The sequence below is a fragment of the Emericellopsis cladophorae genome, assembly GCF_022114955.1.
Source record: "Emericellopsis cladophorae strain MUM 19.33 chromosome Unknown NODE_3_length_1261782_cov_116_963312, whole genome shotgun sequence".
Taxonomy (NCBI): Eukaryota; Fungi; Ascomycota; class Sordariomycetes; order Hypocreales; family Bionectriaceae; genus Emericellopsis; species Emericellopsis cladophorae.
In genome coordinates this window covers 3630-1075665 of record NW_026250928.1, presented here as the reverse complement: position 1 = coordinate 1075665, position 1072036 = coordinate 3630, and the positions used below count along the sequence as shown (strand labels likewise).

The following is a 1072036-nucleotide window of genomic DNA, read 5'->3' as shown; positions in this document are numbered from 1 at the left end:
AATCTTCGTTCGACGTCAAGCGGTCCGAGGTCCGTCCGTGTAGGATTTATGATGGACGGGAGCATCGGTCCACTTCCGCAATCCAAAGTGAGTGGCTGGTCCTGTCGTCGTCTAAGCTCCAGATATTTGGAGTCCGACCGCACCGATGCGGCCCTGATACATCAGTCTCATTGGCAGATAGCAGCATGAATAGGAACGCACGTGGCACATTATGCAAGGTGAAAGAAGTACCATTGTAGTTGGATGGTAGGGGGGTGATCATCTGGGCATTGTTGGCTGTTCTCTCGTCCCGGGAAACCGGTTGTGGGATTCTGGCCATCCAATCGACAAGGGTGATCAACGTCTTGGCTCTGCAGTCTGCACGACCTTGGAACGAGTCTATTGTCACAGACCACAGCACGGATCACTACGTACGCGCCATAATAATAATGGGACGAAGCTCCGGCAAAGTCATGATAGAGACACAGAGAAGAGGGGGCGTTGAGCCAAGCCAAGTTGAAGTCGATGATATGCATTCGACAAGCCTCCAGATCTATGTAACACAGAGATCCTGCCCGTCCCTCGATAGCGCGGAAATCGAGTCCTCGGGTACACCTAGATATCTGTTTATGTTGAGTTGTCGAGGGCGAAAATATCCGGAGGATTGGCAATGATCACGCCCCCAGGCCAAACAGCCGGCAAGTATAATCCTGAACTGCACACGGATGAGCCTCTTATCCCTCACTTTATATTGCTTTGCTGGCCAGGAACCAGGCAACTGGTTCTCACCCACCATCTTTCCTCATCTCCTGCCTCAGGGAAGCCCGTGGACTGTTGACCGTCGCCATATCTCCTGTCAACATGGCCAATGGGACCATTTCCGGGAACATCGTGACAACAGACGTCAAAGCGTCTTGACACGTCAAGCAGCATGACTCCCTCAATGTTATCAGTCTCCTGGCATTCATTCTGGCCACAGCTCAAAGCATTGGGCATCTCGCTTGCAGGATGGCCTGCAGTTGGTTCTTGACATCCGCATCTAGACCGCGAACGCCGACAAGCAGACGGCGAGAACGACGCCAATCCGTAATGCTCATGTGAAATGTCGGTCAAGTTATGGATTGGAGGCCTTCCTCTTCCCAAGATATCTCCCGGGCTCTCCCAACAGTTCCAGCAGGGAAAATCATCTTCGCAAGCCCTTCACGCACAAGATCTACATACCCATTGTCATTACTACCCTGCGCTGCGTAGCAACCAGACACATACCATGTTTCCCTTCACTCTTCCAACATTGGCTATTGCTGCCGCTCTAGGTCTCCTCATCTGTCAACTCCTCCCCAAACGGCCCAAGAACCTACCCCCAGGCCCCAGACCCCTCCCCATCATCGGCAACGCCCTGGACTTTCCCCCATCCAACTCCGTTGAGTACCAGCACTGGCTCAAGCACAAGGACACCTATGGAGGGATCAGCGCCGTCCACGCCATGGGCATGACGCTAGTCATCCTGCACGACAGACAAGCCGCCCAGGACCTCCTGGAGAGGGACGCCGCCAAGACTTCTGGCCGTCCTGCCATGATCTTTGCCAACAAGTACTGCGGGTACGAGGACCTCCTCAGCTCGCAGGGCTACAATGACACTTTTCGACGGTACCGCAAGCTCCTGCACAGGGAGTTGGGCACCAAGGCGTCTGTGCTCAAGTTCAGCGACTCCCAGGAGGTCGAGGTGCGAAGACACCTGCTCCGCGCCCTGGAGGAGCCGGACAAGTGGCTCGACCACTACAAGACGTGAGTGCTCCTGAAGAGAGAAGCTAGCCTGTCTGCCCCTCTGACGTGCTTGACCAGCTCGGCCGGTGCCACCATCCTCAAGATGACCTATGACTACACCATCGAGCCTCACAGGCCCGATGTCCTCGTTGACCTCATCGAGCGCATGATGAACGAGTTCTCCCTTGCAGCCGTGCCCCTCGCCTGGTCCGTCGACCTGTTCCCCATTCTAGGCTACCTCCCCGAGTCCTTCCCCGGTCTGCAGTTCAAGAAGATCGCCCGCCGATGGCGCAAGACCATCCGGGACGTCGGCTACGTCCCCTTCCAGTTCGTCCAGCGCCAGATGGAGGCCGGACGGGCCAAGACCTCATACACGTCCAAGGCCATCGAGTCCTTTGTCACCGTGAACGACGCCACGGGCGTCCCGCAGCTAAACCGCGAGGACGCAGAGTGCATCGTCTGGACAGCGGCGAGCCTCTACGGCGGCGCCTCGGATACGACTGTCATGGTCCTGACCACCTTCACCCTTGCCATGATTCAGTGGCCCGACGTTCAGCGCAAGGCGCAGGGAGAGATTGACCGTGTCGTGGGGACATCGCGTCTTCCTAGTTTCCAGGATAGGGGTGAACTGCCCTACGTCAACGCCATTGTCAAGGAGGCCTTTCGATGGTGGCCCATTGCTCCCATGGGCTTCCCCCACTCCACGGACGATGACATTGAGTACAGGGGCTACCACATCCCCAAGGGATCGTACCTGATTCCCGCGGTCTGGTGGTTCCTGCACGACCCAGAGGTGTACTCGTCCCCGGAGGTCTTTGACCCAGAGCGCTTCCTGAAGCCGCGAGACGAGCCAGATCCGGGGAGCGATGCTTTTGGGTACGGGCGCAGGGTCTGCCCGGGTCGACACTTTGCTGATGCGAGCATCTACCTCAACATTGTCCAGGCGTTGGCCACATTCAACATGGAGCACGCTGTCGACGCAGCGGGGAACAAGATCCCGGTCCAAGCCCATGATACGCACGGCATCCTGAATCATCCATCCAAGTTCCGCTTCAAGGTGTCGCCCCGCAGCGCGCAGCACGAAGAGCTAATCCGCAAGGTCGGAGTAGAGCACCCCTGGGAGAAGAGTGATGCATCGCTCCTTGGTGGGGAGGGGTGGGCGTGATTTGGCTGTTGCTTCTAGCCCACTACTAGGTATGTGAGCAACGTGAACAGAGGAGGCCCTGATCGTCACTAGTCCACACCAGTCCAATGGAAGGAGGAGTACGAGAAGGCGTTATTACTGTATCCAATATTCATATTCCAAAGTGAATCTACCAGCTCCAGGAGTACATCTCACTGGCCATTACCTCCGCGATCCAATAAACGCCCTGCATGACAGCCAATTATACAAAGGTGGCCCGCTGACCCCGGGAGCTCTGAACAGGCACCCCAGGTATCCAAAAAAGAAAAAGAAAACAAGGCCGTGATATGATATGCGCGTGATGTATAGGATCTGATTCATGACTCTATTCTCCCTTGTCGACAAGGAAAGGTGAAGGAAATTAGGCGGCCTCCTCGCCCAGCAGCAGCGAGCTCTGCACATCGGGATCCACCGCCGTCTCGGGGTCGGTGTAGTTGACGGGCTTGTGCATGCGGAGCACCCAGAGGAAGTAGTCCTCGAGGACGCAGAGGTTGAGGAGCAGGTCGTTGGTGTTCCAGGCAATGGCGCAGACAATGGCGCCAGCGACGGCATCGAGGATGAAGTGGTTGGCCGTGGCGACAATGGCGGTCAGGATGAGCGCAGGGTAGCACATGCCACCGATGACAATGGCGATGCGCTTCCAGGAAGCGGGACGAAGTCCGTTGATGGGCAAGGTGGCCACGGTGAGACCGATGAGGAGCGAGTAGCCAAAGTGCAGCGAGGGCATGGCAGCTATACACATGTTAGCAGGCTATTTTCGCAGACGGTTGAATAAGACTTGCCGTATTGGTTGCAGAACTTGTTGGTGGTCCAGACACTGCTCTCGCCTGTCTTGCTGTGGACGGTGTCCACGAAGCCAAAGCTCTTGGCCTCCTCTGCGTCCTCGCCCTTGTAGTTGGGGTCGCTCAGGAGACGGGGAGGCATGCAGGGCCACAGGGTGAAGATGACAAAGGCAATCAGATTGCACATGGCCATGGTGCGGCGGCGGGCCTCGTACAAGGCAGGGCCAGCGGACACGTTGTCAGAGCTGACGCGGCCGGACATGACACGGCGCTTGCGGGTGGTAGTGAGGTAGTAGAGGATGACGAGGAAAAAGATGGTTCCCGGGATGTGGATGAAGGAGTAGGTGCGGTTGATCCAGTGCAGCAAGGTCGGGTGCTCGAGGAACCACTGCTGGAAGCCAACCTCCCAGAAGATGTGCAGGCTCTGCTCGAGGTGGATGAGCTGCAGCGCGTGCCGGCGCGCGACGTCGACGGTGCCCTCGACGAGGGTGAGGGCGGTAAAGGCGCGGCCGACCTGGTAGACCCAGTAGAGGAGGGCCCAGTACCAGCACTCGGCCAGGAAGGGGAACTTTTGGAGCACGCGGCTCAGGAGGCGATCCTTGAAGACCAACGTATTGGGGGTGGTGACGAACTTCTCGTAGCCAAAGGCCTTGACACGGCGGCGTCTGTGGCTCGAGACCTCGTGGGCGAGGAGGGAAGGCGAGGAGCTCGAGCTCCAGCCCTCTGGCGAGCCGCTGCGGCTGGGATGGAGGTCATCGTGCTTCTTGTGATGGGTCGTGTCGGGCCCCCAGCCAGCAGTGGCGGTCTTGCCGTCCTTGAAGCTGTAGTCCTTGTTGCGATTGAAGTAGGCTCCTCCGAAGAGAAGGGTTACCACGACCAGTGGCTCGAGAAAGGCACCGGCGCCCATGTTTGAGAGGAGGGCGAGTTGGGTTCTGCCGCGGTCGGCGGCGTCGAAAGATCAGGCGATGGCGACAATAACAGGGGGGGACGATGCGTGACAAACAGTCTTTGAGTTATGATGGAAACTTGGGTTGATTAGTGCCAGTGAAGACGGGCGATGGTGGCTGAGTCAAAAAAGGATTAGGGTTCAAGTCCAGAAGAGAAGGGAAGACGACCTGGAAGATGGAGAGGAGGAGGAGGACGAGGACGACGAAGGGGGGAGAAAAGACTGGGCTTGGAGGTGAGATTCTTGTCGCGGAAGAGCGGCCAGAATTTGATTTGAGGGTACGGTACCTCTCTCCTGTCGGGCTTTACCAAGCGTCCTTGGCCGGCCGACCGATGATGATTTGATCCAGTACGTAAGGGCCGGCACTTGGCAATTCGTGGACGAATGGGATTTAGATGAATGCCGAAGCCCCGGTGAAGGTGAATTCGACGTCGAGGCCGGGGTAGGGCACAGTACCTTTCCTCACCTTACCTTATACGTTCATTGCGAGCCCTGGTGACTGGTGAATCTGGTGAGGACTGGACTTGAAGTTGAATCCGGCACCACGAGAATGGGAATGCCATGTTGATTACATTGCCCTGTCGCAACTTTTGCGGGTGGTCGCGTGCCCAGTGTCCACTTGGCCGCTGTCCACGACTGGACCCCACTGGCAGGTGCGGGCAAGAGTGGTGTCAATCTCCAGGGGCAGGTGCATGTCATGTGCCCGTGCTCTGGAGTTTGCGTGCAGGCCCCCAATCAACCATAATCGCTGCATTCCACTGCCCTTCGCTCTGGAAAAACCAAGTACACCTTTGTTCCTGAGCCTGAGCCACCTGCTGGAGCATGGCGTCTCGAGACTTCCAAGTCCGCTGCCCTGATCGACTGGAGACTGGGTGGTGCGGATTTCGCGCCACATCGGCGAGTCGTCAAGTGGATCGCCAAGTGGATCGCCATTCCCGAGCGATCCGGCGTGCAGGTGCAGCCCCTTCCTGCCCCTGTCAGCCTCAAAAAGTTGGCGATCCATCTGCCTCCCGTCACCGTGACGCGGCACAGCGCGTGCGTGCAGCACATGTACAGTAAGCACACGCTGACCAGCTTTGTGTTCGTCAGCGAGTGTAACCCACGCCTTGTGAAGCCCTTGGACTTGATCGGGGTATGAGACCATATACTACGTATTATGTATTCCGAGCACTGATGATCCCACGCATGAACAAGTAATTACTTGTCGGCGTCGCCGTTCAAGTCTCATGGTTTGGATGACGTCATCGTCAAGCAGCTGCCGATGCGACACTCAAGAGGAGCATCATGGTCTCAGGGAACATGAACGTAGCTCGACTCACAACAGGTGGACTTGTGATGTTTGATACCCCGCATTCCTATAGCCGCGGTGCAAGCAATTGACTCATGCGATTCTATGGTACTTATCCAACTCGGGTCGTGAGGAGGGTTGCATATGTATACTCCATACTCCTGTGTCTTACCCCTGAACCAAACACATGCAAACTGACAGCAGCCGCCATTTGATGATCGTACTTGTTGGCCAACATCGTCAACCGCTCATCTCACCATCCTCTACCATGCGCCCCAGGATCAGACTCTGCACCACGAGCTCATCGTTCAGCACCCTGATATTGCCAAACAGCGGCGCCGCGACAGCAGGAGTGCGCTTCCGCTTCTTCCCACCCGCCTCTGGGGCGCACAGCACCGCTTCCACTGTCGCCGTGCCGCTGTCGATATACACCCAATCAATCGGCGTCTCTGCCCTCGCATGCTTTGTCAGGACTTCGCAGGCCTGCTCGGCTGTGTGGACCCGTGAGGTGCGGGCGCCCAGCGCCTGCATGAGGAACATGTACGGCTCCTTGAGGTCACTGCGTGCCTTCTTGGAGTCCACCACGATGAGCAGCCTCTGACCCTCGAGCAGCTTGCGGCGTCGTCGGACAATCTCGCACAGGCTGGTCTCTTCCGGGGGGCAGGGCGCGAGGCTGCGCGAGCGGAGTGCGTTGCCAAGGACGGCCGACGCCCCGGCGCAGAGAAGATACGGTTCCCAATCCACAAGGGTGCCCTTGGTCAGGCAGGTCTGGATCCATTGTGGTGCTAAACATGGGAAGCCCAGTGCCAATGCTTGCATGTACTTTGCCTTGCGTGAGTGGCCGTCCGCGATTAACGCCGTGAACCCCTTCTCTAGATGACACGGTCTGACCACCGTTGCGTCCTCGAGGTCGAGCGTGAGCTCCGAGGCGCCCATGATGGGTGATCGCTCAAAGAGCACGTCGAACCCCTCAGAGAGGACCGATCCGCCTGCTTGCTCGATGCGCGCCTCGAGCTTTGTGCGGTCTTGTGCCTTGGATCCGGTGGCTTGGAAGGAGAGCGCAAAGACCATGCCGTCAAGGAGTCGAGCGCAGCGCGCAAGCGGCGCCAGTGATGGCTTGGAGGACCGCACAGACTTTGTGTGCACCACGCTCCTCTCCAGGACACTAGGTGATGGGGACACTTGCAATTCGTCCGTCGATTGGGATTCGTGAAAATATTTCGGATCCCTGACGGAACGTCGCTGCCGCTTCGCTCTGGAGCCATGTGCGGCGTGGTCTCCAAGCCGCAGTGCCTGCTTGCGCAAGCTTCCCTCAACCGGTGACTGTAGAGTCGCCGACACGGCCCTCGCTGGTTGGAACTGAGGAGAATCCAATACGCTAGGCGTAGACAACACTGATGAGGGTAGTGCTGAGGACAGCATACTAGTGTCTGACGAAGCCGTTGCTGCATCGCTGTTCACGCTGCTTGCTCTCCCTTGCTCGGCCGCCGCTTTGAACGTTGGCGTACGTTTTCTGCCAGATGACCGGACAGCATGAGGGGTGGGCTTGGCAGGCGATGTCTCTCGAGACTCTCGCTCACCATCCTCCGTTGACTGGATGTGAGGCGGGTCATCGGCCGTGGATTTCTCCACTTCCTCACGTGGAGGCGACGCTGTCGATGCTGGGCTACCCGCTGGATCAGTGGCCTGGTCAGTGCTAGTGACCGCTTCTTTGCAAGGCACCTCTGATGCAGAAGAAGTGACAATGACGTTTCGCCTGGACGCCCGCCTATCGTTTTTCTGTGGTGGTCGGCGCACCAGTGGCACGGACGATGTGCCTAGCTCAGTGGATGGATTCAGATGTGAGGACAAGTCGGGATCTAGACGGGGCAGATCCGGCTCAGACCGCAGCTGCGGGACCTCCGCGGAGAGTGTAGGATCCGGACTCATCGCGGGACTCGTAGCCGGTATGCGGTCATCCAACTCTGGTGGCAGGTCGGGCTCGTCCTCGTTCGTTGGGACTTGGGCTTCGGCATCTGGCACCTCCGGCACCGGCGGTGGTGTACCAGTGCCCTGCCTGGTACTGCTGGTCACAGGCACGGCGTTCGAGGCGGCCTTCCTTTGTTGCGAGTCCACTACCACGGGCGGCTCATTGGAGCTCTTGGAAGGCTCAGGAGCAGTCTCGGCGGCGCCTGGCACAGGTAGGTTTTCCTTGTCCCTCAGCGAAAGCCTCCTCTTCTTCCGAGAAGACGGCGCCTCGCTGTGGAAAATTGATATCTGCACCGAGGGGACCTTGACCTTGGCCGTCTCTTGTGTAGCTTTTGCTTTCCTCCTCTCGACCTGCCTCTGTCGCTCCGCTCGTCGCAACGTATCATCTTCGCTGTCACTTCCGACGAATTCATATGGGTCTCTGCGGAACACCTTTCTCTCCTGTGATTTCTGCACGCTCTCGTACCGAACCTGGGGCTGTCGGGGGGCCGAAGACCTGGGTAGGCGCGTGGATGGCGAGGCTGGGATGGCTTCTTCCGTGGACGAGCGCGCAGCAGACGGCGTCTCCTCCTCAATGCGCTCCATCGGTCTCGAATTCCTGGCCGTCTTCGGTGCATCTTCCAGCCTCCCCGGGCTCGAAGTTCCCACATCTGTAGGTGACGAGATATTCGCACGGTTCTTTAGTGGTGATGTTTCGGCGGCCTGGGGCGAGTATGAGACGTGGCCAATGTTGGGCGAGGGCCGAGACGACGTCGGGCTTATTCTGAGTGGCTTCACAGCGGAGGAGAACTGCGTCTGGCCAAAGAGTTGACTGCCGACGAGGGGCGCCGCCATGCTGGGCTTTGAGCCGAACGGATTCTTAGGTAAGGCGGGCGTCTCTGGCACCGCAGCACCGGCACCCTGCTTAAAGGGCGTATAAGCATTGTTCGAGTATTGCTGCTGTGATTCTCTCCATTCGCCTCGAGTGTTCTCGAACCCGCCGTCTTCCGACACCTGGGACGAGGGCCGGCCGAATTCGCTAAAGTTGCCAAAGTTGACGGCGCCGGTGTCATCAGTCTGTAGGGTTCGGTCGCCAGTCGCCTCGGTTGGCATCTCCGGGTCGAGGGTGTCGTCGAGGCCTCGGCTCGAGGGCAGCGAGTGGCACACGGCGTCATAGTCGCGGTCCTCGTTGACCTGGGTCGGTGTTTGCTGGGAAATGTCCATCTTGACTGCGGGAACGACAGCCCCGGCAGGCTGGGCGTGGGGTCTCAGGGATGGGTCATCGTTGTCATTCTCGTAGCTCGGTTCGTGAGAGCGAGGAAACTCAATGTGCGTCGGGGGGGGCGGGTTGTGATGCGTCACGTCGCGCGGAGGGTTCCGTATTGACGATTGTTGCTTTTGCGGGCTTGCTGGCTGATCCCTGCACGCCACCCCGGTCTCGCTAGGCTGCCCGCCCGCTACACGCGTCTGCTGCGCGTGGTTGCCTGTTGCAGAGCACGCTCGATCTTCGGTGCTCAACAATTGTGCCTCGAATCTGTCTTCTGCCTGATTATCCTGCACCCAGCCGATGTGCGTCTGCGTTGGATCGTCTTCATCTCGATGCCGGGCGCTCGACTGCACATTGTGTTAGCCCAGCGCGCCCGAACCACACACGGTAGACGACAGGCGACAGACGACGGACGGGTGCCGTCTGCACTGCATGGTACGTACCGGGACGCCTAGCTCGCTGCGGATTGCATCAAGAACGATCAGGCTATCTTGGATCTCCTGCGTATCGACCTGCGAGTCGATCTGTGTCATTGTTGGCGTGGAGGGCGCATGTCGTCCCCTCTTTGTTGCAACGTCGGAGGGGCATCGCACCGCATCCTCCCCCGGCTGCTAATTGAATTCCCGGGACAGCCCGCAATGGGCGCCGCGATGGTGACACGACTGCACGTGACTGCATTGGCCAGTCCCAGTACCCGTACGGTGGAATACCATAAAGTTCCCGACAAAGTCGCCAGCCGGGTCTATAATAAAGGAAGTTGATAGCACTATTATAGATAGCTGTCTTCAAACTAATACAGAGGCCTCGGCCTTATCGCTCTTTTTTTACCTTTTAATTAGCTACTGTGAGTCTAAACTAGCAGGTGAGCAGTTGTCCTGGTCAGTTTGTGATAAATCGAGGTGTAGCGGTGTAGGGTAGCCTTCCTCGCCTATGAGCTCAAGCCTCGGATAATCCGCAGAACTGAGCAAACACAATTGGGCCATTGAAACACCAGTGGAAACTGAATCAAGACCGAACAAAACCGTTGTAATAATGCATATACGGTAAAGTAATGCACCCTCAATCAACGGATCATCACAGCTCCTAGCCGGTCGCCTCGGTCAGTCGCTGACCTCCCGACGGCGAGCAAGCAGCACTTCACCGCGCAATCCTTATCAAGGCCTCCTCAAACCCATGAAACCACGCGCGAATCTTCTCCTGATGCCTCAAATGCTGACTATACAGCACCGAAATCCCAAGTTTTCCACCCGACACACCCGCCAACACCTCAAACAGCGCGTACCGCTTCGCCTCGGCCGCGGAAGACGGGTCAATGTCGAACGAGGCTCCACACTCCGCGCCGGCGGCCATGGCGGAGGGTGATGTGACCTCGAAGAAGGCGTCATCGCGTTCAAGTTGCTGGTACACGCCCGCGTAATTGTAGACGACCTCCGCGGGGAGCTGGCTTCGGACAAAGGATGCGGCGGCGTCGGCCGTGGCGAATTGAGAGGTGAACCATGCGGCGCCGGTGTCTGGGGACGCGGCTGTGGACATGGTGGAGTGGACCTTGGCTACCATGTCGTGGAGACTGTCCTGAGTATCCTCGCTAAGAGATCCCGCGTCGACGTGAACCGGGTAGAGCGTGGTGAACCATCCTACGGTCCTTGATAGGTCCAGCTCTAGCTGGTCGTCCCAACTATCGCGACCATGACCCTCATTGTACACCACTGGCAAGTCTCTATCCTCAAAGGCACGACGGAACGAGTACATGAGCGCGGAGATCATCAGCTCAATCGGCTTTGTGCCCAAGGCTTGATTGCACGACCCGAGAATCGCCTTGGTGGTCTCCTCATCAAGAGTGAACGTTAGGGTCGAAGAGTCCTTGTCCAAGCTCGCCGCGGCGGCATCGTCGGTCCAGTAGGCGACCTGCGACAATGGAGGCTGAAGCAGACGTCCTTCGCCTTGGCCGGCGATGGTGAGTTGACCGGCACGCTGCTGTTGCAACGTGGACCACGTGGCGAAGGATGTCCCGACCGGCGCGAGCGGCGATGGGTCGCTGGTAAGTAACTTCTCCAGGTCTGCCAGGATGATGCGCCAGGAGACCAGGTCAATGATGAGATGGTGGATCGTGATGAAGAGCGTCTGGACACCATGGACTTCAAAGAGAACCACGGCGATCAATGGGCCGCTCGTAATGTCTAGGCTGGCGCGTTGAGCCTTGATGGCAGATGCAACTTCCGCGTAGTTGTTGCACGCGCGCATTGTGCAGCGGAAATTATCCATTGTGGGCGTGATCTGCTGTGCCCACACACCTTCGCCGTCCGGACGGAAGCGCGCGCGGAGAATCGGATGTGCCTGCAGTATCTGGCCAAACGCGACTTCGAGGCTTGTCTGCGTGATGGCTGTCCTCGGCCGAAGGTAAAAGAACTGGTCAAAGCAGACACTGGGGCTCGGCTGGTGAAGGAAGAACATTTGCTGAATCGGCGCCAGCGGCACGATCTGGTCTTCCGGGGTATGGAGGTCGTCCCTGGAAAGAGTCTGCGGAACATGGTCGCCGTCGCCGGCGTCCAATATTCGGCGGACTGTCTTGAAGCGCGTGACCATGCCGGTCGAGATGCGCAATCCCTCGCCTCGCGCAGCAGTGGACAGCTGCATGGCTGTGATGGAGTCTCCTCCGAGGTAGAAGAAGTTTTCATCAACTCCAATAGGTGTGATCGCAGCATTAATGTTGAGAACTTGGGCGATCAGACGGCAAAGAGTCCGCTCATCCTCCGTCGAAGGCAGTCGCTGTGTGACATCGGCATCCTCGCGTGCTACTGATGCCAGGTCCGCAGCTGTGAAAGTGGAACCAGCCTCGCGAAGTTTCCTGCGATCTGTCTTGCCTGACGTAGTCAAAGGCAAATTGTAGATAGCGAACCATGCTGATGGTACCATGTAATCGGGTACCATGTCACGAAGCTGACTCTCGACGGTCGCTGGAGTGGAGAGAAGCACAATGTCCACTCCATTGGTATTTCTTGGCGACGAAGGTTGATCAGGCGTCTCCAATACCACGAAAGCAGCAAGCAGTGGATGGCGACTCTCGCCCCTCGGCTTGATGATTTCGGCGACGAGCTGATGAGCCTCGGGGTAGCACTGCGAAATCGAGACTTCCACATCACCAAGCTCGACGCGCTGCCCACGAATCTTGACCTGCGAGTCTTTCCGGCCAATGTAGTTGAGCGACCCGTCAGGGTTGTAGGAAACCAGGTCTCCAGTCTTGTAGAGTCGACCTTGGCGTCCGGCAGAGTGGTCGCCACGTGAGCCGTTGATGAGCCACGGGGGTGAATTGACGAATGAGGAATCGGTAGCCTCTTGATCATGCAAGTAAGAGGTGGCAAGGATTTGGCCTTCGATGAGAAGCTCTCCAACGACACCAACGGGCTGGAGTTGTGTGTGGTCATCGGGATGAACGACCCAACTGACACCACCCACGGCTGTGCCGATACGGGCGGGCTGCAGATCGGCGGCGAGGTCAACACGCGCCACGCAGCACAGGATCGCGCACTCGGTGGGCCCGTAGCCGTGCAAGACGGTTTGCCCCGGCCTTGACCAACGATGGAAGTCCTGCGCGGCCGAAACTTCTCCCGCAAGCATGATGGTGGTCAAGCTCGGAACGTGCATCGGATCGATCAGCTTCGCGACGGATGGTGTCAGGTAGGCGGTATTGACTCGCAGATTGCGTACACTCTGAGTGAGATTGTTGCGAATATCATAGTTGGAGGGAATGCACACAGTGCCGCCGTGGACCAAGGTTGTCAGAATCTCCTGTAGTGAGGCGTCGAAAGCGTATGATGCGAATTGGAGCACCCTTGACTCTGGGCCCAGCCCGATGGCCAATCCATGATACCAGCAGCTTGTCGCGATGGCTCCTTGACTGACAACGACACCCTTTGGCTGGCCTGTACTGCCGGATGTAAAAATGATGTACGCAGCAGATGTCGGATCAACTACCTCGCACCGTGGGATCGCGGGACTGTCGACAAAGAGCTCATGATCAACAGCCACAACCGCCAAATGAGCGTGATCCCCGGCCAGCGTCCCAGCGAGAGCAGGCGAGGTCAAGAGGGTCTTTGCGTCGATCTGGGTCAAGACCTGCCTCCTCCGGTCTGCTGGCTGGCTCGGGTCCATCGGCACAAACGTTGCGCCAGCTTGTAGAACTGCAAGCATTGCGACAACCGCTAAAATCGACGGATCGAAGCACAACGGAACGATTGCACCAGGTGCAATGCCGCGTTTGTCTGAGAGATATCGTGAGAGCTTCGTAGCCGCTTCTTCCAGCTCGCGATACGTCATTTCCCAGTCCCAGGCGCTCACAGCGATCGACCCCGGCTGATTCTGTGCCTTCTTCTGCACAAGAGTATGAACACATGCCTCTATTGGGTCTGGAACCACGCAGTTCCACGACCAAAGCTGGTTCTTGTCGGCAGGCGAGAGACTCTCCGTCTGGCCTAGTACTGTGTCGGGATCCAGAGTCGAAAGCTCGCAGATGGAAAAGCGGAACTGCTCGAGAATACGCTCAGCTCGCCACTGCGGAAGGATCCGCGCATCGAAATTGAATGCGACGTGCATTGTCCCCGACCTGGAGAGGCTGCAGATGACCGAGAGGGGATACGTGCTAGATGCTCCACTCGCAACGACAGCTTCCCGCCAGACACCGAGTGCTTGGTGGCCACCTTGATCATGAACCTTGTCATCCTCATGAGGCTGGATGACAAGGAGTGTCTTGAAATCGCAGGCTCTGTGCGCCTCTTCACTCAGCCTGGCGATATTCTGCAGCCCGTGCTGCTCATGCGGCATCATAGCCGTAGCGCCAGCCTGCACGTCAGTCAAAAAGTCAAGCAGCGTCAGAGTGTCATCTCTCGCAGGCACCGCGATCCGCACAGGAACGGTAGCAATCGTTGGACCAAGGATGTCTTCAATGCCAGGCACGGGCGCATTCCGGCCAGAGAGCGTGGCGCCGAAAACAACGTCTGGCGAGCCGCTGTAGCGGTACACGGTCAGAGCCCAGGCGGCGCGTATGAGGGTTGCTACCGTGACGCTGGATTTGTGGCTCGGTGGCGTAGTGAAGGAAATACTGAGGGAGGCATCGGCAGTGATTGGGGTGTCCAGGAGGGACATGGACGGAGGTGTGGGCGGGAAAGGAGTGGATTCGCAGCCAGCTAGGGCGGTGGCCCAGAATTGCTTGTTCACATCTTCATCCTGTTGCAACAGATATCGGACGAATGTGCTGAAGAGCGGGCCAGATCCAAGGGTATTGCGGTCGTCATGATAAAGTCTGTGGACAAGCGCTTGAATCTGTGGCAGCGAGTGACCGTCGTAAATCGAGTGGTGAATTGTCCAGACCAAGTATGAAGCAGCGTCTTCCTGGATAAGGGCGAACCGTGTAAGCGACTTTCCGAATTGCATCAATTCTTTCTTGTCCTGGAGGAGATAGCCCTCCAAGTTGGTGCCGTGCGTCCACGAAACGCTTTCATACGATTGAGGTCTGATGACGACCTGCACGAGAGGACCAGCTCGAGCTTGTGCAATTCTAGTGCGAAGTATCGGCGTTCTGCGCACCGCCTCGTCCCAAGCACGTTGTAGTCGGACACAGTCTGTGGCCGGAGAAACCTCCATGACGTTCTGGATGACATATTCACCGGGTCGTTGCGCTGAGAGCGCCACAAGACCCTGCTGGAGAGGTGTTGCAGGGTAGATGTCCTCAACCTCCTCCTTAGAGACTAAGCAAGCTTGACCCACCTGGTCGACGTAGCTCGCCAGACTCTCACTTTCAATTGCAGAAACGGGAACGAGCGAAAAAGCCTCGACATCGCCCTGTGTCTCCCCGACTGTGTGGTCCGGAGTCTTCAAAAGTGCGAGCTCTGTCGCGAGATCCCCAAGGCGCGGATGCTGGAAGATCAACGCAACAGAGACATCAAGACCGGCCTTTCTCGCCTTGGCCACGAGCCCCATCGCTTTGAGCGAGTCACCTCCAACGCGGAAGAAGTTGTCCTCGAGCGTGATGTCCGACTCTTCGATTTGCAAAACATCACACCACAGCATCTGCAACGCTACCTCGATCCCCGTCTGTGGCTTGGTGTTGTCTCCACTGGCTTGACGTAACTTCTCACCAATGTACGCAGCGGAAAAGTGGCAGCCGATGTCACGAAGCTTGCGGCGATCGGTCTTGCCGGCCATGGTAAGCGGGATGGCCGAAACAGCGAACCAGACTGTCGGGACCATGTACGTCGGCAGTCGCTGGGCGAGTGCGTCTTCGAGAGCGGTTGTGCTGCACATGATACCGATGTCGACGCCATTTCGGTGGACAGTCTCAGTGACCATTTGGCTCGCTTCATTGCTGGAGTCCAAGAGCACAAACGCAGCGAGGACCTGCTGATTTGCATCGCCGTCAGCCAGCCGAATCACATCCACCACCACCTCCTTGGACTGAGGAACGTAGGTTAGAGCATGGTGCTCCACCTCCCCCAATTCCACACGCTGCCCACGTAGCTTGACCTGGGCATCCTTCCTCCCAAGGTACACCAAGTCACCACTCTCTAGGTACCGCACCAGGTCGCCAGTCTTGTAAAGTCGGGCGTTGCGTCCTGGATGTGACGCCGAGCCCTGAACCAGGAACTCGGGATCGGTGATGAAAGAACCTTCCGTGTGCGATGGGTCGTTGAGATAGCCTTGGCCGACGATGGGACCCTCAAGCAGTAGCTCACCGGTGGCTCCCGGTGGAGCCAAGACATTGTGGTTGTTGGGATCGACGACCCAGGTGACCGCTCCGCTGCCTCTTCCGATCCCGGTGATAGAATTCGGCCCTTGTGCGTCGTTGATCGTGCTGGTAGGCGTGCACTCTGATGGTCCGTAGCAGTTGACCACGCGCACCCGAGCGGGCCAGTGCGCGATATCGATCGAGCGCAACTGCTCGCCACCGAGAATCATGGTCGTGACCAGCGGCATCTCATCGGGCTCGAGCAGACGACAGACTGAAGGCGTAACGTCAATTGTGTTGACGCCAAAGTGAACAATTGCCTCAGTCAGACAGTTTTTGCGGTCGTCCTCAGAGGGGACACAGACACAACCTCCAGTAGACAAGACCATCATGAGAGTGTTAATTGACACGTCAAAGCTGTAGGAGGCAAAGTCCAGGATCCTGGTGGCAGGGGTGAAACCGATACGTGAAGCTTGGTGAGTGATTGCAGAGGCAAAGGACTTGTGGCTGATTATGGTGCCCTTTGGCTTGCCTGTGGTGCCGGACGTGAAGATGATGTACATGGTGGATCTAGGGTCGCTTTGCTGGACCTGTGGAATTGGGTATTTTAGGTGTGAGTTATCTTCAATGATGATGAACTTTTCGATGATTCCCGAGAGCAAATCGGAAGACGACCGTGAACAAATTCCGGTGGTTGCGCGGGTTTGTCGGACAATGCTGGATAGGCGTTCCTCGGGTTGAGATGGGTCAAGGAGAACAAAAGCGTAGCCTGCTCGAAGTACCGCGACCATGGCGACCGCTGTGAACTTTGACTTTTCAAAACAGAGAGGAATAATACTGTGCGGAGCAAGGCCGCTCTGCAGCAGACAAGACGCAAGTCGACCAGCGTGTTCCCACATGTCCCTATAGGTCAAGTCGCCGTCCCAACTGCAGATAGCAACCTTACCGGGGTACTTGCTTACGGTCTCCTCGAGCAGGTCGTGAACGCACATGTCGGCAGTTGGCGGGACCACGCCGTTCCATTCCCATATTTGCTGGCGAGCCTGAGAGAGCACAATGTCAAGGGTCGAAATCTGAGCATCAGGCTGGGAGACAATGGCGTTGACTGCAGCGCTGAAGCAGTCGCCGATGCGAGCAGCGTCTACTTCGCTGAGCGCTTCGTGGTAGTCGACGATGAGCTGCAGAGCGTCGGGGCTGTCGATAGCCCGGACGGAAATGGTATACTAATCGCAATTAGCCAGACTCTGGCTGGGAGAGGAGCGTCACTTACCTCTGTGGGATCGTAGCCACCAGCTAATGAAATCTCAACCACCTCGTCAACATTGTCATGACCTCTCCTCTCCTCTCCCGTTTTCTGATACGAGACAACACTGTTGAACAGGGTATCGCCGCCCAATCCAAGGCCACTATGCAGCTCCGCCAGCGACACAGTCTGGTATGGCAAGCTCTCTAGATACCACGCCTGCATCGCATCGAGTGTCTGCGCCACTGTAGACGCCTCGGTGGCCCCAAGACGAACCCAAGAGGTCAGCATGCCAATCATGGGTCCGAGAATGATATCAGCCCCGGGAATGGGTAGGTCTCGTCCTGAGCAGAGGATCCCAAAGCATGGGTCAAGTGAGCCGGTGTACCAGCGCAAGACGAGCGCCCAAGCAAGTTGTATGACCGTCGCGGTTGTGATTTCGGTGTGCTTGCAGAAGTTCCGAATGAGGACGCTGTCCAAGCCCGGCACACTGATTGACGTGGCTTGTTGCTTTTCGTCGATGGCTTCGGACTCGGTGGCTGGGACAAGGTCTGGAAAATGACATGGCTCGCAGCCCTGAAGACGGTTGATCCAGAACTGTAGACCCTCTTCGCGCGACTGACGCTCGACAAACGTGACAAAGTTGCCGTATGAAGTCGCAGGGGTCAAAGAACGGTTGCCGTCGTGAGTATAAGCGGCTTGGAGGTCGCGTGCGAGAAGAGTTGTTGAGTAGCCATCGATGATGGCGTGGTTGATCTGGAGGACAAGGTGCACATCGCTGGCGCTGACCTGGAAGATGGCGAGGTGGTGCTGCAAGTCGGAGGGGCTATAAGAAGGCGGTGCGCTGGACCTGACCGCTTCCACGACATTCTCAAAGCTGGCAGAGGACTTGACTGTTGTGCTGATCGGCGGATTTGAGAGAATCACTTGCACACTGCGGCCGCTCATGGGGAGATGAACGATGCGCGCGCGAAGGAGGTCATGCCGCTGCACCACCGCCCGCCAAGCACCGCGGAGTCTTGACAAGTCAACAGCTCCATCCCTGCTTCCCTCTCTCGCCAACACCTTGACGTGGATCCGAGAGTGGTATGCCTTGGAATCTTTCTGCTGACTGATAAGAATGCCCTGTTGAGCCGGTGCTAATGAATAGATATCCTCAATCTCGTCGATGGAGGCAATGTTGAGATGTGGAAGTACGGAGACGTGGAATTCGTCAATAGCCGCATATGAGTCGAATATAGCTGGAAAGTCGGAGATTGTTAGCCGGGCTGTGTTGTCGTGGGCCATGGTCTCGCGTAGGTTCTCAAGGGTGGTTTCGTAGTTCTTGACCCACGCTGAGATGTTCCTGTGTGACTGTACAGACTGCGGGAAGATGAAATTCACATTCAGCAGCCCGCCGCTCACACCAGCCAACACATCAAAGACCGCATGTCGTCTGAATGGCTCAAATTCTTGCACGTCCTTGCTGGACGTTGGCGCGCTGATGTTCCGGAAAAGTGAATTTTCGCGCTCGAGCTGGCCAAAGCCACCGCTGTAGTTGAACATGATCTCTGCGGGCAATTTGGCAATGAAATCGCTGGCCGAGTCACTGTCGACAAAGTGAGAGACAAAGTCTGCCCAACCACTGTGTGACAGGCCACGCATGTGGTCTTTTGTCATCCGAATGTACTCATGAATACTGGTCGTGTTTGTCGCCTGCGTGATCTGCACCGGTGTGAGGGTAGTAAACCATCCGACGGTGCGCGATAGATCCAAGTTGTCGTCCCAAACTTCGCGACCATGACCCTCGTTCCAGAGACACGGCAAAGATCTGTCATTAAAGGTGCAAGAAAAGGCGTGCAAAAGAGCCGCGACCATGAGCTCCAGCGGACGTGTCCGGTAGAGGTTGTTGCATGCGCCGAACAGGGCGGAAGTGGCCGATGCCTCGAGAGTGAAACTCTGCCGCATAGTTTCTTGGATAGCGTTGCTATCTGCGTCGAGATCCCAGTATGACAACATGGGCGGGACGATCTCCGTGGAGCCTGTCTGGTGGCGGAGGTTCATCTCGGCGAAGGTTTTCTGGAGGTTGCACCAAGCAGAGAATGACAGAGACGGCGGAGGGAGTGTTTGTACTTTGTTGACGGAGGCTGCAATGATGAGACTCTCCAGGTCCTGTAGAATGGTCCTCCAGGAAACAAGATCAACGACAAGATGATGGACCGCGAGAAACAAATTCTGTTCTTCATCTCTCTCAATCAGGACTCCAGCAAGAAGAGGACCGCTCTCAATGTTTAGAGACTGACGACAGCGAGCAATAGCGGCTATTGTCGCCGTCTGATCCGAACATTCCTCAGACACCAACGTGTATGACCCCCGTGGCTCTGGCAAGATGTACTGCTGCCAGCCGTGAGCTGCGTCGTGGTAGAATCGGGCGCGTAGCATGGCATGTGTCTGCACGACAACATCGAGAGCCCTGACCAGCATCTCATACCGAACCGGTGAATCCACGCGGAGGAAGAAACACTGGTCAAATTGAACATGAGGATCACGTTGGTGGCCGAAGAAAACTTGTTGGATCGGGGTGAGGCTGAATGGTTGGCCGGGGGCCTCCTCACTGAAGATCTTGGTGTCATTGGGCAGCGATTGGTTACCGCCAATTGCCGCGAGAACCCGACTGATGGTTTTGGCTTTGAGTATTGTGGCTACTGGGACAATGACAGAAGAAGCACGGAGTGAAGAGGAAACATGCATCGCGGTGATGGAGTCGCCTCCAAGGCGGAGGAAGCTGTCGTCGAGCCCTATGGTGTGTGGAGGAAGGCCGAGAGTTCGTGACCAGACGCTCTGCATCAGGATTTCATCCACAGTGGAGGGCATACGTTTGCTTGCATTGGCCATGCCACAGGTTTGGTCAAACATTGTCCTCGCATAGCAAGCGGCGCCCAGCTCGCGTAGTCGCCTGCGATCGGCTTTTCCCGAGGCGTTGAGCGGCAGTTCCTGCATCTCGAACCAAACGGTGGGAATCATGTAGCTCAGCAACCTCTTGCTCAGCTCTTCCTCTAGCTCAGGGCTTATAGGAGACATGGAAATGCCATGATCGACGTCTCCATCTGCAGTCATGGTCCTGGGAACAACGGCAAAGACCGCAAGCGCATGGTCCTTTGCACCACCTGTCTCGACCGCCTCGACCACAATTTGCGTGTCGCGCACACAAGCCTGCACGTGATGATTTACCTCCGTCAATTCGAGACGTTGACCACGGATCTTGACCTGACTGTCTTTACGGCCGATGTAGGAAAGCGTGCCATCGGCGTGGTATCTGACCAGATCACCAGTGAGGTAGACTCTCCCACGCCTCTTTGACATCAACCATGCTGGATCCTGGATGAATGAGGATCGGGTTCGGTCCGGATCATTGATGTAGCAGTCCGCGAGGATAGAGCCCTCGATCGCGAGTTCACCGACGGCGCCGAGGGGCATGAGCCTGCTAGGGTCCGTGGAATCGACAACCCAGCTGACGGAGCCAACCGCGTGACCCAGCATGCCGGAGCGATTGTCATCGCGGTCATCCATTTTGTCGATGCGTCTGCCACAGCAGATCACCGCAGCCTCGGTCGGCCCATATAGATTGACAAGATTGTCAACCGCACCCGTCCATCGCTCAACATCGGCGTGAGCCACAGCCTCACCACCAAACAACAGCGTCTTCAGCGACTTCACCGAGTTTGGCTGCAATGTTCGCGCCACCGAAGGCGTCAACAAGGCCACGTTGACGTTGTACGCAGCCATCGTACCCGCCAGGTCTCCCATAAGCTCGTCTCTCGCTGGAACGCAGATACAGCCGCCGTGGACAAGGGTTGTGAGGATCTCAGTGATGGAAGCGTCGAATGTGTAGGCGGCAAATTGGAGAAATCGTGAGCTTGGTGTGAGGCTAATGAGGGCGCCGTGGTGAACGCTGCTGGTGCTGATGGCGCGGTGGGAGACGAGGACTCCCTTTGGCTGGCCTGTACTGCCGGAGGTGAAGAGCACGTATGCGCCTGAAGTAGGGCTTGAGGGGTGATGCTCTGTTGAGGGGGGCATCGTCTCCTGCAGGTCTTTGATTAGCTGTGATCCGACGGATAGTGTGCGTTGTCCTTCTCCAGCGTCAAGGTCGCGTTGGTGTTCTGATGTGAGGACTAGCTTCGCTCCAGTCTGACGGAGAACCTGCTTTCGCCTTTCTGGTGCCTGCGTCGTATCCAGAGGAGTGAACATTGCCGAAGCTTTAAGAACAGCCATCATAGCCACAACTGTCCACATTGACTTGTTGTTAAACACAAGAGGAATAATGTCACTCCTCGTGATACCCAATATGGCCAAGTGACTCGCGAGAAGCTGCGAGTAAGACATGAGGTTCTCGTATGTGAGCTTCCCGTCCCAAGCCTCAACGGCAACTGCTGATGGCTGGCGAAGCCGCTGATCCTGGATGAGGTCATGAATACACCGCTCCACCGCTGCCGGGACGGTATCGTTCCAGCGCCGCAGCTGCTCGACTTCAGGTGCGAGAAGTCCCCCAAGGCCCGCAATGAGATCGTCTGGCCCAGCGTTTAGGAGTTGCTGAGTAATAGCAACAAAATAGTCCAGAATAGCCCCCATCCTCCACTCCTCAACGACACGAGGATCGAAAGCGCAACCAATCTTCATCGAACCATCCTTGACCATTTGACAGATGATTGTGACCGCATACGTGGTAAATTCGCGCGTCCGAGCCGAAGACTGCCAGATGCCAAGCTCCGAGCTCTGATACTTTGCAGGGTCATCTTGCGCTGGCTGCACAACAAGCAGGGTCTGGAAAGTACAAGCACGCTGACAGGACGTGTCGATGGTGGCGATCTTGTGGAGGCCTGTCTGCTCGTAAGGCATCATTGAGATGGCCTGACTGTTGACACGATCAAGATACCCCGAGACAGTGAGCACCTCCTGCTCAATCCTGGGAAGCTGCACTCGAATGGGAACAGTGGCAATGGTCGGCCCAGTAACAGCTTCGATGCTTGGAATATTGACGTTGCGACCAGAGAGTGTCATCCCAAAGACAACATCGTCCGTGCCGGTCTGTCGACCTATAGTTAGGGCCCACGACGCTCTAAGCACTGTTGCAACAGTGATTCCGCTACTCGTTAGCGACTGGGGAGTATAGCACGCACGCTCAAGAAGAGCGTCGGCTACGACATTGTACCCTTCGCTAGGCAAGGCAGGGAATGTCGGCGTATCGTAACCCTCAATCTGAGTTTTCCAAAAATTGACAGCTTCGTCGCCTTTGGAGTTCTCCATGATATGCTTGACGAAGAGGCTAAAAGGCGGTCGCGACAATGGAGCGACTGTCGTTGAGAGATAGACGCGCTCGGCCTCGGCTTTCATTAGGTGAAGACAGCCGCCGTCGTAAATGGAGTGATGGATCGACCAGACGAACCATCTCTTGGTCGCGGCCTCATCTGTGACAATCGCGTATCGTGCCAACGGCACGCCAAGCTCCATCACTTCCAGCTTGTCACTACTCAGATACGCCTCTAAATCCATCGCTTCCCGCCAGAAAATGCCTGCTTTGAGGACGGCTTGCACGAGACCATGTCCCTCGAGCTGAACAAGTCTTGTGCGAAGAATGGAGTTAGCGCGAACAGTGTGCTCCCAACTTTGGCGGAATCTGAGCAGATCGACGTCGTCTGCGAGCTCCATGATATTTTGAAGAACGTAGTCACCAGGATTTTTGATTGTCTGGGCGAGGAGACCTTCCTGCATAGGGGTGCAGGGGTACACATCTTCCACACTCCCTGGTACGATGTTGCACATGTCTGCAACTTCCTGTCGACATTGTGCAACAGCAAGTCCGTCACCAAGTAGTGAAAATGGCGGTACGTCTTCGAAATCAACAACGTTGCCGGCCGCATCATAAACCGATGGCTTCAATATCGAAATCAAATCACCCAGTCTTGAGCACTGGAAGACTTGTGCGACCGAAAGTGTAATCCCAGACCTGCGAGCAAGACCAGCGAGTCTCATGGCCGCGATTGAATCCCCACCAAGGTGAAAGAAATTGTCATCAAGCCCAATGACTTCCGCAGGCAGGTCGAGGACCTGGGACCACAACAAGAGAAGCTGTCGTCCAGTCTCTGTGGCAGGAGCCTCTCTGGGTGATTTGTCGATATTCTGAAAGCTTGCTAGCTGGGTTTTCGAGAAGCGAGACGCCAGCTCGCGCAGCCTCTTCCTGTCTGTCTTGCCGGAGGCGGTGAGCGGGACAGCTGAGATTTCAAACCAGGTGGACGGAACCATGTAGGATGGGAGATGCGATGACAGGGTTTCCGCAACGCCTACCGGGCTCTCGACAATCTTGAGCTCCGTGCCAGCATCGTCCGAAACAACAAAGGCAGCGATGGCCGGGATCGCTCCGTCGCCGCGAGGCGTGAACACCTCTACCGTAACCTGCTGCACTCCTTTCAGAGCCGCAGTGATTTGCAGCTCGATTTCCTTGAGCTCCAAACGTTGCCCACGGACCTTAACCTGCGTGTCCGCCCGGCCGACGTACACTAAACCTCCATCGGCTGTGTATCTTGCCAGATCGCCAGTCCTGTATACTTTGCCCTTCCGTCCATAGCGTACCAACCACGCCGGATCTTCAACAAAGGAGCCTGACGTACTTTGCGCGTCGTTGAGATAGCCCGCTGCGAGCCCATGACCTTCAATGAGTAGCTCACCGACGACACCGATGGGTACGAGCTGTGGAAGATTGGATGGGTTGGCGAGCCAGGTCGTAGCGCCTATGGCTCGACCAATGCGGCCCTGGTCAGTGTACAGTGTTTCGCCCGAGTTCATGACACAGAACACCGTTGTTTCCGTAGGTCCAAAGCCGTTGAATACACGATCTAGGTGTTTCCATCTCGAAAAGTCGTCCGTGGTCGTGGCTTCGCCACCAAGAATGATAGTCTTCAAACTCGGCACACTCTTCGGGTCAATCAGCCCAGCAACCGTAGGCGTGAGGAACATTAAGTCCACCTGAAATTTGTTGATGGCGCCGGAAATGTTGTCCATCCGGTCATCACTGCTAGGAATGCAGATGCAGCCGCCGAAGATGAGTGTCGTCATGATCTCCATGATGCACGCGTCAAACGTATAGGATGAAAATTGGAAAACCCTTGACGAAGCTGAAAAGCCAACTTCTGTTCCATGCGAAATGCAACTTGTCGCCACTGCTTGGTGTTGGACGAGAACGCCTTTGGGGATACCAGTGCTCCCGGAAGTGAAGAGGACATAACAGAGGGCGTCGGGGTCGACGGCTAAAGGTTCGTGCCCGTGGTAGCCCTGTGCCCCCATGTTGTCCATCGCGTTTTGATCAATCGTCAGCACTGTCCTACTTTCGTTGTCAAGTGAAGCCGCATAATTTGCCGATGCGAGTATGATCCGTCCATGGATCTCTCCAAGCAGCGTTTCGCGTCTCGAGGCAGCCTGCGTCGGATCCAGAGGCACGAACGCTGCACCAGCTTTGAGTACGCCGAGAATCGAGACAATAACCCAGAAACTTTTATCGAAGCAAATTGGTATCCTTTCGACGCGTGGCTGGACGCCTAAGGCGAGAAGGTGCCATGCCAGGCGAGTGCTGAGCCTATCCAGCTCGGCGTATGTGAACTCTCCATCCCAGGCGCACACCGCGGATCGTGTTGGAGATCTGTGAGCTTGGTGGTTGATCAACTCGTGTACACTTCTCTCCACCGGTGGTGGGAGATTCTTGTTCCATTCCCATAGCTGATCGCGAGTCGATTCGTCGAGGAGCTGGGCGTCTGTAATGCTGCCAGCATCATTGTTCTCGACGATGGACGCGATGGCGACACTGAAGCTGTCGGCCAATCGATCTGCCTGTGTCGTGGATAGCGGGACACGACAGTCCAATGCCACTCTGATATTATGGCCATCATCGACGGCCTGTATGGAAATTGCGTACTGTTTGTCCCTATGTTAGCGACGCAAACGCGATTGAATGGCGATGTGCAGCAAGTTGTAGTTGAACTAAAGTGTGGCGTGGAGCTGGACTCACCTCTGATGGATCAACGCCACCGATGATCGTGAATTGCGTCTGTGGCTCATGCGCCACACCTTCACCCCCCGGACCTTCTCCACGCTTCTGGAAAGACATCACGCTGTCAAACAACGCGACACCATTCTCCAGCCTCAACTCATTCTGAATCATCGCCAACGGTACATTCTGATGCGGAAGACTCTCAAGATATCCTTTCTGAGCATTTCTCACGGTGTCGATAATACTCTCGGTCCGGCCGCCGAGGTCGATGCGGCAAACAAGCATGCCAATGAGGGGACCGAAGATGGCTTCCACGCCATCGATTGGCAGGTCGCGGCCAGACGTCAAGACTCCAAAGACTGGAGATGATGAGGTTGTGTAGGTGGACAAGACCAGCGCCCATGCGACCTGGATGACGATCGCGGGCGTGACTTCGTGTCGAGTGCAGAACGCGCGGATCGCGTTGTGGTTGACATTCGGCACCGTGAGTCGCACCGCCTCGGCGAGCAATGACCCGCTTGCGCCATCACCTCTCCCGCTCAAATTCGGGAATTGGCAAGGGTGGGCCTCGGCTAGAGCATGCTTCCAGTATTCACAGCTTTGCTCGTTTGCCTGCAGAGAGATGTGATCCACGAATCTGCGATATGACGGCGCTGGCCCCGGCGGCAATGTGCTGCGATACGCCGCCTGCAAATCCGCGAGAAGAAGACTGATGGAGAATCCATCTACAATGGCATGGTTCATCTCCAGGATGACGAGCACCTCATGAGACGACACTCGGTGGAAAGCTAGATGATGCTCCAATCGCCAGCCTCGCGGGTCGGTACCCTCCTTCCAAGCGAGGGCTGCTGCCTCTGCAGTCGAATCCTCATGTAGCTCGAAATCGAATGCAACATTCTTCCGAACGACGATCATCGCGTTTTCGCTGCCGGGCAATGAATCGACAATGACTGCCCGCAGCAGGGAGTGACGCTTCACAACATCCACCCACGCGCCTTGCACACGGTCGATATTCACCGACTCCCTGTCGGGGGCTGATACTTTGATGCACACCCTCGATCGGTAGCTTTCCGCGTCTTTCGCCTGGCTGATGAGAATACCCTCTTGCGTCGGCGCACACTTGAAAATCTCTTCAATCTCGTCAACACTTCCAATCGCAAGCTGGGGCGTCAAATTGTTCTGAAACTCGTCGAGGTGCTCATAAGAGGTGAATGTGGCCGGAACGTCCGTCAATGTCCACTGTCGCGACATTTGTGGAACGCTCATCGCGAGATCCTCGAGGGCGATCTGAAAGCGTCGAGTCCACTGCTGGATCCTTGGGCCAAACTTGTCGACCAAGCTATCGTCATAAATTACGCCCACGCTCAACTCTGAGCCCACGGCGCTCACTACCACGTCAAACAACGCATGTCTTGTAAGTCCACTCTCTCCAGAAATCGCCTCCGTTGGCAGCGGAACATTTCGGAAAAACGCATCATCCCGCTCCAGCTGCTGATATTTACCGCCATAGTTGAACATGATTTCCACCGGGAATCCATCGACAAACTCCTCCGCATATTTTTTGTCGCGAAACGTGGAGGTAAAGAAGTCGAATCCCGACCTCGCAATCTGCCTCCTGCAGTCCTTCACTCTCCGCACGAAGTCCACGAGGTCTGTGCGCGACGGTTGGACGTGGATTGGGTACAAGGTAGTGAACCACCCGACAGATCGCGATAGATCGATGCTGGGATCCCATGCTTCGCGGCCATGACTTTCACTGAAGACGGCGGGGAGAGACCTGTCGGAGAATATCTGAGAGAAGGCGAAGAGGAGGGCGGATATCATGAGATCGGATGGCTGGGTGTCAAGGGTTTCGTTGGCAGAGCCGAGGATGGCTGGGCTGGTGTCCTCGTTGAGGGTAAAGCTTTCTATTCTAGTCGCCTTGCTGCACTCCATGCTGCCCTCATACCAATACGAGTGCAAAGGCTTCACCAGCTCAAACGGCAAAGAAGCACGCTCGTCAAGTTGATGGATGGCGTAGTCTTCTTGCAGGAATGACCAAGCTTCAAATGACAAAGGACACAGGGCCGGGCGAGAACCTGTTGCGAGAATGTTCTCAAGGTCTTCCAGGATGATACGCCAGGAAACGAGATCGACGACGAGGTGGTGGATGCTGAGGAAGATGTATTGAGCATCTGTGGTGTCAATGAGGGCTGCCGTAACGAGACAACCGGTCGTGATGTCGAGTTTCTCTCTGCATCCGGAGACCACTTCTGCGAGACTGTCGAGTGTATCCAGCTTGACATGGCAGAGGCTCATGCTCTCGCACTTTGCCTCTGAGCCCAGCATAGGGACACATTGATGCCATGATCCAGTCGACGAAGCCTCAAATGTCGTACGGAGCACTGAATGCGTCTGTATCACGTCTTCCAAGGCCGCACGCAGTTTGCGCAGATCAACAGTTCTCCGCGGCTCAAGGAGAATGCACTGATCAAATAACACAGTCGGATCCTTTTGATGCAAGAAGAACAGCTTCTGGATTGGTGTCAAGGGAAGCACGCCTCCATTGGCAGCTTTCGCCTTTGCAACCTCAATCGCACCCAGGATCTCAGCAAATGTGCCGCTGTCCTCGCCGGCGCGAGCCTTCCACGCCTCCACAATGGAAGCGATTGTCTTGTGTTGCAGAATCTCCGCTGTAGAAATATCCAGCTGGTGCGCACGCGCTGCCGAGGAGACCTGCATCGCAGTGATGGAATCGCCACCAAGGCGAAGGAAACTGATATCGGGACCGATGAGATTGGCATCGAGGTTCAAAACGCGCGCCCAAATACTCTGCAGCGTGCATTCCTCATGAGACGCGAGATCGCGTTTTGATGTTCTTTCACCACTGCGAAGGGCGGCTATTTGACTGGATGAGAGAGAAGCGCCGAGCTGCCGTAGTCTCTGCCTGTCGGTCTTTCCAGCCCTGTTGAGCTGAATACTGTCGACGATGAAAAGCAGACTTGGAATCATATGAATGGGAAGCTTCTCGGCGATTTCCCGTTCCAGGTCGGCCAGTAGGGGCAAAACGAGACATTTCCCATCTTGGTCCCCCAATTCGGTACCACCCGCCACGAAGGCCGACTTTGCTTCGGGAGATCCGTCGTAAACGGCAAAGACTGCGAGCATGTCGGCAGCTTCCTCGCCCAGAGGCCGAATCACCTCTACACGCAAATCATCCCGTAGCGGGCTCTGTGCCGCGACAATATGATGCTCAATTTCGGTAAGCTCAACGCGCATGCCACGGATCTTTACTTGAGCGTCGCGGCGGCCACGATAACACAGACTGCCGTCTTCCTCGTAAGAGACCAAATCACCAGTGCGGTAGAGGCGACCGTCACGACCAGGAACAGAGGCAGATCCACTCTTCAACCAACTCGGCGTGTCGATAAAGGAGGACGTGGTCTTTGCATCGTCGTTGAGATAACCGCGGGCGAGAATCGGACCCTCGACGAGGAGCTCGCCCGTCGCGCCGATCGGAAGGAGAACGTTAGGGTCTTGCGGATCAACCACCCAGCTCGTTGAGCCTGTCGCTGCGCCAATCGAACCCGGCTGCACCAACGCGTTGGTAGTCACTTCCGCAACGGTACAGATGACCGTCGCTTCGCTTGGGCCGTACAAATTAAAGACCTTCGATCTCGGCATCCACTTGGCGTAGTCTTCCGCGCCAGAAGCCTCGCCTCCAAAGAGGATCTTCTTCAAGGAAGGAACAGAAACCGGCTCCAAGTGTCTCGCCACAGAAGGCGTCAGCAATACTGTATTGACACCCATGGACTCCATCGCCGCGGCCAGATCGTCAGTACGCTGCTTCTCTGATGGCACGCAAACGCAACCACCGAAAGTCAGTGTCGTCAGGATCTCGAAGACGGAGGCGTCGAAAGTGTACGAGGCGAATTGCAGGACGCGGGAGTCGAGACCGAGCTCAATGCGTGTGCCATGGTGATAGGTGCCGCTGCTAAGGGCTTCATGGGTTAAGACCACACCTTTTGGAGTGCCCGTGCTGCCAGAGGTGAAGATGATATATGCTGCGGAGGTGGGGTCGGCGGGCGGTAGCGATGGCAAGTCTGTCGCGGGTTCGAGCAGCCAGGGTCCGACTGGGATGATCTCATAAGATTTAAGAATATCAAGAGTGAGATTTTCTGAAGCCAGGATCACGCGAGCGTTGACTTGTTCACTTACGACTGCGATGCGAGACGACGGCTGGGATGGGTCCAGAGGGACAAACGCACCACCCGCCTTGAGCACCGCCAACATCGCCACCACCGTCCAGCAGGATTTACCAAACACAAGCGGAATATGCGTCTCGCGCGTGACACCCGCCTCCACAAGGCGCACGGCGAGACTGTGGGAGACCGACTCGAGTTGCGCAAAAGTTAAGCTCCCGTCGTGGGCGACGACGGCCTGCGCATCAGGCTGAGAGCGAGCAAACTTGGAAATTGTAACACCAACAGGTGTCTCGATCGCGCCCGGCAAATTCTGATTCCACTTCCAAATCTTTTCAAGATCCATTGCATTGGCGCCTCTCAAAGACTCAAGTGACGTGGTTGGCTCCGCTGTCATCAACTCCGCTACAGCGTCACCTAGATACTCCAACAAGCGCTCCACGCGGGCCGCGGAAATAACGCTCGTGTCAAAGCCGCATTGCGCATCCATACTCCCATCATCATGAAGTTGGCAAACGAGCGTGAGTGGATACGTCGTAAACCTCTCGGTCTGGGCCACCTCTCTCCACGTTCCCAGGGTCGTCTCCCCCACATCGGCGGTAGGTGTCGGCTGCACGACCAGTAGAGTCTGGAAGTCACACGCCGCTTTCGTTGCGTCGTTGATCTTGGCGATGTTCTGCAGGCCGGTCTGTTCATATGGGATCATGGCCGTGGCCTGCTCCTGGAGCTGGGCCAGGAATTCAGAGGCGGTCGCGTGGTTCGGGACTTGTGCGACGATAGGCACTGTGGTGATGGTCGGCCCGATGATGCGTTCGATCTCCCAGACTGGTGCGTTTCGGCCTGATAAAGTGGCACCAAAGACGACGTGTTGTGCACCAGTGTTGCGATGAACAGCCAGTGCCCAGCCTGCTCTGACGATGGTCGACATCGTACTCTCCAGCTTCGGCGCCTTCGGCAGCGACCAAGTCTTCGTCACCGTGGTGTCCGCTGAGACCAGGTAATGACCCCCCGGCAGCGCTGGGAACGGTTCGCTCTCGACGCGGTCCAAGGCCCCCTCCCAGAACAACTTCACTTTGCTTAACTCCTGGCCCTGGACAAAATTGATAAAGAGATTGAAGCCCGGGCTAAGCTGTGGCTTCTCTCCGTCGTAAAGCTTCTGGACGGTCTCGAGCAGAATGGGCATCGAGTGGCCGTCGTAGAGGGCATGGTGGACCGACCAGGCGAATAGTGTCGGTTGTGATCGATCATTCTCGTGAATGAGCGCAAACTTTGTCAACGGCCGTCCTAGATCCATACCCTCGAGCTTCTCCTGATAAAGATAGGTCTCCAGATCTGCAGAATGCTGCCAATCAATGTCTTGGGCAGCCAAAACCACCTGCGTCAACCCAACTCCCTCGATCTGAGCGATCCGCGTTCGTAAAACCGGAGTCAACTCCACAGCTTGGTTCCAGGCCTCTTTGAATCGCGCAAGGTCGATGTTCTCGCCCAACTCTAATACGCTTTGCAAGATATAGCTGCCCTTCTGCTTCGACGTGAGAGCCATCAGGCCAGCCTGCAATGGTGTGCAGGGGTACATATCCTCCACAGCCCCAGGGTCTACCCCACAAGCGCGTGCAGCCCCTATCCTGCACGCCTCCGCAGACCATTCTCCGAGCAGAGCGAAAGGCGCAACTTGGGGGGCATCAGTCGTGCTTGCAGGATCGACAATGCTTTCTGCGAGTACCGAGAGCCTTGGCTGTTGAAAGATTTGAGCGACGGAGAGATTCAATCCCGTATCCCTCGCGACACTGACAAGCTTCATAGCAGCGATCGAGTCACCACCAAGACGGAAGAAACTGTCATCTGGGCCGATGTCCTCCATCCTCAGACCCAGGACCTGCGCCCATAGCCTTTGCATTAGCTTCTCCGCCTCTGTGGACACGACCAGACCACCGCTCTGTCTCTTCGCGTCTGCGATCTCGAGCATCGAGAAACACGCCGCGATTTCCTTCAGCTTCCTGCGATCGATCTTGCCAGAAATTGCTGTGGGAAGTCGGACGAGACTAAACCAAACGCTGGGGACCATATAGTTTGGCATCCGCTTGGCAAGGCCATCCTCGATATCAGAGGCCATGGCGTAGATTTGAACGCCTTGTCGAGGCGATGAATAAATCTCTTGCGATGCTGCCGGTGGCACGGAGCGAATCACCTCTGTGCCGTCTCCTGCCAAAACCAGGAATCCTATCAGCATCTTCTCTGCTCCCTTCTCAAGAGTGGCTACCTCAGCTGCGAACTGCACCACTCCTGGAACACAAGTCATCACGTTGTGCTCTATCTCGGCGAGCTCAATGCGTTGCCCGTGGAGTTTGACCTGCGCGTCTTTGCGACCAATGTACTGCATGGTGCCGTCGTCGCCGACATAGCGAACCAGATCGCCAGTCTTGTACACCCTGCCGGACCTGCCAGTATTCTTCCTGGAGGGCAGACCGCGGGTCAGCCATGGCGGGTTCTTGACAAACACCTCGTCTGTGAGGGCGTCCTGAAGGAGGTATCCCTCGGCAAGCTGATGGCTTTCGATAAGAAGTTCTCCCACAGCGCCAATGGCCGCAAGCCTGTTTTCGTCTTGCGGGTCGACGATCCACGCACTGCTCCCGACGGCCCGGCCCATTTTGTTCTTCCACACCGCATCAGAACCCTCGTCGTTGGCGGTGCAGAAGACTGCACACTCTGTTGGGCCATACGCTTGCATGACTCTATCGACCCCATGCCATCTTGAAAGATCTCCCGCAGAGCTCGCCTCACCTCCAAGAACAATGGTTTGCAGAGATGGAACCTCATCTGTCTTGACCAGGCGCGCCACCGTAGGTGTCAGGAAAGTCAAGTTAACATTCATGGCCCTGATGGAGCCCGCGACGTCGAGACGCGTTGCGGGCGCTGGAATGCAAACGCAGCCTCCAAAAATCAAGGTGGTAAATATCTCCATGATACAGGCATCAAAGGTATATGACGAGAACTGCAGGGTTCGCGTTCGCGAGGAGAATCCGATGCGGGTGCCATGGTTTGTACTGCTTGTGGCCACAGCTTGGTGTGAAAGAACCACACCTTTCGGGGTGCCGGTGCTGCCAGATGTGAAGAGGCAGTACATTGTCGACAACGGCGTCGCAGGGGATCTGACCGGTTTCTGATGGGTCCGGGCAAACGATATACTTTCCATTGACGCAGCAGAAACGGCTAAAACTGCCCGCCCTTGGTTGAAGAATGACTGGGCATGCTCGTCGGTTGTCAGGATTAGATGCGCATCAACTTGCTGCAGAATTATTTCGCGACGCGCTGGTGCTTGACCTGGGTCTAATGGGACGAAGGCCGCGCCAGCCAGCAGAACCGCCAACATCGACACGATGACGAATTTCGACTTGTCGAAACATAGAGGCACCGTAGTGCCAGGTCCAACGCCTGTTGAGGAGAGGTACTGCGCCAGTACCTCAGCCTGCCGCAACAGATCCCCGAAGGACAACTCGCCGTCCCACGCCTCAACCGCGCATTGATCCGGGTTGGCAGCAGCTTGGCGGGCGATGATCTGGTGGACGCACTCCTGAACCGGCGCAGGCAGATGCTGGTTCCATCCCCAAACACGCGCCACGCTGTCCTCATCCACAATGTTGAGATGCGAGACGTTGCCCTGGACGTTGTGAAGAACGGTTGAAATGGCCGTGCTAACACTATTAGCAAGTTGGGAACTGTGGAAAGGAGAAAGAATCCCGGCATGGTCGATGAGGATCTTGATTCCGGCAGGATTGTCGATGACCCTAACAGAGATGGCGTACTATCAACGATTAGCGACAACGATCCAGGGCGATAAAGCTGGATAGCGAGGCCTTGGGTGCTTCAGACATACCTCATTCGGATCATGACCATCAACAACCTTCATAGAAAGACCGCTGGTCACATCATCCACAACATCTGCAGCTTCGCTTTTCTGGAATGACAAGATTGTGTTGAATAACGCCGCCGATCCGAGGCCCAGAGCATTATGGACCGCTGAAAGGGGCACGGTCTGATACGGCAGCGCGGCCAAGTAAGCCGACTGCGCACTTCTGAGCACGTCCAGCACACTGGCTTCCCTCTGCAAAGGAATACTGGCCGTGATCATCCCAATCAGAGGTCCAACCACCATATCGACGCGGTCAATCGGATGATCTCGCCCGGAGCAGATGACGCCAAAGGAGGGCCGCTGAATACCCGTGTACGCAGCCAGTACTAAAGCCCAGGCAACCTGGATAATGATGGCAGGCGTGGTCTCCCACTCTACGCAGGCTGCCCGAATCGCCTCTGTATCAATGTTTGGCACTGTGAGCATTTCAGGTGCCATCGCCTCCCCGCCAAGATCTGGAAACTGGCACTGCTCAGCATCCGCGAGGAGGGTTTTCCAATACACAACACCCTCTTCTTGCGGTGTCTTTCCGAAGAAGGAGACAACGTTGCTGAAGCTCTGTGCCGGGCCAAGTGCAGAGCCGCCATTGTACAATGACTTGAGCTCCTGGAGGATCAACCCAGTTGAATACCCGTCTGTGATGACGTGGTTGAACTCTAGCAACAGATGCGTCTCTCCATTCAGCAGCTTATACAACGTTAGGCAATGCTGCAATCCAAATTCCGAATAATTCGTATCATTGCTGTGCAACCTCAACTTCAAAGCATCCTCTGTGGTTTCCTCGAGCGCAATGTGCACATCTGGCGCCTTCAGCACCACGTGCATCATCCTCCCGCCGAGGAAGTTCCTCACCAGCACCGCACGGAGAAGGGCATGCCGCTGGACAACCTGCTTCCAGGCCCATTGTAGGCGCGATGCGTCCGTCGTAGAATTGGAGAGAAGCACGTCGAGACGAGTTTGGTACATCTCGGGATGTTTCGCCTGACTGATGAGGATACCTTCTTGCATGGGCGTCATGGGGAAGATGTCCTCGACACCATTGCAACGCATGCTCTCGTCGATCCGGGGCAAGATCTCACTGTTGAATGTCTGGATGTCAGAGTAGGATCCGAAAACGCCTGGGAACTCAGCCAGCGTCCACTCGGGCTGCCGATCGCGAAGCTCCGAGGCTAACAGCTGCAGAGAAGCCTTGAACTCATCGGCCCAGACCTGAACCTTGTCGCTGTGGCTGATGCACTGATCATACATCACGGTCACAGCGAGACATCCACCTTCTGTGGTTGCCATGACATCGAAAACGGCATACCGCTTCAATTCGGGCGCGGTGATGGGGCCCACAAGATCTTTCGACGCCGGGACGGTCTGGAAGAACGCATCTTCCCTCTCAAACTGCTGATACCGTCCGGAATAGTTGAATATGATCTCAACGGGAAATTGCGAGGCAAACTCGTCTGTGATGGCTTCGTCGGCAAAACGCGATGCGAAGTACCTCCAACCATTCTGGGAGAAGCTGCGAGCCGAATCCTTTGTCCGGCGCACGAACTCGAGAAGCTCAGTGGCATTGACTGGGATGGGATGCAAGGTTGTGAACCAGCCAACTGTGGTTGACAGGTTCAAGGCATCGCTCCAGGACTCGCGGCCATGGGACTCGTTGAAGATCGTCGGGAGTCTGCGATCGACAAAGACATGGCTGAAGGAGTGAAGCAGACCGGCCATCATCAGTTCAGGTGCGCGCGTGCCAAAGGCAGTGTTGGCTTCACCGAGAAGAAGCGACGTCGACAACTCATCCAGTATAAATGATGCCGTGGTGGTGGAGGATGGTGCGGCGCTCTTCTCGCCCAGGCCCCAATACTCGTGCAGTGGCGGTGGAATGGTCGAGGGGAGCTCTTCCGCTGGGTCCAGGTTTGCCAGTACATATCCGCGTTGGAGACGAGACCATTTTGCAAATGACAAGGGAGGAGGACTGATTTTGAGCCCCTTTAAAATCTTCTCGAGATCGCTGAGTAGCACCCGCCACGACATGAGGTCTACAACCAAATGATGGATCGAGATGAACAATCGTTGCTGACTATTCAGCATATCAAGAAGCGCGGCCGACACAAGCGGCCCGTGACGGATATCGAGGCTTCCTCGACAGCGGGCAAGGACCGGGCTGGCCTCCTGCATGTCGAGAAGACCGTCCTGGTGAAAAGTCTGAAACGCAGAAGTAGCATCACGATGGACACATTGCATCCACCTACCGCCTTCGCCCTGCATGAACTTGGTCCGCAAAGCCGAGTGTGTGTCGATTAGCAATGTTAGAGCGTCGTTGAGTCTGTCAACGGTCAATCGCTCTCGCACGTCCAGAAGGAAGAATTGGTCAAAGGAGACCGCGTGGTCAGGCTGGTGGCGAAAGAAGAGTTCCTGGATGGGAGTGAGACTGGTCGTCTGCCCGACGTCCTCATCTTCTGACGCTGTGCGAGTGGTCTCCAGGTCCGTGGTCGGACTATCCACCAAAGCGCATGCTTCCAGTATATCTGCAATCGTCTTGTGCCGCAGAATCACCGCGGTAGAGACACTCAGACCCTGGAGTCTCGCTTCTGCAGAAACCTGCATCGCCGTGATGGAGTCTCCGCCTATCCGCAGGAAGCTGTCGTCAACGCCCACAGACTCGCACGCAATATTGAGAACACGGCCGAACAGCTGCGCGAGCGCGCGCTCAGCCTCTGTCTTAGGAAGACGTTTCTGCGGTACTTCGGGGCCCACTGCTGTCTGCGATAGCTGCGCCCACGTGAAAGACGAGCCGAGTTTTCGAATGGCTTTGCGGTCGATCTTGTCATTGTTGTTCAGAGGCCAGGCTGGGAGGGCGATCCAAGCGGTGGGCACCATGTAGCTGGGCACGCGGGCGGCAAGTTCAGTCTCCACGGCCATGGGGACCGCAAAGGCTCTTGCGTGCAAAGTGTCTTTGAGGCTCTTTGGAGCGTCGTCTCCTTGCATGACGACAAACGCCGCGAGAGCGGCCGAGGAAGCATTGCCGTCAACATGAATCACCTCTGCAACGACCTCCTTGGCGCCAGGGAGACAGGTGATGACATGGTGTTCGATCTCTCCCAGCTCCAGTCTCTGACCTCGCAGCTTGACCTGAGAATCATTGCGTCCAAGGTATGTGAGAACCCCATTTTCGTCATATTTGACAAGATCGCCCGTCTTGTATAGGCGGCTATCACGCCCCGGGACATCGTCGTCCACGCCTTTCCTCAGCCAGGGCGGCGCCTGAATAAAAGCCGCGGCTGTCTTCTCGGGGTGGCCGAGATAACCGTCTCCCACTGCAGCACCCTCGACAAGCAGCTCGCCAATAGCGCCAACGGGCATGAGACGGTTGTGATCCTCTGGGTGCACCACCCAGGTACACGTCCCGGCACCCTTACCGATCCGCGTGACCTCTCTCCTCGGGCAGATTGTCTCGTCGTTGATTGTGCTCGTCGGCGTGCATTCAGACGGCCCGTAACTGTTCACCACCCGGATCCAATCAGGGACGCGATCAATGTCAATCTCCCTCACGGCTTCACCGCCCAAGATGAGCATCCGGAACAGCGGCAGCTTTGTAAAGTCCACCAGCATCGAGACCGACGGGGTGAAGGTTGTGCAATTTGCCTTCATCGCCAGCATGGCCCCCGTGAGGTTATCCTTGCGGTCCGATTCGGACGCGATGCAGATGCAGCCGCCGACGGCGAGCGTCATCATGCTGTTGATGATGCATGCGTCGAATGAGTAAGGGCAAAAATCAAAGACACGAGGGTGTGGACAGGTCAGTCGGTGGGATTGGTAGCGGAGTGTCGATGCGTAGGAGCTGTGGGAGATGATGCTTCCCTTGGGCTCACCCGTGGTGCCAGACGTGAACGGGATGTACATTGGTGACGAGGGCGAGACGATGGGCAACTTGCTGACGAATTTCTCTGTGATTGGGCCCAGCAGTCGGTCGTCGAGTACTTTGACTTGTGCGGTGAGTGGCGAGATGACGGACTCGGTGCTAGCAGTCGCCAGAGCAAGAGAAGACCCTGACTGCCGGATAATACTACGCAGCCTCGTCTCTGGCAGCGTCGGTTCGAGAAGCACAAAGGCGCCACCGGCCCGCAGAACAGCAAGCTTTGCGACAATGGCCCATTTCGATTTTTCGAAACACAGGAGAACAAGCGAGCCCTCGATGACACCCGCCTCCACCAGTTCGTGCGCTAGGCGTCGGGACGCATCGTCTAGCTCGCGGTACGTCAGGTCACCGTCCCAGGAGTTGACGGCGGGAGAGTCGAGGTGCAGATCGATCTGACGTTGGATAATGTCGTGGACACGCTCGTTGACTCTGGGTGGGAGATGTCTGTTCCACTGCCAGACGGTCTTGCTGTCAGATGGCGAGAGGTCGCCGAGGGAAGCCAAGGACTGGTCGATGGTGGCTTCCATGAAGCGCTGAATGATAAAGGTCGTTTGATCCAGCATCATCTGCATACGCCAGGCCTCGACGATGTTGGAGTCAAACGCGCACTCGAGCTGGACCCTGCCCGCGACAGAGAGGTCACACTGGATGGCGACAGCGTACGTCGTGAACTCTCGGCTGTCGAACTTCTGGATCCACCTCCCTGAGCCGGCAGCCTCCACATTCTCACTCTCCTCTGTCGCTTTGGCAGCGTTGACGATGAGAAGCGTCTGAAAGTCGCACGCTTGCTGGGCCTCGACGCCGAACTTCGCAATGTGTTGGAGCCCAGTCTGCTCGTACGGGATCATCGCGATGGCCGCGTCCTGCACTCCCCTAAGAAAGGTCGAGATCGACGACGATGAGGAAGGAGAAGACGGTATCCTCACCCGAACAGGGACTGTGGCGATGGTAGGGCCAATAATCTTGTCAATGTTTGGGATCGACATGTTGCGCCCGGACAAAAGCGCGCCAAAGGTGACATCCTCGGTGCCGGTGAACTGATGAACCACATAGGCCCAGGCAGCCCGGACCACCGAGGCGCCCGTGACACCAGAGCCGGCCCGCATGCTCTTCGGGAGGTCAACTGCGGCACTGTAGATGGTGCTGTCGACCTGGACGACACCAGCTCCCGACGGCGCGGCGGGAAATGCGGTGCCGCTCAGCCCAGCAAAGGTGTCACGCCAGTAGCGCTCGGCCTCGAGAGGATCTCGGTCCAGGATGCATTTGACGACGCTGTTGAATCCGTCCGACAGATGCGGCGTATTTGATCGGTCAAGAACCTTGGAGAAATACTCTCTCACCAGTTGCCATGACTCTCCATCGTAGAGAGCGTGGTGGATCGTCACCGCGAGGAAGCTTTCTCCGGTCTTGTCGTCTTCAATGAGCCCGTAGCGGGCGAGTGGTTGGCCGAGAGTCATGGGAAGCCTCTTGTCGGCCGCCAGGTACTCTTCGAGGTTGCTCCCTGTGTTCCACTCCACGTCCTGCTCGACAATGACTTGGATCAGTCCGAGCGTCAGGTGCTGGACCACACGAGTCCGCAATATAGGCAGAGCTCGCACTGTGCTCTCCCAGGCCGTTCTGACCTGCTCAATGTTGGCCCTTGATGGCAACTGGAACACAGTACGCAGAACGTAATTACTCGAGTCCAGGGAGCTGAGCGCCAGCATTCCCTCCTGCAGTGGTGTGCAAGGGTAGGCGTCGAGTACAAGGTCGGCATCAACATCACACGCCGCAGCGACCTGATCCCTGACTACATCGATGGAGATCTCCACCGGCAGGAGTGAGAAGGGGTCGATTTTCTCTCCCTCTTCTGTCGCGTTGGCCGTCGCCACTGCCGCAAGGTCAGAAAGTACGGGATGCTGAAAGATGAGAGCAACAGTGATCACAAGCCCATTCCGCCTCGCAGCACCAACCAGCTTCATCGCCGCGATGGAATCACCACCGAGGCTGAAGAAACTAGTCCTTGTATCGATTCGCGACTCGTCGAGGCCGAGTGCATGAGCACACGCCTTCACAAGCCGTCTCTCAGGCTGCGTCCTCTTGGCTGAGTCTTCCACGGAGCCAGCAATGAGTCTGTCGCCGAACTCGGATTGGGCAAAAAGTGCTCCAATCTTTCTGAGTCTCTGCCGGTCCAGCTTGCCCGTCGCCGCCAGCGGAAAGTGATCAACAGCGTACCAGGCCGTTGGTACCATGTACGATGCAAGCTTTGCTGTTAATGCAGCATACGCAGCAGAATCGAGTGTGAATGGAGTGATCCGGACGCCATCGACGGCCCTGGTGTCGCAAGCTGACGCATGTTCATCTCGCTGCTGGGGCTTCAGGGTCAAGAAGGCGGCGAGTGACGAGCTCCCTCCAGCAGAGTGGTGTGTCTCGAGAACCTCGGCGACAACTGTCTTGACCTGAGGCTCCAGGACCTGCAAGACCGTGTGCTCCACCCCTGACAGCTCCAGACGCTGCCCGCGGATCTTGACCTGCGTGTCTTTCCGCCGAACATATACTAGTTGGCCGTCTCCAGTGTACTGAACGAGATCGCCGGTCTTGTACAGCCTTCCGTGCCGCCCCGGCGAGGTCGGCGTGCCCCTGAGAAGCCATTCGGGGTCTTGGATGAAGCTTGCGGCGGTTTTCAAAGGGTCCTCCAGATAGCCGGCAGCAAGGATGGGGCCTTCAATGAGGAGCTCGCCAACTGCGCCGGGGGGAAGCAGCTGGTCATGGTTCTTGGGATCAACAATCCAGGCAAGGCAGCCGACTGCCGTGCCAATGCTGCGGCTTGCGCTTGCGCAGCAGCTCTCGCCGCGCGGGATCTTTCGACTAGTGGAAACGACCGCACACTCGGTGGGACCATATACGGGAAAGAGGTCAACATGTCTCCAGCGTTCGAAATCGGCAGTCAGTGGCGTTTCGCCGCCAATGACGACTTTGCGCAGGCATGGCGCATGTGCTGGCTCAATCAAGCGCAGAACAGACGGAGTGCTCTCGATGGTGTTGATCTGAAGGCGGTTCACACACCCAAGGAGATCGTTCCGGATGTCGGGCTCCGATGCGATGCACACTGTGCCGCCGAAGATGAGCGTGCTGAAAATCTCGCACATGGAGACATCGAAGATGAAGACGGTGAGGAGCAGCGTCCGTGTCGACGGCTGCATGTCGAGTTGCTGACCGTGATGGAATGCGCTCGTAGCAATGGCTTGGTGAGGCACGAGGACGCCCTTTGGGACTCCCGTGCTGCCTGATGTGAAGATGGCGTAGGCAATATCCAAGGGATTGACGATTGGCAGAACTTCATCGCTGTCCTGGCACAATGAGTCCAGGAACTCTTCAGATATAGTGACGGTGCGTCTTCCCTTGCCGAGATCCAGTTCCGAGTATCCCCTGGACACCAAAACGACCTTGGCATTGCTGAGCTGCAAGATGGTCTCTCTGCGGTCTCTGGCGTTCGAAGCGTCGAGCGGAACATAGACCCCGCCAGCCTTCATCACCGCGATGATGGCGACGAGCGCTAATTTTGACTTTTCGAGCATGAGAGCTACAAAGTCGCCCGTTGAGACGCCCTCGCGTCCGAGGCCCAGGGCCAGTCTGCCAGATACTTCATCAAGCTCCGAGTAGGTCATTGGGCCGTCCCACGCGTCAATGGCAATGGCCGCGGGAGATTCTCTACTCCTCCTGGAAACCATCTCGGGAAGCGTCTCCTCGACAGCCGGCGGCACGTGCTGGTTCCAGCTCCAGATGCTCTCGGCGTCCGATGGAGTCAAGCGCGCGAGACTGCTGAGCAAGGCGTCCGCTGGCGAATCGACGATTTGGTCCATAGTGTACGCCAGCTGATCCAGTAGTTTCTGCACCCGCCAGGCCTCCATCACCCTCGAGTCGACACTCGCGACCACTTCAACAGTGCCCTTGTGGAGAGTGCACGTGATGGCCAGCGGATACGTCGCGGTCTCCAGAGTGTGCGCTGCCTGATCCCAACGGCCGATGGCGGCTGAATCATCGGACACGCCAATTCCGCCTGCGCTCTGTACGACGAGGACAGTCTGAAACCCAGACGCCTTCTTGGCAGCGCTGTTGATCTTGGCAATGTTCTGCAGGCCAATGTGCTCGTGGGCCATGGCGTCTCCGGCCTGCTCCTGGACGCCCTCGAGGAAGTCGGCAATGGTAACATGCTCCTCTCTGTGGCGGCACGGGATCTGTACGCGAACCGGCACGGTCGCGATCGTGGGCCCGAGGACTTTGTCCAGGCCTGCCACAGGAGCGTTGCGGCCGGACAAGACGGCACCAAAGGCGACATCGTCCACGCCGGTGTTGTAGTGAACCACGAGAGCCCACGCGGCGCGGATGAGCATGGCGGCCGTGATGCTGCCGGCGGCGCCGCCACGTGCCCGGCCATCGTTCTTGGGGATGGTGATGCATCTGTGCACCGTGGTGTCGGGCTTGCCGTCTGCGACGCCCGCCGGCAGCTCAGGGAAGACTTGGGCGTCAAAGTCGAGCGTTGCCCACTCCCAAAAGGCCAACGAAGCCGCTTTGCTCTTCTGTGTGAGATACTGGACGTAGTGCCTGAAGGCAGGCAGCTCGTCAATGGTGTTGCCAAACCAGAATTGGCGGAAGACCTCTTGAATGCCCGGGAGAGTCACTCGGTCGTAGAGGGCGTGGTGTATGGTGAGGACAAAGGCCGAGAGCCCTCCCTCGGAGACCAATGCGCATCCGGCTAACGCCTGGCCGAGATGCACGGGCTTGTTCTTCTCCTCCTCCATGCATTTGGCCGCATCCTGTCCACGTCGCCAAGTGACGCTCGTGTTGAGGACGACCTGGAGGAAGCCGAGCTCCTCATGCTCGACAATCCGGGTCCGCAAAATGGGAACAGCACGAAAGGTCTGCTCCCACGCCTCCTGAAAGCGCACAATGTCAACATCAGTCGACAACTGCATTCGCGCCTGGAGCACGTAGTCGCCTCCCGACTTTGTCGACAATGCGATGAGGCCTTCCTGCAGAGGTGTGCACGGGTAGATATCCGTGACTTGCGCCGCCTCGACACCGCAAGCAGTAGCCACGTGCGAGATGCACGAGTCGAGCTCGACGCCTGCTGCGATGAGAGAGAAGGGTCCCGCGTCTGGAAGGGCAGTGGCCCGTGCAGGAACATACGGCAGCTGTGCCATCTGCGACAGCGTAGGGTACAAGAATACGTCCTCGGCATGAATTGTGATCCCAGCCTGCCGCGCTGTGTGCGTGAGAAGCGTGGCGGTACCAGAGTCTCCGCCCAGCTGGAAGAAGTTGTCGTGCTGGTCGATTGGTTCATCGCGCAAAGGCAGAACCTGTGCCCAGAGAGATGCGAGATCAGCCATGTCTCCGATGGTTGTGTTTGGCACTATGTGGCGCGCATCGTCTTTGTCCATTGGGACGTGTCTCGAGGCTAGCAAGTCCATGTTGACGTCGTCGTCTGGACGCTGTCCGTGCGCATATGAATACACTCTGTTGTTGTTTTTTTTTTGGCAACGTACAGCGAACGAGTGCTCTCGAATATGTGGTGTAGGATAGTTTTGGGTTCTGATTACACAAGGCTGTGGTCACTCGTGAGGTTGAGAGTACAGATCACCACACTAGTTGGCATTCATACATAGATTGCAGATGCAGGGTGCCATGTGAATGCAGCACGTGGACATTGCATAGCCATCAACTCCAGGAATAGCCGTGGCACTTGTGAACCTTGGGGATGCTTGCAGCATCTCCAGTGCTGGAAGATTATTAATAGGCAGTCATTCCTCCACTAGCCAGCAAGGGCTCGAACACATGCGGCAAGGGTATGTATGCGACAAGAGTAAAAGTGCCGTATCTCGGACAAGGAGCTTTTGGCATCTGGGACATGCATGACCTTCCTCTTCGGAACATAAACGTACATGGGCGACTTTGCCGTTCCCCGCCTCGCGCGGGAAGACGGTCCTAGTCTAGTCTATGCGGCTACGCTAGGCTCTTTTTAGCCTAATTAGTGGCGTTTCGGGACGACGTGGAGATGTGTATGTATGTATGTACCTTGTATTCGGCACTAGCATCACGACACTGGCAAGTGTTTTTTTTTAAGACCCTGGACTATCAGTCGCCTCACGTTCCTTCGGCTGTCCGGGAGAAATGCTTATCTTCTGATGATGACTGATACTGCTAGCGTCTTGGCGTCCAAAGAACTTTTCAAGGCGTCCTCCGTACGGCGGTAGTCCGTAGACTTTGAACCGGATCGAAACCTCGTCTCAGTGGTTACCGCGTCGGGGACGGATCACATCCCCTGTTCGGTTCCCTAGGCGGTGACCTCCTTGCGGCAGGTCGACGTGAACCATGGCCAGGTGCCAGCCGATAAGCCGTTTACAACGGAATCCTTCAGGAGCCGGGCGCATGAGCTGCTGTCCTCCACTTGGTTTGGACGCAGGGGTCCGGGTATGGCCTCGTGGGGCAGCCATCTCCACTGCCGAACATGGAAAGAAGATGTAGATATAGTGTCCGAGCAAGTCGAGGCTTCGTTTGACTTGGAGACCATATTGTCGCGCCCTTTTCCCTCGCAACAGCATCCGTAGACCGCCTTAGCCGCGGTCAGACGACGTGCTGTCCAACAAAATGGCATGGGGGGAGGCCTTGAGTCCCGTCCAACTATCAAAACTCGCCCGCATCTCAAGCCGGATCGAGGAGTCCATCCAACCACCACCGACCTGCTTGGAGCATTCCAAGGCGCAGAGCATTCGACATGTACCAAGCCCACCAGCCACACCCAGCTGCGGAAGCGACGCCGGCCTCGAGGACCAGGCAGACGCCTTGGAGGCCATTTTGACCTCTGCCGAAGATCTGTACTCTCTCCTCCCCGAGCTCCAACAGGGCGAGGTCCGTGCGGCCCAGGAGCTTCTCAGGGACGCCGTCACCTATCTGCACAGCCACACACTCCGTGGTGAAAACATGCACGTTGCTGTCGCACATCTTGCCGTGTCCGATGCACAGCGGTCGAGACTCCTCCGCCTCTACTACGACGCCGTCGCCGCTGCCGGATACGAAATTGCTCGGCCAACGACGGGTCTTTTCAGCAAGTCTAGTACGGACAATGACCTACCCGCCGGATCAGTGTACACCGTCTTTGGTGGTCAAGGTCTGAGGGGAAATTGTCTCCAAGAGCTGCAGGACCTGCGCAGAACATATCCCTCCTTCACGAGAGATCTCGTTGACGACGCGACCGCGCTGTGTCGTCAGCTCATGGCTACAGAGTCGTCTGTGGAACAGAGTCTGCCGTACGGCCTCGACATCCGCGCCTGGCTACAGGACCCGACGCAAGTACCCGAGCTCTCCTACCTCACATCGACACCCGTCAGCACGCCTCTCATCGGCCTGGTCCAGCTCGCCCACTATGAAGTCACATGCAGAGTACTAGGCCTGACGCCGGGCCAGTTTGGGCGGCATGTTGCTGGAACCACCGGTCACTCCCAGGGCATCCTCGTGGCCGCGGCGACAGCCATGGCGGATGACTGGTCATCGTGGCGCCAGGTGACGCGCGCCGTCATCACAGCCCTATTCTGGATCGGCGTGCGGACGCAGCAAACGTGGGACCGGCTTGAAGTCCATGGCAGCATGTCGGAAGCCCTGACGCAAGACTGCCTCGACCATGGCGAAGGCGTTCCCTCGCCAATGCTCCACATTCGTGGACTCGACAAGGCGTCATTGGAAACATGTCTCGCGTCCATGGCGCGGTACATTCGGCATAGCAGCCATCGTAGCAAGCTGGGCATATCCATCACCAACGGGCCGCGCAACGTCGTTGTGTCCGGTCCGCCAAGGTACCTGTACGGCTTGTCTCTGCAAGTCCGCAAGGCAACTCTACAAAAGGGACTGTCTGGAGCAAGCGAGACCGCCAGAGTCGTGGCCGCCAAGTTCCTCCACGTCAGTGTGCCCTTCCACTCCGACTTGCTTGCCGAGGCCGTGTCGACGATCCGACACGACCTCCGAGACCTGGACGCGCCGGCCGGCGCTTTGCGAGTCCCGGTCTTCAGCCCCGAGGACGGCTCGTTGCTCGGCGCCGGGTCTCACAATGGGGCGAACGGGAGCAGCAGCGTCTTGCAGACACTGGTGAAGCAGGTGGTTTGCCGGCCGGCGAACTGGCAAAAGGCCACTATGAACTTGGCAGGGTCAGGGGCAGGGTCAGGAGCAGGGTCCCCGGGTCCTCCACCCGTCCTGGACTTTGGGCCTGGAGGCATCCACGGGATCAGCTCCCTGTTGCCAGACCGATCCCGCACGATTCTTGCCGGCGCATTAAGCCGAGGTCAAGCGAGCATGGGTTGCAAAGCCGACCTCTTCATGTAGTGTAGGCGTACATACTTGGTGGCAAAGGAGCCAATGAAAGTCTCGATTCCATGCAGGATTCTAGAACAAACCCCTGGAAGCCTGTGACCTTGGGTTCCCTGTACGTACGTTTCATGCCTTTGGACGCATTGGAGGGTGTTTGCAACCACGTATCGACCGTTTGCACCATGCCTTTGAGTGCGTTGGGATCGTCGATCCCATCCCCTTGTCCAACATGACAGATAGATAGCGACCCTCTTGACGCTCGGACGCACCTAGACGATCCTTCTGCAAGTCTGTGGACCGGCGGGCGTAAGTTTCCAGTTGTTGGGACTTGCCTGTTCGGGGCAAGCTTCTGAGCATAGGACTGCATCCCTCGTCATGTCGCCGTGAGACGTCCCCTGTGCTCTTGAATGACTCTTTCTTGCCAAGCTTCCAGTCCTTCGCTTGCTATCTCGTTGTATGCCAGAACCCTAATTATGTTGTCCGTAGACCAGCTCGCAATGTCGTCGCCGCCACGGCAACAACGTACTCAGATCTACGAGTGGCAGCGCCCACCTCCGACATGGTTTGCCTGAACGAAGCCACCTTCGGCCCCGTGGTGCAAGGCTGCCGCGACGACTTTGATTTTACTCTCCGCTTCGAGGACATTGTCTTGTCCATCGTGCCGTCCTGCGTCTTCTTGGCGGTGTCAGCCGGGCGACTCCTGTGGCTCGTGCCGCGGCCCAGCATCGCCGTCTTGTCGATGCTCCTCGGGACAAAACTCGTGAGCATACTCGTTTACGTGGCGCTCCAATTGTCGCAGCTTGTTCTCACGGCGCGGCTCCGGTGGGACATTGCCAGCCTATCCATTCCGTCCGAGGTGTTGCGCCTTGCCGTTGCGATTGTCGTTCTGCTGCTCTCGTTTGGCGAGCACACACGGAGCCCCAGACCATCCATCCTCCTCGGCTGCTTTCTCTTCCTGACGCTGCTCTTCGACATTGTCCGCGCCAGGACAATTTGGCTGGTCGCTGCGCAAGGGGACCACTACTCCAGTACCGTCGCGCGGGTCTCGGTGGCTCTCACGGCGCTCAAGGGCGTCATTCTCCTTCTCGAGGCACAGCACAAGAGCTTCCCCAAGACGTGGACCGACCACCACAGTGGTGAAGAGACATGCGGCATCTTCAGCCTGGCGTCGTACGCCTGGGTCGGACGCTTGCTCCTCGGCGGCTACCGCTCCGTCCTCTCCGTCCAAGACCTCTACCCTCTCGACCAGGCAATGTCAGCATCCACCCTTGAACACAAGCTCCAATTGTCTCATGGCGCCGACTCCTCCACTGTTCCCGCCGGTAGGCTTAGCAGGCGCATGCTCAAGACGCTCCTCCCGCCACTCCTCACTCCCGTCATCCCCCGCCTCGCCTCCATCGGCTTCACCTTCTGCCAGCCCCTGATTCTCGAATCGACCCTTGCCCATCTCCAATCGCCAGCAAGCGCACCCAGCAGCGGCTACGGTCTCATCGCCGCGACCATCCTCTCCTACACCGGCATCGCCGTCTCCAACGCGCTGTACTTTTATTGGCAAGAGCGCTACGTCACCATGGTGCGCGGCACTCTCTTCACGGCCCTCTATGACAAGACTGTCTGTCTGTCTGCGGCCAGCGCGGCGGACTCGACGGTTCTGACGCTCATGAACAGCGATATCGACCGGATCAAGTCGGGTCTACTGAACATCCATGAGTATTGGGCCAACACAATCGAGCTGGCTCTAGCCTGCTGGCTGCTGCAGCGGAAGATCGGCGCGGCGTTTGTGGCGCCCATTGTTGTCGTGGCACTGTGCTTCGTGGCATCGGGGCCTGTGGTCAAGATCACCGGCCGCCGTCAGATGGTCTGGATGAAGGCCATTGAGGAACGCGTCACCGCCACGGCCGCCATGATCTCGGCCATCAAGTCCCTCAAAATGTCAGGGTTGGGCGGTGCTTTGGACAGTCACATTCAAGGCCTGAGGGAGAGGGAAATCGGCGTTGGCAACAAGTGGCGGCTCATGGTCCTCCTCGCCGCCACGATAAGTTTCACCCCGACCTTGATCGGTCCACTCATGGCTCTGGCCGTCACCTCCCGGACTCTCAACGTCACGCGCATCTTTCCGGCCATGGCGTATATCACGCTGCTGGCGACGCCGCTTCAAGGACTGTTCCAGCATCTGCCTGGTCTCATGTCCGCGATCGCCTGTCTAGGTCGCATCGACACGTACCTTGAGATCGAGAGCCGCACCGATCCTCGCTCTACCCCCGAGAGCAGATCGACAACAAGTGTGAGTGATAAAGATGGCAAAGACGCGCCAGAACCTGCTCTCCAGGTGACGTGCGGCCACTTTGGATGGGCCAAGGACAAGTACACGCTCGAGAACGTCAACTTGTCCGTGCCGTCGTCCTCTCTGGCCATCGTCATCGGTCCTGTCGCCGCAGGCAAATCGACTCTCTTGAAAGCTCTCCTCGGCGAGACAACCAGTCACTCGGGGACGGTTGCTCTCGGCGCTTCTCTCCGCACAGTTGGGTACTGCGACCAAACGCCATTTCTACTCAACGACACCATACGCGGCAACATTGTCGGTCACGCACCCTTCGACCAAGACCGCTACCGCGAGGTCCTGCACGCCGCCTCGCTCGGACCAGACCTGAAGCAGCTTCCCCAGGGCGATCTCACCAGCGTGGGAAGCAGCGGCCACTCTCTCAGCGGCGGACAGAAACAGCGATTGGCCCTGGCGAGAGCGCTCTATCTCGATGCCCATCTATTTCTCCTCGACGATGTACTCAGCGGCCTCGATGCCTCGACCTCGTCGCTCGTTTTCCAGCGAGCACTGGGACCTCGGGGGCTCCTCGCACGTAGGAACGCAACAGTTGTGCTCTGTACGCACGACGAGAAATATCTCCCATTTGCGGATACAATTCTCGCCATCAGCTCACAAGGTTTGGTGACTTGCCATACTTCTCTCCAAGAGTTGGTCGCGGCAGGACACCTCAAGCTCCAGGGCGGGACCAAAGTGTTGACCTACGACGGGGCGCCGGAGGAGCTCAAGAACGAGATGGACGCGCAAGGCGCAGAGCAAGGTCAGAGGACAGCTACAAAGATAGACAAGGAGGAGATGGATGGATCCCGCCAAGTAGGAGACTTCACAGTCTACCGCCACTACCTCTCGAGCATGGCCACATGGACCATCATCCTCTTCGTCCTCGTCTCCGCCATCTACGGCTTCACCATCCACTTCTCCACGGTCTGGCTGAAATACTGGTCCGCAGACGTCGTTCGACCCAGTCCCTCTCGCTCGGGTGCCTTTTACGTCGGCATCTACGCCCTCCTCCAGGGTGGTGGCCTTCTCTCCCTCGCGGTGGTGGTATATCTCTGCACGCAACCCATCATCTCCCACAGTGGCTCGACGCTGCATCGGAGAGCTCTGCGGACGGTTCTCGCAGCGCCTTTGCGATTCTTCGCTCTTGTGGATGCGGGCACCATTACAAATCTGTTCGCACAGGACTTGACCCTGATTGACTCGGAACTCCCTCTGGCCCTTTTGAACTTTACGGCTGCCGTATTTTCTCTCATTGGCGCCGCGGCCGTCATTGCCACCGCTTCTCCTTGGCTCGCCGTGGCGTATCCGCCTTTGTTGTGTCTTGTGTACTATATCCAGCTCTTCTACCTCCGCACCTCCCGACAGCTGCGGCTCCTCGATCTGGAAGCGAAAGCACCTCTCTAGTAAGTTTTTTTTTTTTTTTTTTTCCGCACATCCCCATTTGAGCTTGCTTGTCTTACAGAACAGCGCGCACTTTATGGAGACTCTTTCCGGCCTTGTGACTCTTCGCGCCCTCGGCTTCACCAGGACAGCTTCAGCGACGAGCAACCGCCTCCTGGACACGAGCCAGCGACCAGCGTATCTCCTCGCCATCATACAACGGTGGTTGCAGTTCGTGCTGCGCATTGTGGTCATGCTGCTCGCCACAATTGTCGTCACGCTCGCGACTCAACTGCGCACCGACGCCGGGCTCACTGGCGCAACACTCCTGACGCTCATGGGCTTCGGAACGATCCTGTCGGTCATTGTAGAGTCGTACACCACGCTGGAAACCAGCATCGGGGCTGTTGCACGGTTGAAAACTTTCAGCGATGCCACCGAGGCGGAACCACAGCCGCATGTCGATGCACCGCTCGATATGGCGTGGCCTCCGAACGGCCTTGTTGAGATTGAACGCGTGACAGCTTCATACAGGTAAGCAGACCTCAATGCCGCTTCATGCCAGATGCCTGACGGAATTTTCAGTGGCCAAGTGTCCCCAGATGAAGATGCCGTGGCGCTGCGAGATGTCAGCGTCACATTCCAGGTTGGTGAGCGCACTGCCGTCGTGGGACGCACCGGGAGGTTAGTCCATCCATCTGAGCTGAGCGGCCGACACGAGACTCACCTTGCACAGTGGCAAATCGTCCCTTGTGCTCCTGATTCTACGCCTCCTTGACCCTGTACCGTCGTCATCTCACGCCGCAGGGAGGATACTCATCGACGGCCTGCCCATCGACCAGGTCCAACGAGAGACCCTCCGCCGTCGCATCATCGCCATTTCCCAAGATCCGGCTTTTCTTCCTCCATGCTCGACTTCAACCCTGCGGGACAATTTGGATCCCTTCCGTGAAGCCAGGGACGAGGACATCCAAGCCACGTTGGCATCGCTTGGTCTTGGTTTCCTCGCAGACGGTCAAGAAACCGCGGACCACAAGAGCACGGCCCTGAGTGATGCATTCACAGAAACCTCACTCAGTCAAGGCCAGAAGCAGCTGTTTAACCTCGCGAGAGCGGTGCTGAGACAGCGAGTGCGCAAACGCAATGGTGCCGCCGGCGGTCTGGTGCTCCTCGACGAGGCTTCTTCGAGCGTCGATACCGGCACCCAAGAGCACATATGGAACACTATCCACAGCGAATTCCAAGGCTGCACAGTCATCATGATTGTGCACAGATTGGATCTCGCGACGAGGTGCGATCGCGTGATCGTCATGGAACACGGGCGGGTGGCGGAGACGGGGCGCCCAGAAGAGCTGCGGACGCGAGAAGGCGGGCACTTTAGATCACTACTAGAGTCCCGAGACATGTGAAGATGATGTGCGATGCATACCTGGGATTCGGGACAATCACGACCGGTCGACCAATACTATACGCTCGGCGTAGCCGCGCAGTCAGTGTCAACGTCGAGGCAAAGCGGCATGCGTCATATCGTTCATACCAAATTATACGCGTATGTAAATTTCTGGTGATTGTATGTGCCGATAGTCATTCCAATACGTTTCACGCCGGCAGAGGCCGTCCATTGCTGTGCTGTCTGGATGCCCTACCCATGTTCTCTTGGATCGCTCAGGGGAGGACGGTTACTCTCGATTCGTCGGGTCCATCTTTGTCCAAGGTTGGATGGAGGTAGAATGGACCAAGGACGTGAGGGTGCCTGGACGAATAGCAAGGTGATGAAACTCGTGACCGTGGCGAAACATATGCGTGTCAACTGAAGCGCGAAATTCTTCAGCAAGTCTCTGCGACGCTCGCAGGGTACTGGTGAAGTCATAGTCAGCTTGTGACACATGCACAGAAAAGAGAATCGAACGCACTAGAAGGCTTCCTAAGTCTTCTCAACTTACCGCGCTGGTTGGACAAAGAAGACGAAAATGACACCGTCTTGTGAAGTGTGTCCTCAAAGAAGCTGATCTCGAGCTTGGCCACAGAGCGAGCTTTGACGCGGAGTCGGATCTCAAAGATATCCCACTCGTCTTTTTCGATCATGGGCGGCCGTCCCATCAGCAGGCCCGTCCATTTGTCTTCCGGGTACAGAGCCCACCACAGGCGTCTGCGCAAACGTTTCTCCCACGTCGCGATTCCCAAGGCCAGCACAGCCGATGGGTGTCTCATGGAGGACTTCGGCGGACCCCTATACCCGGTCCATGATTCTCGTCTCAGTTTTCATGAAGTAATCAATGGGCTCGTTGCGTTCACACTGTCTTGAGTGTATTGATGAGGCGCCACCGCGTGGTGATGGGTGAGGAAAAGTGTCATGTCAGCCGCTGCAGATGCGTTATCTTGGTTGCTACAGTTAGTGTCGCCTGGACCTCTCAACCATTTGATTCCACGAGCCCGGGCCACCTGTGGCGACAAGATGGGCAGTATCTACAGCTGGTGTCGAATAAATACTGGTTTCTTTTTTTTTAAAAATGAAGAAGTCTTGTGCAAACCAACGCTGATCTCTGGGTAGGAGGCAAGGTATGTAGGGTAGCCACTAACACAAAAAGACAGCCAAAATATATGCCTTCCCCAGAACCCTAGCAAACACATGTGGTGTACGCCAGGCATATTCTCAAAGTCAGGCGGGAACCTTGTTCAATTACTGTTTCGAGCGAATCCTTCTACGGAAACCATGCCCCCTAAGTGACCCGTACAAGAAGCAATCGATAGGATAGGTAAGAAATGAAATGATATGAAATATGCGTCGAGGCAATCTATGTGTCTATTAGAGGTCCACCAGGGCGTAAATCGTGATTATACGCAAGCACCACCCACGATCGATGATGGGCTGGACTCGCGGGTGTCTTCTTGCTCAGACAATGTGGTCGTCTCCCTGTCCACCCGTCGGCGGCGGCGCGAAGCGGCTGTTCCCGCGTGGACGCTGCCACATGCGGCTGCGCGACTGCGAGTTGACGCTGCCTGCGGGCGCGAGGGCCGATGTGCTGCCGTGAGTGCCCTCGGAGCCGAGCTCGCTGCCTTGCTTAGTCTTCTTGCTCTCCAGCTTCTTCTCCGCCTGGGTCTTCTCGCGGATGGAAGCGAGGCGGTTGGCGAGGAAGTGCTCCCGGCGATTCTCAAAGACATCCCCAAAGTTGTTCAGTGCCATATCAGCAGATGTAGTCTGCCGAGCGAGGTGGCGCATGCTGCCGCCGCCACTCGTGACCGATGGGCGACGCATGGATGTGGAGGGCTGCGGGGCCTCTTGCGGCGCGGGGGGTTGATCTTGACCCTGGTCAGTCCGCGTGTAGGAAGGCGGCGGCTGAGGGCCAGTCCAGTGCATGGGGTGCTCCCGGCTGCCACCGGGCTCGATGCGGAACGGTGACTGGATGCCAATGTCGGCCATCTGGGCCATGAGCTCCATCATGAACTTGTTCAGACGCGCCAGACGCAGCAGCTCGTTCTGGAAGTTGCTCTTGTGGATGAAGACGACGGTGAGCGTTGCAGCGCGCACGTCCTCAATCTTGGACAGCTCCATGAGGATGGTCGGCTGGTAGTCGCGCTTGTTGTTGAGGCAGAAGTCGAGCATGCGCGCCTTGAGCTCGTCAATCTGCCACGCAGGCGTGCCGAAGCGGATGGTGAGGGGGATGGGGTCGGCGAGACCGTTCGATCGACGCTGGTTGAGGATGAAGAGCGTGTTGAGCAGGGAGTTGGGCGCCTGCACGACGTGGCCTTGCAGCTTCTTGAACTCGGTGTACAGCAAGGAGATCTCCGTGACGTAATAATCGTCGCCCGTCATGGTGGCACCAGTCGATCCGTAGATAGTGACACGGTCGCCGACATCAAAGGGATGCTTGACGAACACAAAAATGATGGACTGGAGGAACTCCTGTGCTGTGGCCTGCAGCATCCAGGCCAGACCAAGCACGGACGAGCCGGCTGAAGCAAGACCTGCGGCAGCAGACCCGGAGATGATGGAAATAAAGACAATGATGGTGACGACAATGATGATGAACAGGAACACCTTGTCGAGCTTCTGAATGACCGAGTCGAGATCCTTGAGAGAGGCAGCAATGGCCTTCTTTTCCATGCCAATCTCATTTGTCACCGTCTCGAACTCTTCCATGGAGATGTCGCCGTTGAGGTCCTTGTCAAAGACATTGAAGGCGGCCTCCGCCTCTTCTTTGGAGGCAAAGGCGCGGTGGACGTCGTCGAGGAACACCATCTCTTTGTCGGGCTGCACCAGGCTGCGGTAGATGAGGCGAGCGAGGGTGTGCGCCGAGCCGGTTGTGCGCAGCAGCTCAGACACCACCTTGCGCGGATGGTTGTTGTCCACCTTGCGGCCGATGAAATCATTGCCGACCTTGCCAGCGACTTGTCCAACCTTGCCAAGAACCTGACGAGCATTCTCGTGGAAGTTCTGCATGGGGGTCTGAGTGCCGTTCACCGACTGGCCACCGCTGCCTTCATTCCAGAAGCTGTCCGTCTCCTCCAGAGAGGACTTGGCATGGTCGTACAGAGCCACGAGCTGACGAATGTCGCCTTTGTTGTTCTCAATGCGGGTGGCGTAGGTGCGCTCGTGGAAGGCAGTGGCGATCCATTGGATGATAATCTTCTCCACAAAGTTGAGCGTGGCCAGCACAAAGAATGCAATGATGATCTTGAAGATAATATTGATCCAGTTCCGGTCGACGTCGTCCTCGTGGCCCTCGGGCACGGGCACCCTGTGGTTGGCTACAACCGGCTTGAAGGAGATGAGGACGGCGAGCAGCCACAGAAACAGGGCCGTGTGCAGTTCCATGTGGCGACCAACATCCTTCCACTTCTTGGGGTTGGTCGAACCCGTCACCCGGGCGATTGACTGGAACAGGGGCGGCAGCAGACTCGTAATCATGCGCGAAACCCAGAGGGCGCCCCAGACAATCTGAAGCCATATTCCAAACCACATCAGAGGCGTGCCTCCATACCCTCCCACCGGGTTTTCGTTCTGGTCAATGGCCAGGATGGCCATCAAGATGGGGATGAGCAGCAGGATGGCACCTGGGAGAAGGTAGACAAAGTACCGGAAGAAGCGGGGAAACTTCTTCAAGAACAGCCAGAACTTGTAGAGCGGCGCAGTCTCGTCCCTGCGCTTGACAAGCTTGGCCTCGTTGGCGGCCGCTGGGTTGAAGGCATCCTCCAGCTGGGTGTCGTGACGTTCATGACCCTGCCGAGTGCTACGAGTCTTCTCCAGCTCCTGCTCTTGATGCGAGATTAAGCGCTCAGCGCGGAGCAACTCGAGGTCATCGTCGAGACGCGAGGCGTCAGCACGCATGTTGGAGGGGGACTTGACATTGTAAAAGTCCTGCGACGGGCGAGGGGCCTGGTTGACGGACTGGAGTGTGTCGAGACGGTGGGTCTCTGGGCGCTTCTCGCCGATGAATTCTGAGTCGCGATCGGTGGAGGACGAGACTCGGGGGAACGAGTACGTGTTGGAGAGGGTTGGGAAGGGCTCCGAGGCCGAGGCTGGCGTGGCCTGGGGAGCATCAATGGACTCGCGCAGGGGGTGGTGAGGCTGCGGTCCCGGCTCACTGCGTTGTGTGGTTGGTAGGTGAAGGTGTGGAAGTTGCTGGTCTGAAGACTGGTGTGGAGGTTGAGGTTGAGATTGAGATTGAGGCTGAGACACGGGCTGTTGCTGGCCGTGGGAGCCGCTGCCGTGGTGAGCATGGGGGTCAGCGTCATGCTCTGGATGAGCATCCGACGATGAGCCAGCCATCGCAGCAAGTTTCGGTGGATTGATGAGTTGAGCGTCCGGATTCCAAGTTCAATAAATGACTGGGTTGAAATAGTGACCGTTGGCCGTGATATGGTACAGGTGATGAGAATAGAAGAGAACGGGTGGAAGTTTTCAGCAGTGTGCTGAATACCACCCAGTGTCTAGAAATCCGCCTTGATAGTGTAGGTGTGCTATGCAGGCAGGAAGGTAGGCAGGCAAGTAACGAAAGACTAGGAAAGGTATGATATGATTTGATCTAATCGCCAACGAAGTACACAGACGGGCAGGCGACTGACTGAAGGTGGAAGGAAAAGAGATGGGGATTGGAAGAAGATAAACTCACTCAAAGAAAGGTCAAGAGACAGGATTGAAGAGGCTAGGACATGGAAGACGGAGTGTAGCACAAGGAAGGACTGGAGATCAGGACGGGACAAACCAGGGTGACGTGATGGTGGGAAGCACCTTGTCAACACTGTGCAACCGACATGGAGATGACCTCGCTCTGAGCCTCTGAATGGTCCAGCGCTGTCTGGCTGGAGTCGATGGACTGGAGCTTCTGAAGTTGCAGCGACGATAACGGGTCAGTGACGATGATAACAGTGGAGCGTTGAATGGGGGCACAGGGTGGGTTCTCCGATCACATCACAGCCGCATGCTGGAACTTTCCTGTGCGATGAGGCCCTACGATTGCGAAGAATGAGACCTGCCGGCTGAGACTGTCACATTCTTGTCGATCTGATCTCATTGATGCCAGGCACTCACAATCAATGTGGACGTCGTTCACCTCTGGTCTGTCTTTTACTTTTGCCGCCGGCCCGTTCGGGGGCTCCAGCGCACGTTGTCGCAAGCCACAGCGTGTCCCTGCAGCAATTGAAGCCACTGGCGTCACACAGACAGCCTACATGTAATTACGTGTACAGCGAATAAAGTTTTCATTGACATGACAGGTGTGATGATCCTTTCTGTGCCTGAAAGTTTCGACCTCAATCCGCGTATCGCACTGACAAGGACAAGCGAGATTTGAATTTTATGCTTCATCTGCAGATTCATCACCTGCATGCCCTCACTTGCACGCATGAGATGCCACTGTGGACCGCCCAGTTCGAGCTCAGACTGTGATGAGCCCCCTACTCCATCGGAAGTTTCACCTCCTCCACAATTGGGCCAATGAACCCCTATCGTGAACTGTAAATTGGACGGCGGGTTTGCCCAGACCTTAGAACGACCTTAGATCGCGCCAAGGGGCCACAGACAATCCACAAGACGGTGCTATACGCGTTTCACCAAAATCAACGGGAGGCGCGCGCACAAGTGAGTGAGGCCACGACAGATCACTCGTTGCGAGCAGCGAATGTGGAAAAAGGAGCTTGGAGGCGCCCCCACTCCTCCATTCCATTTTCATTCCGTTCTGCGTGCTCTGAAGACGCCATCGATAAAGCAGCACCAGCGCGCGTACCAAGATCGACCATTCTCAAGACTATTGAAGCTCAACTTTCGGGGAGACGGGACAAGCCTAGGGTCATGTCTGCACCGCCACAGCAAATTTTACGGTCTCACTACGTACTATTACCCAATTCTAATTAAGGCTCCGTTATATTAGCAGTAGTGTGAACTGTAATATTAATTTGATTTAGCATCGACAAGTGTCAAGCGGGCAATTTGCAAGCGCCACGGTTCGAAGCGGACACGCGGCAGCTGTCCGGCACATTCCCGTGTCTATTCTTGGCGTGACAGCCACACAACCTTGAACTTCGTGTTCGTAGATCGCCCGATTCACGCCTGGATGGAGCGACGGCAATTGTTGACTCGAGAAATATTGAGCTACGTAGCCGTTACTAACCCGAAGGACTCGACGCATGCAAAATATTTGAACTTGCTCATACCAGCATGTGAGGCGTGGTATACATCAAATTGAATACGCCAAGCTATGCCATCTAAGTATCTATCTATTCCTCTCTCAAAGATTCGGCTTGACCGTAAAGTCGTGACCGATGCGTGCACCCACACGGCCAATGGTCACAAACGCCGCTCGACCATTGTCCGCCTTGTGATACTGCATAGACGTGGTCCACGACTCCCCCTCAGATTGCACCAGAGCCTTGGCAGAATCCCAGGAGGCAGGCGCGCCCACGATGACAATCTTGTCGACCTTGACGTTCTCCATCTGTTGCAGCCAGGTGCCAGCCTTGATGGCCTTGGTGTCACGACCTTCGGCATCGATCGATGTGAATGCGCCATCCTGCAGGGCGAATGTGCGGTGGATGTACTGCCCATGCTCGTAATCGAAACTGTCACCGTCATCCACATACAGCTCGCCCTCGGCGGTGCCCGCCTTGGACACCGTCGCGACCAGTGTGTAGTCGTCGAAGCGCATCATGGCAGCTGACCGGCGTGGGATGTCGCGGCGAGGAATGACGTGTCCGCCACGCATCAACAGCGGTATCGAATCCAAGGGCGCCGCGACAGTCAGGTGCTTGCCCTTTTGCGTCTTCTTGACTTCGTACGAGAAGTAATCGTAGTACACCTCGTCATCAGGGATCCAGATATCCGTGGATTCTTTACCTTGCTGAACAATGGGTTTCGCAAGCAGACCCGTGGAGCCGACGAAAAGCTGATCGTCAATGGCAAAGCCAGCCTCCTCGTCCGGATGTGTCCAGAACATGGGCCGCACAATAGGGCTGCCATCCACATTCGCCTGGTAGAATGCGGTGTACCAAGCAGGCAATAGAGCATATCGGAGGCGGATCGCTTGGGTGACGATCTCAGTGTAAGGCTCTCCGAGCAAGTACGGCTCACGACGGCGAGAGTCAATGTGAGCGTGGGCTCGGAAAAAGGGGTAGAAAATGCCAGTCTGGTACCAGCGCGTAAGTAGGTCCTTCTCCGGGTTCCCGAAGAATCCGCCAACGTCAGCACCAGCAAATGGGAATCCGGCAATACCCTGGTTGAGTACCATGGGAAGAGAAGCCTCAAGGTGGCCCCACTCGGCCTGATTATCACCTGTCCACATGGCGCCTAGCCTCTGGCTTCCAGAGTAGAAGGAGCGCGTCAGGATAAAAGGGCGACGTAGCTCGCCCTTTTTGCGCGACAGCATGCCCTGGAAAGTAGCATTGTGGAAGGTCAAGCCATTCAGGTTGTGAATGTCACGGTGCTCCCAGCCACCAAAGTGCATGTTGTCGCGGGGCATGCTGGCCTCCGGTCCATTGAAGACGGAAGGCTCGTTCATATCGTTCCAGATAAAGGTGTTCTCCATGGTGCCTTTGAAAGAGTCGTACTGGAACAGGGTCTTCCACCACTCGATTGCCTTTGGATTGAAACAGTCAATCCAGTTGGAGGCTCCAGGCCAGCACCAGCCCTCGTACATTTCGTTGTCCTTGTTATTGACAGCAAGTTTCTGGGCAATCAGCTCCTTGGAAGGGGCCCAGCCATCTACCTTCTTGATGTGAGGGTCAATGAGCACGACGAGGTTACGCCCGTGAGAAGCGAGCTGCTCTCCCATGCTGATCGGATCGGCAAACATGTCAGGCTGCCAGGTGAAGTACTTTCGGTCGTCGGTGTACTCCAGATCAAGCCAGATGACATCGTAAGGTATTTTGAACTTGTCAAACCTGCGATCAACGTCCTTGACATCGTCATCAGAGATGTAATTCCAGCGGCACTGGTGGTAGGCCACGGCAAACTCTTGTGGCATCGCAGTATAACCCGTCAGCTCGCCGTATTGCATTGTCAAGTCTCGCGGCGTTGGGCCAAGGAATACGAATACGTCGAGAATGCCTGACTCGGACATCCAATGAGTATGTGTCGAAGTCTTGCCCTTCCCCAGGCTCAAGGGATTGGTGCTGTCCTTGCTCTTGATGATATCAATCCACGTTTCGGCTGCGTTCAGCCAGAAGACGCCCACAGTGGAGCCCTTGCGGTGAGCTTGCATAAATGGGATAGCACCATACAGTGTCATTGGGCTGTCTAGAACGTACTCGAAGACATCCGAGTTGAAGAGGCGATACGGATCCTCGTGGTTGCCCTCGCCGCCTCGCGTCTGTTTCAAAGAGAGAGAACCTGTATGCTCGGGGATGCCGTAGACGTGCTCGTATCCAGGAAACGAAATGTCAAGTGCGACACTCTCCGGTCCACGGGGCTTTGTGTCGGTGTTGCCACCAAACTTCTCGTCCCACCAGGTGCTCTGATCGTCGTCGCCCTCCTTGGGCTCGGGGTTGTCAACCTTTTGCCTCCAGTGCTCCATGTTGAACAGGCCACGGTCGTTGAATTTCACCTGAGATGCGCCGTCTCGACGGAAGTCAACCTCGAAAGGCGACAGCCTCACGACAGCTTCGTGATTGGAATCAGGGCCGTAGTTGACGTTGACCTGCGACTCATCTTGGTGCGAGAGCCTTGCCTCAGGGTCGAGCTCTACCCCTCCTACAAGAACCCAACTCCCGGCCTCGTTGTACCGCTCCTTGCGCGCCTGGCTGTCATGTCGCAACGTAATGTCCTTGTTTTGTCTCTTCTCTTCGTCCACCCCGACCCGCGCAGTGCCAGACTTGTGGAAGGAAATGGTGAGAGGGAAGCGCTCGGTGTCTCCGTTTGGGTTGATTGTCTTGAGGATCGTAGCCTTCAGCTGCCCGTTGTCGAACGAGATTGAGTCGTGGATGATGTTGTAAGGGGACGCCCATGTAGACGACTGGGCCTCTGCGGCGTCGGCGTATGCTCGATTCCGCTGGCAGAAGCCAGATTGGTGGCACTTTTTGAAGTCATGCTCTTTGACAGCCACTGCAGATGTTAGTTGACGAGGTCGTCGATTGGATTTGGGACCAAGAACGTACCAGCAGGCGTGACAAGCAACAACAGCGAACTCAGCAGGGCAAAGACTGTCGTCCATTTGCAGGAAACCCCAATGGTATGCCTCATGACTGCTACGACTGACCATGGACCGGCCTTGAGAAGTGTAAGGTACGGGGTTCAAGGGATGGAGCTGGAGAGGGACACATGCGAGGTACGACGCCCGTGGAAGTTCCCAATTAGGGCTAGCGCAATTCTTCACCACCCTGAGCTTCCGATTTCAAGAGCTCCCATGAGCAGAACTGCACGGCTACCTTAAGGCAGGTGCTTAAGTTCCTTCGCCAACTCTGGCAATGCCCCTCCATATTCGAAGAGTTTCTTATGCCACACGGTATGAGAGAGTTCCTGACCATGCCTTACTCGAAACACTGTGTTTGAGCCATGTAGCGGTCAGAAAGGCTGTCGTCTCGGTTGCTGCATAAGCTGCTTTGCAACATGGACCCTGAATGTGCGGTCTGCGATTTTGAATCCTGGTGGTTCCAAAGCGTTCTGCATTGCATCTCGCACTGTAGGCGTCTAGTCGATTCTTCGCACATGCTAGGTAAACAACAAAGCAACGTCGTGACCTTGCCCATTGGCATTACGTTAGCCTTCTGAGTTGGTCTTGTGTACCTTTAGATCAGACTCATAAGTTTTGCTTACGCGCGCACCCCTTCCTCGGTCGGCAGCAGCGCTCCAGTCTGCCATCTACCTAAAGTTGAAGACTTGAGCTCCAGCTCCCATACTGCAGCTACTTGCTTGGGCGGACCACTGTGCGAAGCGTCAAATCACCATGTCGGAACCCCACCACGCGCCGACCTTGAGGTCTGCAGAGAAAGAGGACCCCGCTCCTCCTGCCCGTCTGCGCTGGCTCACTCTGGACAGAACCCCACTACTTTTTTGCCTCTTTTTCCTCGTCCTCGCCGTTCATATTGCTTCCTCCTCCTCCCAACCCCAGGCACAGAGTTCCGTCTCGACATTCACATCACCAATTCCTACCTCAATACCCCAAGTCATCCCAGACTCTTCTCCATCCACAATGTCTTCCACCGAGCAGACGTAAGAACCCCCGCCCAATGGCTCGCATGCTCCGGTCGTTCCATGTCAGCTAACAGCACGGAAGCTTCATTGCTATCAAGCCCGATGGCGTCCAGCGTGGCCTGATCGGTCCCATCCTGTCTCGCTTCGAGAACCGTGGCTTCAAGCTTGTCGCCATCAAGCTCACCACCCCCGGCAAGGAGCACCTCGAGAAGCACTGTACGTGGGCCCCAGCCTTTCCTCGACGACTTGAGATGATGCTAATACTTTCTGCAGACGAGGACCTCGCTGGAAAGCCCTTCTTCGCTGGCCTCATTGAGTACATGAACTCTGGCCCCATCTGCGCCATGGTCTGGGAGGGCCGTGATGCCGTCAAGACTGGCCGCAGTACGTTTCCCTCAATCTTGACAGAAATGACCATTCGCTGACCCAACAAAGCTCTCCTCGGCGCCACCAACCCCCTCGCCTCCGCCCCCGGCACCATCCGTGGTGACTTCGCCATCGATGTCGGCCGCAACGTCTGCCACGGCTCCGACTCCGTCGAGAACGCCAAGAAGGAGATTGCTCTCTGGTTCAAGGAGGGCGAGTCCGTCAGCTACCAGGCTTCTCAGTTCAACTGGATCTACGAGAAGGCTTAAGCGTCTCGTATCCGTAGGTTTTCGAAACGGTCATGCAGGTCACAGATAGTGGACACTCGATTGGTCGGAACTCATGAGGAATACAAAAACAATGATGCCACGTCCATTAAGGCTTGCGTGAGATGAGTGCCCGTGACTTGACAAGTATTCTGGCGAACCAAGGCGTGGCGGAGGCGCTCGCGATGATGCGTATGGGCAGGAGAGCCTTGGTGATAGCGTACGCAAGAGCAATCTCCACGAGGATCTTGTACTTGAGCTCGCCGCTTTCGTACCGGTCCATCGCTTCCTGTGTCTGGCTCTCCTTGCCTCTCTGGCCTGACGCGCCTTCGAGATCCTCGCGACTGAAACCAAACCACCCCTTCCGCGCAAAGTATCTCTCGAAGCGACCAATGCCACTTTGCACGTAGCCCCCAAAATGCTCCGTCATCCACGTGACGGGCACCCAATTGGTGTAGTGAAAAACGCCAAAGAGGGCAAAGAGCGGCAGTATGGCTGTGAGTTCATGGAGGATGAGGAAGGAAACCACATGGGAGACGGGCGCGTTGCGGAGGCCCGTTGTGTACTTTTGCAACGGACGCGGTAGACGGGCCGTGACGCGGTCAATGCGCGACAAGGCAGACTTGCCTTGGGTGGAGGTGAGTCGCCCGTGAGATCGACAGAGAGGCCCGGGCTGTCGCCAAAATCGTACGAGGCGGGGACGAAACATGGCCGCTGGGGTGGTGATGATGTTGAGTTGAAGTACGCGGAACCAAATCTGGGGATTTCCGAGTGCCCACGTCAGCATCTAAGCGAACCGCAGCTTGAGAACCACCGTCACCTTGCCCACATCATACTCTCTTTGATACGCACAGAATTGGAAACTTTTTGTCCATTAAATTCGACCTGGGCTTAAATGTTTTGTGTATCTTTCATTTTCAAGCCATTGACAAGCTGTTTTGGTGGCGACAGGCTGCCTTTCGCGTGCTGCATCTGAAGTGGACCGAGAGACGGAAACTGGACTTGGTGAGCCCTCCAGGCAGCGACTGCAGACTTTACGGGACAAGAGGCTCCCTGGACTAGCACAATGAAAACAACATCCCAATGCGTAACGCTGGTCTGTATTTGCGCTTATGTAAATCCGAATAGACTCGGGTCAGCTATCAGCATCGCTCTCATCTGAATAATACTCAAAGTCCTTGGGTACGTGGGCATGCCATGACCCGTCAATCTCCACGACCTTCTTTTTCGCTGTTGTTCCAGTAGAATGCTTCCTCATCAACTGCGTCATGCCCTGCGCCCACTCCCAGGGCCGGGCTTCACCGCCTGGTAAGCTATTGAAATACTCCCAGCCCATCACACCTCCAAATCCGCCGTATCGCGCGGTCAGCAGAGTGAGTGACTGCCCGACAAGGTCCATGGAGATGAACCCGGACCCGTTTGCAGGGCTGGTGACCAAGCCGACGACGAGCTTGTCGAGTGGCCATCCTTTGAAGACCGTCCACTCAAACAAGATAGGATTGCTGAAATCGCCCCATCCACAGTACCACTGGGTATTGTACCACGCAATATCCTTGCCTCGCATGACCTCGAGCTCCTCGTAGTTGAAGCCGCTGATGTTCTTGGTGAAATCCACGAGGGCTGTCGCGACAGGTGCCAGCGTGATGATGAAGCTGGATCCGAAGTCGGCGCGGAGGCGGTCGATGAGCCGGATGATGCCATTGAGTGACATCTCCTCTTCGACGTCGAGATCCATTCCATCTAGATGCCGTTCTTTGATGAGGGCATGTAGAGGCGCATAGTAGCGCTCAAACTGGTCCTGTGAACCATCGAGACGCGTAAAGCTTCCTTTTGCCGCGCCGCCAAGCATGCCCATCACCTTGACGCCCGATGCCTGCAGAACGCGCATCTCGGCCCATAGTGTCTGAAACCGGGGATGGGAAGGCGCATGGTCATTGAGTGTGAGCTTGTGCGGATCCTCATTGATGTGAATGGCGGCGAGCATGAGGTGGGTGAGGTCGATGTTTGGTCGGGTGACGAGGGGTAGCACAGATATAGGTGCGCCATTGGATGGCGAGTGATGGGTTTGATAATAGACGATGAGCCGCGGACGGCCCGACGGTGGTATTGGAGGCATTTCGGGTAGTTATGTGTAAGTGAAGTAAAACGAGTGTGGATATACGCGAGGGCCGAAAGATCAAGGAGAGGTTGGGACCGTTGGATTCATAGGTATCAGGGTGCTCCTGGCATCCCCACAAAATTGCCTGAGACTCTGGGCTAGGGGAATTAGACCTCCAGGCGTTTGGAACCTTGGAGGCATATATGGTAGACTTGCAATGGCCTGAACACTACCATATGAAGAAGAGTGTGCAAACTGTCATTTATTAGCGAGTTTTGTTACCAGACAGGTATGTTTACAACACATCCATCGCGAAGGCAGTGGCTTACAGGTGAAGGCGTGTGATGTTGGAGGACATGACGAAGGTTGGCCTTCCCGTACCTTGCGTGCTGAGTATTCTCGGGATCAATACAAGCACCAAATTATATATTTGGCTACATTGCAACTCTCAGAATGTGCTTCGCAGGACATGTATAGTAGGCACTAACTTCAATGTGTTGATCACGGCGGTCTTCCTCGAGCAGCTTGCCGCGTCGTATATTGCAAGACTCTACTCCGTAGATTGCACTTGGTCGATCAGGAGCACTCGCAAGGTGCAACGGCGTCGTAAAAGAGCATTTCTTGTCTTCGCATCAGCGAGAAAATGTGGCGGCATATGTTCATCTTTCCCACCTAGCGAGTTCCGCAAGACCTATTGCTGCAAGTGTTTTGCACCAGCCTGCATCACGCGCACCGTGGTAATGTTTGTCACTGGACGAGATTGATTCACTTATACACGATAATTGCATGCGCAGCCCCCATGTGTACCGGCGAGCATGATGGATTCAAGTTGCATGTGTGCAACGTGTGTCGTGCCACCTGAGGTGTGGCCTGGGCACGAGAGGGACGCGCCTTTCGCCAAGTCCCCACGCCTTTCTTTCCCTTTCGGGCCATTTCCTCTCCCAACCGCCTCTGCGACCTAAGTGCTCCAGCTTATCATATCCAACCTCGCCCCTTGTATGTGTAAGACTGCACTGTCAATTAGGTGAAGGCCAACGGACGAACCGAAGAACATGGGGCGGGCTGAACGTTCCCACAGAGCCCAGCCAGAGTCCACAAGCGACTCGAAGCCGAAGGCTGTAGCATGCGGGATCATGTCACGAGTTCAGACACTGCCCAAGTGCATCGCGATGCGTATACGAAGCGATAAAAGTTGGCATAACACCTTTCTCCATGATTGTACTGTCACCATGTATTCGAATCAACAGCCTGGTCCACCGTCTTCAAAGGTGACCCGCCCCATTCACATCAACACCAGCACATCGAAGCACCTCTCGCCTAAATTGCGGCGCTAATACTTGCTTGACAACATTCTGGAACATCGCGTGTCGAAATAGTGGCACTTGAAATGCGGAAAATAGCCTCATTGGGCTGTGGTGGCTGCGTGTGTGCGGGCTGATAAGTCGCCGTCGGAGACTCCTCCTCACTATCCCATCCAGCACAGCTACAGTGGGATTGTATTCGTACATGAACCCCCACGATGGAGGGGATCAGAAGGCGGGGACGAGGGGCACGAGCTGTACACATGATTGTCAAACGCCCGAATCATCAACCTGCGCGTTAGGATGCGGCTTTGAATGGGCGAAGCGACGGTAATCCGCATTCTGCCTAAATCGACCAACCACGATTGGACCGCACACCTCCACGATGGACACAGTCAGGTACCCATACGTCAGACAAGATGATTGACTTCTACTGTCAGCGGAGTGATTGTCAGCGTGTGGCCATGATATATTGTCCCTTGTCGCCCACATTCCCTCGTGGGAGTTGAGCTCCTCATCGATACCCCATCACACATCGACACCATGACCCAGGACAAGGACGGCAATTCTGAATACGGCACGCGCCCTGACCCTGCGTTTGCAAACGAGGACGGCCGCCTCTCCTTCCGCTTCGACTCCGAGATCCTCTACATCGAAGCATGGGGTGCCAACTCCCTTCGCATCCGGGCGTCCTGTCTCGCCTCGCTCCCAGAGCGTGAATGGGCACTGACAGAGAAGACGACCGGCAACAAACCTGCCGTCACAATCAAGGGGAACACCGCCAGCATCACCAATGGCAAGATACGCGCCGACATCTCCCGGCGCGGGAAGATCGTGGTGAGCAACGCCGAGACGGGCAAGGTCCTCCTCGAAGAGTTCGCTCGGCACAGACTCGATATCCTCGACCCCAAGTGCAGCTCGCTGCGGATTCAGGCCCGTGAGTGGAAGCCCAGACTCGGCTCGCCGGACTACCACCTCACGATGCGCTTCGAGTCCCAAGATCCGTCGGAGCGGATCTACGGCATGGGTCAGTACCAGCAGCCGTTCATGAACCTCAAGGGCGCCGATGTCGAGTTGGCGCAGCGCAACTCCCAGGCCACAGTGCCCTTTGCCTTGTCGAGCTTGGGGTATGGCTTCTTGTGGAATAACCCCGGTATCGGCCGCGCTGTCTTCAGCACACTCACGACAACCTTTGAAGCATACTCGACTGACATGCTCGATTATTGGGTGACGGCTGGTGATACCCCAGGTGAGATTGTGCGCGCATATACCGGAGTGACCGGCCGCGTTCCCAAGATGCCCGAATACGGCCTTGGGTTCTGGCAGTGCAAGCTGCGATACCAGACGCAGGAAGAGCTTCTCGAGGTCGCTCGCGAGTACAAGCGCCGCAACCTGCCTATTGACTTGATTGTGTGCGACTACTTCCACTGGCCGAATCAGGGTGATTGGAAATTCGATCCTACCTTCTGGCCGGATCCTGGTATGCCTGCCCTTGTCTCTCCCCGGGTATCAACTTGCTGACAGAGAACCCTGTGTAGATGCCATGGTCAAGGAGCTCAAGGACATGAATATTGAGCTCATGGTCTCCATCTGGCCCACTGTGGAGAAGACTTCGGAGAACTACGACGAGATGTTGCGCCGCGGCTTGCTGATCCGTCAAGATCGCGGTATCCGGGCCGCCATGGAGGGTCGCGGCTACGCGATCCACTACGACGCCACGAACCCGGACGCAAGGAAGTTTGTCTGGGAGGCGGCCAAGCGTAACTACCACGACAAGGGCATCAAGGTGTTCTGGCTCGACGAAGCAGAGCCCGAGTACTCCGTGTACGACTTTGACATTTACCGGTACCACGCTGGCCCCAATCTGAGCGTCGGCAACATGTTCCCCTCGGATTACACCAAGGGTTTCTATGAAGGGATGAGGGAAACTGGCCAGGAGGAGATTGTCAGTCTGGTGCGGTGCGCCTGGGCCGGCGCTCAAAAGTACGGCGCCTTGGTCTGGTCGGGCGACATTGCCTCGAGCTGGGGCAGCTTCCGCAACCAGCTCTCCGCCGGGCTGAACATGGGTCTAGCCGGGTTTGCGTGGTTCACCACGGACATTGGTGGCTTTCATGGCGGCGACCCCGACGAGCCCGCGTTCCGGGAGCTGCTCGTCCGCTGGTTCCAGTGGGGTGCGTACTGCCCCGTGATGCGACTCCACGGCGATCGCGAGCCGAAGCAGCCCCGTCATGGGACGACGGGCGGCAGCTTCTGCCTCTCGGGTGGCCCCAATGAGGTCTGGTCCTACGGCGACGAGGTGTACACGATCTGCGAGAAGTACATGCGCATCCGCGAGGCGATGCGCGATTATACGCGTGCGCTGATGAAGGACGCGCATGAAAAGGGGGATCCGCTCATGCGACCCTGCTTCTACGACTTCCCCCAGGATGACAAGTGCTGGAAGCTGGAGGATCAGTACATGTACGGTCCCAAGTACCTCGTCGCCCCTGTGATGGCTCCTCAGCAGAAGAAGAGGGAAGTGTACCTGCCTGGCGAGGGTCTTAAGTGGAAGGGAACCGATGGAGCCGAGTATGAGGGCGGTAAGACGGTGACTGTGGACACGCCGCTGGATACCATGCCTGTGTTTGAGAGACTGTAACAGAGGGGTGCTTCATGTCACGAGGATTATGGTGCGACGGGCAATCGATAAACGGCGGGTAGCATATATCGCTCTGGATATCTCGGGGACTATTAACCTACCGCCATCTTTTGACGACGGCGTGTCAATGAAGACCAGGTACAAGCAACATCAGGATTTTCTCAAAACGCCATACTTGTCCTCTCCATGTCCTGTTCCTCCTTGGTGGTACGCACCTTCGCGCCGACGCACCGACCCGGGAACCAGATAGCATACAGCAGCACCGCCAACGCCACGGGAGCGAACTCCAGGCAAGCAAAATAGATCTCATTCGAAGACAAGTCGCCACCAAGACCTTCAGCTGTCTCAGCCAGTCGGAAACATGTCCTGAGGTAGATGAGGACCGTCGCAATGGCGAACACGATGCAGAAAACAGTCAAGCCTCGCCTAGGGATGACGCTCCGCGCCCGGAATAGGAACGACATGGTCAGGAGAACGTAGAGGCCCATGCTAAAGACCTGATAGGCGAGACCACCGAGAAGAATGTTGTTGGCCGTCGTAGGATCCTCGCGATTCGACTGCGCGACGCCAATCAAGGCCGCCCCCGCGACCTGTGTGATTGTCGCCACCACATCACTGGCGATGAAGAACCAGAGGACCACCTTGGGAGGCACGAACGAGTACTGCCGTCCGAGTCGCGGGATGAGCGCGGACAGGATGGTGTAGATGCCAGCGGCGAGAAAGACGGGCGCCGTGACGATGAAGAAGTAGTTGAGAATAAAGTACAACAGGTTGTACGGATTCTTCTTGGCGCTCAAGCTGCGGGCGATGTAGCCGACCACCTCGAAGACGAGGCCGACGGGAAAGGTGACGAACCACCAGCAGCGGTAGATGCCGACCTGCGCGGCGTGCACGATGAGGAAGAGGAAGAACCAGATGACAGCGAAGAGGGAGAGGCTGAAGGCGGGCGTATAGCCGTAGATGATGACGGGCGTGTCCCACTCGCCGTTGGGGTTGGGGAAGTTTGGGTCAATGTAGCCGTCAATGGGGCCTGTGTCTTGGTCAGCGTGCTTGTACGTACGTGTCCGAATGATGGACGTACGGCTGCTCCCTGTTGAGGAAGGGTCACTCATGGTAGAGGAATTGTATAAACGATGTGTTCCTAAAAGAACATGTCCGTGACGTGGACCAGGTCTGGGGGCGCAACTTGGTGTTATATTACCTGCTAGATGCCGCCCAGGCCCCAAACAGGCGTGAACTGGTTAAGCGAACCCCATACTCCTATTCTTGTGAATCTTGCCCCGTCCGGGATGCCACAGCCACTCAGCTCTCCACGACAACGCCATTCCGCTCTCCAGCTCCTGGAAGCAGAGTCATGATTCATCGTGCTCGGGACTGCAGCGATGGCTTTTTATCCAAAAGAGAACATGTTGCCAATATGAGCCCACAAGATCCTCGGTAGCGATATCAGACATGGCGCTTCGACTTGTCCATTGGTCAGTTGTCAACAGGAGAGCGGGCCGGCCGAGTTCTCTAATGTCGCTCCCGGCCGTGGTGGGACCCGGAGTCGGTACTCGGACGTCTTGGCATGTGCGAGCTGTCCGAAGTGCGCTGATGAGCCCGCAAAGACGCGATCCTCGCGTGGTCGACGAGATTTGGTGGAGCTTGCCGTCTGTACTAGGAATTAAACTTCGCGTTTTAGAGGCGCTTCGACTGCATGTGAACGTTGAACATGGACGGAAGGGTCTGCGGGTCCCCAGCACACTGTCTGCACGCCATGCACCATGGTGCCGTGCGAGCGGCAAAGGGCACTGGTAGACTATGGGATTCTTCAAGTTTGAACATTGCACAGGTGGCTTGAGCCATAGCTCTGCGCCAGTGGCCCTGGATCGGATTTGTACGAGCTTAATGCCCGGAGGTAGTCCAGGGGCTGGGATATCATCCAGATGTCAAAACACAGACAACTGATGATCCTCTGCATGCCACGGATGCAGTATCATAGAGCAGCAGATCAATTTCGCCTGCAGTCAGATGCTCTGCAGGCTTGCCAGCTTCTTTTCGAAAAGCGTGCTGGCTGTGGGCGAGATGTTGTCTGTCGTAAGCGCCATGTCCAGGTCCAACCTAACGGTCGAACGCATCAATAGAGAGCTGCTTTGAGCGCAGCCACGCAAGTAGCCACAGCGCGCGCCAGCTGCTACTTCGCAAGTGTTATATCCTTCGGTGGCCAGATACTTCGCTTGGAGGCAGCCGAGGTGATCTTGGTTGCAAGAGACGAAGCACTCAACCTCTGCTTCCAAGGCGCGGAACACAATGGGCCATGGTAAGAATCAGGAACTCAGTAGTAGCAGAAAGTAGGCGATGCGAGGCTGCAATATACTTTGTACATGAATCTCGTCATGAATACTTGTAGGGAAGTAACATGCGAGTGAAAGCAAGATTGATATTTGTGATGTACGCGCAGCATTCCGCGTCAGTGACAATGGAGCGGCTTTTTCCGCGCTGCGAGGATCCTGGTCGCGCGCTGCAGCTTCAACCACTAAACATCCACCCTCCAAGTACGTAGGTAAGCTCGAAAAGCTGCACCGCAACAGCACAGAAGCCTGTCCCATGTCGGCGAAACGACAGCTCCTGTCGCAGGCCAAGCAGTGGCGCCGGGCAGCCAGCAAAGGTCGAACTGTCAACCCTTCGTCCTGCCTGCGATGCTCCTTCGCGACAGCCCATCCACCGAACGCTCCCCGACAAGTGCCATTTGCTTCGCGACGGCTGTATACGACGTCTGCTGCATCGCATGATCCGCGCGCCGAGCTCCTTGAACTTCTACCCCAGCTCAATGCTCATCTCTTCGAAACGATTGACAACCCACGCCTAGCCCTCGTGCTACAGAACCTGCGCCAACAAGCAGGCCAGGAAGCTGTCCGCGTCGCCATACTAGGACTGGAGAGTGGCCGGGGCGGCAGTGCCGGTTCCGTCGCAAAGAAGCTTTTGCGCGTTCTTATAGTCGATCCTCTGGTCGATGAGCAGGAATGGGAGAGGCAGCTCGACAGCCATGACCCGATTGCGCCGCTCATTGTCCGCATTCAACCACATCACGCGGGCGAGACGCAAGTCGCATTCTCGCAAGGCACCCAGACATCTGAACTGATGATCTCCTCGCCTGCATTCAACGGACTCAACCTCGAGCTGCTCCTAGCCAGCAGCACCGCGGCGGACCTGTTCCAGCACGACAAACCAGCCACAGCAGAGGCCATTCTAAGCCCGCAACTGGCAGTGTCTGTCGAACATCATGTCGCCCCCATAAGCGCGCCTGTTCACAAGGCCCTACTTGTTGGCAGTGGGCTCCCGGGCGCCGTCAGCTTGTCATCGATTCCGCGCGAGGATCAGGGCTTTGTTCATAAAGCTACAGACTTCGAGGGGCTTTCCGACAAGATCAAGGGCGATGGCTACCAAGTGATAGATGTAGCCAGGGCGGAGAAGGCTGTGTCTCTCTTCCGGCGTGGTCCGCAACACGGAATCGAGTACGAGAGGCAATGGTACGCCAGTGGAATGCCCACTCTCGTCGAGTGGCTGAAGGAGGGTCTGGCCACCACAGAAGAGGCTACCAAACCCATCGTCCGCCAGTCCATCGCATCGCATCTTCAGTACACCAAGGCAGAGATTGAGGGACAGGAGCTACTGATCTTCCTGGGGGCCAAGTCTGGTGGCATTGTGTCGCCAGAAACGGCCGAGATGAAGGGGGCCGTGGCACAGTGGGCACAGAGCGCGCACACAGAGCTGCAGGAGGAGCTCGACCGCGCATTCACGGGGAAGCGATGGCGCAAGCTCGGTTGGTGGAAACTCTTCTGGAGGGTGGACGACGTGGCCATGCTCACGAATGAGATGTTGAGCTCCAGATTTCTCCCCACCGCCGAGCAGGATCTTGTCTACCTGACCGGCCGTATCGCCGGCGCCCACAGCAGCCAGCCCTCCTACACGCAGCCGGCAAGCTCCAAGGACGCGGACAAGAAACTGGTCACCACCAAGCTCGGGTCCGGTGAGGTGGCTGAGATTACACCAGTCTTGCCAAAGTGGCCGGGTCACATTGCCTTCACCAGGAGGTACCTCCAGAACGAGACCATCCCGGCTCTGCAGGCCTTGGCACAGAGGCTCGTCATGCAATCACTGGGGACATCGTCTATCGCCACATCACTCGCCGCGCTGCTCTACGTGTCAAGCTTTGCTTCCTCACTCTACGAGGCCGGGGCGGTGGCCGCGCTAGGCATTGTGTACGGCCTTGGGCGCATGCAGAAAAAGTGGGAGACCGCGCGCGGCTTTTGGGAAGGCGAGGTCCGGGAAGAAGGCCGCAAGGCTGTCCGAGGCGCAGAGGAGAGCGTTGGCGAGGTGCTCGACGGGACCAAGTCAAGTGCCGATGATGCCCGCCAGGCGGCGACGCTGGAGAAGGCCAGGAAATTGGTCGAGCAAGCCGAGGACGCGCTGGGGCGCCTGAAGTAAACGCTCTGTGCATATACCAACAAAGTGTACATCAATTGTAGACATGTAGCCAGCATCAACACATGCTGCCCTTTCTTTGTGCATTTCCTAGTCGCAAAGTCGTGTCACGGGCCCCTTTTCTGAGGTGTAAAGTAACTCTGGCATAGCAGGCCAGCCATATTCAGAACAAAGGAGAACCAATCCCAAACGCCGAACGCAAATGTCCCCAGCACCACCCCCATTCCGGTGACGATGATGCATTGTTTTACCGCCCCCGGCCGCCGGCGCGTGCCCTGCTGACTGTCGCGCGTCCCCTCGCGAGACCGACACCTCTCCCCCGGACGTTGCGGCTGCGGAACATGGGTGCGTTGCGGAGCATGTCGGGGACGATGAAGAAGCGGACGTGCGAGCCGCGGATGTAGACCTGGTCGAGATGCGAGACACGACCGTCGCGGGCGGTGACGGTGATGTCCTTGAGCTGGACGTTCATGTTGTCCTCAGCTGCGACGCGTGTTAATCACCTTTGTTCTCTGGGTCTGGAGAGGCCTGTGCGCGACGTACCTTCGAGGAGCTTGCCGCGGTAGGTTGTGCCAGAGGTGATCTCGAGGGTCACGATATGGCCCTGTTGTTCCGTGGTCAGCTGGATTCTCAGTGCGCAATGTCTGAGTCGACCTACCTCAGCCTCGTTCAACAGTTTGATCGGGATGCCAATTGTGGACGTCATGGTGCAGGTAATCTCGGCCGCGCGGTTGATGTCTGGTGAGCTCTCACGGGAAATTTGTCGCGGCGGAATGAGGTGTGCTTGGAGCTCTACTTCGCGATCGACGGGATCAAAGATTTTCCAGTCTAGTCTTCCATATATTACCTACCCTACATAAGGATCAGTCATCCAGATGCCAGAGTTTGGGATGTCCGACAATTATCTAGTATCGAATTTATTCTCTTTTTTCGTTGTTTTTTGCTTGTCATTGATTCTTTGGGGAGCTAAACTATTGCACTTCTTGCAATGGACTTTCCGAAGCACCTCCCGTAGGGCCCTGGTTACGTGATTTATCGTCATCTTAACAGACAATCAAACTGGGTATCATACAGCTTCTACGGCTACTATTTACGTCGAAGTCTGTGTCACTTCGCCAATCGCCTGCTTCTCCCCCGCTGATCGTTTCTGCCGCTTCCGCCCCTTCTCCATCTCGTACATATGGTGCAATTCCCGCTTGGCCTGCTTCCGTGCAGCTTTGTCGACAGAGCCTATCGTCTTGGTCTCCTTTCCGCAAGGCCACTTGGCCGAGGCGGCGGCCTCGTCCTCCTCGCTCCACTCGCGAGGCAGGACGGCAAACACCAGGTACGATGTATGTGTCTTCAGCTCCCCCTCAGGGCGGTGGACGACCCTGCCCTGCGCCCACGGCTTTTCGTCCTCTTCCTCCCTGCCGTTCGCCTTGCCGCTGTCACTGGGATCCACTGCCATGGCGTCGCCGTCCTTCTCTTTCTGAGCGTTGTTGAAATCCTTTGTCTTCTCGTTGATCACCTTGAGCCTGTCGATGGATTCCATGACATTGGCCGGCGTCAGGTTGCAGCCTTTCTTGTTCGGCAGGTTCAGCCCAACCTTTTCGCGGAGAACGTTGATTCGCTTGTGTGCCACTTCGACCATGTCCACATCGACCCAGCCCAGCCTTCGTAGCTCCGTCACCGTCCGCATAACCTGCTCGATGCAGGGAGAGAATGTGCAAATATGCACACTCTTTTTAGGATCCAAAGGCGATATCCAGTCGCCGTTATCGGGCTTTGGCGTCTCTCCGTCTTTTTGCGGCCGCCGTCTCGAGATATGCTTCAGAGCTTTCCAGGGCGCAGGAAGATCTAGAAAGATGGCAGTGGCCTCAGGCGACTTGCCCTCGACCAAGAAACCCTCTCCGTAGACATCGCGATGCGTCAGATGCACCATGTCGGCTAGCTTGTGCTCAAAAATTTCGTCCTGCATCTTGTGGTACCGGTCCTCGTTGAACTCAAAGCTGAAAACCTTTCCTTTCTTGTCCTCCGGCTTCTGTGGTAGTCCATTGTACACAGCTCGCACCGAAGCGTGGGTGAAACTGCCACTGCCGGCACCTGCCTCGATAATCCTCGTGCCGGGTCGCGCTCGTATCCTCGATAATATGTAGCTGTAGTCGGGCGTGTAGACGACTTGCGTTCGATGTGGCAAGGCGCTCGTCCACAGCTCTGGTGATGGTTTGAGAATGTGTACAAAGCCGCTCGGTGCGCTCGCAGCCTTTCGCGTGAGTTGATTTCCAGCCTCCGAGTCTTTGGTCTCATCATCTGCCCCTGGTATTGAGGTATCCTCGCCGCTCGCTTCCAGCTTGCGCTTGCGTCCCCTCGAGCCTGTGTCGACATGCGACGCTCGGATCTGGGAACCCCAAGGCACATCCAGAAACGTCGAGTGCGGGAATGAGCCAAAACGCGTGTTCAAGACTTTCCCCTCGACATAACCGTCCACTACACCTGTCGACTGCTCGAGAGTGATCGGCTGATAGCTGTCGCGCGCGAGCAGGACAATGGCAAGGTCTCCCGGCCGAGAGCGAGCGCTCGGGTTCAGGAACGGCGAGCTGCTAGCCATTTCGATGTCGGTGCGCGTCGGACGTGCCCAATGGCTTATTCTGAGTCTCGTGATGTTGGTGTCGAGGCAGGCTTCATTCTAGGTACAAACGAGAAAAAGTCGACATGGGAGTCGGCTCCGAGTCCAGCATGCACAATGACCCACTGACAGCCTAATCGCGTTAGTGAGGGGCACCCGCCATAGCAGGCCTGTCCTCCGCCTGAGAAGGCACTTAGCTCAATGACCTGCCGCTGCTTCTTCCTCTGCTCAATAGCAGTGACTCAATCGGATTACATCGCAACCTCCACCTGCATGGCCCCTCCCTTTCGCATCTCTCCCTTGCTTTCTCCTTCTCTTCTTCGATCGTACAACTCTTCTCTTCGTCCTTTTTTCTCTGTCAAGTCTGTCTGCTCCGTGGCGCGTCCTCGAGCTTTTCCTCTCCCTCGAACAGCCGCTCCCTTCGCTTCCCGAGGCCACGCTACACTACCGTCTACAATGACCACGGAGTCCCTCAAGCTCGTCAACTCCCTCCAGCCTGGGAATCCCGTCCCCTTCGAACCGATTGAAAAGGGAAAAGTCTCCTGGTATGGTTGCGGACCGACCGTCTACGACAAGAGCCATCTGGGCCACGCGCGCAACTATGTGTCCACCGACATCATCAGGCGCATCCTGATGCACTACTTCACCTACGATGTCAACTTTGTCATGAACATTACAGACATTGACGACAAGATCATCATCAAGGCGAGACGACAACGGTTGCTCGAGCTGGAGAAGAAGAAGCAGTACTCCCAGGAGGAGCTTCAGAAGCTGGCTCTCGCTGCTTTCCAGGCGTACGCCAAGAGCAATCTGCCACTGCTCGTTAAGGAGGGCGAAGAGCTCACAGAGTCGAACTATAATGAGAGGCGAGATGGTGGCTATGGGAAGGTGCTGGCCGGCGCAGCTCTCTCCGGCGACGGGAAGCCGGGCGATGACGAGGCCAAGGTGAAGATGCACATTGGCAACATGGATGCTGCCTCGGTGGCCATGAAGAACAAGAAGATCTTCCCTGGCACAGACGAGATTCTGCTCCCCTATCTGGACTCGTTATACAAGGAGACAATTGATACAGCAGACCAGACTATGTTTACGGATCTTACACGCAGCATGGAGGATCTTTTCCACGAGGATATGGACGCGCTCAACGTACTGCGTCCGAGCGTCATCACACGTGTCACAGAATACGTTCCCCAGATTGTCGATTTTGTGGAGAAGATTGTGTCCAAAGGGTTTGCGTACGAGGTCGATGGCTCCGTGTACTTCGACATTGGCGCATTTGAGAAGGGTGGTAACACATATGCACGATTGCGCCCCGATGTCAGGAATGACGAGTCGCTGCAAGCTGAAGGCGAGGGCTCCCTCTCTAAGAATCTGGGTGTGAAAAAGGGCGCGGGGGACTTTGCGCTGTGGAAGAAGTCGAAAGCTGGCGAGCCATACTGGCCCAGTCCGTGGGGTGATGGTCGTCCTGGATGGCATATTGAGTGCTCCGTCATGGCCTCGGATGTCCTCGGCTCCAAGATGGACATTCACTCTGGCGGCATTGATCTGGCATTCCCGCACCACGACAATGAGCTGGCCCAGAGTGAGGCGTACTTCTGCGACCATAGCAAGGGTGAGCACACTTGGGTCAACTACTTTTTGCACATGGGCCACTTGTCCATCTCTGGCTCAAAAATGTCCAAGTCTCTCAAGAACTTTCAGACGATTCAGGACGCGCTGCAGACTTCGTACACAGCACGCAGCATGCGCATTGTCTTTTTAATGGGCAAATGGAATGATGGAGTGGAGATTTCACCCGACATGCGGTTGCAAGCCGACAATTGGGAGACCACAGTGAATGTGAGTTGGAGAAAGCCACAGTGCAGTGGTCGATGCTGACAATCCTAGAATTTCTTCGTCAACACCAAGTCTTGGTTGGCAGAGGCCGATGCCGAAGGGGGCATCAAGGCCCTGTCGCTGGATGGGGAGAAGCCCAAAGAGGGCCTTCTTGCTGAGCTAGAACAGGCCAAGGCTGACCTCCACGCGGCGCTCTTGAACTCATTCGATACCCCCAAGGCCATGCTGATCATTCTCAAGTTGGTCACCGCTACAAACATCTACATCAAGGACAACAAGGACGTGAACCTGGCAGAGGTAGAGGCTATTGCGCGATGGATCACCAAGATTGTTGGAATCTTTGGACTTGACGCGCGTGCTGAACCACCGTACAATGGAATTGGCTGGGCGTCCCAGCTATCAGCCGACATTGACCCCAAATCAGCGATCGCTCCCTACTCTGAGGCCTTGACCCGCATCAGGGCCGATGTCGAGGCCTTGTCCGTGACAGGCAGCGAGGGCATTGCCGGACTCCTTTCGAGCGATCCGCTTGCCGAGTTCGAGGCATTGGTTAACGCAGGGTCGCGTGATCTGGAGAAGCTGGCGCTGCCCTATCTCCGGTCCGCGTCCCGTATCCGTGACGAGCTTCGTCGTGTGGTGTCATCGCAAACAGCAGAGACCAAAAAGTCTCTCCTGGCACTCACGGACCGCATTCGCGACCAGGACCTCACGAACCTTGGCGTGTATCTCGACGATCGCCCGGACAACCAGCCGTCCCTCATCAAGTTCATACCTGCTGCCGAGCTCATCGCCGCTCGTGAGGACAAGGCTGCCCAAGCGGCCGAGAAGGCCAAGAAGAAGGAGGAGGCACGTCTTGCTTTGGAGAAGCAGCAGCAGGAAGCCCGCGAGAAGGCCAAGGTCCCTCCCGAGAAGTTGTTCAAGAACGATGAGAGGTATGGTGCCTGGGACGAGCAGGGCTTGCCGACCAAGATGAAGGACGGCAGCGACGTACCGAAGAGTCAGCAGAAGCAGTTGAAGAAGGCCTGGGACAAGCAAAAGCGAGCGCACGAGGACTTGAAGGCAAAGGGCGGTTTGTGAAGCGGCGCGGATGGAGTTTGGAGTCAAGATGGAGGAGGCACAGCATCAGACGGCCACATCGAGCTGGAGTAGGCATATTTTGGAATAAACTTGGCGAAGAGGCCGTTAATGAAAGACGCAGTGCAATCTACAGGTGCGATCATTGCTGGGAGTCTTTGCAATCCAAAAGCAGACACAAGGTGAAGAGGTGGATAGGGAATGCGTGTAGCCAAATCGTGCGTGGACCTTGCCTTTGACGCACATAGGTGGTTGGAAGGCCAGAGCCATAGCTTTGAATATGTCAATATGTTTGCTACTCTGTAAATATCTCCTTGTTGACTGGCGTCTACGTTGCTCCATGAGCAGTGCCGTTGTCCTAGACTCCTAAAATCTAATCGACCTTTGCCTGTCATGACCTCAGGGGGAGAAACCATAAAGCAGACTTGAGCGAAATAACGTGACCAAGCAAGATGAACAAAAAGAATTTCGGTTGTGCGCACTCACCAAGTCGAAGCAATTCTCTCCCAGCAGAGCACATATCATGCTATCACCATGTTCGACGTGAAGCTAGTCTGCTCTGTCTTGTAGGCTACATGTATCGTCCATGTAGCGTAGCGGCAGGGTGGGCTTCAATACTTGGTCGAATGAGAAAGCCAATACTTAATAGTATTTATTCTACTATTTTAGCTACAGATACTCATCAAATTTGGCAATCACTAATGTCTTTCGGTGCCAGTCGAACTCCTGTTGTTGTCCCCGGATTGACGCTCAGCAACCGGGACTGGACCCCACATTACGTCCGTCAGGGTCCCTCGACGACACCGGCGAACGCTGATCCTGCAGCCCCCACCACCACCTCAGTCGAGTCGTTCATTGCCAGTGCACCATCACCAAGGTAGATTTTACCAAGACCATTCCCAACTCGATGCGTCCTGGAGCCCTGCTGCTTTTAGCCCGATCAGACTGAATAAATGTTCAGCTACCGTAAGAGCATGCTACGTGACGGAGTCACGAATAGATGGACATGGCCGCAGAACCCCAAAGACCTGAGGCTTAGCAGGGCAGCCTCTAGGTCCTGTGTGGTTCTGACTATTGTAGTGAGACCTTCCTTTCTGCGTCTCGCCTGTGAAGTTGCCATGATCCGTCTGTGTGAAAAGGACCTGTCTCCACGTAACATATACGTCTATGAGAGATTCGCTGGTTTTCTTTTCGTCATTCACCACCAAACGCCAGGGGCCCACGGTTTTGAGATAATATGTACCGTTAAAGTTTATGCTACATATAAAGTAATAGCAAAAAGTTAGTCATCCAAAGCCTAGGCGTGGTGGCAGAGTGGTCTAATGCGCAAGACTAGAAATCTTGTTCCTTCGGGAGCGTCTGTTCGAATCAGGCCCACGTCGGTTTTTTGTTTCCGTTTTCTTTTGGAAGCATTCACCCTCACTTAGCAAAAATAATTGACCTAATCTTTTTGTTCGTGGCTGCTGTTCATGCATATCCGATAGTGTGAGTCTGTTTAAGCCTCCTCCCTACACTTTTCACCTCTTAGTTGTTCCTCTGAATAGTTCCGGGCCGCCTGAGGCTTTCCCTTTCTTGAAGAAAACATCACGACTAGGAATCTTCCCAAGTTCAAGCAAAGTAGTCCCGCCGACGCATACGTATATCCGTGACTGTGTTAGCCTTGGCAACAAGTTTTCGCCCTTTTTGGTGCGGCCAGTACTTGTATACATGTAGGTACCTGGTATTGACTCGTATGTACCAAGTCGGGCCATGGTGGGGTAAAATTGGGCAACCACCATCGCCGCCGCCATCATCCACTGTCCCTCAACAATCCCAATCACGACACCCATTTCACCGCAGCATGGCGCAATCAACCGCACAGCGCCGCCTCCTGCAGGAATACCGCGCGCTCACAAACAACCCACCAGAAGGCATCACCGCTGGTCCCGTCTCCGAAGACGACATCCTCCACTGGGAATGCCTGATTCAGGGTCCCGAAGACACGCCCTTTGAGGGCGGTGTCTTCCCCGCTGAGCTCAAGTTCCCCAAGGACTATCCGCTCGCGCCGCCTTCCATGAAGTTCCTGGTGGACCTATGGCATCCGAATGGTGTGTCCTCTCTCGCGCGCGCGCGCGCGTGCAGGCGACTTACGTGTGTACATACATAGATGGCTAACAGGAGAATCGCAGTGTACCCCAGTGGCCTCGTATGCATCTCCATCCTCCACCCGCCCGGCGACGACCCGAATCACTACGAGCTCGCCGCCGAGTGCTGGTCGCCAATCCAGTCCGTCGAGAAGATCCTCATCAGCGTCATGAGCATGCTCGCCGAGCCCAACGACGAGAGCCCCGCCAACGTAGAGGCGGCCAAGATGTGGCGCGACCACCGGGACGAGTACGAACGGAAAGTGCGCGACAGCGTGCTCAAGATGCTTGGGTTGTGATATAGACCGTATATAACCGAGGTTAGGCGTTACGGATTTACATACATGTGAGAAGCAAGCGTGTGATTATAAAATAGCTGTCGTTATCTAGGTGTGCCAGCCCTAAAGTGGAATTCCTCATCATGCTCTACGAATCGCTCTATGCCTGAGTAAATATCTTCATCATCGTTGATCATTGCCTTGTTCTTCAAAGTCCGTTCTCGGCTTTGAACTTGTCCCAGCTCTCGTTGAGGGTGCTGAAGACCAAACTTGCAATCAAGCGAATCTCGGTACTGGCGTCTTGGGGCAGCTTTCCTGGTTAGCTGTGTTCAACACGTCAAGAGGAGTTACACACCTTGTCTGGGTGGGTCTTGGCGATCGCCTTCATGTAGGCAATCTTGACCTTGTTCGCCATCACCAGCTCGTGCATACCCACCTTCTTCCAGCCGCTGCCCTCCCACAGCACATTGTCTAGGCTACCCAGCAGCGCGCGCAGGTTGTCCCTCTTGCCATCGCGCCAGCTAGAGATCTTGGCGTCGACGGCCTCGGACAAGGCAAACTTCTCGTCGTCCTCCTTGGCGGCCGCCTCGTTTGCCTCGCGCATCTTGATGACAGCTTCTGAGCTTTTCGCCGGCGCGAGACCCTCAACCGCTGATGGTTTAGGTCGTGGCTTGGCGACAGGTTTCGGCTTTGGCGCGATGGCTGCTTGACATCGCTGTCGGCCCTTGAGAGCGTTGGCGCCGCCTAGCCCAGCTTCGACGGTTACGCGCCACACTGCCAGGGCGTCGTTCCACCTTTCCATCTGCTCCAGCGCTTCCGCCTTGCGGCTCAGGGACTTCCCGTACAGGTCTCGCATATCCCGAGTCTCCGCCGCTCCAGACTCGGTCTGAACGCTGACTGTCTCCCCTTGACCAGCCCCAGGGCCAATCAGCATAATAGCTTGCTCGGCATCCTCAACCGCTTGCTTCGGTTCGCCGGTCTTGAGCGCAGTCAGCGCACGATTGGCCAACAGCAAGATGGCAAGCGGGTGTGACGATGGGACCGCGTTCAGCGCCGATGAGTAGGACGCATGAGCCGCCGCAAAGTCGCCTCTTTTGAAGTGTGCCGTGCCCTCTATCCTGGATCGTGTTGACTTCTGCAAAGCGTCCGGTGAGATGGGTGGTATTTGGCGTGTTGGCCTCGGCGGGGCAGGGGACGCCGGCTTTGGCGGTGTCCGCCTAGCCGCTGGCGGCGCAGACTGCTGTGCTGGCCTGTGAGGGATGGACTGCCTGGGTTGCTGTGCGTTCTCGCCAAACAGCAGGTCCGGCTCGGGACGGGTCTGCTTGGTAGCTGGCGCTGGCTGAGGTCGTGGCCTGCGACTGGGGCTGCGGTAGGTAGAGATATCATCGTCTGCTTCGAGGCGCTTCAATTTTGCCTTTGCGTCAAAGCTCGCGGGCGGTGCCAATTGCTGCTGCCACCTAGTTACAGGGCTGACACGAGTCGATGACGGCTGCCTAGGGTCCTGGCTCTGCCCGTTGGCGCTTGGTTGACGCTCGGAGGCCGGGCGGCTATGGCTCCTTGCTGGCTGAGGTCGACTCCCCGATTCCAAAGCCATGGCTTCGTCCGTCGCATTCGCAGAGGCTCTGCCCGCGTCTTGCCTCTGAGCTTGATGGGCATCCCTCATCCACTTGGGCTGGTTGGGATCGCTGCCACTACCATCCTGTTGAAAATCGGTCATTGCCTGCTGCACCTTCTTCTGGCTGGTCTTCCACAAGGATCCCGCTGTTTTGAAAAGAGTATTGCCCATGGCCGCGGCTGTCTTTGCGAAATCGGCGTCCCCTTCTCCAGCCGCCGCGGGTGACCTGCTGTTGGTTCTCCGCTCAGGTTGGCGAGGGTCGCCTGGGCCTGCCGAAGGGCTTCGCCCTTTGGCCTTGGCGTTGGATTTGCGGTGCGCGTCGTCGAGAAGCCAATTTGCAGCTGCTTGGACATCAAGCCCGGCGCCGCTCTCGGTCAGCCCACGACGCGCGTCGTCTGGGGCGAACCCATAATCGACGAGCTGAGCGACGGCCGAGTCGAACTCGTCCCCTTGAGGCTCAATTTGGCGTGGAGTCGGTCTTCTCTCCGGGCGCTGTCGCACTGGTGGTGCCAGGTCTTCATCCGATGAGCTGGGATCGCCGTCGATGGGCTTGCCGGGCTGAGGGCGAGGCTGCGACGCTGCCTGTTGCTTCCGAATCTCCTCCACCGGCCTTGCCAAATCGCCCAGGAAATCGTCACTGTCGTTCAATGACTGGGTCTGTGTGGGTGCGGGTGACCCTTGTTTCATGGCGCTCAGTTCGAACGGGTCATCGTCCTCCACAGCCATCGAGCCCCCGTTCGCGGGCTGCGATCCCCACGCACTAGGGTTGCTCAGGTCTAAGGGGGCCGCTTGTGCCGGCGTCGACCTTTGAGAATCGGGCGGCGGGAAGTGGCTGGCATTGTCCACCTTGGTGTCCTTGTTGAAAGCCGCAAAAAGGTCGTCGTCTTCGTTCGCTTTGCCGATCGATGAAGACGGTGGTGACCGCAACGCATAGCTCGGTGTCGCGCCCCTGGATCCAAGACTGTCCCAAAACTGTCCATTTCCAAACTGCGCCTCTTGTAGCTTCTTCTGTTCCTCCAGCTTCTTCCTCTTCTCGGCCTCGAGTTGCGCTTGTCGTTCGGCGAGTGACAGGTTCTGGTTTGACTTGGCAGGGCCAAACTTCATCAGGTTGCTGAAGCTGTCCTGGGCCGGTTTCGCGGGCGGCGGCTTCGTCGCGGTACCAAAGCTTCCCTGCGTCTGTGGTGTGCTGCGACCGGACCCTTGTGGTGATGGTGTCGGCTGTAGTGTCGAGAAGGAGGCGTAAGACATTGGATTCATGGGCGGCTTTTTGGAGGGGCCGCCGCCGTTGGACTGGGATGACCAGTCAAGCCCGGAAAGATCTTCCATCGCTAAATGAGTGTGAGAGCTGTTTCTGACTTGGCCCGTACCATGGCGTTGCTGAGGCTAAGTCGGGGGGCGTGGTAGTTCGGCGGTTCGGTCGCTGGTAGCTGACGATTGCCATGTCGTGGCGCTTTCGTCGGCAAGGGTGCGTGGGGTGTGGCTGTGGTGGCTTGACAAGCGGTCAGACACCTTGTGCAAGACTACAATAAGCACGTGATGCCTCGCGTACTCTGTTTCGAGGCTCTAGGCTAAATCGAGAAAGACTGATTCAAATTATAAGCACTGTATGTCCAAACCTTCATAATCAAGATTACCGAATTTCAGTTGCTCCTGAATGGTTCTCGCTGCGTTCACCGTCCACGGGTGATCTGGAACTATGCCTGGGTGACCTACCCTAGGGTGCGGTTCATTGTGTCACAAGCCCAAAGCTTTTCAAATTAATCCGTGCTCTTCATATAATTGGTTGGGAAAATCATTAAGAAAGTGAGTCTCATATTTTTATACTATTGTAAGGGTAGAATATGTGTCCCTTTGAAGTCAGTCGGTGGTAATCATCAAGGGGGCTTCAGTGGCAACTTAAAGTACCTTCGACACATGCCTCCTCGGCATTCGACAGCTTGCAATGTGATCACCGCTGCGAATTTCAATCCGATAAGTATACTACCTACCCTGTATGCAATCATTCACGAGTACGTAGGCTTTTGCACAATTGTCTGTCAATCGACCGGCGCAGTGGTGCCGAATCTGCCGACGAGCCGTCTACTCACCTTGCGGAAAGGATAGTCAGGCACCAGACTCGAGGGGAAAAAAGGATCCATTGCCGTCTCGGCCCGTCATTGCCATTGTGAGATGTAAGACTTCGCCACATAGAGGTGCGCTACCAAGTACAGCGCCCTGAAACCACCAGTCGTCTGAGGTTCTGGGCGCAAATCAGAGTTGTTGCCCGGCTCAGCATGCCGCGAAGGGAAGCTATGAACGATCGATCACCCGTGCTTTGGCAGCTCAGGGGGTGAACTTGCTGGAGTCTCTTGGGCGCTGTGACTGTTGCGCTACGTGATATTGTCGTTGATTGGGATACACGACAGCGGCTCGCTTCGGATGTGAGGTGCCGCCATTGCAAGTACGTATGAGTAGCGCGTCAACTCACTAAGCTGTGCCGGCTTGACCACACCTCATGGCCTTGTCGAAACGTTGTCGATGTCTTTCACCTCCGAAACGATAGTCAGCTTTCAGGCGATCCGCTGTTCATGCGCATGCGTTCAGTACAAGTACGCTGCCAGCGAGTCGGGTGGTGGGAGCGCTCCGGATGAGGACGACTGGGGTCTCGACGCCTAGTGGCTGGCAAACATCACTGCTCAAGAGGGTACGTACTACTGCCAGGCACCCGGATTCTTGGCGCAGGGGTAATTTCGGGTGGCTGAGGTACATGTACTTTCCCCTCTCGTGCCCATTGCCACGACCTTTTGCCTTTCGCCTTCTGGACGCAGCAAGCAAGAATGCGGCAAATGCGCAAGAATCGCGAGCCGGTACTTGTGTCCTCCGCGTTCCACGATGAGCTGTAGATCGGTATTGTGGACTAGCCCTATTGACATATAACCAGCCCACATTGGAAATTGGGGCGACGTCATGCCACGACGACGTCGACTCGTCGAGCCCAGGTCCAGGGATCGCCAGGGGGTCAGACCATTAGAGTCGCCAGACTTGCCAAGATGAAGGACATGAACATAACCATACCATTCGTCGCAGTAGGCGCCGCCGTCGGCTGTTCGGTATCAGCCCTCTGGGAATGTTGGCCCAGCTCATGGAGATACGGCGTTTGCGCGCAATGTATCGCTAGTGAATTCCAGTGGCGTTCTGCATGGCGGACCTGCGAGAATACCATTTCTCACGTGCGCTACGCTGGGTGTCTGTAATGCGATGAATGCTGGCAGCCCCTGCCGAGACCTGCGTCCTGCAGTGTCCACTCACATCTGCCTCAACAACCCTCAACCCTGCAACGCGGTGGAAGATCCCCCTTTCCGACCTCACGGACTGGACCCCATTTACTGGCTCCAGCTCCAAGCATCACAACCATTATGGGTACATTATCATACATACAGACGACTAATCATCATCTTGGCTCGAGCCAAGCCGGGGTCAAGCCACGCTAGACAAGGACGTGCCCATTCAGGCTCATCAATGGGGTCACAATACTCAGTGGAAATGATGGCAATGCTGAGGCAATAGGAGATCCTCATTGGAACTCGGGGCGTTTGACGTCCCAGTGCCAAGTGGTGTAGCTTGCTGCCGCCGCCCTCGGTGACACTCGACCCTGGAAGGTCTCAGAGCGTTGCTACCATTCCAAGTGATGTGCTTCCACGACACCCGCACATTTTGAAACCTCTCGTCCTGCCTCCTCTCGTCTTCTTACTCGAGGTGCCAAGCTTCATCAGTCGCTTTGTCCTTGCACACCTTGGCCCAGACTCCAACAACTCTCGCTCGCGACAGGTTTCCTTGGAGCATCGTCACTCTCTTAAACCAAACAACCAACTCGAACCACTCGCTTGACTCAACTATCGCTTTCCTTCGCTAGTATTCGGCGCCCTTGACTACCCATTCAGCATTCAAAGACAGCGCCTGTCGGCCACTCATCGTCGCATCTCCTCGTGTAGAACAACCACCCCATTGTATCGCCGCTCGACTCGCAACCTTTCAGAGAACAATAGCGGAGAACCTTTCCAGGAATTCGAATTGCGTCAGAGAACCCGACGGGCCGAGCAAGAATAGATCAGCACAATCCGTTCGTTCCAAGAGCACCGCGACCTCGCCCTGGAATTCCAGGTCTCAGCTCGCTATCAACAAGGCTGAGCTGCGCCATCAACAAGTAGGACGTCGAAATAAAGGCACGTCGTGTCTATAATCAGGGTCTTTCGACTTCGACTTATGGGGTTTTGCAACGTCGGTTGATCCTTTGCTTAATCTCTGCTTCGAATTGTTGAGCTGCAACAGTATTTACTCGGTAAGTCGGATTGCGCTTCCTACGTACTCTTATCCCTTCGTACCAACAGCCCGCTGTTGCATCTGGAACCATGGCAATGGTTTTGAAGAAAGGCACCAGTCTGGGCCGAGGTCCACTGCGAGACTTGGACCCCAGCCTTTGTGAACAATGATGATCGGCTTATGCACAGGCCGCTGCCTGTCGCAGAAGAGCCGTGATCTTGGCCACGAGGTTGGCGAGTCTCACGGAGGCTGGCATGAGCACGCATACATCATCTCGCTGCGTCACCTTCATCTCACCCTCCAGTCACCGCAGATGTTCCTTTTGATAAGAGACGCGGCTGAGCGGCTGGCTCGACTCGGTCTGATAAACCGTGCCATTGTCTATCTGAAACAGCGACAGAGTCGGCTCTTCATATTCAAAGATCACCACCAACAGCCTGCAGACCATTGCTCTCTTCGTCGTCAAAGCGAGCCCGCTGACAATCTTCTTATTGCAGACCGCCTGGTTGCGTCGCTCCGCTCTTTTCAGTGCTCACAACGGCAGTAGCTTTCAGCACTGACGCATTGGCATCACTTTCATATTTTTGCGCTTCGTTTTACCGCAACAATGCTCAGGAAGTCTTTGATCGCGGCCTCTGCCGGCCTCGTTGGTACTGCCCAGGCGTTCTGGCGCATGGAGTGTCCCGGCCGTGTAACTCTCGCTCGCCTTGATCCCATCGTCGACCCGGGCCAAATTTCCAGCCACTTGCACACCGTTCATGGCTCCAATGGTACGTTGCAGCCCTTTCCCTGATCGAACGATGGAGCTGGTCGTTGAAGCCGTCTCGGACAACTCGCTAACGCCTCCCTAGCCTTCGGTGAGGTGTCCGACACTGCCTCTCTTGTCGCGGGCGACTGCACATCATGCCGTGTCACACAAGACAAGTCGGCGTACTGGACCCCTACCATGTACTTCAAGGATGATGATACCGGCGAGTTCGAGATGGTCGAGCAAGTTGGTGGTATGCTGGCATACTATCTTCTAAACGGCAAGGATATCAAGGCCTTCCCCCAAGACTTTTCCATGATCGCTGGCGAGAACAAGCGTCGCACCTACACCGCCGGCGACCCCAACGAGGACCCTGCCAAGTCTGAATGGGCGGCGCTCGGCCAAACCACGCAGACGGACCTGGAGCAGCGTGCTCTGGGCTTCAACTGCCTGAACTACGACAAGGACCCCGAGGGCACCCTGTACCGCCACGTCATGCCCGACAAGGACTACATGAACGCCAACTGCAAAGATGGCCTCCGCCTTGAGCTCATGTTCCCCTCGTGCTGGGACGGCGAGAATGCGCAGAGTGACGACCACAAGTCCCACGTTGCCTACCCGGACCTTGTCATAACCGGGACCTGCCCAGACTCTCACCCCGTGAGCGTCCCGGGTCTCCTGTTCGAGACCATCTGGGCTACGCAGGCCTTTGAAGATCGGAACGGCATGTTTGTCATTTCCAACGGTGACCCCACTGGGTACGGCTACCACGGCGATTTCATCATGGGCTGGGATGTCGACTTCCTCCAGAATGCCGTCGACACGTGCACCAATCAGAGTGGCCGCATCGAGGACTGCCCTATCTTCGACGTCGTCTCCGAGACCGAGGCCAAGTCCTGCGAGGTCCCCAAGCTGCCCTCTGTCCTCCAGTCGGAGAAGGTCTTGGAGAGCTTGTCCGCTCTTCCCGGCAACGTTCCGATCACGTATGAAGATGGCAAGACCGACGACACGGAGCAGTCTCCCGCGCCGTCTCCGTCTTACAAGCCTGGCGAAATCCCTGCGGATCCCGCCTCGCCTCTGCCTGGTCAGGTCTTCAAGGAAACTGCGGTCAGCGTGGCCCCGGCCCCCTCTTCGGCCCCCTCTTCGGCCCCCTCTTCGGCCCCCTCTTCGGCCTCCTCTTCGACCAGCGACGACGACGCTGTTGTAATGGCCGCTGCCGAGCCCGAGCCCGAGCCCGAGCCCGTCACCACCACTACATCCTCCGAGGCCATCCCCACCACCACGTCTGCTCCCGAGACCGCCCCCGTGGAACCCGAGCCTGTCTACGACAGCACTCAATACATCACCTCTGGCAACATGGTCACCAAGATCCTGTGGGATGAGGAAATAGTTTGGGTCACCGAAATGGTCGACTCCACCACAACCGTGACCGTCGAGGGAGCGGCCCCCGAGGCCTCGGCTCCGCCTGCCGCTGAGGTCGACCCTGTTCCTGCAGCGCCAGCCGCTGAGCCGGTGCCCGCCGAGGCCCAGCGCAAGCGGCGCGCGGCTCATGTCCACGGACACGGCCACCACCACAAGTTTTAAGATGAGCGGTTACAATGGAGAGGCCGCAGCTCGCAGAGCGTGGCCCTGTTTGGGATGTGTTCTTGTTGAGGGATGTTTTAGATGTCATCTTTTGGGTACCTGGACTGGCTCCGGAAGCTCTTAAAGGGGGGAAGATACGTATATAAGGTCAACCATGTTCTTACTGTTCCATCTTTTTACCTCCTCAGTTTTCGCTATCGGGTACTCTTCAGTGATGGAAATACCTTTCGAGTCCTGTTGGACATGCAGAATGCTTCACTGTCAATGACTGATGACCTTCCAAGCGCATTCGGCTAGTGCTGTGAGTGAAATGTGCATGAAAGTAGGATGATCAGGCTCTCCAGAACAGCCTCATCTTCATCCACCGTTGCTATGGGACGATCCTTTTCCAGGTGCTTTGCAGCCTTTTCATTCGTCGCACGAACAGTCTACCAAGTACTAGGCCCTCTGACGGATCTTGGTGTATGGAATGCGTTGCTGGGGATGGTGGCATTCCAACGCAACATTGAAATGAGACCTCCCCACGATGCCTCACAACCCACCTCGCAGGCGTAACAAAAGCGCACTCTGCGCTCGTTCTTCTCATATCCTCTCTGAATCTTTCTTTTCCAGGTCAGTCAGTCACTCATTCGTTACGGTAAGTCCAGTCATTCGCTCTGCGATCATCATCGCGCTCACAATTTGTTCAATCCTCCTTTATATGTCCCTCGGGACGCTTTGTTATAATATCACAATCAGTAATAACAGCCAGAACGGCAGTGTGTTGTCATTATGCTCTCGCCCCGGGAACATGGTGATTCAGGTATCGGCCTCGGCTGGATCCTGGCCATCGCCCTCGTTGGCGGCATCCTATGCTTCGCGGCTCTGGGATATCTCCTCGTCTGGCAAATCCGCAAGTCCGGTGCTCCGGTGACCACTCAAGTGTACGCGGCCGACGTAGCCGCTCGACCAGATGGTCCAAGCAACTCCTCTACCGTCTTGTCCAAGAGACGATTCCTCCGGACCGAAAGCGAGCTCACCCTCCACGCGAACCAAGACCACACGGGAGACGGAGCCATCCCACTCCAAGAAGGCGTGAGAGAGAACGGAGGCCGAGTTGTGCCATGGAAGCCACCTGTTCTTCCACCGCTGGCAAAGCAGGGGTGGATGACAACGGGCGATGAGGAGCACGGGCCCAAGACACGCAGGAAGAGCTGGCGGGACAGCTGGACCAACATGATGGTCCTGGTCGGCGCCAAACCCACTATTCCCAACGTGGATTCCATGAACGACCTGGAAGTAGGCGCTGAGCAACCGGTGCTTGACGTCCCAAAGACGAGATCTACACCGCAAACGCTCCCGCAAAGTCAAACAGCCCCTGAGCTCGGCGAAGAGGAGAGGGGTAGACCACGGACAGTCAGCCATTATCGAGGACGTGCCATGGGGGGACCCTCCGTCAACGATGTCGATCTCAAAGTGATTCTGGCGTCGACAGAACAGAGGCTCAGAGATGGGTCTCAATCACCAGTCAAGACCCCCAAGTCGTCTCCTGGGAAGAATTCTACCAGAACTCCACGCAGTGGCGGCAAGTCAGCATCCACCAGGGGCAGCCCCAGCAAGCGCAGTGCGATCCATCAGACACCCACCAAGAGTCGAAACCCAAGTATCAGCACCGTTGGCAGTGCTGCGAACAGTCTCATCCGTCATGCCATCGAGGAGTTGCGGCAGCCAGGCGGTAGCACCAGTCCATCCAGGGCCCGTGTGAGCGAATGGGAAGACCAGCAGAAGAACACTGTCGCTGCTCGACCCGAGAGTCCCAGGAAGAGGAGCAACAGCATCGACAGCGACATTTCCAGTGCGCTGTCAACGCTGTACAGTGTCGGCGAGCCAGAGGAGGAAGTGACACTCCCCACGCCGAAGAAGGCCGTCACACCTCAGGAGAAGCAGCACGAATCCTTTGTACACCAGACTTGCCCTGGTGTGGTATCACTGCGACATGGCGTCGCCGGCCCACGGACAACGAGGGGGGCCAGCGGAGGTGGCAATGACACCGCAAGTGCCATCCCAGCACCACTGCGTACCATCAATGCCAATTCGAAAATCGCCAGACGAGGTTCGATCAAGATGCAGCCTCATTTGGTACTGAGTCCCCCCAAGGCGCGCAACCCTGATATTGCAGCCAAGATTGTCACGCAACGCGTCGCCAGTGAGAACAGCATAGCCAGCGAGTCGGTGTATACCGACGTGACGGTGGCCGATACGTCCTCCGAGGACGAGCAAACCACACCCAAGGCGAAGCAAGGCCACAGGGGGAGCAAGTCGTCCACATCGACGGTGGCAACCCCGACCAGGACAATGAAGAGCCTGGACCTGTCGTCCTCGCCACTGAACGAGAGGGAGGTCATGTCTATTCTGTATGAGAGCGCCCGCCCCAAACGAGGGCTCCCCTCCCCCCCGGCGAAGATCATGAGTGACGAGAACATGGTCCCCACGCCCTTGAGCCCGCGACCAAAGAAAAGGTATGCGCCCTCGAGACGGGTCTCCATTGCCAGCGTTTCCTCTTCGAACTATGACCATAATTTGGATGAAGAGAATCACCAGTTCACCGGTATCTCCGGACGCAGGGCTACGACGAGTGGCTTCAGTGCCAACCTGTCTGTAGGAAGCACAATCTCCGAGCTGCGGAGAATGAACAGCGTTGTCAGCAGCTACAGTGTCGCATCGATGGCTTCGTCCTGCGGGGGCATCGATAGATCGCCCACAATCACCAGTCTCCGGGGCGGCGGCTTTTCTCCTGATCGGCCCAACTCCAAAAATGCGTCGGACGGTAGGAGGAACTACCTCAGCATGGGAGGACAGAACAGCCCGAAGAGAAACAACAGCAGCCACCGCAGGGGCCAGAGCCACTCTGGCATTCCCATTCGGGCAGACAAGATCCAGGTAGACATGAGCGCCGCTGAGAAGGAGAACCGGGGGCCGCCGACGACGGGGCCGAGAGTCCGCTTTGACCTATCGGCTTCGACAAATGCGCTGCGTGACGGCCGAGATCGACGGAGCGGCCTTGCGCCTCCCCAGCTCGTAGCCTCCCGCGTGGAGGCCATCGCCACTGAGGAGAGGAGACGCGCGAACAGGTGGAGCGCCGACAGTCTTGGACTCTACGACCAGGATGGCTTCCTCAAGGGATCGCCTGATCGGGACGCAGTCGCCAAGGCAGGGCGATGGAGGATGTGACAATGTACGGAAGACAGTACTTGGCAGACGCATGTTTTTTTTCTGTGTTGATACTCGCTCATTGAGGTACACCATTTCTTTCCTCTCACTCTCTCTTCTTTCCTTCTAAACTGTACGGGAGGATCAGGTTTGGCGTTTTGGACAGTTGCGCTTCGTGGAAATATTCAGGAAGAAATACCTTTAATTAGTAACTCATGATATCATTCGGGATGTAGGATTTTGGACGTCTAGTCAGTCTTGGCCCTCTTTGCTCCTTCGTGTTGCTCCCCATTGACGCCATCCTTGGCGACCTCGTCGTGTCCACGCGTCCTGCCAGCCCCATCGCCCAATTCCTCGTCCTCCTCGAGGTCGGCTTGGTGGTCGCCGTCCTTGATCCAATTCCCGTCAGCGTCGAAGTATTCGTTCACATTGTCCGCTGTGATCCAGCCTCCGCTGCCAGGCATAGGCGGAGGCAGACCGCCATCGCTCTGGCCCCTCAGCACACCCTCAAATCCCTCCAGAGCCTCATGCGATCCCTCAAAGACGATCCTGTCACTGTAGTCTTCTTCCTCGTCCTCTCCTTCGTTGGGATCAGGATGTAGGTCCGAGCAAGCAGACATTGCCTCATATAATGCCTTTGTAGCCTCCGGGGTGGCGTCGCGTGGGATTATGGAGAGATCGATGCAGTTGTAGTCTTCATCCGAATCGCCTCCGTCCGAGAACTCGAGCTGCATCCATATCGCCGCCAGGCCGCCCTCATTCTTAACGGCGTGGATTGATATTGAGGGGTAGGGAATCGAAACACCAGCTTCGGCTTCTTTGCTGAAAATGGTGAAGCTCCTGCTATGGGTTAGCAACCGTAGAGCCTTGACTAACATGACAGCCAACATACTCAGAATGGACAAAGACGTCGACTTCACGCTCAATTATTTCTTCGGGTGCTTCTTCACCATTCGACTCGTGAGGAGGTCTTGACGGCGCGTCCACCGGGAACATGGCAAGGACACCAGCTTGCGACTTGGGGATGGTGGCTTTTGCGCCCGTAAGGTGGTGGTACAACACTGGCTTGCCGCCAGTGAACGAGGCGGGGGTTTGCGATTGAAACTCCTCCAGGGGAGTATAGTCAGCCACAGAGGGCGGTGATCGGATCGTCGTAGGCGGCATTGTAGCTCTGGTACCGTCGGATGAGCAAATGGTATGTTGCCGAAAGAAGTTAAAAATACCCTGAACTGAAGCTTCGAGCTTCGCGAGAAGGTGGTGGGGCTACGCTCGTTATCGGTTATCGGGACCTGCATGCATGGTTGACTCGAGGGTTCAACGGTGTCCCCCGCGTCATCGGCGGCTCAGCCTTTTGTCACATCAACATCGACACCGCAAATTCCGCGTCGCCTCCCCCCTCTGGATAGTAAGCTAGCAACAATGTACAACAATCGTAAGTGCCTGTAAATCACCTCTGAACCACTACTGACGCCCAAAGGCCCCCATCATCTCCTCGAGCAAGTTCCCTTGACAGTGTCCCCATTCGTGTCTCTCCCGACGGCAACGACACTCTCCTACAACTATAAAACGATGCCCTCGAACATCCCTCCGTCGTCTCTCGGGATACCAGCTGTCGCGTCTGATTCCAAAGATGAAACAGCACAACCACAACAGCCCAAGTACATTGTGTCCGGTTCTGGCCATGCAGCCCACCCTGACGACATCATCGCGTCCTGTCGCGCACTCCAAACACACGTGTCCAAGCTGCAAGAAGATGCGGAAAGAGACCTGCGAGAGTTCGAGGACAAGATTAAAGAACGAGAGTTGGCAGAAAAGAGACGCGTTGCGCCTGGATGGCTCGACAGCGAGTCGCGGTTACTGGAGCCTGAAAAAGCGACCGGCGAGCAGCCTGACCTCATGGACACCGAGTCGGCGGAGCAGAAGGCAGCCGTCTCCGGAGCGCCCGCTGTGGCCGACGAAGGCGCGGAATTAGACAGGGCGTTCGGGGGCATGAGTATGAAATGAGAGTGGACGACATGACTGGTGCTTGATTTCAAGCTTGATTGATTATTGATATCCAACTATTGTACAGAAGCCCAAGCTTACACCTCATGGGTGCCCCCTTGCATGCATTATCTTGGGATCTTCATGCTACCTTCGACAATCTGCATATTACAGAAGGTTGGCTGCGACGACAACGGCGGCACCACCAACGACTACATTGGAGACCCAGAACTGGGCAGCGGCGCCGGGAACGTTGGTGGGCTCAGGGGTGGTCTGTCTTGGTCAGTTCAATCGTCTGGGGTACCGGGGCTTGGGCAACTTACGCCATTGTTGTGACCAGTGCTGGCAGGGACTTGGGTCGTGCTCCAAGCAGGGGTTTCAGAGTGGCCGTGGCCGACATCGGTTTCATGGTCGTCGACATGGGTAGAGTCGCCAGTCTGGCTGGGCTCAGAGGATACGGCAGTAGTGGTAACAACCTCCTCAATAACAGTGGTTGTGGCCTGCTCCTCGGCAGTGGTGCTTGACACGGGAACAGCTGTAGCAGACTGGACCGTGGTCGTCGATGCTGCTTCATCAACATCGTCGCCGCCGTCAGCGGGCGTAGGCGTGGTGGAGAGACCACATGCCTCGCCAACCGGGGTCAAGCCACCGCCATAGTAGCGCCAAATGTCGAATTCGAGCGCGCAGTCGAGGCAACCCTGGTACAGCGTGTTCCACTCGTCGTCGTCGCAAACATCGTCGCTGTCCTCGACAGCCTGAAGTGCGTAGCCTATAGCACGTGAGTGACTGGTCCGCTCGATGGCGGAGCTGAGGAAAACGTACCGCAGTTAGAGTGGCACTCGTACTTGGCGCCACTGGTCTGGCGCCTCTCTACATGGGGAACACCGGCAGGATAAGTGAATCCGCGCTCAAGGTTGACGGCAGCCGCCGCGGTAGCGACAGCACCGATGGCAACAATCGAAGTAAGCTGCATGTTGATGGTAGGAAAAGTGTCTGTGTTGTACTCAAATGAATGAAAATGTCAAAGGGATAGCTCAACGATTGACTGTGCTGTAAGAATCAAGGCCAAAAAACTGATAAGTGCTGCAGCACCGGAGTCTCTTTATACATTCACCGAAGCCTCTCCTTGGCAAGGCTTGGAGGAAAGGAGTGGGCCTGCTGGAACAGCAACACTGATTGATAAGATGGGGATGGGGTGAGATGCGGGTCATTTTACGTGGCCAGACCGACCCCTGCTGTGAGCCAGTTTCCCGTCTATTCTTCCTAATGAGGCATATCCCTGACCGGCCAGAGTCTACTTGGGAAGCCTGTACACTGACCATTATCCGGATTCAGACGCAACTTGCTGAAGCATCCAGCCTGAAATCTCGCAGGTGTCTCAGACCATGAACAGCATCAAGTAACTGCCAGACACCACTTTAGACGTCTTGATGCCGCTACTCATCGACAGATGTGTCGGACCTTCGACGGCGTCGCGTTGAGAGCCACCCGCCAAGACAGCCATCGCCATGGTCGTGGGCCGTGAAAATTTTCAGCCGTTCACGACCTTTCCAAGCTTCCTCCCCCTGGCTCGGTTGTGAATTGGCTACATGTCAGGCCACTTGCCCAGACGAATGTAGTTTAAGGTGTCAGTTGTGAATGCAGCCAAGAATGGGGCACCGTGATGCTCGGTGTCATGAGCCAATCAGCACTTTTTGATGCATCTGATTAGATCAAGACCCTGGTCTTATCTTGATCATCTGATAATAATGCCTCAGTCGAGAACCCAAGCCCCCAAATGCATGACAGACCACCGGGCGTCAATAGCCTATTCGTCCCGCGTCTCTATTTGGAATAGCGCTATTATGCCGTTCAGCTCGACTCCGGTGCGCCCGGCTCTGGCCTCGGGGCAGCACACGCGAGTAATGTTAGGCATGTACACATGTAGCCATGGACTGTCCTCGGGTCCTTCGAAAGAGAAGGAATTTTCCGCCGGTCGTCGGCCTGCTTCGAAGCCTCAGAGCGTCGGTTTGGCAGAGAGAGGGGTCGGAAATCTTGGCGAGCCCTCTTCTGTTTATATGAAGGAGCCGACTGCCCTCGCTTGGGTCATCATTTTGAGGGCCCGGCTATATAACCGTCTTTGCGTTTCGCTATCTCCATACACACGGACTCAATATAGTCATGGCTATCTTTAAGAACCTCCTCGCTGGCTTGGCACTTTCCGTTGCCTCTTCCTACGCCCAGGATGATGAGGCCGAGTATGATGACTTTGGCCCTGCAGCTTTCATGTGGCCCGAGGACCGCGTGTGGGATGCGGCCGTCGACAATCACGCGCCTTGTGGCTCGAGAGCCGCTCCCCGCAACCGCACTGACTTTCCACTTGGTGGGTGAGCGAGGTTTCTTCGCAAAAGCAAACACTAATCAGTGGCAGATGATGGCCAGATAGCCCTCGTTGCACAAGACGAGTCATGGAAGATTCAGCTTGGCATCTCCTACAGCGCCGGTATGCAACAGAGTCCTCCCTGTCCCTGAATCGATCTCTGACTTGGAAAACACAGACCCAATGTCTAACGACGACTTTGACGTGATCATCAGTCAAGATGCTTTCAAGGAGCTCGATCCAGGCCATACTTGCATTCCGTGGCCCAATGCTCCCGACTCTGTCAGCGAGGGCGATCTCGCCACGCTCCAAGTCAAGTACATCTCCGAATTCGACACACCTCGGAACCAGACCTTTTACGCTTGCGCGGACATTGTCTGGGTAGAGCCCGCCAACTTCAACACCCAGGTCCCATGCTTCAATGCCACCTCGCCTGACGATGAGGATGGCGCTGGTGAGGACTGGGACTACCACGACGATGTTGAGAATAATGACGATGATGATGATGATGATGAGGAGTCTTCGAATGGCGACGACGACGACGACTCTCAAGACTCCTCTGACTCGGAGGAGTCCAACGACAGTGGCAACAACAAGTCCTCTGGTGGTCTATCAGGGGGGGCCATTGCTGGGATTGTGATTGGTGTTCTCGGGGGCCTCGGATTGATTGCTGCTGCTGCCCTGTTGATTTACCGACGCAAGCAGCAGCGCCTCCGTCAGCTGAGGCAGGCTAATTCGGCTCGTGGTGTAAGTTGGACAGAAGGCCAGACGGCTGCTGGAAAGGGGACCGGCAGCGTCAGTGACAGCAGCGTGAGGATGCAGAACCTGTCGCCTTGAGGCGTGGATGGGTCTGCAGTTCGGTGGTTAGGGCCGTCTCTGTCGTTGACAGGGAATTTGTTGAGGGAGAAGGGTCATTGTACTTGAGAGACTTATATCAATGTGTCCTGGATAGGTGGCGACTACGATTCAATGACAACATGTATTTAGGGCCAATGGTTCGCCGCTCGACACACTTCAGTATCGAGAAATAATCGTGATCACCGTTTCCAGTAGTCTTCACAAGACCAGTCTATTTCCTTGAAGGATGTCCACGGCCGACTTCTTCATAGCGTCCATCGCAATGTGGTACAGACTCGGACCAATACTGATCCTGGCGACGCCCAAATTTGCCACTTGCGTCGTGCTAAGAGCCTCCTGTACCATGGCCAGCTTCACCGCCAGCCGCCCCTCAAACTCCCGAGCCAGCGTCTTCACCTCGCCATCCCGGAGGCCCCGTGCGCCGCCCCAGACGAAGACGGTCGTGGCCCCAGCCGCGAGGTACGCTTTTCCTCGACGCACCGCCTCTTGCATCTTCACATCGTCGGAAAGGCCCTCTAGCAGAAAGACGTCTGTCCGCGCGTTGAGCATAAAGTCGGGACAACCTGCGTCCGAGGCGGCCTTCAGTGCCGTCTGCAACCTTTCGACTTGCTCCTCCACGGGGTATAAGGCACCTTGGATGCGTTGGTCACGACCCCGGCCGGGCCGGGCATTCTCGATGTTCCCGCCGTGAACACCAAGACGTACGGCCTTGGTGACAATCTCACCCACGCGTTCCCCGTAGCCATCCTGTAAATCAGCGCTGAGCGGTAGGCCGGCTTCTTTGACTGTGGTGGCGATTCTCTCAATGAAGGCAAGGTTCTGCTCGGCGGTGAGATCCTCGTCGGCAATGCCGAGGGTGGCCGCTATACCCCAAGACGCCGTCGCGATGGCTTTGACGGGCTGGGAGGTGGATGTATTGAGGGAGAGGATGGCATAGAGCGAGGGGAGGTAGTAGATGTTGGGTAGAATTAGGGGCTGAGACGGCTTGTGGAGAGCCCCGAGGACTTGGGCGAGCTTGGACATGTTGAGCTGGTGTTGTTCTGTAAGATGGATCTATAGAGGAGGCAAAATGGGACGCCAGGTTCGCATGCTTCACAAAAAGGAAATCCTCACAAAGGGCAAGGCTGTGCAACGGTGGTCACGATTCTTCAGTTGGGAGTGAGTGTTGGAGAATGAGGGGACTGTCACTGGACATGACTCACTGGAGTCTCCCGCGTCTATGTGTTGCTTTCGATATGACATCAAATGCCAACATGGAACACCTTGGCCAGATAATACCCATTTTGTATACGCTTGAAACGAGGCTGACAACTTCTGCGAAGAAATGACAGATGTCGTGGTGTATGCCTCCAGTCATTGTGAATGTCGACTTTGCTCCGGACATTGGGGAGCAGAGTGATAGTGCGGGAGTGCACGTCAAAGATTGACCTAAAGAATACGCAATAACAACTGGTCAGGTATGCCCTATTGACACTCCCGAGGTGTCTTCTGGTATGGCTATGATCTGTACACGTACCGTTGACATCAGGCCTCAGAAGTGGGAGCTTGCTGATTCCCGTTCAGAGATGCTTGCACTGATGAACAAATTTGAGAGGTCCAAACTTCGCCGCTTCGGCGTCTTCAAACTTTCCAAACCCGGTTCGCGTTCGTGACTTTTGGAACGGATTTCGGGGTTTTCTTGGTCCTTTGAAGGATGAGTTTTCTGGCGCAGTGCCACCGCAATGAGATCGGAGTTGCCGTGTACCTACGTAGTAGAGGCGGGTCCATGACTGAATTGGGCACTAAGACACGAGGATGCTGAAGCCGAAGTTTATTCACGTCGCTTGACGATCTTGGTTGTAGATTCACAGATATTGGGAGAGCATGATGCTTCTGATATGAGCGGCCTGGACAGGTGATGGCAACATTGAGTCTTGCCTCGTCGACCGATGGTGTTTACTCTGTCCTGCAGAAGGGCCCTGAAAATAATAAACAAGTTGGCGTCACATTGCGTCACTGGGCGACGCGCGACGTGGACTGGATTTGCTGAGCCACATCTTTGGCAAGGATTGACAGGAACTCCCTCCGGAGTCCGGTCGCTTCCCGGATATTAATTGAACATCTTCCGCGACGCATCAATCACATGTGATTCTCGACATTCTCTTCACTCTCCGTGTACCTCACGCCGAGCCATCGATTTTATTCAGCAAGCGTCCTCAATATCTCGTTGACATCCACTTCTTGACATCATTTATCTATCCCCGTCTCTCCATTTCATCCTGTATCTATCTGTCTAGCTAGCCATCCCCCGCAACAATGACATCCTACTCCCCTTCAGCCAAGATGGCCTCGTATTTGTCGCGGCTCAGTCCAGTGCCCGCGTTCCCAGACTACACGGGCCCCTTCAAAGTAGGCACCATGGACGTCGAGATCCCCGCGAGCGACCTGCCGTCACCGAGTCCCGCGCCAGAGAACGCTGCCGACATTCCAACTGTGCTGTTTCGAATCTTTTACCCGGCGGTGGACGAGTCGGACGAGAAGTGTATTCCCTGGCTCCCAAACCCACAAAGGCACCACATCTCGGCGTACACGAGGTTCGTTGGTGTTGGAAACACATTGGCCGAGTTTCTGTCGTAAGTACACCGGGACAGTGGAGGCGCCGAGTCGTACAATTGAAGCTAAAGGCAATGAGCAGGTTTCTCCCGAGACACATCAACTACGCGACGATTCCCGCGCACAAGAACTCGAAATTGCGATCTCCCGACGGGGAATCGGCTCGATGGCCGGCAATGATCTTTTCCCACGGCCTGGGAGGCACCCGCAACTCGTACTCGTACGTTGCCGGATCACTGGCGTCCCACGGCCTCGTCGTTGTCTGCCCAGAGCATCGTGATGGCAGCGCCGTCGCATCGTTCATGCGCATTCCCGATGAAAAGAACAAGGCGTCCAATATAAAGAGCACGAAGATAGTCCAGTACAACCGCGTCTCGCACGACGTCTCGCCAGAAGTCTACGAGACGCGCGAGGCGCAACTGAGGATCCGCCTTTGGGAACTCGGTCTGGTCCACGAAGCGATCCTTGCCATGGATAAAGGCACCAAGTTCAGGAACCTTAATACTTCGACCACCAGTTTGCAGCAATTTGTCGGTCGACTCAAGGTGCACGAGCCAGGCAGCATCATCTTTGCAGGCCACAGCTTCGGCGCCACTACCATGACCCAGTTGCTCAAGAGCACCTACTATGCCGACAATGAGGATGTTGCAGGCATGAAAAAGCCCCTGTTTACACCCAAGCAGGGCTCGGCAATCCGCGAGCAGGTCACGGAGCGCAATGTCACAATGTTCTTGGATATGTGGTGCATGCCGCTCCTTGCGCCCAATTCAGAAGCACTCTTCAACCTGCCGCTGCCCCTGTATGGCGATCTCGCATCGGCTGTTGGGGGCACTGGCCTCCTCGCTGTTGAATCCGAGTCCTTTTACAAGTGGACCGAGCACCTGCACATCAAGGCACGCATTCTGTCTCCCGAGCCCAAGGCCCGGACCGTTCTCCCGACCGTATACGAGCGCCCTAGCGGGATCAAGCAGTCAGAGCCCAACTTTTTCTACGTGGTCAACTCGGCGCACCTGAGTCAGTCGGACTTTGGAATCCTCTTCCCCTGGTTGACCAAGAAGATCTTTGATGCAGAGCAGCCCGAGCGGGCCCTGCGGCTGAACTTGCGCGCCCAGCTTCAGCTGCTGCGCGTGAACAATATCCCCATCGCCCGCACCTACGCCGGTGACCTCGTCGATGGCTCCACCATAGACAAGCTGGACTCTGCCAAGAAGGACAAGAGTTCAGTGCAAGTCGCAGACGGTCTTACAAACGACCAGGCCATCTTCGACCGCAGTGGTACGCATGCTGTCGACTTTTGGCGTTGGATCGACATTATTGGACTTGGCGACGCAGGCGAGAAGGAGAAGGGCAAGACTGTAGGTGAGCAGGTCGAGGAGGGCGAAAAAGAGATGGAGGGTGAGATGGAGCCGAGCGAGCAACGTCCGACCGCCATGTCGAGGACGTTCAGCTCAAAGACGATTGAGAGAACGCGCAGCGCGACTCGCACTACGACACCAGTTGCTGGGAATTGAGCGACGATGACGGGACATGACGGTTTGTATTTGTGATACCATTACACTGGCCGGCGTTTCGGGCATATATGCATCGGGTTCTGGTAGATTTTCATGGAAATAGAGCACTCTTCGTTGCGAAATTCTCCAGTGTATCAAGTGCAATGCTCTGCACTCGACGTCGACCGAGCCACCTGTCTCATGGCTCGTAGGACCTCTTGACAGCATCCAACGCACAAAGCTTGTTTTGCCACTTCACAAAGTTGGGATACTTCTCCTCAATCTGGTACGGCTTCCAGAGAGGGTCCGACAAGAGGGGCCATTTTTGCACCACCATGTTCCACGGTACAAATGCGAGGTCGGCATACGTTCTGCGACGGTTAGGACAACGGCAAGGTCAAGGGGGCTGGGGGTGGGGGAGGCGACTTACAGTCTGTCATCGACGAGATATTCCTTGCCCTCGAGGATGTTGTTGAGGACCATCATCACGCGCTCAACCTGCTCTAGGTAGCGTTTCTTGCCGTCGGGCATGTTGTCGCCGAACCTGTAGAACCAGACGGCTTGGCCAAAGTAGGGGCCCTTTGCACTTGTTAGAAGCTGCGAGCCTGCTGATGCACACAGGATCCAGGGAGCCAACTCACCTGCCCGGACATCTGGAAATGAAGATACTGCTTTGCCTCCCAGGCTCCCTTGCCGTTCTTCACGCTGATCTTGCCCCCCTTGTCATACTCGTCGACAAGGTATTCGATAATGGCACCGCTCTCCCACAACGTAAGACCAGTGTTGGGATCCTCGATGGCCGGGATGCGGCCGTTGGGGTTGATGTCCTTGACGTACCACTCCGCCTTGGAATCGTCGGTGGCCACCTTTGTAAAGGGGATATCAAGATGATGCAGTACGATGAGGACCTTGTACGGGTTGGGGCCGCCAACGGCACCGCTGTGCATGTAGAGCTTGATGGGCAGGGGAGCAGACATTGCGGAGTGTTGATGTAGAATGGTTGGTCTGTGAGCTTGTTCTTCTTACATCTAGAGTACCACTGCGATATCTTTATACACAATCAGGCCCTGCCTTCCTGCGTACTAGAATTGCATGCCTCTTTGAAATGCCTGCTCGACTTTGGAGTTGAGTGCGGAGTCTCTGGACTCGGCTCCCAAGTCCGGCCGGACTCCTGAAATCGCCAAATGCGGTAACGATAAGGCGGCCTAGTGTGGGGAGTCGGGAGCCTGTCACCGGTACACCGCAGCCTCTCGGTCATCGTGAACAGCGAGAGCTTGGCACGTAGAGGGATGGAACGAGTAACAGGCCCTATGGACCCGCAAACCACGGAGTGCTCTGGAGATTATCTGCGCCTGGACTGCCTCGGATTACCAAACCAATGTCGCCGACGGATGCAGTGGTTACTCATAACCGCGCGGCTGCAGTGAGGAACAGCTGAATATCTGCGCCTGGACTGGTTCGGATTACCAATGTCGCCGGCAGATGCAGTGGTTACTCATAGCCGCGCGGCTGTAGTGAGAAACAGTGGAGTGTCTACAACTCCGAGCCCTTCCCACTGTTCATTGTTATTTTCTTGGCGTGGCTGGAGCAAAGCTTACCTAAGTCTGCAGACCTCTAAGACGAAATGTGATGGCCTGGTCGCAGACATGAGCGCTGGTCCCTTCGTGCTTCATATGGAAGTGAGCGTCAATTCACGTATTGCTAAAGATAAGAGCCCCGGAGATGTTGATTTAGTGTCGAATTGGGAATGTGTATCATTGCAGTGGATATCATTCTACTCCGAAGTGTCAAACCGCACCTTGAGGCTTTATCACCTTGGACTCCCTGACCCTTGGAATCTTTAGGCAGTCCAAAAGGAGTACCGCGCACGCTTCGACGCACCTAGTATAGCAAGCATTCGAAAGGAGTTGCTGTTACTTGTCTTCCGAGAGCAGATTGCAGGTAACACCCTGATCTTTGGAGACAAGGTTGCAAGTTAACCTGTAGTCATTCTTTCCCAAGCTCTATCATTTGCAAGGTTAGACCAGCATTCCAGTCATAGTCCAGGCAAAGATACGGGGACAAGAAGAGACCGTACTCTACTCTACTCTGGTATTGTCCTTTAACTAACGTCTTCGGCAGCCGATTGGCCATTTTCCGCAAGTTTTCAACACCTGACGGAACTCTGATTGAGTTGCCAAGACGAAGATGGTCAAGTGTTGCTGTCTTGGAGAAAGGGTGTGGTTTCATGACGCGTTAAGGCCATGATGAGCCCGCTGATTTTGATTAAGAGTCGTTTCGAACCCCGCCAACACCTCATTCAATCATCCAGCGCTGAGGTTCAGTCGCCCTCACTGGCGCCAGTCGGAATACGTCCAGGTTTCATCCACCCTGTTCCTGTAACGATAGAGGCGACCGCGCCTTGCGTGCCAGACAGCACCGAGACTCGAGTCTCCGCCAAGATAGAGAGCAGCCCAAACATGACTGCGGCCCCGACTCTTTACGTAGCAGTAGGGAAGTCCTTGGGCCAGCACTTCTCCTTGGGCCATGCCTTGGAGTCGTGCGTCTCAGCGTGCTTCTCGAGTTGGATCTTGTTGGTGTTGACAATCTCCTTGCGGCAATTGGCGCACTATTAAGTATCCGTTACTATACGTTTAGGGGATCGCTCGGAGGAAGGGTTGGTTTACGATGGAGGTCGGCTTGGCGGGCTTGACGGGCAGGCCGTTGGCCTTGACAGGCGCGCGGGTCCCGTCTGCGTCACCCTTCTTCTGCTCACGCGCTCTCTGGGACACGTCAGCGTGCAAGGATAAAGCGTACGGGGTTGTGACTAACCCGGTCCTTTTTTGAGATAGGCATGGTCGTGTTTGTGAGGGTGGTATCTGCAGGGTGGTGTGAGGTAGGCCAGGTAGTTGAGAAAATTTGAGTGGAATTCGTGGTGGGGATGCAGTGAATGCAAAAGATTGCGTACCTAGTAACTAGGACCTGATGTCAGACCGAAAGGGGTCGGACCGCGGTGACTAAGCAAAGAGGGGTCTGGAGATGGCTGGAATGAAGGAATCAGCACACATCAACAAAAAACAACCAACACACAGTTGAAGGCCTCAAAAAATCAGCCTCTTGATCATCAATTCAAATAGCCTTTTTTCTAGGCCCCTAAAATCTACTATTTCCTTGATCATGAACACTTACACACACACACACTAAACTCGGGCCGTGCCTCCACCAAAGCGGTCACGTGTCCGACACCTGACTTCATCACGTGACGATTTCTACTATGATAAAGAAAAAGGTTAGTTCGTCTTTCATTCTTTTTTTTTCAATATTAATTCTTTCTGTTACTTAGGGATTAATATAAAATATTATATACTAGTAACGAATACTGAAAAAGAGTATTCAGTAGCTCTATACTTTATATTATATATTCGTATAATGGTACTGTAGAGATTTACACCTTACTGTAGTGAAACATTTCCTCGCTAGATACAGAAGTATTCGAACTATCCCGGCGCGGCCCGTTCCTTGTCTAGCACTACTCACATATGCAGATGCGTTTTGATGTGATATCCATTGACGGCACTCAGACCATAAGGAACATATGCACCATTCGAGTTACAGCAGTAGACTTCATGTTCTCTAATTACATCACAGGTCAATACATGTACGTACCCTGGCTGGACGGAGTTAAGTGGGCGTATAAGCGAGAAGTCAAGTCGTTTCGTTACATTGTTTTTGTTCTTCGCTCTACGGAGTACACAGTGCAGACAGTTCTACGTCTGACGACCGAGTTAACAGAGAGCACATTCCTTCGATGCTACTGTAGGCAACGTCAGCCATCCTTTTGCTGCACGCGGTGCTTCGTAACGGCAGGGGACCGATTTCTCCGTCTTTACCCCTCCTAAGGCGCTCAGGTACCCAATGGCAGTTTCAGCATGGTCCTGTTGGACCATACAGAGTTCCCGGACCGGCGATGTAGCATTGGGGGTTGTGGAGTGGACAGTCAGCTCGCATGTTGCTTGCATGTTGCTTGCAGGGTAGCCAGGGTAGCCCCGCCTCCATGTCCATTGTGACAGCGGACCGAGATCCAACTGAAGACATTTCGTCATGGCGGCATGAGCTTAAAGCAACATTCAACGAAGGCAGATGATATGGTGAAAAACTCCGAGCGCCAAGCCCGTGCGGAACTGTTCAATGGCCATTCATCGACGACTGAATAACGCTTGCCATTGATTGCTCAGCCTGTCTCACGCTTCTTCCTCGACCGCGCACGTACCTTCAGGCTTTCCCCCTCCTCTTGCTTCGGTCGCTTCAATATACCAAAACGAACTGGTCCAACAGACATGTCACCTCCTACCAGTGCCGGCGTCCTCCAGACACACCAACTCATCGAGAACCATGGCATCTTAATTCGAGATGAACTATACGGAGAGGAGCTGGTCCACGAGGCAGTCCTCGTAGAGCTTCTCCAAAGCCCCGAGTTGCAGAGACTGCGAGGCATCTGCCAGCATGGCGTCACTGGATTCTTGGGCCTGACGCCGCAAGTCACACGGCTCGAGCACTCGGTCGGCGCATTCATCCTCGTGCGAAGAGTCGGTGCCACGATCGAAGAACAGGTCGCTGCTCTTCTCCATGACATCTCTCACACCACCCTCAGTCACGTCATCGACCACGCCCTCTCCAAGCCTGGGGAAGGGAGCTATCACGAGGTCCACAAGACACGGTATCTTAAGACCACGCGGCTGCCGGACATCCTCACCAAACATGGCATCAACCAGAATGTTTTCGAAGAAGAACTGTTCCCACTGGTAGAGATGCCATCGCCTCAACTGTGTGCCGATCGCCTGGACTATGCTTTGCGCGACGCCGTCAGCTTCGGCAAGCTTTCCATGGAAGACGCTAAGAGGGTTGTAGGCTCGCTAAAGGCGTTTCCCGATGCTACAGCGACCCGCCGTCTGCTGGTTCTGGACGACCCTCATGTAGCGCTGCATCTCTCTCGCGCATACATCACTGCCGACAAAGATATCTGGTCCAGCCCGGCCCACATTGACATGTATCAGCGTACAGGCCGGGTGATAGGCGAACTGGTGGCGGCAGGGGCAGTAGACGATCAGGTGCTGTGGCAGGTGTCCGACGCAGAGTTTTGGGCTCTACTTCGTCAATTAGCGAATCCCGAGCAGCTGCGCGCTATCGAGAGACTGGAGGAGGAGGGCATTCCAGAGGACAATGGACTCCAGCTGCCACAATGCACTAAAATTCGTACCCTCGATCCAGACGTTTGGCAGGGTGGAGAGAAGCAACCCGCGCCGTTGTCGATAGTGCTGCCAACGTGGGGAGCAGAGCGACAGCAGTACATTCTCAGTCGTAGCCAGCATCGTTGACGAGTATGATACGCTATGTGTTGCCAGACAGTTTATATAAACACACTGCTTCCACACCACTAGCATTGCCTGTGAAGCCTGTGAACTTTGTGATCCAGTGGACAGACAACATTGTCAAGAGCAGGGACCGCCATTGCTGACGAGCTCAGGGGTGGTACCAGACCCTCGCCGGTCACCGCCGCAGTCGTACGTTGGGCTGCCTCCCCTGCTGTCGCATCGCATTGCGCTTACGACACTTCTCCTGCAGGATAGGCAGCCATGTCACAAAGTATCTTTGTACATGATCGTCGGAACGAGTTGGGAAGGTCGTAGTGCGTTGCCTGTGACATCCCTCCTTACTGTACGACTATCATGTCAGATCCTGGTACCTTGGCTGTCAAGCTGTTGAACGAGTTAATGATGTGGGTAGATTCTCCACTCGAAGGTACCTGACTCTACAGATGATCTACTATTTAAACTTAGATCGCCTACTGGCCTATGAGGTAACACTGCACTTCGGCCTACTCTCTCACTTACTTAGACGAATACTCGCTGCCAAGTAACAGGTCTTCCCATCATCGCCCGCCATGTCTGAGTCGGCCTATACCCTTGTTCTGCACGGCAACGACGCGACCGGGAAGTCTACACTCGCTCCCGCCCTGAGAGCGGCCGGTGAGGTCGTCTATGCTCGTGGGGACGAAGATCCCGCACTCGAAGACACCCTCGTCGTCAGGTCCTTTGACAAATTCACGTTACAGCTCGCCGACGACGACCGTGCTCCCCTTCCCACATCATACACGGACAAAGATGGAGTTCACCGCAGAATCGTGCGCATCATCCTGGATGCTGAGCTCCCCGTGCTCCAAGCGCGGCTCGCGAACCGGCCCAGCACGGACAAGTGGGAGTCCGAAAAGGCCCTCTTCTACTTCCGCGCACGGTTTCTTGTACGTTCTACTCACTCACTGTTCTTTCCTATTGGACAATTCTGACAAGGCATCAGGAGTTAGCCGCGTTCCATGGCCTGCCCGTCGTGGATACCGGGAAGAAGGACGTCGACGAAACCGTCTCTGGTATCATTTCTCTCGCCCGCAACCCCAAGGCCCTCGCTCTCTTCTCCAGGCTTGCCTTGAGCACATTGACGCCCGACGAGGTCGCGTCCTTGGCAAATCCTCGCGCGGTGATTCCCGGCGTGGACTACGCCCAGCGTGTGGAGGAGATCATCGCCATCGAGTGCGGCGAAAGCTCCATCTTCACTCCCGAAGACGTCCGCGCGCAATGCTTTCAAGACCCGGGCCTCGTGTATGCACTCGTGAACCACTACGACAACGCACACGATGCCAATGCCTCGCTGCGCCTTCGACTGGTCCTCGAGGGCGAGTCGAAACAGATCTACAAGGTCGAGACGCCCCTGACCCGCCACTTTGATGATTACATCCTCATCTTCCTCAAGCCGACCATCTACTCGCACAGCAAGCAGGCGACAGCAGAGATTTCCGGTCTCAGTGCCATCCGTGCCACCGGCTCCCGTCTCTTCCTAGAGATGCTCCATCGCGCAGGCATCAGCCATACGTACGCCGGCCTCAACGCGCATGGGCTCATCTGGGCGCGCAGCACCGAGATCACGCAGATCGAGACTGTGTACAAGGAACTTTGCGCGGGTACAGACAAGCATTCTTTCTTCGGCATGGTCAACGACCCCAGTGTGACCTTGCCGACGGGCCAGTATAAGCGAGGGCCATACGTCCGCTTCGATTGGCGGAACCCGAACCACACGTACAAGGGCATCAATCCTGCGACGCACCCGTTCTACCATCTCATGGAGGCGTCCATCGGCAAGGATGTCTTCTACAACCGCTTCCTCACGGCGCGCGCAAAGCCGCTGGGGGACAAGTGTGTGCCAGAAGAGCTCGTGCATGGCGTGCAGGCCGTCGAGGCGTCCGTGGGATGGACGATCCGCATCTTCTTCACGATCCAGCACTACCTCCACCAGATCGGGCTCGAGGTCCAAGACGGCTGCGTCATGCTCGACCCGACGGGGCGTACCATGTGGTCCGAGATCAACCAGGACTGCATGCGCATCAAGTGGCGCGAGGTCACCAAGGCGAACGGTCAAGACACCTTTGACAAGGACGTCTGGCGCGCCGGCGGGAGTTCCGTGCAAGAAGCCATCCTCAACAAGTGGACGCGGCTCAACAGCCTCCTCCGCGCGCCCCTTGCGGACCGCCCATTTCACAAGTACGAGATGGTCGCCCCGTGCGAGCCGTACGGCCTGCACGCGCGGGAGGTGCTCACGGACAAGACGCTTACCCTTACGCCACGCTACCGGGCGCTGTACGAGCGTCTTGCCGCGCATGATCGCTCACGTCTGCGGTCTGCGTCCGCAAACGAGGCCGCGTCCGAGCGTCTACTCGCGCTCATGGGGGAGCACATCTGGCAGCTCACCGCCGCTGTCTCGCCTCACAAGGCGCACGAGGAAGCGAAAGCGATGGTTCGACTTGCGAGCACGTATGCACGCCGAGTAGGGCTGGCCCCGGCGCGAGTGAGTGCACTCGCCGACGAGGACGCGGACACCGTCCTTACACGACCAGCTACACCGCCTGGCTCCAAGGCGATTGGGGTGACGGCGAACAAGTATGCAGACAAGACGGACGTCTTTGCGCTCGCGGAGCTTGGCGTCAAGCTCATCCGCCCCAAGGGCCGCTGCCTGCGCGTCAGCTACGAGATTGTCGACGCGGTTCAGTTCGCCAGGGCGTTCGGCGAGGGCGTGCGCGTGCACTTTGTGCCGACCAGGCCCAAGGACATGCCGGGCCTGCTCGCGCAGGGCATGCTCGATGGTGCAGTGACATACAGCTCGGTGATGGACAACTTCCCGACGGTCGCGCGGCTCGTGGCTTCGACGCCCGACATGGACATTTCGCTCGCGCTCATCTGCCGACGTGGTCAGCAGGTTGATCCCCGCGCGTGGACAGCGGACAGGCCGGCGCGGATCGTGGCCGAGCATGTGCGCATGGTGCGAACATTTCTTGAACGTCTTGGCGTCCCACCGGATACGTACGAGATCCAGCGTGTACTCGGGTCCTCTGAGTCCTATCTTGTCAACGACCCACGCGAGACATATCTGCTATGTGATGCTATTATCTCTACCGGTGGCACCATCGAAGCGAACGATCTGGATGTCTGGCAGGTCGTGAAAGGCGAGGGTGATCTTGTCGTCGGCCTCTATCAGCGACTGTAGCTGGCAACCATGAGCCATTGAACCGTGGACTGTTGAACAACAACACATCAATTGTCTGATATCAACCTACATGCATTCACTGACTCTAGAAAGCTCTGATGAAAATTGATTCATGCATAGGGACAATTTGAGGTTAATATTGGCACTTATCCATTAAAGTTTCTATTAACCTTTGCTACCTGTGACCTGTGCATCAACATGGCACATAACGCGCAAGGCCACCAAAGCTTCGAATATCTTTTTCCTGATTTTACCTACCTTTAAAACATTTAAAAGCCATCTTACCTGCTCTTGTAAATCTTTCCCAGTTTGAACGTACGCCTTATCGAACATGGAATCGTTCAAGATCCCCACGAAACTGCTGATTCTCTCGGATGCACACGCAGACCCCGAGATCATCCCATCGGGGTTCGTCCCATAGGAACCAGTCGACGTGGTCATTCACTGCGGAGATTTGATAGAAGGTTCGAAACTCGAGGAGTACCGCAGCACGCTGTCACTGCTTGCCCAAATAGATGCTCCTCTGAAACTCATCATACCCGGCAATCACGACTTCACGCTCGACGATGGCGCCTTCGCAATGATAAGAACAGAATCTCTGCGGCTCAACGACGGACGCTTGGATGAGAAATCCCTAGACGACGCCTACGGGCGAGTAGTTCAGGCTCAAGGGATCCTGATGGGCGACGGCATCAGGCTACTACTCGAAGAGGGCACCTACACGTTCACCCCGGGGAATGGAGCAAGACTCACTGTCTTTGCTAGTCCCTTCACCCCGTCAAAAAACAACAGTAACTGGGGGTTCCAATGCCATCCAGACCGAGGGCACGACCGGTCTGGGATTTGCGCCAGCCAACATGAACGAGGCATCGACGTTGTCATTGCCCACAACCCACCGCAAGGGATACTCGACAGAGCGGCCGATCAGCGCCTGGGTTGCCCTCAACTGTTTTCCTCCGTCGCATGGGCGTGGCCACGCGTCCACTGTTTCGGCCATATACACGAATCCTGGGGCGCAAAACATGCAGTTTGGAAGGATCGCGCAGAGTCCACTAGGACGGAGGACTTGAACCATTACACATGCATCGACAACGACAAGTCGCAGGTCATCGAGTCGATTGCGACCCTGAGACCAACCAAGTTCGACGACGACGGCGCCATCCGAGCCAAGGGCGAAAGAGAGCAGGCTTACCATTTCAAGAGGGCCGTGAGGGCAACAGGGGTCCATGAGTCAGAATTCGGATCTTCAAGCAGCACACTGTTTGTCAATGCCGCAGTGCAAGGGCCAGGCGATGGGTCATTCCAATTAGTTTGGATAGTGACTGTTGACTTGGATAAGAAAAACTGAGTAATTATAAAATTGTGCAAACTTAAAACAGGACCAATACTTTTCGTTGTCCACAACTAGACTAGCCGATGTACCAAAATACGATATCATCACCAGCTGCAAAGACACCAAGGGCTGGTGTGGCACCAAGATCGACGGCAAGGGATATTGAGGCGATCAGACTATGCCCACCCTGGACCCGAAGAGCCCAACTTGTCTGACATAGTCCTCAAAGCCAGTCGCTTTGTCCACAAATGCCGACCTTTTGCTCATGCAAATAGCCTCCACCAATTCTTCCACAAAGTACTGAAAGGATACTTGCCACGGAGAGCCATCACGAATGCGGTGTTCCAAGCTCACCTTGAAGGGCAACCACTCCCGGCCCCCGCAGCGCTGTTCCAGCAGTATAGGGCTTCCTTTTCGCTGGATAAATCGAAGCTCATCTTCATTCGCAAGGTTGATAGTGACAGAAAAGAGTTCGGTGTCTGCAGCCCCGTCACAGTCGATCGAGTATTTCGTGGAGGGTGGACAGTAGCCGCTCATCTTGAACGCTGACTCAACATCGGGCGCCTTGGCGAGTTGGGCATCTTCATTTGTCAGAGGAGCAATCGAGTTGGACGTGCTGATGCTTTTCACCGAGTCATGGGCGAGTCGAGACTCTGTGAGCCATTCGATGAGATCAAGGAGATGAGTGGCCATTGCAAGCATCATTCCCCCTCCTGCCGCTTTGGAGAAGCAAGGGTTCCAATGAATGAGCTTCGCAAGGCGCTTGGTGAGGTACCGAATGTCGATGGACAGGATGTTGGTCGGCTCTTTTGTGGCAGTCTTCAGATGGATGAGCGGCGGGTAGAAGCGAAGAGGGTGATTGATCAAACACAGCTGAGGAGAGCGTCGCGCCTGGTCGATGAAATGTCCCATCGTTGCCTTGTCAAGGGCGAGTGGCTTCTCGCATATAATGTCGAAGCCGCCGAGGTCGAGGGCCTCCTGGACGAGGGCAGCATGCTTGTCGTGCGGCGAAGCAACGAAGAGCAAATTGGCGCCATGAGAGGCCTGCAGTTGTTCCAAGGGGATATCAACACATGGGATCTTGTGTTTTGTCGCGACGGTCTCAGTCTTGGCACGATTATGACCACCGCATAGTCCAACGACTTCCACGCCGCGCCTTTGCAGCGCTGGGAGAATGGTCTTGACACCATAGCCCGTCCCGACTATGACGGCCTTGGGACGCTGGATGACATCAAATGCTTCTAGCACCAGGTGGGCAGCCCTGGCGAGGAAGAGCTCCTTGTTGCGCTGTACGGTTTGATTCCGCGATGTCAGGTCGAATGGCACTGCCATTTCCAACTCTTCTGGGCCTCGAAGATAGTCAGTAATGAACATGATGGGCAGCAATTGAATACGGTGCATGGAAGGATTATCTTCGTGCAGGTCCGTGAGGGCCCTTGCCATTTGCGCCAGTTCGTTGTCAATGGACGCAGCGCCATGGGTCTCCAGTTGCGTTCGGAACTCCACATCCTGCTCGACGATTGTGGGAGTTGACACATGCAGGCCTCGATCAAAGGTTGGGAATTTGGATGAGAGTGGGTTGGTGGGTATGGCTGGGTGGTCATCGCCCCGCCAGCAGGCTTGTCCTTTATCAAAGACGCAGTATCGAGTAGGCGAGTAGATTCGACAGTGGATGTCGTCAGGCGACAGCAGTGTTCCCTGCTTAGCAACGTAACAAATGGCCCGTGGTCTGCGAGCAGCAAGCTCCGTGACAACGCGTCCACCTAGGTTGCCCCAATAGCTGTACTTGGCACCCACGAGGCTGAACACGAGCCCCGGACGAAGTTCAAGCCGGACCAGACCGTAGTACGGCGAGTCTTGTCGCCAAACCACTCGAGACGTAGGTACAAGAGAAGCGAAACGTGGAAGCAGCTCGGCCACGAACCCGAGAACGACAATGTCTCCCGGCTCAACATTGGCAGAGAGCTCGGTCAGTCCGGTCCACGTCATGATGGACTGCGTGAGGTGAGGGTAGAGCACGCAGTGGATTGTTCCATCGTTTGGGTGGATTGCGCCGGCATGCTGGGCCACCTCCAGCATGCTCGCATAGTGTCGAATGTAATCTTCCCCAGGCATGATGGTGAGGATCGCGACAAGTCTCTGGGAGCTAGACTCCTGAGCCAAGAGCAGTTCGGGTCGGAGGAAGTTGTAAGGCTTGTGCAGATCGTGTGTTCTCCAGACCAGCCTCTCCACCCAGGCGAAACCAAAGGCACTGTGGTGCTTCTGGAGGAATTGGAACGGGGCTGCGTGGAGTGCAAAGGGAATGTTGAGATGTCCAAGTCGTTCGAGGTGAGGGATGGGCAGTCGGCAGAGGCAGTACTGGACAAGGGCATACGACATGGTATGATTGGCAGCGGAAGGCCTTGCGAAACCAACGAGCTGGCGAAGGGTCAATGCAGTCGATCGGGCACTTGGAAATGCTGTGATCGAGGTTTTAGATGGAGCATCTTGACGTTTTGCTCGCTCTGACGAGCGATAAGTAGAGACCTGGAGATATGCGTCAATAGCCATTGTAAACAGCATGAACGATGGTGGAACTTGAAGCGAGGATGGCCGTGGTCCGGACGTCTCATCCTTTGGAAACCATATTGAGGGGAGGTAGGCCCTGTAGGCTCTTCTGTAAGCTTACGAATACTCGCGCGAGGATCACCTCACTTCGCCGATGATGGAATCAGATACATGTAGCTACAAGTGTGTACATGTACAGTCCGCCTCCGCATGACCAAGAACTGTCCAAGTTGGGACTCGGGAGGACAGCATCGGACGAAATCGGCACCGCCGAGGCATAGATGCAATGGAACGGCGGGCGGACACATAGACCCTTAGAGGCAGGTCGTATAAGTACATGTATGTAGTAGTGAAGGCAGATCGACTGTCCACATCGTATACACAGTATACTGCAAGCGCTGGATTGAAGGCCGGCAGGGGCCGCGGCGCTAGACTCCAGTGGGCGGCCGCGTAAGCCGGGCCGGGAATGCAGCGCAGGGACTGGAGGTGGGGCCTGCGGCGGGGGCGGGTAGGCTAGGCCGTTCCAGTGGAGGTGCAGTTCCCGAGTTCACTGTTCAACCCCTGAATGTTTACTCACGGACCTAGCCCCGTTGGACCGTTACTGCGGCGTGACATAGGTTTTTGCGCTCCTCATAGTTGATATTTTCTTTGAGTAGCTAAGAACAAGCTGATAATGACTCTATGCTCAATTCCATAAGCTCAATACCAAGATAGCCCCGTTTTCAAGGTCGTTTAGTAGTGCCACCTGTACGGGTAGAACAGGTCCTTTTGTCACAACGTTGGCACCGCAGATCATGGCGATATCCGGTCATGTGCTTGTTGCCCCGCTGAATCAGTGTAGGTGATGGACGATGGATTCGATAATGCTCCGATTGATCACCCCTCTTTTCTACTCACGCAGCTCAATATTTTGTTTTTCCTGTGTTTTACTCACCTACATGTAGCATGACCGCTTGCTGCGCAATAACGACCACACCACTCGCAACACCCCCTGGGCAGCGGTGTCAGTGGAGACTTGTACCGCACTGTGCCACTCGCATGTGCATTGAGCAGGAGATTCAGCGGCGGCAAAAAAACCCAAAGCCATGCCAGACGACTTCAACGGCGACAAGTCTGCCAGCAAGGCCGAAGATTGGAAGCTGATGCCCGAAGTGAACATGGCCAACCAGCAAACGGAAAAGGGTAAACGGCTCGGCATTACTTGGCACGAACTGACTGTCAAGGGCACTGGAACGGACGCAGCATTTCACGAGAATGTCGGCAGCCAGGTCAATATTCCCGCCCGTGTCAAAGAAACTCGGGAAAAGCCGCTGCTGAAGACCATCATCGACAACAGTCATGGATGTGTCAAGCCGGGGGAGATGCTCCTGGTACTCGGGCGACCAGGAGCAGGGTGCACTTCCCTACTCAAGATACTAGCCAACCGCAGATTGGGATACGCCCAAGTGACTGGCGAGGTCAGATATGGATCCATGACTGCCGACGAAGCAAAGCCATACAGGGGGCAGATTGTCATGAACACCGAGGAGGAACTGTTTTTCCCTACCCTAACAGTGCAACAAACCATCGACTTTGCAACCCGGATGAAGGTACCGCACCATCTACCGCCCAATCTCACCAGGGCGGAGTTTCAACGGATGAATCGTAACTCCCTTCTGCACTCCATGGGCATCGAACACACCCGCGATACCAGAGTTGGGAACGAATTTGTTCGCGGTGTCTCGGGAGGCGAGCGGAAGCGTGTCTCCATCATCGAGACCATGGCGACAAGAGCATCTGTGCTCTGCTGGGACAACTCTACCAGAGGCCTCGATGCCTCAACAGCCCTGGGGTACATACGATGTATGAGGGCAATGACGGACGCCCTCGGCTTGAGCTCCATCATGACACTGTACCAAGCGGGCAACGGCATTTTTGACCTCTTCGACAAGGTTCTAATCCTAGATGAAGGGAAACAGGTCTTCTACGGCCCAATGCATCGAGCAAAGCCTTTTATGGAGGAGCTGGGCTTCCTCTACACCGATGGAGCCAATATCGCCGATTACTTGACCGGCGTTACTGTGCCGACCGAGCGACGGATCAGACCCGACATGGAGAATCGGCATCCTCGCAATGCCGAAGAACTTCGCGCATTTTACGAAGCGACTCAAATCAAGCTTACAATGGCCTTGGAATATGACTATCCAAACTCAGTAGAGGCTGCCGAGGCAACGAAAGACTTTCAGGAAGCCGTCCACTTCGAAAGAAACCCTCGTCTTCCCAAGGGTTCGCCGCTCACTGTCAGCTTCTATACACAAGTCAAATCCGCCGTGGTCAGGCAGTACCAGCTACTGTGGGGCGACAAAGTCGTCTTTCTCATCCCTCAAGGCTTGAACTTTGTTCAAGCTCTCATCACCGGTTCATTATTCTACGATGCCCCCGACAACTCCTCGGGACTGTTCTTCAAAGGCGGCTCTCTCTTCTTCGCCATCTTGTTAAACTCGCTGCTCTCTATGAGCGAGGTGACCAGCTCCTTTGCCGCACGCCCCGTGTTAGCCAAGCATCGAGGCTTCGCTCTCTACCATCCTGCCGCCTTTTGCGTCGCTCAGATCGCTGCCGACATACCACTGATCCTCATGCAAGTCACGCTGTTCGCCCTGCCGGTCTACTGGATGACCGGTCTCAAGGCTACAGGTGAAGCCTTCATGATATATTGGATCACAACCGTCTCCGTATCCATGTGTATGACGGCCTTGTTTCGCGCCATCGGGGCCGCCTTCTCGAGCTTTGATGCGGCCTCCAAACTGTCGGGGATCCTCATGTCGACACTCATCATGTATACAGGCTTTTTGATTCCGAGGCCCAGCATGCGTCCGTGGCTAGCCTGGATCTTCTGGATTAATCCGTTGGCCTACGGCTACGAGGCGATCCTCAGCAACGAGTTTCACGGGCAGCTGATCCCTTGTGTCCGCCAAAATTTGGTTCCCAACGGCCCTGGCTACAGCAACCCGGACTTCCAAGCGTGCACCGGAATTCGCGGCGCCCCCGTGGGTGCCTCTGTCATCACGGGTGATCAGTACCTGCAAGGGCTGTCCTATAGCCATACCCACGTCTGGCGTAACTTTGGCATCGTGTGGGCGTGGTGGGTCTTGTTCGTCGTTCTGACGGTCTACTTTACAAGCAATTGGAGCCAAGTGTCTGGAAACAGTGGCTACTTGGTCATTCCTCGCGAAAGGGCCACGAAGACGGAGCATCTCACCGTGGACGAAGAAGCGCCATCTGGACTGGACCTTCACGAGTCAACCCTTCGAGGTGGAGCTTGTTCCGTCGACGAGAAGAAGCGAAGTACGACGAAGAGTTCCCCCCAAATCGATGCTCAGCTAATACGCAACACATCCATCTTCACGTGGAAGGGTCTCTCCTACACCGTGAAAACATCATCGGGCGATCGTGTCCTCCTCGATAATGTGCAGGGCTGGGTCAAGCCCGGCATGCTGGGCGCTTTGATGGGTTCCTCAGGGGCAGGCAAAACAACCCTGTTGGATGTGCTTGCCCAGCGCAAGACCGAAGGCACAATCAAGGGCAGCATCTTGGTGGATGGGAGAGACCTCCCCGTCTCGTTCCAGCACTCTGCAGGGTATTGCGAGCAGCTCGATGTCCACGAGCCACTTGCCACCGTCCGAGAGGCGTTGGAGTTTTCGGCTTTGTTAAGACAGAGCCGAGACACGCCATTCGAGGAAAAGTTGCAATACGTCGACACGATTATCGATCTACTCGAAATGCACGACATTGAAAACACTCTTGTGGGCACAACCACGGCTGGCCTCTCCGTGGAGCAACGCAAGCGTCTCACGATTGGTGTCGAGCTTGTATCAAAGCCCAGTATCTTAATTTTCCTCGATGAACCCACGAGTGGATTGGATGGTCAGGCTGCGTTCAACATTATTCGGTTCCTTCGAAAATTGACAGACGTCGGACAGGCTGTCCTTGTCACTATTCATCAGCCCTCAGCTTCTCTGTTTGCTCAGTTCGATACATTACTTCTATTGGCCAAGGGCGGCAAAACTGTACGTGTCCCTTCCTGCCTGGAGCAAAAAACACTAACGCCCGCATCCAGGTGTACTTTGGTGATGTCGGCCATAACGGAGCCACTGTCAAGGCGTATTTCGGTCGTCATGGCGCTCCTTGCCCTCAGAACACCAACCCGGCTGAGCACATGATTGACGTCGTCTCCGGAAGTCTAACTGAAGGGAAGGATTGGAATGAAGTTTGGCTCGCCAGCCCGGAATATACGGCCATGACCCAGGAGCTCAATCACATAATCAGGGACGCCGCGTCGAAACCACCCGGGACGCTCGATGATGGCCACGAATTCGCCGCGCCTATCTGGACGCAACTTAAGCTCGTCACGAAGCGGAACAACACTTCGCTCTGGCGTAACACAGATTACATCAACAACAAATTCACGCTTCATATCATTTCGGGGCTCTTGAATGGCTTCTCTTTCTGGAGAATCGGCAACTCGGTCGCTGATCTGCAGATGCGCCTCTTCACCATCTTCAACTTTATCTTCGTCGCGCCGGGTGTTATCGCCCAGCTACAGCCCCTCTTCCTAGAGCGGCGCGATATCTACGAGGCTCGCGAGAAGAAGAGTAAAATGTACCACTGGTCTGCGTTCGCCACGGGCCTGATCGTGTCGGAGCTTCCTTACCTCGTCCTCTGCGCAGTCCTATACTACGTGACGTGGTACTATACTGTCGGCTTTCCTAGTGGCAGCGACAAAGCCGGCGCCGTCTTCTTCGTCATGCTCATGTACGAGTTCATCTACACGGGCATCGGCCAAGCGGTCGCGGCCTATGCGCCCAACGCGGTCTTTGCTATTCTGGTGAATCCACTGGTGATCGGCATCTTGGTGTTCTTCTGTGGTGTCTACGTTCCTTATTCGCAGATCCAAGAAGTCTGGCGCTACTGGCTCTACTACCTGAACCCGTTCAACTACCTCATGGGCTCCATGCTGGTCTTCACAACGTTCGACGAGCCCGTCCACTGTGGAAGGGAAGAACTCGCCATATTCGATACACCAGACGGCCAGACATGTGCAGAGTATCTCGCCGATTACATGCAGGGTCCTGGATCGCGAACCAACCTACTCAACCCAGACGATACGCAAGACTGCAGTGTCTGTCAATACCAGACAGGAAGCGACTATCTCTACACCATGAATTTGAAGGACTATTATTACGGTTGGAGGGATGCCGCCATTGTGGCGCTGTTTGCGATCTCAAGTTATGCGTGTGTATATGCACTTATGTGAGTCTTCTTCCCCTGCTCCCTTTGTCGGGACAGCCGTCTAATAAGGGTCAAATAGGAAACTCAGAACAAAGGCGAGCAAGAAAGCTGAATCATAGGGATGTCTTTTCTATTTCTCCAAGTATGTCATCACATCGTGTGATTCGATCCTCGGAATGCCCAGCGGGTGTATTAATAGGTAGTGGTCCACGCCGGCTTCGTACCGTCAGCAAGAGCTGCCATGCGGAATTTTGGATATATAGACCAAAAACGCAAGGCGAAATAAAAGAGTATCTATCCTTCAAACATCATGCAATGGCGTCGCTGGAGATAGTCTCCAAGTTTGGTAGCCCATACTGCGCCCAACGCCGCAACGACCAGGACGTTTCTCTGTCAGATCATTTCCTAGGCAATGTGATCGTGACGAACCACTTTGGGCTGCAAATCATCTACACAGAGAAAGGCAAACATTCCAACATGATATTAATTCTGTGGTATATTCCAGACAGGCAGTTTTAATTATCCATGCCGCATGTCCTATGGTGATATAGGCGGCGGACGAGCTCTATAGGGTAGTTCAAGGAGACAGCTCGTGCTCGGAGTCCGGCCACCACAACTCCGTCTCATTCGTAGGTCACCTCAACTTTCATCGACCATAACCATCCCCTTTAGAGATGGCCTCTTCTTCTTTCGACACGTCTGTCGCTGCCTTCTCTTGCACCGAATGCAAAAACCGCAAGGTGAAATGTGACCGCGCCCAGCCCTTTTGCGCTCGATGCATCCGCGACAATGCGACGTGCGAGTACCCCACCGCGCGAAGGAAGCCGCTCAACATGCCGTCGCGGCCTATGATGATGGAGCTCGAGCAGCGCGTGCGTGAGTCTCTGTGTACATGCACTGGGGAAACGGACTACTGATCCCCGTAGACGAGCTGGAAGGCAAGCTCAGGGAGAAAGATGCCGCCGAGAGCGTCTCGACGAGGACGTTTGGGAACACCCCGGGGATGGCGCTGGTTGGCACAGGGCGATATGAGCAGCTGCCCCCTCAATCGCTGATCGAGGAACTGTATGTTGCGCTCTCGTCCACTTATCCATCCGATTTTCACCGGGGAATATGAGCTAAAAGGCACATACAACCTCGCAGCACGAATTCCTACTTCACAACGGCAAGTCTGTGTGCGGGTAGAGCGTATGCGATCCTAGCTAACTATCAAAGCTCTGGCCCGACACTCCTATGCTGCATCCCGCTCGATATATAAGCTCGCTGTATATGCCTGCTCATATGCAGCCTCCCATGTGCTTGCAGTATGCCGTGCTTGCTCGTGGTGCGGAGGTTTCAGCGGCGCAGAAGCACATGGCAGAGCCATTTTATCGGAGAGCGAGACACTACCTGGAGGAGGATGAAATGAGGGCAAGTTGTCCTCACCTCCTCGTCTTGTAGAAGTTCCTGACCCACCTAGGATGAAAGCAGCATCATCAGTCTGGCACACTGCCAGGCCTGGCTGCTCCTGTCTGCATTCGAGGCCCAGAACCTCTGGTTTACGCGCGCCTCCATCAGCTGTGCAAGAGCTGTCCGCCTGTCGCAGATTCTGGGGTTGCAGGCTGTGGACGGCGTGGCACTGAACCAGACGCTATTGCCACCTCGAGATTGGTGCGAGAGGGAAGAGAGGAGACGGACAATATGGACCATGTTCGCCTTGGACCGGGGAAACAGTGCTACGGCGACTTGGCCAGTTCTTATTGATGTTGACCGGGTGCGTGGCAACGCCTTGAGGAGTTGTGTAGTGATTGACGTGCTAACGGTTCCCAGATCAGGACTCATTTGCCCAGCACAGAGCTGTCTTACCAGAACAGCTTGGAGGAACCGTCCGTCCCGCTGTCGCACGCACTCACTTACGGCCTGGGGGGGCTCTCTGCATTTGCCTGTCGGGTGGTGGCCAGCCATCTGTTCCACGACTGCATCGACTTGGGCAGCAAGCCAATGTCAGAGGGCCTACCCGACGAGATCAAGGTGGCGCTCTTCTGGGGAAGCTTCAACCATCTGGACAGCAGTCTGGCGACGGCATTCAGCACGCTGCCTGCTCACCTCAGCTGTCCCGAGAACACGCACGACAACAACGCTGTCACTATCAGCCTCCAGCTTTGTGCAGCCATGATCAGTCTGTACCGGGGGACCCTGGGGAAACCACGAAACGAGACGACGCCACTATACGACTTCAACGAGAAGACCCTCGCGCCAGCGCAGACGATTGTGACCACGGTCGCGCTGGCCGTCGACGTCAACGCACGCTTCCGATCGCCGCTGGTCGCTTTTGCTGCTTTCCTGGCGGGCTTCGTGTATCTGAAGCACTACCTCGAGACCAAAGACACGACAAGCCTGCACAAGCTCCTGGCGCTGCTGGACGTGATGATTGCGGTAGGCCAAGAGAGCCCCGGATTCCCAGGGTCTTTGGCTGTGCAGATGGCTAGGGAGCTCGAGTCCCTTGGGATTGACCCAATGGCCATGGAGAAGGTCAGGGTGCTGACGGAGCGGATGGGCGATGATGCACCCATGCTGGGCAAGGAAGTCGGAGGCACCCTTGTATTTTGTCCGATGGCAGTGGGGAAAGGGCTTGCTTGTTCAATGCCAGGCTCAAACGTTTGATATTTGGAGGATGAGAAGCTCGCCAGAATCTTGCTGCGACATATATGTGTCGTCGGCTGTCACAAAGCAGCAGAGTGGTCAGCCGCGGTATTCGATCGAAGCTACTAAGTAGTCACTATTCTGGAAGTGTCTTTCTGTCTTTGTTAGACATGGCTAGGCCAAAATATTGCCTAGCAGCCAAAGTTTTGGCTAGCAGCTCTGGGTGAATACTGGGGGTTGCCGCTGCTTCACGTCAATCGAAGAGATGCAGTCAGTAGGGCTGAATATATCTTGGCAGGTCCACTTGTAAGACGGCGATGACTGCGATGGCAGTTCAGATTGGCCTGGACGTCAGAAATCGAGGATTCTGATTGAGTCGACGGGGTCGAGCGGTGCAGCCTGTGCAGGGGTCCCCACGCCAGCCCAGGCAGCGTCTGCCTCGCCGCGTCCCCTGAGAAGCAATCCATCTTGTTCTGGTTGGCTGGGATCTGGATCCAAAGGACGTCTTGATGGCGATCGCTGTGCTGCGGCGGCATGCGGAGATATGGACGAGGAAGACATGACATGGGGACTTGGCTGCTCGCCGATGAGTGACTCACCGCACCGGCAGCCTGGGGCTGTCAACTAGTGCGCACTGCCTAGACGATAGGTAGGTAGGTCCCTACTGCCTATCATGCACTTGTCAGGCAGGCTGCAGTGTAAGTGTATCGCAGGCTGCAGCTGTTAGCGCCTCGACCTCGAATCCTACATCACAAGATGCTGACCGTGTGTGTCATGTCAGCATCCCGCCGGTCTGCATTGAAGACTTATAGTCGAGGTCCAGGTATATAAGCATGACATGCAAGACTGCAGAGGCGTCTGCTTCTCTTCTTTCATCTCACTCACCTCTCCATCCATCTTCTGCGGGGGCTTTCTCAGACTCAACATCAACTGAGCCTCCCATATAAATCTTTCAGACATCTCCATCATGGCTGAGCCAATGGAGCGCACCAAGAGCTCGGGCGAGGAGACCGCCTCGGTGGTCGTCGTCAGCCGCCCCGAGTCGGACACCGGCAAGGGGGAGAACTCTACAGCCACAGAGATCACCACAGAGGAGACCTCGGAGGAGGCTGCGACAGAAGAGGGCGAAGACAAGAAGGGCGACGACGAGGAGAAGAAGGAAGACAAGGTGCTTGTGGGCACCATTGCGGACAGCATCGATCTCTACGCAAAGTACGACGAGAACGGTGATCGCTCATGGTCGTCCACGCCCCCTGATGGCATCGAGGAGGCGGCCGAGAATGAGGAGACGGCCAAGTACGCCATTCTCGCGCGCAAAAGTAAGCCCCCCTCCCCAGACCAAACTCGCCTACCCAAGACAGACGCTGACCAAGCAACCAGAGAAGCCCAAGGAGAGTGACTCCAAGAACCTGGTGCTCGACAGCATCGTCGTGCAGTCACCATACCTCAAGACTGTGCTCACAGCCATCTTTGACGAATACCCCGGCATCACGACGCGGGTGTCTCGTCTGACGTTCCACGCACCCTTTGAGTGCTTCGTGCACCGATGGGACGCCTTTGTCGCGGCCAAGGACGATGCCCAGTACGACGAGAAGACGCGCGAGCACATTGCCTTTCTCCACAAGGTCATGCACAATGAGCTACAGGAGACCATTCGCCTGCGCCAGGACTACTTCGAGCAGAAGGTGGTTTCGTGGGACCACGTCTGGACACTCTTCCCTCCGGGGTGCTACGTCCTGGGGTCCAAGGCTGGGCGACCCGTCGCCGCGCGCTTTGACGACGGCGGCTACATCCGAACGCAATGTGGAAAAGAGTACCACCTCAACGCGCAGTGCATCGACTGGGACGGCAGCAATATGGGCTGGACCGACTGCGACCAGCGCATCCCACAGTACCGGGGCGTGCGTCCCTTTCACGAGCTGCCATGCTACCCGATCGACTACCACCCCGAGCCAGACAAGATCAAGGAGGTCCTGAGAGCCCGGGGCCGGGTGTTTGAGAGCTTTGCCGGGTTTCACTACAAGTTCTACAATGGGCCCGCGCTGTACCACCCAGAAACCAACCCAGCCAAGACACGCATAGAGACGGTGCAGTCGAGGATTGTCATTGACGGGCAAAACTGGGAGAAGAGCAACCCGGAAAACATGGTGATGCTCAACACCGTCCTCCACTTCAGCACAATGGCGGTCAGCCGACGCAACAGCATTTCGAGTGATGCGAGCGGCGGCAGTGGCTACGAAGCCCGAGGGGAGAAGCAGCCAGGCGCTGCTGCTGACGATGAGGTGTCTCTCGCGCCCATGGCGGATGACGAGCTGCTCCTGTGCTCCCCCATTGTCCGAGGCTACTCACTCACCAACAAGCGATGGATGGAGTTTTTTGTGGACAAGATTGGCGAGATTGAGTTCAACGACAAGGCGTTCGACTCGCTGGTGCTGCAGGAGGAGCACAAGGAGCTGATCCTGGCCTTTGCCCAGAGCCAGGTCAGGTACAAGCACGCCTTTGACGACATCATCTCGGGCAAGGGCAAGGGGATCATCATGCTGCTGTCGGGCGGCCCCGGCATCGGCAAGACGCTGACGGCCGAGTCGGTGGCCGAGGAGATGCGCGTGCCGCTGTACATTATGAGCGCGGGCGACCTGGGCACCGAGGCCCACGAGGTGGAAGCGAACCTGAGCGCCATCCTGGGCATGGTGGCCGACTGGAACGCGGTGCTGCTGCTGGACGAGTGCGACGTCTTCCTCGAGGCGCGCACGGCCCAGGACATGGAGCGCAACCGCATCGTGGGCATCTTCTTGCGCCTGCTCGAGTACTACCAGGGTTGCCTCTTTCTCACGACGAACCGCGTCCAGTCCATGGACCCGGCGTTCCAGTCGCGCATCCACCTCGCCATCGAGTACCCGCCCCTCGACGAGGCGTCTCGCGTCGCCATTTGGAGGGGTTTCCTCGGCCGCACCGTGTCGCTCCGCCGGGGGCAGCAGGGGGATGACGCCCACGAGGTCACTGCGGACGAGATGGCCCGGCTGAGCAGGCTGGAGCTGAACGGGCGGCAGATCAAGAATGTGCTCAAGATGGCCAACTTGCTCAGCTGCCAGAAGGAGGAGAAGCTCAGGTTTGAGCATATTAGAAAGGTCCTCAAGGTGGAGGGGCGTTCGCTGTAGGGGGGTTGTCCTGCACTGAGCGCCTTCCATGCCACCAATGGTACTATATACATCATGTCCTGTACAAATATGCACAGAAATACCCAGCGATGCTCCATGCGTCTCTTTTCCCCAAGCTACCACGCGTCGCGCACCTTTTGCGTCGGGGCGTCGCTGACCTCCGTACTTGTAACCTGGCTACTCCTGTCCTCATGCGTGATCTCGACCTGGTTCGACACCATGATGCCGGTCGCCGGGTGGCTCTGCTGTCTTGTGTTGTTGTCGACGGTGACCTGGATGGTCCCCATCTTGTGGTCCTCGACCATCATCTCCTCGCTGTCATTGTCAAAGGTCATGTTGGTGCTCATGCCGTGGGAGCTACTACCAGCGCCGGCGCCGTGGCCTATCCGGCTGCGATTATTGCTGTAGGCGTGGCTGGGGCCGGAGCCCTCGCCGGCGGTGCCGCCGCCGCCAATGGTGCGGAACCCGGACGGGTTGCGCAGCTCGTACGTCTTCTTCTGCGAGGTGGAGCGGAGCGCGCTCTCGAACCAGGGCTTGAGCCAGGTCTTGAAGAGGGGGAAGATCATGGGCAGGTTGGTGACCATGACGGCAGTGAACGCCTCGCGGATGCCCCACGAGCCGGCGAGCTGGGCACCGTCGACGGGGTCCTGGGGGATTTAGCTGGTCTGCTACTACGGACGGAGGTACTATGGAAGGAAACTCACGACAAGGACAAAGACGCTCTTGAGCGTGGCGCAGACGAGGACGAAGATGCCGGCGCCAAGGACAATGGACGAGGCGATCTTCTTGGCAGTCCGCAGGGTCGACTTCCACAGCATGGGGAGCGGGATGAGGATCAGGTAGATGTCGGTCGTGACGTTGGCGGCAAAGGAAGTCCAGATGATGGGTCGGGATATGGCGGCCTGGCAAGAGTCTGTGTCGTCGTGTCAGCTCTCATGTTCGCGGAAATCTCATCATATTCGAGAAGAACGTACTGCCTGGGTCCGGGTTGATCTGCCAGTAATGGTGGAATGGTCGGCAGCCGACAAAGATGACAAGGATGGCGGCGAGAAAGGTGCCCAGCACGAGGGCGAAGCCAAGGTTGATGCGGATGCGATAGGGGCGCCCGAGGCCGTTCTGGACGAGTTAGCATCTCTTTGCGCGAGCTCGAATGCATGGAACGCACGGTCAGTCGAGTGAAAAAGGCCAACATGGACAGCTTCAGGGCCCAGATCAGACACGAATAGACTGTCCAGCCAGCCACTTGAATCTGCGAACCGAGGACTCTGTGGTACTGATCAGCTCAGCAGGACTTGGCTCCCCAGGACGTGTTGACATACCTCATCTGGTACTCCTGGCTGTGTGGCGAGAGGGACGCTCGCTGCGCAGGCGTCATGTTGTTGTTGGCGAGTCCATTGGCCGAGTTGCCAATGCTCCAGCCCAAGGCCGACTGGCACGTGTAGAAGATCTGGAGGCGGCACGTTAGTACTTGATTTTGTCAGGATGTCCCCGTGCCTGGGACAGTGATTCCTTCACTCACCACGCCAACCCACACGAGGTAGTCATCCCACCCCATGCCCTTCCAGCCGACGGCCCTGACACGAGCGTACGTGCGCAGGAACGTGGAGGCCACGGCCACGGCGTAGAGCGTCCAGATCTCAATGGTGAGTGACCGGAAGGCGGCGGCAGCAGCAGCAGCAGCAGCAGCCTCGGCGGCCTGGCTGGAATCGGCTGAGAACATGAGGGAGAGGCTGCCGTTTTCGATTTCTGGAGACTCGGTGTTTCTTTTCTCTCTCGCTCACACGCGCAAACCCGCACAGGCGTGAGTGTCTGGTGTCGATCAGTCCACAGTATGGGGGAGCCGGTTGGGCAAACAGAAAAGTGACAGATGACAGACAGATCCCACCAGCTTGGCCCGGTCTGGAACGGGAGCGTCTCACGGGGCGCAAAGGGCAACGGAGTCCAGTTATACCTACGCAGGCAGTCCAGGGTCCAGCCGCATGCGTCAGGAGAAATCGGCGCTGGTGTCTGGTGTGTCTGGAGACGCCAAAAAGAAGTAAAGTTGATAGTATCAGTTTGACTAGTCTAGCATGTCCAAGAGATACGCGAATATCCGTAGTACGTAGCTGATCAGATGTTAGGTCCCATTGCCCCGTCATACGGGGCCCCCTCGCTCACAATTGACCTGTCTATACGGAGAACATACCAACCATCCGTACCGTACCGATCTTTTCCTGCCCCTAAGTTATTAGTCGTCTCTGTCCTGGCGACGGTGTTTGCTAGTGTCTCCACACGCAACGCGTAGAGCCTGAGATTGTGACCTGGGACTAACGTCAGGACGCGGGTTGCCTTCGGGGCGGGTCGGCATCGAGCCTCTTTGAGTCTCTCGTGCGTCTTGGCAGCCGGCAACCGATGAGTAGTTTACATGTTTTTTTTTTCTTTCTCATTTAGCCCACATTCTGGCGACCCTCGAGGGTCAAGTCGAGGGTCGCCAGCAGAGCGCACTGGTGCGGACGGGATGGCTTCGACGATGTCTGGTCTCCATGTACATCGAGAGTACGGAGAACAGTTGAGACTTGTCCATTCAGACAGTCCCCAGTACGGATACCAGACATGACATGACCACCTTGCTCTACTGGATGCAATGTGGGCAGCGCTGCTTCAAAGTTCATGGCAGCAACAAGCCCAATCGGTCCCTTTGCACATTTGCGACCGGCGCTAGTCAAGGAATCATCTCTGCCGTTCGCCATGCAATCTGTTCCACCAGCGACTGGAGCTGGAGCTGTAGCTGGAGCTGGAGCTGGAGCTGGTGCACCTCGGCTGGCTAGCCAGGCCAGTCGTCAGGTTCATCATTCCACAGGGGACGGACGGTGGGCGGGCTAGAGCCTATGTCGAGTCTCGTCCGCCGGATGAACCTGTTGTAGCCAGCTGAGACATGGGCAGTCTTGCGTGCTCAGCTGGCTACCTCCATCTGCCAAATTTCTGTGTGCATAGTGTCTCGCATATGGCAGTCAACGCTTGCCAAGGACAGGAAAGGTGCCGCGAGGCCTCGGCACATACGTAAGTGCCGCCGATTGATAATTTAATGGCCACCATGTATACGGAGTAATTATACATACATAGGGGCCGCATGGGTCAGGGATTGATTGGCGCGTGGACCGTGGACGATCCGGTATGACGGATCTGGCGCCGGCTCGCCCAGAGGATCCAGTGCGAGAAGATCGCAAAGCATGAGCTGATCAGTAGAATAACTCACTGCCCACATGCATGGACCAGGGGACCACGCAACCCCCTGCGACGCTCGAACTTGTGCGTACTGTACGTATCCGTACGTCACGACGGTCACGTACTATTACGGTAGGGTAAGACGGCTGGCGTGACGGCAGGCCAAGCCACGCCAGCCACCAAAAGGGGGAAGAGGTTTCCCCAGCAGGGCTCTGCTTGGGCGAGGAAGCTTCAAGCGTACTGTGGCTTGGAAAAGGGCGGACTTTGGGCTTGCGCCATCGGCGGGTGGCCGGCGATCAGAGGTCACTGCCCGCCGCCGCCCGCCCGCTCGACTGCCAGTACAAGGGCACTGGACTGGAACTGGGGCCATAACTCAATCGAGAGAGAGACGTCGAGGTGCCTACCGTTCAAGGTTGATTTGAGCACGGTCAATACTGCCTGCCTGTCGAGTCACGTCCGTCGGTGGGGTGATCTATCCATCATCTGTGCGGTTTGCCAGGACCGGATAGAGGTGAACGACAAGAACACATGCAGCAGCGACCGAGGCAAACAAGAGTCTGCCAGAGATTGACGGTCCAACGTTACTCTACCTACAAAGGGACCACGTCCCACCACAGCCAAGAAAGACCCCTGCCGCGTCCCAGTACTAGATGCTAGTCTGCTGGGTGGACCACTTGGCCGGCAGACGGCAGACTACGTAGTCACTAGACTCGAGAGATATTTGTTAGCGTCTGAGCCGGGACGGGCGTTTTGCGCGCATAATGGATGGCCGAGTACGTACATTCATCGATGAATTGATGCTGCGCGCGAAGCTGTCCAAGCGGTGCGTATGGCGAGACACCACCTCTTGAGGTTGAGCTGTGTGCCCGATCAGCATCTCGCCATCTACCAGTCGTCGCGTCCGAGAGTACGATCCGACGTCCGTCCTCGGTACGTGCTAGCCGCGTACAGTAGGGGACGGACGGCAAAGACGGCCGACACGACATTGCGATCCCAGTCACCCAGTCCCAGACGCCATGAGGCCTCAACGTGGATGGTCTGCTTGCTAACCCGAGTCTTGCATGTGTCTCACACGTGGTCAAGGCCCGTCATCTTTCATATCCCCCGGGGTTCGTATGTGATGCATTCATGTTCGGCCAACGTAGCATGCACATACGTACATCGGCAGACATGCCTAGTTGGTGTTTCGGAATTCCACCGCTCTCCCCTCGGACATGAAGGTGTATGTATGCAAGTGGCCTAGTCACGCCCTCGCCTGCGTCCCTCTGCCTCACCGTCCAAACCCACAGAATCCGATATTCTTTGATCATGGAGTCGCCTGAGAAGCGACGGGCATGGCTCAAAGTGGCCTAGCAACACATCCACGTTTGTACAATCGTACCTGCGCGGCGAGCATGTCGCCCCCAGCTCCAAGGGCCCAAGGGACGGACTACCTACCCACCCGGACTGGCGCCACTCGCTCGCGTGGCGTCGGAATCTGTCTTGCATGCCCAAATAATAAATACAAACCGTGGGGAGCCTCTCAGAGCGGTGCGTCCGGGTCCCTGATCACCACTCCTCCTTTGCCCCTTTGCTCATTCATTGGAAGTGCCCCCCTCCCCCCTCTTGTCTCTCCTCCCTTCTCCTTCTCCCTCCCTTCTCCCTGCCTCCCCCGGAACCACGACCTCCATCATGCGTGGCTTCTCAGTCTCCATCCTGTCCGCCCTCGCGGCGTGGGCCAACACGGCGACCGCCGCGCCCGAGGGCCCCCGCGGACAGGAGCACGGTTCCTGCGTGCCTGGCCTGAATGGCCTGGGCGCAAGGCTGTCTGCCGGCTCCGAGATCTACTGCCCTGACACGGCCGAGTTTGGCGACAAGACCCTGCGGTGGTCCCTTCTCGGTCTGCCCACGGTCCGCGCGGTCATTGTGCCCGCCACCGAGAAGGACGTCTCCGAGACGGTCAAGTACGCCAACCGGCACGACGTGCCCTTTTTGGCGTACAATGGCTTCCACGGCGCCACCGTCACCCTGGAGAAGATGCAGGACGGCCTCTCCATCAACCTGGCCAAGCTGTCCGGCGTCCAGGTCTCGGCGGACGGCACGACGGCCGAGATCCAGGGCGGCACCAACTCCAAGGTCGTCACCGACTCGCTCTGGGCCGCCGGCAAGCAGACGGTGACGGGCACCTGCGAGTGCGTCAGCTACATGGGCCCCGCCCTCGGCGGCGGCCACGGCTGGCTGCAGGGCCACCACGGCCTGCTCGCGGACCAGTGGGTGTCCATGAACCTCGTGCTGGCCGATGGCCGCATCGAGACCATTGGCAACGACCACGAGCTCATGTGGGCCATGAAGGGCGCCGGGCACAACTTTGGCATCGTCACCTCGGTCACCACCCGGGTCTACGACATTGAGCACAGCAACTGGGCCATTGAGACCTTTACGTTCAGCGGCGACCAGGTCGAGGCCGTCTACGCGGCCGCCAACGCGCACCTCCTCAACGGCGGCGACCAGCCCGTCGACGTGATCCACTGGTCCTACTGGCTCAACAACCCGGACGCGGACCCCGTCAACCCCGTCATCGTCTTCTACCTCATCCAGGAGGGCGTCGACGCCATTGACGACCAGTACGCCCAGCCCCTGCGCGACATTGGCCCCCTCAGCGACGAGCCCCTGGCCGGCAGCTACCGCGACCTCTCCGCCTGGACCGACATCGCCCTCGACTCGGCGCCCTGCCAAAAGGCCGGCACCGCGAACCCGCGCTTCCCCATCTACCTCGACACCTTTGACGTGCCTGCCATGCGGGCGGCGTACGACCTGTACGCGGACGCCGTCGGCGGCGACTCGCAGCTCGGCTACTCCATCTTCATGTTCGAGGCCTACTCCACGCAGGGCGTCAAGGCCGTCGACGGCGCCTCGACCGCCTTTGCCTTCCGCGGGGAGAACATTCTCGCCGCGCCGCTCCTCATCTACCAGCCCGACGGGCCCGCGCTGGACCAGCAGGTCGAGGATCTGGGCAACCAGCTGCGCGCGACGCTGCACGAGGCCACCGGCCGCGACGGGTACCGCGCCTACGTCAACTACGCGTACGGCAACGAGGACAACAAGAACCTCTACGGCGCCGAGGGGTGGCGGCAGTGCAAGCTCCAGGCGCTCAAGAAGACGTATGACCCGGAGAGCAGGTTTAGCTTTTACAACCCTGTCCACGTATGAGCGGGACAGGCAAGACATTCAAAAGACTAGACTAGAGTCCCAGTGAAGCAGCCTCCTCCTCCTCCTCCGTGGAAGCGATTTGATTAGAGTGTGTGCCGGTGCCTCCTGACCGTGATCTTGTCTTCCTCTTGTCGTGCATCCACTGCAGATTGATGCGGTCGATGATGCGCCCAGCAGCTTTGCGACTTGTCACCGTGCTCGAGCGAGGCATCCAATCCTGGACGTGCGAGTTCTGGCCGATGGAGCTGAAACGGAAACCGTCATCACAAAGTGTCGTCTGCGCAGGCCGCATGTATCATCTCACAGCACCTCGCGCGTCGCGACTAGACTCGACTCGCAGATCACGTGCCTCGGCAGACGACGCCAGGGATGGAGTCGCGATCAGCAGAGGGCTACGCTGAGAGTGAGGGCCGTGCCCGTGGAAGAGGAGGGATTGGAGAACGCAAAAGGACGCCGGCCCATGCACGCACATGCACGGACTGCTTAGACTAGACTGGTATGATGAGCGATCGGATCGGCGGCGCCGAAGCAGCAGAACGCTTTGACGACAAGATGCACCGCGAGATCGAGATGGACTTCGGGATTGCCTGCCGAATGCCTACGGTACGGCAATGAATGCCAACGGACGCACGAGCTTGAGCCTCAGTCCGTTTGGTTTGCTCCCGCACATGTACGCGTACGCTCTCTCTCGACTGGATTTTCAATCTCCTCACGCGCTGGCCAATACGGGGCCAGGCGAGACGGCCGAGGATGTCCAAGGGGTCAATGCAGCAGCAGCTGGAGGCGGCTCTGCTTTATAACGGCTTGCGGCCCTCCGTCGAGAGTGAGGCTTGAGCCTTGAACCCACCGCCATCATACTATTCGAGTCCAGAGCCCCAGCTGCCACCATGACGGAGCTCGTCGACATCCCAGAGCCTCGCGGCCTGCCCCTGCTGGGGAACCTGTTCGACATCAACGAGGAGTTCCCCCTCGGGTCCATGGTCCACCTGGCCGACCAGCATGGCGAGATCTACCGCCTCAGCCTGCCCGGGCGCACCATTGTCTTTGTCTCGTCGCAGGCGCTCGTCCACGAGACGTGTGACGAGACGCGCTTTGTCAAGAGCGTCAACAAGACGCTCGAGCAGGTCCGCAACGGCATCGGCGATGGCCTCTTCACCGCCCACAACGAGGAAGAGAACTGGGGCATCGCGCACCGCGTGCTCATGCCCGCCTTTGGCCCGCTGTCCATCCGCGGCATGTTCGACGAGATGCACGACGTGGCCTCCCAGCTCGCCCTCAAGTGGGCGCGCGCCGGCCCCGACGCCGCCATTGACGTCGTCGACGACTTTACCCGCCTCACCCTCGACACCCTCGCCCTCTGCTCCATGGGCTACCGCTTCAACAGCTACTACTCCCAGGAGATGCACCCCTTCATCGAGGCCATGGGCAACTTCCTCACCGAGGCGGGCGAGCGCAGCCGGCGACCCCCGCTGCCCCAGGTCTTCTACAAGGCCAAGAACGAAAAGTTCGCGGCCGACATTGACGTGATGCGCAAGACCGCCCAGGGCGTGCTCGACGCGCGGAGGGCGGGCGGCGAGGACCGCCACGATCTGCTCGATGCCATGCTCAAGGGCGTCGACAAGCAGACCGGCCAGAAGATGACGGACGAGAGCATCATGGACAACCTCATCACCTTCCTCATCGCCGGCCACGAGACCACATCCGGCATGCTGTCCTTTGCCTTCTACCAGCTCCTCAAGCACCCCGAGGCGTACGAGAAGGCGCAGCGCGAGGTCGACGAGGTCGTTGGCAAGGACCCCATCACCGTCGAGCACATGTCCAAGCTGCCCTACCTCACCGCCGTCCTGCGCGAGACGCTGCGCGTCAACGCGACCATCCCCCTCTTCACCGTCATGCCGCGCGAGGACACCATCGTCGGCGGCAGATACGCCGTCAAGGCCGGCGAGACCATTGTCAACCTCCTCACCAAGTCCCACCTCGACCCCAACGTCCACGGCGACGACGCCCTCGCCTTCCGGCCCGAGCGCATGCTCGACGCCGAGTTCAACCGCCTCGGCCGGGAGTTTCCCGACTTTTGGAAGCCCTTTGGCAACGGCATGCGCGCCTGCATCGGCCGCCCCTTTGCCTGGCAGGAGGCCCTGCTCGTCATGGCCATGCTGCTGCAGAACTTCAACTTTGTCCTCGACCCAAAGTACATCTACAGCGTCAAGCAGACCCTGACCATCAAGCCCAAGGACCTGCACATGCGCGCCATCCTGCGCGACGGCATGAACCCGACCACCCTCCAGGGCCGCCTCCTGGGCATGGAAAAGGGCATGGCCAAGGGCGGCGCCAAGGGGGGTGGCGACGACGCGGCCGCCGCGGATGGCTACGGCAAGCCCCTCACCATCCTCTACGGCTCCAACAGCGGTACGTGTGAGGCCCTTGCCCAGAGAGTCGCCACGGATGCCCCCATGCACGGCTTCCGCGCCGCCAAGGTGGACTGCCTGGACAGCGCAAAGGGCCAGCTCCCGACAGACCAGCCCGTCGTCATCGTCACGGCGTCGTACGAGGGCCAGCCGCCCGACAACGCCGGCCACTTTGTCGCCTGGCTGCAGAACCGCGATCCAGACAGCCTCAAGGACGTCAAGTACACCGTCTTTGGCTGCGGACACCGGGACTGGGTCCAGACCTACCACCGCGTGCCCAAGCTCGTCGACGAGCACCTGGAAAAGGCCGGCGCGCAGCGGGTGGCCGACATGGGCCTCGCCGACGCCTCCTCGGGCGACCTCTTCACCGACTTTGAGACCTGGGAGGACCAGACCCTGTGGCCCTCGCTGGCCACGACCTTTGGCGTCTCGAGCGACGACGCCCCCGAGGCCAAGTCGGCGGCCGCGGTCAAGGTGGCCGTCTCGGCACCGCGCATCACCACCCTCCGCCAGGACGTTGCCGAGGCCACCGTCATCAGCGCGCGGGCGCTCACCCCGGACGACGCCAGGCGCCACGTTGAGATCAAGCTGCCCGAGGGCATGACCTACTCGGCCGGTGACTACCTCGCCATCCTGCCCATCAACCCCCGGGAGACGGTCCAGCGCGCGCTGCGGAGGTTCAAGCTCGCCCGCGATGCGCACCTGGAGATCACGACGGAGGGTGGTCTCGTCGCGCTGCCGACGAATACGTCCATCCCCGCCAACGACGTCCTCGGCTCGTATGTCGAGTTGGCGCAGCCCGCCACCAAGAGGGTGAGCACACATCTACATCGACGCACCTCAGAAGGGAACTAACAACGGTAGAACATCCTCGCCATCGCGGAGCACGTCGCGGACGCGTCCGTCAAGGCGACACTCGAACACATGGCCGGTGCTGGCTACGACCAAGAGGTCAAGACCAAGAGGCTCTCTGCCCTGGCGATATTGGAACGATTCACAGAGGTCGACCTTCCCATTGGCGTCTTCCTCTCCATGCTGCCTCCCATGCGCGTCCGTCAGTAGTACGTGGCCCACCCAGTCTCCCCAATCCCTCCAAAACATCCTGCTGACCTCCGCAGCTCCATCTCCTCGTCTCCCCTCTGGAGACCAGACCACGCCACCGTCACCTACACCGTTCTCAACAAGCCCTCCCTGTCCGGCGAGGGCGCCCACATTGGCGTCGCCACGTCCTACCTAGCCTCCCTCATGGAGAACGACACCCTGCACGTGGCCATCCGTCCCTCCCACGCCGCCTTCAGCATGCCCTCCAACCCAGAGACGACACCCGCCATCTACATCGCCGCCGGCAGCGGCCTCGCGCCCTTTCGCGGCTTCACGCAAGAACGCGCCGCCATGCTCGCCGCGGGTCGCAAGCTCGCACCGGCCATGTTCTTCTTCGGCTGCCGCGCCCCGGACAACGACGACCTCTACCGCGACGAGTTTGACGCCTGGGAGAAGATGGGCGCCGTCAGCGTGTACCGCGCGTATAGCCGCGCGCCGGACCAGAGCGAGGGCGCCAAGCACGTCGACGACATTATGCAGGTGCACAAGGACAGGCTCATTGACCTCTGGCGGCAGGGCGCCAAGGTGTACGTCTGTGGCTCCCGGGGCGTTTCCGAGTCGGTGCGGCTGGCGATTATGAAGCTCAAGATGGAGAAGGACGGCTCGGAGGACGAGGAGGGCACAAAGGAGTGGTTTGAGAGCCAGCGGAACGTGCGCTACGTTGCGGATATTTTTGACTGAGCGTTCTGGTCGGGTCGGGGGAAAGGACATAGCATATGAGATACCAATTTCCGAGCGATATGAGAGCCCCTGCTGCGGAGAACGTATTCACAGCGGCCTTGTCGCCCTGGCGAAGAACATCTGCTTATCCCCGCCGTGCTCTACTGGCGCAGATGATCTATCCGCTGCCCATCGCCATGTGAAAGACTGCAAGCCCGCGTCTGCAAACCAAGCGTCCAGTTCTCTCCTCTCAAACCCCATACGCGAGACAATGTGGCTTGTGGGATGGTCGTGCATCCCCATGAACGCACGGCAACCACTCTCGGCAGGGCTCACCCAGTCGATGATCAACAAGACACCACCCTTGGCCAAACGCTCAGAGAGCCGGCGGATCATCAAGACTGGGTCCTCGACGTGATGCAACGCCATGCTCATGACGATGAGGTCAAAGCCAGAGTACTCGAGGGCGTTCAGCTGGTCGGAACCGTTGATGAGGTCGCCAACAGTGGCGCGCATCCGGTCGGACAGGCCTGATGTCTCCGCGAGCTTGTTATACTGGTCTACCATCTCTGGTGAGATATCTAGACCTTGAATATCATCGAAACACAAAGCCAGCGCCTTGTACATGCGTCAGTGGTCACTCTTGCAACTTTGGACTCTCGGAGTGCCTACCCTCGATATCACGCCATTGCCACATGCGTAGTCGAGCATACGGTATGTCCGCGTGCTTTCGCTGCTAGGTTTGGTATTCAGACTCCCTGTTTCGGCATCCTTCTTGAGTTCTTGCGTGATCTGCCCCCCAAGGGCTTTGATCCACGGTATGTTCCAGAGATCCACACTCAGCTTGCTGTCATCTGTGAGAATAGTCGTTTTCACATTCTATGGGATGAGACGTACTCAAAATGAGCCTTGTTCCGGCCTCCAATATCATCGGCCTCATGGTGACTGTGTCCTTGCTCGTGGTCAGCGTGTGCGTGTGCCATGTCGGTGGCAGTGCGATTTCTGTTGATAGAGGACGCTGTACAGTTGGTGGGAGCGCTTGATACCTAGAATCATGCCTTCTAGATCAGTTGAGCGGGTCGATGTGTTGATATTTATACCATCGGATGGCACGTTATAAGTGTGCGGAATGTCTCCGGCAGCAGCAGGAGCCAGACAGCAAAGGCAGCACCCGTTCAAACGGTACACTGCCGGTCCTTTTGCGCTCCATGAAGACACTTTCTCAAAACAATCCGAGATATTTCCCCGATTGCTCGTTTGCGAGTGTTACACGTGACTCGTGAGGATTATCTATCTTGATGTCTAATCATGTCCGGACGACAACATCCCCCTGTCAGCAGCTACATGCACGTGTAGTGTAAGTAAAAGAGAAACTGGAATGCAGATACTGTTCACGGAACCCCTATACTACATGGAGTTCAATAAATACGAGAAAAAAAGAATGTCAAAAAAATCATGATCCTCAGACTCACCAAAGGCAAAAGAAAATCTCCGGTACAGGGAATCGAACCCTGGGCTTGACGGATTTCGTACACAAGCATGCTTGATCATGAGAGCGTCAAATGTTAGCCACTACACCATACCGGATGATGGCAGACTAGCTCAGTATTATAAAATATATTGTCTGGCTGTTTGATATGAAGCAAACACTGCCGGACACATGGAAATTGCTGCCGTGTGCAGGCGGGATGTCAACTCAACGCATCCATTACTCCATTTTATCGCAGTGCCCAATGAGTCCAGCTTGCTAAGGCATAATTCGATTTACCGAAATCAACGCTAGAGTTTGTACAAGATGTTATTGTACAGTCCTGATCCCCGGTGAGTCACCCGTTCGCTATTCCTCCCTGTTGGCTTCCGCACTCTCAGGAAGCGGGTACGGGAGGATCGTGAAGACGTTCTCTTCTTGGCGCTTGTTGCTCTCCGCGACGCCGTTGGGCAGCGGGTATGGCAAAATGGTAAAGACATCCTCTCCAGGCTCTTGGCGCTTGCTCTTGTATGCCATGCCATCGGGCAGCGGGTACGGGAGAATGGTGAAGACGTCCTCTCCAAGATCTTGGCGCTTGCTGTTCTCTGCGTCGCCCTTGAGCAGCGGATATGGCAGAATGGTGAAGACATCCTCTCCAGAATCTTGGCGCTTCATGTTCTCACCAACGTCCTGCGGCAGCGGGTATGGCAGAATGGTGAAAACATTGTCCTGCTGAGGATCCGCGGCCCGTCGCTTGCCGTCCTGAGTGACTGACTTTGGGAGAGGATAAGGGAGAATGGTGAACACATCCTCATCCAAGTCTGGCGGAGGCACAGCCTCTCGCTTCTCACTCTCGGGGGTATAGACTGGGGGCCCATTGACCAACCACTGGAGCTCGGCCTCTGTCAGAGGTCGGTCCTCGCTCTGCGTGTCGCGTTTCCGAGGGAGAGGAACCAAAGTGACTGGGAAGCCGGCGGCACTGGCCAACTCTGTAATCCACTTAGCATCCGCGTCCTGTCTTGCCATGACGTTGGGGCCTGCATCTGGGCCACCTGCATATGGCGCAGGCAGGGCCATAGATGAGGATGCGGCGATGCCGAGCAGAGCTAGGTTCTTGAGGACGGCCATGATGAAAGGTTTGTGTGGGAGTGCTGTTTCTTCGTGAAGCGGAAATACAAAAGTCGGCGAAGCAAAGTCAAGTCTCGTCCACCAGGGATACAGACTTGTCGAAAGGAAGAAGATGGAATAAGTGAACGATGCAAGTGATTGATGGGTCTGAGCAGATAGGCAAAGGTACGTCCAGCCTTGGATTCTTATATCAATTCTATCTACACAAGAAACGCATTGCAGACTGCCGTGTAGCATCGGCAGTCGACATTAGGGGTGCGTCAGTCTGCAGCTTGATCGCCTTGATTGGCGGCTCAGAGTGATCCCACAGAGGGATCAATTCCTGAACAAGACCATGATACGCACTTGAACGATTACAGCACTTGACGAGGGGAAGCTGCATTGTGCGGCTTCCTGCCCGGACCCCGACGGAGCCCTTGGCATTGGGGTCTGGAGTCTGGACCCTGGATTCCAATCCTGTCAGATAGAGCTGCTGCAACGATGATCCCTGCCTGCCATGGATATGGAATGATAACCATAAGAGGTTTTTCAGAAGCACTGAAACATTGGCAGGTTTGAACGGTGACGCCGTGATACTCACTGGCAAATCTTGCTCAGGAGTGCTGTCGAGCAATCGCACCGGTGTCCGTGTCGAGAGACCGTGATTATCTCACATTCACCCAAGCACCTCTAGCTGCTCTTCAATTTGGAAAGATCACTTCATCCCAGAACCATCCACCCGCTCATTCGCGGTGGTCCTCCCAGCGGACCCTTTTCTTGCCCTTCTTTTCCTGTTGGAATGTGTCTTTGCCCTTCTCGCCACATGCTCCCTCCGTATGATCCAGCTCGCCATCTCCAGGATCTTTACCCCCGTTGACAACACGCAGGATCCCCGTGGCCCTCTCTGGTTCTCGTGCCGCCATGCTCAGCCACTCCAACTGCAGATGCCTGGGACAGCAGATGGCGTCTCGAGCCAACACCCTCACAAGGCAGCCCTGGAAGAGGCAGGTATGCTGGGGGCAGTAGAGCGAGTTCAGCATGCCGCGGTGCACCTCCCAGTCCAGAGGCTTGAACCGGTAAATCTCCTCCACGCAGTCCCAGTCTCGGGCGGCACAAGTGTGCTCGCGACACCATATGCCTTTCTTCCCCTTGGCGGTCACCAATGCCTGATGATTGCATGCTCCTGAAGCGCAGAGACGTTTCGTACGTTGCGGAGCTGACAGTCTACCCAGTCTTTGGGCTTTGGTGTCGGTCGAAACCTGCTGTGCTGCTGCCAGCGCTTGGAAAACATTGCTATCCTCCTCGCTCTCAGCGTCTGTGTTTGGCAGTCGGGCACAGAGCTCTGATAATAAGAGCTTCATGCTCAGAAGCTTCGCGTTCATCTCAGCCAGTGTCCGATCAACGTCCATACGCAGGCTCGCGAGATGGACTTCCTCGTCATGATGCTCATTGGCAGGCATCGTGTCGATGAGCTGGTCCGATTTGCCTATAAAAGGCAAGCGTTGAAGACCCAGAAGTTTTGGAATATCTGGGGAAAAGCTTCTGGTATATGTAGTTGGTCTCTTCGTTCTGCCCTCCTCATCCTGTTTATTCGCGCACAAAGCGGAACGAATCACCGCCAATCCGGCCAAAAGCAAGACAAAGGGGCCATTGCAAACATTGCTTCTTGGAAATTGTTTCCTCTTCCTTCATATTCTATCTACCTGTTAGCATCGCCTTCAAAGAACCCTGAAGATCGGATACTCGTCGCCTTCCTGCACGGGAACAACGTTGAACGACACGTAGGAGTCAATGTTCTCGGGCGCGAGAGCCACAACCGCCAGCGCCGCGTTCTTCTGCCTCACGCTAACCCTGAAACTGCCCTTGGGCAGCTCAATCTCGCGCTCGCCCGCCTCCGTCGTCGCAGCCACGCGAACAACGCCCTCATAGTACGAGGAGTCAATCTTTGTAGATAAAATGTTCAGCGTCTCGACAGTGTCCTTGAAGGGCGTATCAAGAGTCTCCACTTCCAGGCCTGACACACGCAGACGCTCCGCGGGACCAGCCCAGGCCACCGGGATTATGTATGCCTCAGGGCGCGTGCGAGTGAGATTCGCAATGGCCGGGGTCGTCGAGGCGAAGCGGACAGGGGGACGGGCGACGCTGGCGTTCTTGGTGTCGACCATGGAGAAAGGGCGGATCTCCGACTCGCTGTGGTCGGTAATGACAATGTCGTCGGCCGACTCGACAAACTCCTTGATACCACCCTCCACGGTCTGGAAGACCTTGTCCGCATTATCCGTGGTGGTCTGCACGATGCTAGTGAGCATAGTCAAGCCGGCCGCCGTGCGACGCTGGAACTCCTGGTTGGCGAGGCCAATGCCACGCATATCGATCAGGAACACGACGGCCTGGGTGAGACCCATGGCGTTGCGTCCAATCTTGCTATCGGTTCCTGCCTCGGCAAAATCGGCCACAAACTCGCCGGACGCGGAACGACCGGTGACATAGGGCTCGGCACGAAGACCGGCAGCTTCGATGTCGTCGCCCATTTTCTTGTCAAAGATTTGCTCGGCCAGCTCGCGGATGCCCTGGTTGCTGTTCAGGTTCTTGGCCGCAGAGAACAGGCCGTCCGAAGCGTGCTGGTACTGTCCATTGCCAAAGGTGGAGCTGGCCGTGTACTCGTGCATGTCGACGACGACATGGGGACTATACTCGCCAAAGACCTGCTTGATGTCGCGGGTCTGCTGCCGAGCGAGCTTGATGTGGTCACGGTTGGGGTCGAAGTTGGTGGCAAGAGTTCGCTGGAAGTAGAAGACGCCGTCGGGGTTGTAGCGAGGCGGCATGACAATCTCGACCTTGCCCAGGACTTGCATGGCCCACTCGTTGTCATTGTCGAACTTGCCGAGGAGCGCCTGGACGGCCTCGCCACCAGCGGGCTCGTTTCCGTGGACGGCACCCTGGATCCAGATGCGGACCTTTTCGCCCGTCGAGCTTCCACTGCGGCGGCTAGGGCAGTTGCTATGTCCGGTGGACAAGTGGACGTAGGAGAAGGACCGGTGCTCCTCCGAGGTGAAGTTGGCAGTTCGGTAGGTCATGTACTCATTGCGATCGGCGAGCTCTTGGAGAAAGTCCTCCATATCTGGTTGCGAAGACGGTCCCTGTGTGCCTTCGCTGAACCCCGACTAGACAATCTCGGGGGACAGGAAGGCTGGCGAGAGTAGTTCAATATCGACGTCCTCAAATGCACCGGCCACAATTTCCGAGTCTGGCCTTATTGATACGTGGTTGTAGCCATATTGATCGGCTTGGGCCACGCAAGCGAAGCCAAAGAGAAGCGAAGCCGTGGTTGTCCTCATGGTGTAGGATCTGGGTACGTCTGAGAGTTGAGATGCAGAGGACGAACCAGCGACGCAGAGGCTCGTCTACAACATGAGAATCATGAGCTTTTTATAACTCGCCCACGACGGCTCCCGTCGAAGATGGTCCGCCAATGGGAAATTGACTCGAGGCGATGACATCGCAGGGCGCAACAAGGTTGGGTTGCTGGCAGTGCGAGCAGAGTCTTCAAGGCTGATCGCTTTGCTCCCCGCTTCCCCTCACCGTGTCGCTTGGCCTCCTTACGATACGACCCTAGTATTTTCGTCCGTTAACTAGTATATAAGAGTTTAGGGTAGACCTTAGGATTTTTCGCGTTTTAGTATATATATATAGCTATTAGTCGTTTATATTTATTATGCTATAATACTAATAAATCATACGCCCTTACGGCTGCCTCTGGCTAGCTAGCTAGGCTATCTAAGCTATATAATCCTATGTAAAAATCCAATAAAAACCTTAGTATAGTCCTCCTCTATTTACTATAATAAGTATAATATAAAATGCTAGCTTTTATAATACTAATCCTATACTAAGAGCCGATTCTACCTACGTATCTATCGTAATCTTATGTATATATAGCATTTTAAGGGGTCAAACGACAAACAGATCGTCAGGACGGTTTACCACGACCCCGACAACTCCAGCATCACCGCCTTTTCCAACTTCACTTTCCTCTTTCCATCCCCTGATAAGAGTTTCCCCTCACCAATCCTCAAGATCCTATCTTGATCAATGCCACTAACCAGCCTCACCATCTTCAACTTGCCTTGCTCCCACTCAATATCAACATCCACACATCCTCTAGCCTTCAACCCCTTGATCCTCCCCCCCTTCTCCCAACTTGGCAGCAAACACGGCAGAATCTCAATAACGTCCCCATCATAGCTCTGGAGCAACATCTCCGCCACCGCGGCGGTCAAGCCGAAATTCCCGTCAATCTGGAACGGCGGGTGGTTATCGAAAAGATTATCCAGTATGCTATGCTGCAGCATCTTCTGCACCGTCTCCTCCGCTTTAGAACTCTCGCGCAGCCGAGCGTACAGGCACAGTATCCACGCGATGCTCCACCCCGTGTGCCCGCCGCCCGCCGCGAGACGACGCTCCAGCGTGACCCTGGCCGCGGCGTGCAGCTCGGGCGACTGGATAGACGTGCCGGGGAAGAGGCCCCAGAGGTGGGAGACGTGGCGGTGGCCCGGGTCCGCCTCCTTGTACTCGTCACGCCATTCGAGGATCTGGCCCTTGCTGCCGACCTGGGGCGCCTGGAGCTTGGGGAGGAGCGCGGCCAGGTCGGACGTGTCCTCGTGGAGGGTCTTCCCGGCCGCGATGAGGGCGCCGAATAGCTCGCGGAGGATCTGGCTGTCCCAGGCTGGGCCGGCGCAGAGGGAGGCTACTTTGTTTGTGCCGGGGATGTAGTACGAGTTCTCGGCCGACACGCTCGGCGAAGTAACCAGGTATCCATCCTTCTCTACGAGGAAGTCGGTAAAGAAGTCTGCCGCACCCTTCATGATGGGGTAGGCTCTCCTGAGGAAGGACTCGTCCCGGTTGAACAGGTAATGCTCCCACAGGTGCAGACTCAGCCACGCACCACTCAAGCACCAGTACGTGGCCGGCACCCACCGATCCTGCGGTGCCGTGTCTGCCCAGATATCCGTGTTGTGATGGCACACCCAACCCTTGCAGCCGTACATGTCCTTGGCTGTCTGCTCGCCCCTCTTGGCCAGGCGTTCGATGTGCTCGAGGAGCGGGGCGTGGCATTCGGAGAGGGAGGTCACTTCTGCGGGCCAGTAGTTCATCTGGGTGTTGATGTTGGTGGTGTACTTGGAGCCCCAGATCGGCATGGCGTCCTTGTTCCAGATGCCCTGGAGGTTGGCGGGCAGGCCGGCAAGGGAGGAGGAGAGGAGGAGGTAGCGGCCGTAGTGGAAGAGGAGAGCTACCAGCCCGCGGTCGGTGTGGCCGTCGCGGATGGCCTGGAGGCGCTCGTCCGTGGGGATGGCGGTTCCGTCGGACGAGTCGTGGAGTTGGAGGGTGCAGCGGTTGTATAAGGGGGAGAAACGCTGTGTGTGGACGGAGAGGAGGGAGGCCCACGGCTTGGAGGAGACCGCGGTGAGACGATCTCTGACTGCTTGGCCCTCGTCCTTGTTGCGGAATGTGGTTTCCCCAGAGATAAATACGACAGCTGCGTCTGCGTCCGACACGACTATATCAATCCCGTCCTCGCAGACCTTCCCCTGACCTTCCAACTGAACGACAGCTCCCATGCTCAAGTCAATACCTCCCTTCCCCATCGAGGCAAACAGTTGCAGTCCCCCAGGAATGTGAACCAGGCTATCAAACGTCTTGTTCAGTTTCCTGTTCACATCATCATCGTCTCCTCGGTTGATGGACAAGGCAAAGCCCACTGCCCCTTTCTTGTCACTACTAATTCTCACGCAGACCACATCATCCGTTGAGCTGGAGAAGTACTCTCTTTTGAAATGCACGCCTTTGAAGTCATACTCCGTCGTCGCCAGGCCGGTTCTCAGGTCCAGAGCGCGTCTGTAACTCCTCGGTGTCTCATCATCCTCCGGCTTCAGCGCTTCCTTGGACACTTCCGGTAGACCGGCGGTCATCTTGTCGGCACCCTCCGGATCCAAGCCATGGTCGAATCTCAGAAACACGTCACCGAGTGGCTCATAATGCCTCAGGCTCTCGGGCATAGCGGTGAAGGCACGCGAGATGAGCTTCTCAGCCTCGTTGACCCGATTGTCATCGATGAGCTGCCTGATCTTGGGGAGCTCGGCTTTGGCGCAGGGGTTGACGCGGTTCTGGGGCCCGCCGTACCAGACAGAGTCTTCGTTGAGCCAGAGACGGTCGGTGTTGGTGGTGCCGCGGACCATTGCGCCGAGACGGCCGTTGCCTATAGGGAGGGCTTCGGTCCAGAGGGAGGCGGGCTGGCGGTAGAAGAGGGTATGTTCGTCCATTGTGAGAGCGGTGGCGATGCCTGTGATGCTTGCTGTCGATGCGTGTTTGGCGTTGGTAATGGCGATGGCCAGAACAAGGAGTTGATGGGAGCTGAGTTGCTGTTTTTCTCTGGACCTTGAGAGACCTGGGCTGTTGGGAGCCCAGAACACTAGTTTCGCATCCCAGAATCCTGATGAGACACGACGTGGCCGTCATCAAGCCGACGGTTGAAGTCTGAGGCGTGAGGCGCGAGGCCGGTGGAGAACATTCTCGGTTATGATGTTTTGAAGACGCGGCCAAGGCTCCACGACGAAGTTTAGATTTCAGCCTAAAAGCCAGGAAACGCCTGAAGGAGGCATTTGATGGATGGGATCGTGAGATCTTGGACTAGGACAAAGAAGGCGTGAGGAAAGAAGGCCGCCGTCCCTTTGTGGTTGGTGTGATTCGGGTTCCACAATGCACCAGGCATGCACGATCGGCCGTGCACAGTTAAGCTTAATTGATTGTTGGTGGCACGTAGCGACGTAATTACTAGTAATCAATACACGTTGAACCAGGCAGTTGGCCTTGCTTCCTCAAACCTAGAGCGCGTCCCACAGGTACGGACGACTCGTCATCAGCATCACTTTTCAACCCTGCTTGAACTATGATAGGGTTTTTCAGACGCGTGCCCCACGCCGCCCGCGGTCGATGAGGCCACTATCGAGCCAGGTCTGCAGACCTGAGAGCCAAGACGCCCGCCGCCAAGACAACCTCCCAAGGCCTTGACCAACAACCACTCAAACTCATGCGTGAGCCCTCTGCCCCGTATCAGGCTGAATTACAACCAATTACACTTGGCAAACCCCCATACTTTCTCTCCTCGTCCCCGCAGGACTCCGGACCCGACCCCATGGACCCATCCCTTGCCACGAGGTCGGGGTCTGACTCGTGTCTCCTCACCCCAAAATACCCGTCGGCATTAGCGAGCAATAGGTGGGCACTCGATCAAATACCCGAACATCGGGCCATCCCTCAACTCGCTGCCCAGACCCGGGCTTGAGGCTGTTTCGACCACGCTATTGGAGCCCGGACTTGGATGTTCTCTCATTCCAGCCACGGGTACTGTATTCTTGTTCAAGAGCACGGAGAACCTGTGAGAGACACGCCTTACCCCGGAACGCCAGCCCCCCCCCCCAAGCTGAGGCCTCGACTATTAACTGGACGAGTATAAGAGCGCGGCCTCGCTCTGCTTCGACTTTGACTTCATCATGCAGCCATCTTCATCTCCATCCAAATTCGACAACATGCCTGGAGACATCGAGCGTCGTCCCTCGGTCGAGGAGGCTTTGGACCATGAGCCCCTCGAGAAGGGCTGGTGGTACAAGCCCCATGTTCTCAAGCTCAACTTCCTCATGGTAAGCCGTGGCGCCATCTCCCCCGTGGACACCGTCCCTGACAGACACAGCTCGCCCCCTTCGTGACCATGGCCGCCTGGGGCTTCGACATTTCCATGACCAACTCCCTGCAGTCTCTCGAGGCCTTCAATGAACGCTTCGACCACCCGAGCGGCGCCCGCCTCGGCTTCTACGGCGCCTCTACCCAGCTCGGTGGTGCCTTCACCATCTTTGTCGCCCCCTTCATCATCCAGAAACTGGGCCGTCGCGCCATGTGCTTGATCGGGTCAAGCATCATCATTGGCATGTCCATCATGCAGACCTTCGCTCTCAACTTCAATATGTTTGTTGCGGCCAAGCTGTTGCTGGGCTTCGGGAGCACGGGTGTCCAGATTGCGGCGCCGGTTTTGATCACTGAACTGGCCCATCCAAGACAGCGCGAGAGGATCACGGCAATGTACAACACGACCATCTACGTTGGTCTGATCGCCGGAGCGTGGATCGCCTTTGGGACGCAGGATATTCCCGGAGATCGCTCCTGGCAGATCCCCACCATCCTCCAAGTAGTCCTCCCCGCCTATCAGGTCCTTACCATCTTCCTCTGCCCGGAGTCGCCACGTTGGCTCGTCGCGAAGGGCCAGGAGGAAAAGGCGCGGAAGATTTTGGTCAAGTACCACGGCGGTGGCCAGGAAACGCCTCTTGTCAGGGCCGAGATGGAGGCGATTATGGCCGGTATCGAGGCTGATGCCACCCGCATCCGCTTCAACAAGACGGACATCTCCGCCCTGCTGTCGCACAAAGGCAACCTGCATCGCATTCTCATTGCGACGGTCGTGGCCGTGGGCTCGCAGTGCACCGGCAGCGGCCTCATCAGCGCGTACCTCCCCCAGATTCTGGACAACGTTGGTATGACCTCTACTCGCGAGAAGACCTTGATCAACGGCATCATCAACATCTGGACCTGGATCATTGGTCTGGGCGCTGGTTATGTCATCCCCAAGCTGAGCAAGAGGTCCCTATTTTTGTTCAGCACGAGTGGCATGATCTTGACCTTCGTGGTCTGGACCGCTTTGAGCGCTGTCTACACACAACAGGGCGGCTACTCATATGGTATTGGCGTTGTGGCCATGATGTTCATCTACAATGCCTTCTACGGCGTAAGTCTCTTGCCCATCCTCGTGCCTTTCGATATTAATAAGCTCGTCAGATGTGCTGGCTCCCTCTCGTCGTCGCCTACCCCCTCGAACTCGCCACCACCAAGCAGCGCGGTATCCTTTTCTCCTGGATGTTCTTCTGCCTGTCCATGTCCACCTTCGCCGTCAACTACATCAACCCGATCGGCCTCGAGAACATCGGCTGGCGATACTACATCATCACCATAGTCTTCACCTTGCTGATCCTGTGCCTCATTTACTTCTTCTTTGTCGAGACCAAGGGTCTGTCCCTGGAAGAAGTGGCTACGGTCTTTGATGGTAGGGAGAACTATGACGCCGCTGTTTCGGCGGTTCATGCTGTTGAGGTGAAGCAGGCGGGCGAGCCTGAGGAGCAGCACGTTGAGAGGAAGGATGAGAGGTAGGCTTCCTATGGTCGTGATTCAATGGTGGACCGTGTCACGACGATATATGATCTAGCAGGCTTGTAATACCACCAATATTACAGAGCACGGTACTAAAAGTTATATCTACTAAGGGCACTAAAAATAAGCTACAGTTAGGGTGGGGGGGAGTTTATACCAAAATTAGCTATATACATCCTATCTAATTACCCTTCCTAATTAAACCCCTTGATCATGATAAAGGTCTTACGGATTGATATACGACCGTATGCGCCTCACACGTATACCCCATCTTTTTCATTAAATCACTATAACTACGCACTATACATATAAAAAGATAACTATAGCCGCTTTACGGCTATAATCGACTATATAATCTTACAACTAATACGCGAGTTTGAATTGTTGGCCCGAGTCAACCGCGTACGTGTGGTTATTCGCTGATGTCGTTTCCTTTTGGGCGTCACGCGTTTGCTCGAACCAATGAGGTCGAAATGTGGCACAGCCGCGTTGCAGCTCGATGCGTGGATGCCTTTCTCGCCGTGATCCAGCATGCAAGAAACAGGTTGCGGGCGGAGGCTCACCCGGCTCACCCGGGTCGCGCGATTGGCCGGAGCCGGGGAGCTATTCACAGATTGTCCCCCAGGTCTCTTTGTAACTGTGTGATATGAGAAGAATTCTGGGGTTCATAGCCACAGTCGCAACTACTCGCTGTGCTGCCGCTGCTGCGAAGGAATGGCTAGGCAAGATGGGTAGCTGCTCGTCTTTGCGCCGGATCAACATGCTCTCATACACCACTGACGTCTCGAAGCAACGGAAAGGTAAAACAAACATGGACCATGGGTTTAAGCTTATTCTCCACAAACGGCAGAGAGGGAGAAGGGTGTGGGACAGTGTGGAGACGCGCTGTGATAAGCATCAAGCAATTCCCGATGTCGGATTGCCATAGTCTGACCAGCCGCGGCAGAGATTCACGTATGATGCCGATATGGTTCAAAATTGCCGATTGTGTGCATTTCAGGGGCGCTGGCTGGCTCCTCGCTATGCGTACCCTCAAAGTATTTTCATCAGATGTGTCGGGAAATTTCGTCTCTCCGCATGCAATATTGTATCCCTCACTCACCATGGCGTGTTGTTGGCAGCAGGGGCGCTCAACATAGGCCATGTTGCAATCTTGAAAGGTACGTTCCTCTGTTGTAGTCCAGTCTCTGACGTCGTGTGCTCAATGGTGCCGATGACAGTCCGACTAGACCAGGCATTGCTGCCATGCACTTTCGAGACCTTGCCAGTGGCTGCGACTGGTGAGTTGGACGGTACGTGTCGTCTCGACTTCTTTTCTCAGCTTCGTTCTCGCGTTGCACCCGGTTGTCATCACGAAGAGTTGTCCTCTGTCTTTGTCGCCTCCTGCTTAGAGTCGACTCCGTCATACCGCTCGTCCTTTCCATCGTCCTCAATTTCAACACCAGCAGTCTGAGCTGCAAGACCCTCTGCTTGGTTCTCCTCCTCCAGCATCCCTGCACTAGCGAGGAAGTGCTGCGCAACGTCCTTCTTGTCGTTGAAGTTGGCCAAATCCAATGGAACATAATTTTGCTCGTTCGCCAGCGCAGGAGAGGCACCCTGCTCCATCAACAATTTCACAACGGCCAGGTGACCACCAAGTGCAGCCCAGTGTAGACCTGTGTTGCCGTGCTCGTTGGGCTCATCGAGAAAAGCTTGCTTCTCATCGGACGGGCGCTCGGCAAAGTAGCCAAGCAGTTTCCGGACCGTTTCTGGCAGGGTCAGCACTTTTCCTACAAGTCTGACCTGCGTGACATACCGAGATGCCCATTGCCCGCGGCCATGTGTAGTATAGTTGACTTCCTGCTCTCGTCCTTGACAGCGATGATGACTTCGGCGGGTGTCACCTTTTCGCGCTCGGCCAAGGCTGCCACCGTCTCCGTAAGCTCAGCATCCTCGCCCGCACGGGCACAGTAGATCAGATCTTCAATCTCATCCTCGGACAGTTTAGGCGCCATATCGACTCGATTTGATATCGTTTTACTGAAACGTTGAATGTCGTTGATGCGTGATGAAATTTTGTGCCTCGTCGTGAGGGGACTGTGCAAATGAGAACCCCGCATTTTGCACACTGTGCGCTTTTGACTGCCTACCCTACGTACTACGGATGAACAGCATGACCATGTAAGAAATGGGCAATTTCCATGTCCAGCCAGGTTGCCAGATTCCCTGCCTCATCAAGCCATTCGATTTCCGCCTTTGTCCCAAGCATGAGCATGACCTGAAGTTCTTTCCTTAGCTCGACCGCCTGTGGATCATCGTCATCAGCTGTATCAAGCCGTCCCAAAGTCCCTTTTGCCAGCTTTCGATCTCTCGTAGTCAGATAGGCGACAGGATTCGTACAATACGTGGACGTGATAGCTGTGTACGGCATTGCGTCCCGTTGACTGTGGGGCAAGGCCGTTCCGCTCACATCCAGTATGTGTGGGCTCTTGATGCCAAGCCAGTGGACGCCTGCTGCCCTAAGCGAGTTCTGTCGCGAGGAACCGTACTTGTAGCATCGAAAAATGTTGACGCCGTCAGGGTCAAAGTCTACAAGGACCATGACTGGCAATCGTTGATCTTTTTCGAGCAGTAGTCGCAGGAAAGCGCATGTGAGGTCGTCTGGATACCCCTTTGCCTATGTTGATCAGCAGCCGAAGCGACAACTTTCTGCCGTTACGCACCGTCACAAGCAATCCATTCCCGCACAACGACGCCTGCCAAAACCGCGAGGAGCATAGCGATCGGAACACGGCCTACTTTGTTTAGCGTGGACCATGCACGAACCAAGGCCAGCACCCACGTCCTTCTCGACTACAAGAACCCAACTGAGTGAGTTGGTATCCAACCACTGTATTGCCCTCGTGGGAGGTATGATCACGCCCTGTACTTGGTCAGCCAACTGCTATTCATGGGCACTCAGCGACTCACAGTTTCGGATATGGATGCATCAACAACGCTTTGATCCTGCAGAGTCACCTTCAGTGCTCCGGCTATCAAGCCTTTCGAGGCTGCGACCTTTGTTCGTTAGATGGGCCTCTTGAAGAAGAGCGGACGTAGAAGTACAATATGAAGGTCATCGCGGCTACTCCCCAGTGTCAACGCTAAGCGGTCGACCAGGTCATCGACCCTTCTCTGCGTTCCGAACAACTCCTGGTTTTGGTAATAGATGTGCCGCTTGGTCAGGATCTCATTGGCCACGTGCGCGTCGTGCGACAATTGCAGAACGAGGACGATTTGAGCTAGACATGGCACTCTGTGTCAGTGTATCTTCCTTGGCACGGCCAAAGCAAGATAGCATACCGAACTTGGTCGCTTCATTTTCATTGCGTCCCGGGAAACGGACTTGCTCCTAGCGAAGCCCGCCCTTCCCACTCGAAGACCTCGATTCTGCTACCACGCCGATGCAGAGCTCATTCTTGTTGGCGATATCATCGAGAACACGCCCTAATAAGGCCTCAATCTTGGTGATCACATCTGCTGGTGTGTGAGCGGTGGGAAAAAGTGTGGTGAGATCCAGGGATCGCGCGTCAGGGTCAAGCGGCTGATTGATGGAGCGGTCAGGACTCGTGGGTCGTGGCATTGCAGAATCTCCAAAGCTGACAGAACGGACAGCGCGAGGATATATGATTGATTACTGACTGAACAAAGGTTGAGGTTTATTCAGGTCCAGGACGATCATAATTAAGGTGTCTAAGTTAGATCAGGTATTTAGTACTGCGTACCTATGCAGGGGCCGCCCCGCTGATGCTACCCTCCCGCACTGCGCCCCCAAATCATCAGGCCATTGGCAGCAGCAGCTCGTCATCCAAATTTCCGTTCGCATCGCACTTCTGCCGTAAAATGTTCGCTGCGTGGCCTTTGTGAACAGAACAAAGCCTTCCCCATTTCCGCGACATCTTGCAGCCATGGCGACCTCAACAGGGATCGACCAGGACCAAGCCAGGCTGCGCAAAGCGCAGGGCAATGGCAAACCAGGGGCGCACTCGGATGGGAACGCAGCGACCGACAGCTTTCCACCCTTGCCCACAGTAGGCACTCGGACGGATTACACACGCTGGAGGATCAAGGACAATGATAGCTGCCACAGCTGGCACTATCTAGAGGACGACAAGGAGGTCGAGGCGTGGCCACAGAGCTCCGCCGAAAAGTACTTTCTGGGCTTGCCCCTCGTACGTGCAGTCCCCGAACCTCCTCTGCTGCTGGTACTAACTCGAAACCCTACAGGACTTGCCCGACCTTCCCAAGGCCGAAACGCCCATAGAGGCCGCCCAGAATGGACTGGCTTTCTACGGGGAGCTCCAGATGCCCTCGGGCCACTGGGCCTGCGAGTACGGCGGTCCCATGTTCCTGCTGCCATGCGTTGTGTCGGCCTGGTACCTCACCAAGACACCGATTCCCGACGCCTACGCAACCGAAATCAAGAACTACCTGACGGCGCGAGCCGCCGAGAATGGCGGTTGGGGCTTGCATATCGAGGGCGAGAGCACGGTCTTTGGGACGTCATTGAACTACATCGTCATGCGCCTCATCGGAGTCGATCCCGAGGAGCCCGTCATGGTCAAAGCGAGAGCTAGGCTTCACGAGCTGGGAGGCGCGGTTCAGGCGCCTCACTGGGCCAAGTTCTGGATGGCCTGCCTGGGCATTGTCGACTGGGAGATTGTGAACCCAATTCCTCCCGAGTTGTGGCTGTTGCCTGATTGGACGCCTGTGGCGCCCTGGCGATGGTGGATTCATATCCGCATGGTGTTCCTGCCCATGAGCTACATGTACTCAAAGAGGTGGAGCTGTGAGGAGACCGATGTTATTCGCGCCTTGAAAAAAGAGCTCTTTGTTACGCCGCACTCGGAGATCGACTGGGCAGTGCACCGTAACAGCATCCACCCGGGCGACAATTACCATCCCAAGTCATGGGTGATGAATGTGCTCAACTGGCTCATTGTCAACATCTGGAACGTTTTCCTGCGAACGGATTGGATCAAGAACCGAGCCGAGCGATGGGTCAGCGAACTGGTGGACATGGAAGATGCCAACACCGATTTCGCCGATCTTGCACCCGTCAGCGCCCCCATGAACACTGTCTTGTGCTACATCAGAGATGGACCCAACTCGTATTCGGTCAAGCGGCACATTGAAAGGATGGAAGAGTTTCTGTGGATCAACAAGGAAGGAATGCTCTCCAACGGCACCAATGGTGTTCAGTGCTGGGACACCGCATTTACCGTACAGGCCATCTTTGCAACTGGCCTGCAGAAGCACGAGAAGTACCACCCTATGCTGCTCAGGGCTTTGAACTACTTGGAGCGCCAGCAGATCCGGGAGGACTGCAAAGACCAGGAGAGATGTTATCGACAGCCCCGCAAAGGCGGCTGGCCCTTTAGCAATCGTGATCAAGGCTATCCGGTCAGCGACTGTATTTCCGAAGCGCTCAAGGCCATCATCCTCCTCCAGCAAGTTGGCGATTTCCCACGAGTTCTCAACGATGACCGCATCAAAGATGCCATTGACGTCCTGCTGCTCTACCAGAACGATAATGGCGGTGTCTCCTCGTATGAGGCCCGTCGTGGGAGTGAGGCTCTTGAGATTTTCAATGTCGCCGAAGTCTTTGGTCGAATCATGATTGAGTACGACTATCCCGAATGCACCACAGCCTGTGTCACCGCCTTGTCGCTCTTCCATGAGCACTGGCCCGAGTATCGCGCCAAGGAGATCAAGACGTTTATCCAGAGAGCGACGAACTGGATCAAGACAAATCAGCGCGCCGACGGCAGTTGGTACGGCAACTGGGGGATCTGTTTCACCTATGCTACTATGTTTGCCCTCGAGAGCATGGCCCATATCGGCGAGACATTCGAGACCAGCGAAGTTTCACGGAGAGGATGCGTCTTTCTCCTCGAGCACCAGCGCGTGGACGGCGGCTGGTCAGAGAGCTACAAGGTTGGTACATTTAGCGAATTATGACCGTGCTGTGATGCTGACTTGAAACCAGGCATGCGAGACGACGAAATACCACGAGCATCCTAGTGGCTCTCTGGTGGTCCAGACGGCGTGGGCGGTGATCGGACTCATGGAGGCTGACTGCCCCTTGCAGGCACCGATCCGTGCTGGCATCCAATTTATCATGAGCCGCCAGCAGCCCAACGGTGAATGGCTCCAGGAGGCGATCGAGGGTGTCTTCAACAGATCCTGCATGATCTCATACCCTAACTACAAGTTCCACTTCCCAATCAAGGCGTTGGGCATGTATGCCCAGAAGTACCCTGATGACAAGCTGTAGGCGGATGTGCTGCAGAAAACCGGACCAAGAAATCATAACCAGGTTCATATATAGCACCTAATTTTCAATACATAATCCTGCAAGAAGCACACGGGGTCATTCTATCTACGTCCTATGCAGTGTATTATTCGACGGAATTATGGTGTGGTGGAAGCTTCCATGCCCCACAATTGACCTGCGGCGTGAGCCTCCTTAGTGGCACTTCACAAGCTGCTCACCTGTGACGGAACCTCACCTCACCTTGAGAGATACAGACTATCGCGCCCCAATATCCCTTTTGAGAGAACAAACGAAGCAGAAAACTTCAAGCCGAATTTATCTGCGCTGTTGTCTCGAATCGCATCACCATGGGCTACGTCGAGACAGCTCACGCGGGCCTCACGGCTCTCGATGCCCGCAACTACGACCTCGCCCTCACGAACCTCACCACAGCCCTCAGCTCGTCGCTGAACCCAAAGTGGCTCATCGCCCGCTCCAAGGCACTCGTCGGACTGTCCCGCTTCGCAGAGGCTCTCCACGATGCCGATCTCGCCTACCACACGGCTGTGAACCGCTCGAACCGGGAGCTCATGACAGAGGCCCAGCATCGCCGTGCCGTCGCCTACAACCGTCTGGGTGAGCTGGCCAACGCTGACGCATGCTGCATCTACGTGCAGTGGATGACGGAGAAGAAAAGTCTAACCGGAGGTGTCGACCCGGCCGACGCCTTCACCAACGAGAATGGTCTGTGGACGGCTACCCTCGAGGACGCCAAGAAAGAGGCGCAGGAATCGCAGTTTGGCGGTTCTGCGACGCGCGACGCGGGCATGGCCGGCGCAATGCAGCAGAACCAAGGCCCGTCTGCCGCACAATGGAAGTTGAGCGATGTGCTGCGAAGGCAAATCCTTTTCAAGTTGGACCAACTAGACGGGCAAGATCCAGCGCGAAAGCGGACCGCCCGCGTAGTGCCACCCAAAAAAGACTTTAACAGACTGGGTGAAGCTGCCGAGTCCAAGGACAAAGAACCTGTGGTCGTCGAGGCTCAGAAGCCTGTGGTGAGCTCGGCGGGGGCGACTGCGCCCAAAGACACGACCCTCCGCATCCAGGATTTCCAGAGCGCTACCTCCATGAGCGCTTCCATCTTCTCAAAGGGCAACGACAAGAACACTGTCAAAGTCGAATTTGGAAAAGACTGGGTGACAGTTGACCCTCTGATCTATCCCGATGGATCCAAGAAGAGCTTTGCGGCTAAGCTCGCAGGGGAGGTAGACCCGGAAGCCTGCAAATACACCGTTATGCCAAGCAAGATAGAGCTTTCACTGAACAAAGCACAGCCTGGCAAGTGGTCCGGCCTAGGGAAGACCGGTACGGTTGAGGAGATGGGAGCTTTTAAGAGCCCTACCACAGACCAGGCTTCTTCTCAACCAACAACGACCGCCACCGCACCAATGGCCTCCTCCGCGCCAGTTGAGTCAAAGACAGAAGCCACCCAAGACAAAACGAAGCCCACGGAGGCAGCACAGCCACCAGTGTCCTCGTACCCAACCTCATCGCGCGGCGGTCCAAAGAACTGGGACAAGATTCTGGGTGAGGACGAGGAGGAAGAGGAAGCCGGTGTCAACGACTTTTTCAAGAAGCTCTACAAGAATGCTACACCTGAACAACAGCGTGCGATGATGAAGAGTTTCACGGAGAGCAGCGGTACGAGTCTGAGCACGGACTGGAACGATGTCAAAGAAAGGACCGTAGAGACGGTGCCGCCCGAGGGCGTGGAGGCAAAGAAGTGGAAGTAGAGTGACTATAACGTGAAGAACGGAAACAGGGATAGCTTGGTCAACAAACCTGTCTTATTCATATTCAATGAGACTGTTGACTTCACCGTGCTATGGTAGCCCCTTTATGGTCCTCAATCCCGAAGATCAGGACTTGCCAATGTGAGGATCGGCCCTGAGCTCTCTCCTCAGGCCTTCAAAATCAGGAGAGCCCGACAGATCGTTGAGCAGGTCATGCACAGTCCGCGCAGCACTTCTCTCGGCACGCCTCAGGCGGTCCTTGGGCATGTAATGTAGCCGACTAGCAAAGACGTCCCTGCCTAGGTACGTACCGCGAAGCCAACGCTTGCCTCCGTCCCCCAAGTCGAAGCTTTTGCGGCCGTGCAGGACGCGTAGATTGTTGAAGAGAACACACTCCCCCGGCGCCATCTTACGCTCGTACACGGCGTCTTCGGCGTTCACGCATCGCTCAAAGACGCGCGCGCTCGCAAGCCAGTCCGACATGTTCCATCCGCTGGGCTGGTGGCCCTGGAACGGGGGACTCCATCGCACGGTCCGGAACTCGCCGACGTTCTGCTCTTCCAGCAGCGGCCGCGTGTTCTCGTAGTAGTATCCGTTGCGGTCGTACGCATAGCGTACTTTGTACTCGACCAGGTCAGCCAGCGGGGGAAACTCGGACCGCAATGCGTAGAGCATGCGTCCTATGCGATCCGCATCGCTAAACAGGGACTCGCCGCCCTGCGCTGTGTTGTCCATACAATGCAAGATCTGGATGTGAGGCTGCTCATCTAGGTACAACAGATCCTGATGGAGCCCGAGATACTCGTTGGTGTAGGCCACATTCTCCGCATTCGGCTTTGCGCGGACATCAAAAGTCCTGCCGTAGAACGTCTCTCGGAGGTTTCCAATGTGCTCTCCTATCCGAACAACGGACTGGTCGTCACGCGGGACGTTGCGGAGGTAGACCAGGCCCAGCACTTCGAGATCCTCCATCACGTCCCAGAAGGCTGCGCTGTCTTCTTGCATGAATTCATCATAGTCGACGAAGCGAGCGTTCTTCTCGATAAACGTCCGGTCCCAGTATACCGGCTGCAAAGGAGGAGGAGCGGAGTGCGCTTCTGACTGCAGTATGTTTTGCTGTGCCAGGTACTCGCCATTCAGAAGGACCTCGTGGACTTGGCTATGCTGAGCTGATACGAGGTCCTGGTCGAGGGAGACCTTTAAGCCGCCATCTGTGCTGGCTTCCACGTTGAGGATCCTAGGAGACATGGGGACTTCGGGTGTCGAGAAGGTCTTTTGGCCGGAGCTCGGGTTGCGGCAGAGGGGGCAGCAACATGAGTCGCGGATGTTGCCGGCCCCTATGGTCCGCAACCCATCTTTTGAGGTTTGATAGATGTAATTCCCCGACCAGGTCAAGTCTGAGTACGTGCCAGCAGAGTCATTGGCCACCGCTTTGGTATTTTCCGAGATCGACCCTTGTTCTTGGGGACGGCCCAGACCATGGCCAGATATCGGAGGGGCTTCATATGATTTCGGCTCTCCTATCGAGTACCTGGGTCTGGAGGTCTTCAGGCCACGTGTATTGATTCTGGCGAGAGATCCAGCGGAAGCAAAAACAAACGTGGATGTTTTCAGTCCCGGTCGGAGTAATGGAGCCATAGCCACGCGACCTGTGCGTGCCGAAGCACGCATTGTCACGGAGGCCATTTCGTGTACGAATTCAAACGTGTCTTGGAGATTTTTAAGTATGTCGAGAAGCAGAAGCTCGCCAAGTCTGGTCACAAGTCATCCAAGGCATTCGACTACGCTCGAGCATGAGGTCTGTTGAAGCTGGCTCCATCCCGCTGGTCCACATCCGGCTATGCGTGACCTCGGCTACATGTCAACCTACCCTGCAGCTGACGGACGCATTTCGAGCGAGACCTAAGAACAACAGCCCTAGCACCGCCAATTCTCTTCTCGCTTCTCAAAGACCATGAAATTCGACTGAACTTTGGTGTGGAAGGGATTACATTTACACCTCAATGGCACAAGTCACATAATTCAATGTCATCACCAAGACAATCATGAAAGTCCTTGATCAAATGCGCAGGTCTTTCCATGTATTCATGTCTCATTGCATCATCGATTGCGATTGCTCGACCACCGCTTGATCATCACCTCCCTGACCTTGTAAAGCTTCAAAGCACTGGCAAACCCCTTATCCAAGCTCTTCTCGAGTTCGCGAGGCGGTGGTACCTCCACGTACACAAGCACCAGGCTCTTCATTACATGTGATAATACACGGATGATGCTGTGGAGCCACTCCCACTTCTTCTGCGGGTTGCTCTTCCCCACGGTCCTCCAATATGGATCAGAGTACGACGGCACCACGACAAGACCAAACTCGGCGTGGTCAAACACCGGGCCTCGCTGGTACAAGAGCCAGTCGACACCAAACTTGATACCAGAGCGGGGCACCCAGCCAAGGGACCGGAAATGATGATACACAGCGTAGTGCAGCAGGAAGCCGTCATCGGGCTGGAGGTCAAGGTCATCCGGACCATCGCGCGGAGGGAAATAGGAGTGCTGGCGGAACAAGGCGAGGAGCTCACGCGTGGAGAGCTGTCGCCCAGAGAGGGGATCATTCACGGCTAGCGCGCCTAAACCGAAGCTGAGCCAGAGGGCTTCCTCGGGCATGAGTTGAAGATGCTCCTTATTGACAATGACATCCGATGGGGTGTTGTCACCGTCCGACTTCTCCATGTCCCCTACCTTCCGGCTTGGACTAGGGGGGTCCGCGACACTAAAAGCGGCCTGTTCCACATCCGGAGAAAAGCGAACGCTCTTCTGCATTCGAGCGCGCAGAATGTGCAAACCAGGGATGACTGGTGGCGCAGTTCCGTTGAGATTTGTCGGGGTTGAATCACTCGCGTCTTGCCCAGAAGATACCTCATCCTCGCCGGAGTCGTCGTGGTCATCCACCAACGAGGGCACATCAGCGGAGTCTTCGGTGCACGAACGTGCCAACAAATCAACCGCGGAATTGGGGAGTGCCAGAATCTCTAATGGCCCCGTCGGCGAAAGGGCCGCCCAGACGGAAGGTTTCTTCCCGATGGCGCTGTGATTGAGAGCCAGGTCAGCGAGGGAGTTTGGGAGAGCCAGAAGCTCGTGTGGCCCGGTTGGGGAAGCAAAGTCCTTCTGCGCGCAAGCTTTTCGTACTTCAGGTGTCGACCTTTTCGGCTTGCTGGACGCAGGAGTGCTCTTGGCCTCTAGTCTCCTCTGCTCAGCCTGCTCGGCCTCCCTCGTCTGGCGGATGAGCTCCTGCTCGAGTCTCGCCCGCTCCCACTTGGCACGCAGGCGCTCATCGCGCCTCTGAGCTGTCATGACCTCGCTGACGTGGGTTTCTTGCAGACCACGGCGCACTTGCTCTCTCTTCAGCCAGTTGGGCTCACTGCGGCTGAGACTGCCCTTGCCGTAGAAACCTTGCTCCCATAATGCGCGAATGACTCTATCGTCTGTCACATGGACAGACGAAGTCTCAGGAGACCATGTTCCCCGTAGAACGGCAGATGGCTCTGCAGGAGGTGGGGAGAAGACCTGACTTAGCCATGCGTATGCGAGGTGGAACAAGGAAACAGGATTGTTGGGGTAGAAGGACGGCAGTGGGAAGGTTCGGATAGGCACTGGTCGCACGTAGATAGTGTGAGGCGGAGGGCCTCGGTTCTGGTTGTGCTGCTCTTTCTTCTGGCCAGCCTGACCGTTTGGTGTTGTTGATGGAATTGCCGCAGGTGGCTCGGCGAGAACGGGTTGGGGTTCAGCCATTCTGCATCAAAGACATTTTGACCTGGGTCGCCACGTTAGCCGAAGCTCTGAGCAGCGACAAATGCAACAAAAGCAGCGATTGGTGAAAAGATCAGATACCGTTGTAGTCTATAATTACAGGGCAAGCATGGAGGAAACCAAATGAATGGGCTTTATCCTCTTTGCACAAAAGTGGTCATCATATAAAGAAGTGTGCGAGAAGCTCAATGGCTTGAGAGGACTTACCACTTGTCAATTGGCCTGGCGGCCTTGGATTTGGAGCTGCGCAACACAGAGTTGCAAGATGTGAGTTGAGAAGATGGACATGGCGAAGAGAAGCTTGAGAAAAATTGCAGCAGCTCCAGGTGCCACATCCGATGACTCAGCCAATTTCCCCACTACTCCCAGGTGTGCTTTAGGGTAGGCAAACAGGAGATCAACTCAAACATGTGCGACACAAGATTGCCAGATGCGAAAGTTGTGTTATCACACAAAATCTGTATCTACCGGTCACTACCGTCGTTGTGAAGCACTTGTCCGCCATATTCAGTAGGTCTGACTAGAATCCTTTTTGGGCACCATGATATCGCGGTACCCTTCATCAGCCGCTGGCGCCCCCAGCAGGGTAGGGCTCATGGACTCCACCTGCGTCCGTGCCGCCGACTCTCCGTCAGGCACGAGGCAGTCAGACGAGCCTTTTTGACGCGTGCCTCCCCGAACATCTCACCACGAGGAAGGCTTGCGATCGATTGTGTCGACGGCTGGGGCCGTATCGTGCATTTTGCTTTGTGCATGTAGCAAGGGACACCCGCCCGTTCGCCCATCCGCTAGTACTGCGCAGACAGACTGCGACGCTCGTTATGGCGGTCACGCTGATGATCAACCTGGTGGCCACCGTGTGCCTGATATGGAGCTGCGTCGTGGTAGCGGTGGAATGCATCGGCATGGGCGCCGTGTGAGTCGCAGCGCATCTGCTTCCCACGCAGAGGAAAAGATCTCGGCGCTGATGGTTTCTCTAGCTTTAGATATTTCTCCCATACGCCACCGCCTGCCCTCTCGCCCAAACTGCAGCAGCATGCGCCGCACGTCACCGTAATCCGACCCGTAAAGGGCCTCGAGCCGCATCTCTACGAATGTATTGCTTCCACTTTTCGCCAAGAATACCCCGTGGACAGGCTGTCGCTGCGGCTGTGCGTAGACGATCGGAGCGACTCTGCGTACCCCGTGTTGCAACAAGTCGTCGATGACTTTCCCCAGTTTGATGCGCAGGTGCTGGTCGAGGCCGACTGCTCAAAGGAGGAAATGAAGGGTCTGGGGCCGAACCCAAAGGTACGCAACATCAGCAAGGCCTATCGTGAGGCCCAGAGCGACATTGTCTGGGTGGTGGACTGCAATGTCTGGATTCCCCGAGGCGCCGCGGGTCGCATGGTGGATAAGCTGATGGGCTACACGAAAGATGGCCAGATTGCGCGGAAACCGTACAAGTTCGTACACCAGATGCCGCTGGTGGTGGACATTGTTCAATATGGCCGCTCCGCCACCCAGGACTCGGAGGCGCTCTTGTCGTCCGCTTCGGAGGCTTCGCCCGGTGCCGACACGAGGCGGCAGCCCAAAGACGCTGGCCCGCTCAAGCAGATTCAATGCCAAGGCGGCGGTCGGCTGGACGAGATGTTCATGGCGACGACACACGCGAAATTCTACGGAGCTATCAACGCGGTCGCTGTGGCGCCATGCATCGTTGGCAAGAGTAACATGTTCCGCAAGTCCCAGCTCAACCAGGCAACCGACCCAGCCAGGAATCCGATCCTCCCACAAGACGATATCCGCCCGGCGGGCGTGGACTACTTCTCCTACAACATCTGCGAAGACCACTGCATCGGCGATATCCTGTGGCGTACGGATTTCCCAGGATACAACAACCATGGCATAGTATGGGGTGATCTCGCGGTGCAGCCCATGGCGGGCATGTCTGTCAGCGCATACATTGCTCGCCGTGTTCGTTGGCTACGCGCGCGGAAGTGGACGGTGCTGGCGGCCACCCTGGTCGAGCCAGGCGTCGAGTCTCTCCTGTGCGGTCTTGCGTTCGCGTTCGCGACCACGACTCTGAAGTGGTTTGAAGCCACTTTTGGTATCCCTCGAACCTGGTCCGCCATGGGCGCTGTTTGGCTGATCTTTGTTACCACTTGGATGATGGCGGACCGGGCCGTGCATAGCAAACTGCACTCGGCGCAGTCGATAGACGTGGACGAGCACACTCCTCACTTCGCCCGTGGTCGCTTCGGTCCATCCAAGGCACACGCGCGACCGCTGTATGAGTGGATTCCTGCGTGGCTTGGACGGGAGATTCTGGCCATGCCGATATGGACGTGGGCTGTCTTACTTGGTGACACTGTCAACTGGCGAGGAAGCACCTTTCGTGTAAGGTTCGATACCACTGTTGAGGAACTAGACGCCGCAGCGCCAGGTGATCATGGGAAGAGTCGAAGGGACTGAGTAGGTTGGAGTGCGGCATATAGACAAGACATTCATAATTCTGCAATGGCGCCTTAGACTACTACCACGGATGGACCCAGAGTCACGCGGTTGCTTTAACTGAGTGGTCAACAGCAATCAACTTCCAAGTCTGAACACGATTGGGTACTACGTGATGGCCGGCAGTATCCAGGATATGCAGTGATCCTAGTACTGGATTGTCCCGTGGTGAGCATATGAATAACGCCATCCGGGACCCGGACTACACGACCCGTGTGTCCAGATGTGTCAAACTACAATCACTTCATCACACAGAATGGCAGGTCACATTGCTGTAGCACCACGAGGTGTCAACCAGCCGCAACCCGGAAATTCTTTGAGCAACGGCGGAATATATTGAGGAACGCCTCTCGTACCAGTCCATCTGGTTTCAAGTCACGGCATCCATCCGCGTTTGAAGGTGGGGCCTGGTGAAGAAGCCCTTCCAACTGAGCATGACCTTCTACGCAATCGTCATGGAAATCATCGATGCCCTCTCCGCCTTTGTCAACCGCATCGGGTTCTTTGAGCCTGTGCCGCGACGACCACACCCTGTTCAAGGGCCCGTCGCCGCTGACGACGATCCCTCCGCTGCAGATCCTGCATCCCGAGGCCCTCCAAGTCGACTATATCGCCCTGCAAGAGAGATTCGATCATCAAACGTGGGGCGTGAGGATGTCCATAGCGGAGCTGGAGAGGTTCAGGTATCTGCTGCACCTCGAGAAGCTACCGCTGCTGGACGATGTACGGGCAGATTACAAGGTTAGATTGGATGTTGTAGTTGACTTTGGACACTTGTTCCATGAGCTCAAGGATGCCATCATGAGCCAAGACACCGAGAATGTGTCAGGCAGCACGCTCAAGGTCCTGGACCAGCGAAGAGATCTCCTCTGCCCAGAGGATGCAGCATTCCGAGAGATTCTGAACACGGCAATATGCAGTCATCTCGCCACCACTTCAAGAACAGTTGAGGGTTCTCTCGAGGGCTAGAGGGGACAGTGTCAACACCATAAGGCACTTTGATTCTGCTGCTCTCGTCCACCGTGGTGTGAAGCCCGAGGAGCGTCGGAAGAGCTTCAGTGACTGGCTCAACCGGCGCAGTTGACCATGCTACCAGGTCGCGTAAAGATACTGAGCTATATTGGGCTCAGAGAATATATCAAACCTGTGGGGGTTCGTGAAAAGCGGATATGATGTTGCGGTGATGTGGTCTCACCACCGATACACGAGAATTGACACGTTGAGATTCATGAATTTGCTGTGCTAGACTGCTTGTAACTTATTGCTCCCCTCCTGCAAGAATTCCTGACTGAATGGATAGTCGATATACCCTTCCCTCTGCCCTGGGGTGTAGAACGTCTTCCTGTCGTACGGGTTCGGCTCCAGGCCACTTTTCAACCGGTACACCAGGTCAGGGGTCGACAGGAAGTAGCGACCAAACACGACGACGACGTCAAAGTCTTTGTACTCCTCATCCGCGGCTTTGAAGGCCTTCTCCTTGTTCAAGCCGCCGGCGATCAGGATGGGCGACTGGTTCTGCCAGATGTCAAAGGCAAACTCCAGTCCCTCCACCTTGTCGCAGTCCATGTGGTTGACGACGCGCGACTCGATGAGGTGCAGGTACGCCAGCTTGAGGGTCTTGAGTCTGCGGATGAGGTCGGAGAATTGTGCTTCTGCGGCACTGACCTCCATCTTCATGCCTTGGAAGAGACTCCAGGGGCTGAGGCGGATGGCCGTCCTGTCGCCCCCGACGGCATCGACCACGGCCTTGACCGCCTCGAAGCCGAACCGGGAGCGATTTTCGCATGACCCACCCCAGGCGTCTGTTCGCTTGTTGCAGGTGTCCTGCACGAACTGGTCGATCAAGTACCCATTGGCCCCATGGAGCTCGACACCGTCAAAGCCAGCCTCAATGGCATTCTTGGCTGCATTGCGGAAATCCCGGATCACCTCCTCAATGTCCGCCCCCGTCATTTCTTGGGGGGCCTCCGCGCCGTCCAGTGGGACGGCACTCGAACTGTAGCTGGTGATCCCCCGGCCGGCATTCGCCCGCCCGGGCGCGATGATCTGGCAGTACACGTAGCATCCCTTTGCGTGGATGGCGTCGACGACGCTGCGCCACGCATCCATCTGCGCCCCTGTCCAGATACCAGGCGCGTACTCCCCGAGATAGTGCTTCTCCGAGATGCTGACAGCTTCGGCGATGATCAATGTGCCGGGCGTGCTGCACCGCTGGGTATAGTACTCCGTCATGATCGGGAGCGGCGCGCCTTGCTCGTCGCACCGAAACCGCGTCAGGGGCGCCATGGCGATTCGGTGGTCTACTTGAAGGCGTCCCACCTTGAGGGGCTGGAAGAGCTTGCTGATGGCCATGGTCGATGGATGTGTGTAGGCTTGGCAGAGAGGCAGAGAGCAATCTGGACATGTCGCGCAAGGGACTCGGGTTTATGATTAAGTATTTATACGAGCACTGGACGTTCGCGATAGAGCAAGCGGGATCTTGAGAATCGGAGACGGCTGGTCACTGGCGTCGGCAGATTCTTCGCCGATGGACCAGACTAGTCCGCTCACTCCGCTATCAATTAGAAATCGGGCCCTGATAGACATGACTCTGATGGACACTCTGCTCGCGAGGCCCATTGTAATTTGTTTTCCTTGAACAGAGGTCCCCAATGAAGTCATCTACGAGCTGTAGTGGAGGACAATGGCCCCCGTCGTCATTGGAAGTTGAGACAATCAACGCGCGTGGTGCGCTGGATGCCGCACCTCGACTCCACGTGGTGATGGATACAAGTGCCGAGGGGATCCACCTCTTACCTTGAGCATCATGCATAACCTCAGCTTCAATGGACTGTATACGTAGATAAAGGTTTTGCGAGGCAATGTGCTGAAGCGCGTCAAAGGGCGACACGGCGCTGGGGATTCGGTGTTCTGGTCCTGGACGGGTGTTCCTGTTTGGGATGACAGCGGAGACGTTTGTGCCGACGGCGACTGATAAAGAAAAGACTAACTTAGACTAGACTCGGACTCCACTGTTTTATTTCCACCCAGTCGGTCGCCGGCTGTTTCCTTTTGATGATTCGCCTTCCCAGTGGCCAAACCGCCGAATGCATGCGCCTGAGGTGGATCACCATGAAATCTCATCTTGTCGGCCCAGATCCGCCATTGACTCGAATGAGTCGCATTGGTTTATTTCCATGTCCACAAGGTCGGGTGCACGCTCTACGGTACGCGTGGGGTAGATGAGTCGTTGTTTCTGACAGGCACCTTTTCACGAGGACATGACTCCAGCACATGGGCGTCCTGAAGCAGGTGGCCCCCTTTTCACCGACAATATCGAGTCTGCACCCACGACAGACGTTGGGCAGACGCCAGGCGACACAAAGCCGGGAGCGCAGACATGCCCAACGCAAGCAGTGTTCGATGACACCGTGGTGGTGCAGACCCCGGTTGTGACGAGATGGATCATCCTCTTCACCGTCTGCTGGTCCGCAGTCCCCATGCTGTTCAGCACGTCGGCCGCGTTGGGTGTGGCCCCTGAGGTCGCCGCGACGTTCGGCGTGGACGACACCGTCATCAGCAGCGCCAACGCCGGCGTTTTCTTTGCCATGGCAGCCTCGCCCCTCATATGGATTCCGCTCGGCAGGGTGCTGGGCCGGAGGATAGCCTACCTCGTTGCTGGGTGCCTCATCTTGATCAGCGGCATAGGCACCGCGGTTGCGCAGAGTATTGCGGTGTATACGGCCCTGTGGGTTATTGGCGGATCGACGGGCGTTGTCTTCCTCGTGTCGGGCCAGACCATTATTGCCGACATCTTTGAGCCTGTGAGTTCTGCGCGTGCCCCAGCCTGTGTCTTCGTGGCTAACCTTGGGCAGACGAGACGGGGAACGGCTGTTGGCTGCTTCTTGGGGACGACGGTCGCGACGAATGCAATTGGTGTGCCTCATGTTTTCTTTCTTTCTTTCTTTCTTTGCAACAGAAGATTCACTAACGCACTTTCGCAGCACCCCTTCTAGGTGGTGTAATCACCACATACACATCCTGGCGCGTAATCTACTACCTCCAGACTGGCATGATGTGCCTTGGCATCGTGCTTGCGTGGTTCTTTGTCCCCAATGATGTGGTGCCTCGCATGGACCTGGGATCCCGAACGGATAGGCCCACGTCGCAGTGCCTCGTGGAGCTGATGAAAGCCTTCAGTCCTGTGCCTGTCTTCAAAGTGATGGGGTTTCCCAACATTCTACTCGCTGTGCGTCATTTCTCGTGATTCAACAACCATGGACTGACCATGATGCCATCTAGGACATTGCATGTGGGCTCCTCTCATTCAACCAATACGGCCTCCTGTCAGCCATTCGGTACTCCATCAATACTCGCTTCAACCTCACGACCCCTCTCACTAGCGGTCTTTTCTTCCTCGCGCCGGGTGGCGGTTTTCTGTTCGGTAGCACCTTGGGCGGACGCATCTCAGACCGCACCGTCAAGCAATGGATCAAGAAGCGCAATGGGTTGAGACTACCAAGAGACAGACTACGAAGCGGTCTTGGGGCCATGTTCGTCGTTCTGCCTGTCGGCACATTGCTCTACGGCTGGGGTCTTTCAGAGGAATTCGGTGGCATGCCTTTGCCCGCCATCAGCTGTTTTGTTGCCGGTGTTGGTCTCATGTGGGCTTTCAGTGGTCTCAACACGTACTCTGCGGGTACGTCGGCCCCTCGACCATATGAGTCTGCTGACTGACTGACTGACAATACACAGAGGTGTACCCTGCCTGGAAGACAGAGTCGATCAGCAGCAAGTACCTCGTTCAGTATGCATGCGGTGGCGCGACTATCGCCAGTCGGATCCCCATGATGGAGAACATTGGCGTTGGGTGGTCGTTCACGATAAGTGAGAGCAAACCCCTTTTGCAAACAGACTGTGGAAGCTAACATGGGACAGCGGCGCTCACCGGGTTCTGTGCGGGATTCATCGTCCTGTTCCTGATACGCTACGAGCCGGAGACGGAGAAGCGAGCTGCACGTGCTCGTGAAGAAAAGCAATGATTTGAGCAAATTCTCTAGACATAGACATAGACATGGGCCTTTCTTGTAGATATGCGCATAGACAAAAGGCACGGTCAGGTCTCCAAGACGCGCGTTTCATCTACAGCTCGTCGACTGCCCATTGTTCAAGTGGTACATGATTCTAGGTTGTCGACATGTTCATCCTGCGACATAAGCCTCTTGGTAGCCTTGGGAGGCTTGTAAGGATTTGACTGAAAACTTCCAGTGCAGCACAGGTGAACTTACCTGGCCTCAAAGTCCCCGACGATCCCCAACCTTCCCCGTGGGCGGAGAAGAGAGAAGGAAGGTTTAGAGTAGGTTCACGCAGAATCACTGCACCAGAGCGTTCAGAGGAACCTCGTTCAAAATGTAGTCGCGTCGAGAATCCACATTGAATTGCCATCAATTTGCCTACAGCGCAGGCCATGCCCATTGTAGTATGCCTAGCGAATTTTGCAACGCCATAACGCCATATGCTCTGAGAGTGAGTGCCTGTTCCCTTCTCTTGTCTCCTCCCCCTTTCAAGTGCGCCCAGGTTCTAGCCAGTCGAGAAGAGCGCATCCTCGTCACGCAGGTATTCTCCGCAGTCTGCTTGTCGGAAACACACGATACCGGTGGGATCGAGGCGGCGCGCCTCGATTGTGCTCCTTGCCGTGACACCAAAGCCCAGGGGCGTGTCCTCCATGGAGTAGACCACCACGCCCTGGTGCTCCGGGCAGTCCTCCGAGTACCGGCCGACGTGCGCCTTGACGACGTTGGAGCCGTAGAGGAAGGGCATGACGCCGTTGGGGCGGATCCAGATCTTGTGCCGGGCGTGGGGCGCGATGACGGGCAGCGCGGTGATGTGCATGCGGAACTTGCCCGTCTTTGTAAACTTGCCGATGCAGACGCCGAGCGAGAGGAGCTTGTCGCGCGAGATGGACGTGGCAATGTTGGCGAGCGAGAGGAGGACGTAGTAGACGCGGTTCTGGCCCGACAGGCGGAAGACGTAGCGGTCGGCGTTGGGGGTGTTGTCGAGGGGCGCGATGAGGTTCTTGAGAGAAGGGCCCGTATAGTCGGCGAGCTTCTTGAAGAGCGTCTGCGTCTCTTGCTCGGTGAGGGGCCGCATCTTGACGGTTCGGCGGTGGCTGCTGTTGCTGTTGCTGTTGCTGTTGCTGTTGCTGCTACTGAACGTGTGGTTTACGCTGCTTGCTGCTTGGAATTTTCTGGGATGCAGAAAAAAAGGCGCCCCACCATCAGTCGTTCAGTTCCGCGATTGGCGATTGGGGGTCTATGCGGAATTGCGCCGCTAGTCACGTGACCCTCATGGTCCCTCCTCCTGAGATGGGAGTCCTCGTTCACATTTCACGTGGGGATGAATGTCATCCTTCCATGTCATGTTGGCTCCTTCCACGGCGGTAAAACATTTCCACCAAATTAGCTGTTCAAACTATGGTGTGCGATGATTTGAACCTCGGCTTTCGAGTCCGAGATGCAGCATCTTCGACTCATGCCTGCTGCAGTGCTGAGCTGAACTTGGGGAAATGCAACCCTAGCAGAACGTGCGTCCCCTTCGTCTCCTGCTATGACGCTCGCGATTCCAGACCAAGTGAATCAATCCGGGCTCCGTCTTCCGGTACAGGTAGACCGGATAATGAGGAGGTTGCATGCCGCGTGCCGCACACCAAGTCCGGGGAAACATCCTCCACCATTCAGCACGCTTCCCCATGATTCAACCGGCTCTTAGTTTGGGGTAGGCCGGCAGACCCCGGTCATGCCAAATGATCTCTTCCTCTTGCAACCAGCTTTCACAAGATCAGCCGCGACTGTTGCCCTGGCTCGGCTGGCCAATCTTTCTTCCCATACGTGGAGCTCGAATCAATGCCCAGGGCGGCGAGGGGAACGCTTGCTGGGGGGATGCATTGGCGACAGCTCGTGCAAAGGCGCGCGAGATGTATCATACCATCGACGCACGACGGAACGATGTGGCCCGAACGAGAGCAGGAGGGTCTGTGTACGCGGACTACATAAATCACCACCTGTCAGCTCGTTCCAACATGTCCACACAGACTCTACAAGCAGTCAATAAGCTTAATCCTGTCCTCCACCATGCGCTTCGCAGTACTACTCAACGCCGCCCTCGTGTCGCTCTCCGCGGCCTCGCCCTTGAGCGGCAGCGCTGCCACCCTTGGCTTGGCCTCTTGGAACCTCGAGGGTTACGCAAAAGACAACCCGATCGGTCCCACGACGGGCGGCGAGGGCGGCGATACTGTCTACGTGTCCAATGCCCAAGACCTTCTCGAGGCCGTCAAGGGCGATGAGCCGCGCACCGTATACGTCAAGGGGGAGATCAGCCTGCCTGAGCGCCTGAGGCCCGGTCGAAACAAGTCCTTGCTGGGTGTGGGCTGGAACGCGCACATCAAGCAGAGTGGCATCACCATCAACGGCGTTGACAACATTATTGTGCGAAACTTGAAGATCTCCAAGATTTTGGACGCCGACGGCATTAGCATCAACAACTCGACACGCGTCTGGATCGACCACAATGAGCTCTACTCCGAGTTCAGCGCAGAGATTGGCCCGGACACATATGTGAGTCGCCAGCTGACATGACCTTTCCCGCTCTCACGAGCCCTGCTGACACGGGGGGGGGGTACTAGGACGGCCAGATTGACATCAGCCGCGCGTCCGATTGGATCACCATCTCCTGGAACTACCTCCACGACCACTGGAAGTCCTCGCTCGTGGGCAACAGCGACTCTCTCCGCGACGTCGACTTTGGCACGCTCCACATTACGTACCACCACAACTACTGGCGCAACTGCGGCACCCGCGGTCCTGCTGGCCGCTTCGGGCACCAGCACATCTACAACAATCTGTACGAGGACTTCCACTTCCAGGCCATCCACTCGCGGTCCGACAACCAGGTCCTGGTCGAGGCCAACGTTTTCAAGGGCGACACGGCCATCGCCCTGGACACGTACGGTCTTGTGATCCCCGAAGACAGCCCCAACACGTGTGTCTGCGGCGATGAGGAGATTGACGGGTTCGCCAACCTTGGTGCCAGTAAGTCTCAGCCACCAGAAGTGTCTCGTTCGAGAAGGGCCCGCACGCTAACAGCAACGCAGAGAACGACTGGGGCGGTTCCATTGTCAACATCACCCAAAAGGGCGACTTTTACAAGGCGGATTACAAGTTCAAGCTGACTCCCCTGTTGCTCGTGAAGCCGCTCGTCTGGCTGGGCGTGGGCGTTGGCAAGGTGTGGGTGTAACGTGCTCGCTGGTCCTGGGGGAAAAGAGTGGAAGCAGCGTTTGAATCGAAGAAATATGCTTTCCACACGTACCGTCCTGTCTTGAGAAACTCGTAATGGCGACCTTGTGCGCAACTGCCGAGTCAGCGCGCCGGCGCTTGGGGGCCAGAATCTGACTAGTAGTCATGATCTGGGGTAGCCGACAGGACAGTTCCTTGGGCAGACCCTTGTCTAGATATCCGTAATTGCCTCGCATGCCGCAGAACAGGACCGAATAGAAGATAGCTGAGTCTGCTGAAGAGTGTGCTAGCAGTCACGAGGCTACCTTCGGCCGCAGAAAACAGCGCAACATCTGGGGTTGACGAGGGGAGAGACGGCAGATGTCCGGCTGCAAAGGAGAAACTTCGGTCTGCTTCTTCAAGAAACGTCGAAACACATCATCTGCCGAGAGAGTCATACTAAGTGCCGACGTCCCGATGCCGTGGAATAGCTTGGCTTGGCCGCTCGGGGGAAGCCTGGACGCGCTTGCGGGGACCCCACAGCGTCTCCATTTCTTCAGCAGTCGGAGCGGTATGTTATGTCGCGTGAATCAAGTCTCGGTCGCTGACATGGCCACCACAGCCACTAGATTCGACGTTGTTGACGCTCGCAGGACAGCAGCAGCATGTGTAGCACAACTGGTTCTGCCCAGAGTGCCCGACCCTCGCGGCCTCGCCCTGGGCCAGGTTCGGCGGCGAGACATGACCTCGCCTTGGCAGTGGCCTCTGGTTAGACTACAAAGTATCGAAATGACGGTGTCGGGATCCCTGGCCTCCGGATCTCCGCATTGTTCTCCTCGCGTGGCTGCACCGTTGTCCGGGAACACACGTCGTGTAGGTTACTAGCCATGCTTAGTTGTGGACTTGTATTAGTCAACGGCCCCATGCAACCCAAGTGACCCAGCCCAAGAGTCTGTATTCCGCCCTAGATGACGCCAGAGCTCTCCGTATATCGACTTGGACCATCAGTCCCCCTCATCTGCTCAGTGTTCTCCGTGGAGTGTGTGGGGTTTCCTTTCGGGCCGTTCGTCGAGTATGGCTTCAAACTGCAGAGACGACTGGCCTTGGTGTGGGCAACATTGGTCTCTGTCAAGTATGTGGCATGGGGTTTTGGGGTCGAGACGACTACAAATAAGTGCACAAAGAGGCATCATCAAGTCTCTTTCGTCTCATCCTGCTCGCTTTCCTCTTCATCAACAAACATGACCAAGTCTCTGGCCCTGCTCCTGTCCAGCCTCCTCCTGGCACCTGTGGCGGAGGCCCAGGCCTACGATGCAGGAGAGAGAGGTGAAGGCGACTTCAACTGGGTGCAGCCTCCGAACACCACCATCCTTGGGCCTTACGGCCATTCACCTGCTGTGTACCCTTCTCGTATGTCCTTCCTCGGTCATCTCCCCCAATGCACATCCAGATAGCTAACTCCTCCAGCCAATGCCACCGGCACGGGAGGCTGGGAAGAAGCCGTAGCCAAGGCTCGGGACTTTGTCTCCCAGCTCACGCTGGAGGAGAAGGCCGACATGGTCACTGGCACGCCAGGCCCCTGTGTTGGTAACATTGTTGCCATCCCCCGACTCGGCTTCAAGGGCCTCTGTCTGCACGATGGCCCCCTTGCCATTCGCGTGGCCGACTACGCCAGCGTCTTCCAGGCTGGTGTCTCCGCGGCCGCCACATGGGACCACGACATCCTCTACCAGCGTGGCCTCGCCATGGGCGAGGAGTTCAGAGCAAAGGGCGCGCACGTTGCGCTGTCCCCTGTAGCTGGCCCGCTGGGTCGCTCGGCCTATTCCGGCCGCAACTGGGAGGGCTTCAGCCCCGACCCGTACCTGACCGGTGTCGCCATGGAGAGGACTATCCAGGGCATCCAGGATGCAGGTGTCCAGGCCACGCCCAAGCACTTTATCGGCAACGAGCAGGAGACCATGCGCAACCCGACGTGGTCCCCCAATGGCACCGTCACGGATGTCATCCAAGAGGCGCTGTCCTCGAACATGGACGACCGCACCATGCACGAGCTCTACCTCTGGCCCTTTGCCAACGCCATCCACGCCAAGGCCGCCAGCGTCATGTGCGCCTACCAGCGTCTCAACGGGTCGTACGCCTGCGAGAACTCAAAGGCCCTCAACGGCCTGCTCAAGACGGAGCTGGGCTTCCAGGGCTACGTCATGGCCGACTGGGGCGCCACCCACTCCGGCGTGGCCTCTATTGAGGGCGGCTTGGACATGAACATGCCCGGCGGTCTTGGCCCGTACGGCACCAACTTCAAGGCCGGGTCCTTCTTTGGCGGCAACATCACCTTGGCCGTCAACAATGGCACCGTCCCGGTCGACCGTATCGACGACATGATCATCCGCCAGATGGCCCCCTACTACTGGCTTGGCCAGGACGCCGAAGACTTCCCCACCGTCGACCCCTCCTCTGCTGACCTGAACACATTCAGCCCCCGGTCCACGTGGCTCCGCGAGTTCAACCTGACCGGTCCCGGCAGCCGGGACGTCCGGGGCAACCACGCCGGTCTGATCCGTCGTCACGGCGCGGAAGCCACTGTCCTCCTGAAGAACGAGAACAGCGCCCTCCCCCTCAAGGCCCCCAAGTCGATTGCCGTGTTTGGCAACGACGCCGGGGACCTGACTGAGGGCTTCTACAACCAGGTCGACTATGAGTTCGGCACCCTCATCGCCGGTGGCGGCTCGGGCACTGGACGCGCGACATACATTGTCTCGCCTCTGACTGCCGTCAACGAGCGGGCCCAGCAGGACGGCAGTCTCGTCCAGCAGTGGCTCAACAACACCCTCATCGCCTCGAGCGACATTCGCGACCTGTGGATCCCCGCCGTGCCGGACGTCTGCCTCGTCTTCCTCAAGACATGGGCTCAGGAGTTTACCGACCGCAGGCACCTGAGCGTGGACTATGACGGCGACGACGTGGTCGAGTCGGTGGCCGCGCACTGCAACAATACCGTCGTCGTGACGCACTCGTCCGGCATCAACACCATGCCCTGGGCCGACCACCCCAACGTCACGGCCATTGTGGCCGCCCACTACCCCGGCCAGGAGTCGGGCCACTCGCTCGTCGACGTCCTCTACGGCGACGTCAACCCCTCCGGCAAGCTGCCGTACACCATCGCCCTCGACGGCGCCGACTACAACGCACCCCCCACCACGATCATCAACACCACGGGCGTGTACGACTGGCAGTCGTGGTTTGACGAGAAGCTCGAGATCGACTACCGCTACTTTGACGCGCACAACATCTCCGTCCGCTACCCGTTCGGCCACGGCCTGTCGTACACCTCGTTCGAGCTGGGCCCCATCTCGGCCGAATGCGTCGTCGACAGTGCCTCCGTCACGTCGCTCCCCGAGCAGCTGCCCATCCAGCCTGGCGGCAACCCAGCGCTCTGGCAGACGCTCTACACCCTGTCGACGCCCCTGAAGAACACGGGCGGCGTCCCCGGTGCGGCTGTCGCTCAGCTGTACGTGACGTTCCCCGACTCGACACCCGAGGGCACCCCTCCTCGCCAGCTGCGTGGTTTCGACAAGCTCCTCCTCGCGCCCGGTGAGACCGGCACGGCGTCTTTTGATCTGATGAGGCGCGATCTCAGCTACTGGGACGTGGACCACCAGGACTGGGTCATCCCCGAGGGGGAGTTCACAATCAGCGTCGGATTCAGCAGTCGTGATCTGAAGCAGGTCGCTGTCATGACGCCCGTGGCTTCCAGCGAGATGTAGATAGATTTAACTTGGGGGGGGGATCAATCGAAGAATGTCGCAAACCTTTCCGAAGAGAAGCAGCATTTTAGAGGGGTAGAAGGCGTGTTCAATCGTTGCAACACTCCCGAAACACCCTCGCTGCCCAGCATGTGACGACGAGATCCAGCTCCTTGGCCTCAAGGTGGCGCCTCATCTCCAGTCGCGGACAGTGGCCTGGCGTGCGCACCTCGACGGCAACAACATTGCCCTCCGTGTCCTTCCACTCAATGTCGTTGCCCCGCTCCCTGCCAAGGAACCTCGCCTTCCTGCTTCGTCCGACCTCATAGTGCCCTTTGACGACACACGACATCCACCGCGAGCCCAGGGCGCCCGTGCTGCCCGTCATCTCCACCGTTCGGTACGACCAGGCTGGTCCAGCCTTACCGATCACTTGCACGTCGCTCCGGAGGACGGAGTAAAAGTCGTACAGGTGGCGCTCTTTGCCCCGTATCCGCCCCTCGCCCGCGGTGGAGCTGAGACGGTAAACGTCCTTGAAGATGGAGTACTCGGCCCGCAGGCCGTTGACGGGCGGTCGGTTCAGGTGGTAGAGGGGACGAGTGGGCTGCTCGGGGGTGTGGATGAGGGCGCCGTTGAGGATAAGCGTCAGCAGCCGCTCGCTGGCCGCCAGGGCAGGTGTCTCTGGGTTGGCCGTGTCGTACGAGGGTGGCCCTGGCTGGGACGAGGACGAGGAGGGTGCTGCCACTGGCGGCGGCGGAGGCGGTTGCGCAACAGCGTCCAGGTAGGAGGGCGGGGCGTCCGAGGGCGGTTCTGCGGAGTGCGAGGCAAGACCTTGCTTGGAAGCCATTGCCACGTGGGAGAGGCACCTCGGATCTGCGTTCGAGCGATGGGCTTGAGTGAATGAGAGAAATGCGTCCGCTAGAAGAGGTTTACGGTTCATCAAGGGTAGAGAGTGAGTTGCCAGTGCGCTGAGACGTGGGGCAGCGACCATGATGCCCGCCCGAGGCGCGGGGCATGAAGGCTACCCTATACCCGAACAGCAGCCTCAGCACTGGGCCATGGTGGCTTCAACTCTGAAGTTGTTGGTTGACTTTACCACTATAGCATGGTATTTCCATGGCTGAATCGGAGCTGCTATCGATCATCATGCTGCTCGCGTGATGTATCTCCTCAAGGCGACTGTGATTATTGCATCACTTACGTCTTGTACCTCGGGTATCACAAGGTAGCGACAGTGAAAACAAAGCCCAGCATGGATCGAACACAGGCGCGGCGGACTGGCTTATGTTCACGACACCAGTTGTGTCACTTTCAATGCACAAGCCTGCCGTCTCGTCTGAACATTCTCATGTACAAGGGGCGCGGGGAGCCCAAGTCCAGAGACGGCTGAGTGACGGTGGTGTCCGCCAAACAAGCTCCATGGATTAGAAACAAGCATAAGACAAGCTTCGTGGCTGCGACATGCCGAGCCCGCCCCGAACGGACGAGACGAGGCTCCCATGCAAGCTGCTGAATGTTTCACGGTGCGTGAGCCGCGCAAAGCGTGCACAGCACAATAGTCGAGCGGCGTCGTCAATAGCCCTCGCTCGCGCCCGATCCCCATGGCCATCGCAGACAAGATCTGTTGAATGACCGACACTTCATGGCAGCAGATTGACAAGATGGTGTGAACTCTCCGCAGCTCTTGGCAACTTGAACTCGGCACGCCGGCACAGGCAGATCCACTGATATGCGCGGGTGACGGCTTCACGGTTCACGGCTTTTGAGTGCTTCAATAATTAATCAGTTCACCTTAACATCACACGCAAAGAGACGTGCATGTCGGTTCGACAATGAGCACAAAGTTGAACTCCTCACCATTGACACGTTCCCACAATACATGGCGTTGGCTGGCAGCAACTGAGGTGCCCGATCTTCGGGATCGAGGAGAAGCACTGCTCTCGGAAGGCCATCGAGCACCCACTCGTTGTCTCGATGATGGATGGGTTGGTGCGGGCGCTCCCACAATGGACAGGCGAACCAACCCCGGATCGGCACTTGGTGCGGAGTACTCGAGCAACGGGAGCCTTTCTAGCTAGCCAGCCATCCTGGTTGATTATCTAGGCAACGATCCTCATGCACTGCGCTGCATCACGACTCGGGATATCCGTTCGGCACCTTTGTGTATGTGCTTGGAGCGAGCGCTCCTCATTCGACCTGTGTGTGGGCCGTAGACTGTAAGGGTCAGCACGGGTAGAATGTCGCCCAGGAGATCAAGATCTACGAAAGAAGCTCCTTGATGATGGTGTGCCGCCGGGCAGCCTACTCAACAGGACACTCCGTGATATGCACGATGAATTGGAGGCGTCCAGCACAGCAAAAGACAGCTAGCTCATTTTCTCCTTGATTCGCCAAATGTCATCATTGCCCTTGTGAGCCGCATGGATCGGAGGGTTTCGCATCATCTGCGAGTGCCGACAACGCGCTGCTTGCCGATCCTACCTACACCCACCCACAGACGCTTCAGAGTGAAGAGACATGCCACGCGCGCAGGCTAGCAAGCCCTGAGACTTGATGCGAATCCTAATCACAGTTCGGTGGCCTTGGTCTCGAAATACGAGAGCAGTGTCTCTAGCTCGTGTCACCGTCGCGGTGCTAAGCACGACCAGGGCGACTCTATTCTCAAGGTGCCTGTCTGCCTGCCTCGCGCACGCCGCATCCCGAAACTGCCACGCAGGCGAGCTGTGCTTGAGCCATCTATGCATCCATCTTCCCATGGAGGAGTGGAGGGCAGCTAGGACCATCTGGGCCGGTAGTAGGGGGGAAGGATCGGCGTTTATCTATCGTGAGTCTTGCAGCAGAAGAGCATAAGGTAGCTTGACCCCCTTCCCTCCTCCACCTTCTTCTTGTCTGTTGCTGTCTCATTGCACTTGAATTCTCCTCATTGCCCCCTCTTCCCCACGCGCGGTCTGACTGGGCTCATCTTTCCTATCATTCTCACGATATGGTGACCTCGACCAGCGAAGCCACAACCGCTGCTGCTGGCGGTGTCCAGGCTCCCAGCGCCAGCGTCCCGGCCGACCCTCTCGCCAAGGGTGTCCTGGCCACGGCCAAGCAGTCCCTCAAGGACCTGCTCATCTGGAAGCAGCGCGTCGTCGTGAGCAACAGGTATGGCGAGACCACGTGTGAGTGGCAGGAGCCCGACAAGTTCAAGAATCCCATCAGCCTCATGGCCCAGCTCACCCCCAAGGCGTGGCTCTTCTTCATCTGTGGCCTCGCCGCCTGGACCGCCGATGCGTTCGACTTTCACGCGCTGTCCATCCAGACAAAGAAGCTGGCCGACTACTACGACACGAGCAAGACGGATGTCACCACCGCCATCACCCTGACCCTCCTGCTTCGTTCGGTGGGCGCCGCCGCCTTTGGCTTGGCTGGTGACAAATGGGGCCGCAAGTGGCCCATGGTCGTCAATATGATCATCCTGGGCCTCTTGCAGATTGCCACCATATACAGCGCCACGTTCCAGCAGTTTCTTGCCGTGCGCTCCCTCTTTGGCCTCTTCATGGGCGGCGTGTATGGGAATGCGATTGCCATGGCCTTGGAAGAGTGCCCGTACGTCAAAGCCCGAGACGGAATGAGGCATCGACATGCTAACGCTGATAGGTCCAATGCGCGTGGCCTCATGTCAGGCATTCTGCAGCAAGGCTATTCCATGGGGTACGTCTTTGCGGCATGTGCCAACCTGGGCGTCGGCGGCGGGACGGACAGCTGGAAGACCGTCTTCTGGATCGCGGCCGGCATCTCCATCGGCGTCGGCCTCATCCGGATCGCGTTCCCCGAGTCCAAGCAGTTTGTCGAGGCCAAGAAGGCGGGCAAGAACAAGGCCAGCGTCGGTGCCTTTTGGCGCGAGTTCAGAGTCATGCTCAGGAACGAGTGGAAGATGTGCATCTACACCATCATCCTCATGACGTGGTTCAACTACTACTCGCACACCTCGCAGGACTCGTACACGACATTTATGCTCGTGCAGAAGGAACTGGACAACGCCGGCGCCTCGCGCGCCTCCATCCTCATGAAGGTCGGCGCCTGCGTCGGCGGCACCATCATCGGCTACATGAGCCAGTTCTGCGGGCGCCGCCGCTCCATCATTTTCGCGGCCCTCATGTCCGGGCTCATGATCCCCGCCTGGATCCTCCCGAACGAGGAGGGTTCGCTCAGCGCTACGGGCTTCTTCATGCAGTTCTTTGTGCAGGGTGCCTGGGGCGTCATCCCCATCCACCTGAACGAGCTGTCGCCTGTCGCCTTCCGCTCCTCGTTCCCGGGCGTCACGTACCAGATTGGCAACATGATCTCGTCCCCGTCTGCCCAGATTGTGAACGCCATTGCAGAGAACACGCTGATCAGCGGCCCAAGGGGCGATCGCGTCGAGGCCTATGGCCCAACAATGGCCATTGCCACTGCCATCATCGCCACGGGGATCGCTGTGACAACTGCGCTAGGCCCTGAGCGCCGGGGTCGCAGCTTTGAGGGTGAAATTGCCGGTCAAAGAATCGAGGCTGAGCGCGAGACGAAGGATATCGAGGCTGTCTCGCCGGGTGTCGAGGAGAAGGTGCCTGGGGCTGACAAGCAGTCGAGGAGGGCTTCAGATCACCCTTCCTAGGCATCTACCGCGGTCTGAGGACGTAATACATGTAGAAACGATGGGACCAGTCACGAATTCTTCCACGCGTGAATGAACAAGATCAAGTTGACTTCTGGAAGATGCTGTGAACGAGGAGTGAGAGACAGAGAGAGCCCCAACTCCAAGTGATCGCCGTATCAGCTGCCAAAGACGGTCTAGCGCCATTCCCCCAGCCCGCTGTCTGCAGCGTGGGGCGCTTGCCGAGTTTCCTCCCACCTTTCGTCACGGCGCTCGCGTCGCTCGTCATGGTCCAACGTCCTCACATCTGCCAACATCGCAATCATGGCCTCCAGCGCCGACAACTCCCTGACCGAGCAGACAGCCCCCGACCTGCGCCATGAGGTCAGGAAGCCTAAGAAGAAGAAAGTTCTCCTCATGGGCAAGAGCGGCTCGGGCAAGAGCTCTATGCGCTCCATCATCTTCAGCAACTACATCGCCCGCGACACGCGGCGATTGTGCGTCCCCTCTATCCTCCTTGAAGGCAGCCAGTACTGACAAGACACGCAGAGGCGCCACCATTGACATCGATCTCTCCCACGTCAAGTTCCTTGGCAACCTCACCCTCAACCTCTGGGACTGCGGCGGCCAGGAGGCCTTTATGGAGAACTACCTCTCCCAGCAGCGCGTCCACGTCTTCTCCAACGTTGGCGTCCTCATCTACGTCTTTGACGTCGAGTCCCGCGACGTCGAGCGCGACCTGGCCACCTACGTCGCCATCCTCTCCGCCCTGCTGCAGTTCTCTCCGCAGGCGCGCATCTACATCCTCATCCACAAGATGGACCTCGTCGTGCCCTCGTCGCGCGAGGCCGTCTACAACGACCGCGTCAATGCCGTTCGCAGCAAGACCATGGAGTATGCCGCCCACGCCATGGGCGGCCCTGCCGCCCAGGAGCTCGATCTAATCCCTTTTGCCACCTCCATCTGGGACCAGAGCCTGTACAAGGCCTGGGCCTCCATCATCCACGACCTCGTCCCCAACCTGTCCATCATCGAGCGCAACCTGGCCAATCTCGGTCTCGCCATTGAGGCCGAGGAGCTGCTGCTGTTCGAGCGCACTTCCTTCCTCGCCGTGTCCTCGTGGACGTCGCCCGAGGGCCAGCGGAACCCCACCGAGGACCGCCTCGAGCGCATGTCCAACATTATGAAGCACTTCAAGCAGAGCATCTCGCGCTTCACGGGGACGCCCCGGAATGCCGAGCAGTTCATCCGCATGGAGCACAAGGCCGGCATGCGCTTCAGCCTCTTCATCCTCAAGTTCACCACAAACACCTACCTCATGGTTGTCCTGCCGCCCGGCGAGGCAAGGTTCAACGCCGCCATGCTCAACTGCCAGATTGCCATCCAGCACTTTCGGTTCCTCGACGGACCGGTCGCGCAGCCACACGCACAGGCTGCTGTTAGTGCTGCCGCCTGAGGGAGATCCTGGTGTGGTACGTTGCATGTGCATTGTGCAGGCGTTTGGGAGGCACTGGCTATACCACTTTCTTGTTTGTTTCGCAGCGTCGCATGTTATGATATGACAAAAGGTCAGGTAGCGCGCGTTCGGTTAATTGAGTTTCATTCCATCATGCGGGTGGGAAGCATCTATTCGCCCTGTCTGGCCAGGGTGCTTCACCCCATAAGCTATAGCAATACTGTATCCCCTCGACCCCCTCTAAGCTCATGTCTTCCACTTCACGACCGCAGTTCCGCCCTTTTTGAACTCGGCCATGTCGCCCAGGGCGAGCTCGTTGTCCGTGTGCTCCTTGTTGGGGAACGTTGTCGCAATGACGTATTGCCTCGACCGCAAGTCAGGGTTGGCAGCGTTGATGAAGCTGTATACATCGCCCACCGTACTGGTCGTGTTGAACCTAGCCGGAAGACGGGTACCGTCTGGTAGCTGGATGCGGAGCATGATGGTCGGCTGCGAGTCGTCGATCACGGGAGCGCTGCCTGACGTCCCCGGGGCAGCCGTTGTTGCCACGGAAGTGGCTGCATCAACCGAACCGGAGCCCTCACCAGCGCCCGGAACAGGACTACCAAGGCGCCGTCCCTCGCCGCCGAAGGGCTTGTATTGCTTTGGCTGTGCTACGTATGGCCCGCGATGCTGCATGAGCCTAACGTCGACAGGCGTGTTGTACGGCACGTTCATGAGGTGCAGGGGCGCCCGACCCTGGCGGATCAGGTTGAGGTCAGCCATGTGCGCTGGGTCATCGTAACGCATCAGCTCGCCGTCGTCGATGCTGAAGCCATCCTCCCAAATGTGCAGCACCCTCCGCTGGGGCTCGACATCGGCTGGTCGTGAACCGGCTGGGTCCGGAATGCTCATGCTCTCCTGGCCTTCTCCACCCAGGGTCTGGCCAGCACCAGTGAACCGGGAAGTGCTTGGGCCAGGCTCGGGGGTCTCTGCCTCAGGGCGTCGGGTGTTCCTAGTTGGGGAGATTAGCATGGCACTATGGTGGCGCAAAACCAAATCATGGTCAGGTCATACTCACGACTTGGCCTTGGCAAAGATATCCTCCAGGAGCTTCTTTGTGCCACCGTCCTGCTTCGGGTCCTGCACAGCAAGACCTGACTTCTCACCGCCAGCAAACAGGTTGCCTCGACCGTCATCGTCATCGTCGTTCATACCGTCGTCGCTGTCGTCGTCATGGTCGTCGTGGGCCTGCGAGGCCCCCATGGAGCCTAGGGTCGCTATCCCTTTCTTCTTAGGCTGGGATGCTCTACTCGCTACAGGGCGGCGGCTGCTTGAGGCGGACTGCGGCGCTGGCCTGCCGTCAAGCGTTCTAGGCCCTGTGTAGGACTCGTCGGCCGGTGCAGCACCCGTGCCTGGCTGTGCAGTCGTTTCCGCTCGCTGCTCATCATCGTCTTGGAAAAAAGAGCTTGTGGCGGCCGAGAGGTTCCACCCGTTTGCTTGAAGATATTGAGTCGCCTGTTTTGGTCAGCTACAGCTTGGTGCTGGTGTCGTGATGATGTCTCCGACTGACCAGTTCCTCAGGCGCGCCCGTTAGGCCGCTGAACTCGTTGACCAGTGCTGACTGATCGACCTCGTCAGCCATTGTGGGTAGTGAATAAATCGTCAAGCGAACAAAGTCAGGCTAATTAATGTCGGCACAGCAGTATGTGGATGGATCGGAAGGTGAAGTCTATTGTCAGCTGCAGGTGTAGGTTCTAGAAATGTTAGCTCCAGCCGCTGCAGGCAGCTTGACCAACGTCACTCCAATCGTGGTGGGGGCGACTCGAGGCCCTGGATTGCACCCCACCTGCCCCAAGCTCAAGCCGTCACTGGAGTGATTACTCATCACACTCAACAGCCGAGCGATCGGCATGCAAGCCGGGGGAGCGTCACCCGGGAAATCAGCGGCCCATCACTGACGAAGCGACGCGCGCCCTACGCGACGACCTGGCGATGCTCTCTATCCGGCGTCAAAGCTAAAGACAACGCATTCATTCCGAGTAATTCAGAAGCGTTCATCATGGCCTACGAAGACTCCGCCAATCCGCTCGCCGAGTCTGGCGTGACGATGCGCTCCGACAGCGAGCACTATAGCGAGGAGCCCTCCGCGTCCCCGTCGTCCTCAGATTCGCCGGTTATTGTATATAAGCCGCCTACTGTCTGGTCACTGTTTCGTGGTGCCGCCATCAACCTGGTTCTGCCGTTCATCAATGGCATGATGCTGGGATTTGGAGAGCTCTTTGCGCATGAGGCTGCCTTCCGATTAGGTTGGGGCGGCACAAAGGTACGGAAGACAGATCCATCACCATCAAGTACGAGTGGGCAATTGACGATAAGTATCAGGTCTTCCCCACGAATCGTCGGAGGACACACCCAATCGGCCCTGGCATTGAGATTGGCGAGCCACGCGAGAAACACAGCCCGACAATGGAAGACTTTGCCAGCCTAGAATGAAGCACAGCGGAGACGGTACGGGACCCCTTTGGCCTGGAACGGAACAGGCTTCTGGGCATTCTATCGACGTATTCTAGTTCGCCTGCTCGCGGGTTATTACACTGTCTGGGAGCGAGTCTGAGAAGAGGCGTCTAGCCCTGCATGGTCTTGAATGTACACCGGGCGATGGCACTGAACTGCCAGCACAACACACATAGAACAGTAAATATTCCAAGGTCTGCAAAAAACATCATGTCACTTTCTCATGATCCAAACGTGCAACAAGCACTTGTGGTATCGAAGTACATGTGTCGAGTGATGGCGCCCCGTTTCGGCAGCGTTGAGAAAAGTGGAGCCACGAATTTCCATCGCGTCCAACGTCCGACTTTGAAAAATCCCGTCCTCAAGCGCAACATTTTGAGATAGTATCATTTCCACAGGATCGCCACAATGCTTCCAAGTCGAGGCATGCTGCGTTCGTCCGGGGCCCAGCGACAGCTTCTCGTCAAAGCCGTACGTGACGGCCAGGCCCGCCTACTCAATGACTGACTGACTGACTGACTGACGCTTCCCAGGCCGGCCATGGTCGCGGCTTTGGTACGTTGCGACCCGCCGTCCACGGCTCGAGGTCCAGCCCCCTCGCGACGCTGAAGTCCAAGACGGTCGCTCCCCTTGCCCTGGGCTCGGCAGCCTCCGCTCGTCACCTCTCCCTCTGGGGCTACGGCAGCAAAAAGTCGGAAGCCGCGCCGTCCACGAACCCGATCGAGTCCTCCGCCGCCGAGTCCGGACAGAAGCTCGCTTCCGAGGCGAATGCGCAGTCTGTGCCCATTGATGCTACCCCTGCGTCGTCTACGACCTCGCCGCCCGCCGACCTGTCTGCCATCAGCGACATTGTCAATGAGTCGACCGGCAGCAGCAGCAGCAGCGGCTACGAGATCCTCTCGCGCTCGCAGGACTACATTGGCTACCTGCACGACCTGGGCCTGAACTATGGCTGGGGCTTCACCTCCAGCATGCAATGGGTTATTGAGCACATCCACGTCTGGAGCGGCCTGCCCTGGGGCCTGTCCATTATGGGCGCGGCCGTCGCCTTGCGCGTGGCCATGTTCTACCCCATGATCAGGAGCACCGCCTTTGCTGCGCGCACGAGGCGGATGCAGGAGGATCCCAGGCACGAGAAGGTCAAGGAGCTGATGAAACCCGGCGTCATGTCGGACCCCGTGAAGACCCAACAGATCAGGGCCGTCCAGGGCGTCCTGAAGCAGGAGTACAATGTTCCGGCCAGCGGCATCCTGTGGGGATTCCTCCCCATCCCATTCTCGTTCGGCTTGTTCCGAGCTGTGTCGGGCATGACCAACCTGCCCGTGCCCGGGTGGGAGTCTGCTGGCTACCTCTGGTTCCAAGATTTGACAGCCACTGACCCCTACTTTATCTTGCCGATTATCACCGCCGGCCTAATGTCTCTGACAATGCGCGTACGTTATTTTCCCCTGAAGTAACACAAAAAGGATCACTGACAGATCTAGGTGAACCGCAAAAATACGGCGGTGTCACAGCGTGCCACAATGGACAAGATTTCCTGGGTACTCTTCCCCGTCATCGTCTTTGCGACCTGCTGGTTGTCCGCGGCCGTCAACCTCATGGGTGTGGCCTTTGGTGGTTCCACCCTCGCCGCGACCGCCCTCCTCAACATGAACACTGTCCGGCGGTTGTTCCGTATCCCGCTCGCCGACAACGACACCCCCACGAAGCCGGTGGCAACGTACACGGCCCCGCGTGACCCCACTGCACCTGTCGCTGTCGAGAAGACGGGCACCCAGTCGATCCGTGCCGGCTTCGACAACCTGGTCAAGTCTGTCAAGGAGCAGGGCAGCAGCATCATGCCGACAGGGCAGAAGGAGGAGCAGGAAGAGAAGGCCCGGAAGCAGAGGATCCAGAAGGCGGAGGAGATGGCTGCGGCGCAAAGGGAGCGGGACTTTATCAACAAATACAAGAAATGAAGGATGCCCGGCAGCTATATGTATATATCGATAGAGAGGACTGGCACGAGTAGTGTATAGTAGGTCAGGATCGGCGTTTGTACATTAATGATCGTGATCTCATTCAGGAGTGCAGTGCAGATGCCGTCTACCTTCAGGGTATGGACGCGCTGATCTTTTGTTCGTAACTCATGCCTGGTAGAGAAGCAATCGTTTCATCACGGCTTTAAAATGCTCCCATCAAAGGTTCTATAATTTGAGGTGGATCGTGAAATGAAAGCCCTCCTGCGTTCGTAGGTGCCTCTAAAATACTGTGCCATCGCTATCAATGAGAATTGGTGGCTCCTTGGTGTTTGGTCTGTTGATCTCGGCAATCTCACGCCCGCCCTGTGCCCATGTCAGTATACGCTGTGAGACAACGGCGCTTGCTCACTCACCTTCCAGCTGCCTGCCTCCAACAACTGCGGCAACGTCATCTCGTGACCGGCCAACTCCTTCTTCAACGACTTGTTCACCTCTACGCAGAGCTCGTCCAACAGGCCAATGGTCACGCCTCGCCACTCCACGATCACGTCGTCGCTTGGCTCGAACATGGGCGCTACTTCGACACCCTTGACACCGGTCCGACGGCAGTAATCCGAGTAGTTCTGCAAGCCCCTCTCTGCATCGTCATGCTTCAGCGTCAGGACATCCATGTCCACGAACAAGCCTCCGTTGCGGTATTCGGGCAGGCCCGTGAGCAGTTCTGTCCCAGCAAAGTGCATTTTCAGCATGGACTGCATGGGCTGCATGAGCGAGTATGTGAGCCATTGGGTGAGCTTGTGGAAGGGTAGGATAGATTCCCACTCGTCGGCGCTTCCCGAGAAGGATGCCGGTCGGAAGGACGATCCTGGCTGAGGCATAGACTGGCACGGCCAGGCGTCGCCCAGGGATATGCCGTTGACCGCGGTTCTCGATTGTGGCCAGATAGGGGCAAGACCGTTCATAAGGACATTCCATAATACCGGGAGAGGGACAATAAGGAGCGAGGAAGCCTGCGTCGAGGGGTGTGAGAGGAGGTGGTCTGTCTGATTAGGATCTGGGGAAATTCGCACGGCGCGTAGGGCTACTCACCAACCATGTTTCCAGGCCGCCCATCGTCCCCAAAGTACTCCTTCTTCTCCTCCAGGGCATCAGCCAGACGGATCAGAAGCTCTGTCCTGCCCTCCAAGCCCGCCATGACGTTGCCTGGGCCTGACTGCAGGCCGGCGGCCACTTTTTCCACAGTCAATGCGCGTAGACCTTCCCTGTCGACTTGTGCACGGTTGCTAGGATTCCCAGAGAAGAGGCCCTGCTTTTGTCAGCAATCCCAGGGCATTACCAGGGGGCCCGCGGCTACTGACCTGTTTGAACATCTCCAAGCTCGCAACCGCGATACCTTCGGATCGCCTGTACACCCTGCCGTTTTCTGCGCTCTTGTAGGACCACTGCGTGCCTGCGCCCGCGTCGAGAAGGACGCTGACAAGGAACAGGTCGATGAGACGTCGGCATCGCTCCGTGTTGTCGATCTCGTCAGGCCACGTGGAGAGCAGCTGGGCAATGCGGTCGCGACCGCCAACGCAGAAGTGTTGGTATCGACTGTGGGGTGGAATGCTCGTGAATGGTGCATCGTAGTCTCGCTTGGAAACATTGCGTTAGTCAACGCCCTGCTAACCATCGGTCTGCCCCTCCAACAGCTGGAAGCGCGGGGCATCAGGAAAAAGTAGGGGGGACACACACCTTGATCAGCCCCGTCACAAAGGACACGACGTCGCTCATCTTGCTAAAGTCCACATCAAAGTGCCTCAATTGATTCCTCTGCGCCATCTCGTACACGATCCTGCTGCGATCCCTCACGGCCCCCAGACTCCTCAGATAGCCGGCGGGGTCGAGCTGAGGATCTGGGGGTCGGGGGAGGTCGATCTTGGGCAGTTTGACGGGACCCTTTTGGGACATTGGCTGGCCGCCCACGCTGCTCGCCGAGATGCGATTGCCAATGCCAACGCCCATGCCGGTGCCGGTGCCGGTGCCGTTGCCTGCGCGAGAGCCATTGGAGTTGACACTGGCGGTCGAGTAGGAGCTCTGGATGGGCGGGTCGGCCTTGGGGGCCTTGTCTTTCCGGGAGAACAGGCCCATTGTGCGTCTACGAAGCTCTCGGATCAGAGCTCGTGGGAAATGCTGAGGATAGCTGGGGGAGGGAAATGTCGAGGAGGAAGCGGTCCCCAGCGAGCGAGTCGGCGGTGGATGGTAAGGTAAGGTAAGATACCTTCTGGTACGACAAGGCGATAATAGCTGGTTGTGGATGCAGCCTGAAGCCCGGCCCTGCAGGCACCTCACTCACCTCCAGTCGCCTGATCTCTTCCTACACTGACCGGTCCGGTGGGGCGCTCCAGGCGGAACTAGTAACGTGAAGTGAGTCGCTAATTAATTACTAGTGTGTACCTAATTACTCAATCCGTCAGGTACAATCTTAGTTGATGCATCGCGGTTCTTGAGGCCGCTGGCTGTGGTGCGAGTTTAGGTGCTAAGATGTGCCTACTTGTGATTTTTGATCCACGGATCTGCAACCTTCTTCTCTTCCTCGCATGATTCGCATCACATGTAATTGTCGGCCATCGCTCCAGCCGCTTCTGTCCAAATCAGAGGCGGTTCGGTTCTTCTTCCTCACTCCTCCTCCTTTCATTTCCCTGTAGCTTGTCATTGTGCCCCTAGGCCAGCCACATCAGTTTCGGTGCTGAGAGGGGCCCCAGGACAAATGAACACCGCGCTTCCGAGTCATGGCTCCCAACACGACCCTTGGCTAGAGCCCCTGACTCTGGAGTCTGGGCGCATTGCATTGCAAACGGTCTGAGGTGCGTGGAAGACCGACAGAAGGACAGGAAGCAGCGTGAGTCGCGCCTCGCGAATGAAAACTGAAAAGCCCGCAACAGACAGGGGACGGCCGGGGGTCGTCCGCGCGCCCCTTGTTCCGGGCGGATGGATCATGGTCCTGGATGGTTGGGATGCATGCTCGTGCCGTCCGCTCTGATGAACTTCTGACTCTGTTGCTTGTGAACGATCCGTCCCCGATAAATGCTTCCCCGATGTGGTGTAGTGTGGTGTGGACGACCAGCGTTGGACCTTTGTCCTCGAGTAGCAGGACGCTCACTCTGTCGAGATCCGGTCAACAAGTCGGGGATCTCTCTTCTCTGGGCAGCGCTTATCAAGACTGACTGTTACCATTGAGTCTGAGCAGCATCGTCCAAACCACTCTACGCATAGTCTAGTCAAGCCTTCAGGACTGCCGCTGCGGTTCCCGACAAGTACCTGCAAATCTACTGCAGGGCGGCGGGTATTTGTACTCATCCTGGCGCCCTATTAAATGATTGGGTGTCTGAATCCGATGCGCAGCGTTGAAATTGCAGTCCGCAGGGCCTGTGTTGAGCGCACCGCGAAATCGAGGTTAGTCGCCAAGAGGCTTACTATCTCCCAAGCAGCCAGTTGTGGACTAAAAGATCGTCGAAAAAGACCCTCTTCTCTAGCTGCTTGGCCATGCCAACGAGTCGTGGAGGATGATTCATGAATGCAGTCGCAAAGCGACAACCCGCACTCTCGCAATGCGCTCGGCGAATTAATATGGAAGGCGGGGCTCGACATATTAATTACCTGACTCCTAGGCCTAGCAGAGACTCAGGAGGTGGGACCCTGCGACTCCGCGAGGAACGTCAAAATCTGCAGTCAGCAATCGACGAGCATGTGCATCATTCCGTCCGTGCCTTGCATGAGTCGGGACTCGGCAGACTCGTCATCTCTTGTAAGTAAGTTTATAACTTCCCCTCGATGATCCACATTTCTGAATAACGAAGATCAAGCACACGAGAATGCGGCAAGGCTTAATACCATGCAAACAAGACCTCAAAATGGTTGATTCCTATGAAAGATGGGCAGGATCACGAGTCTTGGAAATAAGACCACGGAGATCATTTGACCACACCATCAAGTTGCGAATACCTCGTTCGTTGTGTAGAATGGTGACATGGGCAAGGTCGGCCAACTAGCAGGTACTTGAGAACTTGAGCCTGATTCTACCACGACTTGCCATCCTCAAATCTGCCATCTAGGTGAGGACAGGCCACAGGCCTCACTCTCAGGTCAGTGCGATATAGTCCTCCCCAGGTTTGACGCTCACCTGCTTTCGAGCCTTCCGTCTCAACCTGCCAGGATGTAACACTAGCATGACAAACACAATGACCACCATGACAGCAGCGTCCAGGACGTAGAGCCAGACTTCGTTGCTGAGCAGCTCGCCATCATCACCCTGCTGGAACTCGACGATGCGTGTAATGTTGCGAATGACAAACAACAGGCTGACCACATACAGCCCATACAGGTACTTCTGCCACGCGAGGTTCCTGCTCGGCGCCAAGGACAGCGAGGCCGAGTACATGGATGTGTGAAATTTCACAGTGCACGCGACAAACAGTGCAAACGCGCACACCTGCAGGATCAGCCCGACGAGAATGGTTGTACGGCCATTCTTCGCCTCGCTCGGGTCCTCGCTCCCTGACAGAATGGCCCCCGCCACTTGCGTTACGAAGCAGCCAATATCGACGACTATGAACAGCTTTGTTGCCCACCGACGGCCGACAATGAGGTGCTCAGCTTCGAGGACGCGGCTGATGCGGCGAGGGGACATGTAAATGGTGGCGGCGAGCAAGGGTGGCGCGGACAGCAGGAGGAGATGCTGGATGACGAATGTCATCACCTTCCTCACGTCGTCGTGAGAACGGGAGCGAAAGTAATACCCTGCAGCTTCCACTTCAGCAGGTGAAAACGGGAGAAAGTCAGCCATGGTTCACTGTTCCGACGTTGATGCACTCGTGCGAGGATACTCACTGCCGCAGCCAACGATCATTGGTAGTGGGAACCATGATCGATATGGGATCATGGCTGAGAGGTGGAGGACAGCAGCGATGCCGAAAAGAGCCAGGAAGGCGTACGCAGGTGGCTGAGCTGGGTTGTAAGGGTAAAGGTCAAACGGCGCATAGCCTTCCGGAGTGGTGGCGTTGGAAGACATGGAGTGAGGCACGTTCTTGAAATTGAAGGTCAAAGAGCAGGACAAGGCCGCGACAAGGTAATCAGTGAGAACCCGAGATTTGACCAGGTGGGTTCCTCTTGTTTGACATTGAGGGAAGTCGTGCTTTTATAATGGCAAGGTAGCACGGAACATAGACGTAGTAGCTTCGTCGGGACACAGTCTACTCCGGCCTTTGGAGATCCGCTGCGGAACCTTCCATGCGAGTCCCGTACATGATGATGATTCAAGAGAAACACCAAATTTAGATGCCGAGCCTGTCAAACCCAACTGTGACGTGGGTTTCCATTCACTCCTCGAATCGTTGGACGTTTGTGTTGAGACTTGAGGGGATGATTGAGGCTGGGTTGTGATAAGTGGACTCAGTGAGGGTGAAACTACCAATAGGATTGATTACGCATTCAATGCGAAAAGGTTACAGACGATCATGTCTCCGCCTTCAACGTAATTGTTTTTACGCATCCAATGCGAAAAACATATACTTACTCGAGCCAGTTTCATCTTCTTGGGCGCATGTAGCGCTGCGCGAACTCAGTGACGAGGCTGTGCTGCTCTTTGATATTTATCCTTTGTCTCTGTATCCTGTCAATTACTCAATACTCGCGTTCGCGCGGTATTGCAGTTTTTCTGCTCAACTGTCACCAGTTCATCGTCTCTTGCGCTCCAGTCAGCGAGCTGACATCTTCAATACCTGAGGGTGAGAGACGACGTCAGGAAATGCGCAAGCCGCACACAAAGTCTCGCCTTGGTTGCCGCACGTGCAAACGACGCAAAATCAAAGTTCGTCAGCCACCCCTACGATCACTTACACTCAACTGACAACTTCCTCTCTGCTCTCAAGTGTGACGAGACGACCCCAGTGTGCAATAACTGCACCAGGTTTGGCGTTCCTTGCGGCTACGATTTGTCACATCCACTACCACTGCGCACGTCTCCATCGGTGACGCGCGAGTCTCCTCGCCGAGGTCGACCCCGATCCAACTGGACATTATGGGCTGAGCAGATCAGCGCCAGCAGCTCAGCTCGGGCCGTCAACCCCCTGCTGTCGGACTCATGTTTCTGTGACATCCCGCGACTGAACGTCGACGACCTCAGGCTCTTCCACAATTACTTGGACAGCACCGCACGGACCGTTACTGATAGCTCTCACGATCAGCTCTGGCGGGAAGGCGTGCCGAGGCTAGGTTTCGAGCACCCCTGCGTCCTGCACCTGATACTGTCGCTCTCCGCTTTGCAACTCTCCAGAGAGGTGCCAGGGCAGGCGGCAAGATACGAAAAACTAGCAGAGCGTCACTCGACCACAGCTTTGAAGGCTGCCACCGCTCTCATGAGGGAAATGACGAGAGAGAATTGTCCGGCTGTGTATATATCAGCCGCACTGATTTGCTTCAACTTCTTCGCGCAAGGCCCGTCCGAGGGGAACTTGCTTCTAGTGGCAGGCGATGGCCAGGTTCCATGGCTTGCACTCATCCGGGGCGTCAAACTCGTCGTCTCGACCATGGGCTGGTCATCTGTCTTTTCCGGTGCTCTGGCGGACTATTTTCCGCAACCATCACCAGGGTCCCAACAAGGGCAACAGGATAAAAGTGAGTCCCAGACACCCTCGCCTTTGGTGGCGATAGAGGACTGGCGATCATCGCTTGAGAAAGTTAGAGATTTAGTAGGTGTTCTTCCTCACCAGCAGTGTCGAGAGGTGTATGGGCGCGAGATAGAGATGTTAACAGGCTGCCTCGAAGCGACATTCGGTACTGGTCAAGACGCCCGGGTGGGCGCTACTGGCGAGATGCAAGTCATCATGGCGTGGGTGTACTCTGTCCAGGATGAGTTTGTGGAGAGGCTCGGCCAGAGACACCCAGCCGCTCTGATTCTCCTGGGACACTTTTGCGTCCTACTGCGGACCCTAGAGAAATACTGGTTCATGCGGGAATGGGCAAAGCATCTTATGGCGGAAATCCTCCGAGCGACTGATGTTGGATGCCAAGAATGGCTGGCATGGCCCATTCGATACCTCTGGGGAGTCGCCCCGTGAGTAGCCGTGCGGATCGAATAATTGCCGATGTACGGGTCACACCTCTCTCCCTCTGTTCGCCGCTTCGACAGTGCATGGCCAGCTTCTAAGTCGTGTGTCCACAGAAAGGAGTGTATTCAGACTGTATTCGCAGTGGTTATGTCAGGATCCCCGGATGAACCGTTCCTGCCGTTTGCGAGGGGTACGATAGAGGGAGAAGAATAAGGTCGAGATGATAGTCGAACAACGAAGGCCCGCAGGCAGACTTTTCGTCACGACAGGTTTCGCGGTCAGACCATGTTGGTGCTTTAGCCCCCCCCCCCCCCCCCTCTTGTCACGGAAATGTACATCCTGAGGGGCTGGATGGAGTACTGCCAGGTACTGCCAGTACTTTATTAGTCGCTGAGATTGACGACCAAGAAAAAAGCTCAAAGTCGTGCAATAATTATCATCGATCGCATACGTCCGAGTTCGCTGTCGCTGTCAGTCTATCCATTGCCGCACTGTCCAGTGCACATTTCGTCAACATGTCCCAGCCCCAACCTGAGCTCCAAGGTCCGCCTCTGAAGCCGGGGCGTTACATCAAGATCTCTCTCTTCCTGAAGCGCAGACCCGATGTGACAGAAGAGTACTTCCACGCATATTGGCTTCACAATCACACAAACCTGTTTTTGGGGGTTAAAGCATTCAAGGAGCTGGTGAGGAAGTACAACCAGGTGAGCCTCGGATGGCAGTGCGTGGCAGCTAGCCAACGAGACACTGACGGGACAAAAGTCGCACTACATCAAAGAGCTGGCCGACATGAACCAAGAGGTCTTCGTTGGCGTCCCGCGTGTCGACTTTGATGGTGTTGCTGAGTTCTGGGTGGACAGCATGGAGGACTGGCGGAAGCTGTGGAATGACGAGGAGTTCACTCGCGTGCTCCAAGGTGATAATTCTCGCATGAGTGGGCGTTTTACCGGTCATTACTGACAAATGGACAGGCGACAGTGATTACTTTACCATGTCGCCTCTGCACGCGACTGCTGGATACGACTACCTGTTCAAGGACGACACAAACTAGGCTTAGTCGTGAAGTCGGGTGTCCAAAAGTGAAAGAGGTGGCAGCCTGATTGAGCGGCGGAATTTTGAGATTCGAGACTTTTACTGTTCAGAGATTCGATCTCAGGAGCCTGGATAAGATCTCGCCTTCTGGTATGGTCAAGATAGATCTGCACATTCGAATTTGACAGCATGTTAGGAGGATGTAGGTTAAGTAAACATTGTGATTGTCCAAATTCTGGAATTGTAGACGTCGTGCCTGGCGAATGCCGAGGAAATGCCGGCGCATCGTGGCAACAGCCAGCTTCATCCCCACCAACTGGTTCAGCCCTCCATCTCTCTTGTCATTGAACATTGCAGTCATTGTCGACCGTCATCCCCCATCCTGCGCGAATGCAAGTCGATCGCGGGCGCCCGCCCAATTCCTTACTATGCGCGAGTTCATGGACTATGTCCACGCTGCCTTCTACCAGGCTACTGGTTGGAACCGCGACAACTCGTACGCAGCGCTGAACCAGACGCCCGATGGTGCGTAGTCACCGGACTTCATTTCTCTTCTCCCACTCGAGTCTGACAGACGGCAGCCTTACTAGATTTTCAGACCCCGCGCGGCCTGCGCCTCTCCCTCTCATCCCTAGCTAGTCCAAATTTCGCAACCTCCTATCAGGTTGGCTCCGTTGGCATTGTTGATGGCTCCATATCCTACCTCTACTCTTCCGAGCCACTTGGTGTGCTCCTCACGCCTACCTCCGAACACGTGTCGCTGCCGCAACTACTACGATCCTACCGGCCACTCGCGCCGCTGCCGATGCGAGAAGGGCCTCCGGGAACACAGACAGCCTTTGACAAACCCGACTCATCTCTACTCTATGGACGACTTTACCTGCCGCAGTCCCTGCTGGAAGCGCTAGTTGTGAAAAGGATATCGCCCGCGCTGCAACTGCAAATCAGTGCCGTATCCGGTTCGCATCTTAGGAACGGCGGCACAGCTGTTGCGTTGGCGCAATATGACGTGGGAAGATATGCCTTGGAGGGACTGTACTCTTCAGATGGGGGACTCTTGGGGCTGCGCGGCATCTGGAATTCTGGCGGCGACACGATTGACCCAGCGACTGCGGCCAAGGGGAGCGACAGGGGCAAGCCCGAGCGAGAGCGCATCTACGGACGTTTCAGCACAGGCGGGGAGATCTACTATGGCACGTTGAACAAGTCGGGAGGCGTCAGCCTCGGCACGAGATTCGCAACATTGCCAGAGCACAAGGGCACGCCACTGTCGGCGACGCTGACGCTCAACCCCCTCATGGGGAACATTGCCGCCAGCTACGCGGTCGTCGCCGGGAAGCACTGCAGCCTGGCCACACGGATGGAGTTTAACATTTTCAGCTACGAGAGCGCGTGGGCTGTTGGAATGGAGCTTTGGAGGAAACCTCTGATGCGTCCCGTAGAAGAGACCAGATGGCTGGGGGCCCGCAGTTTCGAGGCAAAGATGGCCTGGCGCCTCGACGAGCCAAGGGACGCTCTTCCGACGGAGGAGAGAGGGGGTGGCAACGAAGACGAGTACGCGGGCGTCTTGAAGACGAGGCTCGATCAGAACCTGCGAATAGGCGTGCTCTGGGAGGGCAGAGTTAAATCGCTTCTTTTCAGTCTGGGCAGCGGCATCGACCTGCGGAAACTGGACAAACCATTTCGCACCCTTGGCCTGGAGATACAGTTCTCATCATGACATGCGTGTAACCAGGACGTGTCATTTTTTCCATAGATGTTTGCATGGGTCGGCGTTCAAGCGTTCTATCAATGTCAGGGACGTAGTCTAGTAGGCAGGAATCCAGAAGATTTTACAGGAGCCTTTAGTGGTAACATCTCCTACAGCCTTGCCAAGTTGCCAAGGTACGTACTGCGGTGCCGGCAGCCGCCGTGCCGAACCATCCGGAGGAGTGTGGGCCGCCACGGTCCTCCGTCCAGCGTATAATAAGCTTGTGTATGGCCCGAGAACCTTGATGGTCAAGTCAGTCTGTCACTCTGCCAGGTGAGCCTTTTGGTTCCAGCCTCCACGCCTTTGGGACTGGATACCCATTGGGTCATGGACTGGAATTCTCCGGTATTTGCTTGTAAGTGTTTCGCCATACGCAGCAATTGACTGTCAAGAACAGATGCTTTCCTCCACGCCCTGAATCACGGCATGGATAGCGACAACTCAATGCTGTGCCACCAAGGCGCTACCATGCTGTTAAGCCAGGACTTTGGGGCTATCAAAGGTAAAAGGGACCGCAGTCTGCAACATCCCACGCTTTAGATCCATATGTACAACAACCTATTCAGTGTTGGTTGCCAGCTCCGAGCAGTTTTTCACGGCACATTGAAGCCGTACCGGCACCTGTTGCCGACAGAAGTCCACTTCTTCTCGGTCCTTTGAGGCCAAACGTCGACAACAGATCAATTTGCAACGTGAGGATTGCCATCAAGGTGTCAAATAGCGCACCCACGTTTTGTTAATTAAGTCAGGCTGTCGCCCAGCATTTCTCTTGAGCATCAACCACCAGTGAGACAGCCATTTCTCACTCCGCGACTACCGCCACCATGTCTCTCGCCGATATGTCAGCCGCTGCCATCTTCAACCGCGCCGAAGAAGAGGAGGGATGTGATGGTGACGCAGTGGACGTCGGCCAGAGGGGTCTTCGCATCGCCGCCATCTTTATCATCCTCGCCAGCTCGGCCATTGGCGCCCTCATGCCTATTTTCCTCGCCGGCCAGAGCAAGGTGCCCGTGCCCAAGCTGGTGTTCTTCATCTGCAAATACTTTGGTACAGGCGTGATCATTGCTACGGCCTGGATGCACTTGCTGGAGCCTGCGGCGGATAACCTTGGGGACCCTTGTCTCACACCTCGTCTGGGAGACTATCCCTGGGCGTTTGCCATTGGGCTGTGGACCGTCATGGCCATGTTCTTTGTCGAGCTCATGGCCATGCGCAAGGTGGATGACGCGGATGCACTGCAGTCTGGCAGCTTGGACGCCAAGAACGACCCGACCGTGGATATTCTCGACCTAAGCAGGGCCGAGGCCAAGAAGACGAACGTGAACGAGGACGCTGAGAACGGCACAATGGGCCACAACGGACACGGATCGGCGCTCCCTGGACAGGACGGCGACATGAGTTACCCGCCCGGTGGCCGCGACCACCTCGCCCACCGCCACGAGCACACAGAGGGTGACTCCCACGGCAGCCTTGCGGGGCAGCTCACCTCCATCTTCATCCTCGAGTTCGGTGTCGTGTTCCACAGTGTCTTCATTGGCCTGACTCTTGGCACGACCGACGAGGTCACCATTCTGCTCATTGTGCTCGTCTTCCACCAAATGTTCGAAGGCCTGGGTCTGGGCTCTCGTCTGGCAATCGCGCCGTGGCCCCAGGACAAGAAATGGCTGCCTTACCTTCTCGGCGCCATCTTTGCCCTTTCGACACCCGTCGGCATCGCGGCCGGTATTGGCGCGCAGCCCAATAACGCAAACGACCAGAAACTTGTCAACGGCATCTTTGACGCTATTAGCGCTGGTATCCTCATGTACACGGGTCTGGTCGAGCTTTTGGCGCACGAGTTCATGTTCAACCCGCACATGAGGAGGGCCTCGCTTAAGGTGCAGCTATCCGCTTTTGCGTGCGTGCTCCTGGGCATGGGCCTGATGGCATTGCTCGCCGAGTGGGCGTAAACACATAGACTGCAAGACGCGAGGGACGTGAAGAAATGTGCCGTAAAAAATACATATCGTTAATAACTGGTCATTATATGCATATATTTTCTTGGTCCAAGAGCACGTTTTTGATCGATTTGATAGTAACAGCACGGCTTAAAGGCTGTCCACGGCACCACGAGTAGGGTAAACACCTGACAAGGAGCATCTGCAGCAATTAACACACGTGTAATTAACCCAACCAATCCTTCATCCAAAACGGCAATTGAAGCTTGAGGCACATACTTTAGGCCGACCACATTTATACCCGACAGTGCATTATACAGTGCTTTGTTTTTGCACACTGTATACCAATTTTGGTGCTGACTCATTTACCCACCTAGGGCTTGCGACCCCACGGCGAAATTTCCTCGAAAATCAACGGACCCTCAACACCACGAGATTTCCACTCGCACGCCCAGCTTCCATCACCGACAACTACCCAACCACCCACCACCCGACAACCCCCCTCAACACCGACAATATGACTGGCGGAACAACCGTTCGCGATGTTGATGTGAGTGCGACCTGAAGGCGCCATCGACGAAACCCCTTGCGACGAACCAAAATCCGATCTATCCAATTCGCCATCACGATGAAGCGAACCAATGCCCACCGCCGAGCGCAGTGGTCCTGTTGACACCAAGACACTGCAATCGCGAGGCATTTCGGGACCTTTATACAATATGTGGCTGGCAATTGAGAGGAGAGCAGGCGCGAGGGGGTCGAAAGATCTCTGACGACGGAATCATGCTAATGGGTATCTTGCAACAGGCGCAGAAGTTCATCAACGCCTACGCTGCTTTCTTGAAGCGTCAGGGCAAGCTCCCCATCCCTGGTAGGTCTTTACTTCTGTCAATGAAGCTGCTCGCGTTCCAGTCTAACGCCATCCAGGTTGGGTCGATACTGTCAAGACTGGTGTCGCCAAGGAGCTCCCTCCCCAGGACATTGACTGGTACTACATCCGCGCCGCTTCCATCGCGCGCCACGTCTATCTCCGCAAGACCGTCGGTGTCGGCCGTCTCCGCAAGGTCCACGGTACCGCCAAGAACCGCGGCGCCCGTCCCTCCAAGCACATTGATGCCTCGGGTTCCGTCGACCGCAAGGTCCTCCAGTCCCTCGAGAAGATTGGTGTCCTCGAGCAGGATGAGGACAAGGGTGGACGCCGCATCACCCAGGCCGGCCAGCGTGATCTGGACCGTATCGCCCAGACCACCGCTGAGGCCGAGGAGGAGGACGACGACGATGACGAGTAGATTTCTTCCACTACTTCTGCACAGCGACTGAGGAATAAGTAAAAAGTAAGAACGGTCTACTTTGGTGCTTTACACGAGGGCGGGGAATATACCGGCGTACGGGTCTTTTTCGGTTGTCATGTATGAATGAGACTACCCCGAATTGGGTCATTCGGTGCACCTTGAACCCGTCCATACCTTTCTCGTTTTCTTCGCGACAATGTGTGAGCACGACTGTCAACTCGTCTTCCTACGTCATGTTGAAATACCAATGCTGCTTGCCTACGGACATTGGCAGTGTCGCAGAAGCTCACACACCTCCATCGCCAACCGTACCCAAAGACCAGCAGAGTGTAGTCTGCAATTCATCTCGTGTGTCACATGGAGCGGGCAAGGAGATCACGTTTCTCTTCCGTGAGGTGTTGAAAGTGAGCAAAGACTTCGATCGTTGCTTTCGACTGATGAAGGTGTGCTTCAATGCCCTCCCCCTTTGTATCTTAGGCCGTTCACATCACTAGACCAGCCACTGGTGAGAGCTCATTGACTTTCGCTATTTCAGATTGGCGATGAGAACTTCTCACCTTCTCGAATACACTATAAACCCTTTCAGCAACACCACCGTCATTCTCCCTCATCGTGAAAGGCAGTTCCCTCGAGGCTAGCCACAACTTCTTCCACCCTTCATGCCTCTACATTCTTATGCTTAAGGCTTGAGTCTAGGCCAGTCACCGGACTCTTCGCTATTCAACTATTCTTCTACTATCTTTCCTCTACAATCTAGCATACCTTCGGTGTCCAACTCCACCTCGCACACATCCTTACTGTTGGAACGCTACTATTATTATCCTCAGGGCACCTATTGTTAACTGAGCTATCTATTCCGCGCTCATCTTCACTTGGTACGAAGAATACTCTTCGGCACGGACAAGCGTTGAAGTACTGACGTAAACAAGGCATTCTACAACTACCCAGTGGTCCATCACCATGTCCTGTCCACACCCCGAAGAGGCACGTCTCCCAAGATTTCATTCCAAATACCAGATTGACACGTCTCCTCACTTTTACTTTCACCACATCATCAATGAGCAAGAGGCGACGCTCACTGTCGAAGTGACTGGCGCGAATCTATCTCACATCTTCACGCACTCGCGTGCAAAGCAATTGATGAGTGCCTCAGTCATAAAATCATCATTAGACCGCAAGACTGTAGGGTTTTCAACACTCGTTCACGGCGCCAATCGTCACATAATGGCGTGGGCCGAGTCTGGCCATGGCTCAGGCCGCACAGGGGACGTGCTGGACGCAGATGCGCCCGTACTACATAACACCCTCTGGACACGGCGAACGATCCATATGGGCACCATGCTAGGCCTGACTATGGCGCGGCCATTCGACAAAATGGGCGGTATCCGAGGTGTGAACCACGATGACCTCAAGGGGGTCTTTCTGGGTGCTCACGTTGAGGCCAAGCTCGCCGTACACGCAGTATGCCTCATGCTGCGCCATTTCAAGATCGCAAAGGACCTGAACAATATCACAATAGCCGAGCTCCAGGCGCTCCAGGAGGTGAAGTTTGAAAACGGAGAGAAGCCGGCATTCGAGATATACTTTTCTCGCAAGAACTGCGCACCGTGTGGTAATCTTGTCCTTCGGCTGGTAGAGATGACTGGCATCGACATCAAACTGAATTGGAGGCACCGGCTTACTCGAATGGTGTACAACCAACCGTCGAGAGCCGTCCAAAAGAAGGCAAAGCGGCACGCGATCCTCATAGAGGACGACCAGGCTGTCGACTTTGAGGATTTTGTCATCATAGAACATGACGACGTTTCTGACGTCGAGACGGTCGAGGGTTCCACCCGCGACAAGGCCGTTGACCTAACGACAGATGCCACTTCACGGCGATCTATAGATGAGAATGCCTTCTTTGAGGAGATGGAATCGTACGTCATGAAATTGGACGGCCCATCATCAGCTGCAGTTGACGTCTCGCTGCCACGACAGCAATCGTTGACGCAACGAGATGTCGAAACCCGGGACATTCCTAAGCCCTTCCCCCCTACGCCAGTCATGACGCTTCCCGAGGAGCTAGCCACTACCCTTGCGACACGATTGAGAATGAGATTGGAGCGGAAGAATGCCGAGCGGAAAGAGGCGGCTCGCTTGTCAGGGGTCAGAGAGCGTCCTCCCGCGCCATACAGCTCGATGACGGACACGCCTAGTCACCCGTCGCTGTCTTCCCACGACCTTCAGAGGCCGCTCGACAAGGCTACAAAGTGTACACCCGAGCCTACACGCAGACGACGCCAGTCTCGCTTCGCGGACATGTTGCCGAAAATCGGTGTCTTCGACACACCAGATCAGACGCATCGCGGCCACAAGTTCAAGCGCTGTATGTTTGATGAGGAGGAGGATGGAAAAGAAGAAGAAGAAGACTCCTTGGTGGATGACACCCCTTCAAAAGGTGTAAGGAAAGCTATCATCTTGACAGCTGGTGATTCGGAAGATGACATCCCGCCATTTTGATTAGAAGCCGATTTGCGGCGTTGTCTCTCTACTGCATTCTATTTGCGCAATTCGATGCATGAGAAGTACCACGACGAAACGATATGATTTACGATAACGGAGACACATTGGTATGAGGGACATCACAGACAGGTATTGCTATCGAGGACTCGAACTACCAGTCTTACAAGGAGGGATTTCCCTCTTATCAAACATCAGCTCATAACGGGATAGCTATATGAAGTTCAATACAGACTCTAGAAAGGAAGCTATAATTGTTTTTACGCGTCTAATCAGGCCCGCCGAGTTCCTGAAGGACCTTGACGAATCCCTCGCCGAGTTCCTTGACCACGACTCTTACATCCGGCGCCTCTATCGCTGCAACATCACCTTCCCCCTCGCCAAACATAGTGTTCTTGTCGCTGATTATGCTTGTCTTCCCCATGGCAAGACTGTGCTTGACATCTTTTCCTCGTCGTATCGGCCCGACGGGCATGTCAGGGGTAACCGGTGTTGTGTCTAGGAGACTCTGCCAGCGGAAGAGGTATATGCCCGGGCCCGTCTGGCTGCCATCGTTTCCACCCACGCCACTTGATGTGCTAGTGAGAATACTCTGGAGGTCCTTGTGTGATAACCGACTCAACTCGCACAGGTGCTTGGCGTGCTTGTCCAGCGCTGCCATCACGTCTCTTCGCGAGGCTTCCGGAAGCCCGACAAACAGTGCTTCCAATCTTGTAGCCATGACGGATCGTTTCTGGTTCTCGGCAGGCGTTTGCCTGAACTTGACCACCACGTCCAGGCTCCATGTCTGCAGTTCCTCCCAGACCTCGGGGCAATTCTTCGCAACATCGTGTACCCATCGGTAGAAAATGTGCTTGTTCCTTCGCAACAGGCCCACGTAGTCCTCTACACTAGCTCGCTTTCCCTCCGAGCCTCGGCTGGTCGTGATAAATTCATCGATAAAGGCCTGGCCAGCCTCGAGATACTCGCGTAAATCGACACCTTGATGGACCATGCGGATGAACGGCTCGTAAGAAGCCACGAGCTCCTTTATCATCGTTGTGAAGTGATCCGGGGACTGACGACACAGAGCGGAGGTGATTGCGTCGCGGTCACGGACAGATAGGAGGGCAGAGTAGTACTGGAGTGCCGAGACGTGCTTAAGTTCGGAGAGCCCAGCCGCGAGCTCGGGCTCTGTCGTCGAGAGAATGGCGGTGACGATGGACTGTGATTGTGCCAGGCTCGTTTGCCGCACAGCGTCTCGCTCCACGCGCTCCCCCTCGCTAATGTAGTCTCGCAGTGTTTCGAGAATCTCGGAATCCGGCCGACCTTCGCCTTTGTCCTTCTCGATCTTTTCGGCGCTTTTCTTGAACTCTGCAGCGTCCCAGGACAGGACGAGGCTGATGATGCGCTGCAAAAGGTTCATTCCATCCTCCGCATTCGTCGTGAGGCCTACCCAGTTGGTGATGCCACCGAGGCTCATTTTTGCGAGCAACAGCCTGATGACTCCGTTGATCATTGACGCTGCGTTTCCTATCCGCAGGGTCTGCTTGAGCATTTTGTAGGGAATGAGTCCGTGTACGTTTTGTAGTAGCTGCAGGAGGTACTGTCCTTCCGGTGAGGTCACAAAGACGTGATGGATGAAAGTTGCAAGGCTGTGCTTGTTAGTCGCCATAGTCATGGCAAGAAGATAGACCACTACTCACTGAACGATGGCGTAGTCAGCAGCGCCCTTCATTGTGTCCGAGTGCGCCTCGAGGTCATCCGTCTCCACCATGTGAGGAAACATCTCTGTGACCAAGTTCCCATGTACAAGCTGCTGGACAAAGTCGTCCCAAGCCCGCTCCAGATCCTCGGCCTTGTTCAGATCGAGCTCCCCCTTCATTTCGTCGGTCTCGGCGACACCGCCAAGCACACCTCTGCCAACCATCTCAATGAGAGTGCTCGCCCCAGTGGCCAGAGTTTTCCTCAACCCCAGAGCTCCCTTGTCGTAGCTCTCGGATAGCCCTGCGTCGGCCAGTCGGCACAAAATACCCCGCACCCTCACCGCCCAGAAGTCTCGGGGAAGTTCCTTCAGCCATGGCAGAGGGAGGATGAATCGGGTAAGTAGAGTTTGCAGCACCGGGCTCGTAGACTTGGCGCTGTCTGAGTTGGATTCTATCGAGCTGCGTGCTGGCATAGGGCTTCGGAGTCGCGGGGTGTTGGGGGCTGTGGTGAACGGCGTTGAAGATTCGGTCTTCGATGCGACATTTGCGCTCCTAAAGGGATACCCATAGTTGGTCACGGCTTCGGAGTACTTGAAGCCTTCAATTTCAGCATACGTTTCATTGTGAGAGAGGATATCAAACAAGGCATTGAGCTGCTCCTCAGTGAGGGCGCGATCAGAGGACATAGCAGTCTCCGATGGCTCCAAGATCCGTTCACCAGCAGTGATCGGCCCAGGTTGATGGGGAAGATGCAAAGCGTCGAACTGGCTGGGGTCAAAAAATGACTCCAGGGGGACGCAGCCTGACTGGAGTCGCAGATGCAGGATTTAGGTAACCATCACCACAATAAGAGTGACGTCGAATTCATCAACAATTGCCCCCACCATCGTTAGTGCAATTCAGACTACCCTGTGGGATACTGTCCTGAGCACTGACTCCTTCCTGCCTCTATGGCGACCTTGGCGTCAACGTGTCGAGAAATCTTGCAAATCACGACAAGGTCAAGCATTATAGACAAGAAAAGTTTCGATTTGAAGGACTATTGTACATAGGAAATGTCGGTAGACCCTTTATCCATCCATCACTATTACACCTCATGGTATCACAAGAACAGGAAGACGTGAGGTACCCAACGCAAAACCAACAATCACAAACATCCGTCATTTCAGGCATAACATGTCCTCCTCACTCCTCTTTGACTCAAGGCTGGTTCGGCTGCGGGTAACGAGCGCCCCAAGACGGCTGACACTCTTCTAGACAGTGTTACCAGGCGCAACTGAACCGGCTGGCTGAACACCCGCGGGCAAGTTGCCGTAGGGAGCCTTGCCATTGAGACCGCCGTTGGTGACCCCGTTGGCACCGCCGTTAGCGTAGGATCCTTCACCAACGCCACCCAGATTGCCCAGAGGAGGGGCAAGACCAGAGCCCTGAGTATCAGTGGTGTGCCCAGCGATGGGAGCACCGTACCCAGTGCCGGAAGTACCAGTGGCAGGCGCGCCATATCCAGTACCAGCACCAGCGACCGCACCCGCACCCGCGCCTGCGAGACCAGCACCCTCGGCCTGGCGGCGGGGAGTAGCGTCGTGCGACTTGCGCTCGATTTTGGGAGCGGCAGGGATATTGTCGCTCTTCTTCGCACTGCCAATGGAGAACACAGGCGATTCCCACTTGTCACCCTTCCTAGCAAGCTCCTTGTACTCAGTGGCCTTGGAGCTGATGCCACCAGGGAGGTGGATGTTGGGGAAGATGCTGTCCTCCTGGGTCATGGCAACGTTGACTTTCTTGTCCTGGGCGACATCTTCGGCCTTCTTCTTGCCCTGGCGCATACGCTTCTGGAAAGCATCCGCGTAGCGCTTGTACATGTTGGGGGCTTGTTCGGGGTTATTCTTGAACTCTTCTTGTGCCTTGTCGGCCTCCTGCTTGACCTGGTACAAGAAATTGTCGAGCTCGTTGCACTGATCCATGATGGCCTTCTCGATGGCCTTCTGCAGGGCGGGGCGCATGGCCTTGAGGGCGATCGGCTTGAAGAGCTTGAAGAGCAGCTTATGCTTGGACTGAGTCACCTTCAAGTTGATGCCCTTGAAGTCAACGTCAACCTTCTCAACCTTGAAAAAGTTCTGGCGGTCTGACTTGTCGGCTGAGGACATCTTGACCTTGAAGGAAAGGCCTTCGCCAGGCAGAATGAGATCGGCAACACCAGTATCCGTGATGCTGGGGAACCCCTGCTTACGCTTGATGTGGTAGCTCACATCACGCAAATCCATCTGTACGCCAGCAACCTTGACTTCCATGGTGTTCTTGTGCTTGTTCGCAATCTTCTTGCGGCCCCAGCGGAAGTAATTGTCACTGGCGATCTCAAAGATGTTGGGGGCGAAGTTGTCAGACTCTAAGATCAAATTCTCAATGATGGCATCAAACTGGGGATCGGAGTACTCGATGCGAGGAATAGGAACGTAGGCAACATTCTCAAAGACGGCGGGGATGATAACGTCGCTGAGATCCTTGAGCAAGTGAGGCTTGAAGGTGGGCTTGCCGTTGGCGTCGTTGCCAAGGTGGAGGAACAACTTGGTAACAGCATCACCAAAGGCCTTGTTGTGGGGGTCCTTGTCGAACTGCTCGCCAACAAACTTGATCTCGTTCAGGACGCGGTCGGTGTGGACGCGGTATTTGTCACGGAGCAAGTACTTGCCCTGATCGTAGAGGCGATCCCACTGATGGGATGAGTCCTCATCGAGGATGTAGCCCTGCTCAAGGAGGCAGCGACGGATGTAGCGGTCAAGGCTCTTGAACCAGTTTCGCAACTCCTCGTCCTTCTCGGCATCCTTGTAGATTTGGTTGATCGAGGACCACAAGTCCTCAGTGGAAGTGCCGTTGGCAAAACGCTCGATGAGAGTGCGGAGATCGTCCTCAGCCTGAGCGAAACCGGAGCGAGTCTGCTTGGCAGTGTTCGCGCCACCCTGTCCGATAACGCGGCCATGGCGGCCGTAATTCTCAGCTAGACGCAAAATGGTCTGGACAGCCTCAGAGTAGTCGGGGTGCTGTTGGCATTCGAGAATCATCTTCTTTAGGCGGAAGATGACCTGTTCCTTACGCTCCTCGGGCATCTTCTTGTTGAAGTAATCCTTGGCCTTGCGACGATACTCCTCCTTCTTCTGCTTGGCCTTCTCCTTATTCTCCTCAGCCTCGCGCCTCGTCTCCTCGTCGGTGTTCTGGTTTTTCTTCTCCTGGACTACATCGCGAGCGGCTTGCTCGGCAGCGCGAGAATCGCCGTTGGACTTCTGTGCGTTGGCGGCAGCGTTGGCGGCATGCTTGGCGTCTTCCTTGGGTTTTCCGCCGTACACCTGCTGAGCCTGCTTACGGAGCTTATCCTTGGACAGGTCGGGCTTCTCGTGCCAGACGTTGTCGTCGGCGGGGCGGTCCATATTGGCCAGGGCATCCTCCGAGGGGCGCACCTTGTTGGCCGCGTTGGAAGCGGCGTCGCCGGACATGTCGCGGAGGAGGGTAGTAAAGTCCTGCAACATCTTGCGAAATTGACCGTTGGTGATCAACAGGGTGCCAAGAGTCTTCACACCCCTGAGGGCCTCGTCGCCATCGCGCTTGGCATCGTCCTTGGCGACTGGGACATTGGGGCCCTGGATCGACTTGTAGTCGTAATGCGAGGTTTGCCAGACAAAGTCCTGAAGAAGGTTGCCCTGGTTCTTGGAAAGCAGAAGCTTTTTGGCCTCCTCAACAACATTCTTAGTGTCCTGGACAAGCTGCCTGCCTTCCTCGGAAAGCTTGTTGGAAGGGGTCTTGAGCGCCTTGCTCTCGAGGAAGCTGTTGAGTGCGACGTCGACCTGATCGTTCTGTGATATACGTTAAAAGTTTGTTCTCGCCGATTCAGGTAAGACGGCCACTTACCGACGGAATTTTGCCCTGCTGGAAGGCGCTGATGATGCCGTAGATCTGGAGCTTGCGATTGACGTCGGCCTCCTTTTTCTCCTTATTGACAGGACGATTCACGCTGGTAGCCATCTTGGTGTCCTAGCTTGATGCTAGTGGTCACGAGGTGGTGATATTAGTTGTCCTGGTTGATATGGACGCCTTCGTCGCGGCGTCTGAGGGGGATAGTAAAGGAAAGATTGGATTCAGATGAACCCGGGTATCACTAATGTATTATGGGACTCGTATGGGGTATCGAGGGGGTATAATAAACAACGGATTGATGTTCTGAGGCAGCTGGGAATAAGTATCGAGAGAAGGAAGAAGAGAAGAGAAAGAACAAGTGATCAGGGAGGTGCGACGGGGAATTCAGCACAAAGTTTATACTGCGCCCCTACATGCCAACTTCCCATTACACATGCACTAGCGATGATGAGCTCAGTTATCCCAGAGCAGCCGGCATCAGGTTCAGAAGCAGTATGCACCGGGGACGCGTGTTGGGTACGTACCGGTACCTTGCCGCTGCGTTCAGTTGACTGGCAATGGGCCGCTGCCAATGTCTCAAAGGCCAAGGGCTGGCGGTGCGCAACGGTGACGTCTTGCTGAAAAGTTCGGTCGCACGTACCGGTACGTTGCCAGTCGCTGCTCCCGGGAACGGTTCTTGCGTGCGGTGAAGCTCCAGCTGAGCTAGCGGCCTCAATGACAACAAGCTTGAAGCTCTAGGCCGAATTAGCTCCTTCTTGGCTTGGTGACGAGTTCCCATACGTCACCGGTCTAGGCCAAGCACTAACACGTTTGCGGCAGGTTGTCGCCAGCAATTGCTAGCGCACTAGCCTGGTGAATCAGATTGGAAGCTGGAGCCCGATCGCTGATCTGCAGACTGCAGCGCTGACTGAGCCCTGACGACATTCGACGGTTCTACCCCCTCGCGGCAATGGGCAATGGTGCATTTGCTCCGCTGCTTTGAATTCAAGTTGAGGGCATCGCAAATGTCTGGATGCCCTGCCAGGTGGCACTGTCCAATCGCCCTTCCCACTCGATCAATTAATTGCGCTCCAGTCCTTTCCATCCCTCCTTGCTCTTCTTGTCTCATCGTGTGGCTTGTTGGAGGCTTCGGGACGCAGCTGTACCGCATTTAAGGTTCCACTGCTGGGGAAACTGGCTCCTCGATCCAGCAGATGGCGTCGAGGTAACTTAGTTGAGCCGAAATTGTCTCCAGAATTCCAGGGGTGGACTCAATACTTTTCTGCATTGAGCAACGTCTAAGACCGGTTTGGCTTCAAGGCCGTTTCACTACGTAGTCGAGTCTTTCCTGGTCATGCCCTCTGTTCATGCGCAGCACGTAAGGGTTGCTTGTCTGTCTGGCCGTTGTGCCCTGGCAGATCGTGAATCCTCCTAGATCTGAGGGCATCGGTCGGACATTTCCCTCGGGCTGCAGATCTAAATTTTCATCCAATTCACCATGCTTCCATGAAATTTCAATCTTGCAAGGGGCATGAAGAAAATGCGGCAGCCATGTTGGTTTTCTTTCTCGTGCCGCTGATGTCATATGACGCCGGTCGGAATGGACATCAGTCACAAGAACTTCATTAGTGATACTCTATACTGCGTAATTTGCTCCGGCTGAAGGCAACGACACTTGCATCTTGCGACACAAACTACCAGGTAAAGTACGGATACTAGTGTAGACTACAAGTAACTCTTTGAACCCTGTTGGGGGCTTTTGCGCATCCCTTCCGATGACGTCGATATTACTTCGGCGATTCTGCAATGCTTCGCCCAAGAAGTTGATGAAAGGCCTAATACTGTAATTGGTAGTGAGGCTGTGCTCTGCGAGTTTCGCTTTAGAAATTGCCAATTGCGCCGGCTAACAAACGTCGCTTCGTGTGCCAATCTAAGCATGCACTCGTTTTCGTTTGCCAGTGCCACCAGTTCCTGTGTGGAAACACGACACAAAAGACATGGCAATGCCAGCTGGTCATAACGAAGTTTGCATCAATCACTACAATTCGACCTAAGCTCAATGACGGTAGCTCTAGAGAGAAGCACGAGCTAGAACTCGCACATCAACCGGGAGCTAGCTAGGCGGATCATAATGAATGCCATCCAGTACCTCTTGCTATAGCGAAAGGCAAGGGGGCCTGGAGTTTTGAATACGCGTGAATACCGACATTTGGGGATGCCAAGCTTCTCATACGTCGCCAAGGCCAGGCCGCCCCGCGGTGTCTGACTACCCTGTAACAGATAGGACTTGCCATCGCTGCCATCACCCGCCACTGTCAGCTTCGTTTGAATAAAGATCCTTGATTTCATGAGTTGAATTTGCACTCAGATACTGTCATAGTTCGGGACAAGTCCGTCCCCAAGGGCCTAGCTGAATGACAAGGTGGTTTGTCAAAACAGTTGGCCACCTGCTTGTCGCTGAGTCAGAGCATACTTGTGATTCTTCCATACGAAATTAGTCTTTTGTCTTCAGTAATCCGAGTGAGAATCAAAACAACAAGTTATCAACAAAGGACAGTGTTGAAGGATCAAAACCGAGCAACGTAGATTCGGGACGACACACGAGTCAGCGGGCTTCCGTGGGTCCGGGCACCTGACTCAGCCTCGGTTGCCGTTTTCCTGCGTGTGAGGGGATTTAAACATTGACATAGGTCGGAAGGCTTGCAGAGCAATGGTCTATAATGAATTGCGCGGCATTTGAAATCGTTCAATTGAGGATGGATGGTCGAAGAACACCAGTCGTAGGTTCATGGCTAATTCACCGAGTCCAATGTGACTTCTAGCGAGAGAATTGCCATTGCGATGAACCCCGGATGAAGCTTGACAACATGAACTGAACCCCGGAAAACGCGAGCTCAGCAACTGCATGTTCCTGAGCTTCTCCGCACCCCACATTCAATACTTAGTTTAGGGTCATGAACTGGGGCAGTTGTAGAGTTGGGAAACTTGATAAATCGCGGCATGCCCTGCCTGCACGTACTTGGTACATACCTGACCCTCCACCCTACTTCCCATTCATTCACCTTTCCGGCGTAATCTTTGCCCAAAATCTGTAGCCATGGCCCCCAACAAACCAGCCTACGACCCCGAGCTGGCCGTCGTGCTCGACGCCTTCCCGGCAGGCGATATTACGCCCGAGTCCATACCTGCGCTCCGCAAGATGCAGAATGACGCTGCGAACCTGGAGATCACCCTTTCCGGTAACGAACCTTTTACACACCAAGAAAAGACGTTCAGAGGCCCCAATGGTCCCGTCACGATATCCCTCTTCTATCCCAAGGACAAGGCCACCACGCCTCGACCGGCCATCTACCACATGCACAGCGGGGGCATGATCTGCGGGAACAGATTTACTTTCTTCAAGGATCCTCTTCGGTGGGCAAAAGCAGCTGGTGCCGTGGCCATTACGGTAGAATACCGGTTGGCCCCGGAAAACCCCTTTCCAGCAGGCCTCAACGATTGCTATGCTGGGCTGCAATACGTGGCAGAGCATGCTGCGGAACTGGGTCTCGATGCGGACAGATTAATGGTCAGCGGACAGTCTGCTGGAGCTAACCTGGCGGCTGCTGTGGCAATCATGGCGAGAGACCGGAAAGGACCCAAGCTGTGCGGCATGCTGCTCGATTGCGGCATGTACGACGACCGAGGGAAGACTGCAAGTATCAATCAGTACGTCAAGGACGGAACATGGACGCGAGGCTCAAACGAGACAGCGTGGACGGCGATACTGGGCAGTCAGGTTGGCAAGGCCAATGTTGACCCTTTGGCGGCCGTCGCCCGGCAGACGGACTTGGGAGACTTGGCTCCTGCCTACATCTCCGTCGGATCAGCTGAAGGATTCCGTGACGAGAATGTTGAGCTGGCCAAAAAGATTTGGGCGGCGGGAGGCCAAGCTGAGGTGCACGTGTGGCCAGGAGGTTACCATTGCTTTGACATGCTCGCACCGGATGCTGCGATTTCAAAGGCTTGTATCCAGGCCAAGGTGGCCTGGGCAAAGAAGACATTGAGTGAGCCACTGTCAAAGCTGTAGTTGCTCAATTAGCGCTTTCCCTTCACTACGATGCTTGCGTACCCGAGAAACGGAGGGGAAGAAAAATTCATATTCCATTCCCTGCCAACACCTTCTAATATGCCTCAGAACGCCGTACCGAAATTCACCACCCTCATACCGAGTCTTTTGTGACGAGATCATTGAACAACTCGGCCTTGACTTGGCTTGCAATCAATCCCGTCCTTTCCTTGCTAGCAATAGCATTGACCTCCTGCGCCATCTTCTCCACCTGTTTGTCCGGCGCCTTGGATATGCCCCATGCTCCCCTGGAGCGAGATAGTTGTTTCGTAGCCTGCTCAATCTTTTTGCTCAGATCGAGCATCTGCTTGTTTCCGTACTCGCGATTTGTGAGGAGTGGGTTCTGGCTGAGGGTCTGCACCCAGTACTTGTGCCACAACTGCTCAAGCAAGTGGGATTCGAGAGTGCTCTTGAAGTGTGACACCTCCAAGCTGTAGTAACGACTGGCGTGAGCGCCGAATTCGGCAGCTTTGTCGAGGGGAACAGCCTCGAATCCATCGGAAGTTGTCGCGGACCCAGACACAGAAGCGCCCGTGGCATCGGCAGGGTAGGTCCGGAAGGCCCCAATTTCGACTTTGCCGCCGCTGATGGTACGGTCGGGGTCAATGACGACGGCGAGAAAGGGATCTTGAAATTGCTGCTGCATAGCCTCTGTCTCAACATCGATGCCGCTGAGCCAGCACCCGTAGCCGGGATGACTGTGATACCAGCCCACTACATTCTCGTGCCTGCCCTGGTCGCGACACAGGTCAAGGTATTCGATAATGTATTCGTTCGCCTCGCCTTGCGCATTGACTCGTGTCTCGGTTCCTTCAACAGGAAGACGAAAGGCATCGGTAACGATAAAGGTCTCTTGCTCGATGTAGCCCTGCATCAAGCCCATGATCTCCAGCGAGCCGCCCGAGCGGGCGTGCATGGCCATCTTGATCAGCGCGACAGCACTAATGCGGACATGCTTGAAGTAGTTATGGTCCTTCCTCCACGGCTTATCGTTCTGGGGAGCTTTCTGGGCTTCTGGGTCGTAGTTGTAGAGTGCATCGCGCTTCGGATCCACGAGCTGGACGTTGTTCTCGTGCACTGGGATAGTCATTAGATTCAAGGTCTAGGGTCAGCGCATGGGGGACTCACTCCAACCGCCAAAAGCCGATTTCTCCATCTTGTCGGCGCGCCGACTGTGTGAACAAGCAACTATCGTCCACGATCGGCCTTGCGTGGGCGTGGAGAGGGCAGTGAACAACCGCTGCCTGCTACTACATGTACATGTATCCGCCCCGCACCCGCGCTATCGGAGCATTGAACTGCCTATCGATAAGAGCTCATGACGGGCGACCCTACCTGGTATCTCACCTACCAGTCAGTGTCCAGAGGGTTATTGTGCTTAAGGTACCTAAAGAGAAGCTATTGTTTACTTTTTACTAGAAACTTGACCAAGGAGAGTCGTCTGAAAGAACACTGCCTGATCAAACCCAGACGTAGCTAGGATTAAAGATCCTCAACACAACGAACTGCATCAGTCACTCGACAAAGCTGCCGTGGAGTTGATGTACAGAAATGTGTTCGTCTAAACAGCTACAATATTGGTTCACGTCGCGCATAAGAATGCATCAAAACCATCGCTCCATCTAAGGCCACCCATTATCGCAATCAAGACGGCCAAGGCAACCAGTACGCTCGTAGTTCCGTACACATACGCGTGTCTCTTTCTCAAAGCCGAAAGCTCAACAACCCATGTTGATATCGTAGTCAAGCACCCACAGAAGCCATCCTCAGCTCCTTGCAGAACTTGGCATCCCACGACACCACCGATCTGAGCATGCGCAATGTCCCAGCACGTGCCGAGTACTGCCGTGCCAAAAACGTTGGCGATGAACGTGCCAAGAGGAAAAGACGCAACCTTGCCGTTGAGGAAAAGGGAAAGGTAGAACCGCAGTACGCACCCAAGAGGCGCGAAAACTATTGCAAAGACTGCACGACCTCTCCATGCGTCAGCGGGTGGGAAGATGGCTAGGAAGACCGCGCCAAGCCACGAGCCAAAACCAAGAATCACCATGGCGGGATCCAGGAATCTATGCGTAAGCTTGTGCGGAACCCTAGGCGTCCACCGTCCCATACCCATCGCTAGGTGAACACCGACGACAAAACCAGCGAAACTCATTGCGGTCGTTGCGAGTATGACGGCCAGCAAGGCCATGAACGAATAGCCCCCATTTCGATTTGACGTGACTTGGATACCCGGCGTGGGAAGATCGTTGGATATTGCAAGGAAAGCATCCCTGATGAAGGTAGAGAAGCTCGTGAAGCTCCCACAGAAGCCTGTTGAAAGCCCCACGTAAAGCGGGACAGTCTTCTTCACAGCCATGTGAGCTTTTCGCCTTTCTGCTTCCGTATCACCAGTTTCCACATCACTCTTCTTCGTGACCCCCTGATGGTTCTTGTCATGCCCTTGATCTCGGAACAGCCTCTGATCTTGAACAAGAAATCCCATGACCATGCTTCCACCGACATTAGCCCATATGGTACTGAAGACCACCGGCGATCCGGGATAGAGTGTCAGGGCAGTCAGGCCAATGCGTGCCAATGTTCCCAAGATTGAGAAGAAGACGAGGTATGAGAGTACACAAAGCTCGACGACCCATCTCAATAAGCTCTCGCGCGCTGTGGGGACAGCTTGAGGTTCAGAGACGCGACGAGGGCCTCGGATCTCTTCCAGAGTGTGCCGGGCAGGACTTTCTTCCGAAATTCCAAACGAACCGCTGGGCGCGAGCTCATTCAGGTTGCCGTATTCTTCAGGTAGATCGAATCCTGGAGTTGAGGTCTCGCCATTGCTGCTGTTTCGCTGCTCGAGCCGGATTGGCGCTGAAACGCTACGCTGGGCGGCCATGTCGATACCGATCCCCCGGTGCACGATGTTGGAGCGAGCCTGGTTCAAGCCACGCTTAGCGATCGGCCAAAGTTGTCGCGCCTTGGAAGTTGTCTGCTTCCAAGTAGACGGCACTTCAGGCGCGTCATGTTGGCATCGGGGCGTTATTTGTGTGAAAAGTATTGGAGGACGACAGCGCGGGTATGACGGCACAACACGTCGGAAAAGCAGATGAGATAGATGTGTAGGGTAGGCAAGTATTTGAGCTCTAACTTAACTTAACTTAGCCTTGGCGATACGTACCGGTACGACTGGGGCTGCGCCTTCTCTTATCGAAGGTCCCCTCTTCCCCACACTCAGGCTGCCCGGAGCTCTACTGCCCCACCTGAGCTCCGCCGCGCCCTTCAACACCACCGTCCTTATCACATGAACATACGTATTATCTCTCCCTTACGTTTATGCCCTCTACTTGATCATCCATAGACATTCCTAGACACTGGGATTTATTTTGCCCGATACCCCAGAGTCACCATGTCATCACTCCCTGCTAGTGTCCGTGTATCACAACACCCCAGTCTCAAAGCCAAGCTCTCCCAACTACGGTCGAAAGCCGCCAGCCCTAGGGAGGTCAAGACTTTAGTTCACGAGATATCGCTTCTCCTTGCTGCCGAAGCACTCGTTACGGCTCTGAAGTCCACAGAAGGTCCCAAGGTTAGCGAAATATCCTCGTGCGGCATCCCAGGGACGAGAATCGCAACTGACAGCCCAACCAGAACCAGACACCCCTTGGGTTTGAGTATGTCTCGTCAAGAATCTCGCCGGGTAATATCTGCATTGTTCCCATTCTGCGCTCTGGCCTAGGAATGGTAGAAGGTAAGCTCGTGTCTCGTCACGGATCATGTACGTACCCTGCTTACGAAGCTAGCTGTGCAAACGATGCTCCCCGACCCCGTCCCTGTGCACCACCTTGGCATGTACCGCGAGCCGACCACCCTTGATCCTGTCGAATACTACAACAATCTCCCCCAACACATTCCGTCTTCTTCAGAAGAGGATTCATCGACCCTCGCCATCGTCGTCGACCCTGTAATCGCCACGGGAGGAACATGCGCTGCTGCCATCAGCACGTTGCGCGAGTGGGGAGCCAAGCGTGTCCTCGTTCTAGCTGTCGTTGCCGCCGAAGAGGGCCTGCGGAAAGCAGCAAGTGAATGGCCAGAAGGCTCGGAGGTCTGGGTAGCAGGCGTGGACGGTGAATTGACCAAGGAAGGCATGTTGAAGCCAGGTCTGGGCGATGTCGGCGACCGCCTGTTCTTGACCATCGGCAAATAAGCTTGCAAGGTAATTAGGTTGCACGGGGTCGGTTTGGTAGCGCTTGGGATCTGGTTTCACAGTATTCTGAGTCCGCTTTCTAGATTCATAGAATAGCATAGGGTTCCTCGTCAACTAAAGTCTTCTCCTTCCAACAGTCTTCCACCCACTGCCCGCGAACAAGTCGGGGTATCTGGCTCCTCTTGGACAGGGCTTTGCGGATAGTGTCTGCCGCTTCACCGGCTTGCATCGGATCCTCAGCTATCAGGACGATGTGTGTGACATCCGCGTCTTCCATGCCCTCGGCAACCCGACCTCCCGAGAATCGGATCCAATTGACCAGCTTCTTGAGATTGGGCAAGTCAGAGTCCTCGACTGCTTTGAGGTGCACAACGCTTCGCTCCAAGATCATCCCGTGAAGATCGTTCAAGCCTTTACCCCTCTTTTCCAAGTCTTCGAGGAACTGGCGCCTGCCGAAAGCACCAATGTCCTCGTGTATGGGCATATCCGCGAGAATGTCCCTGAGTTCATCAGTGGACACATCTCTGGCGTAGCTGTCCCCGAACTGATCTGTGTTTTCTTCCGCCGCCATCTTCAGAGCCTCGGAAGCATGAAAGAGGTGCCGTGGCTCAAATGGCAGGGCAAAAGTGCGGTCGCTCGAGTCGAGACAGTCTTGGATCCATCTAGGCGAGATCAAGTCGGCGTCGCCACTCTTCATCAGACTGGCCACTTTGACGACCCTCTTGCCTGCAACGAGTATCATGTTGGTACCCGGCGCGGCGCGTTGGGAAATAAGTCCGCCATTTTCTTTGATGAGTGTTTCGAGTTCTGTTTTGGTCTTCTTGAAAGGCTTCAGTGATTCGGAAAGGATGCAGAACTCCAAGCCCTTGAAGATCTGTCCCCTTTCGCCGGCAAATTCCGCTGGTGCGGCGTCTTCGCCTGCAATGACGAGGTCTCTCTTGACCCGCTTCGTACTTTTCCTCCGGCGGTTCTCCAATGTCATGGCTTTCTCATGGAACTCTTCATCTACCTTCTTGCGCAGCTCCTGAAACTCCTCCAACGAAAGCGCCGAGTCCCAGGGCCGGTCCGGTCGAAGCCGTCGTAGGCGCGGAAATCGAAGTGTGAATCCTCTCGCAAATTGATCGCTGGCCCCAACACTCGCCGCCTTTACCGATACGACAAACGAATTGCTCGGTCTGATCCACACATCCGGGCGCTCGTACTGCTTGGCCTCCCCACCGCCGAGTTCAATGTACTCACTTGGCGGGTTCTTCCGATCCCAGGGAATCCACTTCCCCTCTGTCTTGTGTCTGATCAGTGCATAATCATCGGCTTTGAAGCCACCGCCGACCTTGAAAAAGCTGAAACACTTCTCGGGGTTTGCACCCGCACGTATGTGATTCTGAGTGACGCGGAGACCGCACAGGAAGCTGGATAGATTGCCTCCTCTCCTTCCAGAGCCATAGTAGCCGCCAATGACCACGCAGTCGAGTGATTCACCAAACTCGTCCATGTATTCAGGCTTCACCTTGATCCAATCATCGTTGCGGCTGTTCAGACGATACATGGAGCGCGGGTTCTTAAGGACGAGTCCTTCCGATGCGTTGGCGACCACGTCGCGTAACAGAGGCTGGATAGCATCGGGACCCGTGGCAACCGTGTGAGGATGAATCTCGAGGCGGCGGTGTACTGGTTTGACCGCCCTCTCCAGGGCCTTGAATCGATCTCGAAGCGTGTATTGCGTGAGCTGCTTGTCGTTGAGGTAAAGAATGTCGAATACACGAAAGATGGGCCGATGGCCTGCATTGTCCGACGTGGAGTTGTTACTGCATTCCGAGAGGGCGGCCGTTTTCAGGGTGCCAAACGCTACAATCTTGTCCACATCCATGTCCCACTCGATCATCTCGCCGTCCAGAATCAGGTTGCGTACGCCCGAGGTAAAGGCATGTCCAAGGTGCCGCGTCAGCGAAGACTGATCATCCTGGAAACCATTGCCGTAGAGGTACGTGTAATCCTTGGCCTTGCGTGACCAAAAGCAAAAGCGGGTGCCGCCTGGGTGATCTGCGTCCGCAACCATGTGCATCTGCATACGCTCGCCATCGAGCTTCTCCTCGATCCAGTACTCTGGGTCGTCCTCGGTAGGCCGCAGGAGCTCAGTCATCTTCTGGAAAGAGGTCGACAGCTGGAATTGGGCAAGCTGCGGCTGGAAACACTGCATCAGGGCAATGCCCGCTTCTTCCTGCTCCAGGCGTGTTGATGGATCATGGAGCTCCCAGCACACTCTTTTCAGACTCGAAGACACGGAGAACAGTGCTTCACCGTCAGGGTGCCATAGATCCAAAATAGTCCTCTCGGTTGCGCCAACCTTCATCTGCTTTAGAATGATGCGGATGATCCACATGATTTCTTCGGCATTCATACGGTTGTAAAAGACCTCAAAGACCCGCAGATTCTCTTGCTCGCCGGCGGACGCCGCCAGTCTGTCAAGCTGGACGTTGACCTCGGCGATGGTCATATCGCCGGGCTCTATCCTCATGGGTCGTTTGGATATCACCTCGAAGCAGCGCCCAGCAAAGTCGCCCGCAAGACGAGAAGCCGTTGTCTGACCCGGCAGTTTCCAGTGGAGCAGATTGTACCCATCTTCCGAGTTCTTATCAATCTTGATCAATTTGACAAGCAACTTGCCAATGGCATTCTCCTTTAAGCCGTACACGCCACGATCGCGGTCTTTGTCGGGGAGAATAATCCTCAGCGCGGGGTAGAAATCATGGCCGACTTCTTTCCTCCATCTCGTGACGAATCTCTCAATGACATGGCGCCTCTGTTCATGCGGCGACAGCTTCATCTGGCCACGAGGCCCTTGCTTGCGCCCCCCAGGTCCTGCAGTCGGCTGTTTCTTGTTCTCGTTAAGAGGGTTGAAAAGCTCCTGGTACAGTTCTGAGAATCTGAGAGTCTTGGAATGATTTCTTGGTCGATTAGGAAACCTTTGGTCGTCAGCGAGTGCTCTCCCCTTGGAAGGCTGGTTTCGGACTTGTCGTCTAGCTCCGCCTTTGACGCGCCATATTGCAGGTCATCTTCGATGGCGGCATCCTTGCTGACAGCGGTGTCTGCCATCGTGGCTGATGTTTTCACTACGCCTGATTGCAAGAGGCGAAGAAAGCAATGTCGGACCGTCCACGTGGAAGCTACTTAAGAGCGTCTCATCTCTTTTTGATCGTAATCTCACATTATTGCTAGGAGAGTCGAGACTGGAAGTCAACCAGGCAAAGTGGCGTGCTGTTCACGTTCTGTCAGTTGAGAGCTGTGATCGCACCATAAGCCGCAATTAGCACGTGGTTGGCTGCCTAGCTGGGTTTGAGACTTCCAGCCTCCAGGCAGGCGCGTGGTCATAGTTAATGAGCCACAGCTGTAATTACCCGGTAGTCACCACTAGCGAGCTTGATTACATAAGGACGTCATTTTATCAACGATTCACTCTGAGGTCCGTACCCGGTCATCGTCTTTGCGGTGACCTCATCCCGAACTCACGGCCCGTATGGAACAGCGGATTTCGGACATCCGAAGTGCTAGATTTCCCGATGATCCCTATTCTTATGGATACTACGTGCGCCCACGGCTAAATCGGCAACAATGGCGCTCGATTCTTCTCATAATGTTCAGCGTCCGATGCTCGCGTACCTTTGGGATGGCTGGGACTTTGGACTCGGATCGAGTTATCTGCGCCTCATCATTGACGTCAGATGCGATGCCACGACTCGCGACACATGTATATACGTGTTTGAAGCCGCCCGATTCGACGAGACGCAAGCCGTAGACAGCTACTGATTGTCATCGCAAGTGACCATTGGCGAATGCCCCAACCTCAACAATCCCCGTCTCATCGCATTCTCACCCATTTGTGAACGACTGGAGCCTCGCGATGCTGCAACTATCCAGCTATCTACCAGCAATGCCACGCAACGTCGCCAACCTCCGGGACAATCTTGCCCAACTCAAAGACTTTTTGTCTTATTTGTCGACAGTAGAGGGTGATTTATCAAACATCACGGCGCCCCCTTTTATTCTTGCTGCGAAATCAGCCATCGAAGTGCCCGCCGCGTGGGCCTCACGTCACGACTTGTTCCTCGCGCCTGCTGACGAGCCGGATCCACAGTTGAGGGCGACTCTTGTTGCGAAGAACTACCTGTGCAGTCTGAAGCAGCTCGTCGACGAGGGCGGCGACAACGCAGCAAAGAAACCCCTGAACCCATTCCTGGGCGAGCTTTTCATTGGAACCTTGGGCGAGGGTGTCAATACCACCAGGTTGATCACGGAGCAGGTCTCACATCACCCACCCGTGACGGCCTGTTACATGCATAACGAGGAGCATGGCATCTCGTCGCGAGGCTTTGTTGCGCAGCAGACGTCATTTGGCGCGTCGAGCGGTGTTGTCGTGAAACAGATGGGATACGCAGTCGTTCGAGTCGACAAGTACGACGAGGACCACCTTATGACGATGCCCACCCTGCTCATCAAAGGACTCACGACCGGGTCGCCCCACCCGGAATTGGGAGGCCCCTGCTACATCAGCAGCTCCAGCGGCCCTCTGACCAAGATCGAATTTGGCACCACCGGCACGTTTGGGCTGGGCAGGAAGAATATGGTCCAGGCCACAATCTACAAGACGCCCTCCATGAGGGATATCCTCTGTGAATTCTCCGGCCACTGGGACGGCAAAATGGCCATCAAAGATTCAAAGGGCGAAATTCTCGAGGAATTCCAGGCCGACGACCTGCCGCCCATCAAGCCCACTGTCCGACCCATTGAGCAGCAGACGACGTGGGAATCTCGACGGGCATGGAGCAAGGTGTTTGAGGGCATCTACGAAGGCAACGTGCACAAGATCCACAAGCATAAGAGTGCGTTGGAGGAGGCCCAGCGCGCTTTGCGCGAAGAGGAGAGGGCGAGAGGTTCATCGTGGGAGCCATGCTTTTTCACGAACCGGCCCGAAAATGCTCGCGTCGCCTCTCTGCTCAAGGATCTGCCAGAGGAGGTGCGCAGTGAGCTTGCCCCAACAAAGACGGCTGGGTCGTGGAACTCGGTTGGCATCGGGGCGGCCGAGAACATTATCAGTCGACTACACGCCCTCCACGCCAACAGCCCTACCAGCACGAAGTGAATGTTCTATTTGCACGGATCTATTCCTTCTGAAAGACTTGCCGGCCCTCAAACCATGTTTCCTTCACGACACCGCGAATCAGCCCCTCGGGTTCGAGCTCGACGTCGCACACGACAAAGTCCGCCTGCTTCCCTACACGGAGATCGCCAGTCCACTGGTCCGCGAAACACGAGTACGCAGATCCGAGAGTGGCACCTGCCACAGCTTGACACACCGTGAGCGCGAATTCGGGGTTGACAACCTCCTCGCACGCCGGCTCGCGGTACGATTTTCTCGTGGTGGCGACATAGAGATTGGGCAGCGGCACGTGAGGTGCCGTCGGTGCATCGGAGCCCAGCGCCAGGTTCGCGCCCCCATCAGCAAACTCCCGGTACGCGAAACGGCGCTTGCATCGGTGCTCGCCTAGCAGCCGCGGCCAGGCACGCAGAATGGCGGGATCGGCGTGCACAGGCTGGATGGAGGCCGTGATGCCTAGCTTGCCAAGTCTTGCGGCATCACTCTCAGAGGCGAGTTCCAAATGCTCGATGCGCGGTCTCCTCGAGGCGTTTGTGTTCTTCTCCAGAACGTTGATGGCCGTGTTGATAGTGCGGTCGCCAATGGCATGCAGAGCAACTTGCAGGCCGGCGTCGTGCGCACGTTTGACGAGCGGATGGAGGACCTCTTCGGGCCAGATGGGATCAGGGTTGATACCGGTAGAATATGGCTCGGTCAGGGAAGCCGTGCAAGCGTCAATGATACCGTCACAGATGACTTTGATCCCCACCACTCTGCAGTCTTGCTCCTTGAATTCGCGTGCTAGCTTCGCTGCGTGGTCAACCTGTGCCAACACCGCATCGACGCCCGAGTCTTCCTTGAGGGGCTTCATAAGCCAGTAGGCGGCAACGCGCATGCCGCCCAAGCCTTCCTGGTTGCGCAGCTCGACGAGGGGCTCCCAGATGGTGTCGTCCATGGCCATGTCAACCATGCCAGTGTAGCCGCACGCATTGAATGCCCGGATGGCCGCGCGGATCGATTCCTTTCTTTCTTCTACGCTGGCGACGCGGGCCACAAACGGCCAGATGATCTCAAAGACGGCGCTTTCATTGAACACCCCATTCAAGCGTCCCTGTGCATCGCGCGAGAAACTGCCGCCGGGCGGATCCGGCGTCGATCCATCGAAATCAAGAAGCATAACCTCACAGACTTCCTTGACGCCCGCAGTGTTCGCCCAAGTCGAATGTAAATCCTTTGTGTCGATGTACATGGGTCGTGGGTCAATGTCATCTAGCATGCTCGCATCAACACCGTCGGGCGTCATGCTGTGCATCCATCCCTTTCCATACAGCCTCTTGGCACCGGGGTCATTGCGCGCTGCCTCGCGCATTCGGTCTCTAATGTCTTCGAGCGATTTGCAGTCGTCCAGGGCTACTTTAGTGAGGGACTGGCCGAGGAGAAGCAGATGCACGTGTCCATCGATGAAGCTGGGCAGAATCTTCAGGCCCCCAATATCTCTTTCCGCCGCGCCTTGGTCTCGAGCAGCATGTACAGCTGGATCTGATAAAGAGCCGACGAATGCGATTTCTCCATTGTGGACGATCATGCAGTCGACAAGGCTCGGCTTTTCATCCTGGTGGGAGGATTGATACACCTGCGCATTGCGAAAGATGATGCGATCTGTGGCCATGGCGCACAACAGGATATCGACGCTGTGAATGTCCAATTGAGTAAGATGTTGATTAATAACGAACCAGGAGAACAGTGCATGGAAAATAACGCCTGCTGGTGCTTCGTCTCCCCTCCCTCCTCTCCAGTTCTTCCCCACGCCGGCATCGGGGAGACGGAGCTCACAGCCACGAACCCGGAATAGGCAAGTCGGGTTTTGGGCAGATCAGATCGATAAGATACTGTCCAAGACTGGCTCAGGACGACAAAGCTTCGGACATGCATTATGGACCTGCAAATTAAATCTTCATTTGGGCTCTATTAAGATGCTGGTGTGTATAAGAAACCGACAAGTACCACAACGCCTACCATGCAGCGGTAAAGATACTTGACAGTTGATCAAGTGAGCAGGTCAAATTGACCCTCGCTTTTGCATTGCAGCATTGATTTTTTCCTTCTGCTTTCTCTTCTTCTGTTTCCGCAATGATCCAATATGCTTCCGCTGGATGATGCGTAGCAACCCCTCGTAGATCATGTCTCGCATGAGAAGAATAATGGTCACTACGACGGTAGGTACAGCACAGGCCCAACTGCATCGGTCAGTGTTCGCTCGATGCGGGTTTGGTAAGATGAGGGTAGACTCACAAGTACCATATGCCGTTTTTGACTTCTGGGAATAGTTCCGGTGGAAAGTTCTGGCCAAAGAATCCAGTGATGAACGTTAGCGGCAGGAATATAATCGTCACCGTGGTCAGTTGCTTCATGCTCTCGTTCTGACCGGCACTGATGGTGTTGAAAATCAGACTGATCAGGTTGTCAGACGACTGCTTCAACTGCTGTAGGTTCTCGGTCACAATGATACAGTGATCGAGGACGTCGCCGAGATACGTCTGCGTCTTGGGTGTGATGATGACCCCGGACTCTGGGTTCTCCAGCTCTTCCATTGCCTCGTCCTGCTCCAGCAAGGTACAATGGTCGCGGAGTACGTTGACCAAGTTATCGACCGGATTCAGGAAGCTGAGCATCTTGTTGATCTCAGCTATGCAGATGTACAAGCTGCGACTTTGGTGCATGGACGGCGAAGTGAGCACGTCCAACTCCAGGTCACCAATGACGTCGGTATATACGGCGGCCAAGGGGATGGCAAGATCGATGATTGCGTCGATGATGGCTTGGATAAGTAAGGAGCCGTCAACTGACTCTCGAAGGATGGTTCCCGGTGTGCAGAGACGAGTGACAATGGGACGCTCAACATCACCAGCTGAGCCCTCGAAGAAGGAGATGACGGTATTGTCAGAAGTCAGAAATAATGAGACTTGTTCCGCCGAAATGGCCATCTTGTGTGGCGCAAGCGATGAATGTCGTTCCATGTATTCGGTTCGTGCCTCATTCCCGGAGGCATGATACCGCTGTAACGATCGGAGCATGGCAGTCTCGTTCAGCATCGATCCGCCAGGCAAGGCCTCTAAGCCGTTGGCGATATTTGGCATGACCTTCTCCGAGTCCCGGCCAATGCTCTTTATGGCTTCCTCGCGCTCGGAACGCTTTGACCTCCAAAGATCCATAAACGACTCTCGCAACGAGCGGAACGACTTGTGAGAGGACAAGCTCGTGCTTGAGCTGGACGAGCTACTATCATCCTCACTGACGAGATGCACCAGCTTTTGCAGGGTCATGATGATGAATGCGTGGTTCGGGTACCAATCAGCCTTGGTTCGGTTGCGCAGGTTCATGACATCCTCCAGCGCCAGCTTATGCAGTCCCTTGTGGAAACCGACGGCCTGGATCACGTCCCAACTCAACCCGTTGACATTGATCCAGCGGCATTTGGCCCATTTCTCTTTGGGGCGGGCTATGTATTCGATGAACCCTTGATTGTCAAAATGACGCTTTTCGACATGATGGTCCGCCCAATCTACCACTGTGATCTGACAAGGCGCACTCAGCGTGGGCATGGACGCATGGCCTCCGTCTGGAAGCTGGGGATCATACCCAGGCTCCGACCCCGGCTGCCATCCTGGCCTCTCATTGTGATCCGTCTCCAACTCATCGTAGTCCTCCACCGTGCGGAATGTGGCGGCTCGAGCCCGACCCCCGAGTCCACCGGCGGAAGGTGGCGCGAGGGTGTTGCGGCGGCGAAGACGGAGGGAAGGCGACAGCAGGCTGGGGCTGGCCTGATGGACGCGCGAGTCGGATGACGCATCGTGCTGGGGCTCGCCGGCGGTGGAAGGGATGTTCTGGAGATTTTGCGTATCGACCGTGAGCGGGTGGGATGTCGCATGTGCTGGAGCGTGGTCGATGGCGATGGGGTCGTCGCCAGGCTGAGCCTCGGACGTGTGGGGTCGCGAACCGGACATAGTGCCGTCGCAGTCGCTGGGGCAATGCTCGAAGAGCTAGTATGAAAGCGAACGCATGCTCGAGAATGAAGCCGTCCGTCGAAGGTCAGGAGGCTGTGTGACAATAAAGTCGAGTCGCTTCCATGTTGCGGTGGGGAGCTTGCTCGAGCAACCAAAGTCTAGCCCAAATTCGAGCGACATAGCTTGGGTCCATCCAATCCAATTTGAAGTTGGGCCGCGCCCCTGTAAACTTAGTGCTGTGCACCTCTTATAGGCAGCGCGGTCCCCTGTGGATCTGCTCCTACACAAACCAACGACTGGACATGGAGTCGTGGAGTGCTCTCGCTTTCTTCTTGCCCCTGCGCGAACTGTTGGCTTCAAACCCCCTTTAATGGTTTATACAAAGCTGTAGTATATGCTTCAGCGTGAAAATGGCTGTGAGCGGTGGTCTACGACCGTTTCCACTTCTGATTGCTTGGATCTGCCTCCTTCACTGACTCGGGGCTAATGTGAAATGCAATGCTTCGTCCAGTTCCCAACAAGCATGCTCAAGGCACCGTTCTCACTCCCCCCTTCTCCCCCCTTTCCACTGCGTTCAAAACTCCAGCTACCACGCTCCATATCTTCTCAGAAACGTCTTCTACGCTCCCGCCGGCATTCACGACGACGACATCCTCGTCTCGCTCAATCTCCCCACCATCGATGACACCGCCAAGCTGCCGAAAGGCCTCACCCACCTTCTTCTGCATCCCCTCTTTCTCGTAGATCTCATTGCCCCATCCACCTCGCGCTCTCGCCTCGTCCGGCGTAAGATCCAGGAACAAGACGGCGTCAGGACGTGGCAGCCCACTTTCAGGGGCTGTGAGCCAGGAGAGCGGCATGGATAGGTTTGATTTGGCGTAAGAGTACACTATCCCTGAGTGATAGTAGCGGTCGCAGACAATGGTCGTCCCTTCATTCAACAACCTTTTAATCGACTTTCTGCGCATTGTCAGTCCTCGTTACAAGGGGGGAAATAATGAGGTCTGACGTGCGCTGCTTCCCACCGGTTCGCGCTGAACAAGAGGTGGATGACATGATCCTCCACCTCCACATCGCTCTTGAGATAGCCATCAATCATCTTACCAATGACCGTTGATCTATCTACGCCACTTTAGTCTCTGTGTCGGAGAAGAGAAGTAGCAAGGAAATACCTGGAAAGCGCATGGTCTTTGCTGGCCGGCCTGCCTCGATGAACCGCTGCTCGAGGAGTTTGACTTGGGTTGTCTTGCCGCTGCGATCGAGACCCTCGAGCACGATGAAGGCGCCTCTTCTGCTAGGCTCGGACGTCATGTTGATTGACGACTTTGCAATCAGAGCGTGCACTGCAATGCGTATGTATCGTGTCGATGTGAAAGTGGGCAGCAGGGTTCGCAAGCTCGCCGCAATGGATGGATTTGGCCGAGGTGGACTGGTGAGGGGCGACGCGAATGGGGTTGAGTGGTGTGTTCAGGTTCACAGGTATGAAAGTGAGTCTTATTGGGGCATGTGAGTGCGCAGAACTCAGAAACAGTTACCGATACGATAAAGTGATATTTCTCTCGAATAACTTTCGTTGCGAGTGAAAAACTATTCACAACTTTCAAGGTCCCATCGGCTACTACAGGTTCGAGAAAATAACTATTCATAACTTCCGACAGCACCGTGCGTTGGCAGGAATGCCCATCCCTAACTATAGGTTTTTGATCTTTCTATCGAGAACTTTGGCTACGAGGGAAAAACTATTCATAACTTTGAGGGTCCCATCGGTTACTGGAGGTTCAAATCAACAATCATTCACAACTTTTGACTGCGCCGTGCGTTGACGGCACTCGCGAGGTAAAACCTGTTCATAACTACAGAAGCCGATGCGAATTCCATGGGTCATGGCACCATTCGTACAGCGCACTGTTGGCATCGCATTCTGTACAACGAGGATTTCCAAGGTCCAACGCACACCATTGCAGTAAGAGCTTCTCAAATACAGCCGCAGTTTCTAAATGTTCTCCAAGACTCGAAAAGACCCGCGCGTAGTACTAATGGCACGAGGGTCGCAACGCACGATATACGAGAAAAAAGCAGATTTTTGAAGCAGGAAACCAATCGACGCGAGGCCAAGCCATCAAAGCGATCTAACCCAGGTGCAAACAAATAGCGCTCGTAATCCAAACACCATGGTTGATCCGACAACCCAAACGCCAGCGTCCATACATATATCATTCCATATCCATCACTCATTACCATTCGCATCACTGAGACCATTAAATCATGTCACGAATACGCGGCGCCTTCACCCTCGTCCTTGGTGCTGTCACTCTCCCACAGTTCGAAGCTCTCCCCTGTGCCCTCGATCGGTAACAAGACCGCAGCTTTGGCCGGCGATGCCTCGTCAGACTGGCTGATCATGGCCTGAAGAGTTTCTGGCGCCGCAGCTTCCGGAGTAGCTCCCTGGACGGGGTGTTTCAACTTCGGGGCGAACTCAAACTTTGCAACAATGGCCTTGGACTCGGGCATCTTCTCCCGCGTGTTGTCCTCGACATCGGTCTCGGCCTCCTCATCTGCCGGCACGATGATGACAGAGGCCTCGTCTAAGCCTTCCGCAAAGAACTCGCTGGCGTCCATTTCACCCAGCGCGACGCGCTCCTTCTCAACAATCATCTCATCGTCGCGAGCCGCCCGGCGAGATCGGCGGCTTATGGTCTGCGACACATCGTCGACTGGTGCGACGTTCTCCTTGTCTTCCCGCCCTTGGCAGTTTGCGCGTTGAGCCGACTCTTCGTCGGACGAGATGTCAAGGACGCAGGTGCCGTGCTGGAGGAGGTTGGTCATCTCCTGCTCGGCAGTGTCCTCGTGAATGTCAAAGTACCAGCTGGCCTGCATGCCAGGCTCCTGTGGTGCAGGCCTTGGCGCGGCCTTGGGGGTCGCTGGAGCATAGCTGGGAATCGTACCCTTGAGGGCAGCGTCAAGAGAAAAGGGAGCGCCGCCACGGCCGCCAATGTTAAACGACGGAGGGTCGATGCGGCCCGTGCGACGTCTGCTGTTGCCCAGAAGACCTGCACGCTTGCTGCCGCGAGTAGGCGAACGACCGGCGGGTGCTGACAAGGGCGAGGGTTTGACGACATTGGTGTTGAGCTTGGCAGAGGGGGGCTTGGGTGTGATGGTGCGACGGTTGCTCACTGATGTAGGGACAGTTGACAGTACGGGTTTGGGGGTGGTGGTAGACTTGAGGGTCAGATTGGTAGTAGGTTTGAGGATGGACCCTTTCCCGCTGGCGCCTTTGGAGCGCTTGACCGAGAGTATGGGGTCGACGTTCTCAGCATCGTCAATGTACATTGACTCGGCCTTGCGCTTGGATACTGGGGTTTGAATAGCTATCAATGGTGTTAATTGCTGCGCGCAGCCAAGATAGTTCACAGATCCATACCATTCTGACGGTTCTTTAGGCTAGTGAGGGTTTGGAGACGAGATTCATCCAGAGGAGCAAAGGGCTGGCGAGTGATAGCGGCCATGGTGATGTGATCTCAGCGATGCCCACGGTCTGTGCGTGAAGCTCGAGTCAATCCGTGAGCCGTGAGGATAGACGGACGAGCGGCGATGGGCAACGGAAGCTGCCTCGCGCGAGAGTTGATTGTTTGTTTTGCTCTTCTCAGTTCGTATGTAGTGGTCTTTCCCGCACAGCAAGTCAATCGGAGAAGCAAATGGAGAGTGGCGAGGGGAATAATCCGTCCAGCATGCGAAGAGGACCAAGTGGTTAAAGGGAGGGAGAAGCAGTGAGGAGGAGGGGGGCGAAAGGTCAAGCTACAGCGACCCGATTCAGAGACCAAGTGCAATCGCGAAATGGTTTGATTCACAATTAACGAACGCCAGCTGAGACAGACAGACAGACACGGCGCTTCCTCATGAGAGAGTGAGCGAACGAGGGGCGGTGATGAGGGAGCGAGCGACATGAGCGCCTCAACGCGTCCCAATATGCAGCTTCAGCGGCGATACCGGCGCGAGCCAATCGCCGCCGAGCAGGGGGGGTGGATGTTCATTTTGGCGTGCCTCAGCCAATGGCGACGCGTGGCCTGAGCCAGGCCCCGCACTATAACACCGGCGCACGCGCTGAGAAAATGTGCTGGGTACCAAGTTCGCGTGCCTTGCCCCGCAGCTTGCTGTTAGCACGCGTCCGAGCTAGGCTACCTTGGGCGGCACATCAATGCAGGGCAGGAGCAGCCATTCACAATCGCCATCGGCTTCACCCTTCGTTGCTTCGCAATCCCGATGGACTATTGCTTGGCGTGGAATATTGCAGCACTATTCGCTTTCCAAGAATCCAGTCCCCTCTAATCGCGATGGCATGTCGTAGGGCGGCTCAATTGCTGACGTATGGTACTACTTCCGCTCGCGAGGCGCCAGTCCCCTGCATGTTTCTCTGACCTCACGACCACGGGCGATCATTCCGGCCTGGGTTGACCAATGGCCAAGACCCAACACGCCTGGCCCGTCTTCAACAGACCATCCATCGGACATCGCCAGGTCGGGTCGAATACGGCCACTCCATCTCAGTCATCGCACGCATACCACACCATTGATTGGCTCGATCGCGGGCACGAGGGCCTCGTCTTACCCTTTGCGCCGAAGTATAAGGAGGCCAGGCCACCCGCGTCCATCGGCCTGCGCCGCGTGCTTTGCTCGTGACGACAGGCTGAGGGAGTGTCGACTCGTTTTTCCAGTTGGTCATGGAGCATCCTGGTACGTCACATAATTATTGCTGCGCTTCCCAGGCGAATACCTACATACACGTATTCCTGGGGTTGTGACACGCCCAGCCTGCCCCTGCAGTTTCCAAACCACCATGTGAAACGGTGCAACAACACCAGACCAATCTGGAGACTGCTTAAGACCAGCATCTCTCACCTTGTTCTTTTCTTTGCCAATGTACGCGGGGCTCGTTGTCAAGGATATTGTGGCCGAGGTGGCTTGTAGGCTTCCCTTTCCAAGACTCCTCGAGGCGGTCGTGAGACGGAGGATCGCTGGGCGCGAAGGACTTGGCCTCGATGACACAGCCAGAGAGATACCATGCGTCTGAGCACATAGAGGTCGTATAAGTGCGGCCTCCTCATTCAAGGCGAACGACAACCAAGAAATGGCTGCTTAGCATCTCACCATTCACACAAGCCTGCTGGTCAGTGCCTCGTCCATCTCTTCCCACGGCTCTTGCGCATCTCTACAGTCATTACTGCATCTTTGAGCATACGTCGACATGCATCTACCTACCCAGCTGGCTCTGCTCCTTCTTTCCTATACAGCCTGCACATCGGCAGGTTTCTTCGGTGCTCGTGGGGGCAATCGCGGCGGCAATGACATTCTCAACAAGGAGGCGATGAAAGAAGCGCATCCGCGAGACGACACGGCCACCCGGGCCTTCTCAGACACGTCCATCCAGAGCAAAAGCGGCCAATGTCTTTCCGTCGACCCTCGCTCCGGCGACTTTCGGGCCAACTTTACCCCCGTGCAGTTAAAGGACTGCAATACTTCGTCTCGTCGTCAGCAATGGGACATTATCACCTCGGGCGAGCATATCGACGAGCCCGGGTTCGTCCTTCTTGTCAGCACCCGCACGCAGGCTTGCTTCACTGCGGACCCCAGGCGAGATCCTGGCTCGCAAATCCACCTCTTCAGCTGCGGTGGCAGGGCTGATGGCAGTGGTGACGTGTCCTCTTCGCAGTTGTTCGCCTCGGATGGCCCTCTTGATAACATGCGTTTCTCTCCGCAGAATGGACCAGGGTTCTGTCTCACTGCCAACGAGGACGTTGTCGATATTACAAGATGCGACGCGCAAGACGACAGCCAGCGATTCGTTGTCAATGGTGGAAGTGTCTAGTCTTCGTCTTCGAGGTTAGGCTATTAATAGCTTGTTGGTCGTCACCAAGGAGCAAGAGACTGTAACTTGAAGTCCGCATACACTGATATGTGGGAACATCGAAAGGCATGAATAGTCCTTGACTTCTCGCGCAATGTGTATTGGAGTGTGATTCATGAAACCCCTAACTTTTATATATACACATTACCTATGCGAAAACAACCGTCTTCACCCCGTTCATGAACAGTCTCCGCTCAGCAAACCAACGCACGGCTGTCGCCAATGTAGTGCACTCCACGTTGGATCCCTCGCTTGTCAGTTGCTTGGGTCCCATGCCGTGATTTACCCGGCTGACGCCCTGCTCGATGATAGGGCCCTCGTCAAGGTTGGCCGTCACAAAGTGCGCCGTGGCCCCGATGATCTTGACACCGCGGTCGTAGGCTTGGTGGTACGGCTTGGCGCCCTTGAAGGAGGGCAGGAAGGAGTGGTGGATGTTGATGATCCGTCCGGGGAGGGCGTCGCACAAGGTGGGTGACAGGATCTGCATGTAGCGGGCCAAGACGACGAGCTCGACGTTGTGCTCCCCCACCAGCTTCAGAACCTGCTTCTCCTGGTCCTGCTTGGTGGCGGCTGTGACGGGCAGGTGGATAAAAGGGATACCGTAGCTCTGGGCGAGCGACTCGAACTCGGGGTGGTTCGAGACGATGAGGGGCACCTCGATGTTGAGCTGGCCCGTCTTCATGCGGAAGAGCAGGTCATTGAGACAGTGGCCAATCTTGGACACCATGATGAGGACCCGGGTCTTTTGGGCGAAGGGGCGGATGGTGAAGTCCATATCGTACTCCTTGGCCAGGGCGTCAAAGGGGCCGTTGAGGTGGGCGGTGCCCTCGGAGGCCGAAGGCTGAAAGTGAACGCGCATAAAGAAGCGGTTCGACGAGGGATCACTGAACTGCTGGAGGTCGGCAATGTTGTGTCCGTGACCGGCGAACAAGCCTGTCACGGCGTGGACGATGCCCGAGCGGTCCGGGCAGGAGAGTGTGAGGATGTGATCGGCCTTGGTATCCATTGCGTGAGTCTGAGCTGTTGAAGCTATGCACGCCGAGGGTTGAAAAAGGGGTATCAAGTGAGTAATGGCAGGACTTGTGTGTATGTGTTCACAGGAGGCCTTTCAAAAGACAATCGTGTGAGTGAGTCAAAATCGGAGGGTCCACCACCGAAGCCACAGACCGCGTCTAGCCCTGTATGGCCTGTCTTTCGGGGGTTCGGGAAGTGGTGAGAAAGACTATGAGTCAATTGAATAGCAATACAAGTTCCATGCCCTTCGAGAATATTATTCTTTGACAAAGAATCAGACGTTTCGGTCTCCGAGCGGATCTGCATGCGGACTTTACAACATGCATTCTTGACAGCTCCGGTGCAGCATCTGATTAGTTGGTCCGCATGCGGGTAATAGGACAATCAATCATCTCTGGGAGGCTACAGCTGGAGCAGCCAGAAAGAACAGCAATGCATTGTGCGTGAACCACCCTCCCACCTGAACGCCATCCATATGACACTTTGAGCTGAGCTCATGAAAGTAGGGAACCCATTAATGCTATCGCCGTCCTCGTCCGCCTTGGGGCATGCCTCCCATCCCAGGCATACCGCCCATGCCTCCCATCCCCATCTGCTGCATCATAGCTTGCATGTCCATGCCATTGGGCATGCCGGCGCCGCCGGCGCCGCCGCCTCCACCCAGCATCTTCATCAGGCTGCCCATGTCGGGCATGCCTCCACCTCTGCCAGCACCACCCCCCATGCTCTGTAGTCGCTTCTGCATGGCAGCCATCTGCTGGGCCTTGTTGCCGCCGCCACCCATCGCCTGTTGCGCTTTCTGCATGTTCTTCATGTTGCCGCCCATCTTCTTGGCCATGCCGGCCATCATCCGTTGTTGCGTCAGGAGATCCTCCACCTCGCGCACTGATGTTCCCGAACCACGGGCAATACGTGTCATGCGCGATGGTTGTTCAACCAAGATCTTGCCATCCGAGTCCAGCTCTTTCTCCGTCATCGAGTCACATATGTAGATCATGCGCTTCAGCTTGGCGCTGCCCTCTTCGTCATCCATGCCCTGCATCATGTTGCCCATGCCGGGAATCATGCCCGCCATCTTAGACAACGGGCCCATCTTCATAATGTTGGAGAGCTGGTCGCGCAGGTCGCGCACGGTGAAGATGCCCTCCTGGATATGCTTGATCGTGTCCTTTTGGTTGAGATTCAGGCTCTGGACGTGCTCCACCAGCCCCTGCATATCGCCCATGCCCAAGAGTTTCTGCACAAACTGCTGCGGCGCAAACTTCTCGAAATCCATCATGTGCTCACCGGTACCGATGAAAACAATGGGCGTGTGTGTCGCAGCGACGGCGGATATCGCACCACCACCTGACGCATGGCCATCTGTTTTCGTGATGATGATGGCTCCGAAATCAGCTGCCTCCTTGAACGCCCGCGCCTGCGACTCGGCTTGCTGACCGATGGAAGCGTCCAGTACCATGATGGTCTCGTCAGGCTTGATTGCGGCCTGAATGTCCATCATCTCCTGGAACAGGGCGGCCTCCTGCTGATGCCTTCCCGACGTATCAACAATGATCACGTCGAACCGCTCCTTTTTGAACTGTTCCACGCCCTGTCGCGCGACCACCGCAGGATCGGTCTCCGTTAATGAACCATAGTACGGGATCTTGGCCCTTGTCGCGTTCTGCTTCAACTGATCAAACGCACCGGCACGGAAGGTATCCGCACAGACCAAGCATGCCTTGAACCCTCTCGTCTGATAGTGTCGTGCGAGCTTGGTGCATGTCGTCGTCTTACCAGCACCCTGTAGACCGACAAACATGATGATATTCGTCTTTCCCTTCTTCGGCTTGAACGATTCGCAGTGGGGGTCCACGAGCTTGACAAGTTCGTCGAAAACGGCTTTCTGAATGAGGCGCTTCTTGTTCACGGCGGGCGGCAACTCCTTGAAGTTGACCGTTGTCTTGATCGATTTACGAAGCTGAACGACAAGCTTGAGGTTGACATCGGCTTCGATGAGGGCGTTTCCAATCTCCTTCAGCATGGAGTCAAAGGCCTGACGCTGTTAGTACTCGGGTGGCGGTTTCGCGGAGGGGTGGGCGTAAGGCGCACCTTTTCGTCGACGTTCTGCTCGCGCGTGAGGTTCGAGACGGCCGAGTTGATACGGCGCCCGAGATCTTGGAGAACCATGGCGCTGGTCGACGGCCGTTACGGCGTGGCTGCTGCGTGGTGGAGGATGGTGGGTGGTGGTTGTAGGATTCGACAGCGAGCGGTGCAGCTGCTGGTTGATCGAGACCGTGACAATGTGGAGGTGGGGCAACAAATGTCGACTGCCCGCAATACTGTCTCCTGGCAGGTGTAGGGTAGATTATGACCGTGGCATCCACTGGCTCTTGTTAGTTACCGTCTGTCCTACCTACTACAACATGTTGAATGCCATGGACAAGCAGCGCCTCTAGACGAGCGCCTTGTCCACAATACTGCAAGACGGAAATGATTTGGTTCTTCCAAATGAACTTGGACACAATCAGAAGCACAATGCTCGGTGTGACAGGACTGAACCTTGGGTGACGGACGACTATAGGTAGATCCTATTGGTCAATCTCAACAATATGCCGCCAGTCTCGAACCCCGTAATGACGCCCGCCTGCAATGCCTGAGGATGCTCAAGAATCTCAGGTAGTTCCAGCCTCGCAGTATTACTCACCTCGCGCAATTGGACACCCTGACGCTATCCGCATTGCGATCCAGTCTCTCTCGAAGCTAACATGCGCGGTCAACAGTGTGTGCACGGCTCGCGCCGCGTGCTTCAACGACTTTTCCTCGCCCAGCCCGAGTGCCTCCAAGCCACACGACAAGCTTCACCATGGCAATGCGTACACCAGCTGCGCACAGCGCCACAGAAGCGACGCTTCGTCACCTCGACGCCCTTTGCAGCGAGCAAGAAAGATGACATGGATCGGCTTGAAGCCTCCATGAAAGCCGAAGAGAAGATTGACCCTCGCTACACAACCAGAGCGTACCAAGAGAAGACTGGCCGCGCCCGCTACCCACAAGACTACGAAATCACCGACCCTCTCATTCGCGTCCTCGACGGCGGCACCATAGAAGGGCCACTCAACACGCGCTTCGTCATGTCCAAGCTCATGGAGGGCGAATCGCTACGTATGGTGGAGCCATACGATCCTGGGAATCCAAAGGAGAGGATACCGCCCACCTATGCCCTGTGCAAGATCATCGACAAGAACGAGGCATATCGGCAGGCCAGGGAGTTGAAAGAAAAGAAAAAGGGGCAAAAGAAGGTCAAGACCAAGGAGATTGAGCTATCCTGGGGCATCAGCGAAAACGATCTGTTGACCAAGACGACACAAATCGGCAACTTCCTGGAGAAGGGCAACAAGGTCGAGCTCACCCTGGGCAAGAAGAGAGGTGGCAAGGAGGTCGCAGCAAAGGCAGCAGCCGCCGTTCTCGCCAGAGTGAGGCAGGAGATTGAAGCGAAGAATGGCATGGAAATTCAGAAGAAGACGACAGGTGAAGTCGGTGGGACGATGAAGCTGTTCCTGGAACCGAAGCCGACGAAGAAACAGGGAGGTGCGAAGACAGCGCCAGAGAACACAGGGGCGCCCAGCTGAGCCGCTCCTGGAGCCATGACTCTGGGATTTGGTCCGTCTGTCAGGCGGCACGTTACATGTTAGAGGTTTGGCGATGTACAACATGTACCATAACGATAAATTTCAGGCATATACCAGTGTACACGTTTGATCGTGGACGCATCGTCCGGTCATTCATCATGTCTATTCGGTTTCTGTGGTGCAAGACCCCAACGCCAGTTCGCAACGAGCTCTCATAGAATCTCCTCGTCCTCGTCAATGGCCAAATACCCGTCGTCGCCTTTTTGGGAGGGCGCATCTCCTGGCTGGCCAGCTTCTACAGCGCCCCTATCCGCATCGTCGTCGTCGACCTTGGGGGCAACCCCGTCGCCCTGAATTTCCTCGTCCTCATCGTCGCTCGCGTCGTCCGCTTCCTGCTCAGCCGCCTCGGCCTCCTTGTTGATCTTCTCCCACGCCTGACTCCTTTCTACAATGTTTTTCCCGCGTCCTTTGCTCTTCTCGACCTTCTTGCTAGTGCGCTCCACGATCGCCTCCGCCATCTGCAGGCCCCTCTCCTGGCGTTTCCGCGCCTTGGCGGATAGCTGGCTCTTGCGACCGCCCTTGGTCTTCTTGCTGACGCCGGCAGAGCGTTGCACGGCGAGAACAGAGGGGCGGGGTGCTACGTCGCGCGGAGGGGGTTTTAAGTCCTTCAAGGACTTGTCGGTGTCGATGCCGGGGGATGTTGCGCGGCGCGCGGCACGAGAGTGCTTTGAGGGGGCTACAAATTAGCAATCGCTTTAGCTCGGGAGGCGCTTGGCATCACCATACCTCTATTTTTCGCCATTTTGGGTATGCTATGTATGCTGGTACTGGTGATGTTCCCGGTCACTTCATGTTGGTGGGGGTGTCAATCGGATGCCATAAATTTTGGTCCCACACACTGATAAGCTCACCGAATCCCGACTGACTTATCGAAGCTCACCGGGCTGTCACGTCACACGTCGAACTCACACCCTGGGGTTGAGCTGTCGTCGACCGTTCTTCATTCCGTTTTCTCGAGTCCATTACCATCGTTTCATAGCTCTTTGCAATTCTCTCGGCCCTTATTGCATATTGTTCTCTCATTGTGTTCCCTGTCCTGGAAGGTCGCGCGATCCACATACCACCGAGCGCCGATATTGATCCCTGGCGTCGACTTCCGCTCAGGTCAATTCATCAACTTATCATCGCAATGACTCTTATATGCAGCTCATGCTCTTCAGCTTCTAACCATTGCTCTTGCGCTTCCCGGCAAGCAGGTCCAGTCCAAGAGACAGCCGCGCCGATTGAAACTTGCAAGGTTGGCGATGCGGAGTACCTAATTCATCCACAGATATTGGTAAGAGTCTGATGAAGGAGAATCATAATAGCAGGAGATATGGACACTCGCTGACGTCCTGTAAGGGCGCTATTCAAGGAGATATCAAACCCAGCGCACTCATCCCAGTCACCCTGCTCAACACGGATGAGATCTTCAACGACAGACTTGAGCAAATCCTCAACGAATTCGACGCCACTGATGATGTGTTTCGACCTGAGTTTGGTTCGGTTCTTGTTGAAAAACCAACGGCATCTTCACTCGTGAAAGATGCCATTGCTACTCGGCGGAGTACCTTTCAGCAAGCCAGGTACTCCAAAACGTTGTATGCGCTTCGATATCCGGGGGCCCGCTCGCTTGCGGACTTGAAAGAGCTTCCATCCGGTCCTTATTTCCTCCGAGGCCCTAATATCCACGCAGCGTATGCTCTTCGCGTTGATACGTACCAGGCCTTCACCAGGGGCTTGATCCCAGATGATGTTTTCCAACCGCAAAGGTAGTTTTTCCGCGCGTGCTCTATGCCGTAGATTACTAAAGTAAGATAGATACCAAGAGTTCACTTTTATGGCTCAAGGTGGTCTGTTTGCTTCGATCGCTGTGCCGTCGACTCTCTACTTCCGGAAGGACAAAGATGGCCTGCGTGGTGTCCGGATCTCCATAAGCGAGTCAATGAGGCTAGAAGGGGTGCGCGAATGCTTTTCCAATAGAGACTACACGTTGTTCAACCGCATCAGCGCTGAGACCAATGCCATGGCCCAGCAACTAATCGATCTCGGGGCGGCCATTGTAGGTCAGACAAAGGTCCCTGAGCTTCTGGCTGGTTGTTGGAGAGACTCGAGCAAGCCCTGGAACCCGCGCGGTGACCAGCTCCAGGATTCTGGGGCTGGATCGCCAGGAGCAGCAGTTTCTGTCGCAGGATACGACTGGCTTCAAATGGCATTCGCCGTCGACTGTAAGACAGCCTTCTTTTGGATGATCAGCAACATTAACGAACTTAGCGTACGGCGGACTACGAATCCCAGCTGCCCGAAATGGAGTATATGCTGTACGCATATCCTCCAGTCGTCAGTCCGAGGGTGATCAGTTGTTGTATGTCCCACGCAACGGCTTCGAAGGGTACTTGTACTAATTTCTGCGGTAGCAACGATGATTTTGATGGTTACGGAGTCGCAGCAAGATCCTTTGCGGATCTGCAGTTTGCATGCTCTGCCATTAGCCAAAAGACGACACTTAAAAGTCTCGTCCAGAGCTCCAGATCTCAGGTGATTACCAAGGTCATCAGTCTAGACTGGGGCACTGCGGGCGAAGACAGGATGTCTTCGGAGCAGAGAAACTGCTTAGAGCAACTGTATCGGAAAATAAGCCGGGTACTCAACGTCCGAATCGAGTCAATGAGCCTGGAAGAAGAATGGCAACGCCACAAACCTACAGGCCCAGACATGCTTGAAGAAGTTGGTGGTGTGAGTTTTGTACGCCTTTGCTTTATTACTTCGCTGACCATAGCAGGCGCCATATGAACTCCTGAGCAGGACCTGGAGGCACTACTTTGACGATTTCTGGGTGTACTTCAAACGGTGGCATGGCCGAGAGCCGTTTGCTGACATTCAGACTTACCGGTCACGGTAAGAGAGCCTTTTTTAAATGGCAGATGTGTAATGATCGGCTGAAATTATTAAACCCAGCGACCTGGGCGACCTGGATGAGGAGCAAGCGACTTGCCTCAGGAACGACCTGATCGCCTTCAGGCATTGGTTTCGAAACCTTGTCGAAGCGAAGAGCATGAACTCGAATGAGCGCCCTCTCATCATAATTCCTGACATTGTGGTTGAGCCCAGCTTCCGACGGCATGAGGACACACCGGATCCAGAGGTTCTGACCTACTCACAATTTCTCACCCATTGGTTGTCGCCAATCACGAGATGTTCGCAAGTGGTGGTCCCCTGTAAGTGCAAGCACTGGTCTCTGATGTGTCCATGCTGACGCCTTTGCATAGTTTCGCAAATCGAGATCCCACTAGAGAGCAATTTTGAGATCAAAGAGTGGGCGCTGCCGGTGACAGTGTCATTCCTATCAACGAACGATGCGAGTGATCTGCTGGAGAGTGTGCAGAACATCATTGAGTGCTGCACATCCGAAGTGCAGACGGGCGGATGGACCTTTCCTCAAGACTTTACCTCTCAGTGACGACAGGACGAGGAAGCCTGGTGCGGATGAGGACGATGGCCACAATGCTCTCAACGTCGCCGTCAAGTTGATTTGGAGACTGACGATATCTCAATATCAGTCGCCTTGCTCGTGCTGAGTCATCCTCACTGATTTGCATCTGATCGACCAGATCTAGAGTACAACGCTGTGTTGAGAGTCCGTGCAACATAGCGTTGGAGATGATGCGTTGGAAACAAACCACACAAAGCCCGGTTCTTATCGCAAACAGGGATCGCCCAGTGCAGTCGTGGATGGTGGGGAATTTGGGGGTCCAGAACTGTCTTTTTTTCTTGGGCATACCTTGGGCAGCAGCATTGCCAGTTACCAGTCTGTCCTATCCCATGACATGCCGCATTATCGTGGGCTCGCTGTCCAATTTCCGCAGCTTGACTGACTGGATGGAGCGGCGCGCGCCACGTACTGGGCCTGGTCTGTTTCGTCTGTACAAGGCGGTGACGGTCAAACAACCAGGTTGGACTTTGTGAATTGTGGGACAATCGTAGCCATCACAAGCCTCCATGGCCGATACATCCAAGCTTTCAAACACATAATCTTCATACTACATAAATCCTCACTTGCTCCAAAGTATAGCCAGCAGCAAGCATGGCAGAGCCGACCAACACCCCGGTCCCCGCATCGACCCCTCGCTCCAGCTCACCTGTCGGCGGCGGCAGCGGCGGCGGGCATCACCCTAATGCGCCCATCATCCCCATCACGTCCCTTCCCCATTCCCCTCTCGCAGCAGCCTTTGCTCCTTCCAGGCGTCGAGTACTTCACATTGGAGATCCAGTGAAGTATAACCTCGGCACGTACGCCCAGTTCAGCGCACAATGTGAGATTATACGTCCCGAGGCGCACGAGCGCGAGCGGACCGCATTCCTTCAAGCTCTCAGGGAGAAACGATGGGGCGATTTTCATGCCATCTTCCGTCCATTCTGGGGAACGGGAGGTGAGATGGGCCGATGGGATGCCGAACTAATCAACGCGCTGCCCTCCACTGTTAAGGTCTTTGCCAGTGCTGGCGCGGGGTTTGACTGGGCTGACACCAAGCTCCTGGGCGAGCGAGGTATGTACATGTCCCTACAAGACGGCGATGGGTAGGGGGGGTGTTGCTGACTTGCACGCAGGCATCGTATACTGCAACTCTGGGCTGGCAGCAGCTGAAGCCGTAGCTGACTTTGCCATTGCCATGATCATATCGACGTTTCGGTTGTTGCCGTGGTGTATCTCCGCCGCCTCATCCGGCGACACTGTCGAATTCCAGGATTGTCACGAAAACGCAACGATAAAGTCACACAATCTCCGCGGGCACAAAGTCGGTCTGATCGGACTGGGGCGCATTGGGCAGCAAATCGCCAAACGATGCAGATTCGGCTTCGGGATGGACATTTGGTATTACGACGTGGCCGAGATGCCAAAGAGTGTGACGGAGTCTCTCGAGGCCAAGACGTGCGCATCGCTGGAGGAGCTGGTCGGCAGTGTCGACGTCGCCATTCTCTGTGCACCTGCAATCCCTGGAGCAACCAGCGCTCTCATTACCGCGCGGGAACTCGGGTGCTTTCGTGACGGTGCGCGCTTCGTCAACGTGGCACGGGGCTCGCTGGTCGACGAAGAGGCCGTGGCCAATGCTCTGGACAGTGGGAAGCTGAGTTCAGTGGCGCTGGACGTTCACCCTCGCGAGCCCAGTATCAGTGACAGGCTGAGAGAGCATGCGAAGACGGGCAGGGCGATGCTGACATGCCACAATGCTGGAGGGACGGTGGAGACACATATCGGGTTCGAGGAGCTCAGTATGCGCAACGTCATGGCTGTTCTGGGCGGGCAGATGGCCATCACTCCTGTGAATATGCAATATTTGCGGTGATCCAGCGACCTATTGCAGGCGGTGGAATCTAGTCATATGATGGCGGTCGAGAGATCATTATGCGCTTAATCTTGTAATCGAGCCAAGACTGTGTCTGTTTACATGGAATCCGTGCACACGTCCGATTCATCGTTTGCCATGCCATTCAATGCCTGTCTTGCGGCAGTATCCGTAACGCCTCGCTAATAATGATTGTCCCAATGCCTCATTCAGTCTTTCTTTGGCTTCTTCCGCACCAGACCAGCGCTGAGGGTGTTTACTGTGGGGGCGGCCGTGTCATCGGATTTGGGCTTCTTGCGAATCACTCCTGCGCCAAGGGTGTTCACCTCCGAACCGGCGCCGGATTCCGCTCTCTTCCTCTTAACAAGCCCATTCAGGTCGTTGGTTGATGGATCGCTTGGATTCGCACCGTTTGTGCCAGCTGGTATCGCACGCGTACCCACGACGTCGTATCCGAACGATGCCCCCATGCCCACCTCCCCTGTCCAGCGGCTGGTACTGGCCGCGGCTTTGTCGATAGTTGAAAAGTCGAGATGCAGCAACAGCTCGACCATGCGCTTATAGTCGGTTTCCCGAACAATACGCTCCCCGCGGCCTTCCTCATTCCACGCGTAGTGCGCAGTATGTGACGGAGCATTTGGTTCGTAATTCTTCGCGGCGGTCTTAATGCGCGGGGCTCGTGCAATGACGATTCCTGTCAACTTCCTCCTCTTCTTCTTATTTGGTTTCTTGGTCGTCTTCTTGGTTGCGGAGGCTGGCACAGCTCCTGCCGTCGTTTTCGAGGTGAACAGCTTCCGAGGCGTGGTGTTGACTGCCACATTGGATAAGGTGCGCGACTTCTTTGGCGTCTCTGGCGCCTGAGGCTGTTCCGTGGAAGAAACACTGGGTGTCGGCAGCACGCTATTCTTCGTATCATCCTGTGCCTCATCGTCGAAGACGATCCAGACGAATCCCGTCAATCTGCCACTCGAGCACTCTTGGCGAAAGGCCATCATCTCCCAGAAAGTGTCCAGCGTCTTTACGCTCTTCCAGTTTCCGGTAAGGCGGAACGACTTGGTGCGTGTTGCTTCGTCGTCGAGTTCGTCTCGGAATCGCGACTTTGGGTCGTCGGGGTATTTGGGAATTAGACATCTAGGCGGAACCCAATCGAACTCTTTGGTGTAATGCGATATCTTTTCCAAGGGGTGATCTGTTGTCCAGCGCGTGCTTCCCTTGGGGAGGAAGGCTTTTGTTTCGTGCGCATCGTGACCAGGAACCACCAAGTAGCCTCCAATCCGATTGCCGAGGATAGGGTCCAGAACACGGCACCACCACTTCACGAGACCTCGATCATCCAAAACATGTTTCCCCTTGTTTTTGACGCTGCCGGGGAACAGATACTGGTCCTGGGCGCGCGCGAACAGACTAATCACCAGCTGCACGTCCTTCCTCCTCCGCGTGTCGACCAGAAAGTTGACAAAGGTGGCACAGACTTCTCGGATCGGGCTCGGCGTGCCTTTCGGGAGGTTGAGGATGTGCAGGTATCCCGTTGAGTCGGCCTTGGAAACAAATATGGTTGTGGCCCGCGCTGTCGTGAAGATGAAGACCTCCACGCCCAGGATGAGCACCTGCTTGTTCTTGACCTCTTCCGTCCCGACTGGCCGGTCAATGGATATGCAGAGGAAGTGTTTCTCGCAATATGTTCGGTCTGGTCGCTCATTCGGAGGTGGTGAGCACAAAGGTTCGCATTTTGTGGGGGGCGTCGAGAGATGGTGGACGTGAAAGGTGGTGGACTTTGGCAGCACCTTGGCTAGGCGCGTGCCCAGGGTGTCGGACATTGTGAGGGCTTCCTCTGGTGGAGATTCCAGCCAATTGAAGAGGAAATGTTCGGTTATAATTCCACAGGGATTTAATAATACATGGGCAGACAGCTGGTGCTTCGACGCGCCATTTTCGGGCGTGATGAACGAGAGAGACAGCTCTGAGTCCTTACATTGCGAGAAGCACACCCGACTAGGTCTCGTTCTGTACGCCGTACTCCGTACAGGTACGTACATACCTAGGTGCTTGGGTGGGGCCACCCTTACAGCTACCCCTGCTGATTGCACGTGATCTCGAGAAAATGTTCGCGACGCCTTCGACGCTGCTCCCAGATCCGTAACGCGACAGTCGAGTTCCCAAACCACATTCTCCAGCACAATGGCCTCACAACCGTGTCGAAACGCCTTGGCGCGCAGTCGCCACATCATCCGCCCCAAGACATTTGCCCGCAACTTCGCCTTCAAAGACACGGCGCCCCCGACAGAACAGCCCGAGAGCTTCAATCCCGAGACACGACGACAGCCACGATGGCAGGCAACGCCCGAGGGCATGGTAGCCCCCTTTCGCGTTAGAGTGGCCAAGAACCCAGTGAACTCGGAGTGGGCTGTCAACTCGGACCCCAAGGTTCTCGATGAATTCTACGAGAGTCTACTCGGACCCGAGGGCCCCAACATGCTGCCCGAGGAGTTGAAATGGCTAGCCATCACTCACAAGAGCTTCGACCAGGCGAAAAGAGGAAATAATGAGCGTTTGGCCATGATGGGTAGGTTTCAAACCCGGTGGTGCTGCGACCATACGCTCCAGTGACTAATGGGACGACAGGGCGTATGGCAATCTACATGGAGGCCTGCAAGACCACGGTGAACAGCGAGCGCAACCCGAAATTAGGAGAAGGAGAGGATGTCCACCCCCAACTGCGATCCGTGGACAATCTGCACATTGAGTCGCCCACCAGTCGTGTCGCGTCGAGCCTGTTAGCAACGGCCCAAAAGACCAATCTCCTAATGGTGTTGCGGTGGAAACCGCGACTGGTATGGCCCCGGGAAGCACCCTATCGAAAGAACCTATGCTAATCCTTCTCTTCTAGACACAAGATCTTGAGCAATCAGGCGTCTCGACTATTTCATCCCGCGCTGTGCAGGCGATCGTCGGAGCTATACTGCTCCAGCATGGCTCGGAGGTGGCATCGACAGTGATTAGGGAGCGGATATTGCAGGCCCCACGGCGTTCGGCCGCGTGAGCGCGGTCGACTTGTTATCATATTTGTATTACCTCCTCGTCACACCCGGCGACTGTATCAATGTACATGGAACATACCGGATCCTGTTCAGCTTCCTGCCGATCTTGACGGCGCAATGATATTCGATGCAACTACGTCGGTGAACGATACCAGCCAATGGTCGTGTCTGGGCTGAAGCGGATATTGATCCAATGCTTGGTTCTCCTGTCAGTGTCGAGGATTTATATGTTGCTGTTCACTGCGTCGCAGTCTACAAGTGACCAAACGATCATGGGTTTTGGAGAGCCTACACTTGAAAATCTGAACACTATCCCAAGGTCAATCATAACGCATGAGAAGTTGCCGTTTCGCAATACAGAGAGCGTGGAGCACAGTGGGCTACCGGGTAGGCCGATTTGTTCACCAAGCCGCAACTAAGCTTGCCCTTGCGAATAGTATTCCCAACTTGTGTATATCAGAACTAGACAAATATCTTGGTCTGATATAAGCCTTTGACAGCTGCAAATCCTTTTTCTCGCGAGATTCGACGAACTCATCCGCGACAGTGGTTTGGTGCCACCAATGGCAAGTGAAGAGACGGTGTCCGTCCTCTCAAAGCTTGGCCACAATTTCCAGCCCTCAAAAGCAGAGTGTTGTTGCTCAGAAGATCACGCTGATCAACGCAGAGTCTACAAACAGTGATGTAGCCACTGGGGTAGAGGCATAGCAAAAATACTCTTTCGTTCAAACGCTCAATTGGGACTAGTCGCAGGACTTGGTGGTCTGCGATCTGGACGTCACTTCGAGCTGAACTAGGGTGTACTTTCGAATCCTGATGCGTCCAGCCCATGTTCGACACGTTCATGCTTACAGACCTGTCAGACCAGACATCCGACTCGAGCGTTGAAGATAGTATGGAGGCACTGGTTGACTAGATCTCATCCCACGTTGGCTCCCTGAACATCGTGCCATTGCAATGGCTACACGCGATACTATGGGCCCACGTCGAACTACAGTGTGAGGACTGGACTGTCTCAGCGCCAGAAGCCAGGTCACATTCAACAGGACAATCCGGCGCGATGGTCAAGCTGCGCTGGATAGTCTTGGCCTCGACCGCAAAGTGCCCCTCGAGATGGAGAAGCACATCCTCGGGCTCTCCTTTTGCTGGCAGGTGTCGTCTATGCATGGCATCGACAGATCTTTGTACGAGAGCGCCTAGACGGCCTGAATCCAGAAGGAAGAGGATACGCCATACTACTCTAAGTCACTCAAAAACGGCATGTTTGTGCCCGCAAGATTCATGAAAGCAGACTGGGGCTGGCAGTTGGCAAATGCGCATTCGGGCCAATTTTTGGAGCCTCACTACCATCCATCATTCGTGACTTTTCCGCGGTTTCTGCGTGAATTTTTGGCGACCGAGCCAAGGCTTTGCTGGGCCTTGATCAGGGCAGCCCGACGGTTGCGACCGTTCAGGCGCTTGTCTTGCTGAGTATCCACGAGATAGGATGCAGGAGGGATACGCTAGGCCTCCTCCTGAGTGGTAGGTCATTATTGAATTCTGCGTATTTGTATGGCATTGTCAACCTCCCGTCGGGCTCCGCGCTACGACTGGCTTTCCCACCTCTCTCTGCACATTGATATGGCACCGTACGTCGAAAAGCGGCTAATGAAGGAGGAAGAAGCTGAGACCCGCCGCTAGGTCTTCCGGAGCGCTCATATCGCGGACCAGTAAGTCGCAAGCCATCAGGTCTGGGGCATACGGCTGAACTGTCAGTTCGTGGAAATTCTCCTAGGGCAGGCCATTCCGCAACAACATGGAGCATCAGCAAGATATCGCGCCTGAGCAGAGATAGTATCCTACAAGGTATGGCCGGTGCCCTGCCTACCCACGCTAAAGATGACGAGTCCTCAGACCTAGCAAGCTCATAATAAGCCATCGCTCTGCTCGTACATACGTATCTCGCCGCGATCTTAGACCCTAAGGATTCGACGAAGATAAGAAGATTCATACGAAACCTATCACCCACTCCTGCCGCTAATACCGCGGATCTTTTCTAACCAACCCTTACAATAGAAGTAGAGTCGCTCGGGCCCTGTCTCCCCCTATTATAGAACACTAGCTTTACCTCGCTCTGTTTTGGCAATATGTACTAATATAAGCAGTTAGCTATGGGCTTCGCGTTTCATATCGATCGTATAGGCGGTGAGGTCGAGGTATGCAGCCTCGCCATGGGCGACGACAACATCTATCGTTTCGAGACGAAGCAAGGCCCAGGCCGCAGTCATGCCCGTATGGTGTGCGCTGAACCAGCAGCCTGTATCAACAAGATTCTCATGACCTTTGAGAAACAATGTTCATTCGACAGGATGCATCTTCACGCTGTGAGCAACACTTGCTCTGCCGCGATGCTGCTCATCCTGGCCTGCGTGACGCGCTACAGGTATCCTCGGCTGCCAACAGCAGATATTCACAAACACTTGGAGTGTTGTTCCAGGGCTTGGGGGGCATTCAGTTCGTTTTTGAACACGGCGAGACGGGCTGGAGTGTTCTTCACCGCCTTTCAAAGGAAATGGGTGCAGAAGGAAGTCCAGCAAGAGAAGAAGAGGATGACAGAGGAGGCCAGGCAGGATGTTGGAGCCAAGTGGGCTGACGGAGTCGATGAGAAGCTCATGTGGTCGGCGCCAGACACTGACGCTGACTATTGATATATCGGAAGCGCTGCAGGTTCAGTCTGACAGCTGCAGTATGCGCCATTCCTGTTGGTCCAGCGGTCAATACCTCCAAACGCTATTGCCAGCCTGTGCGCCCATGTCACAAGCGGTTAGGCCTATTCTATAAAGGCTTCCGTGCTGTGACAACAAAGTATCGAAACATGAGTTGGTCGTCGCCTTCGCCGTCCACCACGTCTCGCACCTCCTCATTAAGCCGCCTCACCTCGTCCACCTTCCACCCAAGCACATCCGCAAACAAGGCGGCGGTGAACGCCTCGACACCCTCGGAAAAGTTGACCACCATAAGTGAGCCCAGCTCCCTCGACCGTGGATGCTGCGGCCAGTACCCGACAGGCAAGGGGAACTCCCGCTCTTGAATATCGACGAACCCAACAGTCTCGCACCACGAGCGGAACGAGGGCGCTGGGTCAAAGGGCCGTCCTATGCGCTCGCACGCCTCTGAAAGTCCGTCCATCAACCTCCTGAGTGGGTGTCGTGGCGACAACGGCTGTCGTACTCCGTCTGCCGAGGAGGAGTACACCACATTCTCCGACTCGGACAGCTCCAGCCAGCCGCCGGGCTTCAGATGTCGGTACATTTTGCGAACTAGTCCCGGCCAATCTCGTATCCCGGCCGCCATGTACCGGCAATGGATAAAGTCGTACATGTCATCCGCCCAGTCAATCTCCACGTCGTCGACGACGAAGCGAACGTTGGCCGGCACCCACATGGGCTGTATGGGGCTCAAGTCGACGCCCACGACCGATGCAGCCGGATTGGCATCCCCAAACGCAATGGGCCATGTCCCTGTGCCCGTGCCAATGTCCAGCACGGCCGCATCGGGGGCGATGGGGGCAAGATGGAGCTTGTCACCTATCAAGGTGGTGAAGACGTAGTGTAGCATGTCCAGGCGCGCCTGCTCGAGCTCATCATTGGGGAAGTTGTAGGCCCCTGCCTGGAGGCCGTGGTATCGCCTGCCATGGCGGTACTCGTGCGTGGGCAAATGTGCGCTCAGTCTCGTGGCGACGCTTGTCAGCGATTCACCGTAGCCAGAGTCATCAGGGTCACTCCCATCGGCGCTGTCGACATCCCGGGCGCCTGCTTGTCCATCTTGGGATACGTCCGCTTGGTATGTGTAAGAGTGGCCTATATGTATGTGGTCTGTGCTATGATCCTCGGGGAGGCGATGGACGAAAGACATGGCAGCGGAAGAATCAGTGCGTCCAGACGCGCCCGATTTGCCTAGGGCGGGTTGGTCGCTCGGTCAATGGACGGGAGCGGCGGGGACGGTGTCTATTGTCTTGGCGGACCTCTAGCCCTCTTCTGAAATCCGGGATACTGAGCAATACGCGATTGGTGCTGTTAGTGAACACTTCTAAGTCGCTGCATCCACGGGAGATTAGGGTGTAGAACGCGGGTACAACGCTAACAGTTTTCGTCCAGAACAAGGACCAGTCGTCGTCTCGACCAACAACACCAACGAGATATGGAGAATGTGAGTTTCGCTCTTATAAAAGAAGGGATTTGACTGTTCCAATATCGGGCGTATCCCATGCAGCAGCTCACACGACGTGCGATCCTGCTTGAAACAATCCTCCCACAGATGCCTTGCGACACTTGTCCTCAATCTCGGGGCAATGAAGTGCTCAGGCGCCCCCCCTGTTGGCGAATTGACGACTGACCTCGAGATACCGCTCCTTGAAAGCGGCCCAGAGCTTCTTGTTTCCATCCATATCCGAAGTCGGATCAGGGAAGTAGGGATCATTCCAGAAGAAGGCGTCGACGATCTTCTTGAACCCGGCAGGGTTATCCTCGAATGTGGAGCAACTGGTATGTGTTAGCATTCTGAGATATTGAATCATGGATCGAACATACAGGTTGAAGTCGATGAGCCAGACGCTGATCCCTCGGGTTACTCATAAAGAATGAAGAGGTTCCACCAAAGTGCACTCATCAAGACCGGCTTCCCTCTCAGTAGAGGCCACTTCATCAGGTGAGCGCCCAAGGATAAACTCCACGTCATTACCATCGACGCCGGCCTTCCCGTGAAGAATCGAGAGTGTCTGGGCCATGACATGCGCATATGCGATGGTGCCCAGTTTCAGCTGCTCCATTTCGTTGACGTAGAGTGGAAAGTTCTGAAGCCTGACGTTCCCAAGCCTGATCTGGGTTTTATTTGATTCTCGTCGGCCGAGGTATATTCGAACCAGGCAGTTTTGGTTCGCCGCCATGGCCAAGAACTCCTGCTTCCTCGCTCGGATGGGAGAAGGGCAGAGGCTGTCCACAATAGCGTGGCGGAAGGGCACGGGAACGGCGAAGACTCTCGCAGAGACCAGAGCGAAGCCATGGGTGCTCAGACGATCATGGTATTGTAAATCATGTTGGCTTCAGAAGCTCTGCATGTCGGCGCTAACGCATGTGGCGACGCGCAGGATGTTGATGTCTTTGGCGAGAGCAGGATCGCAGCCTTGGAAATTGTCGAGAACACGTCGATGTATTGCACAATCGTTCACCAGCTGATCAAACTTTTCTTCCTCGTTGGGGATTTTCGCGACGGCAGCGAAACCAGAGGGGACAGAGCCAGGGAGCGCGAAGACGGTGCCGCACTGGCCTGTTCCAATTTCAACCAAGGGTATCCACGAAACGTACCCGCGGCCAGAGTTGTCATCTACGTCAAAACCTGACGGGCGATCCATGATGGGCTATGGTGGCGGGAAGGCGTGAGTCAGTTGGTGAGGTAGTGAGACGATGAGGCGTGGATGAGGCGATGGTATGTAAGGGGTTGGGAGAGAATGCACTGATGGTATCGAAGAAAGGACAGCCCATCAAGGCCAATTTTGACAGATCACCTAGACACAATACACTTTGAGCTATTATAGACTGATTGTTTCTCTAGTTCTAGATGAATATGAACCTCCTGCGGACGCAAGGTGCCGCTCGCAAAACACATTCTTTCATAGTTCGCAATATCTTTGTCGCAATAGATGCCATCATCTCCTTGGTACATCTTGTATCTTTTCTGCCATGTTGCAACTTCTGGCCCCGGCATTATGCTTCGGCAGAAGGTGAGGCTGTTCACTAGTGTCTGATATGCTTTGGTCCATTCGCGTTCAGACGAGGCGAACTTACATAGCTTCGTGCGTCGATCGACAAAGTTGGTTTCGGTAGCACTGGCATATTTGGCTACGTTGGAGTCTCATGCTTTGTATTGTCTATCCATCGACATGCGTACCGATCCAAATTACCCTACCGCAAGTCCTCGTTGACTGATGCTTACATCCCCATATTGCAGCTTTGGCACGGCATGTGTGTCCGGGGCTGGACGGCGGGTACTGCAAGACAACAGTCATGAGACTGACCGACAGCGTGGCGAAGAATTTGACAATGCATCCTTCAAAAGCATTTATTTTGCACTGCAGTCGGCTCCGCTTCGTGGTATAGCACGCTCATCACTCAGCATTGAGTATCACGAACGTCAATGTCATCATCAATTCATTATTACTCGCTAGCTTGAAACGATTTAGATACCGAGAGCCTTGACGATGGCCTCACCAACGCCCTTGGCCGAGGCAGGGTTCTGCCCGGTAATGAGCTTGCCATCAGTGACAACCTTCTCGCCCCAAGGCTGGTCGGCGAGGACAAAGTTAGCGCCATTCTTCTTGAGCTCGGTCTCGAGCAGGAAGGGCATAGCGTCGGTCAGACCGGCCTGCTGCTCCTCGGTGTTGGTGAAGCCGGTGACGGTCTTGCCCTGGACAAACGCGGTGCCGTCGGTGTTTTTGACGTTGGCCAGGACAATGGGGCCGTGGCAAACGGCGGACACGGGTTTCCCGGCGGCCCAGAACTCCTGGATCAACTTGATCGAGTCCTCCGAGGTGGCGAGATCGAACATGGGGCCGTGGCCGCCGGGATAGAAGAGGGCGTCAAACTCGTTGGCGCGGCCGAGGAACTCCTTGAGAGGGGTAGTGTTCTCCCAGACGGAGGACTTGTTGTTGAGGAAGTCCACTGACTCCTTGTCTTCCTTGAAGGCCTCGACAGAAGCCTGGTCAAGAGGTGCCTTGCCACCTTTCGGCGAGGCCATGACAATCTCGGCCTTGGGGGCTAGGACGTTGTAAGGGTGGGCGAGTTCGGGCTGTGGTCGGGTCAGTAGGAGTGGCAGACGGCTGTGAGAGGATGGCGTACGAGGTACCAGCCAGTGGGCTTGCCGGTTGTGGTCATCTTGTCCGCAGACGTGAGGACGATGAGAATCTTTGGGGCCATTGTGATGGATCTCTGTGTGTTGTCTTGGTGGATTGGGTAGAATCGGTGGTTAGAGGTGGTGATGATGCTGTAAGATGAGGGTGAAAACAGACTGCCAATTGTCCGGATGGAGAGGAGCCAAAGCTTTATAAGAGCTACCCGAGAGCTACCCACGTCGAATCGTACCCGTCATAATATTTTCATTCTTCACCCCTCTCGATTCCCGAGCTTTCGCTGTCGTTCTCCCTGCGGCTGGAGTGATTGGGCATTGACGTCAGACGGCCGGAGCAGGGGTCTCCCCCCACTCTTGTAGGCCTCGCTCACCCCAAAGGGAAAATACCCGCTAAGGCGACCAATGACACGGGCGGTCTGCGATCCGTGCCCCCGGAGCATCGGGGCGGAGAGCGGGGCCGCGCTCCGGAGTCGCGGAGCATGACAGGGAAGGAAGGAGCTTCGGGGAGGGCGCGCAGGGAAGGAGAGATCGTTACGTATCGAAGACGGTTTAATTTTCTTCAGCTAAGACTATTTCTGGAGTCTAACATTACCTCTGCATGCGATTGTTTGAGAGGAGCTGATACGTGCCATGTTGGAGCCGCTTCTGAAAGGTGGTATCAACAGAATCATGCATTACTACTATTATACGTAAGAAATCAAAGACCCTCAAGTCTAATCTTTCCTCTCGTCCTTGAAGGCCTTTTCAAAGTCGACGAGCGTAAACCTGTAGCGCACCTTGTTCTCGCGCACACGCTCTATTGCCTCCTTGCAGCCAGCCTCGCCAACGCTCAGCGTCTCGACCCAGGGACCAAGGCCCTTCTCAGCGCACAGGGCCAGCATGGCGTCCATCTCCTGATGGTTACCAATATGCGAACCTGTCAGCTTGGGGGCGTTGCCCGCAAACGTCCCGGCAGTGAGTTGAGGCAGCGCATTGTCCGGCAGGCCGACCATGTGGAAGTCACCCATGGGTTTGAGCAGGGTGAGGAGCGTGGCCAGGTCGTACCTGTGCGTCATGTCGGAGCAGCAGAGGACAAAGTCGAACTTGTTGGTCCACTGGTCGGCCCAGCCGTCCTTGGTGGTGACGATGCCGTCCTTGGCGCCCATCTTCTTCACGTCCGCCACCTTGTCCTCGGACGTGGTGAGGGCGTACGTCTCGGCGCCGAGCGCGTTGGCGAACTGAATGCCCAGATGGCCCAGGCCGCCGATGCCGAGGACACCGACGCGCTTGCCAGGTCCCACGCCGGCGCGGACGAGCGGGGAGTAGGTGGTGATTCCGGCGCAGAGTAGCGGGGCGGCCACCTTTGACTCAAGCTTATCGGGGATGCGGAAGGTGAAGTACTCGTGGGCGCGGATATGGCTGGCGAAGCCGCCGTGCGCCCAGCTGCCATCTGCGTACTGCGCGTTGTACGTGTCCACCATCTTGGGGCAGTAGTTCTCGTTCTTGGACTTGCACATGTCGCACTCGAGGCACGACTGAACCTGGGCGCCAACGCCGACGCGGTCGCCCACCGAGATGCCCTTTACATGGTCACCCACGCGGACGGCGCGACCCACGACCTCGTGGCCGACGCAGAGGGGACCCTTGAAGTCGCCCCAGCCGCCGGTGACGGAGTGGACATCGGAGCCGCACACGCCGCAGGCGTCGATCTGCACGTCAATGTCGTGGGACTCAAAGGGCTTGGGCTTGAGCTCGGTCTTCTTGAACTGGTTCCAGGTCTTGGGGCCGTCGACGGCAAAGCCGTGGAAAGTATCGGGGTAGCCCATCTTGGATAGCGTGAGAGTGCTGGACCTGTAATGTGATGCAATTCGACCGGTAATGGAGGGTTCAACAAGGTATGGTGATGATGATTGTACAGTCTATCAAGGTGTTTCTACTTTCGAGGCAGAACGGCCCAAGACGGGTATAAATACGGCACGGCACGGAGCTTTGCAGTGACGTCTTGCTTGTTCATCGTCCAGGTTTCTTCTCCGAAGTAATTAGTACGTAGGCTCCCAATGATGAAATGGACTCGAAAAAAGGCGTTTTCGAGTGAGGTGTCACTGACGTATCCAGGCCTCGGAGCAAAATGTCCACGAGCCCAGGGTCCGAGACAGCAAAAGGACGGGCCAGCGTGCTCGCCACGACAGTTACCATAGCGTATTCCGCAGGACAAATGGACCTGATGGGATGGAGCCGGCCGCTCGCTTCGTACGATCCGCATCATCGACGTGGGAGGGCGGAAAGACGCTCCCGAGCAGGCCGCGGCCGCGGTGGGTCGCGCTGCTCGAACGATCGATTCGTGACCATCGGGGTCGGGGACCGCCTCAACGTCATACACTCGAGAAGGCTTTTTTTTTTGCAAGTCAAATCTGTCGAGGGACATGAATCAGTCGGGATTTTAGTCTTTCTTCCACAACGCGGACAGGATTCTCCTCAAACCTGTCATGGGCTCGGACATCTTGAGGCGTCTAGCCAGAATTAGCCGCCCGCGGCTTATACCGAGATGGCACTGCCGATATCCGTGAAAGGAAGTGACGCAAATGCAATTGGCAAACCACGGCTCAGATGATTCAAACTTGGATGTCTTGAGCGCTACCAAGTACTCGTAGATCTAGGCCAAGTTTGAGCTCCCGAAGGCCGTCGGCCCTTCCTTTGCGTTTACCCTGCAGCCCAGTGCTTACTGCTTACCCTGCATATGGACACCTCGGTACAGACAGTCACACAAAAGGCGTAAAAGGGGCAAAGGACGAGGAGCAAGGAGAAAAAATCACATCTGAGAAACAAATTATACACTTGGACTAATTCATAGCCCTCCCCCACAAAAATTAGACCTGCTCGGCATGGTGGGCACCTGCGCCGTCCGTCTTCTCACCAGCCATGTTCAGCTCGACGGCAAACTGGCTGGCTGCCTCTGGTCCAAACTTCCTGGCGCTGACACGGTGCTCAAAGAGCAGGTCGAGCTCGGCGTAGGTCAGGCCCTTGGGCTCGGGGAGGCGGAAGAACACCCAGATGCCGCAGAGGAGGGTGATGCCGGCCCAGAAGAAGGCGGTCTTGGCGCCCCAGTTCCAGGCGTTGCGGCCGATCATCTGGGGCATGAGGAAGCCGGTGGCGAGGCCGGCAATGTTGTAGGCGGCGCGGGCGAGGGCGACGGTCTTTGTGCGGAGCCGGGTCGAGGGCATCTCGGCGACGAGGGAGTAGCAGGCCGGGCCAAGGCTGAGCTGGAAGAAGAAGAGCATGACAATGAGGAGGGAGCCAATGGCCCAGGAGCGGGCCTCGTTCTCGACGGGGATGCCGATGCAGCCGACGACAACGAGTATGACAAACATGACGACGAGGCCGTAGAGGTACATGGTGCGGCGGCCGACGTGGGTCATGATGTACCAGGCGCAGATGCAGCCGAAGAGCTGGAGGCCGTCCTTGCCGACGTTGAGGGAGTAGGCGTCTTGGGAGTCGAGACCGGCCTGGACGAGGAACTGGGTGGCGTAGGACATGAAGGGGACGCCGCAGAGGGCCTGGACGACCCAGGTGATGGAGGAGATTTCGGTGCGGCGCAGGTCGGAGCCGCGGAAGCAGTCCCAGTAGTGGGTGCCGGTACTGATCTCAATCTCGAGCTGGTTGGTGGCCTGCATCATCTCCATGTGGGCGTCGACGTCAAAGGGGATGCCGGCGTCGAGGTTGACAATCTGGAGGACGGCGGCGCGGGCCTCGTCGAGCCGGCCTTTGCGGACGAGCCACCAGGGCGATTCGGGGGCCAGGAGGGTGACGCCGATGATGGGCAGGGGCCAAATCCACTGAAGGGCAAAGGGGATGCGGTAGCCCCATTGGCCCTCGATGCTCATGAGGCCGCGCAGTATGCCGCTCGAAAGGAGGATGCCAATGACCCAGCACATGTTGATCCACGAGGTCATGTAGGTGCGCAGGTGGACGGGGCAGATGTCGGCGGCGTAGGTGACGGCAAGGGTCTGGAAGACGCCCCAGGGGATACCCTGGATGATGCCGGCGGCGACGAACATGGGGAGGCCCGTGGAGAAGAAGGGGATGAAGACGGCGCCAATGAGGAAGACCATGAAGAAGATCATGGACTTTTTGAAGCCGATCCACTCGGTGACGATGCCGTTGATGATGAGACCGATGATGGAGCCAGCCTGCGTCGAGTTGGTAATGGCCGTCTGCCAGGTGGCGCTGACGAGCATGCCGCCGTCGGGGTCGACCTGGTTGCCGTAGTGGTTCTTGAAGGCCGGGTAGGCATAGAAGTTGGACATGAGGTTGGTGTCGTAGCTGGGGGGGTCAGGTCACTTCTGGTCACTTCTGGCGGGCTTTTGGGGAAAGGGGAGACAAGAACATGTACATACCCCTCCATGATGATGCAGAGCGACAGGAAGAAGGAGAAGAGGATGGCCTTGGGCCAGAGGCGCAGCGTGTCCCTGAGGCTCATGCCACGCTCGTTGACAATGGCCTGCTGGGCAGCGAGGCCGTCGTTGGCGAGAGAGGCCATGTTGTTGTTGTTGTTGTCGACTGGGGCGGCAGCACTGCTCTGGAGCTCCTTTTCGGCAGCCATGACGGCGGTTGGCTGGGTGAGAGTAGAGAGTAAAAGGAGCAGGAGGACAAGTGGAAGACTTGTTGATCTGAAGGGGGCAGTTAGGCCTTTGGAACCGACGAGGCAGGCGAGGGCCTTTATACTTGAGATGTGGATGTCGGTTTCGAGGTCGGGTCCCCAGATTCCACGACAGATCGAGGCAGGTTAGGATTAGGAAGCCAAGACTGAGAGAGAGAGCAACCCCATGCCAGGACCCATGCCATGTGGAATTGAACGTACAACAAGTCGTCCGTGGAGGCGGGTCTGGCCGGTCAGGTGGTGGTGAGGGAGAAGAAATCGTGTAGGTTTTCCGTCGCTAACCTCATCCGCGTTAGTTGGGGGCACTCCGACTCGGCCAGTGCACTTACAGGCTGCGGCACCCCCTGTCGTGCGCCGAAGTGGTGTGCCCGGCAGCCTGCAAGCGTGCTGTAGAAGGGCTCAGGGCAGGAAAGAAGCCCCCCATGGGGGGGGGGCATGGACATGGAGACACTGGGGTCGGGGATGGCAGCATCGTGCGTTGGGCCCTAGGCGGATTCCAGTGCATTGAGATTGTGTGGCCAATCAAAATGCTCCGTGGGCTTCTCCAACTTGGCCAGGGCAGGGCTCAGCCGCGGCCCAGTGTCCTCCAGGGCCCTGTCATCACGAACGTCTCCCTGTCCAGTGTCCAGTCCTCACCTCCATGTCACCCAGTTGCCCTGCTCTACTCTTCTTAGTCTAAAAGCCACGACCTCGAAGCCTCCGTCTTCCTCCAGACTCTAATACCTATCTGCCCCATTGAGGCCCATCTCCATCTCGTAATCCCCGCTCGCTGAACTTTTGAGGCCACGGCAGAGCTTTCCGACGCTTTTCCACGCGCTAGGCCCGACTCGGCCACGACAGCCGGGTCCTTCCTCGACTTCTCCTCCGTCTCCTCTTCACGAGCCGAAGCGTCAGATTGTCTCATACCCAGTGATCCAGCGGCCAGCAGACGGCCACATTCGTCCTGCAGGGCCTCTCCGTATCACGAGCATAACTAGCGATTCATTCACTAGTGGCAGCGTTGACTGTCCCGACTCGCACGACCCCCGCGGATCTGCGCGAGCACCATCACCACCACATGGCAGCCGTTCGTAGAGTCATCCACCTCACCTCACCAGTCACTTCGCTCCCAACGTCTCGGATCTACGTCCACATGCAGCCGGCTAGCTGCTGCTACTGCTGCTTCTGTTGTTCGGCATGAGGCGACCGAAAGCCTGTGCCACCTGTCGGTACGTCTCTTGCTTGCATCCCCTTCCTTCATTCACCACCATCATTGGACAAGGGTCTAGTGACAGTCGGCTGTTGGCTCGCTCATCAGGAAAACTCCGCGTTTGTTTTCCTCTTTTCCTCCTCCTCTTCATTATGCCCAGCCTCACCCCTACTGTCCTCCCCAGCCCCCAGTCCCCAGTCCCCAGTCCCGATCCAGACCGATCCATTCTCTTGGTCCGCTGGACTGACCCAGTCTCACAGAGCCCGACGTCGCAAGTGTGTCATCGAGCCCGGCCAAGAACGCTGCGAACACTGCATCACACACAACACGGAATGTGTCCAGGAGCTGCCTCGGGGCGGCTGGTATGAACAGCGCGCCCTCCAGCAGAGCCAGCAGCCATCCCAGAGTCCAACAAATGGTCACCCGTCCTCGGGCGCACCGTCGCCCTCTTCTATCCAGCTCGGGACGCCGCTCCCTGGGATCGAGCTCATCCTCGAGATCGTCCACTTGTACTTTGACTACATCCACGATCAGTTCCACTGTCTCTTCCACCGTCCCACCTTTATCCAAGATGTCACCCAAGGCCACGTCCCGGAAGGGCTGCTCTTTGGCATCCTCGGGCTCGCAGCCCGTTTCTGCACAAACCCGGCCCTTGGGGGCACGGAGCCTCGGGACAGAGGCCGCAAGTTCATGCTCGAGGCCGAGAAGCGACTCAATATCCGGCACATTCACCTCGACACGGTGCGCCTCGCCATCCTCGTGGGCGCGGGCGCGACGGGCGATGGCGACACAGAGGCTGAAAACATATTCTACACCGTTGCCTGTCGCATGGCGCGGATGCTGGGCATGCCGCACCGCCCAGCTGCGAGCACCCTAGACAGAGAGATAGAAATACGAGGTGAGTAGTAGGCCTGACTGGTCCCTGCCAGAACAGACCGTTCTCTTCGAGTGCTGAAACCTCAGCTAACCTTGCCCACAGTCTGGTGGTCGCTCTGCATGAGCGACGTCTGGTCGTCCACGGCCGTCAAGCTGCCACGGTTGCAGCCCGTGGACGGCGACGGTGCCCCCTTGCCCTCGGACGACCTCCCCTTCCTCCACCTCCAGCGAGCCGTGACCACGCCCGCGCCTCTCCTCGAGCGCCGCTCCCCGCTCATCAGCCAGATGATCCTCCTCAACCGTATCCTCCTCGCCGTCAACGACTTCAACCAGGCCTGCGTCTCCTCGCCCCCCTCCCCCGTCGAGCTTGAGAACGGCGTCCAGCTGCTCGTCCACCAGATGGAGTCCTGGCTCTCCAACCTGCCTCGGGACCTCCGCGACAACGCCGACAATTTTCGCTGGTTCAACCTCCAAGGCCTCGGACGACCCTACGCCGCCGTCTACCTCGGCTACTACCACTTTGGCCAGCTGCTCTACTACCAGTTCCTCCACGTCGGCAACGGCGTCCCCGCCGGCTCCCCCGCCCGTGTTTACTCGGACCGCTGTAAATACCACTCGGCCCAGCTCTGCGACATGATCTACCGCGCCGTCTTCACCCCCGGCAGCGACGTCCGCTACCACATGGTCGCCCACGTCCTCGTCATCGCCTCCACGGTCCAGATACACACCCTGCTCTTCTCCGACGACGAGACCCAGATCGCCGACGCCCGCCGCCGCCTCGAGAAGAACTTTGAGATTTTACTCTTGCTCCGCCCCTACTGGCCCGCCCTCGACCGCATCATGGGCCGCCTCCGCGCCTTTCACGCCACATGCCAGAACAACATGTCCTCCAGCTTCGTCCTCGATCGCTGGATGCTGCAGTTTCTCGTCAACTTTGGCGGCAACATGGACGAGAAGCCCGACGGGGCCGCCACCTCCCCCGAGCTCGAGGCCTTTTACAGTCTCGACTCGCTCATGTCTTCGTCGTATGATTGAGGGGTGGCGGTCCGTAGGCGCACAGCAGTCTCGCTTCGTTCTCAGACGCCAGGCTCTTGCTGCTTACAATATCAGGCACCCATATTGAGGGTCGCGTCACTGAGGATGAAGCCGAAAATGGCAAACCCCTTGGCGATGATGATGTGCCTGCAGTGAGATCTTGTCAGCCAAAAGCTCATAATGTATCGGAGACAATTTGACCGCACACCACATCCTCTCGTTGAACTAGGCTGATGACCAGGAGCACGCGATACAGACAACACCGGCAATCAGGCAGGGCGAGCACTTCATCGCAAAGTGATCGTCTGTTTGAAGCCCAGCGCTCTCACCGCCGTCGGGAAGCAGTTTGTGAACCCGTTGGCCCCAAGATGGTAGTGCTGCATGAACACACAGAGCCACTCCTTGGGATCCTTGGCGGCGTTGAGGACACCACCCCCTGACATATCCTGACCCCCGTGGCCCATTGTGTCACGCTGCGTGCGCTCGTGGGCGAGGGCGCGCTTCTCGGGCGTCAATTAACTGGTCGTCAGGGGCCCGCCAGGGGCAAGGGCCAGCCATCTGTGGCAGTAGCAGGAACCACTGGTCAAAATGTGCGCCATAGACCAGATATTTGAGCCAGTAAATGGGCCACAAGGCGGACATAATGTACCAGTCGGGCTTGCGCGGCGATGGTCCGTCTTCTCGTGGGCACCGGAGTAGTCGAGCTTTGGGGTCGCCACCTTGAGTGTCTCCTCGACAATGACGGACATCTCCGTCTACAATTTTTATGATGGTCACGGGTCCCGTTGGTACCATGGCGAATATCTCTTGCTGCTCGCTGCAATGGTGTCGGGGGAGGAGAGGGATGAGGGATGAAGGGAGGGATGGGCACAGCGTGATGGCAAGCTAGGGCAGAGGTGGAGTTTTGCTTGTATTTATACATGTTCCCTCTTACGAGGACTTCATTGTTGTGCGCCAATACGGTCATGTCTTCTTTATGAAGGGCAAGCGCCCTGACGCATTGGTACTTCCCCGCCTGGGAGGCCCTCGTGGCAGCCACGGCCGACGCCTGCCTGACCAGCCAATGTGACGAGAGGGCTTAAGTCCCAGCTGTACGCACATAGCTTTATGCAGCGGATCAGTATGCCAGTGAAGGCGTGGGCGGCGAGATCTTTCGCGACAAGATGTATGTTGAGAAGCTCGTCCCGGCTGTTGATGGCATCGCTATGGAACGGACGCCCAGTGCACTTATCCATGGCGTAAGTCTTCACTATTCCAATATCCAAAAGACAAAGGGGATAAGACATTTAAATCAGACCTGACATCTAAGATATGTAAAACTTTCCAAACAAGCCAGACGATGGTCGCAGTTGGGCATCCCAGTTCCTCAGCCAGAGGTATCAAGACTACATGTACATAATCGATCAGACCTTCGAGGCCGTTCAGCATGGATGCCGGGTCATAACGCCACGCAGCCCTCCACGTATGTAGCCGAGATTATTGAGCAGCGCTTCACGGCCACCATTAACGCCACTCTCTGTGCCCAGGCCCAGAATCGCACACAGTGGCCTGGCGGTGAGAAGAGCAGCGACCCAGTCTTCGACGCCTTCTATGGCTCCAACGTACAGTTCATGGAGAAGAACACCGCCCAGATCCAGGCTGTCATTGAATAATGGGGGCGAGCAAGGTGATAGCTCGTTGGTCAAGATGGCTCGGGCTCGCAGGAGCGAGCACTCACCGTAAACAGCATACAGACCCCTCAGATGGTAGAAGCATAGCAATTCATTCTCTGTTCGGCTTATAATCGCTTGCAAGACTACTCTGATCCGCTCCTGTTCACTCTTAAACAGGAGACAGCCGGACAATCAACAAGGCAGCAGCTCAATTCGCCAAAACGCCAATCCATCTCTTTGCATCCCGTCCATAACTAAAAGTAACCAAGAAAGAAAAATCCAAGCCAGCCTGGGCAGACACGTGGTATCAATCGCTCCAGCCACCGCAACCTAACCCATTACTGGCTCATCTCGACGTCGTCCCTGTCCTTCTCAACCTGGGGAAGAATGGCACCCGAAGGCTCTCCGCTATTGCTGTTACGCTTTTTCCTTCCCATACGTTCGCACCATTCTTCGGCGCTGACGATGGTCCCATCCACGATGCCACTGACCTGAGACACCATGTCGAGTCCCTCCTTGGCAAGAACCAAGACCTTGTGGGCGCCTTCGCGGACAGCAGAATCACTGTCCTGGGCTTCAGACTGGTTCTCGGACATGGTGGCGTAGCGGAAGCGCTGAGGCAGACTCGTCAGGTGGCTGCGGACCAGTACTCGCGCATTCTCGGGCAGGGCGCCTCCGGCGTAACGCGAAACCATATTGATCGCATCGTGCAAAGTCTTGAGCACGTCTCCCTTGAGCGTGTTGATTCGGTAGGCCAATTCGGCTCGAGAGGGTTGCTGCTCCCCTTGCTCTCCGGACGGCTCTACGGTCACAGACTCTTCTTGCTTCTCCACGTCCTGAAGGGGGGGTTCCTCTTCGTCGTGCGGCTTGTCGTACTGCTCAAGTGTCGTTTTGAGCGAGCCAATGACGCCACCCATGTGCCCATTGGCCCACCGTAGCCACTTGAGGCAGTATTTGAGGCTACGCAGGCTCTCGTCGCTCATAGCTACACTGAGCCCGGACGTCGACATGATGAGGCGCGACTGCCAGGCTGTGCTGCCACGGTCTGCGTCGCCGGCACGAGGATCTGTCGTTTCCGTGTAGGCAGGGGCGTGCATCCCGTCGTAGGCTGGCAAAGTATCCGTCGTGCTTGCGAATGAGGGTCGACGATCGCCTCTAGGTGCACCTGTGTACACGTCCTGAATCTTGCCAATCTCTGTGAGAGTGGCGACGTCCTGGTCCTCGAGGCGTCGTTTGGTCAGAGGCTCAGGCTCGGCTGGGTTCACTTTGCGTCGCTTCTTAGAGCTAGACGAAGCCTCGACATCCGAGTTCTGTCTCCTTCCAGAACCCAGAAACCATCGCACGCCACCTTCTACGCCAGTCACACGGCCGACAGAGCCCACCGTGTTGGCGATTGGGCTCAAGTAACCTTCGACATACTCTGCGCTGGATTTGAAACGTGGCGAGAAATTCTTGGCGCCTCCGTACGCAGAGCTCGCATTTTCAATGGTTGTTGCCAACAGCGGATGAGATGTCGTCAGTAGCGAGAAAAGAGGCTCTACCTCCCCTTGCCGCACGTGCGACTGCGATTGCGATCGACCCAGCTGTGTTGCTAGTGACGGTGGGCTCAGTGGAAGGCCTGCATTGCTATCGGATGGGGAAGAGACAAAATCTACGGAATCGTCAGCCAAATGATCGCAGTGGGAGTCAAGGTGTTCACATACCTGCGCGAAGATCTCCAAGGGCTTCAGCCGCAATGCGAACATCAGGATCGTCAATGTTAACGCTAGCCGACCTCGCGTCCGCGCGGTACTCGGAGGATGCTACGCTGGACACGCTGTTGCTTCCATAGTTGTCCGCGTCTGCGAGGGACCTGGGATCGGAACGGTAGATTGGTGCGGGAGGTGCTGGCATTTCTTGTGCGGTTGGTACACTCGGGGTGCTCCATTGGGGTGGATAGTTGGTCATCCCAGTCGTCTCGGTGCGTATCGGGAGGGATTGGACACCCGCGAGTTGGCTTAGAGGCGGGAGCACATGGCGCTGGTTGTCATTCTGTAGTGATATTGGGGGGATGGATCTCGCCTCAATTTGTTGCGCCGTGCTCGAGTTCGGGGTGGTCGCTTGCGAGTAAGCAGGTGGAGGTGGAGCCGGCTGAGGCGAGCGAGGGTGGAGGGCGTGCGACGAGGCGTCCTGAGCGTGCGAATTGGCACCCTGGTCGGCTGAGGGTGCCATGTCGCCTGCGTTGTATGTTTCTCAAGAGCGAGTTGTGGCGACTCGAATATACTGGCAGAGATTTGCAGTGATCATGGGACTGGAGTCTGTGCCTGGGAGTCTCAAGATGGCCCAGTTGGTGGGCTCTGGCTGATTCTTTGCGCGAGCATGTGATTCTGGGCGGCGCAATCGGCGATAAGCCCTTCCTTACACTGCTGGGCCAAGCGATGATTATCACAGGGCACCCAATGACGACCGATTCAAACACGCGAGTCAGGAACTGAATGTGATCATAGCAGGCGGGGAAAAGAAAGGATGCGCCTGGTCCGGGTGAGATATCATTGCCTTTCATCCAGGAAGATGGGGGGGCGCCAATTATGTTGGCAGGACGCCTCTCAAGCTCAGGTTCCGTCACTTCCATCCAATGCTCCAAGCGGGCGTTTAGCGATGCAGTGTACACAGCTGCTGCAGGGTCCGCGCAGCGCTCGTTTGATCTTTTCCGGCCTATCGTCACGTCCAAAATCTTTACTAGATTTTGACGGTCCCAAATGTTGCTGTACGATGAGGCTGATTGGCAACTTTACGAATCGCTAGTGCCGATTGCATGTGACAAGGCCACGCCGAACCCAAGAACTGCCTTCTCACCTCGTTCATGCAACATCACGCCGACAAGCACGCCCTGCAGCTCACAGCTAACCCCGCGTCCTTCTGGCGACGCCGTCGGCCAACTCGTCTCTGGCGAAGCTGGTTGCCGAACAGGTTGGCGATGCATCTTCGTGTCCGTATCCAGTGCGCCACTCTTCGCACGTGTCAGACAAGGATCCGTTGGGGCCCCCACATGATAGCCGGCACAGCAATCACATGTCTGGAGTCTACCTCAGAGAATCTTTGTTAGTGCGTGGTAGGACCTGTCGCGAAGGCGCTAACAGAAATATCTAAATTTTCAGTTCGCATACGACCTTTGACAACGCATACCCTAGAGTTGCTAACACATATTCATTGACCATCTGAGCTTGCAATGCTGATACAATGCATTCGCAGGAATCAACCACCCTTGGCTGTCTACCAATGTTTGAATGTTCTCTATTTCGACGTTCATGCTGGAGAATGTTGGCGAGGCGCATAGTGAGACCGCACGTCCGAGGTTGCTGTTGATATGTGAAGACATCTGCATAGGGATACTGAAGACGACTTGAGTCATCGCCAACTTTGAGACGAACGCCTAACAACACTATGTCCATTCGTTACGAGAATTTGGGCACCTGCATGGCCAGAATCATTAACAGAACCAATACCAACAGCTTTTCCGCGCAGGATAGAGACAGCCGACAAGTCTGCTGTCCAGTGCTGACTGGTATAGCACCTTCATGGGCACATGCGCGGTGCTGCTGTTAGAGGGATCACGCCGTCGAAAATCAACTGGGTGGACGCGACTACACTGGTTGTGCAAAGAACCCTGATAAAACAATCATGGCGCCGTACACTTGACTAGGCAACTTCAAAATGTCTGGTTCCTCTGACGCCGCCCAAGTCACGAGATGGACGCAAGTCCTAATTTGGGCAGCTCTTATGGAACCATAGAAAATTTCCCTCCTTCTCCGCGCCTCGAAATCGCGTGTCTCAACCACGAGCTGCGGATTGGAAGTGGCAGAATGTCACAACCGGTTGCAAGCTGAAAGATGGACCGCACTGTCTAATGGGCGCGTTGGGGGAGGAAAAGGAGTGCGGGAGCGAGTGAGGTCTGCAAATTTTGGTGATATGGTACATGTCACGTGGTGCAACGCTACGCCATTACGGGACTAGAGAAAGACGGCAAGGTCCCGGGGTTGTGCCGACCAACATCCAAGCAAGCCAGTGGAATCTTGGGTGTAATAGCGTGCGTGACCCCCTTGTTGGAGTGCAGCCTGCGGTGAGACTGGTCCAAACATTGACAGCTGGACGCAACCGCGATGTCACGATAATTGTCCAGCAACCTCTCCCACACCCACCCACGACACCGATGAGCTTGACGGCTATGTTGTTCAACTGAGATCCCCCGCACGATACGACCTGATTTGCATGTAGAGTGAAGACCACGAGCGACCTACTCCTGGCCGTTGCGCCAAAACCGCCCATTGTCGCACACGACCTCCTGCCCCGCGACGGTAGCTCAGTCTCCCAAACACTGCAATGGCGTCTGCACTTTTCTTTCTCGACCTGAAGGGCAAGGTATGGTTTCTTCATCGAAGCTTTCAGGACACCCTTCCAGACTGACACGACTTGGTAGACCCTCCTTGCCCGTAATTACAGAGGCGACATCCCCATGTCAGCCGTGGAGAAGTTTCCGGTGCTGCTATCAGATGCGGAAGAAGAGTCCTCTGCTGTGCCTCCTTGCTTCTCGCACGAGGGCATCAATGTGAGTTCTACAAACAAATGCTGGGCGTTGCGCAATGGGCCGCTGAACGTCAAAGTATCTCTACATTCGCCATAACAACCTCTACGTCCTCGCACTCACGAAGCGAAACACCAATGCGGCCGAGATCCTCCTGTTCCTACACAAGGTTGTCGAAGTCTTCACCGAGTACTTTAAAATTCTGGAGGAGGAGTCCATCCGAGACAACTTTGTCATTATATACGAGCTGCTCGATGAGATGATGGACTTTGGCTACCCGCAAACCACCGAATCAAAAATCCTCCAAGAATACATCACACAAGAATCACACAAGCTCGAGATTCAGGCGCGGCCGCCCATTGCAGTCACCAACGCTGTCTCGTGGCGTTCGGAGGGTATCCGATACCGGAAGAACGAAGTCTTCCTGGATGTTGTGGAGTCGCTCAACCTGCTTGTCAGCGCCAATGGCAACGTGCTACGCTCTGAGATTCTGGGGGCCATCAAGATGAAGTGCTACCTCAGCGGTATGCCCGAGCTGCGTCTGGGCCTGAACGACAAGGTCATGTTCGAGACGACGGGACGCTCCACACGCGGGAAGGCCATTGAGATGGAGGACGTCAAATTCCACCAGTGCGTGCGACTTTCGCGCTTCGAAAACGACCGGACAATCTCCTTCATCCCCCCTGACGGCGAATTCGAGCTCATGTCCTACCGCCTCAACACACAGGTCAAGCCCCTGATCTGGGTGGAGTGCGTCGTCGAGTCGCACTCGGGCTCCCGCATCGAGTATATGCTCAAGGCCAAGTCGCAGTTCAAGCGCCGCTCCACCGCCAACAACGTGGAGATTATCGTCCCCGTGCCGGACGACGCCGACTCGCCCCGCTTCCGCACCAACATTGGCTCCGTGCACTACGCGCCCGAACAGAGTGCCATTGTGTGGAAGATCAAGCAATTCGGCGGAAACAAGGAGTTTATGATGCGTGCCGAACTCGGTCTGCCTAGCGTTAGGGGCGATGATGAGACGGGCGGAGGCATGACGGGTGGCTTCGGTGGCAGCATGGGTGGCGCGGGCGGCAAGGCGGGCAAGCGACCTATCCAGATCAAGTTCGAGATCCCCTACTTCACAACCAGTGGTATCCAAGTGCGGTACCTCAAGATCACAGAGCCAAAGGTACGTGCATCACTCGCGGCGGCTGAGCCAGTGCTAACTTGTACAGCTGCAATACCCCTCCTTGCCTTGGGTTCGATACATCACACAGTCAGGCGACATTGCAGTGCGTCTGCCGGACGTGTCCTGAAGCATGAGCCTGTATATACGACCCCAATCTAAATCTTACATGCACGTTCATGTGCAGGCTTCCATCAGGTATCCTCTCAGGTTGAGACGGTACTTGCGCCATGACGCTGAAAGAGAGGGCACCCGCCTGTCCGAGACATGACGATTCTTTGCGATTCAAGGCGTTCAGTGAAATGGGGGAATGTCCCCCGGCAGATCTCGCATTGTACTTAGACGCCGTAACGACCGTGGTATAGACAAAATCCATATACTATCTGTACTTGTATGCCCCTCCACACAGCATGGCTAATCCTCGCGTATAGCCGGACTGTCAAAGAATTCAAAGTTGGACAGCTTCTCCCTCGTCGAGCCCTGTGGATTCCACGGGTCAAGAGACACTGTCACAAGCACCCCTCTCGGGCGTTCTTCAACGGATCGTGTCCCTACCAAGCCAGTCCTGTTAGCTAGCCCCTTTATGAACAGGGAAAATACCAAAGAAAGACCACGACTCACAACCGCCTGGCTTGTCGTTATGCAGCCATTTACCGTATCTCCACCGCGCATTATGCCCTAGGAATACTGTATGCGCTCGTGAGGTGCAGGTCATCTCCACAGGCGCGGTGAAAGTCATCAGGGCGAGCAGAATGGTGAGCTCGCCACCCAGGCCAGCCGATCTCGGCGCGCTGCTCAGGGGGCTGTCATACGTAGTCGGCACAAGCCTACCGAGCCAATTGGCATGCCTTCCGGCGGCAAACGGCCTTGGTACGCCTCCAATGTGTGCCGCCGTCAGGCTACTGGAGAACACAGCCTGGGAGACACCCGTAGGCGTCCTATCGGCGCTCAGTGGGGCGAAGAAGCGCAAGGGCTGCCACTTATGGTCCTCTGTCTGGCCGGAAAGATCACCGTGGTAGTATGTCTCCTGCACGGAGGGATCTGTCTTGACCATGGCGAATGGCATCAGGGGGTTGCAAGAGAACACGGCGCCTTGGCTATACGTGACGGCAACGCGGGGCTGGTGGTCGACCGCGTAGTAGATGCTCCCGACCCTGGAATTTTTATCTCGACGCCAAACGCATTGGTCGGCTGCTGGCGTGACGATGCCGTTATCGTAACGCATCACCCCGCTCGGTCGTTCCTGTTTTGTAAGATAGGCATGGCAAGTATCCGGTGGCCCAGGCTGGGCCCACGAGTCGGTGAATATGTGAGTGGTGACCAGCTCTGTGATAACAAAGAGGAAGGTCAGTCCTCGATCGGCCGAGCTGCTGTTCGTTAGAGAAGCACTAGCCGCTTTGCCAGACTTCTTCCCCCGGCGGGATGATTGCTTCCTGGGTTCTGAGGAACGTGACTGGTCCGAGTCAGCCTTGTGAAATCTTTGGCAATATCAACAGGAGGTTTACACTGGAATCATCCTCTGTAGCAGGGTTTGGGACTGCGGAACTGCGTTTGTCTTGCTTGAAGCTCATGGTGTTCTCGAGAAGGTTATTTTGACTGTCTTATATCCAGACATTGCCCTTCTTCTAGCGCTCATGGACAGCTTTTTATACTCGCGGTGGCTTGTGAGAACACTTTGATGCCCGAACCCGGTCCACGAAGAGGGCATTGGATTAGTTGAGCGTTCCCAAGGACACGACCCTGGCAGACAGCAGTCTCCAGAGCAGCACGGCCAAGTTGTCATGACTTCATGTGACCTTGGCGTCGAGTGACCCCCAATCGTCGATTCTGGTGTGCATCTCGACATCGCTCAGACCAGGTCCCATGGAGAGCGCTCTTTGCACTTGTCTCACCGCCTGTCAAGCCCACCGCATCACTGTCTGGAAATAGGGAGCGAACGACTGGCCGGTGGTGTCAGAGACGCGTCTTACTCGTCCGGATTACCGTCCCGGCTTGGGACGCCAACGGAACGTCCCGGGATGTGACTTCAGAGGATGGTGTGCTTCTCACCAGGCCAGAGGAAGAGGAAGCGATGGGCCATACTCGATCTCCAGACACCATCTTTCTGCACTTGGGAATGATGCGCTGGCGGGAAGGCTATGAGCATTCGGTCCAGGGATGCCTTACTGACCAAGCCACGACCCCCATTGTTGCGATGTAGACGGAAGAAATAGCCCCTGAGCGCGCTACCTGGCCGCACCGTTGCTCAGTCCTCCGCCATTCGAACCCCCACGACTCGCTCAGAATGGTATCCCGCACGCGCGCGCTCGTCTCTGTTGGAATCAAAATCAGCAGTGAGCGACGTCGACCCGAGCGCGCTGACGCTGTGCCCAACAGCCCGTCAGGACACTTGAGTGAGTTGCATCTTGACTGTGCGACTCGTCATGGTGTGTTACACAGGATGCCTTCTAGGACCTGACAGAAGGTCGACGTTGATGATTTGCGGATGAGTTGGCGGGGTTACGTGTAGACAGACACAGAACACTGAGCAATATCCACAAGGCGACCAGGCGACATCTTGTTGGCCAAGGCACAGATGCTGCTCCGTCGGTGAGGAGGAGGATGGACGTTGTAAAGCTGAGCCTCGCTCGCAGCCGACGCCGCTTCCTCTGACCGGTCCAGATCGCCATGGGCTTTTCTGCGTACAATCCATCAATTCACGTGATCAATTGACGCGGAGATCGACGTGGGCGCCGAGCAGTCCTGCTTGGGAGAAGAGACGAGAGACGGAGGATATTGGCGGTGCGGTCGAGTGGGCGTCGTTGGGCAGCATTGCCTGTGTCGGTACTTGGTGTCTTGGACCGGTCAAGGATGATGAACATTGTTGCTTCCAACATCCAAGCAGACGAAGGTCAATGATGTAGCTGGAAAAAAAAACACCCGAGGAACACTGAAGAATAGTATGTTTCTTGCTTTCAAAGTAAATACTCAGAGTCGCAATCCGGAGGGACTCGCGAGTCGAGGCATCATTTCATCTTATACCACAAACAACAAGATAAGCTGGTAGTAGCGAGAGTGTTGCAGACTGGACTCTGGGGTGATACAAGATACCTGTTTCGCACCCACACCTACAACGAGCAATGGACTGGCATATGCCGCAAGGATCTTGTATTGACGCCGTCGACGATTGGCTGGTGTCGACGCACCAGCCGACTCAGTTCGAGGTTCTGGCACGCTTGCTCCCTTCAACAGGCCCTTGATCAGACTGTGCGCCCATGACCACGGACTGCAGCTTTTGCAAGACCGTCTTCTCCCCCATCCGCACGACGACCGCCATCTTCCGTCGATCCATGGCCCCCAGCGAGCCGAGGAGACGCTGGTCCTCTTCCAGCGACGTGGTATACTTCGCCTGAAAGCCGTGCACAATTCGTCGTAGTATGCTGATGGCAGCGTCCTCGCGTGGCCTCTTGCGATCTTGACTGTACTTTTCCACATATTTTAGATACGCCTCCAGCAACGCATTGAGCTCCTCGAGCGAGTCCCGCGAGAGATCCTGTGCCAACAATGTTCCATCGTCTTCCACGGCGCCCGTGTCCCATTCAATGACTGCGCCTTCGTCGGCCAGCTCGCGCTCCTCAAGCTTTGCGCGCACTTTCTCGAGAACCGAATCGTCGACTTGCAGTTCTGCTTTGACGGCTGCCTCGATGACCTCGGGAGAAATCTCGACCACGTCGTGGCGCATGTGAGCCTCGGTCACGTAGCCGTATCTCCTCAGCAATTCCGAGTTCGCCAAAGGACCGTAAAAGTTAAGGATCTCCTCTCCTTCCTTGATAGGCCTTGTGGCTGTTGCAGTCAAGGAGTCGGCAGCGTGGTTGATGACGGCCTGCACAGTCAATTACTTGATGTCTCCCCTCGGAATGATTCGTTGACGACTCACATTGAAAACAGCGTCTGCGTTGAGCATGTCGGCCATGGGTACCATGCCCATCAGGAGCTCATCGTCGCGGTCCACTTGCCAGCCATCCTCATTCTCGTCCTCCTCGTCGCTGTCGTCGTCCTTGTCTAGGTCGAATGCGTAGGACATGATCAAACTCCCCATGCGGTGGGCCAGCGCCACGAGCTGATCATCACTCACAGCTTCTTGTCGCGGGAAGACAGAGGCGTTTTGACGGACAATGGGTATAATCCTTGTCCTAAACATTTCCTCTGCTTCCTCCTTCCCGATCCTTTGGCGTGTCGCGCTCCCCTGAAGCTCGTCGAGCTCCGCGTCAGACCAGAACATGGGCGTGTTGAAGCTCTCTGGGAGCACATCGAAATATGGCTTCCAGGACGATGCGTCGCCCTGGAGATACTCGTACAACATGACGAGGATCAAAGACGTCCATCGATCCTGCTTGACCGCGAAACCATTTTCTGGGTCAGCAGGCGCCTGGTCTGCATCAAAAACTTGGGGCAGCTTTGACCTAAGCGCCGAGGTCTGCTTGCTGAGGATGTGAGTTCGGGGTATTGTGAAGAGAACGCTGTCTTCTTCAATGTCCTTTGTGGCAACTATCCACGGTTAGCAGCAAGGAAAGGTCACGACATTTTCGGGGCAAGCGTACTGATTCCTCGTCCAGCATTCGCGGAGCGCAGGTCGACAAGCTCGATCGCGTCTGAGAATGTGGAGCCAGGAATGGAATTGAACCATTCCAGGAAGGCCTGTGACTGTGAATTGAAGCCTTGCGCAGACATGATGAGGAATTTGACGAGTAGACCGCAGGTGCTTGAACGTGCTGCTATGTATACAGTGCTAAGCAGATGCTGAGCGTTGTGAAAATTTGGCTGGCGTACTTTTCACGTACCCTGTACTTATCTACACGCCGTCTACTACTACCCCTGGAATAAACAATACGGCGCCGATCAGTCCTTATAGCGTTTCCGCGTACGTCCGTTTATCTATTGCGGCAAGGTCCATAAATAGTGTTTCTATCGTTACACACGCCAATGGTCTGTTAAGCCACAATTACTGATAACACAGTAAGTGGTACTGCTCAAACCTCCACCTCCTCCGTCTTCTTCCCCTTCTTGACCTCGCGCTTCCTAGGCTTGAGCCATTCTTCCATGCCCTCAGGCCAATAGACACGATTGTCGGGACCGCCCATCCCAAAGTCCTCGGGGTTCACATTCCTCTCTGGCACCTCGATACCATCGTCCTCGTTCGCGACATCCTGTTGCGTCGCTGCATTGTCATCATTATCCTTCCCATCCTCCTTTTGGCGCTTGCGTGGCTTGGCCTTGCCAGTCTTCTTCTTCATTATGGCCTTTCTGGGTTCGTCGTCGCGCTCAAAAGGCACAATGTCGTTGAACGTGGACCAGCCGGGCAGCTTAAAGGTCCGCATCAATTCAAAGACGGCTTGCTCCTTGTCCTTGGCTTCGATCATGAGGTCCATGTCGTTGGGGCAGGGCGGCAGGGTACGCACGCGCGCCGAGTGTTTGCGTCGCTCGCGCGGGGTGATGGCGGAGGACGTCTGCTCGCTGTAGTGCATCTTCTGCCGGATGTCTTTGCGCGACCACGTCTTGGCGATACGATCGTACAGTCCGATAATGTCGAGGGTGCCCTCGCGCACACTGTCATCGAAGAGGATGTTGTGATGGTGGTAATCTAGTACCATGGGGATGTTGAGCTCCTCGCAAATCGGCAGGAGATCGTGCACCGTCCATGAGACGTCGTCGTTTTCCAGAACCAGTCTGTTCTTGACGTTTTGCGATACCGTTTTGTAGTTCTCGCGGAAGCGGTCGAGCGTGGCCGCCTTATCTCCGTACGTGCCGCCCATGTGCAGGATCATGACCGCGTCCCGGTCCTGCTGCTCTGGCAGCTTGAGCAGGGACAGCATTTCTGCGTGGTACTCCAGGTCTCGTACCGCTGCCGTGATCACTTCCTTCCTCGGACTACCAAGCTGCGTGAATTGGCCCGGGTGTGTCGTCAATCGATGGCCGAGTTGCGCAGCAACCTTGCCAGCTTCCGCGAGGGCTTCCGCCGCAAAGGGTTCCAGCGAGTATCCGTGCTCGGCATGGCTCGCAAAGGGAAACATCTCGCTGCTGAGTCGCATGAATCGGATGCCATACTTCTCGTTCCACCGCAGCATCTTGACAATGTCCCTGGCGTTGGCAAGGCCCATCTCTTGCAGGTACTTTTGGCCCCTCTCAATTTCTGCCGGCTGGTCCTTGTCAGGTCGGTTCTTTGTCGCATGCTCGGGCTCGTCGGGGTTTCGCAACGGGTGGCGATGCTCAACAATTGAGCTCATGCGACAGGTCCTGGAGGAGAAGACCGTGGGGTTCGAAGCTCTCAAATAAGTGTTGAGACATGCCTGGGAGAAGGAGAATACGTAGTTAGCTTCCGTACACGTTCCATTGAACAAAGGGGGTTGTCAGGCCGGGCACTTGACCGCGACGAATCCCAGGAGTGCAACTTCTCACATAGCCTAGGCGACCTGACCACGGAAGTGGTAGAATCTCACTATTGACCGGGGGCGGTCGTCGCGCGCCCCTTTGTATCCCGTCCTCATCTGGCTCGGGGTCCCTTGTATCGCCAGCTATGTCGCCCTTTGCCAGCTCAGCCTTGTGGCCGTCCAAGGGTGCTTGCTCGACAGAGTTGGCGCAGCGATCGTCGCCCTCGTTCACGACTTCTTTACCCGATCGCGGCGGCAAGGGGGAATCAAGAGGCATGGACGCGTCTGCTTTCGTGTCGGTCCCATCATTGCGTACAGGTGGCAGGTCTGACGTCTTGAGAGCCTCGCGCTGGTTTCGGACTGTCGTCTGCAGCTCACTTTCCATGGCTTGCAGGTTGCGCACGGCGCGTGCAATGTCCTTCCTGCTCTCATGGGAGTTCTTGCCCAGTGCTCGCGGTCTTCTCTCCCCGTTCCCGGCTCCATCATTCAAGACGCCGAGCCTTGCCGTCGGGTCGGCTTTCACCGCATCCTCGGCCGCAGAAAGCTTTTCCAGGTTGCGATCACTTCTTCGACGTACTGGCTCGGTAGATGGGGACGGTGTTTGTTGCATCCCGCTCCTCTTACGTTTTGCGGGCATTGTAGTGAACAGTTGGACGCGCGAGTGAAGTGTGTGGCCAAGCGAGTCGGGTCTGTTGTGATAAAGACGTGCGATCTCTGTGCTCCGTAATGCAGTAGGGCGCATACAGGACCCTGGATGATGAATCTTTGTCGTCAACGGGGTATACTAATGAAACAAGCAAAGTAGGAGAAGCAGCAGGCGGGGGGGAAGACAGGCCCAGGTCAGAGGTCGAGTAAGTCGACCCTTCCCCGGAGGTTGCTGTCCGGAAGGACGTCCATGTCAATACAATACAGTGTGAGGATGATGCGTCATGGGCTGCCGGTTTCCTTTGTCGCCGCCAGCGCCAGGCGGCACGTATTCAAGTGTCGATTTGGGGCACGATCTGAGCATCGCGATGTCGATGAAGTCATAGGTCATGTCTTCGAGAGGTCCAGCACAGATTCAGGCCCTTGGGAATGAACTCGGTCCCGGCCTGCGGATGCCCCGGGAGGTGGGGCGTCAGCGGGCTATCTGCTCCACAGGTATTACACATCCTACGGCTGTTAGTGCCCTATTCCTACGCGCCAAGGTCCGGAGCTGATTCTCCAGGGGCGGCGTTGTTATCGGCGATCACTGCCACCACATGACATTCAGTCTCATTCTATACGTATCGCCCTCCCCCGGAACTGAGGGCTCACGGGCAGATCGATGCCGGTCTCGTTGCATGCGTCGCGCGTACCCTGCGCGTGCAGCCTGGATGAACAATCATCAGGCTTCATGCATGTGCTGTCGCCATACGGCTCACGGTGTGATCACAACGTACGACAGCGGATGCACTTGGGCAGCCAACCTACCCTACAAGTATGCAGCTCACCCCGTACGTATGTTCCGCCACAATAACGATGGGTACATAGAGTATTGTCCATTGAGGATTTCCGTGCGGTCTACGCAAAAGTCACGTCTCGAGATGCTCATGAGCAGGACATCAGCGACGAAATTCCAGGTCCAAGGCTCGGCTATCCCTCCAACGCTCAATATGTCGCGTCCAGGTCCGCGATGACTCTTCTCATATCGTCTCTCCGCTTCAGTCTCAGTTCCACGCCTGATTGTCGTGGGAAGATACTGTTGTGGATCGACCACTCCTTGTCCGCATCTGCAAGCTCAAACTCGAAGATGCGTATCATCGTCGCGACCGTCTTGCAGACCTCCAACCTGCCCAGGTTCATCCCCATGCATTTCCTCGAGCCCGCGCCAAACGACAGATCCGCATTGTTCAGCCTCTGCATGCGCTGCGCGAATGCGTCGTCGGACTCGGCGTCACCTTGAAGCCACCTCTCAGGCCTGAATTCCTCCGCGTCGGGGCCCCAGACTTCCTTGTTGCGGTGCAGCACGTATGCGTTGAAGCCAACGGCTGTGCCCCGGGGCACAAAGGACCCGTCTGGGAGCGTCAACCCCCCCTCAGGCACATAGCGCTCTTGCGGCATGCAGTTGCCTGGCAGGCAGCGGAAACACTCGCGGCTCACCGCCTCGAGATATGGTAGCTGTCGTGCTTCTGCATAGGGCGTGGGAAGCGTCGAGAAGCTTGCATTCAGAATCTCCTTCTCCAAGCGCTTGTAAACCTGGGGGTGCTTCAGCATCAGGTAGAATACGGAACGGAGGCTGCACGCTGTCGTGTCCGCCCCAGCGGCAATGTTGACAAGCATGTATGAGAGAATCCGATACACATCGACAATCTCGGGATGCTTCTGCTGCGCTTCCAGGTAGCAGTCGAGAAAGTCCGGCTTGGCGGGATCATGCTTGTCCTCGCCCTTCATGCGACCCATGAGATGGCCCAGGCCCAGGTTGGTGATCGCACCAAAGGTGGGAGGGCCGATGCGATACACAGGATTCTTGTCAAACAGCTTGTCGAGCTTTGGGTTCATACCCACTGTGACGAGGTAGTCCATGGCCTTTTCCGACGTGCGGAGGGATCCGTCGAAATCATGCCCCTTTTCGAGGTACCCAACTCGTTGACTCCACGTAGTCTTGGCCACAGCGTCCCAAGCATCTTTAAGTTCAGCTGTGGGGGATCCCAATGAAAAGAGTGCCTGCTCACGTACAGTAATTCATCCAGGAGCTAAAGTCGAATGCTTCGCCGTATCCATCCTCGGCCGCAAAGCGCTCGTCGAAAACTCGCACCAAGGACGCCAGCACGGCATCCACGTGCGGTTCGAACTGAGCCACGCCGGCTGCGGAAAAGTACTTGGCGATGGGCTTCTTGATCCTGGCATGCTCGGCAGCACGCACCTCGGAGAAGATATTGAAGAACAGTTTGCCGTCGACCATGGCGCCACTGACGGCATGCCACTCCGTCTGTTGGAGTCAGACCAATGTACGCTGACGATACAATCGTCTCGACGAACCTTTTGCCACACGCCCTGCACGTCGAAGCAGGTCTTGATGAGGGAGGAGTAGTCGACGTCGAGGTAGTTGGGGCCCATACGAACGACGGGGCCGTACTGCTCGTGCAGCTTCTTACTGACGAGGTGCATCTTGCCCGTGTACGCATAGTACATGCGGTAGAAGTTGGTCCATGCTTCCCATGTCAGTATGGCCGCGCAATCGAACCTCTAGGGAGAAAGAAACTTAATTACCTCCTAAGAACGGTCCAGGGTACCTCTTGAGCGGTGATGAGGAGTACTGGACTCCATACCAGAGCAAGGCTGATACGACGGGCGCGAGCAAGACCAAAATAGCAGCGCTTCTCATAGACTGGCCAATTTCCAGATAGCTCGACGATAACTCCTCGTCTCGGTACGTGGCATTGTCACTCATGGTGGCGGATGGTCAAACAGTCGTCACGCGGAGAGCTTTCTTCTCTCAAGTATGAGAGAGAAAAGTAAGGCTCGTCCAGAACCTTTATGCAACCAGTATCCCCTACTTCTATAATAAAGCTATGGGACGGGGCGAAAAGAGGCATTTCCGCCGGCTGGGGTAGCTGTCGCCTGCATGTTACTATGCGGCTACCGGCAACAGGCATGCTGCCCCGAGGTTATGAAGCGTCAAAAACGCCCTCCGAGTCCAAGTTTCCGCGCGCTATCGTTCTTTTTATGCTTTTACTCATTGCAGCTTTAATGAATGTGACAGGTCTTTCTGCAAGCAGGGGTGCAGGATCACGAACGCCCCCCGCCAACATTGAAGATTTGATGTTCGAACAGAGCATCTTGTTAATGGAGGAAAATATCAGAATTTCAACACTGCCCGAGAGTGGTCCGATAACGCCTAACAGTTCTTCATGCGATGCTGGCGTTCCCAGGGAGCAACCATGGCTAAGCTTTGTGATGCAGGGCTATCTGCCAAGACTGTCGCCGACTCCCCTGCAGAGGCTTGCGACCAACCGCATACAATATTTGCCTCATGAGATAACTGTGGAAAGAGGGACAGGGCGACTTCATATTCTCTAGACGGGAGGAGACCCGAATCACGTTCTCAAATGGTCTGCATGTGCGGAATGTGTTCTACCGAGGAATGTACTGTCTCTCCATTCGGGCGCTTGTGTCACGAAGAATGGCTGGTCTTGCGCTCAACATACACTGAAGGCTATCTTGTGTCCTTTATAAAATCGCAGATCTTATAATCAATTCACAAAAGGCATACGGGGGGAAAATAACTCGGCTGGAGACCCTGCTGGATTTGGTGTTGGTCGCCGCGACGAACCGTCACCCCTGAAGCACGGAAAGAAACCTGGAGCCACGTCGATTCCAAGACATTGTGCCGCAAAGTGACAGTAGGCTATTGCCATGCTTGGTGTTCCAAATGAGGCTCACAGTCTTAGCAAGCCGTGGATCAGGAGATGCACTCCTGGCCTTTGACTTGCAACTATAGAATCCCCTGGGTCCTTGTCTCTTAGCCTTCACCAGTCTAGAAAAAAATCTCAGCTTCAAAGAACATGGACCAGAGTCTCAAGCCCGGCATTGGAGGCTTGGCGCCGTCCACGTTGGGTGTTCTCTGGAGCCTGACAGGCATCACCTTGATCTTCGTCCTTCTTCGACTCTATACGCGCGTCAAAGTCGTGCAGTCGTATGGGATGGATGATCACTTTTTCAACGCCTCCTTCGTACGTTATATACCTCGGATGGTGAGGTAGGCTGACCTCCTCCACCTAGGTGACCTTTGTAGTCTACGATATCATGATGACCATCTCCTCGACCTACGGATTTGGTCGCGACATGGACGATATTATCAACGATCTCGGACCCGTAGCGGGCATGGAAGCCATCACAAAGGCGATTCTCTACTCAGCCATCGGGCAGACGGTACTCGTCGTCGGCACGGTCCTGTCGAAAACGTCACTCGCCCTTTTCCTTCTTCGCCTCGTCACGACGCGTCGAAGCCAGATCGCCATCTGGGTCCCCGACTTCTTTCTCGCCACGGCCGTCGTTGCCTCTCTCTTTGTCTTCTGGTTCTCCTGCCAGCCGGTGGCCTACCTCTGGGACCGTCGACTCGATGGGAAATGCACAATTGACCCCGGTCCGATCGCGACGTATGCCGGCGGCTGGTCTGTGGTTCTAGATATCTGGTACGCCGCATTCCCGTGGTTTTTCCTCTGGAAACTCAATATGCCACGGAAGGAGAAGTGGCTCATTGCTGGTTCGATGAGCCTCGGCGTTTTCGCTGCGGCATGCGGCATCAAACGCGCAGTCGAGCTGAAGCATCTGGGCAGCCCGAACTATCTGAAAGACGTGGTGGGTATTATTATATGGCATGCAGCGGAGCTCTGCACGACAATGGTCTGCATCGGCATCCCGGTCTGCATCGGCATCCCGGTCTGCAGACCTCTTTACATGAGGTGGCTCGACGGTTGGGTTTCGACAAAGGAAAGTGGCGAGAGCAACAGTCAGCGAGGCGGGTGGAAGAAGGATAATGGAGATGACTCGGGTAACAGCGACGGGATCTTCGCCATGCATACAATCGGCGGCAGTGGCTTTAAGGGGCAGAAAGCCACACGCGACGGGCGTGGAGTGACGGTGACGACAGAGGATGTTGACTGGCGAGAAGACCTTGGGCCCTCCAAAGAGAGAACCATCTCTGTTGGCGCCGCGGGATACCTAAATTCGAACCACGATTCCATCCTACGAAACGAACCGGGATCTGGAGACAACGAGGACATGGATAGAGGCCCGTCGAGGATCGCAGTCAGAACTGACTTTCATGTAGAAGTGGTCGGAGCCACGGGACGAGAACTTGGCTAGGTAACTTCAGGGCGTTTGTTTTCAGAGGAAAACTGAGACAACGGGCACAAAATGTACAACTATAGAAAAGCTTGGGTTAAGGCTTGCTACATTTGGTTCGAAATGCGTGCTTCGGTGCCGAGTCAGTCGGGGATCAACCGGACAGCAGCGCCCGAAGCGGACGAACCATTGGGTTGAAGGAGTCAGGACCCTGCAGCGATCTTCAACACTATCGGACCCGATGCTTGGCCGCTCTGTCAGCTATCAGGATTCATTCGGACAGTCGGTTATCGAAGGAAGGCCTTCAGACCGACCGTTTGATTAGCAGCTATACGAGATATGATTGATGCAAGAGTCAGTATACTATACTTCGAAAGTACTCTATATTCGCTCCGAGGTGAGAAGTCGCTGTCACGAGAAAGAGAGCGGACTGACATCTTCGAAGTTGCTGTCCTCGGCTCTGAGAAAGACTACGACCGCATCCTGAAGGACCAAATGCGAGACTCAAAATCAAAGAACCCCTGGATCCTTCTGACAAGATTAGGGCTTTATAGAGTATTATAAAACATGCAAACCCCCGAGAAGCGATCGACATGAGCATGCGACATTGAGCTTAAATACATTCTACATCATTACCATTGTCCCATGCGCACTTCAACACCATGATCGGCTCACAGCCTGGGAGGTGGTCCCTCTGCGCTGACCTGGCTCGGCATCACCGACCGCTGCGGTGGCACGTCCATGACCGGGTTGCTGGCGAAGAAATTGCGTGGCCGCAGCAGAAGAGTCATGGGCTCAACTGGCATGACAGGAAAGTCTTCGGGCGCCGGGAAGTGGACCAGGCCAAAGGTGTGCCACAGCACCACGTCTTCGTCGTCGACGCTCTCCTTGCCGTCGCCAATCCATTCGGGCAGGCCAACATCGGTCTCACCAGAGGTCTGTGGCACATGAAGACCAGCAGGCCAGAGCTGATCATCTCGATCTAGACAGGGGTCAATTAGTGAATGGGAGGTCAGGCGGAGGAAGCACTGTAACTTACACTTGGTAACATGCACCGCGTGGCGAGCAAAGCCAGCGCGCTTGTGCACCAGAGAACCTGGCCTGGGTAGAAGCCCCGGGATTTCTCTACTGACGAGCTTGTAGGTTGCAGGCTTTTTGCTGTACGGGTGAATCTTGGACGTGTTGGAGATATCCCAGGTGCGCACGGTGGCGCCGTTGTAGTCGGTCTTGGCCTCTCCAGTGGTGGCTAGTTTGGTCTTCTTTGCATAGAATGCGTTGCCGTATTTGTTAGATGCACTCCCTACCGGTTCCTCTGAAGGCATTGCATCGACCATAAAGACGGTGTTCTTTGGTCCATCCACGTTGGCGTCGATGCGCATGCAGAAGAGGTGCTGATGGTTGTGGGCGTTAACGCCGGGATATACCTCAGTGCCCCAGCCGTTGGTGTCTTCGCCAGGGTTGATGGAGTACGTATTTAGAATGCCTGTCAGCTTGATCTCGGGCTGAATGGTGCCGTCTTGCTACAAGGCAGTCAGTGGGTGACACCACGAGTTGAGCGCTGCGATTCGGACGTACATGGAAGATCCACTGGACCGCGTACTCGTAATTGGCAGCAGTGAAGATCTGCTGGAGGATGAGTTTCCGGGCGCGCGTGACAATGGTCGAATCATCACGGAAGTCGGTGTGCTTGAAGAGCAAGCCATTGTCTTCCTCGTGGATGCAAATGGCGTTCTTGATGTAACGCACTTGGCCATCCTGGGTGGGGAACTCGGCATCAAGGTATCGAATGTACCCTTTGCAGTCACAGCCCAGCTTGAGACTGTTGGTCATGTACCCAGCGCCATATTCGCCCAAGTCGAAAGCATGCTTCCTCTGATGTGGGTGGTCTGGGTTGCCGCTGCGAACTGTTAGCTCAGGAACAGGCGCTTTCTATCTTGGGGCTTACTAGGGAACGACCATTTCAACAAGAGAGAGCCTGTAAAAGATGTCTCTAATGTTGCCCTTGTCGTTGTATGTAATGTTGTTCAGTACGATGCCCTCGCGGTAGTTGAAGCCGATGTGGAACTTCCAATTCTGCCACTCCATCTCGCGACCACTCAGCTTGAACGAAGGACCCTCCGGCTGTGTGATCTCCAGAGGCTTGATATCGCTTCGATACCCGCCAGCCCTCTCCACAGCAGCGGGCGTGTAGTTGATCTCGGCCTCGCGTCTCAGGGGTCGCCGAGTGGTGGGGACGTCAATGTGCACAATAGACCCCTTTTCCGAGTCGTAGATGGGACAGAAGTCGAGCGGATACTGGTACTGGCAATCGTCGACGTGAGGTCGGAAATACATTAGGGCTTGCTGGAAGCGCGCGTTGCTGCCAAAGCGCTCATCGTACCCGATTGTCCAGGGGTCGCAGTAGACTTTGTGCATCTCGTCTTCGCCAATGCCGCTCAGCTTACACTGCTCAATGACCTTGGGGTCAGTTCGAACAACATGCTCGACACCTTGAAGCTCCTCCAGGGTGATCTTGAAAACGGTCAGTCTATCACGCTGGCTTGATCTGGGTGTGGAGATTGCTCACAATAGGCTGCAAACCGTCAAGCCACTTCCACTGTTCAATTTTCCTCGTGCGCAAGTCAACCAGACCATCGCCGACCTTGCCACCAGGGGCGATCACTGTGACCTCTGCCACACGAGGAGGCTTAGGGGCAGAGGAAGGTTTGGCAAGCCACTTTGTCATGACGGCCTTGCGCGGCTCCTGGAGGGAAATGACATTGAACTTGACATTCTTATGAGAGGATGTGACGACTTTGACGACAAGCTTGATCTCGTCGGCTGACAGAGGATCAAGTGGATGGGGTCCTGAGGGCGTCATGTTTGTGGGCTGGACTTGGGAAGTGACTGGGAAAGATGCGAGTGTGATTCTAGGAACTTGAAAAGAATGGGTTCAGGCTCGCCGTGAATCGAGCATCTTTAAACAAGATTCACTCGGTCTGATGGAATTCACTATGTTACATATCTAATCAAGATCAGCAGACGCCTCTATCGAATGCTATCTATGGATGCTTATCGTGCTTACCAGCTACCCTGTCATGGCGCGCCGTGTCTAATTACCGCTCTGGGAAATTATAGCCAGCAATGCGGGGTGGAAACGGCGCTAGGGACGTTGGTGCGTCGGAGTCCGAGTCCGATGATCGGACAGGTGAAGTGATCTATTCATGGACATCGAGTCAACCACACAACTGGGTAATGTGATCATCTGCATGTGCCGTGGCGCAATGAGGCTTCACCGTGAAGCAGGATTGTTCGGTTGTTTTCGTCTGAGTCCGCTACCAATGCATCCATCACAGATCATACAGTAAATTTCGAGACAGAATTGTCGTAAATTTCCATTACCCTCACTATTCTACATGTTGAATACATGTTCATCATAAGCAGCGGTAAAGGGTGAATCGAATCCACGTTGTATAAATTAATGACACACTACCAAGGATATTTCCGAACCTCGTCCTCCTTCTCCAGGTCAAGTCCATCATCCACCTGCTCCTTATGTTTCTCGTCCAGAAAGTCCAACAGCACAGCCGCATACTCTTCCTTGCCCTTGTAGCTTGACACGAGCTCGTCCCAGCTGCGCACTGCGCTCGCCAATCTTCCGGGGACATAGGGCTCCTTGGCCATCTCAGTGACTGGCACAAGGTATGTCCTGATCGTGAAGGCGACAGCTCTGGTCTTTGGCAGTCTGCGTAGCGTCTGCCGCTCGGAGCGAAACCAGTGGTGCTCAATGGCCTTTTCCGTCGGCGCCGTCCCTCGGGCGACCTTTTGGGCATCTTCGTCGCCCATGCTGGAACTCCACCCAAGGCCGTCGTCGACTTGGAAAAAGTAGTTGTTCCGCGCGTGGAACGTGTCGCACTTCATACGGCGAAAGAACTTGTTCATGGACGTCTCGAGCTTCTCTCTGAAGTGGGGGACGTCGCCAGAGGTGTGCACATCGGAGAGGGTCATGCCAAACTTGTCCGACAGTCTCCAGAAACCGGCCAGAAGGATGGAACCGGCAAGGAGGCGGTACTGCCCATCGGGCTGCTCCAGCAGCACGGCAAGGTCGTCTTGCACAAGACGCCCACAGATGGCCATGGGGTCTTCCCTCAGGGGACGCTCGACAACGTTGAACGATTCCCCTGACCAGAGATTGTCGATACCCTCGCGTGTGCGTTTGTACAGGCTGGGATAGCGAGCTGGCAAGTAGGCCGTCAGCTCTTCCAAGAGCTCGATAGCAGCGTCCAATGCTTCGGGCGCTGTCTTGACACACTTGTCCCCGCGCTCTTCGATGCGAGCCGCCTTTTCTGCGTGGTACTTGGGGAACTCATTGTCCAGTTCGATCCACCCGTGCGGATGAACTGTCCGAAGACCCATCGTCATCTGGTACTTTGGGCCGTAGCGAAAGGCCCTGTAGGGCAGCGGCTTTGTCTCAAAGACCGACCAGTCTGGATAGGGAGGCGGAGTGGGGGTCTTGTAGATCTCTTGGTAGGTACGTGGTCCTCCCGCTTTCTCACTGCCTAGGTGAGCCAAGGGGGCTCGACCAGAAGGATGTCGTGTTGCTCGGCGCCCATGAGATAGCCGTAGGATTATATAAATTCCAAAGGCAACAATGCCAAACAGCACTGCAGAAGCAGCAGTTGCGGTCGACAGCAATTGATTGGTATAAGCCATGATGGGACAATTTCGGTTGAGCTAATGAATGATCGTGACAAGACGAACCACGAACCACGAACCTCGACGGACAATTTGAAGACTGCCCGTGTACAACACGGCAGCCCCGCGTGCATGTCTCTTACTTATCTACTTGCTAGCATCATGGATCACCAACGAGGGGCAGATTTTGTGTGATGTCGTAAACCTTCCAGGCTTATCTCAGCTTGTTGAATGGTGGGCCTGCGGAGGGGGCTGCGATTGCGCCTCCCACACAGTGACACACCCTCCTCGCATGGCCCGTGTAAGTTTACCTAAACCGGTAAGAAATGAAGCCTCATAGTGAACTACGATACATAGCGATATCGCCTGTCCTCCCCCACTGATAAGTTGCAGCTAGGTCTCCCATTGTAATTACCCTTTTCGGAGCAGCTCGAAGTATATATGCTGCGAGCTTCATCGTCACTAAGAACACTTCTAGCCATAGTACCTATAGGATACTCAAAATCCCCTTGCGATCCACACTTAGTTGAACATCAACTTGGTCGATACTATCATGGCTTCAGAAGCCACTGCCTTCCAACTGTACCCGCAAGCCCAGTCAAAGTTCGAAATTCCCCTTCTGGCTGGCGACAATGCCTACCTCGGCGATGTCTTCAGCAGCGACAAGACCTCTCCAACCCCCATATCGTGTGGCTTCTTCCGCCTGACACCAGGCGAACCTCTGGTGTACACCTACAAGTACGACGAAATGAAGATCTTCCTTGAAGGCGACTACACAATCACCGACGCGACTGGGCAGACTGCGGAGGCCAAGGGGGGAGATGTCGTCTTTTTCCCCAAAGGATCGACGATTACGTTCACAACCAAAACGGGTGGGATGGCGTTTTACGTTGGCCAGAGGAAGATGAACGACTTTTGATAGACGGCATTGCACGTAGCAACGTACTTTGGTAAATTTGGAGACTCAATGGACCATGATCTCAATGCAGTCCTCCGGTGTGACTTGTAGGCGCATTAAACCCAGGAACATATTGGTCCCCCAGATTGCATGTGCGCGCTGTTTTAACCAAACAAAGACCTCAGACCCGTCTTCTCCATCACGTCAAACCAATGGACAGATGTACTTCCGGCAGGCTCCGCATCGTACGCCGCCCAAACCGCCTTCAGCAACTGTGCGGTGACAATGATCGGGTTCGGATGAAGTGTACGCTTCAAGAGGTCGAGCCGAGCATTAATAAAGTTCCGAGCCTCATCAACGTCCATGGCGGTTCCTGGCGTGTGCTCGTCGGTAGCGTCTTCGTCGGCTCCCACGTCTATTTGATCAACGTAGGCCATCATATCTACTTGTCCGTCTTTCATGCCTGACGGCGTGGCAGGCCTGAGAATGCAAAGTCCGCTAAAGGCTGTGTCTATCGCAACGGAAGAGTCCCTTCGTAGACCGGCGCCTGCGCAAATGTACAGCAAAGGCTGCATCATTCGCGATCCGGATTCGGGGGGAATCTGCTCCAGAACATTAACAAGCCGCAAAGCCAGAGGCACTATCCACTTGTTCCAGGGGACGTCTTCTGCTTGGTTCAAATTTCTTTCGTGGGGGAGCCGCAGGGACACGAGATCTGGGAAGGTGATATATAACTGGAGGAGCGCAGCCAGTTGATAGGCCTCAGCCACGAGCACTAGATGTGACCGTGGCGTTCGCGTATCACCAGTGTCGCCTAGATGCGCTGCGGATCCAAAATCAAGGTCGAGGATGCGTTCCTCCAGGTTTCTCGCTTCGTCGATGCGTTGCATGGCTGTCAAGAGGCTACTCGCCCTGCCAGTAGGGTTCGTGATGCCCTGTCGATAGACTCTGCATAAACGCACAGCCTGGCCAAAGAGCTGCGACGACAGAGAGGATATGCCCGTCCATGGATGTGGTAGGGTATCGGCCGCGTTGCCGTCTGGGGTGACTTGAGCAACAGTTGTTTCCCTGCTTTGACGTTCCACTCCCGTCTCTGCCTCATCACAGGCTACCACTGACACAAGCATCTCCCAGTAACCCAGACTCTTTTCAAAGTATTGCAGTATTCGCAGTTGTTCTGCATCCATCAGGAGAGATTGTAGATCGATCTGCTCGAACAAGATCTTCGCTTGTCGCAAGAATGGGGATCCGACCCTCCTCGCATCCAGCCAACACACACTCGTACCTAGGCAGAGGAGACTAAAGAGCGAGGTGGTCGGGATAGAATAGTACAGGGTAGCACTTGACTCGATATCCGCCTGCACCGACGCCACAGCTTTTTTCAGTAGTCTGTGAGCGGGTTGGCGCATTCGAGGTAGACGCGAGCTCATGAAGCTTGCTGCCATGCTCTGCAGACACATGAACACCGGCTCGGAGCTCTGCCAAAGACTCCCCGCCAGCTCGCGATTCATGTTGGAGTTTGAATCAAATCCCGACCATGCCGGACAGACTTCGCCAAACCATTGCCTAATCAGTTCTATCGCTGTATTGGGACTGCCCTCGGAAGGACCAGTTGCCAAGAAGCTCGACCATCGGAGCGCGGAACTGCAATCCATCCCAAAGCCTGCCTCCTGTTGTGATAAGCAGCCTCCCCTCGAGAGCGACGAGTCCTCTTGGGGAGCCACTGCCTGTTTGCACCAGGCAGTATTACTCATCCAGTCAGACTGAGAGACCGGTTCTTCACAATCCTCTATCGGGTGTTGGTCGTCAAACACAGCAAAGGGATCATTCAGTGGTGGAGGGTCGAGGGCGGTGCCATTCGATACTTGAGGGAGGGAGGAGGTCTCTGCACCGCATCTTCTCCCCCTGGTCGCTGTCTGCCCCTCCTCGATAGTCGTCGCTTCATCACAAGCAGGACTGATCGGGGTTGGCTGATGTTTATAGGACCATTTAAGACCATACCCGTAGCCACCACAAGTCCATCCCTTGTCGGCGCATCTACGACAGGCAGGTCGCGCCTCGTCGCATTTGACCTAGCAACCAGTCAGGTCCCGCAACGATAGCCTTTGGAGGCAGACCGACGTGTTTCTCCTTGCACGTCAAACACCCTACTCGTGAACGACGGCCCGACCGAACACGCTTAGGTGATGCTGTCGCTGGAGACTCGGTTGATTTCAGCTTCCGCTTAGAAGTCGAGTCGTTTGGTACGGAGGACATGGCGAAGATGCCTGTATCGGAGCATCTTCAGAAAGAATGGGAGGTGTAGATACTCTACAACGGCAACCCTCAGGTCTTATCTCTATAGCAGTTACACCAAAGCGCACTTGGCAGCGGGGGGAGCAACTACGCCCACGCCCCGCGCGTTAGCGCACGCCACTATCGCGAACGTGCGGCATTGTGGGCGCAGATAGGAACCACACGTTTGTTCAAGAGCGTATTAGAACATTACCCATGTCGAAGATACTGGCCTCAAAGTCGCTCTGCCTCACTCCCCCGGACACTGAGTAAACGTGCGGTAAGGAAGGCACGTTTTCTCGGGCCGTGGTGACCTTACTTTGCACCAAAATGGCATCGAAAGACCGATTGTCATCCGACTGGAAGCACAAGGACCTTCTATCCTCGGCGAATGTGAATCAGAAAACCGACTGTATTCGACTTTTCGCTTGTTGTCCTAGTGGAAGCCACATATACATTCTTCTTGACAGCATAGGCGGGTCAAGCTAGAGCAGTCCTTTCCTCACCAGCTCCATCTTGCGCGCCGCATCGGTGGACTTGTATCCTCCCTTCGACAGGCATACTCGGTGGCCTTCTCCTAGTTCGAACTTGTCCTCGTGGGCATCCCACGCGCAGGGACAGTGGTGGGGGAAGTGAACACAGGCGAGTGTGTCGGGACAGAGATATTTGTCGCACAGGGCTGGTGGTGGTCAGTCCTGCGTTCGTCGCATATAGTGAGGAGAAAGTGTATCACCTTGATCGTAACGTTGGCGGTATAGACCGGCGTCGCTTGGATTGTTGGAGTGCCGTTGCTGCTGTCCTTGGTTGGGCGCGTCGCCGAACATCTGATCGAAGAAGCCACCAAACTGGGCATTAGCCAGTGCAAGAAGAGAAAGAAATGCAATCAAGTAGCGCATTGTGATGTTTGTCCTTCTTTGGCTCTTTCTCTTGCCTTTTCTCCTTGCGACAATCAACAGCAGCAATGGTGAACCTGTGGCGTTGATATTCCCAATGATCTGGCATCTTGAACCGCCTATTATCGATAAGGCACCTGGGCAGGAGCTCGACGACCCACCCAAATGAGTAAGCAGGTGTCCATCAAATTTCGATGGAGGCGCCATGTGCCTCCATCTTCACGCGGCAGGTACAATCAACAACATTGTGCCGTTCAATGCTGGCCATGCGGTTCCTCACGATGCAGCGCCCACTCGTGGCTGCTGCGGGATCGTTCTTCCAGAGCGCGACAAGTCGAACGGTGCCAATTGCCGCCCAGGCTGCGTTGGGCAACACTGCCCTTGTGCAGGGTGTGAGGTATGCCTCCGTCAAGTCTCAAGGAGCCTACAAAAAGAAGAGCAAGAGGGGCATTCCGAAGAAGCTGGGCGCGAAGAGGACTGGCGGTAGGTCTTGAAGTACAATTTGTGCCAAGAGGGTTTCTAACCGGACAGACCAATATGTCATCCCCGGTAACATCATCTACAAGCAGCGCGGTACGCTCTGGTGGCCGGGCGAAAACTGCATCATGGGCCGCGACTTCAGCATTCACGCCATGGCGACTGGCTACGTCAAGTACTACCGCGATCCCCAACGTCACCCCGACCGAAAGTACATCGGCGTCACATTCAACAAGGACGACGTCCTGCCTTATCCTCAGCACGCTGAGCGCCGCCGCCGTCTGGGACTCACGGCGTACCCCATCAAGCCCATCGTCGAAGAGCCGGAGATCTCGCCATCCGGTATCCCATACCAAGTGAACCGTGTCGTCAAGGGCGAGCCGGATCGTCTGTTGCGGCTGCGCAAAGATTATAGTTACCGCGAAGACAACTGGAGGATCGGCCAGTTGGTTAAGACGACCGGCCTCAGAACCAAGCGTTTCCGCACAAGAAAGCAGTACTTCCGATACAGGGCTTGGAGAAGAGAGCGCGAGAAGATTGGGCAGGCCAAGTCGGCAGTGAAGAGAGCGGCTATGAGTGAGGATCCCAACACGGTCAAGGGCAGGCCCCTCAGCAAGAAGCAACAAAAGGCGGCCAAGAAGAAGCAGAAGGCGAAGAAATGATGGATTGGGCCCCCGGATATCGTTGTATAACACCTTGTTGTATATTAGTGGCATAGACCGCGAGCCATTGTAATTTGATCGTATTGATGAGATGCCGCCCACTGCCCATTGTAGAACTTTTCTTTGCGCAGGGTTCTATCGAAATTTCGCGGAGCACCTCGCCGGATAGGAGACGCTCGTTTCACGCGACTAAAAGAGATAATCGAGGCAACGGGCGTGATTGGAAAAGTGCAAGTCGTACCTTCCTAACATTTTGCGCGGGGCGGGTACCTGCGACGACGCGCTTGCCGGCGCGCGCTAACGAGGGTTCATCTTTCCTCTTCAACTTCAACCTCGCACTCATCATTGCCTCTCTTCCCTCTTTCCTCAAGGCACCAATCCAGAATCTACTTGCTCTTCCATCATATTTAAGCCGCTGAAGGCAGACCTTTTTACACTCTGGTCCGCAGGCTCAAGCGCCGTCTAACGGGTCATGGTCTGTTAGGTACACTGATCGCGTGTTTCACGCCTCAGCTTGCGCACTGTAACACAGACTCAGTCTTAACCCACAACACACAAAGACGGCTGTGTCGAAGCATGGCGAGCCCACACAGTTCCGTGCCCTCGTTGAGCGTGACTGGCACAGCGCCTAAAAAGGCCACGATGAAGCGCACGACCACTGCCCCATGGACAGCTGCCGTGCAAGGGAACCGGGCATCTGGAAATACTTCACCTATGGGTAGAGCCGGCGCAAGCCCGCGTGTCAGCAGCGACATTGCAAGCCCCAGCTCGCCTTCCACACCTACACAGGGCGCCACGAAAGCAGCGGTCCCAAAACCAAGCGGACTGTCTCACTCACCCAAGCTGCAGGAACTGCAGAAGAAGTGGGAGCAGGGGAAAGGCAGAGAACATGCCAGGGTCGGTCCTAGCTTAGGAGCGCACACTCCACGGGAACAGCGCAGCGACAGTGAAATCGGGGCTGAAGGTATGTAATCTTACATCGGCCTCTACCCCTGAGGGAAGTTACTAATCGCAGCAGTCGCCGGCGGAGCAATAGCAAGCAACGGTATTAGTAAACCGACCGTGCCTTCGCCAGTACCCCTACCTACTTATGCATCGTCTGCTAAGCGTCCAGCCCCGGAGTTCGATGAGCCACAGGATGGGCCATTGACCAAGCGCCAACATGTCGAATCGGCTTCCACAGAATCACCGACTGACCAAGTCAGCGCAGAAGCCCAGCACCATCTTGATAAGATGGCTTCCATCAGAGAAAAACGAGACCGTATTGTCGGACGCCGGTCAACGAGTGATCCGCCTCTTAAGTATACGTCTGCTCGGGATCATGAAGCGGTGCGGGCTGCAAATAAGGTACCAACCAACCCGAACGATAAAGGACGGAACTTGCCCGTGGAGGTCATTGTAAATGGAGAGACCTACAAAGTTATTGAGTGGGCTGGCAACCGGCGCTATCTTGACTACTATGGTAAGGCGGTCCTTCTCATTGCGTTGCGGGATGCTGCTAATACCGGGGGGAACAGCGGATAACAGTGCAATGCCCGAGTCTAGCTGCGGCGCGTTGCTGCCAATTGGCTATCGTACATTGCCAGAAGCTACGGCCAAATTCATATGTCCTGTCCACACTTGTCGCAAGAGACTTGATACAATCCATGCACTTGGGGGTCATTTTGCCCAATCTCACAGACGCAGAGCCTTCAATGATAACAAGTGTGGCACAATCTCTGAAGTCGGTTTTTACAATTTCGAAGACTTCGCCAAAGGACCGGCCGTTATTATATCACAAAACGAGCTGCCTCCAGGAGCCCCTGCGCCAGCCGAGCCAACAATGTCCGTCGCAAATATCCAACGAGCGGCGCGGCTGTCGACTGGCACCGGGACCGGGACCGGTGGGCTGGACACGTCAGATTTGGAAAGGTCTAAAGAGCCCGAACTCGAAGATGCCATGTCCTTTACGCCCCCGGGTGCATCTCCAGTACCTGTGGTCGCCCCCGTACCTGCGGAGATATCATCAGAGGCCTTGGCATACCTCCACGGCTTCCTCCGCGAGGGACATACAGTTCCTAAAAGAGAGGACATTGCGTATATGCTACAGCTGAAGCCCTTGCGGGAGCTGCCTGGCCAATGGCTGGACGAACACGCAGGGAGCAAGGACCTCGACGTGAATTTATACGCTTGCGCTCTTGCATACCTTGTGGGCGACGAAGTTCAAGGTTCCGACAAATGTTTGCAAGCCGATAAAAACAAGCAGCGCTCTACGTGTCGGTTGTCAGCGAGCTGCATCGCGCTGCCCTCATTCATGTCTAAAGAACTCAAAGAGGTCTTTAGTAAGGTCACTACGTGTGTTGGATGTCGGTACTGGGCTCATCTCCAGCGCCGGGGTAACCCTTGCGACTGGAACCTCGACCGCCTACAGGCTGGCATCAGACCGCGGAGACGTGCGAATCGGAAATCATCGAGCTATGATGGGACTGGGAGCGATGGAATGCCTCGATCTCCGAGGTCGGGGTCTGAGGGTGTAAACGAGGTGTCGAAGCCCACATTACCACTGCCATCTTTGCCTGCGCCCCAGATGTTCGACGACACGATGGATGACTGGGAAGAAGCCCCAGGCAGGCTTCTCGTTGAGAACACAACCAAGCCTTTAGGTAAGTCGTGCCTCAATCATCGCTGTACTATCACTAATACACTTGCTAGGCATCGCCTATTCTAACATTTATACAACAAGCGAGCATACAGTCGATATCGCCAACGACATTGGGTTCAATCGAGTGCGTCTGCACCCGGGCAAGTCGCATTCCTGGCCCGTAGATTTTCACAAGATTCGTAGCTGCGAGGTTATTGCAGGCAAAATCGACTGCAAAATCGGCGACCAGTCATTCACCCTCGGACACGGCGGCCTTTTTGTCGTACATCCCGGCAAAGGATGTATGATTCGAAACCATCGATACTTTGAAGCTGTCGTGTCGTGCCATACTATTTCTAATTATTCCTTCATGGCTGGGCTCTAAGCTTCGGGTTTTGCTCCCCTTCCCGTTGGTTTTGGCCGCAGCTCGCCTTTTGAATCTACTTTATCGAGGAATGTATATCACTGGGTCTCGGGTCGGTGTTCTCATAGAAGCGAGCTGTATTAGACAGTCCAGCATTTCGGTTTTCGGCTCTTATGGGGGAACTCAATTTTCGTTGTCTTTCAAGCATTTACAGCAGCGATCATATAATGAGAAGGCATGGCCATTCGCCGCAATCAATCAGCGTCTGTCATAAAGATCATAGCACAGATGATCCCTGCGACGAGACTTTTATGGCGGTGGGATGGTGGAAGAGACCCCACCGCGTGTTCTCATTGCTAGCAGAGGCGACGTTGAAGTTGGTGATGAAGCAGATATATACAGTGACTAACTCATGTTGTCTAGTCATCCGGATAGACTGACCTTCGGCTCGGAGCCAATCCAACAGTGCGTGCCGAGCGGTGGTGGGCAATTTCAAGAAGCTAACACGTGCAGGCGAGCCCATGGGCTCGTGATGTCTCACTCTTCCCCCCATGAACAGTCACCTGTCTTCGGACACGACTATTGACCTCACTTCCCCCGGAAAATGAACGTCACAGGACCGAAAATTAACATCAACTAGGCAAATTTCACTGGGGAACCTATGAAGACACACATCGTGATGTGCTGCAAGTCTGGGTGTGACTTTGGCTGCCAGGGCTGGTGGAGCGAGCATAAACGTGACAGCCCTGACTGACAAGATGGCGTTCAGCAGGCTCCTTTGTCTGTATACTGGTACAAAAGGCGCCGGAGAGTATGTAATTTCCATGGCTTTGATTTAACGATGATGCAGAAAATGGGAAAGGCCAAAAAGATGGCAGCGCAGGCGCCGGGGTCCGCTTTACAACAAACCCCAAGCAATGACTCTCCATCTTCGATCACAAAAGCCCAAACAAACGATCCACCCACAGACAAGTCGGCATCCGGGCTCTCTGAGGAATCGGGACAGCATTCGCGAGAGACACGTTTCATCAAGGATCCTGATGGCGATAGCACTCACGACCAGACCACGGTCGACATCATCACCGTGCCATGCCCTGGAGGCGATGCTCTCCGCAGCTGGAATCGCGATGGCCTCCTCGGGCGCTACTTTGGTGCTCCAGCTATGCGCGACGCTGAGGGTGCGAGTGGCAATCTGCAAGGTGCCTCGTGGGTGAGGCAGGGAATCCGTCGGGAGGCTAATGTCGCGAGGATTCTGCTGTATGAGCACCCTACTCTCGAGGAAGGGACGACAATAGGCGACCTTGCAGACGCTTTGCTGGAAGATTTAAGGGCAACGAGAGACGAGAGCTCCGATGGACAGCGACCCATCGTCTTCCTCGCGCATAGTCTGGGCGGTCTCGTGGTGAAAATGCTTCTCGCGAAGGCGAGTCGCGACAAACGGTTTGAGGACATACTAAGAGATTGCTACGGAGTGGCATTCTTCGGTGAGGCACCTCCGTGAATTGAAACCACGGATTGTCACTAACCATTAGCAAGGAACACCCCATCAAGGCTCGAGTTACTTCTCGATGCCATCTCTCGCGCCCAGCATTCAAAATCTCCTCCAGCTCAAGCAGCCTTTGCCGCTGTCTATCACAATGGATTTGAGTCCAGGCAAGTCCCTACTCCTCCGAGCTGACGAAGCATTCAAAGACATCGCCCACGACCTCAGGGTGTGGACATTATACGAGACCATTGACTCCAGGCTCAGCAGCAGCAGAGCAAGAGGCGACGAGGACAGGGAGAAGAAGGACAACCTTTACTTCACCGCACCGCTAGCCTCCATCAAGTCAGCGATCATGGGCATGCGACAAGAAAGGATCTTCCCTCTGCAAAGCGACCATGCAAATGTGGCCTCGTTTGGACGACACAATGCGCACACTCTCAAGCTCTTCTTGAGACAGCTCGCTGGTCTCATAGGGCGAGCGGACGCTAGCGTACGAGATGACCAAAACAGTGGCGCAAAGTGGTCTCTCCATCTGGAACAGAAAGTTGGCGTGGAGGTCCATGGTTTCTTCGACGATGCGACCATTGGCCATGATCCGGTCATACGCGCGTGGTCGACAAAGTTGCCCCTCCAGGAATTCCTTAGAAAGGGTCCCGAGGAGTGTTTACGCGAAAGGCTGAGTGAAGTTTCGGATGTCCCTGACGAACGACAGTTCCTACGAAACAGAGGCCGGACTATGACTATGACTGAGGCAGAGAATGACCGGGTCAGGAGAGAGGCTGCTGCCAGAGAAGGGCTGGGCATCAGGAACCAACTTCTTCAGTCGTCGACGCCGCCAATCTCGCCCGTTCTCCGCCCTGTTGATTCGTCACCGGGATCAGCCCCTGAAATTATCCCCACGCACCAACAGCATCAGCAGATTCGACGCATGTCGTCACCTCCACCTCCCACCGCGGCTAACTATCGCGTGCCCACGGCGTCTCGGCGGTCAACATCTGTGAGGCGCCCATCACCGCTCATCCGAGCAGACCTCGAGCAGGAGGCGATCATAGACCGTCTGTCTCCGCCGTTACGATCTCGCTCTGCGGGCAGTATGGGCCGATCACTAAGTGACCGGTCCTCGCCCGGCGGATACCGCGACTTTCCACCATTCTTACCGGCGAGTGTAAGCAGTGTCGGGAACGAAGCGGACCATGCAGCTGCCGACGACAATAATGACATTGACTGCTCGCCCCAACTGCCGGAGGCGGTTGTCGCACTCCGCAAGGGTGTCAATTCGGGGCAAATAAAGCCGCCCGAAACAGCTGTAGCGGAAGAAGCTCCAATCTGTTTTGCCAGGCCTGATGTAAGCCAGCGCAAGTTCGTCTGGATCCATGTGCCATATAATAACCCGACCTGGGTCAAGGTAGGCCAAGCCTTCTCTCATCTGAACTTTGCTGACTTTTGCTGGTAGAACATTATCGAGACTCTCCAGGTTTCGTACAAGAGGAATTACTCCGCTCTGTACAGTAACGACTTTTGGGCTTCAAAGCACACCAAGGGTCGACACTCTCAGCATTATGCGTACTTTGCCAAGCCCGGTTGCTATTACACAGCCCCTCGAAACTGTAAGTTCAGACTCAGGCTCTCACTCCTCCCCAGCTAGGAACTAACACGGACAGCGTCCAGGAGACCATCGATTTCCCCTCTACCGGCTTCTCCCAGCATGGAAGACGCCATCTCGCTATGCCTGTTCCTACCCTATCTTCACTTTGACTCGTATAAGCGTCTTATTCATCGAAGATCCCTCATACTGCAACGCTTGACCAGAGGTCGCGCGCGTCCTGTGCCGGATAGTGTCGCTAAATTGGATTCCCTGGAGGAGCAAGTGGTGTGGGAGTTTCTGGGACATGATCCGCCCATCAATTGTCGTCGAACGCTCGATCAGTTTGGGTACCCTTCTCTCAGGGACACGCGTGGGCGAGATGACGACCAGATGCTTTATAAGCTGACGAAAGAGAGAGAGAACCGCTATGGCGAGCACCAGAGGGATCTGTATGCTCAGTCACTGAATAGCCGGTCGGCTTCGTATGGAAGTCATCGTAGCTGGCGCGAGAGGCTAGCAGGCTTAGACGATCTACAAGCCGAGCAGGAGCCGGAAGATAACTTGATTCGCAACGGTAACGTGCTCATGGTTGATCAGCTGTGGCTCTGGGTCATGCACTCTCGTAGGTATTGGCTTGCTTGCGTTGTTTCATTCACTGACCGGCGAACGCAGATACACTCCTGTCATTCTTCCCGAAGCGGGAAAGCGACCCTATCGAGGGACCCCTGTACCAACAGGCAGACCTGCGCGATAGTATCTTCAACGAAGTGAACGTTGACTTGACCAGACAGTGTGAGAATGCGCTGGACCTTGCTGCGCTCTCGGCACTCCACGCGGTCAGCGTGCTTCTTGACCGCGCTTCGCACCCCGATCTTGAAATATTCCGCATCTTTGAGGAAGCTATCAGTGTCTTGGTAGGTACTTGCGCGCTGATGGCCAACTCGTATCACTGATGACCTTCTCAGACAGAGAAATTGACAAACTCCTTGAAGGCATTCCGCCTGGAGGGATTCAGGGACAAGGCCTCGGCATACGAGCCCGTCGAGAACAAGGAGCGGTCGATCCGCGCTCGCCACAAGGAAGAAGGCCACCGCGCTGAGCGTGAGAACCGCGACAACACCTCGGCACTCCTCGAGCTTCGCGATCTCGAGGACGAGCTGCTCGTCTTGCTCCAACTTTTCGACCGCCAATATGCCGTCCTTTCCAGCATGCTGACCGCATACGATAGCCCAGCGCTTAGAGACAAGACAGCGCGCGGGCGGGGCTTCATCGCAGAAGCCATCCGCAGGGTCGGAGAGTACCGCCACCGAGCGGACGAGATGATTGTGCGTGTCCGCGCCACCCGAGACGACTACGACAAGCTCCTCCAGATGGTGCAGCGACAGGCCCAGGTCGACGAAGTCCGACTCAGCCGTCTCCACGCCGATCTTGCCAGTGCCCAGAGCCGGAGTGTCATGATCTTCACCGTGTTTACCGTCATCTTTTTGCCACTCACCTTCTTCACGGGCTTGTTCGGTATGAACACCCGTGAATGGGAGGCCGAGACGCCCACGCTTGGGTTTATCGGGTACGTGTCACTGCCAGCGAGCTTTGTCCTCATTCTTGTCAGTTTCATGACGGCCTTCAGCACGCATACCCGAAAGGTCATACAGGCGATCCAGTCCTGGGTCTACTACTGGCTTCGGGCGGCGCATGACCACACGCTTGGCCCTGTGGTCGAAGCCTACAGACAGCGGCAATACGAGGCGCAAAGGAAGAAGAACAAGGGGGGCAGGGGCAAGGAGGACGGACGACGAGGCTTGAAGAATGAAGCAAGTGACTTTTGGGAGCGTCACAGGCTCGAGAGGGAGCAGGGTTATCAGATTCCAGAGGTAAATCGCAGGGTTGCTTCGGGGAGGAAGACTGGGAAGAAGAAGGATAGCAGGACGAGGTGATGCCGGCCTGGGCACATGCTGAGGTATGGAGTGCAACTGCTGTCCATGGGTATTCGGCACACGTGATCAGGGAAACTTGTTCTTCAGACAGTCTTGCCAGGGGCATGTATTTTGGTACGGCGAAGAGTCAAGACGCCCAAGCAGCTAGCGAGGTTCGTATCTATGACTACATCTTGATTCAGGTTGGCATGCAAGGCGTTTCCTTGCGGCTATTAGAATACAATGCGATTATCTGATAGAGATAAGCAAATGCTGTGAAGCGATGTTGGATGAAGAGAGCACAAGTCGGCCGATCGTTGCTGGTGGCACGCGCTCCGATTCACGACTCCAACCTCGAGAGGTACCTTAACCTTTGGGCCCCACTCTAGCGTTGGGGCGCTTCGCGATCTTCGGATCTACACCATTCGCCATCACGCGCACCTCGCATTTTCAGCCAAATCACACAACAGCCGCAGTCATGGCGAGCTCTGGGCCCAACGCGGAGCCAAAGCTCCTCTGGAACGCGGAGAATGTCAAAGACGTCGCCGAATCCGTGGGCATCGGGGCCCTGTCCGAGGAGGCGCTCAAGGCGCTCACGCAAGACGTCGAATACCGAATCGGCCAGGTCATCATCGAGGCCCTGCGCCTCATGCGCGCCTCCCGCCGCACGACAATGACAGTCAACGACATCTCCCTCGCGCTCAAGGTCCTCGACGCCGAGCCACTGTACGGGTACGACTCGACCCGACCGCTGCGCTTTGGCGAGGCGAGCCTTGGCCCCGGCCAGCCGCTGTTCTACATTGAAGACGAAGAGGTCGATTTCGAGAAGCTCATCAACGCGCCACTGCCCAAGGTGCCCCGCGACATGAGCCTGACGGCGCATTGGCTCGCGATTGAGGGCGTGCAGCCGTCGATACCGCAGAATCCCACCACGGCCGAGTCGCGGTCCCAGGAGCTGCTGCCCAAGGGACCTGGCGCGAACCCAGCGCTCGCCGCCCTCGCCGGCAACGACAACCCCTCGATGAAGCCCTCTGTCAAGCATATCGTGAGCAAGGAGCTCGTTCTCTACTTTGAAAAGATCCAGGCCGCCATCCTGGACGACAGTCCGGACGAGGAGGTGGTCCGTCTACGACAGGCTGCACTGGGCTCGGTGAGGGACGACCCGGGCTTGCACCAGCTCGTGCCTTACTTCATCAACTACATCATGGACCGTGTCACGCATAACTTGGACGACACGTTTGTCTTGAAGCAGATGATGGCACTCACAAACGCTCTCATCGAGAACAAGACCCTATTCCTCGACCCGTACGCCAGCCCTCTGTCTGCGCCGGTCCTGACCTGTCTCATGGCCCGCAAGCTCGGCATGGACGACAGCACCGCCGCACTCAAGGAGCAGTACGACCTGCGGCAGTTGGCAGCGTCACTGGTGGGGCGCATTGCGCGCAAGTACGCCGCCTCGAATAATGGCCTGCGGCCCAAACTCACCCGCACCTGTCTGAAGTACTTCCTAGACCCTACCAAGCCGCCCGCGGTGCTCTACGGGGCCATCCAGGGTCTGTTCGAGGCGGGCGGCGCGGAAGCCGTCCGCGTGCTCGTGCTACGCAACTTGAAGCCGTTCGATGAGCACATCCTGAGCCCCCTGCGCCAGTCGTTCGAGTCGGACATCAACTACCAGATGCTCGTGCAGGGCATCGTGCAGGCCGTCAGCTCCATTGCGCCCAGTGGCGAGGGTCTCGTGGGCGCCGTGAGTAACGGTGCCGCGAGTGAGGCGGACACAGCGGCCCTCAAGGACTGGATCGGCAGCATTGTGGGCGAAAAGATTGCGGCGTCAGGAAACCAGCAGCTGATAGAGGCGGTCTTGGACGCGCGGAACTTGGGGTGAAGGGGACAGTCTTTGGGCAAAATACAGGCGATTGGCGCATGGCGTTCGGGAGGGCGGATATGGAATCAATCAGGCACAGACCAGAATGGTAGCTGCTGGCATTCTTATTTTATTTTTTTTCCTTTTTTCTTTTTTGGTGGCATTTTTAGACAAAAGTGAACAATACTCCCGTGCCTTGTTCAGGCTGATATTTCTACACCTTGACTGACGGACCGTCCCTTGATCTTTATCCTTACAACGCTTTACAGACCGAACGCAAGGAACAAACCACCGAGGATACCAAAACCCCACGCCGCCGTCTCGGTCCTGACGAGCGACGACTTGGCGTAGCCGCGACCGGTGTCGAGGACGAGGTGCTTGACGCCGTTGAAGAAGTGCATGGCAAAGGGGAAGCCCAGTAGGAACTTGATGCCGCCGTTGACGATCATGGGCATGCCGGCGAAAGCAGCGGCCAGGCTCGCGGTCTCGAGGTGCCAGCCAAAGAGGGGCGCGACGAGGTAGGAGCCAAAGTAGAGGTAGGCGACGCCGGAGAGGGTGCAGCCGGTGATGCGCGTCCACGCGGAGCTGCCGAACCAGGTCTGATTCATCTTGTAGATGCCGAGATGGGGGGAGACGGGGCGGTTGAGGCGCTGCTTGGCGAGGATGTCGTTACCTTCGGCGGGCGTCTGCTTGACGGTCGCAATGGGGCTATCGAGTGCGTAAGCAAAGAGTCCTTGGTCTACCTCCACGCAGGCAATTCTCCCTACCGATACTGCGTGGCGGGCACGCGAGCTGCGAGCGCCAGCTTGGGGAGGTTCTGCGCCATGAATGGCTTGGCCGCGCCTAATGTCACCGTTAGAGCCAAAGGACAAGACGGAGACGGATGGGTCGAGGACTTACTGCGCGTGGCGGCAACGCCGACTCTTGAGGCGAGCATCTTTGCGTCGAGATCGAGAGTCAATGAGGCTGTCGTCGGTCGTTCTTCAGCATCAAGCGAGCAACACTGGGAAATGCCGTCAATGATCAAACGGCGGCAGTCCAAGCTCGGGACGAGTCGAAATCGGTTCCTCGGCAGGGATCGGACCAATGGCCGACGGCGAATTCATCATCGCCGAAATACACGTGATCTGTTGTGCTGAGTCATCCGAGTCTGGCAGATTTGAATTAGCGTCTCAATTTCGGGTCTCTTCCTTTCCTCTTCTCTTCTTTCCTCCCTCAGATAGTCACGAACATCCGCCAGAGCCGCTGTCTACTATTGTCGTCTCGCGCGACAGATGGGAGATGGTATTCTGGCAAGCCCTTGGGCTCACGGATGTTTGGAGAGGGAAGCGATCCGTCGTTAATCTCGGCACCTAGTCGTCCATCTACGTGTCGTTTCATTTTGAGATCTACATTGCAAGATGCGTGGTATATTATTCGTACACAGAATACCACCTGGGGGAGGGGGGGATGTCCAGTCCGTAACTACCGTACTCGTACATGCCAACTGAAGGCCCATCAAGGAGTTGGGGAGGCCCTTTCCAGCCCGATTCCTGTCCTGTCCTATCCTTTCTATCCGTGAGGGGAGTCTCGTGTGTCTTGTGAATACAGTTGCACGGCCTTTCAGATTGTGTCCCTCTCAATGGCCATGATCATTACGGAGCAATTCCTCAATGCATATCGCCCACTGGGGTTGCCCATCTAGTTCATACCGTATGTGCCAAAGAACGCCGCCGACAGCGGCTGGTTCGGATTGCCCAGCGAAGCCGTCGAGTACGAGTCTCCCCACATGTCCCAGGACATGGCCGGGATATCCATGTAGCCGCCCAGGAAACTGTTGTCGACGTCGCCCATGGGCTGCTGGCCCTGCATAGAGGAGGCCGGTGGTGTCGCAGACGTCGCCGTAGAGGAGCGGTCGGGCGTCGATATACATTCACGCAGACGCTCAATGTACGCTGGCGTCGGGAGGAGCTGCCCGAGTTGCGCAAACGCTTTCTCGCGCGCTTTCCAGGCTTTGAGCGTGAACTGGGCCTGAGACGCGTGCGCTTTCTGCGACAGGTCAAAGAGCTCTGGCAGCCACTTGTAGTGCTTCTCCACGACAGTCCAACCGCGGTCAGACAGCGCCCCCGTCGGACGCCGGCAGAGCTGACCGGCCAGGACTGCAAAGACGTCGAGCTGAAAGTGCATCTTGACAAACCACAGAAAGCCGTACCCAGCCATCCGCTCGTACATTTCCGTGTTGTGCTCATTGTTGATCAGTACCGTCTTGAAGAGGTTGTCCTTGGGGCTGAAGATCTCCGTCCCCCATTCTGGCTGCTCGCACATGGGGCGGAGCATCTCATGCAGCTTCTCCACGAGCATGGATCGAACATTCAACGCCGCGGCATGGGCTGCGCCTGCCGACTCGTCAATGTAGCGCCGCTCAATCTCACGCAAGTCGGCGTCCAGTTCTCTCGCGACGCCTCTATACTTTTCGAGCAATGCGGGATCAAAGCTAGCACTGCCATCCTCGTTGGCGCCTTCGCAGAGCACGGCCGACTCGAATCCCGCGCGATTGCTGTCGGAGATCATGAATACGGACAGCCGGTTCATGACGAGTATGAACGCCATCTCCGTCGGCCCCTCGCGCGAATGGACAGGCTCGGAGGACCCCGGGTACAGATCGGCGTCGTTCAGGTTCTGCGGTTGTTTGGTGTCGAAATTGTCCTGCACGCTACTGTGGCTCAGCCCGGAGGTGATGGCCAGCTTGGTGTCCTGCATCAGGATCTGCCACCAGATGCGCCTGCGCATCTCCGTCTCAAAGGGGGTCAGCTTCAGCAGCTCGCCGTCTCGATGATACCCCATTTTCTGTGCGATCCTGACAATCGTGCCGCTGATCACCCATGCCGCGTGGCGGTCATAGCGTCCTTGCAGAAAAATCTTCCCAGCCAGTCAGCCTCGTGTCAGTCCGACCAAGAATGCGCACACATACCATGAACAGAACCAATGCCTGCAGAGCAGCCATGTCGTAGTTGCGCAGATAGTCGAAGCGCAGCAACGCGGTCCGCGTCGCCGAGGAGAATCTCTGTAATGCCAGCGCTTGTGATGAGCCCAGCAGCTGATGGCATTCCGCTTCGCTGAGGGATAGAGTGGCCATCAGATACACCGCGAAAAGGAGTGCCTGGTAGTGCAGGGGGACGTTAGACGGGTCAGTGGTCGCCTCGACGATGTAAGGCTGCAGCGTCGGTACGTGGATGATCTTGGTCAGGGGGTTGACGCGGTCCAGGAAAATCTGCCATAACCTGAACGTCTGGACGGGATCTGGATGCTGTGGCTCCCCGCTTTGAGACGAGCGATCGCCCGGGATGAGGAGGTCGCCGTTTTTCTCTGGCGTCATTCCTTCTGTCCCGAGGACACTTGATTCCTCTGGATCCTCCGTGTCGACAATGTGTCTCATCGCTTGCAACTGGGGGGGGGCGGGGGTGTGAGTGAACAGCGCGCAGGCAAGGGGTAATCGAACTACATACCTCTTCGTGGAATTTCGTCCAGAGTTGGCTTTCATAGAAGCGAGAGCCACTCTCGGACTGGATCATCTTGCCGGTAGTAGGGACCTTTTCAAAATCGGAGAGATGTGAGTTCCACGGCTCAGGCGAGTCTGCCATGTCTTTGAACGGCGTCGTTGGCGACTGGGAAGCCGACGCGGCCGCTGGGGGGGGTCCAGCGCCAGCATACTGCTTCAGCAAAGCCTCGCAACGCGCGAGCCGCTCTTGGAGGTCTTGATTAGGTCGTCGACGCTTGCGCGCCGGTGCTGGAGTGCTTGGCGTACATGTCACATTGGCCTGTAACGAAACGCAATGTTGAGCATCATAAACAGTGGCTTTGTTTCCTTCTGAGAGCTCACCTTGACGCAGTTGGAGCAAGGGGTGTTGCGATCACATTTTATCTTGCGATGCTGACACAAGACACAGGCGAGGACGCGAGGTTGCCTAGGCCCTGGAGGCGGCAGGTTCGGATTTGCGGACATGCTGTCGCACAGTCCTGTCTTGAGGCAGTGTGAGAAACAAGTTCATGGGCCGTACTATGGCACACTGTCAGAGAGCCTCCTCTGTGCTTGGAGGCGTGCCAGACGACGGGTTGAAGCCAGGGCTGTGACGTTGTGTGGGGTCGGAGTTGAGTAGCACGTGGTCGCACTGATGAGCCGCAAGCGTGTTCAGTGCCTCCTTGGCCTCAGTACTGTCAATTCCAGATTCGCAAAAATCTTCTATGAGTGATCAGTTGAGTCCGAGCGATAGTGCGAGGGTGACAATGCACGCACCTTGGAGGGAGGAACAGGGCCAATTCCGGCGGACGTTGTTGGTGGTGGTGGTGGTGGTGCCAGGTGGTCCGCGGTGGAGCCGGCAATAATCCTCACTCAGTGCTGTCCGCACTCCGCGGGCAGGCGAGCGTGATGGTAACCCGAATACGGGGAAGACGGGATTCGACGACTTCAGATTTCTTCTTATACACGAAAAGTCTCCGCCAAGGGGAAATTAACGACTCAAGGTAGATGCGCGAGGCTCGTTGCTCAGTTCTAGTGTCTGGTGCCTGGCAGGCGTCAGCGTTTGGAATTCCGGTGAGTTGAGGTGCCTGGTGACAGACAGGCGGATTGTACATATGTATTGTTGCTTGGAGCATGCAAAAGGCCGACGACCAGCACTTATCCATCAACAGGAGGACCTGGGTCGGAGTTTTGAGGCTGTGCAGCGGGTGTAAGCAGAGGGGGCACCAGCTTGAAGGGACAGCTAGTGAGTGTCCAGTCGTTCACTCGTGTTGCGTGCGCTATCTGAAAAATCAGAGGAGGTTCTCTTTCTTATTCATTCATTCACAGCGAGAGTCATAACCAGACTACGGATAGTGTGGTAAAAGGGAAATTGATCGACCCGTGGGGGAGTCCTCCGGGTACGTGCCTCATTACTCCACGATTGACGATGACGAGCCCGAGAACATGTCTTGAAAGGTCAGATGCTCACGCCCAGCCAAGTGGATCGCATGCACAATTCACAACGGCAAAGCTGGCCGCCGTCTTCTCCCGTATTATGCCAGGGGCTGAACTCTTCCAAAGACCAGCATATGAGTCACTGCGCGCAACAGCAGCGCAGCTGGCAACACGACCAAGAAAGACCCTGCACCGGCACAAGACTGCCCCGAACGCAGTAATGATCCAGCCCTTCGCGGATCCTCGCGTTTGCAGTTTTCCATTCACTCATTGACCGACATGCTGTCCGCCGCGATTACGGTCAATGACGCCAGAGCCCGGCGTTCATAACAGTCAAGTCCGCAACTCCACTGGAATTCGGCCGGATCTGTACTCCGCGTAACAATTGCTACTACGTACGTATACGTATGCGGACTACGGTATGCTACTTGTACATGATGATGGGCTGCGAGAGCGTTCCACGAGCCCCCACGATAGCTCGACAATATACCGGCGACTTGTTCGGCAACATAAGGACCACTGCGAATCCTTGATGACTGTGCAATATCGCTGAAGGTATTGCTGACACCGCAGCCAGGCGGGCTGGGCGGGACTCGAACCGTCCCTGTGACAGAATGTCCATCCCGGATCCTGCCGCCGTGATGCTGGAAGGGATGGATTCGAGTTGTCGAGCAACCCGCTGTGATTCGGGGACAGGGAGGACTTGTCGCTTTCCTCGCTTGCTGCAGCTCTGACCCGCCTGCGTCTTACTGCCATGGGTGCAACTGAGCACGTGAGGGTGGTGAATGGCCGCATACGCACTGACATGTTTGTAATAGCGCGTGCCACGTACCTGCTTTGGCCTGTGATTCCGCTTGTATTCGCGTACAGAAACATTCTACTGTGTGATTCTGTCGGATTCGCTGGGGAACTCGGTGCGGTGGTCAGAGAGATTGTCTTTTACGCAATTTGCGAATCGCTTTGCATTCGACAAGTCCGATAGGCAAATAATCACAAAAGAAAAGCCTCAAGAGCCAGTAAACAACAAGACTACATGCCCAATGCGAATAGTTCCTGTTCCTGTATTGGACAGCGGCCAAGTCCCAACGGTGTCGGCCACCGAAAGGTGTTGACTCTAGGGTAGCTGGCAATCAACTGCGTGGGCTGGTCCATACCTGAACCATGAGCAGATACACATGTTGAGACGATGGCATGGCGCAAGGGGCCTCTCATATAGCTTGTGTAGTGCTACCAAACATGGAAGCAATCTCAGGCTCAGAAGACTCCGAGTCAGGCCGACTTCCGCCCACAGGAACCAACGCCAGCCCCTTTTTCTTCTTGAGTCGCGCCCTGTGTTGGCGACTGTGCAGGTGAAGTGCCCATTGCTTCTCTGAGCCGATTGTCAGGTTGCAAATCTCGCAGTGTTGTCTGCGATGCACGTCTGGCTCGCTAGCATGGGCCGCTGTGAGGATCTCACGCGCTAGGTCGGACAGGTTGACGGGCAACTCGCGCGCCTCGCCCTCCAGGAACTGCGCCGTCAGCCTACTCGCAGGCTCGACCACGTCCTCCCAAAACTTTGCAACCGTGGTGCTGTCGAGAAGGTACAGGCTGTTTAGGGCTTCCGGCCCTTCTTCCTTGAGGTGAGGCAGCTTCTTGCGGCGCGTCCATTTGTTTTGATAGTTGGCGTAGCGCCGCGTCCCAGCTTTCAAATCCTCGATACCACTCGCCTTGATCTTTTCCAGCTCGCCAGGATCGGTGTCTCCTTCGAGAGCGAGCAAGTATGGCTCGAGCTGTTTGTACCCGAGTACCTGCCAAATGCCCCTCGTCTGGTCCACCGGCCTGCCGGCAGCTTCTTCCTCTCGCTTGAGATGAAGCAACTGGCGAGCTTCATCAATCAACCCGGCATCAAGCATCTTGTCTACCCGTCTGTCCAGCCTCTCCTTGAGCACGTCTCCTTCCGAGTAAACCCAGAATAACAAGTTCTCCCACGGCGAGTCCCGGCTGGCGCTGCGCTTCCGCTTCTGCTCCGCATAAAGCTCGGATGCGGGCCTGCCTGTCCGCAGATAAATCTCCAGAGACCGTAAGATCTTCCGTCGGTCGTTGGGGTGCCAGCGCTCCGCCATGACAGGGTCCACCTTTTGCAACTCGGCAAGGAGCACCTCGGTGGGTTCTTCGAGGATGGGCAGGATCTCGTCTGTGTGGGGAACATCCTCGTGTAGTGTCGTATTGTCGAAGAGTAGCGCGTCGACATAGTACGCCGTGCCACCGACCACGATAGGCAAGTTACCTCTGTCGCGAATCTCCCCTAGAATTTTGGAGACCTCCTTTTGAAACCCGTCGATAGTCCAGGATTCCTCCGTTGGCGCAATGTTTCCAAGAAGGTGGTGCGGGATACCCTGTTGCTCAGCCACGCTCATCTTGTTGGTCATGATGGGAAGGCCATTGTACATTTGCATCGCGTCGGCGTTGATGACCTCGCCTCGGAATCGTTTCGCAAGCTCAACGGCTAGCTGTAAGGTATCAGCGACGGCTGCTCCTTGCGATAGCAGTGGTCCTCATACCTCGGACTTGCCAGTCCCTGTTGAGCCGAGGATGACCAGCAGCGGTTGAGCCGGTAGTTTTGGACAGGTGGCCATTGTCGTAGCATGGCGTCGGGCAAGGTGACTCAGGCCGGGACGGACGAACATGGAAGGACCGTCACATTGCGACTGACAAGCTGTCTTGAAGCTCGGCCAGATGACGGGCGATGATGTCTCCAAAAATTGACACCCAAAGCTTCCCCACATTCGGGGTTCGAGTCCTGACTCCGTCTGTCACGGGAAAAAATCCAGCGGTGTTTGGTGCTAATTAGGGGTCTCCCTCTCCTCCTCCCTGATGAGGTCACGTGCCGTCTCCACCAAATTTCTGGACACATCTGCCTTGGGGGTTTGCGAGCCAACCAGGTGCTTCCAGGCACTGGACCTCGACCATTGAAGCCAGATCGCCTTCGCCTCTGCCCTCCTTTAACCACCCGACGACCCCAATCCCTCCCACTCCCCTTCGCCGCCAACAACGAGCTTCGCACCATTGAAGCTCGGCCTCTTCATCTTCTTTCTCTTCTGACCGGCCCCGTCTTCTTTGTTATTGCTTGCGACACAAATTGCCCGTCATGTCTTCCCGTGAGTTCATCCCTCTCCGCATGGCGCGACAGAAGGGGCCCTTGGTGGTGGCGCCAGCATGCACAGCTTGCCATCGAGGAGACACCGAAGTGGAACGCCCCCATTTGATGCAGCAAGACTTGAGTACAGATTGCTGACATGCGCGTTTGCTTCTCCAGTACGATTCCTTGACTTGGTCAAGCCATTCGTGCCGTTCCTCCCCGAGGTTCAGCAACCCGAGAACAAGCCCAAGTTCGAGCAGAAGCTCATGTGGACTGGCCTCACCCTCCTGATCTTCTTGGTCATGAGCCAGATGCCCCTCTACGGCATCGTATCGTCCGACAACTCCGATCCACTGTATTGGCTGCGCATGGTCATCGCCAGTAACAGGGGTACCCTGATGGAGCTGGGCATCACGCCCATCATCTCTTCTGGCATGGTCTTCCAGCTGCTTGCCGGCACCCACATGATCGACGTCAACCTTGACCTCAAGTCCGACCGCGAGCTGTACCAGACTGCTCAGAAGCTCTTTGCCTTTATTCTCTCTGCCGGTACCGCCACCGTCTACGTCTTCACCGGTCTCTACGGTCCTCCCTCCGATCTCGGTGCTGGTATCGTCTTCCTGCTCATTCTCCAGCTCGTCGTGGCCGGCATGATTGTTATTCTGCTCGACGAGCTCCTCCAGAAGGGCTACGGTCTTGGCAGCGGCATCTCGCTGTTCATTGCCACCAACATCTGCGAGTCGATCGTCTGGAAGGCGTTCTCGCCCACCACCATCAACACTGGTCGTGGCCCCGAGTTCGAGGGTGCCGTCATTGCTCTGTTCCACCTGCTCATGACCTGGGACAACAAGCAGCGCGCTCTCCAGGAGGCCTTCTACCGCCAGAACCTTCCCAACATTATGAACCTGCTCGCCACCGTGCTCGTCTTCGCCGCCGTCATCTACCTGCAGGGCTTCCGCGTCGAGATTCCCGTCAAGTCCTCGCGCCAGCGCGGTGCCCGCGGCTCTTACCCCGTGCGCCTGTTCTACACCTCGAACATGCCCATCATGCTGCAGTCGGCTCTGTCCTCCAACATCTTCCTCATCTCGCAGATGATGTACTCGCGCTTCTCCGACAACCTCTTGGTTCGTCTCTGCGGTGTCTGGGAGGCCAAGGAGGGCTCCTCGCAGCTTCACGCCGTCTCCGGTCTCGTCTATTACATGTCGCCCCCCGTCAACTTCCGCGAGGCACTGCTCGACCCCATCCACACGACCGTCTACATTGTCTACATGCTCGGTGCCTGCGCTCTCTTCTCCAAGACCTGGATTGAGGTGTCTGGCTCCAGCCCTCGCGACGTTGCCAAGCAGCTCAAGGACCAGGGTCTCGTCATGGCCGGCCACCGCGAGCAGAGCATGTACAAGGAGCTCAAGCGTGTAATCCCCACTGCTGCTGCCTTTGGCGGCGCTTGCATTGGTGCGCTCTCCGTCGCCAGTGATCTCATGGGTGCTCTGGGCTCCGGCACCGGTACTCTCCTCGCTGTCACGTAAGTTCAGCAGTCGTCCAGTTCAGTTTCCACTTACTAACGCACACTAGCATCATCTATGGCTACTTCGAGATCGCTGCCAAGGAGGGGGATCTGTCCGGTATGAAGGGCATGATCATGGGCTAAAGGCCTTCGCTGGCCTCAGTTGGGTTCGAGGCAGCTGAGAGGCTGCCGTGTAGAATATGCAAGAAGATGAGGAGTCAGGACGGTACACACAAGGGACCGATTGGCCGTAATTGCTTGCATCATTTCATTGGAGTCGTGGGTGGAATGGGCTGCAGACTTTGTCCAGCGCAAAGCCGATTGAAGAGTCTCAAAGTCGTGTAAAAGTGTTTTGTTAGTCCAGGCATGACAAATAAAAGCTCTCTCCGTCCATTGCTAACCCTTGTATACAAAGTTGGGGAAGTTCAGACGCGTCTAGCAGGTGTTCATGCAAGCCCACGATGGATTTGAAATGGCCTCGCTTTCTCTGGGAGGCTTTTTTCTCCCAGTAATATGCGACCTGATGGAGCCCGTGCATCCATTCTCCTGGGGTTGCACAATACCGCGGGGAAAACAGCGTGTCGAAAGATAGGCTTACGACGGCAAACCGGAGATAATAGTGCGCAGAAGTCCCTGGTGCGTGTTGAGGAGCGGTGAGTGAGTCAACGGCGACAGGATCCTACGAGATACCAGTCTCGGGGAGCTACTCAGCATTCCGTGATACTTGTAGGTACATGCTGTAAATTTGTGCTACACGGCGGAGGAAACGTGAATACAGAATGCTGCGTCTGCGTCTCGCGTTTCCGAGAGCTGAATGTTGAATCGAGTAAACGCTGTTGCGCATGATTAAGTGGTATTATAAATAAAGTCAATCCGTCGTCCCAACTGTCGAGCCGCGAGTTCCAGTCCATCGCTGGCCCTTGCTGGCCCTCGCTCGCTTACCTGCATGCTGCAACAGCAGGACCTGCATGTGCAGAGGGGGCCGCTAGACTAGTGAACATCCACCGGGACATGGAGCCGTTGACTATGCACGGTCCCTTTGATACGGTATCCTTTTGAGTATCGGCGAAGCGTCAGCCGGCAATGTGTCAACCAGCAATCTTTGAGGTGTAAGGCCGCAAGGGCAAGCCTGGGCAGGGCAGTACTAGCAGCAGTACCGAATTCAATTGGTGCCAGACGAGCCATTGAGTCTCGCCCGGCTCTACAGCTGCTGCCAATTCATGTAGTTCATGCGCAGTTCGACATGCTATCTGTTAATCACAATTCAAGTACAGCGAGAAGCGAGGCAACTTATTATCAGCATGTCCTACTCCTGACTCACTCTCACTGGCAATAGGCGACATATGTAGAGTCAGACAGCATAGCATAGCATCCAATCACAAGAGGAGTCTTATCCAAGTTGAGGCAGGAACTGCCTGACCAGCCATTCATTCCACCAGACTCAAGTGCGAAGTACCTCGGGTATGGGTGAGGCACTTTGTAACAGCATGATCAGATAAGATGCCCATATTCACATTGGTCTGGCGTACCGACCGCAAAGAACAGCCGTCAAGCTGCCGGTTCTGCCACGCTGAACGACTTGAAATATTAATCAGTCGCCCTCGTTTCGTTTCGCGTGTCCCACCAGGGCGGATGACGATGACTGGGGACTGGGAGGGAGAAATAAAAAAGGTGCAGTGCAAGTGGGTAACGTGTGGAGTCGAGTCCATCGAAGTCCGGTCACTTTTGCGCGTGAAAAGCGTGGTCCCGCATTCTCTGCAGATTATTTACCCTTGGCCAGCGTCACGCGGATCGCAGCCATCGACTTTTCCTTCGGTTATCTGAACTTGACTCCCTCGACCCCTTCCTGTCTTCCTTCCTGTATACCACTTGCAAACGGCTGCTGCGGTGTTGAAGCTCGTTCAGCGTGTCAATCTCTCGTGATCTGTGGTACGCAAGTACAACGGTAGTAGTACGCAGTGACAAGGACTGCCGAAGCGATCAGCCTGCTTCTCCAATTACGCGCTGATTGGGGACAAGCTACATTGCCTGACGTCTCGTCTCGAGTGCCCCTCCGTCACGTCGCCAGCCGTTCCGCGCCAGCGACGGGCAGGAAGGCGAAAGTACTCCCTTGCCCTTTCTTACCCTGGGAGAGCTAGCTCGCCTCATCAATTTCGTTCTTTCCCTGGCAATATTCTCGCCTCGATTTCTGTCCTCACGCACGAACCCTGTCTGCAGCTGCTGGGTGTCACGCGCATGCTCTTCTCGACAAGAGAGTGTATCTGCAAGTGGACGATCTGGATTCCGTCAGTGCGTCGTAACATCCGGGCACGCAAAGCCACAGACCAACCGCCTTCGCAATGGGCTTTGCGCAGTGCACCGGGCCTATATGGCTGGTCGACGACTTTACCGTCTGCTTCCAACAAGAGTTTGTCGTCCCCTTCGCCCCCGTACCGAAGCCGCGCCGTGGCTAATCGCATCTCAGCTATTTAAAGATCATCTTACCTTTACTGGTAGTCGCCCTGTCCTTCACGCACATTCTCTGGCGCAATGCCCAGTCCGTATACGGGCAGCGAAAGACGCAAGCCTACAGCCGCCTTGCCACTGACGAACACGCCGCACACGATCACACCGAACTACCACCTGACGAGGAGGCCGAGGTTGAGGAAGAGGAAGCTCTCGAGATCAACGCCGGTCGACTGTCGCTCACAAAAACTACAACCAAGGGTTCCATCATCAAGGAGGATACACCCACAGGACAATACCTCTGGCAATTGGTTGAAGAGCTGGGCGTGGTCGGTCTCGTTGCTACCAATGCCGTAGCACTCAGCAGCGGGACGTACACAACCTCGCATGGCCAACTCACGGCCATCGCTGGGCTGATTGTCTGGATTTACGCACTCATCCTGACCACCCTGCGCCTGCTTCTAGGGAACTCCAAGTGGTGCATCCCGCACCTATGGAACCACACTGCGACCATTTACGGCTTCAACTGGCTCTTCATGGTCTTCGTCTTCCGCTCTGTGCTCATTCGCCCGACCTCCAAAACGGCCCAGGTCCTTGTCATTGTCGAATTTGCGATTATCTCGCTTCTGTTTGGCATGGCGGTGTCCACCCGCAAAGGCAACAAGACAGTGGTGCTAGAGTGGGAGGATGGCATCGAGCCCTCCCGTGAGCCCCTGGCCAGTCTCTTCTCGGTGGCCACCTTTGGCTGGGTTGATTCTATCATCTACAAGGGCTGGAAACAGCCAATGGAGCTCGAGCACGTCTGGAATCTGCTGCCCAAAGACAAGGCTGCCGATGTCCTGGCCGACTATCGCCAGATGAAGAGGACCAGCTCGCTGGCCTTCCATCTCCTCAGGTACTTCAAGAGGGACCTGTTAGTCCAGTGTGGCATGGCCGTCATATCAGGCATCTTCACCTTCGCCCCGACTCTCCTCCTCAAAGCAATCTTGCGATACGTCGAGTCGTCTGACCGCGCACCCATCAACGTACTCTGGCTCTACGTTATTGGCCTGCCCGTGCTCGACATGGTCCGATCTTGGGGTGACGGAATGGCCTTGTGGATTGGTCGCAAGATTTGCATCCGCGTTCGTGCCATTATAGTGGGCGAGATCTATGCCAAGGCCCTCCGCCGCAAAGCCGCCTCTGGCAAGGAAAAGGTCCTCCTCCAAGTCAAGCCCGCTGCTAACGACGGCGGGGACGTCAAGGAGGGCACGGGCAGCAAACTCAAGCGCGCTCTCGGCCTCAAGAAAAAGAAGGAAAATAGCTCCAGCAGCGACACAGAATCAGGGTATGAGAGTCTCAATCAGTCCGTTGTCGCAGACGATGAGCAAGCAAATCTCGGCACCATTATCAACCTCATGTCTGTCGACAGCTTCAAAATCGCCGAGATTACGGCCTACTTGCACTTCTTGTGCGCCGCAGCTCCTACAATGCTCGTCGTCTCCATCGTCCTACTCTGGCAGGTCATGGGTCTCAGTGCTATCCCTGGTATTATTGTCATGGTCTTCCTCCTACCTATCAACTACTTCATTGGAAAGGGCTTCAGCACTACGTCGAAGAACATCCTTGCTGCCACCGACAAGCGCATCAACATCACGAACGAGGTACTCCAGAATATTCGGATCATCAAGTACTTCGCATGGGAAGAACGATTTGGTATGATCATCGATGAAAAGCGTCACGCTGAGCTCAAGGCCCTGCGTTCGAGATTCATGGTCTGGGCTACCGCAGTTGCCATCTGGAACTTCGTCCCTGTGCTCATCACCTTCTTCTCCTTCTTGGTCTACACCTTGATCGAGAAGAAGCCGCTGTACCCTTCCGTCGCCTTTACCGCCATCTCATTGTTCATGCTTCTGCGCATTCCCCTGGACCAGCTTGGTGATATGTTCGCCCACGTACAGGAGGCCAAGGTTTCTATCGACCGCGTTGATGAGTTTCTGAACGAGGATGAGACCGAAAAATACGAGCAGTTGGGCACCGACAACGTGGACGAAGATGGCGTCAGGCGCATCGGCTTCAGGGACGCCACCCTGATCTGGGGAGGCCGCAATACCGTGGCTGACGACGGTTCCCGCGCATTTCGTCTGCTCGAAATGAACGTCGACTTTCAGATTGGCAAGCTCAACATCATTGCTGGACCGACTGGTTCCGGCAAGACGTCTATGTTGATGGGTCTACTTGGTGAAATGACAATGGTCGAGGGGAGAGTGTTCTGTCCTGGCGGTCAAAGCCGTGAGGATGCTCGCGTTGATCCTGAAACCGGCCTCACAAACACAATCGCCTATGTTGCCCAAGCTGCCTGGTTGGTGAACGCCAACATCCGCAACAACATCCTCTTCGCGGCACCTTATGACGAACAGCGTTACAAGGACGTCATTGTTGCATGTGCCCTGGAGCGCGACCTGGAGATTCTCGACCATGGCGATGAAACAGTCGTTGGCGAGAAGGGTATCACGCTCTCTGGTGGTCAGAAGCAGCGTATCTCGCTCGCGCGTGCTCTCTACTCGAACTCTGCCCACCTGCTCCTGGACGACTGCCTCAGTGCTGTGGACTCCCATACCGCCAAGTGGATCTTCAGCAATTGCATTAAAGGACCTCTGATGGCTAACCGCACCTGCATCCTGGTGACACACAATGTGCAACTTTGTGTACCATCATCGGAATACGTCGTGGTGCTTGACAACGGTCGCGTCGCCGTCCAGGGATTGTCTGCCCAGGTCATTGCCTCTGGAAAACTAGGCGAGGAGATCAAGAAAGTCAACCCTGCTTCCACTGCGCCATCTCGTGTGCCCTCTCGGGTTCCCTCGAGCGTTGGCGACGAAGACGCCAACGGCGAGACGACCAATGGCGTGAATGGCATCCCGGATAAGAAGAAGAAGGCTCCGCCACCTCAGCAGGACGCCATGGGCGAAGGAAAGGTTACCGGTGCGGTCAAGTGGCCCGTGATGAAACTTTATCTCGCCTCCATGGGCTCCTGGTGGTTCTGGGCTGTCACCTTTGTCGTCTTCAACGCGCAACAGCTCGCGACCGTCGCTATCCAGGTGTGGGTTCGTGAGTGGTCAAATCAGTACGTGGTCGAGAAGGCTGCGGGTGTATCCTGGGTACAGGCATTGAGGAGTTCGTCTCCGAATGTCAAGGTAATGGACCTGACCTTGTACCATGCCGCCCCTCCTACCCAGGAACCACTGCTGCAAACCAACCTGTCGAACGTGAACGTTGCCTACTATCTGTTCGTACTCGCCATCATTGGGCTGGCGAGTGCTGGCACCGCGCTGATGCGGGATCTCTGGCTCTTCTTTGGTTCTCTGACTGCCTCCCGACGCATCCACGATATGCTTATCCGCTCTGTCGCGCGAGCGCAATTCCGCTTCTTCGACGTTACACCTCTCGGCCAGATCATCAACCGATTCAGCAAAGATCTAGAAGCCATTGACCAGGATGTTGCGCCGACCGCTGTTAGTGTAATGTCTTGCGCTCTGTCCCTCGTGGTCACCGTCATCCTGATCTCGGTCATCACACCTGGATTCCTGATTGCTGCCGCATTCATTGGCGTCTTGTTCTACCTCGTGTCAGTCTTCTACCTGCGTGCCTCGCGCGATCTCAAGCGGTTGGAGTCAGTACACCGCAGTCCCCTTTTCCAGCAGTTTGGCGAGACGCTCCATGGCATGACGACCATTCGTGCCTACGGTGAGGAGCGCCGCTTCATCCGCGACAACCTGAGCAAGATCAACACGCAAGCTCGGCCCTTCATCTACCTGTGGGCTTGCAACAGGTGGCTGGCCCTTCGTGCAGACCTTTTGGGCGACCTGGTGGCATTTTCTGCCGGTGTGTTCATCATTCTCAGCCTTGGGAAGGTCGACGCTGGTGCCGCCGGTATGTCCCTCAGCTACGCAATGAACTTTACGGAAAATCTACTGTGGCTTGTCCGCAATTACGCAATCAACGAGCAGAATATGAACTCGATGGAGCGTGTGAAGGAGTACCTCGATGTCGAGCAGGAGGCGGACGAGATTGTCGAAGACAACCGCCCTGATCCCAGTTGGCCGGCCAAGGGTGCTGTTGAGTTCAACAACTACTCGACCCGGTATCGCGCTGATCTGGAGCCCGTGCTCCACAACATTTCCCTCAAGATCAATCCTCAGGAGAAGGTCGGCATCGTCGGTCGTACAGGCGCTGGTAAGAGCTCTCTGACTCTAGCCATTTTCCGCGCGCTCGAGGCGGATTCCGGCACCATCACCATCGACGACGTGGACATAAGCAAAATCGGCCTTCGAGACCTTCGAGAGAATGTGACGATTGTGCCCCAGGACCCTACTCTTTTCCAGGGCACGCTCCGCACCAATCTTGATCCGTTTGAACAGTACACGGATGAAGAGGTGTTCGCCGCACTGAGGAGGGTCCAACTCATCGGCCCTGACGAGCCCTCGACCTCGCCGCCTACGCCGAGGGTCCCCGGGTCCGTCAACTCGGCAGCGCCATCGGTTGCGACCAACAAGAACATCTTCTTGGATCTTGCATCTCCCATTAGTGAGAGTGGGTCGAATCTGTCGCAAGGCCAGCGCCAGCTTACGTGCTTGGCTCGCGCCATGCTCAAGAACCCCACCGTACTGGTGATGGACGAGGCCACGGCCTCCATTGACTACGTGACGGATTCCAAGATCCAAGAGACGATCCGTGAGCTGACGGGCACCGTCATTACGATTGCGCATCGTCTGCAGACGATTGTCGACTATGACAAGGTGCTTGTCCTAGACAAGGGCGAGGTAGTTGAGTACGCTCACCCGTGGGAGCTCATTGACAACGAAAGGACTCTGTTCAGGAGCATGTGCGAGATGAGCGGCGACCTCGACACCCTGATGGAAGCGGCCAAGAGAAAGTGGGATTCAGGACGTCTGGTGGATGACAGTTAATATTAGACTTGGAACCGGTGTCACGGCGTGGAGGAAGGGGGCAAAAATGGAAAAGTCGAATTCCATGATAGAACGCGCGACATGGTCATGCAATCATCAATCACACTGGCCATCTGTCTAAGATCTTCCATACGTGACATGGTCACTTGTCCCACTTTTGAGCTTTGAGTATCTCGTGCGCCAGATGCCTGAACTCCTCGCCATACTCTATCGCATCCCGCCAATGCCTGGGCACGGCCTCCTCGCCGTCTCGTGCGCCCAGGAGACCACCCGCCACGGCCGCGTTTGTGTCCGTGTCCTTGCCTACGCAGACAATATCGCTAATAATGTCCTCCATGCTCCTCTTGTCCAGCACAGCAGCGATAGCCAGCGTCAGCGTCTCCAGGACATAGCCGCTGCAGCCCCCGGGGAAGGTGCCCTCAGGCCCCTGCTTGGCCAGCTCGGGCAGGGAGATCTCCCACCCCAGACGGAGAGCAGAGTACACGAGCCCCGTCTGCCCCTTCTCGAGCTCAATGGCCACCTTTTCGCCCTGGCGCACCGCCTCTTGAGGGCTCTCCCCCAGTATCAACGCCCTCACGATTATGTTGTACGCCGCGCAGGATATTCTGCACCTATCGTCGTCGTGCGTGATGGCGCTGATGCGCTTGCTCTCCGAGACCAGGATCTTCTTGTCACGCTGAAAAAGACCGGTCGGCAGGCAGCGCATGAGCGATCCGTTCCCCGCGCTGCCCTGGCCATCGCCAGACGAGGTCATGTCGCGGTTCTTCTTATACCGCTGGAGACTATCCTCCGTGGCCCCTCCGATGTCGACGGGTGTCGAGCCCGGCTTGCGTCCCGGCCAGTCGCCGACGTACCACGCGAGCATGTGCTCAGCGCTGGCCTTGACGACGCTATAGCCGTGCTTGGATGTCGTGCCGGTGAGGAGGCCATGGTAGGCGAGCAGGACGGCGCGGGTGAGGTCCGTGTCATCCGTGGCTGCGCCAGGCTTCCACTTGAAGACGCCGCCGCCGGAGAGGACGGTATTGGGTAAGGGATGGGGGATCGTGGCGTGTGGTTGGAACTCGTATGTGGAGCCCAGGGAGTCGGCTGCGTGCAACGCCATAAGGGCGCCCACGGTACGGGAGGTCACAGAGGGCATGGCGTTGCTGTTTGGCTTGTGTATACGGTGTTGAGGACTGTATTAGATGCAGCAAGGGCTCATTCTTAATATTACGTGTAAGATGAGGAGGAGGTGCGGAGCAGACGTTACATATAGTCAGCCTTATGGGTGAGACGAGGCTTTGATATGCAGACATTGTGGGGCTAGACTTGACCTCATGTTGTTACTTGTGTTCGATGCCGGCTTGCTGATATCACTTTGATGTCCCTCATTTTTGAGATCAAGTCAACCAGCGTTGACCCTAGCGAACCGTCTCGGTCAAATACATGTACATGCAGTTGTTGTCACTGGGCTACCCTAGAGCCTCTACGCCAAGCCACATCTCTCCAGCCGCGGGGCGTTAAGCGCAGTGGGGCGCCTCGTCGTGGTGGCGCCAGCCCAGCCCCCCGAAGGCCCAGACTCAAATGTCCAGTAGCAGTCCCGTAAACTCAACCAGGATCTGGGCACGCAGGTTGGCTGGCTGGCGCCGCTGCCTGGAGTTGGGAAAGGCACAGCCTGAGCCAACGTCGGAAAGGTTGACTGGTCGCCTCCTCGCGCACATTCATGCTTCCTTCTCATGTTTCATCTCCTCCTCTTTTCCAACCCTCATTGCCTCCTTGAGACCAAAGTCGCTGAAGATGGGCAAATTCGACACTCCGCCTGCGACTGAACCCAACGCCTCGTCCTCGATATCGTTGCATTCCCAGCCAGGCATCGCCCCGCCGCAGCCACGCTACTTCGACGACGATCCCTCCGAAATCCAGAACGATGACCTGCCCCCTCTCTACAGCGACCACGAGAACGACGCCGTCGCGACTGAGGATCCTCTCCTACCCGCTGGCACGCAGCCGTTGCAAGTTCAGCCGTTCAAAGTCAACAATGGCGTCGAGTACTACATCGACCGCCGCCTCGACGCCGATCCCGTGTTCCTAAAGGACCATATCGATCGACTCGCCATCATTCCTCCCAGACCACACGTGCACATTCGAGGCACTCACCACTCTTCTGCGCGCAAGGCAGACGGCAAGACAGAGAGGCGGGAGATTGTCGATTTCGACATTCACATCGAGCTCACGCACCTGCTGTACGAGGATATCCATTCGAGGACGCCGTTCTCGCACGAGACCGTCACAGCAGGCAACTTTGAAAAGGTGCGCCGAGGTACCATTTGCACAACGCGAGCCCCCGGGTTTGGTGGCTCCGGCGGTGCGGCTGAAGAGGGAACACCCGACGTCGCAGAGTGGTGCCGCCGGTACTGCACAGCCAAGAATGGCCTGAAGAGCTTCAGTCTCGAGCGTGCGGTCTCAGGTTGGGACTTTGACGCGCTGCAGACCAAGTTGGAGGGCCTCGTGCGTAGCACCAACTACCGCGGCAAGCTGGAGGTCAGCTTCCCCGTCCAGAACGGCAAGGTCGAGATCTACAACGAGTGTCGCACCAACCGCTGGCGTCTGACAAAGTGGATCGAGATGATCTTTGTCCTGACGCTCATGTTCATCTTCTCTTGGCCATGGTTGTACTTCCGCACCGCCAAGTGGGAGGTTGTCACCGCACAGTGGCGTTTCAGCGTAACGGATGCGCAGGGTCGAAGGCGATACGCCACCGTGAGTGAGGACCGGTGGTACAACATGTGGGCGCGGCCCATCTCGAGGGCTGTCCTGGGCCGCAGGCAGGGGACTTTGGATCAAGGAGACTTGAACCGGGAAGATGCCCCCCGCGAAGAGGGCTTCGCCGGGGTGGTGCAGGCTGGAGTGGACGCTATGGGTGTTGTGAATAGGTCCTTTGGATGGGGTGGCAATGATTCGTAGCCTTTTGTACCATTCTGATTGCGATTCTTCCTATCGATCCTTGTCTGCGTCGAGAATTGTAAATCATCGATTTCGTTTCCTGCACTGTGTCGCTAGCCATCACTTCTCTGAACGTGATTACACAATAGGAGACATGTGCACGTCTTATTACATACACATCAAGAGAGCACCCTCCCGACATACTCTCGGCCGAGATGGCATCATTCGCCAATTTCGGCATGCGTCATGTCGCTAGGGCTGACTGATGAGTAGATCTAATTCATCTAATTTCGCGTTGGACCCTGAATTATGTCTGCAATGATCGCAATCAAATACTGCCCCGCCACTCCACATCCACATGCCGCCACTATTGCGACTTCTCAACTTGTCCCACCACCAATCACCAGCTTGACCTCGACATCATTCAACCATACATACCAGACTGGGAGGACATCCGCCATGCCACAGATGGACATATCCAACCCGCGGAGGGCTCTTGCGCTCTCGCTCTCGTCGCAGGCTCATCACCTGTCTCGCGTCATCAAGGGTGCTCATCTCATGCATCCAGACCGTTCTCAACTACTGGCTGACTCGTAGGCAGACCTCACGGGCGATGCGCCCTCGCCTGTCACAGACTCGCTAGCAGGCGTGACCCATGATCTTGTACTCTCAACGCCGTACTACAAGACCACGCTGCCCATATGGCTCGACACACCAACAGCACCGGCAGACTGGTCCGCCTCATTTCTATCAGACGAGGCGAGAGAGGTTCTGGATGTCTTGGGCGGCGTCATTGTCGTCTTTTCACTGCATGAGGACAAGCAAGAAACAAGAAGTCTGCTTCACGAAGTGGGCAAAGTGGTCAAGGAGGGCCTCGGGGGGTGGGAATGGGATGGTGTAGGTGTCGCCGTTGGTATTGGCAACGGTGACGCCGATGCATGGGACGAACTATGCGCTGCGGGCGGCCTGGAATTCGTGCAGCTGACAGGCAACGACCAGGGCCGCAATGAGTTTGGAGGTTTGTACAGAGCTATTCGTGCCATGGAAAGACATTTTGCTAACTCACCTGCCAGAGAAAATGGGCATTGCGCGTGTCAAGGAAGCTCTCGAAGCGAACGATTGGGCATCGTTAGACGACCATGACGCGCCGGCGGACTTTGGCGAGTTTGAGGATCCAGACGAGAATGGTGATCAGAAAGACTTGGACCCCGAGAGCATGGGCTTCGGGTTCGATCGTGCCGACTTTGAGGGCCTCCGCAAGTCAATATGGACTTCGGGGCAAGTACAGGACGAAGAGACACAGCCAGTCGGTGGATTGCGCGAGGGTGCGCAAGCTGCCGACGCCGCCAGCATCCCCGTCTCCAGTCGCGCCGAGCCTCCGACAACAGAGAACAACCAGCAGGGGTCTGGCTTGGTGGACGAGGATCTTGAAAAGGTCGAGAAGATGATGCGCAAGCTGCAGGCTGCTCGCGAAGCAGGCGAAGGGATGAGCGAAGCGCAGAGGAAGAGGATGGCGGCACGGGCTGTGGAAGAGGTAATGCGGGAGATGTGACGTTTAGCATGGCATTGGTGATCACTAGTCTAGAGACTATCCAGCTTATTGTGGAAAGATCTTCGGCGGCACATATTTTGGGCGGCAAGGGATGCTGACCACGCTGCCGAGTACGGTATGTCTCGGTTTGTGTAAAGAAGCAGACACTACTTCCTACCACTGCTGAGTGGAGCTGGCTGGACAGGACCTTGTCCTTCACATGCCGAAGCCGCCTTTTGCAAATTCCAGAGACTGGGATACAGACACATTTCGAGGCACAAAGCTATCAGATTGGAGGTGGTATCGTGGCACGCACGTCCTGAGCCCAACGACGGTTTATTATCGACTCACATCTTCCAACATCAAAAACATTAATAATACGGATTTGGAGTGGTTTATCAGAAGATCGTTCAATGTGTGGGGGTTGCTGTTGTGTGATGTGGTCCAGCTGAGATATGTAATATCCAAAACGATGATCGAAAGGCTTTCATGAATATATGAGTCCAAATACCTAGCACAAAATTCCACCGAATAAAACAACGACTACATTGATGCCCTTCGTATTATCTTAGCAAACTCAACGCAATCACAGTCGGCATCCTGTCCTAATCCAAACATCAACATTGGCTCTCGGGTAAGCTAATGCCCCTTGACAACGTCGGTCCCCGCGCGACCCTCCAGGTCGCTAGCGTGTTGTCTCAACGTCATCAAGGACTAGTAGTTGAGATCCACATCTCAGAAGTCAGGGATCAGGGCGCGCTGTCCTCATCACATCACCCAAGGACTATAGTGAGGTTCCGTAGTGACCCAAAACACCACACTTTTTCAATGAAATCAATTGTCGAAGCCTACTGTAGCGGTCACACGCTTGTCCCGTGCGAACAATTCACACCAGGCTTATCAGCCGCCAGCGCCGCGGGAGTTTTCCAATGGAACGCCATCCGCGCGCTAACATCGCTGTGTTGACTGCTGCCTACGCAACTCTTCCAACATGACGGAACATTGATAGATGCATGAAGAGAACCCGCGACGGTTTCCTGACGAGCCACATTCATCATGTGTGACGATATCGGATGCAAAATACCCGAGTCCGCATGGTCCAAGATGTATCTAGGCATTGTATCATCCTGAATAGCCTCTGATACGATGCCAGGCCAACAAATTTGAACAATTGCGGCGCAGAAGTGTGTGTTTGGAGCGAATGATTCGTACTCTTTGGTAGGGATAATTATTTCGTATCTGTCTCACAGTGTATCCGTGGCTTTGGGAATCTTGGCTCGGGCGGCGGCAATTGTCATCACGAGCACACGGCTTGCGACATGCAGCTTGGGAGAAGCCCGATGATACACAGCACATGGGTGCTGGTTGGAACGACGTTGTTCGTCGTGCGCCTGCCGTGGACCGCCAAGCCTGCAGAGGTCCAGAAAAAACCCGCAGAGCACAGGATCCGGATCAGGGGCTGCAGTGAGGGTCATTGGAGGGGGCGGGGCTCTCACACTGTGCTGCTTCCGCGAACTTGCGTACATTCGCCGATGGACGTCGTCGTCCGGGCCGGGCCAGTAATCAATTAAGATGTGTGTACGGAGTAACTCTAGATCATAAACATTGAAGGGCGCGTTGGCTCGGTCTAGACGTCTCTCATATTCGCTTCTGGCAGACGGAGTAGAAAGAGAGCAGAAAGGTGCACTACCTCATGAGTCTGGTCTCGTCAGTGCGTCACTGGTCGACGTGGGGCGCAAATTGTTTCTGTCAGAAGTCAGTTGTTGCAACTCCGTCGGTCTTCAGCTCAAAATCACGCCAGGGAACTCAAGTCGATTGCCGGCTCGAGCTCAGATGTTCGCGAACTACGAGCTCAGGCAACGCCTTGAGGCATTGTGCGAGTTTCTCATGCTTACTTCCACTCGCGGGATATCGCCAGCGACGCGCACTTGTGGAAACGCGCGACCCGAGCAACAAACAGACGCGCCTAAAGCGAACTCCAGCAGCTGGCGGCGATTGACCCTGGTCGCACAGCCTCATGGACAGTGCGCGGCACCGTGCTTAGCAAACAGCGCTGGAGTCAGCACAAGTCAGCTCAGCAAGTTAGCTTCGGGTACCTGAATAACATAGAGCCGGTGCCTTGCAGTAGCCTCACAGCTAACGTTAGGCCCGTGTCCCAAAGTACCAACCCCTGAGGCCAATGCTGTTCTGGGCGCGCCCAAAGCGAGACTTTTTCCCTCCCCTTTGGCGGCTGGAAAGCCAAGGAACCACCATCTGACTCTATGGATTACGCGAGAGCGGCGAGACGGATAGGAGCTCTAACGCGATCATACAACTTGCAGGCCGGTGAGATATATGTGGGCAGCACCGGACGTGTATCCGCGTTTCCTGGCTTGTGGGCGCCGCCACTTTGGAAGGATTGCATACAGGACGACGCAACAGATCACTAAAAGTCGGCGACTTGTTGGCGAGCATGTTGGTTCGTGTGACATTTGTCGTTGAAGCTGGTCTATTGGCATCATCTGTACGGAGCACGCGAAAGGCAATGCAGAGTGAAGAATGGATTGATACCGATACCAGTCTCACTGGACGGGCGATCAGACCATCACCACCTACCTGCCTTCAAGCAGGCGGTGAAGACACCCAGAGTCCACCCACGAGGGTTCCAGGCTACCTGGGTCACGGGCAGTTCGTCGTCTGTCGAGTAACCGTGGGTCTGTATTCCTTTCAATGGCTAGGACGATTGTCGACGACAGCGGCGATGTTCGTCACACAGAGTCGCTCAATCAGAACCGGCTAGAATGACAGCAGACGGCCGTCTCGGCTGATGCATCGTGCGTCCGAGCAAGCTCGTCGTGCGACTAACTGTGGCTTCCAAGAGGTGGTTCTGGTTGTCTGTCTGCAATCCCATCGAGGACTAGCGTAGCCATCTGCACGCTCCCATTGGACCAGAGTCCTCTGAATGTGCTTGGAAGGTGTGGCACCTCCACTGCGACCACTGCAACCACTCGCTAGGCACGTACTCCGTACTCCGTACGGTAGTGAGGAAGCAAAGACACACACAACCGGTTGACCTTTTGTCCCCTTGGCTCCCGTCTCCCACCTTCCCCCCGTCTTCTCTTCTCCATCTTCCCATCCCCATCAGCCTCTTTCTTGTGACCGCTCCTTCTCTTTCTTTCCCCGCGTCCTTTTTTCTTTCATTTCCTTCAGTCACTCCCTTGATCGCTTCTCCAAGCCATCTCGGTGTCCGTCACTCCTTTCGGCACCATTACGTTCCTTAGGCCCCAACTACGACCTCGCGTCCGACCGATATCTATACGGTAACACTACTTTGCTAGACAACTGTATATCGACTCGGCACTTGACAGCCTGTACTACTACCGGACCCACGCTCGCCTTCGACAACCGAATTAAGATCCCGGATATCGTTGCGAGAAGAGACTCCTTCCCCAACTCAATCCACCAACTGGGGATACCGGCTTATCGATCAGCCTGTCCATTGACCAGACATATCAAATATCATTCCACGACCGCGCTTCCATCAGCCTTGTACATAGCGCTTGGACACTGTAATTATCCGATACAATGGCAACTGAGATGGAATCATCCATGGGCCTTCCACATGTCGAACCTATCAGCACCCCTGGCTCGCACACAGATTTCGATGCCAACACCAACGCGCCGACACCGGCATCGGCTGCCCCCAGCAAGCAGACGCCATCTCCATCCACTTCGAATGGCGGCAACACTTCGGCCGGTACCTCCAGGAGGGCTCCGAGGAAGTCCACCTTGACTCAGCAGCAAAAGAACCAGAAGCGGCAACGTGCGACACAGGATCAACTGGCTACCCTTGAGATCGAGTTCAACAAGAACCCGACGCCCACTGCGCTTGTCCGCGACCGTATAGCTGAGGAGATCAACATGACCGAGCGATCTGTCCAGATCTGGTTCCAAAACCGGTATGTGTTGCTACTTCGGACCACAATGGAATGATACTGATTATGGGCAGACGTGCGAAGATCAAGAACCTTGCCAAGAAGAGCCTGGAGACCGGCGAAGACATTGACGCCATACCCGAGTCCATGCGCGCTTATCTGGCCATGCAAGCCATGGAGTCCGGGAAAGGTCTCGGTGGCAACTACTTTGGCCGTACTGGTCTGTCGCCATTCGGTCATGGAGGCATGCTCATTGGAGACCCGAACGCCAAAGTTTGTAAGTCTCGTGTTCTCCCCAGAAGCCTATCCACGCTAATCAAGCAGTGATCAACCACCTGACTTGTCGTTCTCTAAGCGTCGGCGAGTGGACACGCGTCGGTCAGAACGCCATGGACCTCGTCGTCTTCTATTCTCCCGACAAGGGTACCATTACCTATTACATCAACAACGAACAGGCTGGTTACAAGATTGAGTACCCGTTCGCCTATGTGAAGAACATTTATCTCGAAAACAACGAGACAGACCCTTCCAAGATGGGTGGCATCGTGATCGAACTTACGCGGCCACCGCACTTCTTCATGGACTGCTCCAACGGGGCAGGGTTCTCTCAGGTCGGTGACTTTACTCAAGACCAGCAAGCGAGTCATTGTCTCATGCACCACCTCGGAGGCAACCCCAAGGTGTTGAGCGGACAGCTAGCCAAGCTGGTGTCTCTCGAGACGTTCATGAACCGCCACAATCCTCACCAGATGGCAATGGGACATCCATTCCAGGACCCCCATGCGATCTCCATCTCGGCGCCCGTCTCGCCCCAGGCCCGTCCCTCTTCACAACCCAACTTCAATCACCCGCCGCCAGTCAACATGTTCCCCGAGCAATGGGGCATGCATCAGATGCATTCGGGCATGCGCCCGCCTCAAGGCCACAAGCGTCAGCGCTCTCGCTCTGTGCCCGGACCTGTCGACTTTGCCATGTTCCAGAACCAGCCAATGCCCTCATTCTACATCCAGCCTCCCGGCGACATGGGGCCTCCCCAGCACAACCCGCACATCTACGCCCCTGTGCCCCATCAGCCGACCCATGTCAACACAAACCTGCGAATCGACACACAGGCAGGCTTTGGACTCGACATGCGCCAGTACCCCATGTCTGCCACGACGGCATCACCTTCAGAGTTCCCGCAAAGCCCCGGCTTCTTCCCTCCAACTCACCAAGACGCGGGGGTGATGCCTCCGCCAACGAACTATGCTGGACCTTCCTACAACCAGGGATACCTGTCCCCCATGCCTGGGGCTGAGGGCAATACCCCGGGGCCGACCTCGATGCAATACCACAGTCCATCTGAGCCTTCAATTGTCGAGCAGTCTCCCCCAATGGGCATGGTGGGGCGGTCCGGCTCTGCTGATGTGTATGCTGGCAACGACGGCTCCTGTGCCGTGTCTGAGGATGGCCACAGCCTTCACGACATGTACTCGAAACACGCTCTCAATCTTCCGATGCAGTCTCAATCACCGGCTTACGGACAAGCTCAACAAAACGAGCTTGATATGGACCAACTCGTTTCGTTCGACCACGTTGATCCTACAAGTCTTTCGCCCGAGCCCTCGGCTTCCCACTGATGGATCGGGCCGAGAACACTACGCTAGGCTAATTGACGAACGATGCATTGCGAAGATGGCGTTTTTTATCGAGGGCGCGTTATACCATGGGGTTTGATTTCGGCTGTTTCTTGGGACTTTGTTCGTTGGGTGGTTTTCATCACCCCCCACCACCACATAAAAAACTTCTGGCAACATGCGTCCGCATTCACTATGGGTGAGCGACAGCCGCGTGGCAGCCATGACGAATTCACACGACGATACTCTTCTACTTGATCGGTCATGCATGTCCGGCACTGCGATCGTCCGTTTGACATCTTCTTTGTGGCCAGTCTCGTGTGGGCTTTTGCTCGCCGGGCTTTGCGCAAGAAGCTACTACATAGGTGGTCTCGAAACGCTTGCGATTGTTCGCAGGTTTCTGGGTTTCCTCTTGATCCGAATTTTGCCTCGACTATAATCAGGCGATTTGGATTTTCTCGTCTCTGTGGGAAGCGGCTGACCACCACGCTGGACCCAGGACCTAATAATCACTGGATGCACATATCAAGTATTTGGATATTATCGCACTTCTTTTTTTGTCATTTCGATTTACACACATTTGATTATTCCTAACAAACACGTACTACTGAAGGAAGATGCTGAAGGCCCAGGTGGCTTGTTGTCGGAACTTTGCTTCTACTTGGTGATCCTGGGAACGTAGGGGGAGGGGTATTGACAAATATCTCCGGCTGTTTGGCTGAGGGTTGCGGTTCAGGGCGCTGCGGCGATGATAATACGGCTCTGTTTGTAGTTTTGTTGGTATCAGAAATCCAGGTGCTCCAGGCGTACGGATCTCATTTCAAGCGTTTGTTCAATGCGTTCGTGCCTAGTCGTCCACAGATGTCTTGCTGCTAGAGTAAGAACGCGAGTCTCATGTCCATGCTCGATGACGCTTCCTCTCCGTCTTAAGATGGAAGAATGAAAGTCTCCATGGTTGCCTTGCATGCCCAGCACGTCACGCAACCGGCAGTTCTTGATCTATCGATCGTACTGCCTCTGATGATCTGATCAGCAATCAAGCTTAATTTCGATACGATATGAACTTGGCTGTCGGATGGTGAGACAAGTGGTGAGCAGCGTCACACTGCTGATATTCTGTTGTAATAATCTTCACCAACTACGGATAGTCATTCTAGCATTCGCAGAGTGGAGTTGCCGTTCGCAACTTTTGTCCGCTCGCGGGATGCGGTGGCAGCTGGCTGTCCGGCACTCCGAGAGCCCGAAGGCTTCAAGTGCGCACGTCTTGGCGCGCCAGCGCGAGTGAAGCGCGAGCGCCTGTCAGGAGGCTGGTTTCGGTGGTGGTCAGACCTGCGACGTGGATTCGGTTCTTTGGGGGCGGGAGGGCGAAGGCCCGTACGCGACAAGGGAAACTATCTGGTACTTGACCGCTTGCTGGCGGAAGATGCGAAGGGTTTGATACTGAGTCAGCATGTAATGAATAACCAGTAACCGTATTATTAATCCACATGAAGTATGCATCGGTTGACAAGTGTTGAAGGGCTAAGCTTACCGACTGGAGGGCGCGCAGGATGACGACTGGAAGCTGGGACCGGCGGGACATGGAGCTGCGCCTCACGCCCGTCAGCTCCAGGCCCAATGAGGGCGCTGACGTGTGACACGATTCGCCGGGTCCAGCAGGCTCCCGCCTGCCTCACTCCTACTCAGGTAGACTAGTTATTACCGTCTGGGCCCGCGGACTCCAGTCCTCGACCGTCCGCGTCCAGGAAGGCAGATTGGAGGCAGGAAGGACCATTATTATTAATTACCACTTGAATTCTCTGCGCAGCCTCGACCCTGCGACCTCGCTTCAATACCTCTACCTACTACCTACAAGCACTGTTCCCTTCTTGACTACGTTTCTCGGGTCTCCATTTGATTAGCTAGGTACTGTCTGAGTCTTGGCTACCACCTGTCTCAACCTTCGGGACGGCACGTCGCACGCCCCATCTTCCATCTCGAAATCTATCCAGCGAGCACATCGTCAGCGGCGGAACTCATGCAGACAGTCGCTGGTCGACGACGATATGGCTCCAGGCCGCAATGATGCCGGTCCTGGCAGCTCGGGGGGAGGGCCTGGGCGCACCGACTACCCTCAAGACGACCTCCCAGGCGAGCACGATGGCAGCACGGGGATCGCCTCGACGCGCAATTACTTCGATCCCCGCAGTCGCGACTCAGACCGACCCTTTGTCCACGCAAACCCATCCCAGACGGCTCGGGCGCGATCGAATCTCCATCGCGCTTCATCAAGAGAGAGCTTGGGTGCGCGGTCACCCACGTCAATATCACACATTAAAGAACAACCCGGCGCGTCACCACGACGCCATGGTTTCCGAGAGAAGCTCCGGAGGAGGAGGTTGGCTAAGAAAGGCACTGGATGGAAACCGATTGCTCGTGCGACGTGGAAGGATCGGTTGCGCGACCAGCTGTCCGGGCTTTGGCAGTCCATTGTGATCGAGACCATCTTGCGCCAGAAACCGCTGCCGCCCTCCAAGGATGGAAGACATATACCTCTGAACCCGGCCGATGTTGGGCCAAAGGGCCTCATTGACGAGCGCAGCGAGAAAACCTACATCAACAACTTTATTCGGTCGAATCGATACACAATCTTCAGCTTTATCCCAGCCCAGCTCATCTACCAGTTCAGCAAGCTGGGCAATTTCTACTTTTTGGTTGTTGGCATCGTCCAGATGATTCCCGGGCTGAGTACTGTCGGTCGATGGACCACCATCGCACCACTTGCGGCGTTTATTGCCTTCAGCATGGCCAAGGAAGGCTATGACGATTGGAGGAGGTACCGACTGGATAAGACGGAAAACCGGGCGGCCGTGTGGGTCCTTGCTTCAGGTGTGCGGTCCAATCCCAGCAACAGACCCAAGCGGTTCAGCGGGAAGGGCTGGAAGAAGGGCGAGACAGAGTACGAAGAGAAGAAGCGACTGGATGTGGAGCGAGAGCATGGAATAAAGCTGAACAAAGAGGACTGGATTAAAATCCAGTGGCAGCATGTGCAGGTTGGCGACGTTGTTCGTCTGCACCGTGATCAGGCTATACCTGCCGATGTTGCGCTGCTGCACGCCACTGGTTCCAATGGCATAGCGTACATTGACACCATGGCCCTTGATGGCGAGACGAACCTGAAGAGCAAGCAAGCGTCGCCCATGTTTGCCGAGAAGTGTACTACCATGGCGGGCCTCAAGACTACGCAGGCGACAGTGGTATCGGAGGACCCGAATATTGATCTCTACAACTATGATGGCAAGGCTGTGGCGGATGGTGAAACGCTACCCCTGACCATGGCCAACGTCGTCTACCGAGGATCAACTTTGCGCAACACGTCCCTTGCGATTGGCCTTGTCATCAACTCTGGCGAGGAATGCAAGATCCGCATGAATGCCAACAAAAATACGAAAGCGAAGAAGCCTCGAATGCAGTCTATGGTCAACCGCATGGTTCTCATCCAGATCTTCGCTGTCTGCATGCTGGCTGCAGGTATGACAATCGGCTACGTTCTGTGGCAGGATCGCACCGAACGAGACTCGTGGTACTTGCGCAACGCTAACGTCCAGTACATTGAGATCTTCTTTGGCTATGTGATCATGTTCAACACTCTCATTCCTCTATCGCTCTACGTCAGTCTTGAGATTGTCAAAATTGGCCAATTTCTCCAGATGCAGGATGCTGAGATGTATGATCCAGTATCTGATACGCCTGCTAGCATCAACACAACTTCAACCCTGGAGGACCTCGGACAGGTCGGATGGGTATTCTCAGACAAGACTGGTACTCTGACGGAGAATATTATGCGCTTCCGCAAGATGAGTGTCGCTGGTGTACCACTGCTGCACGACATGAACATAGAAAGAGACGAAGCCGCCAAGGAGAAAAAGATCCAAGAAACCATGAACCACAAAGGCAAAGGCAAAGGCAAAGGCAAGAAAAACCCGTTGATGCCCGGTGCGGTAGAACATCATCTCCAAGAACGCGATTACGAGGACCGGACAACGGATCCGAGCCGCCCGTCGGCGAAGAGGATGTTGACAAGTGCCAGTCTGTCACGCTGGCACTCGAACCGACCGGGCGAGGCTGATCCCGAGATGAAGACCGAAGATCTTCTCGATTTGATCCGACGCAAGGGCCAGAGTTCCTTTGCACGCAAGGCCAAGCATTTCCTACTCTGCATCGCACTCTGCCACACGTGTCTACCAGAGCGCACCGACGATGGACGGCTCCAGTTCCAGGCCGCTAATCCCGACGAACTTGCCCTCATCGAGGCCGCCCGCGACTTTGGGTACCTCATGGTTGACCGTCCCGCGGGGGCCATCAAGCTTCAGGGTGTCAACAGCGACGGCTCGCTGCACGTTGAGACGTACGAAGTACTGAGCGTGGTGGAGTTTAGCAGCAAGCGCAAACGCATGTCGATTATTGTCCGCATGCCGGACGGCCGCATCTGTGTCATCTGCAAAGGGGCGGATAATGTCATCCGGGACCGACTGAGGATGCGTGATGTTGCCGACCAGAAAGCTGCCGATCAGTCACGCCGCATGAACCAACGCCGATCCATGGAACAGAGCATGATAAGCCGGAGGTTGAGCTCAGAGTACCAGCAATCTCTCAATGAGGGACGGCGGATGAACCTCCACCGCCGCTCGACAGAGATGCAGCGCCTCGCTGAGGAAGGCTCCCCTCGCGGGTCCATGGATCAGTCAGGAGAGCCCCGTCCGTACTTCAGCCGCATGAAGTCCTACGATAGTGCCGATCAGCAGGCGAATCAGATGGCTGCCAATGCGGAGGATGAGGCCATTGAGCGTGTGTTTCAGCATGTGGATGACTTTGCCTCGGATGGTCTTCGCACCCTGCTATACGGTTCGCGCTATATCGACGAGAGTACCTACAGTGAGTGGCGCGAGATCTACCATGAAGCCGAAACGAGCCTGGTGGATCGCCAGGAGAAGATTGAGGAAGCCAGCGACCTCATTGAACAGGGTTTCGACCTTGTCGGGGCCACTGCCATCGAGGACAAGCTGCAGGACGGCGTGCCCGAAACCATTGACAAGCTTCGCCGCGCCAACATCAAGATCTGGATGCTCACGGGTGACAAGCGCGAGACAGCCATTAACATAGGGCATTCTGCTGGCTTGTGCAAAACGCACTCGCAAATCTACATCCTGGACTCTGCCTCGGGCAATCTGCACGAAACCCTATCAACAACCTTGGATCAGATCAGCGCCGGCAAGATTCCACACACGGTTCTCGTTGTGGATGGCCAAACCTTGCAGTCTATCAATGACGACGGTGACTGCTCGACACTGTTCTACGATATCACTGTCCTCGTTGACTCTGTCATTTGCTGCCGTGCATCACCCGCGCAGAAGTCCGATCTCGTCAAGCGCATTCGTCGCTACGTGCCCAAGTCGATGACCCTTGCGATTGGCGACGGTGCCAACGATATTGGCATGATCCTAGCCTCGCACGTGGGCATTGGCATCTCTGGCCGAGAAGGTCTACAAGCTGCTCGCATCTCCGACTTTTCCATTGCTCAATTTCGTTTCCTGCAGAAGTTACTCTTCGTCCATGGCCGCTGGAACTATTTACGCACCGGCAGGTATGTCCTCGCCACTTTCTGGAAGGAAATTCTATTCTACCTCGTTCAAGCGCACTACCAGCGCAGCACCGGCTATTCGGGTACGTCGCTCTACGAGAACTGGAGTTTGACCGTATTCAACGTTCTCTTCACGTCACTGGCTGTCATCTTGCCCGGTATCTTCGACAAGGACCTCGACGCCGATACACTCCTCGCTGTGCCTGAGCTATACACTTTTGGCCAGAAGAGCATGGGGATCAACTATTTACAGTACTTTGGCTGGGTGGTCTTGGGTGTCATCGGAAGCGTCATCATCTTTTATCCCACCTGGTGGTTCTATCATTACACCCTGTTCACCTCCGACAACAGCATATTCGCCATGGGGTGTATCTGCTTCACGGTAGCCGTCGTTTTCATCAACATCAGGTTATTGTGAGTTCTCTTGCTGGCTCTCGCGAGACCCATGTTAATTCTATTTGCAGTATTCTCGAGTGCCACTATAAGACCATCATCATCTTTGGCGGATTCGCCATCTCGGTCGCTGGGTGGTTCTTGTGGATGATCATCATCTCGGAGATGTACGAGGGCGCTGTTGGCATATACGTCGTCAAAGACGGCTTCCTTCACAACTTTGGCCCAACACTGGCCTGGTGGACCATTATCCTGCTTGAGCTGGCTGCACTGATCGTCGTCGACCTTGCCGTGCAAAGCATTCGGAGGGTTTATTTCCCCAACGATCAAGATCTCATGCAGCGCGTCGAGAAAGACGCCCGCAAGAAAAAGAGCAAGGGCGTCAAGGATGCTGAGAAGGGTGGCGCCGATGTTGAGCTGGACGAAGTGGCCGGCGAGCCCTTCCCCGGCCACAAGGATGTGGACCAGACCGCTTCGGAAGAGCAGAGTCCTGGGCCCCTCCGGCGCGATGTTGCCCCTGGCGCGCAAGAGCAGCGTACTGACCAAGTCCGATCCATGGCGTGGACTGGGAATGCGGACTATTATTATGATAATGTCGACCCGAACCCCCGAGCCCCGACGCAGCGCGGGCAATGGCACTTTGGCCAAGTTAGGCAGCAAGATGGACAGCATTTGGAGTCTGATGTGTCGTATAGACCATCACAAGCCGGTGTTGGTCAAGCATACTAGGCTCCGTACAGCTTTGGAGTGGATGATTTGCGGACGGACTATTTGTTTTACGTGATATACCCCCTTTTTCTTTTCAGTTTGCGCTCTTCAAGCCTGTTTTTTTTTCTTCTTGTTTATGGCTTCACTTTTTGGATAAGACAACGCTAGCGTACATACCCCAATGAACATTGAGACGCGCGCGCAAGTGAGTAGTGATCGAGCAATCTTCACTGTCGCCTTGACTGTGATAGATTACTAACAAGCCCGATCTCAATTAGAGTTAAGGGTTGATAGAGTATTGATCCTCAGTAGTTACCGTTTATTCACGTGAGTACCTGATTGTCTTGATTGATATACGTGATCGAATATTAGACACGCAGTACACGAGTATTGATTAACACTTCTGGAATACTATAGCTACTTAGGATGTTCAGGAATTAAGTACTATCTCTGTCGGATCTTAGGCACACGGTACGCATGTATTAAGTAACACCTGCGATTAAAAACTATATCTAGGATATTCAACTATTACGTCCTATCTTTATCGAATATTAGGCATACAGTACAATAACAAATTAGCAACCGTATATATTAAGAAGATCATACAAAGAGAAGAAGATGAAGTTGATTATTCTCTATGTGAAGGAGATGCTGCTTCTTGGCAGTGGTGTGTGTGGGCCGGATGTATGGCCTGACTACATGTAAGCAACGCAAACAACATACATCATGTCCTTGTCGTTCAATACTTCTTCTCGAGTTCCTTCTCTCGAAGTCCTCAAGCGTTTTTATCACTCCTGTCCTAAGTCTTGTCTGACCAGCCCTAATCTTCAGTAGCAGTAGCTTCTTCTTCCATTCGTCTGTCCAGGAGTCGGCTTGTCTCGGCCGCGAATTCGTCGGCAGTAACTGTTTCAGAACGCAAGACGTCGGGAGGAGCTGGTACTTGCTCATCGCTCTTAGCATGTCGGAACTCAGGGAAGAGATTGAAATCTAGGGGAGGGGGAGATGGTCCCCTGAGCCTAAAATCAGGTGCGAGTGGTACTCCGACGGCGAGCTCGCGATCTGTGCTCCTCGTCGGCTCCTATGCAGATGCGTCGAAATCAAGCTGCCTTTGCTGTCGTTTGGCGAATAGGTTGATCAGGTTCTCCTTGTTCTGCGCTTCACCCTTGAAACTGGGCCCATACTATCCAAGTTCAGTCTTGAGGCGTTCATGCTCCTGGGCCAAATGGCCGGGAACCTCTTCAGGTAGATCAGCTATCCACTTCTGGACCAAAGTCTCCGAGTATATCTCGAGATAGCTTTTCAGAGCGTCGCCTTTCCACTTCTTGTTGCGTACATAAGTACGTTTAGCCATGTTCAGAACACAGTGGATTTCCCTTTTGGCCTGTTTGGTAAGATAACACCCCCAGTCCTTGACCACCCCTAGACCTTGACCACCCAATACAGCATAACACAAGCCCGTTGAAGGCGTCAAACTCAACACAATAGCATCGCGAACATATTATTAGGGTATTTTTAGCTAGTCAAGCTGCCACTCATGACATAGGGAATTAAAATCATTTAATTAAGTCAATTGGGAAAGCCCGGCCGGCTCAAGTTACTGCGCAAGCCGCTTTTTAGTCTCGACAATCTATTCAATCCGTACGAACCGGCTATTAGGGCTATAGGTGACTTTAGCTCTTTTTTTAGGCCGTAGATTATCAATCTAATGCTCAAGGGATTGTATCGTGGCCTCGGGCTCGGCTAGCTTAGTGTTCTGCCCGTCAATGCTACGGCCAATCTTCCGGAATAATAGCCGGCGTATCGTACGGTCTATTGAAGGGGAAAGGAAGGGTCGAGCTAGCCTAGAAAGCTGTCCTAAATAACGAGGTGTTTGGAAGAGCTCCTTAGGCTCCTTTTGAATATAGGTAGAAGCTGCTAGTGGCGCTATAGCTGCTGTTGCTGTTGAATCGAGAGGTTGGGCTAGTAGCCGACTCATAAGAGGCTTATTGCGATTAATTGGCCATAGCCCTATTACTTTCCAGCCAGCTGTGATATTCTTAATCGTTAGGGCCCTGCTACGGGCCTTTTTGTACGCAGCGAGGAAGACTGCCTTACCGAGAGGCGTTATATTTGATAAGACACTGATCCTTGAGATCTCAGACCGATAGATCGTCTTCAGGGGGCCAAAGACAGCTAGGTCAAGGGGTTATAAGACATACGATATATATAGCGGTAAGACGAGTAAGTAGATATTATTTAAATAACATATATATATAAAGTTATCAGTTATGTGGCTCCCGTGCCTATCAATAACGAGTAGCCTAGCCTCTGGCTAAGATAGCTGTGTTCGAGGGATAAAGACCTCTTTAAGCTAATATAGCGCAAGGCTATTAGAGGTCTAGCCCTTGGTTAATACTAAGAAGCACCAGTCTTCTAGACCAAGCTCCTTATTGAACCATTGGGCTTATACGCTCTCACCTTTGAAGATAACTACCAGAGGCAGCGCCCGGCCAGTCGCTAAGATGCATTCGATCATTATAGTCTAATAACGTAATCCAGGCTGCTTTTTAAAGACTATCTGGCTAGCTGCAGAGCCAAGGACTAGCCCGTTGCTTCCTTAGCCTTCGAGGATCCCGTGTTCGTCGGTATTATATCGGTTCTCTGGTCGGATAGCTTAGATCGTTAGGAGGTCGAGAAGGTGGAAGAAGGACTAGATAGTCTTAGTAGTTGCTCTATTAATCCGGGCAGAATCCATACCTCTTCCTCGTACGGTCTTGATTTCCGGATTACGGCGTAAAAAGCCTTTAACCTAGCGTTTTCCGAGTTGTTGTATGTCGCCTTAAGTAGCCAGGATTCGAGTGGCAAAGTCTCGTAGTTATGTATGCGATAGCGGGAGCCCTAGGGCTTGCTAGGTTAAGACCCAATCGCGGAGGTGGGCTTCCTTAAGGGTAGAAAGGCGTTGTTGATGCTCATGAGAGGTTTGAACGTTCTCGCCGCCTTCATATCGGTATCGAAGGGTTATGCGGGGGATCCCATAGCGTGTAGCAGCAACTCGTTAAGAGATCCCACTTCGGACCTCTTTGAGCGCGTTTTCGATATCAATTTCTATATATGAGGGCATAATAATATCGTGTTCTTAATTTAAAGCATCTAGCTACCAAATCACGCGAGAAAACGCGGTTAGAATGTGATGTGAAGTGGAAGAGGGGTCCGTGTCTTGGGTGGTCAAGGTCTAGGGGTGGTCAAGGACTGGGGGTGTTATCTTACTTCTTCTCCTCCTTCTCGGGGTCACGGATGGTGTCATCATCAACACAGGCCTGGCAGCGTAGTATGACAGTACTTGTTGCGTATGTACGCCGATTAGCCACATTCAGAGCACAGTGGAATTCCCTTTTGGCCTGTTTGATAGCACTACTACGCTTCGTGCCTCCACGTTGACCGGTCTCGTCGACGACAGGGACGGCAAGGACCAACGATAACCATTGATTGCCATGTCGATCGGTCCGCCCATTGGAGCCGTCGTCGCGGCGGCGTGGGGTTACATTGCATTCGTGGTCGTTCGGCGAGGCGAGGCATTGGGATTCTCATCCGGCACCTCCACGATGGTTTCGGCAGCGTCGAGGGTCTGGGTCCTGGTGGTTCTGGTTCTCTTGGCGATAATGAGAGATGTGCTCCATGACGCGCCCTATGAACCGAGTTTGGCCTGCCTTCAAACGCTCCATGTCGACATCTAGATTAGTCACGCGGACATCTTGTAGGGCCGCGCGATTCCGGGCTGCTTCTGCAAGTGATCGTACTGCATGCCGTCGGGACTGAAGGTCGACGCGTGAGCGTGCGCCAGGCGTGAGGTCGTGGTACCTCGGATACGCATCACGTTGCCGGTCGACGAGGTGATTCAATAGCCGGCCATTACTCTCGATTTGCTCCTTGGTCAATTGTGTGGCCATCAAGTTCCTTTCCCGGCGCCAAGTTAGATGGACTGTGTCGGCATCAGTGCCAATGGCGGTCATGTCGTACCATGCCGAGCTCGTATTGTAGTAGGTCTCCCGCATGATCGAGTTTGGGTTGTGCGCCATGAGCAGGCGGGCCTGGTCAGGACCCAACCGATCAATCCAGTTCTTGGCACCAGCATGCCGAAGGCTGTAGAAAGTGATGGTTTTCGTGAAATCCACCTTTTGCCCCCGGAGACGCAGATAATCGGTCAATGCCAGGAGGTGTCAGGGGATCTGTCTCAGACGTAGCGAGACCGCGTGCACTACCAGCGGGGAGGACCGGTCTGTCAAGTTACTTGGATTTCCCAGTGATAAAACGGCTCTCACTCGTCATAAGCTCTTCAACAGTGTTCAGCAGCAGCAGTGACCTGCCTTCGAAGGGCAATGACGAGCACTACTGACAGTTCAGTGCTGGCAGCCTTTTCCGGGATGTCCAAGGAGAAGGTGAGCGTCACGGTCTGGCCATCCGAGCGAGGCAGGTTCATGTTGGCTTTGAGGGTTCGAGTAGCAAGGCGCAGACGGAAATGACCCTCGATATCTTTTCGCTGAATCTCGGTATCTCGCTAGACCAGGAATGGGAGGTTGGTCAGCGACGAAGGTTTTGCCGTGATGCCAAGTGCTCCGGGTCGTAGTGCACAGAGCCTGCCTACCAACCGGGCCAGATGGTGGCACTCAACCAGCTCGACGCATTTCGTGACCATAATATCGTGCTGGATGGGGAATAAATAGGATGTCATTCAAGCTGAGCTCCCCTTTGTTCAGGTTTTGAGCCCCAAAGGTGATGTCAAATTCTATCAAACAGGCCAAAAGGGAATTCCACATGTGTTCAGAATGCGGCTAATCAGCGTATATACGCAACCAATTCGTTCTTATTCAGCATGACATAGCCCCGAACCAAGTCCTTGTTCTCCTACCAGCTTCTTCCACATCCTCACCAAACTCCGCTTATCTATGCCCTCACCGCTTTGACCATTTCCACGATGAAGAAATCATAAGACGGTGGCATATTCGACGTACACAGACGAGAACCACCGACATACACAGACTCAACTGAGGCGGCCATCACCAGAAAAGGCTACTTATAAGGCCGTCGAACTCAACAAACAAGGCGATTACTTAATACAGATCGTCTCGAAAGAGACCTAGCAGCAGATAACGAAGAAGAACAGCATTGGAGCGGCAAGGAAATGTATCCTCACCAAGGCCATGGCAATGTCTGCGCCGCTTCCGGAACTTGGAGGGGCTGCAGAGAACATAACGACAATGCCGAGCTCACACTTCAAGGCGACCAAACGCTCAATGACCGACCAATTTCAACTGGTCGTTGCCATCACGTTGGCCATATGCACATCGGCCGTGACTGAGAATCCTATCTACGAAGAGGCATTGGTTGAGGCAACCCGCGAGACACTAGAGTCTGCGAACGAGCATACCAATGTCGTCAAGTTGAGTGGCGCCAAAATGGCATTGGACGACGGTCTGCACATGTTTCTCAATTTTCGACAAGACCTCACCACCGACGACCCGGCGATAACCAGGGCCTTTGACGAATGGCAAATAGTTAACCACAAGGAGGTGTTCTCCAAGCCTCCCGGCGGAGACCCTGGGTTTCAAGTCATCGTCACCCGAGATACTCTGAAGGCACTTGGGCGTGGGGTGAGGACCAAGGGTGGTGCGATGTGGACCAAAGCCATCTACCGAAATCGCGACGTGCCAATTGTCCTCGGCTTTGCTTACAGATGGCAAAGCGCCCAGACCACAGACGAGACTGCCCTTGGACACCTTACCTACGACACCTAATAATGTGGCATGATCACAAAGAGCGACACGCTCCAACTAATATCGATGGCACGACCGTAATTCCATGGAGACGCGAAATTTGTAGTGCTCAAGACGCTAATATTACTACACGCCCAGTTTGCTCGGGACGTCCTCATGAAGCAGTATCAATATACCGACACCTGTACGAGTAACCCGAAAGGGTGGGACGCCATTCGGTCGCTGGAATATCTGAAACTCGGTGCGCTAAGCGCTCCCACGGGCGAGGCATTAGACGAGGCGCTTCAGCAAATTACAGCAGTCATCACATCGGAGGCGGCTATTGACCTCTGTGTCAGTATTCGACAGTCAAAATTCATGACCAAGATGTTGGGAGACTTTATCAAGGCCATAATGGACGAACCATCTCACACCAACCCACGAGAGTCGGAGGAGATGGACGTTCGACCTGGCACAGCTGCCGTTGCAGACATTGAAGACGAAGCCGATGGGGCCTTTTCAGAGTCCGAGCGAGTTGATTGAAACAAGGGTCGGTGAAGAATACGTGTGATTCTCAGGGCATAGGGCTTCCACAGGAACACAATGGGTTAATTCGGCCAGGCTCATACGACGGACGGGGCGTCATTCATCAAGGCTTGAGTTGTGGAGGCACACGATATACCACAAACTTTGGAGAGGGAAATAGATGGGCCCATTGGCAGCATACGAAAAAACGAATTGACGGTCTTGACTGAACAGCAGTGTTGAAGATGAATGGACATCTCTATTCGCAATTGCTCTCCAACTCAGCTTCATCCCTTCATTTTCCATCCTTTCGTGCAACGGTCCGCATGATCTCAAGGTTGTGGGCCCGGCCCCCACGTCGGGCTATTCTTATGCTTTTTGTCGATTCAATGAACTATATATTATTCCGTTGCGATGCGTGGTCGGCTGGCAATGAACTTTTGAAGTTGTTGTAGATGTCTGTGGGCGTTCGGTGCGCAGATGCGATAGTGGCGGCGCAACTTGCCTATTCGGGACATTGCCACGTGCAACCTTATTCATTTTGCACCCCTGAAACGTCATTTGGCGTGCAATGTATCTTTTTGCACGTCATGTGTCGGACTCTGGTATCTATAATCTATTTCTCTGCGATCCCCGACCGCAGTGCATGTGCGGTTAGCCAGCAAGCCCTCGATATTCATATGCATTCTCTATCCTTCCCTTTCGCGCTTTCCAAGGAGGAGTACCTCAAAGACGTGAAGCGTTGCTGGCAACGTGAGCTGGACCAAACGAAAGAGTTAGTAATGAATTGGAAGGGCTCATCACGAATTTAGTTGAGGATGATTAGTGATGTCTTGGTTGGCCGGTGGCGAGAACATGGTTCTTACTCGAAGACCGAAGTCTGTCACGTCTCTGCCTTCATGAGTTGAGCATCGTCGCATAGCGCCTGGATGCCCGGATGAAAAGATGGACTGGGTGGGATGCCAAAACACAGGATGCTGCAAAAGTCTATAGAGGGTGAGGGTATTAGGCTGCCATGGCATATGGGCGACGTCCGTAGGGGCAGTAGTGTATATGTTCAGGGCGCTAATCCACGACTCAGCGAGGTTGCTCGTGTACAGGTATCGAGAATGCGGCAATAGGCTTGGAACTTTGACAGATCTAGATGCTAGTATATTTGATTGGATGTAATCACGCAAATATTGAGGGCAACCGTAGCAATTGCACACGCCACGTCGGAGACCCCCCATTAGGGCCATACTACTTGCAGACGATAGTATCCGTGAGGTCCTGTTTGGGCTTGTTCGCTGGCGCTCATCCATAAGTACGCTCCGGTCTTTTTGTACGGTCAATCTCTAGTTGTCGCACAGGTCCGGGCAATGAAGCCAGGCTCATATCGAGCCTGGCAAGAACCTTGTCTGTACCAGTTTCACCGCTGATTTTTCATTAGCTATACGAAGAGGGAGAGGGGCCTCAACGATAACTTCCTAATGCATTCATGCTTTTGCAGGCATTTCTTCTAGCATATCAAGCTCGATCGAAGCCTCGGTGGGACTGTCCTGCTTGCGGCAGGCTTCGAGCCGGGTTGCGCTTACTTCGAGGCCTCCCACACGTTCTGCTATATCACAGTTTCATAACTCTCAGACCTTACAAAATCTGTTCCTGACATGAAAGCTATCCCACGCACAAAACGAAACATAGGATTGTTAACCACACAAACACAGAGGACACCGAGTGTCCAACAGATCACGATACGATGGGGCTCCGATCGCTTGCCACATTAACCAACCACGCGCACGATGGAATGGAATCTGTTTTGCACATGCAGTCTTCGGAAAGCGAAGATCGGCTCTAGCAGTCGGAGCTTGTGATGAAGTACTTCGGTCGAATCAGCAAAGGATAAATCGACAAATAACTCGCGAAAAACCTGGGCATCGACAATCTCGCGAACCCAACCCTGTGGTACTGAGTAGCGTAGCGATGGAGCGATAGGGACTGGACTTATAGCAGAGATGGATGCCATTTCTGGCACAGACATCCTCCTCGATGGCTTCGAAAGACAACTCGTTTGCTTGGCGTGACTCAGGCTGAATGAATACTTGCATCAATGCCGGAAAGGGGCAATCCCAATATTCACGCCAACGTGGCAGTCAATGGTCAGGAAGCTGAGCTTTAATATTCAAACCAACCTATCAGTCAATAATCTCTCTGTTTACGACCCCAGTACTGCCGACAATTCAGAGACCTCGCTCGTTCAACTGGGCCAAGCCCACACCATACTGAAGTCATCTCGCCTTTTGAGGGTTGGGAGCGCGGACGCCCCTATACATCCGTAGGAAGTGTGGCTTGTCCCTAGGTCAAGCAAAGCCGAAATCGCCAGTGGCAATATTGCGGACATCACGCGACATAATACATACCTCGGACTCACCTTGCCTCAGTTTGCACATGAGGCTTCGTTTCATTCTCCGCGTTGTTAGTTGGTGCTGGGATTGGTGTGCTTCGTTTCTGTTAGTGTGCCGATAGCATAGAAAAGTCTATGTGTGAACACGATATGCCAACATTGTATATAAACAATCCGGTGTCCGGCGTGTCACAAGAGTGAAGCACGGTTGTCCCCTGTGTGATCCACAAAGTCCTGCAATTCTTTCGGAGCCCGAACGAGTTCTTTCTCCTTCATTGCTTCGGCTCTTTGACACTCGAGTCCTGTTGCGAAAGGTAAAAAGGTGCAAACCCAGCATCCTGAAGACGCGGACGCATAGAAAGAAAAAAAAAAAAAAAAAACCAGGTATCCATAAAATTTTTTATCACAGAGCACTCTGTTCCCTTGAAAAATCAGTCGCAACCTTCTGGTCAGCCCTTTCGTTGGATGAGCTCGAGCTCAGCATGTCATTGTGAGCATGCACATGAGAGCCGTGACCTCGGGCAAGCAGATCTTCTTGGCCGTGCTTACGGGCCATCTCGAGCTCGGCATTTTTCTCCATCTGCTTAGGGTCGGCAGCGACGTTTGCGCCGTAGAGCACATTGCCCTCTCCGCGGCGCGAGGGAGGGATGAAGACATCAAACCACTTGGGCATGATGAAGCCACAGAAGATGAGGAGGAGGGCAATGTGACCGACGCCAAAGCCCATAACATGCAATGGGTCATTGCGAAGCTTGTAAAAGTTGGGGTACGAGAACCCGAAAACGATGGCGAGAGCGGGCGCCGCAATGTATCGCAAAATGCCGGACCATACGACCGGAATGCTCCAATTCTTGCCCTGCCCGACGATAACGTTGAGGTCGCGACGAAGTTGGTTACCCTGAGATTCTTGTGAGCGATGCGGCATTGCAATACAAGCGAGGGTTTCTTACCGAGTAGAAGGCATTATACCAGAAACGCTCCAAGAACACGTTCTTTCCCCAGAAACCGGGAGGGCTAGAATCGGGCTTCTTGCCAATACTCACAGAGCTGACGGTGCCGAAAATGAAAATGACAAAGCCGGCGACTGCACCCCATGGGGCACCGACAGTGTGCGCAATGGTGATGCCGATGATCTGACCACCGAAGTAGCCAAAGTTGTAAAGAGCGAAAGAGGGCATGCCGACCTGCTCCACAACGTCCCGCCAGCGGTACACGACCATGGAGCAAACGCATTCGGCCCACACCACAAATACCAGGGCAACATCACTAGTCCAGCGATCAATGCCGCTGAGCAGGTAGTACCCGAACTGGGTGCAGTAGGGGATTGATAGCGCAAAAGAGATCAAGACGGCGCCGGTGACGACCAATGTGCGGTTCCACTTGGGCTGAGCATCCATGATGAGGGTGACAACAGCGTCAAGCATGGCAAACGCGGAAGAGTAGCCGAGGACCATGAGGGTGAAGAACAACAGCACAGCCCACAGGTTGGGCGCAGGCATCTCGACGATGGCGGCAGGGAGTGTCAAGAACCCAATGGAGAAGCCACCGACGGGGTTCTCGGGGTCAGGGTACATGCCCAGGAAACCAACGACACCGAAGACGGCGAAGGCGGCAATATTCTCAAACAGCACATTGCTGGACACGACGAGTATAGAATCAACCACAGCGTTGGAGTGCTTCTGGTTGTACGAGGCGTAAGACGTGAAGTAGCCGAAACCGACACCAGTCGAGAAGAACACCTGACCGCAGGCTGTCTGCCAGAGACGGCCATCAGCGAGTGGGCCACTGCGCCACGTCGCGAAATAGAGCTTGACACCTTCACCAGCATTGGGCAGAGAGCAGCAGCGGCCGATGAGAATGATGGTGACCACAATGGGCAGACCCATGGTGAAGTAGACAACGCGACCCGTCAGGCCCGCACCACGGAAGATGGAGACCCAAACGAGGAACCAGGTGAAGATGGTCCAGCCGACAGTCTCGCCAATGACAGTTATACCCCTGTATTGGACCCAGGAGACGATTTCTGCGTTCCCGTCCGTGAACTCTCCTGGCTTAGGTACAGGGTTGAGTCCCACAACCTTTTCGTAGAATGCCGTCGAATCGTCCTTCCACGGCAAAGGGCTGTGGAAAGAGTAGCGAAAGTATGTCATGATCCAGGCCAAGTTGACAACAAAGTACGGCCCAACAACGAAACCAATGTACAGCATGGCAAGGCCTGTTCCCTTGAGCCGGTGGTTGATGCTGTTGTAAGCGACGACAGAGCCGCCTCTGTAGGCGTTGCCGATGGCTATCTCGAGAACCAGAACGGGGATGGCGATCAAGAAGACACACATCAGGTATGGAATGTACCACTGCAGACCATGGTTGTTGTAGACGACGGATGGGTAGCGCAGTAGGTTGCCCATGCCAGCACAACCACCCATACACGCCAGGACGAAAGAAGTACGCGAGGGCCACTGATCACGACCGTCCTCTGCTTGTGCAGGAGGAGGCGCAAATGCATTACCAACAGCCTTGAGCACACCCATCGGTCCCAATTCTTTGGCGCGTCGTGGCGCATTGCCCACGCCGGAACCAAAGCTTCGTATGGCGTTCATGGTTGCCGTACACTTGTCCCGGAAGGACGCGATGATGGAGAGGGTAGATCGAGGTTGTTGTTCAAGATACCATGGGAAACAACGCACATATGAGATTGGAAACAAACTGGTGGGTGATACGACGAGAGCGCAACGAGTGCGTGTGGTAAGGAAGGAGGGTGAGAGAGGAGGAACCTTGCAGAGCAGAGTCCGAGGAGAGATTTGTAAAAAATCGACAGCGGCGACTGGACTGGACTGAACTGAACTGGACCATAAATCGAGCAGGAAAGACGGACGGGCGGACGAAGGAGCACTTCCAAAGCTACCTACCCAAGTGGAAGGAACGCGCACTGGGCGCTACCTCCACGTCTGGCCATGCAGCGCCATGCCGTGACTGGCGGCGATGAACCAATGGTGCTCGGAAATGGATGCCCTGTGGATGGCGACATGGGGGGCAGGGGCCAGCCCTTGCTGACGTTCGTCAAACTTCATTGCAGATGTTGACGACAGTGCGGACGGTGAACGCCGAAAGTCAAGAGACGATCACGACATGTTGGAGTACAATTGGATCGATCCGTGCAGGGTGCCCCTGCGCTAGGATTCGACCCACTGCTGAGCCGCAGCCGATTTTTACGTAGTACTTGGGAAGACTACGGGCCTACCAGCAGCCTACGGTAATCCTTGCCGACGCTAGCTAGGCCGTCATCAACCACTGCGGATAGCAGCACCCAGGTCGGCATTCGTCACGTTCCCACTCCCAGCCCGCGACCCACACCCCAATCACAAGTCATAGAGTGGCTTGGCGCCCATTAATCCTTGTTTTTAAGCTTCTTCCACATAGGCTCTGGAATTTTTGAGCCCCATTGAACGAGAAAAACCCAGGCCAGCACGGGGCAACTCAGTCAATGTGCCGCGTCAATCATCGATTGAGCGTGCGTAGAAGAGGAGAGTAAGAAAGGACCAGCCAAGAAACGAAACAAGAAAGACATGGAGACGACAGGTGCACCCACGACGTAACGTTGGGTTCCAGGGCTCATCAGGGTCGACATGCGAATTCCGACAGGGCCTAGCTGCAGTGTATGATCCTATAGGCCGCCGGGGATCGCGCACCCTCGAATACGGACGACCAACAGCCACGCACCGACATCGTCTTCAGAGACTCGAACCATCAGCAGCCTGGGAGCTGAATACTACTACATAGCACTTGACGGCTGGTCGCTTGTTCTCTCTCTTGCTGCATACAAATACTTGGGTTATTTCACGTACCGTTCTCTCCCCGGGTGTCGATGCCAGGCCGCGTCCACCCCACGTTTCTAAGGGTCAAAACTCTTGATCCACCTTATTATGTTAAGTTCATGGGACCGGGTGAATCCATTCAACGGTGGAAAAAAAGGGAAAAAAAAACTCATCCCTCTTGGCACCGGACATGCCTAAGTGGCTGCCTAGCACACGCCGATCCATCGGCACATTGCCATTGGCAGTCCAAGCAGCCGACAGGTCAACTGAGGGCGCAGAGACTTCGCTGTGCAAGATGGTGATTTCAGACTAGGTCAGGATCCCATCAATGATGTAACCCCCGTAGGAGACAGGCTTGAGAATTGGGATTGTGGCCGAAGGAAGCCTCCAGCAAGGCCCTTGCTCGATGTCTGGCCGGCCGGCACCTGGTGTTACCCGATTTGACCTGGGCTTCTGACGGCAGGTAAGCAAGGAAAACGGGCGCGCAACTCGACACTCGAATTCGGCTACGTCCAGCGGCCTGTTCGTAATCCTTGCTATCATATACATAACCACAGCTGTGCGCCGCTGGACTACTTAAATTATGTGCCCACGCTACTTGAAAAAGAAAAGGAGCTTGTTTCTTAGACCATGCGCGTCTGCAGCTCACGTTTCTCCTCACGCAAAGCCCGGAGCTGCTTCTCGTAGTCCTTGTTCACCCACTCCCAGTATGCTAGCCATGTCCCAGCAGCACCAGCGTTGCTTGTCGCCGCTCCAGCGTTGCCCGTCAAGGCCTTCATCTTGTCTCCCAGGAGCAGAGTCACTCGCAAGACGCTCTTGTTGGCCTCCTCTTGCTTCTCGATATCCTGCTTGACGGCGTTCTCTTTCAGTTTGACCGACAGCACTGCCCGATAAGCCTCTGCGATCGAATCTAAGCGGCGCGCTGTTTCTTCGGGGTCGATGACAGATAGTTTGGTGATCATCAGGTTGCACAGCTGTCGAATATCGTTGTCATCCTTGAGTCCAGCGACGATGCGATCGTAAAAGTCAATGTGGTTGATGCGGCTGAAAGCAGTCTCCATAAGAGCATACAGAGTCTCATATGCGCTCTGGTCAATGTTAGCGTGTGGCCTTGCGGATGCTGAGCAGGACAGCGTACCTTGCGAACCTCCAGGCCATCATCAACCGTGTGTGTGAATGGTCCCAGCTTGACCTCCCTTATGAGCGCGGGTTTGATGACAGATTCCTCGAGGACAAAAGGGACGAGGCGCCCGAGGTGAGGCAAAACAAGGTCAGGTTTGTTGTGTGTCGCCGAGTTCAACGTGGTCATGCCTAGCCTGCGAATCTCCATATCCTGATCTTGTAGGACCATGAGAAGCATGTCCACCAGGCTACTGCGCAAGATGGCGTCGAATCCTTCCTCACTCTCCGGAAGCGTGTAGCGAATGGCCTGGACAGCCATGCCACGTACGGCGAGCGAGTCATCTGACAGCAATGTCTGCAAATAGTTAGTATGCCAATTTCACAAGGGGTTCGATGTGACCAACCTGAAGACGCGGTCCGAATTCGGCAGGGCTCAGGATCACTAGGCGCCCTGCGCACTCTGCGCATACGATCTTGTTGTCAGCGTGTTCCGAGGCCTGCAGCAGCTTGTCCCAGATACCGCTCGCATAACCGCGGATATCGGCGGAAAGGCCGGTGATTGACAGCAAGATCTCCTTCAGAGATTGAACTAGAAGATACTGCATGTTGCCCCCATTGTTCATCGTCTCCAGAATGGTAGGGAGGTAGGTCCCCACGTTGCCGGAGCCCGCTCTGCCCAGCGCAAGAGCTGCAGACAATGAAACCTTGTCAGGCTCGGAACCAAATTGTTCCAAGAAAAGACCAGGCTTCAAGGGAGATGAAGACCCAAGTCCTCTGCCTGCCTCACCAAGGACAGCCAAAGCCAGGCTAAGTCGAGAATCGTCTTTGTTCTCTCGGCTGGTGCTGAGCTCTTTCACGAAGCTATCAACCGTAACGCCAGCAAGAGCACCGTCACTCACCACGAGCAGCGATCCAATTACCTTCCCAACCACAGCGGTGTCTCCCTTGATGCTGACATCCCGTAGGAGGGCTTGCATGAGTGACGCACCGGCACCTGCTTTGCCCGCACTGGTCACCAGCTCGATGATGGCATCGCAGACAATGCTCGCAGACGGTGACTTGAGGAGGGCGCTTAGTGCAACGACCATTTCTTGGGTCATAACCAACTCGGCATGATCAGGCACAAGATGAGCAAGAATCACAAGGGAAGGACCAAGCAGGTGTGTGTCGCCGTTGGTGATACTAGGCAATAGCTGATCCACTACCCCCTGAATAGTCGCGTCGTCCAGATTGCCGCGCGAGGCGGGGGAAAGAATCAGGTGCTTCAGGGCCACGATGCTTGACCCTCGGAGTGAGCGATTCGACTTTCGCAGCTGTACGGCGAGCTCAAGCGCGACCTCCCGAACCCACGCTCCTTGTAGCTGCCCAGCTTGCGCCGTGGCAGCGACTTGATCAACAGCGCGCACAGCAGCAAGCCGACTTGTCTCGTTCTTCAACCTCTCTTGCACAACTGCAAGAGCCATGTTGCGCTTGTCAGTGGCGAGCAACATGTCTCCTTCAACGTTAGATGTTCGTGATACGAGGACACCAAGGGCGTGGAGGGCACGCTGCCGCACTTCGGCATCGGCATCGTTGGACGAGCTTCGCTGCATCACAATATCGAATAAGGCGTTGATTTCAGTCTTGTGATTCTGACGGGTGCCTTTGGCCCGAGGCGGAGTTGTGGCCTTGATGAGCTCCTCGATTGTGCGAATGGCCTCGCTTGAGATCTTGTAGAACCGGTCCTGAACTGCAACTTGAACACCGGCAACAATTTCAGGCAGATATGCCTGGAGGCTGGCAGACGAGTGAGTCTTGGCAATGTCGCTTATCAATCTCAAAGCCTCCACTTTGAGAGTGCTTGGAGTCGCAGAAGCCGACGTGCTGGTGCCGCCAGCTGCCGATGCCACGGTTCCTGAGCCTGATGCCTTGGCAGCTTCCACTACTGGCCCGATTACCGCGCTGAGGTGGTCTGTGAGACCGCCTCGTTGGACCGATACCGTATCGTCGAGTAGTCTTATAATGGCCTGCTTTGTAGGCACAGCTTTGCCTTTGAGATGCTTTGTGGCAGCCTTGATGATTGATGGCACCAAGCTGGCAAGGTCGGCCTGCGGGCCAGATAGAGGAATCTTGTCAAGGATAGGCGACCGAGAGCCGGGGACCTCAAGCGGTTGTGCACTCCCGCCTACACTACTTTGCCTCCTACGCTTCCTGCTAACGGGGACCTGAGTGCTGACTTCTGGCTCGAGTTCGTCCGAGCCTAAGTCGGTTGCGTGCAGGCCTTCTCCAGTCCTCCGGACCAGGAGGGACAGAGTCGACAAGACTTCAAGGCGCACATTTTCTTCGCGCTCATCTATACGCTTGACCAACGGCGGGGCTGCTTGTTTGTACAGAACGCCGTTCTCGAGAAGTTCTCCGCTTCCCCGGGTCGCGATGAGTGTGTACAAAGCCTTTGCAGCGCACCGGCGGACCTTCCAGCTGGCGTCGTCGTCATCGTCATCGAAAGTATCGTCCTCGTCGAAATCTTCATCTTCGTCTTCGTCTTCGTCCATATCGTCCTCGTCCTCGTCGACTTCCATCTCATCGTCCTCGTTCGTTGCGTAATTCGGGTCGTATTTGAGGTATCGTAAACAGGAGGCGATGAGCTCATCAGTGAAAGGCTTTGTGTCCTGTGGACAGGAGGCTAGAAAAGCTTCAATTGTCACCAGCGCCGCCTCGCGGACCTCGTTGAACTCGAGACCAATATCTTCACCTTCGCTAACTTTTTGCATGTGTTTCTTGAGTTCAGAAGCCGAAAGAGCTTCGAGCACCAAAGGTGCGGTGCTTCCAACATGACGCCCGAAGCGGACTGGGACAGATCGGGCCATGCTACCCAAGATGGAAATATATAGCTTGCGCGCGACTGGCGCAACGACAGGATGTCGTAGTGATTGGGCAATCCTTTCAACCGTCTCTTGAAGATGCTGCTCTGTCAGGTATACCGCCAGCATGGATACGGCGACGACAGCCCGCTTCTTGACGACCGATGTGCCTTTTTCATTGCTCAGGATGTTTATGGTGATCTCTTGCATAGCTTCAACCTCAACCTGCTCGAGCATAGGTCCAAAGCAGCGCACAACTTCAATCATCACATCAATAGCATCGCCTCGGACATCGCCTTCCACCTCGAGCATGCCCTCTGGCACTGGTGGTAGAGCGGCGTGTTGTGTTTGGGGTACCTTGGTGTTGGGACCCGGGCCTAATAATCGGGGAATCAAGACCCTGCTGATCGCCTTGTATGATTCTTGCACATCACTATTGCTTGGGGTACCGGGTGTCGGTCGCGGGAGGGCAGTTATAACAGTTCGTAGCGCGAGAGACGGAACAGCCGTGTCAACAGCGTTCTTCAGCTTGAGCTGCGACAACTTGTCGATCATGGGCGCGATAATCGAGCTTGGGACTTTCTTCACAAGTGGACCAAGGCTATGATAATTCTTAGCAATTGATCTCTTGTCTTGGGAGGTGGACGTACCATTTGATGGCGAGATTCTGAACTTCGCCATTCTGGTCATCCAAGGTCTTGATGACGTTGTCGACCGCCCTGGCGGCTGTGTTATAGTCGTGATGAAGGAAATCGGCTTTTGCATTGTTTAAGAGTTGGAGTAAATCATTGAGTGACATGAAGCGCAAATCGGGGTCAGTCTCGTTGAGCTTTCCAATGAGGTTCATCACCGCTTGAGGCGATGCCTGCTGAGGGGCGGCCATGGCGGGAGATCGAGTCAATGAGGAGAAGGAAGGCAAGCCTGTTGTTAACGAGAAGGTGACTCAATCTGATGCTTGCAGCGAAGTGAGGTTTGTTAGAAGGTCAAAGTCGGCACATGACTTGCCTCCCCCAGGGTCTTTCAGTCAAGGAATGATGAGGCGAGGTTCAAGCTGCGCTTGGTGGGGTGAAGCTCGAGAAATCACACAAAGTCATTTGGAAAGCTCGAAGCTACTCCATGCCTGCCTGCCAGCCGCACATTATGCCCCGCAGCTGCACGCGCCGCAGCCGACTTGGAGCCTGTGGCGGCTGTGGCACAGCTCTGTGGCTGACTGGACTCCACGCGGCCACGCCGCACATGTAAATCCATATCTTCAATTGACATTGCGACTAGTTCGTGCCCTGAATTGAAAAGTGATGCTCTTCAACGTCTCTTATGAATTTATTGGACGGTCACAACCTTGCTCTTAGCTTCCTTTTGCTTGAGAGTTACCTCGATCCAAGACACGGCCTCTTCCAAGGCCTTGCGAGGATCCTTCTTCCTCTTCAACAAGAACCCCTGGATCTCAGCTGGAGAGAAGACCTGCTCCGGGACAAGCTGCCCGAACTCAGATGCAATCCTCTTCAGCTCCTCTGGTGTCAGGGGTCCGCCATCGTCGGCATCAACAAGGTAGGGCCCGATTCCCTTCTCGACTGTCGATTTTGCCTTTTGGGCACCCTTGACCAGCTGTTGTCGTGATCGCCTGCTCTCGTACATCCTTTGGAACAATTCTTCGGCCTGCGCACTGGAAGCATTGGTGAACGCAACCTGGCGGTCGACTCGGCCGGGTCGAACAAGGGCTTCGTCAAGATCCTCTGGCTTGTTGGTCGTGAGGATGAGCACGCGACCTTCATGAGATGCGACGCCATCGATAGCATTGAGCAGCCCCGAGAGGGATATCGCCTCATGCGCTATCAACCTTGCGTCTTTGCGGCGAGTCGTCTTCTTGCTCTTCTTCTTGCGCTTCGATTTCTCGTCCGAATCAGACTCTGAGTCGCTGGTGTCTGTGCCTGATTTCTTTGGTTTGCTCTTCTTTCCTTTTTTCTTGTCAAGGTCATGCGCCGTCTTCTCAGCATCGCCGTTGACGACAACGGCTTCATCCTTAGTAGCGGACCCCTTTTCCTTCCCATCAACCGGCTTGCTGACCACGGTTTCCTTTTCATCTTCGTCATTGGCTCTCCGAAGCCCGGCAGTGTCGATGTCTTCAAGCAAGACTATGCACCGTCTAGGCAGCTTGGTAAACAGAACGGAAAGATCCTCCTCGGTGATTGTAGCATCCTGAAGGCTGATCACGTAAATGTCGATACCAAATACGCCTGCCAATGCGAAAGAGAAGCTTGTTTTGCCGGTCCCAGGTGGACCGTAGAACAAGTAACCGCGTCTCAACGGGATGCCTCGCGAGGCGTACCATCGAGGGGTTGCAGGGTGCAGATACTCGTTGATGTCCGCAAGGACTTCTTGCTTCTCCTGGTCTGCAAGTACGACGGTATCCATTGGCCGGACAGGACGCCGCGCTACTTGTTGCCACATAGACCAATGTTCTCTACGGTTCTCCTTCTGCCGTGGACGGTATATGGTGGTCTTTTGGTGGGTGTCGTGGAAGAACTGCATTTTGGCTTCGCTTAGAAGCTTCTTGAGAGGCACTGAGTTGGTCCATTAGCCTGATGTGCGCGAAGTACCTCAACAAGGCGGGTGACTTACTGATAGATCGTCCATAGCAGAAGATCCGGATTTCCTCCTGATCCTTTGTTGCCTTGCCCCATCCAGTAGTCATCATTGTCTCCTTTGACCTTCTGAGACGGAAGTATGTTCGCTGATGCCAGAACGTGGTAGACCCCAAGGCGGGAACAAACCTGGGAGCTGACCTGGCCGCCTGATTCGAAAAGTTGAGATAGCGAATCTCGCCGCCCGCGTCAGTCCAGAAGAGATCATTCTTGTCATCCTTCAACTCTCCCTCCTCGTCCAGCTCGTCTTCCCAAGGGCCGCTCCATACAGTCTGTGCTGTGAGGAAGCGCTTGTTGTTGAGTTTGGGGTTCTTGCTAAGCCACTCCATTAGGTGGCTGTACATATCATCCTCTCCGCTCACTGTAATACTACACATGAGATACCGCTCGATCACATCGCCAACATATGTTTGCACCTGAGAAACAAAATACTTGAGCGACCACAGAACTCCAAACAGAGTGAGCAGCAGCGAGGGGTCGATGCCTAAGTGGTCCGAGAGGCGAGTGTAGATGAAAAGTGCTACCTGGACCAAGGGCGAAGTCGCGCCCAGTCCGGCAGATGCTAGAAGAGTATCTACAAGAGGCGAATGTAGTGAGGTCCCATTGCTGGTGTTAGTCGTATTCTTTGGCATGGATGGAACGATGCCCAACTTTTCAAGAGAGTCTATGATGTTGGCTGCCGACATGTTGAGCATGCCACCAAAACACAACATATTAATGAAGAATGAAGGGCGCAGCGTGGAGTATTTATGTCTTTGGTATCCCGTCTAGCAGAACACATGCGGCGAGAGGCATGTAGGCTAGGCGGACATATCGCTGACGAAGGCCTATAGGGATTGAAGCTAGTCTTCGTGGAGTAGTGGTGAGTGACTCTTTGCAAGTCACACGCTCGCTTTGCCCGCACGAATGGACGCCCTGCACGCTACTTAGCTTTTGATGGCCGCGGCGACTCGGGGTCCCACTGCATCACGCAGCTTGTCACATCCCACATTGTTTGCGCCAGTGTGGGAGACTTGAATGGTCCATCGTTCCGCATCGACTTGTGACTTTTCAAGGACCGTCCCTGTTTGTATGCAGAATCGCATTCGTGCTTGCAGCTTTGTCAAACAACAGTAGCGGTGTCGTGTGTGCCGTCAAAGACAAACCAAGGCAGAACTCGTTGGTGGTTTTCGCCACCTGGACTGGGCTGCAGTCACGCTCAACGTTGTCACGTTCCTGCATCTGGGTTTGACTCATCGTGGATCTAGGCGCATGAGTTTGAATTGAAGATAGTGAAAGTTCATAACCTGGAAGCACCGGGCAAACCGAAGCAGACATAAACCGCCTTCAACGGACATACCCAGAGAAGGACAATGCCACAATCTCACCATACGGTGCACGAAATCACACCGGCTGCAGGTTTGCCCTCTGCGTAGTGCGTGCTGTGGAAACTCCACCACAAGGTACCTTACTACAGTATGTCCTCTACGACGCAGAGTGTGCATGGGTTGTGTGCATCCCTCACGATGACGGTGCTTTGCCCACACGACACAGGCACATCTCGTTACGTTACACGCTGTGCGTACTCAGGGCTTTCAAGACGAATGTTTGAGCTAGCGATGCGCCTTGTCGGGTTAGAGGGCCGGAACAAGGTGCTTGGTGCCCTTTGTCAAGGTGAAAAGGTCGTTCAAGCACTTTCGGGTAAGGTGAAGATGCAATCAAAACGGCGTTCTGGCGCTGACAAGCTCAGTGTCTCGCGTCGCAAAGCAGCGAGTTCTGAAGCTGGACAAAAATTCATACATGTGCACCATTCGGCAACAAATTGACAAGGAATGGTCCGTACGCGAATGGTAGATCGGCGAAACTTGATAGTGATTCAAATGTCAGAAGTCAGGAATCAGGAGAGCTTATCTTATCGTGCATTTATTTTCAGCAATTGCCTTGATTTGCTTACCCTACGTCATCACTCCCCTGTCGCATCGCATCTCCAACTGGGAGAGCGTTGATTCTCAATCCACATGTATACACGCCATGTCACAACCATCAGTTCCCTCTTCGGGGAAAGATGGCGGCCTACGCGTACCCAGCAATGGAAAAACAATCTATCACCGCCCGCTGAACCGCACAAAGACGGCTGAGATCAGTCAGGCCAGCTTCGCCTATCTCTTTGGAGAGATGGTGACCTATGCGCAGCGGCGCGTCAAAGGCGTCCAAGAGCTGGAACAAAGGTATGCTGCCTATCGTTGAGCCACCCCCCTACTTACAATACCAGACTCAATGTCCAGGGCCATGCGATCGGCCTGAAGCTTCTCGACCTTCTCCTCCATCGCGAACCGCCCCGCTCCCAACACCGTCCGACCAACATCCTCGCCCTACTACACTTTATCCGTACGTCTCTCTGGACGCATCTATTCGCGCGGGCGGCAGACCGTCTCGAGAAGTCGGCAGACCCCGAGAACCCCGACGACTACATGATAATCGACAACGAGCCCCTGGTGAATGCTTTCATTAGCGTGCCCAAGGATATGAGCAGCCTGAATTGTGCGGCGTTTGTGGCTGGCATTGTGGAAGGCGTCTGTGACGGTGCGGACTTTCCGGGCAAGGTGACGGCACACTCGGTACCTGAGGGGGAAATGTGGCCGGGCAAGACGGTGTTCCTCATCAAGTTCCGGAGCGAGGTGGTCGAGCGCGAGGCATACTTGGGCAAGAGCTGATTGTGCAGGGGACAAATTGTGCCACAGAGTGGCGTTACTAGGCGTTTGCCGGGCTTGGCTGGTACGCCAGCAAGTGATATTATGAATTTACGACTCCTAACGCCATGCTATTGTGTCACTGACGGCCAATCGCCACACGAAAGGTGCTACTTTCTCCTCTCAACCCAGTTACCGCGGCGCCTTTTTGCCCGAACCACCAAAAGCGACCCTGTCCTTTGGCTGCTTCTTCATCAGCTCGGCCAATCCCAGATCTTTCCACGCTGGCTCCTTGTTCTTTTGTGTTGCCCTTTGAATGCCAAACGCAGCGTGCTGGTCTGGAACCACGTCGTCCTCGTCTTCGGGGTTTATGGGCTGGTGTTGAGGCGGGACGTAGATGTCGTCGCTGGGGAGCTTGTCTTTGCAGAAATCCTCGAAGATGTCGGCATGGCGCGGCGAGCGCATGTGCACTTGTGTGAAGCAAGCGTCCTTGTTCTAGCTCTCGTTAGCTCCATCCGTGGGAATATTCAGAGCGCTGACCATGGTGTGTGTAACATCGCCAGACGTAATGGTCATGGTGCATTGGCAGGAGTCTCTATCGGCGGGGCAGAGCTACGCGACGAGGTGTGATCCGGTTATCGGCAGTCGGGCTGAAGTGGTCTGCCTACCCTGTGGTGCTCTCGCTAGATGGATCTGTCTGGTCACTTGGAGTTTCACTGATCCTGTTGCAAGGTCTCATACGATGCCAGGTGAATTATTCAAAATTTAAAAGTTAACAGTGTGCTATCATAAGGGGTATCCATTGATATGTTCCTTCTTTGATCATTGCGGTGGAAGGTCAACGACTGGCTTGCATCAACAGTTGAGCACATACCTGAGCATAACATTCGTGTGCTCTGAGATAATACCTGATGCACCTGGAGCCAATATAATGTAGATGCCAATTTGACTTCATATATAATTCTTGTGGTCCTACTCTCTTCCATTACACTTCTATCAAGTTTTCATTGCCCTTGGGGCAGCTTGTTTACTTTGTACCCCTTTATGAACGCTTGGGAGCGCAAGGACTGCTGAAGTAACGCAGAATGCGGCCCGGGCACTGTCTGGTCTCAGAACCTATCCCTCTACGGTAGGTAGGATTTGACCAAGATTATCGGACTAGGCACGCCATATCACAGGCAGTACGCAGAAGGGAAGTTTTGTTGGTGTTCACCACATGGGACGGTCGTTCCTGCTCAAAGTAGTTACCGCGGTCGCCCGACTCCTACCAGATACCTTGGCCCTCATCAAGCTAAGGTAAGCATATGTTCTCTCAGAGGCCCACACAAATCGAAGACTCCTCTTCTGAACCTCTAGTCCTCTCTTTGCACGTTCTTCTTTCGCAGTTTCGCCTGCCCATCCTCACGCCCCTATCATCCTGTAATAATGAAGCTCCGATATCCGCCCTCCCCACTCACGGCTCAGCTACCACACGAAGTACGATTTGAGATATCTATGCACCTTGCACACTGGGAAGGATACCATGCACAAGGCTCGGCTGATAGATACAATTCTCGGGGGAAACATCTCTATACAAGCCCCGACTGCTTTACCCCAGAGGAAGCCTTGAGTTCGACAATCGGGAGCGAGGACCTCGACACTGACAACCTCAGGAAAATTCTCCATACTAACCACGTCCACTTGACCCCCGACGAAGTCGCGAATACAACAGTCGAGGGTGATGAACTCGACGTTGACAACATCGATCACAACATCGATCACTGCCTCAGAAACGTTGTCAACCTAGCATGCTCTTGTAGGCACTGGTACGAAGTTTTTGCCGCTCAGAAGACGCCAACCTAAAAATCAATGGTTCTTCCGGCACTCTTCAACGATCGTCCACTTCTGTCGAGGGCAAAGGTGCTGAGCAACGTTCAGATCCTGAAGAAGACCGTGACGACCCAAGGCATATACCCTGGGACGAGACTTGGCGAGGCATTGGACGAACTCAGGCTCTCGGCTGTCGTGTATTCAGACACCTCCAAAGAATGTTGGACATTTGCCCACGTCCGGTCGATAGCAAAGAACAGTACACTGTATGGCATTTGTGCGTCAACAACTGCCAAGTACCTTCTTGACCGCGAGAGAGTGCCTGCTCCCTGGAACCCGGCGCTGCCTGGTGCCAGTGCAAGTGAGCACAAGAGATTCCTGAAAACCTCCTCTCATCTCTCTACCTACTTTGAAGCGCAGCGAATCCGAGAGCAGTGGGCAAAGAAAAAGCTTTGGCCCAATTTCCGGCCGAATCCCAGCATCAGACGTCCTCAAATGTCAAAGACACGGTTAGTCGACATGGGGGCACTCGACAAGATTTTCCTCGACAGGCTGTCAGCAGTAGAAGTGGAACAAATGTCCTGTGTGACTGCTTGCTTGCTGCAGCAAGTAGCCGCTGGTACATCTGCTAGGAACCATGAAAAATGACCAAAGTAACGTTGCTAGGACTCGTCGGAAAGATGAATGAAGATTCCATCTGTACATACATGGATGCCTACATGCGTAGGATGGAGCGGCGCGAAAGTCATGGCGCCCTCCGCCTGGGTCCTCGCGACCTTCATGTGTTGATTCAACAAAGCCTCAAGCCTGGGCCTCTGTCCGACTGCGGGTCAGCGTTGCTGCTGAAATCGCACCTGATTGAGAGCGCCTGCAAGCTTCATAACCTAGCCCTCCGCTACTTTCCCCAAGACAATCGATTCAAAGAGGCTCTGAGCTCTGCTCACTTACACACATGGCTTCAGAGCCCTGCGAATATGATCGATACCTTGCGCAATTGTAAGCCTGCCAATTTTGACGCCGATGACGGCCCTCGCACAGCCATGAGGTTGACGTGTTTGGCACTGCCGCTAGACCCTGAGTACCTGCTTCGCGAGTATCGTTTCAGGCAGCTAGCTTTGCGATTGGAAGGTTACGTGATGTGGGATGCAGTTCGCCTCCAAGGATCACAAGAATTCACAGTACAAAATATCGACCCGCAAGTACTCGTGTCTCTGGACGAGAATCTCCTGCCGTGCTTTTATGACGTTGAAGAGAACGATGTGTACAACAATGGGGGTTTCTGTGAAGTGCAAGAAGTTGCTCGCTCAGGATAGCCACAGCGGGTTCTTCAACATGTCCCTCTTTGAGGTTACAGAACATGAGGATGAAGCAGACTTCTGTCGACTTGGCTACGCACTGCAATTTCATTTCTTAGAAGATGGACTTATGCTTCCGAATGGCTGCGCGAAGTGTGATTATATCCATGAAGCATATAAGGGGGTACCAGGGGCTCTCCAAGGTGCAAATTTGCTGGCTGGCCGTTGAACAAACGACAAGAAGCGGAGTGAAATGGATCATCTTTGGCTTGGAACAGGCTGCGGTCAAAATGCGATTCCTGATAAAGGAGAAGGCTCACAACAACGAAACCAGATACTGCCGCATGTAGTTAGTATTATATTTCAAGTGAGAAGAGAGCACGAGTGCATGATTTCTTCAAAATCGAAGTCCGCTCAGCCGCGCTAGGTGAAGCGTTGGGCACAGACTACAGACGTATTTGCGCTCATGAGCGCAACTCCAGCCGGCTGTGTGAGCGTGAACGTCGAATCGCTGACGAAGGTTTCCAGGACAACATGAAGCTTGCATAGCTTGTCCTGTACATTGGGAGCTCAGTATGGAGCTCAGGCTGGGGGCCGGGGAGACTCCGCCGTACATAGATGCAATTAGCCTGGAGTGAGATCGGCTCTGAGCTGAGAAGACTGCATGTGCCCGCCCATCAACAACTAATTGCGGATCCGATACCGGCTTCAGGACTGCCGTTCCTGGGCGCATTGCGACTGAAAACTACACAATTGCGAGACGAGTCAAATCGCAGGAAAAAGTGTTTTTCGGCGGAAGTAACAAATAAGGAAGCAAGGAGTCCAGCGAGCCGCGCAAATCACATTCGGGGTAGCACTAACCTCACCTTTGGCATCAACGCCGCGCTCTTCGCCTCTGGTGCGGCGTTATCTCCTCCTCTCCCCCACAAATGAAGAAAAGGTGGCGGCGCAACGGGGCACTGTGGAACAATTAAGGACATTTCTGGCAGCGGGTAAATATCAACTGGAACTACGTATGCAGCAAGCAGTACACTCACGTCTGAACTGTTATATAACTAAACACTTACCATTTCTATTGCCGATCATCCACCTCACTTCTGACCCTCACACTACGTGTACAACCAACCCCACGTCTCGCCTTCATCTATTACTTTTGACTTGAGTGGTTGAGCAACAGGAAGGCAGCATAGACAGATTCGACCATTATCCAGAGATATCAGCAACAATGGCGAACAAGGAGCCTTTGTCGTTCATCGGTCTCGGTGCCATGGGCTTCGGCATGGCCACCAACCTGATCAAGGAAGGGTACGCAGTAACGGGCTTTGATGTCTGGGCACCGACACTCGAACGCTTTGCCAAGGAGGGCGGCAACATAGCATCAACACCCGCCGAGGCGGCATCCGGGAAGAACGTCTGTATCTGCATGGTCGCAACCGCGCAACAAGCCCAGGAGGTGCTCCTCGATGGCGAGGAGCCCGCCGTGCCAGTTCTTCCCAACAATTCAGTGATCCTGTTGTGCTCCACGGTGCCATGCAGCTACGTGCAAGAGCTGGAAAGGGCCATTCACGCAGCTGGCAGGCCGGATGTGCATCTGATCGACTGTCCAGTGTCGGGGGGTGCCATACGCGCCGGGAACGGCACACTGTCCATCATGGCAGGCGCCTCGGATGCTGCCATCGCAAGGGGCCGGGTGGTTCTCCAGGTCATGTCCGATCCCGCAAAACTGTACATTGTGGCTGGTGGCATCGGAGCCGGCAGCAACATGAAAATGTGCCATCAGGTCCTGGCAGCGAATCAAATCGCCTCGGCGAGCGAAGCCATGGGTCTCGCGCACCAGCTGGATCTTGACCTCCCCAAGACGGCAGAGGCGCTGATCAAGTCGGACGGATGGAGCTGGATGCTGGAGAACCGAGTGCCGCGCATCCTGGACGCAAACCACGGTCCACTGGCCAGCGCAGTCAACATCATCATCAAGGACACGAGTATCATCACGGTCGAGGCCCGTAGGGCGGAGTTCCCCACGCCAATGACCAGCACAGCAGAGCAGGTGTACTTCCTGGGTCTAGGCAAGGGATATGGAACCGATGACGACGCCAGCCTCATTCGCCTGTACACCGAGGGCAAGGGCAAACTCGGACTTGTCAAGGCTGCGTCGACCACGGACGACGAGAAGCTGGCGTTGGTGACAAGCCTTCTCAAGGGCATCCATCTCTGTGCTGCGGCTGAGACACTGTCGTTTGCTCACCACGTAGGGCTGGACCTGGAGCAAGTCTTTGAGCTATGCATCAATGCGGCGGGAGGCTCTGCGATGCTGTCCAAGGTCGGCCCCGGCATCATGAAGGCGCTGCGGGGCGAGGCGCGGGGCGGTGATGCACTCCAGTTGGCGGACTTTGCCCGAGATCTCGGTGCGGCGGTGGATGAAGCGCAAAGACTCAAGGTCCCGGTGTTTTTGGGCAGCTCTGCCTTGAACCTGATCCGAGTGGCACTGAGGAAAGCGGGAGCCGATGCTGCGGCAGACTCAGTTGTTAGTGTTTGGAGCTCTTGGTAGGAGTTCGAGTCTTAATGCGTAAAGAAACATAATCAAACTCGCCATCCTATGTGTTGGGTCGCTTGAGTCGCTCTTGGGTCAACTGGAGATGACAACCTAGTAAATGACGTTCCCGAATCCCAAGGCCGTCAAATCTTTCCAAATTCTATAATCTATGAGCATCTATTCAGATCGGATCAAGAAGCAGCCTCGACCTTGGCCTCGGAATCTTGCAGGGTTACCGTGGCCAGCTTCTCGCCGACGGCGTCGACATCCTCAACCTGCTTGCCGGCCTCCATAGAGTACCCAACGCCCTCGGCGCTGACGTTGGTGCCGCCAGTCAGGTAGTCCTCGCTCTCGCCGATGATTTTGCCGCCAGCCTCCCAGCGTCTCTGCTTTTCCTCGCGGCGCTGCTTGCACATCTCGTTAAGCGCAGGCCAGTACGTGTCATGGTCGTACTCAAAGTCCATGTTCCCAGCCCAATCCTCGCTCCAGAGATGCTCAGCAGGGACGTAGGCCTTCATGTCCTCGTTGAACTTTAGCTTCTCGCGGGTGATGGGGTCAATGAACGGTGTGATGATCTTGAAGAAGCCCCAGACGACCCAGGGCACTACTCTAGTAAGTGAACGTGTCCTCTCCCCGAGAAGTGCTTAGCGTACCGTTGATGATGAGGGCCTTGCCCAGCCGCTCAGGGTAGTGATTCTGGAGAATGTGCAGCACCTCCCTAGCCGTCGAGACAGGCACACTGGTATTCGACCTCTGTTTGGTGGTCTTGAAGTTGATCAACAGGCTCAGCGCTTCGACGCCCGGGGGCATCATATCCGTCACCCTCTCCACCATGTAGAACAGGTGGTGGATCTGCCTGGGCGAAGCATCCGTGTTTTGCCGCCAAGGGTTCAGGTACTGACACGGGCGGCCCTGCTTGTCGAAGCCGACAATCATCTGTTTTCCTGTCTCCTGCTCAGGAGAGATGTAGTCGGGCGTGAACTCCTCCAGCCCATACTCGCGACGCCAGGCAATGGTGGCCAGGAGCCGTTTGGCCGCATCAGCGACGGACCAACGCGTGGCGCGGAGGTAGCGCAGGAGGCATTCCTTTGTGAGCCACATGCGCTCAGTCTCGCGGATGGGGCCGGACTTGGAGGTCTCCTTGGGGCAGGTGACCTCGGTGAAGGCGCGCGCCTTCTCAAGGAGCGACTTGAACTTGGCCTCCTGCTCCGCGTCGAGCTTGGGCCGGGGTGCAGGCTTGACTTCCGGCAGAGGAGCGCCCAAAGGCGTCTTCTGGGGCTTTGTAGGGATAACTTGAGGCGTGGCCATGTTGGCTGAGGCAGGTGAACTCGTGACGGTGCTGCTACAGGAAGGGAGGTGAGATAAGTCGGTGAACGCTCGAGGTCGTCAGCGACCGGCTACGGTTACCGAAACTTGAGACTGATGGGCCCAATCGAAAACCTTGTATGTCAGGATGGTATTAAATCTAGAAGTCGTGGATAGTGGAGGCGATTGAGAAGAACTTGGAATTTCAAAAGAAAGCCCGGACCCTAGACAGCTGCAGCATCTCATCCATCGCCTTTCAGTCGGTCCTGCCTTTTCTTTAGGGGTCTGGGAACCGCAATTTCCCCTATCAGGTCGCCAAAGAGACGCTAGTCTGTTTAGAGCTAGCGCTTGATCACGACGACAGACACCTGATTCCTGAAGATCAACGAATCTCCTGGTACTGATCACTCGAGGGGCAGTTCGATTGTGTACTAGGAATGCTCACAAAACACAAGGTTTACTGCTGGTCCCTTTGCAGTCTTGAAATTGCAAACACGGGATCATTCGTGGCCTACGTCAGGACGGAGATGTAGGACATGATGTATGGGGATGGTCCACTCTCGTGATGCTACCATTTCTGACGCGTGAGCGTTCAATTGACATTTACAATAAGTACACAAGGGCCATCATATTCCGCATTGATCTAATGCTAGAAGCCTCTCAAACGAGATAGTCATGTGGGGTTGCGGGAAAACACGTCCTGTCATCGATCCCTAGTCTTCTTCCTGAGCTCCTCATTGAGTCCTTGCAGAGCGGTGGCTAGCGGTATAAAATCCCTTTCGCTGGCGGCAATGTCAGAGACACATTGGCTGACTCTGTTCAGAGACTCCATGTCGGCCTCATATGGCCCTAGATTCCCTGTTCTCAGGATATGGCTGACCAGGTACGCGAATGATATGTAGGCGCGGTACACTCCAAACGTCACAGCAAGAGTAGAAGAGTTTGGGTACTTGGACAGGAGCCAACCAACAATGTCGACAATGTTACGTGCAGCGTCGAGCGCGATTGGCGAGTCGGGCACATCGGCGTCGGTCAAAATCGGCTGTGGAGAGCTAGTATCGAGCGTGGCCATTTTCCGGAGCATGAAAATGATGCACGTGAAAAAGTTGAGGGCAATATCGGCGACGGCCATTGTGTCTGTAATGTTACGGTCAGCTTCCCTGGCTAATCGCCCCTGGTCCTCGTTAGCGACGTTGTATCAAGCTTGGTGCGTGCACGTACCAGATCCCACTCGTCATGCAAACCCCTGATTTCGAGACACATGGCCTCCGTCTTGCGCATCATCAACAATGGATTCCCCGCGGCCTCCTCAAGCATGGCAAAGAACTGCATGAGTAGCAGGGTGACACGCGAGGAGGCGATAAACATCGTAGCCCTCTCGGCGCCTTGGTTCGGGATCGTTTCGTTGAGCCAGGGCAGGTTCACTTTCCATGGGCTACCCGAGATGGAAGGGGGTTTGTTGAACATGAGTCGGAAGAACATGTCGACTTGCACCAGATCCCAGAAAGCTTTCCGATCATCATCCGCATTGTCGGGATTCTGAATTCCCCTCATCACGGCGCCATTGCTATCCAGGTTGTGGATACCCAGCTTCGTGGCGTACTCGCCAGCTTGTTTGAACATGTTCCAAGCAAGCTCGTAGTCGAACCATTCGGCACAAACGCGGCCCTGACCTCGTTAGCGGGATGGCAACTATGAGCCTGTCCGACTTACCAATGTTATCGATGCAATCATGTCAGTCAGTGATCCAGTTGATTCGCGCTGCCAGATGGGCATGGCTCGCAGACAAGCGACATATGCCAGTTTCGCCCAGTGCTTATTGGCGTTAGCAGCCTCCGTGCCCGCAAATATGGAGCAGCCGTGGAACAGGACGCTGTAGTATATAACTAGTACACAAGCGTCGATGTGTACATGTGGGAATTTCAGCATCTCTGGAATCATCTCGACGAATTTCCTATCGATCAGACTAAGAAACATATCTGTCGGCTTTTGCGCGAAATATTCTTCGAGAGTCAGCGCGAATTGAGCGTGCATGCAATCGACTGGTCTTACGCCGGATCCAGGTTCTGGCTAAATCTGGTGGGATGTCGATCTCGCTGGTTATCATGGAGCCTGAGTACGTCTGCAGACGATACCTCTCCACCTGTTCCATGGCATCTTTGAGGATGGCAGTTGCATCCACGGAATTGCTGCTTATCGCGGGAGTTGAGGCTGGCCTTGTCTGTGGCCGCCAGGGGGAACGGGACGTTGGGCCATGGGGCGTGGTCGACAGAGCAGGCGAGCTCCTGGCTGACTGGTTGTGCAACGCAGCACTTGCTGGAAGGGCCGAGGGCCGGCGCACCGTCGCAGCAGGCTGCTCCGTCAACGACCTGTGGCTAGGAGATTGCGGCGCGACTTCAGGTGGCGAAGCCTGCTGGCTGTCCGCTGGGAGAGCCACACATTGCTGCTCAACGCGTTGCAGACGCTCGAGGATTGTTGACAGGGCACCGTTCGAAAGGCTGACAGAATCCCCCGATCAGAGAACGACGTAGCATTGAGTATTCAGCCAGCTCACCTTTCGTGGTCCCCTGCTGGCCTGTTCACCCTCCGCTTTTGTCGGACAGGGTATATACACTCGACACCTTGGGCCTTGCAACGATCACATTGTGGCTCTATCCGATTACAGCGCACCTGGATGACAATCAGCATCGAGTAAGCGATGAAAATGTTAACCATTTTTACCTTTCTGTCTTTGCACCTTACACACTTGAGCGTCGCAGTCAGCTTCAGGTACCCTATGTAGCAACGTACAGGTTGGGCCGGGTCGGACTTACGGACAACCGATTGAGACTCATCGAGAGCCTCCCCCCCCCCGCCCAGACTGGTCCGCGAAGGCTTGAAATGAGGTGCTAAGAGGGTGCCTGGGAGATATGGCACGAAGAAATGCCTAAAGTCCGACACTTTTCTTTGGTTGGTGGCCGTCGCCGCTTGAGGACGTCGGACAGATGAGTTGGTGACGTTTTCCGAAACATGTTGTGGCAGAAACGCGTCACGTCGCGAACGTCTGCACTCGGTATCTCGGGGCTTCGGTGTATCGGTTATTCGGTGCTTACAATCTCCGGGCGGGTGACCCCCCTTCACCACTCTGGCCTCTCATATCTCTATGGCCGGAGCTGACATGCCACCCACGCTCCATGTAGCGAAGCCTTTTGGAAATCTGTTTTATTCGGTCAAGGTGATAATGGTGCAGATCTTTCCATGATTCTATAAACTTCAAACGCCCTACTAGCTATGCGCGGCCGTGATTACCCCCCCAAAACCCCATGGGAGATATTTCTGTACGATGCGTGCTATGCCTTGCCTCGCTGTGTACGTATAAGTAGCTAGACATGAATGGCCTCTTTTCATGAAGCTCGCTTTAGCTGTCCCCCTGCTCTTTAATCAGGCGCTTGCTTGTCGTTTCGTCGTAGCCACAGACCAACGTCAGGTAATGAAGTCTATGGCGATGAGTTACGCTGGCCAAGAGTGTATCGGAGATGCAGACTTACTTTTCATCAGCAATTGCTTTTTGACGAACACTTTCAAAGCTCTGCTGGCTTTGCTGCCAGACGACAGCCCTGTCCTTGCGTCGAACTTTCTTTACCCAAAACCTGAAGTTGCCAGTGACGGGGCGATGGTCACTTACATAAACCTCGTGTCGGCGGTAGTCAAGCTGCTGCACCCTGCCCCGACCGCGGAAAAGGAGACGGTCGCACCATGCCGGGCTCCGACGCTTTTCGCTCGTGTCATAACGATCAGTGCCGACGTCGTACTTATATGTAGGAGCGAATGTGATTGGTAGCTCTTCAAACGCCCTTAATTTGAAGGTAGGGTTGCGACGACGCGCCACCAGGAGCTGGTCACGCTCAAGCAATTTGCCTAGGTTGTTCTGCTTGACGGCCATAACAACGGTGTCTCGCGACATGTTGTGGATGCGGTAGTTGAGGTCGCCGTTGAAGACGCATAATTCGTGGTCGACCACCAGACTGCCGTCGCCGCCCCCAGCATAAGTGTCAATGCGTACGTCTGAATCTTTCTCCGTCGGGAACAGTCCAGATTCGAGGATTTCAGCGACATCGCTGTTGCGCGCGTTGGTTTGCGTTTGTCCTGCTGCAAGATGACAGTTGACAAAGCACAGGGAACTGTCGTCTATCTGGAATCGCACAGCAACGGCACCCTTGTTCCCATGGAGACCGCCCATCCCTCGCTTCACTTCAGCACCATGTACATTTCGTATTCGGCCCCTGAGCGATGCTTTCACGAAAACACAGAGGAACAGCCCAACCAGAGGTGCTGTGTGAAGGACCTGATACAGGTCTTCGGCGGGCATATAGTCGTCTAGAGTCTTGACAAGATAATTCTTCCAGTCGCGATATTGGTGGCTCATGGTTTCCTGGTCGGTTCCCTCTTTCTTCTTGACTTTCAAGAAGCGTTTTGCTGTGGCTGTCTTGTCTTCGAGGTCGACCAACTCTTGGAAGCCAAAGATGAGTATATCGGGGGATTCGCTGGACTGTAGGAGCTCTGGGAAGAAGACTCCGTCATTAGCGGAGTACCGTAGACTCGAGGGCGTTGAGGCGCCAGCATTCCATGTGAACACAAGAGCCCTCAGCTCATCGAAATCGCAATATTCAGTGTCCTTTGATTTCATCTCGTCTTCAATCCAGTCGTCCTCGAGCATTCCGTCCCAGAATTTTAGCTTGTTGTCCGCACCAAGTGAAACGACTTGTAAGCGGTCGAGCCGGTAAGCACCTGCTGGGTCGCATTTCATACTGATAACAGGTCCCAAGTGGGCCTGCCACTCCTTCAAGATGGTCCAAGGCGTTTCACTGATATCGTAGACACAGATTTTCCCTGTGTTGTACCCAATCCAAATGCGATGGCCGACGCCGGCCAGTGCATTCATCTTCCAGGTGCTGACGCTGAGTACACCTATACAGGAGTAATCTTTGGAGGAGAAAATGCTGAGTTTCCCATCGGCGTGTCCAAAGAAGACTTTACCAGGTTGCGTCTTCACAAGTGTGCCTGAGGTAACGTCTCCTGCGCCTTCGGCAATCATGGGCCGCATCAGTACCTGGAACTGCGTGTGGCCGTCCAGTGTCGGTGCAAAGACCCGTATCTCCTTCCCAGTCGCATGCCATAATTTGCTTCCAACGACCATGGAGAAAGTGTGTTCCTTGGGCATCTTGTAGGATTGACTTGGGTTGCCTGTCGCGTCAGGCAGACCATCATCCTTTGGCCCCCAAACGTGCAATGTCCCTAATTCATCGAGGGTCCACATCTCGTTGTGATGTCGGTAAATACGTGTGACCTCGCGCCGTTGATGAATGCTGCCCTTGCTCGGCACAATTGAATGTGTTGCGAGGTCGACTTCCAGGATCTCTCCCGTGTTGGTCCCAACCCAGATAGCGCTTGCTTCACTCTGGGGATATAAAGACGGCTTGAAGGCAACTGATGTGGCCTTCACACCCTCAGTGTGTGCCAGGCTCATCCGTAAATCCCCATCGACGACACTCCACAGACGGCTCAGCTGCCCGCTGGTGCACACAAGCTCACCGCATACGTCGAATACCCGCGGTTCGTATCGAGTCTGGATTTCACTAGCAGTCTTCTTGCCAAAAGGTGGTCTCCTGTTGGTGCTGGAGCAATCCGGGTATTCCACCACCGGAACTAGGTTCTCATTCTTCGGGGCCATCATCGCTGCATTCTGATTTGCTACTTTTGGAGCGGCCACAGTCGTACTTGGGACCGGATGTGCCTCGATCGCCAGTCGGTCTGTCGGTCCACTGTCCACAGTCATGGATCTACCATGCGTACGTGTCGGTGGTACATTGAGCTGTTGCGGCGAGGGGTTGGATGAAACTCGTTTTCCAGGCGCAGACCTGAGAGCTTGTTCTTGCTCAGGAGGTGAGGCGCGTGGGGGTCTTGGAGGCGCAGTCGGTATTTGCATTGACACAGGTCTTTGAGGTGGCTCATAACCATGGTGCTTGGGGAGCATCCCAGGCCGGAGGTCACCATTAGCCCATTGACCGAATTGAGCTTGGCCGGGTTGAGCTTGTCCACCCGTGCCATTGGTCTCTGACGCCCGATCCCTCTTTTTCTGCACAGTATGATGCACTGGGGGTGGCTCAAACGACTTTCCCATAGCTGATCGTGGCCTCGGTGGAGGCTCGGGCATCGCCTGGGGCCGGGGTCGAGTTGGGAGTTGCGGAGGAGAATCCGGGCCATCGGCCTCTGGACTACCAGGGAGGCTGTTGAATGGAGACGTTTCCGTTGATATCATCTGCTTCTTCGGCGTGCAGAGACCAAATCCGGCTCCGAAGCTATGTGTGTCCGATCCCGATGCCTTCTCGCGCCGAGGTGCTGGGGGTGGAGGCGCTTGCTTCGGCTCGCGTTTGATCTCCCCAGATCGTCTAGGAGGTGGCGGAGAAGGTGGACGCGAACCTCGAGGTGAACGAGGCGCAGTTACAGCAGATGTCGGTGTTGCAGGCCGCCCCGGTGACACAGAGTGTTGGGGCGAACCGCAAGGGGTGATTGTGCCAGTGACTGCATCTGGGTTGAGGAATGTCGGGGTCTCCTCGTGACCGTCGCTCCATACCCGGCCTTTGGGAGGGGATTTTGGAGGTTGTATAGTGACTGCAGGAGGCTTAGGATTGTACGTCGAGTCTTTCAAAGAATTCACCTCATGGGGTGCTGTCGCGGGTGCGTCGACTTGTTGTCGCGTGGACGATGCTGTTCCCAGCTTTGGCTTCGGCCTCGAGGGTATTGTGGGTGTCGTCGGTGCTGAAATAGGGACATCATGCGCGGGCTTGAAGTTTTTGAGTTTCGCAGGCTTCGGAGCGGGCGATATTGGCCTTGAAGGGGCCCTTGAGGGTTGGGCCAAAGCTTGCGACGCCGGCGCAGCTTCATCAGGCCTAATAGCGCTCTCGAAGCGAGCGCGCAACGACGAGACTGGTCCCTAAGATTCAATCAGCTTGAAGAGAAACATAGAAATATATATTGACTTACCAAAGACGAAGCATCAGGGCCATCGCCCTCACTTGACCCCATGATCAGGTGGATGACAACAGCGTACTGTTGGTGTTTGCGAAGACGGCGGGGTTCAGGGCAATCGTCCCCATGACAACGACATCAAGAGTCCAGTTGTTCATCTAAGCACCAAGGCGAGGTCGTCCGTGCACATGGCGCATTCGCGATCGGGTGAGTTCTGAAAGAGTGAAACGTGCTGCTTGTACCGTCTGTAGGACCGTGGCGGAGCGAGGTGTTACACGAGGCCTCGGAAGCTGGAGTGGAGGGTCGTTGCAACTGGTCGACGCTAAGCACAGTGAGGTATCGAGTGTCACTTGTTCACACTGTCATTCTCGCGTGTGCAAGCGTTTGAATCACAGTGCGAAAATGATGTTACTAGTAGTGATCCGCGCGCCCAGTCCCCTGAGGATTTAGAGCCCGACACCCACCAAGTTCCTTCGCTTGCGCCGACAGCGGTATTGCTGCAGACTGGAGCTTATTGCCTGGCCAGTCCACTCGCATATTAGTTGAGATCAGAGTAGCTGTTGACGAGACGCCCAAGATTGGCTTTGAAAATGTAGAATAACTCAGTTACCAGCAGCGAGCAATGTACAGTAATGCAACCTTGGCAGGCAGGTGCACGGTACGTGCTTGCCACATAGACATGGACTGGACCCGGCGCCGCACAACCCTGCCATCGCAGTTACTGGACCATGACGATATGCGCCGCCAACCGAATTTCCTCCACCGCCGGAATCGCACGATTCCCATCACCTACAAAGTCAGCATTCGATTGAAGAACTACGGCTACCTGCCAATTTAACCAACCAAATTGCTCAAGTCGCCCGAATCGTCATTCGACGACTTTTCTTTTGCCGACATCATGAACACAGTACGTTTCTTGCCAAGCTCAGTTGGGAGGGTGTATGCTAATCGTACGACTTAGATCAAATCTTTCTGGTACAGCTCAACCCTCGAACTTCCCGCCGCGAGAATTTGCTAACTTGGTTACTTCTTAGGCTCGGATGGGGCTCTCTTTGCGTTGGTATGGGATAATTCATTCGCGGGAGTGCATACGACGGCGGCTAACGTGCCCAACAGCTGGCGTCGGAGCCTACATCTTCGCGAAGAAGGAGATCAACGCAGATCGCCAAGCCAAGCTGGAAGCCTACCGCAGAAAACAGGATTCGATCCGGGATTTGGAACAAAGAGAAGCCGCTGGGTCAGCAGGCAATCGGGGCTCAGCAGGTAACTACAACGGTTGGTCGCCAAGCCAGGAAGCTAGCAACGATCCGGCTCCGACGAGACATGAGCCCACGACAGAACAGCAACGTGTGAGCGAGAAGGGCAAACACGAGACAGACAGGGTGTACAGGAGTCCGAAAGGAGATCGGTTTTCTTGATTGCTGATTTGGTCTCGAAGTATGACCCTAGCTGCGACGACGACTGTACAATATGATGTCAGGATTTGGGAAGTGGACAAAGAAGCATGAGCATATCGACAGGTATTAATGTTGGATGTATAGCATACTAGCATTTCTTACAGCTTCCCCAAGCCGGCAAGTGCCTCAGAAGGTGACGGTCAATGCCAGGTGATGAGGAATCTGTCTACCTCCCTCGCGCTTGCTAACTTTGCCAAAGCTCTCGGCAGTCTTTGGGGATCTAGATGGATTGGCTATTCATTTATAGCTAGCATTTCAATGACTCCTGCATCTAGCTCAAAGTATTCAGTATCGATCCGGGCCTCCAGCCGAAGCTCTATCGTTGCGTCAATGGTCGTCCCTCATGTACATACAATCAATTAGTCAACACTATAGAGTTCCCTCCCACTCCCTCTAGATACGAAATATGATTTCAAGTAAAGTTTTCAGTAAAGCTTTCAATCATGGATTTGTCAGTGTCCCTTTAATTATTTCATTAGGTGAACCAATTGAATTCCAGGTGGGGTCCAGCAGTGCGGCCAACTTGGGCAGCGGGATCTCTGAGGCTACCTTCCCGTTCTTCCTCGATCATAATCCTCGTTTGGCCCTCATCTCTTCCTTCTGCCAACGTCAGCATGGCGCAAGAGCTGGGCATCTCCAAAGCCGCCCTCGCCGCCTCCCTCTTCAAGGCCGACCCGACCTCGCTGCCCCGAACGACTGTTGACGATCTCTTCACACTCCTTGGCTCGGCCGTTACCAAGTGCTCGCGTCCCAACGTCCAGGTTTGCCTCAATCGCCAAAACTGCACCGCATACGTGTAGTTTGCGGCCCCTATCGCTTGCGCAGATTGCACTAAATTTTTCGCCTTTGTGGCTTTCGAACAGAATTGCAAAGCTTGGATCGTAACCAATATCGTGCCGTCAAAGAATAGAAGCGTCGCGTTGGGGAGATATCTCGTCGCACTGAGCAGGAGCTTGGACAGCAATCAGAAGCCAAGTGTACGCAGGCGGAGGCTGCATCTTCTCTACGTTATCAACGACGTATTGCATCATGTCAAGACCAACCTGGGGGATGCTTCCTTTGGTGACGCGCTGGAGGCGCATCTGCCAGTTCTGGTTGCGACCGTCGCGGAGTTTAAGGACTGTCCTAAGCATATGAAGAAATTTGCTTTGCTCTTGGACATATGGGAAAACAAAGCCTACGTCAGCCCAGCTCACTTGGCTACTCTACGCAAAGCCGCCGCGGGTGACCCTTCGACCACAGTCCCTGCCGAGGCGCAAAGCGTCACCTCGTCGCTAAGAATCTCCAAGGAAGCGCCCTACACGTTACCCTCGTATCACGGCGACCCGTCCACGCCGTGGTATGATTTGCCAGCGGCAACATGGTTGCCACACATTACACCGAATTCGACGCGACCGATGCTCCCCGACCTCATCAAACCAATACAGCTCGCGCCGGGGCCCGCCGACCCCAAGCTTGTGGCTGCTGTTCAGGACCTTCTCCGTGATGTCGAGCTCCTATTCTCCAAAGAGCGCAAAGCTGATGAGGAGCCTTACGACCAAATCAACGAACTTGGTGAGCAGGTATACCTTGATGAGGTGACTGGAGATGTGATTGGTGGCAGAACATACTACGGCTGGTCTCGGACCTTTTGCGAGAAGATGAAGGAAAGGCAGAATACAGCTATAAACGGCAAGCATCGAGGTCGATCCAGGTCACTGTCCAGTAGCGACTCTCGTGATCTGTCACGAAGTCCGTCAGGGTCACCGGCCTTCAAGCGTCGCAGACGTTCTCCCGACTCGAGGAGTCCGCCACCTCGAGGCCGGTCGAGATCTAGCTTATATGAAGGTAACAGGGGTCGACGCGGAAGCTCGTCGGGTCGTAGTAGATCCCGCAGCCCCTATCTTCGCCGACCGTACATCCGGTCTCCCTCCCGATCACGTTCTCGCTCGCCAGAGAGATCGCGCCTAGGTTCACTGGTTCCTCCCCCTCCACCCAGATCACAGCAGCATCAACAAGCGCCCCATCCGCCCCCGCCGTTGAATCAAATGGGGCTCCCATCGGGCAACCTTCCTCCACCACCTCTTCCCCCAGGCTGGAATGGACCGTGGCCGCCGCCTCTCCCTTCGCCGAACGCGACGCCAGCCGACTGGATGCCTGGAATGATGATTCCTCAGAATATGATGGCACCAAGCGCATGGAGCGGTGGGCCGCCTCCTCCGCCGCCACCGCATCTGCAAAATGACCCGCAAAGCCACTACCATCAGGGCGGCTATGGGCAGAGAGACCATCAAGACCGACGCCATTGGCAGCATCATTGGCAGGGTCGCGGCTATGGCAGGGGGGGCGGCTCCTGGGGCAGGGGACGCGGCAGGGGATGACCTTGAGTAAGAGGCCATTTAAGAAGCATTAATCGGGGATAAAAAGTTGTCATGGTAGTAGTCTAGATCACATTACACGCACAAAGGGCGGACTTGACCTATCTATTGAATCCTCGTATAGACTCGTGATGCGCAACAAAAGAACAGGTGGGAGAAGTAATAATACGATCGGCCAAAGGGACGGACCCCAGGCCCCCTAGCCAAGCCCAAAAACCGCCCAAGACGTGCCGCACGAACGATATGCTTTTTCGTGAGTCGTCTATGCCCGCCCGCCATCGCCAGCCATCTCACCCGTGGCAAGTCAGGTCCCTTTGGCAATTCCACAATACGCGACGATCCACCCAAGGTGTACAGTGTGCTTTCCTCAAAACGCCAGTAAAATGACCAACGATGCAGAGGCAGTGGCGCAAGTGTTCTTGTCCTTGTCCGCCCCGGCTTTCCTTCTTTTCCCTTTGCGTGTTCAACGTCGTCTCGCCTCTATCATCTGCTCCCGGCTGATGCTGCCGAGCCCTGTCGCTCGTGCGCTGGGCGGCGGCCAGGATTATCCTGGAGGTTGAGTGAGTCGAGGCGCTTCTGGTTCTCTTCGGCTGCAGGGTCGACTTCCTCTACTCGAGCCAAGTTCCCTCCTTGCGCGCGACCAGTGCCGTTGATCTCTCTCTGTTGCTCAGCCCTCTCGGCCAGAGCGGCCCATTTTCGCTCACGCATGGCTTCTCGAGCAGCAGCGCTGTTCTGCTGCTCTGTGTACTCATGCGAGCAGTCGTCGAACAACTGGGGGTTGATCTCCATGAAAAGTTTCATGGCATTATATACCATACCATGGATTGTCCTGTGATTGCGAGTTAGCCCGGTCGTACACGCGTAGAATTGGCTTGAGGACTAACCTGTTCCAGTGTCCTTTTGAGTTTTCGTAGAGAGGGGCGAACATGATCGGGAGAATGATCTCTACGTTATCGCTGACCAGGTTGCAGAAGTACTCATTGTTCCAGAAGTACAGAGCACGCTCAGCGACTTGGAAGTGGGGGCTGGCAACGGATTTGGCGAGCTGATGGAAAAGCGGTTCTTGCACTTTGGCAAATTCAGCCGGATCCATGACCTCGAAGATGTCCTCGACTTCGTTCAAGTACATAACTTCCTTGGTGCTATTGACCTTTGGCCAATAGCGCAGAAGACCCAGAACGACCTAGACAGATAAGTGAGACGTACAAAGCGGGTCTGCATGAGCGGTCACTCACATCTTCGGTTAGAGATGCATCTTTCTCCAGGAACTGGACGATGCAGTACGCCAGTTGCGGGTGATACATGCTCAAACTCTTGGGCTTGTGCAACGGAAGCAGAACCCGGGTTAGGAAGATCTTGTGCTCCTCTTTGAGTGGCAGTGCAAAACCGTTGATAATGGAGCCGAGGATCTCCAGGAGCTCGGCGATGCCATTGAATCTCTCTGTCTCGTACGTGAACTGGAAGAATACGTTGTTGATCGAGCGACGGATAAAGGACCTCAGATTGAGGAACTTTCCATATATGCGATGAAGCGTCGTCTTGAGGAAGTCGCGTTCGCGGGGATCCTCGGAATCGAAGAGCTCCAGCAGCTGCAACACAAAGCTGTGGTCGATGTAGGCTTTCGCAATGTTGGTGTTGAAGTCCTGGCTTTCAATGAACCGCAGGAAGAACTCATAGACTACCTGGATGTGCGGCCAAGCGACTTCGAGCACAGGCTCGTCCTCTTCAGGGTCAAAAGCTTCGCCTTGGGGGTTAATCGGCGGCGGAATGGGTCGGAACAAGTTCTTAGAGAACATGTCCACGACTCGAGGGTACATGGGCTCTGTAATGACCTGTCTGTTGTTGGCGACATAGTCGAGAAGCTCGTGAAGCGCCAGGCGTTTGATCTCTTTCGACTTCATATCACCACTGGCATCGTTAAAGTCAAAGATGACATTGCACTGATCGATCTTTTGCATGAAGAGCTCTTGGCGGCGGTTGGGCGGCACTTCATGAAATCCTGGTAGCTTTTCGAGTTCGCGATGGGCCGAGATGTCGAAGCGAGACGAATGCTGTCGTTTCGGCGTTCGTAGACCCTCAGGGATCGCATCGCGGTTGTCGATGCCTCGGTGTAGCAGCATCGATTTCTGGCCTGCCTTGGGCGGGGCAAGATCTGTTGGCATGGTCTCTGCGGCACCTGGCGGAGGGACGTGCTGTTTTGGTCAATACCTGTTCTTCTTGATCCATCTGCTATTGCGAAAGAAGACTTACCCCGGGCGTTTGACTGACAACCACGGACGGGGGCATCCTCGAGTTTGCGCTGCCACCATTAGGGCTGTTGGCACCGCCGGATGGGCCAAAGCGATCCGACACGCTCCCCGACTGGACTACATTAGACAGGTTGGAAGGCTGACCAGCAGCGTGGTCCGCTCCAGCGCCCGCGGCGCCTCCGGGCGCGTTCTTGTTGCGGCCGTCGGTAAGATTCGAGTTCGATGAGGAGGGCGTCAGGTTCGGGGATTGGTTGTTGCCGTCGCGTGAAGATGGGGACGCCGTGCCGTCTTTGGAATCCTTGTTCTTCTTGGATGATTTGCTAGGGTCCTTGCCGCGCGACAGCTATCCGGACGGTCAACATCGAGGAGTACCTTTGGCAAGCGATGGGGAGACTCACCACACGTTGACTGAAGCGCTTCATTTTGTCAGACTGAAGCATATCCCAGCTGTTGACGACCTTGTAGAATGTAACTGCAGCTAGAAGCGCGCTTGGGGGGTCAAGCTGGGTGACGATTCGAGGCGGCGCGGTGGGGCGGGATGAGGAGGTGTAGCACCGATTCGATGTCGGGAGGTGGAATTGCGAGCGCAAGCGCCCCCGCAAGAGGGTTGGAGATGTCGTCGCGTTGCGTCGGTCGGTAGCAAGTATCGGTTACGATGTCAGGAATCGAAAAGAAAGTCAATCGTCGACAGCACGTTGCTGTTGAGGGGGCTGAGTTTGGCAAGATGGATCACGTCGACGAGTGAGTGAGTGGCCAGGCTAGGCGGGCGATTGGGAGGCGGGCTCGGGCTCAGGCTCAGGCTCAGGCTCTGGGGTTCCAACGCCCACACAGCTCCGTGAGATTGTGTGGAGGACCGGAGCGGGCAGGGGTCGCGTCGGGTCTCTGGCGCTTCGGCTGCTCGATGTTGCACCTGATGTATTGAAAGCTTCTAAGCTTGAGAACGCAGGTAACGGAATTATCAAAATCTTTAGCGCAGCCTTGCAGTATCGAGGGCGAAGATACCAAAAGGTCACTCAGTGTTCGGTCGCGAGCTAGTCGTGAAGCATACAGTGCGGCTCCAGTTGCGAAACGAAACAGGACCAGGACTGGAGCTGCTCACAAGCCTCGAGGTGGCAGGACCGGAGAGGAGATCCAACGTGCCGTATCAGGCGAAGGCTGATTGACTGACCCGGCATTATTACAGTGGTTCGAGCGACGATTGCAGCACTGCACTGGTCCGATTGGTGGCACTGTAGCACCCCAGCCAAGGCGCACTAAGGGACCTAGGTGCACGCATTATTACTATGCATTCCGCCGTGTCCACGACGGCACTGAAGGCATAGTATTATCTTTCATAAATAATTTACACTACCGCATACTGTTGGGAGCATGGGCTCACCGTGGCTCTCGAATCAAAGTGGAAATGCTATGTCGAGCGCTATGTTGCAGACGGCACGTCGCGGGTGCAACTTTGGAAGCTCCGTCATAGCACCATCATAAACACACAGTTTGCCAGACTGTGCCTGGCCCCTGAAGAATTTCCGTGTTCCTGCGTCTGGTCACTCATGATACCTATGTACGTAGCCCAATTCGTGAAGATTGTCTGGGAGTAAAGACAATACTGCCAAGGGACGTCTCCCGTGATGGCAAATACTTTCGATTTTCATTCCACTCGTCGGTGATGTTCGTCTTTATCAGCCAGGGAAGTCGAGTGAACCGCGATGACCGGATTTCCCTAGACAAGATGGTTGACCTTGCAACAAGCTAAGGCTGTCTCTTGGAGTAAGGCCTACTTAGTAACAGTTGGGAGCTAATTGTGATTAAAGCAATCCAGTTCTTATTGAACTTCAAGTATGATGTGGTCGTAGCCAATCGTCTGTGCTTGGGACGCGTCGTTCTTCAACTTTGTCGTCTAGATCGCCTCGACATAGGGTACGCAAATAGGACCCCGCACAGTATCATCATGCACACTGCGCAGGCCCTCATCCGCGTGCTTGGCAAACCTTGCATCACTTTGTACTACGAAACGACTACATCACCGAGTTTCATGTACCTGGTATCATTGTCGCGGAGCATTGCGAATGTGGATTCAAAGATCCAATTCTTCGGCGTTCCAATCAAGTACATCCGCCCATCGAGGCCAACGCAGGATGGATATCGATCGCCGAAGAAGCAATCATAGCTCACCACAGAATGACGACGAAGTGGCCGAGGACGAGTATGAAGATGCCAATTTTGGAGCGCCACGTTTCGTGATTCCGCGACGGAACCTGGCGGCGGTCGAATTACCGGCGAATGTTCAGAATGTCGACCGTGCTATCCAGGCGTTTGGGCGACGACCAGACTTGTCTAATGTGAGGCCCTGCTTGCTTGACTACCTTGACCCACTGACTGTAGACCAGCTGCTAGATTCACAGACACACTCCGTGCCTCTGTACCTGAATCCAGAGAGCGCCCTCTGCCGACCTGTCATGTCACATAATGCCAGGACCCATAATGTTGTCCTCAAACTCAGGGTCCCCAGGCGAACGGGCAGGAAAAGGAAGAGAGGGTCCGATGGGCCTTGGGAAGGCCAAACAATCGAATCGGAAACCGCAGGGAATGAGGAAGTCTGTTCGAAAGCGCGCCTAGACGAACCCAACGTACTGAGGCGCAAACTGGTTGACAACCTCGAAAGCTACAGCATCGAGGCAGTGGGGATGGTGAAGCATGCTCATCGGTTCAGAAGCCTAGCGGACTTCCAGTGGAACGTTGCGAAGCGGTCTGATTTCGCCAGGCGATACGTTGAACAAGTGTATCCGGGAGACGGTGAGTTGCATCCTTCTAATCTTTTTTTTTCTGCTTGGCTTTCTGATTTGTGCAGTCGAGGACATGAAGAAGTTCGAATTCAAGCCCGGCGCTGATCAACCTCCCAACGTTGACGTTCTTCCGCCACCGAGCTTCACGCACTTGGGCATCCCTTTCAACTATTTCTACGCGCAGAACCCGTACGTACGCATGACGGAGGATGGACAGACATTCAACGCGACGGCTGTCAAGCACATTGGTCATTTCATCGGCGCTGAGGCGCCGGCTCCCACAGGCCCCCGTCACCCTCCTGACATGACGGATGCTAGGACGGTCATGGTTCTAGCCGAGCTAGAAGCAGCCTTTGCGGAGCGAGCTATCTGGACTCGTAGATCGCTGATGAACCACCTCGGGGACAAACTGCGAGGCTGGAACGAGCTCAAGGTCTACCTCAACTACGTCGCCTATCAGTTCAAGGGTGGTCCCTGGAGGGACAGCGTTGTGCCTTATGGCATAGATCCGAGGACCGACCCGAAGTACAGAGAATACCAAACTGTCATGTTCAAACTCTTGCCCCAGCACAAGCAGGTGTATCATCATGAGGCGTGGTATTCCACCAGGGGGAAGCAAGGTGCCACAAACAATACCTTCAAGCCCGATCTTTCCAAAAGCCACATATTTGACGGAGAGACGTACCACTTGGATGGCAAGGTCTGGCAGGTCTGCGACATCACTGACCCCATTATCAGGGAGGTGCTGGATCACGCTCCCATTCGTGAGCCTCGGGATGAAGACAGTGGCTTCTACCAGGGGGGCGCCTGGGCAAAAGTCAAAGCCATCATGAAGACAAGGTTGATAGCAATCCGCTTCGACCGCACATTGACCAGGCAACACTTCGCGGCAACGTTGGACACGGGCGACGCTACGCCTACGAGAGCAGTGCAGGGAACTGCTTCGATTCCGTTGCCCCATCTAGACCTGACCCACGACGAGCTCGTGGAGCTGAGGGGCTCAGTGTCAACCTCGAACAAGAAGTCCAGGCATGCTGGCTATTCGACCAAGGTCAAGGTCTCCCAGAAACCCCATGACTCTGATACGGGGGGCGGGACGACGGCGCCAGGAGCGTACACGGAGCTTGGAGAACCCGATGAAGACGACGACGAAGCAGAAGCAGACCTGAACATGGACGTGGATGAAGAAGAGGATGATGATGCAGATTACGAAGACGAAGCTGCGAACGGTACTTTCGACTTTATGGGATACTTGCCTGGGAACACCGATAATGAGGACGAAGCGAACGAGGCGGACGAAGAGGAGAATGACCAAGGCCACCTTGAGGCCCACGCACAACATGACACCGACCATGCGAGACGAAACACATATACTGTCGATGTTCCGAGATTTGGGGAGCAGGAGAGAAGCTACGAGTATCCGGAAGTCCCAATGTAACGATAGAGACTACGAGGCGAGAAGTTGGAGGGTTATTATAGAGGCCTTATGACAGGCCGCGCCACTGCCGCTTTCTATCGTGCATCGTGCCGCTCACACTCTCCCAGTTTCTGTTATGACTCGAGCACGCAGGGAGACTGCGCTTGCGGAAGAAGATTCATACTCTGGCGTCGAACGATTCGGCTCATACTGATTCTATCCTATGCGTTGGAGATTCATCGACTTGTTCAATCGCATTCATCACGAATACCGACAGAACATATGTGTGTTTTAATTACTTCGTGATATTGACACGGAGTTTTAATAAAGCAGTGACAGGACAGGAGGACACGGACCCCCTGAGCCCCATATCTATGTCGCGTTCCACGACACTGACCAGTAGAAAAGTCCCGTCGAGCTGACACTTGGCGCTGGTCCGCCGAGTCGCCGACGGCCCCTGATGAGGGGAGTCTTGACCTAAGCCACTTTGGGATACGTACCACCCAACAATCAGAGTGAATGGCCAGGCTCCAGGCTCTGGTTCTTTGGACTTTTACGGGATCAGGGTTCGGCGCGTGCTCTCATTCCGACTGCGTGGACATCTCGGATCGACCACGAAACGTTCGTTCTTTTCGGCCTGACCGTACAGTACTACGGAACACCTCACGACCGAATCGTCGCCAAGGTCATGCTCACGCTGCCGGTATAGCCTCACAACATGATGGTTCGCCGCTGGGCCCGGAGAGTCGAGCGAGCATGTTGCACCACTGTCAAGTACATGCCTTTGGGGTTTGTCTACGGGTTGACAAGTTGGGCAGCATGGGTCATCGTACAGATAGGTGCTTCAGAAACTAGGAGTGCTTGGATAGGTAACATGGCCCATCGCATCCCCATCTTCAAATTTCCATCCACCCTGACACATTGCAGGTACTACGTCGTCCATTGTTGGCGTTCTCCTATGGGCTATGCTCAACTGGTCCTACACCACCGCCGTCTTTACGAATCCCGGCTCGACGACCAACGACGACGGCTACAGCGTCCTGCCCATGAACCAAAGCAACCAGAACAATGCGACCTCCTTCACCGTCAAGTCGAATGGCGAATACCGCTTCTGCAAGAAGTGCCAGGCCCGCAAGCCCGACCGCGCGCATCACTGCTCGACGTGCCGACGCTGCGTGCTCAAGATGGACCATCACTGCCCCTGGCTGGCGACGTGCATCGGCTTGAAGAACCACAAGGCCTTTCTGCTGTTCCTCATCTACACGACGGTGTTCTGCCTCTACTGCTTCGCTGTTAGCGGATGGTGGACGTGGGTGGAGATCCTCAAAAACACTCGCTACATGGACACCCTGTTGCCCGTCAACTTTATCATGCTGGCCGTCATGAGCGGCATCATTGCGCTCGTCGTCGGGGCCTTTACCGCTTGGCACATCCACCTGGCCTCGCGCGGGCAGACGACCATTGAATGTCTTGAGAAGACGCGCTACTTGTCGCCCTTGCGCAAGACCTTTCACCAGGCCCACGATCCTGCCAACCACGTCCCTCTCGCGGCACAGCAGATTGTGGACTTCCACGCCAACGCCGTCCCTGGCGTGACGAGGCCCGAGGAGGGCGAGGAGCGCCGCACGATGGAGCTGCCCCGTACCGGTTCGAACCTAGATGGCGCTCGGCCTGTGCACATGAGTTACGCCGAGAGGGAGGCGGAGCAATCGAGGAAACGCTACGACGAGTACCTGGACGAGCAAGATTCTTCCAAGTTACCGAATGCATTTGATCTCGGTTGGAGACGTAACCTACAGCACCTTTTCGGGCCCGACCCATGGCTGTGGCCGGTCCCCGTTTGTAATACCACCGGTGACGGCTGGGCTTGGGAGCCTAGCCCTCGTTGGCTGGAGGCACGAGAACGTCTTCGCGCCGAGCGCGAACAGCAACGCGCCCGCGAGGTCAGTGCTGGATGGGGCGGTGACTTTGGCCTAGCCGTCGAGGAACCGCCCGTGATCACCCGTGTCCACGCCTCTGGTGCAGGAAGGCACTTCTCCGAGGACAGGCACAGCAGCCCCTCGCCCCGCGACGGACTCCGACGCACGCCCAGCAAGGCCGACCGCATTTTGGGGCGCGATCCGAACCTGTACGCAGATGGGCCACAGTCCGAAGACGTACCGCTCCGACGACTCAGTCCGCGTGGACGGTCCGTCGAGGACGAGCTCGACGAGATTGACAGGGAAGACGAACAGTTTGTCGAAAGCCTGGACAGGGACGAAGCCGAGCGCCGCGCAATGAACGTGGTCACTAACGGTGGCTGGGGCCGTGGCGGCGCGAGCGGCATGTTGCGCAAGCAGCACAGTCACAGCAGCGGGCGAGGCACAGGCTCATCCAGTCCGCGCTATCTGGATGACGGGGTAGACTGATGGCCAAGCGCAATGTCAGTGTGGGATGCTTTGCTACTACACACATATATTTCAACAGCGCGCCTCTTTTCGTTCAATCTTCTGGCATGGGTCGAAGCCGGGCCTTAAGGCGTTCTGTTTTCTTTCCAGGTTGGCATAATGGTAGAGATAGATGTAATTATATGACTGATGTCTTTCATATAGCATTCACTGGAACACAGGTCTTTCTACCTAGACGGATGATTCTGCCTCGCAGTGTGTCCAAGACTGCGCGATCGTCTCCTCCCCACAATCCACTGCACGGTAAAATTGAGCTGTCTCCACCCCCCTTCTCCTCCACCGCTTCAAGGGCCGGATCAGCAGTCTAGCATGCCGTCCTCCCTTCTCATCCGCTCTCTGGCATCTGCCGCTACGCGCTGGCTCTTGTTGGAGTGTGGTCCGGGGCAGATGCACTCGCGCGTGTGATAAACAGTAGCAGAAGGTACGTCATTTTCTTGGATGACGCATCAGACCGCATTTGCTTCTGTCTCAACATGGCCAAGTCGAGGCACGGGACATGACAGAGTCACGAGACGGGATCGAGTCAACAGCTCAATTGTGATTATTGTTCTTGTATTGTCGTCAATCATTAAGGGCAGTATCCAACCGTGCCCTCTGCCATCCAAGGCCCAGCTCGGAGGAATGCAGTCTTCGCGGCGTGAGCCACATGGGATATTGTATTGCATCAGACCTCCTGATTTCCAGTATGCAGCCACATGATGGAGTAAACACGATGCTTCTATAGATAAACGAGGAAAAAGAAAAGCCCCCCAATTCGAGTTCCGTTGCTATGCTGTGTAGGAACCTGTCCATGTCGAAGTATTTCCCAAAATTGCAAAAACCACGCTCGTCGTTTCTCGACCAGAACGAAGGGTATTCTCGCGCGAAGTCAAGCGCCAACAAATGAAACAAAGAGATAACGACAGCAGCCTGTCGCCTTCATAAGGCAAAAAGAAAATCACGCAAAGGTAGTGACAAGTACACCAGTGACTGGTCAAGTCGTACCGTCTTCGCTGCTCGGTCGCCGGGACCGCGATGGTAGCGAAACCAAGCCACTGAAAAGATGAGATGTGTCTCGAAGGGCTGGGGATGTGTCGTGACCATGAGCCCTTGACATCCGAGGTGGTAGGCGATGCGCTGAGCAGAGATGTCGTTCCTACTGCGCACTCTCGGAACTCTTCTTCTCCACACTGCCCTTGTCCATTGTGGCACGAGGGCTCGCAGCCATTCGCCCAAAGACCTTGGTTCCGAGGCTCTTCAGCTTGCTTCTCTCGTGCTTGTCAGCAGGCACGTCCACAATGGCCTTCTCGATGGGATCGATGTGAATTTTGCAAAACAACGAGGAGAAGAGGTACTGCTTGCCCTTGTCGTTCTCGAGCGGAAGCGTACGGTAGCCCGGCCTCAGGTTCTGAAGCTTAGCCGTCCACGAGGCGATCCCCATGGCATCTTTGCCGTTGGTATTCGAGTTGTAAGTCTCGCCATTCGGCGACAACTTGACGGTAAACTTGACGAAAACAAGTTCCGGGTGCTTGGTCTTCAGTGTCCAAGTCATCGGGGCGCTGCGAAAGAACGGATTGAAGCCATTGCCGTAGACAATGTCAGTCTGCTGCCTTTCGGGATTCCGGCTGGCGATGGCGTCTTCTTGCTCAGGTCCCTCGCCTTCACTGCTGCCATGGCCGTTGAAGACCTCAACCTCGACATACGGGTGCATCTCTCGGTTGGCAGGTAGTGATGCGGGGCGCATCAACTGCTGCGCAGATAGCACGTCAATACTGCACGACACGATAGATCGCTCTTTCTTGCCTCCAGCAATGTCCTCATTGTACGGTATCACCTGGATATTGCGTAGCTTGGCAGGCTTGAGAACGTAGCCAGAAGAGTCGGTCCCTCCTTCGAACATGGCGCGATTGAGTTGAAGAGCGACATCGTTTGTCTGCCAGTTCAGGGCAGCCATCTGCACACCGCGACGCCAGGCCCAGAGCGGGTCAAAGTTGCTGGACAAGACACGAGATGGGGATGGATAGACTCTCATCAGGTACCGCATGTTGTGGATGTCCAATGCCATCTTCATCTCCTTGGAGCGGATATTCTTGGCAAGAGTGCCTTCTTGGAAGGAGAAGATGTGGTTGAATTCCTTCGCTCCCGGGGAGTCGAACCCGTTGAACTTCACACCAGCGCAGTAGACCCCGAGATCGCCCAAAGCCTTGACAGTGGTGGCGTTTTCGGACTCATAGGAGCCAGCGTCACTACCACTTTCAATGTCGGCGCCCTCATCACCCACCATGTCGGAAACTCTGCCCTCCGCAATGGTGTTGACGCGATTCTTGCTCGGAATCCTGCGTGATGCCAACATGGGTGTTAGCATCGGGCTCTGTGGAAGCGATTGAGACGTAGGCATCAGCGCGGCATCGGGGATGGTGGGCCTAATCATGGGTGAGGTTAAGCTGTTTCCGCGACGTCGTCCTCCATTCGCAGCGCCTGGGAGTTCCTTTGCCTTCTTAACCTTGATGAGGATACGCTCCAATAGCTGCGAGGGCGATGGTAGCACTGAGTAGTTGCCATCGATGGTTTCCTCGACCAGGCGGGCGCCAAAGACTTCGCGCATGAGTGTAGGCATCACGCGCTGTTGCTCCTCCTTACAACGAACCTCCAGGGAGATCCAGAGTGGGAACAGGGTCTTGACAAAGGCGTATTTGTTGATGGTAACCAGGGTTTCTTTCAGACTGATGGCCGATGTATAGGTCCTACCATGGGTGACGATAGGTTGCCCATACGGACCATCCCAGCAGTCGATCTCCACGCAACGGCATCCGCTGATCAAGGCCTCGATGTAGGGTTCCACACTGGACATGCCCGCGATTTGACGACCGGTCAAGTAGGTGTTGTGTGAGCTTGAAATGAAGTATTCGTTCATGGGCCGGTCCAAGCTGTATTGCTGAGGCTCCTCGACGAGAGGGCCGTTGTGCCTCGCTGTGAGATATCCTGTGAAGGCGGCCTGGTTCATTATGAGGCTGTTGTCGCTCTGTCCCTTGCCGATGTCATCCGCGCTCGTACGAGCTGCCCTGACGAGGCGGTAGAACTCTTTCTCCCACGGCTGACGCCGTGTGACAATATCTTCTCCCTGTTCATTGCGAAGGAAGACAAGGAACTCTTCCAAAGTCAACCCCTCTTCGGGCTGAGCAGCGAAGGATCGCATGATACGACCAATCTCGGGGCGCACATTCAAGTGACGAACGAATGCCATGAATTCTTTGTAGTTCAGTCTTTCTTGCCCTCGAATATCGGATTGGAAGAAGGCGGACTTGAGTGTGGACTCTGAACTGTTGATATGCAGCATTTGACACACACGCTTCACACCGGCCATGTCCAACTCTTCTGCTCCCGCCGATCGTGGTGGATCGCCAAATTGTCGCGCCATTTCAGACTTCCAGTACTGTTTTATGGCTTCAGGTGTGAAGGACATGAGCGAGGACATGAGCTCCTGTCGGTGGTTGAGCATGTCATCCAAAAATTTCACCCAGGTCTGGCAGAGGTCAGGCCGATCGGTTTGGAAATAAACCAGCTTCTCTGCCCGGCCGGCTATACTGTACTTGATGGCAAATAATCTCGAAATGTCCGTGATGTGTAAGTCGTTGGCATCCTGTTGCACATCGGATCCGCTGCGTACAGCCTGAATATCATCCAAGTGAATGAACTTGTTGGGCCGTTTCTTGTCCCATGTGAGCTTGCTAGAATCGTGGTCGTAGACAAGGGATGCATATTTCCGTCTCTTCTCCTTCTTGCTAGAGAACTTGCAGACTGGTGTTCCGCATTGGAGAGTATAGGGCACAGTCGGGCCAGCCATGCTGCTGCCGGATAACTCTTCCATGATCGACTCAGCCGGACTCCCAACGGAAGTACTGCGCACGGAGGTATCTCGTCTGGTAATTGACCTGAAGTGGCGAATGTCTTCATCGTAGTCTGACTCCGAGTCAAAGCCCATAGGGGGAAAGTCGGGGGGTGCGGTGGTGTTGCTGTCGCTTCGCCGGCGAAGCAATGGGCCAACACTTGTGTCACGGCTCGTGGGTGCGGCTGAGGAGGGCCGTCTTTTCGGAGCCAGTCCACGCGACGCCCGGCTCGAAATGCGACGCATGAGGCTCGTTTTTGGGTGGGGAGGGTTGGGTAATGCAGTAACCTCTGGAGTTTCGGGAATGGTGCTGGCATTGTTCATGAGGCTCTGTCTGAGCGAACTGGAGCTGACTCGGCGAGACACAATTGATTCCGGTAGTTGAAAGTTGGATGGGCAGATATCATCGTCGAGGGCTCGCATGGGCTCCGGCGAGCCTTGTATGGATGAATTTGTCGTCATGATGGCTGTGTCTGGCGACATGACGGGCGAGCCGTGCTGGGAATTTGAGGCAATAGAAGACCCGCTGGTTGCCGAAGTAGGTATTGAATTTGACGCCTGCGTTTCAAGACTTGTCTGGGCTGTGCTTGGTCTAAGAAGTCTGGTATGGCTATGTGACATGAACATGGCGTGCTCCAATGTTTGCTGTGAAGGAGGCCGACTCGAGTTGCCAGACATGTTGAAGGCTGATCGGTTGGTCGCAGTGAGCGAGCAGAGAACGCAGGACACCGGTATGAGCTGGGTCGGCCTTTATGAGTCTCGGCAACTGAAAGCATACATGATGGGACGGGCCGCTCTAGTGGTGGTTGAGCCTGTGCCTGTGCGTGCGGGGGGGGGGGGGACTGGACGAAGGAGAGGCTCAGTGACCGGCGCAGGTGACCATAAACGTGGCCGTCGCTGATGAGCGAGATAAACAGGCAGACAACCTCCAGAGACAGGGGTTACGAGGTTGTACCAGGGTTGTGGTGGATGTGCCGAGTCTTCCCTCAACGAATGATGCTTTCGCGCAACAACAATGCGGATGGAGGGGTGCGTGCCAGAAGTCAGGCGAGCAAAGAGGCACAAAATCAACCAAAATCTGGAGGGGTGTAGTCCTGGATGCAAGTGGTTGGTTATCTGCAGGAGAAACGTTGTCGAGCGGGCCGCACGCGAGATACTCAAGCTGCGCAGTGAGCGGGATGTGCAGATCTGGCGTGGGTTGCAAGCTGCTGATTTGGGAGCTCGCCGAATATTGTAGCGGTCACAGATGCTGGTGCGGTGGCAGCAGGCAGTGGAGAGGTATGCAAGTCGCTGTATACGGTATTGCGTGCCCGGGATGAGGCAAAGCTGGGGTACGGTCGAGGGCGAAGCAGAGAGCGTAGTTTGTGTGTTGTAGCCAAGCAGGTAGCTGACTGAACTGCGATATGGGATTGTTCGAATTCTCTGGACCTCGGGAGAGTGTTGCTGCCGGTGCCTGCTAATGTACGTTCTACTGCGTACACAGCAATGGCGTGGTCAGGTTTGAAGGCACGGACAGGATAGTTGCGAAGAAGCTGCAGGTGACCAATGATGGTTCAAATATCGCTCGTTCGGCTTGGTGACTTGTGTAAACTCGGTAATTGTGTGACTATCAAGGACTGTCGTTGCGCGCAAAAGTGGACGTTCGGCTTGTAGGTCTTCAAAGTGAGGATGGAGTTTCGGTTTGGCGGCAGGGTGGGAGGAAATTGTGAGGGCCAGCGTAAAGGCAACAAACAGCGTCAGGCGCGGCTTGGTCGATGACAATGTGTACCGTCGGTAGAGAAGAGGAATGTCGTCGGGAGAGAGAGCAAAAGACAAAGTAACAGCGGGCGAATAGTAGATGTCTCTGGGCGAAGGGGTTTGAGGTCGAGGGGACTGGAGGTGAAATGGTGGGTGGTGGTGATGGGTGGGCGTGTGTGCTAAAAGTACCTGAGCTCTTGTACCTAGTGCCGTTGGGCGCCAGGCCGACTTTTTTTTTTTTCTCCTCCAGTCCCAAGGGGTGCCTTGAGCTGAGCGGCGCTGACAGAGCTCGAAATGAAGCTGGGAAGGCGCTGCCAGTGCCAAGTCCACCGATGTCAGCGACGAGTCTGCTCTCAAGGCATGGACGGGCAACTGCAGAACAAGCTGGGGTCTCCCAGCAGTACAAGTGGGTTACGCCTGCTGGAGCAGAGGGGTGTGTGTTTAGAGTTCCTGTCCAGGGGAAAAAAGCTGGGTGACTCAGTCCGCGAGATTGACAACGCATGGAAGGGCGAGCCAGGGTTTCTGATTGCAATGCTAGTGGGACCAGCAAATCGGCCACCCGCGCGAGTGCTCATCAAGGGGCCGACTCAAACTGACCAGATGCCGATCGCTCCTGTGACAGCACTGCGCAAATTGCAATCAACAAGGCTGGAAGGCCACGGGTCAGTACTGAGATTCGGAGCGCCTGAGGCAGAAGCAACTCCAGTCGCCTTGGTGGCAGGGAGACTGGACTGGTAAAGTTTATTCTTCTTCCCTGCTTGGGCTGCCGAAGTTTATCATACCTTACTGTTTGCGCTATGCGGTTTGCGGCCGTGCGTTGTGTTGTTTAGGCTCGACCGGAACCCCGGTTTCAATAGGTACATACATCATTTACTTATGGCTGAGGCTGCTATTGTGTGTCTGATAGATTGTCCAACTTGGAGAGCCTGTTCTGGGGTCTGAAGATAAAAGTGAGGTCGTCAACGTGAGCAACGTTTGGATCACCAGAATGGAGTGTACTCCTTGACCGCCTTACGTCGCTACGCTTTCTACGACTACGTGTACGTATGGGTACGACGCTGCGTAGTCTCGACGCGGGGGTCGAGAAGGGCGGCCGTTTTTGTTCCTTGGCGTACTTCGCAAGTACCTGACTATTAGCCGGCTACGATCGAGACGATTTCGTCTCGCGGCGTACGTATTGTACATACCACCCTGCGCGAGATTTCTCGTATCAGTTCAACATAGGCCTTGGCGTTTATTAATAGGGCTGCCATGAGTCCAATACTATCTTTGCCGCTCTATCCAGTTCGACATCTACTCAACACGGATCGCAAAAGGCGACAATCTCCAAGGTGGCACTTGCCTAGACTCGTAGACAATAAACAGGACAGATGCTTCAGTACTATACGTACAACTAATTAGTTGGTAATTAAATCGATAAGGCACACTACGTTCTCCGTACATTTACGTACTGCCTAATTGCAGTACTCCGTACTACTCGATTCTACCAGGAGTGGAGCTGGTGCACGTCTGACATTTCGAGGGCCGGCTGGTAGGCGCATACTCGCCGCGTGTCGGACAATACGTACGACGTAGTACGTACGTCCTACGTCGACTTGGCCGAAGTACTCGACCCCACATTGGCCCTCGCGAAGGGACTATTGTGGTGCACGTATCCGTAGTACTTGATAGGACTTGTCAGATTATTTATTGCGATCATCGGTGCACACGAGCATCACTATCTTGTCCAAAAAACGTTTCGTTTCTCAGCAGTGTGCTCCCGGTGCTTGTGCATTCAATCGACTGCTGCTCTAGCACCCCGAGCCTGGGTACGATGATGTCACCACCTGTCAAGTGCTCGCATGCGGCATGGCCATCATCAATTGTGGTGGGTGTGAAATAATCATTACCAGGAGTTGTGTAGCTCTTCTGTGTTGCTGCTGCCGCCCACGGGGCATATGCTTCCCGTTGGGCAGGGGCAGGAGCGGCCCGGAGAACACGCATTCGGACAATAAGAGTGGCCTGTACTCTGTAGTCTAATGACGGTTCTTTCTGCCAGCTGAGGTCATTTAACTGGTAGGCATTTCGAGCTGAGCCCCGAGGACACGGCTATGCGCACGTTTAGAAGTTAATCAAGTAATTATACGGGCACTGACTGAAGAGCTCCAGGAATCAATTACTGGGTCATTTAATGACAGATACCCTTCGTCACCATGATGATAGTGTTGTCGCAAGGACAGTCCATCCACCACATTGTCGGCGCCGGCGCAACAAACTTCTCATTGCGGGTGAATAATAAAGTTCAAGCCATCAAACATCCCTAGTCCGCGGAACCCCGTCCAGAACAGCAGCGTTCAGTGCGGAAAGTAGGTACGCTGAGAGACATGGCCAAGTTTTCATTAAGGTAAGTAATAAATTTCCTGTCAGCATTTCCACATTGTATTGAAGGAAATCCGGACGCACGGGGTACAGAGCGAAGCCAAGCCCAGAACGTACCACAAATACGCTTCGAATGAATCTCTCTTAAGTTGCGCGTATAAGCCATGCCGACACCCTTGCTCTTTGCTATCATTTGAGTTATTCCGAGTGCGACGCAGCTCTGGCCATCTCTTTCGGTGGCTAGAACACCTACCTGTAGGCTCCCACGTCGCATGCAAGGAAACTCTCGCGCCACAAGGTCGGTTGTACCTCGTTGCTTGATCCTGAAGACGAGTAGCAGTCACAGAGACGTACGTTCTCGAGCTAACACTTGTGGGGTTAACCACATAGAGTCAGTCCTGCCCACATCTGCCACTGCTTCCAGTTGTTTCGTTGTCAAGTGGTGGGCACTATTGTCTGTGGGTAGTACCTGCGACCGTTTCTCGGATCTCCGGAATTGATAAATGGTCCCGTTTCCAGTGCTTTGGTCAAGGGGGTGTGGTGTTAGACAACCTTGACACTAAATCTGACGTGGCGGGGCTTGTAGCTTCCCTGCTCCCCAGTCGCTGTGCCCCAGATCAGGGCTAAGGTTGTCCATGTCCTTTCACAACTCACGAGCACCTCTACTGCAGTAGTATGTGTATGCATTCAGTGCTTGCTTGCAGGTTGCTTGGCTGACTTTGACGTCTTGCTGCAGCCTGCGGTTCTCGGAAGCAACGTCCAAGGTGCCTTGTAGGGCTACAATATGCGGCTCCAAAAATAGCAGACGGCAGGTTTTTATTTTGTCTGTGCGTTTTTGACTTGACTGAGAGTACCCAACAGCGCGCTTTGTCAAAATGCAATTGGTATCGAATGCGCGCGAGCGTGCTCTGGTCTCGCCGGACATTTGCAGTTGCGACAAGCCAAGAATAGTAGGTCCCGGTAGGTGCTCGCCAATTGTCTTTGCTCCAGTTCTGCCTGGCATTTCCATTTTCACCGACATTTGCCAGCCTGGAGCTGGTTGAGTGATAGACATCATGTGGTCACACTGCCAAGATCCAGCGCGGGCCAGAGGAAAACGTGCTTTTGAGTGATCAACAAAGCCACCATGCCCAAGCGGCATAGTATTTCAAGGCGTTTTGTTTTGTCCGTGCTTGGAAAGAGAACGACCCAATTGGTGGTTGTTAGACGCCACCGGCGGTCAACGGGGTCGCGACATGAGTACCTAGATCAGGCACTAAAATACTCCGTACGGGCTGCGAGTATCCGTACGGAGCGCGTACAGACCGCTCCGTTCTTCTCACAACTTTTTTATTTTGACAAGTACTGCAAGTAAGGTACGGATAACAGCACCGAATTCCCCTAGCTACGGATATCAGTGCTCTCAAGTCCCAAGGTACCATTGCCTGCTGGCTCAAAGCGTATAATGACGTCCCTGGCTTCCAGGGGGACCAATCGGAGAAGCTATCAGGCCAGCCGATGCGTGGTGCCCGCGCCGGCTCAAGGGCAGAGATGAAAAGGCCCACACTCGAGGTCCTGAGACAATCTGACGTCGGATCTGGTTCGCTGTCCTCCTTCTCGAATCATTCCGTACAGCGAAACAGGACCAGGATACGCAAGTACGTACATACGCATCCCGCGTACGTACTTGGCCAGTGCACGTCGGGATCTACGCACCATAGGACCAACAGACGTCGACACGATGCGCCTTGCTAATCTCATGGCCAGTCATTTAGGTCCTATGACCAGTGCGCGGCACAGACACGAAACCAACAAATGGCAACGGACACGTGTTGACCCTTCGAGCTTCACGCAATCGTAGGCAAAAGCTGCGATCGGAGCACCAGTCGCTCGCGACACGCGAAACGGCACGCAACCTTTTTCCGAGGGCTATTAGGTTGTCGCAACCCCCAACTGACCCCCATTTGACAGTTGTTTTTGCTTTCGCGAACGCAAATTACGATACTCTTGTGCGCCTACGGAGTACTATTCCTGCATAAGCAATCTGCTCACAAGTCTGCTGGGGGCAGTCGGTCGCGCCGAAGGATCAGGGTGACGCGTGGAACCCAATATAGTACTCCGTATCCGCACGTACACAGGATTTGACAAATGCCATGTCGTGCCAATTACTCCATGTCGTTGGAGTGCAATGCGCCTCGCGACAACCACAGACAGACCGCATGCAAGTGCAAGCACGCACGAGCCTCGGCCCACGAGTCTTGGGACCGCCTGGCAGGTCTAGCATTTCGGACTCTTAGGGACAATTATCCCGCCCCAGTCCATCTAAGCACCCGCACATACAAGCCCTCGTAACTGTGCCTCTATCGTACCTGATTTATTATTAGAGAAGCGAGAGCGTGCAGAGACACAGAACGTCGGATACGAACCCCGCACTGGTCGTAGGTATGTATCATGGTGGCCGCCAAGGCTATTCAGACGAGTCCTAATAGGATGACGATAGTTCTAGTAAAGTACGTGCTCGGGGCGCGGGGTTGCAGTGAGCACCGCCCTCATCGTGCGATCCTGTGTAGATATGGCCAACACTGCACATTATTAACAGTCATACTCGGTGCTTCAATTGATACGGCACCTCTTCCTATCGAGCTGTCACCCGCAGCGCCCACAGGGTCTGGACTCTCGTCGGCGGATGGCAGCCCTTCCTTCAGCTTCATCAGCTCCGTGCTTCAGAAGTAGGTTTGCGTGTGCAAATGATCAGCCAGCTCGAAGCTCGGCCCGCATGTGTTGCCAGCGATCTGTGGCATTGGTCTTGGTCTCCTACGGTTCAGTACCCATCGTCTTCTAAAACAATGCTGCCAGTGTCATCTCGTACAGGGAGCGGATAATATCACTTGCTCGAACGAACGCCTATCAGCATTTGGGGGTAAAATGCAACTGCAAACGGCAAGCAGACATCGTGGCACATTGTCATCTGACGCCGGCCATGCAGGCTCGCTGATGCAATGGCCCTGTAATAGACGCAGGATTGAAATGAAGACGCGGTACAGCCCAGAGTGAGCTCGGCTGCGCGATCAGAGTCCAGTACGTGACACGCCGCATGCGGATGATTGTAGGAACTAATCATGGCCCCGTCGACGACTAATACAGCGAGAAAGGATTGTAGGTTGTTTGATCTGAACAGCCGCACACACTGAAGCCGGCCGTGTAAGTTGACAAGCAAAGCGACAAGCCATTGAGCACGTCAAATGCAGCCAAGCAGCACAAAGGGAGACTTGCATCCACCACAGTGTCTTCCTCACTTCTATTATTACCACAATATTAGTCGCATGCGTTGAAGTCGGTGCCCCAGGATGCCGTGCTGACCACACCCACGAGTGTGCACAGGGTAGGTAAGTAGCCGGCGTTGTGACGTTTTTTGAGCTAGCACAACCTGACCATGGTGAACACAGAGCTCTTTGCAATGCTTGTATCTATTAATTGATCAATGATAAGGGCGATCTTGCTGCGCCGCCTCAGAGGACGACATGGCATCTAATTAACACGAAGGCGAGTCGCATTCGCAAGGTACTTACTCATGCTGGCAATGTACCACGTATCGCCTCACGCCCCTCCCTTCCGGCGCTTCCCTTGTCCCCCATTTCGTCTGACCCCTCCTCCCCGCAATGAACTAGACTAGATCTCCTAATTGCTGCAAGACATCGAAACTCGCGATACCAAACACCAGCCATTGCCTCCCGGCGCGACGCCTGTCGAGCGTTGCGCGTACGCCGTACATACTATGTTCCTCACGGTACCGCTCCGTCGGGCCCTGTCTCATCACCTCAGAGACTCAGGCTGTCCCAAAGTACACCACCCTGCGAGCTCCACACGATGGCCAGTCGGTCGCTCTGTGACTCTGCCAGCGCTGTTTCAAGCTTGCCAAGCGCGCCAAGTCGCGAAACGAGGTCCCTCATTTCCAAACCGCCTACTGCTCGAACACGAACACGCCATGACGGCATAGTCAATCCGGAATGCGAGCGCGAGTGCGAGTCGCTAGCTGCTGCCCGGCCCTATTACCAGACTCGCCAACGTTGCAATGGAGCGCATGCGCGCCACGGCATCTAATTGCTCAACACGGGCCCTATCCAATCGCGCCGTGCAGCAGCAATGCGTGGTGAGTGTTTGAATGCACGGCAAACGCAACGCTGCTCGCAGCGCATGAGGCGTATGGTGCGCGGGGTGCATTGCGGATCTACGACATGGGATTTGCTGGCAAACTATGTGGCCCTCTCTGAGTCTCGCAAGGGCGATGGTGCGACGTACGTACGTACGTGCGTACAAGACAAGGCACTCACTTATTGTCGCCGAGCTCAAGCCGCCAGCTCTGGGTTGGCTATGCAGTAGTACGGAGTAGAGAAGCACTGAAGCAGCCCCACGGAGCGGAAATGCTGCGGAATCACGAGTGTCGTCGGCCTTATCAACAGACTGCGCTCCGACTACGGCGGAACATCGTTGCACCAGTGTCCGATAAGTCGCCTGTGAGACGGGACATTGCTTTGGGATTGGATTTGCATTATCACGCCTTCAGTCCGCCGTGCCTCCACGATGCTGCGGTGCCCGGTGAGGCTCGTTCGCCCAAGTGATGGGTATATACCTCTTCTTCCAGCAGGTGTGTGCGCGTGCTCATCGTGCTGCATGAATGTGGCTGCGCTCTGCCGCATGCTGTAGGAGGTGCAGATGGCCCAGCAGACTGATGAGCCATACAGCAGGTGCTCGGGAGGCGATACGTATTTCGACTGCGGCAAGTCTTGAATTCGCCTGTCGTTGCTGGAATACTCCCTCATACTGCGCTCCATGTCGCCGAATGCATTGCATCTTTCGTGTGCTTTAACTTCAGGTCCAGACATCCATGTACAATCTCACATTCCGCGAACACCCCCTCGTTCTAGTGCTGAGAAGGGAAATACCATGCTTTGCAGCGAGTTCATGCGTGGCATGGATTCACAGGGCGAGAGCTACCTAAAACTTCGGGCCTCCGCATAGTATACTGCATACGTGAGGCGAGGGCTCCAGAAACGTCGGCTTCGTCCCGGGACCGATCTTGTGGTGCGAGCCTGCGAGGTGAGCTATCACTCGTTTGTTTCACAGACTTCTTACACCAGGTTTAGGCGCTGCTGTTCGCTTCGTTGGCAGCATTACATGCCTGCACTGGAAACAGAGATTCGATTGCAGGAGCTTGGCATCTTCGCCCGCGCAGACGGTAGACGGGCTTTTCTAGTCATCCCCTCCATACACGTAATTGTCGGCAGATACATGAGGCCTTGTGAACTGCAGAGCCCGCCTGCGGTCATCTTGACCGATTTGTCCCCATTTGCTGATATCAGGATACATTCACTATCTCCTTTTTTGGGCTGTCCTATTCTGCAAGGATGTAATGATACGCCGACTTGGGTGGCTCAGACTCATACGGAGCAATATTGGCGGCCGAGACGCTCAAGTCCGAGGCAGCCATGCCACTCGCCAACAATAGAAGTCAATCAAGGTTGTAGCCACTGACACTGTAACCACGAACATTGAAAGCTTGCTGGGATATGCCGGTGCGATGTCGAGGAAGCGACTCGAGGACCCCTCTGCCCTGCACAGGCGGCAGGCCACAGGGTGCTACTCCTGATTCAAGATACATGCTAATGATCCCGGCACTGCCAACGACCAGCGGTAATCAAGCTCGAGGCAGGACACCAATTGGCATGAAGTGGGATGACATCCTCCAATTTCCTTCAGAATTTCTCTGGGGGTCCAGCACTCGCATGAGCTCGAGGTCACGTTTTCCCCAGGGCAGCCACTCTAGGTGTTTCGTGTGGACTGTCCACTGTCAAGGGTCTTGGGCGTGGTCGCGCGGATCGGTCCTCACTTCCAGAAGATTCACGAGAAGGGCACAGTCGTTGCGTGACGCCCGCTTCGCATCCATACGCGATTTGGTTGGCAATGCTGTCCCGCTGCGAACACTCTTGCCCACAGTGACCGTGGCCAATTCTCTACAGTTCACGCGTAGATACGAATCCTACAGACAGACAGATCAACCAACCCCAGGCCCAGGGGCCGCCGCATCCCAGGCCGGTCGCACGCGTGGCCACCAGAAAGTTGGTGTCAGTGGGGCTCAGTGCTTGCATCCGTGTGGATCCCGAGCAAAGGGTGGAAACAGACAGGGGGCTACTATCGGCGACATGCACGTACAGAGTCACCGGCAACGTCCCAGAAATGGACCGTCTACATATTATCACGCTTGGTGGTGAGCAATGGCGCGTCGCATAGTACTTGGGAACAGTTGATAGTCGCTGAATAGCACAGGGGAATAGGTGCTTCCTCTTCAAATCTCCATCCTCAACTTTCAACGTGTTGGGGTCCCCAGCCTATCGGGCATCTAGGGACTGCTGGTTCTTCAGTGACCAAGCGACGGACAAGACGCCCTCGCTAATATTAGTCATCCGGATGTCCTTTCTACCAAACGCTACACCTCGAGAAATCCCACTGGCTGGCTGTGCTTGGAGCGCGGGCGGTCCTCCCCGGGGCCACTTCGTCTCGCCCTGCTACCCGCAACGCCAAAGCCGGCTATGATTGTATGCACACCCATTGCACGACAAATGCGAGAGAGCTTGGCTGTTCTTTGCGGCTTCGTAAACACCGGGGGGCCCTTGTTCGGCGAGCATGCTATGTGGCAAACGCCGACGACGAGCACCAACGAAGAAGCAATTTGCGTGTCCTTGCATGTCGATCCTCCACGAAACAACACAATCCAGTGGGAGGCATGCCCCTTTCATTACACAACGATGCGTTGTCGAGCAATTATCGCTCGCATCGTTCCACAGAGGAGTGGTGAAACGTAGTCGCACAAAACTGGGCATCGCTGAACCGAGTACCGGAGGAGCGGCAGCCTGCATGACAAGGCGATCATACATGGCATTGTGAAGGCATCTCTACTACCGGCACCCTTCCATGGTCAGGTTGACTTGTGGGTTTGAGCTAGGCGCAGAACGCGGCCCCCAAGGGCAAGAATCGTATGATCCGCCAAGTTTGAGTGTGACAGCGCGGACAGAAGCTGCCAGCGTGGTACCAACTATTGGATTTGTGGGCGCTAATGAAAGCTGTCGTCAGAGTCGCAGCGGTACTTCATCTGACGGCATGAGTCAGGACAATCTTGGGCGGGCAGACAATTCGTGCTAAAGGCAGCTCTGGAAGCTCTGCGAGTGAGTTTCACGTAGGGTAGGTCACAGCCATCAATGGACGTGGTGGAGCTTGACCGGATCCTTGTTCTGACGAGGTCGAAGTGCAGAAAGCCTTTGACAAGAAATTCTCCATTGTAGGATTACTGTGTCCCGTATCAATGCCAGAGCCCCCATGTGGCCTCCCCAACGGTGCTTCTGTTGTTTCCTATGCCCTCGGACTTGGGTGTAACTGGATTACCCGAATAGTCTCCCTCCTTTGCGGATTCGCCTCGAAACTGGCCTCAATCAAGTCGACCACCTCGCTGAGGGTGAAGTACAGGTTCAGGTCGCTCTCGAGCCACAGGAATCTGACGTCTTTCAAGTTGCTCTGCAGCACCTCGCTCAGGAATTTGAGGCGTAGCCAGCTGGGTGCAAACTCTGCCGTCGCGGGCACTTCCTCCGTCGACGATGGCGTGCTGAACAAACGGCTGGGGAGAAACAGATCATCCAACTCGGTGGCAGTCGAGATGGCCTTTGCAATGCTGTACGAGTCTGACGCGCCAATGTCAGACATCTCCAATACATCGGTGATGAGCTTCGTGGCAAGGGACTCGGTGAGGGACCCAACAGCCTGTAGCCACACGGAGCGCATGAGAATGCGCTCCCACGTAGAGGCCATGTCGCGAATGCGGTGCGTCCCCGCTTCAATGGCTGATTCCCACTCGTCCTGCCCAGCCAGCGCTTGAGATCCACCGATGAGATCGCGCAAGACCGTCTTTTGGACGGCTATTTCGTGGCTGTAACTGCGATTTGCGAAGCTGCGGAGGGCTTTAATGTCGTCATCCAACTTCAATAGTTCTTTCGCTTGGTTAGTGAGATCACTCCGTGTTGACCAGTGGGCTGCGAAATCAGCGAGCTGCTCGGCGAGGTATGTAGCATCATTGTAAAGAAACCTTTCCATCTTAGCCATGACACACCTTGTCTGGAGACATGACTTACATGTTGCCTCCCCCGTCCAGAGCATAGTAGTGCGGAGATATTGCGCGGAACAACGCCAGCACAGATGTTGGTAAGTTGAACAGTCCAGGAGCCATAGCGGCAACGGGGCCATGCTCACTCTCACCCCGAGCTAGATTGGCGCCGTCTTCGAATATTGCAGATATGAGCTCCAGGACTGGCTCTGGCATGGATGAGATGTGGTATGTTTCCTTCATGACGAATTCTCTCGTCTCTTCAGGTTCCTGGCTTCTGTGTGACTTGGACTTCTTGGGACTGGGTTTGCTGGCTGCTTGCTCGGTCGTGTCCTCATCACCCCAACCCCATGCTTCGGCGTCGTCGTCATCGTCCTCGTCCATGTTCGTCGACTCTGGCTCCTTTCTGTCGTTGGTAGATGTCTTTAGCGCATCATCGTCTCCCACATCAGCGCCCCATGCATCCCAGGCATCGTCCATGTCGTCGTCATCAGCGACCGCGGTTGACTGTCTTTTTGGTTCGTTCTTGGCGGGTGTCGATGTCTCAGGTCCCGCCTCTTCATGGTCATCCCAACCGTCGTCGACGCCCCATTCCTCGCCCCAACCGTCGTTCTCAGCTGTTGCACCAGCGCCACTCGCTTTGATCTCTTGCCCTTCTGCTTTTGACACCATCTGCTTCTCCACCTTTTCTACCTGCCTTGACTCTCCGATACCGTTCGCGAGACGTGTGCGGATCGTCGCCAGAGCTGTCTCCCTGCACTTCTGTAGCCAGATCTGTGGCGCATCTTCCACCCAGGCTTGCAGGTCCCACAGTCCACTGAAGCCCTGCGCCGACAGGGCCGTGCAGAAGCGTCTCGAGTTCTCAATCATCTCTTCAAAGGCCTTCATGTTGGTCAACGATGTCGGTACAGCCGGGCTCAGCCAGTCGTTGATGAGTCGCGGGATGAGTTCACCCATCATAAAACCACAGAATGAGTCAATAATGTCAGCTGGCAACTTGTTTGCAATGAGAGCGAGCGTGGCTTCTAGATCCGCGAGAAGGGAAGCGATTGACCCGTTGGCCTGGCCGTCCAGCTCGATCGCGTCTTCCGAGACCTTGATGCTCGGCAGGGATGCAGCCTTGCTATCCATCCTTGGCGAGATGATGGCAGCGTCAATGTTTCGCCATAGCTGTTCCATGCGTTCCTCGACTTCTTTATATGCCTTGAGCCCGATCACGGCGTCCGTCAATGTCATCCCGTCTAGGCTTGATTAGCACGGTCCCACAAACGCCACAGGCGCCTCATTCACCTTTGATGGATCTGTATATAGCAACCTGACCGGCGCCCACATCGACTTGTATAAGTTGTTTCCATATGCGGTCAAAGACAGCGTGAACATCTGACTTGAGCTCAAAGGTCCTCAAATCCAGTGTCTTCATGACCCGGCATGTCTTACTGACCCCCAGCTCGTCGATGGCAGCCCAGGAGTCTCTTCCATGTTAGCCCGGCTTTTTATTTTGGTAGGATCTGGTACATACTTTCCAGAAGCATCAAAGAATCCAGTACCCTGCGTTCCTTGCTTGCCTGCTCGACTTGGTCCAGCATTTGATTGACATGGCGAATGCCCTTGAGCACGCCAACCAACTGTTGGCTGTACTGAACTTCGCGGTTCAGGAAGGCGGTCTTCTCTTCAGCCTCCTGTATCGTTTCGCCCGAGGTCTCGGGGGCTTCTGACTGGCGGACGATGTCGTTGGCGATGGCTTTCGAACGGATGATGTCATCCTGAAGGCTTTTGGCATTCTTCTCCCAAGCGCTGACCTCGTCGCGTGTTTCCTCGTTGATCGTGTGAATCTCGCTCTGCATGAGATAAGCTACCGGTCGATCCTCAAGCTCCCTTCGGGTTCTTCACCTCGAGCTGCGCCTTGGCTTTATCTAGCGCTTCAATGGTAGGGCCGAGGTTCGTTTGCGAGACTGGCAAGAAGGAGGCGACATCGTCTGGAAACTTTCCCTCCAGCGAGAAAGCCACAACGGCTTCGCTGAGGTGGTTCGGCCCAGACGTGGTGGCCATAGCTTCCGGTGTTAGGTAGACGACGACTAGAAGGGCGATTGAAGGGCGAACCTAGTCAAGTCTGCTTGCGGCGGTTGCTATGACCGTTTCATTGTCGTCGACCGCGTAGATATACGACTCGGGACTGCTAAGGTCAAAGTGCAAAGTGTCAAACACGTGCTGGCAAGGTCTCTTAGGCACAGCTCGAGGCACGTAAGGTAGTTGCAGATGCGGCCACCTTGTCGGCTGAAGCCCCACTATTGACGTCAGGCAGCCAATAAGGGACCCCTTGCCTCAGATACTAATCATTGTTCCTATCTGTGCCTAGAACGAACCGCCATAATTGCTAGCATTGTCTGCGTTTAAAAGATCAAATATTTTAAAAGGAGCAGCTGGAAATCTTCTCCAACGTCCATCCTCTACTTTGCAGTCGCATGAGGTACGCTGATCTACACACTTGACCCAGTCGTTTTCATCAAGTGCCTGAAGGTCTTGCATAGCGGGGCAGTATCACGACCTCGCCAGCTCACACACCTCGCCGGCAGTACAAAAGTGTTGCGCCGCAGTGCACTGTGCCTCGTTGTCTTGCTAGAGCTGCATCGTAAGCTACAGACACGCCCGAGTAAGCAAGCACCCTCGCCATATCCTACTGAAGCCTTCTTCTCCCCTTCACACAAGTTACACAGCGCCCCGCGATCATCCTCTTTCTCACGATGGCGGGGTCATTGTCACAACCATCGTGAAATGACAAGAGCGCCTCGAAGAATGCCGCCATGGCGCCGGTTCCGAAGAACAAGCCTTCTTATGCGCCTGGTTTTCTCATAGCTACTGCTGTGGGTCTACTCAGCTTCTTCACATACCACATTCTCAGCCACTATCCCCTGCGAACCTCTTTCCTGCCCTTTTCAGTGTCAGTAGTTTGTTTCACTTTCGTGGCCGCGCGCCTTCACATGCACCTTGCCTCCTGAGTATCAGCTTTAGCATTCGAAGCTGACTTCGTATAGTATGCCAGCAGCAAAACAAGGATCTGGCTTCCGCCAGATTCAAAGCTTCAAGACCGACTATGCTCCGTGCACCATAACCCAGTATGTGTCGGAGCGGAGCGGCATGCAGGTCGTTGTGGCCGACCGCAAGGGTCCAAAGATCACAGGGTACTTCACGCTGGCCACCGAGATCTTCGACGATTCCGGCGCCCCCCACACGCTGGAGCACCTGATCTTCATGGGCTCCAAAAGCTATCAATACAAGGGCCTGCTAGACAAGCTGGCGTCAAGGGCATACTCGGGTACCAATGCCTGGACGGCGACAGATCACACCGCCTACACGATCGACACAGCTGGATGGGATGGCTTTGCCCAGATTCTGCCCGTATATCTCGAGCACATTATCGTGCCGACCATCACCGATGAGGCCGTCACGACTGAGGTCTGGCATGTCGACGGGGACGGCAACGATGCTGGTGTCGTGTACTCCGAGATGCAGGCTGTCCAGTTCCAGAGCACAGAAATCATGGAGCTCAAGGCACGACGAATCATGTATCCTGAGAACGTTGGGTTCCGCTATGAGACTGGAGGGATGACCGAGGCGCTGAGGGTCCTCACGCCTGAGCGGATCAGAGAGTTCCACAAAGAGATGTACCAGCCTCGCAATCTCTGCCTGGTCATTGTTGGCGAGGCAGACCAAGACAATCTCATCAATATCCTAGACGAATTTGAAGAGAGTATCAAGGACGACATTCCCACACTCGATACCCCCTTCAAGCGGTAAGACTGCTCTCCCCCCTTCTACCGACAAATCTTGCTAATCGCCGTATCTAGCCCCTGGATCGACTCCGCGCAGCCACCAGAGCTCAAGGAAACAGTCATCGAGACCGCTGAATTCCCAGAGGAAGACGAATCCATGGGCGAAATTCTGGTCGGTTTCTTTGGTCCTGACTGCACCGATGTCACTGCCACATCTGCCCTCAGCATCCTCCTGACATATCTCTGCGGCTCATCTGTTTCCATTCTGGAGAATGTCATTGTCGAGAAGGAAGAGCTGGCTAGCTCAGTTTCCTACTCCTGGGACACCCGGCCGAGCACCGTCATCTGGCTCATGCCCACTGGCGTCGCTACCGAGAAGCTGGATGCGGTCTACAAGAGGCTCATTGAACTGCTCAAGGAAGTCGCATCCAAGCCCCTGGACATGAACTACATGCGCGAGTGCCTGCTCCGCGAGAAACGTCGTGTCATGTTCCATGCCGAGATATCGGAATCTTTCTACGCCACGAATATTATCAGCGACTATCTATTCGGCAAACGTGATGGATCGACACTCAAGGACCTCAAGGGCATGGACGAGTACGACATCATCGAGAAATGGACCGACGAGGATTGGCGGGCCTTTTTGCGCAGGTGGATGTCCGACAACAAGCACGTCGCCATCTTGGGCAAGCCTTCGTTCGCCATGGCGGAAAAGCAGAAGAAGGAGGAAGAGGACCGCATTGCCAAGCGCAAGGAAGAGCTCGGCGAGGACGGACTCAGGAAGCTCAAGGACACACTGGAAGCGGCAAAGAAGAAGAATGATGAGCCCATCCCTGCCGAGGTTCTTGACCGCTGGAGCGTCCCCAGCACAGAGTCCATCCACTTCATCGAGTCCGACACTGCTCGATCAGGGTACGCCCGTGCCTTGGGCCTCGGCGAGGGCGGAGCGCAAAAGACTCTGGATGCAGCGACGTCGGGCAAGCTGCCGCTTTTCATCCAGTTCGAGGATGTCCCCAGCAGCTTTGTCCACATCACTGCCCACATTGGCACGTCCGAGCTGCCCATGGAGCTGAAGCCACTCATGCCCATTTTCATCGACAACTTCTTCAACACGCCCATCAAGCGCAATGGCGAAACGGTCAACTTTGAGCAGGTCGTCATGGAGCTGGAGCGTGACACTGTCAGCTACAGCTTGAGCTCGGCTCGTTACCTTGGCGATGCAGACGGCCTCATGATCCAAATGTCAGTTGAGCCGAGCAAATATGCCGCTGCTGTGGAATGGATCCGCACCATGGCCTTTGATGCCATCTTTGACCCCGTCCGCATCAAGGCTGCCATTACCAAGGCTCTCGCCGACGTGCCGGAATCCAAGCGAGACGGTCGCGGCATGGCCTCCGAGGTTGATGCCGCCATCCACTTGGAGCGGTCAACTTTGTCCGTGGCCAGGCGCACCCTGGTCAAAGCTGTCCACCTGAAGCGCCTCAAGAAACTTCTCCAACGTGAGCCCGAGGAGGTCATTCGGTGGTTCGATCAGTTGCGCACCCAGCTTTTCAAGTTTGAGAACATGCGCTTCCTTGTCACGGCCAGCCTGAAGACTCTGCCAGAGCCTCTGACTTCTTGGGACGCTCTGTCATACAGCCTTAACGCCCCCAAGGATGAGAAGATGATCCCCATTGTCAAGCCCGTCGCTCTCCTCAACGACGAAGGCAGGAACCCCGGGAAAGTGGGCGTTGTCATTGTCCCTATCACCTCTATCGAGTCGTCTTTCACCGTCAGCACAGCTCCTGGGCTGTCGTCCTTCTCAGACCCCCAGCTGCCCGCCATGATGGTCGCTATCGGATACCTCGAGACCGTCGAAGGCCCCCTGTGGAACGCAGTTCGCGGGGCTGGCTATGCCTACGGCTCTTTTTTCAGCCGCAACGTCGACGCTGGCACGCTGTCGTACAGGGTGTACCGCTCCCCTGACGCGGCCAAGGCTATCGCTGCCTCACGCGATGCTATCCTGAACATTGCCAATGGTACCGTGCCCGTCGACAAGCATCTTCTCGAGGGGACTGTCAGCCAGATTGTGACCATGTTCGCCGATGAGCAGTCGACAATGCCCAGCGCGGCGCAGCAGAACTACATCCAGGCTGTTGTGCGTGACTTACCCAAGGATTGGTCCAAGCAGATCCTCAGGAGAGTCCGCGACGTCACGGTGGATGAGATGAAGAAGGTCATGACGGATATCATCATGCCATGCTTCGAGCCTGGCAAGAGCAACATGGTGGTTACATGCAGCAAGTCCATGAGCGAGGTAAGTTTTTCTTGTTATCCCCGAGTAGAGAACTGTCTAACGATGTTACAGGGACTGGAGAAGGCGTGCAAGGCTGTGGGCTACAAGGTCCAGATCAAGGAGTTGAGTGACTTCCACGACGACTATGGCCTCAGCGCCGGCGACGAGGAGGAGGATGACGAAGAAGATGAGGACGAAGAGGAGGATTCGGAGGGCGAGTCGGGTAGTGATGACTCAGATGACTCGGACGCAAAATAGATGATAGTCCCTCCGATGATTGAGTAATAACGGATCAAAATCAGGGATTTCTTTTCGCGCCTTTTCAACTACTGTACAAGAATGCTCATTCGCATTGTGACATTGTGCTCCAACTGCACAGCATGCTGCACGTCTGCCACGAAGTCTACTTCTAAAGCTCGTCCCTGCCAGAGGCCTTGACGACACCCTCCTTCACATCACCATCGAGCACCTTCTCCTCACCGGTCCACCCTAGAGCCTTGAGTCGCTCAGTGACGTGGGGGTGCGAGAAGTGGTACGTGGCGTAGATGGGGTCAGCATCAAGGCTGCTCAGATTCTTGGTGTGCAGCCTGAGGAGGGACTTGGCCAAGTCCTTCGACATGCCGAGATCCTTGGCAAACTTGTCTGCCTCGAACTCGTACTTGCGCGTGACCATGTTCATGCCCAGCTTGACGAGCATGTCGAACGGCGCCAGGGTTTCGTTAAACAGGAGGAAGCCAATGATAATGGGGCGCTGGGAGAGGAACCCGAACGAGGAGTAGAGTGAGCCATTGTTGATGAAGACGGAGAAGAGGGTAAAAACGTATAGCAGGTGCGCCTGCGAGATGCCCATGAGCTTCGATGTGTGGCCCATCTTCCAGTGTCCGAGCTCGTGGCCCAAGACGGCCTTGACCTCGTCCGGGCTGTGGTCATTGATGAGCGTATCGTATAGGACAATGTGCTTTTTCCAGGGGAGACCGAAGAAGTAGGCGTTGGAGTGAGCACTGCGCTTGCTGCCGTCGATGACAAGGAGCTCGTGAAGAGGGAACTTGAGCTGCTCGGCGAGGCCGTCCACCTTGGTCTTCAACTCGCCCTCTTCGAGCGGCGATAGCTTGTTGAACAGAGGAAGAATGAAGGTTGGGTAGGCAGCCGTCATGAAGACCTGGAGACCAGCCGCGAATGTCCAGAGATAGAAGAAGAACTGGTTGCCCGTCTTCTGGATGATCTTGAGGAAGCCAGCGAGAATTGGCGGCAGAACGACGGCAGTGATGAGATTGGTCTTGATCATGTCCGTGAAGAAAAGGGCCGGGGTCTGCTTGTTGAAGCCATACTTCTCCTCCAAGACGAAGGTGTAGTACAGCTGGGACGGAAGGTTGAACACTTGCTGGACAGCGAGAAACGAGAGGATGAAGACGATGGAATGGCTCAGTTCGCCCGTGAAGCGCGCAGACGCTATCCTGAGGAGTAGGTCGCCCGTCAGATCCCAGAGCTTGGGAAGGACGTCGAACTGGTACACTGCGAGATTCTGGAGGAGGTCCCAAAGGCCGTTAACCATGGAGAACTTGGCCTTTGCGCGGCCGTAAGCCTGGGACTTTTCGAAGTCGGCGGTGGACACTTCTTTAGCGAGGACCTGGGGAGGAGATGGGCGGTTCAGGACACGATATTGACGGAACGTGAGGAACGATTCGAATACGTAGTGGCCGATCGAGAAGCCCATGATCAGGCGCTTCCAAGGGAAGAGCGGCCGATCGAGGAAGCGCGCCAGGCGCTGCCATAGTCAGCAATTCGCACTTTTGGTATGGGTATCTGGGAGCGAACCTGCAAAAAGTCCATCATGGCGAAGCAGTTGGAACGGATGGGGAGGGTTGATGGTGTTCGTGTGGAAAGTAAAGAAGCTCGCGTGGCCTGAACGACGTCCAAGAGATACCCCAGCTTGAGTCGAGCCTGGCCGTCGCGGCGCGGGAAGCCGCCCGCATTCTTATTAATACGCCTCCACCCACATCATTTCTTACTACTTACAGCGTCCAACGTCCTCGGCTTGGGGATATGGAAATGTTCGGAGATTCAGTTTCTCAGAAACTTCCGATCTCACCACTCAAGACATGGACATTGGGTGCGACCTGGCCACAGGTGTGAGGTCTTGTCCTAACGCCAGCATTCACTGGGCCACAGCCACAGCGCATTCACTGGCATCGACGACTACGTTCTGCTCATGGTCGGCAATTCGCCAATGCAGTGAGTCAATGCAGTTATGTGCACGAGACGCACTCCTGGCGGCCTGAGGCACGGCCGTGCTCACACCATTTCTTTACAGGCCGCTCAAATAGAGGCGGGCCCATTGGCAAGATATCGGACAATCACGCCTGGAAGTGTGCAACGTGCAAATACTTGCGTATTCATCATCTTCTAGTGGCCATTGACGCTATGCTGGACCTGCTGGTGAGGTGGTCGTTCTGGCCCATAGACCGGCGCGGCCTGGCTCCCGGAACGCACCTCATCCTCTGTATCCTCGTCGTCTTCAGCCTCATCGAACTCGCTCAGCTCCTCCTCTTCCTCGGAATACTCGCTTTCCTCCTCATCGCCCTCGCCCTGGGGATGCGGGTCGTTGTAGCTGTCGAGGGTGCTTGCCAAGTTGGGAGGAACCTGCCGGCCTTGCTGCTGCATGCCCTGTATGATGCTCATGAGCTTGTTGCTCTTCCGATCGGCCTCATCGCTCTTCCTTTTCCACTCCTGACGTTCCTCCGCCATGCGGATGATGTTGGCGTTCGTGGCGTCTTTGTGTCTCTTGAGCGCGTCGTTCTCCTTCTCCAGCCGCTTGCCCTTTTTAGACATGTCCTCCATTTCTTTCCGGAAAGATAAGAAGAGATCATTGCTATTGTTCAACGTGTCCTCGACCTGCTGACGCATTAGTCAGAACTGCGAAGCTAGCGCATCAGTCTACTCACCTGCTTGAACTTGTCGACATATATATTGAGCTGATTCCTCAACTCCGTCTCCGTCTTGGTGAATGCTTGGACCTGGCTTTGCAGTTGGCGAGATTTTGATGACTCCGCTTCGGCATTCTTCTTCTCCCTCTCGTAGCGCGACATGTGATACTGCACTTCCAGCTCCTTTGTCCGCATGAGGGAGTGGAAGTGTAGCTCACGTAGCTCGTACTGGTCAATGAGCGACTTGAAGCGAGTTTTGAAGCTGGAAAAAAGGTCAGCCGGTCAAGATCGCCGAGTGCAAGTACCCCAGCGCCAACATACAGATCCTCCATGGCTATGTCCACCACCTGCTTCTTGGGCACGTCTCTGTCTTCCTGGCAACCTTCAAGTCGGGCAAGAACCTGCGCAAAACGTTCATCCGACGCGCTCTTGGCATGCACGTGTGTCGTGTAGAGTTCCTTATTCTCTGTCTGGTACGAGCGCCAGCGTCAGCGCAGTTCACCGGGTGGTTGCATTTCAATCCGTACCTTGAGCTTGTTGTTGTCCTTTTGCAGTTCTCTGCACAGCTTCTCGAGTTTCTCCTTGAGCTGAACTTGCTTCGACAGATCCGAGCGGCTGTTGTCGCGCTCCTTTTGCAGCACGTCACCTCGCTTCCTATTCTTCTGGTTTTCGCGGTCGACCCGGCGCATTTCCGCAAGAAGGTCGCTGGACTTCTTCATCAGAAAGTCGATCTTGGGCACATCGTCCATCTTGGCAGTTTGGTTGATCATGTCGCGGTGGGCACGCTTAACCTCACGTTCTATACACCATCAGACTCGACATCCATCATTGTTTCTCGCGGCGCTGACGTACCAATTTCTGCCTCCTGCTCTTTGTCCGCTGTAGCATCTTGTTCCAACTGGGAAATCCTGGCCTGGAGAAGTCGTGTCGCTTCATCGCTGCTGGCAGGGCCGCCGGAGGCCTTCTTGGATTTGGCCGATCCCTTTCTGGAGCCGGTGCTGGCACTGTGAGAAGAGTGCGACGTCTCATCATGTCCGTTGGACAGGGCATTTTCGGGGTGATTCGCGGGCATGTTGGGCATCTGCTTTCATCCAATTCGTCACGCGGGCGGGCAAGTCGAGCGTTGAAGGCGCGCGAATTCCCAGACTGAACAATCGCGGGAGACCGACGACCTCAAGTCTGGGATTGCGCAGTCGCTGGTTTCGATCGTCGATGTGTATGTTTCCGTCCTATTTGGAGGACAGCAATGGCGGTTCTTATCCCTGTAGAGGCCACATTAGATCCAAGACAGCACAAGCGCGACGATTTCTGGTGACGCTCGCCCACAATCCGCCGTAACGTACCAGTGCTGGGTATTCCAATATCTCGGCGGCTAGGAAACCGTCGTCATATGACGTGGTGCACTGTACAGGTCGATTGCTACGCGCCGTTGAGTGGGTTTCGTCGTCAAGAACCACCTAGAAGAAAGAGGTTGTGGTGGTTTTCTCAACAGTGGTGATGCAGCGACGGACTGTTAGCACAATATCTGCCATCGGCGGAGGTTTCGCACTGGACAGCATTGCACACTATCGCGTCCGGACTAGCGGCCTGGGATGGGGCCGAAATGTACTCCACACTTTTGACGTTACTAAGCATCGGCTTGCAGGTGCGACAGGGTCCATGGTCTTTTCATGCAGGTGCGAGGATTCCTCGCCGTCATTATCTCGATATCCCCTGTGCAACCTCAACATTTCTTGTATTTCTATCTTGTTGTTGTATCTCTTGTACTTTTCTTTCGTTTCTGTATCGTAAACCCGGTATGTTGCGCAACGCAGCAGCGACAGCGCGCAAGGCTGTCACAGATTTGGGGCAGTTTCCTAAGGCTGGCGACAAGCTCCATGGCTTCACGCTCGTTCGATCGAAACACGTCCCCGAGCTCGAATTGACCGCGGTGCACCTTCAGCACGACAAGACAGGCGCCGACTACCTCCATATTGCGCGTGACGACAGCAACAATGTCTTCTCTATCGGCTTCAAAACTAATCCCCCAGATGACACTGGCATCCCCCATATCCTCGAGCACACAACCCTTTGCGGTAGTGAAAAGTATGTCGGCGGCCCTAGACGGATCGCGCGCAGACCGCTGACAGGCCCAGATATCCGATTCGCGATCCTTTCTTCAAGATGTTGCCGAGGACTCTTTCCAACTTCATGAACGCGTTTACCGCATCGGATCATACGTTCTATCCCTTCGCCACGACCAACGCCCAGGACTTCAAGAACCTCATGTCCGTCTACCTCGATTCGACGCTCAAGCCTCTCCTGAAAGAGTCGGACTTTACGCAAGAAGGTTGGCGAATCGGGCCCGAGAATCCGCTGGCCGAGGATCCAGAAAGCAAGAAGCTCGTCTTCAAGGGGGTGGTCTACAATGAGATGAAGGGCCAGATGTCCGACGCCGGCTATCTCTACTACATCAGATTTCAAGATCACATCTTTCCGGCCATCAACAACTCGGGTGGCGACCCTCAAAAGATCACCGACCTGACCTACGAGCAACTGAGGAATTTCCATGCCGAGCATTACCATCCCAGCAACGCAAAGGTCTTCACATATGGAGATATGCCGCTCGCCGATCACTTGAAGGAGGTCGACGCTCGTCTTCAAGCCTTTGAGAAGATCAGGGCTGATCGCAACATCCACGAACCCGCAACGCTAGATGGCCCTCGGGAGGTCACCCAGTATGGACCCTTGGACCCCCTGGTTGCCTCGGACCGACAATACAAAACCTCTGTATCCTGGGTGACTGGAGACACCACGGATGTCTTGGAGTCCTTCTCTATCGCGCTCCTGTCGACGCTATTGATGGACGGTTACGGCTCACCCTTGTACCGAGGGCTTGTAGAGACTGGTATGGGAGCCGACTGGAGCCCAAACGCAGGCTACGATAGCGGGGCCAAGCGTGGAATTTTCTCGATTGGACTCACTGGCGTTCAAGAAGCTGATGTGCCGAAGCTAAGGGGACGTATCCAGGAGATCTTGCGCGATGCTCGAGACAAGGGTTTCGACAGGACCAAGATTGACGGTTCCTTGCATCAGCTTGAGCTTGGCCTCAAGCACAAGACGGCCAACTTTGGCTTCTCTATGCTCAATCGGCTCAAGCCCAAGTGGTTCAACGGCGTCGATCCCTTTGATTCGCTGGCATGGAACGACACATTGACCCGCTTCCAGCAGAAGTTGGACCAGGGTGGTTATCTCGAAGGCTTGATCGACAAGTATCTCCTGAACGACAACACTTTGACATTCACCATGGCTCCCTCTACCACATTCGGCGAGGAGTTGGTCAAGGAGGAGCAACAGCGCTTGTCGTCCGTGATCAAGGCAGCCGAGGAGAAGGCTGGCAGTGCCGAAAAAGCCCGCGAAATCTTCGAGAAACAAGAGCAAGACCTTCTGGTTGAGCAGAACAAGACCAACACTGAGGATCTCAGCTGTCTGCCCACTGTCTACGTCAAGGATATCCCCCGAGCCAAGGATTCTGTGGTTGTCCGCGACGAGAAAGTGGGCAATATTCCTGTGCAATGGCACGAAGCCCCAACAAATGGCCTCACTTATTTTCGGGCCATCAATACCCTTGACAATTTGCCAGACGACCTCCGGGAGCTGATCCCCCTGTTCACAGACAGCATCATGCGTCTGGGAACCAAGGACATGACCATGGAGCAGCTTGAGGATCTAATCAAGCTGAAGACTGGAGGCGTTTCAGTGGGCTACCACTCCACCCCTTCCCCTACGGACTTCCAGCAGGCCAGCGAGGGCATTATCTTCACTGGCATGGCTCTAGACCGCAACGTCCCCGCGATGTATGGCTTGCTCTCCAAGCTGGTGCTGGAGACAGATTTTGACAGCCCTGAAGCTGCACTTCGCATCCGTCAACTGCTGCAAGCATCGTCAGATGGCATAGTGAACGACATTGCATCTTCAGGCCATCGGTTCGCGATGGGCTACGCCGAATCTACACTGACACGCAGTGCTTGGCTACGCCAGCAAGTCGGTGGCCTTTCGCAGGTCAAGCTCACGACACAGCTAGCAAGTCGTCCCGAAACCGACTCACTGGAAGATGTCATCGGGAAGCTCAAGAAGATTCAGAGCTTTGCTCTGGCGAATGAGAACCTGCGCACGGCCCTGACCTGCGGTTCTGAGAGCGCTGCGGCCAACGCTAGCTCCTTGCAATCCTTCGTGAGCAGTCTGCCTGCAGGAGGTGTAGCGCCCACGGTTCCAGGGCTCACCCCGTTGCCCAAGGATAGCAAGACCTTCTTTCCCCTCCCATACCAGGTCTACTACGGAGGCCTGTCCGTACCGACAGCATCGTACACGTCCAAGGACACGGCGCCCCTGCAAATTCTGTCACAGCTTCTCACACACAAGCACCTCCACCACGAGATCCGCGAGAAGGGTGGAGCATACGGCGGCGGAGCCTACTCCCGAGCGCTTGACGGCCTCTTTGGCTTCTACTCTTACCGCGACCCGAACCCTCAGAACACCCTGGGCATCATGCGCAATGCAGGCCGTTGGGCCCGGGACCGCACGTGGTCCGACCGCGATCTCGAGGAGGCAAAGATCTCTGTGTTCCAGAGCGTTGATGCGCCCAAGGCTGTCAATCAGGAGGGCATGGCCAAGTTCCTCTCTGGCATCACTGAGGAAATGCGTCAGGAGAAGAGACTGCAATTACTCGATGTGAGCAAGGACCAGGTGCGCGACGTGGCCCAGAGATACCTTGTCGACGCCGTGGAGAAGGGCAACGAGAGGTCAGCTTTCTTGGGCGAGAAGGCTTCCTGGGTTGACAGATCGTGGGCTGTGAAGGACATGAACATCAAGACGGGCGAATGATCTGTAAGATAATACCGGAACGGACGTATATAAAGCTAGACACGGTACATAGACATGACGCTACTCACTCTCACCTTGATTTCCGTCAATTGGAACTGTGCTTTGAGCACGCGTTCAGATACGATACGTCTTACTGCCTCTTCAATGACAGTTAGGCCACAGAGCAACGCAAGAAAAGATCACCATCCCTGAGCGCCTCTCCTTCGTCCTTTGTCGGTTTCTCCTGGCTGCGGTGCTTCGGCATCAAGCTGGATGGGCTGCCAAGTTGGTGAAGGTCTGGAGACACTGAGGGATACTCGCTTTCTCAGAGCCGGACTCCTTGAGCTTTGGATTACTGGACTAAAAAGCCGAGAACATGCATTTCATCAAGAAAAGAAGAAGACCAATCGAAATCTACTTAGATCGGAATATATGTCCGCGTCCTGAGAGGTTTTGGATGTCCAGGAAAATGCGGTCACGTGCCCAACCACACCCTGTGTGTCGAGCCTCTAAGAAGGCATCCCTTGGTCATGGTCGTCACACCGCATGTGTTGCAAATGTTCTAGAAATGTGGCAATTGCCCGTTCCTGACTATCCTGCCGAGGCCGCATTTGGAGTGAGACAAGCCAAGAAAGGAATGGTAATCAAAATGCACGGAACCTCGAGGCTCGAGGGTCATCTTGCTTGCCCAGCGTGCAACTTTTGACTCTCTTGAGCAATAATTTTCTTGCCCCGCATACGTCACCGTAGCCGCAATTATATGGGGCATCATGATGGTGATCCGAATGACGAGGAGCGCAAGCAGACTGGACTTAGCGCAGAGATGAAGAACAGAACTGAATTGAACGAATGACGCAGAGAACTGCTTGGATATCTAGTGACGGTCGTCTAGAAACTGCGCGACCGTGTACTGGCCTTTGGTGGTCAATCGGCGGGCAATGGTGGTTGGTCGCTGCGCTGTCAAAGACGGTGACGTGCCGTTCGCAGTCTGACCATTTCTATGGGCTCCCGGGACGCTTGCGCTGCGCTTCAGTTCAACGCACAGCGGGCTGCGTATCCGAAGGGCAATTGTCTGGGCTCTCAGCCTTGCACTGTGAATTAATGTGCCCAATCGCGGCCATTGCATTCGAAGTTGACCGACAGTCTACAGATGCTGCCCATGTCAGGAAGAGAAATTACCGCAGGCCCAGTGAATGCCCAGTGATGGCGTTCGGGATTACTCCGTAGGGCATTCAGGTTGGGTGTCGAAGAATTTGGTGGTTGCAGGGGGAAAAGGGGAAAATTTTGTGTGGCTGACGCTGGACGCTGCCTGGCGGCCCTGGCCTGGCCTTCTGCCACGGAAGGGGAAAAGACGCCTGAAACGATGATCCGCCGGGAAGCCTCGATCTGTGCGCCCACTGCCAAGCAGGAGGAGCTTTCACCACTCCCACACTGCACTCAATAAATTCTATAGCTAGCCCCCCTCCAGGTTCGCTCTTCTTGACTTTCTGCACCTCACCAAGGAACGAAAGCACTCTCGCCTTCTCGTCAAGACTGACTGACCGATTGTTAATTCTCTCTAACTTATTCGCCCCGGCGAACCGCATCGAAAACTTGCTCTGGAGCCCCATCCAAGGTGAGTCGTTTTTCGCATCCCCCCACACATCCGTCTCGACCGCCTCGCTTGCCATCCGTACTACAGCGCCGATGCCATTTCCGTTGAGGCGCTGCTGTTGGTCTGGCTTGCGGGACGCCTCGATATCCCGACAAAGAACCTTGTACTGACTCGACCCTTGCTGCAGAGCTACACCTCACCGACCCGACTGCCTTTGGTCGTTTCAAAGGCACCACCGCCAACACGGCTTTCTGGGCCGTTACGTTTGTCAGTGACCGCGATTTCAGCCTGCGCAAGATCAGCCACATCATCAACGCGATCCCCCCTCCACCTGCTGCCGCTGAGCGACCGTAAAGTACTCGACAACCTGCAGTTCAACTCAGGCTCAGGCCGCCAGTCCGAACAGGATCCGTTCTTCGACACCCGTCAGCTGCCGCATAGGAGGAATCTTGTGTCTCTTCCTCTCGTAGAGGGAGAGTCGAGGAGGCCTCGTCAGTCCATTGAGGGTTCAGTCTGCTATCGCTTTCGACCGCCCTAAGACCGCTTCAAGCCCCAACAAGCTTTTCAGTCACCCACACCACCCACTGCAGCCACGGATATGGTCATGGCAGCTGCTGCACTCGAGCAACATGTCATCCCTGATCATCATACGCTGATGAGGAAGAGGCCCTCCATCGTGGAAACTCTGATACATCCCAGTGATGAAAATGCCCCCCAACCGGTCAACCCCAAGAAGCTCATCGGCGAGGCCCTCCACCAGCGCGTCGAGGCCATCGACCACGAGCTCTGCGATGCTGGCGAGGAGGACACCTTCTACGTCGCTGACTTGGGTGACGTGTACCGCCAGCACCTCCGCTGGAAGAAGAACCTCCCTCGCGTCAAGCCCTTCTATGCGGTCAAGTGCAACCCGGACCCCAAGGTCCTGAAGCTCCTCTCTGAGCTTGGCACTGGCTTCGACTGCGCCTCCAAGACGGAAATCGAACAGGTCCTGTCCATGGGCACGAGCCCCGACCGCATCATCTACGCTCAGCCCTGCAAGACAAACTCCTACGTTCGCTTCGTCAAGTCTGCCGGCGTCAAGCAGATGACCTTTGACAATGCGGATGAGCTCTACAAGATCGCTAAACTCTACCCCGGAGCCGAGCTCTTCCTCCGTATCATGACGGACGACACCTCCAGCTTGTGCCGCCTGAGCATGAAGTTCGGTGCTGCCATGGACACCACTGAAAGTCTCCTCAGCTTGGCCAAGGACCTGAGCCTCAGCGTCGTCGGTGTCAGCTTCCACGTTGGCTCCGGTGCGTCGGACCCCATGGCTTTCTTCCAGGCCGTGCGTGATGCCCACACTGTTTTCCAGCAGGGCCGCGACTATGGCTTCGCTATGCGTACCCTCGACGTGGGTGGTGGCTTCACTGGCGACACTTTCGAAGACATGGCTGCCGTCCTCGACGGTGCCTTGACCGAGTTCTTCCCTGCTGGCTGCGGCGTCGATATCATCGCCGAGCCCGGTCGTTACTACGTCTCCTCGGCTTTCACCATTGCCTGCAATGTCATTGCGCGCCGCACTGTCGAGGACCCAACGCTCGACGGCAAAGGTTACATGATCTACGTCAACGACGGTGTTTATGGCAACTTCTCTTCCATCATGTTTGACCATCAGAACCCCATCGCCAAGATCCTGCGCGCCAGCGGTCAAACGCTCTACAATACCCCCATCGCCAACCCTGTACCCATCGCCGAGGGCGTTGAGTACTCAGTCTGGGGACCCACCTGCGACGGCATCGACCGCATTGCGGAGAGTATCCGTTTCGACGCAATTCTGGACGTCGGCGATTGGCTCTACTTCGAGGACATGGGTGCCTACACTAAGTGCTCTGCCACTCAGTTCAATGGCTTCAGCAACGCTCACGATGTCATCTATGTTTGCAGCGAGCCTGGTGCGGAAGCCCTCATTCGGCTGTAAGAGAAGAGGGCGACTCTTGTTCAGCCCACGTCGGATCCAGTCAGTATACGAGAAGAACCGGACAAATCCTGGAATAGGAATATACTTCTATCGACTTAGTATTGGAGTGAATACAGATGATTGAGCGAACACTTGACTCCGCAAGCTACGCGTGGTGATGGTTTGCGGCGATCGGAATCGGCCGCCATGCATGGCGATTAGTTGATCCGCTGTGCGTGGCGCGATAAGCGTGCCTTTGATTGTGTGATAATATGCCGTCCGGTCTGATTTTCAGGAACCACGTCTCATTGCATTGTCAACCTGCCAATGAGAATTGGCCGTTCAGATGGTAAGGTATTTGGGGTTGCAGCGGTGTAGAGTAGCGCGCGTCTTCCAAGCTGTACTTGGACAACCTACGTTTGATGCTTACAACTGGAGAGCGTCTGCGACCGTTTCTCGGTAACGAGAATGCAAAAGATACCATAGTATCGCAAAGGCTTTTACATGTCCTAGGCAGAATGAACAGGAGGCCCAGAAATATTAGGCTGTATAGCCCGGAAACACGAAAATTGCTGGGCGACTATGCGAGCTGGGGTTGGACAACAACAGCAGCCGTTCCTGAGATCCGGACACCGGTCTTGTCCGTCCGCATCGTGTCATCAGCCGATGCATGCAATTATCCGGCAGCCCGCCTCGCGGCCTCATGCAGCACGGACGACTTTCGATAAAGAGACAACCGCACGAATCAGATGCCTTAACCCCGGCCTCTCTCCGCACGGAGACGATCGGCAGATGTAACACTATCGGCACTTGAAGTCTTGGACACCGAGAAACCAAGGAAACGCCCAGCGGTACGATACCTCAAGTTCCCATCATGCCGCGTCCCAGGGGTCTGACCTTTGGATAATAAGGTTAATATGCAGACATTAGAAGCGGCGTTCCCTGAATGGATGGGTAGAAAGGGGTAAAGGCAAGCACTACGGGGACAGCCATGGCCACTCGTTATCCGTGCTACCCGACAAGGTATAATAAGCATGGACAAGGGCGACCTCTTGTGAAGATGCTGTCTCTTTGGACAACCAAGCTCGCCACGCGTCTCCCATGATGAGGTCCTTCATCCTTTCCCTGGCGCTGCCGCTCGCCAATGCCTTCACCATCAACGTCGCCTCGTCCGGTGGTAACGCCACTTCTGGAAAGCAGTATGGCTTCCTCCACGAGGACATCAACAACTCTGGCGATGGCGGCATCTACGCCGAGCTGATCCGCAACCGAGCCTTCCAATACTCTGACTCGTACCCCTTGTCTCTGGACGGCTGGCGACCTGTGGGTAACGCAAAGCTCAACACCAGCCGATTGGATGAGCCATTGAGCGATGCTCTCCCCGTCAGCGTCAACGTTTCCCCCCGCAAGTGCACCCCCAGGGGGAATGCTGCCGGCAATGGCAACATTGGTCTCTTGAACGAAGGGTATTGGGGAATGGCTGTCGAGGAGAAGACCTACACGGGTAGCTTCTGGGTGTTTGGTGGCTACGAAGGTGTCTTCACGGCCGAGCTGCGCAGCGACCTTGAGGAAGATGTCGTGTTTGGCAGCGTCGAGATTGAGAGTGAGGCCCAAGAGGGCAAATGGGTCGAGCACACCTTTGAGCTGGTGCCGGAGAGCAACGCACCCAATAGCAACAACACCTTTGCTTTGACCTTTGACCCTGCTGTAAGCTTACTCGCCTAGAAGGCTTGGATTGGAGTGGTGGCAGCTTCTAACCTCTGTATAGGGCCTTACGGATGGCTCTCTCGACTTCAACCTGATCAGCCTTTTCCCGCCCACCTACAAGAACAGGAAGAATGGTCTCCGTGTCGACATTGCCGAAGCACTCGCTCAACTCCACCCGGTTTGTCCCCACGTTCAATCACATTGATCTTGTACTAATAAGCGTAGTCCATGTTGCGGTTCCCGGGCGGCAACATGCTCGAAGGCGAGACCAACAAGACATACTGGGACTGGAAGGATACCCTTGGCCCCCTCAAAGATCGCCCTGGCTTCCCAGGCGTCTGGGGCTACCAACAGACTCACGGCCTAGGACTCGTCGAGTACCTGGAATGGGCTCAGGACATGGAACTTGATATCGGTACGATGACGTATCCACACCCTCGGCAGAAACCTTCTAACATGCACAGTAATCGGTGTCTGGGCTGGCCTTGCCCTGAACGGCGATATCACCCCCAAGGACGAGCTTCAGCCTTTCATCGACGACGCCCTGGACCAGATCGAGTTCATTTGCGGACCTGCTGATTCGACCTGGGGTTCGGTTCGCGCAAGCCTCGGTCACCCTGACCCATGGCCTCTGCACTACGTCGAGGTGGGCAACGAGGACTGGCTCGCTGGCGGCCCCGAGGGCTGGGAGAGCTACCAGGAGTACCGCTTCCCCATGTTCATGGAGGCCATTCGCGAAGCTTACCCAGACATCACTGTGATCTCCTCCGGCGCCACCAGCGATGGATATGATATCCCAGCCCCTGGAATCGGCGACTATCACCCTTACCGTGAGCCCGATGCGCTCGTCGAGGAGTTTGACATGTTTGACAACAACCCCGTCGGCCACATCATTGGCGAGGTCGCTGCTACACATCCCAACGGCGGCATTGGCTGGGATGGCGATCTGATGCCGTTCCCGTGGTGGATCGGTAGCGTGGGCGAGGCCGTCAGCATGATCGGCTACGAGCGTAACGCAGACCGTATCCCAGCGACATACTACGCCCCCGTCCTGCGTTCCATGGACAGGTGGCAGTGGGCTGTCACGCTGGTCCAGTTTGCTGCTGACCCCAAGCTGACCACCCGCTCCTGCAGCTGGTACATCTGGGAGTTGTTCGCCGCCCACCCCATGACGCACACCCTGCCAGCCGAGGGAGAGCTTGACCCTCTCTTCTACGTATCAGGCACCAACCAGGACAAGCAGTCCTTCATCTGGAAGGCAGCCGTCTACAACACGACGAACCATGCGGACGTACCCGTCTCACTGTCCTTTGAGGACGTCGAGCCGGGCACAAAGGCCACCCTGACGGTGCTGACCAACATTGAGGGCGACCCGTATGCATACAATGACCCCCACGAAGGCAACAACATTGTCGGCAGCACGGTGACAACGGTCGAGGCTGGCGATGACGGTGCCTTCGAGTTCGAACTCCCAGAACTCAGCGTTGCGCTCCTGGACACGGCTCAGGAAGATCTCCAGACCAGGGACAGACTCGATGCCAGGGAACCGTCGAAGAGTTGGAGGGCCTGATTGTGTTTGCATGCAAGCTGAGGGATATGAGACTACAGGCACATCGAATCAAGATAAACCGTTGCACTAATATAGACGGCCTGTGTAGTTGAAATCTTTTCTATCCCATCTCCCATGTCCTGGGCGAAGCAATCGTGAACGCCATGCTGCGATGGTAGAGGGTCAAAACGTCCTCTGCGTGTTAATCTAATATCAGATAAAATCCGCCGGGCATGGATAAATGATAATGGTCCTGTGGCTCCGAAGAAGACTATACCTTTAACTTCCGCGGAACAAGAACTGCATGTCTTCGGGCGTCAAAGATTCCATGGCCTTGGAATCGCCATTCACCGTGGAATGAATCATGTTTGTCTTCTTTTCTTGGATCAGTACCATTCGACTTTCCACCGAATCTTCGATACACAGCCGGGTGATTGTGCAAGGACGAGTCTGGCCGATGCGGTGGCAGCGATCAGCCGATTGCCATTCTGCAGCGGGATTCCACCAGCTACCAAGATGTTAGCTCACATTGATTTGGAATGTTCAGTGACAACTCACGGGTCAACAATGAAGACACGGGATGCCTCAGTCAGGTTCAGGGCCACGCCGCCAGCTTTGAGCGAAACCAAAAAGCATTCAACATCCACGTTGTTCATGAAGTGTTCGATCGAGGCCTGACGCTGGGCTGGAGTCATGCTGCCATCGAGCATGACAGTGGTGATGCCGGCACGACGGAGGCGCCACTCGATCAACTGCAACATGGTGGTAAACTGCGAGAAGATGATGGATTTGTGGGTGGCGTTGTCCGAGCGGAGCTGATGTAGGTCATGAACCAGAAGCTCAATCTTTGACGAAGAGGTCCAGTTCTCCATCTTGATGCGATTGATAATCGACGACTTCTTGACGTGGTTCTCATCCTGTTCAATCTCTGGTTGCTCCAAGTCGATAGCGAGAGGGATGTGACATCGCGGGCAGTCAGGAGTATCTGTGGATTTGACGTATCCAGCCACACAGGCACGGCAGAAGTCGTGCTTGCAACGACTTTTGACCGTGTCCTCAGCTGGCTCGTCGCAGATGCAGCAAACAAGGACATTCTGCCCACCGTCGGCATTCTTCTTCAGAATGAGATCTGGGTGATCCGCAACTTGTCTCATCTGCATGATCAGACCAAAGATATTGGCATAGTTGTTGAGCAAAACACCTTGAGCAACGTAGGTATCAAACTTGCGTTGGCCACTCGTCATGATGCTGTTTGCAAAATCGTTCTCTTCCTCGCCAAAGAATTGCCGGTCAATCTGAATTTCTTTCACAGGCAACTCCATCGAGTTGGTATGGTCCTTTTTGAGGCGCCGGAGCATGATGCGTTCAGTCATGAGGCGGAGCTTTTGGAAGGCCTCCCGACCAGGGCCCATGTTGCCATATTTCTGAATGGGATTGAGCAGCTCCTGATTGAAGACCGATACATGCTGCATACCCGAATGGTTGCATTGTGAGCATCTTCGCTCCTCATCCATCGACCACTCCATCGTTGAGCAAGGACATTGCTTGCACAGGTATGAGGAAAACGGCTTGACATTGAGAAAGCGAATAAGAGAGAAAAACTCCCCAATACGGTTCTGCAATGGAGTGCCTGTCAAGCACCACCGGTAGTTTGTCTTCAGGGCGAAGCAGGCTTTCGCAGTCATGGTGCTACGGGTCTTGATGCTGTGCGCTTCATCGAGGATGATCCGATGGAAGTGCAGAGAGTGGATTACACTCTGCTCTTTGTGAATGCCAGTCTTGCGCGTGAAGCCTTTCTCTTGCTTCCGGTACATGGACTCAAGACTGTTGTACGACATCATTATGACATCGTACTTCTTGAGCTCTTTGATGGTGATGCCTTTGACTTGCTGGTTTGTCGCATGAAAAACAAACGTTTTGAGGGTTCCATCGGTGTAGGATTTAATCTCAGACTGCCACTGCATCAGTGCAACTGGAGGAACCAGCACGAGAGACGGTTGCTTGGCTGGGTAATCAGACATGATGAGCGACACGGCCTGTATGGTTTTTCCTAGGCCCATTTCGTCGCCCAGCAGGCCACCTTTCCATTCCTGCTTCTCCATCTCTTTCATCCAAGCAAGACCTTCAAGCTGGAACGGCTTCAACCGACGTGAAATGTTCAGCGGCTGCTCAGCTTTGCCAGCATTAATGACTGGCTTAGCCCGCAAGTCATCCCACATCGTGAGGATTTCCGAATGGTGTTTTTCAAGTCTGTTGCGCTCTTTTTGAGCCCGACCGGTATGACGAGATCGTACGTATCCTCGCCGTGTCTCCGTGATGCGGCGCGCAGGAGCAGTGGAAGCCGACTCTGAATCACTAGTAGGAGCGGAATCCAGCCCCGAGCCAATGGACGATATCGCACTAGATTCCGTCGCAGCGTAGCCAGGGGGCAGGTTATCAGACTCGGCACTCAGGAGATCACCGGGCAATTCTGCTCCGACTCTGGAGTTGATGGTAGCCGCGCGCCTCTTACGGGTAGCGCTCAAAGGCATATCATCTTCCGAATCGGCGTCTGAGTCGGCGTCTGAATCGGCGTCTGAATCTTTGATGTACTCATCATTCTGCAGCCGAAGCGCCAGCGCAGCATCATCATCAACATCGATCCCGCTGTGCAAGATCTTTGCTTTCTTTGAAGGATGGCCAGTTGCGATGGATGAAACAGTCGAGGTTCTACCGCGCTTGGTAGTGGCGGATGGAGTCGAAGATCCCGCTTTTTTATTTTCGAGCTTCTGAAGGTCCCGGGCCATGGTGTAGTCAACAGCGCTATGAAACGAGTCTTCGTCGTTTTCATCTTCTTCGCTGTCTGCGATGATTGTTCGTGGCCTCATTGCGTACTCGCTGTTGCGGTCATGGCGCTGTCGCGCAGGGCCGCCAGACGGGACCCTGACCTCAATGTGTGATTTCAAGGCTTCTGGAATGTCGGCGGCAGCCGGAGTCGGGAACTTGCTGGTAGGAGCTGTAGAAGGGTCGCTTTCTGATGTGTCATCGCCAGTGACTGGGAATGACGAGCCTGCCTCACTCATGGTGGTGGAAGCAGATGCTCGACCTGACCTCCGCGATGGAGTGGGTGCACCTTGAGACGTTGACGAAGTTGATGTAGTCGATGCCAAAGACTTGCGAGGCCTACCTCGACCCCTTTTGGGCTCCACAGGTGTGGTAACTGTCGAGTGATTAGGGTTGTGGCATCCTGAGACGAACTGGAGTCTACTCACGTTCGTGAGCAGTTGCTGCAGCAGGTGCTGCAGCGCTGTTGCGCTTTGGTCGACCTCGGGGCATCGTGAGCGAAATTTGCGACCTGCAAAAATGATCCCACTGCTAGGTGTATTGGGACAACTGAGCTTAGTATTGAGAATCACAGCGGGGCTGGAAGGGCCAAGTGAGTCGAGTCTCACGTATGGGCTCAATGACGACGAAGAAGCGACAGGGGTATAAATGAGTTGGAATGTCGTCTTGAGCGCAGCTGAGGGATAGGCACAGCACAACTGCACGCTACCGTGATATGTGAGGCTCAAGAAGCTTTGATGTGAGAAGTGAAATCACCTACGCCAAAGCTGAAAACAAAGTAACGTCAAGGACTTGCGGAAGGCGCCTGAGCACTTTGACGGTGCGCGACTCGCACGGGATGGAAGGCTCGAGTCGACGAATCGCCACATTCACTCCCTTTTTCCGTAAGGTACCAGGGGCTAGACACAGTGTCTGCATAACGCTAAGACTTGATCTAGCGACGGCACGCGTGTGGATTGGAGGCACTTGGGAGGATCGCACTGTGCTTGCACATAGCACCCGCACTTTTACGCGCGAGTGCTGTGATCTATACAGTGCGGGATGTGCGTAGCACTCCGCAGGGGTCTGAAGTGAGTCACATGACGTCGCGGCAATATCGCGAACGTACAGTGCATGCACGGTACGCCCCCGACCTACTCAATCGCCACCGGAGAGAAAAGAAACGACTAGCGTCAGTAACTTATTCGCCCTTGGAAGTTGCGAAGGCCGCCGAGTATTGCTGAACACTCATAAAACGCGCAGCCCGAGCCTGCCCATTACTACCATCGTGACCTTGCCGGAGGGGCAGGCGCAAGACAGATACATCGCCAACAGATCTGCCACAATTTCACAACCTCGTGTCACCTTAGGTTGCCTCTATCCAGTCCCTCAACACCCTCATTGAGCAATGTATGCCTCAAGGACGTGATGCGGAAAGCGCAGTCAGATGCTTACATACGTACAGGGCGCGACCTCGACGGGATCAGAGCGCCAGCGGCAGCAATGGTAACGACGGACAGAACCAGACCATGAACGGCAACGACGGCACCAATGGTACTCGTAATTTACGTCAGACACGTAACATCACCGGGCCACAGTCTGCCCTAACAGATTTTCTGGCCGTACGTTTACGAGCGCCGATAGATTACCATTGCTGACCGTCTTAGTCTCACAACATCTCAGCTCGTCAAATCCGTGACGATGCTGACCGCAGACGACAAGCTGTCGCGCAACAAAATACAAGTGGGACGAGTGACACACTGAATGCGAACGACAATCCCACACCGGCACCTTTACCACCTGCCCGCGTCGCCCGTCGGCAGTCCACGCGAGACGAAGGCGAACAAGAAAGCCCTGAGAAATCGGCGCAAAAAGAGAAGGCTCTGGCTAAGATCAAAGCTTCCAAAGCTTTCAAGAAGCGCAAGAAGGATGCCGACGAGGATTCAGATTTTGATGATGACGAGATTGCTCGGGCCATCTTCAACGAGCGTCATGCGCCTCTACCGGGACAAATGGAAAACTGCGAAATATGCGACAAGAGATTCACGGTAACACCCTACTCCGTTCAGGGACCCAACGGCGGTCTTCTCTGCGCGCCCTGCGGACGACAAATAGCCAAGGAACGACAGGGCGAAAAGCCTAAGAAGAAGGCACCCCGACGACAGACGGCTGGTATTGGTTCTCGGAGAGCAGCCCAAAGCCGTCTCCTGGATGGCAGCGTGGGAACGCTGAGCCTCGCCACTCTATGTGTGCAGACTTTGGCCAAGAATGTGGAGTTGGCGGAAAGCTTGGGGGACCTGCCAGAACATTTGGTCGACAAAATCGCCCGCATTTTCTCAAAGCGGCGACTGCTGGGCCCTGATACCTTGCCCTTGTTCCTCCAACCCTCTACGCAAACGATACGTATCTACGATGGGGCAAAGCTCGGCGAGCAAGAGCTGATCAGCATCTTCCAGATCGCGCCTGGTCTGAAACACTTCAAAGCTAGATGCGTGGTACAGTTCAAAGATGAAGTCATGGACTACGTACTATCGCGAGACACGAAAATGGAAAGCTTCTACTTGCATGGAGCGAACCTCCTGAGTGAGGATAAACTACACGAGTTTCTCCGAGCTCAAGGGTCCTATCTCCAGAACTTACAAATTTACTATACCGACAAGCACGTTGGTGACGAGACCATCGAGTTTGTTCGGGAACATTGTCCGAACCTCAAGCGCCTGAAAATTGAGCATAATCAGAAGTTGACTGACAAGGGTGTGAAAGCTCTTGCTAATGTCACTTGCCTCGAGCACTTGGGCCTACAACTGGAGCACAGTCCAAGTTCTCCAGCCATCAGAAAAGCGGTCTCAGGTTCCGGACCTAATCTCAAGACGCTTTCGCTCAGCATCGTGCCTAATGCGGACGATAGTGTGCTGGATGCCATCCACACGACATGTCGCTCCCTCTCGAAATTACGCATAACTGAAAGCCACTTGATGACGGATGACGGATTTGCCGCACTCTTCACAGCATGGCAGAACCCGCCTCTCACGTTCATTGACCTAGAGAAGTGTCGCTATGTGAGCGCTATGCAGCCCAGGCAGAACGATGGTCTCGTGGGCCTCTGCAGCAATGGATTCAAGGCCCTCATGGCACATTCTGGCCCGAGACTGCGATATCTCAACGTCCATGCTTGCCGTAACATTTCTCGAGAAGCATTCGAAGAGGTGTTCAGTGGCGCGTCGTCATACCCCGAGATGCGACGTCTGAAGATCAGTTTCTGCGAAGAGGTCACTGATTATGTGCTGAGCTGCATTTTCCGTTCTTGCCCAAACATCAAAGAGGTCAACGTGTTTGGCTGCATGAAAGTGAGAGATGTCCGCGTGCCTCGAGGCATCATTCTGGTTGGTGTGCCGAATGCGCAGGGAATGATCACAGAAGGAAAGCACTAAGGTCCAAATCGGTCTTTGAGATGGCGAATGGTGCACTGGGCGAACACAACTTGCTGAACGAACAGCTTTCTTATAATATTAGCCGAACTATACCCTATTTCTGCTATGAAATCTACGGGTTTCCCCATCCGGACTTGTTACAGACCGTCTGGTTGTGAATATACAAGCACCTCAATGCGCGCCAGACAAATCGCGTATGACGTGAATCATTGTCAAGAAGACTACGGGTATAGTTCAACGTTCACGAGCAATACAGCCGAGCCACTTTCGTCAACACGCAGCAGCGGGAAAAGGAAACAACCCTGCACGAGTTGCTCGTTCCTCTCGCCACGACGAAGTCCGATCGGACCGCAAAGGTTGCATCCGGGGGGAAACCCCCATTGGGGTCGTGTGGGTGGAAGAATCACCCCGTTCCTCGATCAGGTGCAGCTCTCCGGCCTGCCTTGAATGCAAGCTTTCGACTTTGCGCAGCCACATTAATAATGAAAGGGCAATATCGCCGGTCGACCGGCCGCCCTAGGACAGCTGCGTCATTGTCCCCAAGGGCCTTCTGAGGAGCTCTCGCGAGTCGCTGGGCCGAGACGCGGACACGGCTGAAAAGTGGTGTTATGCAACAGCGTCTATCACAAGGCAGCCTTACAGCTTGCTCCGCTGGCGTCATCATGAGTATAATTGAGTCCTTGACCGAAATCTGCAATTCTGTATTTCGGGTGCCAGGCTTCCCCGCAACAGCATGGTCAAATACGCGACCAGGTCCAGGGCTGGGGTCATGGTAAATCGTTGCCTAGATCATAGATGGATGGCCTTGCCAGTCCCGCTTCCTCCAGGCATGCCGAGGCGTCGCCACAGTCTTCCATGAGGAAAATAGCCACGTGCACAAATCGGCTTATGTCCAATGGGTCATTGTTGACGGGATCTCAGGGGAGCTTTTTGCGCCGTCACGGCGCAGAGTTGCTGTGGGTAGTCAGTCCCGGCAGTTGCACCCTTTACAGCGCGATTTGGGTGATCGCAATTGCATCTGCGATGGGTCAGCTGCAAGGTTGTAATGTGTTGCGTGGGTATGCATAAAACGTGATCGATTCAGAAACATTCAAAAAGACGTGACAATCCAGCTCGCCGCCGAAGGCCTTTGCTTGTCTGCCATTGCCCCAGCTTCCAATCCACCATTATCACCATGGTACCCTCCCCTGTTATTGCAACAGCCTATGCTCTAATCAGCCTTCTGGCCGGGGTCAGTGGCAGTCCTCTGCAACAGAGATCTCCTGATGATGTCCCGGACGGCTACTATGTGCCCATGTACTACCCAGCGCCGTTCGGTGGCTGGGTCGACTCCTGGGCACAAAGCTACGAGAAGGCCAGAGACTTAGTAAATCAAATGACCCTAGCTGAAAAGACAAACATTACTGCCGGAACTGGCATCTTCATGGGTAAGTCAAGATTGCAGATAAGGGCTTCAACGCTGACTTTGTCCAGGGTGAGCTTCGTGGTCGGTCATCCATCAAAGTCGAAGAAGCTGACTTATATATTTAGACGCTGCAACGGCAACACTGGGTCGGCACTCCGCGTTGGTTTCCCTCAGCTATGTCTCAACGATGCGGCCAATGGTATCCGTCAAGCGGACAATGTCACCACGTTCCCTGACGGCATCACGGTAGGTGCCACGTTCGACAAGGAGCTCATGTACCAGAGGGGTGCCGCGATTGGCAAAGAGGCCAGGGGTAAGGGAGTTCATATCTGGCTGGGGCCCTCAGTCGGCCCCTTGGGTCGTAAACCCAAGGGTGGTCGTAACTGGGAGGGCTTCGGTGCGGACCCTGTTCTTCAGGGTGTTGGTGGCCGCGAGACCATCAGGGGTGTACAGGAGCAGGGTGTGACCGCCACGGTGAAGCATCTGATCGGCAACGAGCAAGAGATGTATCGTATGTATAATCCATTTCAGTATGGGTATAGTGCGAACATTGACGACCGCACGCTGCATGAGCTATATCTTTGGCCGTTTGCCGAGGCTGTCCGGGTTGGTGTGGGCGCCGTGATGACCTCGTACAACGCGGTAAGTTAAGTGAAAAGACAATACACATCTCGTACGCTGACACGAACAGGTCAACGGATCTGCTGGCAGCCAGCAACCATACCTCATCAACGGTCTTTTGAAAGATGAGCTCGGCTTCCAAGGTCTTGTCATGTCCGACTGGATCTCCCACATGTCTGGCGTTGATTCAGCCCTCGCAGGTCTCGATCTAGACATGCCTGGCGACACTCAGGTTCCGCTCTTTGGGTCCTCCTTCTGGATGTACGAGATGACCCGCGCTGTTCTCAATGGCACTGTGCCCATGGAGCGCCTGAACGATATGGCAACCCGGGTCGTTGCAACTTGGTATCAGATGGGGCAAGACAGCGATGATTTCCCCAAGACAAACTTCCACACTCTGAGCAACGACGCTGTTGGGGATCTTTACCCCGCTGCGTGGCCTGCATCGCCAAAGGGTGTGATCAACGAGTTTGTGCAGGTTGCAGACGACCACCATCTAGTCGCCCGTCAAATCGCCCAGGAAGCCATCACCATGCTCAAAAATGAGGACAACCTTCTGCCCCTACCCGAGTCCCGCCCTCTCAAGGTTTTTGGCACAGCCGCACAGACCAATCCAGATGGACCAAACGCCTGTCCGGATAGGAACTGCAATAAGGGCTTCCTCGGTCAGGGTTGGGGCTCTGGAACCACCGACTACATGTATATAGATGATCCCCTTGGTGCATTGGAGGATCGAGCCGCCGACGTGACCTTCTACAATACCGACTCCTTTCCGGAGGTTGACGAGCCGACAAAGGACGATGTTGCCATTGTCTTTATCACTTCAGATGCCGGCGAGAACAGCTACACTGTGGAGGGAAACCATGGCGATCGCGATGCAAGTCGTCTCTTCGCGTGGCACAATGGTGACAAACTCGTCCAAGATGCCGCCGAAAGGTACGAGAACGTCATCGTCATTGCTCAGACCGTAGGGCCTCTCGAGCTGGAGGCCTGGATCGATCTACCATCTGTCAAGTCTGTTCTCATCCAGCACATGGCCGGTCAGGAAGGAGGTATTTCGCTGACAAATGTCCTCTTTGGCGACGCGTCCCCCTGTGGACACCTCCCGTACTCTATCACATACAGCGAGGACGACATGCCAGAGAGCGTGACCAAGTTGATCGACAGCGCCTTTCTGAACCAGCCGCAGGACACCTACTCCGAGGGCTTGTACATCGACTACCGTTGGCTGAATGGGCAGCAGATTAAGCCCAGGTATGCGTTTGGCCATGGGCTGAGTTACACATCTTTCTCCTATGGCAACGCGACCATTGAGAAGGTGACTCAACTTGAGACCATGCCGCCGAGTCGCCCGGAGAAGGGTCCGATACTGGAGTACGCCCAGTCCATCCCAGAGTTGAGCGAGGCGGTCGCGCCCGCAGGCTTCAACAAGATCCCTCGGTACATCTACTCTTGGCTCACCAAGACGGAAGCCGAGAACGCCAGCAAAGATTCGGAGAACGAGTACAAGCACTATCCGGAGGAATACACCTCCACCCAAAAAGGAGAGGGTCCCCGAGCTGGAGGTGCGCAAGGAGGTAATCCAGCGCTGTTCGACACTGCGTATACCGTCTCCGTGACAGTCACAAACGCTGGTGAGGAGTACGCCGGCAAGGCTTCGGTGCAGCTCTACCTGCAATATCCCGAGGGCATCGAGTACGATACCCCTCCTATCCAGCTTCGTGATTTCGAGAAGACGGGCACCTTGGAAGTCGGCGAAAGTGAGACTGTCGAATTGACCCTCACGAGAAAGGATGTCAGTGTGTGGGACATTGAGATGCAGGATTGGGTCGTTCCAGAGGTCGATGGAGCGTACAAAATCTGGATCGGGGCCGCAAGCGATGACCTTGGCGTTGTTTGCCGCGTGGACGGGCTCGAGTGCGAGAATGGCGTGGCAGGGCCGGTGCAGTAATGTTGTTCATATACAGGTCCATTGAAGAGCGCGTGGTCTCTCCCTCTATCGTCCGTAGCTTATGCAATATCGTACACATACTGCCTACCCCGTATCTCCCTAGGGGTCATTACCCCTGAGCGATTTCTTTCCTGCCTTTCATCTTCCTCCTCAGTAGAATTCGCCTCCCAGTCTTGCTTCTCAACCTCTTCAAGAATCCGAACCGCCTCTTCTGTACGAGTCGCGTGTGGTTGTGCATAGTGTTGCGTGGACCACAGCGAATGATCCCTAACGCAGGGTGGGAAGTAATTGCTGACTTGGGGACGAGATCGACTTCTGCGGCGACCGAGGGTGTGAACGATGGCGCGGTAGTTCGGGGGACAGCAATTGTTGGTCGGCGCGAGATGAGGGTTGTGAAGGTCCTAGTGTCGTTAGCCGTCGGCCTCTCACGGAGTAGAAGAGAGACGCACCGTGGTCTGGCGACGCTTGTGCGCGCTACGCGCGGTAAGCTGCGCAGAACATTCATCGTGGTGTTGTGGTTATTCGGTCGCGTGTCCTGGATTAGAGCAGCGTTTGCATTTGTCCGCATGGCAGTTTGAGCAGTTCAAGAAATTTGGATCAGTCAGCAATTGATTGGCCCATACGAAATTGCAGGTCTCGTGTCTTGAGTACCCTGCACCTTCTCTCATCCCCATCCGAACATCTAATTGACCTAGTCGCATGTACATTCAGAAAGGGCATATCAACATATATCAAACAGTTGATTGGGTAGTATTGCTCATATTTACTTCTCAATGCTTATTGTACTTGTCTGCAGGGCTATGCTGAAGTCCATCCCCAACATTCAAGCATTTCAAATTGGCAGCGCATGGCAAAAACCCAAGCTTGCGGTTCAAACTGAATTACAAATGTATAAAAACAAATCAATCCATGAATTTGAGCTGATCCCTCAAACCGCCATAAGGGATCTGGATCCAATCCGCCAGCGCGTTGTCCCACCATGGCTGCTTCTGCAATTCATCCAGCGGCATGACCATCTTGTACTCTCCAAAGTAGTTCTTCTGGCCCTCCTGTCGGAAGCCCAATCGTTCGAAAAGCTTGCGACTGGCCACGTTGCCCTCCTTGATCTTGACAAAGAACGCCTTGAGGCTCGCGCCCGAGACACCGTCGGCCTGTTTGCTCATCACGTACTCCTCCAGGATGAAGCCCATCTGCACCTGGACGTACACCAACAGAGCCATCACAGCGGCCTTTCCCATCCCCTGGTTGCGAAACTCAGGGTCTGCGATCATAACGTCGATCTCGCCCACGAGCCAGCCCTCCTGGCCACCTTCCGCATCCCACGGGTGCAGGAAGAAGTTGACATCGCCAGTCATACGTGACATGCTATCCAAATCCAGCGTGTTTATTCTGATGAAGGGAATGTCGCCACGCCCGTCAAGAGACCGGTCAATGGGCTGGCAGACGATGAACGTCAGCTTGTCGGCCGAGTTGCGCCAGGAGCGCTGGTTATTGTACTCTTCTTCGAGAGACAGTGGCTCTGACGCCGTGGCTGCTTGAAGGGCCTTGTGCCTGTCAATACATGATCTGCCAGCGCAGTGTGTGTGTGTTCACGTACCGGGTCGGTCATCCAAGAGTGGTACTTGCTCACATGATGTCCCTCGTAGGGCACGAGGAGCACCCTGCTACTGGCAACAGCTGATTTGTTAGCGAAGGGATTGTCTGAGTCGGTATCACGTACCTGTCTTCGAGTTCAACTTCATGGTTGTGAATCTTGCAACAACGACTTGTGGTGTGTGAGACTGGAGTTGGAACTGAGTTGAGGCTGTGAGCCTATATAGAGGGGCACATACTCAGCGCGGCGCCGATGATGGCGAGTCGGTGGTGGGGTACCAAGTCTTGGCTCAATGCTGTTCAATACAATTACCTGCCTATCTAAAACGAGAGCTTGCACCAGAACTCCCTCATTCCTGTTGAAACCATCCAAATGCTTTCAAAATATAGCCGCGGCACTTGTCCATCAATATTATACACTGGTAACCACACACACACACCGCTGCTGCCACCAGACAGCATTCACGAAGTCGAAATGTCCCATGCCTTCTTTGGCCGAACCACGCCAGGAACCGCTACGACTTTTTCGCAAAATGCTTAAGTGTGGCATCTCGAGAGTTAGACCGTGACTTCTTGGCCTCCGTCCCTGCGATAGGCGGGAAGATTGTGTCGTACTGGTCAGGCCTGCGTAAGGCCTGTATCTCAGCTTGTGTAAGTCCATAATTTCTTTCAAGGCCCGGTCTAGCCCATTCCAGGGTGCGGTGCTCAAGTGGCACTTTGAGCTCGTCGAGGATGTGAGCAACCTTGGATGGCATGATGGGCTGCAGCAGAATGCAAGCGATTCGAAGCGCTTCGCAAGCCTTGAAGATGACCCAATTCAGCGTGACAGCCGCGTTCTCGTCTCCGCCCATAGATCTTTTCGAGATGTGCCACGGCTCAGTGTCACTCAGGAAGCGATTCAACTGTGGTGGAAATATTAGTTGGAATCTCTTGTAGCGCTAGGGGGGGCGTCAAACCTCTGTGAGCAGGTCAGTGACCACTCGGATAGCAGACGGAATGTCATGCTTGTCCATGAACTCTGCAAAGTCCAGCGAAACCTGACTGAGGGTCTCGTCGAGAGCTGTAAAATGTAGTTCCGGTCTCGCACTGTAGTTGAGGTCACGGTGCGCCGTGAAGACGCCATCGCAATAGGCATCCACCGCGCTCCTCGTAGACCACGCAGTCTTTCCTTTAGGGCGTGCCACACGATAGTAGGCGTTGCCCAAGTTCGCCTGGAGTTCCTTTGTGTATACAGCGTGCACGAGATCGTTGGAGTAGTCAGTGTCGCGGTGCAAAGAACCGTTCCGCATGAGAAAGTAGCGCAAGGGATCATCACCCCAGCGCTGAACGGCATCGAAAGGATCCACAACATTGCCTATGGATTTGGACATTTTCCGCCCGGACATTGTCCAGTGATTGTGACAGAGGATCTTCTTCGGCATGGGGAGCCCAAGCGCCAAGAGCATCGCAGGCCAGTAAACGGCGTGGAAGCGGATGATATCCTTGCCGACAACGTGCACATCCGATGGCCACATCCCTTTGTCAGCGGCGTCCGGCGAGTCCCAACTCTCTCCGTACCCAGTGATTGTCAAGTAGTTCACCAAAGCATCAACCCAGACGTATATTGTCTGGCTTGGGTCATCCGGGTCTTGTATACCCCAGTTCAAGCGTTGGTAGGGCCTCGTCACCGACAAATCTTCCAGGTTGTTCTCGACCCAATCGCGCACTTCGCTCATCTTGCTCGCTGGCTCGATCCAGGTAGGGTTCTTGTCGAAAAACTCCAGCAAAATGTCCCGGTACTTGGTCAAAGGAAAGAACCAGGTCTCTTCATCTACCCACTCGACCTTACTACCGGTCTCGGCGCTGACCACGATCTTCTGCCCTGTTTGTGGGACGATGATGGAGTCCACCAGCTTTTCGGGGTAGAAGCACTCGTCTTCGACGCTGTACCAGCCTGAATGTTTTCCTTTGTATAGACCAAGGTGTGGGGGAATATCTGATTTCATCTTGCGCCAAAATGTTTCGACAGCCGCGTAGTGCTTAGCCTCCGTGGTGCGTATGAAGACGTCGTCACTGATCCCGCCGCTGGCCGCCAGCCTCTTGAACTCCGCCGCGTTCTGATCACAGAGCTGTTTCGGTTCGATCTCGTGACGGAGCGCCGCTTGCTGAATCTTCATGCCGTGTTCGTCCGTCCCGGTGCTGAGAAAGGCCTCCGACCCCTTGAGCTGATGCCATCGCTTGAGCACGTCGGCGAGGATCATGGTATAAAGATGGCCGATATGGGGAGCTATGAGGCGTCAATATTGTCAGATTGCATCAAAAGGGCATCGGTACCTCCATTGACGTAGAAGATCGGTGTCGTTACATAGTAGGGTTTTGAGGCCGAAGAGTAGTCAAGCTTGGATGCTTCCCGCGCAGCAGTCGCGTAGCAACATCGTGAGGGCCATCTGGGCTGAGGTCGGCTGCGCAAGACCCCGAGAACTGAACGGCTTGCGCGCGGCCTATGAAGAGAGCGCGAGCCATAAGACAACATGGTGCTCGATGCTCAATCCTGGAAAGGCAGTGTAGGCCGGATCACAGTGCTTGTCGCGAGTAGCTTGAAATTGTTACCGGATACCGTGTGGCTTGCGCACAGTGCCAATTTCGTCCAGTCTCTTACCTTCCAAGGTAAAGCAATCATATACCAACCAATGATACATATATGACAATCTAACCATGAACTGAGGCCATGTTTAAGCTGCGAGGGTTGGTAGATTGAGATTTCCCTCTGCAAGACTGACAGTTCATGGAGGGAGGCACTCTACTTAGAATGGTGTACAGTGCGCGACAAGCATCCGATAACTGTGCAAATCGTCATAGGCAATTAGTTGCCTTTGCTAAAAGAATTAATTATCACAGTCACCGCGACGCGTCAAGCTGAACCTTTGAATCCTCCCGAGGATACGTACTTCTTCCAACGCAGTCCAGCGACCACGCTCGATCCCCGCTTGTTCATAGCTCTGCCTACTGGTAGCGGCCCTCGCCAAACTTGAGCATCAACAACATCCGGGGCCAAGATGGCGCCGCCAGATCATGACACTCAGATCAAGGTGTCCAGCGACGGTACGACATTTCAGAATGCTCAGAATGCAAGCGATTTATGCTGACCACAACGACAGCCGCAGAGACCTTTGTCAACCGCTACTACGATGCAATCAGCCGCAGGGCGCCCATCCTTCCCTTCTACGTTAACTCCACGACCCGCTACACCAAAACAGCCGACATCTCTATCAATGGCGCCGTAGTTCCGACACCGGCAGATTACTTTAATCAACTGGCAGAGCAGTCTAACGGACACCCTGTCACCTACGAAGTCGAATCTTTCGATGCACACGTCACCAACCCATCATTCACGTACGAAATGCCCGACAATTTCCCCATCAAGGAGAAAGCAGAGAGCAAAGGCGAGATGATGAGCATTTCGGTATCGGTCATGGGTCGGGTGCAATATGGGAAAGGCAGAGAGGCGCCGAAAAGGATGTTCAACGAGTCGTTTGTGCTCTGGCCGAACTGGGAAGCGATGCAAAAGAACCCACCAAAGGGCATCAAGCAGTGGCTGATCGCATCACAAAACTACAGGGCACTATAGAAAGGACAAATTGGCGTACGGGAACCAGAAAGAATACAATGATACCCCCTGGGAAGGCAGATGTTTGTCTAGCCATTGGCGGCGTCGGAAGCTTGTGATGGTCCACCATTTGGTCCTATGAATGGCTGAGGCCTTGGACGTCATGTTTGCAAATATCTAATACAGCAACTGATGCAACGTAATACACGTAAAGATAGAAGAGCGCAGGACGGGAAGGGATATATAAATAGCTAGGTCCCTACGAGACGGCGCAAACCGCTTCATTCTAGGTCTAGGGCGAGCCAAGCGCAGATATTCCTTCCACATAGAGCCTTGTCTATCGAAGCACCATACGACAGCACATTGGCTGGTATCAGCTTCGGCCCATACGACTTTGAAGCCGCATATATTGGCGGGCAATGTCAGGGCGAAGCATCTGCGTCTATTGTGCCGTCGCGAACAATATCAAGGTGGGGCAGACAACAATCCAGCAGACGACATCTTGAAGCTGTACCGTGCCTCCAACCCCGCCAACCCTTTCGGAGCCATGTACCATGCCGCCGAAAAAGGTCCCCCAGAAGACCGGAAAGCTCGATCCAGTCTGGGCCAAGCCTGAGGATCTCAAGAGTATAACACATTGCCTTTCACCGACCATGTCGCCCGAGCCCGCTGACCATCTGCAGAGCCCGAAACTGTCAGCGAGCGAACCCAGCGACGCGTCAACCTCTCGACGCCGTACCATGGCAAGGATCTCAATGACCTGACGCCCGAGGAATTAAAGATATACTCGCACACGAATCTCATCAAACCCATAAGCGAGGGAAAGATCAGCCTATCCGTCAAAGCTGAGCGCGAGTTCTGGAAGTTTGTCAACAAAGAAAAGCTGCCCATCCGCCACGTACGAGACAACTACGACTGGGGTAAAGACAAGAACGGCAAAGACATTGCATCATATACCATCGAGGAGCTTAACCAGCGCAAGATCAAGCAAGCACGATACCGCGCGCTGTCTCTTTTCTCGAGACAGTTCGTTCATCTAAGGGACCAGGCGAAGAGACAGGAGACCGAGTTGGCCGAAATCGAAATTGAGGAAGAGCGTAAAAGAAGGAGAGAGATGGCGGCCTTGAAGAAAGAATTGTACGGGGAGCTCACGGCAAAGCTGGTGCAGGATCCGGTCTACGATGATATTATCCCGATTCCCATGGAGGAGCCCGAGAGCGCTCTGGCTCGGATCGCTTATCCAGACTTTTATGCTGAAGGTAGGCACAAGCCGTTGACCCTGCGCTCGCTTCCTACTAATGATCGCAGCTATCTCCTACCTGCGCGCCGTCATGGCGGGCGAGGAATATACCCCACGGTGTCTTCGCATCACCGAGCACGTTATATCTATGAATCCAGCGCACTATACGGTATGGCTCTACAGGTTCAAGATCATTCAGGTCCTGGACCTGCCTGTCCCCAACGAGATTGAGTGGCTCAACGAGGTTGCCTTGAACAACCTCAAGAACTACCAAATCTGGCACCATCGCCAGCTTTTGCTCGACTATTACTACCCAAAGATCGCCGACGATGACGAGGCAGTGAGGAAGCTTGCCAAGAGTGAGATCGACTTTGTAAACCAGATTCTGGCGGAGGACACCAAAAACTACCACGTGTGGTCATACAGGCAAGACATTGTAGCCAAGCTTGGTATTTGGACAGTGGCGGAGCTCGGTTCTACTCAGAACATGATTGAGGATGATGTGCGAAACAACTCAGCCTGGTCGCATCGGTTCTACCTCGTCTTTTCCGACCCCGGTCAGTCAACAAAAGATGCGTTGCCGACGGAGCACGACCCCAAAGTCCCGGCAATCATCATTGAGAGGGAGCTCAAGTATACACGAGACAAGATCCTGCTGTCCCCTCAGAACCAGTCCTCGTGGAACTATCTCAGAGGCGTGCTCCGCAAAGCGGGCAGAGGTATGAGCACGGAGGAGGGCTTTGCTTCTCAATTCGCGGAATGTTCAGGCGAAGGGGGAGAAAAGGTCACGAGCTCCCACGCACTTGAAATGTTGGCTGATGCATCTGTGGAAACGGGCAACGTCGAGAAGGCGACACTATGCTTCACGAGACTGGCCAAGACATGGGATCCTATCAGAGAGGGGTATTGGCAATACCGCATTAGCCAGCTCAAAGAACAATAGAAACTTATCCGGCATGAATGGAAGCTGCAGCCACAGTGCGCTTAGTATGCAACGTGGACAGTACTCAGCGCTTTGTTGCTGGGGCTTTGCTTGCGCGGGTGCAGCTGATGAACCAGGCACTTGGGTCGCATAGGCGGTCTTCATGACAGCCTGCAAGGACGCCAACCCCAATCTTCTCAGCACCTGGCCACACCCACAGCCGCACTAGAGGAAGCATATTTCAACCTTTTGATTCGCGTCTCTTCTACCGTCCTTAGTCACGTTTTGCGAATCAAGTAACAACCTACTGATTGGCGTAGTGCTCGTACGAACGATCGTATGGTGGGTTGAGGTGTATTCACGCATGTGCGTCATCCGCCTGCGCGCCGCTGACTCAACAGATGCAGATGGCGACTGCAAGCCAAGCGTCTGCGTCTCTCTGACTTTATGTTTCTACCCAACACCAGCATCGCCAACCGTGATGGTTGCTTTGATGCAGTACAGGTGCGTGCAACTGCAACAATGAGGGGTCGTGATGGCTGCCTGGTCAGCCTAAAAGCCAGGACTCAGGACAGACCGAACCAGAACACTGGGCCAGGCGAGTGGAGCCGGAATGGGCGCTTGCGAAATGCGCTGGCATGCAAGCAAACACCACCACGATGAGCCGGTTTGACCGCTTCTTGGGGACGTTGCTGCAGACCCCAGTGGAGGTCGGTTCAGCCAGCCAGACGAAACGAGCGGGCAAGCCAGTCGGCACGCGTTTGCGTCCCAGCTGCTCCAGCTGGATGGAACCAACCCAGACTACGTACCTGTATACTCTGCCTGCCGTATCGGCACCTCCCATACACGAACCGACGACCGGATTCCCGGGTCGCCGCAGGTGCATGTCCAGTCTGTTTTGTTAACCCAAGCACCGGATAGTCTCGATCACAACCAAGCACTTGCGAGCTCTCATGTCGTGGTGGTTCTCCTATTTTCATGCCCCCCTCCCGTGGTCTCGATCTTGCGTCTACCGTCCACATCAGCCGGGCTGGTTGGTGACTTCTTTACCTGCAGAGAATCTGCATCGGGCCACCCCGTCCACACAGATCTAGCAGATCGGGCCCGACAAAGTTGAAGCCGACGGGGAAGCAAGTCGCAGGATTGTACTAAAACGGGGCACTTTTACGCCCTCACTACTGCCCCCTCGCGCGCCCAGGGCCTTTTGTTCTCTTCTCTCTCGCGTTCGTCTCACTCCTCGTCCCTGATCCTGGCCATTCCTGCAGCGCATCGTCCGTGAGAGACGCTCTCATTTGTTGGTGACGGATCCCACTGCACAAACAACTCATCGAACATCGACCGGCGTGCGCACTGTGCGGTGCGCACCCTCATCAAGAGCCTCGCTCTGACCAGCAAACGCCCACGACGGTGGTAAATTCACGCGCTGCTACCAAGATACGTTGCACTAGCGCTGCTCCAGAGAATCGAAAAAGAAGGCACAATAGCAGCTGAACAAACCGGGCAGTCATACTCTGCCTCAATAGCATTGTTATCAACTCACGGACCTTCTCTTGTTCAGTGACAAACGCCAGCTCGAGCTCCAAGTCAGCGGATAAAAGCGCCTGAGCCTAACGCCACTTATATCAGAGACGCATCACCTTTGTTCGACAAACCTTACTGAGATAGAGGCTGCCGTGGAAATCGACTACAAGCTTAGTAGCGGCGCCAGATCTGTCCCATTTCCGGATCCGGCGAGCTAGGGACGTCGGGGAACTCCCATGCTTTTACGTGCGTCCTCACTCCTAACAAACAGCGGCGACAAGTTGCAGGCTTCGAAACGGCATCCCGAATTTGGTGGTGCTGCCTTGGGTTCGTCAAAATGGGAGGTTCGACACCGTTGGAGGAAGACGGTGCAAGAGTAGCGCCTCTGAGTATCAACCCCAAACCCGCAGAGAATCACAACACGGCAGTATCAGATCCATCGACAATTGGAACAGCTGCCAAGCAAGGAAATCAAAATTTGCCAGTCGCAATTCCAGAGGTCAGTCTTTGTCGGTCGTTTGGTGATTCGATGTTAAACGTGGCCAGGCTTCCGGAAGGCGTCCTTCAGGGGACAGCAACTCCGATAAAGATTCATTAGGGGTGAGGTCCCTGCTACGCTCGCAATGGGACACAGCTGAACGGGATCAGGAAAAGCACCTTAGAGAGACGCAAGAGTTGACAGCCGATGTGATGAAGTATCGGGTCGAGAACGGGCGAACCTACCATGGTTTCAAGGAGCATCGTAGGTTGTCTGGCATCACTTTGTGTAAACGCGTGGCTTACAAAGGGCGCAGTGCGTTATGTACTACCCAACGACGAGGTGAGTCGGTTGCTGCTCCATGAGTTCACGAATGGCACATGCTGATCACCATTGTCTCGCAGTCTGAAAAAAGGCGACTAGGTATGTTGTTCCTCGCGGAGCCGGGTGGAGCTACCTTTCTGACAGATCAGACGTGCAACATTACCTCACATATTTAACGTTGGAGGGTAGACTGTATCTCTGCCCAGCCGGGAGAGACCGGCCTATACGGACGTGCTTAGACGCCGGCACAGGGACAGGTTCCTGGGCGCTCGAGTTCGGTGAGTTTTTCCTGCGCATGCACTTTGGCCCCGGACGTTGCTGACTCTGTCCAAGCCCAAGAACATCCCGATACAGAAGTAGACAAACTCAGAGGTGACTTGGAGACCACCGATGCTGACATCACACAGGTCATTGGCATTGACATCTCGCCCATACAGCCCGAATATGTGCCCCCCAATGTCTGCTTCCAGATCGACGACGTGGAGGATGACTGGAATTACGACGAGCCCTTCGACTTCATCTTCTGTCGCATGCTCACGGGCGCCATAGCAGATTGGCCTCGGTTCTTCAACCAGTCCTTTGCCAATCTTGAGCCGGGCGGCTGGTGCGAGGTCCAGGACATTGTCGCCCCCGTACAGTGCTCGGACGGCACACTGGATCCAGATTCGGCGTTTGCGACATGGAGCCGCGACCTTTTGCGGGCGACACATCTTGCTGGTCGGGGTATAGATGGGGCAAAGTTGTACAAACGCCAGATGGAAGAGGCCGGCTTTATCAACGTGAAGGAGGAAATTTTCATCTGGCCCCAGTGCCCCTGGGCGGACGATGACTACTACCGAATGCTAGGTCGGTGGACGGATGTCGCCATCACGGGAGGGCTCGAGGCGCTCAGCACGGCCTTGTTCACCAGACACCTTGGATGGAAGAAGGCTGAGCTAGATGTGTACCTGACGCAGGTCCGCAAGCAGATGAGAGACAGGGGAATCCATGCGTACTGGCCAATGTGGGTAACATGAACCCCTTCGATAACACACAAAGTTGCTAATACGAGAGGCAGTTACATGGTCTACGGGCAGAAGCCCGAGTAGGAGGCATGCCTATGAGTGACTGAGAATAATGAGCAACGACCGGCATGGCAAAGGCGTCTCACGAAACTAGAGGGTTGGATGGCATATGGCAGTTGCATTTGCATACCACATATATATTAAAACACAGACGATTCATTCATAGTGCTACAAGCTAGACGTTTTGTGTGATTATCTACATTAGCACCGTAAGGTTATTCTCTACCAGTGAGCATTGGAAACATCGCCCACACGATTCCTACCGAGTTCTTCGTTTCCCGTTTCGTCTCCCATTGCCTAATGCATGTTTCATCGACTCTCGACTCTCCAGAACTTCCAACCTTCCCGCTCACCACTCGAGCCATGGACGCCCACCAAACGCTCAACGCCCTCCGTTCCCTCAGCATTGAGGAACTTGTCCAGATCAATCTCCATGCCGCCCTCGTCATCCTCGTCCATGCCGTTTTTCAGGACAGCAGGCCACAGGACACCTACACCGTCGCCACCCAGCGTCGTCTCAAATTGTTCGTAGCCCTCTTCGTCTAGCTGCGCCTCGAGCTTTGCCATCTTCTCGGGGGCGATGTCTGGTTTGAGCAGAGTGATGGAGCAGCCGCCGCCACCCGCGCCCGTGAGTTTCGTCCACCCGATGCCCTCATGGTCGACCAATTCTCTGATGCGCTCCAGCCGTGGATGCGACACGCCAAGAGCGCTCAGCAGGCCGTGGTTGATCGAGAACAGCTCGCCCACCTTTTGCAAGCAGGTGTCGTCCTCCTCGTCAAACTCGTCATCCTCCAAAAGCTCGGCAGCTTCGCGTGTAATGCGGTCCATGGCGTCAAAGATGCTACCCACAAGCTTGGGGTGGCGCGCCTTGAGGCTGGCGACCTTCTGGACCTCGTGGTTTGTCGACTTTGCCTGCTTCGTGTCCACCAGCAGGAGAGGCAGTTCTGGAAAGTCCCACAGGGGCTGAACGGCGGGGGCAGCCGCCAGCGTGCGCTGGAAGAGGACCGCCTTGCCCTGTGTCGAGACCGTGTTGTCGAGGCCGGAGGGGTTGCCGTGGATGCACATTTCGGACACAAATGCCCACCTATTGATGCGCTCGACCTGTAACCTGGCCTCGTCATGAGGCTGTTCTGGATGGGGACCGGCGAGGGTTCGCAGCTGGAGTAGGAGGGCCGCAGAAATGCAGACTGATATCGAAGCACTGCTCCCCAGACCCGCGCCGATGGGGATTGTCGAGCGCAAGGTGTACAGGCATCCCGGGAACGATCGCGAACCGAGCGATAAGAAGAGGTATAAGAATGCGGACGCGGAGCTACGGTGGATTTTGCGGATTTCTTCTGATCGGTCCGGCGAGACAACATCTATGTGTGGTTGAAGCGCATCCACGAGGTCGGGGTCTAATTCCGTCACCAGCGAGTAGTACGCCTGTTTCTTGTCGGGGTGGTGGAAAGCATCCCACGGCAACTCGTCGATGCTCCAGGTGTGTACAAGGTCGATATCGGGGAATCGCAGAGAGATTGTTCGCTTGGACTTTGAGAGGGTCGTAACGTGGAGATAGGAGCGTAGGGAGATCGCTGCAGCAATCGCAGCCTTTGTCCCAGGTTAGCCGAGCCCTCGTCTCGAGGTCGCGCAACTCGCCTTGCCATGCACCACGGAGTGCTCTCCCCAGACTATGACCTTGCCGGGTGCGGAGACCATGAAGGCTGGTGCCATTGGACTGGACTGCTTGCGCTCCATCTTGATGCGATGCGATAGGGAGGGGCCGTCGCCATTGAGGCTCGCGTTACCGTTCGTGGTAGCCGTCATATCGACGGGGGCGCCCATGAGCAAGTCGCGCAAAAGAACGACGAGAAGAAGGTACGTCGGTCCTGTGTTTTTGGGGCGGCGTAAGAAGGGGCTGTGGTTCGCTGATCTCGAGATTTGGGTAAAGGGGAAATCAAATCCCGAGGTGGGAATGCCGCTACTGACTTGCGGGTCGCGCGACTCGAACTCTGAATGATCCGGGAAAAGTCTCCGCGTGGGGAAAAGGGAGAGCAGAATGAACGAGAAGGTAACGAAGCGAATGAAACATGAGTCGGAGCGGTTCGAAACACTGTGATATCACAGCCTCATTGCGTCGTACGATGTTGCGTGGAGGGACATGGAGCCTTCCTTGGGTGTAATTTCAGACCAAGACCAGATGACGGGACGGCTTACAGATTGGGATCGTGTGGGGTAAGAAAAACGCCGACACTAGACGTGCCAATATGCGCCTTTTGCCTTCGGCGTGTTTTTGACCGGACAGCTGGATTCCATGGCCTCCCTTGGGACCTATTTGGTCGTACACTGTATGGCATGCACACCAGACGATGTGGTGCGAGCATTGTTGTCCATCAGGCTCGGGTCGGCCTTGAAGAGCTTTTACGTGACAAAGCACAGTGTCGGTCGCTCGTGGGATGGGTGCCACCTGCCAACCTCGATGATCAAACTACTACCACGGGGTGCATGCGCCCTGCATGGCGCCCAGGATTGTCGTCAGGCTATGCCTGAAGCGGTACGGCGATGAGGCTAGGAACTGGATTAGGTTGTGTCCAGTGAAGCTGGGAAGAAAGAAGAATGAACAGGTACATGTAGTAAGTAGTCCGCCCTGCTTTAGTCCTTGTGTAATGATGCTGAAACCGTTTCAGTCAATTGTAGCACAAGCTCAAGCGAGGACAGTAAACACTGTCTCGTCAGCTGCATGCTGTATGCCAAACGCCCGTGGATTATTGCCTAAAAGTTTAAGGTACTGCGGCTCAAGGTAGTGTAGCTCCAATCCTCGTTCATCGAGGCAGATGACGCGTAGCTCTTCGCAGCCTTGGTTTTTGGATGGCCGTATAATGAATGTATTCTTGGGCAGTGGCTGGGCCCGTCTCTCGCAGTCAAAGTATCTTTAACATTCACCACCCCCTCACTCTCGGCGGCACATTGTACTCGCACACTACCAAGCCTCCATCGATATGACTGTCACTGAATTCGCGCTACTCAAGCTGAGCGACGCGCACGAGCCTCTAGAGCTGTACGAGCTGCTCATGGAATGCTTCGAAATCCAAGATACCTGGGTTCGTAAACACCAGCCTGAATTGCTCGATCCACCGAGCGAGGCAAACCTCAGCAGCGTCTACGTTGACAGGTCCACCACACCACACACGTTGCTCATCACGGCACAATGGAGCTCGCCAGAGGCACATCACCAGTGGATTGCTAGTGACGAGAATCAGATGGGATTTGCGGCAATGAAGAAGTTTCTGGCAGAAGGCGAGGACAGCATGGTGCTATTCCACATGGCACCCGCCGGTTTGCGCCAAAAGGGTGCGCCGCCAAAGTTTACGAGACCAGGGAAATTTGAGGTTGAGAGAATCTCCATCCAGGCAGACGAGAGACCCGCTGTGCAAGAAAACTATCGGAAGTTCGAAGGGACACTGCTGGATCTTAAGATTGGGGACTCGATATGGGCGGGGTGGCGCCTTGAAAATGAATCCCCCGAGGTTGACGAGCTCGTGGTCTTCTACTCCCAGTCCCAGTCACCCCTTGGGCGCACAGTCGAGAAGCTGGACGTTTCTCACAAGAAGCAGGTCCTGGTATTTGAGCATATCATCGGCTGAGTGGATGCACAGATCGCGCGCGCTGACAAAATTCCGTATTTGGTGGTTTGTGAGGTGGACTTTTATTTCGAGTCGTGGCCTAATGCAAAGGGTACCCCGAGACGCCCATTCATCATGATATCCGTTCCCGCCGCCATCGTGGTTCGTTTAGTTCTTCTTGGACACCTCCGCAATCGACAGGTCTGTAGCCTATTAGCATCGCATGGCCACCTGCGCAAAGAAAACGGGACGCACTGGGAGGGAGGCTCTGCTTGAGCTTCTCGGCCTTCTCGGCGTCCTTGAGCACCAGGGTGTACAGGTGCTTCTGGCAGCGAACCTTGAACTTGACGTTGCCGACCTTCTTGTTCTTCTTGATGCGCGCGGCTGTTGTACCGTTAGTCCCTATTTCCCAGGTGCACCGGTGTCTGTGTATCAGGTCGTGTGAACGTACAGGAGGCGTCCTTCCGACGGCAGATCTCGATGAACTATGATACGTTAATTATCTGTTGTATACAGGCTAAGCACAACAAGCGTCTTTGTTTACCTTCTTGATATCAGCGACCTCACGAGGCATTTTGGCGGTAATTGGGTTGGTGATTGGGGATGAAGTTTGATCTTGCTTCGGCGGCTTGAAGCGTAATTTGCTATGGGGATTTTGGATTTGACAATTTTGTGCGTTCGCGGGGGCCATTGAGAATCAGCCAACGAGGTGCAGGCGGAAGGAAGAGTGGATACAGTGTGGCTGATTGCTTTGATGTGGCTCAGAAGCTCACACCAGCCACACGTGTGAAGCCGGCGTGGCGGTGACGTTGCCTAATGTGGCGTCCGCTCCAGGCTTCATCTAAGAACATGACACCTTTCACTCCGCAAAAACCATATATATATAACTCTAAAGGCCGAATCCTCCTCTATATTTTCCTCGAGTCTCTCCTTAGATCCTCTGAAAAAGGCGTTTTGTCACTTCATTTCTCAGTTCAATCTGTCACAACTTGAAGATCGTCTCCACAAGCCACGCCAAGATGCCTACGCAACTCGACAACATGATGAAGTCCAAGGTACGAAGCTCTGTCTCTCAAAGTCTAAAGTCAGAAAGCTAACAATGGGGAAGAACATGGTTCTTGGTAGGTTGACGAGCCCACGCCACATGAATATGCACTAACACTTGCAAGCTTTCGGCGGCGCTGTCACAGCAGCTGCTCTGTGGACCATCTGGGGCAGCGATATGTTTCCTGCAGAGCAAGATCCAACAGGCGACCCCGAGGGCTGGTCCCGAGAGGACATGCGCAGGTGGCTGGCTGCCGTGGGTGTTCCTGGGTTTGGGCAGAGAGTTGTCAACTGACGTGATGTGCTAGAGGAAGCTGTATCCCGGGGAGAGTGCGACGAGGGAGGAGTTGCTTGCTAGGGTTTTGGCCAACATGAGGATCCCGAGGCAGTGAGCTGAGCTCTGTGTGTGTGAAACTCATGTTGGCTTAGTCTTTGCTTGTTCTTTTGCAAAGTTTGGCGTTGATAGGCGTGTGCTACCTGGTGTGTGGGACAATGCATGATGGTTTTCAAATTGGTCTGGATGAGGAACGCTCCTACAAGCGGTCAATGCCCACCATATTAATCAAACCGACGGGAAAGAGTCGTGTTCCACGTGCGTAAAGTCTTAATCAATTCAGTCTGATAAGATTATAATAACCTCCGTATAGATACCACAACCTGGTTTAGGGTAATTCAATGATACGAGGAATGTCTCGCCAGGCGCTATGCAGCCGGGCCGCCAATGTCATCCCCAGATCCACTTGGACCGAAGTCATCGTCCAGCCACCACTGTCCCCAGGCCCGAACTCTGCTTCTTCGCCTTCGCATACGCGAGACCTGCGCATTATAGCGAGAGCCCAAGCGCTCCCGTGGTCGCTTGAAAGCACCTGAATACTTTGGCCACATTGCGTTAATCTTGTCCCATCTGCTGCCTCTCAATGCGCGAGCGACGTCATCCCAAGGACCCCATGATCGCGAAGCCAAACACCCACGAGTACCGGTCCGCTACCAACCATGGCCTTTCTCGAAGATCCCCGACTGCGTCAGCGCTGGAACCAAATCACGCAGGATGCCGAAGCCGCCACTGAGAATGCGGCAGCCGGAATCTGGTCATTCCAGCAACATTATGTGAACCCTTGCTTGGGCTCTGTCGCCGCTTCGATCCAATCCTGCACCGCTGTCTGCATAGGCGATGCCGAGGACCGGTTACGGAGGCGGCGGGAACGCGAGCGCGAACGTGCAGAGTACAGCTTTGACTTTTACGACGACTGGTACGAAGAGGAGGAGCAGGCTGGGGGAATTCTGGGAGGTTGGGGAGGCGAGGATTGGGATCGCCTGTTGGCGGGCACGGGGAGCCAAAAGAAACACCATGCAGCGGGCGCGACCGCCGAGCAACCGAAACGAAAGCGAGGCATGAGCTATGGCACAAAAGGGGGCAGGAGGCCGTCTCGAGGCGAGGACCCTACGATCATCCCCAGTACTCAGCCGATTGGCTTTCTCAGCAAGTTGCCCTTCCGAATGGGCGGAACACTGCGATACAAGCCGAGCGCGGCGAACCTACAAGAACACCCAGGGAAGCCTGATGCAGCAGAGGCCGAGCCCTTGCTGGGGTCGGACTCGTCGTCTGATGCCGGCCATATTGTAAGATCGCGTAAGCGCAGCGGCACGGCTGGCTCGGGCGACACATCAGACTCATATAGGTCCCGAGGCGACCTATTCCCGAGTGACGGCGAGGGTGAAGAAGATGCAGTCCCTTTGGATGACGATGTTACGTACGACATGGTGCGCAAGGACGACCGCAGCAGCTGCAAGACACGCAGCAGCAAGGGCAAAAGACCGGCTTTGAGCGGCTCCCGGACAGTCTCACGGACGACGCTGGGATCAAACGCATCACGCGACTCACTACGACTGACACGCGTGCCTTCTGGGCTATCGGCGTTCACGCCGGACGCTGAAGCTATGCCTTCACTCGAGGATATGCAGATGGAGGAAGAGCATCTTCGCATGGTGGAAGATGAGAAGATCGCCAAGAGCAGACAAGCTGCGGCGCACTTGGCCAGGGCCAGAGGTCTCAGGGTGGATAGCCCTGAACTGCAGCCCTCAACGGGGCAAAGGATGGACGTGGCCCCAGACGAGGTGTATGAGCCGGCAAAGGAGGCGATGTCAGTCGCAGAAGCTGGAGCACCGCTTCAACCCGATACGAAGTCACCTTCAAAATCAGAAGAGAGGGATGAGTTTGTACCAGCGAGGCTGCCAAGGTTTGGCTGAAGCTGAAGGTATCTGCACTGTCCCGCAATAAGTGCCATGAAAAGCGCTTTCCGGACTGTTAACAGCCACATCGTGTGGACGTTTACGGCGATCTTGAAGAGACGACGAGCAGCGCATCGCGCAAATACCTTTGCCTTTGCAATGCGTTGCGATTGTCCTTGGAAGCACCCGTTATCACGACAGCCTCGGTGTTGCGAGGTGCAGCACATGTGTTCCAAAGTCATGACGACGGATTGTCCTGAGGAGCGAAACTCCGGCGAGCTGGTACCCCATACGGGAAGTGCCTCGGCGCGAAGTCGACGTTTGGGGCAATTTCCCCACGATAGGCGGCTCCCCCCCGCATTTGGTTGGCCCACCTACTAATATCAAGTCTACGGACGTGCGCGTGCGCTCCAACAGTCAAATGTCGAGGCAAGCTTCCACACCAAACCGACCTACCACTGTTTTCTTCACAGATTTTCACCTCAGCTTCTTCGCTGGGCTCTAAAAAGTACACCCACAACCATTAGACATTTGGAAGCTCGAGCCGGACGAGGCAGCGCAGACACAATGGCACCCCAAGGTCCTATCACGACACCTCTGACGACCCTGCTGGGCATTCAGCACCCTGTGGTGCTCGCCGGCATGGCCCGCACATCGGGTGGTGCTCTCGCGGCTGCTGTATCCAACGCTGGCGGCCTGGGTGTTATTGGTGGGTTTCAGTATACGCCCGATCAACTACGGGAGATTATTGCCGAAATGAAAGCGGCCTTCAAACATCCCAACCTGCCGTTCGGAGTCGACTTGGCGTTGCCCCAGGTTGGCGGCAACGCGCGCAAGACGAACCACGACTACACGCATGGCAAGCTGGAGGAGCTCATTGACATCACCATCGACAGTGGGGCTGTGTTATTTGTCAGCGCAGTGGGCGTGCCTCCCAAGCACATTATTGACAAGCTGCACAAGGCCGGTATCTTGGTCATGAACATGGTCGGACACCCCAAGCACGCCGTCAAGGCTTTCGAGCTGGGCGTTGACATGGTCTGCCCCCAGGGCGGCGAGGGTGGCGGGCACACGGGCAACATTGCCAACTCGGTCCTCATCCCGGCCGTCGTCGACGTCGCACGTCAGTACAAGCCTCGCATGCTCAAGGGGTCAACCGCTCTCGTCGTGGCGGCTGGAGGTATCTCCAACGGGCGTGGGTTGGCCAGCTCGCTCATGCAGGGGGCGGTGGGCGTCTGGGTAGGCACTCGCTTTGTGGCGTCCGTGGAGGCCGGGTGCAGCGAGGAGCACAAGCGCGAGGTCGTCAGCTGCGGCTTCGACGAGACAGACCGGACACTGGTGCTCAGCGGACGTCCCTTGAGGATGAAGGTCAACGAGTACATCAGGGACTGGCACTCGAGGCCGCAGGAAATTCAGGCGCTGTGTGACAAAGGCATCACGCCCATTGAGTATGACATTGATGAGGGCAAGGATATTGATCTGCCTCACCTGATGGGCCAGGTCGCGGGCTCCATTGCCAAGATACAACCTGCGGGTGAGATTGTCAAGGAAATGGTCAACGAGGCAGCAGAGATGCTGCAATTGGGTGGTACGTACCTCAACGCGAGGAGTAGGTTGTGAGCTGCGTATACCGGTCGTGTTGCTACGACGAACCGACCAGAGCACATGGGCCTTGGCGAGGCGGTGTATGGCTACGGCTCAGGGCTGCGCAGCCGGTCAGTGCATCAATGGATGCGTGTAATAATAATATTGCTTGGACACTACGTACAAGTCTGGCACAACATGCATACAGCTTCCGCGTCCGATCGAACCGCGGATGGATCTACCCTTTTGGGCTGTGGCGCAACCAAAGTAGAGTAGACTACGTGAATACCAAAGAGCACGTTGATCAGCAGCACAGGCATTATTAGTGAATGAGTGTGGACTGGATATCACCGAGACTGCACAAATCATCGATTTCTCTCAGTCATGGAAACCTTTGGGCTTACGGACGCTACGTGGCGTGGCTTGGTTGTCTACTGATCTCATTCGGACGTGTATTAATTTTACATCAATACGACAATTTGCATCATGCATGAGCCTTTGCTTCTACGTAAAGCCCTTTCTGTTGACTTTTGCAGGCTAGGCTGGTTCGTATTGCTTGACCCCACTCTGACGGCGGTAGCATCTCAGCCAAGAATAACCAAGAAGATGCGGAGCATTCTCACGCCAGTCTACCAAGGTGCCGGCATTGCCGCTGGCACGGGGACTTTCCACGATCTAGCCCCCCCGGGACTTGGTCGCAGCAGTCGTTGATCATAAGCAATAGCGTTGTCTTGTCCGTGTTCCTAGGCCTAGGTCATGTTCGATCAATAATGGGAGCCCCGTCCCATCCTGCGTGTGTTTCTAAAACCAGCTCGTCGTCGATGGTGGAGCGTGACTCGGATCAGACCGAGACTACTGATTAGCGCTGGTTTGTCGAAGTCTACGTGCCGATGGCCGTCTCAGTGACTTGACTTTATGACGTGGTTGTTTTTCATATCGGCAAATACGGTCGCTTGGCGATGAAGAAAGAAGCCTGATGTCCAGGGTCCAGCCCACCTCACCTCACCCTCACCCTCTCACGAGTCACAATTTCAAGTCCCAGACAGATCTCGCTGAACTGTGGGGTAAGGTACACAGCTAAGGACCGAGTCCTGCACAATGTCGCCCTCTCCACCTCCAGTTCTAAGCGACTCCTCAGGCGGAGTTTCCCTGGACGATTCCACCCCATTCAATAATACGAGGGCTGATCAATTGGCATGGCGTCTGGGGCCGGCTATCCTCCCATCGCACCACAGGTACTTGGACGTCAGCTGAGTGAGAGGCTGCAGTAGCACCGTACCGCAAGCATGACCTGATCGACAGCTCGGTATGCACTGGGCGAGGGTGATACGAGATGGTCTGGGGCCGAGGTGGCTTGGCTGACAGCATCGCAACTTGCCATCGGCCTGTCGGCCGTCCATGTCGCTGGCCACGATGATATCTCTGAGCAACGGGCGAGGTCCAGCAAGGGCAGGCGAGGTCGGCCTCGAGTATATAAGGCTGGCATGTCTCGCTCCCTTGAGACAGGAAACCTTTATCAGCATCAAGCATCTTCACACTTCCACCATCACCCCTTTTTCACACGCAAAACTCTTCTCACCAGCCGTCCCCCCCTCCCCCAGACCACCAACAACCCGCCGCCCATCATGAAGTTCTCCGTCGTCACCGCCCTCACCACCCTCCTGGCCTCCGGCGCCATGGCTGCTCCCGCCGACGTGGACGCCCGCGGGGTGGCCACCGTCTCCATGACCGCTGCCGCCGTCTGGACCATTGAGGGCATGAAGCGCAGCTGCGACAAGCCCGACAACAAGTGCGCCTGGTCCTTCACCATCAACAACAACGCCGGCTCCAAGCAGGGCTGCAGCTACACCGTCAAGCGCCAGGGCAGCCACACGCCCGCCTCCCGCAGCCCCCAGACCGGCGTTGACTGCGGTGTCTACACGGTCACCAGCGGCTGGTCGGGCCAGTTTGGCGAGGGCAACGGCTTCACGACCCTCAGCGTCGTCAACAACAAGGACCGCACCATTGCCTGGCCCGCCTACACCGACAAGCAGCTCAAGGGCGGAAAGGTTGTCTCTCCAAACCAGTCTTACCCTGTCCAGAATCTTCCTTAAGCGGTTGATCTCGGTACAAACTCAGTTGTCCAAGGGTAAAGCTTGCTGATGGGTGTTATGGGAGGGTTTTGAGCGACACACGGTCTTTCTTATAGAAATCTAATGTTTACATCCGGCTTTGCGACATATCTCCAATGTTCGTCATGTGAAGCTTTCTGTATCTTGTTCATCATGAGGTGATGTACGCCTCGACGCACAGTACCGCCTCAGACCTCCACAGACAATCTTTTTCTCGCGAGAGCACTCTCCCTCCAGCTCCAGAATCCGACATATGACGCAGCAGGTCCCACGAGCACTTGCCCCACGGCGGTGTACGCAACGGCATTGATGGCTTCACTAGACCCCACGCAGCCGAGATGGACGAGATCGTAGGCATTATAGGCCAGGAACACCAATATGGACACTGTGAGCAGCAGCAGGTCATATCTCATGAATATCCCCATGGCTTTCACGGGGTTTTCAAGATCCCACACATCAAAGGGCGCTGGAAGATTGCAGAACACACCGCTGAGGGAGAGCTCGGGCTCGGTGACAATGTAGCCCAGAATAACGACATGGCACGCAAAGGCCAGTGTGAATGCCAAGCTGTAAACGAATTTCAATGTAGGCAGTGGGTTCACGACTGGCGCAGCAGACTCCTGCGTCGTCTTGGCCATGGGATTCGTGGGCGCCGTTCCACTGGACGCCTGCTTGATCACGACACCCAAAAAGGTCGTCAAGACGGCCAACGTCAGGGGACTGGGCTGCCATGAGGCGATGATATTCTGCCGGAGCTCTACGTCGCTCGTGGGGACCAGCATGAGAAATGTCGGTATCGCGAAGCTGATGATGGTAGCCGGGAACGCACTCTTTGCAATCTGCGGTGGCACTACAATCTCGAGAGCATCGCCTCTGTCCGAGAGGATGGAGAGGATGAAGTAGATGGGCGCCACGAGGCCCACACCAAATATCTGCATGGCGATACCGTACAAACTGGTTCTGCGCTTTGTTAGCAGACACTCTACGCTGGCCACAGTGAGGTCGCCGTCCTACCGGTTGCCGCGACGCCAGCCCTCGATCGTCCATAGCATGAGAGTCACACCCAGGAGTGGTGCAAAGTACATCAACTGCGCCTTCGTGTTGGGTTCATCGCCGGCCAGAATGTAGGAGAATGCTGAGACGAGCTTGGCGAGGAAGCCGTCCACGGGCTCGAACCCGGTGTACGTTGTCTTGAGAGGGTAGCGGCCTGCGAAAGAGTTGAGACTATCCTGTGGCACGCGAAGCGCATGGCGCGCCACCACGACTATCGGGGCGAGTAGTGCAACGGCAATGACACGAGAGGCCCAGTTGATAGATCTGGCCTTTCGAATTTTGGGTACGTCTGTGTCGGAGGTGGATGACGAGCCTTTGGCTGGTGTGGGTGGCTGCTTTGCCGCTGTCTTGCGTGCTCTGGCCATTGTGAGAGTCAGTGGCAGGTTCGCTGTGAGGTAATGGTTGAGATGCTGAGCCTCAGAGCGACAGTCCCCGTTTTGAATATTAGAATGAAAAGGCCAGAAATCTCTCAAGTCTCGGCTGCAATGTTGAGCGGCTCTCGTACAAATATGTATGTATTCACGCTTGGCCCTCGAAGGATCAGTGGATCTCGACGTCAGCTTATCGATAAGACGTGGGCTCGCAACAGTGGATCCTTCCCAACTTTTTTTTCCCTAGCACCGGCAGAAAGTTCAATGTGCTTGCTGCCCGCCATCCCCATTCCCTGCCACCAACAAATCGATTTCCACACTACGAACCACACACACGAGCACACACAATGGGCGCCGCCACAGTCACGAAGAAGCGCAAGGTCCGCGACGCAGAGGGATCCGAGGCTGTGTCTGTGACCAAGAAGACGAAGAAGATCAAGAGCCCCGCGCCGCCAGTCGAGCCACCCAGCGAAAGCGAAGAGGAAGTCCCGGAGGACGAGGAGGACGACAACGCTGAGGGTGAAGACTCAGAGGACGATGTGGCCGAGAATGGCGAACCCGATGATCTTCCTGCCCAGAGCCAACCGCTTCTCCCACCGACCACAGCCTCCGACCAGTTCGAGGATCTCAAATTGTCCGAAAAGACCATGTCGGCCATCAAAGACATGGGCTTCACCAAAATGACTAGCATTCAGCGCAGTGTACGCAACATCCCCTGGCGCTCCACACAATGGGGCTGGATTAGCTAACATGGACAGGCGATACCACCTCTGCTGGCCGGCAAAGATGTCCTCGGCGCTGCCAAGACTGGCTCCGGCAAGACCCTCGCCTTCCTCATCCCCGTCGTCGAGATGCTCTCCTCCGTGCGCTTCAAGCCGCGCAACGGCACCGGCGCGATTGTCGTCTCGCCCACCCGCGAGCTGGCGCTGCAGATCTTTGGCGTCGCGCGCGAGCTGATGAAGAACCACTCCCAGACGTACGGCATCGTCATTGGCGGCGCGAACCGCAAGGCCGAGGCCGAGAAGCTGCAAAAGGGCGTCAACCTTCTGATCGCGACACCGGGCCGCCTGCTGGACCACCTCATGAACACGCCCTTTGTGTACAAGAACATGCGGTCGCTCATCATTGACGAGGCGGACCGCATCCTCGAGGTCGGGTTCGAGGATGAGATGAGGCAGATTGTCAAGATCCTGAAGCCCAAAGACCAGGTCAACGACCGGCAGACGATGCTCTTCTCCGCCACGCAGACGACCAAGGTCGAGGATCTCGCGCGCATCTCGCTGCGTCCCAACCCGCTCTACATCAACGTCGACGAGGAGAAGCAGTTTAGCACAGTCGAGGGGCTGGAGCAGGGCTACGTCCTGTGCGACGCCGACAGGCGCTTCGTCCTGCTCTTTTCCTTCCTCAAGGCCATGATGAAGGTGCCTGCGGCCAAGCCGGACGAGACCGAGGAGGAGAAGACGGCGCGGCTGAACAAGAGGAAAAAGGTCATTGTCTTCTTCAGCAGCTGCAACTCGGTCAAGTACTACTCGGAGCTGCTCAACTATATTGACCTGCCCGTCCTGGATTTGCACGGCAAGCAGAAGCAGGAGAAGCGCACGAGGACGTTCTTTGAGTTCAGCAACGCGTCGCATGGCATCCTCATCTGCACAGACGTCGCAGCGCGTGGCCTCGATGTAAGTCATTCCCCGCCCGGTCACGAGGTGATCCATCGCGATACTAATTGGTTCCTGCCAGATCCCTGCCGTCGACTACATTGTCCAGTTCGACCCCCCCGACAACGCGACAGACTACATCCACCGCGTCGGCCGGACAGCTCGCGCCAACACCAAGGGGCGCAGTCTCATGTTCCTCCAGCCGAACGAGGTGGGCTTCCTCTCGCACCTCAAGGCGGCGCGCGTGCCCGTGTTTGAGTACGAGTTCCCGGCCAAGAAGATCCTCAACGTGCAGTCGCAGCTAGAGAAGCTCGTGGGCGACAACTACCACCTGCACTCGAGCGCCAAGGACGCTTTCCGCTCGTACTTGCACGCGTACGCGGCGCACAGCCTGCGCTCCGTCTACGACGTGAACAAGCTGGACCTCGCCAAAGTGGCCAAGAGCTTTGGCTTCAAGGTGCCGCCGAGGGTAGACATCCAGCTGGGGCAGAGCATGGGACGGAACAAGACACAGGGACGCAGGGCCTATGGTAGTCAACCGAAGCAGGCGAGGGGCAATTACCAGGGGAGACGACACGCCTAACGGATGGCTGGAGACTGTACGCTGGCGTTGGGAGGAGTTTGAAAGAATTCTTGTAGACTTTACGTATGACTCTAATAATGTCAGCGGTTGAAGACAATTAAGCTGTGAATCACACACATGCATGCATTGAATAACGTTGCATTTCAGTTGCTGCACCGGGTAGGTAGGCAGACCTTGAGCAGGGGCCCACTTGTCTGACGCAGGTGCTCGTGTCTTACTTACCCTGTAGATGACTGGAGCCGCGGCCAAGCTTCGCCATCCTGGGCGACGCGTCAACAAACCCAGTCTCATCTCATCTCATCAGTCAGCTGCCTGGTCCTTCTCCCCTACGACGTCTTACGGCCAATGTCAAGACGGTCACTGCCGCTCGTTTCCAAACATCTTTGGCTATAATGGAGGCCCACAATGCCATTGTCGCCAAGGTCGCCGAACGTGTGCAGCACTTTCACAGCATCCAGAAGCCGTTCCGCATCTACCATGGCTCGACCAACTCCACCCGTCCGTCGCACCGTTCCGTGGACAACACCGTGGACACGTCCAAGCTGAACAAGGTGCTGCACGTCGACCCGGTCAAGCTGACGGCCACGGCGGAGCCAAACGTGCCGCTGGGCGACCTCGTCAAGGCCACGCTCCAGCATGGCCTGCTGCCGCCCGTCGTGATGGAGTTCCCGACCATCACCGTCGGCGGCGGCTTCAGCGGCTCCTCCGGCGAGAGCTCGAGCTTCAAGCACGGCGCGTTCGAGGCCAACATGGAGAGCATCGAGATTGTCCTGCCCAATGGCACCATTGAGCACGCCTCGCGGACTGTCAAGCCGGATCTTCTCTGGGGCGCCGCCTCGGCGTATGGCACCCTCGGTGTCGTCACCCTCGTGGAGGTGCGCCTCCGCCCGGCCAAGGACTTTGTCGAGCTGCGGTACATTCACTGCAAGAAGCCAGAGGACTATGTCCAGGTGATCGAGGCGGAGAGCGCCAAGCCCGATGTGGAGTTTGTGGATGGCATTGTCTACGCCCGGGACTCGACCGTGATCTGCTCGGGCAAGTTCGCCGACGCTGTTCCCGAAGGCAAGAAGACGGTCGGTTTCACCAAGCCGAATGACCCCTGGTTCTACCTCCACGCCCAGGACCGCGAGCGCAAGCTCAAGGCCGGATCGCACACCGAAGACGAACTGGTGGACTACATCCCCATCACCGACTACCTCTTCCGCTATAACAGGGCCGGGTTCTGGACCGCGCGCTATGCCTTTCAGTACTTTGTCACGCCGTTCAACCGGATCACGCGCAGGGTGCTCGACAAGTTCATGCAGACAAGTGTCATGTACCACGCCATGCACAAGTCCGGCCTGCACGACTTTTACGTCATCCAGGACGTGGGCGTGCCGTACGCGCGGGCGGCCGAGTTCCATAACTTTCTGGATGACACCTACAAAATGTACCCTATCTGGCTGTGTCCCCTCCGCATCCGCCGCGACGAGCCCAATTCGGGCCACGGTCTGCACGCCGAGTTTTCCGACCCGGACACCGAGTCCCATCTCCTCAACTACGGCGTCTGGGGCCCCGTGCCGGGTGACAGGAAGGAGGTCGTCCGCCTGAACAGGCTGCTGGAGCACAAGGTGCAGGCGTGCGGCGGCAAGAAGTGGCTCTACTCGCACGCCTACTACACCGAGTCCGAATTCTGGGCGCACTACGACCGCGAGGCGTATGATGCCGTTCGGGGACGCTACGGCGCGGGCCACCTGCCCAGTGTCTACGACAAGACCCACGTCGCCTGGGAGAAGGAGGAGGCGGCGCTGGCCAAGAGGCCGGTGAAGAGGATCGCGTGGAAGATCTGGCCGCTCCGGGGCCTCTACGGCGTGTACCACGCGTGGACGGGCAACGACTACCTGCTGTCCAAGAGGAAACAGGAGAACGCGGCCGCGAAGCAACAAGCGCAGGAGCAGCAGCAGCAGCAGACGCGAGACGAGGAGAACCCTGTCAAACCGGGGACAGCTGTCTCGGCCGAGCCACCACAGCTCGAGGTGCCGCAGCGTGTAAGACCCATGTCGACAGCATTTGCGGAAGATCCCAACGAGACGACCCAGACCAGTCAAGACATCCCTCGCGCCCCTGCGCAGTCCACCGAGGCCAAAGCGTGAGAGTTTGGGAAGACAGAGTAAGTTTGACACACCGAGGAGCAGCATTCTTTGTGTTCTTGATACCACCCATTGTATTCATAGACGGCGCCATCCAGTAAACTACACGTAATAATACACCACACTTCACCACCACCGACCAGCTGTCCAGCTTAGTCGCTCCTGAAGCCACCCATGCCTCCCTTGCGACCGCTAAACTCGCCCAAGCCTTTCGACGTGTCATTCTCCGCGCGCGCCTTGACCTCCTCCCAGCCCTTCTCGCCGCGGGCCTTCATGTCCTGCCAGCTGCTCTCGCCCTGCCGGCGCAACTCGTCGGCGCGCGCCTTGGCGTCCTCCCAGCCCTTCTCGCCGTGGCGCTTCATCTCCTCCCACTTTTGCTCGCCCTTGGACCGGGCCTCGTTCAGATTCTGCTCGCCCTGCGCCTTGAGGCGGACGGCAGTCTGGTCGGCCCGCTCGAGATCCTGCTTGGGCGAGCCCGAGGTGGTGTAGGCGTAGAGGCCCAGCAGGGCGAGGGCCACGCCGGCCATGGCGGGCCAGTTGCGCTTCATCGTCTCGTCGCGCCCGGCGGGCTTCTGGGGCGGAGGCTCCTGGCCGCCGGGACCGCCAAGGTCGTCGGGCCCGCGGATCTTGGTGCGGGTCTGGAGCATGGTGGCGCCTGAGCGCATGGGGTGCGCGGCGAGAGGGCGCATGGAGGTGCGCAGCACGTTGGAGGTTCTCGAGAGAGACATTGTGTGTATGTGTGGGGAATGGATATCTTGCAAATCTGTAGGCGTAGGAATTGACCGTAGGAGCAGGTGTTATATGAGAAAAGGTGATCCTTTGGGGTTGTGGTGAATTAAGGTACCTTGGCTCTTATAGCAGGTAGCTCTTGTAAGCTACGCGACGGTGACGACAATATTGTGGGGGGATCGGGAGGCTGCGATGATGCACGAATGACGACTTGAGGCAATCAGACCTGTCTCACCTTTTTCAGTCAGTCCCCCCGACCTTGGAAGTTTGAGACTGATCTCACATTTATCTGACTTTGATAGCATTCCAGCATCGCAGTGCAGCGATTTGTATGTGCAGCAGTCAAAGTCAATCGACTCTTCACAGTATAACAACTTTGAGCAGCGGCAGCCCAGCTGGCCGGTCTAGAGCTCATCACCTGGCTCCTCCCCCTGTCGCAGGACCACCACCCCGGCAATGTCGACGCCAATGTCCTCCAACGCGACCTGCTCGCCAGAGGCCCTCGTCGCAGTCGTATTGAGCTTCCCGCCGACGTGTTGGAACTCAACCTCGGCGCGACCCTCACCGCCGTCAAGGCTCACCCCGTCATCCACGTAGAGCCTACCTGACGCAGCGCCATCGGAGCCCAGCGCGACGAGCAGCTCGAACGGCTGCTTCCGGAGCTCCGTCGTCGTGTGCGCGCTTTCGCTCCTCAGGGGCAGGATGCAGCCGCCGCGGATGTGCAGCGGGATGCGATCAAACGCAACGTCCTTGATCGTCGTCCAGCCATTGCCCCTGACCGGCGCACGGCTGTCCCACTCGTAGAACAGCGCACCCTTGGGCATGTACATGTCCACGTCCGTGGACCCCTCCTGCGTCACGGGCGAGACGAGCACGCAGTCTCCGTAGAAGAACTGCAGGTCGATGCCAAAGGTCTCCTCGTCCTGCGGGTAGACGTGCCACATGGGCTTCAGCACGGCGGGGGTCCCGTCGCGGCTCTGGAACTCGAGCGCCGTGTAAATGTAGTCGAGCAGGCGGTAGCGAACGTCAATCGCATACTGCGCCGCCGATGTGACGAGAGGCCAGAGGTAGAACTCTTGGTGCGCCGCGCTCTCTGTCGCGTGGTTGCGGTAAAAGGGGTTGAACGCGCCGAGTGTCGCCCAGCGTGCGCACAGTTTCTCGTTGGTGCTCTCGCCAAAGCCGCACACGTCGCTGCCGACCATGGGGATCTGGAAGATGGACGCGAAGCTGAGCATCTGAGCGATTTGGATGCGGCTGTCTCCTGGTCAGCGCTACGTCGTCTTGAGGGGAGGGAGGTGAAGAGGGGTCGGGGGGTCGGGGGGTCGTTGCAAGCCATTGTGGGCGAGGAGGAACTCACTAGAAGCTCCATCGGGAGACGTTATCACCGAGCCACTTTTGCACGTAATGTCCCGTACCGGCAAATGTGCTTCGTGTAATGACAAAGGGACGCAGGTTGGGCCGACGAGCAAGCATGGCAGCCCTAGTGGTCATGCTCATCACTAGCACCGTTAGAGAGACATCTCAACGGGGCATGATCGAAACTCACAGGCCCCATACAAGTTATGGGTGTCATACGTCGTCAGGCCATTCGCGAGCGTCAAGTCAGTGTCCATGGTCATGTCGCTCAACTTGCCGCCAGGCGCCTTGTTGTTGATGCTGTAAGGTGGCGAGAGCAGGTCATCGGCCGCGTGGTCGACGTCGAAGTGTTTCTTGGAGTCAAGACCTCGCGATGCCAGCTCGCGCAGTGTCTCCTGCTCCGTGACCTTGGTAACCACCACCTCTCGGCTGGTGTTGAATGGCAGGCCCGGGATAGACCTGGGTGGTTCACGGACGGCGGGTGGCTTGGGCGGGAGATTGCGGTTCTTGGCCTCTCGATCGGGATTGCAGCCCTGACGACAGAAGCTGGCAGGCTCATTCATGTCGATCCTGGCTTCGTCAGTATAGAAGAAGACTCGTGGACCACATCCTCAGAACTCACCACACTCCGTCAATGTCGACGCCTGTCTCGGGGTTGAAGCTGTCGTGGAACATATCCGACCAGTACTCGGTGGCATTCTCGTGAAACCAGTCCGGGAAGACTGCAACGCCCTTTGCTCCGTCAGCAACTATGCATCAGACAAACAAGGAGAGACCACTTACTGGCCAGACGACGCCTCGGAACGGCTCCTGCCCATCCCTTCTCTTGACGAACACATCCATCCCCTTGCCACGGTTGTAGGCAGGATAGTCATGCTCAGCAACAGCAGGGTCTACCATGAGAGTGTAGTGCTGGTCACGCTCGTGGAGATACTCTATGAGGTCCTGCATGCGCTCAATCGGGTAGTTCCCAGGGTCGAGGCTGAAGACCCGGCGGTGGTCCATGTAGTTGATGTCGGTCCACATGGTCCTACCAAGTCAGCGAGGCCTGCTCTGGTTGTCTTGGATCAAAGAACTTACTCGAGTGGGATGTTGGCAACGGAGTAGTTGTGGACTACCTCGGCCACCTCGAACCAGTCCCGGTAGCCGTACTTGCATTGGTGGTACTGTTTGCCTGTCTCAGTCACCCATCATGGACAAAGGGGGTCGACTGGTTTGCACTCACCCCCAAGCTCCAGTATGGAACCATGGCCGGTACGCCAACGACCTCGGCATACTGTCGTGCCACGTCTTCAGGACCGGGTCCCGCAAAAAAGTAGAAATCCAAAACGCCGCCAATGATGTTGTACTCCATGTACTGATCCCCATTCTGGTCCTGGTTCAGCTTGATGTCCATGCCGTTCGAGTTGAGGAGGAAAACACCGTGCGTTCCGGTCAGTCGGTGATCCACGTAGATTGGGTGTGAGCCATAGAGGTTGTGGCCTTTCGGGATCGCCCCTGAGTCTCGAGCCCACATTGTCCTGCTGTAGTCTGTGGTTTTAAGACGAAAAGGATCACTATGCTCACCTAGGCCATAGAGGTTCGGTTGGGAGGGGAGCCATGTCTGCAGACGAAGGTACTGCCTCTCAAACACGAGAGAGGTGTTCTTGGTCGAGAAGAGGATCTCCTCCGTAGACCGTCGCGAGACAGTGAACGAGAATGGCGCCTTGGTAAAGTCAAACTTGAGATCCGGCTTCTTGGTCAGGCCCGTAGAGAAGCCTGGTCGAGGGATGATATCCTCGGGCACCTGATAGCGCTCGCCGTCGCGATCCTGGATCAGGACATGAAGACGCTTATCTGCAGAATGACTTCGTTAGCTTTCCAGTCAGTCCCCACTGACGTCGGCAGCAGTAGGAAGTGCCCACCGGACTGATACTCAGCTATGAACCGCAGGCTGGGGACATCTGCGCCATAGATGGAGCAGTTGTCTGCTATCAAGTCCAGATCGGCCTGGACGCCAAAATCGCTCTCGATGACATTGCTTGCTTGGTACCCGCCACAAATGCCGCTGTCCACACGAGCCACGCCGTTCCAGGTCGCCAGGACGGCGACCAACGCAACCTGCGTTATGACGAATGCCACCAGTGTGCCTTTGAACGCCCAGGACAGTCGTCCGGCGGGCTTCTTGCCAACGTCCATGCTGTACCGTGGGGGGCCGATCATGCAAGAGTCAAAGAATCTGTCAACAAAAACCTAGAAAGCAGTACAGCCACACAGAAAGCAAGCCTAGAAACGCGCCACCAAATCTCGAGGAACAGCGCCAAGGCTGCAAGAAGTCATGGCATTGTCCCTCACTTTCTGGGGATGCGGGGGGGAACAAATTAATATACGGGACGGGACGGACGTTTGAGGATGATCGTCTCCAGATCTACCAAGCGGCGCAAGTGTTGCGGGATCCTTACCCGCAACCCGTGCCCACTATGACCGCGTGATGAGACGGGGAGTGTCAGCTGGATTACATTGGCACAGGGGGCCCCAGAGTGCCAACAGACCACGGCAACCTCAAAAGACGTGAGCACGAGCCGTCGCATGATGTGAAGACGGAGGGCAAAAAATGCTACGCGAGAGATGCGTACGTGTACGAGTCGCGGGTGGTGTGCATGGCTGGATTATACGTCCGAATAGAGTAACCCCGGTTGGAGATGCAGCAATCTTAAAGGCTCACGTGGCGCAGCATGACTGACCGACTGACTTGGCAGAGTCGCTCGTGCACTTGACAGGTCACAGACGATACTTTCTCTGGCCTTGGCCCTTGGGGGTGGGTGGTGATGGCTGTCTGCAGTGTCGCACCCAGCGAGAGGTCTTTTACAAAATACTGCCCTCTACGCAGTATTTCATAGTGTCTGTGCCTGCGACGTGCGTTTAGCATTTGAATGGCGGGTCTGTCGCGTGAGCAAACAGTCGAGGAGCACAGACGGGTGAAGGTGAAGTCGCAAAAAGGCCCGCCCCTCTGACTAGTCTGAGCGGTGGCGCAGTTCGTAGTAGTTGAGGATCATTTTTTTTGTTTGAATAACAATAAAGCATCGTAAAGGTATTGCCGCCTAATTATGATTAATTACTTGTATGTACGGATACAAGAAAGATGATGTACGTATTGGTGCTGGTCCGCGCCCCCCCCCCCCCCGAGCCGCCCGACAGCCGAAGACTTATCTATAGCACCATCGTTCGTTGCGCAGCAATTCGTTCGGCCTGCCAGAATATGACACAATACGGACCCTGCCGAGTCTCGTGACAGCTTCTGAACACTAGACTCATCAAGCAGTCTGGGGAAATCGTGGGGGTGGGCTCCCTTCAGATGAGTTTATCCTTGTGTCGTCTGTCGGCTGCCATCGATCTCGGTCCGCATCCGCATCTGCACCTAACCGACCGCATACCACCTCTCAGGGTCCTGGGCACACTGAACAGCAAGGGCCAGTACGTCACTCACTGGATCGCGTCCGCTATGTGGCATGAACGTCCAGGTCGCACCTGCCAGTTGTGTAACTCTAACATGCAGAAGAGGATTCATTAGTACCTGAAAGACACCGTACAGATTTGGGACAGTCAAATGACAAGGCTTCGCACACGACCGGACGAAGCAATTGGGAGACCGGCCAAGCGCAGCCCCAACTCAAACTTGGGAGATCGACGAGCACTATTATCTCAGGGCTCCAACAAACCCGAGCTTAAAATTAAGTCGCGAAGGGAAGAAAACACTCGGATCGGCCTGTCGGGCTCCACCCCGCAGTCCGGTCCGTCGGCCGGTCGGACACGAGAAAGCACCACCAGTCCAGTCCAGTCCAGTCCAGTCCAGTCCAGTCCAGTCAGTCCACCACTCGACTGACTGCCCACAACCACCTGCGCCAAGCCCGACTGCTTCCCAGTACCTACTGGCAATCTCTGCCATCAAAGCGTACATTTGTCTCTCCGCATCGACCCAGACCGCCTCGACAGAGCCATCCTGAGACGACTTCGTGTCCGATACAAGCACACTCCCACTACTCGACCTCCACGCGACGACAGCCGCTTCTCTCAACCCATCGGACGTCCCACCAGACAATCAACCTCCCACCCAATTCACGCCGCTGACCACTTTCGTGAGTCTCGCGTGCCCATGCGAGACTCACAATGGACACTGCCTCCCATGCCAGCGCCAACGACGACCGGTCGCTCACGCCCGTAAACACCGCCACCACCACCACCTCCGACAACGACCCCAACTCGCACAAGTCTGGCTACTCGTCGCCGAGCCGGGTACAGAAAAAGTCCTCGACGACATGCACCACGTGCCGAGCAAGAAAGGTCCGCTGCAACGGCGTACGCCCCATTTGCTTCAATTGCCAACGCCTGGGCTTCCCCTGCTCGTACGACGACGACGCTGCGGATCCGGCAGCAGCGGCCGCGGCCTGGAGTGCCGCGCTGCCCAAGCGCAGGGTCAAGCAGGCCTGCCTGAGCTGCCATTCGCGCAAGGCTCGCTGCTCCGGACACATGCCCGCCTGCGAGCGGTGCAGGGCCCAGGGCATCGAGTGCGTGTACCGGCCGACGAAGCGGGCCAGGATCATGAATAAGAGCTTCAGCGCTGGCCGCCATAGTCCACAGAGCCACGACGAGGAGCGCGATGAGATGCATGATAGCGACCCTGGCTTTGGGGATCCGGCTGGCGGCGGCATGGCAACACCCAACTTTGGCTCGGGCGACGCTCCCCCAAACGGCTCGGCACCGGATGACTCGTTTGACGCCTTGATAGGACGCACCTTTGAGAAATTCTTTCGACACGTGCACCACATACCCATGTACTCCTTCTTGCACCGAGCGTCACTCATGGAGCAGTATCACGCGGGCAATGTAGAACGGCCTTTGTTGCTGGCCCTCATTGGAATCACCTCTTGCCTGACGGACATGGGCCCGGGCATGAGAGCGTACGGTGCGAGATGCATTGACGAGGCCGAGTCGCTCATCCTGATGGACTACGCTCGGCCGTCCACGATAAAGGTACAAGCGCTAGTTTTCATGATCAAACATAGAATCTTGTCGAACCGTTTTCAGAGCGCCTTCATGCTGCTGGGCATCGCCGGGCGATGCTGTGCAGCGCTACGACTTAACTACGACGCTCCCAGCCTCTGCTTCCTCGCCCAGGAATCGAGACGAAGACTCATGTGGTCTATATACTGCATCGACTCGGGACTGTCCGGCGGCCATCGTGACTTTTCTCTCTGGCGGGTGGAGCGCATATTCGTCGGCCTGCCATGCAACGAGCGCAACTTTGAATTCGATCTGCCCCAGGAAACTGAGCAGCTCATCCCCGAGCCGGGGCAACCACAGCTACCGCATGGCGAAGATGTCGGGTCTCTGGCCTTGCACATCCGCATCCAGCACATCCGTCACAAGATTGCCGAGTTCACAAAGGACGCCCTCAACAACCCGACAGTACGCCCCAGCAATCTACAAACGAAGGTCCTCTCCCTCCACCGCGAGCTCGAAGACTTTGCCGCCCACCTTCCCACCTCATTCCAGTTCTCCGAAAGTTCCCTCAGACTACGCGCCTATTCGCCGAGGATATGTGTCTTTGTCATGATCCACGTGTGGTGGCGCCAGTGCCACTGCGACCTGTACCGCCTGGGACTGATTGGCCTGAGAGAAGCCCTCCCGCACTCGGCTCTCGAAAAGTTTGACTCGAGTTTCATTGAGCATTGCCAGCGTCAATGTGTCGACCACGCCATGGCCATGGCGAGCATATTCCAATCCATGCAGAAGCTCGGCGCGAAACCAGTCGCCGACCTTGACCTCGCGATCTGTGCGTACCAGTGCGCGCGCATGCTCAAGTACGCCTACCACGCCAACTCGGGCAACCTAAACCTCTCGCCGGAATCGGTCATGGAGCAGTTCAACGTCTGTCTGCAGTGCGTGAGGGACTGCTGCATGGGAACTGCGGCCGCTGGTATTCGTGCGGACCTGGAGAAGCTCATCAGTCAGGGGCTGGGGCCGAGGATCACACCATCACGACCCAGCCCGCCCCCTGACCCGAATCGGAACAGAAGCTCGGGCAGATTCCCTGATGATGGGGCAAGTAATCAGCCTGTCCGGCAGATCCCCGTGAATAATGGCAACAGCCACAGGAACGGCGGGTATAATAACAGCAACAATAATAATGCGAACAACAGCATCTCGAATGATGTTGTCATGGCTTCTGCTCAAGATGCTGCAGCAGCCAACTCGGCGCCGCAGGAAACGTTCAACGTTCCACCCGCCCAGATGCTGCCCATGCAGACGAACATGATGGTCTCCCCTCAGAACTGGGGCTCGCCGGTGGGCAACGCTCCCTCGGATGCGCAGCAAGACTCCATGCCCAATGTCCAGCATCAGGAAGGCCCGCCGTCAGAGCTCAACAATGCTTTCGAGGGTGCCATGGATGGTCTTGGACTGGACAATGGCTTGGACTACGCCATGGGCATCGACGTGAACATGTGGACCCCTGGACAGAATAACGAGTGGCAGGCCCCCAGTGGCGACTTGAACATGAGCGGTGCCGGCGTCGGCGTCTAGAGCTCCTCGCCGATGGGTGCAAAGGTGGATGTGAGCAACATACAATTGGATGCCGTTACGAAGAAAAGGTGGAATTTCTATTCGAAAGTGATACCCATGCGACCCTGCTAGACATTTCAATGAACAACTACAAAATCGAGAATCCTACCTGGACAGAACTATGTCGCCTTGACTTCCACATCAATATGCGACTGGGTCTGTAGCTCGCTCTTTGCAAATGCACTACACTAAGAGATATGCGCCAGCTCCACATCGCAGTAAATCCCACACACCTGTCACCCTACATCTTCACGCGGAAGAGGTAGCGCAGCTTGACCTGGGCAACATCGTACACAATAAACTCGTTGTAGCAGAGTCCAACGCCCTTCACGCCTGTCGGCCCGGGCGTCTGGTCGAGGTCGGGCTGCGGAGCGTTAGTAACACATCTGTTCAACCTGATTTGCAAACTTACGATTTTGATACCCCTGAGGCTTGGATGAGCAATGCTGCCATCAACCCACTTGCTAGGGCCAGTATTGCCCATACCCCATGTGCTGTGCATGCCGCCTTTCTTCGCTGTTTCTCCGGCCTGGTAACTCGCATTCGTGAGCTTCTGCATGGGGTCGCCCAGTTCGGCCTCGCAGAGGAGGAGCAGTGCTTCGCCTCCGGTGATGTAGGAGCAGCAGTAGTTGGCAGATTTGGAGGACATGTCGGCAAGATAAATACCCTTGCCAAACATGTAACCACTGACAGGTGCTTCTGGCGGCGCGATGCGGAGACCCTGGCTGAGGATACCACCAAAGTTGGTCGCGCGGGAACCATGCCACAGAAGACGACGATCGGACTTGATCTTGGAATAGAGGGACTCGTCGAATCGAACTGTCTCTCCTTGTCGCTCAATGCGGAAGATCTGTTGCACCTTATAGTCGACACGGTGAGTAGCACCGCGGGAGTCTTTGAGGTACCGCGATAGCACGTCGAATTCGGTGCTCCCCTGATCCAGTGGTGTCATCTCCTCCATACCGAGGCCCTGGAACTGACGATCCAATGGGTGCACGGTGTGCTGTGTCTTCCTGTCGACCTTCATAATCTCGGCAGCGTCTTTCATGTCCGACAAGCTCTCCAACAGTTCAATCTCCTTCTTCAGCAAACCATCCTCGCCGATGATAGGTGGGCGATTGCGGCCAAATGCGTGGGGTATCACGGAGTAGTATGTATTGGACAGATGCTCCTTGGCCGCCGCGAAAGACATATTCCACTCAGAGGTCGCTAGATCAGGGTCGTCCATGATGGCAGCCAGATTCTTCAGCTGTTGGAAACCACGCGTAATGGTGGCCTTGCTGAGCTTTCCGAGTGGCATCTTGTTCGCGTCGTAGTTGAGAGCGCTCATGTTGGCCTGGAAGTATTGCTGGTTGAAGATGAGCTCCATCAGCTCCTGTACCGGCTTTTCGAGCGTACATTTAGGGGGGGGAATGTCCTCTTCAGCATCCTCCTTCTTGACGCCCTTTGTACTGGCTGCACCGTCACCATCCTCATCTTCCGAGTCTGGGTTGTAGCTCCGCTCAACAAAAGCATACTTCCCGGGCTTCGGGTCAGCACCACGATTATCCCATGAAAGGCCAGACTTGTCTTTGAACTTCTTACTGAAGTTCTTGATCGCGTCGGCTTCGCTGCCACTGCCTAGCATTGCGCTTTGGCCTACCTCACCAACGCGACCCCATCGAGTCCAGGTTTTGAAGTCACTTGCAGTTGCATTGTGGAGAATCTAGACGAATGTTAGTGAAGAGTCTCCTCAGCAGTTTGGTCTACAAACCTGAATCTTGTAAAACTTGTTCGCATTCTTGCCAGAATTGGATTGGTTGAGCGAGGCGTCCCAGATCAAACCAGTCGCCGGTTCCACGTATACTGCCCAGCCCTTCAACGGGCAATATGGATCTAGTTCCACAACCACATTGTCTTTGGTTGCAAACTGTCCCTCTGCTATTCTTTTTGTGTCCTCTGGAGATTCTGAGACCAACTTGTCTCCGTTAGGCCCGTCCGCTTTGGGCTTCTTCTGATCCGGCTCCTCGTCCACTTTGGGCGAGGCAGCCCGTTTCTTTGAGGCTTTCGCCCCGTTGACTGCTGTGCCATTCCTTGCGGCAAGCTTTGACCACAGGTAACCATCATGGTTGAGGGCAGTGCCTTGTTTGTTGCTGTCAATCACCCATTGAGGACTGACAATGGGCAATGATGCGTCTTCGGCTGCTTTGAGGTTCTTCCCCTGAGCACTGTATGCATCCTCCGAACAAACGACGTACGCGGTTGCTTTCGTAGTAGACCGGCTCACCTTGGCGCCCAGTGAAGTGAGTATCTTTTCCAGTCCTGCCTTAGTCTCACCGAAGGCGTCGAATTTTCCTTCCAAATAAATGGTGCACCCATCGAATGGACTGCTTGTTTGAGACACTTGCGCCGCAGCACCTCTAGCAGATCTGCGAGTCGCCATGTCTCCGTAGGAAGCTGCAGGTGTCAGTAATTGAATCGATCACTGAATGTGAATCAAGTGCTCACATGGTCCAAGCGAAAGTGAGAGAATGAGGAATGACAGAGATTCCGTAGGCGAGTGTCTGATCACAGGGCGGAAGTTCTGTGTCAATCTGAAGTGAGCCGCCAATACGAAGTTGCAACCCGAGATCTAACAGGGGGCTTGTGCAACTGTAACAACAGAGTGTCGGTGCACAAGTGGATTGCGAGAGACAAAGTGGGTGAGCGAGGTACAGGTTTGGTGGCGAAGGAGATGTGCCCAGTGTTGAAAAGCGCAACGACAAGAAAGAGTAGGGTGAAATATTTTCGAAGAAGAGTTGCTGGTGAGGCAAACAGCTGCCGTTTTGTTGTTGAACTTCAGCTGCGGAAGCCACGAGCCTTGGCACCGTACAGCTCAGCCTGGATTCAGTGGGGAAAGAACGATCCGAGCAGCTCCACAGACGCCAGGCACCAGCGCGTGTTGGCAGGGGTTGTGCAGGTCGTCCCTCCGCAACACGTCAATGACACGGATTCACATGACTTTTTTCCCCCTTGGAGCTTTTTACGGAGTACTGGGAGCAGGCAACAGCCTCCAGTCTCCGAGAGTAGCATCAGACGTTGACTCCACTCGATTCTTCAGTGAGCAGCGCACTTCAGACCCATGTTGCCAGTGTGTACTAGCGTGGGACCGCCGATCGCGGCCCTCGAGTCCTTGAGACCTTGACAGTACGGAGATGTATCCGTATACTGCACCACAGTAAGTCATGGACTATTGACCACATCACCGGTTGGTAAGTAAGTGCACTGCACCGGATACTTTATAGGTGCCCGAATCTATGTTAAGCATCAGTAAATTGAGTCTCTAGACATACGGGTCAATAGAAAGTTCTGCCTTTTTATATAAATTTTTGTTGAATGTCTTGTATTGACGCAGTAAACAAGCTGTATTGGGCCTGAGCAATCGCAATAATTACAAGGAAGATGATCCGTGAGCCAAATTGATACCTAGCTAAGGGCGATCCAAGGAAAAATGAAACGGCAACACCTTGAACGCCTTGCTGGGAGACGTTGTTATTCGTCATCTTCCAGGTCCTCCTCCTCGCTATCCTCATGAGCCTCTTCATCCATACTTTCTGTTGCCTATTAGCATTCAATCTTGCAAAGTGGAATGCAGGGAAGTCTATCATACCATCTGAGTCGCTGGAGTTGTTGTCGGAGGCGTCGTCTTGGAACAACGAAGGGCCTATCAAGGGAATGACGTTTTTCTCAACAAAAGTCTTCCAATCGGTTCCCTTGTAGTGTTTCGCGGCCTGCTTGTCCGTGAATAGAACTGGCCTCCGCGAGAGCCGGATTAAGAAGCCGCCGCGCTCCTGCATACAGCCAATCATGATTTCCTCCAAATGCAGGTGTGGAATGGTTATCAGCCGTTTAATGAAAGGTTCCCATGCAGAAGTCTTGGGGTCGCCAGGTGACGGGGTAGGCGGACGAGGTAGCAACGGCAGGGACACTTTCCAGAGTTCCAATTTGCGGAGCCGAGGGGCGAATTTAGCGATGACCGAGAACAGAGATTTAGGCTCCGCGGTGATAAAACCCAGACTAAGGGCCTCGAGCTTCTCAAGGTTGACAGGGCTAGGAAGCCCAGGGGGAAGACTGTTCAGATTGGCATGGGGATCTTTGGCCAAGATCGGCAACGACAGCCACTTCAAGAGACTTGAGGCCTCGGCCGAATCTCCGTTGTGTACATTGATGCGTAGACTTCGCAGGTTCGGCATATGTTGGAGAAACGCCATGAAGTGGCGGTAGTGATAAAAGTTATCTTGCTTGATGTTCGGATCCGTTGGATCGGAGCTTGCCCAGAGTGGAGCGGTGTCCCCTCGTAAGGTGAGGGAGACATGAAACATTTGAAATCCCCGAAGAACTGGGAGAATCTCTGGCGAGATAGTGAGGTCTAGAGCGAAGCTGTCGTCGTTCATGCTTTTGCCCTTGGACAAGTGTTCAATCGCCTTGACACTCACCTCGGCCTCCCCCAAAGCGGACAAGACACTGTAGAACACGGTGGCGGTGAAGTTGTCTGTATTGGCCCAGATTGACCAGGCTCCAATGGAGACTTCGGCGCCTGCCATCTCAGAGGTAGTGGCGCCATAGCTTCTCCGTATTGAGGTATTGACCGAACACCGCCGTCTCTTATTGGCCGAGTTGAAGTCGCGGACAACCACCTTGACAAGGTTGGGCAGGTTGCGCATTGCTTGCGCCAGAAGCTTTACTTGTTTGCCGGTGCGGAGCAGCATGACCTGCGCAGCATAGAGATTGTTGACCTGAAGGTAGCGGTCGAGGCTGGCTGAAGTCATGTCGGCACGGTTAGGTTCCAACGGCAGGATCTGATCCGTGCCAATCTGGAGGCATCGGATCTTGTCTGCGAGTCTGCTTTGAGAGATGCGGATGAGGGCGTGGAGGCTGAACGGACTGAGCATGAATTGCTTGCTCGAGAAGAACTCTTCAGTGAAGGAATTCCAGATGCTATCTTCAATGACCTTGCAGCTCAGGCGAAGAGAGCATAGCTCTGGCGTTGTAAGATATTGGGTTATGGTCAGCAGTATCTCCACGGGTATTGCCTTGATTGGGCATGCCGTCTGGCTCGTGAGGCTGTCCATTGTGTAAAGTGACTGGCTTGAGTAATTCAGGCTTTTTCAGAGAAAGTGAGTTGAAGTCGTAAGCAGGGACTTGACAATTTATAGCTCTGCCAGCTCAATGACCTCCAGTCGCGTTACACAACATATTATGTCTCAAGAGTCAAGGGGCTAGGCTGCAGGCAACAGTGCTGTGTGGAGTCGTGGACCCATACAATGGTGTGTTTTGGCTAGGCGGTAACCCTGTCAGGAGTTGTGCCAATGTTGAGTGAAAATTGCAGCTTGGGAGCGGGAAAAGGGCCCAAGAGCCGCCCAGGGCCGTCGGATGATTCGCACCCTTGCATTGGCGTGTAGTCATTCATGACTAAACCATACATAGCTAGAATCTGCCCACTAGCGTAGGTGACTTTGTCTAGTGAGTACGGTGTTGAAGCGCGGCCGGCGTGTTCACTATATGCATATCACAAATAGACGCACAGAGTTCAATTGAGCTTTGGCAGAGCGCATGACAACATGTGACGGCCTAGTAAGTTTATTCATGCAGAACATAGATTCAACTGGTGACGCGATTATTAGTCCGTGTGACTTCGTATTGTTAAGGTCTCTGAAAACATGTTTTGGCTGGGGAAAGGCCAAGCCAATGGGTATAGTGCCAGTGATACGCAGCGCCTCAGTCTCAAGATCATCCGAACAGTGAAAGAAGAACAATCTATAATAATGTAACGCTCGCAATGTGCCAGCTTTCCAAGCACGCTCATCACTTGAAGCCCACAAACTCATTCTCTCGCAAGAAATTCTTGGCAGGTTCGTCGCCGCCTTGCTCCGCTGCCTCCATCCAGTGAACGGCAACACACATTAACCCCGGATCGTTGCGGGGATCAGCCTCTTCGGTTCCATACTTCTCAAAGGCACTGCCCATCGAACCACCGAGACGGCCCGCTGAGCCTTGGGAGCCCGCGATGCCAGCGCCAGGCACTCCAGCCATGGGCCTACCCTTCTCGTTGCGTCCATATTTCTCCATCACTGCGGGCTTGAAGACCTCCCGGGGCTTAGACAACGGCTGGGTGGTACGCTCAACCGCTTCCGGGTTGGCCAGATAGAATAAGGCCAACTCTCGTTGCGCCGTCGAGTAGCCCTCCTTGGCAGTGATAGCCCACATCTTGCCAGCGTCTTCGAGTGAATATGACGTGGAGGGTGGAGGTGGCGTGCTGGTTGCCGAGTGTGGTTCATCTGAAGAAGCTTCAACAGCCTTGCGAGCAACAACGTGTGCCGCAACAATGTCGTCTGCCATGCTCATCATTGTACGGCACACCTCCCCTTTCAGCTTCAGCGCGGCCATGCCCATGTTCCAAAATGCGGTGCCTTTCTCTGGCTGATCAATGATTGAAGGAGGCACAAATGCAGCAATCAGCTGCAAATCGCGGAACAGGGAAGCTGGACGGATGGAGGCATCGCGAAACAGCGCGAGCAACTCGTTGACGATGACGTCCGAAACGCCAGGGCCCGGGGGTGCCCCTTCTCGTCCGCTGGGAGGTATGCTGGCCTGCGAACCTTGGGAACGTACCCCGAATTCATCCGTCGCACTGGAGCCTGCATCAGATCGATTCCACCGAGACCTCTTGGACTTCTTTGCGGAGAGAGATGCCGAGATCAAGTTCTCCAACTCATTCAATGCATTGAGCTTTGCGTGTGGATTTGGATGAACGCTGAAAGTGTTCAGCAGGCGTTGGTAGGCCTTCTTGAACGGGAATTTGTAACTGTCCCGATCAACCTTGTCGTTCGATCGAGCGTGCTCTTTGTAATGCGTCGCAAGAGGTACCGCCACTTCGGTGATGTCTGAACCTCGCTCTGATATCTGATCGCCTACCCCTCGCAGGTTGCCAAAACTCTTCTTTTTCTCCAGTGCCCTCGGTCGAGCTGTGCTTCGAGGCTGCGCAGCCTCCTTCTCTCTGTCTCTCTCCTTCTCCTTGTCCCTTTCCTTTTCCTTGTCCGACTTTTGGCGTGCACGCCTGTCCAGTGCCTCTTTTCGATCAAGACAGGATTGTCCAAACTTGGAGAACCAAGCGTCAGTCTCGGATCCCCTGGAGATGACGAGACTCCCAAGGTCGGATAGAAGCAGACTGGTTAATGTCTGTCGAAGCTCTGTGAGGAAACGGGTTTTCTCATCGTCCACGCGCTGCTGATGGAGCGTTTCATTTGAAGACGCAGAGGTACCTGGTCTTCCCATTGACATGCTCGAACTAGATGGGACATTGCCGTACGGGTTGGACCCAGAGAAAGTGGTCGAAAGATTGGTCAAGCTCGTCGTTGGTGAATATGCCCTCGAATTTCCTGAGCCAGGGGACATGGCAGGCTGGAATGGAGTCCAGAATGTGCTTGCTGTGTCGATTGTATTGTGAGGTGAATGTTTATCGAAATAGTCGTGCCCGTCTAGAATCTCCGAGAGTGGTGCACTCGATCTTGGCATGCCGAACCGTGCATCCAGCGAATGTTGGCTTCCGCCATGGGATGACTGTGCCCTAGGATCACGATGCAATGAGCCTGGCCGGCTCGAGGAACTAAATCGCTGAGGTCCGTCGCTCATGATGCTTGAGGAATCGTCACCTCCCCATGCGTGCTGATCGCGCTCGCGGGCCTTCATCCGTTCGAATGCGGCCTTGTCTCTCCTGTACAGCTCGCTCGACCATAGCACCGGTGCATCCCGAAGGGTTTCGCCAACCAACTTCTTCACGCATTTGTCAACCTCGCAACAGAAGCGGTGAATACGTTCTTCGCCTCTGCAAAAATTTTCGATGCCGAATTGTCGCAGCCATTTCAACACCAGGTCTGACTGGTCGTCGCTCAACTTGTTGGGGCCACCTTGGTCATCTGAGGCTGCCAGGAGGTCCATGATCTGAGATTCTGTCTGGATGAGATACGAATTAGCTGTACCTCGAGGCGCGTTTGTTTTGGTCCGTTGGATCGAGCTCCAGCGCCGAGGTTGCGCCATGGTCCTAAGCGCTTGGCAGATGTCCCTGCTATGAGTGTACTCTCGGCTGTTCCGCACATCAGCTACGAACCACATCTTGTCGCGAATCGCCCGCACACGGCGCATCATGCGATCTATATGTCCCTCGTGCCTCTCCTGACTCTGCTTGAGCCAGATCAACCATGCGTCATATTCTTCGATAGCAGCGGCCGATCGGCGAATAGAGTCTCTTGGGCCGCGCGAGAAGATGTTAATCAGAGCAGTGAATCCGTTCTGTCTGAGCGAAGAGCTCGCGTCCAGGCGTTCGAGCTGCTTCAGCGTTTTCCAGTACATGTGTGACGCCACGAAGTCAGCTTGAGACTTGGATTGAGCTGACGCTGACTTGAGCATGGTGATGAGCACAGCCTCGGGGGGTTCCATCCTTTCAGGGCCACGCGCTGGATTCGTCGACACACCTTCAGGTGAGGATTCAATATCGGCATTGACTTGGTTCCTGTAAGGATTACGGCTGGCCATGGTCCTTTCCGGGGTGATGATTCTATTTTTGGACTTGTATTTCTTAAGGCCTGATGCTCGGTTGCTCAAAGGTCCAGTTTCGGGCTCAAGATTCCTGGGTATCTCATAGTCCTGTACCAGTTTGAGTATGGAGTCCCGAAGCTGATGGTAGTCCTTGTCCATGTGAGGGCCATCTGCTACGTCGTCATCGTCGTCCGTATCGGTCGTAGAAGAAACTTCATCCTGGTCGTGCTCATCATCGGGATCATAGGTCATGTGAGTTGAGAGACTTTTGCCGTCTGAGGAGACGAATAGTACCATCCATCTCTCTGCACAAGGGTGGCAGGTTCCGCGAGTTGCTTCTGCGCCCAGGGCCGTCTTTAACTCATGCAAACCCAGACGCAGGCGGTACCCGTCCTCTTCATATTTCCCTTGGCGTCGCAGTGTTTCGGTATCCATGACAGGGGGTGAGTACCTCTGGGCCGCCATAGTGACCGTTGGATCAGCAAAGAAACCCTCTCCCGAAGCGGTGACATCAGACCCAGCACTGGTGCTAATGATCGACGCAGTCTCGGTGTTGTGTCTGCTATGCGCCATTGAAATGGGTTGCGAAATGGCAGACATACCAGAAACCGACGCTGGGCCAGATCGGAAGCTGCTTGCTCCTGACATAGGCTTCCTTTCGGGGAAGAGGGCGTTCACCAGGGTTTCCATGTCGGCGGGGCTGATGATCAAGTAAGGATGGACCTCTGCAGTTTCTCGCAGTGATGTGATCGAACGAGCTGGCAAGAGTTTGGTTGTGGGAGCCTTGGACCGCGCACCTCGGAACCTGGACATGATGCTGTCGACATGGGCCTTGATCCGCACGGGAATATCGATCGGAGCGCAAGTAGCAGATGGTTTACCCGTCCATAGGATGGAAACGTATTCGTGTGCTTTCATGGCAACCTTTTTGAGAATCTTCTCCCTGGCATATGGGGTGATGTGGTGCTCAGAGAGCATGCCGTAGGCCTCGGGATAACTTATGACACCGAGTAGGAAGACGAAAAACAGACATCTCCAGACCAGCCATCGAGAAGAATTCTCAACGTACTTGTTTTCGAGCTTGCTCAAGATAGCATTGCCAAGCTCTAGCAGTCCTTCCGGAATCCCTGTAGCATCTTCGTCATCAACAAGTTCAAACAAATCGTGGACTGCTGCGTCGTAAAAGTCGTTGGCGGCGACCTGATCAGACTGATCCCAGTCAGCAAGGTTAAAGCGTGTACCGTGCTGATCCTCTGCCCGTTCGAGAAGAAACGCGCCATCTTTGAGGATTTTCATCAGGTAGAACTCCATGTTGGATTTACCGGACCAGTCCCGCATGGTGGTCCAGATATTCAGCACGGACACCAGGAATTGCTCCCCAGTTGATTTCGGTTCCGATATGAGCCTTGCCAAGGCGGTTGCCCAGATATCCGTGCGCCTCTGATCCTCAAGACTGTCTGGACCAGCCGAGTTTGCAAAGCAAGTGTGAATCAGAATGGACAGCGGATCGTGTCGCTGAAAAGCAAGTAGACGCTCGACATCGACATTGCTACTGGGCCTCGCGGTTGTCGCTGCATGTGATCGGCCTCCAGAGCGGCCATGGTAAGGCAAGACAGATTCGACGGGTTCTAACCCTTTGTGGTAGCTCAGCAGAGACTGCAGTTCGGAGCTTGACAGTGCCGTCAATCGGGTGGCCAGATATTCCGGGTTTGTTCGAATGTTATTCAGAAAATCCAAGAATACGGTTTTGGTATCGGCCGAAACCTCCTGGAGAAATGGCACGGCAGAGCGTGACAAGCCGGCGTTACCAGATGCAGAGTTAGCGGACGTTTCCAGGCTCTCTGAAGATCCAAGAGCGGCAGATGAAAGGGATTCCAAGTCAGGCTCGACCAGGGCATAGCGCCTGAGCTCGTCACAGCTTCGTCGCACATCGTGGATCGCGTTGTACAAGGTCGTGAAATTGTCCTTTTCGTCCTTGCGGAAGGTGTCGAACAGATTCCGATGGGCAACATCACCGCATCTAGTTAGTCTAGCACTCAAAGCCGTGGATATCAGACTCCGTTGGAGCCGTGTCCGGGTGTTCGCGCGCTTGCGCTCCTGATACTTGGAAAGCCGGACGATATGAGCGAGCTCCTCGAGCGTGGTATTTTCAGAGTCACGCGTCAAGTGGGGATTTGAATATTGCGAAAGATCCTGTAAAAGAGATTTCGCATAATGGGTGGACGTTTTCTTCTCGTGACTCGATTGGGTCGGCGTCACTGGGCGACCAATACGATCATTCGAGTTGTGTCGCGAGTGTGCTGCTTTCGGTGGCGCTACTTGGGCCACAACAGGCTTTCTTGAGGTGCTCATGGCGGATGACTGTCGACTTTGTCGACAGCCATCTTGTCGGTTCCGCAGAGGTAGAGCTTGTGCTGGATCTTCAGGTGGTGTCAACGTACGTGAGCGCGGGCGCCTAGGGCGAGATGGGCTGTGGGACGACGCCGGTGTAGGGGACCGAGCCCTCGTGCTAGTCTGGTCCTCGGTCTGGTCGTGGGAAGGTAACACGGCTGTGGAGGTGGTGAACTGTCAGCAAAGAGCGGCGCCGAAGTTGTGCAACATGTAGCAGGGCGTACATTCAGAAGATGGGTTTATTCGAACCGGCGAAGAAAGAGATCGTTTCATCGGGGTCATCATGTGCCCATGAACACCAAGGAGTAACAGTCAGGATGTCCGACGATGGCGAGACAGCTGGCTAGTATTATGTTTTGATGTTTGTTTTTGAAACGGACTCGGGGTAGTAGTCTGTCGAAGGCACGACTACCGGACGTGAATCGTGCGAGCTCGACAGCCGTCGCGTTGGAGGGCGAGATCGTGGGGTTTGGGTATCAACAGTCGCAACCAAAATGAAGCGCTAGATCGGACTCGTTACGTCGTTACGTCGTTACGGAAATGGAAATTACAGTAAGGAAAATAAGGATACGATGGAGCAAGGAGAGAGGAGACAACGGTTGAGCTCGAGGCATCGCAGATATGAGGGACGTGGGCGTGGGGTAGGGGTCATGAGAAAGACGATGGGACAAGATTAGCGGCAGGCTGGTTCGAAGCTGCAGGCGGGAAGCAAAGGGGGAAGGCGCCTCTTCCCGGGTAGGTCCTCATGCGCTAAACCTAGCCGGTCTTGTGCTGGCTGGCCGTTCTTCCCTCCAGTCCTTGTCCATGCTTCGTCTGCGTGATGCGTTGGCAACTTGCCTCCGACCATTCCCACCTGCACCACCCTCAGACTGCGGCCTCAGCCGAGCCGGACATTCGCACTGTTGCTGACCTGTGTTCAATACCATGATGTTGTCTTTCACCTCGTTCAGGGCCGCCATGTGCGCTGGCAATCGCTCAATTTAGCGCGTACGTAACTGTGTCTTGCAGATGCGGCGTCTGTATCCGTCAAAGTAGGGCTGCGTACGTGCCCAGCACAGCTCGTGGCACTGTGGTACAGTCCTTAAACTATCAGAGGAAAGTCTGTGACTGGTTCCACGTATTCAAACTGCCAGCGACTGGACCGCTGAGGTACAGCGTGATGCTGGCTGTTCCCGGCATTATAGACAGCGCATGCGATCAGAGAGGGTGGCGGGTTAGCCTTGCAGTGCTTTCTGCAGTGGATGAACTGTCCAGGGCGCTCAGCAAAACGATTGGGAGCCGCCGTGGAATCGCAAACATTGAATATTAACGCGCCGGGTGGCAGACGCACTGAGTTGGCAATGCAGCTCTTCGAAGCCTGCCCATCCATGGCCCCATGCACATTGCGACCCCCTCACCGCCCACCGCCCAATACATACGTATCATCTTCACGGTACATGCACCTATGCATGCCAACTCAGCAGCCGCCAACATCCAAGGAAACACCTTGCTGTCTTCGTGGCAACTTGGGTACGCTGGATGTCGTTGGCCACAGTCCATACCTGTCCAGCGTTCACCGCTCGCCTGTTCTGCGTCCAGTCGGTCTTCACCGAACAATCCTGGCATAGTGCCGTTGGCTGTACTTCGTGTTTAAGTGCCCTGCATGATCGAATCTACACATGCCTTGGTTGGTGTTTGCTTTTGTTGATTAGTCGCAGCTGTTTGGATGTAACGAGGCTTCCTAGTGGCCGTCGATTAAAGGCCCATACCCTACAATGTCCAATTGGAACAATCCTTGAGACGAAAACAACGTAATTGAGCAAAAGAATTTTGAAGCTAGAACCATGCATGTATAATATCGTTGCCCTAGTGTAACAATAACTAAATGAATCGATATCACAACGCCTTGCCAGAAAGCGGACGATTTGTCCCAGTTCCAACTGTCTCATGAAACATCAACCGGATGCCAGTCATGGAAGCCACCCTTTTTTTTTTTCTCAGCATGCGCTTCCAAATCGCACATCAAAGTCCTTGAGCACGCTCATGATGCTAGCAGCCTCAACCTCCATTGGCATCATCCTCTTCGGTCCAAGTGATTCGCCAGCTGGCGTCGCCCTCAGCTTCGGTAGCCACGACCCAATATCGTCCGCAGCTTTGTCAAAGTTTCGATGACTCGAGAGGGTTTGATATGCCTCTGCACATGTCAAACCTAGGCTTGGAAGGGAGGGCAAGGTAATCTTCTCGGGTTCAGGAGCCTTTGACTTGCAGCAGCCACCGCTAGCGCCCTTACCGCCGCAGCAGCCACCATCACCGCCACCTTCTTTGCCAAGCTTGGAGGCCATGAGCCGGCAGAAAAGACCAGACTTGGGATCAGACTGGCACTGCGCGCATGTACCAGGACCATTGGGTCCACAGCCACGCGAGCTATTGCGTGTAGGCGCAGCACGAGACGCTGGGGCTCTGCGGGGCAGCTTGACAGCTCCGTCAGAGGTGATCTCCATGGCCATGCCCATGCTCGAATCGGGTTCAGATGGCGGAGGAGTCTGGGTTTGGGATACAATGGGGGGAAGCACGTCGACAGTTGGTGTCATGACCGGGGTCGCCATGGCAGCGTCAGCACAGACGCAGTATGTACCGTCCTTGCAAAAACCACAATCATCTTTGAAGGAAGAGTCTCCGGACGGGGGCTGCTGCAGCTCCTGATGCTCTGGAACAACAGCAGGTCGCTGGCGTTTGCCGTTCGAAATGCTCCCCGACGGCGACACGGGTCGCTTCAGCTCACCCTGGGAGAAGGCATTGCTCACCGTCGCCAAAGCTTCCGTAACGCAGGCACATGAGTCTGGTGAGCAATTGCCGCAAGTTAGAGCTGGGTTCGAGACATCATCGGTCTCGAGACTCGGAACGATATGCGGTAGGCTATCATGGCGACTGGTGTGTTGTTGAGAGGGATAACCACGCCTGGTGAGGTGCGACGAGTGCGTAGTCAAGTACATGTCGGTCTGCTGTGGTCGTCGTCGTAAGCCTTCGACTTCGGTTTCTGCGCGGATGCGCTCTTTACGCTCCCTCTCCAGCATCGTTTCAAGCAGCACGCATCGCGAGCGGTGGGACTGCACTTCCATTTCCAGTTCCCTGATCTTTGCTTTGGCCTCGTCATTCTCCTTTTCATGTTCCTCCTTTTGTTGCTGCATTAATTCCTCGAGCTCGCCGACACGGGCGGCACGACGCTCGCGAAACGCTCGCTGGGCGGCGCGGTTTTGAGCCTTGCGCTTGGTTGGGGGCGTATCTGTTGCTGGCTTGCGACCAGGCTTCGGCCGAGGTGGTATAACCCATTCACGGGACGTCATCGACACCCGAGGGGCCGTGGCATCCACACCGGGATGAGGGCTGATGACCTGCGACATGGTCAACGCATCGATGGGCGGTAGCGTCAGGCTGTGCGGCAATGGTAGAGTTCTTGCTAACGGATGTGCGTGGGAGCGAGCCGCCGGCAGAGACTGGTGATGCCGATGCCACTCGTGTGAGTCTCGTCCTGGATAGTGTTGGTAGTGGTGATGTTGTGGTGGCTGGTATTGATGCGGGGCGCTGTCGCTGAGCTCGGGCGAAGAAGCTGCAGAGGAGGAGAAAGAAGACGACTGAGACGGGGCAGAGGGACGGGCGGTTCGATCGAGATAAATGGCTACGCGGTCGTGGAGGGGAGGTGTCAAGGAGGAAAAGGCCGCTGGGCCAGAACTCGGAGCCACCATTGTGGGGGTTTCAACGCCGTGATTCGATGTTTGTGCGGCCGCGGTCGGAGTGAGTCGTGGATCCTCCGGCTAGCCGGTACTGTGCGGTACCTTGGGAATAGCAAGAGCGAAACGATGCGATCTAGCACATGGACACAGGGCAAAACCGAACGATGAAAAGTCCAAACGAGTTGATGAGTATGTCAGAATGAAGTTCATCTCGGATTGCAAGCCTACACTGGTGTTGAGTGGCACTATTGCTATGCTGTTTTTGAGCAGATTTGAGCTGGATACTGTCCAGTACCAGCGCCCCGCGACCGTTAACGTTCTCATCCCGTTGTACCCCCAGGAGCCCTAGAAGAGCTCGGGAAAGACATTGTGAAAATGGCTCGCTGAAAGAAGTGTCACAGTGCTATTTTAGCTCTGGGGGCAGTGCGTCTTTTTCTGAGCTTGGTGGGAAGTCCGACCTAAGCCGAGATCACCTGTTTCCCCCCTGGCAGTTTGAAGGGGTGATGCGCCATGTGGGTCTGATCAGATTGATAAGATGTGATTGATAAAAATTCTGCATCTCGGCCTCCCAACCCTAACTCCAGCCAAGCGCAAGCGGTGTATCGTCCTCCACACCACAACCTTATCAATCAGCTGTGTCATACTTGCTGTTTCCCAGGTGAGCCATGGATAGTATCAAGTGAAACTTGCGAAACGCATGACAATGATAATGACACTGCTGAGTGACACGCGAGCAAGGCAAATACATGTACCAATCGATACTACGTATCCGTACATCGTGAATGAATACCATGTCTGCTCTAATTACCCATGATCTTATTACGCCCTTTGCTACGAATCTACCCCGCGCAGAAAGCTTCTGAGACAAACTAGAGACGCTCGTTCGCGCTGGTGGCCCATGGCCAGGTACGCCTTGTCCACCGGGCCTAAGACTTCGTGTCCGATATCGCACTCGCACATAATGATCTGATCAAAATGTTGCAGAAGAAAATGATTGGCTAGAGGATCATCTTGAACCGCGGCTTCAATTGTCCATGTTTCATGCTTGTCGAATGCCCTCGTCCTGGGGGACCCTGCCAGAAAACTCATATGCTAGTACCGGGGTAGCACTGTAAAGGAGCGTATGGCAGGGGCCCGCAACTCGCTGCCAATGCAAGGGACCAGCAACCAAAGCTCGAATCCTTTTCATAAGAATCCACGCACGACCTTGTCTTGACGATGGCGAACCTGGCCGCGCCAATACCCTCGCGGAATGCTTCCTTCAAGCTAGCCCCCTCGAACAACACGTCTACCGCTCCTTCCATAGCATCCTCGGACGAGGACGGCGACACTGACATCCCGCTACCGTTTCCCGAAGCACTCCCGCGATCCGACTTTCTGCGACCAGATTTCGAGCCCGCTGCGTATCTTTCCGCGCTACCGCATCGTCATCAGACGCTAGAAGACCTTCGTGGAGACCTGCGTGAGCGAAGCACGTCTATCAGTGCAGAGCTTCTAGAGCTCGTCAACTCCAACTACACCGCGTTCCTGTCACTGGGCACCGAGCTCAAAGGAGGCGATGATAAGGTGGAGGATGTCAAGATGGCGCTGATGGGATTCCGGAGAGCTGTCGAAGATGTGCGGGGCAAGGTCACGGTCAAACGCGAAGAGACAGCCAAGCTGAGCAACGAACTTGGTGACGTGAGGAGCGCAGTGGAGCAGGGGCGGAAGATGCTGGAACTGTCTGATCGGCTGTCGTCGCTGGAAGAAAGGCTGGCGTTGACAAGTCTTCCGGCGGGAGACAGCGCGTCTGGGTGGGCCGACGACGACGACGACACCAGCGAAGACGACGACGACGACGAAGCAGAGGATGGCTTGGTGGGAAGTTCGCCGACGAAGCTGTCCATCTCAGCGCGAGAATGCCAACATATCTCAGCCCTAATGGATAGCATGGATCGAGAGCAACCCTTCATCATGAAACAAGAGGAGCGACTGGAGAGGTGTCGCAACACCCTGCTGCTCGACTTGGGAACTGCATTAAAAGAGGGAAAGGCCGCAGGCACCAAGGGCCATGGGCGGTTGATGCAATATCTGGCAATATACCGAACGATTGACGCCTCAGGCGAAGCCGTCAAGGTGTTACAAAAGAAGTAAAGGGGGGAATTCCCCAGACATAAACAATCAATGATACCCAACAGAGGACAACCCCCTCTTCTAATGCTTGATGCTATTGTGACAGAAATGGTACATTATACAAGCTGAGCGAAGCCTCCCAAGTTAGTAGCTTAGCTTTACATGGGCCCGGACAGCTGCTGCGGCGTGATCTCCTCCGTCAAGTTCCTGAACTTGCCGTTCAAGCTGATGCCCGGCCCGTTGGTCGTGCTCAGAATGACCTCGTGCACCTCCTTGGGGTTCTCCTCGGAGATCTCCGCGCACTGCGCCCTGAGCTTCTTCATGACCGCCTCAATATTGGCCTTGAGCTGCTCGGGCGAGTGTGCCAGTTGGCCAATCGCCATCCGGACAGCACCCTCACGCTCCCTGTAGTCCGAGGATCCGGCGCTGTCGCGAATGGCCTTGGCAACGTCCTTGACGACGGTCTTCATCCGGGCGCTGGGCATCAGCCCCTTGGGCCCCAGGATCTTGCCCAGCTGCGCCTTCTGCAGCTTCTTCTCGCTCAGCTCGTGGCAGATGAGGCGGTCGAACGCAATGTTGCCGTCGCGGATCGCCTGGAAAAGAGTCTCCTCGCCGACGAGCTTGGCGCCGGCCGCGACGGCGGCGTTGGCAATGTCGCTGCCCTCGGGGCAGATGACGGCAATCTGCCAGTCGCTCTGCACCGGGTTCGGGAGGCGGATCGAGGATTTGATGACGGGACCGTTGCGGGCCGTCTTGAGGTGGATGTGCATCTCGTATTTGACCGCGCCAGGAGGCTTGCCTACCTCATAGGCGCGGAGGATCCTGTCATACCCATTAGTACTCCTGTTACCCATGACTTCTTGTCTGCCTCCAGGGTTCGCCCACGTACCTCAATGCCTCGCATAGCGTGAATTGAGGAAAGTCTGCCTTGTCGAGTTTGTGCCTCTTGAAGTCCTTTGACAGCGGTTTCGACTTTTTCACCTGCTTCTTGCGCCCGATTTTGACGACGGACGCGTGACGGGTCTGCACGAGTGACGGTGCCAGAAATCGGGGGATGGTCGAGGATATCGATGGTCGAACCGTCGGCGCCAAAGACAACTTGGCCACGGAGGCCATGCACCGGTCGATCGGAGCCATGGTGGGATGGCAGGCGAGGTTGTGTTGTGGCAGACGTAGCGCTGTCGCTTTGAAGTTCGAGACAGGGCGCAAATTGCAAGCGTGCCTGGGATTCGAGGCGTGCAGGGGGAAATCTCTTATCGATAAGAGCTACGACAACCATCTTCACCTCGCGCGAACGAGGACAAGTGAACGAGGCGCTTTACGTATAGAAAGCACTCATATTGTATTCATATCTCATTCACATCTACAAAGTGCGACTGTCTGCTGTCAGCAACTCGATCATGGGACCAGTCACCTCCTTATCCAGCCCCAGGCTCGTCAGCTCAGCGACCTTGACAGCAGCCGAGTGAGAACCGTTGCAGACATCAAAGATCCTGTCCTTGGCCGCAAAGTCGGTCTGGTACCCCATGACCAGCTCCTCGATTCGCTTGGAGTGATCCACGATGCCCATCTGCGGGTTCGGGCCAATCGTCACCGACACCGTCGCGTCGCCCCCGGCCGAGTTGGGCACCTGGACAATCAGTGACGGCACGCTGGACGTGTCAACGCTGGACTCGGCATCCTCCACCTTGGCACCCCCCCTCTCCACGACGATAGACTCAGGGACCACCCGCATGCCCAGGAAGCGGAAGGTCCAGCTCTTGTCGGAGCTCGTGACGTCGACACGGCCCGCGTCTTGATTGTACTCAACGAGAGTGCGGCGAGACCGCTGTGGCTGCTCCAGCTTCACATCCAAGTTGTCATCGGCCGGGTCTTCATAGAGATGGAAGAAGCCATCTTGGCCGACCACGACGATGACCTCCAGCACGGACGGATTGCGGCAGCCGTTCTCGGGCGACTGCTCCGCATCCAGAGCGAGGACGGATCCCTCAGCAGCTAGCACGGGGATGCTGTCCAGGGGACGATACATCCTGATCTGCCTGTCACCGTCGTATACCAGCCCCTTGAAGATGTCCACATAGCGCCCGGGAGGCACCCAAACGTCAACGCCAGCCTGCTTTGTTGTCTTGTTTCGAGGATGCACGATGGGCGCAACGAGAAGCTCTGAGCCAAAAAAGTACTCATTCGGCTTTTGATAGGCTTCCTCGCGAGATGGATACCCCCAATACAGAGGCTGGACCAGAGGCTCGTCATTGGCCGCCGCGTTCTTGTTCATGCTGTGCAGATACGGCACCAGTCGATGACGGAAGCGCATGACTTCGCACATGACCTTGTCGTGCTCCGCTTGGTAGTTCCATGGCTCCTTGGAAGCCCAGCGATTCTGTGTGCTGTGCAGCCTCATGAGAGGCGAGAACACACCGAGCTGCACCCACCGCGTCTCGAGCTCGTCATCGCGGTAGCCGCCCATGTGACCGCCAATGTCGTGGCTCCACCAGCCGTAGCCAATGTTGGACGCCGTGGCCGTGAACTCGGGCTGGAACTGGAGTGACTCCCACGTGACGATGGAGTCCCCCGAGAAGCCTACCGGGTACCGATGGCTGCCGGGTCCGCCGTAGCGTGAGAATATGATGGGGCGGGTATCCGGGCGGGCGTACTTGTTGTCCAAGAAGTGGAAGTGGTTGAGCAGCCACAAGGGGTCGAGGCCTGGGATGCGCGAGTACGGGCCCTGTTGCCAGTCGATCCACCAAAAGTCGCAGCCCTGCTCTTCGATCCGCCTGTGCAGCACGTTCAGATAGGCGTCCATAAACTTTTCGGACGCGGGGTCGAAGAGGACAGGCGCCTTGTCGGACGTGTCGTGGCCCACGGCTGCCGCGAACTCCTCGTACAAGTCTTCGTGGGAGTGGACACCGGCATGGGGATGGTCGTTGAGGGTGATTCTCAGCCGTCTCCTGTGCAGAGCCTCGCAAAAGCCCTCGGGGTCTGGAAAGAGGTCCCTGTTCCAGGAATAGCCTGTCCATCCAGCGTGAGGCACATGGTCGCCGGCGACCTGGTGCCAGTCCATGTCGAGGACTGCGACGGACAAGGGCACGTTATGCGCGCCAAAGTCGTCCATTAGCGCGATATACTCCTGTGCTGTGTATGCATAGTATCGACTCCACCAGTTGCCCAAGGCCCATCGCGGCAACAGAGGCTGGTGCCCGGAGATGGCATAGAATGACTTCATGGCGCCTCTGTAGTCGTGGTCGTAGACAAAGAGGTAGCCGTCCACTCGGTCGCCTTCTTTGCGAGGGCCGGCGAAGCCGTTCTTCTCAAACAGCATTGACTCGCTGTCGTCAATGGCGCAGTGGCCGTCCCTCGAGAGGATGCCCTTCCCCATGTCGCAGCGTCCATTGACGCCATCGAGCGTCCTCGCGGTGCCGCCCAGATTCTTGTCCGTCTCTTCGCCAAAGCGCCAGTCTGCGCCCCAGAGCGTCGTCTTGCCATTGAAGCTGACGGTCAAGCCGTGAGTGCTGAAGCGCTTCTTGTCATAGCTCAGGTGATATTTACTTGTGATGATCTCCAGCCGGCCATCCTTGTCGACGACTCTGTGCTCTGGCGTGGGTGTGAATCGTCGATTGATGGCAAATGCCGAGGGTCGATCCTCGAAGGCACCATCATGGGCCCATTCGTACCGAAGCACAGACTCGTTGATGAGCGTGAACCGATACGTCTCGCCCTTGACGATAGCTGCGTCTTCAGCGATGGGATCCGTCGGGAAATTATACTTTTCCATTGTATCGACGCTCAGGGTCTTTTATGTGTGGTGTATCGAACTCAGTATCAATCGGTTGGGCTTCCCAATTTATGTGCAGGCCAATATGGTGGCGTCACCTTTAGCAAGACGTCCTCGAGGCACAATTACTTGTACGTACATTCCACGCCCGTTTCCCTGCTACAACAATGGCTGGCCGGCGTTCGTGCAGGTTTCACGGGGCACTAATCAATTAGCTGCTTAAGTCGGTCCGGTACGGTACGACTGAGGGGCTTCGCCGCCCACCCGCGTCCACTCCACAGTCCAGAGAGCATCCAAGTAGCAACACGAACACTCGAGTTACTCCAGCCCGGCCACCTGGAAGTTGTAGAAGCAGTGCTCGCTGCCATCAGTCACTTGCTTCGCGCTCTTGGCGACCTTGACGACCGTGTTCCCCCTGACGACCTCGATCTTCTGCGCGCCCTGGCGGACGCCAGCAGAAGCGGCGTAGTTGAGACCAGGCGACAGCTTGGTCTCCGAGATGATCTGGCCGCCGCTCGAGACCCTGACCTTGAAGTCGGTTACACCCTGATCCACGACAAGAGCCCAGTTGACTGCGTCGACGGCCGACTTCCAGTTGGCGGGCTTGTTTCCGTTGCAGCTGCCCGAGCTGAGGAACGTGCGGTACCACATGGCGCCAATCACCTCGTCGTCGCTCTGCGGGCGCATGCCGTCAGGTCCATGGCCATGCTTGTAGGCGTTTCCAAAGGACGCGATGAGCGGCTGCCAACCAAAGTGTGGCCAGTCCTCATTGTTGGCGTACTTCTTGATATCCTCGTTGACTTGGCTCTCGGACCAGATGTTGCCAATGTAGTGGCTCTCGCCAGCATCGTTCTCGTCATCGTCAGACCAAGCACATGAGATCAGTGGTCCATGAAGATAAAACTCACCCAGGTGATGAACTCGACAAAGTCGGGGCTCAGAGTCAGCAGCTGAGCCATGCGCTGAGGCAGGTTGACCTCGCCAATACGGTAGTTTTTCTGACCGCAGCAATCCTTGAACTGGAGAGGCGACAGGGCTGTCAAGATTGTCAGTACCGGTTCCAACGCCAGACATGTTGATACGTACGGGCCATGTACGTCTTTCCTTGGCTGTGCGCAGCGTTCAGGACCTCGGTATCGAAGCCGCTGGACACGTTCTCCGGCTGGTTGCCACCCCATGGCCAGGCCGTTTCCCAGCCAAAGACGCCATCGACGGTGTTACCCCAGTCGCCTTGGAACCATGATCCGGGGTTGCTGTATCCAGGTGCATTGTCTGCGTTGGGCAGCAGGTACATCTGGTCACCGAGACTCTCCCACTTCCATTTCCTGAACCTCGCTGGGTCGTGTTCGCCGACGCTGAAGGAGCTCACCACCGGGTAATTGTCGTCGCCGGCGCGGAGGTAGGATGGACGCCCGACATAGTCTTGCAGCAGTTTGTTGTAGGCGTCAATGTTGGACTCCTGGTAAAAGTCCACGCTGAAGAAGAGCTTGAAGTCTGTATTGTCGGCATAGTCGAAGAGCTGCTTGATGGCGCCTGTGGCCCAGTCCGCGTCGGGGGCCCCAATATTCAGCGCGAAGGCATCGAATCCTAGAGCAGAGGCGTCGTCAATGTCGCGCGCGGCATGGTCAGTGCCTTCAATAATGCCACCAACCTGCCCTCTGTTAACCGTCACATTCGACCAGCGTATTGCAGCAACGCTCTCTTACCATGTAGTGGGCATAGAAACCGCGGGCATTGGCCGACGAAACATGGAGTGCGCTGGCCAGCAGCGCCGCGACAGAACGGAATGAAAACATCTTTGTTTTGAACAAGACGGTTGGTTGAATGAGTGAATGAAAAATAAAATAACCTGTGGTGCTGCACACCTCCAACACTCAGAGTACCGTGGAAGCTGTGGGCTTATATGCGCTTGGAACATGACTCCCTCGTAGCGAACCGGCGAACGAAACGCTCTGCATTCTGCTGGTCCTGACAAGCACGATCCAATCTCTTGGTACGCGCTATGATCACAGAGCATAGATCAGACCCAGGATGAGGCCATCTGCTTGAAGATGTCATTTCTCATACGCCACATCGTATAGACTCTCAATTCCCCGGGCCGATTCGAATCTTCCTAAACAGGATCGACAGGGGCTTCTCATGAAACACACGATCCTCTGGAGGCCGCTCGGGGCCGATGTGCGCCTTGATACCCGTGCACTAGGCGCTATCAGGAAAACCAGAATCCTAAATTGGTGGAAATTTGAGGCCCTGTTTGACTTGGCGACATTTGGTGGGCGAAACGTCAAACAAATGAATTCGTGGGGCGCTATGTCTGCTAGTACCAGGTTAGTAGATTCGCTTTTAGAAGTTGGAAGAGATTCAGACTTCTAAGCGAGTTCCGGTCCAACTTCCAATGTCGCTGGATTGCCTTAGGATCGCGTTAACTGCAATGGCTTCACCGTGAATTACAAGAGTGCCGCTATCAAACATGAACCATGGTAACATATGTGCTGACAGGTCGCGAATATGGTTCCAGTCGGTCATCAGCAGCTTTGATCAAAGAAAGGTGGACGCGAGTCATACGACAACGCTGTAAAATCAATGAATCAAACGCTAAATCATCACGAGGACGACAACGTGGCGTGGCAAAGTGTAATCCAGCCTGCAGAAGCTCCACGTCTGCGTGAGAGTCCCGTCTTCATGATCACAGTCATCATTCCTTGCGTGTGCCTATGCCATTTTCTTCCATCCTGTCAAGCTGGCGAGGTCTTTGCACCGTCAAGGCAATGAGAAAGGGTAGTTGCGCGCCACTGCAGAGTCTGTAGATACATCTCCGTCAGCCTCGAGACTCGACAAACTCAACATGACACGAACAAACTAAGAAACACAAATGCCAATGCAGTCCGTTCGCTCTTGTGGTCAGTGGCAGGATATCCCGAGGCAGAGTACCAGCACGCGATTGTAGCGAACACCGTGCTGGCTGTCGTTGCAATCGCGTACACTATGGTTTTCCTTGATACGTGGCATAAGTGTCGCCAAACCTCCATAGAACGGCAATGATCGCCAGAAGGAGGTTCTATTCCTGTCAGTCGGAGGACGCGGTGCTGTCCTATCCATTCAGGGTCACCTACAATCACCATTAATTCGACGAGCACCCATCTCTGAGCGAGAGCGACTTCAAGCTGTATCAGGAAGGAACAAGAAAAACCAAACGCAGTAAGAGCCATAGCGCAGGGGAGAATCGGGAGAACCTGAATGATCCAAGTCGTGGGGATAGTGGATCGACGGTAGGCCTGAGCCCAGGGGTCGTAAACTCGATGCACGACTGCCGTGGGTGCTAATAAATCCATGGCCATGGTTGAAAAGCGCGGTAAGTCGGGATTGAGTGGCCGTATAGGGGCGGTGGTAGACTGTTGCGAAATGATTCAGTGGCTGTTTGTCTGAGAAGCTGTTTCGTGAGATGACGGGGTAAGGTAATGAGTCGGTCTTCTTAGTCCTCGATGAGCAAAGGATGACATTCAGATGCCCAGTTCCAGTCATTCAACAACTTGGCCGTTCCTGCCAAAAAGTGCGATTGTCTCTTGAAGTAAAGAGTGATGCCGGACACTCGCTCCATGTCAGGTGGCCTTCGCGCCTTCCCCAGTAATGTGCCTACCTACACAAACAGGTAATGCCAGATTGGTGCATCGTCTTGATGATACACTCCCTCTCCAGTCTCCAGTCGCTTTCAGTGAACGCGGATTTGTTTCCGAATCTGCGCCGCAGCATCTGAAGTACCACTCCGGGCTGAAGCGTGTCCTCCTGTGGTGTCTACTGGGGGGCGACAACAATGGCAGCAGCAGCATCGGACTAGCAATGGTCAAGTAGGCTCCTCTTCTTGAGGCGCCTCATGCCTGGAAGTTGTGCTGTCTATAACCACAGTCTATAGAGCGGACTCTGAGATACCGCCAAGTGTGTTGGGGCGATCTTGTCGGAGCCACAAGAGCAACTGGCCAGGTGCTGACAGACAAAGGGTCTCGAGTCGGGTCAAGAGCGTCCTCCTTATCCGATCTTCCGTATAGCAATCATGTATCTTGTCGCCTGTCGTCTCTTTCTGCTCTTCTACAGTTGACAGAGCCCTGGCGCGCAACACTCGGTCAAGTGCGAGGGAATAGGCTAGGCCTAAGGTTCGTCCGCCCATGACCGTCGCAGGGCTATGGGCTATCATGGTTGTTCTCACTGAATGATACAGCCTTGCCGGCCAGAAAAATCTCAATCAGATTGTCAAAGTTGTCTAGTCCCCCTCATGGGCATGGCTTGGGCAGAAACTTGAAGACCCCTCCCGAGTCCCGAACCCGGCTGGTTCCCCACAAAGATGTCAAAATGCTTCGCCGAACAACCTTCAAAGCCACGCATTTTAACAAAACAACATTATTCTCCAGTATCAGTTTATCCACCAACATGCAGCTGAAAACCACACAGATGATTGTGCTGCCGCCGTCGGCGGACATGCACGTCCACCTGCGTCAGGGTGAGATGATGAAGCTCGTCACCCCGACAATCAGGCGTGGACGTGTTGACACCGTCTTCGTCATGGTCCGTTCTCCGTACTCGAGCTCGTCACTAGGGATTCTCACATTGATCCAATGGAACGCAGCCCAACTTGCAGCCTCCCATCAGAACGGTTAAGCGGGCTCTGGAGTACAAATCCGAGCTCCAGGCCATCGAGCCCAACGTGAACTACCTCATGTCCCTCTATGTGAGCCATCGCAACCGGCACAAACCCATGGAAGAAGTCTGACAATGATGAGTTTCATGCAGACCTTACCCCAGACATCGTTGCCGAAGCAGCCAATGCTGGCATTGCAGGCATCAAGGTCTACCCACAGGGTTCGCCAGATCACCCCTTCTTCATCAGCGGCCGTGCTAGGATCTGACATGCAAAAGGCGTCACGACCAAGTCGGACGCGGGCGTCGTCGCCCTCGACGGGTTCGATGCTGTTTTCGAGGCTATGCAAGAGCATGATCTAGTCCTCAACCTCCACGGCGAGGTTGTAGGCACGCCCGCTGACGGGCTCACGCACGAGGAGGCCTTCCTGCCCACCCTCAAGTCTATCCACAACAAATTTCCTAGACTCCAGAATTGTGCTCGAGCACTGCTCGACCGCCGCTGCTGCTGAAGCTGTCAGGAGCTGTGGCCCTTCTGTTGGAGGTACGGCGTGTGGAATGAAAACACCGGCTCTGTGACTAACATGAAACTCCCCGTAGCAACGATTACGGCCCACCACCTGTACCTCACAGGTGAAATGAGCAACGTCGACCCTCATGCCTTCTGCAAGCCTAACCCCAAGACGCCTCAGGATAGGGACGCCCTCCCCAAGGCAGCACAACGAGTGGCGACAGCAAGTTCTTCTTGTAGGTTCAAGTTGGGCCGTGAACTTTCTAGGCCAAGCAGTCACTGACATCGGCATCAGCGGGACCGATAGCGCGCCTCGTCCTCTCGCCGCCAAGGGTGCCCCAGGCAAGGCGCCGCCTGCCGGGGTCTTCACGCAACTCTACGCCACGCAGCTCGTAGTACGGGCCTTTGAGGATGCTACGGAAAGGGGCATCATCACCGAATCGGACGTGACTCAGGAGAAGCTTGAAGGGTTCTTCAGCAAGATCGGCCGCGCGTTTTATAAGCTCGCCGACAACAGTGGGTCTAAAATAGTCCGGGAAAGAAAGGGAGAGACAATTCCTACGAGCGTTCAGGGTGAGGGTCTGGAAGTGGGCATCTCGAGGTCCGGAGATGAAGTGTTCTCGCTGGGCTGGCATGACTAATTATCTTGGTACGTAATAATGGATGGCGTTTTTTCGGAGAGATCCAACCGCCGTAGCGCCACACGTGCGCCGATGAGTCGATCATAGGGCGGCTTATTATCACACTTGATTTTTTCAACGACGGATGCGACAATTGCGACGCGGGTCCTGGCGAAGCTTATCGTGCCTTATCGACAGTTCCGTCACTGACGACGTGTGATTGGTTCGTTTGTCAGGGCCCATTGTATCCACTCAATTTTGCCATCTGCCTACTCCATGTATAAGTGCTCGCCAAAGCTCATTCACAGAGTTCATCCACTCCCAGCCTGGAACAAACAGACCAATCTTTCTCTCATCCGACGACCAAAGATGTCGACGGACTTCAAGACCTCCGACACCCTCGGCCAACAGCCAACGCCTCCCATCCAGGCCATTCCCGATAGCGAGAAGCAGGAGACTCAACCACGAGAACCAGCAACGCCTGACGCTGAGGGCCAGAATGTACCAACATTCAAGGCACTGGGCTGGCTCGACCGCTTTCTCGCCCTGTGGATCTTCCTCGCCATGGCCATAGGGATCCTCATCGGCAACTTTGCACCCAACGCCACTTCGAACCTCGAGAAGGGCAAGTTTGTCGGTGTATCAGTGCCCATAGGTTCGTTCTACACCAAACAGTGCCCAACATGACAACACTGCTGACAACGGATGGCTAGCCATTGGACTTTTGGTCATGATGTACCCCATCCTTTGCAAGGTCCGGTACGAAATCCTACACCACATCTTCAGCGAGAGGAGGGTCTGGGTGCAGTTGCTGTTCAGCGTGGTGATGAACTGGATAGTCGCCCCGTTCTTCATGGTAAGGTTTCTCGGTGAGACACCGCAGGCACAGGTTAGCTGACAAGTACATAGCTCGCCCTTGCGTGGGCTTTCCTCCCCGATGAGCCCAGCCTTCGAACAGGCCTCATCCTCGTCGGTCTCGGTCGATGCATCGCCATGGTGCTGATTTGGAACAAGCTCGCCGGCGGCGACTCAGAGTACTGTGCCATCCTGGTCGCAATGAACTCGATGCTGCAGATGGTGCTGTTTGCGCCACTGTCCATATTCTTCATCAGTATCATCAGCGGCAATGACGACGCCAACATCAGGGGTCTCTCCTACTCAGTTGTCGCCACCAGTGTAGGTGTCTTCCTTGGCATCCCCCTCGCAGCGGCTATCATCACACGCTTCGCTCTGCGCAGCATAGCCGGCAAAGAGTGGTACAACGACGTGTTCCTCAAGTTCCTGTCCCCCTGGTCCCTGATCGGGCTGCTGTACACCATCATCATCCTCTTCGCCTCGCAGGGTCGCGCCGTCGTTCGCCAGATCGTCTCTGTCGTGCGCGTATCGGCGCCCCTGTTTGTGTACTTTGCTGCCATTTTCCTCGTCACGCTGTGGATAAGCAGAAGGTTGGGGTTCGGCTACAAGCTAGGGTGTACCCAGAGCTTCACCGCAGCGAGCAACAACTTTGAGCTAGCGATTGCAGTCGCCGTCGCCACGTTTGGTAGCGACAGCGAGGAAGCGCTGGCTGCAACGGTTGGCCCCTTGATTGAGGTACCCGTGCTCATTGGGTTGGTGTACCTGGTGAGATGGCTGGGCAAGAGGTGGCAGTGGAAGCCGTAATCTGGTTCTCGAGTAGTCGACATTTCAGCTGTCACGTTGGTCTAGAAATTGAAACAAACTCGTGTTCCTGACCGTGCAGTCCTCTTCAGTGCCGCATCCGAGGTAGGCCTTTGTGAGATACTTGTCGCCATGGCCGTGCATCTCAGCTATAATGTTGGCCGCAGACTCGCATGACATGGTTGTCGACGGTTGTAGCTGCATGTCGCTCATCTGTGGGGACGAGGTCGCCGTACCAATCTGCGTCATCATTGGCGATGCTGCTGTGCTCGAAGCATGCGTGTCGACCGTGGTTGGCATTGTGCAGGTCGTCAGGCCGCCGCAGCACGCACTCGCATCAGCCAGCACTTCAAGCTTTCCAAGGTCTGGTCCTTCGGAGCGCTGCACCGAATGCTCAAGATTCTCAGGCCGATCCCATTGCACAGAGCTTTGCACGTGGTGGCTCTCGCTCCGGGTCGCCGGAATGGTGGGTTCATGGCCGTCAAAACTCTTCAAGAAAGCTTTAAGCTCTTCCTTTTCGACGCCTTTCCGCTCCAGTAGTATCCTCAGCCTCTCATTCTCCGTCACAACAGCTCTGGCAGCCGTCTGCATTTCGAGCGTCGCCCGTGCCCCATGCTTTTCATACTCGGCCACCCGACGCTCAAGGTCCTTGACGTAGTCCTTGTGCCGCTCCCTTGCGCGGCGTTGATTGTCCCTGACGCGAATAGCGGACGACTTTGCAGTGTCTAAGTTCGTTGGCATGATTGTGTACTCTGGCCGAAATGGGGGGTTCAATGATTAATTAGGTCGTTGTCACGGCATCGAGTCTTCGCCAACGGCGCCTCAATTACCCTTCCGTTCCTATTAGTCATCAGGGATTAGTCCCCATCGTCAACCAGTGTAAGCTCGCGTTGGCTGGCTCTGGTTATATTTTAGCAGTCGGTACTTGGCGCCTAAATAGTATGGGAAAAGAAATGTGAAATTCAACCCGCGCTGATGAACTCTTAACGCCTCGCCATGCTGTATCTGTGTGAAGGTGGTTATCTGAACATGCGTTTCCCGGTCCGGGTACTAAAGCGCTCCGTTCCACTGTTCTGCTGTGCATGCCACAGCTGTTGCACGCCTACCCCTCCACTCTCTCCAGACAGTCTGTATCTTCTCCATGCCTCGCGCAGATGCTCTGGGCGCAATGGTGCACGTCTGAGGTCGAGCTCTTCGTTCGTCTCCTCGGGGAACGCAGTGAGGGACGGCGGCCGCGGCGCCTCTGATTGCACCTCGCCGGCTGTGATCGTTTCCGCTTGAACTTGACGTGCCAGCTCGACCAGCTCGCCGGCAAAGAGCTTGGTAACGGAGCGAACCGCCATGCTGACTGTTGGAGGGACGGACTGCGAGACTGTCGCATTGACCACCTGCTCTTGTTAGCCACTCTACCTAGTCTGGTGGGGAATTGCGACAGAGCATACCCGCTTCACTACTGAATCTTGAAGCTTACTAGCACGCCAATTTTCATATCGTGCCATCTGCTCCTTGTCCATACTCTCCACCAACATCGCCCTCAGTCGTACTTCCTCCTGCTTCTGTTCCTGCGTCCTCGCAACAACGTCCTCCAGCGCCATCTCGGGCTTATCTTCTTCTTCCTCCTCTTCGCCATCTTTCCCAGCGCCGTTGGCCACGGATGTTGGCGCCTTGCTGCCACCCGCTACGCTTCCGTCGCCGGCAACGCTGCCTTCTCGATCGTCGGGCTTCGCACTCTTCGGTTTCCGCCCTCGTTTCTTCTTGCCGTTTGCTTGACTGGTGCTGACTTGACTTCCGCTCACGACGGAGGCCGCATCCACACTAGGGGAGCGTGCGCCAACAGCGGGCGAGGCGACGGCTTCGGGCGGCGGGAAAGAGGTCTGGCGCAGTGGATGAGAAGGCGTGCCGGGTTGTGAGGGCTTGCGACGCTTCGCGGCGTTGTTGGAGATGTCGAGAGTGGACGAGGAGCGTTTCTTGTTCGGAATCTGCGCTGGTGCAGGGTTCGGCGGCGACATGGCCAAGGGCGAGCCTGGGTTCGGCGGTGAGGCCATTGCGATAGTCTGAGGAGCTCAGTAGCAGATAATCTGAATAGCTTTTCGTATGTGTGCCGTTGGCTGCCCGATTGCAAGATGGATAGAGCTGGTGATCAAGCTATGCAGGAGGGACGTGCTGCTGCTGCGGACGCAGTCGCGTTGGAGATGCGCTGGCACGTGACTTGGCTACGCGCACCCCTCCGTCATTGCTTTGAAACCCTTGTTTCTCGCTAAGAAGTACAGCTTGACGCTGGAATTTGTTTGCTCAATTGTCAGTAGTAAGTATCGTTGAGTCTATTTTCTGTGGGAGTTGGGTTTCTAGTTACAGTTCTGAGCGGACAGTGTTCACAGCCTCCGACGGACAGTCACTCTGTTTGATGTAGGTCGGAAGCGTGGTAATCCCTGAGAGTCAACTGAACCATACAGTCATTAACTGAACTCCATTTCACTAGTCCCCGTGGTAATTGCTGCTCATCTAGAATCTGTTCGATTGTGTTGCTTTCCGGCCACATTAGAACGATCTAATCGGATTGTCCTTCAATACTGGCCATAAGCGCACACGGTCAAGGTCTCGGATAGTTCATTCAGATCCACCCAATGAGCGACGGCAAGTAATAAAGCAATCAATCTGTGAAATCATGTGAGTCTGTTTTCACGCGCGCAACACGTGCTGGGGCTAAACGTCAGAGAGGCTTCTGCAATTTGACGTCAGGTTCTGCTTTGCCCGCGATAAGATAGGGCAACCAAAAAAGTCCGCTTCTGGGCATCATCACAGCTAAAGTGAGCATGGTTCATGTTTGGGTCGACAACCAAGTACACATGCGTAGGCGGCTCGAGAAAGCAATCAGATTAATCCTGGCCTTGTTTTTATTTTTATGACAATTCCAGCAGAGAGAAACGAAACTGACGTGCACTGAGCAGTCACCAGTAAGCATTATCGGGACCCATCCGCCGGGCGGGTGGATCCAGAACCCTGAATCGCCTGAGTCCTGCAGCCCAGTCTGCAGAGCCGTTTTTTGTCCCTCAGCGAATAGTTCCCCGCGAGCGGACCAAATCCGACAAAAGCCGCCTCCAACTCCAAACCTTCCGTCCTCTTCTTGTCCCCGTGCCAATTGACTCTGGCTTTCTTTTTTGCCCTTCTGCATCTAGTTACTTCAAAGCCCCCAATTCTATCCAAGGAGTCGTGACCATGCCCGACTCGGTTCCCCACAGGAAACGCTCACCTAGCACGAGCTCCAGTGACGCCTCGTCCAAGCGACGCAAATCCTCAAAACGCTCGGCCTCAAGCAAGCGCAAGAACAATGAACAAGCCATTCAAGATGATGACGATCTGCCCAACGGAGAGCACCCAATTAGCGGTTTTGATCGCCGGCGTGAAAGCACAACGCGCACGGCCCGCGATCCTAGGGACGAGTTCCACCCGCCCAAGAAGAGAAAGGTTCCCAAAGCCGCGCGCAAAGAGGCCGAGGCCCCCGTCAACGGCACAGTGGTGACGAGGTCGCCCACGCCTGTCATTGATTTTGACGGTCTCAGCCGCCCCAGTAAGATCACCACAAATTCGTCTCTGCGATACCATGAACTGACAGTGACAACCAGGCGCCGGCACCCGAGAGCGTCTCGAGGAATCCCCAGAGCAAGCCGTCGTCCGCCTCGGCCGCATGCGCGGTGCCGTGCGCACCCTTCTCGAATGCGTAGGCGAGGACCCCGACCGCGAAGGCATCCTCGACACCCCCGAGCGCTACGCCAAGGCCATGCTCTTCTTCACCAAGGGATACCAGGAGAATGTCCAGGACATTGTCAACAACGCTCTCTTCAACGAGGGCCACAACGAAATGGTCATCGTGAAGGATATAGAGCTCCACTCGCTGTGCGAGCACCACCTGGTGCCCTTCTTCGGCAAGATGCACATTGGGTACATCCCCTCCAAGACGGTCATCGGGCTCTCCAAACTGCCCCGGATAGCAGAGATGTTCGCCCGCCGCCTGCAAGTCCAGGAGCGCCTGACCAAGGAAGTCGCCAATGCGATTATGGAGATCTGTCGGCCCCAGGGCGTTGCCGTCGTCATGGAAGCGTCCCATCAATGCATGGTCATGCGAGGTGTCGAGAAGACCGGCACGTCGACCATCACCTCCTGCGTGCTGGGCGCCTTTGAGAAGAAGAGCAAGACAAGAAACGAGTTCCTGAGCCTGATCGGCGTGAGCGGTGGTAGACGACTATGAGCGGTGACTATCTAACACGGTCTTACATTTTCACGGCGTTCTTGGATTGGCCTGGCACGTACTGCACCGCATCTTTTTCAACATGCGGTAGGGCTCTTCAACATATGGGTTCTGGGCGGATGACTTTTAACATTATATCTAAGCGGTCTTGTCATATCATAGATGCATTGCCTCTGGGCTCAACATACCAAAGAGGTACGGCAGCTTTGTCGAATACATTTATTTCACATAACTACTCATTGTAGAGAGGGAGAAAAAAGGCCGCGCATTTGCCTGGCTATATATCAGAACACCGTACTCATACACATGGTCCTTGCCAACATGCCCAAACGCCCCAGATTCGTCTGTTTCTCTGACCAGTTGCGCCGCCTAGTGTGCTCCCATATGCCCATAAATATTCTAGCAACGCCCGCCCAAGTCCTAATCCATATCTAACATAGCGTCAAGCCCGTTGCGCTCCTTTTCCAGCGACTCGGCTGTCACATTATGGCTGTCCGCAACAGTGTCTCGCTTCTTTTGCTGGTCGTCGTCGTCATCCTGGTTCGTCATCTCCTTAAACATTTGATCGACGTTCCCGTCATCGTGCTTCATCATCGGATCGATATCGCCGGGTGTCATCGATCGGCCTTGGTCGCTGATAGATCGATGCGGTGTCCCCCACACATCAGAACCCCAGATGCGCTCGGCTTCTCGCCTCCCCTCATCGGTCCGACTGAGGATCTCGAGAGCCTTACTCTTCCCCTCTTCGGTCTGCAGCTCAACATCGTCGACCTCGCCTTGTAGCAATCGCTCTTCCAGGGATTTCGGCGTGTCAGCAACATGCAGATGAGGACCTCCAGCGCCAAGGAGTGCAGGGTGTACCCCACCATCGATGTCCATCGGGTCGCCTGGGTGGAAAATACTTGTCTCGGCCTGTGATGTCGACGGATTTGAAGGGGCAGGGATACCAGACACACTCGGATGCGAGGTATGAGGGAAGAATCCAGAACCCCCAGGTGGATGCTGACCCTGTCCTGTTGGCGCAGAACCACCTGACTGGCTGGCGGCCGCGGCCGCGGCAGCCTCAGCGTTGGCGGCTTTGCGACGTAGGCTGTTAGCCTTGCCTTTGGCATGTTCAGGCAGATCATCTGGATTATCAACCCCGTACTCGGCCAACATCTTCTGCAGTTTGGTAGGTCGAGGCTTCCGGGTGGAGAGCGAGACTTCGAGTATCGGAGGGGCCTCCGGAGCCACTGGGCACCATTTGTGCAGCTCTTGGCGAAACAGGTTTGTCTCGTACGATAGAAGAACTTCTGCGCCCTCGATTTTCCGCAGGTAGAATCTCTGTATCTCGACCTCGGCCTCAGTGGACAGCATTGGATTGCAGTGACGCGCAATATGGTCCCTGAAATGCTGTGCGTTATCAATGATCTGACGTAGAATTTCCTCTTCTTCGGGTTGGAAGGGCAAGCCGGCGATCTCGTCCACCAACGCATGTAAATCTTCCAACTTCGGCCTCGAGGCATCTCGGGGAATCTTCATGCGCCAGTCGCAAATAGGACACGTGTATTTGTCATCCTCCTTGACTTTACCACGCGCAATCTTGAGACACTTGTAGTGGTACCTATAAAGTGTTAGCGCACAGCACCAGGTGGTCGATGCGACACAGACTTACCATTCGTGGCACAACTCACACTCAATCATCATGCCAGCCTCGGGTCTGCGACATATGCAGAAAACCTGTCTTGAGCGGCTGGGGCCGCCATCTGGGCTCGCCTCGCGAGACACGGGTTCCCCGGGATTCCGGGGCGTATCGTAGTAGAGGTCGAAGCAATCCTTGTTGCGCTCCAAGACGTACTCCAGGTGGCTCTTCAGGATGTGTAGTGGGGCATTCGACTTGCCGAACAACTTCTTGCCCTTGCGCATCCAGTCCTCGTGTCGTTTGCGCTCATTCTCTATCTCTATTGTGCCATTGGGCTTCGCCGCAAGCTCCTCGAATTCTTTTATCATCTCAATGACTTCAGAGTACTTCGGTCTCTCGGCGGGGTTTTCCCTCTTCGACCGCTCGAGAGTGTCCAAGGCTTGTCGATGGGCCTCCCGCTGCTTGGACAGGATACGGTCGATAGCGCGCAATGTCTCGGCCGACACGGGGAGAGCATTGGCCTGGACTTGAGCTGCAAAAGCTTCCAGCTGTGGAAAGTGGATGAACTCTGCTGAGATGAGCTCGAGAGCCTTACTCTCCCAAGCCTGCCCAGCTCGCAACTGCTCGCGCCAGTATTGCAAATGGTCGTTGTACGCAGGCACCTCCAACCGCTCGCCTTCCGAGATAAGGTCGTGCACTTCTTGTAAGCTCATGAGCACCTTGCGACTTGAGGCAGCCCTCTCATCCCATTGAATTTGCTCCAGCACCCGGCTGAGGCGATCCACTTCGGGGATATCCACATTAAAGCTGCGACCTTCCTCCAAGAGTTCTGTGCACGTGTCGATCGAGATGGCATTCTTGTTCGCCAAAGCTTGGCTCGCCTGTTCTTGGTACGCCTTGATAGCGGCCGATCGCTCCTGGAGTTGGCCGATCTCGGGGCAGTCAAAACCAATGTGCTCAGCTTCCATTAACAGCCGGAATATGTTTGACACGCTTCGCGATTCTTTAACGTCCTGGGCCGGAGCACCCGTTGACTTGCGTCTGCTGCCTTGAGAGACCTTTTCGCTTTTTCGGCGGTTTTGCTGCTTCCGCACAAGGTAAGTGGTTGCCTCTTCAACCCAATCATTGCAGCGGTCGACGAACTCTTTGAGGGTAGGAATTGCATCGATATCATATGCAATGCGCTCGCCTTCGTTCAGAAGGGTACGTAGCGACTTTAGAGACGGCCGAGCTTCGTCGTCAAGCAGAGTGTTATACTTCTGCTCCCAGACGTCAGGCACTCGTGCCTTTTCGGCCACTCGTTCAGAGGCTTCACGCAGCGTCGTGTCGGTCTTCCGATAAATCAGGCTGTGGCCATCACCGGTGAACCTCTCGATTTCCGATTGCTCGCAGCACTGGGTCCAGCCGGCATGTAGAATGCAAAGGACCTTGCCTGTCTGGGCACACTTGAACCGCGAGAAGAAGGCGAATGCTTTGCATTGGGCGCAACATTGCTCCTCCTCATCTTGGACATCGTCGTCCGATACTGTCAAGGGCAGGGGGCATTTCTCGGCACTCTCGGTGCTATCGCTGAAGTGTGAGCACTTGTGGGCTGCCGCCTCGGAATGCTTCTTGATGAAGTCCCCTCGTTGTGTTATCTCGCGCTGAACGACGCGATCAAGCGCAGGCGCTAGCCATTTGGCTGTTTGTATTGTCAGTCCCGAGGAGGCGGTACCTTCAGCAGCTGTCCAGAGTAGCTCATCGTGCGAAAAGCACGGCTGTCGGCGAAAGTTTTGAAGTCGTTCAACGCCCGCCAGGCCGTATGGCTCCCAATCACTTGGTGCGAAGTTGACTGCCTCATTAAAGTTGAACCCATGATTAAATCCTGCGTGGTATGCCTGTGGGAAGGTGATGACAAACTGGCCGGCGCGTTGATCGATGGCGTACACATTCACATCCGCCTTCTTCAGTTGTTCGGGTGTCAGCAAAGTAACCAGTTGAAACAGGAGATCCGGCTGCGTCTCGAACAGTTCAGGCACTGTATTCCTCATGGCGGTCTCAAACTTCTCGGCGTCTTCTCCAGGTATCCCATACCAAGTCTTTGTGGCGCCAAAGTGTTGATAGTTGGCCGAATATGCGTAATGGTCCTCATTGTGCCAGCAAAAGGTCGAAAATATCATGCCAACGTATACCCAAGGTACGGTCATGCCTGAAATGTCTGTCTTAATGTGCCGGAACAGACTTTCGGGATGAAATGGCAGAACATTGAGGTTCCAGGTATCAGCGGAGTGGGGGTTTGTTGGATGTTTCTCCAACGTCGGGAAACCAGAGCCGTGAGTCGTACAGTGAATGTCCGCGCCGTACTCAACCTCAGTAGTCTCTTCGAGGTCGGTGACAAGTCGCCAAAACTCTGTCTCGACGTCCTCCTCGGTAACCGGTCGATGACAATTCAGAGCGTGGTCGAAAGGCATCTTGTTCTCGAAGTATCCTTGCTTGAAATCGTTTGCTTTCTGCTGGAATTGGCGAAGCGAATACAGACCTCCCTCTTCGAAGCCAAATTGCCCGTCACCGACAAGGCAACGAGCACAGTTCCATTCAGCGTCAGGTTTTCGCTTCAGAGGGGGGTCCAAACATTGGCTATGATAAGCGCCGTCGCAGGAATCGCACAAGAGCAGCTGAGAGGTGTCATCGCTACGCCCACAATTTCCACACTTCTCGTCGATGTGACCCGCGTCGTCGTCGCGTGGTACTTTTGGCACCGAAGGACGGAATTGTGACATGTATGAGCCTGCAACAGTGGGAGCCACATCCTTTTTCAAGCGCTTGCTACGTCGATTGCAGCTGTCACTGCCGTCGTTCTCGTCCTCTCCAGCCGCTGTTGCGACATCGGGTGCGCCCCCGCCAGTGCCTAATTGACGTTTCAGCAAGGTGGCTGGCGAGTCGAGACCAGAGCTTGCCACGCCTGTTGTGGCTTTGCCGGCTGGCATAGGGCTGCCATTCTGCTTCTCGGGTGTGGCTGCGTGCTGCTCGGCTGTGCTCGGCCGATTGACGCTGGTGAAGCCGGAGTTGACAGCGGTAAAACCACTCGAAGGAGCCCCTAGGACTGGTGCAGGTGGGGCATCAGACATTGGGGTGTCTTGTGATTCTTCTTTTTTGAGTCCATTCAGCCCAGCTTGCAAGGCATCCGTAGCCTGTCGTGCTGGTGAGTCGACCGCCATCCTCATGGGCGTGTCAGCCAAAGATCTTTGAGCGGGTGTGACGGCAGAAGTCGGAGTCAGTGGCCCGCCGTACTCGGCTTCTAGCTGTTGATGTACGCCAGGTTTCGCCAGTCGAAGATAGTCTTCATAAGGGCACAGCCATTTTTGGTACGAGTTTTTCAAGGATGTCGAAAGTGAAGACATTATTTTGCCGCTGTAGCCGAGATCTCGCCCAATCTCAGCCCATTTCTTCAGCTTGCAAACATTTTCAAAGCCGCCTCGCGACTCAACGGCTTTCTTCAGTTTGTAAAGATCGAGTGGCTTCTTGTCCACGTAGGGCAGTCTGTGCAGGTTGGCGTTGCCATGTTGCTTGTGGTATTTTGAAAGGCCATCAAGATAGGTGAGATTTGCTCTGGTGCCTATGGTCTTTAGTGCTGTACATATCATGCTATCATGCTGAGGGGAAAACTCACTTCCTTCCACCGAATTCAGCTCTTGTTTTCTTGTACGAAAATGGAATCTCTGTGCCCAAGTCAGCATAAGCAGCGCTGGCAAGATGTTGTCCACAAACCTCGGTATCTATCGCAAAATCGGGGTTCCAAGAGTCAGGTGGTATGACCTTGCAAATGCCGTATTTCGAAGCTTCGGGGGCAATCTTCTTCATGTATGTCAGAGGGTCGCGCCATTCCTCTTCCGTTGGCGTGTACGATGGTGCTTCTCGTATGCCAAATGGTCTATTCTTCGGCTTCAAAGGCTCGCGGGCAGCATTAGGCTGGCCTCTTCTCTCCACCGAGGTAAGGTCCAGAGGTGGGCTGACGAGAGCGCTCAATGGCTTTTGAGGATTCGTGGGATGGTATCCATTGGCGCTGATCTTATCCTTTGAACGCGTCATGCCGCCCATTCGCGAGGGCGTGTTGCTTGCTGGAGAACTCCTCGCGCTCATCGTGGACGCAACGGCGGCATTGCTAGCAGCTGGTGCTGAAACCATGACGATTCCTGGTGGAGCCTTGTCGCCCTCTGGTGGTAAATACAGGCGAATGGACCAAGGCTATCAAGAAATGAATGTTGTTGAGTCGATCGGCGAGCCGCAGCTCATGCTTTTATGGCAGTCCTATCGTCGCTGCGGTGATCGCATTTCAGCATGGAATTCTGGACGTGGGCGTCGGATATCGTATACGTTTCGAGAGTTGTCTGTGTCTCGCCGATTGTGTCGTCTTATCACTTGCGCTTTCGGGTCGATAGCAAGAGAGACGCGTGTGGCGAGTGGACGATTGGTCGATTATCACCACGCGCGGTTTGATCGAAGAGCACTAACACGAGACCACGAATGGAGTGGTCCGATGCACGGTTAAGTGGCTGGCTCCTTTCCAGTTATGCAAAAGGGAAAGGTTGCGTCGTAAAGGAGTCGAGGTGATGACAGCAAATTTTGAATCGGGACCGCCAGCTTGTCGTTGGACGGAGGAAGCATGGGTGAAAAGAGGGAGAAAATGCAGATGTAGATGTCCCGAGTGAGGGAACGATCGCAGCCTGGATTTGGGGGACAGGAGCGTGCAAGTGGGCGTTCGGCCGGGCCAGAGTGCAAGTGTGGGTGAATTGCGCTTGCCGTTAGAACTTTAGCAACGACGCACAGAAGTAGATATACTTTTTGTTAGGCCTTGTCTTGGTGAGAAATCATGTACCTTCACTTGAGCTGCCCCCCGATCCCAGCGGGAAGCTCGGTGGACGATCCCGGAAACACTGCTTTTTTATTCGCGGGGCGGAATTAAGCCAGGAAAGCCTACCTGAATAATGCAGCCTCGTGGCTCATTTACTTTAGTAATTTTTATTCCCTGCCGACGTCAAGTCGTTCAAATTTCCTGCTCTTCGGGTATGAGGCAACCCTCGCAGATTGTCTCTGATGCAGTGATGTTTGGCGGAGTAAGCCCCCGGCGCTCCTGCAAGCCTTAGGGATCCACTAGCGACGACTCCCGACCGCTTTCAGACCTCATCCGACGTGCCCACCAATTCCAGTCGTCCATTCTCAAGGCACTTGCACTGGATATCAATATGCACATAAGAAAAGGTTTTACTCTCCGATGGGAATCTTTTGTTCCTATTAGGGCGAGAAGACTGTCATGGGCCATAGAGTCTCTGGTACGACGGAGTTGTGCTCGAATGTGCTTGAGGGCCTTCACAACCCTCACATGCGGGGACATAGATTTTGTCGGGGGAGTCGAAAACCTCATTCATGATAGTAGTCGAACAAATCTAATAGTCAAGTTGAAATTGCGAAACCCCTGGACATAACCATCGAGGACGGACATATGTTTGCGACAAACGCATCGATTGCGCCAACTGCAGGGTAGCTAATCTCGCCTCAATGAACTACCAGCATTCATTCAAGTTCATCTACCACAGGTACTGCTCTCTTCCTCCGCTTCTTCGTTTCGAGAAGCTTTTCCACGTCCTTGGGTCCTCTGAGCCTCAAGCTGAGCTCTTTGACCAGATCAACCCATCGTATTTCCCCACCACACGAGGGGCAAGTGCACGAGGATGGCAGGATGTTTCCATCTGCGGCGACCTCCTTGGCATTCCCCCCCCAGCAATCCAGATGGCCCACCGCCTCGCAGTTCTCGTTAGGGCAGATTGGGTACAGTCCCTTACTTGGTGCCAGCGGCTCGCCACAGTGCACACAGTCCCCGTGACGCTCAAAGTTCACCACCTCTTGTGCCTTCGACGCGTGTGGCTTGAGGGCAGCGTAGTCCAAGGGCAAGGCATCCACACCGCGTACCGTGCCATCCTCGGTGGTGCTGTAATCTTCGAAAATCCGAAGTCCGCTTCTGACCTCTTTGTTCGTATGGCGGAGCCAATTGTCCCAAGCATTTTTGGCATCACGTGAGAAGAAGTGTACATTGAGCGGCCAACGTAAGAAGCTCGGCACGCTTGTGAGGATGAAGACGTTGGAGAATATTGATTTCAGGTTGTGAGGTGGCCGGCGAGGCCGGCCATTCCTCTTCTTCTGGGAAGACACAACCACGCGAGATTCATCGGGTATGTGTAGTGACAGGTGCGGATTTGTCAAGGCCCATCTATGCTCATTAATCGACTATCAAACATGTAGCGTGCGCGCAGCCTACTACTCACTCAAACTTCAGCGCCGCGGTGGAACTTGGGAATCCCGAGATAACTGCAATCATTTCCCATGGTCTCAACTTGTCTCGACTCGTGCGGGCAGCGCCACCCTTGGCCTCACCATTGTGTTGCCTCAGACGCCGTGGTGGGTTTGGCGTTGAGCCGATGTAGAGTGATGCATGGCGAACGGTCGAGCGAAGTACATAGACAGTGTACAGAGCAGGTATCGGCTTAGGAAGGACGGAGGTCATCACAGTGCCACCCATGTGAAAACATCGTTGGATGCGGGATGGAGTACGGCGCGGTGGGCTGTTTGTTTGGGCTATGAGTGCAGCACATTTACGATGACTAAGCTCAACACGCGACGCTCACGCACGCCGTTTTGTCCCATAATCCCATCCGCAGCCGTTATTTCACAGAGTTGATGGTAGAAGTGATCCTATTGATAATATTGGGGATCCCAATCCCGGTCGATATACTCCCTCTCAAAAATCTAGAAGCGCCAAACTCCCATGTCTAGACATTTTACAAAAGCCCCTGCTTCTGCAGATCATAGTACACCTTCTCGGGCATCACATTACCCTCCGCATCCTCCATTTGTACAACACTTCCCTCGTCAACCTTTGTTCTCTTCTTCTCACGCTGGATCTTCTCCCAGAGCTTTAAAGCCTCATCGATCCTCGTAATGTCGCGGAAGAGGTTGACGTTCGTGATCCCAAGACACTTCAGACCGTACACGTGGCGAGCCTCATTGAAATGTTTGTCGAATGCGCGGCGACCCATGTAAACGAAGTTACCACAGACTTCGCATGGAAACTCGACACCAAGACCGTGAAGTCGATACAACCAGAAAGGAATCGGCTTGCCATCCCAGGCCAATGGCAGCTTGAGCGGGTTGTAAATTTTCTCCTCACCATCCTCAGCGTCCTCCTCGCCGTCCCGGGGCTGTTCCTGCTGTTCCTCCGACGCGTTCAAGAGATTCTCAAGCTCTTGTTGGCGCTCTCGTTCCGTCATGCCCTGTTTTCGCTCCACGTTGACCCTGGTATCACCTCGCTCCGTGCTCATGGCACTGGCCAGACGCTTGACTCGCTGTTCACGCTCAGCCACAGCCTTCTCTTTCAACCTTGCAGCCGAAGTTCTGGGGCCGGCGGTACCGTTGGCGGCCCCGTCCGTATCCGCTGACCTTTGCTTCCGTTGCTCGGCAGCCTTGATATGTTTCCGTCCTGTCAGGTGGTTCTTGTAGACATTTTCGTTCTTGAACTCCTTCTCGCAGTCGGCGCACCACACTGCTTCAGCTGTGCTCAGGTCCTTTGCTGTGTCGCCCCCTGTTGGTTTCTCTGACTGCCAACCTTCAACATCGTCCTTCTCCCACGCCGCTTCGAATTCCTGGCCGAACGTCTCCATGACCTTGTCCACGTTTTCCAAAGGCCGCGTGCGCTGCATGAAGGATTCGAGGTAGCTTGCTAGTTCACCAATATACTTGAAGTACTGATCCGTAAGCTTGTCTGCCTTCTTGACACCACCATAGCCCGGCGTGAAGTTGTCGAACACCTCGAGATATTGCAGATATGTCAGCCGCCTGACATTCGGAAGGTTGAGGAACTGTTCGTGGTTTGTTGTCAAGTCGAAGAATCGCCCGTATGCCTCCTCGCCTGAGAATAATGAATCGACGATTGATGGTACGAGCTCTCCTTCCGCAGCCCGTCGCACTTTGTATCGTTGCTCCGAGTTCTCGGCCTGTTCGTTCGGATACCGCGCATGATGGTCTCGTACGTCTTTGAGCTGCTTGTAGAACTCCCCAAACGAATCGCCTGAGCCGATTTGCTGAATCTCGGAAGCGCGCGCGCCTGTCGTATCTCTGTAGATGTCTAGGAGGTTGCTGGACTGATTTTGAATCTGATCAAGTAGTTGAGAGACCTCGTGGTCGCGATTCAATCGATCGCGGATCTGGTGTTATTAGTATGGATCGATCGCGCCGGCTGCAAGACCGGGATACTCACATGTTTAGGGTCATCATGGATGCGGTCGGCGATTCCTTGCTCTAAGCGCTCGAGATCCTCATGGATGTAACGCTGCTCCTCAAGAATAAGCATTTCTGTTGTCCTGGGAGAGAAAATGCGTCGTACTTGTGAGCTTGAAAAGGGCGTGGCTCAAACTGGTGGAGAGGTTCGCGTCCTTCGAAAAGTTCATGGCGCGCAGGCTTTAATTGCGATCACGTGATCCAGCTTCCCGTCGCATATTGCCCGCAGAATACACGGGCGCTTCATGACATCGAACATCCTCTTGTATTTTTCCGCTTCACAGACGTGATCAGCTCAAACGATCTCCAATGCGCTATTGCAACTGCGTATCGGCTCGATCATTCCACGACCAGCCTCGTCGGCTGGTGACATCAGTATGGTCCTGCACCTCTCTGAATTTGAGATGATGTATCGGCTAGATCACGTCGCGGACCTGGAAAGAGTTTTGATCGAATCACAATTAGGCTTTAGAGCTCGGAATAGGGCCCAAGCTTGAGATTTTTTCCTTGTTTCTAGTCGGTTGCACTTCCCGCGTGGGAGACTGCCCAGCTCCATCGTCACTGTTGTGACTTCTTCTTCCCCCTATAACTATCCCATACTGGCGATGGTCGAGCGGCTCAGTGATTGCAAGGCTGCTTGATCAATTCATGCTTGCCACTACGCATATCTCGCCAAGCATTCGCCCAACAAAACAGGCCAAGGCAAACGTCACTACTCTCCAGCGGCGGATGTGACAGCCAGCCTCTGCAAGACGTTGCAAATAGGCCTTCCAGCTGTCCCAACCCGCTCAAACAAAGCCCATGGTACCCCGCGGGCAACATTTGCTGAATAGCAGCATGGACGGTTGCTCCCCGGTTCTGGCCTTTCCCTCGGACAATGTGGATTTGCCGCTCACGCGTCGACCAGCCACGAGGCGAGGTCATTGCTGTATTCCGGGACTGCTAGTGACAGTTTGAGTCAATAAGCTGCTTTCGCCTAGGCTTTGAATGGCTAACTGGGACCTAGCGAGGAAGCTTTGCGGACGAAAGATCACCATGTCCAACGCAGACGGCTCTGCAATGGTGTTTATTGTGCACGACTCATGTCTCGTAATTCAGCTTCTGTATGTACACGTGCTGTCAAACAACGCTCATCATTACCTCTCTAAACGAAATGCAGATCATCACCCGCTTTCAGGGCAGGTACTCTGGCCAAATCTTGATGTTCTCCATCCCACTGATAATCCTGTCTCCCCCAAGCTCAATTTCGAGACCAATGTCGGGCTGCGCCTCCTCATACAGCCAGTGCTTCTCTCCTGCCATCTTGGCATTCGCCTCCGCAAGCTCATGGCTGATGATCTGCTTCTTGAGCTCCGGGTTGCCACCACAGGCCGCCTCGACCTTGAGCTGAATCTCACAGCTCCTGTCCACGAGGCCGAACAGGAAACTCGCCTCGTCGACGGTGTGGCCGACGGTGACGAGACCGTGGTTCATGAGCAGCGCGGCCTTGCCTTTGGGGCCCAGAGCCTTGGCGATGTTCTGGCCCTCTTGCTCAGCGGTGACGATGCCGCCATACTGATTGTCCACGGCGAGGGTGCCATAGACGTCGCAGATGTCCTGCTGGATCATGTCAAGAGGCTTGCCGAAGGCGCACCATGCGCGACCCGCGATGCTATGGGCGTGGCAGATGGATTTGATGTCGTGGCGGGCCTTGTGAATCTCAGAGTGAATGAAGAAGCCGGGGTTGTTGCAAGGCCGTGTCTGTCAGAGTTGAATCAGTTCATCGGCTGCTGGCAATAGTTGCATCTAGCAAAGCTTACCCTGTTACCGCCGACAATCTTACCAGTGTTGATGTCGAGGCAGATCATGTCACCGGCGTTGAGGAGGGCAAAGTGCTTTCCAATAGGGTTCATCCAGATCAGGTTGTCGTACTCAGGGTCCTTCACGCTGATGTGACCAGAGATGCCCTCTGTGAAGCCGACACGAGCCCAGTTGCGGAAGACGGCAGCCATGTGCAGCGCAATGTGCCTACGGTGCTCGTCATGGTTGTCGAACGTGGGGATTCCTTGACGATGAGCAGACCTCCCCCTGTTTGGTTTCGCAACTCACCTCGTAGAGGGTTGGGCCCACGGCTCAGGTCAGCGAGGGCAGTACCCTCTGGGAAGATGCTTTGATCTTGCTGCGGTTCTGGAGCGTCAGCTCTGAGCTTGAGAGTGGGCTGCTGCTGTTGCTGCTGCTTAATGGTGTTGGTGGAAGTAGCAGAGTGAGCCATTGCGAATTTGATAGAAAAATTCCTTCCTTCCTGTATTACACTGCCGAAGAAGAATGGGAATGGGAATGGGACAGGGTGTGTTCTTGCTCAAGGGGATCAGATGGCATCAGGATATGTCCAATCTCATCCAGGCGAGATGTTTGCTTTGTGTCTTTATTTAATGTCTTTAATAGTCAGTGAAGGAGATAGGGAATAGTGACAGCCTCGGAAACTGAAGTTGATGGATGGCTGGGTGATGATGACAAGGGGAAGAGGCAACCACGGCATAGATGAAGAAGAGGCCTTAAGGCTATTGGACTCCAGGAGAGGAGGATGAAGGACGCTAGATAGACAAATAGATTTCAACACGCGCTGCTAGAGTTGGGCAGTGAATTGGTGAAACAGCACATCTTATTTTGTCAGCACCAGTTCGGCAACCCCTCCAACTGCATTGGCACTTGCCCGCGGCGGCGCGGCGGCGTTCCCGCGGAAGCGTTCCGTGGCAAAATGACCTATGCGTTCAAGGCATTTCTTCAACCAAATTTGATGAAATGAACATAGTGTGTAGCTCGTCCTGAAACATCTTCTCGTCTTCCACTCCACAGCGTCTCCCGCGTCGCGGCCATCCGTGTCGGCTGATCAGTCGGCACCGGCAACGGTGTCATGCTCGATGATGCGAGCTGGTGCTGGCCTCCGTCTCCGAAAGGCCCCGCGCGGCGGGGCGTTTCCAGATGTCAGCTGTAGCTGATCTTCGCTCTGGCGCAATGGGGAATTCTTCTCGAAAGTGGAGAAGATGGGTCGATCTTTGACGCAGTGTGGGTATTTGCGAGTGTTACAGTCTTACTCAGAGCCGGTTGAAGCGTTCTCACGAGTCACCATCCCGACTACCACTGGCTGCAGCCACGCAAGGGAAGCTGGCGGTTCAGAACTTCAGGCCGGATAGAGAAGATCTCTAAAATTTTGCTTGTTAACAAGCATACTATTAACAAACGGCTGTGACGGCCTCCTCCGGCCGGCGGATGAAAGGGAAACTGACTGCGCTGCTGCAGCTCGTTGCCTTGAGCGATCGAAAAATTGTATGCGTCTCTGGGCGACATCTTTCAGTTTGCATCGGTCTACAAAGGCTCACACGAGGCCAAAGCGGCTATAGTCGGCCACAAAAGTATCGTTGCAGAACGCAAGCTTGCAAAAGTTCTCGGGCATTTTACGAGGTGCGTTCTTGACTCTTGCGAGTGGAACTTGAATCTTGACATGGATCATCTGCTAATCTTGACCAGGGCGATGGGTTGAATGAAGCACTGAAGGCGATGAATTCACACCGCATACGTGAGGTTTCTCGCCAGAGATTCGTTGGAACCTAGGCGTGGCAGCATTGCATGGCGATGGGCGTGAGTTTGTATGCCTTTGTGGACTCCGCTTACCTGCGCTCTCTCGACATTCAATGGCTTGATGACCGTCAAGTGCCCGAGTAACTGCATTCCAAAATTCCAACATGGGAAAATTGGGAAAGCTAGAGCATGAACTTCACAGCTACAGTATGAGTAGAGGTGATCATCGCCATCATGGTTCTATAGACCGCCTTCCACTTCATTACCTGAAATTGAAGAATGCTCGCGTGCGACCTGGCACGACTGCTTGTGGACTTGTTGATCGAGTTTGAAGGATCAAGGCGCGAAGGAAGTGGGCTCTAGCTAAGAGATCCAAAAGTAGCCGCAGATGACGCACATCCACCGGCATTTTGGACGCACCATGACTTCGATGCCCCATGGAGACTGGGCCTAGCAGCATGGACATGGCAGCCCACGTGAACCGCACGTCAATGGAAAATTTCCCATGGGTTTTCCAACGATGTAGTCACACTAACTGGCAAAGGAGCACGATGTTGGTCAGCCCAACCAGAGCCGTGTTTCAACTTTCGACAGTCGACACAACCCCACACATCCATCACCAACCGACGCCTCATACAGGCATTAGGGGCGCGTAGCCAGAAATTGGTGGCTAATTTGTTCTTATGACCCTTCTTCTCGACTAAGACACCAGCCGGGAGAATGAGTGGGCTGACATCAGATCACCACCCCGGTACGAGGTTTCGCCCTGGGGCCGCCTACGATCGGCCTATGCATAATCCTGGCTGTAGCATGCTCCATAGCACAATAGCACCGACGTTCAGAAGACTGGACAACATGGCCAATGCGGTGTAGTTGATCGGAAGACGGGCTGCTCGTTGTTATTTCTCTTCCTGCCTGCATTGGGCCGTGGCAAGGCCGGAACGAATACAAAGGGGACGCATCCCGACCACATGATGAACCCTCGTCTCTCGCTTTCCCTCTCTTCTATTACACACAAAACAATTAAGTTTACTAACTGATTGGGGCTACCGATTGGTCTTTTTGCCGTTACACTTTACAAAGCCAGCTCCTGAACAGCATCTGGCGGCTATCCTGAGCCAACCACTGACACACGAGAGGGCTATCCTGAGCCATCTTCCTGAACTACATCTCTCTTCCTGATCTCACAGGCTATCCTGAGCCTTTATCAATTCCTGCCTTTCTTTTCCTTCTCCAAAAGAAAATCTCCTGACGGCTATCCTGAGCCATTTTTGTCTGTTCTACTATCAGCAGCAGAAATACAAGACTAATCAAACATGTCGTATCTCGCACCAAGTAAGAGGGCCGCTCGTGCTTCCTCTAAGCTGCTTCGGTCGGCGAGCCGGGCCGCGGCTGGTGCTAGCAACAGTCTCGCAGGACAGCAGCGCGTGAACAGGATCCACGCCTCTACCAAGGACAAGGCCGTCTATGCCACGACTCAGCCTGCTGGACTCGGCGCCGGTCTTCCCGAGTTCATGACGGCTGGCATGGCTCCCAGACCGAAACCCACGACCGCCGCCCCGACGTCGACACTCCCCCGTGTGCCCGCTGGCCAGCTCAACGTCCTCGAGGAGTCCCGCAAGCCCGAGTTCTACCAGGCCATCTCCAAGGTCATGGCCATCCGCAAGGACTACGTCGAGAAGCGCTTCGTCTGGGTCCCGGCAGAGGAGATGATTGACATTTGCCTGGGATTGGGCGCCACGCGCGAGGATCTCGAGGCTCTGCCCCAGACTGCGGACGGACTCCAATATGACCCTACCCTCCCCTTCCGCAAGACCCGCAACGGTCGCTTCTGCTTTGACTACGACACCCAGAGCGTCCGCCGCCTCGAGTTCCAGCCCTTTGCGCTGTCGGCCGAGGAGGACTTTAAGCGGTACGACTCGGGCCAGATCCGGCGCTTTGACGAGATTGACGATGAGCTGCAGCTCAACACGGTCCTGCAGGCTCTCCTCGTGTTCAAGGGCATGGTCGTCCATGGGGTTGAGATGGCGCGCCGTCCCAAGCTGGACTACGACGTCAACAAGAACATCCTGACGCTCTTCCACCTCCGGACCACGACCAACCAGGAGATTCTGGGCGAGCCTGCGCTCGAGGGCATCCATTCGGATGGCGTCGACCACACGATGACGACCCTTCTCGGCCACAGGAACATGCGCTCCGACTCGGCTGTCACCTTTATGCACGCCATGCACGAGCAGACGGGCATCCCGCTCAACGACGCCAAGCCGGAGAACATTCGCGCGCGCGTCCAGCACACCAAGCTGCTCGACACGCTCATGATCCTCGACCACGAGAACAAGCACTCGCTCAGCCCCGTGTACCAGGAGGACCTGACTCAGGACGCCACCCGGGACATGCTCGTCTTCTTCACCCGCAAGCCGGTCGACGAGGGTCATATCTCGAGCAAGATTGACTCCAAGATACCACACAAGGTGAAGAAGATGGAGATTCCCCTTTTCCTGCCGAGGACCCAATGAGCTGGACTTTTGATGGCGTGGCTGTGTATTGACATTTGGCGTTTTGTTTGGGCATTGCTTTCTTTTTTACTTTTTCTCCCAGTAGAAAAAAAAAGTTGACTTTTGGTTTGGCAATGTATATATCTGTTGTTGCTTTCTTGGTACTTGGCGGAGATGACAACTAGCAACACCCCCCAACTGATTTCACTCTCTGCTGGACAGAGACATTCATGATGAACGACCTTTTGAATACACAGTTCTTGAATCATCTGCCAACGCTTTTCACCATGTTGAACCGCATGAGAAGGGTGTTCAGACTCAAACTCCAAACTCGTAGCCTTCACGTTCAAAGTCCAGGGCAGTTTGACGTCTGGCCAATCATCTCACACGGCTGCAGGTAGCTGGCGGCCCGCGGGAGGGCTCCAGCGGTTGGTGCACTAGCTCTAGTGCTTCGCTGGCTGCGCCACGTCGTCACTGGGCATTTGTGACCTGCGTCCTCTCCGTCCGTTCATGGGCGATCTTGGACTTGCATATCCCCACTCCCATCCTTCAAACAAGGTGGGTTGTCTGAGATACGAGGGAGGGGGCCAGCTGCAGGATTGGGTGGCAATCCCAAAATGTGGTGTGCACGGCACTTGGACGCTAGAGAGGTGTGTACGCGAGAGGGACTTCTGGACGTCAGCCTCTGCGTTTCTACGATAGGGTTTCAGGTACGCGAGATCCAAGAGTTCATGTTGCCAACCGTCAGCCTTACCGTACCTTACCGAGATAGTCATGGGGCCACTGGGTGCCAGCTTGTCCCCCCTTTCTCGAAGGATTTGGCCAGTCGTCCACTCGACGCTCGAAGGATGCGTCTCGCATGGCCTGCGCCTCGGGCCACTCTGCTCGGTGGCGACCGGATCCCGATGTTGTGCATGGATTGCGTGCTGCGAGCCTGGTCGGCGAGCAAAAGATGAATTGACCATGGTGATTACAGATGCAAATTTTTATCTGACTTTAATTTGTGAGCTGTTATGTAGGTGTATTTTGTTATGTACAGTATTTCCAGGCATGCAGTTTTGGATCAACAGGGCCGTCTCCCATCCTTTTTCTCCCCCTCACAACGAGTCCACGTAGTCGGCCATGTCCTTCATGGTCTTAAACTGCCACTCAAAGCCCAGCGCACCGGCGGGGTACTGATCAGGCTGCCCACCGCCGCAGGCCGCGGGCACGTCGACGCCCCTCTCGATCCAGCAGCTGGCGAGCCCCGCCTTGTGGGCGGGCACTAGATCGTGCGGCAGCGCGTAGGCCGTGTGGATGATCTTGTCCTTGGGAACGCCCAGGTCCTTGTCGCAGTGCTCGATGAGGTACTCAAAGTTGCGCGGGTTCGGCTTGTAGGTGCCAATGTCCTGCGCCGTGTAGATGGCGTCGAACTGGATCTTGGGCAGCTGGTTGGTGAGGGCGCGGCCAAAGGAGGCCTTGTCGACGTTGGAGAGGATGACGAGCTTAAAGTGCTTCTGCAGGCGCTGGAGGGCCTCCTGGGTGTCCGGGAAGACGGGCCAGTCGCCCACCGCGTTGCCAAAGGCGGCGGCCTCGTCGTCCTTGGACTCGACGCCGAGTTCCTTGGCGATGGCGCGGTACGTGTTGGCCAGGATGTCCGGGTAGAGGCCCTCGGGGTCGGCGCGCTGGACGATGCCCTCGTTCTTGATGAAGAGCTTGAGGAAGCCCATGCGGTCGTTGTAGTGTGGGTGCGACTCGGGCAGGCGGTTCTGCAGCGGAAGCAGCATGTTGTAGATGCCCGTCTCCCAGTCGACGAGCGTGCCGAAGCAGTCGAACGTCAGGGCGCCATAGTCGGTGATGGGGCGAGAGGGCATGATGGCGGCGGCAGCAGCAGATGGAGGATTGATCACTGATGAGGCTCAATCAAACTGAGCGAGAGTACGCAGAGTATGGTTTAAGTATTCAAGACTGAAGTGGATGGTTTCATTTTCCTGGCTCAATGTCCCCCGCTCTCACGTAAGAGTCACCAGCGCGTCTCATGTGATAAGAGCAGCCTGGCAGTCTTGGCTGCACTCACTCGCCGCGGAGAATGACGGGAACGGTGACGTGAAGTCTGAAGAGACACTAATCCTTTGACAGATCAAAGCTTTGGAGCATTGTCTAAGGCCTAGAGCAAGAATCATTGCTCCAAATGCGCGGACAACTACAAATGCCCCCGCGGCAGCAAATCCGTTAATCGACCCCGCCGAGATCGTACTTTCCCGAAGAAATTGTTAGGCACACGCCGTTTACCCTGCGGGATTCGTAGGAGCATGTATAGGGTAGCTCAGCGTCCACAGATGCACCTAGTTGAAGTGATTTGATAGATATCTTGTATACTTGCAAAGATATATACAAAGCATGAGGAAAGAATAAGCGCAAGGCGCTTCATTCATTGCCTTTCTCTAGCTATTGACTCGACTTGTACAGCATTTCGAGCAGCTCGACGCCCTGTCGTATTCTATCCGTGACAATTTCCAGCTACTCCCAGTCAGCAGTTGTGAATGAAGCAACGCAGGGTACTGTGGTGAAGACTCGCCTTTTTCTCATCAAGCTGGTCGAAAATGTCGAAATGCGCTGATTCAATGTCATATGTAGCCTTGATGAAGTCGGGATACCGCCCTCCCCAGCCAAGCAACTCGTCGTCGCGGAAAATGTCGATGGTGCACTCCTCTGTCTGCCCCGACTTGGTCTCCGACCGCCGCAGGCCGCGTAGCAACACGCCAGGTGGCGCCGGTGCGAGGGGCTTCGCAGAGGATTCAAGGAATTCGTACTTTTGCCCTTGCTTCACCTTCGGCTCGCCCTCGACGGGCGTGTGCAGGTACTGGCCTGGCTGCAGCTCAGGCTCACCGGGCAGTCCACGCAGTCGGACAGGTTTCCCGCCATGGGCAGGGCCAGAGAAGGTGGGCACTCTCCAGTGCTCGAGATAAATTTCGCAGTTCTGGAGGGACTTTTGGATCAGCTTGGGCAGGTTGCTCATGTCCGGGTCGCGCACGCCCGTTTCGGCGTTGGGCACGTGGTACGGGGTGTCGATGAGGACGGTGCCTGCGACGGAAAAGGGAGCCGTCGGGTCGTCCGCGAGGAGATGCGCAATGGTCATGGAAAGCAGGCCGCCCAGCGACCAGCCGCCGAGGAGGATCTTGCCCCGGATGCCGGCGTTGTGCATCAGCACAATGTAGTGCCTGGCCATCTCGTCCATGCCGCCGGGCCACGTCTTGCCTTGCCAGTAGTTGGGGTCGTGGATCGCCCACACGTCGCGCTCCAGCTCGCCCAGGAGGAAGTAGGCGAACGATGTGCCGCCCCCATCGTGGATGAGGACGAGTGGCAGGTTTGTCGTGCCTGGCGCACTCTGTGGCTTGGACGGGTTGGGGCCACCAGGAAACATGGTGTCTGCGTATGTCAAAAGGGCTTTCACTGGTGGGTTGGTCGGCTTGCGTTATTACGGGCGAACCTCCCCCCTTTCTAAATACCGCGTAGAGTTTGGCGCCGAGAAACGTGGTCACTTACGGACTAGCTTTACCTGTCCTAGCGTAGCGGCCGTGCTAGCGTATCAATGCTATGTTTTAACTGGTCAATCGTGCACGGATGATAAAAGAAGTCAGCCGCCTGGGTACCACACTTGGCCAGCATCTTGCAGCTAAACAGTTAGCGATATCACGCCCTAGCCACGTATCGTAGAAATAAGTGTACTACGGGGCGTCTTAGCTAACGTTTGAAACAAAATACTATACATAATTATGATAATCGACACTTTGTGCAGTTGTCGTCCAACGACACAGGCGAGAAGCTGCTGCGCGCAAGACACTGATGACAACGTGGCTGCAGGGGTTTGGAGTAGTTCATGGAGTTTTTTGACTCCTAAAACGGCTGCGCTTAAGGGCGTATCTTGGCTCGGCCCTTGGCCTTGGTGTTGGCCGCACAGCTGCGGACTGGGACTGGGAGAACTTGTCGATTGGGATTTGGGAGTCTGGGTGGTGGCGTTGAACGAAGCGTGTCGTTTCAGATGATCTGAAATATAAATTTTGCCACTCGCTCAGATTTCCTTTGACACTGGGGAGGTGAAGCTCGATGGGTAATTGCCTAAGCTGGCGTCGCATTCTGTGATATCGGTGTGTTCCGTCTAGCTAAATGCGAAATGAAGGTTACGGGCTGAACCCGTTCCCTCGGGCGATTATGACAAGCCGATGTCTCAACAGCGAGGGCTCAATAAAGGAGGGACGGGGGTTTGAATCAGGTACGGAATAATAAACGTACAGCTGGCGTCAATAGTTTACTCCAAGACACGGGTACCATCGCCAAGATTTTGCTAGTCTCAGGGATCTCATACTGCCAAGAGTCATAGACGACGACATGTGAGCGTGAACCAATTTGTTACTGTCATCCATTAGGGGTATCAATTCGCAATACGACCACGCTAAATAGAACGCTGCATTTGAATCATCGCTTTGACTTTGGATCACCAGCTTCTCCGCTGTCGACATCACCGCCTTTCGGACATGACGTCTCCGCTCCAGTATTGGTCTCAGATGACCCCCTTCACCGCCCCCAAAAGTGGATGCTCGTGACGGGAGTGTCTCTTGCTCTTGAAAAGACTAAGCTGGTCAAAGCGCCAGCAATATAGTAGGGGTGTTCCGTCACAAGCCGCCGCTGACCACCACCCTAGACGTTTCGCAGCGCGGACGGTGCGGTAGGTACGCGAGAGCAGGTACACAGGTATCAACGTCGGTTTCTGCGTAGCCGTCGGGCTGATGGTAGTGACGGCGCGTGAAGCTGCCACTGCGCCCGGTACCGCCCTCACCTGGTCGGTGATGGTGCTGACAGGCTGCATGTCCGAGGTACCATTGCGCTTCAGCTGAGCGCAGCATGGTCTCATCGACGGCAGGCAGCGTCGGCAATTATCTATTCTTTTTCTCCATCTTTTGCCATCTCACTCACAGACATGTGCCGACAAGTCGGAGGAGCTGCTCATTGGAGATACGCCCGGCAAAGTTTAGGAGCAGCGTCGTGGCCAGCGCCGTGTTGGAGCGGTCACTCTGCCACGCGTGCCGTGTGTCCGCCGCCAGGGCCATGGTCACGGCCCACGCGTTGGGCAGCTGCTCCTGCACCGTACGCTTCATTTCCACCTTGGCCCCGGCCGCCTTGGTGGCGTCGCCCAGGTCCTGCGCCTCGACGAGCTGCGCGACCTTGCTGCCGAGCGACTGCCGGGCGTCGCAGCCCTCGCTCGTGAGCATGCCCTCGGCGGTGCGGAGAATCGCGTCTTGGAACCCCTTACGCTCCCACTCGGACCACGAGCCGGACGCGGCCGCGTGGACGTCTGAGATGACCTGCGGCAGGCGTCTGTTCCGCGAGAGACGCTGCTCGTCGGCCAACGCTGACGTGGGGCTGAAGCTCTGCGTGTAGTAGGCTGTCACCATGGCGTCAAAGTTCTCAAAGCCCGCTGCTTCCACTTGCTCCATGATGCACTCGAAGCGCTCGTCGAGGGAGACGTTCGGGGCTGGCCGACGCGTCCTCACGTCGGATCCTGGGACGGTAGCCGTGGCGGTCGCGGTTGGTAGAGCCATGTTTGCCCCAATGGATGACCCTGTGGATGGCAAGGAGTGGAATATTGCGCTATCGGGCGAGTGCAGCTTGATGCCTTCGTTCTTCCACATCTCTGCTGCTGAATGGAAAGGGGCACTGACATTAGCCACGGCAGTGTCAAATCCCATCGTCGCATCCGTATCTGCAAAGGTGTTTAGGGCGTTGGCCTGGTCTTGCTGGGCCGCAGGGTTGGACATGGAGGCTTGTGACTGCTGCTGTTGCGGGAATGTAGTGAAGCCAGTCTCGTGCTGCAGATTCTGCAAGCGGCTCATGAGCTGGGACTGGAACCGTAGACAATCCACCATAAAGTTCTTTGATTGCTTTTCCTGTCTCGGATCCTGCAGGGGGGCGGCGGCCTGGGCCGCATTGGCGCTGCTAGCACTGGCATTGGCAGCGGGGTCGGCGTTGGTTGGAGGCGAGAGGAGCCCATGTGTGGTTGAGGAGCGATGTGATGGCGTTGGGCTGGACATGATCATGGTGTGCGGTCCGGCCACGCGCGGGAACAGGGAGTTCTCAGGGTCCTCCACGGGCTGCTCGTACAGGTTCGGCTGCGGTTGCTGGTGAGCGAGGAATTGGGGCGGCAGCGCGTGGTGCGGGATCTGATCAATGCCGGCGTCCGCCAGCGTCCCCACGGCGGTAGGCGACACGGAACCCTCGTTGGCGAGAGCAGGCGTTGGTATCGCGATCGCTGGCGTGTCGACGGCATCGACGCTTTGCGATCGACGCCCTTCGTGGCTCTCGAGGCGGGCTTGGAGTTCGCCCAGACGCGCCTTCATGCGGTGGCCTGCTCGTGCCCCAAGTCAAGTCAGCACGCACAGCTCAAGCTTCCAGCAACATATGTAGACTACTGTAAAGTAGCAGCCGGTCTGCACTCACGGTATGTTCGTTGCGCGACTCGATTCTGTATCCTCTTCTTCTCCTTTGGGTCCGTGACCTTTGTCCAGTCATCCTCTGACCGCAGCTCGCGTGTAGGGGGCAGTGCCGAGTTTGGCATGCTCGTGGCGGACGAGGACGAAGCTGACGACGAGGACACCAACGATGGCTTCTTGGGGGCGGGTGCCAGCGGCGAGGAGGATCTCTTGATCTTGGTCATTCCGGAGCTCCCTGTGGAAGTCGTGTTAGGCGTCCATAGTTCAGTCGTGAATGGCATGTTGAAGGACGACGGCGACGCGGGGAGGAAGGGAAGGGTAAGTAGTGCCCAAGAAGAGCACAGAGGGAATCAGAGTATCATTAAAGGGTTTAGTCTGGCCCGTCTCGTCTAAAAGCAGACGATGGATCACGGCCAATGTGAATTGTGCATGATGGGACGTCTGGACCTCGCCAGGATCGAGATCGACAAACCACACGGGACCGTTCGGACACGACGAGAGCCGCCAGGACAGCAGCGCAGGCTCGCAGCGCACCCTGCGAGCTATTCAGCAATGCGCGCAACCGACCTGACGAGGCAAGGCGAGGCAGTCAGGCAAGGCGGATCTGGGCCTGGCAGGCAGGGGAGGGGGCTATGGAAGCGACAGGGATGCAAGGGTCAGACTTGGAGTAGATGGGGTGTGAGGATAGAGGAGGATCCCCAACGTCTCCGCTGATTGACGCCGATCACCAGCCTGAGACCAGAGAAGGCACCGAACATTGAACGATGCGACAGATATCCACATGCAGGAATCGTGGATGGCCGTAGATCTACATCGCGTTGAACTCGGCGTGAGTGCTATTCATTGGCTAACTCCTCGTGAGTCGCCACACCCTCATGTCGACCACGTTTCGTGTGGGCCAGCCATGCAACGACTCGAGGCTTCTGGGTGGCCAAATTCCAATTCAAGCTTGAACATACCTGGTAGTGAAGTTCTTGTCTTGGGAATGGCTGAAGGTCTGATGAAAGAAAGCGAGTTGGTTCGAGTTCAAGTTTCCATTTACATGTTTGTGGAAGCGTAGTTGTAGTTGATTACATGCTCGATCAATCCAAAATGTCCAGCTACAGACCCGCCAACCCAGCCATGTCAAAGCGACACAGATAGCGTCAGCGACATTTCCTAGCCTTCACCAAAATCTGTCCTTTGGAACAGGCGGCATACGGTTGTATTGATGGCTTCGTGTTGAATGCACGTCCTCGGAAAGTGCATGCCTGGTGATTGGCACGGCCCGGCCGCATCAGCATGCTCTGAGTCTGGCGGGACTTGCAAGGCTCAGACCACATGCAAGCAACAAGTTCATCCAACACTGACAACAACACCACATGTGACGTCTCCACTGATGCACGTTTTTCTGAGCTAGCGGGATCCCACACCAGACGAATGTCGATTTTCGTATGATTGTCGGCTCACCAGCTCTCGATCATGCACATGGTCTCGTATTGCGTGAGGCACAACTCGCTCTGTGGCAAAATGTACTGTCCAGTCCTCAAAATCATGCATATACTACGAGATCATATCAACTGTTGGACAATATTTACGGATCTCGTAGTGTATGCATGCAGGTCTGGACGGTACATTTTTCCCAGGTATGGAGATGCACCCTGCTAGCGCTGGGAACTTGTCTCGATCCTGTCGAGTTAGACTCGAGGAAGGGGACAACGATTCTCAGTAGGGCTTAAGGAAGAAGAGTGTATGAATGCGAGCTGGGGTTGGCAGACCATAGACGGCAGTAGTAAACTACCTGAGAAGCACAACACAGCCCGCGCCTTGGAGCCTCTCGTTCATGAGCCGAACTGCCAGAAAGCCTATGTTCAATGCCAAAACCTTAAAGCGGTATGCAGCACGGTACTTCAGCTACTGCATTGGGAGATGAGGCAACTACCAGAGTGCAGCCACCAGGTCGGCGATGCGGTGCCGCTGGGATTGTCAACGACCATATGTCAAGGGCAAGCCGTTCCCAGATGCGGATATCTGTACGCAAGATGTCTGGTATCTACTGGTACATAGATTACACACACCCATTGAAGCAGAACAATCCAGTGGGTCGCTTGTGCACAACTCTACATGCACGCAGCTGTGAAAGTATCCGGTAGAGATAGTGTGAAGGCTTTACCCGGCTGTGCAGAACACTAGCCACTCCTTCGCTAAGTGGCATAATCTTCGAGTAGTCCGTCTGATGGCCAGGTCCCATGGCGGAAACGGAGATCGCCGACGAAAGAGAAACCGGGGGAGGCGAACATGATCAGCGTACCACGCGGCAGTCATGAAGACATTCAGAAACTACTTGGTTCCCAGAAGGATCACGGCACTTGCAAGTGCAACTGCCAGGGAGATCATAGATGAGTCCCTCTGCGGGCGCAGAACTCGTTCGGCCAGTGGTGTGTCAAGAAGATATTGATATACTGTAGAAGAGCCTCAGAGAGCCCCTGCACTAGGATCACCAGTCCAGGCTCCAAAGGGTGGTTCAGAGCTTCTGCAACTGCTGGTCTATTTTGTTGGCCTAGTAGACAGTGTGTGAAATATTCTCTACGGGTGGGATATTGAAATGTTTTAGGTATTCATGCGACCACTTAATAGTCTATTACAGCGCCTAGGTGTGGACGACGTGATAGCTGGGGGCTTGAATCAAGCCCAGGCTTCACAAGAGACCGTCTGTGGAATTTCCCTGCGGTACGTGACAGAAATGTCAAAGCTGTATCCACCATGCGGATTGGATCTTTGCGTTGTGTAAGGTATGGTTACTCCAGGCATCAATCCCGGATCTATTACATGTACGTGCTAAACCTCATAGGGAGACGGGGATATTCAAAAACCAACAAACTCAATTCCTGCACTGCGCAGACTCTGAAACCTTGAAGATCCATCTATCAACTTGAAACAGCCGACACGAGACACGATGCACCTACAGCGAACGGCGTCCGCTCAACAGCGGGATGCGCACGAGGGCCCCGGTGATCGCCTCTCACCTGCCTGTCCACGTGCTGAGGATCAGGGAATCAGGGTCCTCTTCACAATAGCCGGTACCATTGCCGACTCGAACATGAACTACCGCTGCATTTATATCCCGCGTAAGGATTTTCGAAAAGTCGGTACTACGTATGAGCTTACCCTCTCGACCTCGACCGACACTTGAGCGGTTTAAGTCTGACCATCGCTTGATAGGATGAAAACTCAGCAGTTGGGGTAGCGCCAAGCCTTGGTGATGTCCAAATGCCGTCTTCCGGTCTGCACCAGACGAGATGCATGCTCGCCAGAGCAGGCGAGATTGGAAAGTCTGGCGTGCGCGTGGAATTACGAGTGTTGAATGTTTGCTTACTTCATGGCCAGAGCTCCAAAGGGTACGTACCCCTTTAGGCGACTTGAAGCGACCAGTTCCGCTAGAGCCAAGCCCATTTCACACAACACCACGCGCTGTGTTTCGACTATCGACCCGTCGGGGGCCGGACAGCAACGGGAAGAGACTCGGAACCCTCCAACTTCTGTATCGATCGTATAGCCATCCAGTGGGATCAATGTGCGTATGTTGGTTGACGATTCTTGATACTCTAGCTCTCCCTGACCCGTGGCTACGTTGGTGGAAGGGCATGGGCCAAGCCAGCTACGGGTTGTTTGTCTACATTGGGCAACTGTACGTACGTACGAGCCGACGAATGAGCGATTGCAACGCCTCGCGCAACGGGCATTGACTGGGTGGCACCCTTCTGGTAGGGCTGGGCTGGCTAGCCGTAGGGCAGGGGAAATAAGATTGTGGCGCCTGGGCTCCCGTAATTAGCTGTGAGATTAGCGACTGCCACCTCTAGCCGACGCTGCTTACAGCCAATGGCAGAGAGCAATTGTACGGTATGGCCAATCAGAGCCAGCCTAGCCTGCAAACAGGGGGCCACCATCGTCATCGCCCCCAAGGCTCCAACTCCCACAAGTGGCACGCGCAATGAGACGGACTGACCCACGAGGCAGCCCGTCAGTAATGACAGACAAAAACCTCATGGTTCCCTCTCGCAGTGAAGGACTGAGCCGCTGGCTCTCTCGGTCTCCAATTTCATCTTCTACCATTGTTCTTGGAGCAGGCCATTACTGGTGCGTACCGGCGTCGACTAGATTGTCTTGCACTCGTGCTGCCCCGACGCTACACGGGTCTCGCGAAAGCACCATTATTCGACCGCCTCCAGACTGCGCACACGACAAAACCCCATCGGGCTTGGCCTGGCGACTACAAAACATCTAGACCTTTGAGGCCTTGGGCCATCGCATCGGTCAATATGGCGCCACGTCCAGCTGGCTCTCTCTGGGAGAAGGTTCATACCCTCTCCAGGAAGAACTCCATCATTCTCTACCAGCGCCATACAATTTCGACGCTCTATACTGCTATATTTCTGCCGGTTCTACTCGCTATCTACTTGGGAATTATGCGAAATGTCAACAATCCCCTGGATGACTATGGTATCGCCGAGTCTCGCCCCATCATGTCGCTGGGCGACGCGCTGGGCGCTGCTGATGGGTCCCGCAACACGGTCCTTTTCATAAACAATGACCTGACGGGAGGAGACATTGACGCCGTCATTGACGATCTTATCCAGGATGTCGAATCCGCTGGCAAGTCAGCTGAGCGTCGCTCCTCGCCGGATGCTGTCAATGAGATTTGCAAATCGTCTTTCCAGGGTGCTTCCAACTGCTTCGGCGCTGTTATCTTCAACTCGTCACCCGACCAAGGCGATGGCAATGGGTGGAATTACACCCTGCGCGGCGACCTTGCGCTGGGTCGGGAGGTCAAAATCAACAAGGAAGACAATGACGCTCAAGTGTACATGCTGCCCCTCCAGCGCGCTGTCGACAACGCTATCGTCCGCACTGGGAACTCCGACTCGAGAGAGATTGGCAGAACTGAAGAATGGGCCTTCACTGATGAGACGGAGGAAGAACGGGAGGAAGGTGTCCGGAGGCGATACCAAAGCAGCTTCACGCAGTATCTCAGCGTGGGCCTCATTGTCATCTTCTACGGCCTTGTGTACCGCCTGCCTGGTTCCATGGCGACGGAGCGTGAAAAGGGTCTCTCGCAACTCATCGACGCCATGATGCCTACCAACTACGAGTCGGAGGCTCAGCTGGCGCGCATGCTGTCGTTCCTCTACTCCTATACCTTCACGTACTTTCCTGGCTGGGTCGTGGCGGCTGTCATTATTCGCATGATGATATGGAAGCAGACCAACATTGGCATCGTCATGGTGTTCTTCATCCTGGCGGGTATGTCAGTGACTAGCATGGGCATCATGGGCGGCACGTTCTTCAAAAAGACACAGCTGTCGGGGCCTGCCAACGCCATCGTCTTCCTGCTCCTGGCAGTGCTAGCCCAGGCGATCCCCGACCCCCCAACGGCGGCCGTCGCTGTCCTGAGCGTTTTCTTTGCGCCTTGTAACATTATCTTCATGTTCATTCAGATTGCCAAGTATGAGCGTGACGGTCTCTCCACCGACCTTCTCAAGGGACCCCCCGACAGCAACTCTACTCTCCCTGGTCTGGCTCACTTTATCTTTGCTGGGGTCCAATTCGTCGTGTATCCCGTCATCGCTGCCTTCCTCGAGCGGGCTATACATGGTGTAGCCGACGAAAGCCGCAAGATCTACAAGGGAGGCCCCAACGAGAAGCCTATGCAGGACGCGGTTGTCATTGAGGGCCTGACCAAGGTCTACCGTCCAAGCCTGTTCCGCCGCATTTTCTCTTTCATTGTCAAGCCTCGCGCCCCCACTGTGGCTGTCGACAACCTCAATCTTGTTGCTAAACGAGGTCAGATTGTCTCCCTCCTAGGCGCAAACGGCAGTGGCAAGTCAACCACCCTCGACGCTGTGGCTGGTATCCACCGCTTCAACCAAGGCAGTGTATCCATCGACGCTTCCGGCGGAGTTGGTATTGCTCCTCAGAAAAACGTCCTCTGGGACGAGCTCACAGTCCTTGAGCACCTTCGTCTTTTCAACGACCTCAAGTCACCCGGTGCTACAGCCTCTGCGTACGAGCTGCACCAGCTTATGGAGGCAATCGGTCTATCGCAAAAGAAAAAGGCCCAGGTCCACACCCTGTCGGGCGGCCAGAAACGCAAGCTGCAGCTCGGCATGATGCTCACGGGCGGAAGCGCCGTCTGCTGTGTTGACGAAGTGTCTTCTGGCATTGACCCCTTGTCCCGTCGTAAGATCTGGGATATTCTTCTCTCTGAGCGCGGCCGCAGAACTATCATCCTGACCACCCACTTCCTTGACGAAGCCGACCTGCTCTCGGATGACATTGCTATTCTCTCCAAGGGCACTCTCCGTGCCCAGGGCTCGCCTGTTGTTCTGAAGGACCGCCTTGGGGCTGGGTATCGCATTCACATCCTGAACGCCAAGAATGTTCGCAGCCCTCCTTCTTTGCCTGGCGTCAAGTGCGAGGTCACCTCCACCAACATCACTTACACAGCACCATCGTCCGAGATGGCCGCAACCGTTATCCGGGCTTTGGAGGGTGCTGGTCTAGAGTACCGCATGTCCAACCCTACCATCGAGGATGTCTTTTTGGCCGTCACAGAGGAAGTACAGAATGAGCAAGGGCTTCTGTCAGGTGTCACCTCCAGCCAAGGTATCTCACCGATGGAGTCTGAGAGCTCCGATGACCATCTCACCCGCAAGAAAGCCCCTGGCCGCGGTCTCGAACTTTTGTCTGGCAAGCAGACCGGTGCGGTGAAGCAAACCATTGTTCTGGTCAAGAAACGTTTCACCCTGTTCAAGTCGAACTGGATCCCATATGTCGTCGCTCTTCTGATCCCAGTAGTCGCTGCTGCGGCTGCTCAGACTTTCCTTCGTGGTGAGGAGCAAGTCGGCTGCTCGCCCAGGGAGCAGTCCAGCGCTGAGGATGGCGAGAAGTGGCAAGACATCTTTGACAACGTCCTGATAGCCGCTGGTCCGCGTGGCGATTTCCCATCTGGCAGCAGCTCTGGCAGTGTCCTGAATATGACAGGTGCTTCTACTGACAGCATCAACATTGAACTTCGCAACTCCTTTTCTGACCTGCGTCGCTACGTTGAAGACAACCGCAAGGACGTCAACCCGGGCGGTTTTTGGCTTGGGTCCTCAGACCAGGCGCCAACAATTGCCTACCGCGCTGATGGCGGCACATCGGTGTACACGGCAGTCATAATGCAGAACCTGCTCAACACTCTCAAGTCCAATGTCAGCATTGCCACACAGTACAGGGCATTTGATAGCAGCGTCCCTGGCATCACCACCGATCTCATCATTGCCGCTGCCATCTTTACCATTGCCTGTGGTATCGCACCGGCCTTCTTCGGTTTCTACCCCAACGTGGAGCGCAGGACCAACGTGCGCAGCTTGCAATACTCGAGCGGTGTCCGCTCGCTGGCCCTGTGGTGCTCGCATCTGGCATTCGACTTTTCGATATTCCTTGTCGCCTTTGTCGCGGCTGCTGTCGCTTTCATCGCATCATCAGATGTGTGGTACCACGGTGGTATACTCTTCCCGGTCTTCCTCCTCTATGGGCTGGTGGCGATTCTCCTGGCTTACGTCTGGTCCTTGTTCATGGCCAGCCAACTGGCAACTTTTGCTGCCATTCTTGTGCACAACACTGTTGGATTTGCCATCTATTTCATCGCCTTCCTATTCATCATCAGCTTCAGCCCTGTGCAACAGACGGAGCGTAACATTTTGATTGCTCACTACACCATAGCCGCCTTCTTCCCTAACGGCTCGTTATTCCGTGCTCTGATGGTCGGGCTGAACCTCTTCGCTACGACCTGTGATGGTGACCAGCTGTACAGTTTTCCGGCGGACATTAATGCCTACGGGGCACCAATCCTCTATCTCGCTACCCAGGCGGTCCTCCTATTTGGCTTCATCTTGTGGAATGACTCAGGCAACAAGCTTCCTAGCTTCATGAGAAGCAAGAAGAGGTTGCAGCAGTCTTACCGTCCAGACATTGACGACTCGGAAATTGCAGGGGAGACCAACCGTGTCTACGCCGAGAACAACCGGGACGGTTTGCAGGTCAAGAACCTGGTCAAAGTGTTTGATAAGCACACGGCCGTCGACAATGTCACTTTTGGCGTGCAACACGGCGAGGTTTTTGCCTTGCTAGGGCCTAATGGAGCGGGCAAGTCCACCACCATCTCCTTAATTCGTGGTGACATTGCTCCCAGCGCCGGAGGCGGCGACGTGTTCGTTCAGCAGGTTTCAGTCACTGACCAGCGTGCACTCGCACGTTCCAACCTGGGAGTTTGCCCACAATTCGACGCCCTCGACAACATGACCGTATTAGAGCACCTTCGTCACTACGCGCACCTGCGTGGTATTAGCAATGTTGAGCGCCAGGTGCAGGCAGTCGTTCGCGCCGTCGGTCTTGAGGCGTTCCAGCATACTTTGGCTCCTCACCTCTCTGGCGGTAACAAGCGGAAACTCAGTCTTGGTATTGCGTTGACTGGCAACCCGTCTGTGATCCTGCTCGATGAGCCTTCCTCCGGTCTGGATGCCGCTGCCAAGCGAATCATGTGGCGCACCCTCGAGACAGTCGTGCCAGGCCGCTCCATCCTTCTCACCACACACAGCATGGAGGAAGCTGATGCGCTTGCGAGCCGGGCTGGAATCATCGCGCAGCGCATGCTGGCCGTCGGCGAAGTTGACACCTTGCGTCAGCGCTTTGGCGATAGTCTCTATGTGCACCTTGTTTCGCGTACGGCGCCCTACTCTACCCCGGAAGAAATGGAGCGCATGCGTGCCTGGATCCAACACCTGCTCCCCGCCGCTCAGATCGAGGCGGAGACGTATCACGGCCAGATGCGCTTTAGTGTTCCAGCTCGCGCCATCTTGGAGCGATCACGGCAGACACCCAGGCGTGACGACGCTGCGCAGGCATCTGCGAGTGCCATTGGCCACTTGATTGTTCTTCTTGAGGAGCACAAGAACGTGCTTGGCATCGAGCACCACTCCGTTAGCCCTACCACACTGGAGGATGTCTTCCTCGCCATTGTCGGGCGACACAATGTGCAAGAAGAGGGCTACGCAAAGGAGGCGGATGCGGCCGAGCAAAGAAGACGGGCGCAGGCTGGCTTCTGGGGCCGTATCGACTGGGCCAAGGTCAGAAAGGTCACTCTTGGATTTTGAAGGTCATTGATATGTAAGGGGTAAGGACGTGTGTGAATTTACGTGATACTCCCTGAGGATGAGCCACTCTCCTCTACGTTTGCTTGTTATAGTTGTAATGTGTTTATGATGATAGACCGTGGAATCACCACTTCGGAAACATGCATCTTCGTGCGCTTTCATCGGCTGAACTGCCCTTCATCGCCAGCATCGAGCTTGAGGTCGTGCGAGAAGAGTTTCTCGGCCCTAACACGCACGTTCCAGCCTCAGCAGATGATGCTCTCGTTTGGGGACTGTACCCTTTGGCAGAAAAAGAACATCGTTCTCGCCACCGATCTACCCTCTGCTTGTTTCAGGTCTCACCAACGCCGGTAGGTTTCCACGAAATTTCCTCTGATGCAAATTGTACCATGTACTTGATGTGCACTCCCCTCCTGCAGGTAACATATGCACAGTGGATTCCTTGTGGGAAGGGGGCGTGGGTGTTCGCCAATGCCAGCGGTTCGTGAAGCATACCGCTTACGAGACCGCTCCCAGAACAGCAGGCCACAAGGAGAGCTCTAAGTCCTGCCATTTCAGTACCCTTGCTGCATGTACGCTTGCAGTTCAAGACAAGAGTGCAGAATGGCCCGCGGTGCGCACCACATGCGGTTTGCAAGGCGACGGGGGCTGAGACCAAGCATTGGCTGATCGACAAGCATGGTTGGTTGATCTGCGCTTGCTTTTGATTAGCATACGCCGGAGTGTCTTGGCCACACCACCCTGGATCAACAACTCGCATAAGGTAGGCTGAGATCCCCCGCAGGATTACATCCAAGCAGGCGTAGGCACGAAGGATGCGCTACTCCTGTAGGTAATGAGCGATACGCGACCCGAGCATACAATTCGTGTGCAAGGCTCAGCAAAGTGTGTGGCTCGATACTGCTGTGCAGGGTCATGGCCAACGTCGTGTGAAGTGATTCAGGTGCGCCGGGAGGATCCACGCAAGTCATGATGTTGATCTCATCATTGTAAACAATCTGTCTTTGGCAGTAAATACCTAATTATCAGCCAAGTGTCCTTTCTGTCTCTTCACGCTTGCGTTAGTCACGGCAAAAGGGAAGTTGTCGCTGAGGATTGTGAACTCACTAGATCAGGCTCAGGCCCCCTTTCCTCCACTCTCTGCTTTCCACTCTCGGCGTGCTTTTCTTGCGATGCTGACGCCGTCGGTATTCTAGTTCCTTGCCAGAAGCACTGCGTGCTCTGTGCCGGCTCTCTGCTTTACGCAATCAAGTCGGCCACATTCATGGGCATCTCATCAATCTGCGTCGAATAGTACACTAAAGTCTTGCGTCAGTGGGCCAGTCGGCATTACAAAAATGTGCCAGACTTACACTCGATATCGCGCAGAATGCGCACATCCTCGGTAGTAACAAAGTTGATCGCGACACCCTTGCGCCCAAAGCGACCGCTTCGGCCGATGCGGTGGATATAATTCTCACGGTTGCTTGGTAGGTCGTAATTGATGACCAGGCTAACCTGCTGCACGTCGATGCCACGCGCCCACACATCTGTCGAGATGAGCACACGGCTGTTGCCCTGACGGAAATCTTGCATGATGCTGTCGCGCTCCTTCTGGGGCATGTCGCCGTGCATGCTGCTAACGGTGAAGTTGGCCTCGCGCATCTTGTCGGTGAGCCAGTCGACCTTGCGCCGTGTGTTGCAGAAGATTACGGCTTGTGTGATGGTGAGAGTGTCATAGAGATCGCAGAGCGTGTCGAACTTCCAGTCCTCCTTCTCGACAGCGATAAAGTATTGCTTGAGACCCTCGAGGGTCAACTCGTCACGCTTGACGAGAATGCGCACGGGGTCGGTCATGAATTTAGTTGTCATGTCGAGCACATCGTATGGGAGGGTAGCACTGACGACGACGACCTGTGTCGCCGGGGGCAGATAACGGTAGACGTCGTAAATCTGCTCTCGGAAGCCCTTGTTGAGAAGCTCGTCCGCCTCATCCAGCACCAGCATCTTGATGTGCCTCGTACGCAGGTGACGTCTCCTGATCATGTCCGCTACTCGTCCGGGCGTCCCTGACACAATGTGCTGGCCGTAGTCGAGCTTCCTAATATCCTCGCCCACGTTGGTGCCGCCAATGCAAGCATGGCACTGCACATTCATGTAGTCGCCAAGCGCCATCACAACGGACTGAATCTGCGTCGCCAATTCGCGCGTCGGGGAGAGAACAAGGGCCTGCGTCTCACGGACAGCGGTGTCGATGACCTGGAGCATGCTGATCGAGAAGGTGGCTGTCTTTCCGGTGCCGGACTGCGCCTGGGCGATGGTGTCGCGACCTTTGCAGACTTGCACAATGGCGCGGGACTGAACGGCGGATGGCGATTCGTAGCCATAGGCGTAAATTCCACGAAGAAGGTTCTCTGTACACGTGTCAATGCGAAGATTGAAGCTGCGGTTCGAATAGCGTCTTACCCTTCAGCGACATGGACTCGAACGTCGGGTGGACCGTAACCTCCTTGGACGTGGAGAACTCCATGCGCTCCTCCGCTTTGCGATCGATTCCTCCTGCGCCTTCAGCCATGATTGCGATGTTGGTGGAAGAAGAGGGTAAGTTTGCACCTGCCAAATGTGACCAGTAGCGGCGCAAGTCGCGATAGTTGGCCTGGGAATTTTTAAAGTTTCCGGCGTTTCTTCGGTTACCCGTGCCCGACTGCAGGGTAGCTTGCACGCACCTACCTACGTCAGCCAGGCCAGCCAGCACCGCTACTCCTTCAACAATCGACGTCAACAACGATGCAGCTCAAGGCACCCTCTTTGTCGCTATTCTTGGCCGCTGGCTTTTGCATAGCCTCTGACGATGTAGATGACACTCCTCTTCCGCTCGTGATCTGGCACGGGCTCGGCGACACCTTTGATGGCGATGGCATCCAGCAAGTCGCTTCGCTTGCCGAGGCGATCAACCCAGGCACATTCGTCCACATTGTGTCCCTAGGCGACGATGCAAACGCCGACCGCTCTGCGACCTTCTTTGGCAATGTTACGAGCCAGCTAGAGATGGTGTGCGAAGCGCTCGCCAGCCACCCGATTCTTTCGACTGCGCCAGCCATCGATGCGCTCGGGTTCTCCCAGGGCGGCCAGTTCCTGCGAGGCTACGTCGAGCGGTGCAACAACCCGCCCGTGCGCAGCTTGGTCACGTTTGGCAGTCAGCACAACGGCATTGTAGAGTTCAAGGCATGTGGGAGCACGGACTGGCTGTGCAAAGGTGCCATGGCCCTGCTCCGCTTCAACACGTTTGGCGCTTTTGTCCAGAGCCGCCTGGTGCCCGCGCAGTACTATCGCGATCCTGCCGACTACGAGACATATCTGGAGGGATCTAACTACCTGGCCGACATTAACAATGAGCGTGCGGAGAAGAACGAGACGTATGCGGAGCGGATTGCCAAGCTCAGCAACTTTGTCATGTATCTCTTCAGTGATGACACGACTGTGGTGCCAAAGGAGACTGGCTGGTTCCAGGAGGTCAACGGTACGGACGTGATTCCTCTGCGGAAGCGCCAATTATACAAGGAGGATTGGCTCGGCTTGAAGAAGCTCGACGAGCAGGGCGGGCTGCGCTTCCGGTCGATTGAGGGCGATCACATGCAGATCACAGAAGAAGCACTCAACGAGACCATGTCGGACTTTTATGGTCCGTACGGCCGCACCTTCAAAGCAGAGAAGGCGGCAGAGGGTTTGTGGGACGAACTGTAAGCAGATAGATATTGTCAGAATTTAGGCCGCTTTAGTTTAGAACATTCAATTCAACTCAGTGGGTGCTCATCTACAAATATGCTTCCATTTTTGCCAAACGCCTGAACGCCGTCTTCATGACCTGGAACCACCTCGATATTCTCTAGTCGATCGACTTCCTCGCGGCAGCCTTCTGCTTCCTTAATGATGACTTGCGCTCTGCGATCTGCACGTCTAGCTTGTCGTCGTCGCCCTCCGTCTCCACCTCCTTCTTTGCCTTCTTGGTCTTCTTTGCCACGGGCTCCTCGGTCTCTCCCTTCAGTGTCTTCCTCTTCTTGCCCACGTTCGCCTTCTCGGTGGCGCCCTCGAGGTCATCAGGCCCATTGACGACTACGTCGGTCTCGTTGAGCCACAGTTCGTCCGTCATCCAGATGGGCAGAGCCGCTGACTCGGGGCCCTTGATGTATATGCTGCGAACGTTGCGCCACTGCTGGGGCACCCACTTCTGCACCAGAGCTGTCGCGACGGCATCGACATTGTCGGCAATCTGCTCGGGGGTCATGCCCGAGTACCCGATCTTCACGGCAGTGTTCGTCGCGGGCGAGAGGCTAACAAGAGCCGAGCCAATGGCGCGGGTAATCTCCTTGGCAATCAAGGTTGGCGAGGCGGCATTGACCTGACCGTCTTCCTTGCCAGGACGCTTGCGCTTGCCGGCGACCTTGGAACCCTTGGGCTGCAGGATGACGGGGATGGGGCGCTTCAGCTGGCTCTTGAAGAACGTCTTGCCGAGAACCTTAGGAATGCGGGTGATGATGCGGTCATCGGCGAGGAAGAGGTCGTGCTCCGAGTAGAGCTTCCTCTGGGCCTCGTACTGGCTGAACTTGGCCTTGAGCTTGGTGAAGTCAATGACTCTTGTGATGCGCTTGCGCAAGTCCTCGGGGAACTCCTCATTGTCGACAATGTCCTTGTACGCGCGCTGGGGATCCGCCGTGATAAGGCAGATGGTGGTCGACTCGTCGGTGTTCAACGGATGAGGGAGCGTGATCTTGCCAGGTTGCAGGCGCGGCTTGTCGACGACGTGGCGCTTGGTGGTCAAGGTGAGCCAGATGGGCGTGTCCTCGGCGTCCGCATCGCCCTCCTCGTCATCGAGAAGGTTGCGTTTGTTGGACTCGGTGGCCTTTTGTTGCGAGGCCTTCTTGATGTGGGAGATGAGAGCCTTGGAAGCTTTCAGGGTCTTTTTGTGGTAAGTTAGCGTTGAGCAATCGCATCTGTGCTGCAGCCGGGCAGAACAAACCTGGTCGGGGTCAATTTTGACGAGAGACTGCTCGCCGACAGCGACGAGTTCCTTAGAGGGCGCCATGGTACGTTGGAATAATAGCGACCGTGGATTGAGGTTCGACAATAGTGTTCAATAGAAATGCTGATGTGTGGGGTGGCTGGCTGGCGGCGGAAAATCACCATCCAGATTTTTTTTCTGCCGTGCTGCGAATCGAGAGCGGTGAGTGACCATTTTAGTGGGTCCTCCGCCGTGGAGCTCCGTTTTGAAGTCCGGGCTCGGCGCTAGATGAGCTCCACCAAAGCCGAACCCTCGGGGACAGATGGGAAGTGCTACTGTGCAAGGCGCAAGGCGCAAGATGGTGCAATCTTGGGAAAGTGAGCCTTCATCTAGGTATTGATATCAATCAGATGTCGCATCATCAAACAGCAGGCCAGTTAACGCACCCTTGCTGCTATTCTGTCCTGCTGGGCGGAATAATGAATTGCCTGGTCACGTAATGCCGGAGCATTTGGAGATGATCGCATTGACTGCACAAAAGACAAGCAGCATCTGAATCGCTCGGTCTCTTTGGGATCTTAGTCGCAATTCCTGATAGTCCTAGAGGTCTAGAGATGATGCGTCACTCGGGGAATGGCTAATCCTCGCTACCGCCTCTTGAGACATTCAGGCATGCTATCGCTGGGCTTCTATTGCAGGCCCCGGGTCGAACAGATGCTGTTTCTACCAAAGGGGACTGCGGGTATCACTGGTCTCTAGGTCTTGATGACCCTGCAGTGGTGTCATATACCGTATGGCGAGTGGACAAGGCCTGCATGCTCCCTTGGGACGATGCCACAGGTGAGCTAGGAGCCTTGGGAAGCCGATTGTCATCACGCCACGCCATTACACCACCAATAATGCCCATCATCATGCAGCATACTTTTTAGTAGCTTGATCGAGATGGCAGACTAGCCCACCTCAAATGCTAGAGCACGTTCTTGTTGGCGAAATATAAGAATGTCGAGGGCGCTATGAAGTTATGTCATCGAGAACTACTTGACCCAGCTCGGTCTTTGGCGCAAGGAGCAGGCATTCGTGCATTTTTCCAGTTCCTGAAGCAGCACGCCATGTCTGACAAGACTTTGCTGATCCCTTGGTCGCTGAGTACTGGCGCACCAGGCACGAGAAGGATGAATATGAGAACCGCTACAGGGTTGATCCTAGTTTACACTGGTCCTCTCATGAAGAGAAGAAGCTGGTTCGAAAGGCTAATGACGACGGCCAAGAATGGTGAGTACCGGACGGACTGATACAATGTAGGTTGACAAGCGAATCATGACTTGAGCGTGGCTCATGTTCTTTGCCTTCCACTTGAATCGCAGAAACGTGAACCGAGCCATCATCGACACGATGTTGAAGGATCTTGGTATGGACACGAATGATTTCAACTATGGTCAAACAGTACAAAGTCACTCTCGTCCTTGTCCATTCGACTGATAAGTAGTTCAGATCTTCTTCGTTTCTTTTCTCGCCGCGGAACTCCCCAATGGACTGGTCAGCAAAAGGCTTGGCGCTAATGATGTGGGATTCTGTGGTTGAGGGTTGTTGAGGCATGATTGAGGTAGCCGTATTCAGTCCGTACTATGATAGTCCGCGGCTCCCCTGGATAGATATATCTCACCACTGTCGTATGTAGACCAACAACAGGGATTCATTTTTGGCCAGACTATGTCTGTATTGACCTTATGATGAAGAGATTCTACTTGGTCTTTCCAGAGGCCAACTTGGCATTTTTGCTCTTCTGAACGTCGCGCCAAGGGAACACCGCGGGCGATTACCATGTGGCGAAGTAGATGGGGTCACTTCCTCCATGGCACTGCGTCAACAAGACCCGTTGTCTCCTTATCGCAACTTTTGCCTTGGGTGCTCGGCGAATGAAGAGAAGCTCAAGATCCCTTGAACCGATGGCGTCAGCGCACCTACGTGTACTGATGATGCCATCTTCAGGGGGTGTGATAAGTGGTCGATAGCCTGCGCACGTTCGCCCTCTCCTACACAATCGCACACCTTTCTACTGTGGGGTAAAGGTCGTTCGGTGATATCGCAGGTGCTTTCACCGTCTCTATAGGTAGTTATTGGTGGTTGTGATGACCTGCGTTGTTGTTGGCCCAACCCAAATGGCAGAATGAGGGTTGCATATTGCGACACGGAGCAATCGGACATGTCAAACTGGCAATCGGAACCCAAACGAAGGCCAGTGCCATCGCTCAAAGAGACTTGTAAGACGCGGGTGCCCTTGAAGGCAGTCAGTGTAGTCAACCATTCACATTACCTTCCATGACATTGGTGCTGAATCCATTTTGAATCAAGTCGAAACACAAAAATGGCTCCCTCAGCTACCGAGATCAACCTCCCGTCCGATATCAGGTCTGTCCATGGTACAAAGGGCCCTAGAAAATGTCTAGCCACCCTAGGACATGCTGGGTCTGCCGTACCAACCGACGAGTCGCTCCCCGAGGTTCTCGCTGACCACCGCGGACCCTTGGAACTCTCTGGTGCTCCTGATGGATTCAAGCACTTTGAGTCTACACCTGTCATTGGACGTGAGTTTGTCGACGTAAACCTAGCCAAGATCTTGGAGCTCCCAACTCAGATGAGTTGATTCGGGATCTCGCCATCACGAGCAAGTGCCATCCTGTCCGAGATTTCACGCGTCAACTATAGTAACAGAAGCAATCTCCCATCGCCGCGTGGTCTTCTTCCACAAGCAAGATGAAATTACCAACGATCTGCAGAAGGAATTGGTCGGCCACCTCGGCAAGCTCGCTGGAACGTCGGCCTCTTCAGGGCTGCACAGCCACCCAGTCATGAATGCTAGCCGAGAAGATAACCGTGACGATGCGATCAGTGTCATCTCCTCAGTCTGAGCCAGGAAAATCTACTCGGAGAGGTTTGCAGCCAGGAAGCAGTCGCAAAAGAACCATTGGCACTCATATATCACATTTGAGCCTGTACCCAGACTACTTGCTCCTGAGACTGATGCAGCTCCCCAGCACCGGTGGTGGTAGGTCCTTCTTATCTGGCCGCACTCAAAGGAGAGAGCCTCAGCTCACATGGATATGGTCAGATACGCTGTGGGCCTCGGGCTACGAAGTTTACGACCGCATCTCAAAGCCTCTCCAGTCTCTCCTTGGGCAATCACGGCCACCTGTGCGCAGCCAGACTTCAACAAAGCCGCGGCCTGCAACAACTTCAAGATCTATAGCGCAGAGCGCGGGTCCCCTGAGAACGTTGGTGAGCTTCTCGAGGCCGTCCACCCTGTCTTCTGCACCAGACCTGTGAGGGGGTGGGAAGTCCCTCTTTGCTATTAGGGACCATGTTCAAAAGATCAATGGCCTGAGCGAGGACGAATCAAAGCACTTTTTGTCGTGGTTCTACCCGCTCATCACGTTGGGAGAATGTGAACGACCGAGCGATCTGGGACAATTGGTGTGTATATCATGTCGCGACGCCTGATTATTTGTTTGGCGATTTTGGCGAGAAGATCAGGATCGAGAGTTGTGAGCGTGGGCGAGGGGCCCTCCTTTGACCCTAAGAGCAAGAGTCGCTTTGAGGAGACGACCAGGGCATACGTGGATGGTTCAAAGTAGTTCGATGCCATGATAGGTCGTTGTTCGCGTTTGGCCGGCACCCGATAGTCAATTGAATGCCAGGGCGCTTCTCTGCCAAGATGCACAGGAGAACACCCAGTCCAGCGTGAGTGATGTGGCCCGAGGGTACTCGTCAGCTCGACCAGGAGGGATGCCTACTGCCTAGCGTGCCACCACTCAAAGTTCCCCCGCTAGGCGCGACGGATGGTGTGAGCCAAAAAGTTCAGTCCTCTTGTGAACTTGAAGGTTCCAAGGTTAAGTTGCAGACTTTCAACTGCTACTAGATTGAGGACGTTGCCCCACTTACCGTCGCCCGCAAGACAGGGGACCTCGGCTCATGCCGAAGATCAAGACATGGCGTTGACTACGCTCCAATCGAATTACCCAGAAACAATGCATGAACGTGTGCCAAGAGGGTAGATGAGTCGTGTTGGAATGTGCGGGATCTTATCTGGATGAGGTTGTTGCACCAGTCACATGTACCATCCAGATTCCAGCCGGGAAACGAGGGATGAGGGACACCATGTGTCGTGATGCGATCACCTATCCGCACAAGTAGCACATCGCACAAGTAAAAGTACACATGGCAATTGGCTCTGGCTGCCTTGGCTCTCGGCTGGCCACTCGATTTGACTTTGCCAGCGCCATATGATGCGGAGTCGAATCGTGCACTCGTCATTGTTGCAGCGCCAGTGAGTGCCAGTGGCTCCCAAAGTGGGAACTGTTGTGCACAACGAAGAAGCAAAAATTTGGAAGACATTGATCCGTCGCTAACAGCATTGCTAGTACTAGTAGTGCCTAACTGATAGCTGGGTGGGTCTGCTGAAAAGCTTTTTCGGACCTGTTTTCATCAGCCAGCCAGTCCCGTCATCAGCCACAAAGCCACACGCACAAAACAAGGAACCACCTTCAGGTTGCAAGGAAAACAAAGGGTTGACCAGCGAACGAACCACACCGAACCTGAGGGAATCGGAGATCTCTGCAGATCACCGTTGCTCAACACGAAGATTCGAAGAAGCACGTCTGTACGACGTACTGTACAGACGGTCACCGCCCTCTCCGACACGTCCATGAATCCCCACGCGCCCTGAAACAAACAAGCCAGCAGCCGCTCACTGCACTCACTTGTCGGCGGCCTGCCGGCAGCCTCACTGAAAACCTAGCAGGACCTGTAGTGATCAGTCATCGATCCTCCGTCGCATGGCAGTGCATGACAACATGGGAGACACCGCCACAAGACCGTGCGTGACACGCGGACATGTGCTGAATTTAGAACAGCGCTGTCGCAGGTGTTCCGTCGCGTGGGGCCACACGAGCAAGACCAGCGTCACCCTAGCATCAACTGCGGACTTTACGACACAGCGAAACAAGCTTTGGTGAATGTCATAGGCCATAAATGCGCGATCGTAATAGAGGGTACAGGTAGCGCAGCTACGTGGGTCGAGATGTCCTGACGGTCGGTCGATCTCTCGCTGGCTATGACAAAAGCCATCTGTTATGGGTCCTGTTCTCGCGCCAGCCTACGTAGCAGATTCATGCTGAAGCTGCGAATCTTTTTCCTGTTCCTCTCGTTTCCTTCGTGGATCCCATCTTCCTCCCTAATCCCCATCATCCCACCTTCATTTGCTGTAGCTACTTCCGTGACGGTAGACTGCGTTGCTAGTCCGCTGCTTGCCGCCTTCGTTCACGCCAGCCTGTTGACCAGGTAGCAATCATATTGCTTTCTGATAATGAAAGCAGGAACCTCTTGAGACATCCAAGACCTCTACGCCCATTCAATTTTCATAAAGGATTTCGCAGTTCTTCAGGCGGAATCTTCGCCGCCATGGATCACAATCAAGGCTACTCACGAGGGTACCAGCTCGAGGATATCCCCCCGACAACAGATGTGAGTACATAATCATATTCCAAAAAACAACAATTGAATAATACGCTAACAATGTTTCGCAGTACGACGCTACGCCAGTAAACGAACATGACAACGTCCGACGGTACTCTTTGAGCGACAATGGCCCGGCTTACAACGACCAAACAGATCCACCACCCATGTCACCAACCTCAGCATCATACTATTCCCAGGACCAACCACCACCAGTATCGGGAGTATACCACATGCCCCCCTCGTCGAGTACAGCAATTCACAACAGCGAATTCGAAGGGTATGGAGGTTTCGGCGACGGCTACGGTTACAGCCGCCCACACTCATCATCCCAGGAAAGCGATACAGACGATTCTTGGGCACGACGACAGCAAGAGCTTCCCTTGACAGCCGTCCAGAAACTCACAAATGGCACATCGCTTCGCCGGCGCGAGACGCGCAAGATTAAGCTTGTCAAGGGGTCCGTCTTGAGCGTGGACTACCCAGTGCCCAGCGCCATCCGAAACTCTGTCCACCCGTCCCACCTTGACCCGGAGAGCGGCACCAGCGAGGAGTTCAGGACAATGCGCTACACGGCCGCGACCTGTGATCCCAATGACTTCACATTGGTCAACGGGTACGATCTCCGTCCGCGGATGTGCAACCGCCACACGGAGCTCCTGATCGCCATCACGTACTACAACGAGGACAAGGTCCTACTCGCCCGGACGTTGCACGGCGTCATGCAGAACATCCGAGATATTTGTAACATGCGCAATACGAGCTTTTGGAATAAAGGTGGACCGGCGTGGCAAAAGATCGTCGTCTGTCTGGTATTTGACGGTATTGAAAAGGCCGACAAGAATGTCCTCGATGTGCTGGCGACGATTGGTGTGTACCAAGACGGCGTCGTCAAGCGGGCCGTTGACGACAAGGAGACAGTGGCGCACATCTTTGAATATACGACACAGCTATCCGTCACACCCAACCAGCAGCTCATCCGACCAGTCCTCGACGACAAGGACAAGGGCGCAAAGGACAATTTCCCGCCTGTGCAGATGATCTTCTGCCTCAAGCAGAAGAACAGCAAGAAGATCAATTCACACCGCTGGCTGTTCAACGCCTTTGGTCGCATCTTGAATCCAGAGGTGACCATCTTGATTGATGCCGGAACGAAGCCGAGCAGGGGATCCCTACTGGCGCTATGGGAAGCCTTCTACAATGACAAGAGCCTAGGCGGCGCGTGCGGCGAGATCCATGCGATGTTGGGTCGCGGGGGTCGCAAGTTGCTGAACCCTCTCGTGGCGGTGCAGAATTTTGAGTATAAAATCTCAAATGTGCTCGATAAGCCCCTCGAATCCTCGTTTGGGTACGTGACGGTCCTGCCCGGCGCGTTTTCTGCCTATCGTTTCCGTGCCATCATGGGTAGACCGCTGGAGCAGTATTTCCACGGCGACCATACGCTTTCCAAGATCCTCGGGAAGAAGGGTATTGATAACATGAACATCTTCAAGAAGAATATGTTCCTTGCCGAAGACCGTATTCTCTGCTTTGAGTTGGTGGCTAAGGCAGGGCAAAAGTGGCATCTTTCCTACGTCAAAGCTGCCAAGGGCGAGACAGACGTCCCCGAGGACGCCGCTGATTTCATCGGCCAAAGGCGAAGGTGGATGAACGGGTCCTTTGCGGCGTCGCTGTACTCCTTGATGCATTTTGCGAGAATCTATCGCTCGGGGCACTCTCTCGTCCGGCTTCTCTTCCTGCATATTCAGATGGCGTACAATATCGTGCAGCTCTTGCTGAGTTGGTTTTCACTGGCCTCATACTACCTCACAACTGTCATCATCATGGACCTCGTGGGTACGCCATCCATTGTCTCCGGTAATCACGGCTGGCCATTTGGAGACACAGCCTCGCAGATCTTCAACATCATTGTGCGCTACGTCTACATCATCTTCCTCATCGTCCAGTTCGTCCTGGCGCTCGGCAATCGACCAAAAGGCGCTCGTTACACCTACGTCGCCTCGTTCATGGTTTTCGGCTTCATCCAAGCCTATGTCCTGGTCCTCGCCTTCTACCTAGTCTACAAGGCCCTTAGGGATCCGATAGGTGATTCTATCAGCGTGTCCTCCGGCGCAGCATTCTTCCAGAGCATGTTTGGAGACACCGGTGTGGCGGGCGTCATTCTCCTCGCACTAATCACCATCTATGGCCTGAATTACGTCGCCTCGTTCATGTACCTCGACCCCTGGCACATGTTTCACTCCTTCCCGCAATACCTCGTCCTGGCCTCGACCTACATCAACATTCTGATGGTGTATGCCTTCAACAACTGGCACGACGTATCGTGGGGAACAAAAGGCTCCGATGACGCCGGCACTTTGCCAGCAGCGCACGTCACGAAAGGAAAAGGTGGTCAGGCCGTCGTGGAAGAGGTCAAGAAGGACCAGCAAGACATTGACGACATGTTCAAGGAGACAGTCTACCGCGCCCTTGCCCCGTTCGAGGAGGAAGCCGTAGTGGAAAAGAAGGACCCTGAAGATTCGTACAAGTCTTTCCGTACCGGTTTGGTGGTCGCTTGGATTCTTTCGAATTTGGTCTTGATTGTTTTCGTCACCAGCGACGACTTTGAGTTCCTTGGTGTTCAGGTTAGCAATCCCAATACCCATCCGTCACAAGTTTCGAATACTAATCATCCCCTGTAGGAAGCGTCAGTAAGCCGCACACCTCACTATTTCCGGGCGCTGCTGTACATTACCGCTGTTCTTTCGATTGTTCGGTTCATTGGGTTCTGCTGGTATTTGGGCAAGACGGGTATCATGTGCTGCTTTGCGCGCCGCTGATGAGCAGCGCTGGGCGAACAAATGCACGCGGAGTTACTACAGGTTCAAAGCGTTGGGGCATCGGAATTAGTCGTGAATGGTTCTGGGTATTATTTGGTAGATGTACGGTGATATTGTCTTTAGGCTAATTTAATCACTACATAATATCGTGCATTATCTTTGCGCGTTTTTTTATCTACGCTGTGACGATTGGTGCTGGTGCATTTCTTATGGACAGAGACTGCTATGTGTAGGACCGAAGGGCTATGTTTACATTGACCCCTTTCTCACGGGATGCTAGGGCCAAAGCCTACCCTGAACGTCGCCGTTGGGTTCTGGAAATCAGCCATTACCGGTATAAATAGGTTCTAGTGCTTGCATCTAAGTGTCCATAGGGTTTTCATGTTAGCATATTTTGGGTTGCCCCATTAGTACACTTGCGAGCATTTGTGGTGACCAAGTCCCATCGCCAGCCCAGCAGTCCATTCCGTCAGCTCTGGGCCTCTGACAATGGGCAGCCGACGCGGACATTTTAGAGAAGCCACAGGCCAACAGCGACCTAAATCTGGAGCATTGTAACATCCTTCGACCCCTTTTGTGAATCTTCATCCTTACTACATTTATTACCCATATTCAACTTTAACAATTGCATGTCGCGTCGTGAGGTGAACGCGTCCTGGTGGATAATCACGGTAGACTAACTAGGGCCAACTCTGTCCAGATAGTTTCAACCACTCGACTTGCTACGGTTCGTAGGCGTGCGTCAAATATGCAAGCCCTGGCACAAGCCACCTAGATATCATTCGAAGGATTCTGGAAGCGATATTCACCGGTTTGTGTGCGTAATTTCTTCTTGAATGCAACGCAGTTGTGGCCTCGGCTGGGGGCTGTGGGTTCCCAACCACCATCTGCATTTCTCTGCAGGCGGCGCCCAACACCCGATGCGCGTCTGATGACTGCGAGTTGCGCACACAGCGGCATTGCACGCTGAGCAGATTGCGTTAAATGAGAGTATGAGAGAACAAAGCTCAAGATCCATAATCTTCAGCGAGAAGACCCAATATACATATGTTTTGAGTGCTTGCAGCTCCCTTACGTCGAGAGGCATGAAGTCATTAAGGAGCTGCAGCTGTGCGCTTCTTCCCTGCAAAAATCGCGATCAAACGCGCCCCTTTGGGGGCTTCGGGGCACTCGCCCCACATATCACCTGTGAAAAGCGCTGTAGATGTCGGAACAAGCGCTGGAAAGCCCCCCAGTCAGAGCAACTTCACGCGCCGCGCACGCGGCGAGAATGTCCCACAGGCGCGTTGACTGGGCGTGTCACGATAGGACGCTCTTGCCCTCTTAAAATACCGCCCATCCCAATTGCTCACCACTACAGGTCTCCTCTTTCTCGGCCACCTCTGACCTTAGGAAACGCTTCTTTTCCGAGACAGACCTCCCCCGACGACCAGGTCTCCTCCAAAGATCACTTTCCTTCGATACGAACATTAATCGACTCGTACTGTTCCCGACACATCGCCATACTACCTGCTACATCACGCCAGGAGCGTGTAAGTGGGAGCAGCCAACGCCCACGGGTGTCACGACTTGATATACCGCGAATACACGCGCCTTCACTCGATACAACATACCAAAATATCCTCCATCTTGATTTCGAGTGCATGGCAGCAAGATTCTGACCTTCGATTGCCACATCATCTTCGCCAATTCCCCCTCGACTCTCCACACAATGGCCGACGACTCTCCCTGCCCCTCCCCGACACAGGGAGAGAATGCTTTCTTCGCGGAGCCTACGCTGCCTGCACCGCAAGCCACGTCTCCGGTTGCCAAAATGCCAATGGGCATTCTCTCGTCGTCTCCAATGGCCGGCCAGAAGCGTCCCGCCGCGTCTCTTCTGCCCGCGTTTGAACCGCTGTCTTCATCGCCAGGCCTCCCACGCCCTGCGAAGCGCCAGAACATGGGAACTGGTGTACGCTCTCGCATGCAGCTTCCTACTCCCGTGCCTACTTCCAGCACTGGTATTCTGTCCAGCTCACCGCCTCGCAACCAGCAGAACCATGTCACGCGACCACCGTTTGTTCGAACGTCGACCGGCGCTGCGAAACGCGAGCCTCTATCAGACTTGCCTACCGTGGTGATACCCGAGAATGGCGAGTGGTTGACAATGGGTCGATCATCTAACTCGTCAACGTACCAGCTGTCTTCCCATCGCGTCGTTTCTCGCGTGCACATCAAGGCTCGTTATATCCTAGCATCGGGCTCCGAATCAGCCCGCATCGAGATTCACTGCGAAGGGTGGAACGGACTCAAGCTCAACTGTCGCGGTCGCACAACAGAATTGTTGAAGGGCGACAGTTACACAAGCGAGTATGAGGGATTCGATATCCTACTGGATGTGCAGCAAGAGGCGCGGGTCATGCTTCAGTGGCCAAAGCGAGAAGCACCTCAGAGCGCACCGTCGGATGGTTCGAGCTGGGACGACTCGCCGCCACGCTCGCAGGTGCTCAACCGCGGCGTGAGCGAGTCGCCACTGCGACGTACCATGCGCTTGCACTCGCCCGCGAGCCCGACGCCACGCCATCTGTCTAGCTCCCAACGACTACAAGCCCTGTTCCCCCAGCGAGATTCCCCTGCAGATGATGAAGACATCCAAATCTACGAGGACGAAGCAGAGGATGAGCTGCCTCCTGCCGGCGGACCCATGGATCTCAACACCAGCATGCGCACCGAGGCCACCGTCAGCTTCTCCAGCGATCTCAGTGAGCCCGAGTCCGACGGCGAGAAGGATCCTGATGAGGAGAACGACCCCATTGTGCACTCTTTTGGTCCCTTTGGAGCTGACATCTCTGGCCGATTCGCTGCCATCTCTGCCGTGTCTCCCGGAGTCAAGTCACCCAAGGCTGTCAGGTCACCTGTGAAGGTGAGCCGTTCGCCTGTCAGGTTCGGTAGCTCGTTCTCCGGTGGCATCATTCCCTTTGAGCCGCTGTTGAAGCCCGCAGAGGTCAAGCAGGAGGCTGTACCGGAGCCCGTGAAGAAGCCAGTCTTCGCTCCCGTCGATCCCGTCATTTGCAACCACGTGGTCAACCAGCTTGCCTGGTCCCGTCTTTCGTCCACGCCTCTCTCCACGATCATGCGAAACCTGCCCGCCGATTCTCAGGTCGGTCTGCAAAAGGAGGCACTGCGCATGTCCATCGAGTCAATGCCCGCTATTGGCATCATTCCCCGCCAGGGCAAGGACGCGGCCGGTAAGCCTCTCGAGAGCGAGTATTATTACTTGCCGGAGAAAGATGAGGACGAGGAGCGAAGAGCCATGGTTGTCGATGGCCTGAGGAAGCCTAGTCTGCGAGCATGCCGGAAACAACACAAGGTATGTTGCTCGCAAATGGTCTTTCCAAGTTAATCACGCTAATGAATCATACAGCAATACTACTGGAAGCGTCCACGCACGCCGTAGTCGTGTCAGTGTCTTTGTCGTTACAAACGGACATCGAAACGATCCAGTGGCGGAGATGCGAGATGCCCTTTACATCGTTCTTGCGTACATATTTGAGTAATGGTTCTTCAGTGTAGGAGTATGGTTTGATGCATAGCCAACCGGAGTCTTGGTTTTGTTTGCTGGCTGGCGGATCCCTTTGGGAGTATAAGAGATGAGCTTTGGGCGTTCTGTGGTGGATTTGGCGCATTATAGGGGCGTTGGATGGCACGTGTCAGGACAGGACGTTATGTGTAGCAAGTGAGCGAGTTGTCTGTAAGGGAGAGACCCGAAGAGACGTGGTACGATTCAAGTTATCTTCTTCGCTGCTAGGACGTTTGCCCAATGAATGCACATCCAGGACCTGGATCTCACGGCATGCTCATGGCAGAGTTTTCTGTCGCTCCGCGCAGTTTGCTTGTGTGCGAGATGCTTGGGGCTAGAGTCGAGGTGGCGATGGCCAGCATTCATTCATCATATCGTCATGTCCGTCCCACCACCGACTACAAACCCCTCAACGTCCTGCGTAGTACATCACCTCCTGACCTTGCTCCCTTCCCATCAACTCACGAAGACTACGACAATTATCCGACACAGCACACTATCCCGATTCGTGTAGAGCAACCATCATGAGCACATTCAACGACTCCAACCCTCCCACCACGGACCCGCAGTCCTCCACCCAGACTGCCTTTAACGCGATCCCCTCGCACCCCGCACCCGTCGACGCGGCAGCCACCTCGTCTGGCGTAGCCGCCGACAGCACCAGCCCTGCGGATACCGAGACCAAGCACGCGTCCACTGGTCTCACGGGCAGTGATCGCCCCGGCAGCGGCGACGAAAGCAAGGCTACGCGGGAGGCCATGGAGCGTACAAACTCCTGGAAGCCGAGTTTGGACCGCAAGCAGAGCTGGAAAAAGGAAGACCAGAAACGGGCATTGCAAATGACGGGCATGCAGGATGCGGACAAGTAGGGTGTGTGTCATTGAAATCAAGAAAAGTGTCATGTTTATCACGTAGTGAATGGAAAAGACAGATTCAAAGTGAGAATGACCATTGGTATCCGATGTGCGAGCAAGCCCCTAGCACCGATGCCTCCCAGAAAAATACGAAAATAGAAAAGAGTTGTGCAGTCGGCTGTAGCAATGAAACGATCTCTGTTCCCTCCCCAGTGAATGACAGGACATGGTCAAAAAGTGTATGTATACCTTTCTTCCTCACTTTGTGCCGCGCGTATCGGGAGCAACGCCTGGTCTGGGCGGCGCTCCTCTAGAGGCAAAGTACTCCCCGACGACACCAAGAGCGCATGCTGTGCCGCCAGCCCACGCCGTGCCAATCACCAGATTCCTTGCCATTGTATTCTTCTTATTCTTCTTGGACACCTGATCAGATGTCCTGACGTCGTTAGAACCCTTCTCTTCCCTGTGGGCGTCAGCAAGGGAGCGAAAGGGTGGCGCCGGCTTGTGGACCTTCTCCTCTGAAATGGAATCGTAGTTAACGAAGCCAGTAGGGCTGGCAAAGTTGCCTGTGACGGGTTGCCCCATCAGATCGATGGGGTTGATTTTTGGACCGGGATTTGCCTCTTCAGCGGCGGTTGTAGAACCACTTTTGGCCTCACGGACTTTGCGAAAAACCAACGTGTTGTCTGATCCTGAAAGCAGTTCGTACCCCTGGTCTTCTAGCATTGCAAAGTAGGGCATGAATCTGACTGGGTTAGAGAGACGTGGGATGATATCTCCAGGTGTCTGCGGGCGACTTGTGTCTTCGACAGCCGATGTCGTCTCCGCCGTACGGACCGAATCATTCTGCTGGTCGTATGCCAAAATCTTGTAGTACCAGAGTTGTGGTGTGCTGCGAGATGTTGTGATGGATGCTGCGGAATCATGGCTTCCATAGTGCTTAGCTACGGGGGACGTAGTAGCGGCCCCGACCTCGCTGTGATAGCTCGTTTCGAGACCTTGGGCAACCTTCGAGTAAGGGTCTTGCTGAGTCCAACTGGCCTCGGGCAACGACCTCTTGCGTGCATGGCGGTCGAGTGCAGGCTCCAAACGAGCCTCCTCAGTCGGGAAGCTCTCGTCCATGGAACTAGCCTCCGCCTCTCCCTGGATGGCATCTTCCTTGCCTTCGCTCTCGCAAGTCTTGTTGCTTGGGAACAAGGCACTTTGAGAGCTCGAGTTGTGCGTGCTCCAGGACGTCGAGAACTCCTCGGGAAAGTCGCGCACATAGTTCCCTGTCAGTTTTGTCGCAGGGACGTCGCGGTCTCTCTGCTTCTCACTGCTTTCGTGCGCCCTACGCAAAACATTGGCGCGGATTTCTTCGGCAGATAGTGACTCTAGTTCAGAGTTTGGCGTGGGCATCGAATAGTCTTCGGTTTGACGGCGGGCAGATTCGTTGTGGTGCTTTGTCGGGCTGTCAGACCGACCACTCTGCGCCGGCTCAGATCCGTTGGATACAAAGCCGTACATAGAAAGGTCATCGCGCGCTTTGGAATCTTCTTCAGGGTGTGTCCTTGAAGCTGTTCTAGGAATTTCTTTTGCAGAATACCTCTCCAAGTCCGAATAAAACTTGGACTCCTCCTCTGCAGTGAGCTTTTGAAGGCCGTCAGGCTCGTTCCATTGTACAGCCTCGTAAGAATCCAAGTCATCGTACTTCTTGGACTCTTCCTCAGGAGTCAACTTGCGTAAACCATCAGGCTCATTCCAATAGACAGGCTCGTAGGCGTCCAAGTCTTTGTATTCCTTCCCAGGATCTTCCGACGTCACTTCAACCTTGGGCGGAAGCGCTTTGCCTTTAATACTCGAGGTGTTCTGCCCGGGCTCGTATTCTTCAAGCACCGAGCTATCGACTGTGAGAGGACCGTCGTATGTAGAGAGATCCTGGTACTTTCGCGACTCTTCCTTGGGGGTGAGCTGGCGCAAACCATCCGGCTTATTCCACTTGCTAGCGCCGTAACTGCTGAGATCCTCGTAGTGCTTAGTGCGCTCTTCCGCAGTAGCCTTCGGCAGACCATCCGGCTCGTTCCATTTGACGGCACCGTACTGGTCAAGATCATCACGCTCTTTTGTGATCTCCGGTGTGGCTTCTCGCACGCGGTCCGACTCGCTCCATTGCATAGACCCATACTTGTTGAGGTCTGGACATGCCTTGCTCATTGCTTCTGGAGATTTTCTCGGCATGTTATCTGCTTTATTCCACCGAGTTTGCTGGTAGCGGTCCAAGTCTTGGTATTCTTTGGACTTCTCCTCAGTGCTCTTGGTTGGTAGGCCATCCGGCTCATTCCACCTTACCGCGTTGTAGCGATGGCTGTCCTCGTATTCCGCACCAGCTGATTGTAGATTCGGTTGCTGATCAACGTCGTCGAATTTGGGTGTGAATGACGCTTTCGTGGGCTTGCTATTCCTTGCTGGTACACGGCGATTCGTGATCGGATCAATTTCTGCGTTATTGTGGTCGAACGAGGTAGTGGCATCGGGCGTGCGGTCAAGGGTTGGTTCTTTGGGCGATCGATTCGTAGACAGGTAATTGCGGATGCTTTTCAATGGTGTTTTCCACGGCTCGGAATCATGTTTTTGTTCCGCAGAGACCTGATCCCAATCATTGCGTGGCTTGCCCTGAGCTTTGCTGGCGCAACGAAACGGTGTCTCGATCCATGAAGCTATAACTTGTTCGGCGTCGGGTTTCATACCCTTGTGGCTGCCCTTATCGTTAGAGAGGTTGACGCTCTCCTTGTCATCGCGGGTCTTTGGCAGGTTGTCCCAGAGCCTGCGATTGAGTGACGCCATGTATCGATAGCGCATCTCATGTTTCTGTTTTCGGGCTTCGCGGAAAGCTTCAACGCTCTCTTCCCAATCGCCATTGCGGGATCCCCAAGGCCCAAAGCGAAACTCGCGCTTCTGTCGACATACCTCGCACAGTGAGACACTGGCACGTCGAGTCTGAATGGCTCTTGAGCTCATAGCTCTGCGCGAAGCAGCGGACATCATCGTGTTTTGAGATTGTGCACGACGAGAGGGCGATGACGCAATAAAAGAAGGCTGTCCCCTTGTGAGGTCAGCTTGCCGGTGTGAATAGTAGCTTGCGGCAGAGTCTCAGCAGAGGGCTCGCAATCGTGCAGGCTGAACAGCAGCCAGAGGCTCTCCTACGCTTTGAGAGAGGTCGCTCAGCTGAAGTGGGAGCTATTGGTTGGAAGAGACAGATTGGCTTTTGATACCTCTATCACACGTCCAAGACGTCTTCGCGATCAATGAGGGGCGCGGTCTGCCGGGATTCAAGAGCGGCTAATGCTACAGAGCAGTAATCGCGCCAGACGCTCGTGCAGAGTCTTTGGTATCAGGAAGCATCGAGGAGCGCAATATTGGGGGTTGTCCGAACGAGGAAGGGAAGAACAAGCTCCGAACAGTTGATAAGTAAGTAAATGTGCATCATGGCGGCGTCGACCTGGACGAAGACCCTCGGATCAGCTGGACAAGACTGCGGGGAGCGGACCCACAGGCAGCAATGCAAAAGCCAATTGGCGGCTTGAAGTTTCTGGACTAGCACCCGGGACCCTTCCGCTTTAGGGTGTGTGTCCCCACTATTGCGGCACTAAAGCTTCCAGTGCTCCACTGAAGACCTGGAAATGTAAGTTCAAATACGGCCCGCGGGCCCTTGTATATGGCCATATTATCCGCTGGACTTACACGTACAAAGAATATTGTTTGAACCCGTATTCTTCCGGGGGTTGGTAAAACAGCTCGGGAACAATGGACAGTCATCATTTAGGTGATTCAGATACCCAGCGAAGCCGCTCATGCCATCCCTACCTGGTAGGCAGTCACATGGAAGGAGCGATACCATTCAGTGACCGATTGGTCAAGGAGTCAGGGACTCAAGGCTGACATGCTCACACGCTCACAACCAGGTTGATCATACACACGCACAACAAGGTGGACTTCTCAAGTTCAGTGGCCATGACAAGCTCATCTTTTATACGGCGTGGTCGCGCTACGCAATCGCTCCAATAGTCAATTCACAAATCCACACAGAGGCCCTGAGTCCTGACTGCTGACGTATCATGGAAACACTGGCCAGAGCATGGAGCTACTTGTGGAACCTTGAGTGGACGGAAAGAGTACAGTCTGACTGCAAATTCTGGGATCACAGCAAATTAAAACCGATCTATCAGGTATGTGGTCTCTTTTGGCGCTGACCCGAGGACCCTGAATACTGACAAAGAGAAGCACGACCTCGTCATTGTCTTGGAGAACATCAGGTTGGGTGGGCGACATCACTGACTCATCGCCCCCGTCAAAAACATTCGCGACATCGAGGTTCTGGGCACAAAGGACCTGCCATTGTGTCAGTGACTACTCGTGACGCGAGTCGGCCAAGCTGCACTTACTGGTTCTCGTAGTGCTTCACGTCAACAAGGTGAAAAATCTCATCCTAGACCAACATTGCCCCGACCATAATGAATGGACGATTCATTCGGGCTACCATCGCGGCACGAGATGATATCCCTCCTGGATGGATTCTATTGGCCGGGCATCATCACTCATCATTCATCACCTTCACCTTCATGCCATCGTGCAGCCCTTCTGGACACTATGGCTGGTCAAATACCCAACCTGGCTCCCATCGACGTGGAAGTCGGATAGAGAGGTTGTCCAGCAAATTGAGAGGGCGAAGCTGAAAGGGGACTGAGGCTCGCGTAGAGTCCAGATGAAGTGGCTATGGCGCGGCCCTGAACAGTGGTCACTAGGGTCACGGCTCACGCAGTCTCATCGGCCGCTTGATGGCAAGCGACTGCGATAAGGAAGCACTGGAGCATCTCGCCGTCAGACATGGCTTCGTAGCTGATGGCACCTGCGTCCAGAAGTTTGCGAACGAAGGAAGAACTGTGGAGCAACGTTTCGATCGTTGTTCGCGACGCTGGGGAACCATGAGATCCTCCTGTTCTGGCGTGGCCTCTTCAGCACGAGGCGCCTATAGTTTTACGTGCTCCATACCAACAAGCAATAATGGTTCAATTCGGTGTTTGTCTCATCAATGGAAGTTATCGACATCTGATTTACTTCATGTGGAACAGGCCCTCGGTGTGAGTCAGACGGCGTACAGACAGAGAGATAGGCCTACTTGTACCAGCGCCTTAATATCGAGTGTATCTTCTGAATAGAGACAGTTGAGGAAGAGAAATCAATAAAAAGACAAAATCTGTCCAGGTAGTCCACGTCTTGAAAAGGCGATTCTCATCTCGCACCTCACTCATGGTGAGGAGAGTGAAGATTGAGAACCCCACCTTACCCTAGACTACCAGTAGATTTTAGGGTCCAGGTTTTGCGTGACATCACTGAATCCTTGACAGCATCATCCCACCAACCAACTTCACGCCCATACCGAACGCAGCTTGAACAAACTGACGAGCCACTTCAAATCCTGGCTTCTGATTAATAACGCGACATTGCACCCGCGCTACTACCTGCTGCCTGAGTGGATGGGCACAGGTGTCACGATTGCGCAAAGGCGCCAGCAACACCCCACTTGACAGTCGTACACATGATGAAGACAGCCAAAGGCAAGGGTAAGGGCAAGCCCATATCGCGCTCGACGAGCGGGTTCGGGAGCACTAGCGCAGCTGGATTTGGCGGCTTTGGCGACTCGGGCAGCGGAAGCTCCTTGTCGTACCTGGCGGAACCGCCTTCATTCAGCAATGTCACCGACCCTTACGTGGTGGTCTCGCTGAAGAACGTCCTCAAAAAGGATAGCACGACAAAGGCTAAGGCCCTTGAGGAACTTCTGGCCTATGTTCAGGATCATCCGTTTGAAAAGGATGGCGGTGTCGAAGAGGCAGTTCTGGATGTTTGGGTCCAGATGTATCCTCGGACGTCCATCGACAACGCTCGCCGAGTTCGCGAGCTGTCGCACAACTTGCAATTCGAGCTAATGAAGTCGGCTCGCAAACGCATGGAACGGCACATTCCTTCCATCGTCGGTGCGTGGCTCGCAGGGCTCTATGATCGAGATCGCGCCGTCGCGCGTGCGGCGAACGATGGCCTGGCTTCTTTCCTCAACACGACTGAAAAGGTACTGGGCTTGTGGAAGAAATGCCAAAGTCAGATACTCGATTACGCGATCGAGGCCATTCAAGAGACCCAAGATACTCTCAGTGACGAGCGATCCACCACGAAAGAGGATGCCGAGGCCAAATACTACCGGGTCATCACGGCAAGCCTGTCATTAGTGCTCGGCCTGCTGCAGAAGCTGGGCGATGATGACATCGCCAAAGCTCAGGAACAATACGACAAATTCTTTGAACAAGACGCTGTTTGGAAGGCTATAACTTACAATGACTCCTCAGTCAGGAAAACCGTGTGTCACTTGGTGTTTACTTGTCTCGACCGCAAGCTACCGTGCGCCGAGGAAACCAAAGTAAGACAAGCTATCGTAACTGGCGGTCTCAAAACGGATCAATCTGGATCAGCTCTGGAGTATGTTCGGGCCCTGACGAAGTTGACACAATCACAACCAGAAATATGGACAGCAGGGACGGAGAAAAAGTCTCCACTTGCCCGCCTGCAGGCCTTCATTGCCAAAGGATCACAGGGCAGCCCTCCAAAGTTCTGGGAGTACCTGGATCAGCTCCTCGCCTTGATACCATTAGAAGCCACATCACTTGACCTTGCTAATGGGATTCTGACGTCGCTCAAATCTGGGGTCACTCACCGTGATGAACCACGGACAAACACATCATACGCATGGAAGTGCTACATCGACGCCGCGCGACGCCTACTTCAGAGTCTGGCTCCCACCGAGCAGCACTCATTCGGACAAGCTCATCTATTCCCCCTTTTTGAACAATTCATCCTCTCCGTCTCTGAGAACCAGACGGCTATACCTCTTGGCCCCAATGCCATGGCCATCTTTGTTGATGCGTACATAGCAATTGCATCGGCTGAGGAGCCGTCGAGACTGGCTTTTGAAGAAGAATGGAAGCGTGTTGCATCCATTCTCTGTGCAAACATATCTGCTTCTCTACCAGAGGTTTCAAAGGAGTATCAAGCGTCCCAGGAGAAGATCAGCGAGGAAGGTCGCCGTTGGTTCGGACTCGTCGGACAGATTGTGGAAAAGATGGGCAAGATGGGCGGCTCGATTCCCGATTACACTACAAAGCCTTCAGCAGACATACTCGATCAAAGTCTCTCCATCCTTCAGACTCGCAACTTGAAGCCATATGGTGCAGCTCGGATATTGGAATTCGCTCTCAGCACTTCCCAACATCTTTTCAAAGGAGAAAGATGGATTGCCGTTGCGGATTTCTTGATGGCTGTGGCCAGGGAGGACATGGAGAAAGCTACCACTTCGTCTTCAGCACCGTACCTGCTTTCCTGTGTTCAGTTGCTTGGAGCTGTTTCCGGAAGAGACAGCGACTTCAGTACTCTATGGGCTACCTGGGCTGAAGGTACTGCTCAGCTACAGCCGGGAGAGACACAAGATTCTACGCTGACCTCTCTCGTGTCCGATGACAGGGGAGCAAGGCTTGCTCAGAAACATACCGAGCTGCAGCAAATCGTATTGCAACGATCTTTGGCAACGGTATCCGGCACTGCCGATGCTTGGGGACTTCTTGATGGTGCTGTTACGTACCAGGCCCTTGAGAATGGAGTCTACACAAAGTTGGCACAGGACCTACTGGACCTCTTCAATCAAGTACCGGAATCGTCAGGCAACATCTTGAGGGCTATGGAAATCTTGGTCAAAGGTCGACCGGCGCTTTTCTCCGCGAACGATGAGTTGAAAACAGCACTGCTTGCCCGACTTCTTAGTCTCTCCGAGATTGGCGACACAACCCTATCCATACAGACACAATCTATTCGGGCCCTGCTGGACAGCCAGTCGGAGGGGAAACTTCCAATTGTCGGTATCATACAATCCAACCTAGACCGCGCTGGGCCACAGTCCCTCGGGATCGCGACCGTTCTCAGCCAAGCCGAGGGCTCCGCGGAGGTTCCTCTGGGAGATGTTTTTCCGAACGTCAAAGTCTGGGCTCAAGAGCTTGGACCATTCCTCGAGCAGCCGATTGATCCGTCGCTGTCCATCACGAGCAACATTGGTGGGGCCGCTGCACTCATCAAGACATCTACCAGGAGTGTTCCACGCGTTCAAAGAGACCGCAAGGGCCGTTCAGTCCCTGCGCGCATGGCGCTATTCCTCGACCAGGCTCTGAGAAGCCGACTCGACTTTGCAGCGTTGCCGGTCGACACCCAAGCTGAGCTTCTTTGCCTTCATGGGGTAACCACTCAACTAGTTTCGGATCAGATCACCCTTGCAAGCGAAGATGGTATGTGGCTATCACTGCACCATGGGCAATCTGCTAGTGAGGCTGAGAACCTTGTGTCGTCGTCGAAAAACTTCATCAACAACCTCGCTGCATCAAGCGATTCATCGGAGACGCTATTGCTGCTGATTGATGCGCTCATCTCGAGATCACAGGAGCTGTCGTCACGAGGAGTATACAGCGCGAGAGCCTTAGCGGAACTGATAGCCGCGAGAATTGAGGTGCAAGGGCTGAGTCCGGACTTGGAAGAGAAGTTGATGAAAACTGAATACCTCAAGGCAACACCAGAGACTTCTCTACTAGCATCGGCTATTGTCGTTGGCGTGGGCGACTCGGGACGAATCTCTAAGCCGATCAGCAACTTCTGCAACCGTCTCGTTAGTGACGCAGCCAGTGCCTCTGCCGAAGGCGAGAAGGTTGATAAGTCGCATGCAGTTTTGGCGCTGCTTTCTCTCTGCGGGCAAACTTACGAGACTGGTGAGATGCCCATCGCCAACAACCGAATCGTCTTCGCGACTAGGCAAATAACATCGTGGTTGGACGAGCCCGAGAAGCTGGAGCCTTCCCTGTCAGCAGAGATCTGCCGATCTTTGACACAACTACTTCCCTGCATGAAGGATGTCTACGGACAATATTGGGAGAAGGCGTTAGGATTCTGCATCCACTTGTGGCAGCAAGCGGGAGGATCAAGATTCGGTGAAATGCTGTCGGCAACGCATGCTTCACTTCGATTATACAAGACGCTGTCATCCATCGCCGAGCCTAATGATGACTTGCAGGACGTGTTGAAAGAGTTTAGTGATGCGAAAGCCAGAGCCCTGCTAGAGTTGCTTCGGGCGCCACGCTTCGAATCCTCACAGCCAGTGGGTGTCGTGGACGGCATCATCTGCCGCGAGGTGGAAAAACTACCCATGAGGCATATCCCTGATGTCGCGGACATATTCCCCCTCGTTGCCTCGGATTCACGAGATATTCAGACAGCCGCGTACAGTCTTCTCCACAAGGCCATTCCTGCACAGCAAGAGCAAAAGTCTGTGGACATTTTGCTCGACAACACTGGTTCGTGGTTCTTTGATCCGTCTCGAATACATGCTAACCTCACCAGATGCACGATTGCCTGACGAGCTGTTGTCTCTGTTACTCGACGCGCCCACGCTCGAACAGTATCCTGACGAGATCTTGGCCCAATTCCCCACATCGATTCGCTGTTACTTACTGGCCTGGAAGTTGGTATTTGACGCCTATTCGACATCGTCTTTTAAAGTCCGGAACGATTTCACGGAACAACTCAGGGCGGAGAAATGTGCTATCCCTCTGCTCGACTTCATGTTCGACGTGCTCGGCCACTCGGCCGCCCACCCACTCAACTTGCCCAAGGCTAGCCTAGGTCCCGAACAAATCAAGGACTTTGACATTAAACTCGCCGATGCGGAAGTGGAGGAGAAAAGCATGCAGTGGTTATTGGTGCATCTGTTCTACCTTGCACTCAAGTACACCCCAGGCCTGTTCCGCACCTGGTACATTGACTGCCGCTCAAAGCAGACCAGAATCGCTGTGGAGGGCTGGACCACCAAGTTCTTCTCGCCTCTCATCATTGATGATGCGCTGGATGACGTGCAGACGTGGGCCGACTCCCAAGAAGCCCCATCCATGGACGAGAAGGAACTCAATGTCAAGGTGTCCCGCCCAGCTCGCGAGGTCACAGCGGGCTACGAGATTGACGAAGACGAAGCCGCCATTGCCATCAAAATCCCTTCGAGCTATCCCATTGACGGCGTCGCCGTCGAGGGGCTACGCCGAGTGGCTGTCGACGACAAGAAATGGCAGAGCTGGGTTAGGACCACCCGCGGTGTCATCACGTTCTCCAACGGCAACATCATCGATGGCCTGCAAGTCTTCCGCCGCAACATTGTCGGCGCCCTCAAGGGCCAGGGCGAATGTGCGATCTGTTACAGTATCATCTCCTCGGACAAGAAGACGCCGGACAAGCGATGCACCACGTGTAAGAACCTGTTCCACAGGGTTTGCTTGTACAAGTGGTTTAGCACCAGCAACCAGAACACGTGCCCTCTGTGCAGAAACCCCATCGACTATCTGGGAGCGGACACGCAAAAGAGGCGTCAAGGGTGAAAAGCGATTTTATAGAGAAAAGTTAGTTAGAGGGGCTACGAATGCTCATGGAAACAACCGAAGCTGAGTGCCTGCCAATATTAGCATTGTCCTCTCCGCAAGGGCATCGTTAGAAACCCACCCGATCAGCAGTAGCTCGTTTCCTGTCATATCTCACAAGCGCAGCCACAACTTCTGTCCATTCCTCGGCGACGTCCGGGAGTATATCGTGCCATCTCGTTCCTGGAAAGACAGTCCACATTTCAAAGGGGGTCACTTTGAAGTCCTTGGCCTCGGGCCAGGTATCCGCCGTTGGCGTGCCCAGGGTCTTGAAAATGCTTAGGATCAGGCCGAGTTGATTGCCATCCTCATGCGCAGGCCTCGATTCGAAAATGGGCCTTGGGGGGTTGGTGATGGCTTCGGATATCACAACGCCAAGAGACCACATATCTATTGCCGTCGAATACGCCGTGTTCCCAAAAAGAATCTCTGGTGCTCGATAAGGCCCTGTGCCGACGTCGAGAATCTTGCCATCAGGTGGCTCGTCTTTGGAGCGATGATCTGGTGACCATGCCGTTCCAAAATCTGAGATGTACGCAGGTCCTGAAGGTGACGCTAGCAGAATCGCAGAGGACTTGATGTCGCGATGGATGATGCCATTAGAGTGAATTTCCCTTAGCCCGAACAAGACGTCTTTGAAAATTCTGTTTCGCTGACCGTCATCGAGAGGACCCTTCTCGAGTAGGTGTCCCAGCGTGAAGGGCAGATAAGGGAATTCGAGAACGAAGCGCTGCTCCTGGTCACGGAATGTTGCTTCCAGCTGAATGATAGAGGGCCGTCCTTTTAGTGCTTCGAGTATGACCGCCTCGCGTTGAGGGTCATGTGGTGGTGTGTGGAACGTGATGACCTTCAGGGCCGTGTTTCTCGGCGTACAGTAGACTTCGGATGTAACACCCTCGGCAATGGGGCGACAATCGTCATATCGGCCTATCGTGATGCCATTTGTCCCTGATCCAGTTTGTGGAGGCTCATTCGGTGTGAAGGGGGGGGAGGCGGGACAGGCTGCAGTTGGCACAAGACATGCTGATAAGTATTGATCCTGGAGACACATGCATTAGTAGATGTTCGTGGGCTTGAATGAATTACATACTTTTGACGTGCTCTCGTTGTAAGCGGCGACTTCAAGTGGCAGCGCTTCGTTCATTGGAATGCCCTTCTGTGCCTGGCTGAAGTGGTCAGTAACCCTTAGAACAGGATGTTTGAGGCAGAACGGCAATGTAGCTCACATCCTCTGTATGGTTTCATAACGCTCCGATGCCGACAACGTCGACTTCCAGTCCGACATGGTGTGCCCAGTACGTAGTGCCCTCCAAGGTAGTGAGTGTAGTATGACTAGCAATGTGAGTGCGAAACCCGGCTTTGAGGGATCCGACCTGCCGTATGCCGTTCAGGTTAGGCCAAATCCGATCTTCAACAGGTACGTGCGTGCAGGTACGTACCGTGCCCAGCCAGACATTCGAACAATAGCAATGTTTCGATTCCAAACGGCCAATGCGAAAGACGCAGACAAAACGTCATTAGGATTTCGAAAGAGCACCATTCCCATAGACGAGAAGCAGCTAACGTCGAGTCAATTAGCTGCTAGCACGGCTGGGCAGTGTCGGCAGACGGCGGAAGCGGCGGGCTCCAGCCACATTTGGCGGACTGCTGTGGGGATTTGGGCTTCGCTGCCCAATCAAGCGATGCGCCTTACCTCATCCATATCCAACCTAGCAACTGTACAACCCAAAGGGCAGGAGCTCATCCAGCCTCCAGCTTCGTCATTTCATGGGTGGTACGTACAACGGCCATCTGTCCCATCACCGTCGCCCTCACGCCACGCCGCTCCGAGGTCTTCGTTCCGGTAAAATAGGCAACTATTGACCTTTCGATTCCGTAATTGGACTACAGGGACGCAGCTGAGGGACTTCTGCTTCCTTGACGATACTCTACTTGCCCTGGGCACAGATCATCGCCATGCGCATGTGCCTCATTTCGCTCGCCCAAAAACGCACCTAGAACCGGCAGGTTACGACAGCCGAATTGTACCGACCCACGCGCCCCCGCGAAGAACACCGGCAAGATGGAAGACACGGCGAGAAGCGAATACCCGGGCATGCTTGTAAGCTTCGCTACGCTTTCCAATGATCTACAGCGGCTGACACCCAACGCGACAGAGCTCGCTCCAGCCGAACCAAGCCGTCCAAGTACTCAACGACCGAGTGAAGCGAATCAGCAAGATCAACACCGAAATCGCCGACTGGCTTCAAGTATGGCTCCCTCGTTCCCTTACTGCATTGGCCGCCTCTAAGCGTGCATTTGCACTGCTCGGTGTTTGAGTGCGCTGGTGAACAAGGACTAACGGGTTAATTCCAGGAGCGCTGTCGAGTCGAGGAACAATACATCTTGGGGCTTCGCCGCTTGGGTCAGTCCAAGTTACCAGGGCCTTCATCTGAGCTTGGGTTCGTAGCATCACTACAAAGTAGGTTCATCGCTAATAAGACCAGTATCTTCAACGGGCCATGGCAAGCAATGGTAGACGCAGTCGGTACTCTTGCCCACTCGCACCAGCAGCTCTCCGATCGCATTGAACAAGATGTGGAACTACCATTGCGCAACTTCAGCCAGCGCAGCAGCTTTGGCGAAATGACGACAATGTCCTCCAATTTGACATCGATAGCCAAGTCCCTCGATGAGGCTCAGGCGGCTACAGAGAAGTTGGGCAGGAAGGGCGGCAAGGCCAGCACACAGAAAATCGATGCTGCCGCATCGAAGCTCGAATCAGCACGCCAGCAATGGGAATCTCAGGCACCGTACATCTTCGAATCGCTCCAAGCGCTCGACGAGTCCAGAATCAACCAGCTTCGCGATGTCTTAACACAGTACCAGACGCTCGAGTCGGACTGCGCTCAGCGCGCCCAAGATACGTCGGTTGCCACGCTTTCGCAAGTGATCGAAATCGCCACCGAGACGGAAATCTTGGCCTTTGTCAACAAGATGACGCACGGCAGGACGCCGCGAGCGCCCCCAACGCGCGCGTCAACAACGGCTTCCATTTCTACAGAGAACCAGCAAGGGCGCCCGAGCACTGCGTATAGCGCCAATGCCCCCCAGCCTTCAGCGCCTTCCGAGCAAACCCCCGTGGAGACGCCTTCAGAACCGGCGACCCCTGCGATAGTGGAACCAAAGGCTGAGCCATCAAAGCCCGAATCGAAGCTGCGTCGCCTAGGAACCATACTCAAAGGGCGCAGGCAGAGTGTTTACGGCGCCGCGGGACCCTCCCCCCAGAAGGGTGGCTCATCTGCATTTGGGCGACTTGGGGGCAAAGAGAAGCCCGGCATCTCGCCACGGGGATCATCAGGCAATCTGAGGGAATCCAACCATCTTGGGGCATTGGCCGAGCATCCATCACTCCCACGAACCCCTGAAGCGGGCGAAGACAGCCCCTCTAGGCCGGCCCATGAGGGTGCGAACGGAGACAATGCACAGGAGAATATCATGGACTCGCCAATTCCTGAGGGAGTCAATGGCTTCCGCGAGAACAGAGGGGTTACTCTTGCCGACGAACCGACCGCTCAGCCGCTTCAGCCGACAGCTGCTAGTGCAACGCCCACACCCGCTGGGAAAGATGCAGAAGGCTTTACGATACCCGCACCAGCCGATGACCCGATCACCGCAGCGCAGAAAGAGGCTGCTGCAACCGAGGAGGCTGACCAGCTCTTCAAGCTCAACATTCAGAACAAGCCCATAGAGGAGGAGGACCCCGAGGCAAAGCGAGCAGCACTATCGAGTGTGGCCAGCTCCTTGCGAGCCGGTCCTGCTGTACGCCGCTCAGGTACGACGCGCGGCCGCAGAGACGTTCGGAATACTATCTATGCTCCCGCCCCTATGGCGGGTGAGCCGGCGGAGGGTGGTTTTCTAGCGGGGATCGCAGGCTCGCCCTCATTTGCGAGCTCTTTCGGCTCCAGGACAGGCGCTCCAGCGCTCGCCCCCGAAGCTAGCATCGCTGCTACTTCCGATACCCAGTCTGTCCGTTCTGGCCACTCGCTCGGCAATTTGGCCCACGTAAAGCATCCCGAGATGACAGGCCCTGGTCTTCACGGTTCCATCATTGAGCATGTTTCTATTGTGTTCAAGACTGGCGGTGAGGTCGAGAGCGCTTCAATGGCAGGCGAGCTGGGATTTGTGAACAATACGACCGACGATGACACGTTCAAAAGTGAGTTTATGAGGACACCGTTGCCAACGTTGTACTAACGATTGCAGCCCACGAGACCATCAAAATCAACAATTATCCCAATCTGGAGCGCATCGGTCCTAATAGGATCTTTGTGCAAAACAGCACACCTGACCAGCCAGATCAATTCAGCCTCGACCTGTCGCACCTCAGCAAAATGGCGCCCGCCTTCTCATACCGCGTCTTCGCCCCCGAGTCGGATCCACTGTCGCTTGCACAGAATGCGCCGCTGCTATTGAATCCGGCATGGAAGCCTCAAGGTGACAAGCTGGGTCTTTTGCTACAATATCAACTTAACCCCTCGTGCACCTGGAAAGGCCCCGTCACTTTACAGAACGTTGTGTTCATTGCCACATATGAGGGTAAGGCCTCGGGTGCGCAGACGAAGCCGAGCGGCACGCATCTCAAGGACCGGCACATAGTGTATTGGCGCCTTGGCGAGGTGACGCTCACCCCTGAGCCGCAGAAGATCGTGTGCCGTATTGTCGGCAGCGAGGGAGCAGAGCCGATACCGGGCCATGTAGAGGCAAGGTGGGAGTACGTCGTGCCGGAGGGCGAGGTGGCAGGCAGTGGCATCTCTGTGTCGAGACTGCAAGAGACAAAAGGCAAGGGTAAGGAGGTCGAGTCGGATGATGATCCTTTTGCGGACGATGGCGTATCCCAGACCCACACTTGGGTCGATGTGCCCTTATCCAGAAAGCTCGTGAACGGGAAGTATGAGGGCAGGTAGCGTCATGTTGTGTGGCACTAGTGTGTTGGGAGAGTAGAGCCATTGGATTTTCATCAGCGGATCAGCGGGATATCACGGATATAAATGTGTACATAGAAACCATTTTGTTCAACGACCACCGATGTGCAAGTCAGTTTGGACATGTTTAAGGTGTTGTCTGTCAAAATGGTGAGTTTTGACAGAGCCTCAAAGGGCGGGCGAGCCACAAGTCTATTCCTTGTCCATAACACCTCGTATCCGCTGAATCAAAACACCGCTCCTGCCTCCCACCCCTTTCGCCATCTAACAAGATGCTGTCGAGGTGATGCCGTATATGCAAATTTATGCAATGAACAAACAGCCTCTTTTATTCCTTCTTCTCCTGGGGGGCCTCGGAGGTTTTGGTTTTCTCGCTCTCTTTAGACCCTTCCTGGGATTGGGCGGTCTTCTTTGCTGCCGCTTGCGCATCGGTCCCCTTTTTGTACTTTGCGTACTTTTCGCCGAGATAGCGGAACGTCCTCTTCCATCCGCTCATCACGGGGCCCTTGAGGCTTTGCACTGTGCTCGGCCAGTTGACAGTCTGCTTGATGACTTGCCTGACGGTCTTGGTCAGCGCGGCAGGGTCGTCTTCGGCGATACGCTTCTCGAACTCTCCGCCTTGCCGCTTGCCTTCGTCGTCCGAAGAGGCCTTCATCATCTTGCTGAAATCCTCCTTGGGCAAGCTGAGCTTTTTCTGGTACTGGAAGTAGAGCTTTGAGCGGAATGTAGTGGGTAGCCGGCGCACCATGTTGCCTCGTGGCGAGGGGTCCATATCTTGCTGTAGCCTGCTGTTCGCCTTGGGGTTGAGCACCCAGTTCTCGTCGTCAAGACGGCAGTTATCAAGGAACGTTACGTTAGGGAGCGTCTTGATCAATGGTGCGTAGAGACGACGGAAATGAACCATGTTGTTGGACACAATATTGTCCACCTTGGACCTGTTCTCAGTCGGCAGAGACATCCGTGGGTCGCCCAGGTAGCTGATACCAGAGATAGCGCTATACAGCTGCGCCTCTGTAAAGTCGGGTGGCAGGAGCAACAGCGCTGTCCGCAATGCCGCGATGAGGTTGTGCTGGTTGGCAAGGCGGACCTGAGGGTGATCACGCAGAATCTTGACTGGTTTCTGCAGCCGTCCGGCGAGATACAAGCTATCCCAGGTCGAAAGATCCGTGACCAAGTTGTCGATGCTCGTAACGCCGTACTTGATGAGCATGCCGTTTACCTCCACATACGGGTGGAAGTAGACGCCTGCGCCCCAATCCTGGACGCGCGACACGAACCCGGAACCCAGCGAGGCTACCCCTGAGTAATGACTGCGATGCTGCTTCATATTGACCGAATGCCAGTGTTGCGTGTGCGACACGCCAAAGATAAAGTCAATCATCTTGGGAGCGCCTTTTTGCGATTCGACCAATGCCTTGGGTGGCTTGGGGTGGACAGACCGAAAATCCGCCTCGCTGATGCTCCGAACCGCTTCCTCTTGCGGGAAGACTCCTGACCCGTATGCGAAGCAGTAGACAATAGGGGCGTTGAACTGACGAAGCATTATGCGCATAGCTTCCTTGAGGTCGTAGTTGATCAGCATGTGCTGATTGTGCCCAAACATCTCATGGGGCAGGTCGCTGAACGACTTGATGGCGAAATCAGCCGTGTCCTCCCAGTTGTCTCCATACAGGTTATATTTGCCCTTGGCCGTTTCGCGCTTGCCTGGCTTCGACGTGGTCGTGGCAGAGCTCGACGAGGAACGGGAGGAGGTGGAGCTCGCATCGCTTTTTCCGCTGGAGTCGGAGCTAGAGGAATATCGCATGTATCTGAAGGCTGGCAGGCGTTGGTAGGCATAGAGTCGACCGGTAAAGTATGAGGCTTGCGGTGATAGTGCGCGAGGAGCGACGCCGCGCGCGTTTACGATGGGCGTCGCCTGGGTGGGTTAGCGGGCAGTTCGGGGTCATCAGGCGGCAGCTGGACTTACCCATATCCTCGCGCTCGCCATAGTGAGTGAGACGGTTAACTTTGGCGTTGTTTCAATGCCTTTGGATCATCCAATGGCACCAAGTGATGCCGAGATCGAGGGAAAAGAGCCTGAAGAGGGTGCGCGTAGCTCGGTACTCGAGCGATTCACCAATGTTGTTTGTCCATAAAGAAACGAGAGTAAAGGTACTGAGAAGCGTGAGGGATAGCGCAATCAGTTTGCGTACGCTGGGTGTTAGATGGCAATCGTAAGTGTCCTGCTGCAGGGTCCACGTGAGGATTTATTGGTATCCAGGAACAGGACGACAAGCTCGGCAATGACATGATGCCATAATTAAGGTAGCTTCGGATCGCTGCGGACTGGAGGCCCACTTCCAGTCAATGGCGCCTCCGATCTGGCATATGCTTACCCCAGAGCTTCTATCCGCACTCTACAAAGCAAACTTTACATTGCTATTTCGGGTATAGAAATGAGTTCAAACACTGATCAAAAGACAAACTCTCACTTTCGAGATGGGAGTGCTTTGTATATATAGCTGAAAACCATCACGCCGAACAATGTGTGACGGGCAAACGTTTTCAGCCTGTCTCAACACAAGCGTCGTTGTATGCAGCCACAACAAGCTTTGAATGAATTATGAACTTTACCAAGTCAGATGCCTGGACTTTGAAGCAACATTGGTCAAGCTCTTCGACTATCGCCTGAAAATGACATCTTCAATTCCTGCATCAGGCAGCCCTTCACTCGCCCCGTTTGTCGTTATTTTGTATTGTGCACGTGACCTACCATCGAAGCGTGGCCGGGGTTGCCAAGCGCTAGCCCAACACGGCAATCCCCATAATATGGCCACTGGGTCAACGATTTGGTCTGAATGTCAACAAAGACAGCAACAAAGTCGTCAACGCCAACGCCACGATGCAAAGTCGTACACCGCAGCCTGGCGATGGCGCTCGCCAGAGAAAGGGCTCGGGATCATCGAAATTCAGGCAAAGCACCTCGGCGTTGCCCATGCCGCAAGCGTTTCAGCGCTCGAGGGTACAGTTCGCGACAACAACAAAGGAAGAGGAACAACGACTCTAACAACAGTACAGATTGCATCCTTTCGCGCATCGCAGCCGATGCACGCATTTCCACCCGTTAGCGAAAATGAATCGCGACCGTCATCACGAGCGAGCATGGCCGATTCTGGCAGACCCGAGTCGCGATCCAGTTTCAAGGAGAATATGGCGCCACCGGATGCCGACCAGTACGAGAAATACCGCAAAGAAATCGAGTCACTGAAAGCGGAGATTGGCACTCTCAAATATCGCATTCAGACCTCCGAATCAGAGCAAGCCATTGAGCAGTCAACCCAAGCTGGGCGTCTCGAACAGGCCACCCGGAGAGAGCAGGACGCAATCCAGGCCCGCGAAGCCTCGGAAAGAGAGCACGAGAAACTAGTGGAAGAATTCAGGGCGACGAAAAGAGAGCTCGAGGATGTCCAAGAGTCTATCGACGTCGACAAAAAGGCTTGGGAACGCAAGACTCGCGAGGCGCAGGACAACGTGCGTCTCCTCCAGGAGCAGGTGGACGACCTCACAGATGCCAAGGAAGAGGCGGCCAGGATAGCCGACAAGAAAACGAATGATCTACAGGCGCAAATTACGTCAATGCAAACTTCGCTGCAAGAAATCGAGCAAGACAGCAGCGCAAAGGACACCGCGCTGCAGGAGGCACAGGAAGAGCTCAATGCCCGCGATGGTCGCATCTCGGAACTTGAGGCCGATGTACTCCGACTGAAGGCGCACAGCGGCGACATGGAAACAATGCAGATCATCAGAAAGGAGCTATCCGAGCAAGTGGAATACATTCGAGATCTGGAGTCGAAGAACCGGCAGCAACTCTCCGAGCTGAAGCATCTGCGCGCAATGGCCAAGTCTGTTGAGGTAGTTGAAGAGGAGAAGAGGTCGCTGCAGCGCAAGGTCGAGTTTGCTCAGATGCTCGAGCAGGAGCTCTCCGAAGAGCGCATGCAACGTCAGAGGCTTGAGGACGAGAGGCTGGCTTGGACATCGTACCTCAAATCCGAGACTGGTGACGTCGAGTTCAAGTCGCCTGAGTCGTTGGCTCGCGCTTACACTGAAGAGCGTTTTACGTCTGCCTCGCACGTCGAACGGATCGGCGCCCTGCAAGCAGAGCTGAGCTCGCTACAGAACACGGTGCGCTCCCTTGAGGAAGACAGGTCAACGCTGCGGAACCAAGCGGAGGAGGCCAAGTCAGCAGCGACCTCACTCACCGCCGATAAGGGTCGCATGCGACTAGAGCGACAGCGAGCACTGGCCGTCAAGGAGGTGGAGTACCTCCGTGCCCAGCTCAAGACATACGATGTGGAGGATCAGACTTTGGAGACCGAAAATTTTGACCAAGCCCGCGTGGACCGAGTCAATGAGCTAGAAAGGATTGTCGACGAGTACAAGTCAGAGGTGCAGAACCTCCACAATGAACTGGCGATGGCGGAGGCTTCCAAAGGAGCCGAGCTCTCCCCCCAGCTCAGTACCGGCAGCAAAAGGCCACGCGAAGACGGCAGTGCGATGCAAGAACAGCTGGGACAGCTCACCAGGAAGAACCGCAAGCTTCAGGAAGAGATTGGCACAATGCAGACGCAGGTGGCTGTTCTCGAGAAGGATCTCTCCGCCAACCGCGAACAGTTGGCGGCGGCCAAGGAACACAACGCGACTCGTGTTCTGTCCCTGCGGTCAAACCCGACGTCCGACTACGAAGGTATCAAGCGCGCCACATTGTATGCCCTACAGAAAGAGAACAGAGAACTGTTGGCGACTCTGCAGTCGCGCAACGCCAACAAAGAAGCTGGCATCAAGTACATACCCAAGTCGGTGCTGGGATCTATGGAACGCGAGGTAGAAGCGGCAAAGGCCGAGACAGCATCGGCGCAAAAGTCTGCGCGTCGGCTGAAAGAGGTCTGGGGCTCCAAATCCCAGGAATTCAAGGAAGCTATCTTTTCCACCTTGGGTTGGACAGTTACGTTCATCCCGAACGGCAAGATGCGGGTGGAGAGCACATTCTTCCCGTCACAGTCAGACGAACACGAGAACTCTATTGTTTTTGACGGCGAGCGAGGGACAATGAAGGTTGGTGGCGGCCCAAAGAGTGCGTTCGCCAGGAGAATCAGCGACCAGATAGGCTTCTGGGTGCGCGAGAAGGGTTGTATCCCTGGGTTCCTGGCAGCGCTCACCTTGGAGTTCTACGAGGAGCACGCGAAGAAGTCGCAGGACTGAGTGACATGTACTGTATAACTTGCACATTGTGGTAATCGGGCCATGCAGCATTTCTGGGAGTTGCGTGCGATATTGTAGGCCTGCATTGGAGTTCACCGGCGATCATGGTCATTTGATGAATCAGAACTTTGAGGAAACATTCGCAACCGTATAGTAAGGGCACTTCGATGGCTTGACAAAGGCTTGGCTCGGCTTGTGTTGGAGGTACAGTGAAGAACACCACAAACCACAGCGTGACACAAATGTAGCGAACCAACTTTGATGCATTCAAACAGCTACAGTCACTGAACAGGCGTCTTCCTGGTGGAACATAACAAGCAACTGTCGAGGATGCCCGAATCAAAACCGAGGCTCCTCGCCCGCAAGAGCACCTATTCACAAACAACATGCAAGTTTATTACATATTGGACGCCTCCACCCATTGCCCACAGTCCGCAGAGAACCGTTCCTTACTTGGATTCCCGGTGCAGGCCATCGATCATGAGCAACGGGGACAGAAATCACGGACGGCGCCACGCGAAGAACGTGTTGAGACATGGAGTGATGCACATTGGAAAGTACCAGGTGGAAGCTAAACACGTCAACGGGCAGAAGCATTCTAACAAGACAAAGCAGCAGCAACACGGTGACGGTGGGAATAGAAGTGGGAACAGATGGACCATCACACCGAATACGAACGAGTACAGATGGAGAAAGATGGCAGCAAAGTATGGCTTTGGTCCGCTGTACAGTCCCTTTGGTACGTCCTGGGCCGGGCAGCCACAACACGAGTTCTACCTGCATGGGCCTCGCCCGTCGTATTCGCGAGGCAAGGACTACCGGCAGAAGAGAGCGACTAAATCCTGGCCCTTTGTGAGGTATTTCGAGGAGGACGAGACAATGGGCGATGTAGGAGATTTGGAGCCGGCTATTCCACTGTCCGACACGGTCGACCAGGAGATGGAAATGGCAGGGCATCACCCTGAAGACGATCTTGGATTCGACCCTCAACTTGTACCCACAAGCTTTTTCCTCGATCAAGAGATTCTCATGGCTATGGATGACCCTCATGGCGATCGGGAGCATCCAACGCCGTTTGACAGTGTCCATGGTGGGCAAGAGCTGAATTCGTTCTGGCATCAGGGGCTGTTAGTACCTACACCGCTACTTTTGGGCCAAGTCTCTGCACTAACACCGGGCCCGCAGACAATACCATCTTCGTCGAGTCCTTTGAGGGCAGAAGTACGTGCTTCCTTAACTGAAGACTCTGGAGAGTCCAATGGTGAAGACACGGAGGAGACTACGCCTACGAGTTCGCTCACCCAGCAGGACCCCCTTCTGTCCCGTCCAGCCATTCAAGTGCCGGATCATCTGGACGTCGAGGTAGCTTTAGGCCAGTTGTATGACCCGAAGTTTGTCGAATCGCTGGCTGTCCCGGGAAACCTGCCCGAGACACTGCGCCTCGAAGAAGTATGTGTCCAAACGGCCAAGATTGCAGAAGAGGCCGGGCTTGCTGCGCTGGCCGCCGCATATCGAAACAAGGTGGATGCTATTGCCCTCTCCAGGTCTGGTACCCTGCTGACGTGTGAGCAGTCCTCGTCACCAGATATCAACGGCAGCCATGGAAGTGGTGGCTATCACGGCGGTTTACAACAGAATCAGCTCCCAATGGGAGAATCATTTGGAGATGACGCCCGGGGCAACCACCATGACAAGGAACCTGCGGAGAAGAGAGATGACCACAAGAGTGGCAACATGCATCAGAAAAAAGGTACGCACGCGCAGGTTATAAGCCCCCAGTCGCACCGACATCCAGGTGGTAAAGACGGTAACAAGGGGATCGAGAATCACAAGAAAGACAAGAAAACCCCGAAACACCATATCAACAACAATGGCGGGAGGAAGAATGCCAAGGCAGGTTTAGAAGGGCACAAAGACCGGCGTAGGCATCGTAAGTAATACCACGGCCGATGGCCTCTCTGGAGCGCAGATGAAAGCTGACAGACTCCGCCAGGTAGAACTCGAATTGTATAGACTAGCATACCATAGTGTTTATGTCGCCCAAACCCCTCAACTGGCTCACAGCTCGTCCAACTCATCATTGTCCTCGACCACAAAGTAGTCAACAACCTTTGCCTTCCCCTTGGTGACCCTCTCCCAGGTCTCGGGCTGGCAACTCGACGGCTGCAAGACGTAGCACCTCTCCTCCGGCCAGCCGGGCCTCTCGTTCTTAATCCACCGATGGAAACCCTCACCATCGTTGATCAGGTCATCGCGCACGGGGATGGTGCCACTGCCAATGTCCTTGTTGAACATGGCCCGCATAAACACCTCGTAGGCGGCAACAGGTTGGTACGACGGGACCATGTGGCCGGCCTGGAAGACGCGGGTGAAAGAGAAGTTGCCGTACTGGCGGGTGATGCCGCTGAAGCCGTCCGGGGTCCAGAAGAGGCCGTACGGTGCGGCGTTGAACTCGGCCTGCCGCGAATAGGGCACGGCGAGAGAGGCGGCCTCGCCGCCGATCCAGTTGCACGCGTAGTCGCGGTCGCCGTACATCATGTGCACCTTGACGCCCGAGTCGAGGAGGTAGCCGACGGCGTCGAGAAACCCGCCGTGGATCTCGTCGTGCGAGGCGGCAAAGCCGCTGCTCACCGGCACGGCCAGCCAGCTGAAGTTGACGGGGGTGCCGAGGGCCTCGAGGACGTGAGCCTGAGAGAGGTAGCCGTGGATCATGGGGTCGGGGAAGGGGTCGGCGGCGGGATGGGCAATGTCGAACCAGGAGTGGCCGAGCTGGTTGTACTGGACAATGGCCTCCTCGGAGCATTGGGTCGCCGTGTCGCACATCTCCGCGACGGGGACGAGGCCGCGGTGGACGGTGATGGGGTCGTAGGAGCGCAGGCGGTCCTGGCAGGCGAGGAGCTGGTCTTTGCATCCGTCTGGCTTGGTCCAGTTGTGCATGAGCTCGCTGTAGAGATCATCAGAGAACACTTGCATGTCGTAGGTCTGCTCTTGTCAGCGTATGCGTGGTCTGGGTCACTGAAGGAGTTGAGGGGTTGCTCACGTTGTTGTAGGGGAATTCAATGTACGCCTGGCCTTGGACAACAGCGTCCAGGAGGCCATTCACGATACCCAGTGTGTCGAGGTGCATGTAGCGCCCATCCTCAAGGGTGCCGTTCTTGATCTTCTCGTTCTGCTCCCGGAAGAAGCGCATGAAGCCAGGGCCATAGTGGCCACCGTACGACTCGGCCCAGAGGCTGATGCGGTCGTCATGCGGCTTGTAGTGAGGGAACTCGTCGAACCAGGTCTGCGCAAAGTGCCAGAGCGCGTGCGCCGCCTGGGCAGTGGAGTTGGTCGTGTGGCTCTGTTTCTGGCTGGACATGGTGCCCACGCGGTGCGTGTAGTTGCTCTCTGGCACCTGGCCATCCGAGACGTTCAATGGCTTGACGTCCAACTCCATGCCTCCAAGGAGCTCCATGGTCACGTTGGTGGGCGTGTCGTACGAGAAGCCAACCTGGTTGGGCTCGTCAATGTACAGCATGTTGACAAAGGTGTTCCAGCTCCAGGGGTTGTCCTCGGTGTCGTGGGAGTCCCGCGTGATGCTGCATGGCCCGTTCTCGGTGAAGAGGCCCAGCATGGACGATGCACCGGGGCCTCCATTGAGCCAGATGGCGAGGGGGGCATCCTCGGGTGCGATGCGCGCCTCAAAGAAGTAAAAGAAGGTGTTGAGCGGGTAGTCCTGTGGCTCGCCGTCGATGTCATTCAGGAAGCCTGGTGGCAGGTGGACGTGACCCGCGTACGACTTGACGCCGTCATTTGTCTCGCAGATATTGGGCTAGCATTGTCATTCAATTACCGTCAAAGGAAGAAGGGTCCGTCACGCACCTCCTTGTATGTGATAGTCACGTTCTCGTGAAACTTGGATTGGAGCGTCTTGATGCCTTTGGGTGGCGGCGGGAATTGAGCAGTGACCAGGCTCGTCAGGGCGCTCAACGCCAACGTCGTCGAGACATACATGCTCGAACTGTCAGTTTGCTTTTTTCAATGGACGTTATGAGAGGTCAAGGTGGAGGTGGAGTCTCGGAGATGGAAGACGCACGTCGATCCTCCAGATTGATGGCGGCGGACTTGATCCTGCTTGACGGTTTCAGCACCGATATTGAGGATTTAACACGTTCGTAGGAAAGATGGTCTTTGAAGGGTGATCTCGTCAATGGAACCTTTTGTCGCCCTTTATGTGTCTGTAAGATAGGCTCCAATGTAGAGGAATGATAAGCACGCGCCCGACAGGCTGCAGGCTTGATCACACTTCGATACCCGTATGTGGACGGAACGTACATGTGTATCGACAAAGATCAAACATATGCACCTCTGTGAGTGGGTGAGAACATGGTGTCGCCTCTGAATGAGACTAGATGTATCTAGCACAGGTCTTCAGTCAGGCGAATGAACAGGAAAAGTCTAATGGCATTCAAGTTTTCGATAGTCTATACACGGCCGCCTTCTCAGCCCCAACGCCACTCATAGCTTGCTCTTTGCCCGATTGTCCTTTTTCAGAATGTTATTGTTGTCCGGGTACGGGTCAAAGACAACCTTGTTGAGCGGGTTCAGCTCGCTCGCGCGGTGGAACATGTCCTCGTAGACATTGCCATCGTAGCGACCGAGACTCGAGTCGAGCTGCCAGTCCGGGAAGCTCCAGGAGTCCGCGAGGCGGACGGCGTGGGGCCGGACGTCCTCGAGGAGCTTCATGACGGCCTTGCGCGAGAGCTGAATCTGGCGCACCGTCGTCGCGCTGCTCGAGAAGAACTCGGACGCCTCGCGCTCCAGGGTGTGCAGCGCAAAGAGGCGGAAGAGCTTGTGGAGGACGCCCGTGGTCTGGCGGTCGAGCGAGCCGGGCGCCGACTCGGCGGCGAGGGCGTCGTAGAAGGACTTGACCACCATGTACTGCGCGTGCGCCGTGCTCAGGCGGTGGAAGTCGACGAGGAGGCTGTTCCACGACTGCTTGTCCGCGTCGCGGTGCTGCAGCGCCTCAAAGGTGAGGTACGCCACGCGCCAGGCAAAGGCGTCGACGAGATCCTTGTCGGACGTGAGGATGTCAAAGGCGGCGCCCGTGTCCCGGCGCGCCAGGAAGGCCTTGAAGCTCCGCGAGGTGTCGTTGTCGCCCGCGGTGCCCTCGAGCACGGCGCGGGCGGTCTTGAGCAGGTAGCGGCAGACCTGCTGCGTCAGCATGTAGTTGTCGCCCTCCCAGGTGAGGGTGGGCAGGTAGTCGGCAAACCAGGTCCCGATGCCCGAGAAGGAGCTGTAGCCGTGGCCGCCACAGGCACGGCGGCAGACCTCGAGTCCCTCGCCCGCCACGGTGCTGCCGTAGGCCTTGAGGGCGCACGACGTGGCGTGCAGGTCGGCAAGCAGGTCGGTGCCCGGGTTGATCTCCTCGGGGCCCGGTCGTCGGTTGGCATCGCTCAGCTGCCCGGCATCCTGGCCGGCCGCCATCCTCTTCTGGGCCTCCTCGTACATGTTGATCATGCTGCGTCCTGTAAAGTGGAGCGCGAACGTGGCGGCGAGGAGGGGCAGCAGGCGGTATTGCACCATGGTGTAGTTGATGACCTGGTTCTCGCCCACGTTGCCCTTGGCGTCGAGATCCTGGAACTGGCGGCGCACGGCACAGTAGCGCGTGGCAATGGTGACGCCACGCGCCAGGACCGAGCCGGACTGCAGCACAATGTTGCTGCGGACCCAGGTGAGGGTGCCGTACACGGCCGAGGGGTTGGAGGGCCGCTGGTACCTCCCTGACTGCGGGTCGACGTGGGAGAACTTTGCGAGCATGTTGACGTGCGGCACCTTGACCTGGTTGAGGAGGAGGAAGCCATTGTCCATGGTGTTGTAGCCGAACTTGGGGCCAATGTCGCCCACGTGGACGTTCTCCAGGGGCTCGTGGGTCTGGAGATCTCTGATCTGGACGACAAAGGGGTGCGGGCCGAAGCGCTTGCCATCAATGACGAGCTGCGCCATGACGACGGCGTGGTTGGCGACCTTGCCGAGCGAGCCGATCCACCACTTGGACGAGGTGAGGTGCGGCGAGTGGAGGACAAACGTCTTGTCGCTCTGGTTCCAGGTGGCCGTCGTCTCCAGGCCGCGGACGTTGGAGCCGTGGCCGAGCTCGGTCTGGGCGTAGCACCCGATGATCTTGTACTGCTCGGCCTTGTCGAGGAAGAGCTTATGCTGCTCGGGCGTGCCCTGGTCGCGCAGGGTCTTGAGGAACATGGAGGCGTGCAGACCGTACGGGGTCGGCTCGCTCAGCAGGTCGTTGGCGATCATGTACTCGTCCTGGGACCAGTTGTGCTCGAGCTGCAGCTGGCGCAGGCGCTTGGCCTTGGCCAGGGAGGCCTCGATGCGCGCCTCGCGGCCCTGGAAGTAGTTTTGGGACTTGTCAAAGACGGGCTCGGCAGTGAGGATCTTGAGCACCCGCTCGCGCGTCTCGAGCTCATTCTTGCCAAACAGGTACTCGGCGAGCTGGTCGGTGTCGAGGTTGCTGCTCGCGCGTTCCGTGGCCAGCAGCTCGCTCCCTTGCGGCGAGGCCACGACCAGCTTCTTCACCCACTCTGGGTTGGGCGACATGGCGACTGTGGTGTTGGGGGGCGTGTTGTGAGGTAGACTTGATCGCGACGAACGAACAGACGGTGGCTCGAACTGTTCAGAAACGCGGTGGGAGAGCGAAGCGACTCCGGCTTTTTGAGACTCCAGGGCATCTGGCCCAATTTAATCCATCGTCGTCAATACCGAGCCGAGGCTGTCTGCTCGTTAGCCTCCAACAAGCCACGCCACGGAGGCTCCGCTTTGCCAATCCAGCCAACGTTACCGAGCCTAGGCCTGCCTCCATCCTTCCTGGCAGCCGGTCGAGGCATCATGGATTCCAGTGCATCGCTGGCATGAGCCTCAGCTCAGGCTATCTATCTATCGTACGCATATGCTCATGCCATCTGATCATCTGATAGCCGAGGAGCGCTGCTCACCACTGGACCCAATCGAACCACACGTGGCATATTCCATGTCGCTGTCACATTATATACTTGTATGTATGGAGGGAGTACTGATCATTTCCTACGCCCGCCCACCCTCGGCTGGCGTCACCTCCTCCGACATCGCCGGGGTCTCCTTGAGCAGAGTGGTTCGGTCCGTGATGCCCTCATGCCTCACCCCCAGAGACCCTTGACCACCACCTTCAGCTTTATCTTCCCCTTCGATACCCTCCTCGTCTAAAATGTCCCCCGTCGGCCCACTGCTCCTCACTTTGTCGATGGACTGCACGTCGCTATCCTGATCTACGTGTTCCACTCCCTTGGTGTGGCTCTCTCCTGGCGCGGCTGCACTCGCGCTCTTCACGCTGCTACCCTCACTGACATCTTTGCTGTCCGGGCTCTGCACCCTCAGGCCCAGGTCTCTCTCTTTATCCACCTCGCCGGTCCATGGAGCCGGTCGGTTCTGAGCAATGGGCGTTCCCAGCTCAGGCTCGACCACGGGCTCTCCGCCCTCGTCTGCTACCCGCCACACCACGGCCAGTCTATCCAGCGCGCGCGCGCCTTTCCTACTTGTTCCCTTTATGCCGTCCATGGCGTCCCAGTCTATTGAAAAGACGCCGTTCGTATCAGGTTTGTCGTCCTTTTCCGACCTTTGGCCCTCAAAGAATACATTGAACCAAACATGCCCCACAGCCGAGACCATGGTCAACCCCATGCTCTTGTTGGTTTTGTTTCGTCTCTCAACGGAAATATTCACGTCGCTCGTCGGTATGCGGACCGGTGTCTTCGGCTTGAGGATGACGGCCATGCCACCAGGTTCCGCTTCCTCCTCCTCGCTGTCGAGGCTTCTTTGGTCGGCAAACGTCATGCTCTTCAGCTTGCCAACCTGCCGGGCTGACGTGGACGATGCCATCTTGATGAGCTCCGCCGGTCGTTTCCTCCGCTTGTGTTCCTTGCTTTCGCTCGACGAGTCGTCGTCCCCAAGATTTGTCGCCTCAGATAGATCCGCCTCCTCGGGGGCCTTGTTCTGCTTCGTCTTGTCGGTGGCGTAGCCCGCCATCTCCCAGACCACGTCGCTCAATCCCGGACCAGGAGGCGCGTCGCCCTCTACGACAACCCTCTCGTCTTTTGTAAATGTGTGAAAGGTCGAGATCTTCTTCCCCTCGTCCTCAAAGCCCTCAATGTCCACCTTGACGCCGTTTCTCAGTCCCCAGACGTGCACCTCCACAATTTCGATCGGTCGGTCAATGTACTGTTTCCCGCTTTTGGTCCACTGATCGACGTATGCCACCCAGCGTAGCTGTGACGGGATGGACACGCCAGCCCCAAACTGTGGTCTCATTCTTCGCGCAGTGAACCTCGCCAACGCATCCTCTGCCGTCCAGCCCTCCTCGGATATGAGATAGCTGCAGCTCATGCTTCCACTTCTCCCCTTGCCTGCTTTGCAGTGCACCACCACGACCCTGTCCTTGTTCCGCTCTGACGTCACGTCCTTCTTCTTCATGAGGTCCTCGTCGCTGTGAGCATCCAGGTCCCCGCCGTGCAGCCAGTTGCGCATGCTCCCCATGATCATGGGCACCATCCTGAACGGAGGGGGGTGGTGGTCAGGCCACGGATAATGTCGTATCCGGTTGTAGACGAGCTCATCAGGGTATCCCGTGCCCTCGGCGCGAAACTCCCATATCGCCCAGTTGTCGCCATGCTTCTCGTCCAGGAACGCCACGAGGTGGTCGAGGGGGTTTCGGTAGGCGCGTTGCGGGTAGGTCTGTGAGGGGCCGGATGTGGCGACGATGTAGTCGGTGATGTACGAGAGGTCAAGGCCAGAGTCGGCATGTCGTGCGCGGGGCCCAGCCACGATTTGTCGAAGGATAGAGGCCATGTCTATTGCCGACCAGAGGCAATCAGAAGGCCGGGTGGCCCTGGCGGGAATAGACACGGTACTGTAGAGGCTGTAGAGCGCAGTAGAGACTGGTGATTGTCTGCCGATACTCGAAACTGGTCGCAAACCAGGAAAGAGGGCAGTAGGCTTCAGCTGATGAAGGAGAAGGTCTGGGTATCCAACTTTTAGAAGCTCGAGAAAGTTTCACAAGGAACTGACCGACTGTCATAAGTACCTTAGCAGTTGGGAACTGAAGTCCCGCCTCGATGAAGCTGGCCAGGGCAGCTGCGACGGGAGCGACCACTGGCGACGTCATTCCCTGAAGCTCAGGCTGGGCACGCATCTAGCCCCACCAAGCATCATAAGTAAGGTATGGCACTGGCACTGGGGCTTGAGACGAAAGACACCTGACAATCGCGTCTAGAGAGAAATTGTTCAGAACCCATCCTCGTGGAGGATAGTAACGAGGTAACATTTGTCGTTCATCATATCGCCAACAGTCAAGTCAACACCTGCGAATCACTAGCAGACCCCTTTTCCGAACCATAACTACCCCTCTACCCAACCCAAAAAGCAAATCAACTGCAGAGCAAACGTAGGGCAAACGCATCGCAAGCAAGAGAATCCCCCTCTCAGTCCCGTTCATCATCGCAAGACGGCCATTCATGGCACTACCACTGCAGCCCAGTGCCACCCGTCACATGGCTCACTCCACCCTCGCCCTGGGTATCGTATCACCATCATCTGTCATGTTTTCTTTCTTTTGCAGGCTCCATCCATCGATAGACCTCTGATGACTTCAGTCGCTCCTGTGGAAGCTAACCTTACGGGAAGCTTGCCCAATGTGCTTCAAGTGTCCGCACATCACCACCTGAAGCCCGCTAGGCTCCTATCGCGTCGGTAGATAAACTCCTTACGAGGTCTTCTTGGCGGGTCCGGCGCCACCAATGTACTTGCTGACATCCGTGATGTCGACAAACTGCCTAGAGGCGTTCTTCACGCCGTCCCAGACCTGGCGAGCGGCAGGGGGCGTCCCCTGCGCACCGACGAGCGCGTCAACGCGGGCGCCGAGCTGAGCAAACGAGTTCTTAATGTGCGTGCTCTGCGAGAAGCGGGCACGCAGAAAGGCAGTGTACAGGACGATCAGGATCCACGAGCGGCGCTGGAAAAGGATGGCGGAGAAGAGGACGCGGAACCAGAGGAGGATCTCGAGACCGGACACGACGGCCATGCTGGCGTCGTAGTACTCCTTCACAAAGGCGCCAATCTGGGCCGCGAGAGGGCTGTCCGTCTTCACCTTGGCCGCGGCAGACGCGCCGTCGCCGACATTCTTGGGCGGCGAGATGGTCGGGATCAAGTTGGCGCGGGTGTACGTCGCAAAGTGGAAGACGGAGTAGACACAGTACGGCAGGAGGGCGAGAGGGTACTGGGGCGAGAAGAGCCAGACAAGGGCGAGCACTGGCACACATTAGCGGGGTCGATTCGTACTGGCTGAACGCTTCGTCTACTCACACAGGTACTGGACATTCTCGTCAGACAGAAGTCCGAGGGCGCTGGGAGGAGCCTTGGCGCCACTCTTTGCCCTCGCGCGCTGGGTCTTGTAGACCACGATACCGTAGGTGAGCGCCGCGGCGACGAAGGAGGTTCGGTAGCAGAACTGGGCCATGCGGGTGTAGTAGTTCATGCGGATCCATGAAAGTGCATAGCGGAAGGTCGTGAAAAGGAGAGTGACGTGTCTGTTTGTGTTAGCTTTCCGTCCTGGCGTTGTTGGTTTTCGTAATGGTGTTGCAAGAAAGCCTCCCTCCTCGATGTGGTTGCTCGTTATTGGCATGTGCGGATGGCGGGGAAGCTCGGTGCGGGCAAGCAGGATGACAAGCGAACTTACCCAGCAAACCAAGCGACTGTTACTGTTAGCGATTGCTTTCGACAAACAAAAAAGGCGGAGTGAAGGCGACAGAAAGCTTGCTTGGGCAACAGAGAGCTTCCAGCGTCGCCCCGTCATCACACGACCAGAAAGACCACGTACACTGCAGGGTTTGGACCAGAGCGAGCACCCGCTCTTGAAGCGGGAGGTTAGGGTTCGGCGCAGGAGCCATGGTGAAAGTAGATGCGAAATGTACAAGGTGCTGTCTGCTATGTTGTCGGTAAATGAGGCGTGAGTCAAGCTGTCGGTGCGTTTGGGGATGAAGTAGTTGGTAGGAAAAGAGGAGAATCACCAGAGGTCCAGGTGGTGGAGGGATGGACCTTGAGGTAGTGGTGGGTGGGTGCGGCGAAGAACCAACCCCCCACTCGAAACACCAGCCTGCGTAACTAGGGCCGCCAAAGTGACGCAGAACATGCCTGTGCTGCCGGGCTGCAGTGCATCTCGAGTTCCAGTCCCGTTACTGACGATCATACAGCCCTATTCTGATCCGCTGCCATGGCTCCTAACTTGCCTGACCAAATTCACGACCATCGCTTCACCTTATCTCAGATCTGTCCTCCACCGGTACGAGGGCCCATTGCGTCATGACCAAAGCTGGTTTGCCTACCCGGTACAAAAATATGCTTTCTGTTCTTCATATCACCCTCACTGTCTCAAGGTATTTTGGCCTCAACTACTGGTAGCTTACCTAGTGTGTTGAATACATCGCTATCGGTTGAAACCCTGCTTCAATGCATCGGTTTGCCATATTCCGCAAGCCTTCTAAGCTCGTGTGCCCGGTGATGAAATCTAGACGCTACAGATCGCGCCCTCTCGTCATCGCCCGCCGCTAAAAGCCCCATTAGGTCCAGGTCCGACACTCGAGGGGCTGCTAGTCGGAATTTATGACGGCAGGGAGTTTTTGTATTTGTATGGTTTTCAGGGGCACTGTGACGCACTCTTCTGGATATGGATTTCATTTCTTGGCCAAAATTGTGGGCATTTGGGTTGATCTGCAATACATCACGTACGGCGCTGCCATAGACATGTCGATTTGTGCATACCAAGACGCGTCACACAGTGGCTTTCCCAAGTTAGGGTACTTGTGAACAATACTTGAATTACGATGCGTCTGGACGGGATATCTATCGTGTATGTCCGACCTTAAAACTAGAAGATGGCTTTCGTGTCTGGCTACGCACGCATCGTGGAAAAGGGAGGTTGAGCAATGACGGAGCCCCTCCAAAACCGCCACCTGAAATTCTGACTCGACCCAGGGACGAATTTCTAGGACAGCCTCAATTTCCCATCTTCAATAGACTACCGTCGGACTTGCTATCACTCATTCATAGCCTCAGGACCGTTCTCTGCCCGCTCATTCACTCCCTTCGCAATGCCTAAAAAGTTGACACGCCAACCCACGCTCCCTATCTCATCCACACAGCCTCCCGCCTCCCTTACAGAAGGCCCGCTGCCCAAACTCATAGTCTTCGACCTCGACTACACCCTCTGGCCATTCTGGGTCGACACGCACGTCACACCACCCCTCAAACCAAACAGCACACATTCTGCCGCGACAGATCGGTACGGCGAGGACTATGCATTTTACGAGGACGTGCCCAGCATCCTGCAGGCTCTGCCCACCCTGGGAGAGGGTGTGAAAATCGGCGTGGCGTCGAGGACGTCAGCGCCCAGCCTGGCGAGGGACCTTCTCAAGCTATTGCATCTGCCTCCCAGCACCGACGGCGAGAAGGTGAAAAAAGCAGGCGATGTGTTTGATGCGGGTATGGAGATTTACCCCAGCTGCAAGATCCGTCATTTCGAAGCGTTGCACAGAAGGACGGGTTTAAAGTACGAGGACATGCTGTTCTTCGACGATGAAGCACGGAATAGAGACACGGAAACTCTAGGAGTCACCATGTATCTGGTCAGGGATGGTGTCACGTGGACAGAGGTTGAGAAGGGCGTGGCCGAATGGCGCCGGAGACGAGGTTATAAAGCACAATAGAGCATATAGCGCCGATGTACACAGATCTATAAACAGAGACAATGATGATGATGATGATGGTGATGATGATGATGATTGGTGATATCCACAGTGCGTGTGTATGTTTCCAATCGCTGGTTTTCCTCCATGCCGTTCCCCGATGGTGTCGTGTGCCGGGTATCGTACGTAAAAGTAGTCGTCGTCTTCGGTTGAGCGAATGGCATCGTCTGCCCTTCCAAGCTCAAACAGCGGGTGCATCAGGCCCGCTCGCAGGCTGCTCTTCTTTATCTTTGATATCAAGTTTCTTCCACTCCTCCCCGTTGGCAATTGTGTCGTCGGACGAGTGCTTTTCCTCTATGGTTTTGAGAACCTCGGGATCAGGCACAACGCCGTTCATCTTCTGATGGGGGACTGGGGGCCACACTTTGGGAATCGTGCAAATACGTTCATGGACCTTCTTCCCGTCGCGCCGGCCGTGGAGCACACATGCCATCGTCTTGCCGCCGTCAATCTCTTCCCACAATAGAGGGCCGGTCGGGAACGAAGTGTAGCCGTTCTCCCACTCGAGGACGCCCTCGAATTCCGGGTCAGGCAGAGGAAGCTTCCCAAACTCAAAGTCCAGCTCGCCACCGTACTTCTTGGGGATGTTCTTAATGTCGATGAAGCTCTCGAGCGTGGGCTTGACCTCATTCTCGTTCAAGATGAAGATTTTGGACACAGTAATGGGATCAAACCACCTCTTGATCCACCCCCAAACGGTATTAAAGAACATGGGCGCGCCAATAATGAAGATCCGATCCAGTGTTTCTGGATAATATGCTGTTGCGAGCTGCGATGCAGACTGCATATGTGTCTTGAGATTCCAAAATTGCTTCAGTCCCACACCCGAGATGTCTACAACGTTGTTACACATGGTGATGGGCACTTCGGGGTACTCCCTGTTCTTGAGCTGTGTGCAGAGGGGCTGGTTGAAGCGCGTCAGGTTCTCGTAGAGGGAGAAGAGGCGAAGCATCCCAGAGGGTGTTTTGCCGTCCGTTTTCGCATCAGAGAAGGTCTGGTTGCCGAGGCGCTCATATTCAGAGACGGTTTTGGCGTCAAGGGGCTTGACCTCGTAGACGTAGACGGGGATGCCGCGGCGATCACGACGACCAATCCATTGAGGGTACTTTAAGGTTTGTTAGTACGCGTATACGGACGGCCAAGGCCTCGACGTCGGGATGGATGATTACCAAGCGCCTGCTTTGTTCGTAGGCATCAATTTCGATGGTGCGGTACAGAACATCAATGTCGTTAGCGACGCGCCAGTCCTCGGTATCTTTGAATTGCGTAAAGGCATCTTCGGGCACCCATCGGCGGGCACGGAGGAAGCGCCTGCACAGCGTCAGTCAACGTATTGGTCCTGCGCGCGCGCGCTCTCACGGGGTGGGCTACGTACAACAACGTGGGGTCGTCATGCGAGGCGGGAGGCCCGTGTTTCCAGTACCCTCTCTCCTCCAAGATTGCTCTGAATTTGTTGAGCGCCTCCTCTTCGCTTTGCGTCAAGTGACCCAGGTGGCCATTGGGGTAGGACTGCGCCTGCACGGCGGATGGGTCATCGGAGGGGTGCGCCGGGTCGGCGATGGCGTTGCTGTTCATATTGAGGGACGGGGGATGAGTGAGCTCGTCTTCTGGCGCGTTGTTCGTCGAGGATATGGGGAGAGAGGAAGGGAGGCGAGGCGATTGGGGGTAGACTGGATGGTCAGGAAAATCGGGAGGATTGACGTTGGTTCTGGTCTCACGGACTCGCGTTGTCAGCACGAGAGGAAACTTTAATCATTGTCGGGCTTCGGGGTTTTAGCTGAGAAGGCGAGACGAAACGGGAACTCGCTCTCTCGAGTGCTCCACTGATGTGCGCCTGCCAGTCCGCAATTGCTGATTCTTCAGGTCCGGGATTGTCGGCTCTATCTCCACACATTTGTTATCCTGCTGACCTCGTATTCTGTACTCATGACTCTATCAGACAACATGAAGCTTATTTTCTTTTCTTCTCTCCTCTTCTCCATGCTCTACTCGGTTGGACTCTACACTTAGCTTCCACAGCTCCCACCGCGAGTCGGTCTAGTGCACAGATGCATGGGAGGCTTGAGTCGTGACGTCGTCCATGCCGTGTCGGACAACGGACTTGGCACGTACTCCGTTCGATTTGCAGCGATGAGAGTCAAGATCATGCGGACGCCTACATTGGCAAGACAGAGTAAGCCCGAAAAGCAATGACTGATGTCAGGCGGGTATTGGATGCCCTTGCCATATTTCACTTGGCAGCGAGCAGCATATGGTGTTGAGTGCATGTTTCCGAGAGCAGCCAGCCTTCTACCGGTAGTCTATGACTAGGCTGGAAGTATTGGAGTCGCCCAGGGCTGATGCAGCGATACGTACCATTGCCCCTGGTGAGAGGTCCCCTATCCGTACTCACTCCGGACAATCATAAACACATGCATTCGATGATGATCAGATCCGCGCTACTGATGCAGGATCGCAAACCTTATCTATGCGTCTCGACTCTCGGACCTTGATAAGGTAAGGAATGATTATTCAACAACGAGGGGAGCGAAGAATTCTCACTTTGTCAATGATTCACAATGTGAGAAACAAATCTCCCGTTGGTCTGTTACAAAGGCGCTGTTGATTGTCAATTATAGTGATTTCACTGTACCGACCAAGCTCAAGCTCCGGCTGCAATGGCGCCCATCTTGCGGTGAGATCATTCAGTGCCCCGTGGCGCGAGCATCTCCCTTGGTTCCTTGGGTCACCCTGCGCCCATCTGAGGGTTCGAACAGCTCTTGTGCGATAATGAACAACTCATTTCTCACTGCTTACACGTGAGCTTGGCATCGACAAATGTTATACCCACGAAGTGTCGCTGCGCGAACCCACTGCCGGCCTCGCACTCTAAAGTCTGAACCGAGGTTACACTGGGCTCCACTCAATCCGACTGCATACTGCCGAGAGCAATGTGCAACCCTCCAGTCTTCTCCCGTTCTATTAAACGAATTCGAGTCATCTGTTCTCATTCATCACCCTCTTCGCCTTCGGCAAAGACACCGGAGACATGGCTCCATCACTGGTCGAACAGGTCTCTGTGGACAAATTGGGTCCTAATGAGTTCGTCTCCAAAGCACTGCCTATCCACATGGGCAACGCATCGCCCATGGCCTACGGTGGATGCGCCCTAGCGATTGCGATGAGCGCCGCGTATGCCACCGTGCCCGAGTCGCTTGTTCCGTACTCCATGATGGGCCACTTTCTCGGGCCCGCGTCCACAGATCGCAAGTTGTACGCTTCAGTCACGCAGACGCGGAACGCCAGGTCCTTTGCGACTCGGCGCGTGGAGATCAAGCAGAAGTTGGACAACGGCAACTTTCGAAGCTGTCTAGAGGCCATGATTGATTTTCAGATACGTGAGCCCTCGCTGTTTGAATACTCCACGCCTACCTGGGATCGATGGCCGAAGCCAGACGATTGTCCTTCCCTTCTGTCACACGCCGAGAGCCTCAGGGCGCGAGGTCTCGCCACACAACAGGAAGCCGACCACTTTGCCAAGACATTCAGCGCGAACGCTGAGCTGTTCGAATCGAGATACTGCACAAACGGCGTGTCTGGGCAGAACCTGGGAGGTGTCGCGAAACATGCCCCCACGATGCAAGACAACCTGCCCATCACGTACAGGACGTCGGCCGAGTGGCAGCGAGCCCTCTGCGAGCTCAAGACGCCGGCTGAGAATTTTGCCGCCTTGGCCTTCCTGATGGATGCGGCACTTTCGTTCTTGCCGCTCACATTCATGAACATGTTCCTCGACGACGTCGGTGCGTGCGCGAGTCTGGACTTTGCGTTGCGCATGTTCGTCGGGGACCTGAGACTGCAGGACTGGCTCTTGAAGGAGAGGTCCACCTCCAGGGGAGGTGAGGGCAGGACGTATAGCGAGGGGAGGTTGTTTGATGAGCGTGGGCAGATGGTCGCTTCAATGACACAGCAGAGCATCATGAGGGCGAAACCTGATTCGAGCAAGTCAAAGATCTAGGCGATAGGAAGGTGGTGGTAGTGATAGAGAGTCAAGCATGGACATATATTATAGACATGATCTGCGACCAATAGTCTTGCATATCACATTGACAGGTGCGACCATATAGTGCAGCGCGTCCAGCATTCCAGTGGCTCGAGCCAATGGCCACGATCACGTAGACGAGTAGGATAAGGGATGACTCGGTGTATTTGCAGAGAACCAATGTTCTATCCGAGTCGCGGGCTTCACATTCATTCATGCGATTTGCACCTGTCTCTGAGCAGCGGCCATGTGAACTTTATTAACAGAGAGGTGGACAGCCTCGATACGAACACTCGAGCCGTCACACACACGCAATGATTTGACTGAAACATCACTTGCAGTCTTTGGTACAGGCCCTTATCACGACCGCGGAAGTACGCAGTATAAAGGGCCGAGGCGCGAGGGTCGAAGGGCCCTGATGAAATGCCACGTGGGTGGACTGGAGTCATAGACCCCGGACCCCGGACGACAGTCCCACTGCTTCCGTCACGGCTCGGCCTCGGATCCCACCGTGGGTGTGTCCCTGGAGGCTGGAAGTAATCATGACAGGACCGACGAACAAGTGAGAACATCCGAGCACCCCCCTTGCGCAACGATGGTATGAAATTTGGCATCCAAAGGGTAAAGATTTGACCTAATGATGAGAATTGATAGCACCGGGAAGTATCCCCCGGGCCTCCAGTGTGGTTGGCGCTCCTGAAGCGAAGCGCGTACTCGCGATTCCCCGAATCCAGCCGTTGGCTTTTCTTGGCTTGGACCGCATCGGGAATACTGCAGGATTCGTAGTTACGAAACACAAGCAGGTAATTACATGTAGGATTCTGTGGTAGCATTGTTCCTATTGCTGACCTTGGAACTCTCACAGCCTGCCGATTTTCTGTTAACTACTCGATGGCTTCTGATTTGCACTCGGCCTGTTGGAATCTCAGGCTACATGCGCAGAGGGCGGGCCATCCCGAACTCGAACGCAATCAGGCGGATCGTGGACTGTCGAGACAACTCACAACCTGTAGGCATCGAGGCTGGGGAGAACGCCTCAAGGGTTTCTTACATTACCATACGATACACGGTGCTTGCCATGAGTGCCGATCACCACGAAGGCCAACTCCAACAAGTGACTTTCTGGTGATAATTTCGCAGATGCTCAGTCACAATTTAACTCGAGCGTCTGATACGCGCCAAAATATAGAAGTGATCATTGGAATCACTCCAAGTGGATTGCCGCATCGTGGGTTATAGGCACCATGTCAGATTGCCAACTCAAGTTCTATGAGCGCGGTTGCACGAGACTACCCTACAGCCACATGTCGGATTACCACCTTTGGCGACCAACATGCTCGCCCAGGTTCTTTCTTGAGCATCGCATTCAACGAAAAATACTTACCGAGTTTAAAAGTTTAATAAATTTACTAAGGCTTTACATAAGATGGGGGCGGTTGAAGGTATTCGCAGGCTGGGAATGCCGGCACGGTGGCTTGTGTGAACGAAATCCGTCGGTATGAAAATGTTCACTAAACACAGAACACAGGCTTCGCAGACGCATTTGCCCAATCTTGGACGCAAAAGATGCTCCAAGGTCGGTGCGGTGTTCATAATGGGACGCAAGTGTAGAGGGCGGCTGCAGATTGAAGCACAGCTTCCTCCTTCGCGTGCATCAATGGTTCGATCAATATCCAGGAATATGAATCGCCTGATCGACCAAAGGGAAGATGGGCGCACAGATCGAGGTACGTTTCTGGGTTATTAACAATGAGTAGCTTCGCCTGCCACCTGCAGGTGTGACTGCGTTTCGTAGATTGACCGCGACAGAAGACGAGGCTAGCGAGTGCCATCGCGTGTATTTCGAGGCTATCATGACGTCGTTGGAGCAGCTGCTTGCTCGAAGTTCGAAGGAGCATGCAATGCACCGTACCGGGTTAGCGCGGGATTGCGACCCCTGGGAACCGGGGCCCTGTGGGGGGCGGGGAATTTAGCATCTCAATCTCAGCGACTTAGGAATCTTGGACTCATCTGTCTGGCTGAAGAGTGCAGAAATTGACTTCAGTGACAAAAAACCACTGCTGAATCTGTGTTAGCCTGCCTCGCTTGATTCGAGGCTTCATGTAGTCGGCTCCACTACTCGGGTGAAGACCGTTGGGAGACGGGACTGACGCACTTGGCATCGACATGGAGTTCCCAGCCATCCACCTGGCTTCAAGCTGACCTGCCTTTTAGTTGATGACTACATTTTTCGGTACCGCGTTCAAGGAGAGATAGCGTGCCATCTATCTCGTAACCTCTGGTGCCATTTCGAATAAGTGCTATCTACGTGTACACAGTTGGAGATCCTCAGGCTCCGACTACAGTGGGGTCTCGAAACCAGCGAGTACCGGGGCTCTGCTACCAGGTAAGCAAGGTACGCGCAGCCAACCTCCCCCTTCAAACGCGCCTGACTGTACCATCGCACATCTTCAATCCTTCCGCGATACCGCGGCTAGTTGGTCAGCCTTACAACTTCAACAGCTTACCTCCACCCACACCCCCCCTTGCTTACTGCCAAAGTCCCCCCTGTCCAAAGCTGGCTGGAGCTCTCGACAATTATGCACATCGAGCCTTGATTGCCAATCCGCACTCGCGCCACGATGGTGCTCGCCGAAAGACCCTGGTTTCTCACGTTGAGCTTTGTGTCGGATCATGAATTCCCACCGTTGATCGAGATTCCTTCACACATGCACCATGGATGCACATGCTGATGTAGACGGACACGCCCTTCTGAGCGTGGCTATCGAGGATCTGTAATCCGCCATCGCGCGAGCTCGACAAACCTAGGATTTGCATGCGTAGATCTTGAAATCCTCAACCTCTCATCATCACCTTTTTCGATCTCACAGTACCCTTCCCAGTGGCAAGAGACGATACTGCTCGTCCCCTCGTTGTAACAACACGCAGCGAGTCTGCATACGGATACTCGACTTTGAGTTGCTTGGCGACCTACGACCATTATCACCAAGTTCGATTCAGTCGCCTCCATCCGATAGATACCCATTTTATGTACTTTACTTTACAACCTACGAATTCGAACGAAGAAACTGCAGTCATGGAGCGCAACATGAGGTCCGCGGAACCCGCCGACAGACTGCCAATTGACCCCGTCCAGCAGTGCCTCGAATGGAACAGCCAGTTTCCTGAGATTGTTGACACGACCATCCACCAATTGATCGAAGCCCAGGCAGAGGCTCGGCCAGAGGCTGTAGCTATCCGCGCTTGGGATCGCGAGCTTACCTACAGCGAGCTCGACCGCGCCGCCAACCGCCTAGCAAACTACTTGGTTAGCCAATTGAAGGTGAAGCTCGAGGAGATTGTTCACGTGTGCTTCGAGAAGACAGCATGGTACTTTGTGGCCATTCTGGCCATCAACAAGGCCGGTGCCGTTTGGGCCCCGCTCGATCCCTCACATCCTTCTCAGCGCTGTCAGCAAATCATATCGCAAACCAAGGCGCGGATTATCCTTTCATCACCGAGCAATGCTGAGCTGTGCGGCAGCCTTGTTGAGACCGTGGTTGAGGTCACGCCACGATTCGATGTTCAACTGAAGCGCGATGCAAGCGCCAGCGAGAAAGGACCGGACTCTGGAGTCGGGCCCAGGAACGCAGCGTACATTCTCTTCACAAGTGGCAGTACAGGAACGCCAAAGGGCTTTGTGATGGAACACGGGTCGGTGTGCACCAGTCAGACAGCCATTGGACGTCGCCTAGGTCTCTCGTCCGACGTACGGATACTTCAGTTTGCGACCTTTGTCTTTGATCTCTCTATCGGTGAGATCATTGGACCACTAATATTCGGTGCCACCTTGTGTGTGCCATCCGACGAGACCCGGATGAACGGGCTCCCTCAGTTCATCCACGACCAGAATATTAACTGGGCCTATCTGACCCCGGCGTTCACTCGCACGCTCAACCCCGATGACTTTCCTGGGCTTGAACTGTTGCTGCTTGCCGGCGAAGCTGTCGGAAGAGACGTCCTGGAGACGTGGTTCGGCAAGGTTCGCTTGATCAACGGTTGGGGACCAGCAGAGACCTGTGTGTTCTCAACGCTACATGAATGGAAGTCAGTCGCCGAGTCCCCATTGACCGTGGGCACGCCCATAGGTGGACTGTGCTGGATCGTTGACCCAGAGGACCCTTCGAAATTGTGCCCTATTGGTGCTGAGGGTGAGGTTATGATCCAGGGTCCTACTATTACACGTGAGTATCTCGCGGATCAGGAAAAGACCGAAAAGTCTATGGTCCGAATACTGCCTGCCTGGGCCCCCAAGCGCGACTCGCCGTACTACAACAGGCTCTACAAGTCCGGCGACTTGGCAACGTATAACGAGGATGGAACGATCAAATTCGCCAGCCGGAAGGATACACAGGTCAAGATCCGTGGCTTGCGCGTTGAGTTGGGCGAGGTTGAGCACCACGTGCGGACGAGATTGCAAGGCGCACGCCAGGTGATTGTGGACGTGCTCAAGTCCGACAGGAGCGTAACTCTGGTGGCCTACTTTTGTTTCAGCGAAGATACTCGACCCAGCGCCACCATGTATGATACGCCCAACAACGACGACAATACCGTTTTCCTACCGATCGATGCCGACCTCGAGAAACAAATAAACACCATGACCCACGAAATCAGCTCGATGCTCCCGAACTACATGATTCCCACTCTCTTCATTCCTTGCCGCTATATGCCTCTGATCACCTCAACCAAGGTTGATCGCAAGGGTCTCCAGGCCAAGACGGCCAGCCTCAGCCAGCAGGATCTGGCTGCTTATTCACTTCAAAACACTGACAAGACTCCGCCTCAAACACCAATGGAGTTCCGTCTCCAGAAGATCTGGGCACAAATCCTGATGCTGGATGCAGACACAATTGGGCGCGATGATAACTTTGTCCGGTTCGGTGGTGATTCGATTGCTGGTATACGCTTGGTGAACACGGCTCGGGCTGAAGGGATCCTTCTCCAGGTGAAAAAGATCTTTGACGATCCGCGCTTGTCCGCCATGGCGGCTACTGCCGTCGAGCTCGACGCCGCGAACTTGGCGGATGGTGAAATCGGCCCCTTTAGTCTCATCTCCCCTGGTCTTCGGGATAGTGTCACAAGCGAGGAAGTTTACAAGCAGTGCCGTCTCGACAAGGAGCACATCATTGAAGATGCTTATCCCTGCTCGCCGCTTCAGGAGGGACTTATGGCTTTGGCATTGAAGAATCCGGGCTCCTACATCGCCAAGTGGATCTACAGACTCCAGCCAGAAACCGATGTTGCCCGTTTCAAGCTCGCGTGGGAGAAGACGGTCGAATCATGTACCAATCTACGAACGCGTATTGTTCATCTACACGAAGCAACCACACAGATCGTCATCAAGAACGACTTTTCGTGGGAGCCCACCAACGGCATGAATCTCAAGGAGTTTGTAAAATCGACTGAAGCGATCACCATGGGATACGGCTCGCGCCTGAATCGTCACGCTCTCGTCCAAGGCCCTGGAGGAGCGACGTATTTCATCTGGATCGGCCACCACACCGTGTACGATGGTTGGACCATTCGTCTCATGCTGGGTACGATGCAGGATATGTACCAGGACACGTCGTCAGTGAGCCTCGCCCCTTACCCAGGCTTTGCTCAGTACGTTCACAATCTGGATGACGATGAAATGTCCGACTATTGGCGGTCCCAGCTTCAAGGCGCAAACAGGGCTGCTTTCCCCCCGAACCCTCGTGCCTCCGATGATGCCGATCCCAACGAGCTCACCAAATCATACAGCAAGAAGATTGCCTTTGCTGATCTGGAAGATATGTCTGTGACTAAGGCTACCATTCTGCGAGCCGCCTGGGCCATGCTCATCGGCCGCTACTCTGACTCCGACGACGTGTGCTTCGGTTCGACTGTATCTGGCAGACAGGCACCAGTCAATGGAATCGAGACCATGCCCGGTCCAGCTATTGCTACCGTACCTGTCCGCATCCGCTTTGATCAGGACGACTCCACACTCAACTTCCTTCTCAACGTACAGGAGCAGTCTCTGGATATGATCGCCTATGAGCAGTACGGTTTACAGAACATCGCGAAGGTCAGCGCTGATGCACGCGATGCCTGCAACTTCTCCAGTCTGCTCGTGCTCCAGCCCATGAAATATCTCACAGGTATGGCGGAAGACCTGGTGCAACAAAGCAGCGACGAGGGGGAGCCCATTGAGGAACTTCCAGAAGGTTATTTCAACTACCCTCTCGTTGCTCAGGCTTACGTCTACGATGATTACATCAATCTCGTCTTCACCTACAAGTCCGATGTTCTGACCGAGTCCGACCTGTACGCTCTCGCCAATCAGTATGATAATATCGTGCAGCAGCTGTCTGTTCAGCGCGATACCCCTCTGGCTGCAGTGGACATGGCCGGCCGCTTTGACCTTGAAAAGGCCCTCGTGTTCAACCCCGAAGCGCCCCAGGTTGTAGACTCGTGTGTCCACCTCCTGATCGAGGACCAGGCCCGAATGCGACCTGATGCGCCAGCCATTGTGGGCTGGGACCAAGAATTCACCTACGCTGAATTGAACGCGGCCGCCAACAGACTTGCCCATTACATTCAGAGAAGCTTCGGTGTGCAAACTGGCGACCTTGTGCACGTGTGCTTCGAGAAGTCTGCGTGGCATTTTGTGGCTATTCTAGCCATTAACAAGGCTGGCGCCGCTTGGGTGCCGCTCGATCCAGGCCATCCAGCCCAGCGTCAACAACAGGTTGTCTCTCAGACTCGTGCCAAGCTGGCCTTGGCGTCCAAGCTTCACGGCGTAGTATGTGAAGGCTTCCTTGAGTCGGTCCTCGAGGTCTCCCCTGAGCTGGACGCCAAATTGGACATGAAGTATCCCGACACCGCGATGAAGGCTCCCACAACCATGGTCACGCCTCGTGACGCGGCTTACGTGCTGTTTACCTCAGGCTCGACAGGCACACCCAAGGGTCTAGTTATGGAGCATGGGTCTGTTTGCAGCAGTCAAACCGCGATTGGCCGCAGGCTGCGTATCACACCCGAGGTCAGGATGTTGCAGTTCGCGGCCTTCGTTTTCGACTTGTCCATTGGAGAAATCTTCGGCCCATTGATCCACGGCGGTTCCGTCGTGATTCCCTCTGATGAAACTCGAATGAACGGAATCAAGGAATTTATCAACAAGAAGAAGGTTAACTGGTCATACCTGACGCCTTCATTCGCGCGTACCTTGTCTCCTCAGGATGTCCCATCGCTCGACCTGCTTCTCTTCGCCGGTGAAGCTGTTCCTCACGATGTCTTTCAGAAGTGGGTTGGTTCTGTTCGCTTGGTCAATGGCTGGGGGCCTGCAGAGACCTGCTGTTTTAGCACGCTTCACGAGTGGAAGAGCGCTAATGAGTCGCCATTGAATATTGGCCGGCCCGTTGGCGCGTTCTGCTGGATCGTGGACCCCAAAGACCCCCAGAAGATTGCTCCCTTCGGGACCTTAGGTGAGGTCATGCTGCAGGGCCCGACTCTTCTTCGCGAATATCTGGACGACCCTCAGAAGACCGACGCAGCTTCTGTCACCTCGTTGCCCGAATGGACGCCGCTGCGCAATCAGTTCCAGCGCTTCTTCAAGTCGGGCGATCTCTGCTCGTACAACGCCGACGGCACGATAGAGTTCTCTTCTCGCAAGGACACCCAAGTCAAAATCCGCGGTCTTCGTGTCGAACTCGGTGAAGTTGAACACCATATACGCGAGAAGCTTGCTGGTGCAAAGCAGGTTGCCGTGGATGTGTTCAGAACAGAAGCTGGTGCCAACTTGGTGACCTACTTCTCCTTCAACGACGACACGAAGACGGCGATCGGCTCGGAAGAGAGGGTCTTCTTGCCCTTGGAAAAGGACTTGCAGAACCAGCTTAGTAGCATGGTAAGCGAGTTGAGCGTCACGCTGCCCCGCTATATGATTCCGACCTTGTTTATCAACTGCGAGTTCATGCCATTCATCACCTCGACCAAGCTGGATAGGAAGGGTCTGCAACAGCGTCTCAATGGATTGAGCAAGGACGACTTGGCGTCTTATTCGCTTGTCAACAGCGAAAAGCGTGCCCCAGAGACGGAGATGGAGGTCCGCATGCAGCAGATGTGGGCAGAGAAGCTGAACCAAGCACCTGAAGGCATTGGCCGGGACGATAGCTTCTTGGCTATCGGCGGTGACTCAATCGCTGCCATCTACCTGGTCACTGCTCTTCGGGAGCAAGGTCTTTTGCTTACTGTCAAAGACATCTTCGACGACCCTCGCCTAGTCTCTGTGGCCGCCAAATGCCAGCTTGCCGATGAGGACACTCCTGACCTTACCAACGTGCCACCATTCAGTCTTCTGGAGCAGTTTATGGCTGAAAATGTAGCGGAAGCCGCCCACAAGCAATGTGGTCTTTCCAGCAACCAGCGGATTGAGGACGCGTACACATGTACAGCCCTGCAGGAAGGTCTCATGGCCTTGTCACTGAAGCAGCCCGGATCCTACATCGCCAAGTGGGTATACAAACTTGGCGAGAACACGGAAGTTGAGGCCTTCAAAAAGGCCTGGGAGCTCACCATCAAGGCTTGCCCCAATCTACGCACACGCATGATTCAGGTTCTCGGGACCACAGTGCAGGCCGTGGTTACTGATGATGTAGCCTGGGAGCCCACGGAGGGTATGGACCTGAATACTTTCCTCGCCAACGCTCAAGCTATGCAGATGACCTTTGGTGATCGTCTTAGCCGTTATGGAGTTGTTCAAGGGGACGATGGCGGTCATTACTTTGTCTGGATCGCCCACCACGCTATCTACGATGGCTGGACGATGCGTTTGATGCTGAGCACCCTTGCCGACTTCTATCAAGGGTTCGAGACATTGGCCTTGAAGCCTTACGCCAGTTTCATCAAATATGTCAAGTCCATGGATACGGACGCCGCCAAGAAGTACTGGTCACAGCAGCTTGATGATGCGAAGAAGGCTAGCTTTCCTCACACCTCCAAATCCGGCTCCAAGAAGGACAAGGTCACGCGCATCATGCGGACACACATCGAGTTCCCCGACACGACAGGCTCGTCGGTCACTAGAGCCACCCTCATTCGTGCCGCTTGGGCTGTCGTTCTAGGTAGGTATTGCAACATGGACGACATCACCTTCGGCACGACTGTGTCTGGCCGTCAAGCCCCTGTACCAGACATTGGCGAGATGCCTGGCCCAATGGTGGCCACGATTCCTGTTCGCGTTCGTCTCAACGCTAAGCAGCCTGTTTCCGACTTTTTGAAGAACATCCAAAGCCAAGCATCCGAAATGATTACGTACGAGCAGTTTGGCATGCAAAACATTGCCAAGATTAGCCCCGATGCACAGGACGCTTGCGACTTTAGCAGCCTGTTGGTCGTGCAGCCCTTCCAGCAGATGTCAGCAGTTGGCGCACATTCCCATGCCGTCCTCGAAATGGACTCATCCGTCAAGAATGGCACCGAGGACACTCTCGAGGGCTATTTTAGCTATCCGCTTGTAGTCCAAGGCGAGGTGTCTGACAGCCACGTCGACCTTGTGCTTACCTACGATTCCGAGATCCTTGAGGAGTCCCAGATGACCCGTCTCTCCCACCAGTTTGGTCACGTCGTCCAGGCCTTGTCTGCACAGGACGATCGCCCTCTCGGCGACGTATCTGTGGCATCAGGCGAAGACCTCGAACAAGCTCTGAAGTACAACCCTGAGATGCCGGAAATCGTGGACTCGACTTTGCATGAGCTTATTGCCCAGCAGGCAGAGATCCGCCCTGATGCCGTTGCCATTAGTGCCTGGGACTTGGAGTTGACATACAAAGACTTTGATGCGTCCGCCAATCGTCTAGCGCACCATCTGGTTGGCCTTGGCGTCAAGTCCGGCGATCTCGTGCACGTCTGTTTCGAGAAGTCTGCCTGGCACTTTGTCTCCATCCTCGCTACCATGAAAGCCGGCGCAGCTTGGGTGCCCTTGGACCCTGGTCACCCAGTGCAACGCCAGCAACAGGTTGTGAAGCAGACTGGCGCTACCTTGGCTCTTGCCAGTCCTTCTAATGTCGCCTTGTGCGAGGGCTTACTGGAAAAGGTCCTCGAGGTTACACCCGAGCTTGATGCTATTCTTTCAGAAAACCCCGATCTGAGCGGCAGTGCTCCCCAGACCGATGCCAACCATCGCAACGCTGCCTATGTATTGTTCACCTCAGGAAGTACCGGCACACCCAAGGGCCTTGTTATGGAGCATGGGTCCGTTTGCACGTCCGCTCGTGCTATTGGCAAGAGACTGAACCTTACCGCTGATGTGCGCATGCTTCAATTCGCAGCGTTCGTCTTTGATCTTTCGATCGGCGAGATTTTCGGTCCCTTGACGCACGGAGGAAGCCTCTGTATCCCTTCAAACCAGGACCGTCTAAATAACCTGTCTGGCTTCATTCGCGACAGAAAAGTCAACTGGGCCTATTTAACCCCTGCATTTGCCCGAACACTTAGCCCGAAGGACCTGCCGTCACTTGAATTGCTCCTCTTCGCCGGCGAAGCGGTGGGCCGTGACGTATTTGAGCAGTGGGTAGGCAAGGTCCGTCTTGTCAACGGTTGGGGCCCGGCCGAGACCTGCTGTTTCTCGACCTTGCACGAGTGGAAGTCTATCGACGAGTCACCCCTTACAGTCGGCCGTCCCGTTGGTGGTTACTGCTGGGTTGTTGATCCAGAAGACCCCAGCAAGCTAGCTCCGATCGGCACCAGCGGCGAAGTCGTGATCCAAGGACCAACACTCTTGAGGGAATACCTCGCAGACCCTGAAAAGACTAAGGCCGCGATTGTGCCCACGCTCCCGGAGTGGGCTCCTCGCCCAGACGAAGCACACTGGAGCCGCTTTTACAAGTCCGGTGACTTGTGTACCTATAATTCCGACGGAACCATTGAATTCGCTTCTCGCAAGGATACACAGGTCAAGATTCGTGGTCTCCGTGTCGAGCTTGGAGAAGTCGAATATCACGTGCGTAGCTCTCTTAAGGGCGTCAAGCAGACAGCGGTCGATGTTTTCAAGACCGATGCTGGTGCGACGCTTGTGGCCTATTTCTGTTACAACGAGGAAACGCGCCAGGCCGGAGCCACAAACGACGTATTTGCCCCGTTAACTAAGGAGATACAGGGCCAGGTGACGGAGATGATCGGACAGTTGAGCGTGTCACTTCCCCGTTACATGATTCCCACGCTTTTCATTCCTTGCTCTTATATGCCTGTTATTACATCGACCAAGTTGGATCGCAACAAGTTGAAGACTTTCACAGCTGCCCTCTCGGATGAGAAGCTCACTCAATATGCCCTTGACGATGCCGAGAAACGCGCCCCTGAAACAGCCATGGAGAAGCGGTTGGTCGAGCTGTGGGCAACGATCCTCAAGAAGCCCGTCTCAGCTATTGGTCGCGACGATAACTTCCTGCGCATCGGCGGAGACTCGATTGCTGCTATGCAACTTGTGGCTCAGGCTCGAGAGTCTGAACTTGGCCTAACGGTCAAGGACATCTTTGACGACGCTCGCTTGTCGGCTGTCGCTCTCAAAGCTGTGGAATTGGAAGACGAGGAAATTCACGGTCAAATCAAGCCGTTTAGCCTGCTGAGCGATGCTCAACGCACAGCCGTCATGGCTGAGGCCACTCGCGAGAAATGTGACTTGATTTCCTCGCAGAAGGTCGTGGATGCCTATCCTTGTACTGCCCTTCAGTCAGGCCTCATGGCCCTGACCATGCAGACACCCAGCGCCTATGTCGTCAAGCACGTGTATAAAATCGCCGAGCTGGCCGACATTTCGCAGTTCAAGGCTGCTTGGGAAGAGACCAGCCGCACCTGTGAAAACCTGCGTACCCGCATTGTTGATATTGACGATACGCCCCTCCAAATCGTTCTGAACGATGATATTGCTTGGGAAGACACCCACGGCATGGGCATCGATGAGTACATGTCATCTACCAAGACCATTACTATGACATACGGGTCCCGGCTTGCGCGGTTTGCTATTGTCAAGGACGGTGAAGAGCACTACTTTGTACAGATCTTCCACCACTCAGTCTTCGACGGCTGGTCGCGAGGTATCCTTCTTGATGTCCTACAGTCCCATTATCTCGAGGAACCACTCCCAAGCCTGATCCCTTACGTCAACTTCATCAAGCACGCCACCCAGCTAGACGAGATGGTTGCTGCCGATTATTGGAAGAACCATCTGGAGAACTCTAAAGCCTCCGTGTTCCCCGAACTGCCCACCGACGAAGCGCACAAGTACGTGACGCGCAGCTTCTCGAAGCGCGTGAGGATTCCAGACACCGCCACCGCTACAGTGACACGTGCTTCAGTCATCCGTGCCGCCTGGGCCTTCGTCCTTGCTCGTTACAGCGAGACGGAGGACATTGTGTTCGGTGCCACTGTGTCTGGCCGCAATGCACCTGTCCCTGGTCTCGAGTCTGCACCAGGACCCGCAATCGCAACGGTGCCTGTTCGTGTACGGATTGATGCCTCTCAGGCGATTCCAGACTTCCTCCAAGGAATCCAGAGCCAAGCGCTCGAGATGACCTCCTACGAGCAGTATGGACTCCGCAACATCACTCGACTCAGCCCAGACATCAAGGACAGCTGCAACTTCAGCAGTCTCATCGCTGTGCAGCCTGCTGATCAGGACATTATTGCCAACAATGAAATCCTTTCATTCGCCGAAGAGAAGATCGGTGATGCTATGGACAGCTACTTCAACTACCCGCTAGTTCTGGAGGCCTTCCTGGAAGAGGAGTCCATCAATCTCCACATGACATACGATGCTTCGGTTGTTAGCGAGCACAGGCTCGAGGCTCTCAGCAACCACATGGACCATGTCATTCAGCAGTTCTTCACACAGGACACACCCCTGGGCGACGTCACTCTGACTGGGCCATGGGACGTGCAGCTACTCAAGGAATGGAACTCGGAGTCGCATCCCATTATCGAATCAACTGTCCCCGAACTCATCGCCCGTAAGGCCGCTGAGGTTCCTGACGAGGAAGCCATCTTCTCTACAGAAGCATCCTTGTCGTATGCTCGTTTCGAGGAGCTCACCGCAAACTTCGCAGCGTATCTTGCTTCCCTTGGCGTTCGCAGGGGTACCTACGTGCCTTTCTGTATGGAGAAATCAGCCTGGGCTATCGTCGCGCTCATCGGCATCCTGAAAGCCGGTGGTTGCTACATTGCCCAGGATCCCGCGCACCCTCGAGCTCGTCGTCAGGAGATCATCGACCAGATCGATGCCAAGTATCTCGTCGTGTCGCCCGATATTGCCGCTGAGTGCACTGGCATGACACAGAACGTGATTGTCATCACTCGGGAGATGATCGACCAGCTGCCTGCCGGTACGCACGACAACCCCAAACCAGAGGATCCCGCCTACGTACTCTTCACATCTGGATCCACTGGGAAACCGAAAGGTATCGTCGTCGGTCACGGTGCTTGCTGCACCTCTATCGTTGGCCAGGTGAAGATTTGCGAGGTGGATGTCGATGGGCCGCCGCGTTTCTTGCAATTCGGAAGCTTCGTTTTCGACTCTTCCATCACCGAGATCTTCTTGACCTTGTCTTCGGGTGGTGCTGTGACTGTTCCTGTAGGGAACGAGCGCTTGCAGGGCGCCCCTGAGTTCATCAGGCGCTCTCGCACTACCGCAGCCATTCTAACACCTACTTTTGCCCGCACATTCGGACCCGAGGATGTGCCTGGGTTCAAAAGCTTGTTCCTTGGTGGCGAAGCTCCCGGCCGCGACAACCTCGAAACATGGTTTGGACACGTTAAGTTGATCAATGCCTACGGCCCTGCCGAGATCGTTGTGATGTGCGCTGGTCACACGTACCAGTCTGCCGAAGAGCCCGCCACAATTATCGGCCGACCGCGCGCGCACACAAACTGGATCGTCGAGCCTGATAACCACAACCGCCTAACCCCAGTTGGTTGCATTGGGGAGCTGGTAGTCCAAGGCCACGCGATTGCCAAGGGATACCTAAACAACCCCGAAAAGACCGACGAGGTGTTCCTCGATTCTCTGGAATGGATGTATGAGTCGCTCGATGTGTCGGGGGCCTCACAGCGCTTCTACAAGACTGGTGATCTCGTCAAGTACCTCCCCAATGGCGAGATGCAAATCCTAGGACGTCTTGATACTCAGGTCAAGGTTCGTGGCCAGCGTATCGAACTTGGAGAAATTGAGTCTCGCGTCAGGAAGGCAGCCCCCGAGGTCCAGCAAGTTGCTGGTGTTGTGGTCCGTTTCAAGTCGCGCCAAACTCTTGTCGTCGTCCTGAGCAAAGAAGGCGAGTCTTCCGACTCCGAATCTCGTTTCCTCCCGATGGACGAAGAGATGCAAAAGTTCCTTTCGAGCATTGGCGGTGATCTCAAGGCATCTCTCCCCGGCTACATGGTGCCATCCATGATTGTCCCGATCCGAAAAATGCCCGTCATGGGTGCCTCGCAGAAAACTGACAGGAAGGTACTCCAAGGCTTCATGGATGAGCTTTCACAGGAAGAGCTCAGCTCTTTCGCACTAGGTGGCCAGAAGAAAGTTGAGCCGACAACCGAGAATGAGTTCAAGTTACGCGATGTATGGTCCAAGATTCTTGATCTCGGCGTCGAGGAAATTGGCAAGGAAGATCAGTTCTTACAAATCGGTGGTGACTCCATTTCTGCTATTCAACTTGTCTCCATGGCTCAGCAAATCGGTCTTGGCTTGAGCATCAGCCAGATCTTCAAAGACTCGCGTCTCTCAACCCTGGCCGAAATTGCGACTCGTTCCGAACAGGCTGGGCCTACCGAGATAGCTCCCTTTGCCCTCGTCGCCGAGTCTCGCAAATCCGAAATTGAGAAGCTTGTCCACAGCCAGACGGGTCTGGAAGACGTCCAGATTGAAGATGCGTACCCATGCACCTCCCTACAGGAAGGTCTCATGGCCCTTTCGATGAAGCAGCCTGGATCCTACATTGGCAAGCACATCTTCCGCTTGTCGGACCATGTGGATGTAGACCGTTTCCGACAAGCCTGGAGCCAGACTCTTGAGCTTTGCGCCAACCTTCGCACTCGCATCGTATCCCAGGGCGATTTGACTGTGCAGACCATTCTCAAGACTGAAGCTGAATGGGAGGACTCCAAGGGATTGAGCTTGCGCAGCTTCATGGAAAACGTTGCGAGCCAAATTACCATGACCTACGGCTCCAAGTTGTGTCGCATGGCTCTCGTCGACGACAGCGACAAGTACTTCGTCTTCATCTGCCACCACGCCATTCATGATGGTTGGTCGCTGCGCCTCGTGTTCAGCACCCTGTTCTCCATTTACAACGATGTCGAGCTCCCCGCCTTGGAAAATTTCAACCGTTTCATTGAGTATATTGACTCGATTGATCAAAATGCTGCCCGCTCCTATTGGAAAGCTCAGCTAGAGGACGCTAAGCGAGCCACTTTCCCACCCCGTGCCCCCATGGACGACGCCAAGGTCCGCATCGTCACCAAGATGATTGATCTTCCCAAGACTGGCAACTCGACCATCACCAAGGCTACGGTTGTCCGTACTGCTTGGGCCATGGTACTCGCGAAGTACTGTGACACTGAGGATGTGACTTTTGGCAGTACCATCTCTGGTCGTCAAGCGCCACTTTCCGGCGTCGCGGATATGCCTGGCCCGATGGTCGCTACCGTGCCGGTCAGGGTTCAATTCAGCCAGCAGGAGAATGCTGGGGTCCTCTTGAACAATGTGCAGAACCAGGCTGCTGAAATGGTTCCATATGAGCAATTCGGTCTGCAAAATATCTCTAAAATCAGCACTGAGGTTCAAGAAGCCTGCGACTTCTCAAGCTTGCTTGTCATCCAGCCCCTGAGCCTCGGCGCCTCAGATGACGGTGAAGCAATTTGGGCCGAAGGCTCTGGCGAATTCGAAGATGAAGAATCAGTTGAAGGAACGTTCAACTACCCTCTCGTTGTCGAAGCCCACGTTGGCGAATCCCAAGTATTCATTGAGATGGCCTATAACCCTGCCAGTCTTCCCAAGTCACAGATGGAGATCCTCTGCAACCAGCTTGCTCACGTCGTCCAAAGCCTCGTTTCTCATGAGGATCAGATGCTTGAGAATATCGAGGTTGCTTCGGCCGAAGATTACCAGCTCGCCGCCCTGTGGAACGAGCAAATCATCCCAGACGTAATCGAGTCTACCATCAACGAGCTCTTTGAGACGCAAGCCCTATCGCGACCCGATGATGTTGCAGTGCGCGCGTGGGACGCCACCCTTTCGTACGGCGAGCTCTACAGCGCAGCCAACCGTCTAGCCCATTTCCTCGTCGCCGATCTCGACGTACAGGTCGATGACATTGTACACGTTTGCTTCGAAAAGTCAGCCTGGTACGTCGTAGCGGTCCTCGCCATCAACAAGGTCGGCGCTGCCTGGAGTCCGCTCGATCCCTCGCACCCCGAGAAACGTCACCGTCAGATTATTGACCAAACTCGCGCAACGGCTGTCCTCACATCCGCCTCCTCTCTCGATCACTGCACGAGAATGTTCCCCAAAGCTATTGCAGTTGGCCCCGAGTTGATGGTACAGCTAGCCAGCAAGGGCCTCGATGGTGAACGTGGCCCTGTCTGCAATGTCACTCCCCGACAGGCTGCCTACGTTCTGTTTACTTCTGGCAGTACTGGCGTGCCCAAGGGCGTTGTTCTTGAGCATGGCAGTGTCTGTACCTCGCAAGTTGATATTGGGAAACGTCTTGGTCTCAAAAAGAGCATTCACGTGCTTCAATTCTCGGCCTTCGTGTTCGATGTCTCTGTCGGCGAGATCATCGGATCGCTCATACACGGCGCCACGATTTGCATTCCTTCCGAGGAAGCCAGAATGAACAGTCTGCCCGATTTCATCCGCGAGGTGAAGGTTCAGTGGGCTTATCTGACCCCTGCCTTTGCCCGCACCCTCAAGCCGGAAGGACTGCCATCTCTCGAGCTTCTACTGTTGGCTGGTGAGGCTGTTGGGCAGGACGTCTTTGACACATGGTATGGTCGTGTGCGCCTTGTTAACGGTTGGGGCCCAGCCGAGACCTGCTGCTTCAGCGCTATCCACGAATGGCAGGCCAAGGAAGAGTCTCCCCTAACAATCGGCCGACCTGTGGGTGGTTCAGGGTGGATTGTTGACCCTGAAAACCACAATCGCCTTGCACCTGTTGGAACCTTAGGTGAAATTGTCATCCATGGGCCAACATTATTGCGCGAGTATTTGCGCTCCCCGAACAAGACCCAGGAGGCTGTTGTCGAGGACATCCCGGCCTGGTCTCGCCACCGGTCTGGCAAGTACTGGGGTCGCTTCTATAAGACAGGTGATCTGGCAGCTTATAACGCGGACGGTACTATCCTATTTTCTGGCCGTAAAGACACCCAGATCAAGATCCGCGGTCTTCGTGTGGAATTGGGCGAGGTTGAGCACCGTATTCTATCCAACCTTGAGGGCGTGCAGCATGTGGTCGTCGACGCCTTCAAGAGCGAAGTTGGCGCCAATCTCGTCGCATACTTCTCATTCAGTCATGAGTCACGGCCTGCGAAGGCCACCGAGACTGTCTTTGAGCCGCTCACTGAGGAGGTCCGCGAGAAGCTGAGCGCACTGCTCGGTGAGCTTGGCGTGTCCTTGCCTCGCTACATGGTGCCAACCGTGTTCATCATGTGCAAGTTCATGCCGGCGGTGTCGTCTAACAAGTTGGACCGCAAAAGTCTCCGCGAAAGGACTGCTGCCCTATCTAAGGACGATCTCAACGCGTACTCGCTGACCGACTCTGAGAAGCGCGTACCCGAAACTGAGATGGAATTCAAGCTACGCAAGACGTGGGCTAAGCTGCTCGGTGTCGCCGAGGACGCTATTGGGCGGGATGATAGCTTCCTTCGCATCGGCGGTGACTCCATTATTGCGATTCAGATGGTCACTGCCTTGCGCGACGAGAACATTCGCATCACGGTTAAGGATGTCTTTGATGACCCCCGTCTGATGGCTGTTGCACTCAAGGCACAGCAGATGGAAGGCTCCGTTGCCAAGCCCGCCAATGTCACACCTTTCAGCCTGATCAGTGGCTCGGAGAAAGAGCTTGTGACCGGTTCTTTGGTTCGAGAGCAGTGTGACATGTCACCTGCACAGGACGTCGAGGACGCTTACCCATGCACCCCTCTACAGGCTGGCTTCATGGCCTTGACCGTGAAGCAACCTCGTTCCTACATCGCAAAGTGGCTCTATCGTCTATCAGACGGTATCGACGTTGCCCGCTTCAAGTCGGCGTGGGAGCAGACTGTCGAACAGTGCCATAACTTACGTACCCGTATCGTCAATATCAAAGGTACCACGCTCCAGACTCTCCTCACCAACGATGTCCGCTGGGAAGATACACGTGGTCTGGACTTGCCGGCTTTCCAGGACAAGATCAAGTCATTTGAGATGACCTATGGCTCGCGCCTCATGCGCTATGGGCTTGTTGAACAACCTGACAACCAACGCTTCTTTGTTGTCGCCAGTCATCACGCTGCCTTTGACGGATGGAGCATGCGACTTCTGCTGAGCACATTGGCTGACGCATATCACGCAACCAACACGTTGACTCTGCAGCCCTTCGCCGGCTTTATCCAGTACATCAACGAACTCGACCAGGACGCAGCTGCCGCCTACTGGACTGAGCAGCTCGACAGTGCTAAGCGTGCTACTTTCCCTACGCCCAAGCCTGGCAGTCAGGGCAAGGCACGTATGCTGCGCAAGGAAATGGCTGTTGCTCCATCCTCCCACTCTTCGATCACCAAGGCATCGGTTGTGAGGGCAGCGTGGGCTATCGTCCTGGCTCGTTATTCGGAGACCGATGACATTACCTTCGGCACATCTGTTTCCGGCCGTCAAGCCCCCGTGCCCAACATTGGAGAGATGCCTGGACCCATGGTCGCAACTTATCCCGTGCGTCTTCGGTTGGAGAAGGAAAAGACAGTGTCTCAGTTCCTTGAAGACGTACAGACACAAGCCCTCGAAAACGTAGCCTACGAACAGTACGGTCTGCAGAACATCTCAAAGCTGAATGAAGATTCCAAGGACGCCTGTGACTTCTCGAGTCTCCTCGTCATCCAGCCGATTCAACAGATGGCGTCAATCGGAACACATATCGACTCCATTCTTTCCATTGACGAGGCCGAGGATTCGGATGACCAAGTCGACAACTATTTCAGCTATCCCCTCGTCGTACAAGGCGAAGTTTCCGAGACGCAGATCAACTTCATGATCACCTACGACTCGGGTGTGCTTGAAGAGACACAGGTCCAAGCACTGTCTCATCACCTTTCTCATGTCGTAGAGCAGTTGCTGTCATCCGGACAGAAGTCCGTCAGCGACATCTCTGTCGCTTCACCTTGGGACCTCCAGAGAGCCAAGGAACTGAACGATACCGCACCCGACATCGTGAATGTCTGTTTCCACGAGATGTTTGAGAAACAAGCTCGCCTGCGTCCCGATGCACCCGCGGTGCACGGGTGGGACAGACACTTTACCTACAGCCTTCTGAACGGAGCTGCCAACCGCCTATCTCACTATATCGTTCAAGAGTATGGCGTCAAGCGGCACGATCTTGTTCACGTCTGCTTCGAGAAATCGGCTTGGTATTACGTTTCTATTCTCGCCATCAACAAGGCTGGCGCCACCTGGGTCCCCCTTGACCCCGGCCACCCATCGCAACGACATCAGCAGGTTGCCAAGCAGACTGGCGCCAACCTCATTCTCACGTCTAGCCTGCATGCTGATCTTGTTTCTGGTCTTGTCGACAATGTGCTACAAGTCACTGCTGACCTCGATTGGGACTTGGCTCGCGACGTCGAATCGAGTAAGCAGGCTCCCGTCACAGAAGTCGACCCAAGCACCGCTTGTTATGTCTTGTTTACTTCCGGTTCGACGGGTGTACCAAAGGGCTTTGTTATTGAGCATAGGGCCTTGGTGACAAGCCAAATGACCTTGGGTGCACGTCTTCGCATGACGCCACAGGTCAGGGCGCTGCAATTCGCCTCGTACGTCTTTGACATGTCGATTGCCGAGACAGTGCCTGCCTTGATGTTTGGTGGCTGCCTGTGTGTTCCGTCCGAGGAGACACGTATGAATGGCCTCGCCGAATTCATCCGCGACATGCAAGTCAACTGGGTCTTCCTCACGCCAGCCTTTGCACGTACGCTGAAGCCCGACGACATCCCCAACGTCGAGCTTATGTTCTTAGCCGGCGAGGCTGTGGGTCAGGATGTTTTGAGCACTTGGTTCGGTCGTCTTCGCCTGATCAACGCCTGGGGCCCGGCTGAGACCGTCGTCTGCTCAACGTCGCACGAGTACACATCTGTCAACGAATCGCCCGCCAAGATTGGTACTCCAACCGGTGGCTTCTGCTGGATCGTCGACCCCGAGGATCCGACAAAGCTCGCCCCTATCGGGACGGTCGGCGAGGTCATGATACAAGGTCCCACACTGTTGCGAGAATACCTATCTGACCCGGATAACACAAGGAAATCCGTGGTCACGGAACTTCCTGACTGGGCACCTCGATCAACGGACCCCGACTACAGCCGCTTCTACAAATCCGGCGATCTTTGCTACTACAATGCGGACGGCACAATTGAGTTCTCGTCCAGGAAAGACACTCAAGTCAAGATTCGTGGCCTTCGTGTGGAGTTGGGCGAAGTTGAACATCATATCCTCGATGGCCTACAGCACGTTCGGCAGGTAGCTGTTGATGTGCTCAAAACCGATGCCGGCTCTAACCTAGTCGCGTACTTCTGCAACAGCGATGAGACAAGCACAACAGCTGGCCCCGAAACCTTCATGCCGTTGGATGACGGTATGAAGAAGAACGTGGCGGCTTTGATCGGCAAGATGTCGGTAGCTTTGCCTCGGTACATGGTGCCCACAATCTTCATTCCTTGCGCGCACATGCCCACGAGCTCTTCCACTAAGGTCGACCGGAAGAAGCTCAAGGCTTTGACCGCCGATCTCGCCCAGGAGCAGCTTGCCATTTACGCTTTGACTGATGACGAGAAACGGGCGCCCGAGACTGCGATGGAAAGACGTCTACAGAGAATCTGGAGCAGCATCCTATCGCTGCCTCAGGAAAAGATCGGTCGGGACGACAGCTTCCTACGCATCGGCGGTGACTCGATTTCCGCTATTCAATTCGTCAGTCTTGCCAGGGATGAGGGCATCGCAATAACCGTGAAGGACATCTTTGACGATGCTCGTCTCTGCGCTGTGGCCGAAAAAGCTATCGAGACCGACAACACCAACCCCAATGCGCTGGCTCCGTTCAGCTTGCTTGAAGGCCGTGTTGAGGTGGACGTTGTCAAGGACGCTGTTCGCGAGCAATGTGGATTTACTGGAGATTTTGTCATCGAGGATGCATACCCTCTTACCTCACTGCAAGAGGGTATGATCGCCCTGAGTGCCAAGAACCCTGGGTCATATGTGGTCAAGCACGTATACCGCATGTCTCAGCACGTGAACCTGGCTCGCTTCAGGGCTGCCTGGGAACGCACTCTGCACCAGCTCCCGAACCTGCGTACTCGAATCGTCAACGCCGGAGATTACGCAGTCCAGGTTCACATCAAGGACGAAATCTCCTGGGACGATCCCAAGGGCATTGATATCAAAGCCTTTCTCAAAAACGCCAAGTCCTATGAGATGACCTACGGAACCCGTCTTTCCCGGTACGCCTTGGTGGAAGAAGGTGATGATACCTATTTCCTATGGCTCTGCCACCACACCCTCTATGATGGATGGACGATCCGATTGATCCTCAGTAATCTGTTCGCCAACTACAACGACACCGAGGGTCTTCGCCTGCAGCCATACGCAGGGTTCATCCAGTACATCCTCAACATGGACCGCGTTGCTTCCAAGGAATATTGGCTGCAGCAGCTCCAGGACGCGAAGCGTGCCAACTACCCTCCAGCCGGCAAGAACGTGAAGAAGAGCAAGGGCACCAGGGTCTTGACACACTCTATCCATTTTGGTGATCCGCCGAGTCAAGCCGTGACCAGGGCCACTATCGTCAGGGCCGCTTGGGCGATGGTCCTTGCACGCTACTGTGAGGACACCGATGTGACCTTTGGCACCGCTATCTCCGGTCGCCAAGCTCCTGTGCATGGCGCTGCCGATATGCCTGGTCCTATGATCGCCACTGTGCCTGTGCGTGTTAAGGTCGACAAGGGCCAAGACGTGTCGTCCTTCTTACGAGGGATTCAAAGCCAGGCCACTGACATGATTGCACACGAGCAATTCGGCCTGCAGAACATCGCCAAGTTGAGCCCTGCCGCGGCTGATGCTTGCGACTTCACTAGCTTGCTTGTCGTTCAGCCGTTTCAAAAGATGTTCTCCACCCATAGCGACAGCGAAGGCGACATCTGGACTGATGCTGTGGATGCGATCATGGGCGAGGGCCAGTCTCTCGAAGACTACTTCAGTTTCCCTCTCGTCGTTGAGGGTCTGGTCTCAGATGAGCTTGTTGAGCTCAAGATCATCTACAACGCCGACGTACTCCAAGAACAGCAAATGGAGGCTATTTCGCAGCAACTCAGCCATGTGATAAATCAGCTCACAGCATCAGCCGAGAAGACCCAGCCTTTAGGTGATGTTACCGTCGCCGGGCCCTGGGACGTGTCCAAGGTCTATGAATGGAACTCGAAAACGCCCCAAGTTGTGAACCACACTTGGTTCAACTTGATTGAGGAACAGGCCAGAACCCGTCCTGACGCTGTCGCGATCAAGGCCTGGGATGGGCAGATGACGTACAGCCAGTTGATCGAGGCCGCTAATCGTCTGGCAATGCATCTCATCGACGCCCACCATGTACAGGTCGGAGAATTTATCCACCTGTGCTTTGAGAAGAGCTTGTGGTACGTTGTGTCCATGCTCGCCGTGAACAAGTCCGGTGCTGCATTCGCTCCGCTCGACCCGTCACACCCTGAGCATAGGCACCGACTCGTTGTGCAGCAGACCAAGGCCAAGCTCGCCCTCGTTAGTCCTTCGGCAGCCGCTCTTTGCAACGCGCTGGTGGATGATGTTCTCCAAGTCACCGATCAACTCAATGGTGATTTGTGCCGGGCCTACCTTACCCCACAAGCACCCAAAGTCAATGTTGGCCCCAGCGATTTGGCCTACGTGATCTTCACTTCCGGTTCCACCGGCGTGCCCAAGGGTGTCATGGTCGAGCATAAGTCACTCTGTACAAGCATGCACGCTAATGCTGAGCGGATGAACATCACACACGAAGCAAACTTCTTGCAATTCGCTGCTCACGTCTTCGACATGTCCATTGGGGAGATCATCATGCCACTCGTGCGTGGTGCCATTACCAGCATCCCATCGGAGGCTGAGAGGATGAACAACACCGCCGACTTCATCAACAAGTATGGCGTCACCTGGTTGTTCCTGACTCCTAGCTTCGCTCGCACCCTCGATCCCAAGACTATCCCGAACGTCAAGGTTCTGATCGTTGGTGGCGAGGCTGTCAATCGTGAAATTGCTGAACAATGGCTGGATCACGTTACGATCTACTGCGCTTGGGGCCCGACCGAGACCGTTATGGTGTCTTGTATTCACACGGTTGATACTGTCCCTGATACTACCCTCACAATCGGTCGCCCTGTGGGTTGTTTCATGTGGCTTGTTGACCCCGACGATCCTCGCCGCCTGGCGCCTACCGGCACAGTCGGTGAAATTGTCGTGCAAGGCCCGACACTCCTCCGTGAATACATCGAGAACCCCGAGAAAACCAAGGAGGCTATCGTGGAAGACCTCCCCGAGTGGGCTCTAGAGAAGAGCGGTGGCCGCTGGAACCGCTTCTACAGGACAGGTGATCTGGCCTACTACAACCCGGACGGCACGATTCAGTTCTACAGCCGCAAGGATAATCAAGTCAAGATCCGTGGACTGCGTGTTGAGCTGGGTGAAATTGAGCATCACATTACGAACCGTCTTGAAGGAACCCGCCAAGTTGCAGTTGACGTTTTCAAGAGCGAACGTGGAACAGAGCTTGTCACCTACTTCTCCTTCAACGACGAGTCTCGCGTCGGCGGTTCAGTCCGTCATGATGGAGCCGCTGATCTTCTTATGGAGATCGATTCCGATCTTCAGGAGACCTTGAAATCTATGGTTGCGGCCCTCAGCGTCGACCTGCCTCGTTACATGATCCCGACATTATTCTTCCCCTGCCGCTACATGCCTGTCACCTCTTCAGCCAAATTGGACCGCAAGAATCTACGTGAGAGAGTGAAGAGGCTTCCTTCTGACGATTTGGCTGCCTACGCCTTGGCCGAGGGCGAGAAGCAGCCTCCAGAGACTGAAATGGAGTTCCGCATTCAGGCACTGTGGTCGAAGATCCTTGGCGTACCTGCTGAGAATATTGGCCGCGACGAGTCTTTCCTGCAAATCGGCGGCGATTCGATTGGTGCTATCCAGTTTGCCACCAAGAGTCGCGAGGCTGGGCTGCTCATCACCGTAAAGGATGTTTTCAACGATCCCCGTCTTTTAGCTGTTGCAGAAGCTGCCATTGAGCTCGACTCCACTAAGGCTGATCAAAACGTGGAAGCGTTTGAGCTCATCGATGACGAGACGCGCTCGTCTTTGGTTGAAAATGGCATCCCTCGTCAGCTCAATCTTGTTGACGGCCAGGAAATCATCGACGCCTACCCTTGCACTCCCCTGCAAGCTGGCCTCATGGCCTTGGCTATGAAGGTTCCGGGCTCTTACATGGCACGCTTTGTGTACAAGCTGTCTGCAGATGTTGATATACCCAGGTTCAAGACTGCGTGGGAACGCATGACTCAACTCTGCGTCAACCTTCGGACTCGTATCGTTGAGGTCGGTGGCGAAGCCGTGCAAGTTGTTGTCGACCCTGACCTCCGCTGGGAGAACACGGAGGGCATGGGTATGAAGGATATCATGGCCCATATCAACACCATCAAAATGGGATACGGCACCCCACTCAGTCACTACGCCCTGGTCAAGGAGGGTAGCGATCGGTATTTGGTCTGGGTTATGCATCACGCTATTTCTGACGGCTTCTCCAACGTCATCAACGTTTCCACCCTGCAGCAGCTCTATGCTGGCAACGATGTGCTCCCTCTGAGACCCTACTCTGGTTTCATCAAGTACACGCAGGAGATTGATGAGGAAGCGGCCGCTGAGTTCTGGAAGGGACAGCTGACTGGCGCAAAGCATGCCAGCTTTCCACCCACGACGACAACTGGCTCCAATGCAAAGACTACACGGGTTCTGGAAAAGGCCATTACTCTGCCAGCCCAAGGAGATAACTCGATCACCAAGGCCTCGATTTTCCGCGCGGCTTGGGCGATTTGCCTCGCTCGCTATGCCGATACGGACGACATCTGCTTCGGCGCCACAGTTTCTGGTAGGCAAGCACCCGTCGCGGGCCTCGAGACCATGGCCGGACCGGCGGTTGCAACGGTTCCTGTTCGCGTTCGCATCGACAAGAACCTCAGCGTCCACGACTTCCTGCACGGAGTTCAGAAGCAGTCTTCTGCTGCCATTCCCTATGAGCAGTACGGCATGCGCAAAATCATGCAACTCGGTACCGATATCAAGGCGGCGTGTGACTTCTCGAGCTTGCTCGTCATTCAGCCGATGAGTAAGATGAACTCAATGGACCCCGGCCAGAACGACATCATGTCGGGCGTCTCTGGCGAGTTCTCCCAAGACGAGTCGATGGACGGCTACTTTACCTACCCTTTGGTTACAGACTGCCTGGTTTACGACGACAAGGTCGAGATCATGTTCACATACCGATCCGACATCTTGAACGAGGCACAATTGACAAGCATGTGTCATCAACTCGAGCACGTCATGGGTCAATTGATCACCAGTCCTTCCAGCAGTCTCGCCGACGTGTCCGTGTCCGGTCCCAAGGATGTGCAACAGGCCATGCAATGGAACCAGGAGCAGCACCCTCTCGCCAACTACACCGTACACGGCCTGATATCCGAGCAGGCGGCTCGGAACCCCAACCAGGAAGCTATCTACGCCTCTGACGGCACACTCACCTATGCTCAGCTTGATGACTTATCTTCACGCCTTGCGACGCACCTGATCAACCTCGGCGTTGTCCCTGAGAGCATGATCTGCTATTGCTTCGAGAAGTCAATGTGGACTCCTGTCGCTATGCTAGGTATCGTCAAGGCTGGCGGTGTGTTCATTCCTTTGGATCCGTCTCACCCTGCTGGCCGACGTAGAGGCACTGTCCAGGAAGCTGACGCCCAGTTCATCATCGTGTCACCCAAGACCGCTCCCGAGTGCACGGGCATGGCTCCTAACTTGGTTGAGCTGACACCATCCTTGCTTCGGACTGTTCAGCCTGAGACACCTGCTGGGATTGAGAAGCGATCACACCCACGCCAAGCTGCGTACGTTCTATTTACTTCGGGCTCTACTGGCAAACCCAAGGCTATTGTCGTTGAACACGCCGCTCTTTGCGGTAGTCTGCTGGGTTATGGTCGATCTTACCAAATGGACAGCAGCAACCGAGTCCTCCAATTTTCCAGCTATGTGTTCGACGTCAGTCTGTCCGAGATCCTGGAGACTCTTGTTCTCGGTGGCACGATCTGTGTACCCTCGGATCAAGAACGCCTGGAAGACATTGTGGACTTTATTCAACGCGCTCGCGTCAACACAGCCATGTTGACGTCGTCCTTCCTCAAGACTCTAGACGCCGATCAACTCAAGAGCTTGAAGACATTGATGCTTGTTGGCGAACCTCCCACCAAAGATGCTATTCAGACCTGGCAGCCTCGCGTTGACGAACTAGTCAACGCTTACGGTCCCTCCGAAGTATCCGTCTTCATCGGCTCCCACACGTATACCGATCCCCAAGAACAGTCGACCAACGTTGGTCGCGCATTCAGTGGTAACATGTGGATTGTCGAGACGGATAACTACAACAAGCTCGCCCCCATCGGCTGTATCGGCGAGATCTTGATCCAGCGCTACATGGCCCGCGGCTACCTGAACGACGAGGAACGCACCAATGCCTCGTTCTTCCGCGAAGTTGCATTCCTTCCGCCACCGGCCGCTGATGACCCAAGGAAATTCCACAAGTCGGGCGATTTGGCAAGGTATAATTCCGATGGGACAATCAACTACCTCGGCCGACGTGATACTCAAGTCAAGCTACGTGGATACCGCATTGAGCTTGGCGAGATCGAGTACAATATCCAAAGGGCTATGCCTAACGTTGAGCACGTGGGCGTCGATGTTGTCACTGCCGCTGACCGCGAGACTCTGGTTGCTTTTGTCAGCTTTGTCGATGACCAAGCCCTACCCGCGGGCCAGCTTCCCGAACCTATCTCAAACATGACCGACGACTTGAAGGCCAGATTCGCCAAGGTATCTGATGAGATCAGCCAGTACCTGCCCTCGTACATGGTGCCCACACTCTACTTGCCTCTCACTGACATGCTCTTCAACACCTCTCTCAAGATGGACAGGAAGAGGCTCCGTGACCTTGCCGGTGCCTTGTCTCAGGACGACGTCAGCAAGCTGTCGCTGGGCACGGAAGACAAGGTCGAGCCTACCACACCCATGGAGCTCAAGCTACGTGAGCTGTGGTCTGAGGTTCTAAAACTGGAGGTTGAGTCCATCGGCAAGAACGACAACTTCCTCCAGATTGGTGGCGATTCAATGTCAGCCATCAAGCTCGTCTCTACCGCGCAGAAGCATGGCCATGGACTGACAGTCGCCAATATCTTCAGCAACCCAAGGCTGTCCACCATGGCTACTATCGTCGGCAAGCTGCAGAAGTCATACGAGGCTAGTCCCTTCAGTCTTGTCCCCTTTGACTTTGGCGGCACCGCTGAAGCCATCCGCGGTGTTTGCCAACTGCCTGAGGATCAGGTCATTGAGGATGCCTACCCATGCACGTCTCTGCAAGAGGGTCTGATGGCCCTCGCTGTGAAGACTCCTGGCTCATACCAGGCCAAGCTGTCCTTCCGCCTGGGCGAAAACGTAAACATTCCGCGCTTCCAGGCCGCTTGGGAAGAGACGGTCAGGTTATGTACCAACCTCCGCACTCGCATTATGCCCGTGCACGGCAAAGCGATGCAGATTGTTGTCAAGGACGATATCGAGTGGGCGCTCAACGAGGACAACAACGCAGGCTCCTTCCTCTCCTCCATTCACGACTCACCCATGGCTTACGGGTCTCGTTTGTGCCGATATGGTATCTGGCACGAGAACGGCAAGTCGTATTTCTTCTGGGGTGTTCATCACGCTGTGTATGATGGTTGGACAATGGGCTTGATCATGCGTACCCTATACAGCACCTACCGCGGCACTGAGATGCAGCCACTGCAGCCATACTCGGGCTTCATCAAATATACCGAGGAGATGAGCGAGACAGAAGCTCAAGAGTATTGGAAGGATCAGTTGAAGGGGGCTAATCGGGCCACTTTCCCTCCTGCGGCCCGCGCGCAAGCAACCAAGTCTGGCAACGTCACTCGCAGCCTGACACAGCAGATCGACTTCCCCTCTACAACTGACGGCTCAATCACCAAGGCTACCATTGTCCGCGGTGCCTGGGCTGTCATCCTTGCCAGGTACTGCGACACGAACGATGTCACGTTCGGCACCACCATCAGCGGGCGCCAAGCGCCAGTGCCTGGTCTTGGTGATATGCCTGGCCCAGCTATTGCCACTGTACCTGTTCGCGTGAAGCTTGATCGCGATCAGTTAGTCGCTGATTACTTGCACAACATCCAGTCCCAGGCTTCCGAGATGGTAGCCTTTGAGCAGTACGGTCTGCAAAAGATCTCCAAGCTGACGGCTGAGACCCGAGAGGCTTGCAACTTCACCAGTCTTATGGTGATTCAACCTTTCTCTCCTGTGGCTGCCATGAACAGCGAAGGCGAGCCAATCTTGAAGACCAACGAGGAGCGTCTCGCCGACGAGCTGCTGGAAGGTTACTTCAGTTACCCTCTTGTCATCCAATGCGCTGTCTCGGAAACCGAGGTCAGCCTGGACATGACCTACGACTCATCGGTCTTGGCTGAATCGCAGATTCGTGGCCTTTGCCATCACTTCAACCAGGCTGTCAAGGAGCTACTCCCTGAACGCAAGGATCCACTCAGCGCCGTCAACATTGCCGGAGAGTGGGATGTGCAAGAAGCGTACCGCCTCAACGGAACTGGCCCCGAGCTTATCGACTCTTGCTGGCATCACATCTTTGAGCAAAATGCTAGAGAGCAGCCCAACGCTCCCGCCGTCATTGCGTGGGATGGTCAACTGACATATGCCGAACTTGACCATGCTGCTAATCGTTTGTCTCATCACCTGATGAAGACTTATGACATCAAGAACGACGAACTAATTCATGTCTGCTTCGAGAAGTCGGTTTGGTATTTCGTGTCCATACTGGCCATCAACAAGGCGGGTGCCACTTTCGTGCCTCTGGATCCCTCGCACCCCGAAGCTCGTTTGCAACAGGTTGTCAACCAGACCGGTGCTCGACTTGGTCTTGCTTCGACCAAACAATGGTCCCGCTGCGCCGAGCTCTTACCCAACATTGTTGAGGTCCATGGTGACCTCGACGAGAAGCTCAGGGCTGAAGCTCCCGAGACTTCCCATCGTGGTCCAGTCGATAACGTCTCACCGCGCAACGCTGCCTACATTCTGTTCACGTCAGGCAGTACTGGTGTGCCCAAGGGCTTCGTGATCGAGCACCGCTCCCTGAGCACGTCGCAGATCAATATGTGGCGCCGATTGCGCATGGCCCCGAACGTCCGTATGTTGCAATTTGCCTCGTACGTGTTCGACATGTCGATTGGAGAGACGATTCCTTCCTTCCTTTTCGGCGCTTGTGTCTGCGTACCGTCGGAAGAGACTCGTATGAACGGCTTGGTGGAGTTTATCAACAAGAACCAGATCACTTGGCTCTTCCTCACCCCGGCCTTTGCGCGTACTCTTCGCCCTGCCGATATTCCTTCCGTGGAATTCATTATCCTCGCCGGTGAAGCGGTCGGACAAGACATCCTCGATACCTGGTTCGGCAAGATCCGTCTTGTGAATGGCTGGGGTCCGGCTGAGACCACCGTTTGCTCAACGATCCACGAATATGCCACCCCTCACGACTCTCCCGGAACTATTGGAAGATCTGTGGGAGGATACACCTGGATCGTCGACCCCGAAGACCCTCACCGCCTAGCACCCATTGGCACTATTGGTGAGGTTATGATTCAAGGACCAACCCTCCTCCGCGAGTATCTCGCCGATCCTGCCAAGACGGCTGCCGCCACCATAGATACGCTACCGTCCTGGGCACCAAATACAGATGATGAAGCTTATGGTCGGTTCTACAAGTCGGGTGACTTGGCCTACTACAACCCGGACGGGACCATGGAGTTCAGCTCACGCAAGGACACGCAGATCAAGATCCGCGGTTTGCGTGTCGAACTCGGCGAGGTCGAGCATCATATCCTCAAGTCGCTGACTGGGGTGGTCCAAGTCGCTGTGGATGTGCTCAAGACAGAAAATGCCACGAACCTTGTGGCGTACTTCTGCTACAACGATGACCCCAGTCTGGCTGATATGGTGGAGGACCTCTTCATGCCCATGACGACCGACATGCAGAGTCAAATCACGGAGATGGTCGCTGAAATCTCTATCGCCCTGCCGTCATACATGGTGCCGACGCTCTTCGTGCCATGTCACTACATGCCTTTCATCACCTCGACCAAGTTGGATCGTAAGAAGCTGAAAGCTGAAATCAGTTCCTTGAGTGCCGAAGCTCTTGGGCAGTATTCCCTTTCCGACACCGACAAGAGACCCCCCGAGACGGAAATGGAAGAGAAGATCCAGCAGCTGTGGGCGACAATTCTCAACCGGCCGCTCAACACCATTGGCCGTGATGATAGCTTCCTACGTATTGGCGGTGATTCGATCTCTGCCATCTATCTTGTCACGGCTGCCCGTGATGCCGGAATCAACCTCACAGTCAAGATCATCTTCGATGACCCCAGGCTTTCAGCGATAGCCTCAAAGGCTGCTGTTATGGAGGCTGACAGTCATGCAGAAGACATCAAGCCCTTCAACCTCCTCAATACACAGTTGTATGAAGCTATCTTCACACAACAACCTCGGGACCAGTGCGAGCTGAGCGACAACCAAGTCATCGAAAACGCCCTGCCTTGCACTCCCCTCCAATCAGGACTAATGGCTCTCTCGGCCACCAAGCCTCGCTCATACATTGCCTCTTGGTTCTACAGGCTTCCTGAACACGTTGACCCTCAACAAGTCAAAGATGCATGGGAGCAGACGGTCCGTGTCTGCACCAACTTGCGTACGCGCATCGTCCACATGATGGGCGCCCCTATTCAAGTCTTCATCCAGGACGACATTCACTGGGAAGACACTGAGGGCATGAGCTTGGCCGGCTGGATGGAAGAGGCCAATCGTACCGAAATGACATTCGGCAACCGGCTCTGTCGCTACGCTCTTCTGCAAGACACCGACGGGCAGTGGTACTTTTCATTTGTTGCCCACCACGCCATTTACGATGGCTGGTCCATGCGTGTGATCCTTAGCGCATTCGCCGACGCCTACAATGGTTCCAACGACATTGTTCTGCAGCCATTCGACAATTTCATCAAGTACATTCTGAGCATGGATCAGACAGCTGCCAGCAGCTTCTGGAAGGGCCAACTCCAGGACGCCGAGCGCGCCGTGTGGCCTGCCGCGCCCGCCAAGAACGTCAAAGCTAACACGCGCAACATGCATAGTGTCCTTGAGCTCCCGCCTACGGTGGACCCGTCCATCACCAAGGCCACGATTGTGCGTGCTGCTTGGGCGTTGGTCTTGGCCAGGTACTGCAACGCCAACGATGTCTGCTTCGGTAGTGCCGTCTCCGGCCGCAATGCACCTGTCCCTGGCATCGGCGAGATGGCCGCTCCTGTCGTCGCTACAGTGCCCATCCGAGTGATTGTGGACAAGGAGCAGACTGTCACTAGCTTCCTACAGGGCGTCCAGTCTCAAGCCTCCGAGATGATTGCTTACGAGCAGTTTGGACCTCAGAACATTGCAAAGCTCGGCCCTGAAATGCAGGAAGCCCTCAACTTCAGCTCACTGCTGGTCGTGCAGCCTTTCCAGAGCATGTCCAGCATGGGTAGCGACGCTGAACAAGTGCTGATTCCCGTGGAAACCGACGAGAAGCAGGTGAACGCCAGTCTCGAGAATTATACTGTCTTCCCATTGGTTCTACAGTGCTTTGTTTCGGACGAGGTGGTGGAAGTCAACATCAGCTACGACTCCAACACTGTCTCCGAGATACAGATAACGAACTTGACAAACCACTTGCAGCAGACTATCAAGGAGCTCCTCACCAAAGTTGACGAGCCGGTCAACAAGATTGATATTTCGAGCCAATGGGACATTGACCAGGCTCACAGCTTTAACGCTGAAGAGCCCGAGATCATTGACTCGACCTTCAACGACATCTTTGCCAAGCAAGTGGAGGCTAACCCTGGCGCCCTCGCGATCGAAGCTTGGGATGGCCAACTCACGTACCGCGAGTTTGATAGGGCCACAAACCGCCTCGCGCATTTCCTCATCCAAGAGTACGGTGTACAGCCCCATGACTTCGTCCACGTCTGCTTTGAGAAGTCTCTTTGGCATTTCGTGGCGTGTCTCGCTATCAATAAGGCTGGCGCAGCTTTTGTGCCCTTGGACCCTACGCATCCGCCTCAGCGCCATGCGCAAGTTGTTGAGACTAGCAGGTCCAAGCTTGTGCTTACCTCGTCCCAGTACGCTGGGAGGATGGCGCCTTTGCTCGACAACGTCTTGGAGGTCACCCTGGAGCTGAACACGCAACTCTCCCAAGACGAGCCCAAGAGCGCAAATTCCCCTGATGTCACGGTTTCCCCAGACGCCGCCATGTACGTCGTCTTCACGTCGGGGTCAACAGGTACGCCAAAGGGTATTGTCACTGAGCACCGCGCCTGTTGCGTCTCACAGGCTGCTCTCGGCAAGCGCCTACGGATTGGACCAAATGTCAGGATTCTCCAATTCGCCGCCTTTGTCTTCGACTTCTCCATCGGCGAGATCATTTGCACCTGGATGAACGGGGCGACTGTTTGTGTTCCCTCGGACGAAATTCGCATGAACAGCTTGGTCGAGTACATTGCCGAGAAAGATATCAACACGCTCTTCTTGACGCCAGCTATTGCCAGGACCATCCGCCCTGCCGATGTACCCAAGGTCAACCTACTCTGCGTCGGCGGCGAGGCTGTTAGTCGCGACGTCCTTGAGCAGTGGCACGGCCACAGCCGCATTGTCATCGCCTGGGGTCCTACCGAAACCTGCGTCATTGCCTGTACTCACGAGATACAGAAAGAGGGCGAATCGCCGCTTACAATCGGAAGACCTGTGGGTGGCTACTTGTGGATTGTCGACCCCGAGGATCCGACCAAGTTGGCCCCTGTGGGCACAGCTGGTGAGCTGGTCGTCCAGTCGCCCACGATTATGCGCGAGTACCTTGACGACCCGGAGAAGACAGCAGCGGCGGTCGTCTTCGCTGACGGCCTGCCCGAGTGGGCGCCGAAGAGATCCAACCCCTTGTGGTCGAGGTTCTACAGGTCCGGTGACCTCTGCCACTACAATGCTGATGGTACCATCGAGTTCGCATCTCGGAAGGACTCCCAGGTCAAGATCAGAGGTCTGCGCGTGGAGTTGGGCGACATTGAGTACCACGTCCGCACCAACCTGCCTCGCGTGGAACAGATCGCTGTCGACGTTTTCAAGACCGACTCTGGAGCCAGTCTTGCCGCCTTCTTCTCCTATACCACCAAGACGGACGCCACTGACACCACCAACGAGGTCTTCGACACCTTTACCAACGAGCTCCAGGCTGAGGTCTCCACTATGGTCAATGACCTTAGCAAGTCATTGCCTCCATACATGATTCCGACCTTCTACATCCCTTGTCACTTCATGCCGACAAGCACAGCTGGCAAGCTGGATCGCAAGAAGCTGATCAAGCTCATGGGCGATCTTGATGACAAGCAATTGGCGGCCTACTCGCTTGACGATGCTGAGAAGAGGGCTCTGGAGACCGTGATGGAAATCCGACTTGCCCAGATCTGGGCTACCTTGCTGGGCAAGTCCACCGAGGCCATTGGTCGGGACGACAATTTCTTGCGTATCGGTGGTGACTCCATTGCTGCTATGCAGCTCGTCACCCAAGCCCGTGACGCCGGCATATCCATCACGGTCAAGGAGGTGTTTGACGACCCCAGCCTCATAGGGATGGCCTCTAATGCGACGGAACTGAAGGAGGGCGCCTCATCAGGCCGACCCAAGCGTTTCAGTCTCCTGACACCTTTCCAGAGACAGGCCATCCAGGGCCAGGGTATCCGCGACCAGTGTGGCCTGTCCCGTGACGATGTCATTGAGGATGCCTATCCCTGCACTGCGCTCCAAAGCAGTCTGATGACCTTGACCATCAAGCAGCCTGGAGCGTACATCATCAAGCACATCTACAAGCTGTCTACCCAAGTGGACGTCGACCGCTTCAGGAACGCTTGGAGCAGGACAGTCGAGATGTGCGACGCGCTTCGCACCAGAATCGTCGACATTGAGGACTCGTTCGCCCAGGTGGTCATCGAGAACGATGTCCACTGGGAAGAGGTGTCCGACACTATGGATCTTGGCTCATTCATGAACTACACCAAGACCATCACGATGGGATACGGGTCACGCCTCACCCGCTACGCCATCGTGAAGGATACAGATGGCGCCCATTACTTTTTACAGATCATCCACCACTCGGTGTTTGATGGCTGGAGTCGTGGCCTGCTGATGGCGACACTTTACAGCAACTACAAGAACGAGGAGCCGTCCCCTGTCCAGCCCTACTCTGGGTTTATCCAGTACGTCAGCGAGATGGATCTCGAGGCGGCCGGCGATTTCTGGAGGCTACAACTAGAGGGCGCCAAGCCTGCCACGTTCCCTCAGCTTCCTGGTCCTGAAGCCGCCAACAAGCCTCGCGCCACCGAGCGGGTTACCAAGAGCATCCAATTTGGACCCTCGCTCAACAAAACAATCACCAAGGCATCCATCTTACGTGCCGCATGGGCCTTGGTGCTGGGCCGCTATGGCGAGACCGACGATATCACATTTGGTGCCACCATCTCAGGTCGTAATGCCCCTGTTCCTGGGCTTGAAATGATGGCTGGACCTGCTATTGCTACGGTTCCCGTCCGTGTGCAACTGAACCCGGAGCAGACCGTAGCCGAATTCCTCCAGGCCATACAATCTCAGGCCATGGAGATGACCGCCTACGAGCAATTCGGTCTTCCCAAGATCACGCGCATCAGCCAGGACGCCAAGGAAGCCTGCGACTTTACAAGCCTGATCACCATCCAGCCTGGTCAAAGCAGCCACTCCAACAGCGCGGCTGACGAGGAAGCCTTGTTGAATTTTGACGCCTCCAAGATTGGCGACGCGATGAACGAGTATTTCAACTACCCCCTCGTCGTCGAAGCTGCCCTTCTCGACACCCACGTCGAGCTGGTCTTGACGTTTGACGCAAACCATATGAGCAGGGACAAGCTCACTGCCCTGTCAAATCACTTTGACCACTTTGTCCAGCAGCTTCTGGTATCGGAAGACGAGCCAGTCGGGTCGCTGACGGCTGCTGGTCCGTGGGATCTCGAGCAAATCATCAAGTGGAACGACTATGTCCCCGAGGCCGTCGACTCTACCCTGCCTGATCTGATCAGCGAGCAGGCCAGGACTGCGCCGGACCACGAAGCGCTTTACTCATCTGCGCTGTCTCTCACCTTTGGCCAGCTGGAGGCTCTGTCCACCCAGCTGGCTGATTATCTCGCTGAACTTGGCGTGAAGCCTGAGACGCTTGTTCCCTTCTGCATGGAGAAATCCCCCTGGGCTATTGTTGCCATGGTCGGCATCATGAAGGCTGGCGGTGTCTTCATTCCTCTTGACCCCGAGCACCCTGTCAGTCGTAGGCAGGGTCTCATCAACCAGGTTGGTGCCGAATACCTGGTTGTTTCCCCCTCAACACGCGCTTCGTGCGACGGCTTGGCTCCCAATGTGGTCGAGCTATCGGCTGCTCTGCTTGAGGGGCTGTCGCAACCCACTCAGCGGCGCTTCAAGCCTGAGCCCACCAACGGTGCCTATGTCCTCTTCACCTCTGGCTCCACGGGTACACCCAAGGGTGTTCTCGTGGCCCACAAGGGCATCGCCAGCTCCATTGCTGGCCAACGCAAGATGTTCGACTTTAGAGGCTACAGGCCACGCTTCCTACAGTTCGCCAGCTTCATCTTCGATGGTAGCATTTTTGAGATATTCACGACGCTCACGGCTGGTGGCACCGTCTGCTTGCCAACAGACAGCGAGCGCATGCAGCACACTGCTGGCTTCATGGAGCGTGCTCGTGTCGACTGCGCCATTCTTACACCGTCTTTTGCCCGAACCGTCCGTCCTTCCGATGTTCCCACCCTCGAGAAGCTCATGGTGGCCGGAGAGGCGCCCGGCAAGGATACAATGGAGACCTGGTTCGGTCGTGTGAAGCTCATCAACGGATACGGCCCCTCGGAGACTTGTATCTGCTGTGCGGCTCATACTTATGAGAGCGCGGACACGCCTCCCACCACGATTGGTCGTGGTGTGGCCCATGTCAACTGGATCGTGGAGCCAAACAATCACAACAAGCTCACTCCCATGGGCTGCATCGGTGAGCTCCTGGTACAGGGACACGCTCTTGCACGCGGGTACATCAATGACCCCGAAAAGTCAGCGGCCGCGTTCGTCACGGACGTCGACTGGATGCCGGCTGCCTTGGCAGGCAAGTTGCCGCAAACATTTTACAGAACTGGTGATCTGGTGCGGTACAACTCGGACGGTACACTGGAGTATCATGGACGTCGGGACACGCAGGTCAAGGTCCGTGGTCAGCGCATGGAATTGGGTGAGGTCGAGGATAGGATCAAGAAGGCTTCGGATGCTATTGAGCATGTGGCGGGGCTAGTTATTCGACACAACAATCGTCAGACTCTGGTTGCAGTGGTCACCTTCAAGGAGGCCGAGGCATCGTCTGACGATGGCTCTCGCTTCCTGCCGATGGATGACGAGATGAAGAAGTACCTCTCTACGCTCACAGAGGCTCTTCGCAACTCTTTGCCAGGATACATGGTCCCGGCCATGCTCCTGCCGATCAAGCAGATGCCTTTCTTCGGCGCTTCGATGAAGCTCGACCGCAAGACGCTTCAGCGTGTCGCGGACAGCCTGACCCAGGACGAGCTGGCAACATTCTCTTCGGCTAGTCACGTCAAGACACCGCCCACTACCGAGGTGGAGTTCAAGCTCCGTGAGCTCTTTGCTCGCATTCTGGATTTGAGTCCCGAGGAGATTGGCAAACACGACCAATTCCTGCAGATTGGCGGTGACTCCATTCTGGCCATTCAACTATCATCCCTTGCGCAACAGAATGGCATGGGCCTCACGGTGTCTCAGATCTTCAAGGACTCCCGGCTGTCTGCCCTCGCCGAGGGCTCATCGAGCGACAACAACTACGGCAGCTACCCCACGGAGCCCTTTGAGCTGATGCCAGACGACAGCGTACTCGATGTTCTCCGTCGCGAGTGCAACCTTGCCGATGACGCACAGTTTGACGATGTCTACCCTGCCACCAGTGTCCAAGAGGCCTTTATGGTTGGCTCCAAGAAGATCCCTGGCACGCTCCTGGCCACCCGTCTCTGGCGCCTGGGCTCTCACGTCGACATTCCCACCTTCAAGGCCGCGTGGGAGCAACTGTTCCAGTACTTCCCCAACATGCGCACTCGCTATGTGATGCACACGACAGGCGAGACGATTGGTGCTGTGCTACAGGAGGAGCTGACCTGGGAGGACACCACTGGCTTCAGCGTCCACTCGTACATGGACTACGCGGCATGCAACATGAAGATGTGCTACGGCACCAGCCTGTCGCGCAATGCCATCATCGAGGAGGATGGCGAGTATTTCTTCGCTTGGTTCCAGCACCACGCCATCCTGGACGGATGGACCATGGGTCTCGTCATCGACAACCTCTTCTCCACCTACCACGGCATGGAGCTGCGCCCGCTCAAGAACATTGCCAGCTTCGTCAAGTACTGCAAGTCACTGGACGAAGAAGCCATGGCTGACTACTGGCGCGACGAGCTCTCTGGCTGCCAGCGAACCACATTTCCACCAGAGCGTACCCCAACCACGCGCCTCCGCCACGTCACCAAGCACCACCCGAACATCATCAGGCTGCCCGGTGCTTTCAAGAACTACGACATCACTTCCAGCACCATCATGACGGTGGCCTGCGCTGCCATGCTTGCCCACTTTAGCAAGCAGGACGACGTGACCACCATGACTGTGTCGTCCGGTCGCCACGCCCCCGTCGAGGGCCTCGAGAAGATTCCCGGCTGTATCACAGCACGTATGCCCCTCCGCGTGCGCTTCGATCACAACCAGACAGTACAGGAGCTCCTCAAGAAGATCCAAGACGACGCCACCGACCGTGTCGCCTACGAGCAGTACGGCGTGCAGAACATGTCCAAGCTCGGCACCGAGATTGCCAATGCCATCAACGACACAACGAGCGTCTTCTCGATGCAGCCCTGGCATCAAAAGACGGCTGCCAAGGAAGGGCTCGAGGTGGACGAGGAGGACGAGGACGACATCAAGCCGCTCCTCCAGACGGCGCACGACAAGTACTCGCTCGCCGAGACGTCTGACGGCTTCTTCACGCAGTCGCTCATTGTGCAGTGCTGGACGGCCGAGGAGGACATTGACATTGAGACGTACTGGAACTCGGAGGTGCTCACGGATCTGCAAGCCGTCGCTGCGAGTGACTACATTGGCAAGGTGGCGTGCGCGTTTGTCGAGAATATGGACAGCCCTGTTCTTGAGGTGCTGCGGAAGATGGGTTAGGTGTTTTTTTTTTTTTTTCTGGTTTTTTTTTTCCTGCTTTTCTTTCTTTTGTTGTTATTTGGATGACGGCCTTTGGTTAGCTAGATGAATCATATTTTCTGTTCGAATCTCACTTTGAAAATTAGAGGTTGTCACACTTGGCCATCCAGCCCCGTTCGGAGCCTGTTCCTAGCAGCTCTTGTGAGTGTGCCCCTTTTCGGGCTGTCTACATCACATCATGACTCCTGAGCTACCCGGGACCGCGTAGCCGTCTTCCACAGCAGCATCCCAATGTATGCGATCAGACTATGCTCTTCCCGATTTTGAACTCAAGTGCCAAATGTAGGGCACAGCTACTATGATCAATTCTTGAATGCCGAGCCACTTCACCACGTACGCAACTTGGTCAGAGCCGAAAAGTCATGTCGTGTCTCCGACGTGCAGCTGTGGTATCCCACGATACTTGTGTGAGGTTGGCTCCTCAGCATTTCCATTGCTTCTGCCTCTTCGACCAAGCCCTTCTGAAGGAGGTGGTTGACTTTGTGCTCTCGAAAGATATCGTACAGTGCTAGCTTGGGCCGCTTGATGAAAATGTCCGATGGGAGCGAACATGGTGTATTTGAAGTCTCCGGTGTCCTCGTCAGTTTCTTCAGACACCCAGAGCAGCCCCTACCAGCTGGTCGCCTGTGGCGCCATAACGCAGGGATAGTGAGGGTGTGTCCTGCCTGGACAGCTCCTGAGATACTCGAGTCGCGTTCGTTCCGGCTACCGAGTGTCAATGAACATGAAGTTTGAGTCCGCGCACGAGCTTGTACGTAGTATAATGAAAAGGGGACGGTGAAAGGATTGGTCAGATCCAATGATGTGCGGGGCTTGTCTAGATCCTGAACAGGGGAGGAATGGCAAGTAGTCATTGGTCAGATTGACACCATCTGGACCCATTCCTTCGCTCCTGGCTACCCGAGACCACGTCCGCGTGGCTATTGTGATTCTCTGTATTTCTTCACATTCCAATATGAATTTGAGTATGAAATAATAAGCGGGAAACAACGAACTACAATATTCATAGTTCCAATATCATATCATACACTGCATCAGCTTTTGGTTTTTAGTGTGGTCGCGCAACGCAAGGACCAAAGTTAGACTGAAGAACGATGCCGAGGCGCCGACTCTATCCGATTTGTGCCTCTGGAACTTATCCGCCGCTCGTTTCTATCCGACGCTACCAGACGTAGACATTGTTACCTTCGGCTCACTTGTGCATCACGGTTCCCATAACATCTGCTCCGGCTCACAAGAATAGCGCACAATGTCTGGCCAAACCATTGACGTGCCCCTCGAGCGGGGCATCCCTGCCCACCTCCTCCCTCCCAGCTGGAAAACGTCTGTGACAGCGTGGCTAGCCGAGGACACACCCTCGTTCGACTACGGTGGCTTCGTCGTCGGGGATGCACCGCGCGAAGCCACGCTCTGGGGCAAATCAGCCGGTATTATCGCCGGGCGGCCCTTCTTTGACGAGGTCTTTACGCAGTGCGGCTGCACCGTGGAGTGGTACGCGGAGGAAGGCTCCCGGCTCGACCTCAGCAGCAATGGCAAGCAGAAAGTCGCCACTGTCCGAGGACCCGTGCGAGGCATCCTCCTCGGCGAGCGCGTCGCGCTCAACACCCTCGCGCGATGCTCGGGTATCGCCTCGCAGAGCAAACTCCTCGTCGACAAGCTGCGGGACGCCGGCTACAAGGGCATCCTGGCCGGCACGCGCAAGACAACGCCCGGCTTCCGGCTCGTCGAAAAGTACGGCATGCTCGTCGGCGGCGCGGACGCGCACAGGATGGATCTGAGCACCATGGTCATGCTCAAGGACAACCACGTCTGGAGCCGGGGGAGCATCACCGATGCCGTCCGCGCCGCCAAGGCGGTCGCCGGCTTCAGTGTCAAAATTGAGGTCGAGGTGCAGAGCGAGGAGGAGGCGGACGAGGCCATCACTGCGGGCGCAGATGTCGTCATGCTGGACAACTTCACGGGCGACGGTGTCAAGGTTGCCGCCAAGAGTCTGAGGCAGAAGTGGCAAGGGAAGAAGAGCTTCCTGCTCGAGGTGTCGGGCGGGTTGAGGGAGGACAATGTGGGCGCCTACGTCTGCCATGGTAAGACTTCCCATCTTTGCGTGCGTTGGGATTGATGCTAACATGGTTCCACAGATATCGACATTATCTCGACGAGCTCGATTCATCAAGGTGTTGGCTATGTAGACTTTTCTCTCAAGATTGAGCACTGAGTGCTGGAATGTAAGAGTAATGATGCATCATGGACTGACTCATGTTACCGGGCAAACGAACATCTTCATCGTGAAACATGTTAAATGGCGCTGTCGGGGTATCTCGAAAACGAAAAACAAAACGCTCTAATATAACAAACCAAAACAAATACAGGGCATGCTACTCCGCAGCCGTGATCCGTACCATGGGCGCTTCCACCACAGCAGGAGCCTCCTCTTCATCCTCGCTCTCCCTCTGCTTGTCGTTCTTCGACAGCCTCCGGAACAACCTTCCAAACGGGGACCACATGGCCCTGCACATCCTCCCCAGGAAGTGGTAGGCGATCACAAAGGGGTATCCGACAATCCTCGCAATCGCGGCGAACCACGCGTCGGGGAACAGTCGGATGAGCACACCGCACGGCAAGCTGAAGAAGCCGAGGACGAGCGAGATGGCCCACTGCGTGCCGTCCAGACCATCCTCGTGAATCTCAAAGGCACGACCACCGACGAAGATGATGAGCACCTGCAGGCCGACCATGAGGATGACGATGCCGATGAAGAAGTAGTTGCGGTGGATCCCCTCAAAGATATTGAGATTGTTATCCAGACGACGGTTATTGAACAATTTGAAGATCTGCATCCAGACAAACGTATTGAAGATGACGGTGTTGAGCTGCAGCCTCTGGTCGGGATCGCTCATGTCGTAGTTGAGAATGCTGCCACCGGCAAAATACAGGACGAGCGTGACGGTGAGCTGGAAGATGGCCTGGCCGACAATCATTTTCCACATCTGGGTACGTTAGCGTGATGAGTTTTATCCCATCGTAGTGGAAAAATTCACTTACATTGTTCGTGATCAAGGGCTTGTCCTTGCCTTGCGGCCGTCTGTTAAGGATCTTCTCCGTGGGCGGATCCGTGGCCAGGGCCAAGGCAGCAAACGTATCCATGATGAGGTTGATCCAGAGCAGCTGGACAGCGTTGAGCACAGACTCCATCCTGGGCGAATAGACGGCCGAGATGAAGGCGAGCAAGACGGCCGTGATGTTGACCGTGATTTGGAACTACAACCGTTAGGAAAGTCACAATCGAACTGCCAAAGTCACGTACCTGGAGGAACTTTTGGACGGCGTCGTTGACAGCGCGTCCCCACTTCAACGCGGTGATGATGGACGCAAAGTTATCATCCATCAGGACGATCGAGGAAGCCTCCTTGGCAACCTCCGTACCCGAGATGCCCATCGAGAAGCCCACGTCCGCTGCCTTGAGCGCTGGCGCATCGTTGGTCCCGTCGCCGGTCACGGCGACAGTCTCGCCCAGCTTCTTCAGCCTCGTCACGAGAATCCGCTTGTCCTCGGGCGAGGACCGGGCGAGGACCTGCAACTTGGGCAGGGTGGCATCCATCTGCTCCTCCGAGAGCGCCCTGAAGATGGGGCCCTCCATGACGATGCCGCCCTCTTGGAAGATGCCACACTCCGTCGCAATGGCACGCGCTGTCGTCATGTTGTCGCCGGTGACCATGCGCACGACAACGCCCGCATGCTGCGCCTTGCGTACGGCTTCGGGCACGCCTGGACGCACGGGGTCCTGGATGCCGACGACACCAAGGAAGACGAGGTCCTCGAGGAGGGATGCAAACTCGACAGAGCCCGTCTCGGTCAGCCGCGCCGTCTTGGGGGGCCACTGCTCATAGTCGCGGTACACGAGACCAATCGTTCGCAGCGACTTGGCGGCATAGTTCTCAATCTGGGTGCGGAGAGAGTCCTTGTCGCTCGCCGTCAGGTCGTCCTCCTGCAGCGTCTCGAAGTTTGCCATGGATGAGCAGTACCGCAGGAGAATCTCCGAGGCACCCTTGACGAGGAGTCGGTACCCTTTGCCCTGGCGAAGCTTGATGACGGCGCCCATGCACTTCTTGCCCGAGTCAAAGGGCATCATCTGGATGACTTCCTCGTTGTTGCGGACTTGCCCGAGGGCCGCGAGGCCGAGGTGGTCTTTGGCGAGTTGGAGCAGCGCCGTCTCCGTTTTGGAGCCGACAAAGGTAACGACGCCCTCCTGCTCGCCCTCGAAAGCGGTGGCGTTAATGGCGACCGACTGGATCAACAGGTCCTTGGTGGCTTCGGGTATGTCCCTGGCCCAGGAGGCGATGCTCTCGTTCTTGCCAGCGTCGGCTGCCGAGAAGCTCGTTGATCCAAATGTGCCAGCAACCACGGTCATTTTGTTAGTTGTCTAGGCTTATCAGTGTCTGTTTCTTACACCGAACAAGTTAAAGACTCTTACCAGTGTACCTGTCTTGTCGGAGCAGATTGTGGTCGCATTGCCCATGGTCTCGCAGGCGCGGAGCACGCGGACCAGGTTCTTCTCTTTCAGCATCCTCTTCGTTGCAAAGGCCAACGCCAGGGTCACGGCCAGCGGTAGACCCTCGGGAACGGCGACCACGATGATGGTGATGGCCACAATCAGAATGTCCATGAAGCTGGATGCCTTCTTCTCCGGGGATCGAGAGTCCCCCGGCAACGAGGCACCAAAGCGAATGAGGAGGATGACAAAGAGCAGGCCCGCGGCGGCGGTGCCCAGGTAGCCTATGGCCAATGCGAGCTTACCAAGCTTCTTCTGGAGAGGTGTGGTGTCAATCTCGGTGCGGACCGACATCATAATCTTGCCAAAGCTGCTGTTGACGCCCACCGAGGTGCACACAAACGTGCCCATTCCTGTGGGGCCCTGTTAGTTTGCGGACTGTGATCTCAAAGCTTCTTGACTCACCTTCTAGCACTTTGGCACCCGATATAATGAAGGGGTCCAGGCCGTGGCCGCTATGACCTTCGTTCAAAGCCTTCATCACAGCCTCACCGCCCGTCTTCTTGAGGGCGTCCGACTCGCCCGTTGCGGACGACTCGTCGCACCGAATCTCGTGTCCTTCGATGAGGACGCCATCCACGGGCACGAGATCGCCGGGCTCGAGATGGATCACGTCACCCACGAGTACGTCGTTGACGTTAATCATGGCTGATCGGCCCGATCGGATGACCTTGATCTCTCGCTCTTCCTTCTTGGCGTTGAGCTTGACAAAGGCACGTTCCTTTTGCCAGTCGTTAAACGAGCCGACGCCGACGACAATGACAATGGCGACGACAATGGCCACGCCCTCCACCCAGTCGAGCGCGGGGGGGGCTCCCTCCTGGTGGTCGACGCCCAGGGTCTCGTATAGCCCGAGCGCCAGCGAGATGACCGCCGCAACGGTCAACACGATGAGGACCATGTCGTTGTAGGCCGCCCACATGAGTTTCCAGAACGGCGTTGCCTTTTTGGCCGGCAGGGCGTTGCGGTCAAAGACCCGTATGCGTTCCGCAAAGCTTTCGCCTGCCGTGTTCCCTCCGTGGTCAATCTTCTTGGGGATGACAGACTCCGAAACGTGGACTGCCTGCTCAAACGTGACCGTGCTAGTGGCGCCCTTTTCATCCACGCTCAGGCCACTGGTCAGATCTGTCTGGAGACCTTTCTCGAGTCCTCGCAGGCCACCGAGCGCGCGAAGCGCCGATAACGACTTGGGGTTGAGAAGCTTGTTCAGCTGTCCCGGTGAGAAGGCGTATGGGTTGTTGTCGACCGCAAAGTCGGCTTCTGTGCCTGGGTCGGGCCGCAGGGCCACGTCCGGGTCGTCGAAGCAGGTCGAGCTCGACGACATGCCACCGGAAGACGCCAACGTCCCCGCGGTGGAGGAGGGCGTGAGAAGGCCGCCTTTGGTGGAGGAGGAGCGGCGACATGATGTGTCGAGCGTGAGCTGGGGAGGCGCCAATGAATCGCCCGCCATGATCGCAGCTTCTGAGAGATGGGGATATGCTGGAGCTGGCTGGGCAGGGAATGTCGTCTCAGAGAGGTTGAGGTCGACGGAAGATCGCAGGCAAGCTGGGGGTGTGTCGTGGCGCCGATGGACGAAGGACTATAAGTCTGTACCCAGGGCTCCGTGGTGGCTGTGCACAAAGTCTAAAGCTTCCAATCCATCAAGTTGCATACAGCCTACGCAACGCTAGAACCGGGTTTGCTCGAGGACCTTGGGGAGCACGAGGCAGAATACCGAGCATGTGCAAGACAGTGAGTGAGGGTCCTGACTCCTGTTGAGTTGAGAGCTTGGTCATTGATGAGCTGAGCTGCACTGCCCAATCTGACACAACAGCGTCAGATTGAGCAGCAGACAATCAGACATGGAATCAATCGGTCGTGCTTCGCCCATCTTTCCGGCAGTGGCGGCTTGTGGGGGGATCCCGAGTCGAATCAGGATGGCATCCAACAGTGAAGGCGGAGGTTTGGTGGCCACATTCAAGGGGGCAGTGCAAAAGAAGCGAAAACGTTGAGAGATGGCCACGTGACTAGACGGCAGCGTCGTGCCTTGCACCCGCGAGCCATCCATCGTGAGATGGGCACCATAAGAGTTCTAGCCCAATCTAGAGGACACTGGGAGCTTGATTTCAGCTCATGGCAATGGGCACTGCCCTTCTCTTCTGCTGATTCACGTCACGTTGAGACAAAGATCAAGGCGCAATGGAGCGGCGGATCTCGATGGTGATGGGCAGTGCTGGCTGTGGAATGCGGGTTAGGGAAGTTTCCGACGGAGTTTGCGGCATAATACATGTGGAATACTTGCAGTACTTTACGCAATATGACAGCATCATATGTTTCATGGGAGACACCAACCCTACCACACGCATTTCACGTCGAGATGTTCTGCTCATTCCACCTGCAGGGTAGTCATGAACCTCACGAGATGACCAAACATTGAATAATGTGCTCCGTGTTCAACGGAAACCTCGTCAAGGCGGAACATGTGCTCTGTGATTAATGCAATAAAAGCACTGCCTCAACTGGCAATATTGCGGTCATCAAAAGCCCAAGGCTTTGTTTACATGATTTCCCGCATCCATGCTCTTGTTCAGCGCCACGCAATGAAAAGGGGCTGTTCTGGACTTCTGACCTCTGACCCACGACATTGAGTCATTGACCACGTCAGCTATTCAGTCCGCTCAGCATATGTGTTACATTTCATAATGCAGTGTCTCAAAGGCAGCCCTCAGAGCCGAAATACACTAAAGTCCGTGATCCTCTCCTCGAGGGGCAGCGCGAACTCCACCACGAAGCGCAGCATCCAGTTGTCAAACCCATGCGTCGGGTGGTTTCTGGCGCTTGCTGGCAGGCACATTTCTTGGAATGAAGTCAGACGATGGATCTAGGGGTTGAGACGAGTCAGCAAGGACATGGAGAGTACAGCATCCACTACAAGCTTGGACGCAAATATTGACAGACAAAGGGAGAGAAGAAGGGAGAAAAGAGGATCTTACCATCTGTGCTATGAGCTCCGGCCAGTACCGCTCAAAGTCGACGAGGACCTCAAAGTTGGAGTTGAGCGCGCCGCGCGCGGACGCCACCTCCCACTCGTCCCCGAAGAGCAGCGTGTGCAGCAGGACCGAAGACGAGACGACAGTCATGTGGCTCACGGTCGGGAAGAGGGCCTCGCAGCCTGCGTGGTCGCGGCTCATCTTGACGAGGTAGATGTAGGCCCTCGCGCACTGCTTGCAGCGCTGCACATAGGTCTGCACGGTCTGGGCCTGCGGCTGCCGATGGGCTAGGTACAGAAAGTAGAGGAGAAGCGAGTAGTAGTTGTACGCCAGGTGCAGAGACACAAAGGGCCCGCCCGTACCCCTCTGGCGATGGAGGTGGAAGTTCTCATCGGTCATCTTGTCCCCCAAAGGTACCATGTCCTCCCAAGCCGCCAGCCTTCCGGCAATGTCCATGACAGTCGCCTCCCGCTTGTGGCTGGGCATGTTTCCCTGGGCGCAGCGTCTGTTTAGATCCAGCACGGGGCCAAACAGCTGATGCAGGCCGACCATGTGCGCCCAGAGACCGGGCTTCCAGGGTACGGAGAGCGCCATGTCGGTGGGATCTAGAGCGTGGAAAATGTCCTCGTCCATGGGGAGCTCGATGCTCTTTTGAAAGTCCTCGAGCTGTCGCGAGAGACGCAGGCCAGAGGAGAACCACCGGTCGGCGGCAAAGAGAGTCCACCACACGCGACGCTTCATCTCGCGCTCCGCAATGGGGCTCTCCGTGTCGGGGGCAGAGAGGTCCATGATTTCCGCCATGCCAAGGGCGAGGCACCAGCTGGTCCAAGGCTCAAAATCGAAGCAACGAGGGCGAGTGCCCATTTACTTGCTGCCACGAAGCACTCGCGGCTTCCATGACTGTCCTAGTTTTTTGTGACGATTAATTCGCATCAAGAGACTCAAGACTCAGCAGACTGTGATTATTGATGGACAACGGCAAGTTTTCGGCAGCAAAGAAAAGTTAATTGACTATCGAACTAGGACTCTAGGACCATAAATCTCAGCTCCCACTGCTTAACACCCCAATCACACCGTCAGGATGACAATCTCAAAAGGCTTGGTAAAGGCCACCTCAAAGACGCCCCTCTTGCCCGTGATCCTCCGCGTCGTGATGCTGTGCTCGTCCCCCCCCATACGACGATAGCTTGTTGCTGCTCATCTCGCTCTACGCCGTAAAGGCTGTCAGCTCAGTCGTGCAGGCGCGCGAGCCCTTGACCTGAACCTTCACCGAATTCTCCGCGCCCGTCCCACCATTGTAGTTGACCATCTTGAGGACAGTCCGCCGACCCGCCTTGGTGGCTGACCACCAGACAGGGCCCAGCCCACCCTCTGTCGCCTTGGCGGGCAGCGTATCGGTGCCAACGTGCGCGGCAGACAGCTGCTGCAGGTAGTAGCTCATGGAGCGCAGGATCTCGTTGGCCGTGTGCTTGATGACGGCGACGGTGTTGGGATTCTCGTCGTACTGCTTGATGAGCGCGCCGTACACGAACTCGAGGATAATGTACGAGTTTCTCTCGATGCCAAGCAGCATGATGGCCTCCCTGGAGGGCATGCCAAATGTCTGCGCCCCAGTCTCGGGTCCCGTGGCGCTGCCCTCGCGGATGGACGCGTACTCGCCCACAAAGACGGGGTACTTGCGGCTGCCTGGTCAAAGGTGTTGTACAGGCTGGCAAAGTGGTTCTAGTTGTCGTAGATGTGCAGGTCGACCATGCCCCCGCTGCCCGTGTCCGGTGAGGGCGACGGGTTGATTTTTGAGACCACGTTCATGTCTGGTGCTTTGCGCGGATGGCGTTGTAGAATATGTCGAAGCGGTATGCGTAGTATGAGGCTTGCCCGCCGTTGAGGTAGTGCTCGTTACCAATCTCGACCTAATCAACCTGGAAGGGCTCCTCGTATCCGAGCTGGACGCGTTTGGCCCCCATTGGCGTCGAAGCGTCGCCCTATTTCGCTACTTAACTTATGTGACTCTCCAGGGGGGGACCTTACTGTCAAAAACTCGAGCGAGTCCATGGCCGAGTCCATGTACGGCTGCAGCTCATCCTCGGGAATCAAGTCGCCGTTGAAATAGAGACCGTTGAAAATACCCAGGACAACGGTCAGGTCCATGTACCTGGCCATACGCATCTGCTCGACAAGTCCGAAGCCTTGCGTCTCAATGTTGCCCCAGACACCGAGCTTGCCAACGCGCTCCTCCAGGGGCCCAATGGTCTCGTTCCACTTGAACTCGTTCCGCGTAACAGTCCCTCCATGTTGTTGCCTCCAGACACACAGATCCAGCTGGCCTTGAGGTCGGCCAAGGTCTGGGCGAGATCCTCCCTCAGCCCGTTGTCGCGGTTCTGGCAGGTCTTCTTGAAAAGGCTGAGCAGGTTGACGTATACGCTCTGGCCCACCAGCCGGCTTCCATCAAAGACAAAGGAGAAGGTGTTGTTGGGCGTGCTGGCGCTGGTTAGGGGCTGGAACGTGGGGAGGTGGTGCTGGACCCATTCCTGGGAGGCGTCTTGGCTGGCCTCCGTCTTGGCGGACGACAGCTTCTCGCCCGTGAGCGTGTTGGTGAAGAAGCACTCGACGCCGCCGCCATAGTCGCATCGCAGATAGAAGCTCGCCGCATACTCCTTGGACGCGTCCACGTGGAACCCCCAGAACCCGTCGTTGTAGAAACCAACGGGGCCTGTAGTGCCCTCGGGTACGTCCATGCGCATCTGGTACATGAGGCTGTCGGAGAGAGCCGTTGCCGTGATGTCGATGCTCAACTCCACGTCGCCTACCGGATGCCAGAACTCCCTGTTTCTCTCGAAGCAGGCCCGCCGTCCAGGACCAGACGGCCCTGGAACGCACGGTTGCGGATCATCTCGCCGTAGAGTCCGCCATCGCCCGAGTGATAGATTTCCTGCGGCAATTGTTAGACTGGGACTATAAAAATAGGGGCGAGTCAGGGCGTGGCGAACCTCGTAGAGAAGACCGTACAGCAGCGGGCTGGACGCGTTGCCTCCGTTGGGTGCAACTTGAAGACGCAGAGACGAAGCAAGCTTGCAGAGGAGCGGGAGGGCAGCAAAGAAACGCAGCGCGGCAATAATGTGAGCGGCAGAAAAGGACGTGTCGTCTGAATCGTTGTTCCTGGCAGCTGAACTTGAGGCTGTCTCACTCCCCGTACTTATAAAAGAGGCCAATGGGAACCTGTACTCGAGTATCTGCCGGACACCGCTGCTGAATCGCCTAAAGAAGAAGCTCACAACCACTTTTCGGGTCCTGATGTACCCAAGAGGCACGTTCTCGTCGTAAACGAGCCACAAGCTCACCGTCTATAGTCTGCGCCCTCTAGTCTTAGACTGCCGGCCTCGTCCACAAAATCAGCTCCCTGGATCGATCCCCCACACATCTGTCAAGCGGTCCGCAACGAGTCAGCGGGGATTCGGAGGCGTACCCCGGGTCTGTGTCCTCATGGCGTGGACGTGCATTGGTGCGTGTGTGAGGCCGCGAGTTCGCACTGGGCTCGAGTCCAATCTGGGCGAGAGACTCGAGATGGCTTCATCACTGGCCCTCTCCCAGTCCCAGTTCCAGACTAGACTCCCTGGGCAGAGTCACCCTCGGTCTAGCTCTGGCCGTGCACCAGCGTGCCAACCTCTAAAGCTCGCGTCGACACCTTCGGCAGCGTCTGATCCGGGCGCGCATTTAATAAGCCCCAGAGCGCGTCTCAACTCTCGAGAGCCAAGGCTCAGGCTCAGCACACTCCGATCCATTTGATCTTGACCACCCTCGCCAAGTCTAGAGTTCTACTGCTGTATCTGCTCGCCTAACGTCAAAAAAGAAAAAAGCACACAGTCGCCATGGCCCTGCCGTCCAAAGTCTACCAGGTCCTAGTCGGCGTCTTCGCTGCCCTGAGCTCGTTCCTCTACGGCTACGACTTGACCATTGTCGCAGAGGGTTCGTTCAATTCTCTCTACCATCTCCCCATTCCCCCCTCTGACCAGTCTCAGTTGTCGTTAGCCAGTCCTTCAATCGCAAATTCCACCCCAGCGTCGACGAGATCGGCCTCGTCGCCTCCCTCCTCACCGCTGGTCCCTTTGTCGGAGCCGCCCTGGCCGCCACTACCAGCGACTTCCTTGGTCGCCGCGTCATCATCGGTACGGGCGATGTCATCTTCTGCCTCGGCGGTGCCCTGCAGACAGGCGCGGAGAACTATAGCTATGTCATTGGCGGCAGGTCCATCAGTGGCTGCGAGTACGTCTCGAGAAGGACAGACATGGGCTGTGCGTGCAGTGGCTGACTCCTCCAGTGTCGGCATCCTCGCCATGATCATCCCCTTGTACCAAGCAGAGCTGGCACACCCGGATATCCGAGGCCTCGTCACGGGCTTGCAGCAGTTCATGCTCGGCGTTGGTGGCGTCTGCGGTGCCTGGATCAGCTACGGCACCTACATCGGCTTCACGAACGACCGCCAGTGGCGCATCCCCTTTGGTCTCCAGATCGTCCCTGCCGCGCTCCTCGCGGGTCTCATCGTCTTCTTCCCCGAGTCGCCTCGCTGGCTGATCAAGAAGGGCAGGTCCGAGGACGGTCTGCGGACGCTGGCCAGACTCCACTCGGCCGGCGACACCGAGGATGTTTGGGTCATCATCGAGCACCAGCAGATCCAGGACTCGGTGGCGCACGAGTCTGAAATCGAGGCCAAGTCGTACACAGAGCTCTTCCGCGACCGCGCCAACTTCCGCCGGGTGGTCATCGCCTGTGCCATCCAGGCGGCCACGCAGATGACGGGCATCTCGACCATCCAGTACTACTCTGTCACCATCTTTGTAAGTCCAAATCCCTGCCGCGTCAAGTTTATACGTGTCGCTTATACCTGACCCCGACCAACAGGCCCAAGGCGGCATCAAGGGTGAAGACACCCTTCGATACCAGGCCATCAACTCCGTCATTGACCTCATCAGCGAGGACCTGATCATGCTCTTCAGTCGACAAGACGGGTCGTCGCACCATCATCATTGCCGGCAGCCTGCTCATGTTTCTTACTTCTTACCTACATTGTTAGCACCGTCCTCATGGCCATGTTCCCAGCCTCCGCGAACAGCACCGGGGCCTATTGGGGCTTCATCATCATGACCTGGCTCTTCAACTTCTGCTTCTCTAGCATGGGTTCTCTCTGTGCGTATCCCCCTCCACTTGGTAAGCCCATCGGATCACTTACCGACGAACTAGCCTGGGTCATCCCCGCCGAAATGTACGACAACCAGACACGCGCCAAAGAAGTTGCCCTGGCCACCATGGCCTCTTTTGCATTCAAGTAAGTCCACTGCGTCGGCGAAGTTCCAGGCCGAACTCTTGCTGACGCTGCGCAGTACCATGATCGGACAGGCTACGCCCCTCGGGATGGCCAACGTGGGCTGGCGCTTCTACATTCTCTTTGTGGTATGTGCTCCTCGATGTCTCTCTGTTTTCACCTCTTTCTGACACGTCTGCCTGTAGGTGACCAATATCACCGACGCCCTCTTCTTCTGGTCATTTCTCCCGGAGACCGGCAAGGTGCCGCTCGAGGAGATGAGGCGTCTCTTTTCCGAGTCGCCCCTCTTTGTCGGCAGCAGGGAGACGAGCCAGTATTTCACCCCCAATGCTTCGCAGCTGGCCCACGAGCTCGACGAGAAGCACCAGGTCACGACTGTGGAGTAAGCGAGTACTGTTGTGAGGAAATTTCGGGTGACGATGCCCCAGTGAGGCGGAACGAAGCATGTCGTGGTGCTTTTTGTTGCTAGGAAGATGTAGCTGTAATGTCCATGTACTATTCAACTCACCCATCGCCACATGCAATCACCGCGCAAAAGGGCATGTCTCGTATCCAACGTACCACAAACACACCCTCTTCATAATGACGCCTACGACGTCACCCCACCGAGCTTGACAATCTCCGCCTCGATGGCCTTGCCAAACCCCTCGGTCTTGCCTTGGCCACCCATGTCCGGCGTCACGACGCTGCTCTCAGCTCGCGCCAACACATTCTCAATAGCCTTGAGCATCGTCGACGCCGCCTCCTTGTATCCAAAGTGCTCCAGCATCATCTGCCCGGCCCAGATCATGCCGACCGGGTTCGCCACGCCCTGGCCGTAAATGTCCGGGGCAGTGCCGTGGACGGGCTCGAACAGGGAGGGGAACATGCTAGTCGGGTTGATGTTGGCAGACGGGGCGATGCCGATGGTGCCGGTGCAGGCAGGCCCCAGGTCCGAGAGGATGTCGCCAAACAGGTTGCTCGCCACGACGACGTCGAAGATCTGGGGTCGCTGCACAAAGTGCGCCGTCAGGATGTCAATGTGGTACTTTTCCACGCTCACGTCGGCAAAGTTTTTGGACATGGCCGCCACGCGCGAGTCCCACCAGGGCATGGTGATGCTGATCCCGTTGCTCTTGGTGGCGCTGGTGAGCTTCTTCCTCGGCCGGCTCTGCGCCAGCTCAAACGCGTACCGGAGGACGCGGTCCACGCCCACCCTCGTCATCACCGTGTCCTGAATCACCGTCTCCCGTTCGGTCCCCTCAAACATTGTGCCGCCGACGCTGCTGTACTCGCCCTCGGTGTTCTCCCGCACGATCCAAAAGTCAATGTCGCCGGGCTTCCGCCCAGCGAGCGGGCAGGGGACGCCCGGCATGAGGCGACACGGGCGCAGGTTGACGTACTGGTCAAATTCGCGGCGGAACTTGAGGAGACTGCCCCAGAGGGAGACATTGTCCGGTACGCGGTCTGGCATGCCCACGGCGCCAAAGTAGAGAGCGTCGAAGCCCTCGAGTTGCGCTTTCCAGTCATCGGGCATCATGGTGCCGTGCTTGTCGTAGTAGTCACACGAAGCAAAGTCAAAGGTCTTCATCTCCATCGGGATGCTGTGCGCCCGGGCGGCGGCTTCGAGGCAGGCCACACCGTGTGGCATGACTTCTTGGCCGATGCCATCGCCGGGGATGACTGCGATGCGAAGCGTTTTTGGCATGCTGGGGTCGAAAGTTACGCTATGCTAATATGAAAAGATGAGACGCGTACACTTAGTTTATATGTACATGTCCAGCGGGACCGGACTTGATCATGCCGCAGTCTGGAGTGAGCGTGGGGTGGGTTACGGGCAACTGAACCGTGGGCTGCGGGGAAGAAAAGGCCGCGGACTTGTGCATGGCCGAACACAGGTTATACGTGATTGCGCCCATCTCATCTTGAAAGAAGGGGCGCAAACAATGTCTTGCTACATGGCATATCAGACTCGGTCTGTCGTGTCCCGAATTCGAACGACGCAGAAGATGATGTCTCATCGTCACATGCTTCACTTGAGCTCGAAAAGGGGAGCTAAGCTGACTAAGCCAGCTGTCTTGCTGAAATGCGGGGTATCTAGTCCACCAGCCACAGGGGCATGCGCCACAGGATGGGTGTGGCTGAGCTCGATCTCCTTGCAAGGGTCCAGGGCCCAGGCGGTCGCCTAGCAACGAGGAAGATCAGCAAAGGGATGCCAACGCACCAAGCGACTCTCGTCAGCGTCACACGAGCTCGCGCTGGGCTTGCTTCGTTTTCGTGCGGCATAATCTCCTGCCGACCTGACGATCGTTTGAATTTGCACCATCTGGAATCGAACGACGAGCACGCAGCAAACATACGGAAAGACTACACTGACCGCTGTCTTCGAACCCCGTCTAGCCCCGCTGCCGACATTCCTCCCCAAACAATCGCCCACATACCGACAGTCTACAACACCGACATTCCTCCCACTGCGGCTGCGAAGCCACCAAGTACGCACGCAAGCCTCGCACGGGAAGCGCCGGCTGCTCCAGCTGTTGGAGAGCCCTCAGCATCGTCGTCGCCGTCATGGCGCCGACAGGAGACGAGTTCTCGTCGCCTGGGTCCGTCACGTACGACTCCGAGACCATGGTCGTGGGCGACGGTACCTGGGACTTTTCCAAGAACACATTTCTCCTACCCAACTTGGAGGGGTTCAATTTTGATACCATGCGCTACAACGGTATGTGACTGTTTCACGCCGTCCCGCGGTAGTCGACTGACGAGCTATAGGCATGGGCAACCGCTTCTCTACCTTGACCCAATACCACAGCATCATACTGGCGCACGGCATCCTCGCGGCCCTCGTGTTTCTTCTCTTTGTCCCGACCGCCATTTTCGTGGTGCGGTTTCACACGGGCCGCCCCGGCTTCGCTGTTCGTTTCCACGCGCGTCTGCAGATCGTCTCAAGCCTCCTACTCATTGTCGTCTTCATTCTCGGATTTCTAGCTGTGGGTCCCAGCAGAGCCTTGTCCAATCCCCACCATGGCATAGGCGTCGCCATCTTCGTGGTCTTTGTCCTTCAGTTTGTGGGTGGCCGCATCATCTACCGCATCCAAAAGGCGCACTCGCTGCGCGTCACGCTCCACCAATGGGGAGGCCGCACCATCGCGCTGCTCGGCATGATACAGATTCCGCTGGGGCTGACCTTGTATGGCGCTCCCAAGTATCTGTTCATCATGTACGCGGTGTGGATGGCCTTCCTGCTCCTCGTATACTTTATCCTCAACTTCAGAGCCGGCAGCCGCAGAGAGCTTCTGATCGAGCCGACCAGGTCAGAAATTGGGCGCTCGGAAATCGGTGGTGCTCGCTCTGAAGCTCGGACGCGCGTTACCGACTCGGAATACTTCTCTGAGCATCGCGACGACGGGCACAACAAGTGGAAGTGGCTTGGACCGCTGGCTGCGGGCGGTGCTGCCTGGTGGTGGAAAAAGGGGAGGGACAAAGGCTCGAGAGGCCGCAGTCGGACGCCCTCGCCATCCGGACGAAGCCGTGGCCCCGAGGTGGTCCCGTCGCGCAGAGGGTCGGCCAGCTACTACGAATCTGACAAGTACACCGATGTGTCTCCCCAGCGCAAGAGTGGTGGGGGCGGCGGTGGCATGATGCGGGCATTGGGCGGAGCGGCAGCGTTGTTTGGTGCGGGCAAGCTGTTCAACAACCACATGGACAAGCGCAGGGGTGGCTATGACGATGAGTACTCGGCGGTGTCGACAGAAACCCCGCGACGATACCCGCCTGGCCGAGGAATACCTCCGAGCGACCTGAGCTCTGAATTCACAGAAGATATTCGAGGTGACCCGACGGCAACATCTCTTCTCTCGCCCCCGCCAGGTGAGCGCGCCGCAATGGCGGGTGCCCTCGGCGCTGCAGACTCGCGAGTGGGCTCGCAACGACATGGTCATCCTCGAGGCCCGCCGCCAGCTCGCCGCTCGGGGGGGAGACGCAGCTTTGACGATTCCGAATACTCATCGTATGTGAGCCCATCGCGTCGTCCTGTAGACGCAGAAGGGTCTCGAGGTGGTGGCACGGGTAAGGGCATTCTTGGTGGCATCGGGCTGGGGTGGATCGGCAAGAAGATGGCGGATAGGAAGGCGAGAAAGGAAGAGCAGCGCCGCCTGGACGAGGAAGACGACATGCGCTCTGGGCTGACGGATTCGAGGTACACGGGCGACGGCTACCCATCCCCGACACGCAAACCCGCTCGGAGACCGACAGTGCGGCGGCCAACAGGCTACCCGCCCCCGTCTGCGCCGACTGAGATGACGGAGTCGTCCATCCTCACCGAGGAGCCATCGACAGTCGCCCCGATGCCTCCTCGCGCGAGCGGCCCGAGCAGCCACGCAAGATCACGCTCGAGATCACAACGAAACATTGCGCCAGTAGCGATGCCGGCCATGCCGCCAGATCACTCAGAGACCGAGAGCTCGTACGTATCAGACGCCCGCCCTCGACGTCGCGAGTCCTCCAAGAGACGGAAAGAGGGTGAGAGGGCATCAGCCGCCGCGGCAGCTCGCGCATCCGAACTGGCGGCAGAGCAAGACGTCGAGCGCGAGCGGTACGGCTCACCCCACAGCAACCCAGTGAGCGTCAAGCTCAAGATGCACGACGACAGGGACAGGAACGTGACGTTACGGCGCCTCACAGAGGAGGAGGCACGCGCAGCCCGGGGCCGCAGTCGCGCCGACTCGGAGAGCAACCTGTCCGAGTACGACTCGCCCAGCCAGGGGCGCACGCGATACAGACGGGACTCGAGCCACCGGCGCGCCGAGTCTGCTGCGGAGCGAAGGGTCGAGTCTGACCGAGACACGCTCGCGCCCCTGTCGCCGCCCAACCCAGCGTTTGCCAAGGGGAGACGGAACAAGGATTCTGCGTACTACTCGGGCGCACAGCCTGGACCATCGGGGACGTCGGCCGCTGCAGGACAGACGGTCTCCAGCCTGGGGAGCCTCGCTAGTCCCGAGAGCCACGGGACGTGGAGCCAGATGAGTCCCTCCCCGAGCGGACCTCCTGCTGTGGAGAAGCCGGGGCCGGGCTCAGCGGCCGACAACAGGAGGAGACGGAGGCAGGAGAGGAGGAGGGGGAGCAGTACGCAGCCGTCAGCGGCCGACATGTTTGACTAGAGTGGGTGACAATGTTGGCGTTCAGGGTCGGGGAAACGTCGAGTAATGTTGCCTAGACTTTCCATTTACGATTAGATATGAGCTATGTCGATTAAACCTGACCAAAAATTCTCCTTATTACGATCAATGTTCTTATTACGATCAATGTTTCTGCAGATAGTTGGTGCTTTGCATTGTCGAGGCTGTGCAGTAGTTTTGGAGTACAGGGTAGCCATGTGTCCGGATCCAGAGCCTCGGCCCAGGCTGTGACCCCGGGCTAAAGAGCCGAGCGACGTGGAGACTGACCTGCCTGACCCCAAAGCGGCTGGCGATCGCGACACCACATGCCTTGATGCAACACTACACTCTCGCTGCCACCAGCAAGCGCCCATATACGACCCAGGATCCCTTCCTCCTAATGGCGTGAGAGACTGTGGTGCCATCAAGCAACCGAGACACGAGCGACCGAGGATCAATTGCAGCAAACCACCACTGATCACATCCATGGCCACCACAGCTTCCGACAGGAAGCGTAGGCGGCGCACCAGGCGTCGCCAGGACAAGCCGCCCATATCCGCGCGTCTAGTCCTCGATGACCAGATCAAGGGCGACGTTGGCGTGCTCTCGCCCGATCTGTTTCACGAGCTGTTCCCCAACCGTGAGTCTGCTCTGCCCGCCACTGTTAGCCCTACATGACCAAGCTGACGACTCCTAGACACAGAAGAGGTCGCTCACATTGCCCTCGCGCCCTGGACGCCTCTGGCTACGCCCTCCGATGTCCCGTGGTCCGTGGTCCCCGTCCGCCCAGCCTCAAACTCTCTCCATCCGACGACCGTCCACTTCTCGCCGTCCTCGTCCTCCCTGCAGCGCTTTGCCGTCGCCCTCCAGCGTCTCGCGCCCTCCAAGCTTGCCGGCCACAGGAGCGGAATCGACGTCCTCATCCTCGACGCGGCACCCATCCCCCTCGACACCGTATACGTCAGCCTCGAGGGCGAGCTGTCGCGCAGGCTCGAGGCGGGCGAGGGCACCTTCTACAGAGACCACCCCATCGCTGGGCACCGAGGCAAGGGTCTCACGGAGGACGACAAGCTCGCGGGCGCCTTGCGCTATGCGCTGAGCAGCCTCAGCGTTGTCCACACAGAGGACTTGTTTCCCCTGCCTCTGCCACCTCATCCGGTGACGCACATTCCGGCCAACCCTGGCAAGATTGTGCTCTGCGAGCCGGTGGCGCAGGGCGTCCTGACCGACGCGACCAAGATCATCCTCATGCGCGGACGCGGTCACGGGAAGAGGGCGCGACTGGCGGCCCCAGCGATGCCGGCAAGTCGCAAGGCAATCAATGGCATCCGCGAGGAGGAAGATGACGACGGCGCGACGACGGACCAGTTCTACTCGGCGGCCGAAGAGCGGGATCGATCCGAGACGCCGAGCGCGGCGGAAACGGAGACGGCCACGGAGACGGAGACGGAGACGGAAATGTCAGAGCTGGATCGTGACGAGGGAGACGCCGACGAGCTCTCGGATGATTCCATGGACGACTTGATCTCCCTGCAGGCGCCGACGTTGCCTGCTTCGTCGGCCAGCGGCGTGTCCACCATGCAGCCTGGCTCGCCCATGACAGTGGGAACCATCCGTGGGAGGCGAACGAACGGCGTCGCGACGCCTGGCTCCGTCTTCTCCAACATGACGTCCATGACGGCCCGCCCGGACCGCCCCAGGGGTCGTCTCTTCAAGGCACAGGGGCTGATGCGTGGGATGCCGGCAGATCTGCTCCATCCCAAGCCGGCCCCCGAAGATGACGACGAGGCACGCGTCTATGTGCACGTGTCGTCGCTGCCCAAGATTGGCTGCTTCTCGGGCGACTGGGTCCGTCTGGAGGCTGCGTCTGAGCCGCCCGTCAACGGCTTCGGTGCGTTTGGTCTGGGGAGCTTTGGTCAGCAGGAGGCGGAGTCAGCCAACTGGCGACCCGTGAGGGTCTATGGCCTGCCTGAGGGATACGCGCCGCGGCCGATGACGAGGATACCGAGCGCCAGGCACGGCGAGCGCAAGCTGTCCTTTTTCGAGTCGCAGGTGCAACCGACCCAGAGTCCGACGGCTTATGCCTCGCCCATTCTGCTAGCGAACCTGGAAGACGCGAGCTACCTGCGCATTGCGCCGCTCAAGAGGTCTGCGTATCAGGGAAAAGGGACCCTGCCTCGGTTCACGAGTGCCTCCCGCCCGCCATACGCTCGCGATATCACGGTGCATCATGTGCGGACACCCGTGTCGGCGGAACGCGCCTATCAGACCGCGGTCCTCGGTGGTCTGAAGCACTACTTTGCGTCCAAGACGCGGCTCGTCCGTCCAGGGGACCTGATAGCCGTGCCTGTCGACGCTCAGCTTGGTCGAGCCCTGCAGGAGATGCCTGGCGCACCCGGCGGCGGGTCCGAGGTGGACGATGTCATGGCCCTGACGACCGGTGGACAGAACCACGCCGCCGCGCACATTGACGGTGTCGCTTGGTTCAAGATTGGGCACATTCGGATCCAAAAGGCCGACGAGGACGAAGACAGCTCCGCTGAAGCCTTTTGGGGGAACGTGGCCTGCATCGACAGCTCGTCCGTGGGCATGCATGGCTCCGGGTTCCAGACGAGTCGTATCCCAGGCACCAGCAAGAGCACATGGCAATACTATCTAGGACTGCGGAAGCTACCACTACGCGACCCCGACGGCCCGCCCGCGGCACTGCCGCCTCCTGAGCGCGACCAGCAGCAGCAGAGCTACGTCTCGCCGTTGCGGCACCAGCTCAGACAGCTGCTGGCGGCCGCGACAAGCAAGAGGGCGATCGCGCTCAAGATGCCCCCCGTCGCCATCCTACTGACCTCGACACATCGAAACATTGGCAAGAGCACCCTCGCCGCCGGGGCCTGTGGCGACATTGGCCTGCACACCTTCACCATTGACGCGTTCGACATCTTGAGCGAGGGCGGCAACGGAGGCGGCGGCAGCGATGTCAAGACGGAGGGATTCCTTCGCACGCGTGCCGAGCGTGCCATGAGCTGCGGGCCCGACTGCTGCGGGCTGCTGATACGGCACGTCGAAGCACTCACAGCGGACAGGATCGAGGTCACGCTCAAGGAGATCCTAGACGACACGAGGGTGCTCATCGCCACGACCAACGAGGTCGACAAGGTCCCCGACGGCGTGCGAGCCCTCTTCACCCATGAGCTCGAGATGGGCGCGCCCGACGAAAAGGAGCGCGAGGCTATCCTGCGCAACATCCTGGACGATCGCGGCCTCGGTCTCGAGCCCAGCATCGATCTCAACAGCGTCGCGTTGAAGACGGCCGCGCTCGTCGCGGGTGACCTGGTCGACGTGGTCGACCGCGCCTCGGCAGCGCAGCAGAACCGCCTGGAAACCCTGGTCGCCGACACGCCCCTGACCCTCCGGGACGTGCAGGTTGCCGGCGGGACCATGGCGCGGTGCCTGACGCGGGCCGACCTCGACGCGGCGGTCGAGGCGGCGCGCAAGACATTCTCCGACTCCATCGGCGCCCCCAAGATCCCCAACGTCACCTGGGACGACGTCGGCGGCCTGTCCAACGTCAAGGACGCCATCACCGAGACCATCCAGCTGCCGCTCGAGCGGCCCGAGCTGTTTGCGCGCGGCATGAAGAAGCGCTCCGGCATCCTCTTTTACGGCCCGCCCGGCACGGGAAAGACGCTGCTCGCCAAGGCCATTGCGACCGAGTACAGCCTCAACTTCTTCTCCGTCAAGGGCCCGGAGCTGCTCAACATGTACATTGGCGAGTCCGAGGCCAACGTGCGCCGCGTCTTTCAGCGCGCCCGCGACGCCCGGCCCTGCGTCGTCTTCTTTGACGAGCTCGACTCGGTCGCCCCCAAGCGCGGCAACCAGGGCGACAGCGGCGGCGTCATGGACCGCATCGTGTCGCAGCTGCTCGCCGAGCTGGACGGCATGTCCTCGGGCGACAGCACGGGGTCCGGGGGTGTCTTTGTCATTGGCGCCACCAACAGGCCCGATCTGCTGGATCCGGCGCTGCTGCGACCGGGCCGGTTCGACAAGATGCTCTATCTGGGGGTGTCGGATACGCACGAGAAGCAGCTCACCATTCTGCAGGCTCTGACGCGCAAGTATGTCATCATCTCCCCCCGCCTCCCCTTCTGGCAACTCTTCTAACCCTCACAGGTTCACGCTCGATCCGACGCTCTCGCTGCGCAGTGTCGCCAACCAGCTCCCCCTGACGTACACAGGCGCCGACTTCTACGCCCTGTGCTCCGACGCCATGCTCAAGGCCGTCACGCGCCAGGCCCAGATGGTCGACAGAAAGATCCAGCACCTGCGCGCCGACATGTCCACCGCGTACTTCTTTGATCACCACGCCACACCCGAGGACCTGGCGGTCGTGGTCACCGAGCGCGACTTTCTGGCCGCGCAGCAGGAGCTCGTGCCCAGCGTTAGCCAGGGGGAGCTGCAGCACTACGAAAAGGTCAGGGCTACCTTTGAGGGCAGCGGCGAGAAGAAGCCCGACAAGGGCAAGGGCAAGGGCAAGGGCAAGGCGATAGAGTACGCCGTCCAGGACAAGGGCAAGGGGAAGGCAGCCGAGTATAGCTACGACGACGGAGAGGCCAACGGCACCGTGAGGAGGAAGAGAGACAAGGGCAAGGGCAAGGCTATCGCGGGTTTCGAGGATGGCACGGCAAGCGATGATGACGGGTTATATTAGTGAGTTGAAGTACAGACAGAGGCTTGCGTGTACATATAAAGGGCGGACTGTGTTTTTGTATAACACCTTGGAATCATGACCATTATGGCTCCTTCTTTGCGGTGGCAGGCTCGGCAGCAGGCTCGGCAGCAGCTGGTGTCTCTCGTGTCGTCGTTGCGGCGGCTGCAGGCTTGGCGGCCCTCTTCTTGTCGTCTTCTGATGACTCTTCGTCGGAGTCTTCCTCGTCATCCTCGGAATCATCCTCCTCTGAACTCTCTTCTTCTTCGTCTTCATCATCGTCGTCGGAGTCGTCCTCATCGTCCTCGTCACTGGATTCCGCAGCATCCCGCTTTGGGGCCGGTTTCGCAGCCGGTGTCGTCGCTGTCGCCGTTAGCTTGGCAGCTTCCGTCGCGGGGTTTTTCACGTCCTTGCTCAATGTCGGTATGGCTCCCAGTGGCGCAGGCTTCCAGGTCGCGCTCGTGGGGCTTTGCACGTTGGCTGCAGATTGCGCCGTAGGGTCTTGCTTCCACTTGCCGCTCGTGGGAGACTGCAAGCCAGGCGTCGCGATGCCAGCTGGCTTGGGGGCTGGCGTCGCTGGCTGTTTCTCCTCCTGTTCTGACTCTTCCTCTGAGCTCTCGTCCTCGTCCTTGTCCTCGTCCTCGTCTTCGTCTGACTCTTCCTCGGAGGAAGACTCCTCATCGTCGTCTTCGTCGGCATCCTCCCCACTCTCCTTCTTGTCCACAGCGGCTTTCTTGACCTCCCCCTCCTTTTCCTCGTCCGGTTTCCCCTCCTCTTCGGCCTTCTCTTCTTTTCCTGACGACGCCACGCTCGCCTTTTCCTCGTCGTTTTTCTTCTCCATGGCGGCGGCACCGTCTTTACCGTGCACCTTCTCTCGCAGGCTCTTCAACCGAAGTTCCTTAGCCTTCTGGGCTGCTTCGTCCGCGAAGGACCGTACGGGCAGCGCCTCTTCCTTCTTTTCCGTCTTCTTCGCGGGGATGGCCGCGGGGGTCGACTTTTTGGGTTCTGGCGCTGGAGGGGGATTCGCTGGGGCCGGTGTGCCCGTAGAGACCTCCGTCTTGTCGCTTGTGGACGTCGTGGTCGGTGTGGAGGTGGTCTTTGACGCGCTAGCCGGGCCGGCCGCCGTGCCAGCTGCTGCTGCTGTAGACGCCTTCTGGACGGGCCGTCGGAGCTTGGGGACGGGGTATTTGTAGTGGATGTTGGGTATGGTGTTCTCATCGTAGTAGATTTTGACATGCTGCTTGAGCTCCCTGTACTCGTTCCACTCTTCAATTTCCACAATGTCCTGGGAGGTTAGTGCCGTCGCGCAGGCATACGCATCAAGGACGGTGGCTTCGACATACCCCAATCACGAGACCCTCCTGCACGAGGCCAGGGAGCTTGCGCACCCGGCCGCTTGGGTCTTTGCCGGCTCGTCGACCCCATAGCATACGCGCTTTTTGATCAGTCGCAATGTCGAGGGCTTTGAACGGGATGCGATTGGCGCGGAGGATGGTCTCGAGGCGGGAGGTGGCTGTGACGATGTGGGAGGAGCCGGCCGTGAGGGATGTGAAGATGTAAAGAGCTGGGTCGTCGGTAAGCGTGCTCATGTTGACGGATTTCGTATGCGAAGATGCACGATGCAAGGACGATGGGGACGCTTCAATGCTGGGACAGTGGGAGAGATGCTGAGGTTGGATGGTCGGAAAGGGGGAGGACAAGGAGCCACAGCAGTGAGCGCACGTTCCTCAGGCTGGTCTGTAACAGCTATAGCGGGGGCGGGGTTCGGGGTTGGGCTGCTTCAGCTGATTTTGGGTTTCATTGCGTCAGACTCCAGGGTAGGTACTCTACTTATGGCACGTGAAAGTGGTTCAGGGTAGTTGAGTGCTGGTCTAAGGCAGGACTGAAATGGACTGGAAGCAACGCGAGGTCTCGATCTCATGTTCGTTCCATCCTGATGATTGTTGCCACAATATCACTGTGGAGTTTTCATGCGAAAATAACGAGTTTTGTATTTCTGGCAGTTGTATCACCAGAAACCGACTGACAGCTAATAGTCTCGCGATGCCGAAGCAGTAGCCTCAACAGCCATCGCACGTCCACCTCAAAGTCCTTGTCGATTTGTTTCTGAAGCTCCGCCCACTGGCCCTTGACCTTGCAGGCTGAGGTCCAGTAATTGCCCTTGCTATCCTGGCCGAGGACGAAGAAGCCGTCCACGGGCTTGATGGGGCCGTGGTTCTCCTAGACATAGCAAGGGCGGCATAGCGCGTCACCCTCTTCGGCGTGCCTTCGCGCGGGGGCAAAGTCCAGGTCGAAAAGGCCTGTCTTTGACCAGTTGGAGAAGCCAATCTGCGCCATCCGTCTGTTCCCAATGATGGCGATGGGCAGGCCGGTGCTCGATGCGCGTACCATGGCGTAGTAGGCTTCATGCCGTGCCCGCGTGCCCTGCTCGTTGATGGCCTTTCGTACCTGGTGCGCGAGCCAGCTCCGTGGGTTCAAGGAGACGTCGACGGCACTGACGAGCGCATTTGCCCACCCGAAGGCGTTGCCGACGTAAGGTTGCTCGGACGACACAGGGATCAGGTCGCCCTCGAATGCCTTTGCGAAGCGACATGGCGATGGACCCGGCAACCTAATCGCAGGATGTGTTATTCCGACTGCTTCTTGACAATGAAGGCAGGACCCGTCTGTCCGCCAAGATGTGCTGCTCCGTGGCAGGTCGCGTGCCCTTTCCGATGGCTTCGAAAGGATCCGAGTCGGCATCGCACGGCGTTGGAATGTCTGCTTCCTTCCCCAGAGCATGTTGCTCCACCCCTCGACGACGTACTACATTCCAAGAGCATGCAAGGCGACGTGCTGCCACTGTAGCACGACAACCGTCTTGTCCGTGAAGGAGTTGACGCGCTGGCCCAGGACCGGGCGATCGGAGTTGAGGTAGTCGTTGATGCCTCCAGGTCCATATCCGGGCTCCCACGCAAGATCGGCCAGGTCATCCGGGTCGCTGACCAGGGCAGGGTCGGGCCGAAGGCTGTGGGATCTTGGAGGCCGCCGGGTGAGAAGCGGCGCGCATGCCGTGGTCTACGTGGGAGAAGCCGATGGCGGGCCGCTCGGGCGTGAACTCTCTTGGGATGTGCCATTCGATCTTGCCAGCAGCCTGCACAGCGAGACAGACGACGACTTAGCATCTTCGTCTGGTCATTGGAGCCTTGGCTACGAGTTTGCTCTCACATTTGTCCTCAGCCGTCCTCCCAGCTTTTGCCAGCCTGGTCTCTTGGCCAGGGCCTCCAAAGCCAGCCGCAGCTTCTCCGGGTCAAGAACAGAGTCGACGACGAGCGAGACGGCCATGTTATTTCCCTGGACCAGTGGGCTATTCTCGAAGAAGTGAAGCGGCATGACTCGGTCCGTGGGGTCGACCTGTACGGCAGGCTTGCGGCCAAAGAGGTAGTCCATCATGTTGGCTGTTGGCGATACGGGGGCTCGAGAGACAACAGACGGACTGAGACAAGCGGAAGGCGCACTTGTATCGATTTTTCGTCAGCCTCGCGCAGCAACTCGTTTTGGTTCTTGGGTGCGTTGGTGGTGCGGACTTGACATGGGTCCGGATGACATGTCATATGCTGGCTTGTCAGGTCCAGGGACCAGGAGTCAGGAGTCAGGACTCGGACTCTCAGTCCAGCTGAATCCCCCAGTGCCAAACTTCGAGATGCCTGTCTATGTGTGCATATTAGAGTACAGTACGGCCCTAGAATGTTTGTACGTACGGATACAAAAGACTGAAGAGAGACGGTCGCGTAGCTGCTTAGCAGACTCACGGGGAGTACCCACCCGTTGAAGAAAAGCAAGGGTTTCGGCTTCGTGGTCGTCGAGCCCAAGAAGCCCTGTGTATTAATCTGTCCAGACGAGACCCCGAATCCCCCAAACAGCCGGAGACTGACCGGACCATGTGCCACATAGTGATTATTACGCTATCCTCCGGACTCTCACTGACATACTTTATCGCCATGATTAATCGTGAGTAGCATGACGGGTCTCCGCCGGGCCTGCGCACCGCTGACTTGGACAGTGATGGATTCGGGCTGGGGAAAACACCTGGGGAAAACATCTCTGGGATGTGTCACTGGCATCTTTGATAGAAATGAACAAGGTACAATGTCGCCCGCCCTGGCCAGTCCGGACCATGCTTCGGACCAACATGGACCTTACACACCCACTAACACGGCATAGGCCTTGCTTCCCAACACGCTGGCGTATTTGATATGTCCATCGGTCACCAAGCTCGCCATTCTAGCTGTGCTGTACCAGATCAACCCCTCCATCCCCTACCGCATCGTTGTCACCCTCGTCGCCGTCGCCATCTTCATATACACCTTGGCATGCTGCGTCATCACGGGCGGCCCGTGCAATCCCCTCAAGGAGGGCGCTCTCAAGTGCCTGGAGAACGTTGCGCTCTCGCACGCGGTGCTCAACATTTCCTCTGACGTGGCCGTGATTGTCATCCCGATACCGACCATTCACAAGCTCCAGCTTTCGCTGAAGCAGAAGATTTCGAATGGGTGTATCCTGGCCATTGGATCGCTGTACGTACCACCCTTCCCCTTCCCCTAACGCAAGAAGCAGACGTTGGCTGCCTGTTGTGGCAGGGGGACCGTGTGCTCCATAGCCCGCCTGCCGCATGCCATCGTCCTTCCTCACACCGAGGACTCGACGTATACGCAGGCCATCCTTGGCATCTGGTCCATCGCTGAGATCAATCTCGGCACTATCTGCGCCTGTGCCATGCGATTCAAGTCGCTGATCCGGACGTAGCTCCCCCAGTTCCATATCTTCAGCTCCAGCTCACGGAGCGGGAAGAAACAGTCCAAAGGACTATCGACGGAAGGATTGCGGTTGGACTCAATAGACGCACAGGATTCATGCCAAGTCCACAGCTTTCACAAGAGGACGAGTCTGGCACTTCACGACAAGGACAGCAAGAAGTATCAATCTGTACAAAACGGACAAGGGCAGCAGGAGTGTCGACGGCGAGAGCGCTGACGAGATGTTGGGTTGACTTCCAGCTCGTTGCGGGGTATTCGTCGGGGAAATACACTCTGTCTGAGAAATGTCGGTATTTGGGTTGTCGTTTACATTATTCACCATTCGCCGCGCTGTGAACCAGCGTCCGATTTGATCTGCCTGAACCCGGGACGGGCCCGCAGACGACGCTGCAGCCCGGCCTCGAGCTGTTCCACAGCGTGGTGCTCCCCCTCTTCAAACTTCTCCCACGCGGAATGCAGGGCATAGCTCTCCCTCTGGACGAAGCCCTTGAAGCTGTAGTGATGTCGCTCGGGGTGCTCGCGATTCCCCGGCCAGGCTTGCATCCAGACGGCCACGCCCATCTGATACGTCGGTATGGCCAGTCCGTGGACCACCTATGTGCAGTGTCAGTCATCTGCTCTGTGCAATGACAGGGGCAAAAAAAAAAAAAGGGGGGGGGGGGGGGGGAGGGCGTACAATACTGCATGTTACGATGAACCACACAATCGTCTCCGCCGCCCTCGGCAGGTATTGGACGTCGGGCCTCAGGGTGCCATCGTCTCCGGACAGGTCTTTCCTGCAGAAGCGGAGAATCTCGTGGACGTAGAAGATGGAGGAGACGCCCATGGGACCAAAGAAGCCCATAAAGGCGGCCTGCCGCATGGTTTTGACATGGGGCTCCAGCAAACCAAGTTTGTGAAAGGCGAGAAGGACAGGGAGTCGTCGCAGAGCCAGAATCGCGAGAGCAAGGCAGACCAACCGCCACAGCGGAAGCACCGCCTCGGCGGCCATTGTCGGCGAGCCGGACGCTGCAACGTACTGGAACGAGCCCCAGGGACACACGGCACCTAGGTAGATGAACAAGGCCACGTTGAGAAACATGTCGACGGTAGTCCCAAACGAGTCGTTGGCCGTCTCGTGGCGGAACCAGTCCGTCCAGGAGAGGGCATTGCCGGCGACAAAGGCGGCGAGGATGTCATCGGACCCTGCGAGTCCGCAGGTCCCGATGAGGAAGATGGCCAGCAGGACGGGAAAGGCAAAAAAGCTCTCTTGGTCGACGTAGTGCAGGCGCCGCGCCATCCTCAGCACCTTTGCGCACACGTAGCCGGCGAGTCCACCCCAAACGGCGCCGAGAAGAACGACAAAGGCGACGGTATTGCCGAAGAAGTGGGCCATGGCCGTGGACGCGCCCCCCTCGGTGGCGGCGTACTGCCCGTCGCCGCCGACATATGCGATGAGGTACAGGGCCAGGAAGAGAAAAGGGTACCCCAGGCCGTCGTTGGCGCCACTTTCGCCCGAGATGATCTGGGCGAGGGGCGCCGGCACGTGCTCGTCCGCCCAGCGGCCCTTGATAATGGTCGAGGCGAGTATCGGGTCCGTGGGCGCGAGGCACGAGCCAATGGCCAGGGCATGGAGGAATGGCATCCTACGCACGGTGGTGGTGCTCGAATCCTCGCCGCTCTGTGGGAGCACGCAGATGGCCCAGACGAGGAGGCTGCTGATGAGCCACATGCACACCATGCCGGGCAGCAGCATGGTGAGCATGGACCGCCACGCGTGCTTAGCGAACCGGGGCGGCAGTTGGATGCCGGCCAGGATGACCTGGATGCACAGCGAGAGGCGGGTGAACTCGAGCGTGACCGACTCGAGCTCCGCCGCGCTGCTCGTCCAAGCGTGGACATTGAAAAGGCCTGTGGCGGCGGGACCGACGACGACGCCGACGAGATATGACAAGACTGCGCGCGCGATCGACAAGAGAGGTTAGCGGGAACGGGCCTGGATGGTGCATGTGCTCTGCTCAAGAGGTCGACTCACGCGAGTCCGAGATGAAGAACCGCTCCTTGACGAGGAACGACACAAAGGTCAGCAGGGTGGTGAAGATGCCAAAGACGGCACACAGGTAGTGAAAGGGCGTGAGCTGCGGCTCCAACATGGCGCGCGAGGGCGTGCAGCTTGCTCGCTGCGTAGGACACGATTGAACGCAATAGATCTGGCGGATGGATGAAGTCGGGGCGAGGCCAAGCACGAGAAATGACGAAACTACTACGGATACATATGTAGGTACCTGTAGGGTAGGGCGCATGGCGTCCCCGATTATTTATACCTTCAAACGCGGGACCACCCAGAGTCCATGTCCCAGATGTTCTTTCAATCCAAGGCGGTGTACTGTGGGTCGAACAAGAGTTATGAGCAAAGCCAAGAGCGCCTTCTGCCTATCTGCTGGCCGGCCAGCTTTTGCATCGACTTGCTTTAATAAATCTTGGCTTGTCTGCGCGCGCATCGCCGATCAAGTTCCAACGACGACGACGACTATCATGATTCCATCCAAGCATCCATGTCCTGGGGCGTCGTCAATTCTTCCTTGGACGCCGTAAAAAAGTAATAGATAACAACATCATCGTCGGACAGCGAAGCTCCACCAGCAAATATTGGCCTTCATCAGATCCTGGACGCAGTCGTTTCTCCATGCCGTTTGTCACCTTACCAATGGCCGCTTTTTTGAACAAGGCACGCGAGACTTTGTTTGCGGAAATGTCCTCCTCGGCCCACAAGTCGACGAGTAGTCGATGAGTAGTTGGGTCGCGGTCTTGTACAGCCTGTTGCCACATCCTCTCCGGGTTGATGGTTGAGTACTGGCATGTATCACGAATGCGAACCGTGGCAGGATGCAGCCCAGGAGGTGGCGGTGCTCCAGGAAAGGATACCTGGTCTAGAGACCACATATCTGGTTCGAGGATGCCCAGCGCCAGCCAAGTTCCCGATCTTTGTCGCTCGTGTATGTTGTCTATACGTTTATTTACAAAGAATGGTCACATACACTCTTGTCTGCGGAGACGAGCGGCGTTGCGCACCCTCTTGGTGCCGTGTTCGGCGCTTCCATGTGACCCATTACTGACGACTGTCAATCGTAGCATACAACATAGAGCGTAGGAACAGTTAGATTTGAGAAAAGACACGTCAGATCCTCAGGTGAATAATTCAAGGCGCCTCAATCTCTTGTGACCTGTGTTTGCTGCTGATGACTATGGACTTCCCCTGCCAACACGTAGGTGTATAACTACCCATCCTTCGATGTTTGGTTCCTCCAGAATTCTTGAATCTCGCTGTCCAAATCCCGGGCTGGTGTGTTGTTCCGTTCCCCCCAGTCACCACTTTCCGCCAGGTCCAGCCACGGGCGCATGGCGTCTCCTCGGTGCGGCACACCGGCAAAATGGACCAGAAAGTCGCCCCGGCGCGCATGGTACTCCTTCGTATCGCCCTTATTCTCTGTGTCGTCGGGCTTTTGCGGGCCAGGATAGGCATTGAACCACCACTGCGGCACCCAGGTCACAGCCTCGTGGTACCGCTCGTCCGCCAGGAGAAGCTCCATGGCGGTCTGCTCCGTGAACTTGAGCTCGATGTCTGGATTGTAGTGCCTGTACGCGATGATGTCGCTGAACAGATCGAGGCTCCACCGTCCGACGCGGACCAGAAAGATGCCGTTGTTTAAGCCGTTCCAGTCGCTGGTGACAAGCATGTTCACCCCTTCTGTCCCCGTCTTCGGCTCGTCATCGCGTGATGCGAGAGCTGCGGATGGAGGAAGAAACGCGGCGGGCGTGCGGCACTTGTCGAGGACCACCACGTCGCGGTCGACCCAGAGCAACCACTCGAGGCGTTCATCCTCGGGCTTGGCCATCTCATCCAGCAAGATGGAGAGTATGTGGGCAGGCTTGTTCCACAAGACGTCTGTGATCTTGCTGCGGAGCACGAGCAGGCGAAAGTTGTGTACTTTGCTGAGCATCATTTGCGTGCGCAGAGCCTCCTCGTAGTACTGCTTCGCAGCACCAAATTGCGCAGTCACAACAGCCAGCCGAGGAGAGCGGGAATTTTCTTCCTGTCGGGGCTCATCTGGCTTTCCGTGACATTCGTCGTCCAGGTCCCGGTACGGTGGTATCGAGTCGACAAGAGCGTCAAAGCATGTGTCATCTCCTTGATCGCCAGTACAGGTGAGGAAGTTCGAGCTTGCTTCATCTTGTTGGGGAACTTGGGGGGCTGCTTGATCCTGAACAGGAGCCGCCTGATGCCGGCCTTGGTATATGGTGAACAATTGGAATGTCAGGAGGGCGGCGATGGTTGCGAGAAGAACTCTGGTGAGAGCGCTGGTCGGTCCCACTGTCATGGTGTTTTCGAGGCCGATGGAAAGCAGCTGGTTCCCAGAAGTTCTTCCTGTTGTTTAGGCGAAGCAAAGCAGTCAAGTGCGTGGTGCTCAATGTGCAATTGTAGCCTTCATCCACCTTTCAATGGTTGCCGCACCCCCTGGACTTTATTTCATCTGCTGGGCGATCAATAGCCAAGCAACGGCACATTTGCCAGTCTCCGCGTCAGTCGTCGTTTGGGACGGCCTTGGCGAAGAAAAGGGGAGAGACATCTTGCGGCTGTGCCCAGAGTTCGTCGGCCGTGCCCATTCCCACTCGTCGATAGATGTTGCCCAAAGTCTTGGTGTGGGAACGCTAGTCAGTGCTGTGAATATAGTCTGAGCTGATACGCAGAGGACCGTCACAGGTGGCTTTCCACACGCGCGGCCGCTTCATCAGCAAACGTCACTCGTGTCCAGTCTGGGGTTGATCAGGATACGAAGCATCCCAAGACATGTGCTTATTCTTAGTGCCCCCGTCAATGCCCCACGTACTGATTTAACCTTATTTGGTCTTGGCTTCCGGCAGGATCCCGTGTTTCAGGAAAGTTCTGATCGCCAAGCTACCAATGGCGACGTCGCTGGAAATTCTGCTCGGGCAGAAGTATCGAGTGCTAAAATGAAGACCCGGCCGACGATGGACATATTCGTGTACCTTATCTTTGGCACGCGGTACGAGACCAGTGCGGCAGGAGCACTGCCACACGGTCAGTTAGAGAGACTCGAGTTGATAGATCATAATTAAACCCAACAGAGGCTCGGGTCCGCGACGTAGCAAGGGGATTCACAACAACCAATAGAACAAGATCAATCGCTCGGAAAAGAGCCACACCATATTGGGAGCTGTTGATTACTGTTCTCCAACTGGGCCCTTTGAGCCGTAGCTAATTCAAAGCAAGTTCGAGTTCAACACAATTCCAGAGGCAATACCTGCGAATGATTGATATCGCGCCAATATGTCCATTCTCCGTTGGGGCCGCCGCCTGCTTTGTCGAATTCAGCAGTGAGCTCCTCGACACGACAATGCTCTGGTAACTAAGCGGCAGCGATTGAATCATACTTGCAGCCAAGTCATCCCGTGGTACTGTCAGCGCCAAGGCAGTGGTCTCCTTGTCCAAGACGAGCTTTTCCTGTTCATTCAGAATGACCCAGGCCTCGTACCTGTCGCGGCTGGGGTATCGTGTTAACAAGAAGAATGAATAGCAACACAATGTGATTTTTGGTTCTGTAACTCACCTGAACTCGAGAAGGTGATTTACTTCTGGCTCCGAAAGGAAATGGTTGATATAAATGACCATGGGGTCGATCGACAATATCTCAACTGTGTATTCTTGGGTGCAAAAGTACGAGTCCAGATTGGTTCTGAGCGGACCCGGCACCGCAGAAGTCCACAGTCTCGCAATGTCGCCTCCCGAGAGAGATTAGTTGATACGCAATGCCCCAAGCCAAAGAATGCTCAAAGGCATGAGCAAGAAAGCAACGGTGTTTCGCCCGGCCTATGTCCCATCGCCGTCAAGCTATGTAGCGACGCAGTGCTATGGGGGGTTTTGATTACGTACCCTTTCGAGTGTTAATCCGAGTGTTTCTGGTTGCCTGAACAACGGTTCATCATAGTTGAGGAGCAAGTTTTATCTCATTTGCCTACTTTGAGCATATATGACGGGTCAAGCACAGTCCCCAAATCAGTTGACTGTAACACAAAGCTTTCTCTTGATCCCCCATACGTATTCAAAGCCACCTCACCTTGCACGGTTTTTTGTTTTGGTTTTTTGAGTACAGCACTTCCAATCTTGACCGAAAATGTGCACGACCGGAAGAAATTCAATCCTACCGCAGGCGTTGCCTCGCATCATGGCAGCCGAAGAGATCGTGTCTACCACGGAAAAGATCATGCAAAAAAAAGTTGAAGTCTATAACAGTGTGGGCACCATTCGCCTCTGCGATGCCCGTTTCGAGAATGTGGCTCGCCCTCTCATTTGCGTGGAAAATGAAATTCAGACTCAGATGGCTGTTATCGCTATGCTGCGCTACGCTTCCCCGGACCGGGCATCTCGCGAAGCATAGGATGAGGCTGTCCGGCTCATGCGCGAGGCCGAGTCCGATATTACAAAGAGAAGAGACCTTTACTTACTCGCTGAAGCGGTCAAAACAAAGGCAGAGAACCTCCATTTTAAAGTTGCCAAGTACTTGGAAAGCCTCCTCAGTCATTCACGAGAAGTGGGCACGGTAGGTTAAGCGAAGACTAGATCCAGCCTTATCTGGAGAAAAGGAATCAAATTGATCATCTACGTCTCCAGTACAAACAGAACCTAAGGAATGATGATGGAGGACTGTGGCTTTCGCTCAACGAGCTCGACGGAGTGTCTGCCCAGGATCTTGCCCGTTTTGTACTAGCGAAAGAGGAAGCCGACAAAGAAGAAATGAGATTTGTTCGCTTCATACGAGCGGATGGCAATGCTGTCATGCAATACGCAAAGAATCCGGCCACGCGGAAGAAGATGTGCGTTGCCAACGAGAAAAAGCTACCCTAGAATGTGGACTTGTTCAAGCAGATTCTTCTGTCGTGAGGAGAAAGCGCGCCTACTCGGCTGTAGCAGTCACGCGGCATTTCGTTTGGAAACCCGCGTAGCAAAGTCCGCAGAGTGGGTGAATACGTTTCTGAATGGGCTTGAACAAGTCCTCCTCCCACAGGGGGAAAAGGAGATGCAGGCACTGCTTGCCAAGAGGAACCTGGACCTCTCGGAAAGCAGTGATCACATGCCGCCATGGGACTATGACTATTACCGCTGCCTTGTCCTCGGAGACCTCAAGGTCAATCAGAAATAGATTGCGGAATATTTTCCGCTGCAGACAACAGTAGCCACCATGCTCAACATATTTGCCTCTTGTCTTCAACTTCGGTTCGAATCGCTCGAATCTGAACACACAGCCATCGCAGTTCGGCACGACGACGTTCAGATATGCGCTGTCTGGGACGCAAGAGAGGCCTTTCATGGTGAATTTGTTGGCTATCTCTACACGGACTTGCTGTGGAGACCGAACAAGCATAAAGGTTCGCAAAATGTCAGTCTTTAATGTGGCTATGTCAAAGAGGACGGCAGCAGGGTATACCCTGCTGGTCTTCTCATGTGCCACTTTCCTCGTCCGACAGCCTCTGATTGTGCTTTGCTCAAGCACAGTGAGATGACGTCTCTCTTCCACGAACTAGGACACGGCATGCACGACCTCGTAACGAGAACGTTGACGGTACGTTTCCATGGACATAGGATGCCCCCGGATTTCTTCGAAGTGCCGAGATTCATGCTCGAGAATTGGTGTTGGACGAAGAATGAGCTACAACAGATGAGCTGTCACTATTCCTCAGCAAGCCCGGCCCACCTGTCGGAGTGGCATCGTAAGAACCCCGGACAAGAAGTTCCGTCTGAAACATTACCCGATGAATTGCTAGATCCTTTCGTGCAAATTCGGAGTAAAAAGAGGGCTTTGTGGCTTCTACGGCAACTGTACGTCTGCTGTATCTATGCACCTGTCTATGCCAACCTTTCCTAACATGACCTTCCACAGTGCCTTTGCTCGCTTCATTTTGGCTGTCCACAATGTCTCTTCACACGAGAAGTGTCTGAATCTAGACACCGGGACCATCTTCAATGATATTATGGAGAGGTTGCAATTATTACCCAATCCCGACCAAGAGAATCGAGGACATCCCCAGCCCGCCTTCCACCATCTAGTCTCCAGCATGGATGCTGGCTATTATTCATAACTCTATTATGTCAGCTGAAGGCCAGTTCTTCTACAGTACTGATACTCAATGCGCATAGCGCTGCTGTCTTCGCTGCGGATATTTACCAGAATACATTTGTCCGGTATCCGCGGAGCCAACCCGCATGGGAAAGATATCGTAGCGGTATACTAGAGTATGGCGGAAGCAGAGACGAGATGGAGATGTTGGAGGAACTTCTCGGCCATCATCCTAGCTCTGACTATCTTCTTCGCAGCTTGTGATACCAATTGATCATGGTAGGCCCCTCTCATCCTCTCAATCTCCTCCCTAATCTTGAGCCAAGTCGATGGCAGCAGAATTCCATTGAGCCAGTAATTCCCGCCGCGGTCTTTTCCCAAGACAACAACCACACTTCTCATTGCAGGGCTCGATCGCATCGAGTCCGCATGGTGATACACAGTCGTCCCACAGGGGTTGTTTCTCGACGGCCCCGTCTCACCTGCATGCACAACCGCAGGGCTAAAGTCCTTCGCGTTGAAGATGTTGGCCCGCTCCCAGTTAGTAAAGGGCAGCAGCACGGCATCGGAAGGACCGCACAAGATATTGGGGTCGCCGCCTGTCTTTGTGTTCTGTTGGAGCTCGCGAGCGAAGGCGAGGACCTGGCCTTCAGTCGCTTGCTCCATTAGATGCTGCCGATTCTCCAAGGCGACGTGCCCCAGAAGCTTCGTATGACTATCCTCAGGTAGGAATGCAGAGGCTGCCACTGCCATGTTCTGAATGTAGACACCGGCAGAATTGACCAGCGATGATAGTCTGAATCGAGCGTTGAGGGCATGGAGGACAGTCACCGGCCGAGGTTGTGGCAACGACGATGTCAATGCACGCGCCACCCATGCTGCGGGCAGATCTCCATTGTTGACAAAGGGCTTTTCGTCGTCTGCCCCTAGTACGAGGTCGTTCTCCGCCTGACGACGCAATTCGGCGACAGTCCTGCTAGGCAGGAAAATGGTGCGCGACTCAGGGACGGGGTCACGCATCATGTCCCAGGCAAATCGCAGCCCAAATGCGGCGAAACCGCATCCTTTCAAAGCTTTCTGTCCGACCTTGAAGTTCTCCTTGGCCTCCACTGGTGCATCTACAGCTGCACGGATGGCGTCCTCTCGAGCACCTAGAACAGGCGGTACATCGGACACCCGGCCGGCCAACACCATGGACCAGCCGCGCAACAGGCCCTGTTGGCCCATGACGTCCATGAGCGTATGGGGCCATGAGAGGGGGACGAGAGTCGCGTCGTTGAATAGGGTGATGTGCAGCGACAGCTGCGGGACGTCGTGGTAGATGAAATCGTCTAGAGTCTCCGGCGAGCCGCAAAGGACCGAAAGTCTCCGGATCCCGGCTGGACAGAGGCACTGTCGGTAGCTTTTGGGAGTGCCCTCGCCAGCTCGTGTTTTTCGATATTAACTGCGAGGGTTTCCTGACTGTATGCCACCGCAGGACGTTCGGCAGTGAACGACCGCGGAGCGTGGATCTCCAGGGCACCGCTCTCCTATGCATAGGAAGCAGCTTTTGACCGTCAAATTCAGGGAGTATAGATGCCGTCACCCACATTCATCCTCATGCGACCCCCCATCTTCCTCCAATCCCCAATCTCCAAAAGCTCCGAGAGCGAGCTGTGGAGCTTGTCCGCATCCAGCACATCGTTGAAGCGCAGCGTCCAAGTCACGACAATGCCCCGGAGCGTCTTGGTATCGTCTAACATGTGGAGAGGGTAGATCTCGTCCGTCTCGACACGCGGGGGGTGCAGTCTTGGCAGGGGACATGCCGAGGGCACGCCATACTTTGTTCATGTTGTCGAAATACTTGAAGAATGAGGTTGATATTTGGTCATTGCACAGGGAAATGCGAGGACATGATATATATTAAAGTATTCATCGACTGTTGCCACTTTTACTTATCAACATGAAGTGGATGAGCTTAGCAGGGTATGCAGTTGCTAGGCGGTAGTAGGCTCAGGGGCAAATTATCAACCGAGTAATTGAAGTTTGTCGGCACTAGGTACACGGATTACACGTGTAGAGACCGTCACGGACTCCGATGTCATGCCGGGAGCCCGAGATAAGCTCGAGACGGGGTGGAGCTCAAAATAATCAGGCTACTGCATCTAGCTCACGGCACTTAGGCAGATTAGATACTCCCAAGTAACTATATGGAGGAAAGTCAAAATAAAAGGTCTGTTCGAGCACAGCTCACAACATTAAAAGGGAGAGTGGAAGGTGGCATCGCAGTGCGGTGCGTGCAACGCTCTGTGACGATCAATTGACCCAGTCGAGGATTACACCAGCTTTCTGTGATCTGGGATGCTACGCGTTGCGGGAAGGGTTCGGCCAATAATACTCATCACTAGTAAGTTTTGGAAGATACTGCCACTGCTCAAAATGCATCCTCTTTTGAACTTCTCCTGGTGCCACCAACAGGGGCAGCTGCAATCCTGATTATAGTGAGGAACACCACACTTTATACAACCTAGAGGAAAAGGCAGGGGTTTCGCCACATCTATTTTCATCCATTTCAAATCATCAAACTCGAGTCTTAATCAATTTGAGGGAGTTGCTGCCGCCACGATCAAACCAACGCGAACGTCGACTAAGCGGATCACACTACAGGGTAGGTAGATATACATCCAACCAGGCACACGGAAGCGGGAAAGACCCCGCTCGAAACTCAACTAGTACGTCGCCGATTGTCTGTATGTCGAAGCACGTATATACAATGTCCACTTGTTGGCTGCCTTATCAATCTATGAGACGCTACGACTTGGAAGCCATCCTTACGCCCAGTCAAAAGCTGAAGCTATGTACTGTGCTTCTCGAAACACACCATACCAGTCTAGCTGTCATTTCCTTCACATTGTTGATATCCGACTCATCAACCCCTTTTCCCTCCACATCCTGTCTTTAAAATGTCAAATGAGACGCACAGGTTGAAGATAACCGGCACTGCACTACCGACGCTCCTCGGATGGCCTAGTGCGGGCGGTGTCTGGGTTTTCAAGCCCGACCAGGCGCAAATGAACCAATACAACGATCTTCCGCCCACGACCGACATGGACGAACACTGCCGGTGCTTAGAACGACTCGGGGCTACGTTTTACAGTGATCCCGACAGCTGCGAAGAGGTCAAGGCGACGTTGGCTTGTCTGCCTCCAGGTAGGCAACAATAAGGAGGCCTCAATACTCAAACTCATGTTTGGTCTTGTTGGATGCTTGTCACATCGGCACCTGGAAAGTGTGCACCATAGCAAATCCAAAATTGGAATTGTTTTGCTTTGCGCCGCTCTGATGCTGTTTATCCCCACCTCGACCTCGTAGGCAATTTTGATGCCCTCGTGGTTTCAATTGGCAAGCTAGACAAGCAGCGTTAATGAGCGGATCACCAGGGGCGGGGATCTGATGCAAGCCTGCCCTGCTTGGGGAAGCGGCCGTCCGTCTCTCCCTTTCTCAACAAACAGTTCAGAGACGCGAGAGCACATTTTCTGTACGCCCAGCCCGATTGCGCCCGGTTGCGCTGGGAATCCGAGAAGGCATGCTTCGGCTGCCGAGGATGACGGTTCGCGACTTGCATTCTCTCAGCACGTCCACCTCGGAATGTCCTCACTATCGTGGACGTTGCAAACTATGCGATTAGAAATGCGTCCCGCGCTATCGTTACAGCCCGCTTATGTATGGGTCCGCCAGGGCAAGGCCAAGCTAGCGACGGGTCACGGCCGCGATTCGGGCGGCTCCAATACCTTATTGTCAATTCTCCGAGGGACCAGAAAAGGGCGGTGATGAGCTGGCAGTGAGTGAACCTGCGAGTGGAGGTGGTCTGCCGAGTGTGTTGTTCATCCATCCGTTGGGCTGCGTATGTAGAGGGAGAGGGAGCCAATGATTGACACAATTTGCGACGCAGCGTAGCACAGAGGGAGGCATCCGTCTGCCGCGTGCCGCCTCCAGTCCTCCAATGTTGCGTGTACTGTGCGTGCCTGATCAGAGACTGTGCTCCGGAACGCTGCCCGCTTGCCGAGATGTTAGTGTTGCCACGACACGCCCACTTAGATTCCATCTGCGACGCCAGTCCACGCTTGGCGCGCCCCTGGGCCTGGATGCCGGTGCCTGCAGCAAGCACTGTGCGTCTACTGTCCCTTGTTCGGTTGTGCCTGACGCTATACTCTTCTCGTCCCCCTGTCAATGCGTCTGGGGCGCATGATGGATGGATCGACAGAGTTTTAATATCGCGCTCTCTCGTCCTCCCTCTCACTCGTTGCGATCTCTGCACAGTCTCTTCTTTTCTTCGCCCCTCACGACGCACCGACATTCTTTTTTTTTTTTTTTTCAATCTCGTCTACAAGCTCATTCTCGACGCAGGCATCGCTCCAGTTGTACCTTTGCTCTCTGATACCCCCTCTTCCAACTTCAAAGCGAAGCATACCGTCGCCGGTCGCGTATCTCACTTCTACCACTCGAGACAACTTTTGCAAACCACCATTCACCATGCGCTTCACCACGGGAATCGCCGCTGTCGCTGCCGCCGCTGGCGCGCATGCTCAGATTGAGGGCACCACCACCATGACCTCGACCACCACCATGACCAGGACCATCACCCAGTGCAACCCTACCGCCACTGACTGCCCTCTGTGGCACACGACCTCGAGCGTGGTCGCTGAGACCACCTCCGTCGTTCCCGAGACTACCACCTCGACTCCCGAGCCCGAGCCCGTGCCCGAGCCCGAGCCTGAGCCCGAGACCACGATGGAGACCCCCATCATCGAGACCACCATTGCCGTCGTCAGCGTCAACACCCCTGCACCCAGCACCAGCAGCAGCTCCAAGACTACCATGGTCTGGTCCGTCTCGCACAACTCGACCTCCCACGGCCCTACAGAGTACCCCGGCGCCACCAGCAGCGGCGTCCTGCCCACTGACGTCCCCGAGGGTCCCTCGGACACTGCCTCCGCTCCTTCGACCCTGCCCACCGACGACACCCCCGGCGCCGGTGTTACCTCTGTTGCCCAGACTGGCTTCATGGCCATGGCTTTTGCCGCTGTCGTTGCCGCCATCTTCTAAGCACAGCAGCCTAGGGGTCCCCAGTGGCTGTCTCCTCGAACCCTGGTGGTTCCACGACAAAATGTTGTCGCGTCATGCGCCACTCCTTCTACTTTTACTTCAATCTGCTTGATAGACTTTTCTTCGCAGGGGACGGACGTTTGGAGACCACTTTTTACATATGACATCTTCCGCCTTAGAGAGACCAGGCGGCGCTTGGTCCTGTCTATAGATTCTTTGATACCAACAGTTACATATGAGCAATCTTCACCAACGAAGCTTATCTCTGCTAGCCTGCCATGCATGTACAAAGGACAAAGCCGCCTCATTGCATTCCCATCAGCGCGTCTGGCTCGCAGACGCGATGCACGTCATTGCGCTGATGCCGAAACTTGTCTCAGCGCGGTGTCGCAAGCGCCCAATGTGGCAAAAGCCCCATAAGAAAATGACGCATCTCATCGTGATTAAATGCTGCATCAGTGGATAGCTGCAACGCATCATCGCAGCCATCACTTGTTAGAGAGGCGGATGGGAGATGCAGCGACGCAGCTGCTCAAATCGATTCAGAAGAGACGACACATGGGCAACTCCCCTCTGATGCGCTTCACTGAAACCGTGCAATCCCGGAACAAGTCAGACATGCCTCGCGTTTCAAGTGTCAACGCAGCCTCGTCCACTATATTGCATTTCATTCCGAAGCAGGAGAAAGACATGGACCTCTCAACGGGGCCGGACCACCGCTTGATCTCCACCCCAGGTCCGCTCCGGAGGTCGGTCCCGGTCGCGGCTCCAGTGATCCAGTCCGTGAGCCGTGTCCGGTGTTCCCGTTGGCCACCATACCACATCCGTACACGGTCAGTAAACGGTCATGTTGTCTTGTCTAGAACTAGCCCTAATCAAATTTGTATTTCAAGTCACAAATATGTGCACGTGTTTGCAACTGAAAAATCTGTTAAGTTTCAACCGCTCGCAGCGACTCGAATTTAATGAAAAAAAAAGGAAGAAAAGAGAAGGAAAAAGAAGAAAAAAAGGGAAAAGACTATCAGTTACTATCCCATCAAGTATTTGAACTCAGCACAGGCAGCATCTTCAAAAACTATAGCAAAAGTCGTCATGGGTAATATCCTCTCCCGGCTCGTTCGGCACCTTCGTGTCCAGGACTAGCCTATCCAGGACCACCCTCCTCCGACCATCCTTCAGCTGCCGGTGGAAATTCTGCTCGAGATCACTGCTTATCTTGAATCGCACGTAGTATCATTGGGATCCCTTACCTTGACCTGCGGAGCCTTCTACAGGTTCCTCCAGCAATGCCTCCACGAAAGGCACGACGAAATCACGCAGGGGCTGCTCACTCTACTGGAAAAGGACCTGGAACACCAATACTACCATTGCCTGGGTTGTCAGAAGTCGCATGCTTTTGACCCGTGTTTGACTGATGGGCTCTCCGCGTGGCGATATAAGCAGCGCTGCCGCCACCCTCGGCCGTTCACGCTTGACTTTATTGATGGGCAAACTCTGTAAGAAGCAAAATTGCCTGACCGTCTGTAGCAAGCTAATCTTCTTATACAGTGAACGTGTCATCGCGCGTCTCGGCACGAATCGATATCTGTACGGGGCACCACGGGGCTTACTTTTGTGCATTCTCAGGACCCCTAGGTGGGTCTGGAGCTGGGTTGGTGGCCCGTTGTGGCTACAGAGCCCAGACGCAAGGATAGTCAACGGCGAACTGATTCTGCAGGTGAGCCACGAGTTACAAGGTGGGGGCTATAGTGTACGAGAAGCAATTAACGAGGGCCGATATCGACTGTGCCACCACGTGATGACAGACCCTTTGGATCTGATCAGCCCATGGAGAAACAGTCGGCAACATGTCCCCGGGCTTGCGGGTATTGATGTTCTCAGGACATGCGAGAATGGCTCGGGCTCTTGCAACGTTTGCTTGATGGACTATACAATTACAATACGACAAGCCGATGCGCGAGAGCCAATTTATTCAACAACTGCCCCGGGAGGTGTAAGAGTCACATTCTATCCCTCCACTACCTCTTCACCCTCTGAACAACTGTCGCAGGTGTACTACGAAGTTGTTCCGGCTGGTTGGCGAGTGACCATGGTGTCCTACCACCTCCTCGGAGCATGTCGTGATGAGGACGACTGGAAGTGGGAAGCATCTGTGGGAAGAGGCAAGTATTACAACCCACTTTGCAAAGGCAATGAAAACGATCTGAATGTTTTTCCATCGGGCGAAGTCAAGAGAATGTGGGACAGTCTGAACCAAACGGCTTGATGATAGTCAAGCGCCCACAGCATTGGGTAACTAAGCGCAATACCAAGCGTCACTTCAAAAGGGGATGGTATTTTCCTTGATGCTTGGATCCTTCACAGGCTCCAACAGCTCTTTAGCAAAGATCAGGCACTGCCAAACAGTCACCCTTAGCAGCGAACGACGTGACGCACTGCTGCCGATTCCCATGACACCAACCTTGACATCGCTCTACGATGGAGGCGTCCTACTTGAACAAACATAACATCTCGCTGTACATGACGCGACGCAGGTGTCGCTAGCCAATAAATACTTGGTGTCCTGTCTTCTCCTGTGTAGCGTGTCAGCGGTGTCGCGCCCGACACGGTGGAGTGACAAACCTGAGGCTCCCCCTTGTTGCCAATTATGTGATGGAGTCAGCGATTCTGGGACTCTTGACGAAAAGCCCCGAAGGGTCTCGAAGTACAACCTCGTGAACTCATAGCGAGTCGCGTCCGTGTTGTTGTAAGATGGTAGTCGACGGGAGTGTGCCCGGCCTATGGAGTTTGTAATCTTCTGGAAGAGCGGATCGATTGCATTGGCGTTGGTCATACGGCTGACTGGAGTTTTGCTTCGAAATCTTGGGCGCGAAACCAAGAAACTGTGGATTTTCAGCGAGGAAGAATACCGATAGGGGCTGTACTGGTGGTCTCAGCCATTGTCATGCAGCTCGCGTTGGATTCACCCGCGCTGCTGGAGCGCAGGTTACTAGACCCCAGCACCACGATGAGGTCGCGAGCGCTTGCTGGGGGGGCACCATTGTGAATGATGTCCCACGACCCTGGTCGGTCAGGCCGTGCCGTGCGTCGGCGTCAGACGGCTTCAGATTGCTACATCTGGTGTCCACTCCCGTGCTCACCACTGTCTGCACTGCCAGCGGGTCGGGAACGGATCTCTAGAGCCCAATGCCCTATAGGTACCCAAAAGGGTCACAGAGAATCCGTCATCGAGGACGGCTGACGCAATGCCTCAGCCAGGTCCTGCACGCTATCTGTTAGAGTCTGAAACGCTTCAGCCAGTCGTGTACTGGCCTCGGAAATTTGCAGACACATCTGCATGCTCACCCATGGCCTTGGTCTGCGCTTGGATCGCCTCTAGGATATTTTCAAGCAGGGAGTCGCTTAAGGACGCAGGCTGAGACGAGGGAGGTGGTGGTGGAGGAGGAGGAGGAAAGTAACGGTCTGGGATGGCAACCCCGAGCCGGTCAAGAAGACGAACGAGATAATGTGCCACAAGGTTTCCTACTAGGAAAACCCAGACGTCGTTCCAGCTATCAAAGAAAGCCATTTTGACACGATACAGAAATTAGTGGAACGGCGATTTAGGGAGAGAAGAGAACGGAAGGGAGAGCATCGGGGCCATCTTGACCTTAAGCACTAGGTACCTCAATAAACAACTGAATCGAGAGTGACGGTTGCAGCTGCCACTTGAGTTGAGATGAATCTTACCTAAGGTAGGTAGATACGAACCTTACTAGTCAGGACTGGCTGAGATTGGAAAGCGCTACCTTTCAGCCCTAGGCCATGCTAAGCAGAGAAGGTATGATCATACTACGCGCAGGTCAATATTTGTCGCTTGCTTCTAGATAATAACTAACAGTACTTGGCTGACTAGGGGCATTTTTGACGAATTCTTCGTGGTTCTCTGGCCCTATATCGGCGTAGACACCTCGTACCGGCATTAAAAACTCATAGAGGGGTGAGACAAGTATGCTTCGGGGTGATTCACTATCTTCCCGCTTTGGTAGTAGGAAGAGCCACCAATACCTAAAGCCGGCATGGGATGAATACTCCTCGGTGCTCAGTGCATTGTACAAACGCATAGTCCGTGGTGCAATGGGATCCCATGTGATGTTGCTGATCCGTCAATTAAGGGGCGTGCATGCGGATGGCTCTCTAGCCAGGCCAGGATGTATTCATGTTGCGTATGTACATGGAACTTCATACCACATACACCCCCTACTGAATCAAGTGAAACTACTAAAAAGTAGACTTTCATCGCCCAGTGCCTGTTCAGGCATGCCCAATAGCCGCAATGTGTCGGGGTGCGTCAGTCGCGGACTCCATTCACGCAACTCCTTGCCATATACGCAATTTAGCAGATTGTACCGGACGAACGATCCCATCTTCTCCATGGACGCGAAACCTCCCACAGAATGGACTATCTGAACGACGCCCATGGCATGCTGCGCTGCTGTTGCAAAGTCTCCTATCGAGATCTGTCTTGTTATTAGCCTCAGCTTTAGCGTGGTCTGGGCGGAATCCTCTGCAAAACATGTACACATACGTCGTCAAAGACGAGGACCATCGCAAGCGTAGCCGTAGCGGCAGATATAAGACCGTGGCCCACAGCCAACTCTTGCTGAAGAGCCCGGATGTATCTCCATTTGTACTGCTGAGCAACGTTCTCGTACCCTGCCTCCGGATATGCCATGGCCAGATGCCGACAAGCGGACAGCAGGAACCCTCTCAGAAAATGGAAGCTTGTAGACGAGAACAGTAGCCAATTCTCAGCTAGACTCCGCGCTCCAGAGGATACCTGCGTCAGTACAGGGCAGGTGGCGTTGAGACCAGGAAAGACTATGGTGATGTCTACACGGGCGCGACAATTGGTCAGCTTTCCATCATCTTGATTTTCGGACCCAAAGAGATTTTCTTACAGTGATGGAAGAGTTTGTGCTCACTGTGGGTCAAGGTCTGCAAGAAATCGCGGAGTGGCTCATGCTCAAAGGCGCCTGTGATAACGGCGGGAACATGTACTGATGAACCAGGTCGCCCACCGACGGCGTGACAGTTGCGACTCAAGCTCTCGTCATCACTGGCTTCATTGAAAGTTCTTACCCGCTGCTGAGTGTACCTTTTGACCTCGAGCCTGCGGGCTCGAGCGTGCGCAGCCCGAGCCGCATGGGAGTGCGCCTTGCGCTTTGTTTTGGCCGAGGCAGGTTGGCCTGGGTGCGAGATCACGACAAAGTCAGTCATGTCTGGAGATCGAATGGTTCGTTTTGGAAAGAAATTAGTCCTGATTCAATTTCTGGCAGACGACTCTTAATCATGATGGCATAGCCTCAATCCTTTGCATCCCCTGCCAAGCTAGTCCCCCATCCCTCCATTCCCAATTTGTCAGCCTCGCGGGCCCCTGGGAGGATCAAGACCTCAGGACAGGACCCAGGCATGTCGCATGATGTCTCAGCCCTGCCAAGATGTGCTCCTACTATAAATGGCTAGCGGCCGGTCAGGCCACCATCCTCGCTTATAAGTGGTAAGAAATGACTTCGTCCCCCTCCACAGTGGCCTTGTAAATGGCACCAAATGCCGTCATCACGTCCTCTGGCAGCGGACCTGCCTCAATTGCATCAATGTTTGAATGCAGCTGCTCCATGCTGGAGACGCCGATGATGACAGAGTCCCCATGAGCCCTGGACAGGGCACTATGATGCGCCGTCCAGCGCAGCGATGCCGCATGTCCGCTGATCCCGTACTTGGACGCCATCGACACAGCTTCCTCGACCGCATTCAAGATACAAGGGTTCAAATAAAATCCCGCATAGAGAGCCCCGGGGCCATGCTAAGCAAAGAGATGATCAGCAGGTGAGCCACGTCTCCCGTGATTCGATGCGAAGTGAGCGTCGGACTTACCGATGGGTCAAAGCGACTGCCTGGCCGAACGTTTCGATGATTGCCGGCAAACAATCCACCAGCCGCCGGACTAAACGCATAAAATGCCATGCCGTGCTTTCGTAGCACCGGAAAGAGCTTCTCCTCGTTGCTTCGGACAACCGCGTTGTAATGTCCCTGGTATACGCTAGGCTTCACGTAGCCATGCTTCTCGCACAACCTCACAAAGTCCTCCACCTCGTCCGCGGTGTAGTTTGATAGTCCCCATTGCTTGATCTTGCCTTCCCTGAAGGCCTTGTTCACCGCCTCGCATGCTTCTAAAGGATCTGTGTCCCGATCAGGGACGTGGAGGTACTCAGTGTTGATCGTGCGGATCTTGAGGCTCTCCAGCGAGGCGTCGATCTCCCGGAGGACCTTGTCGCGGGTGTGCGCACCGGGTATCAAGGATGTGACCTTTGTATCAATAGTGAACCGATCACCCGCTGATACCGCGCCCATACGGTCCTCGGACGCGCCGTACATGCGTGACGTGTCGAGATGGTCGTATCCCCTGGCTGCAAACGCGTCGAGGAGGTCCTTGACTTTTTCGGGCTTGTCGAATCGAACTGTGGCCATGGTAGATAAATCTCCAACCTGAGTACATAATTTGATCAGTTTCATTGAAAGATGGGCGCTTGGTGTCTGATCAAATTGTTCTCATGACTTACACAAAACATGCCAAGCACGAGGTTGGGTGTGGTGGTAGCCATGGTACCTGACGGTGGAATGCAACGCTGACTGCAATGGAGAGGTTCGATAATTGATGAGAGTAAACGACCGAGAACTGTGCAGCTCATCTTCCCAGAGGAGTAACCTCGTGGCTTCTTATATAGTCGCTATGCTGCCCTAGACCTGAAGCTTTGATAGCAATGCCCTGTCGGCGCCAAGATCTGCTCCTACCAGAACAGGCAATTGCACCACCACCGCGTGAATGGCCAAGGACGGTAATGAGGGAGTGAGGACTCTTGTACGGAGTCCGATGCTCGTCAATGACTTCAAGGCACAAGCTAACGCCCACGCGCGCAGGAGTCGATCATGCGTTGATTTGTAACAAAATACTCTGTCGCTTAACGGGAGCCTGGTGGGATCTCGGCATGATGACCTTTGTCATTTGACATGCGAGTCAAGTCGTTCAAGACCATCATCATAAGCCAATGCTGGATATCGCACTTCATGAAACTAACCAGGATCCAGGACGTCTCTGTACAAGAGCCTTCTCCGAGCCAAAGCCAGAGCCCTGACTGTGGGCAGACCCTTGTCAACCGTCTTGCCGTGCCTCAGCAACATGAACACTAGAGCCACGGTCTTTGGACACCTTCCCACTTGTCACAGTCTTCCAGCGGGTATATGACCCCTTCATCGAGCCGTTCATATCGTTCGCGTTTCTTCTGGTGTCTTGTAGGTACCTCTCCGATAGTAGGCGGGGCGTTTGGGTTAGAGAAACAGAGCCACCGTGACTATTCGACGATGGTCGTGCCCAAAATCCGAGGTGGAATGTGCTTGATAAAGGGCTTGATCGCGGAGAGGCTGGCACATACTATGGAGAGACCGGCCTCGGCGAAGCTAGCCATGAATTAGAGACGATTGCGGGTTGGGCACGTAGTTAGACTGGACTCTTACATCCAGAGAAGGACCGGGCCGCCGCCCCAAGATTGGTCCTTCATCACCAATGGAGTTGAGTAACGCCACAAGTCTCATGACAGACGTAAGGACAGTCCCAGCAGGCCCGAGTCAGCTTCCCATCGTCCGAGAGACAACGAAGTTGACTTACATTCCACTAATCCCAAAGAAAGCTAGCAGCCCAATCTTTTGCCGCATCGAGATCTGCAAGGGTATCACGACCGGGATAGGCACTGCGAGTACCATCGTATCTGTGATGGTGCCAAGAGCTGCCGTAGCCTTGTAGACAGCGTTTCGATCAATGCATTCCGAGTCCGTGATGGTCATGTCCCACGCCGCTCGAGTTGGTCGACAGGGGAAGTTGGTGACAAATGTGATGGCGACAGACGATCCGACGACCACAAATGCCGTGAACCAGACCGCAACATGGAACCATTTCTGCGGCGTAAATCGTCTACAGACAAGGAGCACTGACATTTTGGCGCCACACTGTACGGGACTGTAGAGGATCGGGAGCAGGTACAGCGCTCGCTCGTATAAATAGGGCGAATTTTGAATTCGGCATCTCCCAGCCATGTGTGCCCATGCCACCGCGAGCGAAATCATCTCTAGAGCGGTTAGTCCTGGAACAAAGCTTGCTCGATGATGGCACTCACGGATGATGAGCGTTTGAAGAACGACCGAAAACACCTGTGCCAGGTTAGCATCCGAGCAACCGCCGCGTGCAGTCCGAGCGCTGTATTCCACACACATAGGAAACGCCTAAGCAGATCTTGTCATGTCAGTGATACTCGGGTTGAAGCCAACATCCAGGAGGTCCAGCGAGTTTCCAACGCCAGACAGCCAGTACGCTTCGATTTTGCTATTGCGTTGAGGGTTATCGAAGTCGATTTCATATTCTTTGGGTGGCGGAATGGCGACTGGGATGCCGTTGACTATAGTACCCATGGCGATTTCCGCTGCGGAAAGGGCTTAAGGTGTAATTATGGAAGTGCAGATGAGCGCGAATAGCTGTTCAAAAGAACAGAACGGCTGATGAGTACCTTAGGTAGAAAGGGGTCCCTGCTAAGTTGAGATGATGCGAGGAAAAGGCATCTCCCTCTACTCCGCGGAAACCATGACTGTTGGTTGCTTGCGAAGATGCTTGCAGATGGCCTGACAGGTTCATCGCGTCTCAACTCCCAAAGGGCTCAACAGCTTCTTCATGATCCCAGTGAGCCCCCATAGTACCGAATTGCGGTCCCGAGTCCTGGCTAATTGACCTGTCGACTTCTCCAAGACAGGTCTGTGACATGGATGAGGGATTAGTGATCATTCACACGGGGTGTCACTGTTGACACGGGCAGTCTTGTCGGCTTTTTGAATCCAGCAATGGCATCTCTTGTCGGTTTCCGCTGTCGTCCTTGTTGGTCTTGGGCGCTGTCAACTTGTTGGTTGTTAATTGTGTTGGTTGAGGGGGCGAAAGTTGAAATACTCAGAACATGAACCCTGGCAGCTCGCGAAGAACGCAAGCGCAGGCACCGGGGGTCAATACAGGCCGTAATCTGTATGCACTATCCATGCATGCATGTGACAATGCAGTCCTGTCTCCAACATGGAAGCTGGCTGGCGGAAGCAAAGCCGCCAACAAGGGGCATGGACAAGTTGTTCGGAGGTGGATGGCCATCATGTCGGCATATATACTGACCGTGGGCCCCAAAATTTAACGTGTCGGTCGACCGAAGGACTGACGATCACATCGGAGCGAAACTTGATACCTGCAGTCGTCCTCTGTTGTGATCGCCTTCTTCTTAACCTAGGCGGGAACTGTGCACTTGCATTTGACCATGGCCATTCTCACACTTCAACCGGCAATCCCTCAGGCCCAAGGCCTCATCTCTGCAGGCCTCCAGTCGCGTATACTGTCTCCCACAGACGCCGACTTCACGGCCCGACAAGAATCGTACTGGTCAAACAGCGCCAAGATTACGCCCGCGTGTACCGTACAGCCACAATCGGCGGAAGAAGTCGCAATTTCCGTCAAAGCCCCTGTTGCTGCTGGTCAAAAGTTCGGCGTCCGGAGTGGCGGGCACACCAACTGGGCGGGATCAAAAAACATCCAAGACGGAGTGACGAGTGACCTCGTTCGCCTGAACAAGACAGTGTACAATTTCGACACCGAGACGACCAGCATTGGCCCTGGCTGCCGATAGCGCGAGGTCTATGCCGAGCTCGACAAGCATAGGCGCGCGGTCACTGGTGGTCGTGGGGGCAATGTTGGAGCCGCTGGTCTCTTGCTCGGTGGCGGAAACACTTTCTTCACCGCACGTCAGGGATTCGCATGCGATAATATCGTTTCGTACCGGGTCGTCCTCGCTAACGGCACCGTGGTGAACGCGGACGAGCAGACCAATACAGACCTCTTTCACGCCCTCAAGGGCGGCTCAATCAACTTTGGCGTCGCTACCGGGTTCACCATGACGGACATTCGATATGACAAGGTGTGGGGTGGCATGACATTCTTCCCGAAGCAGGCGATTTCTGGTGCCATTGAGGTCTTATCGTCATTCACTGACAATGTGCCCAAATACATCAACAGCAACCTGGTTACCATTTTCACCCATATGCCAGACTTCAAGGATATCGTCGTTGCCACCCTCTATGCGAACTTGGCCGGCATTAAGAAGCCTCCAGCATATAAAAAGTAGTTGGCCCTGCCAGAGATCATAAACACTATCAAGGTGACCACCGTCTCAGAGATAGCCTTTGAGTACAACGTACCTACCAACTAGTCTACTAGTAAGATTCAATGCCCATGCCCGGGCTCAACGCGTGCTAACACATGTCTCTGTAGTGATACATGGTTCACGTGCTGCTTCAAAAACAACACCCGGATCATCTCCAAAGCGTCGGATCTGCATCACCAGCTCGTGGAAGGGCTAACGGCGTTCATCCCGGATGGCGACTTTATCACTCAATGCTTGTTCCAGCCCTTGCCTGCAGTTTTCGGACAGCGCTGCGTTGAAGCTAGGGCAACGTGATGGGCATGAAGCGGCAGAAGGACAATGGTATACTGTTCCTCCCCGTCGTGATGGCAAAGACCCTGGAGCAGGACGCTTTTGCGCGACCCAAGTTTCACGCTTGTATCCAGCAGATTCGCGAAATTGCAGCAACTCTCCAGGGGGTTAACCTCGACTGGGTATATCTGAATCATGCGGACAGCAGCCAGTATCCACTCGGAAGCTATGGTGCCGACAACATCAAGAAGATGAAGGCGGCGGCGGCCAAGTATGATCCGCACGAGGTCTTCCAGAAGCTGTGCCCCGGGGGCTTCAAGATCTCCAATTTCGAAGCCTGATGATGGGTTCTTGGCGATATCATCCTACAGATGTCCAAGTGCGCGTCGAGTCTTCATGCTATAGGCTTCTCGACAAATCTGGGTATAATTTGCACCATGAGGCTCCCAACTCAGATATAAGCAATGTTTCCTCGGAGAATAGTATACATATAGTCTTGGAACTTACCCAGGCTCTACTCAGTACCAGAGGTTGGGGTAGCTTTGGCCCCAGTCTGGGGGCCACCTCCAATGGAGATGACAGCGAATGAGGCCGCACTGAACTGGTTCAGCCAGTTGCGCGAACGCCATCGACACAAGATGGAGTGCTGATATCTGGAAAAATCCAGGTGGAAGCTGGCTTTTGGACTACCTCTTGTTCGAAGTGTCTAGGTCACCAGCATCTTGACATAGAATGCGCTGGCCAAATATATTGTAGTAGCGGCCTGATCCAGCTCACATCTGCATGTATCCAGCTTGAGCAGTTTGAATGATAAAATTTTCCAAAGCCTACTGCGTAGACAGCATAACCGTTGGACCGAGCCTAAGAGCGGGTGTTCTGCAAACGGCAGCCAACGTCGCGGGACAACGTTCATGAACTCGGCGGTGCACCTCAAGACAGCAAGATAGCGCGGAAGGCAGGGAAAACGGCGGCATCGATCTATACGTCCATCCTCGACGTTCCAGCCACAGAGGCAGCGCTTGACATGCCTGGAAGCATACTTCGATTGCGTGTGGGGATGTCGATTGTTCGATTTCCTGGGCGAAAAATCCAGCTAAGAAAGGTGGGTGGCAAGGCAGGTGTCCGCATGTTTCCTCGGTGTGGGTACAGCAGGTGAGCACGAGAGACCTAGGTTTCGTAAGTAGCTTTGGTTCAATCGACGCACACACTAAGGTGTCTGTAGCTTCCTTGATGCACAGGTGCGCTGAGTGAGCTGTGACCCAGACCCTAGTCGTCTTCAATACCTACAGTAGTTCCGGCCGCCTGTAACAAACCAGACCTGTTGATCTGGAATACTTCTGTTCTGTTTGGTGGAAGACCAATATTGGCCAATAGATTGTGAAGCCACCAACCGGTGCAGAAGTGCAATTCACATGCCAAGTGCCACTTGATGGGCTACCTGCAGCCGAGACATCCCATCCAGTTGGCTGGTCGATAAGTGCGTGCCATGCAGCGACGCATGGTCGTCCAGGCTGGCCAGGAAGATACAGCCGCCAGGAAAATTCCGTTTTAAGTGGACTTGCTATTGGTATATCTCGAAGTCTTTCTGATTTTTGTTGGCTCGTCAGGCGGCAGAGGGTGCTGCATATGGACACACTATGGGCGAGTTCCAGTGTGTTGTGGACTTGTGGTTGCTTTTGCGGGAAGCCTCGCCTGGACCACCACTGCACGCCCATCGTAATTTAGAGGGCTACGAAACAGCGTAGCCGTGCAGCAACAAGATTCCAGATGCAATTTGATGCGGCACACCGACAGCCTCGACATTTGCATCGGCAGTCTGCTCCCTATGCATTCCTGTGGCGTCGAGACCGTGAGAGAACAAGTGCGGAAGGGTCTCGGATGTCTCACGAGGACCCCAGGCTAGTTTCTCATCCACAAAGAATAGCGACACGAGTAGACGAGCTGATCACTCCGAGATCTGCGCGTTCCTGAAATGACATCTTTTCAGCTCGCACATTTAAGGAGGTTTCCAGAATGTTCGTGTAAGTTACCAAGCGAGGCGCTGTGCGTCTGAGGGAGTGTGGCGTTGATGTCTCATTGGTCACCACTTTGTCGGGACCATTGGAGGTTGGACGACCAATAGCCAGTGGCCGAATATTGATTGTCGCAGATTATGAGTTGCGTGTACTCGACAAGCTGACTCGCCTCGTGGCAGTGAGAGCGCACCATCCTACCCGAGTCTGTTCTGCTGACCGGCGACTGCGCGCACTCACGCAACGGTAGCGACAGATGACTCGTCACTGTCCACCGCGACGCCTTCTGTGTCTCGCTCTTGAGCTAGCTCGGTTGTCGTAAGGGAGGGAGAATTGGACATTCCATCCTACAAAGCACGGCCCCGGCATGGATATCAGGAAACCCGTAAGAGTGCCTCGTCGACGCTTTAAGCCGTACCTTGCGATGCATGACTTCTAGCCGAGACCTCTTCAGCCCTATATTTGTCATGCACTGGATGGTGAAGTACGTATAAAGGGCGGTTGGCCTGGCCTGGCAAGGTCAAAAACCCGCCAACAATTCGAAACCACCTTTGAACCCAGCAACTGCCGCGCAGCATAACCTAAGAAGCGGCGAGATCCCAGCATTTTCCATGATCATACCTGTACCGAGCAGCAACGCAGATACTTGTGCCCAACATGAGCAATCGATTGCCCGCCTTGCTCTCAGACCTTTGGGCGACAACAGAGGCCACTGGCGACATACTCCATGTGCAGCCTAGCACACTGCATCTGCGCATCAACTCTCGCGCCAACGGCCTCTGCAGGCATCACAACGAGCACGGCTGCACAATGAGTGTGCCTTCCTACGCGCCAGGTTCTCTGTGTGCGCAGTGCGCCGCCAACGAGGCGAACGGCTTGCCATGCGCATGAACATGCGCGAGCAGTTGGAGATTCTCGGCAATTCTCGGTCATGGCAACAGTCGAGCTCTTTCAAACATCATGGAGGTGCATTCCGCAAGGATTACTGGGTGGCGTCCTGTGCAACACTGTGTCGAGTCTTGGGCGAGTGTTGGGGGTGGAAACGGCGCCATATATGACTACCGCTTGGCGGACCTAGAAGTCGTTTGCTTGTATTCTCGGGAATAGAGAATTTCAACTTCCGTCCACGTAGCATTGTTCCCCAGCAGAAGCGAATCGAATGTCGAACGAGAGCGTTCTGCCGTCCAAAACTGATTCCAAGTTCCAAGGCATGGAATGTCGTCGTTTTCCATGTGTCAACAAGTCAAGGGTGAGGGGGGTTAACTTAACGGGTGAGCGTATACGTAGTGTCGTGTAGTTCCACCGGTGCCGAACCAGGTTTGTGGCAGGAAGTTTGTTGCCGAGATCTGAGGATGCGCCTGGCATCTGCAATACAAAAAAGAGTACATGGTAGATGTGATAGACGATCAGGACCACCCGGCGTTCGAACCGAGAGCTGGTATCCCATGCCCTCACGTCAGCCAAATTGGGGACTCGTGAGTTACGCGTTGCCGGCGGTGGCAATCTCACGATCATGCATGATTTCTTCATCAAATTCTGTGAGTCTGGGATTACGACGATGTGGCTCGGGATGGCCGTGCTTTCTCTGAGCGAGATGACTGGCAGTTGGAGGAGGACGATTGAGAAAGTGGGGGGATCCAGTTGGTCGTAAATCGCGATTTCGTGATGGACCGCAGCCGGGGTGCCACAGGGTAGGTAGGCGGAGTAACTTGGCATATCAGTGCACGTGACCTGGTCGTCTTCATCACTTCGTCAACTTCATGTTGTCCGACGACTGACCAGCATCCATCCAATTTAGCCTGTGAAGAACACACAATCGTCCTGACCTGAGACAAAGTGGCGCGCTTGGCATCTCGGCGTATCCTGCAGCGGCTCATCAAGGTAACTTGAAGATCGTCTCCAAACACCTCGAGTCTTCTATCTCATTACCAGACTGTACAGAAATCTGACGAGATCCAGACTAAGCCGCCCTGCAACAATCAAGGCTCGCCAACTCGATTGCGCCACATATTGCGTTGGACGCGCCGTGCCGTTCCGCTCCGCTCCCGACCTTCTCAATTGAGAACTTCATCTCATCCAGTTCTGCACCGACGTCGATGCCTAGTGCCAAGACTAAGAGCACACGTCAGCCGCTCGCCGCCAAGCTACTCTTGTACGCTGATCGTCGTCTTGGCTCGACCAGATCCTACGTACCCCATTAGGCGGCCGATAATGGTGGATTAAGGTTGGACTATAGTCTGTAATCCACAGTCTTCTCCGGCCGAACACCAAGAGCTCCACAAAGACTTCTAAAATCATCATTCAACACGGGAATAGGCAGCCGTCACTCCAGCAATGGGCTATGAGTTTATGAGAAACTGCAAAAATGCCGCAGACTGTTTGAATTGACGGCCAAAGTTCTCCAGCGCACAGATTCGCCTGTTGCGACGATTGTCCCGGGAAAGTTCATCTGCGGCTGGAATGTTTTGTATCATCAAAGTCAGCTACCTCAACTCACTACTTCTCGGTGCTCTCAAACATGCGAACAAACATCTGAGCACGGATTGCGTAATACATTTTGGGAAACAGGACGTGAGGCACAGTCAGCACGAAAAAGCCAACAACCCAAGCATAGCCAAGCATCCTGCTGAGCAACTGGACGGAAGGGTCCCTGTTGAATCCTTTGCCAAGTTTCGATAGTGCGATTTCAATGCCGATCGCGAAAAAGTTTGCCCAGAAGAAGAACAGGTCTCTTTCTAGGGCCTTGTCGCCGAGCCTCCATCCGACCAGCACGTGCGCCAGCCCAGAAGTGGTGAAAACGAAGAATGCGGTAAATAGCTTCGCCAGTATTGGGTGGCTCCTCAGGAGCGGCAGTCGGCTCGCAATGCTGCGCGCCCAGGCGGCAGCCGACGGTGTGATTAGACGATGCCAGAAAACGCCCCAAAAACGCCGAAGAGTGAAGGCCTCCAGTGGAGATCGGAACAAAGGAGGCCACTCCTCAGGCTCGTCGATCTGCAAGATGACGACAAACACAAAGGCCAGCGCTATATGGCACAATGTGAGTTGGGAGTAGGTCTCGATGATCCACGACAGGGCCACATATGTTCGAATGAAGACGTCGCTCGCCGAGATTTCGCCAGACAGCAACCGACGGACCATCCACTCCTTCGCGGGTGAGAAGTCGTGGATGGTGAATGTAGCCAGGTGAGGTGCCAACATGTGGTCAAAGACCGCTCGTGAGGCCAGGATAAGTATCACTTTCACAACGCCGGACGCCACGAACTGTAACCGACGGCGAAGCGGTGCCACTGGCTGGTCCAAGGATACTGTTGGCAGTCCGCGAGGGTTGTTGAAACGCCGGTACGCCACCGGCAGATCCCAGCGGGGCTGACTGATGTCCAAGGTCTTGGCTGAGGATGCGAGTAGTATCGGACAGTAAAGGAGGGTAATGATGATGAGCATGCCAAGCTGCACGTTCAGCCCCAAGAAGGACGGTATGTGGGCAATGTCCTTGAAGGCGAGGCCGAGCGACGCCCACACCGGTACGAGCAGGACAACGCGCTGGTGTCGCTCGATGTATTGCGATCCCATCATTAGAGCCATCGCCTGTCCGTACAGCAACAGCGCTCGCGCGGCGGCCATGATGAGCAAAGATTGGTAACGGTTTTGGTGAATGAAGAAGTTGTTTTCGAAATGGACCAGCTTCGTCTGGGATGAGCACAAGAGGCAGTCGGCCGCTTCTTAGTCTTCGTGATGACGAGAGTTGAAGTTGCTTTAAGCGCTGAGTAAGGCATGCGGACATCCACACCTCTCGCTTGCCACAAGCCTCCCGAATGGTATAATTCCTCCTTTCGGCAGGTAGTGGTGTTGAATGGGCCGAAGGATTCGGGTTAGAAGCAATAGCTGAACTAACTACCGCACTGCATCCCACTCACAAATGCAACTGCTTTTTACTGCTTGACAAATGACGTTCTGCCGCAGGACGAAGGTCCGTTTGAGGAAATGCCAACCTCCAAGGCAGACGATGCCGCTGCTGATCAGTCGTCTACACAATGTGGACTGAATGTTCATTGCCTGGCCATTTCCTTCGCCACGTCGGCCAGTTTTGAAGAACGTCAACAGTATATAAGCTTTGCTGTCTCGCCAGCTATTTGACCTTAGATCACCACCAGCTCTCTCAAACATCAATCCACAAGCACTCTTACATCCCTCTCTGCCTCACAGTGAACATAACACGCACCACCAAATCAACCATCAAGATGCCTGTCTGGGCTGCTGTTCCTATCATCGCCGGCGTCGTTGCCAAGGGCCTCCAAGTCGGTCTTGATGCCTGGGAGAGCCGTGACCTCGGTGACAAGGGCTTCGAGATCGTTGCCCGCGTGGCCGAGTTCAACGTTGAGGACCGCCAGTCGTCCTGCTTCAGCAACGTCAAGGAGGGTGTGCCGCAGCATATTGTCGACAGCTGCTGCAACGGCCTCTCGGGTGCATGGGTCACTGTTAGCGGTAGCCCCAGCAATGGTATGTTCAATTCTCACATTTCCAAGGAATTTTTGTACGAATAGTACGCTTACACAAACTCCTAGGTGTCAGCATCGCTGGTCTGCCTTACGACTGCATCCCTCTGGCACCTTGGATTGATGGGACTGGCTCCGTTCCTTATGCTTGTGGTGACGACTGCATCAAGTATGATGGGTTGACTCAGGACGAGTACAACGCGCTGAAGAACGCTTTCGAGTCAAAGGTCTAAGAGTCCATTTTCAGATAGACACAATGGGGAATTTGGCATAGTTCACTTCCGCGGCCAATATTACTTATTCAAACCAAAGACACTATCCCCTCATTTTTCGACATGTGGTTATCCACGATAATGGCAATTCTTTTGCCATTTTGCTTGTGTGCACGTATTTTGCGTTGTTGGCTCGCATGAAATTTATGCAGTTTCCATACTTGATTTTTTATTGTTTCACCACAACCAATGATGTCCCACGAACGTATCACTAACTTGAACTAAAAAGTTGCCTATGAAGTTGTGACCCATATACATGCGTATTTCATGCTTAAGAATTGAATGTGGTACAGGGTAGTGCAGGGAGAGGTCGTCGGTGAACCTGCCACGAGCACTATGAGCCCCGGACACATCTGTTTACAAGACAGACGGGATAACAAAAACACTCTTGTTGAAAATTTGCGCATCATGGGAGTGTATTTCAATAGCGTCAAGGTCGCCGGGTCCTTATGTTCCATATCGTCCACAAGGCGTCGCTGTAAGGCAGTTGTTTTTGAGGCACGCCAAGTGGAGAGAGTACCAAATCGCAGCCATCTTGTTCAATAATCAGCTCATCAGTTGAGCTCTCGAGCATCGCTTCTTCAGGAGTTCAGATGTAATCAACAAAACGCAATGAATTATCACATGGACCTAGATCGTTGGGTGGCACCATGATTTAGATGCCAGTGGATACGCAAGGTCTTATCCCGAAAGGCTGATTGGCGAATAGAGCCCAAGCTCCGGCCGACGCGAGCTGCGTTTACTGACAGAAATAGATAAGCATATTTACCCGATCCAGCAGCTAAATCAACGGAGACTATTGTATCATCCAGAAGCCAAGCTCCAGTTGCTCAGGGGTAGGTTCGGTTTGTGGGACTGGAGTCGAGGAGGGGCAGACCCTTCTCTGGAGGACCAGCTGCAGATTCCACACCGCCCTGACACTGTCCAGACAGGGAGGGGAAATTCTGGCTGTGGCCTCTTCACTCGCTTCGTCCGTCTCCTTTTCTGGTCCCCCCTTTTTCCAACACCATACACGGACTGCACAAGCTTCAGTCAGTCCCTCTGCTGCTTCTAAGAGCAGCTGTCACCGAATTTTACACCACTGGCTTCGGTTTGGCTTGCCTATAGCCGCCAGCATTGACCATGTCCAAGCCCAACGACGTGGACTTTCAGTTCATCGAGACGCCCAAGGCAGCGGCCCCGGGCTCTGATAAGCGCGAAGACTGTGGTGTTCGCACGACTGAGGTTCGTAAATAAGCTCCAGCGAACTCAACCCACCCAATTGGCACTTGGGAGCTCTTGGAGAGCTCATCAAGACGCCGCCCTGGGTGCCCCTCCAAGCCCAACTGGCACGAGGACCGTGTTCCGAAACCTGTACTGACACCATTACAGCGTCCTGCGATCAAGAATGCCCCCCTCCCTGCCGACGGTCCCGGTTCCGACCATTTCAACAACTATGTGCTCGCGGGTGTCATGATCCTTGTGCCCTACTACATGAAGTACAAGGTTGGCGGTGGCTTGAAGACCTTCATCTTCTTTGCTCTGGTCGTCGACCTCCCTCTCCTTGCTGGCTGGTGGCTGCTCGTGTCTTCCATCAGCCCTCGCAAGACCGACAAGGCTGCCCTGCCCAACCGTGGCGTTGAGCACTACCTCGAGTTCAAGAAGGAGTCCGACCGTGCCAAGTTCCGTGGTCAGAACAAGGTCCCCATGGGCGACTTTTACGAGATGTACTTTGACGGCGAGGTGGACTTCAAGGGCGACGCCCTTGAGATCCTCGAATACCGCCACGACTGGGCCAGCTTCCGCTTCACCATTGGTCTCATCAAGTTCTTCCTCACCGGTACCCTCCCCGACGTGATCTGGCGCCACCAGCGATCCGACGACGAGACCCAGGTTCGCGACCACTACGACCGTGGTGATGACTTTTACGGATGGTTCCTCGGCCCGCGCATGATCTACACTTGCGGTATCATTTCCGACCCCGACGTGGAGGAGACTCTTGAGGAGCTCCAGGACAACAAGCTTGCTGTTGTCTGCGAGAAGCTCGGTCTGCAAAAGGGCGACAAGATGCTCGACATTGGCTGTGGCTGGGGCGCCCTGGTCCGCTACGCCAGCGAGAACTACGGAGCCTCTGCCACCGGTGTCACCCTGGGTCGCAACCAGACTGCCTGGGGCAACTCTGCGCTCAAGAAGGCCGGCATCCCTGAGGACCAGAGCAAGATTGTCTGCATGGACTATCGCGATATCGAGGTGCCCGAGGGCGGTTTCAACAAGATCACCGCTCTCGAGATGTCGGAGCACGTTGGTGTTCGCCACTTCCACAAGTTCCTCAAGGGTATTTACGACATGCTCGACGACGATGGTGTCTTCTTCATGCAGTACGCTGGTATCCGTAAGCCATGGCAATACGAAGATCTCATCTGGGGTCTTTTCATGAACAAGTACGTCTTCCCCGGTGCCGACGCCTCTACTCCTCTCGGATGGACCATCGACAAGCTGGAGGGCGCCGGTTTCGAGGTCAAGGCTGTGGACACCATCGGCGTGCACTACTCGGCCACTCTTTGGAGGTGGTACCGCAACTGGCTCGGCAACCGCGACAATGTCGAGGCCAAGTACGGCAAGCGCTGGTTCCGCGTAAGTTCTCTCTCCCTGTCTATACAAGTCGAGTGATACTGACCCTCTCCTAGATCTGGGAATACTTCCTCGCCTCTTCCGTCATTGCTTCCCGCCAGGGCAGCGCCACTTGCTTCCAGATTACTCTGGTCAAGAACATCAACTCGACTCACCGCGTGGATGGCATTGAGACTCAATTCGGACTGGAGGGCGCTCTGAACAACGCCAGGTCCAAGGGCAAGCAGGACACTTGGGCTACCAAGAACAACGTGAAGACTCCTGCGGAGCTCTTCGCTTAGATCACCAGACTGAGAGCCGATAACGATGGATTCTGCATACTGAGACGCGCCTTCGATTGACAAAACAATCTGGACTTGCTTCAATGGGGGTTTTTCAGATGCTTGTCCCCCCGCGGCAACGCAGGGCGTCGTCGGGTTTATGAGCCTTGGAGGCGCATGGATTGTTACAGACCGGAACTCATATAGATAGAGTAATGGACGGGGAGGTTGCCCTGACATGGCTTGAAGTGATGGATGGACATGAAAAGCACTGCTTAGACGGATAATGGGAAGAGAAACCTTCATGTTCAATCTGTTCGCTGTACTAATGCTGAGGCGATGCTTCGCGGGACAACCCCGGAATTAATCAGTGCCACCACGCTTCATCTCCAACTGTCATCCGGCAGCGACATGACCATCACCATCCTCCAAGAAAGCGTTTTCCAAAATACTTCCGTCGCGATGCAGTGAAATTTTTTTTCTGCGAGTGTCCTCTACCACATCATGGCGACGGTACGCTCGACAGTCTCACGCGCACTACAGGCTCCCCTACGCCGCCATATGTCCTGGCAGCAGCAGTCTGCGCCTTTACGATGCTTCTCATCCAAACCCGACGACGTCCGCGCTCTCATGCTCCCACGGCCAGACAAGCACATAGACGACTACCTGTACCCACAGAACTCGCATCTGCTCACCACGCTGCTCAACGACCTTATGCCAAGCACAATTGAGTCATCTTCATCGCTCGTCACCAGCCCTGCAGCTGGCAAACTACCGCCCGGAGCTCATAATGTTTATTTCCCTCTGCAGACCCGTACATCTCTACTCGCATGTGACGGCGCAGACGCAGACCATGTTCCGCCCGCGTTCAAGCTGGCTACGCCCGAGGATCCCATGGGTGGGAGACGGCTCTGGGGCGGAGGAAGGGTCGACTTCTTGAGAGACGACATGCACCTCGATGGGGAGAGGGCGTCGTGCATGGAACGCATAGCGGATGTCAGAGTCAAGGACGGGGGTAATGTCTGGGTCGATTTAGAGAGAAGATATGGGCATCACGAACACGGTCAGCGGGAACCTAGCATCTTGGAGCGGAGAACGTTGATCTTTGTTGACAAGGTGGATGAGACGCCCAGACGGAAGATGAAAGGTAAGTGATGCGTGTCTTGGTGAGATGGCATCCCCTTCTTGTTAATGTTGCTACACTCCTCTCAGAAGTCGACCCTGACTTTGTCATTTACCCAGGTCCAACTCAGCCAACAGCGACATACCAGTTTACACCTACCGCCACCCACCTCTTCACATTTTCTGCCCTGACACAGAACGCACATTTCATACACCTCGACAGAAAGAATGCGCTGGTTCACGGTCCGTTAATGCAGTGCATCATGCTACGCGCACTAAGCCGCCACGGAGACGTGGCGTCGCTGGAGTACAGGAACCTCGCGCCATTGATGGTGGGCGAGGTAGATGCTGCGGTTTGCGTGAAGAAGGGCAAGGACACCTGGGACGTTTGGATAGAGGACGGTCAAGGAGGGATGGTCGCGCGAGGAAAAGCTCAAATGAAATCAGCAAAAGTTTAATTGAAACATAATGTAATGAGGACATGTGAATGCCCCGGGGATATCGAGGTATATATGGTAAGAATGATTGCGTATAGGCAACATGCCATTACTCCGCCCAGCCAAACACTTCGCCTACAGCCAGCGTGTTACTCCGCAGACCCAGCATCGCGATACCGATGCCGAGAATGTCAATCACCAAAAGTGCCGTCGTAGCCATCATGAAGCGGGGGCTGAAGACGCGGTAGAGCATGAGGTGTCTACGCAGGTGACCAGCCCAGCTCATGGTGGCAAGGGCCTCGACAGCGTAGTATGCGACAAAGAGGCCCAGCCCACGAGAGGCCGTCTCCAGGACACCCTTCTGCTTGGGGCCGACTTTCCACAAGCAGGTGACGAGGGGCACGCATGCCGCCGCCAGGATCTGCGCGCCATAGGTGTTCAGGGTCACGGCGAGCGGGCTCCAAGGGTAGCGCAGGGTGCGTAGCGCGACAAAGGCGCTGTCCCACTGGATGCTAGCCAAGGTGGCCTGGTGGCCGGTGCGGAAGAAGTAAAAGTTGCCCAGCATGGCGAGCACGACGGGAGCAATGGCCTCGCTTTTTATACCCAGTATATCCACAACTTCCGCCAAGGACATAATCTGCCACAGCATGAGGCCGAGAGCGCCGGTGCCCATGGGCTTCGTGAGGATGCAGAGGCCAATGAGAATGTTGAGAGGCAGCATTAGGTACCGCGCGCCAAGAGCGTTACCGTAGCCGAGGATGGTCACGCGAGCTTGTGGTTGCTGGCTAGCAGGCGGGTTAGTATACGCTGTAGACACGACGTTGACGCTCGGAGGTGCCCAGATGAATGCGGTGGAGCCAGCAATAAATGCCAACGCCAGACCCAGCTGCGCGACGTAGATGCCAATTGCCTTCAGGTGCTCGGCACCAGGTCGACCAGCAACCCAGTCGCCGTTGTCCGCGGCATCGATCACCCAGTACACAGCAGCGACCATGAGCCCAGCTCGGAACATGGTCTGGACCCATACAGGTGAGAGTCCTTCCCATGAGCGTGTGGGCAAGATGAAGGACTTAATAATAGACGGGAGGACAAGCCCCGTGACGACGGGTATGACAAGCTGCCATGGGGCAGATGTGGACGAAGCTGTCGAAGCGTAGTAGGTGGAAGTGCAGTATGGCATCTGCTCCTCCCTGCAGAGCTTGGAATAGCTGGCAAGGCGCGCGAGCAGCACGAAGACGACGGAATGATAGATACCCAGGGTGCGCTCGCGTCGCGACTCGACTCGGAATGAGCTGATGGCGGCGAGCACACCAAAAGTCGTGATAAAAAATTGCAGAATCGTGTCTTCCCACACAGTATATGAGTTCGAGGCAAAGCCAATGGACTGGCTGACGGTGAATACCAAAGCCATCCAACCCCACAGGCTTTGCGGCAGCGTGTTGAAGATTGTACGGCCCGTCTGCTGCAAAGTCATTGCAGAGTGCGTCACCGAGACGAGAACGGCGATGAGTAGAGTCGTCGTCGCAGTCATCATGGCGGCGTCCTTGGGCTCTCTCCTGATGAACGATACTCCACCCGCAATGAGCAGGACGAAAATCACACGGCGATCCCAAAGACCGCGCAGGAGCTCCATGTGGTAATCCTTTACGGGCTCAACCTCTTCGTCTTTGCCTTTTGTTTGGTAGCTCAACAACTCGAGACGCTTCTCAGCGTAGTCCAACTCAATGTCATTGGTGACGACAAAGTCATCATCCGCATCCTTGGCGGAATACATAACGAGGACGACGACCCCGACGGCGGCAAGCAGCACACCAGCAACCATGCGAGGAAGGTCAAAACGGGCCCAGAGGCTTTTGCACACGCTCAAGGTTTCCTGCTGGAAGCTACTAAAGGCATTGTACGCGTCCTGATGGGAGGACTGTGTCACCTCAAGAGCCTTGGCCCATAGATCAGAAGGCGAGCCAGCTCCATTGCCCGGTGCGATGCCCCGAGCCTTGAAGTAAGAGTCCTGGTACCGCTGGACGCCAGCGGCCGCAATGCGCGAAACGGCGTGCAAATTCTGCCAATCGTTGCCTTTGAGGCCGGCAAAGGCCTCCTCGATGGGCTTACCCAGATTGTTGTAGGGAATAGGGATGCCCAGGAGTAACGCCAGCGTCGGCACCAGGTCGATCTGGTTGACAGGCCTGACCTTTGCCGTAGGAGGCGGGGAGACAAAGTCCTTCTGGGTGCGTCCAAAGACTGGCTTCTTGGAGTACATCCACAGCGCAGCCTCGACCTCGTCATCGCTCTCGCCGCCGTGGTCGCCCTTTGCATCCATGCCGTGGTCACCCATAACTACCAGGAGTGTCTCGTCATCAATGGCCTCGGTCAATTGCCTGACAAACTCGTCCATTTGCTGCAATTTGCCCGTCATGGCCGCGTGGTCGGGTCCGTAGCGGTGCCCAGCATGATCGACACCGAGGCAGTGCCCAATAAGCAGATCCCAGCCTTTACCAATGTTTGCGCCCAGGAGGGGAAAGATGTTGTCAATGACGCCATTGTCAACAGTGTGCAGGTCCCACACGTTGAAGCTGTCGTACGCCTTGCTGATGTTTGGCTCAAAATACCCAGGGAACAGGGACCACCAGGTATCGTCGCCAACCTGCGCAATCTTCTTGCCCGCGTCCCTCAGCTGCATGAGGAGGTTGTCCTCCTCGATAGCCGTACCCGCAAAGTTGCTTCCCAGATCCACAAATGTAGGTAGGGTACCGGTCGTAAGGCCCTTGAGACGTTGCAGGGTGGCGGTGGGCGGGTCGGCGATGAAGGGTCGCAAGAATGCGTTATGTGGTGAGTCGCGCGCGGATTCGTAGAGGAAAGGCATTGCGTCGTGGAAGGCATGGCGAGGCTGACCCTCGAGGTGAGGCACCGTAAAGTCGTATCGCAAGGCGTCGATGATGACCACAACCGCGCGGTCAAAGGTCTTGGGATGCCAGCAGCCCTTGTCTGGATTGCCAGGCGCCTTCACAACGCTGGCGATGGGCGGCGCGTCGCACGTTGACTTATCCTCCAAAACCAGACGCGTTAGCAAGAAGCCGCTTGTGAACAGGTATATCGCGATAGAATGGATGACGAGAACCCAGACCCAGAATCCGCAAGTCCATTTCCACTTGCTCTCGTAGGCGCGCTTCCGTGAACTGTCAATCTCAGACTGCTGTTTCTCTAGCTTCTCCAGTCTTTGTCTTTCCGTGACGCCGGGAGGACCGTCGGGAATTCCTGTCGGTATAGGCAAGATTCCATCGTTTTTGGACTCGGTTGCGCGCTTGGCCTTTTCCCACTGTTGCTTGATAGCTTGGTACTCGCTCTTCTGGGAGCCGGACGGGGAGGCTTTTGCCTTGTTCGGACTACGCGGCGACATTTTTCGGGATCTCGAACGAACAGTAGGCCATTGACTGGTCAATTAGCTTGAAAGAGTGACAAGAATGGAAGTGGAAGGGTTGGGCGCGTGAACATTTGAAGGTATGACGGAAATTTGAAGCTTGTCCAGCAAGGTCCCCCATGACGAGACCCGGGCAGGCTAGCTCAGCCACTCAGCTAAGTGGTTGGTGGACCTCCATGTCGGTGTCCGACTCCGTGTGTCCTCAGACCAAAAACAAAAAACCCTTTCTCGGGTCAGTCAGGGGCTTCCAGTTGAGAATCACGAACGCGGACGTGTCTGACGTCCAGAATTTCTCATGTAGTTCAATGCGCTCCCGGCGCCCAGCACTCAGTCATTTTTTGTGCTCTCGTCGGTATTGAAAAAGGCGCACACTTCCTCGTGTGCCTTTGCGGCACGAGTGGAATCTCCTTCAGCACCGGTCTTCAATGTGAATGACCATTAGGTTGTCGCTCCGGATGGACGTTGACACTCAATCTTGGAAGCTTATTGCCGATGGACTGTAGGAAAAGCCATGGTTGCCGTGGTATTGTAGCATGCTACGCGATCAGGCCGCAACTTGAGATAATGTGTTTAGTCGCGACATGGGTAGCATCCAGTGGCCTAGAAGTTGAAAGATCAGGTAGTCAACAGTCTTAGAATTCAGTGGGCCAATAATTTCAATGTTCGTTACGTATGCTACTTGCCATCTCTCGTACTCATGGTCCAAATAGCAAGCGAGCATGCAGAGTGACACCAGTTGCCCTGCAGATGTTACAGGCAAGACCAGACCCGTGCGTCCTACCAAATATCTACAAGAAAAGACAATATCCAAGATCGCGCTGAAGAGAGGCTGGGGTATCCGTGAGCAAAAGAAAAAAACAGTCCGTGCTTTTTGCGTGTCAGTCATCATCCTCCCAACCACTGCCTTCGACTTCCACCTTTGTTGCCAGTGCCATCTGGCCTTGCCGGATGAGATCCTCCACAGTCTTGTTGAGGCCTGTTACTCGGAAGTCGTTGAATTGTTCCTCGCGCTGTCGGCGAGCAGCCAGTTTCTTCGCCTCAGGGTCTAGTCGAGGACTGCTGTCTACCAAGCTAGACTTGGACGGTCGACTTGTAGCTATCGATGCCGATGAGTTGGTACGACGGTGGGCGGACCGCGAATCTGAGCCTGAGGTGGAGGGTCGATGTCGACGTGACAGTCGCTGCTTCGCCGGTGATGACGATAACGGTGTGTCCGCAGTGATCTGCTTCGTTGGGCTTGGCGATCTCGGAGAAGCATACGACGCTGAAGATGTTGGCCGGTCTTTGCTGAAAAATGGCGCTGACGCCAGTGATGGCCTGGGAGGGCCGATAGATCGTCTTGGGGCTGGCGTACTAATGCGCCGTCCTGTCGCGACAGCCGGAGCCTGGTTGCGATTTCTTGGGGATGGTATCATCGTCGCTCGGCGGTTGCAGTCAGGCGTGCCGGCTCGACTGACTGCAGCGCCATTCTCATTCACCATGACCCAGTTCTTGCCCAGCTCGTCGGGGACGCTTGTTTGTCTCCGCTTCGCTGCTGGTCGGGTAGGTGTCGAGGCCCTGCTGTTGGCGGTGGCATCCTCCTGTTCCTCTCCAAGATTATAATAAGTATACTGCTCCGGTATTTGGGCGCTGCCATTCATAGCCATGTCATGGTCGTCTTCCGTGTTCCCATCCTGGTCATACCCGCGACCACCGCCGGCGTGGAATCCAGTGAATGACCCAGCGCGGCAGAACTGCCACAGTTTACCGACGACGCCGCCCAACGTCGAGACAGCAAACGCGCCCCAGCTTTGTTGTGGTTGAGCAGGCGCCGTCAGGGGGTACCTTCCAAAGACCGGCTCTTCCACTTGCCCAGCGGGCAGCTTTGTTCCAAGCATCCGTCGGTAATCTGCGTCGGAGAACATGCTCTCGCCCAAGAAGTCCGCGCGCTCACCACCAGGGGTATCGAGCTGCCCAGCGATGTTGTATCGGGTTGTCGTGGCAGGGGCACGCGATCGTGCAAAAGGATCCGGTTCGCGGTCATGGTTTCGTTTGCGTTTGATGCTACCATAATGATTATTGGGGTTGATGTCGCGTGGAGGCAGGTAACCCGAGCTGGCAGCTGATGCGGTGTTCGGTGTTGTAGTAGTTGGTGGGCGGAAGATCCCTGGATGAACGCCGTCCGGGCAGAAGGCGCCGGGCACGTGAATCTCGGTATGAAGCGACATTGTTAGAAATGTTGAAGTGGCTACCAGTTGATGTGGAGGAATGCAGCTAGCTCATGACAGGGCAACGTTGACAACGGAAACAGATAAGGCGCAATGGTCCTGTTTCATGCACTGATGAATCTTTTGTCGGTAGATGTCTCGGGATTTCGTCGCGTGACGGCTCGATGAGGGGATAATTGGCCTTCAGCGTGATGATGATGATGGAGGGTGGTGTGGCAGCTGAGCTCCAACTGCGACAGCGCGGTTGGAGACCGCAAGGCATCCAGCGTCTGTTTGCTTCCTGGTCTGTTTGTCGCAAACACCAATTTCCAGCAGTCCACAATGGGGTGCCGGTAGAAAGCGCAATCCTACAATTAGTACTCAACAATCCAACGGCAGCCAAATCTTGTCAAGTTGGACAATGAAAGGGTCGTCGAGTTGCGACTTGCAATGGCTGTTGGGGATCAATTAGTTGCCCCAGGCAACGGTCGCGCACGCGTGGGGTCCAAATAAAATTACCTAAGGTATGCAGCGCATCTTCTCAAGACTCAGGGTCCGCGGGTCCTGCATGAAGCCCGATACCCGTGAGTCCGGATATTCTTCTACAAAATCCCCCCCCGAAAGTGACAAGTGGGAAGACATGAAATTTTACATACTTAAATAGCATGCCGCCGGAAGCGTTTCATATCTTCTCCTTTGCTGTCAGGATGCCTTCCAAAACGACGCGCTTTGTATCGAATTTCTCCTCCAAGTAGATACATCTACCATGGAGAGTGTGCATGGACCCATACTTGCAATGCCTTCTTAAATCGACTCAAATCCTTGTCATCTGCCGACTGGAAGCCCTGAACGATGGTAAGTCTCCCATGCAGCCTAAGATCTCTGGTAATAGTCCTCCTGCTGCGCTCTTCTCTCTTCGTGCACACCGCCCTCGACGCCCTTCTCGCCATGTATGTGGTTAACACCTCCCCAGAATTCCTCACGCTCCCTAATAATCTCCTCACCCCACGCTTTCATCTCCGGCAACGTCATCTTCCTCGAAACGTATGCGAACTCGCCCAGATCGAGCTTCCCATCTCCCTTTTTCTCATATTCAACCATTTGCAATAGCAGCTCGAGCTTGTCCACATCGTGCACAAAGTGGCTGTCCAGGGTCTGTGAGTCTTCGTATTCCTGCCATATCGACCGAATCTCGTCGCCAACGTCTGGGCCGCCGGGGACGCCCCGCAGCAGGTTCTTGGTGAGATAGTCCATTGTCGCGGCCTCACGACGGTTCTTCTCGAGCTTGGGGACGCCATCGACCGGAGTGATATCGCCGACCAGAAGTTCAGCCATGTCGTGTATCAAGCACATGCGCATGCACTTGTAGAGATCGAGCTTTGGTCGGAGTGAGACGGGCGCGAACATGGAGATGAGCGACATGCGGTACATGTGGTCGGAAATGCTCTCGCCCCTATCTCCATTAGCGCACGGTACTTTCTCCAGCAAGACCGTTCTCACCTTTGAATGCCAAACCGACGCCAGCCTTCGCGTTTGGTGGTCTTGAGTCGCCCGAGCATGTGCAAGAAGGGCAGGGCTGATTTGGAATCCTCTTTCGGCTTCTCGTCGATTTCTTCAAGCACCTTCTCGACGGTCCAAGGCTCGGAGACCTTCACAATGGGCGAATACCCCAGGTGTGAAAGGTCTGGGGCCCCGTTCGTGGGCTGTTGGCCGGTCGAGCCCATGATCCGGTACGTGGGCGGGAGTTTCAGGATATTTGTGACACGGAAGGATAGAGAAAACAGCGCAGCCTTTATATTCCTTGATTTAGTCGACTCGCGTTTGTTCGGCAGACTATTTGCGACTGAATTTGTTGTTGTTTGGGGAGGATTTGGCTCAACTGTCACTGGCTAGCGCGGCTTGCTTTTGGCGGGACCTGCGCACACTACGGAGTAGTCCATGTCTTTACCACAAGGTACCTCCGGAGGTGGCCGGTGTCAGACGGTAATAGCCATCCTTCTGATCTCTCAGGCAGGTGGCGCGTACAATAACTACATGCGTAATAAGATGCAGCCAGTTCAACCCAAGGCTTCTAGGTCTTCACAAATGACCCCAACTCCAGAGTGGCGACAATTGTCTACTTGCTGATGGTACAGAGTACTTGTGTTCGTGTTGCGGCATCTGCCCCGCGATGCTGACTGCTAGTGGAGCTCGGCCATCACCCCTCCATTGCTGTCAAGCCAGGGGACAGTAATCAGGTTTCGGAACAGTTGAAAGCTTATCCATTGTAGTTGAAGTTCACAAATAGCCGCTAGCTAATTAAGAAACTCTAGACAAAGTTCTATTAGAGGAACATATCATAAGCGCAGTGTGTGAAAGCAGTCGACGAGTCTTTCTAAGTCTGTCTAGGTAGGGTAGTCGGATGGAAATGTTACAACGCTTTTTGTGCTGAGGAGGCCGGGGATCTAGACTCTTGAACCATCTTCTCAGCCGCTCAATCTTGTGAGCCGACCAAGGCGACGTCTGGAGCTTTGGCGCAGCGGTAGCGCGTGTGATTCCAGCTCGGAACTTCCACAAGGTCATCGGTTCAAATCCGATAAGCTTCATTTTTGTCTTTCGTAGATACTGATAACGGCTCTTGCCTCTGCGCTGTGCTCTCTACTGTACTTTTGCCAAGTGGCTTTAAAGTACCAATGGGCTCTGGTGGTAGACTCAACGGCCTGGGGCGAGGTCATTTCAGGTCTCGTTGTAGATTTTCGAGTGGTTGCATTGTGGCTCTCAAACCAACATATTGTCGCTTTCATACAAACGTGCAAACAGCGCCAACAGCAGCTTAGGGTGACGCATCATTAGTCCTGGCCCCAGAGCTCCTTTCTATACCCTTCCGTCAGCCTCTCGTCCTCGCCAAACAATTCCTGCCACCTAGAGAAGCCTAGGTTGAGGACGAAAACCTCCTGCTCCTCAACGGCCTTGAGTCCAAGGGTCTTGAGCACCTCATCTCTCTCTCGCAAGTACTTCAAGGCAGCCGAGGGACCACGCTGCTGGCTGAGCATGCAGTGAAACACGACAGTCTTCTTGTCCGCCAGACGACGCGCTAGTGTGGGCATTGCCGCATCGAGCGTGCGGGATGGGACATTCAACGAAGACTTGATGTGGCCGCCGAGATAGTCTAGTAAAGGCAGTTAGATCTTGTGAGACAGGATGCAAGTGTTGCTTTGCAATGACGTAGACATACCATCCTCACGCACGTCGACGACGACGAATGTAGGGTCTTGAGCTTCTCGCTCTTCTAGAATCTTCTGGCTTAGCGTCTGCGCATTCATGCGCTTCAACGACGCAATTGAGGCCGTAGCAGGTTGTATGTTGATCGCTGTAGCCATAGTAGATCATATGTTGGTCGCTGAGAAAGAGCGTAGGATTTCTGTTTGCATTCATCCAAAGAAACGGGTGTTGATATCTGAGATGGGATTTGGCTAGCAAGGCGTGAGTGCTGCAACATCAACTTTGTCACAGGCTGTAAGCGAGGGGGACGTATCACGCCGTACAAGATGTGTGTGGCGTCACTGTTTTGCTTGTCACAAACTTGAATACTGACGAGTGGGTCTGCCTTGGCTAGTGCCAGTCCGGTTACAACAGTCTGTCAGAATGCAGGCTGAGCAGTACCTAACAAGCTACATTTGGAGGGTGAACAAGTCATTGATTATAGTCTCATTAGGTTCTCTGCGAGATTCATTCATTCATCATGCGCCTATTGGTATATCGCTTCACCAGTCCGCAAGTCCTTCCATAACGCCAAAATACCGCTGCCACAAGGGTATCCAGAACACATTTCCTCCATTCATACGATACGGCCATCGCAGACATAGCCATCTATGCCTTACCCAACCAGCCTGCGGTGACCAGAAAGTCAAATATGCGCCCACCTTTTTGGGAGTCGAGCCGGCAGATTTCCCTTGCTTGTTTCTTCTTCATTGTTCCGTTCCCTTTGATAGCCTCTGCCAGAATCTGCTGCTTGATCATGATGTACGGCTTGGGAGCTAAGCGCACGATTTCGCAAAGCTTGATCTCTTCCGGCGTCAGGAGGTGAATGTCGGCATTATTGTCCGCATTGAAGGACAAAGGCTGGACGCCAGGTATGGGCTGAGGAAGCTGCTTAGGTCGCGGCGAGCCAACACCGTTTGTGTCACCGTTCGCGCCATTCGCAGCGGGTTTGCTTTCCCCGTTGACCTCGCCGTTCGTTTGGTTCGCAGCTCGTATCGGTAGCTCGGGTGCCACCAGAAGCGCCGCTCCATTAGGCGGATCAGGTGGTGGCGCGTTCTTACTGCGTTGAGCGGTGGTTAGTCGATCTCGGTCCATTGACCCCATAGGTGTGGTCTTTTGTATACGCGCCGCCTTCTCGGTTTCGTACTTCTCTCCGCTCCGAAGATCTCCGATTTTCACACTGCGCCATTCGTGAAGTTGAGCGATGGCTTGGCGCAAGTTCAACTCATCAATCAGTCCTTGATTGAAGTCCTCAAAGTCTTTTCGGTTCATGACGCGCGCAAAGGGCTTTGCTTTTTGCAACAGGTCTCTCTCGTCCTTGGACCGTCTTTTGTCGATCTTTGTGTTCTCTCGATAATCGAGCAGGTTATGCTCAAATATGACCTTCTTGCGATCCACACGCTGGGTCAGTCGACAGTTGTATATCTCCATGACCGTCAGCTTGAGCTCCATCTCCGGCTCGAGCTCTCCTGTCCTCGGATTTACGCCGTCCCCGGGTTCAAACTGCATATGTTGGACAGCTTCCTCCGCGTCGTTCGCATACTCTGTTTCGAATTCAAGACGTCCAGGCATGTACCCTTGAATCTCATGACAGCTAGGTACACTGGCTGTGGGCTTTGTCTTCGGTTGCAATGTTGGCGCGTTCTTAGCTGCCTCTCTGCGCTCTTCTATCCTTCGCTTCTTGCGCGCTTGGAATTCGTCACGAGATATCGCGTCGGCCAGCTCGGAATCGTGGGGGCTGCATCGTTTCGGTAGAGGGAAGGCTGGGGAGCCCACATAGCAGCTCAAATAGTGATCGCGAACTTCATCTTTTTCTCGGAAGCCTCCAATGTGATCCGCAATATCTGCCCATGAGCCCAAACCGTAGGTTTCGGCGCCTTCGATCAACATCAGCTCCTCGTCCGCGCCCCATTCTGGGTCAAATATTGGGAACGAGTTTTGTTCAATGACCCGATACGCATGTGTTTCGGGCACGTGTGAATTCCGCGCCTCGCCTTTGGAGAAGCAAGTGACGCACAGGTCGAAATCGTTGCAGGCAGGGTCGGCGCATCGTATGCGAACCTAAAAGCAATTAGTCTCGTTGGCCGACGGGTCTGTGAAGCGGAACTTACCGTTGAAGTGATATCGGAGGAGCACACATCGCAAACATACTTGACGCCACCTTCACCACCCCTAGTCGCTGTCTTCTTGCGTATCACGCCCATCCTGGAATGCGTCAGCGACAGGCGCCGTGTGGCCCAGCCGCTGGTGGAACAAGCGAAGCAGAGAGCGGCGGTATGCTGATAAAGGAGCGCGAAGTGATCAAAGATAGTATTTCGCTGGGCACATAGTACAATGCAACAAATTTTCGATGATTGCGACTCAGATACGGTTACAAGTCGATGGATGTCGATGACCTGTCGTCGGCTTAGCATCAGATCGTGGAGGTCGCGATGGAGTCGCGAGCTGGGGTTTGTATGCGCTAAGCCGCATTCGATGCTCCCACCAAGCTCGGACCGAGTTGATGACATAATAGGTACAGTCACGTGTTCATTGGTGCCTCGTACTCCAAAGTCCCGCTCGGGAGCCGTGAAGTAGTATTGTAGGAAGGCTGATAGACTTTGGCAATTTCCTTTGCACTTCTGTTGCACGGGTTATTAAAATTATTCGCCTGTTGTTGAGTCAATGAAATCATGTACGTAGTCAAGAACTGGGCACTCTGGCAATGATTGTAAACCCCGCTGGACCACGCAGCGAGGGAAGTTAGGGAAGTCACCGTACGTAGATAGACATCATAGCACTCGCAGGAATCAACAACCAGGTGGACATTGTTTAGCGACCCTATAGTTGGCGCCTGTTGATCGCTTAGAGCGGTCCTAGCAATCCACGGAGCTCAGCATGCGCTGTTTTCCCATAGCGGAAAACGGAAAACGGAAAACGTCTCGAGCCGCCGAACTTGTATCCCCACGGGCACTAGACTATTTGCGCGCTTTCGTCTCCTCGTCTTCGTCGCTGTATTGTGGGCGAAGCTAGGCCGGACAGTCACCAGCTGCTAGTTGCAAAATGGCCACGTCGGGTGCTAAGTAGTCGTAAATTGAAATATCTGGAGTTCCAGGATAGCCGCTCGTGTTGTGGTGATGACTTTGGAGGGGCTGGCTTGATATACCCCTCATGACCCACGACCTGCAACGAACATAAACTCCATCTCGCTCTCGTCTCTGAATTCTCCCAAAGTGATTTCAACGCGAAGATGTCTGCAAAAATTCTGGATGAAATCTCTCACAGGAGGTTCAATCCTCTGACGAACAGTTGGTTACTCGTTTCACCTCACAGAACCAAGCGTCCCTGGCAGTGAGTTCGTTCGACATGTCGAGACCGTCCTGGAGTGCCTAACATCGCCAAAGGGGCCAGCAAGAGGCTGCTGTCGCAAACAAGCTGCCCGATTATGATCCCAAGGTGAGTCATAACCGTCATCGGCTTGCGCCATAGCTAATGTCCCAGTGCTACCTATGCCCTGGCAACCCTCGAGCTGCCGGCGACACCAATCCCAAGTACGAGAACACGTTCGCGTTTGTGAACGATTATAGCGCCGTCAAGGAGCAACAGCCCGAATATGAGCGTACAGAAGGGTCTACTGAAGGTTAGCAGATCACATCATCCAGCTCGGACAGGAAAATGACCCTCCAGATCTCGAGGCCTCACTTCTGAAGGCAGAGGGTGTCAAGGGTGTCTGCTATGTCCTGACATTTTCACCAAAGCATCATCTTACCCTCGCCGACATGTCTGCCAATGAAACACTGCCCGTCATTGACCATTGGACGCGCATTTACGCCAACCATTTGGCTGCGTCCAACCCCCTGAAGGAGCTCGTTGTCAAGGTCAACCTCTCCGTCTCAAAGGAAGATGCGCCTACTCCGAAGGACGAGTATCGGTATATGCAGATCTTCGAAAACAAGGGTGCAGCGATGGGATGCTCCAACCCGCATCCTCACTGCCAAGTTTGGACCACTTCAAGCATGCCGGAAGAACCTGGGAAGGAGATGGTTGCCATGGCCACGTATCGAAAGGAACACGGCGGACGTCACCTTCTGGCCGACTATGTCAAGCTTGAGCTTGCCAAGGCAGAGCGCGTCGTATGGGAGAACGAGACCTTTGTTGTGATCTGCCCTTGGTGGGCTGTCTGGCCGTTCGAAGTCATCATCATCCCGAAGCGTCACGTCCGCTGTCTACTTGATTTCACCGATGCTGAGCGCTTGCATTTCGCTGAGGCGATTCAGGAAGTAACGCGACGATATGACAACCTCTTTGAGTGCAGCTTCCCCTACAGCTCCGGCATCCACCAAGCTCCGCTGAAGGGGACGCAGGAGGAAATTGACAACTCGTATCTCCACATGCACTTCTACCCACCACTGCTGCGTTCCGCAACAGTGAGAAAGTTCTTGGTGGGTTATGAACTGATGGCCGAGCCACAGAGAGATATCACCCCCGAGCAGGCAACGGTGCGGCTTCGCAACTGTGGAGGGGAGCTGTACCGGAAATCCTTATCGTAGGGTGCGATATCAATGTACAGATTTTCCCCCCCTTATCTATACTAATTGAATTGAACATAAGAGTCCCTGACCATGGGCATCCAGATGCAACCCAGAGTCGCGAAGAAGAATGGGAAGAACTGCGGCAGACCAAACGTCATAGTCTTGTAGACAAACATCTCGCTGGAGAAGTGAAGCAACGCGACGGCGTAGGTTGACATGGCGATATTGTAGATTGGTCCGTTGTGCAGGTTGTAGGCTGCGTAGACCCTGATCATACTAGTGAGGAGCGTCCAGATTCCGAAAAGGCGTCCAGCAAGGGGCGTTAGCTGGTCGTTGGCTTTGGAATTTTTGTGGTCAGGGACAAGCTTGTTTGTGGAGTCTTCGGGGTTATAGGTCGAAGATTTCGCGGGAAGATTGGTGTTCCTGACGAATCGGCCGTTGTAAACGCGCCGGGAGAAGTGAAGTGTCGTAAACGCCTGGATCGAATTCCCAATGGAGATGGACCCTAGCTGTAGGACTGTGAGCGGCTGGCAGGGGATTCATGCGCGGTAACTGCCACTTACAAGGATCATGTAATAGGGCAGAACGCCTTCAGCGGCGGGGAGGAAAGCGGCGAGGGACTCCATGCTGCTGCTTGATCGCCTTGGTATTCTCAGTAAAGGTGTGAACGAAAAGGGGAAAGAAATGTACTCTGTAAATCGTCACGGAAGCCAAGCGGGCGGCTCGTGCCTGCACTTGACCAAACTGGGCAATTCGGAGGTGCCAGTTCGCTGACATAATAACCTTAACAATAAACCAAAATGCCAAGGAACTGCTGTGTGGCGCAAAGAAATTGTTGGGACTCTGCTCCAGCTCATTCGCCCGAGACGCAACACCAACCTGGAACATCAACATCCGCCATCTTTCCAAGATCACCATGGACTCTGTGTGTGAACTTCTTCACCGCGTGCCTCAGCCCGTTCAGTGGGGTCTGGCGGGCGTAGGTGTCCTCGCCATCGGCGTGAAGCTTCTCAGCTACCTGCAACTGCTGGCCAATGTATTCATCCTCAGCGGGACCAGTGTATGCTTTCCGAAAGTCCTCCTACCGCTGTCAAATCTCTAATAGCTTGTAGCTTGGAAAGTATGGAAAGCCTGGTACTTGGGCTGTTATCACCGGTGCATCTGATGGACTGGGCAAAGAGTACGCCTACCAGCTAGCTCAGAAAGGGTTCAACCTCATCCTCGTATCGCGAACCCAATCCAAGCTTGAGACGCTTGCGAAGGAGATCGAAGCCAAACACGCCGACAAGAAGGTCCAAACCAAGATCCACGCCATGGACTTTTCTCAAAGTAACAACGCGGACTACGAAGCCTTGGCCAGTCAGATTGAGGGGCTTGACGTCGGCATTTTGATCAACAATGTCGGCCAGAGCCACAGCATCCCTGTGTCTTTCCTGGACACCACACAGGAGGAGATGGAAAGCATCATTAGGATCAACTGTGAAGGAACCCTCAAGGTCACCAAGGTCGTTGCCCCGATCTTGCAGAAGCGTCGCAAGGGTCTTATCCTGACCATGGGATCCACGGCCGGCTGGAGTCCAACTCCCCTCCTTGCCACGTACTCTGGAAGTAAGGCATTCCTTCAATATTGGAGCAGCGCCCTCGCTGCTGAACTTCGCCCTGACAACGTCGATGTTTACCTTGTGGTCAGCCATCTTGTCACGACCGCAATGAGTAAGATCCGCCGTCCTAGCCTGATGATTCCCACAGCGCCCAAATTTGTCCGTTCAGCGCTATCAAAGATCGGGAACGGAGGGTTCCAGAATGCGTCAAACACCTACACCCCTTGGTGGACCCATTCTCTCATGATCTGGACTGTCGAGACGGTTCTAGGCGTCTTCCACCCCACTGTCATCGGCATCAACAGGAAGATGCACGTGGATATCCGCAAGAGAGCCTTGCGCAAACGCGAGCGGGAGGCTAAAAAGCAGTAAAAGCAGCAGTAAGACGTGCTGGCCACGACATGCGTGAGGAGACGGGTGTCCACTACCTAGAATAAATAGATTAGCAAATTGTTTGAACATTGAGTGCCTCACGCAAAGCACCAATTGGCAGATGATACGACCGCTGTGGTTGAAAAGTGAGCTATTGAGCTTTGTATGATGGATGATGATCCAGGTGTGGTTTAGCGCACGCCCAGGCCTGTGTGATGCGCGACGTTGTCCGACCCGCTAAAAAACCAGACCGTGTTGCAAGCACCAGTCAACAACGTCTGGTTCTCTCCAGCCTCTCGAACAGCACGAGCACAACAACGCTCTCCATTCTACGTGCATCACTCATCCACGAGCTTCCGATTAGCTCATCCCCGGCGACACTACGCCAAAGCTGCGAGAATCAGCAGGAGCATCTGCGAATTCTCGTCAACGCAGGCATTCCTCTCGTGCGCGCAAGCTCTCACCTCATCAGCTCTCCGATCCTCATGGGCTCGCTGGGCAGCCATTGCTATACTTGCTGAGAAGCCCGTCACCTTGGAGGAGAGACACGAGGTGTCGAGCAGCTACAATGAGCTTCCAGACGCCCATGCGGCCGGTCCCCGGCGCGTACCTCAACACTCCCGCCCTCGCCTCTCGATTCCAGCCGGGCCCCGATCCCACGCGTCGACAATTGTTCCAGCCCTCGAGGCCCACGATCGACTCTTCTGGGAATTCAGGCGCATCCGCGTCGCCCGGAGCACATATTGGGGCCTCTACTTCAGGTGCTGTCGGTACACCTGTGACTCCATTGGCTCCAAGGCAAGATGCGGTGGCACCTGTTGTCAAGGCAGCTAATGCTGTCGCGGATGCTCTACGATCCGATGAGAACTTCCCAGATTTGGACAACTATATCAGGCAGGGTGTATCATCCGATTACGAACTCTCTGATCCGGACTCCAGCACCAGTCCTTTCCACAAAACCAACATGTACCCGATTCCAGACCAAATCTTCGAGCACTTGAATCGCGGGCAATTGCAAACAACCATGGGCTTGTTCGCCGACATTAACCATGCATGGGTAGTCATCGATAATTCGCTGTTTCTCTGGGACTATACGATACCCAACCCAGAACTCGTTGGCTACGAGGAGCAGTCTCATTCCATCGACGCCGTGGCTCTGGTCGCACCGAAGCCCGGCATTTTCCTCGATTCGATCACACATATTTTGGCAGTTGCAACATCAGCAGACTTGATCCTTCTCGGCGCTTCCGTGTCTGCTACCCCCTCCGGCAACAAATCCGTAGCGCTCTATCAGACAAAGATGAACCTGCCGCTTCGAGGAACGCGCGTGAGCGTCATATCAGGCACGGCAGACGGACGAATCTTCTTCGGTGGAAGTAGCGACGTTGATCTGAACGAGCTTTACTACCAATCGGAGGAGAGGTGGTTTTCGAATCGAGTTGGTAGAATCAACCATACGAACCCCGGATGGTCGTCAGTCGTGTCTTTGAACTCGTCATTGTGGTCGCAAAAGAGCCCAGAAAGCTTGATGGATATTGTCGTCGATGACTCGAGAAAATTGGTGTACACCCTCTCCAGCACCTCGACGATACGAACCTATCACATGGACTCGACCCACAGCTTGAAGAAAGTCATTGAGAAAGAAAGACTCAGTTGTGTGCGCGATATCACACATATGACAAACGATCCCAAGCTGTTCTCCAACAGCATGCAGATTGTTTCAATCAGTCCAATATCAAGGCAAGAGGCTTCGAAACTACATTTGACTGCGCTCACAAACACTGGGTGCCGCCTTTTCCTCAGTGCCACCAATGCCTCCGCATTCTACAGCACTTCGACGAACCTAGCGCCTCAGAGTATGCAAGTCCAGTTCATCAAACTGCCGTGTGAATCGAATGCGAGGTTCACCAACTTGGGCGGTCAGCAGGGCATCGTCCTCAAGCCGAGCAGGAAGGGATCACGTTTCCCACCAGGCTACTTCTTGGACTTTGTCGATAACAACCCGGATCAGAACGATTTGCTGTTCCTCTCTACCCCTGAAACGGGCAAAATCAAGAACCCAGTCTCAGCTGCTTCCACAGTGAAGTACCCTGAGGCTGCCAACTGGTTAGAAATCGGCAGTCGTGTCGAGGCAGTGGGTTTGATCACGAAACCCTTCGCCGCTGCACCACAGCCGCTTGGCTTTGGAAACGAGCTGGCTGTTCAGTTCGACGAAGCTCCAACCGAGTTAGCGGTTCTGACCAACACTGGTATACACATCATCCGCCGCCGGCGATTCGTTGATACATTTGCCGCCAGCATCAGATATGCATCTGGAGAAGAAGGATTCGACAAGATTGCGCGAGGGTTTATCCAGAGCTATGGTCGTGTTGAGACCGTTTCAGCTGCGCTTGCAGTCGCATGCGGTCACGGAGGAGATTCGAGACCAGGCGCGCCACGCACGAGCGATCCAGCCACGGAGGACCGTGCGAAGACCGTTTTTGTCGACTACGGCGGTGGTCCTACTATTACCGAGACAGATGGAGCAACCCTCACGACCGAGTCTGTCAAGCTATCGTCGCGCCACGATGCTCTCGCTCTGTATCTCTCTCGGCTTGTTCGCAAGCTTTGGAGGACTCCTGTCATCACACTCGGGGCCGCAACTACTGGTGGCATTGCTGTCGTCTCCACAATCCCCGTAACCAAGTTGGCCGAGGTGCAAAGCAACATCAACAGACTTCGCACATTCCTACATGAAAACCGTACCTTGATACGGGGACTCTCTGGGCCAGCCGATTTGCAGCGGGTGACTTCACGTCAGGAAGAGGTCGCCCTTCAGGCGGAGCATCAAGCCCTACATGCGCTCCAAAAACTGATGGAGAGCATCTCAGAAGGCATATCCTTTGTTCTTATGCTGTTCGACGAGCGCGTATCCGATATTTACCTCCGTCTGGATGCAACGGCACAAGAGCAATTCAAGGCTTTGACCTTTTCAAAATTGTTTGCCGAAGCTGATGGCAAGGAGTTGGCCAAGATGGTGGTCAAAGCGATCGTCAATCGCAACATTGAGAGCGGCTCAAACGTGGAGACGGTTGCCGATGCTCTGCGTAGAAGGTGCGGCAGCTTCTGCAGCCCAGATGATGTTGTCATCTTCAAGGCACAGGAGCAGCTCAAGCGCGCTTCTGAGCAATCCCTAAGCAACAGTCAGCGAACATTACTGCACGACAGTTTAAGATTCTTTGAGAAGGTCGCCGGCAGTCTCACCTTCACGAACTTGCAAGCAGCTGTCGCGCAATTTGTAGAGCTCAAGTACTACGCTGGGGCTGTTCGGCTCTGCTTATCTGTGGCACGAGAAAAGGATCGCGGCAACATCGCTCTCTCCTGGCTCAACGATGGCAAGCCGCCCAATGATCCTCGCGAGGAGGCTTACAATGAGCGCAAGCGCTGCTATAACACTATCCATGAAGTACTGACCAATCTCGATACCGCGGCCAGTTCTGAGCCGGAAACAGTCGACGGCAAGCTCACGCTGATAGCGACCAAGCGACACGAGGCGTACGGCGTGGTGAATGAATCCGACGATGAAGTCTTTCATTTCGACCTCTACGATTGGTACCTCAGGCAAGGATGGACGCAGCGGATTCTGGACATTGACTCGCCGCATGTTGTCACGTTTTTGCAGCGCCTTGCAAATGAAGATGTGCAGCATGCCGAACTCCTCTGCCGCTTCTACACCAACCGCACGCGCTACTATGAAGCCGCGCGGGTGCAGGTCGGTTTGGCAAATTCTGACTTGGAACTGGGTATCAAAGAACGTATCAGGCTTCTCAGTCTTGCAAAGTCCAATGCTATGGTGTCCACTGTCGGTATTGCTCGCCAGGAGCAGCAACTGCTGACCCACCGAGTCTCAGACCTCCTTGAGGTTGCGAATGTGCAAGACGACCTGCTCGAGCGGATAAAGTCGGATGCGAGAGGCACTGATGAGGTGAGGGCGCAGCTGGCGGCGAGCCTTGACGGCAAGATCCTAGATCTTTCAGATGTAAGCTTTGAGTATAACACTTGAGAATGACGGACCCGAGACTAATAATCCCAGCTTTTCAACGGCTTCGCCGATCCCGGCAACTACTACGACATCTGCCTGCTCATCTACCACCATGCAGATTATCGAAACGGCACAACTATCAACAAAACATGGAGCGACCTGATCGATCAACTGCACACTGAAGTCCTCGAGGCTGAAGAAGCAATCGAAAGCGCCAGAAACGAAGCGACGATGAGTGGCACTGCACCGCCAAATCTACCTCAACCCCCGAAGCCCTATGAGTCCATCTCAGCAAAGATCCAGAACATTGCCCATCATACTTCGCTAGACAGCTTCGTCTTCCCCTTCCACATGCTTCTCCCAAAGCTCGTGCAGTACTCCGTCGCGGAGGGGCAAGACAACCGCATCGGGGCGCACGCCTGCTGGCCGGCCCAGCTGTTCATCAGTCTTGATGTTTCCCACAATAACATTGTTAAAGCCCTTGAGGCTGCGCTCGAGACCCCTGGGGGCAACTACAACCACCAAGGCAGCATCCGCGTTCGTCTTGTCGAACTCATCGTTTACGCAGTAGACGACTGGGTCGCAGATCTCCGACGCCGCGGCGGCTCTAAGCAAGCCGGTACGATAACACAGTCGGTCACGGAACTCCTACAACGGTGCGAGGGACAGCTTACACCGCGGACCAACAACCCAGGTGGCGCAGATATTGCAGATCTCAGGGGCACGTTGAGGACGCTGCTCAGAGAGGTTGGCGCATTGGCGGACAGAGCACCAATGAGCAGCCTGCGGTATTTGTAAGAGCTAGGAGTTGACTCGGCTATTTGGTTTTACATACACACGTTCAGATAGCCTTCATGCGTGTAAGAGCACTGTGGTGGGCATAGGGATTGCAGGCGCCAACGGCAAGATTTACGGATTTCAATATGACTTTTTCGTAATACTGCAGCACTATCCATGCAAAAAGGGAATAAATTGGCTCCAGGAAGTTGGGCATATTGACCTTTTATGTATGTGCCTATGAGAACAGAACTGACGGATGATCAAGAACGGCAATTGGCGTTGACCGCCCTGGTGCCAAGCCTGGCAGAATTGTAGCAGGACCAAGGGGCCACGGACACTCATAGCTTCGCTGGCACAACGCGCCGGTGGGGATGGCTTCCGACTGACTATCGACAATGGCCTGAAATTGATTGTTCTCCGAGAGCGACAGTTCAAACACGATGCTGCAGCCAAGCTTTCTTCTCTTGGGCTCAATAGCGGCAGGGGTTTTGGCGGCCACGCCCCATCCCGACTCCCTACCATCGTACCACTATGGCGCGCCCATCGCCGTGGAATGCATGAACAGAAGCTCGTGAGTCATTGTTCATCCGAGAGTTGCAGAGACGAGAAGCTGAGATGCCAGGGAAACCGGTGAACACCTAGAGGGCGCCGACCACGAGCTTCAATGGATCCCTTTTCCAGTTTGCAAAGAGACCAGCAAACCCCTCGAGTTCCGATACGGCACTGAAGGCGAAGTGAACTGTACGATACCCTTTATTGACGATCCTTTTTTCCATACTCTCGAATTCTATGTGCACAACGACGCGCCACTATCCTGCCGACTCCCCTCGCGACCACCAGCGCACGTCGAGGTCGTAGGCGCAAAGGCTCCCGAGACCGAATACATACCCTTAACCTTCGCCTTGGCCGGGACGCTCCAATCTAGCCACATGCACATCAGCACGCACTTGAATGTCTTGCTACACAGCATGCCGAAACACCATACACACCGCCACGACAGTGGGGTTCTCGACTCTGGTATCGCATACAGCACCAGCCCGCTGAGCCACATGGGAGGCTCGTTTACGCGCAAACTGATCATCGGCGATCCGCTTCCTCTGAGTTTCTCTGTGAGGTGGTTCCCGACGCCGGCGCTGCCAAAGACGGAGGGAAAAGTCGAGTGGCAGGGATTAGGCGGGCACATCTATGCCAGTACGTTCTTCTACAGCCTCGTCTCCTTCATCGCCGGATCTTTAGCAGCTGGCATGTACACACTTGGAGTTGTCCTGCCCAGGCGTCTCAAAGGACGATCAATGGGCGGGGCCACGCCACTGGGCTACGGTATCAGCACCGGGGTAGGCAATGGCTGGGGATATCAGAAACCTCGCACAGACTAGCTAGTCGGTATGCGCATTGTATGGATTTTCGCAGTCCTAGCGGTTACCTCAAAAAGATTTGTACAAGTCGCCCATCTCATTGGTTCTTGGTTCTAGCTTCGGCAACAGCAATTCTGTTCAGAAGTCTCTGGTGCATGTCAAAGGCCATGATGACAGCTAGCCAATGTTAGTTGGGTTGCCTCAACAGAGGATAGAGCACATACGAATGACGGCATATGGGAGGTACTCGCCCCAAAACAGCATGGTTTTCTGGGCTGGAGTGACCATCTCATCACCCAGGGTCAACAGGTAGTAACAGCACGTTGTGCTCCCCATGCCAGTCACACATCCAAACATGAGCCCAGCCAGCTCTTTGGCAGCTTCTGAGGTAGCTCTCCCTCCAGAAAGCTTGTAGACGAGGTACACTGCGAGGGGCAGCTGCACAAGAGCTTCAATGTACAGGAAGGCTTGGAACCAGGGCTCATGAATGTCGTGAGCGAAGAATGGATCGCCAGTAAACGAGATATACGTCGATCGTATAAAGGTAATTGGATGAAGTGGTGCTGTAGGGGCTTCCCAGAGTGACTTGGGGTAAAATGGTACCAGGTCCATTGCTGGCGGGCTTGTTAGTAGTGTGTTTTCCAATAGTGAATTTGTAACTAACCTATCATCCCGAAGAGCTGAGCGCCCACAATAAGGAGATAGGCGCCATCGCACACGGCTGATGATATCACCATTGTTGTTGTTGTGTTGTTTGTGTGCTTGGGATTACGATTCGGCGTGTGATTTGATTCAGTTATTCAGACATGAGAGTCGAAGACGAGCCCCTTTGCCAGCATTTAGACTAGCTACCCTATACCCATGCTACTCCATAATTGCTTTATGAAGCTACCTTCATTTGCGCTGCAGTCTGCACTGTAGCTGCAGTAGGATGAATATTTAGTATATTTACTGTTTCGAGGCGAATAAACAAGCTTTGTCTGTAATTAGTTCAATGTTCATTTACGTCACTGCTCACGCATTGACGTCTGGTACTTCGCCCATGGTTTGTAATCTCCTTCAACATAGAAGACTTGGAAGCCTTTCGTGTAGGTTTTCTACAACGTAAATGTCGAATACCTCGTTCGACATGAATTTACTGTCTGTGTTCTTACCATTCTGCTTCTTGGTCTCAAAATGCTGCATTGCGTTGGAGCTTGGCGAAATAATGTCAAACGCTGGATACCTGTGCCAGGTAGTCGAATCCACGGCAATGGCGTCACATGCCACAGGTCGATCCTCGATGGCAAGCCCCCTGTGTAGCACGCAAGCTGTGAGTGATGGTCAGTTCTATACTTTGGTGAACCTGCTGAAGCCAAACGCAACGTTCGTCCTCGATGAGATAATAGCTAATGCATTGGCTTTAGTAGAGTGCCAACGATCGAGCAACGAGTGGTTCCACGTCTTTGCCCAATCTTAAGCGAATGGATCTCAGCCGGGAACGATAGCCTCCATGACAGCGTGTCTGTACGCGACATCATCCCTTGGCGGACTATCTGTCGCTCCGGGTAGCATCTGGCAGCTGTAATTGGTCTATGCAGCTATTGAGTGAGTCGCTCCTACCCACTCCCCCAAAACGCACGGGCCATGCGAACCGTCAGTGGGCAGGTACATGCTGGCTCCAGGCACCACTTGCGCTGAACTACAGTGGGTTGCGCTTGTTGTGCCTGGCCTGCTACCTTACCACAGCTTTCCACTTTCTTCAACCCGACATCATCACCACCTCTCCTTAATCTCACCATTCACGACCCATCACGACGACGCATTGACTTCCGCGGCCTGCCACCCCGTAGGAACGTCCTCGCTACGATAATATCGACGCGTACTGTCTGTTCTCCCTATTGCTCTTCGTCTAATCTTCGTATTCGATCCTTTGGCCTACTTCTCCTGTCCTCGAGCGGCCGCGGAGTGCCATCGTGTTCTTGCCGCGCGGCGCATGGAAGCTCCCAACAGCTTCAATCACGAGCAACATAACAACGGCGCTGCGCTAGGGCGTAATAGCTTTCATTGAACGAAGCCTGTTGTCTTTTCAGTCAAGGTGACGTTCTAGCTTCTCGTCGCCAGGAGCTTCGGGACCAACACACACACCCTGTGACACCTGACCATCAACACGAGTGCGACATGGCGCCGATGCCAATCAAGTTCCAGGAGCTGGTGCAGCTCACCAGCTCCGGCGTCGAAACTTCGTCCATCACCTTCAATAGCTGCGTGAGTTTCCCTGCTCGTACCCTGATCCGCCCGTACTGTCCGTGCGCTGCGGAGAACCGACGAGATAATGCTGTCAAGGTAGTTGCTAACATTTGTCCCTACCTAGACACTTGAATCCGATCACTACATTTGCATTCGAGAAAAGAAAAGCGAAGATGCTTCCCCCGAGGTGGTCATCGTCGAACTCAAGAATGGCAACAACGTGATGCGACGACCTATCAAGGCTGACAGTGCCATCATGCACTGGGACCGACAAGTCATCGCACTGAAGGCTCAGTCTCGCACACTGCAGATCTTTGACCTGGACAAAAAGCAGAAGCTCAAGTCGAACACCATGAACGAAGACGTCGTGTTCTGGAAATGGATCAGCGAGACCACTCTTGGTCTGATCACGGGCTCAGCCGTGTATCACTGGGACATATACGAACCTGGTCAGGACGCCCCAGTCAAGGTTTTTGAACGCAACCAGAATCTCAATGTTTGTATTCCCCAGTGCGCTAATTGCTGTGGTCGATGAAACTGACCTCCGCCAGGGATGCCAAATTATCAACTACCGGGTCAACACTGACGGGAAGTGGATGGTAGTTGTTGGCATTTCCCAGCAACAAGGCCGCATTGTTGGTGCCATGCAACTTTACTCGAAGGATCGCGGTATTAGCCAGGCTATCGAGGGCCACGCCGCGGCTTTCGGCACCCTGCGACTTGAAGGTGCACCCCAGGACACCAAGCTTTTCACATTTGCTGCACGGACTGCCACCGGCGCCAAGCTCCACATTGTCGAGGTCGATCACCCCGAGTCGAATCCTGTATTCCAGAAGAAGGCGGTCGATATCTTCTTCCCTCAGGAAGCGAACAGCGATTTCCCCGTCGCTTTGCAGGTGTCGCAAAAATACGGTGTGATCTTCATGATCACCAAGTATGGTTTTATTCACATGTACGACTTGGAGACCGGCAGCTGCATCTTCATGAACCGCATCTCCAGCGAGACTATCTTCACTACATGCGCTGACAATGAATCGACTGGTATTGTGGCGATCAACCGCAAGGGCCAAGTTTTGTTCGTCACTGTTGACGAGACAACTGCCATTCCATACTTGCTGCAGAACCCTGCGAATACCGAGATGGCCATCAAGCTGGCGTCGCGCGCAGGTCTCCCGGGCGCCGACGATCTGTACGCCAAGCAATTCGACAACCTGTTCAACGCGGGCAATTATGCTGAGGCTGCCAAGATTGCGGCGAACTCGCCTCGCGGCTTCCTGCGCACTGCCGAAACGATCGAGAAGTTCAAGCGTCTTCCTGTCCAGCCTGGCCAGATGGCATATACTTTGCAATACTTCGGTATGCTTCTGGACAAGGGTTCCCTCAACAAACATGAGACGCTCGAGCTCGCCCAGCCCGTACTTTCGCAGAATCGCAAACATCTGTTGGAGAAATGGCTCAAAGAGGACAAGCTGGACTGCTCCGAGCAGCTCGGTGATTTGGCCCGCCCTTATGACGTGAACATGGCTTTGACAATCTACCTCAAGGCTAACGTTCCCCACAAGGTTGTTGCTGGCTTCGCTGAGACGGGCCAGTTTGACAAGATCCTACCCTACTCTGCCCAAACCGGCTACCAGCCCGACTATGTCCAGCTTTTGCAGCACATTATCCGCGTCAACCCCGAGAAGGGAGCGGAATTCGCAACGGCTCTCGCCAACAGCGAGCAGGGTCCCCTCGTCGACTTTGAGCGCGTTTGCGATATCTTCCAATCTCAGGGCATGATCCAACAGGCGACTGCTTTCTTGCTCGATGCACTCAAGGACAACAAGCCCGAACACGCTCGTCTCCAGACACGCCTGCTGGAGATGAACTTGATGCACGCTCCTCAAGTTGCTGAGGCTATCCTTGGCAATGAGATGTTCACCCATTTCGACAAGGCCCGCATCGCTCACCTGTGCGAGCAAGCCGGTCTTGCGCAGAAGGCTTTGGAGCTTTATGAGGACCCCGAAGCTATCAAGCGTGTAGTGGTTAACATTCCTGGCAATGCCAACTTCAATCCTGAGTGGCTCACCAACTTCTTCGGAAAGCTGTCCGTCGAGCAGTCTTTCGACTGCCTCGATGCGATGATGAAGCACAACATCCGCCAGAACCTCCAGTCGGTGGTGACCATCGCCACCAAGTATTCTGACCTTCTGGGCCCCACCCGCATCATTGACCTGTTCGAGAAGTACAAGACCAGCGAAGGACTGTTCTACTACCTTGGCAGTGTCGTCAACGTTTCAGAGGACCCGGATGTGCACTTCAAGTACATCGAGGCAGCCACCAAGATGGGCCAGTTCAACGAAGTTGAACGTATCTGCCGTGACAGCACCTCCTACAACCCCGAGAAGGTCAAGAATTTCTTGAAGGAAGCCCGCCTCCCTGAACAGCTGCCTCTTATCATTGTCTGCGACCGTTTCAACTTTGTCCATGACCTGATCTTGTTCCTCTACCAGAACCAGCAGTTCCAGGCCATCGAGTCCTATGTCCAGCGCGTCAACCCTGGCAGGACCCCAGCCGTTGTTGGTGGCCTTCTCGACGTCGACTGCGATGAGAACATCATCAAGCAGCTTTTGACCACGGTCAACGCCGCTTCGATTAGCATTGATGACCTTGTTGCCGAGGTAGAGTCTCGCAACCGTTTGAAGCTTCTTCTACCATTCCTCGAGGCAACTCTACAAGCCGGCAACCAGCAGCAGGCAGTCTACAACGCTCTCGCCAAGATTTACATTGACTCCAACAACAACCCCGAGATGTTCTTGAAGGAGAATGATCAGTACGATACCCTGACTGTGGGTAAATACTGCGAGAAGCGGGACCCCAACCTCGCGTACATTGCCTACTCGAAAGGCCAGAATGACCTGGAACTCGTCAACATTACCAACGAGAACTCCATGTACCGCGCACAGGCTCGTTACTTGCTCGAGCGCTCTGATGCTGAGCTCTGGCGTTTTGTTCTCAGCGAGAACAACATTCATCGCCGCTCTGTGGTTGACCAGGTCACTGTGACTGCCGTCCCTGAGTCGACTGACCCTGCCAAGGTCTCTGTTGCCGTATCCGCCCTGCTTGAGAACGACATGCCACTGGAGCTCATCGAACTGCTGGAGAAGATCGTCTTGGAGCCATCTCCATTCAGCGACAACCAGAACTTGCAGAACCTGCTCATGTTCACGGCAGCCAAGGCTGACAAGGCCCGGGTCATGGACTACATCCACAAGCTGGATGGATACAATGCTGACGACATCGCTACCTCGTGTATCGAAGTGGGGTTGCATGAGGAGGCATTTGAAATTTACAAGAAGGCCGATAACAAGGCCGCTGCTGTTGATGTTTTGGTTGAGCACGTGGTCAGCATTGACCGTGCTCAGGCTTTTGCTGAAGAGGTTGACTTGCCTGAAGTATGGAGCAAGGTCGCCAAGGCTCAGCTCGACGGCCTCCGCGTTTCCGACGCCATTGAATCGTACATCAAGGCGGAGGACCCTAAGAACTACGAAGAGGTCATCGAGATTGCCACCCATGCAGGCAAGAATGAAGACCTCGTCAAGTACTTGCGAATGGCTCGCAAAACCCTGAGGGAACCCGCGATCGATACCGCCCTCGCCTTCTGCTTCGCTCGCCTTGACCAACTTCCTGAGCTTGAGGACTTCCTGCGTGCGACCAACGTTGCTAACGTCGAGGAGTCTGGTGACAAGGCGTACGAGGAAGGCTTCTATGAGGCTTCCAAGATCTTCTTCACGAGCATTTCGAACTGGGCTAAACTTGCTACCACTCTTGTGCAATTGGGCGACCACCAGGCTGCGGTTGACTGCGCACGCAAAGCCAACAACATCAAGGTTTGGAAGCAGGTCCACGAGGCTTGCTTAGAAAAGAAGGAGTTCCGCCTGGCGCAGATCTGCGGTCTCAACCTCATCGTGGACGCTGAGCAATTGCAAGAACTCGTCAAGCAGTATGAGCGCAATGGCTACTTTGACGAGCTGATTAGCTTGTTGGAGCAGGGCCTTGGTCTCGGTAAGTGCTAATAATGTCTCTTTACTCTTTTTATTTTGGTTACTACCGGCGGTCCTACTTCCGATTGGATAGCGAGTTGCATCCATCCCCATCACCCATCATGGCAAGCAAGAAGGAGCGAGCTGCTCCCCAAGGCTTGCTCATTTGATTGACGATCAGAGTTGATCAGCTCTTTTTCTCTCTATGTCTGCCTCGTTGCTTCGATCACAGATTTCAAAGAATTGCTGCCTCTCTTATCTGTGTTGTCTGCACCTATCTCGCAATCACCACCGCCACCATCACATCATCTCGGCATCATGGAGAACGTCCATGAGTTCTGGCTCTGTGCGTGCTGGTCCCTGCTGTCCCTGGCAGTAAGCGGCTGCGTCAATCCGTCACTGGAGCTCATATTCCCCTCTGATGAAGCCATGACCTCCCTCCTCTCCTTGATCACCTTCGCGCCTGGCATTCGAGAGGCTCTTCAGGCAGTGAACCCTCCCGGAACAGCTGCATTTAGGGCTCTTCCGACAGTGTCCGGAAGTGATGAGAAGATCTAGGCGATGTATCTCATTCTTCTCGAGAAATCCGGATCTCGGCCCAGGATTTACATCGGCTCTGGCACCAATGCGGCCTTAGGAGTTTGGTCTCGGCTTCGCGATTACATCAGCGGACACTGCGTTCCACAAAGGATCATTGCTGCTCAAGCTGAGGGCTTCACGATCAGGCATCAGGGGCTGCTTTGCTCGACTCCAATTCCGCCTCCAGCAAGTCGATTAGCGATGCGGGGTCTATTGATCATCCTCGAGACAGTCTTCGCTTTTGCACTCTGGGCAATGAGCAGTAAACCAAAAGCTAGCCTAACATCATGGCTTGGGCGGTTGAGGACTTGGAGTACGACGGCCTTTGCACCCATTCTCCTCTGATTGATGGGATCGCTGGCGAGGAGGACGGACTGAGCCCTGAGCAGCTCGCCCTGAAGCAGGTGGAAATGGAGGCGCGACGTGACGCTTCAGAAGCCGCTTCACAGCAAAAGTACTCGGCCAAGACGTTATCAACCAAGTGGATGCGCGATCGCAAGTACGCCTGGCGACCAGCAAGCGCTCTCGTCAGAACACGATCGCAGCAAGGATGTTCTGGTGTGCAACGTGCCAGCAGGGCTTTGCCTCCAAAAGTGCGCTCGAAACGCACAATGCTCGCGACATCCACCTCTCGAAGCTCCCTGGCTATATCAAGCCAGCAAAGATCCTGAAGCATCCCGCTCAAAAGGCCCGCGATGATGCCATGAAGGCATCAAAAAAGTACCATTGTGCTACATGCAATGCCAGCTTCCCTACTCCCTCCGGCCTTGCCACGTATAACAATGGTCGGAACCACAAGCTTGCGCTGGTTCGGGCGTCGTCCTTGGACGACGTCTAAATTACCCCATCGCCGTCTTTTCGGTGCTTTTTGAGGCTCAGTTCACTAACTAATACCATCAGAAACCGCCCACATGGGTTTATTCACATCCTTAGGCGTTGCTCTTTCGAAATATCACCCTGAGAAGCTCATGGAGCACATCAAGATTTTCTGGTCGCGCATGAACATGCCCAAGATGATTCGTGCCTGCGAGGAAGCCAACCTGTGGCCCGAGTTGGTCTTCTGCTACTATCACTACGACGAGTTTGACAATGCTGCTCTTGCGGTTATTGAGCGCCCGGAGAATTCCTGGGATCATCAGCAATTCAAGGAAATCGTGGTGAAAGTGGCCAATTTGGAGATCTACTACCGCGCCATCAAGTTTTACGTGGAGCAGCACCCCTCGCTACTCACTGACTTGCTTGCTGCTTTGACGGCTCGCATTGACGTCAACCGTGTCGTCAAGATCTTCCAGAAGAACGACGACCTACCGCTCATCAAGTCTTTCCTGTTGAACGTTCAGTCGCAGAACAAGCGGGTGGTCAATGAGGCTGTCAACGATCTTCTCATCGAAGAGGAGGACTACAAGACCCTCCGTGACTCGGTACAGAACTTTGACAATTACGATGCCGTAGCTCTTGCTGGTCGCTTGGAGAAGCATGACCTCATTTTCTTCCGCCAGATTGCGGCGAACATCTATCGCAAGAACAAGCGCTGGGAGAAGTCGATCGCTCTTTCGAAGCAGGACAAGTTGTATAAGGATGCAATTGAGACTGCCGCAATGTCGAGCAAGAACGACGTTGTGGACGACCTGTTGCGCTACGTGAGTGAATATCTACTATCTTCAAAGTCAACCACTAACCTTCGCAGTTCGTTGACATTGGTCACCGCGAGTGCTACACTGGCATGCTATACGCTTGCAATGAGCTTATCCGCCCGGATCTTGTTCTGGAGCTGTCCTGGCGCCATGGGTTGAACGACTTTTCCATGCCGTACATGATCAACATGCTAGCCCAGCAAACCAAGGAGCTTGCCCTGCTCAAGGCTGACAACGAGGCCCGCAAAAACAAAGAGAAGGAGCAAGAGAAGACCGAGGACAACACCCCCATCCTGGGTGGTGGTCGCCTCATGATCACAGCTGGCCCGGGCGGCGCGCCGTCACCTGCACCCTACGGTCAACAGCCCAACGGATTTGCACCGCAGCCTACAGGCTACGGCTACTAGATCACGTGGAAGAGGGGTTGGCACGATCACTCAGCGTGATGCCTTGAAGAGTCGATACGGCTTCCTGTTTGTACCATATCTGCGCTGCTCGGCAGTAGGCCGACGCGAGACGGGCATGGCGTGGTCAAACTGGCCTTGGTGCACTAGAATACACGAGTGTCTGGCGCCAGGTGGTGGACGACGCCGGCGTCTTTTGGATCTGGTGGGGAAAATGGTTTCATTTGTCCTTTGTCTTACGAGCGTTCGAGGAAAGACGAGACCTTCGAGACGGGTACAGTTTCGAATGGGAGGTGGAAGCGTGTGCGCGAGGCGGTCAATCGTTATCCTGTATGTATGTGTATTATAAGGTAGTACATCGGTTCGTATCCAAAGAGGCCCATTGGGTGCACCAAGTTACAGCAAGTGATCAGATGCCATACTCCATTCCTTGCTCCAGAAAAGTCGCGCCTTGCAGATGATGTAACGTGCTTACTCGACAAAGTCGCTAGCGCTAGACTAGTGTGTCTAGCTAGACAATAACCCTGTTAGGAGTGGCGCCAATATTCAGTAAGAATTGTAGCCTGTGAGCGGTGTAAAGCCCAATGGCCGCATATGGCCGTCAAGATGTTCGCACCTTATAAGGTATAGGGCGTATATCCAGCATGAAACCATAGGCGGCTAGATTTTGTTCACCCACGGTAGCGACTTTGTCGAGTGAGTACGGTATGTTTGTGTTATTTATCAATGGGCTTGGGATTCTTGATGGTCAACCATTCACCGTTGAATGCATTGATGAGCCAGTTTGTGATTTCTAGGGGGGGCGGTTTGGTTAATTCAGTGCAAAACAGCGTGGGATGGGACAATTACTCACTATCGAACACAATCCTGTTGGCCTGATGGAAGTAAATGCCGTGATCACTATCAGGGAAGACATGCACGTCGTAGTTCTCTACGCCCGCGAGATCGAGGGCGTCCAGGAGGGTCAGACTGTTCTGGAAGTGGACGTTGTCGTCGGCGACGCCGTGCATCAAGAGGAAGCGAACATTCTCCCCCAGAGCAGTGGCGTTGTGGACACTTGATTCGTCGTAGCCGTCCTTATTGTCCTTGGGGAGGCGCATGTATCGCTCCGCGTACACGCTGTCGTAGAATCGCCAGTCTGTGACGGGAGCGACGGCGACGCCGTACGCGTACGTCTGTCCGGCGTCCTGCTCGAGGGTCTTGAGGGTGGTGAAGCCGCCGTAGGACCAGCCCCAGATGGCCAGACGGGTCTCGTCGACGTGGGGGAGCGACGCGAAGTGTTGGGCGGCTGCGATGTGGTCCTCGGCTTCCAGCACGCCTAGCTGGCCGCGGACCCCGACGCGGTGATCACGGCCCTTGAAGCCTGTGCCGCGAGGGTCGACAGTGACGACAATGTAGCCGAGAGAGGAGGCGACGTAGGATTGAAAGTCGACGCGGAATTTTTTGGTCACCTGCTGCGACCCGGGACCGGAGTACTGCTGGAAGAGGATGGGGTAGGATTTGGAAGGGTTGAAGTGCGGTGGGCGACGTTCGAGGTAGTTGACACTGATGCCGTGCGGCAAATCCAGCGTGCCGTAGGAGAGGACCGGGAGGGCGTGGCGGCGGGCTTGGTCGGCGAGATTTCTGTTCTCTTCAATTGTGCGCTCGTAGGGCCCCTGATCTTTTGGCAATGACGGGGTGGTGATGATCTTCTGGTAGGGCGTTTTCGGACCGTGGTACGTCAGCAGTGTGTAGCCCGACTCTGTTGAAAAGTATGCGTCGTAGTAGGCCTCAGTCTTGGGGTCGGTGAGACACTCGAGGTTGGACCCATCGAGCAGGGAGACGGAGTATACGTGTCGCTGAATGGAAGACTCCTTGGCGGCCTTGAAGTAGACGAGGTTGTTAACCAGGTCGACGGAAGATGGCGCGTCTTCCACCTCCCATTGGCCAGACGTGAGCATGATGGGATCAGGGTTGTTAAGGGGTGTGAAGTACGCAATGTGATCGTATCCGTCGTGGATGACAGAGTCCACGTAGCCATCGTGCTCACGCCCATTCTTGCCATCGGCAGGCACGTACGCTAGATGATGCGATAGCTCGAACCAGCCACCATCCTCCTTGCCAACATCACGCTCGCGAACAATGTGCGCTTTCCGCTCCCCAACATCCACCAAGACGACCTTTAGAACGTCACTGATGCGATTCGTCTGCTTGATGATGGCCTTGTCGTTCCCGGCCCAGACGAGGTGGTTGACTACGCGGTCATCATCGGGAAATTGCTTGTCAGCGTCGACGCTGAAGACCTCGTCCTTGTCGACGTTGTAGTAGCGGACTTGGACAACGGGGTTGTGCGCACCAGCCTTGGGGTACTTGATCTGGCGAACCTCGGGATAGCGCTCCTCGCCCTCCGGGGGCTCAGTGCCACTGGGTCGCGACAGGAAGTACTGCACGGGATACTCGGGGACGCCCGTCTCGTTTGTCTGGAGAAAGGCGAGGTGGCCTCCGTCGGCAGACCACCAGGTGGCGATGCGCTCATGAAGCACCTCCTCCTCGTACACCCAGTCCGGCACACCGTTGAAGTATTCCGCACCGCCGTTGTGGGTGACCTGTGTGACCTTGTTCTCCTTCCTACCGTCCTGGAGATGACGGATGTACAGATTGTTGTCATCGCGGGTGAAGGCAATGGCATCGCTCTGTGGGTTCCACTGCGCGAGCTGAACGCGCGCCTGGGCGTCGAGGGGCACCAGAGGTTCGACCTTCTGCGACGCGACATCGAGGATGAAGTACGTCGCCATGAATGAATGGCGCCAGTTCTTCTCCTTGTTCACGCCCAGAAGGACTCTTTTCAAATCGGGACTAGGCTTGGTCCAGGCAGGACGGAATGTCTCGTCGCCGAACTGGAAAGACGCCTCTTTCATGAGTGTCCGAGATGCAGGAATATCCTCCCCGCGCTTGTCCTTGTCTTCGTCTTGGGAGCGCACATGCTCAACGACAAGAAAGTCCTTGCCGGCAGTGCCCTGCTCCACGTATAGACCGTCCTGGCCCTCGGGGTTGGCGATCCAGCTGATGCTGTGCTGTTTCGCGTTCCAGAAGCCTCCCAGCACCTGATCCAAAGTCACCGACTTGCCCGACCCACGGGAACTCGCGTCGGGGTCGTGGTCCACGTCGCTCAAGTGTTTGTAGGACCCTTTCGCGACAAAGACAGCTAGAGAGACGAACCAGCCCAGACAGAAGACGACGAAAGCCGCGATGAGGATGCGTCGCATCTTCTTGTCCATGGGCTGGCGCCGGGCCCTCTGCAGCTGAGACGCACCATTACCGTCGTCTCCCAGGAAGGGGCCTGTTTCGAGGTCCTCGGCCGGCTCCCTCAGCGGATCTTGATCGTCGAGGTCATCGTAGCCAGCGTCATGGCCATGGCCTTTCTCATCCTTCTCGGGGTGTGCCTGCTTCTCGTTGCGTTCTTGTATCCGTTCGAAGACGAGACTGGTGGTCGACGCGGAGGACAGGGATTCGTGCGACGCGCGAGGCTTCGCGGTATCGACGTCTGCGACAGGCGGCATCGTTGGAGATGCGATGTTTGCTGCTGCTGCGTACCGGATTCGATGGGCTGCGTTTCGCGATTTAATTAGGGACAAGATCAGCGGGGCGTCAGTAAAGGCATCTTGAACAGAACATTAGACTAGGTCGATTGTCCAATTCAGCTTGGAGATGGCTCTGTTAACCTTCGAAGCTTTGACGACTTATTGAGGCAGTCGATAGCTTGGTGTGGCGCCCATTGACGTGCGAGCAACCGAAGGCGTCACGTTGAGCCAAGGCTCGGCTGGGCTGGGCCTTTTGGTTTGTCCCCTCCGTGTCCGGGATTGTCACCTGCGTACCCTACAGTAAGTACTCTCAAGACCACCACAGGACTGACCCACCGGTGTGCCTGGGCGTACTTGAGCCGGGCAACTGGAGGGCTGGACGCTAATCACCGGGAGATCGCCGCACTGTAGGGGTTTCACTGGAGCCTGCGCCCACTAGTCCAAGGAAGGTCTATGGGGCGTAGCAGGCTCAGCTAGGCCCACTCGTGATGTCGCGCCGGGCGAATGCGAGGAATACGACGTCCAGTCCTCGACTCTTCGCGTTATTCGCTTGTATCTCTGGCCACGAGACCTCGGAGGGACGAGGTGCTGCGACTGTACTACTTGGTAACTCCGGGTATAAGTAGAAGATGAGGTTCCCCGTTTTCGTAGTCGATCATCAATGTTCAAGCGACTTGTACTTCTGATACGCGCAAGATGGGCCCCACCAAGAACCAGCAACCGCAGGAACATGTGGACGTTCCTCCCACCATTTCTGACCTACACTGCGTGAGCACCCCCAGTGCGCAATATGTACACAAGACGCGTGCGTGCGTGCAGCGCGATACTGATTCCCGACAGTTCACAGAGACCGAGGGCATCGTCACGACGACCATGATGGACCTGCCCGGCTATCGCGTCGTCCGGGTCCTCGGTGCCGTCTATGGCCTCACGGTGCGCTCTCGCAACATTGCGGCTGGCATCGGCATGGTGATCAAGTCCCTGGCGGGCGGCGAGCTTACCTGGTTCACGTCGATGCTGTACAACTGCCGCAACGACTCGCTCAGTCGCTGCGTGGCCGAGACAAAGGCACGTGGCGGCAATGCCATCATCTGCCTGCGCTTCGACACGGCCGATCTGGGCGGCTTCGCACAGTCCTGTGCATACGGCACTGCGTGCATCGTGGAGAAGCTCGAGGGGGGAGATGAGGTGGCTATGCAGCTGCAGAATCACAACCACAGCGCGAGTGCTACTGCATCAGCTGCTCGATAGATGGGTATCTGGATTCTGGAGACGGCTCGATGGGTTTTATTGGGAACGGTCGGGTTTACAACTGATACGTCGATACCACCACCTGCTTGCTTGTAAGCTGTGGCTGCATCAGTGAATCCCTCTGCTGGGGGTTCCCTGGGAGCCTTATTCCGGTCAGGATTAAAAGTTCAGGGACATACCTTGTCAAAGCTGTCACTAAACCCCGGCCTCAAGGCCCAAAGACAAACATCATGTTCGTCGCATCTGTCATTCATGTCCGACACACAAGCAATCTCTTTCATCTATGAGGACCGGGTGACCTGTCTCCCCACGAGGGGCATCAGCACCAACCAAGTGTACTTTCAGTCCGAATCAAGCAGCTTTTGGTCTGGAGAGCAAAGACCACTGGCCCCCAACTGCATGACGGCCCAACTTGACATAGAGACGCAGCCGGGGGTTTCCGCTCTGCCAGCCCTCAAGCTCCGTTGATGATACTGCCGTGCGGCTCGTTCAATCAAATCGTGGACACGCTGTCGTGGCACTCTCCCACGGGTCAGCATGGCAGCGACTCGATATTGCCTGTTTTTGCCTTGGGCAGCAGTGAAGGTGCCAACGCGCACAATATCCTGGTCCCTACATGAAGAGGGCTGTCACACTGCTCGTCGGCTCTCATTCCCCCCAGTGAGAGAGCCAGAGAGGCCACCCATCAGACGCTCTCATTGAAGTAGGAACCACATCCGTCCACCCCAATGGCCCTGACCGCTAAGTAACGGCAGACACCCTTCAGCAAACATCCCGAGGCTTGGGTGCTAGATCGCGACTACACCGATTCTTCACCGCCTCTTATAGCTATTGAGAAGGCGACGAGATTCCATGTCCTGGAGACGGAAAGGAGCATGACGAGTGTGGTCACTGGGTGGTGCTGCATGTCCCCCAGAGCCTTGTAGTGAAAAAGTAGGTATTATATCAGGGCACTCATACTCCCTCTGTGAAAACAAACTGGTCGAGGTTCCCGTTGTCCACGATGCCTCCCCCAATGTATCCTGACAACGACCTCGAGATGGCGTCCGGCCACAGGGGATATCCCCAGAATTCCCGACGCAGACCCCTCATCATCCAACACGACGCATCCGAGAGGCCGCGGCCCACGCCAGTTGTTTATGGAGTGGCCACCTGGGCGCAGGGCTTGCGCCGCTCCGGCTCGCACCAGAGCTATGCTAGGATGAGTCTGGCACCACCTCGCCAATCGAGAAGACCTCGCGGGAGGTCACTGTAAGTAAATTGCCATAGCCGGTCAAGAACCGCTCGTCAAGCGCCCAGGACGTCCACGCTAATGCTCCATGAGCGGTTCTCTCGCTCCAGGGAGACCCCAATACCAACGCCAATACGCGAACCAGGAATCGGCTACCGCAAGTCACGACCCAAATGGAAGTATCCAGGGATTTCAAGGTCCTGGACCCCAGGGCGCCTTCTCGGCTGAGCTGCAACACCAGGCTCTCGGTCTCTGGAACTTCACCGGACTCTTGAATCAAGAGCAGACTGCATCGCTGGGACCCCAGCAAGGGATATGGGACACGCCCCCTCCTGCGTTCAAGAATAGTATCGAGCAGTCCTTTCAGCTTCGGCCACCGAGTCAGTGGCCCGGACCGGGGCCATTCTCCTTCTCCTCGGACAATAGCGCTCATCAATACCCCTTTTTGATGAGCGATACCTGTCCAACCACACTCATTTCATGTGATGACCCCATCCAAGACGCTCAACAGGCTCCGCTGGACATGTTTGGATTTCAGAGCCCGTCCTACCTGGCCAGTGACATGTCTAGCTCAGGTGCTGACCGCCCTGAAATGGGAGATACGCGTATGCTCGGAGTTGGTGATGATGGGGCCCAGTTTCCCATGGACCCTTCCCATCGAAGCCGCCAGGATCCCAGCGTGTCTCCGAAGGACACTCAGAGCCGGAACGTATCCGTGTACACGGGGAAAGCAACATGTGCCCCGAGAGCTTTGGATCCATTGAGCAGCCACCATGATACTGGGCATGTATATTCAGCGGAGTACCAAGGGTTTTCCACCGACGGCCTTGAATATGCAGGACTAGGGAGTAGTTTCGAGATTGGGGCGCACCATGTGTCAGAGACCCAGGTTCCCCGGACCAACCAAGGATATGTTGGATTTCAACAGGACACTCCAAGTGGACAAGGACAGCCCTTCGGACAAGGACAGGGTGACACTGTGGCCTCGGAATATACCGCTAGCCCCTCGTCAGGAGTGCCAGTGGATCATCCCCCCGAGGAGCCTGGGAAGCAGCAGACTACCAGAGCAGTGAGATCTGGCGGCCGTAATGGTCCGTTGGGGACGCCAGAAAGAGAAGCGGCTAGACAAGTCAGAGTCAACCGTACAGCCTGCATCAGGTGTAGGGTCAAGAAGATCAAGGTGAGCTGGCCGTCTGTGATAGCAAAGCCGTTGAATGTGCTAACTGTACCTTTAGTGTTCCTTCAAGAACGACCCCAATGTCTGCGACAATTGCCGCCCGCCGTTGGAAAGGCGGGGGCGTAACCAGAAGCCTTGCGTCCCGGCCGATGTAGTACAGCTCGTCAAGCAGGGCGGACTCAATTTGGAGGGCAAGTTGGATCCAATGGCGGTTATGAAACCAAGCTCACACATGGCAGCACTCTACGCCTCGCACCGCACCGACGGAGTGGACGCCAACACAGGCGTCTCTCGTTTGCACATTGACCCTGTGCCGGACACGATCCATCTACCGACCCTTTGCCGCGGTATACAGCGCCGCATCTCCGAGGGCCACCACAGGTTACATGTTTGCATACAGCCCAGAGCAAATGCCCCCGACGAGACTCTGTACAAGATCGACCTAAAAGGTTGCCTCGCATGGATCCAACAGCTGGAACTGGGTTCAACAGCTCGGTCCTTTCGAGACCTGATCGACCATGACGTACCCAAGTTCCGGAACTGGCGAGACTGGGTCTCCTTCAGTGATGGATGCAAGAATATCAACATTAAGAGGGTCGACGTCGTCCACCTCGTCGAGGGACTCTTACGATGCAACGAGATCTCGCAGTTTCAGCACTTCAAAATCGACGGCGTTTCTTCAGGCCTGGACGACATTGGCATCCCTCTATCGCGCATCGTCGCCCGAGGGCTCGAGTTGGTTGTCTTTGAACGCGTCCAGACCACACTCAACACCCAGAATGGAGACACCTTTACGCCAGAACTCCTGCGGGCGATCGGAAAGCTCACCATGTTCGTCATGCGACGTCTTTCTTGGCCCAGCGTGTTCGCCGGCTGCAGGACGGATGCCAAGGCCGAGGAAGAATTCGAAACTCGTCTGAACGAGATTTGTCGACGGCTGCACTACCATTACGGCTACATCGTGCAGGACAGGGGTGTACAGCCGGACAGCGACGTCGACTCAGCTCTCGTCGCTGGAGTGGAGGTGCGAGCGAAATTCCCTTGCCAATGGTCAGGGGCGTGGTTGTTGCCGTGCGCGAAGTGGACTGATGAAGGGTATCGAGCCTGGCTGAATGAGTGCCGAACGAGCCCGTGGAAGGCTTTATGGTTAGACGGACGTGGTGGCCATGACAACAGATAGTGGTGGCCATGACGACAGAGAGTGGCCACGGTGACTCGGTACAACAGCAACGAGTGTAAAGATAGGGGTTGAGCTTGGACACATACGACACCAAGCACACTACAGCAGGATACATGACAACAACAAGACGATACTGAGAAGAAAGCAAAGGAAATGACGGAACAGAAAAAGGGAAAAACACACTCGGTTGGGACTTTTTCAACAACTGCTCTTACGGGGTCAATGCTCGACTTCTGCTCGCGCCTGGGAGAATGCATTAGAATAGAGGGCTCACAGTACACGGTCGCAAGATGCTATCACAAGAGCCGCGCAATCAGATTGTAACATATCATATACTAGAAATTGCGTATTATTCTTATAATAACAGCTTGATCATGTCACAATGGCAATATTCAGTGGTATATACAGCAAGTCCCCGTCTTCCACCTGCCCCTACACCCCATAGAACCACGGCTGCCTCTCCACCGCCCTCTTGCCAAATCTCTTTGTCCTCTGCGCGTCCCTAGGGGCGAGCTGCAGGGCACTCCTCTTCTTGCCTTCGGTGGTGTCAGCCGCCTCGAGGTCGCCGCAGTCGGGCCTCGTGAGCTCGTTGCCAAACTCGTCCACGGTCCATATGAGGACGCCATTCGTCCAGCCAAAGCCCTCGACGACCTCGTACTCGCCACCGCCGCCGGCAATGTTTGTCGAGTTGTCGGCGTACTTTTCAAACATGATGCCGACGTCCTGGTCGGTGAAGCCCTCGAGCTGGGGCGTCTCGGACGTGGCGCCGCCCGTGGCGCGCCACGTGCAAAAGGTGCTGTCGAGGTAGCGCTGGCCGAGGCGGAGGGCGATCTCGTGGACGTGCTGGTACGCAGGGTCGTCCTCGCCAAAGGTGGCGGGCGTGTTCTGCAGGCCGGCCATGAGGATGTGCATGAGAGGCGGCCAGACGGAGGGCTGGTCCCACTGCTGGCCGGTGCGGAAGTTGGTGGCGGGGATGCCGCCCTTGCGGGTGTCGAGGAGGGTCTCGACGCGCTTGTAGATTTGCGCAATGGCAAACGGGTTGTTTTTGATGTACGAGGGGGCCGCGCCCGTCCAGAAGGGGTAAAACTGGGACACGCTGAAGAGGACCATGTGGCCCTCGGGGGCGGTGCTGCTCTCGAGCGTCGAGACGTCGTCGTCGGCCGGCACGTAAATGTGCTGCGCCGCCGAGGTGAGGTTGTAGTCAAAGTAGGACATGTACGTCTCGTTCCACATGAGCGCGTGGATGGCCTCGGAGCGGTTGTACGCCAGCTCCTCCCACTCGGCCGCCGCGCTGGCGTTGCCCGTCTGGTTGAGGAAGCCCGCAATGGCCATCTCGTTGGCGTACATGATGGAGTTGAGGTCAACGGGGACAATGTTGTTGGTGTTGAGCGAGCGCAGGGGAAAGTAGACGTCCTCGGCCGCGTCGCGTGGGCGCGCGATCCAGCGCGAGCTGTAGTCCCATCCCGACTCGGCACCCGAGGCAAGGGCGGAGTAGAGGTTGGCGCGCTCGGTGTCGTTCAGCGGCTCCGTCTCGGGGTAGATGATGCCCGAGTCGTGCGAGTAGTAGGAGGTATTGGTGGCTGTCTCGTAGTCCTCGCTGTAGGACTCGGGCCGGGGCTGGTTGTTGCGGACGTCGTAGCGGTTGAGGGTGTAGGTGGTGCCGTTGGGGCCCTCGATGTCAATGGTGCGGTTCTCGCTGAAGAACTCGTGCTCCTTCATCAGCAAGGGGAGAGCCCGTTCGAGGATGTCGGTGTCGTTGGTGTGCTCAATGTACGCCTGCACCATGCGAGACAGGACGGGAGGCTGCGAGCGGTTCAGGTAGTAGATGCGCGCGCCGTTGGGGATGAAGCCGAACTGGTCGACAAAGTCGAGGAAGTTCTCAATGATATCGCGTGAGATGTCCGTGAAGGAGCCGCCAGTCCTAAGGAGGCCCTCGATGATCCAGTACGTGTCCCAGTAGTAGGGCTCACGGAAGCGCCCACCAGCCACCACAAAGGTGCGGTTGAGGGGGATGAAGCTGCTGGGGCAGTTTGTGCAGTTGGAGGCGGCGGCGCCGCTGTATCTTCGTGTCAGGTCGGGCCAAATGTCAATGACCTTGTTGGTAAACTCCTTTACTACCTCGTCGTCGATCTTGTCGAGAAAGACGGGGTCAGTCTCGAGATCGGCCTTGTCGACCTCGCTGAGCTCGCCACCCGCATCGGCAAAGAACTCGTCCAGAAAGTTGTTGAGCGCCGAGTTGTTGCTCAGGGGCTTGTCCAGGCGGTCAAAGGCGGCCTGGATCTGCGACAATGGCTTCAGAGCCGGCCTTGCAGGCCAGTTTAGTTGGTGTATGGTCATGCAGATTGAACCAGGCACTCACATGTCGACGAATGTCTTGGAGTCGTCAAAGGGCTTGGCCAGTTGAATCTGGTGGAGCATCTCGCCATAGCAGTAGACGGGCGAGTCGCACGGAGCTGTGATGTTGCCGTCGACGTAGATGGCGCTGACGGCTGAAGCCGATGCGGCCGCAAGGACCATCTTTCTGAGGCCGGCCATGATGATGTCCGTGACGATCAAATCCTGGTGCAAGGACGGGTGAGGGAAGGTGGTCTTGGGACAGTGACCGTAGCATTCAGGTCTGTGATGGTCAGGTCACAGGTGCCAGCTATATATGTATGTGTGTGTCGTCGGGAGGGCGGGCTGCACAATCCTTTCCGAGCTACGTACGTACAGCTGACAAGATCGAGAGCATGACGGGGCCTCTTTTTTTTCCCTGCCTCAATCGGTCAACAATGACATCGCCATGGGGGCTTGCTAAACTCGAAGGGGGTTGGTTGGTGGAGTCTGGGGAACGGGTTCGTCGGTTTCTGGGGGGTGGAAGACTGGGACGAATCGACCACCCTGGTCGTAAACTGCAGATCTCCACGTCCGGGCTGCATGGGAACTGTCCGTCCTGGTGCCTGGAGAAAATGTTCCTCCTCATCCTGCTGATGTCACCCCAGGAAAGATGAAAGTCGCCGTGGTGCCTCGTCCGTTGCCCGCCATGCGAGCCTGGCCTCTTGCGTTGTCCAAGCTGGGAGAACAAGCGCGAGGGCTGTCAGATGCCTAGTCCGGTGACACGCCCCGATAGACCAAACTCTCGGTGGATCATCAGCTTGTCACCACCTGCCGCCTTTCATCAATCTCACGAGATGGCTTCGTACCTCTGTCACCTGGGTACAGGTACTGACTGGAGGGACGGATCCGACCACCATCCAGCACCCATCCCCCCATCCTTCCCCGCACCAGCTACACGTGTCGTCAAGTCAGAACTGTTCCAACATACACGGCTGAGGCCCAACCACGCACTAGCAGAACTCTGCCCTCAACCGACGCAAACCAGTGGCCACACCTGGCCGCAGCCGTCCACATCACTGCCGGGTTCTGGAAAGAGCCAATCTTCGATTTGAGAAAGGCACGGAATTCTCAACTCTAGACATGGTACTTCTTTCACAAGAAAACCGCCATTGGCGAGGCATCCAGGAATGATCGTTGAATCGGCTGGGGAAGAAATCAAGAGCTTCTACGGTAGTTGAGGTTCTGACGTCACTGGCGTCATCGCATCCCTGCACTCCAGCGCTTGGCCGGCGCTGCCGCCGGCTCAATACAGTGGGTACCCGCCAGTGCCGTGCCAAGCGCTGTAGACAGAACCGGGCTGTGGAACCTAACGTAGGCGGCTTGAACTGTAGTAAAAGCAAGCGCCGGAAATGGATTGCTTCGCGAACTTGTACGTGAGTACGTGCGTGGTAACACTCCGAAGAATTTGGTGGTGTGCAGCTTCCAGACTCCAGGAACCAAGTGAACTTGTCGTCCAGGGCCTCGGCTGTCCCACTCCCAACTACCCGTGCTGAAAAGGCTACCCTACACAGTGTCACGCGTCACCAAAGTCAGCACTGAGGGGACAGACACCACGCCTCCATGCGCTCAACTCCTACCAACACCAAGATGACGAGCATGTCGTTGCGAAGCTTCTTGGCAAGAGCACGGGCGGCATTGGCAGCACCTGCCAGTGAGCAGTCGTTGCCATTGACCTTTGTAGTTGGAAATGAATCAGCTGGTAAGGAATTCCCCCTCGTGTCACGGCGGTCACTAGACACTAATCTTGCACGTAGACATTGACTCACTCTGCTCTGCGGTGATGCTGGCGTACCTGCGCACGTCAAGCTCGTCAAAGCTGTACATTCCACTCTCCAACCTGCCGCGCCCCGACCTGGCGTTGCGGACGGAGATGAACGCGGTGCTTGGAGCAGCCCAGCTGCAACCTTCAGATCTCCTCACGCTATCAGAGCTACCGGACAATCTGCGCGCCGAAGACACGACGTGGATACTCGTGGACCATAATGCCCTCACTGGGCCTTTACACAAACGCTTCGCCGGCAGGGTATCGGGTTGCGTGGACCATCACGCCGAGGAGAATGTCGTGCCCAAGGACGCGGCCCCAAGAGTGATCGAGCCCTGCGGCAGCTGCATGAGCCTCGTCGTAGAGGAGAGCAAGCCTCTATGGCAGGGCCTCGCGCAAGAGGAGAAGGCCAAGCTGGCCAACTTGGGTCTCGCCGCCATTCTGACCGACACCATCAACCTGACCGCCGAACACAAGATCAAACCCAAGGACAAAACGTCGGCTGCGTTCCTAGCGGAGAAACTCAGCGGCACAGACTACGACCAGACCAGGCTCTTCGAGGAGATAGGCAAGTTGAAGGAGGATCTGTCGGAACTGTCCATCAGGGATATCCTCCGGAAAGACTACAAGGAGTGGAACGAGAATGGGCTGAATCTAGGCATCAGCAGTGTACCACAAGGACTCGCCTATCTCCTCGATGAGAAAGCGGCGGGGCGTGTCGACAGCTTCTACGGTGCGCTGGAGGAATGGGCCAAGGAGAAAGGGCTGGACGTCGTCAGCATCATGACCACTTCGCATCCTGGGGGTGAGTTCCAGCGGCACCTGCTGGTCTGGGCACGCAGCGAAAGAGGGGAGCAGGTTCTGGAGAAATTCGTCGACGCTGCGGAGAAGAATCTGCAGCTCGAGAAGTTTGCCGACGGGAAACTGGATCAGGGGATGACCAGGCTGGCGTGGCAGCAGAAGAATCTGGCAGCCAGTCGCAAACAGGTCGCCCCTTTGCTCAGAGAAGCTCTACAGAAGGCATGACTATCACTGAAGAAGGACATGAAGCTATAATGCACACAAACAGAATCCATCTGGACGTGTCAATGACAATATCCCTCGCTTGGCAAGTCATTTCCATATTGCATCAATTTGTGGTACAAGTCGTGATACATAGTAAGTAGAGTACATGATATACAAAGAGGCCTACCATGGCCTTCGCTCACTACAATCCTTCCCATGCGGATCACGCTGTGCTGCTGGCGGGGCCATCGCGGCAAAGTGCTTCCATGCTCGCCAAGATTTTGACGTATTCATTGTGCTGAATACGGCGAACCTCGACGGGAGGCATGGCCTCAAAGTTGGGCGGGTTTTTGTGCAGGCGCATGGCGTGCTTGTCGGCCACGTTGACGCAGGACGTGATGGCTTTGCCGAGGGCGCCGTCAGGCCTTATGGAAGGCTGCTCCACGATCAGCTCGTAGTAGAGCCACCGGAGTGTCTCCTGGCACAGCTTGACGTCGTGGGTCGCCGCAATCGTTCGGAAGGCGAGTTCGTACAGCCGAGCGGACCTCGGCAGCTGAAATCTCGACGTCGTCTTGAATATCTCCCAGAAGCGTTCCCAGTCTCCGTGTGAGGCGTAGGCATTCATGAGCCGGGCCACTTCCTCCTCAGTGGGCGGCGTGTCCAGCTCGCGGAGGAGCATCTCAAAGTTGACTTGGGCGCGGCCTAGTTCGGGACCGTAAGCAGGGGACGTCACGAGCGCTTCAACGATGGTGACCAACATTTGTCTGGTGTGAATCTTCAGTCCACGCTCGTCGCCCGTGTGCAGCATCTGGTCGACGAGGGCGAGACGGTCCTCCACAGTCAGACCGCCGCTGAGCGGGGCGCGCAAGATCGAAGACACGAGCTGCTCGAGACGGGCTTCATCCATCGGAGCGCCGGCGAGCTGGATGTCGAGGAACTCTTGCTGCAGAGACGCGACTTGGTCCAGGTCCGTGGGTCGGCTCGCGCTTGTAGCGGTGACACTTGCAGCGTCGACTTGGGATGACGGCGCCAGACGACGTGCCGATGTCGAGTAGTACCGATGCTGTTGCGATGCCTTCTCCATTGCGTTCCACTGAGACGCGCCCGTGGCTTGGTGTAGCTGCAGTTTTGTTGCGACCAGCCCATCCAGCTCTTCGTCCGAAGGCTTCTCGCCTCTGATCTTTGCTTGTTCCTTCAAATTCCTCTTGAAAATGCCTTTCCATAGGCTCTCGAGATCCAGCTCCTGTCTGCGCGACTCGGTCATGCACTGGACGACAATGGTTGTGCCGTGCTCGGAAGCCCCAAAGCCAGATATCAAACCGGTCGCATCAAAGTTGGCAGACTCGTCCGTCACAGTGTCCGCTGCCGTCCGCGTGTTCACGCAGACCCAGCCGGTCGAGATGCCAAGATCAGCGCCGGGTGTGAGGAGGGTGTTTTGCCCCAGTAGCTTCGCCTTTTTGCGCAGCCTTCGCAGCTTGGTCTTGAGTTCTCCGGCACCAATCAGCCCCTCAGCCCTTGCGCTGACATTGTAGTTTCTTCGGATCCATCGAACAAAGCGGCCAGAGGAGATGTGCAAGTGTCGTTCGCTGCGTGCCGTTCCGAAGAGCATGACGAGATTCGGACCCAGACTAGTAGGGGGATCAATGTCCCGTAGATCGAGTAGCGAGAGATCGTCAAGACCCATATCCTCGTATACGTATTTGATCAACGGCTCCAGCATCTCGGGTGCATTTTCAGGTATTTTCGGTAGGGTTGGTTTGTGCTGGCTTGGCAGGTGTCGCGGCGCCTCCTCCTCTAAGAACCACGGCGTGTCCTCGTCCGCCTCGGCGTTCTCTCCGACAAATTGCTCATCTTTCTCGGCTTGGACTGCTTGACTGTGAGATGGCACGTTTCCATCTCTTGTGGACATGAACCGGCGTGTCGAGACAGTAGTTGGAGCTCTTCGGACATTCTGGGACAGGTTCCCCAAACTCGGCGCATTCGAGCGTAAGACCGCCTGGTAGATGGTTTGTCGACATGTTTGACAGCCAAAAGCCGTCAAAGCTCGCCGCGCAATCATACCGAAGGTCCTGGATGTTCTGGTCGGGATGGATGATTAGCTTTCGTCTGGCGCAGCTCTAAATTTCGAGCGTCACGTCTGCACGTGACGACATGTACAGCGGCGAGCAAGAAAAGGTACGTACCGCCTCGGAGGCCGGAATATTGCGACCCGCGTCCTGCTTCGCCCAAGTCGCCCCTCGACCCAATTGACGGCTCATCGACCCACCCGCCGGACCCTTCCGCCCAACAGGCGACGAGAGAAAAATTGGGAGCTTCATCTCCTGGATTTGCATGAGCGACTGACTGACTTTTACACGCGCCCTCACTATTAATCTGTACAATTCCAAACTATTTCGTATATGTAATTCAGTCCCTTCTTTTCATGAAAATTTATTGAAGCACAGTCAACAGCTTCATTGCTTGTTGGACGCTTTTGCTTCTCCTTTCCCGGCGACTCGTATCGTGGCTGTCGCGTCCTCAAGTCGCGAGCCGCCACCATGCTCTCGAGGCATGCGCACCACAGCCTTTCGACACGCTCGAGGATACCGGTGCGACTCACAGCGACGACCTCATTAGCGTTATGGACGACACCCTCACACCGAACGTCCCAGCTCGCCTTGTCGCAACGATGCACGGTCACGAGCCTACAACGCCCCTGGCGGAGGAGACTGTCGGATGCCTCGCGCATTAAGAGACGCGCGCGGACTCTAGCCACTGCCGTGGGCGACGTTCATCTCGCTTCCATGCTCAGCAACCACGCCTTACCCTCCTTACCCTCCTTACCGTCACAGAACCCGAACATCGTCTCGCCTTTCGACCCCTTCTCTTTGGTCACTTTGCCCGACCCGTCGTCCGCCAGCCCTAACGTGGGACCAGCCTTCAGTCGAGCGAACAAGGACGGTGTCGGTGGCGACCCGACAGAGCTCATCTCGGTGTTCGACGCCTGCCTTCGCGTTGGCAGGCTTGAGAGGGCCATGCTCGTGCTCAACCGGGTTGATACCATACCGTCGTTCACCGAGGAGGAGCGTATCGTTCTTCACAATCAGTTTCTCCGAGCGGCCATTCAAAAACTACGAACGAGCCCGAATGCCAAGCAAGAGGCGAACTCCTTGCACCAATGGTACGAGATGAACATTCGCAGGTCGCGCGCACAAGGTCTTCCTCACACGCCTGAGACTATTGCGTGTATGCTCAAGATATCGATCGTCTCAGAGAGCGGAACGAGGCTGCGACGGCTCGTCAAGAGGTACATGGGAATGGCACCCGGCGAAGCGGGACTGCAGGTCTTGTACATGGCGGATATCCTCAGCGACTCCGACCTGGCCACCATTACCGATATTTGCCCTACCTACAATTTCGAGAGTGAGCCGCAGATCGAGGATGGGGAGCTCGAAGCCCAGGTGGAAGAGGCCAACGCTCGGGCGCAGACCCAGGAGGGACTTGCCCAGGCCACACCCGAGTTGGCGAGCACGGACCAGCGTGGTGAGGGCTTGAAAACCTTGCGCCAAGGTCTTGCCTTTCTCAGGGACATTCAAGACGTCGACGTGTCGGCGCTGCCCGAGGCCGACCAGCGCGAGATCCAGCTCCAGCTCGAACGCGATTCCATCGGCTCCGCTCTCAGCCGATGGCGACTCGAAAACCAGAAGCGACAACAGCAAGGCGTCCAGACGGCCATTACCGGATCGAACTCCCAAGGCTTGCCAGGTCATGTCGCATCATGGCTGCAGGCAACGGAAGACAAGCTGAAGGAGGAATTCAAATTGATTGTGGCCTCTGAGCAAAAGGCGAAGAAGGGCAAGGCTGATCTTGAGCGATGCGCTTACGGCTCGCTGATTATGCAAAGCGAGCCTGCTCGTCTGGCTGCTGTCACGATTCTCACTGTTCTCAATGCCAGCGCACATATTGGCATGGACAAGGGTACGCCTGTGAGCCGTCTTTTCAACCTCATTGGCGGCGCCGTCCAAGAAGATGTATTTTTGCAAAGCAAGGAGAGGAGGCGCAAGGAATTCAAAAAGCGCAACCTGTCATACAACAAAGCAAAGGCTGAGGGTCGGACCGAAGAAGAAATCAAGGAGGAGCAGGAACTCGCGGCACAAAGTCGTCTTATCGAGGAACCTCACGAAGCCAAGGAACGCCTAGCTGGCCGCGTGGATCAGCTATGGTCCCTGCAGACAAGGGCCAAGGTGGGCTCAGTCCTGTTGAAGACCCTCATCGAGACGGCCAAAATGAAGGTTACGAAGCGCGACCCTCAGACCGGCGCAGCTGCTCATCAGTACCAGCCTGCCTTTATCCACGGGACCGAGGTCCGGAGAGGAAAGAATCAGGGTGTGATCAACCTGAACGCCGCCCTGGTGGAAAATCTGAAGCGCGAGCCTATGCCGGACTTTATGGCGAAGCACCTCCCGATGATCACTCCACCCCGACCGTGGCAGAGTCTCAAGGAGGGTGGCTTCCTCGAGTCCAAGGCTCAGCTCGTCCGTTTCGACTCGGGCGATGTTGAGCAAGGGCTGTACGCAAAGGCGGCTGTCAACGCTGGCGACTTTAAGACTGTTTTCAAGGGTCTTGATGTCCTGGGCAAAACAGCTTGGAGGATCAACACAAAGGTTCTCAACGTACTTGTGGAAGCTTGGAACCGTGGACTTGACATTGCCAACATCCCTCCCCTCAACGTCGACACGCCCACCCCTGCTGAGCCAGACCAAGTCACAGATCCAGAGGGTTATCGCCAGTGGCTGAGAGTTGTCAAGCGCATCGAGAACGAACGTGCAGGCAAGCACTCGGAAAGGTGTCTCATGAATCTGCAGCTCGAAGTCGCGCGCGCCTTCAGGAACCAGACTATTTACTTTCCCCACAACGTCGACTATCGTGGACGAGCCTATCCGATCCCTACGTATCTCAACCACATGGGCGCTGACCACATGCGTGGCATCCTCACTTTTGCCAAGGGCAAGCCTCTCGGCGCTAGGGGCTTGCGATGGCTCAAGATCCATCTGGCCAACGTTCACGGCCTCGACAAGGCCAGTTTCAACGACCGTGAAGCATTCGCGACCGAGAACCTCGCCAACATTAGGGATTCCGCGACTAACCCCCTCGATGGCGAGCGCTGGTGGCTGAAGGCTGAGGATCCATTTCAGTGTCTGGCTACTTGCTTCGAGCTCAAGGCAGCTTACGACCTCGAGGATCCCACCCGGTATGTGTCTCATATGCCTGTGCAACAGGACGGCACTTGCAACGGTCTTCAGCACTACGCTGCGCTCGGTGGTGACACATGGGGCGCAAAGCAAGTCAATCTTGAGCCTGGCGACAAGCCTGCCGACGTTTACTCAGCTGTGGCGAATTTGGTCAAGGAGGCGATCGTCAAGGACGTTGCTGATGACAATCCTGTGGCGAAAATCTTGGACGGCAAAATTACACGAAAGGTGGTCAAGCAAACTGTCATGACCAATGTGTACGGTGTCACATATTCTGGTGCGAAGAAACAGGTCTGCAAGCAGATTGATGCTCTGTACCCGAACCTCGGACCCGACAATGGGATGACAAACATGGATCTGTCTGCCTACATCGCCAGGAAGATCTTTGCCGCCCTGGCATCAATGTTCCGCGGTGCGCACGACATCCAATACTGGCTCGGAGAGGCTGGAGGCCGCGTCTGTCGCGCCTTGACCAAGACGCAGCTGGACCAAATGGCGGAGAACTACAACGACGAACCCGAGGTGGTGGGCAAGGGGGGCGCAACTATCAAGAAGGCCAAGGACCCCTCAGGCAAGAAGGGCATCGATGAGTTGACAAACAGCTTCCGATCCACTGTCGTGTGGACTACGCCCCTGCGTATGCCTGTCGTCCAGCCCTACCGCAAGCCAAGTGTGCGCGAGGTCCGAACGTGCATGCAGACGGTCGCGTTTGCTGTCAGGGAACAAACCGACCCTGTCAACCGCAGAAAGCAACTGCAGGGTTTCCCTCCCAACTTCATCCATTCTCTGGATGCCAGCCACATGCTGCTCTCGGCGCTGCAGTGCAACGAGCTTGGGTTGGACTTTGCCGCTGTACACGACTCTTTCTGGACTCACGCAGCCGATGTCGATGCCATGAACGGTGTGATCCGCGAGGCATTCATCCAGATCCACGAGGAGGACATTATTGGCCGCTTGGCAGCCGAGTTCAAGACGCGTCACCACGGCTCTCTCTATCTCGCCCACATTGACCCGGAGACCCCGGTCGCCAAGAAGATCAGGGCATTGCGCACGCGAAGCAAGCTCTCGCCCAAGCAGGAGCTTCTCCTCGAACACAAGCGCAACACCTTGAAGTTCTCTGGCAACCCTTGGGATCTCGAGGCGGCCAAGCAGATTGTCACTCCAGCCTCCGTGTACGAGGACATGGCCGCTGCCGAGGCCGACGTGTCCATCAAGGAGGATGCTGCAGGCATGCATTTGGGCGCGATTCCCGATGCGACAGAAGAGGCGGCGCAGGACGCCTTGCTCGAGGAGGACGCCGAGGATTCGGCGGCCGACGCAAAGGCACCTGTCAAGAAAGCGGCCAAGGTGACTCGGTCGGCGGTGCCTGTCTGGCTACCGCTGACCGTCCCCGAGGTCCCCAAGAAGGTAATTACACTTCCCTCATCCCAAATTAATCTATCAGTGCTAATCATTTGCAGGGCGACTTTGATGTTCGCAGACTCCGGGACAGCAAATACTTTTTCTCTTGATTCCAGCATCTGTACAATACCAAGGCGCGGGCATTGATTGGCGAGCGTTCAATGGCCATTCGATTTCTGCATTTTATACAGGGCGTTTGAGCATATGGGCTCACGGCAAAAGGGGACGACTTTTACAACATGCATGCTAGGAGGCGGAGTTTTGTATCATTTTCGATTGTATTTATTACCCGACGATATGTGTTGGACGAAATGAGTTCTGTTGTAAACTGTAGTGATCGAAGGGAGTGGAGGTTATAGATAGCTTCTAAGATGAAGCGAGTCTAGATTGCCGTTCCGTGTGCATTCTCATGTTCCTCGCCGCCATCGTCCTGGCCACAGTCACATCCCATTATCTCCCTGAAGTCTGCGAGCTTCATTGTGAGTAACGTACCAACCGCCTTCTCAGCGCATGCTGCCTTGGCGTCCTTGCTGGCCTTGGCTTTGGCGTCTTCCACAACTCGCCCGTGCACCATCAACCCGCACAGCACGTCGTCTTGTGTAATCGCCTGAATCCCTTGGCTGAGAGGACAGGGGACCAGTTTGACAAGAAGACGCCAATCCCTGCACTCAAATTCCATCTGCATCTTCTTGGCGAGTAGGTTCACGGGATGACTCGAAGCGAATGTGTCGTAGATGGACATGTCCTCAAAGAACGGCTGGACGTGCACGTTAAAGAAGCACCGCACAACATTCAGATTGTACTGTGAGTCCACAAACATGGCACCGACAACGGCCTCGACTACATCCGCCAATGCTTTGTTCGGGGTGAGGGTGTTTCTCCAGTAGTCCATTCGAAGCTTGGTGCCGTTGCTGGCCTCTTGTTCCGCCGCGTTTCTCGCTCTCTCAAGACTGGCCGCGTACTCGGCCCGTTGAATGATCAGAGACGAGTTAGTTATGCGGAGGTGTTTGTGAAGCTGTAGCTGGACGCAGAGAGAAGACAAGAACTGGTTTGAAACCATAGCACCCTTGTGCTCTGTCAGCCACTGGGGGTCGGCTTCAGGAAAGGTGTGGTAGAGGTAGTCCACAATGACCATGTCCAACAATGCATCGCCGAGGAACTCGAGACGTTGATAGTCGGGAATGGCCTTCTCGTATGTGTATGAGGTGTGTGTGAAGGCACTCTGCAACAGCGCTGGCGAGGTGAACTCGTAGCCGATGTGGCTCTTGACTGTCTGCACAGCAAGTTTCTGCGCCTCGGTCACGCGCTCATTCTGAAGCCAGGATGGCGTCTGGTAATGAGAATAGTATTTCTGGAAGGATTTCATTGGATGTTTTCCACTCTTTACCATCTTCCTGACTGCCTTGACGGCCAGATCCATGCTTGTGCGAGATCCTGCAAGGTAAGCGGCGCCAATGATAGCTTCACAGACGTCGGCTATCGTTTTCTGAGACAGCTGTTGACGTTGCTCGGATTCGTGGGCGAGGACCTTGCCTTTGGCCAGGGGCAGATCGGGATACCAAACTCGACGATTATACCCCTTTGCGCGGACATATTCCGGAAGCCCACGGTCGACTGCGCGATTGAAGAGATTTTGGTTGGCAATGAGGACCATTCTTTCTACGTGGTACTCAAACTCGTTACCCTCGGGCAGAAGTGTGAAGATGGAGATTGTCGTGGCCATTTTCAAGAATGTATCTCCAAGAAATTCCAAACGTTCGTAGTTGCTACCCCCGTCTGCACTGAGCGTGCCCTCCACCTCGTCGCTCGTCTTGGTGAAGGCTTCCAAGGCAAGATCAGGGGGAAGATCAAGCCCGAGCATCGCGCAGCCATCCAAGGCGATGAGACAGGAATTGATCCTGTGAAAGATGGCAGGAAGCAAGGCAGCCATGCGTACAGTACCAACGGGGAGAGTCGAGACTTGCAGCGGCTCAAGGATGAGATAGCATTTAGAATTGGCCGCATCATTGCTAGCAAAAGGATCTAGATAATTTCTTTGCATACTTAGAACCTCCGCGTTGACGACGGGCTGGTCTTGGCGCCAGGCAGTGTTCTGGCGCCTCTTTCGGAAGAAGCTGTTGCTATACTGCTGGATGTCTGGTGTAGAGGCCTTGTAAGCTGTCGAGGTGTAAGGAACTGCGTCGTCAGGCACGGGAGAGTTTGGGTGAAGACTATTATTAAGTCCATGTATAATGAATTTGCGAGATCCGGTGAGCGAATCGAACACGAATTTGTTCTCAAAAAAGTCAGGAGCTCGATTCTCCCATGCAAGACAAGCCTCGCTGGTGGTTTTGTCGACCGCTGACCAGTCGATGTCACAGCAATTGTCTGCCGCAATAGACTCCTGAGACTGGAGCGCTGGTGCGAACAGAAAAGGAAATTCGTCCTTGCCAGCATCATAGGTCTTGCTGAAGATATCGTTGAAAAGTCTCAATGTGAATTGGTACAACAAGTCAATCTTTTCAGCGGGGAGGCGTAGGGGCACCAAAGCAGGGAGCACATTGACCAACGATGATCGTCCATGGCCGAAATGGAGAGGAATTCTCGCCATTGGAGGTAGCTTTTCTCGAGACAGTACAATCATAGGAGTTGCCATCTCGCTGTAAGCCTCTGGCCTGGCAAGGAGGAAAGTTGCTGGCCACAGATCAACGATAGGGCCAACCTTTGTCCAAATAGCAGGTTTCAGTCGGACTCCGTACTCTTTTTTCTTGTTCTCACTGACCGCGAGCCTGGCATTCCTCATCGCAGGGAGCTTCCTGGCCAAAGTCGGCTGCAGGTTGGCGTCTAGATGATCCTTGCCGTGCAGCAGCACACATGCTTCGTAGGCCGCCGATCCGCGTGCCAGCTTCTTGCTTGGCTGCGGATGGCCGGAGACAAACTTGACGGGCGATGGATCTGAGAGTATGACCTCGGCGCAGAATCGCTGGCCATCCACAGACATGTTGAACTCCGGCTTGGCTGTGCCGCGAGGGTCGACGCAGGCAACGTACCTGGCCAGAACCTCCTGACTGTTGTCGTAACTCAGACGAGCGTCCCCGATTTCATATGCCTTTTGTGCGGCAAGCTCAGCTTCGGCAGCTGTCTTGGCATCGATGATCATATCCTGTACTTTGCGGTCTTCTGGCAAGGACATGCAAAAATGCTGCAGCAAGCGAGCATCTTGCGCAGCTTGTCTCAGTAAGTGCAAGTCAGAAGAGTGGTCCTCTTGGACCATGGCAATGAAGCGCGAACTCTTCTGGCGCGCTCGGCCGCGTGATTGAATGTACTGAATCGCAGATTGGTGCATGTCGAAGCGGATGACCAGGTCGCAGACTGGGATGTCAATGCCTTCTTCAGCGACTGTGGTTGCAAACAAGCAATTTGTTTCGCCATCCTTGAAAGCCTGCAGGACACTTTGCTGTTGGTATTCGGTGACGTTAGCGATGGTGAAGAATGTTCTTTGTCGACCGACCTAAATCTGCGATTAGCATCGTGCTCCTGAGAACAACAGTGTATTCATACGAGAAAGCCTGGGCGAACACCCAGAATTTTGACCCCTGGTTGTTCGAGCAGATCTGATAAAATGACCGCTGTCGACCGCTTTTGCACAAACACGATACACCTTCGAGTACCCTGAACGCAGAACTCGTGCTTCAGAGTAGCAAGAAGGGACTCGACCTTTGGAGACAGATGTGGTTGGGAAGAAGACCTCTCGATGCTTCCCAAGTCGTATTGGTTTACAAGACGCTGTATTTGATAGACTGTCTCGGTAGCACGATCTGCCACTTGAACCGAGGCAGTCTCAAATTCTCCCTGGGTCCGGGCAAAGACTCCGGCCACCCGAATCTCTGTCACCAGCAAACTCCAGAAGCGGTCGGCAGGCCAGGCGCCTAAAGTTGACGAGATGTCTTCGGCTTCGATAAGATTGTCACGAAAGAGATGGTTTCCTCCCGCATCGACGAGATCTCGCAGCTGCAGCCACAAAACCGTGTGTGCGTCTCTCTTTGGCGGGGACTGACCATATCTGACGCAACTCTCCACGAGGTCTTGGGCGCCGATGCTCTGGCTAAGCACTTTGTCCGAAACAGTTGCAATCTCACTGTCCATCATGTCCTCAAGATCAGCAGTTGCTTGCTTGAGGTCGTTTGTCTTTGCATCAACTGGTGATGCGGTCAAGCCCATAATCTTGGGACGCTGGGTAGGGTCCAGTTCTCTGCGGTAGTGGCGCTTGATGATCATGGCGAAAGGGTGGCTTTTCTTGGTGTGATGGGCTTCGTCGAATACCATGAGGTTGATACGTGACATTTTGATGAAGCCATTGTTGAGGCAATCGAGCAGCACTTGTGCGGTCGTGACAAAAGCCATGTGCTTTGTAAATTTCTCCTCCCATACCTCCTTGGTGTTGACTATGCTGTTGTCGTTTCCTTGTAGTATGCCAATGTCAAATGGAAGGTTGTCTTTTAGGCATCTGTACTGCTGTTGGCAAAGAATGACCTTTTCCACGATGAAGAATGTGATTCTGTGGTGTTGGCCGGCCGCGCGGTTCTCGAGTTCTTGTTGGATAATGTAATCGATCAACATTACTGCAATCAAGGTTTTCCCAGTGCCTGAAGGAATTGATTATGAGTATGCGGCGGTGAGAGGACAGGCCTTGGAGCGTACATACCTGTAGGCAGCACCACGATTGTGTTTTTGAGCTTGGCCCGCTCATAGAGATCTTTCTGATAGTCACGAGGGTCGCTGACCATCCTCTTTCGACCATCGTATCCCTCATAAGTCTGGGTGCTTTGCCCCTTCTCGGACTTGTAGGGATCTGCTTGCCACTGTGTCGGTGACTCTCGCTCGCGTTGGAGAGTATATGATTCGAAGATCTGACCATCGAGGCGTTTCCTCTCGCTGATTCGCGGTTGCCGATCTGGATTTTGTTTCAGGACATAGTCTTCATCTCCCGATTCGTCAGAGTTGACATCTGAGTCCAACTCATTGTCATCATGGCTTAACGCATGGCCAGACTCTGTGATCATGGCACTGTTTGGCTGGGAAGGCGGCAGGTGTGGCTCGTCGTTGACGTTGTTTGCTTCTCCTGCACCCATAATTGCGGATCAGTAACGCGAGAGTCGCTCGGGCAATTTTTAGAGAGAATTGCCATGGATAAGGGTAGAGAAAAGTTTGAAGGCGTGAGAGGTTGGAGTGAGGGTGACGAGGTTCGCGTAAGATGTGGAAGAGAACAAGGCAAAGTCTTGGCACAGGAAATACCGACAGTTTAGCATATCAAGAGCAACAATAAGAAATTTGTGGATTGTCGGATTATTTATGAGTTTGTTCTAACTACTTGGTGAGCAAACGGTGACCCGACGGATCAACATGCCACGTCAAACAAACAAGCAATCAACGGATGATCCACGGTATGTCGCTCTGGAGTATTGACGCCTGGCAATGACAAGTCAACAACCAGCTTGTAGATGAGAAGAAATATATCGCCTACTTTCGCTGCATCCCTACAGCTCGCTTGGGTGAACACTCAGATCCACAAACTCGGACTGCAGGTGCTCATCCCGCGTCTCAGTCTGGCGCTGTTCCCACTTCTTCTGCTTCGAGGCATCTTTGGCAGCTTTATAATCCTTGGCCCACTTGATATGCTCTTCCTTAGGGTTTTTGTACCTTGAAGTGGACTTGGAGACCAGATCTTCTTCATGAGCCTTGTTCATGGACTCTATCATGCGATCGTTCTCTGCGTCTTCGTCCATCTGATGCCACTTGTGTGTACACGCCCAGTTCGTTCGTGCTTCTGAGGTCCTCCCGTTTTCGACATCCTCCCAGCAGCCTTCAAAACATTTGGAGTCGGCGCCAGGAACCGGCCGCACGGCACGACGTGGTCCACTAGGCAGAAGAATTCGCTTTTTTTTCATCCCCAGAAGCTTTTTCGGGCTTCTCTGATGTGCTTTAAATGCAAGAAGGGCCGCCCTCTTCTGGGTACGATGTTGCTGTGCATCTTCCTCGTCTGTCTCATCGTCTTGGGTAGCAGACGAGGAAGCATTTTGAAGACATTGGTCTGGGGCCTGACGGGGCCCCTCCGGTGCGGGAGGGGCCCAGTGCCAATTTAATGGCGGGACTCCCAACTGACTTTCTTCGATATTCCTGGCCTGGGGTATGGCTAAGCGCTCACGACGGCTGCGTGAAGTGGGCACCGGGCGATGAGAAGATTGGCCATTGGTCGTAGTTTTTGTGAGAATGTGGCTGTCCACAGTCGTATTGGATCGTGATGCCCCAAGGCCAGGTTCCGGCTCATCCTTTGGCTTCGGTCCGGGGCCCAGACGCAGCTCCATATCCAGCAGCTCCTGGTCCAGCAGCTCCATGTTCAGCAGGTACGTGTCCACATCAAAATCTAGATCCAAATCCAGCTCAGGCTCAGGTTCAAGCTTAGGCTCCGGAGCAGGTTTAGGGTCAGGACCAGGACCAGGACCAGGACCAGGCTCAGGCTGCGGGTCCGGCTCGACCCTATCCAAGAGCTCCCAGTCCGAATAAGGGGGATATATTTCACTAAATTGTTGCATATAAGGACCAAAACAGTCTCTTGGAAGACTGCTGGGCGGTGTGACAGGGCCACTGTCAGACTCTTCGGAATCCGACCCAGGCAACTCTTCAAGACCAGCGTCTACGCGGAGCATGTTCTCGAAGCGTCGCTGCTGCGCTTTCATGGACATGGGTTTATGTGCGCTATCCATTGTGAGTGATGAATGGGTGTACAGGATAAGGTGTGGTCTCGCGGTGATAAAGGGTATCCTGTGGTGAGGAATTGCTTTCTTAGGGATGTGGGTGAATGTGAACTGGCGTGTGGGAGTTGGGGACAGGCCAGCCTACCGTTTTTATACATGATGGCAATTCCAGGGTCCTGGTCCCCGAACTCAATATTCCTCGCACTCAGTTTGACTTCAGGCACCAAGGTATACTGAGGCGCCTTCCGCATCTTCTTTAGCTTTCGGGGGCCACATCGTGGAACGGCGCGAAGGCTTCTCTGCCACAGAATCTTTCTTGATCCTGCATGTGACTTTTGTCCTGGTCTGGCGTGTGGTCCTCTGGGCTAATGGTGTCGTGGATGGCACGTTTGGCTGTCTTGATCGGCCGGGCACCGACCTCACTTCCTACGGGACCTCGATCCCTGGAGACCACCGCCCTGGCGTTCAGGATACCGCCCCATGTACACAGCATTTGCTTCAAGCTAGCGTCGATGCTGACGCAGAATCTCTGTACCACGATGAACTGCACGGCGCTCTCAAAGCTGTTACCGTACACTGCCATGATATACGCAGCGACTATGGCGGGTGACAGCTCGTTTCCGGACTCACAAGTCACGAGTACCTTTCCCCGCTTGAAAGTAGCCGGGTCAACCACCATTTCGCCATCCAAGGTACATTGATGGGCTTGGGAGCGGTAGACGTGAAGTAGATGCTGATTAATGGTGCTGATCGTTTTGGGCAGGTTGTGTATGAGCTGCTGAGTCCCCATGACCTCAACGTATTCCCCAACAATGCCAAGTTGCTGGGATGCCATCTCCAAGCTGCGTGATGGTAGTCGAGTGTTACGGACTATGATGATCATGGTGATGCCCTCGTTCTGTAAGAATTGGAGATCTCGTATGGCCGTGACTGGTCCGACGTACAGAAAGTCGAGTACGCGCTGAGCTTTCCTCCGATCTTCGTATCTCCAATCTGCCGATTTATTCTCCGCGATGAGCCGAGTTTCATTTCCAGTGATGATACTAAGGTCCTCCGCTGTGAGTTGGCCAGCGTCGGCGTTCTCGTACGAGGGAACCAGCACGAATTGGGACTCTGAGCCTGCCCTCCTCCTCATCAGCGGATAGCGCACCTCCAGCGCTGGGGGGCTTGGTGCTCTGCGCGAGTATGGCGCGCTCGGCGCGAAATTCTTCTTCATGGCGACGCCCCAGTGTGAACCGATCACGCAATTCTTAAGCACGAAAGTTTAAGTGCCGTGATGGTTGTGGTTGTTGTTGTTTTGGCAATTTTAACGTTTTGGGCGCAGGCCGCTCATCAGGTCGAACGGTCGTGTGAGTCTCTGAGATGTGCAGAAGATCAAGTCTGGACTAGCGAGCTCTCGAGTTAAAAAGTGAGCGCTTGTGACGGCAAAAAGTCGGTTATAGGGTTCCAAGGGGACGTGAATGGTCCATGTTTGCTCGAAATGAACTTATCAATGTCGAATCTGATGTTGAATTTGATGTTGAATTTGATGTTGAATCTGATGCTCACGTGATACTTCTGGGTGGCCAACGTTACCTTAGGATCCGGTAATGCGCCAAGGAGGTTAATCAACACGCGTGATGAGACTGGACCCTGCGCGCGCTAATCAATACGCTCGGCCGCCGCTGAAACTAGTCCAGTGATCAAGGGTCCACGAATTGGCACCGCTAGTTGCAAAATGCCACCAACATCAACCTTGTGAGATGACTACCAACCTTCGAGTTCTACGTTTGTCATGCCAAACGCACAAACGAGATGTTAAATGACATCGAAATTGATTAAAGTTTTCACATGGCTATTCTACAACATTTCATACACCGCGTGTGTGCCTCATGCCCGCCAAAACGCCATGCCATTCCCGTGGGGTGGCAACATATGCCTCGCCCACGCACTCGTCAGTGATACACGTATCGTACAGTTAAACCGGCCCCAAAGGCAGTATGCTCAAAGGCAACCTACTTTGTTGCCCACTCCCGCAAGCCGCCGCCAACTCGCTCGTCATGGTCACGGCTCGGATCAGTTTCCTGCGAAACCGAATCCACCGTCTCGACCTGTTGCTGCTCCATTGAGGCTTCGGATTCGGTGGGCGTTGCTTCTGGTCTGTTGCCATTCTCATCCACTTCCTCCTCTCCCGCCAGGATCTGAAGGTGGGCTTCGCGTGCCGCCGCCCTGCCACGTCGTAGCTGTCGGGAACTGATGAAGCTCTGCTCTGTAAAGTCCAAGCGATCCAGCAATTGGATCAGCTTCTCCTCCACAAGCGAGCGCACGTGCAATGCCGCATCCGTGTCGCGGAACATTCCCGTGTATCGGTACGAGAGCCAGATGTACTGGTTGAGTGCAATGTGGAGAATCTCCAACTTGTTTAGATGATTGTGCGCAGCTTTCCCGCCAAGGACGTCCTCGATTTTGAAGTCGAGATATTCAATGGGAATCTCTGGAATGTCCAGCAAATCACCCTTGCTGTTCTCGGCGATGACTCGCGCGAGTGCTACGACGGTATCCCGGGACTCGGCAGCGTTCAGCTTGACAGGCATGTAGCCAAGAGTCATGCGATCGTAAATGGAGAGGTTCAGATGCTGCACGAGGTCGGCAATCTCGAGGAGCTCCGACGTAATGGAAAGTTGATACCGGGGCCCAAGGGCGGCAGCCGACTTGATGCGCATCAGGATGAAGGACAGTGGCGTCGTCGGGGGGTAGTACGATGCGAAGCGCTCGACAATGCCGGGCGGGGGCGCAATGTAGGCCGTCTCGAGGTCGTTGACGGGCCGGCTAAAGGCCTTGAACACGCTCTTGAGATCGACTTTCTCCATGGTCGTGACATACCCAGAACTCGGTCGGGATTCCACCGCATCCTCACCTGGCCTGGACGCCGTCCTGTACCTTCCAGCGCGGCCTCCAATCTGTTTGATCTCCGGGAACGTCAGGGGACGCTCTTGCGAACCATCGTATTTGAAGGTAGAGTCGAGAATGACTCTTCGAATTTCGAGGTTGAGTCCCATGCCAATGGCATCACTCGCCACAACAAAGTCGTAGTCGTTGTATGGGTCGTTGAATAAGGCGGCTTGCTGTATGCGGACCTCGGGCGGTAAAGAGCCGTAGATGATGGCGCACCTCCGGCCTGTCTTCTCCTCGATCGCCTTCTTCAGAGCATGCAGCTCCTTCCGACTGAATGCGACAACGGCATCGCCTTTTTGAAGCTTGCCGAAATCATTCTCCAGAGAATCTTTCATCGTCTCCAGCGGACTCAGCCTTTCGTAGCGATGGATGACGCACTTATCACCCACGCCCGCGCAGAGGGCCTGCACGAGACCGACAGCGCGCTCCTCTCCGCACACATGGACCTCTTTGGCCTGCACACCGAGGAAAGCCATTGTCCACCCGTTGCCTCGATCAGGATCGCCCAACATTTGAATCTCGTCAATCACAGCTACATCGAATCTTCCATTCAACGGAATCATCTCGACGGTGGAGCTGGTGAAGTAGTTGTCCGTGTCCTTGGGTATCTTGAGCTCCTCTCCCGTGATCAGCGCGCAGGGTATCCCCTCTGCCGTGAAGCGAGTGTAGACTTCAGCTGCGAGCAGACGCAGAGGACCCGCGTACACGCCCGACTTTGCCTTTTTCAGGGCCTGGATGGCATTGTATGTCTTGCCCGAGTTCGTGGGTCCGACGTGCACGTGCACAGTGCGCTGGAGCTCACGCGTGGCCGGGAACCACTCTTGAGGAAATCGAAAGTTGAGGAGGCGCTTCTGGTTCTCCTCGAGAGCTTTCGAGAAGCGATGCCGCACCATAAAGGACTGGAACGCGTAGCGCACCTCAGTTGTGATGCCCTTGGCGTCTCTGCGCACAAAGGCCTCGCGCAAGTTGTAGAAAAGAGGATTCTTGTCGCGGCGCGTGATATTCTTCTCTGCCAGAACGAATGCCTCATCTAGCGCATTCATGAAAAGGTTGGCCTGCCGGTTGAGCTCATCGTGCGTGAGCCCTATCGCCTCAAAGTTGGCCTTTTCAAATTCACTGAGCACGTTGCCAAAGCGAGCCAGCACGGCGCGTCTGAATTGGTCATGACGCCCAGTGTGTCTCGTCAGCAAGGTCTGCCGCAACCTCGACTGCGGATCGGGTCCTTTGCTGACCTGATGCTGTGGTTAGTGGGCTGAGTGGAGTGATGGGCAGCCGTGTCAGAAAGACTCACAGATCCAACTCTATCGACATCTTCTATACGTGCATCCGTTGTAGTGCCGTCATGAGGCCTGATTTTGTCCTTCTTGGAGTTGCGCGGAGTCGCAGGAGTGGAGTAGAAACATCGTTGAGCGGTCCTTAGCAATGAGATTCGACATAGGGGCGTTCTCACAGCCCCTGTCCGGGCCAGCAAACTCATAATTGCACACTGCTGGGCATTCTTGGGAATTGCATGCGAGGGGGAAGGTAGAGAGCGACGAAACATGTAACGCAAAGATCGAAAGAGTAGCGTGTTGGCAATGAGAAACGCGACAATATCTCAAGACAACTTTTTCCCCATGGACCCGCGTCAAGTCGCCTCAATGAGGCAGTCATGGAAATTTCATGCGCCGGCGCGAGGATAGCCCGACGCAAGCCACACACCGCTTGCTCTGAGAACCCGCTCAAGCAGGCTGCTGCGCCACACTCTTCAGGCACAGCTGTGAGACATTGATGCGGTCATTTCTTCGTCGCGCCTTCCTTGGATAGACTTTTGATGAACTTCAATGCCCCGGATTTGATCTTCTTACATTCGCCATCTCGCGCGCCGCGACAGACGACTCTTTCGTAAATCTTTGTTTTCTAACTTCGTTCAGTCTTGTTCCATTTGAATCTCAATTTCGACACAAGCACGAGACTTGCGTCTCGTAACACAGAGCCATGGCATCTTCCTCGACACCATCGACGCCTTTACTATAGTACGTCCTGGATCAACCCACGAGCAATGCCTCTGGATTCCACGTGCTAATTTTGTCGCAGCTCTTGCATCGCCCATCACACCACCATTCTCGCAGAATGTACCACGTCAGCCTCCTCGCAAACCTCCTCGCTCGCCTCCCTGATCCTCCCCAAAATCGAGCACACCTCGCCACAGAAGCTCACCTACACCCACGGCCAACACCAGATCCACTACATTTCCGAATCGCCGTCTGACCACCCTGGCCAACCGGGCGCCGGCGGTCTGACCTTTCTCGTCGTGGCCGATGCCTCCCTCGGCCGTCGCGTGCCCTTTGGGTACCTCTTTGAGATCCGCAAGCGCTTCTTCCAGCAGTTCCCGCCCAGCTCGGACTTTGCCGACATGCCCAACTACGGCGCCGCCTCGTTCAACGGTGAGCTCAAGAACCTCATGGTCGAGTACGGCTCCACGAGCGGCGGGCAGAGCGACGCGATTGGCAACGCCAAGCGCGAGATTGACGATGTGCGCGGCATCATGACCAAAAACATTGAGAGCCTGCTCGAGAGGGGCGAGAGGCTAGACCTGCTAGTGGACAAGACCGACCGGCTGGGTGGCAGCGCGCGAGACTTCAGGATGCGCAGCAGAGGTCTCAAGCGGCAGATGTGGTGGAAAAACGTCAAGCTCATGGCTCTTCTGGGCATCGTTTCCTTCTTGATCATCCTGGCTATTGTTGTTTCGGTCAAGAATTAAGGCAGCGTTAACTAAGATTGCTACTGATGAAGGGAGGAGCGCATGCAATTTTCCTGGGGATTTGAATCGTTGTACACGACTAGGAACTCTTTACTATGGGTAGGGAAAGGGAACGGGGGCGTCTGGCTCTTTGGAGATCTTATTTTATACCATATATCAAGCGGTTTTCTTCGAAGATTGCACCCTCCCTCGCGAACGCTTGATCTTTTGCCCTGGGTCCTCTTTCGTTGTCGAGTGTACGCTAATCTGAATTGCGAAATCAGCATTATGCAGCACAAGAGACAGCCGATTGACCAACATACAGTGAATGCTATACCGTCTCAGGCCTCTTGATCAAAGACGCGACCCGGATCTGGTCACCTCTTGGTATGCGTAGCCCTGCGTGACCGAGCTTCCATTTCGATTCGGTGCGATTGGCGATCTCTTAAGACGATGTGTGAAAAACGCTGGATGTCTCATTGACACATCGTGGAATGGCGCCGAGCTTGGCGCTGGTCGCGTGTGAAGTGACGACACTGAGGTTGCCGGTGGCGCTGCATCCATTGCGAACCGTTGCAGCGAGTGTCAATAAGAATCATGCAACTAGAAAAGTCTGGCCTAGGTCGCTGAGGGATCCATCATCGATCTCTTGTCACTGTGAACGGACTAAGTAGATCGTCGTGGTGATCTCATGCTCGTTGCCCGCTCGGTCTTGTCTGCGACATGTGATGACTCAGCTTTTGTAGACCTCGGTTCACCGCTGTACCAAATCCGTCGTGGTACTCTGTAGGACACGAGTCAACATGGGTGGCTAGCGGGTGTCAAAGTAAATTGAATATATGCACATGCTCGCTCTGGTATATATGACATGCTATGAGTCCGTCTTCTTGCTCTTTCTTCTGGATGAGGACCACGAAGACGACGATGACGACTTGCTCTTCTCGGACTTGGACCTGTCCTTTTTCCGGTCCTCGTCCTTGTCCTTGTCCCGCTTCTTGTCCTTTGACGACTTGTCCCTTGATTTGCTCTTCTTCAAGCTCCTCAAGCTCGCCGTGTCGTCGGACTTGTCCTTGTCCTCGCGCTTTACGGCGAGGAGCTCCTCCTCCTTTTTCTTGGCGGCGCGTCTCTTTGAGGCGGCCTTTTCCATCTTCTCGATAAGTGCGTCGCTCTCCTCCCAGAGCTTCTTGGCCACTTCTTCATCCTTCACTTCGGGACGAGCAAAGTCAACCTCGCGGCATTCCTTGATCAGCTTGCCGCCTCCGCCGCGTAGAATGTCACCATCCATGGCAGCGTAGTAGAAAGACTGCGCACCCTGTTCGGGTGACTTGAGCAGCATCCACGGCACAAAGTATCCGAGCACGTACAGGACGAGACCCGTCAGTGTGCCCTTGGTGAGCCATCGGCGCATTCCAGCAGTCCGACAGAACCCAGGATCGACAAAGACAACGCGCGTGGTGACCGGAAACCCATCAGGACGCTTGTACGAGTCGAGGTGCTTCTGGTAGGCGTGTCCAAAGGTCGTGAGCGCGAGCTTGCTGCGCGCATACGCCACGGTAGGTGACCACGTGCTCTCGTCGACGGGTTCCTTGAGCGAGGGCGAGCGAATGTACGAGGAGCACGTCGCGACGAGGATGCGTACGTCCCTGTCAAAGGGCTGTGCCCGCAGCGCCGGGCTGAGAATTGCGAGAAGATGAAAATTGGCCAGGTAGTTGACCATCCACGTCTCCTCGATGCCGTCCTCGGTAATGACGCGTTCTTTCCCGGGGGGCGTAAGCGTGGCCGCGCACAGAACAATCATATCCAGCCTTCTCGGGGGCGCATTGTCGATCCACTTGGTCGCAAACTTGCGTATGCTGTGCAGGCTGGTGAGGTCGACCTGCTCGGCGTAGATGAGCTGGTTGTCGTACTTGTCGCGCAGGTCCTGGATGTACTCGGCGAGAAAGGGGTCGGACGGCGGGACGTGCGTCAAGAGGACTATCTGGGCGCCTCGTTTCGCGAGGTCGTTCGCTACCCGTGCCCCCACACCCGTTGTACCACCTGTGATCATTACGACTTTGCCATTCATGGGTCGCTCGGACGTGTTCGTTTGGCCAGAGCAGAATTTTTTGAGTAGGACGAGGAAGCCTGCGGTAGCTACGATGTAAACCATGCGCATAAAATTGCTCCGTGCCCATTCTGGCGGCCCGTTGATCAGCGAGTAGGTGATGAATTCGAGAGGCATCGTGGCGGTGGCGGCGCGCGAGCTACGGAAGCTCGGCGAGACGGGAAGGGAAGGTCGTCTAGATGTTCGATACCATCTGAGACAAGATGGATTGGGCGGCGGGATGGCCGGGGGGCTTGGCTGTGAAGTCGGAATCACAGTCTCGGGATGGACAGCTGGCAGAAGTTGGCCCAGTCGTGGTCGGTCAAGAAATTGGAGTTGCTGCACTGGCTGACGAAAAATGGGGACCCGTTCGCCAAGACTCGGACTTGGACGGGGGCCCGGGAAGTTGTGGGTGGGGCCACCAATCCAAACAAACGAACCCCTAACCCCTGAGATTTGATCACTGTTGAAATTGAAAGAACAGGGCCAGACTATCGTGCGGTGTCTTTGACCGCGATGATCTAGATCATCCCTAAGTCCACGCCAGATTGGAACCATGCACCACGCCTCCTAGCCAAGCAACTCCGTTCCGATGTTGTCCTCGTTCATCAGTCGTCAGTCGTGACCTCCCAATAGCAAGTCTCAGCAACGTCTTCTACTCATCCTCCGATCCGCTATCCTCGCCCGCCATTCTTGCAATCACCTTGTTTCTCTTTCTTCTCTTCCTCGGGTCATCCTGCGAAGGACCATCGTCCTGTAGCGTTTTGCGCACCTTGACCTGCTTGTCCTCCTGCATCTCGACGATGCGATTGTTAATCTCCATGGTCGTTCTGATTCGACGCAGGTGCGTGATCTTCTCCTGGCCAATCCTCCAGACGCGTCCAAGCGCTTGGTCTTCCACCGCCGTGTTCCACCACAGATCCACGAGGATGACGCGGTTGGCCGCATACAGGTCCAACGCTGTTGAGCCGGCACGCAGTCCCACGAGCTGCAGCAGAGGTCAGTCCAGCCAACATGTCACCTCGGCATCCCATACATACCATAACCTTTTTCGACGGGTCGGTTTGAAAGCCCTTGACAGCTTTGGACTTTGCTTCAGGACACAGCTCGCCATAGTAGTATAGGAAGGGTATGTTGGCCACTTGCAGCATGTGGCCCAGGACAGCTGCTGTCGGTATGAATTGGGTAAAGACTCAGATTCGTCAGTTATAAATTGCTCAATGTGATAGTGTGACAGAACCTACCGACAATCTTGTCCCCCGGGAAATCCGAAAGCCACTGCAGAATAATTCCCATTGCCATGGTTGTCTTTGGGCTCGGTGGGACCCTGTGGCGCTCGGGCGTAGCCACCAAGGCTAGGAAGATCCCATGGCTTTTGGGGTCTCTTGAGAGCCTCTGTCCGTGGCTGTCGGCTCCTGCGGTTATCGGCCCAGACTTCTTGCTCGCCGCAATGACTTTGTTCGCCAAAGATGCAACAGTGGCAACGACCGTGGGGTAAATGTGGTACTGGGCTGAACAATCCTCACCGTTGTTCCTACCTGGGCACCGCTTTGGGTTCGATTTCTCCTAGTGTCTGTTAATCACCCTTCGTTGCCAAATCGTGTTCACTGACCATAGCGCAAAGCTCTTGAAAGTGGTTCATGATGCATCGCCCGCAGAATACATGAGAGCAATTTGCGCTCTCCATTGGATCTTCTGGCTCTTCCGTACCACAGATAGCGCAGCATAGGAGTCTCAGTCTGGCCTGGTTCACCGCGAGCTCTAGAAGTCGATCAAGGTTCAGATGGCCCGATAGAGTCGCACTCGAAAACCTGGCGATCATGTCCAATCCTCTTTGAAACTCCCGTATGCCTTCGTTGGTATCGCATGTTCTCCGCAAAATATCAACAACATTGTGTTTTGGAAGCTTTGCCAGCTCAGCAATAAGAAGCTCGAGCTGTGCGACAGTAGCCTTCTTCAAGAGCATACGACCAAGATTGAAGGGATGAGATGCGGCACGGCAAAGCTTGTTGCCGAGCTCGCTTTTTCCTTTGCCTTTGCCCTTATTCGCAAAACGATCGAGCTCCTTTTCCATGTTGGATGGATCCCAGCGCCCCACAGCGTGGGAGATCTTGTCCTCGTCGTTCGGTTCGTAACAAGCTCCGTCACGAATTTGACGTTGCAGATCCATATTTCGGATCACAGTCCTGACAACGTCAACTACATTGAGCATACTGGCCTCATCATGGACTCACATGAACACGTGGTCTTCTTCAGCTGTTGACGGGACTATAATGTCCTTGCTGTAGCTCTTGGGGATGTCGAGGATCTTGGCGTTCATGAAAGTATCATTCTTGGTTCTTTGAACGTCAGCACATTGCATCCGGGCACATGTCCCGCAAGCCCTTACCTTCTGTACATTACCATCGAAACCAAGACTTCGAGCTCCATGACTTTGTCTTCCTGTCACAGCTAGTGTTAGATATGTCGCCGGTCATCCCAACGCAATTCAACATCCTTACCGGCGGCTCTTGTTTACCTGCGAAATCCTTCTCTGTTTGTGGATTATTGTACTTCAGAAACTCGAGGTAAGGAAAGAATTCTAGATCATGTACTCAGCCTCGGATCTCTCAAATCGATCATTGGGCCCTACCTTTGGGAGCATTGGCCAACGGCGTGCCACTCAGGCACCACCGATTCTTGGCTTGAAGATTCCAGCAAGCTCGAGCGGCTGGCGAGGTTAGACATGCTTCTGTCTTCCACCGTGGTAACTCACTGATAGATTTCCCGTTCTTGATCTGCTGTGCCTCGTCGAGGACAACGCGGTACCACGGGATCTTGAAAAGAACCTTTGATTCAGCCGCCACCATGTCCCGAATGCACTGTTCATTTCCGTGGCATCGTTGCTCGATTTCCTGGTACCGCACGATGCTTGGGTGCTGGCTTAACAAGGTGTTGTACGTCGTTAAGCTAGATCAAGGTCATGCAATGTCAGCTGTTGCTCGGAACCTCCTTAGATGAGCTGCGGACATACACCATGAATCGGTTGACAAGTGTCTCTTCACTCATCGCATCGCTCGATCTGTAGATGGTTGCTGTCATGGCATTCTTTTCGCTACAGTGCTGGTTCGTCTTGTCGAGCCACTCTCCGGCCACTGTGAGGTTTGGTACAACAACCAACGTGGCCTTGCGATAGTTCTCGAGGTCTTCTCCCTCCGGTGGATTCGTAGACATGCAGAATAGAGTCACGATGGTCTTGCCCATGCCCATCTCGTCCGCAACGAGTCCACCATGAGGCTGTCCGAGTACTTCGCGCCTATTCATCCACGCTGTGACTGGGACCTGATAGCTCATTAATCCTGCCTTCATGGATTTATGATACCACCTGTCGCCTTTCGTTGTCAGCTTCTGAAAACCAAAGCTTTGGACACCCATCTTGAGGTCTTTCAATTGATTCGATGATCGACGGGTATCGCCACCTGGAGGCATGCATCTTCGGAGAAACTTGAATTGAGTAGCGTGCGTGGTAGCGCTGGATCCTGGCATGACCGAAGCATTGGCGTCCTCCATGTCCGGCCTTGTGTTGTGGCCCGCCAGTAGACTCCCTCCTGTTTGTGCTTTGGCAGACGCCTTTCCGCCCTTCTTCTTGTTTTTGAGCTGCTTGACCAAAGCCTCCTTTGCTTTTTCGTTCCAGTCTGGGTCTTTCTGTAGCTGCAGGAGCCAGTACTCTTTGGGGGTCCTGGGACGGTGGGCTTTCCCTGGATCCTCTGCTTGGCTCTTGGCTTTTCCTTTGGACTGTTCTTCAAGAACTGGCTGCCTATCTTCTTCCGGCTGGTATGAATCATCAGATTCTCCGTCGCTTTTATCACCACCCTGGCTGTCACTGCCATTACCATCGTCGTCGTTGGGCTCCCCTTTTGGAGAGACCAGATCAGAACCGTCGGCATCGTCGGTCTTGCCGTATTCTTTAGGTGTTCCGGTATTGTTCCTGACGCCAAGCCCGGTCTCAACCGGCTCACTCTTGATCTTTACCTGTGGTTGATCACTCACGGATCCATCGCTTGGCTTGTCAGCTTGGCTTGCCATGTCATGTCGATCTTGTAGACTTGTTTCCCACGCTTTTTCGTCCCTCATGTGTTCACTGAGAGACAGTCCTGTAGATTTACTTGACAAAACTTGATAATCGACTTTGAGCTTGGGATTTGAGTCCGATATGAGCGAGTCCTCGTCCATCGGTTCGCTCTTTATGATGGGCTCAACAGCCGATGGCAATCGAGCCATAGCTTCGCCACTACCTTCCTCTTTTGAGTCCTCCTCGGAGTCAGAGAAGTTGAGATCGACGACTTGAGCGTGAGATGGAAGTTGAAAGTCGGAGAGGTTCTGTTGGGGAGTTGCTGGAGGAGTTCCAGAAGAAGAAGATGACATTTTCGCAGAATAAGGCTAGGCCTGGGTATCAAGGGGGGTGGGTACGATGATATGACTGTTGCTGTGTGAACACATACAGCTATGAGGATGAAGAAGAGAAGTGTAAGGTTGGGAGAAAGAAAGAGAAGCAGGTTCGTGAAGTGGGAGTTGAGGAACAATATATAGGCACAGATTCGGCCTTGAAGAGAGATGAAAGGAAGAAAATGTGATAATTGAGGCTGCATGCACTGTTTTGTCAGATGAAAACCTGTTCTCCTACTGTTGGAGATACATATTTCCTGATCCCCTTTTTGCGGACATTTCCTGAGATCAGTTGCCTAAAGCTGTCGACACGCCTGGATTAAGTACCTACGCTCCAGACAAACCAAGCTGGATTCAAGCATTCGTGTTCTCTGCGCTTATGCCGTCTTTCTGATTAACAGCTCAAACCTAATGAGTTTCCGCCATGCTTGCTCTATGCTTGTTCCAAAGAGCACCACTACTAGAGCACCACCATTTTGATAAATGATGGTCGGGTCCGAGGGTCACAGGAGACTGGTGATCCACGCGGCAGACGAGGAGTGCAATGACCGCTCAGCTGCACTTCGGCGGCGACTGATGCATCTTGACCAGTGGAGGTGCTTTCCGTGCCCAGTGGCTCTCGTCATTCAACCAGAATTCTGGACTCCAGAGCCTACTCTGTATATCTAGATTCTAGACTGGATGATCGGATTGTGGGGTTGGACATCGTGGGGAGTACTGCAGAGAAATTCATCGAGTCATCTTCCACCACACAGCACATTGTTTATTCGGCCTGATCCTAGTCTAGTGTAGATCGTATGTAGAGTTCTGGGCCCCATAAACGCCGGTGCGAGTGGAGGTTCAAAGCGTTTGACCGCCGCGGTACGAGACAAATCGTTTCCGAACGCATGCGCCGATACGGTGTTTGTGGCACCCAACATTCGCTGTCACGGGCGTGGGCCGTGTCTTGTGTCTGAAACGACGCTGAAGCTCTGTTTGCTTGACAACCGCGGCCGAGGTGATGTCCTGCGCGGGTACTAGCATGTGTATCGTGACAGTGATAGGGTGTAACTCGAGAATTCAGGCCGTTGAACACGCACTGATGGCATGTGCTTGTCGTTACTGGATCTCAGTTTGAATCAGAGAGTTCAGAGGGATGATTGAGTCCCACATCTTATAAATCCTTGCTTTTCCAATACCAAACACCATCCACACACATCAGGTTGCTATCCATCTCTCGACTGACCGACCTCGGACCCGCCCTGTCTTCACATTTGACCTCCCACGGCCAAAACACTACCGCCGCAATGCCCGACATGCGAGGGTTCTACCGCCTCGTCGGATTCCTGACTTGTGCCTGTATCCCATGCCTTCACCGTCGTATCGTGGAATCAGACGTCGAGTCTCTGTCGATAACGACCACTCCATGTTGCCAGAATCACACGCATCACTCCCACAATTCAGGAGATCCGTATATGGGCGCCAGCGTGATACACTTCACCCTGCCGGCAGAAGGCCACTCACTTGATGGGACAGAATCATTGGAGAGCAAGCCATATGCCGATGATGACGGATGGATGTGCAGCCATGGGAGATAATGTAATAAAGGACAAAGGAAGGGTTCGCGCGAGCTGGATAGAATGAGACTTCTTTTCCTATCTTGCATCTTCGTGTATCTATGGAGTCCGACGACCCCAGGACTGCCCACGGCAGTACAAGCGAAACTCCTTAAAAAGCACAATTTTCCCGTCAAAGATGACAATGCACTCCAAACACCGTACGCTTATAATTGTGAAATCGTTGACATGAACTCATCTCATCATCCAGTCGTCATTGAGCTCCTCCAGCGTGGGACTCTGCGACTGTCGACGCGGGTCGATAACTCTGCTCCTCCGCCGCCCTCAACTCGGTCAGCCACGAGTCCATGCGCCTCTGCTTGTCCTCGCCGGCCTGAACGAGGCGCACGTAGGCTGCCGCGCCGTCATCGGTGTCCTCGTCCATGCTCCACAGTGTCAGGTGTTCCGCGACGGCCAGGACGGCGGCGAGACCAATCTCAATGAATGGGTTGCGCCAGTGCCAGGAGCAGGCGGCGGAGAAGATGAGGATGCAGGTGTCCATGGCGTCGGAGAGGAGGTTCACCAGGAGCGCCCTGCGCACCTCGCGCCTGCTGGGCGCATCGAGGTCAGCCGTCCAGAGCAGGCCGCCGAGAAGGAAATCCCTGGAGCCGAGAAGGGCGCCCAGCAAAAATGTCGCGCCCGTGGCGGGAATGTCAAATGACGAGAGGCCAATGGCTGGCCAAGCGATGAAGGCAAGACCACGGACGACGCGCACGGACGCGAAGAGGGTGATAGCGATGCGCTGCGCCGAGTTGAGAGGTGGCGATGGGGGGGGCGTTGGTTTGACAAGCAGAGGCTGCGTTTCCGTGATCATGACGGTGGGTGTGTCCTTCATGGTTTAAAGGGCAAAAGTGGAAGGTGAGAGTAAGTAGAAGAATGGCGCGCTCCTGTCTTATGTACGAGGCAGTGAGGGTTTTGCCTATGGGGTTGGTGGTGACTAGTCTCTGCGCTTTCAGGATTTTTTTCACTCGACGATGGAGCCGATCGCGCGATCCCTGACGACGCGAAAGATGGGGGCAGAGTAGAAAAAGTCTGATGACGAAAGGACCTCCTGGACAGGTTTAATGATCACGAGCTCTGTCGACAGACTGATACCAGCAGGCAGAGAAATTCTCACAAGAGAAAAAGATGCAGAGTAGAGGAGGGCGAGACATCACCATCTTATCAGTCCTGGGCTAATAACCCCCCACGGAAGGCGACCACACCGTTGCCTCTGGGTACGATGAAAATGGTGGTGTCATGAAGGCTGCGGCTGGCATTGAGCTAAGGTCGACTGCGTGCAAATGCGGAGAAACAGGGTGGGTGGCGTCGCGGCGTCGCGTGTGGTGGTTGGACAGCCAGTTTCACTCTCACAAGGCGCGGGATGGGAGCTCCGGGCAGGAGTCGCAGGACAGGATGGATGTTGGCAGGCAAATGATGGGATTCTCTGCTTCTCGCCATCATGGTGGTTTGCGCATGCACATGCACGACAGGACAGGAGGGTTGCAGTGCATGCTCGTCATGCTGCGTGAGGCGCCGCCTCCACTCGTCACGTCGGCGCGTCAGCTGGCTGGCTGGCTGGCGACCTGGAGGCGGTGGATGATGATTAATGGCGACATGGGATTTTGCCCCCTCCAGTCGCTCTGGGCCACGACGCCACCGTCAGTGGCAGAAGCTTAGCATCCTTGTTTCTCGATGATCTGTTGGTGTTCTCCAGATTGCTCGTGCTGTCTTTCTGGGGAGACGATGACAATCCGGCAGCTGGCAACGTGGTTAGGCGGAGATACGGATACGAGTGGGAGGAACACTCGAGATAAGGACTGGAGGTGTGGGAAGCCTGCGCCACACGACAACCTCGCCAAGTGCCCACCACCTTACCTGTAATATAGGTAATAGTTATTTCACGTCCAGGTACTGTGCCTTACAACGGACTGAATATCCAAGAAGAAAATGATGGAAGACTATCCATAACATTACATATCCAAGCCTCAGATAGCATTCTAACCCAAGGTATTTTCTCGTCGCCAAAATCCACTCTGGCTACCCTATGCCCGCCTTTGAGCTTTTTCCTCACCGCCTGCACGCCATGAGGACGCCATGAGATGCACGATTCCTACTGCGTGCGTAGTACAGAGCCAACCAGTATGTGCAGTAGTGTTTCAATCATCGACCGGCTGCGGGTGGCGCTACCCTTGGCGCATGCATTCAAGACCATCTCCTCGAAATGCGGGCTGTTAGTGGCCGGCACTTCCGTCAGCTGCGCGGGCAGATCACATGCATCACCACGCAGATATATACGTAGTCTGTAGTCTGGGAATCTGCTTTGACTCGTGACCAGACCATCTGTGATTCTCATCACCAACAGTCGAATGTTACCACATACCTGCAATTGGAAACATCAACAATGACAGTCACAGACTGCCCAAACACTACGAGGTATCTAGACTCAAGCTCTACTAGGCATCCAGGTTTAGTGCGCCAGCAGACACTCAATGAACGATGAGGCCCATGTCCGCCAATTTGGGTTTTCGTTCCTTATAAGGAAGGATGGATTTAATAGTTTGGCATGCGCCGCACCTGGTCCTGCCTGTTTCTTCCCCCTCCCGGAGCCTCGACTGGAGTCCCGCCCCAGCAAGCGCCTGCCAAAAAATGGCTGATGGCATCTTTATTCTCGCGCTGCCTGCCGCGTGGTAGCTCCAGTCGGTCACATCCCAGTTGCCAACGGGCAAAACATGAAGGCACGTCACCACACGGGGTGAAGCACGAATTCTCATAAGCGACAAACAGACGGGATGAGCCTTGGTTGACCATCATCTCCAACCCCCCTGCGCCGACAACTTGTTGCACAGCGCCAGAAAAAAGTTTCACAAACCTCCTTGCATGAACGTCTATGGCCGACGCGGGAAACCCTCGTCGTACCAAGCGGCAGGCTTCGGGCGCCAAGGCGTCATCTGCAGTGCCGCCTCAACAGGGACCAATTGAGTCTCTAGAGCCGCCTTGGCTCGAGGAAGAAGCAAAAAGACCCCAGGGGGACGGATCGTCAGCAAATCTAGGTGTTGATGAGACTTGGGGTTCCAATGCATCGGCCCAGGGGTTGCTGCATGGTGATACCACAATCCTACCCGGTGAGCGACGAGGACCAGGACGACGAGGCCGAGTTCTCTGCTAGCAGCGTTAATTATGACACGGACCGCGATTCGCTAGCGTCCGAGGAGCACGATGGGTATAACGAGTCCATGTCGCTACTCCCTAGCCTGTACGAGCACAGCTACGCGCATGGCAGACGGTATCACCGTTATCGACACGGTCGGTATCCCATCCCGAACGATGAGGATGAGCAGAGTCGTGAGGAAATGCTGCATGCAATGATGCTGGAGGCGACGGATGGGCGACTGTTCTATTCGCCCTTGGACGAACGCAGCGTGAAGAAGTTGGTCAACTTGGGCACTGGGACTGGCATGTGGCCGATTGAGAGTCAGTTACGTTTGTTTCCGTCGGGAACCATATGCTTACAGATGTAGTTGGGGAAATATTTCCTCATGCCACGGTCACAGGGACGGATCTAAGTCCTATACAACCTTACTGGGTGCCAGTTAATGTCAAGTTCGTCTGCTCCTCATGAGCCCAATCCCTCGGGCGTCATAACTGAGATTGGTAGGTTCTACGTCGACGACGTCGAAGCAGAGTGGATGAACGGTGACGACTTTGATTTTGTCCACCTGAGGAATATGATTGCGGTCCTCAGGGCTCCAGTCGACGTCCTTCGTCAAGCATACGAGTGAGTGAATCTCTTCAACCTCTCCTACTACGTGCCTGTTCACGCGGTGCGGCAAGGCACCTGTCACCCGGCGGATGGATCGAATTGCAAGATGTCAATGGCCAAGTCCACACCGACGACGATGCCGGCCTTGAGGACTGGTTCTTGTCCCGATTTACGCAGCACAAGGTCGACGCCTACGCGCAATTCGGCACCAACGCGCACGCAGCCGTCTTGGGGGGCGATCAGCTGCGCGAAGCAGATTTTGTGAATATCCGGCATAATTATATCAAGCTGCCATATGGCACCTGGCCAAAGGACAAGTTCCTTAACCATGCTCCGTCGGTAGGATGTCACGCTGACCACATACCCCAGAGTCATGCTTATAGTGGGAATGTACTACCGCACCGCTTGCGCGAAGTTCTTCTCGGCCTTGGGCGCCATTCACTTTCCCTTGTTGGGCTGGAGGAAGGCGGAGATGGAGGTGTCGTGCGCCGAATGTCGACAAGGGATGCGCGATCCCAATGTCCATGCCTACGGCAAGATGCATTTCCGGAGTGGTCAGAAGCCGGCATGATATCTCTGCTATACGATTTACGATTGACGATGGCATGCTTAGTGTGTGGTTGAAGGCAAAAGTATTCCTTATTTTTTCGAGATCTACCCATTCACTAATATTATCTACCGCCCGCTCTTCTTGGCCTTCTTCCTCCGCTGCTCGCCGCCACCACTATCATCATCGTCAGCGCCACCGCTCCTCTTCTTGCGCCCTTCCTCGAGAAGCCTCTTCATGCCACCCGTCGCCTTGAACTTGGGGTTCGATGGGTCGATGGCAAACTCATGGCTGTCAAACACAGCCTTGAAACGCGCATCGTCCACGTCCATCTGGAACTCCTCTTGCAGCTTGCCCTGCGCCTTGACGTCCTGCGCCTTCTTCTTGGACGCCTTACCCTTCTTCGACCCGTGCTTCTCCGCCTTGACAATGTCGTTCATGTCAAAGTGATCCAGATGGGCCGCCTGCTCATTGTCTGCGGCGTCTTCGGCCATGACCTTCTCCAGCTTGGCCTTGTCGGCGGCCGAGGCAGCTTCGGCGGCGAGGCGGGCCTCGCGTTTGGCCAGGCGCTCCTCCTTGCGCTGGGCGGACTTGGACTGCGGCGCTGGTTCTTCGGCCGTGAAGAAGGGGTCGTCAAAGCCAAGATCCTCATTGTCTTGACCCGCTGCGGGCTCGGCCACTTCAAGGTCCTCCTCTTCCTCAGCACCGTCTGGATCAGCACCCTCGCGCTTGGCCTTGGCCCTTTGACGCTTCTTCTCCTTGCGCTCACGCTCCTTGCGTGCGTACTTTTCAATCGTCGTCTCTTCCTTGTCGTCCTTCTCAGCCTTGGCGCTTTCGGACAGCGCTGGCGTGAAAGTTATCTCCATGTCACCCACGGGCACATCCTTTTTGGACCCCTTGGAGGGCTCGTCAGACAAGCCCAGTGCCTCGCGCATCTTCTTCCTCGCGAGCTCCTTCTTGGACAGCTTGGGCGCGCTCTCCTCGTCAGCACCGTTCTCCTCTTGGCCCGCTGCAGCATCGTCCTCCTCCCCGGAAAAGTCGTCTTCTGTGTCGCTGGCCAGATAGGCCTTCATGTCGTTCTCCTCCAACTCGGCCCGGCTGCCGCTGAATGCCCTCGCCATGGCGTCCTTGCGCGACGCCTCCTCGGGGTGCATGTCCCATGTGAGCTTGACCTTGGAGCTCTGCAGCGCATTTGTCACAAAGTCTATGGGCTTGTAGGAGCTGGGCAGCTTATCGCACCGATCGCGCGGCTCGTCGTCAAAGTCCACGTCATCGGGCACGAACCGCAGATCCAGGAAATTCGACGACGACTGGAACTCGGTGCCATCCGTCGCGTCGTAGATCTTCTTCGCCGTGACCAGGTCCGAGCACTCCATCACCGCGTAGTAGTACCGTAGACGGTCGAGTTGGTACTTGCGGAGGGCGTCGCTGTCAAAGTCCTCATCGTTGCCCTCCTGCATGAGCTGCTTCCTGATCTTCTCGTCGCTCTCTTCCTCCGAGTCGCTGTCCGAATCAGAGTCTTTGGCCTTGGACTTGAACAGTTCCTTTGGCGGGCCCTCGACTTCCTCCTGCTGCATGCGCTCTTTGCCGAACTCGCTGGGATAGACAGATATCCGCTCGACCCGCCCGCCGTCGGTCGCAAAGCTGGAGAAGAGGGCGAACAAATCGGTGGACTTGATGTGGTCCCAGTCCAGGTTGACAATGGCCAGGCGCTTGGTGACTTCGCCTCCTTCGACGTCAGCCTGTTCGTCTTGGAACTGCTGCATGTTCGCCGCCGTCGCTAGCTCGACCCCGCCGTCCTCTTCGTCGGAGTCGTCTTCATCGCTTTCGCTGCTGTCGGAACCGTCGTCCTCCTCCGACGACGAGGAGAAACCGCCGCCACGGGCAGGATCGTACTTATCGTGCGCCGCGCGCAGCTCTCTCTGCACAATCTCATCGTCGTCCACCTCGACATGTTCTTCCTCGGGCTCGGCGTCGACCTTGCCCTCTTCATCCTCTTCTTGGTACAGGTTCTTCAGAGCCTTCTTCTTGGCATCGCTCTTGATCTTCCTTCCATACCGGTCGACTCTTGCTTCAGCTGTGAATTCATCGTCGTCGAGCATGCGCGAGAAGCGCTTGTCAATCGTCGTCTTGTTCTTCTTCTTCGAGGGCAAGCGGAAGCGAGGGTCTGTCTCGAACGAAGCGAAGCGGGGGTCAGAAATGCGAGCAGGCGCGGCTGACGAGCCGGCCTTAGTTTTTGCGCCTTTCGCCATGTCCAAATAAGGTGTCGCGGAATTCAAAGCGGTCGTTGAATGCGACAGGTGCGCGCAGAGTAAATGACGAGTGACGGGGAGCTCTGGTGGTGGAGGGGCAGAATCTGTGATTTTTTTGGCGGTGAGGATATTCTGCCAGGCGGTCTGACCGCACTGGATTGGCTGACAGAATCATGTTCGACTAAAGCCCCTTGAAAGGCGATTGAGTTTGCGACGGATTGTAGTGCTTCGTCATATCTTGATTTCTATAGCTTTAGACTATCTGTCTTCTATGCCTCTATCGAACGACAGCGTCCTTGAGCGTCTGAACCGTGCAAGCGCCACCGCTCTCAGTGACGAGCTTGCCAACGTCCGTCTTGCCCAGCTGCTCCACAGCGCCGGCATTGAACGCAACCTCGAGATTGTCAGTAGTGGTGAAGCCGGGCTGGATAGTCTCCCAGATCTTCTTCTTGGGGTTCAATTGACCCTCGGGCTTGTCGGCACCCCAGCCCTCGAAGAACACCCTTTCACCAGCCTTGCTGCCCTCGGGTGGGCTGACCAGCTCGACCGGACCCTTGTGGTCATCGGTCTCGCCCTCCTTGACCTTGGGGGAAGCGGCCAGCACCATGGCGGAGGACTTGATGCCACGCATCTTGACGGGCTTGAGGTTGCAGACAACCACAACCTTGCGGCCCTGCATATCCGCAAGCGGGATTAATCCGTTGAGACCCGAGCAGACTGTGCGACAGACCTGGCCCTCGTATTCGGTGGTGTCCTCACCCGCAGGGTCTCCCATGGCAATCGTAGACACGTAGAGCGAGTCGGCATCGGGGTGATTGACAGCCTTGAGAATGTGACCGACACGCAGATCGATCAGAGAGGGCGAGAGGGGAGCCGCAGCGGGCGCGGCCTTCTGCGGCTTCGGGGCCTTCTCCTTCTTTTCCTTCTTCTCCTTTTTCTTGCCCTCGGCGCCAGCGACCGTCTCCTTGGCCTCGGCGACCTTCTCCTTCACCTTCTCCTTGGTGCGGTCGACAAGCGACGCGTCCTGGCCCTCACCGCCTGCGGCGGCTGCTGCGGCAGCAGCCTTCTCCTTCTTGAGGCGCTCCTTCTCAGCCTTGGCATCAACGGGCTTCTTGACAAAGAGGACATCATCCTGGTCGACCTGCACCTTGTCGCTGACCGACAGACCGAACTGAGGGGAGTTCTGGACGAAATCGAGGTGGCGCACAACATGAGGGCGGCCCTGCTCTCCGGAGCGCTGCTCAGAGTTCCAGCCATTGACCACTGGTTTCAGGGTCTCGTAAATGGCGACATCAGCCTTGGAGGGTTTCGAGCCGAGAAGTGTGGTCCGAGACGACAGGTGCGCGTTGAGGGTATCTAGGATCGGGGACTGCTCTTCGACAGAGGAGGTCTTGAGACGGTCCGAGGTGGTGAGCCATTGCTGGATCTCGGTCTCCTCAGTGGGAGTGTAGGTCTGGGAAGCAAGAGCGGACATTCTGGCGACTAGGGTCGAGTAGAATCGTGAGGGACTTGGGCTAAGACGCCTCGTTATGTTGTGAATGGGAAGCAGGTTGGCGGTGGCGGAAATTGAGTCTAGGTCTCCTACTTGTAGGAGAGAGACTCGAAAATTGGATTTTTACTGTTTGAATGAGGGGGGCGGGAGTGCAGTATGTAGTTGCGATGGTGGGGGTCGTGTTACCCCGCGAGAATGAGATACCTACCCTACACCACAGTAGGGGGAGGAGGCGAGTACAATACAATGAATATACACTTAAATATGGGTTTTCTCGGGGAGTATATGGCCTAGTGACATGGTCTTGCTGTCCTAGAGTGATTACAGAAGGCTGTTGAGACAATAATTCCCAGCAGCGGTCCACACAGTAATCTATTCACTCGATGGTTGACATTGAAAGTAAAAAATCCAAGTTGAAAGAACCACTTCCGATAAGAATATTTCGACATCAACCACTGCACCAGGAGCATTTGGCAATTCTCTGTTGTGACTGCGCTCGTGGAGCAGTTGTTTGCACGGTTTCATGACGAACGAGCGTGAATAGCAAACGTGATCGCGCGTTGCCGCCTGGCGCGTCCACGCAGCTGCAGGTACTTTAACACCCCTGCCGCCCGGCCAATGATGCTCGATACACGCGACGCAGCGCGTCGCCTTCTTCGACTCTGGCACTGTCAATTCAGTTGACATTCACGTCTGGCTCCAAGTGAATCGAAGGCTTGAGTGCTTTCTCAGATTCCTTTGAAATCATCTCCATTTGAGTACTCTGGCTATTTCGTCACTTTTGCTGCCCTCATCTCCTTGCTTTTTCCTTCCTTCGTCAGCAGCGTCATCGACTCCCGATTGACGACGATCTGCAGTGGCAGGGCGCAACATCGCATCGACGCTTGACGAAGCGGAAGCTACTCGACTTCGTCCATGTGCGCCCAGATTTCAAACTTCTCGCATTGTCCAAGAAAAACATCAAATGGCTTCTTCAACTTCGTCAGAGGACGAATTGTCCCGGCTCTCAACCAGCGCCCCGACGTCGCCCCCTAAGTCCAAGGCGGCATCGCCCGCCAAGTTGAAAGCAGAGGACAGTCTTACCGAGGAACAAATATTCAAACAGGAAGAAGAGGCCAAGAAAGCGAATGCGCGCCTGGAAGAAGCCAACCGAAAGGCCCAAGCTAAGCGCAAGCCGCGCAAGAAGAAGGCTGAAACAAAGGCAGAGCGCGATGCCAAGGCGCGGGAGCTCGATGAGCTCTTGATGAAGAGCGCTGCATTCAGCGATATACTCACAAAGAAGACCCAAGTGCTCGGCAGAGTGGGGAGTAGCCTGGATGGCAAACAACTCGGCGAGCATAACCTGGAGATGGCTAAACAGCCGAAATGCATGATAAACGGAACCATGCGAGACTACCAACTGGAAGGTCTCACATGGATGTACGAGATATGCTCACAAGGCATGAGTGGCATTCTCGCCGACGAGATGGGTCTGGGGAAGACCGTACAGACCATCGCATTGATCGCTCTTTTGCGGGAACAAGAAGGGTACCTTGGACCGCACCTGATCGTAGCGCCGCTGAGTACCTTGTCCAACTGGATGGATGAGTTTGAGAAATGGGTGCCCTCCATACCCGTTGTCATGTTTCATGGGACACCTAAGCAGAGAAAGAACATCTTTGAGACGAAGATCAGTAAGAATCTCACCGGAGGCCGCCCGAACAAGCGATTCCCTGTAGTATGCACATCCTACGAGATGGTCATTGTCGAGCAAGCTGCTTTGGGGAAGATCAATTGGGAGTTCATCATCATCGTCAGTCATCACAGCCGCGGTGGACGATAGTACGTATTGCTGACAATGTCTAGGACGAGGGCCACAGAATGAAGAACTCGGAGGCGAAGCTGTTCCAGCACCTTCAACGATTCCCGTCAGCAACGCGCTTGCTCATCACCGGAACGCCTCTGCAGAATAATCTGAAGGAGCTGTGGTCCTTGCTGCACTTCTTGCTACCAACAATCTTCACTGACTGGGAGGCTTTTGAGTCCTGGTTCGACTTCTCCGAACTAGAAGACGAAGAGGGAACAGCGCACTTCATTGGTGACGAACAGAAGCAAAGTCTCGTCAAGAAGATTCATATGATCCTGCAGCCTTTGCTGCTGAGACGCATCAAGCAAGACGTTGCGGCATATCTGCCACGCAAGCGTGAGTACGTGCTGTTCGCACCCATGACCAAGGAGCAAACGGACCTCTACAACACATTGACGGACCCGGACGTTGACAGCAGGATCTATTTGGAGCAAAAGGCCATGGAGAGGATCGACGAAACATTTAAGCCCGTGAGCAACGTCAAGTCGCGCTCTAGCAGCAAGTCAGTATCAACACCACAGAAGCCTGCGTCGTTACCAATTCGAGAAAGCCCGCGAAAGAAGGCAGAAGAGAATTCGGCAACCGCCGCCAATGCCTTCGATAAGCTCATGGCCAAGCGCGGGCGTGGTCGACCTCCGAAGATTGCAGCAATTCAGGCCGAGGCTGTGACCACCGAACCCAAAACCACGGGCAAACGCAAGTCTTCCTCTACATCAGTTGCCCCCGAGCCCAAGAGCTCGCGCTCAAGTCGGCAGTCAACGCCTGGTAGCACACGCAGCCGGCCGACGAGGGCGAGACGGAGGTACAAGGAAGCAGAGTCGGACGAGGAGCGAATGTCAGATGACGAATTCGAGGCAAAGCTAGCCGACGAAATGATTGACTCGGAGGAGGGCAAAGATGAAGAGTCGGAGCTTTCCCCCGAGGAGAAGGCACGAAATGAAGCCATTACGTTAGCAAAGAAGCAAATAGCCGCCAAGAAGCTTGGAAACCCCATGGCCCAGCTTCGCCTGGTGTGCAACTCGCCTCACAACTTTTACAATCCCTGGGCTGTGGCGACAGACATCCCCGTGGACGAGTCCATTGTCACAGCATCTGGCAAGATGTTGCTGCTCGACCGACTGCTGAAGCACTTGTTCGCCAATGGCCACAAGGTTCTCGTCTTCTCCCAGTTCACAACCCAGCTCGACATATTGGAAGACTACTGCAGGGAGCTCCGAGGTTGGAACACCTGCCGTCTCGATGGCTCGGTTGATCAGGCGTCACGTCGGTCGCAAATTAAGCAGTTCAACACCGACGATGACTACAAGATCTTCCTGCTGTCCACTCGAGCGGGTGGCCAGGGAATCAACCTGGCGGCCGCTGATACGGTGATCTTGTTCGATTCTGATTTCAACCCGCAGCAAGACTTGCAGGCGCAAGACCGTGCACACCGCATTGGACAGACACGACCCGTGATTGTGTACCGCATCGCGACAAAGTCGACCGTAGAGGAGACCCTGCTCTCGTCGGCGGATGCGAAGCGTCGCTTGGAGAAGCTGGTCATCCAGAAAGGCGGCTTCAAGACAATGGGGCAAAAGTTGAACCAGGAGATAGACGAGGAGGGCCTCGACGCCGAGACGCTGCGCTCATTGCTGCTCAAGGACGGGCGGGTCTTCCGGGGCAGCAGCGGTGACGGTATCCTTAGCGAGAAGGACTTGGACATTATTTGTGACCGCAGCGACGAGGCATTCGATCGCGCCGAGAGAGGCGAGGGCGATGCTGACGCGTACCGGGTCGTGGAGACAGGCGCGGACTCGATTACGATGACGAAGAAGGGATAGCGAAGTTGCATAACTTGGCTTTATTTGGGGTACACACATTGCTAGAATGGCTGCGGATGGCTCTGTCGCTACAGGACTGCAGGATGCTCAAGCGTGTGGGCTTGACTGAGCGTGGTTTTCATGGATACCAGGTACCATCAACCTGTATGGTTAAAGGGTGGGTGATACATGTAGCAAGCATTGCTTGACCGAATTATATAGCATTTGTTTATTGGCAGCCACTCAAGCCTTTGGCCCTGGTTACACTATTTTATTCACTATAGCTTCAACATGCCCCAAGTGTCCATCCAACTCCATGTCGAGATCAGTCTACTGCTTCCTCAATCTGCCGTCTCTGACTTGCTGATCCCAGGGAGCCGCCACGATTGAGTCTCTCTTGCACATCCAGGAGTTTCTTCTGTTGACTCAGTCGGCCCTTCAGCCTTTGATCGGCCTTGTTCTCCAGTCGATCGAGCTCCTCGCGCTCGCTAATCGTCACGGCGCTAATGGCCCTGACGTGGTCCACTCTCTCCGAGTTGAGGCGCTGTTGCCATTCCAGCGTCTTCCTCTGCTTCGCTTCCTCGGCGTCGAACTCGGTTGCCGCAATGGCCCTGGTGCGGGAGATAGACGCCTCCGTCAGAGAGCGCTGCTCGGATACACGTCGACGATGCGTCGCGGACTCGAGCGATTCTTCGAGCTGCGCTCTGTTCCGCACGGCCAGTAGATCCTCGTTCTGGAGCTGACGGCGACGGGCGTCTTCCATCTCGGCCTTTTGCTTCCAGATCTGTCCTTCCACGCTGGCGAGCTCTCGTTTCCGCGCGAGGGACAGGGCAAAGTCCTGATTCTCCTCCGCCAAACGGCTGAGACGGGCTTTGCGGACTCGTTCCTCGACTTTGACATCTTCAGGCAGACCGACCGCATCCTCGGGCTGAGCGCCAGTGTGGGCGTAGTACACGTCCACAGCACGGTTGGCATACAGCAAAGTCAGAAGCTCCTCTTTGTGGTCTGATTCCTGCAGCAGCTTTTTGACGTACATGGTCGGAGAGTACGTGTGGTCCTCGTCGGTATACTGGTTCAGGGGCTTGTTGATAAACTTCCACATGCCAGCCTTGAGCAAGATGCGGCTTGTTGCCACGGGATCGCGCGCATCGAAGCACAGATAAAGCAGAGACTTGCCTCGCGTCTTTATCGAGAGATCGGAGCCCTGGTCAATGAGCAGATTCATCACCTTTTGCATCTTCTTCTCGCGCTCGGCGGTTAGTTCCGCACCCGAGCCGTTGAGACAGATCTCGCCCAGCGCACTCCTGCCTTCGTGACAGGGGCTCGGGAAATCTGGATCGTGACCAGACTGTATGAGCACGCTGACGACATCCAAGCTCAAGGAGCGGGCCGCATTGTGTAGCGACCCATCGTCTCTCGAGGGATCCGCGGCGAGGAGGTCAGCCATCATTTCGGTGCCTAGTTTACCGCCAATGTCTGTAGCCATCGACAGCGGGGAGCGTCCTTTGTAGTCCACAATGTCGACCTCTGCGTCCCTAAGAAGCAGTTTCCGCACAAGATCCGGTCGGCGAGTTTGGATCGCCTGCATTAAGGGCGTTGTCCGCGATAAGGGAGTCTCCAAATTGACATTGGCTGTGCCTATGCGTCAGTCTCACTCCAGATAAGTGGCACGAAAGGAGGGGGCAAACTCACCACCGCGATCCAACAGCAACTCAATGAGTGACGAGCTGATCTTTTTCTGGGGCTGTGCAATGGCCCAGGTGAGAAGGGTCATTTGCTCCTGGTCACCAATGTCATCGTAGATTTGGTAAAATGTGGCTTGATCATGGTAGAAACCAGTATCGAGCAATGTCTTGAGAATCACGACAGACCTGGGATACTGTGTCATGGCCTGCACCAGCACGGGGGCCGCATCTGGCTTCTGCGCCATGACATCCACTCTAGTTTCGCCGTCGCGGTAGTCTGCGAAGAGCTCGAATAGCTGCAGGGCGTCATCTTGGTCGAGTGCGGTGTCGAAAATGTGCTGAAAGGCGAATGACAATGACTCAGTCGAAGGATGCAAGGCCAGGAGCTCTTTCGTCCAGCCAACGTTTGCTTGGGACGCAGCCACTTGGAGGGGCTCGCCCCTGTTGTAGTTCACATCGAGGCCATGCGATGTCAACAAAGTTATGAACTCGTCCGCCAGATCTGCCGTGTCTGGCGCGTGATTGTTCATGACTTGTAGTGCCATTTGGCTCAGAGCGCCACCCTGAGCTCCGTGTTCCAGGAGAACTCGAATAGTTTGTATACCATTCTGAGAGAACCAGGATGTGAAGCTGTCCGGTGCATAACTGTGAGCAAATGTATAATTGAGCGCCTCTGCTGGCAAAGGCCGGCTGAGTAGAACGCTGATGGAGGATGATGCGCCCTTCCTTACCGCATTGATGAGGGCTTTGCACTCGTTGGCAGTTGGCGAGGCCCCATGATCAAGCAGCAGTTGAATCAACCTGTCTTCGCAGTCCTCTTCGTTGACAGCATCGTTCAAGGCGGCGTGTACAAGGTCCACCACCGGCATACCAGCTTTGAACAGATCAATAATGATGTTGTGCCGTGTATCGCGATTCAGTCCCCAACAGGTTTCAAAAGCACGCAAAAGTGTTGGCTGCGAAGCTTTCTTTTGCCTGCCTTCCTGATCCCACAACCCCAAGAGCAGCTCAAGATTCCGCATGAACGCGGTTCGTGTTGCGACCAAGACAGCCTCGCCGCTCTGGTAGTTGGGATCTGCCCCGGCAGCAAGCAGAACTCGGAGGACCTCATGTCCTGCCTCGCCGTAGCGTGCAGCGAATGTCAGTTGCGCGTCGACTGGCTCGCCTGATACCCCTTTCCGCAGCAACTTTTCGAAAATGACGGCCCTCTTGTTGAGATCTCGCACTTCGGTCGCTGCCTGGAATGCTTTCTCCAATGTCACCTTGTGCACCTGGCCTTCGCTCTTCAGTAAAACCTCGACGACGTCGGCACTACCTCCTCGGCAGGCCTCAATGATGGCCTGACCCCCGTTGCTTGAAATACTAGCACCATGAGCCATGAGGATATTGCCCAGGTCGATGTCGCCGTCCCTCGCAGCGATCAGGAGAGCATTTGATGCTTCCTCCTTTGAGATGCCGTCTTCGAGAAGCCGCGCGCATATGCCCTTGCGAGATGCTCGATCGCGGATGCTCATTGTGCGGGCCAAGGCTGAGTGCTTGACGTCTAGCGTGTGCTTCGACTTGCTCAGTAACAGGTCGATCACATCTGACGCCTCTTTTGAAACAGCCATGGCCAAAGCCTCGCCGTCCGTGGTATCAGCCTTATCGGCCAAAACACCCAGAAGAGATACGTCCTCTGTGTAGTGCTCAACTGCATGAATCAATCCTCTGTTGATCTGCAGAGGTGATGCCCCTGCCGCAATGAGCTTCTTTGTGAAGGACAAGCGGTCCATCAGGTCAGATAGCTTGAGCGCGTGAGGCAAAGCAGGATCGAGTGTTGCTTGTGTTGGAGGCTTCGGGCTTTCCAGGAGAGTGTCCGTGATTGCAGTGCTGCCGCTCGACACAGCATGACACAGTGTTGGGCCTCGATTGACGTCGGCTCCCTTATCCAAGAGCATCTTGATTGTGGACAATGACAGTGCTCGCGAGCTACTTTGTGTCAGGGTATGCACTTCGTTGGTTAGAAGGGTCGAAAGATCCTCCGGCCTTCTCGATTTGGCAAGTGCAATTTGCATCTTCCACGTCTTGCCGTCCGAGGGTGGCAGTGATGACGCCTCCAAGAGGCCCCTGGATATAGTCTCTGCATTTGGCTTCCCAAGACCAAGAACCAGCTCAAGAACCTTGGGATCTGGATTGCCTACAGCTGCGTTGATGACGTTGTAGCGGCTGCTGTTCACGTCTGGATTGCCTTGCTGCAGCATCAACCTTAACAATGACATGTCGACGGGCTTCTCCTTCAACGTCTCAGCAAGACCAGTTGTTGTTCCTTCAATATCAATGGACGCCCCGGCTCCGAGAAGCAACACCATCATTCCATACCGCGTGCGGTGTTCGGGAACCTTCATGACATCCGCGATTCGAGCGGCCGCGGTTTGAGGCGATGCTCTGTGTATGAGCGTCTCGAAAAGTGGCAGATCAGCTTGAAGGATCACGGATTGCAAACCTTGACCTCGGTTGTAGTTGATGTCCGCCCCGTGTTGCAATAGGAGCCCGATGAGCGCATCGTCCCTGGACGAGACATCCTCGCTGATGGCGTCCTGGAGTGCGGCATGCAGCGGTGGCCCTGACAAGGCTCCCTTGAGAAACAGCTCCACCATCTCGTAGCGGTCTGCGGCCGTCAGATTCTTGGTCAGGGGGAAGACTCTGGTTAAAGTGTCAGCCGAAGGCTGGCTAGCGAGGATCCTGGCCGTCATAGTTGTGTCCAACCGCAGCACGGCCGTTCGCAACGCATGGCCTTCCCGATAGTCAGGGGACGCGACCTCATGGCGATGTAGCATCTGAGACGTGCTCCGATCACCGCTCATACCATTCGCTCCGTTTGAAGACGGCTCAGGAAAGAAGGGTTTCAGCAGAAGCTCGACTGAGTTGGTGTCGCCGGCTTCGGCAGCGACGATGAGCATGTCATCCAAAGGCCGACCTTTGGCGCCCTTCCGCAACAGCAAGTCAAGTAGCATGTACCGATCGGCCTGGGCGATCTGTTGAGGTATTGACAAGACACAACTAGAGGCTGTAGACGGCGACAATGTCGCAGAGTCGGTCACCAAAGAGTAAACCAGGTCCAGTTGCCTTTTTTGTATGGCGTTTCTCAGTGCAGCGGCGTTGTTGTACTCTATGGATACTCCGTAGGAAGCCAAAAGCTTCGCCACCTCATAGAACTGAGAGTCGCAGGCAACCTGAAGAGCGTGCGATAGCACATGCCCATCCGCGCCGGCACAGATGAGCAGCTCTGCCAGCTGCAGCTTTATCCCCGGTGTCAAAGTGGAACTGTTGAGCGTGTTTTCGAAAGCCTGGCTCACGCCTGGGACCTGTGGAGGCCTGTTTCCCATAATGATGGCAAGAGAGATGTCGCCGCGCCCCATGCTGACGGCAAGTCGAAGAGCCTCCGCCTGGTTGTAGTCGCCATCAGCCACTGAACGGCTGAGATGCGTGACCATTTCCATGCTTCCTATCCTTGTAGCGTCCACCATGGACTGTGATGCGAGGGACGACGACGGCCTGCCTTCTGACTGTAGAATGAGCTTGACCATGTCTGCCAACATTGAGATATTGCAAGCTTGGCGAAAGGCATCCTGGCCTTCAGCCGTTTGCGAGATGTTGGCGCCAAATTGCAACAGGAGCTCGACGATGGGAGTATTGCCTTGTCTTACAGCCAGGGGGAGACAAGCGTCGAGTGACATGGGGTCGGCGTACGGGACAAGAACTTGGACCATTTCCAGTTGGTTGTTCTGTACCGCGAGTCTCATGAGCTTAGCCTTATCCATGGCCCCATCAACACTTCGTCGTCGACTTAGAAGGTTTGATTTTTGCATGGACATGGCACCCAAGTCAACGCCCGAGGCCGTCAGCTTGGCGATGAGGGCCTCGGCCACGCCAGCCGATCCCGCTTGGGCGGTCCACGTCGTGAGGACCTGGAGGATATGCTTTGGCTCCCAATGCTTGCCCTTCTTGAGGTTGCTGGTTGAAAAGGCTCTTTGCAGGCCACTCTTTGGCCGGGCCTGGGAGAGCTCTATCGCATGGCGTTGGAGAAGGTCCTCAGCGGTGTGGTCGTCGGTGGGTGTCCGGTGGGAAGGCAGGCTGGCTGGTCGCTCGAGGCGTGCTGGAGCAGCCGAGGGTAGAGGGACGTTCCATTCTTGGGCGAGTCGGATGATTCTACGTTGGCGACGATCCACAGTGATGGCCATTGCGAAGGCAAAGGGTAGAAAACGATCCAGCGCTAGATCTTTGCGGCATGTGCGTTCCCTGAGTGCGGCGGGTATCAAGGTATTGGGGGTGAGTACGATGAGGGAGTCGAGCGTGCCAACGCTTGCATCGCCGACTTAAGCTGCAACAAACTGGGACATTGATTTATGCGCCATCGCTGAAAGAAATTGAAGGAGTAAGTGACAGAACAGCGACCTCGTTTTGAATTGGGATGAGGGACGGATTATACCTAGAAGGCAAGGTACAATTGTCAATGGGATGATCTGTTCGGTGAGGCAGTGAAAGTGAGCGATCGACGCATAGTGCTTCTCACACTGTTCATGGCGCTGCCGTCTCTCTGACCCCCGCCTCTAGTCTACATTATCTTGTAAACCCACCAGTTGTGCCTGTCGATGAAGCGAGGTCCAGTCGCACGGCAGCCCTTAACTTGCAATTGGCAGGCACAGCCAAAGTGCGCACTGTGTTCTTTGCGCCCCGGACTCCCGTCGTCGCGTCCGCATCCCCACTGTGCCTGCCGTCCGCCGTAGCTTCCGAGTTCCTGCACAACGCTTGACAGCTTCACGCGTCCGCACGCCTCTCTCGATGTTGAAGCTTCCGAACCACAAATCACCTAAGACTTGCTACCGTCTTCGACTCACAAACAGTGCATGGCGCGACTCTGATCTCGCTCGCCATGGAAAAGTTCAGCGGCGATTCAGCCCAGCTGCCCCCTTGATCCTGATTCCTGATGCACAGCCACCCTGTTCTGAGTCCACTGGCAGGATGTGCTGCTGCGAACCTGCCCGTATTCGGTGCCGCCACAGAGAGCCGGAACGAACTTGGCCATTCTGCGGGCCATAGCCGCGTGTTGTTGACCGCGGTATGCATGTCTTTGTTAGATTGCTGTCACACAGCCTCACACGGGCCACGTTTCTAGGCGCACCTCAAGGACGCATCGAGTGCGGGATACTCGATCTCCTGAGTCCTTGCCATGAATGTCTCCGGTCACTGACTCTTCTATTAGTTTGCTCATCCAAGGAACTCGCACCTGGGTTGGCTTGTCTGCATGGCTAAACACGGATGTCCCGGTCGATCATGGTCTTGAGCTAACCCGCCGTGACTGGCGCGATGCGCGTGGTGGCCTTGTTGGTCATGTCCGGGCTCAACATGCCCTCACAGCCGCCAGTACTGACATCTTCCAACAGCTGCACATATATTTTCGTCTGGGACGACAAGTCAATAGTAGACAAACATTTCTCTACCAGCCTTCGAGATCGACCCCTCATTCGACCGAAATGTCGCAACTCTTCCCAGACTTCACGCCATTCTCGTTGCAGACCTCGCGCGATCCGCCCGTCACGATTCATGGGCTCCAGAGCGGCTCATCCTCTTCCAGTTTGCCGCCACTGTTTCTGGTTCATGGGTTCCCACAGAGCTACCACATCTGGCACCGCATCGCCCCAAAGCTGACCGAGGAGTTCAACGTGGTCCTCATTGACATCCGCGGCTACGGTGCCTCATCCAAACCTGCCAACGTGACCTGCTACGCCAAGAGCGCCATGGCGCGCGACTGCATTCAAGTGATGGATCAGCTTGGCTACACGGGGCGCTTCTCTGTGTGTGCTCATGACCGCGGCGCGCGCGTCACACACAAGCTCTGCGTCGACTATCCAGACCGCGTCAAGGCAGCCATCCTCCTCGACATATGCCCGACGCTGGCCATGTACACGGCTACCGACTTTGACTTTGCCAAGGCTTACTTCCACTGGTTCTTCCTGATCCAGCAGGAACCCTTACCCGAGACGCTCATCTCAGCCACCCCGAGAGAGTTCGCCAACATGTTCATGGGCGGGCGACAGACTGACGGTCTGCGTATATTTGACCAGGAGTGCTTTGAGTACTACCAGAGCGTGATGGAGAAGCCAGAAGCCGTCCATTCCATGTGTCAAGACTACCGAGCAAGTGCCACGTTGGATCTTGACGAGGCGCGAGAGGACATCAAGGTAGGGCGGCTCATCAGGAACCCGCTGCTCGTTCTATGGGGCAAGCATGGCGTGATTGAAAACTGCTTTGACGCTGTCAAAGAATGGCAGGCCGTCGCTGCGGAGGGCGTCACGGTCCGGGGCCGTGCTGTTGACTCGGGGCACTACATCCCAGAGCAGGCGCCTGCCGAGGTCCTCCGAGCGATCAGGGAGTTTCTGGTCTAGATAGCTGCCTAGACAGTCATGCGTTCGTACTGCTCACCACACTCTGCCGACGACAGCCGCAATCAATCTACTTGATTATGAACATGAACGGGGTCAGCTCAGGCAATATATTACATGTTCAGTATGAATGGAGACCTCACGTAAAGCGAGATAGGAGGCGGCTGACGGGTGTTTGTCTATACCTCCGGATACTCTGGTGATCGCTGTCTAATAGATGGACAGTGACGCTATAGCTGCCCCCTCCTACAGCCCCTCCTCCCGCTCAAATGCCGCCTCTTCCTGCTCAGGTACTTCCTAGACAGCGTCGATCCACATCAGCGCATCGCTATTATTAATTACCATCCGAATCTAGTATCGTTGCAGCTTATCTTTCTTATATTGTATACTACCCTCCAAACCGTTGCTGCGATCGTCATTAGCTGCGACGTACTTCAAGGTCCATCCTCCCCTCCCCTCCCCTCGGCTCACCACACATCACCCCACGCTTCTACATCTCCACACTATCCTCCTCCGCCATGGCTCCCATCCCAGTCAAGATGAACGTCGTTCAGATCGCCAAAAACGGCGGTCTTGATGTTCTGGAGAATGCGCAGATCCCCATTCCCACCCCCACGGGCGACCAGGTCCTGGTCAAAAACGCCTACTGCGGCGTCAACTTCATCGACACATACTTCCGCGGCGGTCTCTACCCTGCCCCTCACTTTCCGCTCGTCCTCGGGCGCGAGGCTTCGGGCGAGGTCGTCCAGGCCGGGAACGGCTTCCGAGAGGGTGACAGGGTCGTCTACATGTCCGGCACCGAAGCCGGCACCTACGCGGAGTACACGGCCGTCTCGGCCAACAAGCTCATCAAGATATCCGACGCGGTGACCCTGGAGACCGCCGCGGCTGTCTACCTTCAGGGTCTCACGGCGTGGACTTTTATCCGCGAGGCGGCGGCCGTCAAAGCTGGTCAGTGGACGTTTGTCCACGCAGCGGCTGGTGGTGTCGGTCTGCTGCTCGTCCAGATGCTCCGCTCCGTGGGGGCCAAGATCATCGCCACGGCGAGCACGGACGAGAAGCTCGAGTTGGCGAGGAAGAATGGAGCCGAGTGGACCATCAAGTCGTCCGACGATATTGTCGCCAAGGTCAAAGAGATTACGGGCGGACACGGCGTGGACGTTATCTTTGACGGCATTGGCAAGACGACTTTTGACGCAGATCTGGAAATGATTGCCCTCAAGGGGCAGCTGATCTCCTTCGGCAACGCGGTGAGTACCCAACAGCTCCCAACCGTAGTGACATGTGGCTAATTTGACAGTCTGGCGCCGTGGAACCATTGAGCATCCTCAAGCTCGCCCCCAAGAACGTGCGCCTCATGCGCCCCGTTGTCAATGGGTACGTCACGGAAAGGGAGGACCTGGAGAGGTACAGCAATGAGCTCTTTGACCTCGTGGCGGGCGGAAAGGTAGAGGCGAGGATCCACGAAATATACCCATTGGCAGAGGCCAAGCGGGCGCAGGCTGACATTGAGAGTCGCAAGACTACTGGCAAGCTACTGCTCAAGTGCACATGAGTGACTAGGCAAAAGTGACATTCAGAATAAAAACATCATTTGTACGTTCGGAATTAGGCTATCTCGTGCGACTTCTTTTTCAGTGACCCCCTTCTTTTTGGCAGCTCTCTACTCGGGCCGCCCCTGGTACCCCAAGTGGAAGTGCTTTGCCCTGGCTCGAACGATATGAAGGCGGTCTTATTTGATACGTTGGAGGCTCAGTGAGCTCTGTTTTGTACGCGGGAGCTTGGTAAGAGTGTGTCGCTTTCAAATCGAGAAATCGCAGACGGTATAGTTACAATCATGGCGCCAAAGATGCACATCACAATGTACACGACACTATGTAAGCTTGTCAAATTGTGCTTAATCGCAGGCCACCTTTTACAGGTATACTCATATGTAAACCATACCTCCAATCCACACTACGCTCACCATGGGACACTGTGCCAGCTCCCAGACCCAGACATGGCAGGAGGGCAACACTTTGTCGCTTTGTCGTCGATGATGGGCATATAAGTGGCCTGGAACAGGATGTCTATTAGCCATCACCAGCGACTCGGAAATGGCCGAACGACTTCACCACTTCAGGCGCAGATGAAGAGAATCGAGTATCGAGGATACTCGTCTGCAATCACACTAAATGTGACCTGGTTTGCGCCTCGCTTGGCCGGTTGGGCCGATTTGACAGTGTAGTTCTTCGAGAAGGATACTGAGGTCTTTGCTGGGCGTTCTCGATATGCCTGGCAGTGTCGGTGGTAAAGTGAATTGAATATGAGGGCCCTGTCACGCAGGAGGAACGATGCTGCTGACCTCTCACCGTTCAACGTGTCACCTGACTGACCCCTGGAGGCAGCTTCCTGTCACTACTCGCAAACTTTCTCAGTTTGCGTTTGAGTCACGATCTCCACCTTGTGAGATACTGGCATCGAGCATGGACTCATCACGCATAAATGAACCGTCCTTGGAGACGCCACTGGAAAGGCACCTCGACACTCTTCCTCTAGAGATCCAGCATTCCATCTTTCGCCTCCTCGACCCAGCAGGCCTCATTGCGGTCAGCCAAACGAGCCAATTCTGACGACATGTCATCAACCCTCAGAAACGAAACTTTATCGACCGCCACCTAGCATAGGAGTGTCTTCCCGAGTACGGGGGTCCGCCGTGCAACGTATCCATGGCTCACAACTCACATATACCGGACTGGGACACTGATGGGTGGAACCACGCTCGCTTTGCCTGTGGAGGTTGCCTCAAGCTTCGTAGCCACACCGATTCCAAGTACAAGTACATTGCCAGGCTCCGGTTCAAGAAGCCACAACCCGAATCGCGGCCATCACTTCTTCTCACGAGCTGGGAACCGTACAACCACAAGCAGTGGGGTCGCAAGCACTGGAGGCAAAAGAAAGAACGGGGAGATCTCGCGCCACGCGAATGGAACCTCCGTCTTGGTTGGGCATTGGGAGGCTACCGTCTTGGAACGGCATTCGTCCATGTTGACGACATCCGGAGGCGAGCGCCCGCCAATCTAGACACTCATCTGCGCTACGGATGTGACAGCTTTCGAAACATGTCGGATGGCGAGTGGGCGTGTATTTCATACGAGACGGAAGCTTTCATGATGGAAGGAGAGGTGGCCAAGATCGAACACGCAAACGCTGGATCCGACCGCCATCTTCGACGTTGCTACACATGTCGGCTTGGAGCGAAGGGTTCAATCACAGATGATATTGGATTCACCCTCGCCGATCAAGGAACCCCACTACCGTGCTTAGAAACCAGGAGTCGTGTCGTGTCTTTCGAAACCTCGTTGGAGCTTATGTTTCCGGGCCTTTTCTCCAACACGAATCTTCCGACACCGCCCATCGATCGAATAAGACTTCCTTGGCTGCGGTCTGGCTTCAGTTCTCGTTCGAGTATGATTTACAGGTTGTGCCAGACACGTGACGCCTGGAAAAAAAGGCGCTCATTCCCATTGGGCTATGCTGGGCAGGCATGTTACCAGTGCAATGCCAGTGAGCCTGGAGGGCGGGGCAAGCTTGGTGCACTTCTGCAAATGAAACTCATCGCAGCTTGCGAGGTTCCCATGCAGGCTTTGCAGCGCTGTCTCGAATGCCACGCGCCTAGCGAGCTGTTGTTCGGAAACTGGCCCTCCACCACGCGGGAAGACGCTCCCAAGGGCCCTCTGGAACTCCCCAACGGAGCTTTGATATGGGCTATCAAGATATTGTTGGAGTTTTTCGAACGGTACTTATACAGTCTCGAACTATCCGAGGAGGGCCATCTACAGCTGGGACCAGCTTCTCGCCACGTGATGAGAGACGCCTGCTTGATGATCAAGTGTTGGATATGGCTTGAGAACACTTCAGCCATGCTCCGGGACGACCCAGAACCTTTGTTGGAGTGGGCTCTCGCGCGACATGGCGCAGAGTTGGACGAGACAGCGTGATGGATTGTGGGAGTTGGAGACTTGGGGCTTTCCAGTGCTCATGGCCAATGCCAGCAGTAGAAGGTTTTAGTTCACGTGAGGTGAGGGAGTCGGGACTCGCGAGTATCAACTATCAGGTAGTTTATCCCGGGTAGTCAATTTGCTTCACCCACCACATTCCATGTCTTATCGATACCCACGCGACCCACTAAAAAAGTCATGTCCAAGATCTTCCCACTGGCACCGCAACGCATCCTCAAACTGTCGCACTGTTGGAAGTTGAGACCAGAGCAGCACATCATCGAGACACGGCATGGCTACGCATGCTCGGACTGCAAATGGTGGCAAGCCTCACTTCTCCCGTAAACGATCGACGAACGACCGCCTGCAGAAGCGCAAGCGCGAGCAAGATGAAGTCACCGACCTGCAAGCCCGCGTAAACGCCCTCGACCTCAAGCCCACCACTCCGATCGCCAAGTTCGCGGACTTGCCCCTGTCCGACCCCTCCGCAGCCGGCATCAGCGCGTCGCACTTTACCACGTTGACCGACATCCAAGCGCAGGCGATTCCCCTCGCCCTCAAGGGCAAGGATATCCTCGGCGCAGCCAAGACAGGCAGCGGCAAGACGCTGGCCTTCCTCATCCCCGTCCTCGAAAAGCTCTACCGTGCGCAATGGACCGAGTATGACGGCCTCGGCGCGCTCATTCTGTCACCCACGCGCGAGCTGGCGCTGCAGATCTTTGATGTCTTGCGCAAAATCGGCAGGAAACATGCCTTCTCCGCTGGTCTCGTGATCGGCGGCAAGGCAGGCTTCAGTCTGAAAGAGGAGGCCGAGAGGTTGACGAGGATGAACATCCTCGTCTGCACACCCGGCCGCATGAAGCAGCACCTCGAGCAGGCCGCGGGTTTCAACGCAGACAACCTGCAGATCCTGGTCCTCGACGAGGCTGACCGGATCATGGACATGGGCTTCCAGCGTGAGGTCGACCAGCTCGTCGAGCACCTACCCAAGGACAGGCAGACGCTCATGTTCAGCGCCACGCAGAGCAAGAAGGTGTCCGATCTCGCGCGACTCAGCCTCAAGGACCCAGAGTACGTCTCAGTGCACGAGGCCGCCAGCCACGCCACACCCACGAATCTGCAGCAGCACTACATTGTCACGCCCCTCCACGAGAAGCTCGACACACTCTACGGATTCATCAAGGCCAATCTCAAGAGCAAGATCATTGTGTTTCTCAGCTCAGGCAAGCAGGTCCGGTTCGCCTACGAGAGTTTCCGCCATCTCCAGCCCGGTATCCCCCTCCTCCATCTTCACGGTCGACAGAAGCAGACGGCTCGTCTCGAGATCACGCATCGCTTCACCTCAGCCAAGTACTCGTGCCTCTTCGCCACGGACGTCGTCGCGCGCGGCATCGACTTCCCCGCCGTCGACTGGGTCATTCAGGCCGACTGCCCGGAAGATGTCGACACCTACATCCACCGCGTCGGCCGCACCGCCCGCTACGAAAGCAACGGCAAAGCCGTCCTGTTCCTCGAGCCCAGCGAGGAGGACGGCATGCTCAAGAAGCTCGAGGCCAAGAAAATCCCCATTGCGCGCGTCAACGTCAAGGAGAACAAGAAGAAGAGCATACAGAACAGTCTGCAGAACATGTGCTTCCAGAACCCGGACCTCAAGTACCTCGGCCAAAAGGCGTTTATCAGCTACGTGCGCGCCATCCAGTACCAGAACGACAAGAGCATCTTCAACCTCAAGAAGCTCGACCTCGACGCCTTTTCCAAAAGCATGGGCCTGCCCGGCACGCCGCAGATCAAGTTCCAGAAGGGCGAGGACGTGAAGAAGATTAAGAACGCGCCGCGGCAGGGCATGTCGAGCGGGTCCGAGTCCGAGATGGACATGAATGGCGTCAAGAAACCCAAAGACAAGAAGAAGGACCAGGTGCGCACAAAGTACGACAAGATGTTTGAGCGCACAAACCAGGACGTCCTGTCGAGCCACTACAGCAAAATGGTGGGCAAGTCGGGCGACGACGATGATGATGATGACAGCGAAGACGATATTCTCGCCGTCAAGCGACGGCTAGACGACTCTGACCTCGACAACGAGGCCAGCAAGGGACCTACAAGCAACATCAAGGTGGTCGAGGGCCTCGGCGGCCAGGATCCCTACGTCATCGACTCGAAACGGCGCGAGAAGGCGCTCAAGTCCAAGAAGAAGATGGCCAAGTTCAAGGGCATGCCGACCAAGATGGTCTTTGACGACGAGGGCAACGCCCACCCGCTCTACGAGATGTCGACGCCGGCTGACTTTCAGGGCGCCGGCGCGGCGGACGAGCAGCGCCAGGTGTTTGTCGAGGACGAGTCCAAAAAGGTGCTCGAGGCCGACGTGGACGACAAGGAGAGGGTGCGGCAGCGCAAGAGGGAGAAGAAGGCGAAGCGGAAAGCTCTCGAGCGCGGCGAGTCCTTTGTCAACGACAACAACGGTGATGAGGACAGTGCTCCGCAGCTTGTGTCTGGTGGTGATGATGATGGTGATGGCCACGATCCGATAGCGTTCATGCGCTCGTTGCCCGTGGCGGGAGAGGACAGCGACGCCGAGCCACCCAAGAAGAAGGCCAAGAAGTGGTTCCAGCAGGATGACTCGGACGCAGATGTGGATGAGCAGCCCAAAAAGAAGCAGAAGAGCAAGGGCAAGGTGTTCAAGATGCACGAGGAGCCTGAGACGCTGGAGGACCTCGAGGCGCTGGCTACAGGATTGTTGGATGGTTAGATGTATATATCAATTCAGCGCAGTCAAAGCATGTCTATTACCTACTCAAATGAATATTGCGCAGTACTTTCATGGTACTGGCTAGAAAGGCTCAAGGCTATATACAGGGCACGACGCCTTGGGAAATAGAACACGAAACGCCGTAGCTGCCAACTAAATCACACATGCGAAGAAGAGCAAGGTGACGCTCCGCTAGAGAACATGACCCGGGTATTGTGTACCATCCTCACCTCTTACATCTTCTCGCCATACATCCTCACCCTGTAGAAACACGTATGCCTCTCGGCGCCATAGTTGTCCGTCGCCCGGACGACAACCTGGTCCGTCCAAGCTCGCATCTGCACCAGCTCATCACTGAGTCGGTGGATCTGCACGCCACTGTTGGCCTGCGCGCCCTCATACACAAACTGTCCGATCTTGACAAACTCTTCGCCAAAGTTCTGAGGCGTGTAATCCCAGGCCTTCTCGCCATCCGGGAAGAACACGGCGCTGAAGTCCAGGGCCAGCCCACGGAGCTCGGGGTCCTCGTACTTGGCGTAAATCTCAATGTTCTTGGGCATCGCCCCGGGGTCAGTGGTTGCACCGGGAAGGATGTGATCGAGCACAATGTACTGAGGAATGACCTGGTGCCCCAGCTGAACCGAGAGGGAGACATCGTGCGGGTTGCCTCGATCGGATTGTTGACGAGCTCCGCAGAAGCAGTCACCTTCCTCCTCCCAGGGCGTGAGGGCAGCCGCAGGCGGCAACGGCCTGGAACCTCGGAGTCCCTTCTCGTAAGCCTTCTCCTTGATGAACCCCTTCTTGTGCGGGTCGAATATTGGAGACGTGCGCTTGCCGTCGATGGTGGCACCGGCGCCGAGGGCGAAGTAGTTCACCTGGTTGGAAAGGTCGGTGGACCAGTGGGAGTGAATTTTGCCGCGTGCAAGGGCCTCGATGCTGATACTGGCGAGCGACTTGCGGATCATGTCGTTGACCAGGTTGGTGACATCGGCACGGCTCATGCCTGCCGGCGGCGTCTGGCTCTTGGCCACGGCCACGGCTTCGTCGAGCATGCCTTTGAAGCGCGGCAGAAGCTCCTCCATCTCGCGACGCATCTGATCCCTGTGGCCGGAAAATTCGTTGTTGAGATGACGGATGAACTCTTCGCGCGTGACAATGGTCGAGTCGGTTTGTACGTGCTTTTCAAGAAGGGTTTTGACGACACCGTCAAGCTTGTCCCCAGATGCGGCTGCGTTGACCTGCTCGATGGCAGAGCCTAGTTGACTCGCAATCTTGTCCTCGTTGTCCCGGACCCATGCCTCCCATGAGACCGACACCTGGTCCTCGACGCGACTGTGCACGTCTTCGAGGCCGGCGTTGAGCTTACCAGTCCATGTCGGATCGCTAGCTAGACGCGTGGCGATTGCGCTCCACTGCTTGTCTGAAGACACTGCGAACTCGCCATGCTCCTTGTCCATGTTGAGAAAGCTTCCATCTGCACGGAGTAGATCACGGACAGCATGCCAGAATTGCTCAGCGACCACTGGCTTTCCATCCTTGAGCTCCATGTGGACAACATTCGGCACAACCTTTTGGAGTTTCTTCAGAGCCACGTCGTTGAAGTCTGTCGCCTTCTTCAATGCGCTGTAGTCCTTCTTGTGCTGGCGGAGATAGTCCGCAGCGGTGCGGTCTTCTTCCTCTTCCCGGCTCCAGAGATCCGAGATGTCGCTGTCCCTAGAGAAGCTGGGAAGCGGTATGGAATGCACCAGGTTGCCGACTGAATTTGCCAGCCCCTTGACTCCATGCCAGGGTGACAACCCTGATGGAACTGACGTCGGAACAGCGTCCCACAAAGCGCCAGGCGCGCCTGACTGCGACAGCGCAATGGCGGCCCAGAGGACGAGCATGGAGGTCACAACGAATCCCAGCGTTTGTGCCCCGTACTCGCGTGTCAGTTTAAGCAGACGGCGAGCTGTGCAGGCTAACCCGTCGTTGAAGCCGTCCATAATGCTCATCAGCCAGTCCCAAAGTGCTTGAAACCGGATATACTCCAGCCAACTGGGCTCTTCGGCCTCCAACACGACGGTACTGCCAGAGGCAGACCTTGCAGTCTGCCGCAAAGACCCAAGGCGCCCGCTAGTAGGTTTCTGCAACTTCCTCCCAAGTTGAGAAGACGCGCTTTTTGCAAAGAGTGCAGAGGTCCTTGGGGGCGGTGCGGCGTCGGCGGCGTCAGACGAATCCGACGCAGCAATCTCGCGTTGCAATGCGTCGTCAGCGTCGCTATAATTAGAAGCAAAGTTGTTGTTGCTGGCAACTTCCTGCGTCGCGCTAAACTTGCTAGGACTGACTGCCTGGGTTCTCGAACGGGCAAGGCCTGACGAGGCTTGATCGGTACCCTGGTGGATCGTCGCCGCTCGCGACGCCGCAGTATTACGCTGGGGATTCCTCAACACGCTTTGCGTGGGCTGAAGGGACATAGGTGCTAGAATGGGGGCTGTTTGGAGCGCGGAGCGAGCTGGCGCCTCTGATGCCAAGGCTTCGGTTGCCGCTTCTAGCACGGCAGGCGTCTGGTCAGGAAGAGGTTGTTCTGAATAACGCAGAGCCGAAGGCCGCTGTTGCCCTGCGCGGCCTGGCCCCCGGCGCAAGGCCGGTGTTGGTATCGATTTGGGTGAGGAGCCGATAGTAGCCTGGTCAAACAATTCGCTTTCGGTGATGAAACTCCTGTCATCAGACATGTCATCGGGTGGCTGTTGAGCCAAGTCTGAAGCCGCGGACGACGACAAATACGATCGCGGATGAACACCATTAGTTTTTTCTTGCGTTGTCACCTCTGCCGTGGCAGTCCGCCTTGTGCTCTTTTTGGGACTTCGGTCTACTATCAATTAGCTCACGCCCGGAAGTCCCATGCCTCGCTACGTACCCGCTTCTGCATCAAATAGGTCGGCATCTCCAGCCAGCTCATCTCGTTCCAGGTCCTGCTGAGGTCGAGGTGGGGGAGGCATCACATTCTTAGACGTCTGGGCGTCTTCCTCATCCTGGCGTTGCAACACGCTGCCAACCGCATGGCCCAGATCGAGCTGCTGCCCTCTGCGCAATGAGCGCTCCGCACGAGACGGCGCCGGCTCTGGACCAGAGCCATAACTGTACTGCCTCCGGGAAGCTGGTGTGGCCTGGAGTTCGCGCAGATGTGGTTGCACGAGCCGATGACTGCCCGAAGTGGGCGACACGACTGGCATCGACCCAGCGCGTCCAGGCGTTCCTGTCGCCCGCTTGTTCACGGCGCGTGGTGGCATAGTGAATGATGCTATGTCCTAGATTGGTCGCCAATGGTGGTGGATGGATGTATGAAGGGGCAACGCCCACGAATTTGATCTCAACTCAAAGTGAACGACGGAAAATTCCAACAACGCAGCATCTGACCGCGAGACTGGACGTGCATTCCATATGAGCCGCAAAAGCAAACCCGAGCACTTCTTCTGTATGCGACGGAAATAGTCACAGCGAGGCGCGCAGGTTCTTGACGCGCCTACCGCCAGCTGACCCGATGGCGAGGGAACAAAGAACTTTGGTGGAGCGGAAACACCGAAGGGGTTGCGAAGTCAATGGCAGCCGTCCAGAAGGGTGCCCTGACCACCTTGCGGCCTGTCAAAGGTGGTAATGTTGTCGTTTTTCGTAGTACCCCGGAGTCGAGCAATTATTTGAGGTCAACAAAGACTTGACCTGCAGCTTCGCGACCTGGCGTCGGGTGGGGTGGCTGAAGACTGTGGCTTGGGAAGTATGGGGCGAGGTTCGTAATTGACGATAACCGAACATGAAGACTTGAGGATTGCAAGACCATTGACCTGCGGGTGAGATAGCAGGAACTCACGTTGAGAACACTCAACATAGATTTTTCACTGCCCTATCGACGCTGTTCCTGTTGATGAGGTGTCGGTGGCTGGGCGCGCCATCGACTGGAGTCCAGTGCTTGAGTCGCGCCCCCGTAGCGCTGATTCTACTAGGAACGGCCATGGGTACGTACCACTCGAGCTCACCGCCCCTTTGCCAGCGCTGAGCTTATATAATCAAACGACTCACATGCCTTCGCTCGAGTGACGGGGAAAAGACAAAGTCCCTTTTGTCAATGTAGCAATTCTCTAGACCGTTTGTCCTTGTTTCAGAAATCAATCAAGTCCGCCTTGGCTGGCAGCCATGTTCTTTACCACGCATGATTGATCTTGATCTGCAACGGTTCGCGCGAGATAGCGGCTCACATTCATGCGTCGATCCTTCTGAACCATCCGCCAATAGACGCCTCACGCACGGTTCGAAGCAGCCAAACATGATTCGGGGGCTGACGATATTATCGCGGGAACCAGCATTAGACAAGATGACTCGCCATGTCAGCTCTTGACCATGTCTAGCGGCTTCGCGCTGGGAATGCTCAAGCGCGCATCTGGTGCTGCCAGGCAACTTTCGCGAGGCGGAATACTCACCTCCAGCTGCTCAACATTGCCCCACGTTGGCTAGACCACAATCAAGGTGGTGCCCCGCCATACATGTCCCCTTCAAAGCTCCCACCTTGCTGTGCGCCGCCTCCTGAGCGCCCGTGAACTTTTACAGCGCACCTCGCCGTCTCATTCTTCCCCTCGCCATACAATCCCTCTCACACAAAGTTGCCATACGTCTACCGCACGCACAATGGCCGTTGGAACCGTTCTGGTCACCGGGTGCGTCCGTCCCTCTGTTGTCTGTCCGCCACCTCCCTGCTAACCAGAGGCAACAGTGGTACCGGCTACATTGGCTCGTTCACCTCCCTCGCCCTCCTCGAGCACGGCTACGATGTCGTGATTGTCGACAACCTCTACAACTCCTCCAAGGTCGCCCTCGACCGCATCGAGCTCATCTGCGGCCGCCGCCCGGCCTTTTATGAGCTCGACATTAGCGACGAGAAGGCCCTCGACGAGGTCTTCCAGAAGCACCCCGCCATCGACTCGGTCATCCACTTTGCCGCCCTCAAGGCCGTCGGCGAGTCGGGTGAGATCCCCCTCGAGTACTACAAGGTCAATGTCGGCGGCAGCATCGCCCTTATGCGCTCCATGGAGCGCAACAACGTCACCAACGTGGTCTTCTCCTCCTCCGCCACCGTCTACGGCGACGCCACCCGCTTCGAGAACATGATCCCCATCCCCGAGCACTGCCCGCGCGAGGCCACCAACACCTACGGCCGCACAAAGGTCATCATTGAGGACGTCATCACCGACCAGGTCAAGGCGCAGCGCAACAAGTTGGAGAAGGCAGGCAAGTCCCCCGAGGCCTGGAACGGCGCGCTGCTGCGCTACTTCAACCCCTGCGGTGCCCATCCTACCGGCATCATGGGTGAGGACCCCCAGGGCGTGCCGTTCAACCTCCTGCCCTTGCTGGGACAGGTCGCCACCGGTGAGCGCGAGAAGCTCCTCGTGTTCGGTGACGGTGAGTTCACCCCCCGCTCCGTCAATTCAACCAACAAGAGCCGTCGATTAACAAGTCGCAGACTACGACTCCCGTGATGGTACCGCCATCCGCGACTACATTCACGTCGTCGATCTCGCCCGCGGCCATCTTGCCGCTCTCAACTTTGTCCGTGAGAAGAAGCCCGGTGTCAAGGCGTGGAACTTGGGCTCGGGCCGCGGCAGCACCGTCTTCGAGATCATCAACGCCTTCAGCAAGGTCGTGGGCCGCGACCTCCCCTACGAGGTCAAGCCTCGCAGGCAGGGCGACGTGCTCGACCTCACCGCGCACCCGTCACTGGCCAACGAGGAGCTCAACTGGAAGACCGAGTTGACCATGGAGAAGGCTTGCGAGGATCTCTGGCGATGGGTCGACAACAACCCTCAGGGCTACCGTCAAGAGCCCCCGCCTGAGCTGCTGGCAGCTGTCAAGACCTCAAAAGCATAAGTGTCCAGAGGAAAATCACTGCTAAATAGCCCATGATAATCAATTGCTTGTCAACAACAAAATGGGTCAATAGCTATGGCTTTGGTATCTATAGAAAGCGGTAGATTGTCTTTAAAATGCAGACCGCCCAAGAGCGAGAGAAAAACGCCCAGTTGTAAATGGTGAAGAAATCGTAGTCCAGTCATCAATAATCCAAAACATCGTTAACCTCATGATACCTACACCTCAGAGTCAGCAACATGGCCTTGCTCATAATCTCCTTTGACCGCGTGCTTCTGCCCATCCATCCTACTCTTTCTGGCTGCCAGTGTGGATGATGTGCTCATTCTCTCCCGCCTCTTCGCCTTCTTTCGTAATTGCACGGCCAACTTAGCGTCCAAACGGGCATCCATCGCTGCCTCCACGGGGTCGAAAACTGGGGAGAGGATGCCTCCAGCTGCAGCGGGCTGAGCCGGTTGCTTTTCAGACTCGGAAACGGTCGAGTAGTCGTCGTCTTCCTCGTGACGCCATTTCAGCGATGGAGGCTGCTTGCGAGGAGCCGAAGCGGGTGGTGCTTGGTGGGACTTGCGAAATGTTGCCCAGGCTGGTGGTGAAGCATCCTCCACTGTGGCGTTGAAAAGCCCAGGCAGGCCATTGCCGTACCCATCTTCGTTAAATAATAAGTGTTCGCCGTCTTGGTGGCGTTTCCTTTGAATCCCGACATGCGGCTCGGCATCGGAGCCATCGGTCGTTGTACTCATGTACACATCATCTGGGGACTGGGGCTGCGTCAATCTAGCCGGTTTGCCCGCCCGTTGAGACAAACATGTGCTTTCTGACTTGTCACTGGCCACTGTGCTGTCGCTCTGCAGACGAACATGAGATCCCGGGGCTTTGTTATTGGCTTTGCGAGGCAGAACGTAGCCAAGATCGAGCGAAGTGTCAGCCGTGTGGCGACTGCGGTTGTTGCTTGATGCCACAGTGCTGGGTGTCCAGGATGAAACTGAATCGTTCCGAGTACCATACGCCTCATAGTTAATCTTGGGCGGTGGCTGCACATGCTCGGAAATGTCACCGAGGGCAGTGGATTTGTTGCGCACCGACGAGCTGCCAGTAGATCGGTTCCGAGGATGCGAAGGAGCATTCGTCGAGCGAGGCAGAGGGTTAGCCCCAGGTGGTTGTGGTAGAGGCTTGTTGTAAGTTCGAGCTCGAGAGCTAGCATCCGTTCCAGACGACGAGGGCCGATTTGGTGCGCCTTGTGGTTTGTCAGTATCGAGTCCTCGTTAGAATTGGACTGAGAACGTACGTGGGCTGGGAAGCACAGGCTCGCGTTCTTGGGAGATGCCCAGGTCAAATGTCTCATCACTGCCGGGCCTGATTGAACGTCTTTCGCTTTTTGAGGAACAGGAGACGCTTCTTCGTCGATGTGAATAAGCCATCTCCTCGTCACTCGAATCTCCATCTATCAATCGCTGACGTGGTTGGGCAGTAGTCACCGTCTGTGTACTCTTCGTACTACGGGACCGGCGGCGGTTGCCTTGTTCTTGCTCCCCGTCGTTGGAAGCTGCGAAATTGGCATCTCTAGGCCGGCTTGGCTTGTTGAGACTGGTCACCAGTCCGAAACTGCTGGTCGGCCGACCATTCAAATTGGCTGACGGAAGCGCCGGGTGCAAGCTGGTAGGCCGCGACTTTGCTTGAGTATGAGAAGCCGTGCCTTGGGGAGCGCTCTGTAGCGACAAGCGCCGCACAGCCTTGACATCCTCTGAGGAATTGTCATGTGTACCGGTAGCTGTGTCCTCCCGATACCGAGCATTTGGTAGTAAGCTGGTCGTGCGAGCCGGGAAAACAGGCCCGCGAAGTCGTTGGTTAGCCACTGCCGAAGGCTGGTCCGCATCCTCGCCCTGCACTTCGCTCGTGAGACTTGCGGGAACGGCATCTGCGGCGTATTTGTTCCCGTGCACGTCGACGGCACTACCGTCCGACTTGTAAGCAAGGGGACCGCCGCCTGTCAGGGCGTAGAAAGCAGCAACAGGAGGGCTGTTGAGATCTACGCCATTGACTCCCATGTTCCTCTCCGCCACATCTTCGCCGTAGTCACGCGCTCCCGTCGCACGAAGACGCGACTTGAAGTCTGAAGGTCTCAGCGCCCCTTGCGCGTCCAATATATCTACATACCCTGACTTGCCACCAGCACTTTGTGCGGAGCCGGACATGATGGATCCGTTTACCGAACCAGGACCCTTGGATGTCACCGGACTCGAAGGCGCGGAGGCTTGAAAATGCGCCGCGATTGGCGGCACGGGTGGGAGTTCGTCGTCGTCATCGTCAGCGCCGCTCACGCCGACAAGGTATGGGGGGCCAGGCCTCGTCTTCTGGACGATGAAGGGCTTGCGCGAGGGTGACCTTGAAATGCCGTTCTTGCCAGCTGATTTCGGTCTTGGCGAGGACGATGGCGCAAATTGCGCTGTAGGTGCCGTGTTGGGTCGTCCCACGCTCTTGGACCGATGTCGAGGTACCGTGGGCGCAGGGGCAGGGGCATCGCGGAAGGGGCCGTGAGAATGTGACGTCGTGGCTCGGGAATGGCCAAGAGAATCGGCAGACGACTGCATCTCGGCGCGTTTGCGCGCAGCGCGTTTCAAGTCGCTGATTGTGTTGGGGCCATTTCCAGCGACAGGCAAGTTGCCTCGAATTGGTGGTAGAGCTCTGGCCGTCGTCTCGTAAGGCTGCGCTCTGAGGTCGTATGAGGAACACAAGCTGGCGGTTTCGCTGGCGGACCGTTTGCCAGTGTTCAAAAAGCTGAAGAACCCCATCGTCTCAGTGCCATGTGGCAATCGGACGTCGCAGGCGCGGATGTCTCAGGCGTGTGAATGCCGAAGGGGCGCTGGCTCTGAGAGGGAGCAAAGCGTGGGGATGCGAGCATGGGCCGGCCACAAGTATGCCCTTCGAAGCCGCAAAAGAACGGGCGAAACAAACGGGCATCGAGTAGTAAAGGATTGCTTCCTCGTGGCGATGGAGGCTGTGGTCGCTATATCTCTCTCTAGAGAAGGGGGGAAAGGAAGGATTTCTGGTGCGTCGAGTAGTTCAGTCGAATCGGTCACGGTGCGCGCGATGTTGGCGGGTGAGGTCGACTGGGGGGGAGGAGAGACAGACAGGGGGCAAAATGAAGGAACGACTGGAGTAAAAGCGATTGATGGCCAGATCAAACTACCTTATGAGTGACTTGGATGAGGGAAAGGCAGCAATTGCTCGCAAACGCGAATTTCCAGCTTGTCCAGTCGGACCCGGGCTTCGGCCATGCGAGGTGCCGGCGCAAACTTGTACACACACTGAATCGTGACGCCGAGAAATTTGGGGTGGAGGGTCGCGCGATGGCTAGCTGCAGATTGGCGTGGCTGCGACTGTTGCGGTGGCGCGGCACTCTGCGAGCTGGTCCAGTCTGGGCTCTTCAACGGGCTGACATGCCGTCTTATTGCTTTTTATCCGCGTTGGTGAAACGCATTTCTGCAATACAGAGTACGTACGTACCTCCGAGACGGAGTCCGGAGGTGAAGATGGGAACATCGTCACCAGCGCACCATGAGCTCGGCAGGTGGTTTCGATATGATCTGTCACAGGCCTGCCAACCGACAGAAGTTGCCCAGTTGCCCAGAAGGTTCATCTTCGCCCGTTGTGTTGTGCATGGACAGGGATCTTTCCCCCTTTTGGCCTTGTGCTGTGCATTCTGGGATTCGTTGACGCTAAATCGGGTACTTTTCCGTATCCGCGCTAATACTTCTTCCAGCCTTCTTTTCGTCTCACCGGGGCAGCTAATAACGTATCAGACGAACTGACAGTTAAGGCTGAGGGAATTCTAAACGTATCGATCTGGTATCGGACAAGTGCATCGTAGAATTTCGGGAGGAGCGGTCAGGGTGGTTTTCGATTTTCTGGTACGTACCTTAGGCTTACCTTACCTACTTAGTACCTTACCTGGAGATTCCAGCTGCACTGGCCCTGTCGATCACCTCTCGATGCGGAGTACCCACCCATCCTAATCTCGGTCCTGTCAAATGAACATGGGCACCATGTCAACAAGTGCCGTTCTTGCGGAACGAGGACACTCAAAAGGCTCAAAGTTGAAGTTGAACTCGAAACTAAGTTATAACTACGTACGTAGTCAACTTCTGATTCCTCTGTTGAACCTGCTTTTGCCAGCCTATACCGTTTGGTGCGGGCAGTAGGTTTTCTTCGCTGTGGTTATGTTCCGGGAATGACGGGCGCTGGATAGATCTGGATAGGGATATTGAAAACAGATTTCTTATCACATGTACTATTACTATCCGTACTCGGAGCACAGCTCCTCATTTGGCTGCCAGGCTGTCGACATGAGCCTTTCCTGCATGATTACGTGCTCAGTGTCGGAAAAAGCAGCAGTGACCCAGGCGGAGCGCAAAGACAAGTCCAATACGTGGTCCATCATTGCAGGGACATACTACAAGGTCTAGGTACCGGTACTACTCACATACGTACGTGCGTAGACTGTAGTCGATGGTATGAAGTGCCGAGAGGTGGGCCAGACCGACAGGGGGGCTCTATTCGAACTTGGTAGAGTATCTATCGACCGTACAGCAAGTACTTGTTTAGTCAAGTGGATGGCAGGTGAGCGCCCTAGGCCCTTGACAAGTCATTTTGGCGTAATATCCGAGCTCCCCAGATCTGGAAACACGCTCATCGATGCTGATCGTCTCATCTCAATTTTGTTCGCTGTCAAAGTCATTGGGCCCATGAGAAGCCGAAAGACTCAAGATTGCCTCCATATGGCAGCGTTGGGGCACGCATCCTTCCTTTTTGGTCCATGAAACCAAGGCTCCCGTAGTGTTTGGTGTTGACAAAGGGTCCTGCTGCGCAGGATCGATCTTTCACTCATGATTTTGAGCTTTCCAGGCAGCGGGAGCCTTTGGTTCGCAGAGGCCCCCGCAAGATCAGTAGACGCTGTACCCTCCATACCACAGATAGCCTCCCGCTACCGCGAGACTGAGTACGGCCCAAGGCAGGTCGAGCTCAATCACAGACCACACCCAGATGCACCCCAATGGCGGTGCTTGCTTCATGACCGCTAGATAACCAAACTCATTGCTGATATGAATCAAGTAGCAGCCGGCCACAACACTCGCTGAAGTGAAAATGGCTTGGCGGAGGTGTTGCTGGTATCTCATGGGCAGCCCAGGCAGCAATCGCTCGTTCGTCTCGTGTGGGTGAAGAACATAAAACAAGAACAAGAACACTACGTGCTCAGCTCCTCAACTATACAATGCGTCATCCACGTATTTGTGCTTACCGATCCACGCTCTGGCTGTCCTCAAACTCACACTGCTCCACTCGACCTCGGTTCCATACTGATGCTGCACCAGCACGTCAAAGGTCAAGTGAAGCAGAGCCAGCGTCAAGGTCCACAGCAAAGTTTCCAACACCCTCTCTGCTTGCGGGCTCAGCGTCTGGCCGTCGATCTCGTCGCCGCTTGCCTGCTTCTCCGCTTTGAGCGCGCGTTCACGAGCCGTGGCTTGAGCAAAGAGATTCTTCTCCTGGGCAATATCGAGCAGGGTTGGCCCCTTGGGGCCGGAACGGTCCGGGTGAGAAAGAGGAACGTCTTTCGCCTTGGGTTCTTTCCTTTGACGAGCCATTTTTTTGTCTTGAATGACGCTCCTTTGGAAGACCGGAAGAGTGCGTGAAAATAGGAAGTTGTCGCGCGTCTACGCGTCCAAAGGGAGGTTTTCGGCATGACGTCTCACGTGCCCCACATGCTGGACCCCTGAATTCCGACCAAGCTCCCCCTCTCAACTTGCAGCTTCGACTTCGAACTGCGTACTGCCACAGCTTCACTGGCCTCGGATCCGAGATTCCGCAGATACATGGCGCCAATCGACTTGGAATTGATGCGCCACCACTAATCTCATAGATTCAATTGATCTGACGACTATCCTGCCTGCCGACGGGCACGATGAATACGCTCTACCTGGCCGCGCTGGCCCTTGTCCTCATACCGACTTTATACATGTACACTGCAAACACCATTCGATCTAGCTTTCCCACCATCCGTGGCAAGCGCATCTGCTTGCTTATTGCGCATCCCGACGATGAGGCCATGTTCTTTGCGCCCACGGTGCTAGCGCTTACCAGACCGGAGCTTGGGAACCACTTTAGGATACTTTGTCTGAGCACAGGTGAGAGCGACCAGAAAGTGTCGCTGCGTATTCGCACTGACAGATCAGGCGATGCGGATGGACTAGGCGAAACGCGCAAGAGGGAGCTCGTCAAGAGTGGTCTGCTCCTGGGCCTTAAGGGCGAAGACGATGTCTATGTGGTGGATAACATGTACGCGCCCGCATCCTCCCCAGTCAACATCTTTGCTAAGTGATATAGGACTGACTTTCCCGATTCGATGACGACGACCTGGGACGAAGAAAAGATTGTCGAGCTTCTCAACACAGCCCTCGCACCCAAAGCCAACGATCGCAATGTCGACAAACCGCCCCAGACAAACGTCGATGTACTCTTGACTTTTGACGGCCAAGGTGTCTCGTCACACCCAAACCACATATCTCTATACCATGGCGCCCGCGCCTTTGTCGCAGCTCTCGTCAAAGGCCGACCTGGGTGGAAAAGCCCTGTCGATCTATACACTCTCACATCCGTCAACATGGTACGAAAGTACAGTTCTATTCTAGACGTGCTCGCCACTATGTCGAAGCAGGCATTTCGGGGGATACGTGGCGGCAAGGAAAGGCCGGCCAGCCTAGTCTTCGCGAGCCAACTGTTCGGCAGCAAGGGTGCATGCTATGCTACAGGACGCAAAGCTATGACAGAAGCGCACGTCAGCCAAATGCGTTGGTTCCGGCACGGGTGGATCATTCTCAGTCGATATATGGTTGTGAATGACCTGCGCCTCGACAACGACAAAGGAAGGTGAGATAGGCTCACAAACGAAAGGGCAGCTGCAAATGGGCAGTCTGGAAACTCAATAGATTGTGGCACGCATCAACTGCCACCTAGGTACGTGATCAAGACCAAAGCAAGCCGATGAGTGTCGCTGATACCCAGCTCAATAGAGACACAGGAATCCGCGCCAAGATCTCGATAAGCAGCGGCTACCTTCGGGGGTCGTCGACTTGCAGGCAAGAGGGACCCAAAAGAAAGTTTTTCTTTTTATATTACTCTCGAGGGCTCATGCAAACGGCGTTTTATTTGAGAAATGGGTGCACGGGCATGAGGGTGGCAATGGCGTTTGCTGGCTGGCTGGTCAAGGGGTTCGTTCTGTCCACCGCTCAACCGCTTTTGGGTATCAATAAAGCCGGCGTCCCTGACAAACAACAGCTCGTCCAGACATCCTCCACACTGATTGCCTTCGACTTTAGTTTTGCCCTTCCGCAGGCTATCTTGAGATTCCTGTCTTACATTGTTGCGCTGACAATGTTTGCTGGTGAAATTACTTTCATCAGGCCTCGCGCCGTCAAGAGCAAAAAACTCCGAAGCACCACCGCCATAGAGCTTCAGCCCTGGCGTGAAGTCGAGCGGACATCACAGCACAAGGTTCTATCGAAAGGCGACAGGTTTCATTCTGGTGTGAAGAGGGATGCAGTGTCAGTGTCGAACACGTAACTACAATAGCCATGGCTTCCTTGGACAATTCTCAAAGACGAACGGTCAGGGGCATCAAGGGCTCATGTCTTCTATCCTCTGAGCTTCATCCGACTTGGCCACGCCTCATCAGATGCCTGAAAGAACGATGGATACCACTTTTCCAGTTCCTTGGCCCCGGCCCATGCACAATGAGATATAGGGCAGGAGCCTCCCGCTCAAGGTTCAACCTTCATAACGACAATATATCTGCCTACCTTACCTATTCTTGTAACCCAATGGACTGCCGGCACACCAAAATAAATTCTCATCGTTCACACAAACCCAAAGCGACGCCAGGAACTAGCCTCACGCCAAAATCTAACGAAAACAATAGGGTGTTTCCCAGAACTGGCCCCACGAGAAGATCTCCGTGGCCATCCCACACAGGCCTCTCTCACGGGCAGACCGACAACAACATATTTCCCCAGGGTCTTGCAATGGACATATTCCGGGGGTCACACTTGGGCGACCCCATTGTTATCGATGATGAGGAGCGCTCCCCTGTTCCAATACGCACCACTTCGTTCATAAACGGCATAGGCCCGCTGCCGCCGTTTCCAGTCCGCCCACGGGACCTCGACTTGCGCCTAGAGCGCTTTGTGCCTCTATTTCGGATACCAGAACTGGGAGACACAAGGCCCGACGGGTCACTAGCCGGACTTCAGGTTCCGACATGTACTACCATTCATGCCAGTCATGGTCCCATTTACGCTGCTGAATACTATGAACGCCAGTACACAAGGTCTGCACCCGTCATATTCTCTCTAAGGCAGTCTGGGCACTACTCAAGGAACGTGAACATCCCTGAGCAGGCTTCTACGCGTGTCTCGAATTCAAACGCCACCCCTGGTGGCTTTCCTCATGGTAGCCCTGCTGCAAAGGGCGGCCATGTAGGCAACATTGAGAGGCATCCGCACAGCGTCGCGTCGCCCATGCCTCAGGACATGTCAAAAGCACCCGAGATCTCTCCAGACGTCCCAGCTTCAGCATCCGACTCTCAAGCCGAGAAGAAGGAAGACGACTGCGAAGAGTGTGCAGGCACAAGCGAGCTCCCGCCGCAAGCAAAGAGACGAGATAGCACATTGTCCACCGCTACAATCGACCTGGGACTCTTTGATGGGGCTCAGGCTACTCCTACCGATAGAGACTCGACTAAAGCACCGGAGCCCGGTCAAGGAGAGTGGGTCCAGAAGTATGAGGTCGACATGGACGCGCTCAAGGCGCACGACAAGGCGATTGCGATGAATCCACGGAACAAGTGCATCTGTTCGAGATGTGTACCCGAAGGCACGTGTTTCCGTGTCATTCTGCGCCATCAGCGGGTGTGTCGGCCGTGCTTGTTTGCATGTTACGGAGGCGACATGAGTATTAATACGAACCCAGGGGGTAAAGTAAGGACAATGACAGATAGTTGTGAATGAACAGATCAGCGTACGGTCAAGCGACAAGCGACACCACATGGGCGGATATTAATACAACGATTTCATCTTATACATGCCCAGAGAAGCTACATTCGCAGGGTGTTCTCGTGATGGTCATAAGTTTACGCTCGTTATGTATGTACGTGTATCTGGTATCATCAAGGTTCAAACCCCCAACGCCAAGTAATTTGCTGCCTAATGCATGTTCTTCCTCCTCAAAAGTGCGTGCTCCTCTTCTTCTTGACCTTGTTCCTCTTGTCTTCCTCACTTGGCTTTCCAAAAAATGTGCTCATGCTCGCAGCCCCAGGACCAGAGTAGGGCGACGAAGTAGACAAGAAATTGTTAAACTTCTTCTTCGCAGCCGAGCTGACACCGCCACCGCCACCGCCGTGAGCAGGCCCTCCGCTATATTGCGGCTGCTGTGTGGGTGAAGTTTCCTGCTGTGCAAAGTGAACATTCGCCCTGGGCGGATCCACGCTCCTCGGCCGTCGCGGAGGCTGCGCCGGCGCTGCTGGGCCCTGGTTTGAGGTGTGCCAACCTGCCGCGCCGCCACTCATCTGCGCGGGTCCGCCCGGACGAGGTGGAAGCGCTGGCTGGGGCCCGTACTGCTTCAGCAGCTTCTCCGTCTCCTTGGCGACCTTGCGCTCCCGCTCCTCGTTTGCGTGCCTCCTACGGTCTGCCTCTTCGCGTTCCTCGCGCTCGAGCATGCGTTTGATTTCTTCCTGCTCCTGCTGAACCCGCCTCTCTCGGGCATTCTGCTCCTCAATCATGGCTTGCCGACGACGTTTCTCTGCGTCGATCTCGGAGCGTGCCACGGCGTCTGGGTCTTTCTCCGTGGATTGGTTCGCGGGGCGCGGCGGCTGCGGTGCGGGCTGCATGTTCCCAATGGCACCAGCCATGGCCGCCCCTGAACCTGTAGCTACGGGCGTGGCCGTGTCCTTTGTCGTCGTTGGCGGCGGCGGTATGCCTGCAGTATTGAACAAGTCCGGCTTCGGTGACAGATATAGCGCCCGGATCACCTCAGCACTCAGTAGGAGGGTGACTTCCAGCCCCTTTCGATCCTCCACATCCACGCGTGCCATGTTCGGCTCGTATATCGAAACCGAGCCGCCAGGTTTTCCTGCCTTGAACAAGGCAATGGTGATGTCCGGCTCTTTGCTCTTCTGACCCCCGACCGTCTTGCCTGACATGTAGCACGTCATGTCTCGGCTCATCCTACTGTCTCGCTTCCACCGAAAGTTCACTTTGGGTATCAAGTCGGAGATGGTCGTCTCCGGTCCATCCTGGTCGATCTGGCTCCCGGTCGGCTGCTTGAAGCTACGTTGCGGCACCTCAAACTCCCACACATCCTTGCTCCAGCTGCCAGACTGGTATTTGATTTGGACGCTCTGGTCGGGGTTGTAGAGGTCGATGGTGAACGAGTTGGGTATAAGCGGCGTGGCCACAGGGTTTCCTCCGTTGGCGCGGACTTCGGCGGCAGAGAGCGTGGGCTGCTGCCACTCTGGCTTGACGAGGACTTCGGCGTAAAGAACAGAGGCGTATTTCAGGTCAAAGAGGCCCAGCGCATATTGGTTCGGCGAAGTGGATGGCGGCGGACGCTTCATCAGGAAGTCTGCCGAGGGCTCAGAGCCATTGTGTGTGAAGTAGAGGAGGCTGTTGAGCTGATTGTCAGAGGACTGCCGGAAGCGGTAGGTTGGGAGGTTCTCGTCGAGCATTGCGGCTACGATGCTTCGTCCCTCGGGGCTCTCTGTCAGATTCTAGCAAGCGACAATCTTCTTAAACCGGGCGGAGGAGAGACCCAGAGTCCAGGCAGGACCCAGGAGGGGTCGGCAGATGATGTAGTTAGTAGTGAGTGAGCAAGGCAGCAAGCAGGATGGCAATTATCCGATATACGTCACATGCGCACAGTCGCAGAGGCCAGGCGGCTGGGAGAGACACAGGTTTATAATCGCAGAGAATATTGGACCGGACGTGGCAGCGAAAGAGAGGGTGTGTTACATGTAAAAGTACTCTGCGGAATCGTACCTTTGGTATCTGATCAACGTCTTGGAAGTCAGCAGGGCCGCCTTGGCTTCTGTGGCTGACGGTGCGCCTGTTCCCGCACCATGACGCGTTGCCGCTGTCTGCGCCACAGCCGCCTGACAGAAATAGAACTGACAGCAGACGCGTTGATTGGCTTTGACACACCATCATCCCCAGACTGTCAGTGTCAGCGGATGGGAAACGTCCGACGCAAGTGAGAAGCAGAGCTGTAGGTAGGAATTCCTGAAGGGGCTAGAGCGCCATCCTTGGAGAAAAACCCCGGAGAGTTGGACAGTGCTCCCACAGCGCTGTGTTATATAGGGTTGGCGATACGCACAAATGACACGCAAACCCTCCATTGGAGGCTGCTTCGTACATCGATTCAAAGTCGAAATCTAACGCAAGCCAAGATAAAGCGTGATCCCTGCCCAAGAAAGATAAAATGCGTACATGAAGAATGAAACGCCAGTTCTCCATGTCTGCTCTCATAGATGCTACCATCAGTAAGTGTCCCAACAAGATCTGACAATCACATGCCATAACGCTAAGGTATCCAAGATATACCGTATGCCTAAACGCCTCTCGTGCGTGGCATTGGAGTCCCGGCCACGAAACGCTGGGCTCAGCTGGACACGCTGCCAGGTTTCGGGACACGGAAGATCGGAAGGGCGACGCCGGCGCGGATTGTTCTGCTCTGTCCTTGTCTCCTTTCCAGTGTGCGTGGATGCTTCAAATAATGCCACCTGGCGGATCGTAGCCCATAGCCCTGCTCCCGCTCCCTTCGCCCTCCCCGGCCGCGGCCTGGTTCGTTTTGCGCAGCATAAACATGGGTTTCTTGCCTTCCTTGTCCAACTGTTTGAACAAGATCAGGGGCTTTTCATCCATACCCAAACATCGCTCCTGGTCTCCGTACACAATATACAGAGCATACTGGTCCCAAGGTGCGTTGATCTGATACTTCTTCAAAGCGGCTGGCAGGACTTTGTGACATGGATCATCCATGCTCACGCGGAACGAGCGGAAGATTTCGACGGAATTGTCCCGTGCGCTGCTGCTGTTGCTACCACCGGGTGTGTCGGGCACGGTGGGCGTCTCGCGGCGTTGAGGCGGTACACGCACGGACCCGGGCCCCCGGGGGAAGCCCCCATGGTCGGCATCGCTTCGTGCCGTCAACGGCGGCGCTTCACCTCGATATGATCTTGAACCAAGAGTGTTCATGTGTGTTTGAGGTGACGTGGGTGATGGCATGTTTGGTGACGGGTAAGCTGGCGAGGAGGCGGTTTGTCCAGAGCCATTCATGGTGTGTAAATGGGACGATGAGAGAACGGCGCGTTCGGCTGCGCCTGTCGGGTCGAGGGTCTGCTCGGCGATTGTTCGTTCGTGGGTTGCCTGCGTAGGTGAGGCATTCTTCGGCATCGCGCCGATCAGGATCTTGCGCTGCGAGTACTGGCGCTTCACGCCGCTGCCGCCCGGTGGTGGTGTCGGTACAGGCGGCGACAACGTCGAGCCGTCGTAGCTGTACGATGTGCTCGGGGTGCTTCCGCTCAGGTTGGGCAAAGGTGTCTGGGCGTCTTTAACGAGGCGCAGCGCTGGGAGCATGTCTTCCCGCAGCCGTCTGCAGTCTTCGGACATGCGTCGAAGGTCTTGCTCAAGGAGGTTCATGCGCTCGTCTCGCAACCTGAGCTGTTCCACTAGCTGCCTGATATCCTTGAGGGTGGCCGTGGCATATTGTGCTTCGGCATCAGCGGCTAGAAGGTCAGCCAAGTCCGAAGACGACATGCGCTGCTGCACGTATGGGAGACTTACACAACGGCATATAATGATCGCTCTCGCAGGGTATATCCTGCGCCTTCTTCACATCGTACACGCTCTTCAGGATCGTAAGTCGGTGACCGACACTGGCGATGCCCATGCTCTTCAAGTCATCGTGATGGAGTGCCACCAAGGCCTCGCCCACAATGTCGTTCTCCAGAAAGCGATCCGCATACTGCTGCAGGCCTATGCTGGAGATGAAGTCGGCGCACTCGTCCGCCGTCCACTCAGTGATGATCGTCTCGGGTAACCGGTCGGCACTGCTGCGCCCACCGTGGCCGTACGTCGTGGGCGTATGTTCAGCCGAGGTGGTGTGGGCTGACGAGAGCTCCGAGTCGATGGGCGAAGCCTCAGAGTCGCCGACGGGGGAGTGATCGCCGTGGTGACTGCGCTCGTACTCGTCGTCGGCATCCGACTCGGGGTAGGCGCCGTCAAAATTCATGTCCTCAGCGGCGTCTTCGATCGACTAGGGACAAAGTCGGGCTTTGGCGTGGGTTGTGGGCTCGATGCGAGAAGGGGCTGCCCCCGTTGAACGAGAAGAGTCGGCGACAGGTCGTCCCCAGAGCGAGGCCAGCTAAGGGCAGGCTGGGGGCAGGTCTAGGAGAAGGGCGGGAAGCGCACGGTAGGACCCTTACACGGTAAGTATCTCGTAGCTGGTGGCACGGGGGTTGAGAGTTGGATGCTGATCAAACCTTGCGACTGATGGGTTGCCCAGGCCAGCCTGATGAAGTGACAGAAGGAAGCCCTTCCAAGTTCCAACCAACCAACGGGCCTATTCCCCACCTGCATCCATCCGACCAACTTGGCGCGACCAGGCACCACTAGCTGCTCCCGTCGTCCCTGACTCCACCGCCGGTGAGCTCTGGACCTTGACTGTGGCTGAGCGACCTGTGCCGCTGTGCGGACCATCCTTCATGTCCGTCCACCTGCAGGCTGCGGAGCGAACCACAAAACTGACCTCGATGTCACAAACAGCAATAAACAGCATGTCCGAGCGCCCGTGTTAGCAAACGACCTCCTGTTCGTATGCGAACCAGACCGCGGTACCTGCATGAACAGTGAAGACCATCACCGCACCGCAGCGTCCAGTCTTGAGCCTCCCCCCCAAAACAGCCCCTCACCAGGTTTCAGGTTCCTACCCTCGACTCACTCACAGTGTCCTCGACCTCCAACTGCTGTTGCCTTTAGGAATGTATTACTACTATACCACCAAAGCCCCTCCCTAGCTGAGATGCTAGCGCCGGTAGCGTAGTATCGCACGCATCAGACGTCCTGATAGAGAGTGGACGTGGGCTGGAGACGCCGCATGCTACCCTGCACGCTGCTCTTCCTACCTCAGGTACGCCGATGGTGTCAAACGTCGACCGGAATCTGAGAAGCTTCTAATGATAGTTATTACTATTTTCGAGACTCGATGATGCTCTAATTACCTCCTGCTCAGCAATTCAAGCCCAAGTCATCGCGCTATCCACGCACTACTAAACTTCCCGACAGTATGTCTTACTGCTACGTACATTGTACTGCCTTGATTTCCGCCGGTTTTGCCTTGGTTGTGCCGAAGAAATCAATACTGTATCGAACAGAAGAAGTTCACGACTTTGTGGAGGGCTCTGCATCCCGAGCTGATCCATCAAATTGACCTCATAGATAGGAGCGCGCGGGGGGGGGACAAAATTATGCCGGTCCCAGCCAGGACGCCGCTAATTGGATTTCACGTTGAATCTATGTTCGAGAAGTGAGTGGCCATATTCCGCGTTTCTAGCTATGATTCAGGCCAAAAGTTGAAGCCGCATCGGGTCGCTCGGAAGTAGTCGGAGCAGAAGGATTCGTGCTGAACGTCGTGAACGTGGAATTCCGGTTCGAACGCTTCGCATGACAGTCTGTGTGGCTAGATTTACTTAGCGTACAGAGGCCGACGGGTGCTTCAGTGCCGTGGCCAGGTTTTGAGAATCCCAATGTGTCACGAGTGAACTTGCCTGTGCAATCTGTTCGACGACTTCGCCCTCATTAGTCTATCTGTCCAGTATGGACTGAATACTCCGCCAGAGCTGCTATGTACATACATCCTGAGTTCCAAGAACACCCACACTGCTCGAAACCTGCCCTAAGTACAATGTATGGCGATTCTGGGGCGAACCAGTCGTCAAGCGATGGTGAAGAAGTATGAAAAGCGTAAAGGCCGGCCATGGCTAGCCAATGGTGTGGTGTAAAACGTAAAGGTAAGTCAAAACGATGGGGCCGTAAAGTTCAGAGAAAACACCACCAGCGTCCTTTACAGATTCTCGGGTCTCGTAAGCAATTGTGCAGGTCCCAACGCCAGTCGTGTGTTCGGCTTGTAGAAGCAGTAAACCAAAAATTGCGGACATTATTTCCACACTCCGACCATATGTCACACCCTGTATGCAAACTCCATAACAATGCTCTATCATCCGTACAAGAGCGCACCACTTATCGAAGGGGAAGCTTGGCGTCCCGGGCACCCCTCTCGATGACATCCTCCACAGACCATCGGGGAGGATATATCAACTTCTTCGACCGGCGGAAAGCCAGTTCATCCTCGATAGCGCAGTCGTACTTGGGTTCGAGATCATCCAGTCCGCCGGCGATACCTGAAGAGTACTTGATATTCATCTCATCGGCGACCTCATCGCAAGCTCGCAACAGTCTGTCAAGATCCTCCTTGTTGTGAGCGGAAGAAACGCAGAAGCGAGCGCGAGAGGTGATCAGCGGAGTGGCAGGATAGCCGACGACGACGACGGAGATTTGACGGTTGAGCATGTGGTGGGAGAAGGCCGGGATCTTGGCAGGGTGATAGAGCATGACAGGAATGATAGGAGAATCATCATGGCCATAAACAATGTATCCGAGACGCTTGAGACCAAGACGGAGGTATCGAGAATTGAAGGCGATGCGCTGCAAGCGCTCCTCACCCTGACCGGGGCAGAGCTCGCCGGTGATCATCTTCAATGAAGCCAGGATCTGCATGAGGACGCATGGTGAGGGTGTTTCACCAAGCTGCGTCGCGGAATTGGTGGCACGCAGCTTATCGACAATGTGCTTCTCCGCCGCGATGTAGCCTCCATTGGCACCGAAGGATTTGGTGAGGGTACCCATGAGGATGTCGACCTCGGCAGGGTCGACGCCAAAGTAGTCGCATACACCACGACCCCGGGGTCCAAGTGCACCAATGGAGTGCGCCTCATCAACAAAGAGGGCGAACTTGTACTTGCGCTTGAGAGCCAAGACACCGGGCAGATCGCACATGGTTCCCTCCATCGAATAGAGACCTTCGATAACGACCAGGATCTTCTTCCAAGGACGATGTGTGCGGGGCTGACCCTGAGAGATGGCCTCACGAAGGACCTTCTCCAACGATCGAACATCGTTGTGGGCGAAGGATCTGATCATGGCACCAGACATACGAGCACCGACGCGAATCGAGGCGTGGTTGAGCTCATCCGAGATGATCAAGCAACCTTTGGAGACAAGGGCAGGGAACGAGCTAGCGTTGGTCACGTATCCCATGGAGAAGATCATGGCGGACGGCTTGCCGACAAAGCTGGCCACCTCCCGCTCCACCTCGAGAGCAAGGTCAGTCGTTCCAGCATCTCCTCGAGGACTGCAGGTGGTGATGCCATAGCGACGCACACACTCTTCCACAGCATCCGCACAAGGACCTTCTGACTGGGCAAAACCAAGGTAGTTGTAGGAGCTCATGTTGAGCGTCTCCGTAGTGGTGCCAGTATAGCGATAGCTGTGGTTGAAATCGTCGGACTCGCGGTCCAGCAGCGTGATGTAACGTCCAGGGACGCCTGTGGCAACGCGAGCGAAGCAGTCATTCAGACGGACCTTGAGCCGCCTGGTGTAGAAGTTGTCGAAATCATCGTTGAGGGGGGCGTAGCCATTTTGGGCCTTCAATGAGTTGTAGCGTTTCTTATCGCCAAAGCGCTTGCCGAAGAAGTCACGGATGTGTCCGATCAGGATGAGGATAAGGTAGCTGATGTAGGTAGTGTACAGAGCACTCTGAGGCGGATCATCCTCAACGGGGGCTGCCAGCGGACGGCCATGAGACTTGCTAGTCCAAAGGTGGCTTGGATGGTTCAGGGGTCCGAATTGAGCATCTGCTCGCTTTTGGCGTTCAGCTTCTTCGGCAGTTCTTGGCTCGAACAGGGTCTTCGTCGCGGGGAGGTCAATCGTGTTGTTCTCTGCAATGGCGGTAGACAGGGAAATTGTAGGCAGGGATACTGTCGAGCTCGAGATACCTGAGGCAGGCGCGGATGAATGCTGCTGCTGGAGGTGGTGCTGTTGCATAGCCAACAGGGCTTGTTGCGTGTTGTCGGTAGATTTCGGGCTCGAGGAGAAGAATTGAGTAAGGCGGTTGCCTTTGGAGCTGGATGGGCGACGCTCGCGCAGCTTCTCGGAGCCAGGCATGGCGGCGTGGGAGTTCGAGAATGGGTTCGCCAGTCGACGTGGCATCTCTCCTGTTCTAATAAAAACAACCGGGTGGCTTGTTCGTCGATTCGGTCCAAAGATGAGTCTCTATTAGGGCTATTTTCGGGATGATTAGCGATGCATACTTAGGAGACGAAATGCAGTTCGGAAAGAAAGGTAGGTGGCTGCAGCAAGCTCGAAGCACTGTTCTGTTCAAGGGTGAAAGTGAGAGGTTGAGTCAAGACAAGCCGGCCAAGCATGTGTGCGAGTTGGCCAAGAGCGCGCTTGCCGTGGAACGATGGGCTGTCATGTGGTAGCACTGCCTTCCCCACGAGAGGCTGTACCCCAAAATGGGAGTGCAGCGAATCCGATTCCCAAGGCGGATGGCAATTAGCATTGCAGGCAAGCGTCTTGCCAGAAACCCAGCATAACACCGCACGCACAGCCTTAGTTGGAAGGCGTCATAGAGCTCCCAATCGCACATTGTCCCGGCTATACTCTCGCCAGTGACTGCGTAGTCCCGTCATCATGACGGCAGGTCACGATCACGGTGCCCTAGCAGTGGACCAAGGCAAAGGGGAAAAAGGGGTCGCGCGTGGGATGCAGAGGTACCTACCAAAAGATGTTTGCTCGTGCCAGACTCGGGAGGTCGCTGGATATATCGACGACGCTGCGATTGTAATACCCTCGCGCTCAAGTATTAAAGTGGCGGGCAAGTCACGCAAAGGTGAGCTCAGTCGTCCTGTCGCTGTGCCGCGTGGGAAGTCTCGGATGAGTGGTTGGTGAAGCCGCAGGAGCCGCTGAAATTGCATAAACGTCGGTGCCAAGCAGGTTACAAATCAGTTGTGCAGAGTCAACAACCAGCCGCCACTGAGGAAGTAACAGCAGCCAGAAGAACCAGAAGGTGAAGCAGACCTTTGCAAAGTTTCTCTGGATGACGAAAACTTGGGGTCGCAAAGACGAAGGGAAAGGAGAGGTGGCAGAGGCTTCAGTCGGAACGATGATAGAGACGACACGCGAAACTCCACTGGAGTCGGGGGAACTGACGGCTGCAGCCAGAGCCCAGAGGCAAATTGCCTTGGGACTTGGGAGGAAAAGCAAAGCTGACGAACTGGAGGACTGGACCCAGCCCGACGATACGACACGATGATTGGCCGCAAGGAGGTTCGCTTTCAGGTACCCGAGGTGTCAGAGCAAGACTGGACTCTGTCCACTGCGTCAGCGTTTTCTGGCCCGCTGAATCCCACTTGGGCGTACATCGCGATGTCCATTGCAGCATTGCCCGATGTCGATTTCGATTATGAGTGGCTGGGTTTCAGAATTTCTAATTTGAAGCCCCGCTTTCCCTTGGCAGTCAATGGATAGGCTCCCGGTCTGTCAGACGCGTGCCCCTGTGCAATTTGCTGCAGGCTGATGTGCTCGCGTTGCTCGCTTTTGGGGTCGTATTGTGCGTACTACGGATACACTCGCTCATCAACGGATGACCGGCGTCTTCATATCTTGCCTACACAACTGAACGGCGATGGTGAATCCCGAGATGCCTGTTCGCGCTGCCGGCAGGGCCGGATTGTTGCGCCCACATGCCGGTCCCTCCCATCATGACAGGTGACAAGGACACGCGATCTGCCTGCCGACTGTAGTGTCATCATAGGTCTTGATTTGAGCGGGAAAGGCTCGATGACGATGGTGGTCCCTGGTCGAGTCGATTCCTCGACCGACTTTATTTTTGTGGAAATCGGATTTCTCGCTGTAGAGGATTACAAGTACCCTTTCAAATGACACTCACACTCACGTTGCCCTACATATTTCATGAATACTTACTTTAGCATATACCGGCAGTGAGTCCTCAGGCCCAGTCTGCTTGAGATCAAGTCCCGTCATCAGCCACAGTACCCGGCTACTGAGCCACAGAGCACCGCCCCGCGCTCGGCATGCAGAGCCAGCGCTACCTTCCACGCCCGGGTTGCGCCGGTTCACGATTCGGGTATCACCCACAGAACCCCAACAGTAATTTTTGAGTGTATTGACAGTCAATTCCTTCAGACAAGGCTCTGGCTTCGATGCTCTCGAGTTTTCCATCCAATCTCCTCACAAAACAATGACGCAAAGCAACGGATCCGGCCAGGCTGAGGTGCTTTGGCGCCATCCTGATCCGACTTCCACGCCCATGTGGCGCTTTCTTCAAAATGTCAAAGCAAAGCACGAACTAGATGGCGATGACTATCAGAGTCTGTACAAGTGGAGCGTCGACGACGTTGCGACATTCTGGGAGGAGTGTTGGGGTTTCGTAGGCATAGTATCTGAAAAGGGGCATGGCAAGGTGAGTTCGTCCAAATACGTGTGAAGCCTTCCCTGGATCTTATACCCATGGAGAATGGCTCACATTCATCTGGATGCTCATTGACTTTATGTAGGCACTCTCTCCTGGGGCGCCCATGTTTCCACGACCAGATTTCTTCTCCGGTTCTCGTCTCAACTTTGCCCAGAATCTGCTCTACCCGCCAACGTCTCCAGAACTGGACCCTGAGTCGGCTGCAGTCCTAACTGTGACGGAATTGCCAGGTTCCGGCGTTCGCGAGACGACCTGGGCCGCCCTTCGTGACGCAGTGCGGCGCTGTTCGTCGGCCCTTAGAGCTAGAGGTCTGCAACCCGGAGACGTCGTCGCTGGTTATGTCTCGAACCACGTTGAGGCGCTGGTGGCCATGCTGGGTGCCGCCACTGTTGGTGCTATCTGGACAGGTATCAGTCCTGACAATGGAGTGTCCGCTGTGCTTGACCGTCTAGGCCAAATCTCACCCAAGTTCCTGTTTGCCGATAACGGGACTGTATACAACGGGAAGGAATGGAGCAGCACGGCAAAGACAACAGAGATTATGCGCGAGTTGCGGAAGTCTCAGAGCCTGACAACTGTGGTCATTATCCCAAACATCACTGCCGACTTATGCCTGCAGGATCTGGTTGACTTGGGCGTTCAGGCTGTGGAGTATCACGACTTCTTGGCCACAGCCCCTGAAGAGGCTCTCAGATTTGTGCTATTACCTCCTTCACATCCTTTGTATATCTTATACTCAAGCGGCACAACTGGACTTCCCAAGGCCATTGTTCACACAGCCCTCGGCACCCTCCTGCAACATAAAAAGGAGCACATGCTTCACTGTGGCCTGACGCCAGCATCGCGGATGCTGTACTACACTACTACCTCCTGGATGATGTGGCACTGGTCTATTGGTGCACTTGCTGTGGGTACGACCTTGGTCCTCTACTCCGGCTCCCCATTCCGACCGAACGGCTACCTCTCCCTACCCAAAGTCCTTTCCGATCTCAAGGTCACGCACTTTGGCACATCGGCCGCCTACCTTACAGCCTTGGAAGCGAACAACGTCTATCCGGCCCGCGATGAGAACCTTGATTTATCATGCCTTGAAGCAATCTACTCCACCGCTTCGCCCTTGCCACCTTCGACTTTCAAGTTTGTTTACGAAGCATTTCCCAAACACGTCAACCTCGCTTCTATCACCGGCGGCACCGATATCATCTCTCTTTTTGGCGCACCATGCCCTCTACTCCCCGTCCGAGTCGGAGAGATTCAGTGCGCAGGCCTGGGTATGGCTATTCGTGTGATTGACCCACTCACCGCACAAGAGGTTCCTCAGGGTGAACCTGGCGACCTCATCTGCGTGAGGCCCTTTCCATGTCAGCCGCTGACCTTCTTCGGGGAAAATGGCCAGGAGAAGTACAAATCAGCGTACTTTGAGCGGTTTGCCAACGTCTGCGGTGTAAAGGGCGATGTCTGGCACCATGGCGATTTTGTCAAAATGCTCGATGTGTCAACTGGGAGTCTCACCATGCTTGGTCGGTCGGACGGTGTGCTGAAGCCCTCGGGTGTCCGATTCGGATCTGCTGAGATATACAACATTCTCACGCGGTACTTCGCGGCAGAAATCGAAGATGCTGTGTGTGTTGGTCGACGAAGGGAGAATGACAACGACGAGACAGTCTGCTTGTTTGTAGTCATGGCACCAGGGAAGAAATTTGACGACATGCTCCAGACGGCCGTCAAAGCGAAGATCAAGGCGGAGCTCAGCCCAAGGCACGTGCCAGGAATTATCGAGGAATGTGGCGGGGGTGTACCCAAGACAGGCAACGGGAAAAAGTACGTGTACTTGAGCATGGTTATTTGTCGATATGCTAACTGCTCCCTAGGATTGAAGTCGCCGTTAAACAGATCCTCTCGGGCATGGCGGTCAAGACGAACGCCAGTGTTGCCAACCCAGAGGCTTTGGAATGGTTTAAGGCGTGGACACGGACTCACTGATGCACAATAGACAGATGCTCCTCATACTCATGGTTTAGACGATATAGAAGCTTTACAGCGTGCAACTTGCCGGCTCGGTTCGAGCACGTCTCGCACCTGATGGCCTATTTCACGCTCTACATTGGCCCCGTGCTAGCCGTGAGAAGTCTGGGAGGAAGTGGCGGGCGTCGCAGTACGACGATCCAGACGTGAAATAGACGGTACTGGCCTGCCTGAGTGTGAGCTCGGTCTTGACTCCGTCGAGGGGTCACCCGACGATCGTAAAAGCCTGTCGAGAGCCACTCTAGATGCTGCCGGATACTGCCTGTTCCCCAGACAAGGCCTGCAGCAGATAGATATGAGACCCCGTTACGCCTGTAAATACTCGTAGAGAGCGTACGTGTGGTGACTGTGGCAGAGCCTAATCAAGCTTGACAAACCTTTCAGACATCACTATTGATTACTTCTATTTACAAAATCAACCCATAGGGATTAGATCCCCTGTGCCGGACCAACTCAATCTTCCATTGAGTTAATAGTCGACTCGGCCGAAGGCTTTTTCGAGATTGACCTCAAATTGTTGAGTAGTACTTCGGCAATCAGATTGAGCTATTGGAAAGCTGATGAGGCCAGAAATCAGCGGTACAAAGGGCTCACATCCGCGGTCGCCCAGATAGTACGTACTTATGATTACAGACATTGATAAATGACGGAGGGTATTTTACGGGTCAGCTCGTAGCATTTGCCTACTGCGGTATGGCCCGACTGGCGAGTCATGATGCTGGCAAGTCTGCCCTAATAATGTTCAATTTCCACCCGATCACCCGTCGAATCCTGATCATCCCTTTCAAGTGTGCATCAGTCAAAAGGCAAATGGCAATTTCGATGCGGCAAGTTCCATCAAATTGACCGTATTACGGCGTGGCAGATGGTGCGGCGATGCTCGCTTGAGAAACTGCTATCTTGAACACAAACGTTAAAAGTCCGCTCAATCTGAACACAGCTGCGTCGCGCTAGCATGGAAGATAGAAGCCCACCAGACCCTCAACAAGTGCTATTACACGTATCCATGCGCGGACCCTACATGGTACCTATGCTGGTGGCTGGTGTAAAGATCAGATAGTGATGTTTCTAAGAGAAATGAACATTTGAGGGTTGCGTCGCGAAGCAACGTTGGCGGGTTCTGCTGATCATGTAGGTAAGAATATCCTGGTAAGAATACTCGCATTGAAGATGTTTGGTCGGCAGGGGTGTTTCTGGGGTTAATTAGCAGGTCCATGCTGCCGCGCCTTTTATGACGGGGCCTTGGCGTGGATCCGCACACGTCGAGTTCACGCATGATCAGAGTACATATCTGTGAATCGCCCACATTCAAACATGCTCCTTTACTGAACTCAAAAATCCAGTGCAGTCGTTGCTCAGAGTCTCAAAGGCTGCGTCGCGACTACTCGGAGACCTCTCTGGCAAGATTGTCCGTGTCCACTTCAAGAAACTTGGATTTGCCTGAATCGCGAAGCGCCATCTGGACAGACTTGAAGATGATTATAAGCGGAGCTTCTTGCAGGAGGTCACTGCAAGCCAGTGCACGGTCAGTGGTGATGAAAGCGGGTCTTTGTCCAAGCGCCTGGCAGCCCTGGCTATTTGCCAATTGCCAGTGCGCGGCTGACTGGGCCTCAGGTGGTCTGCGCTTCGTTGGTGGAGGCAGCAGCCAGATCATTTCCTTGGGCCCGTCTGGGCCACCACTCTCTTCCGGGACCGCCTCCACATCTGATAGGAGTTGTACGTAGTTCGCGTCGACGCGGGCAGCCCACGGTGAAGGCAGCAGATGGCTCTTGAAAACATGCTAATGGATTGGATAAAGAAGAAAGCTGTGCTTTCCATGCTCTTCGACTGGAGTACTGGGTTTGTACCATTCAAGCAGTAGGGACACTGGTAAGGTACTAGCCTAGACGCTCGACACGGAATTGCAGCTGCAAGAAGGAATCCCCCTGGAGCTTGCATTCCCTTTGGGGCTCCTGCCGTTCTACGAATCTGCGCCGATAATGTCGTCCCGCTAGTCTCTAACGGTAGATAGAGTGGTGAGGAAGTGGATACAGCCCTGAAGAAAGCCGTGGCGCCCGCCTCGAAAGGTGCCAATTTGACACCACATCGTCAAATTACAGTGGTTTCCCACCAGACTTGGCAGTGCGCATCTCCAATTGCACAGGCAAGGAGAACCGGCGGGAGCTACCAGTCCAATCCAGTGCCAGACTCCAGTCTCTCCTTCCTCCCGTCCCCCCGTGCCCGTCCTCCACACCATCACCCTCGCTTGTTGGTCTCCCAGCTTGTTGTAATCTTCCTTTGCCAATTTCCATTTCCCATCGCCTCCCACCAACAGTCTGCGACGACGCAGACGAGCGACAGCGAGCCGCGATCGACAATCAATCCCTCGACGACGCCCACCCTCGAGCAGCTTCCTCTTCTTGCCTTCAACGACAGGCATTGGCCGCTTCTCTCGACCGGCTTCCCGCCTCCCGTCAGCTGCTCGTCAGTGTGTCGCCGGCCGCATTGTGCTCAAGGACGCGTACTGAAGTTGCTTCTGTCGTCGATTCGCCTGATCAACTCGTCGCAATGAATTCTCAAGGCGCCAACGACGTGTCGCCCGAGGCGATGCAGGCGCGCATCCAGCAGGCGCGCCGCGAGGCTGAGACCCTCAAGGATCGCATCAAGAGGAAGAAGGACGAGCTCGCCGATACTACTCGTACGTACCTGGACACTTAAAGCCTTTCTACTCAGACTCACCGTTGCCATAGTTCGCGCCGTTGCTCAACAAGCACACGAGCCTATTCCCAAGAATCAGCTCATGAAGGCAAAGCGCACACTGAAGGGTCACCTGGCCAAGATCTACGCTATGCATTGGTCAACCGACCGCAGGCATCTCGTCTCAGCTTCGCAAGATGGAAAGCTCATCATTTGGGACGCTTACACCACCAACAAGGTCCACGCTATTCCCCTGCGCTCGTCGTGGGTGATGACCTGCGCCTACGCACCGTCTGGTAACTTTGTCGCCTGTGGTGGCCTCGACAACATCTGCTCCATCTACAACCTGAACCAGCAACGTGACGGCCCTACGCGTGTGGCTCGCGAACTATCAGGGCACGCGGGATACCTGTCTTGCTGTCGCTTCATCAACGACCGGTCCATTTTGACATCATCAGGCGACATGACTTGCATGAAATGGGACATTGAAACTGGACAAAAGGTTACAGAATTCGCTGATCATCTCGGCGACGTCATGAGCATCAGCCTCAATCCAACTAACCAAAACACTTTCATTTCGGGTGCTTGCGACGCCTTTGCCAAGATGTGGGACATTCGCGCCGGCAAGGCTGTACAAACGTTCGCCGGCCATGAATCCGACATCAACGCCATCCAATTCTTCCCCGACGGTCACTCGTTCGTCACAGGATCCGACGATGCCACCTGTCGGCTCTTCGATATCCGCGCCGATCGCGAATTGAACCTCTATGGGGTATGCTGCCTCCGCCACCCGCAAGTCTTGACACACATGCTGACATGACCAGTCTGAATCCATTCTCTGCGGTATTACTTCTGTCGCTACTTCTGTTTCTGGTCGTTTGCTCTTCGCCGGTTACGACGATTTCGAATGCAAGGTATGTCTACTCTTATTCTCGCGAAACGAGCCCTTGATTAACGTTTCCAGGTGTGGGACGTCACTCGCGGCGAGAAGGTTGGCTCGCTTGTTGGCCACGATAACCGCGTCAGCTGCCTTGGCGTCAGCAACGACGGCATCAGCTTGTGCACAGGCTCTTGGGACTCAATGGTAAGTTTTTCCATGGCAGACCCTGTGCCAGTGGTTCTTTGGTTCAAGAGATTAACCCCAAGGAACAGCTTAAGATCTGGGCATACTAATATCTCCCGGCTACCACGATGGACTTCTCCAAGTTGCTTTAGCGCTATTTGGCACGCTTTACTCAACTTCTCCATCGCCCTCGAGCAAAGATACCAGCCAACGGTCACATGCTGTACACCGAAAGAAACGCTTGATTTTTGCCATGCGATCACTGGCGCACACAGGACGAATTGACGAAACCTACACACCATCCTCCCAGCCCGTCGAGACGAAACCCCCGCCCACGCACATTTACATAGTGCCAGCAACTTTCTTCTCTGTTTCCACACGTCTTCTTTCTTCAACATTGTGCGTCCAATATAGTCGGTAAACGATTTCACCATACCCCGGGCGGAGCGGTTCAGCAACGACCTGCTGGAGCGGAGGCAATGTGGGATTTAGCTGACGCGCGATACCTCTTGTTGTTTTTCTCTGGACTTTTCTTTTTCCTTGCCTCTCCTGCTCTGCCTCTGAAAGCCAGCTGGACCTCTTCCAGCTCGGCTGAAAAGCTCGTCGTGTCCCTTGTATTTCGGGCGGTTGTACTATGACGACCTTGCGTTGTCACGTTCCTCTTCCATAATGGCAGGCTTCGGAAATAAGAAGTAGCATCTCCAACATCGAAAACAGAAAAAATTGGCAAGCGATCCAAACCATACAGTGAGCTGGGGCCGAGTGAAGTCTGGTGGAGGAAGTTGGATATAACGGATGAAAGAGGTGTATTATGAGACTTTGGATACCCTCTAATGCATGTGTATGGTAATACCAGGGGCAATGTGCGCGATATGAGCGAGGAGTAATATAACATGAGGATTCACTATGATCCTCTGGCAACTTTATTGCATCATGGCGAGGAGGCAAGCGGCGGATGAAACGCCAGCTACGTGCAAGTACGTGCGACAGTGTCATGACTGCTAGGATGCCTGCGCATTTAAGGCACTGCATTTGCGGTATCTGGAAATGTCTGGTGCTCAGAAAACATCGAATAGCTAGCCCCCCACTGCTAGTAGGCAGTATTGGACGTCAAGACCACGGCCTTGCCTCGAGCTCCTATTGTTCAAACAGGGTTAACATTGCCAAATCACATCCACGCTTAGCGAAGCCTAGCTTCGTTCATGTGCAGGCTGCCACTGGAAAACAAAATAACCCAAATAGTAGACAGTCCTAAGATTATAAGAACATACGTTGTGTACAAGTATAAGGCCTCGCCTCGAACCACCTCTTCTAGACTTCATACCTAATCGCGATACCTTCCCTCTACCTTTGAACTCACATTACTACAACGCTCAATACAACACAAGCGACCACAATCGACTACACCCTACGACTTGGTACCTAATATCTAATGCCTCACTATAGCACCCCAACAGGTTCCCAAGAGAGTAGGTGACCCGGCACCTGACCAACTGGAAGAGTTTTTAATCGGGATTTCACCAACCGTCGCCGCCGAGATGAACAATTGGAGGCCAACAGTATAATTCAACTTGCGCAAATTACCTGGGTTTTCGCACCAAGCACGGCTTAAGACTGCATCGCTTGGACACCTTTTCATGCTAATCCTCGCATAGTTAAGGTAATGATATTCAACAGAGTAAGAAATGTTTAGGGTAGGTAATCCAAGTCCGTACGCCCTGGAGAAGCGAGATCTCGAGGCTCGTCAGGCTGAGACACTAGCCAAGGTAGCCAATGACTCGTCTTTGTTCAACCCAACCGATGTCCTATCTGCCCATTGCTTGCATTGAATCTTCATCATCGACGGCATCTTGTTATGCACCGTGCTTCTCAGCCCTGCGATTGAGCGGCTGCGCCCAAGTGAATGCAGCCTCAGGCTTGCGCGCGCTATGATCCCATAGCCCATGGGCGAAATCGCATCTCAGCTGGCTGCTTCAAGCTCTCTCCTCAATGCCAACTCGGAGATCTTTGAAACACATGGCTTGACTATTTGGCGGGAGAGTTCATACATGTATAATTAGATGCTCGGCGACGGATCGTGCGCATGCATATAGATTCGTCGTTGATGACAAAACACAGCCGGTGTGTAAGAACAGCATGCTGGCAGGTACTCAATATCATGCCCGATGCTGATCACAAGATCCCTATCACACATGTGTGCTGCTGTCACCCCTGCAGCACTACCTTATTAATACTTGGCAACGTTGAGTGCCTGAGCACCTGTACTTATTGCAAGTTGCCGAAGAAACGTCGAATAACTTAGCCTACGTCACGATACTGTAGGCGTAAAATGTAGCACCTGGTATGCATGGACTTGGAAATAACTTTGTTCGTAATTTGGCGCTCTCCTCACCCTTGCGCCAGAGCCGTTTGCTTCTGTAACTGTTAATAATAGGCATGAGGACCCCGCCACCATGCGCACTCTTGTGCCCGTCAAAATGTGCCATGCCACAGCCCCTGAATCCCTGCACCACTAGCTTCTACTTCTGTCGCTGTCGCATTGTGTCTCAGAGACTTGAAACGGGCTACGGCGACGCCACTGACGACCCTCCGCTGACGGCCGCGCCTTTTTCCTGGCCGGTACTCCTTCCAACTTGAACAAGAACTTCAGTTTCGATACAAAGGCGCCTTTGAAAGACTCTCGCTTCGGAATTGCGCTCGTCGCTGTCCAACCCCTGTCCTTGAAAAGACCTCCGGCATTGCCGTCAGGGTTGACGACTCCACTATAGTATTTCTCGAAGGCGCTTCTTTCGTCGACATTGATCATCCCTCGAAACCAGCGGTCTGCGTACACGCCTTTGCGAAACAGTCTTCCGACCTAGTCCCCTGAAAGAACCCAGATACGCTCGTCACATTAATACTGAGCGAGGCCGCCTTTATCATGTCAACAACCGCCGCCCAAGACGAGTTCAATGAACTGATCGCGAAGAACACTGTCCGCGAAATACTTCACCCGGACGATCGCAACGATCCAGATTTACGACAGCACCAAGACACCACTGAGGAGGACGACTTCCGTCAAGGACAGATTGCCGAAGCCATGCGCGCACCGACCGCCGACCTTCCGATGATCCGCCTGCCACCTGCATCATTCGACGATGGTCACACGACAGGCGTCAAAGGCGTCATCGCCGACGCGCGTAGCTACGAAAATGCGCGTACCAAGTCTAAGTGGAGGAACAGAGTGCATGCTGCCCGGCGCAGCATCTTCGGCTTGGACGGGATGGCGCAGCAGAACACAATCCACAAAGACAGAAGCGACAGCGAGTCCGATGAGGACGCCAGAAGCGACAGTGATAGAGGAGATGAAGATTCTTTCCTAAGTCAATGGCGTGAGCACCGCAGGCGGGAGCTCGAAGCCGAGACCGACAAGGTCATCAGGAATCGAAGAACGAGTCCCAGCGTGAGGGAGTACGGGCGGTTCGACGAGGTGGACGCGCTTGGATATCTCGACGCTATTGAGAAGGTTCGTCGGGAAACGTTGGTAGTCGTGTTCGTATACGACAACGAGGTAAGTCGGTTTGTGTCCAATGCGACGGCAATTGCTAATGATGACTGCAGTGTGAAGTATCCAAGGAGATAGAGTCGGCGCTGGTACCTCTTGTCAAGGAGCATCGGGCCATTCACTTCGTCAAGGTGCACTACGACGAGATTGAATTCGACCCTGCAGCTGTACCGTCCATCTTGGCCTACCGCAACCAAGGCGACTTGTTTGCCAATCTTACAGGTGTCATCGAGATGATTCCCGAGGACGAGGACTTTACCAGCGACTCACTGAAGCGATTGTTCCAGCGGTTTGACGTCTTATAGAGACGTGCGTACGACCCCGAGGACGTAATGTCTTCTCCAGGTAGACGAACTCATTGATACCCTTGGCTGCGTCTGACCAGCCAATCTTGTCTGCTGCTCATTTCTTTTTATTTTTATTTTTTTTACAGCCGCCTCTGAGAGGCCTGGTGATGACTGGTGCATAGGAGGACACGGGGCATGGTCAGGAAAAATGCTTAGAAACACTGCTGGCGTTGCGCTCTTGGACATTCCACGTATTGGTCACATAATGAATGAATATCCCGCTTTCTAAACCACACCAAGTCCTCCGTTGTCACTCGAGATCACATCGCCGAGTATGGTTATGAACCCAATATGGACACACTGTATGCGACGTCAGTACGCATGTGCGCACCTGGTGTCTCGTTCCACAATGCGTCAATGAGGAGACCCGCGCAATTGCCCCAGTCTGAATGCAAGCCGTGACCACTTCATGCGATGATGTATGTTCATCCCACTTAAACAGTGTTAAAGCGTGTGCTGAGTGAACTGAACTCATGCATGCATACCGGGGAAATCCATTCTGTAAAATGAGCCACCAGCAGTTCAAAGATGTTGTATTAACATTGTTCGTTAGCTCCAGTCGTTCCTCTGCCAAATCGAACTTCATAGACCCGGGTCGCTAAAACGCCCTACGAGGTATGGTGACTCAAGAGTCAAGACACGGTGTGGTGGGGCAACTATCATGTGGTCACATGCGTGAGACTGCCCATGCATGGCAGAGTCGCGACTGGTGATAGCCTCAGCGAGTCTCAGCCAAGGAGGGGAAAATGCCTCTTGTGTAGTCCAAGCTTGGAGAGCACGCTACCTGACTTTCACCAACTAATATTGGCATCAGTTTTCTAAATCCTGATCGACTTTCAAAGGTGCACGTGGGTTCAGATGCTCAATATTCGACCATGGCGGAGCAGGTACGTCCTAACATCACACATGCTTACCGGGGCCGATAAGAGCAGTAGTGGGGTCATTGATAGTTGGGTAGCCGCCGATAAAGCTATCATTTCAGGAACTAAGCACCCCAACCTGCACCCCACCCCGCTGTAATGGCAGGAAATGGTCCCTTTCTTCCGTGAGTCGCGTTCGCTTTCACTCGGCGCAAGCTAGAGCTATTTCTGTTGGGCACTGTCCAGCCGGGTTCCAATAAACCTAGAATGCCTCCAGGTCACAGTGACAGGCCGGCATCAGGCCTTAACGAACACCGGACCAGAGGGGCTGCTTGCAGGGAGTGCACTAGGCAGCACCAGCCTCGAGTGACCAATACGTCGTCTACCTGTAGATGGTCCAGTGACTTGGTTAGGTACCTCCGTTTGTCACTTTCCCCCTCGATCAGCTTTATGTATCATCACTACTACCTCTAGCGTTAATTCTTCTTCGTCCTCTGCCACGTACTCAATTACCAGCGCCTCAACAACGACCTCTCCCGAAACGAAGCACAACCCGACGCAGCCCGCGCTTTTGGTTACCGGTACCTGCTGCTTCCGTCCATCACATGCTGGTCACACTGCCTGTCAAGCTCGATGATGGAGTGAGGCCTCATAGCGAACAAGCTCGTCCCCTTCTTCCTAGGCATGGAAACGCAACCTAAAGTTGACTCAACTACACCATCGAGCACATCAAATTTCAACACGGCAAGCGAGAGCCATCCGCACGAAGCAGCCGAGGATCCCGGTGACGATATACCACCATTCATCGAAGACGATCTCAGCCTCCGCTTTCCTCGACCATACGGTTCAAGGCATCTTGCCAGCTGGGTCATTAACAGCGATCCTGACATTATGCGTGTAACAAGCGTACCCGGGCCCGACGACGGCAGTCTGGCGGACTCCACATACGAACTCATTCATACCGCGGACGACAGCAACAGCGAGTGGTCGCATGATGAAAACATGGACGACAACGACATTATGGGCGAGTCGACTGGCTCTCTGGACCAACATTGCACGGACGAGGCGCACAGCGCCACTGGAGAAATGGAGCCAGGTGTCCAAGTACTTGATGAGAGTTCAGGCATGACTGAAAGGCCAGCTGCTCAGATGTCCAGGTCAGCGCCAGACAGCGCTGACGCAGACTCCGATCACGATCAGGCTCCCTCCACTCCGTCTCTTGACTATGCACATGAGACACTTGACATGCCGTCATTTTTCGTGGAAAAGCCCGAGCAATCCGAGCCAGGTCCTGCGAAGAAGCATGCTGTTCCTAATGAGTCAAGGCACACAAAGAAGCGTGCTGTCCTCGAGCTGCTCAAGGATTACCAGGTCTTTGTGCCAAACGCGACTGACTTTCATGAACACCGATCGTTGATGATTGCACTTGTACTTAGCGCGCTGGCTATGTTAGGTACGATCCTTACATCGTACTCTCTCCCCACGCTCCAGGAGGGCCGCAACGTTCCCAACCTTCTGGCCTTGCCTTCGACATCTACCTCTTCGCACCTTGTCTGGAGCACACCTTCTGACAAGCAAAGTCCTTCATCGACAGTCAGTGAGAGGACTCCTGATCCTCAGGCACAAGACGAGAGTAGCAGCTATGACTGGATCTTTGGACCTCCTCGACCGAAAATGAGTTACATCATCCACGGCAACAAGTTTACAGCTCACGTTGCCGAAGACGTCAAAGCTGGATGGAAGTACCAAGACTGCGTCACTATTCAAGCCTACAGGGACGGACATCAGATCTTCACCACCAAGGGCGATCATGAAGATGGCTTCTTCGCCACGATCCCTGCAGCCGAGAAATACGGCGACGTCGAGTTTGTCCTAGAGTCAACATGCAAACCAGTCACTCGTCGTGCAGTCCACATTCGATTTGCCACCTTTACGGAAAGCTTTGAAGCCTTGACAGAAAGCGTCAAAAATCGTCGCTCTCTACCAGAGATCACCAAGGCTTTGGTTCCCGTGCTCGAGCATTTCACCAACCCTTATATCGTGGGACGTCACATTAGCGACAGAGCTCGCGACGCTGCCCAATCTGCTCGACATGGCATGATGGAAGTTCCCAGCCTGACTTCCAACATCGTGAACAGGGCTACGCAAACCTTCAACCATGCGTCCGATATCCGAACTGCTGGTATTGAGGCAACGAAACGTGTGGCTGGACAGCTCAGTCATGTACAGATGGGGCTGCACTTGGGGCTTTTGGACGCCCAGATTGCCGCGAAACTATCTTGGCTTGGCATCACGGGCAAGCGGCATGCGCAAGATGAGTATCGCCGCAAAGCTGAGGTCTTCATGGCAGACAAGCGTGCCAAAGCCGGGCAGCTTGTCTAAAGGTCCGCGGAAAGCCTTGACCGAGACACAACCTGTTGAATGGCATCAAGCTTTTGTGTGGGGATGGGCGGTTGTGAGTCTCAGATGGAACGTCGATTGTATGCTGGACCAGGCCACAACGTATATCTTCTGCCTGCGTTGCTGCGAATAGGAGATCAGGGAGTGGCGTTAGATTATCCAGTACTGGATACGGTTGGAGTTTCGGAGGCAATCTATTTCTTTCTGATTATGTGCAGTGCCTTTTTAAACTCATACTTTTCACCGTGGTAGGCGCAATGACTATGAGTACGTGTGAGGCCTTGGTTGGCGTTTATGCCTACGTACTAGGAAATAGTAATGAACATCGCCGTTGATAACGTACCACTCGTTACGGCAGATATCCTGATAGTGAGGGACGTAGGTATGTGCCATCAGGGCCTCATGTTGAGTCTCTTCATGGAGATCATCAATTATAACCCCTGGGCCCACTGCATTGGTCGAGGTGGGGCAGTTCAGGGACTGCCTGGATCCTCGCCTGGCGGCCTGACGGCCCTGACCAGCACGGCAGCACCAGCGTGCAATTTCTCCCCCGCTAACAGAGATGAGGTGAGGGGCAAAACACAGCACAACTCCAGTCGAGCATCACTAAGTTTTTCTTCTGCACCTTCTCAAACGTCAACACACGTTTCCGCTCCATTAACAGATCCCATACAACGTAAGTTCAGCCGGTAAGAGGGCCCGACTGGCGGTCATTCTCCGTTGGGAAGCGCCCTCGCTATGACATGTGTACTGACAGAGAATTTGTAGGCAAACATGTCTGGCGTCGAAGCTACCGAACCCAAGGTCGAGGAGACCAAGCCTGCCGAGGAGACTCCCGCAACCACAACGGGCGAGACCGCAACCGCGACCGAAGAGAAGACCGAGGACAGCAAGCCTGTCACTTCGTCTGCAGTGTTTTCCATGTTTGGCGGTGGCGCCAAGAAGGAGAAGAAGGAAGAAGAGGAGCGTGGCGATACATCTGGCAGTGCCAAGGCCCAGCGCGATGCCGCCAAAGAGAACGACGAAGACGAGGCCCCCGAGTCGGAAGATGTGCACTTCGAGCCGGTGGTCAAGTTGACAGAGAAGGTGGAGACCAAGACAAATGAGGAGAGCGAGGAGCAGCTCTTCAAGATGCGCGCCAAGCTCTTCAAGTTCGTCAAGGACAGCAATGAGTGGAAGGAGAGGGGCACTGGCGATGTCAGGCTCTTGAAGCACAAGGAGAACGGCAAGACGAGGCTGGTCATGCGCCGCGACAAGACTCTCAAGGTCTGCGCCAACCACTATAGTACGTTGCTCCTTGCCGCTGGCCCGATCCGGTCTTGCAGCAACCACGAGCTAACGTTTGAGCAGTCGTCCCCGAGATGAAGCTGTCTCCCAACGTCGGCAGTGACAGGTCCTGGGTGTGGAACGCTGCGGCCGACGTCAGTGAGGGCGAGCCAGAAGCCTGCACTCTCGCTATCCGTTTCGCCAACTCTGAGAGTAAGTCATGCTTGACGTTAGGTGGGTAGCCAACACTGACCTCGAATAGATGCCAACGCATTCAAGGATGCCTTCCTGCAGGCTCAAAAGGAGAACGAGGAGATCTTTAAGAAGGCCGAGGCGGCGACCACGGAGGAGGCTCCCGCTGCTTAGATGGCGCAGATCTTGTCAATGATGTTTTCCCGTTTGTAGGCGCGCACATAAGACCGCGTGCAGGCGACCTAGTTACCGTGGCAAGTTATCTGATTTCACTAGTCGCATAGAATACATCGTCGATTAGCGACGGTGATACCCCCAAACTTCCCCTTTGTTTTTTAACTCACTACACGACGACAAGATAGGACACGGCATGAGCGGTGAAGAGGATGTCGCTCGCAACGAATTTCATGCAGCGGATGAGGATGATTGGGTCATAGCACCAGCAATGATTAACATATTTTGACACAACTGGCTCGTCACGAGATTCGTTCTTGGGCATGTTCTGCGAACCATGCGGTCGAAATGCTTTGGCGTGTCACTCTGGTGTAAATGTCTTGATGATTCCTTCGCGGGCGGACAGCATCGCGGTCAATGGCCTAGCCACGAGTGCGTGAACCTGTGTAGATGATGTACCTTGCCCAATGGCCAGGCTCCTTCTGATAAATGCCTTTCTGCCGCAAATTAAGCAACAGCTCAGGTACCCTTCTTTGTGGCTTGTCTACAGAGTATATAGACCCTCTTCATGATAGATGGGCTTGAGCCTCTGACGCAGTGGATGGAGAGCGGGCCAAGACTAAGCGTTAGCTCCAATTTTGCCGACCTCGAAGGTGCAACGACAGGCGTCGCACGCGCATGGTTTGTCCGTACATACCACCAGAACTATACCACATCGCATCGACCAAAATCTGCCCCAACGCGCCGCCCTCGTGTACAATCACCAGATACTAATTGTGTATCATTAATTGGGAAGTGGGCGCCGCCTGTACAGACGCATCATGTTGGTCGACGTAAGTCAGTTCGTGTACCCGCGTTTACCGGCTGCCCACTCGCATTTCCCTACTTGCCTGTGCTTCGCGAACGTATGCGCGCGCAGCCAGCCGTAATGGTCGATTACAAGTGGAAGACCAGACGATTTGAAGAGTAGCTGAGCTCGAGTTGTCGCGCTTGCGCTGGGCCAAGTGGTAGCGGACCTCTACCTCACATTGCACTTTTCCACCATCGCCAGCATGCACAAGCGCAAAGCAGGAACACAAGCTAATATCTTGAAGCGACGAATCAAAATTGTCGTGGAACAGAATGTCATGTACGTACCGACCTGCGAGCTATGCGATTACGAGGAAACGAAAGACGAGCGGGCTACGATTCCCTAGACGAAGCAAGCTGACGCGCGTTTGTGTACCTCAGAGACAAACCCTCGCCCGTTGAGGAGTTCCCCATGCGGAAATGGAGTATGAAGATATACCTCCTCGACGAAGAGGGGCAAGAGCACACAGCGGACGTGTTCACCAAGGTGACCTACAACCTCCACCCGAGTTTCGAGGATCCGACGCAGAGTAGGCCTTCCGCGCTCCTGGCCAGAGAAAGACTATGAAAGACACTGACACACTACACTAGCCTTCCATACGCCACCATTTACTTGCAGCAACGAGGGCTGGGGCGAATTCGAGCTAGGGATCGACTTGTACACGACCGAGAAGACCAAGATCACTCCGACTATCGTTCAGGATCTCAACTTTGCGCAGAACAAGTACGAGGCAATCCATCCCATTGTTATCAAGAACCCGAGCCAGGCATTGCAGGAGAAGCTGCGTGAGACTGGGCCATTGCCGACCGACGAAGGGCGCAAGAAGGGTGTCGCTGGTGCCATCAACGGGGCCTCCGGCAAGAAGGCCTCGCAAAAGTATGACTACGAGAAGATTGCGGATGCGTTGCAAAAGCTGGAAGAGGAGGACCTCCTACGAGTGATACAGATGATCAACGAGAACAAGGGCCCGGACACCTACATTCGGAGCGACGTCGATGGTAAGCATGCAATCTCTACTTTTCTTTGTTCAAGTCATCGTATGTTGATGGAGTGGGCTAATAGTAGATGACTTGCTTAAAGCTGGCGAATTCTCGATCGATCTTTACACGATGCCCGAGTCACTGACATCCAAGCTCTGGGAGTTCTTCGTAAGTCGCCGTATGTGCCAGAAAAACCGGACAATACTGACAGGCATAGTCTAAGAAGGGGCTGATTGGGTCCTGATATAGTCGAGTGCCGAATGGACATGCGACAGACAAAAGCTGCGACTACCGAATAGTGAGCTCTAAAACCGGCGCCTGGGTGCTGAATAAGTTCTTTCCGAAAGTTTCGCGGTGCTTCCGGGCTTCCTTTCTTGATTTCTTTGCTTGACATACCATTTCCGGAAGTCCTGAATGGGAATGGGTACGAGGCGATACGGGGTGTGCACTGGGATTCTTGATTACACAAGGAGTAGCTGCTTAATGACTGGGTTAAGGCTAAATGGACATTGCGAGAAAATTATGATCAGTACCAGGTTCCCCTTGCTTGCAATGGTCACGAGATTATGTGCTGGACAACAATTTCGTTCTGTGTACGAGCCTGGGCGACCCATTCAGCTGCCCTCACCTCACGCGGGGACTGATGACCCTTCATAATCCCATGCCCTGACAGGCAGGTGGTATCTTCGTCAAGTGACTGTTTTTGGGCTGTCTGACCATGGCCGTATCCGTACAGGCATGTAAGTATTAGTACTGAGGTGTAGCAGTCCATGTAGATACATCAAAACGGTCAAGTCAGTACCTCAGGTACAGTTCTATTGAGGTGGCTGGAGCTTCCCAACTGGAAATACATGATTGGCTGTTGATGGGTGGGACGTGCATCTTGGGGTGGCTGAGAGGCACCAAACGTTCTTGCCCGATCAGGGTTGGAGGTCAGCGAGAGGAAGGAGAGAGAGGGGAAAAAGATGCAAGACGGAACGAAATTCTGCATGGCCAACAGAAGCCTGTTGGATTCCCAGCCATTCCGACGACGCTCTTTTACAGATAGGCAGACAGAGCCGCTCCTCTGCCTCGTCATTGCGACTGTCCGAGCCAGCAGCATCTTTTCGGATACGTATCCCTATGAGAAACCGATGAACCCCGCCTTTCCGCATTCCCAAGCCCGCCGCGCCCCCCAAGCCAAAACCGCTTGAGCTCGGCACACGCAAGTAGTCCTCCCTCGCCCAACCGCCGCAAACCGATCGAAACCTTTCCACGCAACGACCGACAGAACAGCCCATTCACCAGTGGACGGGCGCTTCCAACCACAATGTCGTCCCAATACGGTGCCGAAGGAACACCTGCTCCGGCTGGAGGGACCCAGACAGGTGGCACATCCCAGCATAAGCGCGTCTACCAGGCTTGCATCCCATGTCGCCGTCGTAAGGTGCGCTGCGACCTCGGCAGCGTCGACAATCCCCACGACCCGCCCTGTGTGCGCTGCAGGAGGGAAAGCAAAGAATGCTATTTTAGTGCTACGAGGAGGAAGAGGAAAGGCGACGATGGCGAGGGTAGCGATGCAGACGACTACACAATCCGCAATGGGAGAAAGAGGGTGTACACAAACGAGAACACACCGCCGGTCGTCGATCGCCGCCTGTACAGCGAGGCACCTCTGACACCAGGAGGTTCGCACGGTAGAAGTCAACCATTGCGCCGACCTGATGGAAGCGTCTCTGATCAAGGCAACCCGGTGGGGCGCACCGACAGCAATGATTTCGCGGTGGATGCCGATGAGACCCAGCAGGTGCAGAATCCGGACGCACAAACTGTGATGCGACCTGGTGTGTACGGTCTTCATGATGCCCTTGATCTACTCTACAAGGCTGCGACAGACACGGACAGGTTGGTTGAGAGCGAGGAGAGCGCCGTGCGTCAGCTTGCTGACATGAAGCATAGCCCGCTGAATGCGCCACGGCCCCAGCGTGAGGAGAGTCGACTGCCCACCGCATCAATCTACCAGTCCCACCGTGGTACTGAGCAGCCGGAGCGCAAGCGTCAGAGAAACAGTGCTCCTCAGGTTAGGGTCGAGAAGCAAGCTATTGATCCCGGGCTCGGGAAAGGCGATTTGAGTGCCCAGCCCGGCTATGCAGAAGCGATCAAGGCATGGTCAAGGTTTCGATTTGTACGGGCTGGTTGGTTCACGCCGCACGAGGCGATTGAGTACATTGACTAGTAAGTTAGACAGATCCCCGGGCGAAGAACCCCGTGGCAACTAACATGTCGTCTAGCTACTACAAGTTTTTATCGCCAATGACACCTATATCACCTCCAACATTCAGCAATCCCGCATCGCATCTTACCTTATTGACGGAGGAACCAATTCTCGCTGTCACTCTCCTGACGATTGCATCACGTTATCGAAAAATGCCGGGCACTGGCGGCCACTGCCGATCACATGCAATCCACGAGCAATTGTGGACGTACCTGCGTGGGATGGTAGAGAGATGCCTTTGGGGTCAGGAGGCGTTCGGTGGTGGGTTCTGCGGTTCCACCTCCGCACCTGTTGTCTCCGACGAGACTCACAGCAGCAGCACCGCGCCCTGGAGGGGCATGCGGAAAGGAAGCCTACGTACGCTGGGGACAATCGAGTCTCTGCTGATTCTGACCGAGTGGCACCCGCGCGCCCTGCATTTCCCACCACCAGATGCCACGGACGAACTCATGTTACCTGACTTCAACGGGCAAGTCGGGCCTGGAGGGGACGACATTAAGAACTCTGGCGTCGGCATTGGTGGAAAACGTCTTGAAAGCTGGCTAGAACCAGCGTGGAGAAGTGATCGTATGTGCTGGATGCTCTTGAGCACGGCGATGGGCCTCGGCTACGAAATGGGTGTATTCGACGACATTGACGAGCTGCTCAAGGACGAGGCCATCACAAGGCCTGAATACCGCGACGAAATCTACAGGCAAAGAGCAAACCGTATCAAGCGGCTCCTGCTCATATACACCAGTCAACTTGCTGGTCGCTTAGGGTGGACAAGCATGGCCCCAGAACACTTTCGAAGGGCAGATCCGGCGGTGACCAGAAAGCGCCCCATGCCCAACGATGAGAACACACCGGGTACAGCTCTCTCATCAAGCTTCTCCAACGCCTTCATTTATGTACCCGACCTCGAACTTGATGACCAGATCATCCACTGTTGGGCAGCCATCACCAATGCCATGCACCTTGGCAACGAGAAAATGTTTCGGTCACGAGCGCACACTGCGGAGATCATCCGGACTGGACAGTACCTGGATCTTTTGAGAGAATTCACACCCCTCCTGCAGGACTGGTTCAGAGAGTTTGAGAGATTCCGCCTGCCGCCATACTTGAAATACATCCTCACCATCGAGTACGAGTACGTCCGCATCTACATCAATTCACTTTCACTCCAAGCCGTTGTCGAACGCTGCACTAGCAATGCAGGCAACCAGAACGGAACGGGAGGCCTGGCCAATTCGGGGGTTCAGCTTTCGCCCCAGACTATTTTGAACTATTCGAAATTGCCCCTTGGTCAACTCGGCGGTTTCAGCTCTCACGACCAGGAGTATGTGCGCGAGGTAGTCGAAGGTTGCCGCAATCTCTTGGGCATTGTGGTCGATGGCCTTTTACCAGGTGGCTATTTGAAGCATGCGCCTGTGAGGACCTACTTCCGCATTATCAGTGGTGCAATGTTTCTTCTAAAGACGTTCGCACTGGGCGCGCCACGCTCGGATGTGAAGATGAGCATCGACCTCATGGACAGAGCGACAGAAGCTTTGCGCAATTGTGTGGTAGACGACGTTCATCTTGGTATTCGATTCGCAGACTTGCTCGAAACCTTGACTAGTAGACTGCGCAACCGCTTCATACAAGCTCCAACGATGCAGCAGGCTTCAGGCAAGGGACAAAGCCCTGTGCCAGATAACAATGGCACTGCGTCGGCTTCGGCACCGAATGGGGCCGAGTCCGACTGGGTTGGCAACCATGCCCAGACATTGCGGGATGAGCTCAATGGCAACCGTAAGTTTTTGGCTTTCCGTCGCCACGAGTGTTCACACTAACCAAGCAGGCCGACTTCTCAGTCCGACGATGGAGGGTGGTAACATTTCGGCTACTCCTTTCGATCTTTCCGCCAGCGCATTCCCTTATCCCGGTGGCGCTTCGCTTGGCCCTGCAACGCCCACTGCTGTCCTGGATCCGAGCACGAATCCTCAATTGTCAGCGCCTGGTACCGGTATGGACGCAAATATGTTTGACGACTGGAACAATCCTGGAAATGAGATGTGGTACCTGCCCACGGGGCCGGCCTTTTTCCAAAACATGGAGAACAGCAGTGTTGCCATGACGGCGGAAGGCGTGAACGTAGGCGGACTCGACTTGCTGGACTATCTTGCTACAGACACTAATATTTATCATGGAGCGGATGGGCCAAGCTCCAACGGACCTTTCCCTTAGGGAATGACCTTTGTATGCAATAGCAAGTACCTAGAGAGCCCAATTCCGGCGGACCGACAGTTGTTGTGGGAAGGGGGAAAAGATTTCACGCGAGCGTGGCGTACGTGTGTATTGCATCCTTGGGACATCATGTGAGCATTTAAACTGGAGCATCGAGAGGACTTGCACAAAAGAACACGGCAAATGAGTAAAGAGGGGGGAGAAAAAGGGTGTACACCACCTCGTGGTGTTCCATAGACAGAGAGCACTTGGTCACATGAACGACTGATGGTTCTACAAAAGCAATCGAGTCTTTTGTACTGCCTGCTATGTATCTTGATCCTGACTCGTTTGTCCTCCGTTTGTCCTCCAAGTGTGATGTGAGAAGAACTTATTGTATCAATGTGCAGAGGGCGTCTCTTTTGCGACGCCAGAGAAATGCTTGAAGAGAAGAACAACAGAATAGAGAAATGACGCAGGAAGGGAACAGACGGACGAACACGTCCTTCGACAGCCATGGACTTGTGGCGGCCAGTGGGCGCGGGTTGTACACAAAATGGTTTGATCCGAACTAGAGAAAGCTAAAGATGAATGTGTGATGTGCAGCAAGCAAATGCGTGCGTTATGCCTCGAGTTAGATAGTATAATATGAGAGAGAGGAGGGATCGACTTTTGCTGGTGAGTGGTATCATTTAAAGAAGAGGACAGAAAATGGGGAAAGGGGGTAAGAGACAAGTGAGAACGTCAGCTCTCAGTGGAGGACAGTCGACGATTATTGACCAGCGTATGCGGCATGGGCATCTTGCAAGACTGGATTTCTGTTAGCACGCACTCTTCAGCGGCTGAGACCAAGGGTTTGTCAACTTACTCTGCAGCACGTTCATCTGACCAGCGCGGTCCTCGCAGGCGACCTGTACGCTGCTGCCCTCGACAAGATCCAGCACAACGCTATTGGGCAGCTCTTGCACCTCGACATCTGGGGCGTACGGTGTGCGGAATTCACCTAGGTGGTAGCGTTTGACGCCTGCCCCGGCAGTCGTGGGACGTTGGCTTTGCTGCGGCGCTGTGGAGAGGACGACGTAGCCCTGCGTGTCGAGGTACATGTTGCGGCGCTTCCACAAAAGTGTGTCGGGGAACTGGACGTTGACATCGCCCATGTAGGAAGCGATGCCGGGGCCCTCGTCACTGGCGGTTGCAGAGGGGAACTTCTCCTCCGTGACAGTCATGGGTGTCCCCATTGGCGAGCTGGCCTTGTTCTTGCTCGTCCCAGACAGGGAGGACAGACGGCGCATGATGCGGCTAGCCCGAGAAGCCTTCTTCTCACTGGTTACAGACTCATCGTCACTAAGGATAGACGACATGCCGTCGCGGTCTTTACTTAGGGATCGTCGTGAAGAGATGGAAAGTCGGTTTGCAATCGAAGAAGAGCTGCTGTGCTGAGTAGACAGAGCCGGACGCCCGGGAGACCGGGGACCCGCGCCATTGGCGGAGGAAACGTTGTCGGTGGATGGCGACGTGAGGTTCTTGCGACCATCCTTGATAAAGTCCCGCATGATGCTGAACGACGAGCGGCGCGGATCCGGCATATCAGCTGCCTGGCGCTCTGGGCTTGGCTCAGGCGCAGGGGGCTCGACGGTCACATCTGGCGTGTCCGGCGCTCGCTGGTGATCGACAAGCAAAGGCGATTGCTTCAGGTCGAGGTGTCCCTCGGGGGTCTGTGACTGTGAAGGAGAGTCCCTGACGATTTTAGCTGTCACGGAGACTGTCTCTGGCCGCCCGCGAGGTTGGTTGCCCGGGGAGCCTGTGGGTTCAAACTTGGACAGTCGGCTGGAAATTGACCCCGATCGTTCGCGATGGAACCGCAAGTCTGGGGAATTGTCGCGTGATTGTGCCGTTGAAGGCCTTACGTCCCTGAGCGAATTTGTCCTGTCCACTACAGAGGGTGATCTCGACGGTACACGATCTTTGTTCACTTGAAAGAAGGTGGATGACGGTCTCGATCCCGGCGCTGCTGCTGTGCCCTCGTGGACAGACAAGAGCTCGAGAGCCTTGATTCTCTGCGAAATACTCGAGCCCAAGTTGCCTCCCTTCTTTGACAAGTTGTCGCCGTTGCGCTGCTGGGTAATTTGATGTAAGTAGGCTGCGCCGTGACTAAGTGAGCGCATGGAGGACTGGCTCACATCTGAAGGAGGCGCGACAAGGTTGCCTCGAACCGGGTTGGATACTGTTCGCACCATTGTTGGTTTGCCGGTGAAACTCGGCGCTGTGGCCGACGCAGGCGCGGCGGCTCCGCCATTGAAAGTGAGCTTGCCGGGGAAGACGGGAGTGACAGGAGTCTTGGCGACGAACATGGGCTTGGCCTCTTCGACGGTGGCGCTGTGGATCTCATCTAGCAGACTTTCATCATCCTCGACGGAGAAGGCCTGCGATGTAGGTCGACTGTGCTGGGCAAGGTCTGTGCGAATAGGTTCGACTGGACGGCGGCGAGATGGTTGCAGAGGGGGTGAGATCGTTTCGGTGTCGCTGACCTGGTCGTTCAGCTTGGCATCATCGTCCGTTCCAGGGGTCTCAATAGCTGCCGGCACCTTGCCAGCTATATCTTGCTGAATCCTGTGATCCCTATCTTCTACTGTAGCCTTCTCATGCCCGTGAGCGAGCATGTCGTCGGTGTGTGCTGCCTGGGTGAGTGTAGATGTTGAGGCCCCCGTGGTCTCGTGCGATGGAATGCTGCCGTCCACATCGTTGGCCGATGCGGCGACCACGCTCTCGCTGCAGCATTCTTGATCGTCAACAGATGTAGCTACAGTCTGCGCTGTCGAATCATTGAGCTGAGTCGCAGTATCTTCCGAGGTTGCCGATCTGGCTTCTGCAGGTGAGCTCGCGGCTCCGTTCCCGTTTACATGCGCTTCCTCCCCGTGCGATCCCTCGTCCTCTTGGACAGTCCTGTCCGTGATTGGTGTGGAAGTGGCTGAGAGGGATTCAGCTTCGAGCGCTTTCGCGCCCTCGGATTCGCCGGACTCGTCTATCGACGAAGCTTTCGTGGATTGCTGAGTCTCTGCGGGGCTGGCAGGCCTCGAAGAATCTTGCGTCAACATCGAATCCTTGGTGGACGCAGGAGACACGTCGATTGCGACCCCAGAATCCGCCTTGGCCATTGGTATCGGGCCTTGTTCCAGCTCGCTCGTCTGTTCACTCGGTTGTCCATGTGTGACCTCTGTAGTAGTTATCACTGGCACCTCAGGCACATCAGGCACTTCGGACGCTTTTCCAGCGGCCTTCCTCTTCCTTTCGCGCATTTGCATTGCTTTCTTCAGCCTCGCCTTCTCAGGCGTCATCGCCGGCTTGCTGGAACTTGTCATGCTGCTCTTGAAACTAGCACCAGAGCTTGTGGCAGGTCTCGCGTTATCGGTCGGTGTCTTCATTGCCGATGGCTCCTCAGGGATGGGGAGTGTGGTGACAGATGTGTCCGTAGCCTCACTCAGTGGTGACTCGATCAGACTGTCGTTGGCACTCTCAACCGAATCTTTTCTCCCAGACTTCTTTGAACTGGTTGAGCCCTTGCCGAATAACTTGAAGCCGGCTGGTATTGACGATACTGGCCTGAAGTTGCCTGCGGTCTGGGGTCGCGTACTGGTTTCGAGGGAAGGACGGGGGCCAAGCTTCACTTTGGGCTTGGTGCTGTACGAGGAGTAGGCCGAGTAAGAAGTGTAGACGTCGGTTCGACCTGATTGTGATGACATGCGACGACTAGGCTCAGGGTCAGCTGAGGGTTCATCGGTTGTGCCCACGAAGTTGGGCACTTCTGAGGTTGCTTCGGCTGAAAATTGTGTATCGGCGAGGTCTGAGTTCAAGGTGACTGGCGGTTCTTCGGGCTTGTGCTTCTCATTGTCGCCCTTGTCCTTGACGAGTGACTGGCGCTTGGCTGATGGCGGCTGTAGTTCCTCCTCGTCTTCCTCGACAATTTCCATCAGATGCTTTTTCCTTAGAGAGCCGGAACTGGAGTTGGAGCCCGATGCGGCGTGCAGGGAGCAGGCTGCTGAAAGCTTCGTATCGCGTAGCTCGTCTGCTGCTGTAATGTCGAACTGTGAATCGTAGGGTGCAAATCTCTCGCAAACCGCGTTGAAGTGAACGGCAACACGCGCTACAATGGAGTGAGCCACACAGCGCAGGGCAATCGTCGGACTTGTGGTAACCGACCTTGTATGAGTCTTGAACAATCCTCTGGAAGATATTTGATCAAGACGTTCCTCCTGCGATACTTCAAGTACCCATACAAGGGACTCGAGTCCTCATACTCGGCGATGGCGTTGCGCATCTCGCCAATGCCACCGGTGCCGTGGCTGAGGATCTCGACTTCGTCGCGACTGGCGTACTTGAGAAGAAACCTATGCCGTCGTCAGCTCCGTTGCTTCGCGATCGTGGCTTTGAGCGACATACCATCCTCCCGCTTCGGCAGCAGCAGCTGCGAAGGCTGTCGCTACTTGCGGGTCATCCAACCCGTTCAACGACATTTTCTTCTTTTGTTCCTGCGTATATACGCGTCTGACGGTGTTGTGATATTACCAGCTCTATATCTCCGTCGGCCGTTTCGTCGTTATATTAGTGGCGGGCGCGCGAGTCAAGAAGCTCAGTCAGGGGACATGAGCAGCGCTGCACACTCACGGCGGCCTTGCCGTCGATGTTCGAGGTCGAAGCGGTGTCGATGGATAGTCGAAGATTGAATTTGTCAAGTGAGGAAGAGGAAAGTCTGAGCAAGACTGAGACAAGACAACGAACGCGATGCTAGTAGTCGAGTTCCCAGAGTGTTCTCCTCTTGCGGATCTACACTGACTGGCCTGGCGGCAGGGATACCCAACCCAACCACGAGAAAAATAAATAAAAAGGAACAAGCAATGCAGGGAGTCTGCAGCGGAGAGAGCGTCGAGAAAAGAACGGGCTCGCCAGCGGGCACAACTGAATGTGATTTATCCGCCAGCGTCAAGAAGAGCGCCTTGTCAGAGTATTAAGAGGGTTGAGCCACCAACTGTCGCGTTTCGGCGTGAGGGTAGGAAACACAGACAGGCAGACAGCTTGGGAAAAGAGAGCATTGCTGCTGGTCCCCAGGGTCGTTGGAGCTTGTTCCAGTCCGGCTCAGGAGGTTCGTCCCACATGCACCCGCATCCAATTCCAATCGCCCACAAAGAGGAGGCCAAGCCATTCCGAGTCGGTGCTGGCGTAATAAACAAATCCAGGGGTCTGTGCAAGACTTGTGCGTCTGTCCCACCTGCATAACACCAAGACAATTAATTGTGCATGTCCTCACGGCCACCTTCAGGCGCTGAAGAGAGAAACGGTAGGTAAAAGAATAATTAAGCAGCAATATAACCGTGCACACAACGCGCAGCTTCCTAAGATAACTAACTTGAGGCAGTGCTTGATGCTATCGTCATGTTCGCAGGAGCAGCTATGGTCGATCCATTCGTTCCATAATTCAGACAACGTGACACCCAGAGCGGTCAGCCGTCACCTAGGCGGTCGACTACTTTGGATCGCCCTGTATATCTGGGCCTTTCTCCTCCGCCATGCCCGTGATAGCCGTCCCCTTCTCCAATCCCGGCGTTGCTTCGGGACTGTCCGACTCGCCAACAGCCAGAGGCTCTTCCTCTGCCACAGAATCATCCAATGTTGTCGGCACGAAGCCATCTGAGCAGTCCTCGGGACGCACTGAATCGTGGCCACGGCCACTGTTGCTAGCCGATACCCCAATAGCTGGATTGGTCCCATCCTCGATCTTTTGCTTCGTTTCGCCGACCAGCTTGTCAGCTTCGCTAATCTTGGCAGCCCCTTTCTCGTTCTCGACGCCGGTACCCTTCTCGCGAAGGCTTTGCATCGTGGCGTCCTTCTCGAGCCGTACTACCATGCAGGATAAGTTATCAGTGCTGAAACGACCCAGCGCGTGGTCTACGAGCATCTTCGAGGCTGTGATCGGGTCCTGGACGTTACGGATGAAGTCGACCGCTTCCTGATCGCTGCATACGTCCCATACCTGCAGGAGTGGTCAGCCATGTGAGGGACGTTCTACAATCATGTACTTACTCCATCGCACGCAATGATTATGAATTCATCATGCTCAGGCTGAATCACAGTCTCAGTCGTGTATGGGTGGCCCGTGACAAGGTCCTTCATATAGGCGTCGCCGAGGGCGCGCGTTACGGCCAAGACACCGTTGACTCGGTTGTTCAAAATCATGCCACCGGCGTTGGCGATTCTCCGACCCTCATTCTCGTCACTGCCCTTGTGGTCATAAGACAGGCGTAACGCCTTGCCACCACGACAGAGGACGATGCGAGCGTCGCCCACATTGGCTGTGTATAGCACGCGCTGGCGCGTAGCTGACGGTTTTAGCCGTGCATGGGCCGCCTCGGTCGGAGGCGCCAAGCTGACCTCTGAAGTTTCCTTTTCCATCTCTGACTGCCTTTCCTCGTCGCTCTTCTTGGAGACGGCGGCGACAGCAGGCGCAATATGCTGAGACCCAGTAGCGGAGCGTTCGTTGGGGACGCGGTCCTCCCAGCGCAAGACAGCAATCGCAGCGGTACATCCACTGTTCTTCACGGGCAGCTTTTCCAGCTGCGCATCGACAGCAGTGAAGGTTTGGTCCAGCAGCTCGGGCATTGGCATGTAGGGATACTTTCTGACAATGTCTTCGAGGAGAAGATGCAGCTTTTTCCCACACCAATCGGCGGCAAACGTGCCTGCGTGGCCGTCAAATATTGCAAAGTAGCCATTGTCGGACTCGGCCATGTCGTCCGTAGAAGCCTCTTCGGGCTGTTCGGTTGTCGGCACATCTGCGACGGTGGCCGGAGTGGACAGGAAATTGTAGAGAAAGGCATGGGTATCCTCCATCGTCCGGCGGCACTTCTTATTCTTGTCTTCCCACACGCCTACGCGGAAAGTCGATCTCGGCCCGGGTACAGACTCACCCGCCGAGTTGTTGTGCGAGCCTTGTGGAACAGCAAGAGCAGGGTCTTGCTTCCCAAGCTTTTGGATGGGCGATTGCGCGCTCAGATCGACATTGTTCCGGCTTTGAGAAAAGCTCAGGGAGTTTTTGGCGGATGCAAGCAGGCTACTGGCCTTGCTGCTGACGCCGCTACTCCTGCGTTTCTTATCACCGGAGCTGCCATTGTCGCTGCGCCCGGGAGGGCTGCCATTCCCGGAGCGCTTCTCGCCAGATATCTGATCCGTGGTCTTCTCGGGAGCGTCGAGCGGGCTGGCGTCTGGCGATGAGGATTTCTTGGAGTCTGATGACGTAGAATCCGAGTCGGCACCGCTGGTTTGCGCAGGGTTGTTGGTCTTGTCGCTAGAGTGACTGTTGCCGCCGAACATCCTATTCAGCAGGCTTCCTCCCTGTGAGGAGAGGCTGCGACGTTTACTGCCTGCCAGCTTGTTGATTGTCGAGGGGAGCGTAGAGGTGTTGTAGTAGCGCCGACGAGATGGTGTTCTGTCGGTAGGGACGGCCCGCTGGTCGAGGACGTGGAATCGCTTCTGGTAGGTATGCGAGAAAACGGACCGATGTCGTTCTTGAAGTTCCCTAAATGACCGAGGAGATGGTGTTCATTCCTGTATACCTGATTTGAGGGGAGTGTCAGTCAGGTTGCGGTCGAACGAAGCGGCACTGTGGGGTAAATCGAGGAAGAGCGACAGGGCACCTCAGTCCAGGACTACGAGGAGGGGACTGGAGCGCGAGGGCTGCCGTGGACAAAGGTTCGCTCAAAAGCTTGCGCAGAATCAGGGCCTCTCGAGCTAGATGAAGTCCAAAGGAGACCCGGCCAAGCGTTCAGGGGACGACGTGGAGGGTAAGCCTCCCGCTCAAACAGGCAGTGATGGTGAAGCGCCTCCGTGACGTAGGATGCCGGCGTTGATGGGAAATCTAGCGGGTGATGCATGTGGGACAACAGTTGAATGACCATATTTGGCTTGGGAAAAGGAAGTATCCGCCGGATTTGGCTTACATACCTGGTAGGGACAATGTGTGTATTGTGTATATCGATGCAACTATCTCGGAGTCGAGCTGTGGGAGACTGGAGGACATGGAGGGACATGCAGGTGAGGACTCGAGTCCCTGAGGCCTGGCCGCCTGGACAAGGTCAAGTGGGTGGCGGACGGTGGCGCTCAACCCTGATAGGTCGTACCTGGCTAGAGCTTACAGGCTACAGCTGTTCTGCCCCACCTCCACTGTGGCCCGTCGACGTTGGCAACATGAATGTTTGGTGATTGCAGCAAGATCAAGTGTATTAGGTATATCGCTCTTGATCTCGCGTGACACATGTCCATTCACAGATTCGCCTTTGCGACTCTTCTACTCAATTCCTCCTCCACAAAATTCATTCGCTCGGCTGGATGACCGACCAATGTCGTCGTTCAAGACTCGCATATTTCTCAGGAGAATCGAAAAGACGAGAATCCGCACACGAGTCTATGCAAAAGTCCATGTTAGGGGGTCGCTGTGCTTGTACGTATCGTGGTTCGACTGCTATCCAATGACGAGACCGGCATGGATCAGTAGACAAGCACTCCCTAACAATGTCATGGACTACGTTGTTTCCTCTCAATGGGGTTTGACTACTCGAGGGCCAGTCGTGGGGAGACTCCACAGAAAGCCATGCTTCGTTTTTTAGAGCTATCTTTCGAAGAGGCTGGGACAGGCTAGACAGATGTACGGCGACGGCGAGTGAGGAGAGGGACTAGGGCAGAGTCACCACGATTGAAAAGGGAGAGAAAGACGAATCTGAATTGACGTGGCGCACGTAAAAGTGACACAGCGCGCAAGGCCAACGGCACATAAGAAACACGTCTCAAAATGATAGTCCAACGCGATTGTTGCGCGACCCCTATACTCCGGAATGCGATGTGGCCAGCACCAAACGCCAAAAGATATCTCTTGGTTCAGCCAGCTGCGCGCGTGCTCAAAAACAAGGCTGCTCTACAGACGCCCAACCGATCTACCCCTTTCTGAGGCTGTCGAGACGCGCTTGAAGGTCATCATCCACGGGATCGCCCCCATGGGAACCGCCACCTCCCCCGCCGCCAACTGCTTGCGCAATCCGGCCCTCGGTCTGGGCTTCATTTCCCAAGGCAGTAGGCGTTTCGCCGAGCTGTCATGTGTGTCAGTCTCCTTCGTCTGGTCGTGAATGTGTTCGCTCACCTGTTGGTTGAAGTCCACGCCAATCTCTTCGAGAACCTGCTCGACCACCTCATCTCCTTCTTCTTCAACACCGACATCCATAGCATCGTCCATGACATCGTCCATCATCTCCTGCCTTTGGTCCATCATATCGTTCTCGCGCTCGAACTCCATGGCTATCCGTTGCAGTTGCGGAAGGTTCATTTGCTTGTTCATGCTGCCTAGAGCCATGGTGGCTCCCTTCATTGCCTGCATCATCTGCTCGTTCGTGCGGTACGTCTAGTCTGGTTAGCTTCCGTCTGCGCTTGCTACCCTGCCTGCGACGTGTCATGATTACCTGTAGACGCAAGGAGATCTTCTGCAGCTGGCTTCTCATGCCATAGAACTTCTCGATGTACCTCCTCGTGCGCACCAGGTCCTTGGCTTGGATCTTGCAAGCGCCCATTTGCCCATTCTTGGCGCTCGTCTTGATCTGCTGAATAAGTGTCTTCTCTTGCTTTTCGAGCTTGACACGCGTTTGGTCGAGTTCACGAATCGCCTTGTCGAGCATACGTTGGTTCTTGCGCAGACGCTCCGCAGGAGTCATGCGTTTCCCAAAGGCCCATTCGAGGATCTGTACATGATCAGCAACAGGCGCGAGGGAGAATGAAGCCGGGATCCTGACATTCATGTTGGCGGCTGATGGAAACCTCTGGGTGCGTTGATAATATGGCAACAATTGCAAATGCGGAATCAGAAGAGAGGAGAGACCGTGGGCATTAAAAGCGCAAAGTTCAGCTGATGCCTGGCTGTCCCAAGATCACGACGTACCGTTCACCACCTACGTAATTGTCGCTGGGCCTCACCCTTGGCGACCGTGGTTCATGGAACCGATAAGATAACGGAGAATAGCACGTTTTCCGAGCTTCTGCCGCTCCATCGTGGTTGTCATGATTCCAGCTTGTTGGAACTTGGACCAATCGCGCTGCCTGCCTAGGGCCAATTTATGGGGCCGATGCGCTTGCAGTGTCGACGTCAATTTGCCTCCATTCTCTCGTTAATCGTGCCATCGTGATCGTGCTCCCATCCTCACTGCGACCAACTTTTGTCCCTCCGACCGATCCTCGACCATGACCAAAACGCGCGCTTCACAATGAGCGAGGACTACTTCTCAGGGAAGGGAAAGGCTCCGATGTCATCGGAGCCCAGAGAATCAGATGACAAATCCGACAGCAACAACTTGCCAGCGGACGGGCCTAGAAACGTCAAATCCATGACGGTCGGCAACGGTTTGACATCGCGACACATCGCGCATGTCCAAAACATGTTGAACAATGAGAATGATTCGGGATACGGGGGCAGCATTGCGGATGCTGATCATCCTAGCATGTCGTCCGCAGTTGGCAGCCATCCGCACGGTCAACCGCAATCAGGGGCTATTCACCAAATGTGGTACAACCAGCAAATGGCGTCTCTCAGCCGCTCGATCGGAAAGGCTCTCGAACTTCTCAAGGGGCTCAGAGAGATGAACGAGTCATGGCCAGCTCACTATCCTTCGGTGCAGCGTGCTGATGTATCTTCTGCAGAAAGACCACAGTCGCGACCAGGGCTGGGTCACGCGTATTCCACCATGGGCGATGTCGACAACAACGGCACCGAGACACCACCACCTCAGTTGCGACGAGCGATGACCTCTTTGGAAGCGCATGACGCCGAGTCGAGTCGAGCCGCCGAGAACCGGGTCCCCGAGCCACCTCGCCTCGTTACACCTCAGATCGCGCAAGAGTTCTCCATCCTGAAGCTTGACCTGAAGCTTGGCGCGCTGAGCCAGGTAGAGCTTGTTCACTCTCTGGAGAAGAACTCGATCGCAGCCTTGTTGGATGGCAAGATCAGTACCAGTATCAAGCATCTCATCTCGCTGCGAGATCGTATCTCCGATACTGCCAGCAAAGTCCTCATCACCGGAGACTTGAATGCTGGAAAATCGACCTTTTGCAATGCTCTGCTGCGCCGCAAGGTTCTCCCGGAAGACCAACAACCATGCACGTCAATATTTTGCGAGGTGTTGGACGCTCGTGAAAACTCGAACGTCGAGGAAGTACATGCCGTGCACAAGGGAAGCGTCTATGACCGGATTGACGAGTCGACATATGACGTCTATACGCTGCAAGAATTGGAGAAGATTGTGGTGGACAACGACAAATACACCCAGTGCAAAGTATACGTGAAGGACTCTCGAACGATTGATGAATCACTCCTCAACAACGGGGTGGTCGACATCGCGCTCATCGACGCTCCTGGCCTCAACTCGGACACGACGAAAACGACAGCTATCTTCGCGCGACAAGAGGAAATCGATGTGGTTGTTTTCGTCGTTTCTGCGGCAAATCACTTTACACAATCAGCCAAGGAATTCATCTGGGCGGCTGCTGCGGAAAAGGCATACATCTTCATTGTCGTCAACGGATATGACACGATTCGTGACAAGGAGCGCTGCAAGAAGCTGGTGCTCGACCAGGTCTCGGGGTTGAGCCCACGCACACACAAGGAGTCAGACGAGCTCGTGCACTTTGTGTCGAGCAATGCAGTGCCAGTTGGTGGACCGAGTGAAAGTGGAGGCGGCGGGGACGATGATCCTGATGACGGTGACAAGGGCAAAGGCAAGGCCGACGCTGCGGACAAGGTACGCGATTTCGAGGCGGCTGAACAGTCGTTGCGGAGATTCGTTCTGGAAAAGCGCGCTCGTTCCAAGCTCGCTCCTGCGCGGACATATCTGCTGAACATCTTGAACGACGTCCAAACGCTGGCGTCCGTCAATCACGGTGTTGCTCAATCTGAACTCGATCGTGTGCGGCGCGAACTGAGGGAAATTGAGCCCCAGCTGGATTCTAGCAGGAAAGCCCGAAATGAGGTTAGCGACCAGATTGATCACAACATCGAGGACACCTGCAAGGAGGTTTACGACAACACGCGATCTGAACTGACGTCCGCCATCGAGTACGCCGGCAACTACAGCTACGACTTGCCTTATCCTGGCCTCTTTGGCGCATTCCAGTATGCGGAGGATTTAAAGTCGGCCATGCTTTCTCATATTACTCAAACAGTCGCCAAGTGCGAGGACTTTGCCAGGGCCAAGTCAGTACAGGGTGTCAACGCCACGAAACAACTTGGAATACTGCACGTCGGCGATGAGTTCAAGAACCTCAAGTTCCTGCCCGACGTCATGTTTCAGCGAAAGAAAGACGCCTTAGCTCGTCAGGTGGATATCCCAACAGAGCTCTGGGACTTTGTGGATTGGACAACGCTCTTGCAGCAACAGGAGAAGTTTGCCGGTACTGGGATGGCGCTTACGGTCGCCGGTGCCGTGGTCCCTCGCATGATTGGCATGAGCTCTTGGGTGGACCAGGCGCTCATGGCCACACGCTTGGTGGGCAGCGGCAACTTGAGGACCCTTGTGATACCAGGTCTCCTCGTTGCAGGTGAGTTCATGCCAGATTGCTAAGCGAAGTGTTATACTAACAGGCCACAGTGTTTGCCGCCTCCGCCTATGTTGTACAACAGATTCCCAACTCCCTGCCGCCTCGTCTCGCCAACAAAATCTCAGCCCAGCTTGCTGAGCTTGACTACGTCCACAGCAACTCCACACGCATTGCTACGGCCGTGCGCCGCGTGCTCCGGGTTCCTGCCGACAATCTCCGCGTCGGCCTAGAACAGAGCGTGAAGGAGCTCGGCGACCGCCGTGAGGAGACAATCAAGGTCAAGGGCGAAAGCGAGCGGGCCTCCAAGTACTTCTCCAACCTGGTGCGCTCCAGCGAGAACCAGAGGAACGACGTGCTTGCCATTGACCTAGATGCGCTACCCCACGGACAAGTGCAGTGATGATTTACATGATAGATGGGCCGGCGTTTGAACCGGAGTCACCGATTCCGCGTATCTCCTTGAATTGTGTCGGGTCGCTACAGACATCGCGTCAACATTCTCCCCTCGATGTGGGTTCTAGTCTAGTTTTCCTTGATACCATTCCTAATGTCGAATAACGAAAAAATTATATCCACATGACTTGTCGCAGTCTCTCCTTTTCTTCCTCGCCGCCGAATATCGCCTCAATACCTTGCCTGGCTAATGTGCAGATTTGCTTCTGATCGAGCCCGAAATGCTCTGAGGCTAGTCGGTACTCGTTAGAGAGTCCACTCCCGAAAACTCCAACATCGTCAGTCTGCAGCTGTTAGCATCATCGTCCAACCTCGAGGACCCCCCAAGAGACCCTCGACTCACCCCGAGTGAAACCTTCACACGGTCACAAGCCAACCACTCTCCAAAATGATGGTTCGCAAATCCCCCCTGGGTCATACCGGCCTGCACATTGCAGCTCAAGAGGAGCTCGAGACATAAGCCCCTCTCCTTGATCACCTTCCTCTGCTCATCCAGGCAAATCGCATGGCCTAGCCTTCTCGGGTACCATGAGAGCAGAGTCTCGAGCTCCTCGGGTGAACCACTCGCGGCGTACTCACCAAAGTGCACCGTTATCGGTAAGCTTACTCTCTGGAAGATGGGGGTGAAGACGGAGATCTGTCCGTTCGGGCGTGCTGAGAGATCCCCGCAGAAGTCCAAGCCCACGACCCTGCCACGATACTTTTCTGCGACTACACCATCTTCGAGGAACCCCTGAAGAACAGAGGCGGTGGCCTGCCGGATGGAGGGAACGTCCGTGGGGAGTCCGTAGATGTACGAGCTGAAGAGGGGGAAGAAACTATGCTCGTCAGCGTTTTCTCTCCTGGGCGGCATGTGCCACAGGCACAGTATGTCTCGAGTTTGTAGTCATGCTTGCCTTCTGCCATGACGACCAGAGGATCCTCGAGCGTCATTTGTTGCGACTTGTGCTTGGCTTTCCATATGTCGTGAAGCGTACGACGGGTGATGGAGCCCGTCAGGTGAGCGTGCAGCTGGCACAATTAAAATCCATTCTGTACTTAAGCACTCCAGAATCACCTCAATCTTCGACAGAGCTCTAAAGTCCATGGTTGTACTACGGCGCCGTACTTGCTTCAATGGTTTAAACACAAGACGCTGATGTGATGAGCAAGATCCGATAATGCAACCGTGTCTGGTGAAGTCCGGTGATATCTCTCATAACCGTAGAAAAGCCATTCAGTCGGTTTGGTCTTTGTAAAGAAACCCTTTGAAGCAAGCACGCGGGGCTGCGTACATGTAGCATGATTTCTAATAAGGTCAGGTGGGATAGTTAATTACCTGGTATATATGTGCCGCTGTTTAGGTGAGTTCAACTTACCCTACAAGCTCCTCAAAAGGAGACAGACATGCAAACGCTTTGGTGCAGCCGGATACAATTTCCATATGAGATTGTCTATGGTGATTGGTTGTGCGTGCTTCATGCCAGTATAGAAAACGGCTTGCTCTGCGCCCTCGTGGAGCCATGTTGTAACATACCTAGCACCTGAGCACGCGAACATCTTGATGAGGTTGCGTCACTTGCAGTATCCGGGTCGAACTGTGCACGATGAGGCACGGAACGAACGCGCTTGAAAGATGTGGAAATGTTCTATTTTTGACAAGTACACACACAAATCGATGACACCGCCTAGAGATGAGACTGCACAACCTTGCCATGCAAGCACGCGCCGTTTCCCGTTCCGATGCTTTTCGTCCGTGGCGTGCCAACCGCTATTACCCGTATCCATATAGTACACATCCTGCTCAGGGATCCTGCTCAAATACCTTCGTACATAGACGTCTTTGTTTCATCTTTTCGTGTCTTTACAACGCAGCCTTGGCGTCCTTTTCGTCGCCGAGCGCCGCACCGATGCGATCAGCGGTCGTCTGGTCGCCGCCGGCGGTCAGGAGCTCACTGCCCTGCTGCCTCATGTTGTACTCCTGCTCCATGGCTGTGAGCTGCTGGTCCTCGGCGAAGCTCAGGGCGAATGGCACGCCGAAGAAGAGGGCAGAGGTGGTGATCACCCACGTGGCCTTGCCGCTGAAGGATAGGGCTGTCCAGGTGGCATTCGAGACGGTGTTGACCTTGGATGAGATCCAGCCGCGAGTTGTGGGGGGTATGATGTCGCGCAGAGCATAGAGGCGCTCGGCGAGTGTCTCGTCTTGGGGATCGTACTCGGACTCGTTGGAGATCTCAGAATCTGAAAAAGGGGGGTTAGCTTGGCTCAGGGACGAGGCGAGGAAGGCAAGGTCGTACCGGTGTCGCTGTAGTCGTCGTCGTCAGCCTCAGGACCAGCCTGGGTGTTCTGGAAGTGCTCGTCCTCAACTTCCGTTAGGGTGACCATGTTGGCGGTTGTGGTAGTGGATGGGAAGGTGGATCAGAGATTGCGCTGGGATCGCACGAGATCCTGGTTGATGATTCGAGATTTCTTTCGACCTGCGACTAAAATGATCGAGCGAGGGAGTCTTTGTCGACGGAAAAAAGGCGCAATTCGATGGAGTTGATAGGGGATGGATGATGGAACAGCCTGCGTCACCTGGGCTTGACCTCAAATTTTTTGGCAGGAGCTCGGCAGGAGCGCGCCGCGGCGAGTAATTGAGGTCACGTGCACCCGTGCAACCGTGGTGTCAGTCAGGTACATTTGGTGAGCCATGATACGGAGATGGATCCTTCAACAATCACCACCTTGCCGTACGTGCATGTGCATTTCAGGATTTTATTGGCATATTTTCTATCTCAATTCGCATGCAACATCTAGTGCTAGGATTCCCAGTATCTGCAGCGGCCCAATTACTTTGAGAAGCACGCGTTGAAGGTATTGGCCGTCTTGTACGCAATTGACTTCTCAGCCATGGTGCCGCGGAGAGTGTCGAAACCTTTGAGAGCCTTTGCTGTGTTCTGGTAGAGGTTGCTGTCGGCATAGGCCAAATCGGGGTTCGCCGCGATTGTGGCCTGCCAGTCGATCTTTTGCCAGCCAGCCTTGCGGTACTCACTCTCGCGATTGACAATCTTCCAGATGACGTCCTTCCGGTAGCTGCGCATCCGGTCGAGCGTGCCCATCTCGAGATGAGCAGAAGTGTGGGCGGTCACGCCAGTCAGCGCCTCCTTCAGGTTGGTGAAGTGTCGGCGCGTGTTGATGTTGCGCGCCTCGGCACGGGCGTGATCCTTGTCCACGATGGTGGCAAGGTCGTCCCAGATACCAACGGCTGAGCGACGGCCGCGGACAACCTTGTCGGTGACGTCCTCTATTTTAGCATCGAGAGCGTCCAAGGCCAATACCATGGCGTTGATGTCGCCCGGGAGGAAACTGAAGCTGTTCGTCAGGTCGTGGTACTTGGGGTTGGTGCTGGCCTCGCCCGTATCGACAAAGTTGACAAACTCGTCGAATGTACAGCGGCCGTCAGGAATGACAACTCCCTTGCACTCGGGTGCAATGTATCCGTTGCCCTGGCCCCAAACCTCGACATCGAGGTCGTAGACGGTATAGAAGTAGATGACGCGAGCGGCTTCCACCTCTTCTATCGCAGAACACGTCCTAACGAAGGCAGCCGCCGCCGCCAAAAGAGAACCGACTTTCATCTGGAGGTGTCAGGAATGCAGTATCGATGGCCACAGACGCGACAAACCTTGAATTTGGTAGAGAGCAGGATATCTCGACTGACCTGGCTGTCAGTAGTTCAAGCGCACTGACACTGAGAAAGAACAGACAAACACGCTGTCCACAGTCAGCCGCGGAGCTTGTGATATCCAAAGCGTAACCTGGTGCTGGTATGGTCCCGCAACTCTACTTTCTTCGATTCCGGCCTCAGTATACGTACCCAGTCGAAAGCCAAGATGGCCAAGATAAGGCAGCCCAGGATCAAGTAGTCTAGATTGGCGTCAGCCTGAACCCTGTCCAATGTAAGCACGTTCTCTTCTTGGGCTCATCCATCGATGCGACCCTGGCAGAGGTTCCTGGCCACATTCATCAACGGAAGCGCGCCACTGAGTCTGGACAAGAATTGGTAAGTATCCGTCGCCAAGTCTGACGGCCGAGCTTGATAGCTGATACTAGCCACGGCGACCCCTGCATGAGCTCTTTGAAGAAGCGCCAGAAGCAGCAATGCCGAGTAATTTGCCTCTGCTGATCCGGGCCTTGAAAATTTAGATTCTTGTTTTATACAGTACCTGGTGGAGGTGCGATCCATAGCCTGGTCTAGATCGTCGATCTAACCAACTGCCTATTCGAGTAACTATGCAGCTTGGATCGTGGAGAAGTCAAGGTTAAATCAACCTAATTCTCACAGCTGGGGGGTTACTACACGGTTGAAATGAAACAAACCCGATATACCAGGAGGCGTATTGCTTGCCATCAGTCGAAGATAGGATTTCGTTAATAGTAAATGCGCGCGGGAGGTCTCATCTGCCCCAGTGCTCTCCAGTTCAGTTCCTAGTCTAAAGACTATCAGTTCGTTCTTTGCATGGCCAAGCGTGGTTGAAGGATCTTGACTATGCAGGACCATGTGCAATGCAGGATGCTGACATCCATCCACAACTGCTGGTCAATAAGTATGCGCGCCAAGGGTTCAATGGTCAGTCGAGGCTTCCTAGTGCTGAGGCAATATCTTCGATCCCTGCAACCGTCGCAGGGCGTTGACAAGCCAGTACTTACACGAGTGTCCCCTTGGGGTTATCGTTCACGTGAAGGTAGGATCCTGAATTGCATGGCAAACTTGGCGAACATGGATATTTCACGCAACATATCCATGCCTAGACTAGTAATCTCACCCTACCTGAGCTCGCTCCCTCTGTTCTCGTACCCCTGAATCTTAGCCGAGAAAGTCAGCTCCCAGGCCCCGGACTCCCGGACTTGCCGTACATCAGTCAGGCTCGGTCCACCGAGAAGTAGGCACGCACAGGCATATGATCTTGGTATTTGACTTTCACGAAGCCAGAATATTACTGGCACGTCCGCGAGACTGACAGCTCCATCCTCCCTGCACATTCGCTCAAGGAAAGATGGTACTGACTATGCGGCAGCTCGCCGCTCTGGCTGTTGCGGCAGCGGTCTTCCCTACCACTTTCGCCTCAATGATCACGCACCAGGGCGATGTCAAGGGAGAAGTTGACGCAGATTTCACGATCGAGTCAGTCACCGAGGATGCTGCCCTCGACAAGTGGTTGGAGCTTGTGGCTCCGGTCAATGCTACCAAGGTCACGGCCCGCATGGCAGATGCCGAAATCTTGATGTCGCCGTGGAGCCCTATACCCAACGGTCTTGACAAGAGGCAGAGAGTAGAGGACGAGAACGGCGCCTTGCTGTGCCCCAACAACAAATGCGTTGATCACAGGTGCGTCGCGGGAAAAGGACCGCAAAGAGAAACAAGACCTAATGGTGCACTAGTTGCTGTGGCCCCGACAACATATGCGGTTATGGTATGTGCTCTTGGCTCACTGCCAATGTGCTGAGCTGACCACAAGTACAGGCCCTGACTTCTGTGGCGACGGATGCAAAGGCGACTGTGATGCCACAGCCATGTGCGGCAAGTTCTCGGACGGCGGCAACATCAAGTGCGGTCTTGATCTTTGCTGTAGCTGGGGCGGATGGTGAGCTTCCTAAGTATTTCTCCCCTGCACGAAAGAGGCTGATGTAGCAAGGTGTGGAACCGCGGATGTCCATTGCATCGGCCCCAATGAACATGCTCTCTGCCAGGAGGGCTATGGAAAGTGCGAGATCATCCGGCCAGAGACCTGCGGCGAGAATTCTGGCACTGCAGACGGCCGTATGATCGGCTACTACCAGTCTTGGAACACCCGTGATCGTACATGCAACCGCATCTCGCCGAGCCAGATCAAGACAGAGGGTTACACCCACTTGTTCTTCTCTTTCGCTTCCATCGACCCGGACACGTACAAGGTGAAGGCGTGGGTCGAAGAGGACAAAGCCCTCATGAGAGAGTTCACCCAGCTTAAGGGCAAGGGCCGCGACCTACAGCCATGGATTGCCGTCGGTGGCTGGGCATTTAGCGACCCAGATCAGCCAACGCACACCACGTGGAGCGATCTATGCTCCGACCAGGGCAGGCGGTCTGCCTTTATTGCCTCGTTGATTGACTTTATGGACGAGTACGGCTTCACCGGTGCCGATCTTGACTGGGAGTATCCGGGGACTGCCAAGCGCGGTGGCAAGTTGGCTGACGAGGATAACTTTGTCCAGTTGCTCAAGGAGATGCGCGAAGCCTTTGGCACCAAGTATGGCATTTCACTGACCTTGGCGCCCGACTACTGGTATCTTCGCTACTTTGACGTTGGCCGCCTTCAGAACTATGCTGACCACCTGGTGAGCCAAGCTTCATTCGTTCATGACCTCCACCCAACTGACTTACCATAGGGATTCATGGCCTATGATCTGCATGGCTTCTGGGACTCAGATGTAGAGGCGCTGGGCTCCATAGTCCGTGGCCAAGCCAACATCGAAGAGATTGCCAACAACACTCTCCCGCTGGCTTATGCGGGCGTCGACCCCAGCAAGATCACTATGGGTATCGCCTGGTATGGGCGAGGATACACTTTGGCAGACCCTTCTTGCAACACCCTAGGGTGTCCATTCCTAGGTCCAAGCAAGCCTGGGAAGTGCACCAACAGCGCTGGTGTACTGTCCCTGGTTGAGATCAAGGAAATGATTGCCAGTGGAGAGGCCAAATCCAACTCTTTGCCTGGCATTGGCATGAAGGAGCTGGTATGGGACAACCAGTGGGTTGGTAAGTCCTTTCAAATTTCCCCAGCCCCCCATTTCGCTGCTTACTCACTGGCTGCACAGGCTATGACGACGAGGAGACCGTCGAGATGAAGCGCAAGTTCGCCAACGACCAGTGCTTTGGCGGACTGATGGCATGGAGCGTCGACTTCAACTCCGGCGACGGTAGCGGTACTGACGCGCCCAAGTCGGAGGACGGTCATTGCGGACCAGACCATGATGGCACTACTTGCCCTGGAAGTGGTTTCGGCGACTGCTGCTCTACGAGTGGCTATTGTGGTTCTTCTGATGGGCACTGCGGTTCTGCCTGCGTCAGCGGCGACTGCAAAGAGTATGATCACCCCCCAGGTACTCCCAGGTTCGGCTCGGACACTGACCATTCATAACAGGGGCTCGGAGACTACTGACGGTCGATGTGGTGCAGGTTTCAACAATGCCATATGTGGAAGTTGGTCCCACGGCCCTTGCTGCTCTGCCGGCGGATGTAAGTGCGCATCTGGGGATACTGCAACACAGTGGAACTGACAGTGATCCAGACTGCGGCGACTCGGATGGCCACTGCGGCGATGGCTGCCAAAGCGGCTGCAACGGCGAAGACCCCGACGACGGTAATGATGGTGATGATGACGATGACGACGACGAGGGAAGCCCGCAGCCGTACGAGCCGGATCCCGATGATGATAAGCCTCTCGCGGCCTGCCCCTACACACCGACAACCATGGATGAGATCTTCAACCTCGACTTTTACAATGAGCTGCCCGCCCATTGCGTACCCAAGTATATGGTGCCTGTCCTGCACAACATGCTTGAGACTGTGACGAAGCGGTACAACGAGATCCTGGAGGACGACTATGACTATTACTTTGGCGTGTACGCGGGTTATATCGTGGAGAACGCTAATCAGGTGACGCGCAGTTTCTTGAAGGACAGCGGCGATGACTATTTCGACTGTGAAATCTGGCAAGAGTATCCCTGCTGCACCAACTGCGAGTACCTGGGCGAGAGCTGCGATGGCTGCATCGAGAAGTGTGTCATCGAGGGTCCGATGGATGACGGTGTCGAGTGGCACCTGCGGGACCAGCCATGCCCGCCCGATTACTCCAAGCGCGGCATGGGCGACGACTGGGAGCAAACCATCTTCTGGGACTTCAAGGACGACGAGGCCAAAGAGAACTTCTATGCCGCGGCCGCCGCCGAGGTAGGTGCGCCCGAAGACAAATTCAAGATTGCGGAGCGGTCCACGATTACCAATTTTTTCATGAGCCCAAGCTGCGCTCGCGACTTTGCCTACAATGGCTGGGACGACATGAGCGACTTGTGCAAGCGAAAGGGGTACTGGCATAACATCCCGTACGTCGACGGGTTCGAGAAAGATGACGTTGTGAATCCCAAGGACGTTGTGAAAAAGTCCATTGAGAATGCAGACGTCCTCCGCGAACCCATGGCGGAGGCTGGTTTCAAACTGATGGTCGACGACTACGAGGGCGATGGCCATGATCTGGTCGACGCGCTCATCCTGCCCGTCTTCATGCTGCAAGAGTCCGTCCAGTACATGGAGGTGGTCGTCAAGACGGGCAAGGAAATCAAGGAGGCCGAGAAGACCGCCTTGATTATCAACCTTCTGTCCGCTCTGATGATCGTGATCAGCTTTGGTGGCTCAAGTCTCGTATCAGCTGGATTCAGCACCCTTGGGCGCACTCTCGTGTACCTCGCCGAGGCTGGCAACACGGTAAGTTTGGCCCCCCCCCCCCCCTTCCTTCTTCTGGTTATTATGGCCACTGAACCGTCCTCTAGGCTATTGGCCTCCACGCCGTCATTTCGGTGCCCGAGTCGGCCCCTCTCTTGATCTTCGGACTTGTGATGAGCGCCGTTGGCATCAGGGACGCGAGCAAGGTCGCGCAAGCAGCCAAGCTGAGGCGTGGTATGAAGTTTGAGGAGATTAGCGCTTTCAGCAAGGAAGCTGCGCGCATGATGGACTCTGTGGCCGCCTTTAACAAGAAGCCCGCTGTTCCTCAGATGTGTCGCTATGCGTAGGACTTGAAAGCAGACTTCGGGGGTACCATGGGTGGCATCTAAGGGTTTTGCAGAGTATCCCGATGATGTCCTGTAGGAATTATGGTAGCGATGACAAGAAACACATGATGATGCAGCTATTTTCTTCTTGGTACATCACACATGTAGCTCAACATGAGAGTATGCTCCAGTTGGCGGGGCCAGAGTTGTCGTCCTGAGACATACGGAATTCCACCGAGTATCTTCTCGCATTCCCTTGGAGAAGGGGCCCATTGTTGGGGAAATTGGCCGGTCGGTGAGCCCCTCGGTCTGGTGACCTGTGTTCCCCACGTTTACGGAGTAGTGACGAGGCAGTAGTCCTTTAGCGCATTGTTGGTCTCGAGTCTCGACGACGGTCTAATTAGTGGCAGTGCCAGTAGGCTGCTCCTCGTGTTTGTCGTGTACTCGTGTCCAGCAATCCGACAAAAATCGATTATGAAATGGTGCAAGGTTTGGCGAACAACAGGGGCGTGCGTGTTCTTGTTGATGCATGGAACAATTGCCAAATTCCAGAAATCCAAAAGCTAATACACGCCTTGGGCCTTGGGAAGAAAACCTAGCGTAGCGCGTGATGCAGTGCCGAAGCGAGACTGGTCGATTCCGGGGCTCTCCATATGCGGGGAGTCAATGGTGAGCAAGGGTATCACGCTCGCGGGACACCATGGAGAATTCTCCAGACGTTGTAACCTAGCCCCGGAGGCTGTCCGAGTACCAGTATCCATCCAGGTGATTCGGAAGGGATGGGGATCGCAAGCGCGCGCGCGAGGGCCGGGCGCCACCGGACAGTGCGTGACCTCCAAAATTGCCCCGACTTGCAGAGTTTTCAACTGGCGTGCATGGGCTACCTGGAAGTATCACCAAGCCGTCGTCGTCGGGACGTCCTGCGATGCAGGATCATGTAAAAAGGGGGTAATGGAAACCTGCGAGGAGCAAAAGCTGGGGGTAACAGAAACCGGGCCGGGTGCAAACCTGGGGGTAATAGAAATGCCAATTGGGGCAGCCGAGCGGGACAGTAGCGCAAGCAGCGTCAGAATCTGCTCGATCGCAACCAGACTCAGGTCTCTCTCTCACTGCTCAGCATCCGTGGTAATTAATGAATATAGCACGCCTTGCCGGCCGAGTCGCCGGTTGGTGGAGTTGTTGGAGCTTCGTAAGTCCAGCAGCATTGTAACTTGCATGGTAGTCTAGGTACCAGGTACGTTGCGTACGGAGAGGCAAGCAATTGTCGGCACTCTAGGCTTTGCCGACTCACGACGCTGATACCGTTGGTCAATGCAAATGCGGTGAGATTTGATGCAATCTCGACGAGGGACTCGTGATGGAAAGCATTGGCCACTCATCAGGGGACGCCATGAAGTAGAAACGATTTCCCAGTACCAATAATGAAGTGCCCGTAATACCACAACCCTTGCTGGCTGGTCATGGGAGCTGTGAGGCGGGTCGATCCGACAACGCCAGCTAAGCAGCGGCTGTGCCTGTAAAATCTGGGGAAGACGAGCTGGGCTGCCCTACCCTGAGCAAGACGGCAATCTCCATAAGACGGTGAGTCGGGTCAGCAGACCAGACCAGACCAGACCAGACCAGCAGGGAAAAGGAACGAATTGATCTCGACTCAAGCGCCTCAACCAGTCGCATTCCTCTGTATGTACTTTGCACACGGCAAACGATAGACTCGACAGGTCAGTGTTGTTGACGAAGAGAGTCGGAGGTCGTGGGCCGCTTGAAGGTGGTACGCAGTCGATGCATGGGATCTGCATTGTCATCAATGTTCCACAATGTGCGTAGAACCGACCATTCTCTTAAGACTCTTGTTGACAACGCCAGGGCGAGACGATCGCCAAGATTGTCTACACGTAGACGCCATAGACAGCGCTACATGCGTTACCTACTGATCAGCGCAAGCTGCAGCAGATCGAATGCCAAAGTACGTACTACAAGTACATACGTAGGTCACACGTCAGGTCGCACGTTGATTGATGACTCTTGTGCACCACTGACGGGAGAGGTTGCTCGTGATCGATATTGGGGGCCAATGAGACACATGGTGAGGAAGCTTCGGTCAGAGGGTCGATGTGAAAACCCTCGAATAGCCGTAACGTGGAACCTCGACTGGAGCTGGTATGTCCTTTTGGTGCCGTATCTGGTACCTTGACGGCCCCAACAGGCAGGCAGATGTGGTGACGGGACATGATGGTGATCGCTCAGGAACCAGCGTCCAGCGACGTGAGGCGCTCGGGCCACCAGAGTGAGGGGCGCGGAGGGGCTGTTGCTCCTTGGGGTATAGCGGGGCCGTTACAATTTGGTAATAATGGCTTCGTTGATCGTGGATGCAGGCCAGAAGACGCTCAGAATTTGCACGTCTTGTGCAATCATGATGATCACGATCCTGGTCGTGTCAATGATGCAAAAGAAGCACATTAACCAGAATATCACCCGCCTCACAATGGAAGTCTCACAAACGGCCCGGAGACTGTCTACAAATTGTACAGTAATGCATCGTAAGAGACCGAGACCTCACCGAGTGGATAGGCGGTCAGATGGTGCTGATTTAGCATCGTGAAAACTTCATTTCCAGGGCCTCGACGTGACAGCAAGAAGCCCAACAAGGCGTGCGCGTCGTCCGGGCCTCGATGGTTGATGCTCCAGCACGCCAGCTACACTGGCGCAAGTACTGTGGAGACAGCTGGCGCAGCACGCCTGTCTGCCCGGCAGCGCAGTGATTTGAATTTTGGGGCAGGTACATCCGGCAGCCCTGCCGGTACGTACCTTCAAGTAGCTTTACGATCCATTCCCAGCATGAGTCGGATTTCATCTTTTTACTCCACGTTGACGTTTTGTTGGTCTCGAGACTAATTCTTGCCTCCTCCTGCTGACCCTCTCGCAAGAACTTAAATAGGCACGGCCCCAGCTTGTTCGTTATACGTTCTCGCACTTAGCTTCCCCTTCTCCAACGACCAACAAGCCAGACGAACACCAACCTGTCCCTGCTTGCCATGGCATCATCGTCTACCCTATCTCAAGACAATACCTCACAATAACCTCGACACGCCAGACCAAAGTCGAAGTCCTGCTTCTCTTTACGCCCTACCACAGATTTTCATCTCGCCTCCCCCATCTCCACGCCAGCCAGCCATACTGTTGATCCCGTCTATCTAAACTGTGGATGAGAACAAGTAAGTGACGATATCAGCAGTCTCCCACCGTCTTGTCCCCCTTCGCGTTCTTTGACACCAGTCAACTTCTTTGGTTCCGAGAGAGGCATTCAGCAAGCTGTCGCATACCACGTGAGTTCCAGGATAGCAAAGATCCGGCTGGACCCTCCCGCTCTCACAGGGGTGGCAGACGCTCCCGCAGCATTGCGATGTTAGCCGGGGCCCTCCCCTCGCTAGGAGGGGCGGAATTTCTGGAAGCTCAATGGAACCGTGGGAGCTTGGCGGATGGATGAGCGCTTCTCGACGACCCTCAGCAGGATTCTCACTTCCAGGCTCAAAGAGGTTGCATCTTTCTTTGGATACTTGGCTGACGTACTCTACAGAACTGAATTTGTTCATCCTTTTCTGGCTGCCTCGTGGGCCTGTTAACCGCCTTCCGACTTGCAGCAATCGCTCTCAGTCGTCATCAGCCAAATTTCAGGATCAGATCGTTTTCCAGTGATCTCTGTCTATCGTGTCAATTCGATTGACCGCTCTCGCATCGTTGCACTGTTCCCTGACAAGTTCCAGGAGAGCACTGCAGATCTAATACTGTAAGTATCCGCTGCGAGTACCCTTGAAACACGCACCACCCCGACCCTTATCAGTCGGTGATCATGGGTGCCCTCGGTACGGATACACCGACAGGATCGCTGCCAGCGGCGGTGAGTCGGTGAGGCCAAGGGCATGCTGCTTCTGCCGGCCTTGACTTTTGCTCTTGAGCTATGAGCACACTGTGTCTTAGTGTCCGAGCAACGCCCGCTATCAAAGATGACAAGATAAGAGCCGTCTTTTGTTCGGGTACTTGTCTCGGTCGCCTCGCCCGCAGGCTCCACAGTACCTTCTGTACACGAGCTCTGCGCGATCCCTGCCGCAACCGTCCCGCCGGATCGCCCTGCCAGACTTTCAAATCGTATGGCATTGAGATCTTTCAGACGGGCGCAGCAATTGAGTCACTTTCGCTGGGCTGATGCGGTACCGCTTGTCTAACAGTCTTATCTCAAGTGAGAAAGCTTCCTGGCAGTATAAAAATCGGCCATATGCAATCAGGTTCGGGCCATGTTCCTCAAGAGCACTTGCTTCACCCACTGCGCATGCCAACATGTTGGCCATTTCCTTGGACCCGGCTAACTTGGCCCCTCTTGACAGATTTCCAGACTACGTCGATCCGTTGGAAACGTTCAGACCATCCTCATCCAAGATGACGGATTCGGCCAAGCCCAAGGTTGTTGCCAGACTCCAGTCTGACACGGAGTCCAGCCGTGGGCCTTCGCCCCAGCCTACGCACGTCAGCGTGCCTTTGGCTCATAATTACATCAATGGCCATCGAATCCTGCGCTCCGCGACTGTGGGCTACATTGCGCCCGAGTTCCAGGGCAAGGTTGAGCAGATGAAAGACGGTAAGTTTCATCTCACGGACCCCCTCTGCCTGCAAAACTGACATGTCGCAGTCAAGGATATCATCCAACAATCGTCGTGGATCCCCGAATCCCTCATTGATGAGCAAATCCATTGGTTCTACCAGAAGCTCGGCATTGATGATGTCTACTTCCAGATCGAGACGCCTCAGGTCATTGCCAACCAGATCACGTCTCTGTACGCTGCCAAGGTGGCTGCCTCTGTCCGCGAGGATAAGCAGGAGGAGATCCGCCTGGACATGGAGGCCAACGACCACGCCATCTACATTGACACCAGTGAGCCCGGAAAGTCTCGCCTTGGCGGTCCCCGGTATGAACAGCGCCTCGAGGCCAAGTACCTCGACCACCAGGGCAGGAGCAAGTACCGTGTCGAAACCTTCCGTTCGCCTGCCGTCATCGGAAACAGCCCTTCCTCGAAAGCGACCCTCCGCTGCTACTTTGTGTACCAATGCATCTTCAAGCAGAAGCCCGAAGAGACGGACCCCAAGGAGACCCGTCTTGAGGTCATCGCTGATCATGGTTTCTGGCAAAAGGCCACCCAGAACACCAAGCAGGTCTACCAGGAGATTATCGAGCTGGCTGTAAACAGGGCCGGCCCCGTCATCGAGGTGTTCGACATCGAGGGAATGGCTGAGAAGCGTCTCGTCGTCGCTTTCCAGTCCCGTACCGCCCGTGGCATGTTCTCTGCTCTGAGTGACCTGTACCACCACTACGGCGTCACTAGCTCTCGAAAATACGTTGAGCAATTCGCCAACGGTATCACGGTGATGAGTGTTTACCTGCGCCCCGCCATGAGCCTGGAGGGCAACTTCCCGCCGCTGGACGAATCCATCCACCAGATCACCAAGGAAATCTCACTCTTGTACTGCATTCCGCAGAACAAGTTCAACAACCTCTTCCTCACCGGCGACCTGAGCATTCAGGAGACCGTCTACGCTCACGCGTCGTGGGTCTTTGTGCAACATTTCTTGAATCGCCTTGGACCCGAGTACGCTTCGCTAGAGGACATGCTTGACACCAAGGAGAACCCTTCAGCGGCTCTGCTTCTCTCAAAACTGAAGCGCCGTCTGCGTACCGAGACCTTCACCCCCGACTACATCCTCGAAATCATCCAGACCTACCCGGCGCTCGTGCGTGCATTGTACGCGTCCTTTGCATCCACTCATCTGAGTGTCGGCGCAGGATTTGACCAGCACTTCATTGCCCCAGCTCCTGTCACTGAGGTGCTCTCAGACAACAAGTTGCAGGAGAAGATCACCAAGACTGTGGCCAATGAGCACGACGAGATGGTCATGACCGCATTCCGCGTCTTCAACAAGGCAATCCTCAAGACCAACTGGTTCACACCCACAAAGGTCGCTCTGAGCTTTCGACTTGATCCTTCATTCCTCCCTGCTGCGGAGTATCCCAAGCCGCTGTACGGCATGTTCCTCGTCATGGGCGCTGAGTTCCGTGGCTTCCACTTGCGATTCCGGGACATCTCCCGTGGCGGTATTCGTATCGTCAAGTCGAGGAGCAAGGAGGCTTACGGCATCAACGCTCGCAACCTGTTCGACGAGAACTACGGCTTGGCCAACACACAGCAGCGCAAGAACAAGGACATTCCTGAGGGTGGCTCGAAGGGTGTCATTTTGCTTGATGCCAAGCAGCAAGATAAGCAACGTGAGGCATTCGAGAAGTACATTGATAGCATTCTCGACCTGCTGCTCCCTGCTCAGACGCCTGGTATCAAGAATCCAATCGTCGATCTGTACGGCAAGGAGGAGATCCTCTTCATGGGTCCGGATGAGAACACTGCTGATCTCGTCAACTGGGCTACCGAGCACGCCCGTGCCCGCGGCGCCCCCTGGTGGAAGTCTTTCTTCACCGGCAAGTCTCCCAAGCTCGGTGGTATCCCTCACGACAAGTACGGCATGACAACCCTGTCTGTGCGCGAGTACGTCAAGGGAATCTACCGCAAGCTGAAGCTCGATCAATCCCAGGTGCGCAAGATGCAGACGGGTGGGCCCGACGGTGATTTGGGCAGCAACGAGATCCTGCTGGGCGAGGAGAAATGGACCTCCATCGTCGATGGCTCGGGCGTGCTGGCTGACCCCAATGGCCTCGACAAGGCCGAGTTGGTTCGTCTTGCCAAGGCTCGCTCGATGATCTCCAACTACGACCTGAGCAAGCTGTCCAAGGACGGATACCGCGTGCTTTGTGAGGACAACAACATCACCCTGCCATCAGGCGAGAACGTTCCCAATGGTACCACCTTCCGCAACACCTACCACCTGCGGGACAATGGCATGACTGATGCCTTTGTTCCCTGTGGTGGTCGCCCCGAGTCGATCGACCTCATCTCCGTCAGCAAGCTCATCAAGGACGGCAAGTCAGTTATTCCTTACATTGTGGAAGGCGCGAACCTGTTCATCACCCAGGACGCTAAGCTGCGTCTCGAGGCTGCAGGGTGCATCCTGTACAAAGATGCCTCGGCCAACAAGGGTGGTGTGACCTCATCATCCCTCGAAGTCCTGGCTTCCCTGTCCTTCAACGACGAGGACTTCATCACCAACATGTGTTGCGACCCCAAGACTGGCGAGCCACCGCAGTTCTACAATGAGTATGTCAAGCAAGTGCAGGCCAAGATCCAGGAGAATGCCCGCCTCGAGTTCGAGGCCATCTGGCGAGAGCACGAGAAGACTGGCATCGCACGCTCGATCCTCTCGGATCAGCTGTCATGGGCCATTACCGATCTGGATGAGGACTTGCAGCACTCCGACTTGTGGACAAACGAGGCCATCCGATATGGTGTGCTGCGTGATGCCCTGCCTCCGCTGTTGTTGAACCGCATCGGCATGGACAAGATTGTCGAGCGTGTGCCGGAGAGCTACCTGCGTTCCATCTTTGGCTCATACCTGGCGAGCCGATTCGTATATGAGTTCGGCAGCCAACCCTCGCAGTTCGCCTTCTATGATTTGTAAGTCCAGACCCCGGCCCTCTTGCCAAAAACCGACTGCTAACCTCACCCCAGTATGTCAAAGCAAATGGCCAAGATTAACAACAAGGAGACGGGCGCCGAGAACGTGCGCCGCGCCTCTATTTCTCAATCTCACCGCGCAACATAGCGTATTCTGCACTTCTTTGCATTTGAACTTGACACGTCGATGTCGATTTTGACAGTCGTCCATAGTTTCTGGCGTTTGATTGGAAGGGTAGCATTTGCACCAAAAAGTGTCAGTCATGGGTGGCTGCCACGGAAAAGCATGAGAATCAAGAAAAGAAACACCGTCGCACAGGGCAAAGCAGCCCGGGACGTGCGAATCGGGAAGATATATTAGTACGAGTAATGACAATGAGCAACAAAACGAACGCTGCCGCCTCAAACTGAACCTTTTTCTTCCGCTTTGACAACGTCTTCCTCGCTGTCTATCTAGTACCGTATTCACACGACGAAGTCGCCAATATAAGTATTGCCCGATATTGGCACTGCCATTGACAAGGATATTGTCTGCCAAGACAGTCCAGCGTTAGCGGCTTTGTCGAGTGACACTGTGACTATGGTGAACCTTGTCCGTCCTCTCATTCTCCGTGTTGGCCATTATCACATTACGGCTCCGACTCATACCAGGGCGCCAATAGTTGGGCGCCCGGCGCGCAGTTAAGATTTAGCATAAGCCGCGCCTCATGAATCCACATACAAGCCAATTGAAAACTTCATGGCCGCACGCCTAGGCACACATACTCGCAGATTCATGGCCGCAGCGGCACACATAAGTACTTAGGCACCCTTGTAGCCGCATGTAAGTACTGTGTGAAATATTGCCGCTAGCACAGCCGTAGCCATATGTCAGGGTAGCAAAAGTCGTCTGTTGGAATAAAAAGATCGTCGTCTTCGAGCTCGTCAAAGCCGTCTGAGCTATCCTCCTCCTTCTGCTTCTTGGCGGATGAAGCTTGACATCGTCTGGGTCTGACTTCCACTTCTTCCATGAGGTCTACGAGTAGCCTTCTAAGTATTGCACATGTATCTAATTGGCCCATGAATCTATTTTATGGGGTGGCACTTGTGTACGAATTGTTTCCTACCTTACATGTAGGTCGAGTCACCAGATCCTTTGCACTTGGCTTCGGGACTATCGCAGGTACAAGTACTTAAACAGCCCTTATCAGTGCCCATCAAGCACATGCCCCTGAAATGGTACATTGGTACCTTCCATAAATGGGGGTCATAAATCATGTGTTTTGGCCGGTCTAGAGCTAGCTCCGGTTGATTCGGATGCCGGCGACATCTGTCGACACAGTTTTGTGCACTAAATCTACCTTGTTGTCCAGCCTTTGTAATTTTGATATCAGCTGGCATTTACGAGGATTTTTCAATCAGGATATTGGTGAGATGTGTTTTCACGTTGTTTGCAACAACATGGTGTTGAAAGCTGAAAACATTCATGACAGGACTATAGCCCCTGAGCTGTCGTAGATCTTCCGTCGACTCTCGACGTCCTCAAAGTTTACCAAGCTCCAGTCGACAACAAATGGGATCTTCATGGTGGAAAGTTCACCCCGTTGATTGCCCATCTAGAGCTGTGGAGAGCCTCGCCGAGAATGACCAGACATGGAGACTTGACACCACTGCCTCGAGGCGCTGTAGCCTATGTGTGTGTAAGTAGTCATTCTGGCCTCCATGCACAACACATGCCTAGGGCTGTTGAATGGTACTATGGTATTCTCCTTTGCTTTTCTACTGGATACGGTTGGTCATGCGCAAGTCAAACAATCTCCACAAAGTCGAGAGTGCAGACTAACAAACTCTCAAGCAAGTAAGAACGCAGGTTGATCAGCAGCGCCCAAGACCTTGTGTGTATCAAAATGAATCAAGTGCTTCACACTACAGCAGACTCGAGTGACCGCGCTATGTGAGGACACTTCCTGCATGTGATTTACCTTACTTTAGGTTTCCACTCCTCGTCCTTCCGGCCTTTGCTCACTCGCACACACCAAAACCTACATCGCCATATCCAAGAGCATAGGAGGAAGAAGCACCACATCTCTGGTGACTCGCGGCTGGAATCCTGCCAAGAGCGGCGCAGCTAAAGGGTTCCAAGTCCTCCTCAAGTCTTCATGGGCTGCGTCATGTCAAAACGAGGGTGCCCGTTTCGGAGGGCGAGACCACAGTCGGCACAGCCCAGCAAGATGCCCCGAAAGTCTATCACGCCGCAGAAGGCATCACCATGGGACAGACTTCCCTTGGAGCTTCGAGACCTAGTCTTCGCCCAGTTATTGACGTCGGGGCGCGGCCTCTACGCCGCCTATGCGCAGGTTAATAAGGAGTGGAATGCCTATTGGGAGCCCAAAGTGTTCAAGAAACTCCTGCTCACGCCAGACGACCTCGCAACCCTAAGCCAAATGTTGGGCGGCAGAAATACCCGGAGACTAGGATATATCAACCGATTAGACTTCTATATCATTCTCGAGAAGTATGACTGCGATCTCTGCGATAAGGTTGAGGATGAAGAAACAGCACAGCGGTATGTCCTTCACGAGCACCTCCCCTCTCCCCTTTATTCATCTATACTGACATCAAGTCGCAAGAAACGATACCGTTACGACCATATGTTTGCTGCGGCTTCTCATGAGTCTGCACCCTTTGGAGCCTGCAACCACGCCGAGCGGCGAACAGCATCGCATAAACCTGACAATAACATGCTTTTCCCGTAGCGACACCAAACATCACTACAGGCCACTCGCTATGAGACTCAACTCCTTGACGGACCAATACGAGGAGATTGGAGAGCCCGAATCGGATCGCTCAAACGGTGAGCCATGATTGTTCCACGAACTTGACGAAAAGCAAACAATGACTTACGTGACCACCTAGGACATGGTCCCATCCCACCTAGCAAAGATTATGCCTGTGCCACGCGACTCTTTGGATCAAGGTACCTTCAATGGAGCTATCAAGCCGACCAATATCCCTTTGAGGCCCATTGGAGGCTACCACAAGCCCGAATCATCACAGACCTCAACCTCGACCTCGCCTCGTACCGCAGTATTGGACGCAACGTCGTCTGGCGACTCCTGCGGGAGGGCCTCCCCTCGCTTGTCAGCTTGAACCACGAGCAATGGCTCCGTCTCAAACCCCCGGGCCAGGTTCGCCACGACGAGAACTTTGTCGAGACGATCGATATGCGGTGGCCCACCCCGTTCCCCCGACGGATCCAACGCCTGAGCTTGTTCTCGGACGCCGATCCCAGGATGCACGATGCTGGCCCTCGGCCCACCTCGCATCACAGAGCAGGTCGGAGCCTGGCGCTCGCGAGTCATAATCTGTCGGTCCTGACCTGTGGATTCGCCGCAGACGCGGCTGGCTTTCTGCACGAGTTTTACGAGGACCGCTGCCGCGATCTGGGCGCGCAGGTCATGCGCTGGGAGAACTTGACCAAGCTCTGCTTAACAGCAGCCTGCTTCGAGTCGAGCACATGCGACGAGATTCCACCACTGCTCTCCGCCGCGGCCAATGCGGCGCGCCACATGCCTCAACTTCTCATCTTGGAGATGTGGAACAGTGGCAACGGCCAAGCAGCGCGTTTCTGCTACGAGGGTCAGCCGCGGACGCAGGAAGGCAACTACAGCCCTGCGAGCATCGTGTGGGCGTGCAGTTGGTCACCGGCGTACATCGATCAGTCAGACCCGGCTATTGGGAAGTGGCGCCGCTTGGCTCGAGACCGCTCGGGCGGCCTAGAGGCCGGGGTGTGCTTTTCTACGATCGAGATGAAGCCATTGGAGTTGCAGACGCATCTTGCAATGATCCCTCACCTAAGGTTGTCGGCGGATATGCTGTCGAAATCGACACACGGCCGGATCAAGTACAAGACCAGGATGAGGCGGGATGGAAAGCACGATAGCCTGGTATGAGGCCCGCCAGTACTTGCGCGCCCGGACGAGCCCATGAGTGTCACTCACGTGTTGCGCGCTCCGGCGCATAAGTAACTATTCTTACATGTGTGCCGCCCCATGAGATAGCTTTGTCAGCCAATGAGTTACCTGTGTGCCACTTATAAGGCTACTCGATGGTGGTACTTTTATGCGCCGCTCGACCCTTAGTAAGGTACGGATACGTACTATCTTATCGTCAAAGGAATTTTGCCAGACTGCGAAACTACGGCCGCCTATCAAAGAGGATCCTGCGTGAGCTGTTAAGAAGTCTCAAAAGCCCTAGAGCCACTATCACTCTGACTCTGTGCGCTGGATTGGGTGTGTCTGATGTGTGGAATGCTGGCGGGGGATGTCAGGGCAGGCGTGGCATAAGGCACCATGGCGCAGAGAGAGTGGCACACTCAGCAGAGAATCAGCCAGCGAGAGCGCGCTGGGGACTGCTGATGCGATGCTGGACTTGCCAAAAGCCGATGATGTGTAGATCTCGATTTGTCTGTTGCAGCATGATGATGATCACGCCAGTGATGGAGGTTAATGCCGCTGGAGCTGCAAATGATAGGGAGCAGGCGATGACTGCACCAGGCCACTAACAGATCGCTGAGCTGCAGCACCAAGCTGAGGCAAGACCAGGCAATTCAGGACTGGACCCAGAAAAAAAAAAGGGATCAGGGGGCGTGGCAGCGCTTCAATCTCGACAAGGCATCCATCCATCCATCGCACGGCATTCTGATCCAACCCCAACCCCGTACGGATACATGTACCTTGTCGCCCAACCCCAGTTCGTCCGTGATCCCAGCCCAGGCATTCATTCTATCGATAGGGGCAGGCATCTTCATAATCTTCATAACTTTTTCCAGTCCTTGTGTCCCACGTCTGCCGCATGCGCGCCGGGCTCGATGATCGCGCCGACAATTGCTCAATCGTCGACGACCTCGCTGCCCGACTGCACCACGTTGCGGGAGGATACCACGCCAGCTAGTGATACCTAGTAGTGAGAGGACGGCGCTGCTCCTGTAGCAGTCATGACGAGGCCTTCGATCGTCCGTGCTGGTACGTATATGGCCCTCAAGTAATTACATGCGCCAGGGGCTCTCTGGCGCTTGGGGCATGGGTCGCCACGTTCTTTTACTCGGCTCACATGCAGCCTGCCAACTGCCACCGTCCTCCCTTTCTACCTGCCAGCCTCACCATCCTCGCTGTGACAGCTGGACGATCATCACTGACCACGTGCCCTCAGACACGATCGACTTGCAAGATCACGACGCCCCGTCAGCCAAGTCCCATCGCCAGCACCCTCATGCCGGGGCGCACCAGGCCGAAACCCTCCGCGAAGTCGCCCACGAAGCCGCCGAAGCGCAAGCTCGCAGCCCTCGCCTGTCTTGGAATGAAGGCGCGGGAAGCCCAGACGAACAGCAGTCACAGGAGGACCTAGCAAGTGGCGTGAGCGCGAGGATGGCTGATGCCACGACGGCGAAGAGCGATGTCGAAGACGGCAAGGGTCCGGACGCGGCCGCGACCCACGGCGAGATGGCAGACTCGAGCGATGAGGGCGACGAGTTGGACGATGATGATATAATGGACCGCATGTCGAGCTCTCCCTCGATTGAAGATGGTGCGTACAGACATCTGCCAGGGATCGATGCCCTGCCCAAACATCCGCCTACGCAACTCCGCATGTGTGCATTTACGAACCTTCGCAACACAGCCGTGCGGCAAGGGACCTAGTCCCTTTGCGCAGTATGGGCAGGGGCCGCACTCCATGATCATTGAACCCCGCTGGGTGACTGGACGCTTACATGGAAATATAGAGGATATCGATTTCGAATTCGTCTACGCGTTGCATACCTTCGTGGCCACAGTCGAAGGTCAAGCCAATGCCACAAAGGGTGATACAATGGTTCTTCTGGACGACAGCAACAGCTACTGGTGGCTAGTCCGCGTTGTCAAGGACAGCAGTATCGGTAAGCGTCTGTGCAACTGTTGCACCTGGATCAGCGCTGACAGGGCGTCAAGGTTACTTGCCTGCAGAGCATATCGAAACCCCTACCGAGAGATTAGCGCGACTCAACAAGCATCGCAACGTTGATGTGAGTGATCTGAGGTCAAGCATCCAAGTTTGTTCCCACTAACCACTGGCTATGGAGCTTTCTGCGGCAATGCTGGGTGACAATGCAGCGAAGCAAAAAAGTTCCTTCAAGGGAATCCGGAAAAGATGGAAGTCTGTCACTTTCGCCGAGCCCACATATGTCGACTACACCAACGACTTTGACAACTCCACGGACGAGGAGGACATCGAAGAGCTCTTTGGACCTGATGCGGCGAAGCAGGACGCGAGCCAGAGTCAGACATCTCCCGACGCCGAAGATGAGGCTACTGTCCAGGAATCGGCCAGGGTCGAGCCGCTGAAGACTCGCAAGGATCAGGGGACCAATAAGGAGGAGGCGACCGTTGAAGATGATGAAGCGCCCAGAGCCAGCGAGGAGATCCTTGATGGGCGGGCAGAGCCGAGACGGACGCAAAATGGGACCGTGCGCGACTCCTTCTTCAAGGATGACAGCGTTGAGACCAAGAAGATCAGCCTCACACCGAATCTGCTCCGGGACGACAACGCGCCCCGTCCTTCCACCGATTCTGCTGCTTCCAAGGACCTGAAAACAAGGGGCAGCCTCGATAAGCTGGAGAAGGAATTGGTGGCCGACAAGGACAGGAAGAAGACCAAGGATAAGAAACCGAGCGCGATTCGAAGCTTCTTCTCGAGGAAGGACAAGAAGCGGACATCAGAGGACGACGATGGCGAGTCCTTCGGGAAGAGATCCATGGACATCATCGAGACACGCGAGAGCGAGGATCCGGTCGGTGATGAAGAACAACCGCCCGATAAGACGCTCTCGCGCAGTCCCAGCAAGCTCCAGAAACAGCAACCACGGATAGAGCCTTCGCCTGCACAAAGGAACTCGCACGCAGCCTCCAAGAAACCCCCGCAGACGGATATTTCGCAGCATTTCACGGAGACGCGCACCAACGATGTGTCCAATGTTCCACCAGCCTCCATGCGAATCGTCGATCCGGAAACACAAGAAACTATGGAGGTGCCATCCAACCAGCAGCGCTTCTCCGACCGCGAGGAAGGCAGCAATCTCGCCAAGTCATTGTTGCCAAGAGGAGGTGGTGTCTCATCGATGGATACAAAGCCGCAACAGGCCTCTGAAGCGAAAGCACGTATGGAGCTCGATGATTCAGACAGCTCTGATGAGGAGCGCACAAGGGCGCCGGAGACATCTGACAAGCAGGAGGAGCGGCAGCTGCGCCCTCAGCTACCTGGGGCGTTCCCGGACAGCTTCCAGACTACCAGCACAGCCATGAGCGATCAGACCATAGTGCCAAGCCAGGAGCAGGATCGTACCAGACTTTCAGAATCCCCAGTGGAGGTATCTTTGCCTTCTGCAGGGCAACCGCCAGAGCTCACTGCCGATTCGCCGTCTCCAGGCGGTTCAACATCCACTGAGCCAGGTCCAATGGAATCAACCGCCCACGATGCAACCGGCGCACCCTTCCCCCAACAACAATGGGATGATGAGAAGCTCCGTGCCTTCTTCGATGAGGGCGATCACGTCAGAGACCTGCTCGCAGTGGTCTACGACACATCTGGTGTAGAGCCCGCTGGCGATCATCCTATCGTGAGTGGGTTGTTCAGGGAACAGAATGCCAAACTGGCGGAAATTACGACAGTAAGTCTAGAGCAGGCCCGTCTTTGAGATGCCACCTATTGACACATGAATCAGCAACTTGATAACATGCTTGGCGACTGGCTCGCTCGCAAGCAACGATCCAGGGGCTCATTATAACGGCCTGGGCCCCTGTTGGAAAAATGACATGCTTTTTCTCTCTATCACCTGTTTGCTCGAGATATCACATTACTATGTTTTTACCCCCGGCCAGGCGTCGGTTGATGGATTTTATTTTTGTTGAGCAACATTTGGCTCATCATGTGAAGACTTTTCTTCTGGTGCATGGTTGTACAAATAGCGCTGAAATCATGATTCCCCAATGCAAGGTCACGTTTCATGGTCCGTCGACGTCGAAGTCTGAGATCCCGGTCGTCATGGTGTAGATACATGTCACATGATGAAGCCAGCCCGATCGTCATTTGCAACTTTTTTTTCCTCTCTACCGCAAGAGCCAGGCAAAAGCCACTCAAAACCTGATACACCTAACGCGCGCAGTAGGAAACTAGGCCACAATACTAACCGTGGCCGATCCCTTATCACAAAGTGTAGTAGTTCCCAGACCGAAAAAAGCGTGAAAACATTCCCATAAGTGTTTCTCTTTTTGTCATTCCTCGCTGCATGCATAGCCAGTTTGTCCTCCCCAAGTTCCCAATTCTCCAAACGTTGAATCCGCTTAGACCTCCGTGGTGACCTTGGCCTTGGAGTTGGTGACCTTGACACCTAATTGCTTGGCGCGGGCGATGATGTCGACGCGCTTGCGGGAAGAAACACCGTGGGCGATCCTAGGGTCCATGTTAGCCAGCTCTTGTTGCTTCCCCTCTTTTCGAGGCACGAGGGGGTGGTCGTACTCGGCAGCGTAGGTGCGGTTGTGCATGAGCAGGAGCTCGACGTCCTTGGTGTTGTTGACAAGGAAGGCCTTGTGGCCAGAGGGCATCATGTAGCGGGTCTTCTTGTTGGTACCGTAGCCAATCTGTAACACACGCCTTTGTAAGTACATTGTCGATCATGGTCGCTCGTCGGCAACAAGATGGGACGGGAACGTACGCTGGGCATGGCCTGGGTGCCCCTGAAGCGTCGGCGGACACGCGAGTCGATACCCTTGGGCTTGCGCCAGCTGGGGTCGACACGCATGAACCTGTCACTCTGGTGACGGGCGAAGCGCTTGGTGCCTGTGGTTCTCTCGTCAGCACCAGTCTTCGCATGGGCCGCGCCCCAATCCTCTCATTCCGCCGCCTCGAACAAGTGCGTCGTCTCGCAACGTGGGAGTTTGCAGAGATTTTCGTCTTTCGATCGTCGGACGGGCGACGGGTTTGGCGGTGGCAGCGGTGATGAGGAAAAACGTACGCTTCTTGACGATAGGGACGTGCTTCTTGGCGGAGACCATCTTAACGCAGAGTCAGTACTTCGTTGTCGAGGATGAATGAGTTGATGGGCAGAATCTACCTTGACGGTTGTGCTGTGTGGTTAGTCGTCCTCGAGTGACTGGGCGTGAAGTTCGATCCAGGTCCGCTTCGCACGTCGAAATTTTGGGATGCAGCACCAATTGGCGGGTGCCGGCACAGCTCCATCGTCGGAAGGGCTTAGGGTTATCAGCGATTTGTGTGCAGTCACGTGGGTACACGCCACCCTCAAATTGCGTGGGTGCAGGTTGGCAAGGCGGGATGTGGTGGGGCCCTTGGGAGTCGATGCACCCAATCACTGTACCAGGCGTTCTCCAAAGGGCACAAACCCTTTTCGCGGCAAAAATCCAGCCGTGCAATCCTCACTTTGCAATCCTTGGTGATCCGCTACGACGACCCGATACCGACGACCTCGCCTTTCGACTAACCCACCCTCTCGCCAAAGGACCAGCAACCATGTCGTCGACTCCCCAGCGTGTTCAATGCTTCGGCAAGAAGAAGACGGCCACTGCCGTCGCCCAGTGCAAGGTCCGTGATAGAGTTAATCGAGGGGAGGGGAATCTCTGCTTTTCTTCCATCGTGGGAGGAAACTCTTGCGCTGGGGGGATTGGGTGGAGGACCTTTCTTCGGAGAGAGTATCGGAGTGCTAACTCGTTTCCCAGGCCGGCAAGGGCCTCGTCAAGGTCAACGGCCGCCCTCTGCAGCTCGTTCAGCCCGAGATCCTGCGCTTCAAGGTACGACTGCACCATCCGTCTCCCGAAACGACACTTCGATCTTCGCAACCCCACGAATGACCGAGACGTGAAGAGACACAGCCACCGCGAGCCGATGTACTAACGTTCCCACCAGGTCTACGAGCCTCTCCTCGTCGTTGGCCTCGATAAGTTCGCCAACCTCGACATCCGCGTGCGCGTCTCCGGTGGTGGTCAAACTTCGCAGATCTACGCCATCCGCCAGGCCATTGCCAAGTCCCTCATCGCCTACTACCAGAAGTTCGTCGACGAGCACTCCAAGAACATGCTGAAGCAGGCTCTCGTCCAGTTCGACCGCACCCTCCTCGTCGCCGACAACCGTCGGTGCGAGCCCAAGAAGTTCGGCGGTCCCGGCGCCCGTGCGCGTTACCAGAAGTCGTACCGTTAAAGAGACGGATCTCTGGGGGGAATTGCGCAGCGGAGGAAGAATGTGTGTTTTGCTCAGGTCGCTACTCTTACTGCATGGGCGACTTGGCTGGCGTGGACGGAAATTCGGAGTCAACATATCTCCTGGCCAGGGGACAGGGTACCCGTTGGCCTTTTGCATGGCTTGCTTTGGGCGGATTTTAAGGGTCTGACAGGTCAATGAAAACTATCCAAGTTCACCACAGCGATGAATATGAGGTGATACGAGAGGGCTCAGGCCATACTATATTGTCAACGCTCCGCCTAGGATTGCCGTGATCACCAAAGTTATCCAATGCCTTGCTTTCCATCGAAAGTCTGGTGCGTCAAAATCGAGACTTCCAAACCCAATGTCTTTGACACTCCGTGCTGGGCATCCCATTCCTCGCACTTCTTTTGGTCACGGGCGTCTTTGGTAGTTGCATAGGCAACAATGCATCTTGCGGAGCTGGAACTGGTCTGCTTACTCGACCTATTTGTCCTCACTTCACCATCCCAACTATCGATCATAGTGTGTCCTGCAGATCCTCTTCTTTTGCCTCTGAGCCGGACGCGACGCATCGCCTCGCGTACCTAGTTCGTCCACGATACGAGGCCTTTCTCTCTACCCGACTCATCTAATTCCACCACTTCAGGGGCAAATTCACCGCGTTCGTCCTCAGCCTCTAGATCAGTCGTCTCCATGGCAACAATATCGCCATCTTCGGTCATGAAGGTGCCTTGGCGGATATAGCTGTCCTTGTTGATGTCCCAACCCAGCGGTGACTGAACGACGGCTGCCTCTATCTGCGAGAGCGCAAGATTCACAGAGGGAGTGCCTAGCTCATCCTCCTGAAGCCGGCGTTTGTAGATGGTCAATGCGAGACGTAGGTCTCGCGACTGCCGTTCGCTGTAGTCAAACACAGATGTCTCGAGATGCTTCAGGCTGTGGTTGATCTGTGCAGCGGAGCTGCGCAACAATGCTTCCACAAGAGTCGGACGATCTGCAATGAGAGAGTAGGACCGCAAGGTTAATTTGAGCAACATATACCACCATTGCTGCAGGCAGGCGTCGTTGCCCAAGTGTGTTCCAACGATGTATGCGAACTGGAACTCGCCAATAAAGTCGTCCTCACCCAGCGCCTTTTCGGGATCCGCCAGCGTAGAGACGATATGATGCGACGCATCAGTAGCCTCCTGAGTGCGCAAGGAGCCGACACCAGCAGCCGAGTACGTCTTGGCTGTTTGTGAGAAGATGAAATTTAGATCGCGGCCTTGAAGTGAGTTCGAGATGCGATTCTCAAGCTCGATCTCCGCAGGTATGAGAGCGACGCCTCTGACTTTGTCGACTGTGCTCACAAACCAGTCGCCACGGTGTTGCACAGTGATTCGGTTGAGCAATGTCTCCGAGATACAACTGGTGAGCCTATTCCATATGCCCTCATTGTCTTCATGAGCTGCGCCTTGGATGCGCGCGCCTTGTTGTTGATCATTGATTGCTGCTGGATCCCTGTAGGATACCAATTTGGAATGGATATTTGCTAGACTGCTCGCTTGTTTCCGCGCCTCCGCGCTGCTCGACTCGGTGAGAATCTCGTTGTATTTGTCCCACTGTAAGACATGGACCTTGTGTTGCGTAGAGCTCGTTATCCAAGCACCGCATCGCACTGAGGTTCCGTTGGGATGAGACACCCATATCAAATGTGGTCCAGGTGGGATCTCTTTGACACCCCCAAAGTGTCTAGCTGTGAATGAGACGCAGTCGTAACCGATGGTGAATACCTCTGGCAGATCGAGTATAAGGACGACGTCACCACCGCCGAGGGCACGGGCAATCACCGTTGGCGAAGTCGGTGAGGATCCCCGTTGAGGAACAACGGCCTCCCCCTCTAAAGGTGGCATATCCTCATGCTCGCCACTGGCCGTCTCACGGGCCAAGCTTGAAGATTCAGCACTAGCGTCCGTTGGGGGCACCGCCCATGCCGAGACTGGCATTGTCGGCTCAATGGATCGGGAAAATCAATGATAAGCTGCCCTGAAGATATCTCTGATCGTTTTTGTGATCGTATCGGATCCGGAACTTGGCAGTGCTATGTTGCTGTCGAATTTTCAATTGCAGTCAAGGAGGTTTTGTCATGGTAGGTTTCTTTCCTGATAATGCCTTGCTTGGTGCCGGAGGGTTATAAAGAGACCTTGAAACAGCCTCGGCCAGGGATAAAACAGGAGCTGTAGGCCAGCATTCACTCTGGTTCGATTCCCTTGATTGGATGTGAACGTGCTAAGTTCATCCCCAGTGCACAGATTGCTATCTGTTCAGTTGTGAAAGCTTCCAGGCTGATCACGTGACTGTGGGCAAACCAGTTCGTGATGCTCACCATTAGATCTCGCAATGATACCTGAGGTAACAAAGTTTCAATTCCCTGTTTTGGAATTTCCATCATGCTACCGACTTGCAGTTCGACCTGAACGCTGGGCTATCGTTGTGACTCCTGAAGGTACGAAGCAGGTACTTCACAAGCCGTGCATGAGCCATCCCAGCAGGCTAACACCAGTAAGTACGAACTTAAATCCAAATATTGACCACGTCATATGGTCAGGTGTGTCGTATTTGATGTTGTCCCGTATTAAGTTACCTTTGTGGATGTTTCGCGCGACTTCGACCCGGCGTACTGTCTCCGGGAAGCTCCCCAAAGGCCTGCATAGAGCGTACTTCAATCCCCTGCCAACGTTGTCCGCCTATCACCAAGTACCCATGGCTCAAGTGCGGAATTTAAGACCCCGGCATCGTGTTCTGTGTTTACTCAATCTGGATCACATGTCTCTTCGCCACCGTTACCACTCATCCTTCCGGTGCGTAAGGTTGCTACAACCAGCCGACAGTCCGCGCGTCCCAGACAACAAATGCTGTCCGAGAGAATTATGATGAAATTCATATTGCTTTAGCTCAACTCAAATCTCAACAACGCCATCGTTGCCGGGCTTTGGGGAGTGTGCCGATTGTCACACATCGACACGCCAGATGTACATTTACATGAAGAGTCAAAACGCTACACCGGACAAAGGTTTAATTCTTCTACGGGCTGCTGTACCAGCTGTATATTTACTACACGAGATTTAGGACCATTCCTTGAAGTAGAGTTAATACCTCAAAGAATCACGTTCGCATCTGCCCTGCACACCTTGATGGGTTACACCAACCTGATTTGTTGAGATCACGGGGATCTCAGATCTGACCGGTTGACGGCGGGGAACAACGCGTTGTAAATTACTTGGAGGGAAGGTCGGTCGTTCGTAGGAGCTCGTACTTCACCATGGAGGACGCCGTGCAACTGCTGGCTCCATAGGTGTTTCGCTAGCATGAACTGCGCGGAGTTGTCTCCAGCGGCGTTCATAGCTTCAGTCGCCAACGACACTCAATAACAGTACCCAGAACAGACAGTAAGTTCATATCCAAACTATCTCCACTATTCCGAAAGTCTCGGGCACAACAATAGCCGGATTTCGTCTGAGAAATAGATATGTACGTGAATAAGGGGTAGGAGTAAACACGGATAACAGGGAAGCTGTGCATGCTTCGCCTGTTACCGGACGTGAAACGCCCACGACCGATCACACTAGGCGTAGTCGTGTGATTGAAGCGAAAAGAAAAAAATGAGATCACCACGAGATGATGATGACAAGACAACGGGTGCAGGGCGAAAAAAGAAAAATAACATCTCCGGTACAGGGAATCGAACCCTGGGCTTGACGGATCACAGACTTCGAAGAACACGGATGGTTTTGGAAGTGAGAGCGTCAAATGTTAGCCACTACACCATACCGGACGGTGTGTATTTGCCGACGACTTGCAAATTATAAACCTTGATACTACCACAGTCCAGCCCTCGAAACTGTTGCACGTCGGTCAGGCCTTGTAATCGGCCTTGTAATCGGCCTCGTTAAATGGGATCTCCCCTTGCAACCCCAAGCCTCCATTCGCTCTAGTCCAAGTGGGGTGCGAGCTCATTCACAGAAAGGGATGATTTTCCTTCTAGGACCAACTGACTTTGACCAACACTCGTCGTCTGGCCCCCAATGGCCAGATAAAGAAGAGGGGGCGTCGCACCACATTCCCACATGGCCGGAACGTCAACAGCTACTCACTTGGGCTTAGCTGTAGATCCTGGCAGCAGATTTCAATCTATCCGAGACCACACTATTTGGATTGACCGGCTGCCGGCTGCGACTTGCTGCTTAGATCGACCCAGAATACCGGTATTGCGCTAGAGCAATTGATTTTCTGGGCTAGCCTTTACGCGCGACCCTTGTCTGAGCCTCAAGTGTCGAGAGCAGTGTAGAGTGAATTGACGAAGAAATGATAATTGGTTTCGCGACACGATACATTACGCGCGGGGATATGCCCCTAGCTGTTACTTCTATCGTTCGCATATCTAAATAGTCCTATCACTCCTGTGACCAGGCCGCCATAATTGCTTCAGCCAGGCCAGCAAAGCCATTGCAGCAACATATTTCTCCCAAGCGAGAATAGGTGTCTATCTGCACGTCTTGGGACAAAACGGCACTGTTACAGCGACATGGTTTGGCATTTCTGTCATCCTGCATCTCGTCCCATTCATCTGCTGTGCTTACCTACTAGTAGTCTAGTGCCTACTAACCAACATCAGCTCCAATGTGATACATCACCAGCACTAGTCTTAGCTCTCCCGAGCAAACAAAGTGCATGACAAGGAACCCCAGACTTCTCCCGAATCTGCGACCCCCCACGGGTAGCAAGCGCGCGACGCAGATTTGGCCCCGACCCTACTGGTAGCCTAGTAGTGACCGGGTATGGCGTCTGTCGCGCGTCGCACAAACAACGATGCGGGCACATTTTCTAGTCTTGGAAGCACCGCAGATCGATTCTACGTTCTTTCTAGATCATGCACTTGCAACATTTCCGGGCGCTACTTCAGCTACAGCGCGGAGAATCTGCATACAGCCGGGTTTGTTCAACGCCAGAAAGGCATCCGGAAGCTAGGTCTGTAGCTCGATCTTGTCACACAATGTCCAGTCGGTGCAAACGACATCGGGAGCGCTGAGACGTCGCTGCCATTTGCTTCTGCCTTGTCCGTATGCAACGTAGTGGTGTAACATTAATTTGCGAACAAAGTCAATAGCATCCGGTCTTAGAGAAGCGTGCCGCCAACACCTTCGCTATGCCACCTAGCCCACCGCACTGCCAGTGACGCCGTTCCTGTACACAGACACCGGCACTCTGCATCCAAAGCAAAACTCCAATGACAGAAGTAGACATTGAGGGTTATTAGTCCACACATAGCGTCGCTTTTCTGTCGCCCATCTAACCAACAACAAGGGTATCCGGTAGAAAACGAGGGTCGGCCGCGAGGCCTATAGAATTATGTCTGACATGGCGAGGCAACAGAATGTATGCGTTTCGCCTTTTAATGGTTCGGGGCCTGCTGGTTGGGTTGGCCATTTGCTACCAGAGGTCAGTTCGGGGCATGTACAAAAGCAGTATGGCCATGACTCACGCTGCTGATATGGAACATTCTGTGGGGGCTGACCGTATGGCGACTGGGGTGGCCCGTAGTTCTGGTACATGTGTCCCGGGTACTCGGACATCGGTTGCTGGGTGACAGGAACCGGGGATGCCTGGTACTGTCCGCCTTGCGTGTAGCCGATCGGTGGCAAGGTGACCTGCGTTCGACCCTGTGAGTATGAGGTCGGCGTGCCATCAGGATCGCTACCATTCTGCACCTGTGCTTGAACCGCCTGACGCTGACGTTCTTCCTCTGCTTTGCGAGCGTTCTCTTCCTCCTTCTTACGGGCCTTCCACTCTTTGCGGATCTCTTTGAATTCTGCGGCAGTGTCAGTATGGCTAAGCAAATGTGGTCCTGGCACGCGGGGGTCGCGGACCTTCTGGTGTTCTCTTCAAGCCATGCGACTGCATTGTCACGTGGGCGTTCAAGTGGTTGAGCGTGCCGTACGCCTTCTCACAACCCTGGTAACCGCATTTGTACATGCGCTCGATCTCCTCGTATCGCCTACGAGGCCGTTTATGCTGTTGTGCGCCCGGGATGGGGACGAATGAGTAGACCTGAATCACGTTAGAGGCCAACCACAAGTATGCGACTGCCACGCAAGCTGCGTACCTGGCTTGGCCGTTGGTGGCCGGGAGCGTGCCCGTAGACAGCTGTGTGGCCGCTGGGCGTAATAGGAGCGCCATGGCCACCATAGCCACCCCAGTCTGGGCGAGGCTGCGCATACATGGCACCATTCGGGTGGGAGTAGCCTTGGGGCGGCATCTCGTGAGACGTAGGTGGGTATTGCTGATGCTGCGGAGGGTACTGATACGCCGCGCTTGGCTGCGACATGCCTGGATCTATAGGTACACTATGGTCAGAGGACGTTGGAGTAGAAGCAGAGGCAGGTTGAGACTGCTGATGGTTTCGCCCATCCTCAGACTGCCGGGGCATTGACGGACTCTGTGGGTGTTGCTGCTGAGGCGGCGCCTGCTGTGGCTGCTGCGCCATTGTTGATGTTGGTCGTCTGTCTTGAATTGCGCCGATATTTCGCGTTCGCGGGCGAGGGAGGGAGGGTCAGGCAGGTAGGTGGGCAGGCAGGTGTGATATCGTTGGCAATGTCAGAATAGTCAAACTAGTGCTTGCGCCCGCGCGACACGGTGCCAAAATAGTGCAAAGAGTCGGCGGAGTAGGACTTGGAGACGACAGCCAGCAAGTGAACAAGGCAGAAATGGTCTTGCCGCAGGTGTAAAGAAGGTCCAGACGATTCCAGAGACAGAATAGTGACGGTTGGAGGAGGGAAGTGAGACCAGGCCAGACCAGTGTGAAAGCAAGTTAGGGAAGTGCGAGCCGCGCGCCGGCAGATCGCGCTTTCTTGTATGGCAGCAGGAGAAGCGCCCCGAGCGATGGGACCTGGCCGTAGGTTTAGTGAAGGTTTGCGCCTCGTCGATCACAGCTCATGTACCGTGCTGGTACAGTGGGACTTGTGCTGGATAGGGGCGTGTGATGATGGGGAAGGACGATTCTGATCCGCCGAAAGCGCCAAACCGCGAGAGGACAAGCGTGGTTGGTTTCGGTGTTCTTGGTGCGAGACTAACGTTGGTGGCTCACGCTGCGAAGATGGCGCTGCCGGATCTGCCGCTTGACTCGGACTGTGGCGCTAGACTTGGATGGAAGGATTGATGCAACGAGTTCAGTATAATACTGGAGTTTAGCGCAATGCGAGGTCTTGTGCAGCACTAATTAGGTGGATTATAGCTGGCGATGATGGCTGCGTGCGGCGCGAGAGAGAGAAGGCGCGTTCTTGCTCACTTTTGCTTGCGGGCAGGACTTGGCTAGATGAGCGCGACGGAAGAAACGCGGTGAGGTGATTGCGCTTGCTCAGCTCAGCTGGACCTGAGTCGAGATTTATTGAGATGAGAGAGGGCCGCAGAAAATTGGGGATAAAACGTGACTGGCTGCTGCAGCTGATGGAAAAAAAAGTAACGATCAGACTCAGAGCAGCAGACTGGAACCCAGCAGCTGGAACTGGGAAGCCAGTGGGCGGTGGGCCGGCCGGTCGGGTGGGTCAGTCACCTCACCTACCTGCATCAGTCACCCAGTCACCCAGTCCATTCGTTTGCTTATTCCCAACTTATCACTTCGCACCTATACTTCTACGGTTATATCTTCAGGCCGATAATCATTCCCTCCGCGAGAAGAGCTTGAACCAGATGATGGGGCTCTCTTGATGACTGGTTGACTCGACCGCGCCTGCTGCCGCAGACCACGATGAGCGCAATAAAACAGCAACTCCAAGAGACGTGCGGAGACATGGAGACTCTCAATGAGTGCGAGGCAAGCAGGCAGACATGGGTTGGCCGCAAGATGAATGCAGGCACCCCCCTGTTCCTCTTGTCGATCTGCCCCCCATCTCACCATGCAATCATTATTGCACTCGGCTTTAGCGCGTGTTTGATCGCTGCCAGCTACCTACAGTACGTAGTGCTACACGCGGCAGCACTGCACTCCGCTACGCCAATCCATGCCTGTGCACTCAGCCAGCTCTGGGCCTGTCGTGTGGTCGCAACGACTCGAGTTGCTTGTATGATAACTTCACTAATAACCTAGCGCCCTCAAATCAGCTACATGCTCTATTATACCTTGTTGCCCTGCTGACGACGTAGTGAAGATATAAGAATGCGCGTTTTCCCGGCACATTCGCCAATGCAGTCATTTCGCACTTCTTCGGCACTTGGTGGTGACCACGGCAAAGGGCGACCTCACGTGGACGTGTCGAGGGGCCATAACCCTGCACCTTCCACGTGCAGCGCCCAAGACGCCCCCCCTCAGCCATTGTCGCTTCTCTTCATCAATCACCATCCAGAGCTATAATGATTATGCGCTGCTGAGGTGGGCTCTCGAGCAGGAAGTCCATGATTTAGGTGCGCAAGTATCCCGAAAGCTGCGTTTATCATGGCCTTAACCGAATCTTCCGCCATTGGCCGCATTTTTGGGCAATACGTAGTATCAATGCGATCTGGTTCCAAAAAAGGCGAGTGCTACAACCTGCGGGAATCATCATGATCCCCATCATCGTTCCTCTGCACTCGTCTTCCCCCTCGCTCAATTTCCGAGTCCTTTTTTGTATTGCCTTCGATGACTTCACCGCTCAATACGAGCGATATCGCCCCGCGGAGCTCGGGTTGCAGACCAGTACAATCTGATGCGCCGGTACCAAATTGGTCCGGGGAGCAGTTGCCAGCCACCCCAGCCTTTGTTCGTCGCGGGCTCACGGGAAGTCTCTTGCTGTCAGACGAGTCACCGAATAGGTAAATACAATGCAAAAGCGCAGGCCCACGGCGTCCATGTCGTCCGTTTTGCGGATCCGCACGCATGCGTCGTCCACAGTGTGCACAGAAATCACAGTGCCAGGGCCCCCATGTTGCAACTGATCTGCAGCTCTCTGCTGCAGGTCAGACTGGCCAATCAGGTGTTTACGTCTCTTGTTTTTACACGCACCCCAAAATTCCAGCGAATGTCATTCGGGGGCCCTCGGGGAGGGAACCATGCTTCGCACGCTTTCGCAGCTCCAGTCTGCTCGCAAACGTGTCAAGTACAGGGAGCAAAACATGTGCAATAATTACCAGCCGAATGCGATGGTCCAACAGTTGACCTGGAATCCTGTCGAAGCGGCTGGGGAATCATGGATGACCTCTGTCAAAGTGGCGTGCTTCTGCCGTTGATCCGCAGAACAGCAGGTGGCTGGCAGTCAACAATTCTCGCCGACGTGCTCGGTAACTTCGGTTCATGTTGTCAGCTTGGCTGCCTGTCCATGACGAAATCATGGTGAGCTTGGGCGCTCTCCGTTCTGCGAGTGTAGTTACGTACCTCAGAAGCCATTGTGATCTGATGTATCAGACAATTCGATAATAGTAGTTAGCACGCAATCAAATGTCGATATTTCTCCTAGCGGATAATACTAGCAGCCGGCGGGTGCCGATGTGATGCAGACTTGCAGCCCAAGAGCGGACACGAGCCCGATGAGTCGGTTCTCAGATGACGCTAGAGACAGCGCGGCACAGGCACAGGCAGCCCAGTCGCTGTGGAATCACTCTGATGCACCGCGCCCAGCACCCCGTGCCAATATTCTTGGTTCACTAGGTACTGATTACAGTGATTGTGCTGCTGGCTACTTTACTGGTCAGCCGCAAGATTATTGATCAAGTTCGCTGGGTTTGCCGCGGCATTCTACCCGACAGCCATGTGACCTTTTGACAAGGCATGCGGGTTGTACTGTGTGGTACTAGTCTCGTCATTGATGAACGGCCGCATCATGCAGGGGGAGCAGGTGACCACGCACTAACTTATTCGGAGGGCCTATGATGGGATTGATTCTCAATTTCGTGCACTTGCTCGCGTGGTAGCACCAGCCACCCCCGATTCCGGGGCCCATTTTGCGACTAACTCATTTGTCTGCCGGCGCCGTTGTGTGCTAGATCGAAGCCGTGTGCTTGGTTCCTGGATCTACAACTAGCAAGCAGTAGTGCATCTACAACTATTACTTGTCATATTACACAGGCTACGACCTCTCGATCCTAAATGCCTACTACATACGGCTGCACATTGTATTATGCGCTGGCTTCTCATGACGACCAAATGAGCAAGCAGCCAAAATCCAAAGCACATCCGGACCGTGCCCACCCTCTCTCGAATTATTACCCAATGTGAGCCTACCTTGGCTTGGTAATTTCCAGCTGGCAGAGTCCGCTCTCTGCGGTCGGCGATTTGGCGCATCCGCCTGCCTGCCCGCCCGCCGGCTTCCTCGCTCTCCTCCTGCACGAAACCTCAGCTCGCTCAGTGGGGCGCATCTTCCGCACAGTACAGAGCCAGGAGGAGGGGGGGCTGGTCAGTTGGGGCTGGTTCCGTCAGGGCGGAAGTGGGGGATTCGAAACACACACCACATTGCTGCTGCCGGTTTGATATCGTTGCAAATCCACGTTGTCTCGAGCGCCTTTTCTTTTTTTTTTGGCAGTGTCAGGGGCTGGTCCCGGGAGCGTTTCAGCTGCGGTTGTGGTTCTTTTGTGTGCTCAACCGTAGAGAAGGAGCAAAAGCACCACGTAATACGGATATAGCGACACTGAATTCTGAACCAGGCTGGTCCTAGGTGATAATAATATGTACCCACAGTGCATTCGCGGTTTTGATATGTACAGTGCAACATGCCCGCTCAGACAGGTACGGGCGGCAGTGTCGATGCGGATGTATTAGGAACTCAATGCTTGAATAGTCGGTGAGAAGGGCAGATTGCCAGAATAACCAAGAGAGCAACATGTCCGGCGTGTGCTGAACACAAGCATGTGGATTTCGATTCATTTTGCGTCCCCGCAATTGCCACTGCACTGATTATAATTGTCAGGAAACATTAATATTGATCGTTGTCCACGGACCAACACTAGTTCTAGGCCTGCCAATCCAGGCATGGACGTCAGATGGCCCTACTGCACCGTAAATCACTCTATGAAACTAACAGCTTAGCGCAGAAACTAGACCAGGATAAAAACAAACCACCAGAACGAGAGGTCACGATGATTGCACAAAAGGCTGTCGAAGCCAAAGCAATTGACGACATCGCATCCAAGTTCGGCGCTCGACTTGCTTTCTTTCTGCCTCTAGGTGCATTATCACTGTGCTTAGTCAGAAGCTTAGTATGCCTCAGGCTGCTTCTACAAGCACAGCCAGGCGTGAAGTTGCCCAGAGCTGCCTGCATTCAAGACGTCACAGCCCAACGCCGGCCTATCTTTTCACAACCTCGACTTCGCCACTGACTTCTCATGAGGTTGGGCGTCTGTGCTACAAAAATTGAAAACCGAAGTCACGCTGCATTTAGTGATCAACGTATGTTGGCCCGAAATTCGGGAATACTAACTAGCTGCAGGTCCTCGTAACCTGGAGTCGACAACATCAACGTATCAGGCGCGGCACATTGCGAGGGTTTCGGATAGGCCAGCTCGAGCTTAAGCCAGTGCCTTTGTGGACCGATCAGATTTCTCAGGCCAGTGTTGTTCAATGCTGTCCCCCCGTCAGTAAGATTATGGGTTTCAAGCCCCCAAACACGCCGACTTCGACAATGCTCCTCGTGTTCAGGCATTGCGCTCGCTCAACCAGCTGAAGAAAGACCCACAGCATTCCTTGCCAGACTGACAGTATGTCTCAGTCGCCAGCTTTGCGTCAACGTACCCTCCCTTTCTGGCCGCGTTTTCCCGCATCAACACTGCATTGAAGACTCGACGTTTACCAGTACGCGTTGACTCGTATCTTTGAGAGCCAATGCCACTCTGAGCTTCCACATTGTAGAGTCAAAGACCACGATTATTCATAGAAAAGTCCCTCTAGCGTCGATTGGACAGACTCGCGGACATGATCAATTATTAGGCAAGCACTGTGTGCTGATTTAGTGCCGTTTGGGGGTCCAATCAAGAGCAACTCCTCGTTCTGGACAAGTTCCATACCGGCAGACAACGAGCATCATTGGTGCATTGCAACGGAAGGTCTGAAGAGCTGGGTAATGTATTCGTCAATTCGCAGCACTCGATTCACATAATGGTTGGCAGGGTGCGGATCGGAGCAGACTTGGTGGACGACGAATGCATTGCAACGTGCGACACGCACCTTCATTACTCTCTCTTCGTCGTGAGCAGGCAATCGGGAACGTCTGTTGATGTGACCCGAGAGATGGCTCTTGCAGTCGCGTCACCACTACGGATACATACACCACGGTACGGACTGGGAAGACAAGCGCGGCGCGGACACGATATATTTACCCGATGATGTCCAGGAACGTGGGAAGCTATCGCAAGCCTTACAGGTTGATATGAGACGGTGCCAGACTAAAACCACAACGGCGGGCAGTCTCAGCCAGTCCCCCGACTCTGCCAAAGTGTCTAGCTCGCCAAACTTGCATCTCGGAACTGTTTCATCTTCCCAGCGCACTGGCTCCCACACACGCGAAGATCTACTACTACGTACTACGTAGTCACTAGTCACTAGTTACCGAGACCGAGCCTCGAGACCTGACTGCTTCTGATGTGCCTAAAAGCATGCGGAATGTTTGTGGTTGGTGACCTGGCACCAACCCCTCATGACGCTATCGCGCTCTCGACAACAGAGTTTTTCGACCCCCACCCGCGTGATCAGTGATCAATTGGAAATTCAAAACATCGGCCGTGTCGCGGCATGCTGTCGGGCCATGGCAAGACGATAAAAAGGGGCACTCAATGATGCGCATCATCGGTTCAGTCGTCTCCTTGGCGAACCTCTTTTACCGCCACACCCTCCAACTTGTCGGCCTCGACACACTTCTGGCCCTTGGGGCTCAGGGTGGTGCTGGGCTGCAAGTTAAGTTTTTGTTGATCTGCGCCAATGCCACATGCCAAGCCACAGCGGGATTTGTGACGCCCAAAAGTCACGGTCTTTCTCCAACGAGAGAGAGGTGTTGACAATGCAACGCCCTTGCAGCGCTGGGCGTGCGGCGCCTTGTTGGGGTCTTGTCAGAGACGCTCGCAAGAGGGCTCTCGTCTGGGACTCTGGGTCACAAGGATCTGCGAAGGTAGCGACTCGCTGCGCGAATTCGGAATTACCGTGCGACATTGGAATGTTGTCGCCAGATTGGGCCGCATACCCTGGCCGAATCCAGCTTGATGTCTCACATGAGTACAATGTACGGACCACGGACCACCCCATGAAGAGGTTGTGGTGCACGTGATACGTACGCAGCTGGCGTCTATCACCAGCCTCTTCACAAATGACCATGAGCCAAATGCTCCTGAAGACATCGGCGCGTCGCAGGCTCCGCCATTGTTGTCCTTGGGTCCTGACGATCTCAACGCGTAGAGCGGAGACGCGCCAGTACCATCTTAGCTCCATGTTCTAGTCAGGAGTATGCAGCGACATCCTGGCGCAAATCATTTGGCGCTCGCTGCAGCTCGCGATCATGGCGCTGCCTGCCCTTCAATGACGACAAATACTGATGCGCCAGCGAGGCGACAGAATAATCCAGACTTTTCCAACCGACATTATAACCTTTGCTCATGCTGTGCAGGTGACTTTCGCCATCTTGCCCGTGGACGTTGGCCAGCATGCGCAGTGGCGCACTCGCGTATTTACTCGTAATGAGAAGGGCTGCCGTACAAGTATCCAAGGGCGTGGTCTAGCGCCATCTACAAACTAAATACTAATTTAGCTCCAACCCCACGATGTCGGGTGCAAAAGTTAAAACTTAATTGGAAAGTCCGGTCTTCTCGATGCTGGCAAATCTTGGTATCGCAAGGGGTTGGGTAAGAAAAGGAGGCGCCTCGTCTTCACACGGACTGGACACCCCCTCGTACTCGGGCATGAGCAATGTCAATGCCGTACCACAGAACCGGGCTGCTGTGATTCAAGGTGACGGATGCCACAGGTGCCTTATGCCACAGGTGCCTTGGCTCTGAGACACTCCGAGGAGCGGTCGCCATCCCGCTGTGATGGAGGGTAGTGCACGCAAAGCCGGGACCGGCGCAGGTCTAGGACCCGGATGCCGTTAGTTGCCAAAGACTGGCGGCCCCCAGGAGCTAACGTCAACCCGACTCATGGCGCCGTAGCGTTGTTCTACACACAGCACTCGGAATGGCGCCGCCCAAAGCGCGTTTGGCCTCGTGTCGTCTCAGAAGGAAGCTGGGGAAGTAAGCGGCTTTCTTGCTAGTTGCACCGAGCTAGAAGAACTAGCAAGGCACAGATCTACTGTACAGTAGACGCTACGTGTGGGCTACCTTCATATTTGCTCCAGCCCATCGGTATCTCACGACTTCAGCTATGGTCTCAGCTGTGGCCTTCAGGGGCCCAAGACTCTGCGCACTGCATAGGAGGCACTCAATCGCCCGTTCCAACTTCCCCGCCGCTTTGAGCCACTCGACAAGAGTCAGCACGGCCCAACTTGCGCGGGCACACCACTCTTCTGTTTCGAGACAGCCGCAGGAAGGTTGCGCACGCCAAGGGTGTGCAAAGGCGACTCAGATTTGACTTTGCTGGTTCCACACCCTCGGGGGGACGACGATCAATCACCGATTTGGAAAGTTGACTTGATGGGACGGATATGGCGAATGTCCATCTCTTCGCAGAGAAACACTTGTGCAATGCCTATGTTGACGTGATCGATATGAGGGCATGCCCGCACAGCCACAAAGAGCGACCGAATATCCTCGCACGACATCGGCCGAATTACTACGACAAGTACGACCCAAGTTTGGGGGCCGACAACGTTCGGGGCAGGGCTAACAGCGGCCCTGCCGAACACGTCAACCGGTACCAGGAGGGCCCGTAGGTCTACAGCAGATTGGCGGGCATGTGAGGAGAGCGACAGCAGTCTTCTTGGCCGCGAGATTTGCTCTATTTGCACCATTAGGTGCGTTCGCTGTCGCTTTTGGCGTCGAACGAACATTATAAATCTTGTCCTGATTTCTGAAACTAAGGAAACTAAGGAAACTAAGGAAACTAAGGAAACTGGGAAATTTGGTAAACCAAGGCTACTGGGCGACCTGTACGCTGGTGGAAGACCAATTATCGTACGCATGATAGTACGGGCAGATCATATACGCTGGAGAAAAGCACAGACAATTGTATGTCTGGGCGACCCAATCTTTAAATGTCAAAAGGCACATGAGAACCTCTTGGCGAACAGGTCGTTCAGATGGCTCGGTCACGATCTACGAAGAAGTAAAAGTTTATGGCAAGACTTAAAGAGAGGTTCGTGTTGATAAGCAGGTCTTAAATTCAAAATCTGCACGATACACCTTCTACGTGGAACATGGAACATGCACGCCAAATCGACTTGTCACCTCCTACACTCGAGTTTGGCAGCTGCCATAACTATGAAGCAAGGTTCTCAAAGGGACTCTGAAGTAACAAATGTGCAATGTTCATTCCTATGCCTATCGACCCTACACATAGACTCTGCCTGGAGCGGCTCACTGTCCATGCTCAATCTAGGTATCAATCTCTTTTCTCCGTGGTTGCGTGTACCAGCAAACAAAGCAAGAAAATGCAGATGCGGCACAATTGGCAACGCACACATCATGTCTAATAGTAACGATACAAATAAGGATCAAAAAAAGGTCAGTGAATCCTCTACCGAACGCCGGGGTACTCGACCCAACCAAAGGTGCTTCAAATTATCATGGGGAGCGTGTCTCCCAGCAAGGTGTCGTTGCGTTGCCTCCGGAAGCTTTTACAAGAGGCGGTATGGTATTGGCCATCTACCATCGTCGGTTGCCGAGCGGAGCGCTGTTGGCATTTGCTGAGAGACCGGTCAGCCCGTGGATGTCGCATTGTTCCTTCAACGGCGCCACCCACCTCGGCCACCACCGCGGCCGCGACCGTAACCACCGTAGCCGCGACCGCCGCCTCCACCGTAGCGAGTCATCTCTACGAGGCGAGGGTCGATGTTCTGCTTGGCCTCCTGGAGAACGTTGACGAGATCACGAGCTTGCTTCTGGTCTGCCGAGACTGTTAGCAATGGTCCGGCAAATTGATTCGTGAATACTCACTGTCAGTAGTGAAGAGGGTGATGGCGGTACCCTTGTTGCCGGCACGACCGGTACGACCAATTCGGTGAATGTAGTCTTCCGAGTTGTTGGGGTAATCGTAGTTCAGCACATGTGTGATGTTGCGAACGTCTTTGCAAGTTACAGGTTAGCAGGCGCGAGAAGGTTTGTATAGCAACATCCAGCGGGAGATTTATGAAGGTTGGGCAGCTAATGATATATCGGCGCGCCAATGCTTCACTCCATGGAACTTGGGGGCAATCCAAGTGCGAGAAGATTTGCAGCCCGGGTATGGGCAGTCACACGGTCCTCGAGACAAGGGAGTCTTGGGCTACAAGCTTTTGATCGACGAAGCAGCAATCAAACGTTGCCGATCCACGCTCGTACCATGAGAGTGCAAAGCCGGTACAAGAGTGGACACATCGGACGTAGCAGGCCAAGAGCTACGCCGCAGATCAAGACCCCGCGGAAGAGAACCAAGTGGACATGTTCATCAGGCAAGTTCGCGCATTCAAGAGAGCCCCTAGACACGAGAGTAAAGTACAGCAGCAGTGGGATGCTGGAAGTTGCCATGGGGGAAAGAGGGGGGGGGGGGGGCTCAATAACTTACCGATACCACGCGAGGCGACGTCGGTGGCCACCATGACAGGGCTCTTGCCCGTCTTGAACTGGTCGAGGACCCAGTCGCGCTCGTTCTGCTGCTTGTCACCGTGGATGGACAACGCTGGCCATCCGTCCTGGCGAAGAAAGCGGGTGATCTCGTCGGCGACACGCTTGGTGCCAACGAAGATGAGTATCTTGTTGTCCTTGTCGTCCATGACCTGCTCGAGGTGCTTGATCATGCGGTCACGCTTCTCCATCTCGGTGACAACCTCAACAATCTGGGTGATGCGGTGGTTGGCAGCGAGCTCCATGGAACCAATGTTGACCTGGATGAAGTCATGGAGGAAGTCACCGGCCATGGCACGCACCTCCTTGGGCCAGGTGGCTGACCACATGAGAGTCTGACGGTCGGGACGAATCTGACCAATGATTTTGCGGATTTGAGGCTCGAAACCCATGTCAAGCATGCGGTCAGCCTCGTCGAGCACCAGGTAGGTAACACGACGGAGGTTGGTCTTGCCAGCCTCGAGCATGTCGATGAGACGGCCGGGGGTGGCAATGCAGACCTCAACACCACGCGACAGGTCGCGGATCTGAGGTCCCTTGGGGACACCACCGTAGACGCAGGTGTTGCGGATACGCGAAGACCGACCGAACTTGGTGATCTCCTGCTGAATCTGAACGGCCAACTCACGAGTGGGGGCCAGGACAAGAACGATAGGACCATCGCCTTGGGCAAGGAGAGGCTGGGCGTTGATGTGCACAATGGCGGGCAGACAGTACGTAAGAGTCTTTCCGGAACCAGTCTCAGCAATACCGACAACGTCGCGACCCGACAGAGCCATGGGCCAGCCTTGAGACTGGATAGCGGTGGGAGCAGGGAAACCCTGAGCCTTGACCTCGTCCATGACATAACGGGGGAAGCTGGCCTCGTCGAAAGTCTCGACAGGGCGGGGAATGTTGCTGCCAGCGACAGTCATCTGGTGCTTGCGACGGAACTCGTCGACCTCAGCTTCCGAGCGGTTGGTGACCTCTGGGCTCTCCTTGTAGAAGGACTTCTCAAACTTGGGCATAGAGGAGAGATCTGTTAAGCGTTAGCAAGATGACGAGCGATGTGCAATCAGCGGGAAAGAAACATACCCCATTCTTGTTGCCTCAGACCGGCTCCGAGAGCGCTCATGCGGTCGCCGCCGCCGCCGCCACCTCCACCGTAGCCGCCGCCTCCGTAACCGCCGCCGCCGCCACTGAAGCCGTTGCGACTACGCATTGTCAGTTGGGAACACTAGAGAAACGCGACATACCCAAAGGGCAGGACGGGATGCCACGCGATGCAGAAAAACTCACCCTCCGCCGCCGTAGCCGTTGCGGTCGCCACCACGGTCGCCGCGATCACGACCGCCGCCGCCATAGCCGCCACGGCCACCGCCATAACCACCACCACCGTAGCCGCCGCCACCGCCGCCGTAGCCTCCTCCGTTGCGATCACCAAATCCAGACATGATGATTGAGGGTTGCTGTATCGGTCGTTGAAAAGTTGGAGTTCAATGTGCGCGTCGGGAAAAACGCGTCGAGAGACAAGCAGACGGATCGAATCGTCGTCGTGAGAACGATTGAAATGAGCGTCAGATCGTGCGTTTTGATAGCAAACGATGATCCTGGAACGCGGGTTGAGGGGGGAAAGGGAAAGGGTTGACGGATGGAGATGTGAGAAGGAGGTATGATATGGAAGGGGGAAATTTATGGTCAGCGCAATTCTAGCCTGGAGGAAAGTAAGACCCTGCGCCTGATTAAGATGGGCCGGCCTGCGGTTTTTCGCCGCTAAGGAAAAAAAAAAATCAGTGCCAAGTCCGCTCTAACTGAATCAGGCCATATCATGGTCAATCGGCTTATCGATAGCTGGGGAGGCGAATGGAAAGTTCAAGCTACCCTAAACTACAGTACAGGCACATTCTCTCATCAACCCTGAACGATTAAAAAGCAAAAGAATTTGGCTTCGTGATACTTGTTTGAGATGTCTATTATTTTTTAGGTTCTGTGTGGGCTATGGGAAATGTGACTATCTAGAGTAGATGCGACGTAATGTGGTGTAGCCGTTGCCACATTATTTGGGTTCAGCTTCACGACACCAAGGGCATCGCAATACAAGTACGAAGACACGAGCGGGCACGACGAAGCAAGTGAAAACAAAGCACAAAGCCAAATCAAGATGCCGTAGTTCTTATTGCAGTGTACATACAGAACACACCGGCTGCGATATTCATTACAAAAGATCCCGAATTCTCGGGCAAAGCCAGTAGATATCCAAAAACCATGCCACGCGTCTATTGCCGTTCCCAAAAATTCTCAATCTATCATGGTTAGGACGAACACTAACGTGTCACCCACACTGCCTGTACCTGTACAAAGGCATGTACTCTATTCGCGAGAAATGTCGCGGCCAAACGCCTTGGACTTTAGCCAGTCCAGCACGACGAGCACACGGTTGCGAGCTGCTGTTGTCAGCCACGGGTCCTTGGGTAGTGACATGGGGGAGTAACTTACTGCTGAAGCACATGGACAAGTACGCACTGCGCCAGAAGAGGTAGGTCATGCTGCCACCGGAGGCAAAGTTGCCGTTCCACCAGCTCACATCAGCGACAGCCTTCTCGCTGCCAATGTAGGCCATGCTCCCCTGGTGGGTGTAGCGGAAGGGCTTGATGTCGCGGATCTTCTTGAGGCGGCGCTCGAGTGCCTCGATCTCCTGGGCGGCCTCAGCAGGAGGGGTGCCCCCGGCCTGGAGGTTCATCTGGCTGCTGAGCTCGTGGATGCGGTTCTCGTGGCTCTCCGTCTTGGCCATGTTGTTGAACAGGCTGCCGAGGAAGTTGCCCTCCTGCGCGGCGACCTGCGCAGTAGGGGCATAGCCGGCCACGGCGCAGTCGCCAATGGCCCAGATGTCGCGGGTGCCTTGCACGACGAGGTACTCGTTCACAGCGAGGCCACGGCGCGAGTCCTTTTGGGCAGGGATGCGGCTCATGAGATCCTTGACAATGGGACGGACGGCGTTACCAGTGGCCCAGACGAGCAGACCGTACGGGATCACAACGCGCTCCTTGGTGCCGTCGGGCTTCACAACCTCGGCCTCGACGGTCTCGCTGGTGACCTTTTTGACCATGGTTTTTGTCTTGATGTCAATCTTCTCCTCGCGCAGGGTGTTCTCGGTGTAGTCAATGAGCTGCTTGGAGAAGGAGGGCAGGACGTTGGGCAGCGCCTCGATCAGGGTGACCTTGAACCGCGGGCTGATCTCGGGCACGAGCTTCTTGATGTCCTCCTCGAAAAAGTCCTGTAGCTCACCAGCAAACTCGACACCGGTAGGACCACCACCGACAACGACCATGTGCATGAGGCGATTGATCTCGGCATCCTTCTGATCCTTAAAGGCCGCCGTCTCCACGCAGTCCATGATCTTCTTGCGGATGCGCTGCGCATCGCCAATCTCCTTGAGGAAGCACGAGTTCTCCCGCACGCCAGGGATGCCAAAGGTGGCGTTCTCAGCGCCGACACCGACGACGAGCATGTCGTAGGGAATCTCATTCTCGACCACGGCACCCTTGATTTCGGAGTTGTCGGTGATCTTGACGACCTTGCGCTCGTGGTCGATGCTCGAGGCCTCGGCTTCGTAGAACTGGACAGCACCGCGCTTGTGACGGAGGATGGCGCGGACAGGCTCCATGATGGAGCGGTGCTCAATGGTTCCCGTCGTGCACGAGGGCAGGAGTGGTGTGAACAGGAAGTAGTTTCGGGGTGAGACGACGACGACATTGTAGTTTTCGGTGTCGAGCTTCTTCAGCAGAGCGACAGAGCCCCATCCGGTGCCTTTACTCGTCAGTGAACCAGTCCAGGTAGGTTATGGTCATTGATGACTTACCCAGGACGACCAGAGTCTTCTTATTCGGGTCGCGCTCGAGCTGCTCGGCAGGGTTGCGATCGAGGTAGATAACGTAGCCAGTGTAGCCTAGGACACCGAGGACAGAGAGGTACGTGAGCCGCCAAGCCCACCTGAACGTCCTCCTCAGCTTGCCAGGCTTTGGCTTGGGTGCTTCGTCAGCGTAGGCCCTTCGAAAGGCGATGCGGCCGGTCCGCGCCAGCTTGAGCGTGGCAGCGGACTTGGCCACGGGGCGCGCAGCCGGTGAGCGTGTCGCCCTCGAGATTGTCGAGAGCATCCTGGAAGTAGGCATAGCGATGGGCATGGCAGGAGTGAAGCGTCCTGCCATCATGGGCATCTTGGCCACAGCACGGGCTGAGGAGGCCATTTTGCGCCAAAGCTCGATTGGGGCGGGAGCTGTAGAGAAGGCGGAGTTGACGCACCGTCAAACGGAGGCGAGAACGAGAGGAAGTTAGAACATTAATGTATGAGGATAATTCGAAGCAAGAGATTTGGAGGATTATCCCACCAGAGCGAGCGATAAGAGAACTGAGTAGGTGAATTTCAGATCCGCGTTGGTAGTCATCTATCTATCTCCCTTCATGGCGCTTCCTTTTTTTTTCCTGCGCGACCGGTCCGGCCCACAAGTCATGGATGGATGGATGGATCCCATCATCCATCCCACTGCCCAGTAGTAATTCCACGCAGTCATAGCGCCATTACGCAGTCATTGAGGTAATTAGGTGGGCTCCAGCCTCCAGCCAGCTGCCAACCTGCCTAAGGCTGCATCAGGGTCTACAGGCAAGTCCGTGGCCGGTCCGGCTGATGTGCTGGCGCCTCGGTCACTATTCACTAATAGTAACTGCAGTCATAGTGGTGCGCATGTACCAGAGTCGTAGACGTCGAGTCGCGACTCATAGCGCACCAGCACTTGAACGTGCCCTGGGATTATAGCCGGGTGATTACCCGGACACCGAATCTCTTCATTACCGCTTTCCCCGACGGCCAATCATATGGAATGCCCTTTGGCGGAAGCAGCCACCCAGAAGAAGGCTGGCAATGACTGAGGCTCAACATGATCGGAGCAACCTGTGGTGGTTGCAAGACCACCCGCGCTGGTGCATACTTGCGATTGGATCGCAGCTATCTTTGCGATTGGAAGCTTAAGAAGTCGCACACACAGTCTTTCTCTGGACGATCTCGGGACACACCGGGTCGTTCGTTCACCCATATGAAGACCGAGGCATCACAGCCAGGGACCTGGACCGGCCATAGCATTTGATGTTCACTAACCGCAACACCTCTTCAGAGACGGCGAAGTACGTACTCTGACACATGACAGGCTTATCAGTGGAAGTCCATCCGAGTGTCCACACTCTTGACCAAGCTTTCATCAATGCCCTCAGCAAGCTCGGGGAAATCGCTGAGGTTTTTTGGTGCCATGTCGCGGACTGGAAGCGCGCGAATGGGCTTCGCTCAGTCATGCTGCAATGGGAGGAATTCGTAGCCTACCACCAAACTTCCCTTCATTAGTGTACGTATTTACATTGCCTGACGAGAATCCATGTTTGATGCAGCAGCTGAGAGTAATGTATTTAACCCCAGCACATGAGCAGATGTGACTTGCAGCCGAGAAGAGCCAGCGAGTCACGTGATCAGCGACAACCACCGCGCTCTCTCAAAGCCCAGTCAGCAACACGGACATATGGACTAAACACGATGGGGCTGCACGACACACATACCTATGCAAAAAGCATCCAGGCGCAGCCCATCATCATGCGCATCACCTGCTTTCGATAAAGTCCATTAGCAGCCGGCAGGCGATTTCGCTCGAAACCATGATACATGTCTGACACGCTAGGTGCAGAGGTCTGAAACCCAAGACACGGGGCTTTTCGACACTCGTCCCGTAAGATCATCAACACCAGACAACATTGCAGCGTATCGAAACATCGCGAGACTGTGCCATGCCGGTCATTGCAGCAATCCGCAAGCAGAAAGTGGCGCGGACATGTGGGCTAGACGGCGCTTCGCCCCCTTGAGCGTACCCATCGGATTCCCTCTGCTCAAACGCGTTCCAAGGGTCAAAGGTAGTCCATCACGGCAACGAGGACCTGCTGGTACCGAGCGGCGAGCCTCGTTCGAGACTCGTGTTGTGCGACGCAGTTCCTTGGTGCTGTCCATATTCTTTTCGATCCGCCAGGCTGTGATGATTCCATTTCCGCTTCTTCCCCATTCACGTTGACCGTGTCTCGACCCATTCTCTTAGGCTGGACCTCTACCCTCTTTAATTCACGTCAGCTTGGTACCATCGCCTGTCACAGCTCTGCCGACGTTGTTCACCCCAGTCGACTTCTTCCCCGAGCATTCGACCGCCGCTGAGAATGGTCCCCGACCTACAAGCGTACAGGCGACGACGCTTGGCGTCTGGAAAGGGTGCGACCAATGTCGAGATTCCGGAGTGGACTATGGGCGACGACGATTTTGGCCACGAGAATAGCGCGCCGCCCCGGAGACGGCGAAAGCGAAGGTCGAAGATCCCACAATCCATCTTCGTTGATGAGGACGCATCGAGACCGACGAACGTGGAAGTGACCGCGAGCGTGTCTGGGAGCACATGGCCATCTGGACTACCCAGCAACGACGCTGAGCTGCCTCCCGACGGTACGGTTATGCCCACAGCAACCTCTTCACTCATGGACTTTATCAACGCACCCCCCTTTGTGACGATCTCAGTGGTCAGTCGACGAACTCACGAAGAGAAGCTGGGCTAACAATAATAGCCATCGACGACTGGATCCATCACCGAGAGGACGTCCATCCCTACGTTTACCCCAAACGCCGACGCAGATTCGAACGGGGACTCTTTATCTGACTCTGGGATCGACTCCTCGACCGACTCCGAGGACGAGGACGACGGTGAATCTTCTGACTCTGGTTCCGAGGATGATTCGCGGCCCTCCCTTTCTCCCAGACCACCACATTCCGGTTCTTCTGAAGGTATAAGGCTTGACCCGCCACCCTCCAAGTCGCTGCCTAGTGGGCCGGAGACCGAGTCGACATCTGGCCCCAATCCAAATGCCTCGGCCGAGGCCTCCAGAGAAGCTGAGATACAACATCACCAGGACACGAGAATGGCACTCATCGTTGTGGGATGTATCGGTGAGTCCCTAGTGTGGCGCTGTGATCAGACCGAATACTGACGTTTCCCTAGCCGGCGTCGTGTGCTTGGGCGTTGGCCTGTGGTTCCTCGCTCGCTATATCCGGCGCCGTCAAGATGCTGGCAAAAGCCGCGGGCCAGCTTCCAGGCGATACCAACCCCCGGCTTTGCTGCGGCGCGTCCCCTTTCTCGAGAAGCGCTATGCTGACCGGACCTGGCTCAATGTCGACGAGCCCGAGAAGACTGCGCCTCCCATCGGTGAGAAAGAGTTGCTGGCGTACCTCCCTGACAAGCCTCCTGCCGTACAGGCTGACATCAGGGTGACCAGTGCCACCTTGGAGACCTATGCTGCCCCATCAACGACGCCCTCTCACGCGGCTTTTGGGTACACGGCGTCCAACCCGCAACCCCCCTACTCACCGACCGAGTCTTCGCTGTCCTCTGCCTATGGGAACGGAACGTTCATCCCCCCGACGCCTCTGCACCCACCGCCCCGTCGCGTTCCCGAGGCCGATGGGGATGAAATGTTCCCACCGCCACTACCTGTCGTTCCCCGGTCCCGCGACACAATCTACACACAGTACTCCCAGGCGTCGTCCGTGCCACGGTTCCGGACTGTTAGTATGTGGGTTCGCCACCAGACCAAGCGGGTGGCGCGCGATCCTGTACCAGAGCAAGGCTACGGGCTGATGATGCCAGATGAGGAGGCCCCCCGGAGGGTGGTGGTGGCGCCACAGGGGTTAGGCTACTCGCAGTAGACAGAATCATGCAAGCTCCTTTTGATTCACTAATTTGGTCCCGTCTATTTGTGAGGAAACATTTCCCAGAACCCAATCTCCATCTATTGAGAGCTGTTAGCCGGTTTGCAGGAACGCAAAAGCTGTGAGTGTACGTACTTTGGTGGCGTGGACAAAGATCTTGACCAGCTCCTCCACCCTCGTTGGCGACTGTAGTGCTGCGTGCTCTTCCAGAAGGTCTGCTGTTGTCAGTCCCGTTTCATTCATACTGGACCCGGAGGAGCAATACCTGAACCTAGCCTCACAGCCTCAGAGTAGTCCTCGGCAATATAGTTCTCGATCCACTCCCAGTATGTGTTGTCCTTTCGCTTCGTTTCGGGGTGTCGGTGAAGCATACGGGCCACAGCTGCGTAGCCCAGCAGGCATGGTGCCTGGGCGACCTGCAGGGCAAGCCAGTCCTCGGACTGGCCTACGTCGACGACGTAGCGTGTGTATGCGGTGCAAGCTTTGCCGGTCAGCACACTACAGGCGAGGAGTAGGACACATGGAAACGTTACCCTGATGCTCTTCTGTTGACTCCATCTGCTCAAGAGACATCCCAAAGGATTCGCAGTACTTGATGTGCAGCTTTGTCTCCGTCATAATGTGGGCGACAATCTCGCTGGCGCGACTTATGTCCGTCATGTTCTTGGACTTGTACGCGCCAAGTGCGGTCGCTCTCGCAAAGTGAATCTGGACGGAGTCAATGATCGATCAGCAGGCGGAGGAGTCTGGGGTGGCAGCGTACAAGGTAGAGATAGTCTTGAATCATGTAATTCTTGAAAGAATCGAGAGGCAAAGAGCCGTCGCCCATGGCCATGACAAAGGGATGGTGCACGAATCGATCCCAGATGGGCTTGACATCTGGTCTCGAGATGAGGTACTCGAGGAAATAGTTTCTGCATCAGTCAGCCCACCAGATTCGAAGCCGCGGACATCAAAGAGAGCACCTACGGAGAAAAGGGCAAGACCTTTGTCGAGTGGAAGTGGTTCAGTGGACCGTGGCCGTGGCCTAGGCCAGGGGCTGTTCGAATACCCGCCTCGATGTAGCGACAAGCGGCTCGCACAGAGCTGGTCATGTCCTTTCCCGCAGCAAGATTCGAGGCAATGGCAGCTGTCATCCATTGTCAGTATCGGACTGCCATGCAAAAACCGGACGGCAACTCACAAGCCAAGGAACACCCCGTGCCGTGCGTGCTCTGGCTGTCCTGCCAATCACTCACGATCTTCTCGACAGTCCCGTCCGCTCCGACAAGAACGTCGACGACCTTGACATTCTCGCCGGTCACTTTGAGGTGTGCGTCAAAGGGTGAATGGCCGCCTTTGACGAGGACCCAACGGGACCCCATTGCCGTCTGGAGCCGTGTAGCCAGCGTGACCATGTCGTCCGCACACTTGATCTCCACGGCGTCCTTGCTGTACTGCGCCAGGATGAGGTTCGCCTCGGGAATATTGGGCGCGACGACAGAGGCATGGGGGAATAGACGTGTGAGCATCTCGATTGCCGTCTCGGGCAGAAGCGTCGAGCCAGACGTTGATACCATGACCGGGTCGATGACAAGCTCAGGAAACCTGTACTCCTTCACAACCCCGTCCAGCATCTCGATGACCTCTTTACTCGCCAGCATACCTGATGAACGGTCAGTCGTTGCAGTAGTGCGCGAGCAGCTGCTGCCTCTGACAGCCATTTTAGCCCTACTCACCCGTCTTGACGACGTCGACGCCGATATCCGCCACGACGGCGTCAATCTGCTTCCGCACAAAGTCGACGGGCACATGGTGAATGTCCGTCACACCCTGGGTGTTCTGCACAGTCAGGGCCGTGGTGGCCGTCATGGCATAGCAGCCATGCGCCGCGATGACCTTTTGATCGGCTTCGAGCCCTCTGTCTCGCCTGTTAGCAGATGTACGCAGGCGCCTCTGAGGAAAGGTGTTCCCTACGCCCCGCCGGACGGATCGGACCCGGCAATTACCAACACTCGACCTTTCACCATGTTTGCAATGTCTGCAGAAAACTGTAAAGGGGTCAAAGAGGCAGATGGTGCAGGTGGAGATGAGCGAGTTGACGACATACGCACAGGTGCAGGTGGAGGTGGGCCGACCACCCCCATGAGGCACACACACTCACTCAACCGCCAAGCATGGAGTCCCGTGTCTGTTCACTCATGGACTACGAACATGAATCTCACAAGCATTCAGTCCAAGGAGCATTGAGAAGTGAGTGATACGTGCCTGCTGGAACAGGCTGTAGATATTTTCCCCACGTCTCGTGGCACATGATAAACTCATATGAGAAGATGGCAAACTCCTTCGCTGATACAATTCCATACACACACACAGATCCTTTACCGTCGTATGTTCAACGGCGCAGGCATCATCTGGCCCTTGGGCTCCATCGGCTCGCTGATACTCCTCTGGCGTTCCGTCCTGTCGTCGCCCGAGCTGCTTTCGTCACCACCTGGGCCGTGGCCGCGACGAGCATGCGACACCATGAGTCGACCGCCGCCACTCTCTTCTTCCGTGTCTTCTTCGTCATCCTCTGAGTCATCATCGTCCTCTTCGTCCTCTTCATCGTCGTCGTCGTCCTCCCCACTGCTCGAGCTGCCCTCCTCGTCAAACACAATCCGCCGCATCACGTTCTTGTCAAACAGGTCAATCACCATCCGCCGCACCCCGAGGCGATAGTGATTCCACTCCATCAACCCCATGACCTCCTTGAAAAAGTCGGTGCGGTTAAAGGCCGCCGGCTTGCGCGCCCGCAGCTTCTGCAGCTCCACGAGCGCCTTCTTGTAGAGCACCATGTTCCCGAGGTCGACAATCAGCTCCAGGATGCGCTTGTTCATGTCCTCGTCGGTGACGAGCGGCGGCCGCTCCGCCGGATCCATGTTGGGACGCGCGGGACTGACGGCGGGCGGCGTCGAGATGGTGCACTGGGTGTCGAGGACGCGCATGTTGGCCACGTTTTCGGCATTCCACGGCACCAGGGACAGCAGCTTGCTCAGGTCGTTGGGGATGCAGAAGCCGAGCGACGTGCCCATGGGCGTGGTGTTGGCGTCCCACCCGTGCTCCGCCAGGATCTCGAGGCCGTGGGTGGACCGTGAGATGAGGCCCAGCACAAAAAAGGCGGTGCCGCGCAGGCTGATCACGTCGTGCGACTCGGCCATGGCAATGATCCGCTCGACCACGTCGCTGCCCTCCAGAAAGGGAGCGCCCAGCTCCATGGAGCCGACGTTGCCGACGGCCCACAGGGCGCCCTTGACCTTGAGCAGCGTCTCGGGGTCTGTGGCCCGCATGCCGTGGTTGCGAATCGTCGACGCAAACTCTTCAAAGTGGCCCTTGTCGTTCAGCAAGCGACAGCCCTCTTGCGTACGAGTCAGCTCTCGGTAGAAGTGTGGCGGCACGTGGTTATCGTGAAAGTCCGCTTCTGCGTCGGCATCGTCAAAGAGGCTCATCCGGTGGCTCTGGTCATCCGGAGCCACCAAAAAGGCCCTGGCCAGGCTGGCCTCGATCATGTGCACGTAGGTGTCGTTGCGGCCGAGGAACCAGTCGTCCATCTCGTTGCTGATGTAGTCCAGCCCGTCCAGGTAGTGATACCCAATGGACGTCGACAGGAAGCGCAGCAAAAGTGGCGCGCCAATCTCACCCAGGTGGTCGAGGGACGGCCGGCACTCGACAATGTACTCGAGCGACGGCTTCCGGTTGCACGCCTTCTCCAGGATCTTGATGGCCGTCGAGCAGACGTCCACCTCGGGGTCGTAGAGTTGCGTGACCAGGAGCTGGATCGCCCACTTTGAATCGCCCATGCCCCCCTGGCTGTTGATCGAGGGCGTCGGCCGAATGGCATGTTTACGCAGGGCATTGGTCGCGTGGATGCGAATGTCCTTTGTGCCGGCGGTGAGGGCCTTGGACAGCAGCACCCGCGGGTGGCCCTGCACGGTGTAGTCAAAGCTGGACAGCAGCAGCTTGATCAGGTCCGGCCGCTGTTTCAAGTCGACAATGTGGTACATCATGTTGAACATGCGCCAACGCTCGAGGAGCTGCAGGCCCCGGGGATCGCCACTCAACACGCCCAGCATCGGGAAGTACCCACCGCAGAGCGTGTCGAGCAGGCGGTCGGGGGAGAACATGGGATACTGCGCTGTGAGGCCACTGGTCTAGTTTCAAGTCAGTCACGGGAATTTCGATACTTTGTGCAGCAGAATTGGACCTTACCGGATCGCATTGTGCGAGACACTCGGCAACCTGTCTGAGCAGCTTGCTGTCCGCCAGGAACCTCACGCCCTCTGGTGACTGCAGCAGCGCGTGCATCAAAGCGCAGCCCACCTTGACGTATTTCTGCGTCCCTCGCGTGTTCTTGACCTCTGCGAACTTGTACTTGAACGGTCGGTAGAAGCTCATAATGCGCTTCATGAACTTTGACGCTTTGATCGCCTCCTCCAAGCGCTTGCCGACCTGGAGCGGCCCGTCGATGATTTTGAATATGATATCCCAGTCCCACTTGGACCAGTTCGAGTGGTTGAGAACACGAGAGTCGATGAGCAGCTGTCGAAACGTGGCATCGTCAAACACGACGGCGGCATGAGACTTGGGCTGGTCATCCAGCAATGTCAGATCGCTCATGCTGTTGCTGCTGGGCAGCATCCCCGGCATGGCCCCTGATGGCGTGCTCCGGTAAAGCGTGCGGCTGACGCTGCTCATCTGGTAGACGACGCCCGTCGCAATGTGGTAGTCTTGGTTCTTGAAACTCGCCGCTGCATTGAAGAGATCGGGGAGTAACTGCAGCTCGCTGCTCCAGGAGGGCGGCAACAGACGGCTAGCCAGCTTCAAGACCTCGCTCAGGAGCAGGGTCGTCTTCCGCTTCAGCATGGGATCCTCCTCCGTCTGTGCAATGTGGAGCAAACTCTTGAGCAGATCTGCTTTGATAAAGACGGCCAGCAGCAGAGCCGTGTAGTGCTCGACAAAGTTCTGCTCCCCGCCATCCTCCTCAACGTAGATGGACGCGCCCCTTTCTCTGCCAGCACCCTTGAGGTTTGCCACGCGTCCATACGTTGTGAGGCGTCGTCCGGCCAAGAATGATGTAGCCCACGCCGGCGGCTTGATCCTCAGTAGCGAGAAGAACAAGTCCAAGATTGTTTCTCTTATCGACGCGCTGGGCAGTATCATGCAGCTGATGAGAGAGCGTACGGCCCGAAAGTTGTACATGCTGAGCGACATGAGCCCAGACCATGACTTGAGACTTGCTGCGATGGCCTTGGCGTTCTGCTTGAGCACACTGTCGTCACTGATCATATGGTCTGTAAAGGCCGTGAACAGTACGTCGAGGCCGTAGCCAGGCTGCACATATTTCCGTCGCCTCGGGGTATCCAAAAGGTACAGAATAGATGCCGCGAGACTCTCGGGCGCTTTGTAGGTTCCTTCGGCCAGTGCCTCTGACAAGGGGCCCATGCCGCCCGAAGCAACTAGTAGCCGCGGGTCGCGCACCAGGATCTCCGCCAACGTCTCTATGCATATCGGTCGTAATCGGTCGGCGTCTTGCTCGGCGACGGGCATGTTGGGCCGGCGGTCGTCACCAGCTTCAGCAATGGCCACAATGGTGCGCACAATGGCGCGGGAGATCTCCTTGACGCCGTCCTTGACGTCGAGAAAGGCGCGCACAAACTTGAGCGCCTGCTCGCGCTCCACGTCTGCCTTGCGATAGTTGTTGAGAGACCGAACCACGACGTAGTCTGTGTTCAGACTGCGAATCTTCCGGAGAGACGCCCGGTCTGATATGGCGTATCGCGTCATGCGGTAGCCCGCGGCGACCACCTCGCGACTCTCGCTCAACAGCATGACCTGCATCCGCAGCCCAAACACGGACCACATGAGGTCGTACTTGAGGGTCGGGTGCCTCTTGAAGAGGTCGACGAGCTGGTTCCCGCGGCTCACATAGTACTCTGGCGTCATGCCCTCAACCTCTAGCGCCTGGAGCAGCTCCGTAAGTGCATATGTCGGGCTCTCCGTCGACTCGTCCACGTCCGATCCCAGATCCGACCTCGAGAGGTTGGGGGGCGACTTCATGCCGTTGGACATGAGTCTCTCGCGTTGCTTCGTCGGGGTCGTCGGCTGCTGCTGCGGCGTGGTCCTTGTGTGTTGGATGTCTGCTATCTTCTGCTTCAGGGCCCGGATCCTGGAGTTGCTCGCGCTGAGCTCGGCCTCGACCCGCTGGCGCTGCTCCTTGGTCTGCTTGGCCTTTTTCGCGTTCAGGGCCTCGAGCATATTCTCGCTGCCCTCCCTGATCTTGAGCTCGCGGTTCAGGCGGTCCTTGAGGGCGACGAGGGCCTGCTGGGCCGCCGTGTCGTCCTCGTCTTCGTCGACCTTGTCCATGATGTTGCCGGGGTACATGGAGCCGACGTCCATGCGGCTGCCGGCCCTGCTGGAGGACATTTGGCTGCGCAGCTCGGAGCTGAAGCTGCCCGGGGCAAAGGATGGGTTGAAGCTCCCCGCAGCCGACCGCGCCGTCGATGCTGAGAGCGTCCGCCCCCCCGCCGCGCTGACGGCAGCGGGTGGCTGTAGACCGCCGCCCTCACGCTCGTAGCTCGTTCGACCGGCCGGCTTCTGCGCCATGTTCAGAGCTGTCGCGCCCTTGGCGTTCTGGGAGGGCGGTGGTCCCGCCATGGCGTCGACAGCGACGGCTGGCCCACCGGCTGGGACGGTGCCCTGGCGAGGATCGTGGGCATTCGTTAGGTCAGCTTGTGACTAGGTGTTCAGTCGGCACGGGAGGTGGCGCATGCGAATTCGGTTGCTGGGAAGACTTCTGGTGAGCCTCAAGATTGCTCGTCGTCTTTGACGTGTAAATATCGGCCGATTGTCTCGGTGGAGGCGGTCGAGGTCGCCAAGGCTGACCCGATGCTGGGGATCGATTGCGCTGAGACTTGGGAAGGCTGGCCGCAGCGGCTCCTGGGGTGTCGTCTCGCCTTGGCAGGCGGTTCGAGGAGCCTTTGGTCGACCGAGAAACGTCGAATCGATTGGCTGGTCGCTTGATTCGTGACGGCTGTTGATGTGATCGTACGTTGTAGATGCATCGTCCAGTTCGAGGTCAAGGTCACGGTGGGGCTGGACAATCCCGCTGGTATCCAAGGAAAGGTACGGACAACAGCAGGTGATAAAGTCGAGGCTGCACTACCAGAGTAAATTAAAGAGTGCCTACCATCTGTTCTTATCGATATCTAGGCGATATCTAGGCGATGTGAACGGCGGGCCTGCAAGAGGATCTGATTAATTATTTCCCTACCCTAATAGCTAGACCTTGCTTGCACTTATACTCGTGCCTTGCTGTGTATGTCAGTGCGCGACTGTCGCGACAAATGCCTTAGAACATGCCCTCTGGAGAGGCATCGTGAGTACCAGGTAGGGACGGACCTAAGTCATCTCTTCCGGTTATCTCCCGCAACAGCCGCATCAGCCTCAGCGCCCAAATGGCCTCATCCCACCCCGTGGATGCGTTGTTGAGGTTTCGGTGTTGAGCGCGCAGGGCGTTCGGCGTTCTCCGGGTAGCGACTGGACCACGAGCCTCACTCGCTCCATGCCACTCGATCACTCACGCCAGACAGGAACCTGTGGTTTGATCCATTGGGACACATATTTAAAACCTCCCGCAATCCCATTCCACATTGAATCTCATAGCATCCTTCCGCTCCATCTCAAATCGCTGTTCGCGCGCATTATCCGCCATCTTCACGTGTTGCTGACTCTTATCATACGTAGTCGTAACTCACCACCCTTATCTTCTTCTCTCCGCTCAACATCACCACCACCACCACCACCACCATGCCTTTCGTATCATCAGCGCGCTACGGCAAGGACAATGTCCGCGTCTACAAGGTCCATCGCGACCAGGCGACCGGCGTCCAGACCGTCTACGAGATGACCGTTTGCTGCCTTCTCGAGGGCGACATTGCGAGCTCTTACACGCACGCCGACAACTCAGTCGTCGTCGCCACAGACTCCATCAAGAACACAATCTACATCACCGCCAAACAGTCCACCGTTCACCCCCCCGAGGTGTACGCCGCCACCTTGAGCAGCCACTTTATCGAAAAGTATGGGCATATCCACGCGGCGCACGTCAAGGTGGTGACCCACCGCTGGACGAGGATGGACATTGACGGCACGCCGCACCCGCACAGCTTCCTGCGCGACGGCGAGGAGAAGAGGACCGTCGAGGCAACGGCGCACCGCGGCGAGGGCATCGCCGTTGACAGCGGCATCCAGGGCTTGACGGTCCTCAAGTCCACCGGCTCTGCCTTTCACGGCTTCCTCCGCGACGAGTACACCACTCTGCCCGAGACGTGGGACCGTATCTTGTCGACGGACGTGGACTCGACGTGGAAGTGGGCCAGGTTCGCCGACGTTCAGGCTGTCGAAAAGGCCGCGCCCCAGTTTGACCAGGCTTGGGAGGCCGCACGCAAAATCACCCTCAAGCAGTTTGCCGAGGACAACAGTGCGAGCGTCCAGGCTACCATGTACAAGATGTGCGAGAACATCCTCGAGGCCGTGCCTGGCGTCAACCACGTCGAGTACTCGCTGCCCAACAAGCACTACTTTGAACTAGGTCGGTCCCCCCCTTCCCCCCCTTGTGCTTGTGCGTACATGTATTGATGTGATTGCTGACTCACACGGACAGACTTGAGCTGGCACAAGGGGATCAAGAACACAGGCAAGGACGCCGAGGTCTATGTGCCGCAATCGGGACCCAACGGTCTGATCAAGTGTGAGGTGTCGCGAGGGTAGGTGTGTCGTCCTGGCCATTCAGGCTCAACAAGCTGACTTGAACTAGTGAGAAGGACGCCAAGCCCAAGCTATAAGAGGTGACAGGGAGCTTTGACAAAACCTTTTTTTTTTTTTTTTTTTTTTTTGGAAGCCTAGTTGAAATACTCCGGAGTACGGTGTCTCTCTTATATAGCAATACAATTATCATGACCGCTGCTACCGTTGAAACCCAGAATCAAGCCATGCCATGTCCGCAGTACGATGCCGCCCTCTTCGTACGTATAATACAAATGATACATATCCACCCGCATCAGTCTTCCGAGGCATTATTATAACCTCTTCTTGTCCGTCTCGCGTATCGACTCGACCATGGCGTCCCATCCCTGTGTCCCCACGACCTTGCCTCCGAACCGGACCAAATTGGGCTTGTACGGGTGCGCGTCACCCTCAAAGACCTTGAGTCGTGCGAGCCGCTTGTCCCTCAACCTGTTCTTGGGCAGCATGCCGCTCACCGCCCGCCGCAAGACCTCGCTGCCGCCCTGCTTCCCCATGAGCTCGTCCATTGTCAGCGACTTGAGCTGGCCGGGCTTCGTGCTGTGCCTGTAGTACTTCTTCTGCCAGTACTTGCGGCCCGTGATGTGGAGGCGGGCGCAGTTGGTCACGACGACGTAGTCGCCGCAGTCAGTCGAGGGGTCCCAGATCGGCTTGTGCTTGCCCATGAGGATCATCGCGATGCGGGAGGCGAGGCGGCCCATGGACGGGGGCGTGATCTCAGCCGGGGCGACCTTGGTAGACAGCGTCGGATGGGGAGCGATAGCTGAGATGTGATGCCATACTCGCGAGTAGGCGAGGCGGGTCTAGAGGGATGGCAGTTAGCTTTGGGGCGCTCGCCAGAGGGGTTAGGGGGTTGGACGCACCAAGCCCAGGTTCTGTGACATGGCGGCGACCTGTCGACCACTCTCAGGTGATCAGCGACAGAATCTTTGCGGGCGCGACGTGCTGTCAATGGGCAATGTGGAGTGGGTTGACCGTCCGCTCTGATGGTGAGGCCGAGCGCGATGGATTTCGAGATTCGCGGCCGGCTCAGGAAAGTTTGGAGGCTGAGTCATCCATATTGGCGGCGCACTGGAAATGTCACATGACTTTACGGAACTCCGAGGGCGACCCGGCGATTTCAAAGCAACATGCCATACATACATGTAATGATCTCATCTTGATTTCCTTTGTCATTGATGGCTCCGAGATTGAATGCGCTATCATTGACCTCAGGACTGGTTGCCGGATTCACGGCATATCGCTATTTCAACCGACCACTGGCCCCCTCAGCAAGCGCTACAGACCCGAGCTCATTCAACGTGAACGAGTCAAAGACGACATCGACCGGCAGGATGACCGTTAACCATACATTCCAAGTGCGTTTCCCTCACAGAATCTCTGGTCATTTTCTGACTCAGAGTCCAGACCCAGTTTGCCGTGCCGTTGTCGTGTGAGGGTTGTGTCAAATCAGTTTCGGACGCGCTCCACAAGCTTGGCGGTATCACCAGGGTGGAAGGCAATGTCCAAGAGCAACTGGTCACCATTGAGGGGTCGGCTGCCCCGTCCGCGATAGTGGAAGCTATCCAGGAGACCGGCCGAGATGCCATCTTGCGTGGCACCGGTGCATCGAACAGTACGGCGCCCTCGGCGACAGGACGGTGCGGATACTGACGAGGGACAGGCGCAGCAGTGAGCATTTTAGAGACATTTGTGGATAAGCGCCAGACGCAGCACGAGGGCACAGACCGCGAGGTTCGAGGTCTGGCGCGCATGGTCGAGGTCGGCTCCGGACGAACACTGGTCGATCTGACCGTCCGGGGCGTCTCGCCAGGAACATACCGCGCCACGATCCGAGAGTACGGCAGCCTGGCCGAAGGCGCTGCGTCCACCGGACCGGTATGGAAGGACAAGGGTGAGCTCGGCGCTGTGGAGGTGGACAAGTCAGGACGCGGCTCAGCCTTTGTCGATCACGGTTTCCAGATCTGGGAGGCCATCGGGCACGCCATGGTCCTCACCCGCCAGGAGGAGTCGGACGGAGGCTTGCAGAACGACGAGGACACTGTCGTCGGCGTCATCGCTCGGAGTGCGGGCGTCTGGGATAACGACAAGACGGTCTGCTCATGCACGGGCAAGACGCTGTGGGACGAGCGAAAGGAGGAGGTGGCCAAGGGCATGCTGTGAGGTGAGGGTATGTTGTCAGTCGCACGCCTAGGTAATGATCGAAATGATTGATGAGAATGATGATGCGTCTCTTGCATTTCTGCATGATGGAATGTACGTTCCGTCTAATGATTACTACCTGGTGAGGTTACAGAGTGCTCTCATGAAGCGTTGGCGCGGCCGTCGATCAAACGGCCTGCCGGTAGTCCGGATGAAGGACCCGCGTCCGGCAAGCTGAGACGTTCACCAGGCCGCCTTTTCGTCTCAAACATTCCAAAAGTTTGACCCTGTGAGGGACGTCTGTAGGAATGGAGCTGTCTGGCATTAAGCTTTTGTCGGTCCGCTGCAGGTGCAGGCCAGCATCAGGAGACATGAGTTGATCAATGGTCGAGCAATGTACCTACCTCATGCACTGTGGTTCTCTGCTAAAGGATCCGTCATTGATGTACATGTACATGCAGTGCCGATCGCCATTGATCTTCTTGAACAGGCTTACTTGACCTGCAAAGCTCAAGACATCAACAACATTGTTTGATAATGTCTTCGTTCCAGCTATCGGGTGCCTTGTCATGAAATAATTGCTAGTGCTAAGTTAATACGTACGCGCCTGTCAAAGACGCCCCGCCAAGACAATCACCATGTGACCTCTGACTAGAACCGCGTCAGGTCTCTCCACTGTGATGCCGAATCGTCCTTCTTCACAACCTCCAGTCCCTCAATTGCTCCACGTCAACGACTTATCAGTCGCTCGACAAGGTGCACGAGGCCTTTGTGAAGCACCGTCCAAACCACCATATCTGGCAAGGCTGGCAGCGGTCACTTAGACGGCATGCGCTAGCCACGCACAAGCGTAGGCACTCGGCGCTTAACGACGGGACGTCATGGGTGCTTCCAGCTGCACGAAAAATGCACGATGTCGGCCACGCGAGTTCTTTTCCCCAAGTGACACCTCTTTGCAGCGGTGGCTTCATTGCTTAATCTTGCTCGAGGTGACAATATCTGCGTACGCCACCCTTCTGACCCCTGTCCAGAACCCTAGGCGTGGTGTGGTGGTCACTGTCACTCACAGGGCAGTCGAGGCGTCTCCACGACGACTGACCTCAGTGACCTGCATATGCAACAACCAGTGTCTCAACTGATCATGCACAGGAGCCGCTCAATCACTCACCTTTGGCCTCGAGACCGCTGCAAATACGGGTTCCATTGATTGTCTTGTTGTCCCACGATGACGACAGCATCCGGGCACAGCACGATTCACATGGATACTAGCCGGCTCGGAGTGCAGGACGTGGTATCCTGAGCATCTCCCGGCTGCACCGTTGCGTTTGCCGTAGCGTTTGACCTTGAGCCACGCGAAACTAATTGATCGTGAACCCGACTGAGACTGGTAGCTACAAGTATCAATCCGTACTCAAGATCGGCCACACCTCCTTTCAGGAGCTTCTAGTCCATTCCGGGGATGTTGAAACCCCCTGCAACACAGCTACCGGACAAGTGTTTGGGATAGTCAGAGAGCTTGCCGTGAGCCCTGGTGAGATCCAAGCTCCCGCTTGCCATGGATTCGCATCAGATCGATGCCGTGTCTGTGACAGTTGATTGATATACCAACTCGCCCGTTTCTAGCCTCCTCCTGGGACTGCTTTCCTGCTGCTCGAGTAGAGCTGGTTTCTCTCTCAGCGTCCCTCCTTTCTGCTAATCACCGACACTGGCTGTCATCCACTCGCTTACTGGTTCACTCACGATATAGCTGCACACGACAAGCTAATTACGCTCACTTGGCTTCGATAGTCTGTGTGTGATTCCGTCCCGTCCCCGTCCCCGTTCCCGTTCCCTGCGCGCCACGCGCGGTGAGGCTGCCGTCTTCACCACTCTGTTGCTCTGCTGCACCAAAAATAGCCAGGGCCGTCAACAACCGATTCGATCACCGACACCAGCACAGGAGAGCACGATCACAACCAGAGAGGCCAGGACCGAGGCGAAGCATCTGGCGTCGAGCTCGGAAGTGATTCATTCTCGAACGATTCATCATTCTCGACTGGAGCTCAGCTTGCGCGAGTGACTGACAACGTGCTTGACTCGAGTGACCAACCATTCCGTCGGTCCACTGACCAAGCTTCTGGAGCCGCCGGCCGATCCAGTCCAGGTAGCGCCAAGTCCCCCAAGATCCATCGAGCGCTACCCGCCACTCGAACCAATTGACCACGCTGAAGCGGGGGACATTCACTCAGCCATCCCGGTCAACATTTCCTTAAGGACCACAAGCGCCCAAGTCCCCGGGAATCGTACCTACTCCTGCATATACTCTGCGCTGCGAGAAAGGAAAACTCTGCTGTCCTTGCTATTCAACAAGACGTCCATTCGAGCGCTGTCCGTCGCGTCCAGTCGCTGGTCCTTGTTGCACTGCGCACGCGGGAGCAACCATGTCTTTGAAGCAGGTCAGTGACAGTCCCGAGGGACCCTCGCATGCTCGATCAAGGGGCTCACCATGAGTATAGGAAATCGAGACGTGGGTTGCCGCCCTTGCGCGGTACGACAACAATGAATTCGACGACGCCCTGAACGAGTTCGACAAGATTGGCGACACAAGCAAGATCCTCTTCAACATGGGCGTGATCCACGCTACTCTCGGCGAGCATGAGAAGGCCGTAAGTGAAACCGTGCCAATTGACTCTGTCGCAGTGTTTAACGTGGGCTCCAGGTGGAATGCTACCAGAGGGCTGTCCGGTTAGATCAATACCTCGCCGTGGCCTACTTCCAACAGGGCGTGTCGAATTTCCTGCTCGGCGACTTTGAGGAGGCATTGGCCAACTTCAACGACACGCTCCTCTACCTTCGCGGCAACACGATGATTGACTATGCGCAGCTCGGCCTCCTCTTCAAGCTCTACTCGTGCGAAGTGCTCTTCAATCGCGGCCTGTGCTACATCTATTTGCAGCAAAAGGAGCCAGGCATGCAAGACCTGACGTATGCGGTGAAAGAAAAGGTGGTGGAGGATCACAACGTGATTGATGAGGCGATCCAGGACGAGGCAGATGTAAGTTGGCAGACGCAGCTCATGTTCCATCGACTGACGCCAGACAAAGGGATACACAGTCTTCTCGATACCCGTCGGCGTCGTATACCGACCGAACGAGGCCAAGGTTCGCAACCTCAAAACCAAAGACTACCTCGGCAAAGCCCGTCTCGTGGCGGCATCGGATCGCACCAATGCTTTCACCGGCTTCGCTGGCTCCGAGATCAAGAATGTGAGCGACAGATCCATGCCCATAGAGCGCCCGTGTCATCCACCACTAACACAGCCAGTCCGCACGCGCTGAATCACGGGACGACCGCCCGCCCGACAACATCTCCTTCGCCGCCTCGAATCTCGTCAGGCCCGGCCTGCAATCGCGCCGACAACAGTCGGAGCCTCCTGGCAATCGTAATATGTTCCCGCCAACACCACCTCCCGAGGCTGAAGCCCGCTTACCCTCCCGAGGCGCCTCCGTCCGCAACGGCACCAAGCCGCAGCTCGCCAAGCTCAACATTGCCCCCGTCTCGTCCAAGGGGTACGAGAAGGCCGCGTCTCCGCCAGACGCCCGGCCACCCCCGTCGTCGTCCTCGCGCGCCCCGGCGCGGAACATGTCACAGCGCGGTCAAGCACCCGCAGCGCAGCAGTGGAAACAGACGCAGGCTAATATTGCCGAGGAGCAATACCCGGGCGAGGTATACGACATGTACCGGCCTCCCCAGGGCCCCTCCCGCCGGGGCAGCAATCGACAGCCGTCCGCGCCACCGTCTCGGTACACAAACGACGATGACCCGGCCTCGGATTACGACGACGCCTCGGTCAATGAAGATGACTTTGAAATGCTCCCCGTTCGAAGGGCGGCAACGGGTGCGTCGTCGACCACATCCTCCAGCACGCGCTCTCGTCGTGGTCCCGACGTGAAGAAGATTCGAGTCAAAGCGCATGCCGCAGACGACGTGCGGTACATCATGGTCGGCATCGCCGTGGAGTACCCCGACTTTCTCGACCGAGTGCGTGACAAGTTTGGACTCGAGGGACGACGGTTCAAGATCAAGATTAAGGACGAGGACATGCCCGATGGTGATATGATCACCATGGGCGACCAAGATGATCTGGACATGGCCATGTCGAGTGCGAGATCCCACGCCAGGAAGGCGAGGCAGGAAATAGGAAAGCTGGACGTGAGTGAAATGGCGGTCCCCCTTTATTTGTGACTGTCGTTGCTAACAATGTGTGTTTCCGCAGATTTGGATCTTTGAAATGTAGACAGTCAGAAAAGAAGGACAGACGGATATACCCATTAAGCGACCGAACGAAACCCCCCTTTTGTTTTCCTCCCTCACACATCGCATCACGAGCATCTTTTACGACGTTATGGACTCGCATATCTTATCACATCTGGAGTTTTGGGTAATCAGCATGGGGACGGACAGACGGATGGTGTCGTGAGCACCATTCAAATATAGATAGGGAGCTACTCAGGGACTGCAAGGGCCCTTGAAAAGTATAATTTGCGCTCACCACGCGTTCTTCTTACAGTGATGTTAACATATGTATGTACAAGGTGATACAGTTGCCGTCTGTCGTATCACGCAGAGCTACATCCCGCCCATAGTGTCCCGCACAGACTTGACACGATGCAACCACTCATGCCTCCCCAACGCCTGGAACAGCTCCTCGGATGAATGGCTTGCTCTGTCTGGATTGCCCGTCGCCAGCGTCCTCTGCTCCTTGTAAGCGGTGAATTTGGCACCATCCCCATCCATAATCTCGGCAACAGCCTTGCTGACGGTGCTGCTGGGTGTCGCTGCCTTTGGCGTCAAAGGGTCAACCCAAAACTCTGGTTGTTGGCAGACTTTCTCAATGGCGCTGAGAAGCGCCTCAGGTACTGGGTGAGCGGCCAGACTCTCTGTGAGCAGGGCCACGGGCGGTCGCCAGAAGTAGTGAGGGTGGTCGAGCACCAACCTCTGCGCATCTCCCCTGTTCTTCAGTCGGGAATGGAGAGTTCGGAGGAGGTGGCTGATGACCTTGGCGTCGTCTTGCGCCAGGAAATGGGTTCGCTCTTTGGGGCCGTCCCAAGCGCGACCAGCGCGCTCCGCAAATGAGGGAAGGGAGTTGCTGTCGAGTGACTGTACAGCTTTGAGAATGGGGATCTGAATATTCTGAAGAAAAATTTGCTGCTCCTCGGGTGTCGGGTTGGGAAGGATGCTGTAGAAATAACTAGAGTCAAAGTTGATCAGGCGCTCCTGGTTGATCTTAATCCCGCCCTTTGTGAATTTATAGGAGAGCTAAATGAGCGAGTCAGCTGAATCGATGAAACGAACACTTGCTGCGTGGTACTACTTACGTCGGATGCCAAAGCAGCAATGGTCCGTGGGATAGGGCCGCCTTGTGACTTTCGGGACGAACCTAGTGACGCGAGCCACGTCTGGAAGGCCATGGGCGCGAAAAAATTGTCCTTGTACGAGGTTATGCTCGCACTGGCGTTCCTCTTGCTGAGCTTGCTCCCGTCATCGTTGATCAACAGGCCCAGGTGTGCAAATGTCGGTGGTTTCCAGCCAAAGGCCTTATAGAGCGCGAGGTGTTTAGGCGTAGAGATCAGCCATTCCTCGCCTCGGATGACATGCGTGATACTCATGAGATGGTCATCCACCACGTTGGCGAGGTGATACGTTGGATAGCCGTCTGTTTTGAAGATGACGAAATCTTCCTCCTTTTCCTTCTTCTGGAACGACCCGTAGACAGCGTCCTTGAAGCCGAGGATTCCGAATGCGTCGCCCTTGAAGCGGACAACATGTGGCTCTTGGGCTGCGGCGCGCTGATCGGACTCACGAGGTGTGAGTGAGCGGCATGTTCCTGGATAGACCGTTGCCATGCCGGTCTCGTGGGCTTCGCGTTTCTGTCGTTCCAGATCCTCGGATGAACAGAAGCAGCGGTAGGCATGGCCGTTGGCGATGAGTTCGTCGACATGCTTCTTGTAAATGCCGAGACGCTCCGACTGGGACAATGTCAGTGAAGCTGCCTCAAGCGGCATGGGTTGGACCTACCTGTCGGTATGGGCCGTGAGGCCCCCCAACGTCAGGGCCTTCTGTCCAGACAAGACCCAGCCACCTCAGGTCCTGAATCATCTGCTTTTCTGCATCCTTGTTCAATCGGCGCTACAGTTTGTCAGGCTAATGGCTCATGTATGGAAGTCTTCGATATGAAAACCAACCTGATCGGTGTCCTCGACGCGGAGGATAAAGGCTCCCTCTGAGGATGCGAGGGCTACAAGGTTGTTGAATAGAGCAGTTCGCACAGAGCCCAGGTGAAGTTGACCTGTTGGCGAAGGAGCAAACCGAGCCCGTATTGGTTGGTCCGTCTTCTGGCCCAGTATCCTTGGAGGGCGTTTTACCTGTCTCGACAGATCTTGAAACCTCGACAGTGCAGGCGTCGTAGCCTCAGCCACCAAATTGCCATGGCGATGTGTGTCGTCATGATTTGAGACGGCCTTTACTTCGCCTGTGAGAGTCTGTCTTTGTTGACTAGGGGGACAAGCCAGTCTTGGCGAAATGTGAAGTGAGCGGCGGTTGTAAGGCAATGGGCGACAACATTGAGGGCACCGGAGCCTTCTCACGAGCCTGGAAGCCTGAAACGTGGTTGCCATGCCCTCTCGTAGCTTCTCGAGCCAAAACAGGCCCACGATCTAGGAACAGGTTCTCCAGATATGGCGTCAAGACCAAACAACCGAATGGGAGGGTCGATGAAGCTGCTCCAACGCGACGCGATTCACTAACTTATCGATAAGCTTTTTGAGGATTCTTTATCTTATCTTATCTTGACTTTGAAGATGGACAACCGGTGAATGCGATGGTCGCAACTACCAGATGGAATAAGCCAACGGAAAAGCGCATGATCACGAATATCAGTAGGAGAACATTGGACTCATGTAAACAACCTATCATCTTGTCACTATCATTCGACAGACGCCCAGGAAAACTTGTCAAAGTGTTGTGGTTCGTAGCTGACTACCCCACTAATACCGATCCTCGCCTGCGCCGAAATTCTTTTCTACCATCCTTACCTGTCGGAAACTTGACCTTGCTCATTTTTCCTACGCTTTCATTCTCCTGGACGTTCACAATGGAGGGCGCAGGATTCGCAGAAGAGGTCGACCTCTACGGTAAGGGAGCATTTTGTTCATGGGTCTAGCCGGTCGAGACGCTGACAACAGTGGCTGCAGAGCTTCTCTCCATCGAAAAGACGGCCTCGGGCGACGAGATAAAGAAGGCATACCGCAAGGCGGCCTTGAAGTACCATCCCGACAAGGTTCCCGAAGAGCAACGCGCCGAGTCGGAAATCAAGTTCAAGGAGGTCACGCAAGCCTACGACATCCTCGGCGACGATGACAAACGCCACCTCTACGACACCCACGGCATGGCCGCCTTTGACAAGTCCCGCGGCGGGCCCGGCGCAGGCGGCGAGGAGGTGGACCTGAACGATATCCTGTCGCAAATGTTCGGCTTCAACATGGGTGCTGGCGGCCCTGGTGGCATGCCCGGTGGCGGTGGTCCTAGGAGGCCACGCAAGGGGCCCAACGAGGAGCAGGAGTACAAGGTCACGCTCGAGGAGCTCTATCGGGGCAAGACGGTCAAGTTCGCTGCCAACAAGCAGATTCTGTGCGGATCTTGCAAGGGCTCTGGAGGCCGGGAGAAGGCCAAGTCGGCGACCTGCGATCGTTGCAAGGGCCAGGGCATGCAGGATGCGATCCGCCAGATCGGCCCCGGCATGATGCGCCGAGAGACCGTCCTCTGCGACCACTGCGCGGGATCGGGCCAGGTCTACAAGGAGAAGGACAGGTGCAAAAAGTGCAAGGGCAAGCGCACGGTGCAGGAGAAGAAGGCGCTCGAGATCTACATTCCACGCGGCTCGATGCACGGCGAGCGCATTGTGCTCGAGGGCGAGGCTGACCAGAACCCGGATCAGATCCCGGGAGACATCATCTTCACCTTGGTGGAGGAACCACACGATGACTTCACCCGCCTCGGCTACGACTTGTCGGCGGAGCTCAAGATTACCCTCGGCGAGGCGCTCGGCGGGTTCTCACGAACAGTGCTGAAGCATCTCGATGGCCGTGGTATCGCGCTGGAGCGCCCGAGAGGGTCCATCTTGAGGCCAGGTGACTGCCTCAAGATCGAAGGCGAAGGTATGCCCATGAAGAAGGGCGATGCCAAGGGTGACCTGTATCTCCTTGTGGACATTGAGTTCCCCGAGGACGGCTGGCTCAAGGAGGACAAGGAGTACGACTCGTTACAGAAGATGCTGCCGCCGCCAAATCCCCCCATAGAGGCAAAAGAGGTGGATGAGGTGGAGTACGAGGAAGACGCAGACATTGAGCAGGTGAGACACGCCCTGGAGCTGATAAGTAGGCTGAGAGCGACCGCTGACCGTTGTAGATGGGGGCCAACTCAGGCGACCCGCGCTTTGCGACCGAGTGGGAGGACGAGGATGACATGGATGATGGTCAGGCGCAATGCCAGACACAGTAGCTTGCTGGGGATACATAGCAGCGCGAAGGATAACGACGTGACGACGGCTGGTGAAATCTTGATAGACAGCATAGGGGCTGTTGGTGCGCATGGATATCACCGCTCAACAAGGTGGCCCTCTGCGATAGCGCATGCCGGCGCTTGGCGCAAACTTAACGAAATAAAATATTATTTTCAGCAAGAACATTTGATCAAAAAATTTCGTCGTATTTACCCATGAATACAATATCCGCGCTGTAGATGTAGACCTCGCTGTTGAGAGCACACGGTGATCAATGCCAATCAACCCCACCATCGTCATCAGCATTCCCTCACTCACCACCACATCATGCTGTCCTCTTCCATCGAACATTGGACATACCACAGGACGCCTCAACTCGGGTGAAGATAGACCATGTCACGCAAGGGCGTCGGAATCGGGGCGTTCGACCGCTCGCGGCTCACCTCTCGCCAATTCGCCTCGCACGGCTCCTCCCTGCGCGCCTCCAACACCGAAGCCCTCACCACGCAACTCACTGTCTTCCGATCCCTCCTCCAGCAGTTTGCCCAGACACACGCCAAGGACATCCGCTCCGACCCTGCCTTCCGAGCACAGTTTGCGCGCATGTGCACGGCGATCGGCGTCGACCCGCTTGCCTCGTCATCCTCGTCATCCTCCTCCGGGGCCGGTGGTGGATTGTGGGCGCAGCTGCTGGGCGGCAGTGTCAACGACTTTTACTTTGAACTGGCGGTGCGCGTTGTGGAGGTCTGCAGTCGGACAAGGGGGGAGAATGGCGGCCTGATAGGGTTGAAGGAACTCACGGAGAGGGTATCACAGGGGAGAATGGAGGGCAGCACCGAGATCTCGCCCGACGACGTGAAGAGGGCGGTCGAGACGCTCAAGCCCCTCGGTGGGAGCTATGCGGTCATCAGCGTCGGGCACAAGGAGTATGTGAGGAGTGTCCCAAGAGAGCTCAGCAACGACCAGGCCTCGGTGGTGGAAGCGGCGCAGGTGCTGGGATACGTCAGTGTCAGCATGTTGCGGGACAATCTTGGCTGGGAAAAGGCTCGATGTCAAACAGTGATAGACGACCTCATGTCGGAAGGCATGCTGTGGGTGGACAAACAGACCAGAGGCGAGTGGGAGTACTGGAGCCCGACTTCGATGGTGGACACGGAGGGCGTGATGGAGCCTGCCCTAGACGGAGGATAGGTGACGTTAACATGATTAAAAAAGCAAGTATATATCCAATCGGTCGGAACGACACAGCACCCTAAATATCGACCGCGCCGCATACATAAAACATAACGTGACGTTCAGGTGGAAGTTTGTACAAAGAGCCTCTCAACATCATCAACAGCAACCTTCTCTGTCGTACTCGACACCACTCGCTATCAGAGTCCTTTTCTTCATCGACCACATCCTTTGTATGTCCTCGACACGAGTTCCAGGTCCCAGTCCTCCACAAACTCACACACATCCTCACCCCACCAAGACTCCGGGAGCCTAGTAGGGTGGGTTGGGGCCCATTCCACCGTTGTACTCATCGGAGCGGCCCATGCCGCTGTTGCGGTTGTCACCAAAGTGCTTCTTGCGGAGGGCTGCGAGGCGCTTCTTCTTGGTGACGGTGTTGATGTAGGTACCGATAATGAACGACACAATGTTGAAAAAGGGGACCCAGAGCTGGTCGGGCAGGAACTTCTGCGCAAAGGCAAGGCAGATGGGCGAGGTAATCCACGAGACGCGCATCACCTTCCAGAAGCCGACCTTGACGGTGGCGCGCACCTGGTGGTACGTCCTGGCGCCAGCAATCAGGGCCATGGCGACCAGATAGATGCTGTTTTGGATCGGCGCAATCTGAGGGGGAGCACAGAGTCAGTCCAAGCGGCCCACGAAGAGACAAGAAATAGAAGAGTGAACCTACAATCAAGTTGCTGACTACGATCTGCATGATCTTGGCCTTGAGGCTGGTGCGTCCGCGGAAGGTCAGCTGGAGCAGCCAGATGAGAAAGTGGCCCAGAGGCGCGCTGATGAGCGCACCGTAGGCCGCCATCTTGGGCACGCGCGAGGTGAAGTAGTTGCCGTGCTTGTTGCGGTCCTTGGCCAAGAAGGACGCAATCAGCTCCTGCGCACCGGCCAGGGTGCCGGCCGTCAGCATTTTGGTCCGCAGCGGGTTCTCCTCAATCTGCTTGATGTACGCCGCGAGATAGCCCTTTACGCCCGCCATCTCCTTGCCGCCGGTCAAAGCAGTGCCGATCGCAGCAGCGACGGGGTGCTTGCCGCTGGTGCCCGGCAGGTGACCGCCCTCGGCTCCCGACATGACATTCTGCGCGGCCTTGACCGTCTCCTCCGTCGTTTTCTCGAACTTGACCGACATGGTCGCTGGCTGTTTCGTTGTCGTCGCGCGGTCTCAGCTGCGGGCAGGATAGGCGGTCTGAAGCAGGTGTGTTAGTGGCACAATTACATCCACTGCAACGGGTGAGAGATGGCAAGCAGTCCCATGGTATCGACCAATGGGTTCGTGGGTCTAGAGAGGCCAATGCCAGCCCAAGGCAGTTTCACCCTCTTGCTCGCATTGCGTGTATTGTTGTCCGCGATTGGGCCGCCATTTTCGCCTGGTGATTTCGGGTGACGACAGAGGGGCTACTCACATGAGTCGACCGTATAATCGTCCGTTCCAGGTCGTGAAAATCGCCGTTGCGCTGTGACAAAGGGCCGCTGGGGGGGGTTGGTGACGATGATGTCTGACACTGGAATGGAGGGACCAAGACCTGGGTCTGGGTGGATGGGGATGGGCTTGGGACCAGACGTGACGAGGCGGGTCGGACTCCATGTCGCGACTGGAGTCCTGGACTCAGGCCTAGGCCAGGAAAGGTGCTGCACACTGTTTGATTGGCTGCCGGCTCAGGACAGGCCGAGGTACGATGGGTCTTTGTTTTCCCAGCAACCGCCAGCCACGGTACCGACGCCACACGCGCGCATGGCCTTTATTGACATCCACGACAAGTTCTCCGTACTACCCCTGTGGCGTCCTTAAGGACTCCTAGGTTTCCAAGATGAAGGTTTTGTGCCCTCTCACAATCATATCAAATTGCATCCATTCAGAGGTCGGTATTTAACTGTTACATTCGATCAAGTCTTTGAGCCATTGCAAACGAGATCTCTCAACCCTCTACGCAACGCTGTCCGAAAGTGCTGATGGATGCTTCCACAGAGCCTCATTGACCGTACCCGTGTACGGTGATAAAAGCCAATGGTAATGCCAATTAATTCGATTAAGCTTTGACGAACGTGAGCTTTCTTTACTGCAGTCCGCTCGTTCTTCATCATCATCGCCGGTGCTTCCATCGGGCATGAACCTGTTCATAAGTTTATGACACAGCCTACTGAACTCATAAGTCCTCGCTATGAATGGGCTGTTGAAGTGATGGGAAGTTGACTACGGCGAGGAATCAAGTTAGAGAACCTGAAAAACCTTAGTGTTCGCCTATATCTAAGTTCTACGACGGGAGTCTTCATCGTCGCTGTCTACCATGGTGGAAGGTCAGATGAAATTCGCCATCTTAAGTATCAGAGCCCACGGCACTTCCTCCTCACATCTACTTCAGACTTTTGTAGGCCGACTAGTCTCAGATTCTATCGTTTCACTCTCATTGCTACCACTACTTGGAATCTCACACCTTCAAGCCAGAACCAGTTCCTATCGAATAACACACCGGACTTGTTTCTGTCTCGCATCCCTCGCTCAGCTTGCTTGTCACTCCCTCTTCTGTGACCAGCTGCGCAGAACTCTCAATCAATGAAGGGGCTCTCGGCGAATTGGACGCACTAATTGTACGTGCTCTGTGGGCGCACTATTCACCTGGGCCATGCCAAACCCGACACATGCCTCTCCAGGCATACCCTCGCGGCCGAGACATAAGCCGCAATGCACACATATCACCATGGTTAGGCTTTATGGGGAGCACCTTTGCAAATGTTGCCTAAAGCCCGGTGAGTTTGGTTGGGTCTATCGCTGCACTCAGGATCGTGAGGACATGATCGAGTTCGACGCAGCAACTGGGCATCAAGTATATCAGGTCTCCTGAAAAGAAGTTTGTCCTGAAACTAATCAAGCCAGGTGGCATACGACCAGCTGGGCAGGTCGTTCGCGTCCCAGATGAGCATCAGGGAGAGAAGTGCTGCGGCGAGGCGAGATCGGCTCAGTTTCCTCGAGGAGCTGGACCCGAAGCAACTCTCACAGTACAGACCAGATCAGATTGTCACTATTCTCAGACAACGCGAAGAGGTAGAAATACCAATACTTTCCCAATGACAGAGCCTGAATACTAAGATTCCAAGGTGCACCACGCTATCGCGCGTGATGTATTCCGAGACCAGGCCGACATACTCAGCCAGATCCTGGATTCCAAGTCCCGTGTTCCTCGCGCTCAGGGGCGCAGCAAGCACCCTTGGGTCACCGACTTGGATACTGAATGCCAATACATGGTGTGCCCGACATGTCGACCTGGATGCATTGACCGTGCATATCTCAGCCTGATCGGTGTCAGCAAGGGAGAGACTCCGCCCACCGCAGCTGTGGGATTCGGCTTTCATGGCAATGGGGAAAGGCCAGTTGTACAAGCCGAGAGGCTGAAGACGATTGGATATCGTGTTGTGCCTCTGGTAAGTCGGCTCTGAGCTGGGCTAGTTTCGTGCTAACATGTTCTTTAGGTGTACCCCAGAAGTTCGTTTGACTCCTCTTCCAGCTCGGCAATGAGCATGCTTGAGCTCCTTGACCAGCAACTTGGCCAAGGACGATTGCTGCCTCCTTCCATTGGACCGGCGCCGAATGGTAAACCCAATGGTACGCATGTCGATCCGCAGTCCACTGTGCAACCCGAGCCTGCGGGTCACTTGAAGCCTTCACCAGGGTGTGAGAACCTAAGAGCCTTCACCAAGGACGCCGATCATGGTGAATCGAATGACGAGGCATCCGGTGCTCGTCCACCATGGACGCCTCCACCATCGCCTAGCCTTTACGGAAAGATGAGCGCAACAAAATTGCACAAGTTGGGGTGGGCCAAGGAAGAAAGCATCTCCAACGGTAGAAGCTCCATATCCATCAAGACGAATCACAGCATTCGATGCCAGTTATTGACCTCGATTCCATCGACAAACGCGCTCCAAATTCTGGCGCAATCTGGGAGCTACTTCACAGACAATTTCCCCGCACCAATGGATGAGGACGAGTATGATGTCGGCCTCACATTGCCCTTCCGCGAGCGTTCGTTCAGCAAGGCGTGCGAGACACCGCTGGAACAAGTCACTATTGGCCCAGGTGGAGATAAGGAGGGTATACAAGTGGCTACTACGATCGTCGAACACGAAGGAGAGGCCTTTACCCCTGCGCCTCTCCAAGTTGAACGGGGTGTGGCCGTGCTGGAAGAAAGTGTCGAGCTCAGGGTGCCGGATGTGATCACACAGATATAAATACTGCCCAGCATGGTGGCAAAAAGCGACAGTGGATGTCACCGATGTTAGATTCACTATATGTAGGATACAGTGTGGCGAGGCCAATGTACTGCAACGTTCATCAGGTTCTAGGAGGCAATAGTTCATTACTCGTGCATCATCGTGATTTCCCAGCTCACTGTGTCTTATCCTTGACGCCTTCCATGATTTGCTTCATCATCTGGTTACCAATTGTCTTGGCCTCTTCAAAACGCGGCTTGAAGAACTCTTGGGTACTCAAGAAGCGCTTCTCATACGTCTCAAAGTGTCCAATCGCAACGCACTCCGCCCATGCCCTGGCTGCAAAGGTGAACTCGAGGTCGTCGCTCCGGTATGTTAGGTCGCTGACGGCAGTCCTCAGGGTTTCTTCGAGCATCGCCTCATCGCCGAACAGGTGCTCTGTGACACCCAGCCGCAGGCGGAAAAGGGGCGTGCTGCAGATCATATGGTCATAGGGCACGGTGCCCAAATTCGCCCAGCAGTCTACCATAGCAAGAAGGCTGAGGTGGTTGTTGGGTCGCGGCGTGGAATCTGGAGAAGGCGTCCCCAAAGAAAATGAGGAGAGCACACCGGGTTGTAGCAGAGGCCCCGACGCTTCAGAACCCCATTTCGAATTGGCACCGAACACCTTGTCTCTGGCAGCAAACATGCGCTGTCGCAGTGCGGGTAAGTCACCCTCGAGCATGATCTTGTACAGGTCTGTGACGCTGCGCGCATACTCTGCGATCTGTTTCTTGGCCTCGGGATTGAGAATCGCAAGACCGGCGTAGACGTGCCATTTTTGCGAGTAGATTCTCAGCATGGTGTTGATTTTGACATTCTCTATCCCGCCGACGTAGCGAGCCAGTTCCCAGGGGAACTGCGTATTTGCGTGCCATGCCTTTCCCATGGAGAGGAAGGCTGCGTGCGTGACGGCCTGGGTGTCGGCTGTGATCCGGTCATGTTCCTTCGCGGAGAGATAGACGTAGCGTGATCGTAGGCAAGCGAGGACGGCCTCGACCTTGTGGAGCGCGGCATCGGGAGCGCGGTGCTGGACGAGTACAAGTGGCTGGCCCGCCGGCTCGACTGTAGGTCCGTGAAGTGAGTGGATGGATACGATGGACACATCGGCGGGGAGATGTGCTTCAAAGGCAGCGATCTCGGGGGATTTGCAGGATGTTTGGCCGCCGACAATGGCGCGGAGCTTTGTCGCTATACTGTGTTACTAACAGCGGTCCTTCCAAAGAGCGGGAGCAAAAAGCATAAAAATCACAGGGAGCAAGGCATACATGGTCCAAACTGGGCGATTACACGGTCAATGACAGCAGCCTCGACGCTGTAGATGATGTAGTCGCTTGCGCGGGAGACATAGTGGCCGTTGGGACATATTTCTATTCTGGGCTATAGATTTGACGAGACGCTTCAGCTATCATGGCATACGAGAGGACATGAAGGGACTGGCCGTACGTTGCTGGCATATTCTTGCGTCAAGCTCTCGTACTTGTCTTCCCTGTCGCAGGCCATGATGCTACCGAAATTGGTCAGACCGACTCGCCCGAGTTGCTCAATCTGCTTGAAGCTTGTTAGCTATAATTCTTGACGAGGTGTGAAACAAGACAAGAGATGTGTTGATTTTCTCAGACAGTAGTTATAGTAAGGTAGCTAGCGTTTACATCAGTGACAACCCAGGGCGGACACCAGCGGCCGGAACGGAAACCAGATAGCCCCAGGTCATACTCGAGCCAAATGCGCTCTAGTCATCATCGAAGGGGAGAGAGAGTGGGATCGTAGTAATCAATGACTTACCAATTGAAATAGGCTGGAGGCCAGGTCAACCAGAGCCGACGAGGCAAGAACTTACCGCCAGCCAGCGGCAGATAGCCGCTCGGCATACATCTTGCCCATGTCGCCCATACCAATGAGACCGACAACAAAGTTCTCCATGCCCGGCTGGGCGTAGTCACTCGGTGCTGCCGACTCCATTGTGTGCGGTTCGGATGGTAGAGAACAATGCCAAAGAAGCCTTTCACATGCTGGTGCACTTGCAACCGTCACTGGGTCTGCCGTTGCGTGGTTTGCGAACAACGATGACCTTGTCGAGGTTTGTGAGGAAGGATGCTTTGGGAGTTGAGAAATTTCGTGCAGTGGGTTTAGCTCTACGGGAAATATGAGGTGCGGTTATGTGCATATGGCACGTGCGTATTCTCAAGTAAGCTATATGCTACTAAGCGGGGTGTCATCTAACTGCATATGGGTCGACAGCCTTTGCACCAAGGTCCCTGAACGACATCACACTGCCCATGAGCATGATAAAATGAACGCTGTTTTTTCCATCGGATCCAATGGCTCAGGCCAGCTCGGCATAGGGCACAAGGAGGATGTGTCGGTACCGAAGCCGGTCCTGTTCCATCCTCCACAACCAGACTCATCTATTGTCAAAATCGCGGCGGGAGGAAACCACACACTCATCCTAACCAAAGAAGGAGCTGTGTACTGGAGTGGTGATGGCACAAGCGGAGCTTGTGGAATCGGGCCTCGAACAAACCTACCTGCTTTCTTGGGGATTAAGCTGGTCAGGGATGGCGAGCCGGGCATTGGCAAGATCTCACTGATTGCTACTACATGGGAAGCTTCTATCTTCGTCGCTAGAGATGCAGAAGGCAAGAATACGGCAGTCTTCACATGCGGCGTCGGTCCGAAAGGGGAGCTTGGTGCTGGCGAGATGATGGTACGGACCCCAACCGCCACACGTTTGGCAGGGTTTCCACCACCCAACGCAGAAATCATCGATCTGCATGCTTGCATGGGCCACGTTGTCGCTGTTTTGGACAATGGAGATGCATACGGCTGGGGCAACTGCCGCAAGGGTCAGGCTGGACAGCCTGCAGCCGTTCTATACGCCCCTCGCAAGATCGAAGACGTAGGATTCCCAGTACGCAGAGCCGTGTGCTGCAAGGAAGCAACCTGTCTTTTTGGCGAACCTGCCAAAGGGGATTTCAAGGTGATAGGTTCAGACAAGTGGTTGTTGCAGTCGTCCGCGCCCGTCACCGCTCCGGATTGGACCGACGTAGGCGCGAGCTGGGGAAACATCTACATTCTCACCAAACAAGGCAAGCTCGAAGCGTGGGGCCGTGATGATCACGGTCAGTTACCTCCGCCGGACCTACCAAGGCTCGCACAGATAGCTGTCGGCAGCGAGCATGTCGTTGCCCTCGCTGACACTGGCGACGTCCTTTCTTGGGGATGGGGCGAGCACGGTAATTGCGGTCCCAAGGTGGAGGATAACATTGTCAAGGGACGCTTCAATGTCATTGCGTCGTCAAGGTTCATACCTAACGGCTCCGCGGTGGAGGCCGTTGGGGCAGGATGTGCAACTAGCTGGGTATATATCGCGGAGGCGGGCAATCCCACTTAACAACACTTCTCATCCGGTATTCCAGCATCATGATCTCATTAGTCGGGAAACAAAGCCAAGTTCTGGACCTCCGACATGTTTTGGGTCGGCTCAAGGGCCTGCGACTCGAGGTTTGCGCTTGCAGCGTCTTCGGTATTCGCGTCGGGGGCTGGCTGCGCGGTTTGATGCATCATACTCTTCATTCGCAACTCGGCGGGGTTCTGACAAGTTAGCGAGAGGCACTGAGGTTGAAAGACGACTCACCGTTTCAGCACTGTGATCCCATTCCAACCTGGCGTTATCTTCCTCTTCTTCCTCGTCCCTCATTGGCTCCCAGCTTTCTTCATCTACGAAGAGGCTTTCCGAGTTGTGCGTCGCTGGTGGAGGTGCTTGTTGCGTCGGGCGGAGATCGAACGCACCGAGTCGAGAAGCACTTGCACGAGGAGCTGACATCTGAGGTGTCAAATTCGGCGGTCTCCTTGAAGCCGGTGGTGGAGGTGGCATCTGCTGGGCGTCCTGGCCTGGCGCCTCCGAGGGGGCTACACTGGTCCTACGAGAAGCAGCTTCAAGACGGGGAGCATTGCTCTGTGTTTGGTTTTTGCGTCCCTTTTTCGTTTTGTGCGAGGGATTGATGCCACGCTCACCGACAGTCATGACCAGAAATTCACAACTGATAGCCTCGCTGCCATAGGAGAACTGGATCGGGCGGGCTGGGAGTGAGTAGCGGGCTGAGATGACGTTTCCGGTAATTCCAGCATGCTGGATGATTGCTCTGAAGTCTTTGACGGAAATAACGATATGCAGTTTGTCTTCAACATCAATGTCGTCGAACTCGTCGGCCTCGACAGCAATGGATGTCTGCAGCGGCTTCTTGAGAACAGCTGCTTGGTCAGCGTAACCCTTGAAAATAGTGTAGAAAGCTTACCATCCTCTGAGACTGTCTTCTCGCTGAAGCACGTAAAATTTACATGGTCCCCATCTGTGTTAATGTCCAGCAAGTCTATGCCCGGTCCAAAGTGGTCCATGAGCTGGCGCAGTGTCCGTGAGGCAATGACCCAATGGTGCGGAGAGTCGCTCTTATTGAACTTTGCGTGCACCGGCACCGCGACCTCGAAGGGCAGGCGATGCGTGCTGGTGAGGCCATTCCTGAAGACGATTCGCGCAATGAAGCGACTGGAAATTCCTTCACCGTCCTCAACCGCCACGTCGCACTTTTCGATGACCGTGTGCCTCTCGACGTCGCGCTGCGTGTCTACACTGGTGCGACTTCGGAAGATGGAGATGAGAGACTATGGGGTCAGCTGAGCATTGGCAGCCACGACAGCTCACTCACCCTAATGAACAGTGTGCAGTAGAACTTCTCGCGGTACGGCCCCGTTCCTTGAAAAGAGTACCGCGAGAAAAATTTGCCGGGCCCGAACTTGAAGCTTGCATAGGCTGACTTGGTGACATTGAGCGTGGTCAACGTGAACTGATGCTGTCAGTCTTGTCGGATGTTCAGGATCTCTGCTCCTACCGAGTCCTTGCGAGCTTCGAGCGAAACATCGTCACTAAACTTGCTGAGGCAGATGAGGGCGTCCCGGAGAGCAGTGACGCCTTCCTCGCTCAGAGTGAAGTTCAAAATCGCCATGGCTCCATTTCTATTTCATTCTTGACAGTAAAGAACTTGCTGTTCCTGCTGTAATGCGCAGACGGCTCAGGTTGAAGTCGAACGCGTGGTGGGATGTGAAGTCGCGAATAGTGGAACCCCAATGGCGGGTGGGCGGCTGGAGTTGCTCGTGGCTCAATCACTCTTTACATTACCCTGGACGAACCTTCTCATCCATGAAGTCATCCAAGAGGTTATTTCTAGAAGGCTCGTGAGGCTAGCAACATTTGTTCATTAAAGCGCTATCATAAGAATCATTAAACATCATATCGCAAATGCCTTTTCGTTCCTTGGCCAGCGCGATGACATGTTCACCTGCAGTTCTCTTTCCCATCCATCCTCGATCAAGTTCAAGCCCACGTTGGATGTCTTGATGATCTCAACGTCTGAAGCAGTTGAACTTGCCAAGGGAGAACCGCCAGGCACCGCGATGAACACCGTGCCTATTGACGTGAACGCTGGTGCCGAAATGGCGACCGCCGATACCCTTAACCCATTGGAGACCCATGGCGACGATGTGGTTGTGGTGTGTTTGTGGTGTTTGTTGGAGGCGATGACGTAGTTCTTGAAGATTTGAACTGTTGAATACCATGTTAATCAAGGTTGGTGTCCAGAACTGGTCTGGTAATACTCACAATTAAAATGGGTTTTTTGTTTTTTTGTTTGTTTTTGAGACAAGGATTTGAGAAATATTGCTGCTCGAGAAGGGGGATGTAGCTACAGGGAGATTGATCATATTTATCATGTGTCCTGAGCTTTGTTGAGCAGCCGACATCCTGATTGCACCCACCTCAATGATGACGAAATGGCGTGGCTGTGGTACGCTAACTCAACTTCTAAAGTCCCCTGTTTCGACCCGAGGGCCACTCTTCGTTAAAGACCTGCAGAAAACACTGAGCCGATCTCCCACTTCCCGTTTAGCTCATGCACAGGCGACATTCCGCTTCCTTGGTTTTATGAGCTTCGCGCTCTCTCTGGCGCCGATGAGGCTATGCGATCCGAGTCCACGCCCGCGATCTCGAGCGGTCTCGAGCGGTCTCGCGCGGTCTCGCGCTTCCTCGTGGGAATCCTGACGCCTTGCACAGCCCCCCGTGCGCAACGATTCGTAAGGCGGGCAACCCACATGACGCTGTTGCGTGGCTGCGAGGGAGGGATCTCTCCGAAGAAGCCTGGTTTTGACCGCGAGGAAACTGAAAATTGTTCAGATAAGGTTACCGATCCGCACGGTTATTAAAACCTAATTTACTTGTTAAGCGCTGCCAAGCCGGCAGTGACCAGACTTTGACTGCCTTGCCTGTCGCCAACGCCAGTCCAATAAAAAAGACCACCGAGTTGTTGCGTCCTCACGTATCGCGCTTTCGCTGACACGGTAGCTGGCACATCAAACGTAACGAAACCTTTTCCGCCCTCCAAGTCAACATGTGACGCCGTTGCAGCATGATGGTCTATGTGGGCATCCAAGATCCAGCTCTCGGGCATATCAGAATACTCCATCTCCCCAGCGCTGTGGAATGAATGACCAGGGCCGCTGGCCTGAGGAAAATATTTGGCATACGCTGGCACGCCAAGTAGAATCTTCTCCCTTGGGAAGCCATTCGCAAGTAAATAGTCAACACCAGCGGCTCCTGACTTGCGAAGCGTTGAGCACGTGTTTTCCTGCGGAGCCAGTAACTGGGCCTGATGACCGCAAACGTCGGTCCAGGCTCCGGTGAAGTCGTATGCCATGAGGTTGAGGAAGTCAAGGAGGGCACCGGCCGTCCTCAGATCAACGTGCTTGAGGCAGTATTGACCGACGGGCAGGGCTGTACTAACGAGGTACGCAGGGGCCGGTAGAGTCCTGCGGACATCCCAAACCAGCTTGACATAATTCTCGCCTTCATCGCACTGGGTAGGATGCTCCCAGTCGACTTTTTTTGTTTAGTACCTGAAAGTTGCCCACGAACAATTGGTCCGACTTACTATCGACCCCGTCAAACTCGTACTTGTCACAGAAGTTGCGAGCTTCTCTCGCGAATCTTTCCCTCGCTGCAGGATTGGCAGCCATCGCAGGGAACTCGGCACTCCCTGAGCCACCGCCTATCGAGACGAGTGTCTTCAAGTGCGGGTTCTCTCGCTTCATCTTTGCAAAGGCGGCTAGGCACCCCTGCTCCCCATCGACCTGCTTCCGCAAATCACCAAAATCGTCCAGGAGCTATAGCGTTTCCGGTCAGCATTTCGGGCGAACATTCACGGATAACGCTTACCCGAAGTGTACCATTCTCGTTGACCCTGTCGTTCGTCAGAAGATTCCGTATATGACATTTTGTACGCACCTCACGAACGCATAGAATGCATGCGTGGCTACACGGATATTCAGCGACGACGGCGGCTTTCCTTTGTATACTTTCCAAGATGGATAGTATACAGCGTTGGCGAATGGAGACATGTTGTGCGAAGGCTGGTTTCCGATCAAGTGGTGAGAGAGAAGTTGGGATTCAGTCACGCGGCGCAGGCGGGCTGGTTGGACTCATATAGCGACGCTGTACACCGAGTGAGGTCATTCAGCCGCTCAGGCCCTTCATCGACTCGATCATTGGTCCGCTTGGGATTTGTTTGATCTTTTTGTATTGCACGGGACTCAGTCTGTGCTCGAGCTGTCGTGGGCAGCACATCGCTTTTTGTACTATCTGTACTCAGGGACTGTATCTCAGACTTCTCAGTATTACAGCTCTGTGTACCAATGGGCTCTTAAAATCGCTTCCACATTTTACATTTTTGAAATGTCTCCTTTCAACGAATCCAGATATTCAATGCGTATATCCAAAGAAATTACCTTGAGCCAGCCATCTGTGCTGAGGCAGGAGCACTGGACTTCACGGGCGGCAGCGGCACGTGATGGGTCGTGCCATCATCAAACAATTTCCCACGCCCACCAATCGAACCTGTGCCGCTAATCAACGACACCACATCTCAACATTGGTCCCCCGCAATTCATTCAATACTGTGAAGTCCATCTCGCGCTGCTTCAAAGCCACAATGACGAGGTCAAAGGTTTCGAGCCCCTCGACAGTCCACTCGCTGTCTGCAAGACGCGGAATATGCGGGATCGCGTCCTGATGGACGAGCGCGTCTGCCCAGATCACCTCTGCCTCCTGCGAGATGGCGAGGCTCTTCGCAAGATCCAAACCAGGGGAATTGCTCAACGATGTTTGCCCAGCTTTGAAAGCCATCCCTGCCACCAACACCCTGGGACTCGCGGACCGCTTAGGCAATCTTCGCAACAACTCGAGCGCCCTGTCTGCAATTTTCGCAGGCCGAGACCACATGGCGCTCGTCGCGGCCTCGAGAAGTGGGAAGCTATTGTTTGACAGCAGGTAGAACGGGTTAACCGGGATACAATGGCCGCCGACTCCCACCCCGGGTGCGTAGGGCATGTAGCCAAAGGGCTTCGTCGACGCTGCATTGCACACCTCGTAGGGGTCGATGTCGTGGGAAATACAGGCATCAGCCATCTCGTTGGCATAGGCGATGCACACCATTCTCTGGCAATTTTCGTACAACTTCATCATCTCGGCAACCTCAGGTTTGGAGACCGTGACCACATTGTCAAAGATGGTCCGATACACGCGATGGATGGCATCGAGAGACCCGGGCACCATGTCATCAAGGCCCGAGATGATCTTTGGTATGGCTTGGACGGGTGGGTCGACACGACCGGGATCGACACGCTGATTGTGGGTGGTTAGCAAACAGACACACTTGGTCATGAATATCAGGTGGAATCTTACCTCTGGAGACATTCCTGCGAAGAAACCGCTCGCCTGTGCCAGGGGACCAAGCAATTGCCGGGTCATGCCAACAGCAACAGAGCTCTCGACGACGACGGTTGAGCCACGGCGGGCAACCTGCCCTACGGACTTGATTGCTTCCCTAAGGTACGAAGAGTCAATCGTCCTGTCTGGACGAAGGAGCGTTGGTACCGAAATTAGGAAGTGTGTTGCCCTGGAGAGGTTGCGGGCATTGTCTGTGAACTCCATCTGCGCCTTGGCGGCATAGTCCTCTCGAAGCTGACGAACTCGGGCGTGCGAGACATCGAACCCGATCACGTCGTAACACTTGGAGAAGGACTCGACCAGATGGCTGCCAACATAGCCCACGCCCAGAACGGCAACAATGGGTTGGTCATCAGGTCTTACAGGCGACGGCGGCCGACTGATCTCTGTTTGGCAGTCGCTGACAGATGTTGGCGGAGTACTCGGGCATGTGTCTGCCGTCAAGTAGCTCCATGGATATTCGTCATGGTTGGCAGAAGCATCGACGAAGGATCTTGCTGGAACGTCTTGCACTCCAATGAGAACGCTGTGCTTGGTTTCGGCTGACAAGACTGTTGCCATTTTGAGGTTTGACACCGAACAGCAGGAGAGACGAGGGTGGAGAGCAAAGGAAATTCGAGGTGAATTTCAGCAGCGAAGTCAAGCCGCTTGCTATGCACCGAACAGGGTGGGCTCCCGATGGTGCCAAGGTGCAGGGACGGCGTGGTATTTCACTCCTTTGCGCTTGTGGGTATACGAAATGAAGTCATGAAGACCGAGGGGCGAAACATTGCAGAGCAGGTCGGGGCAAAGTGTCGATGGGTATGTATGTGCGCTCGCAGGTTGCACTCTGACAAGCAGGGGCGTGTGCAATAGCCCGACTGGCCGAGATCACCGACGACAAAGGAACTGTCAGCTAGGCACGAAACTAGACCGAGACCACCTCAAGGAAAATATGCATATCGATGCCTAGCAAGGCTGGGCACTGTCCATACAATTCTATGAGCGTACAGCAACAAGTGCTACCCGCGACGCAACGCCAGGTTCCGGCGCCACAGCTGCCGTCAATGTTGTTCAGACGTTGGGCTACCAGTCTCACAAAAGACATAGGCCTATCTTTGCGATTTTCAGCTCAGTCTAGGTGTTAAGTTCTGGCTGATCGGCATAGACCTAAGAACGTGCCCAGTCATGGTCGAATAACACGACAATGGCAACAGGAGCAGTGCCTGTGCCCTTCGCCTCGGACTACCCGGACATGTGAGACAGATCAACAGGTTCACGACAAATCAACCAATCGATCGACGGCTGTGCCTGGCTTGTACCTGGTACTGTCTCCTTCAGTCGGCGTACTCGACATGGCGGCGTGCCTGGAGACAAGGACGGACAGGCGTGGCATTGACGATCGGCGAGTCTAGCCTTGGCCCGGCCGGTGAGCTCGTCTTTGTTGAAAGTAACGTTGGCTGAACTGGCCATGCGCAGAACTTCAGAAGTCACACTTGTTCTAGAAAGCTGGGGGTCAGCCTTTGCGGTCCAAGCTATGGCATTGACGAAATGAAGTGACCATTGCGGTAAAGGAGTGCTTCCGCATGGTACGCCAAAGAGGAGGCTCCTGTCTTGCGGCAACCCCCCAATTGGCAGCCTCTTTGATCCTGTTGTATCATTGCCTGCCTTGCTTCGGCAAAGAGAAGGAACGCGCTTCCACGCGCTCCATTCCCAGAGGAGCAGCACCCAACACGGGCTGCTTGAACGCTGGGCTTTGATCGATGTGGCAGCGCGCAGGAAGCGACTTTGCGAGACCACCGACCCCACAAATCTTGGCTGGCGCTTCAGCAAGCTGGCCTTGAAATTAGCACCATGCTTCTAACCTGGGTGGTGCGAGCTATTCAGGGAGCCTGATGTGCCGGCCGCCAGGGTTAACTAAAGTTTAGCGCTGCTGATCTATCTGGCTACATTCTGCTCAATGCCTTTCGTGACGACGTCGAGGAGAATAGCACGCAGCATGTTTCCTCGCTCGCACCGCGCAGAGGCCCCAGCGTGGACAGAATGAATAGGATTGAGGAAGACGCCTTCCGAATGGTTCAAAAATGGAAACATGGAGTGCAGACTCTCCGTCTGGTTGAGGGGCCGATTGGCGCAGGCGAACGCCGCTATGGGATGCAGTACCTTTGGCTGAATCGTGGAACGTGCTGCGACGCCCGATCTTCAGCTATCCATCGATGCAGAAATGTCCGTCGCTGTGCGGTGCTGCACCTGGAGTCGCAGTAGCAGCCGCCTCTGTCCGTGCCGCGGTCAATTATTGCGGCAGCCGGACCTCAGCGACGCGCTGCATCCTCCGGCGATTGCTGATCTTACCATGCTCGGCCCTCGGTCAGCGCAGCCGTCGGCATGTTTGGCCACTTTTGGAGCCACTTTCAAAGTCTAGAATAGAAGCTGACTATGATCAGACTTTGTCGTCCCCCCACCCGTCGTGCTGCCGGCGGAGGACAAAAGGCTTCACCAACTTGAACACGAGGCACTGGCTGGCACAATACGGAGGGCAAGCAGCTGGTAGCTTTTGCTCGCTTTACGGCTGTCACTGCTGCTGCCGCTGCCACCATAGTCCCCGCCGGATAGTGGGATCACTGCAGGTTTTCTGTACCGGTATTATGTATGGGCTTTGTACAGCCAGTGAGGGACCACCTTGAATACAGTGCGCCATCCAACATGAGGCAAATGCTGCGCGGTACGAGAGGCTGTATCGCATACTCCTGGGTTTTGCCCCTTTCTTGGCAGCGGCTCGAGTCTAGTCTGACGGTTGCACTGCGTCACGGGCCCTGCACCCTGCCTTGGAAATCAAAGGCCGCGGTTGAGGACGCGGCGCATGGAGTCCACACTGAGTCGGCTGAAAGATGAAAAGTCAAACTACATCTCGAGATTCCACTTCGACTTCTCCACGCCTTGCCACCTCGATGCTCGTATTGCGTGCTGACGAGAGTACTGCCACAGTGGATGGCGAATGACAAGCTGCATCAGCATCTCGTTTCTTCTTCGTTCGCTCTGATCAGCCTAATGAAGTACAACGGCTTCTGCCTTGGATTGAGCCGATATCCCAGTTTGAGCTTCGTTCCACCAGGAATTGTACCATCAGATTAATCTTTGGCGCTGCGTCGTATCTTGCCCCTCGGCTGGCCGCGAAGCCCGCCCCGGTGTTGTGCTTCCCAAGGCTACGAATCGCTCACCTGGCTTTTATTTCACTCGTCTCACGCTGAGTGATCTTTTGCAGGTATGCCGGTGGCTGACGACGCAGCGCATCACGAAGCATGGGCACATCTCAGCTGCCCACCTGGAAGACTGCGCGATGTAGTTGAATGTAGCCCGTTTCCGAAGGAATATTGCTAGCTACGCATTTCACGAGAAGCAATGCGATGAGGCCACGAACGTACACATTGCACACTCGAGTACCTGAAACGGTGTCGTCTCGTACACAAGTGACTGCTCTAGGACAGTAGTTATTAGTTGCCCGAGGTGTGAGGGGCTTACCAGGCAACCCCAGACGCAGCCTACGGGGTCCGTACCGGAGCCGCACGAGACGGCAGCACAAACTTCCGTACTTGACTTGGGCATTTATTTCTTGATTCGACCATGGACTATCACTCGCTGATCCTATCATCTATGGAGAGCTGAGATCGATCCCCGGGCCGTGACCCTGCCGCTTGGACCGAGAGACCTGGACCTGGGCTGGGCTGAGCCAGCGGGCCCATTAGCAATTGGGTCGTATTCACCTGCCACCGGACGCAACAGCAGACAGGGTTGCGTTGCATTGCGTTGCATTGCGTTGCATTGCGTTGCGCTGGATCGAATCGCATCCATCAGTGATAGATGGACCTCAGCCAGGGCATGGACGCACTGCCATGCAGTCTTTTGTCCCACCGGCTTTATTACTTTGTTCCCCTCAGCCCTGAGCAAGTGATCGGCGCAACCGACCAGCGCCTGGATCATTCAGCCACCTCGGTCTGCGGGATCTCTAATACCAAGTTACTTTCGAACGTGCGCTGTCGTGAATGTGGACTAGAGATCCAGAGGGGGGCGTGCGATATCTTTGTCTGTTTACGATGCGCCGTTGGGGGTCTGCCCTTTTCCTTGCCTACGCTTCCCTCCTCATGCGTTGCAAACACACAAAAACACTAACGGACTAAACCCCAGCTTTCTCTTTAAAGACATTCACATCGCCATGTTTTCAGTGGTCTGTCGCTTTTGGGGGGTAAGGCTCTCCCCACGGATCACCACTGAGACCAGTCTAGGTCTGCTGCCAATACTCATTGTCATCACTCGTTTGGCTTTCCGTGTCTGTGTCTGAGTATCTGGGACAACAATGGGTTATGCTACAGATCGAAGATCCCAGAGCAGGCTCTCTGCGGCCATGGACCAAGATGGCCTTGTGCAAAACACCAAGGTACGTGGCAGATTTTCTGCAGACAGATAATCATGTTCGTGATCATTGACTTTATAGGACTCCCGCACGCAACCATTGGCACAAGACGACTTGCAACCACCTAGGTTCACCGCGAACCGCCAGTACATTGCTCCCGGTAGGCCAGCCAAGGCCTCGCAATGGGAGTGTGAGGAGTTGGATGCGAGCTCATCGCGGAGACAAGCCTCCGGCGGCAACCCCTTTGAAGATTATGAGGAGTCGTCAGAAGGGACGCAACCGTCCGCCACCGTGTCGACCAGGACATCCATCGGCCAGACGCCTGATACCGCCGATGTGTTCCAGGCGCATGCCGCCAGCAGCCACCGCGACTACTTCAAACCTCGGTCGCCTCCTGCAAGGGACGTCCAACGACCAGGTAGCTCAGCTAGCAATGCTCGACGCCTGGGGAGGGCATCGCGCTTCTCGGACGAGCGCAGCAGCAGCGTGTCTTCCCGACCGGAGTCGTCAGAAGCCGCGGTGGCGGCGGAGCCGGCAATTACTGCTCTGCCGCAGGCTCATCTTCAGTCATCTACCCAACCTACCCAGCAGACCGACGCTACATCAGGCCCATCGTCTGCAGCCGCCATCAAAGAAGCCAGTGACGTGCAGCGGGCGACCGACAAGATCATCCAGCGAGGCAAGCGCAAGATCACCTTCCAAAAGTATCTCTTCACGTTTGGTCTCATCTGCCTGAACACGCTCTTCATCTTCTCTTCCTGGTACTGGTCGCGTTACTACTATGTATACCTGCCGTTCATCATGTTCCCACTGGCGCTCAACTGCACCATGATTGTCTCTCTCATGGTGTTCAAGCTTCGCAACGTTGTTCGACCTGAACGCATCATCGAGCCTGACCACACGGAAGACCTGGTCTACATCATGCCCTGCTACAACGAGACGTTTGAAGAGTGCAGCCACTCGATCGACTCGCTCGTGGACCAGGTAGGCATTGAGCACCACAAGCGGGGCATTATGGTGGTTTGCGACGGGCGTGTGCGCGGGCCCGGGATGGAGAAGACGACCGGCGACTATCTGTTGGAAGATATCTTTGTCGACCGCACCCATCACGAGAGGATCCGCGGCGCATACCGGGGATGGAACGGCATGAGCATAGACATTGAGGTATCGCGCGGCCACTACAAGGGCGTGCCGTACTACTGTATCGTCAAGGAGCAGAACCAAGGCAAGCGTGACAGTCTGATCGTGATCCGCTCGTTCCTCCACAAGTTCAACCAGCGGCGAGACAGCCCGTCGCACATCTTCTCCCCGGAGTTCTTCCACTCCATGACCAGCTGGCTGACCGAGTCCGTCCAGGTCGACCAGGTGGATCATCTGGTGGGCATGGACGCCGACACCATCTTTGACAAGCACTGTGTGGCCCAGTTGCTCAAAGAGTCCAAGTATCCCAACACGGTGGGCGTCTGTGGCTTTGTGGCCGTCGACTTTTCAGGCGGCAACTGGAACATCTGGCGCCTCTACCAAAACGCCGAGTACACCATTGCGCAGTGCTTGCGGCGCCTTCACCAGTCCATGGTCACCAAGAAGGTCTCATGCCTGCCTGGCTGCTGCCAGCTGCTCAAGATCTGCGAGTACACGTGTGGCGACAAGGTCCTGGTGGAGCTGTTTGGATACCACCCTGCTCCCATGGATGGCATGCTCAAGCAGGTACGGGCGACGGCGTCTGAAGACCGTAATCATGTGAGTGACAGTACAAAGATGCCACTGGAAACAACAGTATACTAACAGCTACATTAAAGGTCTGTCTAATGCTCACGACCCATCCGGAGGCGCAGACCCGCCAGGCCCTCCGCGCGCACGCATACACGGACGTGCCCAAGACATGGAGCGTCTTCCTTTCGCAGCGTCGGCGCTGGACACTGGGCGCGACGAGCAACGACCTCTTGCTCCTGCTGTCACGCCACTGCCAATGGTTCGAGCGCATCCTGGCCCTCTGCAACGTCCTGGTTTGGTGCCTCTGCGCGTTCATTGTGGCGGCGATTGGCTGCATGATTGTTGCCTTCATGTCCCAGCCCTGGTGGATTATCATGGCCTTTGCGAGCGTCATGATCATCCCGCTCCTCTACTACATTATGATTGCCGTGTGGCACCCACGCACCATGCGCGAGCGGGTACAGTACCTCGCCGGGCTGGCCGTCTTTGTCATCTGCGGGCCTTTCCTCAACATTTTTGTCATGCTCTTTGCTGTCCGGAACATGGACAGCTTCGGGTGGGGCAAGACGCGTCTCGTCGTGGCCGAGGAGGTCAAGGAGAAGATGGCCGCGGACAGCAACGATACCCAAAACAGCCATCCTGGACCCAGGTCTTTGGGCGCCAGCACCGGAAATGCACTGAATGAAAAGAAGACGGCCCCTGCCGACGCACCGCAGCCTCTGCTGACCGACCGACCGCATGATGAAGAGGCTGCACTGGACACGCTCTTTGCAAGGCCACAAGCAGCGCATGCACCAGTCGCATCACCCGCATCCGTGGCCGCACGATGACACGAGACGGGGCATACGAGTTTTTGATATGCGGAAGAGCTCTTGGACGTATCACAATGGGGATGCGGGGGCGTTGTTTATGTTTGTGTTGGCGTTGCACAGCAAACGTATGGAAATAGTACGTATAGGCTTTTGCAAAGACCCGGGCATATAGAGCTCATGATTTACAGTCGCCTGCTGACGACCTTGTTGCGAGATTATTTTTCTTTCTTTTCTGTCTCCAGTCGGCGAAGCATCTGGGGAGAGTATCCGCGTCTTGTGATTCGTTGGATTCGCTGGCGGCCGCCCAAACGGGTAATTGAGTCAGCGTGCTGCTGCTACGGAGCGATACAATGGACATTCTCGTGGCGCCTGCTCACGACACGCGCGACAACGCGTTGCATTTCTCCCGACATGTCATTATGCGGGATGCAACGTATTGGCATGGCTTGAGCGTGCTTGAGCCTTGGACCTTGCGCAAGCGCAGGCACTCTATTCATGTCTGGGAGCGAGCCATCCAGAACCCCTCTCCAAGAAACCTTTACCCTTGCAACTGTTCTGTGAGAGGCAGGAAATTGACACAGGGTGGAGAAGATGGAGTTGGGGTGCGGCAGAGACAAAGAAAAACTCCGATCAGCTAACGATTTAGCGCAGCTTTCAATGAGTGTCACGAACAGGGGTCGAGGCTACAGCCCTCAAAGTCATTCAGATTCGCCATGTGCGTACTGCCCTCGGTTGGGTGTACAAAGAAAAGAGACTTTGATACCAATCTGCGCACGCCTGAACTTGGCCTGACGTAACTCGTAGTTGAGACCTCCTCCCACTTCCAATCACCGACACAGGCGACAGGTGGCACAGCGTCTGTTGTACTTGCTCAAGGACAGTTGATTCTTTTCCGTCTCGTGTTCACGTACCCGCTGGACGAGCCTTCGGGACACGCAGGTCCCGGCACGAGGCTGGGGCCTCTTGCGCACTCGATCGTTCCCTGTCTCGAAGGAATTGGCTGGGAAACCAGCGATGCTCCAGCGTGAGCATAGCTCCTCTCCCCTGGCTTGGATTGTACAGATATTCGTGCATAGTGATGCTACCGTATGCTAGTCACGACAAGAAGGCGGATCGACGCAGGCTTCGTCAATCACTCCAGGGGGTTGCCGTGGCGAAGGAGCACACAGGGGGTGTGCAGAGAAGATGTCGCTCTACGACTGCCTAGCTGCCATGCCTTGTAGACACATACCCGTGTGTGCGTGCCTATACGACCTGCATGCCTGCTTACTTGTCTTGACTTTTCTTTCCTCTCGGCAACGCACGGACTACGTAGTTATGGCCTGACCTGTAGGTCAGTGCATGATGGGGCAGACTATTCTTGGGCTACCAGGTATTTCTGACTTTCTTTCTCATGGCTCCTCGAGCCTATTGTCCACCACAAGGTGGCTTGTCCTTTGCTCGGCCGGCGGTGCAATTCATGGCGTTCATGCAGCGGCGTGGCGTCTTGGTTTCCTCCATTCATTCTCGGGTTATCAGTGCGAAACGAAATGTAGATCCCAGTAGATGCAGGACCAGCGCTGATCTCGGCCGCGGACTGCAGCCAATGGTTCATTTCCTAATGGTCAATCATCGGCGTGTCACGAGCTGAGTGACGGCGATGCATCAAAGCTGCCCATCCCCCTTCCCCTTCGTCCCCCGTCCTTCTTTCTTTCATCCACAACGGAAGCAGATGCGAGACACTCATTCTCCCTATTTCTTGTGTCATTGAGCTCTTGGTTCTGCTGTGTGATCACAAACCCCTTTCCAAAACGGTATCACCACACTCGTCGCCCTCGCTTGCTCGCCGATTAATTTTTACCAAGGTTCCTAAACATGCGGTACTCCATGATCGTCGTTGCAGCCTCGCTCGCCTCCAGTGTTCTTGGCGTTCCGAGGTTGCTCGCCAAGAGAGCAACCTGTGGCCAAGGCATTGGTGGTTGCGCTCCAGGTCAATGCTGCTCAGAGGGCGGCTACTGTGGTACGGCCACGGACTACTGCAAGAGCCCAGCCTGTCAGATTCCCTACAGCGATGGCAATTGCGACGCCGAGTGAGTCTGAACACACCAGATTACCTGGCTCAGGGGGCTCATATTGGGTCGCGCTGCTGACCATGGCTCTAGTGAGAAGCCTTGCGGTGCCTCAACTGAGGACTACCCGCGCATCAAGGCGGGATCAGCGCCTTATGGTATCTCATTCCAATACCATGAGCACTTTTCAATTTCAGGAGCACTTGAGCTGACCGCATTAGACACCATTATCAAGTCGTGCACAGAACCCAACGTCGTGGCTCTCACCTTTGACGACGGGCCCTACCTATTCACAACCAGCCTCCTCGACACGCTGCGCGAGCAGAATGTCAAGGCCACATTCTTCATCAACGGCAACAACAACGGCAAGGGCCGCATTGACGACCCAGCCAACCCGTGGGCCGCCATGATTCGGCGCATCTATGCAGAGGGCCACCAGATCGCCTCGCACACATGGTCACACCAGGATCTCGTCCTGGCCGACAGCGATCGCCGCACAAAGGAGATCATCTACAATGAAATGGCTCTCCGCAACATCCTCGGTTTCTTCCCTACCTACATGCGCCCGCCCGGTGGCAGCTGCACGCGCGCCTCTGGGAGTCTGGACCGTCTAACGGAACTGGGCTACCACGTGGTCAACTGGGACCTCGACACAAAGGACTACCTGAACGACAACCCTGCCGCCATCCAAAAAAGCAAGGAAATCTTTGACCAAGGCTTCAACGGCACTGCGTCGCGTATTGTGCTCACGCATGACACCCATGAGCAGACGGTCGTCGCGTTGGCCGCGTACATGATCAGCGCCGTCAAGGCCAAGGGCTTCAAGCTCGTGACCGTCGGCGAGTGCCTGGGTGACGACGAGGCCAACTGGTACACACAAGCGTCTGCCAGTGAGTGTCGCCTGTATTCTTGACAGTGCCTGTGAACATGGAGCGGCTGACTTTTGGTTTGAAGGCTCCGAGTGCTCCATTGCGGGAGAGGGTCCGGAGACACCCCCAGGTGACAATGGTGACAATGGCGACAACGACGACGACGACGGCGACCTAGTGCCCTCCAAGGATGGCACTTGCGGAGAGCGTAGCCAGGGCAATTATACTTGCAAGGGCTCCGACTACGGTGACTGCTGTTCCTACAATGGTTTTTGGTGAGATACACCCCTCACTCGCGCTGCGAGACGCGCACGGGTAGTCACGAATGCTCATATCCACGCAGCGGCGGGACGTCTGGATACTGTGACGGCGGCTGCCAGTCTGACTTTGGCAGCTGCAACAAACTTGAGTGCGGCGACGACCTCATCGTCTCGGAGAACGGCCTCTGTGGCGGCGACACCTTTCAAACCTGCTTGGGATCGGTATATGGCAACTGCTGCTCCGAGCATGGCTACTGGTATGTGAAAATTTGTCCTGACACTTCTCGTCGTGTATTGACTTGCTATAAGTGGCGAAACCGAGGTCTACTGTGCTTCCGACAATGGCTGTCAGGTGGAGTGGGGTCAATGTTCCTGAGAGGCGATGATGGGATCTACTCACACATGCCCCGATGGGGTCGTGAGAGGTCATATGAGTCTGCTTACTGTTCCTATAGATCACAATTTCCCACACCATGTCCGGCTTCAGCCCTGAACACTCTTGTCTGGCTCCCAAGAGCGACCTACACAACCCGTATTGATCCTCCTTGTCTACCATAGACCTCTGCTACCAACCTGCAAGATGGCAGGTGATTGTACCACTAGGGCGCTGCGTACTAGAATTCGAGTCAATGTCCCTCGTATCGAACGTTCCCAGGCTCCTAGCCTTTCAATTGCGCGATTTGTCTCTCCTTCTCCCCCTTCTCAGCCCTTTCGCGTCTCTTCCCATACCACCGGCCAATTTTGCCCCTGTAGCGCCATAGCGTCCACAGCCACGCTGTCGTGAACGTGATGGGGATGGCAAAGGCCCAGTAGATCCAGAACTGCCCCGACATCATCCATTCGTCGCCCTCATAGGAAAAAAAGGTGGTCGAGAATATGGCCGCCACAAACGTGGCGGGCAGGAACAGGAGCGTCACAAAGGCTACCATTTTCATGGCGTCGCTGTCCGCCTTGGTGACCTTGTGGAACTCGAGCTGGATCTGGTTGGTCAGCCGTTCCTTGTTGGCCGTCGCCCGGCCCAGGGTTGATTCGAAGAAGCTCTCGTAGAACCGGAGCCTTTCTTCGTTGTAGTAAAACGCAACGCGCCTGTCCGTGTCTGCGTTCTTCCCATCTGCCGGGGCCTGCGCGTGAGCTTGGGCGAATCGAGCACCAAGTGTCTCATGGCTGCTCATGATATTGTGTATCGTTTTGATCGACGTTTGCAAGGTCTCCATGCCGTGTGTCGCATGACGAAGAATATCATGGAGCGTGTCAAAATATGTGACAGAGGTGTTGAGACCCTCGCCCATGTCCTTCCTCTTCTCGGCATCCCGTGTTAGACCCCTGATCTGCCAGACGGAGGTGTCTTGTACAGAGATGAGATCTTCAAAGACTTGTCCATAGACCCAGAATGGGTCCTTGAGATGGCTCTTGTCTTTGGGCACGTTGATGAGCAACTTGGCCGCGATCTTCTCGCTGACTTGCGGTCTGGGGTCAAAGAGAACAATCTTGGTGGCGCCAGATGACTGCCAGTCAACAAGTATATTGATCTTATACCAATAGTACTCGTGTACAGCGTCTTGTACCTTGACCTGCAGACGAAGCCAGGAAACTGAAGCCAATGTTAGCACAGGTGACCCTGTTGTCGCGTTGTCATTTGCGCTGACCTACAGATGAGCCGCCCTCGCTTTCGATGCCACGACTCTCACAGCCAAAGTAGCCACTGGCATTCTTGTTATGCTCTGACCACCAGAACTGGGGCATGTTGTATCTTTCCGTGAGCGCCGTCTGGCATCGGCAATTTGAAAGATGACAGCGGCCCCATTTGTTGCTCATGGACAAGTCCGTCCGTGCTTGTGCTGCTTTGACTATACTTTTTCATTCTAAGCATGTTGTCTTGTGGCACCAAGGGGGAAAGGAGACATACACCAAGCTGACCGTCTCCTTTTCAATCACCTCCCACACGGGTTGTAGGCAGGCTTCCTGGTTTTGTGGCTTGCGGATATCGACATCTATATGCTCTTTCCAGCCAGGTCCATCTCCTAAATTCGCATCAGTCATCTGCGCGCGTGACATTGACTAGGGTAGCACACCTTCGCTCCAGGTATAGAAAGGTTTGTACACGCAGGTGTTGCCCTCCGCCAACTCGGTCTTGTGGTTCTGTGCCATGTTTGGCAGCTCGACAACCGTAGCAATTGACATTTGTACTTGGTACAGGGATACAAAAAGAAGAGGCCCAAAATCTGAAGGGGACTATGAAGAGGAAATCGTTCAACGCCATCTCCAGTCCCCGATAAATTCATTCAAAACCTCACAGTCCAAGATCGAGGCTGCGCCTTGCTGGCAACCACATGTGCACTTTGCTTCTCCTCAGCCCCGCCTATAAGCGCTGCCCTCAACCCCCAGCGGCTCGCTCGAGGCTCAAAGTGCAGATGCCCAACCATCGACTCGAGCCCCATCCTCGCCAGGACATATCGCTCCTCAGAAGACTCTAACACCTCACAATGGTCGATGCATTGCATATTTTCTGCACATTCGGATGCCTCTCGTGGACTGCGGTGGCTCTGGGGAGCAGGTATCCGTGCACTTTTGGGGGTTTCGTCCCAGGCACCGGTCGGTTGTCGCTCATGCAGCCGCTGATTGGCGTGTAGATGAAACCTGGGATCTCCTGGGCGGTTGGTGCGATCAGTCCATTGAATGGTGGAGTCGCAAGTGTTGGGCAGGACTGCCCTGCAGAGGCTCGAGTCCCAAGCTCTTTGTGTTGTCCGACATCGAACAAAGATCCGGACGCCAGACCATTGGCGTCGACGCAAGCCCAACTCGTCGGCTTTTGGAGTGCATGTTCGACAGATGCTGGTTAGAGCGTGTGTGTATATATTACGTATACACACATATGTCCGAAACTGCGGCTTATCGTCGCGCCCGGCTCGAGCAGCTCGAGCCTGGACACCGCCACCATGAAGGCAGATTGTGCTGGTGATGACTTGATTGCCCACCGTGACTGTGCGTTCAGCTGAGCCCCTCGCCGCTCCAGCCCTGAGCGTCCCTGGTCCGCGTCATCATGTGTCCAGAAGCACTGGCATTCGGCAGGGCTGATTCGTGAGTCGACACATGTGTTACGGAGTAGCAATCGCACATTCGAAGCCCATGGGGCTGTCTTTTCGTAGGTCAGGCTTTCGTAGGTCAGGTACGAAGGAGCGACTGTTGGTCAAAAGAAGGTAGAAAGAAAAGTATGTGGTAGTTCGAGTGAATTCTGTGACAACGCGTTAGCATTTACACTACTTGGCTCGGTCACACCACCAGTCAATCTGAGGAACGCGAGCAAACTTCACTATTGGTTGCAACGCATGGGCTCTTTGCAAAACGGCAGTCAGTGGGCAGTAAGCCCAAGCAGTGAAGAGAAATCTAGAAACGTGCCGTTGCACTATGAACAATCTCTCAGTCAGTATGAGCCAGGACCTCCCCACCTGATTCGTGACACAGAACCCCTATAACAAGACAAAGAAAGCAGTGCTAGCAGAAGATACACGCCTTCAAATCCATACCATGCCTGAACAAGAGTGAAAAAGCAAAAAAAAACCGAAGAGACAGTATAGCCATCCCCTGTAACGCCAAAGCAAAGTCCTCCGTAATCATTACCATCCGTTCGAGCAAAGTCGAAACAACAAATAGGGAATCCCTCTTCTGTAGCCTTGCTAGTAGCCCCTAGGCGAGCGTCGATGCCCTATTCATCAATTACCAGTTCCTCACTATCAGAAGTGAACGCATCCTCGGGCGAAGTGGGCATTGACAAAGGCAGGTGAGCGGGTGGCGCTCGTGGCTTGTGGCCATCCTACAGCACCTGCGAGGCCAGCAAGCGCTGCTCCACCACGTCGTCCATCGGCAAGCCATCCATGCGCGGGCCTTCTATTTGATGCATGCGTTGTTCCAGATTCTGGAAGCGCGGCTCGTAGCCTCCAGAGCGCGCCTCGAGGTGCTCCATGCGCTTCTCAATCATGTCCAGTCGCTGCTCGATCCGGCCCAGCCCATTCATCATGTCGTGGCTCAGGCGGTCAATCTTGTTTGTGAAGGAGCGGATGAACGTCGCGGTGGGCGCACTCTCTGTGGTCTGGGGCCCGTTGGGTTGGCGAGGCTCGTGGTTGTGACGGGCCTCTTGCAGCGCAAAACGCCATTGGTTACCGAGCTGCACCTCGCATACCGCTTTCGCGCGGAAAGGACAGTCGATCTTGCGTGTCGAGGGGTTGCGCTTCTTAGCCGTGCTGTTGTACTTGACGCCGCCGCGATCGCAGACGAGGTCGTATCGGGTAGGCTTGCCGTCGCGATAGTTGGAGGCGCGCAGCTTGACGATGCCGTAGCCCTGGTCCTTGGCGGCGTGCTGGACGGACGCCATGAGGTCTTCAAAGGTGCGGAAGATGCCTTCGGACGGGGGCGCGAGGGCGGCCGGCGGCGTGCCGGACATCTGGACTGGGTAAGACGTGCTGGCGGGTCTTCAAGGCTGGCCGCCTTGGATGGCACGACGGGGAAAAAGGGTTTGGTCGTTTCCGGGTGGGAAACCAGAAAGCCTGGCCTGCGAAACAGAGGCGAGGCCCTGTGGCGCTGCGGAAGTGTGCAGGAGCCCTGATAAAGGAAGCAAAATGGGAAGATTCGGGCTGGAGAGCAGACCGGGCTGCACGCGTTGGCAGTCGCGATGCGGCGGCAGGTGAATGGATCCGGTGAGGCTGGGCTGTGAGAGTTTTTCCAATCCGCACTGTTGAAGGAGTCAAGGATGCTCGTTTTGCTCGCGCTGGCACGAGCACGCTCACAGTGAAGGAAGGTAGCGCTCTTGATTGGTCAATACGTCATCAAATATGGGTCACCGGGTCCGGTCGACGCTGCCCAGCTGCAGACTGTATCGTCGCTGTGCAGCTACCGTAAACGTGAGCTAATGCGATGAAGCTCAGGCCTCTATCAAGGGGTAGAGTATGACGGTTGCTGCGAGGTCAAGTCAATAGATACTGAGCCAGAACGGCGAGCTGCATCAACATTGTGAAAGGACCCCCTGTGACCATTTAGCATGGTTGTTAAGGCATGACCAGCAGGGTACCTGATTGTCAAGAGCCTGTTGCGCCACGTGACATACTGTGTCCTGCAATCGCCAGGTGAGCGAGCCTCTGAAGTTGGAGACTCGAATAATCGGCCGTCTAATTCATCCCTGTTCACACCCAGTCACTGTCAGTATGTGTGAGACAGCAAATTGCTGAGAGGACTATGTGACCTTTTTGTTTGTGCGCAGACTCATTGAGCGCAAACACTTTGCACTGAATCCAAGAAATCGCACGCGCACGTACCCTGCCCGGCACTGACTTCTGGCCATCCTGATTCCTGTGGCGCTCTTGCAGCATTGCCCATCAACATTCATCATCCTACCATGAGGCAACAAGGGAATGGTACTCAGAATGGAGCGACTAGCGGTGGTTCCGAGTCTTGGGAAGAACCTCGTTTATTGGAAGGCATGCAACAGCTCAACATTCTTCATGCCAAGGTACACATGTCCCGTTATGAACTTGATACGATGACTGACCAGGTGTTCGTTCAAACAGGTCCGGGATATGCGGGAGACGATTCCAAAGATGCTGGAGCCACTGATGCATCAATACTCAACACGTAGGTCTACGCATTCTCATTCCGCGACAGCCTCAAGATTGACCTGTGACCACAGCGGAGGCCGCCTACCAAGCATTCATCAAGGCGGTCCAAGAGGCCCAGGCCGATCTTTCTGACTTTACGGGGCTCATGCGTCATGAGGACAGCAAGGCCGCGCTGGCCAAGGCGAAAGAAAGCCGTGAGCAAGATCCTGAAGGCATCAAGCAATGGGACTACACTGAACATCCAGATTGGTTCGACGGCAAGAAGACATGAAGACAGGGGCACTTGAAGGTTTTGATCGGACGGCACGGAAGGGCGCAACTGGTTATGGAGATTGGTTTCACGCATCTATTTGCATGCGATAGCACAGATACCCAACCCTTGGTTCGTTTCGCATCTACCGGTTCTTTGACTCTGCGTAGCTGTTTCGCTTAGTGAACACGATTCAGTAGCGTAGCGCAACATGCAATGCTCGGCCGGTCTCTTCAGTATGACAGCCAGGGTACCGAGTTACTGTCATATGGAATTGGTTTGACAAGAGAAATGGACATGAGGCTGCGCACTAAGTACTGCCCCGCCACCTTCACCGAGCTCTGACCGAGATCAGGGTCGGTCGTGTCACGTGCAGAGCAAGTCGGCCCCTCCCACGCCCTGTCATTCGCCAGATCCAGAGGGCAGCCCCAAATTCCGCCCACACAAGATTTTGCACCAAATCCTCGAAAACCCTCGTTCCCTTCTCGCGTGAAATCTCCCTTTGATTGCATTTGTCGTTCAACAGTCGCCAACCACACAACACCGACACGATGCCTTCCCTCCGCGTTACCTACCGCCGCCGCAACGGGTGAGTTTTACCGAACCGACACGATTTCCGACACTGGCGACCATTTCGCAATTGTTGCTGGTGGAGGGAATGGATGAGTTGGGGAAAGATGGAACATTTGGGCTGACTTGTGCTCGCACAGCTACAACACCCGGTCCAACAAGACCCGTGTCATCAAGACCCCCGGCGGCGACATCCGTCTGCTTCACATCAAGAAGCGCGGTACCGTCCCCAAGTGCGGTGACTGCGGCAACAAGCTCTCTGGTGTAAGTTGCCTCGACACGAACGAAGCCGGCATTCGACATGGATGAGGGCGAGGGCGCTATGATAATATGGAGCGGGATAGACACGAAGCACCTAGCGCCCTCCTCGCTCCGACCGTCGCCGCTTCGCAACGGTGCCTTCCTGGATCGCAATGCTGACCGTCACCACACAGATCCCCGCTCTCCGCCCCCGCGAGTACTCCCAGATCTCCAAGCCCAAGAAGACCGTCCAGCGTGCCTACGGTGGCTCGAGGTGCGGCAACTGCGTCCGTGACCGCATCGTTCGCGCTTTCTTGATCGAGGAGCAGAAGATTGTCAAGAAGGTCTTGAAGGAGCAGGAGGCTTCGCAGAAGAAGAAATAAATGATGACTACCGATTACATTGCCTACAACAGCGACTACACAACCCACACGGCAAATGTCTTATTTCGTCTCACGTTGATGATCCAAAACTGCGAAGGGAGGGGGAAGGAAGGACGGTAGAATCGAACTCTCAACGGATGGGACTTTTTTTTCTACGGGGTGAAGGTGTCTTCAGGTTTCATTGTGCTTCGGTGTTCACAGGGACAAAAGGGACTGCATGATACATCAGCCAGCCTGGATGGGATGGCGGACTTGCGCAATCTTTAGGGCTGCTACCACTTGGTGATTGGAATGAAAACAAACATCCAAGTTCCATGGGCCGTTCGTCTGATGGCGAGCAGCGTGAACCTTGCCATGTGACGATAAAGCAAATAACATGGACGCCATTTGTTAATGGAAAGTCAACCTTCGGCCCATTATTGACGGATTTTGAAGCGAGGTAGTCCTGGTATCTGAAGTTTATTAGGCGTACTGGCGTGATATGACCGCTACCAAGGCAATTGCGACCGTGATGACGTGCAACTTTCGAAATTTATCATAGACCGACTTCCCTACCCAACGATCTACCGCCACTTGCGACTCTCTGCAAACCGCCCTCCCCCAGCATGCACCACTGTCCATTATAACACCCATCTAAACCACACAATGCGCAGCCAAATACAACGTCAAGCTGCGCACGCACTGCGGTGCTCCAGACACATCCCCGCTGCACGCTTGCAGTCGTCGACAGCCCCCCTACAGCCCAGCCTACGATGCGCCGCTCTCCGCTCAATATCGACAACCGCGCGCCTCCGCACGGGCGAGGCGCCCCGGCCGGCCACAGACTTTGGCAGCCTTGACGTGCTGGGGAACACACCGGCGCCGTCCACGTCGGTGGACGTTTGCATGCACGACGGCTTCGGCCTGAACAGCAACGTCACCATCAGGGGAGGAGATGGTGCGCTACTGGTGTCGGGCGAGGCTTTCTCCTGGAGACCTTGGGCGGTACGCGGCGACGGTCAGATGACGATATTGAACAAGAAAGGGCAGGTCGAATTTTCGAAAGAAGCCTTTGGCGTCCTGGACCTGCTCTGGCCGCGGCCTGGTACGACACCCTCTCCTCGGCCATTTCTCCTGGCACGCATGCAAATGCAGTGGCTGACAGAAGCAACAGACCTCCTCATCATCGGCGTTGGCAAGGAGATTAGGCCGTTAAGCCCCGATACGAGCAAGATGCTGGCCTCGCTGGGTCTCCGGATAGACGTGATGGACACGAGGAACGCGGCGGCTCAGTTCAACATGCTAGCTACTGAGAGAGGTGTTTCTGATGTTGCTGCTGCGCTGATTCCCATGGGCTGGAAGGAGGGTGTGGGAGCTGCCCTGCCCGAGGACCATGCCAAGGAGCAGGATTAGGCGTGGTCAGGGGTGACTGTGTATGGTTCTGTATACTACGGTAGTGCAGTGTGTACTACTCAGGAGAAACAAGATGTTCGGATCGCCCTTTTGACTCTGATCAAGCCGTTTCTTTATCCATTGGAAATAACTCCATTGATCGCGCGCAAACATTAGCAACTTCTGTGGACGTCGTAGTTGCACCACGATCCAAAAACACAATTTGGCGGACCTGTCATTGAATAATATCAGTACCAAACCCGCGCTGAGAAATGTTTAAGCAATCGCATTCTCGCTTTCTTAGTGGCCCAGAATTGTGTCGCGTTCGAGTCATCATTTGTATATAGGGTAGTCAATAACAGTGATGCGCTCTTCCAATGATAGCATCAGGTGGCTGCATGATGACGAGCGATTCGTCGAGGCTCGACAAGCTTTTGGAATGATTTAGTATTCAGAAGGCCCTTTCACTAACCCAACCCAATGCCAACATCCGCAAAGCCAATTTGCACGTTGATTCCATTGTCGACGAACGGATTTATTGACTGATTCCCCGTGCTGCACGGTACTGGCAGACTGTGCGCCGTACATTCGCGTGCTTGAGCTTCTTCTGGCTGGCGATCCGGTCGGTCGGTCGGCCCCAGCGCAGGGTTTGACACCCTGCTGACTCCCATCATTCAACGCAACGGGGACTACTGTTACTCTATTACGATCGCCGCTCATTCTTCTATTCTTCGAGATACCCAATCTGTCTAGTCGCTTGCCTGCTTTCGTTCATTGATACCCAAAACATCCAATTGCCGTCATCCACTCTTTCGACTACCCTCAGTCTCACATCTCAGGCTCACCAGTCCTCCCATTACAAACAACAAGACGGATTGCTGCCATCTCGTCTCTCATGGATCCTCACGTCTTTGATCCTCACTTCACTGACCCAGATCTTCTCAAGAACCACTCCGAGTTCAGATCCTTCACCACCAGCCAGCACACATACCCCAAGATAAGAGTCTTTTACCGGCAACACGCGAAAGCAGAGGAACTCTACCGCTCCAATGGTCCCCTACCACTTCTCGTGCTTATCCCCGGCCTGGGAGGCTCGGTGGCCCAGTTTCACCCGTTGTTGACCAGCCTCGTGGACCTGGCACCGTGCCTGGCCATTGACTATCCTGGCTGTGGGCGCTCTGAGTTTGCCCCGACGGCATGGGACGCCTATACATCCGAAGCGCTGGGGGAGCTTCTGGAGGTCATTATTGACGAGTATCGCGATAAAGAGGCCGAACAGACTGTTGTGCTTGTCGGGCACAGCATGGGCACGTCCTATGCTGCGTGGCTGGCCAACCCAAAAGTCGCGCACAAGACCGAGGTCGCTGACTTTGTGGTCGGCCTTGTTGGTATCTGCCCGGTGCCCGGACCGCTTGACGAGGACAAGGCTCTGTGGGCACGGCGGTTGATGTGGCTTCCCGGATGGCTGATGGATCTCCTTCGCGCGTGGGACGGCATGGGCGGGCTGCAGAGCCCCAGTGTCACCCGCTTCGTGGGCGAAGAAGCAGACAACGAGCTGCGGCAGCTTCAGTGGCGGTTCAACAAACAAAGCCGCACTCCCGTGTGGAGGCGCATGTTCTACGGCTACCAGCCAGAGTACCGGGACGGAAAGCCAGTCAATAGTCTCGCCGGGCTGGACACATGGGCAGGTGTCAGATGCCCTGTTTACCTCATTGCCGGCGAGGCAGACCACATTGTGCCCGCGGCGGATATGCAGAACATTGCCAAGGCCCTCAAGGGGCACCCGTCACAATCCCCAACGGCTGGTGAGACCCTCGCGCCCGCGGCGGCAGCACCCGTAGATCTGGCTTTAGGCGTCGACGGCCATGGAGTTCATGTCCCCCAGACAATCGGCGACATTCGCGAGGAGGACTTTCACAAGGCCACACGAAACCCAGAATCCGACAGCAGCCAGGATGATCCCTATGACGATCCCTCCACGCCCCAGGAGTATCTAGCCGACGTCCCAGCGCAGTCGCGGCATCCACGCAAGTTCGTGCTGTCCACCGTCCTGCCAGCACCCGCCAACCACACCTGCCTATACATGCCAAGCCACTCACGTGTGATCGCAGGCCTCATTTCCGACTTTCTCGCCTGCCGGGTGACCGGTCGCCTGTCGCTGGCGTGGCAGCTCCAGTACCTCTCGCGGGAGGGCAAGTGGGACGTCAAGAACCTCAACAAGTGGAAGTCGGTGCAGCCCGTGTCGGAGCCCATTGGGCCCCCCGGCGGCCGCCCGGCCCTCTTCCGGGCGCTCAAAACGCTCCGCGAGGCCGACGAGGTGCACACGCCGCACAAATTCACGGGCACCTGGCCCGGCCAGATCACCGACGTGGTCGACATCTCCAAGGACCAGCCCGTCTACGACCCGCGGGGCCTGGAGCGCGGGGGCATCCAGTACCACAAGTTCCCGACCGTGTCCAAGGTCCCGCCGCAGCCCGAGGAGATTGACGCCTTTATCAAGCTGATTGACGGCATACGCGCGCGGCGCGCGGAAGAGGGCGCGACGGGGCTCATTGGGGTCCACTGTCATTACGGCTTCAACAGGACGGGGTACTTTATCGTGTGCTACTTGGTGGAGAGGTGCGGGATGACGGTCCATGAGAGCATAGAGACGTTTGCAAGGGCGCGACCTAACGGGATCAGACACTCGCACTTTCTGGACAGGCTGTACGTGCGGTACAATGTGGACGGCGCTGGGACGGGGCAACAATGAATTCACCGACTGGGAAACAAAAGGCGTTTATGTCAAAGCGTGGGAATGGGCTTGGGAGGCGTTTGGGGAATGGGACCATGATTGCTTTCAAGAAGAGCCCCCTTTTTATTCTTTTAGACACTTTTGCAACAGGCCACAGAGGCGTGCCAACATGATTCGATTCGTTGTTTACATTCGCCGCGCTGCTGCAAGTCTTGGTGTGTATATATCTGTATGCTATACGCTATTCTGGATGCAACCCCCCGTCCGTCAAACGCCGCGTAAACGATGCTTACAAGTCTTTACATGAAATAGTCATGCACCATGGACTCCACGTCCATGCTGCCCAAATCCATCTTCTCCTTGAGCTCCGCGGTGATGGCCTCGACGTCCACATCGAGGTACTCCCGCAAAAAGGTGCCGACATCCGTGTTCTCAATGTTGCCCCTGATCGCCTCGGTCCCAGGCCCACCAGAGGAGTAGACGTTGACGTCCACGGCGGTGTGACCGTGCGTACTCCAGCCGACATGGGCACGAAGGGAGATCATGGCCGAGAGAACGGTCAGTGCACCGGCTGGGTCCGCAGCGAGCACGTCGAGCTCCTCGTCGGATGAGTCGGTGATGCCGAGCCCCTTGACGATGATTTCGTTCTCGATCCAGTCCTTGAGCTTATCCTTGGACATGGCTGTGCCAAGGACATGCTGCTGCAGCTTGATGGCGAGGTGCTCACAGGACGCGGTAGCTTGCGCGAGCGCCTTGGGGTACCAGCCGTACACAGGCAGATGCCCAGGCTCCTGAAGCGCGGTGGCCAAACCACCCGTCTCGTGATCGCTGGTGGCGACCAGGACGGTCTCGGTGTCCGATCGCTCGATAAAGTCGAGAACGGCCTTGAAGGCGCGGTCGTACTCAATCACTTCGTGCACCTGCGCGGCAGGGTCGTTGATGTGGCCGGCGTGGTCGATGCGACTACCCTCGATCATGAGGAAGAAGCCCATGTCGGAGTCCTTGGTGGCTAGCTCGAGAGACCGCAGAGCCGTCTCGGTCATCTCGCTCAGCGAGGGGTAGACGTCGTTCATGCTGCGGCGGTCCAGCTCAAAGGGAATGTCCGCCCCCGCAAAGAGACCCATAAAGGGCAGGTTGACCTTGTCGCCGCCCTCGAGCTTGTCGAAAGCGGAGCGCGAGTCGGCGTAGGTCCAGTTGTACTTGTCCTGGGCCATCTTGGCCACGTCAACGTCGTCCATGCGGCAGCTACCCTCGGTCGTGTTGGGCAGGAAGTGGCAGCGGCCACCACCTAGCATGAGGTCGACGGTGCGCCCGAGGACGCCGTCTCCGACCTCTTGTAGGGCAATGTCGTCCTCCAAGGCGCGGAACAAGACGTGGCTGGCGAAGCAGGCGGGTGTTGCGTCGGTGATGTCGGTGGTGACCGTCAGTCCGGTCATGTAGCCAGCGCGCTTGGCCGCCTCCAGGACACTGCCGCATGGCTGGTAGTCGGGCGTCACCGAGATGGCGCCGTTGTAGCTTTTCTTGCCGCAGGAGAAGGCCGTCGCGCCGGCCGCGCTGTCGGTGACGAGCGAGCTGCTCGAGAGCGTGCGGCTCGAGCCCCAAAAGTGCCTGTCGAGAACGAGCGTGTCGTTGATGGGCAGGCCGTCAACGTGCTGTCGGAAGCTCCTCGTCAACGAGAGAGAGGCAGGACCCATGCCGTCCGACACCATAAACACGAGATTGCGCTTGGGCGCGCCATTGCTGTTGTCGCGATCCCGGTTGCCGCGGTCGGTCTGTTGGCTGTGCTGCACCCAGACGGCAAGGACGATGACAGCCGCTGTGGCGATGAGGGCCCAAATGAAGAGCCCGATCTCTCTCGCCCGCGAGGATCGTCTGGAGGTCTTATCGTCGGAGGCACCCGTCTGAGGGGGGGGGTCCTCGCTGGAGAGGAGGGGATCGTTCTCGGAAGGCTGCTGTATCAATTAGATTGCATTCAGCCAAAGTCGAGAACTTGCATCTTACCATGATGCTGCTTGTGCGACAATTTGCGCCGAAACGAACGGTGGAAAGACTGGATCCGGTCAAGAAGGAGAGGAAAAGACAGGCTAGGCCAGGGCAGCACTGGGTAATTAGCTGCGGTTACGTATCGGGTACGGGCAGATGATGTTGACGATGATGATGCTTTTATGCACGCTCAGCATGGTCCTATTTGGGATCTGCACAAAATGTGCACGTGGCTGGCTGGTAGCCCCACATCGGCAGTCATTTGACGTTGAAGGGTGCCTGAAGCTTTTCCATCTTGACGGTAGTTTCACGTATCAGAAGACTGGAATTACCTTGACACGACGGAGGATTATTCGAACAGGCTCGTGGCTGCAGCCTGCACACGCTCTTCCACCATGTGACGCCGGCTTCACCAACCATCCGTCACAGCGCCATGGCTGGCATCCCCCACCAACCTCGCATACTTGGCCAGCGCGCCTCTCCTGACGTGCGGCTGCGGCTCCTTCCACGCACTCCTCCTCCTGGCCATCTCCTCCTCGCTGATGGCCACGTCGATGCGGTTCGCGACGGCGTCAATGGTGATCTCGTCGCCGTCCTCCACCAGCGCAATCGGCCCACCCGCAGCGGCCTCGGGCACGACGTGACCGACAATGAAGCCGTGTGACGCACCCGAGTACCGCCCATCCGTGACCAGCGCCACGTTGGACAGGCCGGCCCCCATGATGGCCGCCGACGCGCGCAGCTGCTCGGGCATGCCTGGGCCGCCCTTGGGTCCCTCGTAGCGGACGATGAGGACGAGATTCCCGGCGTCCCGCTTAATGTCGCCCCTCGACAGCGCCTCGTTGAGTGCGTGCTCCTTATGGAACACGCGTGCCTTGCCGGTGAAGGAGGTGCCCTCCTTGCCGGTGATCTTGGCGACGGCGCCGCCCGGGGCAAAGTTGCCCTTGAGGATGCGGATGTGGCCCGAGTCCTTGTAGGGGTTCTCGAGGGGACGGATGATCTGCTGTCCCGGGTCGAGGCTCGGCCAGTCCGCCACGTTCTCGGCCAGGGTCTTGCCGGTCACGGTGGGGATGTCGCCGTGCAGTATGCCCTTGTGGATCAGCATCTTGATGACCGAGGGCGTGCCGCCAATCTTGTAGAGATCCTCCATGTAGTACTGTCCGCTGGGCGCCAGGTTGGCGAGGTACGGTGTGGTGTCGGAGGCGTGGGCGACGTCGTCCAGCGTCAGCGGCACGTCGGCCGTGTTGGCCATGGCGAGAAAGTGCAGCACACCGTTGGTCGAACCGCCCAGGATCATGGTCAGCCTCAGCGCGTTCTCAAATGACTTTTTGGTCATGAGGTCGCGGGGGCGGATGTCCTTCTCCATGCAGATCTTGATGGCCGCGGCCACCTTCTCGCACTCTCTACGCTTCTCCGGCGACACTGCGGGGTACGAGGATGATCCTGGGAGGGACATGCCCATGGCTTCCTGGCGTGCGGGTCAGTCAGGGCTCAGAATTAGGGGACGGCGCTTCACGAGGCCTGGACGTACAATTGCCGTGGCCATGGTATTTGCCGTGTACATGCCACCGCAGGCGCCGGCGCCAGGGCAGGCATGCCTCTCAATGTCTTCCATCACATCGCTTGGTGTCCGGCCCTCCTTGCCAGCACCGGTCTTGGCGTGGAGCTTGTCGTATGCATAGGCGCCGCTGGCCTCGTAACATGTCGAGATGTTGATCTCCTTCTCCAGAAGCGAGGACTGACCTTTGCGGATCGTGCCGCCGTAGATCATGATAAAGGGACGGTTGTGGCGAGCGGCAGCCATGACGACGCCAGGCATGTTCTTGTCACAGCCGGGGATAGAAATGTTGGCGTCATGGGATTGGCCACAGGTGACGGACTCGATGGAGTCTGCGATGATCTCTCGGGTCTGGAGAGAGAAGCGCATGCCTGTTGTTCATTTTTTAGAAGACGTGTGGAAGAGGGGGCGTGAGGGGTGAGTACTTTCACTGCCCATGGTGATCGCGTCCGAGACACCGACAGTGTTGTACTGCCATGCAATCATCTTCTGACGCTCGACGGCGTCCTTGACAATCTTGCCAAACTCAAGAACTGCAGCTGTCAGATCGTTTCTCTCCTCCGGTATAGACCAAGCCAAGGTAGCTACTCACGATGGGTGCTGCTCCGCGTTAGTCACACGCTTGAGCTTGGCCAGAGGTAGTATACCTACTTGCAAGGATTTCCCTCCCACCAGACAGAGGCAATGCCGACCTGGGCGGCATTCTTCATCATGTCACGGTCCGGCACACCGGCAGCGTACAGCATGGCCTCGTGACTGTCAGCCAGGAGTCCCCAGTTCATGAGCTACTCACACCCTGTCGGGCGACAAAGGGTGACTGACCTGTGCTCCCGGGAATTCATGCCCGCGAGTAAGGTTCTGCGACCATCGGTTCAGGTGAGCGCCGGGGGGCATGCACTTGAACTGGATGTAGTCAGGCGACGACTTGGGGTCGTCCTGGGCCTCGGGGAGCTGGCGATCCTGAGAAGACATGGCTGCCGCAGCGTCAGTTCAAATTTCTCAAAGAGTAGAAAAGTGCTCAATGATGATCATTTGTTGATCGGACAGGAGACTGAATGTGCAAAGTGTAGCGTTCGAACCCGGAGGTGGCTGCGGGAGGGTGTCATCCGGGTTGGGTGCCGGGGCTGCGGGAGCGGCATCGGCCTGGGACTGGAGCCGGGGAAAGCTGCATAGGACAGTCAGTCACCCACCTGATCAATGCTTATTGCAAACACCACGACGTGGCAAGATTATGGAACAATGGACTGTCGATGAGCAGGGCTACAACAATGTCTGATTCGGCTTTAGCTCAGCTCATTGCTACGGAGGTGCTCCGTAGAATCCAGAGCCAGCTACCCCTCCCCCTCATCGCAACGGATCCCTCCACTCGCGATTCGGCTTCGTAGGAGCCCACGATGGAACCTCAGAGCAAAGTAACGGAGAGCAGGCAATCAGAAGTTCTCGTCGCACAAGGCGTATCACCTCGGCCAATGTCCAGTCCGACACTGTCCCATCTGCATGTGGTGACTGCTGTCAAATGCAATGACCACAGGCCAAACGGCCATTCGAATACCTGAGCCGTGATTGGTCAATAGCTGGCCTAGCCTGTTTGCTGTCTACATACGTAAGCTGCTTAAGCGCCTGACCGTAGACGGGTACGTATGCAAATATACATGACATGCGTATAGACGAATGCGCTTCGCCTTCACCCCAGGAGGGTCACCAGCGAGTCAAACACCCCTGACATTGCACGTCTCAGGCCTGCGTCGAACATGCACCGGCAGTTGCTAGATACGCCACGAACAGCCCAAGTTTCTGAACAACATTTCTATAGGTTTACGATTCATTACAAACACTACCTGCTATCCACCTGCTCCATTTGGCGCCATGATTGTGTCACATTTCCCGCTTGCCCAGGCCAGGCCCTCAACCCCAAGTTAGGCCGCCCCGAATCGCTTTAGACAGAAGATCAAAAAACACAAGTGGGGGGGAGGCATCAGCTGCAGTCCATCCGCCGGATCATGTCCCTGTCCCAGGCGCACCGCTCCGACATGGTGGAAAAGGTATCCCTCGCCTCACTGACGGGGCTCGCGTTGGGCGTCATCATCGGGCTCGCGCCCTGGTGGTGGGCGCTGCTCTTGGGGCAGCAGCGACCCGTCCGCCAGGCCGTCTCGAGGCTGGCGGGTGACGCGTTGGCGCCGTACTCGTGGGCAATGGCGGCCCAAAAGGTGTTCCTGTGCGCGGCGTAGATGGCGTGCAGACGCGTGAGGTCGACGTGCGACGCGGCGTGGGACGGCGCCGCCGTCACCGAGGGCAAGTTGGTATTGAGCTTGAAAAGGCTCTGGCTGCTGGACGACATGTTGGGGTGCTCAAAGGCCGGGAGCATGCGCTGCCCGGTCGGGTAGCCCATGAGGAGAGACGCGTCGTTGTTGCTGGTTGGCTTGGGCAGCAGCGACGGGAGCTTCTCCTGGTCCACGATGCTGGGGAGGCGGACGGACCCGGACGAGCTGGCGCTCGCGGGGCTCATCCTGGACACGGGCTCCGAGGAGCTCTCGCGCAAGAGGTGTGAGTAGTCGGTGTGCACCGACGAGGTAGACAGGTTGCGCTTCCGGCGGTTGGTCCCGTGGCAGATCTGGTGGTAGTGCAGCCGGCAGGCCAGCTCTGTCTTGTTGAGGTGGGCGGCAATGTGCTTATACGGCATCTTTTGACTGCGCGTCTGGAGCAGATACGACTCCTGCAAGCTTGTCAGTGAGGTGCTCTGCATTTTGGTTGGCCGTGCTGGGGATGGAATGGGCGGGCTAACCTCGCTATCGCTCCAGGCCCGACCGCCGCCCGTGGAGAGGGACTTGCGATGCTTGCCCGACGAGGGCCGGGTGCTGCCCATTGATGCCACGGGCGTGTACATGACTTGTGCAAGCTCGACGTGTGTTTGTGACATTGCGGCTGTTGACAACGACCGGCGTTGCGAGTTGTTTGGTATTAGGGAGTGCCAGTCCAGACAGACAAAGTACGTGAAACAGGGAAAAGGTGCTGTAACCGGCAATGCTCGTTCTTCTTTCTTGGGTATCAAGGCCGTGATGATGTCGTGAGTCCAAGGGGTGTGTATTAATGGTCGAGTATAGGAGGGAGCAGCCAGCTGCTGATGCGCACAACGAAAGACAGTCGTGGAAGAGGAAAAGCGAAAGGGGTATTAGTTTGATAGAAGACCAAGAACCAAAGGCAAACGAGGAAAAACAAAAGCGTTGCCAATGGCCATAGATATAAGTTTTGAAATCTCCTTCTCCGAAGGGTCTCCTCCACAGGGCCACAGACAGGGGCTTGTGTTGTGTGGACCTTTAGAAACGTGCGCGTCTCAACAAACGCCATCTAGACACACTTGCCTGCACGAGATGTCCAGGTGTGTCAAAGCGGCAGCCTGGAACAAACAAGTCCCGAGGCTGGGCAAAACAGAGAAAACGGAACGAGACGCCGGATGCGAGGTATCCGTGTCGGGGAATTGGGAGACCACTGGCATCAGCATGGACCCTAGAGCTTCTCTGCCTCACAATGGGCACGATGCTGTTTGAGATGGACAGTCGGACCCAGCATGCAGTTATATGCCAGGTCTTAATGGCCGGCCATGGTGCACGCGCTGGGCATTAACTCCGTCGCCTACTCACCAGGGGGGGGGCAGGACGCCTGGTTAATAGCATGGCAAGTTGGCGTCGCTGTGATTTCCTGCCCCAGATGTTACTATCTGGCAACTAAGGAGGACGGTGATTACGCACAGAAGGGACGAAGCTATACGATACACTTGACCGGGGTTGAGCCATAATTACTACTTGGCGATCAGAGTTGGAGAATGGTGATCGTGGGCGGTTTTAACCTCTGCGGGTCTACCTACCCCTGTTCCACGGCCAGTTTCGCTGTTCCCACTCACTGTGACTCGACGAGGTATACTCCGTACTGGGAGAGTGACACAGATCTGAGATACGACTGCATGCATATAGAGCCTCTTCATCCTAGCTGTCAAACAGGCGAGGCATATGCAGGAGGTGAGGTTTTGCGGCGGTGGGCAGGGGTTTACATGCAGGCACGTAGACTAGCTGCTAAACTGACGCAGAGCCCCTGCTTCTTAATGGCAGGGCCCAACCAGGGCTATAAGTGATGACTGATGGGGACTTGTTTGAACTCCACGGGATGGCACTGTACGTAAACACAAGCCCATCGACAGCCGGCGGCGCAAAAGAGCCAGCCTCGTCTCAAATCCAGGCTAGACTAACAAGTCATAACCCGCGCCTGTCCCCGTCGTAGACTAGAACTTGCCGTCGTATGAGTAACCCATAACGACCGGGGGCGGCAGCGTCTCAAGTCTCAACTACCCCTGAAACCCGCCAAGTCGGCGGTTCGATTTCATCTCGGTCTCAGCCACGTCAAAGAGTACGGGGAGCCGCCAGCCCCGGACACACTAGACTTGTAGACCGCAATGGGCCGTATCTTCTCGACTTTTGCATCGCAGAGCATTCTGTTCCTAGGGAGAGAAGGGGCGGCCGCGGGGTGGCGACGCATGAATGATGGCCAGAACATGTTCGTCGCTTCTTTCATGCAGCGTCCGGATCTGGCGCTACCCGCAACTCCGCCCGTCATGAAGAATCGGCTACCCGGTACTCCGTAATCCGGGAGGCTAGTGTTTGGCAGCTGGCTGGTCAGCGTCGGCCTACCCTATTCGTCGTGCTGGGCGCCTCGATGCACACAGGTTTGGAAACCATCAAGTTTGGGATTAGTTGATTCCAGCACTGTCCAGTCTTGCGGGCGAGTTGAGCAGAAGTTCGTTCAACACTACTTTCATCGCAATCTGGGCGCGGATCCTTTTATGTACATTCTAAGACACTGCTGTTTGGCCGACTGCGCACTTGCTTTGTCCACGTGCCGACGAGGCTTGGCGGAAATAGTCGCCAAATCGGGACTAGCTCGATTTCTCACTTCAAGCTTCAGGCCGCCATCCGAGCATCGGTCATCCTACGTACGTACATTCTCAGGGATCTCACTGCCACCACCTCACTCCCGTACGTCGTTCCATCCCCACGAATATGCCCAGCCCGTTGCTGCAACCGAATGGACCGGGTTTTGTTGCCCAAAACATCACTTGAGAAACACCGTCAATGAAGATCCGACAGCTCACAACGTGCCACACCTGCAGGGCACGCAAACTCGCCGTAGGTCCAACTCCACCGTCCATCGGGGATGTTCGCTCGCTTGGACACCTGCTAAAGGAATTGAAATCCAGTGCGACGGCAAGAAGCCCGCGTGTACGCAATGCGAGGTCCGCAAACGAGACTGCGCTGGTTATCAGCATGATCTCATCTTCCGACCGCCCCTAGTCGGCGGGCCCCCTGGACGTACCAGCACCGTCACCAAGGCCAGGTCCAATCCCAGCAAGAAGACACCATCCCCTCCGAAAGTAGCAGCAGCACAAATTGCTCGCTCGCGGGAGCCTGTTTCCCACCACCTAGCTGCGCCAGGGCCGATATCGAGATCGCTGAGCTGGCCGTTTCTGGACATCATCTCGCTCGTCGTGCAGAACTTTAGCCCCGACAGCGCCCCGGCATGCAAAGGGCTGATCTCGGCCGAGACCATCTGCGGCGCCTGGGTCCAGGTCATGCCCGATCTTGCGCGCTGTCCGGCTGCCGAGACGTATCTGCTCCCCGCCATCAAGGCACTCGGCGTCTCCATCGCGTCTCGCGGTGCCGCTGGGAGGGCGCCCGTTGGCCAGGCACTGGAGGCCCAGAGCGAGGCTGTGTGTGCTCTCAACCGTGGACTCGGCCAGATGCGCGCAGACGAGTTCGACGTGATCTTGGCATCCGTCATGTGTCTTCTCATCTCCGAGGTAGGAGAGCCAAAGTGCATGTATCCATCCCGTTGACGAGGCTGACCCTCTTTCAGATGGTGCTTCCAACGTCAGAATACGGTGCAATCATCCATCTCCGTGGTGCTCGCGATCTCTTATTTCATCAAGAGCCTGGTTATTACGTCCAAGGACTTCCTCACGCTTTGTACATTGGCTTCAGGCCTGCCTTGGTACACCTTCCAAAACTTGCCCCCCTCTGGGCATCCATCACTGACCGCCCCAGATGACCGCGGCGCTCCAGTTCAGACAGTACTTTGTCATCGCGGAGGAACCCTGGATCACCGTTCCGTTCACGGTCACCGGACCCACCCACATTCAGATGATCATGAACAGCGCATTTGGCCTTCCCTGCCTGTTGCGCCAGGTCGATGAGCTCACTCCCCAGGCAGCGCGCCAAGACGCATCAGCGGTCACCCGCATGCTCGAGCAGCTATCAGAGCACATTGGCCGCCTAGCCTCGCTCGAAGAAAAGGCTAGAAAGGACGAGGATGTCTCGGAGTGGCTCCGGATCACCAGCACACTGGACGTGTCCACGCCATTCGCATTCCCCAGCCTCACCGTCGCCAATCTCTTCGTCCTCATCTGGACGTTTCGTCTCCTTGCCCTGCAAGGCTTACGGCATCTTCTCGCCAAGGTGCCCTTGCTCCTGAGCAGTTTCGTGCTGCACAAAGCCCTTGCCGAGAGCAATGGCGGCGAAACGGACCGGCTTGCCACGTGGATCCTGAGGAGCATAGAGTATATTGTCTCTGAGCGCTTCCGACTCTTTGGCGCGGCGTCTGCTGCCATGCCCTTGCAGGCGGTCACCTCGTACTTCGCAGAGGGCGTGGGGCACGACGAGGAGCTGGGTTTCTGGTATGCGCGCGTGAGAGACTTCATCTGTGCACAAGGATTTGATGGCCTCAAGGTCATTGTTCGGCATGACAAATGACGAAATGGTAGCCTAGCTCTGATTACAAGCCCGCAATGATAGATCTCCGTACATAGATCACATGAAAGTATGGCAGTTGAGTCTCCACCCACACTAGTATGGACTTATCCGTGGATTCCGTACACGCACCAACCTCGCCCGGTGTTCCCACATCTCTCATCATCATCATCACAAGTCGCATCTGTCGACTTGATTTCTCCGCTCGCAAGCTTCAATTCCTTGCCTCTCTCCGTCTTCCGCAGACCAGCCCATCTCCCATTCACCATCTCGTGACGTAGCCGTCGCCCCCCCACCTGCAATGACGTTCCGCGAATTCCTCGCCCAGCTCCTCTTCCCATGGATGATCATGTCCATCTCCCTCTACTACGGCGTCGTCACCGTCGCCAAGCTCCTGCTCGCACTTGATCTGACCACCCTCACCAGCTGGGACAAGTTCAACGAGGCCTGGTTCGGCAACTTTTGGGTGTACATGGGGCCTGTGGCCAAGGAGGGCGCGCAGGCGTGGGTCATGCCTCTGCTCGAGGGCCGCGTCCGCGAGGGCGAAATCTGCCAGACCGTCCAGAATCCCGTCGAGGGGACGGTGCTCGAGATTGGTGCCGGTAGCGGCATGTGGATGGACGTCCTCGCCAAAGTCACCGCCTCCTCGGCCAGGGCGACAAAAGTCTACGGCGTCGAGCCGAATCCCGTCTCGGCCGCGGCCCTGCGACGGAGGATCGACGAGCTGGGGATGCAGGGTCGCTACGAGGTTCTGCCGTACGGCATCGAGGATCTACAGGCCAAGGCGGACATACAGCCCGGGAGCGTGGACTGCATCATGACGGTCCAGTGCCTGTGCAGCATCCCCGAGCCGGACAAGAACATACGCCTGCTGTATGAGTATCTCAAGCCCGGTGGCCGGTGGTACGTGTTCGAGCACGTCAAAGCGGAGGAGGGCCTCTTGATACCGGCGTACCAGCGTAAGGACATCCCCTCTTGAGTTGCATTACAAGTCCACTACACAGCAACCAAGGACCGCAGCTGACACGCGCAGGCTTCTCCAACTTCTTCTGGTCATTCTTCTTGGGATCTTGCACATTGTGTCGCTCCACACGCTCCTCTATCCTCAACGTGGGCAACTGGCGCGCCGTGGACCTCGAGAGACCCGTGGACGAAGGCCCCCTGTCCGTCGTCCCGCACACCATGGGCACGTTGCAGAAGGCGTGAGCCCACACGCAAAGCAAAGCAAAAGGATCAATGACGTAGGCGCTATTCAATTGAAATATGTACCGCTTGCGATATGTAGATGAATCATCGTCTCCCTCTCTCGGGCTCCGCAAACCGAATCCGCGTGTTCTGTGCAGCGCTGGCCCCTTCTTCATCACTGTCGTCCTCCGTTGTACCAAGGGCAGCCTGTCGCCGCCTCCTTTCGGCCGGTGTTTCCCCGTACTCGTCATCGTCTTCATCGTCCCCTTGCGAGGCGAGCACCGCGAGCCGCCTTCTCCTTTCCGCTGCCGTCTCAACATTGTCATCGGATGGCGTCACCTTATTCGCCATCGATGAGGAGGAGGAACCTCGCGGTTGCTCCTCGTCGCTAGGCTGATGTTCGAGAATCGGTGGAACGAGCGCCGGATCTTGTCTGGCCATGGCCTTGAGCTTGCGAGATGCGTTTGAATCCTCGACAACCTGCTTCCGTGTGCTAGCATCGAGCTTCTGTACCTCGCGAATGAAGTCTTCCTTGGTCATGCGTCGGCCCTCGCCACCAATTGTAAATCGGATCTTCTTGTCGTCGTCCATGGGATTGCCTGGCTCCTCAGCTGCAGGCGTCTTGCCCCTGCCTAAGAAGCTGGTCCACCCACGAGCGGCCGGCCGACCCTGTGCGGCTGTAGTGCTCTCGCCCGCATCAGCGTCTGTCGCAGCAGACGCCGGTTGCTGTCTCGAGGCTAAGCCACCGAGCCCAACATATTTAAGACTGGCATTGAGCCGGTCAGACTGCCCTTCGTCCTTCTCGGCGGGGATCTGGTAGGTCTTGACGACTTCGCCATCTTCATCCTCGACGATGATCTGTGGGGGTTAGTGATTGCACCACAACGCGCTCATGCCCCACATACCGTATTGCCGAATTGGTAGGCCCGTGCAGGCTCGTGGCGCCTGGCCGAAGCCTCCTTGCTCTTGCGCTTTTCCATTTCCGTGGTATAGAACGTGCTGACGTTTCGCCTGATGTTGCCTAGAGTCCATGGCCGGGATGGTGTCTGCGTTACCGGTGCAGGCAGCTCGTCGTCGTCGTGCTCCTGGTCTTCATCACGGCCGCTCGGCTGCACGTCAAGGACTTCGCCGTCTTGATCCTCAAACACCATCTCATGCCCTTCCTCATACACCTCAATTTGTCTAGGTCGCTGTCTGTGCTGAGAAGCTTCATGGCCGTCTTCAGGCATACGCGCACCCTGCTCCTTGAGCCTATCAATGGCCGTCACATCGCTGAAGTCATTGCCTCCCGTGCGTGTCTCGGCATCAGGTGACAGGGCTCTTTCGGGGCTCGCGGGGCTCATCATTCCCGAGCCTTCACGACTGGGGTAAATAGCAGATTGCGAGATGGGGCCACCCGCGTCGCTTTTCCTCGATTTTCGCCTTCTCGACGCCAAAGAAGATGCACGGCTCCCACGCCTTGAATCATCATCCTCTTTCCGACGTCGCAGAAAACCGCCAGGGGGCGCCAAAGTGTCGGCAGGGAACTCCGGCTCCTTCTCCATGGACCCTTCGGACATTTTGGCTTGTGAGCGAGAGGTTGAAGATATCCGAGGAAGACGGTTCATCCATGAGGGACCATCGTCCGGGGCGGCGGTATAGGACATCGTCAAAGACAGGGTATTGATGCGTTTGCCCAATGTAAAGACAGCGATCGAGGAACCGTGCACAATGATCGAAGTTATGACGATAAAAGTGACGATTGGCCATACAAGGTAGATCAGTTTGAACTCAGGGGCGGAAGAGTTCGGCAAAGCAGCCAGTGGCACTGGTTCGCCATGCTCCAACTCAGCTCGTGCGAGGATCGCGACGAAGATAGCCCCAACTCCAATGGGGCCAAAGTGTCCTGCGAAGAGTGCCTCTCTCCAGGTTCTGATGTCCGGTATGAATGGTTTCAACGCCAACATGACCGGTATCCGTCTGAAGAATATGACAAAGATGGCGATGACCACCAGGCGCCAGACGTACAGGCCCTCGACACCGCTGTTGTACTGCTCCCAGGGGATAATGGTGCCAAGGTACACAAAGTATGTCAAGTTGAGCAAAAGATCAATGACGTTGGACACGTGCGACTCCTCGGTCTTCTCCAGAAACCACCCGTCGTTGGAGAAGCCGACACCAGCTGCGAAACCCACCAACAAGTCGTCCAATCCAAGGATGCTGCCCGTGCCAGCGCAGAAGAGCGCCACGACAAAGTAGAAGACAAGAAAACTCTCGCGATCAATCATGTCGTGCCTTTCGGCGTATCTGATACCATGACGGGCAATGTAGCCAATGACGAAGCCATACACCGCGCCAAACACGCACTCGTACAAGATGACATATACAACGAAACGAAAGCTGACATCGGAAGCATTCCTGTTGAACTGAATCAAGTACAGAGAGAGGTACACAAACGGGAATGCCATGCCGTCGTTGCAGCCAGATTCGGCAGACAAAAGATCTCTCAAATGCTTGGGCACGCGCTTGGCGAACTTGCCCTTGCCAACAACGGAGGAAGCCAGTACTGGATCGGTGGCAGTGACGCAGGCCGCAACGACCAGACTGTCGAGCCAATTGAATGGGACTATCATCCACCAGATGAAGAGGCTGGTGATCAGCCAGCCAGAGGTCATGACTGGCACGAGCAGGTACACCACGGATCGCCAATGCTTCTCCATGTAGTACTTTGGCAACTCGACACCGACGGCGAAACATTGCACCACGAGAACGATTCGCGAGAATTCAATGGTCACGATGTCGGTGGATCCCCAGCTGTTGGGGTCGATAAGGTTGGCGCAATACGGGCCAAAGATGACACCAGCGAGGGTGGCCACGGTAGCCTCACCAATGTACATGCGCTCCTTGATGAAGGAGGAGCAAAGCATGAACAAGGTGGTGAATCCACCCAAAAGGGCGTAGACCAGGTGAGAGTCCGTGATGTTGAGGTGATGCCAAGCCATGATTGCGGGAGTACGTCGAGCGGCTGCGGGGGGAGGGGCCTCAGTCGAGGGCGGATTGCGGGGTGACGAGTCGTCCCGAAGGCATATATGAAGGTTATCTGTGAAGTAGAAGTCGAGAAAACGGAAGCGGACGGCTGTGCGTGTGTCGAATCGAGGATGGGCGTTGGTGACGAGGCGCGAGAACGAGCCTTGGACACCTCCGCAGTCGGCGCTACATATACGGATGAACAAGCCTTGGGGTAAAAGCAAGTAAGAATTTTCCTCTTTTTTTTTAAGGCGGCCAATTCATCGAGCTGCAGAAATGAGTGGCTGCAAAACGATACAGAATGCCCTCGTTCTTCTCGCGGCTGGACAAGTAGCGATCAAGCGAGTGGTGAAGATGGGAGAAATACTGAAAGTCCAGTCCGCCCCAGGAAGAAAAACATCACAGAAGGTTTCGGGCCACTCGTCATCGGGTGCAAAAGCGGCAAGCAGCGCTCGAGACTTCGTGCCTTCTCGCGCTGCCGGAAGTTGAAGACTGGGAGGGATGTGGGTGCGAGATGCCGTGTGAGCCGGGCATTTGTGGGGCTCTTCGAGAGCCGCTTTAACGTAGACGACGCTACTGGAGTTGAGGACGCTCAGTGGACAGACCGTGACAAGAAAGATAGAATTTCTGCTATGGTGTTTTCCTGTCCGTTCATCTGATGCAATGGCTACAGTTCCCATGTGCGAGAATACGAGACTCTGCCGCACGCCTCGTGTCGTACGTCGGTCACCAGTGACCATAATTTTGGGTTGCAAAATAAGGCTCACCCTATGGATAACTTTAAGCCTGATCTCCTCGGCTTCGACAATATTGCCCGATTGCCTGCACTGACGCCTCTTTCCACAACAGACGTTTCCTCGAAAGGCTTCAAGCGATAGCATGCGCTTTTCCGGGCCAAAAGCAGCGAGTCGCGAACCGGTGACACTGGCAAGATCGCACGGCCAGGGTGGGACTGGAGTTCTCGACATTGCCGGGTCATGGGCAATGTTTCCTCCCTCGCATTGCCCTCATCACACTTTCACGTCTGTCGAAAATATCAACACTGAGTCCAGAGCGACTCACATGTGATGTGTAAACGTCGTTTACACCCCGATGTTTCATGCGCTTCGGAACCGATTTTTCGACAGATCTTCTCCACATCGACATGGCTCACTGCCAAGGCTTCAGTCTCCCGTTGCGGAAAGCTGCCAAGCCAGGGTTTAGATCTCGCGCCAAGCTTCATGTTATTGTGCCTGTATAGCTAAATGAGCTCCAGAAAGATGCACATCAGATCGAGCTGATGGAACCGGCACATAGACACACTGGGCTCGGGTGCTCTGTGCGCAGCTTTCGGGTTGAAATTGATTGTCGCTTGTCGAGCAACGGAGAGAATCACGTGAAAAGGCTGAGGGATGATCAGCTTCAATATATCATCACATCGCCATGGCCATGTTGGAGTGTCGTATAAACTGAACAACCACTGTATTGTACGTGGAAGTGCTACAATAAAATCCTTTCACCATGTGAGATATCTGATCGTCACACAGGCTTATGGAGACGGGACTGGGGAGCTATAATGAGGCAATCAATGGTGGCACAGTAACTGAGCTTGCCTGTTGGCCGACTATGGTCTAGTAGCCTATGCTCCTGCAGCCGGGCTCACGAGAGACGGATGTTCTTTTTTTCTTTCTTTTTTGGACCCCGTCTGCTGTCGTTTAAGGTACATGTCTGCGCCTCCGAGAAGCGATTCAACAATGATCCATCAAGCCTTTTCATCTCTGATCAGATTTCTCTCGCATATGGTTGCCTGTACGAGTCACATTATTCAGGTACGGTCTCGCCCATGGCGCTCATTCACGTTGAGAGCGAGCCCTCCTCCATATCCATCGCTTCCAGCATGTCCGGTTCAGGGAGCATCACTGCATCGGGCGTAATGCCCGAGACAGACTGATGCTTGTCATGCCGGGCTCGGTGGTACTCTTCTGCAGCGGTCCACCGCTTTGTACTCGTGATCACCTATAATAAAAAAGTACAACATAGCCAGCAAGGAGCATGTCTTCAGCAATGGTCCAGCCTCAATCACGAACAGTGATGGGTACGTTTTTGACAATCTGATCACTTCTGACCGCATCTCTGTTGAGCACTGCGTCTTCACGGGACTCTGCTCAACCAGCTCACTGATGCCTTGGATAAACAGACGCGGCAAATTCCAAAACAACTTTCAAAAATATGCAAAGTATCCAAAGCGCTCAAGTGCAGATTCATAAGGTCATGATCACACAAAATTCATCAAGGCAGCTCCAAGCCCCAATGCGCCCATGATAACACAATCAACCGTGCCCATCAGTGCGCCATCATCATCATCCTCACCCTCGACGACTTCGTCCTCAAATTCGCCCTCCACATTTCCCCTAGGCCAATACTCACACGCAACGTACCAGCCAGTAATATCCGCCCCCTCGTCATCCTCAGTGCATAATTTCCGCCCGCAGCCCACACTGTCAGTGTCCTTCCAAACGAGTTGCGTAAAGTGACCGGTGGACTTGTCGAACTCTCCGTCTTCGAAATCGTATTCTTCTCGCTCGTCGCCCCAGGCTTCTACGGCTGCTGTGGCGTTGCTATAGCCGATGGCCAAGTTCTCTCCGTAAGGGCCGCCAGAATGCTCCATCTTGCACGAGCTGTCATCGAGATAGTCTTCTGCAAAGTCTTGCAACGTGTCGTTCCATGAGAGGGCGGACGCATTGTGCTGCGCCCGGTAGTGATTGGTGGAATTGAGGATTGCCGATGTGAATGTGTCAAAGTCCTTATATGATGGCTCGTCGGATGGGATTGACGGTGCCACTGTCACGACTGTCACATCTTCGTTGTCTGGTATGGTCAATCCGAGGGAGACCAGCGACAGGAAGAAGACGAGGTTCATGATGTTGACTTCAGGGGCTTGGCAAGCTAGTGTAGCTGGTGTCCGGGCGATTCGAGACGTTGTGCGGTAGCAATCCTCAATGGCACCACGCAGGCCACGGTGAACGAGCTTGAAAGATAAAAGTGGTAAGCTCTGGAACGTAAAGGCAAGAGCCCAAGATCAAGGCCTTTTCGACAGCAATCATGAGGCCATTCACGGCGGCACAAGACTTGGTTTCCTCGTCATTGCCAAGCGTCCCTTGCCAATGACGTCGTTGGCCAGGGTTGTCTCTGCAGACACGTGCGTCTTTTCCATGCCATGCTCAACTATGTCGTCAATCAATTGGGCTGTGAGACAGCCTTCTCCATGCCTGAATTCTCACCGTCAAGTGAATTATGTTTGAAATTAAGATATGGAGAGAGAGAGATGGAGCGCACATCCCGACAAGCTCGAGCGACTACGTCATATACGGAGCAATGGACCTACCCTGTAGACACAGAGCTGCCTCTCGAAAAAGACCTAATGGCTTGATATGCGTAATAATGTGGGAGATTAAAAAAAGCTTACAATTTGGTACGGAAAATTCGGCATCATTACGCGGCTGGTACTCTAGCCATTGTCTTTGGTGACGTGGTCAGTCTGTTATGGCAGCAAACGCCTTCCCGAGTTTTGATGCATGGCAAGCAACGTCATTCCAATCTGCTATTCTATTGCCATGGTACACCTAAACACTCAGGCTCTTCGCCCCATGACACCATTGAGGCGATTTGTGCCTGTTGGCGTTGGCAAAGGCGTTTGATGAGATTGGTAACCCAAGCCTCGACGTGTGCGTGGCGTCGGCGCACACACATCTCGTGAGCATTGTGCCGCAAACGGCGTCGTGGCTCTGCATAGCACCAATCTGAGTGACGGAGTGTGTTGAACTACGTAGCTGACTGCTCTGTCTTCCTTCAAGCTTCGATTACAATTTGCTGTACATACTTGGAAAGAATAGGATGAATGTTACTGATCGATTAGTTATCAGCTGAGTACTCCGTACGGATAGTGACACTGAGTGTTGGATGGGCCACTTTCTCATTGCCGAAGCTCTCAACGTCACCGCCAAGCTCGGACTTTTTGTGCGTATTTCAAACCCGACCTCCCTCCAAGGCTCCAACCACCCTCCCTAACAGCGCAAGCCCCCCGTTAACGCCAGGCGCGGCTGGCTGCATCTCCAGCGGTCTGATTTCTGGCGTCCCTCGTGACCACTGACCACGCGGCATTCCGTACCAGCCATTGGCAGACCGCTCAGGGGTTGAACATCCACGTTGTTTGATCGGTCATTTGCAGAGCGCGCTTTCACAAACTGCCGACAGTGGAATCCGATGATTGCCTCGGCAACGTAGAGTCTTACCCAACCTGGGGTAAGCAAATTAGATCTGGGGAAAGTCCGGGGGAAGGGTAGTGATGGTGTTAAGCCGTTGCACACGGTCCCACGGACCTCCTTGTCAGCATGACCGGGACCCTGGCCAAGCGCCCGTATCCTTGCAGCAGTAATTAGCCTGGTGTTGGACTGCTGTGCTTTTCCCAAATTGGGACGCTGCCTTGTTAATAAGAAGGACATAATGATACGTGAGGTGATGAATAATGATCAAATACCGCGCATCGCCTTTTTCTCAGGCGTTGCACCAGCCTTGCTTGAAGCGCCATGATCAGGCGCGAACGTTGCGCACGTGCAAGAGAGCAAAGGCGAGGCGAGCCTATGTACGACCTGCGGCCACTTGAGGGCGACTATGTTGTCAGTGATAAGACTGGAGAACCTACCAATCCCAATACACAAGAGAAACGGCACGATGATTTCGTCGGAGCTACGTCGCACGGCAGCGCGACACACCAATGTTAAGATATCGAGTCCATGCCACCCCATCATTTTTTTATTCGTGTATCAGCACAACGGCGACAAACGCTCCGATGGCGATGGTCGCAACGCACTCTGGGCCTTCTGTCTGGTGTCTAGAGCACCATTGAGCGGTTGGATTGGTGGTTCGGATAGAATGCTTGCTGAAGATGGCTGCGAGACCTCGCGAGCAGTCAAGGAACCATAGGGACCTATGGGCGGACCGACAAGTCCTCAGCTCCAGACGGCGATGCTTTGTCGGCCACAGTCCGAGCCCCTATTGCTCCATTATGCAACATGTTAGATTCATTAACATATAGTCAATGTGCCAATGTGCCTGGTTTCGTCAGTTTGCAGGCTCAATAATTACCCTTCACAAGCGGCTGTGTACTGGTAGGACTAGGTCGCAAGCGGCTAGTCACCCAACAGAAACGTTGGCCATAATCGTAATGACCAAGCCATTATAAATCGACCGCGACGATAGAATGGAACATGTCACGTATTAATTAGTATCTGCTATGCACGTCGACGTGATCCGTTCAATACCGGATTTGTGCTCCAGAGACGGGAGCGCACTGCGCCTCATTGTCCTAACAATGGTTAATTATTAGTTTGCCGGTTGAAATACAGGGTCGCTAGGCGCATGATGAGCCTATGAGCCAGCCGGAGTCGGAACGTAGCCGGGTTGCGGCCGATGAGCAACAAGGCTCTGATAATATCTGCATGATTATTGACCACTTGAACAAGCCGTTGCAGTTTCATCTTTCCGGAGTTTTGAGAGGGCGCATTTGGCGCTTCCCCAATCATATCATGAGCCTCGGACTCGTTTCCTGTCCTTCAACGCTCGCAGAAGAATCAAGAACCCCTTTTCTGGCGACTGAATACTTAGCCGAGGGTTGCTGCTGACCCGCAGACGTCAGTCAACGCGTGTTTTCCGAGCACACCGTGCGCACTAGTGACAATAATCATGGACCGCAGTTCGCCAGCCGCCAGCAAGAACTCGAGGGGCATGCCGCATTAACTCATGTCCGCATCGGAGCTCGGGCAGGACGGCGTGGCGAGAGGTCCTGTGACCAGTGGGTACCACCGGCTCAGCCAATTGCAGCGGCGTGTTGCTGCGCAGTGTGTTGCCAGCCAGGGGTGCCGCCTATCCCCGTTGTTATGCCGCAGACGCTCCATTCATGCACAGCCAGCAACAGCATCAGGGTGGACTCTGGTGGGTGCTGCTGTACTGCTGTGCTGTTTCGCTCGGCTTGGCTCAGAAGGTACAAAGCCAGCATCACCTGCAGTCGCAATTCGCCGGCGTTGCTGAACGATGGCGCAAGGAAAGGGCTTGTTCCATCAGGGTGGCATTTGGCTTGAGCAGTCTCAATCCAAGGAGCGGTGAGCGGTGTGGACGTGAAACGAGATCCGCTACGGGCGCCAGGGAGTCGCACTTCACCAACATGTCCAACGACATTCCTCAGCTCGCCCACAGACAGACAGGGCCGGACGAGCATTTGGCGCTAAGTGTTCCAGAAGCCGTCGGCCTGGGCATGTGTCCAAGGGGACGTCCTGCAGCATGATTTGCCCTCGGTGGTATGGGGCCACTGCCTACATATAGCCTGGGCCCTGGGCTGGCGCCATTATCGATCTTCCTTATCGGCTGCCTTGCCTTGCCTGGCTCGGCTTGCCAGCTGTGCAGGCAAGCAGGGTCACAGAGGCGCGGGAGAACTTCGTCGTTGGCTGTGGCATGATGCAGAGGATGCCCGTGATGGCGAATGGTTGGTCAATGAAGGTGCTCGGTGCCAGTCAGACCAGCCAGGGAAGCTAGGGTTAGCTAGAGGCGACAAGGGCCTAAGGCATCTCTTGCAGCACAGGCGCAGGAAGGAAGGTCCAGTCGGTGTGGGACAGTGCCAGCGATCTAGGCGCACAGTCCCCGCGGTGGATTCAGGATCTTTGTTCGTGGTGCAGGGTCGAGCCAGTGTGCCCCTCCATCGCGACAATCAGTGCAAGACATGGAGCCTCAATAATTGAGCGAGTGACGACTGGAGCGTTCCTGTCGGTAGAGCCGACGCACAATCAATCTCGCAAGGCGAATATTCACGGGTATCGACTCACTTGCTGGTGCTAATGCCATGCGACTCGCTGGAAAATGGCGACGGCCGGGTGCGGAACTTCCCAAGTTCACAACGTCGCATCCGCGACAAGCCGCCAGACGGCCAGCAAGCCGCTGGGATTTTCACGTCCAGCCGCAGGCTGCTTACTCCTGTTGAGTCACATTATGCAGGCTGCAGCGCTCCAAACAGGAAACACTTGTCGGTTGGTGACCTTTTACTCCGATAGCCCGCGGGTCCCTGGTGCTGGCCAGATCAACCATCAGGCGACCGCGCGCTGCCAGCCAAGAGTGTCTTTATGTTGTGACGTGAACATCTCTTCGATACAGCCCGGGGCCCTGCATCTTGAACAAGCATTGGAAACAGCCCAACATGCATATGCTACCAATTGTTGAGCTCTTCACCGGGCTGAATGCACCAGCGTTGCCGTTTTGGTGCCAGGTATCGATCAGCCGCGCTCACGCTCTGACGGCGCGCGCAGCTGCTGCATGGATCTGTGCAGGGCTCGATAACCTTTTAGCCGAATGGGTCTGGTCATGATTGCTTGCATACATAGTTGAGGCTTTTATTTAACAACGTACTTCTGAATCCGTTGGCTTGCTGTGTTGATCATGATGCTGGAGAACTTGACGACATGCAAGCTACTGCACTGTGCAACGTCACGGTGGCACCACTTGCCTGACGATGGTGATGTTGGCCGACAGGATATTACATCGCTCCGGAGTGCAAGTCACCTAATTAGATGAGGAAATATCTTGACATGTCTGTGTGGCATGTTGATCGTCCAGGAGAAATGGTTTTGGATATCTCCGTCGAGTGAAGTGAGATTGGTGAATGTATTGGCGATTGCGTCGAAGCTTTCGGCTGTACGAAATAACCGCAACATCAGATTAGCTTCGAGTAATTATGCAGGCCTCGTGGCAAATGACAAAAACCCTACGCCTATCAGGATCAGTTGTAATTTTGTTTTAAATTTTTTTTAGCTCCGAAGCTTCATGTTTCTCCTCAATTTTGCACGCTGCACTGGCAATCAATCCTCTCGGTAATTACATGCTTCTCCAAACATACTGGTCCTATACCCAGCATCGTAGCGTACTATCTAGTAATCATCACATCGCAGCCTGCAACTAGGCAGCTTGAGAGGAATGATGATGTAGCGAAAGCAGCAGCGCACTTGAGAGCTCTTGTTCCTAGGTTCCTAAGTCTGGTTTTGTGCTCTGACTGAGCTCGTCTAGAGGGGCCCTTGCGAAGCAGCTTGAGACTGTTACTTGGGTTCCGGACTCCAAGTCTGTGTGACGATGAGTCCATCGTCTTCAAAACCGCCTACGACGATTTCAGTCCAGGCAGTGCTCAACGATGACATTTGGGACCTACCGGAACTGTTGGTTCCCTAGTAGTAGGTTGCGTTGGTGGTGCTCTACGTATTGGCGTTGAGTTACGGGAGCTGATGGTGGGCAGGGCCGGGCAGAGGTACGTACCTGCGGCCAAGAGACAGTGTCAATCACACAGATACTGTGAAGCTGCCGGGGTGCACTTGCATATTCGCCATCTCTCAGCGGCAAACGTGCAGCAGCAGCAGCAGCCACTTCGCAGGGGCTTAGGGGGCCTACCGGCCTAGCGCAGCGCGAATCTCATACCCAGCCAGGCGTGCTCGCTCCAGTCGCTCCAGTCGCCCAGGACATGGACCCATCCATCGCTGCCTCCATTCGCACTTGCCGCGACCAGCTGATCTGATGTCGTTGGGCTCTCCCAAAATCCATTTCTCTCACTCCCAACTCACTTCCCTCCTCACCCTACCTGAATATCCGGGCTACCTGACTGACCTACGTTCATTTGCTCCGATCTATTGGCATATAACATTGTCTAAGCATTGGCCAATGGCATACATTAGTACAGGCTGAGCTTCTTCCGCCTCCCACTGCCATTCGCCTCAGCGCCGGCCTACTTCTTTACTACTCACATCCATACTTTACGCCAACAGCCCTAGGCCGACGGCTTTGCGCGCCAGTCTCATATCCTTTTGAGCATATCTTCCTTTGGGTCCCTCCGACTGGACTTGCTGCTTCGTCTAGGCCTCGATATCTGCTCGAATACAGCACATCGCCTTTGTCGGACGTCCACTGAAAGCGCCTCGGCCGCTCTGCCCCGCGACTACGAAGCGTCTAAACGCGACTCTTCATCACGCCTGATCTCGGTACCCTGCGAGCCACAGTTCCGCACAACAAGGCCACTTGTCCGGCATTCATCTCCTATTCATCCGCTGCTGCATTTCTCAGAATCCTGAAACCTTGGTCACCCGCTTGTCATGGTGATGAACGATTCTGGCCCCAGAGTCTCGCGCTCCTCCACCATGTCCGGCTCTCTCGCTTTGTCTGCTACAGCTGAAGATGCCAATAACAACACTGCGCCCGAGGAAACCGGTGAGCTACTTGTCCCCTCCAAGAAACTCAAACCTGCCTCCATGTTTCCATACCGTGGCGGCGGCAGCAAACAAAAACTAACTCCAGAATAGCACCCGTCGCCAATGCGACAAAGACGCCAAACTTTCCGCCGCCCAAGACCGACAAGCCCCGTCCCCACGTTTGCGCTACTTGCACCCGATCCTTCGCACGACTGGAACACTTGAAGCGTCACGAGCGATCTCACACCAAGGAGAAGCCGTTTGAGTGCCCCGAGTGTGCACGATGCTTCGCGCGCCGCGATCTGCTGCTTCGTCATCAGCAGAAGCTGCACCAGTCATCCACCCCATCTTCGAGACCTCGCAACCGCCGCGAGTCGACCAGCGGCACTCCTGCCCAGAGCCGAGCCCGCAAGAACAGTGTGGCCAACGCTGCTGCTAATGCAAATTACGGCGGCAACAACAACTCGGGCGCTTCCATGAGGCCCAGGGCCAACACAATAAGTCATGTCGATCAGACCGCGATGCACATGATCAATGCTGCCAATTCGTCAGTGGCCCCTCCTCGCGTTCCTCAGCCGCATCATGGTCACAACCGCCACGCCAGCCTCATCGGCCTGCCCATCAACGGGCACGGGTTCGATCAGACATTCGGAGGCATGGCCGCTGCTATGGGTCAAAGGGGCACGCCGCATGGTCTCAAGATTGAGACGGCTCATGGGATGGGTGACTTCAACAACGGTGGCCTCCGCACAGCACCTGCGCTGGCACTCAACGAGTTCGACATGGACTCGTTCATGTTTGGGGCCATGTCGGCCAACACGGTCAACCCGAACGCGCTGCACTACAGCGACTCCCCGCCATCCTTGGCGATGGGTCCCATGGCCGACTTTGGTGCTCCGATGCCCGAGATGTACCCGACAACGGGTGGCCACGACGACGACTTCGCTTGGCTGGCAGGATTCGAGAACACGATGACGTTGCAAAACGAAAAGGTAGTGGATGAGTCGAGTCCATCGGCAATCAGTTCGACAAGTCAAAGTGGGTTGAGCGATTTGATGCTCGATGGGTCAAGGTCGAACAACAACGGTGCTCTGGCGCAGGCAAACGAAGCAAACCACACGTGGAGCCACGGAACAATGGGCCCTCCTCAATTCCCGCTGAACCAGTTCTCGATGGATTGCAATAACGTCTTCCCGGATCTACTATACGGGGCACCCATGTCCCCTCAGCCAGCTACTCAAAAGACCACCAATGACCCGTACTTGTCTACGCCTCCCCCATCCATGAGCTCGTTGAGCCCTTCTGGTGTGCCTGGTTTTACCACGCAAAACATTAATCAGACCCTAGGCTTCGGTCTCGAACCGGAGATCCCATCCTCCCTCAGTGGTGGCAATCACGGCGCATCCCCCGTGACTACCATCTCTGATGCCACCCGGAACACCATTGTGAACGCCCTGTCCCAGTGTCTTCCCTACAGCAGTCGTAAACTTTCCTTCAGCAGTTCACATGGCCTGCCCCAGTCACCCGGTACACAGTCTGGTCAAGCGAATTCAGTGCCCAATGTTGAGGACTTGCAACGCTATGTTGGGGCCTATCTCACCTACTTTCATCCACACATGCCCTTTATACACATACCCACACTCTCTTTTGATCCAAACTCGTCCCACCATGGTGGTATGAGTGGCATAGGCGGCAGTGGCTGTCTCATACTATCCATGGCCGCGATCGGGGCCCTGTACGAGCGGGAGCTTAGTACGTCGCGCGAACTTTTCGAGATGGCCAAGAAGATGATTTTCTACTACCTCGAGGAACGGCGCAAGACTGATGTCCGCAAAGCTGACGTGCGACGGAGCACGCTGGGTCCGGAGCTCGGCCATCACCACGAACAAGCGACCCACACGCCGGTATGGCTGGTACAAGCTATGCTGCTAAACGTTGTATATGGCCACAACTGTGGTGACAAGACTGCCGCAGACATTGCGTCGACTCATTGCGCAGCTTTGGTGAGCCTAGCTCAGGCTTCGGATCTCATGCGACCCGTCCGCGTGGGCCGGGTTGAGCCTCAGGACAGCACCATGGACGACGATGACAGCTGGAAGAGGAGGACCGAGCAAGCGGAGCAACTCGAATGGCTTCGATGGAAGACAATGGAGGAACGCAAGAGGACGCTCTACGCTGTTTTCATCATGTCGAGCCTCTTGGTTTCCGCATATAATCACACGCCAGCCTTGACGAATTCCGAAGTCTTCCTGGATTTACCTTCAGATGAGGAGTTCTATTCAGCCGAGTCGAGCACCGCTTTCGCTGCGATGGGCGGCATCAGTGCCACGGACCACAACCGCATGACTTTCCACGATGCCCTTGGCGAACTGCTGCGTACCAACGAGCGGCAGCACATGCTGGGACCTGCCGGTGGATTTGGGCTTGCGTCTGATCCCGATGAGCTGCCCAAGACAGACCTGACCCCAAGCACTTTTGGTTGCCTTGTACTGATCAACGCCCTGCACAATTATATCTGGGAAACTCGCCAGAGGCATCACAACAAAATCTGGACGAACGAGGAGACTGAGAAGATGCATCGTCATATCGAACCTGCGCTCAAGGCCTGGCAGGCCGCTTGGGCGAACAACCCTAAGCATCGTCTGGAGCGGCCGAACCCCTTTGGCTTGGGGCCGCTCTCTTCCGACTGTATCCCGATGCTGGATCTGGCTTACATTCGGCTGTTTGTGAATATGTCTAGGTCCAAGGAGAGATTTTGGCAGCGCGACTACGATGGAATGGCCATGGAAATCTCTAAAGGCATGGGAATCGCCGAAAACGCTGGCGTCGATAGGTCGGACGCGGCATCCGAGGATCTCAGTCCGACAGGCACCGGTCCTGTGGCGACGGATGGCATGGAAACCAACCAATCTTCCACCAACCCGAGCCGACGAGAGAAGCACTTGCGCAAGGCTGCGTTCTTTGCCGCCGGCTCACTATCCATGTCTGACAAGCTCAACTTGACATTTTCCGAGAATCGAGAGCTGTCTCTCCAGTCCACCATGTGCGCCTTTGACTGCGCTCAAGTTCTTGCCGAGTGGGTTGCATCTCTGCAAGATAGGGTCGGAGGCTATTTGGGTATGCTTGGTCACGATAAAGTGGATTTCGCGCAGATGCCTGCGCTCATGCTGCTCGAAGAAGAGGACATCATATTGCTCAAAAAGGTGGAGGAGCTCCTGTCCTCTGTCGAGATGAAGATGAGTCTCGAGGCCGGACACGGCACAAACGGACCAAACATTACGGCCGATGGTCATCACGGTTTCGCGGCCAAGATTCTACGCGTTACAGCATACACACTCAACCGCTCAGCGGTGTGGCCTGTGACCAATCTGACTGCCCAGTGCCTCGAGACGCAGGCAGCGTATGCTAAAGCGCGCGCAGAACGATCGGTTGTAAATGTATCGATTTGAACATGTACGCCTCAACTACATCAGACTAGCAAGCAGATACGGAAAGATGTTGGCGAGGAGCTTTGGCGTTTGCTAGTGTATCAGCTTCTACGACAACGACTGGGCGTCACCTGTGGGCTTTTTTCTTTTTTTCTGAGCCTTTGTTAGGGTTTGGATGGATGTACAAATAATCTATGTATGTAGTCGTGTCATAGCCAGTCTTTGAAAATCATGGTTCGACACATTGGTGATGCCTGTGATAACAGCATGGAGCGCTGCCTGCCCGAGTGACTCACTGAGGTGCCCAGATTGTGTGTAATGAGTGGTGTGGGTGGATGAACATTTTTCAGCTCGCGATCCGTACTGTCTCTTCTGCAAGGCTTCAGCATTGCACCATCTTGTCATTGGCTTATTTATCGTCGTAATCGTCTGGCAACGTGCTTCGAGCGGGCGGATCTCCCTTGGACGACGAGTCGTGACTCAACTCTCGTCAACTTGAGCAGGCCACCACCGTCGTTACTCTCCTCCCCCATCCCTTACCAAAGGCCAGGTCATTCTTACTTGACACCGAGCTCATCCCTCGTATAAAGCGCTACTCCATCACCGAAATACCACACTGAAATCGCATTATAATGTCGCATCCACCAGGAGTAGCACCGCCTCCTGGCGCGCTCATCCGCCCGCCAATCACCTACAGCTTCGCGTCACCAGATACTCTGCGCCAATTCGCGGTGTCCATGAAGCAGTGGCTCACGAACAACGACAAGCATTTCCACGGAGTGCACGCGTCCGCTGTCGTCTTCAATGCCTCGGGCACCAAGGCCCTCCTCCTCCAACGCGCAGCACACGACTCGATGCCTGGCCGATGGGAACCCGCCGGCGGCGCCATCGACCCCGGGGATGAGACCATTCTACAGGGCTGCGCGCGGGAGCTGTACGAGGAGGCCGGGCTGAAGGCGAAGCGGATCGTGAGACAAGTTGGCTCTGGCGACGCTTTCACGAACCGGACAGGGACGCATATCTACTGGCGGCTCGCTTTCGAGGTCGAGGTGGAAGACGCGTATGATGTGATAAATGACCCGAATGAACATGCGGGCTGGATCTGGGCGTCGCAGAAGGAGATCGAGGAGGAGAGGCGGGAGGAGAATGGAGAGGAGATCCCGATTACGACGGCGCGGATGAAGAAGACGCTGTTGGATGCGATCCGTCTGAAGAGGGACGCTGGGGAGATCCAAGACTAGACAGCGATGAGGTGACCACAACGTACGCTGCCTTTGAAGAATAGAGATCTTAGTGCATCACACCCGGTGTAGCTCTTTGTGGCATCGCAAAACAACCTTGATGAATTAGAAACGCGACTCCTGCAAATGTAGCGGCAGTCTAGTATGAAGTACAAGGGGTATAGTATAGCCCTTTCACTCGATATACACAGTCAAACTTCCCCCCAGCTATATGATATAAACAATACGCAAGTCTCTGGACCCATCAACCACTCCGCCAGGCAGGCGTCGATGACGTCCTCATCAACAACAAATGCCCCCCACTGTGATGCGCCCTCCTCGCACGCACCTCATCTCCACAGTCGAAAGCACTTGCTAACCCTGGGCAGGGCTCGCAGGTAGACTCTAGTCTCCCAGGGGCATACCCTCAAGCTCATCTATAAGCTGGCGCCAGTTGTCAGCGAGCATCTCTGCGTACTTGACGCGCTCGCCCGCCCAATCCTGGTTCCAGCGGCTGACATGGTATTGGCTCGACTGGAAGGTGATGAGCTCGTCGCGGAGACACTCTTTGATGAAAATGCTCCTGTTGTGCTGCTGCACGATGGATTCTTTAGCCTATCGCTTTGTTAGTGCTTGTCCAACGCTCTCGCTCATAATCACGTACCTTGATGATGCTCTCTGCCACACGCTCTACCTCGCCAGCTTTAGTTGTGCCTTCGGGCTTGGATCGCAGGCTGGCCAGCCTGGTCTCATTGGATTGGATCTTTCTCTCCAAGGAAGGGATGTTGTCCTTGTCCAGTCGCTCTCGTCGCTCAAACATCTCCCGCACGCTCACCAAGGCATCACGTTGCCGCTTCAAGTCCTCGAGCACACCCTCTTCCCAGCCTTTGCTCTCGTCCACGAGCAGGGTCTGTGCGGTTTGGAGGTGCTTGCTCATCGCAGTGAGGCCGTCGTTCAGCAGAGGGATCTCGTTGGTGTCTGTAGCATAGGTGTCGGCAGAGGTCTCCGTGAGGCTCGCTAGGAGTGATGATACCCGCCCGTGATCCGCAGCGACACCCTCTTGCCTCTTGACTAAACGGTCCATAATGTTGCAAATGTTGATGTAAAGCTCAGCCGAGCGTTTGACACCAGCCTGGACTCGGCTAAACAGTTCCTCGAGCCCACGAGGCAGCGATTCCTCCAGGCCGGGAGGTAACGCACGCTCCTGAAACTCGTCCTGCACAGAGATGCTTGCCTGCTTGCGCCAGACGGACAGTTCCTGATGCTTGTCAGTTTAGCGAAGAGCGTACGCACTGGGACGGGTGATCTTACGGTTGGTACTGTCAAAAACATGACAACAAGCTGTTCTTGGTTCAGAATTGGGTGTCTGACCAGTGCATTGAGGAACCTGGCCAGCCCACGTCGTCTTTTCTCAACAAATGAGTTGTCATTAGACAAGTGGTTGCCGTTAACGGCAACTCGCTTGGGAGGCAGCAGTGGGAGGACCCGGAATGCGTAGCGTTTATGCAGACAATCGAGCAACCACACAAAGTCGCTATAACGCCTGACGACCTTGCTGCCTCTCCTTTGGCTTGTTACCTCGTAGTTGTGGTGCTGGAACATGAACAAGCCCTCTTTCTCTGGCATCAACGTCACCAAGATAGCCTCCTCGGGTCCAGCGCCCTGTCGACCAACGGACACCCTCGGTGGCGCCAGCGGGTTGTTACGCGGCATACCGCTCGCCCCTTCGGCCCCGATACCACCTGCAGCGCCGACAAAGGGACTGGCGTGCTGCTCCTGGCCACCATAGCCGTGTCCAATGTTGGCTCCAGCGCCAGCACCGGAGCCATCGAAGTACCCTCCCCAGCTACCGGCGGAACCGCCACCACCACCAGAAGCAGGGGTGTTTCCATTGGCACTGCTCTGCTGTGCATCATGGGATCTCGCGCCCATTGTTTCGACCGTGTGTTGGCTAATGGTTCGTCCGGCTATCAACGGCGAGGGTTCATCATCGAATCCATTTGAGCCGCTGCGTGTCCCGGCACCATTCGGTTTGGCATGATTATGGTTCTTATGCATGTCGGGGGTATTCCATGGGTCGATCTCAGGATCGTCCATGGTGGGACGAAGCAGGCGCGACTGCGAGTTCGACGAGTGATGCGAGGGCTGCTGTTGCTGGTGGTTGCCGCGCGACGGCGGTGAAAACGCAGTATCCTTGGCCGGAGTCTGGGGAGGTTTGGCAGCGAGCTCAGCGACAGGTGGGAGGACTGGCTCTGCGGTTAAACCAGCGAGCTTGGGCCTTGGTAGGTCTGTTGGATCAAGGTGTTAGCCAAAGATGACGCTGCGTAAGGTTGGCCCATCTAGGGAAGTCAGGGTCTCCACAATGACCTGAGATAGCGGGAACCAATTGATTAGAGGTCTTGGCAGCGATGATCACAGGCAGCCTCATCTCGAGACTCGTTGGAGGGAATCAGACAAAGATGGCTTACTTCTTCTTCGCTCATCCACACCGTCGAGGCTGATGATCTCTCCCTCTTGCGCGAGACCAACCAACGCCAACAGCACGTTGAATTCGTTGCGACTGAGACTCAGGTCGTCGGTGCGCGCATCAGGCGCAACCACGGACACGATGCGACTTTGCGTCGTTTGCTCCGGCAGCCTTGCGGCAGCAAAGATGCGTGCTATGCCATCTGCGCCGACACTGTGTCCTCCTGCGACCACAGTGTCGAATGTCTCGATGTAGCTCTCCGGCACATCACCAGAGGGAAGCAGGTTTCGGATTATCTCGGCGCGAGACTGCTGCTTCCGTGGCGTGGGCATCGACCAAGGCGAATCGTCACCCTCATGGGTGTCGTCGGCAAAGAGACTGCTAGACGAGGTCTTTTGCGACGGTTCGTCGTCGAACAAGCCAGAGGCGCCGCCGCGGCTCTTGCGTGGCGTGGAGACGGAGGGCTCGTCGCCGCCTGGCGGCGTTGTTCCAAAAAGTGACATTGCAATTATCGGTTTAATGAAATCTTATATCAGAACAGCCGTTGCCGGTTGAGAGCGGTGATGGTCGGGTCGTATGGGAGGGAGTCGAGCAAGGCGATGACGATGACGCTGTGTTGGTACCTGGGAACGTGCACGAATCGCATTCGGGGAAAGGAGATACAACCGTTGGTCGAGCAAAGCAGAGCAATTTGCACCGCAAAAAGACCAATCGCGCTCAGCCCAGATCAGAGACTACAACCACCCGAAAAGCGCGGCAAGTCAGTCAGACAGAGGATGAGTAGTGAGGTTATCCAGCAATGGAGGACGGACGAGGCAGGCCGGGGGGGGTTCTCGCGCATGGCAAGTGGGAGGTGGAGAATCGACGGCTCCTCTCCGAGACCAACAGGGTAGCTCAATCGCACCTCAACGACGACGGGATCTCCCTGCTCAATAAAGCACGGCAATTGCCGCTAGGACGCTGTAATATACAATAGTACATGTACATACTATACACCCTGTGTTCTACCCTCACCACATCGACTCTTCCTTGGGCTTCTTCACCTCCTCGGCCTCGGCCTTCTTCACCTTCTCCTTGCTCGGGACCCTGAAGTAGAGCGAAGGCGACTCGCCCTCCTTGAGCTGGTGGCTCAGGTAGCCCCTGTGCGCCGGATCACGGTAGTACTCGATATCCTCGCGGCTTGTGGGGTCAGGCAGACGGTACCTGAACCTCGTCTTCCGCGCCTCATCCACAATCTTCTCCACGTACTCCTTGCCCTGCGGCAGGGGCAGGTCCGTGTGTACCGATTCGCCGGATAGTAGTCGTCGCATGGAAAGCTTCGTGTAGTATCGTGTGAGGACCTTGCCGCCCGTGCGCTCAATGCCCTCAATGGCGCCGGCGGACGCGCGCGAGGCGACAATGTCGATGGGCTGCTTGAGAGACATCTTGCCTCGCGCGAGAAGCTTGATGCCGTCCCGCACGCTACCCACCAAGCGGCTCTCGATGAGCTCCTTTGGTGTGATTCGTTTCGTTGGGTCAATGCGGCCTTGGTCGATCCAGCTTTGAAGCTTGTCGAGGTTGACCTCGGACATGACAGGGGCACGGCTGCGAGCTGGTTAGCTTTCCGCTATTGAAAGAGGGGACAGAGTCGAGAGAAATCCACTCACAGGTTGTCGAATCCGTGCCGACCCTTCTGGACAATCAAAGGTGTTTGACCACCTTGGAACCATGGATTCACCTTGCCGTGCTGCCCCTGACCCTTGTGACCCCTTCCTGACGTCTTTCCATGTCCAGAAGATGGACCACGACCAACACGCTTCCTTTTCTTGACGGCGCCGGGGTTATTCGAGAGGCGACTGAGGACAGAAGCCTGACGCGTTTGCTGCGATGACGGCTGCAGCGAAAGGTTCGCCAGGAGAGCGGCCAGCGGCGAAAATGATGATGCATTCGACGGCGTTCGACAGCATTGCGCCGCAAGGCTCGATGATAGTAGCCGTGGCACCATTTTGATTGATCGGGGATGCGCGAATGGCACTCAACGGTGAAACGCGAGCTATCAATGGCGGTTGACACAACGGCCAACTTTTTTCGGGGAGCAAGGAGCGAGGTCACGTGGGCTCCACGTCAATGTCTTCCAAGTTCCCAACACCAATGTGCCCATCAGCGATATTCACCGTTGACATGGTAGTATCACCACCATATTCGGCTTTGCTTTGCAATTTTTAGTACTTTTTTACTGTTCAGTGAGTGCGAAAGTATTGACAAAAATTCCAAGTCGATTGCCAAACGAGAAAGACTCCATGAGCCGAGCTGCACTCCAATCAACTCCCCTTTTACCCAGAATACTACAGTTTCGTAAACCTCTGTATGTCTATGCCAAACTTTTCCAACTCTATGTGGTATAGCCTCATAAAAGGCAAATCAGCCAAAGTGAAAACGCCGGTCGCTGAAAGCCACCTATTGCCGCCGTAGTAATTCGAGTCACCCGTCTCTTGCAAAGCGTCCAACCAACCCCAGTTCTAATTACGTAGCCCCAAAGACAAACAATGTACAGAGATCATCATGGGTTGGCCCAGCCGCCCGCAACATCTACCCACTCTGCAAGGCATGAGCCGTCTTTGCCCTCTACATCAACAATGTCGGTATCGCACCGGCAGCGACACCCGACACCGTTTTCTCTCTCTTCGTCGTAATCGGCCCAGTACGCATCCTCTTCTTTGCGACGCTTCTCATCGGGGTCTGCCATTTCGAAATACGGTTCTCGGGGTAATTGTCCGTCGGGCGCATTTGCCGGACAGTGCTGGATTGTGGTGTGTCGGTAGCCAAAGTCACGGAAGTAATGGATGTCTTTCGGTGACAACAGGACACCGGCGGCCAGTGAATGAATGGGAGCATCTCCCCACTGCATCTGTTAGTAGCTGACTATGTTCAAGCAGCGGTCATGAAACTCACTCTCTCCATCCAGAAGCCCCCGCTGCGGTCCATCATCTCGAAAAAGTCGTTGTACTCCTTGCTGCGGAACCAGCTGAGACGCGCAATCTCAAAGTTGGACCAGAAGTGGCACATGTTGTACTTTTCGCCCTCCATCGCTTCGGGGTCGATCTTCTCATGTGAGTGCTTTCTGGAGTCTTTCTCCAGGATCTCTTCTGGGAGCGGAGGGTTCTTGTCACTTTTAACGTCCTCCAGTTCTTCCTCCGACGGAGGCTCCACAAACATCTCCCACATGCCTTGAGATTTGATGTTGTTGAGACGCTTGTACGCCGAAGCATATCGAAAGATGTTGGGAACCGTCTCGCGAAGCTCCTTGACGGCAATGGTGAAACCATAGGTCTTGTTCGCCTCAATCATTTTAAGGAACGGATCGCTGTGACGGGTTAGCAAAATCCGGAACCGCGCCCTGACCAAGAAACCTACTATGTGATGTCGCAGAAGTATGTAATCTCTGGCTCGACACGCCAGTACCACTCATACTTCTGTAGCAATGGGTGGTTGTAGAAAAAGCCGGAGTAGAAGCGACACATTGCGTGGTAGCTCTCTAGCCCTCCGTACATGACTGCTGCGTCGCCTTGCTTCGCAATGCCCTCCTTGGCCACCTTGGGGTCGATCCAGTCAGGAAACCCCCAAGTATGCGGTTCTACCACCCCGAATTCGACGTTTGAAGAAGCATATTTCGCCACCGTTTCCTTGAATGTCTCGTTGAATTCAACGTCATTGAGGAAAACGTACGGATAGTGGTACCATCGATTGAAGTGGCGCTCGACGGACTTGATCGACTGAATGACGCCGTCAAGCTCCTTGTTCCGCGCAAGGACGACGAACGCGGCATTTGCGCGAGGTTGCGAAGTGTCTGGTTCGAGGCAGCCCGTCGCAAAGACCTTGTCGTGCTTCTCGCTGATTTTCCTAGGGCGCGTAAGTGCCACCTCGCCTCGAAGAATCTCTCCTGCACTGACCTGATGGCTGGAGACGCCCCTGCAGGCATCAATGATTGCGATGAGGAGCCAGGATGCATCACGAAGAGCACCAGTATTAAGACCAGAACCAATGTTGGAAACACGATCATCACCCCCACCGGTACTGATACCGATGAATTCCCCCGTAATTTCAGGGGCTTCTTGAAAAAGTCTAGCTTTGACGACAGTGTCTTGCTCTTGCTTCTACTGCTCTTGTCGTCGTCTAATGATGGTAGCTGGATCGCGCGAGTCGACGCACCCCTGGCCCTCCTAACTGGCTCCATGGTGATGCGATCTGTCCTGCCACTCGGCAGGTGTAACTTCGTCGGCCAATTGTGCTTATTGTTTGTAGATGTGCGCCCGTCGCAGGCTGTGATCACTGTCGGCAAGCAAATGTTTCGCGCGATATTCTGCCGTCAGGAGCGTGGATTGCTCAGGATCGATATATTGGAAACAGATGAACTGTGGACGAATCAAATACCCTGGTCACCGTACGCTTGTCGTTATCGTTTCGGCTTCTTCGATCGGTCAGGCTGTCGATGTCTAGCCCTGTGCGAAGGTATGTAGGACGAGGTGTAAGTCGGAAGTGGGAAGAGTCAGGCAGCTTGTTTCAAATCGCCAAGCTATCAGAGTCCGCGACAGCTAATCGTGCGCTTTGGAGGGTTTAGTGGGAAAATGAGGACCGATCAGCGCAATCGACCCGTTTATCGAGGGTCAGGTACGTATGCCGGCTGGATGGCGGGATTGGGAGCAGGCCAATGGAGGTGGACCTGGCGAGTCGCGACTTGATGATGTGGAAGCTGGTGGAGCTGCCAGAGCGAAAAGGGGCAAAGAGATGTCTTCTAGGCGATTCTATTGGTCCGGCAGCTGAGATGTCTCGATAGTTACGACTGTATCGTAATCGTAGGTATCCTTAGTTGCGTGCTCTGTGTAGGGGATAAGACCTGTGCTGTTGCTTTTGATGTGCTACGAAATGCACCGAGTAGCAGCTGGTGGGTAAGGTAGTCGACGCCAAGGTTTGCACGCGTGCAGCTTGCCAGGTCTGGCAGACTCTGATCCCTAGAGATAGGACCCATTATTATAGTGTATTTACCAATGAGCGGTCCCGAAATGCTACTTCCACGAGGGACCCGGATTTCAAGCTTCAAGTTACAGACTGCCTGTTCCTTGGCCTCATGCGAGCATCTCATTTCACAAACAAGAGACTTGTCTGCACGCTGCAGGTCGGGCGCCTACTCTCAGCACGCCATGTCTCAAAAGATCACAGGCAAAACTTTATCGTACGACACGTCTTTACCACCATTCCTACAGGCCTTACGATCACAGAATGGCAGTAGTGACCAGCCTCAGACAACGGGTCAGAGACGCGCTGCGAAGAAGCGCTCGGAAAGCGAGGACGCCGAAGACGTTCCAGTCGTTGTCGATGAGGATGGCAATATTGTGACGGTTGAGGTTGATAAAGAAGGGCAGGTGAAGCCAGGGGAGGCGCTCAACCCAACGACTGTGCAAGGCGCTGAAAAGGATGGGGTGGAGGAATCAAAGACGGATGCTGAGACCGCCAAAGCTGCCATTAGAGGCCGGAAACGCAAGGTAGGCAGGCTCATCGGTGACGCTGGGAGCCCTGCGGAACAGGACGAGAAGGACGGGGCAAAGGACAAGGTCAAGCAAGATGAGGCGCCCAAAGCCAAGAAACCCAAGAAAGCACAAAAAATCAAGCTCAGCTTTGATGATGAAGATTGAGCGTGTGCCTACGCTTCACTGGCCTACACAAAGAGTGCCCTTCACACACACAGGATCAAGCATGGCAGTCGCCGCATATGACACCGGCTGTCGACGTCCTGGCTTCGGATCACCTGCGCACATCGTGACACAGGACTTGAAATCTACTTCAAGGTTTCAATGGGCGCCAGTCACGGCACGGGAAGACGCACGAGGAGAAGACGCTTCGACGTAGTTTTACGTTGGAATACAAAAGAAACGAGTCATCGTAATCTACAGCCCATCCGGCGGGGAATCGCTGTCCCTCTCCATGCTACTTCTTTGTTACACCCCCAATGAAAACTCCAGGTCCTCAACTAGCGATCCGCTTATCGGTAGCGGTACTCAGGCTTGATGTAGTCGGCAAAGGTCTTGGGCTCCTCAAGGGCAGGGTCGTGGTGGTCGTGGTGATGGTGGTGGTCGTCCTGGGGACCAACGAACTCCATCTTGTAGACGCTGCCGCACTCGGGGCAACGCTCGACGGGGCGGTCGCGGGTGACCTATACAGTCAGTCAGCTCTGCACCATCGTCCCATGGTCCTTTGCACAAAAAACAACATACACGCAGCCATGCGACACCGTGGGAGTCGGCCGGGAATCCGGTGCAACCGGCAAACTGCTCGTCGCCGGCAGACTTGATCATGATGGGGTCCTCCATCGTGCCGAGGCGGCTGGCGTCGAGTGGGCGCATGTCGAAAATGTCAACACCCTCCATCTTTCCGAGAATCTCGAGACGCTCGAGACCGGTAGCCTGCTCGAGATCGGTGGGGACAGTGCCGGGGGCAGCACCGGGACCGAAAAGGTCCTCCTCGCCCTTCACCTCTGTTCAATGCCTTTGTCAGCCCATGATCGGTCGAGTATCGCCCAACCATCCGAGGCGCGTCACGCACCATTGAAGACCTTATAGTGGCCAATCTTCTTCTCGGCAGTACCAGCAAGAGCAGCGGCCTGCTCGTTGGGGGTGGAAGGATTCTTGGGGGCCTCGCCTAAGTCATCCACCGTGTCAGCCCAATGTTCCCATTCCAAGCTCGGTTAACCAGGATTTTTTCGGAGTCGACGTACAGCGGACAATGGAGGTGGTGAAGCTGCGGGTGGCAAAGCGAGCGGCGACAGGAGCGCGGCGAGCCGCGACGGCGACAGTGCGCTGGAGGAACATCGTGGAGTCGGGTTCGGAGGGTCGGTAATGTGGTGATGCAGTTGGAGAGGGTGTTGTCGAGGGATTTGTGCAGATGGGCTCATCTGGCACGACGTTGGAGCGTGGATCCATCTTCGGAAGTCAATTGACCAATGAACGAACTTGTGTACAATCACGTGACTCGTAAGCTCCCGAGCTATGGGGCGTCATCAGGCCACATGAAGTATCACGGCTATTTGCGTGGACAGTTAGTCGCATCGAGAAATCTCAATGAATCAATTTCAGGGTATCATGCTTCATAATACAGCCTCAAGGTCCTGTCCGCCGACGCCTTCGTAGCAAATGCAACAGATGCTGCCAATATTTCGACCCTTTTCCCGCAACGCCATTCAGCCTGAGCTCACAACAAACATAGCAACTGTGATGCTGCAGGGACGGGAGAGTCGAATGATAGTCAAATGTATACAATCAGGACCCGCAAGGACCGCCGTTGGGTGCAGTATGGCCTTGAGTTTGACCACTGCGTTGCTGACGATACGCGTTGACTCCGCCGTAGGTCGACTGTTGTGCTAATCGAAGTCTCTTCTCCCTCCGCTCGAGCTCTTTCTCCCTTGCAGCCTGCTCGGCTTCCTCACGTAGCCTTTTGGCACGTTCATCCCGTGCCTTGCGCCCGCCGACGTTCATGTCGTAGGTTTGCTGGCTGCGGCGATTGATCTGGTCCTTGAAAGCAATGCGCTCCTGGCGTTCATTGATCTTCTTCTGGACCTGGTTTATGCCGTTGCTATAGTAAGGCTTCGATTCTTTGGTCCGACCAAAAGTCTTGCCTGATGGTTGCTTGAGCTGGTACGCAAAGGCTGTCATCATGCGCAGCATCTTGTCGTCGGAGCTGTGCTTGTCTATCATGTTTGTGATAACTCGCTTGGCAGACTTTCTCTGTTCATCCGGTAGCTTGTGCCGGCTTCGGCGGATAGCTGCCTGCCCAATCCTCCAGCGAAGGAAATCCCAAGGTTGCATGGTTAGCTCGCCGTGTTGATAGAGGATCTCCAGGTCGTACAGGCGAAGGGCAAGACTGTACATCGTCTCCTGCTCGCACAGACCATCGTCTGGGAGGTATCGCTTACTGATGACTTGGTTCGGGTGAGCGATTGTAGTAGGGCCGAACATTTTGCCAATCTTGTGTTGTTTTGAACAGTTGTCGGAGTGACGCTTGGCAGTATCAGCAATAAGCTTTCTCTGCCTCTTCTGCTCTGCAGTTATAGGCACGGCTTTCTTGGCTTCTACCAACCGGGCTGTCCACTCTGCCTTCAGCCGCTCCTCTTCTCCTTCACGGGCAATATAAGCGTCCAGTGATCTCCAGTGTCGATTCCAGTACGGAGAGTCTTCGCTGATTTTGTTGACCGGTACTCCTCGCATGCTCTCGGGATGGGTATACGTGTTGCCATCTTCGCTCACGCGAAACTCGACTGTCTCTGATAAGTACAGTCTCAATGCGTCGATGTCAAGATCGTCAGAGCCACGGTTAGCATTCGTTGTTTGATCGAGACCAACATCGGATTTAGACATGTCGACCATTGTCCATTTTAGGCCTTAGCTCCCAATAATGTAATACCGTTGTTCGTTTAGTAGTGGCTTGACTTGCTTGTAAGGCCGTCGGACATTGGTGCCGTAATCCGCTCCTATACGTTTAGAAACCACTGTAGAGCTTATTGTGATATTAGTACAAGGGCCTGGGTGCGAGACTATATGTTACTCACCGCGGTTTGCTGAATATAGCTCGGGTATTTCTACACGATTTGCTAGGTTTAGTTGTGAGCCGCGTGTGGTCGTAGTATCACGAGGGTAGGTACAAAGTCGTAATCAGGAGCCGGGGCGGCAAGGCGGGGGGAGGCGCGTTAGAAGAGCGTGTAGGATAGAAAGAAGTAAACAGTAAGAGGTCACGGTAAAGATTATCTACGTAAATAAATAACATCAGAAGGGGCCAGAACCTTGTTGGCGTGTTATCTACCGGTGAGTGACGTTAGCAGTCACACAATACCGTGACCGCCTAGCTGCGTACAACTATCAGACGATAGTTCTGTCCTACCCTACGCCCCACTTAGTCTCGCGAAACGATAACGACATGCGTTTAGTAAGATAAAAATCAATGAAGGGTTTACTTACGCGATTGTTTCGTTTTCTAGACATTGTGCCTGTTGCTTTATTAGCGTTTTCTAGCATGCTAACTTGAGAGCTCTGGCTGACCATGTAGAGACGACAGGCAGCTTCATTCAAATGCTGAGCACTCTCAAACACTCCCATTGCGCGACCTTGGTAATTGTGATGATGAGCCCACCTTACAGAGAGGCTAGGCTCATTATCACAATAATTGAGTTTCCATCCTCACGACCAAAACGAGGCATTCAATTGCAATTTCGCATCCATTTATGTTTGTTGCAAAATGTAGAAGCTGAGCGTCATTCTACCCCATGGGGCCAAATGCGCTCCACCATTCCGGCTAACGTACTAGCAGTGTTGGCAATGCCGAGGTCCAGCTGCTCCTCCTATTGAACCTCGCGTCTACCTATCAACATTAGTGTTCCTAGAACTGTCACTTTGAAAATTTCAGGAATCTAGACGTCAGGACTCAAGAGTCGCATGTTGCACGCGAGATAATGACAGACGAAGCTGACGACGACAAGACTTTTATCCGGCACTCCTTCCAGGAATGTATGCAGCTCACGCGGGTATCGAGCGCAAATAGCAAGGATGCACAGCGATACATGAGCCACCAGCAGCCCTGGAGGCCAGGACAGGACTTGGGATGGAGCATGAGCACGCAAAGGAGCCCAGAGCGCGCGAGGAAATTTGCTCCGGGCACGTACGGGGCTCATGTGTACGCCCAAGCATCGTACGCAGCTTCAAAGGCAATCAAGGACGACAAGTCTATACAGCACGCCAGTCAACTTGCCATTTCCGTGAGTCCCATTGTAGATCGAGCCGCCTACTTCTGAGCTGACCCAAATTAGTCCATACAAGGCGTCTTCTCCCGCCCAGGCCTCCAGGACAGACCGTTTATTTATGATGTGTCAAGTATCAGTACGGGACGGTCCTTTTCTACACAGCTTGTGGTTGCACGCCAGCCTTTCGAGCCATCTACGAAGCCTGAGGGTCCTTTCCCGCTTTCTGAAGCAGATCTCCCTCTCGATGAAGTGGCCTTCGCAAGCCTGACGACCTTCAAGAGGTCCACAGACACGCCGTCAGAGGTGCAAGAGCGGGACTCACCACAGGTTCGCTTCGCCGAGATTTTGCAGACGAGAGCGCCGGATGAGTGGGAGGCCTGTCCCCAAGCCGACATTGATCTCGTGCGCGAGACGTTCCCCATGAAGGGACATGGGTCCTTTCCCGTGTTGGACATGTACAAGGTCGACATGACGGGGTACAATGCCGGCAAGGATATTCCGGATCGACGGCAGCTGATGTTGTACCGCCTGCACAAGCCAGTCCCTGAAGAAGACATCAATGCACACATCCTTTGCCACGCGTACGAGTCAGATCGAAATGGGCTCATTATGCTTGGGAACCACCTCGGCTATGGATATAGCCTGGGTCCCGCGGCCACGCTGAGCTACAGCTTCTTCATTCACGTCAATGGCGACGAGGCGGTCATGAGAGGCGACGGATGGTGGGTTCAGGAGATGTGGTGGCCTCGGGTGAGTGCGGGACGTTGCATGCAGGAGACAAGATTATGGAGCCCTGAGGGGAAACACGTTGCCAGCGGATACCAGGACGGGATGGTCTTGCCTGCGAAGAAAAGCAAGATCTGACGAGTACATACTTATACATATATACATACACCGGATACCATGTCGCGGTGAAGCCTGAACCTCTGTCATGCGGGCCTCTACATACCCAGACCGCTCTGGAGGCCTTTTCAGGGACGTCGCTGGGGTGTCGTCATGCTGCCTAACTTGACGACCCTGCCTTGCGCCTGATCAAGTCCGCAGGAGGACAGAGCGCGCCGACAGTGCGGCATGTAATCAGCGACGAGATCGCAGGGCACCCATCCGACTGAGAGTGTCGTTGGAAGAAGACCACCGAGCTCTATGAAAAAAAAAAAAAAAAAAAGCCCATTAAGAAGCGTCCACGCAATAGACCACCAGCAGGGATGGACTCCTAGCGAAGAGTCCTGGTTTGTTCTTGCCCTGCTATTGCCGGGCGTTGATTTCCGGATATCTCCGGCGCACGCCTGCCCAGGACTGCGGCCAACTGCCCACGCAAGTAGAGCGTGCTGACTGATACATGTTGCATCCGCGAGGCAGGTTTCGGCATCTCAGGACGAGCAGATTTACCATGCTGACCTGACTAAGCGATGAGCAAATCACTCATCATCCGACGCGGGTTCAGACTCGTCTTGTGCACTGCTTTCTTCGTCTTCATGGTCGTCTATGGTAATGGTTTCGCGGGGTTGTTCAGAAGGCTGTGGCATGCCATTGGCAGGGGCGCTCTCTGGGACAGGAGGAGGAGGAGGAGGAGGTGGTGGTTCTGGGCCGGCAATATTCGCAAGAAAAGCCCACGCAGCACTCTGCAACGTGCCGCGGGCCGTGACATGCCCAGTGTCCTCGCAAATGACCAGCTGCGCGTGGGCGATGTCTTCCTTGAAACCGATGCCGGCCTCGACCGGATTCATTACGTTTGCTTTGTTTGCCATAGCCAACGTCGGCGTCCGGATCTGCCTGAGCCAGGACCTGAGGTCGTAGTAAGGCATGTTCATGGAGTACGCAAAGTTGTGCGTCTCATGGTGCAAGAGCCGGGGCGCGAGGGCGATGTGCGGCTTATAGATGTGTCTGATCTCTGACACAGCTGCGGCAAAGTCTTCCTCGTCTACGCAGAAGCCAGACCAGAGCCTGAGCTGGCGGTCGACGTCTGGTTTCGGGCCTTTGCCCTGGTACGTTAGGACGGTTTTGAGATTCCCCATGGAGGCGTGGACACCGTGGACCCAGGTATCGTGAAGGATGAGGGCAGAAAGGCGCCTGGAGTAAGCAATGGCGTATTGCAAGGCGATGCAGCCGCAATAGCCGTCGCCGACCAGTGTGAAATGAAGATAGTTGCCAGCCCAGCGACTCAACTCTTCAATGTCGACGAGCCAACGTTGGTGGGTGAAAGGGCCCATGTCATCACTGCGGCCGCCGGAGCCCCTGAGGTCATATATCAGTAGACGAAATCGCTTGGCTAAGAAGCCGAACTTCTTTTGGGATTCCTTCGTGTCTGATACGCCCGGTGAGTCTTGAACTACGATAGCCAAGGGCAAAGTAGGGTCGTCATTGATGATGGCAATGCGCAGACGCGCCTTATCACGGAGCTGCACGCAAGTATTGAGCACCTTGGAGATGAGATGTCGACTGCTGCTGTTGCCAACGGCCACCGACTTGGGTTCATCTTCACCAAGCCATTGTGGCAGGCGTGATATACGTACAAGGCCCCACGCGCGGATTTGGATCTCGAGACCACGTCTGCCAACGTGATGCCCAGTTCGTTGCTTGATTATGGGTTCCATGATTCTGTGTATTTCTCGGTTGGAGTGCCCAGCCTCATGCAGCCCAGGAATCTATTGGCGGAATGGCTGCAGAATGGTGCGGGAGAGCCTGGGTCGGTGGCCTAGGTTCCATTGCTGCAGGGCGCGCCGGAGAGTGCACGTTGCAATAGGCCGATTACCACGCGCCTCTAACAATTCATTGACAGCAGGAAGCAGTGTTCCTGGCGTGTGGAAGGCAGGGTCATGGCCAAAATCTCAGATTTGATTGACTCGAGGTCGGCCGAGGGCCGACCTGGGTTGGCCTTGCGCGGCATGGAAACGGACACAGCGGGAGGACACCAGTGGTCTGAACTGTTGGGCGACGGTTGTCGATGTTTGTTGCTGAGCCCACCAAAAGAGGGAGGACGGGTTGTGAGTTTTGCCCACTCCCCTCGCAGGTTTATGGGGCATAGGGGTACAGATTTGATGTGAGTGGACAGATGGATATACAGAGCTGCTAACAGAAGATCAATGTATTGTCGGCTAGGTCTGATAGTGGTGACTTGAAGGTGGAAATACACCAGGCTCCTCCGCGTCCCCTTTACTTCGTACACGTAGTACCTTCCCTCTGATGCCTTGGCCGTCCTGGATACCTGAAGAGCAGGTGCCAGCTGTCATATCTTTTGAGAGCTCCAGTCAACAACCGTGATGACATTGAACTTCAACAAGCTCTCGTCCTTGAGCACCTGAAATTGCCGGGACGGCTACTATGCAACCCACGCAGTTTGGCGTCATCAGCAGACCTCAGCGACGGCACTTGCGCTGCACGTAACCTTACTGAAGTCATCCGTCTGTCCATCACCAGCCAGGCTGCCACCTGGTCGGTCGGCCATCATCTATCTACTATCTGTACAGGCCAATCATCGCACGTCGCAGAAGTGTCAGAAAGTTCGATGGAACTATCGGTAGGCCCCACACGCAACATGGCAATCAGTTTGCTAGTTGCCTGTCTTGGTAGCTGCTCCTCGACATCTGCACGTGTGAGCTGCTTTGGGTTGCCTGTTGTGGCTGAGACAGAAGGTAAGTAGTCGCTCGTCGGTCGCCTATCTAATTATCTGCCTTTCTGAGCTCGACTCACCGCCAGCGATCGTCACCGATGGTCAGACGTTCGACAGTCCATCGACTAGTCGTTAGTCCAGGGCCGACATCCGCGCTTGTTGCTTGCTTGCCAACCCACGTTGCCAAGTTTCGGCGCGATCACTGGCGGGCACACTAGTGGCTCTGCGAACTGACAGGAGAGCCTTCCGGATGCTCATGTCCAAAATCGCCGTTAGGACTTGAGAACTTGCGAGAGTGTGAACTCATTGTGCTGACAGCGTCCTCCAGTTCCCCGAGAGGGTTGATCACCTAACTAATACGTACTGCAGGTAGGTTACGTACGTGTATCCGTACGGACTACAAGGACCTGGGATGCTCGAGTGGATTTTTTCCGCCACCCAAATTCGAGGCCGTGGTTTCATTGACGAGGAGGTGGGGAGCTCCAGACTTTGGCTGCGGCTGAAGCTGCATCCACCACTCAGCCTGGAAGATGATTTCTCGGAGCAAATTGGCAGGTGAGAAGCAGGAAGGACGGTAGCTCAAGCCCCAGTGCTTTGCGCTGCAAGCCTGGTCCCGGGCCGCTGCGCTGCAATTCCTCTCTCGGCCTGATTACTGACAGGGCTGCTAGCAGGCCAAAGGACGGATGGCATCAGCAAGTAAGCATTTCTACAACACACATGCACCACGGAAAAAAGACTGGTCGACCATGGATCCTCACTCGTCGCCGCGGCTATTTTTGCAGCCGTCTGCAACCAGCCAACCATGTGCCAGCCATGGCCACCACCAGGCCTTCAGACCCAGCACACTCTGCCGTCCCTGTCGCGCCTTCTCGATTAGGGCAGCACAGTCCCCAGGAAGCAGACCTCTTCCCAACGAAACGCGGGGCAGCTGGGTCCATGAGGAAGAGAGAGGGGCGGCGCGCGCAGTGAATTGATGCGCTAGCTCGCTTACGAGCCGTCAGGACCGCTGCCTCCGAGCCAAGGTCATTGCCCTTTGTGCCATGTGCCTATGATGATCATCGTGGGCCTGTCAGATCGGCGTGGCCATCCATCAAATGGCAGAGTGTCACTCTGCTGGTTGATACCGGTTCTTCAACGCTTAAAGGACCCCTCTTTTCCCCAGACCTGGCTCTTTTGGACTTCTACTCGCCTCGCTCTCGACTTCATCGCGCCTGCGATAATTAGCTTTCCTAGACTAACCGATGCCTCGGGAGTGTGGCCAAGCGAGCCCGGTCACAGTGTGACTGCGCCTACATGAGCGAATAGCGACCCAAGGACCGGGTCTCCAATAGTCTCGACATTGCGCTCCCGTCCTGGATCCTAGGTCCTAGACTTCTAGTAGGTCCTAGACCGGCCGGTCAGTCAGATTTGCGCATCGAACCCCTGTTTCCTTGGCTAGGAGCTGGAGCCAACTGGCAACAGTATCGAGTCTCCCCAGTCCCGCCCACCCGCCCAGCGCAGCAAGCTACGGGCAATGTGCACCCTGGACGTGAACATGGACATCGCCAATTTGGAAGACACCATCATGGAGATGGCGTGAGTGCCCCGCAGGTCCAAGAGGGCGGTCCCTGGCTGACGAGTCATAGAAACTCCTTGACGCGTCTCAATAGTAGTGAGGCCAGCCCGGCAAGCAACAATCAGGGACAAGCCACGCCGAGAACCGCCGCCCCCACGGGGCAGCAGCTGAGAGGTTCTTTTTCACACGACATCAGCCCGCTATCCACATTCTCGGCGACGACCACCACTACCAGCACCTCTTCAGTTTCTCGTTCATACTTTTCCTCACGTTATAGCTTCAGCCCTGCAGCCTCCCCAGACTTGGACACTCACCAGGCCGTCATTCCTTGGCCCACTCTCGAAGGCGAGGCCACTTATATCCGTCCCTCACAGGAATTCCTCGAACAGAGGCGCTCTGCCACGGCGCGGAACAGCGTTGCTCACCCAGGCCGGCGCCTCTCCATCGCCTCTTCGGCTCACACGCGATCATCGTCCTGTGCCTCCAGCACCACATCCCACATGTTGGGAACGAGCCCCTTCCCGGCTCCGCTCAAGCCTCTACCGCCTGTGCCGGCCTCGGTCAGGACGTCTCAGCGCACATCATCACAGCCGTCCTCATGTGACAAGTCGTCCCTCGACATGGACCGCCTCTCACATGCGTCGAGCACGACCTCGTCCAACCTGTCGAGAGCGTCCATGCAGTCCTTCAGCGTGCGACCGCCCGTCCCTCGCCGCCCGCCAGAGCACCTGCGCCCGTCTCTGCCATCGTCCCCAGACACCCGCAGGCTATATCCCCTCGAAATCGTCTACTGGAAACAGCTCGCTGGTGCCGAGAAGCGCAAGAGCGGCAAGACAAACATGGTGCACTATCTCGACATCTCCACCAAGGCTTCCACGGTGGCCACCAAGCATGGCAACAGCGTCATCAAGTTCTGGGAGGTCTCGTCGGGGGATCTGGTCTGCACCGTCAAGATCTCCGCCTACACCGAGGCGCACTGCAGGTCGCGTGACTACCTGATCCGCAGCCACCTCATCCTGTCCGAGACCAACCATCTCGCCGCCATGGCCACCCGCTTTGGCCGCACCATTGAAATCTGGGACTGGAAGACCAACAAGAGGCTCCAGGTCATTGACGACGTCGACCGGTGGGTGGCCGGTCGTTTCGAAACGCACGACGTTGGCTGGAGTCCGCTCGTGGCCTACCGCGGCAAGGACGCTCTGATCGACCTGTTTACGGCCACGCCGCAGAAGAAACCGTATGTCAAGGTCCGCACCATCGACGTTCGAAAGGCCGGTCTACCGTTCACGCCGCAGTACCCGGAGCTGGCACTGTCCTCCACCAGTCCACTGCTCGTCGCCGCCGCCGGACCCCGTCCGCCTCGAGCGGGCCACCCACCGCCCGACCGGGAAACGATGCTGGTGACGTGGGACATTACCGACTTTCGGGAGGTCTCGAATGCCCCCGACCGCGTCGTCAGACCGTGGCAGCACAAGGAGCTCGAGACAGCACTGCCGTGCAACCTGACAGCCTACGGGGACCTCATCCTATCCATCTGGATCCCCTCGGGCTATCGCACCGTGACAAAACACAACGCGAGGGGCGAGGTGGAGTACACGTTGGCGCCCACGCCGGTGCCATTCCGCTACGTCCTCGTGTGGGACCTGAGCGAGAACTCGACGCGCACGTACGGCATCCCCAACACCACGTCTTGCATCTCGCCCGACTGCCGCTTCGTGGCGTACAGCCAGGTGGCCGAGCGGCGGAGCAAGATCGCCATCCTGGACGCACAGTCGGGCGAGGAGGTGTGGAGTGCGGGCGGCGAGGGCAACCTCAAGTCGCTCGATCAGTTCGGTGACTTGTCCAAGGTGACGGATCTCGCCTTCTCCGCCGACGGGCGGTTCCTGGTGGTGGGCGAGGTCAACGGCAACACGAGCGTGTACGACGTACGGGAGTCGGCGCTGTAGTCTGGGTCCGTGTCACTGTGATATCGTGGAGTGCTGGTCAGGCGTTTTCGGCAGATACCTTTTTGTCATTTTTCTGGGGGGACCGAGTGTTCATGGCGTATCTTGCAGTTTGTGGGTATTATGCATCTCTCTGTATCTACATGGGTTTTCCTTCTGCATGTACATGTGCTTTCCCGAATATACATGTATTTCTTCCGAGATATCTCTCAGTGATGATCATTGCCGCATTTGACTTTTATATGTGTCTATCTATCTATATACGCCCGTAGTCCTTTTCCGTACTGTTGACAGAGGGGCTCGTACTCCCCGAGGGGTCTGGGTATCGCTGATCCCGATCCTTGCCGTGTTCCATCTCGACGACGACAGACGTGACCGTGTCCATCTGGATGGCGGCGGTGCCCCGAAGAGACTCCTGACTGACGCTCCGCGTGCCCGCCGGTCGACGGTCGCCCCGCGCCGTCCTCTCCGTGTCGGAGCCACCCCCCAGACGCTGCCATGACCACCAGCCGCCGGTGGTCTTGTCCTCGGCATGCCCGCCGGCGCCGGCGCCATGGGGTTTTCCGCCCTGGACCCAGACCATGTTGCCAAAGGAGCGCTGCTGGGCGGCCTGCATGAAGCGGAAAGTGGCGAGGCCCGTGTCGGCGCTGTCGACGTCGTGCTTGCTGGCAAAGACAATGACGTTGCGGGTGGTGCCAAAGAGCATGCAGTCAAACATGCCGTTGGAGGCAATCATGGCGCCGGCGAAGCACATGTAGCCGAGGGGCACGTCGGCGCCGGCCATGCTGGCGATGCGGCCGAGGGCGAGCGGGGCGGTGCAGAGGACGTAGATGACGGGGTAGATGAGGAAGGCCGGGTTGTGGGCGAGGTTGAGCTGGGACGAGGGGCGCTCGACGGTGCGGGTGCGGTCGGTGACGGCGGCGCCGTGGGCGCGCGCCTCCTCGCGGCGGATGTGGATGAATATTGTGGTGTAGAGGCCCGATGTGACGGCGATGGCGATGAAGATGAAGAGGTAGTGGGTGAGGAGGCGCATGTTGGAGTAGGCAATGTTCATCCAGCACCAGGCGCCGGCGCGGACAAAGAAGCCGCCGTAGTGGGCGCCGTTGGCGGTGGCGAGGACGGGGATGACGGAGATGGCGTAGACAAAGAGCCAGGTCGCGGCGATGACAATGTACAGCAGGCGGTGCGGCATCTTGTAGCGCCGGACGACGGAGAGGTAGGTGTGCACGGCGATGAGGGTGATGAAGCAGCTCGAGGCCAGGTCGCCCGTCGAGACAAAGAGGCCCTGGGTGAAGCAGGTGGGCGTGCCGACGCGGACCTCGTCGTACCGGAGCCACTCGGCGTTGAGGAAAAAGGCCACGCCCTGGTGCATGTCGGCCATGAGGAGGTTGAAGATGAGGATGAGGAACTGGTTGGGCGGCTGCCGCTTGGGGGCGGCGGCGGTGGTGGCCGCGGTCGTCCTGCGCCGCAGGGACTGCCGACGCTCCGCGTCGCCGTCGTCGTCGTTGCTGCTGCTCTTGCGATCCTTGTCCCCGGAGCTGCGCTCCCGTGTCTGCTGCGCGTCCCCCTCCCCGTCGGTGAAGATGGTGTCGATGCCCAGCGCAAAGTCGACCCTCCGCTGGAACGACTTGCCGTTCTGCTCACTGGCGACGACGTGGCCCTCGCCTCGTGGGCGGGGCCTCTTCACGTAGTGCCAGGTCAGCTTGTAGGTGAGGTAGAGGAACAGGACGCTCGACGAGAAGAAGGAGACAAAGGCCATTGTCGTGATGGCCGTGAGCCCCTGCTGTAGACTGGGGGTCAGGGCCAGCGACTGGCCTGACTCGGCCAGCTGCCCGTTGACCATGTTGTTGGCGGCTGTGATGGCGGTGGTGATGATGAAAGGATGTGGTGAACGGTGACAGGACCCTTCCTATCCTCAGCCGGAGACTCTCCGTTTCCGGATCCCGATGCTGACGCAAGTTACCCGACGCCGTGGATGGTCTATCTCGAAGCAGGGACGCAAGAGTGTGTGGTCGGTCACTTGGGATACTGCGTCTGTCGAATTACCTAGGCGAGAAGAGAGGGTTCGATCCTCATATTGGGGGTCGTCGAGTCTCGAGATCTGGTGGCGGCGCGCGCACGTGGCAGTCAGTGTGTCTTGCCAGACTTGGAGAATTGCTTAGGCAGTCCCAAGGTTAAAGAGGAAACGATCGCATGGCGCTAGTGAGTAATGATGAGAATGTCTACCGGGGCTGATTTGTCAAAATGTGCAGCGTCAGTGGTAAGCGAGTGGCACCATGTCCCGTTGAAGCTAGGCGCGTAGGCTGACCCCCTGACGCCCACTGCCCGTTATCGTGAGCTGCGAGTCATGGATGGGCCTGCGACCTACAGGGCGTCAAGATGATGATCCATCTTTCTCTTCCTTATAAGGCGATAGACACTTTGGTAGTCCACAGTCTCGCCGAGGTGGCCAACAAAAGAAACTCCCAAGAGGACACCAGGCAGAGAGAGAGTGAGGCAGGCAACGATGGAGCTTGCGGCATACTAAGGAACAGTACTATGCGTGAGCATTGGGACTGACTGCCCCCGACCAAGACGTCCGCGGCCGTCGGCAGACGAGTTTCAGCCCTCTCGTGTCTCGCCGACCAACAGGCACATACGTACGTACGGTACTCCGTAGGTAGGGTGACATTCCAGAGTTCTCTGTCTGAGGATTCTGTGCCTGTCTCGATGTGGAGTTTGGGAGGATTCGTGGCTGGCTTGGCGGCGCAGCAAGACGGATAGGCGATCGGCAACTGTCATGGAACGACTGAGCGAACGAATAGAATCGCCCGGGCCCCGATGCGTGAGATCTTTGTTTTTGATGCGTCTCGAGTCTCGACAAGTCCGCAGCCAGGGACGGATAAGGCGTCAGCCGACATGGACCAACAAGGGCCAATTGCCGGCGGGGCCATCTCGCGGCCTCGTAGGGCGTCGACTCTGTGATCACTCACTGATAGATCGCGGCTGACGTGCCGTCGTCAATCGCTCCAAGAACGGCCGGCCCTGGCCACGTCGACAATCCCCGGTGAAAGATTCGTATGTTGGAGACTTGGAGTTGGAGTTGGAGTCTGGATGGGCCGCTGCCAGGATTATGATCGTCCAGTGGGTCCAATCAAACGCGAGCCCCGGAGACATGGAGAGCAGACTGGAAACGGGCCCTCACCAGGGGTCCAGCACCTTATCTGCATTGAGTCAGTAATTCGCGCCAGGACTGGAGCTTTCGTACCTGTAGAGGAGCGGAGTGTCCGCCGGTGGAGTGTGATTGGCTCTAGTCCCTGTCCAGCCCACCGCGTAGTACGTACAGCTCCAGCACGGGCCCCCTGAGTGCCATGGACTTGCAAGATTTGGCTTTTCACATGATCACGAGAGGATGCAGGGCTGCGCCGGAGATACTCGGCGAGCTCGCACTCGTTCCCGTTTCCGTCGTGGCCTCGGCGTCAAACTCATCCGGATCTTCGCCTCCTGGCCCTCTAGCTCTCCGGGTGTGGCTTCGTGAGGCTCCCTCCTGACAAGCGCCGGCTGTCGCCCAGCAGGCTGACTCGTGGGAAAATAGGAGACTGGCCCAACGTGACTCCGATACTGCCACGTTCGCTTGCAAGGCGTGCCTGGAGTTGTTGGTACGTCCGCGTTGCGCTTGCGCCGCCATGAGATTGACTGCAATTGAGATAGATGAAGAGTAATGAATAAGTCACCCACCTCATTACGTGTACAGAGGTACGTAGCTAGCTAGCTCGTGCCATGCACACCCTCTCGTCAGATGACCATCTACGATCCATCATCTGCCAGGCACCATGCGTGCTCTCCCCTCCCACGTGCGCGCGTCAATGCAGTACGGCAGGGCTGAAGAGAAGCAGCGATATGATACATCACAGAGGCAGAGGTGGAGCTGTATCATGTACACGTAGGTATCCGTAGTACGCACGTTTTCAGCACGGGTGAGCAGTGGCTTCACTTTATCGCGTGGCAAGACTGGCCGCATCTGCATACATGGTCATTTCTTCGTTTGCGCCCATCTCCCCTCCCCTCCTCACACGCTGATCGTGCGGAACACGCTAAACTCCTCGCCCGTGGCGACGAGGCTGCCCGTGATCTGCGGGTGCCAGTGCACCTCCTTGACGTCCTTGAGGTAGTGCACAAATAGCAGCTGGGGCGGGACGTCGGTGGGGACACCAGCGCCGCCCTTGGCCTCCTCGTCGTCCAGCTCGACGGCCAGGTCCCACAGGGTGACGGTGTTGTCCCCCGCGGCGACGGCGACGATGGAGTCGTCGGTCGGGTGCCACTCGACGCTGGTGACCTGCTCCTTGTGGTAGTCAAAGCTGGCGAGCGGCTGCGGGCTGTCGCTGCTCGTCTTCCACTGGCGCAGGTCCCAGACGGCCCAGGTGCCGTCGTCGGCGCCCGTGGCGAGCAGGTGCGACGTCTGCCGCGACCAGGACATGACGTTGACGTCGTGCTGCGAGACCTGCATGGTGATGGCCGGCTTGCGCGCCTTGGAGCGAACGTCCCAGACGCGGACGGTGCCGTCGCTCGAGGCCGAGGCGAAGACGCTCGCCTCCGACGGCGACCACTGCAGCTCCTCGACGCTGCCCGTGTGGCCCTGGAAGGGCCGGTTGTCCGTCTGGAAACCCCCGCCGTCGGAGCGCGACGTCACGTAGATGAGGCCGTCGTTGTCGCCCGTCAGCAGCTTGCCCGGCACCGTGGACGACCAGTCGACGGCGTAGCCCTCGGCCTTGTGGGCGCGGATCGTCGAGAGGGGCTTGTTCTGCTGCGCGGTCACGGTCGACCCGGGCGTGTCGAACGAGTCGAGGTGGGGCGTAATGTCGTGGATGTAGACGTCGCTCGACTCGGACATGGTGGCCGTCAGGGTCGTGCCCGGCCGGCCGGCCTCCTGGCTGGGCAGCTGCGTCGCGCGCACCCGGTTCGTGGTCGACTTGAGGGGGATGGTCTTGCTCTCGAGGATGGGGTCGGCGTCCTCGTCGTCGTCGTCGTCCTCGTCGTCGCTCGACTCGTCCCCGTCGCCCTTGTTCATCCGACTCAGCCCGCTGAACTTCATGACCATGAGCTGGTTCTCGCCCGTGCGCGCCGTCTCGGCCTGCGTGCCCGCCACGGTGTACATGGTGGCCGGGTAGGTCTTGCGGTTGTCGCCCAGGCCGTCCTTGAGCACGTCGAACGACAGGCAGGGCCAGGGCGTGCTGAGGCTGTGGAACATTTCGTACGTGGTCGGGTCGGGCGCGAGCGTCTGGCCGGCCTCGAGCTTGTTGCGGCCGACGATGAAGGTGCCCTGGTCTACCTCCATGGCATCTAAAGGGGGGGTGGAGTGGTTAGTGAGTGACAGAATGAATGTCAGTCAGTCTCGACGTACCCTTCTCCTCGGCCTCGCGCTCTACATCTGGGCGGCCGTCGACGCCGGCCTCGAGGATCTCGTCCTCGCTCTCGAATTCGTCCTCAAACTCGTCCTCGAACTCGCCCATGTCCTTGGTCGCATCGTCCACGTCCATCTTCTCCGGCCTGTCGCGGTCCTTGAGGGGGCCATCTCCGGCTGCGTCTGCGGTTCTTTTGGACATGTTCTCCGGGTCTTGATCCGTCTGGAAGTCGCTGTACTATCTACACAAATGTGGCTCTTTTGCGACAGAATGGTGGTGGTCGACTTCTTAGTTGTTGCGACCACCACCACCAGGCGAGCCCAAAGTGACGACCCCTCCAAAACTTTTTTTCCCCAATGTGTCCCCGCCCGCCCGCCACCGATAAGCGATAAGGATGGACTGTATGTACCTCACTCGCTGTGAATCAGACATGCCGCCGCTGGAGCGAAATGTTCGCCTGGGTCGGCATTTTCTGAGCGCTCATGATATGACGGACATGATACACGCATCGGAGTACCAGATAGACCACTTGGGTTATACCACCAGGGCGGTAGAATCGATGCTGACAGACATGTGCTTCTCCATGCTTCGAGGGCCCAGCAGTCTAGTCTGGCGCTCAACAGTCGTGGTATCCAGAAGCCTTAGTGATTGTGATGAAGGCAACCCGCGATTCCAACGCACAAGCAATTGGTCATGCTGCGCCAAATATGAATCCGTACGCAGGGCCAGTGGTCGAGCCGAAGCACGTCAGCCCGCCAGCCGCTCTTTTGTCAGCAGACGACGCACCGTCCCGCCGTCCGCCCGCCCCCCACCAACAACAACCATAGGTACTTATTAAACCCACCTGCCCCTCGTCGCGAACGCGATCTTCACGACACATCCAAAAGATTGGCACTCAAACAAGAAGAGAAGACCTCCCACCAGCAAAGATCCCAAAGAAACAAAGAAACAAAGAAACGAAGAAAGGAAGAAACAAACAAACAAACAAACAAACAAAGAAAAAAGAAAAAAGACCGCCGCCATGTCCGTCCAAGACATCACCTCCAAGGCCGAGTTCGACCAGCTCCTCAAGGCCAGCCCCTACGTCGCCCTCCAGGCCACAGCCACCTGGTGCGGGCCCTGCAAGGCCATCTCGCCCATCTACAACAAGCTCGCCGAGTCCAACAAGGACGCCGCCGCCGCCAAGTTTGTCCGCTTCGACATTGACGCCGACTCGGACCTCACACAGGAGCTCGGCATCCGCTCCGTGCCCGCCTTCTTCTTCTTCGAGAACGGCGAGAAGGCGGACAGCGTCGTCGGCGCGAACCCGCCCGCCCTGCAAAAGGCTGTTGGTGCGCTTGTCGAAAAGGCCAGCGCATGAGGGGGCGCGTCGAAGATCGGACCGGGCACACATGCGCGAGGGCCTCGTCGTGGGATAGAGATGGCGGGCGAGCGTCACATGAAGGGGAAGGGAGTAAAACATGGAGAGCAGGTCACTTTTTGCCATGCATGAGAAATGAAAGAAATGAACATCAGCTTATCCCACCGGGTTACCTCTTCCCTTCAACAAATGCTCCTACCAGGGGCCAAAACACGTTGATCCCATCATGCTTCGCTCAAAAACTCCGGCTAATGGTCAAGTCCCACATGCACATCCAAACCTCATGCTTTCTTGCCGGCGACAGACTCGCCGCTCAGTCGTCCAATCCCAGAGTCCTCCCTCGGAGCCACCACGGACACTGCTGCTGGTGTTGGTGGCGGTGACTCCTCCATCGTCTCCGACGCGCCCAGCTTGGAAGATCCCGAGGGGAGTCGTGCGGCCGAGGACAGACGACGCGACTGCTTGTCCTCCGCCGCAGACAGGCGCGCCGTCTCGCTGACACCCATGCTCCGTCGGCCCGGCATGTCGATTGGGCTGCCAGGGGCCAACGACCCGGAGGAGGCCTTGTTGGCTGGTCGCCACCGGTTCCAAAAGCTGCCATCGCCCTCCGGCTTCCTCGAGTCCGCCGCGCTCATAAAGCTGAAACTCGGTGTTGGTGGAATCGTCGCGTCGGAGAGGTGCGTCTTGCCCAGCCGGCCCGTCGTCCGCGTCGTGTGCGTGCTGCTGGTCGGGCTCCCGGGGGTGCTCCTGAGCATGGACCCCCGACTCGTCTCCTGCGCCGGTGTGCCATTGGTGACGAGCGACGTCCTGCTCGCCTTGTTGGGTGATAGCGAACGCTCGCTGCGCGCCGGGGTCACGTTCCTGCTTCGGAGCCGGGTCCCGTCCACGTCCTGCCGCCAGCTGATGATACGGTCGGATGCTGGTTGCGGAAGGATAGGGCTGTTGGCGAGACTCACGGACCCTCGTCTCGACTGCACGCGGCTCGCGCCACTCGCCTTTGTCCTGATGCTTGCGCTGCGGCCCACGCCTCCTCCCAGCTTCCCTGAGAACTTGGACCCCGTCTCCCACATGTTCTGCTGACGTTTGACGTACGCGCAGTCTTGACGAAAGACCTTGATCGTGCCTGTCCTGTCCGTGGTGATGATAATGTTGCCGTCGTGGTGTTTCGAGCGCTCCACGTAGGCCGGCGTCTCCTCTGGCTTCCGGGCGTTCGAGTCGTGTCGGGGACGCTGGCTGCCTTCCCCCTCCCCATCAGACGCCTGGCTTTCCGCTAAACTGACCAGCGTGACAGGTGGTGGATTGCAGAGGTCATAGATGGGATCGCCCGACGCACTCAGGAGCTGTCGGCTTTTCGTAGGCGCCACGACGGCCGTCGTGACCACCTCGGGGTGGGCGTCGAAGCATTCGTGAGGCTGCTTGTCTCGATCGCCGCCGTCGACGGCCGCAGGACCCCAGATGTAGGCCTTTCGATCCTCGCTGCCGCAAATGATATGTCGTCCGTCCTCCGTGAAGCGGGCGTGGATCTGGCTCGACTGGTTGACATGGCCTCGGTACTTGGCCTCCAGCATCCGGGTCTTGAGACTGTACACGCGGACGCGTGAGTCGTTGGAGCTGATCAGGACTTTGACATCGCCCGCGCTCGGCCCGGACTGCACATTGGTCGTCTCGATGCCCGTGATCTTACTGCCCTTGGCGTTCTTACCCCTCGACGACCGCACGTGAATCTGAAACTGCGCCTCGAGGCCCTCCGTCTCGTAGAACGTGCACATGCCGCTGAGCCCACCGCAGATGGCCGTCTTGCCGTCCGGGCTGAAGCCCACGGCCGTGATGAACTCGTCCGCCTCGGCGGAATACGGCACGTCCTTGTCCGGAATGCTCCACAGCCTCAGCTGCGCGTCGAGGCACCCTGCCAGGAAGAATCGGTCGTCCGTCGGGTGGAACGCAATGGACGTGACAATGTCCGTGTGTTTAAATGTCGCCAGGCTCTCGGATCGGGAAGGATGCCAAAGCTTGACCGTCTTGTCCATGGAAGCAGACAGCAGAAATCCATTCTTGCCCCAGGACATGGACAGGACCTCCCCCGTGTGCCCCTCAAACTCACGGATCGGTTTGCTTCGAAAGACGGGCGCGCTCAGCTTCTCGCCAACGTTGCCGCACTGCACCTCGTCCTCTTCCTGCGCCTTGCGGTCCTCGGGCGTCGAGATGACTGCGTACACGCGGATCCTGTCGCCCTTGCCTCCGACCGCCAGATATCGGCCGTCGCAGCTGAACTCGGTCGCCCAGATCGCGGCAGAGCCCCCCTTGAGGATCTTCTTGCCGACCGCCATGGAAGGCGCGCGGGTGCTGTCGTCGTCCTTGTTGGGGCCGGCCGCTGAGAGCTCTTGCGCCAGGAACATCCTGTTAAACTCCCGGGTCTTCTTGTTCCTGGTCTTGGCCTTGATGTACCGAGGCGGCTCCTTGTAGAACGGGATGTAGCCACCGCCGGCGCCCAGGACCGAGGTGAGGGCGCGCGCATTGGCGCCGTCGTCGCGCGCTTCGCCGAGCTCAGAGTCGGAATCCGGCACGTCATCGTCTCGTGTCCACGGTGTTCGCATGCTGAGTCGGCTGAGGAACGAAGATCCCTTCCTACAGAGAGCATGGTCAGCAGCTGAGCTCCAGATGGGATGACGCTTGGCAGGCACTCACCTCCACTCCTTGGTGGCATCCACAACAGCGCTGGGCGGCTTGTTGTTTGTCGTCTCTGCTGCCTCTGTATTTGGGCTCTCGGGACGGCCAGGGACAAGCAGCCGCTGGGCGATGGACTGGGATTGTTCGGTGTGGCTGTTTGTCCGTAGGTATATCTGGTTGCTCAGGGGATCCAGTCCGATGGAAGGGGCGTTGGAAGCAGTAGGCCTGGGCTGCCCCTTTTCCCCCTTTGCGTTCTGTGTATTCGTTCGCGAGAGGCGGGTTGTGGTGGAGCGCCTACTGTTTGCCGGCGGGCTTCCATTGCCTGGGGAGGAATCTCTGTCAGGACCATGTACCCGTTAGACTCAAGCCGCCCGTCGTCCCAAGCGGAGCGACGCGTGGAGGGGACTCGAGGGGGAGAGCCAGGATCTCGACGTACCTGTCGCGGCATCATAGCCACCATCGGGACCGGATGGTGGGTTTGGGTTTGGAGACGCTGGGGCAGGGGCCGCGTCGGAGCTGCCGTCCTGCAGGGCGCCATCGCCTTGGTGATTGGCAGACGGTGTCATTGAAGATGCATATCCCATGCTGCGCCTGCGCAACGTACGCCAAAGGGGTGCGCTTTCGTGGGCGCGGAAGAGGGCACAAGTAGGTGGCCGAGCGGACACGCGCTGGAACTTGGGAAACTCTCAGTCCGTCTCGGGTTCGGATGGGTCGGTCCGAGGCTTCGGGCCTCGCTCCTCGCTTTGATGGGCGTCGTGCGCACGTATCCTATTACTCGGTATACGTTGAGTCGCGTGCCGACCAAGTACGAGCTTGCGAATGCGAGGAGCCGCAGGTGAGAAGCGCAGATTGCAAATATCTAAACGTGTAATGATAATTGCAAAATTAATAATGGGTGGACTCGGGCGCTTCGGACCTTGGTCGACCGTTTATAGTATGGTTCTAGAACGCTATCTTTCTTCGCTGGAGCTTGTTCGAACAGGTAAGTCGTTCGCGGAAGGTCATTCGAGCTCGGGGCGGCTGCTGGCTGCAGGAGGGGCTGGCGCAGCAGAGGAGTCGGAACAAGCAGGTTTGATCAGTCGTGAAAAGATCTCACGAAGCCTTGAGAAAATTGGGAAAGGAATGCCGTGTCATCATCGCGACGACTGGAGCGTGAGAGGCAAGTATTCCGTAAGGTACCTACCTTCCTTGATCACCCAGTCAAGCAATCCTGGGCGCCACGCTACCAGGTAAGATACCCTGTACACATCATCATCATCACGTAGCTGGTGCCTCAGATGCCAAGCCGGCCCATGCAGGCTTCGCCCAGCCCTGGAAAGCAGGATCATCATTGCCATCAATACCTCTCCCACATTCCCAAAGCATCAATCGCCAAGTAGCTACTTGGGAGGCGCATATTGAGCTCGTACAGCCACAGCTCTCATTGGAGCCACACAGTCATGACATGACGTCTTTTGCCAACGTGTGGCACAGCTCGGGCCTCGAAGCGCAGGTAGTTGAGCGATCCCCGAGAGTCAATGAATTGCTAGCAAGCCACAACAACTCCATCAGACGCCGATCTCTCCAATGACCTCACAAAAGTGTCAACGCCGCACGGTACCGTTCACGTTGCGCCGCGCTACCAGTCTTCGACTGCTTGTTGCCCAAAGTAGAAGCTGTGCCGAGGGGTGCGTACGCCTTGGCCCGTCGCTTTCGCATTGCGCCGGTTCGTCCGCTCTCGTTAGTGAAAGTGATGTTGGTGACATGCTAGAATTAACTTGGTATCATAATAATCATTACCACAAGAACTCTTTGATCATGCATCGCGCAATGCTGTGATGCTGAAAAGACCCAAAGGTCTTGGGTACTAGACAGAAGCTGTTACTGAGGCGAATTTCAATCTTCGTCTAATTCCACAAACACATCCTACATTAAAGTTTAAAAGACAGGTGTTAGTTACTCTTGCACCAGGCGCGCTTCGATGACACTCCTTCCTCACAATCGAGTTGGTTACTTCATTGTTTCTACATCACATCCGTACTATGTATGTTACAGATGAGTCGTGCAATTAGGTTAGGTTACAGACTGAATGATCGGTGCTGGGTGTCCTGTGGTCTAGGGTAGGTCAACTCACATGAAAAAGGTATGGCTTATCGTCGTCATCAGGCTTATCGCAGCCTGACATGAGCGTCTAAACCCAACTCACGACAGCGCTCTCACAACCTTCTCCTAGCACGGCCTAAAGCACCATCATGAAGCTCGCAAAGCGGAAGATTCCCGCCGACATCGAGGGAGAGGCGGTCTCCCTCTTGCCGGAAGACCCCGAGGACATGGTGTGTTCTCTCTCAACTTCTTCCCGCCGTTGTGGCGGCGTTGCCCCTCCCCCACTAACAGCTTCATTTCAAGTGGCATATATACAATCTCGTGCGCCCAGGCGACATTGTCCATGGACACACCAGCCGCAAGGTCGTCCGCGAGAATGACGACACGGGGGCTACCAGCGCAGAGCGCATCCACCTCGACCTCGCCATCAAGGTCAAGGACACATCCTTCGACCCCATGACGTGCATCCTTCGAGCGTCAGGTCTTGTCGTCACAGAGAACGAGGCCGCGAGCTTGGGCGCCCAGCATGCGCTCGAGTTTGAGCCGAACCGGTCCTTCTCACTCATCAAGCCGGAGGGATGGGACTCGGTCGCGCAGGAGATGATGCAGCAGGCGCTGTCCGACGACAAGAATGGCGCGCTGGCCGCCGTGGTCATGCACGAGGGCCTGGCCAACATCTGCCTGATCACGGACTATCGCACCGTGCACAAGGTCCGGGTCGAGCACGCGGTGCCCAAGAAACACGACGCCTCGTCTCACCAGGACGCCGGCATGCGTAAGTTCTACGAGAAGACGCTAGGGTCCCTCTTGCGCGCCGCCGATTTCTCCAAGTCGAGGCCGCTCCTCCTGGCGAGTCCCGGCTTCGTCGCCGCCGACTTCAAAAAGTACATTGCCGACCAGGGCCGGGACAAGTCCGACAAGACCTTGACGGCTGTGGCCAAGCTTGCCGAGGTGGTGCACGCACCGTCGGGGCACCTCCACAGCCTGAACGCGGTGCTAAAGGACCCCAAGGTGCTTGCCAAGATGAAGGACGTCAAGTACGCAAAAGAGGCGTTGTTGTTGGACGCATTCTTCGACAAGCTCAAGCTTGAGGACGGGCGGGCTTGGTATGGCACCACAGCCGTCGAAAAGGCAGTCCAGGACGGTGCGGTCGGACAGGGCGGCGGCGTGCTGCTCATCAACAATATCCTATTCCGACACGAAGATCTGGCGATACGGAACCGCTACGTGGCCCTCGTCGACCAGGTCAAGGCCCTGGGGGGCGAGCACCGTATCCTGAGCAGTGACCACGGCAGCGGACAGCGCCTGCAAATGCTCGGGCACATTGCTGCCATCTTGACGTACCCAATGCTGGACCTGGACGAGGATGAGGATGAAGAAGAGGAAGCCACGCCACAGAACAGAGAGCGCCACGATGACGACCAAATAGATATGATGGACAGCGTGATATGAAATGAAAAAAGAGACATGAATACGAATCTTCTGAGTGTCTTTGGGGTCTACCATGATGCTTGACTGGCTTGAGCAGCTTCTGGGTACAGGCGCGGGTTTACAGGACTAGCTCCGAGACCTAGGGCAGGATATCCATGGTAACTCGTACAAGTACGCCAGATCAGGGGGCGTCAATTTGATGTTTGAGGCTAAGGTATCCCAAGGTTGTTAGCCCTGGAAGATACCCAGTCGTGGAAGCGACGGTGGTGTCCTGTGTGTATAAGTGGTGGTGGAGCTGAAACTATGTAGCAAGTCATTCGTCCCGCAAGGGGTGAGCAAGCCTGCGAAGAGCTGCCGCTGTGACAAAGCCCTTGCTACGACATGCTCAAATCAGGCCTCTCGCGTATGGTAAGGTAGGTATTGGTAATCAAAATCACCCGAGACTCGAGAGCGCATCACGATGATGAGTGCCGCACTGGCAGGCCTCTCTAGCTGGGCCCCACACCAGCTTAACCGGACCAACCTTACACACGTCACTACCATCTCCATCACCGCTTAACCCGGTTCTTGTCGAATATATAATGCGCAGTGAAGCGCAAGGTACGTCAAACAGACTGTATCCCCCGCATCACAACACACACTCTTCAACATAGTGCAAGGTTATGCTCAGGACAATGGCGAACAAGTTCAGCATCTCGTCGACGGTCAAGCTCAGGTCGGGCTACGAGCTTCCGGTCCTGGGGTTTGGAGTGAGTACCCATGATATCCGATAGAGCAGCGCTCGTCGAAACTAGGCGAACGACTGACTGGCTTTATGTTTTCTAGGTTTATAAGACGTAAGGCTTGCCTCTCTGCACCAACTACCAAATCGTCAATAGGCTGACTGACCGACATGAATATAGTCCCGCAGACCAAGCCACTGATTGCGTTCGACAAGCTCTGCAGATTGGCTACCGACACGTAAGCGAGAAGTGCGCATCAGTCTCAATGGCACAGCACTGACATCCAGTAGATCGACTCGGCTACGGCCTACAAAAACCAGGGACCGTCCGCTGAGGGCATCAAAGCTGCCGGCGTACCCCGTGAGGACGTCTTCTTCACCACCAAGGTCCCCTCAGGTGACACGCCTCTCGGCTACGAGAACGTCAAGAAACTCGTCGATGCGGCCATTGACGAGACCAAGCTCTCGTACCTGGATCTCGTCCTCATCCACTGGCCCCATTCGGCGGGTCCGGAAGGTCGCAAGGGCGCCTGGCGCGCGCTCGTCGAGGCCGTCGAGGCCAAAAAGGTGCGCTCGATCGGTGTCTCCAACTTTGGCGTGCACCATCTCGACGAGCTCGAGAGCTACATCAAGCAGCTCGAGACGGAGCGCGGGCCGGGCAAGGGGGGCGTCATCTCCGTCGGCCAGTGGGAGCTGCACCCCTGGCTGACGCGCCCGGACATTGTCAAGTGGTGCAACGAGAGGGGCATCGCCGTCGAGGCTTACTGCCCCATTGTGCGCGGAGAGCGCCTCGACGACCCCAAGGTCCAGGAGCTGGCCAAGAAGCACGGCAAGACTCCTGCCCAGATCTTGCTGCGCTGGAGCGTGCAGAGGGGCTACGTTCCTCTCGTCAAGAGCGTGACGCCGTCGCGGATCGAGGAGAATGCTGGCATCTTTGACTTTGCGCTGACGGACGAGGAGGTTGAGGATCTGCGGACGGACGAGTACAGTGTTTGCTCGTGGGATCCGACGGTCAAGCCTCTGGAAGAGTGAGCTTGGGGTTCAGATGGAAGCAAAGAAATCCTCAAGTAGAGAATGATGAAGTTCCCAACGTGAACGATCCAGATCATCCATGGGCAAAGTGCTAAGGTAGGGCACCTACTGTAGCTGTGGTGGGGGCACGTGACATCGAGATTACCACGCGAGAGACTTGTGTCGCAAACGCCCCGCCAAACGAGCCGTGAGGCGCGTCTTCGCACGCACCAAACTACCACCCACGAATCTCGGAGTCAGCTCATGATCAGATGAATTCGCAAAGGGCCAGACAGACTCAGAATATCCGATGACGGGCCCGGTCGCTTTGCGATGCCCGTGCAAAACACGTTCACGCTCATAACCGAGCGCATCGCCAAGAACAATGCCGTCGACGAGACGTCACGGCCCATGACCTCGAAGCAGCTCAAGAAACAACACCAGAAAGCAAACCAAGGGCCCAAGCTCTCCCGCATCGAACAGCGCAAGCTGGAACTCGCCGAACAAGAGCGTATACGCAAAGAGCTGGAAAAGGACCGTCAACAGGCCCGCGCACGGATCGCCCGAGACAAGAAGAAGGCCAAGGAGGAGGCGCAGAAGGAGGCTCGTCGCAAGAAGGGGAGACCACTCGTCGACGTCAGACCGAGCCAGGACACCATCTCCAGATTTGTGAGAGGCAACGGGACCGGCAAGAAAAGAGACGGGAGCGGTGCTGCTGTCGGCAGGATAGCGGCGATTGCAGAGGAGCCAGAGGAAGACCAGGCGCAGACAACAGCGCGACCGAACAACTCGGATAAGTCGAAATCACCAAAGAAGTCCCCGCCCCTGTCAATATCGGGATCGACGGCGTCAGGGCTTATGGAAGATGGGTCAGAACCACTATCACGAGACGTCAGCAACGACAGTGTGCAACCCCCCAATCAGCCACTCGAGACCGAAGATGAGAACAGAGACGAAGACGCCGCGCCTGCAGATGGGCCTGCAGTCTTGCCATCCAATGCCTCTCCTGAACCATGGTCAAAACTACCCGCAAAGTACGAGCGTGCACCAGAACTACCGATTCCCAACTCATCGACGTCACCCGCCCCCAAGGGCGCTGAAACTGAAGTTCCCAGGTCATCGAGCGCCCCGATAGACCCTGGAATGGGCATTCATCTGTGCTTGCAAGATGAGGGTTCCATCGACAGCGCAACACCTTTGCCTGAGCCACCAGCTTCAGGCGGGCTTCCCGAGAAAAGGGCTACGAGTACAGGCGCCGAAGCAGTCACCATGGCAGCAGATCATGAGGACAACCTTTTAACAAACATCGATCTCGACGATCTACTGGATGATGTGTCCATCAAGGATCTTGAGACGACCATCAGTGGCCACGACCCAAAGCCAGCCAATGCACCAGTGGCAGAGCTGTTTGAAGACGACTTCGCCGATGATCTCGTACTGACGCAGCTACCGCCTATAGCCGCACCAAGCCCTGTGGAACCTTTTTTGGATCGCAGCGAGTGTGCTCCAGCAAAGGCTCGCGGCTCCACGGTATCCCTAGGGCATCCAGCGGCACTTGAAGAAAGGAGTACAGAGCCAGCGCCCGGCATGGACCTACAAGAGGGGATCTTGGACGGATTGCTGCTGGACTTGGGCATGGAATTCTCACAGGAGCTCGATTTGTACGACGTCCCAGAACTTGAAGATCCGCCAGCCATGGGCGCTTACGCAGAAGGCCCCAAGGCTGAGCCACCGAGGTTTGCGGGCACACAGTTTGAGGATGACTTGGGCGATGATGCTCTCGATGCTATAGACGCCATGCTCGAAGGTTGTTTAGACCCCCGAACCGAGCAGAAGTCACCATTACCGCACAAAGCTTCGGCGGGCCCTGATTACCAAGAAGGGGCATTTCAAAAATCAGTCTCTACAAATCCGCATGTGGCGACTGGAGCTGCACCGGATTTCTCCAGTTTCGGCGAGGACGACTTGGAAGATGATCTTCTCAGGGGGTTATTCATGACACAGGCGCCCGCAGACGCCTCTGCGTCTGTTCCTCAGCCCTTGGCCACGACAAAGTCACAGGTCCCCGAGGTCAAGACAACCGACACGAGCACGTCGCTCTCCTATGCTGCGGACCTCGGGATCCAGCGGCAATCTTCACCTCCTCGGCCAGATCCACCCATGAGCACACAGGCTGTCTTGATGAACTTTGACGACTACTTTCCCTCCCCATCCCAGCAGGAGCGCGAGCTGGAGGATGACAGACTGCCCTTTGTCTCCCAGAAGACACCCTGTCCGCCGCCCCGACCACCACGACCACAGATGCCCAAGGCTTCACCGCACCCGACGCAGGCCATGGCACCACCACCCTCACCGAAACGATTCTTCAGCACGTCTGGCTCGAACGAACTGCTTTCCCTGGCTGTGCACCGCAGTCGCCGCGACATTGCGCTAGAGAATCTGCACGACCAAGACCGCCACAGAATACAGGCGGGCACGAATCAACCGAACCGCCAGCTCCAGCGGCAGGCGGAATGGCCTGGCCGGTCCTCGGCGACAGGCTCTAGAAAGCAGGCAGCTCCTGGCTTCCGCCAGGCCATGAGGGCACCATTCTCCAAGCGGCCCGCGCAGGGGCGTCCACCTGCCTTCAAACAGGCCAGAGCGCCGGCGGCTCGTGCGCCAGACGTCCGGCCTCCCCCCTTTAAACCGCCGGTGAAGCACCCGTCCACAGGAAAGGAGAATGCTTGTCCGTCGCCGCAAGACGATGTGATGATTGCATCGCAAGAGACGGAATACGGAGGGGGTTGGATAGATGACATTGCATTGGATATTTTGTGACGATGAGGGGGGACGTCTCCCTCTTCTAATGAGACACGACTATGAGGATATCCTATTGAGCGAATGCAAGCGTATTCTTTTTTGCTGCTCAATATTCTCGAATAGCCACGAGGATACAGATGTCCAGAAAGGACTGTTTGATGAGATGAAGACGACGGTGTGGCTTACCAGCACCCTCGGATGTGATGATTAACCTGAGATAAACCCCTACAGATGCGTGTAATGCCGCCCTATGAGAGAGTAAAAGGACGAAGCCCGGACTGCCATGTATGGTATGACTCGCTGCGTCTATGCTGTCTCCCCTGAACACCATGCTCGCGTGGTAGGAACCAAAAACAAAAAAAACAAAAAAAAGGGAAAGGAAAGCAACGAAACGCCAGAAGACGACGTCCTCAGACGTAGACCCCCACCCATTCACCCTTAGCCGACACGGGCGTCTCGCATCCGTCGACGGCGCAGTGGATGTTGCTCGCGGCACCCGAGCTCGGGAAGCCAGCCGAAGGCCTGGTTTTGCTCTTGGTCGCTTTCCTTCTCTCGAAACAATTGTAGCAGTATACCTGGGAGACGGTAAGATTAGCAACAACAAGTAAAAACAAGTCCCAGGTCTTCTTACGTGGCCGCATTTTTTGAGCGCCCAGAAATGATGCTCCGGCGCCCGTTTTCTCTTCCTGGACCCCGAGGCCTTGCTCGTGGCGGTGGACGGGCCAACGCCCGTGTCGTAGGCGAGTTCCTCGTTGCACAGCGGGCAGACGGCCACCATGTCCTCCTCGGGGTCGGCGTTGGTGTTGCGGGTGAACCCTTCCGTCGTGGGCGGTGTCTTCTCGCGGGTCGGCTTGGGGGTCTCGTATCGCGCGGCCTGGTATGTCCCAGCCGTGACGTCCAATCTCACATCTCGCCAGTTCAAGGTGATATTGCGCAGGGCGTTGTAGTTGCCCAGATTGTAGTTGCCCAGACGGGCGGCCAGACTGGAGAGGGGCCCGCCGCCGCGTGGTGGCGTCGGTCGTGCGGGACCAGGCCCCATGCCCATGTCGACGAGCAGATCCGACGAGGGCGGTAGGGGGAGCGTGAGCGATGGCTGGCGCAGGCGGGCTGCCGTTCTCTGACGCCGCGCGGGGGATGCTGCGGCGCGCGATGGATGGCGGTGGGAGACCTCGTTGATCTCGTTGTCGTCGTCGCCCGTCAGGTCGATGAAGGGCTGCAGGTTGGATCGGGAGATGGTGCCGTCGGTGCGGGCGAGCGTGGGTGGCGATACGCGGTTGGGTCCACTGCGTCTGGGGTTGTTGCTCTGCTGAGAGGACGGCAGAGTGGGCTGCACCTCGACAGAGGAATCATCGTCCGCGGTAAGGTCAATAATCCCGTCCGCGGCGGCAGGCGCCGCGCTCATCCTGGGCACTCGTCGGCTGTGGGAGTGGTGGCGAGAATCGTGCCGTGGGTGACGGTGGTGGTGGCGGCGATGGTGGTGGTGGTGGTGATGATGGTGATGGTGGTGGTGAGGCCGTCCGCCTGGGGTGGTCGAGCCGGCGGCGGCAGAGGTGGTGGCGGAACGGCTTCGTCGTTCTGTCGCCGAGTCGTCGTGGAAAGGATCGAGACTAGGGTCGTTCGTGTCTCGTGCTAGTCTTTGGAGGTTGCTGATGCTATCGCGTAACCCGCTCAATGTGTCGTAGACCTCGGCCCTCTGGACTGCGATGTCCTCGTCATTAAAGGCCCTTAGGAATTCGGCAAAGTCTGGCTCGAGATAATCTAGATATGTGGGCGCACGATGTTCGTGTGACTGAGTCGGGGAGCTCGCGGACGGAGGGCTCGAGGCTGGATATATATCAGGCAGAGGGCTCGAATCGCCCAGAACGATGGGCTCGGGCTGGGATGCCTCGTTGTAGTCGATGTGGCGGCTTCGGCGGGGGCGGGAGTTGTTGTGGGCAGCTGGGGAAGGCGTGACCTCGACGACGTCCTCGTCGCTATCAGTGAAGAGTGATTGGGCGTAGCTTGAATGGTCGTCGACAAAGAGGCCGTCTTCGAGGTCCATGTCCATCCTGTGTGGCGACGTGAATCCGAGTGAAACTGACGGCAGCCTGAGCTAGGGATGAGGCGAGGCCGTCTCGAGAAGAGAGGATGCCGTGCTGGATAGAAATCCGTCCGAGGTTGTGGTGGACGTGTCAGAAGGTCGATGTATACCGGGCATGGTCTGGATATGTGGGAGGCGTGTTCGCAGGAAACGAGTCTTGCCTGTCCAATTTGCCGAGTGAACACGGAGTGACCATGCACAACGAAGTGAGGGATGAATGAATGAATGAATGATGGATGATGTTGTGCCAGTCAATGTCTGGCGGCGGCTGTCAACCCACCCACCCGCCCACTTTAGTCGCCTGGCAGCCTGTGGCCCGTGGGTGAGTGAGTTAGCGCCGCACAGTCGACTCCGATCAGGCGCGAATCGCCACCCGACTTTTTTTTTTCACCAGCGGACAAGAGATGAAGGACGCAGCGGATGGTGAGATTGCAATTCATTCCCAAACACCGCTCTCTAGATAGGTAGACCACAAGCCCCCCGCCCTTCTTTTGCCAATTTGCTATGCCTGGACGCCGAAAACAGTTACAACACCATCGCCATTGACCGACACCAGCTTCTGCCCGCTCTGGCCCCATCGCACAGCAACCGCACTGACGGAGCTCCGGAAGGGCTCAGCCCACGCCTTTTTGGCCTTGACGTACTGCTGCACCGTGACCCCCGAAGGACCACCCGTCGCCAGGAACTGGCCAGTGTAGTCCCACGCCAGCGACTGCACGGAGCCCCCGGTCTCGAGCACCTTGGCCGTCCTGGCGTCGCCCTCCTTTCGTAGATCAAAGATGGTGACCGTGGTCTGCCCCTTGGCGATGCCAGCGAGCCAGTACCCGTTCTCGGAGAAGGTGAGGGCCTGCACGGGCGCGCCAATGTCGAACTCGGCCGCCAGCTCGAGCGTCTTGGTCATGAACAGCTTCAGCTTGCCCGAGACGGTGCCCGCCGCGAGCAGGTGGCCGTCGGGGTGGAATGCGCAGGTGGTGAGGGCTGTGGCTTGTTAGCATGTACTTCTCAACTCCTCAGGGCCACATGGCAACTTACGGGAATCCGTGTACGCACGGCTGATGCGTCCCATGGTGTTAAAGTCGTAGAACACGACGCTCTTGTCCGAACCAACAGAGGCCAGGATCTGCTCCCCGGGATGCAGGCTCAGACCGGTGGCGGCACCCGCGTGCTCGCTGGCCTCGCTCACCTGGTCGCCGTTCTGGTACACCTTGACGGAACCCTGGCTGGTCGCAAACACGACCTTGGAGGACGCCGCCAGGGTCGCCGTGACGGGCTCGTCGACGGCCATCTGGTGCTCCACCGTGTCCGTCTCGATCAAGTACGTTGCAGACGCACCCTTCAGTCCACCCAGAGCAGCGACCATCTGATCCACGTCGAGCGAAGTCGCCTGCGCCACGGGCAGGGCATTGGTGGCGGCGGGCGCAAACGCGCTGACCTCGTCTCCGGTGACCCAGCCCTCGGGGATCGGTCGCTTGGATCGACCTTTCGACTTGCTGGCCTGTGTCTGGTCCACCTGTGCCGCAAAGGTCTCTGGCAGGCCCTCGACGCTGTCCACGGCCATGGCGTCGCCGCCGCTGCCGCTGCCGCTGGCGCCCCCTGTGACGGTGACCTTGCCTAGTGCGTCGCGGGCCTCGTCTCTCTCCCTCGTCAACCTCGCGATGACGCGGACGGCGGCATCGTGCTGGTAGAGGGCGGTCGCGAGCTCCTCGCGCGTGCGCGCCAGCTGCTCCTTGAGGTTGTAGGTCTCGAGGGCCAGCGCGTCCCACTCGTTCTGAAAGGTCGCCAGGAGGGCTGGGATGGACGTCAGGGTGGGTGGCCGCGGTCGCACGATGCGAGAGGATGTGATGGGGAGGAGGTCCTCGGGCTGCAGCGCCTCGCCCGTGTTGGGCTCCGTGCCGTGCTCGTGGATGTACTGGTCAATCAGTCGCTTCTCGTAGATGACGCCGCTCTTCTTGGACACGACGGGCTCCTGGGGGGCCTCGCCCGATACTGCGGTGGTCAGTGGTGAGAAGGGAGATGGGGGGAGCGCCTGGCAAACGTACTTCCGCAGAGCATGTTGACAGATTGAGTGTGTGGCGCGCTCAATCGCGGTGTGAGGATGCGCTGGTCGCGGCTCGAGATTTTGCTGGCTGCCTTTGCCCAAGGTATCCGTGCCAAGAGGTACCTTAGGTAAGGTACTCACTACGCACGGACCTCTGCATGGGTCACGAGGTGATAAGACAGAGAAGCTCTATCGCGATGCGTGCCAAGACACATCCGCCGCGGGGCCCAGTGACCAGTCCCGACCTGGCCTGACCCGGCCTGGGGCATCTCCAGTCACCACCCACCGCACAGCACAGGCGGAACCAGCCAGTCCAGCCAGCCAGCCAGCCAGGTGATTGAGGTAGCACTGTTGGGCCTGTGTCCCGCAACGGCCAAATTTGGGGGTCCATGTCCTACTCTTACTTGTTGTATCTCATGTCTGGAGCCAGCCCGTCCTGAGCGTTCTCTTGTCTCGTTCGTTTCTGCCCTTTTGCGTTGCTTCCCAGCATGACCGTCCTGAAGCTACCGCCCATCAAGGGCTTCCACACCTGCTCCGACCTGGAGCAGACCGACGTCCTCGACACCCTGTTCGAACCCAGCCCCGTCATCCACGAGAAGCTGCTGTCCGTCATCCGGACGGCCCAGTACAGCTCCTGGGACGACCTGATCGACGCGTGCCAGATCCGCCTGCTGTCGCTCGCCGCGTCCACCTCGACCTCGTCGCCCGACGCCGAGCTGCTCAACGTGCTGGGCTCGCATCCGCGCCTGGGCGAGAAGAAGATTGAGTCGGCCCACTCGGCCTCGGAGCAGGCCAACATCCAGAAGAACCAGAGCGTCGCAGAGGAGGAGGAGCTCGCGGCCCTGAACAAGCAGTACGAGAAGACCTTTCCCGGCCTGCGCTACGTCGTCTTTGTCAACGGGCGCGGCCGGCCCGAGATTATGGAGGACATGAAATCGAGGATCGCGCGGGGCGACTACACAAAGGAGGTGGATGCGGCGCTGCAGGTGAGTTTGCCCGCCCCCTCCCCCCCCTCCGTGCGCGGACTTCCCCAGGGTCCAGTCCCCAGTGACGGGCGGCTACTAACGTGCAAGGCCATGTGTGACATTGCAAAGGATAGGGCGTCGAAGCTGGTATAGGCCGGTCTCGAGGCGAAGAAGACAAAAAAAGACCTTGGTTACTCTTTTTCAATCTTTGTTGACGGGTATCTCTGATCAAACAGCGAAACCATGCTCCAGTACCCTATCATGCCAATATGCACCGACGCCCGTCCCAGTTGATGACTACAAACAGCAGGCTCTCCAGCTACCTACCCCCTTTTTGCCAAACCCCCCTAGATCGTCACCCACGATATGCCGTCGAGCTCATCCAGATACTCCTCGTACGAATGATCCTCCTCTGCCGCCGCCGCCGCGGTGCCGTTGCTAAAGATGACGCTAAAGTCCGAGTACACCTGCTCCGGATCCTCGCTCAGACCTGCGCAGTCGTCTCCGTGCAGGTAGAAAAGCCCGTCGTCGTCCAGCTCTTCGTAATACGCGCTGCTGCGTTCGGGGTGGAGCTCGGGCGACCGGATGGGATGGATGCGCGGAGACGTCCTCTTGCGTGCGGCGGCGAGGTCGCACGTGGGCAGTGGAAGGGCGGCCGGCTGGGACAGCAACGTCTGCACCTTGAAGGAGGCGTGGCCCATGGCTCGCGCGGAGGAGGCGATGAGGGCCTCCCGAGACGACCGTAGGTGCTTTGCCCCAGCGGACACGGTGGGACACGTCGGCGACGACTGCCAGGGCGCCCTGGACTGTGAACTTTGTCGGGCGTCCTCCTCGACCTGCACGCGCTGGCCGGGGTGGCCCAGTCCAAGCCGTCGCCGGAGGCGGTTCATGACCGAGAAGCGTAGGAACGAGGTGGCGTGCAAGTGCGCGGCTCGTCTCGCGACATCGTACGAGGTGGCGATCTTGGCGAAGCGCTTGTCTCCCTCCTTGGCACCCTCCCTGTTGAGGATGTGCGTCGCGGGCAGCGAGTAGGGCTGCGACAGGCGGCTGGTGATGAGCTCTGTGCGCAAGCGACGCTTCTTGCAGCTCAGCGAGGCCGTGTTGGGGCCGTCGACATCCTGGCCATGTCGGATCCGTTTCCAGCGTTTTGGTTCTTGGAAAGTTGCTTGTGTTGGCTCCAGAAAGTCAAAGCGCATGCCCTCGTGAGGCGACGCCCAGGTGAAGAAGTCGTCCACCGAGGAGGCCGCTGGTGTGGACGTGCCATCCGTAGAGCTATCGTAGAAGCCGCCGCCGAGCGGGCGGAAACTGCTGCTGCTGCTGCTGCTGCTGTTGTTGGTGTTCCCCAGGAGGTCATCCAAGCTGATGCTGCTCGCAATGGCACATCGTGGGATGGCAGATGGGGCGAGGGAGAGACCCTTGCGGAGGCTGCTGCCCTCGACCGTGTGCCCCCCCCACGCGGGCAGCAGCTCGTGTGATGGTGGCGAGCTGGGCTCAACGTCGACGACCTGTACCATTTCCACACAGCAGCACACTGGTGGTATTGGTGATGGTGGTCATGTACCGTGCCAGTCAATGCCTGGCGTACATGCTATGCTGGTGGTGATGAAGTGTGCGACCCGACGCGTTGTGCGGCGCCATGTGCTCAGGGGATTTTCTAGATACGTGGACGGACGGATTGCTGGGCGGCACGAGGACAGGAAGTCTGATGAGCAGACAGATAGACAGACAGAAGAGAGAGGGGCGAGGACAAGAGCGTTGAATGCCCGAGAGTGGATGAAATCGGGCAGCCGCTTGGCTGCAGTGCAGAGGCCACTCACGCACTGGGAGGGAGGGAGGGACTGGAGGAGGCGATCCGGTCAGCTGGCTCAGCCAGGCACTCCAGTCTTCTCCGCAAATCAGGCTGCATCCCTGTCGCAGATTGCTTGCTTCTGGCGCCCCGTGGTGATCACTGGGGTCTCGACTCTCGACAAGTTCAGCCTTCAGGTGAGCGTTATTAATGATTCCATTGCCGTGCGAATGGAGGACGGTCATCACGCAGCATGTTCGGCTACTCATGGTCCAAGCGCCCATCCCCCAGGCCAAGTCCATGCTGTTTCGGGCAGGTCTTGGGTCGGGTCTTGTTTACGACCACTGATGCCTCGTGCGCACTTCACTGTGCAGGTGGTCATCATGCGCGGATCATCATGGCGTAGGGGGGCATCTCAACGTGGTGGAGCATCGACCGACCCGCTTGCTGTGTGCTAGTCAAGGGACGGGCCTCGCCGTGCGCTGACCTCGAGCGAGATCCAGAGTCAGGACTCTGGATCTCGCTCGAGGATTGAACAGCCGAAGACTCTCATTCAGCATTGAGGAGTTTTGGTACCACTGCAGCTGGGTGAAGAATTTTCAAGCACGAGCGGACAGACGGCTCACTCACCCCCCTGGTCTGCATGACTGCAGCCAGAGGCTGGGGTAAGACATCTATGATCCGGGGAAACCCAAGCGCCATTCAGGAATGATGCTGGCTGCACGACACGGCAGGCCGAATGAAGCAACCCGACAGATGACCCCTTGCCGTCGGAGATGCCCGTTTTCCTTTGCCTCGCAGCCCAATTACCAGGGATGGATGTGCTTCACCCAATGAGAACGACGAGGCGACGCCTTGCAGACCCGTGGCTACCAACACATCACGACGATGGATGGATGCAGCAGCGTGCAGGGTGCAGTAACAGGGTGGTCCCCACAGGGACGAGGGAGGTTCTTTGACTTGGCGGGCGGCTTGATCACGAAATGCGGCGAATGCGCGGATGACGAGGTTGATGAGCATGATGATTATGGCCAAGTACGAAAGTAGGTACGGCACGTACAGCAAAAGAACCCTCGAAAGACCCAGGACCAGAACCAGACTGCCATGTGCGCGCCTAAACTCCAACCAAAGCAAGCCAATCCATACGTAGTGGGACACCCCAAACTCAGATGCCCGTCGTCGTGACATCAAAGATCCCGTTGCGCCAGCCCTGCCGCTCATACTCGTACACCTGCTGCTCGGCATTGCGTCCCTCCTCCTGCCACAGCTTGACGAGGCTGCCCGGCGCGTAGCGACCGCGGAAGACCCCGCCGCCCGGCTGGACGCCCACGCGCGCGTCGACGTCCGGGTCCGGGGCGGGCGTGAGCCGGGCGGCGACGGCCCTGACAAACGTCCACAGGTCCTGGGGATCCGCGATGCGCGTGGCGCGGAGACGCTCGCGCGCGAAGAGAAGCTCCCGGTTCAGCGTCTCGAGACCCTCGGTGATGCCCTTGGCGATCTGGAACTCGAGCGCCTTGCGGACAATGGGCCGGACGAGCGGCTTGAAGAGCCAGGCCAGGCAGGCCAACTTGGACTGGCTCAGGGTGTAGTTGAGGTGGTGGATCGTGACCGTGACGCCGCGCAGGGCCACCATGCTGTCCATCCGGTCGCGGCCAATCTCGAGGTCGACGGCAATGTCGAGACCGCGCTCGTCGAGGTGGAAGCCGGCGATGCCCTCGTCCATGACCCGCAGGAGGCCCGAGTGGAGGCGGAGCCAGTACCCGAGGTCGTCGGCGGCGATGGACATGCCCGAGATCTTGACGCGCACGAGGGAGCGCATGGTGGAGGCGACACGCATCCGGGCCTTGCGCACCTGGACGTCGTTTTGTGTCGTAATGTTGAGCTGAAAGGGGAGGAACGAGCTCTGGTTGACGGTCCGGCCCGGCTCGAGGATGAGGTTCTCCATGAGCAGGTCTATGGCCGGCGTGGACACCTCGACGCGGGGGATGGGTATGTACTGCACGGCGTTGATGGCCATGGGCACAAAGACGTTGACAGAGTCGGTGATGAGCGCCCCGTTGGTGTAGTGGCCGGTGGGGGACAGCAGGTGGGCGAGGCGCGTGGACGTGCGGAGCAGCTTGTGCACGTCCGTGTCGCGCAGAAAGGACTGGAACGCCGCGCGGAGGGCGTTGAGCAGTTTGCTGAGATCCTCGGACATGTTCGAGTCCGACTGGAGCTTCTTGGACTTGGTGCGGACCTCGTTCAGCCGCTCGTCGACGTGGTCAAAGAAGTCGGGGTCGGCCAGCATGTCCTGCACCATGTTGGCGATGTTGCGGACGAGCTCGTCAAAGTCCGGGTCACTCTTCCCGTCCTCCACGACGGCCCGGAAGGCGTCCTCCACCTTGTTCCACTCGTCCTTGTCACCAATGGACGTGAGGAGCATCCAAAAGTTCTGGAGGGCCCGGTCCGCTTCCGGGTTGCGATCGACGTCGTCCTCGACGGCGTCGACGGCTTCGGTCGCGGCGTGCGAGTAGGCCAAGAGGTACCGCCGGATCAAGGTAGACAGGGTCGACACGGATTGTGAGTAGTCGGGCTTCTTGCGCAGCTTCATGACGGCCGCCTTGAGTCGCGACACGAGCGCCTCCTGCTCCTCGCCCGTCGCGTGCTCGACGACGCTGTCCCCCGCCTCGTGGGCCACCTCGGACGCGCCCTGCGCGAGGATCTGGGTGACCTCCTTGGCCTCGCCCGCGAGGTCTTCCTTGGTCGGCGGCGGCGCCTTGGAGCTGCCGTTGGCCTGCTGGACGGCCTTTTGGTCCTCCTCAGAGGGCTCGAGCCTCCGGCCCGCCTTGTTGGACACGTCGGCGAGGCTGAACGCCGTGTCGCGAAAGACCTCTCTGGCGACGGTCTCCACGTCGGACAGGAAGACGCGGAAGTCGGAGTTGGTGAGCAGCAGGGACCCGACGGTGCGCAGGCTCTCATATGCCGCCGCCGTGTCGCCCTTTGCCTTGGCGGCCGACGCCCTGGCGGCGAGGTCCTCCGTGTCCACGTTCAGGCGCGCCTTCGCCAGACACCACAGAAAGTCCTGGATCTGGTCCTCCGAATTCTTGTTCTGCAGCAGCGTGATGAGCTGCTGGAGGAGGAGCTTGGTGGTGCGGAGGAGGGCGCGTCCCGCGTCGCTCAGATCGGGCACGTCCGGGTTGAGCACGTCGGCGGACAGCAGAGACCGGAGGTGCACAATGGTCTGCTCGTTGGAGGGCATGTAGCCCTTGGACATGGCGCGGAGCATCTGGTACGTGTGCAGCTTCTCGTGCAGACGCGCCTGCAGTGCGGTATCGTCATTGTAGCGAGGCAGCAGAGGCTCGCGCTCGCCGTCGCGGCTGTTGCCGCCACCAAACCCGAGGCAAGACAGCATGGCGTGAATGAAGCTGGCGCGAGGTCGCTGGAGAAATGGCGATGTAGGAGCCAAGGTTGGCAAGGGCCATTGCGCTCACCGTGACGGGATCTTGGAGTCAGGAGTCTGGACTTGAACACAGTCCGTAGTGATGACGTCGCGCATCTCAAATCTCAGATCTCAGATCTCAGATCCCAGATCCCCGGATCGTCCAACGGTGAGGAAGATGAAGTGATAGCGTGGGCGTAGCGCATCCCCTGCCAAGGCAGACCGCCCTCCCCAGAAGATAAAGTTCCGACTACAAAAGTACAGAGGCTAATGTTGACGTGCGGAACGAGAGCATGCATGTACCTTGTGTATGGTGATTAAATCAAACAACTTGGGACCATGGTCCTGTTGGAGATGCTCATCTAGACTACCCGGGACAGTTCAGCGAGTCAAAACCCCACCCTCAAGTTCTCAACCCTGGCTGCCATTGAATGCAAACTCGAAGCCATCGCTATTCTCCATCCCCGAAAGGAAGAACTCGAGGGCCGTCTCGTCGGGCAGCGACAGGTCATCGAGGAACATGTCCCCCGAAGGCACGTCCGCATACGCAGGGCCGACAGTCGTCTCGCTCGCCGCCGTCCATGCACCTGGGGCGCCGTCTCTCCACACGCCACTGTTGTGACCACCCGGAGCAGCTTGCTCAGCCGCCCCTAGCCGCAACGAGAATCCAGGGCCCTCCCCTCTGTGATGGCCGCCAACCTGCTGGTGGTGCCTGACGTGCTTGGAGGCGCGCTGCTCAAACAGCTGCAGAACACCCTGGGCAAAGCGCCAGTGCGGGCACAACCCCCGAAGCGAGGCCCGCAGCGAGTCGAACGTCTGCTGGGCCTTGGCCGAGACGAGCGGGTTGGAGGACGCGTTCGACTCGCTGCTCACGTGGACCAGGGCGGTGAAGAGGGCGTGGATGCTGTAATGCCAGAGCTTCGTGAGGGCGCCCCGCTGGAGCATCGTCTCCAGGATGGACGCCATGGCGAGGGTCGCGCTGCTGCAGAGGCCCGGATCGCTGCACGCCTCCGAGACCGGGTCGGGCTGGCCCTTGGGAGGCGGCCGATGGGAGAGCACGAGGAAGTTGTTGTACGTCAGATGCAGCGTCGCCTGCCACGGGTCGACGCCGGCGTACGACAGCTGCATGCTGGGCGGCAGCTGCTGCGTGAACTGCGCCAGGGCCACGTCGGCGTCCCTGGCGGCTCGGATGCGACTCTCGGGCGTCGCGCGGAGGGCCCAGCGCGCACGCGCGGCGGCGGCGATGACGGCGCAGAGTCTCGCGTGGTGGACGACGAAGCTCACCTCGGCGTTGCGTATGCCCTCGAAATTGGCCTCGGTGAGCTCTGGCACGTCGGACTCTTCGAGGTTCCTGGCTCCGCGTCAGCAGGTGGACGTTGCACGTCGTTAGGCTATGGGTCTCACATGGCCTGTGGCCGGCCATACGACAACGACACCATGGTGTCAAACTGAAAGAGAACCCAGAACAGACGCGCCCACGTCCGCTTCCCCGTGGGCGTCATGCTCGACTGGCTCACGTCGCGGTGCATGCCGCAGCCCAGGGCGGTCCGGGTCGCGATGCCGATCCAGTGCCAGGCATTCGCGACAATCTCCTCCAGACCGTCCGAGTACCACGTCAGCAGCAGCGCGACCTGGACGTACATGGTGCGGTCCTGCTCGAAGCGGTAGTCGACGAGGAGCTTCGCCCTGCGGAAGAAGGTCGGCTGGAGCGCCCGGATGGAGCTGTCGTCCGCGGCGAGGACATGGCTGCCGACGACAAAGATGGCGTTGAGGAGCGGCAGCGCGACGGGGCACCGGGGCACCTTGCCCTCGTACACGGCCATGAAATGCTCCTCGTCGACAATGGGCCAGCCCGTGTTGACGTTGTCAAAGTAGGCGCGCAGCAGCCGGGCCTCCATCTCCCGGGACGGCCGCTCCAGCGCCTCGGGCGGGACGTGCAGGTCGTGGGCGGTGAGTTTGCGGGCGAACTGGCGGTTGCCAAAGTGGAAGACGCTGTCGTAGCCCGGCTGGCACGAGCTCTGGCGGACGAGGTAGTTGAAGTTGGACACCTCGGTGCCGATGAAACAGGTCCGGCCGTGGTGGTCGATCATGGCTGTCCGCACGTCCTCACGGTCGATGAACTCGGCCAGGTTGCCCGGGTCATTCTCCTCGGGCGAGTTGGCCGCGTCGCGAGGTGTGGCCGTGTCTGTGGCCGTAGTCGACAGGCTCGCCGTCTCCCGTGGCCGGATGGGCGCCTCCCTGGATGGCCTCCTGCTGCTGCGCAGCCTCTTCTTCTCGTACATGAGGCATCCTGCGCGGCCCGTCGTGCGACAGTTGGTGCACGGCGCGCCCTTGTCCAGGACATCGCAGCGGACCTTGCGCTGGTGGCAGTGTGTACATGCTCTTCCGTCTGTTGGCAGATGAGTGTTAGCAACGTCGGCATTCTGCCGTCTGCCTTGATGGGAGGTGGGAGTCGACAGTAGGCAGGCATACGTACTGGCTCGTCGTCGGCCGTTGGCGGGACGCTCTGGACGCCCGGGGTCCATCAGGTCCAGTCTGCCCAGCTCAGTTCATCAATCAATTGGTAAGCGAGACAAGGACGGACTCGAATCTCGGGAAGAAGACGAGGAGCTTGGTCTGAGGATGTGTCAGTGTGAAAGGAAGAACGGAAGTTGGGGCCAATGACGCCTCGACGGCGCCCTTTTCTCTTGGCGACGCCGGACCGGATGTCGAGGAGGAGGGCCGGCCTCGGCGCTTCTGGCCAATCACTGTCTGTCTCGTGCCACTTGCACGGAAGTTTGTCCAAGGACTCGGTCTTGTTGATGCTTCCGTGACAAGTCTCGAATGCTGTCATGGAGAGGCATGTGCAGCAGAATTTGCAGAATCCACAAGAAGACATTAGGTCATGGAAGCCACGAGAGAGATATAAAGGCGGCCAGGGAGGTGGCCCCAACCTGGACCAGAACAGACCATTCATTGCCTTGGAGCTTCAACTCGACGACATGGCTTCCACGGACGGCACCACGACGCCTACCATGCTAGAAAAGGCCCCAGCACCTCTCGAGGCACTGTCCTTGGACAAGAGCTGGGATCCGACAAAGCTGTCATGGGTGCGTCTGCGTGCATGTACCAGCCTACTTGAAGAGACTGGACTCTGACATGTAACAGCAACGCAAGGCACACGTTGTCTTTGCTGGCTTCACTTGCACCTTCAATGGCAACATGGGCTCCTCCATGCCCTCGGGGGCCCTCGACGCCATCGCCGACGAGTTCCACGTCTCGCAAAAGATCCATCTCACCCTCCTCAACTCCCTCTACATGATCGGCTACGTGCTCGGGCCCCTCATCTTCGGACCTCTCAGCGAGTACATTGGTCGACGGCCCGTCATGATCGGCACGTTCCTCGGCTATCTCGTCTTCACGCTGGCGTGCTCGGCGGCACCAACCTACGGCGCCCTCCTGGCCCTCCGGCTGCTGTGTGGGATCAACGCGGCGGCGCCAACCACGGTCATCAGCGGTCTCTATGCTGATATCCTCGACAACCCGTCGCAGCGAGGTTTCGCTCTGTCCACGTACATGACCGTCACGACCTTCGGGCCCATGATAGGGCCCATCATCTCCGGCTACTCTTCACCCGTCTCGTGGCGATGGCCGTTTTGGGCCGCCGGTCTCATTGCCGCGCCCGGGCTGCCCATCGTCCTCACCATCCCCGAGACGTTTGCGCCCGTCCTTTACAACAAGATGATCAAGGAGCGTATCAAGACGGGCGGCGGCGGCCACACGGGGGGTTGCGCGTCGACAGAGTTGCAGCCCTTTAACGTCCGCAAGATCTTCCTCCGGCCCATGACGCTGCTCGTCACGGAGCCGATTCTGTTCTCGACGGCCATCTACTTGGCCCTCGCCTACTCTGTCTTCTACCTGCTCTTCCAGGCATATCCTATTGTGTATCAAGGTGCGTTCCTCCACCACTGTGTCTGTGAGAGTTCATGCTGACTCTTCTGATGTCAGACTTTTACGGCTTGGCGCCCGGACCAGCAGCCTTGGCGTACCTACCTGGTTCGTCTCCCCAAAATCGAGATCCGTTCCAAGACTAATGATATTTCCAGTGGCCCTCGGCGTGGTCCTTTCCATGGTCGTATTCTACGTCTTCAACAATTACTACAACCGGTCAGCCCGCGCAGGCAAATCCTGGGCGCAGCGCGAGATCAACAGGAGACTGCCGATTGCATGCATCGCCTCACCTTGGTGCGCTACTCTTTTCTCTCTTCTGACCGTGCCGCTGCTGACCACAGCCAGCATGACCATCTCCCTATTCTGGCTGGGCTGGACGACCTTCAGGACCATCTCGCCCATCGTCGTGTCCCTGGGCGGCATTCTTTGGGGCGTCGGCTTCCAGCTCATCTTCATGGGCATGTCCAACTACCTGACCGACGTCTTCCGCCAGCACTCGGCCTCGGCGCAGGCCGCCAGCAGCATGACCCGGTCCATTGGCGCCGTCGTCCTGCCCCTCGCCGCGCCCGCCATGTACGGCGACCTCGGCCTCCACTGGGCCCCGTCGCTGCTGGCGTTCATCGCCCTCGCCATGGGCCTCATCCCGTTTGCGTTCATCCGCTACGGCGACGCCCTGGCCAAGAGGAGTCGGTACGCGCAGGCGGTCGATCTGCCCAAGGAATAGCGGGCGGGGGGGGGGGGGGGGTTCCCCTTGATGGAAGATGTGGATAGAGACATGACATAACGACGTGCATAGCGATTTATATACACCTTTTTCACCATCACGCAAACAGCGGCCCGTGGAGATACTTGAAGCCCGAGTCGCAGGCCACCGTGACAACCACCTTGCCTGGCCCGAGCTCCTTGGCCAGCTGGATCGCCGCCACGACATTCAGACCCGTCGATACGCCGGCAAAGACGCCCTCCTCCGCAGCCAGCCGCCGACACATGCGCCGCCCCTCCTCCTCCTCGACGGCACGCGCCTCGTCGTATAGCGTGTCGTCCAGCAGCGGGGGGATAAAGCCAGGACCGACACCATCCACACTGTGGGCACCCGTCCTCCCCTCTGTCAGGAGAGGTGAGCTGGCAGGCTCGAGCACGACAACCTTGGTATCCTTCTTCTTCTCCTTCAGCACGGCCGCCACGCCCATGGCCATACCCGCGCCGCCCACAGCCGCGCAGAACGCATCGATCCCCTGCGGCAGCTGCGCGACGAGTTCCTCCCCGAGCGCGCGGTAGCCGACGAGGGCATCCTTGTTCCTAAACTGGTTCGCCAGCAGCCAGCCCTCCCTGTCGGCCGTCTCGCTGGCACGGTCGACGAGGGACCGGAAAAAATCCGGCGTGATCTTGCCCGTCGGGCTCTCGACGAGATCCAGCTCGGCGCCCAGGGCGGCCATGGTGCGCAGCTTTTCGGGCGCGAAGACGGGCGAGCAGACGGCGCGAAAGGGGTATCCCTTGAGGGCGCAGACGTAGGCGAGCGACGAGCCGGTGCTGCCGCCCGTGGCCTCGACAATCTTCATGCCTGGCGTGAGACGACCGTCCTGCTCGGCCTGCTCGACGAGGGCGCGGGCGAGGCGGTCCTTGTAGGAGGCGGTGGGGTTCATGTACTCGAGCTTGATGTAGATGTCGGCGCAGCTGTCCTGGGGGACGACCTTGCCGAGGCGCAGGAGGGGGGTGTTGCCGATGACATCGAGGGGATGATGGCAGGCTGGGCGGATGTTGCTTGCCATGGTCAGTTCTGGTGAATGAGAGTTGACGGGGGAGGGGATGAGAAGGGGAGGAGGAGGTTGGTGGTTTCTGGCTCACTGGTGCCAGATCCAGCCTCAATCATCACGACCCTCTCTCTCTCTTCATCTTTACTCATCCACAAAGTAACGCACAACTCTAGCTAAGACAAACTAGGCAACTATTTCCGCCAAGCATTGTATCTACCACACGAAATCTTTACACAGTACGTACTCCGTAGCAAGGTCATTCATTGCATAGTCAATTTGCATAGTAGTCAATCGTCGTCGTGTACCGTACCAATGCATGATTGCGTCTACCCCAGCTCGTCTGCCCTCCTCCTGTGACTTTGACCGTGACTGCCACGCGTCATGATGCCCCGACAAATTAAGAGAAAACAGGTAACGACAACACGAAACTCCTGTATGCTTGCACCGCAACCAAAACACAAAAGCAAAGAGGGGACGACCCCATCACCTCACCTGGCCCCGTTGACCCCCTTGGGCAAGGCCGGCACGGGCGGCGGCACCGCATCGTCCTCCTCGTCCTCATCCTCGTCCGGCAGCCCCTCCCCGCTGCCGAGCAGCTGCGCGACATTCTTCATCTCGTAGTGCTTCTTCCGAGCCTCCTCAAACTTGCGGTGCTTGGCCTTCTCCTCCTCGGACCAGCCCGCCATGTCCGGCGCGTCCATGTCGTGACGCCCGTCGTCGACGCTCTCATTGTCGACGTGCGCCCTCTTCTCGGCAGACGGTGTCCTCTCGACCGGCCACGAGACAGCCTCCTCGGGCTCGCCGAGCGACAGGCCGGGAATGTCCTCCTCCGCAGGCGCACGGGCAGCCTTGCGACCGTGACCACCAGGACCGTCCGACATGACCACGTCGCCGCCGCCGTCCACGTTCTCGCCCTCGTCCTCGTCCTCGTCCGACGGGTCTTCAGCCGGGTCGTAGTGCTTCGCATAGGGCGTCTTGGGCTCGTCAATCTTCATGGTCGCCGTGCGCTCCTGCTCGGTGAGGTAGAGGTTCGCCTCGTCCCACTTGAGGCGCTGGCTGGTGCCGTCGTCGGCGCGCGCGTGGCCGGAGAGGCGGCGGGCGGCGGCGGCCTGGCGCGCGGCGGATGAGGAGCGACGGTCCCCGGCGTTGAAGTGCGTGTTCTCGAGGGTGATCTCCTTGCTGGACAGGGATCGCTCGCGGCGGCGGGGGTCGTCGGGACGCGCGGGGGCGGCGGCTGGAGGAGGGGAGGGGTGGATGTTCTGTGTGCTGGGGTTCTTGAGGATGCCTTTTATTTTTTTTTCTGTTAGTATTTTCTTTCCCTTGGTTGCTTTGTGCCACTGTACCTTTGGGTCGCTTTGCATCGGGCCCTGGCGGCGAGTGCACAGGTGATGAGTGATCAACCATGGACGCCATCGTTCCGTGTGTGAGGTAGCGCGGTGGGGGAGTGGAAGTGCGATCAGCTTTGTCGATGGTGTTTTGTGGTCGCAGGTATTGGGGACAGGTTGCGGTCGCGTGGATAAGGGGAGGCGATCGGCGACAAGATTGATGGTGTGATGCAGGAAGCACAAGCTCTCAGCACGTGAGATGACTGGGCTGCTAATGATGAGCTCAGTCGGTGCCTGCAGTGGTGAGGGGTGACACAGCGGGCAGGTGGTCCGCTTTCGACGATGGACTGGAGACTGACTGGAGACTGACTGGAGGTGGCTGGACTCTCTGAAACCTACAGCTGGCTGATGACGATCCCAATGTTGGTTGGGCGGTCTCGAATCGGCTCTGCTGCAATCATTCATTCACTCCTTCACTCCTTCATTCATTCATTCATTCGTTCCGTCGATGGTGCGTGATGAGTGTCTGGGCAGAAGCGGGATGACGGCATGCGGTGGGTGAGCTTGCAGAGGGTCCAGACTCCAGCCCAGGGCCTACGCACTAAGCTAAGGCCATGCTCCAGGCCCACTCATGCCAGCGGAGCGCTGTAGATTGTGACGATGCACCTGAGGTATCCTGTACTAGATCAGGATACTTTGTAATTAGTGCTTTTATCATCGCTAACGCTCATTGTATCGGATGGGCGGAACAATGTCCACCACGGTAGCACTAGCAGGCAATGTTGAATGAGAATCGATTTTATCATCATGGTATCCCCAACACAGTGTAATATCAGAACTACAGTCTACGCCCATTACCATCATCGCGAGGTCGGCGTCGTCTCGAGCTCCTCCATGTCCGAGTCCGGCATCAGCCCCATGATGGCGTGGAGCACGTTGTAGGACGTCCGCCAGCACACACTCTTGTGCTGCTCCCCCTGCCAGATCTCGACGCAGCTCTTCAACGTGTCCAGGATGATCTGCCGCGGCACAATCTCGCAGCCCGTCCCCGCCGCGCCCGCCAGCGGCGCGTCCGGCCGCAGCACGTGCACGCTCGCCTGTAGCGCCGCCGAGAAGAACTCGTGCGTAAAGGCACGCCCGACCAGGTCGTACCGGTGCGCCGGGTCCTCGTACCAGAGGTTGCGGTAGTGCATCAACACCGCCAGCGAGCACTCGAGCGACGACCAGTACGACTCGGGGAACATGGTCGGCCCGTCCAGGTGCAGCGCAAACGGCCGGTGCAGCACCATGAGGCACCGCCGCAGGTAAATGTCCACCGTCGTCCGCTGCAGCTCGTTGGTGCACACCCGCTGCGCGTGCGCCATCAGCGCCCGGATCTGCGCGTTGTACCGGAGCACCTCTGGGTACGGGATCTGGTCGTTGCCCGAGTTGAGCTGCACCAGGATCGACAGCACCACCGGCAGCGACTCGGACAAGATCTGCTGCAGCCCGCTGTGCTCCCCGAGCTCCGGCATGCTCTTGAGCGAGCTCAGCTCGTCTGGCCGCGTCAACGGCGGCATCCCCGTCGGCAGCGACAGCTTGATGTCCAGGTACAGAATCGTCAGCCACAGCCGCCGCCGCGACGACCGCTCCGCCGCGTCCATGCCCTCCGAGCTGTCCTGCGGCAGCCCAAAGATGAAACACATGCGCACCAGCAGGCCCAGCAGCGACCAGCACGAGTCCACAAACCAGCACGTCGGGTTGCACACCTGCTTGGCCACCACCATCAGACACGTCGCCTTGAGCGAGGCAAACGTCGGCCGGAACATGAACGGCGTCTGCATCAGGCACGCCTCGGCACCCATCATCAGCTCCGTCGCAATGCTCGGCTCCTCGTGGCTCGGCGTCGCAAACGCACCCAGCCCCATGACCATGAGCAGCTGGGCGAGCCAGCACAGGCTCACCGAGTTGGTGTCCTGCCAGTATCCCTCGAGCTCGCGCTGGAATACGGCCACGTCCAGGATCGGGTTGACGCAGTCCAGCAGGTTGATGTAGCGTTCAATGTACGTCTGGCACCGCGGCCGCTCGCTCTCCACCAGCTTGACCACCGCGTCGCGCGCATAGTACTTTGTGGCGCCCGGCGTGCCGAACGGGAAGTTGCCCGGCAGCGTGAAGTTGGCGAGACACGCGTTGGTCGCCACGTTCTCCAGCGCCGTCGTCAGGGTCGGCGACTCCTTGGTCGTCAGGTGGGCAATCTGCGTTTCGTTAGCTGGGGGTTCTGCACTTGCATGGATTTGTGGATGCCCTCGAGGTAGCCGGTCCGCTCGCTTCCCGTACCTTGGTCATGAGGTCTCGCCAGTGGCTCGATCCTCGCGGCTCGTGGCTGACGTGCCATGTGGCCTGCGTCGACTTGGTGATCTCGCTGCCGGACGAGGGGTTGGGCACTGTAGGACAGGGGAACTTGCCGCCGTTCGGTCCCTTGTTGTAGCTGTAGTAGCACTCGCGCCCGTTGCCGCTGCTCTTGCAACGGCCGCACGGCAGCTCCTTGTCGCACTTGACCTTGAGGCGATGGCAGCGCAGGCAGCTCAGGCAATTGCGCTTGCGCTTCCTCACGACCCTCTGCCCGGCGTGGGCACCGCCACCACCCGAGGAGGGTCCCGCGACGATCGCCGCGTCGTCCCCGAGCGATGATGCGTCGACGGCCCCCGACAGCGAGTTGATGAGCAGCTTCTGCTCGCTCGACTCCTCGACCGAGTCGGAGGGGGAAATGAGGCCGTTCTTGCCATCCGGGTTGTCCTCGTACTTGAGGACCGGGGACGCGGACGAGCCGTTGGGGGCCGACGCAGAACCACCACCACTACCGGGATTCTCAAAGCTGCACCGCACGCCGGCCTGCACGCAGCGGGAGCAGGACGGCTTGAGGAGATCGCAGCGGCGCTTAAAGTGTCGACAGCGGTCGCACGTCTTGACCTCGCGCATGTGCGGCATGGCTGGCGGCGCGCGCAGTGCTGGCTGGCTGGGTGCCTAATCGATTCGTGCGCCCGGGGCGGCGGGTGCGCGTCGTGGAGGACGGACAATCGGTCGGTTCGATCGGTCGTTGGTGCTCGGGGCCACGGTGTTAAGCGTCGCACGGCTGCGGACACCCGTTGGTTTGGGTCGAGATGGTGTCCCTGTTGGCTTGGCTGTGATGTGTTGTCCAGTCCTCGAGTTGGTCGAGTCGAGTTGGGACTGTTGGCTCGAAGAAGGCGACTTTTGATTCGTAAAGTGACTGGAGCAGCACCGACTGACTGTATGGCAGGCAGGTGCGCGGGCGGGAAGGCGGGCGGGCGTTTGGTCTGCTGGAGCCTATGGGCCGTCCTGTCCCGGCCAAAAACACTATTGTCTGAACAGAGATTTTACACCCACAGCACCGTGAGTGGATGTTGGGCTGGTGGAAAGGACGAGCAAGCCACTCTACCTGTAGATAGTCGACTGAGCATTGGAGAAGGGGGCGGCAGGGGGGCGATAGCGATAGCGGAGAGCCCGTCGTCCAGACGCAGGCGGAGCGAGATGAAGCACTGAAGGCTGCAGCTCTGACAACATGCAGCCGTGTGACAGCGTCGCAACCAACTGGAGTCTGGAGGCGAAGCGAGTTGCGGAGGGAGATCCGGCGGTTGGATTGGGGCCTTTGGGGAGACTGACACTGACACAGCAGCCCACCATGAGCGATGCATCAGGTACTACATGTACTAGAGGCCGACTGGGAGGAATGTGAACCCCCTGGCCTACTCCTGCTGCTGGGCAGCGTCCAGTCTGGTGACTGGTGGAGCGTTAGCCTGTTCGTGCGTTCGTTGGCTGCCTGGGCAGACGCGCTCCACTCTTGACTCGCTGCACTCTCACGGCCTATGATAGGCCACAGGCCAAAAGGCCCTACAATTACAGGCAGGCCATGAATCCTGCGGACGGTGAATCGGCAGCTAACCAGGCCCGTTGCACAGGGTCGGTACTCACGTACCTCGGCTAGCAAAGTAAAGCACTTGCTTGATTACTCGCGTCGATCGCAAAAGCAGCCAGCAATCCATGCTAGCAGTGTACCACAATTCCGTTCGCGCTCAATGTCGCAATTCCGGCGCAGTGGTGCCAGTGGTGCCAGTGGTGCTGGTCGATCCCCGGGTAGCCTAGCGTCCCGATTGAATCCTACGTGTACAGTGGCTGCAAGCTGCTGCAGCTGCAGCAGATACGGATCCTTCCAGCAGGAGGGGCGCACGGGATTCTCGCTGGAGACGCCAAACCCGCCGCCCAGCCTCCACTCCAGTCTTCAGCAGTCGGCGTGATGGAGAAAACCCTACCGACCGGTGTCTCTGACGAGTGACGACGGTCTGACCACGCAGACGTCGCAGAGGCGAATGTCTCGGCATCAGGAGGAAACATGGCTAGCTCGAAGTCACCATACCGCTGCCGATCCGGCAATCGACATGGCAGTTGCACAGCCGCCCCCATCCTGAATCCTTGATGCGACGTTGTCTCGAGACTGACAGCGAATGCTCGAGGGCCGACAGGCATCACAGGGCTGTCATGCATTGGAAAAAGTCAATTGATCTGTGCTCTGCATCTCGAGCCTTTCCTCGGCATTTCGCCGAATTGCAGGGCGCGCATCGTCTCTCGGGCAGTACTTTTGTCTTCTGTGCGTGGCGGCCATGCTCGACTGGAGGATGTCGATCTCCTCCTACTTCAGGCGCGCGAGTTGCTATACAATCTTGGCAAGTATATCACCGTGACCCTGTTGGCTGTCAACGGCGTCTGCATGAGCGGCAGACGTGCCCATTGGTCGCCGCGGCTGCTGTAGTTGTGATAGCACGGTCAACCACAGACTCTCAATGCCCTCCATCGGCCGAGCTTCCTGATGAGCCGCACATACGTTCCTTTGATGGGTGCCGTTTACATCTTGACTGCTTTTCCTCCGCGCGTGCATTGGCACTTGCCTCGGCAAGCAGCGGTGGTCAAGAATGGGCTGAAGTATTCATGTCCGTAAGGATCCATGGCCTGAGGACTGTCTTGCTGCTTGCTTGAATGGCCAAATGATACATCGCAGAAGATGTACCCGAGTCCGAAACTCTCGACACCAAGTCTTAACTGACACATTGGGACGTCTCAACATAGTGCTATGTGTCCGGATGTGAGAGGCAGCATTAGAGCTTGCTGATCGATTATGGGCTTGCAAAAGCCAAGCGAAACCAGCGGGCTTGATAAGTTACTTATTCATACCTGAATGTCGAAGTCGATATGCTTCCGTTGAGCTGCGGTGTCTTGCTCTCAGTTTTCTTGTCGAGCATCTGAGTTCACTGGCGGCAGCATCGCCATTCTGCGCACTCTATTCATGCATGATCTTAATCAGTCTTTTCCCCATCTGAAAAAAACGCTTCCCTGGACCTTGGCTCACATTAGGGTACATTGGAGCCTTCATGTTCCCGTCGAGTACCACACCAGAGGTGTGCATCTCTCCGTACGCCAAGCTGAGCTCGCCATTGTCACTAGCAGACTCAGCTAGAAGTCATCCACAAGCTCGTGGAATAGCTGCAATACCCCCATAGCTTCAATCCTATATTCAGAGGTCAGTATTCATAGAGGAACTCGGCCATGCAGAGGCCCCATTTCACTCCTGACTGGAACTGAGCGAGACCTTGTTCCATTGCTCCGCATGTGGCTCTAGCTCTCCTAGACAAGATGATGCGCCAGGGAATCATGGCCAACTTCCAAAGGAGACACACCTGGCGAGGTGGCTTGAAAGCACGAGGGATGATGAGAGAGTTTCGTGTCTGTTGTCACATCCTGGGGGGGCATTCCTCGGAATACAACTATCAATGCCATCTGTGCTTGCAATCATAATCACTCATGAAATAAAAGGGGTATCTCTGAAAACCATCCTGGCCACCTGGGTCCACTCACGCCAAAGGGCCCGAACTCAGCACTCGTCCACCACGCGTCCCAATATAGATACCAGGCATCGCGACCGCCCTGTCCGGGAACGATGACCTGCGATAGTACACAACGCGGCACACCGGACAATCGAATCGCTCAATCATGAACCAACTCGCTAAGCATCGTGCGTGGAAGGCGTGACCGCAGCTGTTCAGGGTCAACACGTCGTCCATTCCCTCCTCCACGGCACCGCCATTGCCTGTCCTCTGCGACCCGGTCGTCGGCAATGCACCCTTGAAACTGAGCCTGCCCCGGCAGAACCTGGCCCTCTTACTCTGTCGACTCGCTGCGGCCGTGGTGAGCTCGTCGAGCGCGAGCCGTATGCGGCTGCCATCCATGTGCGCTGGTTCGGGGACCAAGGGGCCAATGCAGATGGGACTTGACGTCGTCAGCTCAAATTCAACAGCCACAGGGAGGAGTGTGTATAATTCCCAGGCCAAGGGAAGCCGTACCATTCTCCAAGGTCCAGCTGAGCAGCTGCGGCCTCGGTATCCTCCACAGGATGCGTCGAGCACGCGGTCACGGTACTCAGCTTCCTTCGCGCGCGACCTAGCTCTTTCGGCCCTGGGTCAGTTGCGGCTATGGCACGAGCTGATCGCCGGTAGGAAGAGATGACGCCCGTTCTGTGCGATACGTCATGTTAAACACGGCCCTCGTGAGCAATGGCCCGAAGCGTGTCTGCCACGGCCCGATTCAAAGGTTCACTCTACTCACAGCGGCGCGACGATAAAAATAAGACAGAAAATAACAACGAGCACAATGCTCAGGTCCTCCATGATGGTATTTCGACGAAACGTCCCGGTTCACGTAAGAATGTAGCTGGCGCCTCGGGTAGGTAAAGCGAAGTTTCCTTTCAGTGGGGGAAGGCGCGATTCGCGACGGCACCGACAATAGATCGTAGCATCCCAGCCAACACGCCCTTGATGCTGGGAATTGAAGATAATGCGGTGCAGATTCCGGCGCGAGGAGTTACAGATCGAGAAGGAAGCCAGACACCGTGATAAGTTGATGCGTGGAAGAGGACGATGAGGGAGAGTTCGATAGCTTGCTGCTCGCCGTCATGATCGCACGACTTCCCCACAATCGGTCACTGTAACTCACTAGTAGCCACTACCAACTCGGTCACCTGGTCACACCACAGACGACATGGAGCTGCGTCATTCAGGATTCGCCTATTGTTCAGATACACACGGTCTCTCGTCTCGTGAGTATTATACCCTAATTACTCGCGTCGTCTTTGGCTGGGCGTGACAATTCACAGTGCTGACATCACACCATGGAGGCTACCGACGGCGATCCCTTCACCGTTCATTGAAGTCCATGGCTACGTGCATTGGCCGGAAGGTGCGGGGATCCGTCGAGCTACCGTGTCACAATGTGATACCGCAGCGCGCTTGTTGCCGACAAACAGAACAGCGCTGGTCTCGATGATTCCAATTCCCTCTCGGCTGGCTGGTCGCTTATCATTGGACCTTACCACCGAACCAAAGGGAGGAAATGGCCTGACGCAATCCCTCCCCCCACGGCAGGGATTCTCAGGACTGGAGTCTGGAGATTGGACTGGGGACCGGGGTGACTGTCTTCAGCCCACGCGGCCTTGATTGGGCCGGGAACATCCCCCTTGGCTGCGTGGTCACTTGACGTTGGCTCCGGCTGTTCAGCTTCTCCAACCCTCAATTGCCTCATGCTGCGAAAAGAGTCTGGCAGCTCTGACTAGGCCGGAACGGTCTAGACGAAGAGATCAGCCGGCAGAACGACAGAAAGAGGAGACGATGGAAAATAAGCTTAATGCTGCTGCATCATCCAAAACAGGTCAGGACTTAGCAGAGTTGCACCATTATTGTGCGATCAATACCATGCGTCTCCACGTTCGCCGAGACTTTCAGCTCCTCCACTCGAGCAAAATTATCACTTGCGCGGAACAATGGCGAATCGACAAAGCCAACTAAGCGTCATCAGTGATGGGAATCTGTTTACTGGCCAGGACGCATGAACAAGTGCCTATCGCCCGCCAGGATGGTGAAGGCTGAACTTTGAAGCGAACAAATGACCAGGGTATGATGGGCCTATGAACGCGCCATGACCAGTGAGGAACCGGCGCGCGGGACCAGCCAGGCTGGGACCCGTTCCGAGAAACACGGCACGCATGCTGCAGTTCAAGCTTAAATCTCGCCGCCGCCGAGCCTCAATGGCGTGGATACGAGATACGGAGTGGATTGCCGGTCCACGGCCTGTTGGTGACATGGTCAGCGGAAGGGTTCGAGAGGTTGCGTAGAGCCGACAGAGCCTACAACCAGGTGTTTCAATTTCGGTCTTTGTAAGTAGGTATCAGTCTTGACTCTTGAACTTTGCCCCGTCGTTGAGTCTGTCTCAGTGAGCCACGTCTGAACACAATTTCCCCTTGATCGAATACCTAAGCTAGGACCCCCATCTTCTGCAATGCATTTTCTTCGACGCCTTTCCCTTTTCTTCTTCAGTCTCATGCACGGTCGAATGGTAGATCGTCAACCCCTCTTCCGATGCAATTGACCCCCATCTTCCGGTGCAAGGATAACCACTTCATTCGCTGCATCCGTACAGCCTTTCCATGTAAATGGAGTGATCTATGCGTTCCTCCAGCACTCCTAGAACCAATAAGTGCCCCGGTCCCTTCCATTGTGCTTCTAAAAAGATTCTAAAAGTCAGCTGACCCCCTCTTTTGCGTGTCGGTGAGCGGGGCGCATCATTGCCATCACCTCAACTTCAGGCTGCTTCGTTCGTGGGACTGGCGGTGATGCGAGTGACAGCACGGTTGAACTTCTTTTTTGTCGCGTTGGCGTGGGGAAGCTGGGCTGACTCCCCACGAGCGATCTGTCACCTCGAGCTCACCCCGGTGCTGATCGTGATTGATACGACCGTGTTCGGCTCGAGTCTTGACGTCGACATGGCATACACATGTACACTGAGGTGCATGCCCCGACCACGTTGAGAAGGAGCGAAGCCATGCAGGCTTGTCGTCGAGGTGAGATGGGTAATGATTACGTGCGAGCTAGACAAGTCGAGGTTACGCGGCAAGGGTGGACCCGGTCCCCATCTCCAACAATTCTCCGCCTGGGACTGTGCATGGTTCAAGTTGTCGACGGACTACGTACTGCACAACAGTGAGACGGGTCAAAGTATCCTCGACCTTTGGGATTGTTGCAAGTCGTGCATTGCACTGGCCAAATTGTATCAGTAAAAAGGGAGATAGGGCGCTGGTCTACTGTCGCTCTCGCCTGCAGCATATCTGTACCGTGACGTGCAATGACCTCGGAGGAAACCATAATGGATGCACGGCGACGTCGCTCATATGAATTGGTCGGCAACCCATTGCCAAACGACAAGTTATGCAAGTCTCGCACGGGTGAGCCGTGCTGCAGCTGTTGCACTCGAGTCTTGGCCCCGAGGTCTTGGACCCTTGCTTTCCATGGGGGCTGCATGGCATTCTTAGTCAATGGTTTCCATTAGCACGCTCATCCCCTCACTCTCTGCGACGCCTAAGCAGAAAAGTGTTGAGGTCTCCCACGCTGATGAGTAACGAACTACGAAGCCACTGCCGCGCACGTCAAGCTGTCTTATCAGCTGGTGGAGCCCCTCCTCCGCTGTGGAGGCTGCGATCAAACCGCGTGGTCAACCTTATTCGCCAATTGGCGCCCGAGGCGGACGATATTCCTTGGGTGACGAACATTAAGTCGCAGAACGTGGCGCGCCAAGGCTGCCTGCATCGTAATTTTCGCAAAGACATGGCGAGGATGAGTACACGTAGTTGGTTGGATCGTTTATCCACACTGCGCTCTTGGGCCGTCCTCGTAGAAATATAGAGAGAGACACAGACTGGAGAGCGCCCAGGCAGGGCCCCGCCTTTGGGCCACAGATGCGTGCGAAGTGGTACATGCGAGATGATCATCGGTAGGGCGATGCTGATGGTGATTCGACCGAGGGGACGGGTGCACCGGAATGGGGGTGAGGGGCTCGGACGCCTATCGATGCGAACTCTATCGGTGGCACGGTGCAACCGAGTCCGACATGGAGGCGAGGAAATATCGAGGGACCCTCGTTGCGAGATGCTACGTGTAGTCTAGCGTATCAACCGTAGTCGAGAAGAAATCTTCCGAACTTCCAAACGTTGATTGACACCATCGGCTCGTGACTTGCACGGCGAGGGATGACGACATGTCATACATGTCAACAGGAACAATTGCTCCATTGAGGCTCTGTGACCCGACGTTGAAAGAAACACGGGCCCACGTATCTCCAGCGACTGGGTCCGCTAATCTGTCCCTGATCTGGACTCCAGGAGGCGCCGGCACAAAAGCTGTCGGCTACAGCGTTGTAACCCGCCACATAGGATAGTCTGTCACCAGTACTCCAGTCGCTCGATCGTCTTCCCGTGGGAGGCCGGCTGCATGTCTGCAGTGACCGGACACGCACTGGCGTCAGACAACGCGGAGCAACTCGACCCGGCAAGACACCACGCGCCCGAGGACTGAATACTGAAGACTGGACAATCGGGGTTGTTTTGAGCCTTCGTTTGCCAACAACAGAAGCCGCACTGATGACGCTGCAGCTTGCTCAAAGACCCATCGGCAATGGCCTGATGACCATGGACAGGGAGGATAGATAGTTGGCAGGGTTTCGTGGTATGGCTCGCGATATTGTGGTGGGAGCCAAGCTATGAGGTCATTGTCGGTGGTGGTTGTGCATCCCAGCGCATGACAGCCAGTAGCCTCACTTCGATGGGCCGGGGGGAAGATACCTTAGATGGAGAGTAGATTGACGGCAAAGAGCATCACGAGGCCGAATGCTCTCTGAATACTACGCTTCACGAAGACCCTTCATATTGGGGAGTTTGCTCCCATGGATTCGCGACGGGCAACGACCTGGGGAGATACGGGCAAAAGGCGACAAAAACACTTGGCAGATTGACAGTGCAAGATGCGCCATCAAGAAGACAAGGGTACGCCACGCTCCAAGAAGGATGGTATCGCTACCCACTTACACGGCCACGAAAACGCACTAAGCACGTTCTAAGTTGGACCAAGGCTTGTCATGTACGGGGGGGCCCCCCACCAACACCGGCTTCATCCAGCAAGCCCACGTATCCATGCTCAAGAAGGCGAGCTGAGCACGGCAGCTTAAATAAATGCCATGCATTCCAGGTACCGACGTTTCTTGTTATCTCCTCCTCTCTCCCCTTTCTCCTCTTCATTCTCTTTCTTCTTCTCTTCCTTCACCAAGCAGAAGTCGTCATCGTCGACTCTCCCCTCATTCGTCTTCGCCTTGTCCATTGGCTTGGAACAAGAGTTCAACAACATCCTCGAGGAGAGTGAACAACGTCAGAGACCAGTCGCCTTCCCGCCGCCCCAATCGAAAATCAAACCACAGAGAACGCGGGGGAAAACACGCCATCAAGTCGAAACCGCCTATGTAGTTGCGTAAACTAGCAGTTTGCGTTGGTTGCGTTTAGTGGTTTTTATCCTTGAATCGAAAACCGGGGATTCAGTCTCATCGGTTTCAACCTTTCTACTGTCCCAGCCGCCAATTGCCTCGTTATCGCGCAAACGCTCTCGACTAAAGTCAATTCGCCATCATGGGAAAGGACAATGGTGAAGAAGAGGCCGTGGCCAACCACGTCTCGGGTCAGGCTAACACCCCCATGAGCAAGCCCGCGCACGCCCTCACCTTTGAGGAGGTCGCCAGCGAGCTCGGCGCTGACGTACAGAACGGTCTCACCAATGAAGAGCACAAAACGCGCCTGGAGAAGTACGGTCGCAATGAGTTTGGTGAGACGCAGGGTGTGCAGCCTGTTCGTATCTTTGTCGGCCAGATTGCCAACGCCTTGACCATGGTACGTCCAGAATTTCCTTCTCAACACAAACACCAATGATTACTGCAATTGTCTGGATCGGCAAGTGGGTTGCTTGATATCGTGGAGGCGCAATGCCTGACGCAGGCTCCGCTCTCGGGGTGGAGTTGACGATTGACCCTGGCAAGGCAGGAGGAACCTTGAACCTTAAATCCGTGCTTAACAGGGGGCAGCAACGACCGTGCAGCCGCTGATCTCAGTCTCACCCTTGCCTTAGTTGCTGGGAACTTCACCTCACCAAGCCACAACACCATCTTTCACATACACGCTGAATTCCTGCCATCTGGTGAGCCTCTCGCTGACCATGCACTTTTCAGGTTCTCATTCTCGCTACCGGTGCCTCTTTTGGTATCCAGTCATGGATTGAGGGTGGTGTCCTTGTCGCCGTTATCGCCCTCAACATCTCCGTCGGATTCGTGCAGGAATACAAGGCTGCCAAGACCATGGACTCCCTTCGCTCCCTGTCGTCTCCCACAGCCCAAGCGGTCCGCAGCGGTAATAACGAAACGGTGCCCACGGCCGAAATTGTTCCTGGCGATCTGGTCGAACTGAAGACGGGTGACACGATCCCCGCTGACGTACGTCTCATTGAGGCCGTCAACTTTGAGACCAACGAGGCCCTCCTTACCGGCGAGTCGCTGCCTGTCCGAAAAGAAATTGCGAGCGTCTTCGCCGATGACACTGGACCTGGTGATCGCCTCAACGTCGCCTACAGCTCTTCCACCGTCACAAAGGGCCGTGCCCGTGGTATTGTCTTCGCCACTGGTCTGTACACGGAAATCGGTCAGATTGCTGCGGCCCTACGTGGCAAGAACTCGCGCCGTCGTGAGCCCAAGCGTCGCGAAGACGGCACCACCTCTTTCGGCCGCTATGTTCAGGCTTGGACCCTGACTGGGAGTGATGCCGTCGGGCGATTCCTTGGAGTCAATGTCGGCACACCCCTTCAGCGCAAGCTGGCCAAGCTCGCTCTGCTGCTTCTCGGTACCGCTATTATTTGCGCCATCATTGTCTTGGCTGCCAACGACTGGAAGTCTGACCAGCAAGTCGTCATCTATGCCGTCGCTACCGGTGTATCTATGATTCCGGCCTCCCTTATCGTTGTCTTGACCATCACCATGTCGGCTGGCACCAAGCGCATGGTTGAGCGCCACGTCATTGTCCGTAACCTCAAGGCTCTCGAGGCTCTTGGTGGTGTCACTAGTATGTGTCCTCCTTGCCTATCACCTACACTCTGCTGACAAGATAGACATCTGCTCCGACAAAACTGGAACCTTGACCCAAGGCAAGATGATTGTCAAGAAGGCCTGGATCCCTGGTCGCGGCACCTACTCCGTCGGAACGACGAACGAACCCTTCAACCCGACCGAGGGCGACCTGGGCCTTAACCCTGAAGAGCCCCGCAACATTGACTTCACTTCCAAGGAAGCCGATGGTGAGGTCTTTGATGGTCACGAGCTTGTGAAGAAGGACACCACTCTCCGCGAATACCTCAATGTCGCCTCGCTCGCGAACTTGGCCTCGGTCACCAAGGTTGACGATGAATGGCACGCACGCGGCGACCCAACTGAGATTGCTATCCAGGTGTACGCGTCCCGTTTTGGCTGGAACCGCCTGGGTCTGTCCACCGGCGAGAACGCTCAGTGGAAGCAGGTTGCCGAATTCCCCTTTGACTCGGATGTCAAAAAGATGTCCGTCATCTTCAACGACAGCCACGCCGACAAGCAGCATGTCTTCACCAAAGGCGCCGTGGAGCGCGTCATCGGTTCTTGCCCCCGTTACCAATGTGGTGACGAGATCATCGACTTCCCCGAGTCTGTGAGGGAGGAAGTCCTCAAGAACATGGTCGCGATGGCCTCGCTCGGTCTCCGTGTCCTTGCCCTTGCCTCCCGCACCGATTTCCGTCACGTCAACGACAATGAGCCCGAACTCGAACGCAGCGAGTTTGAAGAGAATCTTGTATTCCGTGGTCTGGTTGGTCTCTATGACCCTCCCCGTCCTGAATCCGCCCCATCTGTCCGCTCCTGCCACCAGGCTGGCATCGGTGTTCATATGCTCACGGGCGACCACCCTGAGACTGCTCGTGCCATCGCCCTCGAAGTTGGCATCCTGCCGTCGCGCATTAACGAGATTGCTGCCGATGTGGCCAAGACCATGGTGATGGCTGCCCACGACTTTGATAAGCTCACTGACGATGAGATTGACAAACTGCCTCTTCTGCCTCTTGTCATTGCTCGCTGCGCCCCCCAGACCAAGGTTCGCATGATTGAGGCTCTGCACAGACGCAAGGCCTTCGTCGCCATGACGGGTGATGGTGTGAACGATTCCCCTTCGCTCAAGCGTGCCGACGTCGGTATTGCCATGGGTCAAGCTGGATCCGACGTGGCCAAGGAAGCTTCCGATATCGTTCTCACAGACGACAATTTCGCTTCTATCCTCAACGCTGTGGAGGAGGGCCGCCGCATGTTTGATAACATCCAAAAGTTTGTCCTCCACGTGTTGGCTGAGAACCTTGGCCAGGCCCTCACCTTGCTCGTCGGTCTCGCTTTCAAAGACAAGGAAGAAATCTCCGTTTTCCCCATCTCGCCCGTCGAGATTATGTGGATCATCATGATCACTTCTGGCTTCCCTGATATGGGTCTTGGTTTCGAAGTTGCCGTGCCTGATATCATGGACAGGCCTCCCCAGAACGTAAGTTGGAAAAAAACAAAAAACAAAAACAAACTTTGTCAAGTGAGTACGGTGCTAACGTTCTCCAGTTGAAACAAGGCGTCTTCACCCCCGAACTGCTGTGCGACATGGTCGTCTACGGCCTCTGGCTCGCTGCTCTGTGCTTGACGGCCTTCACCCTCGTCCTCTTTGGCTGGGGTGCCGGCACAGCTGACATTGGGAACGGCTGTAACGAGTCGATTGACGATGGTTGCGAGGTTGTGTTCCGTGCCCGTGCCACAACATTCGCTGCACTCACCTGGTTCGCCCTGTTCTTGGCCTGGGAGATGGTCAACATGCGCCGCTCCTTCTTCCGCATGCAGCCTGGGAGCAAGAAGTACTTTACGCAGTGGTTCCACGATGTCTGGCGCAACCAATTCCTCTTCTGGGCTATCATCGGAGGTATCGTCACCATGTTCCCTATCCTGTACATTCCTGGCCTTTCCGACTACGCCTTCAAGCACACCGGTATCACGTGGGAGTGGGGCATCGTGTTTGTGGAGTCTATACTCTTCTTCATGGGTATCGAGACTTGGAAGTTCGCCAAGCGCGTCTACTTCCGCCGCAAGGCGAAGCACGCGAGCAAAGGCGTCGACCTCGAGACGCGCACCTTTGGTCACTACTTCGCCAGCGGCCAGTCAAGTGATAGTGGGAGCGCTGAAGCCGAGAGCGATGCCGAGAAGGCAGCCGTCAAGCGATCGTCTGGCAGCGGCAACATCGATAACGAGAAGAAGGCGAATGCCTGAGGCTCTTAGTCTGAGCCACGTGGTCTCCATGAACTGCGTCGATTTTAGGCGTCGCCTCCGCGCCGCGGCTGTATCTGATGAGGGAAGAAAGGACTGCTACTCAATTTCCTTCAACGTCACATATTTTTTTCCGTATAAGTTTGTTTGCCATCGTCAATGCATATACGCTTGCATATATCTACCGCAAGGAGGAAATTGGACATGATATCCCCCAGAAGGATGACAGCCGAAGAGAAGGGTCGGAGAGAGGAGGAGCGAATATACCACATGTGCTTTGCTCGCGTATTGCCACTTATACTTGAATTGGAAATATTTCCAGGGACCGAAGGATGAGGAGCTTTGTACGACTCGCAGAGTCACAAAGCAGCTGTTGTGGGTGTTTTGTCAGTCCTGTATTGTGAATACCAACAGTATCCAAAACCTTTCAGTCGCAAGATGTGACCATGTTTGACACTTACATAAGGAGAGTTATGAGAGTGACTGAGAGACTTGGATCCAAATTCCGGTGGGATATTAATTAGGTCAACAACTGCCAACTGTGTGTGTCCTACCAAGTCTGGAATCTGACGGAGTTGCCCCACACGTGACGGACCTTCTCCGTCACGTCATCCAGGGAGTCAGGGACCAGTGGCCAGGACATCGACATCTGCTCTCCTTCAACGGCAGTCGAGAGTTACCACACGTGCTAAGTATGCCATGCCGAAACAAGGATCGAGCGCTCGGATCTCCACCGCGTAGTAATGTCCGACGACGAAGCCGCGCAGCCATTGGGATCGCATGATTCGCGTCCATCAGAGTCTCGCGGAAAGGAGCCGCGCCGCAGCCTCAGGCTTCGTCTTGCATGTGCGCGCTGTCAGCGCAGGAAAATTCGCGTGGGTTGTGATGGGCGCCTCTAAAGCGAGATGACTGACGACCATCGTAGTGTGACGGCAAGGTCCCAACATGCAACAATTGCCGAAAAGCTGCGGTGGACTGTGTTGAGGGGGAGAGTGTCCGCCTCGGAGATATCCCGCGAGCGTGGGTTTCCCTTTTCCAGGATATGTGAGAAAAGGAGAAGAAAAGTACTTACACTGTGTCAGACAGATCAAGAGCTTACGACATCGGGTGCAATGGCTCGAGTCCATCATCAAAGTCCGTTGTCCAGACGTGGACCTAACACAGGGCGACGATTTTGAGGCCGGTCATGATATGACCGAGGCGACCCCTGGTGCATCAGTAGAGGCGTCACGGCCTGAGTCTGAACCTGCTCATGGGGTAGATGCGAACCCTCGGATCCTAGGCAGGGTGCAGGATGGGCTATCCCACGAGATTGGTCTCGTGGCGCTCAAAGCCTCGCAGCACCCGCGCTATCTGGGACCTTCGAGCGGCCACTTCCTGGCACGTGTGATGTTGGCCACCAGCCGCCCTGACGAAGCAGGTTGGCGTTCCAAATTTGGAGCCGGGACAAGCCATACGGAAAAGTCGATGCCTGTGGAACTGGTCGAGGCGCTCCAGGGGCCGCTACCATTCCCACCGGCTGCGCAGGCGAGGCTCCTGTGTGACCAGTACTTTGAAATTGTGCATCCCCAGTTTCCGATGCTGCATGCGGCGACATTCAAGGAAAGGCTGCCCCGTGTACTGGAGAACCCTGACATGGACGACCAAGATACCTTTCAGGTCTATATGGTCCTGGCGCTGGGCGCCATGGTTGCCTCACACCAGCGCCGCGTGCATCTACCCGCGGAATCATACTGCTTGTCGGCGCTACGGCGACTGGAGCGCATCCACACGGAAAAGTCCATCAAGGGACTGCAGTGTCTCCTGCTGCTGTTCGTGTTCACGATACACAGCTCGAGCATGAAACTCAGCGTGTGGCACCTCAATTATCAGTGCATTGCGGCCGTCATCGATCTTGGTCTGCAGAGGAACATCACGGCTGTCGCAAACTCGGACATAACGGTGCTGGAGCAGGAGATGCGGACCCGCATACTCTGGGTCGTGTTGATGCTGGACAGGAGGGTCGCGACAATGATGGGGAGACCCATCGGTTTGAGGGACGAAGCGTGTGATCTACGGGTGAGTGTCTATCTTCCTTGCCTGACCCCCAAACCGGAGACTGACTGGCGCGATAGCTTCCTCAAACTTTGAGCGATGACTTTACTTTGTCTGGAGGCGAGTTGTCTGGACAGACAACGTCCTCCACGACAGCCTTCTCGCTCCATCTCTTCAGACTCACCAAGCTCAACTCGGAGATCAAGTACGTTGCCATGAGTATCCGCCGCGATCCACCATACTACGCGTTTCCACACGCCGCCGACCTGCAAGAGTGGCAGCGAAACACTTTCCGGAAACTCAACCAATGGTTAGCGGACCTGCCACCGCAGAACTCTAACAATTTGCATATCCACACCATCTGCCAGATTCAGGGCCAGAGCCTGAAGATGGTGCTTCTTCGACCGAGTCCGGCGATACCTGATCCATCCAAGGACGCACTGTGCCAATGTCACGAAGCAGCGGCGACAAACCTGCGCCTTTTTGGGAATTTGTACATGGACAATCTTCTGGTGCACGGCTGGGAGACATTCTACCACCTCGTTCTCAGCTGCATCACGCGGATCTACTGTATCAAGGTCGTGCCGGAGCTGGCGAGCGAGATGGACCCCCCGACCTTGCTCGCGGACATGGGGGACTGTCTGGGCATTCTCAGCGCCACGGGCGAGCACTGGCCCGGGGCCAAGCGATGCCGTGACATCCTGCACGATCTTGTCCGCTCGCTGGTACAGTGGCTGAGCGATGTCAACAGGACAGCGGGAACGCGGGCGCCAGACACAGCAGAGCCCCGGCAAGAACAGGCGTCGAGGAGTCTACCTGCGGACACGGCATGGGACGGGTCGCAGCTCATGCAGCAGATGGAGAATGGCGGCGACATGGCCACAGCTGACGCGCCTCTGCCGTTCTCTGGACGGGGCACGTTTGATGGGTGGGCAGGTGTGGGATTTGGCGACTTTATGCCCGATTCGCAGGCCATGGACAGTATGATACGGAGTTTGTTTGATGACTTTATACCCATTGGCTTGGAGGAATTCCCCGATACGCTTGGATAGCCAAGAGATGAAACCGTCGTTGGACTATGGCGGCTTGTTCCTGGCTACCTTCCTCCTCGGACGTTCAACTCCAAACAGCGGAGGGTTGGCGAGCGTGTGACGGGGGAACATCGCGTCTACGGAGCACCTCGCCCCAGAAGTTGCCTACGAGAAGCCATTGAGGGACTTCAATTTAGACGCCAACCTAAGGTACAAATCGCTCTAGATGCTCGAATACACTGGCAAGATAGTCCAAACCGCAAGGCTGGCCAAGCAGGGCGCCGTCGTTTTTGGCGGGAACCGCACAATCACCCCGGCCACCGAGACGAGGGAGATAAGCGAGGCAGATGGGAGCATTTGCAAGGTCGTCGCCATGGGCGCCACGTCCAGCATCGCTGGGGCTTGATGGAGACGCCTTGCACAAAGGTCTTGTCACAGAGGTTCCCTGTGGAAGGAGGGTACGAGGCTTTCAAGGCGATGAGGCACGGTCTGTCACGGGGCAGAATATTGTGGTAGATGGGGGGAGATCACATCGTCGACGGGGCGTGTGTGAGTACGTCTATATGATATGGCCTGGTATATTAGTCTCTGGATCTCTCAATGTCTGCGTTTGGGCTCGCCATCTTCTCTGCGACCAGTCCGGCGACATCTTCTTGGTCAACCTCAAAGTCGAATCTTGTCACATCCTCCTTGAAAGGCCACAGCCACGTGCTCGTCACCCTGCGGGGGTTCAGTTTCGTTCGTCTATTGTTCAGTTACTTGACTTACCATTGGTGCTCCTTGCTGGCCTGGTACGTTGCCAAGGCCGCCAGATCCTGATGCACGCTGACAAGTGCCATCTGGAAGCCTTTGCTCTTTTCGATGGGATCAGTGACAGACGGCCCACCGACGTACAACTGCCTGTTGAGGACGCAGGGCAGCTCACGCAGGGCCTCGAGTTCCCTTGCGAACGAGTCGCGATGCTCTTCCGAGATAGATGGCTTGAATTTGAACAGGACTGCCACGTGTGAGGGAGGGTTGGTATGCAATACGCAAGCATGAGCTGGGCGTCGTACCGATGTGTATGACGGCCATGATGGGGGTTCGGATCTCGACGCAAGAGAGAGATTGTGGTAAGTCGTCGATTTGAGCGTGGGTGCAATGATTTGACGCTGATGGAATGATCCTCGACACATTTATATCAAACATGTCCGGTTGTCCTGCGGAGGAACACCGCGCCCACGGAGTTTGTCCGTCTGGATAGCCGGCGTACTGCAACCTGCCGAGCGGGCAGAGCCATGTGGGGATCCATTGCACTTTTTGGTCATTGTTTCACTCTGATGAACCTGGAGTTGACGTATAATTCGTCAGTCAATCGGATCGGATACGTCCTGCTCCTCTCAGTACCACCAAATCAGCGCGCAATCACGACGAGTCTCACCTCTCCGAGTGCCGACTATTCGGACATTGCCATCTCTGAACTTCCAGTCTAATACAAGAAGTATTAGATCTCCATACACATGGCCAGCGAGCTTCTGTATCTCATGTCACACTCTCCACCCGACTCTGGGAAGCGGCTCTTTAAAGGTCCTGGTGTGGAACCTCCAAATAGGCTCACAATTAGCCTCAAGAGCCAACCTTCCACATGCATACAACACGGCAATTCAAACTCCCGCATGTCCTCGCCCGGAAGTGTGTGTCTCCACGCCAAGCACCCTCCGCATATCCCCCACAGTCGAGTGAGACCCTTCTCCGCAATCTTACCTTGCACCGGAAACATCACGGCCCATATTGCCCCGAGCGTGGCAGCCTGACGAGTATCCTCTGCATCTTCTGCTGCTGCTAGCAGGGAGACATGCGGCGTGCTTACCTGCGCCCTGCGCGGTCAGACAAACACCCTGCTCACCTCACCGGTGATCGTCGACCAGTGAGCACCATGTCGTCCTCCACAAAGACGCAGATCCCTGCCAGATCTTCAACCACCTCGAGAACGGTCTGCGGGGAAAGCAGTGTTCGATTCGTGGGAAAAGCCTGCCCATGAGCCCAGTCTCTGCGAAGTGGAAGTATAAAGGAGAGAGGGATATGCACCACCCGCCCTCGCCCTCGGACTCGGAGGCTCAGACGACTCATCACTTTGTTCCCTTTGGCGATCAGAAACAGTCGACAAGTTACAACAACCAAAGAAGCAAGTCCAACCTCCGCCATGGCCATCATCGGGCACAAGGAGGAGTTCAGCGAGGACGCGGCGCGGCTCACGCAGATTGCGCAGGCGGACCCGATCCCGTGGTACAAGAAGCCCAACCTACGCTTCTGCTACCTGATCCTGGTGCCGTGCGGGCTGGGCGTCGAGTGGACATCGGGCTTCGACTCGTCCATGATGAACAGCCTGCAGGGCGTCGAGGCGTGGGTCGAGTATTTTAACAACCCAACGTCGGCGCGGCTGGGCCTGCTCAACGCCATGTACTCGCTCGGGGCGCTCATGGCGATCCCCTTCATCCCCAGCGTCTCCGCTTTGCTGGGCCGCCGCCGGACCATCATCTTCGGGTCGCTCATCATGGTGCTCGGGGCGGGCCTCCAGGCGGGCTCGGTCAAGGCGGACATGTTCCTGGCGTCGCGGTGGACGTTGGGCTTTGGGATCCCGTTTGCCATTGTCAACGCGTCGTCGCTGCTGGGCGAGCTCGGATACGAGAAGGAGCGGCACTTTTTGACGTCGCTCTTCAACGCTTCGTGGTTTGTGGGCGCCATCGCGGCGGCCGGCACGACGTACGGCACGTTCCAGATGGCCTCGACGTGGTCCTGGCGCATCCCTTCGCTGCTGCAGTTCGTGCCGAGCGCGTTCCAGCTCGGCTTCATGTGGTGGTGCCCCGAATCGCCGCGGTGGCTCGTCAGCAAGGATCGCGGCGACGAGGCGCTCGCCATCCTCCAGCGCTTCCACGCCGAGGGCCCGGACGGGGACGAGTACGTGCGGACCGAGTTTGCGCAGATCCAGAGCACGCTCGCCACCGAGAAGGAGCTGGCCGCGCGCTTTGTGTGGATGGACGTCTTCCGCGACGCGCCCATGCGGCGGCGCTTCCTGCTCGCCTGCGTCGTCGGCTTCTTCACGCAGTGGTCCGGCAACGGGCTGCTGTCCATCTACATGAAGAAGATCCTCAACCTCGTCGGCATCACGGACCCGCTGACCGTCCAAAAGGTCATCCTGAGCAACACGTGCTGGGGCCTCATCAACGCGGTCCCCATTGCCCTCATCGCGCCGCGCTTCCGCCGCCGCGTCATGTTCCTCACCTGCACCATTGGCACGGCCGCCGTCTACACCGTGTGGACGGTGGCCTCGGCGCGCTACGCCATGGACGAGACGGCCGCCGCCGCCGGCATCGCCGTCCTCGTCTTCATCTACCTCTACTCGCCCTTTTACAACCTCGGCTGGAACGCGCTGACGTACACGTACATGGTCGAGATCTTTCCCTTTCAGCAGCGCGCCCAGGGCATCGCCGTCGAGCAAATGACGGTCCGCTTCGCCGTCTTCTTCAACACGTACGTCAACCCCATCGCGCTCGACGCCATTGGCTGGAAGTACTACATTGTCTACTGCGTCTGGATCCTCGTCGAGATTGCTACTGTGTATCTGCTCTTCCCCGAGACAAAGGGACGCAGCCTCGAGGAGCTGAGCTTCATGTTTGAGGACAAGGCCGTGCGCGACAGGGTCGACCACCAGGTGGGCAAGGTGCTGGGCAGCGAGCTGACGGAGGTGGGGGGCCACGAAGAGGGCGGAAGAATCATGAAGGCGGGGGAGTGAGTCTAGTCAGGCAGTGGTTGCGGGGAGGTAGGGTAGCATGCCGAGCTTGGGCTTTACTGTATACATATCTCACTCCTGGTAAGGACTGCATCATAATGGTGTCAAAGTCTCTATTTCTGTGCCCGTGCACATCCACCTTGCACTCTACGTGTGCCCCGCCTAGACCAGATAGCGGAACTCGCGCATGTGCTGCCTCTCGGCCGCGACGGCACCGGCGTCCATCTCGATCTGAGCGGTCTGGACGGCGACGTCGTGCTTCGTCTCCCAGGGGTCCATCTCGCCGGCGGCAATCTTCTTGTTGAGGTCGACGAGGACGAGCTTGAAGGCGTAGCAGCCGGCAATGGTGACGCCGAACATGGCAAGAACAATGCCGTAGCTCTTGCGGTAGCCATTGTCCTCCATCTTCCAGACGTAGGAGCCGGCGACGTTGCCCAGCTGGGAGAAGGCGTTGATCATGGCGATGGCGACGGCGCGCTTGGCGGGCGGACGCGGGAAGGAGGACGAGATCCACGAGTAGAAGACGATGAAGCCGGCGTAGGAGCCCGCCTGGAGGAAGAGGGCGACGTAGCGGGCGGCAATGTTGAGGGTGGACATGGAGATGACGAAGCCGACGACGCCCATGAGGATGGGGCCGACGACGTGCCAGAACTTTTCCTGGGTGCGGTCGGCGTGCCAGGCCCAGACGAGGGAGAAGAGGCAGGAGAAGAGCCAGGGGGGCGAGCTCATGAGGAGGGTGGGCACGTAGCTGAAGCCGAGCGTCTCGGTGAGGGAGGGGAAGAAGGCGTTGAAGGAGAGGCCGACGACGTACGAGGTGAAGGTCAGCATCATGAGGTAGATCTTCTTGTCCGCGAGGGCCATGCGCAGGCCGCCGAGGGCGCCCTGGTCGGCCGAGTCGGTGTCGGCCTCGCCCACGTCCTCGGCCATGCGCAGCTGGGCGACGTGGCGCTCCTCGTCGGTGAAGCCACGGGCGTTGTGGGGGAGGTCGGGGAGGATGAAGGCGGCGGAGATGGCAATGGCCATGGTGGCGGCGCCCTCGATCCAAAAGAGCCAGCGCCAGGCGCGGTGGCCGAGGGTGCCGTCCATGTTGGAGAGGATGCCGGCGCCGACGAGGGCCGAGAAGGCGTTGGAGATGAGGTTGCCGCAAAAGAGGAGGGCGTTGCGGGTGGTCAGCTCGCGGCGCGTGTACCACTTGGACAGGATGAGCAGGGCACCCGGCAGAAAGGCGGCCTCAACGAAGCCGAGGAAGAAGCGGGTGGCGACCATGCCGCCAAAGTTGTGGACGACGCCCGAGAGGGTCGAGATGAGGCCCCAGAGCAGCATGGCGCACGAAATGTACAGGCTTGGCCGCTCGATGCGGTTGATGAACATGTTGGACGGCACCTGCATGAGGATGTAGCCCACGTAGAGGATGCTCAGGCACGTGGCGTACTGGTCGTAGTCGAGGTTGAGGTCCTCCTCGAGGCCCTTGAGCCGCGCCGCCGCAATGTTGTTGCGGTCGAGGTAGTTCATAATGTAGATGAGCACAAACAGCGAGCACCGCGCATCCAGCTTGCGCTTCAAGCTCTTCTCGACCGCCACACGCCGTTCCGGGTCCATGGAGAAGGACGCCTGCTTCTGCTGGGCCACGTCGTCGTCGTGCTGGAGCTGCGCGTGGTGGTCCTTGTCCAGCGAGCCATGGCGCTGGCCCGCGGTGGTGATGTTGTCCGCCATTCTGCCCGTTGGGGGAAAGAGCCTAGAGGGTCAACGTGGGTGAGAGGGTTGGACTTGGACCTGATGCTGAAGACTCGGAAGGACGGGAGAAGGAGGACAAACTGGCCATGCTATATGTACTTGACCTGCCTCCGCGCTACTCCATCTCCCTGTGCCCGCGTCTTTCTCCATCCCCGGGTCCCAGACTGACTCTCCCTCGTCACGGCGTGGGGGTACAGTGACTAGGAGTAGGCTGGGAAATGGAGGCGGAGGAGATCCCCCCTCGAGACTGGAGAAGAGACGTGCGATTGTGTCTCCATGATTGGCGGGTCAGGAGTCTCCACGAGCCGGTACGTGAGCTAGGCAACTGAGAATGCGGAGAACAGTTCGGCTGTTGGGGTCGGCGAGGTTTTCCATGCAGCACATGTCATGTCTGCTTGCCTCTCTGTCTTCTGTGGCCTGTTGGCTGCCAAGATAGGATTGCCCAGGCTGGGAAGGGTGCCGACAGCCGTGCTGACACTGGCGGCCACTGCCCAGTTCGTCGTGAAATGAATTCGTCGCGAAATAGATGACGAGACACATGGTAGGCGAGCCAAGCAGTGAAAAGAGGCGCCTACGTGTACGGACAGATGGCTGTGCCAAGGACGAGAGCCGACGGGAGTCACGGGACGCTGCAGCAAAACAAGGGAGGCGTGCGGCACTTGGGAGCCTCAGCCATTGAAGTGCGACCAGGTTTTTCCAGTCCAAAGAAACTGCCAAGTGGGGTACATGTAGCTCGCGGCGACTTTCTGACGTTTCCTGCGATCCAGGCAACCGCCAAAGCAGCATGATACGTTGCAGTCTGTGCAGCTGGATGGCACGAGTTGGTGAGGAGGCGGCGGACTCTCCGCCACGGCAGATGTCAAAGCCTCATCAGAGATGCCACCACCTCGGAGGGGGGAGGCCCACAAGACGCGGAGATAATTGGAGTCGGTCGGTCGGTCGGTCGGTCGGTCGCGATGGGAGATGGTGGTGGACGGTGCGGGACGCACCGGTGGCCTCCATGTTCCTCGGCGTTCAATACAATGCGGCGGCGTCAGCTGCTCTGCTCTGCTCTGCTCTGCTCTGCTCTGCTCTGCTCTGCTCCAGACCGCCGTGCATTTGCTCTCGAGACCGAAAAAGAGGAACAGAATTGAAGAGGGCCAGGACATGAATCGGAGGAGATGGGCATAGGCCTCCTGGAGATTGGAGTCGTGGGCCTTCTCCTCGGATCCGACCCCTAGCCAGAAGAATCTTCCCTAAACAAACCCCAACCTGGCCTTGTGAGTTGCGGCTGCTCATCCTCCACTCTGGCCCGTGGTTTCATTGACACCGTTTACATAACGCGCCGGATTGTGACCGAGCGTGCCATCCATCCAACAAGGGCAGACTCTTACGAGTTGGTACGACGGCAAGTCTGGCGGAAGCACCCGGATATCCCGTCAGTGCACATCGGCACGTATGTACCGCACGCAGCCCTGACTCGTTAAAATTGCTAGGGCACTGCAACCCCCCCCGCCACCACCCCTCGGCACCGAAGAGCTGCATGAGCCTCAGCCGAACGGTTTTTCGTCAAAATGACAAAAAGAGAGACAGAAAAAAACAACATACAACAGCCGGTATTCGCTGGTCGTCACCGACCCAACTACTAATCAGCCCCTCAGCGGCTTGACTATGGGAGAGCGGACGGGATCCCGTATTTTCCACTGGGTATGGTCGTATGTGATAAATAAAACCATCACCAGTCCCTATAGGCACAGTACCCACTAACAAACTTATAAAAAGGCGTGGAGAGTAAAAATATATATAATAGCCGGTATTCGCTAGTTATCACCGACCTAACTACTAATTAGCCCCTTAGGACTCTTTATTATTAGGATACTAGTAGCTTAAAGTAGAAGAATAGGTATCTAGAATAGACGCCTATAATCTCCGTTTTTAGAGGTTATTATCCACGAAATAACGATCTACCGTATTATTATATTATATAACTATCTATAAAACAGGCGTATTTTTAAGCGTCGATTAGTTATTAAAGGGTATAAGAAAATTATTAGTCATTACTATACCTAAAGTATAAGGGTCGGGGGTAGGGTATAGAAAGGGGTAGCTCTTATCCTTATACCTTATTAACTTAAGAAAGTATAGGCGCTAGATACTATAAGTAACGATAGCTCCTTTATTAATTTAAAATAAAAGCTTAAGATAAGAGCTAATAGCTATCGCTATATTTATTCTATAACTTATACTTATTTTTATATCTTAGAAAAGAACGTAATCTTTAATATATATTTAATTAATAATAATAATAAATTATACGCCCTTACGGGTGCCTCTTGCTAGCTAGCCAGGCTATCTAAGCTAAATAATCCTAAGGAAAAATTAAGTAAAAACCTTAGTATAGTCCTCCTCTATCTACTATAGTAAAATACGAAATAAAATACTAGCTTCTATAGTACCAGTCCTATACTAGGGCCGATTCCGCCCGCGTATCTATCGTGATCCTAGGTATATACTATATTTTGCCGGAATTTAACCGTCGTAATAAGGTTCCGGGAGGATCCGGCCCGGATTCTAGCTAAGTTAGCCCCCACTGCGCGTAGACTTTATTTACCTGCCCCCTACCCCTCTATTTCCCCACGTCTCTTTTTCTTTCTTCTTTACGCTCACGATTAAACGTTTCCGCCCTAGATCCGTGTCGCTATCGCCCTAGATCCTCTCGCCTTTCCCTATCTACCTAGAGAATCTATTAATTCTGCTTTATTCCTTCTCGATTCCGGCCCGGATCCTGCTATATCTCGCCGCTACCCCCCTCGTAAAGACTAGGAGTCCTGCAAGGTTAGTAACTATCGCCCCGGTGAGCGCTGGTGCAAGACCTGCATCAACGCCATTGTCGCAGGCAGATACCTACGTGAGCTCGATGCCACCACTCTCCGCCTCTGCCTCTCGTACTATACGTTTCCTGGCCGGTTCCGAGCTTTTCTCGCGCGGTGCGCGGTTCGCTGCGGCTCCGGCCCGGAACCAGGACGAGGAGGAGGAGGACGATGATGTTTTCGTTCCTGTGCGGATCCGGCCCGGATCCTGGGGTAGGTTGGTGAGGTAGTTTGTTTTTGCCTGCGGCCTGGCCCGGATTCGCCGTGGCGGGGTGAATTAAGTCGTGATTTCTTGGTACTTTATGTGTGTCCGTGTTATATCCGGCCCGGTACCTTGCGTTCTTCTTGTGTGGTCTTGTGTTTTTGCCCTTGCTTTACTATAGTCTGTCCTCGATCCGTGTCTTATCCGCTACTCTTCCTCCTATCCTTAGTCCCGTTTCCGTTCGTTATACGCGAGGTCGAGTTATCGGGTAAGCTTGAATTACTCTAGGTTAGCTGTTTTTAAGAGCTAATTCGTGATCTATTATAAACCAGGCCGGGTGTGGGCACGCTACCGAACGTCTTATGCGGTGGTTATCTAGCCCGTATCCGGCCTAGAAACGTTCTCGTAGTATAAAAGTAAGTAAAAAGCGTCCTCCTTCCCCCGACTATAGTTATATAGCGGGGTTAGTATATCCGGCATACGTCTGCGGAATAAGTAGGCTCTAAGGCTAATATATCCGGTCCTGATCTAGGCCGCGTATAAGGCGGTATGCCGGGGGAGTCCTTTATATCGAGAGATCGCCTCCTTCACGAACGGTTCGTAATCGGCTAGGTATCTATCCGGTCCCGCCCTTTTACGCCTAACCCTTACCCCTTTTTCCTACCTCCGAATCTATTCTTAGGTGCAGGCTTCTTAGGCGTTATTATAGCCTTCTATCTACTTAGTAGTATCGGTTAGGAACCGGCCTAATCCCTCGGTATTAGGTAGTTCTCTTATCCTTCTTATAGTTTACTTAATCTAGGCCCTTATAGCTTTCCTGGCTTCCTGAACGGGTCCGGTCCTTATCCGGTCGTATACCTAGGCGGCTCGCTTATTAAGGTAGAGGTCGATTAGCGGTATTCCTATCTCGGTCTCGAGGTACCTCCTCGCTATATATTTATATACCCCGAGGACTTCCTTAAGGTATTCGGCCTAGGTCTTATTTAAATCCGCCCCGATTCCTCTTGTATTTCTGTCCGTCCTCGTCGGGGTATAGTACGCGTGGTAGCCATAGGCGATCGTCGACCTAATAACCTTCGTATAGATCTCTCTCGCCTATAGGACTGGTATCCCCTATATACTGCCCGTAATCGCTAAGAGTGCGCACCGTTATTGGTCTATTTTCTGGCCTACTTCCTTAAGGTATAGCTTCTAAGATAGGTATCTCTTAAGCTAAAGACTAAGGAAGCGTACCTTGTTTGTCGGCGGGATTGTCACGTTTCCGGCCCGGATCTAGGTTATAATTACTAGTTTCTTCTTTTTCGTGAAGTATATAAGCTCGCTCTTTTATAGGTTAAAGATCGCCCCGAACTCTTCTACCTACCGTTCGTAAATCTTCTACGTTATTTCGAGCTAGGGCCGGGTATCCTCCGGGTCTCTTCTAAATACTAGGATATTTATATCGTCTACGAAGCCTACGATTATTATTCCGCTAATAGTACCGAGCCTATTATAGAGGGCCGTGAGGTAAAGGAGGAAGAGAACCGGGGAAAGGGGCGAGCCTTAGGGCACCCCTAATTCGGTCCGGAACCGGTCTAAGAGCTCTTTGTCGAAGTAGATCCGTGCGTTTTGGTCTATAAGATACGATTTCGTCTAGCCTAGGATCTAGCCCGGTATTCCTAAGTCTTCGAGGTGGTTTAGGAGCTTCTAGTGGTTAACCCTATCGAACGCTAAACTAAGGTTAAGCTAGAGCAGGCTTATATATCCCTTATACTCCTAGGAATCCTTAATCGCGTTAACGACGATTTATATTACCCCTTTAGTAAAGCGGCCCTCTCTGTTGCCTATCTGCCCGTTTAGGAGGAGGTTCTAGGCCTCTACCGTCCCGGATATAACGCGTTATATTACTACTTTAAAGACTTTGCTAAGGACGCTTAAGAGGGAGATAGGTCGCCAGCCTTTTAGCTTAGCCTGGTCCTTTCCTGGTTTCCGTAGCGTGATTACGATTACTTCTTTAAACGCTTCCGGGAAGTATCCTAGCCGGAAACTAGCCGAAATTAGTCTACTAAGGAGCCGTTATAGCGGCTCGTCGTATACTTTAAGTAGCTTTACTAATATATTATCCTTTCCGGGTGCTTTCTACGGCTTAAGCTTTTATAGTATCGCCTTAATATCGTCCTAAGTGATAGTCTAGGGCGGTTCTTAGTCGGGTCCTAGCCAGGTCCTTCCCGTGTTCTACCTATTCTCCCTAGGCACTCGGACGGTTAGGAAGAATCTCACGGCTAGTGCCTTTGCTTTTTAGGAGTGGGTTTTTACGGTACCTATCGGGGTCGTTATATTCGGTGTCCTTAGCGGTTCCGGGGGTAGTCTACTACGTAGCCTTACCTATCTCTTAAATCTCTAGAGGGATTCTCTTTTATCCGCGGCGTCTCGTAGTGCTATTCTCTATAACTCTCTCTATGCTTCTGTTACGGTTCGGTCCCGGATCTTATATACCTCCTAGAGCTCCTCCCACGCGTCCTAGGTCCGGGTTCGATAATAGTATCGGGACTTGTCTTTAGCGTTCTCGATAGCCGTATATACGGCCCGGTTATACCACGGGATTAATCCGGAGAAGCCCCCTTTTCTCCTTAGTGCTGCGACTCTAGCAATCTCTTAGAGCGCGGTTATAAGTTTGTGTATATTATAGTCAAGGAGTGTTATATTAGTTAGTTCCGGCTAGTATTTAGGCCGGAACCTGACCTATGCCTCGGCTTCGGCCCTCTTAGTATCGAGTTTCTTCTAATTTACCCCTAGGTCGTTAGGCTTAATATGCTAGTCGGTATGCTATTCGTCTCCGGTCTGGATTAGCTACGGAATATAGTCTGATCCTAAGAACGGCGTAGGGCCGGCGTAGCGCGTGAATATAGAGGGGGATGCCTAGTAATAGTCGATTATCCTATCCCTCTAGCCCCTGAAGACCTGGGTTAGTTCCCCCTTTAGTATGACTAGTTAGAGGCCCTAGTTCCTAGCCTATTCGAGGAGGTACTGTGCCTTATCTGACTCCCTTTCGTACCGGTCCTAGAGCGGATAATAGGCGTTAAAGTCTTTTATTATGATTAGGTTATTCGGGGGTTCCCTACCGCCGAGGGCGCGGATCGGTCTCCGGCTTCCTTTACTTTAGTCTTAGTAGATATTAAAGATCGATCTCTAGCTGATATTAACCCGGATCTAGTCCTCCCCCGTCTCGGATAACTACGTATCGAGGTTATATCTTTTATATACGTACGTGACTACTCTCCTATCCCCTCCCCACACCCTATAATAGTTTACCGGGGGCCGCTTTAGTTCCTATATACTCCCTTTAATATTTAGCTCTTAGAGCGTAATTAGGTTATATCCGGCCCGGCTATTTAGCACTATACTCGAGTTCGGTCCTTACTTATTCGTATTTTAGTAAAGAATATTAAGTTCTATTATAGAAGGGGTCGGAAGAAGGGGTATCTATAGTTATATTATTATTATCCGGGGTGGTTCCGGCCTAGTTCCTAACCAGTTCCGCGTTAGCTCTTATACGGAAGTAGCTATCGAGGCGAAGTTACGTAGGTTAGCTCCCGGAACGGGCTAGGACGGTCCTAGTAGGCGGACGTCCGTTCACCTTCTGTTTCTTTAGGGATATAGTGAGGTCGACTAAGTCCTCGGTTTCGGTCTCTCTAGGTTCTTAGGCCCCTTAAAAGCTAAGGGCGGTTTAGGCGATATTCTAGAACCGGGTCGGTCTCGTTCTATATACGGCTAGGGCTCGGGTATATTATTCGGCGACCGTATAGCATGCCCGCGACCAGGCCTCGTGCTTCTTTCCGCACGTAGTATAGCGCGGGGTCTCCTTATATTTCTTATCACCCGTAGTATAAGGGACGGTTCCGCACCGGCCGTAGACCGTATCCTACCCGTATACGGCTATAATATATCCGAACTAATAGTACTTATAGTATTAGCGGGGTCGGATATTTTCTTCGTAAGGCTTATAGTTATAGATCTCTGCGTCGATTGCTACCCCGGAATCGTATAAGCGGTTAGCCGTTTCTAGGCCGTCTATATATACGATAATCGTAGCCCTCGTTACGAGCCTTTTCTTCGAGTTAATCTAAGTAATCTTTACCACGTTATACGCGTTCGATCTCTTGATTTCCTCTATTAGCTCTATATAGCCTCCTTCGCCCCGGGTCCACTATATAGGGACCCCTTTCACCACGAGGTTAAAGAGCTTCTTATAGAGGGTAACTTCCGGCCCGAAAGCGGCCTAGACCTAGCCCGAATTCTTCGCTATACCGTCGATATTTACTTCGAAGGAGAGCACTATATCGCCGCTCTAGAGTCGTCTAGCTCCTCGGCACCTAGGGCCACCGTTACCTATCTTCGTATTCACTATATTATATATATCCTTTAGGCTTCGGTTCTTTATCGAGTCGGGTGCGGTTCGGGTACGGACCGTGAGTTCGCGGTCGAATCGTTAGTAAACTAGTTTATCCTACCTTATCTAGGTAGGGAAGGGAGTTATATTTCGGCTAATCTAAGGGTCGGGTGCGCTCCGGAGGACGCCCGCCTAGGTCTTCGGATTCTATAGCTTATTATTAATCTTTATAAATACTTTTTCGACCGATTTCGCTACGGATTTCTCGATTATCGATTCGATTCCGTTAGGAAGGCTGGTCGTATCCGGGGCGAGTGCGGTCAGCTTACGTCGCACCTCCTCGAGCTCAGCCTCCACTAGCTACTCAACTACCTACCAAACCGTCGCTCCTAGGGGCCCTAGCACAAGACTGCTGATTTTATCGAATGCTTTAGATCGTATATCTGCCGGCTCCGTCACGATTTCGGGGCTACTCCGTCTATTAAACGCGCTCGTTCTATGGTTCGGGTGGTGGATGCTTTGCTCGAGGCTGGCGCGGCCTCCGTCGACAGCTATCGGCTCCCTAAGGGCAGCGTTCTCGTCCCGGTTACGGGGCGATATCGTGCCTAGGGGGAGTTCAATACTGCGGACTCGTTTTTAGTATCCTCGTCGATTTTAAGCGCGGTTTCGTGAAGTTATGGCCGTTTTGCGTCGCTCGACGTGGATCAATCTCTTAAGGGCTATTGCCGGGTTATTATATAGATTAAGGTTTAATTTATTAAAGATAGCCCTAAGAAGCCTACCACTAAACTATAAAAGTCGCGGTCGAAGGCTAAATATATAGCGCTAGGTAGTCCGTCGCTTAGGGTATTAACTTCAGCTTTAATTCGGGTTAAATCCGAGCTAAATTAAGTACCTTACGAGCTGATTAACTTCAAAGCCTTCTTATAAGACCTAACGCGAGAGACGCCTAGCGAGACGAACCTATCTAGCCCGCCGCTATAACCGTCCGAGGCCTCGGTAAATATTAAGGCAGCCGAAGAAGCTCACGATTATATAGTAGATTAAGCGGTTAATAAGGTAGTTAGTGAGGTAGTTAAACAGGCTGTCGATCAGCCACAGAAGAGGCCAAGGGCTCCTATAGCGGGTAGCGTTAATAAAGAGGTTCGGCCTCGCCGTTCTTAGCGGGAAACGAGGCTAACCTCCCGGGTGCGGCGATCGTGATCGTGAATATAGCCTCATATTATAATTAATTAAGTATAACTACCTATCTCGATCGAGAACTTCTACGTACTTTGAATAACCACTATATACCCTCCGAATAATATAAATAATATTATCGTGAAGTCTAAGATCGTGGAATCACGCTAAATTAATTAATATGCGATATAATGTAATTACGCGGTAAGGGTAGCTATTTCTGCGAGGCTGCGAGGACGGTGGCGCGTGCGTGCAGTTGGGGCAGGAGGGGCAGGAGGGGTTGATACGGTGTGGCAGTTCTTGATCTAATATCCCACCGTAGGCCGGGGCGGCAGTGGGCACGCGGCCAGTGGAGCACGGCAGCGCTGGCGAGGCTGTGTTTAGACAACCGCCCAGGGGATAGGCGTCGAATTTAGAAGCTTTTCCTCGAAAGAACAGATTCCACTACGTATGTCACATGTGAAAAAGCATCAATCATAATGCCATTATGATCGAGGTGTAAGACCAGGATAGATTGGAACTTTAACGCCAAGGGAAGCTGGAAAGAACATTTCAGCAAGAACTGGCACCGTAGCTCTCTCGCCGGCTGGTGCATGCCAATTCAACAGCAACGTCTTTGAAAACCGAAAATACATTGGCAAAAGAAGGCTAAGACTGTTTGGGTTTACTTAGCGTCAGGCTGCACTACGCAGAGTGGTTCGCGACGTCTCTGCTGCCAACACGAAGGGAAATCTTAGCAAGACGGGTTCCGGATCTGACTCTCACCTCTACCATGAACAATAGAAACCATATCCGATTCGAGATGGCCGAAATACGAACCCAACGCAATGTGCAATACTTGCCAGCATGGTTGAAGCAAACTAGTACACAAACTCTTACCGTGCACCACCCTCGACGAAGCTAGAACAATTGCATGCCTAGCAGTGGTTGCGCGCTGGTTGGTCTATTTGGCGCCAAAGTGTCCTGACAAACCCGTCCCACAATCAATGCATTTGGACACGATGAGACACTCAAAGAACGCTCTTCTCATGTGTAGCGATCTGAAGCTCACAGCGTGACCTTCTGGACCCAGAAACCCTCACCCTGAATGTCATAAGATCCGGGAATCAAGAGAGTAAGTATAGACTGAGTTTAGTCGAGCTGGGCGTCTGAACTTAATTCGCCTCATCCTATGGTGTGCGGCCACCATGTCCAAAGCCAAATTTACGACAGATCTTGCCAAAAGAAAGAAAACATCATACCAAGCTGTACAGAAAGATTCAAACTGATTGCGCACGTCAGATAGTGATATAGGGCAGCATCTACAATTCTCTGTGACACTAATCATGCTAATGTACCCCTGATTTTCGCGGAAAGGGAGCGCGATATCGCCGCCCTTCAGCGTCGATCTCGTTAGCGGCATCACAGCAGTTATCCGCGTTGACAGCTGGGTTCCAGCCTCCGCAGGACAAACCCGGCTCAGGGCTGTCTGCCCTTGTCGCTTCAGTACGTGGGAGGATACTTCAATTTCGGGAATATCGCGTTTCATAGGGCCCTGGCCGGAGTCGTTGCACGCGCTGCACACACCAAGCGAGTAGATCTCGCAGCGATAGCCGACGACATATGTACCAACGTTTTACATGTAGATTGCAAAGTCAAGGGAGATTCCTTGTCGTTCCCGTGGCTCGCGCTGCTTCCGTCTTGACTGCCCTTCTCCTAGATCCCAAGCCATGAGCCCACTACGTCGGTATCTATTATACCTACGTCCATGGACCATGGATGCTATTTTCTGTCTCCTCTTCAGCGCAGGTAGACGACCCCTGGCTAGGATATAGGTAGTGGCCGCTGTCCGAATAGCTCTGGCCACCATTTTTGTTCAAGGAGTGGTCATACCGTGCAACTGTAGTTTTGCAGATGCATCGGTATCTGTCATTGCTTCTCTGTATTTTATCATCAAGGTGTTCAATGTTTAAATATTTCCGATAAACACACCTATATGTATTTAGAGTCTGGGTCGCTCAGAGTTCCCTGTACTAGTAGCTTGCTGGCTAAAGTCTGCGCCAACCTTTATGTTGATAACTCCCTGTTATGATTTGTATTAACGTTGTAGGTAATATTTAATCTCCTATATATATGCTTCTATGTATGGAGTACTTGTTATTTTTGAGCTTCTGTCTTACGCTTCACACGCTCGCGGAGATCGGTAAGCAGAAGGCTGGATATTCCTGAACAGAGATATACTGACAGGCTTTAGTTACTATCAAAAGCTTACGACGTTGATTAATTTCTTCTTGTAAGTCATGTTTGTTCTCGGTTTTATATTACGTGGGGACGTTTGGGGATCTTTAGGCGGTCTTGCTAACATAAAAAGTAACTCGATATGTCCCTTGTGCTGCTGGGAGGGGGTCTGGGCAATGTCCAACCTTTGTTGGACTCGCCTAGCCCCCAGGAATATCTTCAAAGGCGCGACGCCTTTTTTAACGACCTGATAGAGGGTGATAGACGGTCTCAGGCCAAGGACGCCGGCTTTAAAGAGAAGACCGAGTTGACCAACAAGTCTAACGGCGCGACGAGGGAGTTCTTCCTCGCCTTTGATACACTTGAAATCGGCAGCAAAGCCTTGTGTCGACGCTGCCGAAGAATCAATAGCCGGCAGACCCCAGCCTCACGATTCCCAGGTTTCGATGACAAGAATTGGAAACAGCTGGAGCGCATTGCGCGCCGCTTGGACTGTGATAAATTGTCCTCGATCTTCAACGCAGCCGCTGAAGCAAGCCGGTCTGGCAAAGGACGCCTAGAGAGGAACGCATCACACGCAAGCATTCGATGATGGATTCATCCGAAGACTCGGATAAAAAAGCAAAGAAAGTGGAGGCAACATGGCGCTTGCGCTTCCCTTTTGGTCTTCCAGGAGAGCCATTAACATAAGTTGTCGGTCAAGCACCGCCCAGAAGTCGTGCTTCGAAATTAACATACGCCTCTGGACGAAGCATTTGACAAAGCCTGGCAGAAGAAGGGCACGCACCTGGATTAAAGCGTGGTCTTTCGAAACAGTCCATACCAAAGACTTCTATATTAGTGCTAGAGCCTACTAGTTCAGTTTCGCTCTACTAATCACGACGCTGAACCATGCCTCTGCTTTGCCTCTTCTCCCCCTTCTGACGGTACCAACTCGACAACACCAACAGCCCAGCCCCAAGAACGAGCACACTGCCCCCAAAGACCTGCGCATATAGATATCCCCCGCCCCGCGCCCCCATGGCCTGCACAAGCGCCCCTCCCAGCGGCGGGCCCGTGAGCGTGGCGACCGAGACCACCGCGAACGCCATGCCCGTTCTGGCGCCCATCTTGCCAACGTCCTTTGTCAGACTCGCGCAGCTCGCGGGGAATAAGGCCTGGACCGCGGCTGCGAAAGATCCGTACAGGCAGCTGAACGCGAATAAGCCAGGCAGGTCGCGCACGGCGATCCAGCTGTAGAACATGACGCTTGTGCAGAGGACCGCGAGGATCAGCGTGTGCAGAAGCCCGAGGCACTTGTCTGCGATGAAGCCAAAGATGACTCTGCTCGGCGCGCCGATGGCGTTCATGGCGAGGAGTAGTGTGAGAGATGTTGATGTGTCCACGGCGATGTAGTCCTTGCCGTACTGGCTGACCTGTTTAACAAATAGCACCAAGTGGTCAGCTTCAAGTTCTCGGAGAGAGAGCGACGTAGATGGAAAATTCTCTCTCCGAGATGGAAAATGTAAGAAAGAAAAAAAGACTCACATAGTAAAACGCAAAGTACAGAGCAAGCCACACAGCAAACATGCCCGTGCAGAAGAGGGTGTACGGCGGCTCGCGGAAGGCGGACCACTCAAAGAACCCGGCAAACGTCACTTTGCTGTCGTTCTTCCTCTCCAGCGATAAGAACCGTGGCTTCACCAGCGCCAGCATGACCGCGGCGTTAAACAGCACAATAAACCCCATGACCCTGACCGTCCAGCCGTACCCGATCCGTGGCATGAGCTGCTGCGCAATCAGCGGGAACACGACGCCTCCCGTAGAGGTCCCGCTCGCCGCGATCGCCATGGCCACAGCCCGCCGCTTGGAGAAATACGTGGGCACGTTGGCGACCGTGGGACAAAAGACCAGCCCGTCCCCCAGCCCCTTGCACAGCCCCTGTGTCAACAACAGCTGCCAATACGTGCTCGACACGGACGCCGTCATGATGGCGAGGATCTGCAAGGTGGTGCCCGCGATGACAGCCTGCCGGAGGTAGCCCATGTCCAGCGCGCGGCCAGACACGCTGCCGATGGCGAAGGCGAGAAAGATCTGAAGCGAGCCGATCCAGCTTATCGACGATGAAGCGGTGCCGGGGAGGAGAGTGTCGGTGTAGTACGACTGGAAGAGCCCGAACGAGGTCATGTAGCCCCAGCCATTGAAGGAGCCGAGGTGGGCGACGACGACCTGGGCCCAGGCGCGGAAGCCGCCGTCCGGGGGAGGCAGCGGAAGTGTACATGTGTCTGCTTGCTGCTGAGCAGGGGGTGTGGCCGCATCGTTGTCATGGTTGGAATTGCTGCTGCTGTTGCGACTTTTGCTCTTGTCGTCGTTTGCGGCGTCCTGGTTGGCGAGCTTCATCTTGGAGACTGCGATTGTGTCGCTGTCCGACCTCGCGAGTTAGGACTGGTTGTGGTGCTGCTCCGTACTCGGTATTGAAACAAGGATGGAAGAAGAAGGGAAGAGTCTTCTCCCTTACATGACAGTCTTATAGGTTCTGAAGGTCCGTGAGGCTCTGATGTGTCATAATTGGAGACGTTGCAGGGATCTGAACCAACAGGCACGCTTATAAATCCAAAGCGACATGAGATAAGGTGTGCAGACCACAACAGCAGATGTACTGTCGATCACAAGCGCTACGGGGCATTCCACAAGAATTTAGGGCGTTTAAAGAACGGAGCATTTCTGAACAGACAGGGATCTGGATGGTGTGGAACCACAATGTACGTATCGGAGCTTTCATTGCGGGCCTGAATAGTAATGGTGGCTCCGTTCTCGGCAGCGCGTACTTAGTACAGTGGGCCTGTACGTACAAGTCAGATCAATTGACTCCACACCCCACCTGTGACTTGACCTACCCTGCGACATCGTACTGAATACGTGTTGTTTTGCGCACGTACAAGTAAACTTGAAGTCAGCCACCTCATCAATCAAACCAGTCCCGTCACCATGGCCCTTCATCAAGCACAATCGACCATTCACAAGGGATCCCAGCGGACGGCCAAGTCATGGACAACCTCTCACGGAGGATCCTTTCAACGACGATACCTACGCGCCAACCGACCAGGTTGAGTTGTGGAGGTGAAAACAGCGGTGACCACAAGAATATTTCATACCAGACATGGAGCGTTTACTTGCCCGAAAGAAATCGACATCGTCTCTTGCCCGCGAACGTGCAAGCTTCGGCACGTCACAACATCAAGCGATCAGAAGCCGAGGAAAGAGAAAAGTACTCCGTACCGAGATCCGCGCTATGAAACACTACTGGAGACGAAGGGCAGTTTCATGACCAAGTGCAGCCTCGGCGTTTCGGGTCCTAGCAAGACTCTTTTCCAGGCTTGACTTAAAGCGAAGCAGATGGTTCCCAAGGATTCGCTTTGCCGCGACGGTGTCTTCGAGTCCACAACAGAAACGAAACTAGGATCATCCAAGATATTACTCGGCTGTAGCACTCGCCCCTGACAAGATTACTCCGTGGGGTTCGGCCGCGAGGCATTCGCCAATAACCAGCTTGTCAAGCTGTCGCCATTCCTTGGCAACTCCATCGCTGGCGACCAATCCTTCTTCATGGGCACCTACTATATGTACTTCCTGTTCCTGAAGTGCCGCTGCGCGGCACGTAGCAGACCTCCAGAACGCCCACAGCGGGACTCTTGCGACATGGGCTGTTGTCGAGCTTGATCGTGCTGTGAAGCGCGAAGGCGAGGTCGACCGGCAAATCATGGCCTTTTTCATATCGCACGCCCATAGGTCGGTGCGGATCTATGGTCGCTATATCAACGAATTGTCGTCCGATTTGGACTTGGACAACACGTCAGGGCGCACCCAGGAGCCGGACTTTCCTAGGATTGGAAGAGCTATCATCTGTCACAGTCGGATGCTGACTCTGCTTCAAGCGCTGTTGAGCAGGATGGTTAGTCTAGCGACGCAAGGGAGTGGTCAACGATCATGGCAGACATTGCAGAAACACCGGCAGCCAGAAATGGCAAAGACAAGAGTCCTCGGGATCGGCTGCTTACCCTAGAGCCTATCTCAGGCGATGAAGATGAGTGTAGACCAACCGTTCATTGGCGAAGTGAACCTCTGGGATGGCAAAGAAGACTTGAAGGCAGGCAAAGAGCCGAAGTCTGATGAGAACGGAGTTCCAATCCGCAGGCTTGAATCGGCTTCGAACGTTGGGGCTCTCGAAAAAGAGAAGTACAAAGCCACGGACGATCATAACTTGAAGAATCTGGCACATGGCCAGAAACAGTGGTCTACATGTACCAAGGACCGTCATGGCTTCGCCGAGCCTACCTGTGCGCGTAAGCGCGTCCCCCAGGGGGCCCCGGGTTCGGTCCGAATCCGCCCATGCTAGTACCTACGCCGAGTTGACGATCATCTATCCGAACACCGATGTGCCGAGCACTAGATGCGAGTGTTGAGTTGAGCTAGAGGCAGCATTTGTGATCCGTACGATCCATTTCTGACTTTCCCCTTGATCTGGCCTGAAGAACTAAAATGGACTCGCAGATCTCTTGCTCCGCTTCCATTCAAGATCTATTGTCAACACCCATTCATTTCGCATCTCCTATAACCATAGTTGAGCATCAAGCACTTGGTTCTTTACATCTCCATCTTACAAAGCAACACCATGTCGTCAGAAGCCACTGCCGAACTGTACAGGGACGTCCCAAAGGCGGATCTGCTCACCATTGACTTTGCCAACCTCTTCGACAAGGACCCCAAGGAGCTCGCCAAGCTGATTCGCGCCTGCGAGCGGGATGGCTTCTTCTACATTGACCTACAGAATCCGAGCTCCGCCAACTTCTGGAGCGACCTCTTTCGTGCGGACGAGATCACGAAGAAGTGGTTCGCCCTGCCTGAGGATTTGAAGCTCCAGACTCCGACCGTTTCCCTCGCGCACGGGTATGTGTTTATATTCTTGAACTTTAGCAGATGGAACATGGACGGCTCATGTTTGGACGACACAGGTTCAAGGCGGTAGGGAACCAATCTGGCGCCATTGAGTCCCACCGGGATGGCTTCGAAGCTCTCAAGGTACGCTGCCAAACACAGCCGGCTAGGCAGCACAGAGCCCAGCTTACTGACCAGTCCTGTTCCACTCCGGCAGATCGGGAAGCACGAGCTGAGCGGCCGCTGGGCCCTCGCCCCCGTCGTCCGTGAGCACCTTGCGCTGTTCGACCACGTCACCGCATCGTGCCACTTCATCTCCAAGCTCCTGCTCGACTGCCTGTCCGACGGGCTCGGTCTCAAGGGCGAGGCCCGTCTCGAGACGCACCACCGCGACGACTGCCGCTCCAAGTCGACCCTCTACTTCCTGCACTACCCCCCCGGCGACCAGAACCCCGATCAGGTGGGCCAGAACATGCATACGGACATTGGCACGCTGACGATCCTCTGGGCGCCGCAATGGGGGCTCCAGGCCTTCGCGCCCGGGACGGGTACGTGGGAGTACATCGAGCCCCGCCCGGGCAAGATCATCGTCAACGTCGGCGACACGCTGCGCTTCCTGTCGGGTCGGCGGTTCAAGTCGGCCCTGCACCGCGTGCTGCCCATTGGCGGGGTCCAGCACGAGGACCGCTACGCGACATCGTACTTTCTGCGGGCCAACGACTCGACAGAGTTTGAGGACAGCAACGGCCAGGACTCGGACGCCAAGTCGTGGTACCTCCAAAAGTACCAGATGTACGAGATGCCGCACGAGATCCAGAAGCAGCGGACTGTGCTGTCGGGCGGCATGGCGCAGGAGCTCAAGGCGAGTTTCTGAAGTAAGGACGTGGCCTTCAATATGAGATACAGTCTATTTGCAGAGGAGGAGGGTAAAAGGAGGTTGTCAAAGAAAGGTACCTTTCTATACTACATAGATATGCCAGTGGAATGTAACACGCTCATTGTCCGTACGTCTTGTCTCTCGTGTTTCTGCTATCAGCGAGAGTATTTTCTCAGGCAATATTATTCGTTCCTTTGATTTACGATAACCTATTGTCTCAAGAGATCCGGACACCTAGCCTAACCCGTGCGCCAAAGGTCGATCTATGCTTGAAGGACCAATAGAAGTGCCGGCGACTTTAGCTTCTTCATTGGCTCAATTAACTCTATTTGTATGCATACTTGCATACCCGCGAAGCAAACGCACGGACCAGGTGTCCGGAGCTTTTGAGATAATACGGTACAGGGGCCGAGGCGTGACAACGTACACATATGCACGAGAATACGAATCACACATCCCTTCGGAAACGAGGACCATCTAATGGACGAGCAGCGCACTGCTCCACACACCCACCGGAGCTCAGTCACAGTTACGCGCTATCCAAAGTAGATGTCTGATTGGGCTAGCTTCCTCCACTGGCTGTCCTTGCCAGGGATGGTCGTAGTATAATTTTTATGCATAGTAGTTAGACTGCGACTGCGACGATGACGTGGTGTAATCGGTGTATCAAGTGTAGTGCCAAGTTAATATCGAGACATTCATGTTGCTTGTTGGCCGGGAATCCGACTATGCTCCGGGACATTGATCCATCCCGTAATCGATCGCTACATGTAGTTGTCCCAAACACAGCTACAGATCAGCGGCCATTCGGAGTATCCGTACCTCAGAGAGCCATTACCCCGATGATCCTTGTTTCTGGCACACGAAGCATTGAGGCGAATTCAGCCGCCAGCCTTTTCAGCCCCTTCATGTTGGATCCGAGTACGTCCAGCGTCTGACTCGTGCCTTGCTCTTTGGTGAAATACTCGTGGCCAGCCACGCCGCATAATGTGCTTTGCACCGAATGTTCGCAGGTCCGAATGCTTGCGACGTTCGGAGCAAAGGGGGACTCGACGGAATGGAACAAGATCGGAGACACTTACTGAGGGCGTGTTTCCCTAGTCGCAAGCGATGATGGGTGTTGGAGTGATAGGATGTGCAGAGAGCACTTTCGTTGTCTTGACACTGCAGCTCTCATGCCTACATAAGCCGTGCTTTTACCACCGAATGGGCAGATGCTAGAGCCTCAAACACACCCGCACTCACCCATCCTCCCTTGCAAGACACAAGGCAGTAAAAGGAGCGACCATGGCCAGCGACACAACAGCGCGTGAACAGGCCCATCTCCACACCTTGACGTTCTCTTCCGTCGTCAAGGGCGAGGCAGCTGCGCTCGCGACACTGGTCGATGCATGCGAGAAGGACGGCTTCTTCTACCTGGACCTCCGCGACTGGGACTCGGGCGACATGCTCGCGAGCCTGCAGGCGGCCGGAGACCTGATGAAGGAGTGGTTCAAGCAGCCGCTCGACAAGAAGCTGGCCACTGAGACCCTGTCTGACGCGCACGGGTAAGGAACCAGAGACCTCAGCTGTACACACTCCACTCCGGACACGACACGAAACGCTGACTCTTGCTGCCACCCTTGCCACAGGTACAAACCACCCGGCGTACAGTCTGGCGTCACCGAGAACGCCCGCGACGGCTTCGAAGCCCTGAGAGTACGTATGCAAAAGCCCCTCCCCCCATCCTTGATTGTAAATCGCTCGCCCCAATGTAACATGAACTCACACAGGTCACAGATCAGCCGAACCGGCATGCTCAGCCGCCAGCACCTCCCCGACATCGTGCAGGCGAACCTAGACGTCTTTGAAAAGTACCAGCTCTCAGCGCATTACGTGCTCAGGACCCTGCTCGCCCGTCTCTCCGACGCCACCGGCCTGCAGGGCCACGAGCGCTACGAAGCGTACCACCCGGACCACCTCCCGTCCAAGTCGACCCTCTTCTTCCTCCACCACCCAAGGACCGAGGCGCTCCCCGACCAGACAGGCCGGGGCCACAACGCGCACACCGATGTCGGCTCCTTCACGCTGCTCGTCACAGAGCAGCCCGGCCTGCAGGTGCTGTCCCCCGTCACGGGCCAGTGGGAGTACGTCGACGCCAAGCCGGGCTGCGCCATTGTCAACGTCGCCGACACGCTGCGCTTCATCTCCCAGCGGCGATTCCGCTCCGCCATGCACCGCGTGCTGCCCCCCGGGGGCAAGATGGCGCAGGACCGGTACTCGACCGCCTACTTCCTTCGTGCCGGGGACGACGTCGTGCTCCAGGGCATGGACGGCCGCCAGGTCACGGCCGGCGAGTGGTTCCTCAGCAAGTACGCGAGCTTTAACCAGACCATAGAGGAGCAGCGCACCAATTCGATCGCGACGGGGGGCATGGAGCGCGACCTCGGCGTTGCCATCTAGACCAGCTGAGTGTACGTGGAATTTCCGGCGCGGAAAGAAAGGTACCTAGAGTCAAGAAAACAATGTCTGTGACGTATCAAACCAGCTGGCGTGAGAATGAGCTTCCTCCGTAGTCGGCCATGCCCACAGGCTTAGTAGAGAAGCCGGTAATACAGGCTGGAATGTCCCGAATGATTTCCGATGCTCCGAAGAAGTGTCGGCCGTCAGATGACTGGCAAAACCAAAACCTCTACGCTAAAACGGTTCCGGATATAAATCAAGGGTCCCTGACCCATGGAGTCACTGGTCCTTGTACCATGTAGATTCTCAGCAAGACCAAGACCACCCCACAGCCACCATGGTCAACCTTCCAGAGCCCTTGGCCTCGATTCCTCGCACGCCGCTCCTATGGCCGTACCCCTCGCCGCTGCACTTGATGCCGCACCTGACCGAGCACATCCACGCCACGACCTCGTGCGGCACCGGCACGCGGTTCTGGGCCAAGCGGGAAGACTGCTCCTCGGGGCTGGGCTTGGGCGGCAACAAGATACGGAAGCTCGAGTACATAGTCCCCGAGGCGCTGCAGCTTGGGGCCACGACGCTCGTCACGACGGGTGGCGTGCAGAGCAACCACATGCGGCAGGTCGTCGCGGTGGGCAACAGCCTGGGGATGAAGACGGTGCTCGTGCCCCAGGAGGCTCATCCGGTCAACGGCAGCGGCAACAGGGCAGGAAAAGGAACAGGAACAGCAAATGGAGACGAGGACCTTTTCCTCCGACTGGGTAACGTACAAGTCAACCGCATCCTAGGCGCCGAGGTCGTCTCGCAGCCCAGCGTGTCAATGGAGCAGGTCGCCGCCGAGATCAGAACCGCGGGCGGCGTGCCGTACATCATCTCGTCGGGAGCCTCGGCGCACGCCTATGGCGGGCTCGGGTTTGCGCGGTGGGCGTTTGAGATCGTCGAACAAGAGTCGCAGCTCGGCGTCTTCTTCGACGTCCTTGTCGCGCCCGTGGCGTCGGGGGGCACGGTCGCGGGCATGATTGCTGGCTTCAAGGCAGCCGACAAGGCCAAGAGGCAGCGTAGGATCATCGGCGTCGACACGTACGACAAACCCCCCGGCGAGCTGGAGGGCAAGATCCTCGAGATTGCCCAGCGCACGGCGGGTGTCCTCGGGCTCGGCAGGGACGCCGTCCAGGCAGGGGACGTGGTGCTGGACACGAGATACAATCGGGGCACGCACCGGGACTGGGACGAGAGGGCCGAGGCGGGCGTGCGAGAGCTGGGGAGCACAGAAGGGATCGTAGCGGACCCGATCTATTCGGGTCGCGCGCTCGGGGCCATCCTGGACATGGCGGCAAGGGGCGAGCTGAACGACAAGAATAACGTCTTGTTTGTGCACACGGGGGGACAGGCCGCTCTCGGGGCGTTTCCCAAGGTAGCGTCAGTCGTGTAGATGATCAAGGTACGTAAGACGGGGAACATGAACAGTCGGGCTTGGCTGCTTGCGTGGAGGCTTGGCTACATGGACTTGCTTGCGGGCTTGATGTGACAGGAGTCGGGCGCTGCACTAGGAAAGGGACGGGCCGCTATTGGGAACGGTTCGTTCCACGGAGGCCCTGCTCCTTTAGCACGGGGGATTCAATCTGATCCAATGTACATGCACCCTCCTTGCATGTGGCATGCGAGTATAAGATTCCGCGCTCGCGCTTGCGACCTTGCATGCATGCATGGCTGACATGGCATGGCCCTATGCTTATGATCGATTCTTGCAAACGATCACAAACACAGCCCTTTTGCGCCTTTTTCGCTCCGTGTATGGAAGGCATTACGTGTACTCAAAGAGGACATGCCGGGGACCCTACGCGTAGCTCCGATGGTACCTCGAGACCACATCAGGGATTGAGCAGTATATGAACGGAGCCACAATTCTTCACGATCATCACTCCCTTATCCGGAAGGTGGCAAGAGGTCAAACTCCGTGACAGGTTCGTTCATCAGGGCCTTAAAGTTTGAACACCTGGCTAACCATCAACTACCTTCCCGTCTGCGTTGCGTTCTGGCGTGCGTTGCCGACTCTTGTGACTTGTCCCGATGATAGCCTTCTCGGAACATGAACATGGCAATGACGACGCGTCACAGACCGCGAAGCGGCTGGCATGTGAGCGCTGTCGCAGCCAGAAACTGCGCTGCATCCGCCGCGACAAGGACACATCGCCCTCCTGCGCTCGCTGCGCCCGGGCCCAAGTGCCATGTGTTGTGCGTCCACGCAAGACCCCTGGGCGCCCAGCCGGATACAAGCACTCTACAAGCATGCCTCAGCAGACGTCCGCGGACAGTCCCGATAGAATGCCGACTGCTGTGCACGATCACGCTGACCAAGATCACGTTGACCACGTACATGTAGACAGCTCCAACAACCTGTCCATGTTTGATGGCGTGCACGACTTCCTCCTGGACGCTGCGGCTATCGACAACGACCAGAGCAATGAATTCGGCACCCCCCGAGTCCCTGATGGTTACACCACCACCACCGCCAATTTGCCGGGTTCCATCTTCATCGGCCCCTCCGTGACAACCGGTTCCTCCCTAAGCTGGCGCTCGATGACTGCAACGCCATCCCTCTCCCAGATACTACCACCATCCGAGAGCAGGCCATCCTCTTCTTCTTCTTCTTCTCTGCCGGGCCTGCAGCTCTCCGAGTTTCAACAGAATCTTACAAGCCACTTGGCCCAGCTGCGCTCAACACCCTGGGACATCCTCAGCACCCTACGACTGGAGAGCACCCCCTGCCTCACCTGCCACCGGCCAGCAATAGATCCCCTCCTGGGGGCCGCGTTTGATCCTCTCACGAGCACGTTCCGCCACATGGCCGAGTTTGAGCGCATCATCTCCCATTTCAGGACGCGCGGAATGAACCTGCACATCACCAGCGGGGCTGCTGCCGCCGCCGCAGACGACCACGGGCCGCCCATGGAGCTCTCGTACGTGCTGACGGCCGTGTCGTGCTACATCCAGCTGGTGCTCATCTACGACTGCATCCTGTCCCACCTGGCCGAGCAGTGCGCCAACAATCGCATCGTGCGCGACTTCATCTTGCTCTCCGCGCCGTCCCTGTCGCTGGGCGGCCAGGCTTTGCCACCGAGCAGGAACCTCCTGGGCAAGTCCCTGGTGCGGCTTCTCGAGAGCAGGATCGGGACGATCGAGGCTCTTCTCGGGTTGCCAGACGAGGTACGAGTGTCGAGGGGTGGGAGGAGGAGGAGGAAGGGCAGGGGGCGCAACGCGGAGGGCGCCGAGGACGAGTGTGGTGCCAGTGTCAGCGACAGGAGCGAGGGGCCAGGCCTAGTCGGCAAGTCGCTGCTGGGCGTGCTCCACGCTTCCTTGATGACAAGGGAGTCGGACAATGGGCGACCAGCTATCCTGGAGAGCCTGAGGGCGCGAATGGTGTACCTGGAGCAGCTGGCCTGACGCGTGTGTCAGAGC

At 55.6% G+C, this 1072036-nt stretch overlaps 354 protein-coding genes across 354 annotated transcripts; 172 read left to right on the top strand and 182 right to left on the bottom strand.

The window, feature by feature from the left end:
* Positions 1–1246: 1246 nt before the first annotated feature.
* On the top strand, positions 1247–2908 carry J7T54_008135 (uncharacterized protein; the record flags this gene model as incomplete). Its single annotated transcript, XM_051502734.1, has 2 exons — positions 1247–1764; positions 1822–2908. 2 exons carry the CDS (start codon positions 1247–1249, stop codon positions 2906–2908), a joined length of 1605 nt encoding a protein of 534 aa, XP_051365897.1.
* Positions 2909–3287: 379 nt separating this feature from the next.
* J7T54_008134 (uncharacterized protein) lies at positions 3288–4615 on the bottom strand (the record flags this gene model as incomplete). Its single annotated transcript, XM_051502733.1, has 2 exons — positions 3288–3658; positions 3745–4615. 2 exons carry the CDS (start codon positions 4613–4615, stop codon positions 3288–3290), a joined length of 1242 nt encoding a protein of 413 aa, XP_051365896.1.
* A 1567-nt stretch (positions 4616–6182) lies between these two features.
* J7T54_008133 (uncharacterized protein) lies at positions 6183–9689 on the bottom strand (the record flags this gene model as incomplete). Its single annotated transcript, XM_051502732.1, has 2 exons — positions 6183–9503; positions 9600–9689. 2 exons carry the CDS (start codon positions 9687–9689, stop codon positions 6183–6185), a joined length of 3411 nt encoding a protein of 1136 aa, XP_051365895.1.
* Positions 9690–10293: 604 nt separating this feature from the next.
* J7T54_008132 (Linear gramicidin synthase subunit C) lies at positions 10294–42501 on the bottom strand (the record flags this gene model as incomplete). The annotated part of the gene is made up of 7 exons (XM_051502731.1): positions 10294–16464; positions 16837–17097; positions 17145–22189; positions 22274–22897; positions 23051–25058; positions 25153–33117; positions 33190–42501. The coding sequence occupies 7 exons, from the start codon at positions 42499–42501 to the stop codon at positions 10294–10296; spliced, it is 31386 nt and encodes a 10461-aa protein (XP_051365894.1).
* A 1258-nt stretch (positions 42502–43759) lies between these two features.
* J7T54_008131 (uncharacterized protein) lies at positions 43760–45484 on the top strand (the record flags this gene model as incomplete). Its single annotated transcript, XM_051502730.1, has 1 exon — positions 43760–45484. One exon carries the CDS (start codon positions 43760–43762, stop codon positions 45482–45484), a length of 1725 nt encoding a protein of 574 aa, XP_051365893.1.
* Positions 45485–46028: 544 nt separating this feature from the next.
* Positions 46029–50578, top strand: J7T54_008130 (uncharacterized protein; the record flags this gene model as incomplete). Its single annotated transcript, XM_051502729.1, has 4 exons — positions 46029–49192; positions 49257–49703; positions 49755–49853; positions 49906–50578. The coding sequence occupies 4 exons, from the start codon at positions 46029–46031 to the stop codon at positions 50576–50578; spliced, it is 4383 nt and encodes a 1460-aa protein (XP_051365892.1).
* Positions 50579–52062: 1484 nt separating this feature from the next.
* J7T54_008129 (putative MscS family protein -like protein) lies at positions 52063–54920 on the bottom strand (the record flags this gene model as incomplete). The annotated part of the gene is made up of 2 exons (XM_051502728.1): positions 52063–54699; positions 54756–54920. 2 exons carry the CDS (start codon positions 54918–54920, stop codon positions 52063–52065), a joined length of 2802 nt encoding a protein of 933 aa, XP_051365891.1.
* A 1976-nt stretch (positions 54921–56896) lies between these two features.
* J7T54_008128 (Glucosidase 2 subunit alpha-like protein) lies at positions 56897–59841 on the bottom strand (the record flags this gene model as incomplete). The annotated part of the gene is made up of 2 exons (XM_051502727.1): positions 56897–59703; positions 59757–59841. The coding sequence occupies 2 exons, from the start codon at positions 59839–59841 to the stop codon at positions 56897–56899; spliced, it is 2892 nt and encodes a 963-aa protein (XP_051365890.1).
* Positions 59842–60790: 949 nt separating this feature from the next.
* On the top strand, positions 60791–61427 carry J7T54_008127 (uncharacterized protein; the record flags this gene model as incomplete). The annotated part of the gene is made up of 4 exons (XM_051502726.1): positions 60791–60810; positions 60875–61008; positions 61066–61176; positions 61228–61427. The coding sequence occupies 4 exons, from the start codon at positions 60791–60793 to the stop codon at positions 61425–61427; spliced, it is 465 nt and encodes a 154-aa protein (XP_051365889.1).
* A 106-nt stretch (positions 61428–61533) lies between these two features.
* J7T54_008126 (mitochondrial seryl-tRNA synthetase) lies at positions 61534–62133 on the bottom strand (the record flags this gene model as incomplete). The annotated part of the gene is made up of 1 exon (XM_051502724.1): positions 61534–62133. The coding sequence occupies one exon, from the start codon at positions 62131–62133 to the stop codon at positions 61534–61536; it is 600 nt and encodes a 199-aa protein (XP_051365888.1).
* Positions 62134–62559: 426 nt separating this feature from the next.
* On the bottom strand, positions 62560–63408 carry J7T54_008125 (uncharacterized protein; the record flags this gene model as incomplete). Its single annotated transcript, XM_051502723.1, has 1 exon — positions 62560–63408. One exon carries the CDS (start codon positions 63406–63408, stop codon positions 62560–62562), a length of 849 nt encoding a protein of 282 aa, XP_051365887.1.
* A 1958-nt stretch (positions 63409–65366) lies between these two features.
* Positions 65367–67461, top strand: J7T54_008124 (Glucosidase 2 subunit alpha-like protein; the record flags this gene model as incomplete). Its single annotated transcript, XM_051502722.1, has 2 exons — positions 65367–66303; positions 66362–67461. 2 exons carry the CDS (start codon positions 65367–65369, stop codon positions 67459–67461), a joined length of 2037 nt encoding a protein of 678 aa, XP_051365886.1.
* Positions 67462–67622: 161 nt separating this feature from the next.
* On the bottom strand, positions 67623–68573 carry J7T54_008123 (uncharacterized protein; the record flags this gene model as incomplete). The annotated part of the gene is made up of 2 exons (XM_051502721.1): positions 67623–68491; positions 68543–68573. 2 exons carry the CDS (start codon positions 68571–68573, stop codon positions 67623–67625), a joined length of 900 nt encoding a protein of 299 aa, XP_051365885.1.
* A 1474-nt stretch (positions 68574–70047) lies between these two features.
* J7T54_008122 (uncharacterized protein) lies at positions 70048–71928 on the top strand (the record flags this gene model as incomplete). Its single annotated transcript, XM_051502720.1, has 1 exon — positions 70048–71928. One exon carries the CDS (start codon positions 70048–70050, stop codon positions 71926–71928), a length of 1881 nt encoding a protein of 626 aa, XP_051365884.1.
* A 244-nt stretch (positions 71929–72172) lies between these two features.
* J7T54_008121 (small nuclear ribonucleoprotein D3) lies at positions 72173–72631 on the bottom strand (the record flags this gene model as incomplete). Its single annotated transcript, XM_051502719.1, has 3 exons — positions 72173–72408; positions 72469–72529; positions 72584–72631. The coding sequence occupies 3 exons, from the start codon at positions 72629–72631 to the stop codon at positions 72173–72175; spliced, it is 345 nt and encodes a 114-aa protein (XP_051365883.1).
* Positions 72632–73015: 384 nt separating this feature from the next.
* Positions 73016–74512, bottom strand: J7T54_008120 (uncharacterized protein; the record flags this gene model as incomplete). Its single annotated transcript, XM_051502718.1, has 1 exon — positions 73016–74512. One exon carries the CDS (start codon positions 74510–74512, stop codon positions 73016–73018), a length of 1497 nt encoding a protein of 498 aa, XP_051365882.1.
* A 474-nt stretch (positions 74513–74986) lies between these two features.
* On the top strand, positions 74987–77443 carry J7T54_008119 (cysteine--tRNA ligase-like protein; the record flags this gene model as incomplete). The annotated part of the gene is made up of 2 exons (XM_051502717.1): positions 74987–76369; positions 76418–77443. The coding sequence occupies 2 exons, from the start codon at positions 74987–74989 to the stop codon at positions 77441–77443; spliced, it is 2409 nt and encodes an 802-aa protein (XP_051365881.1).
* Positions 77444–79280: 1837 nt separating this feature from the next.
* J7T54_008118 (ubiquitin conjugating enzyme) lies at positions 79281–79862 on the top strand (the record flags this gene model as incomplete). The annotated part of the gene is made up of 2 exons (XM_051502716.1): positions 79281–79527; positions 79609–79862. The coding sequence occupies 2 exons, from the start codon at positions 79281–79283 to the stop codon at positions 79860–79862; spliced, it is 501 nt and encodes a 166-aa protein (XP_051365880.1).
* A 187-nt stretch (positions 79863–80049) lies between these two features.
* J7T54_008117 (UBA domain-containing protein-like protein) lies at positions 80050–82782 on the bottom strand (the record flags this gene model as incomplete). Its single annotated transcript, XM_051502715.1, has 2 exons — positions 80050–80151; positions 80197–82782. The coding sequence occupies 2 exons, from the start codon at positions 82780–82782 to the stop codon at positions 80050–80052; spliced, it is 2688 nt and encodes an 895-aa protein (XP_051365879.1).
* A 3580-nt stretch (positions 82783–86362) lies between these two features.
* J7T54_008116 (glyoxal oxidase precursor) lies at positions 86363–88087 on the top strand (the record flags this gene model as incomplete). The annotated part of the gene is made up of 2 exons (XM_051502713.1): positions 86363–86525; positions 86607–88087. The coding sequence occupies 2 exons, from the start codon at positions 86363–86365 to the stop codon at positions 88085–88087; spliced, it is 1644 nt and encodes a 547-aa protein (XP_051365878.1).
* Positions 88088–88858: 771 nt separating this feature from the next.
* On the top strand, positions 88859–91297 carry J7T54_008115 (uncharacterized protein; the record flags this gene model as incomplete). Its single annotated transcript, XM_051502712.1, has 1 exon — positions 88859–91297. The coding sequence occupies one exon, from the start codon at positions 88859–88861 to the stop codon at positions 91295–91297; it is 2439 nt and encodes an 812-aa protein (XP_051365877.1).
* A 227-nt stretch (positions 91298–91524) lies between these two features.
* J7T54_008114 (uncharacterized protein) lies at positions 91525–92440 on the bottom strand (the record flags this gene model as incomplete). The annotated part of the gene is made up of 2 exons (XM_051502711.1): positions 91525–92116; positions 92169–92440. The coding sequence occupies 2 exons, from the start codon at positions 92438–92440 to the stop codon at positions 91525–91527; spliced, it is 864 nt and encodes a 287-aa protein (XP_051365876.1).
* A 405-nt stretch (positions 92441–92845) lies between these two features.
* On the top strand, positions 92846–93280 carry J7T54_008113 (uncharacterized protein; the record flags this gene model as incomplete). The annotated part of the gene is made up of 1 exon (XM_051502710.1): positions 92846–93280. The coding sequence occupies one exon, from the start codon at positions 92846–92848 to the stop codon at positions 93278–93280; it is 435 nt and encodes a 144-aa protein (XP_051365875.1).
* A 147-nt stretch (positions 93281–93427) lies between these two features.
* On the bottom strand, positions 93428–94232 carry J7T54_008112 (uncharacterized protein; the record flags this gene model as incomplete). Its single annotated transcript, XM_051502709.1, has 3 exons — positions 93428–93532; positions 93583–94028; positions 94082–94232. 3 exons carry the CDS (start codon positions 94230–94232, stop codon positions 93428–93430), a joined length of 702 nt encoding a protein of 233 aa, XP_051365874.1.
* Positions 94233–95419: 1187 nt separating this feature from the next.
* On the top strand, positions 95420–96455 carry J7T54_008111 (uncharacterized protein; the record flags this gene model as incomplete). The annotated part of the gene is made up of 3 exons (XM_051502708.1): positions 95420–95621; positions 95670–95741; positions 95797–96455. The coding sequence occupies 3 exons, from the start codon at positions 95420–95422 to the stop codon at positions 96453–96455; spliced, it is 933 nt and encodes a 310-aa protein (XP_051365873.1).
* A 219-nt stretch (positions 96456–96674) lies between these two features.
* Positions 96675–97499, bottom strand: J7T54_008110 (carboxyphosphonoenolpyruvate phosphonomutase; the record flags this gene model as incomplete). Its single annotated transcript, XM_051502707.1, has 1 exon — positions 96675–97499. The coding sequence occupies one exon, from the start codon at positions 97497–97499 to the stop codon at positions 96675–96677; it is 825 nt and encodes a 274-aa protein (XP_051365872.1).
* A 1272-nt stretch (positions 97500–98771) lies between these two features.
* Positions 98772–100579, top strand: J7T54_008109 (uncharacterized protein; the record flags this gene model as incomplete). The annotated part of the gene is made up of 2 exons (XM_051502706.1): positions 98772–99088; positions 99151–100579. 2 exons carry the CDS (start codon positions 98772–98774, stop codon positions 100577–100579), a joined length of 1746 nt encoding a protein of 581 aa, XP_051365871.1.
* Positions 100580–100757: 178 nt separating this feature from the next.
* On the bottom strand, positions 100758–101535 carry J7T54_008108 (putative glutathione s- protein; the record flags this gene model as incomplete). The annotated part of the gene is made up of 3 exons (XM_051502705.1): positions 100758–100929; positions 100989–101137; positions 101200–101535. The coding sequence occupies 3 exons, from the start codon at positions 101533–101535 to the stop codon at positions 100758–100760; spliced, it is 657 nt and encodes a 218-aa protein (XP_051365870.1).
* A 1502-nt stretch (positions 101536–103037) lies between these two features.
* Positions 103038–103393, bottom strand: J7T54_008107 (uncharacterized protein; the record flags this gene model as incomplete). The annotated part of the gene is made up of 3 exons (XM_051502704.1): positions 103038–103166; positions 103225–103320; positions 103370–103393. 3 exons carry the CDS (start codon positions 103391–103393, stop codon positions 103038–103040), a joined length of 249 nt encoding a protein of 82 aa, XP_051365869.1.
* Positions 103394–104874: 1481 nt separating this feature from the next.
* On the top strand, positions 104875–105912 carry J7T54_008106 (uncharacterized protein; the record flags this gene model as incomplete). Its single annotated transcript, XM_051502702.1, has 1 exon — positions 104875–105912. One exon carries the CDS (start codon positions 104875–104877, stop codon positions 105910–105912), a length of 1038 nt encoding a protein of 345 aa, XP_051365868.1.
* Positions 105913–106478: 566 nt separating this feature from the next.
* Positions 106479–109126, top strand: J7T54_008105 (uncharacterized protein; the record flags this gene model as incomplete). The annotated part of the gene is made up of 2 exons (XM_051502701.1): positions 106479–106835; positions 106892–109126. The coding sequence occupies 2 exons, from the start codon at positions 106479–106481 to the stop codon at positions 109124–109126; spliced, it is 2592 nt and encodes an 863-aa protein (XP_051365867.1).
* A 331-nt stretch (positions 109127–109457) lies between these two features.
* Positions 109458–110625, top strand: J7T54_008104 (uncharacterized protein; the record flags this gene model as incomplete). The annotated part of the gene is made up of 4 exons (XM_051502700.1): positions 109458–109534; positions 109616–109917; positions 110155–110386; positions 110535–110625. The coding sequence occupies 4 exons, from the start codon at positions 109458–109460 to the stop codon at positions 110623–110625; spliced, it is 702 nt and encodes a 233-aa protein (XP_051365866.1).
* Positions 110626–110630: 5 nt separating this feature from the next.
* On the bottom strand, positions 110631–112838 carry J7T54_008103 (uncharacterized protein; the record flags this gene model as incomplete). Its single annotated transcript, XM_051502699.1, has 1 exon — positions 110631–112838. One exon carries the CDS (start codon positions 112836–112838, stop codon positions 110631–110633), a length of 2208 nt encoding a protein of 735 aa, XP_051365865.1.
* A 1253-nt stretch (positions 112839–114091) lies between these two features.
* On the top strand, positions 114092–121091 carry J7T54_008102 (ABC multidrug transporter (Eurofung); the record flags this gene model as incomplete). The annotated part of the gene is made up of 7 exons (XM_051502698.1): positions 114092–117052; positions 117103–118228; positions 118947–119150; positions 119201–119339; positions 119742–120027; positions 120084–120854; positions 121065–121091. The coding sequence occupies 7 exons, from the start codon at positions 114092–114094 to the stop codon at positions 121089–121091; spliced, it is 5514 nt and encodes a 1837-aa protein (XP_051365864.1).
* Positions 121092–121863: 772 nt separating this feature from the next.
* J7T54_008101 (TOB3 (member of AAA-ATPase family)) lies at positions 121864–124054 on the top strand (the record flags this gene model as incomplete). Its single annotated transcript, XM_051502697.1, has 2 exons — positions 121864–122215; positions 122277–124054. The coding sequence occupies 2 exons, from the start codon at positions 121864–121866 to the stop codon at positions 124052–124054; spliced, it is 2130 nt and encodes a 709-aa protein (XP_051365863.1).
* A 116-nt stretch (positions 124055–124170) lies between these two features.
* Positions 124171–125774, bottom strand: J7T54_008100 (uncharacterized protein; the record flags this gene model as incomplete). The annotated part of the gene is made up of 6 exons (XM_051502696.1): positions 124171–124701; positions 124759–124967; positions 125029–125170; positions 125220–125319; positions 125374–125501; positions 125574–125774. 6 exons carry the CDS (start codon positions 125772–125774, stop codon positions 124171–124173), a joined length of 1311 nt encoding a protein of 436 aa, XP_051365862.1.
* Positions 125775–128929: 3155 nt separating this feature from the next.
* On the top strand, positions 128930–134637 carry J7T54_008099 (Bifunctional P-450:NADPH-P450 reductase-like protein; the record flags this gene model as incomplete). Its single annotated transcript, XM_051502695.1, has 7 exons — positions 128930–130441; positions 130596–130850; positions 130940–131050; positions 131183–131270; positions 131327–133668; positions 133720–133916; positions 133974–134637. The coding sequence occupies 7 exons, from the start codon at positions 128930–128932 to the stop codon at positions 134635–134637; spliced, it is 5169 nt and encodes a 1722-aa protein (XP_051365861.1).
* An 87-nt stretch (positions 134638–134724) lies between these two features.
* Positions 134725–135599, bottom strand: J7T54_008098 (putative methyltransferase-like protein; the record flags this gene model as incomplete). The annotated part of the gene is made up of 3 exons (XM_051502694.1): positions 134725–135234; positions 135289–135463; positions 135514–135599. The coding sequence occupies 3 exons, from the start codon at positions 135597–135599 to the stop codon at positions 134725–134727; spliced, it is 771 nt and encodes a 256-aa protein (XP_051365860.1).
* Positions 135600–136453: 854 nt separating this feature from the next.
* J7T54_008097 (eukaryotic aspartyl protease) lies at positions 136454–137212 on the bottom strand (the record flags this gene model as incomplete). Its single annotated transcript, XM_051502693.1, has 1 exon — positions 136454–137212. The coding sequence occupies one exon, from the start codon at positions 137210–137212 to the stop codon at positions 136454–136456; it is 759 nt and encodes a 252-aa protein (XP_051365859.1).
* Positions 137213–137934: 722 nt separating this feature from the next.
* Positions 137935–138651, bottom strand: J7T54_008096 (uncharacterized protein; the record flags this gene model as incomplete). The annotated part of the gene is made up of 1 exon (XM_051502691.1): positions 137935–138651. One exon carries the CDS (start codon positions 138649–138651, stop codon positions 137935–137937), a length of 717 nt encoding a protein of 238 aa, XP_051365858.1.
* A 258-nt stretch (positions 138652–138909) lies between these two features.
* J7T54_008095 (carboxypeptidase 2) lies at positions 138910–140310 on the bottom strand (the record flags this gene model as incomplete). Its single annotated transcript, XM_051502690.1, has 1 exon — positions 138910–140310. The coding sequence occupies one exon, from the start codon at positions 140308–140310 to the stop codon at positions 138910–138912; it is 1401 nt and encodes a 466-aa protein (XP_051365857.1).
* Positions 140311–141171: 861 nt separating this feature from the next.
* J7T54_008094 (uncharacterized protein) lies at positions 141172–143511 on the bottom strand (the record flags this gene model as incomplete). Its single annotated transcript, XM_051502689.1, has 1 exon — positions 141172–143511. The coding sequence occupies one exon, from the start codon at positions 143509–143511 to the stop codon at positions 141172–141174; it is 2340 nt and encodes a 779-aa protein (XP_051365856.1).
* Positions 143512–144741: 1230 nt separating this feature from the next.
* J7T54_008093 (uncharacterized protein) lies at positions 144742–146443 on the top strand (the record flags this gene model as incomplete). Its single annotated transcript, XM_051502688.1, has 3 exons — positions 144742–144888; positions 144939–146024; positions 146075–146443. The coding sequence occupies 3 exons, from the start codon at positions 144742–144744 to the stop codon at positions 146441–146443; spliced, it is 1602 nt and encodes a 533-aa protein (XP_051365855.1).
* Positions 146444–147793: 1350 nt separating this feature from the next.
* Positions 147794–148437, bottom strand: J7T54_008092 (Ankyrin repeat-containing protein-like protein; the record flags this gene model as incomplete). Its single annotated transcript, XM_051502687.1, has 2 exons — positions 147794–148191; positions 148239–148437. 2 exons carry the CDS (start codon positions 148435–148437, stop codon positions 147794–147796), a joined length of 597 nt encoding a protein of 198 aa, XP_051365854.1.
* Positions 148438–150369: 1932 nt separating this feature from the next.
* J7T54_008091 (lanosterol synthase) lies at positions 150370–152738 on the top strand (the record flags this gene model as incomplete). Its single annotated transcript, XM_051502686.1, has 3 exons — positions 150370–150633; positions 150689–152398; positions 152451–152738. 3 exons carry the CDS (start codon positions 150370–150372, stop codon positions 152736–152738), a joined length of 2262 nt encoding a protein of 753 aa, XP_051365853.1.
* Positions 152739–153085: 347 nt separating this feature from the next.
* On the top strand, positions 153086–154510 carry J7T54_008090 (Protein SGT1 A-like protein; the record flags this gene model as incomplete). The annotated part of the gene is made up of 1 exon (XM_051502685.1): positions 153086–154510. One exon carries the CDS (start codon positions 153086–153088, stop codon positions 154508–154510), a length of 1425 nt encoding a protein of 474 aa, XP_051365852.1.
* Positions 154511–154636: 126 nt separating this feature from the next.
* On the bottom strand, positions 154637–156015 carry J7T54_008089 (gamma-butyrobetaine dioxygenase; the record flags this gene model as incomplete). The annotated part of the gene is made up of 2 exons (XM_051502684.1): positions 154637–155847; positions 155964–156015. 2 exons carry the CDS (start codon positions 156013–156015, stop codon positions 154637–154639), a joined length of 1263 nt encoding a protein of 420 aa, XP_051365851.1.
* Positions 156016–156610: 595 nt separating this feature from the next.
* J7T54_008088 (uncharacterized protein) lies at positions 156611–158293 on the bottom strand (the record flags this gene model as incomplete). The annotated part of the gene is made up of 1 exon (XM_051502683.1): positions 156611–158293. One exon carries the CDS (start codon positions 158291–158293, stop codon positions 156611–156613), a length of 1683 nt encoding a protein of 560 aa, XP_051365850.1.
* An 839-nt stretch (positions 158294–159132) lies between these two features.
* On the top strand, positions 159133–161773 carry J7T54_008087 (Ceramide glucosyltransferase-like protein; the record flags this gene model as incomplete). The annotated part of the gene is made up of 4 exons (XM_051502682.1): positions 159133–159227; positions 159292–160695; positions 161205–161316; positions 161381–161773. 4 exons carry the CDS (start codon positions 159133–159135, stop codon positions 161771–161773), a joined length of 2004 nt encoding a protein of 667 aa, XP_051365849.1.
* A 273-nt stretch (positions 161774–162046) lies between these two features.
* J7T54_008086 (uncharacterized protein) lies at positions 162047–163156 on the bottom strand (the record flags this gene model as incomplete). Its single annotated transcript, XM_051502680.1, has 1 exon — positions 162047–163156. The coding sequence occupies one exon, from the start codon at positions 163154–163156 to the stop codon at positions 162047–162049; it is 1110 nt and encodes a 369-aa protein (XP_051365848.1).
* Positions 163157–164064: 908 nt separating this feature from the next.
* J7T54_008085 (MFS general substrate transporter) lies at positions 164065–165825 on the top strand (the record flags this gene model as incomplete). Its single annotated transcript, XM_051502679.1, has 6 exons — positions 164065–164607; positions 164659–164719; positions 164788–165032; positions 165086–165482; positions 165539–165670; positions 165722–165825. 6 exons carry the CDS (start codon positions 164065–164067, stop codon positions 165823–165825), a joined length of 1482 nt encoding a protein of 493 aa, XP_051365847.1.
* A 538-nt stretch (positions 165826–166363) lies between these two features.
* Positions 166364–166933, bottom strand: J7T54_008084 (60S ribosome subunit biogenesis protein NIP7; the record flags this gene model as incomplete). The annotated part of the gene is made up of 1 exon (XM_051502678.1): positions 166364–166933. One exon carries the CDS (start codon positions 166931–166933, stop codon positions 166364–166366), a length of 570 nt encoding a protein of 189 aa, XP_051365846.1.
* A 980-nt stretch (positions 166934–167913) lies between these two features.
* Positions 167914–169075, top strand: J7T54_008083 (pectate lyase A-like protein; the record flags this gene model as incomplete). Its single annotated transcript, XM_051502677.1, has 3 exons — positions 167914–168396; positions 168465–168870; positions 168933–169075. 3 exons carry the CDS (start codon positions 167914–167916, stop codon positions 169073–169075), a joined length of 1032 nt encoding a protein of 343 aa, XP_051365845.1.
* Positions 169076–170294: 1219 nt separating this feature from the next.
* J7T54_008082 (uncharacterized protein) lies at positions 170295–172817 on the top strand (the record flags this gene model as incomplete). Its single annotated transcript, XM_051502676.1, has 2 exons — positions 170295–170463; positions 170521–172817. 2 exons carry the CDS (start codon positions 170295–170297, stop codon positions 172815–172817), a joined length of 2466 nt encoding a protein of 821 aa, XP_051365844.1.
* Positions 172818–172905: 88 nt separating this feature from the next.
* J7T54_008081 (uncharacterized protein) lies at positions 172906–173643 on the bottom strand (the record flags this gene model as incomplete). The annotated part of the gene is made up of 1 exon (XM_051502675.1): positions 172906–173643. One exon carries the CDS (start codon positions 173641–173643, stop codon positions 172906–172908), a length of 738 nt encoding a protein of 245 aa, XP_051365843.1.
* A 2136-nt stretch (positions 173644–175779) lies between these two features.
* Positions 175780–177435, top strand: J7T54_008080 (carboxylic acid transport protein; the record flags this gene model as incomplete). Its single annotated transcript, XM_051502674.1, has 2 exons — positions 175780–176387; positions 176439–177435. 2 exons carry the CDS (start codon positions 175780–175782, stop codon positions 177433–177435), a joined length of 1605 nt encoding a protein of 534 aa, XP_051365842.1.
* A 303-nt stretch (positions 177436–177738) lies between these two features.
* Positions 177739–178870, top strand: J7T54_008079 (uncharacterized protein; the record flags this gene model as incomplete). Its single annotated transcript, XM_051502673.1, has 2 exons — positions 177739–177911; positions 177964–178870. 2 exons carry the CDS (start codon positions 177739–177741, stop codon positions 178868–178870), a joined length of 1080 nt encoding a protein of 359 aa, XP_051365841.1.
* Positions 178871–179116: 246 nt separating this feature from the next.
* J7T54_008078 (uncharacterized protein) lies at positions 179117–180494 on the bottom strand (the record flags this gene model as incomplete). The annotated part of the gene is made up of 3 exons (XM_051502672.1): positions 179117–179864; positions 179931–180367; positions 180423–180494. The coding sequence occupies 3 exons, from the start codon at positions 180492–180494 to the stop codon at positions 179117–179119; spliced, it is 1257 nt and encodes a 418-aa protein (XP_051365840.1).
* A 417-nt stretch (positions 180495–180911) lies between these two features.
* Positions 180912–183324, top strand: J7T54_008077 (uncharacterized protein; the record flags this gene model as incomplete). The annotated part of the gene is made up of 4 exons (XM_051502671.1): positions 180912–181175; positions 181751–181837; positions 181900–182799; positions 182851–183324. The coding sequence occupies 4 exons, from the start codon at positions 180912–180914 to the stop codon at positions 183322–183324; spliced, it is 1725 nt and encodes a 574-aa protein (XP_051365839.1).
* Positions 183325–183606: 282 nt separating this feature from the next.
* Positions 183607–185457, bottom strand: J7T54_008076 (Uracil catabolism protein-like protein; the record flags this gene model as incomplete). The annotated part of the gene is made up of 5 exons (XM_051502669.1): positions 183607–183690; positions 183741–184366; positions 184417–184633; positions 184686–184961; positions 185062–185457. The coding sequence occupies 5 exons, from the start codon at positions 185455–185457 to the stop codon at positions 183607–183609; spliced, it is 1599 nt and encodes a 532-aa protein (XP_051365838.1).
* Positions 185458–187447: 1990 nt separating this feature from the next.
* Positions 187448–188377, bottom strand: J7T54_008075 (uncharacterized protein; the record flags this gene model as incomplete). The annotated part of the gene is made up of 2 exons (XM_051502668.1): positions 187448–188118; positions 188197–188377. 2 exons carry the CDS (start codon positions 188375–188377, stop codon positions 187448–187450), a joined length of 852 nt encoding a protein of 283 aa, XP_051365837.1.
* Positions 188378–190930: 2553 nt separating this feature from the next.
* Positions 190931–191466, top strand: J7T54_008074 (uncharacterized protein; the record flags this gene model as incomplete). The annotated part of the gene is made up of 3 exons (XM_051502667.1): positions 190931–191119; positions 191178–191331; positions 191387–191466. The coding sequence occupies 3 exons, from the start codon at positions 190931–190933 to the stop codon at positions 191464–191466; spliced, it is 423 nt and encodes a 140-aa protein (XP_051365836.1).
* A 244-nt stretch (positions 191467–191710) lies between these two features.
* J7T54_008073 (Mitochondrial distribution and morphology protein-like protein) lies at positions 191711–193167 on the top strand (the record flags this gene model as incomplete). The annotated part of the gene is made up of 2 exons (XM_051502666.1): positions 191711–191972; positions 192038–193167. 2 exons carry the CDS (start codon positions 191711–191713, stop codon positions 193165–193167), a joined length of 1392 nt encoding a protein of 463 aa, XP_051365835.1.
* An 854-nt stretch (positions 193168–194021) lies between these two features.
* On the top strand, positions 194022–195146 carry J7T54_008072 (membrane zinc transporter; the record flags this gene model as incomplete). Its single annotated transcript, XM_051502665.1, has 1 exon — positions 194022–195146. The coding sequence occupies one exon, from the start codon at positions 194022–194024 to the stop codon at positions 195144–195146; it is 1125 nt and encodes a 374-aa protein (XP_051365834.1).
* Positions 195147–195651: 505 nt separating this feature from the next.
* J7T54_008071 (40S ribosomal protein S19) lies at positions 195652–196423 on the top strand (the record flags this gene model as incomplete). The annotated part of the gene is made up of 3 exons (XM_051502664.1): positions 195652–195684; positions 195942–196005; positions 196062–196423. 3 exons carry the CDS (start codon positions 195652–195654, stop codon positions 196421–196423), a joined length of 459 nt encoding a protein of 152 aa, XP_051365833.1.
* Positions 196424–197650: 1227 nt separating this feature from the next.
* Positions 197651–198928, top strand: J7T54_008070 (uncharacterized protein; the record flags this gene model as incomplete). Its single annotated transcript, XM_051502663.1, has 1 exon — positions 197651–198928. One exon carries the CDS (start codon positions 197651–197653, stop codon positions 198926–198928), a length of 1278 nt encoding a protein of 425 aa, XP_051365832.1.
* Positions 198929–199196: 268 nt separating this feature from the next.
* Positions 199197–201299, bottom strand: J7T54_008069 (uncharacterized protein; the record flags this gene model as incomplete). The annotated part of the gene is made up of 2 exons (XM_051502662.1): positions 199197–200562; positions 200614–201299. 2 exons carry the CDS (start codon positions 201297–201299, stop codon positions 199197–199199), a joined length of 2052 nt encoding a protein of 683 aa, XP_051365831.1.
* A 567-nt stretch (positions 201300–201866) lies between these two features.
* J7T54_008068 (uncharacterized protein) lies at positions 201867–204627 on the bottom strand (the record flags this gene model as incomplete). Its single annotated transcript, XM_051502661.1, has 2 exons — positions 201867–204458; positions 204514–204627. The coding sequence occupies 2 exons, from the start codon at positions 204625–204627 to the stop codon at positions 201867–201869; spliced, it is 2706 nt and encodes a 901-aa protein (XP_051365830.1).
* Positions 204628–207595: 2968 nt separating this feature from the next.
* J7T54_008067 (Carboxylesterase-like protein) lies at positions 207596–208567 on the top strand (the record flags this gene model as incomplete). The annotated part of the gene is made up of 1 exon (XM_051502660.1): positions 207596–208567. One exon carries the CDS (start codon positions 207596–207598, stop codon positions 208565–208567), a length of 972 nt encoding a protein of 323 aa, XP_051365829.1.
* A 133-nt stretch (positions 208568–208700) lies between these two features.
* J7T54_008066 (COP9 signalosome complex subunit-like protein) lies at positions 208701–209762 on the bottom strand (the record flags this gene model as incomplete). Its single annotated transcript, XM_051502658.1, has 2 exons — positions 208701–209683; positions 209735–209762. 2 exons carry the CDS (start codon positions 209760–209762, stop codon positions 208701–208703), a joined length of 1011 nt encoding a protein of 336 aa, XP_051365828.1.
* Positions 209763–211997: 2235 nt separating this feature from the next.
* J7T54_008065 (Uracil phosphoribosyltransferase-like protein) lies at positions 211998–212795 on the top strand (the record flags this gene model as incomplete). Its single annotated transcript, XM_051502657.1, has 3 exons — positions 211998–212177; positions 212240–212339; positions 212392–212795. The coding sequence occupies 3 exons, from the start codon at positions 211998–212000 to the stop codon at positions 212793–212795; spliced, it is 684 nt and encodes a 227-aa protein (XP_051365827.1).
* An 85-nt stretch (positions 212796–212880) lies between these two features.
* On the bottom strand, positions 212881–215888 carry J7T54_008064 (DNA ligase-like protein; the record flags this gene model as incomplete). Its single annotated transcript, XM_051502656.1, has 2 exons — positions 212881–215711; positions 215759–215888. The coding sequence occupies 2 exons, from the start codon at positions 215886–215888 to the stop codon at positions 212881–212883; spliced, it is 2961 nt and encodes a 986-aa protein (XP_051365826.1).
* An 835-nt stretch (positions 215889–216723) lies between these two features.
* Positions 216724–217932, top strand: J7T54_008063 (uncharacterized protein; the record flags this gene model as incomplete). Its single annotated transcript, XM_051502655.1, has 1 exon — positions 216724–217932. The coding sequence occupies one exon, from the start codon at positions 216724–216726 to the stop codon at positions 217930–217932; it is 1209 nt and encodes a 402-aa protein (XP_051365825.1).
* Positions 217933–217951: 19 nt separating this feature from the next.
* J7T54_008062 (putative amidohydrolase-like protein) lies at positions 217952–223241 on the bottom strand (the record flags this gene model as incomplete). The annotated part of the gene is made up of 5 exons (XM_051502654.1): positions 217952–219617; positions 220219–221966; positions 222476–222890; positions 222956–223052; positions 223103–223241. 5 exons carry the CDS (start codon positions 223239–223241, stop codon positions 217952–217954), a joined length of 4065 nt encoding a protein of 1354 aa, XP_051365824.1.
* A 957-nt stretch (positions 223242–224198) lies between these two features.
* On the bottom strand, positions 224199–225436 carry J7T54_008061 (uncharacterized protein; the record flags this gene model as incomplete). Its single annotated transcript, XM_051502653.1, has 2 exons — positions 224199–225283; positions 225352–225436. 2 exons carry the CDS (start codon positions 225434–225436, stop codon positions 224199–224201), a joined length of 1170 nt encoding a protein of 389 aa, XP_051365823.1.
* Positions 225437–227172: 1736 nt separating this feature from the next.
* On the top strand, positions 227173–227793 carry J7T54_008060 (uncharacterized protein; the record flags this gene model as incomplete). The annotated part of the gene is made up of 1 exon (XM_051502652.1): positions 227173–227793. One exon carries the CDS (start codon positions 227173–227175, stop codon positions 227791–227793), a length of 621 nt encoding a protein of 206 aa, XP_051365822.1.
* A 187-nt stretch (positions 227794–227980) lies between these two features.
* J7T54_008059 (Formyltetrahydrofolate deformylase-like protein) lies at positions 227981–228838 on the bottom strand (the record flags this gene model as incomplete). The annotated part of the gene is made up of 1 exon (XM_051502651.1): positions 227981–228838. One exon carries the CDS (start codon positions 228836–228838, stop codon positions 227981–227983), a length of 858 nt encoding a protein of 285 aa, XP_051365821.1.
* A 528-nt stretch (positions 228839–229366) lies between these two features.
* On the bottom strand, positions 229367–231015 carry J7T54_008058 (uncharacterized protein; the record flags this gene model as incomplete). The annotated part of the gene is made up of 2 exons (XM_051502650.1): positions 229367–230881; positions 230938–231015. The coding sequence occupies 2 exons, from the start codon at positions 231013–231015 to the stop codon at positions 229367–229369; spliced, it is 1593 nt and encodes a 530-aa protein (XP_051365820.1).
* Positions 231016–231593: 578 nt separating this feature from the next.
* Positions 231594–232457, top strand: J7T54_008057 (Translation initiation factor IF-like protein; the record flags this gene model as incomplete). Its single annotated transcript, XM_051502649.1, has 1 exon — positions 231594–232457. One exon carries the CDS (start codon positions 231594–231596, stop codon positions 232455–232457), a length of 864 nt encoding a protein of 287 aa, XP_051365819.1.
* Positions 232458–232669: 212 nt separating this feature from the next.
* J7T54_008056 (uncharacterized protein) lies at positions 232670–233259 on the bottom strand (the record flags this gene model as incomplete). The annotated part of the gene is made up of 2 exons (XM_051502647.1): positions 232670–233193; positions 233244–233259. 2 exons carry the CDS (start codon positions 233257–233259, stop codon positions 232670–232672), a joined length of 540 nt encoding a protein of 179 aa, XP_051365818.1.
* A 1077-nt stretch (positions 233260–234336) lies between these two features.
* Positions 234337–235956, top strand: J7T54_008055 (amidase signature domain-containing protein; the record flags this gene model as incomplete). The annotated part of the gene is made up of 6 exons (XM_051502646.1): positions 234337–234771; positions 234842–234861; positions 234914–235223; positions 235279–235394; positions 235455–235714; positions 235766–235956. 6 exons carry the CDS (start codon positions 234337–234339, stop codon positions 235954–235956), a joined length of 1332 nt encoding a protein of 443 aa, XP_051365817.1.
* Positions 235957–236580: 624 nt separating this feature from the next.
* On the top strand, positions 236581–237841 carry J7T54_008054 (uncharacterized protein; the record flags this gene model as incomplete). Its single annotated transcript, XM_051502645.1, has 2 exons — positions 236581–237043; positions 237105–237841. The coding sequence occupies 2 exons, from the start codon at positions 236581–236583 to the stop codon at positions 237839–237841; spliced, it is 1200 nt and encodes a 399-aa protein (XP_051365816.1).
* Positions 237842–238050: 209 nt separating this feature from the next.
* Positions 238051–239658, bottom strand: J7T54_008053 (Histone acetyltransferase-like protein; the record flags this gene model as incomplete). The annotated part of the gene is made up of 1 exon (XM_051502644.1): positions 238051–239658. The coding sequence occupies one exon, from the start codon at positions 239656–239658 to the stop codon at positions 238051–238053; it is 1608 nt and encodes a 535-aa protein (XP_051365815.1).
* A 361-nt stretch (positions 239659–240019) lies between these two features.
* J7T54_008052 (uncharacterized protein) lies at positions 240020–240881 on the top strand (the record flags this gene model as incomplete). Its single annotated transcript, XM_051502643.1, has 3 exons — positions 240020–240404; positions 240464–240672; positions 240729–240881. The coding sequence occupies 3 exons, from the start codon at positions 240020–240022 to the stop codon at positions 240879–240881; spliced, it is 747 nt and encodes a 248-aa protein (XP_051365814.1).
* Positions 240882–243693: 2812 nt separating this feature from the next.
* J7T54_008051 (uncharacterized protein) lies at positions 243694–245686 on the bottom strand (the record flags this gene model as incomplete). The annotated part of the gene is made up of 5 exons (XM_051502642.1): positions 243694–244814; positions 244883–244910; positions 245255–245399; positions 245448–245487; positions 245599–245686. 5 exons carry the CDS (start codon positions 245684–245686, stop codon positions 243694–243696), a joined length of 1422 nt encoding a protein of 473 aa, XP_051365813.1.
* Positions 245687–245959: 273 nt separating this feature from the next.
* On the bottom strand, positions 245960–246268 carry J7T54_008050 (uncharacterized protein; the record flags this gene model as incomplete). Its single annotated transcript, XM_051502641.1, has 1 exon — positions 245960–246268. The coding sequence occupies one exon, from the start codon at positions 246266–246268 to the stop codon at positions 245960–245962; it is 309 nt and encodes a 102-aa protein (XP_051365812.1).
* An 824-nt stretch (positions 246269–247092) lies between these two features.
* J7T54_008049 (chaperone protein-like protein) lies at positions 247093–247829 on the bottom strand (the record flags this gene model as incomplete). Its single annotated transcript, XM_051502640.1, has 2 exons — positions 247093–247701; positions 247752–247829. The coding sequence occupies 2 exons, from the start codon at positions 247827–247829 to the stop codon at positions 247093–247095; spliced, it is 687 nt and encodes a 228-aa protein (XP_051365811.1).
* A 645-nt stretch (positions 247830–248474) lies between these two features.
* Positions 248475–249566, bottom strand: J7T54_008048 (NADP-dependent alcohol dehydrogenase-like protein; the record flags this gene model as incomplete). Its single annotated transcript, XM_051502639.1, has 1 exon — positions 248475–249566. The coding sequence occupies one exon, from the start codon at positions 249564–249566 to the stop codon at positions 248475–248477; it is 1092 nt and encodes a 363-aa protein (XP_051365810.1).
* A 1041-nt stretch (positions 249567–250607) lies between these two features.
* On the bottom strand, positions 250608–252340 carry J7T54_008047 (General alpha-glucoside permease-like protein; the record flags this gene model as incomplete). The annotated part of the gene is made up of 2 exons (XM_051502638.1): positions 250608–252060; positions 252135–252340. The coding sequence occupies 2 exons, from the start codon at positions 252338–252340 to the stop codon at positions 250608–250610; spliced, it is 1659 nt and encodes a 552-aa protein (XP_051365809.1).
* A 1233-nt stretch (positions 252341–253573) lies between these two features.
* Positions 253574–255497, top strand: J7T54_008046 (putative transcriptional regulatory protein -like protein; the record flags this gene model as incomplete). Its single annotated transcript, XM_051502636.1, has 3 exons — positions 253574–253605; positions 253847–254484; positions 254566–255497. 3 exons carry the CDS (start codon positions 253574–253576, stop codon positions 255495–255497), a joined length of 1602 nt encoding a protein of 533 aa, XP_051365808.1.
* Positions 255498–255568: 71 nt separating this feature from the next.
* On the bottom strand, positions 255569–256246 carry J7T54_008045 (uncharacterized protein; the record flags this gene model as incomplete). Its single annotated transcript, XM_051502635.1, has 4 exons — positions 255569–255644; positions 255706–255722; positions 255827–255933; positions 256147–256246. 4 exons carry the CDS (start codon positions 256244–256246, stop codon positions 255569–255571), a joined length of 300 nt encoding a protein of 99 aa, XP_051365807.1.
* A 414-nt stretch (positions 256247–256660) lies between these two features.
* J7T54_008044 (fusarubin cluster-esterase) lies at positions 256661–257149 on the top strand (the record flags this gene model as incomplete). The annotated part of the gene is made up of 2 exons (XM_051502634.1): positions 256661–256735; positions 256952–257149. The coding sequence occupies 2 exons, from the start codon at positions 256661–256663 to the stop codon at positions 257147–257149; spliced, it is 273 nt and encodes a 90-aa protein (XP_051365806.1).
* A 338-nt stretch (positions 257150–257487) lies between these two features.
* Positions 257488–259360, bottom strand: J7T54_008043 (Clock-controlled protein-like protein; the record flags this gene model as incomplete). Its single annotated transcript, XM_051502633.1, has 2 exons — positions 257488–258800; positions 258853–259360. The coding sequence occupies 2 exons, from the start codon at positions 259358–259360 to the stop codon at positions 257488–257490; spliced, it is 1821 nt and encodes a 606-aa protein (XP_051365805.1).
* Positions 259361–261508: 2148 nt separating this feature from the next.
* J7T54_008042 (adaptor complexes medium subunit family protein) lies at positions 261509–263008 on the top strand (the record flags this gene model as incomplete). The annotated part of the gene is made up of 4 exons (XM_051502632.1): positions 261509–261547; positions 261606–261734; positions 261790–262881; positions 262928–263008. The coding sequence occupies 4 exons, from the start codon at positions 261509–261511 to the stop codon at positions 263006–263008; spliced, it is 1341 nt and encodes a 446-aa protein (XP_051365804.1).
* A 284-nt stretch (positions 263009–263292) lies between these two features.
* J7T54_008041 (uncharacterized protein) lies at positions 263293–263932 on the bottom strand (the record flags this gene model as incomplete). The annotated part of the gene is made up of 2 exons (XM_051502631.1): positions 263293–263429; positions 263500–263932. 2 exons carry the CDS (start codon positions 263930–263932, stop codon positions 263293–263295), a joined length of 570 nt encoding a protein of 189 aa, XP_051365803.1.
* A 2139-nt stretch (positions 263933–266071) lies between these two features.
* On the bottom strand, positions 266072–267588 carry J7T54_008040 (ribosomal n-lysine methyltransferase 4; the record flags this gene model as incomplete). Its single annotated transcript, XM_051502630.1, has 3 exons — positions 266072–266740; positions 266795–267405; positions 267459–267588. 3 exons carry the CDS (start codon positions 267586–267588, stop codon positions 266072–266074), a joined length of 1410 nt encoding a protein of 469 aa, XP_051365802.1.
* Positions 267589–267887: 299 nt separating this feature from the next.
* On the bottom strand, positions 267888–269922 carry J7T54_008039 (UV-damage endonuclease-like protein; the record flags this gene model as incomplete). Its single annotated transcript, XM_051502629.1, has 2 exons — positions 267888–269230; positions 269355–269922. 2 exons carry the CDS (start codon positions 269920–269922, stop codon positions 267888–267890), a joined length of 1911 nt encoding a protein of 636 aa, XP_051365801.1.
* A 992-nt stretch (positions 269923–270914) lies between these two features.
* Positions 270915–272697, bottom strand: J7T54_008038 (uncharacterized protein; the record flags this gene model as incomplete). Its single annotated transcript, XM_051502628.1, has 4 exons — positions 270915–271930; positions 271983–272235; positions 272286–272458; positions 272517–272697. 4 exons carry the CDS (start codon positions 272695–272697, stop codon positions 270915–270917), a joined length of 1623 nt encoding a protein of 540 aa, XP_051365800.1.
* Positions 272698–273811: 1114 nt separating this feature from the next.
* J7T54_008037 (uncharacterized protein) lies at positions 273812–275114 on the top strand (the record flags this gene model as incomplete). Its single annotated transcript, XM_051502627.1, has 2 exons — positions 273812–273979; positions 274029–275114. 2 exons carry the CDS (start codon positions 273812–273814, stop codon positions 275112–275114), a joined length of 1254 nt encoding a protein of 417 aa, XP_051365799.1.
* A 650-nt stretch (positions 275115–275764) lies between these two features.
* On the bottom strand, positions 275765–277953 carry J7T54_008036 (peroxisomal copper amine oxidase; the record flags this gene model as incomplete). The annotated part of the gene is made up of 5 exons (XM_051502624.1): positions 275765–276075; positions 276133–276613; positions 276669–276990; positions 277039–277604; positions 277660–277953. The coding sequence occupies 5 exons, from the start codon at positions 277951–277953 to the stop codon at positions 275765–275767; spliced, it is 1974 nt and encodes a 657-aa protein (XP_051365798.1).
* A 608-nt stretch (positions 277954–278561) lies between these two features.
* On the bottom strand, positions 278562–279488 carry J7T54_008035 (2-mannosyltransferase; the record flags this gene model as incomplete). Its single annotated transcript, XM_051502623.1, has 1 exon — positions 278562–279488. One exon carries the CDS (start codon positions 279486–279488, stop codon positions 278562–278564), a length of 927 nt encoding a protein of 308 aa, XP_051365797.1.
* Positions 279489–280059: 571 nt separating this feature from the next.
* J7T54_008034 (ethanolamine utilization protein) lies at positions 280060–280686 on the top strand (the record flags this gene model as incomplete). The annotated part of the gene is made up of 2 exons (XM_051502622.1): positions 280060–280068; positions 280294–280686. The coding sequence occupies 2 exons, from the start codon at positions 280060–280062 to the stop codon at positions 280684–280686; spliced, it is 402 nt and encodes a 133-aa protein (XP_051365796.1).
* Positions 280687–280829: 143 nt separating this feature from the next.
* On the bottom strand, positions 280830–281852 carry J7T54_008033 (C6 zinc finger domain containing protein; the record flags this gene model as incomplete). The annotated part of the gene is made up of 1 exon (XM_051502621.1): positions 280830–281852. One exon carries the CDS (start codon positions 281850–281852, stop codon positions 280830–280832), a length of 1023 nt encoding a protein of 340 aa, XP_051365795.1.
* A 2237-nt stretch (positions 281853–284089) lies between these two features.
* J7T54_008032 (54S ribosomal protein L2-like protein) lies at positions 284090–284971 on the top strand (the record flags this gene model as incomplete). The annotated part of the gene is made up of 2 exons (XM_051502620.1): positions 284090–284315; positions 284364–284971. The coding sequence occupies 2 exons, from the start codon at positions 284090–284092 to the stop codon at positions 284969–284971; spliced, it is 834 nt and encodes a 277-aa protein (XP_051365794.1).
* Positions 284972–286793: 1822 nt separating this feature from the next.
* J7T54_008031 (Protein SERAC1-like protein) lies at positions 286794–292960 on the top strand (the record flags this gene model as incomplete). The annotated part of the gene is made up of 9 exons (XM_051502619.1): positions 286794–287126; positions 287340–287613; positions 288725–288766; positions 288924–289439; positions 289492–290846; positions 290895–291048; positions 291103–291648; positions 291699–291940; positions 291992–292960. 9 exons carry the CDS (start codon positions 286794–286796, stop codon positions 292958–292960), a joined length of 4431 nt encoding a protein of 1476 aa, XP_051365793.1.
* A 457-nt stretch (positions 292961–293417) lies between these two features.
* On the top strand, positions 293418–294821 carry J7T54_008030 (transcription initiation factor tfiid subunit 6; the record flags this gene model as incomplete). The annotated part of the gene is made up of 1 exon (XM_051502618.1): positions 293418–294821. The coding sequence occupies one exon, from the start codon at positions 293418–293420 to the stop codon at positions 294819–294821; it is 1404 nt and encodes a 467-aa protein (XP_051365792.1).
* Positions 294822–295063: 242 nt separating this feature from the next.
* Positions 295064–295737, bottom strand: J7T54_008029 (Succinate dehydrogenase cytochrome B subunit-like protein; the record flags this gene model as incomplete). Its single annotated transcript, XM_051502617.1, has 3 exons — positions 295064–295508; positions 295568–295643; positions 295701–295737. 3 exons carry the CDS (start codon positions 295735–295737, stop codon positions 295064–295066), a joined length of 558 nt encoding a protein of 185 aa, XP_051365791.1.
* A 743-nt stretch (positions 295738–296480) lies between these two features.
* J7T54_008028 (putative transcriptional regulatory protein-like protein) lies at positions 296481–298782 on the bottom strand (the record flags this gene model as incomplete). Its single annotated transcript, XM_051502616.1, has 4 exons — positions 296481–297698; positions 297751–298224; positions 298286–298597; positions 298660–298782. The coding sequence occupies 4 exons, from the start codon at positions 298780–298782 to the stop codon at positions 296481–296483; spliced, it is 2127 nt and encodes a 708-aa protein (XP_051365790.1).
* Positions 298783–300941: 2159 nt separating this feature from the next.
* J7T54_008027 (tRNA dimethylallyltransferase-like protein) lies at positions 300942–302348 on the bottom strand (the record flags this gene model as incomplete). The annotated part of the gene is made up of 2 exons (XM_051502615.1): positions 300942–302222; positions 302274–302348. The coding sequence occupies 2 exons, from the start codon at positions 302346–302348 to the stop codon at positions 300942–300944; spliced, it is 1356 nt and encodes a 451-aa protein (XP_051365789.1).
* Positions 302349–302860: 512 nt separating this feature from the next.
* On the top strand, positions 302861–304499 carry J7T54_008026 (Protein transport protein SEC61 subunit alpha-like protein; the record flags this gene model as incomplete). The annotated part of the gene is made up of 3 exons (XM_051502613.1): positions 302861–302870; positions 303029–304373; positions 304424–304499. 3 exons carry the CDS (start codon positions 302861–302863, stop codon positions 304497–304499), a joined length of 1431 nt encoding a protein of 476 aa, XP_051365788.1.
* Positions 304500–306694: 2195 nt separating this feature from the next.
* Positions 306695–311749, top strand: J7T54_008025 (ATP-dependent bile acid permease-like protein; the record flags this gene model as incomplete). Its single annotated transcript, XM_051502612.1, has 2 exons — positions 306695–306762; positions 306820–311749. The coding sequence occupies 2 exons, from the start codon at positions 306695–306697 to the stop codon at positions 311747–311749; spliced, it is 4998 nt and encodes a 1665-aa protein (XP_051365787.1).
* Positions 311750–311891: 142 nt separating this feature from the next.
* J7T54_008024 (uncharacterized protein) lies at positions 311892–312887 on the bottom strand (the record flags this gene model as incomplete). The annotated part of the gene is made up of 1 exon (XM_051502611.1): positions 311892–312887. One exon carries the CDS (start codon positions 312885–312887, stop codon positions 311892–311894), a length of 996 nt encoding a protein of 331 aa, XP_051365786.1.
* Positions 312888–313525: 638 nt separating this feature from the next.
* On the top strand, positions 313526–314692 carry J7T54_008023 (uncharacterized protein; the record flags this gene model as incomplete). Its single annotated transcript, XM_051502610.1, has 1 exon — positions 313526–314692. One exon carries the CDS (start codon positions 313526–313528, stop codon positions 314690–314692), a length of 1167 nt encoding a protein of 388 aa, XP_051365785.1.
* A 447-nt stretch (positions 314693–315139) lies between these two features.
* J7T54_008022 (uncharacterized protein) lies at positions 315140–316223 on the top strand (the record flags this gene model as incomplete). Its single annotated transcript, XM_051502609.1, has 3 exons — positions 315140–315218; positions 315273–315689; positions 315745–316223. The coding sequence occupies 3 exons, from the start codon at positions 315140–315142 to the stop codon at positions 316221–316223; spliced, it is 975 nt and encodes a 324-aa protein (XP_051365784.1).
* A 3543-nt stretch (positions 316224–319766) lies between these two features.
* Positions 319767–321735, top strand: J7T54_008021 (Homeobox protein-like protein; the record flags this gene model as incomplete). The annotated part of the gene is made up of 3 exons (XM_051502608.1): positions 319767–320140; positions 320191–320393; positions 320441–321735. The coding sequence occupies 3 exons, from the start codon at positions 319767–319769 to the stop codon at positions 321733–321735; spliced, it is 1872 nt and encodes a 623-aa protein (XP_051365783.1).
* Positions 321736–323777: 2042 nt separating this feature from the next.
* Positions 323778–328474, top strand: J7T54_008020 (phospholipid-transporting ATPase-like protein; the record flags this gene model as incomplete). The annotated part of the gene is made up of 2 exons (XM_051502607.1): positions 323778–327766; positions 327817–328474. The coding sequence occupies 2 exons, from the start codon at positions 323778–323780 to the stop codon at positions 328472–328474; spliced, it is 4647 nt and encodes a 1548-aa protein (XP_051365782.1).
* Positions 328475–332171: 3697 nt separating this feature from the next.
* On the bottom strand, positions 332172–333125 carry J7T54_008019 (uncharacterized protein; the record flags this gene model as incomplete). The annotated part of the gene is made up of 4 exons (XM_051502606.1): positions 332172–332244; positions 332450–332572; positions 332827–332987; positions 333075–333125. The coding sequence occupies 4 exons, from the start codon at positions 333123–333125 to the stop codon at positions 332172–332174; spliced, it is 408 nt and encodes a 135-aa protein (XP_051365781.1).
* Positions 333126–333723: 598 nt separating this feature from the next.
* J7T54_008018 (uncharacterized protein) lies at positions 333724–334725 on the top strand (the record flags this gene model as incomplete). The annotated part of the gene is made up of 2 exons (XM_051502605.1): positions 333724–334080; positions 334342–334725. The coding sequence occupies 2 exons, from the start codon at positions 333724–333726 to the stop codon at positions 334723–334725; spliced, it is 741 nt and encodes a 246-aa protein (XP_051365780.1).
* Positions 334726–337490: 2765 nt separating this feature from the next.
* J7T54_008017 (neurotransmitter transporter) lies at positions 337491–339684 on the bottom strand (the record flags this gene model as incomplete). The annotated part of the gene is made up of 2 exons (XM_051502604.1): positions 337491–337985; positions 338038–339684. The coding sequence occupies 2 exons, from the start codon at positions 339682–339684 to the stop codon at positions 337491–337493; spliced, it is 2142 nt and encodes a 713-aa protein (XP_051365779.1).
* Positions 339685–341522: 1838 nt separating this feature from the next.
* Positions 341523–345744, bottom strand: J7T54_008016 (cullin-associated NEDD8-dissociated protein 1; the record flags this gene model as incomplete). The annotated part of the gene is made up of 5 exons (XM_051502602.1): positions 341523–341987; positions 342038–342376; positions 342426–342709; positions 342809–345462; positions 345512–345744. The coding sequence occupies 5 exons, from the start codon at positions 345742–345744 to the stop codon at positions 341523–341525; spliced, it is 3975 nt and encodes a 1324-aa protein (XP_051365778.1).
* Positions 345745–346181: 437 nt separating this feature from the next.
* Positions 346182–347832, bottom strand: J7T54_008015 (putative mitochondrial chaperone; the record flags this gene model as incomplete). Its single annotated transcript, XM_051502601.1, has 3 exons — positions 346182–347422; positions 347481–347569; positions 347633–347832. 3 exons carry the CDS (start codon positions 347830–347832, stop codon positions 346182–346184), a joined length of 1530 nt encoding a protein of 509 aa, XP_051365777.1.
* Positions 347833–349513: 1681 nt separating this feature from the next.
* J7T54_008014 (cis-golgi transport protein particle complex subunit) lies at positions 349514–350196 on the top strand (the record flags this gene model as incomplete). Its single annotated transcript, XM_051502600.1, has 2 exons — positions 349514–349710; positions 349755–350196. The coding sequence occupies 2 exons, from the start codon at positions 349514–349516 to the stop codon at positions 350194–350196; spliced, it is 639 nt and encodes a 212-aa protein (XP_051365776.1).
* Positions 350197–350364: 168 nt separating this feature from the next.
* Positions 350365–350637, bottom strand: J7T54_008013 (Anaphase-promoting complex subunit-like protein; the record flags this gene model as incomplete). Its single annotated transcript, XM_051502599.1, has 1 exon — positions 350365–350637. The coding sequence occupies one exon, from the start codon at positions 350635–350637 to the stop codon at positions 350365–350367; it is 273 nt and encodes a 90-aa protein (XP_051365775.1).
* Positions 350638–354501: 3864 nt separating this feature from the next.
* J7T54_008012 (putative oxidoreductase-like protein) lies at positions 354502–355824 on the top strand (the record flags this gene model as incomplete). The annotated part of the gene is made up of 1 exon (XM_051502598.1): positions 354502–355824. The coding sequence occupies one exon, from the start codon at positions 354502–354504 to the stop codon at positions 355822–355824; it is 1323 nt and encodes a 440-aa protein (XP_051365774.1).
* Positions 355825–356000: 176 nt separating this feature from the next.
* Positions 356001–357117, bottom strand: J7T54_008011 (uncharacterized protein; the record flags this gene model as incomplete). Its single annotated transcript, XM_051502597.1, has 2 exons — positions 356001–356413; positions 356463–357117. 2 exons carry the CDS (start codon positions 357115–357117, stop codon positions 356001–356003), a joined length of 1068 nt encoding a protein of 355 aa, XP_051365773.1.
* Positions 357118–357817: 700 nt separating this feature from the next.
* Positions 357818–363201, bottom strand: J7T54_008010 (Phosphatidylinositol bisphosphate 5-phosphatase A-like protein; the record flags this gene model as incomplete). Its single annotated transcript, XM_051502596.1, has 7 exons — positions 357818–358251; positions 358359–358782; positions 358828–359000; positions 359167–359612; positions 359669–359784; positions 360779–362719; positions 362947–363201. The coding sequence occupies 7 exons, from the start codon at positions 363199–363201 to the stop codon at positions 357818–357820; spliced, it is 3789 nt and encodes a 1262-aa protein (XP_051365772.1).
* Positions 363202–365020: 1819 nt separating this feature from the next.
* Positions 365021–365540, top strand: J7T54_008009 (uncharacterized protein; the record flags this gene model as incomplete). The annotated part of the gene is made up of 4 exons (XM_051502595.1): positions 365021–365029; positions 365084–365097; positions 365157–365182; positions 365239–365540. The coding sequence occupies 4 exons, from the start codon at positions 365021–365023 to the stop codon at positions 365538–365540; spliced, it is 351 nt and encodes a 116-aa protein (XP_051365771.1).
* Positions 365541–366193: 653 nt separating this feature from the next.
* Positions 366194–367803, top strand: J7T54_008008 (uncharacterized protein; the record flags this gene model as incomplete). The annotated part of the gene is made up of 3 exons (XM_051502594.1): positions 366194–366340; positions 366443–367156; positions 367558–367803. The coding sequence occupies 3 exons, from the start codon at positions 366194–366196 to the stop codon at positions 367801–367803; spliced, it is 1107 nt and encodes a 368-aa protein (XP_051365770.1).
* A 616-nt stretch (positions 367804–368419) lies between these two features.
* Positions 368420–370607, bottom strand: J7T54_008007 (Serine/threonine-protein phosphatase 2A 56 kDa regulatory subunit delta isoform; the record flags this gene model as incomplete). The annotated part of the gene is made up of 5 exons (XM_051502593.1): positions 368420–368765; positions 368821–369119; positions 369172–370128; positions 370187–370528; positions 370584–370607. 5 exons carry the CDS (start codon positions 370605–370607, stop codon positions 368420–368422), a joined length of 1968 nt encoding a protein of 655 aa, XP_051365769.1.
* Positions 370608–372314: 1707 nt separating this feature from the next.
* J7T54_008006 (Transcription factor tau subunit-like protein) lies at positions 372315–374400 on the top strand (the record flags this gene model as incomplete). The annotated part of the gene is made up of 3 exons (XM_051502591.1): positions 372315–372518; positions 372582–372972; positions 373028–374400. The coding sequence occupies 3 exons, from the start codon at positions 372315–372317 to the stop codon at positions 374398–374400; spliced, it is 1968 nt and encodes a 655-aa protein (XP_051365768.1).
* Positions 374401–375344: 944 nt separating this feature from the next.
* On the top strand, positions 375345–376787 carry J7T54_008005 (Palmitoyltransferase-like protein; the record flags this gene model as incomplete). The annotated part of the gene is made up of 1 exon (XM_051502590.1): positions 375345–376787. One exon carries the CDS (start codon positions 375345–375347, stop codon positions 376785–376787), a length of 1443 nt encoding a protein of 480 aa, XP_051365767.1.
* Positions 376788–377961: 1174 nt separating this feature from the next.
* Positions 377962–381174, bottom strand: J7T54_008004 (1-phosphatidylinositol bisphosphate phosphodiesterase-like protein; the record flags this gene model as incomplete). Its single annotated transcript, XM_051502589.1, has 1 exon — positions 377962–381174. One exon carries the CDS (start codon positions 381172–381174, stop codon positions 377962–377964), a length of 3213 nt encoding a protein of 1070 aa, XP_051365766.1.
* A 10995-nt stretch (positions 381175–392169) lies between these two features.
* Positions 392170–394963, bottom strand: J7T54_008003 (Centromere/kinetochore protein-like protein; the record flags this gene model as incomplete). The annotated part of the gene is made up of 5 exons (XM_051502588.1): positions 392170–392896; positions 392943–394155; positions 394205–394384; positions 394434–394752; positions 394805–394963. The coding sequence occupies 5 exons, from the start codon at positions 394961–394963 to the stop codon at positions 392170–392172; spliced, it is 2598 nt and encodes an 865-aa protein (XP_051365765.1).
* Positions 394964–395715: 752 nt separating this feature from the next.
* Positions 395716–399217, top strand: J7T54_008002 (Zn-dependent peptidase; the record flags this gene model as incomplete). The annotated part of the gene is made up of 4 exons (XM_051502587.1): positions 395716–395852; positions 395947–396705; positions 396760–398980; positions 399032–399217. 4 exons carry the CDS (start codon positions 395716–395718, stop codon positions 399215–399217), a joined length of 3303 nt encoding a protein of 1100 aa, XP_051365764.1.
* A 151-nt stretch (positions 399218–399368) lies between these two features.
* Positions 399369–400792, bottom strand: J7T54_008001 (CAAX prenyl protease-like protein; the record flags this gene model as incomplete). Its single annotated transcript, XM_051502586.1, has 2 exons — positions 399369–400724; positions 400775–400792. The coding sequence occupies 2 exons, from the start codon at positions 400790–400792 to the stop codon at positions 399369–399371; spliced, it is 1374 nt and encodes a 457-aa protein (XP_051365763.1).
* Positions 400793–401362: 570 nt separating this feature from the next.
* Positions 401363–402955, bottom strand: J7T54_008000 (Gamma-taxilin-like protein; the record flags this gene model as incomplete). Its single annotated transcript, XM_051502585.1, has 5 exons — positions 401363–401851; positions 401902–402145; positions 402205–402353; positions 402411–402682; positions 402736–402955. The coding sequence occupies 5 exons, from the start codon at positions 402953–402955 to the stop codon at positions 401363–401365; spliced, it is 1374 nt and encodes a 457-aa protein (XP_051365762.1).
* Positions 402956–403681: 726 nt separating this feature from the next.
* On the top strand, positions 403682–406746 carry J7T54_007999 (mitochondrial presequence protease; the record flags this gene model as incomplete). Its single annotated transcript, XM_051502584.1, has 2 exons — positions 403682–403968; positions 404019–406746. The coding sequence occupies 2 exons, from the start codon at positions 403682–403684 to the stop codon at positions 406744–406746; spliced, it is 3015 nt and encodes a 1004-aa protein (XP_051365761.1).
* Positions 406747–408917: 2171 nt separating this feature from the next.
* J7T54_007998 (Ornithine decarboxylase-like protein) lies at positions 408918–410279 on the top strand (the record flags this gene model as incomplete). Its single annotated transcript, XM_051502583.1, has 1 exon — positions 408918–410279. One exon carries the CDS (start codon positions 408918–408920, stop codon positions 410277–410279), a length of 1362 nt encoding a protein of 453 aa, XP_051365760.1.
* Positions 410280–411362: 1083 nt separating this feature from the next.
* J7T54_007997 (uncharacterized protein) lies at positions 411363–413535 on the top strand (the record flags this gene model as incomplete). The annotated part of the gene is made up of 4 exons (XM_051502582.1): positions 411363–411965; positions 412027–412143; positions 412191–412380; positions 412430–413535. 4 exons carry the CDS (start codon positions 411363–411365, stop codon positions 413533–413535), a joined length of 2016 nt encoding a protein of 671 aa, XP_051365759.1.
* Positions 413536–414068: 533 nt separating this feature from the next.
* J7T54_007996 (uncharacterized protein) lies at positions 414069–416576 on the bottom strand (the record flags this gene model as incomplete). Its single annotated transcript, XM_051502580.1, has 1 exon — positions 414069–416576. One exon carries the CDS (start codon positions 416574–416576, stop codon positions 414069–414071), a length of 2508 nt encoding a protein of 835 aa, XP_051365758.1.
* Positions 416577–417845: 1269 nt separating this feature from the next.
* On the top strand, positions 417846–419747 carry J7T54_007995 (DNA repair protein Rad7; the record flags this gene model as incomplete). Its single annotated transcript, XM_051502579.1, has 4 exons — positions 417846–417870; positions 417928–417938; positions 418000–418059; positions 418140–419747. 4 exons carry the CDS (start codon positions 417846–417848, stop codon positions 419745–419747), a joined length of 1704 nt encoding a protein of 567 aa, XP_051365757.1.
* A 1174-nt stretch (positions 419748–420921) lies between these two features.
* On the top strand, positions 420922–423724 carry J7T54_007994 (beta-glucosidase F-like protein; the record flags this gene model as incomplete). The annotated part of the gene is made up of 3 exons (XM_051502578.1): positions 420922–421174; positions 421403–421794; positions 421844–423724. 3 exons carry the CDS (start codon positions 420922–420924, stop codon positions 423722–423724), a joined length of 2526 nt encoding a protein of 841 aa, XP_051365756.1.
* Positions 423725–424626: 902 nt separating this feature from the next.
* On the bottom strand, positions 424627–428026 carry J7T54_007993 (methionine--tRNA ligase-like protein; the record flags this gene model as incomplete). The annotated part of the gene is made up of 6 exons (XM_051502577.1): positions 424627–425268; positions 425322–425401; positions 425445–425536; positions 425933–426219; positions 426274–427583; positions 428011–428026. 6 exons carry the CDS (start codon positions 428024–428026, stop codon positions 424627–424629), a joined length of 2427 nt encoding a protein of 808 aa, XP_051365755.1.
* A 326-nt stretch (positions 428027–428352) lies between these two features.
* J7T54_007992 (uncharacterized protein) lies at positions 428353–428924 on the top strand (the record flags this gene model as incomplete). Its single annotated transcript, XM_051502576.1, has 2 exons — positions 428353–428398; positions 428455–428924. 2 exons carry the CDS (start codon positions 428353–428355, stop codon positions 428922–428924), a joined length of 516 nt encoding a protein of 171 aa, XP_051365754.1.
* A 533-nt stretch (positions 428925–429457) lies between these two features.
* Positions 429458–431086, top strand: J7T54_007991 (Protein farnesyltransferase/geranylgeranyltransferase type-1 subunit alpha-like protein; the record flags this gene model as incomplete). Its single annotated transcript, XM_051502575.1, has 3 exons — positions 429458–429530; positions 429587–430162; positions 430212–431086. The coding sequence occupies 3 exons, from the start codon at positions 429458–429460 to the stop codon at positions 431084–431086; spliced, it is 1524 nt and encodes a 507-aa protein (XP_051365753.1).
* Positions 431087–433276: 2190 nt separating this feature from the next.
* J7T54_007990 (putative methyltransferase tdiE) lies at positions 433277–434476 on the top strand (the record flags this gene model as incomplete). The annotated part of the gene is made up of 3 exons (XM_051502574.1): positions 433277–433288; positions 433796–434391; positions 434446–434476. 3 exons carry the CDS (start codon positions 433277–433279, stop codon positions 434474–434476), a joined length of 639 nt encoding a protein of 212 aa, XP_051365752.1.
* Positions 434477–434761: 285 nt separating this feature from the next.
* J7T54_007989 (uncharacterized protein) lies at positions 434762–436258 on the bottom strand (the record flags this gene model as incomplete). Its single annotated transcript, XM_051502573.1, has 2 exons — positions 434762–436042; positions 436103–436258. The coding sequence occupies 2 exons, from the start codon at positions 436256–436258 to the stop codon at positions 434762–434764; spliced, it is 1437 nt and encodes a 478-aa protein (XP_051365751.1).
* Positions 436259–437430: 1172 nt separating this feature from the next.
* On the top strand, positions 437431–438075 carry J7T54_007988 (uncharacterized protein; the record flags this gene model as incomplete). The annotated part of the gene is made up of 1 exon (XM_051502572.1): positions 437431–438075. One exon carries the CDS (start codon positions 437431–437433, stop codon positions 438073–438075), a length of 645 nt encoding a protein of 214 aa, XP_051365750.1.
* A 147-nt stretch (positions 438076–438222) lies between these two features.
* On the bottom strand, positions 438223–438628 carry J7T54_007987 (ribosomal l38e protein family domain-containing protein; the record flags this gene model as incomplete). The annotated part of the gene is made up of 4 exons (XM_051502571.1): positions 438223–438257; positions 438310–438438; positions 438506–438539; positions 438599–438628. 4 exons carry the CDS (start codon positions 438626–438628, stop codon positions 438223–438225), a joined length of 228 nt encoding a protein of 75 aa, XP_051365749.1.
* Positions 438629–439073: 445 nt separating this feature from the next.
* On the top strand, positions 439074–439393 carry J7T54_007986 (uncharacterized protein; the record flags this gene model as incomplete). The annotated part of the gene is made up of 3 exons (XM_051502569.1): positions 439074–439109; positions 439163–439175; positions 439224–439393. 3 exons carry the CDS (start codon positions 439074–439076, stop codon positions 439391–439393), a joined length of 219 nt encoding a protein of 72 aa, XP_051365748.1.
* A 698-nt stretch (positions 439394–440091) lies between these two features.
* J7T54_007985 (uncharacterized protein) lies at positions 440092–441345 on the top strand (the record flags this gene model as incomplete). Its single annotated transcript, XM_051502568.1, has 1 exon — positions 440092–441345. One exon carries the CDS (start codon positions 440092–440094, stop codon positions 441343–441345), a length of 1254 nt encoding a protein of 417 aa, XP_051365747.1.
* Positions 441346–441894: 549 nt separating this feature from the next.
* On the top strand, positions 441895–442947 carry J7T54_007984 (nitronate monooxygenase-like protein; the record flags this gene model as incomplete). Its single annotated transcript, XM_051502567.1, has 1 exon — positions 441895–442947. One exon carries the CDS (start codon positions 441895–441897, stop codon positions 442945–442947), a length of 1053 nt encoding a protein of 350 aa, XP_051365746.1.
* A 1589-nt stretch (positions 442948–444536) lies between these two features.
* J7T54_007983 (uncharacterized protein) lies at positions 444537–445004 on the top strand (the record flags this gene model as incomplete). The annotated part of the gene is made up of 1 exon (XM_051502566.1): positions 444537–445004. The coding sequence occupies one exon, from the start codon at positions 444537–444539 to the stop codon at positions 445002–445004; it is 468 nt and encodes a 155-aa protein (XP_051365745.1).
* A 206-nt stretch (positions 445005–445210) lies between these two features.
* J7T54_007982 (uncharacterized protein) lies at positions 445211–446440 on the bottom strand (the record flags this gene model as incomplete). Its single annotated transcript, XM_051502565.1, has 2 exons — positions 445211–445982; positions 446037–446440. 2 exons carry the CDS (start codon positions 446438–446440, stop codon positions 445211–445213), a joined length of 1176 nt encoding a protein of 391 aa, XP_051365744.1.
* Positions 446441–446793: 353 nt separating this feature from the next.
* On the top strand, positions 446794–448684 carry J7T54_007981 (ATP-dependent RNA helicase-like protein; the record flags this gene model as incomplete). The annotated part of the gene is made up of 3 exons (XM_051502564.1): positions 446794–447147; positions 447205–448122; positions 448184–448684. 3 exons carry the CDS (start codon positions 446794–446796, stop codon positions 448682–448684), a joined length of 1773 nt encoding a protein of 590 aa, XP_051365743.1.
* A 392-nt stretch (positions 448685–449076) lies between these two features.
* On the top strand, positions 449077–450816 carry J7T54_007980 (Delta(24)-sterol reductase-like protein; the record flags this gene model as incomplete). Its single annotated transcript, XM_051502563.1, has 1 exon — positions 449077–450816. One exon carries the CDS (start codon positions 449077–449079, stop codon positions 450814–450816), a length of 1740 nt encoding a protein of 579 aa, XP_051365742.1.
* Positions 450817–450965: 149 nt separating this feature from the next.
* Positions 450966–451541, bottom strand: J7T54_007979 (uncharacterized protein; the record flags this gene model as incomplete). The annotated part of the gene is made up of 1 exon (XM_051502562.1): positions 450966–451541. One exon carries the CDS (start codon positions 451539–451541, stop codon positions 450966–450968), a length of 576 nt encoding a protein of 191 aa, XP_051365741.1.
* Positions 451542–451946: 405 nt separating this feature from the next.
* On the bottom strand, positions 451947–455076 carry J7T54_007978 (uncharacterized protein; the record flags this gene model as incomplete). Its single annotated transcript, XM_051502561.1, has 9 exons — positions 451947–452796; positions 452900–453041; positions 453089–453468; positions 453521–453630; positions 453682–453928; positions 453979–454064; positions 454124–454395; positions 454465–454734; positions 454803–455076. The coding sequence occupies 9 exons, from the start codon at positions 455074–455076 to the stop codon at positions 451947–451949; spliced, it is 2631 nt and encodes an 876-aa protein (XP_051365740.1).
* A 1968-nt stretch (positions 455077–457044) lies between these two features.
* Positions 457045–459459, top strand: J7T54_007977 (putative transcriptional regulatory protein -like protein; the record flags this gene model as incomplete). The annotated part of the gene is made up of 1 exon (XM_051502560.1): positions 457045–459459. One exon carries the CDS (start codon positions 457045–457047, stop codon positions 459457–459459), a length of 2415 nt encoding a protein of 804 aa, XP_051365739.1.
* Positions 459460–459739: 280 nt separating this feature from the next.
* J7T54_007976 (Poly [ADP-ribose] polymerase-like protein) lies at positions 459740–461920 on the bottom strand (the record flags this gene model as incomplete). Its single annotated transcript, XM_051502558.1, has 3 exons — positions 459740–459862; positions 459911–461203; positions 461252–461920. 3 exons carry the CDS (start codon positions 461918–461920, stop codon positions 459740–459742), a joined length of 2085 nt encoding a protein of 694 aa, XP_051365738.1.
* Positions 461921–463008: 1088 nt separating this feature from the next.
* J7T54_007975 (uncharacterized protein) lies at positions 463009–464588 on the bottom strand (the record flags this gene model as incomplete). The annotated part of the gene is made up of 2 exons (XM_051502557.1): positions 463009–463070; positions 463127–464588. The coding sequence occupies 2 exons, from the start codon at positions 464586–464588 to the stop codon at positions 463009–463011; spliced, it is 1524 nt and encodes a 507-aa protein (XP_051365737.1).
* Positions 464589–465321: 733 nt separating this feature from the next.
* J7T54_007974 (uncharacterized protein) lies at positions 465322–470403 on the bottom strand (the record flags this gene model as incomplete). Its single annotated transcript, XM_051502556.1, has 1 exon — positions 465322–470403. The coding sequence occupies one exon, from the start codon at positions 470401–470403 to the stop codon at positions 465322–465324; it is 5082 nt and encodes a 1693-aa protein (XP_051365736.1).
* A 2015-nt stretch (positions 470404–472418) lies between these two features.
* Positions 472419–474164, bottom strand: J7T54_007973 (transcription factor-like protein; the record flags this gene model as incomplete). Its single annotated transcript, XM_051502555.1, has 1 exon — positions 472419–474164. One exon carries the CDS (start codon positions 474162–474164, stop codon positions 472419–472421), a length of 1746 nt encoding a protein of 581 aa, XP_051365735.1.
* A 1206-nt stretch (positions 474165–475370) lies between these two features.
* Positions 475371–476285, top strand: J7T54_007972 (Conserved oligomeric Golgi complex subunit-like protein; the record flags this gene model as incomplete). The annotated part of the gene is made up of 1 exon (XM_051502554.1): positions 475371–476285. The coding sequence occupies one exon, from the start codon at positions 475371–475373 to the stop codon at positions 476283–476285; it is 915 nt and encodes a 304-aa protein (XP_051365734.1).
* Positions 476286–476422: 137 nt separating this feature from the next.
* Positions 476423–477401, bottom strand: J7T54_007971 (50S ribosomal protein L1-like protein; the record flags this gene model as incomplete). The annotated part of the gene is made up of 2 exons (XM_051502553.1): positions 476423–477086; positions 477154–477401. 2 exons carry the CDS (start codon positions 477399–477401, stop codon positions 476423–476425), a joined length of 912 nt encoding a protein of 303 aa, XP_051365733.1.
* Positions 477402–477627: 226 nt separating this feature from the next.
* On the bottom strand, positions 477628–480036 carry J7T54_007970 (alpha-xylosidase; the record flags this gene model as incomplete). Its single annotated transcript, XM_051502552.1, has 1 exon — positions 477628–480036. The coding sequence occupies one exon, from the start codon at positions 480034–480036 to the stop codon at positions 477628–477630; it is 2409 nt and encodes an 802-aa protein (XP_051365732.1).
* Positions 480037–480354: 318 nt separating this feature from the next.
* Positions 480355–481832, bottom strand: J7T54_007969 (uncharacterized protein; the record flags this gene model as incomplete). Its single annotated transcript, XM_051502551.1, has 4 exons — positions 480355–480888; positions 480945–481072; positions 481123–481687; positions 481743–481832. The coding sequence occupies 4 exons, from the start codon at positions 481830–481832 to the stop codon at positions 480355–480357; spliced, it is 1317 nt and encodes a 438-aa protein (XP_051365731.1).
* Positions 481833–484458: 2626 nt separating this feature from the next.
* On the top strand, positions 484459–485817 carry J7T54_007968 (dihydroorotase-like protein; the record flags this gene model as incomplete). Its single annotated transcript, XM_051502550.1, has 6 exons — positions 484459–484593; positions 484655–484756; positions 484809–484887; positions 484945–485142; positions 485266–485412; positions 485519–485817. The coding sequence occupies 6 exons, from the start codon at positions 484459–484461 to the stop codon at positions 485815–485817; spliced, it is 960 nt and encodes a 319-aa protein (XP_051365730.1).
* Positions 485818–486165: 348 nt separating this feature from the next.
* On the top strand, positions 486166–487455 carry J7T54_007967 (Arsenical-resistance protein Acr3; the record flags this gene model as incomplete). Its single annotated transcript, XM_051502549.1, has 3 exons — positions 486166–486451; positions 486510–486652; positions 486706–487455. 3 exons carry the CDS (start codon positions 486166–486168, stop codon positions 487453–487455), a joined length of 1179 nt encoding a protein of 392 aa, XP_051365729.1.
* A 24-nt stretch (positions 487456–487479) lies between these two features.
* J7T54_007966 (uncharacterized protein) lies at positions 487480–489497 on the bottom strand (the record flags this gene model as incomplete). Its single annotated transcript, XM_051502547.1, has 3 exons — positions 487480–488177; positions 488630–488840; positions 488895–489497. 3 exons carry the CDS (start codon positions 489495–489497, stop codon positions 487480–487482), a joined length of 1512 nt encoding a protein of 503 aa, XP_051365728.1.
* Positions 489498–490668: 1171 nt separating this feature from the next.
* J7T54_007965 (uncharacterized protein) lies at positions 490669–491698 on the top strand (the record flags this gene model as incomplete). The annotated part of the gene is made up of 2 exons (XM_051502546.1): positions 490669–491020; positions 491076–491698. The coding sequence occupies 2 exons, from the start codon at positions 490669–490671 to the stop codon at positions 491696–491698; spliced, it is 975 nt and encodes a 324-aa protein (XP_051365727.1).
* Positions 491699–492118: 420 nt separating this feature from the next.
* J7T54_007964 (Lysine-specific demethylase lid-like protein) lies at positions 492119–497396 on the bottom strand (the record flags this gene model as incomplete). The annotated part of the gene is made up of 4 exons (XM_051502545.1): positions 492119–493301; positions 493353–496914; positions 496969–497017; positions 497067–497396. The coding sequence occupies 4 exons, from the start codon at positions 497394–497396 to the stop codon at positions 492119–492121; spliced, it is 5124 nt and encodes a 1707-aa protein (XP_051365726.1).
* A 2735-nt stretch (positions 497397–500131) lies between these two features.
* J7T54_007963 (uncharacterized protein) lies at positions 500132–501699 on the bottom strand (the record flags this gene model as incomplete). The annotated part of the gene is made up of 2 exons (XM_051502544.1): positions 500132–501553; positions 501607–501699. 2 exons carry the CDS (start codon positions 501697–501699, stop codon positions 500132–500134), a joined length of 1515 nt encoding a protein of 504 aa, XP_051365725.1.
* A 1100-nt stretch (positions 501700–502799) lies between these two features.
* Positions 502800–503877, bottom strand: J7T54_007962 (uncharacterized protein; the record flags this gene model as incomplete). The annotated part of the gene is made up of 3 exons (XM_051502543.1): positions 502800–503366; positions 503426–503670; positions 503715–503877. 3 exons carry the CDS (start codon positions 503875–503877, stop codon positions 502800–502802), a joined length of 975 nt encoding a protein of 324 aa, XP_051365724.1.
* Positions 503878–506500: 2623 nt separating this feature from the next.
* Positions 506501–507700, top strand: J7T54_007961 (uncharacterized protein; the record flags this gene model as incomplete). Its single annotated transcript, XM_051502542.1, has 1 exon — positions 506501–507700. One exon carries the CDS (start codon positions 506501–506503, stop codon positions 507698–507700), a length of 1200 nt encoding a protein of 399 aa, XP_051365723.1.
* A 1076-nt stretch (positions 507701–508776) lies between these two features.
* On the bottom strand, positions 508777–509532 carry J7T54_007960 (uncharacterized protein; the record flags this gene model as incomplete). The annotated part of the gene is made up of 1 exon (XM_051502541.1): positions 508777–509532. The coding sequence occupies one exon, from the start codon at positions 509530–509532 to the stop codon at positions 508777–508779; it is 756 nt and encodes a 251-aa protein (XP_051365722.1).
* Positions 509533–510188: 656 nt separating this feature from the next.
* On the bottom strand, positions 510189–511082 carry J7T54_007959 (uncharacterized protein; the record flags this gene model as incomplete). Its single annotated transcript, XM_051502540.1, has 1 exon — positions 510189–511082. One exon carries the CDS (start codon positions 511080–511082, stop codon positions 510189–510191), a length of 894 nt encoding a protein of 297 aa, XP_051365721.1.
* A 1546-nt stretch (positions 511083–512628) lies between these two features.
* On the bottom strand, positions 512629–514427 carry J7T54_007958 (uncharacterized protein; the record flags this gene model as incomplete). Its single annotated transcript, XM_051502539.1, has 2 exons — positions 512629–514064; positions 514154–514427. 2 exons carry the CDS (start codon positions 514425–514427, stop codon positions 512629–512631), a joined length of 1710 nt encoding a protein of 569 aa, XP_051365720.1.
* Positions 514428–518444: 4017 nt separating this feature from the next.
* Positions 518445–523322, top strand: J7T54_007957 (ABC transporter A family member-like protein; the record flags this gene model as incomplete). The annotated part of the gene is made up of 1 exon (XM_051502538.1): positions 518445–523322. The coding sequence occupies one exon, from the start codon at positions 518445–518447 to the stop codon at positions 523320–523322; it is 4878 nt and encodes a 1625-aa protein (XP_051365719.1).
* A 1239-nt stretch (positions 523323–524561) lies between these two features.
* J7T54_007956 (uncharacterized protein) lies at positions 524562–525876 on the bottom strand (the record flags this gene model as incomplete). Its single annotated transcript, XM_051502536.1, has 3 exons — positions 524562–524620; positions 524675–525715; positions 525768–525876. 3 exons carry the CDS (start codon positions 525874–525876, stop codon positions 524562–524564), a joined length of 1209 nt encoding a protein of 402 aa, XP_051365718.1.
* Positions 525877–526088: 212 nt separating this feature from the next.
* On the top strand, positions 526089–527045 carry J7T54_007955 (Palmitoyl-protein thioesterase-like protein; the record flags this gene model as incomplete). Its single annotated transcript, XM_051502535.1, has 1 exon — positions 526089–527045. One exon carries the CDS (start codon positions 526089–526091, stop codon positions 527043–527045), a length of 957 nt encoding a protein of 318 aa, XP_051365717.1.
* A 142-nt stretch (positions 527046–527187) lies between these two features.
* Positions 527188–528384, bottom strand: J7T54_007954 (uncharacterized protein; the record flags this gene model as incomplete). The annotated part of the gene is made up of 2 exons (XM_051502534.1): positions 527188–528258; positions 528319–528384. 2 exons carry the CDS (start codon positions 528382–528384, stop codon positions 527188–527190), a joined length of 1137 nt encoding a protein of 378 aa, XP_051365716.1.
* A 2281-nt stretch (positions 528385–530665) lies between these two features.
* J7T54_007953 (Alpha-ketoglutarate-dependent taurine dioxygenase) lies at positions 530666–531209 on the top strand (the record flags this gene model as incomplete). Its single annotated transcript, XM_051502533.1, has 2 exons — positions 530666–530885; positions 531007–531209. 2 exons carry the CDS (start codon positions 530666–530668, stop codon positions 531207–531209), a joined length of 423 nt encoding a protein of 140 aa, XP_051365715.1.
* Positions 531210–533757: 2548 nt separating this feature from the next.
* On the top strand, positions 533758–536630 carry J7T54_007952 (Chitin synthase-like protein; the record flags this gene model as incomplete). The annotated part of the gene is made up of 3 exons (XM_051502532.1): positions 533758–533820; positions 533883–536435; positions 536493–536630. 3 exons carry the CDS (start codon positions 533758–533760, stop codon positions 536628–536630), a joined length of 2754 nt encoding a protein of 917 aa, XP_051365714.1.
* A 1711-nt stretch (positions 536631–538341) lies between these two features.
* J7T54_007951 (uncharacterized protein) lies at positions 538342–540066 on the top strand (the record flags this gene model as incomplete). Its single annotated transcript, XM_051502531.1, has 2 exons — positions 538342–539979; positions 540034–540066. The coding sequence occupies 2 exons, from the start codon at positions 538342–538344 to the stop codon at positions 540064–540066; spliced, it is 1671 nt and encodes a 556-aa protein (XP_051365713.1).
* A 647-nt stretch (positions 540067–540713) lies between these two features.
* J7T54_007950 (uncharacterized protein) lies at positions 540714–541058 on the top strand (the record flags this gene model as incomplete). The annotated part of the gene is made up of 1 exon (XM_051502530.1): positions 540714–541058. One exon carries the CDS (start codon positions 540714–540716, stop codon positions 541056–541058), a length of 345 nt encoding a protein of 114 aa, XP_051365712.1.
* A 243-nt stretch (positions 541059–541301) lies between these two features.
* J7T54_007949 (uncharacterized protein) lies at positions 541302–544067 on the bottom strand (the record flags this gene model as incomplete). The annotated part of the gene is made up of 1 exon (XM_051502529.1): positions 541302–544067. One exon carries the CDS (start codon positions 544065–544067, stop codon positions 541302–541304), a length of 2766 nt encoding a protein of 921 aa, XP_051365711.1.
* Positions 544068–546618: 2551 nt separating this feature from the next.
* On the top strand, positions 546619–551527 carry J7T54_007948 (E3 ubiquitin-protein ligase listerin-like protein; the record flags this gene model as incomplete). The annotated part of the gene is made up of 2 exons (XM_051502528.1): positions 546619–550456; positions 550503–551527. 2 exons carry the CDS (start codon positions 546619–546621, stop codon positions 551525–551527), a joined length of 4863 nt encoding a protein of 1620 aa, XP_051365710.1.
* A 109-nt stretch (positions 551528–551636) lies between these two features.
* Positions 551637–552851, bottom strand: J7T54_007947 (uncharacterized protein; the record flags this gene model as incomplete). Its single annotated transcript, XM_051502527.1, has 3 exons — positions 551637–552605; positions 552657–552732; positions 552793–552851. The coding sequence occupies 3 exons, from the start codon at positions 552849–552851 to the stop codon at positions 551637–551639; spliced, it is 1104 nt and encodes a 367-aa protein (XP_051365709.1).
* Positions 552852–553628: 777 nt separating this feature from the next.
* J7T54_007946 (Cytoskeletal protein-like protein) lies at positions 553629–556512 on the top strand (the record flags this gene model as incomplete). The annotated part of the gene is made up of 4 exons (XM_051502525.1): positions 553629–553667; positions 553723–553815; positions 554117–555764; positions 555812–556512. The coding sequence occupies 4 exons, from the start codon at positions 553629–553631 to the stop codon at positions 556510–556512; spliced, it is 2481 nt and encodes an 826-aa protein (XP_051365708.1).
* A 346-nt stretch (positions 556513–556858) lies between these two features.
* On the bottom strand, positions 556859–558517 carry J7T54_007945 (Mitochondrial translocator assembly and maintenance protein-like protein; the record flags this gene model as incomplete). Its single annotated transcript, XM_051502524.1, has 2 exons — positions 556859–558445; positions 558497–558517. The coding sequence occupies 2 exons, from the start codon at positions 558515–558517 to the stop codon at positions 556859–556861; spliced, it is 1608 nt and encodes a 535-aa protein (XP_051365707.1).
* Positions 558518–559671: 1154 nt separating this feature from the next.
* Positions 559672–561768, top strand: J7T54_007944 (uncharacterized protein; the record flags this gene model as incomplete). The annotated part of the gene is made up of 1 exon (XM_051502523.1): positions 559672–561768. The coding sequence occupies one exon, from the start codon at positions 559672–559674 to the stop codon at positions 561766–561768; it is 2097 nt and encodes a 698-aa protein (XP_051365706.1).
* A 480-nt stretch (positions 561769–562248) lies between these two features.
* On the top strand, positions 562249–563781 carry J7T54_007943 (uncharacterized protein; the record flags this gene model as incomplete). Its single annotated transcript, XM_051502522.1, has 5 exons — positions 562249–562858; positions 562954–562989; positions 563099–563518; positions 563573–563698; positions 563762–563781. 5 exons carry the CDS (start codon positions 562249–562251, stop codon positions 563779–563781), a joined length of 1212 nt encoding a protein of 403 aa, XP_051365705.1.
* Positions 563782–563826: 45 nt separating this feature from the next.
* J7T54_007942 (serine carboxypeptidase) lies at positions 563827–565761 on the bottom strand (the record flags this gene model as incomplete). Its single annotated transcript, XM_051502521.1, has 3 exons — positions 563827–564750; positions 564809–565579; positions 565630–565761. The coding sequence occupies 3 exons, from the start codon at positions 565759–565761 to the stop codon at positions 563827–563829; spliced, it is 1827 nt and encodes a 608-aa protein (XP_051365704.1).
* Positions 565762–566265: 504 nt separating this feature from the next.
* Positions 566266–568359, bottom strand: J7T54_007941 (acyl-CoA oxidase; the record flags this gene model as incomplete). Its single annotated transcript, XM_051502520.1, has 1 exon — positions 566266–568359. The coding sequence occupies one exon, from the start codon at positions 568357–568359 to the stop codon at positions 566266–566268; it is 2094 nt and encodes a 697-aa protein (XP_051365703.1).
* A 483-nt stretch (positions 568360–568842) lies between these two features.
* On the bottom strand, positions 568843–570639 carry J7T54_007940 (uncharacterized protein; the record flags this gene model as incomplete). Its single annotated transcript, XM_051502519.1, has 1 exon — positions 568843–570639. One exon carries the CDS (start codon positions 570637–570639, stop codon positions 568843–568845), a length of 1797 nt encoding a protein of 598 aa, XP_051365702.1.
* A 913-nt stretch (positions 570640–571552) lies between these two features.
* Positions 571553–572735, bottom strand: J7T54_007939 (Pore membrane protein of 33 kDa; the record flags this gene model as incomplete). Its single annotated transcript, XM_051502518.1, has 4 exons — positions 571553–572097; positions 572152–572375; positions 572525–572540; positions 572666–572735. The coding sequence occupies 4 exons, from the start codon at positions 572733–572735 to the stop codon at positions 571553–571555; spliced, it is 855 nt and encodes a 284-aa protein (XP_051365701.1).
* Positions 572736–573935: 1200 nt separating this feature from the next.
* Positions 573936–574550, top strand: J7T54_007938 (putative magnesium-dependent phosphatase-like protein; the record flags this gene model as incomplete). Its single annotated transcript, XM_051502517.1, has 1 exon — positions 573936–574550. One exon carries the CDS (start codon positions 573936–573938, stop codon positions 574548–574550), a length of 615 nt encoding a protein of 204 aa, XP_051365700.1.
* A 220-nt stretch (positions 574551–574770) lies between these two features.
* J7T54_007937 (SEC14 cytosolic factor-like protein) lies at positions 574771–576164 on the bottom strand (the record flags this gene model as incomplete). The annotated part of the gene is made up of 3 exons (XM_051502516.1): positions 574771–575694; positions 575759–575900; positions 575965–576164. 3 exons carry the CDS (start codon positions 576162–576164, stop codon positions 574771–574773), a joined length of 1266 nt encoding a protein of 421 aa, XP_051365699.1.
* Positions 576165–577617: 1453 nt separating this feature from the next.
* J7T54_007936 (uncharacterized protein) lies at positions 577618–578586 on the top strand (the record flags this gene model as incomplete). Its single annotated transcript, XM_051502513.1, has 1 exon — positions 577618–578586. The coding sequence occupies one exon, from the start codon at positions 577618–577620 to the stop codon at positions 578584–578586; it is 969 nt and encodes a 322-aa protein (XP_051365698.1).
* A 3100-nt stretch (positions 578587–581686) lies between these two features.
* On the top strand, positions 581687–617617 carry J7T54_007935 (amino acid adenylation; the record flags this gene model as incomplete). Its single annotated transcript, XM_051502512.1, has 3 exons — positions 581687–595613; positions 595686–605055; positions 605167–617617. The coding sequence occupies 3 exons, from the start codon at positions 581687–581689 to the stop codon at positions 617615–617617; spliced, it is 35748 nt and encodes an 11915-aa protein (XP_051365697.1).
* Positions 617618–618905: 1288 nt separating this feature from the next.
* J7T54_007934 (Nicotinate-nucleotide pyrophosphorylase [carboxylating]-like protein) lies at positions 618906–619868 on the top strand (the record flags this gene model as incomplete). Its single annotated transcript, XM_051502511.1, has 2 exons — positions 618906–619737; positions 619792–619868. The coding sequence occupies 2 exons, from the start codon at positions 618906–618908 to the stop codon at positions 619866–619868; spliced, it is 909 nt and encodes a 302-aa protein (XP_051365696.1).
* Positions 619869–620028: 160 nt separating this feature from the next.
* Positions 620029–623977, bottom strand: J7T54_007933 (calcium-translocating P-type ATPase; the record flags this gene model as incomplete). The annotated part of the gene is made up of 6 exons (XM_051502510.1): positions 620029–620640; positions 620696–620911; positions 620958–622073; positions 622125–622555; positions 622608–623747; positions 623917–623977. 6 exons carry the CDS (start codon positions 623975–623977, stop codon positions 620029–620031), a joined length of 3576 nt encoding a protein of 1191 aa, XP_051365695.1.
* A 929-nt stretch (positions 623978–624906) lies between these two features.
* J7T54_007932 (uncharacterized protein) lies at positions 624907–626347 on the bottom strand (the record flags this gene model as incomplete). Its single annotated transcript, XM_051502509.1, has 3 exons — positions 624907–625062; positions 625175–625991; positions 626244–626347. The coding sequence occupies 3 exons, from the start codon at positions 626345–626347 to the stop codon at positions 624907–624909; spliced, it is 1077 nt and encodes a 358-aa protein (XP_051365694.1).
* A 31-nt stretch (positions 626348–626378) lies between these two features.
* Positions 626379–628668, bottom strand: J7T54_007931 (uncharacterized protein; the record flags this gene model as incomplete). The annotated part of the gene is made up of 6 exons (XM_051502508.1): positions 626379–626846; positions 627200–627430; positions 627481–627925; positions 627979–628100; positions 628159–628334; positions 628635–628668. 6 exons carry the CDS (start codon positions 628666–628668, stop codon positions 626379–626381), a joined length of 1476 nt encoding a protein of 491 aa, XP_051365693.1.
* Positions 628669–629037: 369 nt separating this feature from the next.
* J7T54_007930 (uncharacterized protein) lies at positions 629038–630874 on the top strand (the record flags this gene model as incomplete). Its single annotated transcript, XM_051502507.1, has 7 exons — positions 629038–629134; positions 629188–629431; positions 629487–630003; positions 630068–630177; positions 630240–630491; positions 630547–630616; positions 630674–630874. 7 exons carry the CDS (start codon positions 629038–629040, stop codon positions 630872–630874), a joined length of 1491 nt encoding a protein of 496 aa, XP_051365692.1.
* Positions 630875–631077: 203 nt separating this feature from the next.
* On the bottom strand, positions 631078–632175 carry J7T54_007929 (d-malate dehydrogenase; the record flags this gene model as incomplete). Its single annotated transcript, XM_051502506.1, has 1 exon — positions 631078–632175. One exon carries the CDS (start codon positions 632173–632175, stop codon positions 631078–631080), a length of 1098 nt encoding a protein of 365 aa, XP_051365691.1.
* Positions 632176–633035: 860 nt separating this feature from the next.
* Positions 633036–635626, top strand: J7T54_007928 (uncharacterized protein; the record flags this gene model as incomplete). Its single annotated transcript, XM_051502505.1, has 2 exons — positions 633036–633189; positions 633240–635626. The coding sequence occupies 2 exons, from the start codon at positions 633036–633038 to the stop codon at positions 635624–635626; spliced, it is 2541 nt and encodes an 846-aa protein (XP_051365690.1).
* Positions 635627–636109: 483 nt separating this feature from the next.
* On the top strand, positions 636110–640328 carry J7T54_007927 (Peroxisomal biogenesis factor-like protein; the record flags this gene model as incomplete). The annotated part of the gene is made up of 3 exons (XM_051502504.1): positions 636110–636263; positions 636327–639735; positions 639791–640328. The coding sequence occupies 3 exons, from the start codon at positions 636110–636112 to the stop codon at positions 640326–640328; spliced, it is 4101 nt and encodes a 1366-aa protein (XP_051365689.1).
* A 4111-nt stretch (positions 640329–644439) lies between these two features.
* J7T54_007925 (uncharacterized protein) lies at positions 644440–645110 on the top strand (the record flags this gene model as incomplete). Its single annotated transcript, XM_051502502.1, has 3 exons — positions 644440–644448; positions 644529–644881; positions 644945–645110. The coding sequence occupies 3 exons, from the start codon at positions 644440–644442 to the stop codon at positions 645108–645110; spliced, it is 528 nt and encodes a 175-aa protein (XP_051365688.1).
* A 326-nt stretch (positions 645111–645436) lies between these two features.
* On the bottom strand, positions 645437–647253 carry J7T54_007924 (uncharacterized protein; the record flags this gene model as incomplete). Its single annotated transcript, XM_051502501.1, has 3 exons — positions 645437–645715; positions 645798–647056; positions 647136–647253. The coding sequence occupies 3 exons, from the start codon at positions 647251–647253 to the stop codon at positions 645437–645439; spliced, it is 1656 nt and encodes a 551-aa protein (XP_051365687.1).
* A 1125-nt stretch (positions 647254–648378) lies between these two features.
* Positions 648379–649479, bottom strand: J7T54_007923 (uncharacterized protein; the record flags this gene model as incomplete). Its single annotated transcript, XM_051502500.1, has 1 exon — positions 648379–649479. One exon carries the CDS (start codon positions 649477–649479, stop codon positions 648379–648381), a length of 1101 nt encoding a protein of 366 aa, XP_051365686.1.
* A 3927-nt stretch (positions 649480–653406) lies between these two features.
* Positions 653407–654977, bottom strand: J7T54_007922 (uncharacterized protein; the record flags this gene model as incomplete). Its single annotated transcript, XM_051502499.1, has 4 exons — positions 653407–653606; positions 653718–654566; positions 654629–654764; positions 654825–654977. 4 exons carry the CDS (start codon positions 654975–654977, stop codon positions 653407–653409), a joined length of 1338 nt encoding a protein of 445 aa, XP_051365685.1.
* A 2770-nt stretch (positions 654978–657747) lies between these two features.
* Positions 657748–658320, top strand: J7T54_007921 (uncharacterized protein; the record flags this gene model as incomplete). The annotated part of the gene is made up of 1 exon (XM_051502498.1): positions 657748–658320. The coding sequence occupies one exon, from the start codon at positions 657748–657750 to the stop codon at positions 658318–658320; it is 573 nt and encodes a 190-aa protein (XP_051365684.1).
* A 4247-nt stretch (positions 658321–662567) lies between these two features.
* On the bottom strand, positions 662568–664964 carry J7T54_007920 (uncharacterized protein; the record flags this gene model as incomplete). The annotated part of the gene is made up of 8 exons (XM_051502497.1): positions 662568–662609; positions 662691–662819; positions 662888–663192; positions 663261–663297; positions 663442–663548; positions 663940–664165; positions 664237–664848; positions 664923–664964. The coding sequence occupies 8 exons, from the start codon at positions 664962–664964 to the stop codon at positions 662568–662570; spliced, it is 1500 nt and encodes a 499-aa protein (XP_051365683.1).
* A 2736-nt stretch (positions 664965–667700) lies between these two features.
* On the top strand, positions 667701–668561 carry J7T54_007919 (uncharacterized protein; the record flags this gene model as incomplete). Its single annotated transcript, XM_051502496.1, has 2 exons — positions 667701–667997; positions 668067–668561. The coding sequence occupies 2 exons, from the start codon at positions 667701–667703 to the stop codon at positions 668559–668561; spliced, it is 792 nt and encodes a 263-aa protein (XP_051365682.1).
* Positions 668562–668893: 332 nt separating this feature from the next.
* J7T54_007918 (uncharacterized protein) lies at positions 668894–669211 on the top strand (the record flags this gene model as incomplete). Its single annotated transcript, XM_051502495.1, has 1 exon — positions 668894–669211. The coding sequence occupies one exon, from the start codon at positions 668894–668896 to the stop codon at positions 669209–669211; it is 318 nt and encodes a 105-aa protein (XP_051365681.1).
* A 4167-nt stretch (positions 669212–673378) lies between these two features.
* Positions 673379–674503, bottom strand: J7T54_007917 (uncharacterized protein; the record flags this gene model as incomplete). The annotated part of the gene is made up of 1 exon (XM_051502494.1): positions 673379–674503. One exon carries the CDS (start codon positions 674501–674503, stop codon positions 673379–673381), a length of 1125 nt encoding a protein of 374 aa, XP_051365680.1.
* A 617-nt stretch (positions 674504–675120) lies between these two features.
* Positions 675121–675608, top strand: J7T54_007916 (uncharacterized protein; the record flags this gene model as incomplete). The annotated part of the gene is made up of 2 exons (XM_051502492.1): positions 675121–675379; positions 675445–675608. 2 exons carry the CDS (start codon positions 675121–675123, stop codon positions 675606–675608), a joined length of 423 nt encoding a protein of 140 aa, XP_051365679.1.
* A 1161-nt stretch (positions 675609–676769) lies between these two features.
* J7T54_007915 (uncharacterized protein) lies at positions 676770–678538 on the top strand (the record flags this gene model as incomplete). Its single annotated transcript, XM_051502491.1, has 3 exons — positions 676770–676871; positions 677019–678260; positions 678314–678538. The coding sequence occupies 3 exons, from the start codon at positions 676770–676772 to the stop codon at positions 678536–678538; spliced, it is 1569 nt and encodes a 522-aa protein (XP_051365678.1).
* Positions 678539–679078: 540 nt separating this feature from the next.
* J7T54_007914 (Hydroxyacyl-thioester dehydratase type-like protein) lies at positions 679079–680097 on the top strand (the record flags this gene model as incomplete). Its single annotated transcript, XM_051502490.1, has 2 exons — positions 679079–679664; positions 679730–680097. The coding sequence occupies 2 exons, from the start codon at positions 679079–679081 to the stop codon at positions 680095–680097; spliced, it is 954 nt and encodes a 317-aa protein (XP_051365677.1).
* An 88-nt stretch (positions 680098–680185) lies between these two features.
* On the bottom strand, positions 680186–683470 carry J7T54_007913 (GPI ethanolamine phosphate transferase-like protein; the record flags this gene model as incomplete). The annotated part of the gene is made up of 1 exon (XM_051502489.1): positions 680186–683470. The coding sequence occupies one exon, from the start codon at positions 683468–683470 to the stop codon at positions 680186–680188; it is 3285 nt and encodes a 1094-aa protein (XP_051365676.1).
* Positions 683471–684369: 899 nt separating this feature from the next.
* On the bottom strand, positions 684370–685698 carry J7T54_007912 (uncharacterized protein; the record flags this gene model as incomplete). Its single annotated transcript, XM_051502488.1, has 3 exons — positions 684370–684501; positions 684626–684844; positions 684949–685698. 3 exons carry the CDS (start codon positions 685696–685698, stop codon positions 684370–684372), a joined length of 1101 nt encoding a protein of 366 aa, XP_051365675.1.
* An 852-nt stretch (positions 685699–686550) lies between these two features.
* Positions 686551–687401, bottom strand: J7T54_007911 (HD domain-containing protein-like protein; the record flags this gene model as incomplete). The annotated part of the gene is made up of 2 exons (XM_051502487.1): positions 686551–687130; positions 687178–687401. The coding sequence occupies 2 exons, from the start codon at positions 687399–687401 to the stop codon at positions 686551–686553; spliced, it is 804 nt and encodes a 267-aa protein (XP_051365674.1).
* Positions 687402–688505: 1104 nt separating this feature from the next.
* On the bottom strand, positions 688506–691121 carry J7T54_007910 (Transcriptional adapter 2; the record flags this gene model as incomplete). Its single annotated transcript, XM_051502486.1, has 4 exons — positions 688506–688825; positions 688892–689026; positions 689538–690978; positions 691029–691121. 4 exons carry the CDS (start codon positions 691119–691121, stop codon positions 688506–688508), a joined length of 1989 nt encoding a protein of 662 aa, XP_051365673.1.
* A 1267-nt stretch (positions 691122–692388) lies between these two features.
* J7T54_007909 (Galactose-1-phosphate uridylyltransferase-like protein) lies at positions 692389–693446 on the top strand (the record flags this gene model as incomplete). Its single annotated transcript, XM_051502485.1, has 2 exons — positions 692389–692536; positions 692584–693446. The coding sequence occupies 2 exons, from the start codon at positions 692389–692391 to the stop codon at positions 693444–693446; spliced, it is 1011 nt and encodes a 336-aa protein (XP_051365672.1).
* Positions 693447–693487: 41 nt separating this feature from the next.
* Positions 693488–694054, bottom strand: J7T54_007908 (putative ERG28-involved in synthesis of ergosterol; the record flags this gene model as incomplete). The annotated part of the gene is made up of 2 exons (XM_051502484.1): positions 693488–693937; positions 693992–694054. The coding sequence occupies 2 exons, from the start codon at positions 694052–694054 to the stop codon at positions 693488–693490; spliced, it is 513 nt and encodes a 170-aa protein (XP_051365671.1).
* A 290-nt stretch (positions 694055–694344) lies between these two features.
* Positions 694345–695401, top strand: J7T54_007907 (Very-long-chain 3-oxoacyl-CoA reductase-like protein; the record flags this gene model as incomplete). The annotated part of the gene is made up of 2 exons (XM_051502483.1): positions 694345–694488; positions 694541–695401. The coding sequence occupies 2 exons, from the start codon at positions 694345–694347 to the stop codon at positions 695399–695401; spliced, it is 1005 nt and encodes a 334-aa protein (XP_051365670.1).
* Positions 695402–695969: 568 nt separating this feature from the next.
* Positions 695970–700220, top strand: J7T54_007906 (nuclear pore complex protein Nup155; the record flags this gene model as incomplete). Its single annotated transcript, XM_051502481.1, has 2 exons — positions 695970–699419; positions 699474–700220. 2 exons carry the CDS (start codon positions 695970–695972, stop codon positions 700218–700220), a joined length of 4197 nt encoding a protein of 1398 aa, XP_051365669.1.
* A 911-nt stretch (positions 700221–701131) lies between these two features.
* J7T54_007905 (uncharacterized protein) lies at positions 701132–701578 on the top strand (the record flags this gene model as incomplete). The annotated part of the gene is made up of 1 exon (XM_051502480.1): positions 701132–701578. One exon carries the CDS (start codon positions 701132–701134, stop codon positions 701576–701578), a length of 447 nt encoding a protein of 148 aa, XP_051365668.1.
* Positions 701579–701654: 76 nt separating this feature from the next.
* Positions 701655–702294, bottom strand: J7T54_007904 (uncharacterized protein; the record flags this gene model as incomplete). The annotated part of the gene is made up of 3 exons (XM_051502479.1): positions 701655–701734; positions 701782–702171; positions 702222–702294. 3 exons carry the CDS (start codon positions 702292–702294, stop codon positions 701655–701657), a joined length of 543 nt encoding a protein of 180 aa, XP_051365667.1.
* A 1423-nt stretch (positions 702295–703717) lies between these two features.
* J7T54_007903 (clathrin heavy chain-like protein) lies at positions 703718–708366 on the top strand (the record flags this gene model as incomplete). Its single annotated transcript, XM_051502478.1, has 4 exons — positions 703718–703804; positions 703911–704282; positions 704338–707830; positions 708185–708366. The coding sequence occupies 4 exons, from the start codon at positions 703718–703720 to the stop codon at positions 708364–708366; spliced, it is 4134 nt and encodes a 1377-aa protein (XP_051365666.1).
* Positions 708367–708674: 308 nt separating this feature from the next.
* Positions 708675–709225, top strand: J7T54_007902 (uncharacterized protein; the record flags this gene model as incomplete). Its single annotated transcript, XM_051502477.1, has 2 exons — positions 708675–708886; positions 708982–709225. 2 exons carry the CDS (start codon positions 708675–708677, stop codon positions 709223–709225), a joined length of 456 nt encoding a protein of 151 aa, XP_051365665.1.
* A 73-nt stretch (positions 709226–709298) lies between these two features.
* Positions 709299–710428, top strand: J7T54_007901 (clathrin heavy chain; the record flags this gene model as incomplete). The annotated part of the gene is made up of 2 exons (XM_051502476.1): positions 709299–710027; positions 710075–710428. The coding sequence occupies 2 exons, from the start codon at positions 709299–709301 to the stop codon at positions 710426–710428; spliced, it is 1083 nt and encodes a 360-aa protein (XP_051365664.1).
* Positions 710429–711141: 713 nt separating this feature from the next.
* Positions 711142–713964, bottom strand: J7T54_007900 (dipeptidyl-aminopeptidase B-like protein; the record flags this gene model as incomplete). Its single annotated transcript, XM_051502475.1, has 2 exons — positions 711142–711218; positions 711279–713964. The coding sequence occupies 2 exons, from the start codon at positions 713962–713964 to the stop codon at positions 711142–711144; spliced, it is 2763 nt and encodes a 920-aa protein (XP_051365663.1).
* A 717-nt stretch (positions 713965–714681) lies between these two features.
* J7T54_007899 (uncharacterized protein) lies at positions 714682–715236 on the top strand (the record flags this gene model as incomplete). Its single annotated transcript, XM_051502474.1, has 2 exons — positions 714682–714753; positions 714826–715236. 2 exons carry the CDS (start codon positions 714682–714684, stop codon positions 715234–715236), a joined length of 483 nt encoding a protein of 160 aa, XP_051365662.1.
* A 1015-nt stretch (positions 715237–716251) lies between these two features.
* Positions 716252–718883, top strand: J7T54_007898 (uncharacterized protein; the record flags this gene model as incomplete). Its single annotated transcript, XM_051502473.1, has 6 exons — positions 716252–716487; positions 716630–717277; positions 717357–717536; positions 717626–717647; positions 717703–718668; positions 718821–718883. 6 exons carry the CDS (start codon positions 716252–716254, stop codon positions 718881–718883), a joined length of 2115 nt encoding a protein of 704 aa, XP_051365661.1.
* A 373-nt stretch (positions 718884–719256) lies between these two features.
* On the bottom strand, positions 719257–721555 carry J7T54_007897 (Trehalase-like protein; the record flags this gene model as incomplete). Its single annotated transcript, XM_051502472.1, has 3 exons — positions 719257–721129; positions 721184–721413; positions 721535–721555. The coding sequence occupies 3 exons, from the start codon at positions 721553–721555 to the stop codon at positions 719257–719259; spliced, it is 2124 nt and encodes a 707-aa protein (XP_051365660.1).
* A 1205-nt stretch (positions 721556–722760) lies between these two features.
* J7T54_007896 (Exopolyphosphatase-like protein) lies at positions 722761–723988 on the top strand (the record flags this gene model as incomplete). The annotated part of the gene is made up of 2 exons (XM_051502470.1): positions 722761–722899; positions 722955–723988. 2 exons carry the CDS (start codon positions 722761–722763, stop codon positions 723986–723988), a joined length of 1173 nt encoding a protein of 390 aa, XP_051365659.1.
* Positions 723989–724190: 202 nt separating this feature from the next.
* J7T54_007895 (ATPase synthesis protein-like protein) lies at positions 724191–725876 on the bottom strand (the record flags this gene model as incomplete). The annotated part of the gene is made up of 1 exon (XM_051502469.1): positions 724191–725876. The coding sequence occupies one exon, from the start codon at positions 725874–725876 to the stop codon at positions 724191–724193; it is 1686 nt and encodes a 561-aa protein (XP_051365658.1).
* A 628-nt stretch (positions 725877–726504) lies between these two features.
* J7T54_007894 (DNA-directed RNA polymerase-like protein) lies at positions 726505–730709 on the top strand (the record flags this gene model as incomplete). Its single annotated transcript, XM_051502468.1, has 3 exons — positions 726505–726555; positions 726619–730605; positions 730659–730709. 3 exons carry the CDS (start codon positions 726505–726507, stop codon positions 730707–730709), a joined length of 4089 nt encoding a protein of 1362 aa, XP_051365657.1.
* Positions 730710–730981: 272 nt separating this feature from the next.
* Positions 730982–735710, bottom strand: J7T54_007893 (Dicer-like protein-like protein; the record flags this gene model as incomplete). Its single annotated transcript, XM_051502467.1, has 3 exons — positions 730982–734089; positions 734140–735200; positions 735284–735710. 3 exons carry the CDS (start codon positions 735708–735710, stop codon positions 730982–730984), a joined length of 4596 nt encoding a protein of 1531 aa, XP_051365656.1.
* A 405-nt stretch (positions 735711–736115) lies between these two features.
* On the bottom strand, positions 736116–737342 carry J7T54_007892 (uncharacterized protein; the record flags this gene model as incomplete). The annotated part of the gene is made up of 2 exons (XM_051502466.1): positions 736116–736441; positions 736742–737342. The coding sequence occupies 2 exons, from the start codon at positions 737340–737342 to the stop codon at positions 736116–736118; spliced, it is 927 nt and encodes a 308-aa protein (XP_051365655.1).
* A 247-nt stretch (positions 737343–737589) lies between these two features.
* J7T54_007891 (Serine/threonine/tyrosine-interacting protein-like protein) lies at positions 737590–738549 on the bottom strand (the record flags this gene model as incomplete). Its single annotated transcript, XM_051502465.1, has 1 exon — positions 737590–738549. The coding sequence occupies one exon, from the start codon at positions 738547–738549 to the stop codon at positions 737590–737592; it is 960 nt and encodes a 319-aa protein (XP_051365654.1).
* Positions 738550–739327: 778 nt separating this feature from the next.
* J7T54_007890 (ATP-dependent RNA helicase SUPV3L1/SUV3) lies at positions 739328–741611 on the bottom strand (the record flags this gene model as incomplete). The annotated part of the gene is made up of 2 exons (XM_051502464.1): positions 739328–741499; positions 741588–741611. 2 exons carry the CDS (start codon positions 741609–741611, stop codon positions 739328–739330), a joined length of 2196 nt encoding a protein of 731 aa, XP_051365653.1.
* A 633-nt stretch (positions 741612–742244) lies between these two features.
* Positions 742245–743010, top strand: J7T54_007889 (Vesicle-associated membrane protein-like protein; the record flags this gene model as incomplete). Its single annotated transcript, XM_051502463.1, has 2 exons — positions 742245–742282; positions 742344–743010. 2 exons carry the CDS (start codon positions 742245–742247, stop codon positions 743008–743010), a joined length of 705 nt encoding a protein of 234 aa, XP_051365652.1.
* Positions 743011–743860: 850 nt separating this feature from the next.
* J7T54_007888 (putative oxidoreductase-like protein) lies at positions 743861–745210 on the bottom strand (the record flags this gene model as incomplete). The annotated part of the gene is made up of 1 exon (XM_051502462.1): positions 743861–745210. The coding sequence occupies one exon, from the start codon at positions 745208–745210 to the stop codon at positions 743861–743863; it is 1350 nt and encodes a 449-aa protein (XP_051365651.1).
* Positions 745211–745727: 517 nt separating this feature from the next.
* Positions 745728–749137, bottom strand: J7T54_007887 (P-loop containing nucleoside triphosphate hydrolase protein; the record flags this gene model as incomplete). Its single annotated transcript, XM_051502461.1, has 10 exons — positions 745728–746060; positions 746113–746240; positions 746317–746610; positions 747041–747258; positions 747307–747411; positions 747462–747514; positions 747574–747653; positions 747705–747782; positions 747828–748021; positions 748086–749137. 10 exons carry the CDS (start codon positions 749135–749137, stop codon positions 745728–745730), a joined length of 2535 nt encoding a protein of 844 aa, XP_051365650.1.
* Positions 749138–751306: 2169 nt separating this feature from the next.
* J7T54_007886 (uncharacterized protein) lies at positions 751307–751927 on the bottom strand (the record flags this gene model as incomplete). The annotated part of the gene is made up of 1 exon (XM_051502459.1): positions 751307–751927. The coding sequence occupies one exon, from the start codon at positions 751925–751927 to the stop codon at positions 751307–751309; it is 621 nt and encodes a 206-aa protein (XP_051365649.1).
* A 2245-nt stretch (positions 751928–754172) lies between these two features.
* J7T54_007885 (uncharacterized protein) lies at positions 754173–755405 on the top strand (the record flags this gene model as incomplete). Its single annotated transcript, XM_051502458.1, has 5 exons — positions 754173–754545; positions 754626–754674; positions 754730–754849; positions 754906–755151; positions 755204–755405. The coding sequence occupies 5 exons, from the start codon at positions 754173–754175 to the stop codon at positions 755403–755405; spliced, it is 990 nt and encodes a 329-aa protein (XP_051365648.1).
* Positions 755406–755509: 104 nt separating this feature from the next.
* Positions 755510–757633, bottom strand: J7T54_007884 (uncharacterized protein; the record flags this gene model as incomplete). Its single annotated transcript, XM_051502457.1, has 1 exon — positions 755510–757633. One exon carries the CDS (start codon positions 757631–757633, stop codon positions 755510–755512), a length of 2124 nt encoding a protein of 707 aa, XP_051365647.1.
* Positions 757634–757910: 277 nt separating this feature from the next.
* J7T54_007883 (GU4 nucleic-binding protein-like protein) lies at positions 757911–759107 on the bottom strand (the record flags this gene model as incomplete). The annotated part of the gene is made up of 1 exon (XM_051502456.1): positions 757911–759107. The coding sequence occupies one exon, from the start codon at positions 759105–759107 to the stop codon at positions 757911–757913; it is 1197 nt and encodes a 398-aa protein (XP_051365646.1).
* A 982-nt stretch (positions 759108–760089) lies between these two features.
* J7T54_007882 (uncharacterized protein) lies at positions 760090–762791 on the top strand (the record flags this gene model as incomplete). Its single annotated transcript, XM_051502455.1, has 2 exons — positions 760090–760917; positions 760971–762791. 2 exons carry the CDS (start codon positions 760090–760092, stop codon positions 762789–762791), a joined length of 2649 nt encoding a protein of 882 aa, XP_051365645.1.
* Positions 762792–763095: 304 nt separating this feature from the next.
* On the bottom strand, positions 763096–768675 carry J7T54_007881 (NF-kappa-B inhibitor alpha-like protein; the record flags this gene model as incomplete). The annotated part of the gene is made up of 2 exons (XM_051502454.1): positions 763096–764402; positions 764463–768675. 2 exons carry the CDS (start codon positions 768673–768675, stop codon positions 763096–763098), a joined length of 5520 nt encoding a protein of 1839 aa, XP_051365644.1.
* A 1293-nt stretch (positions 768676–769968) lies between these two features.
* Positions 769969–770880, top strand: J7T54_007880 (uncharacterized protein; the record flags this gene model as incomplete). The annotated part of the gene is made up of 1 exon (XM_051502453.1): positions 769969–770880. The coding sequence occupies one exon, from the start codon at positions 769969–769971 to the stop codon at positions 770878–770880; it is 912 nt and encodes a 303-aa protein (XP_051365643.1).
* Positions 770881–771395: 515 nt separating this feature from the next.
* Positions 771396–772432, top strand: J7T54_007879 (quinone oxidoreductase-like protein; the record flags this gene model as incomplete). The annotated part of the gene is made up of 2 exons (XM_051502452.1): positions 771396–772127; positions 772178–772432. The coding sequence occupies 2 exons, from the start codon at positions 771396–771398 to the stop codon at positions 772430–772432; spliced, it is 987 nt and encodes a 328-aa protein (XP_051365642.1).
* Positions 772433–775149: 2717 nt separating this feature from the next.
* J7T54_007878 (uncharacterized protein) lies at positions 775150–777603 on the top strand (the record flags this gene model as incomplete). Its single annotated transcript, XM_051502451.1, has 1 exon — positions 775150–777603. One exon carries the CDS (start codon positions 775150–775152, stop codon positions 777601–777603), a length of 2454 nt encoding a protein of 817 aa, XP_051365641.1.
* Positions 777604–777836: 233 nt separating this feature from the next.
* J7T54_007877 (uncharacterized protein) lies at positions 777837–780875 on the bottom strand (the record flags this gene model as incomplete). Its single annotated transcript, XM_051502450.1, has 2 exons — positions 777837–780343; positions 780503–780875. The coding sequence occupies 2 exons, from the start codon at positions 780873–780875 to the stop codon at positions 777837–777839; spliced, it is 2880 nt and encodes a 959-aa protein (XP_051365640.1).
* A 1387-nt stretch (positions 780876–782262) lies between these two features.
* On the top strand, positions 782263–783498 carry J7T54_007876 (UDP-glucose 4-epimerase; the record flags this gene model as incomplete). Its single annotated transcript, XM_051502448.1, has 3 exons — positions 782263–782291; positions 782348–783033; positions 783095–783498. The coding sequence occupies 3 exons, from the start codon at positions 782263–782265 to the stop codon at positions 783496–783498; spliced, it is 1119 nt and encodes a 372-aa protein (XP_051365639.1).
* A 218-nt stretch (positions 783499–783716) lies between these two features.
* J7T54_007875 (uncharacterized protein) lies at positions 783717–786086 on the bottom strand (the record flags this gene model as incomplete). Its single annotated transcript, XM_051502447.1, has 2 exons — positions 783717–784732; positions 784994–786086. 2 exons carry the CDS (start codon positions 786084–786086, stop codon positions 783717–783719), a joined length of 2109 nt encoding a protein of 702 aa, XP_051365638.1.
* Positions 786087–788438: 2352 nt separating this feature from the next.
* J7T54_007874 (uncharacterized protein) lies at positions 788439–789137 on the bottom strand (the record flags this gene model as incomplete). Its single annotated transcript, XM_051502446.1, has 2 exons — positions 788439–788629; positions 788795–789137. The coding sequence occupies 2 exons, from the start codon at positions 789135–789137 to the stop codon at positions 788439–788441; spliced, it is 534 nt and encodes a 177-aa protein (XP_051365637.1).
* Positions 789138–789454: 317 nt separating this feature from the next.
* J7T54_007873 (N-acetylglucosaminyl-phosphatidylinositol de-N-acetylase) lies at positions 789455–792665 on the top strand (the record flags this gene model as incomplete). The annotated part of the gene is made up of 6 exons (XM_051502445.1): positions 789455–789677; positions 789726–789828; positions 789877–790419; positions 790725–791093; positions 791468–792391; positions 792653–792665. 6 exons carry the CDS (start codon positions 789455–789457, stop codon positions 792663–792665), a joined length of 2175 nt encoding a protein of 724 aa, XP_051365636.1.
* A 104-nt stretch (positions 792666–792769) lies between these two features.
* Positions 792770–794269, bottom strand: J7T54_007872 (uncharacterized protein; the record flags this gene model as incomplete). Its single annotated transcript, XM_051502444.1, has 1 exon — positions 792770–794269. One exon carries the CDS (start codon positions 794267–794269, stop codon positions 792770–792772), a length of 1500 nt encoding a protein of 499 aa, XP_051365635.1.
* A 1036-nt stretch (positions 794270–795305) lies between these two features.
* On the bottom strand, positions 795306–797376 carry J7T54_007871 (uncharacterized protein; the record flags this gene model as incomplete). Its single annotated transcript, XM_051502443.1, has 3 exons — positions 795306–796324; positions 796383–796854; positions 797191–797376. 3 exons carry the CDS (start codon positions 797374–797376, stop codon positions 795306–795308), a joined length of 1677 nt encoding a protein of 558 aa, XP_051365634.1.
* Positions 797377–798836: 1460 nt separating this feature from the next.
* Positions 798837–800819, bottom strand: J7T54_007870 (serine palmitoyltransferase; the record flags this gene model as incomplete). The annotated part of the gene is made up of 1 exon (XM_051502442.1): positions 798837–800819. One exon carries the CDS (start codon positions 800817–800819, stop codon positions 798837–798839), a length of 1983 nt encoding a protein of 660 aa, XP_051365633.1.
* A 2098-nt stretch (positions 800820–802917) lies between these two features.
* J7T54_007869 (Acetoacetyl-CoA synthetase-like protein) lies at positions 802918–805134 on the top strand (the record flags this gene model as incomplete). Its single annotated transcript, XM_051502441.1, has 3 exons — positions 802918–803139; positions 803234–804972; positions 805023–805134. 3 exons carry the CDS (start codon positions 802918–802920, stop codon positions 805132–805134), a joined length of 2073 nt encoding a protein of 690 aa, XP_051365632.1.
* Positions 805135–807723: 2589 nt separating this feature from the next.
* On the top strand, positions 807724–809025 carry J7T54_007868 (Guanine nucleotide-binding protein subunit beta-like protein; the record flags this gene model as incomplete). The annotated part of the gene is made up of 5 exons (XM_051502440.1): positions 807724–807853; positions 807906–808624; positions 808677–808766; positions 808817–808936; positions 809005–809025. 5 exons carry the CDS (start codon positions 807724–807726, stop codon positions 809023–809025), a joined length of 1080 nt encoding a protein of 359 aa, XP_051365631.1.
* A 2810-nt stretch (positions 809026–811835) lies between these two features.
* J7T54_007867 (Phosducin-like protein) lies at positions 811836–812764 on the top strand (the record flags this gene model as incomplete). Its single annotated transcript, XM_051502439.1, has 2 exons — positions 811836–812420; positions 812516–812764. 2 exons carry the CDS (start codon positions 811836–811838, stop codon positions 812762–812764), a joined length of 834 nt encoding a protein of 277 aa, XP_051365630.1.
* A 1586-nt stretch (positions 812765–814350) lies between these two features.
* J7T54_007866 (uncharacterized protein) lies at positions 814351–816048 on the top strand (the record flags this gene model as incomplete). Its single annotated transcript, XM_051502437.1, has 1 exon — positions 814351–816048. The coding sequence occupies one exon, from the start codon at positions 814351–814353 to the stop codon at positions 816046–816048; it is 1698 nt and encodes a 565-aa protein (XP_051365629.1).
* Positions 816049–816840: 792 nt separating this feature from the next.
* On the top strand, positions 816841–817698 carry J7T54_007865 (Ran-specific GTPase-activating protein-like protein; the record flags this gene model as incomplete). Its single annotated transcript, XM_051502436.1, has 3 exons — positions 816841–817351; positions 817417–817545; positions 817595–817698. 3 exons carry the CDS (start codon positions 816841–816843, stop codon positions 817696–817698), a joined length of 744 nt encoding a protein of 247 aa, XP_051365628.1.
* Positions 817699–818750: 1052 nt separating this feature from the next.
* J7T54_007864 (transcription initiation factor TFIID/TFIIF subunit) lies at positions 818751–819772 on the top strand (the record flags this gene model as incomplete). Its single annotated transcript, XM_051502435.1, has 5 exons — positions 818751–818827; positions 818929–819077; positions 819139–819546; positions 819629–819696; positions 819746–819772. The coding sequence occupies 5 exons, from the start codon at positions 818751–818753 to the stop codon at positions 819770–819772; spliced, it is 729 nt and encodes a 242-aa protein (XP_051365627.1).
* Positions 819773–820837: 1065 nt separating this feature from the next.
* J7T54_007863 (Transcriptional activator-like protein) lies at positions 820838–823990 on the top strand (the record flags this gene model as incomplete). Its single annotated transcript, XM_051502434.1, has 4 exons — positions 820838–821195; positions 821253–821692; positions 822031–823555; positions 823605–823990. 4 exons carry the CDS (start codon positions 820838–820840, stop codon positions 823988–823990), a joined length of 2709 nt encoding a protein of 902 aa, XP_051365626.1.
* Positions 823991–824741: 751 nt separating this feature from the next.
* On the bottom strand, positions 824742–828480 carry J7T54_007862 (uncharacterized protein; the record flags this gene model as incomplete). The annotated part of the gene is made up of 4 exons (XM_051502433.1): positions 824742–824779; positions 824838–828110; positions 828167–828354; positions 828407–828480. 4 exons carry the CDS (start codon positions 828478–828480, stop codon positions 824742–824744), a joined length of 3573 nt encoding a protein of 1190 aa, XP_051365625.1.
* A 1007-nt stretch (positions 828481–829487) lies between these two features.
* J7T54_007861 (Protein phosphatase 2C) lies at positions 829488–831331 on the bottom strand (the record flags this gene model as incomplete). Its single annotated transcript, XM_051502432.1, has 2 exons — positions 829488–829994; positions 830045–831331. The coding sequence occupies 2 exons, from the start codon at positions 831329–831331 to the stop codon at positions 829488–829490; spliced, it is 1794 nt and encodes a 597-aa protein (XP_051365624.1).
* Positions 831332–832947: 1616 nt separating this feature from the next.
* On the bottom strand, positions 832948–833799 carry J7T54_007860 (DOA4-independent degradation protein 4; the record flags this gene model as incomplete). The annotated part of the gene is made up of 3 exons (XM_051502431.1): positions 832948–833100; positions 833151–833408; positions 833467–833799. The coding sequence occupies 3 exons, from the start codon at positions 833797–833799 to the stop codon at positions 832948–832950; spliced, it is 744 nt and encodes a 247-aa protein (XP_051365623.1).
* A 462-nt stretch (positions 833800–834261) lies between these two features.
* Positions 834262–836987, top strand: J7T54_007859 (Transmembrane GTPase-like protein; the record flags this gene model as incomplete). Its single annotated transcript, XM_051502430.1, has 2 exons — positions 834262–836587; positions 836638–836987. The coding sequence occupies 2 exons, from the start codon at positions 834262–834264 to the stop codon at positions 836985–836987; spliced, it is 2676 nt and encodes an 891-aa protein (XP_051365622.1).
* A 166-nt stretch (positions 836988–837153) lies between these two features.
* On the bottom strand, positions 837154–838463 carry J7T54_007858 (adenosine deaminase; the record flags this gene model as incomplete). Its single annotated transcript, XM_051502429.1, has 3 exons — positions 837154–837324; positions 837384–837858; positions 838399–838463. 3 exons carry the CDS (start codon positions 838461–838463, stop codon positions 837154–837156), a joined length of 711 nt encoding a protein of 236 aa, XP_051365621.1.
* Positions 838464–838883: 420 nt separating this feature from the next.
* On the bottom strand, positions 838884–839404 carry J7T54_007857 (Mitochondrial import receptor subunit-like protein; the record flags this gene model as incomplete). The annotated part of the gene is made up of 2 exons (XM_051502428.1): positions 838884–839260; positions 839317–839404. The coding sequence occupies 2 exons, from the start codon at positions 839402–839404 to the stop codon at positions 838884–838886; spliced, it is 465 nt and encodes a 154-aa protein (XP_051365620.1).
* Positions 839405–839850: 446 nt separating this feature from the next.
* Positions 839851–840639, bottom strand: J7T54_007856 (uncharacterized protein; the record flags this gene model as incomplete). Its single annotated transcript, XM_051502426.1, has 1 exon — positions 839851–840639. One exon carries the CDS (start codon positions 840637–840639, stop codon positions 839851–839853), a length of 789 nt encoding a protein of 262 aa, XP_051365619.1.
* A 1491-nt stretch (positions 840640–842130) lies between these two features.
* On the top strand, positions 842131–845830 carry J7T54_007855 (glycoside hydrolase family 18; the record flags this gene model as incomplete). Its single annotated transcript, XM_051502425.1, has 9 exons — positions 842131–842390; positions 842444–842475; positions 842526–842646; positions 842698–843379; positions 843431–843800; positions 843860–844127; positions 844186–844280; positions 844333–845525; positions 845591–845830. 9 exons carry the CDS (start codon positions 842131–842133, stop codon positions 845828–845830), a joined length of 3261 nt encoding a protein of 1086 aa, XP_051365618.1.
* Positions 845831–850240: 4410 nt separating this feature from the next.
* On the top strand, positions 850241–853564 carry J7T54_007854 (NAD-specific glutamate dehydrogenase-like protein; the record flags this gene model as incomplete). Its single annotated transcript, XM_051502424.1, has 3 exons — positions 850241–850439; positions 850491–853416; positions 853471–853564. 3 exons carry the CDS (start codon positions 850241–850243, stop codon positions 853562–853564), a joined length of 3219 nt encoding a protein of 1072 aa, XP_051365617.1.
* A 2062-nt stretch (positions 853565–855626) lies between these two features.
* J7T54_007853 (uncharacterized protein) lies at positions 855627–857348 on the top strand (the record flags this gene model as incomplete). The annotated part of the gene is made up of 3 exons (XM_051502423.1): positions 855627–855961; positions 856152–856249; positions 856312–857348. The coding sequence occupies 3 exons, from the start codon at positions 855627–855629 to the stop codon at positions 857346–857348; spliced, it is 1470 nt and encodes a 489-aa protein (XP_051365616.1).
* A 1043-nt stretch (positions 857349–858391) lies between these two features.
* On the top strand, positions 858392–861480 carry J7T54_007852 (Tip elongation aberrant protein-like protein; the record flags this gene model as incomplete). Its single annotated transcript, XM_051502422.1, has 6 exons — positions 858392–858419; positions 858607–858981; positions 859178–859330; positions 859383–859456; positions 859514–861046; positions 861424–861480. The coding sequence occupies 6 exons, from the start codon at positions 858392–858394 to the stop codon at positions 861478–861480; spliced, it is 2220 nt and encodes a 739-aa protein (XP_051365615.1).
* Positions 861481–861770: 290 nt separating this feature from the next.
* J7T54_007851 (uncharacterized protein) lies at positions 861771–862481 on the bottom strand (the record flags this gene model as incomplete). The annotated part of the gene is made up of 3 exons (XM_051502421.1): positions 861771–862067; positions 862142–862266; positions 862442–862481. 3 exons carry the CDS (start codon positions 862479–862481, stop codon positions 861771–861773), a joined length of 462 nt encoding a protein of 153 aa, XP_051365614.1.
* Positions 862482–862953: 472 nt separating this feature from the next.
* Positions 862954–863637, top strand: J7T54_007850 (40S ribosomal protein-like protein; the record flags this gene model as incomplete). Its single annotated transcript, XM_051502420.1, has 3 exons — positions 862954–863025; positions 863160–863231; positions 863347–863637. The coding sequence occupies 3 exons, from the start codon at positions 862954–862956 to the stop codon at positions 863635–863637; spliced, it is 435 nt and encodes a 144-aa protein (XP_051365613.1).
* Positions 863638–864227: 590 nt separating this feature from the next.
* Positions 864228–865628, bottom strand: J7T54_007849 (uncharacterized protein; the record flags this gene model as incomplete). Its single annotated transcript, XM_051502419.1, has 1 exon — positions 864228–865628. One exon carries the CDS (start codon positions 865626–865628, stop codon positions 864228–864230), a length of 1401 nt encoding a protein of 466 aa, XP_051365612.1.
* A 3446-nt stretch (positions 865629–869074) lies between these two features.
* Positions 869075–870166, bottom strand: J7T54_007848 (uncharacterized protein; the record flags this gene model as incomplete). The annotated part of the gene is made up of 5 exons (XM_051502418.1): positions 869075–869112; positions 869165–869491; positions 869550–869730; positions 869786–870015; positions 870118–870166. The coding sequence occupies 5 exons, from the start codon at positions 870164–870166 to the stop codon at positions 869075–869077; spliced, it is 825 nt and encodes a 274-aa protein (XP_051365611.1).
* Positions 870167–879423: 9257 nt separating this feature from the next.
* J7T54_007847 (ATP-dependent RNA helicase dbp-2) lies at positions 879424–881813 on the bottom strand (the record flags this gene model as incomplete). Its single annotated transcript, XM_051502417.1, has 6 exons — positions 879424–879464; positions 879521–879664; positions 879715–879843; positions 880322–881398; positions 881455–881573; positions 881659–881813. The coding sequence occupies 6 exons, from the start codon at positions 881811–881813 to the stop codon at positions 879424–879426; spliced, it is 1665 nt and encodes a 554-aa protein (XP_051365610.1).
* A 916-nt stretch (positions 881814–882729) lies between these two features.
* On the bottom strand, positions 882730–884603 carry J7T54_007846 (External alternative NADH-ubiquinone oxidoreductase-like protein; the record flags this gene model as incomplete). Its single annotated transcript, XM_051502415.1, has 3 exons — positions 882730–882803; positions 882856–884166; positions 884219–884603. 3 exons carry the CDS (start codon positions 884601–884603, stop codon positions 882730–882732), a joined length of 1770 nt encoding a protein of 589 aa, XP_051365609.1.
* A 1996-nt stretch (positions 884604–886599) lies between these two features.
* On the top strand, positions 886600–888133 carry J7T54_007845 (uncharacterized protein; the record flags this gene model as incomplete). Its single annotated transcript, XM_051502414.1, has 3 exons — positions 886600–886953; positions 886999–887377; positions 887430–888133. 3 exons carry the CDS (start codon positions 886600–886602, stop codon positions 888131–888133), a joined length of 1437 nt encoding a protein of 478 aa, XP_051365608.1.
* A 44-nt stretch (positions 888134–888177) lies between these two features.
* Positions 888178–894808, bottom strand: J7T54_007844 (uncharacterized protein; the record flags this gene model as incomplete). Its single annotated transcript, XM_051502413.1, has 10 exons — positions 888178–888216; positions 888272–888351; positions 888402–888617; positions 888670–888844; positions 888900–889050; positions 889106–889265; positions 889320–889781; positions 889855–890036; positions 890501–892305; positions 892364–894808. 10 exons carry the CDS (start codon positions 894806–894808, stop codon positions 888178–888180), a joined length of 5715 nt encoding a protein of 1904 aa, XP_051365607.1.
* A 1152-nt stretch (positions 894809–895960) lies between these two features.
* J7T54_007843 (urate oxidase) lies at positions 895961–896997 on the top strand (the record flags this gene model as incomplete). The annotated part of the gene is made up of 3 exons (XM_051502412.1): positions 895961–896744; positions 896817–896919; positions 896970–896997. The coding sequence occupies 3 exons, from the start codon at positions 895961–895963 to the stop codon at positions 896995–896997; spliced, it is 915 nt and encodes a 304-aa protein (XP_051365606.1).
* A 234-nt stretch (positions 896998–897231) lies between these two features.
* On the bottom strand, positions 897232–897840 carry J7T54_007842 (mitochondrial 54S ribosomal protein YmL23; the record flags this gene model as incomplete). The annotated part of the gene is made up of 2 exons (XM_051502411.1): positions 897232–897759; positions 897820–897840. The coding sequence occupies 2 exons, from the start codon at positions 897838–897840 to the stop codon at positions 897232–897234; spliced, it is 549 nt and encodes a 182-aa protein (XP_051365605.1).
* Positions 897841–898290: 450 nt separating this feature from the next.
* J7T54_007841 (Superoxide dismutase 1 copper chaperone-like protein) lies at positions 898291–899119 on the top strand (the record flags this gene model as incomplete). Its single annotated transcript, XM_051502410.1, has 3 exons — positions 898291–898314; positions 898364–898571; positions 898626–899119. The coding sequence occupies 3 exons, from the start codon at positions 898291–898293 to the stop codon at positions 899117–899119; spliced, it is 726 nt and encodes a 241-aa protein (XP_051365604.1).
* Positions 899120–901518: 2399 nt separating this feature from the next.
* Positions 901519–903374, top strand: J7T54_007840 (Neutrophil cytosol factor-like protein; the record flags this gene model as incomplete). Its single annotated transcript, XM_051502409.1, has 6 exons — positions 901519–901533; positions 901594–901743; positions 901797–902132; positions 902182–902343; positions 902402–903289; positions 903354–903374. 6 exons carry the CDS (start codon positions 901519–901521, stop codon positions 903372–903374), a joined length of 1572 nt encoding a protein of 523 aa, XP_051365603.1.
* Positions 903375–903706: 332 nt separating this feature from the next.
* J7T54_007839 (glutamyl-tRNA synthetase) lies at positions 903707–905585 on the bottom strand (the record flags this gene model as incomplete). Its single annotated transcript, XM_051502408.1, has 5 exons — positions 903707–904396; positions 904456–905106; positions 905156–905266; positions 905323–905426; positions 905525–905585. 5 exons carry the CDS (start codon positions 905583–905585, stop codon positions 903707–903709), a joined length of 1617 nt encoding a protein of 538 aa, XP_051365602.1.
* A 645-nt stretch (positions 905586–906230) lies between these two features.
* J7T54_007838 (DnaJ protein-like protein) lies at positions 906231–907636 on the top strand (the record flags this gene model as incomplete). Its single annotated transcript, XM_051502407.1, has 3 exons — positions 906231–906270; positions 906331–907487; positions 907544–907636. 3 exons carry the CDS (start codon positions 906231–906233, stop codon positions 907634–907636), a joined length of 1290 nt encoding a protein of 429 aa, XP_051365601.1.
* A 394-nt stretch (positions 907637–908030) lies between these two features.
* On the top strand, positions 908031–908828 carry J7T54_007837 (Vacuolar-sorting protein-like protein; the record flags this gene model as incomplete). Its single annotated transcript, XM_051502406.1, has 1 exon — positions 908031–908828. The coding sequence occupies one exon, from the start codon at positions 908031–908033 to the stop codon at positions 908826–908828; it is 798 nt and encodes a 265-aa protein (XP_051365600.1).
* A 294-nt stretch (positions 908829–909122) lies between these two features.
* J7T54_007836 (PXMP2/4 family protein-like protein) lies at positions 909123–909993 on the bottom strand (the record flags this gene model as incomplete). The annotated part of the gene is made up of 2 exons (XM_051510925.1): positions 909123–909473; positions 909541–909993. 2 exons carry the CDS (start codon positions 909991–909993, stop codon positions 909123–909125), a joined length of 804 nt encoding a protein of 267 aa, XP_051365599.1.
* Positions 909994–911592: 1599 nt separating this feature from the next.
* J7T54_007835 (uncharacterized protein) lies at positions 911593–913088 on the top strand (the record flags this gene model as incomplete). The annotated part of the gene is made up of 4 exons (XM_051510924.1): positions 911593–911609; positions 911733–911904; positions 911958–912281; positions 912330–913088. The coding sequence occupies 4 exons, from the start codon at positions 911593–911595 to the stop codon at positions 913086–913088; spliced, it is 1272 nt and encodes a 423-aa protein (XP_051365598.1).
* A 157-nt stretch (positions 913089–913245) lies between these two features.
* Positions 913246–915071, bottom strand: J7T54_007834 (prephenate dehydrogenase [NADP(+)]-like protein; the record flags this gene model as incomplete). The annotated part of the gene is made up of 4 exons (XM_051510923.1): positions 913246–914300; positions 914378–914489; positions 914556–914616; positions 914950–915071. The coding sequence occupies 4 exons, from the start codon at positions 915069–915071 to the stop codon at positions 913246–913248; spliced, it is 1350 nt and encodes a 449-aa protein (XP_051365597.1).
* Positions 915072–916541: 1470 nt separating this feature from the next.
* Positions 916542–918112, bottom strand: J7T54_007833 (DNA repair Rad9; the record flags this gene model as incomplete). Its single annotated transcript, XM_051510922.1, has 6 exons — positions 916542–916703; positions 916747–917021; positions 917127–917363; positions 917408–917771; positions 917816–917953; positions 917999–918112. 6 exons carry the CDS (start codon positions 918110–918112, stop codon positions 916542–916544), a joined length of 1290 nt encoding a protein of 429 aa, XP_051365596.1.
* A 972-nt stretch (positions 918113–919084) lies between these two features.
* On the bottom strand, positions 919085–920555 carry J7T54_007832 (Chitinase-like protein; the record flags this gene model as incomplete). Its single annotated transcript, XM_051510921.1, has 5 exons — positions 919085–919320; positions 919528–920037; positions 920090–920321; positions 920374–920398; positions 920443–920555. The coding sequence occupies 5 exons, from the start codon at positions 920553–920555 to the stop codon at positions 919085–919087; spliced, it is 1116 nt and encodes a 371-aa protein (XP_051365595.1).
* A 508-nt stretch (positions 920556–921063) lies between these two features.
* Positions 921064–922503, bottom strand: J7T54_007831 (UDP-N-acetyl-D-glucosamine 6-dehydrogenase-like protein; the record flags this gene model as incomplete). Its single annotated transcript, XM_051510920.1, has 2 exons — positions 921064–921837; positions 921898–922503. 2 exons carry the CDS (start codon positions 922501–922503, stop codon positions 921064–921066), a joined length of 1380 nt encoding a protein of 459 aa, XP_051365594.1.
* A 3769-nt stretch (positions 922504–926272) lies between these two features.
* Positions 926273–928872, top strand: J7T54_007830 (Chitin synthase-like protein; the record flags this gene model as incomplete). The annotated part of the gene is made up of 3 exons (XM_051510919.1): positions 926273–926353; positions 926411–928069; positions 928129–928872. The coding sequence occupies 3 exons, from the start codon at positions 926273–926275 to the stop codon at positions 928870–928872; spliced, it is 2484 nt and encodes an 827-aa protein (XP_051365593.1).
* Positions 928873–930708: 1836 nt separating this feature from the next.
* J7T54_007829 (uncharacterized protein) lies at positions 930709–932407 on the top strand (the record flags this gene model as incomplete). The annotated part of the gene is made up of 6 exons (XM_051510918.1): positions 930709–930923; positions 930996–931060; positions 931124–931792; positions 931857–932046; positions 932115–932288; positions 932341–932407. The coding sequence occupies 6 exons, from the start codon at positions 930709–930711 to the stop codon at positions 932405–932407; spliced, it is 1380 nt and encodes a 459-aa protein (XP_051365592.1).
* A 283-nt stretch (positions 932408–932690) lies between these two features.
* J7T54_007828 (uncharacterized protein) lies at positions 932691–934179 on the bottom strand (the record flags this gene model as incomplete). The annotated part of the gene is made up of 4 exons (XM_051510917.1): positions 932691–933622; positions 933720–933781; positions 933938–934052; positions 934104–934179. 4 exons carry the CDS (start codon positions 934177–934179, stop codon positions 932691–932693), a joined length of 1185 nt encoding a protein of 394 aa, XP_051365591.1.
* Positions 934180–935842: 1663 nt separating this feature from the next.
* Positions 935843–936469, bottom strand: J7T54_007827 (uncharacterized protein; the record flags this gene model as incomplete). Its single annotated transcript, XM_051510916.1, has 1 exon — positions 935843–936469. The coding sequence occupies one exon, from the start codon at positions 936467–936469 to the stop codon at positions 935843–935845; it is 627 nt and encodes a 208-aa protein (XP_051365590.1).
* A 1032-nt stretch (positions 936470–937501) lies between these two features.
* On the top strand, positions 937502–937908 carry J7T54_007826 (uncharacterized protein; the record flags this gene model as incomplete). Its single annotated transcript, XM_051510914.1, has 3 exons — positions 937502–937531; positions 937590–937653; positions 937709–937908. The coding sequence occupies 3 exons, from the start codon at positions 937502–937504 to the stop codon at positions 937906–937908; spliced, it is 294 nt and encodes a 97-aa protein (XP_051365589.1).
* Positions 937909–938438: 530 nt separating this feature from the next.
* Positions 938439–939080, top strand: J7T54_007825 (uncharacterized protein; the record flags this gene model as incomplete). Its single annotated transcript, XM_051510913.1, has 3 exons — positions 938439–938476; positions 938598–938721; positions 938892–939080. The coding sequence occupies 3 exons, from the start codon at positions 938439–938441 to the stop codon at positions 939078–939080; spliced, it is 351 nt and encodes a 116-aa protein (XP_051365588.1).
* Positions 939081–939725: 645 nt separating this feature from the next.
* On the top strand, positions 939726–940472 carry J7T54_007824 (NADH dehydrogenase [ubiquinone] 1 alpha subcomplex assembly factor-like protein; the record flags this gene model as incomplete). Its single annotated transcript, XM_051510912.1, has 1 exon — positions 939726–940472. One exon carries the CDS (start codon positions 939726–939728, stop codon positions 940470–940472), a length of 747 nt encoding a protein of 248 aa, XP_051365587.1.
* Positions 940473–941346: 874 nt separating this feature from the next.
* Positions 941347–943203, top strand: J7T54_007823 (mRNA-capping enzyme-like protein; the record flags this gene model as incomplete). The annotated part of the gene is made up of 1 exon (XM_051510911.1): positions 941347–943203. The coding sequence occupies one exon, from the start codon at positions 941347–941349 to the stop codon at positions 943201–943203; it is 1857 nt and encodes a 618-aa protein (XP_051365586.1).
* Positions 943204–943484: 281 nt separating this feature from the next.
* J7T54_007822 (dihydroxy-acid dehydratase) lies at positions 943485–949610 on the bottom strand (the record flags this gene model as incomplete). The annotated part of the gene is made up of 11 exons (XM_051510910.1): positions 943485–945137; positions 945187–945235; positions 945624–946636; positions 946700–947097; positions 947152–947259; positions 947319–947326; positions 947399–947482; positions 947625–947700; positions 947806–947891; positions 948748–949439; positions 949509–949610. 11 exons carry the CDS (start codon positions 949608–949610, stop codon positions 943485–943487), a joined length of 4269 nt encoding a protein of 1422 aa, XP_051365585.1.
* A 2236-nt stretch (positions 949611–951846) lies between these two features.
* On the top strand, positions 951847–953520 carry J7T54_007821 (uncharacterized protein; the record flags this gene model as incomplete). The annotated part of the gene is made up of 3 exons (XM_051510909.1): positions 951847–951900; positions 951972–952571; positions 952816–953520. The coding sequence occupies 3 exons, from the start codon at positions 951847–951849 to the stop codon at positions 953518–953520; spliced, it is 1359 nt and encodes a 452-aa protein (XP_051365584.1).
* Positions 953521–953818: 298 nt separating this feature from the next.
* J7T54_007820 (uncharacterized protein) lies at positions 953819–954723 on the top strand (the record flags this gene model as incomplete). Its single annotated transcript, XM_051510908.1, has 2 exons — positions 953819–954476; positions 954551–954723. 2 exons carry the CDS (start codon positions 953819–953821, stop codon positions 954721–954723), a joined length of 831 nt encoding a protein of 276 aa, XP_051365583.1.
* Positions 954724–954807: 84 nt separating this feature from the next.
* On the bottom strand, positions 954808–957683 carry J7T54_007819 (Na(+)/H(+) antiporter-like protein; the record flags this gene model as incomplete). Its single annotated transcript, XM_051510907.1, has 2 exons — positions 954808–955560; positions 955608–957683. The coding sequence occupies 2 exons, from the start codon at positions 957681–957683 to the stop codon at positions 954808–954810; spliced, it is 2829 nt and encodes a 942-aa protein (XP_051365582.1).
* Positions 957684–959962: 2279 nt separating this feature from the next.
* Positions 959963–960607, bottom strand: J7T54_007818 (uncharacterized protein; the record flags this gene model as incomplete). The annotated part of the gene is made up of 1 exon (XM_051510906.1): positions 959963–960607. The coding sequence occupies one exon, from the start codon at positions 960605–960607 to the stop codon at positions 959963–959965; it is 645 nt and encodes a 214-aa protein (XP_051365581.1).
* Positions 960608–966908: 6301 nt separating this feature from the next.
* J7T54_007817 (Respiration factor-like protein) lies at positions 966909–971628 on the top strand (the record flags this gene model as incomplete). The annotated part of the gene is made up of 3 exons (XM_051510905.1): positions 966909–966978; positions 967071–970359; positions 971085–971628. 3 exons carry the CDS (start codon positions 966909–966911, stop codon positions 971626–971628), a joined length of 3903 nt encoding a protein of 1300 aa, XP_051365580.1.
* A 384-nt stretch (positions 971629–972012) lies between these two features.
* J7T54_007816 (Sorting nexin mvp1) lies at positions 972013–974577 on the bottom strand (the record flags this gene model as incomplete). The annotated part of the gene is made up of 4 exons (XM_051510903.1): positions 972013–972222; positions 972272–972865; positions 973186–973895; positions 974076–974577. The coding sequence occupies 4 exons, from the start codon at positions 974575–974577 to the stop codon at positions 972013–972015; spliced, it is 2016 nt and encodes a 671-aa protein (XP_051365579.1).
* A 507-nt stretch (positions 974578–975084) lies between these two features.
* On the bottom strand, positions 975085–976058 carry J7T54_007815 (large subunit ribosomal protein L15; the record flags this gene model as incomplete). The annotated part of the gene is made up of 2 exons (XM_051510902.1): positions 975085–975658; positions 975721–976058. 2 exons carry the CDS (start codon positions 976056–976058, stop codon positions 975085–975087), a joined length of 912 nt encoding a protein of 303 aa, XP_051365578.1.
* A 555-nt stretch (positions 976059–976613) lies between these two features.
* On the bottom strand, positions 976614–978032 carry J7T54_007814 (uncharacterized protein; the record flags this gene model as incomplete). Its single annotated transcript, XM_051510901.1, has 4 exons — positions 976614–976955; positions 977006–977417; positions 977468–977953; positions 978004–978032. 4 exons carry the CDS (start codon positions 978030–978032, stop codon positions 976614–976616), a joined length of 1269 nt encoding a protein of 422 aa, XP_051365577.1.
* A 1219-nt stretch (positions 978033–979251) lies between these two features.
* Positions 979252–979743, top strand: J7T54_007813 (uncharacterized protein; the record flags this gene model as incomplete). The annotated part of the gene is made up of 1 exon (XM_051510900.1): positions 979252–979743. One exon carries the CDS (start codon positions 979252–979254, stop codon positions 979741–979743), a length of 492 nt encoding a protein of 163 aa, XP_051365576.1.
* A 347-nt stretch (positions 979744–980090) lies between these two features.
* J7T54_007812 (Cytochrome c oxidase subunit-like protein) lies at positions 980091–980916 on the bottom strand (the record flags this gene model as incomplete). Its single annotated transcript, XM_051510899.1, has 4 exons — positions 980091–980261; positions 980323–980582; positions 980651–980746; positions 980823–980916. 4 exons carry the CDS (start codon positions 980914–980916, stop codon positions 980091–980093), a joined length of 621 nt encoding a protein of 206 aa, XP_051365575.1.
* Positions 980917–981363: 447 nt separating this feature from the next.
* Positions 981364–982467, bottom strand: J7T54_007811 (uncharacterized protein; the record flags this gene model as incomplete). The annotated part of the gene is made up of 1 exon (XM_051510898.1): positions 981364–982467. One exon carries the CDS (start codon positions 982465–982467, stop codon positions 981364–981366), a length of 1104 nt encoding a protein of 367 aa, XP_051365574.1.
* A 1079-nt stretch (positions 982468–983546) lies between these two features.
* J7T54_007810 (Acyl-coenzyme A thioesterase-like protein) lies at positions 983547–984698 on the top strand (the record flags this gene model as incomplete). The annotated part of the gene is made up of 3 exons (XM_051510897.1): positions 983547–983849; positions 983901–983970; positions 984064–984698. 3 exons carry the CDS (start codon positions 983547–983549, stop codon positions 984696–984698), a joined length of 1008 nt encoding a protein of 335 aa, XP_051365573.1.
* Positions 984699–985252: 554 nt separating this feature from the next.
* On the bottom strand, positions 985253–986428 carry J7T54_007809 (alpha beta hydrolase fold protein; the record flags this gene model as incomplete). The annotated part of the gene is made up of 1 exon (XM_051510896.1): positions 985253–986428. The coding sequence occupies one exon, from the start codon at positions 986426–986428 to the stop codon at positions 985253–985255; it is 1176 nt and encodes a 391-aa protein (XP_051365572.1).
* A 2529-nt stretch (positions 986429–988957) lies between these two features.
* J7T54_007808 (uncharacterized protein) lies at positions 988958–990945 on the top strand (the record flags this gene model as incomplete). Its single annotated transcript, XM_051510895.1, has 2 exons — positions 988958–989019; positions 989277–990945. The coding sequence occupies 2 exons, from the start codon at positions 988958–988960 to the stop codon at positions 990943–990945; spliced, it is 1731 nt and encodes a 576-aa protein (XP_051365571.1).
* Positions 990946–991198: 253 nt separating this feature from the next.
* J7T54_007807 (uncharacterized protein) lies at positions 991199–992785 on the bottom strand (the record flags this gene model as incomplete). Its single annotated transcript, XM_051510894.1, has 1 exon — positions 991199–992785. One exon carries the CDS (start codon positions 992783–992785, stop codon positions 991199–991201), a length of 1587 nt encoding a protein of 528 aa, XP_051365570.1.
* Positions 992786–994990: 2205 nt separating this feature from the next.
* J7T54_007806 (Ribosome assembly protein-like protein) lies at positions 994991–996524 on the bottom strand (the record flags this gene model as incomplete). Its single annotated transcript, XM_051510892.1, has 2 exons — positions 994991–996261; positions 996323–996524. 2 exons carry the CDS (start codon positions 996522–996524, stop codon positions 994991–994993), a joined length of 1473 nt encoding a protein of 490 aa, XP_051365569.1.
* An 820-nt stretch (positions 996525–997344) lies between these two features.
* Positions 997345–997683, top strand: J7T54_007805 (uncharacterized protein; the record flags this gene model as incomplete). The annotated part of the gene is made up of 1 exon (XM_051510891.1): positions 997345–997683. One exon carries the CDS (start codon positions 997345–997347, stop codon positions 997681–997683), a length of 339 nt encoding a protein of 112 aa, XP_051365568.1.
* Positions 997684–997964: 281 nt separating this feature from the next.
* J7T54_007804 (putative WD repeat-containing protein-like protein) lies at positions 997965–1000916 on the bottom strand (the record flags this gene model as incomplete). The annotated part of the gene is made up of 3 exons (XM_051510890.1): positions 997965–1000308; positions 1000369–1000672; positions 1000787–1000916. 3 exons carry the CDS (start codon positions 1000914–1000916, stop codon positions 997965–997967), a joined length of 2778 nt encoding a protein of 925 aa, XP_051365567.1.
* A 1665-nt stretch (positions 1000917–1002581) lies between these two features.
* On the top strand, positions 1002582–1003884 carry J7T54_007803 (uncharacterized protein; the record flags this gene model as incomplete). The annotated part of the gene is made up of 2 exons (XM_051510889.1): positions 1002582–1002662; positions 1002736–1003884. The coding sequence occupies 2 exons, from the start codon at positions 1002582–1002584 to the stop codon at positions 1003882–1003884; spliced, it is 1230 nt and encodes a 409-aa protein (XP_051365566.1).
* Positions 1003885–1004244: 360 nt separating this feature from the next.
* J7T54_007802 (uncharacterized protein) lies at positions 1004245–1008412 on the top strand (the record flags this gene model as incomplete). Its single annotated transcript, XM_051510888.1, has 6 exons — positions 1004245–1004271; positions 1004517–1004612; positions 1004689–1004699; positions 1004766–1004823; positions 1004876–1005612; positions 1005898–1008412. The coding sequence occupies 6 exons, from the start codon at positions 1004245–1004247 to the stop codon at positions 1008410–1008412; spliced, it is 3444 nt and encodes a 1147-aa protein (XP_051365565.1).
* Positions 1008413–1008804: 392 nt separating this feature from the next.
* On the bottom strand, positions 1008805–1010441 carry J7T54_007801 (uncharacterized protein; the record flags this gene model as incomplete). Its single annotated transcript, XM_051510887.1, has 2 exons — positions 1008805–1008969; positions 1009026–1010441. The coding sequence occupies 2 exons, from the start codon at positions 1010439–1010441 to the stop codon at positions 1008805–1008807; spliced, it is 1581 nt and encodes a 526-aa protein (XP_051365564.1).
* A 535-nt stretch (positions 1010442–1010976) lies between these two features.
* On the bottom strand, positions 1010977–1012526 carry J7T54_007800 (Pre-mRNA-splicing factor-like protein; the record flags this gene model as incomplete). The annotated part of the gene is made up of 3 exons (XM_051510886.1): positions 1010977–1011452; positions 1011507–1012460; positions 1012514–1012526. The coding sequence occupies 3 exons, from the start codon at positions 1012524–1012526 to the stop codon at positions 1010977–1010979; spliced, it is 1443 nt and encodes a 480-aa protein (XP_051365563.1).
* A 474-nt stretch (positions 1012527–1013000) lies between these two features.
* Positions 1013001–1013630, top strand: J7T54_007799 (OHCU decarboxylase; the record flags this gene model as incomplete). Its single annotated transcript, XM_051510885.1, has 2 exons — positions 1013001–1013498; positions 1013586–1013630. 2 exons carry the CDS (start codon positions 1013001–1013003, stop codon positions 1013628–1013630), a joined length of 543 nt encoding a protein of 180 aa, XP_051365562.1.
* Positions 1013631–1013824: 194 nt separating this feature from the next.
* J7T54_007798 (uncharacterized protein) lies at positions 1013825–1014991 on the bottom strand (the record flags this gene model as incomplete). Its single annotated transcript, XM_051510884.1, has 1 exon — positions 1013825–1014991. The coding sequence occupies one exon, from the start codon at positions 1014989–1014991 to the stop codon at positions 1013825–1013827; it is 1167 nt and encodes a 388-aa protein (XP_051365561.1).
* A 1437-nt stretch (positions 1014992–1016428) lies between these two features.
* J7T54_007797 (uncharacterized protein) lies at positions 1016429–1018654 on the bottom strand (the record flags this gene model as incomplete). Its single annotated transcript, XM_051510883.1, has 1 exon — positions 1016429–1018654. One exon carries the CDS (start codon positions 1018652–1018654, stop codon positions 1016429–1016431), a length of 2226 nt encoding a protein of 741 aa, XP_051365560.1.
* A 438-nt stretch (positions 1018655–1019092) lies between these two features.
* On the bottom strand, positions 1019093–1021206 carry J7T54_007796 (Acetamidase regulatory protein-like protein; the record flags this gene model as incomplete). The annotated part of the gene is made up of 3 exons (XM_051510881.1): positions 1019093–1020032; positions 1020086–1021070; positions 1021158–1021206. The coding sequence occupies 3 exons, from the start codon at positions 1021204–1021206 to the stop codon at positions 1019093–1019095; spliced, it is 1974 nt and encodes a 657-aa protein (XP_051365559.1).
* Positions 1021207–1021662: 456 nt separating this feature from the next.
* Positions 1021663–1023335, top strand: J7T54_007795 (Polyamine transporter-like protein; the record flags this gene model as incomplete). The annotated part of the gene is made up of 4 exons (XM_051510880.1): positions 1021663–1021770; positions 1021829–1022612; positions 1022669–1022716; positions 1022767–1023335. The coding sequence occupies 4 exons, from the start codon at positions 1021663–1021665 to the stop codon at positions 1023333–1023335; spliced, it is 1509 nt and encodes a 502-aa protein (XP_051365558.1).
* A 97-nt stretch (positions 1023336–1023432) lies between these two features.
* J7T54_007794 (Cysteine synthase) lies at positions 1023433–1024380 on the bottom strand (the record flags this gene model as incomplete). The annotated part of the gene is made up of 1 exon (XM_051510879.1): positions 1023433–1024380. One exon carries the CDS (start codon positions 1024378–1024380, stop codon positions 1023433–1023435), a length of 948 nt encoding a protein of 315 aa, XP_051365557.1.
* Positions 1024381–1024853: 473 nt separating this feature from the next.
* Positions 1024854–1025778, bottom strand: J7T54_007793 (uncharacterized protein; the record flags this gene model as incomplete). Its single annotated transcript, XM_051510878.1, has 2 exons — positions 1024854–1025650; positions 1025709–1025778. 2 exons carry the CDS (start codon positions 1025776–1025778, stop codon positions 1024854–1024856), a joined length of 867 nt encoding a protein of 288 aa, XP_051365556.1.
* Positions 1025779–1026550: 772 nt separating this feature from the next.
* Positions 1026551–1028657, bottom strand: J7T54_007792 (Fungal trans; the record flags this gene model as incomplete). The annotated part of the gene is made up of 2 exons (XM_051510877.1): positions 1026551–1027924; positions 1028007–1028657. The coding sequence occupies 2 exons, from the start codon at positions 1028655–1028657 to the stop codon at positions 1026551–1026553; spliced, it is 2025 nt and encodes a 674-aa protein (XP_051365555.1).
* A 1722-nt stretch (positions 1028658–1030379) lies between these two features.
* Positions 1030380–1032403, bottom strand: J7T54_007791 (uncharacterized protein; the record flags this gene model as incomplete). The annotated part of the gene is made up of 6 exons (XM_051510876.1): positions 1030380–1030488; positions 1030914–1030981; positions 1031089–1031192; positions 1031740–1032005; positions 1032080–1032250; positions 1032342–1032403. The coding sequence occupies 6 exons, from the start codon at positions 1032401–1032403 to the stop codon at positions 1030380–1030382; spliced, it is 780 nt and encodes a 259-aa protein (XP_051365554.1).
* Positions 1032404–1037235: 4832 nt separating this feature from the next.
* On the top strand, positions 1037236–1040963 carry J7T54_007790 (Sodium transport ATPase-like protein; the record flags this gene model as incomplete). The annotated part of the gene is made up of 4 exons (XM_051510875.1): positions 1037236–1037493; positions 1037829–1038711; positions 1038794–1040199; positions 1040268–1040963. 4 exons carry the CDS (start codon positions 1037236–1037238, stop codon positions 1040961–1040963), a joined length of 3243 nt encoding a protein of 1080 aa, XP_051365553.1.
* Positions 1040964–1041740: 777 nt separating this feature from the next.
* J7T54_007789 (Positive regulator of purine utilization) lies at positions 1041741–1044431 on the top strand (the record flags this gene model as incomplete). Its single annotated transcript, XM_051510874.1, has 5 exons — positions 1041741–1041806; positions 1041886–1041980; positions 1042043–1043018; positions 1043075–1043975; positions 1044277–1044431. The coding sequence occupies 5 exons, from the start codon at positions 1041741–1041743 to the stop codon at positions 1044429–1044431; spliced, it is 2193 nt and encodes a 730-aa protein (XP_051365552.1).
* Positions 1044432–1044606: 175 nt separating this feature from the next.
* On the bottom strand, positions 1044607–1045099 carry J7T54_007788 (stress responsive A/B Barrel domain-containing protein; the record flags this gene model as incomplete). The annotated part of the gene is made up of 3 exons (XM_051510873.1): positions 1044607–1044745; positions 1044794–1045022; positions 1045081–1045099. The coding sequence occupies 3 exons, from the start codon at positions 1045097–1045099 to the stop codon at positions 1044607–1044609; spliced, it is 387 nt and encodes a 128-aa protein (XP_051365551.1).
* Positions 1045100–1046207: 1108 nt separating this feature from the next.
* Positions 1046208–1047797, top strand: J7T54_007787 (Lactose permease-like protein; the record flags this gene model as incomplete). Its single annotated transcript, XM_051510872.1, has 1 exon — positions 1046208–1047797. One exon carries the CDS (start codon positions 1046208–1046210, stop codon positions 1047795–1047797), a length of 1590 nt encoding a protein of 529 aa, XP_051365550.1.
* Positions 1047798–1047956: 159 nt separating this feature from the next.
* On the bottom strand, positions 1047957–1049507 carry J7T54_007786 (uncharacterized protein; the record flags this gene model as incomplete). Its single annotated transcript, XM_051510870.1, has 1 exon — positions 1047957–1049507. One exon carries the CDS (start codon positions 1049505–1049507, stop codon positions 1047957–1047959), a length of 1551 nt encoding a protein of 516 aa, XP_051365549.1.
* Positions 1049508–1061216: 11709 nt separating this feature from the next.
* Positions 1061217–1062723, bottom strand: J7T54_007785 (major facilitator superfamily domain-containing protein; the record flags this gene model as incomplete). The annotated part of the gene is made up of 2 exons (XM_051510869.1): positions 1061217–1061759; positions 1061872–1062723. 2 exons carry the CDS (start codon positions 1062721–1062723, stop codon positions 1061217–1061219), a joined length of 1395 nt encoding a protein of 464 aa, XP_051365548.1.
* A 2272-nt stretch (positions 1062724–1064995) lies between these two features.
* Positions 1064996–1066132, top strand: J7T54_007784 (uncharacterized protein; the record flags this gene model as incomplete). Its single annotated transcript, XM_051510868.1, has 3 exons — positions 1064996–1065270; positions 1065336–1065402; positions 1065476–1066132. The coding sequence occupies 3 exons, from the start codon at positions 1064996–1064998 to the stop codon at positions 1066130–1066132; spliced, it is 999 nt and encodes a 332-aa protein (XP_051365547.1).
* Positions 1066133–1067422: 1290 nt separating this feature from the next.
* Positions 1067423–1068577, top strand: J7T54_007783 (uncharacterized protein; the record flags this gene model as incomplete). Its single annotated transcript, XM_051510867.1, has 3 exons — positions 1067423–1067682; positions 1067767–1067833; positions 1067915–1068577. 3 exons carry the CDS (start codon positions 1067423–1067425, stop codon positions 1068575–1068577), a joined length of 990 nt encoding a protein of 329 aa, XP_051365546.1.
* A 337-nt stretch (positions 1068578–1068914) lies between these two features.
* Positions 1068915–1070009, top strand: J7T54_007782 (tryptophan synthase beta subunit-like PLP-dependent enzyme; the record flags this gene model as incomplete). Its single annotated transcript, XM_051510866.1, has 1 exon — positions 1068915–1070009. The coding sequence occupies one exon, from the start codon at positions 1068915–1068917 to the stop codon at positions 1070007–1070009; it is 1095 nt and encodes a 364-aa protein (XP_051365545.1).
* Positions 1070010–1070866: 857 nt separating this feature from the next.
* J7T54_007781 (uncharacterized protein) lies at positions 1070867–1072021 on the top strand (the record flags this gene model as incomplete). Its single annotated transcript, XM_051510865.1, has 1 exon — positions 1070867–1072021. The coding sequence occupies one exon, from the start codon at positions 1070867–1070869 to the stop codon at positions 1072019–1072021; it is 1155 nt and encodes a 384-aa protein (XP_051365544.1).
* Between the last annotated feature and the right edge of the window lie 15 nt (positions 1072022–1072036).